The sequence below is a fragment of the Ranitomeya imitator genome, chromosome 5 (assembly GCF_032444005.1).
Source record: "Ranitomeya imitator isolate aRanImi1 chromosome 5, aRanImi1.pri, whole genome shotgun sequence".
Taxonomy (NCBI): domain Eukaryota; kingdom Metazoa; phylum Chordata; class Amphibia; order Anura; family Dendrobatidae; genus Ranitomeya; species Ranitomeya imitator.
The window spans coordinates 131138893-132292325 of record NC_091286.1 but is presented as its reverse complement, the minus strand read 5'-3'; the positions used below and the strand labels follow the sequence as shown (position 1 = coordinate 132292325).

Below are 1153433 nucleotides of genomic sequence, written 5' to 3'. Positions count from 1 at the left end.
TAGTCCATGCAGTCCATTAAAATGCTATAGAGATAATTAGCTACTTTTGATCCCTTAATAAAGAGGCAGCTACATATTAAGGTGCTGTAATTCCTAAATCTTTACTCCAATAAAAATGTGAATACCCTCAAATTAAAGCGGTGAGTCAGAAATTTAAATGCAGATTGACCATAGAACTGTATCTTGAATAGGTTTTGGTAAGCAGCTAAAATGTCAAATCTTGTGTCACTGTCCAAATAGTTATGGATCTAACTAAATATAGAAGGATATTTGGGAAACTAGAAAAATCAGCAATTGACAACTGACACAATACATTTGCGCCAGACAGACACATGTGTTATAGCTGAACCCAGGAAATGGTTTTCCCCACATTATGCAAACAAGGCTGATTGTAATGCAGCACAACTGGATAATCCAGTGCAGACACCCAGAAAGAACAACCCAAGGACATAGCAATCTAGAACAGCCAGACCTAGTTGCAATAAACGTGTACGCACAGAGCATAGACAAAACTATGTGGATAGTCAGTTGATGACTAACAGCACAGTAAACGTCACTTGAAAGTCATCTTATTACAATTATAAACATACCATTTGTGTATCTGAATACCTAGAGACGTTGTACAGGATGGTTTGTGGATTAAGTCCTCAATGATACAGATTCGATTCGAATGTAATGAAAAACTCTGGTGGTTTATTCAACGCGTTTCAAGATCTATGTTTTTTCTTCCCACTTTTTTTCTTTTTTCTTTTTAAACCTGAAAATGAATAGAATATTTATTAGGCTGATTAAGAATTTCTGTACGTACTCAATTTGAAAGAATTTCGTATTAATTTAACTATTATTGTTTCCAGGAGCTCTGACATTGGATGTCACATGTCAGGAGGTCCTTTTCGCTCCTGTTTTTTGAAATTTGACTATATTTAAGCAATATAAAATCAACAGTGGTGAATGTCTTTGTGGTATTTTCCCGATGAAGGGGTCAGATAGACCTTGAAACGCGTTGAATAAACCACCAGAGTTTTTCATTACATTCGAATCTGTATCATTGTGGCAGAGCAGACTTAATCCTCAAACTATCCTGTACAACGTCTCTGAGAAGGTCGCATGGGCGGCCCGTGGATCACCTCGAGTTGCGGTGATGCGCCCTCTGCTGGATGTCCTCATATGAACTCCAGCCTGGGAACTTTTCAGAATATTTTCCCACGCTCGAATTCATATGAGGACATCCAGCTGAGGGCGCATCACCGGAACTCGAGGTAACTACAGGTCATTCACCTACATTCCATTAATTCGCCGGGTTTTTACAAGCAGGGGCGGCTGCATTAGCAGGCTTCTGCTTGTAAAATTAGTTAACCCTTTCAGATGGATTTACAGCGTGGGACTTGACTGATCGTCGGAAGGTATGAAATATTGTTGTTTGTTTTTTTTACATTTGTTCCAGGTGACAAGGGTCTTCAGGTGGATTACCAGTATAATAAAATATTACAACAACCTGTGTATTTATTTCATTAAAATACTTTGTAGTAATGTGTGTGTGTTTTTTTTTAACCATTTCATACTATTGGATTAATAGTGGATAGGTGCCATAATTGACGCCTCTCCATTATTAACCTGGCTTAATGTCACCTTACAATAGCAAGGTGACATTAACCCTTCATTACCCCATATCCTACCACTACACGGGAGTGGGAAGAGAGTGGCCAAGTGCCAGAATAGGCGCATCTTACAGATGTGCTTTTTCTGGGGTGGCTGGGGGCAGATGTTTTTAGCCAGGGGGGGGGGGGGGGGCAATAACCATGGACCCTCTCCAGGCTATTAATATCTGCCCTCAGTCACTGGCTTTACCATTCTGGCGGAGAAAATTGCGCGGGAGCCCACGCCAATTTTTTCCGCGATTTAACCCTTTAATTTAATAGCTAGAGCGCCCAAATTTTGCACATACACACTACTAACATTAGTAGTGTGGAATATGCAAAAAAAAGGGATATGAGATGGTTTACTGTATGTAAACCATGTCTCATATCATGTCGGGTTTGAGAAGGAGATAGGAAAAGCCGGCAATTGAATTACCGGCTTTTAAGCTATCCAGCGCTGTATGATATATTAATATATATATGTATCTCACTGATATATATATGTATATATATATATATATATATATATATATATAGACAGTATATATGTTTTTACGATTATTTGAGCCCATGGATCCATTGTATGTCCGTATGTCGGTTTTGCAAGCCTGAAAGAAAATCTCGCAGTATGGATGCCATACGGATTACATACGGAGGATGCCATGCGCAAAATACGCTGACACACCCTGCCTACGGATGACATACAGATCACTATTTTGGGGACTTTTCTGTGTATTACGGCCTTAAATAACGGACCGTATTTTAATACGCTGAGTGTGACGCTGGCCTTAATCTGAGGATAAGACCCTATAAGCGCTTTTTGTCTCCCTAATTTACTATCTGAATACCTACACATTTATTTATTATGCTTTGCTGATATAGCACTATCATATTCCAGAGTGCTTTACAGACGTTATCTTCACTGTCTCCATTGCGGCTCACAAACTAAATTCCCTATCAGTAGATCTTTGGAGTGTGGGTGGAAATCGGAGTATCCGGAGGAAACCCACGCAAACACGGAGAGAACATACAAATTCCTTGCAGACATTTGTAATTGGTGAGATTTGAACACAGGACATCAATGCTGAAAAGCAACAGTGCTAACCACTGAGCCACCGTGCAGCTCCTGGTTTACCAATACGGAGAACATCTCAAAAGTCAACTTTTACGTATTATACTCATGCACATCTTGTTTTAATTTGGTCCAAGAGTCTTAATGGAAATTGTGCCTGTTAAGTGGGAGTTTGTTCTTCAGAGACAGTATTGACAATATTGCCAGATAGTACATCTAAACAATATTTACATAGTTTTGTTTCACAATTAGTATTGAATAAAGCAGGAGTGCCGTGTGACTACTCATGTACTCACTGTATAATATATACCCAGTATATACTATACTATAGATTGTTCGGTCACCTTATATATCTTTTCGTGTTGATGATGACATGGTGATTTTCTGTTTTTTGCTTGTTTCCTTTTTCCAAGCATCAAAACTTTTTTATTTTTCCATTAATATAACCATAAGAAGGGTTGTTTTTTTCTGTGAGACGAGTTGTACTGTTGAATTACACTGTTCATTCTACCATATAGTTACTAGAAAACAGGAAAAAAATTCCAAGTGCATTCAAATTACAAAACAAGTGCAATTCCACAATTCCTTTTTTTTAAATTTACCATGTTCACAATAAAGTGGCATGTAAACGTTTGGGCAGCCTCTGGTCAAAATTACTGTTATTGTGAACAGCTAAGCAAGTTGAAGATGAAAAGGGCTAAATGTGCTAAAGTTACAAATTACACATTTGCTTTTTATTTTAGGCAAAAAATAAATTTTTTACATTTTAAAAATGCAAAAGTTTGGGCACCCATGGAGATTTGTGTGCCCGGATAACTTTGACCAAGGTTTCAGATCTTAATTATCTTGTTAGGGTTATCGCTTGTTCACTCTCATCATTAGGAAAGGTCAGGTGATGCAAATTTCCCAGCTTTATTAAAACCCAGCCTCCTCTCACTTGTGCCAAAAACAGCAGCCATGGGTTCTTCTAATCAGCTTCCTAGCACTCTGAAAATAAAAATGGCGGAGGACCACAAAACAGAAGTAGTCTTTAAGAAGGTAGGAAAGTGTTTTCAAGTTGCCTTATCCTCACTTTGAAATGTAAATAAGAAATAGCAATTAACAGGAACAGTGGAGGTCAAGATAAGTTCTGGAAGACCAAGCAAAATTTCAGTGAGAGCTGCTTGTAGGATTGTTAACCCCTTTCTGACATCAGACGTACTATCCCGTCGAGGTGGGGTGGGCCCCTATGACCACTGACGGGATAGTACGTCATATGCAAATGGCAGCGCTCACGGGGGGAGTGGCGCCGATCGCGGCCGGGTGTCAGCTGCTTATCGCAGCTGACATCTGGCACTATGTGCCAGGAGCGGTCACGGACCGCCCCCGGCACATTAACCCCCGGAACACCGCGATCAAAGATGATCGTGATGTGCCGGCGGTACAGGGAAGCTTCCCGCAGGGAGGGGGCTCCCTGCGGGATTCCCTGAGCCCCCCGCAGCAACGCGATGTGATCGCGTTGCTGCGAGGGTCTTACCTCCCTCCCTGCCTGCTCCAGCCCCGGATCCAAGATGGCCGCAGATCCGGGTCCTGCAGGGAGGGAGGTGGCTTCACAGAGCCTGCTCAGAGCAGGCACTGTGAAGCCTGCAGCGCTGCAAGTCAGATCAGTGATCTGACAGAGTGCTATGCAAACTGTCAGATCATTGATCTGTGATGTCCCCCCTGGGACAAAATAAAAAAGTAAAAACAAAATTTTCCAAATGTGTAAAAAAAATAAAAAAAAATATTCCTAAATAATGAAAAAAAATAAAAAAATATTATTCCCATAAATACATTTCTTCCTCTAAATAAAAAAAAAACAATAAAAGTACACATATTTAGTATTGCCGCGTCCGTAATGACCCGATCTATAAAACTGGCCCACTAGTTAACCCCTTCAGTAAACACCGTAAGAAAAAAAAAAAAAACGAGGCAAAAAACAACGCTTTATTATCATACTGCCGAACTAAAAGTGGAATAACACGCGATCAAAAAGACAGATATAAATAACCATGGTACCGCTGAAAGCGTCATCTTGTCCCGCAAAAAACGAGCCACGATACAGTATCATCAGCAAAAAAATAAAAAAGTTATAGTCCTGAGAATAAAGCGATGCAAAAATAATTTTTTCTGTAAAATAGTTTTTATCGCATAAAAGCACCAAAACATAAAAAAATTATATAAATGAGGTGTCGCTGTAATCGTACTGACCCGAAGAATAAAACTGCTTTATCAATTTTACCAAACGCGGAACGGTATAAACGCCTCCTCCAAAAGAAATTCATGAATAGCTGGTTTTTGGTCATTCTTCCTCACAAAAATCGGAATAAAAAGCGATCAAAAAATGTCACGTGCCCGAAAATGTTACCAATAAAAACGTCAACTCGTCCGCAAAAAACAAGACCCCACATGACTCTGTGGACCAAAATATGGAAAAATTATAGCTCTCAAAATGTGGTAACGCAAAAAATATTTTTTGCAATAAAAAGCGTCTTTCAGTGTGTGACGGCTGCCAATCATAAAAATCCGCTAAAAAACTCGCTATAAAAGTAAGTCAAACCCCCCTTCATCACCCCCCTAGTTAGGGAAAAATTAAAAAAATGTATTTATTTCCATTTTCCCATTAGGGCTAGGGTTAGGGCTAGGGTTAGGCCTAGGGTTAGGGCTAGGGTTAGGGCTAGGGTTAGGGCTAGGGTTAGGGTTAGGGTTAGGGCTACGGTTAGGGCTAGGGTTAGGGCTAGGGCTAGGGTTAGGGCTAGGGTTAGGACTAGGGTTAGGGTTAGGGCTAGGGTTAGGGTTAGGGCTAGGGTTAGGGCTAGGGTTAGGGCTAAGGTTAGGGTTAGGGCTAGGGTTAGGGTTAGGGCTAGGGTTAGGGCTAGGGTTAGGGCTAGGGTTAGGGTTGGGGCTACAGTTAGGGTTGGGGCTAAAGTTAGGGTTAGGGTTTAGATTACATTTACAGTGGGGAATAGGGTTGGGATTAGGGTTAGGGGTGTGTCAGGGTTAGAGGTGTGGTTAGGGTTACCGTTGGAATTAGGGTTAGGGGTGTGTTTGGATTAGGGTTTCAGTTATAATTGGGGGGTTTCCACTGTTTAGGCACATCAGGGGCTCTCCAAACACGACATGGCGTCCGATCTCAATTCCAGCCAATTCTGCGTTGAAAAAGTAAAACAGTGCTCCTTCCCTTCCGAGCTCTCCCGTGTGCCCAAACAGGGGTTTACCCCAACATATGGGGTATCAGCGTACTCAGGACAAATAGGACAACAACTTTTGTGGTCCAATTTTTCCTGTTACCCTTGGGAAAATACAAAACTGGGGGCTAAAAAATAATTTTTGTGGGGAAAAAAAAGATTTTTTATTTTCACGGCTCTGCGTTATGAACTGTAGTAAAACACTTGGGGGTTCAAAGTTCTCACAACACATCTAGATGAGTTCCCTGGGGGGTCTAGTTTCCAATATGGGGTCACTTGTGGGGGGTTTCTACTGTTTAGGTACATTAGGGGCTCTGCAAACGCAATGTGACACCTGCAGACGATTCCATCTATGTCTGCATTCCAAATGGCGCTCCTTCCCTTCCAAGCCCTCCCATGTGCCCAAACAGTGGTTCCCCCACTTATGGGGTATCAGCGCACTCAGGACAAATTGGACAACAAATTTTGGGATCCATTTTCTCCTGTTACCCTCGGGAAAATACAAAACTGGGGGCTAAAAAATAATTTTCGTGGGAAAAAATTTTTGTTTTATTTTTATGGCTCTGCATTATAAACTTCTGTGAAGCCCTTGGTGGGTCAAAGTGCTCACCACACATCTAGATAAGTTTCTTAGGGGTCTACTTTCCAAAATGGTGTCACTTGTGGGGGGTTTCTACTGTTTAGGTACATTAGGGGCTCTGCAAACGCAATGTGACACCTGCAGACCATTCCATCCAAGTCTGCATTCCAAATGGCGCTCCTTCCCTTCCGAGCCCTCCCATGCGCCCAAACAGTGGCTCCCCCCCACTTATGGGGTATCAGCGCACTCAGGACAAATTGGGGAACAAATTTTGGGGTCCAATTTCTCCTGTTACCCTTGGGAAAATACAAAACTGGGGGCTAAAAAAATAATTTTTGTGGGAAAAAATGTTTGTTTTATTTTTACGGCTCTGCATTATAAACTTCTGTGAAGTCCTTGGTGGGTCAAAGCGCTCAAAACACATCTAGATAAGTTCCTTAGGGGGTCTACTTTCCAAAATGGTGTCACTTGTGGGGGGTTTCAATGTTTAGGCACATCAGTGGCTCTCCAAACGCAACATGGCGTCCCATCTCAATTCCTGTCAATTTTGCATTGAAAAGTCAAACGGCGCTCCTTCCCTTCCGAGCTCTCCCATGCGCCCAAACAGTGGTTTACCGCCACATATGGGGTATCAGCATACTCAGGACAAATTGGACAATAACTTTTGGGGTCCAATTTCTTCTCTTACCCGTGGGAAAATAAAAAATTGGGGGCGAAAATATAATTTTTGTGAAAAAATATGATTTTTTATTTTTACAGTTCTACATTATAAACTTCTGTGAAGCACTTGGTGGGTCAAAGTGCTCACCACACCTCTAGATAAGTTCCTTAGGGGGTCTACTTTCCAAAATGGTGTCACTTGTGGGGGGTTTAAATGTTTAGGCACATCAGGGGCTCTCCAAACGCAACATGGTGTCCCATCTCAATTCCTGTCAATTTTGCATTGAAAAGTCAAACGGCGCTCCTTCGCTTCCGAGCTCTGTCATGCGCCCAAACAGTGGTTTACCCCCACATATGGGGTATCGGTGTACTCAGGACAAATTGTACAACAACTTTTGGGGTCCATTTTCTCCTGTTACACTTGGTAAAATAAAACAAATTGGAGCTGAAATAAATTTTTTGTGAAAAAAAGTTAAATGTTCATTTTTATTTAAACATTCCAAAAATTCCTGTGAAGCACCAGAAGGGTTAATAAACTTCTTGAATATGGTTTTGAGCACCTTGAGGGGTGCAGTTTTTAGAATGGTGTCACACTTTGGTATTTTCTTTCATATAGACCCCTCAAAATGACTTCAAATGAGATGTGGTCCCTAAAAAAAAATGGTGTTGTAAAAATGAGAAATTGCTGTTCAACTTTTAACCCTTATAACTCCCTAACAAAAAAAAAATTTGGTTCCAAAATTGTGCTGATGTAAAGTAGACATGTGGGAAATGTTATTTATTAAGTATTTTGTGTGACATATCTCTGTGATTTAATTGCATAAAAATTCAAATTTGGAAAATTGCGAAATTTTCATAATTTTCGCCAAATTTCCATTTTTTTCACAAATAAACACAGGTAATATCAAAGAAATGTTACCACTATCATGAAGTACAATATGTCGCGAGAAAACAATGTCAGAATCACTGGGATCCGTTGAAGCGTTCCAGAGTTATAACCTCATAAAGGGACAGTGTTCAGAATTGTAAAAATTGGTCCGGTCATTAACATGCAAACCACCCTTGGGGGTAAAGGGGTTAAAGACGCAAATTAGAACCCTTGCTTGACAGCAAAAGACCTTCAGAAAAATTTAGCAGACTTTAGGTTAAAATAGAACTCTTTGGACACAATGATCAAAGGTATGTGAGGCAGAAAAGGGCACAAAATTTCAGGAAAAGAACATCTCGACAACTATTAAGCATAGTGGTGGATCAATCATGCATTGGGGTTGTACTGCAGCCAATGGCATGGGGAACATTTCACTGGTACAAGGAAGAATGATGTTTAGATCAGGGGACTGTGAGGTTCATTGTAAAACCTTAGTTTGGGGTAGTCTATTGTGGATTTTGATATGTGTTTAGGATGATTCCCCATTTGTAAAAGCCGTCATCTTTTCAACTTCAGGTTTTTTGCAGATGGTGTTATGTTTGCATCAAGAATTTGCTGAAGTTTAATTGAATCCATTCTTCCCTCTACCCGTGAAATGTTCCCCGTGCCATTAACTGCAACACAACTCCAAAGCATGATTGATCTACCCCCATGCTTAATGGTTGTTGAGATATTCTTTTCCTGAAACTCTGTGCCCTTTTTTCTCCATTCATACCTTCGGTCATTGTGGCCACAGAGTTCTATTCTAATTTCATTGGTCCACAGGACCTATTTCCAAATTGCATCAGGCTTATTTGGACGTTCTTTTGCCTAGTTATAAATATATGTAAAAGGGGTGCACCCCTATACTGATGAGGATACAGGGTGCAAAACCTAGTCTGTAAGGCAAACTAGATACAGCAAAAAAGAGAAAAGACTAGACCAATGACGGTATGCACACCCAAAAATAATAAAAAAATTAGAAAACGTTAATTATTACACCTCAAAAAAGACAGACACAGATAAAACCATTTAAAAGGGCCTAAGATAAAGGACCGATAAGCGACACCCCTATATATCACAAATAAAGTGTAGTACATCCAAATAAATGATTTGTGATTATAAGCAATTATGCATAATATAATAGGCTGCACAGACATACATAACAAAATGTCTCTTGCTCATAGGTTGAATAAGTAAAGTCTCCTAATATTGAACCAAAACAAAAAGAATGTCATGACACACAATGTGCTGCAAACATATACACACATAATTGAAACCCTATAAAATAGGCATGACTATAATGAGTAACAGTGTTATCTAAGCATGCTTAATGCCTGAAAAGCCCAAATACCAATATTCATATCACAATATTAGGCTTAAATGTAGGCACAGACCCCACAATGATATATACCCATAGAGGCACCCAGAAGAGACAAGAATAAGGGGTGAGGCAAGAGCCGAGTTCTGACACTATATTTTATTGTGAGGACGCAGGAGGTTTTCTTCTGATGACTCTTCCATGAAGGCTATACAGCTCTGGCAAAAATTAAGAGACCACTACAAAATGTTCAGTTTGTCTGATTTTTCTCTTTATAGTTACATTTTTGAGCAAAATGTAAATTTTTCATTTATTCTATAAACTACTAACAACATGTCTCCGAATTTCTAAGCAATGCATTTTGTATTTTTTTCTGAGAAATGATCAAAATTACAAAAAAAACGCCCAGTGCTTTCAGACCTCAAATAATTCAAAGAAAACAAATTCATAATCATTTAGAAAGAACAATACTAAAGCTTTAACTCAGGGAGAGTTCAGAAATCAATATTTTGTGGAATAACCATGATTTTTAATCACAGCTTTCATGCGTCTTGGCATGTTTTCCACCAATCTTTTACACTGCTCCTGGAGCAAAAATGTAAGCAGTTTTTCTTTTTTTAATGGCTTGTGACTTTCCATCATCCTCTTGATTACATTCCAGAGGTTTTCAACGGGGTTCAGGAGATTGGGCTGCCCATGACAGGGTTTTGATGTGGTGGTCTCTTAGTTTTTGCCAGAGCTGTATTTGTGCAGGTGTTTGAACAGTAGAACAATGTACCAAAACTCCAGAGTCTGCTAACTTTTTCTGAAGGTCTTTTGCAGGAAAGCGGGGGTTCTAATTTGCTTCTATAGCAATCCTTCGAGCAGCTTTCCCTGAAATTGTACTTGGTCTTCCAGACCTTATCTTGACCTCCACTGTTCCTGTGAACTGCCATTTTTTAATTACATTACTGAAGAAAGGACAACTTGAAAACGCTTTGCTATCTTCTTATAGCCTTCTTCTTTGTGGGTCTCCACCACTTTCATTTTCAGAGTGCTAGGCAGCAGCGTGGAAGAACTCATGGATGTTGTTTTATGGCACAAGGTTAGAGGAGGCTGGGTTTTTATAAAGCTAGGAAATTTGCATCACATGGACTTTTCTAACTATGACAGTGGACAAGCCATATCCCTAACAGGCTAATTAAAACCTGAAACCTTGGTCAAAGTTATTTGAGCACACAAATCTCCAAGGGTGCACAAACTTTTCCATCAGCCCATTTTCCTTCTTGAAATTTGTAAAATATAAAAAATTAATATATGCTGTATATACTCGAATATAAGCCGACCCGAGCATAAGCCGACCCCCCTAATTTTACCACAAAAAACTGGGAAAACTTATTGACTTGAGTATAAGCCTAGGGTGGGAAATGCAGCAGCTACTGGTAAATTTCAAAAATAAAAATTGATACCAATAAAATTACATTTATTGAGACATGGGCCCCATAAGATGCTCCATACAAAATACGCCCCATATAATTCTTGTCATGACTCTGGACAGGATGGTTCCGCCTCCATCCTGGTTAGGTCAGGCTTAATTCAGTCCGCCTCCTTTTGGTTTTGGGGTGGCTATTTAATGTTGGCAGTACCTGCATTTAGTGTAGGTGATACTTCCGTATACTCGGTTAGTGGTTGCTGACCCAGGTGACTCGTCCTTAGTCATGTGCCTCTGTGCTTGTGCGCCTTGCTGTGTATGGTTCAGTTTGTCCCCTGACTTCTGCCTCTGTATCCTACATTTGTACCGCTCTGTCTCTCGTGGTTATCTGATCCCCTTGTCCCCGTTTACTCTTTGTCTTGTCCCTAGGTACTGTGTGTTCATCTGGCTTCTGACTCTCGGCTTTCTATTGCCCTGTGCTCTGCGTGCTCAGTGTCCTTCCCTGCACTCTCATGTGGTGGCTCTGCCCCCTGGTCACGTGATCGCTCAGTGCCAGGTCCTGTGTTCACTACATTGTCTTAGGTCCTTGTGCACTGAGTGCCTTCTGCCTGCACTCCCTGCGCTCATTCACGTGCCACCTGATAGCGCCCCCCTGGGCAGCGCCAGTAACATCTTAGGTTTCATTACAATGCTCCATAAAGTTGATGATGGGCCCCATAAGATGCTCCATAGAAAAATATGCCCCATATAATGCTCCATAAAGTTGATGATGGCCCCCATAAGATGTTCCGTACAAAAATATGCCCCATATAATGCTCCATAAAGTTGATAATGGCCCCATAAGATGCTCTATACAAAAATATTGTAAGTATTCGGACAGAAATCCGAGAGTGGACCCTCTGGGTCGTGACTCTAGAGCCCCCGGGGTCGAGCGGACCAGATGGAATCACCCCCTATACAGGGAGTGTTAGGAGCAGGACCTCGGGGGAATGGAGACACAACAGCTAGAGCCAAAGGGACGACCCAAAATAAAGAAGGAAACCACAGGCTATAAGGATGGCAGGGAATAATAGGAAAACAAGACTTAACTGAAAGAATGTCTGGAACACGGAACGGCAGGACTCAGCAGGAACACGGACCGGCAGGATACAACAGGAACACGGACTGGCGGGATACAGCAGGAACACGGACAGGCAGGATACAGCAGGAACACGGGCTGGCAGGACACAGCAGGAACACGGACTGGCAGGATACAGCAGGAACACGGACTGGCAGAATACAGCAGGAACACGGACAGGCAGGATACAGCAGGAACACGGATTGGCAGAATACAGCAGGAACACGGACTGGGAGGATACAGCAGGAACACGGACTGGCAGGATACAGCAGGAACACGGACTGGCAGGATACAACAGGAACACGGACTGGCAGGATACAGAGACAAAGCAAGGACTGGGCTGAGAAAAGACACTGGTACAGGGGAGCCTAGGGCATAGGGACACTGACGGCAGACAGTGCACCTACAAAGCAAAGGCGTCTTACCTAGGAAGACGCCGGGAAGAAATACCTGATGGGCGCCGCCATGTTGGGGCGGAGCCACCGGGTCACGACCTCCCAGAAGGCTCAGCGACGGGGGAGACGCGACCGCGCATGCGCGAAGAGACCAGACGCCGAGAGCCGGCGAAGGAGGAGGCAGAGCGGCGCGGGACAGGATCGTGAGCGCGCCGAGGGATGGGAGAAGCCGGGTAAGTATGTGCGGGCGTGACAGTACCCCCCTCCTTAGTCCCCCTCCTTTTAAGGCTAGAAAGGAATCTTTTCATGATAAGGGGAGCGTTGATGTTCTCTCGGGGCTCCCAGGACCTCTCCTCAGGGCCAAATCCCTCCCAATCAATCAAAAAATAAGTTTTACCCCTAACTACTTTTTTGGCAAGAATATCTTTAACATTAAAGATTCCATCAGACGTACAGAGCTGAGGAGAGGAAGAGGTAGCGGAGTGAAAACAATTAAAGACTGCGGGTTTAAGAAGAGACACATGGAAGGCATTGGGGATGCGCAAAGAGGCAGGTAGCTTCAACTTATAAGAGACATCATTAATGCGACTCAAGATAGGAAAAGGACCAATGTAGCGAGGACCCAGTTTGTAAGAGGGAATTTTAAGCTTGATATAGCGAGAGGAGAGCCAAACTTTATCACCCGGAGAATATGGCGGAGCATCCAAACGCTTCTTGTCAGCAAACCTTTTCATATTAAGGCTAGCTTTCTCAAGAGCCACTTTGGTCTCATTCCAAATCGTAGAGAATTCCCGGGACAAGAAATCCGCTGCCGGTACCCCCGAGGAAAGAGAAACAGGAAGAGGAATGTTCGGATGTTGACCATAGACTACGAAAAAGGGAGATTTGGAGGAAGACTCGCTGGGAAGATTGTTGTAAGAGAATTCAGCCCAAGGGAGAAGAGAGACCCAGTCATCTTGGTGTGCATTGGTGAAGTGTCGCAGATATGTAGTCAGAACTTGATTAACTCGCTCCACTTGTCCGTTGGACTGAGGGTGATAGGCGGAAGAGAAGTCCAAGTTAACCTTTAATAGACTGCAGAGAGCTCTCCAAAAACGTGAGGTAAATTGTACTCCACGGTCTGAGACAATATGATGTGGAAAACCATGAAGACGGAAGACTTGGTGTAAAAAGATCTTTGCCAACTCAGGAGCGGAAGGCAGACCAGGCAAAGCGATGAAGTGAACCATTTTAGAGAACCGATCTACAACAACCAAGATGACAGAGCAATTCAAGGAAGAAGGTAGATCAGTGATGAAGTCCATAGCGATATGACTCCATGGAACAGAAGGCACAGGCAGAGGATGCAGGAGACCGGAGGGAAGCTGCCTAGGGACTTTATTTTTAGCACAAGAAGGACAAGAAGCGATGAATTTGGTGACGTCTTGACGGAGAGATGGCCACCAGTAGTGCCGAGAGATAAGAGACAGTGTCTTCTTGACTCCTACATGTCCTGCAATTTTGGGTGACCCCAACGTTGAGTGACCCCAACGTAAAACTCTCTCCTTGTCTTGATTAGCCACAAGAGTCTTGCCAGGAGGAGTAGGAATCACTCTTAGAGGAGCAAGAGTGACGATCCTCGCAGGATCAATGATGTGAGCCGGAGAATCCTCCATGTCCTGAGGTTGAAAGGATCTCGAAAGAGCATCTGCTTTGACATTCTTATTTCCAGGTCGGAAATGAAGTTCAAACTCAAATCGTCCGAAGAATAAAGACCATCTGGCTTGTCGTGGATTTAGTCTTGGGCAGACTGAATATAGGCCAGATTCTTGTGGTCAGTGTAAATGATGAATGGATGAAGAGACCCTTCAAGAAGATAACGCCATTCTTCCAAGGCTAGCTTGATAGCCAATAGCTCCTTATCCCCTATAGAGTAGTTACGCTCAGGAGCGGAAAAAGTTTTAGAAAAGAAACCACAGGTCACCAAACGTCCGGACGAAGATCTTTGCAAAAGTACTGCTCCAGCTCCAATAGAAGATGCGTCGACCTCAAGGACAAACGGTCTATTAGCATCAGGACGATGAAGCACAGGGGCCGTAGCGAAACTTTGTTTAAGGGACAAAAAAGACTCTTCAGCCTCAGGGGTCCAAAGGCTGGAATTGACTCCCTTGCGAACTAGGGCAGAGATAGGCTTGGTCATGGAAGAAAAATGAGGAATAAATTGTCTATAGTAGTTGGCAAAGCCAAGAAAACGTTGGATTGCTTTTGTTCCAAGAGGACGAGGCCAATTCAGGACAGCAGAAACCTTCTCTGGATCCATCTCTAAGCCAGATCTTGAGACAATATACCCAAGGAAGGGAAGAGAGGACTGTTCAAAGACGCACTTTTCAATCTTAGTGAACAGATGATTCTCTCTTAGCCTTTGCAGGACTCAGCGGACATCTCGCCTGTGAGTGGAGAGATCCGGAGAGAAGATGAGGATGTCGTCAAGGTAAACCACGACTGAGGAGTAGAGAAGATCCCGAAATACATCGTTCACAAATTCCTGGAAAACCGCGGGGGCGTTGCAGAGACCAAACGGCATAACCAAGTATTCGTAGTGACCGTCACGAGTATTGAAGGCGGTCTTCCACTCATCGCCTGCACGAATACGAACCAGATTGTATGCGCCACGTAGATCTAATTTGGTAAAGATTTGCGCACCCCGAAGACGGTCGAAGAGTTCCGGAATGAGTGGCAGAGGATATTTGTTCTTCACCGTGATGTTGTTTAGGCCTCGATAATCAATGCAGGGACGGAGGGAACCGTCTTTCTTCTTCACGAAAAAAAACCCTGCTCCGGCCGGAGAAGAAGACTTGCGGATGAAACCTTTAGCAAGATTTTCTTGAATGTACTCAGACATAGCTTGAGTCTCAGCAGGAGAGAGAGGATAGATTCTGCCCCTGGGCGGGTTAGTTCCAGGCACGAGATCTATGGGACAATCATAGAGACGGTGAGGCGGAAGCTCCTCAGCCTCCTTCTTGTTGAAGACATCAGAAAAAGCGCTGTAGACAGAGGGTAAGGCGGGAAAGGAAGAAGAAAGAGAAGAATTAGAGGAATATCCCACAGGACGCACTGGCAGCAGACAACGTTCCCGACAAAGCTCACCCCAGCGCAAGATATTACCATTGCGCCAATCTAAAATGGGCTCGTGGTTCCGTAACCAAGGAAGACCTAAGAGCATAGGATGAGACAGACCCGCTAAAACATAAAATGCAATTCTCTCCTTGTGCAGAGCCCCAACTTGAAGTTCCACCTCAAGTGTCACTTGAGTAATGGTCTCCTGTAAAGGTTTACCATCCACAGATGCTAGAATCACAGGAGCCTCTAAGGTTCTGACTGGAACGGAGAATTTCAAAACCTCTTCCAACCTAATAAAATTCCCTGCAGCGCCCGAATCCACATACGCATCCAGAGAAACACCCTTGCCCGCAATATGCAAAAGAACGGACAAAGTAAGGGGTTGAGAGGAATCACACACACCTAGGGAGGCCTCTCTTACCTGACCTAGGCGGAGGAGTTTTCCGGACGTTCAGGGTAAGAGCGCAATAAATGAGCAGCACTTCCGCAGTAAAAACATAACCCCTGAGTGCGCCTCTCTTTACGACGTTGTTCGGACATTTTAAGACGGTCCACTTGCATAGGTTCTGGTGTGGACGCCTGAGAGGAGGTTCTAGGCTGTGGACTGAGTGGCTTACGGGTGGCAGAATAAGGACGAAGAGACCTCCGCTCGCGAGCGCATTCTTGGAACCGAAGGTCAATACGGGTCGCTAAGGAAATTAATTCCTCCAAAACCGTAGGGGTGTCCCGACCAGCTAACTCATCCTTTATGCGCCCAGAGAGACCCCGCCAGAAAGCACCCACCAACGCCTCATTGTTCCAGCCCAAGTCAGAGGAGAGGGTGCGGAACTGAATAGCGTACTGGCCTACGGATAACGATCCCTGATGGAGAGAGAATAGGGCTTCAGTTGTAGAGGCCAGTCGTCCAGGTTCGTCAAAGACAAGACGGAAAGTCTCCAAAAATTCAGACAACCGGGAGACTAGGGGATCGTCTCGCTGCCAGAGTGGATTAACCCATGCCAAGGCGTCACCCTCTAGATGGGAAATCAAAAACGCAATTTTGGACCGATCCGTCGGGTAATGCTGGGGCAGAAGCTCAAAGTGAAGACGGCATTGGTTTAGAAATCCTCGGCAGGACTTAGGATCCCCATTGTACCGAGGCGGTTTAGCCAAGCGGGGTGGAGGGTGGGAAGCAGGAGCAGACGTAGAAGCGGCTGTCTGGATGGAAAGCAGCCGATCGTCAATAGAAGACATATAACTAAGTATATGGGCCTGGGTGTCACGCTGCTGAGCTAACTCTTGCTGTAAGCCAATGAGTAGAGCGGCGTTGCCAGGATCGGAGGACTGGAGCGTGGACAAACGAGAATCCATAGCCTTCATAAAGGACATCATACGGGACTGATTCTCCCGCAAAAAGAGTAGCTCTTTTTGCGTAGCCGAGGCCCCAGCGGGGTCCATGGCCTTTGCTTCCTGTAAGTATTCGGACAGAAATCCGAGAGTGGACCCTCTGGGTCGTGACTCTAGAGCCCCCGGGGTCGAGCGGACCAGATGGAATCACCCCCTATACAGGGAGTGTTAGGAGCAGGACCTCGGGGGAATGGAGACACAACAGCTAGAGCCAAAGGGACGACCCAAAATAAAGAAGGAAACCACAGGCTATAAGGATGGCAGGGAATAATAGGAAAACAAGACTTAACTGAAAGAATGTCTGGAACACGGAACGGCAGGACTCAGCAGGAACACGGACCGGCAGGATACAACAGGAACACGGACTGGCGGGATACAGCAGGAACACGGACAGGCAGGATACAGCAGGAACACGGGCTGGCAGGACACAGCAGGAACACGGACTGGCAGGATACAGCAGGAACACGGACTGGCAGAATACAGCAGGAACACGGACAGGCAGGATACAGCAGGAACACGGATTGGCAGAATACAGCAGGAACACGGACTGGGAGGATACAGCAGGAACACGGACTGGCAGGATACAACAGGAACACGGACTGGCAGGATACAGAGACAAAGCAAGGACTGGGCTGAGAAAAGACACTGGTACAGGGGAGCCTAGGGCATAGGGACACTGACGGCAGACAGTGCACCTACAAAGCAAAGGCGTCTTACCTAGGAAGACGCCGGGAAGAAATACCCGATGGGCGCCGCCATGTTGGGGCGGAGCCACCGGGTCGCGACCTCCCAGAAGGCTCAGCGACGGGGGAGACGCGACCGCGCATGCGCGAAGAGACCAGACGCCGAGAGCCGGTGAAGGAGGAGGCAGAGCGGCGCGGGAGAGGATCGTGAGCGCGCCGAGGGATGGGAGAAGCCGGGTAAGTATGTGCGGGCGTGACAAATATTCCCAATATAATGCTCCATAACGTTGATGATGGCCCCATAAGATGCTCCATGCAAAAATATGCTGTCACGATCCATTTTTGGATTTGTGGCAGATCTGGTTTCCCTCAGTTCAAAACCTTTTTCCTTTCAGGTCACCAGGGGTTAATGCAGTTTCCCCGGTGGCCTGCTGGTGTATTGCATTGCATTGCATTGCTGCTGGGTCAGCTGATGTGGGTGGTGACCACTCCCACCATCCTTTAAGAGGTCACCTGATGCTTCAGCTGACTGTCGGTGTTAGTTCATTCTGCAGCGACCTAGCTGGGAGAAGGAGCTTTCTGGGAGCGGTGGTTCTACAGCTGAGTTCGGTTTTCCTGGTGTCTTTTTCTTGCTGTTCGGTGCTTTGTAGCAGAAAGCTAAGTGTGGTGCTTTTAATAACCAGTCCCTTTTGGTGTCTGTCTTTTCTTACCTCTTGTTGTATTAGTGCAGCAGTGGGACCAGTGCTCTCACCTGCCAGTTCCCTACGTAGGGATAAGTGCAGGGCAAGTGAGGGACAAGGTATCCTGGTTGGCGATGAGGTGAAAGAACCCGTATAGGGATGATAGCAAGATCAGGGCACTTCCTCAGGTGAGTGAAGGAGGTGTCCATTCCCCCGTTCCCTACCGACAGGGCCCACCGTTGTTAAAGTTTCCCTGGTGTTCCCTGGTGTGTCTTTCCATGTGGTGACTGACCAATTGTTAGGTCGTATCACACTGCTGCGGTCACATCGTGACATATGCCGCATATAATTCTCCATAAAGTTGAAGATGGCCCCATAAGATGCTCCATACAAAAATATGCCCCATAAAATGATGCATAAAGATGATGATGGCCCTGAAACTTGATGTTGGGCCTCATAAGATGCTCATATAATGCTCAATAATGCAGTTTATGCTGATCATATACTCTATATTGCTGCTGCTGCAATAAAAAAATGACATACTCACCTCTCATCGCTGGCCAATGCTCCTCAGCGTCCCTGGCTCTCTGCAGTGACTGTTCAGGCAGAGGGCGCACACTAATCACATCATCGCGCCCTCTGACCTGAATGTCACAGCCAGAGGACCAGAAGACACAGCCAGGGGCAGTGATTGGGGCAGGCAGACCAGGCATACTTCTGCGGCCTCCACTTACAAATGGGGCCCCCTGCGTCTGCAGCCCTTTCATGAAATGCCCAGAGGGTGTACAGCAGTGAATAAGCAGTGAGTACCAGAGCATCTCTCCAAACCCCCCTCCAGACCCCCTCTCTCTCTCCCTGCCTGCAGTCAGGTTAGAAGTCCTCATCATGGCTGCTCTTAGCACTGTCCTGGGAAAGGATCTGTACAAGTGAAGCTGCAGAGCCTGGTAAGTATACATGTATATGTGTATCTGTGTGTACATGTGCAGTACAAAGTGTGTGTGTCTGTATATGTGTATATAGTTTGTGTGTACATATATACAGTATATAGTGTGATTGTATACATCTGTGGTGCATGTTAGTGTATATAAATATATATATTTATATATATATATACACATGTACATACAGTATATAGTATGTGTGTGTATACTATATTTGTATACTGTATGTGTGCAGTATATTGTGTAAATATATAAACTGTATAAGTATGTGAGCATACTGTATATAGTGTATATAAACTGAATGTTTCTGTGTGTATATACTTTATATAGTGTGTGTTTCTATATTTATAAAGTATATATAATGTGTGTACATGTTTAGTGTGTATCTGTGTCTATGTGCTGCATATATAGTTCTGTAATTGTAGTGTCGCTATAATAGGGATCAGTAGTTTACTGTATTTTGCCGATTATAAAACGCTACTGATTATAAGACGCACCTCAAATTTTGAGGAGAAAAATAGGAAAAAACTTTTTTTAAATAAAATGGTGGTGCTTCTTATAATCCATGTGTCTTATTGCTTATTGGGGGTGCTGGCTGCAGTTAAGCGGGGTCGCAGGGTTGCTGCTGAAGGAGGCAAGAGTGGAGCGTTGTTGCATGCTGGGATGAGGGGGTGTTCGGATGTGCAGCGCACCGCTGCGGGTGTACGGTGCTGCGGGGGTTCTGCTGACATTTTGTGAAAGGCCAGAACCCCTGCAGTTTATTTATTTATATTTACTCATTTATATAGCGCTATTAATTCCACAGACAGTGGCACTGTCCCCAATGGGGCTCACAATCTAATATTCCCTATCTTTTGAATGTAGGAGGAAACCAGAGAACCCGGAGAAAACCCATGCAGACATGGGGAGAACATACAAACTCCTTGCAGATGTTATCCATGGTGGAATTTGAACCCAGGACTCCAGCACTGTAAGGCTGCAGTGCTAGCCACTGAGCCACCGTGCCGCCCCAGTTGCATGGCATGGTTTCCTATGCTGTGGGCTCCTGGTAAAATAGCTGCTGGGGGCGGCGCATGCGCAGATGGAGATCTTGGCACCAACATCTCCGGAGATGAGATCTCAGCGTTGAAATCTCATCTCCTAAGATCTTGGTGCTGAGATCTCCATCTGCTCATGCTCCGCCCCCGGCAGCCATTTTCCTGGAGTCAACCCCATATCAAACCATGCAACTGCGGGAGCTCTGGCCTTTCACAAGATGACAGCAGAGCCCCCGCAGCACCGTACACCCGCAGCACCGAACACTCGCAGCGGCGCACCACACATGCGATCACCCCTTCATTCCAGCCTGCGGCCTGCAGAGACCCAGGACCCTGCTCCACCCCGGCTGGTAAGGTATATCTGCATTATAAGACGCAACCCCATTTTCCACCAAAATTTTGGGGAGAAAAAGTGTGTCTTATAATCCAAAAAATATGGTATGTCTAATACTTGTGTCTTATATTAGGGCCTGTTCACACTTTTTTTACTGCTCCTGGTGCGTTCCGCCAGACACAGACAGAGGCCAGAAGACACTTTTTTTTTATAAATCTGTTGCTGTCTTTCAGCGTTTCTTTCCCTATTCAAATCAATGGGACACAAAAATACAAGTGAAAAGGCTGCAAAAATGCTGACTATTTCCTGCCAACACTGTAGATCAATCCGCAGCAAAAATGGTGTGTGGGAGAATGAGAAAATGAGAATATAAAAATAATTAGCATGAAATCATAAATCCCCTGCGGCTCCAGCACTGATGCTCCGGGGGTCTCCGCCAGTCTCTGCACTGGGCTGCAGGGGTCTTGTGACTTCACCTTATATTATAGCTGCAAAGTGAATAATAACCATCAGGGACCCCAAACCATCAGCCACGGAGCCAGAGAGGATTTAGTAGAGTAGGTTGGGGGACATGTAGGACTTTTTTTTTATTGCTTTTTATTCTGCTGTCAGTGAGGTGGGATGTAGATAAAGATGGCAATTCTGCTATTTTCTATCATGTGACTGTACGGCCCCCTTCACATGACCTATCATGTTTTTCACAGATGCCATGTGTGCCCTATTTGACCTATGGTGCTGCATTCATATCCATGTTTTCCCAGCAGCACAGATGACAAGGGCCAATGCAAGTCTATGAGTCCGTGTAAACTTGCCGTCCGTGTGCAACATGGACAATATATGAGAAGTTCTGTAATTTCATTTCCATTATCCATACCGGAAAAACATGGATGGCACATGGACAGTACACTGGTGACTCCAATATCGGTGTAACATGTACGTGTTTTATATTGACATGGGGGCCCACTTTGAATTTTGCCTAGGGCCCCAATTTGTCTAAAACCGGCCTTGGACACTGCACAGCTGTGGAATGGGGACAGGTGAATATTGCAAATGCTGGGGCCTCAGCAAACGGCGGCATAGGTTCCTGGCCCCCAAAGCGCCTGTGTCCCCACCAGCTCAGGACCCTGGCACTTGTCCCGGTACCAACACCAACCGCAGGCCCTGTCGGCAGCCACCGGAATACTTACCGAGGCTACAGGGGAGCGCGCAGACGATCCAGAGACTCCGGGAACCTCTGCACTGCATCGGAGAACAGGTATTTGGGACCGTGACTCGTGTATAAGCCGGGGGGGGGGGTCTTTTGCAGCAAAAAAGGTGCTGAAGAACTCAGCTTATACACGAGTATATATATATATATATATATATATATATATATGTATATATATATATATAAAAAAAAATTAGAACAGCATCATATTACCACAATTGTAGTGCAAAGCTCTCCAAACCAATAGTCCAATGGCCTCAATCATAGAAGAAAAAAAGGAAAACAGCACACACAAAAATAGAAAAAGTGGGCTTTTAATGCCTGTACGGCGTGGCAACGTTTCGGATATACAATCTTGGCTTGAAAAAGGATTGTATATCCGAAACGTTGCCACGCCGTACAGGTATTAAAAGCCCACTTTTTCTATTTTTTTGTGTGCTGTTTTCCTTTTTTTCTTATATATATATATATATATATATATGTATATATATATATATATATATATATATATATATATTTCCAAAAATACAAAGGAGATGTGTTATCTTTAACTTTATCCCTTTTAGAGATCATTTCATTTTCAACTTGCTAAACCGTTCACAATAACAGTAATTTTGACCAGAGGTGCCCAAACTTTTACATACCACTGTATATGTATATATTCATACTTTTTCAATAAATTCTTGTATATAACAATTTAATAATATGATGCCTTGAGAGGAAGCTTTTTTCTATTTACTTCAAAATACAATATAATCCAAAGACGGCAAAACTTTTTTTTAAAAATGATACTAGTATTTACTGAAGAAAATCAGTTATTCATTGCCAGGAGACCTTGTAAGAAATTTATACCTGCTTGTGTCCTCTTCAGTAGCACCAATCACAACTTCATGGGAATGCTTTACATTCCTGGAAATTGGTCTTTCATCTTTCTATGAAGAAATTTTGTTTTTTAGAGAATTACTTTAATTAAGATTGGAGAACAAGACTTGATGTTTTTACAAAAATCCATCAGATGTATGTACATGTGAAATAACACTATGACTAATTATTTTGTAACCTGTATCCTGCATTTGTTAGTATTTTTTCCCTCTGCAGGCTCTATCTCCAATTGTTAGTTTTCTCTCAGCTTTTGTGTGGAGTCTGCCTGCAATTATATCTGTCATAAACATCCCACACACACAAGAAAATAAATATTTCTCCCTTATCTCTCTTTCAAATTAGAAACATAGTGTGGACGATTTCAAGCAGCAGTACTGATCAGTGTTGCTGTGAATCCAGAACTATCTGAAACATAGAACATTTATCGTATGCATAAACATATTGTTCTGCCTAGATTTATTTCTCTGTAGCTGTGCCCTTTTTCTCCTCTTCATTAGAGATGAGTAAATATGATTGGGTCTCTGCTTATTCGGCAAGCTATAGCACTTACTGAAATAAGCTAAAACACGCACAAAAAATGCACTAAAAACCGCATAAAAAACGCATAAAAACCGCAGCAAATCCGCAGCTGCGGATTCTGCCAGGAGAGGCAGATTTAGTGCAGAAAATTCTGCACCACATTTCCTATGTGTGCACATAGCCTTAAAAAGAACATTTTTCCATAATAAGTTACATTACAAAGTTTTTTTTTTTGTACAGATTCACAAGAAGATAAGATGGCAAAACATTTATTGGTCTATTCATCTGCTCCACAATTTAGAATAAAATTACAATTTCAAAGAATAAATACACTTTTTCATATGATTTCCCTTTTGCCATTTGAAATAATGAAAATTAATGCTCATTGTATGACTACCACTGCGAAAGGATAGTTTGCTATTAGATGTTGGGCAGAATTCTAAATACCTTGCAGCAAAAAATCACTGGCTGTATCATTGTAAATAAAACCATATAATTAAAAGAATAAATATATATATAAGTTATATATGTGATGGCTAGGGTTCTTTAAAAGTCTATAATTGTACAAAATGTTGTATCCACAGTTTCTGTTTATCAATTTGTCATTGAATGTTGTTTAGGAATTTTCCAGCTACATTGTTACATAGTTTTTGTTCACAATATATGACTTGACAATGACATTGCAAATACTTCATGTCGTTTTAGGAGGAAGAATGCGCAACAGGAGACAAAGACAAATAATGGTGTACCTGTTTATGTAATTATTTGTTTTGCAGCATACATAGTCTAGTTTTTTTGTAAATTGAAATGACAAAAAAATGTCAGACGATGATTTATCTGCATTGCAGTATGTGACATGAAAAAACTCTCAAAAGTAACTGAATGAATTGTTTTTTGTTGGTATTTGAGTAAATACAGGAAAAGTCTTTTGACACGGACCGACTGGCGGCACTAAATGACCGCCGACCAGTAAATATTTTCAGATTGTCTGTGTTTAATAGCCAGATTACACAGGCAGACTGCATTTAACAATACACACTGAGCGATCTATAATAAATAATTTTCTGCGCAGAGGCTGCCATTGTTTTCCGCAGTGCAGGTCCTGCTGGCCAGGGTCAGATAAAGGTTCTCGTGGGCCCCAGGGGGAAAGAGTCTCAGTGGGCCCCTTTAACACATACCACAATTAATGATGAAATAGATATAGTAAATATTTCACTTACTTCTTACATTACATGAGTGATATCTAGTGTAAATTCTACAGTAGCTCAGAAACCGGACAATATAGTCCTCCACACACAGTATTATGGACACCACATAGTCCTCCACACAGTATTAAGGGCACCACATAGTGCTCCATACAGAATATTGAGCCCTATAAATTTATATATGCAATATTATGAGCTCCACATTGTGCTCCATACAGAATAATGAACCCTATATATTGCTTCATACAGAATAATGGACCCCATATATTGCTCCATACAGTAGAATAAGCCCCATATACTGTTCCATACAGAATAATGAGCCCCATGTGTTGCTCCATACAATATACAGTACAGACCAAAAGTTTGGACACACCTTCTCATTTAAAGATTTTTCTGTATTTTCGTGACTATGAAAATTGTACATTCACACTGAAGGCATCAAAACTATGAATTAACACATGTGAAATTATATACTTAACAAAAAAGTGTGAAACAACTGAAAATATGTCTTATATTCTAGGTTCTTCAAAGTAGCCACCTTTTGTTTTGATGACTGCTTTGCACACTCTTGGCATTCTCTTGATGAGCTTCAAGAAGTAGTCACCGGAAATGGTCTTCCAACAATCTTGAAGGAGTTCCCAGAGATGCTTAGCACTTGTTGGCCCTTTTGCCTTCACTCTGCGTTCCAGCTCACCCCAAACCATTTCGAATGGGTTGAGGTCTGGCATAGCACCCCATCACTCTCCTTCTTGGTCAAATAGCCCTTACACAACCTGGAGGTGTGTTTGGGGTCATTGTCCTGTTGAAAAATAAATGATGGTCCAAATAAACGCAAGCCGGATGGAAGAGCATGCCGCTGCAAGATGCTGTGGTAGTCATGCTGGTTCACTATGCCTTCAATTTTGAATAAATCCCCAACAGTGTCACCAGCAAAGCTCCCCCACACCATCAACCCTCCTCCTCCATGCTTCACGGTGGGAACCAGGCATGTAGAGTCCATCCGTTCACCTTTTCTGCGTCGCACAAAGACACGGTGGTTGGAACCAAAGATCTCAAGTTTGGACTCATCAGACCAAAGCACAGATTTGGTCTAATGTCCATTCCTTGTGTTCTTTAGCCCAAACAAGTATCTTCTGCTTGTTGCCTGTCCTTAGCAGTGGTTTCCTAGCAACTATTTTACCATGAAGGCCTGTTGCACAAAGTCTCCTCTTAACAGTTGTTGTAGAGATGTGTCTGCTGCTAGAACTCTGTGTGGCATTGACCTGGTCTCTAATCTGAGCTGCTGTTAACCTGCAATTTCTGAGGCTGGTGACTCAGATAAACTTATCATCAGAAGCAGAGGTGACTCTTGGTCTTCCTTTCCTGGGGCGGTCCTCATGTGAGCCAGTTTCTTTGTAGTGCTTGATGGTTTTTGCAACTGCACTTGGGGACACTTTCAAAGTTTTCCAAATTTTTTGGACTGATTGACCTTCATTTCTTAAAGTATTGATGGCCACTCGTTTTTCTTTACTTAGCTGCTTTTTTCTTGCCATAATACAAATTCTAACAGTCTATTCAGTAGGACTATCAGCTGTGTATCCACCAGACTTCTGCACAACACAACTGATGGTCCCAACCCCATTTATAAGGCAAGAAATCCCACTTATTAAACCTGACAGGGCACACGTGTGAAGTGAAAACCATTTCCGGTGACTACCTCTTGAAGCTCATCAAGAGAATGCCAAGAGTGTGCAAAGCAGTCATCAAAGCAAAAGGTGGCTACTTTGAAGAACCTAGAATATAAGACATATTTTCAGTTGTTTCACACTTTTTTGTTAAGTATATAATTCCACGTGTTAATTCATAGTTTTGATGCCTTCAGCGTGAATGTACAATTTTCATAGTCATGAAAATACAGAAAAATCTTTGAATGAGAAGGTGTGTCCAAACTTTTGGTCTGTACTGTATGATGGGCCCCATATAATGCTTTTTATATAATGGGCCCCATATGATGCTCCATATATAATGGGCGTCATATGATGCTCCATGTATATTGAGCTCCATATGATGATCCAGTGTATGATGAGCCCCATATAATTCTCCATATATAATGGGCCCCATATATGATGATCCAGTTTATGAATGGCCCATACAATGCTCCATATAATATAATGAGCCCCATATATTGCTCCATACTGAATGGGTCCCATATAATGTTCCATACAGAATGGACTTTATATAATGTTCCAGTATATGAGAAGCTTCATATATTGTATAATGGGCCCCATATAATGCTCCATACAGTATAGGATGAGCCCCATACAATATAAAGATCCTCAAATATTGCTCCATACAGTATAATGAGTCCCATATAATGCTCCATACAGTATATGATGGACCCCTTATATTGTTCCATACAGAATGGGCCCCATATAATGCGTCATACAGAATAGGCCCCATATAATGCTCCCTATATAATAGGCCCCATATAATGCTCCATATATAATAGGTCCCATATGATGCTACATATATACTGGGCCTAATATACAGTAATGCTCCAGTGTATCATGGGCCCCATATATGATGTTCCAGTGTATGATGGTCCCCATATAAAGCTCCAAATATAAAAAAATAAATTACATACTCATCTCTCCTCAGCGTCGCCGTCTTCTGGCTCTCTGCACTGTGACTGCTCAGGCAGAGGGTGCACAGACATGATGTCATCACGTCCTCTTATCTGAACATCACAGTCAGAAGACGTGAAACACACTGCAGCAGTGGAGCGGAGAGGGGTAAGTATGCAAGCGGGGGGTCAACTCGCTGGCATCGGCACTGGCATCGGGCCTACATAGAGCGCCGGTGTCCCCTACAGTGAGTTGGCTACCCTGCCTTCTCAGTGCCCCGGCACCTGCCCTTGTGCTGACACTGGCCCTGCTGATGGCTTTTGTGCAAACCACAATTCTTTAAACAAGCATTCAAGATAATCTTTCAATGTAAAAGCACCTTAATTTGCCCAGAGTTTGGTTGTGAAATGTGTTATCTGCACACACGGGTCTTTGAAAGCATACATCCTGATTTGCATATCCTTTCCATGAGAGTGGACTATAATATATTCAAGGTGGAGGGACAAGAGAAATCTGGCCAAAACCTCATATAAAATCAGTGGTGCATGCTCTTATTTCCTGATTATCCAGAACTTGGGCAAGCACAGATTAAAGTGAATGAGTCACTAGATTAATATTTCCCACAGGCAGCATGAATCTGGGCCTAACTGTGCAATTGCAGCCATATATTTCTTTCTCTGAAGAGCTGGGGTACAGACTTCCATCCGCTGGCAACTTCCCTCCACTCTAGTTGATTGATAGGTCTCTCCCTTGTGGGTACATAGGTATTGGCTGGTCAATCAACTGGAGTGGGACAGGGAGAGACTGTCCGGTGGCCATGCTGGACTAGTCAGTTTTCTCCTAATAGTTCCTGACTGGCTTTTCAAGCTGTGTTTTCTCTGAAAGGTCACAGTGTTTCAGGTAAAGACAAGGCTCCGATACATTTTGTCCATGGTTCAAGCAGAAAAAGTTAATGCCAGGTTCCCTTTAAGCTAGCGCATTGAATTTTAACAGAGGATGCAGATAGGCAGTATATTCTAGATAAAAGTGGTGCCTTGTAATTGGAAAAAAGATAGCGGTATGTGAATATTTTCTGCATATTTATAAAGAGCAAACGTGCCCAGATAAGGTGTTATTCTAACATGCTCCAGTGCCAACCGAATGACTTCGGCGTGCTCGAATAATATGATCGCAGGCGATCAGACATGCAGGTGCAATAATTTAGCAACTTTTTTGCCGATATTGGGTGATATCGGGCAATATCGGTGGGAAAAAAGAAAAGTGTCTGCTTTTCACCATTTATTTATTTTTGTAACTACAAAGGATGACTGAAATAAAATACATTTTATAATGTGTTACCCTTTCAGTATCAATAATTTTTATATATCGGACACATTTGTTTAAAGGGAACCTGTCAGCAGTTTTGGCCACTGCCTTTCAGGGCTTATCTGCCCTGTTGAGGGCAGACCAAAGTACTGCAGTGCGCAGGCGCTGGGAAAGGTCAGAGAGGCCCAGCGCCTGCGCACTGCAGTACTTTACTTTGCCCTCAACAGGGCAGACAAAGTACACCTGCGTAGGAGCGCGAGGCCGGGGAGCAAAGAAGCAACAGGAGGGCATAGTCACAAGAAGATGGGAGGCGCCGGACCCAGACCTGCGACACCCATCTGACCGGACCACCCCCCGGGTGAGTATAATAAAACTTATTTGTCTTATCTTGCAGTGGCCGTAGCTTATAGTGGACAAAACTGCTGACAGGTTTGCTTTAAAAAAAATTTCAACGGAAGAGGGGCGAATAACAGCGAATTGGATTGTCAGTGCATGACTAGATCCCCTAGGACTCAACAGCTTGTGCTCTCTCCCTACACACAGGGATAACATGACCCTGGTATTGTTGAAGCCTCTTGGGAAAGAGGGAGATACCTCCTGCTGACATACTTTCAATCCCTTACCTTTTCTCCCAACGCGACCACCCGAACCCCTTCTCCCAATTAAGACGGAGACAAGAGTTTCTTTGGAATTATATAGGCCACAGCAGCCTGTTTCTTAAACAAAACAACAGTTAACAATTAATGTAAAAGCATACATTTCAAAAACTAGGGGAATTCCTTGGAGCCCAAAAGAATCTGGTGATTTTAACCATACCGCGAACATAACTCAAAACCATATTTTACTCCCAGCCGTTGTAAACCTGGCTCGGGAGCACCAAAAACCCCACAAGAGGGTTCACTGTTCGCGGTAAAAACGTGAGATCCGACCACCCCTGCCGGAACTCCCCACCACCAATCACCAGATCCGAAACATAATAAACTTCAAAACAGAGGAGCCATATACCGATGGACCCCCCAAACCAATTTCCACCAACTCCAAGGACTCCCCCCAGCCGCCCCGGCCGCAATGACCCAAAAGAACCATATATGAATACTATAACTACCCGCTCACCGCGAGTAATGTAATTCCACAGAACCACAAAATAAAGGGAGGGAGGGATGCTTCTAGTGCAGGTGAGCGGGAACTGACCGGCCCCCGCCCCCTGACACTTCACTAACCCCCTCTTCCACTAGCCCCCCCGCCCCCTAATGCTGTTAACCCTTTCAGCCCCACCCCCTCCTCTCCAACCCATTGTCATGCTGGCCTTCGCTTAGCCGTGGGGGGGAGGGGGCGGCTCGCTCCGGCCTGTCCTTGACCGCTGGGTCCTTAGGAAGAAACATTGTTAGCACTTGTTCATTTCTGTTTATAAAGCGATCAGGAAAGCAGAACCAGTAACATACACTCTCTGCCTTATCTATGGGACATCCAGCTGTGTCTGACAGGACGAGCAGCTACTCATCTATGCAGTGAAGTTTTAAACAGAAGCAGCTAACCTCTCCTTCTCTGCTAAATATAGTTGTCAGGACTCGAACCCAGAGCTCTTGTGCATCAGGTGGCAGCTCTTTCCCCTGAGCTATTCAGGTCACTGGACAGTTTGGTGCTAACCCAAATACTTGCACCTGTGTTGTTTCTGATTGGCTCTACCCTGATTGAACACCCTATTTAAACTTGGCATTGTGCTCTCTACCTTGTGAGATAATTGAGCTACCAGCCTCTTGCCAAGCTTCCTTTCACCTTCTGCTTATCCTCAAGATTCTCCTGCTGTACTGTACCAACCCCTGGCTATCCCTGACTACGCAACGTACTGCTCCTTTAAATTACATTGCTGCTCCTGTGTACCGTCTCCTTGGCTATCCCTGACTACGCTACCTGCTGTTGCTGCCCCTAGTGGTTGCAATACCTCTACTCCAACCCAGGTAAGGCCATAACAGTAGTAAAGTAACAGTAAATGTAGTTGGTAAAAGTGCCCACTGAAGCGTTAGCATATAAACTTATTCAGTGACTCCTTTGTTTCCGAGAAACAAAATCCTGAAAACTAAAGCAGAGTTTACATCATGTACTTCCCCAGCTGAGCACTGCATCAGGGGTTATTATCTGAATAACCAAATGATGTTCATTGCAAGAATGAACAAACTGCAGTCTAAGGGTATGTGCACACGTTGCGGATTTGCCTGTGGATCTGCAGCGGATTTGGCCCTATGGAAATCAAGAACCATAAACCTATGGAAAACCAAATCCGCAGTGTTCATGCTGCGGAAAATACCACGCGGAAACGCTGCTTTGTATTTTCCGCAGCATGTCAATTCTTTGTGCGGATTCCACAGCGTTTTATACCTGTTCCTCAATAGGAATCTGCAGGTGAAATCTGCCCCAAAAATGCTGCAAATCCACGGTATATCTGTGGGTAATCCGCAGGTACAATGCAGTGCGTTTTACCTGCGGATTTTTCAAAAACGGTGATGAAAAAATCCACACAGAAATACGCAACGTAGGCACATACCCCAAGGATTTGTGCACACGTTGCAGATTTGCCTGTGGAATTTTCTGTGCAGATTCTTCCTCTCTTGGCAGAAAACGCAGGTGCAGATGTGATGCGTTTTTGATGTGCAGCTTCCCAGGTTACCGGTTGCTGCAGTGATGTTGCTTTTCCTTCGGGGAAGGTGATGTCATGCTCAGAGGCAAAGGACTTCTCTTCACCAGGTAAGGCACACACATGCAACACATTCCAAATCCAGGCCAGGAGGGGGAGCTCAGCACCCAGATTCAGGGGAGCTTCCCTATGCTTTGTTTCCTGACCTGGAGGAGGAGCTAGGGAGTTGTTCAGTGATACTGAAGTGGAAGGACATCTGGAGCAGACATCAGAGGCCTGGCAGCCACGAGAGAGCTGCAGCCTCTGGAAAGAGGAAGAACATGAAGGGTTGTTGTATGTGGAGTAGCCGGAAGGGAAGGAGCACAGGAAAGGAACAGAGCTCAGAGGGGAACTGTGGCAGGGCACCCTCAGAGCTGAAGTCCAGTAGCCGGGAACCGGGAGCCCGAGGCTTTTGTGGGACTCTAGGACACAGAGCAGAACCGGAGGGCACGACACTATATGTTGCCTGCCCGCACCACGCCTGAGATGCAGCAGCACATGAGGAGCTCGGGGCATGTTAGAGTTCCTGTAAAAAGGGTCAAGCTGCCCGTCATGTAGGTACCTGTCCCAGGACAGGGGGAAACTGGAGGACCCTGTAGGAAGCGTCAGGCAACAGGGACCTCTCCTTGAAAGGCGCTAGTTGGAAAGGCTCATGGACCTCTACTGGTACAGGAGAACTCTCACTTGCATCTGAGCCAGCCAGACCACCATCCTCCGTGCCTGGGATCCTGAACTGTGGCCAGCAACCTACAGTAAACCAGGTAAAGACTTACAGGTTGACTCCACGTCAGTCCCAGGTCCTCAACATGGACTGTCCAGGTCGACGGTCTCACATTGCTTCCAGGACGACTCCACTCCCAGGAGCCTCCAACACTGAACATCCAGGTCTTACAGCACACAGGCTACTCAGTGCCAAAGCCCAACCATGTGCTATTCAGGAATTCCCAAGATTTCAAACACAGGCTTCCAGGGCCTTGCACTTGGACCATTCAGATCCAAACACTGGAAAACATGTGACCCACACCCTGGTAACATTACATACCCGTAACCACTCCCCTGGGTGGGTGTGTGTGGCTAGTTTGACCCGCCCATCTCTCACAACTAGCCCTGCCAGTCTCCTATTAAAACTACACATTTACATGTGGGACTACAGGTCCCAGACCACAACATAATCTTCAGACTGACAGTGCAGAGTGTCCTCCTCTGCGACACACATACCGCCCATCTACAATTCTGCCGGACTTTATCTCATCACAACTATGCCTCCAAGTGCATCTTGAAGTGCACATGCAGCGCCCCCTGGCTGTAACATTGGTCACTGCACCACAGTTGTCAAAAAACGATTATCTTTGCTGGAGCTGCAGGTTTCTGTTCCCCAATCTATTTCAGGGTAGTTGAAGTCCCCATAATAATGACTCCTCCCTGAGTCGCAGCTTCATCTATTTGCTTTACGAGGATATTCTCCGTTGCTTCCTATTTTATTCCTATTTTAATATGGTACCGTAAGGCCACGTGCCAAATGAGTAGAGATGCATGCACTTACAGATGGAGATCCAGAACTGGAGCAAAAAAATGTAAGCGATCATAGTACAGATATTTCTGCTTCTTTGTGCCCTCTGTCCCACACCTGGCACGCTGCTGCTCACTCCGGTACTGGTCCCAGCAGCTGTGCCAACGTCTAGGCACATCACACACTGTAGCACAAGAAATGTTTTACATTTGTATCACAGTGTTAGCATAGGCAAATGTTGTTTACCGGCTAATGTGGCATGCTACTTGACAAGTGTAAGCTGGGAAACAGGCAGGATAGTAAACACAACATCACATATGATGATGTTATGTTCATTTGTTGCGTCATTTAAACTTTTGTAATCAATTTTTTTTTGATGAATGTACTGCAGATCAGCTTCCATGCTGCATCCTTGCTACTACAGTCAGAATAATGTGCGTCACGTTGATCCCAAATTTCTGGCCTCTCCTGGACCAGAACAATCAATATCTCCTCATTAATGTGTCTAGCCATCTTGCTGGACTCCATGGAGGCGTGGTGGTGGCTTTTTGTAGAGCTTGCCAGGGTAATTAGCATGCCAAAGCTTCCTGAATAATGGCTGAGGAAATTTCCTGTCACCTGGCAAATGCTTGCGTATTTCTAAAAGTCACAATGATAATCCGTATGGTATGCGTTTTTTCTCGCACTCATAGACTTGCATTGGTGAGACTCGGCTTACATTCTGTGATTTCTCTCACACGTACAATACGGTCAAGAAAAAAAAATGGTGATCTGATCAGCCCCATAGATTTACATTGGTCCAAGTGCTATGCGATGTTTTCTCGCATAGCACTCGTCCATATAATACTCTAGTGTGACTCCGGCTTCCTGCCTCCAGCGTAATACGGATGAGTGCTAAGCGATAAAAAATCGCATAGCACTTGGACCAATTTAAATCTATGGGGCAGCTCACATCATCCGTTTTTTTCTCGTCCATATTATACTTTCGAGTGAAATCGCAGCATGCTGCGATTGTCCGTGTATCTCAGCCAAGAAACGCCAATGCAAGTCTATGGGTGTGAGAAAAAAATCGCAGCGCACACGGACCATGCGTGTGACTTGCGAGAAATTCTCAGGCATTGGGCAGGTGACAGGAAATTGGCTCAGCCATTATTTGCTCATTTTGCAAGTGTGTGAGAAAATCTCACCATTCGGATGACATACGGATGACACAAGGATACTTTTTTGAGAAAAATACGCATCGTGGCATTGCACATGGATGACATATGGAGAACATTTGTGCGATTCTCAGCAGACAAAATTGGACAGATTTTTTTATACATTGTGTATGACTCCAGCCTTAGGCACTGGGTTTTCCATACGTTTACATGGCACTGTACGATGCATGGAAAACAGCTGCAGATCCGCAGCGTCAAATCCGCAACATGTGCGCATAGCCTTATACTATAAACTCTGCTTGCCTCATTCAAGTCAGGCCCATAACCCTATACAGCTCATTTACATATAAGAGAAGCGTGGATTTTTCTGTAAAAAAACATTGTATCACAGATATTGAGGTATCATTTTATTCAGGTTCCTATGACCTACATGTCCATATAGACGGCTTAGGTGGGTTGGTCCTACTGACAGATTACCTTTAAGGACATTAATAGTGTGGGGCTAAGGAAAAAAAAACTTCTTGTTAAATGTCAGTATGACAAATTGCATTATAGAAGTACAAATTAATGCTATTGATTAAATAATAAGGCTTATGTTAGGTTCAGGAGGTAAAAATATCTTCAGGAAAACACAGACAAGGATGATGTCTGACTTTCACCTTAGATTTATACTGCTGCTCAGCATTGAAACCGGAGTGAATGTAATTTTCCTCAAATCTTTACAGCCACTGTCTTACATTACTTTAATAATCTAAATGGGTAAAAGTAATTATGACTGCTGTTCAGTGACCTTATAATAAACAAAGGCGGCATATCAATAAGTCTGCACTTTACATTATAGCTATTTGCTATTATTATGGAGATTATTTCAGATGAACAGACCATTGATTGTCATTTCAGAAACAAACTTTAAGAATACTAATGGAGTATTAACAGCAGGGCTCGCATTCTCCTTTATTGTTATGTATAATCTTGCAAAGAACAGAAATAAAATGAGCCTGAACATCTCAATCTTATGAATTCATAGACAAATTGTTATTTATTGTTTCCATTTGAAAGTTTGTAATATTTTTAAAAAACGTAGAAGGCAATTCTTTTTTATGGCTCATGTACTATTTCAAGCAATATGCAAATCCCCATTGGTCCTCGTGACAGACCCATAGGCACAGTAACATAGCTACAGAGAGGGGGGGCAGAGGAGGCGGTTGCACCGGGCCCCTCGCTCAGAGGGGCCCCCCGCAGAGCTACCGCTGCCCATAACTGTATTGGCTTGTGCAGCACGTTGATGTAGTTAAGATATGTGGTAGAGCAGGGAGACAAGATTGCCCTGCACTACCACTTTCCGTTCTGTAGATCACAGGTCGCTTTAAGCCTGTGGTCTACAGAATTGCAGGAGTAAGCACAGGATGTCAGAGTCCCAGCGCAGTGATGTCATTGTGCCGTATTTGGACTCTGACATCCTGTGTATGCTCCAGAATGATGACATCGTTGCTGGTGGACAAAGGATCCTGGATTAGGTGAGTGTTATGATCCGGTGGCCTTGGAGCAGCATAAGACGTACTCTGGAGAAGGTGGTCCCTGTACTGACCGCAAACCCTGAACCTAGCAGCACAACTAAAAGCAGCCGTGGGGGGTACCTAACACTCCCTAGACCCCTCGACACAGCCTAAGATCTAACTACCCCTAAAGACAGAAACAGGAAACCTATCTTGCCTCAGAGAAAATCCCCAAAGGATAGATAGCCCCCAACAAATATTGACTGTGAGAGGAGAGGGAAAAAACATACGCAGATATGAAATCAGATTTTAGCATAGGAGGCCATACTAGCTAAAAAGAAAGAATAGAACAGAGTACTATGCGGTCAGTATAAAAACACTAGAAAAATATCCACCGCAGAAAATACGGATCACCATATCTGACTAACGACATGGGGGTATATCTGCATTTCCAGAGAAATAGCTAGGCTGCAAAAAATCCTTCACAGAACAAGCTGGACAAGACAAAAGCATGAAAATGCACAGAACTATAAGGTCCACTGCAGGTGGACAGCAAAAACAAAGCCAGGACTTATCTTTGTAGAAAAACACAGCAAACTGGAAAGACCAGCAGGAAGTGAATCCTCCAAGAACAATGGACAACTGGCACTGACTAAAGGATCCAGCAAAGCTATATACCCCAGGCAGTTTTGCAATTAGTAGATACACCTGTCCACTCCTGCAGTCCAGGCACAACTGCATTACCCTCTACAACCACCGGAGGGAGCCCAAAAGCTGAATTCACAACAGTACCCCCCCCCTTGAGGAGGGGTCACCGAACCCTCACCAGAGCCCCCAGGCCGATCAGGATGAGCCCGATGAAAGGCACGAACCAAATCAACGGCATGGACATCAGAGGCAGAAACCCAAGAATTATCTTCCTGGCCATAACCCTTCCCCTTGACAAGGTACTGAAGCTTCCGCCTCAAAAAACGGGAATCCAAAATCTTCTCAACAACATATTCCAGCTCCCCATCGACCAACACAGGGGCCGGAGGATCAACAGAGGGAACAACGGGCTCCACATATTTCCGCAACAAAGATCTATGGAAGACATTATGAATAGCAAAAGAGGCTGGAAGCGCCAGGCGAAAGGACACCGGATTAATAATCTCAGAAATCCTATAAGGACCAATAAATCGAGGCTTAAACTTAGGGGAAGAAACCTTCATAGGAACATGACGGGAAGATAACCAAACCAGATCACCAACCCGAAGCCGGGAACCAACACAACGACGACGGTTAGCAAAACGCTGAGCCTCCTCCTTAGACAGCACCAAATTGTCCACCACATAAGCCCAAATCTGCTGCAACCTGTCGACCACAGAATCCACACCAGGAAGGTCAGAAGGCTCAACCTGCCCAGAAGAAAAACGAGGATGAAAACCAAAATTACAAAAAAAAGGCGAAACCAAAGTAGCCGAACTAGCCCGATTATTAAGGGCAAACTCGGCCAATGGCAAAAAAAGCCACCCAATCATCCTGATCAGCAGACACAAAGCATCTCAAATAGGTCTCCAAGGTCTGATTAGTTCGCTCAGTCTGGCCATATGTCTGAGGATGAAATGCAGAGGAAAAAGACAAATCAATGCCCAGCTTGGCACAAAAGGCCCGCCAAAACCTAGAAACAAACTGGGAACCTCTGTCGGACACAATATTCTCCGGAATACCATGCAAACGTACCACATGCTGAAAAAACAACGGAACCAAATCAGAAGAAGAAGGCAATTTAGGCAAAGGAACCATCTTAGAAAATCGGTCACAGACAACCCAGATAACTGACATTCTTTGGGAAACAGGAAGATCGGAAATAAAATCCATAGAAATATGCGTCCAAGGTCTCTTAGGGACCGGCAATGGCAAAAGCAACCCGCTAGCGCGAGAACAGCAAGGCTTAGCCCGAGCACAAATCCCACAGGACTGCACAAAAGAACGCACATCCCGTGACAAAGAAGGCCACCAAAAGGACCTACCAACCAAATCTCTGGTACCAAAAATCCCAGGATGGCCAGCCAACACAGAACAATGAACCTCAGAAATCACTTTACTAGTCCATCTATCAGGAACAAACAGTTTCCCCACAGGACAGCGGTCAGGCTTATCAGCCTGAAATTCCTGAAGAACCCGCAAATCAGGGGAGATGGCAGAAAGAATCACCCCTTCCTTCAAAATGCCGACCGGCTCAAGAACCCCAGGGGAATCAGGAAAAAAACTCCTAGAGAGGGCATCCGCCTTAACATTCTTAGTACCAGGAATGTACGAGACCACAAAATCAAAACGGGAGAAAAACAGGGACCATCGAGCCTGTCTAGGATTCAGCCGTTTGGCAGACTCGAGGTAAATCAGATTCTTAATGATCAGTCAGGACCACAATACGGTGCTTGGCCCCCTCAAGCCAATGTCGCCACTCCTCAAATGCCCACTTCATAGCCAACAACTCCCGATTGCCGACATCATAATTGCGTTCCGCAGGCGAAAACTTCCGAGAAAAGAAGGCACACGGTTTTGTCAAGGAACCATCAGAAATCCTCTGAGACAAAACGGCCCCTGCCCCAATCTCAGACGCGTCAACCTCAACCTGAAATGGAAGAGAAACATTCGGCTGACGCAACACAGGGTCAGAAGTAAATCGGCGTTTAAGCTCCTGAAAGGCAGAAACAGCCGCGCAGGACCAATTCGTCACATCAGCGCCTTTCTTGGTCAAATCGGTCAGAGGTTTAACCACACTGGAGAAGTTGGCAATGAAACAACGATAAAAATTAGCAAAGCCCAAGAATTTCTGTAGGCTCTTCACAGATGTGGGCTGAATCCAATCATGAATGGCCTGAACCTTAACCGGATCCATTTCTATAGATGAGGGAGAAAAAATGAAACCCAAAAACGAAACCTTCTGCACTCCAAAGAGGCACTTTGACCCCTTCACAAACAAAGCATTATTAAGGAGGATCTGAAATACCATCCTGACCTGTTTCACATGAGATTACCAATCATTGGAAAAAATCAAAATATCATCCAAATATACAACCATGAATTTATCAAGATAACTCCGAAAGATATCATGCATGAAGGGTTGGAACACAGATGGGGCATTAGAGAGTCCGAATGGCATCACAAGGTATTCAAAATGGCCTTCGGGCGTTTTAAATGCAGTTTTCCATTCGTCACCGTGCTTGATACGAATAAGATTATATGCCCCTCGAAGGTCAATCTTAGTAAACCAGCTAGACACCTTAATCCTAGCAAACATATCAGTAAGCAAAGGCAAGGGATATTGAAATTTAACCGTGATCTTATTCAAGAGGCGATAATCAATACAGGGTCTCAAGGAGCCATCGTTCTTGGCAACAAAAAAGAACCACGCTGCCAACGGTGAAGAAGATGGCCGAATATGCCCTTTCTCCAAAGACTCCTTAATATAGCTCCGCATGGCGGTATGTTCAGGCACAGACAGGTTGAAAAGTCGGCCCTTAGGGAACTTACAACCTGGAATCAAGTCAATAGCACAATCATAGTCCCTATGCGGTGGAAGGGATCTGGATTTGGGCTCATCGAATACATCCTGGAAGTCAGACAAAAACTCAGGAATTTCAGAAGAGGAGGAAGAGGAGATTGACATCAAAGGAACCTGATCATGAACCCCCTGACAACCCCAACCAGTCACAGACATGGATTTCCAATCTAACACCAGATTATGTAGCTGCAACCATGGAAAACCCAGCACAATATCATCATGCAAATTATGCAACACCAGAAAACGACAATCTTCCTGATGGGCTGGCGCCATGCGCATGATCAGCTGTGTCCAAAGCTGAGGTTTATTTTTAGCCAACAGTGTAGCATCAATGCCCCTCAAAGGAATAGGGTTCTGCAAAGGCTGCAAGGGAAAACCACAACGTCTGGCAAATTCTAAGTCCATTAAGTTCAGAATGGCGCCTGAATCCACAAATGCCATGACAGAAAATGATGATAATGAGCAGATCAAGGTCACAGATAACAGAAATTTAGGTTGTATAGTACTGATGGCAACAGAATTAGTGATTCTCTTTGTACGCTTAGGGCAATCAGAAATAACATGAGCAGAATCGCCGCAGTAAAAACACAACCTATTCTGATGCCTGAATGCTTGACGTTCAGCTCTAGACAGAATTCTATCACATTGCATAGGCTCAGAAATTTGCTCTGAGGATAACGCCACAGCGCGCACAGTTCTGCGCTCCCGCAAGCGCCGATCAATCTGAATGGCCAGAGACATAGAATCACTCAGACCAGCAGGCGTGGGGAACCCCACCATAACATCTTTAATGGATTCAGAAAGACCCTTTCTGAAAATTGCCGCCAAGGCGTCCTCATTCCATTTAGTCAGTAAAGACCATTTTCTAAATTTCTGGCAATACGATTCTGCAGCTTATTGACCTTGACACAGGGCTAACAAGATTTTCTCAGCCTGATCCACAGAATTAGGCTCATCATACAACAACCCCAATGCCTGAAAGAACGAATCAACATTAAGCAAAGCAGGATTGCCAGTTTCCAGGGAAAATGCCCAATCCTGTGGGTCACCACGCAGCAGAGATATGATGATTTTAACCTGCTGAATAGGATCACCAGAAGACCGGGGTCTTAATGCAAAAAACAGTTTACAGTTATTTTTGAGACTCAAAAATTTGGATCTGTCACCAAAGAATAAATCAGGAGTGGGAATCTTAGGTTCTAAGGCAGGAGTCTGAACAATATATTCTGAAATACCCTGTACCCTAGCAGCAAGCTGATCCACACGAGAAACTAACTCCTGAACATTCATGTTAATACTAGACTCCGTAGCCACCCAGAGGTAAAGAGGGAGGAACAGACCAAACAGGCTAAGGAAAAAAAAATGGCTCAAAAGCTTTCCACCCTTCTTCTGAGATGCAATTAACTCATTGTTGGCCAGTTGTACTGTTATGATCTGGTGGCCTTGGAGCAGCATGAGACGTACTCTGGAGAAGGTGGTCCCTGTACTGACCGCAAACCCTGAACCTAGCAGCACAACTAAAAGCAGCCGTGGGGGGTACCTAACACTCCCTGGACCCCTCGACACAGCCTAAGATCTAACTACCCCTAAAGACAGAAACAGGAAACCTATCTTGCCTCAGAGAAAATCCCCAAAGGATAGATAGCCCCCTGTTGTGGATTCTGTTTTTGGGCTCCCTCTGGTGGTTACAGATGGTACTGGGTGACTTGTGTTCTCTGCGGTCTCTGGTGTCCACCTGTTCTATCAGGATATGGGAGTTTCCTATTTAACCTGGCTTTCTTGTCATTTCCTCGCCGGCGATCAATGTAATCAGTGTGTCTTGTTACCTCTGCTTTCCGCTTCTGTAATCTTCAGGACAAGCTAAGTTTTTGATTTTCCTGTTCCACGTTTTGCTTTATTTTTGTTTTAGTCCAGCTTTCAGTTATGTGATTCCTTGTTGCTGGTTGCTCTAGTGGGCTGATATTACTCCTCATGTTCCATGAGTTGGCACATGAGTTCAAGTAATTTCAGGATGGTTTTTTGTAGGGTTTTTCGCTGACCGCGCAGTTCACTTTTGTATCCTCTGCTATCTAGTTTTAGCGGGCCTCATTTTGCTGAATCTGTTTTCATAACTACATATGTGCTTTCCTCTCATTTCACCGTCATTACATGTGGGGGGCTGCTATTTCTGTGGGGTGTTTCTCTGGAGGCAAGAGAGGTCTTTGTTTCTCCTAATAGGGGAAGCTAGTTCTTCGGCTGGCGCGAGACGTCTAGGAATCATCGTAGGCACGTTCCCCGGCTACTGCTAGTTGTGTGAATTAGGTTCAGGACCACGGTCAGCTCAGTTTCCATCACCCTAGAGCTTGTTCTGTTTTTTGTGCTTGTCCTTTTGTGATCCCCTGCCATTGGGATCATGACAGTATCGCCGGCCACAAAGTGGTAATCGTATTGGCTGAAGTAGGAGGAAAAGTAGTCTGAGGAAGTTTTTTTTTTTTTTTTTTTCCTTCCCTCAGAGTTTGCTGCCTAGCCTTAATTGCAGCCTGGCTGCGTCTTACCTCCTCTTAATCCTTGAATGGCTCTGACCTCAGCTGTTTATCATGGACGTCCAGAGTTTGGCTTCCAGCCTGAATAATCTTCCTGCTAAGGTTCAAAATATACAACATTTTGTTGTACATGCTCCTATGTCTGAACCTAGAATTCCTATCCCAGAGTTTTTTTCTGGAGATAGATCTAGTTTTCTGAATTTTAGGAACAATTGCAAGTTGTTTCTTTCTTTGAAATCTCGCTCCTCTGGAGACCCTGCTCAGCAAGTCAAGATTGTAATATCTTTCCTGCGGGGTGACCCTCAGAATTGGGCATTTGCATTGGCACCAGGGGATCCTGCGTTGCTCAATGTGGATGCGTTTTTTCTGGCATTGGGTTTGCACTATGAGGAACCTAACCTAGAGATTCAGGCTGAAAAAGCTTTATTGGCTCTCTCTCAGGGGCAAGATGAAGCAGAAATATATTGTCAGAAATTTCGGAAATGGTCGGTGCTTACTCAGTGGAATGAGTGCGCCCTGGCTGCAAAATTCAGAGATGGCCTTTCTGAGGCCATTAAAGATGTTATGGTGGGGTTCCCTGCGCCTACAGGTCTGAATGAGTCTATGACTATGGCTATTCAGATTGATCGGCGTTTACGGGAGCGCAAACCTGTGCACCATTTGGCGGTGTCTTCTGAACAGGCACCTGAGACAATGCAATGTGATAGAATTCAGTCCAGAAGTGAACGGCAAAACTATAGGCGGAAAAATGGGTTGTGTTTTTATTGTGGTGATTCAGCTCATGTTATATCAGCATGCTCTAAACGCACAAAAAAGGTTGATAAGTCTGTTGCCATTGGTACTTTACAGTCTAAGTTCATTCTGTCTGTGACTCTGATTTGTTCATTATCAGCCATTTCCGTCGATGCCTATGTGGATTCAGGCGCTGCCCTGAGTCTTATGGATTGGTCATTTGCCAACCGCTGTGGGTTTAGTCTGGGGCCTCTGGAAGTCCCTATTCCTTTGAAAGGAATTGACTCTACACCTTTGGCTATGAATAAACCTCAGTACTGGACACACGTGACCATGCGTATGACTCCCGTTCATCAGGAGGTGATTCGCTTCCTGGTACTGTATAATTTACATGATGTCTTAGTGCTTGGTCTGCCATGGTTACAAACTCATAACCCAGTCTTGGACTGGAAAACGATGTCTGTGTTAAGCTGGGGATGTCAGGGGGTTCATGATGATGCACCTCCGATTTCTATCGCTTCATCTACTCCTTCTGAGGTTCCTGTATTTTTGTCTGATTATCGGGATGTTTTTGAGGAGCCTAAGCTCAATTCGCTTCCTCCTCACAGGGATTGCGATTGTGCTATAGATTTGATTCCTGGCAGTAAATTTCCTAAAGGTCGTTTGTTCAATCTGTCAGTGCCAGAGCATACTGCTATGCGGGATTATGTTAAGGAGTCCTTGGAAAAGGGACATATCCGTCCATCTTCGTCCCCTTTGGGAGCAGGTTTTTTTTTCGTGGCCAAAAAAGATGGTTCCTTGAGGCCTTGTATAGATTACCGTCTTTTGAATAAGATTACGGTCAAATATCAGTATCCTTTGCCATTGTTGACTGATTTGTTCGCTCGCATTAAGGGGGCTAAATGGTTCACTAAGATTGATCTTCGGGGTGCGTATAATCTTGTGCGGATTAAGCAGGGTGATGAGTGGAAAACCGCATTTAATACGCCTGAGGGCCATTTTGAGTATTTGGTGATGCCTTTTGGACTTTCTAATGCTCCTTCTGTCTTCCAGTCCTTTATGCACGATATTTTCCGTGAATATCTGGATAAATTTATGATTGTGTATTTGGATGATATTTTGGTTTTTTCTGATGACTGGGAGTCCCATGTTCAGCAGGTCAGGAAGGTGTTTCAGGTCCTGCGGGCCAATTCTTTGTTTGTAAAAGGTTCAAAGTGTCTCTTTGGAGTCCAGAAGATTTCTTTTTTGGGGTATATTTTTTCCCCTTCTACTATTGAGATGGATCCCGTCAAGGTTCAAGCTATTTGTGACTGGACGCAGCCTACATCTCTTAAGAGTCTACAGAAGTTCTTGGGCTTTGCTAATTTTTATCGTCGTTTCATATCTAATTTTTCTAGTGTTGTTAAGCCTTTGACGGATCTGACTAAGAAGGGTGCTGATGTTGCTGATTGGTCTCCTGCGGCTGTGGAGGCCTTTCAGGAACTTAAGCGCCGGTTTTCTTCTGCTCCTGTGTTGCGTCAGCCAGATGTTTCGCTTCCTTTTCAGGTTGAGGTTGATGCTTCTGAGATTGGAGCGGGGGCGGTTTTGTCACAGAGAAGCTCCGATTGCTCGGTGATGAAGCCATGTGCGTTCTTTTCTAGAAAGTTTTCGCCCACTGAGCGGAATTATGATGTTGGTAATCGGGAGCTTTTGGCCATGAAGTGGGCATTTGAGGAGTGGCGCCATTGGCTTGAGGGTGCTAGACATCGTGTGGTAACATAGTAACATAGTAACATAGTTAGTAAGGCCGAAAAAAGACATTTGTCCATCCAGTTCAGCCTATATTCCATCATAATAAATCCCCAGATCTACGTCCTTCTACAGAACCTAATTGTATGATACAATATTGTTCTGCTCCAGGAAGACATCCAGGCCTCTCTTGAACCCCTCGACTGAGTTCGCCATCACCACCTCCTCAGGCAAGCAATTCCAGATTCTCACTGCCCTAACAGTAAAGAATCCTCTTCTATGTTGGTGGAAAAACCTTCTCTCCTCCAGACGCAAAGAATGCCCCCTTGTGCCCGTCACCTTCCTTGGTATAAACAGATCCTCAGCGAGATATTTGTATTGTCCCCTTATATACTTATACATGGTTATTAGATCGCCCCTCAGTCGTCTTTTTTCTAGACTAAATAATCCTAATTTCGCTAATCTATCTGGGTATTGTAGTTCTCCCATCCCCTTTATGGTGGTCTTGACTGATCACAAAAATCTGATTTACCTTGAGTCTGCCAAGCGTCTGAATCCTAGACAGGCTCGTTGGTCACTGTTTTTCTCCCGTTTCGAGTTTGTAGTTTCATACCTGCCAGATTCAAAGAAGGTGAAGGCGGATGCTCTTTCTAGGAGTTTTGTGCCTGATTCCCCTGGAAATTCTGAGCCCACTGGTATCCTTAGGGATGGGGTGATTTTGTCGGCTGTCTTCCCAGACTTGCGACGTGCTTTGCAGGAGTTTCAGGCGGATAAGCCTGATCGTTGTCCGCCTGAAAGACTGTTTGTTCCGGATAATTGGACCAGTAGAGTCATCTCCGAGGTCCATTCTTCTGCGTTGGCAGGTCATCCTGGAATATTTGGTACTAGAGACTTGGTGGCCAGGTCTTTTTGGTGGCCTTCCTTGTCGAGGGATGTGCGTTCTTTTGTGCAGTCTTGTGAAGTTTGCGCTCGGGCTAAGCCTTGCTGTTCTCGGGCCAGTGGATTGTTGTTACCTTTGCCTATCCCGAAGAGGCCTTGGACGCACATTTCCATGGACTTTATTTCGGATCTCCCTGTCTCTCAAAAAATGTCCGTCATCTGGGTTGTGTGTGACCGCTTTTCTAAGATGGTTCATCTGGTACCCTTGCCTAAGTTACCTTCCTCCTCTGAGTTGGTCCCTCTGTTTTTTCAGAACGTGGTTCGTTTGCATGGGATTCCGGAGAACATTGCTTCTGACAGGGGATCCCAGTTTGTGTCTAGATTTTGGCGGACGTTCTGTGCTAAGATGGGCATTGATTTGTCCTTTTCGTCTGCATTCCATCCTCAGACGAATGGCCAGACGGAACGAACTAATCAGACCTTGGAAACTTATTTAAGGTGTTTTGTTTCTGCTGATCAAGATGACTGGGTTACCTTTTTGCCGCTTGCCGAATTTGCCCTTAATAATCGGGCTAGTTCTGCTACCTTGGTTTCTCCTTTCTTTTGTAATTCGGGGTTTCATCCTCGTTTTTCCTCTGGTCAGGTGGAGCCTTCTGATTGTCCTGGAGTGGACATGGTGGTGGATAGGTTGCATCAGATTTGGAGTCATGTGGTGGACAATTTGAAGTTGTCCCAGGAGAGGGCTCAGCAGTTTGCTAATCGCCGTCGCCGCGTGGGTCCTCGACTTCGTGTTGGGGACTTGGTGTGGTTGTCTTCTCGTTTTGTTCCTATGAAGGTCTCTTCTCCTAAGTTCAAGCCTCGGTTCATCTGTCCCTATAGGATCTTGGAAATTCTTAACCCTGTGTCGTTTCGTTTGGATCTCCCGGCATCGTTTGCTATTCATAATGTGTTCCATCGGTCGTTGTTGCGGAAGTATGAGGTACCTTTTGTTCCTTCGCTTGAGCCTCCTGCTCCGGTGCTGGTGGAGGGAGAATTGGAGTATGTTGTGGAGAAGATCTTGGATTCTCGTGTTTCCAGACGGAAACTTCAGTATTTGGTCAAGTGGAAGTGTTATGGTCAGGAGGATAATTCTTGGGTGGTTGCCTCTGATGTTCATGCTGCTGATTTGGTCCGTGCATTTCATAGGGCTCATCCTGGTCGCCCTAGTGGTTCTCGTGAGGGTTCGGTGACCCCTCCTCAAGGGGGGGGTACTGTTGTGGATTCTGTTTTTGGGCTCCCTCTGGTGGTTACAGATGTTACTGGGTGACTTGTGTTCTCTGCGGTCTCTGGTGTCCACCTGTTCTATCAGGATATGGGAGTTTCCTATTTAACCTGGCTTTCTTGTCATTTCCTCGCCGGCGATCAATGTAATCAGTGTGTCTTGTTACCTCTGCTTTCCGCTTCTGTAATCTTCAGGACAAGCTAAGTTTTTGATTTTCCTGTTCCACGTTTTGCTTTATTTTTGTTTTAGTCCAGCTTTCAGTTATGTGATTCCTTGTTGCTGGTTGCTCTAGTGGGCTGATATTACTCCTCATGTTCCATGAGTTGGCACATGAGTTCAAGTAATTTCAGGATGGTTTTTTGTAGGGTTTTTCGCTGACCGCGCAGTTCACTTTTGTATCCTCTGCTATCTAGTTTTAGCGGGCCTCATTTTGCTGAATCTGTTTTCATAACTACATATGTGCTTTCCTCTCATTTCACCGTCATTACATGTGGGGGGCTGCTATTTCTGTGGGGTGTTTCTCTGGAGGCAAGAGAGGTCTTTGTTTCTTCTAATAGGGGAAGCTAGTTCTTCGGCTGGCGCGAGACGTCTAGGAATCATCGTAGGCACGTTCCCCGGCTACTGCTAGTTGTGTGAATTAGGTTCAGGATCGCGGTCAGCTCAGTTTCCATCACCCTAGAGCTTGTTCTGTTTTTTGTGCTTGTCCATTTGTGATCCCCTGCCATTGGGATCATGACAGCCCCCCACAAATATTGACTGTGAGAGGAGAGGGAAAAAACATACGCAGATATGAAATCAGATTTTAGCATAGGAGAACATACCAGCTAAAAAGAAAGAATAGAACAGAGTACTATGCGGTCAGTATAAAAACACTAGAAAAATATCCACCGCAGAAAATACGGATCACCATATCTGACTAAAGACATGGGGGGTATATCTGCATCTCCAGAGAAATAGCTAGGCTACAAAAAATCCTTCACAGACCAAGCTGGACAAGACAAAAGCATGAAAATGCACAGAACTGTAAGGTCCACTACAGGTGGACAGCCAAAACAAAGCCAGGACTTATCTTTGTAGAAAAACACAGCAAACTGGAAAGACCAGCAGGAAGTGAATCCTCCAAGAACAATGGACAACTGGCACTGACTAAAGGATCCAGCAAAGCTATATACCCCAGGCAGTTTTGCAATTAGTAGATACACCTGTCCACTCCTGCAGTCCAGGCACAACTGCATTACCCTCTACAACCACCGGAGGGAGCCCAAAAGCTGAATTCACAGCAGGTGAGTATATGATGTTTTCTATTTTAATTAAAACTTATGGTGTGATTGTGGGGGCATCTTAAAGTATGAGGGCCCCTCATACAGTGGGGAGGGGTTCATTATACATTGTAGGGGCAACTGTGGGGGCCCACACAATGTATGAGGGTCATTGTTTGGCTTGGAGATTGGTATGGGGGCCATCATACAGCGTGGGGACTACTGTGGGTGCGCTCTAACATTGTGAGGGCCATTTTACAGTTTGCGGACCAATATGAGGGTTATCAAACAGCGTTGGAGCTATCATACAGTGTGGGGACTACTGTGGCAGTCCTCATATAGTTTGGGGGCAATTATATAATATGATAGCTAATCTGGGGTCATTATACAGTTTAAGGGCTATTGTAGGGGTACCATACATTGTAGAGACTACTGAGGGGTCCATCATACAGTGTGGGAACTATTGTGGGAGCCATTATACAGTGTGAGGACTGCTGTGGGGGTCATCATATTGTGTATAGGGGAGCTATGGGCCCATCATACTGTGTATAGGGGAGCTGTGGACCCATCATACTGTGTATAAGGGAGCTGTATGGGCATAATACAGTGTATATGGGAGCTGTTGGCCCATCCTACTGTGTATAAGGAAGCTGTGAGCCCATCGTACTATATATGGGTGCTATACATGGGGGACTCAGGGGACATTATTAAATGTTAAATGGGCACTTCAAAATTATTGTTCTGGAGGCACTACAGGTTTTGTGCTCTTCAAAGATGCACATGGGGGCATTATTACTGACTAGGGGCAAAACGTGGACACTGTTTTCTAAGGCACATAAATATTTTCTAGGTGGCAATTTTAGCATCTAAAGTATAAAAGGAGGCATTATTACTATTTACGGTGAACAGTACACATTATTATGTGGCGCTGTAAGAGGAGCACTGATTTTGTGCCACATTGCAGATACGGAAAGAGGGACACATATGGTAGCAGCTCAGCACTGCGGTATCAGTAGAATGAGGATTTTGTGCAGGTTGGGAATAGATGTTGGAAATGTGAGAAGTAAAATGTGTCTTTGTTGTAATCTGCAGACGATTCATGGTTGAAAGAAGTTGTCAAGTCGATCTGGGCCAGATGAAAAAGGAGCGAAAAGTGAACGACTCCATCGGAAAGAATGTAAGCTGTAAGTCACTATCTATAACAGTACTGTTATCTCTTACATGTTCTGCAGGACTAATATTACCGCTACATAGTGACCATATAGTAGTAGATATCAGTGTTGGTCTTTGTATAAAGACTCATTTTCAGTAAATCCATGGTCATCGGCCAAGGCTCCCTTATACACACATTTAGGGAGCACCACTACAGTTATAATAAGGGTTATTACCTAGTTAGGGGCCAACTAAAATATTTTGTCCCCCCAAACTGAACTCCTAGCTACGCCTCTGCATAGATATGCCCCTGTTTTGCCCATGTAAGGCTCTCTTTTCTCTGATTCAAGCATTGCCATCTGTATACAGCTGCATATAAAAGTTTGGATACCCCTGGTCAACATTACTGTTATTGTGAACAGTTAAGTAAGTTGAAGATGAAATGATCTCTAAAAGGCCAAAAGTTAAAGATGACACATTTCCTTAATATTTTGGGGGAAAAATGACATTTTTTACATTTTAAAATTACCAAAGGAAAACGGGTCAATGCAGAAGTTTGGGCACCTGTTGTGAATTCTGTGGTCAAGCTCCCTCCTGTGGTCATGAGTAGTACTGCGGCTGGTTCTGTCTATGAGCTTCCTTTGGTGGATGTGAGTGGGGCTGCGGCTTCTGAGTTTCCTTCCTCAGGTGACGAGGTTAAGTTGTTAGGTGCTGCTCTATTTAACTCCACCTAGTTCTTTGTTCCTGGCCTCCAGTCAATGTTCCAGTATTGGTCTTGCTCTCTCCTGGATCGTTCTTGTGGCCTGTCTTCTCTGCATAAGCTAAGTTCTGCTTGTGTTACTTTTGTTTGCTATTTTTTCTGTCCAGCTTGCTATATTGGTTTTTCTTGCTTGCTGGAAGCTCTGGGACGCAGAGGAAGCACCTCCGTACCGTTAGTCGGTACGGAGGGTCTTTTTGCGCCCTCTGCGTGGTTGTTTGTAGGTTTTTGTGCTGACCGCAAAGCTATCTTTCCTATCCTCGGTCTATTCAGTAAGTCGGGCCTCACTTTGCTAAAACCTATTTCATCTCTGTGTTTGTATTTTCATCTTTACTCACAGTCATTATATGTGGGGGGCTGCCTTTTCCTTTGGGGAATTTCTCTGAGGCAAGGTAGGCTTATTTTTCTATCTTCAGGGCTAGCTAGTTTCTCAGGCTGTGCCCGAGGCGCCTAGGTCTGGTCAAGAGCGCTCCACGGCTACCTCTAGTGTGGTGTGATAGGATTAGGGATTGCGGTCAGCAGAGTTCCCACGTCCCAGAGCTCGTCCTATGTTATTATTAACTATCAGGTCACTTTGTGTGCTCTTAACCACCAGGTCTATTGTGTTTCTGAATCACCAGTTCATAACAGGCACCCTTGGATATTTGTGTGCTCAGATAACTTTTACCAAGGTTAAAGATGTTAATTAGCCTGTAAGGATTATGAATTTTTCACTATCATTGTTGGGAAAGGTCATATGATGCAAATTTCTCAGTTTTATAAAAACCAGGCTCATCTCACCTTGTGCTTAAAAAACAGAAGCCATGGGTTCTTCTAAGCAGCTGCTTAGCACTCTGAAAATAGGAATGGTGGAGGCCCACAAAGCTGGAGGAGGCTGTAAGGAGATAGCAAAGCAGCTCAAAATGTAGTTAAGTAATGGAAGTTAACAGAAACAGTGGTGGTCAAGATAAGGTCTGGAAGGCCAAGCAAAATTCCAGTGAGAGCTGCTCGTTGGATTGCTAGAGAGACAAATCAGTTTGACTGCAAAATACCTTCAGAAAGATTTAGCACACTTTGTAGTGGTGGTACATCAGAAGAAAATCTCTCCTGCGTCCTCACCTTAAATTTCAGGGTCAGAAGTTTGCAAAAGAACATCTAAACCAGCCTGATGCATTTTGGAAACATGTCCTGTGGACCAATGAGGTTCAAATAGTACTCTTTGGCCACAATGATGAAAGGTATGTATGTAGAAAAATGGGGACAGAATTTCAAGAAAATCTCGCCAACCATTAAGCATTGGGGTATATCAATCATGCTTTGGGGTTGTCTTTCAGCCAATGGAACAGAGAACATTTCATGGGTGGAAGGAAGAATTGATTCAATGAAATTTCAGCAACTTCTTGGACTTGAAAAGAGGATAGCATTATTAAATGGATAATAATCCTAAACACGCATCAAAATCCACAATAGACTAAATCAAAAGGGGCAAGCTGAAGGTTTCACAGTCCCCTAATCTGAACATTATTGAAAATCTGTGGCTAGACCTCAAAATAGCTGTGCATGCAAGATGACCCAGGAGGCTCACAGAACTGGATCAAATGGATCAAGCTGATCCATCACAAATGGTGCTATGAATGCAGGCAGAAGTCCCAGAGCACAGGTGATTGCTGTCTGGAAACTGCATGTCCTGGGTCAAGGCAGTTGTCGCAGAGCAAGTGCAGCCTGCAACCATGGGGTAGCTAATTATACAGCTAGTACAGGCAAATTTACAGCATCAAAAAGCTCAGCAGGAGACACATAAGCTGTTGATACAACAGTTCCAGCTACAGCAGCAACTAATGCAGCAGCAGCAGCAATGACAGCAGCAGGAACAGATGACTCTCCTGGCAGAGGTTGTCTGTGTCAGAGAAGCTGGACCACCTCTAGGCCGAATTGACGAGACCCAGGTGAGGAAAACCATGAGAAGGGCGTTGCAAAAGATAACACTGGGGGATGATATTGAAGCATTCTTGGTCATGTTTGAGAGGGTGGGGGACCGTAAGAGACTACCACCGGTGCAGTGTGCAGAAGTTCTAGCACCATACCTGACTGTGGAGCCACAGAAGGCGTACTTTGTTCTGGCCCTACAAGACACCAAAGAGTATGACAGACTTACAACTGAGATCTTGGCTCAGTTGGGAATAACCCTGGCAGTTAGGGCACAACTGGTCTACTTCTGGGACATACTCAGGGCTAAACCTCCCCGGTCACAAATGTTTTACATTCTGCACCTGGAACAGAAGCTGCTACAGTCAGACTTGTTCTCCAGCCCAGCCCAGATGGTTGAGAGTGTGGTTCCATGTGAAAAACCTGACATTAGTGCACGACTATTGAATACAATGGGTGTCCATGTGTCCGTAATTGCGGTCCTTAAAAAAATGGACCTCATACAGACATGAAAAATGGACTTGTGAAGGAGGCCCTTAATGTGTGATTTGTGATAACGTGTTGCAGAAGCGAAGTTTTCCAAGAGTGGGCAGTGGGACTGTGGAAGGTTCAAGGGGTAGAAGTGGAGCTGAGGTGGAGTCTCATGAGGACCTGAACATTTTGCCAGTATAGGGCCCTGAAATTCCTGGTGGCAGCCCTGTGTATTGTACTAGTGCAATAGTGTTGAAGAACATTGAGTGGTAGTCATACTATGAGTAATGACCCAAAGATTCAAGTGAAATAGGAGGAGTTGCTAAAGCTTCATAGTTACATACCACCTGACTTTTACAGAACTTATACAGAAGAGAAAGAGAGCCAGATCATGTGATCCACATAACGCACTGCAGCAAAGTTTGATGATGCCCCTATACCACACCTTAAGCTACAGCCATTTGCCATTTCTCTCTACTCTGGCAGGAGGAGATGCCATAGGGGTAGGGGTGGTGGCAATGAGGGACATTCTTCAGATTCCTGAAATAGCAGGGCATACAGCCATACAGTGCCTTGCGAAAGAATTCAGCCCCCTAGAACTTTTCAACCTTCTCCCACATATCATGCTTCAAACATAAAGATACCAAAAGTAAATTTATGGTGAAGAATCAACAACAAGTGGAACACAATTGTGAAGTTGAACGAAATTTATTGGTTATTTAAAATTTTTTTTGAAATTCAAAAACTGAAAAGTGGGGCGTGCAATATTATTCGGTCCCTTTACTTTCAGTGCAGCAAACTCACTCCAGAAGTTCATTGTGTATCTCTGAATGATCCAATGTTGTCCTAAATGCCTAATGATGATAACTATAATCAACCTGTGTGTAGTCAAGTCTCCGTATAAATGCACCTGCTCTGTGATAGTCTCAGGATTCTGTTTGAAGCACAGAGAGCATCATGAAGACCAAGGAACACAACATGCAGGTCCGTGATAATGTTGTGGAGAAGTTTAAAGCTGGATTTGGATACAAAATGATTTCCAAAACTTTAAACATCCCAAGGAGTACTGTGCAAGCAATCATATTGAAATTGAAGGAGTATCAAACCACTGCAAATCTACCAAGACCCGGCCATCCCTCTAAACTTTCATCTCAAATAAGGAGCAGACTGATCAGAGATGCAGCCAAGACGCCCATAATTATTCTGGATGAACTACAGAGATATACAGCTGAGGTGGGACAGTCTGTCCATAGGACAATAATCAGTCGTACATTGCACAAATCTGGCCTTTATGGAAGAGTGTCAAGATGAAAGCAATTTCTCACAGATATTCATATAATAGTGTTGTTTAAAGTTTGCAACAAGCCACCTGGGAGACACCTCAAACATGTGGAAGAAGGTGCTCTGGTCAGATGAAACCAAAATCGAACTTTTTGGCAACAATGCCAAACGATATGTTTGGCGTAAAGGCAACACAGCATATCACCCTGAACACACCATCCCCACTGTCAAACATGGAGGTGGCGGCATCATGGTTTGGGCCTGCTTTTCTTCATCAGGGACAGGGAAGATGGTTAAAATTGATGGGAAGATGGATGGAGCCAAATACAGGACCATAGGAAGACAGCGATTGGCTGTTGAAACGCACTGTGATTAATAGGGTTGAGCGAAACGGGTCGGCCAGATTCAGAAGTTGCCGACTTTTGGCAAAGTCGGGTTTCATGAAACCCGACCCGACCCCTGTGTGGGGTCGGCCATAAGGTCGGCGATCTTCTGAATCTGGAATCGGAATTCTGATACCGATTCCCGATATGTTTAAGATATCGGGAATCGATATCGGAATTCATATTAATGTGTAAAATAAAGAATCAAAATAAAAAATATTGAAATACTTACCCTCGGACGCGCCCTGGTTGTAACCGGGAGCCTTCCTTCCTAAGAATGAGCGCCTGAAGAGCCTTCGATGACGTCGCGGCTTGTGATTGGTCGCGTGAGCGGTCACATGGGCGTCACGCGACCAATCACAAGCCGCGACGTCATCTAAGGTCCTTCAAGCGCTGATTCTTAGGAAGGAAGGCTGCGGGTTAGAACCAGGGCGTGTCCGAGGGTGAGGGCGACCAATCACAAGCCGCGACGTCATCGAAGGCCCTTCAGACGCTCATTCTTAGGAAGGAAGGCTCCCAGTTACAACCAGGGCGCATCCGAGGGTAAGTATTTCAATATTTTTTATTTTGATTCTTTATTTTACACATTAATATGGATCCCAGGGCCCGAAGGAGAGTTTCCTCTCCTTCAGACCCTGGGAACCATTAGAAACCCAATGCACTGCATTGGGTTTCGTGTTTTGGCCGACCCCGACCCCGACTTTTCTTTAGGATCGGCCGATTTCACTCGACCCGACTTTTGAAAAAGTCGGGTTTCGTGAAATCCGACCCGATCCTATAAAAACAAAAGTCGCTCAACCCTAGTGATTAAAGTTTTTAAACCTCTAAATCTGTGCTTCGGTGGCCTCTGTCATCAGCGCTCCATCTAGACCGCTATATCCTTTTATTTGTATTGCTGCTCCCTCCTTGAGGGATCGCGGTGGGAGCTGCAGTTGACAAGCCAATTCACCCTTCACTGCTCCAGGACCTTCCACCACGTGTCCGGCAGGTCATTGATCACGTGGAACGCAGCACTCGGAGTCTCCTGCACGCCGGCACATCTCCGGACTTCAACCGTCCATCATTGCCCTGCGCCTTCCGTGTTGAGGTCTGAGAGCTGCTATTCATCTGTCGTACAGGATCAGGAATCCTTCTGAGCTATTCCACATTGTTATGCTTGTCCAGCATAACTGTCTGCAGTGAGTAGGTGTTAGGGCTAGCGGAACGCACCGAGTAGAAATAGATGTTTATTATAAATGGTGCGTTCACAGCCCGGGGTCCACAGACTTAAGCGACACCGGAGCCACGGTTCTCAGGCTCTCAGAAGAGACAATAAGCCGAGGCTCTCCTTCTTCCTCCTCAGATGACACAACAGAGCAAGAAAGGGCATCAGCTCGATTCTTCTCTCCAGCGAGATAATGGAGGGTGAAGTGGAATCGGGAGAAGAATAAGGACCGCCTGGCGAGAATTTAGCCGCTGGGCTGTTTGCAAATATAGCAAATTTTTGTGGTCTGTGAAGACTTGAAAGGGAAAACGAGCCCCCTCCAAGAGATGTCTCCACTCTGAGAAAGCCAACTTCATCGCTAGCAACTCCCTGTCCCCGCTGGAATAATTCCTCTCCGCTGGTGTGAAGGTCTTGGAGAAGAAGAAGCATCCTTTTGGAAGAAAACTGCTCCTGCACCAACGGAAGAGGCTTCCACCTCCATTATAAACGCCTAATCGACATCGGGACGATGTAGGATGGGAGTGCTAGCAAAATGAGACTTAGTAGAAGAAAAGGCTCTGGAGACCTCTTGAGACCACACTTTGGGATTTGCTCCCTTCTTGGTGAGGGCTACCAAGGGAGCTACCAAAGTTGAGAAGTGGGGAATGAACTGGCGGTAATAATTAATAAACCCCATAAAACGCTGCACCGCTTTAAGCGAATGGGGTTCTTGCCAGTCCATCACAGCCTGTAGTTTGGCAGGATCCATAGCCAGTCCCTGGGCAGAGATGATATAGCCCAGGAAAGGTAAAGACTCCTGCTCAAACACACACTTCTTCAACTTTGCGTAAAGAGAGTTTGCCCGTAAGAGGTCGAAGACTCTGCCAACATCTCTCCGGTGGGAGTCAATATCTGGAGAGAAGATGAGAATATCATAAAGATAGACTACGACCGAGGTAGAAGGCATATCCCGGAAGATGTCGTCGACAAAGTCTTGGAAAACGGCTGGGGCATTACAGAGCCCAAAGGGCATCACCAGATACTCATAGTGCCCATCTCTGGTGTTAAACGCCGTCTTCCATTCGTCCCCCTCACGGATGCGAATCAGGTTATAAGCTCCCCGCAGGTCTAATTTGGTAAATACCTTAGCTCCCTGTAGCCTATCAAAAAGCTCAGAAATCAGGGGCAGCGGGTACTTATTCTTAACGGTGATGGCGTTAAGACCCCTGTAATAATCTTTATAATCTTTATTTTTATATAGCGCTAACATATTCCGCAGCGCTTTACAGTTTTGCACACATTATCATCACTGTCCCCATTGGGGTTCACAATCTAGAATCCCTATCAGTATGTCTTTGGAGTGTGGGAGGAAACCGGAGTACCCGGAGGAAACCCACGCAAACACGGAGAGAACATACAAACTCTTTGCAGATGTTGTCCTGGGTGGGATTAGAACCCAGGACCCCAGCGCTGCAAGGCTGCAGTGCTAACCACTGCGCCACCGTGCTGCCCCTGTAATCTATTCAAGGACGTAATTCTCCATTCTTCTTCTGCACGAAGAAGAACCCTGCCCCTGCTGGTGACACTGACTTCCTAAGAAACCCTCTTGCCAAATTCTCCTGGATGTATTGGGACATAGCCTCCGTTTCCAGGAGAGAGGGGATAGACACGTCCCCGAGGAGGTTCTGCTCCAGGCAAGAGATCTATAGCACAGTCATAGGGACGGTGAGGCGGAAGGTTCTCTGCGGCCTTTTTGGAGAAGACGTCTGCATAGGACCAATAGTATTTGGGGAAAGAAGAGAGATCTGCGGGTATCTCAGTGGTGGAAACCTGAATGCACTCTTTCACACATCTGCCCTTACAGGATTCACTCCAACCCAATATCCTCCCAGGGGTCCACTCAATATGTGGGGAGTGGAAACGGTGCCAGGGTATTCCCAGCAGAATCTCATCCATTCCCTCAGGAAGGACAAGAAGGGAAATAATCTCCTGGTGGGATGGGGACATGGCTAACGTGAAAGGGACAGTCTGATGTGTGATTTGTAACGGAAGTGTCGACCCATTCACCACTCTAAAAGTTACTGGTTTGGCAAGCATTACCAGAGGTATTGCGTGGCGCAGAGCAAAAGCAGAAGACATGAAATTTCCCTCTGCTCCTGAATCCACACAAAGCTCTACTGTATGAGTGGATGTGCCTAACAGGATTGTCTCTTTAAAGGACAATTTGGAGAAAAATGCCGCTGTGTCCAGTGAACCTCCTCCAATGGTCACTAGACGCGATCGTTTCCCGACCGCCGTGGACATCTATTAGCGTAATGTCCCAGTTGCTGGCAATTTTTACACACCACAGGTACTCGAGCGGTCTGAGACCTAGGTCCTGCTCGAGAAACCTCCATGGCCTCATGGGAGTCGGACGCCATAACAGGAGATTCTAGAGGTTTGGCAATGGTGGGAGCCAGCCGAAACCTCTGCCTACACTGGGTCCGCTCCAACCGCCGCTCGTTAAAATGAAGATCGATGCGGGTAGATATAGTAATGAGCTCCTCCAGTGTGGCGGGAATCTCCCTGGTGGCCAAGGCGTCCTTTACATGATCTGCCAGTCCTTTCCAGAACACCGGAATAAGGACTTTATCCGGCCATTTCAGCTCAGAAGCTAGAGTCCGGAATTGGATGGCGAACTGGCTGACCATGGACGAACCCTGAGTAATTGCCAACAATTGGAGCGTGGTATCGTGGGTGACACGGGGTTCCAAAAAGACCTGCCTCAGAGTGTCCAGAAAGATAGGAACACTCTGTACCACACGATCATCACGTTCCCAAAGCGGCGTTGCCCATTCTAACGCCCTGCCCGACAAAAGAGATAAAATGTATCCCACTCTCGCCCGTCCCGTAGGAAAACGTGCAGCCAGCAGCTCAAGATGTAGGGAGCACTGGCTCACGAATCCCCGACATAGCTTACTGTCACAAGCAAACTTGTCTGGAAGCGGGAGACGAGATAAAGTCAGAGCAGGGGTGGCAGCGGACAAACTGGCTGCAGCTACACTTGCAGCCTGAACAGCGACAGCAGTGACGTCCACAGCTGAGGTTGCACGCTCTAGAGCCGCCAACCTACCCTCCAGCTGCTGGATGTACCGCTGTAGACGCTGATCGTCCGCCATTTACTAGCCAGACCCTGTCGCTAGTATTATGTTAGGGCTAGCGGAACGCACTGAGTAGGAATAGATGTTTATTATAAATGGTGCGTTCGCAGCCCGGGGTCCACCGTGCAGGAGGAACCTGCTGCTAGTGAACAGCGGCACTTTTTGGCGGTATAGACTAGACTCTGTTACCTCACAGAGCAGCCACGAGAGAAAAGCACTGCGCCCTGTTAGCCTCACAGGAGCACAAGCTTACTGCCGAACTGATAGCAGTCAGTGGTTATGCACACACGCAATCTCCTCACCGGAGGTGCCGGTATTCTAGGGGCTTATTTCAGCCGGGTCCCTGAACACATACATGCATGCATAACCACACTGGCGCAAAGCACATATTAGAGTTGATACTAGTGCATGGCCGGGCGGCCATGCGAGCCTTAAATAGTTGCAGCATGTTTAGGACCTTTCAAAGAAGGACCAATGGAGTGCTGCAGCACCTGAGCATGTGACCCTAGATCTCCACTGAGAGATCTCGCCCTGGGCATGCTCAGAGTGCAAAGCAGGATTTAGTCCTAGCACCTACAAGGACGTTAGCTGCAGTATCTGATCATGTGACCCTCGATCTCAACTGAGAGATCTTACTCTGGGCATGCTCAGAATGTGAAAAGCAGGACTTAGCCCCAGAAGCGTCCGCTCGCCGCTGCCCAGCACTGACTTCAATGGCAGAAGCAGGAAACGCAGCAGTAGCTATTAGCACAGAGTCAGACTGAGCGAGATGCTGGGATCGACGTCTCCGCTGAGCAGGCTCCACTGTGGCAGGAGAAGAATGGGAGACCGCAGCGGAGATGGCCTGAGATTCCCCCTGTGCAGAGGCAGGAACTCGACCCCTAACAGTAGGTCTTTGACCTTTCTGCATTCCTTTCTCGGCTGATACCATTTATGTGCGCTCCCCTCTCTCTTTGTTTCTATGCCAAATGGGCTTGGCTCATGGGATTTCTCTATATAAACCCTTGTACAGGTGAAATCCTCACATTTTGCTCCTGTATCCTGTGTCAAGATGGATCTTCGCATGGAGAGTTTCTATGAGAATCGGGATTTGGACATCTTGTTTCTTTCCTTTTCATTTTCTTGTGAGCAAGAACGGATAAGAGAAAAACACAGAAGACGGCATCTGCGCTTTTGGCAGCACCCGATTCTTGAACTCCGACAGAGCCATGGAGCCTACCACTCCTTATTCAGTGAGCCCTGTGAAAACCCAGAGAAATATTTTGAGTAGACGAGTATGTCTCAAGACAGCTTTATGGAATTGCTGGACCGTGTACAAGGAGTCATCAGGGGGCAGGACACCCAGCTACGTAGAGCAGTTCCTGCTGAGGAACGTCTGCTGGTGACATTACGGTATGTAATATTTAAACATCAACTTCTGTCAGAATTATTATTGCTCTGCAATGTACTTAACATTTTTCCCTTTATTTCTTTTGCTAAAATACTGTCCTAAATATTATTGTTACAAAAGCCATGTTCTTTCTCTTTTTTCTTTCATTCTCTGTTTTGCAAAGCCCCAGTCATAAATATTATTGTTCTGATTTATTTTTTTCTTTCTCTTTTCAGCAGATTCCTGGCTACCAGGGAGAGCCTATCATCGCTCCAATTTCAGTTCCGGATAGGAATTTCCACACTCTCTGGGATTATCGCAGACACCTGCCGGGGTTTGTGGGATGTTTTCCGTGCCAAATTTATCCCCCTACCCACCACGGAAATCTGGCAGCAATCTGCAGACCAATTTTTAAAAGTTTGTAATTTCCCCAACTGTTTGGGAGCAGTGGATGGAAAACATATCAGGATTACCAAACCGGCTGGAACTGGATCCAAGTACTTTAATTATAAAAAATATTTTTCCATAGTGCTTATGGCGATTGCAGCTGCGGACTGTAGGTTTGTCGCCATGGACATTGGATCTTTTGGTCAAGGTAATGACTCCCAGACATTCAAGAACTCGGACATGGGCCAACGGTTGTATGGGAATCATTTTAATTTCCCCCTGCCACAACCTCTTCCCAGCTCTCAAGGCCCGCCAATGCCATTTCATGTGGTTGGGGATGAGGCCTTTCAGATGTGTGGAAACCTCCTGAAACCATACTCCAGTCGGGACTTGAACCACACAATTAGGATTTTTAATTACAGACTGACCAGGGCAAGAAGAACTGTTGAATGTGCCTTTGGTATCCTTATCTCAAAATGGCGCATTTTAGGGACAGCCTTTAATCTCAAAATTGAGACAGTCGATGAGCTGGTCAAGGCGTGTGTGGTTCTGCACAACTACATAATGGCTAAAGAGCGACCCAACGTAGAACTTGATGAACCGGTTTCTAACCCATTGCCAGATTACCATCATCACCCTTTCAGGACAACAGTTGAAGTTTCCCAAATCAGGATACATTTGCGTCCTACTTTGTTTCTGAGAGTGGACATCTGTCTTGGCAAGATGACATAGTTTAGTGTTCTTGTAATGTTGTGCAATGTTGTGTACCTGTAATTATTTAAATTTACTTTAATGTTTGCTGACAATAAAACACCTATAGTTAAACATTAGTGATCAGCAACCAGGCAACCCCCACATGTACTTATGCTGGCTATCAAATGTATATCATTCAGCTGTGGCAAGAAAAACTAAAACTCCTAGCACTAAAAAATACTTGGAGGACCCCGAGCATGCTCGAGAAATCTCGAGTATAAGTATATTTGCTCATCACTATTAAACATCTGTTCCAAGTGTCCTCTATATTAGAATGATAATTTTTAGAGGTTAATAAGGTGATCACCAGTTCACAACTACAGTTTTTATATAGTTCACTCGCTGTGTTATGCAGATTGCATGAGACAGGGATTGGATTATAACCAAATTGGGTTATGTAACCCATGCTTTACACTACACCTCTCTGAGGTCAGTTCTATGGTAGGTGACATTGGATTAGCTCCATCGTCTCTTCAGTCTGCATTTCGATATTACTATATATTACTGCAGACTGAAGAGATGATGGAACTAAGCCACCTCATATCTTCACTCACCTGCCCGTGTGTCAGAACTAGTGCACTCATGATGCAGAAAACACTGCATCCTGAGTGCACTACTGTAGTGCTGACACTTGGGCAGTTGAGCATTGTTGACCCCTGACTTTTTTTGCTGTATTAATATATATTTTTGGAGGATTTTCAGTGCATTTGTGTTTTTGCCACCTCATAGCTCCATTACACACACAAGAATCAATGCTGCTGTGTAAAGCAAGTAAAAAAGAGGAGCTGTAGATTGTGTGTCATGGAGCAATGAGGTGGCAAAAACACAGTGTGTGTATGTGTGTTGACGGCGCACGGTGTGTGTTGCCAGCGACGAAAGAGACAAAGATCAAGCAGTGATTGGGGGAAAACAACACAAATTTATTTACAATAAAAAAAAAATTAACTTGACTTGGACTGGCTATGGGTGGACGATGAAGAGGTCCAGGGGAAGGGGTAACTTAACTTGTAGGGTCTGGGAGGTCAAGGATGGAAGTAGACACATTAGGAGTGGAAGCATGGGACAGGAGAGACACATTGGAAGGGAGAGAAAAACTGGACAACACAGACAGATTGGGAGGTGAGGGTGGAGGTAGTACAACACTTCTGCTGCCTTTAGTCCTTTATACTTTCTGTCCAGTTTTCTGTGATATGCTCCCTTTTTTAGGTCTCCTTGGGAGGGTGGGAGTGGTGGGGTCAGCAGGTTGTGTATCTACTTGTAAAAAAGGGAAAAAATCTTCAGCTCACCCAAATGGAGTCCAAATTCCAAGAAGAAATCCGAGCAAGGATCAAGCATGCAGCCAACAATGTCATGGATACAAAAGAAACGAGGGAGATCTGTTGTGAATTCTGTTGTCGAACTCCCTCTTGTGGTCGTGAATGGTACTTCGGTGAGTTCTGTCTATGGGCTCCCTCTGGTGGCTATGAGTGAAGCTGCTGCTTCTGAGGTTCCTTACACAGGTGACGTGGTTTATCCTTTGGTTGGCTTCTCTATTTAACTCCACTCAGATCGTTACTCCATGCCAGCTGTCAATGTTTTAGCATTGGTTCAGTTCGCTCCTGGATCTGCCTGGTGACCTGTCTTCTCCTGCAGAAGCTAAGTTCCTTATTGTTATTTTTGCTCATTGTTTCCTTGTCCAGCTGGTTATCTTGATTTTGTCTTGCTAGCTGGAAGCTCTGGGATGCAGAGTGGCACCCCCCGCACCGTGAGTCGGTGCGGAGGACCCTTTTGCACACTCTGCGTGGTCTTTTGTAGGTTTTTGTGCTGACCGCAAAGATTCCTTTCCTATCCTCTATCTATTTAGTAAGTCTGGCCTCCCTTTGCTGAAACCTATTTCATTTCTGCGTTTGTAACTTTCATCTTTACTCACAGTCATTATATGTGGGGGGCTGCCTATTCCTTTGGGGAATTTCTCTGAGGCAAGGTAGGCTTTATTTTCTATCTCTAGGGCTAGCTAGCTCTGAGGCTGTGACGAGGCGCCTAGGGAGCGTCAGGAGCGCTCCACGGCTATTTTTAGTGTGTGCGATAGGATTAGGGCTTGCGTTCAGCAGAGCTCCCACATCCCAGAGCTCGTCCTGTATGAGTTTAGCTATCAGGTCGGGTGCTCCTAACCACCAGGTCATAACAGAGATCCAGCTCCAGGAAAGAGAAATAGTCTCTGATAAAATCCAAAATAGCTTTATTGTCAGGAAAAAATTTAAAATTTGGACTCCAATGACAAGAGGTATAACAAAGGAATCACATAGCAGCTCTCACTGCACTGAACGCGTTTCGAACACAGCTGTGTTCTTAGTCCTCAGTATCCAAGTTACCACTGCGAACTTGGATCTCCTGTCTCAGGTCCTTGTTGAAGCGATCCTTCATCGAACGCCAATGGGTTTTGACTTTGATCATTGTGAATAGGGGAAAAAAATTGTTAAAGAATGCACTTTAGGCCGGAATCACACAACAGTGTGTGATGCGAGAAACTCGCAGGAGTTTATCGCATCACACACAGTTGTGTGACCCCAGCCTTCAGGTTCACTGCTGCATCAGACCACACTGAAATATTTATGAAAAGCCTTTCTGACATGTGATGTGGCATTGTCCCATTCGTCCATCAGCTCTTGAGCCACCTCATTCCACAGCCGCTGAATCACCATAGCGTCCGAGTGCTGCTGCTCCCGGGTGTCCCACAATGGAACTCGCTCCTGCACCAGGGTGATGAGGAGGTCATTATCAATAAAATCCTCCTCCCATTGGGGGACCTAGAAATGAAAAAAGACAATAATGTTGGAAAGATAAAACTCTAGGGCAGAGACACACTGTCGTATTTCTCGTGCGAGAATCGCATTGTAAAACTCGTACTGGCTGTCGGCTTTCCTGACTTGAGCTTGACAGCTGCTGCATAGTAATCTATCATGCTGTCATGCTTGGGTCAGGAGAGGTGCTGGCCAGTCCGTTCAGTGCAATGCGATTATCACACGAATACAAATACATCAGTGTGTCTCTGCCCTTAAAACAAAAACAGTCAAAAAGAAAAAAAAGAAAAAGTCAAGCGTCCCAAAAACAGTCAAGAAGAAATTAAAAAAGGCAAGAGTACCAACATCAGTCAAGAATAAACAAAACCGTTCAAGAATACTTACACGCTTGGGCCTGAGTCTGCTACTCCTGTTCATCTGCACTGGAAGGGTTCTGTAAAAATAAAAATAAATATTTTGCCACATGTGTAATAGTGGATAGTGAATTCTAACCAATCAGCAGCAAATGTACTCACTTCAGTCTCCTGTCCACTGTGTGAGTTCTGATCTTCAGTGGAGGACATGATGAGGAATGCTGCAAATGACACAGAAATGATTACAGACTGCAGGGAGAAAAACAGACAGGCAGACATATAGCTTGTATGCTTACATTTTGATGGAGTCTTCCAAACTTGATGTGCTGCAATGCTTTTCTCGCTTCCAGAGTCTTGAAAGTAATGGACTGCCACTGCCCACACCTACTTTTATAAGGTTTGTTTGAGGGTGGCTTAAAACAAGTTCCTAGACATGTTTACTCAAGAAGAACACAAGCATACGCAAACGCAAGCGAATGTAAGGCCTTGTGTACGCATGCATTCCCACAGACTGTAATGCGTTTATTTCACGCACCCCTTCCGCAAGCATCCGCATGCGTATGGCGGCGGAAATTTGCTGCCGCAAAAATTCTAGCATGGTGCGTCAGCCACGCTCAGCCACACACCATCAAAATAAAGCATGCGTAAGCAAATGCGGGCTAACGTATGCAAACGCATGCACCTGCGTCTACAATGTAAAATTTAGGAAATCTAGACGCATGCAGATGTATGCATCAGAGACGCTGCGGAAACAACCGCAAATGTGAAACCAGCCTTAGCCAATACCTGATTAGTGTCATTACCATCATCATTGTCATCCACAAATACTGCTTGTTGTGATCAGATTACACTTCCTCCAACTTCCCCATTGCAACACAAAATATCCATTCCTGATTGTGTGTTGAGGAAACAAGAAAATACTCCTAGTCATACGCAAGGTTGCCGACTCTCAGCTGGTCAAGTTGCTATTAGTGCAATCACTGTTGTACCACCTTTTTGAGTCTGCTGCTTTTCGAGATATGCTAGCGTGAACTCAGCCCTGTTGGAAGATACTCAGCCGCTATTATTTCTCGCAAAAAGGGGTGCTCGCTCTCTGCTCTCATGAGAAGGGAAACTTAGGCCACTCCATCACCTTGTTTTTGAGCGCCAAGGTGTACTACATTGTAGACAATTGGAGGAACAACTATGGGTACCATCCATAGTGACAGCCCACACAGTCACTATGGGGCCCATAAGTCGGAGGGCCCTGTGTTGCCCGACACTGGGCCTCCTCTCCTCCACCTATCATCATAATTTCAGCTTTTTCTGGCTGGTGGGGGCCATAATACTGAGGGTAGGGCTGTTAGGAGCCATTTTACTGACCTGGGGACATTACACTGAGTTACGAGCTGGTGGGGACTGTTATGGACCTGGTGGTTAGGAGCACCCGGAACGACCTGATGGTTAAACTCTCACAGGAAAAGCTCTGGGAAGTGGGAACTCTGCTGACCGCAACCCCTAATCCTATCACACAACGAGAAATAGCCGTGGAGCGTACCTAACTCGGCCTAGACGCCTCTTCACAGCCTAAGAGCTAACTAGCCCTAGAAATAGAAAATAACGCCTACCTTGTCTCAGAGAAATTCCCCAAAGGAAAAGGCAGCCCCCCACATATATTGACTGTGAGTTAAGATGAAGTCACAAACACAGAAATGAAACAGGTTACAGCAAAGGGAGGCCCGACTTACTAAACAGACAGAGGATAGGAAAGGTATCTTTGCGGTCAGCACAAAAAACTACAAAAGACCATGCAGAGTGTGCAAAAAGACCTCCGCACCGACTCACGGTGCGAAGGTGCCACTCTGCATCCCAGAGCTTCCAGCTAGCAAGGCAAAATCATTATAGCAAGCTGGACAAGAAAACAATGAACAAATAATTAACTAGCAGGGACTTAGTTTCTGCTGGAGTAGACAGGTCACCAGAAAGATCCAAGAGCGAACTGAACCAGTACAAGAACATTGACAGCTGGCATGGAGTAACGATCTGAGTGGAGTTAAATAGAGCAGCCAGCCAAAAAATAAATTCCGTCACCTGTGTAAGGAACCTCAGAAGCAGCAGCTCCACTCACAGCCACCAGAGGGAGTCCATGGACAGAATTCGCCGAAGTACCATTCATGACCACAGGAGGGAGTTCGATCACAGAATTCAAAACAGGGGACCATTGTACTGAACTGAAAGCTGTGGGAACCAGAATACTGTGTGAGAAGCTGTGGGGGACTGTGAGTGCCCCATATTGAGTTGGGAACTGTGAGGTCGTCATTCTGTATGGGAGACAGTGGTAGCCTTAATACTATGTGAGAAGCTATATCTTTATGCTGAGTGGTGAGCTGTGGGGATCATGACACTGTTTAGAGAATTGTGTGGGCCATTATAATCTGTGAGGGGTTGATGAGGGCATCATACTAAGCTGGGGGCTGTGGGGTACCTCCTGTGTGGAAATACTCATCCTGCGTGGGATCTGTGTAGGCCTAATTCTGTTTGGGGGATGAGGGTGCCCTCATACTGAGTAAGAGGGATATTGGGGCCTTCATACTGAATAGGGGTTTGTGAGGTCCCTCATACTGAATAGGAGCCTGTGGGACCCTCATACTGGGTAGGTGTTGTGAATTCTGTTGTCAAACTCCCTCCTGTGGTCGTGAGTGGTGCTTCGGCGGGTTCTGTCTATGGGATCCCTCTGGTGGCTATGAGTGAAGCTGCTGCTTCTGAGGTTCCTTACACAGGTGACGTGGGTTGTCCTTTGGTTGGCTGCTCTATTTAACTCCTCTCAGATCGTTACTCCATGCCAGCTGTCAATGTTTTTGCATTGGTTCAGTTCGCTCCTGGATCTCTCTGGTGACCTGCCTTCTCCTGCAGAAGCTAAGTTCCTGATAGTCATTATTTGTTCATTGTTTTCTTGTCCAGCTGGTTATCATGATTTTGCCTTGCTAGCTGGAAACTCTGGGATGCAGAGTGGCCCCTCCGCACCGTGAGTCGGTGCGGAGGTCTTTTTTGCACACTCTGCATGGTCTTTTGTAGGTTTTTGTGCTGATCGCAAAGTTACCTTTCCTATCCTCTGTCTATTTAGTAAGTCTGGCCTCCCTTTGCTGAAACCTGTTTCATCTCTGCGTTTGTGACTTCCATCTTTACTCACAGTCAATATATGTGGGGGGCTTCCTTTACCTTTGGGGAATTTGTCTGAGGCAAGGTAGGCTTTATTTTCTATCTCTAGGGCTAGCTAGATCTTAGGCTGTGACGAGGCGCCTAGGGAGCGTCAGGAGCGCTCCACGGCTATTTTTAGTGTGTGTGTGATAGGATTAGGGCTTGCGGTCAGCAGAGCTCCCACATCCCAGAGCTCGTCCTGTATGAGGTTTAACTATCAGGTCATTCCGGGTGCTCCTAACCACCAGGTCATAACAGTAGGTTGCTGTGGAGGGGCCATCATTCTTTGTAGGGGTCAAGATAGTGTTTGTGTATTTGGTGGGGACTATGAGGATATCTTACTATAGGGGAACACTTTAGGAGCATCATTCTTTGGGGATATTATACTGTACTGATGGCACTGTGGTGACATCATATTTTGCTAAAGGAACCCTGGAGCTATCGCGTTCAATACTGTATGTGTGGGGTGTAACTGTGTGGAGATGGATTCATTGTGGGGATATTATACTCAGTGTATATGTTTGCGTGAGCACTTTTGAAAGCATCATACTTTATAATGGCCATAAAAGGGGTATCCCTGATGAGATCACTTCAACAGGGTCAAAATTACTGTTTACATGCCACAATGCATGTCCTTCTCCGGGTTTATACATTTTAAAAGATGTGCCCACCAAATCAATTTAAATATTGGTCAAAGATAACACAAGTAAACACAAAATGCAGTTTCTAAGGCTGGTTTCAGACTTGCATTCCTGTGCGCTGCGAAAGGCAGCGTACTTCCTCCTTGCTTCCTTCGTGAAGCTCTGCCCAGGCTACACCTATCGGCCGGCTGCGTCCAACGTTTCCCTGTGTACCTATCTTTAACATTGGGTATGCAGGGGCATGCGTGTATGCGAATGTGTCCGCATGTGGTGATTTGAGGTGTGTGGCACCCGAATGGAAACGCAGAGTTTGTGGGCACGTGTCCTTCCCTATCTTACTGTAAACAGCCGCTGGAAAACTACGAAGCCCGCGTTGAGGGGAGATTAGAAACCCAGGTGTACATATCTCCTCTGTGGGTAGAACACAGTTTTGAATGCCTGCTGAAATCCATCTGGGCAAAAATAAGGTGGTTGCTTCTGCCTTTCTGGACAGTGGGGTGGTGTTTAACTTGATCAACACTAGGTTTGTCCAGGTCCAGGACATACACTGTCCAGACCTATACCCATAATCGCCATCAACTCTGCACCCTTGAAAAGGGGTATCTTACTCAAGCTATCCAGGGCTTACATCTAAAGGTAGGGGCCATACACTCAGAAGGTATTGACTGTTATGTGCTAGAGGGTCTGCCCTCTCCTGTAGTTCTTGGACTTCCTTGGCTCACTCTGCACAACCCTGTGGTAGTTTGGCAGACTCAGGAAGTGGTAAAATGGAGTGAGTATTGTACAGGACGCTGCTTGGGCACACGGCTTGCAAGGGTGGATACCCAGCCTGCGCCTAAATATCTGTCAGACTTTGGGGATGTGTTTTCAGAACAGGGGTGCCAAAAACTTCCTCCCCATTGTCCTAATGGCTGTGCTGTTAATCTTATCCCTGGGGCCAAGCTGCCAAAGAGCAGGCTATATAATATATCTGGTCCAGAGAAGCAGGCCATGAAGGACTATATTGCGGAAAGTTTGACAAAGGTCATATCAGACTATCCTAATCCCCATTGCTGCAGGATTTTTCTTTGTAAATAAGAAACATGGTGGATTACGCCCCTGCATAGATTTCAATCAGATCACGTATCTGCTCCATCTTATCCTGGACCTCTTTAATCAGATTATAGTAGCAAAATGGTTTTCTAAACTGGATCTAAGGGGGCGCATATAATCTCATTCATAAAACCAAAAACACATGGGCCACCTGCATAGCGAACAAGTCTGTAGGAACCTGTTCACACCACCAAAGAACTTGAAAACACAAAAGCACACAGAGAGGTAACAAAATATTCTGTTGTAAAAAAGTCACAGTAAATAAGCAAGTGCTAGTCAAAAAATGAAAAAATAGAGGGTATTTAGTTAATACGTTTTTTTGCAAAAAAAGTATGTTAAGCTGCTCCACCAATCGCCAAGGTATACCCATAATAGAGTAGTCCTGTCTAATGTATATAGTCCCTATCTGATGTATTTAAAAACCTGATCATCTGTATAGTACCTGTATGAACAGGGCTCAGAGAGAAAGTATCCACGTTGAACATGCGAGATTGAACAGCTACAATGCAAATGACCCACAGAGGAGTATTTTTTCATTTTTTGACTAGCACTTGCTTATTTACTGTGACTTTTTTACAACAGAGTATTTTTTTTACCTGTCTGTGCGCTTTTGTGTTTACAAGTTCTTTGGTGGTGTGAACAGGTTCCTACAGACTTGTTCGCTATGCAGGTGGCCCATGTGTTTTTGGTTTTATAATTGTTCTCTTGTTTCTACAAGACTGGGGAGTTCACCACTCCTCTCCGGGTCATTTGCATTGTAGCTGTTCCATCTCGCATGTGGATATTTTCTCTCTGAACCCTGTTCATACAGGTACTATACAGATGATCAGGTTTTTAAATACATCAGATAGGGACTATATACATTAGACAGGACTGCTCTATTATGGGTATACCTTGGCGATTGGTGGAGCAGCTTAACATACTTTTTTTGCCAAAAAACGTATTAACTAAATACCCTTTATTTTTTACCTCTCTGTGCGCTTTTGTGTTTTTAATCTCATTCATGTTAAAGAGGGAGATGAGTGGAAAACAGCTTTCAATAAGCATGAGGGACATTATGAGAACCTTGTGATGCCATTTAGACTGACGAATGATCCCACTGTCTTTCAGCACTTTGTAAATGACATTTTTAGTCACCTTTTAGGTAGATTTGTTGTAATCCATGTTGATGACATGTTAATTTATTCACCTAACCTTGAGTCACATCAGGTACATGTCAGGCAGGTCTTACAGATACTCAGAGATAATAAATTATTTGTCAAACCAGAGAAACGTGTGTTCTTTTTTCTAGGATATGTGTTATCATATACGAGCTTTGGCATGGATACAGCAAAAGTACAGGTGGTACTGAATTGGGATCATCCTGAGGATTTGAAGGCGTTACAAAGGTATTGGGATTTCACCAACTACTACCATACATGCAAAGGAAAAAAGGGGAAGGTGAAAAAATTCAGCTCACCAGTTTGAAGCAGAAACCCTTGTGTACAAGTTTGCTCAGGAACAAAAGTCTTGATTAACTCAGAATGTAATTCACGCAAGGAGGTGCCTGGATCAGAGGCATTGTCCACAAAAGAGAAAAAAAAGGAAGTAAATCTCCAGCATGAAACTTGGATAAAAGTTCAAATTATTTAGACAAACCCATTAAAATCCTTATTTAATAGTGGTACAGCAAATAATGGGGTACATGATACGGCCAACGCGTTTCGACCTGTTAAGGTCTTAATCATGGTATGGTATGTTGTGAACTACTTCCATAAGTTCATCAAATACTTTTTGGTAGTGGCCTAACCTCTGACAGATAAGACCAGGAAAGGGACAGACTTTTCCAAGTGGTAAAAAACGGCCAGGGAGGCATTCGATACCTTGAAGCAATTTTTGCATCTATGCCAAGTCTCATACACCTGACTTCATTTAGCCTTTTACTGTACAAGTTGACGTGTCTGAAGTGGTAGCTGTATTGTCGCAAGGTGTGTCTCCTGGTAAATGGTATCCATGTGCATACGTTTCTAAAAAACTGTCATCTGTGGAGAGAAATTATGATATTGGTAACAGGGAACTCTTGGCAATCATGTGGGCCTTTGAAGAGTGGCGTCATTTTCTGTAGGGCAGTTCATCCGATTATGGTAATCACGAATCATAAGAATTTTGTTGTGTCTGTGAATCTCCATCTGAGAGTTCTTTTTGAACATCATGATTTGGTCTTGGCTGGACATCCCAGTAATAAACCACCATGGGTCTTCTTACTCAGCGCTTTTGGTGGTCAGGGGTACATCAGGGTGTCCGGGAGTATGTGGCCGCTTGCAGTACCTGTGCGCATTCTAAAACCTCTCATACTTTGTCCATCTGGGTCTCTCTAACTATTGCTGATTCCCAATAGACCTTGAACTCATTTATCGGTCAATTTTGTATCACTAATCTACACATGTCGGTAAATATTGCTGTAATTTTGGTGGTGGATAGATTCAGTAAGATGTCACATTTTATTGTGCTACCTGCTTTACCCAATGCCAAGACCTTGGTGCAAATTTTTATCAGTGAGGTAGTAAAATTACATGGGATCCCTGCTGATAATGTGACTGATCGGAGGGCACAGCTTATTTCCACATTTTGGAGGGCATTTTGTGTTCGTTTGGGGATCCACCTGTCATTCTCGTCAGCATTTCACCCACAGTTTAATGGGCAAACTGAACGGGTTAACCAGAATCTTGAGACTTATCTTAAGTGTTTTGTGCCTGAGAATCAGGAGGATTGAGTTACCTGCTTACTTCTAGCTGAATTTGTGGTAAATAATCATTGTCATGAGTAGGGTTGAGCGAAACGGGTCGAACATTTTCAAAAGTCGCCGACTTTTGGCTAAGTCGGGGTTTCATGAAACCCGATCCGACCCCTGTGCGGGGTCGGCCATGCGGTACGCGACTTTCGCGCCAAAGTCGCGTTTCAATGACGCGAAAAGCGCCATTTCTCAGCCAATGAAGGTAAACGCAGAGTGTGGGCAGCGTGATGACATAGGTCCTGGTCCCCACCATCTTAGAGAAGGGCATTGCAGTGATTGGCTTGCTGTCTGCGACGTCACAGGGGCTATAAAGAGGCGTTCCCGCCGACCGCCATCTTACTGCTGCTGATCTGAGCTTAGGGAGAGGTTGCTGCCGCTTTGTCAGAAGCAGGGATAGCGTTAGGCAGGGTCCATTAACCACAAAACCGCTTGTGCTGCAGCGATTTGCACTGTCCAACACCACCCTCGGTGTGCAGGGACAGTGGAAGTTTTTTTTTTTTTTTTTTTCCCCTCAGCGCTGTAGCTCATTGGGCTGCCCTAGAAGGCTCCCTGATAGCTGCATTGCTGTGTGTACGCCGCTGTGCAAACCAACTGCTTTTTTCAAAGCACAAATCCTCTTGTTCCTTCCTTTCTGCACAGCTATCTTTTTTGTTTGTCCACACTTTTTATTTCATTTGTGCATCAGTCCACTCCTTATTGCTGCCTGCCATACCTGGCTGAGATTACTGCAGGCAGGGAGATAGTAGCTGCCTGCCATACCTGGCTGAGATTACTGCAGGCAGGGAGATAGTAATTGTAGGACATTCCCTGTTTTTTTTTTTTTTGGTGGGAGATTAAGATTGGCAATTTGGCATTTCTGCTAGAGTGCCATCCCTGTGTGTGCCATCTCTCTCACATAGTGGGCCATAGAAAGCCTTTTCATTTTTCTGTATTTTTTTTTGTGGGGTGTATAAATTCTCCCTGATAAAAATACAGTGGGAGATTAATATTGGCCTTTGGGCTTGTGTGCCAGTCCTGAGTGTGCCATCTCTCTCACAAATAGTGGGCCATAGAAAGCCTATTTATTTTTTTTTTTGGTTTTATAAATTCTCCCTGAAAAAAAGGGAGATTAATATTGGCCTCTGGGCTTGTGTGCCAGTCCTGAGCGTGCCATCTGTGCCAGCCCTGAGCGTGCCATCTCTCTCACAAATAGTGGGCCATAGAAAGCCTATTTAATTTTTTTTTTTGTTTTATAAATTTTCCCTGAAAAAAGGGAGATTAATATTGGCCTCTGGGCTTGTGTGCCAGTTGTGAGCGTGCCATCTGTGCCAGTCCTGAGCGTGCCATCTCTCTCACAAATAGTGGGCCATAGAAAGCCTATTTAAATATTTTTTTGGTTTTATAAATTCTCCCAGAAAAAAAGGGAGATTAATATTGGCCTCTGGGCTTGTGTGCCAGTCCTGAGCGTGCCATCTGTGCCAGCCAGCCCTGAGCGTGCCATCTCTCTCACAAATAGTGGGCCATAGAAAGCCTATTTAATTTTTTTTTTTGTTTTATCAATTTTCCCTGAAAAAAGGGAGATTAATATTGGCCTCTGGGCTTGTGTGCCAGTTGTGAGCGTGCCATCTGTGCCAGTCCTGAGCGTGCCATCTCTCTCACAAATAGTGGGCCATAGAAAGCCTATTTAAATATTTTTTTGGTTTTATAAATTCTCCCAGAAAAAAAGGGAGATTAATATTGGCCTCTGGGCTTCTGTGCCAGTCCTGAGCGTGCCATCTGTGCCAGTCCTGAGCGTCCCATCTCTCTCACAAATAGTGGGCCATAGAAAGCCTATTTTATTTTTTTTTTGGGTTTCAGAAATTCTCCCTGGAAAAAAAAAGGGAGATTAATATTGCCCTTTGGGCTTGTGTGCCAGTACTAAGCGTTCCATCTCTCTCTCTCTCTCAGTCAGTGGGCCATAGAACGCATATTTTTGGTTTTATTTGTTTTCTAAATTCTCCCTGAAAAAATCATTTTATTTTATTTGGTTTCTAAATTCTTCCTGATAAAATCATATTTTTTTTATTATTTTTATTTCTAAAGTCTCCCTGAAAAAAAAAAAAAAAAAACAACCAAAAAAACAGTGGGAGATTAATATTGGCCTTTCTGCTTGTGTGCCAGTCTTGACTCCTGGGTGTGCCATCTCTCTCTCTCTCTCTCTCTCTCTCTCTCTCTCTCCAATTGTGGTCCATAGAAAGCCTATATTTTTTTTCCTTGATTTGGGTTCTAAAATCTACCAGAGAAAATAACTACATCAATCATTGGTAGAAAAATATTGGCCTCTGGGTTTGTGTGCCACTCCTGACTCCTGTGTGCGTCATCTCTCAGTCAGTGGGCCATAGAACGCCTATTTTTGGTTTTATTTGTTTTCTAAATTGTCCCTGAAAAAATCATTTTATTTTATTTGGTTTCTAAATTCTTCCTGATAAAATCATATTTTTTTTATTATTTTTTTTTCTAAAGTCTCCCTGAAAAAAAAAAAAAAAAACAGTGGGAGATTAATATTGGCCTTTCTGCTTGTGTGCCAGTCTTGACTCCTGGGTGCGTCATCTCTCAGTCAGTGGGCCATAGAACGCCTATTTTTGGTTTTATTTGTTTTATAAATTCTCCCTGAAAAAATCATTTTATTTTATTTGGTTTCTAAATTCTTCCTGATAAAATCATATTTTTTTTATTATTTTTTTTTCTAAAGTCTCCCTGAAAAAAAAAAAAAAAAAACAACCAAAAAAAACAGTGGGAGATTAATATTGGCCTTTCTGCTTGTGTGCCAGTCTTGACTCCTGGGTGCGTCATCTCTCAGTCAGTGGGCCATAGAACGCCTATTTTTGGTTTTATTTGTTTTATAAATTCTCCCTGAAAAAATCATTTTATTTTATTTGGTTTCTAAATTCTTCCTGATAAAATCATATTTTTTTTATTATTTTTTTTTCTAAAGTCTCCCTGAAAAAAAAAAAAAAAAAAACAACCAAAAAAAACAGTGGGAGATTAATATTGGCCTTTCTGCTTGTGTGCCAGTCTTGACTCCTGGGTGTGCCATCTCTCTCTCTCTCTCTCTCTCTCTCTCTCTCTCTCTCTCTCTCCAATTGTGGTCCATAGAAAGCCTATATTTTTTTTCCTTGATTTGGGTTCTAAAATCTACCAGAGAAAATAACTACATCAATCATTGGTAGAAAAATATTGGCCTCTGGGTTTGTGTGCCACTCCTGACTCCTGTGTGCGTCATCTCTCAGTCAGTGGGCCATAGAACGCCTATTTTTGTTTTTATTTGTTTTATAAATTCTCCCTGAAAAAATCATTTTATTTTATTTGGTTTCTAAATTCTTCCTGATAAAATCATATTTTTTTTATTATTTTTTTTTCTAAAGTCTCCCTGAAAAAAAAAAAAAAAAAAAAAAACAGTGGGAGATTAATATTGGCCTTTCTGCTTGTGTGCCAGTCTTGACTCCTGGGTGTGCCATCTCTCTCTCTCTCTCTCTCCAATTGTGGTCCATAGAAAGCCTACATTTTTTTTCCTTGATTTGGGTTCCAAAATCTACCAGAGAAAATAACTCCATCAATCATTGGTAGAAAAATATTGGCCTCTGGGCTTGTGTGCCACTCCTGATTCCTGTGTGCGTCATCTCTCACTCAGTGGCCCATAGAAAGCATATAGTTTGTTACATTTGTTTTCTAAATTCTCCCTGCAAAAATCTATTTTTTTTTTTTTGGGGGGTTTCTAAAGTGTTCCTGAAAAAAATAAAAATAAAAAAAAAATAATAGTGTGACATTAATATTAACATTTGTGCTTCAGTGACAGTCCTGCGTGTGGGGCATCTCTCTAATTTGCAGCCACCAAAAAAAGAGTGTGTAACATTGGGCCTGATTTTCGCTGTGGTCTCACCAACCTGTAAAGGGGTAGCTAAATCATACTGAAGTTATAGCTCACCGTGTAAGTTGTGTGACTGCAACAAATAACGTTAGTTTGGTTACGTTTTTAAAACAATGAGGAAGTCTAGTGGAAGAGGTCGTGGCCGGGGGCGTTCATTGTCAGCTGGTAATGAGGGTAGTGGTAGTGGTGGAGCATCAGGTGGTCGTGGGGGAAAAAATATTGCACCTAAGTCTGGAGCTGTGGAGCCAGGTTCGTCGTCCGGCTACACAAGGCCTCGAACGCTCCCTTTTCTGGGATTAGGAAAACCGCTTTTAAAGCCGGAGCAGCAAGAGCAAGTTTTGGCTTATCTTGCTGACTCAGCCTCTAGCTCTTTTGCCTCATCTCGTGAAACTGGTAAAAGTAAAAGCAGCGCGTCGTTAGTGGATGTTCACGGTCAGGGACAAGTCACTTCCTTGTCCTCTTCAGCAAAAACAACAACAGAGAAGAATGCAGCAGGCGACACAACGGGTTACTCCATGGAGCTCTTTACACATACCGTCCCTGGCTTAGAAAGTGAAGCAGTTAACAGTCCATGCCCATTACAAATTGAATCTGACATGGAGTGCACTGACGCACAGCCACAGCCAGACTACTATGCTGGTCCTTTGACTCAGACCACAACATTGCCCTCGCAGGGTGCTGATCAAGAATCAGACCCTGATGAGACTATGTTGCCCCATCACGAACGCTATACCACCGAACGACACGGTGACACAGACGAAGTTGCGCAGGAGGTACAAGAAGAGTTATTAGATGACCCAGTTCTTGACCCCGATTGGCAGCCATTGGGGGAACAGGGTGCAGGCGGCAGCAGTTCTGAAGCAGAGGAGGAGGAGGGGCCGCAGCAGGCATCAACATCGCCACAGGTTCCATCTGCCGGGCCCGTATCTTGCCCAAAACGCGTGGCAAAGCCAAAACCTGGTGGAGGACAGCGTGGCCATCCGGTTAAAGCTCAGTCTGCAATGCCTGAAAAGGTATCCGATGCTAGAAAGAGTGCAGTCTGGCATTTTTTTAAACAACATCCAATTGATCAGCGCAAAGTCATCTGTCAAAAATGTTCTACTTCCTTAAGCAGAGGTCAGAATCTGAAAAGTCTCAATACTAGTTGCATGCATAGACATTTAACCACCATGCATTTGAAAGCTTGGACTAACTACCAAACGTCCCTTAAGGTTGTTGCACCCTCGGCCAATGAAGCTAGTCATCAACGCAACATCCCTTCCGGCAGTGTAGGACCACCATTTAGCGCACCACCTGCTGTATCTGTGCAGGTATCTTTGCCAGGCCAAAGCAGTCAGGGTCAGGGAATCACCAGTTTCGTAGTAGGAAACACTGCATCTAGGGCACCGGCGGCAACAATACCATCTCCCACCGTCTCTCAGTCTGCCATGTCCACCGGCACCCCCGCTAGTTCCACGATCTCCAGCTCTCCAGTCCAGCTCACCCTACATGAGACTATGGTTAGAAAAAGGAAATACTTAGCCTCGCATCCGCGTACACAGGGTTTGAACGCCCACATAGCTAGACTAATCTCGTTAGAGATGATGCCCTACCGGTTAGTTGAAAGCGAAGCTTTCAAAGACCTGATGGACTACGCTGTACCACGCTACGAGCTACCCAGTCGACACTTTTTTTCCAGAAAAGCCATCCCAGCCCTCCACCAGCATGTTAAAGAGCGCATCGTCCATGCACTCAGGCAATCTGTGAGCACAAAGGTGCACCTGACAACAGATGCATGGACCAGTAGGCATGGCCAGGGACGTTACGTGTCCATCACGGCACACTGGGTAAATGTGGTGGATTCAGGGTCCACAGGGGACAGCAAGTTTGGGACAGTTCTGCCTAGCCCACGGTCTAGTAAACAGTTGTCTGTAGCCGTTCGCACCCCCTCCTCCTCCTCCTCCTCGTCCTCCTGCAGAAGCAAGAGCTCGTCCACAGACCGCAGTCGCACAAACACTCCATCCGCACCTGCCACTGTTGCACACCAGGTCTCCCATTATGGGGCAGCTACTGGCATACGTCAGCAGGCTGTATTGGCTATGAAGTGTTTGGGCGACAATAGACACACCGCGGAAGTTCTGTCCGAGTTCTTGCAGCAAGAAACGCAGTCGTGGCTGGGCACTGTAGATCTTGAGGCAGGCAAGGTAGTGAGTGATAACGGAAGGAATTTCATGGCTGCCATCTCCCTTTCCCAACTTAAACACATTCCTTGCCTGGCTCACACCTTAAACCTGGTGGTGCAGTGCTTCCTGAAAAGTTATCCGGGGTTATCCGACCTGCTCCTCAAAGTGCGTGGACTTTGCGCACATATCCGCCGTTCGCCCGTACACTCCAGCCGTATGCAGACCTATCAGCGGTCTTTGAACCTTCCCCAGCATCGCCTAATCATAGACGTTGCAACAAGGTGGAACTCAACACTGCACATGCTTCAGAGACTGTGCGAACAGAGGCGGGCTGTTATGTTTTTGTGGGAGGATACACATACACGGGCAGGCAGTAGGATGGCAGACATGGAGTTGTCAGGTGTGCAGTGGTCGAAGATTCAAGACATGTGTCAAGTCCTTCAGTGTTTTGAGGAATGCACACGGCTGGTTAGTGCAGACAACGCCATAATAAGCATGAGCATCCCCCTAATGCGTCTGCTGATGCAAAGTTTGACGCACATAAAGGATCAGGCGTCTGCACCAGAGGAAGAGGAAAGCCTTGATGACAGTCAGCGATTGTCTGGTCAGGGCAGTGTACATGACGAGGTACCGGGCGAAGAGGAGGTGGAGGATGAGGAGGATGATGGGGATGAGTATATTTTTAATGAGGAAGCTTTCCCGGGGGCACGGGAAATTGGTGGCGTGGCAAGGCCGGGTTCTGGTTTTTTGAGGGACACAAGTGACGTAGATTTGCCTGCAACTGCCCCTCAACCAAGCACAACCGCAGATTTGACAACGGGAACTTTGGCCCACATGGCGGATTATGCCTTGCGTATCCTCAAAAGGGACACACGCATTACAAAAATGATGAACGATGACGATTACTGGTTGGCCTGCCTCCTTGATCCTCGCTATAAAGGCAAATTGCAAAATATTATGCCACATGAGAACTTGGAACTAATATTAGCAACAAAACAATCAACTCTTGTTGACCGTTTGCTTCTGGCATTCCCTGCACACAGCGCCCGTGATCGTTCTCACACGAGCTCCAGGGGCCAGCAGACCAGAGGTGTTAGAGGGGCAGAAATCAGAAGTGGCGTTGGACAGAGGGGTTTTCTGACCAGGTTGTGGAGTGATTTTTCTATGACCGCAGACAGGACAGGTACTGCAGCATCAATTCAAAGTGACAGGAGACAACATTTGTCCAGTATGGTTACAAACTATTTTTCATCCCTTATCGACGTTCTCCCTCAACCGTCATTCCCATTTGATTACTGGGCATCCAAATTAGACACCTGGCCAGAATTGGCAGAATATGCATTGCAGGAGCTTGCTTGCCCGGCAGCTAGTGTCCTATCAGAAAGAGTATTCAGTGCTGCAGGTTCAATACTAACAGAAAAAAGGACTCGTCTGGCTACCCAAAATGTAGATGATCTAACCTTCATTAAAATGAACCACAACTGGATTTCAAAATCTTTTGCCCCACCCTGCCCGGCTGACACCTAGCTTTCCTATGAAAAGGTCTTGCCTGTGGACTATTCTGAATGACTTTTCCAATCTCGTAATTTTCTTCACCTGATTGTCCAGCATACGACATGTTTCCACCTCACGAAATGGCCAAACTCCCCACACGGGGCCGTGCTATCGCCACTTTGCGCTTGGACCCTTGAGAGTGCTGTTTGTCTGAAGAGGTGGGTGTGGCCGCTTTTGGTCGACGGCACTGCCACTGGGTCCCTCATAGTACAATAAAGTGTCTCTGGCGGTGGTGGTGCGCACCCAACGTCAGACACACCGTTGTAATATGAGGGGCCCTGTGCCTGTACCGCCGGCCACAAGACAGTTCCCCCCCCCAGCTCAAACAGTGCTCTACCACTAGCAAAATTATCTCTCACAGCTTCACCAATGTGTAGTCTAGCCGCTGACATCCTTCAATGCCTGGCACTGACAATACCATTGTTTTGACATTTTTGTTATGTTAGGCCTTCGAAGCCTGTCTGCGGTCCCTTCTTTCTACAACTACTACACTGACCAGGCCACTGCTGGCCGTGTTACCCTGGAACCAATTTAAAAGTGCCTACAGTCAGCCCAATTTTGTTATGTTAGGCCTTCGAAGACTGTCTGCCGTCACTCCTTCCACTAGACTTCCACTGACCATACACTGCTGCCCATGTACCCCTGGAACCAATTTAAAGTGCCTACAGCCAGCCCAATTTTGTTATGTTAGGCCTTCGAAGCCTGTCTGCGGTCACTCCTTCCACTAGACTTCCACTGACCAGACCACTGCTGCCCGTGTACCCCTGGAACCAATTTAAAAGTGCCTACAGCCAGCCCAAGTTTGTTATGTTAGGCCTTGGAAGCCTGTCTGCGGTCACTCCTTCCACTAGACTTCCACTGACCAGACCACTGCTGCCCGTGTACCCCTGGAACCAATTTAAAAGTGCCTACAGCCAGCCCAAGTTTGTTATGTTAGGCCTTGGAAGCCTGTCTGCGGTCACTCCTTCCACTAGACTTCCACTGACCAGACCACTGCTGCCCGTGTACCCCTGGAACCAATTTAAAAGTGCCTACAGCCAGCCCAAGTTTGTTATGTTAGGCCTTGGAAGCCTGTCTGCGGTCACTCCTTCCACTAGACTTCCACTGACCAGACCACTGCTGCCCGTGTACCCCTGGAACCAATTTAAAAGTGCCTACAGCCAGCCCAAGTTTGTTATGTTAGGCCTTCTAAGCCTGTCTGCGGTCCATTCTTTCAACTACTACTACACTGACCAGGTCACTGCTGCCCGTGTACCCCTGGAACCAATTTAAAATTGCCTACAGGCAGCCCAATTTTTTTATTTTAGGCCTTCGATGCCTGTCTGCGGTCCATTCTTTCAACTACTACTACACTGACCAGGTCACTGCTGTCCGTGTACCCCTGGAACCAATTTAAAATTGCCTACAGCCATGTGTTATTATTTTAGGCCTTCGATGCCTGTCTGCGGTCACTCCTTCCACTAGGCCTCCACTGACCACACCACTGCTGTCCGTGTACCCCTGGAACCAATTTAAAATTGCCTACAGCCATGTGTTATTATTTTAGGCATTCGATGCCTGTCTGCGGTCCATTTTTTCAACTACTACTACACTGACCAGGTCACTGCTGCCCGTGTACCCCTGGAACCAATTTAAAATTGCCTACAGCCATGTGTTATTATTTTAGGCCTTCGATGCCTGTCTGCGGTCACTCCTTCCACTAGGCCTCCACTGACCACACCACTGCTGTCCGTGTACCCCTGGAACCAATTTAAAATTGCCTACAGCCAGCCCAATTTTTTTATTTTAGGCCTTCGATGCCTGTCTGCGGTCCATTCTTTCAACTACTACTACACTGACCAGGTCACTGCTGCCCGTGTACCCCTGGAACCAATTTAAAATTGCCTACAGCCATGTGTTATTATTTTAGGCATTCGATGCCTGTCTGCGGTCCATTTTTTCAACTACTACTACACTGACCAGGTCACTGCTGCCCGTGTACCCCTGGAACCAATTTAAAATTGCCTACAGCCATGTGTTATTATTTTAGGCCTTCGATGCCTGTCTGCGGTCACTCCTTCCACTAGGCCTCCACTGACCACACCACTGCTGTCCGTGTACCCCTGGAACCAATTTAAAATTGCCTACAGCCAGCCCAATTTTTTTATTTTAGGCCTTCGATGCCTGTCTGCGGTCCATTCTTTCAACTACTACTACACTGACCAGGTCACTGCTGCCCGTGTACCCCTGGAACCAATTTAAAATTGCCTACAGCCATGTGTTATTATTTTAGGCCTTCGATGCCTGTCTGCGGTCCATTCTTTCAACTACTACTACACTGACCAGGTCACTGCTGCCCGTGTACCCCTGGAACCAATTTAAAATTGCCTACAGCCATGTGTTATTATTTTAGGCCTTCGATGCCTGTCTGCGGTCACTCCTTCCACTAGGCCTCCACTGACCACACCACTGCTGTCCGTGTACCCCTGGAACCAATTTAAAATTGCCTACAGCCATGTGTTATTATTTTAGGCCTTCGATGCCTGTCTGCGGTCACTCCTTCCACTAGGCCTCCACTGACCACACCACTGCTGCCCGTGTACCCCTGGAACCAATTTAAAATTGCCTACAGCCAGCCCAATTTTTTTATTTTAGGCCTTCGATGCCTGTCTGCGGTCCATTCTTTCAACTACTACTACACTGACCAGGTCACTGCTGTCCGTGTACCCCTGGAACCAATTTAAAATTGCCTACAGCCATGTGTTATTATTTTAGGCCTTCGATGCCTGTCTGCGGTCACTCCTTCCACTAGGCCTCCACTGACCACACCACTGCTGTCCGTGTACCCCTGGAACCAATTTAAAATTGCCTACAGCCATGTGTTATTATTTTAGGCCTTCGATGCCTGTCTGCGGTCACTCCTTCCACTAGGCCTCCACTGACCACACCACTGCTGTCCGTGTACCCCTGGAACCAATTTAAAATTGCCTACAGCCAGCCCAATTTTTTTATTTTAGGCCTTCGATGCCTGTCTGCGGTCCATTCTTTCAACTACTACTACACTGACCAGGTCACTGCTGTCCGTGTACCCCTGTAACCAATTTAAAATTGCCTACAGCCATGTGTTATTATTTTAGGCATTCGATGCCTGTCTGCGGTCCATTTTTTCAACTACTACTACACTGACCAGGTCACTGCTGCCCGTGTACCCCTGGAACCAATTTAAAATTGCCTACAGCCATGTGTTATTATTTTAGGCCTTCGATGCCTGTCTGCGGTCACTCCTTCCACTAGGCCTCCACTGACCACACCACTGCTGCCCGTGTACCCCTGGAACCAATTTAAAATTGCCTACAGCCAGCCCAATTTTTTTATTTTAGGCCTTCGATGCCTGTCTGCGGTCCATTCTTTCAACTACTACTACACTGACCAGGTCACTGCTGCCCGTGTACCCCTGGAACCAATTTAAAATTGCCTACAGCCATGTGTTATTATTTTAGGCCTTCGATGCCTGTCTGCGGTCACTCCTTCCACTAGGCCTCCACTGACCACACCACTGCTGTCCGTGTACCCCTGGAACCAATTTAAAATTGCCTACAGCCATGTGTTATTATTTTAGGCCTTCGATGCCTGTCTGCGGTCCATTCTTTCAACTACTACTACACTGACCAGGGCACTGCTGGCCGTGTACCCCTGGAACCAACATCAGAAAATATAAAAATAAGTATTTTGCTTATAAAAAAGAAAATACTGGTGAGATATCAAATGCAGACATTTTAACATTAAAAACAAACACACAACTCTAATCTGGTACAGTACTAAAAATGGCCACCAGCTACAATTACTTTCTCCTGCAAGTAGTTAACTGAAAGTTTTTTTAAATTGAAAACACACATATGGCATCCACCGAGTGTTGTCCTGTCGCGTCTTCTTTATATTATTGCCGAGAAGATGCAAAATAATGAAAATAATAAAATCATTAATTACCAAAATAATAGAGAAAGTCAACACCACATTGCAAATAAACATTCATTCCAAATAAAGAAGCAGGGCGCGTCCGAGGGTGAGTATATACCTAATAAGAATATAATCACCCTCGGACGCGCAATGCTTATTTCCAACAGCCTTCCTTCCTAAGAATCAGCCCTTCCGTCGTGTAGAGAGAGACGTTGTGTTACACTCCAAGGTGTTCCCCAGGTTGCCTTTCCTGAGCTTCGATCTTCCGGCTCTCGTTTAGTAGTTCTTGGAAACTACTCTGCATTAGGCCTTCAAATTGGGTATGGGGTGTAGAGAGATGGTGTGTTCCACTCCAAGGTGTTCCCCAGGTTGCCTTTCCTGAGCTTCGATCTTCCGGCTCTCGTTTAGTAGTTGTTGGAAACTACGCTGCATTAGGCCTTCAAATTGGGTATGGGGTGTAGCGAGAGGGTGTGTTACACTCCAAGGTGTTCCCCAGGTTGCCTTTCCTGAGCTTCGATCTTCCGGCTCTCGTTTAGTAGTTCTTGGAAACTACACTGCATTAGGCCTTCAAATTGGGTATGGGGTGTAGAGAGAGGGTGTGTTACACTCCAAGGTGTTCCCCAGGTTGCCTTTCCTGAGCTTCGATATTCCGGCTCTCGTTTAGTAGTTGTCGGAAACTACGCTGCATTAGGCCTACAAATTGGGTATGGGGCGTAGAGAGAGGGTGTGTTACACTCCAAGGTGTTCCCCAGGTTGCCTTTCCTGAGCTTCGATATTCCGGCTCTCGTTTAGTAGTTGTCGGAAACTACGCTGCATTAGGCCTACAAATTGGGTATGGGGTGTAGAGAGAGGGTGTGTTACACTCCAAGGTGTTCCCCAGGTTGCCTTTCCTGAGCTTCGATCTTCATGCTCTCGTTTAGTAGTTGTCGGAAACTACGCTGCATTAGGCCTACAAATTGGGTATGGGGTGTAGAGAGAGGGTTTGTTACACTCCAAGGTGTTCCCCAGGTTGCCTTTCCTGAGCTTCGATCTTCCGGCTCTCGTTTAGTAGTTGTTGGAAACTACGCTGCATTAGGCCTTCAAATTGGGTATGGGGTGTAGCGAGAGGGTGTGTTACACTCCAAGGTGTTCCCCAGGTTGCCTTTCCTGAGCTTCGATCTTCCGGCTCTCGTTTAGTAGTTCTTGGAAACTACACTGCATTAGGCCTTCAAATTGGGTATGGGGTGTAGAGAGAGGGTGTGTTACACTCTAAGGTGTTCCCCAGGTTTCCTTGCCATTGCTTCGGTCTTCCGACTCTCGTTTAGTAGTTGTAGAAAAGTACACTGCATTAGGCCATACAAAATGGGTATGGGGTGGAGAGAGATGGTGTGTTACACTCCAAGGTGTTCCCCAGGTTGCCTTTCCTGAGCTTCTATCTTCAGGCTCTCATTAAATTGTGGTTAAATGGAACAACTGCATTTGGCGTACTAGTTGGTTTGGGGCCTACTATCGGTGTCTGCCACTCCTTGCTGTTCTCCTCCACTGAACAAAGCTGTGCCGCCTGTTTACTACGGTTGCCAATTTTGAACTGCATTTCGACTACTTACTGATTTGGCCCTACTCTCTGTGTCAGCCTCTCATTCCAGTTGTCCTCCACTGCAATGCCCCCTGGTTATTCCTGTGTTACCAATTTTGAACTGCATTTAGCCCACTTTCTTCTTTGGGCCTATATCTGTGTTTCCACTTCATCGTGCCCATTGCCCAGCCAGTGATAGATGAGTCTGCTGGTACATTGACCCATAACGCAACATTCCCCGTGCACGCTACACAACAACATTGTGACCCTGCTGAAAGTCAGGTTGCTCTTCCCGCATACCATACCACCTTACACGGGGACAAAGAGGAAGGTGCAGATGAAAGTGCAGGTTCCTTCATCAGGTGGGGGGAGGAATACTAGTTGGCGACGTCACTGGCACAGGGCCTCTCATAGTACGCAAAAGTGTTGCTGCCGGTGGGAGGCGCCCCCGCCGTGCAAACACACCGCTGTACTTTGAGGGGCCCTGTGCCAGTGCCAATGCCAACGAGTGGGCCCCCCCTGCTTGCTCAGGTTCACAGCACTTGCAAAGTTGAAATACTTACCTCTCCCTGCTCCACTGCCGTGACGTGGTCCAGATTTCCTGGGCCCACTAATTACTTGAACCAGCCCTACCCCCCACAACTTTAGCCAAATGACCCCCAATTTCAAATGCCTTCCAATTATTATAAGGTAAATTACGCTTGACAAGCTTCATTAAGAAGAATGGATGGTTTTGACATTAAAATGGCCACTCTAGGTGTTTTCCTGGCCCCCACTCACTGCCGACTATGCTGCCCCATTGACTTGCATTGGGTTTCGTGTTTCGGTCGATCCCGACTTTACGTCATAATCGGCCGATTTCACTCGACCCGACTTTGGACATAGTCGGGTTTCGCAAAACCCGGCTCGACTCTAAAAAGGTCAAGGTCGCTCAACTCTAGTCATGAGTATACTGGAAAGTTCCTTTTTTCAAGGCATATGGGTTTTAGCCTCAGTTCAGCTCATTTAAGAGGAATCGTTCTTCTGGAATACCTGAAAAGCTATTTTCCTCATCAAATACATCTGTGTAGCAAGGGGTCATTGATAATTTGAGGAAAATGGGGTCCAAATAAAAGAGTGTGGCTGATCGGAGATGTTTGATGGGTCAGGACCTGTGTGTTGGTGACTTGGTGTGTTTGTCCTCAAGGAACATTAAGTTGAAGGTTCCCTCTTGGAAACTGGGTCCCAGGTTCATTGGTCCTTAAAAGATTTTGACCATCGTCAATCCCGTAGCATTCTGCCTTGTTTGCCGCCCACTTTTAGTATCCATAATATGTTTCATCGATCTCTACTCAAAAAATACGCTGTGTCCTCTGTACCATCACCTCTACCACCATCTCCAGTCATTGTGGATGGAAATTTGGAATTTCAAATACTCAAGATTGTTGATTCTCACTTAGTTCATTGGTTGATTCAGTTTCTGGAACACTGGAAGGTATGCAGTCCTGAAGAGATGCTGTGGTTACCAGCATCTGACGTCCATGCAGATCTGGTCTTTTCACATGGTATACCCTGATAAACCCATTTCTGAGGTTTTGGAGGTCCCTCATAGAAAGATTTCCCAGATATGTTCAATCGGATTCAGGTCTGGGGAACGGGCGAGCCAGTCCATAGCTTCAATGCCTTCATCTTGCAGGAACTGCTGACACATTCCAGCCACATGAGATCTGGCATTGTCCTGCATTAGGAGGAACCCAGGGCCAACTGCACGAGCATATGGTCTCACAAGTGGTCTGAGGATCTCATCTCAATGCCTAATGACAGTCAGGCTACCTCTGGCGAGCATATGGAGTACTGTGTGGCCCTCCAAAGAAATGCCACCCCACACCATTACTGACCCACTGCCAAACTGGTCATGCTGAAGGATGTTGTAGGCAGCAGATCATTCTCCATGGCATCTCCAGACTCTGTTATATGTGTTCAGTCTGAACCTGCTTTCATCTGTGAAGAGCACAGGGTGCCAGTGGTGAATTTGCCAATCCTGGTGTTGGGTCAAATGCCAAGCGTCCTGCACAGTGTTGGGCTGTGAGCATAACCCCCATTTGTGGAAGTCGGGCACTCAGACCATCCTCATGGAGTCAGCTTCTAACCATTTGTGCAGACACATGCCTGCTGGAGGTCATTTTGCAGGGCTTGGCAATGCTCCTCATGTTCCTCCTTGCACAAAGGTTGAGGTAGCTGTCCTGCTTCTGCGTTGTTGCCCTCCTACGACCCCCTCCACATCTCCTGGTGTACTGGCCTATCTCCTGGTAATGCCTCCAGCCTCTGGACACTATGCTGACAGACACAGCAAACCTTCTTGCCACAGTTTGCATTGATGTGCCATCCTGGATGAGCTGCACTACCTGAGCCACTTGTGTGGGTTGTAGAGTCCGTCTCATGCTACCACGAGTGTGAAAGCACAACCAACATTCAAAAGTGACCAAAACATCAGACAGAAAACATTGGCTCTGAGATGTGGTCTGTGGTCCCCACCTGCAGAACCATTCCTTTATTGAGTGTGTCTTGATAATTGCCAATAATTTCCATCTGTTGTCTATTCCATTTGCACAACAGCATGTGAAATTGATTGTCAAACACTGTTGCTTCCTAAGTGGACAGTTTGATTTCACAGAAGTTTGATTTACTTGGAGCAATATTCTGTTGTTTAAGTGTTTCCTTTATTTTTTTGAGCAGTGTATATAAATTAATCCCTGGCTTCACTCATTGACTCATTAGCTTATGCTGCATGGCTGGTAGTTATTGTTGATAGGAGGAGGCGGTTTGTGGATTTAGCTGTGACTGTTGCTAGGTTTTGAGTGTCTGATAATTCCCTTTCTTCTCCTACTTTGGTTTAACCCCATACTCCACTCACCAGTGCTCTCCTCTGTTACATGTGTGAGTATATTTGAATGTATGGTATTTTTCGTTAAACTTGTTCGTATTACCTTGTTAGTCTTGTTGGCACAATATGGCATACTAATACTCTCTGGGTGGGGGAAGGGTACAGACTGAGGGTGGATTCAGAAACTAAAGCAAGGTATGTGGCCCCGGGATCTTCACCATCAGAAGTAATCCGAGAAACAGGGCAAGCTAAGGCGCCTCTGGCATTAGAGACTGGGAAGGAACCCCTGGTCCCAGGACACCCGGCAACAGAGTTGTGACAGCTAAATTAGGTATTAGGGAAAACATTTTTGACACTGAGGGTGATCAATGATGGAACAGGCTGCCATGAGAGGTAGTTCAATGAAAGTCTTCAAATAGAGGTTGGGTGGACATCTGAGATGGTGTAGTGAATCCTGCATTGAGCAGGGGATTGGACACGGTGACCCTGGAGGTCACTCCTAACTCTAATATTCTATGATTCTATAATTTGTTTCATTTATAAATTATTTACGTTCGGAAATATATAACCAAAGTATTTTATTATGCATGAATTACTTAAGAAGTAGTATATTATGCACGCTGTTTACATATTTATATGTGTTTTGTATTTTCACCACTATTAATATTCATGAAGTGTTAGATGTTGCTATTTTAGATAACACTAATATATAGTACATCATCAAGGAATAGAAAAACAAGTCCATAAATATAACTTACAGTTGTGAAGGTTGTTTATAACTTGAAATGGTCCTCGGGGCCCCGAGGTGAAGGGGATCCTTGCAGGCAGGGCTGGTGTCACCAACCGGCGCATGCCAGGGCCCAACGGCATGCTGTGGGGCCCCCCATTCTTACCTCTCCTTCTTCTTCCGCCAGTCCGATCACTTCCACGCCTTGTGACTCTCAGACATCTCAGGGCAGGGGGTGCGATGACGTATCTGCAGAGCAGTACAGAGAGTCAGAAGATGCCGAAGAGGCCGCAGCAGCAGAGGAATACAGAAAGGTAAGTATTTGATTTTTTTAATGCATGCAGCATTATTTGGAGCCTCACCCCTTAAGCCTGCCTCCTGTCTCCATTAGGTATCTGGGCTCATGGTATACCATTGTTCAGTGTCCATGCCTTTCCTTTGGAATATTTTTTCCTCTCTTTACTCCCCCCATTTTTTCTTACATCTTGGCACCCATTGGGTTATTATTTGATTGCAGGGGAGCACCAGTGTATGCCTATTTGAGGCTTTCTGGCACATGCTTGTAGCCCGCATTTATATACCTGTCTTGGTACTGCCATCATCTTGGCTAAACAGCATGCTGATATAACACTTTATATTGTTATATACCAAACACTGAATTGCAGTAATTTTATTGCTAGATTATCTGTCAGTGTACGACTACAGGTTTACGTATGCATTTGTTTCGGCCTTTATATATTCATGTATGTCATATTGGACCGTTACATGTTTAGACAGGATACATCTTGTATATATATAGCACTTTATCCATGCAGTGTTGTTATTTCATGATATTTGTGCTTAGGGGTGGTGACTTATGGTTCTGTATTCAGACCTTTTTAAATGGTTTTATGTGATTGTCATGTTCTTTGAGGTGTAATTAAACATTTTTTGATATTTTCACATATTTTATGGGTGTGCATACCATTATTGGTCGAGTCTTTTTTCTTTTGTGTTTATAGCATTCTATTTACTGACCAGGTTTTGCACCCCATCTCCATGTGTTGTGCAGGGGTGCACCACTTATATGAATTATCCCTCACTATATCTCTGAACTAATCTCCCAATATCTTCCCTTACGTAATCTCCGATCCTCCCAAGACCTCCTACTCTCCTCCACACTTATTCTTTCCTCACACAACCGCCTCCAAGACTTCTCCCGAATATCCCCGATCCTCTGGAATTCCACACCTCAACACGTCCGATTATCCACCTCCTTGGGCTCCTTCAGACGGAACCTTAAAACCCATCTCTTCAAGAAAGCCTACAGCCTGCAATAACCATTCTGCCGCCTCGCCATCGCCAGAGCCGCCGCCTCGCCCCTACCTTCTGTCTCTTCCCCACTATCCTGAAGAATGTAAGTCCGCAAGGACAGGTTCCTCTCCCCTCTGTACCAGTCTGTCACTGTAAATTTGTTTACTGTAAACGATATCTATAACTCTGTATGTAACCCCTTTCTCATATTCAGCACCATGGAAGTAATGGTGCTATATAAATAAATAATAATCTATATATATAATTGTCTAAGGGTTTTTCTGTCTGTCTGTCCTGGAAATCCCGCGTCTCTGATTGGTCGAGGCTGCCAGGCCTCGACCAATCAGCGACGGGCACACCATGGCGACGATGATGTCATAAAGGTTGCCTCGACCAATCAGCGACGGGCACAGTCTGCCGCGAATTCACCTCGACCAATCAGCGACGGGCACAGTATCGACGTAGATGACATAATGGTTGCCATGGCGACGATGATGTCATAAAGGTTGCCTCGACCAATCAGCGACGGGCACAGTCTGCCACGAATTCTGGAATCATCATTGTCCATATACTACAGGGACATGCATATTCTAGAATACCCGATGGGTTAGAATCGGGCCACAATCTAGTAATAATAATAATTGTACTGTATGGAGGAATATATTGGGACCATTATACTGAATAGAGCAATATATGGGGCCCATTCTCTATGGAACATTATCTGGGGCCCATTCTGTACAGAGCATTATATGTGGACCATTATACTGTATACAAGAATATATGGGACCCATTATACTGTATGGAGGACTGTATAGGAGGAAATTGACTTTTGTAAAAGGTACACTGCAGAGGACAGTTTATCCGGGTGGGGTACATTTATCAATATCCCGTCTACCTCTAATAATGCAGGTACTGAAACCTGTGGACCTTCAATCTCCTGAATCCCCTCTGCAGTCTTGTATTGTAGAATTTACAATAGTTATCACTCATGTAATGTAAGAAGTAGCTCAAATATTTGGCATTGTACTATACCTAGATTTCTCTGGTATATCTGTACCTCATGATATGTGTATGATAAAGGGGCCCACAAAAGTCTGTCTCTGTATGTTTATACATGTGTGTGCATGTATGTGTTTATGTGTGTGTTTGCATGTGTGCGTCTGTGTATGCATATGTGTGTGTGGTAAATGTGTGTGTGTATGTATTGTTGTAGTTCGGTTCACTCAGCGGTTTATGGAGGTAAAAAACAGGAACATTGTCTCTTTAAATCTTCTGTTGGTTTATTAGACAGACGGCATAAACCAACATGAAGGAAAAAATAAATACAACCCTTTGGGCAAAACAGGAAAGCAAAGAAAATAAAATGCTGCAACACAGTCCATACAATTGCGGGGTGCTGCCCGCTCTGGAGCAACACAGGATCAGTCTTTCCTCCTCAGGACACAAACCACTGGAGAGCCTGCTGAACCAAGACTGCCTTTGGAGTCCAGCTATTAAAGGGAACCTGTCACCTGAATTTGGCGGGACTGGTTTTGGGTCATATGGGTGGAGTTTTCGGGTGTTTGATTCACCCTTTCCTTACCCGCTGGCTGCATGCTGGCTGCAATATTGGATTGAAGTTCATTCTCTGTCCTCTATAGTACACGCCTGCACAAGGCAAGATTGCTTTGCGCAGGCGTGTACTATGGAGGACAGAGAATGAACTTCAATCCAATATTGCAGCCAGCATGCAGCCAGCGGGTAAGGAAAGGGTGAATCAAACACCCGAAAACTCCGCCCATATGACCGAAAACCAGTCCCGCCAAATTCAGGTGACAGAGTCCCTTTAAGCCCCAGGCCACACACTGGGGGTGGAGATAAGGTGGACATCCTCCCACCCGCTCTATGGATGTCCACACAAAAGGTGGAATCGTGATCTACCCGTGGTGTTAACCAGTTAAATGCTGCTGTCAAACTCTGACAGTGGCATTTAACTCGCACTTCTGGCAAGCGCGCTGGAAATAGGTGGTCAGTGCTCATAGCAAGTGAGCAATTCTGCTACATGTATGTAGTAGAGATGATTAGATTGTGGCAGCTTCTAGTCTCCCATGGAGACTATTGAAGCATGCCAAAAATAAAAAAAATGTTTAAAAAAATATAACAGTTCAAATCCCCACCCTTTCACCCCATTCAAGATAAAAAATAAAAAAAACAAACACATATTTGGTATCGCTGAGTTCCAAATCAGCCGATCTATCAATATTTAAAAAATGAACCCAATTGCTAAACGGCATAACGACAAAAAAAATAAAATCCCCGAATTAAGTTTTTTGGTTGGTGTAACATCGCATTAAAATGCAATAATGGGTGATCAAAAGATCAAACCTGCACCAAAATGGTATAATTAAAAACGTCAGCTTTGCACGCACAAAATTAGGCCTTTACCCAACCCGAAATCACGAAAAATGGAGATGTTATGGGAATCGGAATATGGCCCAATTTTTTTTTTTTACAAACTTTGGAATTGTTTTTTATCACTCAAATAAAAAAAAAGAACCTATACTCGTAATGACCTGGAGAATCATAAAGGCAGGTCAGATTTAGCATTCAGTGAACATGGTAAAAAAAAAAAAAAACTGTGGGATTGCACTTTTTTTTGCAAATTCTCAGCACTTGGAATTTGCTGGGCACTTTTTTCCCGTTTTCGAGTTCACAACATGGTAAAACAAATGGTGTCGTTCAAAAGAACAACTCGTCCCGCAAAAAACAAGCCCTCACATGGCCATTTTGACCCCCCCAAAAAAGTAATGGCTCTGGGAAGAAAGGGGGCACAAAATGAAAAGGCAAAACCAAAAATACCTCTGGTCGTTAAGGGGTTAAAGGGAATCCATCAGTATTACATAATAAGCTACTAATAAAAAATATAAATAAATTTTACAGCAATGACACTGCCTTTCAAAATCCGAAGGAAAATTTTTGTTACTTACATATAAAAAATATTGCTTTCAATGTGTTACATGTTTTGAGCTGCACTAGGTTGTAATAATAATAATAATTATCTTTATTTTTATACAGTGCTAACATATTCCGCAGCGCTTTACAGTTTGCACACATTATCATCACTGTCCCCGATGGGGCTCACAATCTAAATTCCCTATCAGTATGTCTTTTTGAATGTGGGAGGAAACCGGAGTGCCCGGAGGAAACCCACGCAAGCACGGAGAGGTTGTACATTGTGCATGAATAATACTGCCATCTTGAAACCTATTTACAGTGCCAGCACATTGCCTTTTGTTCTACAGCTTGAATTTTTATGACCTTTTAATATTATACAACAATAAAGATTTGATTTTTAAATCAAAAACCTGCAATCTTTCCTCACGTTAGTTACTTAGGGTTGTTTACTATTACATTAAGTGGTGAATTATTTGGCCTCACAAAATTTCAAGATTGTGTCAATATGCAAATTTTGTTTTTATAGCATTTTTGGGGCACATAAGATTTTTTGAGCAATTTTTCAGATGCAGAATGCAGAAAAAACAGCAATTCAAGATTTATTTTTTAGTTTTATGCCAGTTGTGAAATAAAAGTGATATGATAGCTTTATTCTTCACCTAGATATGATTACAATGATACGTTTAAATACAGTGGGTGAAATAAGTATTAAACAGGTCACCAATTTACTAAGTAAATATATTTGTAAAGATGCTATTGACATGAAATTCTCACCAGATGTTGGTAACAACCCATCCAATCCACACCATCAAATAAATAAAATGATAGATGTCCATAAATTAAGTGATGTGTAATAATGAGAAATGACACAGGGAAAAAGTTTTGAACATGCTTACTGAAGTGTAATAGCTATAGCAAAATGGGGGTACTATGAAAAAACTTATAAAATCTAACTTTTATTCCTAAAAGGTTAAAAAAGACACAAAACATATAGTGACATACAAATGATGAAAAAGACCAAGTAGCTAAGAAATACCTCAGAGCAGAAAAGGAGAAATGTTGTTGCTCCCTACAAACAGCTATCATAGGCATAAGAACAGTAGGCGAAAAGTAAACACTAGAAAAAAGCTCTCAATTACCACAATGATCACATAGAACACAGAGAAGGTATATATAATATGGTGTTGGAGAGTATTGTTTTCCTGATTTATCAAACCCAAGCAGGTTAAATGTTCTGTAAAAGTCTATCACACGTTCAGAGTAGTCCAATTTCTTAAGGGCCACGAGAGGTAATACTTGAGACCACATCCGGACATGTTTCTTCCCATATAGGGATTCATTACCCCTCGTGGCCCTTGAGAAATTGGACTACCATAGGAGATGATGTTTGGTCTCCATGTCCTGGTGGGAGGAATACAAGGTGCATACAGGAGCTGAAAGTCATCTATGGGTGAGATCGTTCCATTTGTTTATTAACCCCTTAACCCCCAAGAGTGGTTTGTATGTTAATGACCGGGTCAATTTTTACAATTCTGACCACTGTCCCTTTATGAGGTTATAACTCTGGAACGCTTGCATGGATCCTGGTAATTCTGACAATGTTTTCTCGTGACATATTGTACTTCATGTTCCTGGTAAAATTTCCTCAACATTACTTGCGTTTATTTGTGAAAAAAAATGAAAATTTGGCAAAAATTTTGAAAATTTAGCAATTTTACAACTTTGAATCTTCATACCTTTAAATTACAGAGATATGTCACACAGAATACTTAGTAAGTAACATTTCCCGCATGTCTACTTTACATCAGCACAATTTTGGAACCAAAATTTATTTTTGTTAGGAAGTTATAAGGGTTCAAAGTTGACCAGCAATTTCTCATTTTTACAACACCATTTTTTCTTAGGGACCACATCACATTTGAAGTCATTTTGAGGGGTCTATATGATAGAAAATACCCAAGTGTAACACCAATCTAAAAACTTCACTCCTCAAGGTACTCAAAACCACATTGAAGAAGTTTATTAACCCTTCAGGTGTTTCACAGGAATTTTTAGAATGTTTAAAAAAAATGAACATTTAACTTTTTTCACAAAAAATTTACTTCTGATCCAATTTGTTTTATTTTTCCAAGGGTAGCAGGAAAAATTGGACTACAAAAGTTGTTTTCCAATTTGTCCTGAGTATGTAGATACCCCATATGTGTGGGGGAACCATTATTTGGGCACATGGCAGAGCTCAGAAATGGAGCGCCGTTTGACTTCCCAATGCAAAATTAGCTGGAATTGAGATAGGACGCCATGTCACGTTTGGAGAACCCGATGTGCCTAAACAGTGGAAGCCCCCAATTCTAACTCCAACCCTAACCCTAATCCAAACCCTAACCACACCCCTAACCTGAACACACCCCTAACCCTAATCCCAACCCTAACCACATCCCTAACCCCAACACACTCCTAACCTAATCCCAACCATAACCCTAACCATACCCCTAAGCCTGACACACCCCTAATCCTAATCCCAACCCTAATCCCAACCGTAAATGTAATCCAAACCCTGACCCTAACTTTAGCCCAACCCCTACCCTAACTTTAACCCCAACCCTAATCCTAACTTTAGCCCCAACTCTAACCTTAACTTTAGCCCCAACCCTAACACTAACTTTAGCCCCAACCCTAGCTGTAGCCCTAATCCTAACCCTAATGGGAAAATGGAAATAAATACATTTTTATTTTGTTATTTTTCCTTAACTAAGGGGGTGGTGATGGGGGTTTGATTTACTATTTATAGCGGATTTTTATAGAGGCTTTTTATGATTGGCTGCTGTCACACACTAAAAGACGCTTTTTATTGCAAAAAATAGTTTTTGCATCACCACATTTTAAGAGCTATAATTTTTCCATATTTTGGCCCACAGAGTGATGTGAGGTCTTGTTTTTTGCGGGACGAGTTGGCGTTTTTATTGATACCATTTTCGGGCACATGACATTTTTTGATCGCTTTTTATTACGATTTTTGTGAGGCAGAATGAACAAAAACCAGCAATTCAGGATTTTCTTTTGGGGGGGGGGCGTTTATATTTTTGCATCGGTTTATTCTGGGGGCTATAACTTTTTTATTTTTTTGCTGATGACACTGTACGGCAGCTCATTTTTTGTGAGACAAGATGATGTTTTCAGTGGTGCCATGTTTATTTTATCCATCTTTTTGATCACGTGTTATTTTACTTTTTGTTCGGCCGTATGATGATAAAGCATTGTTTTTTGCCTCATTTTTTATTTTTATTTTTTACGGTGTTCACTGAAGGGGTTAACTAGTGGGACAGTTTTATAGGTTGGGTCATTACGGACGTGGCGATACTAAATATGTGTACTTTGTTTTTTTTATTTACATAAAGAAATGTATTTTTTGGAAAAAAATATATAATTTTTTCTTTATTTAGGAATGTAAAAAAAAATTTTTTTACAAATGTTAATTTTATGTGTTTTACTTTTTTACAATGTCCCAGGGTGGGACATCACTATATAGTGTCAGATCGCTGATCTGACACTTTGCAGAGCACTGTGTAAGATCAGCGATCTGACAGGCAGTGCAGGAGGCTTGCTCTCAGCAGGCACCCACAAGCCGCCTCCCTACAGGCCCTGGAAGGACCCCATAGTCATCTTGGATCCGGGGACTTGCAGGGAGGAGACGGGAAGAGACGCTCGGAACAGCGCGATCACATCGCGCTGTTCTGAGGGTCTTATGGAAGCACACAGGGAGCCTCCTCTGTTGTGGATTCTGTTTTTGGGCTCCCTCTGGTGGTTACAGATGGTACTGGGTGACTTGTGTTTTCTGCGGTCTCTGGTGTCCACCTGTTGTATCAGGATATGGGAGTTTCCTATTTAACCTGGCTTTCTTGTCATTTCCTCGCCGGCTATCAATGTAATCAGTGTGTCTTTTACCTCTGCTTCCCGCTTCTGTAATCTTCAGGACAAGCTAAGTTTTTGATTTTCCTGTTCCACGTTTTGCTTATTTTTTGTCTTAGTCCAGCTTGCAGATATGTGATTCCTTTTTGCTGGTTGCTCTAGTGGGCTGATATTACTCCTCATGTTCCATGAGTTGGCACATGATTTCAAGTAATTTCAGGATGGTTTTTTGTAGGGTTTTTCGCTGACCGCGCAGTTCACTTTTGTATCCTCTGCTATCTAGCTTTAGCGGGCCTCATTTTGCTGAATCTGTTTTCATAACTACGTATGTGCTTTCTTCTCATTTCACCGTTATTACATGTGGGGGGCTGCTATTTCTGTGGGGTTGTTCTCTGGAGGCAAGAGAGGTCTGTGTTTCTTCTAATAGGGGAAGTTAGTCCTTCGGCTGGAGCGAGACGTCTAGGATCATCGTAGGCACGTTCCCCGGCTACAGCTAGTTGTGTGTTTAGGTTCAGAATCGCGGTCAGCTCAGTTTCCATCACCCTAGAGCTTGTTTTGTTTTTTGTGCTTGTCCTTTTGTGATCCCCTGCCATTGGGATCATGACAGTATAGCCGGCCAAAAAGTGGTCGTATTGGCTGAAGTAGGAGGAAAAGTAGTCTGAGGAAGTTTTTTTTTTTTTTTTCCCTCAGAGTTTGCTGCCTAGCATTAATTGCAGCCTGGCTGCGTCTTACCTCCTCTTAATCCTTGAATGGCTCTGACCTCAGCTGTTTATCATGGATGTCCAGAGTTTGGCTTCCAGCCTGAATAATTTTGCTGCTAAGGTTCAAAATATACAAGATTTTGTTGTACATGCTCCTATGTCTGAACCTAGAATTCCTGTCCCAGAGTTTTTTTCTGGAGATAGATCTAGTTTTCTGAATTTTAGGAACAATTGCAAGTTGTTTCTTTCTTTGAAATCTCGCTCCTCTGGAGACCCTGCTCAGCAAGTCAAAATTGTTATATCTTTCCTGCGGGGTGACCCTCAGAATTGGGCATTTGCATTGGCACCAGGGGATCCTGCGTTGCTCAATGTGGATGCGTTTTTTCTGGCATTGGGTTTGCTCTATGAGGAACCTAACCTAGAGATTCAGGCTGAAAAAGCTTTATTGGCTCTCTCTCAGGGGCAAGATGAAGCAGAAATATATTGTCAGAAATTTCGGAAATGGTCGGTGCTTACTCAGTGGAATGAGTGCGCCCTGGCTGCAAGATTCAGAGATGGCCTTTCTGGGGCCATTAAAGATGTTATGGTGGGGTTCCCTGCGCCTACAGGTCTGAATGAGTCTATGACTATGGCTATTCAGATTGATCGGCGTTTACGGGAGCGCAAACCTGTGCACCATTTGGCGGTGTCTTCTGAACAGGCACTTGAGACAATGCAATGTGATAGAATTCAGTCCAGAAGTGAACGGCAAAACTATAGGCGGAAAAATGGGTTGTGTTTTTATTGTGGTGATTCAGCTCATGTTATATCAGCATGCTCTAAACGCACAAAAAAGGTTGATAAGTCTGTTGCCATTAGTACTTTACAGTCTAAGTTCATTCTGTCTGTGACTCTGATTTGTTCATTATCAGCCATTTCCGTCGATGCCTATGTGGATTCAGGCGCTGCCCTGAGTCTTATGGATTGGTCATTTGCCAACCGCTGTGGGTTTAGTCTGGAGCCTCTGGAAGTCCCTATTCCTTTGAAGGGAATTGACTCTACACCTTTGGCTATGAACAAACCTCAGTACTGGACACAAGTGACCATGCGTATGACTCCCGTTCATCAGGAGGTGATTCGCTTCCTGGTACTGTATAATTTACATGATGTCTTAGTGCTTGGTCTGCCATGGTTACAAACTCATAACCCAGTCTTGGACTAGAAAACGATGTCTGTGTTAAGCTGGGGATGTCAGGGGGTTCATGATGATGCACCTCCGATTTCTATCACTTCATCTACTCCTTCTGAGGTTCCTGTATATTTGTCTGATTATCGGGATGTTTTTGAGAAGCCTAAGCTCAATTCGCTTCCTCCTCACAGGGATTGCGATTGTGCTATAGATTTGATTCCTGGCAGTAAATTTCCTAAAGGACGTTTGTTCAATCTGTCAGTGCCAGAGCATACTGCTATGCGGGATTATGTTAAGGAGTCCTTGGAAAAGGGACATATCCGTCCATCTTCGTCCCCTTTGGGAGCAGGTTTTTTTTTCGTGGCCAAAAAAGATGGTTCCTTGAGGCATTGTATAGATTACCGTCTTTTGAATAAGATTACAGTCAAATATCAGTATCCTTTGCCATTGTTGACTGATTTGTTCGCTCGCATTAAGGGGGCTAAATGGTTCACTAAGATTGATCTTCGGGGTGCGTATAATCTTGTGCGGATAAAGCAGGGTGATGAGTGGAAAACCGCATTTAATACGCCTGAGGGCCATTTTGAGTATTTGGTGATGCCTTTTGGACTTTCTAATGCTCCTTCTGTCTTCCAGTCCTTTATGCACGATATTTTCCGTGAATATCTGGATAAATTTATGATTGTGTATTTGGATGATGTTTTGGTTTTTTCTGATGACTGGGAGTCCCATGTTCAGCAGGTCAGGAAGGTGTTTCAGGTCCTGCGGGCCAATTCTTTGTTTGTAAAAGGTTCAAAGTGTCTCTTTGGAGTCCAGAAGATTTCTTTTTTGGGGTATATTTTTTCCCCTTCTACTATTGAGATGGATCCCGTCAAGGTTCAGGCTATTTGTGACTGGACGCAGCCTACATCTCTTAAGAGTCTACAGAAGTTCTTGGGCTTTGCTAATTTTTATCGTCGTTTCATAACTAATTTTTCTAGTGTTGTTAAGCCTTTGACGGATTTGACTAAGAAGGGTGCTGATGTTGCTGATTGGTCTCCTGCGGCTGTGGAGGCCTTTCAGGAACTTAAGCGCCAGTTTTCTTCTGCTCCTGTGTTGCGTCGGCCAGATGTTTCGCTTCCTTTTCAGGTTGAGGTTGATGCTTCCGAGATTGGAGTGGGGGCGGTTTTGTCGCAGAGAAGCTCCGATTGCTCAGTGATGAAGCCATGTGCGTTCTTTTCTAGAAAGTTTTCGCCCACTGAGCGGAATTATGATGTTGGTAATCGGGAGCTTTTGGCCATGAAGTGGGCATTTGAGGAGTGGCGTCATTGGCTTGAGGGTGCTAGACATCGTGTGGTGGTCTTGACTGATCACAAAAATCTGATTTACCCTGAGTCTGCCAAGCGTCTGAATCCTAGACAGGCTCGTTGGTCACTGTTTTTCTCCCGTTTCGATTTTGTGGTTTCATACCTGCCAGGTTCAAAGAATGTGAAGGCGGATGCTCTTTCTAGGAGTTTTGTGCCTGACTCCCCTGGAAATTCTGAGCCCACTGGTATCCTTAGGGATGGGGTGATTTTGTCGGCTGTCTCCCCAGACTTGCGACGTGCTTTGCAGGAGTTTCAGGCGGATAAACCTGATCGTTGTCCGCCTGAAAGACTGTTTGTTCCGGATAATTGGACCAGTAGAGTCATCTCCGAGGTCCATTCTTCTGCGTTGGCAGGTCATCCTGGAATATTTGGTACTAGAGACTTGGTGGCCAGGTCTTTTTGGTGGCCTTCCTTGTCGAGGGATGTGCGTTCTTTTGTGCAGTCTTGTGAAGTTTGCGCTCGGGCTAAGCCTTGCTGTTCTCGCGCCAGTGGATTGTTGTCACCTTTGCCTATCCCGAAGAGGCCTTGGACGCACATTTCCATGGACTTTATTTCGGATCTCCCTGTCTCTCAAAAAATGTCCGTCATCTGGGTTGTGTGTGACCGCTTTTCTAAGATGGTTCATCTGGTACCCTTGCCTAAGTTACCTTCCTCCTCTGAGTTGGTCCCTCTGTTTTTTCAGAACGTGGTTCGTTTGCATGGGATTCCGGAGAACATCGTTTCTGACAGGGGATCCCAGTTTGTGTCTAGATTTTGGCGGACGTTCTGTGCTAAGATGGGCATTGATTTGTCCTTTTCGTCTGCATTCCATCCTCAGACGAATGGCCAGACGGAACGAACTAATCAGACCTTGGAAACTTATTTAAGGTGTTTTGTTTCTGCTGATCAAGATGACTGGGTTACCTTTTTGCCACTTGCCGAGTTTGCCCTTAATAATCGGGCTAGTTCTGCTACCTTGGTTTCTCCTTTCTTTTGTAATTCGGGGTTTCATCCTCGTTTTTCCTCTGGTCAGGTGGAGCCTTCTGATTGTCCTGGAGTGGACATGGTGGTGGATAGGTTGCATCAGATTTGGAGTCATGTGGTGGACAATTTGAAGTTGTCCCAGGAGAGGGCTCAGCAGTTTGCTAATCGCCGTCGCCGCGTGGGTCCTCGACTTCGTGTTGGGGACTTGGTGTGGTTGTCTTCTCGTTTTGTTCCTATGAAGGTCTATTCTCCTAAGTTCAAGCCTCGGTTCATCGGTCCCTATAGGATCTTGGAAATTCTTAACCCTGTGTCGTTTCGTTTGGATCTCCCGGCATCGTTTGCTATTCATAATGTGTTCCATCGGTCGTTGTTGCGGAAGTATGAGGTACCTGTTGTTCCTTCGCTTGAACCGCCTGCTCCGGTGCTGGTGGAGGGAGAATTGGAGTATGTTGTGGAGAAGATCTTGGATTCTCGTGTTTCCAGACGGAAACTCCAATATTTGGTCAAGTGGAAGGGTTATGGTCAGGAGGATAATTCTTGGGTAGTTGCCTCTGATGTTCATGCTGCTGATTTGGTCCGTGCATTTCATAGGGCTCATCCTGGTCGCCCTGGTGGTTCTCGTGAGGGTTCGGTGACCCCTCCTCAAGGGGGGGTACTGTTGTGGATTCTGTTTTTGGGCTCCCTCTGGTGGTTACAGATGGTACTGGGTGACTTGTGTTTTCTGCGGTCTCTGGTGTCCACCTGTTCTATCAGGATATGGGAGTTTCCTATTTAACCTGGCTTTCTTGTCATTTCCTCGCCGGCTATCAATGTAATCAGTGTGTCTTTTACCTCTGCTTCCCGCTTCTGTAATCTTCAGGACAAGCTAAGTTTTTGATTTTCCTGTTCCACGTTTTGCTTAATTTTTGTCTTAGTCCAGCTTGCAGATATGTGATTCCTTTTTGCTGGTTGCTCTAGTGGGCTGATATTACTCCTCATGTTCCATGAGTTGGCACATGATTTCAAGTAATTTCAGGATGGTTTTTTGTAGGGTTTTTCGCTGACCGCGCAGTTCACTTTTGTATCCTCTGCTATCTAGCTTTAGCGCGCCTCATTTTGCTGAATCTGTTTTCATAACTACGTATGTGCTTTCTTCTCATTTCACCGTTATTACATGTGGGGGGCTGCTATTTCTGTGGGGTTGTTCTCTGGAGGCAAGAGAGGTCTGTGTTTCTTCTAATAGGGGAAGTTAGTCCTTCGGCTGGAGCGAGACGTCTAGGATCATCGTAGGCACGTTCCCCGGCTACAGCTAGTTGTGTGTTTAGGTTCAGAATCGCGGTCAGCTCAGTTTCCATCACCCTAGAGCTTGTTTTGTTTTTTGTGCTTGTCCTTTTGTGATCCCCTGCCATTGGGATCATGACACTCCTCCCTGTGTGATGCTTCAGTATGCCACCGGAATGCTCTGGGAGTTAAAGTGGCGACAGCGGTCCATGACCGCTCCTGGCACATAGTGCCGTATGTCTGCTGTGATAATCAGCTGACACCCAGTCGAGATCGGCTGTGCTTCTCCCACAAGCGCGGCTGATCGCCTATAACGTAATATCCTATCCATGGGAATTAAGACCCAGGCCACATGGACGGGATAGTATTTCCAATGGCAGAAAGGGGTTAAGGACTCACTATGATTATGACTATAGCTTAATGCCACTTTTTGGTTGTTTGCATATAAGTAAACAGAGTTTGCCTGCATTATATATACCTTCTCTGTGTTCTATGTGACCATTGTGGTAATTGAGAGCTTTTTTTCTGGTGTTTAATTTTCACCTACTGTTTTTGTGCCTATGATAGATGTTTGTAGGGATCAATAATATTTCTTCTTTTAAGCTTTCAGGTATTTCTTAGCTACTTGGTCTCTTTGATCATTTGTGTGTCACTATATGTTGTGTGTCTTTTTTTAAGCTTGTAGTAATAATAGTTAGATTTTATAAGTTTTTTCATAGCACCACCTTTTTGCTATAGCTATTGTTTTCCTATCTGGGCACTGGCTTGTTCCGGTTTTTGGTACTTTTATTAAAGGTGACTGTCGTTTGCTATATTACTATGCTTACTAACATGTGTTTAATATTTCATTCAAAAGCCTTTGTTGATGATGACAGCTTCAAGATGCCTCCTCTATGGAGAAACTAGTAGCATGCATTGATCAGGTGTGATTTTGTCTCATTCTTTCACAAAACAATCTTCAAATCCTGAAGGGTCCATGGTTCTTTCTATGAACTCTGAGCTTTAGTTAGTTCCATAAACTTTCCATTGGATTCAGGTCAGATGATTGGCTGGGCCACTCTAGCTGCATTATTTTCTTTCTCTGAAACCGATTGAGAGTTTCCTTGGCTGTGTATTTTGGATCATTATCTTGCTGAAATATCCACATTCATTTCATCTTCATTATCCTGGTAGATGTGTGACATGCAGAAGTAGTTCTAAATGCTGTGCTTCAAAAGCATCCAAATACTAGATGGGTTAACAAAGTCACAGGAGACAAGGAATGGTTAGCAGAGCCCCAGGGTGATTGTGGGAAACTTGTTGTCTGTTCTGGCAGCAGCCAAAGAAATGAATGGTGTGTTTCTGTGATCTGTCTCACAAAACTTCATGCAAGTGAACCATAGGGACACAGGATTCCATTACAGAATGGAGTTGGGCTAATCTCTGTACTGCTAGTTGAGAAAGTCTATCAGGAGCAGTAAGATAAGGACTGGAAGAAGTTGTGTTACAGGGATAATCTCCCTCAGCAAACCCTCCCCCCTCCTCCTTTAGGCCGGGGTCACACTAGAGATAACAGATAATACGGACGAGGAACAGGTGCAAAAACAACGCATTGCACACGGACCAATGTTTCTCTATGGGGCAGCTTCCATCAGCTGTATATTTCTCAGCCGTATTTTACAGGCTGAGAAAATCGCAGCATGCTGCGATTGTCAGCGTATTCCTACAAAAATACGCCAATGGAAGTCTATGGGTGCGAGAAAAATACGGATTACACACGGACCATGCGTGTGACTTGCGAGAAATATGCACCGATGTTCTATAGAAAAGCCGGCAATTCACTGCGGTGTACAGTAAAGTTACACTGACAGGTTAGAATAGAATAGATAAAATTAATGAGTCACCCGCCAAGGCCGTGGGGTAACGGTAACGGGTCCGGAGTTCACAGGGGGATGTCACGTGGCGGCGACCTGGTCCATGGCCCTGGGTGCCCATGTAAAAGGGGAAAATCTTTAAAGGGATTGGGTGAATAGAGTTTGTTCGTGATGCCACCTGTGGTATTCGGTCAGTGGGGACCGACGCTGCTTTAAAGGTTCCTCTGGGGTTATGTTATGGCAGCTAGATGGTATAGTATATTGCCCAGTCACGTAGTATATTGCCCAGCCACGTAGTATATTGCCCAGCGACGTAGTAGACAGCAAAGAGCATATTGCCCAGCCACATAATATATTGCCCAGTTATGTAGTATATTGCCCAGCCACATCGTATATTGCACAGCAACGTAGTATACAGCACAGAGCCACGTAGTATATTGCTCAGCCCACGTAGTATATTGCTCAGTCACGTACTATATTGCCCAGCTACGTAGTATATTGCCCAGTCACATAGTATATTGCCCAATCACGTAGTATATTGCCCAGCCACGTAGTATACAGCACAGAGCATATTGCCCAGCCACGTAGTATATTGCCCAGTTATGTAGTATGTTGCCCAGTTACGTAGTATATTGCCCAGTGACGTAGTATATAACACAGAGCCACGTAGTATATTGCACAGCGACGTAGTATACAGCACAGAGCCACGTAGTATATTGCCCAGTACGTAGTATATTGCCAACCACGTATGTCACAGGTTAAAAAATAAAAAATAAACATATACTCACCTTCCGATCTGAGGGCCCCTTGTAGTTCTGTCGCCAGCTTCCGGTCACAGGGTGTGATGACGTCGCGGTCACATGACCGTGACGTCATGGCAGGTCCTTCTCGCGTAGGCGCGCAGGACCTGTAATGACGTAGCGGTCACATGACCGTGATGTTATGGAAGGTCCTTCTCGCACAGGCGCGCAGGACCTGTGATGACATCGCGGTCACATGACCGTGACGTCATGGAAGGTCCTTGTCTCATACCATCCTTAGCACCGGAACGTTGTGAAGAGCGGGAAAGGCGCCGGAGGGCGAGTATATGATGATTTTTTATTTTTTAAATTATTTTAAACATTAGATCTTTTTACTATTGACGCTGCATAGGCAGCATCAATAGTAAAAACTTGGTCACACAGGGTTAATAGCGGCGGTAACGGAGTGAGTTACCCGTGGCATAACGCGGTCCGTTACCGCTGGCATTAACCCTGTGTGAGCGGTGACTGCGGGGAGTATGGAGTGGGCGCCGGGCACCTGACTGCAGGGGAGTAGGGAGGGACTAATCGGACTGTGGCCGTCGCTGATTGGTCGCGGCAGCCATGACAGGCAGCTGCCGAGACCAATCAGCGACTTGGATTCCATGACAGACAGAAGCCGCGACCAATGAATATCTGTGACAGAAAGACAGACAGACAGAAGGACGGAAGTGACCCTTAGACAATTATATAGTAGATATGTAATTGACACACACATGCAGTGCCTTGCGAAAGTATTTGGCCCCCTGGAACTTTTCAACCTTTTCCCACATATCATGCTTCAAACATAAAGATACCAAATGTAAATTTTTGGTGAATAATCAACAACAAGTGGAACACAATTGTGAAGTTGAACGAAATTTATTGGTTATTTTAAATTTTTGTGGAAATTCAAAAACTGAAAATTGGGGCGTGCAATATTATTCAGCCCCTTTAACTTAATACTTTGTTGCGCCACCTTTTCCTGCGATTACAGCTGCAAGTCACTTGGGGTATGTCTCTATCAGTTTTGTACATCGAGAGACTGAAATTCTTGTCCATTCTTCCTTGGCAAACAGCTCAAGCTCGTGAGGTTTGCTGGAGATCGTTCGTGAACAGCAGTTTTCTGCTTTTTCCACAGATTCTCGATTGGATTGAGGTCTGGACTTTGACTTGGCCATTCTAACATCTGGATACATTTATTTGTGAACCATTCCATTGTAGATTTTGCTTTATGTTTGGGATCATTGTCTTGTTGGAAGACAAATCTCCGTCCCAGTCTCAGGTCTTTTGCAGACTCCAACAGGTTTTCTTCAAGAATGGTCCTGTATTTGGCTCCATCCATCTTCCCATCAATTTTAACCATCTTCCCTGTCGCTGATGAAAAAAACAGGCACAAACCATGATGCTGCCACCACCGTGTTTGACAGTGGAGATGGTGTGTTCAGGGTAATGAGCTGTGTGGCCTTTACGCCAAACATATCGTTTGGCATTGTTGCCAAAAACTTCGATTTTAGTTTCATCTGACCAGAGCACCTTCTTCCACATGTTTGGTGTGTCTCCCAGGTGGCTTGTTGCAAACTTTATACGACACTTTTTATGGATATCTTTGGGAAATGGCTTTCTTCTTGCCACTCTTCTATAAAGGCCAGATTTGTGCAGTGTACGACTGATTGTTGTCCTATGGACAGACTGTCCCACCTCAGCTGTAGATCTCTGCATTTCATCCAGAGTGATCATGGGCCTCTTGGCTGCATCTCTAATCAGTCTTCTCCTTGTTTGAGATGAAAGTTCTTCGTAGATTTGCAGTGGTATAATACTCCTTCCATTTCAATATGATCGCTTCCACAGTGCTCCTTGGGATGTTTAAAGTTTTGGAAATCATTTTGTATCCAAATCCATCTTTAAACTTCTTCACAACAGTATCATGGACCTGCCTGTTGTGTTCCTTGATCTTCATGATGCTCTCTGTGCTTCAAACAGAACCCTGAGTCTATCACAGAGCAGGTGCATTTATAATGAGACTTGATTACACACAGGTGGATTATATTTATCATCATTAGGCATTTAGAACAACATTGGATCATTCAGAGATCCACAATGAACTTCTGGAGTGAGTTTGCTGCACTGAAAGTAAAGGGTCTGAATAAAATTGCACGCCCCACTTTTCAGTTTTTGAATTTCCACAAAAATTTAAAATAACCAATATATTGGTTCAACTTCATAATTTTGTTCCACTTGTTGTTGAGTCTTCACCAAAAATTTACATTTAGTTTCTGTATGTTTGAAGCATGATATGTGGGAAAATGTTGAAAAGTTCAAGAGGACCAGAGGACCGAATACTTTCGCAAGGCACTGAGTATATATATATATATATATATATATATATTTATATATATATATATATGAGAAATGGTTTACATACAGTAAACCATTTCATATCTGTTATATTTTTTACATATTCCTCACTAATAATGTTAGTAGTGTGTGCGTGCAAAATTTGGGAGCTCTATGTGTTAAAATAAAGGGATAAATCGCAGAAAAAACTGGCGTAGGCTCCCTCGCAATTTTCTCTGCCAGAGTGGGAAAGCCAGTGACTGAGGGCAGATATCAATAGCCTAGAGAGGGACTATGGTTATTGCCCCCCCCCCCCGGCTAAAAACATCTGCCCCCAGCCACCCCAGAAAAGACACATCTGTAAGATGTACCTATTCTGGCACTTAGCCACTTTCTTCCCACTCCCGAGTAGCTGTGGGATATGAGGTAATAAGGGGTTAATGTCACCTTGCTAATGTAAGGTGACATTAAGCCTGGTTAATAATGGAGAGATAAGACACCTATCCATTATTAATCTAAAAGTAATAATGGGTTAAAAAAACACACATTATGAATAAAGTATTTTAATGAAATAAACACATGGGGTTTTAATATCTTTATTGTACTCTCAATCCAACTTACGACCCTCAATCTTCTGAGAAAACAAACAAAAAAAACACACCATTATCCCATACCTGTCCGTCGTACAGTCATGTCCCACGATGTAAATCCATCTAAAGGGGTTATATAATTTTACAATCTGGAACCTACTAATGCAGCCGTCCATGGCTGTAAAAACTGGGGAATGAATGGAATGAAGCTTCGGTGACTTGTGATGCTCCGCCCCCTGGTGGAGTAAACTCATATGAACTGTATCGTGGGAATTTTTCTGAATATTTTCTTTCGCTAGAGTTCATATGAATTTATACCACCAGGGGGCGAAGCACTGCAAGTCAAGGAAGCTGCATTCAGATGGATTTACAGCGTGGGACATGACTGTATGGCGGACAGGTATGGGATATTGTTGCTTTATTATTTTCTTTTCTTTTACAGGAGAATGAGGGTCGTCAGTTGGATTGAGAGTACAATAAAGATATTAAAACCCCATGTGTATTTATTTCATTAAAATACTTTATTCATAATGTGTGTGTGTTTATTTAACTCTTTATTATTATTGGATTGTGGTGCAGTGGCCCACGTTACAGCCAGGGGGCGCTGTGTGTGTGCTTCAAGATGCGCTTGGAGGCATAAATATGATGAGACAAAGTCCGGCCGGAGTGAAAATGGCCGGTGTGTGTGTTGCAGAGGAAGACACTCTGCGCTGTCAGTCTGAAGTTTGGTTGGTGTTCTGGGACCTGTAGTCCCACAAGTAATTGTGTAATGCTAATGGGAGATTGGCAGGGCTGGTTATGAGAGATGGGAGGGTCAAACTAGCCACACACACCCACACTCCTACCCATGAGAGTGGTTACAGGTAGACAATGTGACCAGGGTGTGGGTCACATGGTTCCTGTGTATTGATCCACTTGGTCCATGTGCAAGGTCCTGGCCAGTCGGTGTTGGAGTCTCCTGGCATTGGAGAAGTCCTGCAAGCACCTGAGACCGTGGACCTAGTGGACGGGTCAGTGTTGGATTGTACTGGTATGGGCTAGAGTCCTGGAAGCACTGAGGAGTGAGTCTTGCAATAGCCTGGGTGTTGGATTGTCCTGAAGTGGGCTGGAGTCCCGGAAGCACTGCTGAGGCTATGGACTGAATGCTCGAGGGTGTTGGATTGTCCTGGGATGGGCTGAAGTCCTGCAAGCACCTGGTAGGAGTGTGAGTCCTGGAATGGTCAGAGTGTTGGATTGTCCGCAGATGGACTGGAGTCCTGTAAGCACTTGGTAAGATCATGGACTGATGGCCTGTGTGTTGGAAGTGCCTGTGCTTGGACTCCCTGGAAGCGCATGGAAAGGCTGCATCCACAGAGCCTGAGACGGTTTCTGTGTTGGGGAAGCTACAGTTCCTACTGTGGGTCTGAACTATCCGAGGGCCCTGGGCACAAGGATGGTGATCCCAGTGAGGCAGTTTCCCCGTGAACTAACACTGGCAGGAGTCAGTGTGTGGAGCTGAAGCTCCTGAGAGATAATCCCTGGTATGGGATAAAACCTGTAATATACGGCAGAGACGTATCTGCCATTGGAACAGACTGTCGGGGTTTAATATGTTCCGTTGATGCATGTAATGAACTGTAATGGAGAGAAAAGATGTAACTACCGAATGTTTTGTAAAGCCACACATGTTAAAGTAACAGACTGTGTGTAACCTGGCTTACGGTGCGGTTTATTTTAATAAACGGGAACGGACTTAATTTGTGTTAGAAATCGTGCCTGTATGCGTTATTCCCATGCAAAGCGAGTGTTCCCCAAGACCCGAAGTAAGGGAAACGCTACAGGATTAATAATGGATAGGTGTCTTACTGACATCTCTCCATTATTAACTAGGCTTAATGTCACATTACATTAGCAAGGTGACATTAACCCCTTATTACGCCATATCCCACCGCTACTCGGGAGTGGGAAGAGAGTGGCTAAGTGTCAGAATAGGCGAATCTTACAGATGTGCCTTTTCTGGGGTGGCTGGGGGCAGATGTTTTAAGCCAGGGGGGCCAATAACCATGGTCCCTCTCTAGGCTATTAATATCTGCCCTCAGTCACTGGCTTTCCCACTCTGATGGAGAAAATTGCTTGAGAGCCCACGCCAGTTTTTTCCGTGATTTAACCCTTTATTTTAAAACCTAGAGCTCCCAAATTTTACACACAGACACTTCTAACATTATTAGTGAGGAACATGTAGAAATATAAGGGATATGAAATGGTTTACTGTATGTAAACCATGTCTCATATCCTGTCAGGTTTGATGAGGAGATAGCAAAAGCCGGCAATTGAATTACAGGCTTTTCTGCTATCTAGCTCTGTATTAAATATAAATCTCTATATATATATGTGTGTGTCAATGATATATATACGTATGTATATATATATATATATATATATATATATATATATATAAAATATATATATACCTATACTATGTGTAGACATTTATTCTATCGATTCTATTCTAACCTGTCATTTTACTGTACACCGCACTGGCTTTTCTATAGAACATCGGTGCGTATTTCAGGCAATTCACACGCCTGGTCCGTGTGTAATCCATATTTTTCTCGCCCCCATAGACTTTCATAGGCGGATTTTTTGTGCAATGGAAGCTGCCCCATAGAGAAACATTGGTCCGCATGCAATGCGTTGTTTTTGCGCCTCTCATACGTCCGTTTTTCTCTCTAGTGTGACTCCGGCCTAAGAAACAAGCATTCAGTGGTTCTTGCATATGGACTTAAGGCATGATGTGGTCCGTGTTGGAGATTTCCAAAGTAATGAGAGATGTGACTGAACAGGAGTTGGGTCTGCTTATATACTATTTTGATCCATAGACTTCCTATCTCATAACCACATATGGTGACCTACCGCTATGTTCGTAGCTTCTAACATATTACAAGAAAACTAATTACTTGCAGAACATGCATATTAGTTTTGTACATTACCTAATTTTGAAATGCTTAAGCATATTGCTTGTGACCTTTAAAATAACCATTTACTATCTCCAAATAGCCACATATTGACAGTTCTGACAAGAGCCCTATAGTACTGACAAACAGAGAACAGATGTGAGTCGCCCGCGAGGGCCGTGGGGTATCCGGCACCGAGCTGGTATTCACAGGGGGATGTCACGGTGGCGACCCGGTCCGTCACCCTTGGCGCCCTAGTAAAAGGGAAATTGAATAAACTTTATGTTCGTGATACCACCTATGGTATTCGGTCAATGAGGTAACTAGACACAGTCTCTGTAAACAATGTTTCTGTTTGTTTTCACTTTCACCCCTATAATCCTTCACTCTCTGCTACCTCTCCCAATCCCCACACCAAGTAAGGAACTGTTTATCTCGGCTTCAATTCTCCCCATCCATCTCTCCTCCTCCTCAGAACTGTTCGTTAACATACAATTCTCTGTCTCAAAGCACAGGCAGCCCCCTCATGCCCTCTCCTGCTCCCACCTGCTAACACTTTCTCTGCTCCTTCTCACTGCTGGTGAAATCTCTCCAAATCCTGGTCCTCCTCACCATATTCCCACAGTCATTTCTACCTCCCATCCACGCTCTATCACAAACTTCCGTAACCTCTCTAACCTTATACCCATTCGCCCTGCCCCCACTTCCCCAGTCCCACTAACAGGAGCTCTGTGGAACGCTCGCTCTGACTGCAACAAGCTTTCCTACATCCATGATCGTTTTGTTACTACCAAACTTTCCTTCCTCGCCATCACTGAAACCTGGCTCACCCCTTCTGACGCAGCCTCTCCTGCTGCACTCTCTTATGGTGGCTTCCACCTTTCTCACACACCCCGCTCCAGCAGCAAACATGGCGCAGGAGTTGGTTTTCTCCTGTCAGATAACTGCTCCTTCACCCCAATCCCACTGCCACCTTCTGTTACCCTCCCTTCCTTTCAGGTGCACTCTGTGCGCATCTACTCCCCCTCCAACCTCCAACTGGCTGTCATTTACTGCCCCCCAGGGCCAGCCACCACCTTCTTTGACAACTTCACCACCTGGCTACTTCATTTCCTTTCTGCGGACATCCCCACTATCATCATGGGCGACTTCAACATCCCCATTGACACTTCCCTTTTAGCTGCCACTAAACTTCTAACTCTCACTTCCTTCTTCGGACTCACTCAATGGTCTTCTGCAGCCACTCACAAAGATGGTCACACACTGGACCTCATCTTCACGCGCCTCTGCTCTCTATCTAACCTCTCTAACTCACCTCTTCCACTCTCTGACCACAACCTTCTCACATTCTCATCTCTCTCCACTCCATGTCTACAATCCCCACCCCACAAACGTTCACACCCTCGCAGAAATCTTAAACATCTTGACCTACATTCATTCTCTGAATCCCTCCTCCCTCTCACAGACATAAGTTCCATACACAATGCGGATGATGCTGCTGCTCTATATAACACCACAATAGCTATAGCTTTGGAATCTGCTGCCCCACTTACACATACCAAAGCTCGCAAAATCAACAGACAGCCCTGGCACACCAGCCTGACCAAAGAACTGAGGCGAGCTTCCAGGGCTGCTGAGTGCAGATGGAAAAGATCTCACTCCAACGAGCACTTCATCGCATTCAAACAGTCCCTCACTACTTTCAAGACCACACTCGCCACAGCTAAACAAACCTACTTCTCATCTCTCATATCCTCTCTGTCTCACAACCCTAAACAGTTATTCAACACCTTCAATTCTCTCCTCTGGCCCCCAGCACCTCCTCCCTCCCCACTTATCTCAGCTGAAGACATTGCCTCATTTTTCAAGCTGAAGATTGATAGCATCAGAGACAGTTTTGGCCAACAACCCCCAGAGCCCTTCCTCCCGACTTCCCAGCCCTCCACCTCCAAAACCAACTTCTCCACCATTACAGAAGATCGACTCTCCACTCTACTCTCAAGATCGCATCTCACCACCTGTGCACTTGACCCGCTCCCATCCCACCTCAAACCAAACCTCACCACAGTCTTCATCCCAACCCTATCCCATCTCTTCAACCTATCACTAACAACTGGTGTTTTCCCCTCAAGCTTTAAACATGCCTCAATCACACCTATCTTCAAATAGCCCTCTCTTGACCCATCCTCTGTATCTAGCTATCGCCCTATATCACTTCTCCCTTATGCCTCCAAACTACTGGAACAACACGTTTACCTTGAACTGTCCTCCCATCTCTCTTCTTGCTCCCTCTTTGACCACTTACAATCTGGCTTCCGGTCACACCATTCCACTGAAACTGCCCTGTTGTGAATTCTGTTGTCGAATTCCCTCCTGTGGTCGTGAATGGTACTTCGGCGAGTTCTGTCTATGGGCTCCCTCTGGTGGCTTTGAGTGAAGCTGCTGCTTCTGAGGTTCCTTGCACAGGTGACGTGGGTTATCCGTTGGTTGGCTGCTCTATTTAACTCCTCTCAGATCGTTACTCCATGCCAGCTGTCAATGTTTTTGCATTCGTTCAGTTCGCTCCTGGATCTCTCTGGTGACCTGCCTTCTCCTGCAGAAGCTAAGTTCCTTATAGTCTTATTTTGTTCTCTGTTTTCTTGTCCAGCTGGTTTTCTGTTGTGAATTCTGTGGCAGATCTCCCTCCCGTGGTCACAAGTGGTACTTCGGCTGATTCTCTCTGGGAGCTTCCGTTTGTGGAGGAAACTGGTACTGCTGCTTCTGAGTTTCCTCCCTCAGGTGATCTGGTGAGGTCGTTAGGTGCTTCTCTACTTAACCCCACCTAATGCTTTGATTCATGCTTCCTGTCAATGTTCCAGTGTTGGACTTGTGTTTCTCTGGATCATTCCTGTGGCCTGCTGCTCTGCATAGCTAAGTGCTTCTTTGCTATTTGTTGCTATTTTTTCTGTCCAGCTTGTCTATTTGTTTTGCTGGAAGCTCTGGGACGCAAAGGGTGTACCTCCGTGCCGTTAGTTCGGTACGGAGGGTCTTTTTGCCCCTTTGCGTGGTTTTCTTTAGGGTTTTGTGTAGACCGCAAAGTTATCTTTCCTATCCTCGTTCTGTCTAGAATATCGGCCTCACTTTGCTGAATCTATTTCATCCCTACGTTTGTCTTTTCATCTTACTCACAGTCATTATATGTGGGGGGCTGCCTTTTCCTTTGGGGTATTTCTCTGAGGCAAGGTAGGCTTATTTTTTCTATCTTCAGGCTAGTTAGTTTCTCAGGCTGTGCCGAGTTGCATAGGTAGCGTTAGGCGCAATCCACGGCTGCCTCTAGTTGTGTTTGGAGAGGATCAGGGATTGCGGTCTGCAGAGTTCCCACGTCTCAGAGCTCGTTCTATTATTTTGGGTTATTGTCAGATCACTGTATGTGCTCTGACCTCCATGTCCATTGTGATACTGAATTGCCTTTCATAACAGTACAGGAAGCCAAAAGTACTAATGATTCTCAATAGTGGGAAAAAAGAAGTTCTGAGACCATTTTTTTTTCTTGGCTTTGTGTTTTGTCTTTTTTTTCCCCTAGACATTTGGGTGGTTCAGTACACAGGTGTAGCGATGGACATTAGAAGTCTGTCTTCATTTTTGGATCAGCTCTCGGCAAGAGTACAAAAGATTCAAGACACTATTGATCAGAAATCTATGTTAGAACCAAGAATTCCTATTCCTGATTTGTTTTTTGGAGATAGAACTAAGTTTCTGAGTTTCAAAAATAATTGTAAGTTATTTCTGGCCTTGAAACCTCGTTCCTCTGGTGATCCAGTTCAACAGGTTTTGATTATTATTTCTTTTTTGCGCGGCGACCCTCAGGACTGGGCATTTTCTCTTGCGCCAGGAGATCCTGCATTGAGTAATATCAATGCGTTTTTCCTGGCGCTCGGATTGCTGTACGATGAGCCTAATTCAGTGGATCAGGCAGAAAAGAATTTGCTGGCTCTTTGTCAGGGTCAGGATGAGATAGAGGTATATTGCCAGAAATTTAGAAAATGGTCAGTGCTCACTCAATGGAATGAATCTGCGCTGGCAGCTATGTTCAGAAAGGGTCTCTCTGAAGCCCTTAAGGATGTCATGGTGGGATTTCCTATGCCTGCTGGTTTGAATGAGTCTATGTCTTTGGCTATTCAGATCGGTCGACGCTTGCGTGAGCGTAAATCTGTGCACCATTTGGCGGTATTACCTGAGCTTAAACCTGAGCCTATGCAGTGCGATAGGACTTTGACCAGAGTTGAACGGCAAGAACACAGACGTCTGAATGGGCTGTGTTTCTACTGTTTTGATTCCACTCATGCTATCTCTGATTGTCCTAAGCGCACTAAGCGGTTCGCTAGGTCTGCCACCATTGGTACGGTACAGTCAAAATTTCTTCTGTCCGTTACCTTGATCTGCTCTTTGTCATCATATTCTGTCATGGCGTTTGTGGATTCAGGCGCTGCTCTGAATTTGATGGACTTGAAATATGCTAAGCGTTGTGGGTTTTTCTTGGAGCCCTTGCAGTGTCCTATTCCATTGAGAGGTATTGATGCTACACCTTTGGCCAAGAATAAGCCTCAATACTGGACCCAGCTGACCATGTGCATGGCTCCTGCACATCAGGAGGATATTCGCTTTCTGGTGTTGCATAATCTGCATGATGTGGTCGTGTTGGGGTTGCCATGGCTACAAGCCCATAATCCAGTATTGGATTGGAAATCCATGTCGGTGTCCAGCTGGGGTTGTCAGGGGGTACATGGTGATGTTCCATTTTTGTCAATTTCGTCATCCACCCCTTCTGAGGTTCCAGAGTTCTTGTCTGATTACCGGGATGTATTTGATGAGCCCAAGTCCGATGCCCTACCTCCGCATAGGGATTGTGATTGTGCTATCAATTTGATTCCTGGTGGTAAATTCCCAAAAGGTCGACTGTTTAATTTATCCGTGCCTGAGCACACCGCTATGCGCAGTTATGTGAAGGAATCCCTGGAGAAGGGGCATATTCGCCCGTCATCGTCGCCATTAGGAGCAGGGTTCTTTTTTGTAGCCAAAAAGGATGGTTCGCTGAGACCTTGTATAGATTATCGCCTTCTTAATAAGATCACTGTTAAATTTCAGTACCCCTTGCCTTTGTTATCTGATTTGTTTGCTCGGATTAAGGGGGCTAGTTGGTTCACCAAGATTGATCTTCGTCGTGCGTATAATCTGGTGCGAATCAGGCGAGGCAATGAATGGAAAACTGCATTTAATACGCCCGAGGGTCATTTTGAGTATCTAGTGATGCCATTCGGACTTGCCAATGCTCCATCAGTGTTTCAGTCCTTTATGCATGACATCTTCCGAGAGTACCTGGATAAATTCCTGATTGTGTACTTGGATGACATTTTGATCTTCTCGGATGATTGGGAGTCTCATGTGAAACAGGTCAGAACGGTTTTTCAGGTCCTGCGTGCTAACTCTTTGTTTGTGAAGGGATCAAAGTGTCTCTTTGGTGTGCAGAAGGTTTCATTTTTGGGGTTCATCTTTTCCCCTTCTACTATCGAGATGGATCCTGTTAAGGTCCAAGTCATCCATGATTGGACTCAGCCGACATCTCTGAAAAGTCTGCAAAAGTTCCTGGGCTTTGCTAATTTTTATCGTCGCTTCATCTGCAATTTTTCTAGTATTGCCAAACCATTGACCGATTTGACCAAGAAGGGTGCTGATTTGGTCAATTGGTCTTCTGCTGCTGTGGAAGCTTTTCAAGAGTTGAAGCGTCGTTTTTCTTCTGCCCCTGTGTTGTGTCAACCTGATGTTTCTCTTCCGTTCCAGGTCGAGGTTGATGCTTCTGAGATTGGAGCAGGGGCTGTTTTGTCGCAGAGAGGTTCTGATTGTTCAGTGATGAAACCATGCGCTTTTTTTTCCAGGAAGTTTTCGCCTGCTGAGCGGAATTATGATGTGGGCAACCGAGAGTTGCTGGCCATGAAGTGGGCATTCGAGGAGTGGCGTCATTGGCTTGAAGGAGCTAAGCATCGCATGGTGGTATTGACTGATCATAAGAACCTGACTTATCTCGAGTCTGCTAAGCGTTTGAATCCTAGACAGGCTCGTTGGTCGCTGTTTTTCGCCCGTTTTGACTTTGTGATTTCGTACCTTCCGGGCTCTAAAAATGTGAAGGCGGATGCTCTGTCTAGGAGTTTTGTGCCTGACTCTCCGGGTTTATCTGAGCCGGCGGGTATCCTCAAGGAAGGAGTAATTGTGTCTGCCATCTCCCCTGATTTGCGGCGGGTGCTGCAAAAATTTCAGGCTAATAAACCTGATCGTTGTCCAGCGGAGAAACTGTTTGTCCCGGATAGGTGGACAAATAAAGTGATCTCTGAGGTTCATTGTTCGGTGTTGGCTGGTCATCCTGGAATCTTTGGTACCAGAGAGTTAGTGGCTAGATCCTTTTGGTGGCCGTCTCTGTCGCGGGATGTGCGTTCTTTTGTGCAGTCCTGTGGGATTTGTGCTCGGGCTAAGCCCTGCTGTTCTCGTGCCAGTGGGTTGCTTTTGCCCTTGCCGGTCCCGAAGAGACCTTGGACACATATCTCTATGGATTTTATTTCAGATCTTCCCGTCTCTCAAAAGATGACAGTCATTTGGGTGGTCTGTGATAGCTTTTCTAAGATGGTCCATCTGGTACCCTTGTCCAAGTTGCCTTCCTCCTCTGATTTAGTGCCATTGTTCTTCCAGCATGTGGTTCGTTTGCATGGCATTCCAGAGAATATCGTTTCTGACAGAGGTTCCCAGTTTGTTTCGAGGTTTTGGCGAGCCTTTTGTGGTAGGATAGGCATTGACTTGTCTTTTTCCTCGGCTTTTCATCCTCAGACTAATGGCCAGACCGAACGAACCAATCAGACCTTGGAAACCTATCTGAGATGCTTTGTTTCTGCCGATCAGGATGACTGGGTGTCCTTTTTGCCTTTGGCTGAGTTCGCCCTTAATAATCGGGCCAGCTCGGCTACCTTGGTTTCGCCATTTTTCTGCAATTCTGGGTTCCATCCTCGTTTCTCTTCAGGACAGGTTGAGTCTTCGGACTGTCCTGGTGTGGATACTGTGGTGTACAGGTTGCAGCAGATTTGGACTCATGTAGTGGACAATTTGACCTTGTCCCAGGAGAAGGCTCAACGTTTCGCTAATCGCAGACGCCGTGTGGGTTCCCGACTTCGTGTTGGGGATCTGGTTTGGTTATCTTCTTGTCATATTCCTATGAAGGTTTCCTCTCCGAAGTTTAAACCTCGTTTCATTGGTCCTTATAGGATTTCTGAGGTTATTAATCCTGTGTCTTTTCGTCTGACCCTCCCAGATTCTTTTTTCATACATAACGTCTTCCATAGGTCATTGTTGCGGAGATACGTGGCACCTATGGTTCCATCTGTTGACCCTCCTTCCCCGGTTTTGGTGGAGGGGGAATTGGAGTATATTGTGGAGAAGATTTTGGATTCTCGTGTTTCAAGACGGAAACTCCAGTATCTGGTTAAATGGAAGGGTTATGCTCAGGAGGATAATTCCTGGGTTTTTGCCTCTGATGTCCATGCTCCCGATCTTGTTCGTGCCTTTCATGTGGCTCATCCTGGTCGGCCTGGGGGCTCTGGTGAGGGTTCAGTGACCCCTCCTCAAGGGGGGGGTACTGTTGTGAATTCTGTGGCAGAGCTCCCTCCTGTGGTCACAAGTGGTACTTCGGCTGATTCTCTCTGGGAGCTTCCGTTTGTGGAGGAAACTGGTACTGCTGCTTCTGAGTTTCCTCCCTCAGGTGATCTGGTGAGGTCGTTAGGTGCTTCTCTACTTAACCCCACCTAATGCTTTGATTCATGCTTCCTGTCAATGTTCCAGTGTTGGACTTGTGTTTCTCTGGATCATTCCTGTGGCCTGCTGCTCTGCATAGCTAAGTGCTTCTTTGCTATTTGTTGCTATTTTTTCTGTCCAGCTTGTCTATTTGTTTTGCTGGAAGCTCTGGGACGCAAAGGGTGTACCTCCGTGCCGTTAGTTTGGTACAGAGGGTCTTTTTGCCCCTTTGCGTGGTTTTCTTTAGGGTTTTGTGTAGACCGCAAAGTTATCTTTCCTATCCTCGTTCTGTCTAGAATATCGGGCCTCACTTTGCTGAATCTATTTCATCCCTACGTTTGTCTTTTCATCTTACTCACAGTCATTATATGTGGGGGGCTGCCTTTTCCTTTGGGGTATTTCTCTGAGGCAAGGTAGGCTTATTTTTTCTATCTTCAGGCTAGTTAGATTCTCAGGCTGTGCCGAGTTGCATAGGTAGCGTTAGGCGCAATCCACGGCTGCCTCTAGTTGTGTTTGGAGAGGATCAGGGATTGCGGTCTGCAGAGTTCCCACGTCTCAGAGCTCGTTCTATTATTTTGGGTTATTGTCAGATCACTGTATGTGCTCTGACCTCAATGTCCATTGTGATACTGAATTGCCTTTCATAACAGTTTTCATGATTTTGTCTTGCTAGCTGGAAGCTCTGGAATGCAGAGTGGCCCCTCCGCACCGTCTTTTTTGCACACTCTGCGTGGTCTTTTGTAGGTTTTTGTGCTGATCGCAAAGTTACCTTTCCTATCCTCTGTCTATTTAGTAAGTCTGGCCTCCCTTTGCTGAAACCTGTTTCATCTCTGCGTTTGTGACTTTCATCTTACTCACAGTCAATATATGTGGGGGGCTGCCTTTACCTTTGGGGAATTTCTCTGAGGCAAGGTAGGCTTTATTTTCTATCTCTAGGGCTAGATAGTTCTTAGGCTGTGACGAGGCGCCTAGGTCTGGTCAGGAGCGCTCCACGGCTATTTCTAGTGTGTGTGATAGGATTAGGGCTTGCGGTCAGCAGAGCTCCCACATCCCAGAGCTCGTCCTGTATGAGGTTTAACTATCAGGTCATTCCGGGTGCTCCCAACCACCAGGTCATAACAGTACAGCTGGCCAAAAGTATTAATGCATCTCAATAGAGGGATAAGAGAACTTCTGAGACCATTTTTTTTTCTTTGCACTGTGTTTTGTCTTTCTTTTCCCCTAGACCTTTGGGTGGTTCAGGACACAGGTGTAGATATCGACATTCAAGGTCTGTCCTCTTGTATGGATCATCTCTCTGCAAGGGTACAAAACATTCAAGATTTTGTGGTTCAGAATCCTATGTTAGAGCCTAAAATTCCTATTCCTGACTTATTTTCTGGGGATAGATCTAGGTTCTTGAATTTCAAAAATAATTGTAAACTGTTTCTAGCTTTGAAACCCCGCTCCTCTGGTGACCCCGTTCAACAGGTAAAAATCATTATTTCTTTGTTGCGTGGTGACCCTCAAGACTGGGCATTTTCCCTTGCGCCAGGAGATCCGGCATTGCGTGATGTTGATGCGTTTTTTCTGGCGCTTGGATTGCTTTATGATGAACCAAATTCAGTGGATCAGGCAGAGAAAATCTTGCTGGCTTCTTGTCAGGGTCAGGATGAAGCGGAGGTGTACTGTCAGAAGTTTAGAAAGTGGTCTGTGCTTACTCAGTGGAATGAATGTGCCCTGGCAGCAATTTTCAGTAAGGGTCTTTCTGAAGCCCTTAAGGATGCCATGGTGGGATTTCCCACGCATGCTGGTCTGAATGAGTCTATGTCTTTGGCCATTCAGATCGATCGGCGCATGCGTGGGCACAAAGCTGTGCACCATATGGCGGTATTCTCTGAGCATAGGCCTGAGCCTATGCAGTGTGATAGGACTTTGACCAGAGCTGAACAGCAAGAACACAGACGTCGGAATGGGCTGTGTTTTTACTGTGGTGAATCCACTCATGCTATCTCCGATTGTCCTAAGCGCACTAAGCGGTTCGCTAGGTCTGCCACCATTGGTACGGTACAGTCTAAATTTCTTTTGTCTGTTACTCTGATTTGCTCTCTGTCATCCTATTCTGTAATGGCATTTGTAAATTCAGGCGCTGCCCTGAATTTGATGGACTTGGAGTTTGCCAGGCGCTGTGGTTTTTTCTTGGAGCCCTTGCAGTATCCTATTCCATTGAGAGGAATTGATGCTACGCCCCTGGCCAAGAATAAGCCTCAGTACTGAACTCAATTGACCATGTGCATGGCTCCTTAACATCAGGAGGATATTCGCTTTTTGGTGTTGCATAATCTGCATGATGTGGTCGTTTTGGGGTTGCCATGGCTACAGGTCCATAATCCAGTGTTGGATTGGAAATCTATGTCTGTGTCCAGCTGGGGTTGTCAGGGGGTACATGGTGATGTTCCATTGCTGTCAATTTCGCCATCTACTCCTTCTGAAGTCCCTGAGTTTTTATCAGATTACCGGGATGTATTTGAAGAGCCCAAATCTGGTGCCCTACCTCCTCATAGGGATTGCGACTGTGCTATTAATTTGATTCCTGGTAGTAAGTTTCCTAAGGGCCGTCTGTTTAATTTATCTGTGTCAGAGCACACCGCTATGCGGAGCTATATAAAGGAATCCTCGGAGAAGGGTCATATTCGTCCGTCGTCGTCGCCATTGGGAGCAGGGTTCTTTTTTGTGGCCAAGAAGGATGGTTCTTTGAGACCTTGTATTGATTACCACCTTCTTAATAAGATCACAGTCAAATTTCAGTATCCTTTGCCGCTGCTGTCTGATTTATTTGCTCGGATTAAGGGGGCTAGTTGGTTCACCAAGATAGATCTTCATGGTGCGTATAATCTTGTGCGAATTAAACAGGGTGATGAATGGAAAACGGCATTTAATACGCCCGAGGGCCATTTTGAGTACCTGGTTATGCCATTCGGGCTTTCTAATGCTCCATCTGTGTTTCAGTCCTTTATGCATGACATCTTCCGAGAGTACCTGGATAGATTCATGATTGTATATTTGGATGACATTTTGGTCTTTTCGGATGATTGGGAGTCTCATGTGAAGCAGGTCAGAATGGTGTTCCAGGTCCTTCGTGCGAATTCCTTGTTTGTGAAGGGGTCAAAGTGTCTCTTTGGAGTTCAGAAGGTTTCATTTTTGGGTTTCATTTTTTCCCCTTCTACTATCGAGATGGACCCTGTTAAAGTTCAGGCCATTTACGATTGGACTCAGCCGACATCTGTGAAGAGCTTACAGAAGTTCCTGGGCTTTGCTAATTTTTATCGTCGCTTCATCGCTAATTTTTCCAGTATTGCTAAACCGTTGACTGATTTGACCAAGAAAGGTGCTGATGTGGTCAATTGGTCCTCTGCGGCTGTAGAGGCTTTTCAGGAGTTGAAGCGTCGTTTTGCTTCTACCCCTGTGTTGTCCCAGCCAGATGTTTTGCTCCCTTTTCAGGTTGAGGTTGATGCTTCTGAAATTGGAGCAGGGGCTGTTTTGTCGCAAAGAAGTTCTGATGGCTCGGTGATGAAACCCTGTGCCTTCTTTTCTAGAAAATTCTCGCCTGCTGAGCGCAATTATGATGTTGGCAATCGAGAGTTGTTGGCCATGAAGTGGGCATTCGAGGAGTGGCGTCATTGGCTTGAATGAGCTAAACATCGTGTGGTGGTCTTGACGGATCACAAGAATTTGACTTATCTCGAGTCTGCCGAACGGTTGAATCCTAGACAGGCTCGATGGTCGCTCTTTTTCTCCCGTTTTGATTTTGTGGTTTCATACCTTCCGGGATCTAAGAATGTGAAGGCTGACGCCCTGTCAAGGAGTTTTGTGCCTGACTCTCCAGGTGTTCCGGAGCCGGCGGGTATTCTTAAAGAAGGGGTAATTTTGTCTGCCATTTCCCTTGATTTGCGGCGTGTGCTGCAAAAGTTTCAGGCTGATAGACCTGACCGTTGTCCTACGGAGAAACTGTTTGTCCCTGATAGATGGACTAGTAGAGTTATCTCTGAGATTCATTGTTCAGTGTTGGCTGGTCATCCTGGAATCTTTGGTACCAGAGATTTGGTGGCTAGATCCTTTTGGTGGCCTTCTTTGTCACTGGATGTGCGTTCTTTTGTGCAGTCTTGTGGGACTTGTGCTCGGGCTAAGCCCTGCTGTTCTCGTGCCAGTGGGTTGCTTTTGCCCTTGTCGGTCCCGAAGAGGCCCTGGACGCATATTTCCATGGATTTTATTTCTGATCTCCCTGTTTCTCAAAAGATGTCGGTCATTTGGGTGGTTTGTGATCACTTCTCTAAGATGGTCCATTTGGTACCCTTGTCTAAATTGCCTTCCTCCTCTGATTTGGTGCCATTGTTTTTCCAGCATGTGGTTCGTTTGCATGGCATTCCGGAGAACATCGTCTCGGAGGTTCCCAGTTTGTTTCGAGGTTTTGGCGGTCCTTTTGCGCTAAGATGGGCATTGATTTGTCTTTTTCTTCGGCTTTCCATCCTCAGACTAATGGTCAAACCGAACGAACTTATCAGACCTTGGAGACATATCTGAGATGCTTTGTTTCTGCTGATCAGGATGATTGGGTGTCCTTCTTGCCTTTGGCTGAGTTCGCCCTTAATAATCGGGCCAGCTCGGCTACTTTAGTTTCTCCTTTTTTCTGTAATTCTGGTTTCCATCCTCGTTTCTCTTCAGGGCAGGTTGAGCCTTCGGACTGTCCTGGTGTGGATGCGGTGGTGGACAGGTTGCAGCAGATTTGGACTCATGTGGTGGACAATTTGACATTGTCCCAGGAGAAGGCTCAATGTTTCGCTAACCGCCGGCGTTGTGTTGGTCCCCGACTTCGTGTTGGGGATTTGGTTTGGTTGTCATCTCGTCACGTTCCTATGAAGGTTTCCTCTCCTAAGTTTAAGCCTCGTTTCATTGGGCCATACAAGATTTCTGAAGTTCTTAATCCTGTGTCATTTCGTTTGGACCTTCCAGCTTCTTTTGCCATCCATAATGTGTTCCATAGGTCGTTATTGCGGAGATACGTGGCGCCTATGGTTCCCTCCGTTGATCCTCCTGCCCCGGTGTTGGTCGAGGGGGAGTTGGAGTATGTGGTGGAGAAGATTTTGGATTCTCGTGTTTCGAGACGGAAACTCCAGTACCTGGTCAAGTGGAAGGGTTATGGTCAGGAAGATAATTCCTGGGTTTTTGCCTCTGATGTTCATGCTGCCGATCTGGTTCATGCCTTTCATTTGGCTCATCCTGATCGGCCTGGGGGCTCTGGTGAGGGTTCGGTGACCCCTCCTCAAGGGGGGGTACTGTTGTGAATTCTGTTGTCGAATTCCCTCCTGTGGTCGTGAATGGTACTTCGGCGAGTTCTGTCTATGGGCTCCCTCTGGTGGCTTTGAGTGAAGCTGCTGCTTCTGAGGTTCCTTGCACAGGTGACGTGGGTTATCCTTTGGTTGGCTGCTCTATTTAACTCCTCTCAGATCGTTACTCCATGCCAGCTGTCAATGTTTTTGCATTCGTTCAGTTCGCTCCTGGATCTCTCTGGTGACCTGCCTTCTCCTGCAGAAGCTAAGTTCCTTATAGTCTTATTTTGTTCTCTGTTTTCTTGTCCAGCTGGTTTTCATGATTTTGTCTTGCTAGCTGGAAGCTCTGGAATGCAGAGTGGCCCCTCCGCACCGTGAGTCGGTGCAGAGATCTTTTTTGCACACTCTGCATGGTCTTTTGTAGGTTTTTGTGCTGATCGCAAAGTTACCTTTCCTATCCTCTGTCTATTTAGTAAGTCTGGCCTCCCTTTGCTGAAACCTGTTTCATCTCTGCGTTTGTGACTTTCATCTTACTCACAGTCAATATATGTGGGGGGCTGCCTTTACCTTTGGGGAATTTCTCTGAGGCAAGGTAGGCTTTATTTTCTATCTCTAGGGCTAGATAGTTCTTAGGCTGTGACGAGGCGCCTAGGTCTGGTCAGGAGCGCTCCATGGCTATTTCTAGTGTGTGTGATAGGATTAGGGCTTGCGGTCAGCAGAGCTCCCACATCCCAGAGCTCATCCTGTATGAGGTTTAACTATCAGGTCATTCCGTGTGCTCCTAACCACCAGGTCATAACACTGCCCTAACTAAGGTCACCAATGACCTCTTAACCGCCAACAGCAAGCGACACTACTCTGTCCTCCTCCTCCTCGACCTGTCGGCTGCCTTTGACACAGTGGACCATTCCCTAATATTACAGACCCTCTCATCCCTTGGCATCACAGACTTGGCCCAATCCTGGATCTCATCATACCTAACAGACCGGACATTCAGCATCTCCCACTCACACACCACCTCCTCACCTCACCCCCTATCTGTCGGAGTCCCACAAGGTTCAGACTTTGGGCCCTTGCTCTTCTCCATTTACACCTTTAGCCTGGGACAGCTCATAGAATCTCATGGCTTTCAGTATCACCTCTATGCTGATGACACACAGATCTACATCTCTGGACCAGATATCACCTCCCTACTAACCAGAATCCCTCAATGTCTGTCCACTATTTCATCCTTCTTCTCCGCTAGATTTCCGAAACTTAACATGGACAAAACAGAATTCATCATCTTTCCCCCATCTCACGCGACCCCCCCAACGAACCTATCCATTACAGTAAATGGCTGCCCACTCTCCCCAGTCCCACAAGCTCGGTGCCTCGGGGTAATCCTTGACGCTGATCTCTCCTTCAAACCACATATCCCTTTCCACTTCCTGCCAACTTCAACTCAAAAATATTTCACGAATCTGTTCATTCCTCAACCAAGAATCTGCAAAAACGCTAGTCCATGCCCTCATCATCTCTCGCCTTGACTACTGCAACCTCCTGCTCTGTGGCCTCCCCTCTAACACTCTCGCACCCCTCCAATCTATTCTAATCTCTGCTGCCCGACTAATCCACCTGTCCCCCCGCTATTCCCCGGCCTCTCCCCTCTGTCAATCCCTTTCACTGGCTCCCCATTGCCCAGAGACTCCACTACAAAACCCTAACCATGACGTACAAAGCCATCCACAACCTGTCTCCTCCATACATCTGTGACCTCGTCTCCCGGTACTTACCTACACGCAACCTCCGGTCCTCACAAGATCTCCTTCTCTACTCCCCTCTTATCTCCTCTTCCCACAATCGTATACAACATTTCTCTTGCGTATCACCCCTACTCTGGAACCCTCTACCACAACACATCAGACTCTCGCCTACCATCGAAACCTTCAAAAAGAACCTGAAGACCCACCTGTTCCGACAAGCCTACAACCTGCAGTAACCACCGATCGACCAAACCGCTGCATGACCAGCTCTATCCTCACCTACTGTATTCTCACCCATCCCTTGTAGATTGTGAGCCTTCGTGGGCAGGGTCCTCACTCCTCCTGTACCAGTTATGACTTGTATTGTTTGAGATTATTGTACTTGTTTTTATTATGTATACCCCTCCTCACATGTAAAGCGCCATGGAATAAATGACGTTATAACAATAAATAAAAATAATAATAATAATAATAATGAGGACCGACGCTGCTTTAAGGGTTCCTCTGGGTTGATGTTATGGCAGCTTGATGGTATAACTTCCCACAGGTGAAGTATATCCCCAGGGCTCCTGGTGTGTGGATGGAAGATGGCGAATAGTGCAGTAAAGAAGGAGGACACAGGTTTGCAGTCTCTTTACCTGGTTTACTGAAGACTTCAGGCAGCCACAGTCCAGGGCACCTGATCACAGGACAGGCAGTGTCCGGCCAGCTTGGAAGCGAATTCAGAGTCCCCTTTACCAGGTGGAGTTAAAAGCCTTCCTCATAGCGCGGTGATGTTGTAGTCCCTTACTGCCTATGGCTTCTGATAAGGTCCTCACAGTTCTCTCTGTCCTCCATAAAGGCGGGACATAAACCCGTATGGCAGGTGACTCGAGCCTTTTTACAGGGTCTCTATCATGACCCGGGCTCTATGTGTCACTGTGCCTCCTGGGCATTAGGGCGGACAGGTGATGTGTAATCCAGCTGTCCTGCTGGTTTTTGCTGTCAGTCTTAGAGTCCCTCACAACCTGGGTGTTCCAGCTACTGTTAATCTGCGCCAGCCAGGGAGGTAGCTAATTCACTGCTCTGCTCCACTGGTGTTCCTTCTCCTGTGCTTCGCTCTCCCACACGCTCACTACAATCTGTTCGGCTTTCGGTATTATCCCTGTCCAGGAGCTGCAGCCCTTTCTCGTGGCTGCACGGCTCTTCATACATTCTTCCTGCCTCAGACTGCTCCAGTCTGCTCTTTGGCACTATCTGACTAACTTTCCCTCCAAACCACAATATATCTCTATATGCAAGGGATACAGGAAAGATATATATTTTGGTACCGTGTTAGCCAGTAGATAGAAAAATATTTAGAATTTAGAAATATTTAGAATTGAGAGTCCTCAGTGGTTGATATTGCAATTTGTTACCATCTTTTCAGTTAGCCATTAAAAGGTATCAACCACTGAGGACTCTCAATTCTAAAGATTTTTTATATATGCAGGGTAGACACCTAGAAATAGGATCAAAAACTCCCCCTTGTGGCCTGGAGTGTGAACATTTTGCATGTTTGTGTTACCTGGTGAGAATTATCCTTCATCGCTTCCAAGCATGACATCACTCTCCCCATGAGGAAAGCAATGCCACTGTGACTACCAGGACTCTGGGGCATCACAGATGTATCTAGCAAGATTCTCAAAATATCTCAGTCACACACTAACCAGAATCTCTGTGTCACGGAGTTACCGCGACAAAGCAGTACCAGAAGACTGCAGCATCTGATGGCTCCTGCTTCGCGGCTGAGAAGAAGTACTTCTCCGGCGTATTAAAAGTGTTTGTTTTCTTTCAGCAGGACACGTGGAAATCCCTGCTTTCAGCTGTGCTCAGTTAGCCACTCCTCTCTCCTATAAAAGCTAGGCCTTTTGGCCAGATCATTGTCTGAGATAGCACTTGCTAGATAGACCTGGAGTAGTGAGGAACTGGTGTCTGGAGAGCTGGAGGAGTTTTTCGTGCGACAGTTGTTTGGTTTGTACACTTCCTCATCCTTACCTGTCTTATTTTCTTCCCCCTTCCTTCACACCCTGGTGAATACCTCTGTTATTTGTGAGAGTATATTTTGTGTGAGTGGAGTTTTCTTTTACCCTTGTCTTGGTTCCCTTGTTTGTCGGGTTGGTGTACTGGGGTACTCTGTAGCGCCTCTCTTCCCGGGTGGGGAAGTGGACAGACGCAGGGCTGCAGTTAGGAGACAGGGCAAGGGCAGAAGCCCCAGCATCCTTGCCATCTGAGGTATCCCAGGGAACAGGGTGAGTTAGGGCGCCCCCTAGTGCTAGGGCCAGGAAAGATGCCCCTGGTCCCAGTTTACTTGCCAGTCCAATCGTGACACTTTGCTTCCTTGTTAGACTCTGCATGTATTAAGTAATCTTCTATATTTTTTTAATATTGTTATATTAACCCCTTCACCCCGAAGCCTGTTTTCAACTTCCTGACCAGGCCATTTTTTTCAATTCTGACCACTATCAGTTTATGAGGTCATAACTCTGAAATGCTTCAATGGATCCTAGTGATTCTGAGATTGTTTTCTTTTGACATATTGTACTTTATGATAGTGGCAAAAAATTTTCAAAATGACTTGCGTTTATTTGTGAAAAAAATGGAAATTTGGTGAAAATTTTGAAAATTTTTAAACTTTTAGTTTTTATGCTCTTAAATTAGAGAATCATATCATATAAAATCCATATATATAATTGTCTAAGAGTTTTTCCGTCTGTCTGTCTGTCTGTCTGTCTGTCTGTCCTGGAAATCCCTGCTCTCTGATTGGTCGAGGCCGCTAGGCCTCGACCAATCAGAGACCGGCACAGCATCGACGTAGAAATCCCGTGTCTCTGATTGGTCGAGGCCGCCAGGCCTCGACCAATCAGCAACGGGCACAGCGACGATGATGTCATAAAGGACGTAGACATCCTGCGTCTCTGATTGTTCGAGGCCACCAGGCCTCGACCAATCAGCAACGGGCACAGCGACGATGATGTCATAATGGTTGCCATGGCGATGATGATGTCATAAAGGTTGTCTCGACCAATCAGCAACGGGCACAGTCTGCCGCAAATTCTGGAATCATCATTGTCCATATATTACAGGGACATGCATATTCTAGAATACCCGATGCGTTAGAATCGGGCCACAATCTAGTAGTTAATAAACAACATTACCCATATGTCTGCTTTACATTAGCACAATTTTGGAAACATAATTTTTTTGTTATGAAGTTGTATGGGTTAAAAGTTGACCAGCGATTTCTCATTTTTACAACAAAATTTGCAAAACCATTTTTTTAGGGACCACCTCACACTTGAAGTGACTTTGAGTGGCCTAAATGACAGAAAATGCCCAAAAGTGACTAAATTCTAAAAACTGCACCCCTGAAGGTACTCAAAACCATATTCAAGAAGTTTATTAACCCTACAGGTGCTTCACAGAAATTTTTGGAATGTTTAGATAAAAAATTGAACATTTAACTTTTTTTCACAACATTTTTACTTCAGATCCAATTTGTTTTATTTTACCAAGGGTAACAGGAGAATTTGGACCACAAAAGTCGTACAATTTGTCCTAAGTACGCTGATACCCCATATGTGGGGGTAAACCACTGTTTGGGCACATGGCAGAGCTCAGAAGGGAAGGAGCACCTTTTGACTTTTCAATGCATAATTTGCTGGGATTGAGATCGGACACCATGTCACGTTTGGAGAGCCTCTGATATGTCTAAACAATGGAACCTCCCACAAGTGACACCATTTTGGAAAATAGACCCCCTAAGGAACTAATCTAGATGTGTGGTGAGCACTTTGAACCCCCAAGTGCTTCACAGAAGCTTATAATGTAGAGTCGTAAAAAAAAAAACATTTTTTTCACAAAAATGATTTTTTCGCCCCAAATTTTTTATTTTCCCAAGGATAACAGGAGAAATTAGACCACAAAGGTTGTTGTGCAATTTGTCCTGAGTATGCTGATACTCCATATGTGGGGGTAAACCACTGTTTGGGCGCATGGCAGAGCTCAGAAGGGAAGGGGCACCGTTTGACTTTTCAATGTAAAATTGGCTGGAATTGAGATCGGATACCATGTCGCGTTTGGAGAGCACCTGATGTGCGCAAACAGTGGAAATCCCCTGCAAATGACCCCATTTTAGAAAGTAGACCCCCTAAGGAACTTATCTAGATGTGTTGTGAGAACTTTGAACCTCCAAGTGTTTCGCTAAAGTTTATAACGCAGAGCCGTGAAAATAAAAAAACATTTTTTTCCACGTAAATTATATTTTAGCCCCCGAACCCACAAATTTTTATTTTCACAAGGGTAACAGGAGAAATTGGGCTGCAAAAGTTGTTATCCAATTTGTCCTGAGTACGCTGATACCCCATATGTGGGGGAACCACTGTTTGGTCGCATGGCAGAGCTCAGAAGGGAAGGGGCACCGTTTGACTTTTCAATGTAAAATTGGCTGGAATTGAGATTGGATACCATGTCGTGTTTAGAGAGCCCCTGTGGTGCCTAAACAGTGGAAACCCCCCAATTCTAACTCCAACCCTAACCCCAATGCACCCCTAAGCCTAATCCCAGCCATAACCCTAGCCACACCCCTAACCCAAACACACCCCTAACCATAATCCCAACCTTAACCATAACCCTGACCACACCGCTAAACCCAACACATCCCTAACTCTAATCCCAGCCCTAACTCCAACTGTAAACATAATCCAAACCCTAACCCTAACTTTAGCCCCAACCCTAACCCTAACTTTAGCCCCAACTCTATCCCTAACTTTAGCCCCAACCCTAACCCTAATGGGAAAATGGAAATATTTTTTTTTTACTTTATTATTTTTCCCTAATTAAGGGGGTGATAAAGGGGGGTTTGATTTACTATTTATAGCTTTTTTATAGCGGGTTTTTATGTTTGGCAGCTGTCACACGCTAAGAGACACTTTACAATGCAAAAAATAGTTTTTGCATCACCACATTTTGAAAGCTATAATTTATCCATATTTTGACCGACAGAGTCATGTGAGGTCTTGTTTTTTTGTGGGACGAGTTGACGTTTTTATTGGTATCATTTTCGGGCACATGAAATTTTTTGATCGCTTTTTATTCCAATTTTTGGGAGGCAGAATGAACAAAAACCAGCAATTCCTGAATTTCTTTTAAGGGAGGCGTTTATACCGTTCCACATGTGGTAAAATTGATGAAGCAGCTTTATTCTTCGGGTCAGTTTGATTACAGCAATACCTCATTTATATCATTTTTTCATGTTTTGGCGCTTTTACACAATAAAAACATCACTATATTACATCAGATCGCTGATCTGACACTTTGCATAGCACTGTGTCAGATCAGCGATCTGACAGGCAGTGCAGGAGGCTTTCCGGCGCCTGTTCTCAGCATGCGCCGGGAAGCCACCTCCCTTCAGGACACAGAAGAATCCCCACAGCTATTTTGGATCCAGGGACTCCATGGAGACCACCGCAACAACGTGATCACATCGTGTTGTTCCGGTGGGAGAGCGCAGGGACCCCCCGCCCCTGCGTGATGCCCCTCTATGTCGCTGTCACTACTGACAGCGGCATCAGAGGGGTTAAATGCCCACCGATCGTGGGCATTGCTGCAGGGTGTTAGCTGTCATATACAGCTGACACCCTCACGTGAGACCGCGTGATCGTGCCGCCGTAATAGTACTGCGGTTTGCGGGAACGCAGTTCCCGCAGAGCAGTACTAATACAGCGCATGTCGGGAAGGGGTTAATATTTTACTTATATGCAGTGCATTTTGCAATGCATTTTGGCCATTGTGGCCTTTTGGCCTCTTTGGTATCCAATGAGTTCAATTTTGGTTTCATCTGACCAGGCTATATTATGTTCCCACAGCCAGCAGTACTAGTATGGTGGTATGATCGCGTGGCCTCACACTGAACACCGCGGTGATCGGGTGGGGGTGTCAGCAGTATGTGACAGCAGACACCTCGCAGCGATGCCTACGATCGGTGCTAGCACCGAATGAGGGCATTTATCCCCTCTCAGTAGTGACAGCGGCATAGGTGAGCATTGCACAGGGAATCAGTTCCCTGTGCACTTCCCTCAGGACAATGCGATGCAATCACGTTGTCTTGATGGTCTCCATGAAGACCCCTGGCCCCAAGATGGCCACGGGGTTCTTCTGGGTCCTGTAAGGAAGGTGACTTGTGGGCACCTGCGCTGGCATGCCTCCTTCCCTGCCTTTCAGATCGCTGATCTGATACTCTGCAGTGCAGAGCGTCAGATCAGCAATCTGACACAATACAGTGATGTCCCATCCTGGGACAATATAAAAAAAATTACAAAGTGCAAAAATATTGCTGTTGATTTTTTCATTCTGCCTCCCAAAGATTGCAGTAAAGCTCAGTGCGCATTTATGCAGCACTCTGCGCTGAGTGCTTGCATCGGGGTTTCCGTATAAATCTCTGAAATACGTGATTCAGACAAAGCCCCTGGCAGAAGATTACCTATAATGAGGCAGATGAAGGCACTGTGGATGCCATAGGACCTGTGATCCGGCGGTGTCCATCTTTTTAGGATTACATAAAAGTGCCGTCGGCCACAGTTTTGTGCAGTTCTGAAAAGGACATTGCTGAACAGAGGCCAGAGGGAGTCCAGAGTAAATCTGTTGCCTCATTATAGTGAATGGATCCCTCGGGGGGTTTCATCTGTCACGTCACTCGGAGATTTAGATGGAAACCCCAAAGTAAGTGTTCAGAATAGAGCGCCGGATGAATGTGATCCCAATCGTTATGTAGAATATTACCAAGTTAACACTCAGATCTATCATCTGTTAATGGAAAAATACTGGGCTTCCACGTTACTGGAGCACAAAGGTTCTGGCAAAGCTAAATGGCTCCTCACCCGCCAAAATTTTTTTTGCAAATTCTCGGCTCCCAAATCCAAAACCACATTTAGCACCCACATGTTTGGCGTTTCTGTAGTGATGAGAACCCGCCTAATTTACAGATGCATGTGTTAGATGTCGAGTTCCCGCCTCTGCACAGGGGGAATCTTGAACCACCTCTGCTGCGGTCTCCCATTCTTCTCCAGCCGCAGTGGAGCTTGCTCAGTGGAGACGTCGGTCCCAGCATCTGGCTCAGGCTGATACTGGGTGAATGGTTACTACTGTTCTTCCAGGCTCTGCCTTTGTAGCCAGCACTGGTCAGTAGGGTTAAGTGAAACGGATCGGACAAATTCAAAAATCGCCGACTTTCGGCAAAGTCGGGTTTCATGAAACCCGACCCGATCCTATTGTGGGATCGGCCATGAGGTCAGAGATCTTCGCGCCAAAGTCACGTTTCGTATAACGCTTTCAGCGCCATTTTTTAGCCAATGAAGGAGGACACAGAGTGTGGGCAGCGTGATGACATAGGTCTCAGTCCCCACCATCTTAGAGAAGGGCATGACAGTGATTGGCTTGCTTTCTGCGGCATCACAGGGGCTATAAAGGGGCGTGCACGCCGACCGCCATCTTACTTCTGCCGATCGTAGCATAGGGAGAGGTTGCCGAAGCTTCATCAGAAGAAGGGATATAGTTAGGGAGGGAAGATTGAGCCCCGAAACTGCTTGTGCTGTAGCGATTTCCACTGTCCAACACCACCATTTGTTTGCAGGGACAGTGGAGGCTATATTTTTGTGCATCAGCTCTGTAGCTTATTAGGCTGCCTTATAAGGCTCCCTGATAGCTGCATTGCTGTTTGCATGTTGCTGTGCAAACCAACTGCTTTTTTAAAAGCAAAAATCCTGTTGCTCCTTTCTGCACAGTTATCTTGTTTATTTGTCCACACTTATGTGTGCAGCAGTCCTTTTTATTGCTGCCATACTTGTTCTGAGATCATTGTAGGGAGATTGAAATTGTTCTACAGTCCTTGTATTTTTTCATATATCTTCCAGCCACTTTCTGCCACTTACATTGTGTTGATTTATGCACAGGGCCTGAGGTTTGGTTTAGTCTCTCCCCCAAAAAAGTGAGATTCAAATTATCACAAAGTGGATATACTGCAGTCCTGTTAGTTTGTGATATATCAGCCAGCCACTTTCTGGCACTTACATTGTGTTGTTTTATGCACAGGGCCTGAGGTTTGGTTTAGTCTCCCCCCAAAAAAAGTGAGATTCAAATCATCACAAAGTGGATATATCTCAGTCCTGTTAGTTTGTAGTATATCAGCCAGCCACTTTCTGCCACTTACATTGTGTTGTTATATACACTGGGCCTAAGTTGTGGTTCAGTCTCCCCCCAAAAAATGGGAGATTCAAATTCTCACAAAGTGGATATACTTCTGTCCTATTAGTTTGTTGTATATCAGCCAGCCACTTTCTGCCACTTAGATTGCGTTGTTATATACATTGGGCCTAAGTTGTGGTTCAGTCTCCCCCCAAAAAGAAGGAGATTCAAATTCTCACAAAGTGGATATACTTCTGTCCTGTTAGTTTGTCGTATATCAGCCAGCCACTTTCAGCCACTTACATTGTGTTGTTTTTTTGCACAGGGCCTGATTTTTTATTCAGTCTCCCCCAAGAAAAGGGAGATTTAAAATCTCAACACGTTTATATACACCTTCTACCTTGTTTTACAGTACCATATAACGGTTGTTATTTTGGTTAGATTTTCCAAACAATAAGGAAGTCAGGTGGAAGAGGCCGTGGCCGGTGGTTGCGAGCTGGTACTGATGGTGGTGGTGGTGCATCTAGTGGTAGTGGCAAAAGCACAATAGCACCTAAGGCTGGAGGTGTTGAGCCAGCGTCATCGTCTGGCTACACAAGGCCTCGAAGGCTCTCTTATCTGGGAGTAGGAAAACGGCTTTTAAAGCCGGAGCAGCAGGAAAAAGTTTTGGCTTTCCTTGCTGACTCAGCCTCTAGCTCTTTCGCCTCCTCTTCAGAAAGTTCCAAATATAAAAGCAGCGAATCGTCAGTGGATGCTCCCGGTCAGGAACAAGACGTTTCCTTGTGTCCTTCACCCAAACCAAAAGTGAAGGATGCGTCAGGCAACACTACAGGTTACTCCATGGAGCTCTTTACACATACCGTGCCTGGGTTAGAACAGAAAATTGTTAACTGCCCATTACAAGATGAATCGGACATGGAGTGCACTGATGCACAGCCACAGCTAGATTATAATGTTGTTCCATTGACTCAGATCACTACATTGCCTTCGCAGTGTACTGAGCCAGAATCTGACCCTGATTAGACTATGGTGCCCCGTCCCGAACGGTATTGCACCTTACACGGTGACACAGAGGAAGGTGCACGTGACATTGAAGAGGGTGCTGCTGCCAGTAGCTCAGAAGCGGTAGAGGATGATCCGCAGCAGCCATCTACATCGCAACAGCTGTCATCTGGCAGGCCCGTATCAGGCCAAAAACGTTTGTCAAAAACAAAAACAGTTTTAGGACAGCGTGGCCATCTGGTGAAAGTAGCACAGCGTGCAATGCCTGAAAAGGTATTCCATAGTAGAAAGAGTGCAGTGTGGCAATTTTTTAACCAAAATCCGAATGATCAGTCAAAGGTTATCTGTAAGAAATGTTCAAAGACCTTTAGCAGAGGGAAGAATCTTCAAAATTTAAATACAACGTGCATGCTTAGACATTTAACCAGCATGCACTTGCAAGCCTGGACTAACTACCAAACGTCCCGTACCGTTGGTGCACCTGCTCAGAAGGAAGGTAGTCAGCAATGCTACATTGCTTCCCTCATTGTAAGCCCATCGGTTAGGACACCACCAGCAGCAAATGTGGAGGTATCGTCGCAAGGCCAAAGCAGTCAGGGAATCACAAGGTTATTGGTAGGAAACACTGTATGTAGGCCAACATCGAGAATACCATCACCAACCCACTCTCAATCCACCATGTCTACCACCACCACCGCTAGTTCCACCATATGCACCTCTCCAGTCCAGCTCACCCTACAAGAGACTCTCGTTAGGAAAAGAAAGTACTCATCCTCTCATCCGCGTACACAGGGTTTGAACGCCCACATTGCTAGACTAATCTCATTAGAGATGATGCCCTACCGGTTAGTTGAAAGCGAAGCTTTCAAAGCCCTGATGGCCTACGCAGTACCATGCTATGACCTACCCAGTCGACACTTCTTTGCGAGAAAAGCCATCCCAGCCCTCCACCAGCATGTCAAAGACCGCATTGTCCATGCACTGAGGCAATCAGTCAGAAGAAAGGTGCACCTCACATCAGATGCATGGACCAGTAGGCATGGCCAGGGACGTTACGTGTCCATCACGGCACACTGGGTTAATGTGGTGGATGCAGGGTCCACAGGGGACAGCCATAGTGGGACAGTTCTGCCTAGCCCACGGTCTAGGAAACAGTTGGCTGTAGGCGTTCGCCAACCCTCCTCCTCCTCCAGAAGCGAAAGCTCGTCCACAGAGCGCAGTCGCACGACCACTCCATGCGCAGCTGCCAGTGTTGCACACGAGGTGTCCCATTATCAAACAGGTAGTGGTAAGCGTCAGCAGACTGTGTTAGAAATGAAGTGTTTGTGCGACAACAGACACATCGCGGAAGTACTGGCCGAGTACTTGCAGCAACAAACTCAGCCATGGCTGGGAAGTGTACATCTTGAGGCAGGCAAAGTAGTCAGTGATAACGGAAGTAATTTTATGGCTGCCATAGCCCTTTCAGAACTTAAACACATACCTTGCCTGGCTTACACCTTGAACCTGGTGGTGCAGTGCTTCCTCAAAAATTATCCGGAGTTACCAGCCCTGCTCCTGAAGGTGCGAAGACTTTGCTCGCACATCCGCCGGTCGCCCGTACACTCCAGCCGTATGCTGAACCATCAGCGATCGCTGAATCTTCCCCAGCACCGCCTAATAATCCACGTTGCAACAAGGTGGAACTCCACACTGCACATGGTTCAGAGGCTGTGCGAACAGAGGCGTGCTGTAATTAATTTGTGGGAGGATACACATACATGGGCAGGCAGTTGCATGGCAGACATGGAGTTGTCTGTTGTGCAGTGGTCGAAGCTCCAAGACCTCTGTCAAGTCCTTCAGTGTTTTGAGGAATGCACACGGCTGGTAAGTGCAGACGACGCCATCATAAGCATGAGCATCCCACTAATGCGTCTGCTGATGCAAAGTTTGACGCACATTAAGAAGCTGGCGTCTGCAGCCGAGGAGGAGGGAAGCCTTGATGACAGTCAGCCATTGTCTGCTCAGGGAACTCTCCTGGATGAGGTGGCGGACAAAGAGGAGGAGGAGGAGGATGATGATGGGATTGAATATTTTTGGGAGGAGGATGCTTCTCAGGGGGCAATAGAAACTGGTGGCATGGCAAGGTCAGGTACAGGGGTTTTGCGGGACACAAGTGATGTTGATTTGAAAGAAAGTGCTCCTCAACCCAGCACAAGCAGTGACACCTGGAACATTGGCCCACATGGCTGAGTATGCCTTGCGTATCCTAAAAAGGGACCCCTGCATTATCAAAATGATGACCGATGACGATTACTGGTTGGCCTGCCTCCTGGATCCACGTTATAAAGGAAAATTACAAAATATCTTGCCACATGAGAACCTTGAGCAAATATTGGCTACCAAACAAGCAACCCTTGTAGACCGTTTGGTTCAGGCATTCCCAGCACACAGCGGCGATGATGGTTCTCACACGAGCCGTAGGGGGCAACATGGCAGAGGTGTTAGAGGTGCATAAATCCGAAGTGGCATTGGACAGAGGGGTTTTATGACCAGGTTGTGGAGTGGTTTCGCAATGACCGCTAACACAACAGGTAGTGCTGCATCGATTCAAATTGACAGGAGACAGCATTTGTCCAGTGTGGTTATGAACTACTTTTCCTCCCTTATCGATGTTCTCCCTCACAGGTCATTCCCCTTTGCATCTAAAATAGACACCTGGCCTGAATTGGCAGAATATGCATTACAGGCGCTCGCTTGCCCTGCTTCTAGTGTGCTATCAGAAAGACTCTTCAGTGCTGCTGGTACAATACTGACTGAAAAAAAGACACAACTGGCTATCCAGAATGTTGATGATCTAACCTTCATTAAAATGAACCAATCATGGATTTAAAATTATTTTGCCCCACCTTCTCCTGCTGACACATAGCTTGCCTGAAAAATGTCTTGCTTTTGGCCTTCTCTTACTGACTTCTCCAATTCTGCCATTTGCAGCTGCTGAATGTCCACCATAGGCCATTTTTATACCTCCCTAAATGGGCTGACTCCCCCACAGTGCGGTGGTCACCACCTGGCGCAAGCACCCGTGCGAGTGCCATTTGCCTGGACAGGTGGGTGTGCCCACTTTTGGGCGACGGCACTGGCACAGGGTCCCTCATAGTACAATGAAGTGTCTCTGATGGTGGTGGTGCACAACCAACATCAGACACACCGTCGTAATATGAGGGGCCCTGTGCCAGTACCGCCGCCCACGAGAGAGTGTTCCCCCCAGCTCGAACAGTGCTCTACCACTTGCAATACTTACCTCTCCCTGCTCCACCACTGTGTAGTCTGTGCTGTTAAATCCTTCAATGGCACTGCCAATACAAATTTGTTGAAATGATAGATGATAGTTAAAATATACTGGGGCCCTGGCCTCCATTTAGACCAGTTAATACTTTGCGCCTACTACCACTGTCTGCTACTCAGCAGAGGAGCCCACCCCAGTACCTAGCTGCCGCCTGTTTAGTCCTGTTACCAATTTTGAACTGCATTTAGCCTACTTTTTTATTTTGGGCCTACTAACCGTGTCTGCGCCACTCATTACAGTTGTCCGCCACTGAACAAAGCAATGCCGTCTGTTTAGTCCTGTTACCAATTTTGAACTGCATTTAGCCTACTTTTTTATTGTGGGCCTACAAACTGTGTCTGCGCCACTCATTACAGTTGTCCTCCACTGAACAAAGCAATGCCGCCTGTTTAGTCCTGTTACCAATTTTGAACTGCATTTAGCCTACTTTTGTATTTGGGCCTACTAACTGTGTCTACGCCACTCATTACAGTTGTCCTCCACTGAACAAAGCTATGCTGCCTGTTTAGTCCTGTTACCAATTTTGAACTGCATTTAGCCTACTTTATTATTTGGGCCTATATCTGTGTTTCCTCCTCATCCTGCCCATTGCCCAGCCACAGCTAGAAGAGTCTGCTCGTACATTGACCCAGACCACTACATTCCCCTTGCACTCTACACAGCAAGAATCTGACCCTGCTGAACGTCAGGTTCCCCTTCCCGCATACTACACCACCTTACACGGGGACAAAGAGGAAGGTGCAGTTGAAAGTGCAGGTTCCTTCATCAGGTAGGGGGGCATACTCCTTGGCGACGTCACTGGCACAGGGCCCCTCATAGTATGCAAAAGTGTCTCTGGCATTGGGAGGTGCCACACGCTGTCAAACACACCGCCGTACTATGAGGGGTCCTGTGCCAGTGCCAAGTGCCAATGAGTGGGCCCCCCCTGCTTGCTCAGGATCACAGCACTTGCAAAGTTGAAATACTTACCTCTCCCTGCTCCACCACCGTGACGTATTCCGCATTTCCTGGGCCCACAAAAATCTTGAGCCAGCCCTACCCCCCCACATCTTTAGCCAAATAACCCCCTGTTTTCAATGCCTATATATTATTATAAAGTAAATTAAGATTGACAAGCTTAAGAAATAAGAATTGATGTTTTTGCCATTAAAATGGGCACTGTAGGTGTTTTCCTGTCCTCCACTCACTGCTGACTTTGATTCCCCATTGACTTGCATTGGGTTTCGTGTTTCGGTCGGCCCCCGACTCGATCCTAAAAAAGTAAAAGTCGCTCAACTCTACTTATGGGGCCATTATTAACCTTTGTATTAATATAGCATTATATCGGCATATTTTAATATGGAGCATTATATGGGGCGTATTTTGTATTTAGCATGTTATAGGGCCCATCATGAACTGTATGGAGCGTTGTATGGGGCTCCTGATTCAATATGGATATTCAAAAACACAACCTACTGATGTCTCAATTAATTTTACTTTTATTGGTATCTATTTTTACTTTTGACATTTACCGGTAGCTGATGCATATCCCAGACTAGGCTTATACTCGAGTCATTAAGTTTTCACAGTTTTTTGTGGCAAAATTAGGGGGGTCGGCTTATACTCGAGTATATACGATAAAACAACTAAAAAAAATCAAACATACACATATTTGGTATCGCTGCGTTCACAATCACCCTGATCTATCGATAAAAAAAAGGATTAACCTGATCGTTAAACGGCATAGTGAGAAAAAATATCAAAATGCTAGAATTACGTTTTTTTGGTCGCCGTGACATTGCATTAAAATGCAATAACAGGGGATCAAGATATCGCAGCTGCACCAAAATGATATAACTAAAAATGTGAGCTCTGCACCCCAAAAATGAGCCCTCACCCAACCAGAGATCATAAAAAGTGGAGACACTACAGGTATTAGAAAATGGCACAATTTTTTTTTTTAACAAAGTTTGGAATTTTTTTTTTAACACTTAGATAAAAAGAACCTAGACATGTTTAGTGTGAATTAACTCATAATGACCTGGGGAATCATAATAGCAGGTCAGTTTTAGCATTTAGGGAACCTAGTAAAACAGCAAAACAAAAAACATGTGTGGGATTGCATTTTTTTTGCAATTTCACCGCATTTGGAATTTTGTTCCCGTTTTTAAGTACACTACATGGTAAAATCAATGGTGTCGTTCAAATGTACAACTCGTCCCACAAAAAACAAGCCCTCACATGGCCATTTTGACCAAAAAATAAAAAAGTTATGGCTCTGGGAAGAAAGGGAGGAAAAAATAAAATGCAAAACCAAAAATACCTCTGGTCGTTAAGGGGTTAAAATTGACAATTTTGTCCATTAATTACTATGATTACCACTAGATATAAACTCAAGACATTTGTTATATATTATGGAAGCTGTATTTACTGATTAAAAGCAACATAACAAAGCTGCTACATAACTAAAAGTGCTAGTGCTACTGCTCACAGCCTGCATGTCTGAAGGATCACAAGGAACCACTATTGTAATACATAGGATTACCACCAGTAAATTACACAATTATTATACACATATGGGACCGAAGGAGGGATCCACATGATCTATTAATACATCCAAGAGTTAATAGTGCATCCATAGTAGGATAAAAAAGCCTAGAACCATAGCATGCTTTGTCTATGTTGTTAGTCATGGTGATCTGATTTCTCACATCTAGCAATTTGCAATTTCCTTTACACTTAAACGAAAGAATTAACCAAAATAACAAACATTTAAAGCAAAGGGGTAAGTCCTTTCCTTATAATTTTATGAGAGGTTTCCTGTGATGAAAGTGAATTATTATTTTTTTTTATAAAACTCCATGCTTGAAACATAAAACTCTACACTTTTAACTTTTTAAAGGGAATCTGTCACCCCATTTTTCGCCTATAAGCTAAGGCCACCGCCATCAGGGGTTTATCTAGAGCATTCTGTAATGCTGTAGATAAGCCCCCAATGTAACCTGAAAGATAAGAAAAACAAGTCAGATTATATTCACCTGGGTGGTCCCGGTCCGGTCCAATGGGCGTGGCGGTCCGGGCCTGTGCCTCCCATCTTCATACGGTAACGTCCTCTTCTTTGCTTCCTGTCGCAGCAGCTGCGCAGGCATACTTTGTCTGCCCTGTTGAGAGCAGAGCAAAGTACTGCAATGCGCAGGCGCCGGGAAAGGTCAGAGAGGCCCGGCGCCTGCGCACTGCAGTACTTTGCTCTGCCCTCAACAGGGCAGACAAAGTACGCCTGCGCCGGAGCCGCGACAGGAAGCAAAGAAAAGGACGTCATCATATGAAGATAGAAGGCGCCGGACCGCGACACCCATTGGACCTGACTGCAGCGGGACCGTCCCTGTGTGAGTATAATCTAACTTGTTTTTCTTATCTTTCAGGATGCATCGGGCGCTTATCTACAGCATTACAGAATGCTGTAGATAAGCCCCTGATGGCAGTGGCCTTGGCTTATAGGCGAAAAATGGGGTGACAGATTCCCTTTAAAGTTAGCAAGTAATCGTCTATAATGAAAGAGTTGACATGTTGGATGAACATAGGAATTGAAATTTATATGATGAGATTGTCAGAATAAGGCAGGGGTTACACTTGCGAGTGTGATGCGAGAAACTCACGCATCAATACCCGGCACTGTTGCCGACACTCGGGACCGGAGTGTGCGGCCATGTATTTCTATGCAGCTGAACGCTCCGGTCCTGAGTGACGGTGGCAGTGCCGGGTATTGATGCGAGAGGCCGGGGTCACACAACCAATGAGAAAATTGGCTCGATTATGCTACTGATACTCCAATCAAACTCTGATCTGAACTGAATTTAATTCCTTCATTGTTTGAGTTTGTGTAAATTGGACTGTACTTGGATGACATCTGAGTGAGGTCCGACATTTTACATGCATCCATAGACTTCAATAAGTGCTCATTATCCGATTTGAGGAGCTACACGCAGGATGCTGCAATTTTATTCTCATGCTGAAGATCAGCACTGCCCCATGGTATAATATTGGTCAATCGGATATCACTCGCCTATGTTATACGCTCGTGTGAGCGAGTCCAAAAAAAACTACACAGAAGTGTTCCATATGCTAGTTTGTCTGTACAGCAGGCAACAAAATAGGATGTATGGTCCCAAGATGGGCAGAAAAAACACCTAGCAATCTGGTTGTTTTGTACTGGTTGGGTACAATATTGATATGTTGCATAGAAGGAGAAAAATTGCACAGATCCCGTTGGATTCTCTGGCATTGTGGTCTCGAACTTCAAGAGATATTAGTAATAGATCGAATGAGGAAAGCTGAGTCAAAGCAAAAAATGGGCAAGGCTAATCTGGAATCCATAATGTGGATAACTAGGTAGATATGTTCCAAATTAAGGTTGGGGTCAGCATCATTCCAAAATGCATGATAAGGCTTTTTTGCTACTTACACTGATTCAGGATGGATCTTTCTCAGAATCGGCTATTAATTTACCCTGCATTCACTCTTATATGGAGGGATCCAGGGCCGGACTGGGACTGAAAAGCAGCCCTGGTACACAATCTCAGCAGTCCATATTCTAAAAACACCCTCTCCCCATTGAAACAGTTTATATACAAAGAATAATATAGATAAAAACAATTACACCCAGTATGCAAGATAGGAGAAGTGGTACTGTGTAATATATAAATAGAATCATACAGATACTGCGCATTGGGCCACACTTGCGATTGTGATGCGAGAATCTCGGGACCGGAGTCTATGGCTGAGTGTATTTCTATATATCCCGAGTGCGGGCAGCAGTGCTGGGAATTGAGGCGAGAGACTCGTGCGAGATTCACGCATCACAATCGCAAGTGTGACCCTGACCTTACACCCATTGTACAGGACAGGAGCTGTATATATACAGTATATATATATATATATATATATATATATATATATATATATATAGTGTAAAGCTATGCCTGTGTACATTGTGTATAGTGTGGATTGAACACTATATACTATACACACACAGCACCTTACTATATACACAGGACTACACGATATACTTAATTATGTGATATACACAACACAGGAGACACTAGGGCTGGTGAATATAGCTCACATAGAATACGCTGAGGCCTTTTTTTACCCATCACACAGGGGACGCTGGGGCTGATTTACATACACCACATAGGAGACCATGAAGCTGCTGTTTATACATCAGATAGCAGACGATGGGCCATATGCATCACATACAGTAGGAGACCCTGAGGCTGGCACATCTACATCAGACGCTGGGGCAGGTGTATATACAGCACATAGCCCAATCCAACTAATCCTGCAGCTCTACTCAGATTCCACTTACCTGGCATCATGTATGCCGCTGTAGCATACGTAAGTGTGCGCACGCACATAGCAGCGTCATGATAGCAGAGTGCTCACGCATATGCTGTGTTGCCCCGATTGTAGAGTACACTCAGTTATGAGTTTTGCAATTGGACAAGCCACAGATGACAATGAACCAGGCAGCTGACAAGTGTTTTTTCAAAATTGACAAGAATAGCAGATCACAGACTGTATGCCCAACAGGACCCATCCCATGACAGCGGAGCAGTACTTACTAAATATATAACGATATATATAAAAAGGAGTGTATGCGTGTATTGATGATGATGTCATAATGGTTGCCATGGTGATGATGATGTCATAAAGGTTGCCATGGTGAAAATGATGTCATAATGGTTGCCATGGTGATGATGTCATAATTAGGGTTGAGCGAAACGGATCGTTCATTTTCAAAAGTCGCCGACTTTTGGCAAAGTCGGGTTTCATGAAACCCGACCCGACCCCTGTGTGGGGTCGGCCATGCGGTACGCGACTTTCGTGCCAAAGTCGCGTTTCAATGACGCGAAAAGCGCCATTTCTCAGCCAATGAAGGTGGACGCAGAGTGTGGGCAGCGTGATGACATAGGTCCTGGTCCCCACCATCTTAGAGAAGGGCATTGCAGTGATTGGCTTGCTGTCTGCGGCGTCACAGGGGCTATAAAGAGGCGTTCCCGCCGACCGCCATGTTACTGCTGCTGATCTGAGCCTAGGGAGAGGTTGCTGCCGCTTCGTCAGAAGCAAGGATAGCGTTAGGCAGGGTCCATTAACCACCAAACCGCTTGTGCTGTAGCGATTTCCACTGTCCAACACCACCTTTTGTTTGCAGGGACAGTGGAAGCTACATTTTTTTTTCCTCAGCGCTGTAGCTCATTGGGCTGCCCTAGAAGGCTCCCTGATAGCTGCATTGCTGTGTGTACGCTGCTGTGCAAACCAACTGCTTTTTTCAAAGCACAAATCCTCTTGTTCCTTCCTTTCTGCACAGCTATCTTGTTTGTTTGTCCACACTTTTTATTTAATTTGTGCATCAGTCCACTCCTTATTGCTGCCTGCCATACCTGGCTGAGATTACTGCAGGGAGATAGTAATTGTAGGACAGTCCCTTTTTTTTTTTCTCCCTAAAAAAATAAGTTGTGGGAGATTAAGATTGGCATTTCTGCTAGAGTGCCATCCCTGTGTGTGCCATCTCTCTCACATAGTGGGCCATAGAAAGCCTTTTTATTTTTCTGTTTTTTTTGTGGGGTTTATAAATTCTCCCTGAAAAAAAAACAGTGGGAGATTAATATTGGCCTTTGGGCTTGTGTGCCAGTCCTGAGTGTGCCATCTCTCTCTCAAATAGTGGGCCATAGAAAGCCTTTTTCTTTTTTTTTTATTGTGTTTCTAAATTCTCCCTGAAAAAATTTAAAAAAAATCAGTCGGAGATTAATATTGCCCTTTCTGCTTGTGTGCCACTCCTGACTCCAGGGTGTGCCATCTCTCTCTCTCAAATAGTGGGCCATAGAAAGCCTATTTTTTTTTTTTATTGGGTTTCTAAATTCTCCCTGAAAAAATAAAAAAAAAATCAGTGGGAGATTAATATTGCCCTTTCTGCTTGCGTGCCACTCCTGACTCCAGGGTGTGCCATCTCTCTCTCTCAAATAGTGGGCCATAGAAAGCCTATTTTTTTTTTATTGGGTTTGTAAATTCTCCCTGAAAAAATAAAAAAAAATCAGTGGGAGATTAATATTGCCCTTTCTGCTTGTGTGCCACTCCTGACTCCTGGGTGTGCCATCTCTCTCTCTCAAATAGTGGGCCATAGAAAGCCTATTTGTTGTTTTTAATTTGGTTTCTAAATTCTTCCTGAAAAAAATCATTTTTTTTAATTTTGTTTCTAAATTCTTCCTGAAAAAATCATTTTTTTAAATTTTGTTTCTATAGTCTCCCTGAAAAAATAAAAAAAAATCAGTGGGAGATTAATATTGCCCTTTCTGCTTGTGTGCCACTCCTGACTCCTGGGTGTGCCATCTCTCTCTCTCAAATAGTGGGCCATAGAAAGCCTATTTGTTTTTTTTTATTTGGTTTCTAAATTTTCCCTGAAAAAATCATTTTTTTTAATTTTGTTTCTATAGTCTCCCTGAAAAAATAAAAAAAATCAGTGGGAGATTAATATTGCCCTTTCTGCTTGTGTGCCAGTCTTGACTCCTGGGTGTGCCATCTCTCTCTTTCAAATAGTGGGCCATAGAAAGCCTATTTTTTTTTTTAATTGGGTTTGTAAATTCTCCCTGAAAAAATAAAAAAAAATCAGTGGGAGATTAATATTGCCCTTTCTGCTTGTGTGCCAGTCTTGACTCCTGGGTGTGCCATCTCTCTCTCTCAAATAGTGGGCCATAGAAAGCCTATTTTTTTTTATTGGGTTTGTAAATTCTCCCTGAAAAAATAAAAAAAAATCAGTGGGAGATTAATATTGCCCTTTCTGCTTGTGTGCCAGTCTTGACTCCTGGGTGTGCCATCTCTCTCTCTCAAATAGTGGGCCATAGAAAGCCTATTTTTCTTTTTATTGGGTTTGCAAATTCTCCCTGAAAAAATAAAAAAAAAATCAGTGGGAGATTAATATTGCCCTTTCTGCTTGTGTGCCAGTCTTGACTCCTGGGTGTGCCATCTCTCTCTCTCAAATAGTGGGCCATTGAAAGCCTATTTTTTTTTTTATTGGGTTTGTAAATTCTCCCTGAAAAAATAAATAAAAAATCAGTGGGAGATTAACCCTTTTACCCCCAAGGGTGGTTTGCACGTCAATGACCAGGCCAATTTTTACAATTCTGACCACTGTCCCTTTATGAGGTATAACTCCGAAACGCTTCAACGGATCCTGGTGATTCTGACATTGTTTTCTCGTGACATATTGTACTTCATGATAGTGGTAAAATTTCTTTGATAGTACCTGCGTTTATTTGTGAAAAAAAACGGAAATTTGGCGAAAATTTTGAAAATTTCGCAATTTTCAAACTTTGAATTTTTATGCAATTAAATCACAGAGATATGTCACACAAAATACTTAATAAGTAACATTTCCCACATGTCTCCTTTACATCAGCATAATTTTGGAACCAAATTTTTTTTTTGTTAGGGAGTTATAAGGGTTAAAAGTTGATCAGCAATTTCTCATTTTTACAACACCATTTTTTTTTAGGGACCACGTCTCATTTGAAGTCATTTTGAGGGGTCTATATGATAGAAAATTCCCAAGTGTGACACCATTCTAAAAACTGCACCCCTCAAGGTGCTCAAAACCACATTCAAGAAGTTTATTAACCCTTCAGGTGTTTAATAGGAATTTTTGGAATGTTTAAATAAAAATGAACATTTAACTTTTTTACACAAAAAATTTACTTCAGCTCCAATTTGTTTTATTTTACCAAGGGTAACAGGAGAAAATGGACCCCAAAAGTTGTTGTCCAATTTGTCCTGAGTACGCTGATACCCCATATGTGGCAGTAAACCACTGTTTGGGCGCATGGGAGAGCTCGGAAGGGAAGGAGCGCCGTTTGACTTTTCAATGCAAAATTGACAGGAATTGAGATGGGACGCCATGTTGCGTTTGGAGAGCCCCTGATGTGCCTAAACATTGAAACCCCCCACAAGTGACACCATTTTGGAAAGTAGACCCCCTAAGGAACTTATCTGGATGTGTGGTGAGCACTTTGACCCACCAAGTGCTTCACAGAAGTTTATAATGCAGAACCGTAAAAATAAAAAATCATATTTTTTCACAAAAATTATATTTTTGCCCCCAATTTTTTATTTTTCCAAGGGTAAGAGAAGAAATTGGACCTCAAAAGTTGTTGTCCAATTTGTCCTGAGTACGCTGATACCCCATATGTGGCAGTAAACCACTGTTTGGGCGCATGGGAGAGCTCGGAAGGGAAGGAGCGCCGTTTGACTTTTCAATGCAAAATTGACAGGAATTGAGATGGGACGCCATGTTGCGTTTGGAGAGCCACTGATGTGCCTAAACATTGAAACCCCCCACAAGTGACACCATTTTGGAAAGTAGACCCCCTAAGGAACTCATCTTGATGTGTTGTGAGAGCTTTGAACCCCCAAGTATTTCACTACAGTTTATAACGCAGAGCCGTGCAAATAAAAAATATTTTTTTTTTCCACAAAAATTATATTTTAGCCCCCAGTTTTGTATTTTTCCAAGGTTAGCAGGAGAAATTGGACCCTAAATGTTGTTGTCCAATTTGTCCTGAGTACGCTGATACCCGATATGTGGGGGGAAACCACCGTTTGGGCACATGGGAGGGCTCGGAAGGGAAGGAGCATCATTTGGAATGCAGACTTAGATGGATTGGTCTGCAGGCGTCACATTGCGTTTGCAGAGCCCCTAATGTACCTAAACAGTAGAAACCCCCCACAAGTGACCCCATATTGGAAACTAGACCCCTCAATGAACTTATCTAGATGTGTTGTGAGAACTTTGAACCCCCAAGTGTTTCACTACAGTTTATAACGCAGAGCCGTGAAAATAAAAAATCTTTTTGTTTTCCCACAAAAATTATTTTTTAGCCCCCAGTTTTGTATTTTCCCAAGGGTAAAAGGAGAAATTGGTCCACAAAAGTTGTTGTCCAATTTGTCCTGAGTACGCTGATACCCCATATGTGAGGGTAAACCCCTGTTTGGGCACACAGGAGAGCTCGGAAGGGAAGGAGCACTGTTTTACTTTTTCAACGCAGAATTGGCTGGAATTGAGATCGGACGCCATGTCGTGTTTGGAGAGACCCTGATGTGCCGAAACAGTGGAAACCCCCCAATTATAACTGAAACCCTAATCTAAACACACCCCTAACCCTAATTCCAACGGTAACCCTAACCACACCTCTAACCCTGACACACCCCTAACCCTAATCCCAACCCTATTCCCAACTGTAAATGTAATCTAAACCCTAACCCTAACTTTAGCCCCAACCCTAACTGTAGCCCCAACCCTAACCCTAGCCCTAACCCTAGCCCTAACCCTAGCCCTAACCCTAGCACTAACCCTAGCCCTAATCCTAGCCCTAACCCTAACCCTAGCCCTAACCCTAGCCCTAACCCTAACCCTAGCCCTAACCCTTACCCTAGCCCTAACCCTAACCCTAGCCCTAACCCTAGCCCTAACCCTAGCCCTAACCCTAGCCCTAATGGGAAAATGGAAATAAATACATTTTTTTTTATTTTTCCCTAACTAAGGGGGTAATGAAAGGGGGTTTGATTTACTTTTATAGCGAGTTTTTTAGCGGATTTTTATGATTGGCAGCCGTCACACACTGAAAGACCCTTATTATTGCAAAAAATATTTTTTGCAATACCACATTTTGAGAGCTATAATTTTTCCATATTTTGGTCCACAGAGTCATGTGAGGTCTTGTTTTTTGTGGGACGAGTTGACGTTTTTATTGAAAACATTTTCGGGCACGTGACATTTTTTGATCGCTTTTTATTCCGATTTTTGTGAGGAAGAATGACCAAAAACCAACTATTCATGAATTTCTATTGGGGGAGGCGTTTATACCGTTCCGCGTTTGGTAAAATTGATAAATCAGTTTTATTCTTCGGGTCAGTACGATTACAGCGATACCTCAATTATATAATTTTTTTATGGTTTGGCGCTTTTATACGATAAAAACAATTTTACAGAAAAAATAATTATTTTTGCATCGCTTTATTCTCAGGACTATAACTTTTTAATTTTTTTGCTGATGATGCTGTAAGGCAGCTCGTTTTTTGCGGGACAATATGACGCTTTCAGCGGTACCATGGTTATTTATATCTGTCCTTTTGATCGCGTGTTATTCCACTTTTTGTTTGGCGGTATGATAATAAAGCGTTGTTTTTTGCCTCGTTTTTTTTTTTTTTTCTTACGGTGTTTACTGAAGGGGTTAACTAGTGGGACAGTTTTATAGGTTGGGTCGTTACGGACGTGGCGATACTAAATATGTGTACTTTTATTGTTTTTTTTTTTTATTTAGATGAAGAAATGTATTTATGGGAATAATATATATATATTTTTTTCATTATTTTGGAATATTTTTTTTTATTTTTTTTTTACACATTTGGAAAAAATTTTTTTAACTTTTTTACTTTGTCCCAGGGGGGGGCATCACAGATCAGTGATCTGACAGTTTGCACAGCACTCTGTCAGATCACTGATCTGACATGCAGCGCTGCAGCCTTCACAGTGCCTGCTCTGAGCAGGCTCTGTGAAGCCACCTCCCTCCCTGCAGGACCCGGATCCGTGGCCATCTTGGATCCGGGGCTGGAGGAAGCAGGGAGGGAGGTGAGACCCTCGCAGCAACGCGATCACATCGCGTTGCTCCGGGGGTCTCAGGGAAGCCCGCAGGGAGCCCCCTCCCTGCGCGGTGCTTCCCTGCACCGCCGGCACATCGCGATCATCTTTGATCGCGGTGTGCCAGGGGTTAATGTGCCGGGGGCGGTCCGTGACCACTCCTGGCACATAGTGCCGGATGTCAGCTGCGATAAGCAGCTGACACCCGGCCGCGATCGGCCGCGCTCCCCCCGTGAGCGCGGCCGATCGGCTATGACGTACTATCCCGTCCAGGGTCAGATAAGCCCAGGGCACCTCGACGGGATAGTACGTCTAAGGTCACAGAGGGGTTAATATTGCCCTTTCTGCTTGTGTGCCAGTCTTGACTCCTGGGTGTGCCATCTCTCTCTCTCAAATAGTGGGCCATAGAAAGCCTTTTTTTTTATTGGGTTTGTAAATTCTCCCTGAAAAAATTAAAAAAAATCAGTGGGAGATTAATATTGCCCTTTCTGCTTGTGTGCCAGTCTTGACTCCTGGGTGTGCCATCTCTCTCTCTCAAATAGTGGGCCATAGAAAGCCTTTTTTCTTTTTTTATTGGGTTTGTAAATTCTCCCTGAAAAAATCAAAAAAAATCAGTGGGAGATTAATATTGCCCTTTCTGCTTGTGTGCCAGTCTTGACTCCTGGGTGTGCCATCTCTCTCTCTCAAAGGCCGGCGTCACACTCAGCGTATGCAAATACGGTCCGTATATTACGGCCGTAATACGCTGAAAAGTCCCGAAAATAGTGGTCCGTAGCTCCTCCGTAGCCAGGGTGTGTCACCGTTTTTTGCGCATGGCATCCTCCGTATGTAATCCGTATGGCAGCCGTACTGCGTGTTTTTATCGCAGGCTTGCCAAACCGACATACGCCTATACAAGGGATCCATGTGTTAAAAAAAAAATAAAAAGATATATATTGTCTATATATATATATATATATGTCAGTAGACACATATATATATATATTATTCCTTCATACAGCGCGAGATAGCAAAAAGCCGGTAATTCAATTACCGGCTTTTGCTTTCTCCTTCCTAAACCCGACATGATATGAGACATTAGCGGAACTCCTTGCTGCAAAATGTTTTAACCCCTTCAGAAGGATTTACATCGTTGGACTTTACAGATCTGCGGAAGGTAAGTATATTGTTGGTTTATTATGTTTTTTCTTTTACAGAACGAGGGTCTTCAGTGATTGGATTGGGCGTTAAATAAAATATTACAACAACCTTTGTTTTTATTTCATTAAAATAATTTTTAATAATGTGTGTGTGTGTTTTTTTTAACCCTTTCATTCAATTGGATTAATAATGGATAGGTGTCATAATTGACGCCTCTCCATTATTAATCAGGCTTAATGTCACCTTACAATAGCAAGGTGGCATTAACCCTTCATTACCCCATATCCCACCGCTACACGGGAATGGGAAGAGAGTGGCCAAGTGCCAGAATAGGCGCATCTTCCAGATGTGCCTTTTCTGGTGTGGCTGGGGGCAGGTGTTTTTAGCCAGGGGGGGGGGCAATAACCGTGGACCCTCTCCAGGCTATTAATATCTGCCCTCAGTCACTGGCTTTACTACTCTGGCGGAGAAAATTGCGCGGGAGCCCACGCCAATTTTTTCCGCCATTTAACCCTTTATTTTAAGAGCTAGAACGGCCAAATTTTGCAGATACACACTACTAACATTAGTAGTGTGGATTATGCAAAAAAAATGGTGATATGAGATGGTTTACTGTATGTAAACCATGTCTCATATCATGTCGGGTTTAGTAAGGAGAAAGCAAAAGCCGGTAATTGAATTACCGGCTTTTTGCTATATCGCGGCTGTATGAAGTAAGAATATATACGTATACATATATGTGTCTCACTGACATATATATATATATATACCTATTCTATGTGTACATATTTATTCTACCTATTCTACTGTAAGCTGTCAGTGTGATTTTACTGTACACCGCACTGAATTACCGGCTTTTCTCTGTAACAGCGCTGCGTATTTCTCGCAAGTCACACTGCTGGTCCGTGTGTAATCCGTATTTTTGGGGCTTCCATAGACTTTCATTGGCGTTTTATTTGCGCAATACGGTGACAAACGCAGCATGCTGCGATTTTCTACGGCCGTAGAAAGCCGTATAATACTGATCAGTAAAATACGGCAGATAGGAGTAGGGGCATAGAGAATAATTGTGCCGTATTTTTTGCGAGTTTTACGGACGTAGTTTCTGCGCTCTTACGTCCGTAAAACTCGCAAGTGTGATGCCGGCCAAATAGTGGGCCATAGAAAGCCTTTTTTTTTTTTATTGGGTTTGCAAATTCTCCCTGAAGAAATAAAAAAAAATCAGTGGGAGAGTAATATTGCCCTTTCTGCTTGTGTGCCAGTCTTGACTCCTGGGTGCGCCATCTCTCTCTCTCAAATAGTGGGCCATAGAAAGCCTATTTTTTTTTTTTATTGGGTTTGTAAATTCTCCCTGAAAAAATTAAAAAAAATCAGTGGGAGATTAATATTGCCCTTTCTGCTTGTGTGCCACTCCTGACTCCTGGGTGTGCCATCTCTCCCTCTCAAATAGTGGGCCATAGAAAGCCTTTTTTTTTATTTGGTTTCTATATTCTCCCTGAAAAAATCTTTTTTTTTATTTGGTTTCTATATTCTCCCTGAAAAAATCTTTTTTTTTATTTGGTTTCTAAATTCTCCCTGAAAAAATCCAAAAAAAAGTGGGAGATCAATATTGACATTTCTGCTTGAGTGACAGTCCTGCGTGTGTGGCATCTCTCTCATTTGGTGCCACCGAAAACAGAGTTTGTAACATTGTGCCTGTTTTTCCTTGCGGTCTCACCCACCTGTAAAGGGATATCTAAATCATAGTGAAAGTTATAGCTCACCGTGTAAGTTGTTTGACAGCAACAAATACCGTTACTTTGGTTACGTTTTTAATACAATGAGGAAGTCTGGTGGAAGAGGTCGTGGCCGTGGGCGTTCATTGTCAGCTGGTAATGATGGTAGTGGTAGTGGAGCATCAGGTGGTCGTGGGAAAAAAAATATTGCACCTAAGTCTGGAGCTGTGGAGCCAGGTTCATCGTCTGGCTACAGAAGGCCTCGAACGCTCCCTTTTCTGGGAGTAGGAAAACCGCTTTTAAAGCCGGAGCAGCAAGAGCAAGTTTTGGCTTACCTTGCAGACTCAGCCTCTAGCTCTTTTGCCTCCTCTTTTGAAACTGGTAAATGTAAAAGCAGCGTGTTGTTAGTGGATGTTCACGGTCAGGGACAAGTCGCTTCCTTGTCCTCTTCAGCAAAAACAACAACAGAGAAGGATGCAGCAGGTGACACAACGGGTTACTCCATGGAGCTCTTTACACATACCGTCCCTGGCTTAGAAAGTGAAACAGTTAACAGGCCATGCCCATTACAAGTTGAATCTGACATGGAGTGCACAGATGCACAGCCACAGCCAGACTACTATGCTGGTCCTTTGACTCAGACCACAACATTGCCCTCGCAGGGTACTGATCCAGAATCAGACCCTGATGAGACTATGTTGCCCCGTCACGAACGCTCTACCACCGACTTACACGGTGACACAGACGAAGTTGCGCACGAGCTAGAAGAGGAGGTTATAGATGACCCAGTTGTTGACCCCGATTGGCAGCCATTGGGGGAACAGGGTGCAGGCGGCAGTAGTTCTGAAGCGGAGGAGGAGGGGCCGCAGCAGGCATCAACATCGCAACAGGTTCCATCTGCCAGGCCCGTAGATGGGACAAAACGCGTGGCAAAGCCAAAAACTGTTGGAGGACAGCGTGTCCATCCGGTTAAAGCTCAGTCTGCAATGCCTGAAAAGGGATCCGAGGCTCAAAAGAGTGCAGTCTGGCATTTTTTTAAACAACATCCAATTGATCCGCACAAAGTCATCTGTCAAAAATGTTCAACTACCTTAAGCAGAGGTCAGAATCTGAAAAGTCTCAATACAAGTTGCATGCGTATACATTTAACCACCATGCATTTGCAAGCCTGGACTAACTACCAATCGTCCCTTAAGGTTGTAGCACCCTGGGCCAATGAAGCTAGTCACCAACGCTACATCCCTGCCGTCACTGTAAGGCCACCATTTTCCGCACCACCTGCAGTATCTGTGCAGGTTTCTTTGCCAGGCCAAAGCAGTCAGGGTCAGGGAATCACCAGTTTCGTAGTAGGAAACACTGCATCTAGGGCACAGGCGGAAACAATACCGTCTACAACCGTCTCTCAGTCTGCCATGTCCACCGGCACACCCGCTAGTTCCACGATCTCCAGCTCTCCAGTCCAGCTCACCCTACATGAGACTCTGGTTAGAAAAAGGAAGTACTTATCCTTGCATCCGCGTACACAGGGTTTGAACGCCCACATAGCTAGACTAATCTCGTTAGAGATGATGCCCTACCGGTTAGTTGAAAGTGAAGCTTTCAAAGCCCTGATGGACTACGTTGTACCACGCTACGAGCTACCCAGTCGACACTTCTTTTCGAGAAAAGCCATCCCAGCCCTCCACCAGCATGTTAAAGAGCGCATCGTCCATGCACTCAGGCAATCTGTGAGTACAAAGGTGCACCTGACAACATATGCATGGACCAGTAGGCATGGCCAGGGACGTTACGTGTCCATCACGGCACACTGGGTGAATGTGGTGGATGCAGGGTCCACAGGGGATATCAATTTCGGGACAGTTCTGCCTAGCCCACGGTCTAGGAAACAGTTGGCTGTAGGTGTTCGCACCCCCTCCTCCTCCTCCTCCTCTTCGTCCTTCTGCAGAAGCAAGAGCTCATCCACAGACCGCAGTCGCCAAACCACTCCATCCGCAGCTGGCACTGTTGCACACCAGTTGTCCCATTATGGGGCAGCTACTGGCAAGCGTCAGCAGGCTGTATTGGCTATGAAGTGTTTGGGCGACAACAGACACACCGCGGAAGTTCTGTCCGAGTTCTTGCAGACAGAAACGCAGTCGTGGCTGGGCACAGTAGATCTTAAGGCAGACAAGGTAGTGAGTGATAACGGAAGGAATTTCATGGCTGCCATCTCCCTTTCCCAACTGAAACACATTCCTTGCCTGGCTCACACCTTAATCCTGGTGGTGCAGTGCTTCCTGAAAAGTTATCCGGGGTTATCCGGCCTGCTCCTCAAAGTGCGCGGACTTTGCTCACATATCCGCCGTTCGCCCGTACACTCCAGCCGTATGCAGACCTATCAGCGGTCTTTGAACCTTCCCCAGCATCGCCTAATCATAGACGTTGCAACAAGGTGGAACTCAACACTGCACATGCTTCAGAGACTGTGCGAACAGAGGTGGGCTGTTATGATTTTGTGGGAGGATACACATACACGGGCAGGCAGTAGGATGGCAGACATGGAGTTGTCAGGTGTGCAGTGGTCGAAGATACAAGACATGTGTCAAGTCCTTCAGTGTTTTGAGGAATGCACACGGCTGGTTAGTGCAGACAACGCCATAATAAGCATGAGCATCCCCCTAATGCGTCTGCTGATGCAAAGTTTGACGCACATAAAGGAGCAGGCATCTGCAGCCGAGGAAGAGGAAAGCCTTGACGACAGTCAGCCATTGTCTGGTCAGGACAGTGTACAGGACGAGGTAGCGGGCGAACAGGAGGAGGAGGACGAGGAGGATGATGGGGATGAGTATTTTTTTAATGAGGAAGCTTCTCCGGGGCCACTGGAAATTGGTGGCGTGGCAAGGCCGGGTTCTGGGTTTCTGAGGGATACAAGTGACGTAGATGTGCCTGAAACTGCCCCTCAACCAAGCACAACCGCAGATTTGAGAACTGGAACTTTGGCACATATGGCGGATTATGCCTTACGTATCCTCAAAAGGGACACACGCATTACGAAAATGATGAACGATGACGATTACTGGTTGGCCTGCCTCCTTGATCCTCGCTATAAAGGCAAATTGCAAAATATTATGCCACATGACAACTTGGAACTAATGTTAGCAACCAAACAATCAACTCTTGTTGACCGTTTGCTTCAGGCATTCCCAGCACACAGCGCCCATGATCGTTCTCACACGAGCATCAGGGGGCAGCAGACCAGAAGTGTTAGAGGTGCAGAAATCCGAAGTGGTGTTGGACAGAGGGGTTTTCTGACCAGGTTGTGGAGTGATTTTGCTATGACCGCAGACAGGACAGGTACTGCTGCATCAATTCAAAGTGACAGGAGACAACATTTGTCCAGTATGGTTACTAACTATTTTTCATCCCTTATCGATGCTCTACCTCAACCATCATTCCCATTTGATTACTGGGCATCCAAATTAGACACCTGGCCAGAATTGGCAGAATATGCATTGCAGGAGCTTGCTTGCCCGGCAGCTAGTGTCCTATCAGAAAGAGTATTCAGTGCTGCAGGTTCAATATTAACCGAAAAAAGGACTCGTCTGGCCACCCAAAATGTTGATGATCTAACCTTCATTAAAATGAACCACAACTGGATTTCGAATTCTTTTGCCCGACCTTGCCCGGCCGACACCTAGCTTTCCTATGAAAAGGTATTGCCTGTGGACTACTCTGAATGACTTTACCAATCTCGTAATTTGCAGCAGCTGATTGTCCAGCATACGACATGTTTACACCTCCCTAAATGGCCAAACTCCCCACACGGGGCCGTGGTATCGCCACTTGGCGCAAGCACCCGTGAGAGTGCTGTTTGTCTGAAGAAGTGGGTGTGCCCGCTTTTGGTCTACGGCACTGCCACTGGGTCCCTCATAGTACAATAAAGTGTCTCTGGCGGTGGTGGTGCGCACCCAACGTCAGACACACTGTTGTAACATGAGGGGCCCTGGGCATGTACCGTCGGCCACAAGAGAGTTCCCCCACCCCCAGCTCAAACATTGCTCTACCACTTGCACAATTATCTCTCACAGTTCCACCTATGTTTAGTCTATGTGCTGACATCCGTAAATTCCTGCCACTGACAATACCATTGTGTTGACATGTATGATGGTACTTAACATAGTCAGGGGCAGTGTCCTATATTTACCCAAGTAAATACTTTGTGCCAAATTACTAGGTCTGAAACTACGCACAGGAGCCCACCCCTGTACCTAATGATTGCACCCTTTTGGTTTCTCTTTTTGTTGTAATGCGAGACATTAACCCCTTACCGGCATCGGACGTACTATACCGTCCGATGCCGGCTCCCCTGCTTTGATGCAGGGCTCCGCGGTGAGCCCGCACCAAAGCCGGGACATGTCAGCTGTTTTGAACAGCTGACATGTGCCCGTAATAGGCGCGGGCAGAATCGCGATCTGCCCGCACCTATTAACTAGTTAAATGCCGCTGTCAAACGCAGACAGCGGCATTTAACTACCGCTTCCGGCCGGGCGGCCGGAAATGACGTCATCGCCGACCCCCGTCACATGTCCGGGGGTCGGCGATGCGTCTCCATTGTAGCCATAGAGGTCCTTGAGACCTCTATGGTTACTGATTGCCCGTCGCTGTGAGCGCCACCCTGTGGTCGGCGCTCACAGCACACGTGCAATACTGCTACATAGCAGCGATCAGCAGATCGCTGCTATGTAGCAGAGCCGATCGTGCTGTCCCTGCTTCTAGCCTCCCATGGAGGCTATTGAAGCATGGCAAAAGTTAAAAAAAAAAGTTTCAAAAAATGTGAAAAAAATAAAAAAAACATAAAAGTTTAAATCACCCCCCTTTCGCCCCAATCAAAATAAATCAATAAAAAAAATATCAAATCTACGCATATTTGGTATCGCCGCGCTCAGAATTGCCCGATCTATCAAATAAAAAAAAGTATTAACCTGATCGCTAAACAGCGTAGCGGGAAAAAAACTCGAAACGCCAGAATTACGTTTTTGGTCGCCGCGACATTGCATTAAAATGCAATAACGGGCGATCAAAAGAACGTATCTGCACCGAAATGCTATCATTAAAAACGTCATCTCGGCACGCAAAAAATAAGCCCTCAACCGACCCCAGATCACGAAAAATGGAGACGCTACGAGTATCGGAAAATGGCGCAATTTTTGTTGTTTTTTTTTAGCAAAGTTTGGAATTTTTTTTCACCACTTAGATAAAAAATAACCTAGTCATGTTTGGTGTCTATGAACTCGTAATGACCTGGAGAATCATAATGGCAGGTCATTTTTAGCATTTAGTGAACCTAGCAAAAAAGCCAAACAAAAAACCAATGTGGGATTGCACTTTTTTTTGCAATTTCACCGCACTTGGAATTTTTTTCCCGTTTTCTAGTACACGACATGCTAAAACCAATGATGTCGTTCAAAAGTACAACTCGTCCCGCAAAAAATAAGCCCTCACATGGCCAAATTGACGGAAAAATAAAAAAGTTATGGCTCTGGGAAGGAGGGTAGCGAAAAACGAACACGGAAAAACGAAAAATCCCCTGGTCATGAAGGGGTTAACATGTATTTATTTTTTGGGACTACTAACTGGCAGACACTCATTACAATCGGCCGCCGCTGACAACACCAATGGTGCCCACTGCCTGTGTACCCCTGCAAGAGAATTCAAAGTGCCTACAGCCCAATTTAATTATGTTAGGCCTTCGAAGCCTGTCTGCGGTCCCTCCTTCCACTAGGCCTCCACTGACCTGTCTACTGATGTCCGTGTACCCCTGGAACCAATTCTAAAGTGCCTACAGCCTAATTTTATTATGTTAGGACTTCGAAGCCTGTCTGCCATCCCTCCTTCCACTAGGCCTCCGCTGACCTGTCTACTGATGCCCGTGTACCCATGGAACCAATTCTAAAGTGCCTACAGCCATATTTTATTATGTTAGGCCTTTGAAGCCTGTCTGCGGTCCCTCCTTCCACTAGGCCTCCACTGACCTGTCTACTGATGCCCGTGTACCCCTGGAACCAATTCTAAAGTGCCTACAGCCATATTTTATTATGTTAGGCCTTCGAAGCCTGTCTGCGGTCCCTCCTTCCACTAGGCCTCCACTGACCTGTCTACTGCTGCCCGTGTTCCCCTGGAACCAATGTTAAAGTGCCTACAGCCCTAATTTATTATGTTAGGCCTTCGAAGCCTGTCTGCGGTCCCTCCTTCCACTAGGCCTCCACTGACCTGTCTACTGATGCCCGTGTACCCCTGGAACCAATTCTAAAGTGCCTACAGCCATATTTTATTATGTTAGGCCTTCGAAGCCTGTCTGCAGTCCGTTCTTTCTACTACACCTCCACTGACCAGACCACTGCTGCCCGTGTACCCCTGGAACCAATTCTAAAGTGCCTACAGCCCAATTTTATTATGTTAGGCCTTCGAAGCCTGTCTGCGGTCCGTTCTTTCTACTACTCCTCCACTGACCAGACCACTGCTGCCCGTGTACCCCTGGAACCAATTCTAAAGTGCCTACAGCCCAATTTTATTATGTTAGGCCTTCGAAGCCTGTCTGCGGTCCCTCCTTCCACTAGGCCTCCACTGACCTGTCTACTGATGCCCGTGTACCCCTGGAACCAATTCTAAAGTGCCTACAGCCTAATTTTATTATGTTAGGCCTTCGAAGCATGTCTGCCGTCCCTCCTTCCACTAGGCCTCCACTGACCTGTCTACTGATGCCCGTGTACCCATGGAACCAATTCTAAAGTGCCTACAGCCATATTTTATTATGTTAGGCCTTCGAAGCCTGTCTGCGGTCCCTCCTTCCACTAGGCCTCCACTGACCTGTCTACTGATGCCCGTGTACCCCTGGAACCAATTCTAAAGTGCCTACAGCCATATTTTATTATGTTAGGCCTTCGAAGCCTGTCTGCGGTCCCTCCTTCCACTAGGCCTCCACTGACCTGTCTACTGCTGCCCGTGTTCCCCTGGAACCAATGTTAAAGTGCCTACAGCCCTAATTTATTATGTTAGGCCTTCGAAGCCTGTCTGCGGTCCCTCCTTCCACTAGGCCTCCACTGACCTGTCTACTGATGCCCGTGTACCCCTGGAACCAATTCTAAAGTGCCTACAGCCATATTTTATTATGTTAGGCCTTCGAAGCCTGTCTGCGGTCCCTCCTTCCACTAGGCCTCCACTGACCTGTCTACTGATGCCCGTGTACCCCTGGAACCAATTCTAAAGTGCCTGCAGCCTAATTTTATTATGTTAGGCCTTCGAAGCCTGTCTGCCATCCCTCCTTCCACTAGGCCTCCACTGACCTGTCTACTGATGCCCGTGTACCCCTGGAACCAATTCTAAAGTGCCTACAGCCATATTTTATTATGTTAGGCCTTCGAAGACTGTCTGCAGTCCGTTCTTTCTACTACTCCTCCACTGACCAGACCACTGCTGCCCGTGTACCCCTGGAACCAATTATAAAGTGCCTACAGCCCAATATTATTATGTTAGGCCTTCGAAGCCTGTCTGCGGTCCGTTCTTTCTACTACTCCTCCACTGACCAGACCACTGCTGCCCGTGTACCCCTGGAACCAATTATAAAGTGCCTACAGCCCAATTTTATTATGTTAGGCCTTCGAAGCCTGTCTGCGGTCCCTCCTTCCACTAGGCCTCCACTGACCAGACCACTGGTGCCCGTGTACCCCTGGAACCAATTATAAAGTGCCTACAGCCCAATTTTATTATGTTAGGCCTTCGAAGCCTGTCTGCGGTCCGTTCTTTCTACTACTCCTCCACTGACCAGACCACTGGTGCCCGTGTACCCCTGGAACCAATTATAAAGTGCCTACAGCCCAATTTTATTATGTTAGGCCTTCGAAGCCTGTCTGCGGTCCGTTCTTTCTACTACTCCTCCACTGACCAGACCACTGCTGCCCGTGTACCCCTGGAACCAATGTTAAAGTGCCTACAGCCCAATTTTATTATGTTAGGCCTTCGAAGCCTGTCTGCGGTCCCTCCTTCCACTAGGCCTCCACTGACCTGTCTACTGATGCCCGTGTACCCCTGGAACCAATTCTAAAGTGCCTACAGCCATATTTTATTATGTTAGGCCTTCGAAGCCTGTCTGCAGTCCCTCCTTCCACTAGGCCTCCACTGACCTGTCTACTGATGCCCGTGTACCCCTGGAACCAATTCTAAAGTGCCTACAGCCATATTTTATTATGTTAGGCCTTCGAAGCCTGTCTGCGGTCCCTCCTTCCACTAGGCCTCCACTGACCTGTCTACTGCTGCCCGTGTTCCCCTGGAACCAATGTTAAAGTGCCTACAGCCCTAATTTATTATGTTAGGCCTTCGAAGCCTGTCTGCGGTCCCTCCTTCCACTAGGCCTCCACTGACCTGTCTACTGATGCCCGTGTACCCCTGGAACCAATTCTAAAGTGCCTACAGCCATATTTTATTATGTTAGGCCTTCGAAGCCTGTCTGCAGTCCGTTCTTTCTACTACTCCTCCACTGACCAGACCACTGCTGCCCGTGTACCCCTGGAACCAATTATAAAGTGCCTACAGCCCAATATTATTATGTTAGTCCTTCGAAGCCTGTCTGCGGTCCATTCTTTCTACTACTCCTCCACTGACCAGACCACTGCTGCCCGTGTACCCCTGGAACCAATGTTAAAGTGCCTACAGCCCAATTTTATTATGTTAGGCCTTCGAAGCCTGTCTGCGGTCCGTTCTTTCTACTACTCCTCCACTGACCAGACCACTGCTGCCCGTGTACCCCTGGAACCAATTATAAAGTGCCTACAGCCCAATTTTATTATGTTAGGCCTTCGAAGCCTGTCTGCGGTCCGTTCTTTCTACTACTCCTCCACTGACCAGACCACTGCTGCCCGTGTACCCCTGGAACCAATGTTAAAGTGCCTACAGCCCAATTTTATTATGTTAGGCCTTCGAAGCCTGTCTGCGGTCCCTCCTTCCACTAGGCCTCCACTGACCTGTCTACTGATGCCCGTGTACCCCTGGAACCAATTCTAAAGTGCCTACAGCCATATTTTATTATGTTAGGCCTTTGAAGCCTGTCTGCAGTCCCTCCTTCCACTAGGCCTCCACTGACCTGTCTACTGATGACCGTGTACCCCTGGAACCAATTCTAAAGTGCCTACAGCCATATTTTATTATGTTAGGCCTTCGAAGCCTGTCTGCGGTCCCTCCTTCCACTAGGCCTCCACTGACCTGTCTACTGCTGCCCGTGTTCCCCTGGAACCAATGTTAAAGTGCCTACAGCCCTAATTTATTATGTTAGGCCTTCGAAGCCTGTCTGCGGTCCCTCCTTCCACTAGGCCTCCACTGACCTGTCTACTGATGCCCGTGTACCCCTGGAACCAATTCTAAAGTGCCTACAGCAATATTTTATTATGTTAGGCCTTCGAAGCCTGTCTGCGGTCCCTCCTTCCACTAGGCCTCCACTGACCTGTCTACTGATGCCCGTGTACCCCTGGAACCAATTCTAAAGTGCCTACAGCCTAATTTTATTATGTTAGGCCTTTGAAGCCTGTCTGCCGTCCCTCCTTCCACTAGGCCTCCACTGACCTGTCTACTGATGCCCGTGTACCCCTGGAACCAATTCTAAAGTGCCTACAGCCATATTTTATTATGTTAGGCCTTCGAAGCCTGTCTGCAGTCCGTTCTTTCTACTACTCCTCCACTGACCAGACCACTGGTGCCCGTGTACCCCTGGAACCAATTATAAAGTGCCTACAGCCCAATTTTATTATGTTAGGCCTTCGAAGCCTGTCTGCGGTCCGTTCTTTCTACTACTCCTCCACTGACCAGACCACTGCTGCCCGTGTACCCCTGGAACCAATGTTAAAGTGCCTACAGCCCAATTTTATTATGTTAGGCCTTCGAAGCCTGTCTGCGGTCCCTCCTTCCACTAGGCCTCCACTGACCTGTCTACTGATGCCCGTGTACCCCTGGAACCAATTCTAAAGTGCCTACAGCCATATTTTATTATGTTAGGCCTTCGAAGCCTGTCTGCAGTCCCTCCTTCCACTAGGCCTCCACTGACCTGTCTACTGATGCCCGTGTACCCCTGGAACCAATTCTAAAGTGCCTACAGCCATATTTTATTATGTTAGGCCTTCGAAGCCTGTCTGCGGTCCCTCCTTCCACTAGGCCTCCACTGACCTGTCTACTGCTGCCCGTGTTCCCCTGGAACCAATGTTAAAGTGCCTACAGCCCTAATTTATTATGTTAGGCCTTCGAAGCCTGTCTGCGGTCCCTCCTTCCACTAGGCCTCCACTGACCTGTCTACTGATGCCCGTGTACCCCTGGAACCAATTCTAAAGTGCCTACAGCCATATTTTATTATGTTAGGCCTTCGAAGCCTGTCTGCAGTCCGTTCTTTCTACTACTCCTCCACTGACCAGACCACTGCTGCCCGTGTACCCCTGGAACCAATTATAAAGTGCCTACAGCCCAATATTATTATGTTAGTCCTTCGAAGCCTGTCTGCGGTCCGTTCTTTCTACTACTCCTCCACTGACCAGACCACTGCTGCCCGTGTACCCCTGGAACCAATGTTAAAGTGCCTACAGCCCAATTTTATTATGTTAGGCCTTCGAAGCCTGTCTGCGGTCCGTTCTTTCTACTACTCCTCCACTGACCAGACCACTGCTGCCCGTGTACCCCTGGAACCAATTATAAAGTGCCTACAGCCCAATTTTATTATGTTAGGCCTTCGAAGCCTGTCTGCGGTCCGTTCTTTCTACTACTCCTCCACTGACCAGACCACTGCTGCCCGTGTACCCCTGGAACCAATGTTAAAGTGCCTACAGCCCAATTTTATTATGTTAGGCCTTCGAAGCCTGTCTGCGGTCCCTCCTTCCACTAGGCCTCCACTGACCTGTCTACTGATGCCCGTGTACCCCTGGAACCAATTCTAAAGTGCCTACAGCCATATTTTATTATGTTAGGCCTTTGAAGCCTGTCTGCAGTCCCTCCTTCCACTAGGCCTCCACTGACCTGTCTACTGATGACCGTGTACCCCTGGAACCAATTCTAAAGTGCCTACAGCCATATTTTATTATGTTAGGCCTTCGAAGCCTGTCTGCGGTCCCTCCTTCCACTAGGCCTCCACTGACCTGTCTACTGCTGCCCGTGTTCCCCTGGAACCAATGTTAAAGTGCCTACAGCCCTAATTTATTATGTTAGGCCTTCGAAGCCTGTCTGCGGTCCCTCCTTCCACTAGGCCTCCACTGACCTGTCTACTGATGCCCGTGTACCCCTGGAACCAATTCTAAAGTGCCTACAGCAATATTTTATTATGTTAGGCCTTCGAAGCCTGTCTGCGGTCCCTCCTTCCACTAGGCCTCCACTGACCTGTCTACTGATGCCCGTGTACCCCTGGAACCAATTCTAAAGTGCCTACAGCCTAATTTTATTATGTTAGGCCTTTGAAGCCTGTCTGCCGTCCCTCCTTCCACTAGGCCTCCACTGACCTGTCTACTGATGCCCGTGTACCCCTGGAACCAATTCTAAAGTGCCTACAGCCATATTTTATTATGTTAGGCCTTCGAAGCCTGTCTGCAGTCCGTTCTTTCTACTACACCTCCACTGACCAGACCACTGCTGCCCGTGTACCCCTGGAACCAATTATAAAGTGCCTACAGCCCAATTTTATTATGTTAGGCCTTCGAAGCCTGTCTGCGGTCCGTTCTTTCTACTACTCCTCCACTGACCAGACCACTGCTGCACGTGTACCCCTGGAACCAATTCTAAAGTGCCTACAGCCCAATTTTATTATGTTAGGCCTTCGAAGCCTGTCTGCGGTCCCTCCTTCCACTAGGCCTCCACTGACCTGTCTACTGATGCCCCTGTACCCCTGGAACCAATTCTAAAGTGCCTACAGCCTAATTTTATTATGTTAGGCCTTCGAAGCCTGTCTGCCGTCCCTCCTTCCACTAGGCCTCCACTGACCTGTCTACTGATGCCCGTGTACCCCTGGAACCAATTCTAAAGTGCCTACAGCCATATTTTATTATGTTAGGCCTTCGATGCCTGTCTGCGGTCCCTCCTTCCACTAGGCCTCCACTGACCTGTCTACTGATGCCCGTGTACCCCTGGAACCAATTCTAAAGTGCCTACAGCCATATTTTATTATGTTAGGCCTTCGAAGCCTGTCTGCGGTCCCTCCTTCCACTAGGCCTCCACTGACCTGTCTACTGCTGCCCGTGTTCCCCTGGAACCAATGTTAAAGTGCCTACAGCCCTAATTTATTATGTTAGGCCTTCGAAGCCTGTCTGCGGTCCCTCCTTCCACTAGGCCTCCACTGACCTGTCTACTGATGCCCGTGTACCCCTGGAACCAATTCTAAAGTGCCTACAGCCATATTTTATTATGTTAGGCCTTCGAAGCCTGTCTGCTATCCCTCCTTCCACTAGGCCTCCACTGACCTGTCTACTGATGCCCGTGTACCCCTGGAACCAATTCTAAAGTGCCTACAGCCTAATTTTATTATGTTAGGCCTTCGAAGCCTGTCTGCCATCCCTCCTTCCACTAGGCCTCCACTGACCTGTCTACTGATGCCCGTGTACCCCTGGAACCAATTCTAAAGTGCCTACAGCCATATTTTATTATGTTAGGCCTTCGAAGACTGTCTGCAGTCCGTTCTTTCTACTACTCCTCCACTGACCACACCACTGCTGCCCGTGTACCCCTGGAACCAATTATAAAGTGCCTACAGCCCAATATTATTATGTTAGGCCTTCGAAGCCTGTCTGCGGTCCGTTCTTTCTACTACTCCTCCACTGACCAGACCACTGGTGCCCGTGTACCCCTGGAACCAATTATAAAGTGCCTACAGCCCAATTTTATTATGTTAGGCCTTCGAAGCCTGTCTGCGGTCCGTTCTTTCTACTACTCCTCCACTGACCAGACCACTGCTGCCCGTGTACCCCTGGAACCAATTATAAAGTGCCTACAGCCCAATTTTATTATGTTAGGCCTTCGAAGCCTGTCTGCGGTCCGTTCTTTCTACTACTCCTCCACTGACCAGACCACTGCTGCCCGTGTACCCCTGGAACCAATGTTAAAGTGCCTACAGCCCAATTTTATTATGTTAGGCCTTCGAAGCCTGTCTGCGGTCCCTCCTTCCACTAGGCCTCCACTGACCTGTCTACTGATGCCCCTGTACCCCTGGAACCATTTCTAAAGTGCCTACAGCCTAATTTTATTATGTTAGGCCTTCGAAGCCTGTCTGCCGTCCCTCCTTCCACTAGGCCTCCACTGACCTGTCTACTGATGCCCGTGTACCCCTGGAACCAATTCTAAAGTGCCTACAGCCATATTTTATTATGTTAGGCCTTCGAAGCCTGTCTGCGGTCCCTCCTTCCACTAGGCCTCCACTGACCTGTCTACTGATGCCCGTGTACCCCTGGAACCAATTCTAAAGTGCCTACAGCCATATTTTATTATGTTAGGCCTTCGAAGCCTGTCTGCGGTCCCTCCTTCCACTAGGCCTCCACTGACCTGTCTACTGCTGCCCGTGTTCCCCTGGAACCAATGTTAAAGTGCCTACAGCCCTAATTTATTATGTTAGGCCTTCGAAGCCTGTCTGCGGTCCCTCCTTCCACTAGGCCTCCACTGACCTGTCTACTGATGCCCGTGTACCCCTGGAACCAATTCTAAAGTGCCTACAGCCATATTTTATTATGTTAGGCCTTCGAAGCCTGTCTGCGGTCCCTCCTTCCACTAGGCCTCCACTGACCTGTCTACTGATGCCCGTGTACCCCTGGAACCAATTCTAAAGTGCCTACAGCCTAATTTTATTATGTTAGGCCTTCGAAGCCTGTCTGCCATCCCTCCTTCCACTAGGCCTCCACTGACCTGTCTACTGATGCCCGTGTACCCCTGGAACCAATTCTAAAGTGCCTACAGCCATATTTTATTATGTTAGGCCTTCGAAGCCTGTCTGCAGTCCGTTCTTTCTACTACTACTCCACTGACCAGACCACTGCTGCCCGTGTACCCCTGGAACCAATTATAAAGTGCCTACAGCCCAATATTATTATGTTAGGCCTTCGAAGCCTGTCTGCGGTCCGTTCTTTCTACTACTCCTCCACTGACCAGACCACTGCTGCCCGTGTACCCCTGGAACCAATGTTAAAGTGCCTACAGCCCAATTTTATTATGTTAGGCCTTCGAAGCCTGTCTGCGGTCCGTTCTTTCTACTACTCCTCCACTGACCAGACCACTGCTGCCCGTGTACCCCTGAAACCAATTATAAAGTGCCTACAGCCCAATTTTATTATGTTAGGCCTTCGAAGCCTGTCTGCGGTCCGTTCTTTCTACTACTCCTCCACTGACCAGACCACTGCTGCCCGTGTACCCCTGGAACCAATGTTAAAATTGCCTACAGCCCAATTTTATTATGTTAGGCCTTCGAAGCCTGTCTGCGGTCCCTCCTTCCACTAGGCCTCCACTGACCTGTCTACTGATGCCCGTGTACCCCTGGAACCAATTCTAAAGTGCCTACAGCCATATTTTATTATGTTAGGCCTTCGAAGCCTGTCTGCAGTCCCTCCTTCCACTAGGCCTCCACTGACCTGTCTACTGATGCCCGTGTACCCCTGGAACCAATTCTAAAGTGCCTACAGCCATATTTTATTATGTTAGGCCTTCGAAGCCTGTCTGCGGTCCCTCCTTCCACTAGGCCTCCACTGACCTGTCTACTGCTGCCCGTGTTCCCCTGGAACCAATGTTAAAGTGCCTACAGCCCTAATTTATTATGTTAGGCCTTCGAAGCCTGTCTGCGGTCCCTCCTTCCACTAGGCCTCCACTGACCTGTCTACTGATGCCCGTGTACCCCTGGAACCAATTCTAAAGTGCCTACAGCAATATTTTATTATGTTAGGCCTTCGAAGCCTGTCTGCGGTCCCTCCTTCCACTAGGCCTCCACTGACCTGTCTACTGATGCCCGTGTACCCCTGGAACCAATTCTAAAGTGCCTACAGCCTAATTTTATTATGTTAGGCCTTTGAAGCCTGTCTGCCGTCCCTCCTTCCACTAGGCCTCCACTGACCTGTCTACTGATGCCCGTGTACCCCTGGAACCAATTCTAAAGTGCCTACAGCCATATTTTATTATGTTAGGCCTTCGAAGCCTGTCTGCAGTCCGTTCTTTCTACTACACCTCCACTGACCAGACCACTGCTGCCCGTGTACCCCTGGAACCAATTATAAAGTGCCTACAGCCCAATTTTATTATGTTAGGCCTTCGAAGCCTGTCTGCGGTCCGTTCTTTCTACTACTCCTCCACTGACCAGACCACTGCTGCCCGTGTACCCCTGGAACCAATTCTAAAGTGCCTACAGCCCAATTTTATTATGTTAGGCCTTCGAAGCCTGTCTGCGGTCCCTCCTTCCACTAGGCCTCCACTGACCTGTCTACTGATGCCCCTGTACCCCTGGAACCAATTCTAAAGTGCCTACAGCCTAATTTTATTATGTTAGGCCTTCGAAGCCTGTCTGCCGTCCCTCCTTCCACTAGGCCTCCACTGACCTGTCTACTGATGCCCGTGTACTCCTGGAACCAATTCTAAAGTGCCTACAGCCATATTTTATTATGTTAGGCCTTCGAAGCCTGTCTGCGGTCCCTCCTTCCACTAGGCCTCCACTGACCTGTCTACTGATGCCCGTGTACCCCTGGAACCAATTCTAAAGTGCCTACAGCCATATTTTATTATGTTAGGCCTTCGAAGCCTGTCTGCGGTCCCTCCTTCCACTAGGCCTCCACTGACCTGTCTACTGCTGCCCGTGTTCCCCTGGAACCAATGTTAAGGTGCCTACAGCCCTAATTTATTATGTTAGGCCTTCGAAGCCTGTCTGCGGTCCCTCCTTCCACTAGGCCTCCACTGACCTGTCTACTGATGCCCGTGTACACCTGGAACCAATTCTAAAGTGCCTACAGCCATATTTTATTATGTTAGGCCTTCGAAGCCTGTCTGCGGTCCCTCCTTCCACTAGGCCTCCACTGACCTGTCTACTGATGCCCGTGTACCCCTGGAACCAATTCTAAAGTGCCTACAGCCTAATTTTATTATGTTAGGCCTTCGAAGCCTGTCTGCCATCCCTCCTTCCACTAGGCCTCCACTGACCTGTCTACTGATGCCCGTGTACCCCTGGAACCAATTCTAAAGTGCCTACAGCCATATTTTATTATGTTAGGCCTTCGAAGACTAAATAAATAGAAGTAGCGCGTGCACTATTAGAAATGGTGCAACAAGGTAGGTTCCCACACCTAGGTAGAATACAAAATAAACCTTGGCACTCAACTTAATGCTCAGGTGAACTTTAATGTAGTACTTAAACGTTTCGGTCCACAATACATAGGACCTTCATCAGTAACTACAGAGTGAAAAAAAATATATACATAAGTACAGTGCAGTGAAGGCATAAACTATATACAAAATATATACAAAAAATATTATACAAACAAACTGCCAGTATATATTGAAACTGAGCCACTGCCGGAGAAAGGGTCATATAAAGGAAACACGTATCTAGACAACACGTCATGCGGATCGAGAGAAATAACATCTGGCACCAATACGTATAAAGAGGAGGTTGATAGAAGAAATAGAATGGAAGAAACATACCGTACTAGTGGGTGAATGAAGGGCTGGAATAAACTAATCCCAGGACTGGGGCACAAGCGGCGCCTAAATGGGGAATTGTGAGGTATGTTATACAGGAGCCACCACATCTAACCACCCGAGCTGTAGTAAAGGGAAGCCATACCTGAAGTAACCCTGAATAAAGCGCGCAAAGGCTAGGGAGAAGGAAAAATATGTTTATATACCACCTAAGGTAACCATAAATCCAGGGAGGCTATAGGTGTGCGAGTAGTATATTACCTGCGGGAAGATAACAGAAGGTGCCCAGTATAGACGCGGTATCCGCCGCTCGTCTGAGATAAAGCCGGCAAGAACGCTGACTTATAGAGAGGAGGCGTGTCCCGGAAGGAAAAGAGCGCGAATCAGGGAGCGCTGAATGTGGGCGGAAGTGAGGTGAAACGCCGGTGCTATAGTACGTAAGAATATAGGAGCGCAACCTAGAAAGCCCGCCCCCCGGAACGCGGCGTGAGAACGGTGGTTCTTGTAAAGGATAAGGCGCTACCCAGAGAGACAACTAAGGGGAGGACCTATGATAGAATAGAGGGGAGGACCCATGATGAAATGCCGTAGCCACAGTGGGTGTACACAAAAATAGAAGGCTTAATCAGTGAGGCAGGAAGTGTCTCCATGTGTTACAGTATAACGGACGTGCAGAGGGTATAATCCAGTGGTACAGAGTCCGGGCGGTGACATGACAGCAGAGGCGACATAGCAGAGGAATACTTCAATAAAGACGACTCTATAATAGAAAAAAGAAAGTTAGAACCAGGAAACAAGGCACATCTGTATAAAAAATACTGCACTCATGAACAATGATAAACAATGATAGCCAGCCTAGACTGAGAACTAGTAGCACCAGGTGTAATCCTGACGGACCACATGAGGGAACATCTGGCTGTTAAGTCTAATAGTGATATTGTGGAGCCGAGTACATATAGAGGCCCGTATGACCTTATGTAGACAAACGTGTGAACTTCCTGAGATCCTCATACGCTAATAGGACCCGAAATACCTAAATGAATTGTGGTATAAGAACACATGGAAAAAATTAGATCACACAATAGTAAGAGAACAAATGAAACCAAGACCAATCGGGCTCCTACCTACAAAAAGGCTGCCAGGTCATAGTCCCTATTAAGGCCCTTAGGGTATAGGGTGTCCAGAGTGTGAATCCAAAAGGCCTCTCTGCGTTTTAAGTGAGAGATCCTATTACCACCCCGCCTGGGCATAGGGACCTGCTCGATGACCTGGAATTTGAGCTGTGAGACAGTGTGGCCCTTATCACTGAAATGTGCGGGGACGGGTAATAACAAATTTTGGCAACGGATAGTGGATTTATGTTTGGAGATACGGTTGCGGATGGACTGCGTAGTTTCACCAACATATAGTAAGCCGCACGGGCATTTGATGATGTAGATGGCCCATGTTGTGTCACAGGTGAAAAAATCAGTTATAGGGAAAATTTTACCCGAATGGGGATGATGAAATGTAGAGCCCTTGAGAACGTTGTTGCACTGGGAGCAGTGAAGGCAAGGGAAGGTTCCTAGACGTGGAGTTTGCAGGAACCGTTGACGTGGTATCAATTTGTTAGTGCCAATATCAGCTTTCACCAGTGTATCCTTAAGGTTCGGAGCCCGTCTGAAGCAGGGAAGGAAAGGTTCATGAAATTCAGGAACCTCTGGGTGAGCACTTGATAGGAGATGCCAATGTCTCCGGATGGACTTGTGTAAGATAAATGCAAAAGGATGGAACGTATGAACAAAGGGAATACGTTTGGCTGTTTTATTAGGTCTCGGTTGAGAGGGGGCCAATGCGGTCTGGAGTGTAGAGGCTGGATAACCGCGTTGTGAAAATTTGGATGCCATTTCACGCAACCTAGTAGGGCGGAGATCTGGGTCCGAGACTATTCTGGAGACACGATGGAATTGGGACCGAGGTATGGATTGTTTAGTAGAAGGAGGATGAAAGCTGGTGAAGTATAGTAAGCTATTGCGGTCTGTGCTTTTGGTATATAGGTCTGTCGAGATGACCCCATCCGGTTTGCGTATGACCATCGTATCCAGGTAGTTGATCTTACTGGGATCATGGGACATTGTGAACGAAATTCCGGGCCAGGCTGTATTAAGCCACTCGAAGAAGGAAGCGAGGGCATCCAATGTGCCCCCCCATATGCAGAACACATCATCTATATAGCGCTTCCATAAGAGAACGCTGGAAATAAACATGGGATTGGGGTAGATCTTAGTCTCCTCAAAGTCGGCCATGTAGCAATTAGCATAGGGGGGTGCTACATTGGAGCCCATCGCGGTGCCACGGACCTGCAAATAGAAATCATCCTGGAACATGAAGTGGTTAGACGTTAGAATAACAGTTAACAGTTCAATACATAAGTTGATCTGGTCTTGGTGAAGACCAGACTGTGATAATAATTTATGTACCGAGTTTATCCCCTCTATGTGCGGTATTGAAGTATAGAGGTCTTTAACATCCATAGTCACTAGTAAGGCTGTAGGTGGGATATCATTAAGACCCTGCAAGACTGTTAAGAAGGACCCTGTGTCAAGAATGTAAGATCTAGATTTTTGTATTAGGGGTGTCAGGATTTTCTCAAGATATACAGCTAGAGGAGATAAAATAGAGTCCGTGGAGGCCACTATAGGCCTCCCTGGGGGGTTCTCCAGGCTCTTGTGTATCTTAGGAATGGTATAAAATACCGGGGTGACTGGATTTGAATTGGTCAGGAAGTCACAAGTTTTGGAGTCTAACGTACCTAAGGAGGTGTATTTGGTAAGAATGTCCGAAATATACCAAAAGCACAGACCGCAATAGCTTACTATACTTCACCAGCTTTCATCCTCCCTCTACTAAACAATCCATACCTCGGTCCCAATTCCATCGTGTCTCCAGAATAGTCTCGGACCCAGATCTCCGCCCTACTAGGTTGCGTGAAATGGCATCCAAATTTTCACAACGCGGTTATCCAGCCTCTACACTCCAGACCGCATTGGCCCCCTCTCAACCGAGACCTAATAAAACAGCCAAACGTATTCCCTTTGTTCATACGTTCCATCCTTTTGCATTTATCTTACACAAGTCCATCCGGAGACATTGGCATCTCCTATCAAGTGCTCACCCAGAGGTTCCTGAATTTCATGAACCTTTCCTTCCCTGCTTCAGACGGGCTCCGAACCTTAAGGATACACTGGTGAAAGCTGATATTGGCACTAACAAATTGATACCACGTCAACGGTTCCTGCAAACTCCACGTCTAGGAACCTTCCCTTGCCTTCACTGCTCCCAGTGCAACAACGTTCTCAAGGGCTCTACATTTCATCATCCCCATTCGGGTAAAATTTTCCCTATAACTGATTTTTTCACCTGTGACACAACATGGGCCATCTACATCATCAAATGCCCGTGCGGCTTACTATATGTTGGTGAAACTACGCAGTCCATCCGCAACCGTATCTCCAAACATAAATCCACTATCCGTTGCCAAAATTTGTTATTACCCGTCCCCGCACATTTCAGTGATAAGGGCCACACTGTCTCACAGCTCAAATTCCAGGTCATCGAGCAGGTCCCTATGCCCAGGCGGGGTGGTAATAGGATCTCTCACTTAAAACGCAGAGAGGCCTTTTGGATTCACACTCTGGACACCCTATACCCTAAGGGCCTTAATAGGGACTATGACCTGGCAGCCTTTTTGTAGGTAGGAGCCCGATTGGTCTTGGTTTCATTTGTTCTCTTACTATTGTGTGATCTAATTTTTTCCATGTGTTCTTATACCACAATTCATTTAGGTATTTCGGGTCCTATTAGCGTATGAGGATCTCAGGAAGTTCACACGTTTGTCTACATAAGGTCATACGGGCCTCTATATGTACTCGGCTCCACAATATCACTATTAGACTTAACAGCCAGATGTTCCCTCATGTGGTCCGTCAGGATTACACCTGGTGCTACTAGTTCTCAGTCTAGGCTGGCTATCATTGTTTATCATTGTTCATGAGTGCAGTATTTTTTATACAGATGTGCCTTGTTTCCTGGTTCTAACTTTCTTTTTTCTATTATAGAGTCGTCTTTATTGAAGTATTCCTCTGCTATGTCGCCTCTGCTGTCATGTCACCGCCCGGACTCTGTACCACTGGATTATACCCTCTGCACGTCCGTTATACTGTAACACATGGAGACACTTCCTGCCTCACTGATTAAGCCTTCTATTTTTGTGTACACCCACTGTGGCTACGGCATTTCATCATGGGTCCTCCCCTCTATTCTATCATAGGTCCTCCCCTTAGTTGTCTCTCTGGGTAGCGCCTTATCCTTTACAGGAACCACCGTTCTCACGCCGCGTTCCGGGGGGCGGGCTTTCTAGGTTGCGCTCCTATATTCTTACGTACTATAGCACCGGCGTTTCACCTCACTTCCGCCCAGATTCAGCGCTCCCTGATTCGCGCTCTTTTCCTTCCGGGACACGCCTCCTCTCTATAAGTCAGCGTTCTTGCCGGCTTTATCTCAGACGAGCGGCGGATACCGCGTCTATACTGGGCACCTTCTGTTATCTTCCCGCAGGTAATATACTACTCGCACACCTATAGCCTCCCTGGATTTATGGTTACCTTAGGTGGTATATAAACATATTTTTCCTTCTCCCTAGCCTTTGCGCGCTTTATTCAGGGTTACTTCAGGTATGGCTTCCCTTTACTACAGCTCGGGTGGTTAGATGTGGTGGCTCCTGTATAACATACCTCACAATTCCCCATTTAGGCGCCGCTTGTGCCCCAGTCCTGGGATTAGTTTATTCCAGCCCTTCATTCACCCACTAGTACGGTATGTTTCTTCCATTCTATTTCTTCTATCAACCTCCTCTTTATACGTATTGGTGCCAGATGTTATTTCTCTCGATCCGCATGACGTGTTGTCTAGATACGTGTTTCCTTTATATGACCCTTTCTCCGGCAGTGGCTCAGTTTCAATATATACTGGCAGTTTGTTTGTATAATATTTTTTGTATATATTTTGTATATAGTTTATGCCTTCACTGCACTGTACTTATGTATATATTTTTTTTCACTCTGTAGTTACTGATGAAGGTCCTATGTATTGTGGACCGAAACGTTTAAGTACTACATTAAAGTTCACCTGAGCATTAAGTTGAGTGCCTAGGCCTTCGAAGACTGTCTGCAGTCCGTTCTTTCTACTACTCCTCCACTGACCAGACCACTGCTGCCCGTGTACCCCTGGAACCAATTATAAAGTGCCTACAGCCCAATATTATTATGTTAGGCCTTCGAAGCCTGTCTGCGGTCCGTTCTTTCTACTACTCCTCCACTGACCAGACCACTGGTGCCCGTGTACCCCTGGAACCAATTATAAAGTGCCTACAGCCCAATTTTATTATGTTAGGCCTTCGAAGCCTGTCTGCGGTCCGTTCTTTCTACTACTCCTCCACTGACCAGACCACTGCTGCCCGTGTACCCCTGGAACCAATGTTAAAGTGCCTACAGCCCAATTTTATTATGTTAGGCCTTCGAAGCCTGTCTGCGGTCCGTTCTTTCTACTACTCCTCCACTGACCAGACCACTGGTGCCCGTGTACCCCTGGAACCAATGTTAAAGTGCCTACAGCCCAATTTTATTATGTTAGGCCTTCGAAGCCTGTCTGCGGTCTGTTCTTTCTACTACTCCTCCACTGACCAGACCACTGCTGCCCGTGTACCCCTGGAACCAATGTTAAAGTGCCTACAGCCCAATTTTATTATGTTAGGCCTTCGAAGCCTGTCTGCGGTCCCTCCTTCCACTAGGCCTCCACTGACCTGTCTACTGATGCCCGTGTACCCCTGGAACCAATTCTAAAGTGCCTACAGCCATATTTTATTATGTTAGGCCTTCGAAGCCTGTCTGCAGTCCCTCCTTCCACTAGGCCTCCACTGACCTGTCTACTGATGCCCGTGTACCCCTGGAACCAATTCTAAAGTGCCTACAGCCATATTTTATTATGTTAGGCCTTCGAAGCCTGTCTGCGGTCCCTCCTTCCACTAGGCCTCCACTGACCTGTCTACTGATGCCCGTGTACCCCTGGAACCAATTCTAAAGTGCCTACAGCCTAATTTTATTATGTTAGGCCTTCGAAGCCTGTCTGCCATCCCTCCTTCCACTAGGCCTCCACTGACCTGTCTACTGATGCCCGTGTACCCCTGGAACCAATTCTAAAGTGCCTACAGCCATATTTTATTATGTTAGGCCTTCGAAGCCTGTCTGCAGTCCGTTCTTTCTACTACTCCTCCACTGACCAGACCACTGCTGCCCGTGTACCCCTGGAACCAATTATAAAGTGCCTACAGCCCAATATTATTATGTTAGGCCTTCGAAGCCTGTCTGCGGTCCGTTCTTTCTACTACTCCTCCAGTGACCAGACCACTGGTGCCCGTGTACCCCTGGAACCAATTATAAAGTGCCTACAGCCCAATTTTATTATGTTAGGCCTTCGAAGCCTGTCTGCGGTCCGTTCTTTCTACTACTCCTCCACTGACCAGACCACTGCTGCCCGTGTACCCCTGGAACCAATGTTAAAGTGCCTACAGCCCAATTTTATTATGTTAGGCCTTCGAAGCCTGTCTGCGGTCCGTTCTTTCTACTACTCCTCCACTGACCAGACCACTGGTGCCCGTGTACCCCTGGAACCAATTATAAAGTGCCTACAGCCCAATTTTATTATGTTAGGCCTTCGAAGCCTGTCTGCGGTCCGTTCTTTCTACTACTCCTCCACTGACCAGACCACTGGTGCCCGTGTACCCCTGGAACCAATTATAAAGTGCCTACAGCCCAATTTTATTATGTTAGGCCTTCGAAGCCTGTCTGCGGTCCCTCCTTCCACTAGGCCTCCTCTGACCTGTCTACTGATGCCCGTGTACCCCTGGAACCAATTCTAAAGTGCCTACAGCCATATTTTATTATGTTAGGCCTTCGAAGCCTGTCTGCAGTCCCTCCTTCCACTAGGCCTCCACTGACCTGTCTACTGATGCCCGTGTACCCCTGGAACCAATTCTAAAGTGCCTACAGCCATATTTTATTATGTTAGGCCTTCGAAGCCTGTCTGCGGTCCCTCCTTCCACTAGACCTCCACTGACCTGTCTACTGCTGCCCGTGTTCCCCTGGAACCAATGTTAAAGTGCCTACAGCCCTAATTTATTATGTTAGGCCTTCGAAGCCTGTCTGCGGTCCCTCCTTCCACTAGGCCTCCACTGACCTGTCTACTGATGCCCGTGTACCCCTGGAACCAATTCTAAAGTGCCTACAGCCATATTTTATTATGTTAGGCCTTCGAAGCCTGTCTTCGGTCCCTCTTCCACTAGGCCTCCACTGACCTGTCTACTGATGCCCGTGTACCCCTGGAACCAATTCTAAAGTGCCTACAGCCTAATTTTATTATGTTAGGCCTTCAAAGCCTGTCTGCCATCCCTCCTTCCACTAGGCCTCCACTGACCTGTCTACTGATGCCCGTGTACCCCTGGAACCAATTCTAATGTGCCTACAGCCATATTTTATTATGTTAGGCCTTCAAAGCCTGTCTGCAGTCCGTTCTTTCTACTACTCCTCCACTGACCAGACCACTGCTGCCCGTGTACCCCTGGAACCAATTATAAAGTGCCTACAGCCCAATATTATTATGATAGGCCTTCGAAGCCTGTCTGCGGTCCATTCCTTCTACTACTCCTCCACTGACCAGACCACTGCTGCCCGTGTACCCCTGGAACCAATTATAAAGTGCCTACAGCCCAATTTTATTATGTTAGGCCTTCGAAGCCTGTCTGTGGTCCGTTCTTTCCACTACTCCTCCACTGACCAGACCACTGCTGCCCGTGTACCCCTGGAACCAATGTTAAAGTGCCTACAGCCCAATTTTATTATGTTAGGCCTTCGAAGCCTGTCTGCGGTCTGTTCTTTCTACTACTCCTCCACTGACCAGACCACTGGTGCCCGTGTACCCCTGGAACCAATTATAAAGTGCCTACAGCCCAATTTTATTATGTTAGGCCTTCGAAGCCTGTCTGCGGTCCGTTCTTTCTACTACTCCTCCACTGACCAGACCACTGCTGCCCGTGTACCCCGGGAACCAATGTTAAAGTGCCTACAGTCCAATTTTATTATGTTAGGCCTTCGAAGCCTGTCTGCGGTCCCTCCTTCCACTAGGCCTCCACTGACCTGTCTACTGATGCCCGTGTACCCCTGGAACCAATTCTAAAGTGCCTACAGCCATATTTTATTATGTTAGGCCTTCGAAGCCTGTCTGCAGTCCCTCCTTCCACTAGGCCTCCACTGACCTGTCTACTGATGCCCGTGTACCCCTGGAACCAATTCTAAAGTGCCTACAGCCATATTTTATTATGTTAGGCCTTCGAAGCCTGTCTGCGGTCCCTCCTTCCACTAGACCTCCACTGACCTGTCTACTGCTGCCCGTGTTCCCCTGGAACCAATGTTAAAGTGCCTACAGCCCTAATTTATTATGTTAGGCCTTCGAAGCCTGTCTGCGGTCCCTCCTTCCACTAGGCCTCCACTGACCTGTCTACTGATGCCCGTGTACCCCTGGAACCAATTCTAAAGTGCCTACAGCCATATTTTATTATGTTAGGCCTTCGAAGCCTGTCTGCGGTCCCTCCTTCCACTAGGCCTCCACTGACCTGTCTACTGATGCCCTTGTACCCCTGGAACCAATTCTAAAGTGCCTACAGCCTAATTTTATTATGTTAGGCCTTCGAAGCCTGTCTGCCATCCCTCCTTCCACTAGGCCTCCACTGACCTGTCTACTGATGCCCGTGTACCCCTGGAACCAATTCTAATGTGCCTACAGCCATATTTTATTATGTTAGGCCTTCAAAGCCTGTCTGCAGTCCGTCCTTTCTACTACTCCTCCACTGACCAGACCACTGCTGCCCGTGTACCCCTGGAACCAATTATAAAGTGCCTACAGCCCAATATTATTATGTTAGGCCTTCGAAGCCTGTCTGCGGTCCATTCTTTCTACTACTCCTCCACTGACCAGACCACTGCTGCCCGTGTACCCCTGGAACTAATTATAAAGTGCCTACAGCCCAATTTTATTATGTTAGGCCTTCGAAGCCTGTCTGCGGTCCCTCCTTCCACTAGGCCTCCACTGACCTGTCTACTGATGCCCGTGTACCCCTGGAACCAATTCTAAAGTGCCTACAGCCATATTTTATTATGTTAGGCCTTCGAAGCCTGTCTGCGGTCCCTCCTTCCACTAGACCTCCACTGACCTGTCTACTGCTGCCCGTGTTCCCCTGGAACCAATGTTAAAGTGCCTACAGCCCTAATTTATTATGTTAGGCCTTCGAAGCCTGTCTGCGGTCCCTCCTTCCACTAGGCCTCCACTGACCTGTCTACTGATGCCCGTGTACCCCTGGAACCAATTCTAAAGTGCCTACAGCCATATTTTATTATGTTAGGCCTTCGAAGCCTGTCTTCGGTCCCTCTTCCACTAGGCCTCCACTGACCTGTCTACTGATGCCCGTGTACCCCTGGAACCAATTCTAAAGTGCCTACAGCCTAATTTTATTATGTTAGGCCTTCAAAGCCTGTCTGCCATCCCTCCTTCCACTAGGCCTCCACTGACCTGTCTACTGATGCCCGTGTACCCCTGGAACCAATTCTAATGTGCCTACAGCCATATTTTATTATGTTAGGCCTTCAAAGCCTGTCTGCAGTCCGTTCTTTCTACTACTCCTCCACTGACCAGACCACTGCTGCCCGTGTACCCCTGGAACCAATTATAAAGTGCCTACAGCCCAATATTATTATGTTAGGCCTTCGAAGCCTGTCTGCGGTCCATTCCTTCTACTACTCCTCCACTGACCAGACCACTGCTGCCCGTGTACCCCTGGAACCAATTATAAAGTGCCTACAGCCCAATTTTATTATGTTAGGCCTTCGAAGCCTGTCTGTGGTCCGTTCTTTCCACTACTCCTCCACTGACCAGACCACTGCTGCCCGTGTACCCCTGGAACCAATGTTAAAGTGCCTACAGCCCAATTTTATTATGTTAGGCCTTCGAAGCCTGTCTGCGGTCCGTTCTTTCTACTACTCCTCCACTGACCAGACCACTGGTGCCCGTGTACCCCTGGAACCAATTAAAAAGTGCCTACAGCCCAATTTTATTATGTTAGGCCTTCGAAGCCTGTCTGCGGTCCGTTCTTTCTACTACTCCTCCACTGACCAGACCACTGCTGCCCGTGTACCCCGGGAACCAATGTTAAAGTGCCTACAGCCCAATTTTATTATGTTAGGCCTTCGAAGCCTGTCTGCGGTCCCTCCTTCCACTAGGCCTCCACTGACCTGTCTACTGATGCCCGTGTACCCCTGGAACCAATTCTAAAGTGCCTACAGCCATATTTTATTATGTTAGGCCTTCGAAGCCTGTCTGCAGTCCCTCCTTCCACTAGGCCTCCACTGACCTGTCTACTGATGCCCGTGTACCCCTGGAACCAATTCTAAAGTGCCTACAGCCATATTTTATTATGTTAGGCCTTCGAAGCCTGTCTGCGGTCCCTCCTTCCACTAGACCTCCACTGACCTGTCTACTGCTGCCCGTGTTCCCCTGGAACCAATGTTAAAGTGCCTACAGCCCTAATTTATTATGTTAGGCCTTCGAAGCCTGTCTGCGGTCCCTCCTTCCACTAGGCCTCCACTGACCTGTCTACTGATGCCCGTGTACCCCTGGAACCAATTCTAAAGTGCCTACAGCCATATTTTATTATGTTAGGCCTTCGAAGCCTGTCTGCGGTCCCTCCTTCCACTAGGCCTCCACTGACCTGTCTACTGATGCCCTTGTACCCCTGGAACCAATTCTAAAGTGCCTACAGCCTAATTTTATTATGTTAGGCCTTCGAAGCCTGTCTGCCATCCCTCCTTCCACTAGGCCTCCACTGACCTGTCTACTGATGCCCGTGTACCCCTGGAACCAATTCTAATGTGCCTACAGCCATATTTTATTATGTTAGGCCTTCAAAGCCTGTCTGCAGTCCGTCCTTTCTACTACTCCTCCACTGACCAGACCACTGCTGCCCGTGTACCCCTGGAACCAATTATAAAGTGCCTACAGCCCAATATTATTATGTTAGGCCTTCGAAGCCTGTCTGCGGTCCATTCTTTCTACTACTCCTCCACTGACCAGACCACTGCTGCCCGTGTACCCCTGGAACTAATTATAAAGTGCCTACAGCCCAATTTTATTATGTTAGGCCTTCGAAGCCTGTCTGCGGTCCCTCCTTCCACTAGGCCTCCACTGACCTGTCTACTGATGCCCGTGTACCCCTGGAACCAATTCTAAAGTGCCTACAGCCATATTTTATTATGTTAGGCCTTCGAAGCCTGTCTGCGGTCCCTCCTTCCACTAGACCTCCACTGACCTGTCTACTGATGCCCGTGTACCCCTGGAACCAATTCTAAAGTGCCTACAGCCTAATTTTATTATGTTAGGCCTTTGAAGCCTGTCTGCCGTCCCTTTTTCCACTAGGCCTCCACTGACCTGTCTACTGATGCCCGTGTACCCCTGGAACCAATTCTAAAGTGCCTACAGCCATATTTTATTATGTTAGGCCTTCGAAGCCTGTCTGCAGTCCGTTCTTTCTACTACACCTCCACTGACCAGACCACTGCTGCCCGTGTACCCCTGGAACCAATTATAAAGTGCCTACAGCCCAATTTTATTATGTTAGGCCTTCGAAGCCTGTCTGCGGTCCGTTCTTTCTACTACTCCTCCACTGACCAGACCACTGCTGCCCGTGTACCCCTGGAACCAATTCTAAAGTGCCTACAGCCCAATTTTATTATGTTAGGCCTTCGAAGCCTGTCTGCGGTCCCTCCTTCCACTAGGCCTCCACTGACCTGTCTACTGATGCCCGTGTACCCCTGGAACCAATTCTAAAGTGCCTACAGCCTAATTTTATTATGTTAGGCCTTCGATGCCTGTCTGCCGTCCCTCCTTCCACTAGGCCTCCACTGACCTGTCTACTGATGCCCGTGTACCCCTGGAACCAATTCTAAAGTGCCTACAGCCATATTTTATTATGTTAGGCCTTCGAAGCCTGTCTGCGGTCCCTCCTTCCACTAGGCCTCCACTGACCTGTCTACTGATGCCCGTGTACCCCTGGAACCAATTCTAAAGTGCCTACAGCCATATTTTATTATGTTAGGCCTTCGAAGCCTGTCTGCGGTCCCTCCTTCCACTAGGCCTCCACTGACCTGTCTACTGCTGCCCGTGTACCCCTGGAACCAATGTTAAAGTGCCTACAGCCCTAATTTATTATGTTAGGCCTTCGAAGCCTGTCTGCGGTCCCTCCTTCCACTAGGCCTCCACTGACCTGTCTACTGATGCCCGTGTACCCCTGGAACCAATTCTAAAGTGCCTACAGCCATATTTTATTATGTTAGGCCTTCGAAGCCTGTCTGCGGTCCCTCCATCCACTAGGCCTCCACTGACCTGTCTACTGATGCCCGTGTACCCCTGGAACCAATTCTAAAGTGCCTACAGCCTAATTTTATTATGTTAGGCCTTCGAAGCCAGTCTGCCATCCCTCCTTCCACTAGGCCTCCACTGACCTGTCTACTGATGCCCATGTACCCCTGGAACCAATTCTAAAGTGCCTACAGCCATATATTATTATGTTAGGCCTTCGAAGACTGTCTGCAGTCCGTTCTTTCTACTACTCCTCCACTGACCAGACCACTACTGCCCGTGTACCCCTGGAACCAATTATAAAGTGCCTACAGCCCAATATTATTATGTTAGGCCTTCGAAGCCTGTCTGCGGTCCGTTCTTTCTACTACTCCTCCACTGACCAGACCACTGGTGCCCGTGTACCCCTGGAACCAATTATAAAGTGCCTACAGCCCAATATTATTATGTTAGGCCTTCGAAGCCTGTCTGCGGTCCGTTCTTTCTACTACTCCTCCACTGACCAGACCACTGCTGCCCGTGTACCCCTGGAACCAATGTTAAAGTGCCTACAGCCCAATTTTATTATGTTAGGCCTTCGAAGCCTGTCTGCGGTCCGTTCTTTCTACTACTCCTCCACTGACCAGACCACTGGTGCCCGTGTACCCCTGGAACCAATTATAAAGTGCCTACAGCCCAATTTTATTATGTTAGGCCTTCGAAGCCTGTCTGCGGTCCGTTCTTTCTGCTACTCCTCCACTGACCAGACCACTGCTGCCCGTGTACCCCTGGAACCAATGTTAAAGTGCCTACAGCCCAATTTTATTATGTTAGGCCTTCGAAGCCTGTCTGCGGTCCCTCCTTCCACTAGGCCTCCACTGACCTGTCTACTGATGCCCGTGTACCCCTGGAACCAATTCTAAAGTGCCTACAGCCATATTTTATTATGTTAGGCCTTCGAAGCCTGTCTGCAGTCCCTCCTTCCACTAGGCCTCCACTGACCTGTCTACTGATGCCCGTGTACCCCTGGAACCAATTCTAAAGTGCCTACAGCCATATTTTATTATGTTAGGCCTTCGAAGCCTGTCTGCGGTCCCTCCTTCCACTAGGCCTCCACTGACCTGTCTACTGATGCCCGTGTACCCCTGGAACCAATTCTAAAGTGCCTACAGCCTAATTTTATTATGTTAGGCCTTCGAAGCCTGTCTGCGGTCCGTTCTTTCTACTACTCCTCCACTGACCAGACCACTGGTGCCCGTGTACCCCTGGAACCAATTATAAAGTGCCTACAGCCCAATATTATTATGTTAGGCCTTCGAAGCCTGTCTGCGGTCCGTTCTTTCTACTACTCCTCCACTGACCAGACCACTGCTGCCCGTGTACCCCTGGAACCAATGTTAAAGTGCCTACAGCCCAATTTTATTATGTTAGGCCTTCGAAGCCTGTCTGCGGTCCGTTCTTTCTACTACTCCTCCACTGACCAGACCACTGCTGCCCGTGTACCCCTGGAACCAATTATAAAGTGCCTACAGCCCAATTTTATTATGTTAGGCCTTCGAAGCCTGTCTGCGGTCCGTTCTTTCTGCTACTCCTCCACTGACCAGACCACTGCTGCCCGTGTACCCCTGGAACCAATGTTAAAGTGCCTACAGCCCAATTTTATTATGTTAGGCCTTCGAAGCCTGTCTGCGGTCCCTCCTTCCACTAGGCCTCCACTGACCTGTCTACTGATGCCCGTGTACCCCTGGAACCAATTCTAAAGTGCCTACAGCCATATTTTATTATGTTAGGCCTTCGAAGCCTGTCTGCAGTCCCTCCTTCCACTAGGCCTCCACTGACCTGTCTACTGATGCCCGTGTACCCCTGGAACCAATTCTAAAGTGCCTACAGCCATATTTTATTATGTTAGGCCTTCGAAGCCTGTCTGCGGTCCCTCCTTCCACTAGGCCTCCACTGACCTGTCTACTGATGCCCGTGTACCCCTGGAACCAATTCTAAAGTGCCTACAGCCTAATTTTATTATGTTAGGCCTTCGAAGCCTGTCTGCCATCCCTCCTTCCACTAGGCCTCCACTGACCTGTCTACTGATGCCCGTGTACCCCTGGAACCAATTCTAAAGTGCCTACAGCCATATTTTATTATGTTAGGCCTTCGAAGCCTGTCTGCAGTCCGTTCTTTCTACTACTCCTCCACTGACCAGACCACTGCTGCCCGTGTACCCCTGGAACCAATTATAAAGTGACTACAGCCCAATATTATTATGTTAGGCCTTCGAAGCCTGTCTGCGGTCCGTTCTTTCTACTACTCCTCCACTGACCAGACCACTGGTGCCCTTGTACCCCTGGAACCAATTATAAAGTGCCTACAGCCCAATTTTATTATGTTAGGCCTTCGAAGCCTGTCTGCGGTCCGTTCTTTCTACTACTCCTCCACTGACCAGACCACTGCTACCCGTGTACCCCTGGAACCAATGTTAAAGTGCCTACAGCCCAATTTTATTATGTTAGGCCTTCGAAGCCTGTCTGCGGTCCGTTCTTTCTACTACTCCTCCACTGACCAGACCACTGGTGCCCGTGTACCCCTGGAACCAATTATAAAGTGCCTACAGCCCAATTTTATTATGTTAGGCCTTCGAAGCCTGTCTGCGGTCCGCTCTTTCTACTACTCCTCCACTGACCAGACCACTGCTGCCCGTGTACCCCTGGAACCAATGTTAAAGTGCCTACAGCCCAATTTTATTATGTTAGGCCTTCGAAGCCTGTCTGCGGTCCCTCCTTCCACTAGGCCTCCACTGACCTGTCTACTGATGCCCGTGTACCCCTGGAACCAATTCTAAAGTGCCTACAGCCATATTTTATTATGTTAGGCCTTCGAAGCCTGTCTGCAGTCCCTCCTTCCACTAGGCCTCCAATGACCTGTCTACTGATGCCCGTGTACCCCTGGAACCAATTCTAAAGTGCCTACAGCCATATTTTATTATGTTAGGCCTTCGAAGCCTGTCTGCGGTCCCTCCTTCCACTAGGCCTCCACTGACCTGTCTATTGCTGCCCGTGTTCCCCTGGAACCAATGTTAAAGTGCCTACAGCCCTAATTTATTATGTTAGGCCTTCGAAGCCTGTCTGCGGTCCCTCCTTCCACTAGGCCTCCACTGACCTGTCTACTGATGCCCGTGTACCCCTGGAACCAATTCTAAAGTGCCTACAGCAATATTTTATTATGTTAGGCCTTCGAAGCCTGTCTGCGGTCCCTCCTTCCACTAGGCCTCCACTGACCTGTCTACTGATGCCCGTGTACCCCTGGAACCAATTCTAAAGTGCCTACAGCCTAATTTTATTATGTTAGGCCTTTGAAGCCTGTCTGCCGTCCCTCCTTCCACTAGGCCTCCACTGACCTGTCTACTGATGCCCGTGTACCCCTGGAACCAATTCTAAAGTGCCTACAGCCATATTTTATTATGTTAGGCCTTCGAAGCCTGTCTGCAGTCCGTTCTTTCTACTACACCTCCACTGACCAGACCACTGCTGCCCGTGTACCCCTGGAACCAATTATAAAGTGCCTACAGCCCAATTTTATTATGTTAGGCCTTCGAAGCCTGTCTGCGGTCCGTTCTTTCTACTACTCCTCCACTGACCAGACCACTGCTGCCCGTGTACCCCTGGAACCAATTCTAAAGTGCCTACAGCCCAATTTTATTATGTTAGGCCTTCGAAGCCTGTCTGCGGTCCCTCCTTCCACTAGGCCTCCACTGACCTGTCTACTGATGACCGTGTACCCCTGGAACCAATTCTAAAGTGCCTACAGCCTAATTTTATTATGTTAGGCCTTCGAAGCCTGTCTGCCGTCCCTCCTTCCACTAGGCCTCCACTGACCTGTCTACTGATGCCCGTGTACCCCTGGAACCAATTCTAAAGTGCCTACAGCCATATTTTATTATGTTAGGCCTTCGAAGCCTGTCTGCGGTCCCTCCTTCCACTAGGCCTCCACTGACCTGTCTACTGATGCCCGTGTACCCCTGGAACCAATTCTAAAGTGCCTACAGCCATATTTTATTATGTTAGGCCTTCGAAGCCTGTCTGCGGTCCCTCCTTCCACTAGGCCTCCACTGACCTGTCTACTGCTGCCCGTGTTCCCCTGGAACCAATGTTAAAGTGCCTACAGCCCTAATTTATTATGTTAGGCCTTCGAAGCCTGTCTGCGGTCCCTCCTTCCACTAGGCCTCCACTGAACTGTCTACTGATGCCCGTGTACCCCTGGAACCAATTCTAAAGTGACTACAGCCATATTTTATTATGTTAGGCCTTCGAAGCCTGTCTGCGGTCCCTCCTTCCACTAGGCCTCCACTGACCTGTCTACTGATGCCCGTGTACCCCTGGAACCAATTCTAAAGTGCCTACAGCCTAATTTTATTATGTTAGGCCTTCGAAGCCTGTCTGCCATCCCTCCTTCCACTAGGCCTCCACTGACCTGTCTACTGATGCCCGTGTACCCCTGGAACCAATTCTAAAGTGCCTACAGCCATATTTTATTATGTTAGGCCTTTGAAGACTGTCTGCAGTCCGTTCTTTCTACTACTCCTCCACTGACCAGACCACTGCTGCCCGTGTACCCCTGGAACCAATTATAAAGTGCCTACAGCCCAATTTTATTATGTTAGGCCTTCGAAGCCTGTCTGCGGTCCGTTCTTTCTACTACTCCTCCACTGACCAGACCACTGCTGCCCGTGTACCCCTGGAACCAATTCTAAAGTGCCTACAGCCCAATTTTATTATGTTAGGCCTTCGAAGCCTGTCTGCGGTCCCTCCTTCCACTAGGCCTCCACTGACCTGTCTACTGATGCCCGTGTACCCCTGGAACCAATTCTAAAGTGCCTACAGCCTAATTTTATTATGTTAGGCCTTCGAAGCCTGTCTGCCGTCCCTCCTTCCACTAGGCCTCCACTGACCTGTCTACTGATGCCCGTGTACCCCTGGAACCAATTCTAAAGTGCCTACAGCCATATTTTATTATGTTAGGCCTTCGAAGCCTGTCTGCGGTCCCTCCTTCCACTAGGCCTCCACTGACCTGTCTACTGATGCCCGTGTACCCCTGGAACCAATTCTAAAGTGCCTACAGCCATATTTTATTATGTTAGGCCTTCGAAGCCTGTCTGCGGTCCCTCCTTCCACTAGGCCTCCACTGACCTGTCTACTGCTGCCCGTGTACCCCTGGAACCAATGTTAAAGTGCCTACAGCCCTAATTTATTATGTTAGGCCTTCGAAGCCTGTCTGCGGTCCCTCCTTCCACTAGGCCTCCACTGACCTGTCTACTGATGCCCGTGTACCCCTGGAACCAATTCTAAAGTGCCTACAGCCATATTTTATTATGTTAGGCCTTCGAAGCCTGTCTGCGGTCCCTCCATCCACTAGGCCTCCACTGACCTGTCTACTGATGCCCGTGTACCCCTGGAACCAATTCTAAAGTGCCTACAGCCTAATTTTATTATGTTAGGCCTTCGAAGCCAGTCTGCCATCCCTCCTTCCACTAGGCCTCCACTGACCTGTCTACTGATGCCCATGTACCCCTGGAACCAATTCTAAAGTGCCTACAGCCATATATTATTATGTTAGGCCTTCGAAGACTGTCTGCAGTCCGTTCTTTCTACTACTCCTCCACTGACCAGACCACTACTGCCCGTGTACCCCTGGAACCAATTATAAAGTGCCTACAGCCCAATATTATTATGTTAGGCCTTCGAAGCCTGTCTGCGGTCCGTTCTTTCTACTACTCCTCCACTGACCAGACCACTGGTGCCCGTGTACCCCTGGAACCAATTATAAAGTGCCTACAACCCAATTTTATTATGTTAGGCCTTCGAAGCCTGTCTGCGGTCCGTTCTTTCTACTACTCCTCCACTGACCAGACCACTGCTGCCCGTGTACCCCTGGAACCAATGTTAAAGTGCCTACAGCCCAATTTTATTATGTTAGGCCTTCGAAGCCTGTCTGCGGTCCGTTCTTTCTACTACTCCTCCACTGACCAGACCACTGGTGCCCGTGTACCCCTGGAACCAATTATAAAGTGCCTACAGCCCAATTTTATTATGTTAGGCCTTCGAAGCCTGTCTGCGGTCCGTTCTTTCTGCTACTCCTCCACTGACCAGACCACTGCTGCCCGTGTACCCCTGGAACCAATGTTAAAGTGCCTACAGCCCAATTTTATTATGTTAGGCCTTCGAAGCCTGTCTGCGGTCCCTCCTTCCACTAGGCCTCCACTGACCTGTCTACTGATGCCCGTGTACCCCTGGAACCAATTCTAAAGTGCCTACAGCCATATTTTATTATGTTAGGCCTTCGAAGCCTGTCTACAGTCCCTCCTTCCACTAGGCCTCCACTGACCTGTCTACTGATGCCCGTGTACCCCTGGAACCAATTCTAAAGTGCCTACAGCCATATTTTATTATGTTAGGCCTTCGAAGCCTGTCTGCGGTCCCTCCTTCCACTAGGCCTCCACTGACCTGTCTACTGATGCCCGTGTACCCCTGGAACCAATTCTAAAGTGCCTACAGCCTAATTTTATTATGTTAGGCCTTCGAAGCCTGTCTGCCATCCCTCCTTCCACTAGGCCTCCACTGACCTGTCTACTGATGCCCGTGTACCCCTGGAACCAATTCTAAAGTGCCTACAGCCATATTTTATTATGTTAGGCCTTCGAAGCCTGTCTGCAGTCCGTTCTTTCTACTACTCCTCCACTGACCAGACCACTGCTGCCCGTGTACCCCTGGAACCAATTATAAAGTGCCTACAGCCCAATATTATTATGTTAGGCCTTCGAAGCCTGTCTGCGGTCCGTTCTTTCTACTACTCCTCCACTGACCAGACCACTGGTGCCCTTGTACCCCTGGAACCAATTATAAAGTGCCTACAGCCCAATTTTATTATGTTAGGCCTTCGAAGCCTGTCTGCGGTCCGTTCTTTCTACTACTCCTCCACTGACCAGACCACTGCTGCCCGTGTACCCCTGGAACCAATGTTAAAGTGCCTACAGCCCAATTTTATTATGTTAGGCCTTCGAAGCCTGTCTGCGGTCCGTTCTTTCTACTACTCCTCCACTGACCAGACCACTGGTGCCCGTGTACCCCTGGAACCAATTATAAAGTGCCTACAGCCCAATTTTATTATGTTAGGCCTTCGAAGCCTGTCTGCGGTCCGTTCTTTCTACTACTCCTCCACTGACCAGACCACTGCTGCCCGTGTACCCCTGGAACCAATGTTAAAGTGCCTACAGCCCAATTTTATTATGTTAGGCCTTCGAAGCCTGTCTGCGGTCCCTCCTTCCACTAGGCCTCCACTGACCTGTCTACTGATGCCCGTGTACCCCTGGAACCAATTCTAAAGTGCCTACAGCCATATTTTATTATGTTAGGCCTTCGAAGCCTGTCTGCAGTCCCTCCTTCCACTAGGCCTCCAATGACCTGTCTACTGATGCCCGTGTACCCCTGGAACCAATTCTAAAGTGCCTACAGCCATATTTTATTATGTTAGGCCTTCGAAGCCTGTCTGCGGTCCCTCCTTCCACTAGGCCTCCACTGACCTGTCTATTGCTGCCCGTGTTCCCCTGGAACCAATGTTAAAGTGCCTACAGCCCTAATTTATTATGTTAGGCCTTCGAAGCCTGTCTGCGGTCCCTCCTTCCACTAGGCCTCCACTGACCTGTCTACTGATGCCCGTGTACCCCTGGAACCAATTCTAAAGTGCCTACAGCAATATTTTATTATGTTAGGCCTTCGAAGCCTGTCTGCGGTCCCTCCTTCCACTAGGCCTCCACTGACCTGTCTACTGATGCCCGTGTACCCCTGGAACCAATTCTAAAGTGCCTACAGCCTAATTTTATTATGTTAGGCCTTTGAAGCCTGTCTGCCGTCCCTCCTTCCACTAGGCCTCCACTGACCTGTCTACTGATGCCCGTGTACCCCTGGAACCAATTCTAATGTGCCTACAGCCATATTTTATTATGTTAGGCCTTCGAAGCCTGTCTGCAGTCCGTTCTTTCTACTACACCTCCACTGACCAGACCACTGCTGCCCGTGTACCCCTGGAACCAATTATAAAGTGCCTACAGCCCAATTTTATTATGTTAGGCCTTCGAAGCCTGTCTGCGGTCCGTTCTTTCTACTACTCCTCCACTGACCAGACCACTGCTGCCCGTGTACCCCTGGAACCAATTCTAAAGTGCCTACAGCCCAATTTTATTATGTTAGGCCTTCGAAGCCTGTCTGCGGTCCCTCCTTCCACTAGGCCTCCACTGACCTGTCTACTGATGACCGTGTAGCCCTGGAACCAATTCTAAAGTGCCTACAGCCTAATTTTATTATGTTAGGCCTTCGAAGCCTGTCTGCCGTCCCTCCTTCCACTAGGCCTCCACTGACCTGTCTACTGATGCCCGTGTACCCCTGGAACCAATTCTAAAGTGCCTACAGCCATATTTTATTATGTTAGGCCTTCGAAGCCTGTCTGCGGTCCCTCCTTCCACTAGGCCTCCACTGACCTGTCTACTGATGCCCGTGTACCCCTGGAACCAATTCTAAAGTGCCTACAGCCATATTTTATTATGTTAGGCCTTCGAAGCCTGTCTGCGGTCCCTCCTTCCACTAGGCCTCCACTGACCTGTCTACTGCTGCCCGTGTTCCCCTGGAACCAATGTTAAAGTGCCTACAGCCCTAATTTATTATGTTAGGCCTTCGAAGCCTGTCTGCGGTCCCTCCTTCCACTAGGCCTCCACTGACCTGTCTACTGATGCCCGTGTACCCCTGGAACCAATTCTAAAGTGACTACAGCCATATTTTATTATGTTAGGCCTTCGAAGCCTGTCTGCGGTCCCTCCTTCCACTAGGCCTCCACTGACCTGTCTACTGATGCCCGTGTACCCCTGGAACCAATTCTAAAGTGCCTACAGCCTAATTTTATTATGTTAGGCCTTCGAAGCCTGTCTGCCATCCCTCCTTCCACTAGGCCTCCACTGACCTGTCTACTGATGCCCGTGTACCCCTGGAACCAATTCTAAAGTGCCTACAGCCATATTTTATTATGTTAGGCCTTTGAAGACTGTCTGAAGTCCGTTCTTTCTACTACTCCTCCACTGACCAGACCACTGCTGCCCGTGTACCCCTGGAACCAATTATAAAGTGCCTACAGCCCAATATTATTATGTTAGGCCTTCGAAGCCTGTCTGCGGTCCGTTCTTTCTACTACTCCTCCACTGACCAGACCACTGCTGCCCGTGTACCCCTGGAACCAATGTTAAAGTGCCTACAGCCCAATTTTATTATGTTAGGCCTTCGAAGCCTGTCTGCGGTCCCTCCTTCCACTAGGCCTCCACTGACCTGTCTACTGATGCCCGTGTACCCCTGGAACCAATTCTAAAGTGCCTACAGCCATATTTTATTATGTTAGGCCTTCGAAGCCTGTCTGCAGTCCCTCCTTGCACTAGGCCTCCACTGACCTGTCTACTGATGCCCGTGTACCCCTGGAACCAATTCTAAAGTGCCTACAGCCATATTTTATTATGTTAGGCCTTCGAAGCCTGTCTGCGGTCCCTCCTTCCACTAGGCCTCCACTGACCTGTCTACTGATGCCCGTGTACCCCTGGAACCAATTCTAAAGTGCCTACAGCCTAGTTTTATTATGTTAGGCCTTCGAAGCCTGTCTGCCATCCCTCCTTCCACTAGGCCTCCACTGACCTGTCTACTGATGCCCGTGTACCCCTGGAACCAATTCTAAAGTGCCTACAGCCATATTTTATTATGTTAGGCCTTCGAAGCCTGTCTGCAGTCCGTTCTTTCTACTACTCCTCCACTGACCAGACCACTGTTGCCCGTGTACCCCTGGAACCAATTATAAAGTGCCTACAGCCCAATATTATTATGTTAGGCCTTCGAAGCCTGTCTGCGGTCCGTTCTTTCTACTACTCCTCCACTGACCAGACCACTGGTGCCCGTGTACCCCTGGAACCAATTATAAAGTGCCTACAGCCCAATTTTATTATGTTAGGCCTTCGAAGCCTGTCTGCGGTCCGTTCTTTCTACTACTCCTCCACTGACCAGACCACTGCTGCCCGTGTACCCCTGGAACCAATGTTAAAGTGCCTACAGCCCAATTTTATTATGTTAGGCCTTCGAAGCCTGTCTGCGGTCCGTTCTTTCTACTACTCCTCCACTGACGAGACAACTGGTGCCCGTGTACCCCTGGAACCAATTATAAAGTGCCTACAGCCCAATTTTATTATGTTAGGCCTTCGAAGCCTGTCTGCGGTCCGTTCTTTCTACTACTCCTCCACTGACCAGACCACTGCTGCCCGTGTACCCCTGGAACCAATGTTAAAGTGCCTACAGCCCAATTTTATTATGTTAGGCCTTCGAAGCCTGTCTGCGGTCCCTCCTTCCACTAGGCCTCCACTGACCTGTCTACTGATGCCCGTGTACCCCTGGAACCAATTCTAAAGTGCCTACAGCCATATTTTATTATGTTAGGCCTTCGTAGCCTGTCTGCAGTCCCTCCTTCCACTAGGCCTCCACTGACCTGTCTACTGATGCCCGTGTACCCCTGGAACCAATTCTAAAGTGCCTACAGCCATATTTTATTATGTTAGGCCTTCGAAGCCTGTCTGCGGTCCCTCCTTCCACTAGACCTCCACTGACCTGTCTACTGCTGCCCGTGTTCCCCTGGAACCAATGTTAAAGTGCCTACAGCCCTAATTTATTATGTTAGGCCTTCGAAGCCTGTCTGCGGTCCCTCCTTCCACTAGGCCTCCACTGACCTGTCTACTGATGCCCGTGTACCCCTGGAACCAATTCTAAAGTGCCTACAGCCATATTTTATTATGTTAGGCCTTCGAAGCCTGTCTGCGGTCCCTCCTTCCACTAGGCCTCCACTGACCTGTCTACTGATGCCCGTGTACCCCTGGAACCAATTCTAAAGTGCCTACAGCCTAATTTTATTATGTTAGGCCTTCGAAGCCTGTCTGCCATCCCTCCTTCCACTAGGCCTCCACTGACCTGTCTACTGATGCCCGTGTACCCCTGGAACCAATTCTAATGTGCCTACAGCCATATTTTATTATGTTAGGCCTTCAAAGCCTGTCTGAAGTCTGTTCTTTCTACTACTCCTCCACTGACCAGACCACTGCTGCCCGTGTACCCCTGGAACCAATTATAAAGTGCCTACAGCCCAATATTATTATGTTAGGCCTTCGAAGCCTGTCTGCGGTCCGTTCTTTCTACTACTCCTCCACTGACGAGACAACTGGTGCCCGTGTACCCCTGGAACCAATTATAAAGTGCCTACAGCCCAATTTTATTATGTTAGGCCTTCGAAGCCTGTCTGCGGTCCGTTCTTTCTACTACTCCTCCACTGACCAGACCACTGCTGCCCGTGTACCCCTGGAACCAATGTTAAAGTGCCTACAGCCCAATTTTATTATGTTAGGCCTTCGAAGCCTGTCTGCGGTCCCTCCTTCCACTAGGCCTCCACTGACCTGTCTACTGATGCCCGTGTACCCCTGGAACCAATTCTAAAGTGCCTACAGCCATATTTTATTATGTTAGGCCTTCGTAGCCTGTCTGCAGTCCCTCCTTCCACTAGGCCTCCACTGACCTGTCTACTGATGCCCGTGTACCCCTGGAACCAATTCTAAAGTGCCTACAGCCATATTTTATTATGTTAGGCCTTCGAAGCCTGTCTGCGGTCCCTCCTTCCACTAGACCTCCACTGACCTGTCTACTGCTGCCCGTGTTCCCCTGGAACCAATGTTAAAGTGCCTACAGCCCTAATTTATTATGTTAGGCCTTCGAAGCCTGTCTGCGGTCCCTCCTTCCACTAGGCCTCCACTGACCTGTCTACTGATGCCCGTGTACCCCTGGAACCAATTCTAAAGTGCCTACAGCCATATTTTATTATGTTAGGCCTTCGAAGCCTGTCTGCGGTCCCTCCTTCCACTAGGCCTCCACTGACCTGTCTACTGATGCCCGTGTACCCCTGGAACCAATTCTAAAGTGCCTACAGCCTAATTTTATTATGTTAGGCCTTCGAAGCCTGTCTGCCATCCCTCCTTCCACTAGGCCTCCACTGACCTGTCTACTGATGCCCGTGTACCCCTGGAACCAATTCTAATGTGCCTACAGCCATATTTTATTATGTTAGGCCTTCAAAGCCTGTCTGAAGTCTGTTCTTTCTACTACTCCTCCACTGACCAGACCACTGCTGCCCGTGTACCCCTGGAACCAATTATAAAGTGCCTACAGCCCAATATTATTATGTTAGGCCTTCGAAGCCTGTCTGCGGTCCATTCTTTCTACTACTCCTCCACTGACCAGACCACTGCTGCCCGTGTACCCCTGGAACCAATTATAAAGTGCCTACAGCCCAATTTTATTATGTTAGGCCTTCGAAGCCTGTCTGCGGTCCGTTCTTTCTACTACTCCTCCACTGACCAGACCACTGCTGCCCGTGTACCCCTGGAACCAATGTTAAAGTGCCTACAGCCCAATTTTATTATGTTAGGCCTTCGAAGCCTGTCTGCGGTCCGTTCTTTCTACTACTCCTCCACTGACCAGACCACTGGTGCCCGTGTACCCCTGGAACCAATTATAAAGTGCCTACAGCCCAATTTTATTATGTTAGGCCTTCGAAGCCTGTCTGCGGTCCGTTCTTTCTACTACTCCTCCACTGACCAGACCACTGCTGCCCGTGTACCCCTGGAACCAATGTTAAAGTGCCTACAGCCCAATTTTATTATGTTAGGCCTTCGAAGCCTGTCTGCGGTCCCTCCTTCCACTAGGCCTCCACTGACCTGTCTACTGATGCCCGTGTACCCCTGGAACCAATTCTAAAGTGCCTACAGCCATATTTTATTATGTTAGGCCTTCGAAGCCTGTCTTCAGTCCCTCCTTCCACTAGGCCTCCACTGACCTGTCTACTGCTGCCCGTGTTCCCCTGGAACCAATGTTAAAGTGCCTACAGCCCAATTTTATTATGTTAGGCCTTCGAAGCCTGTCTGCGGTCCGTTCTTTCTGCTACTCCTCCACTGACCAGACCACTGCTGCCCGTGTACCCCTGGAACCTATTATAAAGTGCCTACAGCCCAATTTTATTATGTTAGGCCTTCGAAGCCTGTCTGCGGTCCGTTCTTTCTACTACTCCACTGACCAGACCACTGCTGCCCGTGTACCCCTGGAACCAATTATAAAGTGCCTACAGCCCAATTTTATTATGTTAGGCCTTCGAAGCCTGTCTGCGGTCCGTTCTTTCTACTACTCCTCCACTGACCAGACCACTGCTGCCCGTGTACCCCTGGAACCAATTTTAAAGTGCCTACAGCCCAATATTATTATGTTAGGCCGTCGAAGCCTGTCTGCGGTCCGTTCTTTCTACTACTCCTCCACTGACCAGACCACTGCTGCCCGTGTACCCCTGGAACCAATTATAAAGTGCCTACAGCCCAATTTTATTATGTTAGGCCTTCGAAGCCTGTCTGCGGTCCGTTCTTTCTACTACTCCTCCACTGACCAGACCACTGCTGCCCGTGTACCCCTGGAACCAATGTTAAAGTGCCTACAGCCCAATTTTTTTATGTTAGGCCTTCGAAGCCTGTCTGCGGTCCGTTCTTTCTACTACTCCTCCACTGACCAGACCACTGGTGCCCGTGTACCCCTGGAACCAATTATAAAGTGCCTACAGCCCAATTTTATTATGTTAGGCCTTCGAAGCCTGTCTGCGGTCCTTCCTTCCAATAGTTCTCCACTGACCAGACCACTGCTGCCCGTGTACCCTTGGAACCAATTATAATGTGCCTACAGCCCAATTTTATTATGTTAGGCCTTCGAAGCCTGTCTGCGGTCCGTTCTTTATACTACTCCTCCACTGACCTGTCTACTGATGCCCGTGTACCCCTGGAACCAATTCTAAAGTGCCTACAGCCATATTTTATTATGTTAGGCCTTCGAAGCCTGTCTGCGGTCCATTCTTTCTACTACTCCTCCACTGACCAGACCACTGCTGCCCGTCTACCCCTGGAACCAATTATAAAGTGCCTACAGCCCAATATTATTATGTTAGGCCTTCGAAGCCTGTCTGCGGTCCGTTCTTTCTACTACTCCTCCACTGACCAGACCACTGCTGCCCGTGTACCCCTGGAACCAATTATAAAGTGCCTACAGCCCAATATTATTATGTTAGGCCTTCGAAGCCTGTCTGCGGTCCGTTCTTTCTACTACTCCTCCACTGACCAGACCACTGCTGCCCGTGTACCCCTGGAACCAATTCTAAAGTGCCTACAGCCCAATTTTATTATGTTAGGCCTTCGAAGCCTGTCTGCGGTCCGTTCTTTATACTACTCCTCCACTGACCTGTCTACTGATGCCCGTGTACCCCTGGAACCAATTCTAAAGTGCCTACAGCCATATTTTATTATGTTAGGCCTTCGAAGCCTGTCTGCGGTCCATTCTTTCTACTACTCCTCCACTGACCAGACCACTGCTGCCCGTGTACCCCTGGAACCAATTATAAAGTGCCTACAGCCCAATTTTATTATGTTAGGCCTTCGAAGCCTGTCTGCGGTCCGTTCTTTATACTACTCCTCCACTGACCTGTCTACTGATGCCCGTGTACCCCTGGAACCAATTCTAAAGTGCCTACAGCCATATTTTATTATGTTAGGCCTTCGAAGCCTGTCTGCGGTCCATTCTTTCTACTACTCCTCCACTGACCAGACCACTGCTGCCCGTGTACCCCTGGAACCAATTATAAAGTGCCTACAGCCCAATATTATTATGTTAGGTCTTCGAAGCCTGTCTGCGGTCCGTTCTTTCTACTACTCCTCCACTGACCAGACCACTGCTGCCCGTGTACCCCTGGAACCAATTATAAAGTGCCTATAGCCCAATTTTATTGTGTTAGGCCTTCGAAGCCTGTATGCGGTCCGTTCTTTCTACTACTCCTCCACTGACCAGACCACTGCTGCCCGTGTACCCCTGGAACCAATTATAAAGTGCCTACAGCCCAATTTTTTTATGTTAGGCCTTCGAAGCCTGTCTGCGGTCCTTCCTTCCAATAGTTCTCCACTGACCAGACCAATGCTGGCCGTGTACCCCTGGAACCCAGCTGAAAGTGCATGGAGCCTCCTTTTTTTCTTTGTTTTATATTTAGAAAGCCCAGATGAACTACGCTGTACCACGGTTCAAGCTACCCAGTCGACATTTCTTTTGCGAGAAAAGCCATCCCAGCCCTCCACCGGCATGAAATGTCTGCATTGTCATAGCACTCAGGCAATCAAACAGTAGAAAGGTGCACCTGACAAGAGACGCATGGACCAGTAGGCATGTCCACAAAAAGTTACGTGTCCATTAGGGCGCGCTGGGTTAATGTGTTGGATGCATGGTCCACAGGGGACAGCCTACAAAGTCTGTCTGCAGTCCCTAATTCAAATTGTCCTCCGCTGACCACACCACTGCTGCACGTGTACCCCTGGAACCAATTTTAAAGTGCCTACAGCCAAATTTTGTTATGTTAGGCCTACTACGCCTGTCTGCGGTCCCTCCTTCCACTAGTCCTCCACTGACCTGACCACTGCTGCCCGTGTACCCCTGGAACCTTTTTTAAACTGCATTGAGGCAATTTTTTTGTTTAAGGCCTACTACCTGTGTCTCTCTGCGCCACTCAATACAGCTGTCCTCCTTTTTAAAAAGCTGAGCGTCTGGTTTTCAGCCTATAGGAATTTGACAACTGCATTGGGGCTACTACTTCGCTACGGCCTACTAACGGTGTCTTCCGCTCCAAGGTGTTCCACAGGTTTCCTCGCCATTGCTTCAATCTTCATGCTCGTCTTAAGTAGTTGTTGAAAACAACACTGCATTAGGCCTACAAGTTGGGTCTGGGGTGTAGAGACGGTGTGTTCCACTCCAAGGTGTTCCCCAGGTTTCGTCCACATTGCTTCGATCTTCCTACTCTCGTTTAGTAGTTGTTGAAAACTACACTGCATTAGGCCTACAAATTGGGTATGGGGTGTAGAGAGACGGTGTGTTACACTCCAAGGTGTTCCCCAGGTTTCGTCCACATTGCTTCGATCTTCCTACTCTCGTTTAGTAGTTGTTGAAAACTACACTGCATTAGGCCTACAAGTTGGGTCTGGGTTGTAGAGACGGTGTCCTCCGCTCCAAGGTGTTCTCCAGGTTGCCTCTCCATTGCTTCAATCTTCATGCTCGTGTTAAGTAGTTGTTGAAACAACACTACATTATGCCTACAAGTTGGGTCTGGGTCATAGAGACGGTGTCTTCCGCTCCAAGGTGTTCTCCAGGTTGTCTCTCCATAGCTTCGATCTTCTGGCTCTCGTTAAGTAGTTGTTGAAACAACACTGCATTAGGCCTACAAGTTGGGTCTGGGTTGTAGAGACGGTGTCTTCCGCTCCAAGGTGTTCTCCAGGTTGCCTTTCCTGAGCTTCTATCTTCAGGCTCTTGTTAAATAGTTGTTAAATGGAACAACTGCATTTGGCGTACTAGTTGGTTTGGGGCCTACTAACAGTGTCTGCCGCTCCTTGCTGTTCTCCTGGTTTCCTGTCCTGAAATTCCATTTTCAGGCTCTCGTTAAGTAGTTGTTAATGTTAGACTGCATTTGGCCTACTAGTTGGGTTGGGGCCTACTATCGGTGTCTGCCACTCCTTGCTGTTCTCCTCCACTGAACAAAGCTGTGCCGCCTGTTTACTGCTGTTGCCAATTTTGAACTGCATTTAGACTACTTACTGATTTGGGCCTACTCTCTGTGTCAGCCTCTCATTCCAGTTGTCCTCCACTGAACAAAGCAATGCCCCCTGGTTAGTCCTGTTACAAATTTTGAACTGCATTTAGCCCACTTTATTCTTTGGGCCCATATCTGTTTCCCCCTCATCCTGCCCATTGCCCAGCCAGTGATAGATGAGTCTGCCTGTACATTGACCCATAACGCAACATTCCCCGTGCACGCTACACAGCAAGATTGTGATCCTGCTGAAAGTCAGGTTCCTCTTCCCGCATACCATACCACCTTACACGGGGACAAAGAGGAAGGTGCAGATGAAAGTGCAGGTTCCTTCATCAAGTGGGGGGAGGAATACTAGTTGGCGACGTCACTGGCACAGGGCCTCTCACAGTACGCAAAAGTGTTGCTGCCGGTGGGAGGCGCCCCCGCCGTGCAAACACACCTCTGTACTTTGAGGGGCCCTGTGCCAGGGCCAATGCCAACGAGTTGCCCCCCCCCTGCTTGCTCAGGATCACAGCACTTGCAAAGTTGAAATACTTACCTCTCCCTGCTCCACTGCCGTGACGTGGTCCAGATTTACTGGGCCCACTAATTACTTGAACCAGCCCTACCCCCCACAACTTTAGCCAAATGACCCCCAATTTCAAATGCCTTCCAATTATTATAAGCTAAATTACGATTGACAAGCTTCTGTAACAAGAATGGATGTTTTTGCCATTAAAATGGGCAGTGTAGGTGTTTTCCTGGCCTCCACTCACTGCCGACTATGCTCCCCCATTGACTTGCATTGGGTTTCGTGTTTCGGTCGATACCCGACTTTTCGCAATAATCGGCCGATTCCACTCGACTCGACTTTTAAGATAGTCGGGTTTCGCGAAACACGGCTCGACTCTAAAAAGGTCAAGGTCGCTCAACCCTAGTCATAATGGTTGCCATGGTGACGATGTCACAGTAGGTTGCCATGGTGACCGACCATGATGTCAGAACACGTGTTTGGCTATGGAAAGCTTCGTCCAGGGGTCACCCATAGCGAAACGCGCGTCGGGTGTGGTGGGTCCCTGGCTGCTGGCTCTTACTAGGTAAATATATTTCATGGTTTACATTCAGGTCGTATTATTGATATATGCTTCTGTATTGCAGGCGGTGGTGCTCTAGCACCTTTTTCATTTATATTTTTTTGTATGCAATTGAACATTGTTATACTAATCTTTATTATGCTAATGCACTTTTTATTTATGTGGGGCTCGATCACCACTGTTTGCAGTTTGAGCTGATGGATTGTATACACTATATATATGGTGTGTAAATATTTATATATTTTTTTTGTGATACTGATTACTATAGCCCTGCTATGTACCAGATATACCGTAAATTATGCCACTTTGAAGCCATACCCGCCGGTCCTTTCCTTTACTTGATTCTTTCTTCCCCATTTATAATATTTATCTGTTTTTATTGATGTTGTTGTATATGGTGGTTAAAATAAAGTTTATATTGTTTAACCCCTTTCTGACATCTGACGTACTATCCCGTCGAGGTGGTATGGGCCCGTATGACCACCGACGGGATAGTACGTCATCACCAATCAGCCGCGCTCACGGAGGGAGTGTGGCCGATCGGGGCCGGATGTCAGCTGTCTATCGCAGCTGACATCCGGTACTATGTGCCAGGAGTGGTCACGGACCTCTCCTGGCACATTAACCCCCGGCACACTGTGATCAAAGATGATCGCAGCATTCCGGCGGTACAGGTAAGCATCGGGCAGGGAGGAAGCTCCCTGCGTACTTCCCTGAGACCCTCGGAGCAACGCTATGTGATCGCGTTGCTCAGAGGGTCTCCTACCTTCTCCTCCCTGCAGGCCCAGATCCAAAATGGCTGCGGGGAGCCTTCTGGGTCCTTCAGGGAGGTGGTTTGCAAGTCCCTGCTCAGAGCAGGCGTCGGCAAGCCTCCTGCAGTGCATGATCGCTGATCTGACACAGTGCACTGCAAAGTGTCAGATCAGCGATCTGACACTATAGCATAATGTCCCCCCCGGGGCAATGTAAAAAAGTAAAAAAAAAAAATATTTACATGTGTAAAAATAAACAAATCTTCCCCCCCAAAATATATTGTTCCAATAAATACATTTCTTTATCTAAATAAAAAAAGAAAAACAATAAAAGTACACATATTTAGTATCGCCGCGTCCGTATTGACCCGACCTATAAAACTGCCCCACTAGTTAACCCCTTCAGTGAACATCATAAAAAAAGCAAAAAACAACACTTTATTATCATACCGCCAAACAAAAAGTGGAATAACACACAATCAAAAAGACGGATAAAAATAACGATGATACCACTGAAAACGTCATCTTGTCCCGCAAAAAACGAGCCCACATACAGCATCATCAATAAAAAAATAAAAAAGTTAGTCCTCAGAATAAAGCGATGCAAAAATAATTATTTTTTCATATAAAATAGTTTTATCGTATAAAAGCGCCGAAACATAAAAAAAATGATATAAATGAGGTATTGCTGTAATCATTCTGACCCGAAGAATAAAACTGCTTTATCAATTTTACCAAACGTGGAACGGTATAAGCGCCCCCCCAAAAGAAATTGATGAATATCTGGTTTTTGTTTATTCTACCTCACAAAAATCGGAATAAAATGCGATCAAAAAAGTCACGTGCCCAAAAATAATACCAATAAAAACGTCAACTCGCTCCGCAAACAACAAGACCTCACATGACTCTGTGGACCAAAATATAGAAAAATTATAGCTCTAAAAATGTGGAGATGCAAAAACTATTTTTTGCAATAAAAAGCGTCTTTTAGTGTGTGACGGCTGCCAATCATAAAAATCCGCTAAAAAAACACTATAAAAGTAAATCAAACCCCCTTCATCGCCCCCTTAGTTAGGGAAAAATAATAAAATTTTAAAAAGTATTTATTTCCATTTTCCCATTAGGGTTAGGGTTGGGGCTAGATTTAGGGTTGGGGTTAGGGTTGGGGCTAAAGTTAGGGTTAGGGTAGGGGGTAAAGTTAGGGTTAGGGTTGCGGCTAAGTTTAGGGTTAGGGTTGGGGTAAAGTTAGGGTTAGGGTTGGGGCTAAAGTTAGGGTTAGTGTTGGGGTTAAAGTTAGGATTAGGCTTGGGGCTAAAGTCAGGGTTGGGGCTAAAGTTAGGGTTAGGGTTGGGGCTAAAGTTAGGGTTTGGATTACATTTACGGTGGGATTAGGGTTGGGATTAGGGTTAGGGGTGTGGTTAGGGTTATGGTCGGGATTAGGGTTAGGTGTTATGATCAGGTGGCCTTGGAGCAGCATGAAAACTTTCTCTGGAGTAGGTGGTAACTATACGGACCGCAAACTCTGATCTTAACATTGCAACTAGAAGTAGCCGTGGGGTGTGCCTAACAAAACCTAGACACCTCGACACAGCCGGAGAACTAAATACCCCTAAAGATGGAAATAGGAAAACTATCTTGCCTCAGAGTAGACCCCCAAAGGATAGGCAGCCCCCCACAAATAATGACTGTGAGTTGAAAAGGAAAAGACACACGCAGGTAGAAAACAGGCTTAGCAAAGGAGGCCACTTCTAGCTAAATAGAAAAGGACAGGACAGGATACTAAGCGGTCAGCAAAAAAATACTACAAAAATATCCACAGCAGAAAATACAAAACTCCACCACCTAACTAAAGATGTGGAGAGTATAACTGCAACTCCAGAGAATCCAACCAGACTGAGAAAAGCAACTGACACAGTCAAAGCTGGAGCAAATAGAAACAAAAGATCAGCACTGAAAATAAGCACACAGCAAGTGTGCTTCAGAAAAAGAAAAAAACACTTATCTTTGCTGAACTGGCAGTTAGGCAGGTGAGGCCAGGCAGAGATTCAATACTTCCAAAGAAACATTGTCAACTGGCAAGGGCTAATGAATCATGCACACTTAAATATCCCAGTCAGAACAGCAATTAGCAGATACACCTGGCCAGGACTGTGACTCGGAGACAACTGCATTCCCAGCTACAACCACTAGAGGGAACCCAAGAGCAGAATTCACAACAGTTAGGGGTGTGTTTGGGTTAAGGTTTCAGTTAGAATTGGAGGGTTTCCACTGTTTAGGCACATCAGGAGTTCTCCAAATGCGACATGGCGTCTGATCTCAATTCCAGCCAATTCTGCATTGAAAAAGTAAAACAATGCTCCTTCCCTTCTGAGCTCTCCCGTGCGCCCAAACAGGGGTTTACCCCAACATATGGGGTATCACCGTATTCAGGACAAATTGAACAACAACTCTTAGGGTCCAATTTCTCCTGTTACCCTTGGGAAAATACAAAACCGGGGGCTAAAAAATAATTTTGGTGGAAAAAAAAAGGATTTTTTATTTTCACGCTTCTGTGTTATAAACTGTAGTGAAACACTTGGGGGTCAAAGTTCTCACAACACATCTAGATAAGTTCCTTGGGGGGTCTAGTTTCCAATATGGGGTCACTTGTTGGGGGTTTCTACTGTGTAGGTACATCAGGGGCTCTACAAATGCAACGTGACGCCTGCAGACCAATCTAAGATACTGCATTCCAAACGGCGCTCCTTCCATTCTGAGCTCTGCCATGCGCCCAAACAGTGGTTACCCCCACATATGGGGTATTAGTGTACTCAGGACAAAGTGCACAACATCTTCTGGGGTCTAATTTCTCCTGTTGCCCATGGGAAAATGCAAAACTGGGGGATAAAAAATAATTTGGGTGGAAAAAAATGATTTTTTATTTTCACGGCTCTGCATTATAAACTGAAGTGAAACACTTGGGGGATCAAAGTTCTCACAACACATCTAGATAAGCTCCTTGGGGGTCTAGTTTCCAATATGGGGTCACTTGTGGGGGGTTTCTATTGTTTAGGTACATCAGGGGCTCTGCAAACTCAATGTGATGCCTGCAGACCGTTCCATCTAAGTCTGCATTTCAAACGGAACTCCTTCCCTTCTGAGCTCTGCCATGCGCCCAAATGGTGGTTTCCCCCTACATATGGGGTATTAGTGTACTCAGGACAAAGTGCACAACATCTTCTGGGGTCTAATTTCTCCTGTTGCCCTTGGAAAAATACAAAACTGGGGGCTAAAAAATAATTTTTGTGGAAAAAAAAATAATTTTTATTTGCATGGCTCTGCGTTATGAACTGTAGTGAAACACTTGGGGGTGCAAAGTTCTCACAACACATCTAGGTAAGTTCCTTAGGGGGTCTCCTTTCCAAAATGATGTCACTTGTGTGGGGTTTCAATGTTTAGGAACATCAGGGGCTCTCCAAACGCGACATGGTATCCTATCTCAATTAAAGTCAATTTTGCATTGAAAAGTGAAACGGCGCTCCTTCCCTTCTGAGCTTTGCCATGCGCCCAAACAGTAGTTTACCCACAGATATGGGGTATCAGCATACTCAGGATAAATTTTACCACAACTTTTGGGGTCCAATTTCTTCTGTTACCCTTGGAAAAATAAAAAATTGGGGGCGAAAAATCATTTTTGTGAAAAAATATTATTTTTTATTTTTGCGGCTCTACATTATAAACTTCTGTGAAGCACTTGGTGGGTCAAAGTGCTCACCACACATCTAGATAAGTTCCTTAGGGGGTCTACCATCAAAAATGGTGTCACTTGTGGGGGGTTTCAATGTTTAGGCACATCAGGGGCTCTCCAAACGCGATATGGCGTCCCATCTCAATTCCAGTCAATTTTGCGCTGAAAAGTCAAATGGCGCTCCTTCCCTTCCGAGCTCTGCCATGCGCCCAAACGGTGGTTTACCCCCACATATGGGGTATCAGCATACTCAGGACAAATTGTGCAACAACTTTTGGGGTCCAATTTCCCTTGGTAAAATGAAACAAATTGGAGCTAATTTAAATTTTTTGTGAAAAAAAGTTAAATGTTCATTTTTTTTAAACATTCCAAAAATTCCTGTGAAACACCTGAAGAGTTAATAACGTTCTTGAATGTGGTTTAGAGTACCTTGAGATGTGCAGTTTGTAGAATGGTGTCACACTTGGGTATTTTCTATCATATAGACCCCTCAAAGTTACTTCAAATGGTGTTGTAAAAATGAGAAATTGCTGGTCAAATTTTAACCCTTATAATTCCCTATCCAAAAAAAATTGGGGTTCCAAAATTGTGCTGATGTAAAGTAGACATGTGGGAAATGTTACTTATTAAGTATTTTGTGTGACATATCTCTGTGATTTAAGAGCATAAAAATTCAAAGTTGGAAAATTGCAAAATTTCCAAAATTTTCACCAAATTTCCATTTTTTTTCCGTAAATTAACACAGGTAATATCAAAGAAATTTTACTAATATCATGAAGTACAATATGTCACGAGAAAATACTGTCAGAATCATCAGGATCCATTGAAGCGTTCCAGAATTATAGCCTCATAAAGGGACAGTGGTCAGAATTGTAAAAATTGGCCCGGTCATTAACATGCAAACGACCTTTGGGGGTAAAGGGGTTAAACCAGCTTAAAAAATTGTCAGTTTTGGTGAGATTTATAGCTATTGCTTTTTTCTGGTATATACTATTAAGTTCACTTATTGGCATTGACACAATAGACAAATAAACATATATTACATGGAAAGTGCACTTACAATGAGTGCAGTGCAGGGAGCTGAGCAGTCACAGGATAACACAGGAAATGAGCAGGGGAGACGTGCACACATGGAGCCTCCTCTACAATGTCAGCTCTCAGCCCTACAGACTGCTTATGCCTGCCAACCATTCCTCCCTCCCTCCAGATTCTGACTACTGAGCTTAATGCAACAGCAGGAAACGCTCCGGCAGTGGTGATCTTGTATTGTATGCTGCCTTGAGCCCTTCTAGTTCTGCAGCATACAATACATCATGACGGGGGATCAGGTCGGCACAGATTTAACTTTCTTGATGGGGTCCCATCCCCCATGGGGCCCTGACCACTGCAGGAATCAGGATGTTCACCCCTGAACAGGAGCTGTGCAAGGCACGGTAGGGCTCTACTCACCAGTGTCTGTCCGATGCAGGAACAGTTCTGTGAGCCTTGGAGATTCCAAGCACACACAGCGCAGGGAGTCAGATGCTTCCCGCCCAGCAGTGTGTGTCCGCCACCTGTGCGTCGTGCTCATACTGTGTGTGTGCCGTCATTGCAGCAGCGCAAACTACAATCGATGTGTATTTAAAGGGCTGGGATGTGAAACTAGGGCCCGCGGACCACTATGTGTCTTAGAGCTGCAGCCCACCGGGAAACTGCCCGGAAGGGGCAGATTGCCAATCATACCTTGGTCAATATACGCAACAAAAAATATAGAAATCTCTTTTATCAAACACACAAAGAAGCAGAAAACCAAGTAGAAAAGATTTGTAACTTTTATTGTTATCAATGCAAATATTTTACATTCATTGATAAATAAATGGCAGCATTTATATGGTAAACAGCTTTAATATGTTATATGCAGTGTAGGTCTTTGCTTCATTCTTCACTTGCTCATACAACATATAGCAGATTGTGGCCTACTAACAAGTGAAATGGACCACAGCGATGCAATAAAGGTTCTTTAACATTTAATGCCACCAGAAACACTGTCATTTCCTTGGCAAAATATAGATAATTATCCTCTGAAATAGAAAATGCAGAGGAAACATGCAACATAGGAAACAAAACAGAGTCTAAAGTACCAACATTGAGGTAAAAATGGTCTGGTTTTTCCAATTCAAATGTTGTCAACCTTCAGCTCACCAGCAGTTCTGGATGACAGCTAGTTGTGAAAACATGCTGGGAACAAGAACTCCAAAATGACTGGTTAGCACAAGGTTACAACTCCTATTCTACTTGTTAATTCACATTCAGTTATAGGGAAAGATTCTAATCCGGAACAATAAATATTGTCTAGGAAAACATTTTCATAAATATATTTTTCTTCATCACTGTTATGAGATTACAATAAATACTCGATTGTGCAGTACATTTTCTACAATTTTTAATCTTAAGCAAACACCTTAATGACTCTCACATATAAACCAAAACTTTTTTTTTAAGTATTAGCAGCTATCTCAGACATACAAAGTTCGGCTTTAAATTTTAAAGATAGTAGCAATATATGAAAAATGCATATTTCAAAAACTGTATGTAAGTCATAAACACAGGTTGACAAAAATAGCAGTAATATTTATTATCTGTGAGACAACTATAAGTAGTTTTAACAGTTCAAATATACAAAGAAAATAATGACAAGTGATTTTCCTTTTCCCACAGTGATTAAAAATATACAAACAATGATTGTGCAGATCAAAGCTGATGAGAAGAGCTCTATACATTTACTTCCATTCTCGCCGTGAACATAGTGCGGACACACCACACTCTTGAAAAGCTTAGAATACCCCATGGATTATCTCAGTCTAAACATCGGTCCTGCTTTCTTGGAATGTATATATTTATATAATTGCCTCATCCACAGTTAAAATATTAAAATAAATGTTTGAAATACTAACTAAAAATAGCTGCCCTTCTCAATACGAAAGTTGTACGTGCAATGGTAAAAGGACACAACCTAAAAATGCATGTAAAAATATATTATAGGCTTTCTCGCTAGTTGGGAACCAAATGGGCCTACCAAAGGTACAAGACATAAGGTGGAATTTATCAATCACTCAATTCAATAAGTCACAAAATTTGGCACAAGGGGTAGATACAAAAAAAATATTATTTTTCCCTTTCTTTGTGCAAGTCCCAGTATTTCTATAAAAATGGGATAGGTAAAGTTTAAGAGGTGGAGCAACACAAATTGGTAACCCTTGTAGCTAAAATCTATGCCAGATCATAGATCTAATTTTATGGTGCACGTACTGCTTTAGGATGCAACACATTTATGAGAAGGTAGGCACGTCTCAATATACTTGTCACACCTTATTCCAGTGAAGGAAACACCAATCCTATTAAATTCGTAGTTTATTTGGTCTCCCGTTGAGGACAGAGCAGTAGATGAAGGTTCCTCCAGCAGCTATCTGCCCTCCAATTATTGGAAAACATGTAATACATTTACATTTTTCCCTTTTTGGATTTCAATGTACAGAAGAGAATTAAATAGTTAAAAGCAAATGTGTTATCCCCTTTGAAACATTATTTAGATATGGTAATCATTTACTCAATTAATTAAAGTGTAAGACTTAAGACTTTACAAAGAATTTCCACCCAAACATTCTGGCAGTTACTCTCTTCTGGTTTGGATTCCTAGTCCTCATTTTTGGGTTTATATATAGTAGGACCTCTTTCCAAGAAGGTCCATATTGGCAGTATCTCTTACCTTATGATCACACAGTATACATAATTTATAATTTTACAATAAAAAAAACACCACCAGCTAGAACAAAGTCAACTGATGAGTAGAAAGGAATGATTTGTTTTTTTAAAGGTTAGGAAAGTTATAGCCACCTAAATGGTTAGCAGCACTAGTTGGTGCTTCAATGTTTTGATGGATTAACGTGTTTTTTAGGCATTGCTTTATATTGTGATGCAAATGGAATATCACCTCGAGATGCCTCTGGCTGCATATACCGTGTCAGTTATGCATGATTGCCACATTTGGTATATACCCTGACTATAGGATTGTTGTGAAGAGCAATGGTGTGCCATTGAGCTCAACTCTTGTTTATTTTTTTCTGACGTATTATGTTTTTGAACAAATTAATGCACTAAAAAAGCTATAAGATTACTCAGCTTCCCTGCTAAATACAGCATGGTACACACTATAAAGGCTTTCAGAAAAATAGCCATATATTTAATATTCATCATAGTCCAATAAAATGGCTAATAAGACCATTACGACCATGATAGTTTCTACCCAATTTTTTACCTATGGATGCCGAATGTGTATTATAGCTTCCTTTAGGTGTTGATTATAATGTTGTGCTTAGTTAAATATACTCCATCTCTCTATGAATACAGTGAAACAAATAATACAGCTGTTAAGACTCGGAGCCCTCATAAAGATCGATTTTAGTGCAGGACACTTATTATTTGCTTTTCTTTCTGATTTCACTTTTACTGTATATTGTCCCTTTTACATTTAAAAGCCCTGTATAGCTTAAGAAATATAAGAACAATTCTCTACAAGGTTGATGAGGTTTGCTTATAGTCTCTCAACATAACTGAAGCATATGTAACACTTGGGGGTGTACAGAGTACTGACTCAGAGACGGGTGAACTAGGCACAGAGCTGCCTGAAGCTACTGAATCCCGGAAAGGGGATGGAGGAGTCAAAGCAGGTGAATCCTCCAACACTAATTTGCTTGGAACAAGTTCTTCATCAGGTATATCTGTGCTATCATACATACAATCCCGAATAAGGTTCAATTTTTCATTCTCTACCTCCTCAGTGGAGGAGTCTATTCCTTCACAGAAAGCCGCCATCTGAAGTGGAAGCACTTGCTGAGTAGGGTAGATGGAGTCAATACCATTCTCTGGTCCTGGAATTGGTATGACAGAGTTAAAGTCTGGAATTCCGGTTGAGAATTTATTGATCACCCCATGCAGCTGGTCTAAAATAGACTTTTGCAATGGCAGGCTCTTAGAGACTGGCTCTGACAGACATACTGATCCCTCCTCAAATTCTTGAGAAGGTGGCGGACTTGCATTCAATCGCCTATGTATCACCATAGATGGATTGTTTGGTTGGTTGAACCTCGCTGGCTCATTTTCTTCTTCCTCTTCCACGTTGTATAAAGCATTAGTGCTAATATCTGAAAATGTGAGGCTCTTGCTCTGCACTTGGTAGCCTTTGGTTATGGGCTTTATCACAGCCGTCTGGTTTGATGATCCTGTTTCCTTGGTCTTCACATGCACTGATAGTCTGTGCCACTTGTGTTGCCCCTTCTGTACTTGTCTTCCACCTGGTTCAGACCATGATACAGACTTTCCATTAGAACTATGAATAAAATAAAGATGGATGCATTTGAATATACAGCATGCAGAAAATCACTTCAAAAATTAAAAATAAAAAGCCAGAAAATGTGCAAATGAATGATTCACATATGTGGTATATAATTTAAGCTATGTGTGATATATATATTATATTTCTCTCTCTTTTTACATTTATGTGTGAATAGTATAAAATGATATACATAAACATTAAATGGGTTGTCCAGTACTTTTATACTAATGGCCTATTCTTAGGGTATGGAGAGGAACCCTACTTGAACACCCATGAACTTTCATGCATCTTCAGGCTTATTATGATTAGGATAGGTCATTAATATCAAATCAGCCGATCAACTGTCTCCTAAGGCAGTGGTCAAATGTGATCAGTTAATATAAGGTTCTGAAGACCTACTGGCAGCAGTGGGATAATATTAAATGTGATCAGTTGTAGAGTGGGACATCATAGCTCAGTTGACTGCATAGCGGTCTCAGAGGGGTTCCGCACATTCACCCTTATTCATGTGAATTCTGTAGGATGTGAATAGGTGTGGACGTGCAGTACCAAGCCACGGCAATTATACAGTTGATGTACTTGTGCTGTACAGCTCCACAACTGATCACATCTAGCCACCACCACTACTGAGAACAGCTGATCTACAGGGGTGCTTGGTATCGTACTTGCCCACCACCTGACACGATATTGATGTCCTATCCTAAGGATTGACCATCAGTATAAAAATAATTTAATAATATAAATCTTATTCTCTATTTTTGTGATTGTAGGATTTGTGTACTATCTGGACAATTTGGAAATGAATACTACACTTAGCTTCCAAAATTGGATACATGAAGTACCTTTTGTATGGTAACACAATTTGTTTGCTTATTATATTTTTAATGTCTGTGTAGTCCGAAAGTAAAATAATTAAGAAAAACTATTTATAAAAGCATAAAAGACTATAAATAATAATTCACTTGTATAAACAAAATTTTGATCTTCAGTTTAAATGTAAAATATTAATTTAGTATTAATTTAGTCTTCTCTCTAATACTTGTGAGATGACACTTTAATTATCAAGCATGTGCTTGATTACTTTATTATTGCTTACAAATATATTATTTTTTTCATCTAATTTAAAGAGAACCTGACACCTGATACTTCCTGTTTAATCTGAAGCCAACATGTGTCAAGCACTGGCTGTATGATGTATGCCAGGTATGGTTGACTCGAAAATGCTCTGTTGGAGACCGAGTACACGCTATAGATTAGTCAGGCAGGCGGGTTTCCGGCAGCTTCTCCCCGCCCACTGCCCTAAATTGATAGGTCTCTGTATATACGTACACATATGCTGAGACCTATCAACCCAGGTCGGTGGGTGGGGAGAAGTAATACTCTTAACCCTGCTGTTGTCTTCGGTCAAAAACGACCGACCTTGAACTTCAATATTCTTTAAAATATTCAAGATGCGGCTCTGAAACCCGTGGCCGACTGACCCATCCTCATTTAAGTCAATCAACCACAAGTTTCAGAACCGCATCTTGAACACCCCCAAAAATACCCAAGTTCAAAATAGGTCTCCCCAGACCGGAGACAACAGCAGGGTTAAAGTATATTTTTCTCCTAAATGTCGTAGCGTTTCATAGTCATACATACTTGGCTGAGTTTATACAGCCAGTGCCTGATACATGCTGTGCACGAATTGGGCAGCAGGTATCAGGTGTCAGGTTCACTTTAAGGCTATTAACATGTAGTATTATGTCTATATGTTTTTGTATTTGAGTAAATTGAGGTTTCTGCGCAACAAACAGATGATTTACATGCAAAATCTTTGCTCTTAGCAGAATCTGATGGATGCAGAATTGATTAGCAGAAACAAAATAACATAATCTTAGCAGTACGGTGGATGACTTTCTTAGCTTACATTCCATGCGCACATCGGTTTGGCCATAGCATGTATGAAATCATGCAATTAACTATACATACATTCAAGGAGAAATTATGCAAATATTCATAATGTCATTCCGCATGAAGCATGCCACTTGCTAAATTATGGACCAATATACATGGTTGCACACAATCCCCAGCCCAAGAAAGAATACATATGGCAACACTGCATTGTCACCTTAAATATCATTCATGCATACTGTACAGTATATGACATCAGTTTTAAATTGGCAAAACTCAAGATCATAAAATTGTCTCCCCATGATTTTAATTATGGCTTTTCCTTAGGTGTGATTATTGCAGGTCAAACTATGATCATAAATAATCAGCAGGGTTTTTCAGTGTTATGCCAGACATGGCAGCTTCTCCATACATTCTGCTGTGCCCTATTCAAGTAAATGAAGATTAGCTTGGTACAGTCCAGTTTAGTCCAGAACAGAAGTCAGCAGTGGCCTCTGGGATCAGACCTCCACTGGTCACACCTAAGGAAAGGCTGTGTAAAGCACTTCTTAAAAAAAAACTTTAGGCATAAATCATTGCTAGAAATCAACTCTTAGTAAGTGAAGTCCACCATTCTAGAGGAAGTGAAAATATATTATTAGATTATCAGACTTTTTGCCCTCTGAAAAAACATTCCTCATATCTGAAGTATTAGGGTATTTACCAATTTTATGTGGAACAAAAAAAGTAATAAAAAAATATTGATGATAGAAACTTCTATCAGTCCTTCTCAACCTCATGCTTTTTACCTAATGTCGTTTGCTATACTGCCAAGTGAGCCAAATGTGTGGTAGTGAACATTTAAATAATTTATTTTAATGGTTCTTAAGTGCTAGTGATGTTCAAAACCAGAAAGTGTCAAGTGGAAAAAAATGTTTTAAACCATTCAATTTTGGGTTGCTATATTTTGAGAGCCATGGATTTTATATAAAAAAAAAAATAGCAATTCTGCCTATTTTTTTTTTTTACAGTTTTCACCTCAGAGGATAACTAAGATGTTACTTTTATGGTATGGTCTGTTACATTTGCGTTTATATGAATTATGTATTATGTTTTTTCCATAATAACTATTTTGTAAGACATTTTTTTTTGCATTGGATTTTTTGCTCTAACATGTTTTGCATCAAAGGAAAATCTAAGTCCTTGCCACCAAGAGTTTTGGTATCAGTCCAAGTGTGATCCGACAAAACATTAGATCGCACTCAGACTAATGTTATTTAATGGGGCTGTGCACATGTCTGACTTTTTTCTCAAACAGATTCTGTCTGACTCAGCAAGGAAAATCACTACAAGCCCGAGTTTGATCCGATATTCAGATCCCACTTGGCCATGTGAGTCAATGAGTGCATGGGAAACATCGGATTGCACTCGGTTGACATCTGAGCACAGTCCGATTTCCACGGCATCACAGAATCGAGAAGATGGAGATTTTTTTTCTCCACCTTCTCCTGATCTTAGAAAATCAGATCACATTATGATCACATGCGGAGTGTCACTTGCATGATTGGCACGATTCTCTTGGATGAGAAACTCTGCAGCCATCGCCACCTGCCCTAACAGCCACCTTCTCTGCTTGCTTTATAGATGTGCACCCTTGGCATCAGATTTATTGCAGGGAAATTAGGATTAATCTATAATAAAATAATTAGCATAAATATTTCCTTTTTTTTCTAATAAGAAAATGTTGACGTTTTTTAAATGTATGTTTTAGTTTAAAAAATTATATATATTTCTCATTTGTAAAATTAAAATTTTCTTATAGGTCCCATAAAGTAGGACATACTTTGTAGAAACAGGAAGGGAACTTATATGGCGTAGTTTGAATAATACCATGAAATTGCAATCTACTTCCCAAGCTGCAATTTAGCCCTTTGAGTTGATTGAGATCTTTTGTGAATTACAGTGGCAATGCAGCTGGGGCACTATTCAAAATCTGTTTCCGACTTCTACACCATAATTTCACATTACTATAAAAAGGACATCTGTTCAGCTGGACTGGATTGTGTAATAAAGTCTGACACTTGCATTTTTCATGTGGCTCCTTCAATTTCGGAAAGTCTGGTGTAGCTTAGAAAGAGGAAAATCTATGACAATGAGTTTTTGGTGCTCCCAATGTTTCGTAAATTCATATATAGAATGAAAAATTATTATATGAAACCATTAGTTTGAATTTTTCTTGTTTTCTCCTATATAGAGTATACAGGTTGGTTACTTGATATTATTAAGGTAAGTAGGCTTGACCATATGTATATGCAGATGTTGAAGAGTTACATTTTTAATTAAATGAAGACTTTGTAGACATTTGGTAATATGCAGAACAAGGTCCAAAAACCGCAGAGAACCCCCAAACCATGACAACACGACTCATAAATTGGTTATTTGTGATCATGTTTGAAAAAAAACAATAGCAGTTCTCAGATGTATTCCAAAGAAAACTATCTAATGATAACTGCGGTGTGGACCCCGTAGATTGAGGTTTCAGAACGTTATACAGGACTAGAAAGTTACATGCAGCCAAGAACTGCTTGCTTATGTGCAGCTCCCCACCATTAAATTCGGGGCTATCTGGGATGTGATTAAAAGAAAGGTAACCTTAAGGAAATAATTTATTGTTTTAATCAGGTTTTTGTGTTAAAATTATTTTTTAAATATTTTTGGAATTTTTTTTACTTATCACAATCTGTATTAAAAATTAGAATTCTTGCAATTTTTTTTTACTATCCATGCTGGCTTTTTATACTAACTTCCTGATGTTTCAGGAAATAACACATGCACATAGCCATAATGGTTAGATCTGGACCCTATCTTTTGTATTAAAGTATCTAATGAGCCTGTGTATAAGTAATTGTGTCATGGAGGGCGGGGGAGAAGGGTCAGGTGTGACATCAACTATTGTGAATGGTGGATCTTGTGTTAACAGCTGTGTATAGAGGTGTTTACCTGTCATTGTAATCCTGCCTTTGACCCTTTTGAAAACTTTTTTTTATTAGAAATAATGATATATATTGGCATATCTATACATACTTTGTCAGATTACGGTACATGTAATACAAGACCTTGAATTAAACAATCAGTAATTTTGTGAGGATCGCTTCCCATGAATTACAAAGAGGAAAGCACTATTGAGGCTGCTTGTAGATAGAAACTACATATTTTCAGACAGTTGCAAGGAAGTAGCAGCATAGGTCTAAAATGTAAGGGAGAAACATAATGGAAGTAATAAGGACAACTATAAAACAAGTACCGTATATACTCGAGTATAAGCCGAGATTTTCAGCCCAAATTTTTGGGCTGAAAGTGCCCCTCTCGGCTTATACTCGAGTCACAGTCGGCGGTTGGGTCAGCGGGTGAGGGGGAGAGGGCGCTGAGGTATACTTACCTAGTCCCAGCGATCCTGACGCTCCCCCTGCCATCCCACGGTCTTCTGTGCTGCAGCTTCTTCCCCTCTTCAGCGGTCACGTGGGACCGCTCATTAGAGAAATGAATAGGCGGCTCCACCTCCCATAGGGGTGGAGCCGCCTATTCATTTCTCTAATCAGCAGTAACGGTGACCGCTGATAGAGGAAGAAGCTGCGGCACCGAAGACAGCTGTCCGGGAGAAGGAGCCGGACGCCAGGACCAGGTAAGTATGTAATATTCACCTGTCCCCGTTCCACACGCCGGGCGCCACTCCATCTTCCCGGCGTCGCTCCATCTTCCCGGCATCTCTGCGCTCTGACTGTGCAGGTCAGAGGGCGCGATGACGCATATAGTGTGCGCGGCGCCCTCTGCCTGATCAGTCAGAGCGGAGACGCCGGGACGAGACGCAGCAGCAGCAGCAGCGACAATGGCAGAGCTTTCTATGGGGCAATATGAACGATGCAAGAGCACTATATGGGGCAGAGCTTTCTATGGGGCAATATGAACTGTGTAAGAGCACTATATGGGGCAGAGCTTTCTATGGGGCAATATGAATGGTGCAAGAGCACTATATAGGGCAGAGCTTTCTATGGGGCAATATGAACGGTGCAGAGCACTATATGGGGCACAGCTATAGGGCAATAATGAACGGTACAGAGCACTATATGGGGCACAGCTGTAGGGCAATAATGAACGGTGCAGAGCACTATATGGGGCACAGCTATAGGGCAATAATGAACGGTGCAGAGCACTATATGGGGCACAGCTATAGGGCAATAATGAACGGCGCAGAGCACTATATGGGGCAGAGCTATAGGGCAATAATGAACGGCGCAGAGCACTATATGGCACAGCTATGGGGAAATAATGATCTATTTTTATTATTGAAATTCACCGGTAGCTGCTGCATTTCCACCCTAGGCTTATACTCGAGTCAATAAGTTTTCCCAGTTTTTTGTGGCAAAATTAGGGGGGTCGGCTTATACTCGGGTCGGCTTATACTCGAGTATATACGGTATGTCTAAAAAAGTAATATATATGGAGAAATTCTATTATCCAATTACAGATATAACGTGGTTGACATGATTGTGATTTAAGGGGCCACCTATGGTTGTCCTGCATAGCTGAAGTACCTAGGCAGTACAGGCATTAAGGTATATGAGAAAAGCCAGTAAAACAGATAATACAGATCTATTAAGGACAGGTTTAATACCATAGTATTCACATGTATACATCATGTGTTATAAGCATCAGAAAGTACGTTTTTCAGGGGTGGGGTGCCATACACGAGGACCTGTGGAGTAAACAGTAATGTCAAACAGAAAAAAATGAGAGTCATTTTTAATGAGACCTCTTGAGTGTAATTTCATATCGACATCATTTTAGTGATTTTCAGCAGGTTGAGTCAGTTGCCCTTCGCTATACACATTCTTCAGAGACGTTGATCTCTGTCTCTCCCTTTGTTTAGTTACTACTAGGGTTGAGCGAAACGGGTCGGCAATTTTCAGAAGTCACCGACTTTTGGCAAAGTTGGGTTTCATGAAACCCGACCCGACCCCTGTGTGGGGTCGGCCATGAAGTCGGCGATCTTCTGTATCTGGAATCGGAATTCCGATACCGATTCCCGATATGTTTAAGATATCGGGAATTGGTATCGGAATTCAGATTTAAGTGTAAAATAAAGAATAAAAATAAAAAATATCGCTATACTTACCCTCTGACGCGCTCTGGTACTAACCGGGAACCTTCCTTCCTTTGAATCAGCGCTTCCAGGACCTTGCGGTGACGTCGCGGTGACGTCGCGGCTTGTGATTGGTCGCGCGACGCCCATGTGACCGCTCGCACGACCAATCAGAAGCCGTGACGTCACCGCGACGTCACCGAAGGTCCTGGAAGCGCTGATTCTTAGGAAGGAAGGCTGCCGGAAAGAAGCAGGGCGCGTCCGAGGGTGAGTATATACCTAATAGGAATATTAGGGTGACCATATACCTAATAGGAATATACTCACCCTCGGATGCGCCCTGCTTCTTTCCGGCAGCCTTCCTTCCTAACAATCAGCGCTTCCAGGACCTTCGGTGACGTCGCGGTGACGTCACGTCTTCTGATTGGTCGCGCGAGCGGTCACATGGGCGTCGCGCGACCAATCACAAACCGCGACGTCACCACAAGGTCCTGGAAGGCTGATTCGAAGGAAGGAAGGTTCCCGGTTAGTACCAGGGCGCGTCAGAGGGTAAGTATAGCGATATTTTTTATTTTTATTCTTTATTTTACACTTAAATATGGATCGCAGGGCCTGAAGGAGAGTTTCCGCTCCTTCAGACCCTGGGAACCATTGGAAACCCAATGCACTGCATTGGGTTTCGAGTTTCGGCCGACCCCGACCCCGACTTTTTTATAGGATCGGCCGATTTCACTCGACCCGACTTTTGAAAAAGTTGGGTTTCGTGAAACCCGACCCGATCCTATAAAAGTAAAAGTCGCTCAACACTAGTTACTACTACTGAAGCAGCTAAAATAAATGTAATCTATGGAGAATTGTATTCAATATTCTTTATTCTCTGGACTGCCAATGTGATTTATAATTTCCAGGACCGATAAGTTAGTAGAAATAGGATAGTACAGCTACAATATATCCGCTATATTTTTTACAAGCATGTCATTCGCTGCCTTATTACTAGTAGGTTTTATGTTTTAACTCAGTTTAGACATTATTACTTGTTTAGAACCAAAAACACATGGACTACTTGCACAGTGAACAAGTCTGTAGAAACATGTTCAAACCACCAAGAAACCCGAAGACACAAAAAGAGCACAGCGAGGTCAAAAATACTCTGTTGTAAAGAAGTCACAGCAAATGAGCAAGTGCTAGTCAAAAAATGGAAAAAATACAGGGTATTTAGTTAATACTTTTTTTGCAAAAAAATGTATATTAAGCTGCTCCACCAATCGCCAAGGTATACCCATAATAGAGCAGTCCTATCTAATGTATATAATCCCTATCTGATGTATTAAAAACCTGATCATCTGTATAGTACCTGTATAAGCAGGATTCAGAGAAATATTGTTCTCTTGTTACTACAAGACTGGGGAGTCCACCACTCCTCTGTGGGCCATTTACACTAAAGCTGTTCCATCCTGCATGTCCACATGGATATTTTCTCTCTGAACCCTGCTTATACAGGTACTATACAGATGATCAGGTTTTTAATACATCAGATAGGGATTATATACATTAGATAGGACTGCTCTATTATGGGTATACCTTGGCGATTGGTGGACCAGCTTAATATACATTTTTTTGCAAAAAACGTATTAACTAAGTACCCTGTATTTTTTTTTCATTTTTTGACTAGCACTTGCTCATTTGCTGTGACTTCTTTACAAATGAGTATTTTTGACCTCGCTGTGCTCTTTTTGTGTCTTCTATTATTACTTGTTTGTCAACAGGTTCTGTTTCCTTGCAGCAATTACATGGTGGAAATTGTGCATTACACAGTGCCCATTCAGATCAATGGGTTATCTCAATAATGCAGGTTAGGCTATCTAGCGCTTGTTCAAAACTTTCTACAGACAGAATAAAAAGGCTGTATAGGATTCATAATGCACATTTTATAATACTGTGGTATTAAGAAAGTGAACTGTACTTACTTTGTATTCCCAGTACTTGGTTTCTTTCTTCTGAAGATGCTGAGGAAGGTGTTTGATCTGCATGGTGTTTTTCCATCTCCGACGTGCATACGTACAACATCAGAAGTAGTGAAAGCACTTCGAACGTTCCTTTCAGGTTTGGCAATAATAATGTACATCTTGGGTGTAAACATACAACTCAAAGCAACTGTGACACTAAGACTGACAGCAAAAGATGTGGTAATGATCTTGTAGTTGCTCCCAAAGTATATTGGGACAAATGCCAACCAGATGATACAAGTAGTGTACATTGTGAATGCAATGTATTTAGCTTCATTGAAGTTTGCTGGAACATTGCGGGTCTTGAATGCGTAATAGGTGCAGCTCATTATCAGCAGTCCATTGTAGCCTAGAGGAGCCACTACACCTAAATTACTAGTGTTACAGATCAAATAGACTTCTTTAATGCTTGGATAAGAAAGAATTGGCATTGGTGGCTCCATAATCATTAATGTGACTACCAAAGTAAGCTGCAGACTAATCAATATTGAAGCAATTATTACTTGAGCGCAAGCACTCATAAAACGTGGCTTACGGGTGCAAATTTTCTTTTTACTTCCTGCTAGTATTCGGGCAATACGATTGGTTTTGGTCACCAGCGCTGAGTAGCACATTGCTGAAGAGAGACCAACCAGGAGGCGCTGCAAGTAACATGAAGTTGTAGTGGGCTTGGCTAAGAGTGTGAAAGGACATATATAACCTAGGAAAATCCCAGCCAGGATAATGTAGCAAAGCTCTCGACTGGATGACTTCACCACAGGTGTGTCCCTGTAGAGAATGAAGATCAGGGTGACAAACATAGTGATAAGAATCCCAACACAGGAGAAGGCCACAGCAATGATGGATTCAATGTCACTCCACTGTAAGTATTTTATAACTATCGGCTCACAACCTGTTGGAAGAAAGAAAATCTGGGTTAGTTTCTCTTCTTACTTAGATATGTACTTACACTTTCTACTTAATTTTAACAATTTTCATACCCTAGAAAAAAACTTTCTGATGTACACTACCGTTCAAAAGTTTAGGGTCACTTAGAAATTTCCTTATTTTTGAAAGAAAAGCAGTTTTTTCCAATGAAGCTAACAGTAAATGATTCAGAAATACACTATATACATTGTTAATGTGGTAAATGACTACTCTAGCTGCAAACATTTGGTTTGTAATGCAATATCTTCATAGGTGTATAGAGGCCCATTTCCAACAGCCATCACTCCAGTGTTCTTATGGTACTTTGTGTTTGCTAACTGTGTAAGAAGGCTAATGGATGGATAGAATACCCTTGAAAACCCTTGTGCAAGTATGTTAGCACAGCTGTAAACAGTTTGGCTGATTAGAAAACCTATAAACCTGACCTTCCATTTAACTAGTTGAGAATCTGGAGCATTACATTTGTTGGTTCCATTAAACTCTCAAAATGGCCAGAAAAAAAGAACTTTCATGTGAAACTCGACAGTCTATTATTGTTCTTAGAAATGAAGGCTATTCCATGCGAGAAATTGCAAAGAAACTGAAGATTTCCTACAATGGTGTGTACTACTCCCTTCAGAGGAGAGCACAAACAGGCTCTAACCAGAGTAGAAAGAGAAGTGGGAGGCCCCGCTGCTCAACTGAGCAACAAGACAAGTACAATAGAGTCTGTAGTTTGAGAAATCGACACCTCACAGGTCCTCAACTGGCAGCTTCATTAAATAGTACACGCAAAACACCAGTGTCAATATCTACAGTGAAGAGGTGACTCCGGGATGCTGACCTTCAGTGCATAGTGTCAAAGAAAAAGCCATATCTGAGACTGGCTAATGAAAGGAAATGATTAATATGGGCACACAGACGTTGGACAGAGGAAGATTGGAAAAAAGTGTTATGGACAGAAAATCCAAGTTTGAGGTGTTTGGATCACACAGAACATTTGTGAGAAGCAGAACAACTGAAATGATGCTGGAAGAGTGCCTGACGCCATCTGTCAAGCATGGTGGAGGTAATGTGATGGTCTGGGGTTGCTTTGGTGCTGGTAAAGTGGGAGATTGGTACAAGGTAAAAGGGATATTGAATAAGGAAGGCTATCACTCCATTTTGCAATGCCATGCCATACCCTGTGGACAGCGCTTGATTGGAGCCAATTTCATCCTACAACAGGACAAAGCACACCTCCAAATTATGCTAGAACTATTGAAGGAAGAAGCAGGCAGCTGGTATTCTATCTGTAAAGGAGTGGCCAGCGCAGTCACCTGATCTCAACCCCATTGAGCTGTTGTGGGAGCAGCTTGACCGTATGGTGTGCACAAAGTGCCCATCAAGCCAAACCAACATGTGGGAGGGCTTCTGGAAGCATGAGGTGAAATTTCTCCAGATTACCTCAGCAAATTAATTGCTAGAATGCCAAAGGTCTGCAATGCTGTAATTGCTGCAAAGGGAGCATTCTTTGGCGAAAGCAAAGTTTGAAGGAGAAAATTATTATTTCAAATAATAATCTTTTTTCTGAACCTTGTCAATGTCTGGACTAGATTTTCAATTCATTTGGCAACTCATCTACTATATAATTGTCTAAGAGTCACTTCCGTCTTTCTGTCTGTCCTTCTGTCTGTCACAGAAATCCCAAGTTGCTGATTGATCACGGCAAAACAGCCACGACCAATCAGCGACGGGCACAGTCCAGCGGCAAAATGGCTGCTCCTTACTCCCCACAGTCAGTGCCCGCTCCAAACTCCCCTCCAGTCAGCGCTCACACAGGGTTAATGGCAGCATTAACAAACCGCGTTATGCCGCGGTGTAATGCAATCCGTTAACGCTGCTATTAACCCTGAGTGACCAACATTTTACTATTGATGCTGCCTATGCAGCATTAATACTAAAAAGATCTAATGTTAAAAATAGTAAAAAAATAAAAAAGTTATATACTCACCGTCCGTCGGCCCCTCGGATCCAGAACAGGCCTTTCTCCTCGCGACGCTCCGGTGACCGCTCCATGCATTGCGATCTCGCGAGATGATGACGTAGCGGTCTCGCAAGACCGCTACGTCATCATCTCGCGAGACCGCAATGCACTCTTGGGAGCGGAGCACGCGAGGAGCATCGGTAAATGCTTTGCCTGGATCCGGGGGCCAACAGAGAGTAAGTATATAACTATTTTTTATTTTAATTCTTTTTTTTAACAGGGATATGATGCCCCCATTGCTATATACTACGTGGGCTGTGCTACATACTACGTGGGCTGTGCAACATACTACGTGGGCTGTGCAATATACTATGTGGACTGTGCAATATACTACGTGGGCTGTGCAATATACTGCATGGGCTGTGCAATATACTACGTGGGCTATGCAATATACCATGTGGTCTGTGCAATATACTATGTGGGCTGTGCAATATACTACCTGGGCTGTGCAATATACTACGTGGGCTGTGCAATATACTACGTGATCTGTGCAATATACTACGTGGGCAGTGCAATATACTACCTGGGCTGTGCAATATACTACGTGGGCTGTGCAATATACTACGTGGGCTGTGCAATATACTACGTGGGCTGTGCAATATACTACGTGGGCTGTGCAATATACTATGTGGACTGTGCAATATACTACGTGGGCTGTGCAATATACTGCATGGGCTGTGCAATATACTACGTGGGCTATGCAATATACCATGTGGTCTGTGCAATATACTATGTGGGCTGTACAATATACTACCTGGGCTGTGCAATATACTACGTGGGCTGTGCAATATACTACGTGATCTGTGCAATATACTACGTGGGCAGTGCAATATACTACCTGGGCTGTGCAATATACTACGTGGGCTGTGCAATATACTACGTGGGCTGTGCAATATACTACGTGGGCTGTGCAATATACTATGTGGGTTGTGCAATATACTGCATGGGCTGTGCTTTATACTATGTGGTCTGTGCTTTATACTACGTGGTCTGTGCAATATACTACGTGGGCTGTGCAATATACTATGTGAGCTGTGCAATATACTACATGGGCTGTGCCATATACTATGTGGGCTGTGCAATATACTACTTGGGCTGTGCAATGTACAACATGGGCTGTGCTATATACTACGTGGCTGTGCTGTATACTCCGTGGGCTGTGTTATATCCTACGTGGCTGTGCTATATACTCCGTGGGCTGTGCTATATACTCCGTGGGCTCTGCTATATACTACGTGGCTGTGCTATATACTACGTGGCTGTGCTATATACTACGTGGCTGTGCAATATACAATGTGGCTGTGCTATTTACTACGTGGGCTGTTATATACTACGTGGCTGTGCTATATACTCCATGGGCTATGCTATATACTACGTGGCTGTGCTCTATTCTATGTGGTCTGTGCAATATACTACGTGGGCTGTGCAATATACTACATGGGCTGTGCAATATACTACGTGGGCTATGCATTGTACTACATGGGCTGTGCTATATGCTATGTGGCTGTGCTGTATACTCCGTGGGCTGTGTTATATACTGCGTGGCTGTGCTATATACTCCGTGGGCTGTGCTATATACTACGTGGCTGTGCTATATACTACGTGGCTGTGCTATATACTACGTGGCTGTGCAATATACTACGTGGCTGTGCTATTTACTATGTGGGCTGTTATATACTATGTGGCTTTGCTATATACTCCATGGGCTGTGCTATATACTATGTGGCTGTGCTATATACTCCATGGGCTGTGCTATATACTCCGTGGGCTGTGCTATATACTACGTGGCTGTGCTATATACTACATGGCTGTGCATTATACTACATGGCTGTGCAATATACTACATGGCTGTGCTATTTACTATGTGGGCTGTTATATACTACGTGGCTGTGCTATATACTACGTGGCCGGATGTGAACAATCAGCAACATGCCCAGTCCGGCCGCGAATTGGCGCAGAATTTCAACCACACTTCGCTAATTAGTCGCAGCTCGCCGAATTTTGTGTATTCAATGTATTATTCTAAAATCTTCATAAATAAACTACATACATATTCTAGAATACCCGATGCGTTAGAATCGGGCTACCATCTAGTTTGATTAATAAAAGTATGAGTTTTCATGGAAAACAAAATTGTCTGGGTGACCCTAAACTTTTGAACGGTAGTGTATCTTGTTAGACAAATATGCTTCTTTTTCAACTTATAAACCATTTCTTCCATCCTCACCTCCTGAAGTGAGCATGACATCTGGAAAGGCAAAACTTTGTCTTGATCAAATTAAAATGGACTGCTATTGGCATATCAGATTATAGTTCAATCTTTATGGCTCCCCAACGGAACATGTTTTCTGGATTTCCTCATTATTGCACAAATGATGGAATTATTATCAAGGCATCAGAAATTTCCATACGTTCTCTCACTCATGCAATATTAAGGAAATCCTGAAAACATGGTCTATTGGGTGGCTGTGAGGAATACACTGCTCTAGAGAAAAAGATAAAACTACCAGTGCTATATAGAAAATAGTACTGCTATAATACAGCCTCCATATGGAAAAGTTACATTCCTGCATATGAAATCATTAGCATAATTAATTACATTAAGGCTCCCATAGACTTTTACGGATGCATATTACAGACGCTGTTCCCATGCTGTCAAATGATATTGTTAGCCCGCAGCTGTAATTGGAGGTATAAAGTTTACCTCCGGTCACTGGTGTCGGCTGATGGGACTACTGCTCCAATCAGCCAATGCCTACTGCCACTATTAACAGCGAGAGTAGGCGGCAGCTGATGGGAGTACTAATCAGCTGGCGCCAGAGCTGTAAATGAATAATTAAGTAAAAATAAACAGTTTGGGTTCCCCAGTATTTTTGATAACCAGTCAGGCAAAACTCATAGCTGGGGCCTGCAAATCTCAGCTGTCAGCTTCAGCAAGGCTGGTTATCAAGAATAAAGGGGTCCCAACTGATTTTTTTTAAATTATTTAACTAAATAATTTAAAAAAACAGCATGGGATACCCCCATTTTTGCCAAATAGCCAAGCTAAAGAAGACAGCTGTGGGCTGGTATTCTCAGGCTGGTAAGGGGCCATGGATGTTGGCCCCCCCAAGCCTAAAAATAGCAGCCCACAGCTGGCCAGAAAAAACACATCTGATGGATGTGCCAATTCTGGTGCTTTGCCTGGCTCTTCCCATGTGCCCTGTAGCATTGACAAGTGGGGTTTTTATTGCCTGTATGCCCAAGTAATAGCTGAAAAGTGTACCCAGTGGTGATAGATTCCTTTTAAAGTTTTTCTAGACTGTGAAAGTTTCTACTTTGCTTTTGTTCTATTAAAAGAGTAACTGTGTGTGACAACACAGAATTTGTTCTTGATTAGCCCAGATGTGGTTTTCTTCCATGGGTCTAGAGACCTAAGCCATTGTTCATATGAGCCTGAACGTGACTCTTGAATTGATGTTTGTTGCAAATTATTGTGCTGCTATCATTGGAAGACAGGGATGCAGGGTAATTGAACAATTGATGTTTGCTAATATGTTGATTACCCAATGTATCTCATCCCACCTTCCCCCTGACCTGTGGATGATGGCCTGAAGGATAGTTGCGAATTATAAAAGGGGGATCTGCCTCTGTTTTCAGACAGACTTTACAGAACAGCAGCCAGGCACCACGGCTCCAACAGGAGAATACAGATTTGATCCACTTCCCATCACTGAGCCAATGGAGACATTTAGAGTACCCAGATTGGGAGAATCAGGTCACCTGGCCACATACCGTACAGACCAATGGACTGTCAGCTACCTTATCTTGTCATTACCTCCTCTCTGTCGGTGCCCAAAAGTGGGGTGCCACTGGTGTGTGTAGTCAGCCCTGAAAGCCCTGAAGTTGCAGCTACTCTAATCCTGGCGAGCTAGTGGAAGATTGAGACTCTGTCATTTGCACCATCTTACGTACTTGCTGAGACTATACTACAGTATATGTTATTGACTGTTGGTTCAATAAAGCATTGCCATACTGTTTTACCTTCACCCTGTGTTGTCTGAGTAGTATTCTCCCCACGGGAAAAGAGTGCGAGCACCCACTGTTTCTTGTGTCTTCACACTGTGCTTTCAAGTAACTATTCAGAATAAGCTGTCCTGTGTGTACATGAGGAACACTTTTCTGGTCATTATGTGACTTCTCACCAGTTTTTTTCCTCTGTACTCTCCATCTGTAATTTGCAATCCACGGTTTGCTGGGGAGGGGAGATGAGCTGCAGGGATTTCTCCCATACACAGCACAGCATAAAGAAGGGAATGCCTCCTCTTCATTCACTTTTCAGCTCACAGAAAAAAGGTGCAGTAACATGAATGATATTATACAGCAAAGTTCAGCTGTCTTGATCTGAATAAAGCTCTGATGTAAGATAAAACATTTGTTACATATCTCTGCACAATGTTTTTTCTGTCTGTCTCTGCCTGATTCATTCCCTGCTGCTCACTCCTCCTCTCTCCATAGAGGACAATGGTCTGTGTCACATAAGACTTGTAGTCTGCCTCCTTTGAGCAAGATGGGCTTGAGTTGATTTTTCACAATGCATGTCAAGTTCAGGGGGAAGGGAAAGAAGAGTCTGATAAGTGGGGAAGGAAAGTGATTTTTCTGACAATATAAATTATAAAGTTTCCCATTGTTTGCACTAGTTTCTCAGTCTCTTGCACTAGTGATTTATGCAACATTTGTTGAAAGTACAATTTTTTTTAACTTATCTGTCAACATTATAGAAAGCAGTGGGAAAATAATACGGTTATTTTGGGTGAGATGCAGCAAGATGTTTACCATAAATACAAAGAGTCGGCATTGGAGAAGATCCTGTTGATAAGTTAGACATTAAGCAAAGCTGTTGCACAATAGAATGACTTACAAAATTGCATTTACATTTTTATTGTACTACGCAAATTCTCTACTTAAGCAAACAGTTTGTAGACGGTAATCTCCATCTGCTTGGAACTTTTACAATATCACCTTATGGTGTTTTTATGTTGTCCTGATGTGAAGTACAGTAATTTCTATGTATTATATTTGCAGTTAAAACCTTCTGCCGTCCATTTAAAATTCAAGTAACAATTTGTGGCATAGGTTGTGAACCTTTTACTGCTGCATCTATAAGTGAAACGTTGAAAAATGTTAAGGACTCCCATACAAGATTCAGGGTTTCTATTCCATTATCTGTTCTTTTAACAATAGCTTTGTTGGACAATGTTGCTTGAACATAAAATATGATTTACTATAACATTACTTATAATGGAGTAACACATTAATCTTAGTGAGGTCATCATACTGATGAGTTAACAAACTAATGGAATAAAGGAATAAAAAACAAAGAAAATACACAAAAGATTAAAATACAGTATATTCCAGCACTGTCTGCCTGAAAGGTGTGATCAAACAAGTATTCCCTCTTTTAAAAATAATACATACTCACCTCCCGCATCGGCACCATTCCACTGCTTTCAGTGCTGACACTGCTGAGGCTCATGTAGTATTGTTACGCCAAGTAAGCGCTGCAGTTACACAGTGGCTGCTAATGGGCTGCTGCACTCTCATTTCTTCTACTCGTCCGAGGCTCATCCAAAGGAAGTGAGATCGCAGCAATGTAATAAATTTTACTTTTATTTATCTGGTTCTATTTTTCCTCTTATTACATTTGAAACTTGGAAATAAAGAAGACTATATGTGTCTCAGCTTAGCCATTTCCTTTCCTCTTCCTCAGTATTCTGTGTGTGACTATAAGGCCAGTTTCACACATCCGTTTATTTCTGGTACCGGAAAAAAAACAGTACCGGAGATATCTGTGTCCATCTGTCCATCTGTCCATGTGTGTACTACGTGTGGCACTACGTGTACTACGTGTGGCCACATCAGTACCACTCAGCGAGCCGCCAGGGAAGAAGCGCTACAGTAAGCGCTGCTCCCGGGCGGCTGGTGCTGAAGCCGGCTCTCATCATTCTCCCCTGCTCTGCCGGCAGGGGAGAATGATATGAGAAAAAAACAAAGTTTGATGAGTTCAATGATTTTTTAGCTGACTTAAAAATGATTGTTCTTAACAGCATATTGTCCTGTGTAATCAGATGATGTGCTGCAGAGAACAATAATATTCTCTGTTCGCAGAATGATCATATTAATGTGCCCTTAGTAAACCCTCATTCAGACATTAGGTTTTTTGACGTACGAGAAAAACAGAGTTTCATCAGTGATTTTCCTTAGAGTTTCATTAGATTTTCATCTGTTTTGTCACAGTTTCATCAGTGATTTTTGAGGATGAAAAAAAAAGTTTCTCCACCTTATCTTCTCAGTCAGTGAAAAATGGACAACACACGGATGGCATCCAAATGCTGTCAGATGTTTCCATTGACCCATAGACTTACATTGGTAATTATATTGGACATGCCTCTGTGATTGTGCACAGACTACTCGGCCGGAGAAAAGAATCTGAAAAGCCCTATCGAATATCATAGGTAAAAGTGATATCCGTGAAAACCACAAATAGCACTGTGATGTTCAGGTCAGAGGGTGCGATGATGTCAGGTCTGAGAGCCCTCTGCCTGAGCAATCACAGTGCAGAAAGCCGAAAGACGCTGAGGGTGAGAAGTCCGGAGCAGAGCAGCAGCCAGCGACGAGAGGTGAGTATTTCATTTTTTTGGGGGGGATATTTGTAGCATTATATATGAAGACCATCATAGACTGGAGCATCATATATGGGGCCCATTATACACTGGAGCATCATATATAAAGCCAACCATACACTGGAGCATCACATATGGGGTCCATTATTTGTGGAGCATTTTATGGAGCTCATCATACACTGGAGCATCATATATGGGGCCAATTATATATGGAGCATCATATATGGGTCCTTCATACACTGTGTATGGGTGGACGACAAACTCACATTTAGTGGCCAGTGTCAGGCAGCTGCTACAAAGGCACATAAAATAATGGGAAGCATTAAAAGAGGCATAGATGCTCATGAGGAGAACATAATTTTACCTCTATACAAGTCACTAGTGCGACCACATTTAGAATACTGTGTACAGTTCTGGTCTCCGGTGTATAAGAAAGAGCGGGTGCAGAGAAGAGCGACCAAGGTTATTAGAGGACTGGGGGGTTTGCAATACCAAGACAGGTTATTACACTTGGAGCTATTTAGTTTGGAAAAATGAAGGCTTAGGGGTGATCTTATTACAAATTATAATTACATGAGGGGACAGTACAGAGACCTTTCTAATGATCTTTTTACTCGTAGACCTGAGACGGGGACAAGGTGGCATCCTCTACGTCTGGAGGAAAGAAGGTTTAAGCATAATAACAGACGCGGATTCTTTACTGTAAGAGCAGTGAGACTATGGAACTCTCTGCCGTGTGATGTTGTAATGAGTGATTCATTACTAAAATTTAAGAAGGGGCTGGATGCCTTTCTTGAAAAGTATAATGTTACAGGTTATATACACTAGTTCCCTTGACAGGACATTGATCCAAGGAACTAGTCTGATTGCCGTATGTGGAGTCGGGAAGGCACTTTTTTCCCCAGTGTGGACGTAACTGTTTGCCACATTGGTTTTATTTGCCTTCCTCTGGACCAACATGTTAAGGTATGTTAGGTTAGGATATGGGTTGAACTAGACGGACTTAAAGTCTTCTTTAAGCCTTAATAATTATGTTACTATGTAATATATGGGGCTCACTCTTCTGTATGAAGCATTATATGGAACTCATTATACTGTATGGAGCAATATATGGGGTCCATTATACTGTATGGAGCAATATATGGGGTCCATTATTATGTATGGAGAAATATGTGGGGCTTAGTATTATGGATGGAGCACTATGTGGTGCCCATAATACTGTATGGAGCAATATATGGTGCTCATTATTCTGTATGGAGGACTATGTGGTGCCCATAGTAATGTATGGAGCTCTATGCTGTCCGGTTTCTGTATAACTTACAATAGATATTATTCATGTAATGTAAGAACTAAGTGAAATCTTTGGCATAGTACTATACCTATATTTCTCTGCGGTATCTGTACATCATGAATTGTGGTATGTGTTAAAGGGGGGGACTCTTTCGCCCGGAGCCAGCCCTAGGGATGAGGGTGCCATGCATACTAGGATGGTGATGAGGGAGCTATGTATACCTAGATAGGGGACATATATATACCAGGATCGGGGATATTAGTACAGAATTGATCAAATTTTTTGCTTCAATTTTTTTCTATTTTTCTCCTCTAAAGCCTAAGCGCGTCTTATGGTCTGAAAAATACGGTATATATCGGTAAGTGAGTGAGTACATGGTGGCCATAATACTGTAGGACTGCATTATATTCTATGAGGGGGCTGCATTATACTATATGAGGGGGCAACATTATGTTCCATGTGGGGGGCTACATTATAATATATGAGGGGACTACATTATATTCTATGAGGGGTCTATATTATATTCTATGACAGGGGCTACTCCAACCCCTACTATATCATTAAGACATGTACTACCTAATATTATACCCTGATATTATCGTATTTTACTGCACAATTGGTGGTCTTGTATTTATTTCTATGTAGCTACATAATGGGCCCCAAGAATGATTTTCTCTGGTGGGCCCAAGGTGCTCCAGTCCGACGCTGCGTACATGAAAAACTGATATGTGAATGAGGCCTAAGACTAAAATAAATGAAGGTACACCTGTTCCATTGCACAATTTATCTATTTTCCCTATTTTATGTGGAAAAATTGCTTCTCAAATCCAGGAATTGAATTTCTGGGTCAATGACTTCATGTAGTCTTTTGGAAGCCATCACTTTTAATTTAACTCGTAAGAAAGGTCTCATCTAATCCATTTCAAAGAATTAACAGAAATATAGTTATTATTACGCTGAGTGTGTAGTAAATCAGATGTAGATTCCTTCATTTCAAATATAAAGCTTATGTTCTCTGAACATATAATTTCTTTTTTTTTTAACAAATTTTAATATATGTATATCAAATATGCATTATTAAACATGGCATCTCACCTGTCAGGCCTGGGTTGGGCCACCAGCCTAGATCACAAGCCTTGCATGTAAACTCGTCCTGTACAAACTCATTTTCCTTGCAAGGGGTACAGATCCAACAACAACTTACTTCACCCTTTCTGATCACCTAAACCAATAGAGAGGGAAAAATACCAAATTACCGATCAGAAAAAATGGTGGAGTGAAATGTCTCTGTAATTTTTTATTATAAATTATCAACATACTGTACATTAGGTTTAGATCCGTCCATTAACCAGTATATGCGAATTGCCTTTATGTAGAAAAGTGAACGTTATTGCCCACTAAATACTGATGGCCATAAAAGGGGTTCGCCATATTGGACAATCCCTATATTTTAAAGGGTCCTTTGACAATAAGTTCTGGAATCCTCAGTAGTCACCTCTTTTCTTTAACCCCTTAAAGATCCAGCAATTTTCCATTCTTGCACCTTCGTTTATTCCTCCCCTTGATCCATGAGACATAACATTTTTATTTGAAAAAATAAAAGTAATTAATTCATTGGAAGACAAGTTTTAGTTTTGAATGACACCATTTACTTTACCATAAAATGTACTGAAAAACAGGAAAAATGCGTTGAAATTGTGAAAAAAGTTCATTTCTGCTTTTGTGTTTTTGTTAGTGTGAGGTTCATTGTGTGGTAAAATTAACCTGGGAATTTCTGCAGGTTAGTATGATTATGGAAACACCAAACTTGTCCAGTTTTTTTTTTAGTTTTTTTTTATGACATAAAAAAAAAATCAAAAATTAGTTTAAAAAAACAAGCAAAAAAACCCCACATTTTTATTTGTGTCACCATTTTATGAAATCCCGTAATTTTTTAAAATATTTCCATTGAGGGAGCTGTGCAAGAGCCAGTTCTTATGCTCCAAGTTGATGTTTTAAATTGATACCATTTTGCAGTACATATGACATTTTGTTGTATTTTTGGGGGAAGTGTAGTGACCAAAACAATAGCAATTCTGGAATTTCAATTTTTTTTTTCCGGTTATCATTAGGCTTAAATAATTGTATTTTTTGATAGTTTAGACTTTTCTGGATATGCCAATACCTAATATATTAATTTTACAAATGTTTTAATTTATTTAACCCCTTTCTGACATCAGACACAATAAGGCCATGTGACCTGGGACTGTTTGACCATGGACAGAATATTACATCATCACGATCACCCTTGTACACAGGGGGGGGGGGGGGGGTGTGTGCAGGCGATCACTGCCGGGTGTCAGCTGATTCTGACAGCTGACACCCGACACTGGGTGCCAGCACTTTAACTCCCGAAATGCTGCAAATGAACATGATCGCAGCATTCCGGAAGCCGACCGAGGGCTGACAGCCCCTCTGTCTTTGGATCGGAGACCCCGTGGCGTGACATGGGGTCCCAATCGATGCCATAGTGACCCGATGTCACAATGACAACATGCGGGTCACCAGAGCTAGGAAACTTGCTGATCATGTGCAGTGCATGATCAGCAAGTTTCTCTGTCAGTGCAGAGCTGACAGTTTCTATAGCATGGGGAGGCTGCTTCATCTCCATGCTATAGAAAGGATCAGCCTGCAAAAAATGATTGCACATAGTGGGACAAAGTAAAAAAGTTAGAAAAAAGTTAATTTTTTTTTAAATAATTGTAAAAATATTAAAAAAAGCAAAAAAAATCAATATTTTATCTCTAAATAAATACAGTGTGTCCGTAAAGTTATAATGCACGTTTGACCAGTCACAAGATCTATTTATAGTTTATATTTTGGTGCCCTTTCTCTGGCCCAGTCATATCAAACCTATTCATGAGGAAACACCAACTCATTTAAGCTGTTGCTGAGCCCCCAGTCAGATTAACCCCTGATAAACTGAACTCTGATTAATATACTGCCAGGTCTGTGACATCATGCAACCACAAGCTTATGCCAGCTGTGTGGTTTTCCATGCCAGTCGAGATGTGGATGGTACAGAGGAAAGTTTGGTGTGTTCTGTGGCTCGCTAAATTCAAATCTTCCACCCAAGTGCTATGCGAATATCGGCATGTTTATAACGAAGCGCCACCACATAGGAATAACATTGCTCTATGGGATAAGCAGTTGAAGGAAACGGGCAGAAACCCCATTGTGGTAGGCCATAAGTCAGTGATGAGTCTGTAGGGGCTATACGAAATAGGTACCCAAGGAGCTCTGAAAAAATCTGTGCGTGCGTGTGCTCAACAATTACACCTAAGCAAGACTACAGTTCATAAGGTGTTAAAGAAACATCTCTGTTTTACTGGGTACAAATTGCGTCTGTTGCAGGCTATCAAACCGGAGGATAAACCCAAGCGATGATTGTTTGCTACAGATATGCTTCATGAAATTGACAATGATGCAAGATTTTTGCAGAAGATTGTGTTTAGCGATGAGGCGACCTTCTATAAAACAGAGAATCACAGACGTTATTCACTCTGTTACACCAGATGTCCTTCCCCATGTGTGGTAAGAACTTCACTATCGTTTGGATGGGTGTAGGGCAACAAAAGGAGCCCACATCAAACTGCACTGAATAGGGATGAAGCTCGGAGTTTTTCTTTTTTTTGGAGCAGATTTCACATTTCTATTGTTTTTTGATGCTTTCCAGTGACTGGTCAAAAGTGCACCATGACTTTACAGACACACTGTATTTGAATAAAAAAATATATAAACAATAAAAGTACACATATTTGATATCGCCGCGTCCGCAACTACCTGACCTATAAAACTGTCCCACTAGTTAACCCATTTAGTGAACATCATTAAAAAAAATAAAAAACAAGGCAAAATACAATGCTTTATCATCATATGAAACAAAAAGTGGAAAAACACACGATCAAAAAGACATAGCAGTTAGCAAGGCCGAAAAAAGACATTTGTCCATCCAGTTCAGCCTATTTTCCGTTCAGAATAAATCCCTAGATCTACGTCCTTCTAAAGAACCTAATAACTGTAAGATACAATATTGTTACGCTCCAGGAAGACATCCAGGCCTCTCTTGAACTCTTTGACTGAGTTCACCATCACCACCTCCTCAGGCAAGGAATTCCAGATTCTTACTGCCCTAACAGTAAAGAATCCTCTTCTGTGTTGGTGGAAAAACCTCTCCTCCAGTAGCAGAGAATGCCCCCTTGTGACCGTCACATTCCTTGGTATAAACATATCCTCACAGAGATATTTGTATTGTCCCCTTATATACTTATACATGGTTATTAGATCGCCCCTCAGTCGTCTTTTTTCTAGACTAAATAATCCTAATTTTGCTAATCTCTCTGGGTATTGTAGTTCCCCCATTCCCTTTATGAATTTTGGTGCCCTCTGTACTCACTCTAGTTCCATTATATACTTCCTGAGCACCGGTGCCCAAAACTGTACACAGTACTCCATGTGTGGTCTAACCAGGGATTTGTACAGAGGCAGTATAATGCTCTCATCATGTATATGCAGACCTCTTTTAATGCACCCCATGATCCTGTTTGCTTTGGCAGCCGCTGCCTGGATATAAATAAACATGGTACCACTGAAAACAAAATCTTGTCCCACAAAAAACAAGCCACGATACAGCTCCATCAGTGAAAAAATAAAAAAGGTATAGCTCTCAGAATAAAGCGATGCAAAATAATTATTTTTTTCCATAAAATAATTTTCATTGTATAAAAGCGCCTAAACATAAAGATATAAATGAGCTATCACTGTAATCATACTGACTCAAAGAATAAAACTGCCTTAACAATTTTACCACACACGGAATGGCATAAACTGCCCCCCCCCTAAAGAAATTCCTGAATTGCTGGTTTTTGTTCATTCTGCCTCACAAAAATCACAATAGAAAGTGATCAAAAAATGTTATGTGCCGGAAAAGTGTACCGACGTCAACTCGTCCGGCAAAAAACAAGCCATCAAATGACTCTGTCGGACAAAATATAGAAAAATTGAAGCTCTCAAAATGTGGTGATGCAAAAACTATTTTTTGAAATAAAAAGCATCTCAACTATGTGTGGTGACAGTTTTCATATGTAGCGGAGACACGTACACAAGTAGACCCATTCAAATGAATGGGTCTGTGCACATGTCAGTGTGTACCCACGGACCGTGTGTCCGTGAGCAAAACACACTGACATGTTCGTTTTTTGCCATCAGCACAGATGGCAAAATGTCCAGCACACATGAACACGGAGAACACACATTGATGTGCTCGGTGTCATGCGGATGGCTGCCGGAGAAGAAGCGCTACTGTAAGCGCTGTTTCCCAGCGGCGGGTGCTAAAGCCAGCTGACATCATTCTCCTCTGCCCTGCCAGCGAGCAGAGGAGAATGAGCGTTATATTTAAGTCAAAACAACAGCAGGTGGTGGCTTTTGGGACTGTAACCCCCATCATCCGACACATGCTGCCGCTAATAAGTTATAGTAGGTGCGTATGATTGGGGTATTCCACAGCTGCCGGCTGCGATCATTCTGAAATAAATGAATGAAAAACCCAACGTGGGTTCCCCCCTATTTTATTGAACCAACCAGACAAAACTCTCAGCTGGGTGCTGCAACCCCCAGCTGTCAGCTTCTGCATGGTTGGTTATCAAAAATAGAGGGGTCCCCACTCTGTTTTTTTAGTTATTTAAATAAATAATTTAAAAAAACGGCCTGGGTCTCCCCCAATTTTTGACAATCAGCCTTGCTAAAGCTCACAGCTGGGGGCTGCTATTCTCAGGCTGGTAAAGGGCCATTGATATAGGCACCCCCAGCCTAAAAACAGCAGCCTGCAGCTGCCCAGAAAAGGCGCATCTATTAGATGCGCCTTTCTGGCGCTTTGCCCGGCTCTTCCCACTTGCCCTGTAGCGGTGACAAGTGGAGTAATATTTGTTAGATTGATGTCACCTTTCAGGTGACATCAAGCCCACGGCTTAGTAATGGAGAGGCATCTATAAGACACCTATCCATTACTAATCCTATAGTTGTAATATTAAATAAAGACATGGCCAGAATAAAGTCTTTTATATGAAAAAATTACAGACTCCTTTAATGTTCTAAATTAAACTATACTTACTGCAACACCTAATTCCCCAACGCCCTCAATCTCCTGTAATAAAAGTGAAATAATAAGCCAACAATATACCATACCTGTCAATTGCTGGTAAATGATGCTGCTCTCTCAGCGTGTCATTCACCAGTGGTTTTCATCCTGGATGGTCGCATCTTGGCACCGTCCTGGTTGAAAACTATTTAGCCCCCAGACATGGATTACAGCGTGGGACACAACGACGGACAGGTATGGTATATTGTTGGTTTATTATTTTACTTTTATTGCAGGAGATCGAGGGCGTCGGGGAATTAGGTGTTGCAGTAAGTATGGTTTCATTTAGAACATTAAAGGAGTCTGTGTGAAAGGTGACATCAACCCCACAAATATTACCACATTTGCCACTGCTAGTGGGAAGAGCAGGGCAAAGCGCCAGAAAAGGTGCATTTAATAGATGTTTTTCTGGGCAGCTGCGGGCTGCTGTCTTTAGGTTGGGGGGCCTATATCAAAGGCCCCTTACCAGCCTGAGAATAGAGGCCCCCAGTTGTGAGCTTTAGCAAGGCTGGTTTTTAAAAAAATGGGAGGGACCCTATGGCATTTTTTAAAATTATTTAGTTAAATAGTTAAACAATTAAAAAAACAGCGTGGGGACCCCCTCTATTCTTGATAACCAACCTTGCAGAAGCTGACAGCAGGGGGTTGCAGCCCCTAGCTGTGAGCTTTATCTGGTTCGTTCAATAAAATAGGGGGGAACCCACATCGGGTTTTTCATAAATTTATTTCCTAATGATTGCAGTTGGTGGCTGTAGAATACCCCGATCATCCTCACCTACTGTCAGTGTTTTTAGTGGAAGCAGGTGTCAGATGATGGGGGTCACAGTCCCAAAAGCCACCACCTGCTTTTGTTCGGACTTTAATATAATGTTCATCATTTCCTGCTCGCCTGCAGAGCAGGGGAGGATGATGACAGCCGGCTTCAGCACCAGCCGCCGGGGAACAGCGCTTACTGTACTTACTGTAATGCTTCTTCCCTGGTGGCTGTCCGTGTGGTACTGATGCGGCACATGGGTGGCACACGGTTGCCACATGTAATACACAGACATATACAATGACACAGATATCTCTGGCACCGTTTTTTTCAGTACCGGAAATAAACGGACGCGTGAAAGGGGCCTTTGTGTGTGACAGCAGCCATACATTAAAAACTCGCTATAAGGCCTCTTTCACATGCCCTGATATTTCCAGTACTGGAGATGTCAGTGTCCATGTGTGCACTACTTGTGGCATCCATGTGCCACCCATGTGCTGCATTAGTACCACATGGTTGGGCACCAGGGAAAAAGCATTACAGTGAGCGCTGTTCCCCGGCACCAGGTGCTGAACACGGTTCTCATCATTCTCCCCTGCTCTGCTGGTGATTGGCATAAGCAGGGGAGAATGATGAGAGTTATATTTACGTAATAAAATAGACAGCAGGAGCAGCTGATGGGGTATTCATCTGCTGCCGCTTGGGCTATAAATAAATAAATGAAAAAAATGGCATAGGTTCCCCTGTATTTTCTATAAACAGCCAGGCAAAACTTACAGCTGGGGGCTGCAAACCTTAGCTGTCATCTTCAGCAAGGTTTGTTATCAAGAATAGAGGGGTCACCACGCTGTTTTTTAAAATTAATCAAACAATTTTTAAAAAACGGTGTGGGGTCCCCCCATTTTTGACAACCAGCCTTCCTAAAGCTCACAGCTGGAGGCTGGTATTCTCAGGCTGGTAAGGGGCCATGGAAATTGACCCCCCAGCCTAAAAATAGTAGCCCACAGCTGCCCAGAAAAGGTTTATCTGTTAGATGAGCCAATTATGGCACTTTGGCCGGCTCTTCCCATTTGCCCTGTAGAGGTGGCAAGTGGGGTTCATATTTGTGGAGGTTGATGGTGAGGTGGCATTGTCTGTTGACATCAATCCCACAGCTTAGTAATTGAGAGGCGTCTATAAGACACCTATCCATTACTAATCCTATAGTTATATGGTAAATAAAAACACAACCAGAATAAAGTGTTTTATTAGAAATAAAACAAAACACACTGTTAGGAGTCGAGTTTCCTCTGCTGCACAGGGGGAATCTCGATCCGTGTCTGCTGCGGTCTTCCATTCGGTATCGGCCGCAGTGGGCTCTGCTCAGCGGAGACGTCGCTCCCAGCGTCTCGCTGGGGCTGATTCGGTGCATAGGGTCACTACTGCCTTTTCTGGCTTTCCTATGGTACCCTGCACTGATCTGCGGCGAGCGAGCCTCTCTGGGACTAAGTCCTTGTTTACTCACACTGAGCATGCCCAGGGCAGGGTCTCCCATTGGAGGTCGAGGGCCACATGTTCAGTCACATGCTCAGGTGCTGCAGTACATTTCATTGGTCCTTCTGGAAGGTCCTGAAAGGGCAAAACATGCTCAAGTACTGCAGCACTTTCCATTGGTCCTTCTGGAAGGTCCTGAAAGGGCAAAAACTTCAGTAGCAGCTTCCTGTGCTGCAACTATATAAACTGCGCATAACCGCACGGCCATGCGCTAGTATCGTCTTTTGCTATATGCTTTGCGCCAATGTGGTCATGTGTTTGTATGTGTTCAGGGACCCGGCTGAAATAAGCCCCTAGAATGCTGGCACCTCCGGCGAGGAGATTGTGTATAAATGTGTTCAGGGACCCGGCTGAAATAAGCCCCTAGAATGCTGGCTCCTCCGGCGAGGAGATTGAGTATGCATGCATGACCACTCACTGCTCACATCTGGGTAGTTGGCCTGTGCCTCTGTGAAAGTCTAACAGGGTACAGAGCTCACCTCTCGCGGTTACTCTGTGAAGCTAACAGAGTTAGTAAATACCGCCATATAGAGCCGCCATTATTTAGCAGCAGGTACTTTCCTGCACGGTGGATCCCGGGTTGCGAATGCACCAATTCCTTTTAATAAACAATATATTTGGTGCGTTCCGCCAACCCTAACAGTATACTAGCGCCAGGATCTGGCTAAGTAATGGCGGATGAACAGCGATTGCAGGGGTACATCCAGCTGCTGGAGGGCCGGTTGGTGTCTCTTGAGCGTGCAACCTCGGCGGTGGATGTTACCGCAATAGCTGTTCAGGCTGCTAGCGTGGCTGCAGCAGCTTTACCCACTGCCACCTCTGTTCCGACCCTATCTCACCTTCCTTTGCCTGAGAGATACTCTGGGGACAGTAAGTCCTGTAGGGGTTTCGTGAGCCAATGTGGTATACACCTCGAGCTTCTGGCTGCACGTTTCCCTACTGAGCGGGCAAAGGTGGGATTCATAATCTCTCTCCTGTCGGACAGAGCGTTGGAGTGGGCTACGCCGCTGTGGGAGCGCAACGATCATGTGGTGCGGAGTGTTCCTAGGTTTCTGGACACTCTGAAACAGGTCTTTTTAGGACCTCAAGTCACCCATGATACAGCGCTCCAACTGCTGGCTTTGACTCAGGGTTCAACCATGGTCAGCCATTTTGCTGTTCACTTCCGGACATTAGCGTCTGAGTTGGAATGGCCAGATAAAACCCTCATTCCCGTATTTTGGAGGGGGCTGGCTGACCATGTGAAGGACGCTTTGGCCACTAGGGAGATTCCCGCCACACTGGAGGAGCTCATAGCCGTATCTACTCGTATTGACCTCCGTTTTAACGAGCGGAGGTTGGAGCGAGCCCAGTGTAGGCAGAGGTTTCGGCTGGCTCCCACCTTCGCCAAACCTTTGGAATCTCCAGTCCAGTTGGAGTAAATCTTGCGAGGGTAGATGTCTGAGGGAGTGCGTTCAGGTTGCTACTACACAGGTACCCGCAGATCTTTCCTCTCTCCCCAAGCACTATTGGCCCTATGCAGACGTGTTCTCCAAAAGAGCTGCGGAGACCCTTCCGCCTCACCGCCCCTATGACTGTCCTATTGACCTCTTGCCTGGTGCTGAGCCTCCCCGGGGTCGAGTCTATCCGTTATCTCTCCCGGAGACGGAGGCAATGTCCCAGTACATCCAGGAGAATCTGGCAAGAGGATTCATTAGGAAGTCAGTGTCACCGGCAGGGGCAGGGTTCTTCTTCGTACAGAAGAAGACTGGAGACTTACGTCCATGCATAGACTACAGGGGTCTTAACGCCATCACCGTTAAGAACAAGTACCCACTACCCCTGATATCTGAGCTGTTTGATAGGCTACGGGGAGCGAGGGTATTTACAAAGTTAGATCTGCGGGGTGCTTACAACCTGATTCGCATCCGTGAGGGGGATGAATGGAAGACGGCTTTTAACACCAGGGATGGGCACTATGAATATCTGGTGATGCCCTTCGGGCTCTATAATGCCCCAGCCGTTTTCCAAGACTTTGTGAACGACATCTTCCGGGATATGCTCACCACCTCGGTCGTAGTCTATCTGGATGATATTCTCATCTTCTCTCCAGATATTGACTCCCATCGGAGAGATGTTCGCAAAGTCTTCGACCTCTTACGGGCAAACTCCCTCTACGCCAAGTTGGAGAAGTGTGTGTTTGAGCAGGAGTCCTTGCCTTTCCTTGGTTATATCATCTCTGCCCAGGGTTTGGCTATGGATCCTGCCAAGCTACAGGCTGTAATGGACTGGCAAGAACCCCATTCTCTTAAAGCGGTGCAGCGCTTTATGGGGTTCATTAATTACTATCGCCAGTTCATTCCACACTTCTCAACTTTGGTAGCTCCCTTGGTTGCCCTCACCAAGAAGGGAGCAAATCCCAAGTTGTGGTCAGAGGAGGTCTCCAAAGCCTTTCTCTCGATCAAGTCACACTTCGCTAGCGCTCCCATCCTACATCGCCCCGATGTTGATAAGCCATTTATCTTTGAGGTGGATGCCTCATCCGTTGGTGCTGGAGCAGTCCTTTTCCAAAAGGATGCTCAAGGTCGGAAGCATCCTTGCTTCTTCTTCTCCAAGACCTTCACACCAGCGGAGAGGAATTATTCCATCGGGGACAGGGAGTTGCTGGCCATGAAGTTGGCTTTTTCGGAGTGGAGACATCTCTTGGAGGGAGCTCGCTTTCCCTTCCAAGTCTTCACTGACCACAAGAACTTGGTGTATCTGCAAACGGCCCAGCGGCTGAATTCTCGCCAGGCTAGATGGTCCCTGTTCTTCTCCCGGTTCCATTTTACTCTCCATTTCCTCTCCGGGGAGAAGAACGTTCGTGCTGACGCTCTCTCCCGGTCCGTGGTGTCATCGGAGGAGGAGGAGGAGGAGCCTCGGCTTATTGTCCCTTCTGAGAGCCTGAGAACTGTAGCTCCGGTTTCGCTAGAGTCTGTGCCCCCGGGCAAGACTTTCATACCAGCTAACTTGCGACCGGAGGTTCTCTCTTGGGCTCACTCCTCCAGAGTGGGTGGGCATTTTGGGACCAAGAGGACATCTGAGCTTCTGGCGAGAACATACTGGTGGCCGCATATGGCCCGAGATGTCAAGGACTATATTCAGGCGTGTTTCTTGCGCCCAGAATCGGTCTCCTCGGCAACGGACTGCTGGGTTGCTTTACCCTCTACCGGTGGCAGACAGGCCCTGGGAGATGGTCGGGATGGACTTTGTGGTGGGTCTACCCAAGTCGCGTGGCTGCTCCATTATTTGGGTTGTCACCGACCACTTCTCCAAGATGGTGCATTTGGTGCCGCTTCCTCGGTTACCCTCAGCACGGGCCTTGGCGGTGTTGTTCATTAAACACGTTTTCCGTTTGCATGGTATGCCTGATAAGATTGTCAGCGATCGGGGTCCCCAGTTCGCATCTCGGTTTTGGAGAGAGCTCTGCCGTTTACTCAGCATAGAGTTAATCCTCTCCTCTGCATACCATCCCGAGACGAATGGGTTGGTGGAGAGAACCAACCAGACTCTGGTGACATATTTGCGACATTTCGTCTCTGCTAGGCAGGATGACTGGGCATCTTTGCTACCTTGGGCGGAATTTGCCCTGAACAACGCCGTAGCCGATTCCACTGGTCAAACTCCTTTTCTCCTTAATTACGGCCAGCATCCGCGTGTCCCTGTGCCCATGCCCGTGTCATCCACCGATTCTAGGGTGGCAGACTGGGCGGTGGAGGCACGTGACATCTGGGACCGCACACAGGATGCCATCCGGGCCTCCAAGGAGAGAATGAGGGTTTCGGCTGATACACACCGGCGTCCCGCTCCGGTCTTTGCTCGTGGCGACTTAGTGTGGCTCTCCGCCCATAACATCAGGCTGCGAGTTGAGTCCACTAAGTTTGCTCCTCGCTACATTGGCCCGTTTAAGGTTCTGGAACAGGTCAACCCTGTGGTATACCGTTTGGCTATTCCTCCACGCCTTGGTATAACCGATACTTTCCACGTTTCCCTCTTAAAGCCCGTTCATTTGTCCCGGTTTTCCGAGTCATCTGCTGGGACATCGGGTTCATCCACGGATGAGTTTGAGGTGAATGCTATTGTGGGGTGCAAGGTGGTACGTGGCAAGAAATTTTATCTGGTGGACTGGAAGGGTCACGGCCCAGAGGATAGAACCTGGGAGCCTGTGGAGCACATTCCGGCTCCGCTGCTTATCGCAGCTTTTGAGCGTAGTGAGGCTCAAGGAGGGGGGGCCCTAGGAGGGGGGTAATGTTAGGAGTCGAGTTTCCTCTGCTGCACAGGGGGAATCTCGATCCGTGTCTGCTGCGGTCTCCCATTCGGTATCGGCCGCAGTGGGCTCTGCTCAGCGGAGACGTCGCTCCCAGCGTCTCGCTGGGGCTGATTCGGTGCATAGGGTCACTACTGCCTTTTCTGGCTTTCCTATGGTACCCTGCATTGATCTGCGGCGAGCGAGCCTCTCTGGGACTAAGTCCTTGTTTACTCACACTGAGCATGCCCAGGGCAGGGTCTCCCATTGGAGGTCGAGGGCCACATGTTCAGTCACATGCTCAGGTGCTGCAGTACATTCCATTGGTCCTTCTGGAAGGTCCTGAAAGGGCAAAACATGCTCAGGTACTGCAGCACTTTCCATTGGTCCTTCTGGAAGGTCCTGAAAGGGCAAAAACTTCAGTAGCAGCTTCCTGTGCTGCAACTATATAAACTGCGCATAACCGCACGGCCATGCGCTAGTATCGTCTTTTGCTATATGCTTTGCGCCAATGTGGTCATGTGTTTGTATGTGTTCAGGGACCCGGCTGAAATAAGCCCCTAGAATGCTGGCACCTCCGGCGAGGAGATTGTGTATAAATGTGTTCAGGGACCCGGCTGAAATAAGCCCCTAGAATGCTGGCTCCTCCGGCGAGGAGATTGAGTATGCATGCATGACCACTCACTGCTCACATCTGGGTAGTTGGCCTGTGCCTCTGTGAAAGTCTAACAGGGCACAGAGCTCACCTCTCGCGGTTACTCTGTGAAGCTAACAGAGTTAGTAAATACCGCCATATAGAGCCGCCATTATTTAGCAGCAGGTACTTTCCTGCACGGTGGATCCCGGGTTGCGAACGCACCAATTCCTTTTAATAAACAATATATTTGGTGCGTTCCGCCAACCCTAACACACACTTTTCCATTTTTAATTAAAAATAACAAACACAGTTATTCTCTCCTAACTCCTAATTTCACCGAATCCCTCGTTCTCCTGTAATAAAGCAAAAATAAAAAACAACCATATCCCCCACCTGTCCTTCGTAAATGTCCCACGCTGTAATCCATATCTGGGGGAAAAATAGTTTTCAAACAGGACGGTGTCAAGATGTGACCGTCTAGGCTGAGAACCACTGGGGAATGAGCTACTGTGGCAGAGCAGGGGAGAATGATGAGGGCCGTGTTCAGCTTCCAGCGCCGGAGAAATCAGCACTTACTGTAACGTTTGTTCCCTGGCGCCGATGCGTGTCACGTGGATGATATCCATGTGTGTTATGCATGTGCACGTGTGCGGGATGTTTTGTGACCCGTGCTGATTTTAAAAAATGGACATGTCAGTATGTTGCTCATGGACACACGATCCATGGAAACACACTGACGTGCCCAGACCCATTCACTTGAATAGGTAAATAGTGTTCCGATCCTCCTGAGCCTCTCCATACAATCACATATGGGATATTGCCACGTTCAGTAGAAATTGTGGGACAAATTATGGTGCCATTGTTACCCATTTTTTTGTGAAAATGTAAAATTTTTGGCTAAAACAAAATTTTGTTGGTAAAAATGTAGTTATTTTGTCTTCACTTCCCAATATTATAAAACTCTGTGACACACCCATGGTGTCAATATGATCACTACACCCCTAGATGAATTAATTGAGTGGGTTCACTTATGTTGGAGTCTGCTGTTCTGGCTCCTCATGGGCTCTCCCAGTGGGTTATGGCACCTGCGAAGTATAACAGTAAAATCCGGCGCTCCTTGCCTTCTGAGCTTTGCACTGTGCCTGAAAAATCTTTCCTGATTACATGTAGGGTATTGGCACACTCAGGAAAAAATAGACCTCAGTTTGTTGTAAAAAAATTTCTTATTAGCACTTAGAAAAATTAAAAACTTGGGACTAAAACAACATTTTAGTGGTAGAAATGTAATTTATTCTTTCTTCACCGCACAGTGGTATACTATTCTGTGAGGCACATGTGGTGTCAATATAATCACTGCACCCCTAGATGAATTCATTGGGGAGTGTAGTTTGTTAAATGAGTTCGCATATAGGGGGTTTCTGTTGTTCTGGCACCTCAGGGGCTTTGCCAATGTGGCATGGCACCCTCAAACCATTCCACCAAATCTGAACGCCAATATGATGCCTCTTCCCTTCTGAGCTTTGCACTGTGCCTCAAAAGTAGTATTCCCCTAAATATGGGGAATCGGCGTACCCAAGAGAAATTGCACAATAACTTTAGTGGTCCAATATCTCTTGTTACCCTTGGTAAAATAAAAAAATGGGGGGCAAAAAATCATTATTGTGGAAAAAATATTTTTTATTTTCATGGCTCTACGTTATTAGCGTCTGTGAAGCACTTGGAGGTTCAAAGTGCTCACCAAACATCTAGATAAGTTCCTTGGGGGGTCTAGTTTTCAAAATAGTGTCACTTGTGGGGGGTTTCCAATGTTTAGGCACATCAGGGGTTCTCCAAATGTGACATGGTGTCTGATCTTAATTCCAGCCAATTTTGTGTTGAAAAAGTAAAATGGCGCTCCTTACCTTCTGTGCTCTGCCATGCACCCAAACAGTGGCTTACCCACACATATGGGGTACCAGGTACTCAGAACAAATTGAAAAATAACTTTTGTGGTCCAATTTCTACTGTTACCCTTGGGAAAATAAAAAATTTTGGAAAGAGGATAATTTTTGTGGAAAAAATATGATTATTTATTTTTACGGCTCTAATTTATAAACTTCTGTGAAGCTCATGGGGGTTCTAAGTGCTCATCACACATCTGGATATGTTCCTTGGGGGTTCTAGTTTGCAAAATGGTGTTGTGTGTAGGGGTTTCCACTGCTTAGGCAAATCAGGAGCTCTCCAAACATGACATGCCGACTGATCTCAATTCCAGCCAATTTTGAGTTGAAAAATTAAAATGGCGCTCCTTCCCTTTCGAGCTCTGCCATGCGCCCAAACAGTGGTTTACCTGCACATGTGTGGTATCATCTTGCTCAGGACAAATTGCACAACTTTGGGGGTCCAATTTCTTCTGTTACCCTTGGTAAAATAAAAAACTTTGGATCTGAAGTAAATTTTTTTGTGAAAAAAATTAAATGTTCATTTTTTTTAAACATTCCAAAAATTCCTGTGAAGCACCTGAAGGGTTAATAAACTTCTTGAAAGTGGTTTTGAGCACCTTGAGGGGAGAAATTGTTAGAATAGTGTCACTTTTGTGTATTTTCTATCATATAGACCCCTCAAAGTGACTTCAAATGTGAGGTGGTCTCTAAAAAATGGTGTAAAAATGAGAAATCCCTGTTTAAATTTTAACCCTTATAACTTTCTAACAAAAAAAAAATTTTGTTCTAAAATTGTGCTGATGTAAAGTAGACATGTTACTTTTTAAGTATTTTATGTGGCATATCTGTGATTTAAGGGCATGAAAATTCAAAGCTGGAAAATTGCGAAATTTTCAACATTTTTGCCAAATTTCCATTTTTTTTACCAATAAACACAAGTCATATCAAAGACATTTTACCACTATCATGAAGTACAATATATCACAAGAAAATATTCTCAGGCTCACGGGGATCCATGGAAGCATTCTAGAGTTATTAACTCATAAAGGACATGGGTCAGAATTGTAAAAATTGGCTCGTCAATAACATTCAAACCACACTCGGGGTAAAGGGGATAAATATGTTTTAACGATCTGAAACATTTAAGTGTGACAGACATGCAAAAGAATAGGAAATCAGGAAGGGGCAAACACCTTTTAAGGCCTGTCCCACACGTCCAGATAATTCCGGTACCGGAAAAATCGGTACCAGAATTATCCGTGTCCGTGTGTCCGTGTGCTCACGTGGCACATCAGTGTGGCACACGTGCGGCATCCGTGTGCTGACTGGGTACCACACGCACCGTGCAGGAGACAGCGCTACAGTTAAGCGTTCGCTGGAGAGAAGATATGAAAAATCTTTTTTTTTGGGTGTTTAAAAAAAAGATCCCTGTCCCCAACCCCCTCCCACCCCCTGTGCGCCCCCCCCCCCCCCCGCTGTTAATAAAATACTTACCCGACTCCCTCGCTGCTTCCTCTCCTCGTCGCAGCTTCTCCTGAATGAGCGGTCACGTGGTACCGCTCATTACAGTGATGAATATGCGGCTCCACCCCTATGGGTGAAACCGGCCTAACACAACTGTATATATAAATGTCAGCTGTTGCTTACTCCATATGATCAGTCCAGACACACAGTGGCTTGCAAAAGTATTCACCCCCTTGGCTTTTTACCTATTTTGTTACATTACAACTTGTGTTTAAATATTTTTGAAATCAGATTTGTGTGTGATGCATAAGCACCAAATATCTAGGTTGGTGAAGTTAAGTGAGAAAAATATGTACAGAAATTAAATTTAAATATTCACCCCTTTTGTTATGAAGCCCCTACAATTTTCTGGTGCAAGCATTTACCTTCATAAATCACATCCTTAGGGCTCATACCCATTTGCAAGAAAAACAGACAAGTGCAATCCTATAAAAAATCAGATTGCACTCGGACCAATGTTATGCAATGAGTTACATCTCATCTGCGATTTTTTTTCTCAGCCGAAATAAGACTGAGAAAACAATCGCAGCATGCTGCGATTTGCTGCGTATCTCGGATGAGACTCGATAATGCAAGTCAATGGATGAGAGAAAAAAATGCACAGCACTCGGGCCATGCGAGTGCTGTCCATTTTTTACCCACCGGTGTTCTTTGAAAAGCCGTTAATTCACGTGGCAGTTCATTTTTCCACGCTCCATAGTTCAGCGCAGGTCAAGTTGTGAGGGAGCGCAGCTTCAATGACTGCACCGCTAGTCTCTGAAGCTGCGCTGGCAGCATCTCCTCATTCACCAGTGGTTTTCAGCCGGGATGGTCGCATCTTGGCACCATCCTGGTTGAAAACTGTATAAACCCCAGATATGGATTACGGCGTGGGACACAACTAAGGACAGGTATGGGTATATTGTTGGTTTATTATTTTACTTTTGTTACAGGAGATCGAGGGCATTGCATGGATTAGTAGATAATAAAGAGGGCAAACTGTATTTAGTGTATTATTTAACCTATAACAACTATAGGATTAGTAATGGATAGGTGTCTTATTGACACTTCTACATTACTAAGCCGGACTTGATGTCACCTTACAATGCAAACTATTACCTCACTTGCCACCCTACAGGGCATATATAACAAAGCATAAGTGGAAAAAATAAAACGTAACTTTTATTATAACTAAAGCCACACAAAAACTAAACCAAACACCCAAGTGAATAAAAACTGGGGCAAAGTCTCAACCTAATGGTATGGTAACCATAGAGACTGATCATCCCCTAACAGGATTATATGATTTCACCTACAGGATATTAGTGAAATCAAATTAACCCCTTTCTGCCATTAGACGTACTATTCCGTCCATGTGGGGTGGGCCTTACTTCCCAAGGACAGAATAGTACGTCATGCCCTTTAATGCGACACTGCGATTTAAGTCGCAGCGATCGCATTAAAATTCCGACGCCATCTTACCTGCAGGAAGATGGTGTCGGCATCCTAGGGCCTGTCGCCACCCCCCCCCGGCCTCCCGATCGCTGTGATTGGCTGCTCAATTCTGAGGAGCCAATCGCAGCCTTTCTCATTGTTTCAGCCAATCAATTTGGCTGAAACAGTGAGGTCCCAGCCTAGGATCGAGTACCGATGTACTCGATCCTAGGCCAGTGCCTGGCAATGCCAGGCATGGGCCCAAACCCCCCCAGGATTGGCGCGATCGAGATCGATCGATCGCGCCAATCGCAGGGCACAGCGGCGGTGTTACCGCTCTGTGCCCTGCCTGTACCTGCGTGCTCTGCAGCCCCGGGCTATGGCTCCGGATCCCCTGCCATGGCTCCGGAGCATTCAACTCTGATTGGCGCGATCGACGATCACATCGATCGCACCAATCGCAGGACACAGCGGCGGTGTTACCGCCGCTGTTACCGCTGCTGTGTCCTGCCTACCTGCGCGCTCTGCAGCCCCGTGTTCCCAGCCATGGCTCCTGATCCTTCCAGTCTGATTGGCGCGATCGATGTGATCATCAATCGCGCCAATCACAGGGCACAGCAGCGGTGTGACCGCGCTGTGCCCTGATGGTGACCTGCCGGTGACCTGCCGGTCACCTGCCTGTCACCTGCTGGTGACCTGCCGGTGACCTGCCTATGATCATAGGCTGGTGCATAGCAACACCAGCGTCACCAGGGCCTTCTTTGATTGGTGGGATCGATGTGATCATCGATCCCACCAATCACAGGTCACAGCAGCGGTGTGACCGCTCTGTGACCTGTCTCACCTGCCCCTGACCTGTGTAACTGCTCTGAAGGAATCCTCACACTTGGTGAGGATTCCTTCAGAGCGGTCACGCTGCGAGATCCCCTCCTGTGCTGAGACTTGTGGTGCCACAGTAGCCTGTGACACCACAATTCTAGCTAAAGAAAAAAGAAAGAAGAGAGAAGAAAGAAGAGAGACTACAAACCGTAAGTGTTGATACCCCGATCCCGGCCCGATCTCTATTCATCCCCCCTTCTCCCATCCCCCCTTCTCCCATCCCCCCCTTCTCCCATCCCCCATTCTCCCATCCCCCCTCCTTGCGCCATATCCGTGCCCAAATTTAGCAGCCGCCGAGCGTTGATTGGTGACGCAGTTCACCTATCAACACTCGTGCTCGCTTTTTTTTCACCCCCTTAGCGCCGCCGAGCGTTGATTGGTGACGCAGTTCACCTATCAACACTCGTGCTCACTTTTTTTTTTCCCCATCCCCGTGCGCTCCCCCAGCCGCTGCGTCTGATCTGTGCCTTTTCTTTTTTTTTTCATTGCTGTAATGATCGGTAACTGTGACCGCTCAATGCAGGAAGAAGATGCAGCGCCGGGGAAGCAGGGACCGCACCAGGAGCAGGTAAGTATACGGGGAGCGCAGCGCTGCGCTATATTTACCTGCTCCTCGCTACGATGCGGCTCCGTCTGCAGCGTCCTCTGGCTGTGACGCTCAGTTCAGAGGGCGCGGTGACGTAGTCAGTGCGCGCCCTCTACTGAGCATCAGTGCTGGAGACGGAGCCGCACGAGGAGCAGGTAATTATTGAAAGCGCCAGCGTCCTGAGCGAAGAGAGGTGAGTATGTGATTTTTTTTATTGCAGCAGCAGCAGCAGCATTATACATGGCACAGCTTTATATGGAGCCATAATGAACAGTGCAGAGCATTCTATATGGGGCACAGCTTTCTATGGAGCATCTATTGGGCCATAATGAACGGTGCAGAGCATTTTATATGGCACAGCTTTCTATGGAGCATCTATGGGGCCATAATGAACGGTGCAGAGCAATCTATATGGGGCACAGCTTTATATGGAGCATCTATGGGGCCATACTGAACAGTGTAGAGCATTCTATATGGGGCACAGCTTTCTATGGAGCATCTATGGGGCCATAATGAACAGTGCAGAGCATTCTATATGGGGCACAGCTTTCTATGGAACATCTATGGGGCCATAATGAACAGTGCAGAGCATTTTATATGGCACAGCTTTCTATGGAGCATCTATGGGGCCATAATGAACGGTGCAGAGCAATCTATATGGCACAGCTTTATATGGAGCATCTATGGGGCCATACTGAACAGTGTAGAGCATTCTATATGGGGCACAGCTTTCTATGGAGCATCTATGGGGCCATAATCAATGGCGCAGAGCATTCTATAAGGCACAGCTTTATATGGAGCATCTATGGGGCCATAATGAACGGTGCAGAGCATTCTATATGGCGCACAGATTTCTATGGAGCATCTATGGGGCCATAATGAACGGTGCAGAGCATTATATGTGGGGCACAGCTTTATATGGAGCATCTATAGGGCCATAATGAACTGTGCAGAGCATTAAATGTGGCACAGCTTTATATGGAGCATCTATGGGGCCGTAATGAACGGTGCAGAGCATTATATGTGGCACAGCTTTATATGGAGCATCTATGGGGCAACAATGAACGATATGGAGAATTATATGTGGCACAGCTTTATATGGAGCATCTTATGGGGCAAGGCAATAATGAACGGTATTATTATTTTTGAAATTCACCGGTAGCTGCATTTTCTACCCTAAGCTTATACTCGAGTCAATAAGTTTTCCCAGTTTTTTGTGGCAAAATTAGGGGGGGTCGGCTTATACTCGGGTCGGCTTATACTCGAGTATATACGGTGTATATATATATATATATATATATATATACAGGGGGTAGCCGAGACCCCAAAGAACATGATCGGGGTCGGTTTTTACCGACCCCTGTTTTGTGATCGCCGGTAAATAAACGTTTACCAGCGACCGCTAAAAAAAAAAAATGCGGTGTGTTATTCTCTGTCCTCTGATGTGATCGCACATCAGAGGACAGAGAAATGGGGGGATTGGGGACCCTGCTATACTTACCGGTGTCCCTGGCTCCTCCTGCTTCTCTCCTGGCTGCCGGCATATTCCTCCAGGAAGAAAAAGGCGGGCACATGCGTAGTGCGCCCGTTGTGATCTGACTGCTGGCAGAGGAAGATTCTTCCTCTTGTTTTATTTTGGTCACTGTGAGATCCTATCACAGTGATCAAAATAAAAAAAGTAAATAACCTCCCCTTCATCACCCCCTTAGTTAGGAAAAAATAATAAAATATAAAAAGTATGTATTTCCATTTTCCAATTAGGTTTAGGGCTAGGGTTAGGGTTGGGGCTAAAGTTAGGGTTAGAGTTGGGGCTAGGGTTAGGGCTAGGGTTAGGGTTGGGGCTAAAGTTAGGGTTAGGGCTAGGGTTAGGGTTGGGGCTAAAGTTTGGGTTGGGGCTAAAGTTAGGGTTGGGGCTAGGGTTCGGGTTAAAGTTAGGGCTAGGGTTAGGGTTGGGGCTAAAGTTAGGGTTAGGGCTAGGGTTGGGGCTAAAGTTAGGGTTAGAGTTGGGATTAGGGTTTGGATTCGGGTTAGGGTTGGCATTAGGGATAGGGTTGGCATTAGGGTTACGTTTGGGATTAGGGTTAGGTTTGGGATTAGGGTTAAGGTTAGGGTTAGTATTAGGGGTGTATTGGGATTAAGGTTAGGTTTGAGGTTAGGGTTGAGATTAGGATTAGGGGTGTGTTGGGTTTAGGGTTTTGATTAGGGTTATGGTTAGGGTTGGGATTAGGGTTAGGGGTGTTTTGGGGTTAGGGTTGTGATTAGGATTATGGATCGGGTTTGGATTAGGGTTAGGGGTGTGTTGGGGTTAGGGTTGGAGTTAGAATTTGGGGGTTTCAACTGTTTAGGTACATCAGGGGTCTCCAAACGAGACAGCCAATTTTGCTCTCAAAAAGTCAAATGTTGCTCTCTCCCTTCTGAGCTCTGCCGTGCGCCCAGTGGTTTACCCCCACATATGGGGCATCAGCATACTAAGTGCTGGTCGGACAACAACTTTTAGAGTCCAGTTTCTCCTTTTACCCTTGCAAAAATAAAAATAATTGGGGGCTAAAAAATCATTTTTGTGGGAAAAAAATGATTTTTTATTTTCACGGCTCTGCGTAAAACTTCTGTGAAGCACTTGGGCGTTCAAAATACTCACCACACATCTAGAATAGTTCCTTGGGGGGTCTAGTTTCCAAAATTGGGTCACTTGTAGGGGGCTTCTACTGTTTGGGTACATCAGGGGTGCTGCAAACGCAACATAACGCCCGCAGACCATTCTATCAAAGTCTGCATTCCAAAATGGCACTCCTTCCCTTCCGAGCTCTGCCATGCACCAAAACAGTGGTCCCCCCCCACATATGAGGTATCAGCATACTCAAGATAAATTGCCCAATACATTTTATGGTCCAATTTCTCATGTTACCCTTGATAAAATAAAAAATTGCGAGCTAAAAAATCATTTTTGAGAAAAAAAATGATTGTTTATTTTCACGTTATAAATTTCTGTGAAGCACTTGCTGGTTTAAAGTGCTCACCACACATCTAGATAAGTTCCATAATGGGGCTAGTTTCCAAAATGGGGTCACTTGTGGGGGGTTTCCACTGTTTAGGCACACTCAGGGCTCTCCAAACGCGACATGGCGTCCGCTCTCAATTCCAACCAATTCTGCATTGAAAAAGTCAAACGGAACTCCTTCTCCTCCAAGCTCTGCCATGCGCCCAAACTGTGGTTTACCCCCACATATGGGGTATCGGTGTACTCAGGACAAATTGCTCAAAATCTTTCGTGGTCTAATTTCTCCTGTTACCCTTGTGAAAATAAAAATTTGGGGGTGAAAAGATAATTTTTGTAGAAAAAATTTGATTTTTTATTTTCACAGCTGTACGTTATAAACTTCTGTGAAGCACCTGGGGGTTTAAAGTGCTCACCACACATCTAGAAAGGTTCCTTAAAGGGTCTAGTTTTCAAAATTAGGTCACTTGTGTTTTTTTTTACTGTTTAGGCACATCAGGGTCTCTCTAGACGCAACATGGCGTACGATCTCAATTCCAGCCAATTCTGGATTGAAAAAGTCAAATCGTGCTCCTTCTCTTCCAAGCCCTGCCGTGCGCCCAAACAGTGGTTTACCCACACATATGGGGTATCGGCGTATTGAAGAGAAATTGCACAACAAATTTTGTGGTTCATTTTCTCTTTTTACACTTGTGAAAATAAAAAAAAATTGGTTCTGAAATAAAATGTTTGCAAAAAAAAGTTAAATGTTCATTTTTTCCTTCCACATTGTTTCAGTTCCTCTGAAGCTCGTAAAGGGTTAATAAACTTCTTGAATGTGGGTTTTAGCACCTTGAGGGGTGTAGTTTTTAGAATGGTGTCAAGTTTGGGTATTTTCTGTCATGTACACCCCTCAAAGTGACTTTAAATGTGAGATCGTCCCTAAAAATTGGTTTTGTAAATTTTGTTGTAAAAATGAGAACTCGCTGGTCAACTTTTAACCTTTATAACTTCCTAACAAAAAAAATTGTGTTTCCAAAATTGTGCTGATGTAAGGTAGACATGTGGGAAATGTTATTTTTTAACTATTTTGTGTGACATATCTCTCTGATTTAAGGGCATAAAAATTCAAAGTTTGAAAATTGCTAAATTTTAAAAATTTTCGCCATATTTCCATTTTTTTTCCAAAAATTATCGCAAGTAATATCAAAGAAATGTTACCACTAACATGAAGTACAATATGTCATGAAAAAACTTTCTCAGAATCAGCAGGATCCGTTAAAGCGTTTCAGAGTTATAAAGGGACAGTTGTCAGAATTGTAAACTTTGGCTCGGTCATTAAGTACCAAATTGGCTCTATCACTAAAGGGTTATACATGCTAATAATCTACTATATAAAGCTGAATGTGTGTGTGTGTGTGTATGTGTGTGTGTATGTCCGGGATTGGCATCTGCACCGTCGCAGCTACAGCCACAAAATTTTGCACAGTCACACATCTGGACCCCGAGAGCGTCATAGGCTATATTGTGAGGTGAAATTTTAACCCCGCGCGTTCCAATTCACCAAACAATTTTGCACCTATCTACATAATGAGGAAAAAAGTGAAAGGAAAAGTGTTGGAAGCGTCGCAGCTACAGCAACAAAATTTTGCACAGTCACACGTCTGGACCCTGAGAACGTCATAGGCTACGTTGTGAGGTGAAATTTTAACCCCGTGCTTTCCAATTCACCAAACAATTTTGCCCCTATCTACATAATGGGGAAAAAAGTGAAAGGAAAAGTGTTGGAGGCGTCGCAGCTACAGAAACAAAATTTTGCACAGTCACACGTCTGGACCCTGAGAGCGTCATAGACTACGTTGTGAGGTGAAATTTTAACCCCGTGCTTTCCAATTCACCAAACAATTTTGCCCCTATCTACATAATGGGGAAAAAAGTGAAAGGAAAAGTGTTGGAAGCGTCGCAGCTACAGCAACAAAATTTTCCACAGTCACACGTTTGGACCCTGAGAACGTCATAGGCTACGTTGTGAGGTGAAATTTTAACCCCGCGCTTTCCAATTCACCAAACAATTTTGCCCCTATCTACATAGTGGGGAAAAAAGTGAAAGGAAAAGTGTTGGAGGCGTCGCAGCTACAGAAACAAAATTTTGCACAGTCACACGTCTGGACCCTGAGAGCGTCATAGGCTACGTTGTGAGGTGAAATTTTAACCCCACGCTTTCCAATTCACCAAACAATTTTTCCCCTATCTACATAATGGAGAAAAAGTGAAATGAAAAGTGTTGGAGGCAAATTGACAGCTGCCAGATGTGAACAAGGGGGACTTAAAGAATGAGAGCGATGGCGCCAAAGAGTATATACCGTACAGTTGCTAAGGTGAGGCCCCGACATGAGATACTCACCACACACGGGGATATGAACACACACACAAAATGCGCCACACACTACCACGTGCTTGAACACATATACCACCCTCAGCACACATTTCACCACACATACACCAACCTCGCCACATAAAAGTCGAAACACAAAAGTCGCCGCTCAAAACTCACCACGCGCAAAACTCGCCACATGCAAAAAATAGGCTCACGCAAAACTCGCCACAAGTGCAAAACTCACCTCATGGAAAACTCGCCACACGCAAAACTTGCACATGCGGAAAAATTGCCACATGCACAAAATTTGCAACACATGCTAAAGTTGCCTCACACAAAACTTGCACATACTCAAAAGGCACCAGACATAAAACTCACCACGCGCAAAACTCACCATGCGCAAAACTTGCTGCACACAACTTGCTACACTAACCTGCCACATGCAACTCGACACACAAAAAGTTGCTACACGCATGTTGCCACACAAAACTCATCTCACAAAAGTCGCTACATGCATGTCGCCACACACAACTCAACACACACAACTTGACAAACGAAACTCGCCCTAAAACACACACAAGTCTGGTATTAGCCTTCAAAAATAAAAATCTGATTAATAAGCAGAGAAACTACAAGAGCAACAAATGTTCCATATAGGAAATAAGGCAGCTGTCAGTCACATGACCTGTCTATTATGTGTATATGTGAGCTAATATATACTGCCAGGGGGAGGGCTTCCTGTTGGCTGGGGATTTATCAGGCTGCCAATTTATCTTACAAATACTGAGGTAAAGATACTGAGCAAATAATGTGTTAACGAGGTCTAATACAGGAGATCACACAGGTATATACTATATACAGGGGAGATGACACAGATATATACTATATACAGGAGAGATGACACACAGGTATATACTATATAAAGGAGGATATGACATACAGGTACATACTATATACAGGAGGAGATGACATACAGGTATATACTATATACAGGAGGAGATGACACACAGGTATATACTATATACAGGAGCAGATTACCTACAGGTATATACTATATACAGGAGGAGATGACATACAGGTATATGCTATATATAGAAGATGACATACAGGTATATACTATATACAGGAGGAGATGACATACAGGTATATACTATATACAGGAGATGACATACAGGTGTATACTATATATAAGGGAGATGACAAACATGTATATACTGAGGTGAAAATGAGAGGTGTGAGGTGAAAATGAAAAGGTGTGAGTGCAAAATGAGAGGAGTGAGGGAAAATAGTGTAGTGATCGGAAAATGACAGATGTGAGGTCGAACTGACAAGTGTTAGGCGGGAATGAGAGGAGTGAGGGAGAAAATGAGAGGTGTGAGGGAGAAAATGAGAGATGTGAGGGGGAAAATTAAAGATGTGATTGGGAAAATGAGAGGCGTGATGGGAAAATAAGAGAAGTGACGTGCTATAACTAACCACAGATATTTACTATGCCCAGGCAACGCCGGGCTCTTCAGCTAGTGTTTCTATAAAAATGCCAGTTTTCCAGGAAAAGTAAGAGACTGATTAATATGATTTTAAAAAGTAAAAATAGCACACAAAGCTCTTTTCTATGCTTTATTAACATCTTCATTAATGACAGAGTATTTTCTTATTCTTAAAATTTGTTTTTGTATTTATAAATAACCAGTACACAAAAAAAATCTTATAATCCATATACAGCAACTGTCATATACAGATAACCTACAAGGTGGAGTAAGGACCAGTAGGTATTGCCTGTATCCCCATATGATGTTCTGTATGGCAAAATATTTTTCCCTAGAAGAATATATTGCAACAAAGCTTCCACTTGTAAATTCACTGTAAAGATGCTTTGTAAATAATGTTTCCCAAGAAGAACTGTCTGTGTTAATCAATGTGTGCAATAAACAGCAACCTGTGGTTGAATACAAAACGAGTACCGTAATTACTTGAAGTATTCAATTACACAATTTACCTGGAAATTGAGTGGGAGGATTTATTGGCAGTATTTTCAGGAGAAACCAAGCTACCTGAATGATACATGCAATACATGTGATAAACCCGCAGAAGTGATAAGCAAACAAGAGAAATTAGCTCACTGTTTACCAACATTCCAACTGGGAGTCTATGAACTAATTTGTCCTCCAGTGTGCCCAGGTGCATGGTGAAAGATGAAGCCAGTTTTCATGAAACAATAGCATACCAAATATTAAAAGAGAATATAATGTACTATTTACTACAAAAGTATCATGTTAAAATGATATCTGGTAATTTGATTTATTGTTTTTGTTGTTTTAGGTTGATAAAGTGTAATTGCTATATAAATGAAAGTTATGCAAGTTTCAAATATATTTGTGGAGATTTATTAGGCCATGTTCACACGTTCCTGATTTCGCTGCTGTTTTTTCTGCACTAAAAACCGCAGCTCTTGGCAGAAAACGCAGGTGCGTTTTTTGGTGCATTTTTGGTGCTTTTTTTTATGCATTTTTTTATGCGGTTTTTTATGCAGTTTTCTCTGCAGAGTCTGTGTGTTTTCTAGGAAGTTTTTTTAGGGTTAAAATGGCTGAAAATACCCTAACCCTACCCCTAACCCTACCCCTAACCCTACCCCTACCCCTAACCCTACCCCTAACCCTACCCCTACCCCTAACCCTACCCTTAACCCTACCCCTACCCCTAACCCTACCCCTAACCCTACCCCTAACCCTAGTTCTAACTGTAGTGTGGGAAAAAAAAATTCTTTATTTTATTATTGTTACTACCTATGGGGGTGATAAAGGGGGGGGGTCATTTACTTTTTTTTTATTTTGATCACTGTGAGGTTATCACAGTGATCAAAATGTGCCTGGAACGAATCTGCCGGCCGGCAGATTCGGCGGGCGCACTGCGCATGCGCCCGCCATTTTGTAAGATGGCGGCGCCCAGGGAGAAGACGAACGGACGGACACCGGGAGGCCCGGTAAGTATAAGGGGGGGGGGAGATGAGGGCACGGGGGGAGCGTCGGAGCACGGGGGGGTGGCATCGGAGCATGGGGGGGTGGGATTGGGGCACGGGGGGACAGCCACACTCCGCCCACGCACTTCCTGCTGCAGCGGTTCTGCACCACAAACCGCAAAAAACCCGCAGATATTTTTTTCATCTGTGGGTTTTACTGCGGGTTTGACCCTCACAATGGAGGTCAGTGGGTGCAGAACCGCTGCAGTTCCGCACAAAGAAGTGACATGGTCCTTCTTTTTTACCGCAGCTATTCAGCGCGGCTTTTTTAGTGAATTTCCGCAATGTGGGCACAGCAGTTCCTGTTTTCCATAGGGTACATTGTACTGTACCCTGCATGGAAAACAGCAGCGGACCCGCAGCGGCAAAATCGCGGCGGTTCCGCAGTAAAAAACGCATTGTGTGAACATGGCCTTAAACTGTTATATTTAAATGTACTCATTCAGCAGAAAATGACTGTTCACATAAAGAACAGGGGCTTGGTGAACAAAGATGGGACCAAACATTTAACTACATCTTCCCTCCTGCTATCTCCACGATTCTCTTGCTCTATGAAGCCAGATCTGTCAATCAAAGAAGAGGAGGGATGGAGATTGAAGGAAAACAAGCAGGTGGGAATGCCAAGATGCACCGAGCAGCGGCACTTAGTGTGAAAAGTCAGTCTGGGCTGACAGCATCCCTTTAAACCATTTTGAGCTGTTTTTTTCCCATGTATGACAATGCCTTTTTATGATTGGGCAGCATCATACAGGAGAAAAAGTAAATACCTCCAGTGAAGAATCTTTGTTAGTTCCACCTTTGTTTTAGGAGAAATGTACTTATCAGGCACAGTTAAATTTAGAAGCCCATATCTCCACAACAGAGTGGAAAAAATTATAAGAGACAACTCAAAAGAACCCTTTGAATCAGTTCTTCAGCACCTTTATGATGAGATAGGCAGTTGCAAAAAACAAAGTGACAAGAGGTCTTCTTAAAATTTTATGCCAGATATTGGTGTAAATCATAATGTAAATCAAAATTTTATTTTGTGGCTCACATAGTCTAAGATGTACTAAATTTAATGAGGTGCATGTGCCTCAACAAATTAGCTCACTCTTATTCAGACAGGCTTCTTTTAAAAAAAAGACATATGAAATAGCAATGTTATTGAATTCTCAGAAGCAATCCTTTACATAGGCTGGTTTTACACTTGCGTTTGGCTGGTCTGCGTATGGCTGTGTACATCCTCCCTTAAGCTCCGCCTGTGCCCCGCCTACTTCCGCATGCATCCTGCGTCATCCTGCGTACCTATCTTTAACATTGGGTACGCAGGGACATGCATTGTATGCGGATGCGTCCGCTTGCGGTGTTTTGACGTGCCGGCCGACCACACGAGAATGCAATCTCAATCTGCGCACGGCCCACGGCTTCAGGAAGCTGGCCGCAGGGAAACGGGTGATGCACTCGGCTCTGCTCACTGTGGACACCAGTAGCCACATTTCTGCCACCTATACGTAAGTGAAAACACCGTGTGCACAGTCACTATATGGTGCATAGACTAGGTTCCCAGACCATCAATACAAATAAAAAAGAAGTCTAGCACTCATCTTCAGCAAACGTGGAATAGATTTATTTGTAGCACTTGAAACGTTTCAGTCCAAAGGGACTTTCATCAGTCACGTGCTAATGATAGCCAGTAGGGCTGTGTTCATGGGAAAAGAAACAGTACCCAATTAATGTACAAAGACGCCGCCACTCTATAGGGCACAAAGGATAGGAGTAATATAACTTAGGCAGAGTGCTAATATGGTGGGGCGATGACCACCTATAAAGTAAAACACCTGCAGTCTGAGGATGATGGTAACAGGAGACTTGCGGTGGATTCCGTGTCTGGAGGTCGTGCCTCTTTTTCTCCTGTTACCATCATCCTCAGACTGCAGGTGTTTTACTTTATAGGTGGTCATCGCCCCACCATATTAGCATTCTGCCTAAGTTATATTACTCCTATCCTTTGTGCCCTATAGAGTGGCGGCGTCTTTGTACATTGATTGGGTACTGTTTCTTTTCCCATGAACACAGCCCTACTGGCTATCATTAGCACGTGACTGATGAAAGTCCCTTTGCACTGAAACGTTTCAAGTGCTACAAATAAATCTATTCCACGTTTGCTGAAGATGAGTGCTAGACTTCTTTTTTATTTACATTTCTGCCACCGACATCCTGAGGAAGGGACCCTGCTCCATGCTCTACCTCACCACCAACACCGAACCCGCAACATTGCACCCCGAGACTGCAGTATTGCCCTACTTCTGCCACCACGGCTTCCTGAGGAAGGGACCATGCCTCCTGTGACCACGCTCTACCACTGCTGGCCCTCAGGTAGGATACTCTTAAATTCGGACAATAAGATGGACCCCTATGTTATAAAAAAAAAATTCTGCAATTTTCCATCCCAAAATTTGGGGTGCATCTTATGGTCCGGTTCATCTTATAGTCCAAAAAATACGGCGTATGCAGCATAAGTCTGGGAGTGTCATTTTTTTTTTAGCCAAAATGCCTCAATTGTCATCGGGCCATTACCCCATTTACTGCCAGTCCAGGTCATGGTATTACTTAATACATTGTGATCATCTCCCAAACCCTCAATTCAACAGTTCAACACAAAGCCTGACATGCCGTACATGTGAGAACGATCCCATAATAAAACAATTGTTTCACTTCCTCCAACAGTTTCAATTTGGTGTTTCTGAAACTACAATTAAACCCAGGATATATGTGGTCGCAGCCTAAATAATATTCTCTGAGCTAAATACATCTGCAGCAGCTGTGCAAAACTCTCTTCCAAGTATCAGTCCATGATAATGTTTGGATACAATTGTCTACTTCTCCTTCACGGTCTTCACTGTTCTGATTCACTGACAGCTAATATCTTGAAAACAGTGAGGAAATTCATAATAAAGCATTATAGGAAGTTCTGGAACTTTATTTATGCAGTGATTGTTATTAGTGATGAGCGAGTGTGCTTGTTGCTCGAGTTTCTCCGAGTATTTCAGAGTACTCAGAGATTTAGTTTATGTCAACGCAGCTGCATAATTTGCAGCTGGTAGACAGCTTGAATACATGTGGGGGTTGCCTGTTTGTTAGGCAATCCCCACATGTATTCAAGCTGTCTAGCAGCCACAAATCATGCAGCTGCGTCGACATAAACTAAATCTGCGAGCACGCTGAAATACTCAGAGACCACCCGAGCATGCTCGGAGAAACTCGAGTAACGCGCATATTCGCTCATCACTAATTATTATTTACATTAACCCAAAAAACTAATTTGACACCTTGTGATAATCCGTACATTCATAAAAAAATGTGAAATCAGCATATTTACATTTTTTTATTAGAAATATTTGTGTTTGACCTATTTTTCATATTGATAACAGACCAAAATTATTTTGCATAAACTTACCTTTATTTGTCCTTTTGAACAAGGATCACTGCATACAGAACGCACCATTCCACTTTTATTCATTTGTATCATATCGTCATCAATATTTAAAATTCCTTCATGCCAAGTTCCTATAAGAACATAATCGTAGCGGTTTGGCTCAATGAATTGAAGATTCATGATATCATATCTAAAGTTGGAAAGAAATTATTTTTTCATTTAGAATATCTTCTTACCATACTTTCATTCATTAACTATACCATGGTTTTAAAAGTCAATGCTCATTCAAGTAAACCCTCATGTATTCTGTCCTGAGCGGAATGTATTTGCCAGTAGTTAATTTATCTTATTTGCGTTTGTTTTTATAGTAATATACAATCCGGTTTCCGCCCTTTACACTCTACTGAAACTGCCCTTACTAAAGTCTCTAATGATCTACTAACAACTAAATCTACTGGTCACTACTCCATGCTAATTCTCTTGCATCTCTCTGCAGCATTCGACACTGTGGATCATCAGCTCCTCCTCACTATGCACCACTCCATCCTCAAGGACACCGTTCTCTTCTGGTTCTCCTCCTATCTCTCTGACCACTCTTTCACCGTATCTTTTGCTGGCTCCTCCTCCTCTCATCTTCCCCTTACTGTTGGTGTTCCTCAAGGATCGGTTCTAGGCCTTCTCTTCTCTTTGTATACTGCCACTTTTGGTCAAACAATCAGTAGATTTGATTTCCAGTACCATGTCTATGCTGATGACACCCAATTATACACTTCTTCTCCTGACATCATGCCTGCCTTTTAGTAAACACCAGTGATTGTCTTACCGCTGTCTGTAACATCATGTCCTCCCTCTATCTGAAACTGAATCTGTCAAAAACGGAACTCCTTGTGTTTTCTCCCTCTACTAATGTACCTATGCCTGACATTGCCATTTCCGTGTGTGGTTCCACCATTACTCCCCAGCAACATTCCCGCTGTTTTGGGGTCATACTTGATTCTGAGCTTTCATTCACCCCCCCACATCCGATCCCTGTCTTGCTCTTGTTATCTGCACCTCAAAAACATTTCTAAAATTCAACCCTTTCTTACTTTCGACTTTGCAAAAACTCTTCCTGTTTCTCTTATTCATTCTTGTCTGGACTATTGTAACTCTCTACTAATCGGTCTCCCTCTTACCAAACTCTCCCTCTCCAATCTGTCTTGAGTGCTGCAGCAAGGATCATATTCCTCACCAATTGTTACACCGATGTCTCCACCTTGTGCCAGTCATTACACTGGTTACCCATCCACTTTAGAATTCAGTACAAACTTATTAACCTCACTCACATCTCCTCCCTCTTCTCAGTCTACCACCCTACTTGTGCTCTCCATTCATTCTGTTAATAACCTGAGGTTAACATCCTCAATAAACAGAACCTCCCACTTCCGTCTCCAAGACTTTTCACATGCTGCGCCAATTCTTTGGAATGCACTACCCAGGATAATATGATTAATCCCCAATCCTCACAGTTTTAAGCGTGCCCTAAAAACGCTTTTGTTCAGACTAACCTACCGTATCGACGCATTAACCTAACTAACCCTGTGTGGTCCATTCAAAATTTTTTACCATAACCAAGTTCCTCGCATCAACTTCTCACATGCTTTATGCATTTAATAGCCCTCTGTGTCTGTATTGTTACATACTTATGCGGATAACCGATTCATGCAGCATTACATGAGCACTTGATTCTTACATTTTGGCTGGTCCGAACAATGAAAGCAATTGTTAACATCTACCCTTTGTGTCTCCCCTTTTCCTCATAGACTGTAAGCTTGGGAGCAGGGCCCTCATTCTTTTTGGTATCTGTCTTGATCTACAGTGCCTACAAGTAGTATTCAACCCCCTACAGATTTAGCAGGTTTACACATTTGGAATTAACTTGGCATTGTGACATTTGGACTGTAGATCAGCCTGGAAGTGTGAAATGCACTGCAGCAAAAAATAATGTTATTTCTTTGTTTATTTTTTTTTTAAATTGTGAAAAGTCTTTTCAGAGGGTCATTTATTATTCAACCCCTCAACCCACCAGAATTCTGTTTGGTTCCCCTAAAGTATTAAGAAGTAGTTCAGGCACAAAGAACAATGAGCTTCACATGTTTGGATTAATTATCTCTTTTTCCAGCTTTTTCTGACTATTTAAGACCCTCCCCAAACTTGTGAACAGCACTCATACATGGTCAACTTGGGAAAGACAAAGGAGCATTCCAAGGCCATCAGAGACAAGATTGTGGAGGGTCACAAGGCTGGCAAGGGGTACAAAACCCTTTCCAAGGAGTTGGGTCTACCTGTCTCCACTGTTGGGAGCATCATCCGGAAGTGGAAGGCTTATGGAACTACTGTTAGCCTTCCACGGCCTGGACAGCCTTTGAAAGTTTCCTCCCGTGCCGAGGCCAGGCTTGTCTGAAGAGTCAAGGCTAACCCAAGGACAACAAGGAAGGAGCTCCGGGAAGATCTTATGGCAGTGGGGACATTGGTTTCAGTCAATACCATAAGTAACGTACTCCACCGCAATGGTCTCCGTTCCAGACGAGCCCGTAAGGTACCTTTACTTTCAAAGCGTCATGTCAAGGCTCGTCTACAGTTTGCTCATGATCACTTGGAGGACTCTGAGACTGACTGGTTCAAGGTTCTCTGGTCTGATGAGACCAAGATCGAGATCTTTGGTGCCAACCACACACGTGACGTTTGGAGACTGGATGGCACTGCATACGACCCCAAGAATACCATCCCTACAGTCAAGCATGGTGGTGGCAGCATCATGCTGTGGGGCTGTTTCTCAGCCAAGGGGCCTGGCCATCTGGTCCGCATCCATGGGAAGATGGATAGCACGGCCTACCTGGAGATTTTGGCCAAGAACCTCCACTCCTCCATCAAGGATCTTAAGATGGGTCGTCATTTCATCTTCCAACAAGACAACGACCCAAAGCAAACAGCCAAGAAAACCAAGGCCTGGTTCAAGAGGCAAAAAATCAAGGTGTTGCAGTGGCCTAGTCAGTCTCCTGACCTTAACCAATTGAAAACTTGTGGAAGGAGCTCAAGATTAAAGTCCACATGAGACACCCAAAGAACCTAGATAACTTGGAGAAGATCTGCATGGAGGAGTGGGCCAAGATAACTCCAGAGACCTGTGCCGGCCTGATCAGGTCTTATAAAAGACGATTATTAGCTGTAATTGCAAACAAAGGTTATTCCACAAAATATTAAACCTTGGGGTTGAATAATAATTGACCCACACTTTTATGTTTAAAATTTATAAAAATTTAACTGAGCAACAAAACTTTTTGGTTTGTCAGATTTATGCATCTGTTAATAAATCCTGCTCTTGTTTGAAGTTTGAAGGCTCTAACTTATTTGCATCTTATTAAACCTACTAAATCTGCAGGGGGTTGAATACTACTTGTAGGCACTGTATGTGTTTATTGATATGCTGTAATGTCTACTGTCTGTACAAGTCCCTTCTAAAATGTAAAGTGCTGCAGAATATGTTGGCGCTATAGAAATAATATTATTATTGTTACTATTAAAAATAAATCATCTTGATTGTATTGTGTAATATTACAGAAAGAGGTGGAGAAACAGACTATTGTCAAAAACATGGCAGATGAATATTCATGCTGATAAATGTCGAGTAATGCAACTAGGTTGCGGTAATTGCATTGCTGCATATACTGTACAATAAATTAAATGAAATGTGGAAAACAGAACAGAAAAAAGGCTTTGCTATTCTGATTAGAAGTAAGCTAAGCAGCAGTACTCAATGTCAAGCAGCAGCTGTAAAAGCAAATAAGAAAATAAACGAGAGAGAAAAACATGTGATCCTAAAGTCAAACCACAGGTATGGGCTCTTTGTAGCCAATTGCTCTGTCTATGACAAAAGTTGCTTGTGGCTTTGAAGGAGGAAGTGGGCCTCCATACCTCTGGACTTATTGCACCAATGATATGCCCACCCCTGATTCATAGAAAAGCCTAGATCCCCATACAGGGGTGAATGGGTGAACACACTGGAGCATTGCCTGGCGCCTGCTAAGCAGAATATCTATTGGAAAGAAAGTCTGCAAAAGCCATCTTCAGAATTGCTAGATTTCTACGACAGTCCATCATTGTTCTTTCAGTTAGACAAGTCAAACTATGAAAGAGGTAGTAACAGTAGATACTTGCTAATGCCGGCATTTAAAAAAAGCTATAGATGCTTATCCAAAATGAAATAGTATGAAATGTTATGGTTTAAAAATAACTTTTATTCCATAAAGTATTAAAAAAGTATTTTAGAACAAAGCATTTTAAGTGCCATGCAACATGCTACATAAAAGAAAGCAGAGAGGTTGCTGGTACTGAATGAACTAGAACTAGCACCAACTCTTAAAAAATACTAAACAGGGAAAGGGAGGGGCTAGAAAGAAACGGAAAAACCTAATAAAGATAGTAGGAAATCCAGTTAAATCTGGAAACTTGCAGATATGATTAGATACAGTTATGACTTATGAGTAATTATTCTTATTACTATGTAAAATCAGATATCACTCATTAACATAATGACTTCAGGTGTGGAAACTTCTAGCCCTAGTTAGGTACAGTTATGAGTAATTATTCAATCTGGAAACCAGTCACACAGATAATAGTGGTTAAAGTTAATCATAATACTACTGACAGGTACCATTGACCAGGACGCTGGACTGGAGTCCTACATATCGATCCGCTCATCTCTAATTAATATTATTGATCATCCCTCAGCAGCTTCAAGCTGAAAGTTAGGTTACCCAGTGTAACATGGAAAGCATGGAAAGTGCATACATTAATCCCCAAAAGTTCTCAGGCTAAAGCTTCATTCGGATGTTTGTTTGTGACATATGTGTTTCATCTATGTTCTTCACAGATAAAACACATACCAATCATAGTCTACATGTTCCTGTGACCAAATGCCACAAAAAAGATAGCTCCATTTTGATTTGAGTCAAGGATCAAACTTGACAATGCACGTCAATAGCAACACTATTAGCACATGGAGGCCATTACCACCTGAATTTCATCTGTTTACTATCCGTTTTTACAGTTTAGTAGGTAAAAGAAGCTTAATTTTTTTTTATATAAGATAAAGTAACGCAACACTGATGGTGGAAATGGTCACCTGGACAAAAAAAATGGATGAAAATTGGATAAAGGGTCCATTTTTTTTATTTTGTGCCAAAACTAATTACTGATACCAATGCTTGTGTAGAGAAACGAACTTCCCCACCTGCAGAGTGAAGCTGCTACCAGCCAATGTCTAGGTAAAAAATGATTTAAGATGTGACTACATCGGGATAATGTGATAAGCCTATATATGTGTAGTGTACCGTTCATGCAAAGTGAATTGGAACAGAGAAGCAAAGGTTGTTTGCATTAATCACGATTATTGCTTAAGTGAAAAATATGGAACAGATCGAAAAATTGTATAAATTTTCATTACAGAGGAAAAACATCCCAACTTTATGAAATTGAAATGCCTCATTTTCTGTATACTAATTCCAACATATTTTGCTCTCTGCTGAATACATCATGTATTTTATATCATTTTAGAAATGATTTACTAGATTATAATGTATACATATTAGGTCAGCTTTTCAGAAAAAAAATTACATATCCTGATATGCTAAATTTTTTGGAGATGAAATGCATTTAACTAAAGGAATGATCTTTAGAAAGCAGAAAATAGGAAAAAGTATTTAATATTATAGAAGTATATTTCAGGTTTAGCATTATTTTAGTTTCCTTATCATTTTTATTATTTTTATCGCATACTTCAAAATTAGAGACAAGTTCAAAATCATGACCTGGAAATGCTATTGATTTTTCTTATTTTTTTATGTTCTATTAACATTTTTCTCTTCAAATTCTTGGTGCCCTGATGGGCTCTAAATTTTCCCCTTCTTTCGTTTGTTTCCTGGTGGGATTATTTTTTTTATTTTTTCTGATAATTAGCAATGAGCGAGCATGCTCGCCACTACTCGGTACTCGCCCGAGCATCTCACTGCTCGAGATGATCTGAGCTCGCAGAGTATTCCTGGGGTTGCTCAGCGGGAGCTCGGGTCCCCGGCCTGCATGTTTGGCGCTATTTAATGTGCCAATGAATATGCAGGGATTGTCTGCCAAACACTGTAATGCCGCAGCCATGTTGATTGTTGCATTACAATGATTGGCTGGCCGCACAGCGTCATCAGGTCTGTATCAGACCTGGCACTGCCATGCTCATCACAGTCTACTCCAGAATCAGGAAGTGTAGGGAGAGTTGCTGTTGAGCTAGAGAGAGATTTGATTGTGTCTTAGTGTAGGTATACCACAATATATTAGACACATATCCATCTCAACTAACAGTCCTTCTGAGGATTAATCCAGCTGCATAGACATCAGTGCTAGGCAGGCAAGCAGTGTATGTGGCAGACTGCAGTGCATATAGCAAGAGGGTCCATTCCAGTTCTGTCTGCTGCTGCTTTGACAGATGTTTCTAGACATAGCCCCAGGTATCAGGGACCAGGAATCATTTTTTTTAATCTTAATCCTGATTATTTGCTTAAATAGCAATCCAAAGAACACCGTTTTTCTGCTTCATTTGCTTGTTGGCACTGCAGAATGCAGCCAGATCCTTTCCATGTTACAGAGCTAAAAATCCATCTATTTAAAACTGTGGTTTGTCAGTCACATGGATCACACATAATTGCGCTCAAAATTCTGCGATTTCTGGCCTCCATTTAAATTTTGTTGCAGAGTGTTAGCGAAATTATTGACACCAGCTTGCTGGTAAAAATCGTTACCTACAGGCCAGCTATTTAAAACTGTGGTTTGTCCGTCACATGGATCACATATAAGTTCGCTCCAAATTCAGCCATTTGTAGTGAACGTGGAAAATATTGTCCTCCATTTAAAATGGGCAAGGTGCATAACAAGTGACAGGGAACTGGACGTGATGGTTATGATGGTGCATGCAGAGGCTAAAGCCGTGGGCAAGCTGAAATTGTGCCACAACAAACAGCAACATCTTCCGGCCCAACCTTCCTGTCCCAATTACTAGGAGACCGCAGCACATCACTATTGAACACAGAGCAGTGTCAAAAGTTGTTGGTTGGATAGCGTATAATGCTTCCAGTCACTTTGCCACCACCACCACCGTGTCTTTCACATGGTCAAGTCTCAGTAGCCATGAGTCTGAACCGCATATTCCTCACCCTGATCCTCCTTCCTCCCACCATGCCGAGTGCCCGGAGACATCTGATCCCTCACTTGGGCACTCCGAAGAGCTGTTCACTTTTCCATTTTCAGATTCGGGCCTCTCACCAGGTCCACTTGAAGTGAGGTAAGAGGAGTATGTAGCGATGCCCAAACATTTGAGCAGCCACGGTCACACGAAGGTGATGGAGGGAAAGTGTCACAATAGGTGGATGATGATGAGACACAGTTGCCAGAAAGTCAAGAGGAGGATAAGGGTGCGGAAGTGGAAGACAAGGTGGTGGATATAGTAACTGACCCAACCTGGCAGGAGGACATGCAGAGCGAGGACAGCAGCACACAGGGAGAGGGAGGCATGGCACCCCAACAGGCAGGAAGAAGCATTGTGGTGGCCACAGAAAGAAGGCGGGCAACCATTCCCCATAACACCAATACAACGGAAGTTGCCAGTCCAACTGTTAGGTCTTCCCGAGTCTGCTTGTTTTTAAAGAGTCTGCCGATAACCCCCAAAAAGGTCATTTGCACCACCTGCCAGGCCAGCATCAGCAGGGGTAGCTAAACTTCCAGCCTGACCATCACCAGCATGATCAGGCACATGGAAGCAAAGCACCCGACTTTGTGGGCCAAACTCCAGGGTCCAAGAACAGTGTCTGTGGGTGACACCACTGCTTCTTCTGCTGTTGTGCATGCAAGCCAATCCCCTGTCCATGGTGCATGCGAAGATGATTCCTGTCCTGCACCTGTCATTGCACACACTCAACTATCACAATCAGCAAGCACGTCCAAGTCCGTGTCCCTGGGCAGTGTTCAGTTGTCCATACCCCACTTCTTGGAACACAAGCGCAAATACGCAGCCAAAGCCCCACAGGCCATATTACTAAATTCTGATATTTCGCAATTGCTTGTGCTCAAAATGTTGCCATTTAGGCTTGTGGAGCTGTCCTCTGGTACTTGGTCCCCAGCCGCCACTATTTTTCTTGGTGTGCCGTCCCCGCATTACACAAGCACGTGTCCGACAACATTAGCCGTGCCCTCAACAATGCAGTTCCTGGGAAAGTCCACCTCACCACAGACACGTGGACAAGTGCTTGTGGACAGTACATCTTGCTGACAGCACACTGGGTTATCATAGTGGAAGCCAGTACCCAGTCAGACCTTGGGATGGAACACATCCTCCCGATGCCAAGGATTGCAGGCTCTAGGTCAATAAGGGTTGCCCCCAAAGTCTACAGCTCCTGCACTTCATCCTCCTCCTCTTCAGCCTCCATCTCTGAAATGACCTCATCAGTCACAAGCTGGAAGCACTACAGCACTGCCTCAGCCAAGCGGCAACAAGCTGTGCTGAAGCTAATATGCTTAGGTGACAAACCGTGCAATGCTGAAGAGTTGTAGACAGCTCTGAAAGAGCATGCAGATCTGTGGCTGACACCACTGTAACTAAAGGCAGGCAGGATCGTGTGTGACAATGGCCGGAAAATTGTGGTGGCTCTGAGGCAAGGCGAGCTCACACATGTACCATGCCTGGCCTATGTGCTTAATCTGGTTGTTCAGTGGTTTCTCAAAACCTATCCGGAGCTGCCGGATCTGCTTTTCAAAGTACGCCGCCTATGTGGCCATTTTAGAAAGTCAGCTACAGCTTCCACTGCTCTTGCCTTGCTTCTGTAGCGTTTGCAACTTCCGGCTCACCGACTGGTGTGTGATGACCCCATGCATTGGAACTCAAAAATGCAGATGTTGGAAAGGATTTGTGAGCAGACGAGGGCAGTTGTTGACCTCCAGCATCAACAGGCCATCGGTATTCAGCTCAGACTCAACACATGGATGTCAGACATATGTACCATTCTCCAAAACTTTGAAGACTCCACCAAGATGATGAGCGGCGATGATGCCATAATTAGTGTCATCATCCCACTTCTCTGTGTTCTGAAACGCTCTCTGCTCACAATCAAAGAGGATGCATTGCAGGCAGAGCACGATGAGATGGAGCAAAGAACCATAAAGGGTGATTACACACAACCCAGCCTCATCTTATCCCAACATGGATTGGGTAACAATGAGGAAGAGGAGGAGGAGGAACAGGAGCTAGTTTCATGTGCTATAGACGGTACTACCTGCACAAATGTCATATCGTCTGTTCAGCGTGGATGGCCTGAGGACAGGGAGGAGGAGGAGAGCATGGTCAGACTTCCCCTTGGTGAGGACACAGAAGTCTTGCCTGTTAACAGTCTGGCACGCATGGCTGAGTTTATGTTTCACTGCCTTTCCCATGACCCTCGCATTCTCAAAATTTTTGGTGACAGTGATTACTAGTTGGTGACACTTCTAGATCCACGCTACAAGGAGAGCTTACTATCTCTTATTCCCAAGGCAGACAGGTCTACTAAAATGGGGCAGTACCAGAAGGCCCCTTGTTGCGGAATTATTTAAAAAATTCCTATCTGAAAATGCTGGCGACAGAGGTCATTGTTTGTTAGACAAACAATGAGTACAGGTGAGAGAGACACAACTCCAGTCCAGCAGAGGAACACTGTCAAAGTTCTGGGAGAGTTTTCTTAGACACTCTCATCACACAGGCCCTAAGGCACAGGGTACTCTCACAAGGAGTGCAAAGTTTGGGAAGATGCTGAGGGAGTCCCTTGCTGACCGTACCAACATCCTCCATGATTCCTCTGTGCCTTATAATTATTGGGTATCCAAGCTGGACACGTGTCATGAACTGGCCCTCTACGCCTTGGAGGTCCTGGCCTGCCCTGCTGCTAGTGTTTTGTCAGAGAGGGTTTTTAGTGCAACTGGTGGAATTATAACTGATAAGCAACACCCACCTGTCAACTGAAAATGCTGACAGGCTGACTTTTATAAAATTGAACAAGGGCTGGATTGGGGCAGACTTCTCAACACCAATAATGAGAACATTGTTTTCAGGAGGCCCTCTGACCGCTACGTCTCTTCCAAGGGGCATTAGAGTTCCTCCAAATTTTTGGCAGCTGTTGCTTCACTGCACAGGTAAACAGTATGGAGACCCACTTCCTAATAATGGGAACATTATTTTCAGGAGGCCCTCCTGTACATCTCTTCAAAGGGGTATTGTGATGCATCTTAATTTTGGGCAGCCCTGCCACTCACTGCATACACAATAACAGTGTAGGAGACCCCCTGTTTAATAATGGGAACAACAAAACATAGTTGGCTGATGGCTCTCGAAGAATAGTGAGGGCTGACTGCTGGCCCTTTAAGAATAGTAAAGGCCACCTGTTGGCCCTATAAAAATAGGCTTTGTGGCTTTCAGAGTCCCTCCTTCATAAATAAAACAAGATGAGTCTGCTGATGTGTCACACACCACATGGCCAGATTCTGTTGTAAAATAGCCAAAAGAGTGTGGAGGAGCATTTTTGTTTTTGGTTATTTATTTTGCCTTATATACAAGTTATTACCCTGGAAAGGATGCTCATTAACATATTTCCCAGGAAAATAAAAGTTGGCGTAAGACTGTGACAACATTGTTCACAGCAGTGACCTGGGAGTCAGAAATGCTTCCAGGGGTCTTCCTTATGCTGTTCACATGTCATTTGAGCACTGTTCCTAGCCATTTCTGCAATTTCTAGTCTCTCTGCAGACCGCCGGAGGTTGCGGTTACAAATATGCTTGTCCGCTTTTTTCACATCCCCCCCCTGCATGCTTTGTAATATGTCCGAATAAAAATTATGACTACTATATACGGGTAAGTGCACTTCTTTTCTACCTTTTCATGGACTACAGTGTATTACTTTGGAGGCTGCACCCCATTTCTATTTAAAAAGGTATTTTTATGTCGGCTCTCTTAGTGATTTGGGTTGTTTGACGAACAGAATCTAACTATATAGCAGCTGTGCGGAGGATTTCTTTCCTTTTTGTTCACAAATATGCTTGAGTTTCCCATAGACTTATATTGGACTCGTTGCTCGGGTTGAGCACCAATTTGCTCATCCCGAGCAATGAGCACCTGAGCATTTTAGTGCTCACACATCACTAATAACAATCCTTTCGGTATGACTATAGTTTGGTATGGTAGATATGTGGACGACGTGCTCATGGTGTGGCAGGGAGACACGTCCACATATCTTGCCTTATCTTATCTCAATTCAAATCAATGTAATTTCACTGTCAGTGATCTATCTGCTGACATTCCTTTTCTTGACATTCATCTATGGGGTAATACAGTTACTGTCAGAATTGATTTTTCCCTTCACCGCTAAAGCACTGCTGGAAACACCATTTTACTGTCCTCAAGCTCCCACCCCAAAAATACGATTCTTCCTATTCCTAAGGCGGAGTTTGTTCGAGCTAAAATAACATGTTCCAGCAGTGACAGTTTTTTGATGGCGGGCTCTGTGATCACAGACTTCTCAGTATGGGTTATAGTAAATTCAATATCAAACGTGCTTTTGAACACGTCCAGCATATCACACGAATCCGCGATGATTTGTTATACAAACCCTGTGTTGTCAATGACTCCTTTTCTCCCTCTTATGTGGCGTTCTCTACTGCCTTCAGTCCCCAGTTTCACAATATCAGAAACATTGTATTAAAATACTTACCTATCGGGAACCAAGATGACAGTCTTCGTACTATTACTGAGCCAGGAATGAGTAGCCAGGAAAGGCCGTTCTCTTGGTTATATCTATCACCCAGTCTCCCTTGCAGTCCTAAAACTCTGCATTTCTTTTGGCAGAACATAGAAAGCACACATTCCAGTCGTCTAACGGCACATCACAACATATTCAATCAGTTTTGAATTGCAACTCTAATCATGTCATTTATTGTGTCAGTTGGAACAGCTGCAATCTCCAATATATTGGACATACTACAATAAAGTTGAAAAGAAGGGTATCTCAGCATGTCTAATATTAATAGCAATAATGCTAGTTGTTCAGGTGCGGTCAAACATTTTTGTGCTATGCATAGAGGTGACATTTCTCAGCTCTCGTTTTTTGGTTTTGAAAGAGTGGACTGTCTTGTCAGAGGAGGAAATTGGCAAAAACAATGTGCGTTATGTGAAGTGCATTGGATTTTGCAGCAAAACACAAAATTTCCCCAGGGCATGAATTGTAGAAATGAATTGTTTTATATTTATTGAATTTGTTTATTTTTGCATGTATAGTAATTTTAGCATACTTTATTCACTTATCATAGTATTCTGCCACAGTATGCAATGTTCAATGGCTTCTCTTGTATCTCTTTATGGCATGTTCATGTATGGTGATTAGTTCAGCCTTCTTTTTCACAGCGGTCTGCTTAAGTTAATTGGCCCAACCATTTCATTTTGTTTTATATGGTCTTTTTTATTCTACCGCTCATGTTCTATGAGTAAGGGTGTCTGTGCACACCAGAAACGCGTCTGAATTCAGGGTCTTTTTAAACCTTTTAAAACTGCTTCAATAAAGAATGGTTTTATTACTGGACTGGATTGTGATGATGAAATTTCCTTTGCCATTTATGGCACCCTCTGGCTGAACTCCTATTAAAGATCCGAAGTCTTCAATGTAAATAGAAAGGAAAAAATTGTCAGCTCACCAAAATGTAAAGAAGGATCCGAGGCATGGAATTTCAGCAGCGCAGTAGGAAAACCAATCGATAATGGAGAACGAATCAAGCCCCAGGTATCCCATAAAACATATTTATTTGTAAATCATTAAAAATGTCATAATCGGCATAAAGCGTCACGAGCCCCCATAGGGGTTGTACACATTTTCAGATGCGCTTCAGACCTTGCGGTCTATAATCATTGCATCCCACAAATAAATATGTTTTTATGGAATAACTGGAGCTGGACTCTTTCTCCATTATCAAAGTCTTCAACATGGTGAGCTTCACCTACCCTGTCACCCCCTTTCACTCCTTGCATACTTGAAATCTAAACCAATCTCATCCACATGCGTTGTGTTTTTTGTGTTTTTACGCAGAAATTGCGGTGAGAATTTTATTTTGAACCTCTTGGCGCAGATTGGTCGTGAATTTATCTATTACCATATTTGAGTTTAATGGAAAATCAATATCTCTTACAACCCCAGTTGTTGCATGTCTCATTGTGAATTACCCATGAATCTGAAACAAAATCTACAAGCCCTGAAAGGAAAACCCTGACAGAATCACAAAAGGCCGGGCTGTACAGAGTTTAGAAGCAGACCAAGCAAGTTGCCACGGAATCACCAGGAGAAGGTGAACATATATATATTTAATTTTACATGACTGTTAATTATAAGATACCAGCATTTATTAGCCAGATTTTGATTGCTGCTGTTCCCAGTGGTTGTTTTAACATTGTATTGTCATGTGTTCGCTGCAGACAATCAGTGTTTGATAACCAGGTGCAGCCTTAACAATTTTGTTAGAGCAGACGCCCAATCTGAAGGAAAAATGAAAAGCTGCAGTCGATCAGTGAATGCTGACTGGCTGCAGTGGTCTTGTGACAACAATGTCATGTCAACCACCAGATAGAGCAGTACCAATATCTCTGGGAGGCACCACTTTAGGTGCTGAGTATATACTGTTTATTTTCCATGGGGCATGAAAATGATTGATGGTTGTTCAGCAGTGGACATCACTTTTAAAGTAAAATAAAGAACCCAGTATAATGATGCTGCCAAATCTCCCATCAGAAAATGTGCTGTTATGCTGTGCTGACATAAACCAAACTTTTACCTTCCAGGGGCATCTCCTTTTTCATCAAACCAAACATCTTCTCCAGAAACACCAGTAAATGAACTTTTTATGAGGAATTCAAGCAGTTTGCTGCCGTCAATAGGCCTCATTGCATCACACAAACCGACATGTCCTGGACACAAGACTCCATGCATATCATGGAGGCCATGAGCCATTGCATAGATTGCATTAATGACAAATCCCATTTTGCTATCCTGTACATAGTTGTCTTCTAAGCTTTCGTTGCCTGAAAGATAACAAAATGAAAGACACCTTTTTTATTCTTCAGAGAATATTGCATTCATGACACAATTAAAGTGAACCTGTCAGCAGATTTTTACACGCCAAACTAATGTCATCCACATAAAGTTGCTGTAATGTTGATTAAATCCAAATTTAAATCCATCAGCTAATTTTTATGCAAATGACCCACAAGTGGAGGGGGTCTTACAGTTCTCTGGCGTCTCTCCCTATTTCCGCACGGCCTTCTGCCTCTTGTCAATTACTGACAAGTCTATCTTTTGCACAGGCACGGTCATACCCTGAGGCGCTGCATGGGCAGATCCATAGTCTACTCTCATTACATCATCAGGACCCTACTGCACATGCACCACCGTAGGGCACTTGCTTGCGCAAGATCTTGGGAGGGGCAGACAACAGTGATCTGTTAGTCACTGACAGGGGCAAGTGGTGGCTGGGGAAATTGCGAAAAAGGCGGGAGCGCTGTAAGGGCAGTGTTGGCCCTGCTGCAAATGGCTCATTTATATAAAAAAATGCAATTGAATTTCTCAAAAAACAGAAACACATATTTCCATCCAGTCAACATTACAGTGACTTTACATAGATGACAGCTTGGAGTGTAAAAATCTTCTGTTAGGTTCCCTTTAAGAATGAAAATGGAACTACACATCTTTTCTTACTTTATTCTATCATTTAATAATCCTTGACACAAACTGAAAAAAGGTCTGTTTAGCAGGTAAAAGTGAAGATAGAATGTATTTATAAAAAGAGATATACCGTATTTTTCGGACTAAAAGACGCACTTTTTCCCCCCCAAAAAAGGGGGGAAAATGAGGGGTGCGTCTAATAGTCGCAATGCAGGCTTACCTAGGTGGCAGAGATGCGGTGGCAGAGGTCCGGTGGCAGAGGTGCGGTTGCGAGGGTGTGGCGGCAGAGGAGGCGCAGTAAGCGGGGTCCCTTTCCCCGGTATGGTGATGCAGCAGGCCCGGTATGCAGCAGAGCCGGGTGAATCCTCTTGTTATCGGTGGTGGCGGCCATTTTCCGGAGGCCGCGCGTGCGCAGATGGAGCGCTCTGCTTCCCGGGGCTTCAGGAAAATGGCCGCCGCGATCTCCATCTGCGCACGCGCGGCCTCCCGCGGCCATTTTCCTGAAGCCCCGGGAGCAGAGCGCTTCATCTGCACACGCGCGGCCTCAGGAAGATGGCCGCGCCCACCGATAACAAGAGGATTCACCCGGCTCTGCTGCATACTGGGCCTGCTGCATCACCATACCGGGGAAAGGGACCCCGCTTACTGCGCCTCCTCTGCCGCCACACCCCTGCCACTGCACCTCTGCCACCGGACCTCTGCCACCGCACCTCTGCCACCTAGGTAAGCCTGCATGGTACGCCAGGGACCCCTCTCACGCCATACCTCTCACTGCACCTCCTGCTCCCAGCACCTCCTGATCCCAGCACCTCCTGATCCCAGCACCTCCTGATCCCAGCACCTTCTCATCCCAGCACCTCCTCATCCCAGCATCACCCCACCTCTGCCGACACCTTGCCTCCTGTGACCCTGCTCTGCCACCGCCATAAGATACTGTAAATTCGGACAATAAGACGGACCCCCATGTTATAAAAAATCTTTTTTTCTGCAATTTTCACCCCAACGAGTGTACTCGTTGCTCAGGTTTTCCCGAGCACGCTCGGGTGACCTCCGAGTATTTATGACAGCTCGGAGATTTAGTTTTCATCCCGGCAGCTGAATGATTTACAGCTATTAGCCAGGCTGAGTACATGTGGGGATTCCCTAGCAACCAGGCAACCCCCACATGTACTCAGCCTGGCTAGTAGCTGTAAATCATTCAGCTGCCGGGATGAAAACTAAATCTCCGAGCTGTCATAAATACTCGGAGGTCACCCGAGCGTGCTCGGGAAAACCTGAGCAACGAGTACACTCGCTCATCACTAATTACAATGACTGTCGTTCTCTTATGCTGACAAACCAGTTCTGTAGTCTGTAAACCCAGCTAAGGCACTACATTGCACAGATTAATACTTTTAATTTACGTACAATCAAAAGGTATTTAAGAATTTATTTATCATGACATTTCTTTTATATACAACATGTTTTTTACGACTCTGGAACTCCTTTAAGATGAGCAGAGGCGAGAAACATATGTGATCCTCAGCAGCCTGTATTTGGAGTTAATGCTGCTCTGAAAACTTTTAGTGCTCATACCTCCTATTGGTGACCATACAGTTTGCATAGCTGTCTGCCAAATGCTGTTTGGGCCACCATTGATCTCTCCTGAAGTTTCTATACACATGCACACTCTACAAAGAATGCATACATTTTTAATGAAGAAAAGTAAATGAGCCGCTGACAGACACTTCTTTATGTGAATTATCTGCTGTGGTAACAGGGGATTCCACAAACTTGTATATCAGTTGTCAAGGAGGAATCTAATGACCCCCACACCTTAGATGGCTGTATGATCTTGTCAGAATTGCAGGGTTGCTAGGTTCACATTAACCATGTGCTCTACACTGAGTGCTTACGTCACAGTTTAAAATCTAAAAATACAAAAAGAAAAAAACAAAATTCAGATAAAACCCCCGCTGTAACCATTCTCTATAATGAGGCAGATTTAGTCAAATATTACAGTGACGCTTAGTGTTTTTAAGCATTTACAAAATACTTTTTTCTACCTCCAAATAAATACATACCAAGAGAGGCCATACAGAGTCCAGAATAACTCAATCTGCCTCATCATAGTGAACAGTTCCAGTGGAGATCCAATCTGAATCTTGTTTTTAGTGGATTCAGACAGAAACCACTATGTAAGTGCTAGAGCACAACAAAAATTTTAACATATCTTTAAAAGCTGTTCAAGTTCTTATTTCCCGCAAATTGTGGTACCAATAAAAAACTTCAACTCATTGCGCAAAAAAAGACCCCACTCAGGTCAATCACCTGTCAATAGAAAAATATTGGGATTCAATGTTACTGATAGCAGAAAAGCTCTCAAAATGCTACATAGCCATCACACCTCCCCCCCAAAAAATGATATCATTCCTTTCCGAGACCCAGAGTGTACCTAGACAGCCTAGACAGCAGTTAGTATCCACATGTATGGCATTGCTGTAGGATGGAGGATTGAGTTAAGAGTTAGTGGGGCATGTGTATCCAATAGCACACACTGGCCTCAATGTGTTGGACACTAAGCTAGCATATTTGCAATTTTCATTAAGAAACATAAACTGCATGTTTTTTTCTAGAAAACTCCTGTTAGGCCAAAATAGTCACTGTATCCTCACATGAATTCCCTAAGTGGTCTAGTTTACAAAATGGGGACACCGTGGGATGGTTCTGCTGGTCTACCCCTTAGAGATTACAAAAGAAAAAAACAGCTCACCCAGGCTCTAGGCGGTAGAAGCACGAGATCCACAGGACCGGATGAAAATCCAAAGAAAAGAAAAATCGATCCAGCTTCAGGGAACTAAGCAAAAACTTATTGGAGAGCATAAAAACATGCAAACATGATATGTACAGAGACAGCATAGCAGTAATGTGTTTTGACCGCACATGGCGTTCTTTGTCAGAGCTGCAACTCAAATGACCACACAAAATTTAAATGAGCCCTCACCAATGGAAAGACATGCACAGCATCACATGATTAACATTAAAATCAATACAATCACAAGATGTCAGTAAAATACGGAACAAGAAAAAATCATGAAGAAGCCACTTAATGAATAACAGGATAATGTCTAAAGAATAGAAAATACAAAAGGTGCATAGAAATTTTAATATTGAAACATCACCACTTTGCATGAATTCAACCCATTTGGGCTGCAAGTGTCGTGAAAGTATATCCAATAGGCTTCACATCGCTATCATGGCACCACTTGCAGGAATCTCCGCCCTTCTGAGTTACGAAAACTTTTTCTACCGCAAAGACCTGCAACGTAGCATTTTTCTGACGATGCTGTAGGACAAAATGCCTGGAAGCATATGACATGGTCCAGTTAGTATTAGAAATACTGCAAATATCTGGAAATACATTTTTTTAAATTCCTAGTTGTGCAGCCTGAGATGGCAGATACATTGATGACCTCCTATTTATCTGGAGGGGTGATGTGTCTGCCATACCGGAATTTGGATCCTACATCTATGACAACTCTTTTGGTTTGAAATTTACCTCTGTTTTTCACAATTCTTATATTTCCATCCTAGATCTCAAATTGGAAGTATCTGGATGTGATATTGCAACCTCCACTTTTTCTAAACACCTTTCATGATATACAATTCTACATGCAGAGAGTAGCCACCCTAGGCATATGATTAATTCAACCCTGGTTGGTGAGTTTACTTGTTTTAAGCAAAATTGTAGCAACACTAACCATTTAAAGGGAGAGTTGCAGACCTGTAGTACAAAACTGAAAAGAGACGCTATCCAACATGGATTTTAATGAGGCCATTAATATTGTGCAAAACAAAAAATGCGCTGATCTGATTTGGGATTTTCCTTGTAGAAATACAACAGTTGGCTACAAACCTCTTCAGTATAGTTCTCAATTTTGTGAGATCAAAAAATTTGTGTTAAAATATCTTCCTGTATTGCAAGAGGACGTGGTACTGACAAAAATACTGTAGTTATGATGTGAAGTGGTAGCTAACAAAGCAAGTACACTAGGAAATATTTTATCCTCTAATGCACCTAGGCCCTCCAATCAGTGCCAAACGTGACTTATTTATAAGGGCTTTTGTAGATGTGTATTAAATCGTTGAAGAATGTGTCGATATGTTGCGGTCACCACAGTGACCATTCCCAAAATCATGTCATTAAACACTATACTAAGTGTAGTAGTGACAAAGTGATATATGTCATCAGATCCACATCCTGTAATAAAATGTATACAGGCTGCACAACTAGGAATTTAAAAGCATTTGACAGACATTTGCAGTATTTCTAACACTAACGGGACATATGCTTCTAGGCATTTGTTCCTATAGAATCGTCGGGAAACCTCTACGTTGCAGGTCTTTGCGATAGAAAAAGCTTTCCATACTCAGAGGGCAGAGATAGCAGCAAACGACTCCGTGATGTCAAAGCCTATTGGGTGTACTATCTCGACACTTGCAGTCCTAAAAGGCTGCAGCACATTTAAATATTGTGTTGTCATTTGTGTTGCAGCTCTGGCAAAGAACACCATGTGCATTTGAAATGCGTTGCTGCTATACTGTCTCTGTAAATACTATGTTTGCACTTTTTTACGCTCTGCAAATGTCACCCGCAAACTATTCAAGGAACTTCTGAGTTACCAAAGTCAAATGGCGCTTCTTCCCTTTCAAGATCTGAGATGTGACCAAACAGTACTGTCCATTTTATCTTGTTACACCATGTGAAAATGAGAAATATTTGTCTAAAACAACATTGTAGTGGAAAAATATATACATTTTTCTCTTTTTAGCCTAATGTTGTAAAATTCTGTGGAACTTCTGTGGTGTCAAAATGCTCACCACACCCCTGGATGGATTCATTTTGGGAAATACTTGATAAAATGGCATCTCTTTTAGAGGGGTTCTGCTGTTCTCATACCACAGGGACTATGCTAATGTGACACTATACCCACAAACCCTTCCAGCAAAATCTGCTCTCCTTCCCTTCTGAGTTTTGCAATGTGCCCATGTAGATGTGTAAGCTGATCAAGTCACAGTCCCTAATGCAGTCCCAAACAATCAGATGCAGGCTTTTGAACTGTTCGCTGATAACAAGCTGGATGGTTCCTCTCCTCTTGAGTCCACAGGTCATGGCATCCATGGTTTCTATAAATAATTTCACATTTTGTTTCATCTGACCACAGAATAGTTTTCCATTTTGCCTCAGTCCATTTCAAAAGACCTCTGGCCTAGAGAAGATGACAGGGTTTCGGCATTGTGTTGATACAGTATATAGCTTCTTCTTTGTATGATAAAGCAAACTGTGTTAACAGATAATTATTTCTGGAAGTATTCCTGAGCTCTTGCATTGATTTGCATGACCGAATAATGCCTGTTTTTAATGCAGTGCCTCTTGAGTCCCATCCAATATTGACTGTCAGTCTTGATCCTTGCGCACATAGATTTCTCCAGAATCTCTGAATCTTTTGATGATATTATGTAGTGTAGATGGTGGGATATTCAGTCTTTGCAGTTTTACATTTAGGGACATTTTTTCTGAAATTGTTCCACAATGTTTAAACACGATTGGTCACAGACTGGTTAACCTCTGACCATCTTTGTTCTGAAAGATTCTTCAGCTCTTCTTACACAGTCATGTGACTTAGTTGAAAATTGACCTTTGAACTGTTTTTTTTTTAATTGGGGTTGCATCATTAACTATGTTGTGTGGTTTGACTATACGTTTTTAGGGCACAATACTTCAAAGTTCAAAAACTGCAAAGTTTTTATAATTTCTACAAGTTTCAGATACATTTCCTTTTGTCTATATATGTCTTGTAATTACTTTGATCACGATATTATGATATTATTTGACAATATATTTTTGTAAGCTTTTAAAATGGGTTTCCTTATACTCCATATCCTCCCTGTTTGCATCCATGTTTTGGAGTAAACTTGTTGACCTTGACAATCTTACTAAAGGCCATGTGGCCTATAGTCACCGTGGTGTGATAATAAATTTTGTTCTTTGATTTCTATTTAAAATCTAAAAACCTGTTGACAGAAGAACATAATATTTTGTCCTCACTTATAACCATTATTTTAGGAGTTCTTACACAAGCTGCATACATTTCTGTGACCTTTATTCACAGAATAAATCTTATTTTTCACCAAGGTACAAAAGACCCAATAGAGCCAAGAGAAGAAACAAAAGTCCAAAGGCTAAAGAAGCACAGCCAATTATTGATTATCTGTCTGCAAATGCTTTAGTTATGCGCTATTATTTTTTCCCTCAGAAAGATTTACTGTTTAGGTCCTTCCTATTCTATAAACATATTAAAGGTAGAAGAAAGTATAAAAACTGTTGTATGTGATATATGTTAAGTCATTTTGTTTTTCTAATTCAACATCTTTATTGGAGCTAGTAAGAGCAGAGCTTGACCAGGCAGACTGAATTTCAAAATGTTCCGTGCAGAGAACTAACTTACAGCTTCAGGACCTCAATGCAAATTCTCATATGGTATCCTCAAAGAATGATGTGCTATGTCTAACATTTACATTTTTTTTCATTCGGCAGAGGTGACTCTGCTACCTCCTCATAGAGACATCTTTACATTTTAGATCCATCATTTCTAAAAAGTTTAAGAATATTGAACTTTTTTCCAGTATCAATAAAGAAGCAATGGTGTTTTTTTAGTTGGTTTTTATGTAATTATTACCATTATAGAGTTCATAGTAAATGCCTTTGATGTATCCATATTAGTATCCTAGCCCGTAGACAGAAATCACTTATAACTTCATGATTTCTTATCGTTTTTCGCATTTGTGCATAAAAAAATATAAGCTGTGATCGTGAGTTTGTTCAATGACAGAAGCCTGTAGTGATGTTCGTTGACATTTTTCCTTTTTTTGTGCATTTTGTTAGGTTGTTCTAGCACAATATATTGTAGCCATGGCCAAAAGGTTTTAGACTTGACACAAATTTTAGGTTATACAAAGTTTGCTGCTTTTGGATCTTTAAGGGTATGTGCACACGCTGCGGATTTTGCTGCAGATCCGCAGCGGATGGTTTTCCATGCTTTGTACAGTACCATGTAAACCTAAGGAAAACAAAATCTGCAGTGCATATGCTGTGGAAAAAACGCGCGGAAATGCAGCGGTTTATATTCCGCAGCATGTCAATTCTTTGTGCGGATTCCGCAGCGGTTTACACCTGCTCCTCAATAGGAATCCGCAGGTGTAAAACCGCAGGTGGAACCCGCACAAAAAACACTGAAAAACCACGGTAATTCTGCAGTAAATCCCCAGTGCGGTTTTCCTGTGGATTTATCAAAATCAGTGTGGAAAAATCTGCACACCATTCCACAGTGTGTGCACATACCTTAGGCATATTTTCTATGATTACTGAAGTGCAATTCTAAGAATTTTTATATACATTATGTTTTTACAGTGTTTTCAACAAATACATTCAACAAATACATACCAAGAGTCAATATGTACAATACACAACTGAAAACTATCCCCATAAATAGGTATAGTGATCCCTTCTTCTTACAGACATTAAAACAATAGCAATAGTGAAGGAACAAATGATCAAAATCTATAAGACATTTTTATAGTGATATTAAAAATATTATATAAAAATGGATACATAGGTATACGAATAAACTATAAGGGACATGATGACAAAAAAACTAGTGAGCAAGAGCCCGTAACATGAACAAATTAACTACAGCCTGCTACAGTGATTAAATGTTGAATAACAATGCTAAATAAATCCCTAGTTAGACCGCACATGGAGTACTGTGTCCAGTTTTGGGCACCGGTGCTCAGGAAGGATATAATGGAACTAGAGAGAGTACAAAGGAGGGCAACAAAATTAATAAAGGGGATGGGAGAACTACAATACCCAGATAGATTAGCGAAATTAGGATTATTTAGTCTAGAAAAAAGACGACTGAGGGGCGATCTAATAACCATGTATAAGTATATAAGGGGACAATACAAATATCTCGCTGAGGATCTGTTTATACCAAGGAAGGTGACGGGCACAAGGGGGCATTCTTTGCGTCTGGAGGAGAGAAGGTTTTTCCACCAACATAGAAGAGGATTCTTTACTGTTAGGGCAGTGAGAATCTGGAATTGCTTGCCTGAGGAGGTGGTGATGGCGAACTCAGTCGAGGGGTTCAAGAGAGGCCTGGATGTCTTCCTGGAGCAGAACAATATTGTATCATACAATTATTAGGTTCTGTAGAAGGACGTATATCTGGGTATTTATTATGATGGAATATAGGCTGAACTGGATGGACAAATGTCTTTTTTCGGCCTTACTAACTATGTTACTATGTTACTATGTTACTAGTAAGTAGTGTTGAGCATTCCGATACCGCAAGTATCGGGTATCGGCCGATATTTGCGGTATCGGAATTCCGATACCGAGTTCCGATATTTTTGTGATATCGGGAATCGGTATCGGGATTAAGATTCATGTGTAAAATAAAGAATAAAAATAAAAAATATTGATATACTTACCCTCAGACGCGCCCTGGTTGTCACCGCTGCAACCGCCATGCTTCCGTTCCTAAGAATGAGCGCGTTAAGGACTTTCGATGACATCGCGGCTTGTGATTGGTCGCTGAGAGGTCATGTGACCGCTCACGTGACCAATCACAAGCCGCGACGTCATTGAAGGTCATTAACATGCTCATTCCTAAGAATGAGCGCGTTAAGGACCTTCGATGACGTCGCGGCTTGTGATTGGTCGCGTGAGCGGTCACATGACCGCTCAGCGACCAATCACAAGCCGCGACGTCATCGAAGGTCCTTAACGCGCTCATTCTTAGAAAGGGAAGCATGGCGGTTGCAGCGGTGACAACCAGGGCGCGTCCGAGGGTAAGTATATCAATATTTTTTATTTTTATTCTTTATTTTACACATGAATATGGATCCCAGGGCCTGAAGGAGAGTTTCCTCTCCTTCAGACCCTGGGAACCATAGAGGATACCTTCCGATATTTGTGTCCCATTGACTTGTATTGGTATCGGATATCGGTATCGGCGATATCCGATATTTTTCAGATATCGGCTCATACCATCCGATACCAATACTTTCAAATATCGGACGGTATTGCTCAACACTACTAGTAAGCAGTAAACAATGTCTCTATAACAGGAAGATCACTATATGGAATCCCTTAATGGAATAATGTCCAGGTGAGCAGTGGTTACAGTGAATAATAGATAAGATCGGTGTCAGAACTGGTGACACCATATAAGAATGCACCAATTAAACCAACTTTATGATTAGTAGAGGAATTTGAACATGAGTGAAGAGAAGAGAAAAGAGAGAGGAGATGGGGTGGGGAGAGAGGGTAAAGTTTCCGGCGTCCCGTCCAACTCAACTTTTAGTTAGTATTAAAGCAAAAATGTTCCACCACCTGAATAGTAGATACATTAGGGAACCGATAGTATATTTAGTAAATTAACCAAGCCAGGTAGTTAGCTCCTCAGTCTCTCTAAACACTATCCAAGGGGTCCATGTATTTAATACTTTATCCAAAGTTCCCGTATCCTGACCCACCAGTTGTTCCATACGAAGGAGATGGTTTAGCTCTGCCACAAGTTCAGATTTTGAAGGAGAAATTGATTGTTTCCAATAACGAGGTATTAGATTTCGTGCAGCTGTCAAAAAACGTCTAAGAAGGCTTTTCTTAAATTTGGCTATGGAGAGATCAGAAATAGACAACAGAGCCACCTCCACTGTGGGTCGGACCTTATGGAGGGATAATTTGTTGTGGAGATCAAAAACATCCTCCCAAAAACCTCTAATGGGTGGACAAGACCACCAAATATGAGCATACGAACCCCTCTCCTTCCAACACCTCCAACATGTATCTGGGGTAGTAGAGAACCAACGAGTCAGTAATTTATAACTCCTCTCTTGGAAATCTGCACATAGTGAAGATCTGAACGTGTGGAGGAGACTCTTATTCCTGTCCTCTAATGTCAATGGTTTGTGCAAATCGTTTTCCCACTTCAAGAAGAAAGCTGGAGGATCATATGTAGACACCTGGTGCTCCTGGAACATTTTATAGAGGAGCGATACCGTGTGTGTTGGAGGGTCCCCATCCAGGCAAGCCGACTCGAATGGAGTAAGAGGTCTAAATAAATCAACCTGTCTGGACAATTTAGTTATATAGCTTCTAATTTGTTCGTAAAAAAGCCACGAGCCGGGGGGAGGTCCTGTTCCCCCAAAGAAGGACTGCATAGGTTTAATAGAAGATTGGGTTATGTAATCATAGACTAAAATAGATTGTTTTTATTACTTAGTCGAGAGGCCAATACTTTTTCACATTCAAAACAGTACAATATACCTATTGTATTTAGCTAATTAATGGGCTAATTTTTGGGTGACGTATGCAAAATATTTTGCTTCTTCTTCAATCAGCAAAGTGCAAAGCTCTTTATATACCCCAAGCAGGGATAATTGCTGCACTCAACCATATGAAAATGCAACGTCTTTTTCCATTTGTACCACCTGTCTATAAACAACAACAATGAATATATTTGCTTCCCCAAAAGGTATAATTTGTAGAACATTTGTACAATTTAGGTAACTTAAAAATTCTTTTTGTACAGTGTGCTATTTTACATGCTGTTAGTTACCTCTTGTTACCATTCTATTTCTCTTAGACAGATGGATTGAAGTAATTTGGACATTAAAAAGGCTGCTTGCTTTACAGAGCTGAAATCATGTTCAATTGACTTCAAAGGGAAGATAATTCATTGAAGAAGGTGGGTTCAAATTTCAAAAGAACTGCTCATGTCTAGTGTGCTGACCCTTATTGTCTTCTACAATTCACCATGGCATACTGGATATCAGCTTCTGGGCCAAATCCTGACTGATGGCCACCCATTCTTGCCTTATCAATACTCAAAAGTTTATCACTATTTCTGTGTTTTCACTACTTCACCAGCATTTTAAGAATCGACCACAGGTTATCAATGGAATTGAGAGCTTTGACAATTCCTGTCCATGGACTGAAACTTTAAATGCTTTGTTTCTGAAGCCTTATGACATGGTGATCAACCATTCTGGAAAAGCATTGTTCATAAACAAATTTCCCCTGCATCGTTGGGATGGGAGAATATGCTCTTGAAGGATGTTTAGATACCATTCCTTATTCATGGCAGTGTTCTTAGACAAAATTGTGAGTGAGCCCATTCCTTTAAATGAAAAGCAACCCGGTGCATGAATGGTCTCAGGATACTTTACTATTGGCATGACACAGGACTCATGTTTTCGCTCAGTTTTTTTCTCCAGGCTCAATCATTCTTCCCAATAACAGTCTTAATTAAATAAAATAACTTTACCACTGATTTGTACAGTTCAGTCTCTGCACTTCTTGTAGAATTTCAGTCTATCCTTGATGTTTTCCTTGAAGATAGGGGACTTCTTTGCAGCCCTTCTTAACTCCAAGCCAAACTCTGGAAGCCTTTGCTTCACTGTTCATTCAGATGCACTGACACATGCCTCTTGGCATTCTTAAGCAAGTTTTGCACTGGTGTTCATCCATTGTTTTAGCTAAATCCTTTTTAGGATATGGTTCTGGCACCTTCAGGACTTCCATGATTCCTCTGCATCCCTCTTCACAGCAATTTAACCACTTTATTTGAAGTTGATGAGTCAATAAATGACTGATTTAGAGGTAATCTTGAAAGCAGCAATATTTTTTGAATGTAAATCAATGATGACTGCATGTGTTTCCTTGCAGGTAACTATGGTTTACAGAAGAAGACAATGATTTCAAGTACCAGACTCTTTTTTAAGCACCTAGCCTGCTGTTATAATTAAATCAGTATAGCAGAGTGTTATCAGCTCCCTCTTCACTTTGTTATAACCTAACGAGAAGATCACTGAAAAGAATGGCTTTGCAATTTTTTTGCAAATCATCTGATCACTCTTCATAACAATCTACATTAAAAAGGAACCTGGCACCACCAGAAACGTTGGAACCACTTCTGTGTCTTATTCAGTGGAGGTCGGGTTTTAGTCCCCCTCACCTTGTCCATGCCTCTGAACACTGAATTGTACTTCTGGGCAGTGTAAGGTGGTTGCAGTTCTCAAATATGATAGCCCTAGAGGATAATGGATTCCTAGTTGCTTCACATTTTATTGTTCTCAAAACAATTGATGGTTTGTGATCACGGTCCAATATCTTAGCAATTTCAAGGGTGAAGCATCCCTGTGTAAGAACTTTAACAATTTTTGACTTTTCAGAGTCAGTTAAATCTCTTTTTTTTTGCCCATTTTGCCTAATTATTCTGCAGACCTTGATAAATGCTGTTGATATCCTTAGGCCTCACAATCCCTCATTACACAAATACACATTACCTGATCTGCTTCAAACCAATAAGCATTTATGGTTATACAGCTAGGAGTTGGAAAATATGCATAAAAATGATTATATGGTCAAAATACTCAGTTGCATAATAATTTGGCACACAGTGCAATAAATTAGGCACTTTTTACTCCAATACGCTATTAGTGGCCAATAAGCATAGGCTTGTCATGGGCCATTGCTTTGTTCCTGCCCCATGGCTAAAATTTATGACATGCCCTGCCCCACACCATTACCTCTACTAGCCTTAACTGTTGACACCTGACTGAAATAATTAATTGTTTCATGCTAAATTATAACAATCCCATCAGCATGGTGCAAGAGAACAGTGGATTCATTTTACTAGGCCCCATTTTTCTACTGTTTTATGATCCAATTTTTGTGTTCTTTTTAACATCAAGACTTTCTTTTCTGTTTCCACCAGACAGCAAAGTCACTTGCTGTAACCCATCTGTGCTTTGTAAGAACAATTCCTCACATCCTACTCTGATACTTTTTGTTGACAAATTGTTTAAATCCACAAGATCACCTTTTGAGAGATATATTTTCTTGATCACACCATGCTCCGCACACTCTCAACAATATTGCACTAGAAATACTGTCCCCAGCTAGTCTAGGACCAATGACCATACCTAATTTGAGTAACTCAGATTTCTACATTTTTCCATTCTAATGTGGATTCACTCTGAGACTGATCCACTGAAACTGTATTCATTTGACTTTATTTTGTGCTTCAGGTCCACATGTCTAGTTTCCTTACAAAGAACCTCTAATTGTGAACAGTCATGTATCTAATAAAATGGTCATTTGGCGTATAGAAGTTTTTCTCAACTAAGGTTTATTAAAAACTTGAGGTTCCACAGAGTAATTACATGTGAAAAAGATTGATGACTTTTTAAAACATTAAGTTAGTGAACTTTGAGTAAGAAAGTGCTTAACCTTTTAAAACCTTTGTGTTGGTTACGTTTTGCAGTGTCAGGACTAGTGTTGAGCATTCCGATACCGCAAGTATCGGGTATCGGAATTCCGATACCGCAAGTATCGGCCGATACCCGATACTTGCGGTATCGGAATGCTCAACACTAGTCCTGACGTCATTCTCATTCACAAAACTCCTAATTCTAGGAATTAAGGACCTGCGAATGACGTCGCGGCTTCTGATTGGTCGCGTGCCGGTCACATGGGCGGCACGCGACCAATCAGAAGCCGCGACGTCATTCGCAGGTCCTGAAGGCGCTCATTTTAAACAAAGAAGCCGGCCGGTTACCAGCGTGATGTCCAGGGGCCGCCGGAGAGGTGAGCATATCAATATTTTTTATTTCAATTCTTTATTTTACACATCCCTATGGATCCCAGGGCCTGAAGGAGAGTTTCCTCTCCTTCACACCCTGGGAACCATGAGAATACCTTCCGATACTTGATGTCCCATTGACTTGTATTGGTATCGGATATCGGTATCGGCGATATCGGATATTTTTCAGGTATCGGCCGATACTATCCGATACCGATACTTTCAAGTATCGGACGGTATCGCTCAACACTAGTCAGGACACAATCTGCAGGAATCCTCCATGGTTAAAAAGTTGGGAAATAAGTTCAATATGTTTTTCCCTCTTCATTTATATAATTTGTCTTTCGTGGTACGATTCATGTATTGTTGCCAGTATTTATCTATATGTGTAGAAATGGGTGCCAGTTTTGAAAATAAGGACATTATCTGATTCATTTTTATCCATTCAGAAATTTTGTCACTTCACATGCAAATCAAACATTTGCTTCCTTTCCTCGTTTCACTACAATATGGGTGTACAATCATATAAGAATCATTCAAATGACATAACACTAAGTAAGGCCAGTGCTAAACTGCTAAATCGAAAGAGTTTTTTGATTGTGAGTATTATGTCCTTGAATCAATTCTGTAAATCTTTAAACTTCGTTCGGAATATTTAAATTCTGGTTGCCATGGTAACATTTCTCCTGAACCTTAAATTCCGGCAAGAAAACATCATAACTTAAGGTAGAAATAAATTCTTTTTTATACACTCACTTAGGATTCTGCAATTTCCAGCCATTAAGAATAGTAAAAAATGAGAAATAAGTATGTACTTTGAAAAATTGATTAACAAAATAAAACTGGTGTGCTGAACATTAGCAAAATGTTCAAGTGTACTAAGAGGGAATGGATGATAATATTTTATTCAATCAACTGGACATTCAAGTTCTGAGGCGTATGTATCAGACACATCATGTCACCCTCGCATTTAGCCATTGCCATCATAAAAACAATATTTAACGAGTAAATAGTAGTTTATTGAGGAGTAAAATATCAGCTATTTTATGAATCACTTAAAGATGTGCAGTAATGTTATACAAGTAGATTCACGAGCAGAATTGTGTCGATAGCCATATTAATAATTATTCCATTACTCCGATGCTGTTAGCTCATCTGCATTGACCCAGCAAATCCATGTCATGCAGCCCCATTGCTTATTGAATATCACTGAATGGTGACTTGATTGACACAATATTTAGTTTATTCAGTTAGTTTTTATCTATGATATTTTGGAATACATGTGACTTTTTATTTTTTTAATTCTATTTTATTTCGGAGGTAAGATATGCAAACAGCATGATAGCATTGTTTATTTTTTTTTTTTCAGTGTTTATTGTGAGGTATAAATAGCATATTAATGTTTATTGTCATGATACATAATGTATATATTTTGTTATATTTTTGCTCAATAAAACAATTAGAAGATCCATGACATATTGTATCTTCCTAGTTAAGTAAATAAGGCAGCACACTGCAGCGCTAGAACATGCAAACTTGAAAAACGAAATTTGAACTGCATTACTGCACTAGAAATATGAAAAATGAGAGCGTTTAGCGCATAAAAATGGCCAATTTTATGTGTACCTGGTAGCCCCTTTACGGCATCTCTCTTATACCAGGTCCTACACTTGCCTTAGGCAGGTACACATAAAATTGGCCATTTTTATGCGCTAAACGCTCTCATTTTTCATATTTCTAGTGCAGTAATGCAGTTCAAATTTCGTTTTTCAAGTTTGCATGTTCTAGCGCTGCAGTGTGCTGCCTTATTTACTTAACTATATACGAGTTGGCTACTCTAGGTTCAGCACCTGTTCACACTGAGTCTATGTTTGGATGTGCCGGTCAGGTTTTTGAAATATTGTATCTTCCAACTGCACTGCAGTGTATTATGCTTGTCATTTTAGCTCCAGAGGCAGGTCTTTCTTGGTCTACCATTGTTTGTCCCCTGGCTGCCAGAGAAACCTCAAAAGGAACCTTGTGTGCGGGAGGCAGATGAGGTGACAGAGGGAGCCCCTTCTTCTGTCAATCACTTAGCTTCTGCAACAATCATTCTTGAGTTAAACAGCCTGGATTGCATTTATATGGAACGCTGCAGGAACAACTGGGATTGGAGATATTTTAGATGTTTGTGGAAATAAACCCATCATACACTGTACATTATGGCTTTTTGAGATAGAACACATTGATGTAAAACAATTGTTATTTGAACTAACCACTCAAAAATTCCATGCATATACGAACTTAATAACCCAGAAATAATTAAATGAATAATCCTCTTACCTTTGCAGATCTTTTTAAAGTTGACATTTTCTTGAGGATGTCCTGGAATACGACACTGAAATCGGTATTGCCAAAATTCAGCAAACCAAGGGTTTCGTGAATTGGTGTCCAGACGCAGACTAAGAAAATAGTCATCAAAGGATCTGACCTCTGGAGACTGAAGCTTTATGGTAATCCCTCCGTTTGCTTCAGGCTCAAAGCCATCTATGACTTCATCTCTGTCTGCCCATCCATCACTGAAAAAAAAAAGTAATTTACATGAAAACAAAATTAATAAATCAACATATTTAGCTATTAAGATTATGCCTACTTTTTTACAGTTGTAGGGGAAGTTCATGGACATTATATTACATGATGTAAAGAGATTGTCATCATATTTTATATATGGCTCTCAAGCTAATTTTCCTTGTTCAATGAAATGGTTTGAAAATGAAAAATAAACCACATATAGTGAAATTGTAAGATTTAGCTTTACAGAAAATCTCCATAAAATCAAAGTATAATATTGTATGTGATTACCATTGCTTTAGAGAAGAATTAATTCTCTCAAAATCTGTCTACTTTCTTTGTGTTTTGAAAAGGTGGGTGTGCAGAAATTTTTCCCGTAATATGTTATTGCTTCTCACAGCACATGTGGGTGAATAATGACATCAGTGCTGTAGGTTTTAGAGACTCTTGACTTTTAAATAAGAAGGTAAGAGTATTATATTTACTTATCTAGTTCAATTATAAAATATGACCATTATAGAAGCCTACCCCCGAAACGCCATACTGTACATGGACCTTTCTTTAAGGAGTTATCAGCATTTGGTTCTACTTTCTCATTTATTTAAGATTTGAAATAATAATAATAATAATAATGATCTCTTTATTTCTATAGCGCCAACATATTCCGCAGCGCTTTACAGTTTTTGCACACATTATCATCTCTGTCCCCACTGGGGCTCACAATCTAAATTTCCTATCAGTATGTCTTTGCATATTTTTGTGATAAGTTTAGTGGACATATCTTCTTTTATGCCGTTCACTGTCTTTGTTTAATGTATATATATTGTTCATGACTGCATGTGATGAAACATGGCACAGCACACCTTCTCTTCGTCATTTGTAAATATAATGTATGTGTTTATGTGTATGTATGATACTGTTTTATGTGATTATGACTGGATGGCAATGGTCCTCGATGACACTATTATGTTTTGTCACCATAGCTGGCAGTAAGAGTCTTTGGTTTTTCAGCTGTCAGCCAATAAAAGGAGGTGCTAGTATCAGCATAGCCCCAGTAGAGCCTGACACTGAGGTGGTAATGTGCTTGGTGATTCTGAATGCTATGCCAAAATGTTGATATTAATTTTTCAGTGAAAAAAAATGGAAAGGTTTGGCACTAAAAGACCAAAGTGGAGTTTGTCCACATGTGATGAAAATGAACCTGAGGTTGGCTTACTTAGAAATTTAGACCTGGGACCTGAAAGAGCATTAGGGCACTACACTATGCTTACTCATCTGAGGAGCATAGGTGGTTGTAGGCTAGAAAAGGCTAGTAGGTGCCTATAAAGATTCTATATACTGGGTCTATCTACAGCTTTTTGTGACATCTATTGGGTGAGAGTTAGCACCTTGATATCCCTTAAATAAGCCTGAGGATTGTCACATACAGCAGACAGTGATTATATATTTCTTGCTTGAAACTTGAAGGCTGATTTAGTCTCAGTGCAAAAGAAAGCCATTTGCAGAACTCGGTTCTGGCTTCTGCTAAGGCCTCCTTCACAAGTCCGTGTTTCCAGTACATGTTGCATTCATTTTTTTTCACAGATACTACACATATCCGTTATAACCTATGCTGCTATGCACATGTCCGTGCAAAAAAACACGGAGACATATCCATTTTTTTCCAGCAGCATGGATGTCAAAGATCAATACAAATCTAAAAAACATGTACAGCACACATGACATTCGTGTTCTGTATGTGTGCTGAATGTGTTTAACATTGCAAAGTAGATCTGGTCTTCACCCGTCTCTGCTCTCTATCTAACTTCACCACCTCCCCTCTCACTCTATCCAACCACCATCTGCTCACTTTCTCATCCCTGTCCTCCTCATCGGTCACCCATGTCCAGCAACATGCGCACCCCCGCAGAAACCTTGCACACCTAGACACCCACACACTCTCTGACTCTATCCTACCACTGGAATCCATATCCTCACTCCACAACACACACAGTGCCACTGCTTTCTACAATGCCACTCTCGCATCAGCTATTGACACGATCGTCCCTCTTGTTCATGGCAGAGTGTGACGTATCAATGGACAACCCTGGCACAATAACACCACTAAAAAGCTCTGGCAACTGTCCAGGATTGTAGAGCAGCATTGGAAGAAAACACATTCGCAAGACGACTTCACTGCATTCAAACAGGCAACACTCGCTTTTAAATCTGCTCTCACCTCTGCTAAACAGGTGTATTTCACAACCCTCATATCCTCCCTCTTCTACAGTCCCAAACAGTTATTCAAAACCTTTAACTCCCTCCTCTGCCCCCCACTGCCCTCTCCAACCTCCCTCATCTCTGCTGAGGACTTTGCCACACACTTTAAAAATAATTGACCAAACAAGGCAAGTCTTCATTGTTCAACGACCACAACCCCTTTGTATACCAGACCAGTGCCCAAACCCCATAACCTCCCTCTCCAAGATCACTGAAGGGGGGCTTAATTGTCTCCTCTCCAAATCGCACCTCACCACCTGTGCGATTGACCCCATCCCATCCCACCTCCTCCTGAACCTCACCAACACACTTATCCCATCCCTAACCCACCTCTTCAACCTATCACTAACTTCTGGCACCTTCACTTCTGCTTTCAAACATGCCACAATCACGCCTATCCTTAAAAAGCCAACCCCCGACCCAACAACTATGTCCAGCTATCGCCCAATATCGTTGCTTCCAAACTCCTGGAGCAACACGTCCACGCTGAACTTTCCTCCCACCTCTCATCTAACTTGCTCTTTGACAATCTACAATCTGGTTTCTGCCCCTATCACTCAACTGAGACAGCCCTGACCAAAATCACTAATGACCTACTTACAGCCAAAGCTAATGGACAATACTCTATAATCCTCCTTCTAGACCTGTCCTCTGCTTTTGACACAGGTGACCACTGCCTCCTACTACAGATCCTCTCCTCCTTTGGCATCAAAGATCTTGCTCTATCCTGGATCTCCTCATACCATTCCAACTGCACATTCAACGTCTCCCACTCCCACACTACCTCCTCATCCCACCCTCTCTCTGTTGGAGTCCCCCAAGGCTCTGTTCTAGGACCCCCACTCTTCTTAATCTACACACTTGGCCTGGGACAACTCATAAAGTTCCATGGATTCCAGTACCACCTTTATGCTGATGACACTCAGATCTACCTTTCTGGCCCAGACGTCACCTCTCTGCTGCCCAGAATCCCGGAGTGTCTATCAGCCATATCCTCCTTCTTCTCCTCTCGCTTCCTCAAACTCAATGTGGAAAAATCTGAACTCATCATCTTTCCTCCATCTCATAGATCTTCCATACCTGACCTATCTATTGCAATTAACGACATCACGCTTTCCCCTGTACCGGAAGTCTGCTGCTTCAGAGTAACCCTTGACTCTGCCCTGTCCTTTAAACCGCACATCCAAGCTTATTCCACCTCCTGTCGCCTCCAGCTCAAAAATATCTCCAGAATGCGTCCTTTCCTTAACTGTCAATCTACTAAAATGCTTGTGCATGCCCTGATTATCTCCCGCCTTGACTACTGCAACATTCTTTCCTGTGGCCTCCCTGCTAACACCCTTGCACCTCTCCAGTCCATCCTTAACTCTGCTGCCCAACTAATTCATCTCTCCCCTTGCTACTCCTCTGCTTCCCCTCTCTGCAAATCTCTTCACTGGCTCCCATTCCCTCAGCGTTTCCAGTTCAAATTATTAATACTGACCTACAAAGCCATCCATAACCTGTCTCCTCCATATATCTCTGAACTAATCTCCCGATATCTTCCCTCATGTAATCTACGGTCCTCCCAAGACCTCCTTCTCTCCTCCACACTTATCCGCACCTCACCCAACTGCCTCCAAGACTTCTCCAGAATATCCCTCATCCTCTGGAATTCTTTGCCCCAACACATCCGACTATCAACCACATTCGGATCCTTCAGACAGAACCTGAAAACCCACCTCTTCAGGAAAGCTTACAGCCTGCACTGACCCTGCTGCCTCCTCGCCACTACTGAAGCTACCGCCTAACCAACACCGGTGCTCCTACAACCCTCAACCTATTGTCTCCATCCCCACCATCCTGTAGAATGTAAGCCCGCAAGGGCAGGGTCGTCACCCATCTGTATCAGTCTGTAATTGTTAGTCTGCTTACTGTAAGTGATATCTGTAATTTGTATGTATCCCATTCTATGTACAGCACCATGGAATCAATGGTGCTATATAAATAATAATAATAATAAATAGGAGAATCTTTGTAATTTATTTCTTTCTTTAACCATACCGGAAAAAACGCTGATGGTAAACACGGGAAAACAGATGAAGCATTGATGCAACAATGATGGCACACTGATGACATACTGATGGCACCAGTACCGGTTTTTCATGGATCTGTGAAGGAGGCCTAGTGGTGTAGGTGGAGAGCATTGTCAGCCTAGAGCAAGGTGAGTTTTGAGATGTGTGCTGGGACTATAAAAGACATCAGTTCAAGAGAGAGACCTAGAATGTCAGATACATAAAGTCCTTAATGCCTGGATGGTTCACTACAGAGAATGAATATCTGTATGAAGCAACATTGGTCTGATGGTAGGCACCTGAGAGGGTTATAATTGTTGCAACCTAAAGACTGTACAAGTTGTGTCCTGGATTTTCAGCTACTACTGTTGTGCCTGAATAGCAACCACCAAGATCTGGGACTGCATATTAGATTTATAAGATAATTAAGCCACTGTGAGTAAATAAAAAAAAAAAAAGTAAACATTTTGTTAAAACTATTTTTAACCAATTTTTGTCACTGTGACCACCTACCACCCTCATATGACATAATGTGGGAAAGTGCCAAGAAGTCCCATTTGGAATCTAAATGGTTCTTAGTGGAATTAAGCAGCCATTAGTTGTTTTATAAAGATCACGGCCACACGTGCCATTTTTTATGCATGTAGAGTGTAAGTTATATGTGACTATACACCTTGTTGTTTAACTCTAGAACTGCTAAAAATTAGAAGGCTCAACAAAGTTGGTTTTCCACTTCATTTACTTGAAAGAGGCATAGCTGCAATGCCAGACATAGGCAAAGTACCAGAATGTTGCGGTTACTGTAAAAAGTTAGTCTTTTTTTATTTCTAATCTTGTACAACCCCTTTAACTTCCAACTATATTTTTTTTGCATTTGTTAACAAATAGATCTCTCCAAGATTGAATGTGCTGAGATGGAGTTGAGGGTAATTTTAATGATGTGTAACAGAACCTATAGAATTACCTTTAATCAAGAAAATGGTTCTTAAATCAGTCTTTATTGAAAGAGAAATTATGTAAGACAGGAGGAAATTTATCACTTGACAGTGTAAAATACTTATTCTGATTGCTTAGTGAGCAGTACAATACGTTTCTCCTGCGCATTCTCAATTTCCATTGAATATAAGTGTTTAAGTCTACACAGCTCAAATATTGAAGAAAGAAATTCACAGCACTTTCAGAAGATTACAATGCTAGATCCGTATTTTATTAAAACAACATTATCCAGAGCTCAGTCAATATGATATCTATAATATAACGCTGGGAGCGTCACTCTGTCCGAAGCCTCTATAGACTGCGCAGGCACAAGCGCCGGCGCAGTCTGGGCCTCACAGAGCGACGCTCCCGGGAGATCGCGGTGTGCGTTCACACTGAACGCATACCGCGATCTCCACCGCAGAGTCAGGGACCGTGGACGCGCCAGGAGGGAGGGTAAGTATATTCACCTGTCCTCCGTTCCAGCGCTGCGTGCGGCTCCGTCTCCTCTGCTGTGACAGAGTCCAGTCACAGCAGAGGAGCCGGAGTGTGTGTTAAAGAAAATGGCGCCGGAAAGCGCGGACTGCCCAGGCGCCGATTCCTGCTGCCGGAATCGGCGCCTGCGCAGTCCGCGCTTTCCGGCGCCATTTTCTTGAAGACACACTCCGGCTCCACTGCAGGTGTGTCTTCAAGAAAATGGCGCCGGAGAGCGCGGAATGCGCAGGCGCCGATTCCTGCTGCCGGAATCGGCGCCTGCGCAGTCCGCGCTTTCCGGCGCCATTTTCTTGAACACACACCTGCAGTGGAGCCGGACGATAGGTGAGTATGGTATTTTTTTTTTTATATGGCAGCAGCATACGGGGGCATACAATACAATAGTGGCGCAGGATGGGAGCAGCACATGACAGAACGGGCGCAGGATGGCAGCAGCACATGACAGAACGGGCGCAGGATGGCAGCAGCGCATGACAGAACGGGCGCAGGATGGCAGCAGCGCATGACATAACGGGCGCAGGATGGCAGCAGCACATGACAGAACGGGCGCAGGAAGGCAGCAGCGCATGACAGAACAGGCGCAGGATGGCAGCAGCACATGACAGAACGGGCGCAGGATGGCAGCAGCACATGACAGAACGGGCGCAGGATGGCAGCAGCGCATGACATAACGGGCGCAGGATGGCAGCAGCGCATGACAGAACGGGCGCAGGATGGCAGCAGCACATGACAGAACGGGCGCAGGATGGCAGCAGCACATGACAGAACGGGCGCAGGATGGCAGCAGCGCATGACAGAACGGGCGCAGGATGGCAGCAGCGCATGACAGAACGGGTGCAGGATGGCAGCAGCGCATGACAGAACGGGCGCAGGATGGGAGCAGCACATGATGGAGACCATATACCAATATAAATGCTCGCCACCCGGGGGTAGAACGGGTTCAATAGCTAGTACAATATATTAGTATAGACTCATGGTTAGTGTTGGAATGTCTGATTCCATTGGATTTTTTTCTGTAATAATTTTACAAGAAAATATATCAAAACTATGTGTTAATACATGCATTCCATTCATTATACTTACCGTATATACTCGAGTATAAGCTGATGCACCTACTTTTGCCACGGAAAACTGGGTAAGCTTATTGACTCGAGTATATGCATTGTCCCCTCATCCCTGTCCTGCTATGCTTGGCTCCCCCTGTCCTGTCCTGGTATGTGGCTCCCCTCATCCTGTCATGGTATGTGGCTCCCCTTGTCCTGTCCTGGTATGTGTGGCTCCCTTGTTATATGTGCAGCGCCCCAGAGACCTGGTCGTTGCAGTAACGTCGCTCTGCCACTAAGGGGAGTGATGGTACGTCTGATGGCACTAAAGGAGTTCATCTGACCAGGTATCACCAGCACACAGTATACACTTCATACTCCGGCCACTAGGGGTAGCAAAAGGTTCTATTTACTAGGCCACTCCTCACACTGGTAAAACTAGGGGTTGGATAGGAAGTTAGAAGGGAAGCTGACTGGGTTTTGGCCAGGCAACATCCCGTGGCAGGGGGTGTTGCAGGGGAGACTTCAGAGGGATCCCTGTCAGGCGTGGGAACCTGGCAGAGACTTAGAGACAAGAACAGAAAGCAACAGAACCGCGCCTGCACTACCTTGCGGCGGTATCCTTAGAAAGGACACGAAGAGAAGGATATTGTGGACAATGAGAAACGAGATCAAGCACAAAGGAGAGCCAGTAGGAGTCGTGCCCCGAGAACGGCAACATCCTACTGAGGCGCGTAGCCGGTGACCGGAACACCGTGGAAGTAACTGACTTTATGCCTTACTTCAAATACCTCAGGACAGTTAATTATAGGTTGGCTGTCTACCATACATCACCTAAGCAGACATAGGGGGCAACCGTGGAGAGGGGCGTCTCTAGGGTCCCAGAATAGCTCTGAGCCTTCCCGTCAAACGGGTGCGTCCTAGCCATAACAAACTTGAGGGATGGAGAGAGAACTAGAAAGAATGAGAAAGAACGAGAACAGAAGTTGTGAGGACTATCCTGAATGCTCAGCAGGGAAGCACTACAACACACAGGCGCTAGTGGTAGGCAACGATTTCCACCTGCAAAGGGAACTCTGGATGTGCCATCGGACCGGCCAGTCTCAGACAGCCCTGTTAACAGTGCTCTGGATTGAGGATCCTGAAGTCACCAGTAAAGAGGTAAAGAGACTGCAACTCTGTGTCCTCCTTATTGACTGCACCTCACACCATCGCCACCTACACTATTGGGAAGCCCTGGGGACATACTTCACCTGTGGGAAGGCATACCATCTAGCTGCCATAACAACACCCCAGTGGACCCCAAGCAGCGTCGGTCACCCTGACCAAATACCACAGGTGGCGTCACGAAACCTTAGCCGATTTTCATCATCCCTTTTATTGGACGCCCCTTAGCAGGGTCACGGACCGGGTCCAGCCACCGTGACAGCCCCAGAACTGAGCCAGAGAGGACCGGTACCGAGTAACTCACGGCCCTGCGTCTGGGGGCACTATATATGTATGGCTCCCACGATCCTGCATTGCTCAGCTCCCCCGATCTCGTATTACTCAGCTCCCCCGGTCTGCATTGCTCAGCTCCCGGATCCCGCGTTGCTCGGCCCCACTTCCCCTGGTTGTGTGCATGGCTCACATTGCCCCCCATCATACTCACCCTCCTCGTGCCTGCATCTCCGTCCCTGCATCTTCGCTGTCCGGCGATGGCGGCTCTCCTCTCCTCTGCTCAACGGTCACGTGGTACCGCTCATTAAGGTAATGATGAACATGCACACCATGCCTATGGTAGTAGAGATGCATCCATAATCATTACCTTAATGAGCGCTACCACGTGACCGCTCAGCACAGGAGAGGAGAGCTGCCGGCGCCGTAATAACAGAGATGCAGGTCCCCCCACCAGCGTTCTGGACAATTGGCTCATGTATAAGCCGAGGGGGCGTTTTCAGCACAAAAAATTGTGCTGAAAATCTCGGCTTATACACGAGTATATATGGTAATTTGCAAATTTAAAATGAAAAGAGGATCTATTAACCCCTTTATAATGGCCACTGTACATGCATAGCTTCCAACCATCTCACAATTAGTGGGACTGTCCCGATTTCAGGGCTTTGTCCCGACTTCCACTCACTCTCTCCATGAGATTTCTTTTTTCATTGTTGTGTTGTTCCTCTTTGGGTGGCTGGGACAGCATCTCTGTTCTGACCAAACTTACATTAGTTTACTAAAGAATTCTCTTCTTTTTTGTGATCTGTTCTCTCAGTGAATCAAACCAACAACCTGTATCATTGCAGTTAGCAGCTAAAGCTATGAGACACAGCCTCAGGACTAGGACTAAGGACAGGATTATGGTGCTATGTGTAGCAAGGAAGAGTCATTTTAACCCTTGCTGTGCTGACCAAAGATGTCACACCTGTTCCAAAACCAGTGCCGATGACGTGGAGGATTCCAGAAATATCCAAGGCAAGCCAATGTAAGTCTAGGTCTTTAAAGGTGACACTGCAGAGATATTAAAGCTACACTTCATCTACAGACTTTCTTTTCTAATAAGCATGTAAATTTATGGACTTTGATTGACACATGACACATGACATGTCTCTACAATATCTACATGATATCATTTATTTCAAAGGAATTATCATATAAAGACTGTTTTAAAATAAACAAGAAGAAGACGGAAGACAACAAGATGAAGACCAGATGACATCAGATGAAGATGATCAGACCTGTATAATGATACATTTTATATGAATATTAGTCATGGCTTACCATAACATGAATTCACATCATTGTGTTATTGAGTACGTATAAAAAAAATCTGACATTATTATTAACATTATTATTATTACTATTATGGAGATTAAATTATTTTGCCAAAGAAGAAAGAAGATATTATTATGATGAGCTGATCTACATTGAGGGTTCCAATTAATGTCTGTCACCCTCAAAAGGGGAATTGTTAAATATTAATTATTAGTTATTGATTTATTCTTATTACACTAAATTCTGCATTGAGCACATTGCCTTTTGCTGACATTACATGTATTATTCCTGTATATTTAGCTCAGATTAGAAGTTAACACCATATAGAGAGAACATGTACTCTGTGGGACGCATAGAACACATGACCCACAGGAAGGGGGGTTCTCTGGGCTCTCTTCGCTCTCTTTGGACACTTCGTTCACACTTCACACAGACATCAGATGGTCAGCTGATATGTGCGTTAGTCACGTGCTTCTTAATGGACTTCTACCATGCTTTTGACAGAGAAAGAAACCATTTACCATTCAGGATCTCAGGAAAGATGGGAACAAACTTTGATATGGACAAATGGACAATCTCCGGGTAACTATTTTATTTATTTTATGTTTTGCTGCAATGATGCTTTTTGGTGGATAATCCTATAAACCACTACATTTTTTAAAATAAATATCATGACATTTTCTTTAGAGTATTGCATCTGGTAAAGAGCAGTGATCAGTGAGCACTAAAATGCTCAGGTGCTCGTTGCTCGGGTCGAGCAATTTGTAATACTCGGGTACTCAGCCAGAAAAACAAGCTCAATGTAAGTCTATGGGAAACCCAAGCATTTTTACCTCGATTTCCCCCGGGGGTCCTTTTAAGGTCTACAAACGTCTGACAATGATGGAAACCATGTTCAACTGTCAAGGGAACATCACGGGGAATGCCCCTGGAAGCATTTCTGACTCCCAGGTTTAGTGTTTGCCTATGCATTGAATGCAAGGCCTGCCCTGCACCAAAGTTACATGCACCCCAATAACCCTTGGAACAGACCTCCTGGATGGCCACATGAAACCAAAGTTCCCATTATTAGGAATTTGGTACTGCCATACTGTTAGCGTATGCATTGAATGCAGGACCTGCCCTGCACCAAAGTAAGACGCACCCCAATAAACCTTTGAGCCCACATACTGGATGGCCACATGAAACCAAAGTTCCCATTTTTTTCATTCGGTACTGCCATAAAGTTAGCCTATGCATTGAATGCAAGGCCTGCCCTGCATCAAAGTAACACACACTCCAATAAGCCTTTGAGCCCTCGTACTGAGTGGCCACATGAAACCAAAGTTCCCATTATTATTAATTTGGTACTTCCATACTGTTTGCTTATGTATTGAATGCAAGGCCTCCCTGCACCAAAGTTACATGCACCCCAACAACCCATTGAACAGACATCCTGAATGGCCACATGAAACCAAAGTTCCCATTATTATGAATTTGGTACTTCCATACTGTTTGCTTATGCATTGAATGCAAGGCCTGCCCTGCACCAAAGTTACATGCACCCCAACAACCCATTGAACAGACGTACTAGATGGCCACATGAAACCAGAGTTCCCATTATTGGGAATTTGGTACTGCCATACTGTTTGCTTATGCATTGAATGCAAGGCCTACCCTGCACCAAGGTTACACACACCCCAATAAGCCTTTGAGCCCACGTACTGGATGGCCACATGAAAGCAAAGTTCCCATTTTTTTCATTCGGTACTGCCATACTGTTAGCTTATGCATTACATGCAAGGCCTGCCCTGCATGAAAGTAACACGCACCCCAATAAGACTTGGAAGAGAGGTAGAGGTGGGCCTCCTGAAAACAATGTTCCCATTATTAGGAAGTGGGTCTCCCATAGTGTTTGCCTATGCAGTGAATGCAAGGCCTGCAAAAAATTAGGAGGCACTCCAATGCCCCGTGAAAGAGATGTGGAGGAGGGCCTAATAAAAAAAGTTCCTATTATAAAAGATCAGGTCTCCTATACTTGTAATGCCCATACACTAAGTGTATGGGCTGACAAACATTTCCCTCTGGGGGTACACATTTTGTTTTAATTTAATTAGTTACGGGTATCATAAAACACCCTTGCCAAAAAATAGAGTGACTGTTGCATCACGGAAGACATTCACCCTCGTGTTCTACTGGTGGTGGTGTCTGAAGAGACGTGGAGGATGTCCTCCTGAGAATCTATTCCCAATTTAAAGGAGCGGGTCTTCTATATTTGGAATGCCCATACACTATGTGCCGTGTTCATTTTTATAAGAGTCAGCCTGTCAGCATTTTCAGTTGACAGGCGGATGCGGTTATCAGTTATAATTCCACCAGCGGCACTAAAAACCCACTCTGACAAAATGCTAGCAGCAGGGCAGGCCAGGACCTCCAAGGTGTAGAGCCAGTTCATGCCACGTGTCTAGCTTGGATACCCAATAATTAAGAGGCACAGAGGAATCACGGAGGACGTTGCTGCGGTCAGCAAGGTACTCCCTCACCATTTTCCAAAACGTTGCACTCCTTGTGACAGTACCCCTTGCTTCTGTGCCAGGGCAATGGGAGGGTCTGAGAAAACTCTCCAAGAACTTTGCCAGTGTTCCCCTGCCTCTGCTGGATTGGAGTTGTTTCTCTCTCGCCTGTACACCTTGTTTGGCCAATGAACTATGACGTCTGCTGCCAGCATTCTCAGATGGGAATTTTTTTAGTAATTCCGCAACAAGTGCCCTCTGGTAATTCACCATTTTAGTACATCTGTCTGCCTCTGGAAGAAGAGATTGAAAGTTCTCCTTTTAGCGTGGGTCTAGAAGTGTCACCAACCAGTAATGAGTGTCTCCAAAAATTTTCAGAATGTAAGGGTCACATGACAGGCAGCACAACATAAAGTCAGCCATGTGTGCCAGACTGCTAACAGGCAACACTTCCATGTCCTCATGAACAGGACGACTCACCATGCTGTCCTCCTCCTCCCTGTCCTCAGGCCAGCCATGCTGAACAGACGGTATGACATTTGTGCTTGCAGTACCGTCTATACTATGAAAGTAGCTCCTGTTCTTCCTCCTCCTCCTCTTCCACATTCTCTACCAATTCACGTTGGGACAAAATGAGCTTGGGCTGTGTGTAATCACCCTGTATGGTTCCTTGCTCCATGTCCTCATGCTCCGCCTGCAATGCATCCTCTTTCATTGTGAGTAGAGAGCTTTTCAGAATGCAGAGAATCGGGATGGTGATGCTAATTATGACATCATAGCCGCTCACCATCTTTTTGGAGTCCTCAAAGTTTTGTAGGATGATTCATATGTCTGACATCCATGTCCACTCCTGAGGTCTTATGTGTGGAGTCTGAACTGCTGGTAGTCAACAACTGCCTTCTTCTGCCCACAAATCCTTTCCAACATATGCAGTGTATAGTTCCAATGCATGGGGACATCACACACCAGTCGGTGATCCAGAAGCTGCAACCACTGCTGAAGCACGACAAGGGCGGCTGAAGCTGTAGCTGACTTTCTAAAATGGGCACACAGGCAGCATACTATCACAAGCAGATCCAGCAGCTCCGGGTAGCTTTTGAGAAACCGTTGAATGACGAGGTTAAAGACATGGGCCAGGCATGGTACGTGTGTGAGCTCACCTCGCCTCAGAGCCACCATCAGGTTCCAGCCATTGTCACACACGGCCATGCCTGGCTGTAGGTTCAGCTGTGTCAGCCACAAATCTGACTGCTCTTTCAGAGCTGTCCACAACTCTTCTGCATTGTGCGGTTTGTCACCTAAGCAGATTAGCTTCAGCACAGCCTGTTGCCACTTAGCTGAAGCAGTACTACAGTGCTTCCAGCTTCTGATTGATGCACTCATTTCAGAGATGGAGGCTGAGGAGGGGGAGGAGGTGCAGGAGATGTACACTGTGTGGGTAACCCAGACTGACGTGGGGCCCATAATCCTCAGCATCAGGAGGACGTGTTCCATCCCAAGGTCCGACTGGGTCCTGGATTCCACTATGTTAACCCAGTGTGCTGTCAGTGAGATGCACCCTCCCTGCTCACAAGAACTTGTCCACGTGTCCGTGGTTAGGTGGACTTTCCCAGTAACAGCATTGTTGAGGGCACAGGTAATGTTGTGTTACACGTGCTTGTGTAATGCCAGTATGGCACACAGGGAGAAATAGTGGCGGCTGGGGACCAAGTACCTTGGGATGGCCGCTGCCATCAGGTTGCAGAAAGCTTCCATCTCCATGAGCCTAAAAGGCAACATTTCGACCTCAAGAAGATGAGAAATGTGTGAATTTAGTACTGTGGCCTGTGGGGCGTTGGCTGTGTATTTCCGCTTGCGTTCCAATGACTGTGGTATGGACAACTGAAGGCTGCACTGGGACAAGGTCGTGGGCATGCTTGAAGATGGTGCTAGTTGACTGTGGCAAATGACAGGTGCAGGGCACGAGGCATCTTCGCATGCTCCATGGCCAGGGGATTGGCTTGCACGCAAAACAGTGGAAGGAGCAGTGGTGTTAACCGCAGACACTGTTCCTGGAGCCTGGGGTTCGGCCCACAAAGTTGGGTGCTTTGCTGCTATGTACCTGATTATGCTGGTGGTAGTCAGGCTGGTAGTTTTGCTACCCCTGCTGATGTGTGCATGGCAGGTGGTGCAAATGGCCTGTTTGGGGTTATCGGCAAAGTCTTTAAAAAACAACCAGACTCGGGAAGACCGAAAAGTTGGAATGGCAACTTCCGTCAAGTTGGTGTTTCAGGGAACGGATGCACGCCTTCTGTCTGCAGCCACCACACTACTTCTTCTTGCCTATTGGGGTGCAATGCCTCCTTCCCTAAGTGTGCTGCTTTCCTCACTCTGCATGTCCTCCTGCCAGGTTGGGTCAGTTACTGTACCATCCAACACCTAATCTTCCACATCCACACCCTGCTCCTCCTCCTGACTTTCTGGTAATTGTGTCTCGTCATCGTCCACCTCTTGTGACACTTTCCTACCGTCACCTTCGTGTGACCGTGGCTTCTCAAATCTTTGGGTATCGCTACATGAAATCTCATCTTGCCCTACTTCAAGTGGACTGGCCAAGAGTTCCGAATCTATAAATGGAAAAGTGAATAGCTCTTCAGAGTGTCCAAGTGTAGGATCAGTTGTCTCCGGGCACTCGGCATGGTGGGAGGAAGGAGGGTGAGGGTGAGTAATATGCAGACCAGACTCACGGCTACTCAGACTTCACCGTGTGGAAGACCTGGTGGTGGTGGTGGTGGCAAAGTGACTGGAAGCATTATCCGCTATCCAACCAACATCCTTTTGACACTGCTCTGGGTTCAACAGTGGTGTGCTGCGGTACCCTAGTAATTGTGACAGGAAGGTCAAGCGAGAAGATGTGGGCGTTTGTTGTGGCCCACTTTCATCTTGCCCATGGCCTCGGCCTCTGCACGCAGCATCAGCATCACGTCCAATTCCCCGTACCTTGCCACGCGCCTTGCCACGCGCCTTGTCCATTTTAAATGGACATGGAAATATTTTCCGCGTTCACTACAAATGGCTGAATTTGGAGCAAACTTCTATGTGATCAGTGTGCGTAAAAACCACAGTTTCTCTGGAATGTAGGTACATTTTTTTTTCTTTTTTTTAAATGTTGTTAATAACTAGGGTAAGACACAGGAAAACCAGTTCAAAGGAGAGCTCAAATGACACAATTTTTAGCCCACAGATAGACCAGGCATCTGACGGAGATACCAGACTGTTCAATATGTGGCCTGTATGTTTGTTTTTTTAACGAAAAATACCGTATAGAATTATGGTAAGACACAAGCAAAAAAGGAGAATGTAGGCCTGAAATGCCACAATTTGTAGGCCACAGATAGATCAGGCTTCTGACGGAGATAGCACACTGTTAAATATGTGGCCTGGATTTTTTTGTACCCACCAAAATTGTGTCAATAACTATGCTATGACACTACAAAAAAATTATTTGGAGGACAAAAATGGTAAAATATTTAGCGCAATGATATGCGATGGTGAACATGCTACCGACTCCTTCATAGTCACTGTATATGAGCAGCTCCTTGGTTAATGTCAGGCAGCGAACGCCTTGATCATGCAACCACTGTAAATTAGACGTATGGGAACTGTTTAGTATGCAAATTGAAGGAAGCGTAAAGGTGCTTTGCTCTGAACTCTTGGTCATGCCAAGGGTTTACAGAAGCCTCCTCATTTGCATATACAGTGGGGAAAGTATTTGATACATTGCTGATTTTGCAAGTTTTTTTGCCACCTACAAAGAATGGAGAGGTCTGTAATTTGTATTGTAGTACACTTCAACTGTGAGAGAGACAGTTTCTACAAAAAAAAAAACACAAAATCACATTGTATGATTCAACTCCAACCTCTCAACCATGGCCAAGACCAAAGAGCTGTCTAAGAACACCAGGGACAAAATAGTTGACCTGCACAAGGCAGCGATGGGCTACAGGACAGTAGGCAAGCAGCTTGGTATGAAAGCAACAACTGTTGGCACAATTTTTAGAATATGGAAGAAACACAAGATGACTGTCAATCTTCCTTGCTCTTTGGCTCCATACAAGATCTCGCCTTGTAGGTTAAGGATGATTCTGAGAAAGGTTAGGAATCAGCCCAAAACTACATGGGAGAACCTGGTCAATGACTTGAAGAGTATTGGCACCACAGTTTCAAACATTACAGTTAGTAGCTTGTGTTATGTGAGTACGTTCGGAATTGGTTGCCGAATCTGAATTTGCCATATTCGTGCCATATTGGTACCCTATTTGTGCCTAAATTATGTTTGATGATCGGTCCCGAACATATTTGGTAAATTTTACTCCCATTGACTCCAATGACATTCGGCTGTGTGACATTCGGCTCTGATCTTGGGTCTGGGTTTTATGAATGGCCAGAAGAATTGGGTGGGACTGATCATTTCCATATCTTCACTTCAAAGTTTGAACAGTCTATTTAAGGCAGCTGAGATGCCTCAGTATTGTTTGGGGGTGAAGGTGGAAAGACCTATTATTTGCTGGTCAGTTTTGTCTGGAAGTTAACTAGGAGCAACCCTAATTGTAAATGGGTGAGCCCACATTGCTGAACATTCTGCTGCCATATAGACTGTTTTATTTCTTTGCTAACTTTGCCAGAGAAGAAGCTGTTTTCTGATTATTTGCTGGAGGTTTTTAAACTGTAATAAACCTTCCTGCAGGCTCGGACTGGCCCACCGGGGTACCGGAGGATCCCCCGGTGGGCCCCTGACTCAGACAGTCTCTCTCTTCTGAGCATCGCTGCATGCCGGATTTAGGCTCCACCTCTCCCCGCCCATCAGAAGAAGAGAGAAAAGCTGAGCTCCTGCATTGGCTGGTGTAATGGTGGGGATCATTGGCTCAGACTGCAGCATGAGAGCAGGGTGCGGGCTGGATCTCTTCCCTCCCCGGAGTCTCTGGCTAGTAGGATGGGAGGAGGGAGGCTCAGCAGACATTTCACTGACGCTGCTCCTGGAGCCTGACAGCAGTAAGCCCCGTCCACCAGCATGGAGGGGTCAGGCTGCTGCAGCATGTGGCCAGGAGAGCTGTGCAGTCACTGCTGAAGCTACTGCTGGCAGTGAAGAAAGTGCTACTGGAAGTGGTGTCCTCTGGCTCCTGCACTGCTCCAAGCCAAGCACTTAGCTCTGTGGTCGGCACTGTCAGGAGGGGGAGGGGAGGCTCCAGAGGAACACAGTGGCCTGAAGTGAGTACTGGAGCTTCCTGTTTATGTCTCTGTCCTGACTCTTGTCCTCCATCCCAACAAAAGCTGCTTTCTTGTTTGCCCCACACAGCTGTGCTCTCCCTGCCCTCTCTACCTTCTAGTTGTTCATATCACTTTACCTTCCCCCACTGCTGTTCTGTGATGCTGACAGGGGGCCCCCATCTTCTTCATGGCACTTGCTGCCCGAAATCCTACCTATCCTTTTAAAAAGATACCTGGCATGTTTTTATGCAGAATGAACAATTAATATATTGATAATGTTATTTATAGGAAAAAGATAATAGTAAAAAAAAATGCCATCTCTCCAGTTTGCATCGGGTGCTCTATAACCGTGATCAAAAGGAAACAATAGGAAAAAGGTATCGGCTGCAGATCTCGGCGGGCGATAATGGCAATCACATGATCAGAGAGTGGAAAATCCGGCCCTGATCATGCTCTCCGGGGTCTCGGCCACCCCTGGTAGCCGAGGCCCCCGAGATTTTCCAACTCTGGGTGGGGGGCACTACAGCCTTATTCCTGATTGCCATTTTATAACGGCGATGAGGAAATAAGTACTTAGCTTAATGAGTATCGGCGGTTGCTAAAGGTTTAAACCAGTGTTTCCCAAACTCCAGTCCTCACGGACCCCACAGGTCATGTTTTCAGGATTTCCATAGTATTGCACAGGTGAGAGAATTCCTGAGGGCTTGATGAAACTTCCACCACCTGTGCAATACTAAGGGAATCCTGAGAACATGACCTGTGGGGTCCGTGAGGACTGGAGTTTGGGAAACACTGGTTTATACTAAGGCTGCGATCACACTAGCAGTATTTGGTATTTTACCTCAGTATTTGTAGCCAAAATCAGGAGAGGAACAATCAAAGGGAAAGTATAAGGCTACGTTCACACTGGGCGTTTTTGATGCATTTTTTATGCTAATTATCAGCTGCGTTTTACAGTACCAGCAAAGCCTATGAGATTTCAGAAATCTCATGCACACACACTGGTTTATTTATCAGTATTTTATGCTTTGCTTGTTTTTTTTTGAATGTAGAGCATGTCACTGCTTTTAGCAATTGAATGGAAAAAAACACACCAAAAATGTAGCAAAACCTGCGTTTTTGCCACAGCTTCTTTCCTGCCAAGCACTTGGGTTTTGCTGCAGAAAAAAACACAGCAAAAATGCCCACTGTAAACTTAGCCTTAGGCTAGGTTCACACTTGCGTTGTGCAGTCCGTTCAACAAATCCGGACTGCACTAACGCAAGTGCCGACTTTGGCACTGCGCTAGCGCAGATGGAGCATCTGCTAGGTCCATCTGCGCTAGCAGTGACTGACCCGGAAACGCTGCAGCCCGCGTCTCGGGTCCGTCACTCAAAGACGGCACATCGCTAGCGAACGCCCATTGTGGGCGTGCGCTAGCGATGCGTCCGCCATTGAAAGTAATGGTGACGTTAACGAACTACTTTACACCGCGTTATGCCGCGGTGTAACGTAGTCCGTTAAACGGGTTCACACAACGCAGTGTGAACCCAGCCTTATAGAAATACGTCACCACTTCTGAATTTTTTACCCACTCCTGGTTTTGGCTGCCAAATACTGACATAAAATACTGTAAGGCTATGTGAACAAGTAGGAAAAGAGGTGCAGAATTTTCTGCACAAAATCCGCATCTCCTGGCAGAATCCGCAGCTGCGGATTTGTCGTGGATTTTGTGCGGTTTTTGCCACTGCAGATTTTTATCATGGAGGGGTGCAGAAACGCTGCAGATCTGCACAAAAGAAGTGACATGCACTTCTTTGAAATCTGCAGCAATTCCGCGCTGATTTTTCCACACCATCTGCACAGCTATTTTTTTATCCCATTGATTTACATTGTACTGTACATCACAGTGTGGATCTGCAGCGTTTTCTGCGCAGAAAAATTTGCTGCGGATCTGCAGCAAATCCGCATCGTGTGCACGTAGCCATAGTGTGACCATAGCCTTAAAGAAATGGATCACTTAAAAATAGAGAAAAATGGCGATGGACAGAACCAATTAAATACATTAAAGGGAACCTGTCACCTGAATTTGGCGGGAGCGGTTTTCGGTCATATGGGCGGAGTTTTCAGGTGTTTGATTCACCCTTTCCTTACCCGCTGGCTGCATGCTGGCCGCAATATTGGATTGAAGTTCATTCTCTGTCCTCCGAAGTACATGCCTACGCATGGTTAATACCCATGGATCTTCCCAGGCTATGAATATCAGCCCGCAGCTGTATATTTAGTCTTTACTGGCTATTAAAATAGGGGGACCCCCCCAAAAAAATGACGTGGGATCCAACAATAATTTATAGCCAGAAAGGCTACGCAGACAGCTGCGGGCTGATATTCATAGCCTAGGAAGGGAGCATGGATATATACCAGCCCCCAGCCGCCCCAGAAATGGCGCATCTGTAAGATGCACCAATTCCAGTACTTAGCCTCTCTCTTCCCAGAGGTGGCATATGGGGTAATAAGGGGTTAATGTCACCTTTGTAAGGTGACATTAAGCCGGCTTAGTAATGGAGAGACACCTATCCATTAATAATCCTATAGTTGTGAAAGGATTAATAAAACACACATGCAGAACAAAGTATTTTAATGAAATAAACCACCACAGTTTTGTCATCTTTATTATACTGGTAATCCAAGCAAAGCCATCGATCTTCGGAAAAAAATAAATAAACCAACAGTATACTCCCTGATTAGTCGTAGTCCTTAATAACGAGTGTCCCATGACGAGTTCAGCTCTGCTACATCTGGATGCCTGACATCCAGACATAGCAGAGCTTGTAGATGATCACCGGAGATAACTCTCCAGCGATCACCTATACTGCATCGTTCTCACAATCAGCTGATCGTGAGAACCAGACTAGTGACCGGAGATTACCGTGCAAGTGACCGGGGGTTGTTTTCGCGGTAAGCCAAGTTATCGCGAGAACTGCAGTGAACGCGGGACAGGTAAGACCTTACGTAAATTAGTAGACATGCGTAGTAAGCTGCGTTTACGCAGTTATTACGCATGTGACTAATCATTAGATGTGGTTTTACTGCATCTAATGACAGTCTATGGTAAATTCATGGTGCGGCAATGGAGCGTCGCCGCATTGTAAACAGACATGCTGCGTTCTGGAAAGACGCCCCGCATGTCTGTTTCCGCGGCTATGCCGCCTGCGTGTTTTACCGCATAGTGGAGACTGGATTTCAGGAAATCCCCTCCACTATGCTGTAACATCTGAACGCTGCGTGTTTGACGCTGCAGCTTTATGCAGCGTCAAACATGCAGCATTTCCTGACCGTGGAAACATACCCTTAGAGTGTCCATCTTTTTATCAGAAACAAATGTGCAGCATGTTGTACCTGTAATAGTGAATATGATGAAACTTACTACTGAGTCTCCTAAAAAATACTACAACACAAAGGTGTACTTAGCCTGGGTGCTGAAATTTAGAGTGGGCCCCTGGAGTCAGTTCCCCTGGTGGGCCCTAGGCACCCCAGTCCGACACTGCCTTCCTGGTTGCCATAAAAACTTTGTGCCTGTGTGTACTGCTGCCAGAACGATAGGATCACAAGCCTGCAGATTAAAAAAAAAAAAAAGATTTTGCAATACTCTGTCAGCAATGTTTATGTTAGATGTGTCTATGTGTCCACTCAGTGGCCGGTACATGAATTGCAGCCTCTTGAGGGCTCTACTAGTATGTTACCAAATTTATTGAAATTGAAAAATGAGATATTTAAATTCATTATAAAATTTGTCATAGTTAAGAGTGGAAACATCTGCAGTAAATGTAAAGGAGGAGAATGGCTCATAACCTAAACACCTATGTAATGCCTAGTAAACAAATATAGACTAAACTTTGCATATTCCAATACTTTTTCAGCTTGCTACTGTAATTGAGAATACTGTTGGCTTGATGTCATCACTAAGGAAAAGGCAGTGAAAATCTGATGTAGAGCAATATGTTCATTATCATGAAAGACAAGGTCTAATTGGGCATCTGGCAATCCTGCAGTTGGAAGCATCGACCAATCAACAATATCCACATCTTCAGTATGTTAATACTGCTTTATTTTTTTTTACTCACTTCTATCATGCTATTAATTTCACAGAGCTTTAACCCCTTAACCCCGGAGCTTTTTTCGGTTTTGCGTTTTCTCTTTTCGCTCCCTTTCTTCCCAGAGCCATAACTCTAAGGCTACTTTCACACTTGCGTCGGTACGGGGCCGTCGTCATGCGTCGGCCCGACGTACCGACACACGTTGTGAAAGAAATGAACAACGGGGGCAGCGGATGCAGTTTTTCAATGCATCCGCTGCCCCATTGTAATGTCCGGGGAAGAGGGGGCGGAGTTTCGGCCACGCATGCGTAGTCGAAAACGGAGGACTCGATGCACAAAAAAACCTTACATGTAACTTTTTTTGTGCTGAGGGTCCGCCAAAACACGACACATGCGTTTTTTCTCTAAAACGACGCATTGCGACGTACAGCAAACAACGGTAGTGGGAAAGTAGCCTTACTTTTCTGTCAATATGGCCATGTGTGGGCTTGTTTTTTGCAGAACGAGTTGTACTTTGGAACGACACCATTGATTTTACAATGTCATGTACTAGACATTGGGGAAAAAATTCCAAGTGCAGTGAAATTGCAAAACAGTGCAATCCCACACTTGTCTTTTGTTTTGCTTTTTTACACAGTTCACTAAATGCTAAAACTGACCTGCCATTATAATTATGAGTTCATAGACACCAAACATGTCTAGGTTCTTTTTTTATCTAAGTGGTGAAAACAAATTCCAAACTTTATTAAAAAAAAAATTGTGCCATTTTCCGATACCACCCGTTGCGTCTCCATTTTTCTTGATCTCAGGTTGGGTGATGGCTTATTTTTTTGCACGCCAAGCTGATGTTTTTAATGATACCATTTTGGTGCAGATATGATCTTTTGATCGCCTATTATTGCATTTTAATGCAATGTTGTGGCGACCAAAAAAAACATAATTCTGTCGTTTTGACTTCTGTCTCGTTACGCCGTATAGCGATCAGGTTAATCCATTTTTTTTATTGATAGTTCGGGCGATTCTGAATGCGGCAATACCAAATCTGTGTATGATTGATTTTTTTAATTGTTTTTTTTTAATGGAGCAAAAGGGGGATGATTTGAACTTTTATTTTTTTTTATTTTTTTTAAATATTTTTAAAAACACTTTCTTTTTTACTTTTGGCATTCTTTAATAGTCTCCATGGGAAACTAGAACCTGCCATTACCCAATTGGCTCTGCTATACACAGGCGATGATCAGATCGCCTCTATATAGCAGACTTAGTCACTTGCTAAGAGCGCCGACCACTGGGTGGCGCTCTCAGCAAGCAGGCACTGACAACTATAGAGGTCTCCAGGAGACCTACAGTTGTCATGCCAACACACTGGTGACCTGCGATCATGTGACAGGGTCACTGGTGTGCGTATTTCCAGCAAAATTGCCGGACGTGCTTGTTAAATGCCACTGTCAGCGTTTGACAGCGGCATTTAATGGGTTAGTAGCCGCGGGTGGATCGCGATTCCACCAGTGGCTATTCAGGGCACATGTCAACTGTTCAAAACAGTTGACATGCTCTGGGAAAGATGTGGGCTCACTGCTAGAGCCCACATCAAAAGGAGGGAGTCCGACATCGGCGTACTTTACATCCAATAATGGAAAGTGGTTAAACATCTCATCGTCATTGTCCCCATGGGGGATCACAATCTAAATTCCCTATCATGGACAACTTAACAACTGGAATGGAACAGAGAGCCATTTGCACCCTGGGTCTCCACTTTATTCTGGCAGACTGGCTGTGCAATGACATCACTTCATCATGCTACCAGAGTTGATTTGGGACTGCAGTAGAGGAGAACTGCATCACTGCTCGGTGTGGGGTGAAGTGAGTATTTGTTAATTTTTATCTCCTTTAGCAAGCACAAGGGATACAAACTTGGGGGTGATTAATAAAATAATGCACAATAGAGGGATGAGTTTTAAGGGTATGTGCACACGTTCAGGATTTTTCGCGTTTTTTTTGCATTATTTCGCAATAAAAACACATAAAAAATGCATACATATGCATCCTATCATTTAGAATGCATTCCGCAATTTTTGTGCCCATGATACGTTGTTTTCTGCGAAAAAAAAACGCATCACGGTAAAAAAAGCAGCATGTTCATTAATTTTGCGGATTTTTTGTGTTTTTCCCGCTATTAAATGCATTGGGAAAAAACGCGGAAAAAACGCAAAAAAAAGGTCATGCGGATTTCTGGCAGAAATATCCGGTTTTTGTCAGGAAATTTCTGCAAGAAATCCTGAACGTGTGCACATACCCTAAAAGCTGGCACAATCGGGTGATTTTATTAAAAGGAAGCGCAATAGAGGTAATTATTATAAGAACTCAATTACTGGGTTATAAAGAGGCATATTGAGAGGTTGTTTTAAGGAGGCAAAAGGGGTCATTTTTATAAGGCTGCACAATGGCGGGGTCATTATTAAAAGGTGGCACAATGTGGGTCATTAATATGAGTAGGCAAAATAGGAAACATTATTATAAGGAGGCATGGAGGGGCATTATTATAGGGAGAAACAGAGATGTATTATAATTACTATGAGGCACAGGGACTATGATTATTATTAGGAGGCACAGATTATTACTTTCTAGGGCACTAGTTATTGAGCTTAATATTTGTGTGTACAGAACTGGTGTAGGAATATGAGAAAGTACTGAAAAAGAGGTAAGCCAAAGATGTATGTGTGTCACATTCTGTAGAATCGAGTGATGTATGGAAGAAGTACTCACAGCGGTCTGGGCCAAACAGAAAAGAAAGTGAAAGTGAATTACAACGATCACATAGAATTTCACTGGTGAGACACTGTATGGTATACACATATATCTATACATTCAGATAAAGCCGAACTGAAGAGATATGACACCCGCACTGCCGTAATTAGTTAGACCCTTGTGACTCAGGGGTATGTGTAATGTACCGTATATGCCTTTTGTCAAAAGAAAACATCAACCGCCATGAGCATTCCACCTGGGTGCCGCTTCAGAGAAAAAACAGTTCATATAGAAGTATCCAAAAGGAAAAAAGTGAGAGCGCACTCACCGGTGATGAACTTCAGCGATTTATTTACACATAGTTATGTGATGCAGGGAGGGTGGTGAACACACGCAGGACGACAGCGGTTTCGTGCTATACAGCACTTCGACAGGTCCAATGTGTTTCATGTACCCTGGCTAACCTCTTCCTGTCTGTATTTGAGGAAAGGTACATATATTCTTCAAAAAATCCATATTTGAAACATATAAAATTTTACGTCAGATTCGTGGATGACATGTTCGTGGTGTGGGACGGGGACCAGGTTTCTTTCACCCATTTTGTGGAGTACCTGGAACAGTCCAACACCATGAACATGAAGTCCACTCACCATTTTGGAGGATCGGATTTGACGTTTCTTGATGTGAACTTAAAAGTCATTATGGGAAGTATACACACAGAAGTCCACCGTAAACCATCTTCCTCTAATGCCCTGCTACACTTCAACAGTGCCCATCCACCGTACATAAAGAAAGCTTTACCCTATAGCCAATTCTTGAGGGTTAAAAGAATAAACAGTAGTACCACAGGTTTTCAAAAACAGTCCCAAGAACTTTATAAAAGATTCAGAAATAGAGGTTACCCCCACTCTATTTTAAATACAGCATTAGAACAGGCAAAAGAAGAAAACGTTAATAAAACAAAGCAAAGGACAAAAAAAGATAAAAAATTCGTCTTCTGTTTCAAATACGGACCAATGGACACACAAATCAGAACTGCAATTAGAAAAAACTGGCAGATTCTTTGTCAGGACCCTGCCCTAAAAGAAATGACAGAAAGGGGTCCGTTATTTGCCTGTCGCCGTAGCAGAAATATAGGAGACTCCTTAGTCCGTAATCGGGTGGTCTCTCCTCGAAATAACTGGTTGCAAACTGCGGCCCCCAAAGGCAATTTTAGATGCGGACATTGTAACTTTTGTTGTTATCACCTAACAGGTACCTCTCTAAAAATTGGCCCAATAATGCACACAGTACGAGACTTCATCTCGTGCAGAACAACACATGTGGTTTACATTCTGTATTGCCCATGTGGGTTTTTTTACATTGGCAAGACAATTCGGCCACTGTTTGTGCTTTTCAGAGAACATCTAAATTCAATACGCACAGGAAAAGGAGTCCCTCGCCTAATAAAACATATAAAAAAGCACCATGATGGTAATGATCAGGCACTACGGTTCGCAGGAATAGAAAAAGTCTCCTTGCCGCTAGACGGCGGTGACTTACATCGTATGCTGCTGCGTAATGAAGCTAGGTGGATTTTGCGCGCAGACGCATCCGGACCAATAGGGTTCAAAGAAAAAATAGATATGTCTGTCTTTTTGTAAAAAAGTTCCTGTTTAAATGCGATTCATACTTCTTGTGGTTATATTGTTCCTATTCGTTATTGTTTTTAATCTTTTAAATGTCTTTTCACTGTTACACTCACCTTTTTCCGGACGGTGGCTAATTATCCACCAAGACGGGGAAGGAGTGAGGAGGGGCCAGAGACTCTTGCTTCCTCCCCCCTCGTCATTGGACCTGTCGAAGTGCTGTATAGCACGAAACAGCTGTCATCCTGCGTGTGTTCACCACCCTCCCTGCATCACATGACTATGTGTAAATAAATCACTGAAGTTCATCACCGGTGAGTGCGCTCTCACTTTTTTTCCTTTTGGATACTTCTATATCTATACATTCATCTGCACACTAAACACATATATGGTATGCTGTCACGCACAGTGTAGGACAGACTAGGTGCAACACAAAGGGATAAGGTGAAGAGGTGCCCAACACTAGGGAAGCGGGGAGTGGAGACCTCTAGGCAGATCAAACGTCACCCTGTCTGCCCTAAGAGACCCTAAATAGGTTCCGTACCTATCGCCGAGTAGGATACCTAATTCCTGCCAGACCCTAGCGGTAAGCCCTGCTTAGGGAAGGAAAGGGTGAACGCTGGCCGAGCCCAACTAACACTAAAGACAGCTAGGATAAACAAAACAAAGGAGACACTTAGCTTGAGTAGACTCAGAGAAAAACACCAACGCCCTCCAAACTCCAAAGAGGACACTATCAGACTGCTGCAGCTCCAAGCTTCAACAGAGAAGTGCAAATAGAGAATCTCACCCACAACTCCCAACAGCAAGTTGGGAGTTATAAACACCCAGATCCATTAGAGACCTTCTGCAGACAGATACAGTGCAACGGTCTGCAGCCTCTGACACATCCATGACATATGCAGAGCACTGGTGTAGAACTGATAGCTAGTGTTGCGTAGACTATGTGTGTGGGGGTAATATCAGCCTTAGCACAACAGGATTGGTTGATGATCGGCAGGGCGGTATTGTCACTACAGTATATGTTGGTAATAATTGTCCTCCAGTAATATGTGCCTCTTATATTGCAGTATTGATGATGATATTATTCTTGTTCTTGGTACAGTTGTGTTTGTTAATGATCAGTATGGCACCATTTTGTCTCTTTGTGCTGGTTTTATGTGGTAGTGTTATGTTGTCATAGTATAGCAGTATTATTTATTGCTAGATAATGTTATTATTGATAATATTGTAAGTCTTGGTTTCCGCCAAAGTCACTAAGGGTCATATTTATAACAAAAACTCTCATATGGTGAAATATTTCTGGGGAAAGCTGTCTGGGCCTGTGCTCTTTCATAAACCATAGGTTAATTTCAGACCCAGTCCAGCCCTGGTTGAAATTGAAGGAAACATGTCTATTACGCAGCTAAAGGTGACAGCTCACCTGTTTCCCCTTCCTACACATTCACCTCACAGACCAAATACACCAAACTTTCCTAAAGATATAATATTCTGATGAAGGTTTTCCATGTTCATATCATATGGCTGATGTAAAACAAATCACTAAACTGCCGATCACTCCTGAGATCAGCAGCTCAGGCAGGATGCCCATCTTCATAGTCATGTACAAAAAATAGAATAAAAGTATAATACCAGAAAATAAAAAATGTATTTTTAATTGAAAAATATGTATAATGCATTCCTTTAAGGCAGTGGTCCCCAACCTCTTTGACCTAGAGAGCCACATTCAGTGGGTCACGAGTAACATCCTGCTCCTGTCCCCCTCAATGTAGTGTCAAGCAAAGCCCCCATTATGGGTTCAATGATAACCCAAGCTTTTCGACAGAAATAATTCCAAAGCAGTACACTGAGATCCAGGGGTTACCACAATGCCCCAATTCAGTATTCTCCCATCAAGGACTGACAACACACTGTCGCATCCAGCTTCAAGAACCTCCTCTAAGATGTAATATCATCCTCCATACCTAAAACACCTCTAAACCCGTAAGACCAGTATATGTGAACCCAGATCTGCTCTTCTGTGCAGGGCTACTCAAAAATTCACTATTTTTAGATGTACTCTTCACACCTGTTTGCTAGACCTGGAGCTAATGCATCAAGCTGGCAGACAGTTGCGAGCCACAATTCATGGGACCGTCTCCCGAGCTATAGGTTGGGGACCCCTGCTTTAAGGCATGAGGCGTTTCTGAAGTAAAAGCCTTAATAATTCGGCTACCATCCGAGAGAACTCTCCATATGTGAATTGCGTCTTTAAGCAGTGTTTCCAAACAAAACATCTGCAAAGACTAAAGACTGGATTATCAGAATGACTCGGTGATGAATGGCTTTTGTGGTGTAATCAATCTCTAGCCTGTATTGAACTAGACCCTGACAATATTTCTCTAATGACTGGACAGCATGATTCTGCAGTAACGTATGAGAGGCAAATTCTTGCTTACTCAGAAGAATCAATAACCGAGACTTTCAAGCATAACAAAAGCTTGTTAGTATGAAAGAAAACACTGTATCCTCTACAATTTTGGCTTTTTTATGCTCAGCAATATCCTATAAATTAGCTATGAAATAGATCAAGAAAACTGACAGATGTCATTATTTTTGTTCATAAATATGTATAAGGTCCCAAAACTAAGCATAAATTTTGTGGCAGTTTTTTAGTTTCTGCTGTAATAAATACCATACATATTTAATGCATTTTATTATAATTGTGGCATTTTATATTAAAGTATGGTTTTGATGGTTTAATCTTGTGGCTTTCTCTTTATGGCCGCCTGTTGGTAATGTCAGATGCAACTTTTTTGAGACCTTTTATAGGCAGCATATAGTTGCATTTCTTAAATGTAGCTCAAAAGTGACCCCATGTTCAATTGACTAACATGAATGATAATGTGTTGTTTGGGGCCACTTAATAAACCACACAGAGTATACAACATTATTTCCCTTGAAGATGCTTCAAAACAGCAAGCCACAGACCATGATGCAGTGTTCTGTGAAAGTATTTATCCCCTTGCTGCTTTTCTTGATTTGTTGCACTGTCACCTGGAATTAAAATGGATTTGATATTCCATTTTATATAATGAATCCAGGAGAAAAAATCCCATGTTTAAAAAAAACATATCCACCTCCTTTGCTTCCAACCCCCTAATTAATGTATGGTCAAACCAATAAATTTTAGAAGTGACATAATTAGTTGAACGTATAAAAACATTCTGAAATGCTCCTAAGTCTGCAATACCACTAAACAAGTAACATGTAACCCTAGGAAGTCTCCAAACAGGGAAGAGACAATGCAGTAAAGATCAGGGTTAACCCAAACTCTGAATCTCCCACAAAGCACTAATAACTCCATTGTAACAAAATGAAATGAATATGGTAGAACTACAAACCTGATAAGAGAAGGCCACCCACCAAAACTTACAGATTGGACAGTGAGAGAATTAATCAAATTTAATAAAGTTACCAATAATGATATTTGAAAGCTCCATAAATCTACAGTGGAGATGGAACTATTTGACCACAAGACCTTCATAAACTGTATACGCCACAAAATGGGGCTTTACGAAAAAGTTCCGAAAAAAAGCCATTTACTTAAAGAAAAAATATAATAAACACATTTGGCAACCCCAAGCAGCATGTGGCAGAGTCGCCAAAACATAAAAGAAAGTTCTCAGCTCAGACTGGTTTGCCATCATGGAAAACACCATGAGGATGATTCATCACAGCTACAGTGTAAAATACTTTGAAAAGTAGTAAAATTTTTACACAATGTAGAGTGGTGAAAAAAAATTGCAACTTATGATGTTTTCATGCCAGTCTGAAGCAGCTCAGCCTAAATGGGTATAAGTGCGAAAAGTTCTACCCACCTATAGAGTATAATTCAGCAGGAGTGCCAGCATTTTTTTAATGACAGAAATGTTATGCCGGTCCCTAATTGGAATAGCATTTCTGGATAGCTGCACACCAATGTGAAGATGTATCAAATTCATTAAGTGGTGTGTACCTCTTCATGAATTCAACACGTCATAATCTAATGAGCCCTTCATTAAAGAAGCTCTCCCATTAAAGTTTTTATCCTCTTCATATATTGTAATCATCATATTATATAGGATTGTGCACTTGCAATTGCTCATTTTGCCCTTGTACCCTGTTATATCTTCTCTTTTCCATTAGAGCTTTGACATCACACAATTAATATCACACTGGCTTAAACCTTCTAAGCGCTATGTAGAAAAAAAGAAGTCAATTTTTCCTGTATGACTCATGAGTCGCTGCAAAAGTCCCTTGCAGGAGGAGGGAGCAGTTGGGTCAGGATTTGAATAGGAGGATGACTCATGCAGTGAAAACAGACTTCCTGTCTCTATGGTTAGAAAGGCAAAATGAACAATTTCAAGTGCACAGTGCTATATATTAGGATGATTGCAATATATTAAAAGGATACAAACTATAATGAGAGACTAGTATGAGATATGCCAGTCTCAATGACTTGGCCCCTAAGTGTGTCACAAACAAAATCGTTTAATTACCCCAAGAATACCATTTCCATAGTAAAGCATGGTGGTGGCAGCATCATAATATGGGAATAGTATTCGTTAGCTGGAACACAAAGACTTGTCAGGAAGCAGAGATAGATGGCAGAAAATACTAAGCAATTCTAGAGGAAAACCTGTTTTGGTCTGACAATGGTTTGAGACTGGGATGGCAGGTTACTTAACAGGAGAACAATGAACCTAACCAAACTGATAAACCTACCCTGGGGTAGTTTGGATGAAATACTAATATAATGCACTCGAGTTTTTTTTTCATTTAAAGAAAGCACCCCAAAGTACAGTGGAGTACATTAGAACCTCTATCTATTTATGTATGCTATATGTTAATATGGTATGGTATTATTTACCAACTTTTTACACTGGGAAAAAGAGACAGAGCTCGCCCCTGCCTTCTCGTGGTTATGGCTTTCCTGGCTTTTAAAAAATACCACTTTGCAGAAGAAAAGTCTATCAAAATGGAGCCATATTTACTCCAAAATACCATGTATAGAAAGAGAAAGAGTGATACTCAGCTTTAGTGCGACTGCGGCTCGAATGATTCAAATGAACTTATTACTCAGACCCAAGCACTAGAACACCACGCAATCGAGTATCGAGCAATGACGAGCATGCTCACCCACCATTACAATTTATCTTTAATAGGCTCTTGAATGAAAGTGATTTTAGCATTTAAACAGAAAAATGTATAACTAGATGGAGGCCCGATGCTATACCATCGGGAAGGCGGTAATGTCACGATGGGGGCAGGCTTTGTAGCGTTAAGAATCTCTCCCCCAATGTGCTCACCCACCTATCCACTCTCTCTATCCCCATGTGCTGACTTTTCCCGTCTGTGCTCTTTTTTAACCTGTCTACCCCATGTGTTGTCCCCCTTATCTGCTGTCTTTCTCCTTCCTGTGCTGTGTTCTCCCCTCATGTGCTATCCCGTTTGAGCTGCCTCCCCCTGGGCTCTGTCTCTCTCCCCCTTTAATGTGACCGTCTTCCTCTGCCTGTAGACACGTCACCCATCTGCCACCGGGATCAGCAAAATGATTCACTGGACCTGCGCGGAATTCGCACAGGCACAGTAAATCAGACCTCCGCCATCTTTGTGCAGACAGATGGCGGAGGTCACATTAAAACTTTGCATTTGCTCCTCCTGTACAAAGATGGCGGCGGTCAGAGACTCATTCGGCTGATCCCGGCGGCATCGTGTTTGCTACGGTGTTCCACTGGTGGTACCGTGCAAGAGGCTGGTACCACCACCAGTTTCCATATTGAGACACTCATCACTTGGGTGTCCCAATATGGTGGTCGGTGAACTTCTGCCGCTTGGAATTCTGGGATCTGGACACATCTGGATGGAACAGGATGTGAAGACATTACAAGGTAAGTATATGTTAAGTTTCCGATTCCGGGGGCCTGAGTTTTAAATTTACTGATTAAGGGATACTGAGATATTCGTCATTTGGAGTGGAGAAATTATTTTTTAATTTGTCTTTAGTGAAGATTCCTGTAATAATCTGCTTGTGGAACAGAGTCACCACCTCTGTTATTAATGGTGCACACAAGGAGGAAGTGGAAGACATGGTTTACAGACGTTTACAGGGATTCACTTTAAAAAAATTATAAAATGAAAACAAACCACTCATTAAAAATATTACAAATTGTTATCATATTGTTTATTAAAAGGGCTATTTGGGACTTTGCATATTTTTTGCTATGGGGCTAAGAACTTACAGGCAGGTAGCTGCTTACTACCTGCCTGCTCTTTCCTATGCCGATCTCTGCTGGCTTGAAGCAGTTGCGGACCACTCCCACTGGTGCTTCTGTAGCTCCAGTGAGGTCATGCCAACAAAGCAGTTTCTTCTTTTCCACTCTGCTACGTTGACAGGATGTCTCTGCTGATGTCATGCTGATTGACAGCTGGCTCCCCAGGAGAGCCAACATAGCAGAGTGGAAAAGGAAAAGATCAAATGAAGCAGAATCACTGGCAAGAGCGGTCCATGACTGCTCTGAGCTGGCAGAGATTAGTGCTGTGCAGAACAGGCAGATAGTTAGCAACTATCTGCTAGTAAAATCTTTTCCCCATAACAAAAAATCAGCAAATCCCCGGGTAACCCCTAAATTGACAGAAGAGTCCCTTTAAAGAGAATCTTTCACCAGTTTAGCATGTTAAACTGGCTACATAATGTAATAGTGGCAGGCTAAAGAGACATACAGTATAATATGTAGTTTTTATTTTTTCATTCCTCATCTTTGTCTTGTCTTGTAAAAAATAAAAAAGAACACACCTGTAGGAGGTCAGAACAACATAGTTTCTCTTGCGAAATAGGTAATGAAAAAGCCCTGCTTTCATGCCTGATCCTTGCAGCCAGAGCTCATGGGGCCATATATCTAGTAAAGATTACATTCTAATTTGTGATAGGCCAGTGAGGTATGGCCAGAGATTCTTCTAGGTGGGTATGTACTTTTTCCCCTACATAACCAATCATAAAAAGAAGGTGTCATTCAGAGGAAAAAGTACACACCCCCAGAGAACAATCTCTGGCAATGCCCCATGTGGGCTTATCATAAATTAGAATCTAAACTTTACAAGAAAATATCTCCTCAACTGAGGGTAGAAATTAAAAAATAAAACCTACGTATTATACAAATTTGCAGCCATTGTTCCATGATGTAGCCAGTTTAAACATGTAAAAGTGGTGGAAAATACTCTTTAAAGCTAAATAAACATATCAGGAAAAAAGCACTTTAAGGCTGTGTGCCTACGTTGCATTTTTTTAAGCGTTTCCGCTGCGTTTTTCCACTGTGGAAATGCTTAAAAATGTTAATAAAATGCATCCCATTAATTTCAATTGCATTCCGCAATTGCTGTGCCCATGCTGCGTGTTTTTCCGCAGCGGAATCACATCGTGGAAAAATACACAGTACGTTCATTAATTTTGCAGAATCGCGGCGTTTCCGCCGCCATAGACTTGTATTGGAAAAAAGCTTGAAAAATGCGTAAAAAAAAAAGCATAAAACGCATTTAAAAAGGCATCAAAAACGCGTCAAAATCCGCATGCGTTTCCTTCCTATTCTGCAACATGGGCACATAGCATTATAAAGCCATACAACTCCAAAGTGGAAGAACAATATTATATTCTGTAGGATTATCCATCTATTGTGATTTGCTTTTAAGTCTGTGTAAAGGAAAAACATGGCATCAGTTAGCAGACTGTGTCAAACACCTTATTAGACTTGTCATTATAATTACTTGCATGACACATGTAATATGCAAATAGGCTCTCTTGCAGACAACACAATGTATGTTCTTAAATGCTTGTAATGAATAATGAAGCTTTCAGTGCACAATCCTTCCATTTTAATTAGTTAGAAGCATTAAGAACTCTAATGCACTTATGTGTTTTGCAACCAATTTTTCAATCGAAGTAATTAGATATGACCATGTTATATAAACACATAGTGCTGTGAAATTATATTTCCTGATTTCCTTTAATTTTATATAGCTATCATATCTAAACAAGTTTATTAGTTATATTACTTAGCCTATTTTTCAACATGACCCTTCCTCCTATTACAGGTGCTTCTCACAAAATTAGAATATCATCAAAAAGTTAATTTATTTCAGTTCTTCAATATGAAAAGTGAAACTCATATATTATATAGAGGCATTACAAACAGAGTGATGTATTTCAAGTGTTTATTTCTGTTAATGTTGATGATTGTGGCTTACAGCCAAAGAAAACCCAAAAGTCATTATCTCAGGACATTAGAATAATAACAAAAAACACATGCAAAGGCTTCCTAAGCATTTAAAAAGGTCCCTTAGTCTGTTTCAGTAGGCTCCACAATCATGGGGAAGACTGCTGACTTGACAGATGTCCAGAACGCAGTCATTATGGTAAAGAAAGAATAGAGTGCACCGCCATTACATTATATATATATATATATATATATATATATATATATAGAAAAAACTTTTTGTTTCTCCAGCGATGAGTCCAATGGTAGAGTAAAATATACCTTTTATTTATCCATTAAAAAGTTCCAGATTTCTTCAGTTACAATATTGAATACATTCAATCCCTTATGGACGACATGTTTCGACACCACATGTGTCTTCCTCCAGGTCCAAATGAGTACTGAATCAAGACCGCACATGGAGTATAGGGAAGGAGAATAAAAAAAAAAAGGGGAGCCCATATGGGTTACTGGGTGTCACAGGTGTGTATAGAAAATTCCAATAGATTTGATTTAACCCAGTTAACCCCATAGCCAACAGTAACCCAATGCGGTATTGGTCCTTCCCCAAGGATTTCAACAACATGAAAAAAACGAATATTTAAAATCCACATTAAATACAATTTAAAATCAACTATATCTATAGGATACAAAAAAGATTCATATTAAATATTCAGATATACACAGCACAAAACTGGCAAAAAAATAATATATATATATGTATATATATATATACATATATATATATGTATATATATATATATATATATATATATATATAGTACAGACCAAAAGTTTGGACACACCTTTTCATAGAAAGTGTTTTCTGTATTTTCATGACTATGAATATTGTACATTCACACTGAAGGCAGCAAAACTATGAATTAACACATGTGGAATTATATACTTAACAAAAAAGTGTGAAACAACTGAAATTATGTCTAAAAACAATTAAATAATGTACACAACATGGTAGTCAACTGACACCCCTGAATATTGAACGAGAAGCAACAAACTTGTAAGGCTTCACAGGTATATATTGAACTAGCAAATATCGAATAATGATCAGTAATAAAGTGCAGCAAGGTCAGAAGATGGAGCAGAAAATCTATCCTAAAACATAGAGAAATGCGGCCCCCCTAGCCATGACAGTCCAAACCATCTATAATCAATTGCATGACTAAATCCAGTACAGATCATAACCTGAAAACATAGATAGTACAATCCAGATAACCCCAATACCAATATAATATATACATGTTAACATGTTATATGTAGAGTTGCATGGTATGGAGGTCATAATCCAGAAGTCTAGATGAAAAATAATCAAAAAATGTCAAAACAGATTAAATAGCCATAAATTTGTGGAATAAAAAGGGGAGGCCAAAGATCTTGATGGAAATGAGTCAGTGGGCTAGAAGGAAACACCCACAGGCATGTCTACCTGATAACACACAGAAGACACTGGTATACTGCCATAATGGGCAGTCAGGTCAAAAGGCAGGGGTGTGGGGAAGAGCCCACGCGTATCGTAGCACATATAAGCAAGAGATGCAATAAGAGTAAATCATTTACCAGTGTGAGGAAGGAGTCCCATTGGTCAGCATCGGGGGATATGGCGGGAGACCGTGACACCCCCATAGTAACCAGGAAACAATCACATGCCTGTCTTGCTAGAAGCGCAGTAATCTTGCGCATGACTGTAGTTTGGGTGGAAGCCTGGATGCGAGTGCAGGAGAAAGGGCATGCATGTGCAGAAGTAAACTAATGAAAAACAATGGCAATTTTATAGAACCTTCAAAGAAAGGGGACACTAATATGTATAGTATCACTGGTGAAGGGATATATGTTCTTCTTTGGTTAATTGCAAACAGCAGGGCATTTGCAAATGTTAGAAATAAACCTAATTTGCAGTGGAGGTGATGTCAGGCTGTGACGGTCTTTGGTAAGGAAGGGAGGCTTCAAACTGTTCCTGGAACTGGGACCCTAACTCTCCCTGTCCCGGGGGTACTCTTGAAAATAGAGCGGTCCGAGTTTCTGACCTTACTAAGTTCCTGTTAAACCCTGATCTGTCCCCTTCCCCACATCATGAGGCATGAGACAGAAATGTAAGGTAAACAAGACTCAAAGACAAAACAGGGATAACAGAAAAGATCTATTGTACAAAAGCGCTAACCAACAATAGGGAAGAGGGTAGGGACAGGGAGGAATAAGATAAATGGGAACAGGGACCAAGAGAGAAACACAGACATACTACAGCAAACCACAGATCACTACTACAACAACTGGACTCCAACTACTTAGGAAGAGCAAATGGCCAGATCAAAAGTAGCTGAAATGGAGCTGAATGCTTTTGACCAGCATAGAAAGGGTCGTTAACCTCTTTAGCACTAGAGGAAACTAAATCTATTGGTAGTACTCATTGACCACTAAAATAAATATTTCTCATCTCCCTCCAGCAATAATGTTACCATTTAACTCTATCTGTGAGTAGCATTTCAAATTTGTATCTAAATATATATACAGTGTAAAGTCATGGTGCACTTTTGACCAGTCACAGGATCTATTTATAGTTTATATTTTGGCGCCCTTTCTCTCCCTTAGGGTTTTACTTTTGGGGTTATGTGAAGCAACGTGTACATTGAACGTCAACATTAATCCCTTAAAACAGAGAATCACAGATGTTATTCACTCTGTCATCCAGACATCCTGTGTGTGGCAAGAACTTCACTATCGTTTGGATGTGCATAGGGCAACAAATGGAGCCCACATTGAACTGCACTGAATAGGTATGAAACTGGGAGAGTTTTTCTTTTATTTGAAGCAGATTTCACATTTCTATCGTTTTTTGTTACTTTCCAGTGACTGGTCAAAAGTGCACCATGACTTTACGGACACACTGTATATACAAAAAATTGAACATCAAAGAACCTTAAATCTTTATTCACGTTACATATATATACAATATATGTAGAACAGAAAACTCAGATTTTCCCATACTGTAAGTAAAATTAAATAGTTTCTATTTATATGTTATTTTTAATAGATACTCTCTATATACTCAAGAATTAATCATTTGTCATGAAAACTCAGCTAGGTCAAAATCTATAAAAAGACAACTAAGCTTTTAAAGACAATGGCTCCAAAATTATTATCAACATTGGTTTGTAGTTAACTGTAGAAAAACTATAAAGCCTGGCAGTGTGACCATATGCTTTTGTAGAAACAATGGTCTGTACACATGCGGTGCTTTGCAGATTTTGCGATTCATGTTGAGTCTGTCTCTATACTAAATTTCTGTTTTAATCGCTGGTATTGTATTCCTTTTAATTAATGTGCACTTCACTATGTGTACCCTTTCTAAAAAATATCACCTTGCCAGATTTGCTTTCCATCAACTTACTAGCATGTGTGCATACTGCAATTTTCTTGCTAGCATGCCTGATGCATTTTATGGTTTAAAAGGCAGAATTCTTTTCTGAATTTTGTAATGCCAGGGGTGAAACTGTATTGTATTGCTGAAGAGTTAACAGTTTGTGACAAGGAGATGAACTACTTTTATACATTTACTAACATTTCCCCAATGTATTTTAAAAGTGCAATTTAATTTCTCAATTATTCTACCTAATATTGCTGCAGGTGTAAGTATGGGCTGCTATGGTCCCCCAAGAAAAATCGATTCTAGGGGCCCAAACTACAGCAACATGCACGTATTACCTGTTTGTGGGGCAGAATTGGCCACCTGGCAAGTGGCCAGATTGGCTCGTCCAGCAGTGGGCTAAATAGCCCACAACACTTTTAACACATGGTTTTGAATTCTATCACTTTCTGTTCTATTCTATCGAGCAGGAGGACGGCATCACATGGAGATGGGACGCCGAACCAAGAAGAGCGACACCCATTAGATCGGACCACCCTGCAGGTGAGTATAATAAAAGTTATTTTTCTTCTCTTACAGGTCGGGTTAGGGGCAGATATACAGCATCATAGAATGATGGATATCAGCCTTGAAAGGTGATGGCTTTGTCGGCCAAAACTGGTGACAGGTTCACTTTAAGAAGACACATTTACTCTGCATTTTAGGCAAAAAATACATGTATTGTACTTTTTATCATTTAAAAAATTACAAAAAGGAAAATGGGTTTATATAAAAGTTTGGGCACCCTTGGAGATTTGTGTGCTCAGATAACTTTGACCAAAGTTTCAGACCTTAATTAGTCTGTTACAGTTATGGCTTGTTCACTATCATCATTAGGAAAGGCCAGGTGATGGAAATTTCCCAGCATTATAAAAACCCTGCCTCCTCTAACCTTCTACGAAAAAACTGCATACATGGGTTTTTCTAAGCAGCTGCCTAGCACTCTCAAAATTACAATGATAGAGGCCCACAAAGCAGGAGAAGGCTATAAGAAGATGGCAAAGCGTTTCAAGTTGCCCTTTCGTCAAGTTGAAATGTAATTATGAAACAGGAACAGTGGAGGTCAAGATAAGGCCTGGAAGACCAAGCTAAATTTCAGTGAGAACTGCTCATAGGATTTCTAGAGAGACACAAAGCAGTGGCTGAACCCACACAGGTGCCACATTTGTTATTGAAAACCGAATGCAAACACAGCCATATTAACCCCTTCCCGACCCATGACGCCACGTAGGCGTCATGAAAGTCGGTGCCAATCCGACCCATGACACCTATGTGGCGTCATGGAAAGATCGCGTCCCTGCAGATCGGGTGAAAGGGTTAACTCCCATTTCACCCGATCTGCAGGGACAGAGGGAGTGGTAGTTTAGCCCAGGGGGGGTGGCTTCACCCCCCCGTGGCTACGATCGCTCTGATTGGCTGTTGAAAGTGAAACTGCCAATCAGAGCGATTTGTAATATTTCACCTATTATAACTAGTGAAATATTACAATCCAGCCATGGCCGATGCTGCAATATCATCGGCCATGGCTGGAAACACTAATGTGCCCCCACCCCACCGATCGCCCCCCCCAGCCCTCCGATCTGTCCGGTACACTGCTCCGGCTCCCCTCCGTCCTGTGCTCCGCTCCCCCCGTGCTCTTGTCCGCTCCCCCCGTGCTCCAATCACCCTCCCCGTGCTCCAATCACCCCCCCTGCACTCCGATCCACCCCCCGTGCTCCGTTCCACCCCCCGTGCTCCGTTCCACCCCCCGTGCTCCGTTCTACCCCTCCCGCGCTCCGTTCCACCCCTCCCGCGCTCCGATCCACCCCCCCATGCTCCGATCCCCCCCCGTGCTGACCCCACCCCATCATACTTACAGATCCTGCCGGGGTCCGTCCGTCTTCTCCCTGGGCGCCGCCATCTTCCAAAATGGCGGGCGCATGCGCAGTGCGCCCGCCGAATCTGCCGGCCGGCAGATTCGTTCCAAAGTGCATTTTGTTCACTGAGATAGATTATATCTCAGTGATCAAAATAAAAAAATAATAAATGACCCCCCCCTTTATCACCCCCATAGGTAGGGACAATAAAAAAATAAAGAATTTTTTTTTTCCACTAATGTTAGAATAGGGTTAGGGGTAGGGTTAGGGTTAGGGCTAGGGTTAGGGTTAGGGCTAGGGTTAGGGTTGGGGTAGGGTTAGGGTTAGGGCTAGTGTTAGGGCTAGGGTTAGGGGTAGGGTTAGGGGCAGGGTTAGGGCTAGGGTTAGGGCTAGGGTTAGGGGTAGGGGTAGGGTTAGGGGTAAGGTTAGGGGTAGGGTTAGGGTTAGGGGTAGGGTTAGGGTTTCAGTATGTGCACACGTACTCTGGTCCTGTGCGGATTTTTCCGCAGCGGATTTGATAAATCCGCAGTGCTAAACCGCTGCGGATTTATCGCAGATTTACCGCGTTTTTTCTGCGCATTTCACTGCGGTTTTACAACTGCGATTTTCAATTTGAGCAGTTGTAAAACCGCTGCGGAATCCGCACAAAGAAGTGACATGCTGCGGAATGTAAACCGCTGCGTTTCCGTGCAGTTTTTCCGCAGCATGTCTACAGCGATTTTTGTTTCCCATAGGTTTACATTGAACTGTAAACTCATGGGAAACTGCTGCGGATCCGCAGCGTTTTCCGCAGCGTGTGCACATACCCTTAGAATTAGGCTATGTGCACACGGTGCGGATTTGGCTGCGGATCCGCAGCGGATTGGCCGCTGCGGATTCGCAGCAGTGTTCCATCAGGTTTACAGTACCATGGAAAACCAAATCCGCTGTGCCCATGATGCGGAAAATACCGCGCGGAAACGCTGCGTTGTATTTTCCGCAGCATGTCAATTCTTTGTGCGGATTCCGCAGCGTTTTACACCTGTTTCTCAATAGGAATCCGCAGGTGAAATCCGCACAAAAAACACTGGAAATCTGCGGAAAATCCGCAGGTAAAACGCAGTGCCTTTTACCCGCGGATTTTTCAAAAATGATGCTGAAAAATCTCACACGAATCAGCAACGTGGGCACATAGCCTTAGGGTTAGGGTTGGAATTAGGGTTGTGGTTAGGGGTGTGATTAGGGTTATGGCTACAGTTGGGGTTAGGGTTAGGGGTGTGTTGGGGTTAGTGTTGGAGGTAGAATTAAGGGGTTACCACTGTTTAGGCACATCAGGGGTCTCCAAACGCAACATGGCGCCACCATTGATTCCAGCCAATCTCGTATTCAAAAAGTCAAATGGTGCTCCCTCCCTTCCGAGCCCCGACGTGTGCACAAACAGTGGTTTACCCTACATATAGGGTACCAGCATACTCAGGACAAACTGCACAACAATTACTGGGGTCCAATTTCTCCTGTTACCCTTGTGAAAATAAAAAAATGCTTGCTAAAACATCATTTTTGAGGAAAGAAAAATGATTTTTTATTTTCACGGCTCTGCGTTGTAAACGTCTGTGAAGCACTTGGGGGTTCAAAGTGCTCACCACATATCTAGATAAGTTCCTTGGGGGGTCTAGTTTCTAAAATGGGGTCACTTGTGGGGGGTTTCTACTGTTTAGGCACACCAGGGGCTCTGCAAACGCAACGTGACGCCCGCAGACCATTCCATCAAAGTCTGCATTTCAAAAGTCACTACTTCCCTTCTGAGCCCCGACGTGTGCCCAAACAGTGGTTTACCTCCACACATGGGGTATCAGTGTACTCAGGAGAAACTGGACAACAACTTTTGGGGTCCAATTTCTCCTGTAACCCTTGGGAAAATTAAAAAATTCTGGGCTAAATAATTATTTTTGAGGAAAGAAAACGTATTTATTATTTTCACAGCTCTGCATTATAAACTTCTGTGAAGCACTTGGGGGTTCAAAGTGCTCACCACATATCTAGATAAGTTCCTTTCGGGGTCTAGTTTCCAAAATGGGGTCACTTGTGGGGGGTTTCTACTGTTAAGCCACATCAGGGGCTCTGCAAACGCAACGTGACGCCCACAGAGCATTCCCTCAAATTCTGCATTTCAAAACGTCACTACTTCACTTCCGAGCCCCGGCATGTGCCCAAACAGTGGTTTACCCCCACATATGGGGTATCAGCGTACTCAGGAGAAACTGGACAACAACTTTTGGGGTCAAATTTCTCCTGTTACCCTTGGGAAAATAAAAAATTGCAGGCTAAAAGATCATTTTTGAGAAAATAATTTTTATTTTTTATTTTCATGGCTCTGCGTTATAAACTTCTGTGAAGCACTTGGGGGTTTAAAGTCCTCACCACACATCTAGATTAGTTCCTTTGGGCGTTTAGTTTCCAAAATGGGGTCATTTCTGGGGGATCTCCAATGTTTAGGCACACAGGGGCTCTCCAAACGTGACATGGTGTCCGCTAATGATTGGAGCTAATTTTCCATTTAAAAAGCCAAATGGCGTGCCTTCCCTTCCGAGCCCTGCCGTGCGCCCAAACAGTGGTTTACCCCCACATATGGGGTATCAGCGTACTCAGGACAAACTGGACAACAAGATTTGGGGTCCAATTTCTCCTATTACCCTTGGCAAAATAGGAAATTCCAGGCTACCACTCTCATTTTCAATGTGATTCAGCACTGAAGTGGTATACAGCAATCAGATTAGGCCTTTTTCTACTGGAATGAACTGTGCGCTCTGACCTCCTCTCACTATGATGAAACAGCCTAATATGGCACTGCTTGGCCAGCGCCCAGCTTTTATACAGGCTGTGATGGTATGCCCATTTTAACTGTGCTAGACCATGTGATAGCTGCATAGCGTGCCTGATATCATTTGCTCTCTCTTCAGCAGTATGTGAAATGGCACCATGCATTTTTATGGTTTAATCCTTTTAAACTGAATTGCATATCTGGGTGCCTGAACATTGACCTAAAATTTCAGGAAATTTTACTAAAAGTCAATCTCCGCATGTTAATTTGCTTATATATTGTTGTAAAGGCTTAGGCTGGTTTTACACAGGCATTGGGCCGAGCTGCAGAGGGCTGCATAGTTCCTCCGTTAAGCCCCGCCCATTGCGGCACCTCATCCATTCAGCTCCACCTACATGCATCCTGCGTACCTATCTTTAACATTGGGTACACAGCCCATTCAAATGTATGCGGATGCCTCCACATGCGTAGTTTTGATGTTGCGCTGAACTGCATCGAATGCAACATTTTGTTGTGGCCGGTGCAGCGTCAAAATGACGCATGCGGAGGCATCCGCATACATTCCCATGGTCTGCGTACCCAATGCAAAAGATAGGTACGCAGGACGCATGCTGATGTAGGTGGAGCTGAATGAACGAGGTGCGGTGTGGGCGGGGCTTAATGGAGGATCTACACAGCCCTCCGCAACTCTGCCCAATGCAAGCGTGAAACCAGCCTTATAAATTCAAAGTTTGACAATTGCAAATTTTTCTAAACTTTTGCCAAATTTTCAATGATTTTCTAAATATATGCAAAGCTTACTGATCTAAATGTGCAATGTGTTAGGAAAAAGCATTCTCAGAATCACTGGGATATGTAGAAATATTGCAAAGTTATTTCCACATAAAGTGATACGTCAAATTTGCTAAGAAGGTGAAAACTGGCTTTAGTGGTAAGGGCTTAAAGAAACAGCGATGCCCCCAGTCAAATCACCTTTGAATGTCTACATTGCTATTTTGTAAAGAATTGTTCATATTTCATACATTACTTTACAATACTCGGAATTGGAAGAGTCACGGCGTTAACATAAGCCACTGTGCTACAGTTGGGTGCTTACTTTCCAATGAGGGAGTGAAACCAAGGGGTAAAAGCAACCTCCTCCCCTGCAGGAATTTTACTTTAGAACTCTTGATTTCACCGTATATAAAGAGTGAATGTTGAAATAATGTCAATAATTTATAGAATAAAACACATTGCAATGTCAGATCAGAATTAAGAAATGAAAAATGTATCTTAACAAGATAACCTTGACAATGTCAGACTCTGAACGTGTAAAAGCATTGTGTGAGGCTTGTGTGAAAACAGTATGAAATGTGAGGTTACTGTATGTATGTGTTAACAACGTGATTATTGGCCAAGTATGCAGTCTTGCGAATACTCTGAATTTATAGAACATCCCGTGATTGTTACATCGTGTCCATTACTTACAACAAATCAAGGAATAAGCTTTTTAATGGCTTTATATGTTTAATGACAATTTGAAAAGTTAGCTTTTCTTGATGTTATTATCTAGATTTAAACATGGTCTTGAAATCTTGCAGTTTTCACTCATGGATGACATTTCCTTTTCTTTATAGATTACTTTCTAGTCCTTATCTCAATATCATCACTGGCAGGATGACAATGAAAGGTAACATCTTATATAAAAATCTGGAGTCTGAGGACACAGAAGCACATCCTTCATAATAGGTGCTGGCTGAGTAATTTATAACTCCATGGCTGCTGTAAAGTTGACCGCTGTTTATAACTCAAGGGAGATATTGAGGCAAGATGGCTAGCCCCTTTATGTAAAGACTATAGAATTAAAAAAAGTATACAAAAAATCAGATAAGAGAAAAGGAAAGACTATGCTTTGCATTAAGTATGTGCAATAATAATATAAGACATTAAAAAATGGCTATTTTTGGCCTAGGTTTTCCTGTTTTGCGATTTTTTTTGTGCCAAATTCTTTTTGTATTCCAAAAATTTGTGGCTGATTTATTATTTGTGACTATTTGAAAAGTCACAAAATGTTTGTGCAATGTACAAATAGAGGAAAAGTATAATAGAAACTTATGCACCACTTCTGCATTTATCACCCACTCCTGGTTTTGGCTTGCAAATACTGATGTAAAATACTGACCAAATACTGCTAGTGTGACGGCAGCCTTAGGTTGCAAAGGACATTTTCACTGATCATGTGAGCTTTTGCTTAAAAGATAAAAGTAAAACACAAACACAAAAACACGGTAAAAAGGATTTTAAATCCACAAAGAATTTGGTGGTAAAAACGGGAACAAATACTACAAGACAAAAACTGGCTTAAAAAATACAAATAATAAATCGGGCCCAATATGTTTTTTTTTAACAAATGTTGTGTCTCCCCCTTTGATGCGCTGAGCCCCATGTTTTCCAGCACATGACAGCTGATTTTATCAGCTGACATGTGCCCCTAACAGCCGCGAGTGGAATCTTTAAACCACCCATGGCTAGTATTAACATGTTAAATGCCGCTTATAATCTCTGACATGATCGCTCTGGAAGCGCCTCACAAGCTTTGCCCAGCAGCGCCAGTGCCACATGATCGTGGGGCGACGAAGGTTGGCATGACAACCCAAGGTCTGCAGGAAACCCCCCACTGTTGCCATTGCTGATCTGCTATTTGTGCCGTCCTGTGGCCGTCATTTATAGCAGATGATCAATTCTGCTATACATAGCAGGACAAAAGCACCAGAAGAACGAAAAATATTTTTTAAAAAAAGTAACAACTTTATTAAATTCAGAAATAATACAACGCATATAAAGAATAGAGATGACAGGGAGATGACAAGAACTCACACAATGGTGGCAGAGCAGTCCCCAACAGGCAATCAAACCCAATTAATGAGTTTACAAATAGTCAGCTCAAAAAAGTGCCAGTGCATTGTGCAAAAATTCATAGAAATGTGCACATATAATTGTATGCATGACCAGTAACGAAAAGTAACAAACAGATTAACTGAGGGACCACACCGCCACCCGCCCCAAATCGTAAACCACCCATGGCTATTAACATGTTAAATGCCGATTTTAATCTCTGACAGCGGCATTTAACATGATCGCTCTGGAAGCGCCTTACAAGCTTTGCCCAGCAGTGCCAGTGCCACATGATCGCGGGGCATCGATGGGTTAGCCTGACAACCCATGGTCTGCAGGAGACCCCCCACATTTGCCATTGCTGATCTGTTATTTGCGCCGTCCTGTGGCCGTCATTTATAGCAGATGATCAATTCTGCTACACTTAGCAGGGTTGAAACCTTATTATGTGTAGCACAAGTAATCAGAAGATAATAGCTTAAAGTATCCTAAGGGGACTATTGAAGCAAATAAAAAGTGTAAAAATGAGTTTTTAAAATATTAAAAAATTTAAACATATAAAAGTTTGAATCACTCCACTCTTTACCCCATTCAAAATCAAACAATAATAAAAAAAAATGCACATATTTGCTACTGCTGCATTCAGAAATGCCTGATCTATCAAAATCTAAAAATAATTAATCTGATTGTTAAATAGTGTAAAAAGAAAAAAATTAAAACCTCCGGAATTAAATTTTTTGTCGCCGCAACATTGCAATAAAATGCAATAACAATTGATCAAAAGATCGTATCTATGCCAAAATATTATTAATAAAAGCGTTAGCTGGGGGCGTGGCTATGTAACTGAGGAGGAAAGACGCACCTCGTGTGAGCTCCAGCGATCCTGAACCTATCCTGCCACTTGGACCCTTAATTATCGCGCTGTGCCGGCTGGTACTGATACCGCATAGTCTCAGGAACCCAGCGGGCCCTCCGGACGGCTGCGGTGAGGATCTGGGACGAAGGAGCGGTGGTGGCCTGGACGGGCGGCAGACTCCACATGCAGCGGCGGCCATCTTGTGAGTGCGCGCGCTGAGGAGACCAGACACAGCGCCGGCTCTTCCTGGTGTCGGGCGTCCTCCCTTTTGGAAGCGGAGTTCCCCGAACACAGCGGTGATCGCTGGAAAGTACCGGTGAGCGGGGGCAGAAGGACCGGAGGTGGACGGCGGTGTCCACGGGGGGGCACATCAACACAGCGCGCACCCTGACAGTGGGGGAAGCGGCGCTCTCAGCCTCATCTGCGGCGCAACTTAGGAGGTGGAAAATTAGCCTGACACAGCAAGGAGGTGGCACGGTGTGTGTGCCCTGAAAGATTGGGCCCCGTGCCCCCTGCCATACAAGCACTCCTCCTGCCAGCGCCATAACATCAGAGGGGTTAACCCTCCCCCCCTCGCTCTGCTGTTCCCCCTGTGGAGCCTGTGGATCTGCTCTAACATATAGAGCCTGGGTGCATATTAAAACTGCAGCATATAACACTCTCAATATCCCAGCTGCCCATCTAGTGGTCTCTCTGGAATACAATCCTACATTTAACTCCGCTGTGGCTGGATCTGGAGAGTGCACTGTATACACATATAACTGTAATTAACCAGTGGAGCCCTCTAGCTGCCTGCCATGCATCACTCTAAGGGAACAGGGGCTGCTGATAAACTAAGGAAGTATGCCAGGGAGGATCCTTCTGATAATGCACGCACTCTCAGAAATAACCCTGCACAGACCCAACGTAAAAATCGTCTCTCTGATAGTAATGAGGAGGGAGATCAAGATGAACTGACTCTTAAACAGGCGTCAGAGCAGCTAATGCAAGCTATATCCCTCACTAGATCATCCCTCACAGAAAAAATTGAGGACGTACACACTGAGGTGGGTCGACTGCGGCATGATATGCAAGCTATGAGAGGGCGTATTTCGGAGGTTGAAACAAGAGTGTCTCATATAGAGGATACCATCACCCCTATGGAGGCTAAGTTGACAAAAGCCGCTGGCTCAGTAAACGCCTGGAAACAAAAGGCAGATGACTTGGAAAACAGACTGCGTCGTAATAATATTCGAATTATTGGTCTGCCGGAACGTTCGGAGGGTCAGCAACCCGAACAATTTCTAGAGGACTGGCTTAAGGCCTCCCTGGGGGAAGAATTTTCTTCAACTTTTGCAGTGGAGAGAGCCCATAGGGTCCCAACAAGACCTCTTCCCCCTGGAACTCCACCCCGACCCTTCCTGGCACGTCTTCTCAACTGTAGAGACAGAGATGCTGTTCTTCGTCTGGTGCGACAGAAGGGCCCTATTAAATTCAACAATGCTACCATATCGATTTTTCCGGATTTTTCCATGGAACTCCAAAAGCAGCGAGCGCGGTTCATGGACATCAAGAAACAACTTAGAGATAAGAGTATCATTTACTCCATGCTTTATCCGGCTCGACTGCGCATTGTTCATGATGGTTCCACCTTATTCTTCACAGATCCAGCGGAGGCGGCCGAATGGTTACGGTCTCGCAGGGTGTCTAATGTGAAAGACTCCTAATTTATGCTCCTTGTCCAATGGTAACATAAATGGAGCTCTCTAAGTGGGTGCTAAAGTTGTTAACAATACCGGACGCTGGATTCAGTGAGGGTATCCCCTTTCATATTTGACTGTAGGAGTACAGGATCTTACTCCTCTACTGTTCAGTTTTTGTCAAATTGTTTTTTTCTTCTGTTAGATTTAATTAGTTTTAGTAGGTATTTGGGTAAGAACCGCCTCCAAAGCCATTATGACTTCCCATGCGTAATCAGCAGACTTTTCTCACCATCAATGCATACCATGTTTTTAAATGCTAGATATGGGGTCTGAGTTGATATGTATGACATGGAACATTCGGGGCATTAAATCACCCCGGAAGAAAATTAAGGTGTTCTCTCAAATTAGACGATATCATCCTCATATTGTGGCCCTGGTAGAGACACATCTAACTAGAGATACAGCCAGAGGTGTACAGAAACCATGGGTACAGTGGTATGCTCACGCGTTTCACACTAGCTACTCGAGAGGGGTATCACTATTAGTACACAAAGACGTCCAATGGGAGGCCCAGACGACTCGACGAGATCTAGAGGGACGTTTTGTTTTTGTTCATGCATTAATTAATTCCCGCGAATACGTTATATTATGCATATATACCCCCCCCAGCTAATACTTCAGTACTTAAGATGGCAATGAGCTTTGCGTTAAGCTACCCGGACGCACATGTTATTTGTATGGGTGACTTCAACTTAGTTATGGACAGTAATTTAGATAGAATGCGGTTGGGAGATGGGTCGCTTGGGGAATCTTTGTCCTCTTCCTCTTCTTCGACCCAGACTCAGTTAACATTGTTCATGGAAAGTAGCGGCTGGGTAGATCTATGGAGGATGCATCACCCCGGGGAGAGGGGATATACCTGCCATTCATCCACTAGAAGTTCCCTTTCTCGCATAGATTATATCTTTGGATCCGGTGACCTGGTGTGGTGGGTGGATAGTGTGGAACACGGTAATAGAGGGGCCTCGGATCATAGTCCGATTATTCTTAAACTTGTATTTGGGACGTTAAATAATGGTAGAGTATGGAAATTGAATCCCTTTTGGCTTAAACTAATAGATTCGGACGATAGGACGGTTGATCAGCTGAACTGCTTTATTCAGTCCCATTCAGAACTTCAGAACATTAACTTACTTTGGGATACACTTAAGGCATATCTGAGGGGTTGTCTGTCTTCTACGATCTCATACATTAAAAGGGTAACATCGAGGGAGGACGATGAGATTGAACAACGTTTGAGAGATGCTGAGGCAACATATACAGCTGACCAGACTAATGATAATAGGGTTGAGTGGTTGACTCTGCAAAGATTATACACCCAACATATAGACACCAAGTCTAAACGTAAGTTATTTTTTACGCGACAATCGTACTTTGAAATGGGGAATCAAGCGGGGAAATTTCTGGCCTATTTGGTGCGTCAACATAATACATCTAACATGATATTGCAAATTCGCTCACCGGACGGCTCATTGAATTCCACTACTGAGGGAATACTACAATGTTTTTATAACTATTATAATGGGCTGTATGAATCTAAGAGCGGTTTTGATGTTTCCAATTGTCTGAGATATTTGTCCGATATAACACTCCCTGTGCTGAGTTCCGCCCAGCAGACCTTTATGGATGCTGAATTTACCCTGGAGGAAGTGGAGCAAGCTATAACAGACATGGCCTCTGGAAGGGCTCCTGGGCCAGATGGCTTCCCTGTAGAGTTGTATAGGAAATACCGGGGGATACTGGCTCCGCTTCTACTGAAAGTGTTTAACGAGATATGGAAGGGAGGGTGTCTACCAGATACTTTTTACGAGGCACATATCATTCTACTTAAGAAGGAGGGGAAAGATCCTTTGGAATGCGGATCCTATCGTCCTATATCCTTGGTAAATGTGGATTATAAGATCCTAGCCAAGATACTGGCAACCAGGTTGAACTCCATTATACTGGATATTATACATCCAGATCAAACTGGCTTTATGCCCGGTAAGAGCACCTCTATAAATATTAGACGGGTCCAGTCGGTGATTCAGTGCAGTTCTTTGTTACCAGACAATGCCTGAGCATTGGCGTCACTGGACGCAGCCAAGGCGTTCGACTCACTTGAATGGCCCTTTTTGTCCGCTTGTCTGCAGAAATATGGCTTTGGGGAGAAATTTTTGAAATGGGTTGGTGTGTTATATCTGAAACCCAAAGCCCGTATAGTTATTAACGGTTCTATGTCTGAACCTTTTTGACTGTATAGGGGAACCCGTCAAGGGTGCCCCCTCTCTCCGGCCCTATTTGCTTTAGCAATAGAGGCATTAGCTGTGCGCTTGCGTTCAACTCCTGGTATTGATGGTATTAAGATAGCGGACCGCACTGACATCATTGGTATGTATGCTGATGATATGATAATATTTATGGATAGGGCAGAAGAAACGTTGCCAAAAATAATTGCTACCATAGATAAATTTAGTGGGTTCTCGGGCCTATATATTAATTGGGATAAATCTGCCCTATTACCTTTATCTCAACACCCAGCACCCGGTCTTAGTACTCTTTCTTTACTGCCCATAGTGTCCAAATTTAAGTACCTGGGCATCTACATGTCCCAATGCAGTGGGTTAGACCTACAGCTCAATGTTCTCCCCCTGTTGGAATACACTAAATTGAAATTTGCATCTTGGAGTAAGCTTCCATTGTCCGTAGCAGGCCGCATTAATCTTATAAAAATGATTTTGCTCCCTAAATTCAACTATTGTCTTCAGCATAGTGCAGTAACCATACCAAAATTCTTCTTTACCAGTTTAAATTCTCACGTTACTTCATTTGTGTGGGGGAAAGGCAGGCCCAAGCTCAAACTGACTACTTTGCAAAGACCTAAACAGGAGGGAGGAGCGGCACTGCCAGATTTCTTTTTATATTATTTGGCGGGACAGGCTAAAGCATTATGTAAATGGATGCCTCATAATTATCTCCCTAATTCTGAACATCACTTAGTTAGTTCTGTTGGTGCTAAGTGTCTGCTGGGTCTTTTGGAATCGGGGAAAATAAGTGCTCCTGGTTTGCTGCCCATGATTCGATTGGCGAGATCCACTTGGAAGAAAATTAGGAGAGTTACTGGATTTGGGGACATTGTAGCCGAGATGCCTCTGTGGGATAACAGTTATTTTCCGATGTTAGTGAATCACCCGTCTACAAAATTTTGGGTTTCCTATGGGGTTCTTTTGTTGGGAGATTTATATGACCAGGGGGTTTTTATGTCCTTTGAACAACTACAAGATAAATATGACCTTCCAAGATCTCAATTTTTTCGATACCTGCAACTCAGATCTGCCGTTCAGTCATTTGTCAGGAATGAGGGAATGAACCGTAACATCTCCTCTTTGCCTCTGATAGGTATTCTTAAATCCCAGGGCCCTCAAGGTCTTATCTCGTCCCTATATACATATTTGTTATCAGCGGGAACGAACTCTGTTGTGGATTCGGTGAGACGCAAATGGGAGGGGCTTTTCCCTGATACGCAGAGTGAGGAATGGGAGGATATGTTGGAATCACCCCTCAGAGTTTCCCCATCAGCCAATAATAAGATGACCCAATTATATATAATCCACCAGTCATATTTGACTCCATTGAGACTTTGTCGGATGGGTCGACACTCGACGTCGGAATGTTTGCGTTGCCACTCACCTGACGCTGATTTTGTACACATGATATGGCAGTGCCCCATAATCTCTCACTACTGGAAGGAGGTGACGTCATTATTAGCTTCAACACTATCAATTCCAATTCCTCTTGAACCCTTAATTTGCCTGTTTGGAGTGTGGGACGAGGAGGCCTGGGAACACTATACGGGGATTTTTCTACGAGAAACACTTTTCTTGGCAAGGAAGTTGCTAGCTATGCGGTGGATGGGGAATTCACCCCCCTCCGTTAGGTCCTGGATTGAACTGGTGAATACAGTCGTCCCCTATGAGCGTACTCTTTACCAAAATAGGGGCTGCCCGTATAAGTTCAGTAAAATTTGGGATAGATGGAATTCCTCTCATCTCACTTTGTGACCTGATCAAATGGGAGAAATGTGGTTTACCTGGTCCTTTGATCCGCAAATATTGCGCAATGGGAAAAGAACAAAATAAATAATGTATTTGGCTTTGGTCAAGTGGCGGTGTAGAAGTTTTGGAGGTTTAGTTGGGTTGTAGTTTAAGAACCCTATGTTCTGACTGTTTTTCTAAAGTAAAATGATTGACATATGTATGTTCTGTCCTTTCCAATCCCTGTAATGTAACCATGCAGATTACTGACAAGGACAAATATGTATGCTGTAATTTTATTCTATGTTTAATAAATAAATGAATTTAAAAAAAAAAAATAAAAGCGTTAGCTGAAAGCCTCAAAAATAAGCCCTCACCAGGGCCGGACTGGATATCTGGCAATTCTGGCAAATGCCAGAAGGGCCTGTCTGGTTATGCGCTGCATTGTCTGCTACGTTGTTAACAGAATCAGTGTTCTCAAGATACCCATACTGTTAAGAGTTGTCACGGAGCACAAAGTCTCTGACTCTGTCACTTACCCCAGCAGGCCACGGGTATCATTAGAAATATTGGACTTATAGAAAATCTTCCTTTCCTCCATCCAGGGTCATATTAGTAATTTATCCTATCTGGTTCATGGGGTCGTGGATTGCATTGGCCTGTGTGATTTCAAATGCCAGGGCTCCAGTCCGTATCTGGCCCTCATCCACCCCTAGATCGCAAAAAAATTAAAACACTACGAGTCTCGGAAAATGGTGCTTTATTTATTTAATTTTTTTTTTTTACAAACTTTGGATTTTTTTCCACCACTTAAATAAAAAATAACCAATACATGTTTGGTATCTACAAACTCTTAAAGGGACACTGTCACCTGAATTTGGAGGGAACAATCTTCAGCCATGGAGGCGGGGTTTTTGGGTGTTTGATTCACCCTTTCCTTACCCCCTGGCTGCATGCTGGCTGCAATATTGGATTGAAGTTCATTCTCTGTCCTCCGTAGTACATGCCTGCACAAGGCAATCTTGCCTTGCGCAGGCGTGTACTACGGAGGACAGAGAATGAACTTCAATCCAATATTGCAGCCAGCATGCAGCCAGGGGGTAAGGAAAGGGTGAATCAAACACCCAAAAACCCCGCCTCCATGGCTGAAGATTGTTCCCTCCAAATTCAGGTGACAGTGTCCCTTTAATGTCCTGGAGAATCATAATGGCAGGTCAGTTTTTGCATTTAGTGAACATGGAAAAACAACCTGAAAAATAATTGTGGATTTGCACTAGTTTTGCAATTTTACCTTATTTGGATTTTTTTTAAATTACAAAAAGGAAAATAGTTTGGGCATTCTGCATGGTTAGAACCTTGAAGCACCCCTTTTGCAAGTAACAGTTTGTAACTGCTTTTTGTAGCCTCTTTGTAACCCTTTGTGCCTTTGACATATTCTGACTTTAGTTACAGGACCCCAGACTTTGTCCCTCACTATCCTCTGTCTTTGACGTACCTTCCAGGCTTTTGACTGTAACGCTCGTGCCCAGACTGGTTGGCGCGGGCGTGTGGGGGTGTGGCCACACTGGACCACAGACCAGACTTCCCTGGAAGGGGCATAACTAAGTAGATTCCTAGGTGTTCGCTGGAGCCTCTGATGGTGAGGTCAGACTTGTGCAGTAGGTAGCTACCAGGTACCACTCCAGGGTGGAGTCTGACTGTGGATGCTGATCCCCCCAGGGGACTAGACACAGGCAGGCAGGCACTGCTGTGACACTGCCTGATGGACGGGTACGGCAGAGGCCCTGATGGGCTGACTGGCTTGACGGAGATACAGGCAGACAGATGGGCACAGCTGGCGCTCTGGCAGACAGGCGAGCATAGCTGGCACTCTGGCAGACAGGGCTGATACTCTGGTAGGTACTGGTATACAGGCGAGTGTATGAAAACAGGTAAGGACCTGTTCAGATTGGAGGGTATATGGAACCAGGTAGGAACCTGTTCAGACTAGTGAATATAAAAAACAGGTAGAGACCTGTACGGCAAGTTGCTGAACAGAGGTAGAGAAAGAGCGGATGCAAAGCAGAACCATAGGAGGCGGAGTAGGAGCAGGAGGTGGAGCTAAGAGCATTGAAGGAGAAGGCAGAGCTAAGAGCAGAGAAGGAAAAGGCAGAGAAGGAGGCGGAGCTAAGGACAGAGCCGCTGGAGGTGGAACCAAGAGTGGAGAGGCAGGAGGCAACGCCAAGAGCCAGAACCGCAGGAGGCAAAGCCAAGAGCCAGAGGATGCAGAGCCACAGGTTTTGGCGAGCAAAGCTGAGAGGCACAGAACCACAGGTTGTGGCAGAAAGATGCAGAGCCACTTATAGTGGCATGCAGAGCAGATAGGTAACTCAGAGATAAACACAGCTGAGTGAGAATGGTAAACAAACAAAGAAGGAATAGGAACAGTCATAGACCAGAGTTCAGACACAGAAGTAACTGAACACAGATTCAGACCAGGGTACAACGCCCCACTGGGTGGCGCACACAGAGACACAAACAGAACACAGATAAAGACCTGCGTATTGCAGCCCTCAGAGACAGGAAACAGACACGACCTGGCAGCTCAGTAGCAAATGCTAACTGAGGGAAATAGTTTGCTCAGGCATCCTCCAATGGGTGAGGATGTCTTAAGTATCAGAGGCTTCTAGGCTATTGGCCAGGGACACCATAGGGAGATGCACACAGTCTCACTAAGAATCCGGAGTTGCTGGCGCCGCCCCCCTATGCACACAGCCAGGAAGTGTACACAAAGTAAGCGGCCATGGAGCACATGGCATGGAGCCGGCAGCAGACAGATCTCACAGCATGGCACTGGGTGAGTTGATGTAACAGGCAGGTGGGGAATGGAAGGCCATGCAGTGATGCCGGCAGGGTTGTTACATTGACCTTGGTCCTCTTGACCACTTTGCCTCACTGGTAGTCCATGAGTAGTGACTAGTGTCACAAACATTAATTCAAGTTTCTTCATATTTAAAGAAGTTTAAATCTTACAAAAATTATTCCAATTTGAAGATTTTCTTTTAACTCTTTTTATCTCCTGACAGAATATTTCTATATCTGGGCAATAAACCTAAAATTGAATATGTTTGTTGTTTACTTTTTTCATCTCAAACAACCATATTAACATTTTAAGTACATTTTGCCAGTGAGTTAGAAGTATAACACATATGATATAGTAATAAATATTGAGCGACATTGAATAACACCATAGTTACATTTTTAAAATCCTTTTCCATTTCTCTTCCCCAAAGGACTAATGTCCCAATTCTATTTCCACCTGACCTATTATCATGAAATAACCCATCTTTATCTTGCAACAAGAAAGTATATAACGTTGATATCGCCCCATTACAGTTATTAGAAACAGATAAATATTCCCGAAAAATTTATGCACAACAATGAAACATATTGTTATACTCTATAAAAAATTTGGTTCACTTTGGACTTCTGTAGCTTAAGGTAATGTCTTATGACTCGTTTATTCTACAGTATAGAGAAAGGCCAGAAACCAACTTACCATATACACTCGAGTATAAGCCGACCCGAGTATAAGCCGAGACCTCTAATTTAGCCACAAAAAAACTGGGAAAACTTATTGACTCAAGTATAAGCCTAGGGTGGGAAATGCAGCAGCTACTGGTAAATTTTAAAAATAAAAATAGATACCAATAAAAGTAAGATTGATTGAGATATCAGTAGGTTAAGTGTTTATGAATATCCATATTGAATCAAGAGCCCCATATAATGCTCCATAAGTTCATGATGGGCCCCATAAGATGCTCCATACAAAATACGACCCATATAATGCTCCATAAAGTTCATGATGGGACCCATAAGTTGCCCCATATTAAAATATGCCCCTTATAATGCTGCACAAAGATTGATGGCCCCATAAGATGCTCCATAGATTATGCCCCATAGAACGCTGCACAAAGGTTGATGGCCCCATAAGATGCTCCACAGATTATGCCCCAAAAAATGCTGCACAAAGGTTGATGGCCCCATAAGATGCTCCATAAATATTATGCCCCATATGCTGCTGCTGCGATAAAAAAAAATGACTCACCTCCGGCCCCCGTCACTTGCGATATTCACTTATCCCTGTTTCACCGCTGTGCGCTGCTTTGTCTTTCAGCTCTCTGCAGTAACTGTTCAGGCAGAGGGCGCACACTAACCACGTCATCGCACCCTCTGACCTGAACATCACAGCAGAGGACGCGGAAGATGAAGCCCGGCGGTTGAACGGGGACAGGTCAATATTGCATGGCTCACCCTCCCCCATCATACTCACCCCCTCCTGGCACAGTCCCTGCTTCTCCGATGTTATGGTCTCTGGCTCCGGCAGCTTGTTCCTGTGTTCAGCGGTCACATGGTACCGCTTATTAAAGTAATGAATATGCGCTCCACCCCTATGGGAGTGGAGCCGCGTCCATATTCATTACGTTAATGAGCGGTACCATGTGACCGCTGAACACAGGAATAAGCTGCAGATATCAGAGACCATCACATCGGAAAAGCAGTGACCGCGCCGGGAGCAGGTAAGTATGATGTGACAGCCACCACTCCCCCTGCCCCGCCGACCCCTGCCCCGCCGACCCCTGTAACAATGACTCGAGTATAAACCAAGAGGGGCACTTTTTGCCTAAAAAATGGGCTGAAAATCTCGGCTAATACTTGAGTATATATGGTAGTCCGTTTTCAGAAAAACAGATAAATTCTAAAGACAGGACAAAAGTTTAGAATCAGAACATTGTGTGACCTTAATTATTGGAGATAATCACATTGATGTAAATGCATATTTCCATGAAAACATTGCGATACTTTCTTTTTATTTGAAACAAAACTTTTTTTTAGATCAAGTTAATAGTTACTGTAACTTGACAAACTGATTTTCTCATATTTAGCTACAGATTTTTTTTCACTGAGTGGACTGACCTATGTTAGCACAATGGAATATGCTGTGACCTATTTTACGCTGTTCCTTTAGATGTTATCTAGTTCAGACTAAAGGTACTGTCACACTAGACGATATCGCTAGCGATCCGTGACGTTGCAGCGTCCTCGCTAGCGATATCGTCCAGTGTGACAGGCAGCAGCGATCAGGCCCCTGCTGGGAGATCGCTGGTCGGGGAAGAAAGTCCAGAACTTTATTTCGTCGCTGGACTCCCTGTAGACATCGCTGAATCGGCGTGTGTGACACCGATTCAGCGATGTCTTCACTGGTAACCAGGGTAAACATCGGGTAACTAAGCGCAGGGCCGCGCTTAGTAACCCGATGTTTACCCTGGTTACCAGCGTAAAAAAACAAACAGTACATACTTACATTCAGCTGTCTGTCCCTTGCCGTCTGGTTCCTGCACTGACTGCTGGCCGTAAAGTGAAAGCAGAGCACAGCCACAGCGGTGAGTCACCGCTGTGTGACTCACCGCTGTGCTGTGCTTTCACTTTCACTTTACGGCCAGCAGTCAGTGCAGGAACCAGACGGCAAGGGACAGACAGCTGAATGTAAGTATGTACTGTTTGTTTTTTTACGCTTGTAACCAGGGTAAACATCGGGTTACTAAGCGCGGCCCTGCGCTTAGTTACCCGATGTTTACCCTGGTTACCGGGGACCTCGGGATCGTTGGTCGCTGGAGAGCTGTCTGTGTGACAGCTCTCCAGCGACCAAACAGCGACGCTGCAGCGATCCGGATCGTTGTCGGTATCGCTGCAGCGTCGCTAAGTGTGACGGTACCTTTACTTTACTTAATTGTATTACTTTAGGCCTCCAAAGCTTTGTACCTCTCCCAGGGGTGAGCCTAGCCACACTGCTGCCTGAGGCGAACTTCAAAACGGTGCCCCCCCAAACACATATTTAGTGCAGCCCCCCTATAGGGCTCCCATCTCATATACAGTCCCCCCCATACATTACATGAGTGATAACTATTGTACATTCTACAATAGGTCATAAATTAAACAGTATAGTCCTCCATACAGTATTCTGGGCACCACAGTGCTCCATACAGTATAATGAGCCCCATATATTGCTCCATACAGTATAATGAGCCCAATATATTGCTCCATACAGTATTGTGGGCACCGCACAGCGCCCCATACAGAATAACATGCCCGATATATTGCTCCATACAGTATAATAAGCCCCATATATAGCTCCATACAGTATAATGAGCCCCACATGATGCCCCATACTGTATAATGGCCACACAGTGCTCCACACTGTATAATGGCCACGCATGATGCTCCATAATGTATAATGGCCACACATAATGCTCCATACTGTATAATGGGCCCACATGATGCTCCATACTGTATAATGGCCCCATATGATGCTACATACTGTATAATAGGCCCACATGATGCTCCATACTGTATAATGGCCACACATGATGCTCCATACTGTATAATGGCCACACTATACTCCATACTGTATAATGGCCACACATAATTCTCCATACTGTATAATGGTCACACATGATGCTCCATACTGTATAATGGCCAAACATAATGCTCCATCTATATATATAATTGTCTAAGGGTCACTTCCGTCTGTCTGTCTGTCCTTCTGTCACGGTTATTCATTCGCTGATTGGTCTCGGCAGCTGCCTGTCATGGCTGCCGCGACCAATCAGCGACGCGCACAGTCCGGAAAAAATGGCCGCTCATTACTCCCCGCACTGACTGCCCGGCGCCCACATACACCCCTCCGCTCACCGTTCACACAGGGTTAATGCCGGCGGTAATGGACCGCGTTATGCTGCGGGTAACGCACTCCGTTACCGCTGCTATTAACCCTGTGTGACCAAGTTTTTTACTATTGACGCGGCCTATGCAGCGCCAATAGTAAAAACATCTCATGTTAAAAATAATAAAAAAAACCAAAACGATTATATACTCACCTACGCCGCCTTTCCCGCTCCTCGCGATGCAACCACCATGTTCCGTTGGCACAGATGCTCTGGCAGAAGGACCTGCCGTGATGTCACAGTCATGTGACCGCGACGTCATCACAGGCTCTGCGCGCCTGCGCGAGCAGGACCTGCCGTGATGTCACGGTCATGTGACCGCGACGTCGACGTCATCACAGGCCCTGCACGCCTGCGCAAGCAGGCTGGGACCGGAAGCTGCCGCCTGTACCTCGCACTGGCCACAGAACTACAAGTATGGTGAGTATGTTAGAACTACAAGGGGCCCTCAGATCGGAAGGTGAGTATGTTTATTTTTTAACCTGTGACATACTGGGCAATATACTACGTGACTGGGCAATATACTACGTGGCTGGGCAATATACTACGTCGCTGGGCAATATACTACATGGCTGGCCAATATACTACGTGGCTGGCCAATATACTACGTGGCTGGGCAATATACTACGTCACTGGGCAATATACTACGTGGCTGGCCAATATACTACGTGGCTGGCCAATATACTACGTGGCTGGGCAATATACTACGTGGCTGGGCAATATACTATGTCACTGGGCAATATACTACGAGGCTGGGCAATATACTACGTGGCTCTGTGCTGTATACTATGTCACTGGGCAATATACTACGTGTCTGACCAATATACTACGTGGACTGTGCAATATACTACGTGGACCTGCATATTCTAGAATACCCGATGCGTTAGAATCGGGCCACCATCTAGTACTGTATAATGGCCACACATGATGCTCCATACTGTATAATGGCCACACAGTGCTCCATATTGTATAACAGTCACACATAATGCTCCATACTGTATAATGGCCACAAATGATGCTCCATTCTGTATAATGGGCCCACATGATGCTCCAAACTGTATAATGGCCACAGATAGTTAATCCTACACACGCAGCTGCGCTCCGTACACCTTGCACACACGGCTCCATTCCGTACTCACGCGGCTCCGCTCCATACACCTCGCACACACCCGGCTCTGCTCCATACACCTCATACACACCTGACTCCGCTCCATACACCTCATACACACCCGGCTTCGCTCCGTACACCTCATACACATGCAGCTCCGCTCCATACACTGAATACACACCCGGCTTTGCTCCGTACACCTCATACACACCCGGCTCCACTCCGTACACCTCATACACACCCAACTCTGCTCCGCACACCTCGTACACATTCAGCTCCGCTCCATACACCTCATACACACATGGCTCCGCTCCATACACCTCATACACACAGCTCCACTCCAAGAAGTGGAAAGTTCATAAAATCTTTGCTGAGTTGAGATAACATCTAAAATTCATTACTTTCACGGCTGCCCCTTGTAACTAAACTCTTTCCTTCTACTGCTTTAAGATATTCAGTTAATCGAGTCTCTGCATTGACACCAAGCACTTGCTCCGTGAATCTACTTCAATCTGATGGAGGGAGGCTGAGAACCCTGACAGACTTGCTGTGCAGCAGCAACAGGGTGGGGGATGGGGGGTGGCGAATGATGTTTTTTATAGTTACTTTACTTACTGCTGCCGGTTACTGCTCCAAGTCCCAGCAATGTGTGTGTCCGACTCCCAGCACAGCAGCCAGCAAGTCAGGAGACAGGGCACCGCCTCTGCACCTCAGCCTGGGTCGGGTGGTAACAGTCACCTGCTGCACACACCGCATGTTAGCTTGTTTGTGACACTGTCTGCAAGTGTCAGAGCAGGGATTGCAGTGAGAGTCAGCACCACATGTTCTAACTTCTGATTGCCGCTTTGCCGCCCCGTCTTTAGGAATGCTCCGGCGCTTGAAGCAAAGTATTCAACTTGCCTCATGATAGCAGCGCCACTGACCTCTCCTCTCGATCCATCAGCCTGTTAGCTCCTTATTTTTACCCTACACCTGTTTTCTGCCTCTGTCTTACTTCCTTCTGCTTTCCACTAAACATGTGAATTAAGCTTATGGCTATTCTGGATTTGGTTCTATCGCTTAATATTATGGCGTGATTCCATTTAACAATTTCTAATCACTTTTATTTAAAACAAAACTGGATAATTTTTCTCATAACTCTGCATTATACCATTCATTGGTGACTTATAGTAATAAGGTCAGGAATAACACTATTTCTCGCCATTATATGACTTGCATCTTGCAGTTTTCACCAGTGTTCACCTCTGCAGGCTCTATCTCTACTTTTCCATTTTTCTCTAGGCTAGTGGATAGAAACTAGCTGCTATGACACTTCCCATCCACAGAACACAGACATAAGGGATTCCTGCTCTTTTTTCTCTGCAGCACACAGACAGAAGCAACAGCAGATTGAATGACATTATTCAGCAGCACTGAGCTTGTGCTTGTGTCTGGACATGTCTGACTATCTCTCACTGTGTTAAGTGCTCTTAATATCTACTCCATCTCACCTCTCCATAAAGTTTAACAGAAGCTGTAACCTGATATTTCTGGACGTTGGCAGCCCATCTTTCTTTGGAAAAAAATAATTTTGAACTATTTTTCATAGTGATTGATGAGTTCAACAGGTTGGGCAAGAGGAAAAAAGACTTACAAGTGGAGAAAGGAGCAAATTTGTCTGAAAAGATATGCAGGTCTTACAAGGTTTCTTAAATTCTACACAACTATTAATTTATGTAACATTTCATGAAATGACAGTGACAATTTAAATTTACAGCAAGGTATCAGTTTGGGCGTATATTGCCATACACTTACAATGTCCAATCAGTACTACAGTGGCAAACCTTGCCGCACACACCCTTCAAACAAGGCAAATGGTAACACCCCCTCACAAATCTATTTACATATTTCTAGGATAATTATAGAGAAGGAAATGCAGGACATGGACACTGTTGATAATGACTGTCAAAAGAATAGAGGTTCCAGTTAAGGTTTCTTTATTGGTAAAACATTCAAGCTACAAGTTTCTATACCAAAATGGCATTTTTAAGAGGCCATATACCTATTGGTAAGACATTCAAGCTATGCATTTCGATACTAAATTGGTATTTGGTTTGTTGAAGATACCAGTTCAGTATCGAATCGCGTAGCCTGAATAACTTACCAATAAAGGAACCTCAACTGGATCCTCTAGTCTTTAGATGGTCATTATCAGTATTGATCAGTAAAGGAGCAGCAGTTGACAGACAATAATTCTATGAGCCTTTTCCAGAGTTGTACCTTAACTTGCACAACCCCAGCGTGCCTTAAAGGGATGGTCCAAAGGCAAAGTCATTTTTCTCCTAACTCTGTATCTATTTAGTCCCATAATAATCTAAGCTATTTTCTAATGTGCTTTAAAAATTCCCTATTGTCCCCCCTTTTTCTGTTTCAGGACTAATGATGATTCAATTGAGTATCCCCAGAGCATGCTGGGATATTCAAATGAAGGGTCATCAGGGGCAGACGTTGATGTCACTGTTGCAGCTCTTGCCCCATCCCTGAAATGAAGCCATCAGTTATACTCATTTCAGGGGCTGTGCATGCTCTGTCTCCCCTGTTCACAGTGCAGTCCCTGCTCTGTCCCTGTGTGTGCAGCATCCACTCTGATGTCAGCTTATCTAATATATAATTGCCTAGAATACTACTTCCTGCAATTTGTGCCAACTTCTGTGGCTTTGTCCGGAGCTAATGTCCGGAGCTAATGTCCGGAGCTAATGTGCGGAGATAATGTCCGGAGCTAATGTCCGGAGCTAATGTCCGAAGCTAATGTCCGGAGCTAATGTCCGGAGATAAGTGACGTCAACAGTGTCCAGTGTCTGATTGGTTGCCGCCTGCTGCGAGCGACCAATCAGAAACGTGCCGTATTGTGACACACTCCGCCTGCCATTTTGGTGTGATTTTTGAATTTTTACCTCACAGCAAGTTTCTACTGCGTGGAGGCGGGCCCAGTGACGTTGCTCTTCAAGCTCCTGCCGAATTTCGTCAAAAAAATGATAATACCATTTACCAAAACTATATATATATAGTTGTGAAGTGGTTCAGTGACATTTTCACACCAATTTTGAACTTTTGTTTGGTGTTTTCTCCATATACTGCCTATTATTCACTGACTGTTATACTGAGAGACTGCCGTTTATTAACCTCTTCTTTGCCACATTGGGTATATTGCTCTATTATTTGCCACATAAGGACATTGTCCATTATTGCCCAGCAATTTCTCTGCAATATAAACTGCCTATTTATTAATATCTGCATTCCTGCAAAGAACTATTGCCTATTATTAACTGGCTATTTTCCTACTACCTGACACTGCCTCTTATTAACCTGTTGTTTGCCACCACCACGCTTAAAGCTGTTTAGCTTAGCCAACATGAGCTCTAATAGTAAGGATACTAATGACACAGAGCCCAAAGCTGCTGATGGCGCACATAAGATTAGGTCTGATAGAAAGTATACTAATAATTCAGAGCAAAAAGATGCCGATGCCGCACGTAAGCGCAAACAGCGTGCTAACAAGAGTACAGAGGATAGATGCAAGCGCATTGACACTGTTAAGTATACTAATGACACAGAGTCCAAAGCTTATGATGGCGCACGTAAGATCAGGTCTGATATAAAGTATGGTAATGATGCAGAGCGAAAAGCCGCCGATGCCGCACGTAAGCGCAAAGTTGTCGTCTGATGTCTTTCATCCCTCCCCTCATAAGCATGTTCATGGATCCTGTGTAACTGTACCTTAAATAACAAGAATTGTCAAGAGCTGGTGAGTGCAGCCATTTTTTGTTCTTTCTTACTATTATTTATTAATTGTATTATTCTTACATTTGAATAAATAAAGTATATATGGATTCTAGACTCCCAATTCTTTAGAATCGGGCTGCCATCTAGTGAATATTAATAATCTGCCAGCAGGGTAGGATCCTCAAACGAATCATCACCAGACTGGAAATAGAAAGAAAAATACAATAGCTGTCATATGTCTGGGTTCGAACCCTTGAGCCTGTGCTTTATGGTTGGCTTCTCTATCAACTGAGCCACAGCAATTACACCTTTTCTCCAGGTGTTTATTGTCTGGTATCCTTGCTTTAGCCTTTTTAGGTTGACAGGTATTTTCATTTATTCATTCGTCTGCCCTATAATCTTCAGGTACAGCTATTTATACTTTCCCCTTGCTGGTAATATTCTTATTTGGATATCCAGCAATACTGCCGCTGCTTATATCAGTCAGTGAAAGACAAGCTAGGGTTTATCTCTCTGCTGACTATGCTTTGCACCTGGCACTTATCTTCTGTTTCTTGCTTAGGATGTAGCCGGCATCCTCTCTAGTAGTACATACCTTAGCTTTTCATTTTGTATTTTGTGGGTTGTTTTAACTTACTCTGGGATTTCTTTCTATCTCAGCACTCCTTCCCTACTGTAGGTAATTTGCGCTCTGCACTGCCCTCCGGTTCCGTAGGAGGATCGTGAAGTGCTCGACAGCCTTTCAGGCAGCATAGGTCCGAGCTGCTATCACTTAGCCTGTTAGGGTTATTCCAGCCCACGTAGGAACCGCTAAAGACTACGGGGTCAGAATCTCCAGTCCTTATAGGAAGTGGCAGGGTCAGTTTCAGTTTTTAGTGTTTTACATATTTTCCCATGTGAGATGTTACAGAAGCATAAAATTATTCCAACATATAGATAGGGAATTAGAAGAAAAATTATTTTGCCTTTGGTCCACAACTTTAACTTATACAACACCAGTGGGTGAGCGAATCATTTACCAGTCTAACAATCTACCTATATCTCCACCTGCAATGTCTCTTTTTTATCTCTTGCAGCAAGTATGTATTTCTAGGTGGAATAACAGACCAACAGGCACAATGCAATGTTTTAAGAGAAAATGATCCAACATTTTCTTCAAGGGGAATGCAAGTGTTTATAAATTCAGACATGTTAGGAAGCTAAAAGATCTTCTCTTTGTCACCGGAGCCTAAAATTATATATCAGAAAATCAAAATATCAATCAAACTATTAGTGAACCTATTAACAAATCTTTAGCTGTAGTAAACACAACTGTCACCCTGTAACCTGTGTTGTAATTATGGTAGCATGTAATGTTAAAGGATTTATTTCAGGTACATTTGCATAATCACTCAGTTAAATAAATATAGGTTATACTATTTATTCATCATTTTAGTATTCTTTGTTTACTTGATGAATAATAATTGGTGATGATAGCATTTCAAAATTCTGTTGTTCTTTACTTTGTGACTTTCGTCCACTTTTCAAAAGTGTGAAAATCTTAACTGTAATTAACATTTGTTGAAGTACCATCTGCTATGATTTATTGAAATGCAGTTCTTTGAAATTAAAGTGATCTCGCTGGGATCACATCACATATTTTACGGCAGTAAAATGAGATTTTCTGTTTCTCTTACTAAGCAGTACTAAGAAAACTCCTATTAGTTATCAGGAGACATTATATTCCAGGTCACTGTATACAGCTGTACACCCAAACATCTCTTCTGGGCTAACTAGTCTGTGTCCTAGACGTAAGGCTAGACTCTTTTACAAATTGAAAAACTCAGCTTTATATTGCAGAAACAATTATTAACACTGTGTATTTCTGAACTGCATATGGAAATAATTCACTTTGTATTTTTAGAATTATTACATGCAATATGTTAACGCGCCACTCCAATGTTTTTTTTAATGCACCACTGGAGTGATGCTTTAAATGTAATTCCCCTGTCTCGTACTGAGCTGCTGCCGCCTTCATCGTCTTCCAGCGTTGCTCCCGATGGTCTCCTGCCGGCAGCTCCAGTGCTTCATGGAGTGGCATGGAGGTCACTTTTCAAAACAAGTTTGAGTGCCTTGCTCTGGCTCTCATAGACTTACATTGAGACATTGTGATGTAGCTTGTGACTTTCGGCCAGTCTGATGGCGCTACGAAACCAAAACAACGCAGAAAAACGGTGAAGATGTCAGAGGGTGAGTACAAGAATAGAGGCAGGGGGCTTACATTTAAAATGACACTCCAGCCCTGGAAAAAAAATGCTTAAGTGGTGCTTTAAGACAAAAGAGTCTTGCTAAATGCCGGTCTGTTGAATGTTTCTCATTTATTATACATTTTTTTGTACTAATGTGATAACACTTATTGTTTTAGGTGCTACATGTAAATGACACTTGTTGCGCTAACACGATCTGTTTAGTAAGGAGCAGATCAAATATGGCATGAACATGTTGAGGCTGCTTTGTCAGTGATGATTATACTTTCTCCTTTAGAATCTGCTGAGAGGATAATTAGTTCAGTTTAAAATTGCAACAGTGGAGCAGCCAGCACTGGAGCTAATGATAGCAGCAATGCCCGCAGGGACCCTAGCAAATAATTATATTCCTTACAACCAAGAAGAACAGAGGCTCAATAGAAAAGCTTCCAGCCAGAAAACATATGTCAAAAAAGTATCATCATAGTGTGCACAGTGCTGGAATGTAATAGACACAGCAAGTGTAGATAGAATGATATATAGCTAGATAATACAACATAAGATTGGATATATAGTCTGATGAAAAGATGCTTCCATAAACTGATGCATTTTCAATGTTCTCTGCATTCCTAATCATAGTTGTAATGGGAGTGTCAGATAAAATCATTTAAAATCACAAAGGTCAATTACACTGGTCAATGCAATTTTTCTGGCAAAAGGTTTTACAACATATTTTAAGTCAATTTTGGCTGCTGATTACGAATATGAACTCCATTTTTGGCTATCACATCAGGATTTTGAGATATTTTCAATTTTTGATGAAAATTACTCCTAATGTTTTATGATAAAAACACATGACTTTCGGTACTACATTTTGTATATTTTTAATCAATGAATAACAAAGATTACAAAGTCTGTGTACAGCAAATCAAATATACTTACAGAATTAAACTACAAAATATAAAAACACATATATATGGCACACAGATGAATGACAAATCGCAGTTATTTGAACTTTCTTTTCTTGGCTGATCTGTGATGTACAGCTTCTGGGTTGTCTCTCATCAAGCTCCAGCAATAGTCAGCCATCATATGTGAGTCCCACCGGCCTTGATACCGTTCTTCCATTGTTTTAATGTCCTGATGAAAACGCTCCCCTAGTTCCTCGCTCACATCCCCAAGGTTCTCTGGAAAAAAGTCCAAATGGCTGTGTAAATAGTGACTCTTGATACTCATTCTACATCCAAGATTTCGCAGACTCATTAGTAGCTCTTCCACAATCTCTTCATAGTTGTCTGCTTTCTTATTCCCTAGAAAATTCTGCACCACATTACAAAATGCATTCCAAGCTCTTTCTTCTGTCTCATTCATTGATGTGATAAAATTTGGGTCTCTCATAAGTGTTCTTATTCGAGGTCCATCAAATATTCCAGACTTTTTCTTCTCTTCACTAAGACCAGGAAAAGTTGAACATATATAGTTAAAGCATTCTCCACTGTGATTGAGAGCTTTGACAAACTGCTTCATCAATCCAAGTTTTATGTGTAAGGGAGGAAAGACAATGTCCTTCCTATCCACTAGAGGATCATGGATGACATTCTTATCGCCAAATGCCAAACTCTGTCGCTGAGGCCATTCAGTTTTCACCCAATGCTCTGCTGTAGCTCTACTGTCTCAGTAGCACAGAAAACAAGGGTGTTATCATAACAAATGGGAATTATGCATGTTCAAAGAAAACAAAGATATTCTCACATTTATTGGGAGACTAAATGAAAACTAAATTTACCTTAGTGAATCATATAAACTGGCACATTTCATACACTACTTATATTTATCATGGAATTCATGAAAATGGGCTATATACCTATAGCGCAAAAACGTGATGTGATAGAGAAATTATAAGATCAGATTTGAATTCAGCACCCTCAAATTAGTCTAAAACTGTTCTTAAAGTCCATGCCAGAAATTTTTTTATTTTTTTTTTGTAGACCAGTGTTACATGTGAAAACAGCATTGTAAACATGCAAATACTGTAGAGCTTTAAGAGGATGTCCACTACTTTTACATTGATGATAAGTCAACAGCTGGTATCGGTGGCGGCTGCAGTCCGGAAGCACTCAGTTGCGGCCGTCTTCTGATATTGACTGCCGCAGGGTATTACACAACCGCTGCCTATTGAAGGTAGAGCAGCTCGGAAAGTGAATACTTCTGGACGGCGATAACAGCTGATTGACAGGGGTCCCGGGTTTCTGACCCTGGCAGATCAGACATTGGGGATAGGTCATCAATGTAAAACTAGTGGACATCCTCTTTAGCAACACATAATTATGTAACAACTGAACATGAGTCATAAATTGCCTCTTTTAGATAATGATAATGATATAGTTAGATAAGTAACTAGGAATAAGTTTTTTTTTATTTGTTCCCTTTTTTTAACCATTGTTTGTGCAATTCTTTGTAACACATTGTCACTTTTCTACCTTGATTGCCAATCGTGCCCAACTTTCTGAACTTTGGTCATTAAAATGTCCACGTGATACTTTAGACCCTGTTGCCTCATTCCAGTGGATGGCTAGAGAGGGTGGGAAGTTTGAATACTGTTTTATGACTATTCAGACAGAAGCCCCCATTAAGTGTTCGCAGAGAGCAGAATATAATTTGAACAGTGCCTTAATAATAAAAACATCTAAGTGAACATCTAAATGAACAGACATGAATATGGTTGAATGTGATAGGTCAAATTGCGTAATCTTTATGAAATGAAATTCAATTAAGGAATACTTAATGTGTGCCTTTGTCACTTATAGCACTGGTCCAGCAAAGACACATAGATATTTTGTTTTTGATATTCAAAAAGAATAAAAAACGCAATTTTGTAAGTAAAAAGCAAATAATTCACTTTTTGCATCTATGAATATCTTGCCAAGCCTAATGAGAAATACTACAAATGTTTTTGATTTTTCTTTGAACTGATTAACGTTTGAAGAGACTTGTCCTTGACTTTAATGTGACTTTCATGCAGGTGATAAAATGATCCATTGAGTTGAGCTGGTCCTAATTGTCTTTCACTTGTCATCTTCAATAGTTTCAGATATTATTTTTAAGCGTAAACAAGCACCTTTACATTCATATAGCCAATTAGTGAGCCATACACTGCTATTGCCACTGACTTACATGACTTTGTGTTGACATTGTTTATATTTCTTTGCAAAACTGAGCTTAACTGATGATGTGTTTATAACACATTAATCCAATTAAAAAAAAGTGTTACTGGAATAGGAATAGTAAGTCTTTGTAGGGCACCTTTAATGTTTTTTTTTCCCCAAAGCTGTCGACAGGAGCCTCAGAATACAAGGAACTAGGATCAGATGCAGGGTATCTAGAGTTAGAATTTGGGGTATAGGCATGGAATTTAGAGTTAGGTTTATACCTGCTCCTTTCCTTATCGGAAAGCCAATAGCATTTCAGTGTACAGGCTGTAGCGTTTCCCTTACTTCGGGTCTTGGGGGACACTCGCTTTGCACGGGAATAACGCACACAGGCACGTTTTTTCCACAAAAACAGTCTATTCTGGTTTATTAAATGTCATAAACCATAACACAAACAGTTCATTATTTACATCAACGGAACACATTAACCATCGATAGTCTGTTCCAATGGCAGATCCGTGTCTGCCCGTAACCCCTTGTTACCTGGAGTTACCTTACACGAGCTTTGTCTCCACACACTGACTCCTGCCAGTGCTGGTTTACAGGGAAACTGCCTCACTGGGATCACCGTCCTTGTGGCCAGGGCACCTCGGATAGTCCAGACCCACAGTAGGAGCTGTAGCTTCCCCAACACAGAAACCGTCCCAGGTTCTGTAGATGCAGCCTTTCCATGCGCTTCCAAAAAGACCAGTCACGGGCGCTTCCAACACACAGGCCAACAGTCCATGATCTTTACCAAGTGCTTACAGGACTCCAGTCCATCCGCGGACAATCCAACACTCTGACCATTCCAGGACTCACACTCTTACCAGGTGCTTGAAGGACTCCAGCCCATCCCAGGACAATCCAACACCCTTGAGCATTCAGTCCACAGCCTCAGCAGTGCTTCCAGGACTCCAGCCCACTTCAGGACAATCCAACACTCAGGCTAATGCAGGACTCACGGTTTCAGTGCTTCCAGGACTCCAGCCCATACCAGGACAATCCAACACTGACCGTACATCAGGTCCATGGTCTCAGTGCTTGCAGGACTTCTCCAATGCCAGGAGACTCCAACACTGACCATCCAGGACCTTGCACATGGACCAAACAGATCCATACACAGGAACCACGCAGGCACATGTGACCCACACCCTGGTCACATTACATACCCGTAAACACTCCCTTGGGTGGGAGTGTGGGTGTGTGTGGCTAGTTTGTCCCGCCCATCTCACACAACTAGCCCTGCCAATCTCCCATTAGAACTACACAATTACTTGTGGGACTACAGGTCCCAGAACACCAACCAAACTTCAGACTGACAGCGCAGAGTGTCTTCCTCTGCAACACACACACTGGCCATTTACACTCCTGCCGGACTTTGTCTTTTCCCATTTATGCATCCAAGCGCATCTTGAAGTGCACACACAGCGCCCCCTGGCTGTAACGTGGGTCACCGCACCACAAGGCACAGATACATATTTAAAACACAGGGTAAAGCCAAAAGATACAGGGTGCAGGATAACCACTTAGATTACAGGGTACCAAAAAAAGAATCAGATTGAGAATTTGAAATGCAGGAACAAGATATCTGGTTTAGGTCCCTTTTCTGAAAATACAAGCTCAAAGTGTTTTAGGCTACAGGTTCAGGTTTAAGGTGCAAAAAGCTGAATACAAACAAGAATCATAGAATCATAGAATGGTAGAGTTGGAAGGGACCTCCAGGGTCATCGGGTCCAACCCCCTGCTCAAAGCAGGATTCACTGAATCATTCCAGACAGATGTCTGCCCAGCCTCTGTTTGAAAACTTCCATGGAAGGAGAACTCACCACCTTTCGTGGCAGCCTGTTCCACTCATTGATCACCCTAACTGTCAAAAACTTTTTTCTAATATCTAATCTGTGTCTCCTCCCATTCAGTTTCATCCCATTGCTTCTAGTCTTTCCTTGTGAAAATGAGAATAAATATGATCTTTCTACAATGTGACAGCCCTTGAGATATTTGTAGACAGCTATTAAATCTCCTCTCAGTCTTCTTTTTTGCAAGCTAAACATTCCCAAATCCTGTAACCGTTCCTCATGGGACATGGTTTGCTGACCGGTCACCATTCTCGTCGCTCTTCTCTGAACTTGCTCCAGTTTGTTGATGTCTTTTTTAAAATGTGGTGCCTAAAACTGGACACAGTATTCCAGATGAGGTCTGACAAAAGAGGAATAGAGGGCAACAATGACTTCGCGTGAACTAGATTTTATAATTATTATTATTACCGTACTATTATTATTATACATTTTTATAGCGCCATTTATTCGATGGCGCTTTACATGTGAAAAGGGGACAAATATAGACAAATACAATAAACATGAGCAAAAACAAGGCACTAACAGGTACAGAAGGAGAGAGGACCCTGCCTACGAGAGCTCACAGTCTACAGGGGATGAGTGAGGATACACTAGGAGAGGGTAGAGATGGTTGTCCAGCAGTTCTGTAGGTTGAGGATCACTGCAGGCTGTAGGTTTGTTGGAAGAGGTGAGTCTTCAGGTTGTTTTTGAAGCTTTCTGTGATAAGCGACAGTCTGATGTGTTGGGGTAGAGAGTTCCAGAGTATGGGGGAAGCACGGGAGAAGTCTTGGATGCGGTTGTAGGAAGAAGAGATAAGAGGGGAGTAGAGAAGGCGATCTTGGGAGGATCAAAGGTTGCGTGTAGGTAAGTACTGGGAGACCATGTCACAGATGTATGGAGGAGACAGGGTGTGGATGGTTTTGTATGTCATAGTAAGGGGTTATTGTATGTCATAGTAAGTCTCTGAACAATAGGAAGCCAGTGAAGGACTTGGCAAAGGGGAGAGGCTGGGGAATAGCAGGGTGACAGATAGATTAGTTGGGCAGCGGAGTGTAGGAGTGGTGCCAGAATGCTAGAGGGGAAGCCAGAGAGTAGGATGTTGCAGTAGTCAAGGCGGGAGATGATAAGGGCGTGCACTAGTGTATTTGTGGTTTCATGGTGTAGGAATGCGCAGATACAGGAAATATTTTTGAGTTTAAGATGGCAGGAGGAGGCAAGGATTTGGATATGTGGCTTGAGAGAGAGGGCAGAGTCGAGGATCACCCCGAGGCACTGGGCGTGTGGGGGAAAGATGATGAATTCTGTTTTGTCCATGTTCAGTTTTAGAAAGCGAGCAGAAAAGAAGGCTGAGATAGCAGACAGACATTGTGGGATTTTGGCGAGTAAAGAGATGAGGTCAGGTCCGGATAGGTAGATCTGTGTGTCATCAGTGTAGAGATGATACTGCAAACTGGGGGATTCTATGAGCTGTCCCAGGCCAAAGGTGTAGATGGAAAAGAGTAGGGGTCCTAGAACTGAGCCTTGAGGAACACCGACAGACAAGGGGCCATGTGAGGAGGTGGTGTGGGAGAGGGAGACACTGAATGTTCAGTCTGTTAGATATTACGAGATCCAGGATAGGGCCAAATCTGTGATGCCAAGGGATGAGAGAATCTGTAGCAGGAGCGAGTGGTCCACAGTGTCAAATGCAGAAGACAGGTCAACGAAAAGGAGGACAGAGTAGTGTCTCTTGCTCTGTGCGGTTAGTAGGTCATTGGTGACTTTAGTTAGGGCAGTTTCAGCTGAGTGATGGAGTCAGAAGTCAGATTGTAACCGGTCAAAGAGGGAGCAGGAGGAGAGGTGGGAGGACTGTTCAAGATGGACATGCTGTTCCAGTAGTTTTGAGGCATAAGGGAGAAGAGATAACAAGCAATAGCAAGACACAGAGGATGGGTCGAGGGAGGGCTTTTTGAGTAATTGAGTGCATGTATGAGTTATCCTTGGAGCGTGTGTCGAGAAGGGTGAATAACCAGTATTGCTGTTGTCCAAACTGCTTATGCCTCATGGGTCACGAGAAATGCAGCAGTACATAAAGTTAGCCTTGTCTGCCAGTGTCCAAACAGTCAAGACTTCACTGACCCCACAAGTAGAAGGACTCTCCATTTCCTCCTCCCTTTCGTCCTCCTCTTAACATTTCAGTATTGTTACTGGCTCAAAATGTAAAAAAAAAATAGCAAAAAGCTTGTGAAGCTGAGAAAATCATTGCAACGCTGTGAACCGTTGATCTGCCAGAATATGATTCCTGCATTCATTGCAAACTTTAAAATAAAAATAAAAACCCTCCCAAAAGAAAGTGAAGGCCGACTGAGTGCGCTCGAAAATAAGTGGTGGAGGGCCACCTTAGGCCTCACAGATTGTCCCTTTTTTCCTCACAGATTGTAAGCTTGCGAGCAGGGCCCTCATTTCTCTTGGTATCTGTTTTCACCTATGTGTTTATTGTTATGCTGTAATGTCCATTGTCTGTACAAGTTCCCTCTAAAATGTAAAGAGCTGCGGAATATATTGTGTTAGTACAGTATATATATAGTATATAGTACATTATATAGAAATAAAATTATTATTATTATTATTATTCCTAATGTATGGCAGAGCGCTGCCTGATGGACTCCCAAATGTATGGTAGAGGGTCGCTTGAGGGCCCTCTCAAATGAATGGTACAGGGCCACCTGAGTGCCCTCCAAAATTTAGACATGTATCTATGATTTCTTCTCGGAGTGTGGGTCGAGAGGGGTGAACAAGCAGGAATCAGTGTTGTACAAACTGCATATAATACGGGGGTCCCGAGAAACACAGCGGTACATAAAGTTAGACATGTCTGCCAGTGTTCGAACAGTCAAGACTTCCCTGTCCCCACAAGATGGAGGACATTCCACCTCCTCCTTCCTTTTCTCTTCCTAACATTTCAGTATTTTTGCTGGCATAGAATTTTTACACATTTTGCAAAACACCTGTGAAGGTGAGATAATGATTGCAACACTGATCCGCTGATCTGCCAGAAAATTATTCCTGCATTCATTGCAAACTTTTTTTTTTTTTTTTAAAAAGGGTCTCCCAAACTATAGTGAGGGCCACCTGAGAGCCCTTCAAAATTAATGGTGGAGTGATGCTTGAGGGCCCTCACAAATGTATGAGTAAGAGTCATCTGGAGACCCTCCAACATTAATGGTAGACTGCTGCCTGAGGGCCTTTCCAAATGTATGAGTAAGAGCCATCTGGGGCCCTCCCAAATGTATGGTAGCGGGCCACCTAATGGCTCTCCAAAAATTCTGGTTGATGTCAGCTTGATGGCCCTCCAAAATTTATTTCCAGCCGACTTTCAGTGTGGGCACCATTGCCTAATTTTAGGGTGCCAATCTCTGCGTTAAGGCGGTGACAAATCAGGGTCAGGTTTAGGCTCCTCTTAACCTGTTTAGGGTCCTTTGGTTTTATCCCTCCTGCTTTGTCCATCCTTATGTGTATAAGGATGCAGTCATAAAAGAAACATAGCATCACTGTCCACATGTCTGTCGTTGGTGGACATCACAGTAACTGCATTGGTCAGGGCATATGTGTTGTTATGAGACGTGCTGCTGTAAGGCAGGGTTGGAACACTGTGAAAAATTCTGTTGGATGGAGACCAAGTACCGAAAGAAATATGCTGCCATGAAGTTGCAGAAACCCAAAGTGTCCACAAGCCTAAATTGCAAGATTTTAACAGCAAGCAGTCTGTAAATGTGCCAATTTAGTGTTTGGGCCTATGGCTGGGTGGGTGGCTGACTGGTATTTTCTGTGCATTTCAAAACCTAGAGAAATGGTACAAGGAAGTGGACATGGTTGCTGATGGCGCTTGTGAATGTGCAACAATAGTTGCAGGGCTGCACATATCCATGCCAGGGGATTGGCAAGCACATAGAATCCTGTGTACTTTCTTCCTCCATCTCTGCCTGGTCCAAATGCAAACCTTCCTCTTTAATTTTGAACATGGAGCGTTTGAGTAGACACAGAAGTGGAATGTTTATGCTGATCACAGTGATATTGCCGCTCAGCATCTTGGGTGATTCCTCACAGATGTCATACATTCATGGCCACTCATCAAAAACCGAGCATGTTGGGGCTTATATTCAACTACTGTCCACTGCAGCTCACAAAGCCTTGCTAAGTACATATTTAATGATGAGTTCCAGTGTGTGTGTGACGTTTCACAAGGGAAAAAGCGGAAAGTGGACCCACTGGACCGTGACGATCCCGTCACGGATGAGCTGATTAGCTGGACCGCCCCCTATACAGGGAGAGTTAAGGGCAGACCCATGAGAGAGTATCACTACAGAAGCTGGGGAAGCCAGACGAAAAAGAAAAATGAAAACGGGGAACCAGGGAAAAACAAAAGAGGAACCAGACTAACGGGAGCGGGTGAGACACAGGACTGATGGGGAAATAATACCGGACTGAGGAGACTGGAGCAGCAGATACACAGAAATGCAGGAACTAGGAACAGCGAGAAAGAAGCAGGGACTCAGGACTATAAACGCCAGGACTGCGGTGATTCAGGACAGGAAAGACAGGGACAGCAGGAGACCTACGGTGGGGCAGGAGATTTACGGTGGTAAGGGTCAGGCGAGACAGGGATGGCAGGAACACTGGAGTGCGGGGACCAGGGCAGCAGAGACACAGGAACGGTGCTGGAAGAGGAAAGTAGGAGACAAGAATCAAGGAGCATAAAGCACAAGAGAGAGGCCAAGAGCACTTGCAATACACAAACGATCATCAGGCACAGAGGGGCGGCAGGAAGCGGTATAAATACCGGCATGAAGAACACTTCTGGGTAGCAGTCCTCCAGGAAAATAGAGAGGACGAGAAGGAGCGCCCAGCAGGAGGATCAGAAGTGCGCGCGCGCAGTGCTGAATCTGGCGTGCGTGCGCGCCCGACGAACATCAGAGGCCGGGAGCGAGCGCAGAGAGGAGGACGCCGCAGGAGAGTTGGCGTGCCAGAACGCCGAAGACAGGTGAGTATGAGTGGGCAGAGAAGGCGGCAGCGGCATAACAGTTTCCCCGTGCTTATGTCCCCCCTTACCCTTAAGGCTGGAAAAAAAACCTAGCTAAAATACGAGGAGCCTGAATGTTTTCCCGAGGCTCCCAGGATCTCTCTTCAGGCCCGAAACCCTTCCAGTCTACCAAAAACAAAGTTCTACCCCTAGGCCTTTTCATGGCCAAAATATCCTTTATCTCAAAGATATTATCCGCAGAAACAGGCAACGGTGAAGACAAGGTCGAGGCATGAAACTGAATAAAAACTACAGGTTTAAGGAGAGAAACATGAAAAGAATTGGGAATACGAAGAGAGGCAGGTAACTTAAGTTTGTAAGAAACATTGTTAATACGTGCCAAGACCTCGAAAGGACCAATGTAGCAAGGACCCAGTTTGTGCGAAGGAATTTTAAGGCGAATACATTTAGACAAAAGCCAGACCTTATCTCCAGGATGGAATACAGGAGAATCGAGACGCCTTTTATCTGCATGTCTCTTCATCCTAAGCTGAGCTAGTTCGAGTGTAACGGGGTCTACTAAGCTGGGGTACCTCTTTCAGTACCACCCCGTGTTTCAGGAGGTCCACTCTGCTTTGACTGGAGTCTGAATGAAGATCGCTGGCTGGAATTCCTTGGTTACATGGGCGCATATAAAAGATTACTGCTTCTCCACGTATTTCCAGTCTGACAACACTTTACTTACAGGACACAGAATATATCACACAGATACAGAGGGCAGGCCAATAGAAAAGCGGCAGGCCAGACATACATTATAATAGCCGCAGGTGGCCGGAGCCTGCCGATATTTACTGTGGGAATTACAAAGGTGGGGGGCGGACAAAAGGGAAATATCATGTCCCCTCTGCCCAGGGCGCAGCCTGTGGGCTGATGCATTAGGGACATGCATCTCACATGGAACCTATTATACATACAACTGCACAACATATTCTGGGTGCTGAGTGGTTCCATAACATGTAACACGGCTCTCCTTTTCAGCGACGCGATCGGCATAAACAGTCTGATCCTTAACGGATTGGTTTGGGGATGACTGAAGTTTATGAGGTTAATACAAGTTCCATTTGTCGACTTAGTCCATCGGGGTTACCATTCTTTTGCCGGGTCTGCAGTGGATGGTGAAGTCCAGAGGTTGTAGGGCTAAACTCCACCGCAGCAATCTGGCGTTGTCTCCGGAGACCCGATTAAGCCAGACTAGGGGATTATGGTCTGTTAGAAGGGCAAACTGTCGTCCATACAAATATGGTTGCAACTTTTTGAGTGCCTATACTACCACCAGGCACTGCTTCTCGATGGCCGCATAGCTTACTTCATGGGGCAGTAGTTTCTGACTCAGGTAAGCTACCAGGTGTTCTTAGCCGTCCGGCCTGACTTGGCTCAGTACTGCCCCCAATCCAAACAGAGAAGCATCTGTGTGAACAAGGAAACATTTAGTTGGATCGGGTGCGGCCAATACAGGGGTATTGGTGAGGGCGTCCTTTAGTTGGCGGAAGGCTTACTCACACTCTGGGGTCCAGGTTACCTGGCGGGGTTGGTTCTTACGGGTCAGATCAGTGAGGGGCTTGGCTACTCTGCTGTAATTGGGAATGAATTTCCTGTTATACCCCGCTGTCCCTAGAAACGCCATGACCTGGGTTTTAGTGCGTGGGGTGGGCCATTTGGCTATGGCCTCAATTTTGGCTGGTTCTGGTCTCTGTTTCCCACTTCCCACCCAATGCCCTAAATACTGAACCTCTGCTTTGCCCACTTGACACTTGTTTGGGTTCAGGGTGATTCCAGCCTTTTGGATCCTGTCCAATACTGTCTCTAGGTGATTTAGATGCTCTTCCCATGTCACACTGTAGATGGCGATGTCATCCAGGTAGGTACAAGCATAGTCCTGGAGACCATCCAGGAGCCGGTCAGCCAGCCTCTGGAAGGTCGCCAGGGCATTCTTCATCCCAAGTGACATAACTCGAAACTGGAATAAGCCGAACGGGGTGACAAATGCTGACTTGGGAATAGCGTCCGGACTAATGGGAATCTGCCAGTAGCCTTTGCATAGATCGATGGTGGTCAAATACTTTGCCCCCACCAAATCACTGCTTCTCCATGTATTTCCAGTCTGACAACACTTTACTCACAGGACACAGAATATATCACACAGATACGGGGTCTACTAAGCTGGGGTACCTCTTTCAGTACCACCCCGTGTTTCAGGAGGTCCACTCTGCTTTGGCTGGAGTCGGAATGAAGGACGCTGGCTGGAATTCCTTGGTTACATGGGCGCATATAAAAGATCACTGCTTCTCCACGTATTTCCAGTCTGACATCACTTTACTTACAGGACACAGAATATATCACACAGATACAGAGGGCAGGCCAATAGAAAAGTGGCAGGCCAGACATACATTACAATAGCCGCAGGTGGCCGAAGCCTGCCGATATTTACTGTGGGAATTACAAAGGTGGGGGGCGGACAAAAGGGAAATATCGTGTCCCCTCTGCCCAGGGGTGCAGCCTGTGGGCTGATGCATTAGGAACATGCATCTCACATGGAACCTATTATCATACATACTGTATAACTGCACAACATATTCTGGGTGCTGAGTGGTTCCGTAACACGTAACAGAGAGCAGACTTGGTCTCCTGCCAGACCCTGGAGAATTCCCTAGACAGAAGATCAGCCGCTGGCACAGAAGAGACAGGAGGAAATGGTAGAGGAAGTCCAGGATGTTGTCCATAAATGACAAAAAATGGAGACTTGGTAGAGGCTTCACTGGTATGATTATTATAAGAAAATTCACCCCTTGGTAGTAAGTCGAACCAATCATTTTGATGAGCGTTGGAGAAATGCCGGAGATAAGTCACCAGAATTTGATTAGTATGCTCCACTTGGCCGTTGGATTGTGGATGATAGGCCGAAGAAAAATCAAGCGAGATGTTCATCGACTTACAGAGAGACCTCCAGAATCGAGCGGTGAATTGGACTCCTCAAACAGAAACGATATGCTGTGGTAGACCATGAATGCAAAAAATATGTTGAACAAAAATCTTCGCCAACACAGGAGCCGAAGGCAAACCTGAGAGAGGAATGAAATGAGCCATTTTAGAGAAACTGTCTACTACCACGAGGATGACAGTGCAACCAGAAGAACGAGGCAGATCAGTAATAAAATCTACTGCAGTATGTTGCCACGTAGCAGAAGGCACAGGAAGAGGATGCAGAAGACCTGAAGGCAACTGCCTAGGAACCTTGTTCTTAGCACAGGATGGACATGACTCGACAAAACTTCGGACATCCTTCAAAAGAGTCGGCCACCAGTAGTAGCGGGATATGAGATTGAAGGTTTTTTTGAAGCCGGTATGGCCTGCCAGCTTGGAGGCATGTCCCCAAAGTAAAATGAGTCTCTTGTCCTTCTCAGATTCAAAGGTCTTACCTGGAGGTAAAGAGGTCAGGGAGACTGGAGCAACTGTGATGACTCTGGTTGGATCAATGATGTGCGTGGTTTCCTCCTCAGCATCCACCAGCGAGAAGGATCTGGACAAGGCGTTAGCCTTGAAGTTTTTTTCACCAGGAAAAAAGCGGAGTTCAAAGTCAAATCGGGCGAAGAATAAAGTCCACCTGGCTTGTCGGGAGTTCAGTTGGTGCATAGAACGAATGTACGCCAAATTCTTATGATCCATATAGATTACAAAGGGATGTAGAGCTCCCTCCAGCAGATACCTCCATTCCTCCAGTGCCAATTTGATGGCCAAAAGTTCTCTATCACAATGGAATAATTTCTTTCAGAAGACGAGAAGATCTTGGAGAAGAAGCCACAAGGCACAAGGCAACCAGAAGAGGACCTCTGAAAAAGCACAGCTCCAGCTCCTATAGCGGAGGCATCAACCTCCAGGAAGACGGATTTATTAGCTTCAGGGCGATGGAGTACAGGAGCCGAGGCAAAAGCTTCTTTGAGAGACAGGAAAGCCTCTTCGGCCTCTGCTGGCCAATGACGAGGGTTGGCACCTTTCTTAGTCAGAGATGAGATAGGAGCCGTCAAGGAGGAAAAGTGAGGAATAAACTGCCAATAATTCGCAAATCCTAGAAAACGTTGGATTGCCTTCACTCCAAGTGGATGAGGCCAATTGAGTACGGCAGAAACTTTACCCGGATCCATATGAAGTCCGGAAAAAGTGATGATGAAACCCAAGAACGGCAGTGATGACTGTTCAAAGGCACATTTTTCAAGTTTTGCATACAGCCGATTCTCTCTCAAACAAAGAAGAACTTGACGGACATCTCTTCGATGAGAAAGTAGATCCGGTGAAAACACAAGGATATCGTCCAAATATAACACAACGCAGGTGTAAAGTAGGTCCCGGAAAAAGTCATTCACCAACTCTTGAAAGACTGCAGGAGCATTACATAAGCCAAAGGGCATCACCAAATACTCATAATGACCGTCACGGGTGTTAAGCGCAGTCTTCCATTCGTCTCCCGAACGAATTCGGATCAAATTATAAGCTCCTCTGAGATCCAGTTTAGTGAAAATGCGTGCTCCTCATAGACGAACTAAGAGTTCCGGGATGAGAGGAAGAGGATACTTATTTTTAATTGTGATGTTATTGAGGCCACGATCTATGCAGGGTCGAAGGGAACCATCCTTCTTAAGAAAAAAAACCCCAGTTCCTGCAGGTGATGAAGATTTCCAAATAAAGCCTCTGGCCAAATTCTCTTGGACATATTCGGACATAGCTTGAGTCTTGGAGAGAGATAGAGGATATATACGACCTCTGGGAGGAGTAGAACCAGGAACAAGATCAAATCAGACAATCGTAAGGACAATGCGGTGGAAGAACCTCTGCTTTTTTCTTGTTGAAGATGTCCAAAAATGAAGAATAAACTGAGGGCAGATTTGCTAGTTCAGGAACAGAAGGAGAGGAACAAGTAGGCTTGACAGGAAGTAGGCATCTATTCAGACAAGACTGTCCCCAACTTAAAACGTCTCCAGTTCGCCAGTCAAGAGTAGGTTCATGATTTTTTAACCAGGGAAGACCGAAAAGAAACGGATGGGATAAAGACGGCAGAACATAAAAAGCCAACTTCTCATGATGAAGAGCTCCAATTTGAATCTCGACCTCCTCGGTGACTAAAGAAACAGACTCCCGCAAAGGCTGACCATCGACAGAAGCTATTTGCCTAGGAACCTCCAAGGATCTAACAGGGATCCCAAGTCTTTTAACAACCTTGAGTTGGACAAAATTTCCAGCTGCACCTGAATCTACGTAAGCCTCTAGAGAGAAGCGAGAAGTCCCCAAATGTAAAATCACAGACAGAATCAGAGGTGGAGAGGAATCATAGCTACCTAAGAAGGCCTCTTTAACCTGTCCTAGGCGGAGATGTTTCCTGGCTTCTGAGGACAGGAACGTAGAAGATGAGAGGCACTGCCGCAATAGAAACATAAACCCTGTGCAAGTCTCTCCTTGCAGCGTTGTTCAGCGGGCTTGAGGCGATCTACCTTCATGGGCTCAGGAGAAGAAGAGGTTGTTACAGTAGTGATCTGAGTGAAGGAAGCACCCCGAGTAGCAGAAGACAAGCGAGGGGATCTCCTTTCTCTGACAACCTCACGAGAGCATTTCTGGAATCGCATATCAATGCAAGTCACCAAGAAAATTAGATCATCCAAAGTAGTAGGAGTGTCATGCCCCGCCAGCTCATCTTTAATTCAGGAAGACAAACCTCGCACAAAATGCTCCCACCAAATCTTCATTGATCCACCCTAAATCAGAAGACTGTGTTCGGAAACGGATGGTGTACTGAGCTACGTAAAGGATACCCTGGTTAAGGTTAAAAAGAGATTCAGTAGTAGATACCAGACGACCGGGTTCATCAAATACCTTGCGAAGGGTATCTAAAAACGATTAAGTTGAGAGACCACCGGATCATCTCGCTCCCAGAGAGGGTTAACCCAGGCCAAAGTCTCGCCTTCCAAATGGGAAACCACAAAAGCTACTTTAGCTCGGTACGTAGGGTATAGCAGCGGAGACAACTCAAAGTGTAATTGACACTGATTGAGAAACCCACAATACAATTTAGGATCTCCACCATTGCAAGGAGGTCTGGCCAGACGAGGCGAGGGCTGCAGAGGCCTGGATTGGAGCAGAGACGGCACCCTGAAGGGAGATAAGTCTATTGTCAACAGAGGCCATAAAATTCAAAATATGAGACTGAGTGTCCCGTTGTTGGCTAAACTCCTGATGGAGAGCCGCCAGCTGAGAAGCGTTCCTTGGGTCGGTAGACTGTAAAGCTGCGAGACGGGTCTCCATGTTTTTAAGAAAGCACATGATTCTTGTCTGGTTCTCTCGTAAAAAAGCAACTCTTTTTGAGTGGCGGAGACACCAGCGGGGTCCATGGCCTGATGATACTGTGATGTTTTACAAGGGAAAAAGCGGAAAGTAGACCCACTGGGCCGTGACGACGATCCCCTCACGGACGAGCTGACCAGGTGGACCGCCCCCTATACAGGGAGAGTTAGGGGCAGACCCGTGAGGGACTATCAGCACGGAAGCTGGGGAAGCCAGACTCAAAAGACAAAAGAAAACGGGAAACCGGGGAAAAACAAAAGAGGAACCAGACTAACGGGAGCGGTTGAGACACAGGACTGATGGGGAAATAATACCGGACTGAGGAGACTGGAGCAGCAGATGCACAGAAACGCAGGAAAGGCGAGAAAGAAGCAGGGACTCAGGACTATAAACGGCAGGACTGCGGTGATTCAGGACAAGCAAGACAGTGACGGCAGGATACCTACGGTGGGGCAGGAGATCTACGGTGGTACGGATCAGGCGAGACAGGGATGGCAGGAACACTGGAGTGTGGGGACCAGGGCAGCAGAGACACAGGAACGGTGCTGGAAGAGGAAAGGAGGAGACCAGAATAAAGGAGCATAAAGCACAAGAGAGAGCCCAAGAGCACTTGCAATACACAAACGATCATCAGGCACAGAGGGGCGGCAGGAAGGGGTATACATACCGGCACAAAAAATACTTCCGGGTAGCAGTCCTCCAGGAAGATAAAGAGGACAAGAAGGAGCGCCCAGCAGGAGGATCAGAAGTGCGCGCGCGCAGTGCTGAATCTGGCATGCGCGCGCTCGACGAACATCAGAAGCCGGGAGCGAGCACAGAGAGGAGGATGCCGCAGGAGAGGAGGCATGCCGGAACGCCGAAGACAGGCGAGCATGAGTGGGCGGAGAAGGCGGCATATCAGTGTGGGAGGTCACAAACCATTCCGTGAGCTGGCACTTGCTGCTGCAGCACTGCCAGACAAGCGGCAGCTGTAGATAACTTGTGGAAATGACCATCTTCTCCTTCTAGACACCCCATTGCCTCTCATGGCCCTCTAAAAATTGAGTGAGGTCCACATGATGACTCAATGGATATGGTGGAGGAGGACAAAAGAAAAAAAGTAACCATAATCCATTTTTCAGGTGGGAAGGGGTGAATGGTAATAGGAATACACCAGCCAAAAATGAAGCGCTTTGATGAGGAAATTTGCCAAGTGTGATTGCTCTTGGGAGCAGTTGCCTGCCTTCTCCCTCTAGCCACCCTACTACCTATCATGACCCTATAAAAAATAGTAACCATAGGAAGGATGACATCACAGCTACAATGGTCAGCCCAGTCAGACTACTCATTTCTACTGTAGACCCTTCCAGCTTTTTAAGAGTTGGGTGGAGGATATCATCTATGTAAATTAGGTCTCACAGCTGCACCCCAACAGTTTAAGCAGCACTCTAAGAAGAGTCAATACACAAGAGGGCACGTAGCACCTCACTGTCACTGAGGATGATTTCATTCTCCAGGGATTATTGATTCTTGCGGTGGAATGCAGGTCTGGACAGCTGTCGAGACCTTGATAGAGAGAGATAAGAATTAATGTATGTGTGTATGCTTTATTAAAAAATTATGTTATGCTCATGAGTTAATCTACTCTGTAGTGACTCACACCAGATCAGCAAATACGCAGTCACAGATGCACTTAGTGCAAGCCGCCACTGCTAAGAAAGTCCAAAGGGCCGGGACATTCTTCAACCATTCCCAATAAGGAAGGGGGCTTTAAAGAGCCCTTCCCAGACTGATGTTGCAGGGCAGCTAGCTTTTGGTGACATCGACAATGTTAAGCTACCAGCAATAAACCAAAACAAAAAGCAAAAAAGAACTGAAGCAACTACTGAGAAGCAACCTACACTTCCCCAGGAAGAATTCACCCCACCACTAAGCAAGGGAACTTAATTAGCAGCACTGTACTGGAAAGGAGCAGGTTTTAAATATCCAGTCCACGTTCTGACCTCACTCAGTACTTCCACACATGGGAAAGCACTATGTGTAGTTGCACCATCCAAAAGTGCGATAGCTAAGCCCCCATCACGGACACACCGGCAGGGAAGTTTGGACCCCAGATGTAATGCCTGCTGCAGCGCAGTAGCACATCCTCCACCAGGGGGTGCGGGTGAAGGAAAATACTGTAGGTACACTCACAGAGAAACCACAGAACAGAAGGCAGGAGCCAATAGGTGGTGGAAGAGTAGTCAGAAAAGCCGGGTCAGCAACAGTGAGGGAACGAAGTACCAGAGGTCACAGCAATACATGTAGTCAAAAACAAGCCAAAGAAGCCAGGCAGGAGCAGAAAAGCCAGAGACAGAAGACAATCAAACATGTCAGGAACAAGCCGAGTCAAATACCACGAGGTCACAACACAGAGAGCGAGTACCACAACGAGCAAAGTCACAGGGGAAAACAGGAACGGGCAGAGGACAAATCAGGGTATAATGGGGTCAGCTGCTCAAGCCATAAAACTGGAACTATAATTGAAACCTCTAGCAGGTAACAGCAGACTGAAAAAGGCAGCCAGATACCAAAACGAGCAGGGAAGATTAACCCCTGCATGTCCATCCCAGGGAGAGAGTAATCAGAAACAAACCCCAGACTGGATCATGACAATGGAGAGGACAATTGCATCCATGGCAGGTATTCCTAACAAATTAAGTGAATGCTTAGTCTAAGATGTGGAGGAGGGTTTTTTTGTCTTTTTTATTTAATCTCATATACAACATTATGCAGGAAAGATTGTTTCCTAACATTTTTTCCTGTAAAATCCATTTTATCTTCGTTTTATTGTTAGTCCATAAAAGTGACGTAATACTCTGACAACATTATTCCTAGAAGCAAGTTGAGAGTCAGTAATGAGTCCAGGCATCTTCCACTTGCTGTTCTCTTTCTATTTGAGCACCTTTTCCATCCATTTCAGCAGTTTTAATGCCCTTCCCTCCTAGGAAGGTGCTCCGGAAAAATGCTAGAGTTTCCCATTGACTTTTTATTTGAGACCAGCACTTGAGCATTACGGAAAGCTTGTTATGAGTAGCGAGAACCCAAGCATTTTAGTGTTCGCTCATCACTATTTGTAATATGAAAACTGGTAAAGACAGTGACATTACAAGTGGGTTTCAGACAATTAGTAAGGTAAGCATCCGTGATATTTCAAATCTCTGTCAGGAGACCTGCGGTGACAACATCATAAACAGGTTTGAATACATTTCGTTTAGAATAATATTTAGGTAGCCATTGCTCTATTTTCCCCAAGATTTCAACATTTTCTTGTTTTTTTGATTCTCCACTTTCTACTGTTTCCCTCTAGAGTGCCTTCGCCTATAAATTTAGAGAATGTTTGCTTCAGGCAAAGCATGTTGAACTAAGGAAACAAATATCTTTTTCTTCCTCAGTCTTTCCTATATTTGTCTTGGCATTTGGGATTAGACACTACTTGACTTTTGGCGTTTGACAGGAAATGAAGCTTTGCAACAGTTGGAAAGCCACAAGCTAAGGACAACTGATATGCACTGTCACGTAAACATTTATATTGTTTGTATCAGAAAGTATATCTTACTTTTGGCCATGCTGTTAGTTGGTGGCAGAACATAGGCCCTGCTTCATCACAATTCCAGTTTCGATTAGGGGGGCATCTTGGAATCAGAGGCTCATGCCTCCTAATGAATCAGGTGTGGCTTAAAAGTGTCATGTACCTCCCCGAGCTGCTTTACAAATCTCTCTACAGTCAGGAGCGATAACAATAGCAAGGTATTACATTTATTTGTAATTGATATAATTCCGACAATACTATTGTCTGTACTTTATGCTCAGTGACCATTTCTGTATAATGTATATCTACTGTATGTATAATGCAATATCTGTTTGCTTACCAAAATTGAGGATCTCTATGGCTGCACCTTGTGGTTTCTTTTTTGCTGCATCATTAACTGTGTATGTTTGAGTAGGCCCATCTAATGTCCCCATTTTTTGAGGCACTCTGTGCTTTTATTGTCTTTTATATTTGCATGTACATTTAATAAGATTGATATTTTTACGTTTTTTTTTTTTCACTTTATGTCCATGGCCTCGCACTATTGCAGATGATCTGCAATCCTGAACTTGATATTTAGTTTATCGTTTATAAAGACATTTATACCTGGCTGAGTTTGTACAGCCAGCTGCTGATACATGCTGTGTCTGATATGAGACCTGTCAAGGAGCATGGTGCTGTGAGAACTGGAGAATCAGGAAAACAGAAATGACAGGTCATATACAAGCTGTGAACGTGCAGCCAACAAGTGCAGAACAAGAGTGAGGTGGAGTTAAACCCACACACAGACTGCAATGAGCCTTAGTCAGTAAGCTGGCTTTTCATAAGCAGTAGCAAGATGAAAATCACATCCTTTTATATCTTACCTAGTGCCCCAGGGTAGTAAAATCCCATGATGTAATCTTCTTGTGTGTTAGTTTAAAAACGGCTACATCTGCATGTGCCTAGTTCATAACGGACCTGTCCACAAATACAGTGGGTACCGAAAGTATTCATTCCCATTTAAATTTTTCACTCTTTGTTTCATTGCAGTGATTTGGTAAATTCAAAAAAGTTCATTTTTTTCTCATGAATGTACACTCAGCACCCCATCTTCACTAAAGAAAAACAGAAATGTAGTAATATTTGCAAATTTCTTAGAAAGGAATAACTGAAATATATCACATGGTCATAAGTATTCAGACCCTTTGCTTAGTATTGAGTATAAGCACCATTTTGAGCTACTACAACCATGAGTCTTCTTAGGAATGATGCAACACGTTTTTCACACCTGGATTTGGGGATTATCTGCCATTCTTCCTTGCAGATCCTCCCCAGTCTCGTCAGGTTGGATGGTGAACAGCCATAGTCAGGTCTCTCCAGAGATGCTCAATTCGGTTTAGGTCAGGGCTCTGGGATGGGCCAGTCAAGAACGGTCACAGAGTTCTTCTGAAGCCACTCCTTTGTTATTTTAGCTGTGTACTTAGGGTCATTGTCTTGTTGAAAGGTGAAACTTCGGCCAAGTCTGAGGTCCAGAGCACTCTGGTAGAGGGTTTCATCCAGGATATCTCTGTACTTGGCCGCATTCATGTTTCCTTCAATGACAACCAGTCGTCCTGTCCTTGCAGCTGAAAAACACTCCCATAGCATGATGCTGCCACCACCATGTTTCACTGTTGGGATTGTTGTGGGCAAGAGGTGAGCAGTGCTTGGTTTTGTCTACACATACCACTTAAAATTATCACCAAAAAGGTCTATCTTCCTCTTATCAGACCACAAAATCTTATTTCTCATAGTCTGGGAGTCCTTCATGTGTTATCTAGTAAACTCTATGCAGGCTTTCACATGTCTTGCACTGAAGAGAGGCTTCCATCGGGCAACTCTGCCATAAAGTAAACAAAATATTAATTTTATTTTAATAAAATCACAATAATATCACCACAATTCATATACTGAAATCTTTATTGATATTGATAAAAATAATATAAAAACAATTTAAAAAGATTAAAAATATACATAATGTATAAAGTGTGTATATATATATATATATATATATATTTATATATATATCTATCTCCTGTACCGTAGTTTATGGAGATCAAAATTTATTGAAACATATGTATGTGCAGGACAGGGCAAGCCCAAAGTGATTGGCATACATAAATAATAAATATCTAAATATATGTAAAACTAAAATTAACTGGCAGCAAAAAAATCCATTAATAATATATATAAATAAGTATGTGATGCTATATTTAAAAATTATATATATATATATATATATATACACTCTATATATATATATATACACACACACATATATATACATATATATATATACATACATATATATATATACAAATCCAGTGGCAAAAAAGTATAAATATGTGTATATGATATTATTTATCATGACGAAGCGGCAAGCGAAACGTGCGTTGGAGTGGTGTGTGCGGGGCAGTGGCATCCTGATACTGGTTGGTATTTTGCACTCATTTTCAATGGCACTTTTGGCAGCAAGTGTGGTCTAGTGTATAATTATTTTTTGGTGACATCCTTTTTATGCACTTGTTATTTTGGTTGTCACATTTTTGTGTCTAGTTTTGTATTTACTTTATTAATTGCACTTTGGCACTATATTAATTAAATTAAAATATTGGGATAAATAATATCATATACACATATTTATACTTTTTGCCACTGGATTTATTATATATATATATATATATATCGTATTTTCCGCTTTGTAAGACACACTTTATTTCCCCCAAATTTGGGGGGGAAATGTGGGTGCGTCTAACAAAGCGGATATACCGCTTACCATTACAGGCTGGGATGAGGGGGTGTCCGCCGCGGCTACTGCCCGCCGCTGTTGTCGTCCGCCGCCGCTGTCGGGGTTGTCCGCTGCTGCCCCGGGTGATGCTGGAGGCTCTAGTGCTGCGGGGGGCTCTGGCGACATTTTGTGAAAGACCAGAGCCCCCCGGCAGTTCGTCCTTGCGTTCCAGTATGAATAATTCTGGGAAAATGGCCGCCGGAATCTCGGGAGATGAGATTTCAGCGCTGAGATCTCATCTCTCGAGATTCCGGTGGCCATTTTCCCGGAGTCAGTCATACAGGAACGCATGGACGAACTGCTGGGGGCTCTGGCCTTTCACAAAATGTCGCCAGAGCCCCCCGCAGCACCGGAGACAGCCCTGCAGCATTAGAGACAGCCCTGCAGCACAGGAGCCCCCTGCAGACCCCTCATCCCAGCTTGCAGCACAGGAGCTCCCCTGCAGCACAGGAGCCCCCTGCAGACCCCCTCATCCCAGCCTGCAGCAATGCTCCACTCCTGCCTCCAGCAACGACCCTGGGACCCTGATCCACCACAGCCACAACCCCTGGTAAGTAATAAGATGCATGGATTATAAGACGCCCCACCAATTTATTAAAAAAAGTTTTTTTCCTATTTTTCTCCTCAAAATTTGGGGTGCGTCTTATAATCCAGAGCGTCTTACAAAGCGAAAAATATTGTATATATTTATTTTTTTTCTAATTTTTAAATATAGCATCACATATTTATTTATTTATATATATTATTAATGGATTTTTTTGCTGCCACATACATATGTTTCAATAAATTTTGATCTCCATAAACCACGGTACAGTATATATATATATATATATATATATATATATATATATATATATATATATATATATATATATATATATATATATATATATATATATACACACACTTTATACGTTATGTATATTTTTAATCTTTTTTAATTGTTTTTATATTCTAATTTTTGTCAATATCAATAAAGATTTCAGTAAATGAATTGTTGTGGTGATATTATTGTGATTTTATTAAAATAAAATTAATACTTTGTTTATTTAAAAAAAAACCTCTATTTGGTCTGATGAATATTTTTTGAGGGTTATATATTGCAGTTTTATTCATTGACCATACATGCCTTGCGCAGGCGTGTACTACAGAGGACAGAGAATGAACTTCAATCCAATATTGCGGCCAGCATGCAGCCAGCGGGTAAGGAAAGGGTGAATCAAACACCCGAAAACTCCGCCCATATCACCGAAAACCGTTCCCGCCAAATTCAGGTGACAGGTTCCCTTTAAGTAAAAAACAACCTTTACATGTTTGGTATCTACAAACTTGTAATGGCCTGGAGAATAGTAATGGCATGTCAATTTTAGCATTTGGTGAACATGGTAAAAAAAAATCCAAAAAACAGTTGTGGAATTGCACTTTTTGGTCAATTTCACCGCACTTGGAACTTTTTTCCTGTTTTTGAATACACGATACGGTAGAACCAATGGTGTCGTTCAAAAGGACAACTCGTCCTGCAAAAAACAAGCCCTCCCATGGCCGTATTGACATAAAAAAAGCTATGGCTCTGGGAAGAATGGGAGTGAAAAACAGAAAGGCAAAGATTAAAAAGGGCTGCGGCTTGAAGGGTTTGTTGGCACCCCCACCGATCAGCTGATACTAGCTCCCTCAATATGTACAGTGTGCACAGCCCAGCTCTGCCACTGTTTTGTGATCACTTCCAGGTACTGCAAGTCAGCTCATATTCATTTCCCGAAAACACACTACAACACACCCCATATATGCATTCACATTCTTGTGTCTTATTCCTATGAGGCTGAGCAGTAGATGGCGATATATTATAGTATTTTTATATGGTAACTTTTATTGTTGCTATGCAGTTTATACTCTTAAGATTTCTATTTTAATGCTTTTTGTAACAAGGTTTAAATTTATGCAGTGTTTCTTCACGCTGCTAAGGTGAGAATCCTGAAGGAGCCACCTAGGGAAGCTGTGAGTGGTGTTAAGTTTTGTCTCTTCTCACTAACTATGTGTTGGTGAATCAGATGCTCAGCATTTATTGGCTACCTTGACATATGTTGTACATTATTTTCCACCTTATATTTTGCAGAGCTGGCATGTTTCATGCATCAGGTTATGCTCTGTTCTATAAGATAAATAGCAAAAGAAAAAAACACAACATACCTTATCCTTAAGGAGAACCTCTCTGTTTTTAACCATTTGTAACATCATTTGTTGTGTTAGTATGATAACGATTTCATTTCTATAGGGACGCAATGTATAATGGTAGCTACAATGCTCTGCTTGATCTATTTTATAATTTCCATTGACCTATAATGGAGTATTCTGAAGATATTTTTATGGGTTTTTAAAATTGTGATCTTAAAAAAAAATGCTGTTGCTGCTATTTTCTTGCTGTCATTCATGTCCACAACACTGTGATTTAATAAATATAGGTTTGTTCCTTAAAACATAAAGGGAACCTAATTTTGCCACGAAAAACTGGGAAAACTTATTGACTCTAGTATAAGCCGAGTATGCATTGTCCCTTCATCCCTGTCCTTGTATGCATGGCTCCCCATCCCTGTCCTGGTATGCATGGCTCCCCATCCCTGTCCTTGTATGCATGGCTCCCCATCCCTGTCCTTGTATGCATGGCTCCCCATCCCTGTCCTTGTATGCATGGCTCCCCATCCCTGTCCTTGTATGCATGGCTCCTCATCCCTGTCCTTGTATGCATGGCTCCTCATCCCTGTCCTGGTATGCATGGCTCCCCATCCCTGTCCTTGTATGCATGGCTCCCCATCCCTGTCCTTGTATGCATGGCTCCTCATCCCTGTCCTTGTATGCATGGCTCCCCATCCCTGTCCTTGTATGCATGGCTCCCCATCCCTGTCCTTGTATGCATGGCTCCTCATCCCTGTCCTTGTATGCATGGCTCCTCATCCCTGTCCTGGTATGCATGGCTCCCCATCCCTGTCCTTGTATGCATGGCTCCCCATCCCTGTCCTTGTATGCATGGCTCCCCATCCCTGTCCTTGTATGCATGGCTCCCCATCCCTGTCCTTGTATGCATGGCTCCCCATCCCTGTCCTTGTATGCATGGCTCATCCCTGTCCTTGTATGCATGGCTCCTCATCCCTGTCCTGGTATGCATGGCTCCCCATCCCTGTCCTTGTATGCATGGCTCCCCATCCCTGTCCTGGTATGCATGGCTCCCCATCCCTGTCCTTGTATGCATGGCTCCCCATCCCTGTCCTTGTATGCATGGCTCCCCATCCCTGTCCTTGTATGCATGGCTCCCCATCCCTGTCCTTGTATGCATGGCTCCTCATCCCTGTCCTTGTATGCATGGCTCCTCATCCCTGTCCTGGTATGCATGGCTCCCCATCCCTGTCCTTGTATGCATGGCTCCCCATCCCTGTCCTTGTATGCATGGCTCCTCATCCCTGTCCTTGTATGCATGGCTCCCCATCCCTGTCCTTGTATGCATGGCTCCCCATCCCTGTCCTTGTATGCATGGCTCCTCATCCCTGTCCTTGTATGCATGGCTCCTCATCCCTGTCCTGGTATGCATGGCTCCCCATCCCTGTCCTTGTATGCATGGCTCCCCATCCCTGTCCTTGTATGCATGGCTCCCCATCCCTGTCCTTGTATGCATGGCTCCCCATCCCTGTCCTTGTATGCATGGCTCCCCATCCCTGTCCTTGTATGCATGGCTCATCCCTGTCCTTGTATGCATGGCTCCTCATCCCTGTCCTGGTATGCATGGCTCCCCATCCCTGTCCTTGTATGCATGGCTCCCCATCCCTGTCCTTGTATGCATGGCTCCCCATCCCTGTCCTTGTATGCATGGCTCCCCATCCCTGTCCTTGTATGCATGGCTCCCCATCCCTGTCCTTGTATGCATGGCTCATCCCTGTCCTTGTATGCATGGCTCCTCATCCCTGTCCTGGTATGCATGGCTCCCCATCCCTGTCCTTGTATGCATGGCTCCCCATCCCTGTCCTTGTATGCATGGCTCCTCATCTCTGTCCTTGTATGCATGGCTCCTCATCCCTGTCCTTGTATGCATGGCTCCTCATCCCTGTCCTTGTATGCATGGCTCCTCATCCCTGTCCTTGTATGCATGGCTCCCCATCCCTGTCCTTGTATGCATGGCTCCCCATCCCTGTCCTTGTATGCATGGCTCCTCATCCCTGTCCTTGTATGCATGGCTCCTCATCCCTGTCCTTGTATGCATGGCTGCCCCATCCCTGTCCTTGTATGCATGGCTCCCCATCCCTGTCCTTGTATGCTTGGCTCCCCATCCCTGTCCTTGTCTGCATGGCTCCCCATCCCTGTCCTTGTATGCATGGCTCCCCATCCCTGTTCTGGTATGCATTGCTCCCCATCCCTGTCCTTGTATTCATGGCTCTCACCATCCCTGTCCTTGTATGCATGGCTCCCCATCCCTGTCCTTGTATGCATGGCTCCCCATCCCTGTCCTTGTATGCATGGCTCCCCATCCCTGTCCTGGTATGCATGGCTCCCTATCCCTGTCCTTGTATGCATGGCTCCCCTTCCCTGTCCTTGTATGCATGGCTCTCACCATCCCTGTCCTTGTATGCATGGCTCTCACCATCGCTGTCCTTGTATGCATGGCTCTCACCATCCCTGTCCTTGTCTGCATGGCTCCTCATCCCTGTCCTTGTATGCATGGCTCTCGCCATCCCTGTCCTTGTATGCATGGCTCTCACCATCCCTGTCCTTGTATGCATGGCTCCCCATCCCTGTCCTTGTATGCATGGCTCCCCATCCCTGTCCTTGTATGCATGGCTCCCCTTCCCTGTCCTTGTATGCATGGCTCTCACCATCCCTGTCCTTGTATGCATGGCTCTCACCATCCCTGTCCTTGTCTGCATGGCTCCTCATCCCTGTCCTTGTATGCATGGCTCCCCATCCCTGTCCTGGTATGCATGGCTCCCCATCCCTGTCCTTGTATGCATGGCTCCCCTTCCCTGTCCTTGTATGCATGGCTCTCACCATCGCTGTCCTTGTATGCATGGCTCTCACCTTCCCTGTCCTTGTCTGCATGGCTCCTCATCCCTGTCCTTGTATGCATGGCTCTCGCCATCCCTGTCCTTGTATGCATGGCTCTCACCATCCCTGTCCTTGTATGCATGGCTCCCCATCCCTGTCCTTGTATGCATGGCTCCCCATCCCTGTCCTGGTATGCATGGCTCCCCATCCCTGTCCTTGTATGCATGGCTCCCCTTCCCTGTCCTTGTATGCATGGCTCTCACCATCCCTGTCCTTGTATGCATGGCTCTCACCATCGCTGTCCTTGTCTGCATGGCTCCTCATCCCTGTCCTTGTATGCATGGCTCTCGCCATCCCTGTCCTTGTATGCATGGCTCTCACCATCCCTGTCCTTGTATGCATGGCTCCCCATCCCTGTCCTTGTATGCATGGCTCCCCATCCCTGTCCTTGTATGCATGGCTCTCACCATCCCTGTCCGTGTATGCATGGCTCCTCATCCCTGTCCTTGTACGCATGGCTCCCTGTCCCCGTCTTTGAATGCATGACTCCTCATCCCTGTCCTTGTATGCATGGCTCCTCATCCCTGTCCTTGTATGCATGGCTCCCTGTCCCCGTCTTTGAATGCATGACTCCTCATCCCTGTCCTTGTATCTCTGTCCTTGTATGCATAACTCCCCATCACTGTCCTTGTATGCATCGCTCCCCGTCCCTGTCCTTGTATGCATGACTCCCCATCCCTGTCCTTGTATGCATGGTTCCTATAAAAAAAAATAACACATCCTACTTACCTTCCCTGTGTGCCCTCGCTGCATCTCGGTTACGACCAGCAGCTCTACCGGACGAGCAATCACGTGTCCCCATTGTCATTAAGGTAGTGAATATTCACTCCACGCATATGAGAGTGGAGAGGGGAGAATATTTATTACCTTAATGAGCGGGCACCCATGATAGCCTGGCATCTGCTGGAAGCCAGCAGCTAAGGCTGTAACTGTGCACGCACAGTGAATATTCTTTTTTCTTTAGCAGCAGACACAGGCTTTATCTGCAGCCTCTGGCTCCTGCCTCTGTGACCCGCTGCTCCCCCTCCTCCGCCATTTTTCTGGGACTCATGTTTAAGCCGTGGGGGGCATGTTCAGCACAAAAAATGTGCTGAAAAACTTGGCTTATACACAAGTATATATGGTAATCTGACAGCATCATGAGATAGGGGCAGAAATCTTGATTCCAGCAATGTATCACTTAATTTACTGTGTGCAGCAGTTATGACAGAGTCCCAGTTTTCTCTGCTGCAGTTCAGTTGCTGAGATGTGGGCAGCACGGTGGCTCAGTGGTTAGCATTGTTGCTTTGCAGCACTGGGGCCCCAGATTCAAATCACATATCAAATTTTGTTTGAATGCAGATTGCACATTTTCTGTTAGTACAATAAACCTCATTTCAAGGCAGAAACATTACTGTGTCCAACAGTCATTGGATATATGAAACTGAAATAGCTGTTGCAAAAAAAACAATTTTTATAAAACATTGAGCTTAAGATTAATAGGGGTGCCCAAACTTTTTCATATAACTGTAATTAAGCAAGTAACATTTAGACACTTGCCGTAGTATTATCTTGTATTGTATATATGTATATAAACCAAGCACATGTAGATGTAATATGTAAACAAAGTTAGTAGTTCCAGCTCCTTTTAAAATTTCCAATTCTTTATTTTTCCATTAAAACTGCAAAGTCCTTGTGCAAAGTGGATGTAGTTACAGTGGATACAGAAAAACAAGCAACGCGTTTCGATCTAATATGATCTTTTTCACAGGATTGAAGACACGTTGGGTCAGGACGGGTTCCGTGCACCTGTGAAGCGAATCGGTGAGCTGGCTGAGGCTTCGCCTCATACCTATTTATTTACTTTACATGTCGATGTACCACACATACCTGCTACACCATTGTACATACTTATGTTATGCCTTATTTGTGCTTCATTCTTTAGCAACTGTGGTGAGAAAGGCCTGTTTGGCCGAAACGCGTAGACACTCAAAGGTTGCTCTTATGTCTTGAGCTTTAATAAAATAAATCTTGTTTGCATTCAAATGGAGTGTGCAATTGATATTTATTCTACATGGCCTACGAGGGATCTCACCAATACCCCTCAATTGGCACCTCCACTAGTGAACTACCTCAATATCTATTTTTCATAAGAAGACAGAACAACCTTCCATAAAGCTCCGCAGCAGGGGGAATGCCATTTCTGGTCATACATTTCATATGTAGCTGTACTCGAGAAATTACATTGTGGCTTCTACAGAATGGCTCTCTGTTCTGGCTTACAGTGGGAGATCCCGAGTAGGAACCATCCTCTACAAAATGTCCTAACAGGGCATATGCTTAGGGATATCTAAATGAGACAACATCTTTAAGAGAGCACAATGAAGAAAATACGATCGTAGTAACATAATTCTTATGCTTTGTAAGTCCTATAAAATAGTATGGCCATAAAAAAAATCTATAAAAAAGAAATTAATGACGCAAGGAGTCAGAGTATGATTTCTGTAGGTGGCACATTATGACTCCTACACTATACTGTAATACCAGAGGGTGATGATGAAGTGTAGAAATTGTACTGACTTGGTGGAAATGTTTCCATGGCAGCCAATATGTTTACTAGTCTTCTCTTATTAAATCATCCTGCTTCTTGCATACCAGCCATACATTCATCCCACGTGCATCTCATGATCCGTAAAACTGGTAGGGGATTTCTTTAAAGAAAATGAATGCAAGAATCTTCTAGATCTAGGGCTTGCTTCATGTCAGTGCAAGCCCATTGTAGTGTCATTAGTCTTTCTGCTGCAGAATCTTTATTCCAGAGAGCTGGCAATGCACTAAAATGTTCCACTGCAGTAAAGACTGAAAATGCCCTAGATATGTCAAAACCCTTTGAAAAATAATTATGGTACCTGCACATCTCTGGATGGCACAGCTTAAGTTGGCAGGTTTATTTTTTTGTCATACATACTAAAGTATCTAGAGTGCGTACCTGTGTAAAATATTTTCCAGAGGTAACTGGTTAATAAAATATTTATTGACATCAAAGCAATGCAATATTTTATCCAAATTGTGTTTTTAGGGCTTTATTATAATATTTAAAAAAAAACAAAAACTATTCCATAGATCCTAAAATATGCACACTACTAATGGATAGGGATTGATCCTTATTAGGGTTCATGCAAACGCCCGCATTACTGGGCAGAGTGCGATCCAACAAAACATCGGATCGCACCTGGACCAATGTTATGTCATATGGTATGGAAAAGTCAGATTTTTTTCCTTTGACCAAGCCTGTCCTAGGAAAAAAATGCTGCATGCTTGAGTTTGATGCCATATTCAGATTGGACCTGACCATGTTTGTCAATAAGTCCGTGGAAACCACTGGACTGCACTCGGATGACATATGAGTGCAGTCTGTTTTCCACGCACTGACACAATTGAGAAGATGGGGACACTTTTTTCTCCATCTTCTCCTCATCTGAGATAATCAGATCACACTATGCTCACATTCTTATCGGACTCTGATCAGGGTGTGATTTGCATAATCAACCCTATTCTCTCAGAAGAGCAAACATACAGCCATCTTCACCTAGCCTTAACTGATCAGATGACTCTGTTTTCATTCTCATTATAAGTGCTTTAGTAGGATCCAAGGCAGTAACGGACACAGACAGCTTGGGGCTCCTGTGCAAGAAATGTGTCTGGGCCCCACCTTTTTTATGGCGACAAAGCTATATATATATATATAGAGAGAGAGAGAGAGAGTGAAAAAATTTGGAGCAGCACCAGACAAAATACCTTTACAAAGTACACCCATCCCAAGCCAGCAGTCACAGAAGGCTCCTTTAGATAATGAAAGAAAAAGGGGAAACAGCACAGCAGACTTCTAAAAAAAGGTGATGTTTAATGCCTTAATGCCCAAAATGTGCCACGCCGTTTTGGCATTAAAAATCTTCTTGGAAGTCTGCTGTGCTGTTTTTCCTTTTTCTTTCATTATCATTAGATATATATATATATATATATATATATATACAGTGGGGCAAAAAAGTATTTAGTCAGTCAGCAATAGTGCAAGTTCCACCACTTAAAAAGATGAGAGGCGTCTGTAATTTACATCATAGGTAGACCTCAACTATGGGAGACAAACTGAGAAAAAAAAATCCAGAAAATCACATTGTCTGTTTTTTTAACATTTTATTTGCATATTATGGTGGAAAATAAGTATTTGGTCAGAAACAAACAATCAAGATTTCTGGCTCTCACAGACCTGTAACTTCTTCTTTAAGAGTCTCCTCTTTCCTCCACTCATTACCTGTACTAATGGCACCTGTTTAAACTTGTTATCAGTATAAAAAGACACCTGTGCACACCCTCAAACAGTCTGACTCCAAACCCCACTATGGTGAAGACCAAAGAGCTGTCAAAGGACACCAGAAACAAAATTGTACCCCTGCACCAGGCTGGGAAGACTGAATCTGCAATAGCCAACCAGCTTGGAGTGAAGAAATCAACAGTGGGAGCAATAATTGGAAAATGGAAGACATACAAGACCACTGATAATCTCCCTCGATCTGGGGCTCCACGCAAAATCCCACCCCGTGGGGTCAGAATGATCACAAGAACTGTGAGCAAAAATCCCAGAACCACGCGGGGGGACCTAGTGAATGAACTGCAGAGAGCTGGGACCAATGTAACAAGGCCTACCATAAGTAACACACTACGCCACCATGGACTCAGATCCTGCAGTGCCAGACGTGTCCCACTGCTTAAGCCAGTACATGTCCGGGCCCGTCTGAAGTTTGCTAGAGAGCATTTGGATGATCCAGAGGAGTTTTGGGAGAATGTCCTATGGTCTGATGAAACCAAACTGGAACTGTTTGGTAGAAACACAACTTGTCGTGTTTGGAGGAAAAAGAATACTGAGTTGCATCCATCAAACACTATACCTACTGTAAAGCATGGTGGTGGAAACATCATGTTTTGGGGCTGTTTCTCTGCAAAGGGGCCAGAACGACTGATCCGGGTACATGAAAGAATAAATGGGTCCATGTATCGTGAGATTTTGAGTGCAAACCTCCTTCCATCAGCAAGGGCATTGAAGATGAAACGTGGCTGGGTCTTTCAACATGACAATGATCCAAAGCACACCGCCAAGGCAACAAAGGAGTGGCTTCATAAGAAGCATTTCAAGGTCCTGGAGTGGCCTAGTCAGTCTCCAGATCTCAACCCTATAGAAAACCTTTGGAGGGAGTTGAAAGTCCGTGTTGCCAAGCGAAAAGCCAAAAACATCACTGCTCTAGAGGAGATCTGCATGGAGGAATGGGCCAACATACCAACAACAGTGTGTGGCAACCTTGTGAAGACTTACAGAAAACGTTTGACCTCTGTCATTGCCAACAAAGGATATATTACAAAGTATTGAGATGAAATTTTGTTTCTGACCAAATACTTATTTTCCACCATAATATGCAAATAAAATGTTAAAAAAACAGACAATGTGATTTTCTGGATTTTTTTTTCTCAGTTTGTCTCCCATAGTTGAGGTCTACCTATGATGTAAATTACAGACGCCTCTCATCTTTTTAAGTGGTGGAACTTGCACTATTGCTGACTGACGAAATACTTTTTTGCCCCACTGTATATATATATATATATATATATATATATATATACTGCTCAAAAAAATAAAGGGAACACTAAAATCCCACATCCTAGATATCACTGAATGAAATATTCCAGTTGTAAATCTTTATTCATTACATAGTGGAATGTGTTGAGAACAGTAAAAGCTAAAAATGATCACTGTAAATCACAACTAATATCCCACGGAGGTCTGGAGTTGGAATGATGCTCAAAATCAAAGTGGAAAATGAAGTTACAGGCTGATCCAACTCCAGTGGAAATGCTTCAGACAAGGAAATGATGCTCAATACTGTGTGTGGCCTCCACGTGCCTGTATGACCTCCCTACAATGCCTGGGCATGCTACTGATGCCCTTTCACCACCACCATTATTGTCCTTTCCACCACCACCATCCTTGCCCATTCCACCACCTCCATCATTTCCTCCCCCCTACACCCCATATTATTGCCCTTTCCGCCACGTCCATCATTTCCTTCTTCCTCCACCCCATTATTGCCCATTCCACCACCTCCCCTTCATTTCCTCCTCCCCACCATCCCCATCATTGCCCTCTCCATCACTCCCAGCAATTCGCTCTCCTCCCCTACACACACAGACACACACAGCACCATTCACCTCTCTGTACATTCCCCCACAGCGCTACACATGCACGCACACACACACAGAGCACCTCTCACCTCTCCGCATGCTCTGCCATCACCTTCCTATCTCTGGCACAGCCGGCCACTGAATGATGTCATCCAGCGGTGCTGCTGTCTGTGTGAGAGGAAGCGCGGGCAGGAAGCAGGACAGATCGCTGCGGCTCCGCTATTTTCTCTTGTAGGCAGTGGAACTGCAGGGATCTCTCCCTGCCCGCCGCACATGATTGCCCTCATTATTAGCCACTCTGCAGGGGCCCCCTACACCTCCGGGCCCCGATACAGCCACACAGGCTGCACATGCGGTATGTCTGCCCATGATCCAAGGTAAACATTTTTTTTGGATCTATTTAATAGATCAGAATTTTCCCGCATTGTCAGAAATGTATTGGCACATTCTGAACATCGGAGATTAGTGGAAACTGAATGCAAAAGAGCTAAAACTTTGTTCACACTTGCTTTATAATTTTGAGAAGTTTCCACCAAAAATAGAATAATATAGTGAACTATTTTATGTAGTAATAAATAAAACAGAATCATGATTAATTCATAATAAACTAATTGGAGAAATCCACCAAATAGGTAAAAAAAATCAGATTATATGGTTGTAGAAAATGTTTATAGATTTGAAATAACATGGCTGCCACTTGGTCTAGATGCTGTGAATACAGTAGCTTTTTAAAAGGACTCAGTCAGCACAGAATGGCTGTTCAGACCAAGAACAGGAGCTTGGTGCTTCACTGAGGGGTCAATCCTTTAAATACAACTCCCCCTGCTTGTTTTTTCATCTATCTTCTCCCTTATCGTGGTATATGTAGCCAGAGCTGTTAATCACAGAAGGCGGGAAGATAGAGGATAAGACAAGCAAGTGGGACTGTGTATAAATGATTGGCTATGAAGCACCAAGCGGCAGGACTTAGTTTGAACAGTCATCTTGTGCTGACAGAGTCCCTTTAAAAGATCTTCAATATCAGCCCCATGACAGGTGTGGCATTGATACATGTTTGTGAACTTCTGTCCAACACCTTTAATAATTTAAAAAAAATTAACATTTCATTACATCCTCAATTACTGTGTTCCACTGTAGCTGGACATAATGGGACTGTGTCCTGATTGAACTGTGCCCCTGTCATCACCAATTGGTTGCAGTTGTAATATACAGCCAACATTCAGGTGCAATGTCTGAAATCAGTGACCTCTAATGACCGCCATTTAATCTTTTATATGCCAATGTCAATATTGACTACAGCATAGTGCCGGATTACCAATTAGGCAGAGTAGGCATTGGCCTATGGGTCTTTTGGCCTTACACAATGAATAAAAACAATATTGATTCGATTTTGAAAAAATGTACAATCAGCATGCCCGCCGGGCTGACATTGGAAGTCAGCTGGAGTAACAGAGCTCCGATGTGAACATTGCAGCAAGCGACAATGAAATGTTTCAGCAGTTTAGGGTAATTTTGAGGATTCACAAGTTGTGTACATGGGTTATCTATGAGATCGGGCATGGAAACTGTGTGATTGGACAGAACATTGCGTGGGAGTAGAAGAGAGACAAATGGCCATGAGATCTCGCTGACTCTAGATCATAACAGTACATTCAGGAGTAGATGCTTTGTTAACACAAACGACTATAGGCCTACACCCGAATTCGACTTTAGTTAATTACCTTTTCTGGGTTATATTCAAACTTGATTAACATCATTTTTGTTCTGTTTAATAATATCTAATTGGTATAATGACGATGATTGTCTAGGTTTTGATACCTCAGCATACGCGCGTCCATTTCCAGGGGGGGAGCATATGGCAAAATTTACTCTTGTACTGTAGGTCTAACATCATTTTGAAGATAGTGCAGCAAGAAGGTGCTCATCTGTCAGGTGCTTCCATGAGGTCCAAGTCCATGGTGTGTTGGTGACGGGGTCACACTCAAGGTGGCTTCCCCCATCCCCACCTGCCAACCACAGACAACAGAGAGAATCATTATCCTTTTAATTTTCTGACTGTTGTGCATCCATCACATCTTCCTCCTTGTCCTTCTCCATTTGTCCCTTCGTTCCTTCACCTTCACTAACAGTTTATCTGTTACCATGAGCCCCCCTTGATCACTGTAATCCACACTCCCACAGCACCTGCCTGTGTGACGACAGTCCGCAACTTTGAGATACTGTTATCCCTTTGCGTCCTCCTGTGCTTCCACCTCTTCTTCTGGGACCACCACCTCTTCCCACAGACTATTGAAATTGTGCTCCAGCATGTAAATGACCAGAATAGTGATACTGATGATGGCATCATCAGCGCTAACCATCTTAGTAGCCATTTCAAAACTATGCAGAAGGGCGCAGCAATCCTTCATCTGTGCCCACTCTGCAAGCGTGATTTGTACCACGTCCGTACTGCATTGGCCCAGGTTAAGCAAAAGTACATAATGCACTAGGTCTTCTCACTGCTGCCACAGTCACTGCAACATGTGCAGAATGGAATTCCACCATATCAGAACATCGCAAATCAAATGATTAACCAGTAGGCCGAAAGACCTCTATTGCAATGCAAGTCAATGACTTGCAGGGTGCGATTGTCGGAAGTGAGCACACTGCGACCACGCTTTCTGCAGCAGCTCATCCAGGCTGGGATAGTGGCGTAAAAATTGCTGCATCACCTGGTTGAGGACAGGGCCATGTAAGACACATGGGTAATGTTGCCAGCCGTAGAGCTGTCATCAAGTTTTCTCCTTCTCTACACTGTGACACTGAGAAAATGGCATTAGCAAAACAAGATGTATGTTTTTATATGGAGAGGGACATATGACTTTGGCAGCCAATCACAGAAGACCTTGTGCCATGACATTGTGGATGGTTTCTGCACCATGATTGACTGGTGGAATGCACACACATTAAGTTGTTAAAGAAAAAGAAAAAATGAAAAAAAAAAATTACACTCGGCACCTCTGACCTAGACACACCTCCTCCCCTCATCAAACTCATCCCCCCATCTTCCGCCCTCATCATAGAGCACCACTATCCTAGTCAAAGTCAAATCAAAAGCATTAGTGGAAACGTGATGATTTACCTAACTGTGACGACTTTGAGTAACAATACTTGGGAATCCGAACACTAATACGAATGTGCTACATTCATGTAGATTGAACATACGCACCCCTGTTCCATTCAAGGCAACGCATTAATAGCCCCATTTTTGTGATGGCAAGTGGTACTAGTGGTGGAACCTTGAGCAATCAGTAAGCTATTCCCTATCCTATAGATAAGAAATAACTTTTAATCAAGAGAATAATCCTTTAAACTAGATTGCCAATATGAAACTTTCAATAAAGATGAATACACTTTTAAAAATTTTGCTCTATTGAATTGTTTGCAATCCAGAGAGACTGGAAAATACTACATGTAAATCAATTGTCTAATTTCCTGACCTTTTTATGTGAACAATTGTTTAATCCTTGGATTGAAGTCAAACCACATTAATGCTTTCACATGCCAATAACCAAGGCTAATTTGCATTATAACATAGAATTATAGACGACCTGACTTCTATTATAATGTTCCAAGATCATTTTGACATTCTCTTAAAAATCCACAGAAATAAATGTTTCCTTTTCAGAATTGATTTGTCTGTTTATAATTAAACTAATCCCTTCTTCCCTTTTTGAGATTTTTTTAAACATTTATTATTAAAAGTCTGCTGAAGGATGCACTCAGGGTTGGGTTTACAATTCATTTATCTGCCTATGTGATTTACAGCCAGCAAAGATTTTATCCAAGTATGCTGCTCATGCAACTGTAAATTCAAACAAAGTGGTTTTGATATTTTTTTAATGGAATATATGAGAGCCAAAAATTGACTTGTGCTTAATGCCCTACTGGTCATACAGTTACACATTCCCCATTATGCCTAAAACTATATGCTAAAGTCTGCTAGTCTACTATTATAGGACAGCAATGGATTGCTGGCAGAGGGTAAAATGTTTGTCCCATAAAAACACAGAAGAGGTGATAAGTATAATTGTATGTATAAATGTATACATTTAAATATAAGCTATTTTGCCTCAAGTTTAAAGTATTTTGGGGGGTCTTTGTCCATTTGGAAGACCCATTTGCACCCAAGATTTCACTACCTGGCTGATGTCTTGACATGTTACTTCACTATTTCCAGATAATTTTCCTTCCTCATAATGCTATTTTGTGACATGCACCAGTCCCTCTTCTAGCAAACATCCCCACAATATGGTGCTGCTGTGAGATGTGTGTTGGCTCCCCAGGGTGGTATAAATGTGTATACCTGTGTCCTCATCAGTATAATACCGTACCTGTTGTAAATAGATTTGATTCTTTGCACTAATGCTGTTGTTGGGTCACAAGATTTCGCTGTTGCCTAAGCATTACTGAAAGACTGTAAAAAGATGCAAAATGAATGTCAAAGGTGGAGCTACAATCAAAAATGATGTGAAGCACAGGAAGAGGAAATGTAGCCACCTTAAGGGCAGCCTGCAAGGATCAGGGATAGGATGTACTGCAAGTCCAAAGACATCCTCTCATGGAAGTATTTCACTGAGTCCTGAGCAGCGGCAGAGTGGAGTTGATAGTGTCTGTGACTAGAACCTGACCAGATGTGAGGAAATTTCTGCTAGAGACGCTGCCGAGGGATGGAAAAACCCAAGACCTAGCGTGATGCCACTGAGGAGTTAAGTCACAGTCATCAATGATTCCATTCACCTGCTGGAGGGACCCCGCATCCATCCATGTATACCGATTGCTTGTGTGGGTCGGTAAGGAAACTAAGGCCAACTACACTGTCGCAGTGGGTAAATGTGCATGCACTTCACTATTTCCTGGCGCCAAAATACTCAAGGCTGAGATAGAGCCTGTAGTTAGACAAACATGTTGACTGTTTCAGGCCAAATTTATTGCCAAAATCAGCATCCAGAATGTTTGGATTTGCTGCCATGTTTCCTGCTTGTTCCGTAATTAAGAATCCTAATCCACGCCTATGTGCCGACACAGCACGCAACGTACTTCACAGCTTTTTGTTTCAGGAGAGAGTTTCTGAGGAACATTAAAGTACGGGATATTTGTTCAACTACTATAGACTTTGATAATGGCTAAACTGCTGTCACAGTTAGTTGACTATGAAGGTATTTTCGCTATAGTTGAGGATTGACTATTCTTCTGAGTTCATTGTAGTCACATCAGGACAAGGAAGGGATACTATATTTGGTTGTGGGATAGAGGTAATTAATTGTAAGGTAAACTGTTGTGCTGTACCGTATGCGAACCTGTACGTTACACTCATATAATTGTCCCAGTTCCCAGGGTGATTAAAGGGAACAGGCGGCTGGTTTAGACAGGCAAGCCAGTAGGTAGATTTATAGTAGTTTCAGATTGTTTGGGCACCATGCTGTACAGCACAAGGGTCTAGGGTCTAGGTGGCACCTAGACCCGTAGAAGCGCAGCAGCGCGAAACGGCCGTCGTCTTTTGGATCCACTGTTCTTTCTATATCTTCCTGCTATTTATATGATGCCAGAATAAAGATTGAAAAAGTTTGCGGAGGGTGAGTGGTCTTCTTCTTCTATACCAATATATTTGTTTGGACTCACTCTTCACTTGAATGAGCACCCGAATTCCGCTATTGGCAATATAACGCAAAGTCAGCTGTGACCAGTAAGTGCTGATGATCTAGCGTGCTGTTGGTGCGGACTCAATTTTTTCTTTTTTGTTTGCTTTACAATAAGGACAGATCTGACTTCTCACATTTCCACCACCATACATGTCTTCTTCAACCTGCACAAATGACTCATTCCACTGATAGCCCATTAGTCAGCAACTGCTGACGTATGTGTCCTACAGCACCTGCTGCGTAGTACAATAACAGTGCTCAGCTTACTGCCCCACATAATACTACCGCCACTGTGCCCCTTACATAGTAATAATTGCTCCTTTATGCTCTCTATATAGTAAAATCCCCCCTTAGAAATTATTAATGCCCTGTGCATGTGCCCTCCTCATTTTGTTCCTAAAAAGTACCCCATATGCAACTTTGATGGTCCCAATAACAACAATGCTTAAGTGCCCACTTAACATTTAATAATATCCCCCAAGTTATCCCCATGTACAGATTCTCTATACACAATATAATGTCCCCGGCTCCCCTATACTCAGTGTGATGATCCCACTATTCCCCTATACACTGTATGATGTCCCCACTGTGCCCCTATACATAGTATGGTGCACCCACATCTCCCATAAATCCAGTATGATATCCCCCACAGTTCCCCTGTACACAGTATAATGGGCCAACCGCTCCCTTTTACACAGTATACATTCCCCACAACTCCCCTATACACAGTATGGTGAGGCCACAGCTCCCTTATACACAGTATGATGGGGCCACAGCTCCTATATATACAGTATGATGTCCCCCGCAGTTCACATGTACACAGTATAATGGGCCCAACTGCTCCCTTATACACAGTGTAAAGCCCCTAAAGCTCCCCTATACACTGTATGGTGGGCCCACAGCTCCCTTATACACAGTAAGATAGGCCCACAGCTCTGATATATAGAGTATGATGTCCCCCACCTTTCCCCTTTACACAGTATAATGGGCTAACCGCTCCCTTATACATAGTGTTATGGGCTCACAGCTCCTCTACATACAGTATGATGTCCCCCAGTGTTCCCTTATACATAGAATGATGTCCCCACTGTTCCCCCAAAACACAGTATAATAGTTAATAGTGGTCTGACACTGTGTGAAGCCGCACTGAAAGCACCCTCTACCACACTGTAGCTTTGCTAGTGGTTCCCCTATAAACATTAATGCTTCTTAAGTGCCCACTTGACATTTAATAATGTCCCCCTATGTACAGTAATAATGGCCCCAGCATCGCTGATGTCAGCAGGCGGTCTCTCAATTCTCTTCTATTGAGAGAAACCAAATCTTTCTAATCGACAAAAGTACATAGCAAACATGGGCGCTCCATGTCATGATTTGGCAGTCTGCTTATTATTAAATTATTAAAGCACGTCTCTTGCAGGGTTTTTCTTTTTCTTCGCTTGGGTGGTGGTTTAAGTGGAAGTCTCCTGCCCTGGTCATATACTCATCCTCCGGCATATTCACCATTTTTTGGCAGAGCTCCAGTCCCATGTCACAATCTTGTGAGTGCAGCTTCTGACTGGCCCGAAGTTAGAAGCTACATCACAAGTTCTCAATGTATAGACTTACATTGATTAGTGACCTCCGTGACACTCCATGAAACACTGGAGCAGCGAACAGGTCACGAACTGAAGGAGATGGAGCGGATCGGCGGCAAAAACAGATTAAACCGCCGAAAGGCGAGTATCAGTCGATAGAGTTCTTGGATTTTAAGCACCACTCCAGGGTTGAAATTAAAATGCTGGAGTGGTATTTAAATGTGCTGCAGCTCACGGTTACTGTTTGGGGGCTTCTTATAGCAATACTCATAAAAGACACAGCTGGTAAGTCTCAAAAGCCCCCAACCTCCCCATCCTCATCCTCCACAGACAGCAACTATTACATGTGATGGAGTGCATATAATTTCATAACAAAACAGTATAATAATCAGTGCCCCCCAGTGCCCTGTTACCCCTCTTCTACCTCAGCCCCCACTGTACCCCATCCTCTCACATTCCCCCCATTTGCTGCTCTCCTCCTGTGCTGTGCTCATTACTGAAGTGGCAGTGACTCCCAAGTTGAATTACATAAATTATGTAAAAGCAATGACAAGGTCCAACTAAGATTACAGTGTGCAAATAAAAAACCAAAAAAAACACAAAACGAAAAGTGTACTACAGTGAAAAAATAACAGAGCCATAATTTCACAAAAATTGTGCCACACAATTTGCCATAAAATGCCCAAATTATAGGGTCATGTGCTCTATGTTGGTTCATAAACAAGTGCCAAAAACATATACAAAATATAACTCTTATTTTTTGAAAAAAACATTGCAAAAACAGGCCCAAAATAAAGTCACCAAGCAATGTACTTACATCATTCCAAATAAGTTCCATATATCAGTGCTATAGTCCCATATAATGACCAAAGTAGTACTATACAATTTTCTAAAAAAGCACCAAAAAATCCTAAAAAGAAATTCCATAGAATTGTCAGCAAACAATTATAGTCCAAAACAATTGATATCATACAGTAATATATACTGTATTTTTGGGACTATAAGACGCACTTTTTTCCTCCAAAAATGTGGAGTAAAATAGGGGTGCATCTTTTAGTCTGGATGTACCTGCCCTGGCTTTGGATGGGGAGGGGTAGCAGTGGCGGAGCTGTGGGTCACAGGAGGCAGGAGCCGGTGGCTGCTGTGCCTGATGCTAAAGAGTATTGAATATTCACTGCATTCCACACCCATGGGAATTTAGGACAGTGAATATTAATTTCTCTTTAATAGCGGGCATGCTGTTGCTACTGGCTTCCTGTAGCTGCCGGGTTTGTGCATGTGCCCACTACTTAAGGCAATGAATATTCACTGCTTTCCACTTCCATGGGCGTGAAATGCAGTAAATATTCATTCCCTTTAATAGTGGGGATACTTGAACGCCTGGCAGCTGCAGGAAGCAGGCAACTGTGGCTAACAATGTGCACTGTGTAAATATGTACACACCTAGTTCTGGCATGGAAAGCAGTGTGTATTCTGGCAGCTGTCCTCGGCTTGTAAGCAGCACATGATGTCCCTGCCATGCGCTGCTTACAATCATAAATAAGCTGCTGCATCTGAACAAGACACTGCGAGGGAGAGCAGGGAAGGTGAGTATAATGGTTTATGTTTTTTAATGCTTTTCTGATGGAAGCCCTGAAACCAGGATTGGGATGGGGGCCCTGCATGCCAGGATAAGGATGGGGCTGTGCATACCAGGATGGAGATGGGGGCCCTGCACACCAGGATAGGGATGAGGGGGCGATGTCTACCAGGATAGGGATGAGGGGGACATCTCTAGCAGACTAGGGATCAGGGGGCATGCACACCATGATAGGGATGAGGGCGCCATGCATACCAGGATAGGGTTGAGGCAGCCATGCATACCAGGATTGGAGATATAAGTACAGAATTGTCCACATTTTTTGCTTCAATTTTTTTTATAATTTCCTATTCAAAAACCTACAGTACATGCATCTTATGGTCCGGTGCACCTTATAGTCCGAAAAATACGGTAGTCTTCAAATAATAGTGCTATAAAAGATATCACTATTGTTTCATATGTTGCCATACTGCCAGATGTTTATACAGTTGTGCTCTAAAATTTACATACCCCAGCAGAATTTTTGCTTACTTGGCCCTAGTTCAGAGAATATGAATGATAACATCAAAACGTTTTCTCCGTTCTTGGTTAGTGGTTGGGTAACGTCATTTATTATCAAACTATTGTGTTTTCTCTTTTTAAATCATAATGACAACCCAAAACATCCAAATAACCCTGATCAAAAGTTCACATATCCGATTTATTAAAACTGTATACTGCCCCGGCATGACAGCTTGAAGTCTTTTGTGGCAATTGTGGATGAGGTTCTTTATTTTCTCAGATGGTAAAGCTGCCCACTCTCCTTGGCAAAAAGCCTCCAGTTCCTGTAAATTCCTGGGCTGTCTAGCATGACCTGGGCACATGAGATCTCCCCAGAGTGGCTAAATGATATTGAGGTCAGGAGACTGAGATGGCCACTCCAGAACCTTCACTATGTTCTGTTGTAGCCAATGACAGGTCGACTTGGCCTTGTGTTTTGGATCGTTGTCATGTTGGAACGTCCAAGTACGTCCCATGCGCAGCTTCCAGGCTAATATTTGCAAATTTACTACAGTATTTGCTGATAATGTGCTGCTTTCATCTTTCATTCAACTTTGACCATGTTTTCTGTGCCTTTGTAGCTCACACATCCCCAAAACATCAGCAATCCACCTCCGATCTTTACAGTAGGAATAGTGTTCCTTTCATTGATCTCTCTCCAAATGTAACGTTCATGTTTGTGGCCAAAAAGTAAAATTTTTGTCTCATGCTTCAAAATTACCTTGTTCAAGAAGTTTTGAGGTCTGTCTCTGTGCTGTTTTGTATTATAGGAGAGATAATTTGTGGCATTTGTGGAGTAATGACTTTCTTCTGGCGACTCGACCATGCAGTCTATTTTTCTTCAATTGCCTCCTTATTGTGCATCTTGAAACAGCCACACTGCTAGTTTTCAGAGAGTCCTGTATTTCAGCTGATGTTATTTTTGGGTTTTTCTTTGCATCTTGAACAATTTTCTTGGCAGTTGTGAATGACATTTTTGTTGGTCTACCTGACTGTGGTTTTGTTTCACAGAGCCCCTGATTTTCCATTTGTTAATCAGAGTTTGAACGCTGCTGACTGGCATTATCAATTCCTTGGATATCTATTTGTATCCCTTTCCTGTTTTATACAGTTCAACTACCTTTTCCCGTAGATCCGTTGACAATTCTTTTGATTTCCCCATGACTCACAATCCAGAAACTTCAGTGGCTGGATGAAAGATGCAAGAGTCTGTCTGGATCCCTGAAACTCACTCAGCTTTGTGCACACATACTGATTACAAGCAAACAGGTCACAAGTGAGGATGTTACCTTTAGTAGCCATTCAAACCCATTTGTGTCAACTTCTGTACATGTTATCAGGCCAAAATCACGAAGGTATGTTAGCATTTGATCGAGGTCATTTGGATGTTTATGGTTGTCATTATGATTTAAAACGAGAAATCACAGTAGTTTGAAAATAAATGGCTTCAACCAATTACTAACCATGAGTAGAGAAAAAGTTTTGGCGTTATCATTCATATTTTCTGAAAAAAGGCCAAGAAAGCAAAAATTCTGCAGGGGTATGTAAACTTTTGAGCACAACTGTACTATCTGACACCCATGATGTGGTGACTAGAGTTGAGCGACCTTGACCTTTTTAGAGTCGAGCCGGGTTTCGCGAAACCCGACTATCTCAAAAGTCGGGTCGAGTGAAATCGGCCGATTATGACGTAAAGTCGGGATCGACCGAAACACGAAACCCAATGCAAGTCAATGGGGCAGCATAGTCGGCAGTGAGTGGGGGCCAGGAAAACACCTAGAGTGCCCATTTTAATGTCAAAACCATCCATTCTTCTTAATGAAGCTTGTCAAGCGTAATTTACCTTATAATAATTGGAAGGCATTTGAAATTGGGGTTCATTTGGCTAAAGTTGTGGTGGGTAGGGCTGGTTCAAGTAATTAGTGGGCCCAGGAAATCTGGACCACGTCACGGCAGTGGAGCAGGGAGAGGTAAGTATTTCAACTTTGCAAGTGCTGTGAACCTGAGCAAGCAGGGGGGGCCCACTCGGCATTGGCACTGGCACAGGGCCCCTCAAAGTACAGCGGTGTGTTTGCACGGCGGGGGCGCCTCCCACCGGCAGCAACACTTTTGCTTACTATGAGAGGCCCTGTGCCAGTGACGTCGCCAACTAGTATTCCTCCCCCCACCTGATGAAGGAACCTGCACTTTCATCTGCACCTTCCTGTTTGTCCCCGTGTAAGGTGGTATGGTATGCGGGAAGGGGGACCTGACTTTCAGCAGGGTCACAATCTTGCAGTGTAGCGTGCACGGGAAATGTTGCGTTATGGGTCAATGTACCAGCAGACTCATCTATCACTGGCTGGGCAATGGGCAGGATGAGGAGGAAACACAGATATAGGCCCAAAGAATAAAGTGGGCTAAATGCAGTTCAAAATTGGTAACACAGGACTAATCAGGGGGCATTGCAGTGGAGGACAACTGGAATGAGAGGCTGATACAGAGAGTAGGCCCAAATCAGTAAGTAGTCGAAATGCAGTTCAAAATTGGCAACAGTAGTAAACAGGCGGCACAGCTTTGTTCAGTGGAGGAGAACAGCAAGGAGTGGCAGACACCGATTGTAGGCCCCAACCCAACTAGTAGGCCAAATGCAGTCTAACATTAACAACTACTTAACGAGCGCCTGAAAACGGAATTTCAGGACAGGAAACCAGCAGAACAGCAAGGAGTGGCAGACACCGATAGTAGGCCCCAAACCAACTAGTACGCCAAATGCAGTTGTTCCGTTTAACCACAATTTAATGAGAGCCTGAAGATAGAAGTTCAGGAAAGGCAACCTGGAGAACACCTTGGAGTGGAACACACCATCTCTCTACACCCCATACCCAATTTGTAGGTCTAATGCAGCGTAGTTTCCAACAACTACTAAACGAGAGCATGATGATCGAAGCATTGGCGAGGAAACCTGGGGAACACCTTGGAGTGGAACACACCATCTCTCTACACCCCATACCCAATTTGTAGGCCTAATGCAGCGTAGTTTCCAACAACTACTAAACGAGAGCCGGAAGATCGAAGCTCAGGAAAGGCAACCTGGAGAACACCTTGGAGTGGAACACACCATCTCTCTACACCCCATACCCAATTTGTAGGCCCAATGCAGCGTAGTTTCCAACAACTACTAAACGAGAGCATGATGATCGAAGCATTGGCGTGGAAACCTGGGGAACACCTTGGAGTGGAACACACCATCTCTCTACACCCCATACCCAATTTGTAGGCCTAATGCAGCGTAGTTTCCAACAACTACTAAACGAGAGCATGATGATCGAAGCATTGGCGAGGAAACCTGGGGAACACCTTGGAGTGGAACACACCATCTCTCTACAGTGGAACACACCATCTCTCTACACCCCATACCCAATTTGTAGGCCTAATGCAGCGTAGTTTCCAACAACTACTAAACGAGAGCCGGAAGATCGAAGCTCAGGAAAGGCAACCTGGAGAACACCTTGGAGTGGAACACACCATCTCTCTACACCCCATACCCAATTTGTAGGCCTAATGCAGTGTAGTTTCCAAGAACTACTAAACGAGAGCCGGAAGATCGAAGCTCAGGAAAGGCAACCTGGAGAACACCTTGGAGTGGAACACACCATCTCTCTACACCCCATACCCAATTTGTAGGCCCAACGCGGTGTAGTTTCCAAGAACTACTAAACGAGAGCCGGAAGATCGAAGCTCAGGAAAGGCAACCTGGGGAACACCTTGGAGTGTAACAAACCCTCTCTCTACACCACGGAAGGGCTGATTCTTAGGAAGGAAGGCTGTCGGAAAGAAGCAGGGCGCGTCCGAGGGTGATTATATTCTTATTAGGTATATACTCACCCTCGGACGCACCCTGCTTCTTTATTTGTAATGAATGTTTATTTGCAATGTGGTTTTGACTTACTCTATTTTTTTGGTAAATAATGATTTTATTATTTTCATTGTTTTGCATCTTCTTGGCAATAATATAAAGAAGACGCGACAGGACAACACTCGGTGGATGCCATATCTGTGTTTAAAATTGAAAAAACCTTTCAGTTAACTACTTGCAGGAGAAAGTTATTGTAGCTGGTGGCCATTTTTAGTACTGAACCAGATTTTTGTTGTATGTGTTTGTTTTTAATGTTAAAATGTCTGCATTTGATATCTCTCCAGTATTTTCTTTTTTATAAGCAAAATACTTATTTTTATATTTTCTGATGTTGGTTCCAGGGGTACACGGGCAGCAGTGGTGTGGTCAGTGGAGGCCTAGTGGAAGGAGTGACCGCAGACAGGCATCGAAGGCCTAAAATAATAACACATGGCTGTAGGCAATTTTAAATTGGTTCCAGGGGTACACGGGCAGCAGTGGTGTGGTCAGTGGAGGCCTAGTGGAAGGAGTGACCGCAGACAGGCATCGAAGGCCTAAAATAATAACACATGGCTGTAGGCAATTTTAAATTGGTTCCAGGGGTACACGGGCAGCAGTGGTGTGGTCAGTGGAGGCCTAGTGGAAGGAGTGACCGCAGACAGGCATCGAAGGCCTAAAATAATAACACATGGCTGTAGGCAATTTTAAATTGGTTCCAGGGGTACACGGGCAGCAGTGGTGTGGTCAGTGGAGGCCTAGTGGAAGGAGTGACCGCAGACAGGCATCGAAGGCCTAAAATAATAACACATGGCTGTAGGCAATTTTAAATTGGTTCCAGGGGTACACGGGCAGCAGTGGTGTGGTCAGTGGAGGCCTAGTGGAAGGAGTGACCGCAGACAGGCATCGAAGGCCTAAAATAATAACACATGGCTGTAGGCAATTTTAAATTGGTTCCAGGGGTACACGGGCAGCAGTGGTGTGGTCAGTGGAGGCCTAGTGGAAGGAGTGACCGCAGACAGGCATCGAAGGCCTAAAATAATAACACATGGCTGTAGGCAATTTTAAATTGGTTACAGGGGTACACGGGCAGCAGTGGTGTGGTCAGTGGAGGCCTAGTGGAAGGAGTGACCGCAGACAGGCATCGAAGGCCTAAAATAATAACACATGGCTGTAGGCAATTTTAAATTGGTTACAGGGGTACACGGGCAGCAGTGGTGTGGTCAGTGGAGGCCTAGTGGAAGGAGTGACCACAGACAGGCATCGAAGGCCTAACATAACAAAAATGTCAATACAATGGTATTGTCAGTGGCAGGCATTGAAGGATGTCAGCGCATAGACTAAACATTGGTGGAGCTGTGAGATAATTTTGCAAGTGGTAGAGCACTGTTTGAGCTGGGGGGGGGAACTGTCTTATGGCCGGCGGTACAGGCCCAGGGCCCCTCATATTACAACGGTGTGTCTGACGTTGGGTGCGCACCACCACCGCCAGAGACACTTTATTGTACTAGGAGGGACCCAGTGGCAGTGCCGTCGACCAAAAGCGGGCACACTCACCTCTTCAGACAAACTGCACTCTCACGGGTGCTGTCGCCAAGTGTCGATACCACGGCCCCGTGTGGGGAGTTTGGCCATTTAGTGAGGTGTAAACATGTCGTATGCTGGACAATCAGGTGCAGAAAATTACGAGATTGGAAAAGGCATTCAGAATAGTCCACAGGCAAGACCTTTTCATAGGAAAGCTAGGTGTCAGCCGGGCAAGGTGGGGCAAAAGATTTCGAAATCCAGTTGTGGTTCATTTTAATGAAGGTTAGATCATCTACATTTTGGGTAGCCAGACGAGTCCTTTTTTCTGTTAGTATTGAACCTGCAGCACTGAATACTCTTTCTGATAGGACACTAGCTGCCGGGCAAGCAAGCTCCTGCAATGCATATTCTGCCAATTCTGGCCAGGTGTCTAATTTTGATGACCAGTAATCAAATGGGAATGACGGTTGAGGGAGAGCATCGATAAGGGATGAAAAATAGTTTGTAACCATACTGGACAAATGTTGTCTCCTGTCACTTTGAATTGATGCTGCAGTACCTGTCCTGTCTGCGGTCATAGCAAAATCACTCCACAACCTGGTCAGAAAACCCCTCTGGCCAACGCCACTTCTGATTTCTGCCCCTCTAACTCCTCTGGTCTGCTGGCCCCTGCAGCTCGTGTGAGAACGATCACGGGCGCTGTGTGCAGGGAATGCCAGAAGCAAACGGTCAACAAGAGTTGATTGTTTGGTTGCTAATATTAGTTCCAAGTTCTCATGTGGCATTATATTTTGCAATTTGCCTTTATAGCGAGGATCAAGGAGGCAGGCCAACCAGTAATCGTCATCATTCATCATTTTAGTTATGCGTGTGTCCCTTTTGAGGATACGTAAGGCATAATCCGCCATGTGGGCCAAAGTTCCAGTTCTCAAATCTGCGGTTGTGCTTGGTTGAGGGGCAGTTTCAGGCAAATCCACGTCACTTGTGTCCCTCCAAAAACCAGAACCCGGCCTTGCCGCGCCACCAATTTCCAGTGGCCCCGGAAAAGCTTCCTCATTAAAAATATAATCATCCCCATCATCCTCCTCCTCCTCTTCGCCCGCTAACTCGTCCTGTACACTGCCCTGGCCAGACAATGGCTGACTGTCATCAAGGCTTTCCTCTTCCTCAGCTGCAGACGCCTGATCCTTTATGTGCGTCAAACTTTGCATCAGCAGACGCATTAGGGGGATGCTCATGCTTATTATGGCGTTGTCTGCACTAACCAGCCGTGTGCATTCCTCAAAACACTGAAGGACTTGACACATGTCTTGAATCTTCGACCACTGCACACCTGACAACTCCATATCTGCCATCCTACTGCCTGCCCGTGTATGTGTATCCTCCCACAAAAACATAACAGCCCGCCTCTGTTCGCACAGTCTCTGAAGCATGTGCAGTGTTGAGTTCCACCTTGTTGCAACGTCTATGATTAGGCGATGCTGGGGAAGGTTCAAAGAACGCTGATAGGTCTGCATACGGCTGGAGTGTACGGGGGAACGGCGGATCTGTGAGCAAAGTCCACGCACTTTGAGGAGCAGGTCGGATAACCCCGGATAACTTTTCAGGAAGCACTGCACCACCAGGTTTAAGGTGTGAGCCAGGCAAGGAATGTGTTTCAGTTGGGAAAGGGAGATGGCAGCCATGAAATTCCTTCCGTTATCACTCACTACCTTGCCTGCCTCAAGATCTACAGTGCCCAGCCACGACTGCGTTTCTTTCTGCAAGAACTCGGACAGAACTTCCGCGTTGTGTCTGTTGTCGCCCAAACACTTGATAGCCAATACAGCCTGCTGACGTTTGCCAGTAGCTGCCCCATAATGGGAGACCTGGTGTGCAACAGTGGCAGCTGCGGATGGAGTGGTTGTGCGACTGCGGTCTGTGGACGAGCTCTCGCTTCTGCAGGAGGACGAAGAGGAGGAGGGGGTGCGAACGGCTACAGCCAATTGTTTCCTAGACCGTGGGCTAGGCAGAACTGTCCCAAACTTGCTGTCCCCTGTGGACCCTGCATCCACCACATTTACCCAGTGTGCCGTGATGGACACGTAACGTCCCTGGCCATGCCTACTGGTCCATGCATCTGTTGTCAGGTGCACCTTTGTGCTCACAGATTGCCTGAGTGCATGGACGATGCGCTCTTTAACATGCTGGTGGAGGGCTGGGATGGCTTTTCTGGAAAAAAAGTGTCGACTGGGTAGCTCGTAGCGTGGTACAGCGTAGTCCATCAGGGCTTTGAAAGCTTCGCTTTCAACTAACCGGTAGGGCATCATCTCTAACGAGATTAGTCTAGCTATGTGTGCGTTCAAACCCTGTGTACGCGGATGCGAGGCTAAGTACTTCCTTTTTCTAACCATAGTCTCATGTAGGGTGAGCTGGACTGGAGAGCTGGAGATCGTGGAACTAGCGGGGGTGCCGGTGGACATGGCAGACTGAGAGACGGTGGGAGATGGTATTGTTGCCGCCGGTGCCCTAGATGCAGTGTTTCCTACTACGAAACTGGTGATTCCCTGACCCTGACTGCTTTGGCCTGGCAAAGAAACCTGCACAGATACTGCAGGTGGTGCGGAAAATGGTGGCCCTACACTGCCGGAAGGGATGTTGCGTTGCTGACTAGCTTCATTGGCCAAGGGTGCTACAACCTTAAGGGACGTTTGGTAGTTAGTCCAGGCTTGCAAATGCATGGTGGTTAAATGTCTATGCATGCAACTTGTATTGAGACTTTTCAGATTCTGTCCTCTGCTTAAGGTAGTTGAACATTTTTGACAGATGACTTTGCGCTGATCAATTGGATGTTGTTTAAAAAAATGCCAGACTGCACTCTTTCTAGCATCGGATACCTTTTCAGGCATTGCAGACTGAGCTTTAACCGGATGGCCACGCTGTCCTCCAACAGCTTTTGGCTTTGCCACGCGTTTTGGGCAAGATACGGGCCCGGCAGATGAAACCTGTTGCGATGTTGATGCCTGCTGCGGCCCCTCCTCCTCCGCTTCAGAACTGCTGCCGCCTGCACCCTGTTCCCTCAATGGCTGCCAATCGGGGTCAAGAACTGGGTCATCTATTACCTCTTCTTGTAGCTCGTGTGCAACTTCGTCTGTGTCACCGTGTCGGTCGGTGGTATAGCGTTCGTGATGGGGCAACATAGTCTCATCAGGGTCTGATTCTTGATCATTACCCTGCGAGGGCAATGTTGTGGTCTGAGTCAAAGGACCAGCATAGTAGTCTGGCTGTGGCTGTGCATCAGTGCACTCCATGTCAGATTCAACTTGTAATGGGCATGGACTGTTAACTGCTTCACTTTCTAAGCCAGGGACGGTATGTGTAAAGAGCTCCATGGAGTAACCCGTTGTGTCGCCTGCTGCATTCTTCTCTGTTGTTGTTTTTGCTGAAGAGGACAAGGAAGCGACTTGTCCCTGACCGTGAACATCCACTAACGACGCGCTGCTTTGACATTTACCAGTTTCACGAGAGGAGGCAAAAGAGCTAGAGGCTGAGTCAGCAAGATAAGCCAAAACTTGCTCTTGCTGCTCCGGCTTTAAAAGCGGTTTTCCTACTCCCATAAAAGGGAGCGTTCGAGGCCTTGTGTAGCCTGACGACGAACCTGGCTCCACAGCTCCAGACTTAGGTGCAATATTTTTTTCCCCACGACCAGCTGATGCTCCACCACTACCACTACCCTCATTACCAGCTGACAATGAACGCCCCCGGCCACGACCTCTTCCACCATACTTCCTCATTGTTTTAAAAACGTAAACAAACTAACGGTATTTGTTGCTGTCACACAAATTACACGGTGAGCTATAACTTCAGTATGATTTAGCTACCCCTTTACAGGTGAGTGAGACCACAACGAAAATCAGGCACAATGTTACACACTCTGTTGTTGGTGGCAACAAATGAGAGAGATGCCACACACGCAGGACTGTCACTGAAGCACAAATGTAAATATTAATCTCCCACTGATTTGATTTTTTTTTTTTTTTTCAGGGAGACTTTAGGAAAAAAAAATAATAGAATAAAATGATTTTTTCAGGAAGAATTTAGAAACCAAATAAAATAAAATTATTTTTTCAGGGAGAATTTAGAAAACAAATAAAACAAAAAAAGGCTTTCTATGGCCCACTGAGTGAGAGATGACGCACACAGGAGTCAGGAGTGGCACACAAGCCCAGAGGCCAATATTTATCTCCCACTTTTTTTTTTTTGTTCCAGGGAAAATTTATAAACCCAATAAAAAAAATAATAAATAGGCTTTCTATGGCCCACTATCTGAGAGACAGAGAGAGATGGCACGCTTAGGACTGGCACACAAGCCCAAAGGCCAATATTAATCTCCCTTTTTTTTTTTAAGGGAGAATTTATAAAACCAAAAAAAAATAAATAAATAGGCTTTCTATGGCCCACTATTTGTGAGAGAGATGGCACGCTCAGGACTGGCACACAAGCCCAGAGGCCAATATTAATCTCCCACTTTTTTTTTTTTTTTCCAGGGAAAATTTATAAACCCAATAAAAAAAAATAAAAAATAAATAGGCTTTCTATGGCCCACTATCTGAGAGAGAGTGATGGCACGCTTAGGACTGGCACACAAGCCCAAAGGCCAATATTAATCTCCCACTGATTGATTTATTGATTTTTTCAGGTAGAATTTAGAACCCAAATAAAGCAAAAAAAAAAAAAAAGGGCTTTCTATGGCCCACTGAGTGAGTGATGATGCACACATTAGTCAGGAGTGGCACACAAGCCCTGAGGCCAATATTTTTCTCCCACTGATTGATGTAGTGATTTTTTCAGGTACATTTTAGAACCCAAATCAAGCAAAAAAATAAATAGGCTTTCTATGGCCCACTATTTGTGAGAGAGATGGCACGCTCAGGACTGGCACACAAGCCCAGAGGCCAATATTAATCTCCCACTTTTTTTTTTTGGTTCCAGGGAAAATTTATAAACCCAATAAAAAAATAAATAAATAGGCTTTCTATGGCCCACTATCTGAGAGAGAGAGATGGCACGCTTAGGACTGGCACACAAGCCCAAAGGCCAATATTAATCTCCCACTGATTGATTTATTGATTTTTTCAGGTAGAATTTAGAACCTAAATAAAGCAAAAAAATAAATAGGCTTTCTATGGCCCACTGACTGAGAGATGGCACACACAGGAGTCAAGAGTGGCACACAAGCCCTGAGGCCAATATTTTTCTCCCACTGATTGATGTAGTGATTTTTTCAGGTAGATTTTATAACCCAAATCAAGCAAAAAAATAAATAGGCTTTCTATGGCCCACTGAGTGAGAGATGACACAGACAGGGATGGCACTCTAGCAGAAATGTCAATCTTAATCTCCCACAAAAAAAAAAAAAAAAACAGGGAGTGTCCTTCAATTACTATCTCCCTGCAGTAATCTCAGCCAGGTATGGCAGGCAGCAATAAGGAGTGGACTGATGCACAAATTAAATAAAAAGTGTGTACAAACCAAAAAGATAGCTGTGCAGAAAGGAAGGAACAAGAGGATTTGTGCTTCGAAAAAAGCAGTTGGTTTGCACAGCGGCGTACACACAGCAATGCAGCTATCAGGGAGCCTTCTAGGGCAGCCCAATGAGCTACAGCGCTGAGGGGAAAAAAAAAAATGTAGCTTCCACTGTCCCTGCACACCGAAGGTGGTGTTGGGCAGTGGAAATCGCTACAGCATAAGCGGTTTGATGGTTAATGGACCCTGCCTAACGCTATCCCTGCTTCTGACGAAGCGGCAGCAACCTCTCCCTAAGCTCAGATCAGCAGCAGTAACATGGCGGTCGGCGGGAACTCCCCTTTATAGCCCCTGTGACGCCGCAGACAGCAAGCCAATCACTGCAATGCCCTTCTCTAAGATGGTGGGGACCAGGACCTATGTCATCACGCTGCCCACACTCTGCGTTTACCTTCATTGGCTGAGAAATGGCGCTTTTCGCGTCATTGAAACGCGACTTTGGCGCGAAAGTCGCGTACCGCATGGCCGACCCCGCACAGGGGTCGGATCGGGTTTCATGAAACCCAACTTTGCCAAAAGTCGGCGACTTTTGAAAATGAACGACCCGTTTCGCTCAACCCTAGTGGTGACACCTTAAAGGAGTTGTCCGATCTAAAATGAAAAGTCTGCAGTCACTTTGTGAGATTGCAGACTTCTGACTCCTTCTAGCGCACGCAGTGTATGATGAGAGGATTTGCCATTCTCTGATCTGGGAATGGCAGTCAGGTACGCGATATGCACACTCCTGGGCAGAACCCATCTAGTGGGCACAGCCTTGCTCAATACACCTATATTGAGCAAGGTTGCACTCATTAAACAGGTTCTGCCTGGGAGTGTGCAGATCACATACCTGACTGCTGTTCCCCAGGTAGAGAACTGTGAATCTTCGCAGTGCACAGTATTTGTGCTGGGAGGATTCAAAAGTCTGCAGTCTCACAGAGTGACTGCAGACTCTTCATTTTAGACCAGACAACCACTTTGATTCTAAGGCCTCAGTCAGACATATTTTTTTTACATACTCTTATATGTCTTTTTCACAAATAGAACATGTACCCATTAAAGTCTATAGTGCTATTAACATGTCAATGTTCATTGCGAGCCATGTGTCGCCTGAAAATTCATGGATTCATGTCTGATTTTGACAAGAGTCACCAATCAAATTACCCATGCAAGTTTATAGATCCATGAAAGATAATCCTTGTGCTGTCCATGACAAATTGCAAAGCTTATCATATTCTTTGCAATGTTAATTTATTCGTTCAAATGTGAAAAACACTGGCGATCAAAATTGATGATAAAAATAGAAACAATGACAAGACCCAACACAGGTGTAAATCGGAACCACAACAATTATGAAACTCGGTCCATCTGAATGAGACCTAGCAGTCACATCTCCACTGGAGATGCAATCAATAACCTTCAGCTTTTTTCTTATTTTTTTCAAAATATCAGCTGTCTTTATAAATAAAAGATTCTGGTGCTTTTTATTATGCATTTTTTTAAATAAATATTTTGTGTAGATTTAAAAAAATAAAAGAATTAAATATCTAAAACTAGATGGGTATTTCCTGAAGGAACTACAGATAGTGCTTTGGAATGGTGCCCATGCTGCCCCTGCAAGACTTTCACACTTGGGTGCCCTTCAGGCGCTGATTTGGTGGTCGGGGCCCCTCAGGGTCCGATTTGGTGGTCGGGGCCCCTCAGGGTCCGATTTGGAGGTCGGGGCCCCTCAGGGTCCGATTTGGTGGTCGGGGCCCCTCAGGGTCCGATTTGGAGGTCGGGGCCCCTCAGGGTCCGATTTGGAGGTCGGGGCCCCTCAGGGTCCGATTTGGAGGTCGGGGCCCCTCAGGGTCCGATTTGGTGGTCGGGGCCCCTCAGGGTCCGATTTGGAGGTCGGGGCCCCTCAGGGTCCGATTTGGAGGTCGGGCCCCTCGGTCCGATTTGGTGGTCGGGGCCCCTCAGGGTCCGATTTGGAGATCGGGGCCCCTCAGGGTCCGATTTGGAGGTCGGGGCCCCTCAGGGTTCGATTTGGAGGTCGGGGCCCCTCAGGGTCCGATTTGGAGGTCGGGGCCCCTCAGGGTCCGATTTGGAGGTCGGGGCCCCTCAGGGTCCGATTTGGAGGTCGGGGCCCCTCAGGGTCCGATTTGGAGGTCGGGGCCCCTCAGGGTCCGATTTGGAGGTCGGGGCCCCTCGGCCTCCGATTTGGAGGTCGGGGCCCCTCGGCCTCCGATTTGGTGGTCGGGGCCCCTCGGCCTCCGATTTGGTGGTCGGGGCCCCTCGGCCTCCGATTTGGAGGTCGGGGCCCCTCGGCCTCCGATTTGGAGGTCGGGGCCCCTCGGCCTCCGATTTGGAGGTCGGGGCCCCTCGGCCTCCGATGTGGTGGTTGGGGCCCCTCGGCCTCCTATTTGGTGGGCTGGACACCTCAGGTAACAATTTGGTGGGCTGGCACCTCAGGGTCCGATTTGGTGCGCGGATCACTTTAAGAGCTGATATTATCTGACAAACCTGTGTCCTAGTGGGGTCATGTAGAGTTCATAGGTGTTGGCATAGTAACTGGGTCTGACTTCGCATATCAATGAGCTAATCAGCCAGGTGGCAGTTGGGCTGATTTCTGAGGCAATTTAAAAATAACTGCCATTATAAGCTTATGGCAAGATTTCCCTATTGAAATGCATTGAGACAACATTTTCAAACGCAAATTGCGCCAAAACTACAAATCCGATCAACACGAAAAATACTTAGCACACCTGCCAGGAACGCTGGCTTCGAAATGACACCTCACTGGAGTCTGTGCGTGCAGCGGTTCGGGCCGCAGTAATTGCGGACTGAATAATAATAAGAAGAAGAAGTTGACAACGGTGGAATAACAATATAGTGCTTTTTCAAAGCACTATAATAACATGCAACACACTACTACAGAGGCAGAGATACCATTGGTGCCACTTGCCACACAGGGGCCCAAGAGGTAAGATGCCCACTTCTAAATACAAAGCAGGTGGAATTGTGCATTTTGAGGAGCTATGGGACTGAAAAGAGCCCGTATACTGTTCTTGCACACAGGGGTCTCTTCTCTCTGTGTCCGCAAAGCAGACTGGAGAAATCTTTCAATTTTCATCCTGACAATGTTTGTACTTGTGCACTGTCATGATACCAGTAATTCTGTTAACTCAATCAATTACCCTCTGAACTGACAGCACAGCTGTGTTAAGAAGTCATTCTGGTGCTGGATGCATAAAGCAATTTGCTCGTCACATTAGATTCCTGAGCACCTCATCTATGGAAAGTGTTCTACTCTGGATAGAAAATGAATAGAAAAAAATGGCATTTGTCTTCCTTGCACAACAGTACATCTCATTGGGTAGAATTAAAAATAATCAATAGTCATCGTGTAACCTTCTGCTGAAAAGCAAGTGATGTATAGTAATGCATAGTAATGCATATTTCCCAACTTTTACAGAACAGAAAGAGAAAAAAGCGTTGTAGCGCTAGGCCTTGCCCATAGCCACACACAAGTACCCTGGCAAAAGGAGATGTCAGAAGGGTCATGGTAGCAGTGAAGGACATTCAGCAGACTGCATGGCGTAGGAGCAAATCCGGGACTGTCCCGCTGTATTGGACGGTTGGTACCTACAGATTAATTGTTTTTGATCATTCATTCATTCTTGTAGCAGTCATAAATTTCTCATTTTTACGTAAGCTTCGCTATATGAGATCTCAGGGTTGTGTGCCTGATGTGAAGCAGTGTTTTCATTTGTTTTTCATAGCTCAGAAAAGATTTGATTCTGCATGGCTTAACTGTCCATGAAATCTCATACCCACTGAGCATCTATAGATGATGTCGAACTGTGCAGTATTGGTGCAACTTTTTCTCTATAAGGTTCTATGTGGAGCCTAAGAAAAATGCATGTATAAAAAGCAGTTTCATTTTTAAGCGCAATATCAAAGCTTTTCTGTGTTATAAAAAAGCATTAAAAACACTGTTTCAAGTCTGCACCAAAAACACATCAAATAAGGTGGGAGATGGCATAAAATATGCAGTAGAAATGCAATAACATTGTTCTACAGCCAAATTGGTTCAAAGACGAAAACTGTTGAACTTTACTAATTTTTTGGCGCTGAAAAGTAATATGACGCTTAAATTTGCTGATTGGCTCTAATTTTCCAGATCAAGGGGAGGCTGCAATTACTTATGACACCTTTCATACAAGCTTATAGAAAAATTGTGTTTTTATTATTTCCTCATCGTTATTGCATTGTTAGTAGCTAGTCAATTGCATCATCTATTTAGTCTATTGAGCCTTCAGTATTCTATCATCCTAGGATGACCAATCAAAAAACGCCAACTCAGCTCCTACGACGTAATCCTAATTACAGTTGCATCACCTTCTTTTATAAATGCTCTCTGCGTAAGGTGAACAGGTTTAGGATGTCTTATCATATTGACATATTTTTACGTTTTTCAGATATGCCTTGTTCTTGCATTGTCAGATAGTTTTTGCTACATGTGCAGAGAAGTCACTTTGCATTATAAAGGTGAAACTTGACCACCGTGATAAGGAAAGCCTACAACCTGTATTTTGGATGCAGAATCAGATCAGGACAAGAGTTGGTGTCCACACATATGCTGCAATAGATGTGCATCATATCTAACCCAGTGGTTGCATGGGAAGAGGCAATCTATGCCTTTTGCAGTCCCAATAATCTGGAGAGAGCCAAGCGATCACACTACCAATTATATTTTTGCATGGTCCCCCCCATTAGGAAAGGAGTTTCAAGGAAAAAGTGGACTTTACAACATCCAAATATTCCATCTGCAAAATGTCAAGTACCACACACAGAAGAACTGCCTGTTCCAAAAGCACCAGAAACATTTTCAGTTGAGTCAAATGAGGAAGATTGCGCTTGGTGTTACAAAGCATCTTCCTCTCACGACTCAAACTTTCAGCAACCTCAACTGAACCGCACCTTATAACATAACTGAACAATCTTGTTAGAGGTTTGGATCTGCCAAGAGTAAGACTGAGCTAGTAGATTCTAGGCTACAGCAGTAGAATCTCCTAGTGGGTGATGTTCTGATTTCTTTGTTTCACAACCGTGATAAAGATTTTGTCTAATATTTCTTCAGGGAGGGCGATCTTGTGGCATGCAACAACACCAATAGTTTATTAGAAGATGGGAAAATAAGACATAATCCAAAGGAATGGAGGTTCTTCATAGCTTCATCAAAGACAGTCTAAAATCAGTCGTGCTCCATAATGGCAATGTGCTACCTTCAATTCCAGTTGGTTATGCAGTCCACATAAAAGAAACCTATGACAACATGAAACAGTTGTTGAAGTGCATGAACTAAGACCAAAATTTGTGTCCCTCTCTGGTGACTTAAAGATGGTTGCCCTCTTACTTGCTTTCCTTGGTGAATACACAAAGTAATGCTGCTTTCTGTGTGAGTGGGATAGTCATGTAAAGAGAATATCACTACAATAAAAGACTGACCTCTCCGATATTCACTTCAGCCAGGGACTAAAAATGTCCTGCATCCAGCACTTGTTGCCCCATATAAGATTTTGTACCGCCATTACATATCAAGTTGGGCCTAATGAAGAACTTTGTAAAGGTAATTGATAAATATGCAAAAGCATTCAAATCTAATTTATACATTTCCAAGGTTGATTGATTTAAAGATAAGGGAAGTAATCTTTATTGAACCTCAGATACGTAAGCCTCTACAAGATGAGGAGAATCTTCGTTAGCTGCAGGGCAAGGAAAAGGCTGCATGAGTAGCATTCGCATTAGTGGTAACAAATTTTTTGGGAACTCAAGAGCAGATAACTATGAAGAGTTGGTGCAAAATCTCAAAACATATAAGGATCTAAGCTGTAACACATGTCCTTAAAGATACATTTTTTACATTCTCATCTAGACTTTTATCCACCAAACTGCAGAGCAGTGAGTGATGAGCCTGGTGAGAAATTTCAACACGACATTGCAGCTATGGAGAAAAGATATCAAGGAAAATGAAATCCATTAATGCTTGAACATTACCGTTGGACAATTGGAAGAGATGATCCGATGCAGGAGTACAAGAAACAAGCAAAAAAGAATTGTCACTGAACGAGGACCAAATTTTGTAGTGCAATTTCTACAACTGTTTCTAATTCGCAATAGAGTTTAGGCATGTTTTAGTTATTTGAATTGCTGCTAAGTTTCCTCTCAATAAATATCAGAAAATTAGCATATCAAAATATTTAGTATCTTTAAATTGTCAAAATAATAATGTTTTAAAGTACTGGAAATGTATGATTTATATGTAGCAGTAAAATAAATACTCTTTGATGTCATAGATGTAAGAGCCAACTAAAAAATTTTCATTGTCAGATTTGAATTCAGGTCAAAATCATTGAGAAATGGCTAATTTCATAACCTGAAAAGTTTTGAAAATATGTGGTCAGAGAAGATCAACATTGAGTAGTTTGTTGTGAAGTAAATGTGCAGATAAAAAGCAGCAGAAAAAAATGCAGCTATACAGTATGTGAGCAAAGCCTCAGCGTTACATTTTTATTATATTGTTTAAGAATTTAAAGTAGAAAAATAATCAGTCACACCATTTTTTATGCCATTTACCAGTCATTGTAAATAATCTGTTCACTGTATTGTATTGTGAGGGTTGTTATGATTACAGGAGCACAAAATATGTCCATGTTATTTACTAACTAGTGATTTTTTTTTAAAGTGCTTTACAATTATGTCATTATTGTAATTGTGTCTCATTATTTTTTAGTAATTTTATAGGAAGAAAAAAATGGTAAATAAAAATGCATTGGTATATAGAAGTGTATTTATATGTACCAGTACAATTTGCCTGTAATTTTGGAAAATATCATGCACATTTAAGTAGAGAAAATTCACCCTACCTAGTCAGTACAGGCTATGGCTCATCGCTTTCACTCCTGCCTCCAATGGTGCATGTTGGGTGGTTGAATCCCAGGGAGATAACAGATCTCAACATAAGACATTAAATCAACAGGTGTAATTGTGTCAAAGAACACTATAAGTAATACACTCAACCTCCATGGCCTGTGTCCATGCTCACCATGCAGGACTACATTGCTTTAAAAAAGAATGTTCAAGCGCATTTAAAGTTTGTTCAGCAAAATTTAGACAAGCCTGTGAAATAATTTGAGAGTACAGTCTGGTCAGAGGAGATAAAAATTGAACTCATTGGATGCCATAATACACACCATGTTAGGAGGCCAAAAGGCACTGCGAATCACCCCAAAAATACTACACCAACAGTAAAGTTTGGAGTTGGCAACATCATGGTGTGGGGGTGGTTTTCAGCATACTAAAGTAGCAAATTTCATATAATTGAAAGAAGGCTGAATGGACAAATGCACCAAAACATTCTTGATAAAGAGCTGTTGCCATCTACCATAATGATGAAGATGAAACGAGGGTGGACATTTCAGCAATACTATTATCCCAAACACACAGCCAAGGATACTCTCAATTGGTTTCAGAGGAAGAAAATAAATCTGCTAGACTGGCCCAGCCAATCACCTGACCTGAATCCAATAGTAAATCTATAGAAGGAACTAAAGCTCATAAATCATAAAGAGAATACGTAGGTGAAATATGAACGTCTGAATGAGGCCTAATATGTCGTTTCTTAACAGAGAACAAGTAATGTATGTTATACTTCTCTTATTCTGCTTTTGGCTATTACTGGACTATTTTATCAGCACTTTGTACCTGTCCTCTGCCTTTTTATTATGGGGGCTTTCTGCATCCTCTAGTGCATTGGTATTTTGGCCAGGTATTAGTAATAATGGTTGCATTTCATCCTTGATGCTTTTTTGGTTCTCATATCCTTTTCAGTGAACTACCTAGCTATTTCTTGGTCAAGATTTTATTTCAGATTAACGTAGTGCCTTTTTGTTTCAATAGATTTTTATTTCTTTTTCCAAAAAGAAAAAAAAACATTTTTTTAACAACAATAGCAAGCTGTGTATATAGAATATCACTCACTTCTATCTTTTAAGTGTCTTCTCTCAATATTTTACTATAATTAAGACATATTATTTATTGTAATGGGAGAGAAAGTAATCCTGTCTCCTATTTGCTCATACAGGTAATATGGGTTTAAATTTATTCCTGTCTATGTCCAATTAGGCCACGTTCACATATTGAATATCTTGTCAGTATTTAAATGAGTATTTGTACATTTAAATCCAGAGTGGAACAATCAGAGGAAAAATATAATAGAAACACGTGCACCACTTCACCAGTTTTCACCCACTCTTGGTTGTGGCTTACAAATAGGGATGAGCTTCAATGGGGACCCAAATGTTGGTGCTGTAAAATGGCTGTAAAATGGTTATTGCAAAGGTTAGGGGGCTGCAAAAGGAAGCGAAAAGGTGGTAAGAGCAGGACAATTGCCATGTAAACAAATGTGGATAGGAAAATTACTTAAAATAACAATATTTAAAAATAAATAACTTTGAATCAGGAGGGTGGTGGTCCAAGTGGAGGAGTTGAGCAGTGCCTTGGGTGCGTATTTTACTGTACTTGTTAATAAATAAATAAATGACAAAAAAATGACGTGGAGTCCCCCTTATTTTTAACCCCTTTCTGCCAGCTGATGGAATAGTACGTCAGCTGGCAGATCCCCTGCTTTGAGGTGGGCTCCGGCGGTGAGCTGCATTTCTGCTACATAGAGGTGATCTGTACTTCACCTCTATGTAGCAGAGCCGATCGAGTTATGCATGCTTCTAGCCTCCCATGGAGGCTATTGAAGCATGCCAAAATAAAAAAAAGTGATTAAAAATATAAAAAAAATAAAAAATATATAAAAGTTCAAATCACCCCCCTTTCACCCCAATCAAAATAAAACAATTAAAAAAAAATCAAACATACACATATTTGGTATCGCCACATTCAGAATCGCCCAATCTATCAACAAAAACAAAGGATTAACCTGACCGCTAAATGACGTAGCGAGAAAAAGTACATCTCGTCTCGCAAAAAATAAGCCCTCACATGCCCATATTGACGGAAAAACAAAAAAGTTATGGCTCTGGGAAGGAGGGGAGCAAAAAACGAAAATGAAAAAGCGGAAAAAGCTCCGGGGGTGAAGGGGTTAATAACCAACTTAGTTAAAGTAGACAGCTGTGAGCTAGTGTTATTATTCTGGGAAGGGGCCAATATCCATAAAGGTTTCAAGCTTATTAATATCAGCTCACAGCTCTTTGTTTAGCCTTTACTGATTATTTAAAAGGGATCACATTAAAAAAAATGATGTGGCGTCTCCCTTATTTTTAATAACTAAGGCTAAAAAGACAGCTGTGGGCTGATTTTAATAGGCTGGGAAAGGCCCTGGATATTGGCCTCTTCCCATACCAATAACACCTGCCCTCAGCCACCTCAGAAATGGCGCTTCTATTAGATGCCCCAATTGTGGTGCTTAGCCCCGTCTCTTGCTGCTTGCCCTTGTGCATTGGCAAGTGGGGTAATAGTTTTGGGGTTGATGTTACCTTTGTAATGTCGGCTGACATCAAGCCCAGAGGTTTAGTAATGTAGAGGTGTCTAACCGACACCCCCTTTACTAACCCCACAATCAAAAGTAATAAAGATACACACAGAGAAAAATCCTTTAATTGTACAAATCACTCCTCTACAATTACCCTCTTTTACCCATTTAATAACATAAAAGAAAAAAACAAAATAATCCTCACCTGTCTGCTATTAATCCATGATAAGTAGTTCCAATGATGATCTTCTATCACAGCTACATCATGACATCATGAACGTGCCCACTCACCACGGCTGCAGGAACACAGTGAGAGTATATTGTGAACCTGACTGCAGTGAAGAGCACTGATGCAATTAAGGTTACCACAGGTTACAGGAGGTACTTCTCACTGTAAGCTCTGTGTGAACCAGCCTGAGAACTGCGGTAACTTTACTGTAATGTCACCTCATTTTATGGAAGCTGGTTCTCATACTGCGCTTAACCAGTGCAGACTGATGAATGACTTCGAGTCCTGCACTCAGCACTCTGGCACTTATCAGTCCGTCACTAGAGCTTTCTGTGGCTGTGAACTCAGGTAACCATACCAGAGTTCACAGCCACTGGGTTTAATGGTAGCTGTGAGGTCTGGAAGCCTTATGGTAGCCTTTAATGAAGGCGTTTAGATTATTGGAGTTTCTAGCTGCTAGAAGACCTCGAAGCTGTGAATTAAGGTTACCTTGAGTATGTATTTTACTGTACTTGTTTATAAATAAATAAATAAATGAAAAAAATTATGTGCTGTCCCCCATAATTTAACGACCAGCCTAGGGAAAGCAGATAACTGTGAGCTAGTGTTATTATTCTGGGAAGGGCCCAATATCCATATAGATTCCCAACCTATTAATAACGGCACACATTAACCTTTACTGGTTATTAAAAAGGGGTGTTTCTGATATATGCCTCTCCATTAATAACTTATGGGCTTGATGTCAGCAGACATTAGAAAGCAGACCAGTTTGGATGACAACACAATATCGGGCTGCGCTACTGTAATAAAGAATCCTTAAGACCAAGATAAGTTGAACGGTTTTTATTTCCACAACGTGTTTTAACGTTGGAGTAGTGTCTTTTTCAAGTAAAAAAACAATTCAACTCATCTTGATCCTAAGAAATGTTTATTGGTCTTGTGCATTTTTGTTCCCCTACAGTTTTTCTGACATTACAAAGCTGACAATTCCAAAAATAATTACCTGCTTGCTACTGCACCAGAGCAAGCTGGAAGAGCAGAGGCTAAGCTCCAGAATTGGCACATGTAATGGATGCTCCACTTCTTGGGCAGCTGAGGGCTAGTGCTATTAATGTGGGAGGGGCCAAAATCCATGGCGCTTCCCAGCCTATTAACTTCAGCTCGTAACTGTTTGCTTTGCCTTAGCTGGTTATTAAAAAAAAGGGAGATCCCAAATCATTTTTTAGGGTCCCAAATTTTTTGGGAAAATCAGCAAATTAAAATTTCAAAAGATTCGATCATCTCTAGTCAGAACCAATTATGTCTGTGCTGCAAGATTCTGTTCCATCCATTAGATAAACGTTTCAGTAACCCCATCCTGGCTTGTTGGCTTCAACATACACCCTGGGATAAAAGATGCTCCTTTCATCAAGAATGAAAACTATCATTTGGACTCTGCTAGTCACACTGCCAGAAACGTAGTATGTGTGGTTAAAAATACGATGAGAGAGTAGTTTTAATGAAATTATATAGCAGCTCATATTTTTGCTTAACACAAAATGAACAAAAATAAAATCACATTTCCTTTCAAGTCATGGATGTGATGTAGAGATAGTAAAGCAAAGCTAATTATTTTCTGCTGTCACAAAGATTTTACAAAACCAAACTCAGATGTTTTTCTACTGAGACATTTTAATTGGTTTCCAGTTTTTTATTTTATATTCTGATTGCAAACAGATACACAGTGTGCTTAATCACCTAATAAATTAGCACAACCAAGAAGTAGGAGATGAGCTTTCAACTCGAGTTTGATACCACCTTCAATGTGATTGCATGCAATTATCACCCGATGAGATCACTGTATACACCTTACACAAATTTTTTATGTGTTGTTGTTGGGGAGACTTTGCTCTTCTTCAACATTTGACTTTTATGTCCTTCATGTCTAGATCCCATTTTCTATTATTTCTTCTCATTAGACCAGGCAATTGATAGCTTGCTACTAAAACTATCACATGTCAATGTGTGCTTATCTTTTTGTGTTAGTTCTTTGCTTATGTTGCAAATTATAACTCATTTAAAAAATGAAATATTATTCTATACACCCATTGAAATATGTTTTCATTTTTTTTTTATTTCTATCCAGCAATTCAAAGCAGTTTTTATTGCTAATTGAGTTGCTTCTATACTACACATTTTAATCAGTAAAATAGCAGTACAGTACCAAAGAAATAATTATCATGACAACACACTGTTAGGGCTAGCAGAACGCACCAAATAATTAGAAAGATAGTGTAAGGTGCGTTCGCAGCCCGGGGTCCACCGTGCAGAGATGGAACCTGCTGCTGAGTAATGACGGACTATATGGCGGTACAATGTGGATACACACACGGATTAACTTCACCCTGTGTGAAGGAAGCGAACCCTGTTGCATCACAGGGCCACGGTACCGCACCAAGAGCGCAAGCAAGGAGTCTCAGAACTCAATCGCAAGACACAGGATTAGAGTTCGTCTAGACCTCTTGCGCTCGACACCGCAACTGGGGAGTCAGAGAAACTGCAAAAATAACTTAAATGCACAAGAGTGCATGCAGTGCCGCACTGGCGAACGCCACTAACCACCCAGACTTGGGATAGGAAAGCGCTCTAATAGCGCACGGTGCCGCACTGGCGGTCACAGCAATGAGACGCTGTTTCGTGTGTTTATTGCTGATGGCTCAGCCGAGCGCTAGATAGCAGACATCCTCCTTTCATGATCAGTCATACACAAGGGAGGGGATAATTAATGAATGACTTTAACTCATCAGCATACACACGATTTCAAGAGTACACTAGCGCATGGCCGAGCGGCCATGCGAACCTTATATAGTGGTAGTGCTACAAGACCTTCCAGATGGACCTATAGGAGCTGCAAAAGGACCTGAGTATGTGACCCCCGACCTCCAATGGGAGATCATCCCGTTGGCATGCTCAGTAAGGGAAAAGCAGGACTTAGTTCCAGAAAGAGCTGCTCGCTGCTGAATATTGCTGGTTACAAGGACAGAGCCTTGAAGGGCAGTAGTAACCAGTCGTCCAGTATCAGCCTGAGCTAGACGCTGGGACCGACGTTTCCGCTGAGCAGACTCCACTGTGGCTGGAGAAGAATGGGAGACCACAGCGGAGATGGTTCGAGATTCCCCCTGTGCAGAGGTGGGAACTCGCCACCTAACACACACATGATTGAAAAAAGAGAGAAAATGTGCTAAAGCTATTGAGGGGCATGAGAACAAAGGCAGTTATAAAAACATTTTTCTTGAAAACAAGGAAATGTAAAAGATAAGCAATATATTGTTCATATTCTTTTATTGAAGAGCTTATCCAACTTCTAGAGGCCACCAATGACCAGTCAAAACAGTACTCTGAAGTGCTCAGCTACTGCATGAGCTGTGAACACACACAAGGGTATAGGTGCAAACGTAGGTTTACAGATCTGTCCACTACTCTGTGAGTGTATGGACCTAGCGTGATTGAACGTTATCTAGTGCATAACCTTTGACATGGAAAGAAGGCGAAACAACTCAAGAATGCAAAAAACATAGGAATGGGGTGGGTGCAGAAAAATGACAGCAGTTGCTCTGAACTGATGAGTCAAACTTTGAAATACTTGGCTGCAACAGAAGGCAGTTTATTTCATGAGGGATTGGAGAGCAGTACAACAATGAGTGTGTGCAGCATTAGAGAAGCATGGTAGAGGTTCCTTGCAAGTTTGGGGCAGAATTTCACCAATGATGTTGGGGATTTGGTGCCCTCAAAGTTGAGAAATGCAGAAACTTATCCATAATGCAATACCATCAGTGAGGCATCTGATTGCCTTCAAATTTATTCTGCAGCAGGACAAAGACATTACACATGTAGCCAATGTTAACAAGAATTGTCTTGAACATCAAGTAGAGCAAGGAGTCATGGGAGTGATAATATGGCGATTACAGAGCCCTGATCTCAACATCCTTCAGTCTATGTGGCATTTCATAAAGGGTTGTAAGGATTTCCACAAGCCTAAATCCATAAAAGATCTTTGGCTACTTCTCCAAGATGTTTGGAACAACCCCCATGCCAAGTTTCTTCAAAAACTGTAAGCAGGCGTACATAGAAACATTGATGCTTTGATTCTGTTTTAAAGGCAAAGGGTGCTTACACCAAATATTACTTAAGATTACCCTTTTGCTCATTAGCTTTGCATTTTGTAAAATTGATAAAAATAAACCATTAACATTTTTATTTTTTAAGGCATTCTAACTTTGCAGCATGTTTTCCACACCTGCCTAAAACTTTTGTACTCTTTAACAGAATTCACCTAATGCTTACCCAGTGATTGGGTGCTGACACTACGGTTGTTGTGAATTCTGTTGTCGGGCTCCCTCCTGTGGTCATGAATGGTACTTCGGCTGGTTCTGTCCATGGACTTCCTCTGGTGGGTGTTTCTGAGTTTCCTTCCACAGATGACGAGGTTAATTCGTTAGCTGGCTGCTCTATTTAACTCCACTTAGACATTTGCTCCATGCCACCTGTCAATGTTCCAGTATTGGTCTAGTTCACTCCTGGATCGTTCTTGTGACCTGTCTTCCCAGCAGAAGTTAAGTTCCTGCTTGTATTTTCTTTGGTTTGCTATTTTTCTGTCCAGCTTGCTATTTTAATTGTTGTCTTGCTTGCTGGAAGCTCTGGGACGCAGAGGGAGCGCCTCCGCACCGTGAGTCGGTGCGGAGGGTCTTTTTGCGCCCTCTGCATGGTCTTTTTGTAGGTTTTTGTGCTGACCGCAAAGCAACCTTTCCTATCCTCAGTCTGTTCAGTAAGTTGGGCCTCACTTTGCTAAATCTATTTCATCTCTGTGTTTGTATTTTCATCTTTTCTCACAGTCATTATATGTGGGGGGCTGCCTTTTCCTTTGGGGAATTTCTCTGAGGCAAGGTAGGCTTTATTTTTCTATCTTCAGGGCTAGCTAGTTCTTAGGCTGTGCCGAGTTGCATAGGGAGCGTTAGGAGCAATCCACGGCTATTTCTAGTGTGGTTGATAGGATTAGGGATTGCGGTCAGCAGAGTTCCCACGTCCCAGAGCTCGTCCTTTATTATCAGTAACTATCAGGTCATTCCGTGTGCTCTTAACCACCAGGTCCATTATTGTCCTGACCACCAGGTCATAACAGTACAAGTGGCCCAAAGTACTAATGCATCTCAATAGAGGGAAAAGAGAAGTTCTGAGACCATTTTTTTTTCTTTGCACTGTGTTTTGTCTCTCTTTTCCCCTTTACCTCTGGGTGGTTCAGGACACAGGTGTAAACATGGACATTCAAGGTCTGTCCTCTTGGATGGATAATCTCACTACAAGGGTTCAAAACATTCAAGATTTTGTGGTTCAGAATCCGATGTCAGAGCCTAGGATTCCAATTCCTGATTTGTTTTTTGGTGATAGATCTAAGTTCTTGAATTTCAAAAATAATTATAAATTGTTTCTTGCCTTGAAACCTCGCTCCTCAGGTGACACTGTTCAACAAGTAAAGATCATTATTTCTTTGTTACGTGGTGACCCTCAAGACTGGGCATTTTCCCTTGCGCCAGGAGATCTGGCATTGCGTGATGTTGATGCGTTTTTCCTGGCGCTTGGATTGCTTTATGACGAGCCTAATTCAGTGGATCAGGCAGAGAAAGTCTTGCTGGCTCTGTGTCAGGGTCAGGATGAAGCGGAGATATATTGTCAGAAGTTTAGAAAGTGGTCTGTGCTCACTCAGTGGAATGAATGTGCCCTGGCAGCAATCTTCAGAAAGGGTCTCTCTGAAGCCCTTAAGGATGTCATGGTGGGATTTCCCATGCCTGCTGGTCTGAATGAGTCTATGTCTTTGGCCATTCAGATCGATCGACGCTTGCGTGAGCGTAAAGCTGTGCACCATTTGGCGGTACTATCTGAACATGGGCCTGAGCCTATGCAATGTGATAGGACTTTGACCAGAGCTGAACGGCAAGAACACAGACGTCGGAATGGGCTATGTTTTTACTGTGGTGATTCCACTCATGTTATCTCCGATTGTCCTAAGCGCACTAAGCGGTTCGCTAGGTCTGCCACCATTGGTACGGTACAGTCTAAATTTCTATTGTCCGTTACTCTGATTTGCTCTTTGTCATCCTATTCTGTTATGGCATTTGTGGATTCAGGCGCTGCCCTGAACTTGATGGACTTGGCGTACATTGTCCCAGGAGAAGGCTCAACGGTTCGCTAACCGCCGGCGCTGTGTGGGTCCCCGACTTCGTGTTGGGGATTTGGTTTGGTTGTCGTCTCGTTATGTTCCTATGAAGGTTTCCTCTCCTAAGTTTAAGCCTTGTTTCATTGGTCCGTATAAGATTTCTGAGGTTATCAATCCTGTGTCATTTCATTTGGCCCTTCCTGCTTCTTTTGCCATCCATAATGTGTTCCATAGGTCGTTATTGCGGAGATACGTGGTGCCTGTGGTTCCATCCGTTGACCCTCCTGCCCCGGTGTAGGTTGAGGGGGAGTTGGAGTATGTGGTGGAGAAGATTTTGGATTCTCGTATTTCGAGACGGAAACTCCAGTACCTGGTCAAGTGGAAGGGTTATGGTCAGGAAGATAATTCCTGGGGTTTTGCCTCTGATGTTCATGCTGCCGATCTGGTTCTTGCCTTTCATTTGGCTCATCCTGGTCGGCCTGGGGGCTCTGGTGAGGGTTCGGTGACCCCTCCTCAAGGGGGGGGACTGTTGTGAATTCTGTTGTCGGGCTCCCTCCTGTGGTCATGAATGGTACTTTGGCTGGTTCTGTCCATGGACTTCCTCTGGTGGGTGTTTCTGAGTTTCTTTCCACAGGTGATGAGGTTAATTCGTTAGCTGCTGCTCTATTTAACTCCACTTAGATCTTTGCTCCATGCCACCTGTCAATGTTCCAGTATTGGTTTAGTTCACTTCTGGATCGTTCTTGTGACCTGTCTTCCCAGCAGAAGTTAAGTTCCTGCTTGTATTTTCTTTGGTTTGCTATTTTTCTGTCCAGCGTGCTATTTTTATTGTTGTCTTGCTTGCTGGAAGCTCTGGGACGCAGAGGGAGCGCCTCCGCACCGTGAGTCGGTGCGAAGGGTCTTTTTGCGCCCTCTGCGTGGTCTTTTTGTAGGTTTTTGTGCTGACCGCAAAGCAACCTTTCCTATCCTCAGTCTGTTCAGTAAGTTGGGCCTCACTTTGCTAAATCTATTTCATCTCTGTGTTTGTATTTTCATCTTTTCTCACAGTCATTATATGTGGGGGGCTGCCTTTTCCTTTGGGGAATTTCTCTGACGCAAGGTAGGCTTTATTTTTCTATCTTCAGGGCTAGCTAGTTCTTAGGCTGTGCCGAGTTGCATAGGGAGCGTTAGGAGCAATCCACGGCTATTTCTAGTGTGTTTGATAGGTTTAGGGATTGCGGTCAGCAGAGTTCCCACGTCCCAGAGCTTGTCCTTATTATCAGTAACTATCAGGTCATTCCGTGTGCTCTTAACCACCAGGTCCATTATTGTCCTGACCACCAGGTCTGTTGTGAATTCTGTTGTCGGGCTCCCTCCTGTGGTCATGAATGGTACTTCGGCTGGTTCTGTCCATGGACTTCCTCTGGTGGGTGTTTCTGAGTTTCACAGGTGACGAGGTTAATTCGTTAGCTGCTGCTCTATTTAACTCCACTTAGATCATTGCTCCATGCCACCTGTCAATGTTCCAGTATTGGTCTAGTTCACTCCTGGATCGTCCTTGTGACCTGTCTTCCCATCAGAAGCTAAGTTCCAGCTTGTATTTCTTTGGTTTGCTATTTTTCTGTCCAGCTTGCTATTTAATTTGTTGTCTTGCTTGCTGGAAGCTCTGGGACACAGAGGGAGCGCCTCCGCACCGTGAGTCGGTGCGGAGGGTCTTTTTGCGCCCTCTGCGTGGTCTTTTTGTAGGTTTTTGTGCTGACCGCAAAGTAACCTTTCCTATCCTCGGTCTGTTCAGTAAGTCGGGCCTCACTTTGCTAAATCTATTTCATCTCTGTGTTTGTATTTTCATCTTTACTCACAGTCATTATATGTGGGGGGCTGCCTTTTCCTTTGGGCAATTTCTCTGAGGCAAGGTAGGCTTTATTTTTCTATCTTCAGGGCTAGCTAGTTTCTTAGGCTGTGCCGAGTTGCATAGGGAGCGTTAGGCGCAATCCACGGCTGTTTCTAGTGTGTTTGATAGGTTTAGGGATTGCGGTCAGCAGGGTTCCCACGTCCCAGAGCTTGTCCTTATTATCAGTAACTATCAGGTCTTTCCGTGTGCTCTTAACCACCAGGTCCATTATTGTCCTGACCACCAGGTCATAACAGTACAGGTGGCCCAAAGTACTAATGCATCTCAATAGAGGGAAAAGAGAAGTTCTGAGACCATTTTATTTTTCTTTGCAGTGTGTTTTGTCTCTATTTTCCCCTTTACCTCTGGGTGGTTCAGGACACTGGTGTAAACATGGACATTCAAGGTATGTCCTCTTGGATGGATAATCTCACTACAAGAATACAAAACATTCAAGATTTTGTGGTTCAGAATCCGATGTCAGAGCTTAGGATTCCAATTCCTGATTTGTTTTTTGGTGATAGATCTAAGTTCTTGAACTTCAAAAATAATTGTAAATTGTTTCTTGCCTTGAAACCTCGCTCCTCAGGTGACACTGTTCAACAAGTAAAGATCATTATTTCTTTGTTACGTGGTGACCCTCAAGACTGGGCATTTTCCCTTGCACCAGGAGATCCGGCATTGCGTGATGTTGATGCGTTTTTCCTGGCGCTTGGATTGCTTTATGACGAACCTAATTCAGTGGATCAGGCAGAGAAAATCTTGCTGGCTCTGTGTCAGGGTCAGGATGAAGCGGAGATATATTGTCAGAAGTTTAGAAAGTGGTCTGTGCTCACTCAGTGGAATGAATGTGCCCTGGCAGCAATTTTCAGAAAGGGTCTCTCTGAAGCCCTTAAGGATGTCATGGTGGGGTTTCCCATGCCTGCTGGTCTGAATGAGTCTATGTCCTTGGCCATTCAGATCGATCGACGCTTGCGTGAGCGTAAAGCTGTGCACCATTTGGCGGTACTATCTGAGCATGGGCCTGAGCCTATGCAATGTGATAGGACTTTGACCAGAGCTGAACGGCAAGAACACAGACGTCGGAATGGGCTATGTTTTTACTGTGGTGATTCCACTCATGCTATCTCCGATTGTCCTAAGCGCACTAAGCGGTTCGCTAGGTCTGCCACCATTGGTACGGTACAGTCTAAATTTCTATTGTCTGTTACTCTGATTTGCTCTTTGTCATCCTATTCTGTTGTGGCATTTGTGGATTCAGGCGCTGCCCTGAATTTGATGGACTTGGAGTATGCTAGGCGCTGTGGTTTTTTCTTGGAGCCCTTGCAGTATCCTATTCCATTGAGAGGAATTGATGCTACGCCTTTGGCCAAGAATAAGCCTCAGTATTGGACCCAATTGACCATGTGCATGGCTCCTGCACATCAGGAGGATATCCGCTTTCTGGTGTTGCATAATCTGCATGATGTGGTCGTTTTGGGGTTGCCATGGCTACAGGTTCATAATCCAGTATTGGACTGGAAATCTATGTCTGTGTCCAGCTGGGTTTGCCAGGGGGTACATGGTGATGTTCCATTTTTGTCTATTTCGTCTTCCACTCCTTCTGAAGTTCCAGAGTTTTTGTCGGATTATCGGGATGTATTTGATGAGCCCAAAGCCAGTGCCCTACCTCCTCATAGGGATTGCGATTGTGCAATTAATTTGATTCCTGGTAGTAAGTTTCCTAAGGGCCGATTGTTCAATTTATCTGTGCCAGAACACGCCGCTATGCGGAGTTATATAAAGGAATCCTTGGAGAAAGGCCATATTCGCCCGTCGTCATCACCGTTAGGAGCAGGGTTCTTTTTTGTGGCCAAGAAGGATGGTTCTTTGAGACCTTGTATTGATTACCGCCTTCTTAATAAAATTACAGTCAAATTTCAGTATCCTTTGCCGTTGCTGTCTGATTTGTTTGCTCGTATTAAAGGGGCTAGTTGGTTCACCAAGATAGATCTTCGAGGGGCGTATAATCTTGTGAGTATTAAACAAGGCGATGAATGGAAAACAGCATTTAATACGCCCGAGGGCCATTTTGAGTACCTGGTTATGCCATTCGGGCTTTCCAATGCTCCATCAGTATTTCAGTCCTTTATGCATGACATCTTCCGAGAGTAGCTGGATAAATTCCTGATTGTGTATTTGGATGATATTTTGGTCTTTTCGGATGATTGGGAGTCTCATGTGAAGCAGGTCAGAATGGTGTTCCAGGTCCTTCGTGCGAATTCCTTGTTTGTGAAGGGGTCAAAGTGTCTCTTTGGAGTTCAGAAGGTTTCATTTTTGGGGTTCATTTTTTCCCCTTCTACTATCGAGATGGACCCTGTTAAAGTCCAGGCCATTTACAATTGGACTCAGCCGACATCTGTGAAGAGCCTGCAAAAGTTCCTGGGCTTTGCTAATTTTATCGGCGCTTCATCGCTAATTTTTCTACTGTTGCTAAACCGGTGACTGATTTGACCAAGAAGGGTGCTGATGTGGTCAATTGGTCTTCTGCGGCTGTAGAGGCTTTTCAGGAGTTGAAGCGTCGTTTTTTCTTCTGCCCCTGTGTTGTGCCAGCCAGATGTTTCGCTTCCGTTTCAGGTTGAGGTTGATGCTTCTGAGATTGGAGCAGGGGCTGTTTTGTCGCAAAGAAGTTCTGATGGCTCGGTGATGAAGCCATGTGCTTTCTTTTCTATAAAGTTTTCGCCTGCTGAGCGTAACTATGATGTTGGTAATCGTGAATTTTTGGCCATGAAGTGGGCATTCGAGGAGTGGCGTCATTGGCTGGAAGGAGCCAAGCATCGCGTTGTGGTCTTGACAGATCACAAGAATTTGACTTATCTTGAGTCTGCCAAACGGTTAAGTCCGAGACAGGCTCGATGGTCGTTATTTTTCTCCCGTTTTGATTTTGTGGTTTCGTACCTTCCGGGCTCTAAGAATGTGAAGGCTGATGCCCTGTCAAGGAGTTTTGTGCCTGACTCTCCGGGTGTTCCTGAGCCGGCGGGTATTCTCAAAGAGGGGGTAATTTTGTCTGCCATCTCCCCTGATTTGCGGCGGGTGCTGCAAAAATTTCAGGCTGATAGACCTGACCGTTGCTCAGCGGAGAAACTGTTTGTCCCTGATAGATGGACTAGTAGAGTTATCTCTGAGATTCATTGTTCAGTGTTGGCTGGGCATCCTGGAATCTTTGGTACTAGAGATTTGGTGGCTAGATCCTTTTGGTGGCCGTCTTTGTCGCGGGATGTGCGTTCTTTTGTGCAGTCCTGTGGGACTTGTGCTCGGGCTAAGCCCTGCTGTTCTCATGCCAGTGGGTTGCTTTTGCCCTTGCCGGTCCCGAAGAGGCCCTGGACGCATATTTCTATGGATTTTATTTCGGATCTCCCCGTCTCTCAAAAGATGTCGGTCATTTGGGTGGTTTGTGATCGCTTTTCTAAGATGGTCCATTTGGTACCTTTGTCTAAATTGCCTTCCTCCTCTGATTTGGTGCCATTGTTTTTCCAGCATGTGGTTCGTTTGCATGGTATCCCGGAGAACATCGTTTCTGACAGAGGTTCCCAGTTTGTTTCGAGGTTTTGGCGAGCCTTTTGTGCTAGGATGGGCATTGATTTGTCTTTTTCCTCGGCTTTCCATCCTCAGACAAATGGCCAAACCGAACGAACTAATCAAACTTTGGAAACATATCTGAGATGCTTTGTTTCTGCTGATCAGGATGATTGGGTGTCCTTTTTGCCGTTGGCTGAGTTCGCCCTTAATAATCGGGCCAGCTCGGCTACTTTGGTTTCGCCGTTTTTCTGCAATTCTGGTTTCCATCCTCATTTCTCTTCAGGGCAGGTTGAGTCTTCAGACTGTCCTGGTGTAGATACTGTGGTGGATAGGTTGCAGCAGATTTGGACTCATGTGGTGGACAATTTGACATTGTCCCAGGAGAAGGCTCAATGTTTTGCCAACCGCCGGCGCTGTGTGGGTCCCCGACTTCGTGTTGGGGATTTGGTTTGGTTGTCGTCTCGTTATGTTCCTATGAAGGTTTCCTCTCCTAAGTTGAAGCCTCGTTTCATTGGTCCGTATAAGATTTCTGAGGTTATCAATCCTATGTCATTTCGTTTGGCCCTTCCTGCTTCTTTTGCCATCCATAATGTGTTCCATAGGTCGTTATTGCGGAGATACGTGGCGCCTGTGGTTCCATCCGTTGATCCTCCTGCCCCGGTGTTAGTTGAGGGGGAGTTGGAGTATGTGGTGGAGAAGATTTTGGATTCTCGTGTTTCGAAACGGAAACTCCAGTACCTGGTCAAGTGGAAGGGTTATGGTCAGGAAGATAATTCCTGGGTTTTTGCCTCTGTTCATGCTGCCGATCTGGTTCGTGCCTTTCATTTGGCTCATCCTGGTCGGCCTGGGGGCTCTGGTGAGGGTTCGGTGACCCCTCCTCAAGGGGGGGGTACTGTTGTGAATTCTGTTGTCGGGCTCCCTCCTGTGGTCATGAATGGTACTTCGGCTGGTTCTGTCCATGGACTTCCTCTGGTGGGTGTTTCTGAGTTTCACAGGTGACGAGGTTAATTCGTTAGCTGCTGCTCTATTTAACTCCACTTAGATCTTTGCTCCATGCCACCTGTCAATGTTCCAGTATTGGTCTAGTTCACTCCTGGATCGTTCTTGTGACCTGTCTTCCCATCAGAAGTTAAGTTCCAGCTTGTATTTCTTTGGTTTGCTATTTTTCTGTCCAGCTTGCTATTTAATTTGTTGTCTTGCTTGCTGGAAGCTCTGGGACACAGAGGGAGCGCCTCCGCACCGTGAGTCGGTGCGGAGGGTCTTTTTGCGCCCTCTGCGTGGTCTTTTTGTAGGTTTTTGTGCTGACCGCAAAGTAACCTTTCCTATCCTCGGTCTGTTCAGTAAGTCGGGCCTCACTTTGCTAAATCTATTTCATCTCTGTGTTTGTATTTTCATCTTTACTCACAGTCATTATATGTGGGGGGCTGCCTTTTCCTTTGGGGAATTTCTCTGAGGCAAGGTATGCTTTATTTTTCTATCTTCAGGGCTAGCTAGTTTCTTAGGCTGTGCTGAGTTGCATAGGGAGCGTTAGGCGCAATCCACGGCTATTTCTAGTGTGTTTGATAGGTTTAGGGATTGCGGTCAGCAGAGTTCCCACGTCCCAGAGCTTGTCCTTATTATCAGTAACTATCAGGTCTTTCCGTGTGCTCTTAACCACCAGGTCCATTATTGTCCTGACCACCAGGTCATAACACAGGTCATAACACCGGTGGAGTGTTCTGTTGTTGTTAAAAGCAACCAGCATATGACTATTTCCATTCTACTGAACATTCATGCCAAAATAGTATGGCAAGTGAGCATTTAAAGAATGCATAATAAATAGAGATGGGAGGATTGATTTGCAGGTATGATCCTGAATCACCTCTCATGGACATGCTGTGAGTCAGGATATTCTAGGAGTCCTAGGTCAAAAGCCAGGAGGGTACGACGTAAACATAGGGAGAAGAGACAGGTAACGTTAAGAGGTCAATACCAGGAGGATAACTGATCAGAACAAAGGGGTTACACAGATGGAGTATCAGGCTGAGGTCCAGGGTCAGGCAGCGAAAGATCATCAAGCAAAACACTAGGTACAGAGAAATTCATCCACACTTAGCTGAAGCTACGTTTAGCAGAGCTCTGGGACTGACAGGCAAGTTAAGTAGCTGAGCAATCACCTGGGAAAGAGAACAACTGAAGACAACCCAGCACCTCCAAGTCTCAGTTTAAAAGGCTGAGCTGTTAATCAAAACCCTAACATCTCAGCATGCCCCTACACCATACTGGACAATTGAGCTGTCAGCTCTCAATCAAAGTACTGACAGCTTCAGCACGCCCCTGCAACAGTTTGGACGGCTGAGCCATCAGTAACTGCATCCCAGACACAGTGAGGGTTGGAATCGTGACAGGTCAGTAATTTCTGACTGCTGGATCGAAGGCTAATGAATCTCTTACCTTTCAAGATCCCAAGGAAAATTTATTTCTGACTCCACATATTGAAATGAAGCTAGCTCCCTGGATCAACATCCTATCTCACAGTCTAGCTCACATCAAAATTTCATGTTAAAAGGACGGGATAAAGACTGCCTATGTTCAGGACAAGTTTAGAGCTTATGTTTGGTGTATACCACAAAAAAGCTCCCAACATATTGATGAGTGCATTCACTAAATAGAGGTCATGAGTGTCTTTTTTTATTTCCATTGGCAGACTATGGAATTACATAAAAAGATATAAACTTTTATAAATATACTGTATACCAAATGGTATACTTTTTTTTTACAATGAGAGACTATTAGCAATGTAGAGGTTAAACGTGAATATAGCCATTGCCTATATCTTCCTTTTGACAATGGTACAAGGCCTATGCTCTACATCCCTGTCACAAATATATATCCCGTAGAGGGATCAAAAAATATTTTGCTGAAAGCATATATTGTATAACACAAAGTTTTGCATAATAAGTATTGTTCACTGTCTATTCCTAATCCCAATAGTCTACTACAACAGACTTTAAACAATATGTGCAGGAAAGGAAAAGATGTTCACTTTCACAGAGCTTGAAAATGATTTCCATAAAACTGTAAATATGTCTAATCCTCTTTTCATACAAAGAAACCATTTGAGGATTACAGGTAATTTAGTAGCAAACAAATTACAAAAACACAATAAAAATCATTTCAATTGTTCAGGACACTATATATCCCCACTTCTGTGAAGAAATAACATTTATTTCTACTGACTGTAACAGGAATACGATTCAATGTGTGGTAATGATAACCTACTTATATACAAATTCTTCCAGTGACTGTAGGCGATTCTTCTTGGAATGCCGAGAAAGAACATGATATATCATTGGCACTGTCAGCATCGTATCTAACAAATCATGTCACATAGAAAGAAGTCAAAAAGCAAAACAAATGAAAGAAAGATGAAGATGCCTTTGGAGATAACGGACTATGTTGACAGAAAACAAGTAGAGATGATTGCACTGCATTATATTATTGACATATATTTTCAGTATATCTTATACCACCTGTGCTCACAAATGGATTATGGAGTAGCTGCTACAATGAGATTTTTTGTTTCTAGCAATTCCATTTGTTTGAAGGGTTTCCTGATGGTAATCGATTACAGGGTTTTTACCCTGCTCACTAAATAATGAAAAGCAGGATATCCCCTCTGTGTGTTGTGCTAGGTATGGGAGACCTCATAGCAATTAGTCCCCTCAGCATCAAATTAAAAGCAGATTAAGAGATAAAGTCTACATGGGGACAACTGGTGAAAATGCATGATACAAGTCATATAAAGCAGGGGTGTCAAACTGCATTCCTCGAGGGCTGCAAACAGGTCATGTTTTCAGGATTTCCTTGTACTGCACAGGTGATAATTTAATCACCAACTCATTATTTGTGTAGGTGACTAAATTATCACCTGTGCAGTACAAGGAAATCCTGAAAACATGACCTGTTTGCAGCCCTCGAGGAATGCAGTTTGACATCCCTGATATAAAGGAAAGAAATAGTGTTATTCCTAATGTATTACACGCGACAGCTTATTCTGAAAGTTACTGAGAAGTATGGGTACCCTTTAAAGCTTTGGGATGATATTTCCAGTCAACAGTATGGCTTACAGTGGTGCCTCGTTCTATGCTCTTGTATAATGGTTGCTAAAATAGAGCAAGAGGAATCTATTAGTGAAAACGTCTTAGGACAGCACTGATTTCATAAACCATCGGCTGTGATTGCAGGCTGAAAATTGCAAACTAACAGCCAGGATGGCTGAGAAGTTAAGGTGTTGGACTTATAGTGAATTTCATCAGAGCACAGCCTAACGTTGGCAGAGACCTTGAATCCAACGATGTATCAATAAGGACACGTTCACACATTCAGTATTTGATCAGTATTTTACATCAGTATTTGTAGGCCAAAATTAGGAGTGGAACACCAAACTCTGTATATTAATGTCTATAGACAGTGAGCTGCCTACCACAGGAGAGGGCGTGTTTGACTACCAGGCACGTGTTGCAGTAGTCCAGCCATGATAAACTCCTAATGCTAAAACAGTCATAGCATGTAAAGAACAAGAAGGAGCTTGATAAGAAAGACATTGGTGAAACCTGTGTTTTAACCCCTACAGCAGGGGTGTCAAACTGCATTCCTCGAGGGCTGCAAACAGGTCATGTTTTCAGGATTTCCTTGTACTGCACAGGTGATAATTTAATCACCAGCTCATTATTTGTGTAGGTGATTAAATTATCACCTGTGCAGTACAAGGAAATCCTGAAAACATGACCTGTTTGAAACGCTCGAGGAATGCAGTTTGACACCCCTGCCCTACAGTATGCAGTCTTTAGATTACATAGCAAAAACCTGCTGACAGATTCCCTTTAAGATCTGATTGATATGTATCTGCATGGATTCAAACCTCACTCACTTGGTATGAATGTTACACCTGAAAATCTGCAAGGTTTCTCAACAAGGAGTGATGTCTGAGCAACAGGAAAGTTTTTGTTGCCAGATAGCACAGTCATCAGCCTATAATACCCTCACTATCATCCTTTTTTGTCATTGTCATAAGTTTTCATTATGAAATGAATCTTTAGTTCATTATATCATGATCACTAGAGTGAGTTCTCAACTTCAAATATAGAAATGCTATTTAAAAATAAATATCAATGAGAAAAACTTTTGGATAAAAACAAAGTAAATTTATTGGTTTTCTTGAAAGATGACGACTTTTTCCTGTACCACTGCTTGAAGATAGTGTCTTTTAAAAACCTGAAAAGGTCTAACTAGAATCATAGAATGTTAGCGTTGGAAGGGACTTCCTGGGTCATCGGTTCCAAACCCCCGCTCAATGCAGGATTCCCTAAATCATCCCAGAGGTTTGTCCAGCCTCTGTTTGAAAACTTCCATTGACGGAGAACTCACCACTAGCTCATCTTTAACACCTACATTCACCTTGCTGGTGTCAGAGTCGAAGTGGAGGTCTGTGCCCATTACTGATCCAGCCACAGGCCCATCCATCAGGAGTCATTCTCACTTCATCAGTCAATAAAACCTTGAAAAATCTGTCTTCTGAAATTTATTAGCCCGGACTTGACTTTTCAACTTATTACGCTCCAATATTTTAGGAATTTCAACAGTGCTGCATATGTCTGTAATAGTTTTAACAATTTTAGAATTGTGAGAGTTAGTTAAACTCTCTCTCTCTCTCTTTATACCCATTTTGCTAGAGGGAAATGAGATGTATAATAATTCTGCACACCTTGATAAAGGTTGTTGTATCTACAGGCCTCACCCTCCTAATACACATCACCTGATCTGCTTCATCCAATAAGCATTCAAGTGTTTACAGCTGCATAAAAATGATGTTACGGTCAAAATACTCACCTAATACTTGCACACAATGTGGTGGTGAGAGAATTTATTCAATGCAAATGAATATGATGAATGCGATGAATATGGCCACTTTGCAATTCTCTTAGAGCAAATTGTCTAAAACCACCGCCTTGATTATGCACAAAGCAGAGGGTTGCAGAAGCCAGAAAAAGATCACATTATCACCTCCATCAGGCTTTAACCATAATGCGTTGCTGCTATCATATCACATGGTGCTTGCACAGCCAATCAGGAGGGACCTTCATAGCCTGTATAAAAACAGAATCATCAAATGCAGTAGCCATGTTGTGGTGAACCTCGACAGTGAGAAGACATGATAGCCTCAGAGATAGACTGTAAAACAAATACCATGTGACAGCACATCAGTGAAGAAAATTAGCATGTGAGGACAAAAACTGTATCTGGTAAGGAAAAATGGTGAGACAAGTATGACAACAATGTGGTTTTATTCTCTATGCTTTTTGAAGGAAGTAAACTGTGTTTTTTTTTCCTGAGGAAGCTGGATTACTTTGAAAAGCGTCGAAAATAAAACTTAATTGCCATCATACTTGTCTCATGGATTCTTTTCCTTACTTACCGAATATGATATCATTTTTTAACCCATGGTGCTACCACAGTTGGGATTCCTATTGTTCATGCCATACCAATGTTGTGGAATACACAACCAAACCATGTGAGACTATCCACCGCAACACCATGACTGTTATCCAGATAACACCGTATTGCGCTAACTTGTTCTCTAGCAATTTTTGCCAGGAAAATAAATTGTGCTAGGCTACATTCACATATTACATCTGCTGTCTTTTATGCAAACTTAAATCTGATTTTTACAGTACCAGCAAAAGCAATGAGATTTCACAAATCTCATGCACACACATTCCAAGCTCTATTGACTGAAATCAACTTTTGTTCATGGGAAAACCCCTTTAAGGCAGTGTTTGAAAATAATGGAGGATAGACAAAATATTGACACTTTTGTGACAAATTGGCCATTTTCACTCACTTTTGTTGCCAGCAATTTAGATATTAATGGCTGAATACTTTACATCACATCAAATTCATATTTTCAGTGTTGTAAAACTAAAAGATATAATAAAATATTTGCAAAAAATGTGAAGCATGTACTCACTTTTGCAAGATACGGGATAGACATATCTCCTCCTTTGTGGCCTACCCTCTAACACTCTCGCGCCCCTCCAGTCCATACTTCTGCTGCCCGACTAATTAATCTCTCTCTTCACTACACTCTTGCTTCCCCTCTTTGCAAATTCCTTCACTGGCTCCCAATTTCCCAATGTATCCAGATTAAACTACTAACACTGACTTACGAAGCCATCCATAACCTTTCTCCTCAGTATATTTCCAAACTAATCTCTCAATATCTTCCCTCACGTAATCTCCGGTCCTCCCAAGACCTCCTTCTCTCCTCCACAATTATTCGCTCCTCACCCAATCGCCTCCAAGACTTCTCCCGAATATCCCCCATCCTGTGGAATTCTGTGCCCCAACATGTCCAGTTATCCACCACATTTGGATCCTTCAAACGGAACCTGAAAACCCATCTCTTCAAAGAAGCTTACAACCTGTAATGACCACATGACCACCTCAACACCATCAGAGCTACTGCAACCCCCGACCTCCTGTCTCCTTCCCCACAATCCTGTAGAATGTAAGCCCGCAAGGGCAGGGTCATCTCCCCTCTGTAGTCTGTAATTGTTAGTTTATTTACTGCAAGTGATATTTGTATTTTGATGTAACCCCATCTCATGTACAGCACCATGGAATTAATGGTGCTATATAAATAATAATAATAACAATAAATATATATTATATTATATTGTATAAAGACAACACTCATTCTGCACATTCTGCAATATTAGGATCAGCTAGTTACTGAATACCAGGTGGTGAAATTACACATCCTTGGACCTCAGATTGCAGAACAGAACGCTGTACAAGAAGCTAACTCTGTCAAGCAAAAAGATTATTTCACTACAGATTGCTTTTGCCATTTGTTAGACATGAATGCCAAATACATTCAGAGGAAGCCAAAGGACTTCTGGGAAACGTCAAGGACTTAGCACTGTATCTTACATCATAGACTTGATACACCATCAAAGACATAAGTATAAAGAACAGACACTTCAATAAAGTCGAATACCTATTCGGCAAGGTCTTTGGCATCCTGCTGATTTTACACTGTATTTTTTATAGAAAATTAGCAACATACAATTTATAAATGAAATACTAGTAGTATATTATAAATACGCAAGGACATGCGTTTGCATGCATTCGCTTATGTATGCGTATGAATGCGTTGCTTTTTGGTCTGCAGCGGGTCCAGTGAACGCAATATGTTGCATTTTTGAGGCGTCAAATATTGTGCAATTGTCTGCATAAAAAAAGCATTACTGTCTATGGGAACGCATTGGTACGCAAGTACATGCATACGCATGCGTTCGATACGCATGCGTACTTCACACTAATCATGTCCAGGAAATGATGTTATCATCTGAAAAATCACTGAGGTATAAAAGGGGGTGTGAAGACAGATAGTCCATTACTCTCAAGACTCTGGAAGCGATTGTTAGCTGCTCTGAAGACTGCTTTGCTGATCTGAAGACTGGATTTCACTCAGGATGTGAGTATAGATGCTATGAAGATGTCTGTTTCTCTCACTGCAGTCTGTACTCACTTCTGTCTCTCTTGCAGCATTCCTCACCAAAGATGTCCTCCAGTGAAGAGCATACCTCCCATAGCAGACATAAGACTAATGAAGTGAGTACATTTGCTACTGATTGATAAGTATTGACTGTCAATATGACACATGGAGTAAAATCATGTATTTTCTTTCCAGAACAGTTCCAGTGCTTCAGAGCAGGATCAGACAGGCCCAAGTTCAGGTGAAAAGATGGCGGGTAAATATTCTTGACTGTTTTTGTTTTGTTTTATCTTTACAACTACACTACAGTTCAAAAGTTTAGGGTCACTTAGAAATGTCCTTATTTTTTAAAGAAAAGCACAGTTTTTTCCAATGAAGCTAACATTAAATAATTCAGAAATACACTCTATACATTGTTAATGTGTTAAATGACTATTCTAGCTGCAAACATCTGGTTTGTAATGCAATATCTTCATTCATAGGTGTATAGAGGACCATTTCCAACAACCATCACTCCAATGTTCTTATGGCACTTTGTGTTTGCTAACTGTGTAAGAAGGCTAATGGATGGTTAGAATACCCTTGTAAACCCTTGTGCAAGTATGTTAGCACAGCTGAAAACAGTTTGGCTGATTAGAGAACCTATAAACCTGACCTTCCTTTGAGCTAGTTGAGAATCTGTAGCATTACATTTGTTGGTTCCATTAAACTCTCAAAATGGCCAGAAAAAAATAACTTTCATGTGAAACTCGACAGTCTATTCTTGTTCTTAGAAGTCATGGCTATTCCATGTGAGAAATTGCCAAGAAACTGAAAAATTCTTACAACGGTGTGTACTACTCCCTTCAGAGGAGAGCACAAACAGGCTCTAACCAGAGTAGAAAGAGAAGTGGGAGGCCCCACTGCACAACTGACCAACAAGACAAATACATTAGAGTCTGTAGTTTGAGAAATCGACGCATCACAGGTCCTCAACTGGCAGCTTTATTAAATAGTACACAAAAAATGCCAGTGTCAACATCTACAGTGAAGAGGCGACTCCGGGATGCTGGCATTCAGGACGGAGTGGCAAAGAAAAAGATATATCTGAGACCGGCTAATAAAAGGAAAAGATTAATATGGGCAAAAGAACACCGACATTGGACAGAGGAAGATTGAAAAAAAGTGTTATGGACAGACGAATCCAAGTTTGAGGTGTTTGTATCACACAGAAGAACATTTGTGAGATGCAGAACAACTGAAAAGATGCTGGAAGAGTACTTGACATCAAGCATGGTGGAGGTAATGTGATGGTCTGGGGTTGCTTCGGTGCTGGTAAAGTGGGAAATTTGTACAAGATAAAAGGGATTTTGAATAAGGAAGGCTATCACTTCATTTTGCTACGCCATGTCATACCATACCCTGTGGACAGCACTTGATTGGAGCCAATTATATCCTACAACAGGACAAAGATTCCAAAGCACACCTCCAAATTATGCAAGAACTATTTAGGGGGGAAGCAGGCAGCTGGTATTCTATCTGTAATGGAGTGGCCAGCGCAGCCACCAGATCTAACCCCATTGAGGTGTTGTGGGAGCAGCTTGATCGTATGGTGTGCAAAAAGTGCCCATCAAGCCAAACCAACTTGTGGGAGTGGTTTCTAGAAGCATGCTGGGAAATTTCTCCAGATTACCTCAGCAAATTAACTGCTAGAATGTCAAAGGTCTGCAATGCTGTAATTGCTGCAAAGGGAGCATTCTTTTACGAAAGCAAAGTTTGAAGGAGAAAATTATTTCAATAAAAATCTTTTTTTCGAACCTTGTCAATGTCTGGACTAGATTTTCAATTCATTTAGCAAGTCATTTAATTAATAAAAGTATGAGTTTTCATGGAAAACACAAAATTGTCTGGGTGACCCGAAACTTTTGAACAGTAGTGTATTTTAATGTGTTTCTTTGATTTCTAAGTTCCTCGTCTTGAAGCCACCATTGACAACGACCTCCTAAAATCAGTGGTGCAGGAGTGCGTTCTGTTGTGGGACATCCGGGATCCGCGGCACTCGGACACTGTGGTCATTCGGTGGCTATGGGATGAAGTGGCCAGATCTCTTTTGGATGATTGGGACCATGCCACACCACAAGTCAGAAAGGATTTTTGTAAGTATAAAATGTGGTCTGACGTGACAGTGAACCTGTCATGCATTGTTTTACGATTTCTTTTTTTTTCCGCTTCATAGTGAAGAGAGTCAAAGTCTGGTGGCGTTCGATGAAGGATCGCTTCAATAAGGACATGAGAGAGGAGAGTCGGGTTCAAAGTGGTGCTACTCGAAAGATTTCTAAATACAAGTACCATCATATTCTCTCCTTCCTGAGGCCTGTGGTTGGTCATCGAACGTAAGTATTTTTGTTTTGTATTCCATGGTATAACATCTGAATTTTTCTTTTCAACAGGATATGTTAGCGCTTTAAAAATTGTTATTTTTTTGTAGTAATGTTTTTCATTTCTTTTTCGAACAGAACCTGGAGCAGCACCGCTGAACCTGGATCGTCCTCTGTTGGAGCGGCCCCTCATCGAACAGCCATCGAACAGTCCCAGTAATCCACCAGCGATGCAGCAAGTGGGCAGGCTTCACAGGCTGGAGAGCAGGCAGCTGGTCCTTCAGATTTTCCGCTGTCCCAGTCCTCTGCCACTGTTTTTTTTGGGTCTTCTCGCCAGCGGCAGAAGGCCTGGGACAGGCCACGCATGCCTGAGTTTGTTCACATAGGCTCGGTCTTCCATAATGGCCTAAAGGCTGTTGGAGACAGAATGAAAAGTGGGTTTGCGCATGTGAACTCGCTTTTCCAGGATGTCAACCTATGCCTTGACCTCCTGGAAGCCGGCCATCAGAGACTGGCACATTTTTTTAATGCTATAGAGCAGGGCATGTCGGAAAACCTTACACCTGATCTCCAGCTGAATGTGATGCAGGCCTGCCATGCTGCTTACAGCCAGGCTATGCAGCAGACTCAGTACTTTCAGCAGCCACACATGGCATTTCCGGCTGCTCTGCCACTATCCAGGTTCACCACCATGCCGAGTCCTGCTGCACGCCTGTCTACCTCCACCACCATGCCAAGTCCTGCTGCACACCTGTCTACCTCCACCACCATGCTGAGTCCTGCTGCACACCTGTCTACCTCCACCACCATGCCAAGTCCTGCTGCGTACCTGTCTACCTCCATCACCATGCCAAGTCCTGCTGCGCACCCGTCTACCTCCACCACCATGCCAAGTCCTGCTGCGCACCTGTCTACCTCCGCCACCATGCTGAGTCCTGCTGCGCACCTGTCTACCTCCACCACCATGCCGAGTGCTGCTATGCACCTGTCTACCTCCATCACCATGCCGAGTCCTGCTGCGCACCTGTCTACCTCCACCACCATGCTAAGTCCTGCTGTAAACCAGCCTCAAGCCACCACTCCCACCCTCTCAAAGAAAAAGAGAAGCAAACAGAAGGCCAGTACCAGTTCAGCTCAGCAAACCAAGAAGAAGACTAGGACCAGCAAACATACCATCAAAACTCTCCTACCAACTCCACCCTCACTTTCCAATGTGTCTGTGTTTTCTAATTTGTCTCTCCCTTCCCACGCTTCTACATCTAATGTGTCTTCTTCCATCCTTGACCTCCCAGACCCCATGCATTTTGTAGGCCCTTCCCCTGGAACCCCTTCATCATCCACACATGCTAGCCAATCATCCCATCTCCACACCTTTAATGTCTATTCTATTTCACCCTCCAACATTCCCCAAAGCTAATTTTTTATTCTAATTTTTTATTGTTAAATAAAATTTTGCTTTTGTTTGCACATTCACTGTGTTCTTTATCTCTGTATGCACCGTCGCCACACTTATGTGCCATCGCCACACTTATGCGCCATCGCCACACTTATGCGCCGTCGCCACACTTATGTGCCATTGCCACACTTTTTATGCGCCATTGCGGCAAACACACACTTATGTGTATTGTATTGTTGAGGGAAATTGGAACAGGTGTTTAACTAGAGGTTTTTTATTATTTCAGTTAGCAAACATTACGTGAACATTTAAACATTACAGGTACATTTTAACATTACAGGTACATTTTAGTGGCTAAACCATTTCGTCTTGCCATGCCAAACATCTATTATCAGAAACAAAGTAGGCAGCAAATGTATCCCTCATTTGGGCAACTTCCACTGAAGTCCTCAGAAGGTGATACTGGTAATCACGCAATGTGGTACTAACAGGTTCCCCAAGTTCTAGGTTTTGTCACTCTTTATCCCGGATGTAGTTGTGCAGAACAACACACGCTTTCACAACCTCATCAATAGTATAAATTTTTAGATTAATGGCTGTTCCCAAAACACGCCATTTTGATGCCAGCAATCCAAAGGCACACTCCAGTTCTTCGTGCCCTTGTCAGTCAGTAGTTGTAAATCTTTTTTGTGTGATTTAAGTCCTACTTCTGTATGGTTTTAGGAGGTTGGCACACATCTGGAATGCTTCATCCCCAACAACAAGAAACCGCATTGGCGGTCCTTCATTGTTGGGAAGAGGTTGTGGCGGTGGAAAATTAAAATCATTAGCATCATGTCATGAGTTTTTAAAAGTCTGTGAGTCATTTCCTCGTCCAAAAGAGCCAATGTCAATGGCGACAAATCTACAGTCAGCATCTGCAATCACCATGAGAACAATAGAAAAGTATTTTTTATCATTGAAAAACTCGGATCCACTTCCAATTGGTTTCCTAATGCAAATGTGTTTGCCGTCCACAGCTCCCAAACAGTTAGGAAAATTACAAATGTCCATAAATTTTTCAGCATTTTCCATCCACCGTTCAGTTGTTGGTTGAGGGAGAAATTCTGCACAAAGAACGTCACATACAGCCCTGCAGGTGTCTCCAACAACCCCAGAATGGGTGGACAGTCCAATCCAGAATTGGAAATGGAGAGATGATAATGTCTCTCCAGTAGCCAGAAATATATGGAACAGAAAATGGGGAAAAAAATCAGTACATGGCTTTTAGAAAAAAATGGAAACAAAATCAGTACATAGCTTTTAGAAAAAAATGAAAAAAAGTCAGTACATGGCTTTTAGAACAATAATATTATTAATGACAGGCGTTTCTTTTCAAAATTATGTACCTTAGAGTCACCAACAGATGTTCCTCAGCAGGAATTGCTTGCCGTAGCTGTGTGTCGTGCCTGGTTATGGATCCTCACACATGTTGCAGCAAGTCATCGAAGCTCTGTTCCAACATCCTGGTGTAGTCGAATAACTTCTGAGGGTTTGCGCGCAGCTCACTGTACAACGTGTGGTAGGCTCCACGGCTCTCTCGGATTTCAACGTTGGGGTGTTGTCAGTAGCGCCGACGACTTCTTCTCCATCTTTCTCTCTTTCTTTCTTCATAACAAGCAACAGCATAGATATAAGCCAAGTTCAAATCCAAATCCAGATTATGATATGAGCTCTCCATGCGAAGATCCATCTTGCAGCAGGATACAGCAGCAAATTATAAGGATTTCATCTGTACAAGGGTCCATATACAGTAGAGAATTTCCATGGGACACGCCCATTGGACATTCCTTGTGTCAAGGAAATTCTCCTGGAAAAACATTGTCCTATCGAACGCATGCACATACTGTAAATAATGAAAACGCATGTAAAAACGCATGCAAACGCAGCTTTCTTTGGCGTCATGTGTAAGATATTGCGGATAAAAAACGCTGCGTAAGCATGTGTTTTTACATGCTTTTGTGTATGTGGATGATACGCTGCGGACTCATATGCTTATATGAATCTAGCCTTACAGTGGAGAAGCAAAATGCTGCTGACAATGTGGAGGGGTGGGGTGGGCAGGGATTCAATGGTGCCACCAGTAGGTGGAAGGGTGGGGTGCTGAGTCTGCTGCCAGGAACACTACACTGTTATATTTGTTTGCAGTGCTAGGGAGGTATTTAGTGCTGCATTGTGGTATTCTGAGGTGCCATATTGTGCTGCAGTTTTTGGTATCACCAGGGACCTCTGTTTTTGATATCTGTCTGGTTATCAGAAGCGAGAAACCCATGACCCCATATCGTGTAGATGTGCCATATTTGTGTTTGATAAGAAAAACATTTTACACCACTATGTAATGGGGAAGCTGAAGTTGCACGTGGGCTGATGGGGTTGCTTTTTCATTCCAATACACCCCTGCTTACAGCCCTAACTTTTACTTTACGGTCATGGTCAAAAGCTTTGAGACTTACACAATTATGGTCTTAAAGTTTGCTGGCTCGGTTTTTACTGCAGCAAATTGAATTAACTCTAGATTGTCATGAAGAATCAGATAAATTGCAAATAATTGCTAATTTGTTTATGGCCAGGAAAATTAGCTTAATCACTCATAGTTTCCCTAAATTTCAGACTGCCATGAAATGACCTGCTTACATCATTTCACTGATCTATTTGTTAGCTCTGGAGAAATTGTTAACGAGGACCGAAGACAACACATCTGATATTGATCTGTCATGCTGACTAAATTATAAGAACAGACAAGTTGCATTAATAGATGGCTGGTGCTTGAAATCGTTGTCTTTTTCTGTTAAAGGGAACCTGTCACCCCCCCCCCCCCCAGGCGTTTTTAACTAAAAGAGCCACCTAGTGCAGCAGTAATGCTGCATTCTGACAAGGTGGCTCTTTTAGTTCTGGGTGCTGTAACTGCCGAAATAATCAGTTTTGTAATTTGTCCTAAATACCTTTCCTTCTGTCAAGGAGGCAGGCCTTTCCCCCCTGCTGCAGACACCACACAGCCATCACTCAAATCGTCTTGGCGACGTCTCTCAATGATCCAGGAGCACTTTGGTGATGAACAATGCTTGTTGGTTAATCGTGTCACAAGGCAAAAGTGATAACTAGTTCATCTCTCTCCTTGCTATTCCTTCGCTTCTCCCCTTTGAAAATCCCTTCAGTTTCTTCTTATTCCCAAACATATCCAGTTCAAACTATTAACACTGACCTACAAAGCCATCCATAACCTTTCTCCTCCATACATCTTGGAACTAATCTCCTGTTATCTTCACTCACGTAATCCCCGATCCTCCCAAGACCTCCTTCTCTTCTCACACTTATTTGTTCCTCACCCAATCACCTCCAAGACTTCTCATGAATATCCCCCATCCTCTGGAATTCTGTGCCCCAACACGTCCGATTATTCACCAGATTCAGATAATTTAGATGGAATCTGAAAACCAATCTCTTTAAGAAAGCTTACAGCCTACAATGACCATGCTGCCTCCTCACCATCACAGGAGCTGCCACCTCACTACCACCGAAGCTGTTGCAACCCTCCAACCTACTGTCTCCTAACCCACCATCCTGTAGAATGTAAACCCGCAAGGGCAGGGTTCTCTTCCTTTTGTACCAGCCTATCACTGTTAAGTTTGTTTATTATAAGTGATATTTGTCTATTGTATGTAACCCCTCCTCATGTTCAGCCCCATGGATTTAATGGTGCTATATAAGTAAACAATAATATTTCTAATAATAACTAAGAGGCTCGGTGAACAAAATATTGAAATTTTGGGTCCATGGCTGGGAAACTCCACAGATCTCAATTCCATTGAAAACCTGTGGTTAATCATCAAAAAGCAGGTGGATTAACAAAACCACGGACTGATTAGGTAAAAATGGCTTGCCATCAGTCAGAATTTGGTCCATAAATCTGGAAAAATATGGGTCAACATGGCAAATATTGGGTATTTGCATAAACAAACAGTAGGAGCCTGGCTACAAATTACAAATTCTGGACACTACCCAGCTATAGCATAGTATGCATGCCTGCATGTAGCTAGGTATTACCTAAAGTAGATAATAAGCTACAAATATTGTATATTGAATCATTTAATGTTGATTTGTTTTTTTGTTTTTTTATAAAATAAGACAATACAAACACTGAATTGCATGTACTATAATTGTAACAACACTGGCATACTAGCTTGCAATCCAATTTTGAGCATGTTTATTTATTATCAGGATGGGAAGTCATACTGATAGATTAATTACATGCCAGTCACCACCACTGCCCTCCGTAGGTGCTGACACCTGATTTTAATGTGACGATGCGGTAACTGTTGACCACAATGATGTGTCCATAGAAACCCTAATGTACTACAGCAGCAATTGGCCGCTGTCGAAATAATCTCACCAATGTGCCAGATGACGGGTTTCTAGAGGATTTACCGGATAAGAAACACTACAAAAAAAGAAAATGCAAAATGAAATGGAGCACACTATGGGATTTGAAATATTGTGTAATTGGAATATTTAATTATTGATCACACAATACAAATTTGTCAGTGAATGACTGTACCAATCCAAACATAAATATAACAGTGTGCGTATGTAACACAGATTACTGCATATAAGCTAACAACTGAATGAATTGCTCACAAGAATTCATAGAAAATATGTGTACAAATAGGAGAAGGATCCTTTTTTTGGCAAATCCAGAAACTACATTTTTATGCCAAAGAAAAATGCATTTTAGCCAACAGATGAGACAAATAAGACTAGCTCAATGTTCAATATTCTCTTCTGTTGCCATGGTTTATAGGCAAATTGTTCCTTTGTTGCAAGATACTATTTCTTTTTATCTCTAGAAACTCATATGTCAATGCACAAAACTGAGTATTTACAGCCTTAAGAACTAAGTGTAGTACCCTCTGTTTGCATTCTGTGATTTTTCACATCAAGACATATTAAAAACAATCTGCTCCTTGGGATGTCTTGAGAAATAGGTAGATACAACCTCAGAAGAACAACAACACATTATAACTTTCACTGTGTCATATATAATAAAATAGTAGACCGAAATGCACAAGCAGTTTATATATAAAATTAAGCACATGGAAAATAATGGTTTGGCTTCCGCTTCGACTCATATCGTTAAAATCTATCATTCTTTACTAAGATGTGGTTTAAAATATGGTAACAGTGCAATATTGGTACCCAGTGCATTTCAAACATATTAAAGGAATCTGTCAGCAGGTTTTTAATACCTCATCTGAGTACAGCATGATGTAGGCAAAGAGAAGCTGAGTCCAACACTGTATCACTTGGATTACTGGGTGCAGCCGTTGTGACACAATGATAGATCCTTGATGTAGCATGCAGCAGAGCTGAGAAAGCTAACCCCGCCCCCACCAAGCACTGGGTGTACACGCACAGTCTAGAGACAGTGAGCTACTTATCAAAGAAGGGGGCAGAGTTGGCCTAGAGAGCACCTGCCGTTTAGTCCACGTGATGATAATCACCAAGTGGTAAAACCTTCATTGTAAGTAAACAGCACACAGTCTGACATGTGACACATTGTTGAAATCTGAGTTTCAACCCTTACCTCATGCTGTCCTCAGATTACATAGTAAAAACCTGCTGACAGATTCCTTTTAAGTGTTCTTAATCCTGACTTGCCTGAACATGTCAGAAGTCATACCTAAATTCTCAATTCCAGAACTGCACAGAAAGGCCCACATAATAATACTCCCTACTTTAGATGATTTGTCTGCAGTTAATTCTTTCTAATTAGTGATTTACTGATGTACAAAAACTGGAGAAAACAATGGGGTGCTGTAAAGGAAATTGAAGCAACACTTTGAACAGTAAAATTAACATACTAAATGTCATGTGATATAACAAAACATCATATATTACAAATGTGGGGGTAGAAAAAACAAAAACATGTAACAGTATCACGGCACATACCATAAGTAATGTAACATGACTACCAGACTAAATAGCCAGCATGCTTCCCCATTATGAAGCATATATTCTCTATTACTTCTATGAATATGTGCGGGTGTTTGTCCCATTGCATGTCTCAAATGTTTAATCCCTTAATGACAGCCAATACGCCTTTTAACGGCGGTAGTTAAGGGTATTTAAACCACAGCACTGTTAAAGGGAACCTGTCACCCCGTTTTTTGAGATTGAGCTATAAATACTGTTAAATAGGGCCTGCGCTGTGGGTTACTATAGTGTATGTAGTGTACCCCGATTCCCCATGTATGCTGAGAAATACATTACCAAAGTCGCCGTTTTCGCCTGTCAATCAGGCTGGTCTGGTCAGGTGGGCGTGTTCACAGCGCTCTTTTCTTCCCCAGCTTTCCGTTGGTGGCGTAGTGGTGTGCGCATGTCCAGAGTTCCGACTTCCCTGCGCCCACGTGAAGACACAGCGCGCGATCTGCGCTGTAATCCCTTGCATCGGTGGGGGCGGCCATCTTCCTGTGGCCGCGCGTGCGCAGATGGAGTACTCTGCTGCACGGGGCTTCAGGAAAATGGCCGCGGGCAGCCGCGCGTGCGCATTAGAGATCGCGGCGGCCATTTTCCCAAAGCCGAGTTTGCATCTCGGCTTTGGGAAAATGGCCGCCGCGATCTCTAATGCGCACGCGCGGCTGCCCGCGGCCATTTTCCTGAAGCCCCGTGCAGCAGAGCACTCCATCTGCGCACGCGCGGCCCCAGGAAGATGGCCGCCCCCACCGATGCAAGGGATTACAGCGCAGATCGCGCGCTGTGTCTTCACGTGGGCGCAGGGAAGTCGGAACTCTGGACATGCGCACACCACTACTCCACCAACGGAAAGCTGGGGAAGAAAAGAGCGCTGTGAACACGCCCACCTGACCAGACCAGCCTGATTGACAGGCGAAAACGGCGACTTTGGTAATGTATTTCTCAGCATACATGGGGAATCGGGGTACACTACATACACTATAGTAACGCACAGCGCAGGCCCTATTTAACAGTATTTATAGCTCAATCTCAAAAAACGGGGTGACAGGTTCCCTTTAATAAATGGCACTGTGGAAAAAGTGTATAGCGCCCCCCACAGTCGGAGTTTCTCCGGGGTCTCGGCTACCCCCGAACGTGATCCAGGTTGGTTTTTACTGACCCCAGTTTTGCGATCGCCAGTATTAACCGTTTACCGACGACCGAAAAAAAAAAAGTCAGATGTGCCATTTAATTTCTCTCTCCTCTGATGTGATCGCACATCAGAGGAGAGAGAAATAGGGTACCCGATCCCCACCGGTACCTTCCGGTGCTCCTTGGACCGCCTGCCCCCCCCCTCCCATGGGCGCTGCCATCTTTTCTGCAAAAAAAATGGCAGGCACATGCGTAGTGCGCCCGCCGAGATCTGCCAGCCGGTACCCAGCAGATCTCGGGGTCTCGGCTGCCGGGGGTAGCCGAGACCCCAGAGAACATAATTCGGGTCCGTTTTTACCGACTCCGGTTTTGCAATCACGGCTACTAATCGTGTAGCAGCAGTCACAAAAAAAGGCTGATGCGCCATTTAATTTCTCTCTCCTCTGATGTGATCGCACAGAGAGAAATAGGTTCCCCGATCCCCCTACCTCCTGATGCTCCTCGGCCCTCCTACTTCCTCTGGTGGGCGCCGCCAACTTAATCCGGGAAAAAAATGGCAGACGCATGTGCAGTGCACCCGCCGAGATCTGCCAGCCGGCACCCGGCAACAATAGGAAGATTTTTCCTATTAGTTAATTTTGGTCACTGTGATAAACTCTATCACAGTGATCAAAATAAAAAAAAGTAAATAAATCCCCCCTTTATCACCCCCTTAGTTAGGGAAAAATAATAAAAGATAATGTATTTATTTCCATTTTCCCTTTAGGGTTACAGTTGGGCTAAAGTTAGAGTTGGGGCTAAAATTAGGGTTAGGGTTGGGGCTAAAATTAGGGTTAAGGTTAGGATTAGTATAAGGCTTCTTTTACACTTAGCATGGTTTTGCGTCCCATTTTTGTGGTCCCGATAGATTTCTATGGGGCAGCAATAATTCCATGGAGCGCCGTACGCGTATGGCCATGAAGGCTGTTGTGAGTTCTGTTTTTGGGCTCCCTCTGGTGGTTACTGATGGTACTGGGTGACTTGTCTTTCCTGGGTTTCTGGGTTCCACCTGATCCATCAGCATATGGGAGTTTCCTATTTAACCTGGCTTTGCTGGCATTTCCTCGCCGGTTATCAATGTATCCAGTGTGTCTTGTTACCTCTGCTCCCTGCTCCTAGAACCTTCTGGTCAAGCTAAGTTTGGATTTTCCTGTTTTGGTGTTTTGCTTTATTTGGTTTTTAGTCCAGCCTGCAGATATGTGATTCTTGCTGCTGGTTGCTCTAGTGGGCTGAAATTGCTCCTCATGTACCATGAGTTGGCACATGAGTTCAAGTAATTTCAGGATGGTTTTTTGAAGGGTTTTTCGCTGACCGCGCAGTTCACTTTTGTATCCTCTGCTATCTAGCTTTAGCGGGCCTCATTTTGCTGAAACTGTTTTCATACTGCGTATGTGCTTTCCTCTCATTTCACCGTCATTATATGTGGGGGGCTGCTATTTCTGTGGGGGATTTCTCTGGAGGCAAGAGAGGTCTGTGTTTCTACTAATAGGGGAAGTTAGATCTTCGGCTGGAGCGAGACGTCTAGGATCATCGTAGGCACGTTCCCCGGCTACTTTTATTTGTGTGTTAGGTTCAGGGTCGCGGTCAGCTCAGGTTCCATCGCCCTAGAGCTTGTTTGTATCTGTGCTTGTCCTTTGGTGATCCCCTACCATTGGGATCATGACAGTATAACCGGCCCACAAAGTGTTAATTGTATTGGCTGAAGTAGGAGGATAAGTAGTCTGAGGAAGTTTTTTTTTTTTTTTTTTTTTTTCCTTCTCTTTCCCTCAGAGTTTGCTGCCTAGCCTTATTGCAGCCTGGCTACTTCCTCCTCCTCTTAATCTTTGAATGGCTCTGATCCCAGCTGTTTATCATGGACGTCCAGAGTTTGGCTTCCAGCCTGAATAATCTTGCCACTAAGGTTCAAAATATACAGGATTTTGTTGTACATGCTCCTATGTCTGAACCTAGAATTCCTGTCCCAGAGTTTTTTTCTGGAGATAGATCTCGTTTTCTGAATTTTAGGAACAATTGCAAGTTGTTTCTTTCTCTGAAATCTCGCTCCTCTGGAGACCCTGCTCAGCAAGTCAAGATAATTATATCTTTCCTGCGGGGTGACCCTCAGGATTGGGCATTTGCATTGGCACCAGGGGACCCTGCGTTGCTTAATGCGGATGCGTTTTTTCTGGCATTGGGTTTGCTCTATGAGGAACCTAACCAAGAGATTCAGGCTGAAAAAGCTTTGTTGGCCCTCTCTCAGGGGCAAGATGAAGCAGAAATTTATTGTCAAAAATTTCGGAAGTGGTCGGTGCTTACTCAGTGGAATGAGTGCGCTCTGGCTGCAAAGTTCAGAGATGGCCTTTCTGAGGCCATTAAAGATGTTATGGTGGGGTTCCCTGCGCCTGCTGGTCTGAATGAGTCTATGACTATGGCTGTTCAGATTGATCGGCGTTTACGGGAGCGCAAACCTGTGCATCATTTGGCGGTGTCGTCTGAACCGTCACCTGAGATAATGCAATGTGATAGAATTCAGTCCAGAAGTGAACGGCAAAAGTATAGGCGGAAAAAAGGGTTGTGCTTTTATTGTGGTGATTCAGCTCATGTTATATCAGCATGCTCTAAACGCACAAAAAAGGTTGATAAGTCTGTTGCCATTAGTACTTTACAGTCTAAGTTCATTCTGTCTGTGACTCTGATTTGTTCATTATCAGCCATTTCCGTCGATGCCTATGTGGATTCAGGCGCTGCCCTGAGTCTTATGGATTGGTCATTTGCCAATCGCTGTGGGTTTAGTCTGGAGCCTCTGGAAGTCCCTATTCCTTTGAAGGGAATTGACTCTACACCTTTGGCTATGAATAAACCTCAGTACTGGACACAAGTGACCATGCGTATGACTCCCGTTCATCAGGAGGTGATTCGCTTCCTGGTACTGTATAATTTGCATGATGTTCTAGTACTTGGTCTGCCATGGTTACAAACTCATAATCCAGTCCTTGACTGGAAAAAAATGTCTGTGTTAAGCTGGGGTTGTCAGGGGGTTCATGATGATGCACCTCCGATTTCTATCGCTTCATCTACTCCTTCTGAGATTCCTGTGTTTTTGTCTGACTATCGGGATGTTTTTAAGGAGCCTAAGCTCAGTTCGCTTCCTCCTCACAGGGATTGCGATTGTGCTATAAATTTAATTCCAGGCAGTAAATTTCCTAAAGGTCGTTTGTTCAATCTGTCAGTGCCAGAGCATACTGCTATGCGGGATTATGTTAAGGAGTCCTTGGAAAAGGGACATATTCGTCCATCTTTGTCCCCTTTGGGAGCAGGTTTTTTTTTCGTGGCCAAAAAAGATGGTTCCTTGAGGCCTTGTATAGATTATCGTCTTTTGAATAAGATTACCGTAAAATATCAGTATCCTTTGCCATTGTTGACTGATTTGTTTGCTCGCATTAAGGGGGCTAAATGGTTCACTAAGATTGATCTTCGGGGTGCGTATAATCTTATACGAATAAAGCAAGGTGATGAGTGGAAAACCGCATTTAATACGCCTGAGGGCCATTTTGAGTATTTGGTAATGCCTTTTGGACTTTCTAATGCTCCTTCAGTCTTCCAGTCCTTTATGCACGATATTTTCCGTGAATATCTGGATAAATTTATGATTGTGTATTTGGATGATATTTTGGTTTTTTCTGATGACTGGGAGTCTCATGTTCAGCAGGTCAGGAAGGTGTTTCAGGTCCTGCGGGCCAATTCCTTGTTTGTAAAAGGCTCAAAGTGTCTCTTTGGAGTCCAGAAGATTTCTTTCTTGGGGTATATTTTTTCCCCTTCTACTATTGAGATGGATCCCGTCAAGGTTCAGGCTATTTGTGACTGGACGCAGCCTACATCTCTTAAGAGTCTACAGAAGTTCTTGGGCTTTGCTAATTTCTATCGTCGTTTTATAACTAATTTTTCTAGTGTTGTTAAGCCTTTGACGGATTTGACTAAGAAGGGTGCTGATGTTGCTAATTGGTCTCCTGCGGCTGTGGAGGCCTTTCAGGAACTTAAGCGCCGGTTTTCTTCTGCTCCTGTGTTGCGTCAGCCAGATGTTTCGCTCCCTTTTCAGGTTGAGGTTGATGCTTCCGAGATTGGAGCGGGGGCGGTTTTGTCACAGAGAAGCTCCGATGGCTCAGTGATGAAGCCATGCGCGTTTTTTTCTAGAAAGTTTTCGCCGGCTGAGCGGAATTATGATGTTGGTAATCGGGAACTTTTGGCCATGAAGTGGGCATTTGAGGAGTGGCGTCATTGGCTAGAGGGTGCTAGACATCGTGTGGTGGTCTTGACTGATCACAAAAATTTGATTTACCTTGAGTCTGCCAGGCGTCTGAATCCTAGACAGGCTCGTTGGTCACTGTTTTTCTCTCGTTTCAATTTTGTGGTTTCATACCTGCCAGGTTCAAAGAATGTGAAGGCGGATGCTCTTTCTAGGAGTTTTGTGCCTGACTCCCTTGGAAATTCTGAGCCCTCTGGTATCCTTAGGGATGGGGTGATTGTGTCTGCTGTCTCCCCAGACTTGCGACGTGCTTTGCAGGAGTTTCAGGCGGGTAAACCTGATCGTTGTCCGCCTGAGAGACTGTTTGTTCCGGATAATTGGACCAGTAGAGTCATCTCCGAGGTCCATTCTTCTGCGTTGGCAGGTCATCCTGGAATATTTGGTACTAGAGACTTGGTGGCCAGGTCTTTTTGGTGGCCTTCCTTGTCGAGGGATGTGCGTTCTTTTGTGCAGTCTTGTGAGGTTTGTGCTCGGGCTAAGCCTTGCTGTTCTCGGGCCAGTGGATTGTTGTCACCTTTGCCTATCCCGAAGAGGCCTTGGACGCACATTTCCATGGACTTTATTTCGGATCTCCCTGTCTCTCAAAAAATGTCCGTCATCTGGGTTGTGTGTGATCGCTTTTCTAAAATGGTTCATCTGGTACCCTTGCCTAAGTTGCCTTCCTCCTCTGAGTTGGTCCCTCTGTTTTTTCAGAATGTGGTTCGTTTGCATGGGATTCCTGAGAACATCGTTTCTGACAGGGGATCCCAGTTTGTGTCTAGATTTTGGCGGACGTTCTGTGCTAAGATGGGCATTGATTTGTCCTTTTCGTCTGCATTCCATCCTCAGACGAATGGCCAGACTGAACAAACTAATCAGACCTTGGAAACTTATTTAAGGTGTTTTGTTTCTGCTGATCAGGATGACTGGGTTACCTTTTTGCCGCTGGCCGAGTTTGCCCTTAATAATCGGGCTAGTTCTGCTACCTTGGTTTCTCCTTTCTTTTGTAATTCGGGGTTTCATCCTCGTTTTTCCTCTGGTCAGGTGGAACCTTCTGATTGTCCTGGAGTGGACATGGTGGTGGATAGGTTGCACCGGATTTGGAGTCATGTGGTGGACAATTTGAAGTTGTCCCAGGAGAAGGCTCAGCTAATCGCCGTCGCCGCGTGGGTCCTCGACTTCTTGTTGGTGACTTGGTGTGGTTGTCTTCTCGTTTTGTTCCTATGAAGGTCTCTTCTCCTAAGTTCAAGCCTCGGTTCATCGGTCCCTATAGGATCTTGGAAATTCTTAACCCTGTGTCGTTTCGTTTGGATCTCCCGGCATCGTTTGCTATTCATAATGTGTTCCATCGGTCGTTGTTGCGGAAGTATGAGGTACCTGTTGTTCCTTCGCTTGAGCCTCCTGCTCCAGTGCTGGTGGAGGGAGAATTGGAGTATGTTGTGGAGAAGATCTTGGATTCTCGTGTTTCCAGACGGAAACTCCAGTATTTGGTCAAGTGGAAGGGTTATGGTCAGGAGGATAATTCTTGGGTGGTTGCCTCGGATGTTCATGCTGATGATTTGGTTCGCGCTTTTCATAGGGCTCATCCTGGTCGCCCTGGTGGTTCTCGTGAGGGTTCGGTGACCCCTCCTCAAGGGGGGGGTACTGTTGTGAGTTCTGTTTTTGGGCTCCCTCTGGTGGTTACTGATGGTACTGGGTGACTTGTCTTTCCTGGGTTTCTGGGTTCCACCTGATCCATCAGCATATGGGAGTTTCCTATTTAACCTGGCTTTGCTGGCATTTCCTCGCCGGTTATCAATGTATCCAGTGTGTCTTGTTACCTCTGCTCCCTGCTCCTAGAACCTTCTGGTCAAGCTAAGTTTGGATTTTCCTGTTTTGGTGTTTTGCTTTATTTGGTTTTTAGTCCAGCCTGCAGATATGTGATTCTTGCTGCTGGTTGCTCTAGTGGGCTGAAATTGCTCCTCATGTACCATGAGTTGGCACATGAGTTCAAGTAATTTCAGGATGGTTTTTTGAAGGGTTTTTCGCTGACCGTGCAGTTCACTTTTGTATCCTCTGCTATCTAGCTTTAGCGGGCCTCATTTTGCTGAAACTGTTTTCATACTGCGTATGTGCTTTCCTCTCATTTCACCGTCATTATATGTGGGGGGCTGCTATTTCTGTGGGGGATTTCTCTGGAGGCAAGAGAGGTCTGTGTTTCTACTAATAGGGGAAGTTAGATCTTCGGCTGGAGCGAGACGTCTAGGATCATCGTAGGCACGTTCCCCGGCTACTTTTATTTGTGTGTTAGGTTCAGGGTCGCGGTCAGCTCAGGTTCCATCGCCCTAGAGCTTGTTTGTATCTGTGCTTGTCCTTTGGTGATCCCCTGCCATTGGGATCATGACAGAAGGCCGTATTTACGGCTGTGAAAAATTTTTTGAGCCTGCTCGATATTGTAATTGTGATATTGTAATTCAATGGAGTTGGAAAAACAATGGAAGGTTGTTTTTGCGGTGCACCGTGACTTCCGGTTTTGTGGACCTCCGTTTTTTTCCAATACTTTTGCCATAGTATTGCAATCCCAAAAATCAGCGATCTGCAAGTTTTTTGCGGTCCATTATTGCAGCAGACCGTGAAAATTGCGGCAATACAGCCCGCAAAAGGGCCGCAAAAAACCCGGTAAGTGTAAATGAAGCCTTAGGTTTGGGATTAGGGTTAGGTTTGGGATTAGGGTTATGATTAGGGATGGGATTAGGGTTAAGGTTGGGGATAGGGTTGGGATTAGGGTTAGGTTTGGGATTAGGGTTAGGATTAGGGTTATGGGTGTTTTGGGATTAGGGTTAGGTTTGTGGTTAGGATTAGGGTTAGGGGTGTGTTGGGGTTAGGGATATGATTAGAGTTATGGTTAGGGTTGGGATTAGGGATAGGAGTGTGTTGGGGTAATGGTTGTGATTAGGGTTAGGGTTGGGATTAGGATTAGGGGTGTGTTGGGGTTAGGGATGTGATTAGAGTTATGGTTAGGGTTGGGATTAGGGATAGGAGTGTGTTGGGGTAAGGTTTATGATTAGGATTATGGTTAAAGTTGGGATTAGGGTTAGGGGTGTGTTGCAATTAGAGATGTATTTAGAATTGGGGGTTTCCACTGTTTAGGTACATCAGGGGGTCTCCAAACGCGACATGGCTCCACCATTGATTCCAGCCAATTTTGCGTTGAAAAAGTCAAATGGTGCTCCCTCCCTTCTGAGCTCTGCCGTGCACACAAACAGTGGTTTACCCCTCATATAGGGCTTCAGCGTACTCAGGACAAATTAGACAAAAAACTTTTGGGGTCCTGTTTCTCCTGCTACCCTTGGGAAAATAAAAAAAATGGGGGCTAAAAAATCATTTTTGTGGAAAAAAAAGATTTTTTATTTTCACGGATCTGCGTTATAAACTTCTGTGAAGCACTTGAGTGTTCAAAGTGCTCACCACACATCTAGATAAGCTTCTTGGGGGGTCTAGTTTCCAAAATGGGGTCACGTGTGTAGGATTTCTACTGTTTAGACACATCAGGGGCTCTCCAAATGCAATAAGGCGTCCGATCTCAATTCCAGCCATTTCTGCATTGAAAAAGTCAAACGGCACTCCTTCACTTCCAAGCTCTGCTGTGCGCCCAAACAGTGGTTTCTCCCCACACATGGGGTATCAGCGTACTCAGGACAATTTGCACAACATCTTTGGTCATCTAATTTCTCCTGTTACCATTGTGAAAATAAAAATTTGGGGGCGAAAAGATCATTTTTGTGGAAAAAATATGATTTTTTATTTGCACAGCTCTACATGGGGCAGCAAACTTTTTTTTCTTTTGTTCCCAGATAAGAATGTGCTTGTCTCTTTTTCCTATGAATAAAACACAGACAAGCTAATGGTGTTGTCATGACACATTTGGGATTAACAGATCTTTTTTAATTTTCCCAAAACACAGCATGATACCAACAACAGGGATATAGCAGTTAGGAAATCAAGCATTGTCCAGATGGCTTACAGCATATTGGGCCTGCGGACCTTAGGCTCGAGTTCCTGGATGATATCATAGATCATGCCAATTGTAACAGAACGCACTGCATGGCTGTCAGTGAAAGCTGCAGAATGTAAACAAGAGATTCAAAGAGAGCGCCAAATGTAGCGTCACCAAAGTAAAGGATACGAGAAACGGGTGTGTTGTTATAGCTCTCACCCTTAAGTGTTATAACACGTTGGGATGCCTATAGTGATTCACAACAATCCATGAATACTGGCAATTTCTAGTAAGAAGCTTACTGTACTTTATTCAATGCCAGTCAGATGACAATTAAACAAAGAAAGCTTCTTAAAGGGAATCTGTCTGTTTTTAGCTACCTCATCTGACAGCAGCATGATGTAGGCAAAGAGACCCTGAATCCGATGATGTATCACTTAGTTTACTGGGTGCAACAGTTCTGTCACAATCTGAGTTTTTTGATGCCACATGCAATAGAGCTGAGAAAGCTAATCCCGTCCACACCAGGCTTCTTATGTACATAGTCTATGGACAGTGAGCTGATTAACACAGAAGGTGGTAGAGTCGGACTAGCAAGTACATGCTAGCTAGTCTAACCAATAATGAAGTCCTACTGATAAAACCTTCACTGTAAGTAACAAAAGCACACAGCTTGATAAGTGACAATTGTTGAATTCAGTGTTTTAACCCCTAACTCATATTGTTCTGAGATTACATAGCAAAATCCTTCCTACAGATTCCCTTTAATGGACGCCATGAATTGCTGCCTAGATGTCAATAGTAATATGCAGAGATTCCTTCCGTCTTCCTCTCTGCTCTGTCTAATTTAAACAAAAACCCAATTCCAGTTATTCATGCTACTGAATGTAAAAAGAAATGACAATAGCACTATCAAGGGAAGGCGTCCCCCAACATTTACAAATGGGACCGTGACCGTGACCTATCTGTCTTTGTTTTTTTCTGAATTTGCTTTGAATTGCATTGTAAAAGGTAATATCTGCTAAAAAGTTCACAGCTGAATCTATAATGCATGCAGATTAGATTTCAACTATTTTCTACAGCAGGAAAATCTGTTCTGCAAGAATACTTTTATTAAATTATTTAATTCTTGTCTCATTCGGTATGTATCACTGTTCAATAGCAGCAGTTGAATTGCTGGCTGCACAGACTGGAGGGAACTTGGCAGAAGATTCATGCTGCACGAACCAAAGGCGACATGAATCAGACACTGGCTGCATTATTGTTTTACTCTGAGTTGCCTTGGCATTTCAAAACATTCATTTTTTATTATGCTTTGCTTATATAGCGCTATTTTATTCTGCAACGCTCTACTTACTTCATCATTGCTGTCCCCAATGGGACTCACAATCTAAATTCCCTATCAGTATGTCTTTGGAATGTGGGAGGAACCTGGAGAACTTGGAGGAAACCCACGCAAACACGGGGAGAACATACAAACTCCTTGCAGATGTTGTCCAAGGTGGGATTTGAACCCAGGACTCCAGCGCTGCAAGCCACCGTGCAGCCCTACTTTCAGAGATATTTTGAAAAGTGAGTCAGGAACCATGATTCTCTGATGACAAGTCGAAGAGGCTGTCCCACAGCGGTTTCTTCATGTTCTGCGCCACTAGACTGACAGGTGTGTATAGGGAGAAACGTGTCAGTCTAGTACAGGGGTGGGGAACCTTAGGCCCCAGGGCCATTTACGGCCCTCGATTACCTTTTATCAGGCCCCCGAGCAGATTCTCAGTGACCGCATTCTTGGGCAAGGAGCTGTAATTTGATTGGCACCAGCTCATTAATTTCTTCTTGCTCTGTTAGCACACACATGCAGTCCTCTGGAGAACGAATAAGCATCACCGCCGAGGATTAAAAACGCGTAAGAAGGAGGAGGTAAATCCAGTTTCATAGAGTTAAAACCATAAATTTTATTTTTCAATGTTTAGATGATTTTAAAATCAAGGAATAAATTTATGGCTTTAACTTTGTGAAGCTTGATCTACCTCCTCTTCATTATGTGAAGAAGAGCAGCCGGTGTGTGAATTTTGCGGCCAGTGGTTAGGGCGGTGTTCTGCCCATCTTAATGTGCAGAGAGTTAATTATCATGTTATTCAAGTTGTGGCCACTGGAGGTCATCAGTTGCCTACTTTTCATGTTGTTTACCAACCTTTCCCTCCTAAGAGCAATGTCTTATGGGTTAGTTCCGCCCACATTCTTCTTGTGAAGACAAGCTTCAGTAGCCATTTTTCCTCAGATCTGCAGAGAGGCACACGTGCTCCTGTCTCGCTTACTTTCTTACCCCTGTCCTAACGGATCTCGGTACGTTTATAAAGGTTTCATGCATCTTATGTTTGTGTTAGTATTTAAGCCTTATGCAGCTCCTATAGTCAGATATAGTTAGGCAGATGTGCTTTGCAGCTTGCAGTTAGGTTAATGTGTACTCTGCATTTAGATAGATGCATTCTTGTATAGAATAGGGCAGTGATGTTAGAATTACTGTGTAATGCACTCTGTATAATTCTTGCTGTTATGTCCCAGTTATTTATGTGATTGCACCCTGTATGTGCATATACTGAAATGCTGTTATTCTTTACAGTTTTTCACCAGTCATCCACTATGATCAGTCATCCACTATGATCAGTCATCCACTATGATCAGTCATCCACTATGATTATTCACTGAACATCCACTTTGTACATCAACATCTTTCACTATTCGATCATCTACTATGAATACTGTCCACCATTGTTGTTCAACATTATAGTTTTGGTTATCATCACCCTAATAAATAAGACTTAAGCATCAACACAGTCTGTTTACTGGGATGTGGATGAAGGTTTAGCCGTATGTTGGAATCCACACAGCATCCTACGTGGAGGAAGACAGAACAGTGAAAAACGAGACCGCCAGTCGCAGGCGGTGATTGTAAAGTAAGAACAGATTAGCTGCCTTCAGCGAAACTGATAGCCGGTCGCAGGCTGTAGTTGTTCAGACTGTACGGAACCGCTAACACCCACACTGCTTCGCATTCGGGTATCACATTAGCCGCCATACAGCCGCAGGACTATACTGCAGCCCGCCAAGAGAAGCTACATCAATCCCGCCACGCGGAAGCTCACCGCACCTAGACTCAGTTTCCCACCAAAACACTCAGCAGTACGCAGCTAAGCGCACAATGTCTCGAAACAGCACATCCTCACTCAAGACGAGGTCACGAGCAAGCTCTAACAGGTCATCATTAGCAGAGCTGGCCGCTGTCGCTCGTGCTGAAGCTGAAGCAGCCAAAGCGAGGTCCTCCTTTGCCGAGAAAGAAATGCATCTAAAGCTGAGACAAGCAGAGCATGAAGCAGAAAATGCACGTTTGCAGGCTGAAACCGCACGTTTGCGGGCAGAGCAAGAAGCAGAAGGTGCGCGCCTGCAAGTGTCTCTAGAAAGACTTATGGTAGACAAAGAGGCAGCAGCTGCAATAGCTAAGGCAGAGTACTTGGAAGCCATGAAGGATCCTGATTATGAGAGACGCAGCAACGTTCTTGGAACAGATCTAGAGCAGCAAGATCCAGCTCAGCGCGTCGCAGAGTACGTTCATCGACACTCCAGCATGGACAACACCCTCGACAGACTACAACGATCAGCCTACGCCGATTATCATCGATCCAACCCCGAACTTCACTACTGCAAACAAGAAGACGTCCAACACAGAGGAGTCGTCCACAGCTATCGTTCCACTGAGAAGAAGGTACAGCTCCCACCTCACCTTAAAGAGACATCTTCTTCACCAGAAAGGTACTATGCAGACTGTCCGAAGCCAAGAACGTCTCACAGGTATGGTGATGCACCACACACTAGACATGGCTATAACATACCGGCTCGTACCAACACTGATCAAGCCACCATAGACTTGGCAAAGTTCTTTGCCCGCCGAGAACTGGTAACAAAAGGACTTGTAAAGTTCACTGACAAAGCCGAAAACTACAGGTCATGGCGAGCTTCGTTCCAGAATGCCATTCAGGGACTGGACCTTTCTAGTAGTGAGGAGTTAGATCTCCTGGTAAAGTGGCTTGGAACTGAATCGGTCGAGCATGCTAAAAGACTAAGAGACATTAACATAGAATACCCACACATAGGTTTACGTAAAGTGTGGGAAAGACTTGACGAATGCTATGGGTCCGTAGAAGTAATAGAGAATGCTTTATTCAAAAGAATTGATGATTTCCCTAAGATAGGGCCCAAGGGTTATCAAAGACTTAGAGAATTGAGTGATTTATTGATAGAGTTACAGGTCGCCCAGAAGGAAGGTCACTTGGCTGGATTGGCATTCTTAGACACTGCTAGGGGTGTCAATCCAATAGTACAAAAACTTCCTTACAATCTTCAAGAAAGGTGGATTATACATGGTTCACGGTATAAACAAATTCATAACGTACCATTCCCTCCTTTTACTGTATTTGTTGAGTTTGTCACCCAGCAAGCCAAGATCAGAAATGACCCTAGTTTTGATTTCACTCTGTCATGTTCCACTACCCCTGGTGTCAAACCCAGTAAGACACCCGTGGCAGTCCATAAAACTGATATTGATTCCACAGGTCTTCCACACAAGACAACTAAGCCCCCTACGGAAGAGAGCAAACCTCAAGATGTCAGTAAGCAGTGTCCTCTACACAGGAAACCACATCCTCTACTAAAGTACAGAGCCTTCAGGGAGAAGACTTTAGAGGATCGCAAAGGTTTCCTCAAAGAAAACAACATCTGCTTCAAATGCTGTGCTACGACCTCTCACTTCGCCAGGAACTGTGGAGCTAGCGTGAAATGTGCAGAATGCAGCAGCAGAGATCACAATACAGCCTTGCATCCTGGACCACCTCCAGGAGTGTTGTCACAAGCAGAGGAGCACGATGAGAAACAGAAGAACACCGTCGAAGACACCCCTGCGGTCACCTCTCAATGTACGGAGATCTGTAAGGGACTCAAGGGAGGAAGATCCTGCTCAAAAATCTGCCTTGTCCGAGTCTATCCAACAGGCCACAGAGACAAAGCGCTCAAGATATATGCAATCCTAGATGACCAAAGTAATAGGTCTTTAGCCAGGTCCATCTTCTTTGACAACTTCAGCATTGTAGGCCCCAGTTCTCCCTACTCCCTTAGGACATGTTCAGGTACCGTCGGGACGGCGGGGAGGAAAGCAACCGGATACAAAGTGGAGTCCATGGATGGCCAGACCTGTCTGTCACTACCGACCATCCTGGAGTGCAACCAGATTCCTGACAACAGGTCTGAGATACCTTCACCAGAGGTGGCAACATATCACCCCCACCTGAAGCGTATAGCCCACCTGATACCTAAGTTGGAACCAGAAGCGCCAATAGCTTTACTTCTGGGAAGAGATATACTACGAGTCCACAAGACTAGAGAATATATCAACGGCTCACTGAATGCTCCATACGCGCAGAGGTAAGACCTTGGATGGGTCATTGTAGGAGATGTCTGTCTAGGAGGAGCACACAAGCCGGTCTCAGTCAACAGTATGCTTACCAACACACTAGAAAATGGACGTCCATCTCTCTTCCAGCCGTGTCACAATAGTCTGCTGGTAAAGGAACTACCGAGCAGCACTCCCCTACCTTGCCCTTTCTCAGTTCCTATCAACGAAGACCACGCCTGTGAAGGTGAACAAGACCACATAGGATGTACAGTCTTCCACAGGACGAAGGAAGACAACAAGGTAGCGATGTCTATAGAAGACAAGATATTCCTGGACATCATGGACAAACAAATAGTCAAGGATACGGCGAATAGTTGGGTCGCACCTCTACCATTTCGACCTCAGAGGAGACGCCTACCCAACAACAAGGAATTGGTCTACAGCAGATTCATCTCCCTAAGACACAAGCTTCAGAAGTCACCTGAGACGAAGGAACATTTCTTTACCTTCATGGGAAAGATATTCCAGAACAACCACGCAGAGATTGCACCTGCACTTCGACACGGAGAGGAGTGTTGGTACCTGCCCATCTTCGGAGTGTATCATCCTAAGAAGCCAGGTCAAATTAGAGTGGCATTCGACTCAAGTGCCAAATGCGAAGACGTGTCATTGAATGATGTCTTACTGTCGGGCCCAGACCTCAACAATAGACTTCTGGAAGTATTACTCTGTTTCCGTAGAGATTCAGTGGCATTTATGGCCGACATACAACAGATGTTCCACTGTTTTCTCGTCAAAGAGGAACACAGAAACTACCTGAGGTTCTTCTGGTACCGTGACAACAACCCGGACGAAGACATCGCAGAGTACCGGATGCGGGTACACATCTTTGGGAACAGTCCTTCCCCAGCGGTCGCAATCTACAGCCTCCGACATTCTGCCAAAAAGGGTGAAGAAGAGTATGGCTCGGACGTCAGGTCCTTTGTGGAAAAGGATTTTTACGTGGATGACTGTTTGAAGTCCACACCGACAAGTCAGGCCGCAATCAGTCTACTAAAGAGGACTCGTGACATGCTCGCTCAGTCTAACCTAAGGTTACACAAGATTTCTTCCAACAGCCGAGAGTTGATGGAAGCCTTTCCCTCTGAAGACTATTCCAGCGATCTAAAGGATTTAGACCTCAGCATCGACCCCTGTTGTGAATTCTGTGGCTGAATTCACTCCTGTGGTCACAAGTGGTACTGCAGCTTCTGAGCTTCCTCCCTCAGGTGTTCTGGTGAGCTCGTTAACTGCTTCATTACTTAACTCCGCCTGATGCTGCTATCCTTGCTCCTTGTCAATGTTTCAGTGTTGGATCTGAGCTCCTGATTGTTCCTGTGACCTGCTGCTCTGTATAGCTAAGTGCTTTTTGCTTTTTTGTTGCTTTTTTTCTGTCCAGCTTGTCTTTTGTTTTGCTGGAAGCTCTGAGACGCAAAGGGTGTACCGCCGTGCCGTTAGTTCGGCACGGTGGGGTTTTTTTTGCCCCCTTTGCGTGGTTTTGCTTTAGGGTTTTTTGTAGACTGCAAAGTTCGCTTTACTGTCCTCGCTCTGTCCTAGAATATCGGGCCCCACTTTGCTGAATCTATTTCATCCCTACATTTTGTCTTTTCATCTTACTCACAGTCATTATATGTGGGGGGCTGCTCTGTTATGTTTGCTAATGACAGGTGTTATGAAGGCAATCCAGAAACACAGTGTGCTTAGCGATCAGAGCGCACACAGTGATCTGACAAATACCCAAAAATACAAGAACGAGCTCTGAGACGTGGAAACTCTGTAGACTGCACACCTGATCCTATCCTAAACACAACTAAAAGCGGCTGTGGATTGCGCCTAACAACTACCTAGGCAACTCGGCACAGCCTAAGAAACTAGCTAGCCTGAAGATAGAAAAATAGGCCTGACTTGCCCCAGAGAAATTCCCCAAAGGAAAAGGCAGCCCCCCACATATAATGACTGTGAGTAAGATGAAAAGACAAAACGTAGGGATGAAATAGATTCAGCAAAGTGGGGCCCGATATTCTAGGACAGAGCGAGGACAGTAAAGCGAACTTTGCAGTCTACAAAAAACCCTAAAGCAAAACCATGCAAAGGGGGCAAAAAAAAACCCACCGTGCCGAACTAACGGCACGGCGGTACACCCTTTGCGTCTCAGAGCTTCCAGCAAAACAAAAGACAAGCTGGACAGAAAAAAAGCAACAAAAAAGCAAAAAGCACTTAGCTATACAGAGCAGCAGGTCACAGGAACAATCAGGAGAAGCTCAGATCCAACACTGAAACATTGACAAGGAGCAAGGATAGCAGCATCAGGCGGAGTTAAGTAATGAAGCAGTTAACGAGCTCACCAGAACACCTGAGGGAGGAAGCTCAGAAGCTGCAGTACCACTTGTGACCACAGGAGTGAATTCAGCCACAGAATTCACAACAGACCCCCTTCCTATGCAGCGGAGCCTTGGATTGCTGTGGGACCTGAAGACAGATACCTTCACCTTTCAGATCAGCAAGGATGAGAAACCCTTCACGCGCAGAGGAGTTCTTTCCTTCGTGAATAGTTTATACGACCCCTTGGGGTTCGTAGCTCCAGTAACCATCCAAGGAAAGCTGATGCTCAGGGACTTCACCCAAGACACTACTGATTGGGATGATCCACTTCCAGTGGGAAAGGCTGACCTGTGGGCAGAGTGGAGGAAGTCTCTTGAAGCCCTGACCAACCTTCGTGTGAAACGACCGTATGCTCCTGTGCCATCCACAGAGGTCAAAACGCAAACACTTTGTATTTTCTGTGATGCATCAGTCAAAGCGATTGCAGCAGTAGCGTACCTCAAATCCACAGACGTAAGCGGACAATGCCATATCGGGTTCGTTATGAGCCGGACGAAATTGGCGCCACTTCGTGAACACACGATACCCAGACTGGAACTCTGTGCTGCTGTCCTCGCAGTTGAGTTGGCCGAGCTGGTCTCGGATGCGATGGGCCTGAAGATCGGGGATGCAGAGTTCTACACCGATAGCAAGGTGGTACTGGGGTACATCTGTAACGAGACACGACGCTTCTACGTCTACGTCAGCAACCGGGTACTTCGGGTAAGAAGATCCACCGACCCTAATCAGTGGCACTACGTACCTACTCATCACAATCCTGCGGACCACGCGACTAGATCCATTGCACCCAGTTATCTGAAGGACACCTCATGGTTCACAGGTCCTACCTCTTTGTACCGTTCGATGTCCCACATCAGCAGGCCTGAAACTTTCAAACTAGTGGGTCCAGACACAGACGAAGAGATCCGACCTCAAGTGTCTGCTCTACATAGAGATTTCAAGCTGCCACCTCGATTCTCACCGGTTCAGCAGGTTCTCCACATGGAAGTCACTTGTTCGAGCTATAGCTTGTCTATTTCATGTAACCCAGTCCTACAAGTCAGCACTACCTGATAGCCAGAGACGTTGTAAAGGTTGGCATCACTGCAGGCTTGCGTTTACTGCTCCCGACCTGGAAAGAGCCAAGGTTATAATACTTCGTGCCGTACAAAGAGAAACCTATGGCAGAGAAATAGACAACCTCAACAAGGGACAACCCATTCCTGAGGTCAGTGGGCTGAGGAAGCTCGATCCGATTGTCGATCAAGAAGGGCTGCTGAGAGTCGGTGGTCGTCTTCAAGAAGCTGAGGTAGAAGTTTCAGAGAAGCACCCGGTGATAATTCCTGGACGTCATCACGTAACAACCCTGCTGATTCAACACCATCATGTCTTGGTGAGACACCAAGGCCGTTTGTTCACTGAAGGAAAACTAAGGGCAGCTGGACTATGTATAGTTGGAGCTAAGAGAAGAGTGAGCAAACTCATCTTCGACTGTGTTACGTGTCGCAAACTCCGGGGCACATTCCAAAATCCGAAGATGGCCAATCTTCCACCCGACAGACTCAGTTCTGAACCTCCCTTCACCAACGTTGGACTAGATGTATTCGGTCCTTGGTCTGTGGCTACACGACGGACTAGAAAAATACTTACGGAAGCAAAGTGTTGGGCGGTTCTATTCACGTGTCTGTCCATCAGAGCCGTTCATATCGAAGTAATCGAATCGATGGACACATCAAGTTTTATAAACGCACTTCGACGCTTCATCGCAATCAAAGGACCTGTGAAGCATATTCGTTCTGACCGAGGTACGAATTTCGTCGGAGCGGCAAGAGAACTCCAAATCCCTTCCAATCTGGACATCGATAATGTGGAAAGGTATCTAGGTGAGCAAGGATGTACCTGGACCTTCAATCCACCACACTCTTCGCATATGGGAGGTGCGTGGGAAAGGATGATAGGGATAGCACGCAGAATATTAGACTCTATCTTCTTGCAAGCTAACACCAGACTTACACAAGAGAGTTTATCCACGTTCTTGGCAGAGGTCTCAGCCATCATGAATGCCAGGCCACTGACAGCACTTTCTAGTGATTCTGGAGATCCATCCATCCTTACTCCTGCAATGTTACTCACACAGAAAACCTGTGTCCCGAAAGCTCCACTCGGAGAATTCAATGACAAAGACCTCTACAGACGACAATGGAGGCAGGTACAAAGCGTGTCCAACGTCTTCTGGAATAGATGGAGGAAACAGTATCTTTCCACTCTGCAAAGCAGGACAAAGTGGCAGAAAGACCGCCCAAACATTCAATCTGGCGATGTTGTACTCGTCAAAGACAGTCAGTCACATCGGAACGAGTGGCCACTCGGCCTAGTCATTACGACCCTGCCCAGTAAAGATGGGAAAGTGCGGAAAGTAGAGGTCAGAGTGTGCAAGCTTGGAGAAAACAAACTGTTCCTCAGACCCGTTACCGAGCTTGTATTATTATTTTCCCCAAAAGAACCTAATTGTGGCATCTGTTGACGCCAAGCGGGGAGTGTTCTGCCCATCTTAATGTGCAGAGAGTTAATTATCATGTTATTCAAGTTGTGGCCACTGGAGGTCATCAGTTGCCTACTTTTCATGTTGTTTACCAACTTTCCCTCCTAAGAGCAATGTCTTATGGGTTAGTTCCGCCCACATTCTTCTTGTGAAGACAAGCTTCAGTAGCCATTTTTCCTCAGATCTGCAGAGAGGCACACGTGCTCCTGTCTCGCTTACTTTCTTACCCCTGTCCTAACGGATCTCGGTACGTTTATAAAGGTTTAATGCATCTTATGTTTGTGTTAGTATTTAAGCCTTATGCAGCTCCTATAGTCAGATATAGTTAGGCAGATGTGCTTTGCAGCTTGCAGTTAGGTTAATGTGTACTCTGCATTTAGATAGATGCATTCTTGTATAGAATAGGGCAGTGCTGTTAGAATTACTGTGTAATGCACTCTGTATAATTCTTGCTGTTATGTCCCAGTTATTTATGTGATTTCACCCTGTATGTGCATATACTGAAATGCTGTTATTCTTTACAGTTTTTCACCAGTCATCCACTATGATCAGTCATCCACTATGATCAGTCATCCACTATGATTATTCACTGAACATCCACTTTGTACATCAACATCATTCACTATTCGATCATCTACTATGAATACTGTCCACCATTGTTGTTCAACATTATAGTTTTGGTTATCATCACCCTAATAAATAAGACTTAAGCATCAACACAGTCTGTTTACTGGGATGTGGATGAAGGTTTAGCCGTATGTTGGAATCCACACAGCATCCTACGTGGAGGAAGACAGAACAGGCGGCATAAATCATCTGTCAGGTTCCTTTTCACTTAGTTAAACTACTATTTCAACAAGTTACTTATAAAAGAATAAAATATTAATACAATATTTTACCCTTTAACCCCTTCATGACCCAGTCTATTTTGACCTTAAAGACCTTGCCGTTTTTTGCAATTCTGACCAGTGTCCCTTTATGAGGTAATAACTCAGGAACGCTTCAACGGATCCTAGCGGTTCTGAGATTGTTTTTTCGTGACATATTGGGCTTCATGCTAGTGGTAAATTTAGGTCAATAAATTCTGCGCTTATTTGTGATAAAAACGGAAATTTGGCGAAAATTTTGAAAATTTCGCAATTTTCACATTTTGAATTTTTATTCTGTTAAACCAGAGAGATATGTGACACAAAATAGTTAATAAATAACATTTCCCACATGTTTACTTTACATCAGCACAATTTTGGAAACAACATTTTTTTTTGTTAGGAAGTTATAAGGGTTAAAATTTGACCAGCGATTTGTCATTTTTACAACGAAATTTACAAAACCATTTTTTTTAGGGACCACCTCACATTTGAAGTCAGTTTGAGGGGTCTATATGGCTGAAAATACCCAAAAGTGACACCATTCTAAAAACTGCACCCCTCAAGGTACTCAAAACCACATTCAAGAAGTTTATTAACCCTTCAGGTGCTTCACAGCAGCAGAAGCAACATGGAAGGAAAAAATGAACATTTAACTTTTTAGTCACAAAAATTATCTTTTAGCAACAATTTTTTTATTTTCCCAATGGTAAAAGGAGAAACTGAACGACGAAAGTTGTTGTCCAATTTGTCCTGAGTACGCCGATACCTCATATGTGGGAGTAAACCACTGTTTGGGCGCACGGCAGGGCTTGGAAGGGAAGGAGCGCCATTTGACTTTTTGAATCAAAAATTGGCTCCACTCTTTAGCGGACACCATGTCACGTTTGGAGAGCCCCCGTGTGCCTAAAAATTGGAGCTCCCCCACAAGTGACCCCATTTTGGAAACTAGACGCCCCAAGGAACTTATCTAGATGCATAGTGAGCACTTTGAACCCCCAGGTGCTTCACAAATTGATCCGTAAAAATGAAATAGTACTTTTTTTTCAGAAAAAAATTCTTTTAGCCTCAATTTTTTCATTTTCACATGGGCAACAGGATAAAATGGATCCTAAAATGTGTTGGGCAATTTCTCCTGAGTACACCAATACCTCACATGTGGGGGTAAACCACTGTTTGGGCACATGGTAAGGCTCGGAAGGGAAGGAGCGCCATTTGACTTTTTGAATGAAAAATTATTTCCATCGTTAGCGGACACCATGTCGCGTTTGGATAGCTCCTGTGTGCCTAAACATTGGCGCTCCCCCACAAGTGACCCCATTTTGGAAACTAGACCCCCCAAGGAACTTATTTAGATGCCTAGTGAGCACTTTAAACCCTCAGGTGCTTCACAAATTGATCTGTAAAAATGAAAAAGTACTTTTTTTTCACAAAAAAATTCTTTTCGCCTCAATTTTTTCATTTTCACATGGGCAGTAGGATAAAATGGATCATAAAATTTGTTGGGCAATTTCTCCCGAGTACGTCGATACCTCATATGTGGGGGTAAACCACTGTTTGGGCACTCGGCAGGGCTCGGAAGGGAAGGCGCGCCATTTGACTTTTTGAATGGAAAATTAGCTCCAATTGTTAGCGGACACCATGTCGCGTTTGGAGAGCCCCTGTGTGCCTAAACATTGGAGCTCCCCCACAAGTGACCCCATTTTGGAAACTAGACCCCCCAAGGAACTTATCTAGATGCATATTGAGCACTTTAAACCCCCAGGTGCTTCACAGAAGTTTATAACGCAGAGCCATGAAAATAAAAAATAATTTTTCTTTCCTCAAAAATGATTTTTTAGCCTGGAATTTCCTATTTTGCCAAGGATAATAGGAGAAACTGGACCCCAAATATTGTTGTCCAGTTTGTCCTGAGTACGCTGATACCCCATATGTGGGGGTAAACCACTGTTTGGGCGCACGGCAGGGCTCGGAAGGGATGGCACGCCATTTGGCTTTTTAAATGGAAAATTAGCTCCAATCATTAGCGGACACCATGTCACGTTTGGAGAGCCCCTGTGTGCCTAAACATTGGAGATCCCCCAGAAATGACCCCATTTTGGAAACTAGACCCCCAAAGGAACTAATCTAGATGTGTGGTGAGGACTTTGAACCCCCAAGTGCTTCACAGAAGTTTATAACGCAGAGCCATGAAAATAAAAAAAAAAATTATTTTCTCAAAAATGATCTTTTAGCCTGCAATTTTTTATTTTCCCAAGGGTAACAGGAGAAATTTGACCCCAAAAGTTGTTGTCCAGTTTCTCTTGAGTACGCTGATACCCCATATGTGGGGGTAAATCACTGTTTGGGCACATGCCGGGGCTCGGAAGTGAAGTAGTGACGTTTTGAAATGCAGACTTTGATGGAATGCTCTGTGGGCGTCACGTTGCGTTTGCAGAGTCCCTGATGTGGCTTAACAGTAGAAACCCCCCACAAGTGACCCCATTTTGGAAACTAGACCCCCAAAGGAACTTATCTAGATGTGTGGTGAGCACTTTGAACCCCCAAGTGCTTCATAGAAGTTTATAATGCAGAGCCATGAAAATAATAAATACGTTTTCTTTCCTCAAAAATAATTTAGCCCAGAATTTTTTATTTTCCCAAGGGTTACAGAAGAAATTGGACCCCAAAAGTTGTTGTCCAGTTTCTCCTGAGTACGCTGATACCCCATATGTGGGGGTAAACCACTGTTTGGGCACATGCTGAGGCTCGGAAGTGAAGTAGTGACGTTTTGAAATGCAGACTTTGATGGAATGCTCTGTGGGCGTCACGTTGCGTTTGCAGAGCCCCTGATGTGGCTTAACAGTAGAAACCCCCCACAAGTGACCCCATTTTGGAAACTAGACCCCGAAAGGAACTTATCTAGATGTGTGGTGAGCACTTTGAACCCCCAAGCGCTTCATAGAAGTTTATAATGCAGAGCCGTGAAAATAATAAATACGTTTTCTTTCCTCAAAAATAATTATTTAGCCCAGAATTTTTTAATTTTCCCAAGGGTAACAGGAGAAATTGGACCCCAAAAGTTGTTGTCCAGTTTCTCCTGAGTACGCTGATACCCCATGAGTGGGGGTAAACCACTGTTTGGGCACACGTCGGGGCTCAGAAGGGAAGTAGTGACTTTTGAAATGCAGACTTTGATGGAATGGTCTGCGGGTGTCACGTTGCGTTTGCAGAGCCCCTGGTGTGCCTAAACAGTAGAAACCCCCACAAGTGACCCCATTTTAGAAACTAGACCCCCCAAGGAACTTATCTAGATATGTGGTGAGCACTTTGAACCCCCAAGTGCTTCACAGACGTTTACAACGCAGAGCCGTGAAAATAAAAAATCATTTTTCTTTCCTCAAAAATTATGTTTTAGCAAGCATTTTTTTAGATTCACAAGGGTAACAGGAGAAATTGGACCCCAGTAATTGTTGCGCAGTTTGTCCTGAGTGTGCTGGTACCCCATATGTGGGGGTAAACCACTGTTTGGGCACACGTCAGGGCTCGGAAGTGAGGGAGCACCATTTGACTTTTTGAATACGAGATTGGCTGGAATCAATGGTGGCGCCATGTTGCGTTTGGAGACCCCTGATGTGCCTAAACAGTGATAACCCCTCAATTCTAACTCCAACACTAACCCCCCCACACCCCTAACCCTAATCCCAACTGTAGCCATAACCCTAATCACAACCCTAACCCCAACACACCCCTAACCCTAATCCCAACTGTAGCCATAACCCTAATCACAACCCTAACCACAACCCTAATTCCAACCCTAACCCTAAGGCTATGTGCCCACGTTGCGGATTCGTGTGAGATATTTCCGCACCATTTTTGAAAAATCCGCGGGTAAAAGGCACTGCGTTTTACCTGCGGATTTTCCGCGGATTTCCAGTGTTTTTTGTGCGGATTTCACCTGCGGATTCCTATTGAGGAACAGGTGTAAAACGCTGCGGAATCCGCACAAAGAATTGACATGCTGCGGAAAATACAACGCAGCGTTTCCGCGCGGTATTTTCCGCACCATGGGCACAGCGGATTTGGTTTTTCATATGTTTACATGGTACTGTAAACCTGATGGAACACTGCTGCGAATCCGCACCGTGTGCACATAGCCTAATTCTAAAGGTATGTGCACACGCTGCAGAAAACGCTGCGGATCCGCAGCAGTTTCCCATGAGTTTACAGTTCAATGTAAACCTACGGGAAACAAAAATCGCTGTACACATGCTGCGGAAAAACTGCACGGAAACGCAGCGGTTTACATTCCGCAGCATGTCACTTCTTTGTGCGGATTCCGCAGCGGTTTTACAACTGCTCCAATAGAAAATCGCAGTTGTAAAACCGCAGTGAAATGCGCAGAAAAAAACGCGGTAAATCCGCCATAAATCCGCAGCGGTTTAGCACTGCGGATTTATCAAATCCGCAGTGGAAAAATCCGCAGAGGACCAGAATACGTGTGCACATACCGAAACCCTAACCCTAACCCTACCCCTAACCCTACCCCTAGCCCTAACCCTAGCCCTAACCCTACCCCTAACCCTACCCCTACCCCTAACCCTACCCTAACCCTACCCATAACCCTACCCCTAACCCTAACCCTACCCCTAACCCTACCCCTAACCCTAACCCTATTCTAACATTAGTGGAAAAAAAAATTTTCTTTATTTTTTTATTGTCCCTACCTATGGGGGTGACAAAGGGGGGGGGGTCATTTATAATTTTTTTTATTTTGATCACTGAGATATAATCTATCTCAGTGATCAAAATGCACTTTGGAACGAATCTGCCGGCCGGCAGATTTGGCGGGCGCACTGCGCATGCGCCCGCCATTTTGGAAGATGGCGGCGCCCAGGGAGAAGACGGACGGGACCCCGGCTGGATCGGTAAGTATGATGGGGTGGGGGGAGCACGGGGGGAGGGATCGGAGCACGGGGGGGGAATCGGAGCACGGGAGGGGTGGAACGGAGCACGGGGGGCGTGGAAAGGAGCACGGGGGGCTGGAATGGAGCACGGGGGGGTGGAACGGAGCACCGGGGGGGTGGATCGGAGTGCAGGGGGGGTGATTGGAGCACGGGGGGGTGATTGGAGCACGGGGGGAGCGGACAAGAGCACGGGGGGGAGCGGAGCACTGGACGGAGGGGAGCCGGAGCAGTGTACCGGCCAGATCGGGGGGCTGGGGGGGCGATCGGTGGGGTGGGGTGGGGGCACATAAGTGTTTCCAGCCATGGCCGATGATATTTCAGCATCGGCCATGGCTGGATTGTAATATTTCACCAGTTATAATAGGTGAAATATTACAAATCGCTCTGATTGGCAGTTTCACTTTCAACAGCCAATCAGAGCGATCGTAGCCACGAGGGGGTGAAGCCACCCCCCCTGGGCTAAACTACCACTCCCCCTGTCCCTGCAGATCGGGTGAAATGGGAGTTAACCCTTTCACCCGATCTGCAGGGACGCGATCTTTCCATGACGCCACATAGGCGTCATGGGTCGGATTGGCACCGACTTTCATGACGCCTACGTGGCGTCAAAGGTCGGGAAGGGGTTAATAACACATTTGTAACTACAATGTTACTGTAATGCAGACACAGAGAACAATATACTGCAATTTTATCTGGGAGTAACAACAGAAATGCACCACATTGATGCCATTGGGACATATTGACAGATTACATCATGTGTCTGAAAGCCAAATCATTTACATTTTCAAGGTAATGTTATTTCTAAATTACCATATTTTGTTGTTTTTTGACTAGGATCAGCAAAAGTTAGTCTAGTGCTTGGCTACAATAGTCCTGTGGGTGCACAAACTGTGACTGCTGTACAAACGTAAACAGGGAAAGGAGTGGATCTACAGATTAGCAGTTTGGAGAAGCATTTGATGTAATGATTAGTTTGTCATTTTACTACATATAACCCCTTTAAGCAATTTCGATTTTGTAAGCAAGACATAGGCCCGATTCATCAAGACGTTATTGCCAGAATTCTAGGGTAAAGCCCCTTCAAATACCACAACATTTTTGCACAATTCAAAATTGTGCAATAAAGTTTGAACTTTAAGAAAAAAAAGTGTTACTTAACGCATGGACATCTATGGTTTGATTTCTTTGTGTGGGTTGGATAGATTGTTACCGACATGTGGTGAGAATGTCATGTCAATAGCGCCTTTAGAAATATATTTACTTTGAAAATTGGTGATGTGATCAAAACTCATTTCACCTGCTGTATATTTATATGTGTAACGCTGGTGGGTGTGGACTCACTGCTTACCCTGGAAGGGCATGGCTAAGTGTCGACCGACTCTTCATTAAGGCCTCTAATGGTAAGAATAGGCTGTGCTGCCAGTAAACACAAGGTACCACTTCACGGCAGTCCCGGGGACAGCAGCAGCAGAGGCATGAGTACAAGGTACAAGAGGGAAAAGACAAAGACATGATCAGACAATCAGCACTGGTTTAATACACGTGGTCAGGAGCAGAAAGGTCACACAGAATGGGTAAACAAGCTGGGTCATTACCCAAAGACAGAATATGGAAGAATGCATAAACAAGGTGCTAGCAGACTAGGAACCAACATTCGGGCAAAGATTGGTGGGAGGAACTGCCTAATATAGATAAGTCGGGGAACCTAATCTCTGCAGAACACGGCAGGGTTAAATTCCCGCAGAGACCGGCCACATCCCCTAAATCCAAATGGAAGCCACATTCAGATACAGCAGTGTTGCAAAAGGCAAAACTCAGCAAGCCAAACTGATGCGAGGTAACGCTGTGACAGCGGTAAGTAGGACGTCACTGAGGATGCATGTGATTTACCACTGTGAGAATATGTGTATATATAGTACCTGTCAAAAATTTCAATACACGTCTTCATGCAGTGTTTTTTCTTGTTTTTTGTTTAGCTATGCATATTGTGGATTCACACTGAAGACAGCAAAACCACGGAGGAGCACACATGAAAAGAAGAAGCACGTATGAGTCAAACCAGAATTTGTTTTAAAGATTACAATATTCAAAGTATCCGACTTTTACTCTGATGTCATCTTTACACAGCCATGGCATTCTCTCAATCAGCTTCATCAGATATTCACCTGACATTGATTTTCAATGAACAGGCATGCTTCCTCAAGAGTTCATTTGTTCAACATTTATTTGTGAAACATCAATACAGTGCTGAACTCCATTCCACAACTATTCTTAGTCAAAATGTGACAAGAACTACTCAACTAATTAAATAGCAGAAACATTCCATCATTGAAAAAATGAAGGTCAGTCAATTGGGAAAATTAGTAGTGCCTTGAAGGTATGCTTAAGTGCAGCCATGAAAACCATCTATCGCTATGATAAACCTGGCTCTCAAGAGGACCTCCCCTGAAAAGGAAGACCAAGATTTACCTTTGCTGCAGAGGATAAATTCATCAGAGTTACTTGAGAAAATTCAAAATGACAGCAAATGAAATAACATCTCTGATAAATGATGAACAGCCGTCAAGTAGCAGACACATCCCAACATCAACTGTGCAGAGGATACTGTGAAAAGAAGGCCTTTATTATGAAATTGCTGCAAAGAAACACTGGACTGCAGACAAGAAGGTATTTGTTTGGGCCAAGTAACACTAGTACTGAACATTCGATCAGTGATGCCATGGTCTAATGAGTCAAAACTTTAGCTATTTGATACCAAGCACCAAGTCTTTTTTGGATGTAGAAGAGATGAGTTGATGGTCTCTACCCCACATGGAGGGGTAGGTGTAATAGTATGAAGGTGCTTTGCTGGGAACACTGTTGATGAATTGTTGCAAATTTAAGGCACAATACTCTACATAGCTACAATAGCATTCTGTACTGACATTCCATGCCAACTGCTTTTCACTTAGAGGGACCATTATATGTGTTAGAACAGGATAATGACCCAAAACACACCTCCAGGCTACCTGAGGGCTATGTGACTAAGAAGGAAGAATATTGCATCAGATGACCTCTATAATCACCTAACCTCAATCCAATTGAGATTTGTTAAGGATGAGTTAGACTGCTGAGTGAATGCAAGCCAGCCAAATGTTCAGCAGCTCAGGAAAGACAAGACTGTTGGAATGCTATTCCAGGTGACTATCTGATGAAGCTGCTTGAGAGAATACCAATAACACATATTCCAGGTTGGTTCACATGTGTTACTGTTGACCATGTATCTTTATGTGACCACTTGTGGTTTTGCTGCCTTCAGTCTGAATTTACAAAATTAATATTCCAATAATTGAATAAGAGCATTGAAAATACAATGCATGAACAGACATGTCCAATCTTATAACTGGTACTGTACACAAATATATGGTTCTATCTGCCCATTCATCAGGTTTGACCAATATGAGATACGGCCTCCAACTTTCAGTCCTGATATACAGCATTCTGTAATTCTGTATATAAGTCCCCAACCCAACATGCAAGACAAGAAAAATACATTTTATAATACTCCCTGTGGGAAGGTCCAGTCCGAGAAGTGTCACTGGTCCTGGTCCGGCACCTTCCTTCTTCTTGCGATGCTGTCCTCCTTCTTGCTTCATGTGGATGACACATCCCTACATCAACAACACAGGGTCCCCAGCATTGCACTTCTGCACAAGTGTAGTTCTCTGCCCTGACTAGGGTAGAGTAAAGTACTGCAGTGTGCATGGGCCATGGCTCTTTCACCTTTCCCAGCGCCTGCACACTGCAGTACTTTGCTCTGTCCTAGTAAAGTCATATAGATCATATAGAATGTAACGTGTGTGTAGGTGTATAAATTAAATGTTGATGCATGTGTTTCCATGAGCGCTAGACCTATTACAGATGGGATACAACATCATCTGTCACATATGGATTCTAATTATTAAAACAATGTTACAGTTGAGTAATGGTTATTTTTTAGAGTGACCAAATTTTCTATTTTGTATACTCTTAGAAAACCCTTCAACTGTTAGGCCTCTTGGAAGTATGTTTTGAAGTGGTCCTCTTATTTACACTATTCCTATTTTTAGAAAGGTTGACCTTGAGCTGCTTATAGATTTTCCACTATTACAATAATCAGCAACTGCTGAATTCTTCACCAACGCCATCAAAGGATAAAGGCACCATTACATAGTTCAGTTTACAACAATTAAAGGGGCTTTCCACTACAAGGACAATCTCTTTTCACTTGCTATGTTCCCCATGCAAAATAAAAACAGCTTCTACTCAGCTCCAGTACCGTCGCCATTCCAGCGATGTCAATACAGCCTCTCCTGGGGATCAAGTAAAGTTGTTATATTACATGAGCCCTGCAGCCAATCAGTTACAATTTTGGCCAAAATGGATAAGCTTGCAACCCAACGTCACTAATACCTCATCTAATGTATTATATACATTATTTAATTTTTCATCTTTTTTGCACTTTTTATCATCTTTTTGCAGGGGGCGGCAGGGCCCCTTTATGTTGTTCCTTGTGTGTTGCATGTATATATATATAGTGCTGGACGGCCCGCCTGCTAATACTATGGGCGTGATCAATAGGTTGTCCAGACACTGTGCATCACATTTATCTGTGTGAATAGTGCTTTATGCAAGCCTTACCTGTGTGTATTTTTTCTACTAGGCAGCCAACCCCTCCAATGTTTGGGCGAGTGGGTGGTTGCTCTCATCAGTAGCTTGCACCTGTGCTGCTTTAGCATTTATTATCGGGGGTCTGCTGCACCCTGCGAGTGCATTTGTCATCTGACAAGGTTTTGGTGAGTCTGCTCTTCATGTTGTGCTTCACACATTCAAATTACTATTCAAGTTACAAAAAGAATAGTAAAAATGTTTTGATTAAAAAGAAAGTTGATTTGTTGAGGTATATGTGCATACTATATAGTTCAGAACATCTTTTAAAATATGTGATGCAGAAATGACATGAGACATGCATAAAATGTATAAAATGTTTTTGAGGTCACAATATCCAAATTTACTTTAAAAAATGTAGTTTAGGAGGGTACAATTCCAAAGTAGGGTGGCCAGGATGTATAGAATAATTTGAAGCATAAAATTGGACTGAGAAAATCTGTTTTAGGTAAAGGGGTGAACTTCTCAACCACAGGGCAAATGAATCTGTCAAATCAAAGTGGCATTAGATCACAATATTGGCCACCACTCTCAACAGATTTTACAAACGAAAGCCTAAATGCAAAAAAAAATTTATATGGGACCTGTACTTTCAATAAATTTTGCATTAAATGAATAGTACAAGCGAATATAAGAAACTTTGTAAAATATCTTGTCCACCTATCAGCCACTTCTGTCTCCCCGCCCTGCCCCCATCCCTGCCTTCTGAGTTTTTTCCTTTCACTTTAGGAAAGGGACTAAAATCCCTCTCACTCAATATGAGACTGACACTGCAGTGAGGTATCAGGTTACACCTACAATTTTATTCTATGAAGAACAGAGCAGTAGGAGGAGAAAAGAGCAGAGTAAGCTACTAATTGGGTTGATAAACATAAGACTCCACGTCTACACTCATAATTCCTTTACAGACTAATTGAAAATGGTGATATTTTACCAAGCTTCTTTCAATATTTTTCATTTATATAGCGCAGAAAATCAAAAATATTCTATGTGGAGCCGAAAATAATTGCATTATTAAGGTACAAGCCAAACTTATGGACCGTAAAAACGTTTTATAATTGGCCATAGCACTAATTGGCCTCATCATAGATATACAGTACCAAAACTGCATGAACATATAGGAATCTGGGTATATAGCATTAGTTTATTTTTCTCACGGCACATAAGCAAAATAATCTTCCTCATGACCTTGCTCTGCCTTTTTGAGGATAATGAAGCAATAAGTTGAGACTTTTTTTTACATTTCAGTGAGGAACAGTTTTTTATATGTCTACAAGAACAACATTAGTTTTCTCCCTTAGATATCCTTTTCATCGTGTATGGAGACAGAATAATGATTAGATCATTACAAATGACATCTTTACAGAGAAACAGACATTAAATTATTCGGAGTATGAAAAACAAAAAAGTATCAGTGCCTTGTAAATTATAAAAAAAAAAATAGTGACGCACACTGACAATAATAGTGACACACACTGACAATTAATAATAATAATGACACTCACTCACAATCAATAATAGTGACACTCACTCACAATTAATGATAGTGACACTGATAATAAATAATAGAGACACTCACTGACAATAGTGACACTCACTGAACAATTAATAGTAGTGACACTCACAATTAATAATAGTGACACTCACTGACAATAATAGTGACATGACAATAATAGTGACACTCACTGACAATAATAGTGACATGACAATTAATAATAGTGACACTCACTGACAATAATAGTGACATGACAATTAATAATAGTGACACACACTGACAATAATAGTGACATGACAATTAATAATAGTGACACACACTGACAATAATAGTGACACACACTGAGTAATTAATAGTAGTGACACTCACTGACAATAATAGTGACCCTCACTGACAATTAATAATAGTGACACTGACTTACAATTACAGTAATAATAGTGACACTCACTGACAATTAATAATAGTGACATCCACTGACAATAATAGTGACACACTAACAATTAATAATAGTGACACACACTGACAATAATAGTGACACACACTGACAATAGTAGTGACACTCACTGACAATAATAGTGACCCTCACTGACAATTAATAATAGTAACACTCACTGACAATAGTGACACTCACTGAACAATTAATAGTAGTGACACTCACAATTAATAATAGTGACACTGACAATAATAGTGACACACACTGAGTAATTAATAATGACACTCACTGAACAATTAATATTAGTGACACTCACTGACAATAATAGTGACACTCACGACAATTAATAATAGTTACACTCACTGACAATAATAGTGACACTCACTGACAATAATAGTGACACTCACTGACAATAATAGTGACACACACTGACAATAATAGTGACACACACTGACAATTAATAATAGTGACACTGAGCAATTAATAATAGTGACACTCACTTACAATTAGAGTATTAATAGTGACACTCACTGACAATTAATAATAGTGACACTCACTGACAATTACCATAATAATAGTGACACTCACTGACAATTAATAGTAGTGACACTCACTGACAATAATAGTGACCCTCACTGACAATTACCATAACAATAGTGACACTCACTGACAATTAATAGTAGTGACACTCACTGACAATAATAGTGACCCTCACTGACAATTAATAATAGTGACACTCACTGAGCAATTAATAATAGTGACACTCTCTTACAATTACAGCAATAGTGACACTCACTGACAATTAATAATAGTGACATCCACTGACAATAATAGTGATACAAACTGACAATTAATAGTAGTGACACTCACTGACAATAAGTGACCTTCACTGACAATTAGTAACAGTGACACACACTGAGCAATTAATAATAGTGACACTCACAATTACAGTAATAATAGTGAAACTCACTGACAATTAATAATAGTTACATCCACTGACAAGAATAGTGACGCACACTGACAATTAATAATAGTGACACACACTGACAATTAATGATCGTGAGTCGTGACACTCACTGACAATTAATATCCCCATGTCGGAGATGAGAGCACACTGAAAAAATAATATTGTAAAAATGAAGTTACTGTAGCAGAAGGTTCAGACTAATTGGATCTGTACTAGCTATATGCTTGGGCGACTCTCAAATAACTGTAAGCTAAACATGTGTTGTACTGGCTTCAGATTCTGAAAATATGATTAGCATTTCAGTCTTCTGCTCCCTGTTATGAAGGTCATATAACACAGGCTTTTGTCTCACTATGAATGGTTTAGTTTAAATCAAACACATCTTTCATTTAGGACCATTTAATGGGAGAATGTGCAGTCAAACAAATGCAACAGCAACTGGTTGATGTGAATATGTACGTGCAAATTGATCCACAGCCAGAATTCCTTATGGTTTTACAAGACATGGTCTACTTCCCATTGGATAGCTTTCACAAGGTTAGTATAAAATAAGCTATGCTTTCCCCCAACTTAAGAAAAATTCAGTTTGTTCATATAGTAGTCTCAGCCTTGTACAGATGTCCACCCTTCCCTGATTGCTAAGTAATGCAATTTTTCATTCTACTAATTCAATACAATTTCGAGCCATACAGTAGAAAACATATGAGTAAAAAAGCATTTTATTTAAACATGGGAGCCTATTTTGATTGCTGACAAGTGCCATTCATCAAAAGCATTTATCACAGCCTGTAAAAATAAAAAAAGTTTTTCGTAGCTGTGCTTTATTTTCAATATGGGAGCCTACAGGTGACGAACGGTATCCATCAAGCATACTTATCACATAAATCCAGTAAAAAAATGATAACGTTAATTTAAGGCATCTTTTGAACGTGCACCTTGGGCTCTGTAAACCGAGAAAGAAATTAATAATTTTTATCCAAATTTGATAAACCCTTTAAATATGACACATTTGAAAATGATAAGGAATGAGCGGAAAAGGTTGGTTGTATTCAATATTTTCTAGTAAGCATAAATCATGATGAGCTTCTGCATTTCTTTGGATAAGTTGTCTGATCAATGTTAAAGAACATCTCGCCAAAACAACATTTAACCCCTTTCTGCCATTAGACGTACTATTGCGTCCATGTGGGGTGGGCTTTACTTCCCAAGGACGCAATAGTACGTCATATGCGATCGGCAGCGCTCACGGGGGGAGCGCCGCCAATCGCGGCCGGGTGTCAGCTGTTTATCGCAGCTGACATCCGGCACTATGTGCCAGGAGTGGTCACGGACCGCCCCCGGCACATTAACCCCCGGCACACCGCGATCAAAGATGATCGCGATGTGCCGGCGGTACAGGGAAGCACCGCGCAGGGAGGGGGCTCCCTGCGGGCTTCCCTGAGCCCCCCGCAGCAACGCGATGTGATCGCGTTGCTGCGAGGGTCTCACCTCCCTCCCTGCTCCCTCCAGCCCCGGATCCAAGATGGCCGCGGATCCGGGTCCTGCAGGGAGGGAGGTGCCTTCACAGAGCCTGCTCAGAGCAGGCACTGTGAAGGCTGCAGCGCTGCATGTCAGATCAGTGATCTGACAGAGTGCTGTGCAAACTGTCAGATCACTGATCTGTGATGTCCCCCCCTGGGACAAAGTAAAAAAGTAAAAAAAAAAAATTTCAAATGTGTAAAAAAAAAAAAAAAAAATAATGAAAAAAAAATATATATATTATTCCCATAAATACATTTCTTTATCTAAATAAAAAAAAAAACAATAAAAGTACACATATTTAGTATCGCCGCGTCCGTAACGGCCCGACCTATAAAACTGGCCCACTAGTTAACCCCTTCAGTAAACACCGTAAGAAAAAAAAAAAAACGAGGCAAAAAACAACGCTTTATTATCATACCGCCGAACAAAAAGTGGAATAACACGCGATCAAAAAGACAGATATAACTAACCATGGTACCGCTGAAAACGTCATCTTGTCCCGCAAAAAACGAGCTGCCATACAGCATCATCAGCAAAAAAATAAAAAAGTTATAGTCCTGAGAATAAAGCGATGCAAAAATAATTATTTTTTCTATAAAATAGTTTTTATCGTATAAAAGCGCCAAAACATAAAAAAAGATATAAATGAGGTGTCGCTGTAATCGTACTGACCCGAAGAATAAAACTGCTTCATCAATTTTACCAAACGCGGAACGGTATAAACGCCTCCCCCAAAAGAAATTCATGAATAGCTGGTTTTTGGTCATTCTGCCTCACAAAAATCGGAATAAAAAGCGATCAAAAAATGTCACGTGCCCGAAAATGTTACCAATAAAAACATCAACTCGTCCCGCAAAAAACAAGACCTCACATGACTCTGTGGACCAAAATATAGAAAAATTATAGCTCTCAAAATGTGGTAACGCAAAAAATATTTTTTGCAATAAAAAGCGTCTTTCAGTGTGTGACGGCTGCCAATCATAAAAATCCGCTAAAAAACCCGCTATAAAAGTAAATCAAACCCCCCTTCATCACCCCCTTAGTTAGGGAAAAATTAAAAAAATGTATTTATTTCCATTTTCCCATTAGGGCTAGGGTTAGAGTTAGGGCTAGGGTTAGGGCTAGGGTTAGGGCTAGGGCTAGGGTTAGGGCTAGGGTTAGGGCTAGGGTTAGGGCTAGGGTTAGGGCTAGGGTTAGGGTTAGGGTTAGGGCTAGGGTTAGGGCTAGGGTTAGGGCTAGGGTTAGGGCTAGGGCTAGGGCTAGGGTTAGGGTTAGGGATAGGGTTAGGGCTAGGGTTAGGGCTAGGGTTAGGATTAGGGTTAGGGCTAGGGTTAGGGCTAGGGCTACAGTTTGGGTTGGGGCTAAAGTTACAGTTAGGGTTTAGATTAAATTTACGGTTGGGAATAGGGTTGGGATTAGGGTTAGGGGTGTGTCAGGGTTAGAGGTGTGGTTAGGGTTACTGTTGGGATTAGGGTTAGGGATGTGTTTGGATTAGGGTTTCAGTTATAATTGGGGGGTTTCCACTGTTTAGGCACATCAGGGGCTCTCCAAACGCGACATGGCGTCCGATCTCAATTCCAGCCAATTCTGCGTTGAAAAAGTAAAACAGTGCTTCTTCCCTTCCGAGCTCTCCCGTGTGCCCAAACAGGGGTTTACCCCAACATATGGGGTATCAGCGTACTCAGGACAAATAGGACAACAACTTTTGGGGTCCAATTTCTCCTGCTACCCTTGGGAAAATACAAAACTCGGGGCTAAAACATATTTTTTGTGGGAAAAAAAAAGATTTTTTATTTTCACGGCTCTGCGTTATAAACTGTAGTGAAACACTTGGGGGTTCAAAGTTCTCACAACACATCTAGATTAGTTCCCTGGGGGGTCTAGTTTCCAATATGGGGTCACTTGTGGGGGGTTTCTACTGTTTAGGTACATTAGGGGTTCTGCAAACGCAATGTGACGTCTGCAGACCATTCCATCTAAGTCTGCATTCCAAATGGCGCTCCTTCCCTTCCGAGCTCTGCCATGCGCTCAAACGGTGGTTTCCCCCAACATACGGGGTATCAGCGTACTCAGGACAAATTGGACAACAACTTTTGGGGTCGAATTTCTCCTCTTACCCTCGGGAAAATACAAAACTGGGGGCTAAAAAATAATTTTGGGGGGAAAGATTTTTTCTTTTAATTTTCACGGCTCTGCGTTACAAACTGTAGTGAAACACTTGGGGGTTCAAAGCTATCACAACACATCTAGATGAGTTCCTTAGGGGGTCTAGTTTCCAAAATGGTGTCACTTGTGGGAGGTTTCTACTGTTTAGGTACATTAGGGGCTCTGCAAATGCAATGTGACACCTGCAGACCATTCCATCTAAGTCCTCATTCCAAATGGAGCTCCTTCCCTTCCGAGCCCTCCCATGCGCCCAAACAGTGGTTCCCCCCCACATATGGGGTATCAGCGCACTCAGGACAAATTGGACAACAAATTGTGGGGTCGAATTTCTCCTGTTACCCTCGGGAAAATACAAAACTGGGGGCTAAAAAATAATTTTTGTGGGAAAAAATTTTTGTTTTATTTTTACGGCTCTCCATTATAAACTTCTGTGAAGCAATTGGTGGGTCAAAGCGCTCAGCACACATCTAGATAAGTTCCTAAGGGGGTCTACTTTCCAAAATGGTGTCACTTGTGGGGGGTTTCTACTGTTTAGGTACATTAGGGGCTCTGCAAACGCAATGTGACACCTGCAGACCATTCCATCTAAGTCTGCATTCAAATGGCACTCCTTCCCTTCTGAGCCCTCCCATGTGCCCAAACAGTGGTTCCCCCCACATATGGTGTATCATCGCACTCAGGACAAATTGGGCAACAAATTTTGGGGTCCAATTTCTCCTGTTACCCTCAGGAAAATACAAAACTGGGGGCTAAAAAAATAATTTTTGTGGGAAAAAAATTTAGTTTTATTTTTACGGCTCTGCATTATAAACTTCTGTGAAGCACTTGGTGGGTCAAAGTGCTCACCACACCTCTAGATAAGTTCCTTAGGGGGTCTACTTTCCAAAATGGTGTCACTTGTGGGGGGTTTCAATGTTTAGGCACATCAGTGGCTCTTCAAACGCAACATGACGTCCCATCTCAATTCCTGTCAATTTTGCATTGAAAAGTCAAACGGCGCTCCTTCCCTTCCGAGCTCTCCCATCCGCCCAAACAGTGGTTTACCCCCACATATGGGCTATCAGCGTACTCAGGACAAATTGTACAACAACTTTTGGGGTCCAATTTCTTCTCTTACCCTTGGGAAAATAAAAAATTGGGGGCAAAAAGATAATTTTTGTGAAAAAATATGATTTTTTATTTTTACGGTTCTACATTATAAACTTCTGTGAAGCACTTGGTGGGTCAAAGTGCTCACCACACCTCTAGATAAGTTCCTTAGGGGGTCTACTTTCCAAAATGGTGTCACTTTTGGGGGGTTTCAATGTTTAGGCACATCAGTGGCTCTCCAAACGCAACATGACGTCCCATCTCAATTCCCGTCAATTTTGCATTGAAAAGTCAAACGGCGCTCCTTCCCTTCCGAGCTCTCCCATCCGCCCAAACAGTGGTTTACCCCCACATATGGGCTATCAGCGTACTCAGGACAAATTGTACAACAACTTTTGGGGTCCAATTTCTTCTCTTACCCTTGGGAAAATAAAAAATTGGGGGCGAAAAGATAATTTTTGTGAAAAAATATGATTTTTTATTTTTACGGTTCTACATTATAAACTTCTGTGAAGCACTTGTTGGGTCAAAGTGCTCACCACACCTCTAGATAAGCTCCTTAGGGGGTCTACTTTCCAAAATGGTGTCACTTGTGGGGGGTTTCAATGTTTAGCCACATCAGGGGCTCTCCAAACGAAACATGGCGTCCCATCTCAATTCCAGTCAATTTTGCATTGAAAAGTCAAATGGCACTCCTTCGCTTCCGAGCTCTGCCATGCGCCCAAACAGTGGTTTACCCCCACATGTGGGGTATTGGCATACTCAGGACAAATTGTACAACAATGTTTGGGGTCCATTTTCTCCTGTTACCCTTGGTAAAATAAAAAATTGGAGCTGAAGTAAAAATATTTGTGAAAAAAAGTTAAATGTTCATTTTTATTTAAACATTCCAAAAATTCCTGTGAAACACCTGAAGGGTTAATAAACTTCTTGAATGTGGTTTTGAGCACCTTGAGGGGTGCAGTTTTTAGAATGGTGTCACACTTGGGTATTTTCTATCATATAGACCCCTCAAAATGACTTCAAATGAGATGTGGTCCCTAAAATAAAATGGTGTTGTAGAAATGAGAAATTGCTGGTCAACTTTTAACCCTTATAACTCCCTAACAAAAAAAAATTTTGGTTCCAAAATTGTGCTGATGTAAAGTAGACATGTGGGAAATGTTACTTATTAAGTATTTTGTGTGACATATCTCTGTGATTTAATTGCATAAAAATTCAAAGTTGGAAAATTGCGAAATTTTCATAATTTTCGCCAAATTTCCGTTTTTTTCACAAATAAACGCAGGTACTATCAAATAATTTTTACCATTGTCATGAAGTACAATATGTCATGAGAAAACAATGTCAGAATCACCAGGATCCATTGAAGCGTTCCAGAGTTATAACCTCATAAAGGGACAGTGGTCAGAATTGTAAAAATTGGCCCGGTCATTAACGTGCAAACCACCCTTGGGGGTAAAGGGGTTAATGATGCTTTTTTTGCATGGAGGCCAATGGTGTATGTATTATTCAACTAAAGAAAAAAATCCATCGATCCAGCACATGAAAGTGATTTACATTTTAGAAAAAAATGTAACTGTTATTTTTTTTGTCAATTTGTGCCTCAGGGGGCTTTATACTCTACTTTTATTTGAGAGGTAACTGTTGATATATAGCCAATGCCCACTGGAATAATGGTAGAGCACAAATAGGTTTCTATAACAAAATTATTGAAAGGTAATCAATCAGTATTAGTAATAGTTTGTAGATTTTTTAAATCTTTCACATTTTTTGATGCACCTAGTGCACTTTATATCCATGTGCTTTAATCATTTTTTCATTTTTTTCATGTGATCATATTAGCTTTATTATTTTTTATATGGTTTCACATTTCTTTTACTCTGTGCATGGTGCAGGGAATACGGGCTAATACTTGATTTTATTTCCCAAAAAAGGAAAGTATCAGGGAGAGAAAACCATCTTTTTAATTGCTTGTATTTGCCCTGTTTGTTTGTCATATTACAAGTGCTTCTCACTAAACTAGAATATCATCAAAAAGTTAATTTATTTCAGTTCTTCAATGCAAAAAGTGAAACTCGTATTATATAGAGTAATTACAAAGAGAGTCATCTATTTCAAGTGTTTATTTCTGTTAACGTTGATGATTATGGCTTATAGCCAATGAAAACCCAAAAGTCATTATCTCAGTAAGTTAGAATAATTGACAAGAAACACCTACAAAGACTTCCTAAGCATGTTAAAAGGTCCCTTAGTCTGTTTCAGTATTCTCCACAATCATGGGGAAGACTGCTGACTTGACAGATGTCCAAAAGGCAGTCATTGACACACTCCACAAGGAGGGTAAGCTACAATAGGTCATTGCTAAAGAAGCTGGCTGTCCACAGAGTGCTGTATCCAAGCATATTAATGAAAAGTTGAGTGGAAGGAAAAGTGTGGTAGAAAAGTGTGCACAAGCAACCGGGATAACCGCAGCCTTGAAAGGATTGTTAAGAAAAGGCCATTCAAAAATTTGGGTGAGATTTTTACAAGGAGTGGACTGCTACTGGAGTCATTGCTTCAAGAGCCACCACACATAGACATATCCAGGACAGGGGCTACAAGTGTCGCAATCCTTATGTCAAGCCACTCATGACCAATAGACAATGCCAGAACTGCCTTACCTGGACCAAGAAGAAAAAGAACTGGACTGTTGCTCAGTGGTCCAAGGTATTGTTTGCAGATGAAATTCAATTTTGCATTTCATTTGGAAATCAAGGTCCCAGAGTCTGGAGGAAGAGTGCTTGCTTTTTATCTTCCTACTCCTACTGATTTCAGGGGACATATCCCCCAACCCTGGTCCACCATCCACCAACCTCAACCCTTACCCTACCTCACATCAAAACCTTAATAATCTTACTAATATTAATTGCACTCCTTCATCTCCTTCTTTTAATTGTGCCCTTTGGAATCCAAGGTCTGTATGCAACAAGCTTCCTTTCATACACAATTACTTTCTGAAAAACTCTCTGAATCTGTTAGCCCTCACGGAAACCTGGATTCAGGATTCTGACACTGTCTCTCCTGCTGCCATTTCCCATGGTGGCTTTCAATTCTCACATTCCCCGAGACCCACAAACAGACATGGTGGTGGAGTCAGCATACTTCTCTCCCCACAATGCACCTTCCAGGTCATCCCCCCAGTTCCATCACTCTCATTCCCTTCTTTTGAGGTCCACACAATTAGGCTCTTTCGTCCCCTCTCCCTCAGAGTAGCGGTCATATACCGGCCCCCAGGTGCACCCACCCACTTCCTGAACCATTTCTCTGCCTGGCTGCCGCACTTCATATCCTCAGAACTACCAACCCTTATCCTGGGAGACTTCAACATCCCCATAAACAGCCCCACTTCTACATCTGCATCCCAGCTTCTATCACTAACCACTTCTCTAAGCCTCTCACAGCTCTCAACCTCTGAAACACACAAAGACGGCCACACTCTGGACCTGGTCTTCGCCCAGCTCTGCTCAATCTCCTACCTAGATAACTCACTGCTTCCCCCTCTGACCACAACATTCTCTCCTTCACACTCACAAATCCTCGCCCACCCCAGCACATTCCTACCTACCATACATTCAGAAATCTACATGCCTTTAACCCTCATACACTTTCAGACTCCCTACACTCATCATTGTCCCCAATCTCTTCTTCTTCCTGTCCTGATCTGGCTGTACACCACTTCAATGACATTCTTAGAAGCACCCTTGACCAAGTAGCTCCCCTCACCCTCAGAACCTCCAAACACAGAGTGAAACAGCCCTGGCTCACTCTCCACATTCGATCCCATCACAGAAGAAGTCTCCAGGCTCCTCTCCTCTTCTCGTCCGACTACATGCACCACCTACCCCATTCCCTCACACCTCCTGCAGTCTCTCTCTCCAGTCGTCACAACTCACCTAACTACAGTCTTTAATCTCTCCCTCTCCTCTGGCATTTTCCCCTCCTCCTTCAAACACTCTATCATTACTCCATTACTAAAGAATCCCGCTCTTGACCCTTTCTGCACAAACAACTACAGACCAGTCTCCAATCTCCCCTTCATCTCTAAACTCTTGGAGCACCTGATATACTCCCGCCTTACTCGTTACCTCTCCACTCACTCCCTCCTAGACTCTTCACAGTCCGGTTTCTGCCCCCTACATTTGACAGAAACTGCACTCATCAAAGTGACCAATGACCTTCTGACAGCAAAACGTAATGGTGACCACTCTATGCTCATTCTTCTTGACCTTTCTGCAGCTTTCGACACTGTTGACCACCCTCTCCTACCCTCTAGGCTCCAGTTACTAGGCATTAAGGACACTGCTCCCTCCTAGTTCTCCTCTTATCTTTCTGACCGCTCCTTCAGTGTTCTGTTCTCTGGCTCCACTTCATCTTCTCTTCCTCTCACTGTGACGGTACCTCAGGGCTCAGTCCTTGGCCCCCTTCTCTTCTCCCTCTACACAGCCCCAATTGGACAGACCATCAGCAGATTTGGCTTTTAGTACCATCTTTATGCTGATGACACACAACTATACACGCCCTTCCCTGACCTTACCCCCGCTGTACTACAGAACGCCACTGACTGTCTGTCTGCATTCTCCAACATCATGTCTGCTCTCTATCTGAAACTCAACCTCTCCAAAACTGAATTTCTGCTGCCGCCATCTACTAACCTCCCTAAATCTGACATTTCCCCCTCCGTGGGTGGCACCATAATAACACCCCGGCAGCAGGCGCGCTGTCTGGGTGTTATGTTTGACTCCGATCTCTCCTTCACCTCCCATATACAATCTCTTGCCCGCTCATGCCGCTTACACCTAGACAACATCTCTAGAATCCGCCCTTTTCTTACCATAGAAACAACAAAAACCTTCACTGTCGTCGTGATCCACTCCCGCCGGGACTACTGTTACTCTCTATTAATTGGCCCCCCTCACTCGACTTTACCATCTCCAGTCCATCCTTAATGCAGCAGCCAGGGTCGTCAATCTGGCTAATCATTACTCGGACACATCAACTCTTCGCCAGTCATTACACTGGCTGCCCATTCATTACAGGATAAAATTCAAAGTACTTGTTCTCATCCACAAAGCTCTCCACAGTGCAGCACCCCCTTACATCTCCTCCCTCATTTCTGTCTATCGGCCTAACCAACCGCTGCGCTCTGCAAATGACTTTCGACTAACCTCTGCACTAATCCGTACCTCCCACTTCCGATTCTAAGACTTCTCCCACGCTGCGCCAATCCTCTGGAATGCTCTACCCCAACATATTAGGACCATCCACAATTTGCATAGTTTTAGGCGGTCGCTCAAAACACATTTGTTCAGAGCGGCCTACCACGTTCACTAATCAGTCATTTTATGTTTGTGTGTGTGTAGCCCATTCACTATCTCCATCTATCCCCCACCCTCTGATGATGGCTGGACCATCATTGTAAATACATCATTGTAAATACACACCTGTGCTTTGTATCTCCCCCACCTCATTTTAGATTGTAAGCTCTCACGAGCAGGGTCGTCTTATTTCGCTTTAAATATTGTATTGTTAACGTTGTTACTTATGACTGTTGTGTTTGAAACTGTTAAACTGTAAAGCGCTGCGGAATATGTTGGCGCTATATAAATAAAGATTATTATTATTATTATTATTATTATTATTACTATTATTATTAAGAGTGGAGAGGCACACAATCCAAGCTGCTTGAGGTCTATTGTGAAGTTTCCACAATCAGTGATGGTTTGGGGAGCAATGTCATCTGCTGGTGTAGGTCCACTGTGTTTTATCAAGACCAAAGTCAGCACAGCCATCTACCAGGGCATTTTAGAGCACTTCATGCTTCCCTCTACTGCCAAGCTTTTCATTCTCCAGCAGGACTTGGCACCTGTACACACTGCCAAAAGTACCTATACATGGTTTAAAAAAAACAGTATCACTGTGCTTAATTGGCCAGCAAACTCGCCTGACCTTAACCCCATAGAGTATTTATCGGGTATTGTCAAGAGGAATATGAGGGACACCAGACCAAACAATGCAGGAGAGCTGAAGGCTGCTATCAAAGCAGCCTGTGCTTCCATAATACCTCAGCAGTGCTAAAGGTTGATCGCCTCCATGCCACACCGCGTTGATGCAGTAATTGATGCAAAAGGAGCCTCGACCAAGTATTGAGTGCATTTACTGAGCATATATTTCAGTAGGCCAACATTTTGGATTTTAAAATCATTTTTCAAGTTTGTGTTATAAAGTATTTTAATTTACTGAGATAATGACTTTTGATTTTTTCATTGGCTGCAAGCCATAATCATCAACATTAACAGAAATAAACACTTGAAATAGATCACACTGTAATGACTTTATATAATATATGAGTTTCACTTTTTGTATTGAAGAACCAAAATAAATTAACTTTTTTATGATATTATAATTCTGTGAGAAGCACCTGCATTTATCCATTATGTGCCTGGTTTTATTATATGAACATACCAATCAGTTTGTTCAATATTCAGGGCCATTTGTTTTTTATCAATAGCAACAAAACAAGGCTAGTCATTGCCGTATTGTGGGCACGTCTTGCTGCATTTTACACCATCTTTTGTTTTTTTAAAAACTTTTTTGTACATTATTTGGATGTGCCCTCTGTTAGGCATTGGGATTTTCCTGCTGCTCGGGATAAATCCCAAGCATTGCCTGGTGCTGAGGTCTCACATTCTGGTCCGGCCACTGCGGGTGCTGCTCAGCACAGACGTCGGCCCCAGCATCTTGCCCAGGCTCATGGTATTCACTTGGTTACTACTGGCTTTCCAGTCAAACCTATGGTAACCAGCGATAGGCAAGCGCAGCCAGAAGCTCGGGAGTCTAAGTCCAGAGATCATAATACTGAGCAAGTCTGTGTGGCATCTGCTCATTGGTGGTCAGACGGTTGTTGCACCGACGAGGTGGCAGTTCCGGATGGGCCCATGGGCGACATTTTGGCCGACTGGGCATGAGTGTTTGGGGTGGAGCCTTGTGTATAAAAGACCCCCAGCGGCGCACGCGGGTGCGCTAGTATCACTTATATGTGGTGTATGTGAGTGGATACGCTACCACTCTGTTTGAACATGTCGCTCTATACTCTGAGAGTCCTTGCTTAGGCAGGTAGGGTTAGGACTGGGTAACTTTCCCTTAGCTTAGCATTTGTTTCCTTCATGTGTGCCGTTAACACAGTCGAGTTACAGAGCAAGTCCAACCCTCAGGCTACACCTGTCAGGGAGAGCGAGCGACAAGGATTTGCACCTAGTGTCATGTGATTTCTTTATTTTGGCTCAGCATCTGCTTCACTCTTGTGTGCGGTTAGCACAGCTTAGTTGCAGAGGGAGCGCAATCCACGTGCTATCGTCCCTGTTATGTTTAACAGGGTATAGTACTCAGCATTCTGAGTGCAGTACCTCTCAGTGAAGTAACTGAGCTTGGTACTTTGTTCTGTTCATACTGTGTGAGTAAACGCTGTCTGATTAAAGTTAACGCTCACTGCTTCGTCCTGCCGTTGTTCACTACCAGCAGTTATCCATCTCTGCACAGTGGACCCCAGGTTGCGATTGCACTCTATTATTTATTTTTATTTAGTGCAATTCACCAACCCTTACACCCTCTTTCCAATTCAGTGCTTGTGGCCAACTTCTCTTAGCGCCACTTCAGGTGATTGACTTGTCTCTTGATATGGAAGAGACCTGTCAACTACCTCTAGTGGTGCTGGGAGAATTGATACCATTTCAAACTATATTTTCTCTGAAATGCAAAAGCATTTCATAGATAATTATATCTGGCTGCTATCATGCAGTCAGGATCTGATTCATGGGATCCACTTGGATGGACACGTGTTATGAACAGGTAATTCAGAACCACAATGGACCTTGAAGTTCAGAGCACACAAAGTGACCTGACAATTACCAAAAACATAGGACGAGCTCTGAGACGTGGGAACTCTGCTGACCGCAATCCCTAATCCTATCCAACCACACTAGAGGTAGCCGTGGAGCGCTCCTGACCAGACCTATGCGCCTCGAGCACAGCCTGAGAAACTAGCTAGCCCTGAAGATAGAAAAATAAGCCTACCTTGCCTCAGAGAAATACCCCAAAGGAAAAGGCAGCCCCCCACATATAATGACTGTGAGTTCAGATGAAAATACAAACGCAGAGATGAAATAGATTTAGCAAAGTGAGGCCCAACTTACTGAACAGACCGAAGATAGGAAAGATTGCTTTGCGGTCAACACAAAACCCTACAAACAACCACGCAGAGGGGGCAAAAAGACCCTCCGCACCGACTAACGGTACGGAGGTGCTCCCTCTGCGTCCCAGAGCTTCCAGCAAGCAAGAAAAACCAATATAGCAAGCTGGACAGAAAAAATAGCAAACAAAAAATAACACAAGCAAAACTTAGCTTATGCAGGATAAACAGGCCACAGGAACGATCCAGGAGAAAGCAAGACAAATACTAGAACATTGACTGGAGGCCAGGATCAAAGCACTAGGTGGAGTTAAATAGAGCAGCACCTAACGACTTAACCTCATCACCTGAGGAAGGAAACTCAGAAGCCGCAGTACCACTCTCATCCACCAAAGGAAGCTCATAGACAGAACCAGCCGAAGTACCACTCACGACCACAGGAGGGAGCCTGGCCACAGAATTCACAACAGTATCCCCCCTTGAGGAGGGGTCACCGAACCCTCACCAGAGCCCCCAGGCCGACCAGGATGAGCCACATGAACCAGATCGGCAGCATGGACATCAGAGGCAAAGACCCAGGAATTATCTTCCTGACCATAACCTTTCCACTTAACCAGATACTGGAGTTTCCGTCTCGAAACACGAGAATCCAAAATCTTCTCCACTATATACTCCAACTCCCCTTCAACCAAAACCGGAGCAGGAGGATCAATAGATGGAACCACAGGTGCCACGTATCTCCGCAATAATGACCTATGGAACACGTTATGGATGGAAAAAGAAGCTGGAAGAGTCAAACGAAAAGACACAGGATTAAGAACCTCAGAAATCCTATATGGACCAATGAAACAAGGCTTAAACTTAGGAGAGGAAACCTTCATAGGAATATAACGAGATGACAACCAAACCAAATCCCCAACACGAAGTCGGGGACCCACACAGCGCCTGCGGTTAGCGAAACGTTGAGCTTTCTCCTGGGACAAAGTCAAATTGTCCACTACATGAGTCCAAATCTGCTGCAACCTATCCACCACAGTATCCACACCAGGACAGTCCGAAGACTCAACCTGCCCTGAAGAGAAACGAGGGTGGAACCCAGAATTGCAGAAAAACGGCGAAACCAAAGTAGCCGAGCTGGCCCGATTATTAAGGGCGAACTCAGCCAAAGGCAAAAAGGACACCCAATCATCCTGATCAGCAGAAACAAAACATCTCAGATATGTTTCCAAGGTCTGATTGGTTCGTTCAGTCTGGCCATTTGTCTGAGGATGGAAAGCCGAGGAAAAAGACAAATCAATGCCCATCCTAGCACAAAAGGCTCGCCAAAACCTCGAAACAAACTGGGAACCTCTGTCAGAAACGATGTTCTCTGGAATGCCATGTAAACGAACCACATGCTGGAAAAACAATGGCACCAAATCAGAGGAGGAAGGCAATTTAGACAAGGGCACCAAATGGACCATCTTAGAGAAGCGATCACAAACTACCCAAATGACCGACATTCTTTGAGAGACGGGGAGATTCGAAATAAAATCCATAGAGATATGTGTCCAAGGCCTCTTCGGGACCGGCAAGGGCAAAAGCAACCCACTGGCACGAGAACAGCAGGGCTTAGCCCGAGCACAAATCCCACAGGACTGCACGAAAGAACGCACATCCCACGACAGAGACGGCCACCAAAAGGATCTAGCCACCAAATCTCTGGTATCAAAGATTCCAGGATGACCAGCCAACACCGAACAATGAACCTCAGAGATAACTTTATTCGTCCACCTATCAGGGACAAACAGTTTCTCCGCTGGGCAACGGTCAGGTCTATTAGCCTGAAATTTTTGCAGCACCCGCCGCAAATCAGGGGAGATGGCAGACAAAATTACCCCCTCCTTGAGAACACCCGCCGGCTCAGGCAAACCCGGAGAATCGGGCACAAAACTCCTAGACAGGGCATCCGCCTTCACATTTTTAGAGCCCGGAAGGTACGAAACCACAAAGTCAAAACGGGAGAAAAACAGCGACCAACAAACCTGTCTAGGATTCAACCGTTTGGCAGACTCGAGATAAGTCAAGTTCTTGTGATCAGTCAAGACCACCACACGATGCTTAGCTCCTTCAAGCCAATGACGCCACTCCTCGAATGCCCACTTCATGGCTAGCAACTCTCGATTGCCAACATCATAATTTCGCTCAGCAGGCGAAAATTTCCTGGAAAAGAAGGCGCATGGTTTCATCACCGAGCAATCAGAACTTCTCTGCGACAAAACAGCCCCTGCTCCAATTTCAGAAGCATCAACCTCGACCTGGAACGGAAGCGAAACATCTGGTTGGCACAACAGAGGGGCAGAAGAAAAACGACGCTTCAACTCCTGAAAAGCTTCCACAGCAGCAGAAGACCAATTGACCACATCAGCACCCTTCTTGGTTAAATCAGTCAACGGTTTAGCAATACTAGAAAAATTATTGATGAAGCGACGATAAAAATTAGCAAAGCCCAGGAACTTCTGCAGACTCTTCACAGATGTTGGCTGAGTCCAATCATAAATGGCCTGAACTTTAACAGGGTCCATCTCGATAGTAGAAGGAGAAAAAATGAACCCCAAAAATGAAACCTTCTGAACACCAAAGAGACACTTTGACCCCTTCACGAACAAAGAATTAGCACGCAGGACCTGGAACACCATTCTGACCTGCTTCACATGAGACTCCCAATCATCCGAGAAGACCAAAATATCATCCAAGTATACAATCAGGAATTTATCCAGGTACTCTCGGAAGATGTCATGCATAAAGGACTGAAACACTGATGGAGCATTAGAAAGCCCGAATGGTATAACCAGGTACTCAAAATGGCCTTCGGGCGTATTAAATGCTGTTTTCCATTCATCGCCCCGTTTAATACGCACAAGATTATATGCACCACGAAGATCTATCTTGGTGAACCAACTAGCCCCCTTAATCCGAGCAAACAAATCAGACAGCAGCGGCAAGGGGAACTGAAATTTGACCGTAATTTTATTTAGAAGGCGGTAATCAATACAAGGTCTCAGCGAACCATCCGTCTTGGCCACAAAAAAGAACCCCGCTCCCAATGGCGACGATGACGTGCGAATATGACCCTTCTCCAAAGACTCCTTCACGTAACTCCGCATAGCGGCGTGCTCAGTTACAGATAAATTAAACAGTCGACCCTTAGGAAACTTACTGCCAGGAATCAAATCGATAGCACAATCACAATCCCTATGCGGAGGTAGGGCATTGGACTTGGGCTCATCGAATACATCCCGGTAATCAGACAAGAACTCTGGGACCTCAGAAGGGGTGGATTATGAGATAGACAGAAATGGAACATCACCATGTACCCCCTGACAACCCCAGCTGGACACAGACATTGATTTCCAATCTAATACTGGGTTATGGACTTGTAGCCATGGCAACCCCAACACGACCACATCATGCAGATTATGCAACACCAGAAAGCGAATATCCTCCTGGGGCGCAGGAGCCATGCACATGGTCAGCTGGGTCCAATACTGAGGCTTATTCTTGGCCAAAGGCATAGCATCAATTCCTCTCAATGGAATAGGACACTGCAAGGGCTCCAAGACAAACCCACAGCGCCTAGCAAACTCCAAGTCCATCAAATTCAGGGCAGCGCCTGAATCCACAAATGCCATGACAGAATAGGAAGACAAAGAGCAGATCAAAGTAACGGACAAAAGAAATTTCGACTGTACCGTACCAATGGTGGCAGACCTAGCGAACCGCTTAGTGCGCTTAGGACAATCGGAGATAGCATGAGTGGAATCACCACAGTAGAAACACAGCCCATTCTGACGTCTGTGTTCTTGCCTTTCAGCTCTGGTCAAAGTCCTATCGCACTGCATAGGCTCAGGTTTATGCTCAGATAATACCGCCAAATGGTGCACAGATTTACGCTCACGCAAGCGTCGACCGATCTGAATGGCCAAAGACATAGACTCATTCAGACCAGCAGGCATAGGAAATCCCACCATGACATCCTTAAGGGCTTCAGAGAGACCCTTTCTGAAAATAGCTGCCAGCGCACATTCATTCCATTGAGTGAGCACGGACCACTTTCTAAACTTCTGACAATAAATCTCTATCTCATCCTGACCCTGACACAGAGCCAGCAAATTTTTCTCTGCCTGATCCACTGAATTAGGTTCATCGTACAGCAATCCGAGCGCCAGAAAAAACGCATCAATATTACATAATGCAGGATCTCCTGGCGCAAGGGAAAATGCCCAGTCTTGAGGGTCGCCACGTAATAAAGAAATAATGATCTTAACTTGTTGAACTGGGTCACCAGAGGAGCGGGGTTTCAAAGCCAGAAATAGTTTACAATTATTTTTAAAATTCAAAAACTTAGCTCTATCTCCAGAAAATAACTCAGGAATAGGAATTTTAGGTTCTAACATAGGATTCTGAACCACTAAATCTTGAATATTCTGTACATTTATAGCGAGATTATCCATCAAAGAGAACAGACCCTGAATGTCCATGTCCACACCTGTGTTCTGAACCACCCTGATATAAAAGGGGAAAAGAAAGACAGAACACAGTGCAAAGAAAAAAAAATGGTCTCAGAACTTCTCTTTTCCCTCTATTGAGAAGCATTAGTACTTTGGGCCTCCAGTACTGTTATGAACAGGTAATTCAGAACCACAATGGACCTTGAAGTTCAGAGCACACAAAGTGACCTGACAATTACCAAAAACATAGGACGAGCTCTGAGACGTGGGAACTCTGCTGACCGCAATCCCTAATCCTATCCAACCACACTAGAGGTAGCCGTGGAGCGCTCCTGACCAGACCTATGCGCCTCGAGCACAGCCTGAGAAACTAGCTAGCCCTGAAGATAGAAAAATAAGCCTACCTTGCCTCAGAGAAATACCCCAAAGGAAAAGGCAGCCCCCCACATATAATGACTGTGAGTTGAGATGAAAATACAAACGCAGAGATGAAATAGATTTAGCAAAGTGAGGCCCAACTTACTGAACAGACCGAAGATAGGAAAGATTGCTTTGCGGTCAACACAAAACCCTACAAACAACCACGCAGAGGGGGCAAAAAGACCCTCCGCACCGACTAACGGTACGGAGGTGCTCCCTCTGCGTCCCAGAGCTTCCAGCAAGCAAGAAAAACCAATATAGCAAGCTGGACAGAAAAAATAGCAAACAAAAAATAACACAAGCAAAACTTAGCTTATGCAGGATAAACAGGCCACAGGAACGATCCAGGAGAAAGCAAGACAAATACTAGAACATTGACTGGAGGCCAGGATCAAAGCACTAGGTGGAGTTAAATAGAGCAGCACCTAACGACTTAACCTCATCACCTGAGGAAGGAAACTCAGAAGCCGCAGTACCACTCTCATCCACCAAAGGAAGCTCATAGACAGAACCAGCCGAAGTACCACTCACGACCACAGGAGGGAGCCTGGCCACAGAATTCACAACAGACACGTGAGGAGAGCTGCACTGCTGGAGTAAATAGATTCTTCAGCAATGATGGTGAGAATAATATTTTCTAATCCAACGCATTTCAACACCATACCAGTGTCTTTATCAAGTAAAAACAACAAATGTCACTTTTTTTTCAGTTGATAAAGATGCCAGTGCGGCGTTGAAAAGTATTGTGAATAAAAAACATTTTTATCATTATTGTTGAAGAATCTACTCTAGCAGCACACCCTCCCATACGTATTCATCTAACTAGATCCAATATCTCCTGAAGCATTTATCCACCAGACACAGGGCAGCAGTTGTCTTTCTTCATGTCTACATAGGAGTTGTGTCAGTCGCTACTCCCCCATGTGACAGTAACCAGCACTCTTCTACTCTCCCTACATAGGGTATCACCCCATTGTGTGCTCTGTTTTCCACTTCTAGATTTGTTCATGGTCTGATTCATGTTGCTCATGGTTTGGCCAGCATGAATCATCTGTCAGGTTCCCTTTAACTGGAGTATTTTAAGTTAGATACAAGTGTCAGCATTGTGTGAACTGAATCTATCAGATGAGGCCACAGAAATTGGACTGCAGACAGAAGTCATCCAAGAGCTGTCTGATATTTCCAACACACTCATTGACTTGCATGGTCTAGTGAGATCGGAATATCGGATCAAACTCGAGTATGCAGCGATTTTTTCCTCTGGCAGCCTCTGTCCGAGGAACAAAATGGAGCATGTGCACAGCCCCATAGACTAACAATGGTCAGAGCCCAATCCAATGTTCTGTTGGATCGCTCAAGGAGTGAAAATACAGTCATATGCGCCTGCCCCAAAGTAGAATATGTTTATGTTTTGTGAGGCAGTGACTGGTGTTACATGTGAGAGTCACTGTATGTTCCCCCCAGGATGCGCATGGAGTCATACTGAGGCCATGAAAGTGCATTGCAGTCACAGGCATAGCTGTGGTTGCAATGCAGACAAAAGTGAGTATAGGTCCTGGACATGCTGGTTGTCCAGGGCAAATTTAGGGAAAACCTGCTCTGGGCTTTTGTGTTTTGAAAAGACTGCAGGATGGTAGTCATGCAGTCCGTTTCATTCCAGGCCGGGTTTCCCATGTGATTGAAGGCCACAGATTCAAGTTAAAGGCCCTGCAGTATAGGGTTTGGGTGTGTCAGGTTCAGAGTCAGTGTCAGGCTGGTTTGGCAGGAGTACAGAGCAGAAGGCTCTGCAGCGCTCTACCTGTGTGAGGCAACCCAGGCCAGCGGAGCCAAACGGCCAAGGCAGCTGAAAAGCCTGGAACCCATAGCGTACACAGCAGTGCAGTCACCCACAGCAACTGGTCAGAAGTGGGCTGGCATGTTTAGTGACTGAAATCCATAGGATACGGTTCCCAGCTGCGATCCGGAGGATATCGCGTACTGTGTAATGCTGTGAGAAAAGACACATTAACACGGCGGTGCAGTCGCCCACAGCAACTTGTCAGAGGTGGGCTGGCGTGTTTACTGATTGTAATCCAGAGGATATGTGCCCGGCTGCGATCCAGAGGATATCGTGTGCTGTGTTTATATGAGTTGAACATTAAAGAGACTTTTGTTTTGAACTTTGCTGGGTCACTGCCTCATCATTGCATAAGTGTGCTACAGCTGCACTACAGTTTTTTATGCGGACCATCAGTCAGCAAAAAGAAAAAGGGACATAGCGCCATAAAATATAATGTGACTGAAGGCTGTTCTTGGAAAAAAAATGACACCAAATGGATGACAAGCATATGTGAATAACATCTTACACATGACACTGGTGTCTACGGGGTCTGAAAATCTGTTATGCCTCTAGACACAGGGAAAAATATCATTGCTTGAATGTCACTATTTGGTGCCATCTGTTTGGCCATGAGCAGCTTTTAAACAGTGTGGCCCTCTATGGGACTTTTTGAAATTCTCACTCCTACAATCCGCCAGCAGGGAACTTAACGCAAGTTAAACCTAAACATATATAAACATTGGTTTATATTTTGACATTTATGCAAAAACAAGAATATATAAAAATAACACATAAAAATAAGTACAAAAAATATATGTTAGTAATTATATTCTGTGACATCTTTGTACAGGCAAAAGAAACACTTTTTATCTTTGAAAGGAAGAAAGAGTAATTATAGAAAGGTATGAACAGAAAATGATTACGGAGGAATAAAAATAACTTAATTTTGACAGCATTTCTACTTTGCAATGCAAATAGAAGGGCACATTGAAAGGTCATCAAAAATTGAGCTGCAGTCATAAATTAAATTCTGCTTATTGTACAGTCTGAAAGTTCAAAGAGAAAAATTTAAGGATGTATATTATTGAAAGTCGAGTAAGCTGCAATGGTGACATTTGTGAACAATAAGTGAACATGCAGAGATTATCTTTACTGGATAGAACACATTTATCAAGAAATTGTATTTCTAAGATTTCTGTTTGTGTGTGACAGACAAAAAAAAGTATATCACTTATTCCCAAATGTGGTGAATTTAAAGCAACTCTCAAGTCTCCTGCTGATGAACTTCTTTTTCTAACTGGTTGTTTAATCATTGGTGATTAACCCCTTTACCCCCCAAGGTGGTTTGTACATTAATGACCAGGTCAATTTTTACAATTCTGACCACTGTCCCTTTATGTGGTTATAACTCTAGAGCGCTTCAACGGATTCTGGTGATTCTGAGATTATTTGCTTGTGACATATTGTACTTCATGATATTGGTAAAATTTCTTTGATATGACTTGAGTTCATTTGTGAAAAAAATAAAAATATTGGTAAAAAAATTAGAAATTTTTGCAATTTTCCAACTTTGAATTTTCATGCCCTTAAATCACAGAGATATGTCACACAAAATAGTAAATAAGTAACATTTCCCACATGTCTACTTTACATCAGCACAATTTTGGAATAAAAACTTTTTTTGTAAGGAAGTTATAAGAGTTAAAAGTTGACCAACAATTTCTCATTTTTACAACTAAATTTTCAAAACCATTTTTTTAGTGACCGCATCACATTTGAAGTCACTTTTAGGGGTCTATATGATGGAAGATACTCAAAAGTGACACCATTAAAATAACTGCACCCCTCATGGTGTTCAAAACCACATTCAAGAAGTTTAATAACCTTTCAGGTGCTGCACAGGAATTTTTGGAATATAGAAAAAAAAGTAACATTGAGAGCTCAGAAGGGAAGGAGCGCCATTTGACTTTTTGAATACAAAATTTCCTGGAACAATTGGCGGACGACATAGAGAGCCTCTGATGTGCCTAAACAGTAAAAATCCCCCACAAGTGACACCATTTTGGAAACTAGATCTAAATGTGTGGTGAGAACATTGAACCCTCAGGTGCTTCACAGACGTTTATAACGTTGAGCTGTAAAAATTAAAAAATGACATTTTCCCCACAAAATATGTTTTCAGCACAAAATATTGCATTTTCATAAGGGTAACAGGATAAATTGCACCATACAATTTGTTGCGCAATTTCTCCTGCGTACGTTGATACCCAATATGAGGGAGAAAACTACTGTTTGGGCGCACGTTAGGGCTTGGAAGGGAAGGAGCATCATTTGATGTTTTAACCCCTTTCTGACCTTAGACGTACTATCCCGTCGAGGTGCCCTGGGCCTATCTGACCCTCAACGGGATAGTACGTCATATGCGATCGGCAGCGCTCACGGGGGGAGCGCCGCCGATCGCGGCCGGGTGTCAGCTGCCTATAGCAGCTGACATCCGACACTATGTGCCAGGAGCCGTCACGGACCGCCCCCGGCACATTAACCCCCGACACACCGCGATCAAACATGATCGCGATGTGCCGGCGGTATAGGGAAGCATCGCGCAGGAAGGGGGCTCCCTGCGGGCTTCCCTGAGCCCCCCACAGCAACGCGATGTGATCGCGTTGCTGCGAGGGTCTCCTACCTCCTTCCTCGCTGCAGGCCCCGGATCCAAGATGGCCGCGGCATCCGGGTCCTGCAGGGAGGGAGGTGGCTTCACAGAGCCTGCTCAGAGCATGCACTGTGAAGCCTGCAGTGCTGCATGTCAGATCGGTGATCTGACAGAGTGCTGTGCAAACTGTCAGATCATCGATCTGTGATGTCCCCCCCTGGGACAAAGTAAAAAAAAAAAATTTCCAAATGTGTAGAAAAAAATTAAAAAAAATATTCCTAAATAATGAAAAAAAAAATATTCCCATAAATACATTTCTTTATCTAAATAATAAAAAAAAAAACAATAAAGTACACATATGTAGTATCAACGCGTCCGTAACGACCCCACCTATAAAACTGGCCCACTAGTTAACCCCTTCAGTAAACACCGTAAGAAAAAAAAAAAACGAGGCAAAAAACAACGCTTTAATATCATACCGCCGAACAAAAAGTGGAATAACACGCGATCAAAAAGACAGATATAAATAACCATGATACCTCTGAAAACATCATCTTGTCCCGCAAAAAACGAGCCACCATACAGCATCATCAGAGAAAAAATAAAAAAGTTATGGTCCTGAGATTCAAGCGATGCAAAAATAATTATTTTTTCTATAAAATAGTTTTTATCGTATAAAAGCGCCAAAACATAAAAAAAGATATAAATGCGGTATCGCTGTAATCGTATTGACCCGAAGACTAAAACTGCTTAATCAGTATTACCAAACGCGGAACGGTTTAAACACCTCCCCCAAAAGAAAATCATGAATAGCTGGTTTTTGGTCATTCTGCCTCACAAAAATCGGAATAAAAAGCGATCAAAAAATGTCACGTGCCCGAAACTGTTACCAATAAAAACATCAACTCGTCCCGCAAAAAACAAGACCTCACATGACTCTGTGGACCAAAATATGGAAAAATTAGAGCTCTCAAAATGTGGTAACGCAAAAAATATTTTTGCAATAAAAAGCGCCTTTCAGTGTGTGATGGCTGCCAATCATAAAAATCCGCTAAAAAACCCGCTATAAAAGTAAATCAAACCCCCCTTCATCACCCCCTTAGTTAGGGAAAAATTTATCTACAGGATCAGTGACAATTTTAACTTCATGGGTATTTTCCAGAAACAAGCAGCAATGAATGCTGCTGAGTGAAAATTGCAAACTGCTGTTGTAGTCACCAGTACGCTGTAGTCACCTGTACATTATGCCCAGCCTGTGCTTCTGGATGCATGCACCCGTAAGTTAGACGGGCTCTCATCGCTTCAGAAATGCCAAATGTAGACGCAATATGTGGTTTACGTACACTGTGGGGCTCAGAAGGGAGGGCGCATTTGGATTTGAGAGCGGAGAAATTGCTGAATTTCTTTTAGCGGGTGAGGAGTCATTTCACTTTTCCAGAGCCTTTGTGCTACCAGTAATGTGGAAGCCCACTATATTTTCGTTAACAGAAGACAGACCTGAGTGGGGACTTGCTTTTTTGTAGATTGAGTTAAACCTTTTATTGGGAACATTTTGCATAACATTTATTATCACATTTATCCGGAGCTCTACGCTGAGCACTTGCTTTGGGGTTTTCATCTAAATCTCTGAGTAACATGATTCAGATGAAACCTCTGAGGGATCCATTCACTATAATGGGGCAGCAGAGTTTCTCTGGACCCCGTCTGGCCTCTGTTCAGCGGTGTCCTTCTTTTCACAAGTGCAGAAAACTGTGGCCGATGGCACATTTATGCAATCCTAAAAAGATGGACACCGCCGGATCACAAGTCAGATGGCATCCACAGTACCTCCATCTGCCTCATTATAGGGAATCTTCCACCAGAGGTTCTGTCTGAATCACGTATTTCAGAGATATACATGGAAACCCAGATGCAAGTGCTCAGCGCAGAGCCCATGATAAATGTGAGCCGAGTCTTACTGCAATCTTTGGGAGGCAGAATGAAAAAAATAACTGCAGGTGAAGAATTGGTTTTATTTACTTTTTATGCCATTCCTCGTGCACTATAAGTGATTAGGCGACTTTATTCTTCGGGTCGGTGCGATTACAGTGATACCAGATTTATATCACGTTTTCATGTTTGGCCAGTGTCACACATTAAAAGACACTTTTTATTGTAAAAAATTGTTTTTACATCACCACATTTTGAGAACTATAATTTTTCCATATATTTTCCACAGACTCACATGGGTGCTTATTTTTTGCAGGACCAGTTGACGTTTTTATTGGTACCATTTTTAGGCACATGACATTTTTTGATCGCTTTCTACTCTGATTTTTGGGAGGCAGAATGAACAGACACCAGCAAATCAGGAAAAAAATTTTTTGGAGGGGGTTATGCTGTTCCGTGTGTGGTAAAATTGATAAGGCAGTTTTATTCTTCGGGTCAGTATGATTTCAGCGATACCTCTTTTACATCTTTATGTTTTGGCACTTTTACACAATAAAAACTATTTTATAGAAAAAATAATTATTTTTGCATTCCTTTATTCTGAAAGCTATAACTTTTTTATTTTTCTACTGATGGACCAGTATGGTGGCTTGTTTTTTGCGGGACAAGATGGTGTTTTATTGTTTCATTGTTTTATTTCATGTTTATCTAAATCCATCTTTTTGATCGCGTTTTATTCCACTTTTTGTATTGCGGTATGATGATAAAGCATTGGTTTATGCCTTGCTTTTTATTTATTTTTTGTGGTGTTCAGTAAAGGGGTAACTAGAGGGACAGTTTTATAGGTTGGGTCATTGTGGACACGGCGATACCAAATATGTGTACTTTTATTGTTTAGATATATTTTTACCTACAAATATTTATTTAAAGATACAATATCTTTTTGTCACGGTGTGACCTGACCCAATGGGTGTTCAGTCAATGGAGGCACAACTCACAAACAACGGGATGGAAAAGGTGAAAGGAAGGCCCTATCCATAGGGAATGCTGAATGGTCACCACCTAAGCTCAAACCTGAGCCTGTCCCTGCACTCACCTAATGCCCTATGGGGGTCCTTCCCCCCACCGCCGTCAGGATACCTCATCCCTAATAGTCACCTATTGCTGCCCTGGCTAGTGCAGTGGCCGGCAAGGAGCACTAGCCTCACTTTTGCAGATAATACACACATAGGAAAGTAACAAACACCAAAGGGACAAGGTGAAAAAACACCACACGTAGCTTATGAACACCACTGCTAAGCTCCACACCACAGATAACAACAGCAACTGGACTGCAATCACCAGACAAACTATCACCAACAATCAGATAATGCATCAGGTGACCTTTTAAAGGATGGTGGGAGTGGTCACCACCTTCATCAGCTAACCCAGCAGCACTGCAGTAACACCAGATTGCCAGCGAGGGGGGGGGGGGACTGACAATAACCCCAGATAGTCCAAAAGGAAAAAAGTTTTAAACTGAGTGGAACCAGAGCTGACACAAATCCGAAAATGGATTGTGACACTATTGATTTTTTTATTACTATTTTTGATATTTAAAAAATATATTTTTACAAGTATTTAAAAAAAAAGTTTTCTTTTTTTTACTTTTTTTTACGTTGTCCCAATATGAGACTATTATTTTTTCAGCCTGATCACTTGTACAACATGGGGATGCAGCAGCAACCCTATGCTGTAGAAACTGTCAGCGTTGCACTGACACAGAAACTTGTTCATCATGCACTGAGCATAATCAGCAAGTTTCCTAGCTCTGGTGAAAAAAATAGACAACTTTCTTTTTAAAGCACGACTGGCATCCCCACCATTCTGATTAGTACAATCTTCCTCATCTGTCCAGTCTGTTCTCAGGTTGCCATTATGCCTATTGTATTTTCGGTCTTCAACCAAACACAGGTTTAATGAGATGAAAAAAAACTTCATGATATCAAATTGTCAACTACAGCATCTCAAGACTGTACAAATTTGCTTGGTACCTCTGCTGTAAAAAAATATATGCTAATAGTGTATAGATGTCACAGGAAAATCCTGACCACATTTGTTGGATTAGTATGTCCAAATGCCTTGCTTCTGCTGAGTTGGCTTTCACTCTCTCGTTAACACGCAACTTATCGATATGAGCACATGGCGTCTTTGTCAAGAAGATTCCACATGGAACATGTCTGACAAAGTGCTAACAAAATGTAAAAAAGAATTAACAAATGCACTGTCAAAACGACTTGCTGTGGATATGCTCAGTCTTTTGTAATTTATTTTAACTATTTCAGGCTTCGAAAGTTGCGGCTTAAAGATGTGACCTGAGCACTCTTCTGACGGCTTCCACTTGAAAACCGCCTCTATTTGATATGTAAAATTTGGAAAAAGAAGACACAAAAATGACTAAAAAGGTGACAAAGAAGTTGCTTCAGAAAAAAACAATTTTAACGTTTACTTGCATAATTGTTTGCTTCAAAAACTATACTGGTATGTCGGCATTTATAAGACGTCGTGTGCACATACCCTAAAGCAGATTTAAGGCTTCTGTTCCTGCAGTTTTTCATCAGACTTTGTTGATGAGGCCATGGCATGTTACCACTGCAGACAATCACTGGGCTCAGTGATCTCAAAATGTGTTCCTGAGTCTAATTATTGGCTGCATTGTAGATGTGACATTACCTTTGTAGTCATGTCAACAAAGACTGGCAAGGAGCAGGACAGCGGTGGCAAGGACACAGCAGTGGGTAAGTAATGTTGATTTTATTATTTTCAAAGCGATCAAGGCTTTATTCTATTTACGACCTTCCTGACTTGCCGATTTTCCATTTTTGCACTTTGGATTTTCTTTCCATGCTTCCAAGAGACATAACTTTTTTATTTTTCCATCCACATAGCTGTTTTTTTGAAGGATGAGTTGTAGTGTTTAGGGACACCGTCATTTTATCATACAAAGAGCCAGAAAACAGGAAACAGGAGACAAAACTTTGATTTTGTTGTGCAAAAATGCAATTCTGCAATAGTTTTTTCCATTTTGTTTTTACGTGGCTTATTGTCAGTAAAACTAACCTGACAACATGATTCTCCAGGTCGGTACAATTACAGCGATGCTAAACCTGTACAGGTTTTTATCAAGAGGTAAAAATATTTCTGAAATTCATAAAAAAAAGTAATTTGCTTTTTTCGAAACCCTTAACGTTTGCATTCTCAGTGTTGATGGAGTAGTGTGAGAACTTGATTTTTTGTGTGCCAAGCTAATATTTTATTGATACCATTTTGGGTTAGACATTTTGTTTTAATTGCTCCCTATTGCATTGTTTTGCCTTGTTGCAATGACCAAAAGATTGCAATTTGGGCATTTCGATTTCCTCTCTCTTTACAGAACTAACCAGCTGGCTTACTTCATACTTGATTTATAGATCAATCGTTAACAGAAGCAGACATACAGTACAGACCGAAAGTTTGGACCCACCTTCTCATTTAAACATTTTTCTGTATTTTCATGACTATTAAAATTGTACATTCACACTGAAGGCATCAAAACTATTAATTAACACATGTGGAATTATATACTTAACAAAAAAGTGTGAAACAACTGAAATTATGTCTTATATTCTAGGTTGCGTTGATGACTGCTTTTCACACTCTTGGCATTCTCTTGATGAGCTCCAAGTGGTAGTCACCGGGAATGGTCTTCCAACAATCTTGAAGCAGTTCCCAGAGATGCTTAGCACTTGTTGGCCCTTTTGCCTTCACTCTGCGGTCCATCTCACCCCAAACCATCTCGATTGGGTTCAGGTCTGGTGACAGTGGAGGCCAGGTCATCTGGCATAGCACCCTATCACTCTCCTTCTTGGTCAAATAGCCCTTACACAGCCTGGAGGTGTGTTTGGGGTCATTGTCCTGTTGAAAAATAAATGATGGTCCAACTAAACACAAACTGGATGGAATAGCATGCCGCTGCAAGATGCTGTGGTAGCCATGCTGGTTCAGTATGCCTTCAATTTTGAATAAATCCCGAACAGTGTCACCAGTAAAGCACCCCCACACCATCACACCTCCTCCTTCATACTTCACGGTGGGAACCAGGCATGTAGAGTCCATCCGTTCACCTTTTCTGCGTTGCACAAAGACACGGTAGTTGGAAACAAAGATCTCAAATTTGGACTCATCAGACCAAAGCACAGATTTCCACTAGCCTAATGTCCATTCCTTGTGTTCTTTAGCCTAAACAAGTCTCTTCTGCTTGTTGCCTGTCCTTAGCAGTGGTTTCCTAGCAGCTATTTTACAATGAAGGCCTGCTGCACAAAGTCTCCTCTTAACAGTTGTAGAGATGTCTGCTGCTAGACCTCTGTGTGACATTGACCTGGTCTCTAATCTGAGCTGCTGTTAACCTGCGATTTCTGAGGCTGGTGACTCGGATAAACTTATCCCCAGAAGCAGAGGTTACTCTTGGTCTTCCTTTCCTGGGGCGGTCCTCATGTGAGCCAGTTTCTTTGTAGCGCTTGATGGTTTTTGCCACTGAACTTGGGATCAATTTCAAAGTTTTCCCAATTTTTCAGACTGACTGACCTTCATTTCTTAAAGTAATGATGGCCACTCGTTTTTCTTTACTTAGCTGCTTTTTTCTTGTCATAAAACAAATTCCAACAGCGGGACGAGAGGACGCGTCGCTGGACAGGTAAGTATAACATTTATAATGTTTATTATTAATTTTATGTTTTCTTTTACAGCCGCCCTGGACCCGAACTGTAACATGGGTTTCCCATGGAAACCAGTGTTTGGGACCTTGTTTGGTACGGTCCCGAAATTTACAGTTCGGGTTTAGCCATCCCTACATGTGACAGCCTCGGAGGGCCATCCCTGGAATACCAATGAGTGAATATTGCAAACTTTGTTATTTTTTAACACAATGAAGGCCATATGACGACATGTAATCACAGAAAACTTTAACACGGAAAACATCTTAATATTGAAGACATTGCATTTCAAACTTGAAAAAAAAAAAAAAAAGAAAGTAAGCTGTACACCCCCAAGTGTTTACTCAGGAAAAATAAAGTACAACATTAATGATCAATTTTGAAAAAAATAAAAAAATTCTTGTAAAAGTGATCAGCGCCAACTTTTGAAAATTAAAGCTTTTATTAATTTTGAACCCATCTATTTCTATATAATGTTATGTTATTCACATCTGGTGCATATTTATGCCCAGGAAATGCACAATAATGTAACTATGGTATCTGATCGTTAACTACATTTCTCGGTCCCTTATGCTGCAATATTACTACGTATGTAAATGTATTTAAGCATTACTTAATAATTATAATTTGTTAATGGAATTTATGCATTTAGAAAGCCAATAGGATCATAAACAGATGTTATATATATACACAGTATATATATATATATATAATGAGGGAGAGAGTGTAAGACATCTATGTACTGTGAATTTTATGAAGCCTTCTTAGAACGTATACATTAAAAAGCGTCACCACAGTCTCCAGGTCAGAAGTCCTAATCCCCCTGACCTAAACCTGTCAACTACAGCACAAGTTCTGATTTTTTTGCTAAACTTCATAATAGGCTACTGAAATGCAAAAATGCCAGCTGACCGGTCTAAAGGTTGTTGAACGGGTTATTTAACTTTATCTATCTATAGGCAACAGTGTATGGTCTAGGTGTCTTCTTAACATTTGGAATCTGCACCAAAATGGAGGTATTCATGATTCTACCAGAGGCGAAGATTTGTTTGAATGGATGATCCCAAGCAATCATCTTGTGTGATGACAATATGAAGCATTTTTAGTGGACCCATCACTTTTCTACGTTACATCTTTTTGCTCAAACTGCAAAAATTCAGTTTGTAGTCCAGTAATTACTCTCAATAATAATTTATTAGTGTTGGACTGAGGTTACATGAACCCAAAAGTAGAAATGATTCTAACAGACCACCATTCATCTTTCCTTCTCCATTTGCATGTTACACTTTATTTTTATCATTGCACAGACGAGACATATAATAAATATGATATAAAAGATTATTTATCAGTGAACACACAAGAAATAGATAGCAGTCAGTAATTTTATTCCAGAGACATCTTCGAATTAACTTTTGAGGTCCATGCATTATTGCATCAGAGAATGGACATCCTCTGGAAATCTGGTGGGCCATTCTGCCTCTGTTGTGGCTCTGAGCTTCTTTAAACTAATATGTAACCAATATAATATGTCTGTTTAATATCAGAAATCACTGGTAGAAAAATACATAAAATCTGTGAATATCCTAAACAACCACATTGATTTAACATGTATAGAACATGTCATTTAATTCATAATTGGCAAACAAATTTCCAAAGATAAACTTACCTTCCGATAAGCAGAAATTCACTGATCACACCCAATCGCTTCATTGCCATTAAAAGTCCTCTCACTGTCATTCCCTCACAAAAACAGACCACCACTCTTGCTTTCGGCAATCTCTCGCGAAGTTTTTTGAGTAATCGGTCGAAACTTTTCTCCCCTGCATTGCTGTATATCTTGTCTGTGTGGGCAATGCACAGTCCTTCTTGTGCAGCAAGTTCTTTAAATGCCTCCATCCCACTTTCTCCATAGTTTCCTATAAAATAAGAAAGACTTTAGTCTTGTGTACTTTTGTTGTGTTTCAGATACTTAAAAGTCATGATTTTTTGGATTATTTGGCATTAGTCTTCATAGCTGAAAGCTTGCATAGACATGAACCATTGAACCAAGAATTGCCTTCACACATAACATAACTAAAAATGATTCTACAGTCTTTCTGATGGGAAATCCTTGCCCAAGGCATGACATTAAAAATATAAGGACATTTGTAGTACAGGCCCTAGATCTGCTTTTAACAGCTGAATAAAAAACAACTAAACAAGCTCACCATCTACCGTACTTAAATGTATATTAAGTGATGGAAATAGTAAACATATAGGAAAAAGATGAAAGAAAGCTAGAAAACAGTTTAGAAAAAAAAAATTAGACATTAAATTCCTTTAATCCAGCACTAATAAGACATGATATTCTAGCTTACTGATGGTCACAGAAATGTAGGAAAAAATACTTGTAAGAATATGGAGTCTTGGGTAAAACTATTGAGAAAAAATATTAACCTAAATATATACAGTACATATTTTTGTCTTTCAATCATAGAAGTCAAATAATTTGTTCTCTATGGTCAGACTTTGGTGCCGAAAATTAAAGATCACAATACAGTTTTATGTTGAAAATGTGGCACCCCTGAGTCCGGTTGCTACGGTGACATTGCCTCCCTCTAAGGGGTGATGTCATGTCTGGAGGCAAGAAGGAAGGTCCCCATGCCAGGTAACACAGTGTACATGTAAATTCCTGCTCCAGGCCAGAAATGGGAGCTTCCTTATAAATTCTGACCAGCTGGTGGGGTTAGTGAGTCAGAAAGAAGTCAGCTGAGAGAGTAAACAGGGGGAGTTGTCATGGAAACAGGAGCCAGCTGGATCTTGTGACAGGACAGTGAGAGAGGAGAGTTGGCAGTTTGTCTATGGAGAGGGAAGGGACAGAAGCAGAGACAAGAGCTCAGGGGGAAAAAAACTGCGTATAGCTGACCCCAGAGCAAAACGCTGATAAAAAGGGACCCAGAGGCGGGTGCTGGGTGGGTGCTGTATGACCTGAGAGCCAAATCTGGAGGGCAGGGGACTGCAAGTTCCCTGGCCACACCGAACACCTGAAGGCACGGTAGCAGACCCAGGGCTGACAGTGAAAAGGACAGTGCCCATGAAATAGGCTCACGCTGTCTGCCATACAAGTTAGAAATCATCACGCAGGAGAGGGCCACAGTTTAGCTACAAGAGGCAGGGACCCTAAAAGAAAGCACAGAAGGAAAGTCCCCAACCACACCTGGCAGGGTGGATCCCCTGAAAGCCTCCAGGCAAGCCGGACTCAATCCGTCATCTGTAAATGGTACCCAACATTGCATCTACTTTCAAGTAAAAGATGAATACAACTGCACCTCTCTGTGTCCACTTATTCTCTGCACCCCAACGTTCACCACCATCTGAGCAGTCAAATATATTTGCCCTGGGGCCCCGCTCTACCTATGGGGAGCTGAACCATCTTTGCTGCGTCACCATCAGCCCCAGTGGACCTAAACCACAGCGTCGGCCACCCATTGCCGAAAACCACGAGTGGTGTCAAGACCAAACACCACATAAATACCCTTAATTTTATGACAGGGCCACGGAAATGGATCACGGCCCTGTGACCTCCCCCATAGAATTGTCCAGTCCGATTCTGGGTACCCCATGGCCCTGTCGGGCCTGTCAAAAACACAAGCTGCCGGATCATTAAAAGAATAGAGCTGTAGTGACAGTAGATTCAGATCTACAATAGCTCTTCGGCCTATTTTGCATATTAATTTGAAAACTGATTTCTGAGTAACAGAGGAGCAGACTGACCATGTAAAGGAATTTGTGGAATTTTCTTTGAAAGAGTGACATGCACATATAAATAGACTGAGGTGCGAAATCATGCTGACAGATTCCCTTTAAGTCATTTTCTTTCATAGATTCTTTCATTTCACTAATTCAAGGGAGTATGTCAACTTAAAACTAAATGAAATAACTTAAATATTCCTACAGAGTACTTAGCCCCTATACAAATCATACTTGTAGTGTAGATTTTACTTATTGCTTTTTACATAAAAGCCTTTTTGTGACCTCTTCTTCACATTACATGCACAAAGAGCATGGTGTCTCATGGCTTCCACCGCAAACTTAGAGGTGAATTATAGCTTTGTAGCTATAACATCAGCAAGAAGCCACATTACATTGCTTACTTCAGAAATTGCCATTATTCAGTAGTCAATTAGTTGTGACTGGAGAACGTCTCTAACATTAATCCTTGTTTTGTATGGTTTTCTATTAGTGGGGATTTTTAAAATCCTACATACATACTTTATGTAAAAGAATGTTTAATTTAAAACCAATTTTCAGATAATCAATAATTAGTTTTTTTAATAAGAAAATTGGCATGATAAATGAAAATGAGCTGTAAATACTGTAAAATAACTGAGTTGGCCGGATAGCGGTTTATTTTGTAAAGCCTCACAAGCTATCTAAAAAAGGTGACAAGAAGACAAGGGGTTTTAGAAAATCTCAAACAGCGCAGTTTGGCATTTCAAACATTCCCTCCCACTCATATCCAATATGAGCACAAATTATCAGTACGACTAATGTACTTTACAAGCAACTACTCTCCAGCATACTTAGCAATTTTCTTTGCAAAACATTGACTGCTGTCTACAGGGCATAATCTATAGGAAGAGAGGAAAAAAGGGAGCTTTTTTCCTTTAAAGGGAAACTTTATAAGTTATAACACATTTGTTTTATTGATTGGTTCCTTGTATTATAACTGGGCTCTCCATGCAAGTTTTTTAACGATTTTGTATCGATTGGCTAGCTTATTCACAGTTGGGGCAACTACTTTTTTTCAAAGTTTGAGGCTAATGCTGATAACAATATTGTGTGCACCGACTTTGAAAATATTAATACATTCTCCATTGACCACTGCAAACCTAAAGACAGACAAGTATGTGGCTAATTCAGCTTACCATGTTATAGTCAATCAGTAATCCATGGAGGAGTAGAGCAGTCAAATACTCATCCATGCTTAAGCCTCCTTACCTTGGCATGCCAGAGTAGGTATGACACTCTTCACAAGGAGAAACGTTACCCCTTAGAACTCACTCAAGAGCCTCTCACCTAGCCAAATCAGTTCTCATACTTTGCACTGACAAGGGGCAATAGCCCGAAACACCGTGTCTGCAAATTAACCCCTTTCTGACATCTGATGTACTATCTCATCGAGGTGGTCCCGTAGGACCACCGACGGGATAGTACATCTGTTATGGCTGGCAATCAGGCAACACAGCGTGCAGTAATCAGCGCACATACAGAGATCTGGCAATAACCAAAAACAATAGGACGAGCTCTGAGACGTGGAATCTCTGTAGACTGCAGTACCTGATCTATCCTCACACAACTATAAGCAGCAGTGGATTGCGCCTATCACTACCTATGCAACTCGGCACTGCCTGAGGAGCTGACTAGCCTGAAGATAGAAATACAAGCCTGACTTACCTCAGAGAAATACCCCAAAGGAATAGGCAGCCCCCCACATATAATGACTGTTAGCAAGATGAAAAGACAAACGTAGGAATGAAATAGATTCAGCAAAGTGAGGCCCGATATTCTAGACAGAGCGAGGATAGCAAAGAGAACTATGCAGTCTACAAAAAACCCTAAAACGAAAACCACGCAAAGGGGCAAAAAGACCCACCGTGCCGAACTAACAGCACGGCGGTGCACCCCTTTGCTTCTCAGAGCTTCCAGCAAAAGATAATAGCAAGCTGGACAGAAAAAACAGAAAACAAACTAGAAGCACTTATCTAGCAGAGCAGCAGGCCCAAGGAAAGATGCAGTAGCTCAGATCCAACACTGGAACATTGACAAGGAGCAAGGAAGACAGACTCAGGTGGAGCTAAATAGCAAGGCAGCCAACGAGCTCACCAAAACACCTGAGGGAGGAAGCCCAGAGACTGCAATACCACTTGTGACCACAGAAGTGAATTCAGCCACAGAATTCACAACAGTACCCCCCCCCTTGAGGAGGGGTCACCGAACCCTCACCAGAACCCCCAGGCCGACCAGGATGAGCCACATGAAAGGCACGAACAAGATCTGGGGCATGGACATCAGAGGCAAAAACCCAGGAATTATCTTCCTGAGCATAACCCTTCCATTTGACCAGATACTGGAGTTTCCGTCTAGAGACACGAGAATCCAAAATCTTCTCCACAATATACTCCAATTCCCCCTCCACCAAAACAGGGGCAGGAGGCTCCACAGATGGAACCATAGGTGCCACGTATCTCCTCAACAACGACCTATGGAATACATTATGTATGGAAAAGGAGTCTGGGAGGATCAGACGAAAAGACACCGGATTGAGAATCTCAGAAATCCTATACGGACCAATAAAACGAGGTTTAAATTTAGGAGAGGAAACCTTCATAGGAATATGACGAGAAGATAACCAAACCAGATCCCCAACACGAAGTCGGGGTCCCACACGGAGTCTGCGATTAGCGAAAAGCTGAGCCTTCTCCTGGGACAAGGTCAAATTGTCCACTACCTGAGTCCAGATCTGCTGCAACCTGTCCACCACAGAATCCACACCAGGACAGTCCGAAGACTCAACCTGTCCTGAAGAGAAACGAGGATGGAACCCAGAATTGCAGAAAAATGGAGAGACCAAGGTAGCCGAGCTGGCCCGATTATTAAGGGCGAACTCAGCCAACGGCAAAAATGACACCCAATCATCCTGGTCAGCGGAAACAAAACATCTCAGATATGTTTCCAAGGTCTGATTGGTTCGTTCGGTCTGGCCATTAGTCTGAGGATGGAAGGCCGAGGAGAAAGATAGGTCAATGCCCATCCTACCACAAAAGGCTCGCCAGAACCTCGAGACAAACTGGGAACCTCTGTCAGAAACAATATTCTCAGGAATGCCATGTAAACGAACCACATGCTGGAAGAACAAAGGCACCAAATCAGAGGAGGAAGGCAATTTAACCAAGGGCACCAGATGGACCATTTTAGAAAAGCGATCACAGACCACCCAAATGACCGACATTTTTTGAGAAACGGGAAGGTCAGAAATGAAATCCATCGAAATATGTGTCCAAGGCCTCTTCGGGACCGACAAGGGCAAAAGCAACCCACTGGCACGTGAACAGCAGGGCTTAGCCCTAGCACAAATTCCACAGGACTGCACAAAAGCACGCACATCCCGCGACAGAGATGGCCACCAGAAGGATCTAGCAACCAACTCCCTGGTACCAAAGATTCCTGGATGACCGGCCAACACCGAACAATGAAGTTCAGAGATAACTTTACTAGTCCACCTATCAGGGACGAACAGTTTCTCGGCCGGACAACGATCAGGTTTATTAGCCTGAAATTTCTGCAACACTCTCCGCAAATCAGGGGAGATGGCAGACACAATGACTCCTTCCTTGAGGATACTCGCCGGCTCAGATAACCCCGGAGAGTCGGGCACAAAACTCCTAGACAGAGCATCCGCCTTCACATTTTTGGAGCCCGGAAGGTATGAAATCACAAAATCAAAACGAGCAAAAAATAACGACCAACGGGCCTGTCTAGGATTCAAGCGCTTGGCAGACTCAAGATAAGTAAGGTTCTTATGATCAGTCAAAACCACCACGCGATGCTTAGCACCCTCAAGCCAATGACGCCACTCCTCGAATGCCCACTTCATGGCCAGCAACTCTCGGTTGCCCACATCATAATTACGCTCAGCAGCAGAAAATTTCCTGGAAAAGAAAGCACATGGTTTGAACACTGAGCAACCAGAACCTCTCTGTGACAAAACCGCCCCTGCACCAATCTCAGAAGCATCAACCTCGACCTGGAACGGAAGAGAAACATCAGGTTGACACAACACAGGGGCACAGCAAAAACGACGCTTCAACTCCTGAAAAGCTTCCACGGCAGCAGAAGACCAATTAACCAAATCAGCACCCTTCTTGGTCAAATCGGTCAATGGTCTGGCAATGCTAGAAAAATTACAGATGAAGCGACGATAAAAATTAGCAAAGCCCAGGAATTTCTGCAGACTTTTTAGAGATGTCGGCTGAGTCCAATCCTGGATGGCCTGAACCTTAACCGGATCCATCTCGATAGTAGAAGGGGAAAAGATGAACCCCAAAAATGAAACTTTCTGCACACCGAAGAGACACTTTGATCCCTTCACGAACAAGGAATTAGCACGCAGTACCTGGAAAACCATTCTGACTTGCTTCACATGAGACTCCCAATCATCCGAGAAGACCAAAATATCATCCAAGTATACAATCAGGAATTTATCCAGGTACTCTCGGAAGATGTCATGCATAAAGGACTGAAACACTGATGGAGCATTAGAAAGCCCGAATGGTATAACCAGGTACTCAAAATGGCCCTCGGGCGTATTAAATGCCATTTTCCATTCATCTCCCTGCCTGATTCTCACCAGATTATACGCACCACGAAGATCAATCTTAGTAAACCAACTAGCCCCCTTAATCCGAGCAAACAAGTCAGAAATCAATGGCAAGGGATACTGAAACTTAACAGTGATCTTATTAAGAAGGCGGTAATCAATACACGGTCTTAGCGAACCATCCTTCTTGGCTACAAAAAAGAACCCTGCTCCCAATGGTGACGACGATGGGCGAATATGTCCCTTCTCCAGGGACTCCTTCACATAACTGCGCATAGCGGTGTGTTCAGGTACGGACAAATTAAATAAACGACCCTTAGGGAATTTACTACCAGGAATCAAATCGATAGCACAATCACAATTCCTATGCGGAGGTAGGGCATCAGACTTGGACTCTTCAAATACATCCTGAAAGTCCGACAAGAACTCTGGGATGTCAGAAGGAATGGATGACGAAATAGACAAAAATGGAACATCACCATGTACTCCCTGACAACCCCAGCTGGTTACCGACATAGAGTTCCAATCCAATACTGGATTATGGGTTTGTAGCCATGGCAACCCCAACACGACCACATCATGCAAATTATGCAGTACCAGAAAGCGAATAACTTCCTGATGTGCAGGAGCAATGCACATGGTCAGCTGGGCCCAGTACTGAGGCTTATTCTTGGCCAAAGGTGTAGCATCAATTCCTCTCAACGGAATAGGACACCGCAAAGGCTCCAAGAAAAATCCACAACGTTTAGCATAATCCAAATCCATCAGATTCAGGGCAGCGCCTGAATCCACAAACGCCATGACAGAATACGATGACAAAGAGCACATTAAGGTAATGGACAAAAGGAATTTAGACTGTACAGTACCAATAACGGCAGAGCTATCGAACCGCCTAGTGCGTTTAGGACAATTAGAAATAGCATGAGTAGAATCACCACAATAGAAACACAGTCTGTTCAGACGTCTGTGTTCTTGCCGTTCTACTTTAGTCATAGTCCTGTCGCACTGCATAGGCTCAGGTTTACTCTCAGACAATACCGCCAGATGGTGCACAGATTTACGCTCGCGCAAGCGACGACCGATCTGAATGGCCAAGGACATAGACTCATTCAAACCAGCAGGCATAGGAAATCCCACCATTACATCCTTAAGAGCTTCAGAGAGACCCTTTCTGAACAAAGCCGCTAGTGCAGATTCATTCCACAGAGTGAGTACTGACCACTTCCTAAATTTCTGACAATATACTTCTACATCATCCTGACCCTGGCATAAAGCCAGCAGATTTTTCTCAGCCTGATCCACTGAATTAGGCTCATCGTAAAGCAATCCCAGCGCCTGGAAAAATGCATCAACATTACTCAATGCAGAATCTCCTGGTGCAAGAGAAAACGCCCAGTCCTGTGGGTCGCCGCGCAAAAAAGAAATAATAATCAAAACCTGTTGAATAGGATTACCAGAAGAATGAGGTTTCAAGGCCAAAAATAGCTTACAATTATTTCTGAAGCTCAGGAACTTAGTTCTGTCACCAAAAAACAAATCAGGAATCGGAATTCTTGGTTCTAGCATCGATTTCTGATCAATAGTATCTTGAATCTTTTGTACATTTACAACGAGATTATCCATTGAGGAGCACAGAGCCTGAATATCCATGTCCACAGCTGTGTCCTGAAGCACTCTAATGTCTAGGGGAAAAAAAAGACTGAAGACAGAGCTAAGAAAAAAAAATGCTGTCAGGATTTCTTTTTTCCCTCTATTGGGAATCATTTGGTGGGGCTCCTTGTACTGTTATGGCTGGCAATCAGGCAACACAGCGTGCAGTAATCAGCGCACATACAGAGATCTGGCAATAACCAAAAACAATAGGACGAGCTCTGAGACGTGGAATCTCTGTAGACTGCAGTACCTGATCTATCCTCACACAACTATAAGCAGCAGTGGATTGCGCCTATCACTACCTATGCAACTCGGCACTGCCTGAGGAGCTGACTAGCCTGAAGATAGAAATACAAGCCTGACTTACCTCAGAGAAATACCCCAAAGGAATAGGCAGCCCCCCACATATAATGACTGTTAGCAAGATGAAAAGACAAACGTAGGAATGAAATAGATTCAGCAAAGTGAGGCCCGATATTCTAGACAGAGCGAGGATAGCAAAGAGAACTATGCAGTCTACAAAAAACCCTAAAACGAAAACCACGCAAAGGGGCAAAAAGACCCACCGTGCCGAACTAACAGCACGGCGGTGCACCCCTTTGCTTCTCAGAGCTTCCAGCAAAAGATAATAGCAAGCTGGACAGAAAAAACAGAAAACAAACTAGAAGCACTTATCTAGCAGAGCAGCAGGCCCAAGGAAAGATGCAGTAGCTCAGATCCAACACTGGAACATTGACAAGGAGCAAGGAAGACAGACTCAGGTGGAGCTAAATAGCAAGGCAGCCAACGAGCTCACCAAAACACCTGAGGGAGGAAGCCCAGAGACTGCAATACCACTTGTGACCACAGAAGTGAATTCAGCCACAGAATTCACAACATACATCATCACCGATCAGCCGCACTCACGAGGGGAGCGCGGCCGATCGGGGCCGGGTGTCAGCTGACTATCGCAGATAATGATCCCAAGCATACATCAAAGTCCACCACACTTTGGTTTCAAAAGAGAAGCATAATACTCGTATAATTCTACTAAGAATGTAAATTGAGAGGCACCCACAGACTAATCCCAAAAGGGATTCAACCTCGGCCTATACACAAAATGTCAAACCATAACAAAAGAGAAAGGAATATGCCATGGAGAGGGGATCACCTGAGGCAGAGATAAAGCGTAAAATTGATATAATTTTATTGAACTAAACACACAAAAAAAACAACCATGGTAACCAATTTTAGTAGTCATGGTCATCTCATGGTCACCACAGCTGCTGATAAGCTGTTTCAGCTACACACATTTTCTCCACTTATAGACCCACTCACCTACATTCAACAAGGGAATCATAGGTCCTTCTGCAATGTTCAGCCTCCATGAACTGGTAGGCTAAGAGACTTTCCCTGCCTCGTCTTGCCAATCCATGTAGCAATTCAGAGGTGAAGGCCGATTGCAAGTTCAGCTCACAATAATCTCTCTAAATCTTCCCACACATTTGCAGACTGAGTGTTGAAAATTGCCCACAGGAAAAATGTCCACAGCAAAATTGCCCACAGGAAAATTGCCCACAGGAAAAATGCCCACAGAAAAATTGCCCACATGGAAAATTGCCCACACGAAAAATTGTCCACATGGAAAATTGCCCACACGGAAAATTGCCCATATGGGAAATTGCTCAAATGAAAAATTGTCCACATGGAAAATTGCCCACATGGAAAATTGCCCACACGGAAAATTGCGTATTGCAGCATCACAAAGTTTCAGATCTATGAGGCTATGTGCACACGCTGCGGATTTTGCTGCGGATCCGCAGCGGATTTCCATGAGTTTACAGTACCATGTAAACCTATGGAAAACAAAATCCACAGAGCACATGATGCGGAAAAAAACACGCAGAAACGCAGCAGTTTATATTCCGCAGCATGTCATTTGTGTGGATATCGCAGCAGATTACACCTGCTCCTCAATAGGAATCAGCAGGTGTAAAGCTGCAGGTGGAATCTGCACAAAACCGTGGAAAAACCGCGGTAAATCCGCAGTAATTCCACGGTACATCCGCAGTGCAGTTTACCTGCAGATTTACCAAAATCAGTGCAGAAAAATCCATACACCATTCTGCAGCGTGTGCACATACCCTGAGATTTGAGGTGCAAGGTGAGGATGTTCACATGATATGTGAAAAATGACTACAGACATGAATACCCACAGGAAAACAGTAGAGAGTTATAGGTGAGAAGCTCTGCAGGACAGAGAATAGCATAGATCTATAGGTTAAATGCACTGAAGGACAGTGGGATAGTATGCAGGTATACGTGAGATGCTCTTCAGGGCAGAAGAATAATATAGAATTATAGGTGAGATGCGCTGCAGGACAGAATAATATAGAATTATAGGTGAGATGCTCTGCAGGATAGGAGGATAGTATACAGGTATATACAGGTGATACTTTTGTGGGTACTGATAGCAGTGATGGCTCCTCTGGATCACACTGTTGCTGGGTCTGCATGTGCAAGCGAAGTGTCAATCGTAAACGATCTGAGACGAAGAGCCGGCTCTTTGATGTGAACGCCAGGGGCCGGTTCACCACTGGGAGCTGAGCCAAATTTTTTTTCCATGCCGTCCGCTACTCTGCACTAGAGGAGACCCCGCCTTTTCCTGTGACATTTTCCCCTCACAGGAGCAACTCCATTCTAGAGACGTTCCCCTCCAGACCTCGCTGTGAGGATGACAGGTGCACCCATGATTCGCTGAGCAGTGACACCCTGGCTCTGGGCGGAAGTGTGTGCTGCTGTTTTGGGCTGGTGGGAGGAGTAAGGCAGAATCAGTGAGAGATGAGAGCAGACTAGATCTATCTATTGCTGATAATGACAGACTGCTACAAACCACAGATCTTAATAATTTTTGCAGCTTTGAACTAGGTCAACTGTAAATCACAAGTCACATATCATGCGAACATCCTCACCTTTCACCTCAAATATCATAGATCTGAAACTTTGTGATGCTGCAATTGGTAATTTTCCGTGTGCGCAATTTTCCATGTGGGCAATTTTCAGTTTGGGCAATTCGTGTGGGCAATTTTCCGTATGAGCAATTTTCCATGTGGGCAATTTTCCATGTGGGCAATTTTCCGTGTGGGCAATTTTCTGTGTGGGCAATTTTCCTGTGGAGATTTTTCAGGGAACTGGCATTTTGGCATCTTGAACTTTAGTTGTGTAAAAAAAAGTGTTTGCCCCCTTCCTGATTTCCTGTTCTTTTGTATGTTACGCTTAAATGTTTTAGATCACTGAACAAATTTAAATATTAGACAAAGCTAGCAAAAGTAAACACAAAATGCAGTTTTTAATTGAAGGTCTTTAGTACTAAGGGAAGAAGAAATCCAAACCTACAGGGCCCTGGGTGAATAGGTGATTGCCAACTAAACTTAATAACTGGTTGGGCCACCCTTAGAAGCAACAACTTCAATCATGCGTTTACGTTAACTGGCAATGAGTCTTTTACAATGCTTTAAAGGAATTTTGGCTCACTCATCTTTGTAGAATTGTTATATGTCAGGTACATTGCAGGGTTTCTGAGCATGAACCTCCTTTTTAAGGTCATCCAACAGCATCTCAATCGGATTAAGGTCAGGACTTTGAGTACGCCACTCCAAAGTCTTAATTTTCTTTTTTCTTAAGCCACTCAGAGGTGGACTTGCTGGTGTGTTTTGAATCATTGTCCTGCGATGACATTGCTAATTGCTATAGCACACCCGCTGTGCCGAGCAGTGCAGAACTGCCAAAGATACACCAAGGAGACTGAAGCAGTAATGAATGGGGAGAGGTGAGTATTTAGTTATTTATTTTAATGTGGCACCCATTATACTGTATGGAGAACTATGTAGGTCCATTATCCTGCATGGAGGACTATGTGGACCCTATGTGGGCTCATTATACTGTATGGAGGACTATGTGGAGCCCATTATACTGTTTGGAGAACTTTGTGGGGCTCATTATACTGTATGGAAGACTATGTGGGGCCATTATACTGTATGGAGGACTATGTGAGACCCATCATACTGAAGGAGGTCTATGTGGGGCCTATTATACTGTGTAGGGATCACAGTTGGGGCGCATCAGACTGTGTTGGAGTCACCATATTTTGCTGGGGGGAATACAATAGAATCATCATACTATGCATGTGGAGGAAACTGTAAAGGAATATACTGTGGGGGTATCATACTGTGTTTGGGGGTCACATTGATTGACCTCATACTTTATTATCTCTATTATTTAATAAATCATTTTTTATCCTTTGTTGTTACATATTTAATTTAGGCCATTGGGCTATATGCTTTTAACTGCTCTTACATAGCATAGTATATTAATCCAGTATGCCTCATTTGTGATTACATTATGTGTTTATTTTACTGTAAGATCTATTCATTAAAATGTACTTTGTTCATGCGACAACCTCTTTAAGTTTGTTCTTATATGAAAAGGTTCATTTTTATATTTGATGATAAGGAAAAACTTTTTTAATAAATATCAAGGTTGGCCAGCAACTTTGTCCAAGCTTTTAATTTTGTCTCTCTTTGTATTTGAGTTTGACATCCCTGCATCTAGATAGAAAGGATATACACTTGAAATCATCTCTGTACTGTTCATAATTTGTATATCATAAAAAAATTACCAGTAAGCTTTTTCCGAACTAAATAATTCCAAATTTGATAATCTGTCTTGGTATTGCAGTCCTCCTATTCCGTTAATAATCTTGATCGCTTTTCTCTGCACCTGCTCTAGTTCAGAAATATCTTTCTTATATACTTGAGCCCAAAATTGTACACAGTATTGAGGGCACATACCCTGGACATACACTAGACAATCCTGATAGAAGTGAGAAAACATTCAAAGATAACACCTGAAGACCTTCTGATCCAAGACTCTAGAAACTGTAATATCAGTTTATAAGAAAAAAAATTAGAACAGGTATAGTGTTAATTTATGATTCATCCCATTTCAAATTAAAGGGAATCTTTCACCACATTTGACCTATATAAACTATTAATATGGGCATATACAGTGGGTACGGAAAGTATTCATAGTCATACCCATTTAAATTTTTCACTATTTCTTTCATTGCAGCTAGGGTTGAGCGACTTTTGTTTTTATAGGATCGGGTCGGATTTCACGAAACCCAACTTTTTCAAAAGTCGGGTCGAGTGAAATCGGCCGATTCTATAGAAAAGTCGGGGTCGGGGTCGGCCGAAACACGAAACCCAATGCAGTGCATTGGGTTTCTAATGGTTCCCAGGGTCTGAAGGAGAGGAAACTCTCCTTCAGGCCCTGCGATCCATATTAATGTGTAAAATAAAGAATAAAAATAAAAAATATTGCTATACTCACCTCGGACGCGCCCTGGTTGTAACCGGGAGCCTTCCTTCCTAAGAATCAGCGCTTGTAGGACCTTTCGATGACGTCACGGCTTCTGATTGGTCGCGTGAGCCATCACATGGGCGTCACGCGACCAATCAGAAGCCGTGACGTCATCGAAAGGTCCTTCAAGCGCTGATTCTTAGGAAGGAAGGCTCCCGGTTACAACCAGGGCGCGTCCGAGGGTGAGTATAGCAATATTTTTTATTTTTATTCTTTATTTTACACTTAAATCTGAATTCCGATACCAATTCCCGATATCTTAAACATATCGGGAATCGGTATTGGAATTCCGATTCCAGATTCAGAAGATCGCCGACTTCATGGCCAACCCCACACAGGGGTCGGGTCGGGTTTCATGAAACCCGACTTTGCCAAAAGTCGGCGACTTCTGAAAATGGCCGACCCGTTTCGCTCAACCCTAATTGCAGCCATTTGGTGAATTCAAAAAAGTTCATTTTTTTCTCATTAATGTACACTCTGCACCCCATCTTGACTGAAAAAAACCAGAAATGTAGTAATTTTTGCAAATTTGTTAAAAAAGAAAACAAATATCACCTGGTCACAAGTATTCAGACCCTTTGCTCAGTGTTGAGTAGAAGCACCCTTTTGAGCTAGTATAGCCATGAGTCTTCTTGGGAATGATGCAACAAGTTTTTCACACTTGGATTTGGGATCCTCTACCATTCTTCCTTGCAGATCCTCTCTAGTTCCGTCAGGTTGGATGGCGAACGTTAGTAGACAGCCATTTTCAGGTCTCTCCAGAGATGCTCAATTAGGTTAAGGTCAGGACTTTGGCTGGGCCAGTCAAGAATGGTCACAGAGTTGTTCCGAAGCACTCCTTTGTTATTTTAGCTGTGTGCTTATGGTCATTGTCTTGTTGGAAAGTGAACCTTTGGCCAAGTCTGAGGTTCAGAGCACTCTGGAAGAGGTTTTCATCCAAGATATCTCTGTACTTGGCCGCATTCATGTTTCCTTCAATGACAACTAATCATCCTGTCCCTGCAGCTGAAAAACACCCCCATAGCATGAAGCTGCCACCACCATTTTTCACTGTTGGGATTGTATTGGGCAGGTGATGAGCAGTGCCTGTTTTTCTCTGCACAAGCCATTTAGAACTATCACCAAAAAGGTCTATCTTCATCTCATCAGACCAGAGAATCTTATATCTCGTAGTTTGGGAGTCATTCACGTGTTTTTTTAGCAAACTCTATGCGGGCTTTCATATGTCTTGCACTGAGAGGCTTCCGTCGGGCCACTCTGCCATAAAGGCCCGACTGGTGGAGGGCTGCAGTGATAGTTGACTTTGTGGCTCTTTCTCTCATCTCCCTACTGCATCTCTGGAGCTCAGCCACAGTGATCTTAGGGTTCTTCTTTACCTCTCTCACCAAGGCTCTTCTCTCATGATTGCTCAGTTTGTCCAGACAGCCAGGTCTAGGAAGACTTCTGGTGGTCCCAAACTTCTTCCATTTAAGGATTATGGAGGTCAATGATTTCTTCGGAACCTTGAGTACTGCAGAAACTCTGTTGTAACCTTGGTCAGATCTGTGCCTTGCCACAATTCTGTCTCTGAGCTCCTCATGATTCTCATTTGGTCTTACATGCACTGTGAGCTATGTCTTATATAGACAGTTTAATTACACACAGCTGGACTCCAATGAAGGAGTAGAACCATCTCAAGGAGGATCACAAGGAAATGGACAGCATGTGACTTAAATATCAGTGTCTGAGCAAAGGGTCTGAATACTTATGACCATGTGAGTCATAATCAGTTCAGTTTTTCTTTTCTATAACATTTAAACAAATTTACACATTTCTGTTATTTTTCAGTCAAGATGGGGTGCAGATGGGGTTTACATTAATGGGGTGCAGATGGGGTTTACATTACATGTAAAAAAAAATTAACAAAGAGTGAAAAATGTAAAGGGGTATGACTACTTTCCATACCCACTGTAGGGTATAGAATGCTGACAAAATTCTTCACTCTATGCATCATATCAGATGTCTTGTTGTTGATAAATCATCTTCTATAACTTTATATAAATGACCTCTTCCAGACTCTGGGGAGGATGCTGCCTGGAAGATAACTCTGCCTCCAGAGGTTATTTTACATGAAGGGAGTGTTACAGTGTAATGTGTAATGGCCGCTCTCTGCTCTCCTGATCTCACTGTAGAGCTGTGTGTGATTATACCTGACACATGTGCAGGTTCCTCTCAGCTTCAGCTTCCATCTCACAGGCAGACAGGGCTGCAATATTGTTGGAATACAGCAAAGCTCACAGAATGGCAGAAAATGTCTTCTGTGCTAGTTACTTGTCACACACTGGTAACTCCCCCTTTTATTTAATATAATATCTGGAGGCAAAGTTATCTTCCAGACAACATCCTCCCCATAGCCTGCAAGAGGTCATTTACATACAAGAAAAGTGTGGATTGCAGATATCGAGGTATCATGTTATTCAGTTGTCTATGACCTGATTGCTCATATAGATGGCTAAGGAGGGTTGAACCTACTGACAGATTCCCTTTAACTTAAAAATCACTTGCCCTAGGTCATCAAGGATGCTGACACTTAGACCATCCTTGCAATAAACCAAAATTGAAGCTGACATTAACTTTTTAACTGCTTTAAATTAGACAAATAATTAACTCCTTTGCTAGCAAATAGCTCCAGGGATGTGGATTTTAAAAAGTTCACTGCTCTAGTTCTGCAAGAAGCTTTATGCTATTACCTAATTGTTATGGCACTGTGCATCTGATTGATGTTTTATTAATTTTAAAATTATTTGCACATTAACATTTATTTGATGCTCTTCTATATAACCCAGTTTTAAAGATTACACATTTTACAAGTTAAAGAGATCATACACAAGTAATTTGGATTTCTTTGTTTAAACTTCCACTACACATACAGTACAGACCAAAAGTTTGGACACACCTTCTCATTTAAAGATTTTTCTGTATTTTCATGACTATAAAAATTGTACATTCACACTCAAGGCATCAAAACTATGAATTAACACATGTGGAATTATATACTTAACAAAAAAGTGTGAAACAACTGAAATTATGTCTTATATTCTAGGTTCTTCAAAGTAGCCACCTTTTGCTTTGATGACTGCTTGGCAGACTCTTGGCATTCTCTTGATGAGCTTCAAGAGGTAGTCACCGGGAATGCTTTTCAATTCACAGGTGTGCCCTGTTGGGTTTTCTAAGTGGGATTTCTTGCCTTATAAATGGGGTTGGGACCATCAGTTGTGTTGTGCAGAAGTCTGGTGGAGACACAGCTGATAGTCCTACTGAATAGACTGGTAGAATTTGTATTATGGCCAGAAAAAAGCAGCTAAGTAAAGAAAAATGAGTGGCCATCATTACTTTAAGAAATGAAGGTCAGTCAGTCTGAAAAATTGGGCGAACTTTGAAAGTGTCCCCAAGAGTAGTGGCAAAAACCATCAAGCACTACAAAGAAACTGGCCCACATGAGGACCGCCCCAGGAAAGGAAGACCAAGAGTCACCTCTGCTTCTGAGGATAAGTTTATCTGAGTCACCAGCCTCAGAAATCGCAGGTTAACAGCAGCTCAGATTAGAGACCAGGTCAATGCCACACAGAGTTCTAGCAGCAGACACATCTCTACAACAACTGTTAAGAGGAGACTTTGTGCAGCAGGCCTTCATGGTAAAATAGCTGCTAGGAAACCACTGCTAAGGACAATCAACAAGCAGAAGAGACTTGTTTCTGCTAAAGAACACAAGGAATGGACATTAGACCAGTGGAAATCTTTGCTTTGGCCTGATGAGTCCAAATTTGAGATCTTTGGTTCCAACCACCGTGTCTTTGTGCGACACAGAAAAGGTGAACGGATGGACTCTACATGCCTGGTTCCCACCGTGAAGCATGGAGGAGGAGGTGTGATGGTGTGGGGGTGCTTTGCTGGTGACACTGTTGGGGATTTATTCAATATTGAAGGCATACTGAACCAGCATGGCTACCACAGCATCTTGCAGCGGCATGCTATTCCATCCAGTTTGCGTTTAGTTGGACCATCATTTATTTTTCAACAGGACAATAACCACAAACAAACCTCCAGGCTGTGTAAGGGCTATTTGACCAAGAAGGAGAGTGATGGGGTGCTACAACAGATGACCTGGCCTCCACAGTCACCAGACCTGAACCCAGTCGAGATGGTTTGGGGTGAGCTGGACCGCAGAGTGAAGGCAAAAGGGTCAACAAGTGCTAAGCATCTCTGGGAACTCCTTCAAGATTGTTGGAAGACCATTCCCGGTGACTACCTCTTGAAGCTCATCAAGAAAATGAAAAACCAAAAAAAGCAAAACTCCAATCAAGGCCAATAAATAAAAATTATAAATATCTTTATTCCAAAAAAATAGAATATTAAAAAACTAGGCAGATACCACAGGTACAGAAGAAAAACAGGTGGGATGCCTCCAGGAAACGCCCATAAATCATGATGCGCAAACTAAAAGTAACATAATAAGTATGAAATATTATCAAGTGATAAATTAGTTCGCCCTCCGTGTGCAAACACGGAACCAATCAAAGTGATGAAGATATAAATATGCAAGCGTAATTCAATTTAGTATAAAAGGTATCCATACTAGCACAAAGGAGGCGAAAAGCAAATCACATCAGTGAAATACATGCGTAGCAAAATAATTAATGTAAATCAGGCATATTTACCAAGAGAGGCGCACCCGAGGGACTCACCACACCCGACGCGCATTTCGCATTGAAATGCTTCATCCAGGGGTGATTGGGTACTGGCCAGATAGGGTTTATATATCCATAATTACCAATGGCAGACAAGAAACCAAATAATGCCCTCCCATTCACGTGCGTTAAAGCACAATAATTGGACCCAAGACGCTATGGCAATGTACACAAATGCTACTTCCTTAGTTACCGGGAGGGAATCACTAGTGGCCCAGAAGTAAATGACCTCTTTCCAGAGCAAGAAAGCCCGTGCATGCGCATATACCTAGCGACGGCTGGAGTCATAAGACGCCTGCTGTACTAACACAGCAACGGGATACAGGACGCAATATCTGGCCGATCATTCGCGACGTCACTTCCTGCCGCCACTTACCTTGCCATCACCAAAGAAGCCAAGCCTGCAACAACTGATGACGTACAGGGCTAATATACACATTACCATAGTAACAATAAATTCCGCCAAGTGGCAGTGTAAGAAAAAACGGTAATATACATATAAAGCCGCAAAAAAAACCGAAAAAGAACAGATTAATAAGGAGTATTATTCTAGCCAATGTGCTTAATACTATAAGAAAGAAAAAGTTTAGACAATAATTAACAAACATCATCAAGAGAATTCCAAGAGTGTGCAAAGCAGTCATCAAAGCAAAAGGTGGCTACTTTGAAGAACCTAGAATATAAGACATAATTTCAGTTGTTTCACACTTTTTTGTTAAGTATATAATTCCACATGTGTTAATTCGTAGTTTTGATGCCTTCAGTGTGAATGTACAATTTTCATAGTCATGAAAATACAGAAAAATTTTTAAATGAGAAGGTGTGTCCAAACTTTTGGTCTGTACCGTATATGCTACTGAATACATACCATTGCAATCAAAATTATTCAACCCCAATTGAAAATTAGTAGTGATGGGCGAGCACTAAAATGCTTGGGTGCTCGTTGCTCGGGTAGAGCATATTGAAATGCTCGGGTACTCGACCTGAGCAATGAGCCCAATGTACTGTAACTCTATGGAAAACTCGAGCATTTTTGCCTCAGCTCCCCCCGGGGGTCTTTAGAGGGAACAGTGCTTCAATGACATGGGAACAACATTGGGAAGACCCCTGGAAGCATTTCTGACTCCCAGGTCACTGCAGTGAACAATGTTGTCAGAGTCTTAGGCTTCTTTCACACTTGCGTCAGTACAGGGCCGTCGCAAAGCGTCAGCCCAACGTACGTTGTGCAAATTTCGGCACAATGTGGGCAGCGGATGCAGTTTTTCAACGCATCCGCTGCCCATTCTAAGTTACGGGGAGGAGGGGGCGGAGTTCTGGCCACACATGCGAGGTAGGAAATTGCGGACACGATGTACGAAAAAAACGTTACATTGAACGTTTTTTCGCGCCGACGGTCCACCAAAACACGACGCATCCAGTGCACGAGAGACGCAACGTATGGCCATACATCGCAATCCGTCGGCAATACAATATATGTGGAAAAAACGCATCCTGCGTTTTTTCCCAAAATGACGCATTGCGACGGGTCTCACACGACGCAAGTGTGAAAGAGGCCTTACGCCACTTTCACAGACTCACAATAAAACAAACAAAAACGAAAACAAAATGGATATCTCTGGGAAATATGTTAAGCAACATCCTTTCCAGAGTAATGATTTGTATATAAGGCAAAATAACCCCCCCAAAAAATGCTCTTCTACCACTTGGGCTATGGTCACACGTAGCGTTTTTGATGCATTTTTAAACTTTAGCATTGCTTTCAACCAAGACAAATGCATTCACTGGGACATGTCATTTTAACATTTTACAACCTTATCTGGCCATGTGGTGTGTGACACATCATCTGACACATCCTGTTTTCATTTATGAAGGGACTCTGAAAGTCACAAAACCTATTTTTATAGGACCATTAGGCAGCCTTTACTATTATTAAAGGGCCAGCAGTCGGTCCTCACTATTCTTAGAGAGCCATCAGCTGGCTATGCTTTGTTGTTCCCATTATTAAACAGTGGGTCTCTTATGTTATTGTGTATGCAGTGAGTGGCAGGGCTGCCCAAAATGTGGATGCACCCCAATAACCCTTTGACGAGACGTACAGGAGTGCCTCCTGAAATCAATGTTCCCATTATTAATACTCCAATACTCCTTGCCTATGCCGCGAGTGCAACACTTGCCCCAACTTTGGACGACCCCTCTAATCTTTTGACGAGACGTACAGGAGGGCCACCTGAAAGCAATGTTCCCATTATTAGGAAGTTGGTACTCTCATACTGTTTGCCTATGCAGTGAATGCAACACCTTTCCCAAATTTGGACGCACCCCAATACCCCTTTGAAGACACTGAAAGGATGGCCACCTGAAAGCAATGTTCCCATTATTAGGAAGTTGGTACTCCCACACTGTTTGCTTATATATTGCATCCAAGGCCTGTCCTGCCCCAAAGATACATGCACCCCAATAACCCTTTGAACAGGCGTATTGCATGGCCACCTGAAAGCATTGTTCCCATTATTAGCAATTTGGTACTCCCATACTGTTTGCCTATGCATTGAATACAAGGCCTGCCCTGACCCAAAGTTACAAGCACCCCAATAATCCTTTGAACAGATGTACTGTATGGCCACCTGAAATCAATGTTCCTATTATTAGGAAGTTGGTAGTCCCACACTGTTTGCTTATACATTGAATGCAAGGCCTGCAATGCCCCAAAGTTACACGCACCCCAATAACCCTTTGAACAAACGTACTGGATAGCCACCTGAAAGCAATGTTCCCATTATTATGAAGTTGGTACTCCCACACTGTTTGCTTGTGCATTGCATGCAAGGCCTGCCCTGCCCCAAAGTTACACGCACCACAATAACCCTTTGAACAGACGTACTGGATGGCCACCTGAAAGTATCGTTCCCATTATTAGTAATTTGGTACTCCCATACTGTTTGCCGAAGCAGTGAATTGCAGTGCTGAATCTGAAGAAACTGCATTGAAGAATGTCAGTGTTGAGGATGAAGACCCGGCAGTGGAGAATGTCAGTGTGGAGCCTGAACAACCTGCATTGGAGAATGTCATTGTTGAGACTGAAGACCCGGCAGTGGAGAATTCCAGTGTTGAGGATGAAGAACCTGCATTGGTGCATTGCAGTGTTGAGGCTGAACACCTGGCAGTGGAGCATTACAGTGTTGAGACTGAACAGCCGGCAGTGGAGCATTGCAGTATTGAGATTGAAGAATCTGCATTGGAGAATTGCAGTGTTGAGGATGAAGACTCGGGAGTGGAGAATGTCAGTGTTGAGGATGGAAAACTTGCAGTGGAGAATAGCAGTGTTGAGGCTGTAGAACCTGCAGTGGAGAATTTCAGTGTTGAAACTGAAGAACCGGCAGTGGAGAATTGCATTGTTGAAGCTGACCAACCCCTACAGTTCCCATTATTAGGAAGTGGGTCTCCCATACTGTTTGCCTATGCAGTGAATGCAAGTCCTGCCCCAAATTTGGATGCACCCCAATACCCCTTAGAAGAGACGTGGAGGAAGGCCTCCTAAAAATCTGTTCCCATTACAAAGGAGCAGGTCTCCTATACTTGTAATTCCAATGCAGTAAGTTCATGGGCTGACAAACCTTTCCCCCTGGGGGGTATACATTAACATACTGTCTAAAAATTTTGTTTAGGGGCATCATAAATACCCTTTAAAACAAGATTGTGGGTGTTGCATCACGGACCACATTCACCCTGGTGATATAGTGGTGGTGGATGAAAAGACGTGGAGGAGGGCCTCCTAAAAATCTGTTCCCATTATAAAGGAGCGGGTCTCCTATACTGTAATGCCCATGCAGTAAGTGTATGGGCTGACAAACATTTCCCCCTGGGGGGTATACATCAACATACTGTCTGAAAATGTTGCTTACAGGCATCATAAACACGCTTTAAAACAATAATGTGGGTGTTGCATCACAGACCATAGTCACCCTGGTCATATAGTGGTGGTGGATGAAGAGACGCGGAGGAGGGCCTCCTTAAAATCTGTACCCATTACCAAGTAGCGGGTCTCCTATACTTGTAATGCTCATGCAGTAAGTGTATGGGCTGAGAAAAATTTACCCCTGGGGGTATACATCAACATACTGTCTAAAAATGTTGTTTAAGGGCATCATAAACACCTTTTAAACCAATGATGTGGGTGTTGCATCACAGACCACATTCACCCTGCTGATATAGTGGTGGTGGATGAAGAAACGTGGAGGGGGCCTCGTAAAAATCTGTTCCCACTTCAAAGGAGCGGGTCTCCTATACTGTAATGCCCATGCAGTAAGTGTATGGGCTGACAAACATTTCCCCCTGGGGGTATACATCAACATACTGTCTTAAATTTTTGCTTACGGGCATCATAAACACCCTTTAAATCAATAATATGGGTGTTGCATCTCGGACCACGGTGATCCTGGTTATATAGTGGTGGTGGATGAAGAGACGCGGAGGAGGGCCTCCTAAAAATCTGTTTCCATTACAAAGGAGAGGGTCTCCTATACTTGTAATGCCCATGCAGTAATTGTATGGGATGACAAACATTTCCCCCTGGGGGTATACATCAACATACTGTCTAAAAATGTTGTTTAAGGGCATCATAAACACCTTTTAAACCAATAATGTGGGTGTTGCATCACAGACCACATTCACCCTGGTGATATAGTGGTGGTGGATGAAGAGACGTGGAGGAGGGCCTCCTAAAAATCTGTACCCATTACAAAGGAGCGGGTCTCCTATACTGTAATGCCCATGTAGTACAGTATGTATATGGGCTGACAAACATTTCCCCCTGGGGGTATACATCAACATACTGTCTAAAAATTTTGCTTATGGGCATCATAAACACCACTTAAAACAATAATGTGGGTGTTGCATCACGGACCACGGTCATCCTGGTGTTATAGTGGTAATGGATGATGGCACCATTTTAAAAAATCCTCCACAAAAAATTTGCAATAAAAGACAATATTTTACTCAAAAATGTTTTAAATTTTATTGAAAAGTAATATCACATATTAACCCCTTCCCGACCCATGACGCCACGTAGGCGTCATGAAAGTCGGTGCCATTCCGACCCATGACGCCTATGCGGCGTCATGGAAAGATCGCGTCCCTGCAGATCGGGTGAAAGGGTTAACTCCCATTTCACCCGATCTGCAGGGACAGGGGGAGTGGTAGTTTAGCCCAGGGGGGGTGGCTTCACCCCCTCGTGGCTACGATCGCTCTGATTGGCTGTTGAAAGTGAAACTGCCAATCAGAGCGATTTGTAATATTTCACCTATTATAACGGGTGAAATATTACAATCCAGCCATGGCCGATGCTGAAATAGCATCGGCCATGGCTGGAAATACTAGTGTGCCCCCACCCCACCCCACCGATCGCCCCCCCAGCCCCCCGATCTGGCCGGTACACTGCTCCGGCTCCCCTCTGCCCTGTGCTCCGCTCCCCCCCGTGCTCGTGTCCGCTCCCCCCGTGCTCCAATCACCCCCCCGTGCTCCAATCACACCCCCTGCACTCCGATCCACCCCCCCGTGCTCCGTTCCACCCCCCCGTGCTCCATTCCAGCCCCCCCGTGCTCCGTTCCACGCCCCCCGTGCTCCGTTCCACCCCTCCCGCGCTCCGATTCCCCCCCCCGTGCTCCGATCCCCCACCCCGTGGTCCCCCCCCACCCTATCATACTTACCGATCCAGCCGGGGTCCCGTCCGTCTTCTCCCGGGCGCCGCCATCTTCCAAAATGGCGGGCGCATGCGCAGTGCGCCCGCCGAATCTGCCGGCCGGCAGATTCGTTCCAAAGTGCATTTTGATCACTGAGATATAATCTATCTCAGTGATCAAAATAAAAAAAATAATAAATGACCCCCCCCTTTGTCACCCCCATAGGTACGGACAATAAAAAAATAAAGAAATTTTTTTTTCCACTAATGTTAGAATAGGGTTAGGGTTAGGGGTAGGGTTAGGGGTAGGGTTAGGAGTAGGGTTAGGGCTAGGGTTAGGGGTAGGGTTAGGGGTAGGGTTAGGGGTAGGGATAGGGTTAGCGTTAGGGCTAGGGTTAGGGTTAGGGGTAGGGTTAGGGTTAGGGGTAGGGTTAGGGGTAGGGTTAGGGCTAGGGTTAGGGTTTCGGTATGTGCACACGTATTCTGGTCCTCTGCGGATTTTTCCGCTGCGGATTTGATAAATCCACAGTGCTAAACCGCTGCGGATTTATGGCAGATTTACCGCGTTTTTTTCTGCGCATTTCACTGCGGTTTTACAATTGCGATTTTCTATTGGAGCAGTTGTAAAACCGCTGCGGAATCCGCACAAAGAAGTGACATGCTGCGGAATGTAAACCGCTGCGTTTCCGTGCAGTTTTTCCGCAGCATGTGTACAGCGATTTTTGTTTCCCGTAGGTTTACATTGAACTGTAAACTCATGGGAAACTGCTGCGGATCCGCAGCGTTTTCCGCAGCGTGTGCACATACCTTTAGAATTAGGCTATGTGCACACGGTGCGGATTTGGCTGCAGATTGGCCGCTGCAGATTCGCAGCAGTGTTCCATCAGGTTTACAGTACCATGTAAACATATGAAAAACCAAATCTGCTGTGCCCATGGTGCGGAAAATACCGCGCGGAAACGCTGCGTTGTATTTTCCGCAGCATGTCAATTCTTTGTGCGGATTCCGCAGCGTTTTACACCTGTTCCTCAATAGGAATCCGCAGGTGAAATCCGCACAAAAAACACTGGAAATCCGCGGAAAATCCGCAGGTAAAACGCAGTGCCTTTTACCCGCAGATTTTTCAAAAATGGTGCGGAAATATCTCACACGAATCCGCAACGTGGGCACATAGCCTTAGGGTTAGGGTTGGAATTAGGGTTGTGGTTAGGGTTAGGGGTGTGTTGGGGTTAGTGTTGTGGTTAGGGGTGTGTTGGGGTTAGGGTTGTGATTAGGATTATGGCTACAGTTGGGATTAGGGTTAGGGGTGTGTTGGGGTTAGTGTTGGAGTTAGAATTGAGGGGTTACCACTGTTTAGGCACATCAGGGGTCTCCAAACGCAACATGGCGCCACCATTGATTCCAGCCAATCTCGTATTCAAAAAGTCAAATGGTGCTCCCTCACTTCCGAGCCCTGACGTGTGCCCAAACAGTGGTTTACCCCCACATATGGGGTACCAGCATACTCAGGACAAACTGCGCAACAATTACTGGGGTCCAATTTCTCCTGTTACCCTTGTGAATCTAAAAAAATGCTTGCTAAAACATAATTTTTGAGGAAAGAAAAATGATTTTTTATTTTCACGGCTATGCGTTGTAAACGTCTGTGAAGCACTTGGGGGTTCAAAGTGCTCACCACATATCTAGATAAGTTCCTTGGGGGGTCTAGTTTCTAAAATGGGGTCACTTGTTGGGGGTTTCTACTGTTTAGGCACACCAGGGGCTCTGCAAACGCAACGTGACACCCGCAGACCATTCCATCAAAGTCTGCATTTCAAAAGTCACTACTTCCCTTCTGAGCCCCGACGTGTGCCCAAACAGTGGTTTACCCCCACATATGGGGTATCAGCGTACTCAGGAGAAACTGGACAACAACTTTTGGGGTCCAATTTCTCCTGTAACCCTTGGGAAAATAAAAAATTCTGGGCTAAATAATTATTTTTGAGGAAAGAAAACGTATTTATTATTTTCACGGCTCTGCATTATAAACTTCTATGAAGCACTTGGGGGTTCAAAGTGCTCACCACACATCTAGATAAGTTCCTTTCAGGGTCTAGTTTCCAAAATGGGGTCACTTGTGGGGGGTTTCTACTGTTTAGGCACATCAGGGGCTCTGCAAACGCAACGTGACGCCCGCAGAGCATGCCATCAAAGTCTGCATTTCAAAACGTCACTACTTCAATTCCAAGCCCCGGCATGTGCCCAAACAGTAGTTTACCCCCACATATGGGGTATCACCGTACTCAGGAGAAACTGGACAACAAATATTGGGGTCAAATTTCTCCTGTTACCCTTGGGAAAATTAAAAAATTCTGGGCTAAATAATTATTTTTGAGGAAAGAAAACGTATTTATTATTTTCACGGCTCTGCATTATAAACTTCTATGAAGCACTTGGGGGTTCAAAGTGCTCACCACACATCTAGATAAGTTCCTTTGGGGGTCTAGTTTCCAAAATGGGGTCACTTGTGGGGGGTTTCTACTGTTAAGCCACATCAGGGACTCTGCAAACGCAACGTGACGCCCACAGAGCATTCCATCAAAGTCTGCATTTCAAAACGTCACTACTTCACTTCCGAGCCCCGGCATGTGCCCAAACAGTGATTTACCCCCACATATGGGGTATCAGCGTACTCAGGAGAAACTGGACAACAACTTTTGGGGTCAAATTTCTCCTGTTACCCTTGGGAAAATAAAAAATTGCAGGCTAAAAGATCATTTTTGAGAAAATAATTTTTTTTTTTTATTTTCATGGCTCTGCGTTATAAACTTCTGTGAAGCACTTGAGGGTTCAAAGTCCTCACCACACATCTAGATTAGTTCCTTTGGGGGTCTAGTTTCTAAAATGGTGTCATTTCTGGGGGATCTCCAATGTTTAGGCACACAGGGGCTCTCCAAACGTGACATGGTGTCCGCTAATGATTGGAGCTAATTTTCCATTTAAAAAGCCAAATGGCGTGCCATCCCTTCCGAGCCCTGCCGTGCGCCCAAACAGTGGTTTACCCCCACATATGGGGTATCAGCGTACTCAGGACAAACTGGACAACAATATTTGGGGTCCAATTTCTCCTATTATCCTTGGCAAAATAGGAAATTCCAGGCTAAAAAATCATTTTTGAGGAAAGAAAAATTATTTTTTATTTTCATGGCTCTGCGTTATAAACTTCTGTGAAGCACCTGGGGGTTTAAAGTGCTCAATATGCATCTAGATAAGTTCTTTGGGGGGTCTAGTTTCCAAAATGGGGTCACTTGTGGGGGAGCTCCAATGTTTAGGCACACATGGGCTCTCCAAACGCGACATGGTGTCCGCTAACAATTGGAGCTAATTTTCCATTCAAAAAGTCAAATGGCGCGCCTTCCCTTCCGAGCCCTGCCGAGTGCCCAAACAGTGGTTTACCCCCACATATGAGGTATCGGCGTACTCGGGAGAAATTGCCCAACAAATTTTATGATCCATTTTATCCTACTGCCCATGTGAAAATGAAAAAATTGAGGCGAAAAGAATTTTTTTGTGAAAAAAAAATTACTTTTTCATTTTTACAGATCAATTTGTGAAGCACCTGAGGGTTTAAAGTGCTCACTAGGCATCTAAATAAGTTCCTTGGGGGGTCTAGTTTCCAAAATGGGGTCACTTGTGGGGGAGCGCCAATGTTTAGGCACACAGGAGCTATCCAAACGCGACATGGTGTCCGCTAACGATGGAAATAATTTTTCATTCAAAAAGTCAAATGGCGCTCCTTCCCTTCCGAGCCTTACCATGTGCCCAAACAGTGGTTTACCTCCACATGTGAGGTATTGGTGTAGTCAGGAGAAATTGCCCAACACATTTTAGGATCCATTTTATCCTGTTGCCCATGTGAAAATGAAAAAATTGAGGCTAAAAGAATTTTTTTGTGAAAAAAAAGTACTTTTTCATTTTTACGGATCAATTTGTGAAGCACCTGGGGGTTCAAAGTGCTCACTATGCATCTAGATAAGTTCCTTGGGGCGTCTAGTTTCCAAAATGGGGTCACTTGTGGGGGAGCTCCAATTTTTAGGCACACGGGGGCTCTCCAAACGTGACATGATGTCCGCTAAAGAGTGGAGCCAATTTTTGATTCAAAAAGTCAAATGGCGCTCCTTCCCTTCCAAGCCCTGCCGTGCGCCCAAACAGTGGTTTACCCCCACATATGAGGTATCAGCGTACTCAGGACAAATTGGACAACAACTTTCGTGGTTCAGTTTCTCCTTTTACCATTGGGAAAATAAAAAAATTGTTGCTAAAAATAATTTTTGTGACTAAAAAGTTAAATGTTCATTTTTTCCTTCCATGTTGCTTCTGCTGCTGTGAAGCACCTGAAGGGTTAATAAACTTCTTGAATGTGGTTTTGAGTACCTTGAGGGGTGCAGTTTTTAGAATGGTGTCACTTTTGGGTATTTTCAGCCATCTAGACCCCTCAAACTGACTTCAAATGTGAGGTGGTCCCTAAAAAAAATGGTTTTGTAAATTTCGTTGTAAAAATGACAAATCGCTGGTCGAATTTTAACCCTTATAACTTCCTAACAAAAAAAAATTTTGTTTCCAAAATTGTGCTGATGTAAAGTAAACATGTGGGAAATGTTATTTATTAACTATTTTGTGTCACATATCTCTCTGGTTTCACAGAATAAAAATTCAAAATGTGAAAATTGCGAAATTTTCAAAATTTTCGCCAAATTTCCGTGTTTATCACAAATAAACGCAGAATTTATTGACCTAAATTTACCACTAACATGAAGCCCAATATGTCACGAAAAAACAATCTCAGAACCGCTAGGATCCATTGAAGCGTTCCTGAGTTATTACCTCATAAAGGGACACTGGTCAGAATTGCAAAAAACGGCAAGGTCTTTAAGGTCAAAATAGGCTGGGTCTTGAAGGGGTTAAAATTAGTATTTCTATTTTTCTATACAGCTGGTAATAGCAGCCCATATAATAAAGGTACCGAGCGAGCCCAATAGTTAACAAAAAAATTACAAACAAACCATGCCAAAAAAATGTATATATAAAAGGATATATATATATATATATATATATATATATATATACAGGTCCTTCTCAAAAAATTAGCATATAGTGTTAAATTTCATTATTTACCATAATGTAATGATTACAATTAAACTTTCATATATTATAGATTCATTATCCACCAACTGAAATTTGTCAGGTCTTTTATTGTTTTAATACTGATGATTTTGGCATACAACTCCTGATAACCCAAAAAACCTGTCTCAATAAATTAGCATATTTCACCCATCCAATCAAATAATAGTGTTTTTTAATAACAAACAAAAAAACCAACAAATAATAATGTTCAGTTATGCACTCAATACTTGGTCGGGAATCCTTTGGCAGAAATGACTGCTTCAATGCGGCGTGGCATGGAGGCAATCAGCCTGTGACACTGCTGAGATGTTATGGAGGCCCAGGATGCTTCAATAGCGGCCTTAAGCTCATCCAGAGTGTTGGGTCTTGCGTCTCTCAACTTTCTCTTCACAATATCCCACAGATTCTCTATGGGGTTCAGGTCAGGAGAGTTGGCAGGCCAATTGAGCACAGTAATACCATGGTCAGTAAACCATTTACCAGTGGTTTTGGCACTGTGAGCAGGTGCCAGGTCGTGCTGAAAAATGAAATCTTCATCTCCATAAAGCATTTCAGCCGATGGAAGCATGAAGTGCTCCAAAATCTCCTGATAGCTAGCTGCATTGACCCTGCCCTTGATGAAACACAGTGGACCAACACCAGCAGCTGACATGGCACCCCACACCATCACTGACTGTGGGTACTTGACACTGGACTTCAGGCATTTTGGCATTTCCTTCTCCCCAGTCTTCCTCCAGACTCTGGCAACTTGATTTCCGAATGACATGCAAAATTTGCTTTCATCAGAAAAAAGTACTTGGGACCACTTAGCAACAGTCCAGTGCTGCTTCTCTGTAGCTCAAAAGTGGCTTTACCTGGGGAATGCGGCACCTGTAGCCCATTTCCTGCACACGCCTGTGCACGGTGGCTCTGGATGTTTCCACACCAGACTCAGTCCACTGCTTCCTCAGGTTCCCCAAGGTCTGGAATCGGTCCTTCTCCACAATCTTCCTCAGGGTCCGGTCTCCTCTTCTCGTTGTACAGCGTTTTCTGCCACATTGTTTCCTTCCAACAGACTTACCATTGAGGTGCCTTGATACAGCACTCTGGGAACAGCCTATTTGTTGAGAAATTTCTTTCTGGGTCTTACCCTCTTGCTTGAGGGTGTCAATGATGGCCTTCTTGACATCTGTCAGGTCGCTAGTCTTACCCATGATGGGGGTTTTGAGTAATGAACCAGGCAGGGAGTTTATAAAAGCCTCAGGTATCTTTTGCATGTGTTTAGAGTTAATTAGTTGATTCAGAAGATTAGGGTAATAGGTCATTTAGAGAACCTTTTCTTGATATGCTAATTTATTGAGACAGGTTTTTTGGGTTATCAGGAGTTGTATGCCAAAATCATCAGTATTAAAACAATAAAAGACCTGACAAATTTCAGTTGGTGGATAATGAATCTATAATATATGAAAGTTTAATTGTAATCATTACATTATGGTAAATAATGAAATTTAACACTATATGCTAATTTTTTGAGAAGGACCTGTATATATATATATATATATATATATATATATATATATATATACAGTGGGGCAAAAAAGTATTTAGTCAGTCAGCAATAGTGCAAGTTCCACCACTTAAAAAGATGAGAGGCGTCTGTAATTTACATCATAGGTAGACCTCAACTATGGGAGACAAACTGAGAAAAAAAAATCCAGAAAATCACATTGTCTGTTTTTTTAACATTTTATTTGCATATTATGGTGGAAAATAAGTATTTGGTCAGAAACAAAATTTCATCTCAATACTTTGTAATATATCCTTTGTTGGCAATGACAGAGGTCAAACGTTTTCTGTAAGTCTTCACAAGGTTGCCACACACTGTTGTTGGTATGTTGGCCCATTCCTCCATGCAGATCTCCTCTAGAGCAGTGATGTTTTTGGCTTTTCGCTTGGCAACACGGACTTTCAACTCCCTCCAAAGGTTTTCTATAGGGTTGAGATCTGGAGACTGGCTAGGCCACTCCAGGACCTTGAAATGCTTCTTACGAAGCCACTCCTTCGCTGCCCTGGCGGTGTGCTTTGGATCATTGTCATGTTGAAAGACCCAGCCACGTTTCATCTTCAATGCCCTTGCTGATGGAAGGAGGTTTGCACTCAAAATCTCACGATACATGGCCCCATTCATTCTTTCATGTACCCGGATCAGTCGTCCTGGCCCCTTTGCAGAGAAACAGCCCCAAAGCATGATGTTTCCACCACCATGCTTTACAGTAGGTATGGTGTTTGATGGATGCAACTCAGTATTCTTTTTCCTCCAAACACGACAAGTTGTGTTTCTACCAAACAGTTCCAGTTTGGTTTCATCAGACCATGGGACATTCTCCCAAAACTCCTCTGGATCATCCAAATGCTCTCTAGCAAACTTCAGATGGGCCCGGACATGTACTGGCTTAAGCAGTGGGACACGTCTGGCACTGCAGGATCTGAGTCCATGGTGGCGTAGTGTGTTACTTATGGTAGGCCTTGTTACATTGGTCCCAGCTCTCTGCAGTTCATTCACTAGGTCCCCCCGCGTGGTTCTGGGATTTTTGCTCACCGTTCTTGTGATCATTCTGACCCCACGGGGTGGGATTTTGCGTGGAGCCCCAGATCAAGGGAGATTATCAGTGGTCTTGTATGTCTTCCATTTTCTAATTATTGCTCCCACTGTTGATTTCTTCACTCCAAGCTGGTTGGCTATTGCAGATTCAGTCTTCCCAGCCTGGTGCAGGGCTACAATTTTGTTTCTGGTGTCCTTTGACAGCTCTTTGGTCTTCACCATAGTGGAGTTTGGAGTCAGACTGTTTGAGGGTGTGCACAGGTGTCTTTTTATACTGATAACAAGTTTAAACAGGTGCCATTACTACAGGTAATGAGTGGAGGAAAGAGGAGACTCTTAAAGAAGAAGTTACAGGTCTGTGAGAGCCAGAAATCTTGATTGTTTGTTTCTGACCAAATACTTATTTTCCACCATAATATGCAAATAAAATGATAAAAAAACAGACAATGTGATTTTCTGGGTTTTTTTTTCTCAGTTTGTCTCCCATAGTTGAGGTCTACCTATGATGTAAATTACAGACGCCTCTCATCTTTTTAAGTGGTGGAACTTGCACTATTGCTGACTGACTAAATACTTTTTTGCCCCACTGTATATATATATATATATATATATATATATATATAAGAATTTGTGTAAATAATACACTGGCACACAATGTGAAATAAACTGATGTCAAACATAATAAATATATCAAAATCTAGTGAAAAAGATAAAAAAATAATAAATAAAAATATACTGCATATAAATAATTATAATTAACTAGATGGTGGCACGATTCTAACGCATCGGGTATTCTAGAATATGCATGTCCACGTACTATATTGCACAGCCCACGTAGTATATTGCCCAACCACGTAGTATATTGCCCAGCCAGGTAGTATATTGCCCAGTCACGTACTATATTGCCCAGCTATGTAGCATATTCAGCAGCAACGTAGTATATTGCCCAGCCAGATAGTATATTGCCCAGCCACGTAGTATATTGCCCAGTCACGTAGTATATTGCCCAGTCACGTAGTATATTGCCCAGTCACGTAGTATATTGCCCAGCCACGTAGTATATTGCCCAGCCACGTAGTATATTGCACAGCGATGTAGTATACAGCACAGAGCCATGTAGTATACAGCACAGACACGTAGTATACTGTCCAGACACGTAGTATATTGCCCAGCCACGTAGTATATTGCCCAACCACATATGTAACAGGTTAAAAAAGACTTAAAATAAAAAATAAACATATACTTACCTTCCGAAGGCCTCTTGTAGTCCTGGCGCCTGTGTGCGGTGCATGCGGCAGCTTCCGATCCCAGGGTTGGTATGAGCACAGGACCTGTGATGATGTCGCGGTCACATGACCGTGACGTCATGGCAGGTCCTTCTCGCATAGCATCCTTGGCACCGGAACCTGCCGCTTGCACTGCCGAGGACAGCGCCATGTCGGAGGGTGAGGATAACGTTTTTTTATTATTATTATTTGTAACATTAGATCTTTTTACTATTGATGCTGCATAGATTATTTAATCTATAAATAGAAAAGTGAACAGCTCTTTGGAGTGTCCAAGTGTGGGATCAGTTGTCTCTGGGCACTCGGCATGGTGGGAGGAAGAACGATAAGGTTGAGGAATATGCGGTCCAGACCCACGGCTACTCAGACTTGACCGTGTGGAAGGCAGGGTGGCGGTGGTGGTGGCAAAGTGACTGGAAGCATTATCCGCTATCCAACCAATAACCTTTTGACACTGCTTTGGGTTCAATAGTGGTGTGCTGCTGAGGTCCACTAGCAATTGCGACTAGGGTAGAGCGAAACGGATGGATCGGACAAATTCAAAAATCGCCGACTTTCGGCAAAGTCGAGTTTCATGAAACCCGACCCGATCCTAGTGTGGGATCGGCCATGAGGTCAGTGATCTTCGCGCCAAAGTCGCGTTTCGAATGACGCTTTCAGCTCCATTTTTCAGCCAATGAAGGAGGACGCAGAGTGTGGGCAGCGTGATGACATAGGTCTCGGTCCCCACCAACCATCTTAGAGAAGGATATATATGACAACAAAACATGGTAAAATATTTAATCACTTGTAAATTTATAACCATGTGTATATAGAATTACTATGGCCTATCATCAATTACTACATAGACACTGAAAAAAAGAGATGATCAAAAGGCAATAATTCCAATATAAAAGCCATAATTTTATTAATGCAACTACATTTAAAAACATACTGCCAATCATTGGGGAAGTAGAACCACCCACATATATCACTCCATCACCAGTGTTAACGCACAGCGTCCTAGCATCAGTGAATTACAGGTATAGGTACCAGGCAATAATACAATGAAACACCATGGTACATTGCAAAAACATAGAAACAAATACCTGCCCTATGTGCCACTACTCAGGCTAATAGCCATACCTCCTAACACACACCCCTATAAAGCCCATAAGAGGCCTATATAAAAAGGGGGAACGTATAGTTGCCATTTGAGGGAGTAACCTTCACCACTGGACACCGTGCGTCTGCCCCGACGTGCGTTTTGGACTCCTTTTTCAAGGGGCCTATTGAGTACAGTGATCCCTGTCATTTATAGCTCCGGGATGCAGCGTGGGACGCCGCAAACCGGATGTAGAATGTCCGCCCCGGAAGTGATGCGCAATGTTGCCCGGCTACCAGTGACGCCAGCCGGCGTCGGCGTCACAAAGTGAACGGAGCAGGGGAAAACCCCCGCCCCGTCACCAGACGCCGAAAGCCGGCAGGAGTGGCCAGGAGTGGGCAACACGCGCGTGCAGGGGAAAGGACGTTTGGAATTCCGCGTCTTCATTTCTATTTCCGGTCTCCAATAAAGTCCTTAGCTTGTTTTTCCATCATCATTGCATCAATTTATTAGTGTCCTTTTTCTGCAACGGCAATTTTGACTGTTAGCGACGTATCTCTCACCATCTCTATGTTTTTCTTAATATTGTTTTTATTTCTTTTAGATATCTTTTGTATTTTGTTTCGTGTTTCACGTTGATGGCTAGTTTAATGGAAATTGCCGTGGCAGAAAAAGGACACTAATAAATTGATGCAATGATGATGGAAAAACAAGCTAAGGACTTTATTGGAGACCGGAATCTCACCCAAAGTGCCTGGTGTATATGTATATGTTAATTTGTTATGTATTTATATATTATAATGATTAAGCGGGTCAGTATGGGTGCTATGCTTTTATGAAAATCCCATTAGTCCTGTTATCATATTATTAGTAGCCCGGCAATAGTCTAATTGGGATTATGGATCTGCGATTACGACGGTATATATATGGTGTGCAGTATGACATTCTTGGATCCCAGTGTCCTTTCCCCTGCACGCGCGTGTTGCCCACTCCTGGCCACTCCCGCCGGCTTTCGGTGTCTGGTGACGGGGCGGGGGTTTTCCCCTGCTCCGTTCATTTTGTGACGCCGACGCCAGCTGGCGTCGCTGGTAGCCGGGCAACATTGCGCGTCACTTCCGGGGAGGACATTCTACACCCGGTTTGCGGCGTCCCACGCTGCATCCCAGAACTATAAATGACAGGGATCACTGCACTCAATAGGCCCCTTGAAAAAGGAGTCCGAAACGCGCGTCGGGGCAGACGCACGGTGTGCAGCGGTGAAGGTTACTCCCTCAAACGGTAACTATACGTTCCCCCTTTTTATATAGGCCTCTTATGGGCTTTATAGGGGTGTGTGTTAGGAGGTATGGCTATTAGCCTGAGTAGTGGCACATAGGGCAGGTATTTGTTTCTATGTTTTTGCAATGTACCATGGTGTTTCATTGTATTATTGCCTACTACCTATACCTGTAATTCACTGATGCTAGGACGCTGTGCGTTAACACTGGTGATGGTGTGATATATGTGGGTGGTTCTACTTCCCCAATGATTGGCAGTATGTTTTTAAATGTAGTTGCATTAATAAAATTATGGCTTTTATATTGGAATTATTGCCTTTTGATCATCTCTTTTTTTCAGTGTCCATCTTAGAGAAGGGCATGACAGTGATTGGCATCACAGGGGCTATAAAGGGGCGTGCACGCCGACCGCCATCTTACTTCTGCCAATCGTAGCATAGAGAGAGGTTGCCGCAGCTTCATCAGAAGAAGGGATATAGTTAGCAGGGCCGGCCCGAACGTATAGGCAAACTAGGCGGCCGCCTAGGGCGCTGACCCAAAGGGGGTGCCAGAGAATAAAATAGAAAAAATTATAAAAAATCTTTTCAAAAGGCAAAAAGTTTTAGGGATGGAAAGAAAAGTGTACATAAATTTTTTTTACCATAAATTTAAAAGAAAAACCATTGAGCTTCAATTTACACACGGAAAGGAGGCGCTAAACTACGGATGTGAGTCGTTTGCATCGTCTGCTGACAGGTGTTTGATCCTGCGCGTTTATTTTGCTCCTAAGTTTTCAAATGTTGGCAAAGCAAAGCAAACAACCAAAAATGCACACTTAGCACACACTACACTAAGGGGGCGCCCGAGAGAAAAAAATACGTATACTTAACCCTCCGTCAGAAACAATGGATCTGACAGGCGCAGCTCTTCTACTTTCATTTCTCCTTTCTCACCAGATTTTCAGGAAAGCGCCTCCCTCTAGATAGTCTCCTGGCTCTAGCTGCTGTGTGAAACCTGATACCACAGTTGGTCTGCAGAGCTTCAGGAAGGAAGATATAGCTGTGCTGGCTTCTCAGGCTCATTGGTCCCGAACACATCACACTTTATAAGGTTGGTATTTAATGTTTTTAGTCATTACTATTGTTTCTTTAGCTTGTTTTATGAATTGATAGAGGAAGGTTTGTGGATATATTTCATATAAATAAGGCAGATTTTCTTACAAATGAAAGTGTGCTTCTCATGCACATTGTTCCCTAATGCATATTCTCTTTCTTGCTTCAGATTACTTTTATGTTGAGTAAATGGGTTTGTTTTGCACCTGATAATGTGTAGTCTCTTTAATTACATCCCTATGAAGGTCTATGATCACTTTTAGATCACTGAAATTGAGAAAATTAGATATTGTAGGCATTTTTCTAGCCTGCGCCTGAATGGCACATTGTTCCATTACGAGTGCGAATATTGTTCCTGACGGAGGGGTAAAAGGTAGGTGTACCATATGGCCTACTTATACGTAGTTTGGACTTTAGGTACTAGGTACTAGTTGGCGATTATATTGATAGATGTCATCAGCAGTCGATGCGGCTAGTGGGAGGAGTCTGTTTTGACGCATTGACATAGACTGCCTGGCTGGACTGCCAGTCAGGCCAGCTAAGGCCAGGGAGATAGGTAGTATCTACGTTTTTTGCATATCGGCGCACGTGATTATAATATTTTCGAGGTATGTCTCTACTGTTTGCATGCTTTATCATGTGAGCCATTGCTGTTATTTTGTATATTCATTACATTCATTGTTCCATGAGGTTTCATGAATGCAAATAAAAAATAGGAGGTTTTTAGTAAATTTCGCCTAGGTTCTAAAGTGTTAGGCGCTGCGAGGTAGGTATATTGTTTTGATTTTCAAAAATATTGGAAACATTGGAAATTGTTAAAGAAATTTGTGGTTTTTGTCTTAAAAGTAAAATCGTATTATATAATGTTCAGATAACAATTTTAATCGGCGTATTAACTTTTAGGTAAATGCTGTATGTTGTAACGAGTCATGGCTGATAAGAAGAAAAAACTTTTGGGGTTTCAGAACCGTAAAAGAAAAGCTGAGGAGGAGAAATCACTTTCAAAAATCAAAGCGTAATTTTTAAAATATCTAAGCAATAGAAATGAAGACGCGGAATTCCAAACATTGGAACAACAGGCTTCTGTTGCCTCTGAAATATCGAATGTGGAAATAGAATTTGTTTCTCATGCTGAAAATAGTGAACTACAACCATCAATATCTGGTGGTAGATCTGATCAAAGTACCAGTACTGACATGGAGGCTAGTACATCTATAGAAATACTACGCAAAGACTATTCGGACAATCCCGCTACGTGGACCGTAATCAATGATGACTTACGCCTACATGTAGTAAAACTCGGCCCCACACAAGTTAAAGATTTCGATTTTCCTTTGGACACTAATCGTAGAAAATTTTCTTGTGTTCACTATATGGCTATGTTCACACGTTCCTGATTTCCCTCCTTTTTTTTCAGGACTAAAAACCGCAGCTCTTTGCAGAAAACGCAGGTCCTTTTTTGGTGCTTTTTTGGTGCGTTTTTTGATGCGTTTTTAATGCAATTTTCTATGCAGAGAGTCTGTGTGTTTTCTAGGAAGTTTTTTAGGTTAAAATGGCTGAAAATACCCTAACCCTACCCCTAACCCTACCCCTAACCCTACCCCTATCCCTAACCCTACCCCTAACCCTACCCCTACCCCTAACCCTACCCCTAACCCTATTCTAACCTTAGTGAAAAAAAAATTTCTTAATTTTTTTATTGTCCCTACCTATGGGGGTGACAAAGGGGGGGGGGTCATTTACTATTTTTTTTATTTTGATCACTGAGATAGGTTATATCTCAGTGATCAAAATGCACTTTGTAACGAATCTGCCGGCCGGCAGATTCGGCGGGCGCACTGCGCATGCGCCCGCCATTTTGCAAGATGGCGGCGCCCAGGGAGAAGACGGCCGGACGGACACCGGGAGGCCGGGTAAGTATAAGGGGGGGAGATGAGGGCACGGGGGGGGCGTCAGAGCACGGGGGGTGGCATCGGAGCATGGGGGGGTGGCATCGGAGCATGGGAGGGTGGGATTGGGGCACGGGGGGCAGCCACACTGCAGCGGTTCTGCACCACAAACCGCAGAAAACCCGCAGATATTTTTTTCATCTGCGGGTTTTACTGCGGGTTTGACCTCACAATGGAGGTCTATGGGTGCAGAACCGCTGCAGTTCCGCAAAAAGAAGTGTCATGGTACTTCTTTTTTACCGCGGCTATTCAGCGCGGCTTTTTTCGCGATTTTCCGCAATGTGGGCACAGCAGTTCTTGTTTTCCATAGGGTACATTGTAATGTACCCTGCATGGAAAACAGCTGCGGACCCGCAGCGGGAAAATCGTGGCGATTCCGCATGAAAAAAAGGATGGTGTGAACATGGTCTATACGTCGTCTTGTCAATGGTGAAAGTCTTGAAGGGAAAGATGAGCCCATAAGAGATGGGAAACAGAGTTTCAAAATTAACTTTTACGTTGCGATCTTATATACTGCTATAAATTCAGTTGATGAGCGGTTCACTCAGCTGAAAGAAAAGGAATTGAAATTTGGATTTTTGTACCACATCCGTTCACTTGAGGGAAAACCAAGCAAATTTGTTCTGGATAAGTGTAAAGCTCTGGAAAAGTGTCTTACACACAGCGAAGTAAAAGACATCGATGCCATAGAGCTATGTGGTGAACTGCAGGCAATGTCAAGACGTGTTCCAGAAGATTCATCACCAAAAGACGTTCTTGAACTTTTGCTTAAATCTGACTTGAAAGAAAGTGTCCCCAACCTGGTGGTGGCTCTAAGAATTCTTTTGACTCTGCCTGTGTCCGTGGCCTCAGGAGAGAGAAGCTTCTCTAAACTAAAGCTAATTAAAACATATTTAAGGGCAAATATGACGCAAGAGAGGTTGGTTGGGTTGGCAACAATTTCGATAGAATCTGAAGTTGCAAAACAAATTAATCTCGGTGACTTTGTGTCATCCTTTTAAAAAAAAGGCAAGGAAACAAAAATTTTAATTACCTATGGTCGTTTTTGTTTTGTGTTATTGATTACTTTGTATATATTTGTCCTATACAACTTCTCAAAAGATTAAAGAGTTAGGAGAGAGTTAATTAATCATTGTTGTTGTGGTTTATTTTGCTCCTAAATTTATATCCGAAGTTTTCATCTACTGCCAAGAATAGTAGGGGCGCAACAAAATAGTTTCGCCTAGGGCGCCGTAATCTCTCGGGCCGACCCTGATAGTTAGGGAGGGAAGATTAAGCCCCAAAACTGCTTGTGCTGTAGCGATTTCCACTGTCCAACACGACCATTTGTTTGCAGGGACAGTGGAGGCTAGATTTTTGTGCATCAGCTCTGTAGCTTATTAGGCTGCCTTATAAGGCTCCCTGATAGCTGTATTGCTGTTTGCACGCCGCTGTGCAAACCAACTGCTTTTTTAAAAACAAAAATCGTGTTGCTCCTTTCTGCACAGTTATCTTGTTTATTTGTCCACACTTTTCTGTGCAGCAGTCCTTTTTATTGCTGCCATACTTTTCCTGAGATCATTGTAGGGAGATTGAAATTGTACTACAGTCCTTGTATTTTTTCATATATCTCCCAGCCACTTTCTGCCACTGCAGATTCAAAGTGACAGGAGACAGCATTTGTCCAGTATGGTTACGAACTACTTTTCCTCCCTTATCGATGTTCTCCCTCACAGGTCATTCCCCTTTGATTACTGGGCATCTAAAATAGACACCTGGCCTGAATTGGCATAATATGCATTACAGGAGCTTGCTTGCCCTGCTTCTAGTGTGCTATCAGAAAGAGTCTTCAGTGCTACTGGTTCAATACTGACCGAAAAAAGGACATGTCTGGCTACCCAGATTGTTGATGATCTAACCTTCATTAAAATGAACCAATCATGGATTTCATTATTTTGCCCCACCTTCTCCTGCTGACTTGTAGCTTGCCTGAAAAATGTCTTGCTTTTGGCCTCCTCTTATTGACTTCTCCAATTCTGCCATTTGCAGCTGCTGAATGTCCACCATAGGCCATCTTTATACCTCCCTAAATGGGCTGACTCCCCCCACAGGGCCATGGTCACCGCCTGGCGAATGCACCCGTGCGAGTGCCGTTTGCCTGGACAGGTGGGTGCGCCCACTCTTGGTTGACGGCATTGGCACAGGGTCCCTCATAGTACAATTAAGTGTCTCTGACGGTGGTGGTGCACAACCAACATCAGACACACCATCGTAATATGAGGGGCCCTGTGCCAGTACCGCCGCCCACGAGAGAGTGTTTTCCCCCCCAGCTCGAACAGTGCTCTACCACTTTCAATACTTATCTCTCCCAGTGCTGTTAAATCCTTCAATGCCACTGCCAATACAAATTTGTTGAAATGATAGATGATAGTTAAAATATACAGGGGCCCTGGCCTCCATTTAGACCAGTTAATACTTTGCGCCTACTACCACTGTCTGCTACTCAGCAGAGGAGCCCACCCCAGTACCTAGTTATGCCGCCTGTTTAGTCCTGTTACCAATTTTGAACTGCTTTTAGCCTACTTTTGTATTTGGGCCTACTAAACATGTCTGCGCCACTCATTACAGTTGTCCTCCACTGAACAAAGGAATGCCACCTGTTTAGTCCTGTTACCAATTTTGAACTACATTTAGCCTACTTTTTATTGTGGGCCTACAAACTGTGTCTGCGCCACTCATTACAGTTGTCTTCCACTGAACAAAGCAATGCCGCCTGTTTAGTCCTGTAACCAATTTTGAACTGCATTTAGCCTACTTTTTTATTGTGGGCCTACAAACTGTGTCTGCGTCACTCATTACAGTTGTCCTCCACTGAACAAAGCAATGACACATGTTTAGTCCTGTTACCAATTTTGAACTGCATTTAGCCAACTTTTTTATTGTGGGCCTACAAACTGTGTCTGCGCCGCCACTCATTACAGTTGTCCTCCACTGAACAAAGCAATGCCGCCTGTTTAGTCCTGTTACCAATTTTGAACTGCATTTAGCCTACTTTTTTATTGTGGGCCTACAAACTGTGTCTGCGCCACTCATTACAGTTGTCCTCCACTGAACAAAGCAATGCCACCTGTTTAGTCCTGTTACCAATTTTGAACTGCATTTAGCCTACTTTTTTATTGTGGGCCTGCAAACTGTGTCTGCGCCACTCATTACAGTTGTCCTCCACTGAACAAAGCTAGGCCGCCTGTTTAGTCCTGTTACCAATTTTGAACTGCATTTAGCCTACTTTTTTATTTTGGGCCTACTAACTGTGTCTGCATCACTCATTACAGTTGTCCTCCACTGAACAAAGCTATGCCGCCTGTTTAGTTCTGTTACCAATTTTGAACTGCATTTAGCCTACTTTTGTATTTGGGCCTACTTACTGTGTCTGCCACTCATTACAGTTGTCCTCCACTGAACAAAGCTATGCCGCCTGTTTAGTCCTGTTACCAATTTTGAACTGCATTTAGCCTACTTTATTATATATCTGTGTTTCCTCCTCATCCTGCCCATTGCCCAGCCACTGCTAGATGAATCTGCTGGTACATTGACCCAGACCACTACATTTCCCTTGCACTCTACACAACCTGAATCTGACCTTGCTGAAAGTCAGGTTCCCCTTCCCGCATTCTATACCACCTTACACGGGGACAAAGAGGAAGGTGCAGATGAAAGTGCAGGTTCCTTCATCAGGTGGGGGGGCATACTTGTTGGCGATGTCACTGGCACAGGGCCCCTCATAGTACGCAAAAGTGTCTCTGGCAGTGGGAGGCGCCACCTGCAGTTAAACACACCGCCGTACTATGAGGGGCCCTGTGCCAGTGCCAAGTGCAAACGAGTGGGCCCCCCTGCTTGCTCAGGATCACAGCACTTGCAAAGTTGAAATACTTACCTCTCCCTGCTCCACCGCCGTGATGTATTCCGCTTTTCCTGGGCCCACGAAAATCTTGAGCCAGCCCTACCCCCCACAACTTTAGCCAAATGACCCCCTGTTTTCAATGCCTAACTATTATTATAAAGTAAATTAAGATTGGCAAGCTTAAGAAATAAAAATTGATGTTTTTGGCATTAAAATGGGCACTGTAGGTGTTTTCCTGTCCTCCACTCACTGCCGACTTTGATTCCCCATTGACTTGCATTGGGTTTCGTGTTTCGGTCGTCCCCCGACTTTTCGAAATAATCGGCCGATTTCACCCGACCAGACTTTTGACAAAGTCGGGTTTCGCGAAACCCGACTCGATCCTAAAAAAGTTAAAGTCGCTCAACTCTAATTGCGACAGGAAGGTAGGGCGAGAAAATGTGGGTGTTTGCTGTGGCACATTTTCAGCTTGCCCACGGCCTCGGCCTCCGCATGCACCAACACCATCACATTCAGTTCCCTGTCACTTGCCACGCGCCTTTCCCATTTTAAATGTAGGACAATATTTTGCATGGTCACTACAAATGGCTGAATTTAAAATAGCTGGCCTGTAGGTGACTTTCAGCAAACTGGTGTCAATAACTTGTATAATACACTCCAATAAAATTTTACTGTAGCCCAGAAATGACAGAATTGTCTGAGCACTCAGATGTGATCACTGACATGGCTATACCCCTGTTTAAAATAGCTGGATTTTCACGCTGTAATATGGAAAGGATCTGGCTGTATTCTGCCCTGCCAGCAAACAAATGGAGCAAAAAAAATGAGTGTTCTGGATTGCTTTTGAAGAAAATAATCAGGAATAAAATGCAAAAAAATTATTCCTGCCCACTAATACCTGGGCCGATGTATATAAGGTAAATAACTGTAATAGGCAGCAGCAGACAGCAATGGAATAGACCTTCTTGCTGTATGCAATGAAGTATGCCACATACAAATGCCTGCCTTGCCTACCTAGCACTGATATCTATATACACCGTAAGTATTCCTCAGAAGGACTGTTGGTTTACATGGACTTGTGTATTCAATATGGTATACCCACACTAGCTAATACAATTGCAGCAGCACCTTCCCCTACCCTACGGCTGATTCCGGAGCTGACAGTGACGAGCAGGGCGGTGCTAGGTCTGATATAGACCTAATGGCGCTCTGCGGCCAGCCAATCACTGTAATTCCACAACCAACATTGGTGCGGCATTACAGCATGTGGCAGACAATTCCTACATGTTTATTGGACTCTAAAGAGACCCAAGCTCCCGCCGAGCAACCCCGGAAATGCTTGGCGCTCACCGAGCATCACGAGCAGCGAGATGCATGGGCGAGCACCGAGCACTTCCCAGCATGCTCGCTCATCACTAAAAATTAGGTATATTATCAAAATCTACAAACTTTCTGCCATTTGCAATAAACCAAGCAAACAAAAACAATTTAAAAAGCTCAAAACAACTAATGTAATAAGTGATTTCTCCAAATTCAACTCAAAATGCCATTTTAAATACTACTGCAGATTCAGAATTATTCAACCCCCTGAATATAATCCCTTATAAGAGGACACATTTGCAAACTCATTTGCTGTTTCAAGCAGACCTGATATATAGTCATCATGACCAAAAGTGTTGGCAATTTGGCACACCTTAAAATTGTTCCAGAAAATGAAATGTTTCTTCCAATAAATTATTGCAATTACATGTTATGTTATACACGAAGAAAACAGAGGAAAAAAAAGGCAAATTGTGCATAATTTCACACAATTTAAAGCATGTAATGCTCATTCAATCTCACCTGTGGCAGGAAGCAGATGTGGGAAATATGAAAATCACACCTGAAACCAGATAAAACAGGGAGAAGTTGACTCAATATTTGCATTGTGTGTCTGTGTGTGCCACCTTAATCATGGAGAACAGAGAGAGAGGAGAAGAGAACTCTGAAAACTTGATAACCAAAAATGTTTAAAAATATCAACAATCTCAAGGTTACAAGTCTATCTCCAGAGATCTTAATTTTACTTTGTCCACTGTGCTCAACATAATCAAGAAATTTACAGCCCATGGCACTCTAGCTAATCTCCCTGGATACGTACAGCAGAGAAAAATTGCTGAAAGTTTGCAATGCAGGGTAGTCTAGATGGAGGATGAACAGCCCCAATCAAGTTAAAAAGAAATTTAAGCTGTACTGCAGGCTCAGGGTACATCAATGACAGCACAAACTATCTGTCGACATTTGAATGAAATGAAATGCTATCCCAGGAGATGCAGGCGGACCCCACTGCTGACACAGATAAATAGAAAAGCTAGACTGCAGTATGCCAAAATGTACGTGAGTAAGCCAAAATCCTTCTGGGAAAGCATCTTGTGTACAGCTGAGACCATTAAAGAGCTTTTTGGTAAAGCATATCATTCTGTTGCTTACCGAATATGGAAAGAGGCCTGCAAAGATAAGAACGCGGAATCTACAGTAAATTGGTCAAATATATTTTTGGGTTATTTTGCTGCCTCTTGCAGTGGGTGCCTTGAGTGTGTGCAAGTCATCATGAAATCTGAAGATTTTGAAACATTTTTGGAGTTGCAATGTAGTGCCCAGTGTCAAATAGCTGGGTTTGCGCCCAAGTCATGGGTCTTTCAGCAGGACAATGACCTCAAACAAACTTCACGAAGCACCCCAGAAATGGATGGAAACAAAGCACTGGATAGTAGTGATGGGCAAACTTGTGGATGTTCGGGTTGTGTCGGGTTCAGCAAAGCATCTAAAAACTAACCCTATTCAGATGAATGGGGGACCCAAGCATCTGTTTTTTGCCACTCTGTCATCTGCACGACAGCATGGCAAACACAGGCTCTGATCAGCAGTAAGATTATTACTGCCAGTCAGAGAGCTGTGGTTCCCAGCTGTTACCGGCAGTAAAAAGTTTACAGTTTACAGACGGTCACAGGCGTTGGCTGATGATAGAGTACTACTCCCAGCCTTTGCCTGCTGTCACTGATAACAGCGAGAGCAGATGCTGCTGATGGGAGCATTCATCAGCTGGCACCTGTGCTATAAATAAATAAATGTAAAAAATTATGTGGAATCTATTTTTGATAACCAGCACTGGCAAAACTGACAGCTACGGGCTGCAACTCTCAGCTGTTAGCTTTAACATGGCTAGTTATCAAGAATATATGGGTCCCCATGCCATATTTTAAAATTATTTAAATACATAATTTAAAAAAAAGGTGTGGGATCCCCCCATTTTGACAACCAGTCAAGCTAAAGCAGACAGCTGGGGGCTGGTATTCTCATGCTTATAAGGAGACAGCCTAAAAATAGCAGCCCCCAGCCACCCCAGAAAAGGCACATCTGTTAGGTGTGGTTGATGTCAGCTGTTTTATGGCCGCTGATATCAAACCTTATAGACGCCTCTCTATTACTAACCCCATTCTGATTGTAAAAATGACACTGCCAGAATAAAATCCTTTATCTGAAAGACAATATGACACCTTTATTTGAAATTAAGAAATGCACAGTTATACCCACCTTATGCCTAATCCATTGAAGCCCCTGTCCATTGTTAAAAAACAGTAACTAAACAACAAAAATGCTCACCTTACGCCCATTCCATTGAAGCCCTTGTCCTCTATGAAAAAATAAACAACCATATTATTATTATTTATATAGCACCATTAATTCCATGGTGCTGTACATGAGTCTCTCATGGAGTAATCCATGTCTGCGATATGTGGTTAACAGCCTGGACGGTGCCACGATGTGGCCCTCCAGGCTGAAAACCATGGGGGAATGAGGTGCTGCAAGCACAGCTTCAGTCACTACTGGTGACATCATCAAGGTTACCACAGGTCACTGAGGCTGCATTCCAACTGATACTTCACAGTGAGCCGGAACGATGAACTGTGGTGAGCTCAACACTAGGTGTTCGGTACGGACCCTGAACTTTACTGTTTGAGTTTGTCCATCTATACTGGAGAGTTCTGAAGTGGTCAGCAATGAGTCCAGATCTAAATCCCATTGAACACCAGTGGAGAGTTCTTAAAATTGCTGTTGTGAGAAGGCACCCTTCAAATATGAGAGACCTGGAGCACTTTGCGAAAGAAGAGTGGTCAAAATTTTCAGTTGAGAGGCATAAGAAGCGTATTTGTGGTTACAGGAAACAATTGATTGCAGTTATTTATTTAAGAGGGTGTGAACCCAAATATTAAGTTGAGGGTGCCAACAATATTGCCTGGTCCATTTTTGGGGTTTTGTGTAAAATTATATCCAATTTGCCTTTTTTTCTGTTTTTTCCTGTTGTTCAAAACAATTAAAAGCAGTTCATTATTCCAAAGAGTGTGCAATCAAATATTAAGTTGAGGGAGCAAACAATTTTGTCTGGTTTAGTGTGAAATTATGTTCAATTTGCCTTTGTTCTCTGTTTTTTTGTGTTGTTCCAATACACACAATGGAAATAAACATATGTATAGCAAAACATGTGTAATTGCAATCATTTTCTGGGAAAAATACTTAATTTTCGGGAATAGTTTCAAAGGTGCCAATACTTTTAGCCATGACTGTGTCTAATCAAGTACTTAATTATTTGTATTAGTATTTACATCAAGTATTCTTGAGATCAAACACCTGGACTAACTAGGGGTTTGTTGACTATGACATTTGATTGCATGTTAGAATTATGACTAAGGGTCAATTTACATGAACCAACTGGTGGCACAATATGATTGCCAATTGGTGAACCATAATCAGTTCCCACTCTCAGAACATAAATTCAGTACTAGAACTACCATCAATAAATTAATACAGCACCAGAACAATCAACAGTACATAAATACTGCACCAGGATCATCATGACTTCATGAATACAACATACTAGTTATCAGTACATGAATACAGCACTAAGCTTAGTACAGCAATAAATTGCATTGTTAGGTCAGTCCTCACCATTTACACTTGTATCAAAAGGACCTGTAATTCCATGTGTTTCCTTAACAATGGTATGGAGATACTGTAAGCTTTTACCAGCCATCATCAGACAGCAAGTCATAAAGGAACCACAGTACTGATTAGACATAGTCAGTAGCACTATTAAACATTTAAAAAGTAAATTAACATTTGGCAGATATTTTATTTGTTGTTTAATTTCAAGCACATTGATGGAGGTTTTGACATTGAGACCTCCATCAGTTACTTGAAGGACATCTTAGAAGCATGCAGATGAGAAGTCTATAACTTTCTACTGTATATGATATGTGTGCGCTCCTGTCTCCTTCTAAGAGGTTTTTTAAGTGATTGGCGTGGATCTCAAATCCAGACCCCATACTGATTTGCTCAGGACTAAAGGGCCTAAAACATGTAAAATAGCTCTCAAAAGTTTAGTTTCTTTTTAACCCCTTCACGACATATGACAACATATTACTCTTTATCCCTTTCAGGACATATTACTTTGATGCAGGCTCGCACATTGATTTATTGAGCCATCATGTGCTTCTAACAGCTGCCACTGGAGTGGAGCTCTGCCCACGACTTTTAACCTGTTAAATGCGGGATGCAGGGCCAGACTGGCCATCTGGCAATTCTGGCTAATTGGCCAGAAGGACCTTTCTGGTTGTGGGCTGCCTTGTCTGCTACTTGGTAACATAATCAGTCTCAAGAGTTGCGATAGAGTACAAAGTCACTGACTCCATCACTTACACCAGCAGGCCACAGGTATCATTAGAAATAATGGTCTTGTAGTAAATCTTGCTTCCTCCATCCAGGGTAACATTAGTAATATATCCCATCTAGTGCTTGGTGACAGGGACAGAATGGGCCTGTGTGATTTCAAATGCCAGGGCTGAATTTCAGCTCCAGTCCGTCCCTGGCGGGATGCCTAACACTATATCTTCAGATCAGGTGTCCTATGCTATGCTACACTTGTATGATGACATAACGTCCAGCAAAGGAAATAGATTTTTGACAATATTGAAAGATAATTATCTTTCACAACTGGTGCAGGACCCAACAAGAAAGGGGTCACTTCTAGATCTAATATTATTAGACCAGACAGAATATCAAATATATGGATTGGGGTCACTAATAATAATGATCACAAAATAATATCTGTTCACATATCTTTTAATAAGATGTAAACTAGAGGGGCAACAAGGACACTAAACTGTATGAAGGCAAATTTTCAAAGGCTAAGGCTGCCATCACACTAGCAGTATTTGGTCAGTATTTTACATCAGTGTTTGTAAGCCAGAACCAGGAGTGGGTGATAAATGCAGAAGTGGTGCATATGTTTCTATTATACTTTTCCTCTAATTGTTCCACTCCTGGTTTTGGCTTACAAATACTGATGTAAAATACTGACCAAATACTGCTAGTGTGACGGCAGCCTAAGAGATGGTGTTAGTGCATTAATCTGGCATAATGCCCTTGAAAACAAAATTGCACAACATAGAACATTTTTATAAACATCCTGAATAAGACCTGCACCCAATATATACCATATGGAGAAAAAAAAACAAGACAGAAATAAAGCAAAAAAATAATAATTGTGTAAAGAGAAAATCAAGGCAGAAAAGATGGAGGCATAGAGGCTCATTACCAAAGAAAGGAAAGTAATCCCAAAAATATTCTTCAACTACATAAACAGTAAGAAATTCACAAATGAAAATGTTGGTTCCCTCAAAAATAATCTGAAAGAAATGGTGGAAAAGGCAAAGGGAAAGGGCAATCTACTAAACATCCTTTTCTCTATAGTATTCAAATAAGTCGAAGGAATTTTATCCCAAATATGGGGCAATGGGGTCTTGCCTTCTTCTGCATCAACATTTTAGGATACAACTCTATAGACTTATGACTATCTTAATAACTATGAAATTTTGTGTGACTACAGAAGACCTGTAGCAAGATTTGGTGGCAGCAGGGACTGAGGAATCAGTTTGCACAGTAAGGCAAAAACTAAATGCTGAAGTTCTCCATGCCAACGCTCTAATTCAGGTCTTTATGTGCCCAATAGCACAAGAGAAGTCAGCTTTACTATGCTTAAGACCCTATATATATGTCACAGACACTTTGGGATTTTGGTCTGTGAGGAATGAAACAAGTTTGGAACTTTTCAGGCTTTTGAATCAACGCTATATCAGGGGGAGGAAGAATGAAGTATTTACTGTACTTAAAAGAACACCTTGGATCATTGCAGTGTCTTGGTTTGCTCTGGGGCAGCTTTACTTCGTCTGACACTGGAAACGTGTAGCGTGTTGAGAGCAAGAATAGAATCTAATGCCTCCTCTGAGAAGGCTGAAGGTCATTGCTTGAGTCTGGTTTTATGTCATGTTTACAGCAGGTCATAAAAGTTAAAAGTGATCTACAAATTACAAAGATACTTGTTTTGAAGGGGTTGACTAATTCTGAAAATACAATACTAATTTAAAGTGGCAATTTACCGTAAGTTGAAATTGGCTAAAGGACTTGTAATATTACTAGAGCTGAGTTGTTTAAATTGTTTGGTTTATTTCGTTTGTAAATTTTGCTAATAAACAATTCGCAATTGGGGTTATTATTAATAATAATAATAATAATAATAATCTTTATATAGTGCCAACATTTACAGTTTAACAGTTTCAAACACCACAGTCATAAGTAACAACATTAACAGTACAATAATTAAAGCAAAACAAGATGACCCTGCTCATGAGAGCTTAAAATCTACAATGAGGTGGGGGAGATACCAGGTACAGGTGTGTATTTACAATGATGTATTTACAATGATGATCCAGCCATCTTCAGGGGATGGGGGATAGACGGAAAGAGTGAATGGGCTACACACACACACACACACACAAACCTAAAATGACTTTGATTAGGGAACGTGATAGGCTGCTCTGAACAAATGTGTTTTGAGGGAGTGCCTAAAAGTATGCAAATTGTGGATGGTCCTACTATCTTGGGGTAGAGCATTCCCGAGGATTGGCGCAGCGTGGGTGAAGTCTTGGAGTCGGGAGTGGGAGGTACGAATTAGTGGAGAGGTTAGTCAAAAGTCGTTTGCAGAGCGCAGTGGTCAGTTAGATCGATAGACAGAAATGGGGGAGGATATGTAAGGGGGTGCCGCACTGTGGAGAGCTTTGTGGGTGAGAACAAGTACTTTGAATGGGATTCTAGAATGAATGTGCAGCCAGTGTAACGACTGGCGAAGAATGGATATGTGTGAATACTAATTAGCTAGATGGACAACCCTGACTGCTGCATTAAGAATAGACTGGAGAGGGGCAAGTCGAGTAAGGGAGAGGCCAATTAATAGAGCATTGTAGTAGTCCAGGTGGAGTGGATCAGGGCGACAGTGAGGGTTTTTGTTGTTTCCATGGTGAGAAAAGGGCGGATTCTAGAGATGTTCTTTAGGTGTAAGCGTCAAGAGTGGGCAAGAGATTATATATGGGATGTGAAGGAGAGTTCGGAGTCAAACATAACACCCAGACAGCGCGCTTGCTGCCGGGGTGTTATGATGATGCCACCCACGGAGAGGGAAATGTCAGATTTAGGGAGGTTGGTAGATGGCGGGAGCAGAAGAAGTTCAGTTATGGAGAGGTTGAGTTTCAGATAGAGAGCGGACATGATGTTGGAGACTGCGGACAGTCAATGGCGTTCTGTAGTACAGCGGGGGTTAAGGTCAGAGGATGACATGTATAGTTGTGTATCATCAGCATAAAGATGGTACTGAAAGCCAAATCTGCTGATGGTCTGTCTAATTGGGGCCGTGTAGAGAGAGAAGAGAAGGGGGCCAAGGACTGAGCCCTGAGGTTCCCCGACAGCGAGAGGAAGAGGAGATGAAGTGGAGCCAGCAAACAAAACACTGAAGGAGCGATCAGAAAGGTACCAGGAGAGAGCAGTGTCCTTAATGCCTAGTGACTGGAGCCTAGAAAGTAGGAGATGGTGATCAACAGTGTCGAAAGCTGCAGAATGAATGAGCAGAGATTGGTCACCATTACATTTTGCTGTCAAAAGGTCAGTGCATTTTCTGTCGAAAGTAGGGGGTGGAAGCCGTACTGTGAAGGGTCTAGAAGGGAGTGAGTGGAGAGGTAACGGGTACAGCGGGAGTAGACTAGGCGCTCCAAGAGGTTAGAGATGAAGGGAAGATTGGAGACTGGTCTCTAATTATTTGTGCAAGATGGATCGAGAGAGGGTTTGTTAAATAATGGAGCAATGATAAAGTGTTTGAAGGAGGATGGGAAAATGCCAGAGGAGAGGGAGAGATTAAAAATTGCAGTTAGGTGCGTTGTGATGACTGGAGAGAGAGACTGGAGGAGATGAGAGGGAATGGGGTCAGTAGTGCATGTAGTTGGATGAGAAGAAGAGCCTGGAGACTTCATCTTCTGTGATGGGATCAAATGTGGAGAGTGAGTCAGGGGACATGCAGGGAGGGATGGGAGTCACTGAACTTGGTGGTTGGGTAGCGGATTACCTGACGAATGTTATCTATTTTCTCTATAAAGTGGGAAGCCAGGTCATCAGCACAAATGTCTGTGATAGGGGCTTGTGCTTTTGGCCTGAGGAGGGAGTGAAAGGTGTCAAAAAGTTTTTTGGGGTTGTTAGATAGTGAGGAGATCAGGGTGGTGTAGTAGCTCTGTTTGTCAAGATGAAGAGCAGAGTTATAGGTTTTTAACATAAATTTGAAGTGGATGAAGTCTTCTGGTGTGCGAGTTCAGCACTCCTAGAGCATCGCTGGAGAAATCGAATTTGCGATGTGAGCCAGGGCTGTTTCACTCTGTGTTTGGAGGTTCTGAGGGTGAGGGGCACTACTTGGTCCAGGATGCTTCTGAGAGTGTCATTTTAGTGGTGAACAGTCAGATCAAGACAGGAAAAAGAGGTGATTGGGGACAGTGATGAGTGTAGGGAGTCTGAAAATGTATGATGTTTAATGGCTTGTAGATTTCTGACTGGTAGGTAGGAGTGTGCTGGGGTGGGTGAGGATTTGTGAGCGTAAAGGTCAGAATGTTATGGTCAGAGAGGGGAAGCGGTGAGTTATTTAGGTAGGAGATTGAACAGATCCGGACAAAGACCAGGTCAAGGGTGTTACCGTCTTTGTGTGTCTCAGAGGTTGAGAGCTATGAGAGGCCGAGAGAAGTGGTTAGTGATAGAAGCTGGGATGCAGATGTGGAAATGGGGTTGCTGATGGGGATGTTGAAGTCTCCCAGGATAAGGGTTGGTAGTTCTGAGGACATAATGTGCGGCAACCAGGCTGAGAAATGGTCCAGGAAGTGGGTGAGTCTGGGGGCTGATATATGACCGTTACTCTGAGGGAGAGGGGACAAAAGAGCCTGATGATGTGGATCTCAAAAGGAGGGAATGAGAGTAATGGAACTGGGGGGATGACCTGGAAAGTGCATTGTGGGGACAGGAGTGTGTTGACTCCATCACCAGGTCTGTTTGTGGGTCTCGGGGAATGGGAGAATTGTAAGCCACCATGAGAAATGGCAGCAAGGGAGACAGTGTCAGAGTCCTGGATCCAGGTTTCAGTGAGGGCCAACAGATTCAGAGAGTTGTTCAGAAAGTAGTTGTACAGGAAAGGGAGCTTGCAACATACAGACCGTGGATTCCAAAGGGCACAATTGAAAGAGAAAGTTGAGGGAGTGCAAGTAATATTAATAAGGTAAGTATGGTTTTGATATGAGGTAGGGTAGCAGTTGAGGTTGGGGATCGTGGATCGGGGTTGAGGGAGATGAATAATTTTTATTGCAACCATAGATATGATCCCATAAGTTAGTTCTCATATATGGAATAAAAAGTTTTTTCCTAGGTGTATAGGTTCAAAGGACTTGTCATTCTAAAAATTAAAATGTTATTTTAGAAACTTTCAGACTCACTATTTTTCTTTCTCACTGCACGTCACAGTTTTAAAAATTCATCAATCTATGCAATGCTTAAGATATGTGCTTCAACCAAAACCTGCATTTTACATATACATATACAGCGTAAAGCACTAACCATTTATACTTGTCACAGTGGAATTCAGACGTACAAGTCTTTACTTTCATCTAGACATACATTCTTCCTTGCCAGCACCAATTATAATAAGAAAAATAGTGTAAACAATGTACAAGGCTCTTTACCAGTCTCTGTCTCTGCCAAATTGGATCTTTCGATGATCAGATTATAATTAAGTGATTGTCAATTCACAGACACAAATAATTCTAATCACACAACAAAGCACTTGGCACATGGCTAAATAGACTAGTTATGCTGATACTAAGCAATTGTGTGTAGATGTGTTTGAATATCTTAACAAGAAAGATATTAGTAGGAAGAAGTTGCTAGCTAATAAATTGTGATTTTATTTGTCTCAGCAGTGATCCCATGAAATGTTTTATGCACTAACCCTATGTAAATGTAAAATGGACTGTAGTGTAAGTGGACTAATGTACTCACCAATTGCCGCCTTCCCCGGTTTCCAACGAACCACCATTTCCGCTTCCCACTCACCTGACTGCAATTCTGACTTACTGGATCACATTGGGATTTATGTGTAAGCTGGAAGTCGCTTTGACAAAGTAAGCCTTCAAAGATTTTCCTTACAATATAGGTTAATACAGTTTTCAGGCTCCATTTTTTTTTTACCTCTTTTTGAATATGGGCACCATATTTGCTATGCAACAACTCTGTGGTAGCTTATTACAAAAACATTGAATATTAGGAATAATGACCTGTCTATCACAGTGCTTAATTTCTGTAGTCCTTGAGGGTGTATGCTATCTGGGTCCGGTGATTTGTCTACTTTAGTATTGTTGAAGCAGGGCTTCATTTCTTGATGGGTCAAGGAAGTGATATTTAATGGAGAGTTTATCCCTAAATTGACACGTCATTAGATGACCCTGGAATGTTTGACTCAGCCCCTCTCCTTTCAACCTACATCTTACGTAACCCTTATACTACAATGACTACAGACACATAACTTTTGGGTAAACTAGGCCACAGCAGCCCTGTTTATTAACATATTTACATTACAAAAATGTAACATATTACAAATAAGGAACGTGGTCTGTGGAAGCCGTGCACCAACTTTTATTGTGCTATCAACGGCACCTTAGGCTCTCAACCACACCACATCAGTTCGGGGACCCTCATGCTTATGCCCTCAATCGCACCATATGGGTTCGAGGACCCTACTGAATGGCGCCACCAATTAAATTGTCCCGCTGAGACCTCAGCTCTGTAGGGACCTCCTGTAAAAGAGGGAAGGGATAGGTAACTGCCCCACCACAATGGGCCTCCACTACCCCCCTCTGCTACCATCACCTGGCTCTTTACAGACCCGTTCTTGCCCCCCAACTGCCATGACATTAACTCAACCGAACAATCTTCCCTCCAGACCTCATACGTCACCCTAAATAAACCATGTCCACCTCGTATCGGCTTAGTAGGGTGGGACTCTGATGCACTAACATACTATCCCTGCCCCCCCAATACCCCCCTTTTATACTTGATCCCCTTAACCAATTCAATGACCCCATTGACGCCCCTTTTACTAATATACTACCACAATTTGAACCGAAACCCCTCCTATCCACCATTTTAGATCCTAACCCCCCCTCCAAAAACTCCATTTTAGTTTATCCTTGCTTTTCTTCACTCCTAATAAGGCCTACCATACATCCTGGTCATGAGGCCCTCCCCTCTATAGCCTATGGCTTGCAGTACGGGCCCACTTTTCCTTCCATAAATATTGCAGAAAAGATGATCAGTAGGTTGTCCCTTCTTCTCAAAACTCAACACTGATTTTTGAATTTATTGGTTTTACTGTTTGTGTTGTGAAAGAATGTTTGTGCATTATATAACCCCGGTAGAGGGAGCCTGGTATACAGAAACTGAGACAAATAGGAGCCTTGTTTCCCAGTAAGAGATATTAATCCCTCATTAGCTGCATTGTTTTGGCAACCCAGTAGAAGAGAAGCAGCAGCAGAGAACAGGACTGATTGGCTGAGAAAGCTGGAGAAAGGAGTTTACAGCACTAAGGAACATGGGGATTGTTGGCCACTACTGAAGAGGTCAGTGGTGATCCAGGAAGAGCACATAGGTTGCATGCTGACAATTCTGCATCTCCTTGTGAGAGGACGGTAAGTCTTGGAGCTTCACTACAACTAGAGAACAGCTAGGTTCCCGAGAGTTGTGCATGTCCATCGGGCTTCCTACATAGAAGAATTCTGCCTTCCGTTCCCTGTGTGACCAAGCACCTGGATCCCACATGCCCAAGCTGGAACCCTGTATGACTACAGATCTGCTAAATATAAGAGTGAGTAGCTACTGCTGGGACTTGTGGTTCCATCTGTATGGGAGCATTGCTGCGACTTGTGGTTCTATCCATAAAGGAGCATTGCTGGGACTTGGGGTTCTATTCATCAAGGAGCACTGCAGAGATTTCTGTTTCAACACATGAGGAGTTATAGTAGGAACAGCAGTTTAAGGGATTTTGATCTCAGTATATTATTAAGTGCACCAACGATTCCTGAAAGCGCACCAACATCTGCGGCAAGTGGGCTCCAACATTGGACTGTGTTTTTTGCATTGCTCCAGCCATTTTTAGTTTAACTGTAGTTTAAGTTAGGAGTGTTCCTGTTGTAATTTAAAGGGGAAGTGTCATCCCTAGCATTCAGGTTTATTGCAAAGCACAGTCTTGAATCTGTACTAGTAGATTGTGTAATACTATTTGTTTTGCTGTTACTCGCTATTCCTGTTAAGGTACCTTCAGATTGAACAATTTAACAATGATATCGCTAGCGACCGTGACGTTGCAACGTCCTAGATAGTGATATCGTTGTGTTTGACACGCAGCAGCGATCTGGATCCTGCTGTGACATCGTTGGTCGGAGCAGAAAGGCCAGAACTTTATTTCGTCGCTGGATCTCCCGCAGACATCGCTGAATCGGCGTGTGTGTGACGCCGATTCAGCGATGTCTTCACTGGTAACCAGGGTAAACATCGGGTTACTAAGCGCAGGGCCGCGCTTAGTAACCCAATGTTTACCCTGGTTACCAGTGTAAATGTAAAAAAAAACAAACACTACATACTTACATTCCGGTGTCTGTCCCCCGGCGCTCTGCTTCCCTGCACTGTCAGCGCCGGCCGGCCGTAAAGCACAGCGGTGACATTACCGCTGTGCTTTACGGCCAGCCGGCGCTCACAGTCAGTGCAGGAAGCAGAGCGCTGGGGGACAGACACCGGAATGTAAGTATGTAGTGTTTTTTTTTTTTTTTTACATTTACACTGGTAGCCAGGGTAAACATCGGGTTACTAAGCGCGGCCCTGCGATTAGTAACCCGATGTTTACCCTGGTTACCAGGGGACTTCGCATAGTTGGTCGCTGGAGAGCTGTCTGTGTGACAGCTCTCCAGCGACCACACAGCAACGCTGCAGCGATCGGCATCGTTCTCTAGATCGCTGCAGCGTCGCTAAATGTGACGGTACCTTTAAAGAGGTGTTACAATTATCTTTGCTTTCTTTGGAAATTAATTTTTTCATCTTAATCTTTCGTGATTTTATCTGTTTTTTAACAATTTAATTTTAACTTTACACAATTTAATTACAGCTCTATTTAGACACAGTGGTTTTCTCCTGTTTCTTGTTTACTAGTTGGCCCGTGCGAAATTTTCGCACATTGGTTGTTGGGCAATTTCAGGAAAATCAATCTGGTCAAATGTAAATGTATTTAATGAGATGATGAACACAGGGAGGTATGTGTCTCACTGACACATATATACAGTGGGGCAAAAAAGTATTTAGTCAGTCAGCAATAGTGCAAGTTCCACCACTTAAAAAGATGAGAGGCGTCTGTAATTTACATCATAGGTAGACCTCAACTATGGGAGACAAACTGAGAAAAAAAAATCCAGAAAATCACATTGTCTGTTTTTTTAACATTTTATTTGCATATTATGGTGGAAAATAAGTATTTGGTCAGAAACAAACAATCAAGATTTCTGGCTCTCACAGACCTGTAACTTCTTCTTTAAGAGTCTCCTCTTTCCTCCACTCATTACCTGTAGTAATGGCACCTGTTTAAACTTGTTATCAGTATAAAAAGACACCTGTGCACACCCTCAAACAGTCTGACTCCAAACTCCACTATGGTGAAGACCAAAGAGCTGTCAAAGGACACCAGAAACAAAATTGTAGCCCTGCACCAGGCTGGGAAGACTGAATCTGCAATAGCCAACCAGCTTGGAGTGAAGAAATCAACAGTGGGAGCAATAATTAGAAAATGGAAGACATACAAGACCACTGATAATCTCCCTCGATCTGGGGCTCCACGCAAAATCCCACCCCGTGGGGTCAGAATGATCACAAGAACGGTGAGCAAAAATCCCAGAACCACGCGGGGGGACCTAGTGAATGAACTGCAGAGAGCTGGGACCAATGTAACAAGGCCTACCATAAGTAACACACTACGCCACCATGGACTCACATCCTGCAGTGCCAGACGTGTCCCACTGCTTAAGCCAGTACATGTCCGGGCCCGTCTGAAGTTTGCTAGAGAGCATTTGGATGATCCAGAGGAGTTTTGGGAGAATGTCCTATGGTCTGATGAAACCAAACTGGAACTGTTTGGTAAAAACACAACTTGTCGTGTTTGGAGGAAAAAGAATACTGAGTTGCATCCATCAAACACCATACCTACTGTAAAGCATGGTGGTGGAAACATCATGCTTTGGGGCTGTTTCTCTGCAAAGGGGCCAGGACGACTGATCCGGGTACATGAAAGAATGAATGGGGCCATGTATCGTGAGATTTTGAGTGCAAACCTCCTTCCATCAGCAAGGGCTTTGAAGATGAAACATGGCTGGGTCTTTCAACATGACAATGATCCAAACCACACCGCCAGGGCAACGAAGGAGTGGCTTCGTAAGAAGCATTTCAAGGTCCTGGAGTGGCCTAGCCAGTCTCCAGATCTCAACCCTATAGAAAACCTTTGGAGGGAGTTGAAAGTCCGTGTTGCCAAGCGAAAAGCCAAAAACATCACTGCTCTAGAGGAGATCTGCATGGAGGAATGGGCCAACATACCAACAACAGTGTGTGGCAACCTTGTGAAGACTTACAGAAAACGTTTGACCTCTGTTATTGCCAACAAAGGATATATTACAAAGTATTGAGATGAAATTTTGTTTCTGACCAAATACTTATTTTCCACCATAATATGCAAATAAAATGTTAAAAAAACAGACAATGTGATTTTCTGGATTTTTTTTTCTCAGTTTGTCTCCCATAGTTGAGGTCTACCTATGATGTAAATTACAGATGCCTCTCATCTTTTTAAGTGGTGGAACTTGCACTATTGCTGACTGACTAAATACTTTTTTGCCCCACTGTATATATATATATATATATATATATACACATATAGACTGTATATATGTTTTTTACTAATATTTGAGCCCATGGATCCATTATACGTCAATTTTGCAAGCCGGCGAGAAAATCTCGCCATACGGATGTGATACGGATGTCACACGGATGCTTACATGAGAAAATCGCATCCTCGCACTGCACACGGTGACATACGGATCACTGTTCAGTGAACATTTCTGCGATTGTCGTTCCTGTAAAACGGACCGATTTTTTTATACGTTGTGTGCGACTCCAGCTTAAAGAGATCCCCAACATTAAACATAATGGTATTTTACTTACTGATCACAAGGGGTCTGATTGTCAGGACCATGCAAAAGAACAGGGGCAGCAGCATTTTTTCCCCTCCACAGAAGCACTGCCATCTATCTGCAGTGTAAGGAAGTGCAACACAGCCCTATGTATGCCAACAGAGCAGCTCCCTGTACAGCAGTGCCACTTTAACAGTAAAAATGATGGAGAATTGACCCCATAACTGAGTGTATTTACACCATTTACTATATAATTGTCTAAGGGTCACTTCCGTCTTTCTGTCTGTCTGTCTGTCCTTTTGTCTGTCACGGATATTCATTGGTCGCGGCCTCTGTCTGTCATGGAATTCAAGTCGCTGATTGGTCATGGCAAAACGCCCATGACCATTGCCACGACCAATCAGTGCAGTATGGCGGCAACATGGCCGCTCCTTGCTCCCCGCAGTCAGTGCCCGCTCCATACTCCCCTCCAGTCAGCCCTCACACAGGGTTAATGGCAGCGCTAATGGACTGCGTTATGCCGCGGTGTAACGCACTCCATTAAAGCTGCTATTAACCCTGTGAGACCAACTTTTTTCTATTGATGCTGCCTATGCAGCTTCAATAGTTAAAAGATCTAATGTTAAAAATAATTAAAAAAATAAAAAATCATCATATACTCACCTTCCGACGCCTTTCCAGCTCCTCACGACGCTCCAGTGACCGGTCCATGCATTGCGATCTCGCGAGATGATGACATAGCGGTCTCGCGAGACCGCTACGTCATCATCTTGCGACACCGCAATGCACTCTTGAGACCGGAGCGCGCAAGGAGCGTCGGTAAACGCTTCCTGGATCCAGGGGCCAACGGAAGGTGAGTATATAACTATTTGTTATTTTAATTCTTTTTTTTTTAACAGGGATATGATGCCCACATTGCTATATACTACGCGGGCTGTGCAATATACTACGCGGGCTGGGCAATATACTACGCAGGCTGGGCAATATACTACGTGGGCTGTGCAATATACTACGCGGGCTGGGCAATATACTACACGGGCTGTGCAATATACTACGCGGACTGTGCAATATACTACGTGACTGGGCAATATACTACGTGACTGGGCAATATACTACGTGACTGGGCAATATACTATGTAGCTGGGCAATATACTATGTGGCTGGGCAATATAGTACATGTCAGGGCAATATACTACGTGACTGGGCAATATACTACGTAGCTGGGCAATATACTATGTGGCTGGGCAATATAGTACATGACGGGGAAATATACTACGTAACTGGGCAATATACTATGTCGCTGGGCAATATAGTACGTGACTGGGAAATATAGTACGTGACTGGGCAATATACTACGTGGCTGGGCAATATACTATGTGACTGGGCAATATGCTACGTGACTGGGCAATATAGTACGTGACTGGGCAATATATATTACGTGGCTGGGCAATATACTATGTGGCTGGGCAATATACTACGTGACTGGGCAATATACTACGTGACTGGGCAATATACTACGTGGTTGGGCAATATACTACATGGCTGGGCAATATACTACGTGACTGGACAATAAACTACGTGGGCGGTGAAATATACTACGTGGTCATGCATATTCTAGAATACCCAACGCGTTAGAATCGAGCCACCATCTAGTTGTATAATAATTGGGAATATCCCTTTAAAAAAAAAAAAAAAGTAATATCTGCAGATTATTTTACCTTTTTTTTCCCCCTACGATTAGATTTTTTTTTTCAATTTTTGCAAGGTTGTTTCCACCAATCTCTCCCATCAAGAAACAATGTACAGTCTGAGTTATGTCAGCACTGCAGTTTTTTACTTGGAACCAGAGGTGACTCCAGGTCACCAATAAGCTACAACCTTAGAAGGAAGATAGACTTTTCAATGACTATCCAAAAATACAGAAAATCTGATGTTCAGAACCTGTTCGGTCCTTTTTAGGCTTCATTCATTTACATTTTCAGTTTTAAAGCTGAAGTCTTAAATAGGTAAAGTTTTACTTTTATTCTACTTCCACATATGTAGCAAATATTTTATATGTACCTGCCTGAAATCGGCTGGGCAAGGAGTTCAGCAAGCTGGAAAGCCCCCAAGGCAAAAGTTAGGATTTGTTTCAGCTTTGTAGTAGTATGCTTTGGGGTAGTGTGGTGCCACCTGCAGGTCATTTTTCCTTACTGCAGTTTTATGAAAATTAATTTTTTAAATTTATTTTGTGATAACATCATGGACGTGTTGTTTGTATGGCTATTTTCTTGCTGAAGGGGGAAAGTTTACCTTTCAAATGGTCTATCATTTGTGTGTGAACAGAGATACAAATTAATCACTGAAAAAGAGTGCTTTGAAATAATATAGAAGGATTCCCATAGAGTATATCTTGCACATAGGTCCTATTCAGGATGCTTATAAAAGTGTCCATTTACTTTGTGTACTTATATTTTTCAGTACTTTTTCTTTGTTTATTGCATTAAAGGGAACCTGTCATGGCAAAAAAAAGCTATTAACCTGCAAATATCGTTATAATCTACCAGTTAATATCATTACAAAGCTGTGCAGATGCCATACTGACAGCCCAGCTCACTTAAATATGAGTGTATGAGCAAAGGGTCTGAATACTTATGACCATGTGATATTTCAGTTTTTCTTTTTTAATAAATATGCAAAAATGTCTACATTTCTATTTTTTTCAGTCAAGATGGGGTGCAGAGTGTACATTAATGTCAAAAAATTAACTTTTTTGAATTTACCAAATGGCTGCAATGAAACAAAGAGTGAAAAAGTAAAAGGGGTCTGCATACTTTCCATACCAACTGTATATATATTGTACCTATAAATATGCATTTTTATGTAGAAAAAAATAAACTCAAAAAGTACATATCACATATTTAGTATCGCTACGTCTGGAACAACCCGACCTATAAAACTGTCACTATCGTTAACCCCTTCAGTAAACACCGTAAAAGAATAAATACAAATTGAGGCAAAAAAAACTGTGCTTTTTCATCATACCGCTGAACAAAAAGTGGAATAAAATACAATCAAAAATACTAATGTAAATATAAATGGTATCCCTGAAAACAACATCTTGTTACAGAAAAAAATAATCCAAATACAGTTCCATCAGTGGAAAAATTAAAACGTTATAGCTCTCAGAATAAAGAGATGCAAAAATACATCTTTTTCTATAAAATAGTTTTGGTGTAAACATGGCAAAACATAAAAAATTATATACAGTAAATGTGGTATCACTGTAATCATACTGACCCGGAGAATAAAGCTGCCTTATCAATTTTACCTCATAAGGAATGGCATAAAAAAACAATTCCTGGATTGATAGTTTTTGTTCATTCTGCCTCCCAAAAATCAGAATAGAAAGCAATAAAAATGTTATGTGACAAAAAATGGTACCAATAAAAACATCATCTCTGGCTGCAGAAATATGGGAAAATTAAAGCTCTGAAATACACTTTTAGGGTATGTGCACACGTTGCGGATTCCATTGCAGATTTTTCCACGCGGATTCTGCAGAATCCGCAGGTAAAATGACCTGCGTTTTACCTGTGGGTTTTCTGCGGATTTTGTGCGGATTTTGTGCAGATTTTGTGCGGATTTTGTCTGTGTTTTTAAACCTGCGGATTCCTATAAAGGAATAGGTGTAAAACGCTGTGGAATACGCACAAAGAACTGACATGCTGCGGAAAATAAACCACCGAGTTTCTGGGCGGAATTTTCCGCAGAATGTGCACTGCGGATTGGGTTTTCCATAGGTTTACATGGTACTGTACACTGCATGGAAAAATATTGAGGATCCGCAGGGCCAAATCTGCTGCGGATTCGCAGCCATCTCCGCAACGTGTGCACATAACCTTAGTGTGTGACAGCAGCCAAACATAAAAAGATGATATGAATCTGGTATTGCTGTAATCGCACCGACCCGAAGAATAAAGTCGCCTAATTGCTTATACCACACGACATACAGTGTAAAAAATAAATAAAACCAATTCTTCACCTGCTGTTGATTTGTTCATTCTGCCTTTCAAAGATCAAAATGTTGATTATTAAATTACATAGGGTTCACATTTAGGAAAAAGCAAAAACAACTAAAACACTCCCTTCTAAAACTTAACTTTTAATAGATACACTTAAAAGTACTAATAAACATATATCGACAAAACAGACTTATAAGGACCTATTAGGGTCATCATAGGATATATTATTATTATATTCGAATCTCTTCTCCTTCACCTGCAATGTCCACTGATTATTTGTTATAAGAAAGTGTTGATATATGTTTGCTAATACTTTTAAATTTATCTATTAAAAGTTAAATTTTAGAGGGGAGTGGTTTAGTTTGTTTTTGATTTTGCTTTCCAAACATCTTCGTAAAGCTCGGCTTACATTTATCCTGCGCTTTGTATAAAAGTGCAGTCGGCCACAGTTTTGTGCACTTCTGAAAAGAAGGACACCATTGAAAAGAGGCGAGATGGAGTCCAGAGTAACTCTGCTGAATCATTATAGTGAATGAATCTCTTGGGGGTTTCCTCTGAATCACATCATTTGGAGATTTAGAGAGAAACCCTGATGTAAGTGCTCAGCACAGAGCACAGAATAAACTTAATCCAAAATGTTATGTTAAATGTTCCCAATAAAAGATTCAACTCAATCCACAAAAATTGCAAATCCTCACTCCGGCCCGTCAACTGTTAGTGGAAATGTATTGGGCTTCCATGTTATTGGTAACACAAAGGCTCTGGAAAAGCAAAATGGCTCCCCTCAAAAGAAATTCAGCAAATTCTGTGCCTGAACGACATTTATCTTCGATATGTTTGGCATTTCTGTAGCGATCAGAGCCGGCTTAATTTATGAGGGCGTATCTCCAGAAGCATAAACTGGGCACAATGCATGGGTACTACAATGTACTTGGCACTACAATGTATTGGGCACTAAAACATACAGGGCACTACAATGTATGGGCAATACAATACAGATGTCTCAGCAACATCCACTTCTACTTGTTTCTGAAAAACACCCATGGAGTCAAATCATCACTATGCCTGTAGATAAATTCCCAAAGGAATATCATATCCAAGATAGGGTTACTTGTGGTAAAAATGTACCATATTTTTCAGATTATAAGATGCACTTTTTTCCCCAAAGTTTGGGAGAAAAATGGAAGTGCATTTTATAATCCAAAGGTAGCTTACTGGTCAGGGGGGCAGCTTTGGTGGACCGTGCCTCCTTTGATCCCACTACATCGTCACTGACCCTGCCGGTAAGCTACCAAAAAATGGGACTGTAAGACACACCACCATTTTGTTTAAACATTTTTTTCCTATTTTTCTCCACAAAATTTGTAGTGCATCTTATGGTCCAGTGCGTGTTTTAGTCCACAAATGGTTTAAAATTCTGTGACAAACTTGTGGTGTCAATATGATCACTGCACCCTTATATGAGTTCATTGAGAGATGTAGTTTGCAAAATGGGGACACTTTTGAGGGGTTCTGCAGTTCTGGCACCTCAGGGACTCTTCCAGTAAACAGTAAAATCTGCACTATAATATGGCACTCCTTCCCTTCTGAGCTTTGCACTTTGCCTGAAAAGCATTACCTGATTACATGCAGTGTATTGGCGCACTCAAGAGAAATTTCACAACAAACTGTGAGGTCCATTTTTTCCTATTAGCTCTCATAAAAAAATATAATTTGAGGCTAAAACAACATTTTAGTGGTAAAAATTTAATTATTCTTTCTTCACTGTCCAATGGTATAAAATTCTTAGAGGCACATGTGGTGTCAACATGCTCACTGCACCCCTAGATGAATTCATAGAGAGGTGTAACTTGTAAAATGAGGTCACTTATGGGGAGTTCTGCTGTTCTGGCAACGCAAGGGCTCTGCTAATGTGACACTGCACCCTCAAACAATTCCAGCAAAATCTGGACTCCAATACTCCAATATGGCACTTCTTCCCTTTCGAGATTTGCACTGCACCTCAAAAGTGGCTTTCAATCATATATGGGGTATTGGTGTACTCAAGAGAAATTGCACCACAAATAGTACGGTCCATTTTTCTCCTGGTTTCCTTATGAAAATCAAATATCTGGGGAAACATCAATATGTTTGCAGGAAAAAGTTAGTTTTTCATGTTCACAAGTCAGCATTATAAAATTCTGTGACGCACCCATGGGTTCAAGTTTCTTACCACACATCTAAATACATTCATTGACGGGTGTAGTTTCCAAAATGTGGGGGGGGGTTTCCACTGTTTGGGCACATCAGGGGCTCTTCAAACGCAACATGGCTTCCGTTAACGATTGCAAACAAATTTACATTCAAAAGTGAAATAGCGATCCTTCCTTCACAAGCTTTGCCATGTGCCAAAACGGTAGTTTTTCACTGTGCATGCATGGTCTTATTTATACTTGGAAGAGATATTTCCTGTGCGTGGACACGTGATATGGATGTGTGTCGTGAAAGTGTGGGATGGGGGAGGCTGCCTCCTCAGCTTTAATTACTTAAGTTAATTAACAAATACATATAACATAGAAAGGTCCTGAGTGTCTAGCAGCCTTTGCTCCTGATGAAGCCGCATTGATAGTGGTGATACGCCTGGGGTGACACTCCATCTGACCTTTATTTTCTTCTGGATACCTCTGAACTGGTATTTTTTACAAACTGAGATTGGTTGTGCTAGTGTTATATATATTATATATTGTAATGTACATTGTTTACAATTTTTTTGCTCTTTCCTATATTGATGCTTGTCAAGTATATTAGACATAGGCACAGATACTATACTCTATATAAATTATAATGCTGTTTGTATTGCATATTATTGATTATGCTAAAATCATTATCACTGTACTAGTGTGTGCTATATATATGACTACATATTATATCAATGTTCCAAAACTCCAGTCCTCAAGAGCGACCAACAGGTCATGTTTTCAGGATTTCCTTAGTTTTGTCCAGGTGATAATTGCATCACCTGTGCAATACTAAGGAAATCCTCAAAACATGACCTGTTGGTGGCTCTTGAGGACTGGATTTGGGGAACACTGTATTATATGAAATGATAATCTTACAACATGTTAGGGATATTCTTATAATAGTTGCATATCAAACCTTTTATCATATATTATTGCCTGTTCTAAAGATACTATATCTCAAAAACATGATTGGTAACCTCAATATGTTTACGTATGTGCAGTAACTACTCATTCTTATGAGTTTGTTAGACTAATCAGCTAATATCTCGCTATAATTATTTGAGGTTTTGGTTACAGACATGAGGGGTGGAACTGTGTCTTACAGTATATGGAATAGGTATTTTTTGTGTTATGGCTATATATGTGTATATGTATTTAATTAGCACCTTGGCATATTGTTATACAAAAAAAGAATATTTTTAAGGTGATCCCTATTGTGTACATACCTTCTTTTTTTTTTGGTTTCTGTAGCTACAAAAAGTCAAATGGGCTCCTTCCCTTCCAAGCCCTGCCATAGGTTTTCACCACATATTTGGTATTGTCATACTCAGGAAAAATTGCACAACAGACTGTATGGTGCAATTTCTCCTGTTACCCTTGTGAAAATAAAAAAATGGGGCTAAAACAACATTTTTGTGGTAAAAATTAGATTTTTTATTTTCACGGCTCAACGTTATAAAATTCTGTGAAGCACCTGGAGGTTCAAAGTACTCACCACACATCTAGATAAGTTCCTTGAGGGGACTATTTTGTGGGGTCACTTGTAGGGGATTTCCATTGTTTAGGCACCTCATGGGCTCTCCAAATGTTACATGGTGTCTGCTAATTTATCCAGCCCATTTTGAGCTCCAAAAGTCAAATGGTGCTACCTCCCTTCCACGTCCTCAAGTGCGCCAAGAAAGTAGTTTTCAGACTATGGAACCACCGGGTTTGAACCGTGACTACAAAATTTTCTACCATTAATACTGTATATCCAAGAATCATTATGCAGTATGGACCAATTACTCCTTTATCAGAAATTATGTACTGTGTATCCATTCTGTTTTGCTTGTTCATCCAGCTTATAAACGTAAAGGGTTTTCCCATGAACAAAGTTAATTTTAATCAACATTTTAATGAATAGATCTTTAAATAATAAGTTCCACAATTTGATGTGTTTAAATAAAATGTTCCTGTGCTGAGACAATCTTATAAATGTGTACCTGTTATGTACTGTGTAATGGCTGTGTCTGTCTGTGCAAGAACATGGTCTGATTATACCATATCTCCTGACCAGGGGAGGAAACAAAAGAGATGATGCAGAGAGGACAACGTGGGATCACAAATACCGTATTTTGCATATTATAAAATGCACCGATTTATAAGAAGCACCCCAAATTTTGGAGAGGAAAATAGGAAAAAAATGTTTTCTTTAAATAAACTCATGCATGTTGTAATCTGCTTTTGCGGTAGAGGTGGTGGATTGGGGTCCCAGGTGGCAGGGTCGCTGCTCACACAGGCAGGAGATGCTGAGGGCTCCAGGCTGGTTGGACAAGGTGTTCGGTGACAGCAAGTCTAGGGCCATGGCTGTGGGCCCCAAGCTGGTACAAAGAGGTGTTCAGTGGTACGGGGGTTCCATCGACATTTTGCAACAGCCCGAAGTCCCGCACCTCCCATACTTTCTGACGCTGTGGACTCCGGGAAAATGGCCCCTGGAGGCAGCGCATGCACAATTGAGATCTCGAGAGTCGAGATCTTGGGAGATGAGATCTCGGTGCCGAGATCTCAATTTGCACATGCACCGCCTCTGGCGGCCATTTTCCCTAAGTCCACCGTATAGAAGAGTATGGAAAGTGCGGGGCTCCAGGCTGTTACAAAATGTCGGCAGAGCCCCCACATCACCAAACACCTCATCACACTAGCCTGGGGCCCGCAGCCATCTTCCGACTCCTGCCCTGAAGCTCCTGGCAGCTACAACCCTGGGACCTCGCTCCACTGCAGCTTCTGTACATTTCCGATTATAAGGCGTTGGTCACCGCAACATTGCATTAAAAGGCGATAGTGGGTGATCAAAGGATCTTATCTACCCCAAAATGGAATCAATAAAAACAATAGCTCGGCGCTCAAAAAGTAAGCCCCAATCAGCCCCAGGTCACAAAATATGAAGACACTATGGGTCTCGGAAAATGGTGACTTTTTTTGTTTTTTACAAACTTTGTAACATAGTAACATAGTAACATAGTTAGTAAGGCCGAAAAAAGACATTTGTCCATCCAGTTCAGCCTATATTCCATCATAATAAATACCCAGATCTACGTCCATCTACAGAACCTAATAATTGTATGATACAATATTGTTCTGCTCCAGGAAGACATCCAGGCCTCTCTTGAACCCCTCGACTGAGTTCGCCATCACCACCTCCTCAGGCAAGCAATTCCAGATTCTCACTGCCCTAACAGTAAAGAATCCTCTTCTATGTTGGTGGAAAAACCTTCTCTCCTCCAGACGCAAAGAATGCCCCCTTGTGCCCGTCACCTTCCTTGGTATAAACAGATCCTCAGCGAGATATTTGTATTGTCCCCTTATATACTTATACATGGTTATTAGATCGCCCCTCAGTCGTCTTTTTTCTAGACTAAATAATCCTAATTTCGCTAATCTATCTGGGTATTGTAGTTCTCCCATCCCCTTTATTAATTTTGTTGCCCTCCTTTGTACTCTCTCTAGTTCCATTATATCCTTCCTGAGCACCGGTGCCCAAAACTGGACACAGTACTCCATGTGCGGTCTAACTAGGGATTTGTACAGAGGCAGTATAATGCTCTCATCATGTGTATCCAGACCTCTTTTAATGCACCCCATGATCCTGTTTGCCTTGGCAGCTGCTGCCTGGCACTGGCTGCTCCAGGTAAGTTTATCATTAACTAGGATCCCCAAGTCCTTCTCCCTGTCAGATTTACCCAGTGGTTTCCCGTTCAGTGTGTAATGGTGATATTGATTCCCTCTTCCCATGTGTATAACCTTACATTTATCATTGTTAAACCTCATCTGCCACCTTTCAGCCCAAGTTTCCAACTTATCCAGATCCATCTGTAGCAGAATACTATCTTCTCTTGTATTAACTGCTTTACATAGTTTTGTATCATCTGCAAATATCGATATTTTACTGTGTAAACCTTCTACCAGATCATTAATGAATATGTTGAAGAGAACAGGTCCCAATACTGACCCCTGCGGTACCCCACTGGTCACAGCGACCCAGTTAGAGACTATACCATTCATAACCACCCTCTGCTTTCTATCACTAAGCCAGTTACTAACCCATTTACACACATTTTCCCCCAGACCAAGCATTCTCATTTTGTGTACCAACCTCTTGTGCGGCACGGTATCAAACGCTTTGGAAAAATCGAGATATACCACGTCCAATGACTCACCGTGGTCCAGTCTATAGCTTACCTCTTCATAAAAACTGATTAGATTGGTTTGACAGGAGCGATTTCTCATAAACCCATGCTGATATGGAGTTAAACAGTTATTCTCATTGAGATAATCCAGAATAACATCCCTCAGAAACCCTTCAAATATTTTACCAACAATAGAGGTTAGACTTACTGGCCTATAATTTCTTTGGATTTTTTTCACCACATAAATAAGAGAAGAAACTAATACACCTATACATGTTTGGTATCTACAAACTCGTAATGACCTGGAGAATTATAATCACAGGTCCGTATTAACATTTAGTGAACATGGTAAAAACAAATAGTGAAATTGCATGTTTTTTTCAATTTCATTGTACTTTGAATTTTTTCCCGTTTTCCAGTACACTATATGATAAAACCAATGGTGTTAAACAAAAAAGTACAACGCGTCCCACAAAAAATAGTGTTCACGTGGCCATATTGATGGAAAAATAAAAAAGTTTTGGCTCTGGGAAGAAGATGAGCAAAAAACGAAAACTCAAAAATGGAAAAATCCAAGGTGATGAAGGGGTTAAACTTATATTATAATTCCTGAAATAATTTTTAAGAACCTTCTTCCTACCTCTAACTTACAAATTAGTGCCAAATTGCCTCATGACAGTTGGGTCTTCATCAGCCCTTTCCAATAATCTATTAACCCAATCCACGATATGGCGAACTCAAGTGCCAGCAAGATAATTATTATTTATTTTTAGAGCACATTTGATTCCATGGTGCTGTACATGAGAGGGTTGCATAATGCAAAGATAAATTACAGTGAAGAAACTTTCAATGACAGACTAAGGCTGCCATCACACTAGCAGTATTTGGTCAGTATTTTACATCAGTATTTGTAAGCCAAAACCAGGAGTGGAACAATTAGAGGAAAATTATAATAGAAACATATGCACCACTTCTGCATTTATCACCCACTCCTGGTTTTGGGTTACAAGTACTGATGTAAAATACTGACCAAATACTGCTAGTGTGATGGCAGCCTAATACAGAGGAGAGAAGGCCCTGCCCTTGGGGGCTTACAGTCTACCAGATAATGGGGAACGAGATAGTAGGTTGGGGGGGTCTTAGATGTGATTGTTTGAGAAACATATAAGCGTGGAGTAGAGGAGGTCTTGAGAGAATCGGAGATTATGTGTTGGAAGGTAATGGTAAATTAGCTTGGACATACAGTATATGAAGGAGAAAGACTATGGACCTGGGCTGAAAACCTACATTTATATGGGTAGGTAGGATCCTGCTGTGATTAAAACTACCAGAAGCTGATGGGTGGAATGCTGGGTCAGAGAGCCTATGTATATAAACATCAAAGACTGACCATCTTTTGAGGTTTTAATCACCATTGGAACCTACTTAGACCAGGGTCACACTTGCGAGTGCAATGCCAGAAACTCGCACAAGTCTCTCGCATCAATACCCGAGACAGTCGCCGGCACTCGGGACTGGAGCGTGCGGCTGCATGTATTTCTATGCAGCTGAATGCTCCTTTACCGAGAGCCGGCGGCTGTGCTGGGTATTGATGTGAGAGACTTGTGCGAATTCCTCGCATTGCACTCGCAAGTGTGTTCCCAGCTTTACTCATATAAATGTTGGCTATCAGCCAGGTGTCACGCACAGTGTAGGAAAGACTAAGTGCAACACGATGAGATGAGGGGAAGGGAGCCCAACACTAGGGAAGGGGGGAGTGGGGACCCCTAGGCAGATCTAAAGTCACCCTGTCTGCCCTAAACATACCTATATAGGCTCTGCACCTATTGCCGAACAGGAACCTAATCCCTCGCGATAAGCCCTACTTAGGGAATGACAGGAGGCACTAGTCGATACCCACTACCACTAAGATAGCTGGGATAAATGAACAAGGGGAACACTTATCTTGAGTAGACACAGAGATGTAACACAGACGTCCTCCAGCAACACCAAATAGGAAGATAGCTGACTGCTATAGCTCCAAGTCTAAACAGTTGGAAATGATAATGTTACCGGCAACTCCCAGCAGCAGTCTGGGAGTCTTTAAACACCCCGGTCCAGGTGTGTCAATTAGAGCCAGAGAAAGGTTACCACTGGTTCAAAGAGTCTGAAGGTGTCTGTGAAGCTAAACGCAGAGACTTTCTGCAACTAGATGTAGTGCGACTGTCTGTTGCTTTTGACATCCCAGTGACAGTACCCCCTTCTACGAGTGGCCTCCGGACACTCAGGACCATGCTTCTCGGGACAAAAAGTGTGAGATGAGCCAACCAATCTGGGGGGCATTCATCTCTGATGCCGAGACCCACATCTTTTCCTTTGGGCCATAACCCTTCCAGTGCACCAAGTATTGTAGGGAACGACAGAGGCGAGAATCTACAATCCTCAAAATCTGGAACTCCAGATTTCCATCAACCATTATTGTGGGCGGCTGTAGGGGTGAGGGCTAAAGAGGTAATACATACTTCTTGAGCAAAGACTTATGAAAGACATTGTGGATCTTAAGAGCCTGAGGTAGCTCAAGACGAAATGCTGCTGGATTAATGATGGCAGTTATTTTATAGGGACCAATAAATCTAGGTCCCAACTTCCAGGAAGGAACCTTCAACCTGATATTCCTGGTAGACAACCACACAAAGTCATTCACATTCAGGTTCAGACATGGCAAGCATTTTCTGTCAGCCATATATTTGTACCTGTTTCCCATAATCATCAAATTACTCAGAACCCCCCTGCAACACTGAGGAGAGCAATGAAGCAAAACGTTCCTATTCCAGAACTCCCGAAGCTCATCCCCCGCTAAAGGTACCAAACTGTGGATGGTAACCATACGCACCAAAGAACGGCGACATGCCGGTAGATTCTTGACGGTGATTATTTATAGCAAATTCTGCCAGCGTTAAGTAGGATGCCCAATCCTCCTGATTTTCAGAGACAAAACATCAGAGGTAGGTCTCCAAATTCTGGTTAATGCGCTCAGTCTGTCCCTTCGATTGGGGAAGAAAGGCAAAGGAAAAGGACAGCTTCACCCCCAGTCGAGAACAGAATGCCCTCCAGAACTTGGAAACAAACTGGGTCCCCCGATCTGACACCACATTGGAGGGAACCCCGTGAAGCTTCACAATCTCATTTATAAACACCTGAGCAAGAGTCTAAGCATTCGGAAGAGCCAGTAATGCGATGAAATAAACCATTTTACTAAACCTATCTACAACCACTAAAACCATAGTCTTGCCTACAGATACCGGCAGGTCAGTAAAAAAAATCCATGGACTAATGTGTCCATGGTCTTCTACGAATGGGTAGTGAAAGGGTAATAGATGGACAGGTATGTGATACTTTAAAACATGTGCAGATACTGCAAGCAGCTACTTGTAAAATCGGCCACCAAAAATGACGAGAAAGGAGGTCCACAGTTGCCTTACCACCTGAATGATCAGCAAGCACAGAGTTGTGATGTTCCCCAATTACTTTGCAGTACAAATTTGGTGGCACAAATATCCTTCCTGGAGGACAGGGAGCCGGGGCGTCCTTCTGGGCCTCTAACACCTCATCCTCCAGCTCTGTGTACAATGCCAAAAGGACTACCCATTCTGCAAAATTGGGACAGGGTCTTCATGGTCACCACCACCAGGGGAGCTGTGGGACAAAGCATCAGTTTTGACATTTTTGACCTCTGGACGAAAAGTGACCACAAAATTTAACCTAGTAAAAAACAGGGACTATCTAGCTTGCCTAGGGATGAGACGTTGAGCCGATTGAAGATATGACAATTTCTTATGGTCAATGATAACAGTAATAGGATGGACAGCCCCAATTCTTCAAATGCCAATTTAATTGCCAAAAGCTCCCTATTACCCATGTCATAATTTCTCTCAGCCGAAGAATATTTTTTAGAAAAGAAGGCACAACAGAGGGCTGGGAAACATCGGGTTGACTAAGTATAGGAGCCGTGGAAAAACAGCTCTTAAGGGAGGAAAAAGCCTACATGGCATCGTCTGACCACTTGGAAAAGTCTGAATCTAAGTAAGGGGTTTAACCGTTACTGATTAATTCCTGATGAATTTCAGGTAAAAAATTAGTAAAGGCCAAAAACTGTTGTAGGAACTTCAAGTTCTCGGGACGGTCCCAATCAAGGACAGCACGGTTCTTCTCTGAATCCAACTGAAAACCTGAAGATGACAACAGGTACCCTAAAATCTACACCTCCTGAATGGTCATTTCTCTAGTTTGGCATATAATTTGTTACCTCTTAATATTTGCAGAACCAGTTTAACATACCACAAACCAAAATATCATCTAGATAGGCCACCACAAACCTACCCACCAAATGATGGGAAATGTCATTGATGAAATGCTGAAATACCACCCCTGCATTGGTCAGACCGAAAGGCATGACCAGACTCTTGAAATGACCCTCAGGGATATTGAACAACATCTTCCATTCATCCCCTTCTCTGGTTCTAACCAGGTTTTAGGCCCCCCTTATATCCAACTTAGAGAACAGCTTAGGTCCCACAACCTGGCTGAACAGATCAGGAATCACAGGAAGGGGGTATGAATCTCGGACGGTAATTTGATTTAATTTCTAGAAATGTATACAAGGACGTAGACCGCCATCTTTTTTGTTCACAAAGAGGAAACCTGCCACTATGGGCAAAGATGAGGGTATGATGTGTCCCTTCTCCAGGCTTTCCGCAATTAACCCCTTCATGGCTTGTCTCTCAGGAACAGAAAGAATATACAGTCTGGACTTTGGTTTTATTTAAGTCCAGGGGTCAAATTAATAGGACAGTCATATTCATGACGATGAGGCAAATCCTGACACCCACTCTCAGAGAAAATGTCCTCAATTCATGACAAAAGTGCAGGTAAGGTTTCTGTAGAGACTGTAGAAAGAGAAATATTTAAACAGTTCTCATGGCAGCAATCCCCCCATCAATGATCTCCCTAGCTTGCTAATCCACCAACGGATTATGTTTCACCAACCAGGGAAAACCCAATATAATTGCAGTGGAGAGACCGTCCAGGAAATAGAAAGGAAATATTTCAGAATGAACTGACCCCACCCTCAGTCTTCCATTCTGTACAATTTTAGTGAGAGCTTTCTGTGCAAGTGGCACTGAGTCGATGGCGACAATGGGAATGGACTTAGCTAAAGCTCAGCAAACCAGCCTGTGAGTTCTGGCAATGTCAGCATCAACCACGCTGACTCCAGCTCCACTGTCAACATATAAAGAAAACTTCACCGCTTTGCTCTCCAGCACCACCTCTGCTGTCAGAACAAACCAGGAACTGCAGGTTGACAACAAATGCACCCCTTGCTTATTCCACTCTAGATTACCAAGGGTTAAACAAGTCTCAATTTGTTTAGGCATCAAAGGACAGGATCCAATAAAATGTCCCTTTTTCCACACACACCCCCCCCCCTTCTTTTTTTGCATCCCGGGAAATGTGCGACTGCAGAGGCCAGAGGCACCCCCTAACTGCACGGGTTCCTCCACCCTCTCCTGTATGGGTTCACTGCTAGACTGTTCCCCTGGCAAAGGGGCAATCCCCCGAAAAAGAGGCTCACACAGTCATTCCCTAAGGAGGGCTTATCGCCAGGGTTAGGCAGGGATTAGGTTCCTGATCAACGATAGGTGCAGAGCTATATACATTGGGTACAGAGAGCATTTAGACCCCTTTAAATTTTTCACTCTTTATTTCATTGCAGCTATTTGGTAAATTCAAAAAAGTTCTTTTTTTGTCATTACTGTACATTCTGCACCCCATCTTGACTGAAAAAAAACAGAGGAGACTTAAAGCTGCAATGCTCCTCTGGGTAATATACTAATTATGCAAATTGTCTCTTCAGAGAGGAAGAGAGCTAGAACTCTAGTACTACCTTTTGGGTGGTAGCAATCCTACAAGTCAATGTTGACCCTTTAACGAGCTTTGTCACATGACATGAGGAGACTTAAAGTCGCCATGCTCCTCTGGGTAATATGCTAATTATGCAAATTGACTCTTCAGAGAACATGCCAGAAGAGCATTGCGGCTCTAAGTCTCCTCATCTCAACATGCTTAGCATGTCGATCTCCGCAAGGAGAAACTAGACTTCTTGGATAACGGTCTGACGCCTCTCACACAACCAAACCAGATCTCCGCTCTGCACTGACGAGGGGCAGTACCCCAAAACACAGTGTCAAATTGAGATTCTGGTTTGGCTATTATCCTAAGTAATGTGACAAGGCTCGTTAAAGGGTCAACATTAACTTGTAGGATTGCTACCTTCCAATAGGTGGCACTAGAGTCCTAGCTCTCTTCCTCTCTGAAGAGGCAATTTGCATAATTAGCGACCTTATGACATACAGTGAACTTTGATGTTGGAAGTCCTGGTCTATGGTGAAGAGACCAGAGATTTGGCAAAAAGAAGAACACTGGATGGCAGGCAATGAGGTGGCTGGAGACAAGAGCAAAAACTAGAAATTAGTATTGGTAAACAAAAAAACCTAAGCGCCCCGCTGTCCAGTCCACTTTTTCACTGTCACGCACCACGTCTCTGGTCTTTTCACCACATGCCAAAACGTCCAACTGCGTCTAGGCCTCGAAGGTCACTGCATGTCATAAAGTTGTGGCGCACATATTGAAGTCACTATGTCGCAACCTTAGAACACATAGTGACCTCTGAGACCTGGACACACCCTGTGTAGTCTTTGCCTATAGTGTAGAGGCTGGATATGTGGCCTGATACAGTAGAAAGAAGGAGACTGGACAGCGGGCAGTGAGCAATGCGGCAGCCAGAGAGGTCAGCAATGTAGTATATTTTTTGTTTCAGTGCTTTTTCAAATTACATACAAAATTGGGTTACAAATTTCCGTGATTTCATCAAAATTTAATGAGAAAGTTACATTCACTCACGGACATTCTTCTAATACTGTCAAAACAGAATTCTGCTATTTAATAATTACAATGGGGGGAGTTGTTAAAGGTGCATTTATGTGCACAAATGCTCAGAATGGAGAAAGCAGCAGGGCATCTGTAATGCCTGCCAGCACTAAAAGTCTAAACCACCATTACAACTAATTTTAGTGCTCCAGTGCATCCTTCCTAAATGAAAAAAAAGCAAATTAAATAGAAGAATATTTTTAATAAAAAGTACTAAGTAGCTGCAATGTTAGCCATATAGCCATATGCCATATGATTGTAATAGTAATGGTCTTTATATATGTTGTTTAATGCCACCATTGGCTATATATCTGCAGCTCTTGCAGTACCGGTATTTGGATTGGAGGCATTTTTTTGTATTGTTATGTGTTTATACATTTTATTCCATTTAATGTTAAATAAACTTTCAACTTTTTGAACGTAAACATTCTGTGGCCTTGTTAATATATCTGCTGGGCTTTTGGTGCATCGATATAGTGAATGTGTTCTAGATTTTTTTCTTTTGGAAAAAAACACTGAGATTTGTTGAAGCGTTCCAGAGTTATTACCACATAAATTGACACTGGTCAGATTTAAAAAATTTGGCTCCGTCACTAAGGGGTTAAAAAACTTGGGGTGCGTCTTATGGTATGGTGCGTCTTATGGTATGGTGCGTCTTATAATCCTCAAATTGTAATTTACTGGGTGCAGCAGTTATGACACTGTTCTTAGATGTATCATTAAAATAACTGAAAAAATTAACCCCACCCACACCACAACTTTCTTTGTCCATTGTATGTTGACAGTAAACTGCTTATGAGAGGAGAGGGCGTGGTCAGACCACAGCTCAAGTGAGCTTCAATCTGGGCAGTGATAATCTGGTGATAAAACATTCATGGAAACAACAGCACACAGCCTGATAAGTGGCACAACACTGAAATCAGTGTCACAGCCTCTACCTCATGTTGTCCTCAGATTACACAGTAAATATTAGCGTAAAGATTCACTTTAAGCCCTGGGTGTCAATATAACAGCAATGCTGCTCTCTCCATTCTGTAAAAAAAATGATAGTTCTGCATCTGCTCTACACTATTACTCACTAAAAAACTTTTTCATTAAAAGTTGTGCAGTCATCTAACGTAAATGAAGCTGAAAGGCTTTATGGCATTAGTAGAGATTAATAATTCATTTTTAAACCAACAGCCAAAAGGCAAAAAAAATTCCATTGTAATCAAACTGAGAAATAAAATGTAACTTTTATTTAAGGAAGCACTCCCATCAGAATTTTTAACCTCTTACTATATTGCAATCACCTTATTATACAGCACAGTGTACATACAATTGCTAATTTTACACTTCTACCCAGCTAATTCTTTTCTTTTCCATTCAGTGACATCATGTGACAAAAAACTGACTAGCTGAATCCTGATCAGCTCCATGTAGAAACTGGAGGTCATTTTTCCCTATATGAGTCATGAGTTGCTGCAAAAGTCCATGGCAGGGGGGAAGAGGGAGCAACTGGATCAGGAGTTAAAGAGGGAAATGATAAATGTAGGAACACAAGACTTCCTGTTTCTACATAGAGCAGAGAAAAGAGAAGAATTTACTGGGCAAAAAAGCAAAATGAGCAATTGTAAGTTGTATAGTATGAGTATAAAAACTTTGGTGGGAGGAGCGTTTATTTAAAGCATAAAGAAAATCTATAATTTGATTATGTGCTATACCATTAATACATTAGGTAATACGTAATCATTATATGATTATATATTACCTGAAACAGAATTGAAATTAGAGAATGAACTCAATAGAGGTTTACCAGATTTCCAGTAAATTAAGTGCTAGAAGATTTCAAGAAACAATCCGCAATACTGAGCCATAAATAAAATTAGATCTACTGTGATAGACTGTCCTGAGGAAGTGGTGTGATCACCACGAAACGCGTAGCAATAAAGTCTATTCTCTATTACATCTATTTGGACTTCTCTGGTACATTATCCTGACAGGCGAGCAGCGCAGTCTGATGCCCCATTCTCTTCATCTAGCCAAGGATCATAGAGTCATTACAAACAGAGTGATCTATTTCAAGTGTTTATTTCTGTTAATGTTGATGATTATGGCTTAGAGCCAATGAAAACCCAAAAGTCATTATCTCATTAAATTAGAATACTTTATAACACCAGCTTGAAAAATTATTTTAAAATCCTAAATGTTCAGTAAATGCACTCAATACTTATCGGGCTCCTTTTGCATCAATCACTGCATCAATGTGGCATGGCATGGAGGTGATCAGCCTGTGGCACTGCTGAGGTGTTATGGGAGCCCAGGTTGCTTTGATAGCAGCTTTCAGCTCCCCATAGATTCTCTATAGGGATAAGGTCAGGCAAGTTTGCTGGTCAATCAAGCACAGTGATACTTTTTTTAACCCCTTCAAGTCGCGGCCCTTTTTCGTTTTTGCGTTTTCATTTTTCGCTCCCCTCCTTCCCAGAGCCATAACTTTTTTATTTTTCCGTCAATATGGTCATGTGAGGGCTTATTTTTTGCGGGACGAGTTGTACTTTTGAACGACACCATTGGTTTTACCATGTCTTTTACTAGAAAACGGGAAAAAAATTCCAAGTGCGGTGAAATTGCAAAAAAGTGCAATCCCACACTTGTTTTTTGTTTGGCTTTTTTGCTAGGTTCAATAAATGCTAAAACTAACCTGCCATTGTGATTCTCTAGGTCATTATGAGTTCATAGACATCTAACATGTTTAGGTTATTTTTTATCCAAGTGGTGAAAAAAAATTCAAAACTTTGCTTAAAAAAAAAAAAAAAAGTGCCATTTTCCGATACCCGAAGCGTCTCCATTTTTCGTGATCTGGGGTCGGGTGAGGGCTTATTTTTTGTGTGCCGAGCTGACATTTTTAATGATACCATTTCAGTGCAGATACGTTCTTTTGATCACCCATTATTGCATTTTAATGCAATGTCACGGCAACCAAAAAAACGTAATTCTGGCGTTTCGGATTTTTTTCTCGCTACGCTGATTAGCGATCAGGTTAATGCTTTTTTTATTGATAGATCGGGCGATTCTGAACGCGGCGATACCAAATACGTGTAGGTTTTTTTTTAAATTGTTTTATTTAGGACTGGGCGAAAGGGGGGTGATTTAAACTTTTATATTTTTTTCATATTTTTAAAAACATTTTTTTTACTTGTGCCATGCTTCAATAGCCTCCATGGGAGGCTAGAAGCTGGCATAGCCTGATCGGCTCTGCTACATAGCAGCGATCATCAGATCGCTGCTATGTAGCTGAAATGCAGGTGTGCTGTGAGCACCGACCACAGGGGGGCGCTCACAGCAGGCCGGCATCAGTAACCATAGAGGTCTCAAGGACCTCTATGGTTACCTTCCTGATGCATCGCCGACCCCCGATCATGTGACGAGGGTCGGCGATGACATCATTTCCGGCCGCCCGGCCGGAAGCGCCGGTTAAATGCGTCTGCGTTTGACAGCGGTATTTAACAGGTTAATAGCGGCGGGTGAATAGCGATTTCACTCGCCGCTATTGCGCGCACATGTCAGCTGTACAAAACAGCTGACATGTCGCGACTTTGATGTGGGCTCACCGCCGGAACCCACATCAATGGGGGTGACACGGCATGCGCAGTAATACTACGGCGCATGTCGTGAAAGGGTTAACCAGGTATTAGTACTTTGGCAGTGTGGAAAGGTACCAAGTCCTGCTGGAGAATTACATTTCCATCTCCATAATGCTCATTGGCAAACAGAAGCATGAAGTGCTCTAAAATTTCCTGGTAGACGGCTGCAATGACTTTGGTCTTGATGAAACACACTGGACCTACAAAAGCAGATGATATGTCTCCCCAAACCATCACTGATTGTGGAAACTTCACACTAGTCCTCAAGCAGCTTGGATTGTGACCTCTCCACTCTTCCTCCAGATTCTGGGACCTTGATTTCCAAATGAAATGCAAAATTTACTTTCATCTGAAAACAACACCTTGGACCACTGAGCAACAGTCCTTTTCTTTTTCTACTTGGCAGGAGTAAGACGCTTCTAGCATTGTCTATTGGTCATGAGTAGCTTGACACAAGGAATACGACACTTGTAGCCCATGTCCTGGATACGTCTATGTGTGGTGGCTCTTGAAGCAATGACTCCAGCAGCAGTCCACTCCTTGTGAATCTCCTCCAAATTTATGAATGGCCTTTTCTTAACAATCTTTTCAAGGTTGCAGTTATCCCGGTTGCTTGTGCATCTTTTTCTACCACACTTTTTCCTTCCACTCAACTTTACATTAAAATGCTTGGATACAGCACTCTGAACATCCAGCCTCTTTAGCAATTAACGTTTGTGGCTTACCCTCTTTGGGGAGTGTGTCAATGACTGCCTTCTAGACATCAGTCAAGTGATCGGTCTTCCCCATGAATGTGGAGCCTACTGAAACAGACTAGGAGATCTTTTTAAACACTTAGGAAGCCTTTTCAGGTGTTTTTTTGTTTTCTGAAATAATAACTTTTCGGTTTTCATTGGCTTTAACCCCTTTCTGCCATCCAACGTACTATTCCGTTCATGTGACCTGGGACTTAATCCCCATGGACGGAATAGTACGTCGAGGCTGATCGGCCGTGCACTCGGGGGGCCGGCACTAAACAGACAGCTCCCGGCACTTTAACCCCACGAACACTGTAATCAAACAAGATTGCAGCATTCCGGTGGCATAGAGAAGCATTTCGCAGGGAGAGACACTAAATATTCTTCCAATAAATACATTTCTTTATGTAAATTTAAAAAAACAATAAAAGTACACATATTTAGTATCACCGCATCCAAAATGACCCAACCTACAAAACTGTCCCACTAGTTAGCCCCTTCAGTGAACACCGTAAAAAATATAAATAAAAATTCAAGCTTAAAACAACGCTTTATCATCATACCGTCGAACAAAAAGTGGAATAACACGCAATCAAAAAGACGGATATAAATAAACATGGTACCACTGAAATCGTCATCTTGTCCAGCATAACAGTAGCCACCATACAGCATCATCAGCGAAAAAATAAAAAAGTTATAGCTCTCAGAATAAAGCGATGCAAAAACAATTATTTTTTATATAAAAAAGTTTTTATTGTATGAAAGCGCTAAACATAATAATGATATAAATGAGGTATCGCTGTAATCGTACTAACCCGAAGAATAAAACTGCCTTATCAATTTTACCACACGCGGAACGGTAAAAACGCCCCACCCAAAAGAAATTCATGAATTGCTGTTTTTTGTTTATTCTGCCTCCCATAAATTATAATAAAAAGTGATCAAAAAATGTCATGTACCCAAAAATGGTACCAATAAAAACATCAAATCGTCCTGCAAAAAAGACCTCACATGGCTCTGTGGGCCAAAATATGGAATTATAGCTCTCAAAATGTAGTGATGCAAAAACTATTTTTTGCAATAAAAAGCGTCTTTTAGCGTGTGACAGCTGCCAAACATAAAAACCTGATATAAAAACCCACTATAAACAGTAGTTAGGGAAAAATAATAAAATAAAAAAATTTATTTATTTCCATTTTCCCATTAGGGTTAGGGTAAAGGTTAAGGTTGGGCTAAAGTTAGAGTTAGGGTTGGGGCTAAAGTTAGGGTTAGGGATGGGGCTAAAGTTAGGGTTAGGGATTGGGCTAAAGTTAGGGTTAGGGTTGGGGCTAAAGTTAGGGTTAAGGTTTGGATTAGGGTTAGGGATGGGATTATGTTTACTGTTGGGATTAGAGTTGAGATTAGGGTCACGGGTGTGTCAGGGTTAGGGGTGTGGTTAGGGTTATGGTTAGGATTGGGATTAGGGTTAGGGGTGTGTTGGGGTTAGGGATAGAGCTAGAATTGGGGGGTTTCCACTGTTTAGGCACATCAGGGGCTCTCCAAACGCAACATGGCGTTCGATCTCAATTCCAGCCAATTTTGCATTGAAAAGTCAAATGGTGCTCCTTCCCTTCCGAGCTCTGCCGTGCAACTAAACAGTGGTTTATCCCAACATATGGGGTATCAGCATACTCAGGACAAATTGGATAACAATGTTTAGGGTCCAATTTCTCCTGTTAGTCTTGTGAAAATACAAAATTGGGGCTAGAAAATCATTTTTGTGGAAAAAAGATTTTTTATCTTCATGGCTCTGCGCTATAAACTTTAGTGAAACACTTGGGGGTTCAAAGTTCTCACAACACATCTAGATAAGTTCCTTGGGGGGTGAGGTTTCCAATATGGGGTCACTTGTGGGGTGTTTCTACTGTTTAGGCACATCAGAGGCTCTGCAAATGTAACGTGACACCAGCAGACCATTCCATCAAAGTCTGCATTCTAAAACAGTGCTCCTTCCCTTCTGAGCTCTGCCATGTGCCCAAACAGTGGTCCCCCCACATATGGGGTATTAGCATACTCAGGACAAATTGCACAACTTTTGGGGCCCAATTCCTCTGGATACCCATGGGAAAATAAAAAATTGTGGGCTAAAATATCATTTTGTGGAAAAAAAAGATTTTTTATTATTTTCATGACTCTACATTATATACTTCTGTGAAACAATTGGGGTTCAAAGTGCTCACCATCATCAAGATAAGTTCCTTTGGTGGTCTAGTTTGCAAAATGGGGTCAATTGTGGAGGATTTCCACTGCTTAGGCACATTAGGGGCTCTCCAAACGCGACATGGTGTCTGATCTCAATTCCAGCCAATTCTGCGTTGAAAAAGTCAAATGGTGCTCCTTCCCTTCTGAGCTCTGCCATGCGCCCAAACAGCGGTTTACTTCCACATATGGGGTATCAGCATACTCAGAGTAAATTGACCAACAACTTTTGGGGTCCAATTTCTCCTATTACCCTTGGGAAAATAAAAAATTGCTGGCTAAAATATCATTTTTGTGGAAAAAAATGATTTTTTTAAATTTTTACGTGTCTACATTATAAACTTCTGTGAAGCAATTGGTGGTTGAAAGTCCTTACCACACATCTAGGTAAGTTCCTTAGGGGGTCTACTTTCCAAAATAGTGTCACTTGTCGGGCGTTTCCACTGTTTAGGCACATCAGAGCTCTCCAAATATGACATGGCGTCCAATCTCAATTTCAGCCAATTTTGTATTGAAACTATTTTTTGCAATAAAAAGAGTCTTTTAGCATGTCAGATGCCAAACATAAAAACCCGCTATAAATAGTAAATCAAACCTCCCTTTATCATCCCCTTAGTTAGGGAAAAATATCATTAAAAAATGTACTAAAGCTACTAAAGTTAGGGTTAAGATTGGGGCTAAAGTTAAGGTTAGGGTTGGGGCTAAAGTTAGGCTAGGTTCACATTGTGGTAACAGCAGCCCGTTCAACACATGCGATAACTGGTTGCTGTTAATGCAAGTGCCAACATGACATCACGCTAGCGCAAATAGAGCTAGCAGATGCTCTATCTGCGCTAGCAGTGACGGACCCGGAAATGCTGCAGCCCGCGTCCCAGGGTCCATCACTCAATGACTGCACATAGCTAGTGCACGTCCATTGTGGGCATGCGCTAGCGATGCGTTTGGCATTGGACTCAATGGCGGCATTAACTGAATGCATTACACCGAGTTATGCCACGGTGTAATGTAGTCCGCCTAACGAATGCCTAAAACGCTGTATGAACCCAGCCTTAGGGTTAGGGTTGGGGCTAAAGTTAGGGTTAGTGTTGGTGCTAAAGTTAGGGTTAGGGTTAGGGCTAAAGTAAGAATTAGGGTTGAGGCTAAAGTTAGGGTTAGGATTAGGGTTGGGAGTACGTTTACGGTTGGGATTAGGGTTTAGGATTAGGGTTAGGGATGTGTCAGGGTTAGGGGTGTGGTTAGGGTTATAGTTAGGGTTGGGATTAGGGGTGTTAGGGTTAGGGGTGTGTTGGATTTAGGATTGTGTTTAGGGTTGTTATTAGGGTTAGGGGTGTGTTCGGGTTAGGGGTGTGGTTAAAGTTATGGTTAGGGTTGGGATTAGGGTTAGGAGTATGTTGGGAATAGGGTTGGAGCTAGAATTGGGGGGTTTCCACTGTTTAGGCACATCAGGGGCTCTCCAAACGCGACATGGCGTCTGATCTCAACTCCAGCCAATTTTGCATTGAAAAGTCAAATGGTGCTCATTCCCTTCCGAGCTTTGCCGTGCCCCCAAACAGTGGTTTATCCCCATTTATGGGGTAACAGCATACTCAGGACAAATTAGGCAACAACTTTTGGGGTCCAATTTCTCCTGTTACCCTTGTGAAAACACAAAATTAGGACTAAAAAAAATCATTTTTGTGGAAAAAAAGGATTTTTTTATTTTCAAGGTTCTGCATTATAAACTTTAGTGAAACACTTGGGGGTTCAATGTTCTCACAACACATCTAGATAAGTTCCTTGGTGGGGTCTAGTGTCCAATATGGGATCACTTGTGGGGGTTTCTCTTGTTTAGGTACATCACAACGTGACGCCCGCAGACCGTTCCATCAAAGTCTGCATTCCAAAACGGCGCTCCTTTCCTTCCGAGCTCTGCCATGCGCCCAAACGGAGGTCTCCTCACATATGGGGTATCAATGTACTCAGGACAAATTGCACAACAACTTTTGGGGTCCAATTTCTCCGGATACCCTTGGGACAATAAAAAATTGCGGGCTAAAATATCATTTTTGTGGAAAAAAAAGGATTTTTTTATTTTCACGACTCTACAGTATATACTTCTGTGAAACAATTGGGGGTTTAAAGTGGCCATCACTAGTGATGAGCGAGTATACTTGTTGCTCGGGTTTTCCCAAGCACGCTCGGGTGACCTCAGAGTATTTATGACTGCTCAGAGATTTAGTTTTCCTGGCAGCAGCTGGATGATTTGCGACTGTTAGACAGTTTGATTACATGTGGGGATTCCCTAGCAACCAGGCAACCCCCACACGTACTCAGGCTGTGTAGTAGCTGTAAATCATTCAGTTGAGGTGAGGAAAACTAAATCTCCAAACACTAACAAATACTCGGATATCACCCGAGCGTGCTCGGGAAAACTCGAGCAACAAGTATACTCGCTCATCACTACTCAACACACATCTAGATAAGTTCCTTTGGTGGTCTAGTTTCTGAAATGGGGTCACTTATGCAAGATTTCCACTGTTTAGGCACATCAGGGGCTCTCCAAACGTCACATGGCGTCTGATCTCAATTCCACCAATTCCTTGAAAAAGTCAAACGGTGATCCTTCCCTTCCGAGCTCTGCAATGCGCCCATTCAGTGGTTTACCCCAACATATCAGCATACTCAGGACAAATTGCACAACAACTTTTGGCATCCAATTTCTCCTATTACCCTTGGGAAAATAAAAATTGGGGGCGAAAAGATCATTTTTGTGAAAAATATATGATTTGTTATTTTTACGGCTCTACATTATAAACTTCTGTGAAGCACTTGAGGGTTCAAAGTCCTCACCACACATCTACATAAGTTCTTTAGGGGGTATACTTTCCAAAATGGTGTTACTTGTGGGGGGTTTCAATGTTTAGGCACATCAGGGGCTCTCCAAACGCAACATGGCATCCGATCTCAATTCCAGCCAATTTTGCTTTGAAAAGTCAAACAACGCTCCCTTCCGAGCTCTGCCATGCGCCCAAACAGTGGTTTACCCCCACATATGGGGTATCAGAGTGCTCAGGACAAATTGCACATCAATTTATGGAGTCTAATTTCTCCTGTTACCTTTGGTAAAATAAAACAAATTGGATCTGAAGTAAATTTTTTGTGAAAAAAGTGAAATGTTCATTTTTTTAAGACTTTTTATACAAAAATTCCTGTGAAGCACCTGAAGGGTTAATAAACTTTTTGAATGTGGTTTTGAGCACCTTGCAAGTGCAGTTTTTAGAATGGTGTCAATTTTGGGCATTTTCTTTCATACAGACTCCTCAAAGTGACTTCAAATGTGATGTGGTCCTTGAAAAAAAAAATGGTGTTGTAAAAATGAGAAATCGATGGTCAAATTTTAATCTTAATAACTCCCTAGCAAATAAAATTTTGGTTCCAAAATTGTGCTGATATAAAGTAGACATGTGATAAATGTTACTTATTAAGTATTTTGTGTGACATACTGTTTGTAATGACTTTATACAATATATGAGTTTCACTTTTTGTATTGAAGAACTGAAATAAATTCACTTTTTGATGATATTCTAATTTTGTGAGAAGCACCTGTAACAGATCAGCTAATGGATATTGCTGATCCTGACCTAAATGTGGGATATTGTTTATTTTGTGGATAATTCCTGCCACTAAGAATATTTATGACTAATTATTGCTTTTAGGGCTCATAAATATAAATAAATAATAGTCTTATTTATATAGCGCCAACATATTCCGCAGCGCTTTACAGTTTGCACACATTATCATCACTGTCCCCGATGGGGCTCACAATCTAGAATCCCTATCAGTTTGTCTTTAGAATGCACATGATCATATTTTTGATTCAAGTGCTATCCATTAAAACGGATCGCCCTCGAACCAATATAATTCAAAGGGCCAGTGTAGATGAACAATTTTTTTCACTCACCAAATTTGTGTGTGGAAATAATTCGAACATGCATGATTTTTATTCTGGGAATTGAATGAGACTCTCCTATTCCAGTGTATAGGTGCGAGATTAAAAAACTCAGATACCAAGGTACAGCAAACAATTTTTATGGATACATTGCAATTCTGTAACATAGGTAACTGTAAGTGGTCTTGGAAATTATCAAAAGCTGCTGCTGTAAAAAACGGACCGCGTCTGGTCGACACACAGATTCAACACATGATGACAAATGAGAAATAAAAAAATCAGTTTCCTGGATGAAATAATTTTTATACAGTCGTGTGAACCGACCCTTAAGGTGAGTGTAACTATAAATTTATTTTGGCCCTTTTAATGACTGTGATATCTAATATACTTACCAAAGGAGCTCCAAAGATGAAGCTTTCCCCTAAATGTGTTTTTAAAAGGGGTTGTCTGCTTTTATTGTTTTTTTTATCCATTTATTTCCTGAGCATTGTGCTTACTTACTGCCGGATGGGAGAGGATCACGACTGTGTCTGATAAACTGCAGGGCCAGGGAGGAAATAAAGCTGCTGCTGCTGCTTGTGTGATCAGTGTGATTATAGTCTTACTGCAATTTAATCACACATGTTTTGTATTCATGCAAAAACAAGCTATTGTTGAAAGAAAAAAAAAACATTTATTGGCTGATCGCCATAGCATTTTTGGTTACTCAATTGTGGGAAAGGAGGAAAGTGAATACAGTACTAATTTTGTGCACATCTATTTTATTAGTCTAACTTGACAAACATACACATCACACTTACAATTCCATCAATGACATCTGCCATCTCTGAACCACTACTCAGGTGCATTGTCCACTAAATTACAGCACTCCAGATACTAATGAAGATATTCCACAACTATGGCATCAAGTTAATGCTTTAGATGAAAACAATCAGCATTTGGATGAGATAGGACTGCTGGAGGTGGAGGACATGACTCAAATGCCTACTTGTGTTGGTGATGCCAGTAGCCTCTGTCGCAGGGGCACTGGCAAGCATCATTGCGGTGCTGGAAAGTGCACTGCACCACTGACACATGGAGCAGCAATTACGATCAGAGACAAAACATGTCTTTCATGGTCCACTCAGTCAATGTTTTCAGAGGCAGTGATGCACCATCTTAACCAAAACAGGTGATGAAAGGTATACAGTTGGGCAATGGGTCTGGTTCAAATAAAGAGTGGCCACATACAAAAATCATCCACATCCTCCTCAATTGACATTTCATTGTCCCCAAAGGCAACATGTCAGAATGTTGTATCGACTCCTGTTCTCAGTCTTTTCATTCATATACGTTGAAGTGCTGAAAAGTTTTACAGTGAAGACAAAAGACATACAGCAACAAATGTCCTAATGGATGACTCTCAGTCAAGTACAACTAAGCATGTCAAGTACAACAATGCAAGGAACAAGTTGGCTGCATTCTAGGCAATGAAGCACATTTATTTGAAGAAATACTCCTGGTTGAAGTGTGTCTGTGCATTTCAACTATTCTTACGTGCTGAAACATCGTCTTCAGACTTTACAGAAACAGAACTGTCTGTCTGAGTACCAACTTATTTGTAATATTACAAACCCGAAAAGAGTTTAAGGCAACCACACTAACATAGAAGCATACCCCCGGAAGAAGGCACGGAGCCGAAACGCGCGTTGGGGTGGGTGACACCGTGGTCTCCGCAGGTAAACCTTCTTGTATTAGACTTCATGCTCATTTGTGCTCGTCCTCCTTTTTCGGACATAGCTTCCTGCTGGTGCTTTATAGTTGTTGGTACGTACCTACGCACCCTTATAGGCTCTGCACTGCTGCTTTGTATTGGGTCATATATTATATAGGTGTGCTATAGTTATCATCTCTGTACAATGGTTTGCCTGGTGGACACCATGTTGCCACCCTTTGTGGTGTGTTCCCTGTCGTTTGTCTTGTGCTCCTGTTGCGATATATGTTTTTAATTCCCCTTTTTTTGTTCAATAAACTATTATATATTTGTTATACTGGTTCTGCTGGTGCTTCTTTTTATTTTTGGTTATTTTTATTTGTAATATTGCAACATGATGGAATTAATTGCTGGATATGTTAGAGCATCTGTATGAGCTGTGTAAAGCAATGAATGATTATATAAATGCAGGAGACAAGCTGGAGCTTCAATAACTTTGAAATCTGCCATTGGAAAACACATGTCCCCTAACGAAGTCCCTCGAAGAGACTTTTAACTTAGTCTGTAGACACAACTGTGGCTTCAATATTTATATTAGAATAACATTCACAAGAATGCAACAAGTGATGGAGGAAAGACTACAACTTCTAAATGCTCACTGCTACCCTGGGAACCCTCAGGGAAAATGTTTCATATAGCAAGATGTGGAGAAGGAGCAGCAGGAAGTGGATGAGTAGGAAGACATTGAGTTATCACAGGACCAAGGGACAAGGCTGACAGTTACTGTGAAATTGATGACAATGACGACGTTGACTATGATAAGTGACCATCACAGCGAGAGACAGCGGGGCCCTAAGTCATAATGGCAAACATAGCAAGCTCATGCTTTATCACTTTTGGGATGGCAGGAGTGTCATAAACAGCAAGCAAAGGGATGACAATGGACATTCATGGTTTTAGATCCTCATCAAAGCGAAATGGATGAATTTTTCACTCACAAATAACCAGAATAAACTGTGTTCCTTTTTTTCTCAGGAAAACTTTCAATGAGCAGAGGCCTGTAGACTGAATATCTGACCAGGAGACCAATATCTTCTCCCCAGAGAGACAACACTCCCATGTCTGTGCCAGCACGACTGTTCCAAGTATTCAAAGGAGTAGCAGTGCCTACAGTATATATGACATGATGGACCAGATGTTTTATTAGCCACTGTGCCAACATAATACACATCAGCTAATAGATACACCATCTGAAGAACCAGGTTCAGTCATATCAGGACTATGTTCTCTCTGCACACATACGCTGAGCCATGACACCATGGATTTCAACAGTTTTCAACACTTTTAATACATTTTACTGTTGCCAATAAAAAACTAAAATTAATTTTAAAACAATGTCACAGGCCAGCTAAACTGTTGCTTCTTCATGGTCCACAATGTCCCCAAGTACTTTTTAAATTTTCCCTAACAAATGTCTCTGCCCCAACATTTTCAGTGTTGTCATGGGCTTCTGAAATGAGCCATTGCTTATTCATGTTTGTGTTTTATGCACAGGAAGACAAGTTTTCTTTCATTATTTTTAGTGAACGATGTGTGGTGTGTGGTATCATTCTTCCAAATAGTAGTTCATGATTCCATTCATGACTAAGAGCTTACATTTACCAGCAAAAATCCCCTACAAAATGCAATCTATGTGGCAATAGGCTATAATTCAATTCGCTCAGCACTGGAAAACAACTGTTTTTCAGATGTTGCCGTAGTTAGGCATGAATTTCCCCTGTAGCCGATGATGCAGAAAGTATAGTAGTATACAAACATACTGTCAAACAAGTACAAACTGTTTTTTTTTGTGAAAATGACATGACAGATTCCCTTTAATGATTCGAGGCCCAAAAGTTGCACAATTGTCGTACAACTTCAACTTGCGTAAAAAATGTTGCTCCCTTTCAAGCAGTTTTATGCCTATTAAAATTTGCTTGATGAATCGCACCTATGTGTATTAGCTATTTATATAACTTTGTATTATAAATATATAAGCTTTACAAGCACAAAACCAAATTACTCTTTTAACTTTGTACCATAATCATTTTGTACCATTTTTTTCATTGTTTACTGGGACCTAAAGTTCAGAATTATATGAAAAAGTCTATACAGTAACAATGTTAGTTGAAAACTGAAATGTATCAGATAATTTTGCTTCATTTTTCAGTCTTTTGATGTAACTTATGTCTATACAAATGTGTTTTTTGTGTCTTATGAAGATACGAGTAGCTGTCATTTAGCATTATGGAACATTAGAATAAATACACTGCGTGTCCTTGATAAAATTCATACTCTTCCATCTAGTGGACAACGGGATAAATGACAGATGAAACAATGATTCATAATGAAACAGGAAAAGTTATCACACTGTGTTCAAATAAAAGCAGTAAGATTAATAGATATCCCATAGTTCATTCTGCTTATTTTGAATTACATTGTTTCGATGAACCCAGAGGAGCCCATACCATTCTTCAAATAGCTAATACAGATATCACAGTGGGTTACAATATCCTTTCTCACAAATTTTTAGGATATTGTGTAATTGTGAAGTAAACTGCATGACCAAAGTATCTAGTATATGAAAAGAAAATAATTGAAAATTGGAAGAATTTATTTGTGCAGAAAATGCTGCACATATTCAAGATTTTTTTATGTAATAAAACTATAAATGCATGGAAGTATTATCTTGCCATTCATAAAGTAGAAAATGAATGAGTGTGACAGATCAAATCCAAAGCTGATGCCTTGGTTCCCTGAGCCATGACAGCCGTTAGTGGAGGCACTGCCCTGCCAACTGTCATAATTCACAGTCATTGGCTGTTCGTACTGTAGAGTGAAGAAATAAAGTATCATGAGGTTGGTACAGCTAGGCCTGTATTTGCCACTAGGCGCCAGTGTCTAAGGCCGTGGGTTGCAGGAGTTGGCGCCTGGGTCGAGCTTTAAAAATAAAAGAATAAATATATTATTTTCAAATCTCTCTCCCTTCTTCAGACTATTTAAGAAATATTTGCATCTTTGAGAAGCGAATACAAATGATACTTTGTGCACGCCAGCATTTTCAGATCACTAACCCGACACAAGGCGCCTCCAATCAATGTGTGGCAGCAGCGTGAGCACACTGCTGACTGTTGCACAGTTTGGTCGCAGAATAAACTTGTGAGAGTAGATTATATGTAGATTATATGGGGTAATTCAACTTTTATCTGCACAGAACATGAGTTATATGCATCAGTTTCTTAGTACAGCATAACAGGAAGTCTGAAAGACCTTTTACCAGAGAGAAAGTGACACCAAAGTACAACAAGTATATGCATTACATTCAACTAAGCATATAACAGTAACAACATCGCCATCTACTGTCAGAAAAGTGTAAACTCCTCCTGCACACAAATAAGTCTGTATCTATTGCATATCTGCCAACACCCTTTCACAACAGCAAGGACTCATTCAGTTAAGCCTTATTTCTTCATCAGTCTCTGATATTTTTCAGCATTCAATGCCTTTGTGAAAATATCTGCTGTCATATCTTCAGTTGGGCAGTGCTCTAAATTTAGGATTCCTTGTTCCTAGTGATCTCTCAAGAAGTGAGACTTCACATCAATAGTTCTTGGATTAACTCTTTCCATCTGAGCAAGAACTATATCCAGAAGAAAATATAATGGGCACACTGTAAAGTTCAATGAGGCCGGTGCTGGCTGGACATCCGACGTCCAATATACAAGAAAAACAGCCGCACTCAAGTCTTGATTTTAATGTAGAAAATTTTGTTTTTATTCAAGTGCACAGGCACCACCAAATAATTTTAAAGAAAATTGCACCACCAATGAGACGGACATCTTACTCCTGAATTCTACTTGGAGCTGTCCTTGGGTACTCTCCTCCTGTATCTTCTCTTCCTTACTACTACTCCTCCTAAGTGAGGTTTTGAGAAAGACCGTACCTGGTCGAAACGTTACCTCGTTGTCCGCTATCACTTGCCATTTTCTTTAAAATTCTTTGGTGGTGCCTGTGCACTTGAATAAAAACAAAATTTTCTACATTAAAATCAAGACTTGAGTGCGGCTGTTTTTCTTGTATATTGAGCAAGAACTAGACATCCTTGATTGTCCTCATACATCTTTGCTGGTCCCAATTGTTATTGTCCTGTCTATTAGCAGTTGTCTTGACCATAGAACTTGACTGGCATGTGCTGTGGAAAGGATAGCCACTGGTAGATTTCCTGTCAAAATGGATCTCCAGCACAGTCTGCATCAACGTATCTGGTTAAAATGCATTTCTCACTTGCAGGTAGTTTCAGTTTAGCACTGCTAGTCCCTTTCAAATAATGGATTACTCTCTTCACTGCATTCCAATCCATTTTGTTTGGCTTTGACACCTTCCTGCTCAAATTACCACTGCTGCTGCAATGTCTGGCCTTGTAACAATCTCAATATATCTTTTCCCATTGCCTTTCTGTATTGTTCATTATTCGGTAACAGATTCTGTTCACTATTTATTTCCTTCAGATAGTTGGTGACTTTACTGGTTTAGCATCTTTCAATCCAAATGTTTCGATTATGTCTTGAATCATGTGATTTTGATTAACTCCCGTCTTCTTCTCTTTCTATCTGTATTCCTAGGTACTGTTTGACATTTCCCAGATCTTTGATCTCGAAGTGTTGATCCAAAGTTTTCACTATCTCCGCTTCATCCCTTTCTTTTTCAAAACAAACTAAAATATCATCCACATATATCAGCACATAGATCCATCTGTCTGTCACTCTCTTTGTATATAGACAGGGATCCGCATTGCTTCTTTGAAAATGTTCATTTATGAGTACTTCTGTGATTTTATCATTCCACACTTTAGCAGCTTGTTTTAAACCATATATACTTTTCTGTAGCTTGCAAACCATGTTTGGTTTCCTTTTATTCTTGAATCCATGTAAATGTCTTCTCTTAAAGGGACACTGTCACCTGAATTTGGAGGGAACAATCTTCAGCCATGGAGGCGGGGTTTTTGATTCACCCTTTCCTTACCCGCTGGCTGCATGCTGGCTACAATATTGGATTGAAGTTCATTCTCTGTCCTCCATAGTACACCCCTGCGCAAGGCAAGATTACCTTGTGCAGGTGTGTACTATGGAGGACAGAGAATGAACTTCAATCCAATATTGCAGCCAGCATGCAGTCAGCGGGTAAGGAAAGGGTGAATCAAACACCCCAAAACCCCGCCTCCATGGCTGAAGATTATTCCCTCCAAATTCAGGTGACAGTGTCCCTTTAAGTCTCCATTCAGCAATGCTGCCTTTACATCCAGATGTTTCAACTGCATATGTTTCATTGCTGCAACTGCAAAGTTCTGTTTGTGGTGTGTTTGACAACTGGAGCAAATGTCTCATCGTAGTCTTCTCCATATTTCTCAGAATAGCTTTTAGCTACGAGTCTTGCTCGGTATCGATCAGCTGTGCTATCTGCTTGGTATTTTATTTTAAAAGCCCATTTACATCCTATAGCCTTTTTTCTTTTGGCAGTTCTGTCAGTGTCCATGTCTTTGAATCATGCATTGATTTTATTTCTGTTTCTGCAGCCTTTATCCAGATTGTTGGCCTCTTCTTCTGAAAGTTGATATATGTTCTCCCAAGATGTAGGTTCATAAATTTTATTTGTACTTGCCTTGTATGAAAAATGTTGAGGTAGTCTTCCCTTGTTTTCTCTTATTGAGCATCTTGGTTCTGTGTCTGCATGGAGCTGTATCTCTTGACTTTCAGTTATTTGATTTTAATCTATTTCCACTTCTTTCTCATCAGATGTTCCTGCAGTTATATCACGGTCGTTTCTCTCATTTTTTGTTTCCAGTGATGTTATTATGTCATCATTTAGATCTTCAATAAATGTTACACTGTTACTCACTGTGATTTTGTCTGTCTTGGGATCTAGGATTCTGTATTCTTCACAATTGTCACTATATCCGACAAATGTTCTTTCAATGGCTCTGTTTTTAAGTTTGGAGCGTTTTTCTTCTGGTATAAATGCAAAAACTTTGCAACCAAAAACTCTTAGGCTATGTGCACACGTTGCGGATTTTGTTGCGGATCCACAGCGGATTTTGACGCTGCGGATCTGCAGCTGTTTTCCATGCATTGTACAGTACCATGTAAATGTATAGAAAACAAAATCCAACAGTGCACATGCTGTGGAAAAAAAACCGCGCAGAAACGCAACAGTGTTTTTTTCCACAGGATGTTAATTCTTTGTGCAGATTCCACAGTGGTTTACACCTGCTCCTCAATAGGAATCTGCAGGTGTAAAACCGCAGGTGGAATCCACACAAACAACGCACAAAATCCGTGGTAATTTCACAGGTAATCCGCAGTGCGGTTTGCCTGCGGATTTTGCAAAAACAGTGTGGAAGCAAGTCTGAAAGACCCTTTACCAGAGAGAAAGTGAAACCAAAGCACAACAAGTATATGCATTACATTCAACTAAGCATATAACTGTAACAATATCGCCATCTACTGTCAGAAAAGTGGAAACTCCTCCTACACACAAATAAGTCTGTATCTGTTGATGCATATTTGCCAACACTCCTCTTCACGCTGCTGACATCAGTGCAGAGTGCAGCGGAGGAGTGCAAGCCAGATCCTGGAGAAGGTAAGCGCTCACAGAATCGAAGATGCAGCCTGGCTGGGGGGCGTCAGTAAGGAGAACACGGGGCCGAGCACAGCATAGAAATCATGGGGCAAAGCACAGTATGGAGAACATGGGGAGAAGCACAGTATGGAGAACAAGAGGGGGAGAAAGCATAGTATGCAGAACATGAGGTGGGAAGCACAGTATGGAGAATATAAGGTGGAGAAGCATGATATGGAGAAGAAGGGAGAGGGTAAGACAGGGTATGGAGAACATGAGGCTGGAAGCATGGTATGGAGAAAATGAGGGGGAAAGCACCGTATGGAGAACATGTGGGGGAATACAGTTTGGAGAACATGAGGAGGAAGCACAGTATGGAGAACCTGAGGGGGGAAAGCATGGTATGGAGAACATGGGGATGGAGGCGGCACAATATAGAGAACATTAGGGGGGAAGCAAAGTTTAGAGAACAAGAGGGGGAAGCACAGTGTGGAGAACATGCAGGAGAAATCACTGTATGATGAATATGAGGGGGGAGGAAGCACAGTATGCAGAACATGTAGCACAGTATTGAGAAGATGAGAGGGGAAGCATGGTACGTGAACATAAGAGGGAGGAAGCACAGTATGGAGAACTCGAGGGGGGGCACAGTATGGAGAACATGGGGGAAGCACAGTATGGAGAATGTGAGGGGGAGGCACGGTATGAAGAACATGAGTGGGGAAGCACAGTATGGAGAACATGAGGGGGAAGCACAGTATGGAGAACAAGGGGGAGCACAATATGGGGGGAGCCAGGTATGGAAAACATCAGGGGGCATTGTATGTAGACCATGAGGTAGGGAAATACAGTATGGAGAACAGGAGAGGGTTGGCACAGTAAGGAGAAAATGAGGGGAAATCACAGCATGGAGAAAATGAGGGAGAAGCATAGTATGGAGAACATGAGGTGGGTAGCACAGTATGGAGAACATGGGGGAATGCACCGTATGGAGAACATAAGGGGGAGCATGATATGAAAACATGAGCAGGGGAAGAACAGTATAGAGAACATGAGAGGGAAGCACAGTATAGAGAACATGAGGGGGGTGCGCAGTATGGAGAACATGAGGAGGAGGGAAGCACAGTATGGAGACCAAGGGGGAGCTTGGTATGAGGAATGGAGAGGACTGTGTGGTGATTTCCATTTATGAGGGGGTGTTGTGTGACGGTCATATTTCACTATGGCTGACAGTGTGGTGGGCATATTTTATAGGGGAGAATAGTGTGAAGACCGTGTATCTTAAGTGAGACAGTGTGGGGTAATTTTTTTGCTCAGTAAGCACAGTGAGGATCAATTATTTAGTGACACAACATTGGGCTTTTTTAGGGGACAGAATGGGTGTTCATTTTTATCCAAGAATATTATAGGGCGCTGTTTCGAGAAGTGCTGCAGAAGAGTGGAGAAGATGGAGACTAGCTGTGGATGTGAAAAGTGATCAAGTCAGGTTCTTAGATCTAAGGTGCATTTATATTGGGCAGTTGCAGCATTTAAACAACCGCTGACCTGGTATATGAAGCCGATCAGCAGTCACTTAATAAACTGATTAGACAGGATGTGGCCTCACTTTAATGTGCACAGAACAATCATTAACATGATCGTTCTGTGCACATAGAAAAGCATTGTTCTCAGCAGCATATGTGTACACAGGACAATGTGTTGCTGAGAACGATCAAATATAAAAGGAGTCTTTCACCCCCAAAATGCCAATTATTCTGCATACACATTTTTATAGGAGACATAGTCCAGGCATATAAAGTTTTTACTTAGCTCAATATTTTTTTTAACCTTTGTCCGGCTGAGTAGGTACAATTGTAACTATTCCGTTTTAAATTGCAATAACTTTTTTTTTCGAAAAGCCGTAGAGGGCTGAAATTTCATGACATCTCTGCAGTTTTGGTCCAGAATATATTGGCCAAATTTCAATAAAATATATATGAAGGTGCAATTGTACCTCTGCAGCCTGTTAACGTTGTAAAATTATGCAGCCTGACGAAGGTTAATATTCAAATGAGGGCTCTTCTGTGCCCCCTCGGCATGGCCTATGTCTTGGTGCACGTTACACCCTATTTGTATATTAAAGTCATTCCCTTGTCTTAATTGACAGAGGACCTTTGGTAAGATTAAGTGGTGTCTAAAATAACTTTGCATTTCTGCACTTGTGCCCTGACAGTACAGGCGCACAGTACCGCTCCGAGTGTCAGTGTGAATGTGCATGCAATGAGTGCTTGCTGTAGCATCTATCTTGTACCGAGAGATGCTACTGCACAAGCACCACTGGCGGCGATATTTTCTTGTAGTGTAAATTTTTTTGGCTGCAGCAACAAGGAGCCAGTGGTGGCGCTTGCCCAGTAGCATCTATAGGAATGTGATAAATGATAATGCGCAGGCGCACCCGATGGCGCCAAATTGATGGTGATTTTTTTTTCTTTGAAACACAGGAAGATAATAGGCACTAACCGATAAGAGAAAGTGCGCAGGTGCCGCCATTTTGATTAAGTGACATGCTTTTCTTCAAATACACACATTAGTATATTCATTATGCAAACTAGGGGGCGGGTCACTGAGGGCTCAGTGACCTGTCAGCAGTCTGCATTAAGAATATCTAATCAGAGCACCATATACATGAACCCCGCCTTAGGACACGAGCATATCATTAACTAAAAACTGAAAATAAAGATTAATAGACTGCAACAAGACGGATTTCATCAACCAAGGTATAATTTTATTCAGAGTAATGACGCCGACCTGACACTGTGTGTAGGTTACTTTAGGCTGGAGTCACACTCAGCGTAAGACAATACGGTCCGTATAATACGGCCGTAATACGCTGAAAAGTCCCCAAAATAGTGGTCCGTAGCTCCTCCGTAGGCTGGGTGTTTCAGCGTTTTTTGCGCATGGCATCCTCCGTATGTAATCCGTATGGCATCCATACTGCGTGTTTTTCTCGCAGGCTTGCAAAACCAACATACGGCTATACAAGGGATCCATGTGTAAAAAAAAAAAAAAACATATACTGTCTATATATATATATATGTCAGTAGACACATATATGTATATATATTATTACTTCATACAGCGCTAGATAGCTTTAAAGCCGGTAATTCAATTGCCGGCTTTTGCTATCTCCTTCCTAAAACCCGACATGATATGAGATCTGGTTTACATACAGTAAACCATCTCATATCACCTTTTTTTTGCATATTCCACACTACTAATGTTAGTAGTGTGTATATGCAAAATTTGGCCGTTCTAGCTATTAAATTAAAGGGTTAAATGGCGGAAAAAATTGGCGTGGGCTGCCGCGCAATTTTCTCCGCCAGAGTAGTAAAGCCAGTGACTGAGGGCAGATATTAATAGCCTGGAGAGGGTCCATGGTTATTGGCCCCCCCCCTGGCTAAAAACATCTGCCCCCAGCCACCCCAGAAAAGGCACATCTGGAAGATGCGCCTATTCTGGCACTTGGCCACTCTCTTCCCATTCCCGTGTAGCGGTGGGATATGGGGTAATGAAGGGTTAATGCCACCTTGCTATTGTAAGGTGACATTAAGCCAAATTAATAATGGAGAGGCGTCAATTATGACATCTATCCATTATTAATCCAATAGTAGTAAAGGGTTAAAAAAAACACAACCACATTATTAAAAATTATTTTAATGAAATAAAAACAAAGGTTGTTGTAATATTTTATTCTACGCTCAATCCACTCACTGAAGACCCTCGATCTGTAACAAAAAAAAACAAAAAACAACAATATCCATACCTTCCGCAGATCTGTAATGTCCAACGATGTAAATCCATCTGAAGGGGTTAAAATATTTTGCAGCCATGAACTCTGCTAATGCAGCTGCTCGTGGCTGCAAAACCCCGGGGAATGAAGGTAAAGTAGGTCAATGACCTATATTTACCTTCATTTGCGGTGAGGCGCCCTCTGTTGGTTGTTCCTAGATCGTGGGAACTTTCCTAGAAAGCTCCCAGGCTCGAGTTCATAAGAGGCGCCCTCTGCTGGTTGTCCTCATATGAACTCGAGCCTGGGAGCTTTCTAGGAAAGTTCCCACGATCTAGGGACAACCAGCAGAGGGCGCCTCACCGCAAATGAAGGTAAATATAGGTCATTGACCTACTTTACCTTCATTCCCCGGGGTTTTGCAGCCACGAGCAGCTGCATTAGCAGAGTTCATGGCTGCAAAATATTTTAACCCCTTCAGATGGATTTACATCGTTGGACATTACAGATCTGCGGAAGGTATGGATATTGTTGTTTTTTGTTTTTTTTTGTTACAGATCGAGGGTCTTCAGTGATTGGATTGAGCGTAGAATAAAATATTACAACAACCTTTGTTTTTATTTATATTAAAATAATTTTTTATAATATGGTTGTGTATTTTTTAACCCTTTACTAGTATTGGATTAATAATGGATAGGTGTCAGAATTGACGCCTCTCCATTATTAATTTGGCTTAATGTCACCTTACAATAGCAAGGTGGCATTAACCCTTCATTACCCCATATCCCACCGCTACACGGGAATGGGAAGAGAGTGGCCAAGTGCCAGAATAGGCGCATCTTCCAGATGTGCCTTTTCTGGGGTGGCTGGGGGCAGGTGTTTTTAGCCAGGGGGGGGGCAATAACCATGGACCCTCTCCAGGCTATTAATATCTGCCCTCAGTCACTGGCTTTACTACTCTGGTGGAGAAAATTGCGCGGGAGCCCACGCCAATTTTTTCCGCCATTTAACCCTTTAATTTAATAGCTAGAACGGCCAAATTTTGCACATACACACTACTAACATTAGTAGTGTGAAATATGCAAAAAAATGGGGATATGAGATGGTTTACTGTATGTAAACCAGGTCTCATATCATGTCGGGTTTAGGAAGGAGATAGCAAAAGCCGGTAATTGAATTACCGGCTTTAAAGCTATCTAGCGCTGTATGAAGTAATAATATATATACATATATGTGTCTCACTGACATATATATATATATATATATATACCTATTCTATGTGTACACATTTATTCTACCTATTCTACTGTAAGCTGTCAGTGTGATTTTACTGTACACCGCACTGAATTGCCGGCTTTTCTCTCTAACACCGCTGCGTATTTCTCACAAGTCACACTGCTGGTCCGTGTGTAATCCGTATTTTTGGGGCTTCCATAGACTTTCATTGGCGTTTTTTTTGCGCAATACGGTGACAAACGCAGCATGCTGCGATTTTCTACGGCCGTAGAAAGCCGTATAATACTGATCAGTAAAATACGGCAGATAGGAGCAGGGGCATAGAGAATAATTGTGCCGTTTGTATGGCCAGTTTTACGGACGTATTTTCTGCGCTCATACGTCTGTAAAACTCGCTAGTGTGACTCCAGCCTTAGGGCTCATCTCCACTTGTGTGAGAAAAAAATGGTCCGATTTACGGACCGAAAAAACTGATGTAACGTCTGCGAGTGCCATGCGAGTGTCATGCGATTTTTTTATCGCAACATCCGTATGACATCCGTATTGCTGTCCGATTTTTACGCACCCGTGTCCTTAGAAAAGCTGGCAATTCAGCGCAGAGTACAGTAAAATCACACTGACATGTTAGATTAGAGTAGATATATACACATAGAATAGGTATATATACATATATATGTCAGGGAGACACCTATATATATATATATTTATATTTAATGCAGTGTGAGATAGCTTTAAAGCTGGTAATTCAATTACCGGCTTTTGCTTTCTCCTTCCTAAACCCGACATGATATGAGACCTGGTTTACATACAGTAAACCATCTCATATCAGCATTTTTTTTTGCATATTCCACACTACTGTCAGTAGTGTGTATATGCAAAATTTGGCCGTTGTAGCTATTAGATTTAAGGGTTAAATGGCGGAAAAAATTGGCGTGGGCTCCCGCGCAATTTTCTCCGCCAGAGTAGTAAAGCCAGTGACTGAGGGCAGATATTAATAGCCTGGAGAGGGTCCACGGTTATAGGTCCCCCCCCCTGGCTAAAAACACCTGCCCCCAGCCACCCCAGAAAAGGCACATCTGGAAGATGTGCCTATTCTGGCACTTGGCCACTCTCTTCCCATTCCCGTGTAGCGGTGGGATATGGGGTAATGAAGGGTTAATGCCACCTTGCTATTGTAAGGTGACATTAAGCCTAATTAATAATGGAGAGGCGTCAATTATGACACCTATCCATTATTAATCCAATACTAGTAAAGGGTTAAAAAATTACACAAACACATTATTAAAAATTATTTTAATGAAATAAAAACAAAGGTTGTTGTAATATTTTATTTAACGCCCAATCCAATCACTGAAGACCCTCGATCTGTAAATAAAAAAACATAATAAACCAACAATTTACATACCTTCCGCAGATCTGTAAAGTCCAACGATGTAAATCCTTCTGAAGGGGTTAAAATATTTTGCAGCCAGGAGTTCTGCTAATGCAGCGCTACTCCTCGCTGCAAAACCCCAGGGAATGAAGGTAAAGTAGGTCACTGACCTATATTTACCTGCATTTGCGGTGAGGCGCCCTCTGCTGGCTGTTCATAGATCGTGGGAACTTTCCTAGAAAGCCTGGGAGCTTCTAGGAAAGTTCCCACGATCTATGAACAGCCAGCAGAGGGCGCCTCACCGCAAATGAAGCTAAATATAGGTCATTGACCTACTTTACCTTCATTTTCCGGGGTTTTTGCAGCCACGAGCATCATTGCATTAGCAAAGCTCGTGGATGCAAATTATTTTAACCCCTTCAGATGGATCTACATCGTTGGACGTTACAGATCTGCGGAGGGTAAGGATATTGTTGGTTTCTTATGTTTTTTTTCTTACAGAACGAGGGTCTGCAGTGACTGGATTGGGCGTAGAATAAAATACTCCAACAACCATTGTTTTTATTTCATTAAAATAATTTTAAATAATGTGTTTGTGTTTTATTTAACCCTTTACTACAATTGTATTAATAATGGATAGGTGTCATAATTGACGCCTCTCCATTATTAATTTGGCTTAATGTCACCTTACAATAGCAATGTGGCATTAACCCTTCATTACCCCATATCCCACCGCTACACGGGAATGGGAAGAGAGTGGCCAAGTGCCAGAATAGGCGCATCTTCCAGATGTGCCTTTTCTGGGGTGGCTGGGGGCAGGTGTTTTTAGCCAGGGGGAAGGCAATAACCGTGGACCCTCTCCAGGCTATTAATATCTGCCCTCAGTCACTGGCTTTACCACTCTGGCGGAGAAAATTGCGCGGGAGCCCACGCCAATTTTTTCCGCCATTTAACCCTTAAATATAATAGCTACAACGGCCAAATTTTGCATATACACACTACTGACATTAGTAGTGTGGAATATGCAAAAAAAATGCTGATATGAGATGGTTTACTGTATGTAAACCAGGTCTCATATCATGTCGGGTTTGTGAAGGAGAAAGCAAAAGCCGGTAATTGAATTACCAGCTTTAAAGCTGTCTCGCGCTGCATTAAATATAAATATATATATATAGGTGTCTCCCTGACATATATATATGTATACATACCTATTCTATGTGTATATATCTACTCTAATCTAACATGTCAGTGTGATTTTACTGTACTCTGCGCTGAATTGCCGGCTTTTCTAAGGACACGGGTGCGTAAAAATCGGACAGCACTCGCATGGTGCGAGTGCTGTGCGTTTTTTTTCTCGCACCCATTGACTTGCATTGGCGAGTCTCGTCTGAGAATCTCAGCAATACGCAGCATGCTGCGATTTTTTTCTCAGCCGACACAGATTTTTCTCAGTCCGATTTCGGCTGGGAAAAAAATCGCAAATGGAATGTCACCTATTGATTAACATTGGTCCGAGTGCAATCCGATTTTTTATCGGATTGCACTCGTCCGTTTTTCTCACAAGTGGAGATGAGCCCTAAAGCACATTCAGACTTTTTTTTCCTATGAAATTGGAAAACTTCTTTAAATGTAGTTTCCTACACTTTGAAATGATCTCCTCTCCATGTGATAATTTACAGATCACTAGGGAGTCACATGCTGGTATTTTAGTCAATATTTGTAGACTAAAGTCAGGAATGGAACATAAACTAGGAAAACTAGAAACTAGAAAAGGTATAATGGATAAATGTGTACCTCTTCTGTATTTGGGAAGCAGTCCTGATTTCGGTTTAGAAAATATTGAGTGAAAATACTGATCAAACAGAAGCCATGCAAAAGTGGTCAAGGAGAATGGCTGGAGCACCAACTTAGGCTGGTTTCACACGTCAGTGTCTCCGGTACGTGAAATGACAGTTTCCTCACGTACCGGAGCCACTGACACACATAGACACATTAAAATCAATGCATCTGTGCAGATGTCATTGATTTTTTGCGGACCGTGTCTCCGTGTGCCAAACACGGAGACATGTCAGTGTTCGTGGGAGCGCACGTATTACACGGACCCATTAAAGTCAATGGGTCCGTGTAAAACACATACCGCACACGGACGTTGTCCGTGTGCAGTCCGTATGCCGTGCAGGAGACAGCGCTACATTAAGCTCTGTCCCCCCCACTGGTGCTAAAGCCGCGATTCATATCTTCCCTGCAGCAGCGTTTGCTGTAGAGAAGATATGAATAATTGTGTTTAAAATAAAGATCTATGTGCCCCCCGCCCTCCCACTCCCTGTGCGCCCCCCCCCCCCGCTGTTCTGAAAATACTCACCCGGCTCCCTCGCTGGCGCTGCTTCCTGTTCTGGCCGCATCTTCTACTGTATCAGCGGTCACGTGGTGACGCCGATTACAGTCATGAATATGCGGCTCCACCTCCCATTGGGGTGGAGCCGCATATTCATTACTGTAAATGAGCGGCCCCACGTGACCGCATACAGAAGAAGATGCGGCCAGAACAGGAAGCAGCGCCGGCGAGGGAGCGAGCCGGGTGAGTATTTTCAGAACAGCAGGGGGGTCGCACAGGTTGGCACATAGATCATTATTTTAATCACAATTATTCATATCTTCTCTACAGCAAACGCTGCTGCAAGGAGGATATGAATCGCGGCTTCAGCACCAGTGGGGGGGACAGAGCTTAATGTAGCGCTGTCTCCTGCACGGCATACGGACTGCACACGGACAACGTTCGTGTGCGGTATGTGTTTTACACGGACTCATTGACTTTAATGGGTCTGTGTAATACGTGCGCTCGCGGCTTCAGCACCAGTTGCTGGTACGTGTGGTACCCAGCACGGTGCGTGTGGTACCCAGTGGGCACACGGGCGGCACACGTGTGCCGCACGTGTGCCACACTGATGTGCCACAGAAACGTAGGGGCACACGGACACGGATAATTCCGGTACCGATTTTTTCCGGTACTGGAATTATCTGGACGTGTGAGACTGCCCTAATGCTGGAGAATATTTTAGTGTATCTTGTGGTTTGTTTTAGAATTACAGTTTATGCCTGGCCATTTGTGAAAATATTTTGTCCTCAGAACTGGACTATAAAGTGAGAGATCAGGAATATGCACAAAATTGAGACATTAGCCCTTCCTTATCCTACTTATATAGCAAATGCAAACAGAAGTTTAGTACAAGATTTTATACAGATGGATAGACAGACAGACAAATAGATAGATACAGTTATATGAAAAAGTTTGGGCACCCCTATTAATCTTAAGCTTAATGTTTTATAAAAAAAATTTTTTTTTGCAACAGCTATATCAGTTTCATATATCTAATAACTGTTGGACACAGTAATGTTTCTGCCTTGAAATGAGGTTTATTGTACTAACAGAAAATGTGCAATCTGCATTCAAACAAAATTTGACAGGTGCATAAGTATGGGCACCCTTATCATTTTCTTGTTTTAAATACTCCTACCTACTTTTTACTGACTTACTAAAGCACTTTTTTTGGTTTTCTAACCTCATTGAGCTTTGAACTTCATAGCCAGGTGTATGCAATCATGAGAAAAGCTACTTAACCCCTTAGCGACCGCCAATACGCCTTTTAACGGCGGCCGCTAAGGGTACTTAAACCACAGCGCCGTTAATGGCGCTGTGGAAAAAGTGTATAGCGCCCCCCACAGGCCGATTTTCTCCGGGGTCTCGGCTGCCGAGGGTAGCCGAGACCCCAGAGAACATGATTCGGGGGGTTTTTAACCCTCCCCGCATTTGCGATCGCCGGTAATTAACCGTTTACCGGCGATCGCAAAAAAAAAAAAAAAAAAAAAAGCGATCTCTTTTTAATTTCTCTGTCCTCCGATGTGATCGCACATCGGAGGACAGAGAAAAGGGGTCCCAGGTGGCCCCCCAATACTCACCTAGCTCCCCCGATGCTCCTCGTGTCTCCCGGTGGGCGCCGCCATCTTCAAAATGGCGGGCGCATGCGCAGTGCGCCCGCCGGCCGGCACCGGGAGAATCTTTGGGGTCTCGGCTGCCTGGGGTAGCCGAGACCCCAAAGAGCATGATCGGGGGTCGGTTTTAGCGACCCCTGTTTTGCGATCGCCGGTAATTAACTGTTTACCGGCGACCGCAAAAAAAAAAAAAAAAAAAAAAAGTAAAGTGTAATTCTCTGTCCTCTGATGTGATCGCACATCAGAGGACAGAGAAATAGTGGGATTCGGGGACCCTAGCATACTCACCTAGGTCCCTGGATCCTCTTGCTGCTCCTCCTGGCCGCCGGCAGAAGAACATGGCGGACGCATGCCCAGTGCGCCCGCCATCTGTCTCCATCTGCCGGCCGGCAGGAGAACAGCGGTTAGGGCTAAAATTAGGGTTAGGGTTAGGGGTAGGGTTAGGGGTAGGGTTAGGGTTAGGGTTAGGGGTAGGGTTAGGGGTAGGGTTAGGGGTAGGGTTAGGGTTAGGGTAGGGTTAGGGTTAGGGCTAGGGTTAGGGTAGGGTTAGGGGTAGGGTTAGGGGTAGGGGTAGGGGTAGGGTTAGGGTAGGGGTAGGGTTAGGGCTAGGGTTAGGTTAGGGGTAGGGTTACGGCTAGGGTTAGGTTAGGGGTAGGGTTAGGTTAGGGTTAGGGGTAGGGTTACGGCTAGGGTTAGGTTAGGGGTAGGGTTAGGTTAGGGGTAGGGTTAGGGTTAGGGGTAGGGTTAGGTTAGGGGTAGGGTTAGGTTAGGGGTAGGGCTAGGGTTAGGGGTAGGGTTAGGGCTAGGTTAGGGGTAGGGTTAGGTTAGGGTTAGGGGTAGGGTTACGGCTAGGGTTAGGTTAGGGGTAGGGTTAGGTTAGGGGTAGGGTTAGGGTTAGGGGTAGGGTTAGGTTAGGGGTAGGGTTAGGTTAGGGGTAGGGCTAGGGTTAGGGGTAGGGTTAGGGCTAGGGTTGGGGCTAAATTTAGGGTTAGGGTTGGGGCTAAATTTAGGGTTAGGGTTGGGGCTAAATTTAGGGTTAGGCTTCTTTCACACTTACGTCGGTACGGGGCCGTCGCAATGCATCGGCCCGACATACCGACGCACGTTGTGAAAATTGTGCACAACGTGGGCAGCAGCTGTAGTTTTTCAACGCATCCGCTGCCCAATCTATGTCCTGGGGAGGAGGGGGCGGAGTTACGGCCACGCATGCGCGGTCAGAAATGGCGGATGCGACGTACAAAAAAAGTTTCATTGAACGTTTTTTTGTGCCGACGCTCCGCCAAAACACAACTGATCCAGTGCACGACGGACGCGACGTGTGGCCATCCGTCACGATCCGTCGGCAATACTATGGGCAAAAAACGCATCTTGCGGGCACATTTGCAGGATCCGTTTCTTGTCCAAAACGACAGATTGCGACGGAATGCCAAACAACGCAAGTGTGAAAGTAGCCTTAGGGCTAGGGTTAGGGTTGGGGCTAAAGTTAGGGCTAGGGTTGGGGCTAAAGTTAGGGTTAGAGCTGGGATTAGGTTTAGGGTTTGGATTAGGGTTGGTATTAGGGTTAGGGTTGGCATTAGGGTTACGCTTGGGATTAGGGTTAGGTTTGGGATTAGGGTTAAGGTTAGGGTTGTGATTAGGGGTGTATTGGGATTAGGGTTAGGTTTGAGGTTAGGGTTGAGATTAGGATTAGGGGTGTGTTGGATTTAGGGTTTTGATTAGGGTTATGGTTAGGGTTGACATTAGGGTTGTTTTGGGGTAAGGGTTGTGATTATGGTTAGGGTTAGTGATTAGGATTATGGATCAGGTTGGGATTAGGGTTAGGGGTTGGAGCTAGAATTGGGGGGTTTCCACTGTTTAGGTACATCAGTGGGTCTCCAAACACGACAGCCAATTTTGCGCTCAAAAAGTCAAATGGTGCTCCCTCCCTTCTGAGCTCTGCCGTGCGCCCAAACAGTGGGTTACCCCCACATATGGGGCATCAGCGTACTCGGGATAAATTGGACAACAACTTCTGGGGTCCAATTTCTCTTGTTACCCTTGTGAAAATAAAAACTTGGGGGCTACAAAATCTTTTTTGTGAAAAAAAAAAATATTTTTTATTTTCACGACTCTGCATTCTAAACTTCTGTGAAGCACTTGGGCATTCAAAGTTCTCACCACACATCTAGATAAGTTCCTTGGGGGGTCTAGTTTCCAAAATGGGGTCACTTGTGGGGGGTTACTACAGTTTAGGTATATCAGGGGCTCTGCAATCGCAACATAATGCCCACAGACCATTCTATCAAAGTCTGCATTCCAAAAAGGCGCTCCTTCCCTTCCGAGCTCTGCCGTGCGCCCAAACAGTGGTTTACCCCCACATATGGCACATCAGCGTACTCGGGATAAATTGGACAACAACTATTGCAGTCCAATTTCTCCTGTTACCCTTGTGAAAATAAAAACTTGGGGGCTACAAAATCTTTTTTGTGAAAAAAAAAATATTTTTTATTTTCACGACTCTGCATTCTAAACTTCTGTGAAGCACTTGGGCATTCAAAGTTCTCACCACACATCTAGATAAGTTCCTTGGGGGTCTAGTTTCCAAAATGGGGTCACTTGTGGAGGGTTTCTACTGGTTAGGTACATCAGGGGCTCTGCAAATGCAAAATAATACCCGCAGACCATTCTATCAAAGTCTGCATTCCAAAATGGCGCTCCTTCCTTCCGAGCTCTGCCGTGCGCCCAAACAGTGGTTTACCCCCACATATGGGGTACCAGCATACTCAAGACAAATTGGACAACAACTTTTGGGGTCCAATTTCTCTTGTTACCCTTGTAAAAATAAAAACTTGGGGGCTACAATATCTTTTTTGTGGAAAAAAAAAATATTTTTTATTTTCACGGCTCTGCATTATAAACTTCTGTGAAGCACTTGGGCATTCAAGGTTCTCACCACACATCTAGATAAGTTCCATGGGGGGTCTAGTTTCCAAAATGGGGTCACTTGTGGGGGATTTCTACTGTTTAGGCACATCAGGGGCTCTCCAAACGCGACATGGCGTCCGATCTCAATTCCAGCCAATTCTACATTGAAAAAGTAAAACGGCACTCCTTCTCTTCCAAGCTCTGCGGTGCGCCCTAACAGTGGTTTACCCCCACATATTGGGTATCAGCGTACTCAGGAGAAATTGCACAACAACTTTTGTGGTCTAATTTCTCCTGTTACCCTTGTGAAAATAAAAATTTGTGGGCAAAAAGATCATTTTTGTAGAAAAAATGTGATTTTTTTTTTTCACGGCTCTACGTTATAAACTTCTGTGAAGCACATGGGGGTTCAAAGTGCTCGCCACACATCTAGATAAGTTCCTTAAGGGGTCTAGTTTCCAAAATGGTGTCACTTGTGGGGGGTTTCCACTGTTTAGGCACATCAGGGGCTCTCCAAACGCGACATGGCGTCCAATCTCAATTCCAGCCAATTCTACATTGAAAAAGTAAAACGGCGCTCCTTCACTTCCAAGCTCTGCGGTGCGCCCAAACAGTGGTTTACCCTCACATATGGGGTATCGACGTATTCAGGAGAAATCGCACAACTTTTGTGGTCTAATTTCTCCTGTTACCCTTGTGAAAATAAGAATTTGTGGGCAAAAGATCATTTTTGTGTAAACAAAAGCGATTTTTTTATTTTCACGGCTCTACGTTATAAACTTCTGTGAAGCACTTGGGGGTTCAAAGTGCTCACCACACATCTAGATAAGTTCCTTAAGGGGTCTAGTTTCCAAAATGGTGTCACTTGTGGGGGGTTTCCACTGTTTAGGCACATCAGGGGCTCTCCAAACGCGACATGGCATCCAATCTCAATTCCAGCCAATTCAACATTGAAAAAGTAAAACGGCGCTCCTTCACTTCTAAGTTCTGCGGTGCGCCCTAACAGTGGTTTACCCCCACATATGGGGTATTGGAGTATTCAGGAGAAATTGCATAACAAAATTTATGGTTACATTTCTGTTTTTACACTTGTGAAAATAAAAAAAATGGTTCTGAATTAAGATGTTTGCAAAAAAAAGTTAAATGTTCATTTTTTCCTTCCACATTGTTTCAGTTCCTGTGAAGCACGTAAAGGGTTAATAAACTTCTTGAATGTGGTTTTGAGAACCTTGAGGGGTGTAGTTTTTAGAATGGTGTCACACTTCATTATTTTCTATCATATAGACCCCTCAAAATGACTTCAAATGTGATGTGGTCCCTAAAAAAAAATGGTGTTGTAAAAATGAGAAATTGCTGGTCAACTTTTAACCCTTATAACTCCCTAACAAAAAAAAATTTTGTTTCCAAAATTGTGCTGATGTAAAGTAGACATGTGGGAAATGTTATTTATTAACTATTTTTCATGACATATCTCTCTGATTTAAGGGCATAAAAATACAAAGTTTGAAAATTGCAAAATTTTAAAAATTTTCGCCATATTTCCGTTTTTTTCATAAATAATCACAAGTAATATCGAAGAAATGTTACCACTAACATGAAGTACAATATGTCACGAAAAAACAATCTCAGAATCAGCGGGATCCGTTGAAGCGTTCCAGAGTTATAACCTCATAAAGTGACAGTGGTCAGAATTGCAAAAATTGGCTCGGTCATTAAGTACCAAATTGGCTCTGTCACTAAGGGGTTAAAGTGGCCACATGCAAGTTGTTCTCCTGTTTGAATCTCCTATGAAGAGTGGCATCATGGGCTCCTCAAAACAACTGTCTAATGATCTGAAAACAAAGATTATTCAACATAGTTGAGGGGAAGGATACAAAAAGCTGTCTCAGAGATTTAACGTGTCAATTTCCACTGTGAGGAACATATTAAGGAAATGGAAGAACACAGATACAGTTCTTGTTAAAGCCAGAAGTGGCAGGCCAAGAAAAACATCAGAAAGGCAGAGAAGAATGGTGAGATCAGTCAAGGACAATCCTCAGACCACCTCCAGGGAGCTGCAGCATCAACTTGCTGCAGATGGTGTCACTGTGCATCGGTCAACTATACAACGCACTTTGCACAAGGAGAAGCTGTATGGGAGAGTGATGCGAAAGAAGCCGTTTCTGCAAGCACGCCACAAACAGAGTCAGCTGAGGTATGCAAAAGCACATTTGGAGAAGCCAATTTCTTTTTGGAAGAAGGTCCTGTGGACTGATGAAACCAAGATTGAGTTGTTTGGTCATACAAAAAGGCGTTATGCATGGCGGCCAAAAACACAGCATTCCAAGAAAAACATTTGCTACCCACAGTAAAATTTGGTGGAGGTTCCATCATGCTTTGGGGCTGTGTGGCCAATGCCGACACCGGGAATCTTGTTAAAGTTGAGGGACGCATGGATTCCTCTCAGTATCAGCAGATTCTTGACAATAATATTCATGAATCAAAGTTCATGTGACAAAGTTGAAGTTACGCAAGGGATGGATCTTTCAGCAAGACAATGATCCAAAACACCACTCCAAATCTACTCAGGCATTCATGCAGAGGAACAATTACACTGTTCTGGAATGGCCATCCCAGTCCCCAGACCTGAATATCATTGAACATCTGTGAGATCATTTGAAGAGGGCTGTCCATGCTCGGCGACAATCAAACTTATTAACTCCAATAACTCATTAAAAGCTACAGGAAGTGACTAGAGGCTGTTATTTTTGCAAAAGGAGGATCTACTAAATATTAATGCCACTTTTCTGGTGGGGTGCCCATACTTATGCACCTGTCAAATTTTGTATGAATGCAGATTGCACATTTTCTGTTAGTACAATAAACCTCATTTCAAGGCAGAAACATTACTGTGTCCAACAGTTATTAGATATATGAAACTGAAATAGCTGTTGCAAAAAAACAATTTTTATAAAACATTAAGCTTAAGATTAATAGGGGTGCCCAAACTTTTTCATATAACTGTATACAGACAGATAGTTAGATCTAAGTTCATTTATTTCACTTTTCAGAAACTGTGTAAGGTTAGATAAAATTTTGTTGGTACTGCAAACTGTAGTCACTTCTTTTAACCATTTGGAAGGTAAGCTTGCTGGTCAGCTTTCTTACATTAAAGCAGCACTCCAGCATTGTTGCTATTGCACGACTGCAGTGGTGCTTTAAATGCATGTCCCCTGCCCCCCGTCTCATACTCACCATCAGGCATTTTCATCTGCTTTCACTGCCACTCCCGTCAGTCTCCGGGAAAAAGTGACTTGCCAGCAGCTCCAGTGCTTCATGGAACGGTGTGAAGGTCACTTTTCAATACAAGTTTATGAGAGCCTTGTTCTGGCCTTGTTCTGGTTTTCATAGACTTGCGTTTAGAGCTTGTGACATATCTTCTGACTTCTGGCCAGTCAGAAGCTACTGTCACAAAACGCTGAAAAATGGTGAAGACACTGGAGGGTAAGTATATGAACGGGGACAGGGGACTTACGTTTAAAGCACCACTTCAGCTCTGAAAAAAAAAGTTGTAGTAGCGCCTTCAAGAACCACGTACAGACTGTAATGACATAGTTTGTTGACCCAGCACCATGCAAGGTGATTAGCAGGTCTCATTCGCCTCCAGCATTGCTAAGAAAGCCCGGCAGGGGTGAGGTTGGACTAGACTGTTCTGTGACTATAGTGCCCAACAATTTCGCAACCAGGCTCTGATTCATGCTGCTTGTCATTTGGGGAGCATGAATCAGCTGAAAGGTTTGAATTAAAGGGAATCTGTCAGGTCATTTTTGTGTAGTATACTAATAGTATCCTGAAATAGGGCTTGGACAGGCCTTATTATTATTATTATTTATTATTATACATTTTTATAGCGCCATTTATTCCATGGCGCTTTACATGTGACTACGAGGCAAATATAGACAAATACATTAAACATGAGCAGATAACAGGCACACAGGGTACATAAGGAGGGAGGACCCTGCCCGCGAGGGCTCACAGTCTGCAGGGGATGGGTGATGAAACACTAGGAGAGGGTAGGGCAGGTTGCGCGGCGGTTCAGTAACTTCAGGATCACTGCAGGCTGTAGGCTTGTCGGAAGAGGTGGGTCTTCAGGTTCTTTTAGGATATGTAACTTTTGTTTCTTTACATGGCCCTGCTGTCTTGCTGTAAGCTCCAGACAAATTATTTGTCTCCCGCCGGCAAGTCAAGCATAAGTAAACTGCAAATTTATATTCACCCCTTCCCTTGCTCATAATCCCACCCACCCCTCTGCACTGGCTTCACTGAGTCTGTCAGACTGTGGATCACATTGCAATCCTCGGACTGGTAGTCTGCTCTACTGACCTGAGAGTGACAGCTGCATAGAAATGCATGCTGTTACACTCATGTCAGGAAAGAAGACAGTAAGTCTGAGGATTGCGATGCGATCCTTGGGTGAGCGTCTCAGCAGTCTGACTGAATCAGTGACAACTACTGCTCCTCAGGCCTACACTGCTCCAGGTGCTACCTGCTTAACAGTGCTTCAACCCCACTGCATGTTTTTCACAGTGACAATAGTTGGAGACATTTCTCCACACTTTCCCAGTCACAGTGTACATCATATTCTCTACTCCACTTTGCTTCAGAAGTTTTTCATCATGGCACCTGTTGTCATATTGTCATTTGGAAGCGGGCCACTCACTTTCTGGTGCCATGGATCTGTATGGTGTACTATTTTGTCTAATACGTTTTGGAGCTGTATTCATCCATCGGATCCATTCCTTGTATGAATTATAATTTTTTTTCTATTATTAGATTAGATTAGGGTTGAGCGAAACGGGTCGGCAATTTTCAGAAGTCGCCGACTTTTGGCAAAGTCGGGTTTCATGAAACCCGACCCCTGTGTGGGGTCGGCCATGAAGTCGGCGATCTTCTGAATCTGGAATCGGAATTCCGATACCGATTCCCGATATGTTTAAGATAAGCAGGGCGCGTCCGAGGGTGAGTATATACCTAATAGGAATATACCCACCCTCGGACGCGCCCTGCTTCTTTCCGGCAGCCTTCCTTCCTAAGAATCAGCGCTTGCAGGACCTTGCGGTGACGTCACGGCTTCTGATTGGTCGCGCGAGCGGTCACATGGGCGGTGGCGCGACCAATCACAAGCCACGACGTCACCGCAAGGTCCTGGAAGCGCTGATTTGAAGGAAGGAAGGTTCCCGGTTAGTACCAGGGCGCGTCCGAGGGTGAGTATAGCGATATTTTTTATTTTAATTCTTTATTTTACACTTAAATATGGATCGCAGGGCCTGAAGGAGAGTTTCCTCTCCTTCAGACCCTGGGAACCATTGGAAACCCAATGCACTGCATTGGGTTTCGAGTTTCGGCCGACCCCGACCCCAACTTTTTTATAGGATCGGCCGATTTCACTCGACCCGACTTTTGAAAAAGTCGGGTTTCGTGAAACCCGACCCGATCCTATAAAAGTAAAAGTCGCTCAACACTAGATTAGATCAATTTGCATCTATCATTTGATGGATCGGTATATTTATTTTTTCAATTCCTAAAACATAAGAGAAACACATGAATTCCTAAACACACATATGAAACCAGCCTGAGTTAAAAATTATTTACTGATATTTAGTGATGATTACTGAATTAGAGCTTGCTGTTGCTATAGCTATAGCTTTTGGTAAGGGTAAATGGTGCCAACATTGGGGGCTCAAGGACTGTGCCAACAAGAATATGAGACTATTTCTTGAAAACAGTAGAAACAGCAACAGATGGCTACTACAAACTTTTGCATTCATTTAAACAAAATAAATATTGCATCCTTAAAATACTAACTTAGAATGGACTATAAAGACATGTTTGCTTATGTAGAAGGAGACATGATGTTCCCAAGCTATGACAAGCTAAGGTTTTGTTCAATTTCTGCACATGTTCCCAAGATGCTTAAAGGACACAAGCATTTCCGACAGCTGTAGAAACAGCGGCATTCATGTCAGCATGCTACTCCTTTATTTCCCACAATGATTCTTAGCTAAGGGCAAAATAAAATACAGCTACAAACAAAACCAATACACTTAGGTGTTGACTAGAAATGAAGTCTTTCTTAATATCACAAATTTTGAAAAAACTATAAATTATTGTCTGCATATTACACTGAAGAAGTTACATATTCCATAAAGATGAGAGAATCAAGTAAGTGTGAACTGAATTTGTGGACAATTTTATTAAATTTGAAGGTCCTGGCTAATATGAACAATTTGAATTTGTGGCAATACCCCCCCAAAAAAAGCCTACTTCAGTTATACACATTGCAGAAGATTGTATCAGTCATAGAAGGCTCTCACAACCTTAGGAACGACCATGTGGACATCCTCATAATGCCATGGAGCTATCACATCACATGGTACAGAACATCAAATAGAAGGGACTAGTGTAACACCCCAGGTAATCGGTTGTTACAGTGATGCTGCCTTCCTTTCAGGGAGGGTGATATCATGCTTGGAGGCAAGAAGGATTCCCTTTACCAGGTAATGCACCCACATTCAACACATTCTGAATCCAGGCCAGAAGGGGGAGCTCAGAACCCAGATTCAGGGGAGCTTCCCCACCTTTAAGAGTTCTGGTCTGGAGGAGGAGTTAGTCAGTGGGTCCAGGGAGACCAAGGAAGGTAGTTGGAGAGAGACAGTGGACAGAGAAGGAAGTCTGGAACTGAGAGCAGACAACAAAGTTGTGCAGCCAGGAATGAGCTGCAGCTCCAGGGAATAATAATATAATAATAATAATTTTATTTATATAGCGCCAACATATTCCGCAGCGCTTTACAAATTATAGAGGGGACTTGTACAGACAATAAACATTACAGCATAACAGAAATACAGTTCAAAACAGATACCAGGAGGAGTGAGGGCCCTGCTCGCAAGCTTACAAACTATGGGGAAAAGGGGAGACACGAGAGGTGGATGGTAACAATTGCTTTAGTTATTCGGACCAGCTATAGTGTAAGGCTCAGGTGTTCATGTAAAGCTGCCTGAACCAGTTACCTGCCTAAGTATGTAGCAGTACAGACACAGAGGGCTAATACTGCATAAAGTGTATGAGAACATGATGCGAGGAACCTTTTTTTTTTTTTTTTTTTTTATTATAAATAGGCCACACAGGGATCGTTAGGTTAATGCATTGAGGCGGTAGGCCAGTCTGAACAAATGAGTTTTTAGGGCACGCTTAAAACTGTGGGGATTGGGGATTAATCGTATTAACCTAGGTAGTGCATTCCAAAGAATCGGCGCAGCACGTGTAAAGTCTTGGAGACGGGAGTGGGAGGTTCTGATTATTGAGGATGCTAACCTGAGGTCATTAGCGGAGCGGAGGGCACGGGTAGGGTGGTAGACTGATACCAGGGAGGAGATGTAGGGTGGTGCTGAGCCATGGAGTGCTTTGTGGATGAGGGTAGTAGTTTTGTACTGGATTCTGGAGTGGATGGGTAGCCAGTGTAATGACTGGCACAGGGTAGAGGCATCGGTGTAACGGTTGGTGAGGAATATGATCCTGGCTGCAGCATTCAGGACAGATTGGAGCGGGGAGAGTTTTGCAAGAGGGAGACCGATTAGTAGAGAGTTACAATAGTCCAGACGAGAATGAATAAGTGAAACAGTCAGAGTTTTTGCAGAGTCGAAATTAAGAAAAGGGCGAATTCTAGAAATGTTTTTGAGATGCAGGTAAGAAGAGCGAGCCAGTGATCGGATGTAGGGGGTTAATGAAAGGTCAGAATCAAGGATGACCCCAAGGCAGCGGGCATGTTGCTTTGGAGTAATGGTGGAACCGCACACGGAGATGGCAATGTCAGGCAAAGGTAGGTTAGTAGAGGGAGAGAACACGAGGAGTTCAGTTTTTGACAGGTTTAGTTTCAGATAGAGGGAGGACATGATGTTAGAGACAGCGGTAAGACAATCACTGGTGTTTTCTAAAAAGGTCGGTGTGATATCGGGAGCAGAAGTGTATAATTGGGTGTCGTCAGCATAGAGATGGTACTGGAAACCAAATCTACTGATTGTTTGTCCAATAGGGGCAGTATACAACGAGAAGAGTAGGGGGCCTAGGACTGATCCTTGAGGAACCCCAACAGTAAGGGGAAGGTGAGAGGAGGAAGAACCAGCAAAACATACAGTGAAGGATCGGTCAGAGAGATAGGAGGAGAACCAGGAGAGAACGGTGTCCTTGAGGCCGATGGAGCGGAGCATAGTGAGGAGGAGCTGATGATCCACAGTGTCAAATGCTGCAGAGAGATCCAAGAGAATTAGCATGGAGTAGTGACCATTAGATTTAGCTGTTAGTAGGTCATTAGAGACTTTAATGAGGGCAGTTTCAGTAGAGTGTAAAGAGCGGAAGCCAGATTGAAGAGGGTCGAGAAGAGAGTTATCTGAGAGATAGCGGGTAAGACGGGAGTGGACCAGGCGTTCGAGGAGTTTAGAGATGAAGGGAAGATTAGAGACAGGTCTATAATTAGCGGCACAGTTTTGATCGAGGGATGGTTTTTTAAGTAATGGATGTATGATGGCATGCTTAAATGAGGAGGGAAAAATACCGGACGTGAGGGAAAGGTTGAATATTTTTGTTAGGTGAGAGGTGATAGCCGGGGAAAGGGACTGGAGGAGATGTGACGGAATGGGGTCACTGGTGCAAGTGGTCGGGCGCGAAGATGCAAGGAGCCTGCTTACTTCTTCTTCTGTAACTGCTTCAAAGTCAGAGAGTGAACTAGATGCAGTGGGGGAGGGAGGACAGTGCATGGTATGAAGAGATTGGGAGATGATTTCCTGTCGAATGTGGTCAATTTTTTCTTTGAAGTAATTGGCCAGATCGTCAGCACGGAGATCCGTGGTTGGGGCCTGCTCTCTTGGGTTGAGTAGGGACTGGAACGTGTCAAAGAGACGTTTAGGGTTATTGGACAGAGAGGTGATGAGGGTGTTGAAGTAGGTTTGTTTGGAGAGGTGAAGGGCAGAATTGTATGTCTTTAGCATGAACTTATAATGGATGAAATCTTCGGGTAGATTAGATTTTCTCCACAGACGTTCTGCGCACCTGGAGCACCGCTGCAGGAAACGTGTTTGCAGCGTGTGCCACGGTTGTCGCCGTCTGTGCCGAGTTGTTTTATGTATAGGAGGAGCAGCTTCATCCAGAGCACTTTGCAGGGTTTCATTGTAATGCTTCAATGCAGAATCAGGACATAAGATGGAGGAAATAGGGGCCAGTGAGGACTGCAAGTTCATCATAAGTTTCTGGGTGTTAATGGCCTGTATGTTTCTATAGGTGTGGAAAGTGGGGGTGACCTGAGCGGGATGGCAGTTCTTGATAGAGAATGAAAGAAGGTTGTGGTCAGAGAGCGGGAGAGGGGAGTTTGTGAAGTCATCCACTGAGCAAAGTCGGGAGAAGACCAAGACCAAGGGAAGGATGTGAACCCGAGGGGTTGAGAGTGGTGGAGCTATTGAGGAAAGGAGCACAGTGGAGAAAGCAAGGGGCTCAGAGGGGAACTGTGACCGGGCACCCTCAGAGCCGAATCGCAGTAACCGGGCACCGGGAGCCCAAGGCTGTGTTGTACTCTAGGACACATAGTAGATCCGGAGGGCATAGGAAGGCATAGGACCGTATGTTATTTGCCCACACCACGCCTGGAGGCGAAGCAGCACCTGAACAGCCCAGGGCATGATAGAGACTCTATAAAATGGCTCAAGCTGCTCATCATACAGGTGCCTTTCTCAGGACAGGAGGGAGAGGACTCTTACGGACCTCTTCTGGGAGAGGGATCCACTATTGCCTCCAGGTACCCTGGACTGTGGACTGCTACCACCAGTAAACCAGGTTAAAGACTTTACAACTCTGTGTCCTCTATTTGTCGGCATACACCATCCTTGCCCACATGCCTTGGGAGCCCTGGGGACCCGGCTTCACCTGTGGGAAACATCACCATCTTGCTTCATCAACATCACCCCAGATGACCCCTCTAAGCAGCGTTGGTCCCCTCTGACCGAAAACCACAGGTGGCATCACGAATAGACTTTATACCAAATTCCCTTTAAAGACTTTTCCCCTTTTATTCAGTGCCCAGGGCCACGGATCGGGTCACAGCCACCGTGACATCCCCTTTAAGAGCGACCGGACCCAGTACCGAGTAACCCCATTGCCCATGGGCGACTCACTAGCATAGTCTATCAGACAAGGCAGGGAATGAAGCATCCAGTCTACATTAGAGTTTAGGATTGTGTGAGGATATCAGAGCTCACAGGTCAGAAATAGAGATAGGAAGAGAGAGAGCTATAAACATTGTCAAATACACCAGATAGTTTGTGTACTGTGGCTTTCTGCCACCTTTTGCTTTCTGTACATGTCCCTACTGACCTAGTATTTTTTGCTACATCATTCATGACAAGAGTTGTAAAATATTGAAAAAAGTTAATTATAGTGTGATGGATGGGTTAGTGTAATAGAAAAAAATCCCCATATCATGGCTAAGAATGTGGGAACTGATAGCAGTAACAGAGAGGCCGGGAGTGGCCAGGTTGAGAATGTTTTTGGTTCTCTGGGTACAGAGACTGTGCAGGATGGGTCTGCAACTAGTTTATGCTCAGAGATCATTAGCCTTCATAAATCACTCACGAAAACATGGTGGAATGTCAAGAGCTTGGAGGAGTATAATAAGTTGGGTATTGTCCCTAGAGGATTGAGAGTAAAAATGTCCCCAGCGTGGGAAGCAGATAATTATTTCAGACACACCTGGGAGGCAGGTCTCCTAAAGTGTTCCTCTATTCTAATTAATTTGTTGATTGATCATGACCGTAATCTTATGGGCAAATTGAAGGACAATATTAAGGAGAAGGAAGCCAACCCCCTCTGTGACAGTTGGTGTTTCTTCCACCAGCGATTTTTTTTATCTTCAGGCAAAAGCGACCAAGAAAGTGCAATAGAAGAGGTCGCCGAAAATCAGCCAAATCAAAGGAAGAAAGGACGGCGATATCAGGCATCGTCTCCAACGCACAAGAAACCACTGAGACACAACAGGAGCAAATAACATCAATAGCCAACTATAACAACACAGGTAATTTACAAATAATAAGTTTATCAGATTATGTTTTGTCTAATGAAGAGAGACAGTTGCTAGCGAGGGGGTTGTCTTTTTCTCCAATGAATGGATTGGATAAGTTCACTCTTACTAAGGATGTGTACTTATTCTGCAGGCAACTTGTTTTTAAGCTCATATATCATCAGCCCTCTATTATCGATTCCTTACCCCAGGACAAGAGACAAGTTTTCAGTGATCTTATACGTTTACTTGAGGAGTATGAAAGCCCTAGGAACAATGATAAAAATAGATTATGGCTTCTACCTTCACTAGCTACACCATCTTTCTCGATTTCCCCTATGATCCAAATTTTCTATGAGATGGTAAGTCAAGATATTGCCAGACTAAGCTTAAAAAATGAACAAGGAGAGAATTTGGGATTGAGGGAAAGATGAATTTTGACTAAATTAAGGGATAATACATTCTTTACAATTAAGGAGGCAGACAAAGGTGGGAACATCGTATTGTGATGTACTTAAAAGAAGCACAGTGACAATTGAGTAATTCTGACAGTTACCAAGCATTGCCTTCTGATCCCACAGATATCTTTAAGAAGAAATTGGATCATCTTCTTATTTCTGCCAAACATAATCACATATTGGACAACAGGGAACTTAAATTCTTGACCACACCGTCTCCAATTGTCCCGACCTTGTATCTACTCCCAAATATTCATAAGTCAACTCAAGAGCCACCAGGTAGGCCGAGAGTGGCTGGCATTGGCAGCCTTTATCTGAGACTTTGTATCTATTTAGACCACTTTTTACAACTTTTTGTCATACATCTAGGTTCATATGTCCATGATACCTCCCATCTAATTCGTCAGTTACAGGATTTGAGTGTTCCAGAGAACACCATACTTGTTATGATGTTTGTTGCATCGCTATATACTTGCATAAGCCACACATTGGGCATTGAGGCGGTTTCTTTCTTCTTGAACCAACAAACTACAGGTGATCGCAGACACCATTCCTTTATTGTGGACCTCCTATCTTTTGTTCTCTCGAAGTTAATTTGATTTTGATAGGGTGTTTTACAAACAGGTCTATGGCACTTCAATGTGCGCTTGCTGTGCACCTTCCTATGCCAACCTTTCATGGGTTGGTGGGAGGAGGCATGGGTGCGCCTGTTGTATGCCTTTAAAGCCAACGTCTTCCGTTGGTTTCGTTACGTCGATGACCTTTTGGTTCTCTGACCAGGGTCTGAAACCGAATGCAAGGACGTCATCACCATGCCGAATAGTAACACACTCAACATCTCTTTGACAGTTTCCTTTTCCACAACATCGGTGGAATTTTTGGATCTCAAAGTGATGGAAGTTGGCTGTCAGATTCAGACTCACAGATTCACCGTAAGACAACTGCTACAAATAATTTGCTCCATTTCTCAAGTTTTCATCCTCAGCACCTGCAGAAAAATCTCCCCAAGGTCCAATTTTTAAGGGTAAGGGGAAACTGTAGCTCGGATGCTGACTTTCGTGAAGGAGCATGTGATTTAACTGCTCTGCTCATCTGTCCGAAAGAGGGTATCCCCCGCAAAGTCATATCCTGAGCTTTTGAGCATTCCCTAAAAAGTGATAGATTGAGCCTTCTATAGCCCAGAGTTAGGGACGATACTTTTACAACCAATCTAATAACAGTATATAACAACCAATGGCAGGATATTTATAATATCTTGGGAAAGCATTGGGGCATTTTGCTAAATGAACCATAACTTAGACCCTTTCTATATCCAACACACCTAGGATTGTTGCCAGGAGGGCCAGGAATTTTAACTCATTTACCCCCAAGGGTGGTTTGCACAATAATGACCGGGCCAATTTTTACAATTCTGACCACTGTCCCTTTATGAGGTTATAACTCTGGAACGCTTCAACGGATCCCGGTGATTCTGACAATGTTCTCGAGACATATTGTACTTCATGATAGTGGTAAAATTTCTTTGATATTACCTGCGTTTATTTGTGAAACAAATGGAAATTTTGCAAAAATTTTGAAAATTTCGCAATTTTTCAAATTTGAATTTTTATGCAATTAAATCACAGAGATATGTCACACAAAATACTTAATAAGTAACATTTCCCACTTGTCTACTTTACATCAGCACAATTTTGGAACCAAACATTTTTTTCGTTAGGGAGTTATAAGGGTTAAAATTTGACCAGAAATTTCTCATTTTTACAACACCATTTTTTTTAGGGACCACATCTCATTTGAAGTCATTTTTAGGGGTCTATATGATAGAAAATAACCAAGTGTGACACCATTCTAAGAAATGCACCCCTCAAGGTGCTCAAAACCACATTCAAGAAGTTTATTAACCCTTCAGGTGTTTCACAGGAATTTTTGGAATGTTTAAATAAAAATGAACATTTAACCTTTTTTCACAAAAAATTTAATTCAGCTCCAATTTGTTTTATTTTACCAAGGGTAACAAGAGAAAATGGACTGCAAATATTGCTGCACAATTTGTCCTGAGTACGCCGATACCCCATATGTGGGGGTAAACCACTGTTTGGGCGCATGGCAGACCTCGGAAGTGAAGAAGAGCGATTTGACTTTTCAATGCAAAATTGACTGGAATCGAGATGGGACGCCATGTTGCGTTTGGAGAGCCCCTGATGTGCCTAAACATTGAAACCCCCCACAAGCGACACCATTTTAGAAAGTAGACCCCCTAAGGAAGTTATCTAGATGTGTGGTGAGCACTTAAACCCATTAAGTGATTCACAGAAGTTTATAATGCAGAGCCATAAAAATAAAAAATCATATTTTTTCACAAAAGTAGGAAGAGTGCAGTGTGGGAATTTTTTAACCAAGATCCGAATGATCAGTGCAAAGTTATCTGTAAGAATTGCTCAAAGACCTTTATCAGAGGGAAGAATCTCCAAAATTTAAATACAATGTGCATGCTTAGACATTTAACCAGCATGCACTTGCAAGCCTGGACTAACTACCAAACGTCCCGTACCGTTTGTGCACCTACTCAGAATGAAGGTAGTCAGCAACGCTACATTGCTTCCCTCACTGTAAGCCCACCGGTTAGGACACCACCAGCAGCAAATGTGGAGGTATCGTCACAAGGCCAAAGTCAGGGAATCACAAGGTTTTTGGTAGGAAACACTGTATGTAGGCCAACATCAAGAATACCATCACCAACCCTCTCTCAATCTGCCATGTCCATCACCACCCCCGCTAGTTCCACCATATGCAGCTCTCCAGTCCAGCTCACCCTACAAGAGACTCTCATTAGGAAAAGAAAGTACTCATCCTCTCATCCGCGTACACAGGGTTTGAACGCCCACATTGCTAGACTAATCTCTTTAGAGATGATGCCCTACCGGTTGGTTGAAAGCAAAGCTTTCAAAGCCCTGATGTCTTACGCAGTACCACGCTATGACCTACCCAGTCAACACTTCTTTGCGAGAAAAGCCATCCCAGCCCTCCACCAGCATGTCAAAGACCGCATTGTCCATGCACTGAGGCTATCAGTCAGTAGAAAGGTGCACCTCACAACAGATGAATGGACCAGTAGGCATGGCCAGCGACGTTACGTGTCCATCATGGCGCACTGGCTTAATGTGGTGGATGCAGGGTCCACAGGGGACAGCCATAGTGGGACAGTTCTGCCTAGCCCACAGTCTAGGAAACAGTTGCCTGTAGGCGTTCGTCACCCCTCCTCCTCCTCCTCCAGAAGCAAAAGCTCGTCCACAGAGCGCAGTCGCACGCCCACTCCATCCGCAGCTGCCTGTGTTGCACACGAGGTGTCCCATTATCGAACAGCTAGAGGTAAGCGTCAGCAGGCTGTGCTACAAATGAAGTGTTTGGGCGACAACAGACACCCCGCGGAAGTACTGGCCGAGTACTTGCAGCAACAAACTCAGTCATGGCTGGGAAGTGTACATGTTGAGGAAGGCAAGGTAGTCAGTGATAACGGAAGGAATTTTATTGGTGCCATAGCCCTTTCAGAACTGAAACACATACCTTGCCTGGCTCACACCTTGAACCTGGTGGTGCAGTGCTTCCTGAAAAATTATCTGGAGTTACCAGTCCTGCTCCTGAAGGTGCGAAGACTTTGCTCGCACATCCGCTGGTCGCCCGTACACTCCCGCCGTATGCTGAACCATCAGCGGTCGCTGAATCTTCCCCAGCACCGCCTAATAATCGACACCTGTAACATTGGCACACATGGCTGAGTATGCCTTGCGTATCCTAAAAAGGGACCCCCGCATTATCAAAATGATGACCGATGATAACTGGTTGGCTGCCTCCTGGATCCACGATATAAAGGAAAATTACAAAATGTCATGCCACATGAGAACCTTGAGCAAATATTGGATACCAAACAAGCAACTCTTGTAGACCGTTTGGTTCAGGCATTCCCAGCACACAGCGGCGGTGATGGTTCTGACACGAACCGTAGGGGGCAACATGGCAGAGGTGTTAGAGGTGCACAAATCCGAAGTGGCGTTGGACAGAGGGGTTTTATGACCAGGTTGTGGAGTGATTTTGCAATGACCGGTGACACGACAGGTACTGCTGCATCGATTCAAAGTGACAGGAGACAGCATTTGTCCAGTATGGTTACAAACTATTTTTCCTCCCTTATCGATGTTCTCCCTCACAGGTCATTCCCCTTTGATTACTGGGCATCAAAAATAGACACCTGGCCTGAATTGGCAGAATATGCATTACAGGAGTGCAGCGCCCCAGAGTCCTTGTCGTTGCAGTAATGTTGTTCTTCCACCAGGGGGAGTGATGTTACGTCTGATGGCACTAAAGGAGTTCACCCTGCCAGGTATTACAAACATCACAACACACTTCACACTCCAGTCCACCAGGGGGATCCTTGCTCCTATCTACTAGGGCACTCCTCACATAGGGTAAAACTGGTGGGTTGGATAGAAAGTTAGGGAGAAGCTGACTGGGCTTGGCCCAGGCAACACCTGTCAGGCAGACAGAGGGAAAGGAGGAACACCACAAAGCTGCAGACAGAGGGCCCTTGTCAGGGGTGGGATCCTGACGGAGGCCTAGCACGAGACAGAAAGACACGGAGCTGCGCCTGCACCCCATGCGGCAGCATCCTAAGAAAGGACATGAACAGAATTGTATTGTAGAAAGTAAGCAACGAAGTCACAGCACAAGGAGACAAAACCAGAAGGAGTTCTGCCCTGAGAGAGGCTGCCTCCTTCTGAGGCGCGTAGCCGGTGGCCAGATCACCAAGGGAGTAATAGACTCTACGCTTTACTTCAGAGACCGGCAGGACAGTCAATTCCAAGTTGGCTGCCCAACCTAAATACCTAGGAAGACACGGTGGCAAATTATGGGGGGTCGGGGCGTCTCTAGGGTCCCTATAAACAAGCCTCAGGCCATCAGTCATAGGCCGGCGTCACACTTGCGAGTTTTACGGATGTAAGAGCGCAGAAACTACGTCTGTAAAACTCGCATAACATATGGCACAATGATTCTCAATGGGTCTAGTCCTATCAGCCGTATATTACGGATCCGTAATATACGGCGTTCTACGGCCGCACAAAATCGCAGCATGCTGCGTTTGTCAGCGTATCGCGCAAAAAATACGCCAATGCAAGTCTATGGGAGAGCGTATAATACGGAATGCATACGGACCATGCGTGTGCCTTGCGAGAAATACGCAACTTACTGGCAGATGTCCGGAAATGTCCAAAGGACTCAATCAGGCAGGTGAGACATGCTAATTAGCTGAAAAAGCCAGACAGTGAACCCGCAAGTCTGCTGCACGCCTCCACGGAGTGATATTCAGCATGGCAAACATTGTCAATACGGACATGCTGATAATTTTGGTCCAAGAGAGGCCTGTCATCTGGGACCAAAGAGACCCAAATTATGCCAACAGGGCACAAAAAGAGGCTGCATGGAGGAGTGTGTGTGGGTCCCTCTTCCCACATTATGACCAGCAGCCACGTGAGGCACAGCGACAGATAAGTAAGTACACCCATGTTTGAAATGTAATGTTCTTGTGAAACAGCAGGCCTTTACTACTTAGAATTTATCATCAAGAATGTCTTAAATATTCATGAAAGAACTAGAAAGCACACCAGTAGATACATGGTGTTGTACCTGATAAAAGGATTTCAGTAATGTTTGGAATAGGTGTCCCTTACTAACAGTGTTTCCCATTAATTGTCCTTTCTGTGATAGAGGTTAGGGGACTCTGTCCTTGAGGCCTTGCTTGATAATTGTGTGTGTGGTTTTTAAATTTAATATTAAATGTGCTCCACAAATGCCTATTTGTATGCTACACTTAAATTTGTGTATTCAATTTCACCTTGTGTGAGCAATCTGCATAATGGTGTAATGAATGTGTTTATTTTTTGTTGTTTTAGTGGGTGATGTTACAACAAGGTGGCGGAGTATCCGTGACCAGTATAGGAGGGAGAGGCAGCAGCAGGAGAAAAGTGGAGCCGGGGCACCTCCTAAAACAAGAAAATACGTCTATTTCGACCGCCTAACCTTCCTTAACCCCAGCATGGACCTCAGGCCGTAAGTACAAACATCACTCACTGTTTGTATTAAGTCTTTTGATAAAAATTTTCATTAAAATTTTGATTAAATATAAATTTTTCGTTTTCAGAACTCAGTCTAACCTCACTGACAGGGAGACAGGGTCTGAGTCAGAGCTGGTCATTGACCCAGTTGAGGAAGGTGAAGAGGTGGCTGGTCCATCTGCTGCTCCCTCCGGCTCCATCCCTCATGGATCCTCCACATCTGGCCACGCAGCTCCATCTGCATCAGAACCACACCCAGAGGCCCCAGAGTTTGCATCTTCCGCCGCAGCATCAGCAGCAGCAGCAGCACCACCACCTAGCCAGGATGACCCTGGAAATAGCAGCAGCCCAACTGTTGCCCTGGATCCATCCCCACAGGCTGCAGTCAGACCACAGCGTTCACGCCGCAGGAGAGAGCTGATCCAAAGCCGGCGAAACGTTGATGCTGGGGTCATGAACTATTTGGCACGGGTTCGAGAGGATGATGGGGAGGAGGGATTTACAAGGAGCCTTGCCCAGTACTTAAGGTCCATAGAGCGGGAGTTGAGACTGCGTTTGAGAGGGTGTTTTCAGATCCTTATTGACGCATGCACCCCCCCAAATAATCCATACAATCTCTTGCAGATGATTGAACAGTGGCAGATGTCACCTAAAAATATTCTGCGGCCTCAGAGATTACAAGGCCTGGCTGCTCAACAAGGATCTGAAGCACCCCCTCAACGTCAGCCAACCCCTCAACCCCAACCCACAACGAACCCACAATGGCAACCTCAGCAACATATGGCAGGATATCATCAAACAACCCAATATGGCCACTTGTCCTCACCTAGTGCTGGAGGCTGGTCCCAACCTGGGTATGGACAATATGGTCATTTTGGGTTGGGGTATGATTCCCGGACATATGGTGAGCAACAGCAGGGGTATGTCCAAAATCCTCGGCCCACTCTTCAAACTTTCCAGCATCATAGCTGGGCTAATGTCCCTCAGGCCACTACAACATCTGCACAGGGTGCTGGACAATTGGGCCTACAAAGGCCACCTGATGCTGACCCTGAGCAAGCTACATCTCCTGCACCAACCTACCAGGACTTGTAATTTTTTTGTGTTTTTTTTTTTTTTTTTTTATTTTCCTTGTTATTTTTTTGTGGTTTATATTCTTTTATCCACAATATTGGTTTAGATTGTGCATACATAGCAGTCTTAATTGTGGATGTTGTAAATAATTTTGTTGCCACTAAAAAAAGGCCAATTTGATGCCAAAATCTGGTTATGGGCCAAAAAAAAAAAACCATAGCAAATGTTCTACAGTAACAAGTTATATTACTACCAATCAAAGTCTGGATGCGCTCGAATCATTCTACCATCACACACACATGATATGCTGACAACCATATGTGAAATAATTAAATACAACAGACCGAGTTTTTAAATTGGTTAACACATACTTCATAGATCCAAACAATTAAACATGCAAAAATGCATAGTCTTGCCAGGGAGTAGCACCTTGAGGACTCAAAAAATAATTTGTAAAGACATCACGAACTTTAAGACCAGAAAGTGGACGGCGCGAAGGAGGGACATATGGGGTAGGCCTACTAACATTGTTCATGAGGTGATCTTCAAAATTTGGAGAGGAACAATCATGTATTCTTGTGAAATTATGTAGAATTACACAGGCTTTGATCACTTCATTGATTGTAGCCTCACTCAGCTGGATGGCAGACTGAAGAACACGCCATTTGGCAACAAGAATCCCAAAGGCGCACTCAACCAGTCTCCGTGCCCTTGCAAGTCTCAAATTAAACACCCTCCGCCAGTGGTCAATGTTGCGCTTGGGGTAAGGCCTCATGACGTGCCTCGTCAGTTGGAAGGCATCATCTCCAACAAAAACAAAAGGCACTGCTTCCGCATTGGAGCCTGGGAGTTGTTGTGGTGGTGGGAGGTTCAACTGGTTGTCACGTAGCCGCCGACCCATTATGGACGAATTGAAGACCCTAGAGTCTCCAGTTCACCCATAGGCCCCAATGTCTACAATTATAAACCTGTAGTTACTGTCAGCAACTGCTAACAGAACTACAGAGAAAAACTGTTTGTAATTGTAGAATTGGGAACCAGAGTTCGGCGGATTACGCACCCTGATATGTTTCCCATCCACAGCTCCAATGCAGTTAGGGAAGTCACAAGTATTTTTGAAACCAGTGGCGATTTTGAGCCAATCCTCCAGTTTGGGCTCAGGCATCACAACTTCCTGAAGTTTCTGCCATATTTGGGAACAGGTTGTCCTAACAATGCCTGAAATTGTCGACCGCCCAATCAGAAACTCCAGGTGTAGACCCGCATAGGACAAGCCTGTGGACAGGAAGCTGCAATACAAGAAAAAGGTAAAAAAAACATTAACATGATGACTACGAAAACAGGAATAAGCACAAGTGTATATTTCATTTACTAGGACATTATTTACAATAGAAAAAGGTTAATTTTACTATCTTAAAATAATAGCATATTAACAACATTCTTTTATATGTGCTTGTGGCTTCATGTCCAAGTTAAGTTACTCAAACATAGTAGGACACCACACAGTTTTGAACAAACAAACAAAAAACAGTATGGGCGAATGTGGAATACATACCGTAAGGTTAGGAGCAGACGCTCCTTAGCAGAGATGGCTTTTCTCATCCAGGTGTCCTGATAGGTGAGGCCAGGACGTAAGATCTCCAACAACATGTCAAAAGTCCTGATGGACATGCGACTATACAGGTAAAACTTGTCAGGATGTGCCCTCAAAGCTGAATATAGTCTCTGGAAATGTCCTTTACTCTGGCGTTGGGTCAATAGAGGATGGACCCACAATCTTCGTCTCCTCCTTCGCGGATCAACATTGACCGGATATGGCTGGCCAAAGCGACGAGACAACACCCAGTGAAGCAACACCCGCTGAGTTGTGCTTAAATACACATGGTCAGACATGTTTGTAAGGTCCAAGCAACACAGCCAAAATATGCTAGAGAACATATAGGGCAGATGGGAGGGGTCCACCTGTTGTAGAGGGCTTAAATAGTGTGTTTAATAATGATTTAAATGCTTTGCAGGCCAGAAAACTGTTAAATGTCCATTTTGTGAGGGTGCGTGAAAAATACGCAATACGGATTACATACGGATTACACACGCACAAGCACATGCGCAAAATACGCGACCACACCTAAGAAACGCATTAACTACGGAAGTCAATTACGGAGACATTGTGGCGTATTGAACGCGTAGTACGGACGTATAATACGTTCCGTATTGTCTTACGCCAAGTGTGACGCCGGCCATACGGGTAGTCCTATCCACACCATCTGGGGGACAGAGAGGAAGAAATAACATCTAGAACATCCACAACAGTTGTGAGGACCTTAACGAGAAGCTCAGCAGGGAGGTACTACAACACCCAGGCGCTAGTAGGAAGGCTACTGATTTCCACCTGGAAAAGGGAACTCTGGATTTGCCTTCGGACTGGCCGGACTCTGCCTACCCTGTGGTCCCTACCCTGGACTGTGGATGCTGAAGCCTTCAGTAAAGGTAAAGAGACTGCAACCTTGTGTCCTCGTTATTCCCTGCGCCTCACACCATCCACTATCTACACTCTGGGAAGCCCTGGGGACATACTTCACCTGTGGGAAGGTATACCATCTAGCTGCCATAGCATCACCCCAGTGGATCCCTAAGCAGCGTCGGTCACCCTGATCGAATACCACAGGTGGCGTCACGAAAATTATTCTATAAACTATTGTCCTTTTATTGGACGCCCCTCAAAGGACCACGGACCGGGTCTAGCCACCATGACATCCCTGACGAGAACCGAGGGACCCGGTACTGAGTACCCCATTGCCCTGATGTGGGGGCGATTCAGGAGCTCTCTTGCCCAGCTGCTAGTGTGCTATCAGAGATTCTTCAGTGCTGCTGGTTCAATACTGACCGAAAAAAGGACATGTCTGGCTACCCGAAATGTTGATGATCTAACCTTCATTAAAATGAACCAATCATGGATTTCAAATTATTTTGCACCACCTTCCTCTACTGACACGTAGCTTGCCTGAAAAATGTCTTGCTTTTGGCCTTCTCTTACTGACTGCTCCAATTCCTCCATTTGCAACTGCTGAATGTCCACCATAGGCCATTTTTATACCTCCCTAAATGGGCTGACTCCCCCCACAGGGCCGTGCTCACCACCTGGCGCAAGCACCCGTGCGAGTGCCGTTTGCCTGGACAGGTGGGTGCGCCCACTCTTGGGCGGTGGCACTGGCACAGGGTCCCTCATAGTACAATGAAGTGTCTCTGATGGTGGTGGTGCACAACCAACATCAGACACACTGTGGTAATATGAGGGTCCCTGTGCCAGTACCGCCGCCCATGAGAGAGTGCTCCCCCCAGCTCAAACAGTGCTCTACCACTTGTAATACTTACCTCTCCCTGCTCCACCACTGTGTAGTCTGTGCTGTTAAATCCTTCAATGGCACTGCCAATACAAATGTGTTGAAATGATACGTGATAATTAAAATATATAGGGGCCCTGGCCTCCATTTAGACCAGTTAATATTTGTGCCAACTACCACTGTCTGCTACTCAGCAGAGGAGCCCACCCCAGTACCTAGCTATGCCGCCTGTTTAGTCCTGTTACCAATTTTGAACTGCATTTAGCCTAGTTTTTTATTTTAGGCCTACTAAGTCTGCCTGCGCCACTCTATACAGTTGTCCTCCTCCACTGAACAAACCAATGCCACCTGTGTACTCCTGTTACCAATTTTGAACTGCATTTAACCTAGTTTTTTATTTTAGGCCTACTAAGTTTGTCTGCGCCACTCAATACAGTTGTCCTCCTCCTCTGAACAAAGCAATGCTGCCTGTGTACTCCTGTTACCAATTTTGAACTGCATTTAGCCTAGTTTTTAATTTTAGGCCTACTAAGTCTGTCTGCGCCACTCATTACAGTTGTCCTCCTCCACTGAACAAACCTATGCCACCTGTGTACTCCTGTTACCAATTTTGAACTGCATTTAGCCTATTTACTTTTTTGGGCCTACTAACTGTGTCAGCCTCTCATTACAGTTGTCCTCCGCTGAACAAAGCAATGCCGCCTTTTTAGTCCTGTTACCAATTTTGAACTGCATTTAGCCTACTTACTTATTTGGGCTTAGTAACTGTGTCAGCCACTCCTTACAGTTGCCTCCGCTGAACAAAGCAATGCTGCCAGTTTAGTCCTGTTACCAATTTTGAACTGCATTTAGCCTACTTTCTTATTTGGGCCTACTAACTGTGTCTGCCACTTATTACAGTTGTCCTCCACTAAACAAAGCAATGCCGCCTGTTTAGTCCTGTTACCAATTTTGAACTGCATTTAGCCTACTTACTTATTTGGGCTTAGTAACTGTGTCAGCCACTCCTTACAGTTGTCCTCCACTAAACAAAGCAATGCCGCCTGTTTAGTCCTGTTACCAATTTTGAACTGGATTTAGCCTACTTTCTTATTTGGGCCTATATCTGTGTTTCCTCCTCATCCTGCCCATTGGCCAGCCACTGCTAGATGAGTCTGCTGGTACATTGACCCAGACCACTACATTCCCCTTGCACTCTACACAGCCAGAATCTGACCCTGCTGAAAGTCAGGTTCCCCTTTCCGCATACTATACCACCTTACAGGGGGACAAAGAGGAAGGTGCAGATGAAAGTGCAGGTTCCTTCATCAGGTGGTGGGGCATACTCGTTGGCACTGGCACAGGGCCCCTCATAGTATGCAAAAGTGTCTCTGGCAGTGGGAGGCACCACCCTCCGTCAAATCACCCCCCTTTCGCCTAATTCAAAATAAAACAATAAAAAAACAAATATACACATATTTGGTATGGTTGCATTCAGAATAGCTTGGTCAATCAATATAAAAAAAGAATTAACCCGATCACTAAACGGTGTAGTAAGAAAAAATTTAAAATGCCAGAATTACTTTTTTTGGTTGCCGCTACATTGAAATAAAATGAAATAACGGCTGATCAAAATGTTGAATCTACACTAAAATTGTATCAATAAAAATGTCAGCTCTGAGCACAAAAATAAGACCTCACCCAGCCCCAGATCATGAAAAATGGAGACACTACAGGTCTTAGAAAATAACGCCTTTAACCCCTTTCTGACATCGGACGTACTATCCCGTCGAGGTGGGGTGGGCCCGTATGACCACCGACAGGATAGTACGTCATACGCGATCGGCCGCGCTCACGGGGGGAGCGCGGCCGATCGCGGCCGGGTGTCAGCTGACTATCGCAGCTGACATCCGGCACTATGTGCCAGGAGCGGTCACGGACCGCCCCCGGCACATTAACCCCCGGCACACTGCGATCAAACATGATCGCAGTGTTCCAGAGGTATAGGGAAGCATCGCGCAGGGAGGGGGCTCCCTGTGGGCTTCCCTGAGACCCCGCAGCAACGCGATGTGATCGCGTTGCTGCGAGGGTCTCTTACCTCCTCCTCCCTGCAGCAGGCCCGGATCCAAAATGTCCGCTGCATCCGGGTCCGGCAGGGAGGTGGCTTCACTACGCCTGCTCAGAGCAGGCACCGGGAAGCCTCCCTGATGTGCACGTCAGATCGCTGATCTGACACAGTGCACAGCAAAGTGTCAGATCAGTGATCTTACACTATAACATGATGCCCCACCCTGCGGCAATGTTATAGTGTAAAAAAAAAAATATTCACATGTGTAAAAAAAAAATTTTTTTAAATTCCTAAAAAAAAAAAATAATAATATTGTTCCTATAAATACATTTCTTTATCTAAATAAAAAAAACAATAAAAGTACACATTTTTAGTATCGCCGCTTCCGTAACGACCCCACCTATAAAACTATATCACTAGGTAACCCCTTCAGTGAACACCGTAAAAAAAAAAAAGATGCAAAAAACAACGCTTTATTATCATACTGCCAAACAAAAAGTGAAATAACACGCGATCAAAAATACTGATATAAATAACCATGGTACCGCAAAAAACGAGCCACCATACAGCGTCATCAGAGAAAAAATAAAAAAGTTATAGTCCTCAGAATAAAGCGATGCAAAAATAATTATTTTTTCTATAAATGAGTTTTTATCGTATAAAAGCGCCAAAACATAAAAAAGTGATATAAATGAGGTATTGCTGTAATCGTACTGACTCGAAGAATAAAACTCCATTATCAATTTTACCAAATGTGGAACGGTATGAACGCCTCCTCCAAAAGAAATTCATGAATAGCTGGTTTTTGGTCATTCTGCCTCACAAAAATCGGAATACAAAGTGATCAAAAAATGTCACGTGCCCGAAAATGTAACCAATAAAAACGTCACCTCATCCTCCAAAAAACAAGACCTCACATGACTCTGTGGACCCAAATATGGAAAAATATGGAAAAATTATAGCTCTCAAAATGTGGTAACGCAAAAAAAATTTTTTGCAATAACAAGCGTCTTTCAGTGTGTGACAGCTGCCAATCATAAAAATCCTCTAAAAAACCCGCTATAAAAGTAAATCAAACCCCCCTTCATCACCCCCTTAGTTAGGGAAAAATTAAAAAATTAAAAATATGTATTTATTTCCATTTTCCCATTAGGGTTAGGTCTAGAGTTAGGGTTAGGGTTAGGGCTAGGGTTAGGGCTAGGGTTAGGGTTAAGGTTGGGGCTAGGGTTAAGGCTACAGTTAGGGTTGGGGCTAACGTTAGGGTTAGGGTTGGGGCTAAAGTTAGGGTTAGGGTTTAAATTTACGGTTGGGAATAGGGTTGGGATTAGGGATAGGGGTGTGTCACGATTAGAGGCGTGGTTAGGGTTACCATTGGGATTAGGGTTAGGGGTGTGTTTGGATTAGGGTTTCAGTTTCAAGTTCTCTCCAAACGCGACATGGCGTCCGATCTCAATTCCAGCCAATTCTGCGATGAAAAAGTAAAACAGTGCTCCTTCCCTTCCGAGCTCTCCCGTGTGCCCAAACAGGGGTTACCCCAACATATGGGGTATCAGCGTACTCGGGACAAATTGGACAACAACTTTTGGGGTCCAATTTCTCCTGTTACCCTTGGGAAAATACAAAACTGGGGGCTAAAAATATTTTTTGTGGGAAAAAAAGATTTTTTATTTTCACTGCTCTGCTTTATAAACTGTAGTGAAACACTTGGGGGTTCAAAGTTCTCACAACACATCTAGATAAGTTCCTTAGGGGGTCTAGTTTAAAATATGGGGTCACTTGTGTGGGGTTTCTGCAATGCTTGCGCCGAGACTGGTTGGCGCGGGAGCCTGGGGGTGTGGCCCCACTGGACCACAGACAGAACTTCCCTGGAAGGGGCGTAACTAAGTAGCTTCCTAGGTGTTTGCTGGAGCCTCTGATGGTGAGGTCAGACTTGTGCAATAGGAAGCTACCAGGTACCACTCCAGGGTGGAGTCGGACTGTGGATGCTGATCCCACCGGGGACAAGACACGGGCAGGCAGGCACGGCTGTGACACTAGCTGACAGACGGGTACAGTAGAGGCCCTGACGAGCGGACTGGCTTGACGGAGATACAGGCAGGCAGACAGGCATGGCTGGCACTCAGGCAGACAGGCAGGCACGGCTGGCACTGGCAGACAGGACTGATACTCTGGTAGGAATTGGTATTCAGATGGATGTATGGAAACAGGTAAGAACCTGTTCAGACTGGAGAACATAAAGAAACAGGTAGAGACCAGTATGGCAAGTAGCAGAATAAAGATAGCGCAAGAGTGGAAGCAAAGCAGAATCACAAGAGGCGGAGTAAGAGCAGGAGGTGGAGCTAAGAGTAGAGAAGGAGAAGGCAGAACTAAGAGCAGAGAAGGAGAAGGCAGAGCAAAGAGTAGAGAAGGAGAAGGCAGAGCAAAGAGTAGAGAAGGAGAAGGCAGAGCAAAGGACGGAGCTGCAGGAGGCGGAGCCAAGAGCGGAGATGCTGCAGGTGGAGCCAAGAACAGAGACACTGGAGGCGGAGCCAAGAGCGGAGACGCTGCAGGCAGAGCCAAGAGCAGAGACGCTGGAGGCGGAGCCAAGAGCAGAGACGCTGGAGGCGGAGTCAAGAGCGGAGATGCTGGAGGCGGAGCCAAGACTGGAGATGCTGGAGGCGGAGCCAAGAGCCAGAACCGCAGGAGGTAACGCCAAGAGCAAAAGAGTGCAGAACCACAGGTTGTGGCGAGGAAAGCCGAGAGGCACAGAACCACAGGTTGTGGCAGAACAGAGCAGAGAGATGCAGAGCCACAGAAAGTGGCAAGCAGAGCAGGAAGATAAGGCGGAGGTACACACAGCAGAGTGGGAAATGACAAAGGAGGAACAGGAACGGACTTAGACCAGAGTTCAGACAGGAACGGACACGGATACACAAACAGAACACAGATGAAGGCCTGCAGTATTGCAGCCCTCTGAGACAGGAAACAGACACGACCTGGCAGCTCAGTAGCAAAAGCTAACTGAGGGGAATAGTTTGCTCAGGCATCCTCCAATGGGTAAGGATGCCTTAAATATCAGAGACCTCAAGGCTATTGGCCAGGAACACCCAAGGGAAGTGCACACAGTCTCATTAAGGCTACGTTCACATTAGCGTCATGCGATGCAGCGTCGCCGACGCAACGTACGATGCATCGGAAACGCACGCAAAAATGCACCATTTTTGACGCATGCGTCGAACGGATACGTCGTAAAACGCTGCGTTTTTTGTGCATTTTTGTTGTGTTTTTCCAAAAAACGCAGCGTTTTCCAATGCATGCGTTGTCAAACAATGATGTCATTTTTCAACACAATTTAGTGTCTAGACACTAGATAATACCACCAATGAATAGAAGAGGGTGGGTCTAGTGTCTAGACACTAGATAATGCCACCAATGGATAGATGAGGGTGGGTATAATGGAATTGTGGTATATATACCCCGGCATAGATAAATTCCTACCATACAGCATCAAGATGGAGCATCCCATGGAGAGTATCTACCTCAATATGGAGCTGGATTTTGCCATTGCTATTGCTTACGCTATTGCCTGTCATGAACAGAGGAAAAGAGAAAAACTACGGAGAAGGAGTCATCGGCGTTTTTGGCTACACCCTATAGTGGAAGTCTGAGAGAGTCGTGGAGCCTACCATTGTTTGTTTGGCGAGTTAAATGACAACCAGGAGAAATACTTTGAGTACATCAGGATGTCTCAAAACAGCTTCCGATATCTGCTGCGTCTGGTGGAAGGAGCAATTTCCAGGCAGGACACGCAGCTCCGTAAATCAATTTCCCCCGAGGAACGTCTGCTGGTGACTCTACGGTACGTAATGCAATGTGAAGGATTTATATGTTCTTGCCATTTTTTAAAGTAACGTGTTTTGGTTTTGTGGGGTGGGGGATTGGAATTAAAAATGAAAATTTATTTCATAACAATGTAATTAATTAAATGTATTTATTTTTCTTCTTGTCAGTTTCCTGGCTACCAGAGAGACCTTGAGATCACTGCATTTCCAGTTTCGGATTGGAGTCTCCACACTTTCTGGTATTATTGCCGACACATGCCGCGCATTGTGGGACAACCTCCGGGAGGAATTTTTACCCATCCCTACAACTGAATTATGGCAGGCCAACGCCCAAAAGTTTGAACAACTGTGTTCTTTCCCTAACTGTATTGGATCAGTGGATGGGAAGCACATTAGGATTACAAAGCCTGCAAGAAGTGGATCTCTGTTTTTTAATTATAAAAAATACTTTTCCACCGTGCTCATGGCAATTGCAGGTGCGGACTGCAGGTTTCTCGCCGTGGACATTGGAGCGTTTGGCCATGCAAATGATTCACGGACATTTAAGGAGTCTGACATGGGCCGAAGATTATACGAGAACAATTTTAATTTCCCCCAGCCACGACCTCTTCCCAACACCGAAGGCCCGGCCATGCCATTTGTTGTGGTTGGGGATGAGGCTTTTCAAATGAGTGGCAACCTACTGAAATCGTACTCCAGTCGGGGGTTGGACCGCACAAAATGTATTTTTAATTATAGACTGTCCAGGGCCAGAAGAACTGTGGAGTGCGCCTTTGGAATCCTTGTCTCCAAATGGCGTATCTTAGGATCCGCTATAAATTTGAAAATTGAGACAGTGGATGAGGTGGTGAAGGCTTGAGGCTTGTGTGGTTCTCCACAATTATATTATTGATAAAGAGAGAGTCAACGTGGAACTCGATGAACCCATACCAAATCCACTGCCTGATTATCAAGATGATCCTCTGAGGACAACTTTGGACATTGCTCATATGAGGGACCAATTTGCTGCATACTTTGTTTCAGATGTTGGGCGTGTTTCATGGCAAGATCAAATGGTTTAATTCATCTTGGTATTATGATACAATAAAAACACTGTCATGTAAACACTGTTGAGTCCATGACATTTTACCAGCCTATGTAATGTTATTTAAATGTTGTTAATGTCCCCTGAATTTCTAATGCGTTGTGTTTTGAAATAAAGTTCTTGTGCCTTTCCGTTTTAACAAAACAAATCTCCCATATGTTTTTCCAAAGTAAACAAAATTTTAAATCCAATGTTCTAGAAACTAATGTGTGTCCCACAAAATTTATGTGAGCACCAGTACCCAAATTGATTGACTGTGACAAAACAAAAAAATTGTTCAGCCGTGTGTTGCATAGTTTTGAAATATAACATGATCGGCTCCCACCTTGTCAACCATTTTTAATCTTGCAGACTATTTGCATATGGAACCTGGCTTGACAAGGAGGGAGACGATCATGTTTGTAAAACTCTACAGAGTTAACACTATTGGACTCAGGATGCTAGAATACGTCCAGAGTCAAATAGTGGCGACACTGTGAACATTGCTACCACCTCACCTGACCAATATTCTTACGGTACTGTAATAAAACGATTAGGCAACGATCACGACCAGTGATCGTTGTTAGTCGTCGCATGGTTGCTGGAGAGCTGTCACCAAAAAAGAGCAAGTCCCCGTGTAATCTGGGTAAACATTGTGTTATGAAGCGCATGGCCGCACTCACAATGTTTTCCCTGTTTACCATTGTAAATGTAAAAAAAAAAAAAAAAACCTTACATTCCGGTGTGACACGTCTATCGCCGTCAGCTTTCCGTACTGTGCCAGCCCTAAAGCACAGCACAGCGTTTATTATTAAGTCAACGGTGTGCTCTGCTTTACGGCCGGGAATGACAGTGTCAGTCACTGCAGGAAGATGACGGCGAGGGACGTGGTTGACACCGTAATAAGTATGTATTTTTTGGGGGTATTTTTCACTGTTTTGATTGTTTAAAACACTGCGCTAGTAACCCAATATTCCCTTGTTTACAGCAAAGACATCGCTGGATCGGTGTCAAACACGCCGATCCAACAATGACAGCGTGTGATCAGTTACCCAAAAAAGTTCCTGATCATTCGCTGAGACCTACAATCTCCCAGCAGGGGCCTGATCGTTGGACGATTTCAGAAAAGATAACGTTGCTAAGTGACAAAAACCAACTATATCTTTAATGAAATCGTTGTGTGATGGTACCTTTTAAAATTGATATATTGAGCAATGCTCTTTGTGTTTGTAACATCTCATAGTACAATGAGAGACAGCCCTAAAAAAAATGTTTAAAAATATTGATAAAATAGTGTCAGACATTGCACATCAGGTGTTACAAACACAAGATTTGTTTATACGGCGCACGGTGTGATTTGGTGCAAACTTTATTTTAGACAAAGAAAAACTCAGTATTTTTGAACAAATTAACAAATTTATTTGGGACACAAAAATAAAAAATGGGTAAATGTTATGGGGTATCAATGTCTGCGATTAAGGGGGATTTATATCCTCCACTTTGGGTGTGTGTTGAGGAGAGCGAGGAGGAGGACGAGGGGGAGGAACCAGCATACTCTAATACACTAGACGGGATGCCGACATCAATCCAGCCAGTAGACGGTGGCGATACTGCCAACGCAGGAGGTGAGGGAGGAGGAGGGACGACCAGTGTCCTAGGCTGGCTACTCCTGCTCCGGGTAGACCCAGGCTGAGTACTGGGTGTGCTCCGTGTAGACCCAGGCTGGGTACTGGGTGTGCTCCGGGTAGACCCAGGCTGGGTACTGGGTGTGCTCCGGGTAGACCCAGGCTGGGTACTTTGTGTGCTTGTTTTTGGAGCAGCCATAGCCGAGGTTGTAGTGCTGGTCTTCTTTTTTTTCCTCCTCTCTCCCTCTGGGTGTGGGTCGGCTTCCCGTCTTTGTGACCTTGAAGGCCTGGCAGGAGCAGAAGTTTGGGGCTCTGTTCTGTGGTGGCGGTGGCGGCGGCGGTGGCCCTCGGCACGTGGAGCTCTGTGTTGGTGCTGTGCAGCAGGAGTCGGAGCCATGGTAGCCAGCGATGGTACTGCGGGCATTGTAGTCGCTGACTGCATGACCCGAGCCTGCTGCAGAGCAGTGACGTATGGGTTGTTGCAGGCCTGCATCACCGAAATCTGGAGTTCCGGCGTAAGATGTTCCTCCATGCCCTTCTCAATGGCACTAAAAAAATGTTTGGCTGGCCTCGAGAGCTCCGATTCCATTGTTTCAAGACGCCGGTCGATATTGGCCAGAGATGTGTCCATTCTATCGCCCAGCGCCTTGAAACAATTCTGGAAGACCGTGCTCAAATGTAAAAATTCGGGCAGGACCGCCCTGTCCGAGGCCCGTGGACGCTGTCGGGAAGACCCGAAGGAAGGAGCGACAGAGGCCTCGGCCAGGGGAACATCTGATGGACCGGCTGCCGGTTCGCCAGATTGTGGTGGTGCAGACCTGCTCTCGCTGTGGGATGGCTGTGACGGGTCAGATGGCGATTCACGAAGGACCGCTCCAGAGGGTCGGACAGGCTCGCGGGTGCTGCTGTGTGTTCTGTGAAAACATAAGGAAACCATTAGTATACAAAATATAACATTTCACATTCGTCACCACCTGTGTAAAACTAAACATTGCATCACACACTATTACTGTTAAGGGTTTGTTCAGTCAGTCGTAACGGTTTGCTGATTGAACCGGCCAGCTGCCTGACATGGCTGATGCGACCAATCAGCGCGGGTGACAGGCCTGATTAAAATGCCCGCTCCTTACTCCCCGCAGTGAAGGCCCGTCGCCCGCATACTCCCCTGTCATTAATTAACTTTACCGGCGGTATCCATTGCCGCCGTTAATGTTAACCAATTTTTTATATTGACACTGCATATGCCGCATCAATATTAAAAATAGAATACATTTATTTATTTCAAAATAGTCACCCATGTTTGCCGTTTGTAACGCCCGACAATTACGCTTATCGTCGGAACTGCCATGACGTCACGGTCATGTGACCGAGACGTCATCACAGGTCCTGCGAGCTGAGCAACCATGGGAACATAACCTGCCTTGGAGTAGAAGGTATGCCGTGTCTATTATATTTTTCCTTTTTGTAAAAAAATCTGGGATACACCTGGATGGGCAATATACTACTCCACTATGAAATATTGCCCGGGCATGGCCAATCGACTATCTTTCTGTGTTCTGTATACTTCGTACTTCAGGAAAAAAAAGAGGAAGTCCAGCTCACCATAGTAGTAATCCCAGAAGGCTCGGAGCACGGAGACGCTGTGTCAAGCGTGAGAAAACCAGAAATGAAGAAAAAATTCCAGCTCTACGAGGCGTGAAAAGTAAAAACTAAATACTTTATTCACTTCACTCAGAAGCAGAGGATGAAACATCAGCACAATACAATAAAAACACTATCTACGCGTTTCAGGTGACAGGGCACCCTTAATCATGATGTCTGATTAAAAGTGTGCCCTGTCACCTGAAACGCGTAGATAGTGTTTTTATTGTATTGTGCTGATGTTTCATCCTCTGCTTCTGATTGAAGTGAATAAAGTATTTAGTTTTAACTTTTCACGCCTCGGTGAGCTTGAATTTTTTTCTTCATTTCTATACTTCGTACTTGCCAAAATAAATGGCTGGGCAATAAACTACGTGGATGGAATATAGTACGTGAATATGCATGTTTTCAAAACTAGGTGTGTGAATAGGTACTATACTTACTCTCGGCTTTCAAGGACCGGTTGCAGGTACTGCAAAATACGATTATATTTATAGATTGAGGTCCTTGAAGCTGCAGCACCACTACGAATCTGTCCCTCCTTTTTCAGGCCCCTCTTGAAACGGTCCTTCATGGAGCGCCATCTGGTCTTCAATTGTTTAACTGTGTATAAAGTAAAAAAAAAAATTAGTTTGAGAGAAAATATTGAAATTGATAATGCAACTGTGTGCAATCCCAATAGAAGACATCACAGACAGTTTTGTATCCTGGCATGATGGGTCAGAGCAGCATTTCGGAAATACTTACGAAATTTATCTTTGCCCGCGGGGGAAGAGCTGTCGAAGCCATCCCACAGCGATTTTGCCACCTCAATCCACAAACGGCGCAACACGCCCTGGTCCGCGTGCCGGGGGTCACGGCTGTCCCACAACGGGCTTCGTTCCTGTATGGATGCCACCATGAGGTCTATGTCCAGTGGGTCATCATGGGCCCGTTGTGAAACCTAGAATAATTGGAAAATATTAATGTTTGCAAGATAAAAATTGTTCTCCCTACCTCCTCCACCACCACCTACCACCTCCACCACCACCCCTCCCACCACCTCCCATACCCCCCCCCAAAAAAAAATGAAAGAAAAAAAAGGAATAGGTTTGACATAAAAACTTACTCGCCGTCCTGCCACCACAGCTTGGTCCCGTGGTCTCTGCTCCTGAGGGCTGTGTTCCTCCTGGCTCTCCTCCTCACTTGAAGAAGCCTGTAAAATACAGTCATGGCCAAAAGTATTCACACCCCTGCAATTCTGTCAGATAATAGTCATTTTCTTCCTGAAAATGATTGCAAACACAAATTATTTGGTATTATTATCTTCATTTAATTTGTCTTAAATGAAAAAACACAAAAGAGAATGAAGCAAAAAGCAAAACATTGATCATTTCACACAAAACTCTAAAAATGGGCCAGACAAAAGTATTGGCACCCTCAGCCTAATACTTGGTTGCACAACCTTTAGCCAAAATAACTGCAACCAACCACTTCTGGTAACCATCAATGAGTTTCTTACAATGCTCTGCTGGAATTTTAGACCATTCTTCTTTGGCAAACTGCTCCAGGTCCCTGATATTTGGAGTGTGCCTTCTCCAAACTGCCATTTGTAGATCTCTCCACAGGTGTTCTATGGGATTCAGGTCTGGACTCATTGCTGGCCACCTTAGAAGTCTCCAGTGCTTTCTCTCAAACCATTTTCTAGTGCTTTTTGAAGTGTGTTTTGGGTCATTGTCCTGCTGGAAGACCCATGACCTCTGAGGGAGACCCAGCTTTCTCACACTGGGCCCTACATTATGCTGCAAAATTTGTTGGTAGTCTTCAGACGTCATAATGCCATGCACACGGTCAAGCAGTCCAGTGCCAGACGAAGCAAAGCAACCCCAAAACATCAGGGAACCTCCGCCATGTTTGACTGTAGGGACCGTGTTCTTTTCTTTGAATGCCTCTTTTTTCTCCTGTAAACTCTATGTTGATTCCTTTGCCCAAAAAGCTCTACTTTTGTCTCATCTGACCAGAGAGCATTCTTCCAAAACGTTTTAGGCCTTTTCAGGTAAGTTTTGGCAAACTCTAGCCTGGCTTTTTTATGTCTCGGGGTCAGAAGTGGGGTCTTCCTGAGTCTCCTACCTTACAGTCCCTTTTCATTCAGATGCCGACGGATAATACGGGTTGACACTGTTGTACCCTTGGACTGCAGGGCAGCTTGAACTTCTTTGGATGTTAGTCAGGGTTCTTTATCCAACATCCGCACAATCTTGCGTTGAAATCTCTTGTCAATTTTTCTTTTCCGTCCACATCTAGGGAGGTTAGCCACAGTGCCATGGGCTTTTTACTTCTTGATGACACTGCGCACGGTAGACACAGGAACATTCAGGCCTTTGGAGATGGACTTGTAGCCTTGAGATTGCTCATGCTTCCTCACAATTTGGTTTCTCAAGTCCTCAGGCAGTTCTTTGGTCTTCTTTCTTTTCTCCATGCTCAATGTGGTACACACAAGGACACAGGACAGAGGTTGAGTCAACTTTAATCCGTGTCAACTGGCTGCAAGTGTGATTTAGTTATTGTCAACACCTGTTAGGTGCCACAGGTAAGTTACAGGTGCTGTTAATTACACAAATTAGAGAAGCATCACATGACTTTTCGAACAGTGTGAATACTTTTGTCCACTCCCTTTTTTATATTTGGTGTGGAATTATATCCAATTTGGCTCTAGGACAATTCTTTTTGTGTTTTTTCACTTAAGACAAATTAAATGAAGATAATAATACCAAATAGTTTGTGTTTGCAATCATTTTCAGGAAGAAACTGAGTATTATCTGACAGAATTGCAGGGGTGTGAATACTTTTGGCCATGACTGTAGTTTAAAAAAAGTTAAGTGACCCATCTACAAATGACACCGAATAGTAAGCAACAGTAGATCATGTACTCACCGGACTCCTCAGCGGTGGGGTGGGGCTTGACTCGCTGGCCATTACTAATGCAATTCTGAAATAAAAAACAAAATAAAATTTATCCTATGCACAATACAGCGGAACATAGTAAAATATATAAAAAAAAAATACATTTACATTTCAACCACAAAGAACATTGCACTAATGCCAACTGAACTAACGTGGAGCAAACAACACTGCCACATTGAAACAAAAAACAATGGCAGAGACAACACAATGCCAGAGTAAACAAAAGCCTAAAGATAACAAAACAAATACACAACAGACCCTATGTCGTAATCCAAAAAGACAGTTTTGTTTAAAAAAATGTTTACTACATTGATTGCAAAAAGTCAAAAGAAAAGCAAAACCATACCGCCATACGTGACAATTAAAAAAAAAATTAACCAAAAAAAATAGCACTAAATATAAAGACCTTAAATACCAAACTGATTAAAAAAGCAAACATTTATATTTAAAAAAGCAAAAAAAAATTTGGAACAACAGTATGCACGGAGCAACCCAAAAAACACAACAGATTTTTTAAAGAAAAAAATTAACAACCCCCAAAAATTAAGGACAGAAACGGCAATCCTGGATACACCACCATAATTTACAATAAAACCGACAGGGCCGGAGACAATAAAAGGCCATACAACGCCATACATCACAACCAGAAACATACAACAATGTCTTTACACAACCACAGTGCAGAACATAATACACAACTTGCAATAAAAATTATTACATTTAATAAAAGGGCGCAGAATCATTCTATACTACCATACTTTACAATAAAACCGACAGGGCAGGAGACAATTAAACGCCATCATATAACGCAAGAAAAATACATCACAACTGAATACAAAAAACACCCCCAAACCAATAAATGGAAAAGAAAAATCTATCCTGGAAAGAACAATAATCAAGGCCGGAGACAATGAAACGCCATCCTTTACAACGCCATACATCACAACCAGACTAAAAATACAACAATGTCTTTAAACAACCACAGTGCAGAATATAAATACACAACTTGCAAAAACAATTTAAAAATAAAACATGTAGAAAATGCACAGAATCATTCTATACTTACATCTCTGGACAGCAGATGAAGATGTCTGGTCTGGTGTGTTGCCTATAGATGCTGCAGCAGAAGTGACAAACAATCCAAACATTTTCTTTATATATGGGGGATGTTTTTATCACTGTCTTCACTGTCTAGACACTGTCTAGACACTTTTTTGTTTAATTTTATTTAACAACGCATGCGTCGCACAACGCACGCACGACGCACGCACTTGCGTCTCGTGCGTTGTCAATTGGTTTCAATGGGAGATTGTAACGCAATGACGACGCACGAGCGACGCATGCGTTTTATAGACGCTACAACAATGCAACATGTAGCGTCTCCGACGCCACCCAGGTGCGGTGAAACGACGCATGCGTCGTGCGTTTTAACAAAAACGCATGACAACGCAACGCATGCGTCCCCAATGATAAAGATAGGTGCGCATGACGCATGCGTCGTTGTGCGTCGACGACGCTGCGTCGCATGACGCTAATGTGAACGTAGCCTAAGAATCCGGAGTGGCTGGTGCCGCCCCCCTATGCACACAGCCAGGAAGTGTACACAGAGCAAGCCGCCATGAAGCACATGGCATGGAGCCGGCAGCAGACAGATCTCACAGCATGGCACTGGGTGAGTGAGTTGATGTAACAGGCAGGTGGGGAATGAAGGCCATGCAGTGATGCCGGCAGGGTTGTTACAGTATCCTTTACGTCCCCTCTTCTTCAAACCTGCCAAAATGATCCATAGAAGAAGAAAGAAACCACTCACAATCCAAGTCAAAACATCTTCAAAGTAGGATAAGGCAAATGGGTCACCAGGAATCTCAGAAGACAAAGTCTCTTTGTGCCCAACAGGGTTACCTTGATCAGAAATCTCAGATAGCAAAGTCTCTTTGTACCCAATGGGGTTAGCTTCCTCAATGGACTGGACCACCTCCTCAGGGTAGACAAGAAGCAGGGACTTAGATGCTACTAACTCGATATCTTCACCAGCCGGCGACATGGAAGCTGAAAGAACACTCACAGGATACATCTTCTTCCCGATATCCAGAGACAAACTTTTCGGTAGCAGAGATGTCTTGATATCTTCACCAGCCGGCCATATGGAAGCCGAAGGAACACTCACAGGATACATCATCTGCCCGATATCCGGAGACAAACTTTCAGGTAGCAGAAGTGTTCTAGAGTACTGAACATAGGAAAAATCATTGGAACAGAGAGTGGAGAACAACAACTCCACCGGATCAGAAAAAAATTGAGAGGAAAAAACTTCTATTTTGGATTCTTCACCAACCGGCCATATAGACGATGAAGGCACCCACATAGGAACCATTTTCTGCCTATTATCCAGAAAAAAACGTCCAAGAGGCGGAGATATTTCCATGAACAGGTTACAGGCATAGTCATTAGAGTTATGAGGAGAGATTGTCACTGCTTTCCCATCTTTGGTAACATCAGCACTCCTTGACTCGACGAATAACAGATTACTGGTATAGTCACAGGAGAAGTGTGGAGAAATAGTCACCGCTTCCCCACCTTGGGTGACGTCAACACACCTTGACTCGACGACTAGCAGACCAGCTGAAGAAGAAGACAAAACAGTTGACTGTTCTTGACGCATGGGAACCAGACACCTCTCATGACTGGGTAAATTCAAACGAAGCATTTTGCAGGAACTCTTGACCAGGGCGGGTAGTAGAGTCCTAGGCTCAGAATGACCCATGGGCATAATGGACAGCATATGGAAGACAAACTTTTTCGAGTATAAGACTCCAACCTGGAGCTGTAGTTGTCCTTGAAGGACTAGACTGCTCTTGAGTAGGGCTTGACCAACTTCAGACAACGCCCACACCGGGTTCTGGAGCTGTATGATGGAGACCACACTCCGACTCCAAATGGCAGGCAAGTTTACCACGCCAAAGCTCCCAGAAAACAGAGACACAGTCTTTGATTTTGATGAAGAGGGAGTACTCTCACCTAGGGCAGCCTCTCCTGCTGACCCAGGGTTTTGGAGTTTAACATCCACAGAGCAGAGACCATCTGGATGTTCCTTGCAACCACAGCGATACCGCGTCCCCTTCTTGCGGTTGGATTCGGGCTGCTGCTTTGCCAGCCCACTTTTACTAACCTTCTTGGGATTTGCTTGGGTAGCTGCAGGGACAGGTAAAGGAACAGGCGGGTTTTGGACGGGCTTGGTCTGACGAGACGGTTTCTTTGGGGGATTCGCTTGTCTAGACCGCCTCTGGGATCTGGTGAGGGAAGACTTTGCAGGAGGAGCAGGTTTAGTCACCATGAAGGCTTTAATGAAGGCTTCTAAGAAGGCATCAGAGAGGATAGGATCCCTTGCTTCCCAGAGAGGGTTCATCCAATTCAATGTATCTCCTGCTAGGTAGGTAAAGATAAATCCTACCTTGGACCAATCAGAAGAAAATTCGGATGCATTTGCTTCGATATACAACATACAATGCTTCAGGAATGCAATGCACTCCTCTGGATCCCCATAGCATCTTGGTGGAGGATTCGTAAGGCATTCATGATAGGCAATGTAATCATACAACTCCCTTGAGATTAAGAGTGGACCACCTGGAGGAGGGGTAGGCAGATCTTTCAACCGAGCATAAAAATCTTCCGAGGGCCAACAGTAGCTAGAAGAGAGTTAATTTTGCTCCGAGAGCAGCGGCTCATGGGACTCAGCGGGGACCATGGCAAGAGCAATCTGTAACGCTCGTGCCGAGACTGGTTAGCGCAGGCGCCTGGGGGTGTGGCCCCACTGGACCACAGACCAAACTTCCCTGGAAGGGGCGTAACTAAGTAGCTTCCTAGGTGTTCGCTGGAGCCTCTGATGGTGTCAGACTTGTGCAATAGGAAGCTACCAGGTACCACTCCAGGGTGGAGTCGGACTGTGGATGCTGATCCCACTGGGGACAAGACATGGGCAGGCAGGCACGTCTGTGACACTGGCTGACAGACGGGTATGGCAGAGGCCCTGACGGGCGGACTGGCTTGATGGAGATACAGGCAGGCAGACGGGCGCGGCTGGCACTCAGACAGACAGGCGGGCACGGCTGGCACTGGCAGACAGGACTGATACTCTGGTAGGAACTGATATTCAGATGGATGTATGGAAACAGGTAAGAACCTGTTCAGACTGGAGAACATAAAGAAACAGGTAGAGACCAGTACAGCAAGTAGCAGAATAAAGATAGAGCAAGAGTGGTAGCAAAGCAGAATCACAAGAGGCGGAGTAAGAGCAGGAGGTGGAGCTAAGAGTAGAGAAGGAGAAGGCAGAGCTAAGAGCAGAGAAGGAGAAGGCAGAGCAAAGGACGGAGCCGCAGGAGGCGGAGCCAAGAGCGGAGATGCTGCTGGCGGAGCCAAGAACAGAGACACTGGAGGCGGAGCCAAGAGCGGAGACGCTGCAGGCGGACCAAGAGCCAGAACTGCAGGAGGTAGCGCCAAGAGGAAAAGAGTGCAGAACCACAGGTTGTGGCGAGGAAAGCCGAGAGGCACAGAACCACAGGTTGTGGCAGAACAGAGCAGAGAGATGCAGAGCCACAGAAAGTGGCAAGCAGAGCAGGAAGATAAGGCGGAGGTACACACAGCAGAGTGGGAAATGACAAATGACAAAGGAGGAACAGGAACGGACTTAGACCAGAGTTCAGACAGGAACGGACACGGATACGCAAACAGAACACAGATGAAGGCCTGCAGTATTGCAGCCCTCTGAGACAGGAAACAGACACGACCTGGCAGCTCAGTAGCAAGTGCTAAGTGAGGGGAATAGTTTGCTCAGGCATCCTCCAATGGGTGAGGATGCCTTAAATATCAGAGACCTCAAGGCTATTGGCCAGGAATACCCAAGGGAGGTGCACACAGTCTCTATAAGAATCCGGAGTGGCTGGCGCCGCCCCCCTATGCACACAGCCAGGAAGTGTACACAGAGCTAGCCGCCATGAAGCACATGGCACGGAGCCGGCAGCAGACAGATCTCACAGAATGGCACTGGGTGAGTGAGTTGATGTAACAGGCAGGTGGGGAATGGAAGGCCATGCACTGATGCCGGCAGGGTTGTTACAGTTTCTACTATTTAGGTACATTAGGGGCTCTACAAATGCAATGTGACGCCTGCAGACCAGTCCATCTAAGTCTGCATTCCAAATGATGCTCCTTCCCTTCCGAGCTCTGCCATGCGCTCAAACGGTGGTCCCCCCCCCCACATGTCAGATATCAGCGTAGTCAGGACAAATTGGTCAACAACTTTTGGGTCCAATTTCTCCTGTTACCCTTGGGAAAATACAAAACTGGGGCTGAAAATAATTTTTGTGGGAAAAAAAAGAATTTTTATTTGCACGGCTCTGCGTTATAAACTGTAGTGAAACACTTGGGGGTTCAAAGCTCTCACAACACATCTAGATGACTTCCTTAGGGGGTACTTTCCAAAATGGAGTCACTTGTGGGGGGTTTCAATGTTTAGGCACATCAGTGGCTCTCTAAAAGCAACATGGCGTCCCATCTCAATTCCAGTCAATTTTGCATTGAAAAGTCAAATGGCGCTCCTTCCCTTCCGAGCTCTACCATGCGCCCAAACAATGGTTTACCCCTACATATGGGGAATCAGCGTACTCAGGACAAATTGGACAACAACTTTTGGGGTCCAATTTTTTCTCTTACCCTTGGGAAAATAATAAATTGGGGGCAAAAAGATCATTTTTGTGAAAAAATATGATTTTTTATTTTTACGGCTCTGCATTATAAACTTCTGTGAATCACTTAATGGGTCAAAGTGCTCACCACACATCTAGATAAGTTCCTTAGGGGGTCTACTTTCCAAAATGGTGTCACTTGTGGGGAGTTTCAATGTTTAGGCACATCAAGGGCTCTCCAAACGCAACATGGCGTCCCATCTCAATTCCAGTCAATTTTGCATTGAAAAGTCAAATGGCGCTCCTCCGCTTCCGAGCTCTGCCATGCGCCCAAACAGTGGTTTACCCCCACATATAGGGTATTGGCGTACTCAGGACAAATTGTACAACTGTTGGGGTCTGTTTTCTCCTGTTACCTTTGGTAAAAGAAAACAAATTGGAGCTGAGGTAAATTTTTTGTAAAAAAAAGTTAAATGTTCATTTTAATTTAAACATTCCAAAAATTCCTGTGAAACACATGAAGGGTTAATAAACTTCTTGAATGTGGTTTTGAGCACCTTGAGGGGTGCAGTTTTTAGAATGGTGTCACACTTGGTTATTTTCTATCATATAGACCCCTCAAAATGACTTCAAATGAGATGTGGTCCCTAAAAAAAATGGTGTTGTAAAAATGAGAAATTGCTGGTCAACTTTAAACCCTTACAACTCCCTAAGGCTTGGTTCACATTGCGCTATGGCTCTATGTTTAATGGACTACGTTACACCGCGGCATAACGCGGTGTAACTTAGTCCGTTAACGCCGCCATAGACTGCAATGTCGGACGCATCTCTAGCGCACGCCCACACTGGGCGTGCGCTAGCGACGTGCCGTCATTTGAGTGACGGACCCGAGACGCGGGCTGCAGCGTTTCCGGGTCCGTCACTGCTAGTGCAGATGGAGCTAGCAGAAGCTCAATCTGTGCTAGCGCTGTGCAAGCGCCGGCACTTGCGTTAGTGCACTCCGTTTAATGGATATGTTGAACGGACTGCACTAACGTATTGTGAACCTAGCCTTACAAAAAAAAAATTTGGGTTCCAAAATTGTGCTGATGTAAAGTAGACATGTGGGAAATGTTACTTATTAAGCATTTTGTGTGACATATCTCTGTGATTTAATTGCATAAAAATTCAAAGTTGGAAAATTGCAAAATTTTCACCAAATTTCCGTTTTTTTCACAAATAAACGCAGGTAATATCAAAGAAATTTTACCACTATCATGAAGTACAATATGTCACGAGAAAACTGTCAGAATCACTGGGATCAGTTGAAGAGTTCCAGAGTTATAACCTCATAAAGGGACAGTGGTCAGAAATGTAAAAATTGGCTTGGTCATTAACATGCAAACCACCCTTGGGGGTAAAAGGGTTAAAAAAACAATTTGAATCTTCTTTTCCCCACTTAAATAAAAATGAACCTACACATGTTTGGTGTCTGTGAAGTCGTAATGACCTGGAGATTCATAATGGCAGGTCTGTTTTAGCATTCAGTGAACATGGTAAAAAGACAAAAACTGTGGAATTGCACTTTTTTGCAATTTCACCGCACTTGAATTTTTTTCCCTGTTTTCCAGTACACAATATTTTAAAACCAATGGTGTCATTCAAAAGTACAACTTGTCCCACAAAAAAAAAGTCCTCTCATGGCCGTATTGACAGACAAATAAAAAATGGCTCTGGGAAGAGGAGGAGCAGAAACAAAAATGCGAAAACAGAAAATGGCCCGGAGTTTAAGGGGTTAAGAGGTCATATACATCCTAGGGGTTGACAGATTCCCTCTAAAAATATTTTTAATGGTATGCATTAAAATATATATATATATATATATATATATATATATATATATATATATATATATATATATATATATATATATATATATAAAATAAACACCCAAAACAGTGGGAAAACCCCAAAATGATACTAAAATCATAGGATTATCAAGTAGTAATAGGAAGGGGGATCATCCCACTTTGTCCACTGCTCTTTTTTCCTACCTGCCTGCTGAGGTTGGCACCCTTTTGAAAAGCAAATGGTGCCCCCCGCTACTTGTTGACTTGCCCTAATAGTTCCTATAAGACCCTAAGCAGGTGAAAGATGAAATTAAGAAAGAAATGAATTTCATTATATAGATAATTCATGGTTCTTAGTTCATATGTATAAATGATTAGCCCCTCAATAAAGTGTCTCATGCATAACAAGGATACGGTTTGCAGGTAGGTGAAAAACTGCGCCCCCAAAAAGTCTGAGGAGCAAATTCCTTAGTTGATATAGAAAGACATAAATCCATGCAAAACATTCATTCCTGCAGTGAGTGTGTCAAAGGTTGTCATAAATTTATATTCACAGATCCTTCTGTCTCTCTGACACTTGAAGTTACCTTTTAATACAAGTATTAACCCCTTAGTGGCAGAGCCAATTTGGTACTTAATGACCAAGTCAATTTTTACAATTCTGTCCACTGTTTTTTTATGACGTTATAGCTCTAGAATGCTTCAACGTATCCCACTGATTCTGAGTCTTTTTTCGTTACATATTGTACTTCATGTTAGTGGTAAAATTTCTTCGATATAACTTGCGTTTATTTATGAAAAAAACATAAATTTGGCAAAATGTTGAAAATTTCGCGATTTTCAAACTTTAATTTTTGTACCATTAAATCAGAGAGATATGTCACACAAAGTACTTAATAAATAACATTTCCCACATGTCAACTTTACATCAGCACAATTTTGGAAACATATTTTTTTGTTAGGACATTATAAGGGTTAAAAGTTGACCAGCGATTTCTCATTTTTCCAACAAAATTTACAAAACCATTTTTTTAGGGACCACCTCACATTTGACGAGAGTTTGGGGGGTCAATATAACAGAAAATACCCAAAAGTGACACCATTCTAAAAACAGCATCCCTCAAGGTGCACAAACCACATTTAAGAAGTTTATTAACCCTTCGGGTGCTTCACGAGAACTAAAGCAATGTGGAAGGAAAAAATGAACATTTTACTCTTTTCACAAAAAATGTATTTGGAACCAAATTTTTTTTTTTTCACAAGGGTATCAGAAGAAAATTTGTTGTGCAATTTCTCATGATTATGCCAATACCCAGTATGTGGGGGAAAGCCACTGTTTGTGCTCATGGCAGGGCTCAGAAGGGAGGGAGCACCGTTTGACTTTTTGAACGCAAAATTGGCTGGAATCAATGGTGGCTTATTGTCGCGTTTGTAGACCTCCTGATGTGCCTAAACAGTGGAACCCCCAATTCTAACTCCAACCCTAACCCCAACGCATCCTTAACCCTTATCCCAACTCTAACCATAACACTAACCACAAACCTAACCCTATCACACCCCTAACCCTAATCCCAACCCTAACCATAACACTAACCACAAACCTAACCCTATCACACCCCTAGCCCTAATCCCAACCCTAACCATAACACTAACCACAAACCTAACCCTGTCACACCCCTAACCCTAATCCCAACCATAACCACAACCCTAACCCAACCCTAACTTTAGTCTAAGCTTAACTTTAGCCCAACCCTACCCCTAGGCCATCCCTAACTTTAGCCCAACCCTAACCCTAGCCCCAATCCTGACACTAGCCCAACCCTAACCCTATCTTTAGCCCAACCCTAACTTTAGCCCAACTTTAACCCTAATGGAAAAATGGAAATACATTTATTTTATTAGTTTTACCTAACTAAGGAGGTGATAAAGGAGGGTTGGGTTTACTATTTTTTTATTTTGATCACTATGAAAGGGTCTATCACAGTGATCAAAATGAACCAAAAGGAAACATTTCCTATTGTTGCTGGGTACGGGCCGGCAGATCTCACACTTGGAAAATTAGATTTAATGTTGATAAATGTAGAGTAATGTACCTAGGATGGAGTAATCCTTTTGCTGCATATACAATAAATGGGAGTATACTTGGGACTACAGAACAGGAGAAGGACTTGAGTATTCGCTGAGCATTAGTACTCAATGTCAAGCAGCAGCTGCAAAAGCAAACAAGCTGTTTGAGTCACTAGGATGTTAGAGTCAGTTCAAAGGTGGGCAACTAGATTATTACAAGGGATGGAAGGTCTCTCATTTGATGAAAGGTTTGAAAAGTTGGGCTTGTTTTGCTTAAAAAAAAGACTTCTCAGAGATCTCATTTACATGTATAAATGTATGTGTGGTCAATACACAATATAGGCAGGTAACTTAATCTTTCCAAAGACCATACTAAGGACCAGGGGGCACTTACTACGGGTGGAAGAAATGTGATTCCTGCAGCTAAATAGGAGAGGGCTCTTTACAGTTAGAGCAGTCAGACTGTGGAATGCCCGACCACAAGACGCAGTAATGGCAGACACTATGACAGCTTTCAAATTAGTGCTGGATGATTTCTTCAGCAAAAATGACATTGTGTGATATAGATAATTTAGTGACAAAGAATGTATAATTGGTGAAGAAAGGTTTTACTTGATAGAACTAGACTTTTTTCAAGCAGTCTAACTATGTGTAACCATGCTCCTCATGAAGAGGATATATCCCTTCTTACCCAGTTTAATAAAGTTGAAGATGAGTAGACAGTGTCAGATTCTGTAGACACCAAATAAAACACAAGAAGAACAAGAGTAAGGCTGGGTTCACATTATGTTTAAGCAGTCCGTTAGACGGACTACATTACACCGTGGCATAACGAGTTGTAATGCAGTCCATTAACGCTGCCATTAAGCACTATTTCGGGCGCATCGCTAGCACACGCCCTAAATGGGCGTGCGCTAGTGATGTGCCATCACTGAGTGACGGACCCTCGGATGCGGGCTACAGCGTTTCCATGTCCATCACCGCTAGCGCAGTTAGAGCATCTGCTAGCTCTATCTGCGCTAGCGCGATGGCATGTCGGCACTTGCGTTAATGCAGCCCGGTTAACGCATGTTTTGAACGGGCTGCTTTACCGTAATGTGAACCTAGCTTTAAGGGTATGTGCACACGTAGAAAGCTCCTCTGCGGATTTTTCCGCAGCGGATTTGATAAATCCGCAGTGCAAAACCGCTGCGTTTTTTCCTGAGGATTTATCGCGTTTTCTATTGCGGATTCCGCTGCAGTTTTACATCTGCAGCTTTCTATTGGAGCAGGTGTAAAAACGCTGCGGATTCCGCACAAAGAATTGACATGCTGCGGAAAATAAAACGCTGCACTGCAGCGCGTTTTTTTCCGCAGCATGTGCACTGCGGATTTCGTTTCCCATAGGTTTACATTGTACTGTAAACTCATGGGAAAGTGCTGCGGATCCGCAGCTGCGGAAACGCTGCGGATCCGCAGCAAAATCCGCAACGTGTGCACATACCCTTACTGTTCAACCAGAATAGAATCTTCCAGCAGTGATAGATGATTCACTATAGGGATGGCAGAGAAGAGAGGGGTCCAAATTTTGAGATACACTCTTGGGTCTATATTGTACTCAATCTGTACTGAATCCTTAGGATGATAGTAATCATTATTTAACTTTAAAAATAAATCTAACACTAAAATATTTTTCCTATTCTAAATATTGCGTTCCTAGAATATTTTGACAACTGCATGAAGATCAAACCAGTAAAGTTTAATGCATAATTCATACTAGGATTAAGAAAATACAGCTGAAGGATGTTTTAACAGCAGTCTGATCCCAATAAATATACCATAGCTTCCTAAACTTGCAGAAAATAGAGGACACATGCTGAGCAAGTGAACATGTGCAACCACATGTTACAGGATTCTAAAGTAAACTGTCAACTTGTCATTTAGACTCAAGCAGGGAAAGTGAGTCCTGCTGTGCTTGATCACATACAGATGTAAATTACAGCTCCAAAGCAAGAAGAGCTCACAATCTACTAATGATTCCATAAGGATGGTTACAAGGATATGACGATAATAGGGTGAAACAGATATGGAAACAGGCAAACCTTTCCAAAAGACAACATTTCGGGGAACACACCAGACCAAAACCTGATCTTGCTGTGATGGACTTTTATTATCAGATATATATATATATATATATATATATATATATATATATATACAGTATACTAGCTGTTTCCAGCCAGCTATCGCTCAGCATGCTCATTGCTATCTAATTAACGCTGCTGGTGATTAAACTAAAGTAAATAATGACAACATTCAATAGCCTCGTGTGGTAATGTGTGGGGACGGAGCCTCGTGTGGTAATGTGTGGGGACAGAGCCTCGTGTGGTAATGTGTGGGGACGAAGCCTCGTGTGGTAATGTGGAGGGATGGAGCCTCGCGTGTTAATGTGTGAGGACGGAGCCTCGTATGGTAATGAGTGGGGACAGAGCCTCGTGTGGTAATGTGTGGGGACGCAGCCTCGTGTGGTAATGTGTGAGGATGGAGCCTCGTGTGGTAATGTGTGAGGATGGAGCCTCGTGTGGTAATGTGTGGGGACGGAGCCTCGTGTGGTAATGTGGGGAGACGGAGCCTCGTGTGGTAATGTGGGGGGACAGAGCCTCGAATGGTAATGTGTGGGGATGGAGCCTCGTGTGGTAATGTGGTGGGCGGCATTATGTGTGGTAATGCGGTGGGGGGATTATCTGTGGTAATGTGGTGGGGGGGCGGGATTATGTGTGGTGATGTGGTGGGGGGGAGATTATGTGTGGTGATGTGGTGGGCGGGATTATGTGTGGTGATGTGGTGGGGGCAGGAATGTGTGTTGTGGTAATGTGTGGGGACGGAGCCTCGTATGGTAATGTGGGGGGCGGGATTATGTGTTGTAATGTGGTGGGGAGTGGGATTATCTGTAGTGATGTGGTGGGGAGGCGGGATTGTGTGTGGTGATGTGGTGGGGAGCGGGATTATGTGTGGTGATGTGGTGGGGGGTGGGATTATGTGTGGTGATGTGGTGGGGGGCTGGATTATGTGTGGTGATGTGGTGGGGGGCAGGATTATGTGTGGTGATGTGGTGGGGGGGTGGGATTATGTTTGGTGATGTGGTGGGTGGGATTATGTGTGGTGATGTGGTGGGGGCAGGAATGTGTGTTGTGGTAATGTGTGGGGATGGAGCCTCGTGTGGTAATGTGGGGGGGCGGGAATATGTGTGGTAATGTGGTGGGGAGCGAGATTATCTGTAGTGATGTGGTGGGGAGCGGGATTTTGTGTGGTGATGTGGGAGGAGGTGGGATTATGTGTGGTGATGTGGTGGGGAACAGGATTATGTGTGGTGATGTGTTGGGGTGGCGGCATTATGTGTGGTAATGTGGTGGGTGGATATTTCTGTGGTTATGTGGTGGTGGGGCGGGATTATGTGTGATGTGGTGGGGGGCGGGATTATGTGTTGTGATGTGGTGGGGGGCAGGATTATGTGTGGTGATGTGGTGGGCGGGATTATGTGTGGTGATGTGGTGGGAGGGCGGGATTGTGTGTGGTGATGTGGGGGGCGGGATTGTGTGTGGTGATGTGGTGGGGGGCCGGGATTATGTGTGGTGATGTGGTGGGGGGCGGGATTGTATATAGTGATGTGGTGGGCGGGCGGGATTGTGTGTGGAGATGGGGCAGGATTGTGTGTGGTAATGTGGTGGGGGCGGGATTGTGTGCAGTAATGGGGCGGGGGTGGGATTATGTGTGGTGATGTGGTGGGGGCGGAGCTACTTTGCAGGGGGCAGGATTAGCGAGTAATCACGATGCCTCTTATATATATAGATATATATATATATATATATATAAAACAGAAAAAATTGGAACAGCACAATGCTCACCGGTGAGTGCCTGGCCTCCTGGGTAGAATGGTCCACTCATCCACCCAACATGTATACATAAATAAGCAAGAGAAGGCAGCACTCCAAGTCCTTTCCAAAGTGAAAAAATTTGACGTTTATTTAACCCACATCTCTGTGCGACGTTTCGGCTCACACTGAGCCTTTTTCAAGCCTTGAAAAAGTATCGACGAAGAAATCCCGCGTCTCTGATTGGTCGAGGCCGCCAGGCCTCGACCAATCAGCGACGGCCACAGCGACGATGATGTCATAAAGGACGTAGACATCCCGCGTCTCTGATTGGTCGAGGCCGGGCACAGCGACGATGATGTCATAATGGTTGCCATGGCGATGATGATGTCATAAAGGTTGCCTCGATCAATCAGCGACGGACACAGTCTGCCGCGAATTCTGGAATCATCATTGTCCATATACTACGGGGACATGCATATTCTAGAATACCCGATGCGTTAGAATCGGGCCACAATCTAGTATATATATATATATATATATATATATATATATACAGCTCTGGCAAAAATTAAGAGACCACTGCAAAATGTTCAGTTTGTCAGATTTTTCTCTTTATAGCTATATTTTTGAGTAATATGCAAATTGTTCTTTTAGTCTATAAACTTCTGACAACACGTCTCTGAGTTTCCAAGCAATAAATTTTGTATTTTTTTTCTGACAAAAGAAAAATGGTCAAAATTCATTAAAAAAAACACTGCTTTCAGACCTCAAATAATGCAAAGAAAACAAGTTCATAATAATTTATAAACAACAATACTAATGGACCTGTTGAAGCGCAAGCACAGCGCGAAACGATCGTCGTCCTGACCCCCCCTGCTCACACGAGCTACGGCTCATTCAACTCCGGCCATGGATTTTTAACAAGTTTTAACAAGTTGTATCTATTAATAAAGTACGAATCACGGTGAAGACTGGTGAGTGCCCTCATTTCTTGTATTGGATCGTATTGAACACTGTTTTTTCTGAGGAGCACCCGAAGTCAGGATTCGTTGGAGTTGTGCTTCTATTTGTCGGATCTGTTGACACAGCCTGTCAGATGTTTTAAGCCATCGAGGATAGTGCCGCTCGGCGTGTTGTTTCTCCGGCTCTTGTTGTATACTAATGTTTTAACTCAGGAAGAGTTCAGAAATCAATATTTTGTGGACTAACAATGGTTTTTAATCACAGCTTTCATGCGTCTTGGCATGCTTTCCACCAGCCTTTCACACTGCTCCTGGCTCAAAAATGTAAGCAATTCTTCTTTGTTTGATGGCTTGTGACTATCCATCATCCTCTTGATTACATTCCAGAGGTTTTCAATGGGGTTCAGGTCTGGAGATTGGGCTGCCCATGGCAGGGTTTTGATGTGGTTTTCTCTTAATATTTGCCAGAGCTGTATATATATATATATATATATATATATATATATATATATATATATATATATAGATATATATAGATATATATAGATATATCTATATATCTATATATATATATATATAGATATATACAGTGCCTACAAGTAGTATTCAACCCCCTGCAGATTTAGCAGGTTTAACCCTGCTGTTTTGTTCGCATTGACTATACACTTGTAGTGTTCCGGGTCACTATGACCCGGCTTATTAAACCTTGATTTTAGACACTCTAACTCCATTTTTTTATACTTTTTGCTTACTAGACTGCTTGTGAACATGTTTGGTAGTAAAAAAAAAAGAAAAATGAACTAGAAATCTTTTTTTTTTGTTTTTATTCTGAAAAAACAGATCCATCCAATGAGCAAAACGAAAATAGAAAACTACACATATTTTGTAAAAAAAAAAAAAAACAAAAAAACAATCAAATCAAACAATTTGTGATAAAAAACTAAAGATAATAAACATTACAATGTGAATGTATTTACATGATCATATAAATTTATGGATTCTTGCATGAAAAACAATACACATGATTTTTGCATAGAAATGTTTTACAGCCAGAACATGTTATACTCGTCTTGTTGTCACAAGTAGAAGGGCAATAGCTGCATCTTTTTCTTTTGATGCCAGAAGAGGCCATGGGGGTAGAAGCACACAGCTGCTCTCCAAAGAAACTGAAAGGTAACATGTCTGGGCTAGCATATGTGTACTGATAAGAGCAGAGAAGATAAGAACCCTTCTGAAAACAAGCAGATAAGCCAGGAAGACAGACTTACTTAGCAAAAAAAAAATTATTTGCAAGACTTTACAGCTCAGCTTTACAAAAAAAAACACTTAGACAGCGCGTTCTGAGCAGTCCGTTCTGCGCATAATATACACGTGTAGTGCACACCTAGTGATCTCTCCGGATGCACTCTACATTTTAGAATAGACTGCGCACCAAAAATAATCAATATAAAGCCATTTTTATGGTGCGCAGATCTCAATGCATACCCCCGGTAGAGCGCGTGTACGACCCCATTGAAATAATTTAGGAAATAAATCAATTGATATACAATAGTAGATGCAATAAATAGACCCAACTGAGGTTATAACTCCATTATTTCACTGAAAATATGGCCTCACAGCTGTAAAAAACGATGTCGGGTCACTATGACCCGAACACAACAAGTGTAACTTTTTGCGTGTAGCAAAAAGTAAACGAAAAAAAAAAAAATACTCATAGGTAGGTCCCCCCAAATGAGGAAAAGTCAAGGAGTCTCAAGTTTTATAGACTTACAGAAAAAAATCTACAGGGCCGCAAAAAGTCTGTTTGGGTCACTATGACCCGAACAGAACAGCAGGGTTAATAAGATGCAAATAAGTTAGAGCCTTCAAACTTCAAACAAGAGCAGGATTCATTAACAGATGCATAAATCTTACAAACCAAAAAGTTTTGTTGCTCAGTTAAATTTTCATAAATTTTAAACATAAAAGTGTGGGTCAATTATTATTCAACCCCTATGTTTAATATTTTGTGGAATAACCTTTGTTTGCAATTACAGCTAATAATCGTCTTTTATAAGACCTGATCAGGCCGGCACAGGTCTCTGGAGTTATCTTGGCCCACTCCTCCATGCAGATCTTCTCCAAGTTATCTAGGTTCTTTGGGTGTCTCATGTGGACTTTAATCTTGAGCTCCTTCCACAAGTTTTCAATTGGGTTAAGGTCAGGAGATTGACTAGGCCACTGCAACACCTTGATTTTTTGCCTCTTGAACCAGCTCTTGGTTTTCTTGGCTGTGTGCTTTGGGTCGTTGTCTTGTTGGAAGATGAAATGACGACCCATCTTAAGATCCTTGATGGAGGAACGGAGGTTCTTGGCCAAAATCTCCAGGTAGGCCGTGCTATCCATCTTCCCATGGATGCGGACCAGATGGCCAGGCCCCTTGGCTGAGAAACAGCCCCACAGCATGATGCTGCCACCACCATGCTTGACTGTAGGGATGGTATTCTTGGGGTCGTATGCAGTGCCATCCAGTCTCCAAACGTCACGTGTGTGGTTGGCACCAAAGATCTCGATCTTGGTCTCATCAGACCAGAGAACCTTGAACCAGTCAGTCTCAGAGTCCTCCAAGTGATCATGAGCAAACTGTAGACGAGCCTTGACATGACGCTTTGAAAGTAAAGGTACCTTACGGGCTCGTCTGGAACGCAGACCATTGCGGTGGAGTACGTTACTTATGGTATTGACTGAAACCAATGTCCCCACTGCCATGAGATCTTCCCGGAGCTCCTTCCTTGTTGTCCTTGGGTTAGCCTTGACTCTTCAGACAAGCCTGGCCTCGGCACGGGAGGAAACTTTCAAAGGCTGTCCAGGCCGTGGAAGGCTAACAGTAGTTCCATAAGCCTTCCACTTCCGGATGATCCCAACAGTGGAGACAGGTAGGCCCAACTCCTTGGAAAGGGTTTTGTACCCCTTGCCAGCCTTGTGACCCTTCACGATCTTGTCTCTGATGGCCTTGGAATGCTCCTTTGTCTTTCCCATGTTGACCATGTATGAGTGCTGTTCACAAGTTTGGGGAGGGTCTTAAATAGTCAGAAAAGGCTGGAAAAAGAGATAATTAATCCAAACATGTGAAGCTCATTGTTCTTTGTGCCTGAACTACTTTTTAATACTTTAGGGGAACCAAACAGAATTCTGGTGGGTTGAGGGGTTGAATAATAAATGACCCTCTGAAAAGACTTTTCACAATTTAAAAAAAAAATAAACAAAGAAATAACATTCTTTTTTGCTGCAGTGCATTTCACACTTCCAGGCTGATCTACAGTCCAAATGTCACAATGCCAAGTTAATTCCAAATGTGTAAACCTGCTAAATCTGCAGGGGGTTGAATACTACTTGTAGGCACTGTATATATATATATATATACATATATATATATATAGATATATATATATATATATATATAGTAGAAAAAAGGGGGGAAACAGCACAGAAGACTTCCAGAAAAAAAAAAGTGGAGAAAAGACCTTAAGGCTATGTGCACACTTTGCAGATTCCACTGCGGATTTTTCCGCAGCGGAATTGCAAAATCCGCAGTGAAAACCCATCGCGGTTTTTACTGCGGATTTATCGTGGTTTTTACTGCGTTTTCTTCTGCGGATTTTCAACTGCAGTTTTCTATTGGAGCAGCTGAAAATCCGCAGAAAAGAAGTGACATGCTGCGGAATGTAATCCGCAGCGTTTCCGCGCGGATTTTTCTGCAGCATGTGCACAGCGTTTTTTGTTTCCCATAGGTTTACATTGAAATGTAAACTCATGGGAAACTGCTGCGGATCCGCAGCGGTCAAATCCGCTGCGGATCCGCAGCAAAATCCGCAAAGTGTGAATATAGCCTTATTCTAGTGATGTTTCACTTACTAAGATGCTTCCTATGGATTTTACAAAAATTACTGTTTTATCAACAGGAGATTATGACTAGTAAACCTGCTGTCATGCAGTCCTTCATATTGGTGAGCTCTATATACTCCCACCTCCATCAGTGATTGGCAGCTTTCTGTCTATGTACAGTGCACACAGAAAGCTGCCAATCAGTGGTGTGGGCGGGGTTATACAGAGCTCAGCATTTAGAGAGCTGGTAGATCTGCAGCAGATAAAACAGTGATTTCATCAAGACTGCAGCCCAGTAAGTGATTCATCACTGGAATCAGAAGGGATATTTGTCTACAGAGGTAGCAGAGAGTACACGGAATTGTAAAGAATTAGGGGGTGGGAAAGAGGACATGAAAATGCATTGAACTGGTGGATGTGGGTGAGAGGGAATATGAAATTGCAATGAATTGTGAGGATAGGACACAGGACAGTCATGAAATATGGAGAAAGGCACAGCGGCTAATTCATTTATATTTTTATTGGCCAGGAGGAAAATTGGCTAATTATTCAGTGTCAGGGTCCGGTTACAGCCACAAATTTTTTTTACCCATTTTTTTTCCGGCTATAGTATACTCTCTGGTTTATTGGTTAGGTTACTTGGAACCTCTACAACCTATTTCCTGTCAAAGAATAATTACTCCTCAGGTGCTGCAGAGACAAATCTTCCATTGCTTGTAGCATGGGAGGACTCGCTGATGCAGCCATGCTGTTGGTCCAAACTGTCAGTCATCCGAAGAGCACAGGCGCACGAGATAACCACTTTAAAGGCGTTTTCTAACTTTCAACTTTACTATGACAGTACAGTCAGTTCCTGAAGAGTTTAGACTTCACTGTGACCCCCTGCTGGGAGCTTACACATATATAATATAACGCTGGGAGCGTCACTCCGTCCGAAGCCTTAATAGACTGCGCAGGCGCGACGCTCCTAGCGTTACATTATAGAAAAAATGCCGCCGAGAGCAGAGGGTCGGGAGCACGGGGACGCCGTCTACATATGTGCGCCCTGATTATGCAAATAATCCGCCGCCATAGTAAGTTTTTACTTACGCTATTCGTTTCGGGCGCCATTGTCTTGCATCTCCTGGTGCCGGAATCGGCGCCTGCGCAGTCCGCGATTTCCGGCACCATTTTCTTGAAGACACACTGCTGTGTGTCTTCAAGAAAATGGCGCCGATAAGCGCGGACTGCGCAGGCGCCGATTCCGGCACCAGGAGCAAGACAATGGCGCCCGAAACGAATAGCGTAAGTAAAAACTTGCTGTGCCATGAGGCTGTGGCACTTCATGCCACAGCAATTTGTTACTTACACCATTGTCTTGCTCCTCCTGGTGCCGGAATCGGCGCCTGCGCAGTCCGCGCTTTCCGGCGCCATTTTCTTGAAGACACACTGCTGTGTGTCTTCTAGAAAATGGCGCCGGTAAGCGCGGACTGCGCAGGCGCCGATTCCGGCACCAGGAGCAAGACAATGGCGCCCAAAACGAATAGCGTAAGTAAAAACTTGCTGTGCCATGAGGCTGTGGCACTTCATGCCACAGCAATTTGTTACTTACGCCATTCTTTTCCAGCAGTGTGTCTTCAAGAAAATGGCGCCGGAAAGCGCGGACTGCGCAGGCGCCGATTCCGGCACCAGGAGGAGCAAGACAATGGCGCCGGAAAAGAATCAGGTAGCGTAAGTAACAAATTGCTGTGCCATGAGGCTGTGGCACTTCATGCCACAGCTATTTGTTACTTACGCCACCTGATGGGGGTCATAAACCTTTATGGAGCAGCGTATGGGGCATATGGACGGGAGCAGCACATGACAGAATGGGGGCGCAGGATGGGAGCAACACATGACAGAATAGGGCAGCACATTACAGAACGGGGGTGCAGGATGGCAGCAGCACATGACAGAACGGGGGTGCAGGATGGGAGCAGCACATGACAAAATAGGGCAGCGCATGACAGAACGGGGGTGCAGGATGGCAGCAGCACATGACAGAACGGGGGTGCAGGATGGAAGCAGCACATGACAGAACGGGGGAGCAGGATGGGAGCAGTACATGTCAGAATGGGGGCGCAGGATGGCAGCAGCACATGACAACGGGGGCGCAGGATGGGAGCAGCATATGACAGAACGGGGGTGCAGGATGGCATCAGCACATGACAGAACGGGGGCGCAGGATGGTAGCAGCATATGTCAGAACGGGGGCGCAGGATGGCAGCAGCACATGACAACGGGGGCGCAGGATGGAAGCAGCACATGACAGAACGGGGGTGCAGGATGGCAGCAGCACATGACAACGGGGGCGCAGGATGGGAGCAGCACATGACAGAACGGGGGCGCAGGATGGCAGCAGCACATGACAACGGGGGCGCAGGATGGGAGCAGCACATGACAGAACAGGGGCGCAGGATGGGAGCAGCACATGACAGAACGGGGGTGCAGGATGGAAGCAGCACATGACAGAATGCGGGCGCAGGATGGGAGCAGCACATGACAGGATGGGGACGCAGGATGGGAGCAGCCAGTAACAGAATGGAGGCGCAGGATGGGTGCAGCACATGTCAGAATGGAGGCGCAGGATGGGTGCAGCACATGTCAGAACGGAGGCGCAGGATGGGTGCAGCACATGTCAGAACGGGGGCGCAGGATGGGAGCAGCACATGTCAGAATGGGGGCGCAGGATGGGAGCAGCACATGACAGAATGGGGGCGCAGGATGGGTGCAGCACATAACAGGATGGGGACACAGGATGGAGCAGCACATGACAGGATGGGGGCGCAGGATGGGAGCAGCACATGACAGAATGGGGGCGCAGGATGGAGCAGCACATGACAGGATGGGGACGCAGGATGGAGCAGCACATGACAGGATGGTGGCGCAGGATGGAGCAGCTCATGACAGGATGGGGACGCAGGATGGAGCAGCACATGACAGGTTGGGGACGCAGGATGGAGCAGCACATACCAGGATGGAGACCATATACCAATATAAATGCTCGCCACCCGGGCGTAGAACGGCTTCAATAGCTAGTTATTTTAATAAGTTGAAATAAAAAGTTTACAAATGAATGTGTATGTAGGCTCTAAAAATGTAAAAGCTCTTTGCTTTACATACAGTGGGGCAAAAAAGTATTTAGTCAGTCAGCAATAGTGCAAGTTCCACCACTTAAAAAGATGAGAGGCGTCTGTAATTTACATCATAGGTAGACCTCAACTATGGGAGACAAACTGAGAAAAAAAAATCCAGAAAATCACATTGTCTGTTTTTTTAACATTTTATTTGCATATTATGGTGGAAAATAAGTATTTGGTCAGAAACAAAATTTCATCTCAATACTTTGTAATATATCCTTTGTTGGCAATGACAGAGGTCAAACGTTTTCTGTAAGTCTTCACAAGGTTGCCACACACTGTTGTTGGTATGTTGGCCCATTCCTCCATGCAGATCTCCTCTAGAGCAGTGATGTTTTTTGCTTTTCGCTTGGCAACACGGACTTTCAACTCCCTCCAAAGGTTTTCTATAGGGTTGAGATCTGGAGACTGGCTAGGCCACTCCAGGACCTTGAAATGCTTCTTACGAAGCCACTCCTTCGTTGCCCTGGCGGTGTGCTTTGGATCATTGTCATGTTTAAAGACCCAGCCACGTTTCATCTTCAATGGCCTTGCTGATGGAAGGAGGTTTGCACTCAAAATCTCACGATACATGGCCCCATTCATTCTTTCATGTGCCCGGATCAGTCGTCCTGGCCCCTTTGCAGAGAAACAGCCCCAAAGCATGATGTTTCCACCACCATGCTTTACAGTAGGTATAGTGTTTGATGGATGCAACTCAGTATTCTTTTTCCTCCAAACACGACAAGTTGTGTTTCTACCAAACAGTTCCAGTTTGGTTTCATCAGACCATAGGACATTCTCCCAAAACTCCTCTGGATCATCCAAATGCTCTCTAGCAAACTTCAGATGGGCCCGGACATGTACTGGCTTAAGCAGTGGGACACGTCTGGCACTGCAGGATCTGAGTCCATGGTGGCATAGTGTGTTACTTATGGTAGGCCTTGTTACATTGGTCCCAGCTCTCTGCAGTTCATTCACTAGGTCCCCCCGCGTGGTTCTGGGATTTTTGCTCACCGTTCTTGTGATCATTCTGACCCCACGGGGTGGGATTTTGCATGGAGCCCCAGATCGAGGGAGATTATCAGTGGTCTTGTATGTCTTCCATTTTCTAATTATTGCTCCCACTGTTGATTTCTTCACTCCAAGCTGGTTGGCTATTGCAGATTCAGTCTTCCCAGCCTGGTGCAGGGCTACAATTTTGTTTCTGGTGTCCTTTGACAGCTCTTTGGTCTTCACCATAGTGGAGTTTGGAGTCAGACTGTTTGAGGGTGTGCACAGGTGTCTTTTTATACTGATAACAAGTTTAAACAGGTGCCATTACTACAGGTAATGAGTGGAGGAAAGAGGAGACTCTAAAAGAAGAAGTTACAGGTCTGTGAGAGCCAGAAATCTTGATTGTTTGTTTCTGACCAAATACTTATTTTCCACCATAATATGCAAATAAAATGTTAAAAAAACGGACAATGTGATTTTCTGGATTTTTTTTTCTCAGTTTGTCTCCCATAGTTGAGGTCTACCTATGATGTAAATTACAGACTCCTCTCATCTTTCTAAGTGGTGGAACTTGCACTATTGCTGACTGACTAAATACTTTTTTGCCCCACTGTATATAAAAACAGCATACAACTTAATTGGATTTAGATTCATTAACTTTATTACAATTTTAAATAATCAGATTGTTCTGCCTATAATAAATGCTAATACATAAATACACAAATACATAAAACAAACACCATAATTTTGGGTTGAATGATCATGAGGTCAATTATTTGGAACAAAAGTATTGCGAAAACATCTTAAGGCAATGTGCACACGTATTCTTTGCCACTGCGGATTTTTCCGCAGCAGATTTGATAAACGCTGCGTTTTTGCTGCAGATTTATTGCAGATTTACCGCGGATCTACAGCGGTTTTTCAGCGGTTTTCAATGCGGTTTTACAACTGCGGATTTCTATTGGAGCAGTTGTAAAACCACTGCGGAATCCGCAGAAAGAATTGACATGCTGCGGAATGTAAACCGCTGCCTTTCCGCGTGTTTTCTTCCGCAGCATGTGCGCAGCGTTTTTGGTTTCCCATTGGTATACATTGAACTGTAAACGCATGGGAAACTGCTGCGGACCCGCAGCTGCGGAAACACTGCGGATCCGCAGCAAAATCCGCATCATGTGCACATACCCTAAAAGCTACAAATTTAATATGTAGGTGCAGCATTTTATATGTTTGTACAACTCTATATTTTTGTCTTGACCACTAAAGAAAATAACCACTATACAATGGTAGCAGGACAGCCAAAATTACAAATACCTTGTCATATAGTTGGAGATGGTGTGAAGGTAAAATTCAAATTCAAAAGGGTTTTGTATTATATAATATTATATACTGAAAAATATATAAAAATTAAATATGCAATATAATTGTTATAGTATGTACTGCATATACTGACGCAGCAAACATGTGATAGCCAATATATGAAAAAATTGTGATTCACAGGTGGCAAAGTAAAAATGATGCACTAATTTAACATTTGTTTTGGACTTACTATCTTCTTTATCTTAGCAATCAGATCAAGATAAACTAAGTCAATTTTAACATAATTTGAAAGATTTAATTGCTCGTTTAAATATAATAATCCCTTCTTAAACTACCGTAATTAAGTCATGATATAGTAATTGCTATTTATTTGGCTCATCCTGTTAAATGATGTTCCATTAATCGCACAAAAAATATATTTTTAATATTCATCATCAGCTAGCTTCACTTTTTTGGATTAGGCTACTTTCACACTAGTGTCGGAATCTCCCCGTCGCAATGCGTCGGGCAGAGATTCCAATGCTAGCGTTTGACGCACTGCACAACGGGTGCAGCGGATGCATTTCTCCGGCGCATCCGCTGCCCCATTGTGAGGTGCGGGGAGGTGGGGGAGGAGTTCCGGCCGCGCATGCGCGGTCGGAAAAAGCAGTCCGTCGGCAGCAAAAAACGTTACATGTAGCGTTTTTTACTCCCGACGGTCCGCCACAACACGGCGCAACCGTCGCACGACGGTTGCGACGTGTGGCAATGCGTCGCAATGCGTCGCTAATGTTAATCTATGGGGCAAAAACGCATCCTGCAAACAACTTTGCAGGATGCGTTTTTTTCCCATAAACGACGCATTGCGACGTATTGCAAAAAACGCTAGTGTGAAAGTAGCCTTACTAGGGCTCCATATCTAAGGGGCAACGTTTCTCCTTGTGGAGAGTGAGATGCATGACATGTCAGGGAAAGGTTTGCTTTTAGCCTAAGTCATATGGCGAGGCTAGTTAAAGGGACGATAGTGACTTTTAGGATTGCTACTTCCAATAGGTGGCACTAGAGCTTAAGTCCGCTTCCTCTTTGAAGAGGCAATTTGCATACAGGGCTTCAATTGCATGGAAATTTAATACAGTTATGAAGGTAGGAAGATAAGAATGCAGCACAAGTGCATTGAATTAAGCTAAAGTATAAAAGTAAAAAAATTCCACTAAACATTAGGCACAGGATTCTGAAGCATTGTACAAGCACTAGGAAACTGGCACACACGGGGTAGAAATAGTATGGAAGCATTGCTATGTACCCAATAAAAACTGTAATAACATCTGTAATACAATATTGCTGAAAGTTAGCTATAGTTCGGGTTTTCAGGAATATAAGATAAATAACCAAACCAATATATAAGCTACAAGACACATTCCAATCAATGGGGCTAGGCAAAGGGCAAGCGGCAGTACAAGACACAGCTGCATACACGATGGATCCCCTTCCTTCTACTGATTTGGGCAATACTGGAGTCAAAGTTTCACTTCAATAGTGATAGCTTATGGATGTCAATAATATAGCCCTGAAAATCTATAAATGCTCCTAAAACATGTATCTCAGTGCTAGTCTACCATAGTTGAAAGAGTATAATATCACGAAGGTCAACTTATTTGGATACCTGAGTCATGAAGTAATAAATGTTTGTCATATTCTATTCTTGCATCCATTTATATGGGTGTATTACAGGCAAAAAATGAAAGTGATGTTTTTACAGCCATATTTAACCTCACTAGAACACTACATCTTCTTAAAGAAGGACCAACAAATCAACAAGAACGTAATATTGATGTGCAGAAAGGCAGAAAGTTATTTAAAAAAATATGTCAAACTCTTTCCTGCAGAACTAAAGGGTCTGTCAAGGATTAGAGAATATGGGGTCTGCTTTTTTTTTGCACAGAAACAGCACTACCCCTGTCTACGGGTTGGGACTGATCATATTTTTAATGGAGCCGAGCTTCAATATCAGGAACAGCCCATGCAAAAGAAAGGCACTGTTTATTGGATTGTTGGACAACCTCTTTCAGATAGATATCTAATAAGTTACATTACCTGGATACCCTGTAAAATAATGTCTCATCCCAGAAAAAAACTGGAGTAACAAGATAAACCCTTATATAAGGTCCTGCTAATTTTCAGTTTTGGTAGTAGTGAGTAAGGAAGTAAAAAGCTGCATAGATTTAGGCAAGACAGAATATTACTACTGGAAAGATCAGTTTTTTGGGGCATACAACAAATACAGGAGAATATAAATTTAGCAAGCTTAGCCTGCCCCCGAGGACACCTTTACACTACCAATAATGTTGTGAGCATTATTGTACTCGCACATTTTCAAGGCAATCTATGTCTGTGTCCCCCAAAGTTTAGATGTCATGGCAGCATTTTGAGATGAGGAATAGCAGGGTAGTTGATGGTTTGCGGAAATGTTTTTTCATTCGCTCATTGTCTCATGACATTATATCGTGTTTATTTCTGGTCTTTATAATAAGAATATACACGTTTTTCCATCATGGTTGTGATAGTACATATTATGGAAGGATTTCACAGCTATATACAGTTAGGTCCATATATATTTGGACATAGACAACATTTTTCTAATTTTGGTTATAGACATTAACACAATGAATTTTAAACAAAACAATTCAGATGCAGTTGAAGTTCAGATTTTCAGCTTTCATTTGAGGGTATCCACATTGAAAATTGATGAAGGGTTTAGGAGTTTCAGCTCCTTAACATGTGCCACCCTGTTTTTAAAGAGACCAAAAGTAATTGGACAGATTCAATAATTCTTAAATAAAATGTTCATTTTTAGTACTTGGTTGAAAACCCTTTGTTGGCAATGACTGCCTGAAGTCTTGAACTCGTGGAAATCACCAGACGCTGTGTTTCCTCCTTTTTGATGCTCTGCCAGGCCTTCACTACGGTGGTTTTCAGTTGCTGTTTGTTTGTGGGCCTTTCTGTCTGAAGTTTAGTCTTTAACAAGAGAAATGCATGCTCAATTGGGTTGAGATCAGGTGACCGACTTGGCCATTCAAGAATATTCCACTTCTTTGCTTTAATAAACTCCTGGGTTGCTTTGGCTTTATGTTTTGGGTCATTGGTCATCGTTTCATACTACAGATGGACAATCAGTTTTGCTGCATTTGGCTGGATCTGAGCACACAGTATGTCTCTGAATACCTCAGAATTCATTCGGCTGCTTCTGTCCTGTGTCACATCATCAATAAACACTAGTGACCCAGTGCCACTGGCAGCCATGCATGCCCAAGCCATCACACTGCCTCCGCTGTGTTTTACAGATGATGTTGTATGCTTTGGATCATGAGCTGTACCACGCCTTCACCATACTTTTCTCTTTCCATCATTCTGGTAGAGGTTGATCTTGGTTTCATCTGTCCAAAGAATGTTCTTCCAGAACTGTGCTGGCTTTTTTAGATGTTTTTCAGCAAAGTCCAGTCTAGCCTTTTTATTCTTGATCCTTATGAGTGGTTTGCACCGTGCAGTGAACCCTCTGTATTTACTTTCATGCAGTCTTCTCTTTATGGTAGATTTGGATATTGATACGCCGACCTCCTGGAGAGTGTTGGTCACTTGGTTGGCTGTTGTGAAGGGGTTTCTCTTCACCATGGAGATTATTCTGCGATCATCCACCACTGTTGTCTTCCGTGGGCGCCCAGGGCTTTTTGCATTGATGAGTTCACCAGTGCTTTCTTTCTTTCTTTCTCAGTATGTACCAAACTGTAGATTTTGCCACTCCTAATATTGTAGCAATTTCTCGGATGGGTTTTTTCTGTTTTTGCAGCTTAAGGATGGCTTGTTTCACCTGCATGAAGAGCCCCTTTGACCCCATGTTTACTTCACAGCAAAACCTTCCAAATGCAAGCACCACACCTCAAATCATCTCCAGGCCTTTTATCTGCTTATTTGAGAATGACATAACGAAGGGATTGCCCACACCTGTCCATGAAATGGCATTGGAGTCAATTGTCCAATTACTTTTGGTCTCCTTAAAAACAGGGTGGCACATGTAAAGGAACTGAAACTCCTAAACCCTTCATCCAATTTTAATGTGGATACCCTCAAATGAAAGCTGAAAGTCTGAACTTCAGCTGCATCTGAATTGTTTTGTTTAAAATTCATTGTAGTAATGTCTATAACCAAAATTAGAAAAATGTTGTCTCTGTCCAAATATATATGGACCTAACTGTAAATACCAAAATATAGCCGAGCTGCCCAATCTTACAAAATAAATCCTCGTAGCCAATAATCATCAAAATCAATACCGTGTGCAAACATAATAAATCGCCAGTAAAGATATAGGAAGAAGAACTTCAGTCCCGGTTTTACTCTTTATAAATGAGGTCCATTGAACATTGTGACAATTCATTCTGCATATTTCTAACACATAAATGCAACCTATTTGTAGATTGTAACGGCATTTTTGTTATTACAAGGTAATAAAAGATTCAAGGATCAGTTTTCTAGAAAAAAAAGAATGGACAGAAAAGCAGTCACCCTGAGGGTATCATATAATTTGGGGAAACGGGAAAAAGGCAAAGTTAGCAATTGCATACCATACGTGAAGAGAAAAAAGAGTATTCTGTACTGTGCAATGACGTGACACAAAAAGGGTAGACAAGTAGAATAGACATAGAAGTGACACACGCATCTAAGGACGCTGATATTAGATATAAGTTTGCGCAATGCAATACATACCATACTTATGAAGATGTAATAAGATAATCTTACAACCAATTATCAACTATGATTATTTGTTTTATTCATTTTGCTTCACAGTTATCTTACCTTCTGTATGGACAGCAGACACATAAGTCCAATTATATCTTTTCACAATGTCCAGCATAGCCTTGGCTTGAAGTATATCAGAGGGAACCACCCGCAGAAAGTACTTGTATAACGTTTTGTCACTAAGGTCAATACTTGTTGCAGAATAAGCAATCTGTGGTATATCAAAAAGTTGCAATAGGTTCTGAACTTGGATGGCTACAGAACTAGACCCTGGTCCGATCACACCAGCAATAGGTTTTTTAATTCTGCCCTGAGGAGTCGGAGTGGCATCTAAACACTTACTGATGCCATCTTTGTCATCTCTCATTGAAATAAGGGAATCTCGTATGAATTCTATGCTTTGCTCCAGGGCGACAGAGGAATGCCAACAGGAGTCTCGTATTTCTGTTCCCAGGGTAATGTTGGGCAGCAAGTTCTGGTCCATGTTAATCAGATCCAGGGTGTGAAACATGGCTTCTACTCTTTGGATGCCATACTGTTCTCTGATTTCCCCACATTTCCTCTCTGGTACTCTTTCAGCTGGTGGTTGGTGGTGTACAGAAAACAAGGCTCCTATAATAATATCTCCATCCATCCTTGCTACTGACCTTGGGCTAGAAGCACCTGCTCTACCAACACTTCCATCAAAGCTGCCCAGTGTCATCATCATCATCATCATCAAGAGGATCAAGCAGAAATCAAGCATTTTACAAAAGAACGCCATGCAGATCCTTGGGAAAAGTAAATGATTTGCTCTGAAAAAAATGACTGTATTTTTCCTAATCACGATCCAATACGTCCAGATCCCGCCTTAGTAACTCTACATTACTCAGACCGAGTCTGTAGCCAAGGACATCTCTCCAGATACGGCAACCCTGTTATAAAGAAACAGAAAGAATACCCATAGTAATGTAAAATAGTATATTGTCATGGTAAGTCAGCTATAAGTTTGGGTCTGCTATCAAAAAGACAGTACATACAAGAGTAAGGGCTTAATTGGCTCCATGCAGTTTGGATGGAAACATTATATCGGACCAATGAAGTCCTCACCATACATTTCAGAAATTTGGAGTGCTCCTTTCCTTTATTTTTTATGGACTTATTAAGTAGGGATTTATAACCTGGATCCCGAGGCTTGTGCTACAGCTGAACACAGCCAAGGAAAAGTAACAGCACAGTCCTAATGTTTGGGGGCAACACTTCTTCACGCAACCAGCCAAGAAGCCTCCATATGTAGAAGAGAGATTGGAAGCAGCACTCCAATGGAATTCAGTGCAAAAAGTAGACTTTATTCACGCATATATAATATTTGATAAATATATATCTCAAGCCAGCATTTGGGTACTGCTGGTGTGTATCTTGCTGCATGTCAACTCCAGTTCTCCTCATGAAAGGTTGTCATTTCTCTGCTCCAGGCAAACGATAGGATAGAGAACAGCCCTACATCATTCTTTCTCAATTTATGTTAAAAAATGCAACTTGTTTATCTTGTCCTTTTGGCAAGGTCAGAACTAGTGTACTGAGAGCAGCTAACAAAGCAGAACCATTGTCAGATATACTGAGGACTATATTGCCCTATATCAGGTTCTACGTCAAGTCCTAAACTTTAACGATCTGAAACAGTTATGTAGATATGGGTTGGGATATATATAATGTAGCATCCAGAATACCAGTAAGTTACGATTAGTTACAGCTAAGTGTGACCCAATGTGTTACTGTCTATTACTAGTCTGAGCTTTGCCTACAGTCTATTGTATTACAATAGGCTGGAGAAAAGTCACTGAATAAACTGGAATAGAGAGCACCAGTGACAGACAGAACTTCATCACTATGTGCATTGTATAATGCAGAGCAACTAGTCTATGTGCCTGTTCAGCACCCACTGGCTCCAGCACCAGGGACAGATCTTCATCACTCTGAGCATGTTCTGCACTCATTCTATGGGCTCCTATGGCACCACTGGCTCCAGCACCAGGGACAGCAGAGAATGTTCTGCACTCATTCTATGGGTTCCTATGGCACCACTGCTCCAACACCAGGGGCAGACAGAGCATGTTCTGCACTCATTCTATGGGTTCCTATGGCACCACTGCTCCAGTACCAGGGACAGACAGAGCATGTTCTGCACTCATTCTATGGGCTCCTATGGCACCACTGGCTCCAGTACCAGGGACAGACAGAGCATGTTCTGCACTCATTCTATGGGCTCCTATGGCACCACTGGCTCCAGCACCAGGGACAGCAGAGAATGTTCTGCACTCATTCTATGGGTTCCTATGGCACCACTGCTCCAACACCAGGGGCAGACAGAGCATGTTCTGCACTCATTCTATGGGTTCCTATGGCACCACTGCTCCAGTACCAGGGACAGACAGAGCATGTTCTGCACTCATTCTATGGGCTCCTATGGCACCACTGGCTCCAGTACCAGGGACAGACAGAGCATGTTCTGCACTCATTCTATGGGCTCCTATGGCACCACTGGCTCCAGTACCAGGGACAGACAGGGCATGTCCTGCACTCATTCTATGGGTTCCCATGGCACCACTGCTCCAACACCAGGGGCAGACAGAGCATGTCCTGCTCTCATTCTATGGGCTCCTATGGCACCACTGGCTCCAGCACCAGGGACAGACAGAGAATGTTCTGCACTCATTCTATGGGCAAATATGGCACCACTGCTCCAGCACCAGGGACAGACAGAGCATGTTCTGCACTCATTCTATGGGCTCCTATGGCACCACTGGCTCCAGTACCAGGGACAGACAGAGCATGTTCTGCACTCATTCTATGGGCTCCTATGGCACCACTGGCTCCAGCACCAGGGACAGACAGAGCATGTTCTGCACTCACTGTATGGGCTCCTATGGCACCACTGCTCTAGTACCAGGAACAGACAGAGCATGTCCTGCACTTATTCTATGGGCTCCTATGGCACCACTGGCTCCAGTACCAGGGACAGACAGGGCATGTCCTGCACTCATTCTATGGGCTCCTATGGCACCACTGATCCAGCACTAGGGACAGAGCATGTTCTGCACTCATTCTATGGGCTCCTATGGCACCACTGGCTCCAGTACCAGGAACAGACAGAGCATGTTCTGCACTCATTCTATGGGCTCCTATGGCACCAATGCTCCAGTACCAGGAACAGACAGGGCATGTCCTGCACTCATTCTATGGGCTCCTATGGCACCACTGATCCAGCACTAGGGACAAAGCATGTTCTGCACTCATTCTATGGGCTCCCATGGCACCACTGATCCAGCACCAGGGGTAGACAGGGCATGTCCTGCACTCATTCTATGGGCTCCTATGGCACCACTGGCTCCAGCACCAGGGACAGACAGAGCATGTTCTGCACTCACTGTATGGGCTCCTATGGCACCACTGGCTCCAGTACCAGGGGCAGACAGAGAATGTTCTGCACTCATTCTATGGGCTCCTATGGCACCACTGCTCCAGTACCAGGGACAGACAGAGCATGTTCTGCACTCATTCTATGGGTTCCTATGGCACCACTGCTCCAGTACCAGGGACAGACAGGGCATGTCCTGCACTCATTCTATGGGCTCCTATGGCACCACTGGCTCCAGTACCAGGGGCAGACAGAGCATGTTCTGCACTCATTCTATGGGCTCCTATGGAACCACTGGCTCCAGCACCAGGGACAGAGCATGTTCTGCACTTATTCTATGGGATCCTATGGCACCACTGGCTCCAGCACCAGGGACATACAGGGCATGTCCTGCTCTCATTCTATGGGCTCCTATGGCACCACTGCTCCAGCACCAAGGACAGACAGAGCATGTTCTGCACTCACTGTATGGGCTCCTATGGCACCACTGCTCCAGCACCAGGGACAGAGCATGTTCTGCACTTATTCTATGGGATCCTATGGCACCACTGGCTCCAGTACCAGGGACAGACAGGACATGTCCTGCTCTCATTCTATGGGATCCTATGGCACCACTGCTCCAGCACCAGGGACAGAGCATGTTCTGCACTTATTCTATGGGATCCTATGGCACCACTGGCTCTAGCACCAGGGGCAGACAGAGCATGTTCTGCACTCATTCTATGGGCTCCTATGGCACCACTGATCCAGTACCAGGGACAGACAGGGCATGTTCTGCTCTCATTCTATGGGCTCCTATGGCACCACTGCTCCAGCACCAGGGACAGCAGAGCATGTTCTGCACTCATTCTATGGGTTCCTATGGCACCACTGGCTCCAGCACCAGGGACAGACAGAGCATGTTCTGCACTCACTGTATGGGCTCCTATGGCACCACTGGCTCCAGCACCAAGGGCAGACAGAGCATATTCTGCACTCATTCTATGGGCTCCTATGGCACCACTGGCTCCAGCACCAGGGACAGACAGAGAATGTTCTGCACTCACTGTATGGGCTCCTAAGGCACCACTGGCTCCAGCACCAGGGACAGACAGAACATGTTCTGCACTCACTGTATGGGCTCCTATGGCACCACTGGCTCCAGTACCAGGGACAGACAGAGCATGTCCTGCAATCACTGTATGGGCTCCTATGGCACCACTGGCTCCAGCACCAGGGACAGACAGAGAATGTTCTGCACTCACTGTATGGGCTCCTAAGGCACCACTGGCTCCAGCACCAGGGACAGACAGAACATGTTCTGCACTCACTGTATGGGCTCCTATGGCACCACTGGCTCCAGTACCAGGGACAGACAGAGCATGTCCTGCAATCACTGTATGGGCTCCTATGGCACCACTGGCTCCAGCACCAGGGACAGACAGAGCATGTCCTGCACTCACTGTATGGGCTCCTATGGCACCACTGATCCAGTACCAGGGACAGACAGAGCATGTTCTGCACTCACTGTATGGGTTCCTATGGCACCACTGCTCCAGCACCAGGGGCAGACAGAGCATGTTCTGCACTCATTCTATGGGCTCCTATGGCACCACTGGCTCCAGCACCAGGGGCAGACAGAGCATGTTCTGCACTCATTCTATGGGCTCCTATGGTACCACTGGCTCCAGCACCAGGGACAGACAGAGCATGTTCTGCACTCATTCTATGGGCTCCTATGGCACCACTGGCTCCAGCACCAGGGGCAGAGCCATATACACCGATGTGTCTCATTGCTGCCCAGCTAGTGACTGGCATACCCCCCACCTTGCCCCCGTACACAGGCACTACCTGTAATGCTATGTGCTTTCTATGCGATCTGCAGGCTTCTCTTCTACCCCATCTCCACACTCGTGGGTGGATTCAGCACGCACTTTCCTCTGTCCCCGCAGGTTTCAGCACAGTGGACAGCGCTCCAGCCCCTGTGTGCGGCATTGTGCAGGAGTTCCGTGCTGAGCACTTCCTTAGTATTTGCTGACATGTTGCTGCCTTCTATATTATCTGCTGCTTCCACCACCAAGGACGATGCCCCCTCTGTACCTGTGACCATCACCCCCAGCGCCCCACTTACCCAGACAGTGAAGCTGGGGTCCACTCACGGCCATAGCCACAGTTGCTTTCCTATGTAGCTTTGTCTGTAACTCTCTCCCACAAACACGAAGCTCCCACACACAGCCACCAGCCCACACACAAGCCCACGCCACCAGCAGCGGCCCCTTCTGTCGCTGTGGGCGCAGGGCATTGCCCACTCTCTGCAGGGCAGCCACTGAGGCTGGGCGCCCACTGGCCACTGACAGCCACGCGATAATCACTAGGATTCCACCCAGATTCCCGGCAGATGCTGCTGCCATTACTAATGAGTAAGTGGTGATAGTGCTAGAATCCTGGCTGGACTAGGAGGTGCCCGGTGTGGGCACAATGTTGCACTTACCTGGGTGGGAGCTGGGTGCCCGGGCTCCGGAGGACTCTGCGCTGTGAGCACCAGCTGCTGCACTGGCACACGGAGCTGCGGAGGCACGGTTTTGTCTGTACTCTGGTGCCCTCTTCCTTCAATACGATTTCATCACAAGGAAACTAAACTTTCCTTCTCTCCTATGTCACAGTCCTCTAGAATTATTAGCTTCAATTATTTCCTATTGCATACCCCTTAATAAAGAATGTATTTTGGGAGGTCTCTGGCTGATTTTATATTATTTTAAGACCCTCAACCCACCTCGGCTCCTTCCATTTTGGTGGGGCTGATTAAAACTAGTACGAAAATGGCAAAAGTCACAACATTTTTTGGCAATTCTGCAATTAACTGCCTGCAACACTTTTCTGTATAAAGCCCTCAGCTTTTCCCATTTCAAATGTGACAAATGTGTAATGTTTTTCTACTGTATTATTTGTTAAAAGGAAGCTATCATCAGAAAATGACCGATTGTTTCACTCCTTTTTTGTGCTACATTTAAAAAAAATGGCAACGTTATTTGGTTGTATTACGATATTTATTTGAAAAATTTGTAAATAAATTTAGCATTTTTTTTACATTTTCACATTGGCCACTGGGGCTTCTTTAGACCGATATTTCTTGTGTTTTTAGGAAGAGTTTACGTACTAGTAGAGGTTGGGTTATAATGACAAGTACCACAGCTGATAGCATAAAAAGTACCTGCCAATTACAATAGGCAGTGCCACATTTGAGTTGGTTCCCCCTCCTTTAATGATGCCCGTTGCACACGCTAATTAGACACTTCAATACAAAAAATACTGATCTGAACACTATTCTAATGTACATATGTTGTTTCCTGAAACAATCGGTGGTTAGCTCTAAAAGCCCCAGTGGCCAGTGTTGAAATTGCAAGGTTTTTATTTTTTTAATGTTAATATAGATTGTGCTGTTTATGAAAAAAACATTCCCAACAATGTTTAAAAATATTTATTAAATACCTGTTTAATTCAATGGGTAATTTTTTTTTTTTGCATCTCGGCATGCACGTGGCTTTCTTCGTCCACATCATTGCACCACTGAAGCCAAGTGCACGCTTCCCGGCTTCAGAGGTGCACTTCTCATGTTCGAAAGTGTATTTCTCACATACTGTACAAGATAGATACAAGATGGAGCTAATCTAAAATATAAATTATATCTGCTAAGGGAACAATGCAGAATGAGAATAAGTAAAGAAAAGACTATAGATGAGCCTGTAAATGCAAACATATGCAGGGCCATATTAACAATGAGGCTCTGGTGGGCACATGCGTAGGGTGGCAGGATGGAAAGTGTGGGACCTTTATAGCCTCCTCTTTCATTTGCTCTTATTTTCTCCATTGGAATTTAGAATAGATGCACAGCAGTGACTTGTCTGTTCAGCTTTGGCCACTAGGGGATAAATCATTTTCCCTGTGGTCTGGATTAGTGATGAGCGAACATGCCTGGATAAAGCGTTATCGGAGCATGCTCGAGTGCCAACCGAATGTCTTCGGCGTCCTGAAATAATATATTCGAGTCCCCGCGGCTGCATGTCCTGGGGCTGTTCGGCGGCCGCAACACATCCAAACATTGCCTAACAAAGAGGGAATCCCTGAATGTGTTGTGGCTGGCGAACAGTTGCGAGACATGCAACCGCAAGGACTTGGACATATTTTTCGACCACGCCGAAGTCACTCGGTTAGCACCCAAGCATTCTCAGACAACACCTAATCCGGACATGTTCGCTCATCACTAGTCTGGATCTGTTCGGTTGGTTACAGAAATTGCTGACCTCTGATGACAGAATATTAATGAGAATAGGGAGCAGATGTGTACTGGCCATGACCACCATACAATTAACGAAGCTGTCTTGTGCAGCTCCACAACTGAGCACATCTGGTCACCACCAGAACAAGGACCAGATGATCTGCAGGGTGGCCAGGTGTCGCATCCCCATCGATCAAATATTGATGACCTATCCTAAGGAAAGGCAATTAAAGGGAACCTGTCACCTGAATTTGGCGGGACCGGTTTTCGGTCATATGGGCGGAGTTTTCGGGTGTTTGATTCACCATTTCCTTACCCGCTGGCTGCATGCTGGCCGCAATATTGGATTGAAGTTCATTATCTGTCCTCCGTAGTAGTCCAATCTTGCCTTGGGCAGGCGTGTACTACGGAGGACAGAGAATGAACTTCAATCCAATATTGTAGCCAGCATGCAGCCAGCGGGTAAGGAAAGGGTGAATCAAAAACCCGAAAACTCCGCCCATATGACCGAAAACCGGTCCCGCCAAATTCAGGTGACAGGTTCCCTTTAATATATAAGTCCCTGACAAACCCCTTTACCTGCACCCTGAAAGCTGACTACGTGCTTTATATGCAGAGTCTTAAATGTTTGGAACACATTGTTATCTCAATGCAGTTTAATAAAAAAATTTATATAATAGAAAAAAAAAAGTTTTATAAAAACAAATTGCAAACAAAAAGTCTTAGCGTAAGTAAAAGATTTAAAAAAATTAAACAGCCTACAGATATTAGGGATCCTTAAATTGTTACAACCAGTACAGTAAATGTTATTTCTTTGCATTCCACAATATAATATAAGCAATATATAGAATATTAAATAAAATGTATTTTATAGCGCAAGATAGTACCATTAAATAATCTGGAAAAGCACAAATAAAAGACTTCATATAGCGACATGAATGAAAGAATAAAACAATTATGCGTCTAGGAATGCAGTAAAGCAAAAAAGAAAAAAATATGCTGTCTCCTGAAGGCCAAAGTTAGCCCTGCCCTTGTGCGATGTATGCAGTAATACTACAAGCCAAGTATTTTTCAAGACACCTTGGAATACAAATTAAAGCTGAGATCACCTTTTTTTTTGTTGATCTACAAGATGAAATCCTAGATATTTTATAGGAAATATCATTATGAGATTCTGTAGTTGGCATTGACTGTTTGGTACTGCTCCCAGAAAGGGGAATTTGCTGTAGAAATTATGTTCACAACTATCATAAGCTTCTGCCATGGGTCTCTTCTGTTGTTAGTTGGGACAGTTCCATAAACACATTTTACTGCCTGTCCTCAAAGCATAAAAACATTATCTGGCATGGAGAGACCATTAATTTAAGGTGATGTGAGCGAGAAAGGCCGAACTACACTTATAGCAACCTAGTAAAACAACATGAAGTGGATTCTGTGGCACTGGTGCCAATATGACAACTGTCATTGAAGAACAGAGAACGTAAGACTTGCTGCCTAAGGCTATGTGCACACGTAGGTTTGATGTCTGCGGATTTTTCCGCACCTGTTTTTGTAAATCCGCAGGTAAACTGCACTGCAGATTACCTACGGATTTACTGCGGAATTACCGCGGATATACTGCGGTTTTTATGCGGATTCCACCTGTGGTTTTACACCTGCGGATTCCTATTATTGAGCAGATGTAAACCGCAGCGAAATCCGCACAAAGAATTGACATGCTGCGGAATGTAAACCACTGCGTTTCTGCGCGTTTTTTTCCGCAGCAGGTGCACAGCGGATTTTGTTTTCCATAAGTATTCATGGTACTGTAAACTCATGGAAAACAGCTGCAGATCCGCAGCATCAACACCACTGCGGATCTGCAGCAAAATCAGCACAGTGTGCACATACCCTTAATGTTTAGGTGGGAAAAAACACAATGCCATCATCTGTAACCATAACGGGATATTCACACATAGTACATTTTTTTTCACTGAAGTTTATGTACCTGCAAATCAGTTTGAACCATCTGAATTGAGTTGTTTTGGCAGCTAGATCATTGAATTTTTGTAAGCCCTCTTCAGTTAAGTGGGAAAGTCACAGAAACCTGTCAACAGATCTGCCAGGTTTAAATCTACTCTTTATCACTAAAAAAAAAGTAGTGAACGATGACATTAATGGGATGATTACATTGTTATTTGACATTAGGTTAAATGGAACTGCGGCACCCCAGGGTCCTGGTCGTCGCAGTAGTGTTGCTTTCCTCCCGGGGAGAGTAATGCTACGTTAGGAGGCAAGGAACGATAACTGCATCTAGGCACCACAAACATGCAACATTTCACACTCCAGGCCACCAGGGGGAGCTTCTGATCCTATTTACTAGGTGACTCCCTATATATATATATATATATATATATATATATATATCTGGTAGTCTGTAGGGAAAGTTAGAAAGTTCCAGACATCCATCTGAGGAGGACAGAGGGTCCACGGAGCTGTGCATGCCCACAGAGCTGCAGCTCCCAGAAAAAGACATTTTGAAGGCCGAATTGTTTGCAGCGAGCGTGCAGGAGAAGGAGTACAGGAGAGAATATCAGAAGGGGACCAGCCCCGATCAGGCTGCCTCCTTCTGAGGCGCAGAGACCGGTAGCCGGAACACCGAGGTTGTAAGGACCTCTATGACTTATATCAGAGACCGACAGGACAGTTGAACTCTAGTTTACCTGTCCGACCTAACACCCAGGAGGCACGGTGACAACCTTAGAGGCTGGGGCGTGCTAGAGTCCCTATAAACCGCCTCAAGTTACCAGTCATACGAGTATGACCTATCCAATCTGGGAGACAGAGAGAGATAACATCTGTGAGGACCTTATGAGAAGCTTAGAAGTAAGGGACTACACCACCACGGTGCTAGTGGAAAGGCTTTTATTCTCCACCTGCACAAGGGGACTCTGGACTTGCCTCCAAACCGGCCGGACCCTGCCTGCCCTGTGGTCTGGTGCTCTGGACTGTGGATGCTGAAGTCTTCAGTAAAGGTAAAGAGACTGCAACCCTGTGTCCTCGTTCTTCTCTGCGCCACTCACCATTCACCATCTATACACCGGGAAGCCCTGGGGATATACTTCACCTGTGGGAAGGTATACCATCTAGCTGCCATAACATCACCCCAGCAGACCGCTCAAAGCAGCGTCGGTCAGGTGGCATCACAAACATAAACTTTATCCCTTTAAAGACTTTTCCCCTTTTACATGGGCGCCCAGGGCCACGGACCAGGTCACAGCCACCGTGACATCCCCCTGTGAACACTGGACCCGGTACTGAGTGCCCCACTGCCCGGACGGGGGCGATCCAGAAGTATCATCAGAGTAATGTTGCCCAAATCCCAGGCAGCATGATGAATCAGATATTTGCTAAATGGTTGCGGCCAGGCATATTTTTCTCTGAATAGCACTGGCATTTCAGAGAATATATATTCATTAGTTGATACAGTAGCATGTAAAAGTTTGGGCACCACTGTTCAAAATTACTGTTATGGTGAAGAGTTAAGCAAGTTGAAGGTGAAATGATCTCTAAAATTACTAAAGTTAAAGATGACACATTTCCTTTGTATTTTATGCAAAAAATAATTTCTGCCATAGGGGGTCTTACATCTAATCTTTCTAGATTCGTGGACTGCTATTTACAGAAACTATGCCCCAAACTTCCGTCTTACTTGTAGGATAGTTCACATATTTTAAATATTTTACAGAACACACCATGGGAAGAACATTACATAATGGGAACTTTAGATATCACTTCCCTATACACTATAATTGAACATAAAAAAGGGTGTGAAGTAATACAGCACTTTATGTCTAAGAACAGCCAAATACCAGAAGATCAAACCTTTTCATATTAGACTGTATAAATTTTATATTAACGCACAATTATTTTAAATTTGGGATGCACTACTACTCCCAGGAGTGGGGCACTGCCATGGGTACCAGGTTCGCCCCCAATTATGCAAACCTATCGGGAAGTGGGAAGAAGAAACCATTTTCCATGGGGGGGGGGCACTGCGGGCGGGCCTGGTCCTATGGCAGAGGTTTATTGATGACATAGTATTTATATGGTCAGGTGGTCCCATTTTATTAAGTAATTTTATTCATGATTTAAATAAAAATGACTATTTTTTAAAATTTACGGCTATGGCCAGTAATAAAGAAATACATTTTTTAGATGTAAAAATTATGGTAGAGAACACAATCCAGACTCAGATATATCACAAGCCTACTGATTCTAATAACTATATTGCCCTAGATAGTTGCCACCTGCCAAGTTGGCTCCTTAGTGTCCAGAAGAGCCAATTCATAAGAGCCCACAGGAATTGTTCCAGGCCGGAGGACTATAACATAGAAGCAGACCTCTTGGTGGACAGATTTGAGAACAAGTGATACGACAAGCAATTTTTAATGGAAATTAGAGGGCAGGTTGGAAAATATCCACGAGAAAAACTGTTAGCTCAGAAAGACAAGAAAGAGAATATAAATAAAAAATGGGAAAATGGCGAAATCCCAATTATAACACAATAAAACTCCAATAGTAAACTTTTAAACAAGATTGTTAGTTAACATTGGAACATTTTAAAGGAGGATAAGGTAATTTGGGGATTCATTACCCATTCGTCCGAGATTTGTCTATAGAAAGGCGGAAAATAATAATAGCTCCCACGATCGGTAGATGTTTGAAGGCGAAAAACTCCTTTCTATCACAACGCCCTAACGGGTCCTTTCCTTGTAAAAAATGTTTGCCATGCAAAAAATTGGGTACTAAGAAACAAATCTCAATCTCTAATCAATCATCAGTAATCAACATTAACCCCTTTACCCCAAGGGTGGTTTGCGCGTTAATGACCAGGCCAATTTTTACAATTCTGACCACTGTCTCTTTATAAGATTATAACTCTGGAACGCTTCAACGGATCTTGGCGATTCTAACATTGTTTTCTCGTGACATATCATACTTCATGATAGTGGTAAAATTTCTTCGATATAACTTGCATATATTTGGGAAAGAAACGGAAATTTGGTGAAAATTTTGAAAATTTTGCAATTTTCCAACTTTGAATTTTTATGCCCTTAAATCACAGAGATATGTCATGTAAAATAATTAATAAGTAACATATCCCACATGTCTACTTTACATCAGCACAATTTTGGAACCAACATTTTTTTTGTTAGGGAGTTATAAGGGTTAAAAGTTGACCTAAAAACTGCACCCCTCAAGGTGCTCAAAACCACATTCAAGAAGTTTATTAACCCTTCAGGTGTTTTACAGGAATTTTTGGAATGTTTAAACAACAATTAACATTTAACATTTTTTCACAAAAAATTTACTTCAGCTCCAATTTGTTTTATTTTCCCAAGGGTAAGGGCAGAAATTGGACCCCAAAAGTTGTTGTGCCATTTGTTCTGAGTACGCCGATACCCCACATGTGGGGGTAAACCACTGTTTGGGCGCATGGCAAAGCTCGGAAGGGAAGGAGCGCCGTTTAACTTTTCAATGCAAAATTGACTGGAATTGAGATGGGATGCCATGTTGCGTTTGGAGAGCCCCTGATGTGCCTAAACATTGAAACCCCCCACCAGTGACACCATTTTGGAAAGTAGACCCCTAAGGAACTTATCTAGATGTGCGGTGAGCACTTTAACTCACCAAGTGCTTCACAGAAGTTTATAATGCAGAGCCGTAAAAATAAAAAATCATATTTTTTCACAAAAATGATATTTTCACTCCAAATTTTTTATTTTCCCAAGTGTAACAGAAAAAATTGGACCACAAAACTTGTTGTGCAATTTGTCCTGAGTACGATGATACACCCAATATGTGGGGGTAAACCACTGTTTGGGCGCATGGCAGAGCTCAGAAGGGAAGGAGCGCTGTTTGACTTTTCAATGCAAAATTGACTGGAATTGAGATGGGACGCTATGTCGTGTTTGGAGAGCCCCTGATGTGCCTAAACATTGAAACCCCCCACAAGTGACACCATTTTGGAAAGTAGACCCCGTAAGGAACCTATCTAGATGTGTGGTGAGCACTTTGACCAACCAAGTGCTTCACAAAAGTTGATAATGTAGAGCTGTAAAAATAAAAATTCATATTTTTTCACAAAAATGATATTTTCATTCCAAATTTTTTATTTTCCCAAGGGTAACAGACAAAATTGGACCCCAAAATTTGTTGTGCAATTTGTCCTGAATATGCTGATACCCTATATGGGAATAAACCACTGTTTGGGCGTATGGCAGAGCTCGGAAGGGAAGGGGCACCGTTTGACTTTCCAATGCAAAATTGACTGGAATTGAGATCGGTGCCATGTTGCGTTTGGAGAGCCCCTAATGTCTCTAAACAGTGGAATCCCCCCACAAGTGACACCATTTTGGAAAGTAGACCCCCTAAAGAACTTATGTAGATGTTTGGTGAGGATTTTGAACCCCCAAGTGCTTCACAGAAATTAATAATATAGAGACGTAAAAATAAAAAATCATATTTTTTTTCGCAAAAATGATCTTTTCGCCCCAATTTTTATTTTTCCAAGGGTAATAAGAGAAAGTGGACCCCAAAAGTTGTTGTGCAATTTGTCCTGAGTATGCTGATACCCCACATGTGGGAGAAAACTATTTTGTGGGCGCATGGCAGAGCTCAGAAGGGAAGGAGCACCATTTTACTTTTAAAAGGCAGAATTGGCTGGAATTGAGATCAGACGCCATGTCACGTTTCAAGAGCCCCTGATGTGCCTAAACAGTGGAAATCTCGCATAAGTGACCCCATTTTGGAAACTAGACCACCAAAGGAACTTATCTAGATGTATTGTGAGTAGTGATGAGCGAGTATACTTGTTGCTAGAGTTTTCCCTCGTTTTAACTAGTTGTCCAATTTGTCCTGAGTATGCTGATATGTCCATATGTACGCCCATATGTGGGGGGAAGCACCATTTGGGTGCATGGCAGAGCTCGGAAGGGCAGGAGCGCTGTTTGGAATGCAGACTTAGATGGAATGGTCTGCAGGCATCACATTGTGTTTGCAGAGCCCCTGATGTACCAAAACAGTGGGAAACCCCCCACAAGTGACCCCACATTGGAAACTAGACCCACCAAGGAACTTATCTAGATGTGTTGTGTGAACTTTGAACCCCCAAGTGTTTCACTACAGTTTATAATGCAGAGCAGTGAAAATAAAAAATCATTTTTTCCCCACAAAAATGATTTTTTAGCCCCCCAAATCTTTATTTTTCCAAGGGTAACCAGAGAAATTGGACCCCAAAAGTTGTTGTCCAATTTATCCTGAGCATGCTGATACCCCATATGTTGGGGTAAACCCCAGTTTTGGCACACGGGAGAGCTCGAAAGGGAAGGAGCACTGTTTTACTTTTTCAACGCAGAATTGGCTGGAATTGAGATTGGACGCCATGTCGTGCTTGGAGAGCCCCTGATGTGCTTAAACAGTGGAAACCCCCCAATTCTAACTGAAACCCTAACCCAAACACACCCCTAACCCTAATCCCAACCCTAACCATAACGCTAACTACACCCCTAATCTGAACATGCCCCTAACCCTAAACCCAACCACATCCCTAACCCCAACACACCACTAACCTTATTCCTAACCCTAACCACACCCATAACTCCAACACACCCCTAACCCTAATCCCAACCATAACCCTAACCACACCCCTAACCCTTACACACCCCTAACCATAGTCTCAACCCTAATCGCAACCGTAAGTGTAATCCAAACCCTAACCCTAACTTTAGCACCAACCCTAACTTTAGCCCCAACCCTAACCCTAACTTTAGCCCCAACCCTAAATTTTACTTTAGCCCCAACCCTAACTGTAGCCCTAACCCTAACTTTAGCCCCAACCCTAACTTTAGCCCCAAGCCTAACCTTTACTTTAGCCCCAACCCTAACTGTAGCCCTAGCTCTATCTTTAGCCCCAACCCTAACTTTAGCCCCACCCTTACCCTAACTTTAGCCCCAACGTAAACCCTAACAGTAGCCCCAACCCTAACCCTTACTTTAGCCCCAGCCCTAACCCTAACTTTAGCCCCAACCTTAACCCTAACTTTAGCCCCAAACCTAATCCTTACTGTAGCCCCAACCCTAACCCTAACTGTTACCCCAACCCTAACTGTAGCCCCAACCCTAACCTTAACTGTAGCCCCAACCCTAACTGTAGCCCTAACCCTAACTTTAGCCCCAACCCTAACCCTAATCGGAAAATGGAAATAAATACATTTTTTAATTTTATTATATTTCCCTAACTATTGAGGGTGATGAAGGGGGGTTTGATTTACTTTTACAGTGGGTTTTTTAGCGGATTTTTATGATTGGCAGCTGTCACACACTAAAAGACAATTTTTATTGCAAAAAATAGTTTTCGCGTCTCTACATTTTGAGAGCTATAATTTTTATTTTTTCCATATTTTGGTCCACAGAGTCATGTGAGGTCTTTTTTTTTGCAGGACGAGTTGACCTTTTAAATGGTACCATTTTCGGGAATGTGACGTTTTTTGATAGCTTTTTATTCCGATTTTTGTGAGGCAGGATGAACAAAAACCAGCAATTAATGAATTTCTTTTTGAGGGGCATTTATACCGTTCCACGATTCATAAAATTGATAAAGGATTTTTATTCTTTGGGCCAGTACGATTACGGCGATACCTCATTTACCTAATTTTTTCTATGTTTTGGCGCTTTTATATGATAAAATCTATTTTACATAAAAAATTATTATTTTTGCATCGCTATATTCTGAGGACTAGGGTTGAGCGACTTTTACTTTTTTAAGGTCGAGTCGGGTTTTGCGAAACCCGACTTTCTCAAAAGTCGAGTCAAGTGAAATCGGCCGATTATCGCGAAAAGTCGGGGTCGGGGATCGACCGAAACACGAAACCCAATGCAAGTCAATGGGAAATATGTAATCCGTACTGCAAGATTTTCTCGCAGGCTTGCAAAACCGACATACGGACATACAATGGATCCATGTGCTCAATATATAAAAACATATGTACTGTCTATATATATATATATATATATATATATATAAATATATGTCATTGAGACACATATATATATATGTGTCTCAATGACATATATATATATATATATATATATATATAGACAGTACATATATGTTTTTATTATATATATATATATATATATATAATATAACGCTGGGAGCGTCACTCTGTCTGAAGCCTTTATAGACTGCGCAAGCGCAAGCGCCGGCGCAGTCTGGGCCTCACAGAGTGACGCTCCCAGGAGATCGCGGTATGCGTAAACTCTGAACGCACACCGCGATCTCCACCGGAGAGTCAGGGACCGCCAGGAGGGTAAGTATATTCACCTGTCCTCCGTTCCAGCGCTGCATGCAGCTCCGTCTCCCGGGTCCTCTGCTGTGACGTTCCCAGTTCAGAGGGCGCGATGACGCGCTTAATGCGCGCCGGCGCCGCCCTCTGACTGAACAGTCACAGACAGAGGAGCCGGAAGATGGCGGCGCGCAGCGCTGGAACGGGACAGACAGGTGAGTATAGCAAGTGCTGGGGGCCTGAGCTAGCGGTGACTCCGGCACCTGACCCCCACAGCGTGCCGGTGTCCCCGCCTGCTCAGGCCCCCAGCACTCGGCGCCCAGCGATGATAGGTGAGTATGGTATTTTTTTTTTATATATATATATATATGGCAGCAGCATACGGGGCATATATAATGGAGCATCTTATGGGGGGCATATAATACAATGGTGGCGCAGGATGGCAGCAGCACATGACAGAACGGGCGCAGGATGGCAGCATCACATGACAGAACGGGCGCAGGATGGCAGCAGCACATGACAGAACGGGCGCAGGATGGCAGCAGCACATGACAGAACGGGCGCAGGACGGCAGCAGCACATGACAGAACGGGCGCAAGATGGCAGCAGCACATGACAGAACGGGCGCAGGATGGCAGCAGCACATGACAGAACGGGCGCAGGATGGCAGCAGCACATGACAGAACGGGCGCAGGATGGCAGCAGCACATGACAGAATGGGCGCAGGATGGCAGCAGCACATGACAGAACGGGCGCAGGATGGCAGCAGCACATGACAGAACGGGCGCAGGATGGCAGCAGCACATGACACAACGGGTGCAGGATGGCAGCAGCACATGACAGAATGGGCGCAGGATGGTAGCAGCACATGACAGAACGGGGGCGCAGGATGGCAGCAGCACATGACAGAACGGGGGCGCAAGATGAGAGCAGCACATGACAGAACAGGGGCGCAGGATGGGAGCAGCACATGACAGAACAGGGGCGCAGGATGGCAGCAGCACATGACAGAACGGGGGCGCAGGATGGCAGCAGCACATGACAGAACGGGCGCAGGATGGGAGCAGCACATGACAGAACAGGGGCGCTGGATGGGAGCAGCACATGACAGAACAGGGGCGCAGGATGGCAGCAGCACATGACAAAACGGGCGCAGGATGGCAGCAGCACATGACAGAACGGGCGCAGGATGGGAGCAGCACATGACAGAACGGGGCGCAGGATGGGAGCAGCACATGACAGAACGGGGCGCAGGATGGCAGCAGCACATGACAGAACGGGCACAGGATGGGAGCAGCACATGACAGAACAGGGGCGCAGGATGGGAGCAGCACATGAAAGAACGGGGGCACAGGATGGGAGCAGCACATGACAGAACGGGGGCACAGGATGGGAGCAGCACATGACAGGATGGGAGCAGCAAATGACAGAATGGAGGCGCAGGATGGGTGCATCATATGACAGAATGGGGGAGCAAGATGGGTGCACAACATGTCAGAATGGAGGCGCAGTATGGGTGCAGCACATGTCACAATGGGGGCGCAGGATGGGAGCAGCACATGACAGAATGGGGGCGCAGGATGGGTGCATCATATGACAGAATGGGGGAGCAAGATGGGTGCACAACATGTCAGAATGGAGGCGCAGGATGGGTGCAGAACATCTCAGAATGGGAGCAGCACATGTCACAATGGGGGTGCAGGATGGAAACAGCACATGACAGAATGGGGGCACAGGATGGGTGCAACACATGACAGAATGGGGGAGCAAGATGGGTGCAACACATGGCAGGATGGGGGCACAGGATGGGTGCAGGACATGACAGGATGGGGACGCAGGATGGAGCAGCACATGTCAGAATGGAGGTGCAGGATGGGAGCAGCACATGTCAGAATGGGGGTGCAGGATGGGTGCAGCACATGTCAGGATGGGGACGCAGGATGGAGCAGCTCATGACAGGATGGGGACGCAGGATGGAGCAGCACATACCAGGATGGAGACCATATACCAATATAGATGCTAGCCACCCGGGCGTAGAACGGGTTCAATAGCTAGTATATATATATATATATATTTATTTATATTTACTTCAGCGCAATATAGCAGAAAAGCCGGTAATTCAATTGCCGGCTTTTCATTTCTCCTTCCTAAACCCGACATGATATGAGGCATGGTTTACATACAGTAAACCATGTCATATTCCCATTTTTTTTGCATATTAAACACTACTAATGTTAGTAGTGTGTATGTGCAAAATTTAGGCGCTGTAGCTATTAAAGTTAAGAGTTAAATCGCGGAAAAAATTGGCATGGGCTCCCGCGCAATTTTCTCCGCCAGAATGGTAAAGCCAGTGACTGAGGGCAGATTAATAGCCTAGAGAGGGTCCACGGTTATTGGCCCCCCTGGCTAAAAACATCTGCCCCCAGCCACCCCAGAAAAGGCACATCTGGAAGATGCGCCTATTCTGGCACTTGGCCACTCTATTCCCACTCCCGTGTAGCGGTGGGATATGGGGTAATGAAGGGTTAATGTCACCTTGCTATTGTAAGGTGACATTAAGCCAGATTAATAATGAAGAGGCGTCAATTATGACACCTATACATTATTAATCCAATAGTATGAAATGGTTAAAAAAACACACACACAATATTGCAAAGTATTTTAATGAAATAAACACACAGGTTGTTATAATATTTTATTCCACTCTCAATCCACCTGAAGACCCTCGACCTGTAACAAAGTAAAAATAATAAACCAACAATATCTCATACCTTCCATCGATCTGTCCCACGATGTAAATCTATCTGAAGGGGTAAAATATTTTACAGGCAGGAGCTCTGCTATAATGCAGCTGTGCTTGTGCCTGTAAAACCCCAGGGAATGAAGGTAATGTAGGTCAATGACCCGTAGTTACCTTCAGTCGTGGTGATGCGCCCTCTGCTGGATGTCCTCATATGACCTCGAGCGTGGGAACTTTTCTGAATATTTTCCCAGGCTCGAGGTCATATGAGGACATCCAGCAGAGGACGCATCACCGCGAATGAAGGTAACTACAGGTCATTGACCTACTTTCCATTCATTCACTGGGGTTTTACTGGCATGAGAACAGCTGCATTAGCAGAGCTCCTGCCTGTAAAATATTTTAACCCCTTCAGATGGATTTACATCGTGGGACGTGACAGATCATCGGAAGGTATGGGATATTGTTGGTTTATTATTTTTAATTTGTTACAGGTCGAGGGTCTTCAGGTGGATTGCGAGTAGAATAAAATATTACAACAACCTGTGTGTTTATTTCATTAAAATACTTTGCAATATTGTGTGTGTTTTTTAACCATTTCATACTATTGGATTAATAATGGATAGGTGTCATAATTGACGCCTCTCCATTATTAATCTGGCTTAATGTCACCTTACAATAGCAAGGTGACATTAACCCTTCATTACCCCATATCCCACCGCTACACGGGAGTGGGAAGAGAGTGGCCAAGTGCCAGAATAGGCGCATCTTCCAGATGTGCCTTTTCTGAGGTGGCTGGGGGTAGATGTTTTTAGCCAGGGGGGGCAATAACCGTGGACCCTCTCTAGGCTATTAATATCTGCCCTCAGTCACTGGCTTTACCATTCTGGCGGAGAAAATTGCACGGGAGCCCATGCCAATTTTTTCCGCGATTTAACCCTTAAATTTAATAGCTACAGCCCCCAAATTTTGCACATACACACTACTAACATTAGTAGTGTGTAATATGCAAAAAAAAGGGAATATGACATGGTTTACTGTATGTAAACCATGTCTCATATCATGTCGGGTTTAGGAAGGAGAAATGAAAAGCCGGCAATTGAATTACCGGCTTTTCTGCTATATTGCGCTGAAGTAAATATAAATATATATATATATGTCTCAATGACATATATATATATATATAAAAATGGCGCTGAACGCGTCATACGAAACCCGACTTTGGTGCGAAGATCGCCGACCGCATGGCCGATCCCACACTAGGATCGGGTTGGGTTTCATGAAACCCGACTTTGCCAAAAGTCAGCGACTTTTGAAATTGTCCGATCCGTTTCGCTCAACCCTTTTTTGCTGACGATACTGTATGGTGGCTCATTTTTTGCGGGACAAGAGGACGTTTTCAGCGGTACCATAGTTTTTATATCCCTTTTTTTGATCGCGTGTTATTCCACTTTTTGTTTGGCGGTGTGATAAAGCGTTGTTTTTTGCCTCGTTTTTTTCTTTTAACGGTGATCACTGAAGGGGTTAAATAGTGGGACAGTTTTATAGGGCGAGTCGTTACGGACGCGGCAATACTAAATATGTGTACTTTTATTTTTTTATTATTTAGACAAAGAAATGTATTTGTTGGAACAATTTTTTTTAATTCATTATATAGGATTTTTTTTTTTTACACGGGTAAATATTTTTATTTTTACTTGTTTACAATGCCCCGGGTGGACATGAGTGTATAGTGTCAGATCGCTGATCTGACACTTTGCAGTGCACTGTGTCAGATCAGCGATCTGTCAGGCACTGCAGGGAGGCTTGCCGATGCCTGTTCTGAGCAGGCGCTTGCAAGCCACCTCCCTGCAGGACCCGAAAGGCCCCCCATGGCCATTTTAGATCCGGGCCTGCAGGGAGGAGGAGGTAGGATCACATCGCTTTGCTCCGAGGGACTCAGAGAAGCACGCTGGGAGCCCTTCCCTGCGCGATGCTCCCCTATGCCACCGGAACGCTGAGATCAGCTGCTATAGTCAGCTAATACCCGGCCCCGATCGGCCGCTCTCCCCCAGTGAGCGCTGCTGATCGGTGATGAAGTACTATCGGTGATAGGCTGATCGGTGATGACAGGATAGTACGTCATATGTCAGAAAGGGATTAATTGGCCGAAACGTCTTTAAATTGTCGCTTCATCTATCAGCATCAAATAAATACTCACCTGAAGCATTAGTTTTCTTGTCCGTGTGCAGTGATTTTTTTCTGAACTTATGCCTATGGGACCTTTGGTTCCCTTCACTAGCACCATTTTACAAAAAGTCGAGTGCTAACCATTTGTCTTTTCTATTGCAGCTAATTAACTGGGCTGTTAGTTCCAGACCTCTGCCAGACATACATTCAGCTAAGTGTGGCTTATCTCTCTGTGCTTTGTGTTCTGCATGTTGATCTTTTATTGCCTGATGTTAAACCTTGATCTGCCCATCCATTCTTAACCCGTTTGTTCTGTTCCGCTATCTTCCTAGTATTTTGACCTCGGACCGTTACCTGACTACACCTTTGTCTCTTCCCTCTTTTTATGACATAGCCTACTGGCTTCTCACCTCAGAATCCTTGACTATCTCAACTCATGGCTGATCCGTGGGAATTGACACAGCATCACACGTGTGTTTAGCATGATTATCCATTTGTAGAAGATATCGACTTGTAAACTTAGTTTTTTTACAGATGGTGTTAGGTTTGCATCAAGAATTTGTTAAAATTTCATTGATTCTATTCTTCTCTCTACCAGTGAAATATTCCACCTGCTATTGGCTGAAACACAACACCAAAGCATGATTGATCCATCTCCATGCTTAATGGTTGGCGAGAAGTTCTTACCCTTTTTTCTCCACACATACCGTTGATCATTGTGGCCAAAGAGTTCTATTTTGACACAGGAGAGGACGCAGGAGAACTTTTCTTCTGATGATTCATACACAAAAGCCATATTTGTCTAGGTGTCTCTGAACAGGAGAAAAAATGTACCACAACTCCAGATAGTGCTACATCTTTCTGAAGGTCTTTGTTAGTCAAGCAGGGGTTCTGATCTGCCTCGCCAGCAATCCTATGAGCAGCTCTCACTGAAATAATTTTGCTTGGCTTTCCAGACTTTATATAGATCTCCACTATTCCTCTTAACTGCCATTACTTATTTAAATTTCGAACTTAGTAAAGGGCAACTTGAAAACACTTTGCTATCTTCTTATAGCCTTTTTCTTCTTTCTGGGACTCAACCATGTTCATTTTCATAGAGATAGGCAGCTGCTTGGAAGAAATCAATAATGCTGCCACCACCAGCACATCACAATGTGATGGTAGATACACAAGAGACAACTAGAAGGATTGAAATATGTTTTTATTCAGAAATAGTTTAAATGAACACAAATGCAATAATAACAAAGTGTTTCAAAATTTAAGGACCGTTTGACAAAAGAATAGTATAGGGTCAGCCCTAAAATATGAGCACAATCATTGTTCCTAGAATATACATAGAATTTGTTTATATACTACACACAGATTCACTATAATATCCTTAAATCTAATATAACAGAATATACAGTGGGGGGGAATAAGTATTTGATCCCTTGCTGATTTTGTAAGTTTGCCTACTTACAAAGAGATGAACAGACTATAATTTTAAGGGTAGGTTAATTTTAACATTGAGAGATAGAATATCAAAAATAAAATCCAGAAAATCACATTGTATAAATTATATAAATTTATTTGCACTTTGCAGTGAGAAATAAGTATTTCATCCCTCTGGCAAACAAGACTTAATTCTTGCTGGCAAAACCCTTGTTGGCAAGCACAGCAGTCAGACGTTTTCTGTAGTTGATGATGAGGTTTGCACACATGTCAAGAGGAATTTTGGTCCACTCCTCTTTGCAGACCATCTCTAAATCATTAAGATTTTGAAGCTGTCGCTTGGCAACTCGGAGCTTTAACTCTCTCCATATGTTTACTATGGGATTAAGGTCTGGAGACTGGCTAGGCGACTCCATGACCTTAATGTGCTACTTTTTTAACCACTCCTTTGTTGCCTCAGCTGTATGTTTTGGGTCATTGTCTTGCTGAGAGACCCAGCCATGACCCATTTTTAATGTCCTGGCGGAGGGAAGGAGGTTGTCACTCAGGATTTTACGGTACATGGCTCCATCCATTCTTCCATTGATGTGGTGAAGTAGTCTTGTGCCTTTAGCAGAGAAACCTCCAAAACATTGTTTCCAGCTCCATGCTTGACAGTGGGGACAATGTTCTTTGGGTCATAGGCAGCATTTCTCTTCCTCCAAACACGGCGATTTGAGTTAATGCCAAAGACCTCAATTTTTGTCTCATTTTACCACAACACTTTCTCCCAATCACTCACAGAATCTTCCAGATGTTCATTGGCAAACTTCAGACGGGCCTGCACATGTGCCTTCTTGAGCAGGGGGACCATGTGGGCACTGCAGGATTTTAAACCTTTACCACGTAATATGTTACCAACAGTTTTCTTCATGGCTGTGGACCCAGCTGCCTTGAGATCATTAACAAGTTCCCCTCATGTAGTTTTAGGTTGATCTCTCACCTTCCTCATGATCAAAGATACCCTACAAGGTGAGATTTTGCATGGTGCCCCAGATCGATGTCGAGTGAGTAATTTTTTATTTCTTCCATTTTCTTACTATTGCACCAACAGTTGTCTCCTTCTCACCCAGCTTCTTACTTACGGTTTTGTAGCCCATTCCAGCTTTGTGCAGGTCTATGATCTTGTCCCTGACATCCTTATTAACCTCTTTGGTCTTGCCCATGTTGTAGAGTTTAGAGTCTGACTGATTGATTGAGTGTGTGGACAGGAGTTTTTTTTATAAAGATGACTATGTAAGACAGCTGTCTTTAATGCAGGTAACGAGTTGATTAGGAGTATCAAACTGATCTGTAGGAGCCAGAACTCTTAATGGTTGGTAGGGGATCAAGTTCTTATTTCTCACTGCAAAATGCAAATAAATTTACATAATTTATACAATGTGATTTTCTGGATTTTATTTTTGATATTCTATCTCTCAATGTTAAAATTATAGACTGTTCATGTCTTTGTCAGTGGGCGAACTTACAAAATCAGCAAGGGATCAAATACTTATTTCCCCCACTGTAAGTGTGACAAATATGCAAAAGAATAGGCAGGAAGGGGGCAAGCACTTTTTCACACAACTGTATATACAATTGAAACCAGAAGTTTACATACACAATGTAAAAATACAAATTTGTATGTTTTTCTCAATATCTGACATGAAATCAGAATTAGCCTTTCCCATTTTAGGTCAATTCAGATTACATTACTATAATTATTTAAATAAAAAGATGGAATAATGAGAGAATGCTTTAAGGCATTTTATTACTTACTGCAAAATCAAAAGTTTACATAAGTTCACTAAGATACTATGATTCACTAAGATACTACTACTATGCCTTTAAAAAATTCTGGACTGCCCGTATGATGATGTCATGTGTTTGAATGCTTCTGTTTTTTTGACAACATCTCAGTTAATTAGAGACACCCCTGTGGATGTATTTTAATTTTAATGCATACCTGAAACACACTGCATCTTTGTGTAGAATCACGGGAAAGTCTAAAGAAATAAGCCAAAATATCAGGAAGAGAATTGTGGACTTGCACAAGTCTGGCTCATCCTTGGGCACAATTGCAAGGTACACGAAGGTGCCTCATTCATCTGTACAAACAATTACATGCAAGTAGAAACAAAGTGGGAATGTCAAGCCATCATACGGGCTCTGTCCTGTCCCAGAGATAAACGTGCTTTGGTCAGACATGTGCATATCAACCCATGGACAAAAGCAAAAGACCTTGTGAAGATGATGGCGGAAGCTGGTAAGATTGTGTCAATATCCATGGTGAAACGAATACTGTATCAACATGGGCTGAAAAGCCACTCTGCCAAGAAGTAGCCGTTACTAAAAAAAAACCATAAAAAACAAGACTAATGTTTGCAAATGCACACAGAAACAAAGACCTTAATTTTTGGAGACATGTCCTGTGGTCTGATGAAACTAAAATTGAACTTTTGGGGCATAATGACCATCATTACTTTTGGAGGAAAAGGGGCTTGGAAGCTTAAGAACCCTATCCCAACTCTTAAACTCGGAGGTGGCAGCATCATGTTGTTGGGTTGTTTTGCTGCAGGTGGGAATGGTGCACTTCACAAAATAAATGGCATCATGAGAAAAGAAGACTATGTGGCAATACTGAAGCAACATCTCAAGACATCAGCCAGGAAGTTAAAGCTTGGGCGGAAATGGAGATTCCAAATGGACAGTGACCGGAATAATACTGCCAAAATTGTAATCATGTTGCTTAGGCTAGGGTCACATTGCGTTATGTGACCGCGTTTAACGGACTACGTTACACCGCGGCATAACGCGGTGTAACGTGGTCCGTTAACGCCGCCATTGCCTGTAATGGCGAACGCATCGCTAGCGCATGCCCACATTGGGCGTGCGCTAGCGATGTGCCGTCATTTGAGTGACAGACCTCGAACTGTTGTGAATTCAGCTTTTGGGCTCCCTCCGGTGGTTGTAGAGGGTAATGCAGCTGTGCCTGGACTGCAGGAGTGGACAGGTGTATCTACTAATTGCAAGGCTGACTGGGGTATATAGCTTTGCTGGATCCTTTAGTCAGGGCCAGTTGTCCATTGTTCTTGAAGGATTCACTTCCCTGCTGGTCTCTCCAGTTTGCTGTGTTTTTCTACAAAGATAAGTCCTGGCTTTGTTTTTGCTGTCCACCTGCAGTGGACCTTATACTTCTGTGCATTTTCATGTTTTTGTCTTGTCCAGCTTGGTCTGTGAAGGATTTTTTGCAGCCTAGCTATTTCTCTGGAGATGCAGATATACCCCCCATGTCTTTAGTCAGATGTCGTGATCCGTATTTTCTGCGGTGGATATTTTCTAGTGTTTTTATACTGACCGCATAGTACTCTGTTCTATTCTTTCTTTTAGCTAGTATGGCCTCCTATGCTAAAATCTGATTTCATATCCTCGTATGTTATTTCCCTCTCCTCTCACAGTCAATATTTGTGGGGGGCTATCTATCCTTTGGGGATTTTCTCTGAGGCAAGATAGGTTTCCTGTTTCTGTCTTTAGGGGTAGTTAGATCTTAGGCTGTGCCGAGGGGTCTAGGGAGTGTTAGGTACCCCCCACGGCTACTTCTAGTTGCACTGCTAGGTTCAGGGTTTGCGGTCAGTACAGGGACCACCTTCTCCAGAGTCCATCTCATGCTGCTCCTAGGCCACCAGATCATAACAGTACAACTGGCCAACAATGAGTTAATTGCATCTCAGAAGAAGGGTGGAAAGATTTTGAGCCATTTTTTTCCTTAGCCTGTTTGTTCTGTTCCTCCCTCTTTACCTCTGGGTGGCTACGGAGTCTAGTATTAACATGAATGTTCAGGAGTTAGTTTCTCGGGTGGATCAGCTTGCTGCTAGGGTACAGGGTATTTCAGATTTCATTGTTCAGACTCCTGCCTTAGAACCTAAGATTCCCACTCCTGATTTATTCTTTGGTGACAGATCCAAATTTTTGAGTTTCAAAATAACTGTAAACTGTTTTTTGCATTAAGACCCCGGTCTTCTGGTGATCCTATTCAGCAGGTTAAAATCATCATATCTCTGCTGCGTGGTGACCCACAGGATTGGGCATTTTCCCTGGAATCTGGCAATCCTGCTTTGCTTAATGTTGATTCGTTCTTTCAGGCATTGGGGTTGTTGTATGATGAGCCTAATTCTGTGGATCAGGCTGAGAAAATCTTGTTAGCCCTGTGTCAAGGTCAAGAAGCGGCAGAATTGTATTGCCAGAAATTTAGAAAATGGTCTGTACTGACTAAATGGAATGAGGATGCCTTGGAGGCAATTTTCAGAAAAGGTCTTTCTGAATCCGTTAAAGATGTTATGGTGGGGTTCCCCATGCCTGCTGGTCTGAGTGATGCTATGTCTCTGGCCATTCAGATTGATCGGCGCTTGCGCGAGCGCAGAGTTGTGCACACTGTGGCGTTGTCCTCTGAGCGGAGCCCTGAGCCTATGCAGTGTGATAGGATTTTGTCTAGAGCTGAACGTCAAACATTCAGGCGTCAGAATAGGTTGTGTTTTTACTGCGGCGATTCTGCTCATGTTATTTCTGATTGCCCTAAACGTACTAAGAAAATCGCTAGTTCTGTTGCCATCAGTACTATACAACCTAAATTTCTGTTATCTGTGACCTTGATCTGCTCATTATCATCATATTCTGTCATGGCATTTGTGGATTCAGGCGCCGCTTTGAACTTAATGGACTTAGAATTTGCCAGACGTTGTGGTTTTCCCTTGCAGCCTTTGCAGAACCCTATTCCTTTGAGGGGCATTGATGCTACACCGTTGGCTAAAAATAAACCTCAGTTTTGGACACAGCTGACCATGCGCATGGCGCCAGCCCATCAGGAAGACTGTCGTTTTCTGGTGTTGCATAATTTGCATGATGATATTGTGCTGGGTTTTCCATGGTTGCAGCTACATAATCCGGTGTTAGATTGGAAATCCATGTCTGTGACTAGTTAGGGTTGTCAGGGGGTTCATGATCAGGTTCCTTTGATGTCAATTTCCTCTTCCCCCTCTTCTGAAGTTCCTGAGTTTTTGTCTGACTTCCAGGATGTATTCGATGAGCCCAAATCCAGTTCCCTTCCACCGCGTAGGGACTGTGATTGTGCTATTGATTTGATTCCAGGTTGTAAGTTCCCTAAGGGCCGACTTTTCAACCTGTCTGTGCCTGAACATACCGCCATGCGGAGCTATATTAAGGAGTCTTTGGAGAAAGGGCATATTCGGCCATCTTCTTCACCGTTGGGAGCGGGGTTCTTTTTTGTTGCCAAGAAGGATGGCTCCTTGAGACCCTGTATTGATTATCGCCTCTTGAATAAGATCACTGTTAAATTTCAATACCCCTTGCCTTTGCTTACTGATTTGTTTGCTAGGATTAAGGGGTCTAGCTGGTTTACTAAGATTGACCTTCGAGGGGCATATAATCTTATTCGTATCAAGCAGGGTGATGAATGGAAAACTGCATTTAATACGCCCGAAGGCCATTTTGAATACCTTGTGATGCCATTCGGACTCTCTAATGCCCCATCTGTGTTCCAATCCTTCATGCTTGATATCTTTCGGAGTTATCATGATAAATTCATGGTTGTATATTTGGATGATACTTAGATTTTTTTCCAATGATTGGGGTTCTCATGTGAAACAGGTCAGGATGGTATTTCAGATCCTCCGTAATAATGCTTTATTTGTGAAGGGGTCAAAGTGCCTCTTTGGAGTGCAGAAGATTTCTTTTTTGGGTTTCATTTTTTCTCCCTCATCTATAGAAATGGATCCGGTTAAGGTTCAGGCCATTCATGATTGGATTCACTCCACATCTGTGAAGAGCCTTCAGAAATTCTTGGGCTTTGCTAATTTTTATCGTCGTTTCATTGCCAACTTCTCCAGTGTGGTTAAACCTTTAACCGATTTGACCAAGAAAGGCGCTGATGTGACGAATTGGTCCTCCGCGGCTGTTTCTGCCTTTCAGGAGCTTAAACGCCGATTTACTTCTGCCCCTGTGTTGCGTCAGCCAGATGTTTCTCTTCCATTTCAGGTTGAGGTTGACGCGTCTGAGATTGGGGCAGGGGCCGTTTTGTCTCAGAGGAATTCTGATGGTTCTTTGATGAAACCATGTGCCTTCTTTTCTCAGAGGTTTTCGCCTGCGGAACGCAATTATGATGTCGGCAATCGGAAGTTGTTGGTTATGAAGTGGGCATTTGAGGAGTGGCGACATTGGCTTGAGGGGGCCAAGCACCGTATTGTGGTCCTGACCGATCATAAGAATCTGATTTACCTCAAGTCTGCCAAACGGCTGAATCCTAGACAGGCTCGATGGTCCCTGTTTTTCTCCCGTTTTGATTTTGTGGTCTCTTACATTCCTGGTACTAAGAATGTTAAGGCGGATGCCCTCTCTAGGAGTTTTTTTCCTGATTCCCCTGGGGTTCTTGAGCCGGTCGGCATTTTGAAGGAAGGGGTGATTCTTTCTGCCATCTCCCCTGATTTGCGACGGGTTCTTCAGGAATTTCAGGCTGATAAGCCTGACCGCTGTCCTGTGGGGAAACTGTTTGTTCCTGATAGATGGACTAGTAAAGTGATTTCTGAGGTTCATTGTTCTGTGTTGGCTGGCCATCCTGGGATTTTTGGTACCAGAGATTTGGTTAGTAGGTCCTTTTGGTGGCCTTCTTTGTCACGGGATGTGCATTCTTTTGTGCAGTCCTGTGGGATTTGTGCGCGGGCTAAGCCTTGCTGTTCCCGTGGTAGCGGGTTGGTTTTGCCATTGCCGGTCCCTGAGAGACCTTGGACGCATATTTCTATGGATTTTATTTCCGATCTTCCTGTTTCCCAAAGAATGTCGGTTATCTGGGTTGTCTGTGACCGATTTTCTAAAATGGTTCATTTGGTGCCTTTGCCTAAATTGCCTTCTTCTTCTGATTTGGTTCCGTTGTTTTTTCAGCATGTGGTACGTTTGCATGGTATTCCGGAGAATATTGTGTCCGACAGAGGTTCCCAGTTTGTTTCTAGGTTTTGGCGGGCCTTTTGTGCCAAGCAGGGCATTGATTTGTCTTTTTCCTCTGCATTTCATCCTCAGACAAATGGCCAGACTGAGCAAACTAATCAGACCTTGGAGACCTATTTGAGATGCTTTGTGTCTGCTGATCAGGATGATTGGGTGGCTTTTTTGCCATTGGCCGAGTTTGCCCTTAATAATAGGGCTAGTTCGGCTACTTTGGTTTCGCCTTTTTTTTGTAATTTTGGTTTTCATCCTCGTTTTTCTTCAGGGCAGGTTGAGCCTTCTGACCTTCCTGGTGTGGATTCTGTGGTCGACAGGTTGCAGCAGATTTGGGCTTATGTGGTGGACAATTTGGTGCTGTCTCAGGAGGAGGCTCAGCGTTTTGCTAACCGTCGTCGGTGTGTTGGTTCCCGGCTTCGGGTTGGTGATCTGGTTTGGTTATCTTCCCGTCATGTTCCTATGAAGGTTTCTTCCCCTAAGTTTAAGCCTCGATTTATTGGTCCTTATAGGATTTCTGAGATTATTAATCCGGTGTCCTTTCGCCTGGCGCTTCTGGCCTCTTTTGCCATTCATAATGTCTTCCATTCTTTATTGCGGAAATATGTGGAGCCCGTTGTTCCCTCTGTTGATCCTCCGGCCCCTGTATTGGTCGATGGGGAGTTGGAATATGTTGTTGAGAAGATTTTGGATTCCCATTTTTCGAGGCGGAAGCTTCAGTACCATGTCAAGTGGAAGGGTTATGGCCAGGAGGATAATTCTTGGGTTTCTGCCTCTGATGTCCATGCCGTTGATTTGGTTCGTGCCTTTCATCGGGCTCATCCTGATCGGCCTGGGGGCTCTGGTGAGGGTTCGGTGACCCCTCATCAAGGGGGGGTACTGTTGTGAATTCAGCTTTTGGGCTCCCTTCGGTGGTTGTAGAGGGTAATGCAGCTGTGCCTGGACTGCAGGAGTGGACAGGTGTATCTACTAATTGCAAGGCTGACTGGGATATATAGCTTTGCTGGATCCTTTAGTCAGGGCCAGTTGTCCATTGTTCTTGAAGGATTCACTTCCCTGCTGGTCTCTCCAGTTTGCTGTGTTTTTCTACAAAGATAAGTCCTGGCTTTGTTTTTGCTGTCCACCTGCAGTGGACCTTATACTTCTGTGCATTTTCATGTTTTTGTCTTGTCCCGCTTGGTCTGTGAAGGATTTTTTGCAGCCTAGCTATTTCTCTGGAGATGCAGATATACCCCCCATGTCTTTAGTCAGATGTGGTGATCCGTATTTTCTGCGGTGGATATTTTCTAGTGTTTTTATACTGACCGTACTCTGTTCTATTCTTTCTTTTAGCTAGTATGGCCTCCTATGCTAAAATCTGATTTCATATCTGCGTATGTTATTTCCCTCTCCTCTCACAGTCAATATTTGTGGGGGGCTATCTATCCTTTGGGGATTTTCTCTGAGGCAAGATAGGTTTCCTGTTTCTGTCTTTAGGGGTAGTTAGATCTTAGGCTGTGCCGAGGGGTCTAGGGAGTGTTAGGTACCCCCCACGGCTACTTCTAGTTGCGCTGCTAGGTTCAGTGTTTGCGGTCAGTACAGGGACCACCTTCTCCAGAATCCGTCTCATGCTGCTCCTAGGCCACCAGATCATAACATCGAACGCTGCTTGCAGTGTTCGCGATCCGTTCCTCGCTAGTGCAGATCGGCTAACGCGATCCCTTTTGGGACATTGCGTTAGCGCAGTCCGTACTGCTATGCGCTAAACGGACTGTCCTAATGCAATGTGACCCTAGCCTTAAGGCCAACAAAATCAATGTTTGGGACTGGCCGTCACAAAGCTCTGTCCTATCAATCCTATTGAAAATATATGGGCAAAGCTGAAAAGGCAGGTGCGAGCAAGGTGACCTACAAACCTGGATGAGTTACACCAGTTTTGTCAAGAGTAATGGGCCCAAATTCCGACCAACTATTGTGAGAAGCTTATGGAAGGATATCCCAAATGTTTCACCCAAGTCATTCAGTACCAAATACCAATGAAATGTATGTAGACTTTTGACTTTGCAGTAAGTAATAAAAATGCCTTAAGACATTCTCTCTCTCATTATTCAAGCATTTGGCAAATATTAATAATTTGGGTAATCCTAGCTGACCTAAAACGGGAAAGGTTTATTCTGATTTCATGTCAGATATTGAGAAAAACATGCATATGTGTCTTTTAATATAGTGTATGTAAACTGCTAGCTTCAAATATATATATATATATATATATATATATATTTATTTATTTTTTGCCTAAAATAGAAAGAGGACATGTCATCTTTGACTTTAGGCCTTTTAGAGATCAATTCATCTTCAGCTTGCTTAACTGTTCACAACAACAGTAGTTTTGACAAGGGATGCCCAAACTTTTACATGCCACTATATATTTTAAAAAGCCTATGCTCTGGCATTTAAGAAAAAAAAAAATCTAAACACATCCAGGGGCGATAAGCAGAGATAAGCAGAGATGGGACTGGTGCTGCTAAAAGTGATTGACAAGTCTCTTGCTATAGCCTCTTTCACACTTCCGTCTTTCTATTTCCGTCACAATGTGTCGTTTTGTGAAAAAAACGGATGCAGCAAATGTTTCTGCTGGATTTGTTTTTTTTCTCATAGACTTGTATTAGTGACGGATTGTGATGGATGGGCTTCCGTTTCATCTGTCGTGTGCTGGATCTGTCGTAAAATCGCTGTCCGTTGGGCGGAGACAATGCACATAGAAACGATTTTTGTGTACATCGGAAAATCGCTCAGCAACGGATGCTGCGTTGTCCATTGTTGGCTGTAATGGAATCCGTTGCTGACTGTCAAAAGCAGGAATCCAGCGACGGATGCTGTCTTTTGAAACTGAGCATGCGTGGAAGAATTTCCAGTCAGGGAAATTCTCTCTCTCTCTCTTTTAACTATTGATGCTGCCTATGCAGCATCAATAGTAAAAAGATATACTGTTAAAAATAATAAAAAAAATAAAAAATTGTGATATTCTTACCTTCCGGCGTCCCCCGCAGCTTTTCCGATGCTCGCGATGCTCCCGGCAGCTCCGCCAGGAATCACTGGGAATGGGAGCTGCCGGGAGCATCGCGAGCATCGGGAAGGCTGCGGGGGATGACGGAAGGTAAGAATATCACAATTTTTTTTTTCATTATTTTTAACGTGAGTTGTGTTGTGTATGCGTTTTCGCAGCGGAAAAATGCGGCAAAGACGCAAATACAATGTGTGCATATAGCCTCGATGGATCCGTCAAAAAAACGGACCCAGTGCACCCATTTTTTACAATCTGCACAGGATCCGTCTTGATTGTAAAAAATGGAAGTGTGAAGAGGCCTATGTTAGTGACCCGTGAGTCATCTGTAGTGGCAGGGTCGGACTGGCCCACTGGGACACCGGTGAAATGCCCGGTGGGCCCCGCCCCGGAGAGGAGGAGGAGGCGAAGGAAGGAAGCAAAAAAAAAAGGGACGCGGGCCCTTTAAATCTCGTGGTGGCGCCGACTGCCACCGCGACCAGGCTCCCCCCGGTGCCAGCGCTGGCATCGGTCCCCCCTTCTAATACTCACCTCTCCTCGTTCCCGGCGGCTGCTGCAGTGTCTTCAGTGCCCTCTGACTCTGCGACTTCTCAGGGCAGAGGGTGCAATGACGTCATCACTGCGCACTCAGCCTCTCTGTCCTGAGCATTGCAGAGCCGGAGAGACGTTGAGTGTACCGGACCTGCGGTGGGAACGGGAGAGGTGAGGATTTTACTTTTTTTTTCTTTATGTATAGGAGGAGCGGGGGGAAGGGGGCATAATACTGTGCAGGGGGGCATAATACTGTGTGGGGGGCATAATACTGTGCGGGGGAGGCATAATACTGTGTGGAGGAGCTGGGGGGCATAATACTGTGTGGAGCAGGGGGCCGATAATACTGTACGGAGGAGCTGGGGAGGCATAATACTGTATTGAGGAGCTGGGGGGGCGTAATACTGTGTGGAGGAGCGAGTCCCATAATACTGTGTGGAGGAGCGGGGGACCTATAATGCTGTATGGAGGAGCTGGGGGGCATAATACTGTATGGAGGATCGGGGGGCATAATACTGTGTGGAGGAGCGGCATCCCATAATACTGTGTGGAGGAGCGGGGGGCCCGTAACACTGTGTGGAGGAGCGGGGGGAATAATATTATGTGGAGGAGTGGCATCCCATGATACTGTGTACCGTGTGGAGGAGGATGGGCCCATGATACTGTGTGGAGGAGCGGGGGGCATAATATTGTGTGGGGGAGCGGGGTCCCATGATACTGTGTGGAAGAGTGGGCTCCCGTGAAACTATATGTAGGAGCGGGGGGGCATACTACTGTGTGAAGGAGCAGGGGGTCCCATAATACTGTATGGAGGAGCGGGGATGCATAATACTGTATGGAGGAGCGGGGTTCCATAATATTGTGAGGAGTGGGGGGCATAATACTGTGTGAAGGAGCGGGGGTCTCATAGTACTGTATGGAGGAGCGGGGATGCATAATACTGTGTGAAGGAACGGGGTCCCATAATACTGTCTGGAGGAGCGGGGATGCATAATACTGTATGGAAGAGTGGGGTCTCGTAGTACTGTGTGGAGGAGCGGGGGGGCATAATACTGTGTGGAGGAACAGGGTCCCATAATACTGTATGGAGGAGCGGGGATGCATAATACTGTGTGGAGAAGTACGGGGCCCACAATACTGTATGTAGGAGCAGGGGGCCCATGATGTGCTGTATGGAGCTGCCCATAATACTGTATGAAGGAGTATTATATGGGGCCAATAATACTGTATGGAGGAGCATTATATGGGGCAATAATATTGTATGGTGGACTATGTGGTTGGACATAATACTGTATGGAGGACTATGAGGTGCCCATAATACTGTATGGAGGACCATTATATGGGGCCAATAATACTGTATGGAGGAACATTATATGGGGCCAATAATACTGTATGGAGGAGCATTATATGGGGCCAATAATACTGTATGGCGCACTATGTGGTTGGTCATAATACTGTATGGAGAACTATGAGGTTCCCATAATACTGTATGGAGGAGCATTATATGGGGTTAATAATACTGTGTGAAGGAGCATTATATGAGGCCAATAATACTGTATGGAGGACTATGTGGTTGCCCATAATACTGTATGGCGGACTATGTGGATGCCCATAATACTGTATGGAAGACTATGAGGTGCCTGTAATACTGTATGGAGCACTATGTGGTTGCCCATAATACTGTATGGAGGACTATGAGGTACCCATGATACTGTATGGAGGAGCGGGGATGCATAATAATGTATGGAGGAGCGGGGTCCCATAATACTGTATGGAGGAGCGGGGATGCCTAATACTGTGTGGAGGAACGGGGTCCCATTTTACTGTATGGAGGAGCGGGGATGAATAATACTGTATGAAGGAGAGGGGTCCCATGAGACTATGTGGAGGAGCTGGGGGGCATAATACTGTGTGGAGAATCACAGGGCCCACAAAACTGTCCCACTCGCTGCTGCCACGCAATCCCCACACGTTACAATCGGACCATAAGACGCACCCACACTTTCCTCCCAAATTTGGAGGAAAAAAGTTGCGTCTTATGGTCTGAAAAATACGGTAATCACCTCTCCACAGGATAAGTGATAGCGTATTGATTGGTGGGGGGTCTGACTTTTTATCCCCATTAGACTGGAGTGGCATGTCCGACTAGATCACTGATCCATTCATTCCCTCAGTGGTTGCACTTGTTTTTTTCTGGGAGCCCCAAAGAGAATGAATGGAGCTGCGGCAGACATCCCACCTGCCGCTGCATTTTAAAATAGGGATAAAAGTGTCCTGACAGGGATAAAACTTCCTCATTCTTCCGATCAGTGCAGTTTCCAATGGTTGGACCTAAGCGATCACCTATCCTTTGGAGCCCATGGATCGGTGATAAGTTGTTTTAACCAAGAACCCCATTAATGTAAACTATCGTGATTATGCATCCCAGTTATTGAGGCGCACAGTAGATCCGCAGCAGCCGCCTGTGTTTTACAGCTGATGCTCCACTATAATCACAGATATTTGCATATAGCTGTAGGGTGGGCCCCTAGAGTCCATTCCCCTGGTGGGCCCCAGATACCCCAGTCCGACCCTGTGTAGTGGTGCTGGGAGAAGCCTGCTGGATCTTTAGAGTATATTTACTCTAAAACACCGGATCGTTTCAGAGAAAATTATAACTAGCTACAATCCTGCAGCCAAGATCTGATACTGCCCGCAGTTTGGGCAGCATAAATAAGGTGAAAGATTTTGTTTAAATTCAAGTTAGGTTCACTATTTTTTTCATAGAAGAAAAAAGGAAATATGGCTTCAGCATCCAGTTGCCAAAGGCAATTAGCAGGTAAAATTTTTTCTCACATCATATTGTCACGTAATTGCAAGGGACAATGAGCACTTATGGTGTTCCTCGAGCTAGGGGAACACTAGGCTATCCCTGTTCCCCAGGTTACCCCAGATGGTGGAGTTGCTGGGGTCTTGTACCTTGGTATGCTCCTATATATACTCTTTTCAGTTCCCTCTCCCACCCAGGGAGGTATGGGGCAGAAGTGTATAGGATCACTTAAACTGACTCCACAAAGAAGTCTCATGAAATAAACTTCAACCGCCTACTCCAAACACTGAACTTCTTCAACCCCAAACCAGGTAGTGATAAACTATCACTAGCAACTCCCAAGTGCAAATTATGAGAATATATACCAGAGGGGAGTGGCCAATATAGAACAGCTAAGGCTAGTTTCAGACTTGCGTTCCTGTTCGCTGCGGATGGCACCGTACTTCCTCCTTGCTTCCTCCGTGAAGCTCCGCCCAGGCTCTGCCTACTGGCTGCGTCCTGCATTTCCCTGCATTCCTATCTTTACCATTGGTTACACAGGGACATGCGTTGTATGCGGATGTTTCCGCATGCGGCAATTTGAGGTGTGCAGCACCCGCATGGAAATGTTTTTGTATTATAAAAAGCATTAAAACTTCAAATCTGACTGCAAAATGAATCAATTAGAGGAGAGCACGCATAAAAACGGAGCAAAAATGCAATATTCAGAGAAGATTGCTATTGTGCAGTGTGGTGTACATACCTGCAGAAAATGTGAGTACAAAAGGAGCAGAAACAATACAGCATTTGCGCAACATCTGAATACAGCCTCAGGGTTACATTTTTATTATTTTTTATGGGTATACTGGAAAAAAGTAAATCATGTTATTTTCTTACACCATTTATGGATCACTACAAATAATCTGTTCACTTTTTTTACTGGTTGCTACCCTTATATTACTATTTCTTAATTTGTAATGTTTATTTACTTAAAATGCATTCAAATCTCATTATTGCAATTGTTTTTAATTGTTTGCTAATACTTTTATTGGAAGAAAAAAAATCAGACTTGTATTTTACCTGTAGAATACAAGTATACAGAAATGCACTGGTATATACAGTATAGTGTGGTAGATCAACTCACTTGGCTGAGCACTGAGGTAGTGCAGCCTGTGGTTCATAGCTATCGCTGCTGCCTCTAGTACTAATGGTTGGGAGCTCAAATCCTTGTTAGTGCCTTAATTGTGCCATTTTACTACCTTTGCATGAGTACTAATTAGAGATGCGTGAATCTGCTTACATTCCAATTTGGCAGTTCAGTCCAATTTGACAGGGAAATTTGATTCACATTGAAGTTTCCATTGCTATGTTCTGGGGTCTCCGGGCAACAAGGTATAAAATAGTGTGTACAAATAAATAAATAAATTAATAAGCTTGCCTTTCACTTCTCCCACAACCAGTCCTCTTCTTTCCAATGTCTCTCACTTGCGACATCCGCTTTATCCTTGCTGACTCTGAGCGAGGTCTTCTAGAGCTAAGCAGGCATCAGGAATGGCCCGAGCGAGCCGTCCCCTCCCCCCAGGGCCTAGGCGGAGGTCAACATGACAATGGGTTGGAGGGGGGATTAGGTTAATCCCAAAGGGGTTGGGCTTGTAGTAGATTAAAAAGGGGATTAGGGGCGGGGTCTGATCAGTTCCCGCTCTCTGGGGTCACAAGTAGTTCTACCTACCATGTCCCGAGTTGACGCGATCCCGGAGAGCCTGAGGGCGGTAGCAGCTTCGCGCCCTCCAGGCTGGTTGGAGGCACAGGTGGCACACATCATGCGCGGAAGTGCGGGGTCATCGCCTGTTGCTGCCCCGCTGGAGCGCCGGTCTCGGAGGACGTGGCCCCCCAAACGGCTATCCCTGGATTCTGCTCCCCGAGCCTCCTGCAGGTGCCGGAGCCCCTCCCGGGACCTTCAAGGCCGGGCGCCGGTAAGAGCAGCATCCAGCAGGCCAAGCCTGGGAGGAATCCTACCTCCAGGCAAGGCTCAGCGGCGGTTACCAGGCCTTCACCTTGCAGCATGGTGGGGGTGGAGTCAAGGCGTGCCGGACAGCTACAGGGGCCTGTGAGAGCTGGAAGCCACAGCGGTGAGGTACCTATCACGCGGCCTGCCTCAGCTGTTTCTAGAGGAGCGGCGGATGATGGTGGGATCGGCGGTCTTAGGCTGGACGGAGCCAGGCTGGCTTCTTATTCAGTGACAGGGGATTCTCCTGCTCCCGGGGGGGCATGCCAGAGGGTCTACTTCTTCGTCCGGTGCTGTGGCTGATGGGGGCTGGCGTGCTGCAGGCACATCCACGCAGGCACAGCTATCCCCGGGGACCCAGAGTCTGGGCACCCTATTCTCCGTGCCTCTGGCGCTACAGGGCATACAGCCTGATCTCCTTGGGCCACTCCAGCAACCAGGGATGGATGTGTCGACGGCAGAGTTCGTGGTCCGTGGACGTCTGGATGCCAGCACTTCGGCTGGAGGGACCACAGATCCCTTGCAGCCCAGTGAGTATACGTCTGTGTCACGTATTTGTCCTCCAGAATTGTCATCACCTGCCCTTAGTGGTAATCGAGTGATTTTTAGCGGTTTGATGTGGGCGGGGGTAACAGGTGACGTGGAAAGGGCGGGGGTCCGCGAGATTTTGGTTAATGTGCAGGAATTGTTGACTAGATTGGATTGGGGTATGGTCGCACAGAGACATTTGGGAGCTTGGTTGGGCTCGCAGCCGGGGCCAGTTAGTTCAGCAGTGGCGCCAGATTTGGCTGCTGAGCCGATATCCGTTTCAGTGTGTTGAGTCCTTTTCCGTCCCTGGCTTCCTGGATGTAGGGATCCAAGTAAATGACACGCAGCACAAAGGTTGTGTGGTCATAAACAGGAGTAGCCCCGGAGCACGCCTGCCTCACTGGGCGCTGCCCCTTCTTTATATAGTAAGAAGTTTAGGCATTTACAGACATGCGCACAAGCGCTCATATTTCATAATCACTTACAAAGCAAATCTATACTAGTGAAAAGTTACAATATCTGGTATGTGGGTGAAAGGCTACAATATCAAGGAGAAATGCGCGCGTGATTACTTCTATAAAAGGAAATGTCAAGTTTGCTGTGCAGAAGCAGATTTCATCTGGGAGACAAAATGGATCCTTTGGTTCAGTCTGGTCTCCACAATTCCCCCCTTTGACATATTCTTTTATAATTTGTCATAAATTTTTGCATGAAGCTTGTGCATTTTCTTCTTTATGCGGCAGTATACTAAAATATAAAAGAAAATTAGTACGGCAATAATAAACTTTATACTCTTACACAAAATTTATTTGTGCATACTGAGATACCCTTGAGTACAATCTTGAATAACACATATATGATTACAATAATCATAACTATATGTATTATGCTCTGCATAATCCCGGCAACCCACCCACCGATCCCTCTGAACCAGTTGGCTGGGTTAAGAAAAGAAAAGGTATCTGACCACCAGCTATCCTTATTCTGGTCATTGTCTTTGTCATACTGATCTCTGAGTCGTTGTACGTCCTTTAATTTGAATGTCATACTCATAGTACTATTCGGGTCTATATAATGACAGCAGGTGGGTCCGATGATTTGACACATACCCCCTTGTGAGGCAGTTAGGTAATCCAATACCAGGGTATGTTGGTTGACGACTATTATAAGCTGATTCTGTACAGCTACACTAGTGTTTAGTATATCCAATATATCCCAGATCTGATCATCTAGATAATCCGTGGCTCTAACTAATTTATCCCACATTTGTGTTAACATAGGATAAATAAAAATGGTACTAGCAATTTTGTTGGGAATTCCCATTTGTACTATATGTGGCCTCCCTGAGGGACGTGGTGAGTTATCTGCAGCTCTTTTATACAGTGTGTGCTTGGGCACGGCTTGCATATTCACTTGTTTATTTGAAATTATGAAAGTAGCTGGGGTTAGGCGTCCTAATGTACAAGTACCCTTTATACCTACGGGAAGCCATTTATATGCTCCTTCTCCGCATATCCAAAATGTACCTTCAGGCAGATCCCATAGAGCTGAGTGCTGCAATACCAATCTGTGAGCCAAATCCACAAAACTAGATACATTTTGAAGCATACACCAAGAGGGTTTTTGTCCCAAGGGGCTACAGTACCCGGCTGCGGGATTACCACATACATGCATTCCGTTGACATACTCATTGGATTCATTACAAACCAGGTTCCCCGGCTTACTTGTACAACTGTTATCATCACCTTGGGGGAACAACTCAGAATGTTCCCATTTTCTATTATGTATGTATCTTTCCAATACTACAGGTTTGAAAGCATCAGAGGAAGGGGCGGTTGTACTGAAACTGAGCTGTAGATTTTCTGTGGGGACCTGTCCTAAATTAGTTAATCCAGTCTTATTCCTAGGGACCCAGGCTCCACCCTTATAGGCCAAATATTGTAGATGTGTACTACTCCCTGAGAGATTACCCTGCCACCAAGGAAATTCTACCCATCCCACAATTGGTATGGCGATTGTAGTATTCCATAGCCTAGTATTACCAGTTTGGTTGTTGGCCAGGTTGTCTGAACAATTAGGCCAAGCGAATATTTCTTCTGCTGATACGGGAACTGCTAGAAAAGGTATACTTGTGGCTGATACCGGCGAATGGGTACAGATCCAACAATCTGTCAGGGTTTGTGTATTGTTTAACAAGTCGTGCACTAATTTTCTATGATGTTGTACGAATCTATTGTTCAAAGGGGCTAAAGAATTTAGTCTTTCCCATGCCTTCGTTGTGGTTAACATTATTAACATCAATATCATGAGTTTTATACTGCTTTTTTGCAATGGCTTGCATGTATCCATGATGCCTTTCCTTCAAGCTTGACTGATGTAGGTGTTGTCAACAGGACTTGGAAGGGTCCGTCAAATCTTGGTTCAAGAGCCTTTCTGGTGTGTCTTTTTATATAGACTTGATCACCTGGTTCCAACTTGTGACTTCCTTCAGTGTTGTCAGGATCTGGAAGGGAAGCAAAAACTTGTGCATGCACCTTAGTTAATTGTTTCTGAAGATTTTGCACATAGGAAGTCAGTGATTCAATATTTAACACAAGTTGCTGTGGAAAATAACATCCTAAATTGGCAGTCCTGCCAAACAAAATTTCATATGGAGACAGTTTAGTCTTACCCCTTGGGGTATTGCGTATTGAGTAAAGGGCCAGTGGAAGGCATTCTGTCCAAGGCTTTCCTGTTTCAGCCATGGCTTTCTGTATTTTTAATTTTAAAGTTCCATTCATGCGTTCTACCTTACCAGAACTTTGAGGATGATACGGAGTGTGTAACTGACTTTCAACACCCAACATTTTCAGTACATTTTGAAATATTTCTCCAGTGAAATGAGTACCCCTATCTGACTCGATCACTTCAGGGAGACCATAACGGGGCACCAGTTCGGTAACTAGCTTTACAGCAGTGTTTTTAGCTGAAGCCTTCCGAACTGGATAGGCCTCTGGCCACCCCGAGAACATGTCCACACACACCAACACATACTCATACCCATTACTCTTTGGCAGCTGGATAAAGTCTATCTGCAACCGTTGAAACGGGTAGAGAGGTCGGACGTGGTGCTTCATAGGGGTCTTTGCTGTCTGTCCGGGATTATGTGTCAGGCATATAGCGCATGCAGCACAATAGTCTCTTGCGTAGTTGCCAAAACCTGGAGCCAACCAGACTTGCTTTGCCAGTAGTGTCATTGCATTTGCAGACACATGCGTAGGGTGATGTAATCCACCAACTACTATCGGGTACCAGGCTCTAGGTAGACATATTAGTCCATTTTTCTTCCAAATTCCCTCTTGTTCTTCTGCCCCTTCCTTTTTCCACCTGTCCCTCTCCTCTTCTCCTGCATCTTCCTGTGCTTGTCTCAGTCTATCTTCAGTATTTTCTGTGAGATTTACAGTATGGACCTGTTGTAACGGTTTGACTGCTGCTGCTTTGGCTGCTTTATCAGCTCTGTCTGATGACAAATGCACACTTAGCAGGATGCAGCAGGCCTCCACTGATACAGGCTAGGAGCGGCACAGGTGCAAACTACTTGATAAAAACAACCACCCCAACCAAACATTGCAGGGGGTTGGCTGCCTAGCAGAAAAAATGCACATTGCTATAACTCACATAGGACGCCAGTCACACTGATAGGTGTGGTGCACAGTGTCTGGTATGCAACCTATTAATGACGCCCCTTGTATTAACAGGCGGGCTGCCCAGCACTATAAAATGCAGCGCACAGTGAAAGACGCCCCAGAAAAACCTAGCCAACATAAAGAGGCCTGGCCACATCCCGCAAAAAAGGATATGATATAGTGCAAAAAAATGCATGCATATGATAAATACATACACTATATGAGGTATTGGTTTAATATTTTGGCCAAAATAAAGTAAGCCCGCAACCCAACGTCAAGGGTCCCCATAATATTGCGGGTCCTAACACTAATATCAAAAACAGCTAACATAGAAAAAACTCAGAAAAAATACATACCATGAGATACGGCCTTCCCAAAACCCTGTCTGATGACAAATGCACACTTAGCAGGATGCAGCAGGCCTCCACTGATACAGGCTAGGAGCGGCACAGGTGCAAACTACTTGATAAAAACAACCACCCCAACCAAACATTGCAGGGGGTTGGCTGCCTAGCAGAAAAAATGCACATTGATATAACTCACATAGGACGCCAGTCACACTGATAGGTGTGGTGCACAGTGTCTGGTATGCAACCTATTAATGACGCCCCTTGTATTAACAGGCGGGCTGCCCAGCACTATAAAATGCAGCGCACAGTGAAAGACGCCCCAGAAAAACCTAGCCAACATAAAGAGGCCTGGCCACATCCCGCAAAAAAGGATATGATATAGTGCAAAAAAATGCATGCATATGATAAATACATACACTATATGAGGTATTGGTTTAATATTTTGGCCAAAATAAAGTAAGCCCGCAACCCAACGTCAAGGGTCCCCATAATATTGCGGGTCCTAACACTAATATCAAAAACAGCTAACATAGAAAAAACTCAGAAAAAATACATACCATGAGATACGGCCTTCCCAAAACCCTGTCTGATGACAAATGCACACTTAGCAGGATGCAGCAGGCCTCCACTGATACAGGCTAGGAGCGGCACAGGTGCAAACTACTTGATAAAAACAACCACCCCAACCAAACATTGCAGGGGGTTGGCTGCCTAGCAGAAAAAATGCACATTGATATAACTCACATAGGACGCCAGTCACACTGATAGGTGTGGTGCACAGTGTCTGGTATGCAACCTATTAATGACGCCCCTTGTATTAACAGGCGGGCTGCCCAGCACTATAAAATGCAGCGCACAGTGAAAGACGCCCCAGAAAAACCTAGCCAACATAAAGAGGCCTGGCCACATCCCGCAAAAAAGGATATGATATAGTGCAAAAAAATGCATGCATATGATAAATACATACACTATATGAGGTATTGGTTTAATATTTTGGCCAAAATAAAGTAAGCCCGCAACCCAACGTCAAGGGTCCCCATAATATTGCGGGTCCTAACACTAATATCAAAAACAGCTAACATAGAAAAAACTCAGAAAAAATACATACCATGAGATACGGCCTTCCCAAAACCCTGTCTGATGACAAATGCACACTTAGCAGGATGCAGCAGGCCTCCACTGATACAGGCTAGGAGCGGCACAGGTGCAAACTACTTGATAAAAACAACCACCCCAACCAAACATTGCAGGGGGTTGGCTGCCTAGCAGAAAAAATGCACATTGATATAACTCACATAGGACGCCAGTCACACTGATAGGTGTGGTGCACAGTGTCTGGTATGCAACCTATTAATGACGCCCCTTGTATTAACAGGCGGGCTGCCCAGCACTATAAAATGCAGCGCACAGTGAAAGACGCCCCAGAAAAACCTAGCCAACATAAAGAGGCCTGGCCACATCCCGCAAAAAAGGATATGATATAGTGCAAAAAAATGCATGCATATGATAAATACATACACTATATGAGGTATTGGTTTAATATTTTGGCCAAAATAAAGTAAGCCCGCAACCCAACGTCAAGGGTCCCCATAATATTGCGGGTCCTAACACTAATATCAAAAACAGCTAACATAGAAAAAACTCAGAAAAAATACATACCATGAGATACGGCCTTCCCAAAACCCTGTCTGATGACAAATGCACACTTAGCAGGATGCAGCAGGCCTCCACTGATACAGGCTAGGAGCGGCACAGGTGCAAACTACTTGATAAAAACAACCACCCCAACCAAACATTGCAGGGGGTTGGCTGCCTAGCAGAAAAAATGCACATTGATATAACTCACATAGGACGCCAGTCACACTGATAGGTGTGGTGCACAGTGTCTGGTATGCAACCTATTAATGACGCCCCTTGTATTAACAGGCGGGCTGCCCAGCACTATAAAATGCAGCGCACAGTGAAAGACGCCCCAGAAAAACCTAGCCAACATAAAGAGGCCTGGCCACATCCCGCAAAAAAGGATATGATATAGTGCAAAAAAATGCATGCATATGATAAATACATACACTATATGAGGTATTGGTTTAATATTTTGGCCAAAATAAAGTAAGCCCGCAACCCAACGTCAAGGGTCCCCATAATATTGCGGGTCCTAACACTAATATCAAAAACAGCTAACATAGAAAAAACTCAGAAAAAATACATACCATGAGATACGGCCTTCCCAAAACCCTGTCTGATGACAAATGCACACTTAGCAGGATGCAGCAGGCCTCCACTGATACAGGCTAGGAGCGGCACAGGTGCAAACTACTTGATAAAAACAACCACCCCAACCAAACATTGCAGGGGGTTGGCTGCCTAGCAGAAAAAATGCACATTGATATAACTCACATAGGACGCCAGTCACACTGATAGGTGTGGTGCACAGTGTCTGGTATGCAACCTATTAATGACGCCCCTTGTATTAACAGGCGGGCTGCCCAGCACTATAAAATGCAGCGCACAGTGAAAGACGCCCCAGAAAAACCTAGCCAACATAAAGAGGCCTGGCCACATCCCGCAAAAAAGGATATGATATAGTGCAAAAAAATGCATGCATATGATAAATACATACACTATATGAGGTATTGGTTTAATATTTTGGCCAAAATAAAGTAAGCCCGCAACCCAACGTCAAGGGTCCCCATAATATTGCGGGTCCTAACACTAATATCAAAAACAGCTAACATAGAAAAAACTCAGAAAAAATACATACCATGAGATACGGCCTTCCCAAAACCCTGTCTGATGACAAATGCACACTTAGCAGGATGCAGCAGGCCTCCACTGATACAGGCTAGGAGCGGCACAGGTGCAAACTACTTGATAAAAACAACCACCCCAACCAAACATTGCAGGGGGTTGGCTGCCTAGCAGAAAAAATGCACATTGATATAACTCACATAGGACGCCAGTCACACTGATACAGTGGGGCAAAAAAGTATTTAGTCAGTCAGCAATAGTGCAAGTTCCACCACTTAAAAAGATGAGAGGCGTCTGTAATTTACATCATAGGTAGACCTCAACTATGGGAGACAAACTGAGAAAAAAAATCCAGAAAATCACATTGTCTGTTTTTTTAACATTTTATTTGCATATTATGGTGGAAAATAAGTATTTGGTCAGAAACAAAATTTCATCTCAATACTTTGTAATATATCCTTTGTTGGCAATGACAGAGGTCAAACGTTTTCTGTAAGTCTTCACAAGGTTGCCACACACTGTTGTTGGTATGTTGGCCCATTCCTCCATGCAGATCTCCTCTAGAGCAGTGATGTTTTTGGCTTTTCGCTTGGCAACATGGACTTTCAACTCCCTCCAAAGGTTTTCTATAGGGTTGAGATCTGGAGACTGGCTAGGCCACTCCAGGACCTTGAAATGCTTCTTACGAAGCCACTTCTTCGTTGCCCTGGCGGTGTGCTTTGGATCATTGTCATGTTGAAAGACCCAGCCACGTTTCATCTTCAATGCCCTTGCTGATGGAAGGAGGTTTGCACTCAAAATCTCACGATACATGGCCCCATTCATTCTTTCTTGTACCCGGATCAGTCGTCCTGGCCCCTTTACAGAGAAACAGCCCCAAAGCATGATGTTTCCACCACCATGCTTTACAGTAGGTATGGTGTTTGATGGATGCAACTCAGTATTCTTTTTCCTCCAAACACGACAAGTTGTGTTTCTACCAAACAGTTCCAGTTTGGTTTCATCAGACCATAGGACATTCTCCCAAAACTCCTCTGGATCATCCAAACGCTCTCTAGCAAACTTCAGACGGGCCCGGACATGTACTGGCTTAAGCAGTGGGACACGTCTGGCACTGCAGGATCTGAGTCCATGGTGGCGTAGTGTGTTACTTATGGTAGGCCTTGTTACATTGGTCCCAGCTTTCTGCAGTTCATTCACTAGGTCCCCCCGCGCGGTTCTGGGATTTTTGCTCACCGTTCTTATGATCATTCTGACCCCACGGGGTGGGATTTTGCGTGGAGCCCCAGATCGAGGGAGATTATCAGTGGTCTTGTATGTCTTCCATTTTCTAATTATTGCTCCCACTGTTGATTTCTTCACTCCAAGCTGGTTGGCTATTGCAGATTCAGTCTTCCCAGCCTGGTGCAGGGCCACAATTTTGTTTCTGGTGTCCTTTGACAGCTCTTTGGTCTTCACCATAGTGGAGTTTGGAGTCAGACTGTTTGAGGGTGTGCACAGGTGTCTTTTTATACTGATAACAAGTTTAAACAGGAGCCATTACTACAGGTAATGAGTGGAGGAAAGAGGAGACTCTTAAAGAAGAAGTTACAGGTCTGTGAGAGCCAGAAATCTTGATTGTTTGTTTCTGACCAAATACTTATTTTCCACCATATTGTGCAAATAAAATGATAAAAAAACAGACAATGTGATTTTCTGGATTTTTTTTTCTCAGTTTGTCTCCCATAGTTGAGGTCTACCTATGATGTAAATTACAGACGCTTCTCATCTTTTTAAGTGGTGGAACTTGCACTATTGCTGACTGACTAAATACTTTTTTGCCCCACTGTAGGTGTGGTGCACAGTGTCTGGTATGCAACCTATTAATGACGCCCCTTGTATTAACAGGCGGGCTGCCCAGCACTATAAAATGCAGCGCACAGTGAAAGACGCCCCAGAAAAACCTAGCCAACATAAAGAGGCCTGGCCACATCCCGCAAAAAAGGATATGATATAGTGCAAAAAAATGCATGCATATGATAAATACATACACTATATGAGGTATTGGTTTAATATTTTGGCCAAAATAAAGTAAGCCCGCAACCCAACGTCAAGGGTCCCCATAATATTGCGGGTCCTAACACTAATATCAAAAACAGCTAACATAGAAAAAACTCAGAAAAAATACATACCATGAGATACGGCCTTCCCAAAACCCTGTCTGATGACAAATGCACACTTAGCAGGATGCAGCAGGCCTCCACTGATACAGGCTAGGAGCGGCACAGGTGCAAACTACTTGATAAAAACAACCACCCCAACCAAACATTGCAGGGGGTTGGCTGCCTAGCAGAAAAAATGCACATTGATATAACTCACATAGGACGCCAGTCACACTGATAGGTGTGGTGCACAGTGTCTGGTATGCAACCTATTAATGACGCCCCTTGTATTAACAGGCGGGCTGCCCAGCACTATAAAATGCAGCGCACAGTGAAAGACGCCCCAGAAAAACCTAGCCAACATAAAGAGGCCTGGCCACATCCCGCAAAAAAGGATATGATATAGTGCAAAAAAATGCATGCATATGATAAATACATACACTATATGAGGTATTGGTTTAATATTTTGGCCAAAATAAAGTAAGCCCGCAACCCAACGTCAAGGGTCCCCATAATATTGCGGGTCCTAACACTAATATCAAAAACAGCTAACATAGAAAAAACTCAGAAAAAATACATACCATGAGATACGGCCTTCCCAAAACCCTGTCTGATGACAAATGCACACTTAGCAGGATGCAGCAGGCCTCCACTGATACAGGCTAGGAGCGGCACAGGTGCAAACTACTTGATAAAAACAACCACCCCAACCAAACATTGCAGGGGGTTGGCTGCCTAGCAGAAAAAATGCACATTGATATAACTCACATAGGACGCCAGTCACACTGATAGGTGTGGTGCACAGTGTCTGGTATGCAACCTATTAATGACGCCCCTTGTATTAACAGGCGGGCTGCCCAGCACTATAAAATGCAGCGCACAGTGAAAGACGCCCCAGAAAAACCTAGCCAACATAAAGAGGCCTGGCCACATCCCGCAAAAAAGGATATGATATAGTGCAAAAAAATGCATGCATATGATAAATACATACACTATATGAGGTATTGGTTTAATATTTTGGCCAAAATAAAGTAAGCCCGCAACCCAACGTCAAGGGTCCCCATAATATTGCGGGTCCTAACACTAATATCAAAAACAGCTAACATAGAAAAAACTCAGAAAAAATACATACCATGAGATACGGCCTTCCCAAAACCCTGTCTGATGACAAATGCACACTTAGCAGGATGCAGCAGGCCTCCACTGATACAGGCTAGGAGCGGCACAGGTGCAAACTACTTGATAAAAACAACCACCCCAACCAAACATTGCAGGGGGTTGGCTGCCTAGCAGAAAAAATGCACATTGATATAACTCACATAGGACGCCAGTCACACTGATAGGTGTGGTGCACAGTGTCTGGTATGCAACCTATTAATGACGCCCCTTGTATTAACAGGCGGGCTGCCCAGCACTATAAAATGCAGCGCACAGTGAAAGACGCCCCAGAAAAACCTAGCCAACATAAAGAGGCCTGGCCACATCCCGCAAAAAAGGATATGATATAGTGCAAAAAAATGCATGCATATGATAAATACATACACTATATGAGGTATTGGTTTAATATTTTGGCCAAAATAAAGTAAGCCCGCAACCCAACGTCAAGGGTCCCCATAATATTGCGGGTCCTAACACTAATATCAAAAACAGCTAACATAGAAAAAACTCAGAAAAAATACATACCATGAGATACGGCCTTCCCAAAACCCTGTCTGATGACAAATGCACACTTAGCAGGATGCAGCAGGCCTCCACTGATACAGGCTAGGAGCGGCACAGGTGCAAACTACTTGATAAAAACAACCACCCCAACCAAACATTGCAGGGGGTTGGCTGCCTAGCAGAAAAAATGCACATTGATATAACTCACATAGGACGCCAGTCACACTGATAGGTGTGGTGCACAGTGTCTGGTATGCAACCTATTAATGACGCCCCTTGTATTAACAGGCGGGCTGCCCAGCACTATAAAATGCAGCGCACAGTGAAAGACGCCCCAGAAAAACCTAGCCAACATAAAGAGGCCTGGCCACATCCCGCAAAAAAGGATATGATATAGTGCAAAAAAATGCATGCATATGATAAATACATACACTATATGAGGTATTGGTTTAATATTTTGGCCAAAATAAAGTAAGCCCGCAACCCAACGTCAAGGGTCCCCATAATATTGCGGGTCCTAACACTAATATCAAAAACAGCTAACATAGAAAAAACTCAGAAAAAATACATACCATGAGATACGGCCTTCCCAAAACCCTGTCTGATGACAAATGCACACTTAGCAGGATGCAGCAGGCCTCCACTGATACAGGCTAGGAGCGGCACAGGTGCAAACTACTTGATAAAAACAACCACCCCAACCAAACATTGCAGTGTGACTGGCGTCCTATGTGAGTTATATCAATGTGCATTTTTTCTGCTAGGCAGCCAACCCCCTGCAATGTTTGGTTGGGGTGGTTGTTTTTATCAAGTAGTTTGCACCTGTGCCGCTCCTAGCCTGTATCAGTGGAGGCCTGCTGCATCCTGCTAAGTGTGCATTTGTCATCAGACAGGGTTTTGGGAAGGCCGTATCTCATGGTATGTATTTTTTCTGAGTTTTTTCTATGTTAGCTGTTTTTGATATTAGTGTTAGGACCCGCAATATTATGGGGACCCTTGACGTTGGGTTGCGGGCTTACTTTATTTTGGCCAAAATATTAAACCAATACCTCATATAGTGTATGTATTTATCATATGCATGCATTTTTTTGCACTATATCATATCCTTTTTTGCGGGATGTGGCCAGGCCTCTTTATGTTGGCTAGGTTTTTCTGGGGCGTCTTTCACTGTGCGCTGCATTTTATAGTGCTGGGCAGCCCGCCTGTTAATACAAGGGGCGTCATTAATAGGTTGCATACCAGACACTGTGCACCACACCTATCAGTGTGACTGGCGTCCTATGTGAGTTATATCAATGTGCATTTTTTCTGCTAGGCAGCCAACCCCCTGCAATGTTTGGTTGGGGTGGTTGTTTTTATCAAGTAGTTTGCACCTGTGCCGCTCCTAGCCTGTATCAGTGGAGGCCTGCTGCATCCTGCTAAGTGTGCATTTGTCATCAGACAGGGTTTTGGGAAGGCCGTATCTCATGGTATGTATTTTTTCTGAGTTTTTTCTATGTTAGCTGTTTTTGATATTAGTGTTAGGACCCGCAATATTATGGGGACCCTTGACGTTGGGTTGCGGGCTTACTTTATTTTGGCCAAAATATTAAACCAATACCTCATATAGTGTATGTATTTATCATATGCATGCATTTTTTTGCACTATATCATATCCTTTTTTGCGGGATGTGGCCAGGCCTCTTTATGTTGGCTAGGTTTTTCTGGGGCGTCTTTCACTGTGCGCTGCATTTTATAGTGCTGGGCAGCCCGCCTGTTAATACAAGGGGCGTCATTAATAGGTTGCATACCAGACACTGTGCACCACACCTATCAGTGTGACTGGCGTCCTATGTGAGTTATATCAATGTGCATTTTTTCTGCTAGGCAGCCAACCCCCTGCAATGTTTGGTTGGGGTGGTTGTTTTTATCAAGTAGTTTGCACCTGTGCCGCTCCTAGCCTGTATCAGTGGAGGCCTGCTGCATCCTGCTAAGTGTGCATTTGTCATCAGACAGGGTTTTGGGAAGGCCGTATCTCATGGTATGTATTTTTTCTGAGTTTTTTCTATGTTAGCTGTTTTTGATATTAGTGTTAGGACCCGCAATATTATGGGGACCCTTGACGTTGGGTTGCGGGCTTACTTTATTTTGGCCAAAATATTAAACCAATACCTCATATAGTGTATGTATTTATCATATGCATGCATTTTTTTGCACTATATCATATCCTTTTTTGCGGGATGTGGCCAGGCCTCTTTATGTTGGCTAGGTTTTTCTGGGGCGTCTTTCACTGTGCGCTGCATTTTATAGTGCTGGGCAGCCCGCCTGTTAATACAAGGGGCGTCATTAATAGGTTGCATACCAGACACTGTGCACCACACCTATCAGTGTGACTGGCGTCCTATGTGAGTTATATCAATGTGCATTTTTTCTGCTAGGCAGCCAACCCCCTGCAATGTTTGGTTGGGGTGGTTGTTTTTATCAAGTAGTTTGCACCTGTGCCGCTCCTAGCCTGTATCAGTGGAGGCCTGCTGCATCCTGCTAAGTGTGCATTTGTCATCAGACAGGGTTTTGGGAAGGCCGTATCTCATGGTATGTATTTTTTCTGAGTTTTTTCTATGTTAGCTGTTTTTGATATTAGTGTTAGGACCCGCAATATTATGGGGACCCTTGACGTTGGGTTGCGGGCTTACTTTATTTTGGCCAAAATATTAAACCAATACCTCATATAGTGTATGTATTTATCATATGCATGCATTTTTTTGCACTATATCATATCCTTTTTTGCGGGATGTGGCCAGGCCTCTTTATGTTGGCTAGGTTTTTCTGGGGCGTCTTTCACTGTGCGCTGCATTTTATAGTGCTGGGCAGCCCGCCTGTTAATACAAGGGGCGTCATTAATAGGTTGCATACCAGACACTGTGCACCACACCTATCAGTGTGACTGGCGTCCTATGTGAGTTATATCAATGTGCATTTTTTCTGCTAGGCAGCCAACCCCCTGCAATGTTTGGTTGGGGTGGTTGTTTTTATCAAGTAGTTTGCACCTGTGCCGCTCCTAGCCTGTATCAGTGGAGGCCTGCTGCATCCTGCTAAGTGTGCATTTGTCATCAGACAGGGTTTTGGGAAGGCCGTATCTCATGGTATGTATTTTTTCTGAGTTTTTTCTATGTTAGCTGTTTTTGATATTAGTGTTAGGACCCGCAATATTATGGGGACCCTTGACGTTGGGTTGCGGGCTTACTTTATTTTGGCCAAAATATTAAACCAATACCTCATATAGTGTATGTATTTATCATATGCATGCATTTTTTTGCACTATATCATATCCTTTTTTGCGGGATGTGGCCAGGCCTCTTTATGTTGGCTAGGTTTTTCTGGGGCGTCTTTCACTGTGCGCTGCATTTTATAGTGCTGGGCAGCCCGCCTGTTAATACAAGGGGCGTCATTAATAGGTTGCATACCAGACACTGTGCACCACACCTATCAGTGTGACTGGCGTCCTATGTGAGTTATATCAATGTGCATTTTTTCTGCTAGGCAGCCAACCCCCTGCAATGTTTGGTTGGGGTGGTTGTTTTTATCAAGTAGTTTGCACCTGTGCCGCTCCTAGCCTGTATCAGTGGAGGCCTGCTGCATCCTGCTAAGTGTGCATTTGTCATCAGACAGGGTTTTGGGAAGGCCGTATCTCATGGTATGTATTTTTTCTGAGTTTTTTCTATGTTAGCTGTTTTTGATATTAGTGTTAGGACCCGCAATATTATGGGGACCCTTGACGTTGGGTTGCGGGCTTACTTTATTTTGGCCAAAATATTAAACCAATACCTCATATAGTGTATGTATTTATCATATGCATGCATTTTTTTGCACTATATCATATCCTTTTTTGCGGGATGTGGCCAGGCCTCTTTATGTTGGCTAGGTTTTTCTGGGGCGTCTTTCACTGTGCGCTGCATTTTATAGTGCTGGGCAGCCCGCCTGTTAATACAAGGGGCGTCATTAATAGGTTGCATACCAGACACTGTGCACCACACCTATCAGTGTGACTGGCGTCCTATGTGAGTTATATCAATGTGCATTTTTTCTGCTAGGCAGCCAACCCCCTGCAATGTTTGGTTGGGGTGGTTGTTTTTATCAAGTAGTTTGCACCTGTGCCGCTCCTAGCCTGTATCAGTGGAGGCCTGCTGCATCCTGCTAAGTGTGCATTTGTCATCAGACAGGGTTTTGGGAAGGCCGTATCTCATGGTATGTATTTTTTCTGAGTTTTTTCTATGTTAGCTGTTTTTGATATTAGTGTTAGGACCCGCAATATTATGGGGACCCTTGACGTTGGGTTGCGGGCTTACTTTATTTTGGCCAAAATATTAAACCAATACCTCATATAGTGTATGTATTTATCATATGCATGCATTTTTTTGCACTATATCATATCCTTTTTTGCGGGATGTGGCCAGGCCTCTTTATGTTGGCTAGGTTTTTCTGGGGCGTCTTTCACTGTGCGCTGCATTTTATAGTGCTGGGCAGCCCGCCTGTTAATACAAGGGGCGTCATTAATAGGTTGCATACCAGACACTGTGCACCACACCTATCAGTGTGACTGGCGTCCTATGTGAGTTATATCAATGTGCATTTTTTCTGCTAGGCAGCCAACCCCCTGCAATGTTTGGTTGGGGTGGTTGTTTTTATCAAGTAGTTTGCACCTGTGCCGCTCCTAGCCTGTATCAGTGGAGGCCTGCTGCATCCTGCTAAGTGTGCATTTGTCATCAGACAGGGTTTTGGGAAGGCCGTATCTCATGGTATGTATTTTTTCTGAGTTTTTTCTATGTTAGCTGTTTTTGATATTAGTGTTAGGACCCGCAATATTATGGGGACCCTTGATGTTGGGTTGCGGGCTTACTTTATTTTGGCCAAAATATTAAACCAATACCTCATATAGTGTATGTATTTATCATATGCATGCATTTTTTTGCACTATATCATATCCTTTTTTGCGGGATGTGGCCAGGCCTCTTTATGTTGGCTAGGTTTTTTTGGGGCGTCTTTCACTGTGCGCTGCATTTTATAGTGCTGGGCAGCCCGCCTGTTAATACAAGGGGCGTCATTAATAGGTTGCATACCAGACACTGTGCACCACACCTATCAGTGTGACTGGCGTCCTATGTGAGTTATATCAATGTGCATTTTTTCTGCTAGGCAGCCAACCCCCTGCAATGTTTGGTTGGGGTGGTTGTTTTTATCAAGTAGTTTGCACCTGTGCCGCTCCTAGCCTGTATCAGTGGAGGCCTGCTGCATCCTGCTAAGTGTGCATTTGTCATCAGACAGGGTTTTGGGAAGGCCGTATCTCATGGTATGTATTTTTTCTGAGTTTTTTCTATGTTAGCTGTTTTTGATATTAGTGTTAGGACCCGCAATATTATGGGGACCCTTGACGTTGGGTTGCGGGCTTACTTTATTTTGGCCAAAATATTAAACCAATACCTCATATAGTGTATGTATTTATCATATGCATGCATTTTTTTGCACTATATCATATCCTTTTTTGCGGGATGTGGCCAGGCCTCTTTATATTGGCTAGGTTTTTCTGGGGCGTCTTTCACTGTGCGCTGCATTTTATAGTGCTGGGCAGCCCGCCTGTTAATACAAGGGGCGTCATTAATAGGTTGCATACCAGACACTGTGCACCACACCTATCAGTGTGACTGGCGTCCTATGTGAGTTATATCAATGTGCATTTTTTCTGCTAGGCAGCCAACCCCCTGCAATGTTTGGTTGGGGTGGTTGTTTTTATCAAGTAGTTTGCACCTGTGCCGCTCCTAGCCTGTATCAGTGGAGGCCTGCTGCATCCTGCTAAGTGTGCATTTGTCATCAGACAGGGTTTTGGGAAGGCCGTATCTCATGGTATGTATTTTTTCTGAGTTTTTTCTATGTTAGCTGTTTTTGATATTAGTGTTAGGACCCGCAATATTATGGGGACCCTTGACGTTGGGTTGCGGGCTTACTTTATTTTGGCCAAAATATTAAACCAATACCTCATATAGTGTATGTATTTATCATATGCATGCATTTTTTTGCACTATATCATATCCTTTTTTGCGGGATGTGGCCAGGCCTCTTTATATTGGCTAGGTTTTTCTGGGGCGTCTTTCACTGTGCGCTGCATTTTATAGTGCTGGGCAGCCCGCCTGTTAATACAAGGGGCGTCATTAATAGGTTGCATACCAGACACTGTGCACCACACCTATCAGTGTGACTGGCGTCCTATGTGAGTTATATCAATGTGCATTTTTTCTGCTAGGCAGCCAACCCCCTGCAATGTTTGGTTGGGGTGGTTGTTTTTATCAAGTAGTTTGCACCTGTGCCGCTCCTAGCCTGTATCAGTGGAGGCCTGCTGCATCCTGCTAAGTGTGCATTTGTCATCAGACAGGGTTTTGGGAAGGCCGTATCTCATGGTATGTATTTTTTCTGAGTTTTTTCTATGTTAGCTGTTTTTGATATTAGTGTTAGGACCCGCAATATTATGGGGACCCTTGACGTTGGGTTGCGGGCTTACTTTATTTTGGCCAAAATATTAAACCAATACCTCATATAGTGTATGTATTTATCATATGCATGCATTTTTTTGCACTATATCATATCCTTTTTTGCGGGATGTGGCCAGGCCTCTTTATGTTGGCTAGGTTTTTCTGGGGCGTCTTTCACTGTGCGCTGCATTTTATAGTGCTGGGCAGCCCGCCTGTTAATACAAGGGGCGTCATTAATAGGTTGCATACCAGACACTGTGCACCACACCTATCAGTGTGACTGGCGTCCTATGTGAGTTATATCAATGTGCATTTTTTCTGCTAGGCAGCCAACCCCCTGCAATGTTTGGTTGAGGTGGTTGTTTTTATCAAGTAGTTTGCACCTGTGCCGCTCCTAGCCTGTATCAGTGGAGGCCTGCTGCATCCTGCTAAGTGTGCATTTGTCATCAGACAGGGTTTTGGGAAGGCCGTATCTCATGGTATGTATTTTTTCTGAGTTTTTTCTATGTTAGCTGTTTTTGATATTAGTGTTAGGACCCGCAATATTATGGGGACCCTTGACGTTGGGTTGCGGGCTTACTTTATTTTGGCCAAAATATTAAACCAATACCTCATATAGTGTATGTATTTATCATATGCATGCATTTTTTTGCACTATATCATATCCTTTTTTGCGGGATGTGGCCAGGCCTCTTTATGTTGGCTAGGTTTTTCTGGGGCGTCTTTCACTGTGCGCTGCATTTTATAGTGCTGGGCAGCCCGCCTGTTAATACAAGGGGCGTCATTAATAGGTTGCATACCAGACACTGTGCACCACACCTATCAGTGTGACTGGCGTCCTATGTGAGTTATATCAATGTGCATTTTTTCTGCTAGGCAGCCAACCCCCTGCAATGTTTGGTTGGGGTGGTTGTTTTTATCAAGTAGTTTGCACCTGTGCCGCTCCTAGCCTGTATCAGTGGAGGCCTGCTGCATCCTGCTAAGTGTGCATTTGTCATCAGACAGGGTTTTGGGAAGGCCGTATCTCATGGTATGTATTTTTTCTGAGTTTTTTCTATGTTAGCTGTTTTTGATATTAGTGTTAGGACCCGCAATATTATGGGGACCCTTGACGTTGGGTTGCGGGCTTACTTTATTTTGGCCAAAATATTAAACCAATACCTCATATAGTGTATGTATTTATCATATGCATGCATTTTTTTGCACTATATCATATCCTTTTTTGCGGGATGTGGCCAGGCCTCTTTATGTTGGCTAGGTTTTTCTGGGGCGTCTTTCACTGTGCGCTGCATTTTATAGTGCTGGGCAGCCCGCCTGTTAATACAAGGGGCGTCATTAATAGGTTGCATACCAGACACTGTGCACCACACCTATCAGTGTGACTGGCGTCCTATGTGAGTTATATCAATGTGCATTTTTTCTGCTAGGCAGCCAACCCCCTGCAATGTTTGGTTGGGGTGGTTGTTTTTATCAAGTAGTTTGCACCTGTGCCGCTCCTAGCCTGTATCAGTGGAGGCCTGCTGCATCCTGCTAAGTGTGCATTTGTCATCAGACAGGGTTTTGGGAAGGCCGTATCTCATGGTATGTATTTTTTCTGAGTTTTTTCTATGTTAGCTGTTTTTGATATTAGTGTTAGGACCCGCAATATTATGGGGACCCTTGACGTTGGGTTGCGGGCTTACTTTATTTTGGCCAAAATATTAAACCAATACCTCATATAGTGTATGTATTTATCATATGCATGCATTTTTTTGCACTATATCATATCCTTTTTTGCGGGATGTGGCCAGGCCTCTTTATGTTGGCTAGGTTTTTCTGGGGCGTCTTTCACTGTGCGCTGCATTTTATAGTGCTGGGCAGCCCGCCTGTTAATACAAGGGGCGTCATTAATAGGTTGCATACCAGACACTGTGCACCACACCTATCAGTGTGACTGGCGTCCTATGTGAGTTATATCAATGTGCATTTTTTCTGCTAGGCAGCCAACCCCCTGCAATGTTTGGTTGGGGTGGTTGTTTTTATCAAGTAGTTTGCACCTGTGCCGCTCCTAGCCTGTATCAGTGGAGGCCTGCTGCATCCTGCTAAGTGTGCATTTGTCATCAGACAGGGTTTTGGGAAGGCCGTATCTCATGGTATGTATTTTTTCTGAGTTTTTTCTATGTTAGCTGTTTTTGATATTAGTGTTAGGACCCGCAATATTATGGGGACCCTTGATGTTGGGTTGCGGGCTTACTTTATTTTGGCCAAAATATTAAACCAATACCTCATATAGTGTATGTATTTATCATATGCATGCATTTTTTTGCACTATATCATATCCTTTTTTGCGGGATGTGGCCAGGCCTCTTTATGTTGGCTAGGTTTTTCTGGGGCGTCTTTCACTGTGCGCTGCATTTTATAGTGCTGGGCAGCCCGCCTGTTAATACAAGGGGCGTCATTAATAGGTTGCATACCAGACACTGTGCACCACACCTATCAGTGTGACTGGCGTCCTATGTGAGTTATATCAATGTGCATTTTTTCTGCTAGGCAGCCAACCCCCTGCAATGTTTGGTTGGGGTGGTTGTTTTTATCAAGTAGTTTGCACCTGTGCCGCTCCTAGCCTGTATCAGTGGAGGCCTGCTGCATCCTGCTAAGTGTGCATTTGTCATCAGACAGGGTTTTGGGAAGGCCGTATCTCATGGTATGTATTTTTTCTGAGTTTTTTCTATGTTAGCTGTTTTTGATATTAGTGTTAGGACCCGCAATATTATGGGGACCCTTGACGTTGGGTTGCGGGCTTACTTTATTTTGGCCAAAATATTAAACCAATACCTCATATAGTGTATGTATTTATCATATGCATGCATTTTTTTGCACTATATCATATCCTTTTTTGCGGGATGTGGCCAGGCCTCTTTATGTTGGCTAGGTTTTTCTGGGGCGTCTTTCACTGTGCGCTGCATTTTATAGTGCTGGGCAGCCCGCCTGTTAATACAAGGGGCGTCATTAATAGGTTGCATACCAGACACTGTGCACCACACCTATCAGTGTGACTGGCGTCCTATGTGAGTTATATCAATGTGCATTTTTTCTGCTAGGCAGCCAACCCCCTGCAATGTTTGGTTGGGGTGGTTGTTTTTATCAAGTAGTTTGCACCTGTGCCGCTCCTAGCCTGTATCAGTGGAGGCCTGCTGCATCCTGCTAAGTGTGCATTTGTCATCAGACAGGGTTTTGGGAAGGCCGTATCTCATGGTATGTATTTTTTCTGAGTTTTTTCTATGTTAGCTGTTTTTGATATTAGTGTTAGGACCCGCAATATTATGGGGACCCTTGACGTTGGGTTGCGGGCTTACTTTATTTTGGCCAAAATATTAAACCAATACCTCATATAGTGTATGTATTTATCATATGCATGCATTTTTTTGCACTATATCATATCCTTTTTTGCGGGATGTGGCCAGGCCTCTTTATATTGGCTAGGTTTTTCTGGGGCGTCTTTCACTGTGCGCTGCATTTTATAGTGCTGGGCAGCCCGCCTGTTAATACAAGGGGCGTCATTAATAGGTTGCATACCAGACACTGTGCACCACACCTATCAGTGTGACTGGCGTCCTATGTGAGTTATATCAATGTGCATTTTTTCTGCTAGGCAGCCAACCCCCTGCAATGTTTGGTTGGGGTGGTTGTTTTTATCAAGTAGTTTGCACCTGTGCCGCTCCTAGCCTGTATCAGTGGAGGCCTGCTGCATCCTGCTAAGTGTGCATTTGTCATCAGACAGGGTTTTGGGAAGGCCGTATCTCATGGTATGTATTTTTTCTGAGTTTTTTCTATGTTAGCTGTTTTTGATATTAGTGTTAGGACCCGCAATATTATGGGGACCCTTGACGTTGGGTTGCGGGCTTACTTTATTTTGGCCAAAATATTAAACCAATACCTCATATAGTGTATGTATTTATCATATGCATGCATTTTTTTGCACTATATCATATCCTTTTTTGCGGGATGTGGCCAGGCCTCTTTATGTTGGCTAGGTTTTTCTGGGGCGTCTTTCACTGTGCGCTGCATTTTATAGTGCTGGGCAGCCCGCCTGTTAATACAAGGGGCGTCATTAATAGGTTGCATACCAGACACTGTGCACCACACCTATCAGTGTGACTGGCGTCCTATGTGAGTTATATCAATGTGCATTTTTTCTGCTAGGCAGCCAACCCCCTGCAATGTTTGGTTGGGGTGGTTGTTTTTATCAAGTAGTTTGCACCTGTGCCGCTCCTAGCCTGTATCAGTGGAGGCCTGCTGCATCCTGCTAAGTGTGCATTTGTCATCAGACAGGGTTTTGGGAAGGCCGTATCTCATGGTATGTATTTTTTCTGAGTTTTTTCTATGTTAGCTGTTTTTGATATTAGTGTTAGGACCCGCAATATTATGGGGACCCTTGACGTTGGGTTGCGGGCTTACTTTATTTTGGCCAAAATATTAAACCAATACCTCATATAGTGTATGTATTTATCATATGCATGCATTTTTTTGCACTATATCATATCCTTTTTTGCGGGATGTGGCCAGGCCTCTTTATGTTGGCTAGGTTTTTCTGGGGCGTCTTTCACTGTGCGCTGCATTTTATAGTGCTGGGCAGCCCGCCTGTTAATACAAGGGGCGTCATTAATAGGTTGCATACCAGACACTGTGCACCACACCTATCAGTGTGACTGGCGTCCTATGTGAGTTATATCAATGTGCATTTTTTCTGCTAGGCAGCCAACCCCCTGCAATGTTTGGTTGGGGTGGTTGTTTTTATCAAGTAGTTTGCACCTGTGCCGCTCCTAGCCTGTATCAGTGGAGGCCTGCTGCATCCTGCTAAGTGTGCATTTGTCATCAGACAGGGTTTTGGGAAGGCCGTATCTCATGGTATGTATTTTTTTCTGAGTTTTTTCTATGTTAGCTGTTTTTGATATTATTGCTTTATCAGCCCTATCATTTCCCCTAGATTCCCTAGTGTCGAGTCTCACATGTGCAGCTACCTTGATTACTGCTACTTCTTTTGTTTCTTGTGCAGCCTCTAAGATCTGTTTGATCAGAGAAGCATGTTTTACAGGTTGTCCTGACGCTGTCATGTAACCTCTAGCTCTCCAGATTACTCCAAAATCAAACACAATACCATGTGCATACCTAGAATCAGTGTATATATTAGCTGTCTGATTCTCAGCTATTTTTAGAGCTTCAATCAATGCTGTTAGTTCTGCTTCTTGTGCAGACTGTTTCGGTGGAAGTGGTTCTGCTTTGAGAGTTTCAGATTCTGACACAACTGCATACCCTGTATGGAAGTTACCTGTGTCATCTGCAAACCTACTACCATCTATAAACAGCTCTAAATCTGGATTTTGAAGTGGTGTTTCGGATACATTGGGTAAGCCTACCGTTTCTTGTAAAATGAGCTCTGTACAATCATGTGTGTCTGTAGGGAAAAAATTTGTGTGTGTATCAGTGTCCTTATTCCCCCCTTCAGACTCGAGAGGTAGCAGTGTAGCTAAATTGAGAGTCTGAAGCCTTGCAAATGTGATAGTGGAGGGTAGCAGCAAAGAACACTGAAGCCGCAAATGTCTGGCCATGGAGATGTGTTTTGGTTGTACCTGGTTTAATATCCCATAAACATCATGTGTAGTTTGAACTGTGAGTGGATGCTCTAGGACAATTTCTGATGCTTTGTCCAACAATAGTGAGACAGCAACAACTACACGTACACAGGTTGGCGCTGCTCTAGCTACGGGATCTAACCTTGCTGAAAGATATGCAATTGGTCTTTGTTTCCCTGCATGCTTCTGAGTAAGAACTCCTGTAGCATGGGAATCAACTTCTGCAGCCATAAGCTGAAATGGTTTGGTGTAGTCTGGTAGCCCTAACGCTGGAGCTGAAACAAGGGCATCTTTTAATTGTTGGAACGAAATCTGACCTTCTTTTGTCAACAAATAAGGTTCACTTTTTACACAGTCATACAGTGGTTGCATTAGTTGACTGGCATGTATAATCCATTGTCTACAATGAGACACTATTCCTAAAAATGCTCATAGCTGTTTATGATTTCTAGGCTCATTCATCTGTCTTATTGCTTCAGTTCTTTGAGGTGTAAGATGCTTTTTACCTTGAGAAATGCAATGACCTAGAAAGACCACTTTGGTCTGACAAACTTGTAGCTTTTGTCTATTCACTTTACACCCTTCTTTTTCTAGGAAACATAGTAAACTCACAGTGGACCTTTCTGCAGTTTCTAGATCTGGGCAGCAAAGTAGTAGGTCATCCACATACTGCAAAATTACTACCTGTGGTTCGGGTTCAAACCTCTGAAGGACTGTTTGTAGGGCATTTGAATAAAGAGTAGGGGAGTGTATCATTCCCTGTGGAAGGCGTGTCCACACCAACTGTTTGCCCTTAAATGTAAATGCAAACAAATGCCAACTGTCTTGGTGTAAAGGAACCGAGAAAAATGCATTTGAAAGATCTATTACAGTAAACACTTGAGAACTGGCTGGTATCTGTGATAGTAACGTATGAGGATTGGGTACAACTGGGGTGATTGGATCTAGAACTTTGTTTATTTCTCTTAGATCATGTACCATACGATATTTGGGCATAGAACCCTTATCAAAAGTTCTCTTCTTGACTGGATACAGAGGAGTGTTAGCAGGTGATTGTATCTCTACCAAAACTCCTTTCTCTCTATATCCCTCTATCTGTTTTGTAATCGCTAGTTCCTGCTGGGCACTCACAGGGTATTGTCTGAGCTGTGGGAGAACAGTTCCTGGTTGCACAGATAGTTTTACAGGAGAGATATGCAATAATCCCACATCAGTGTCACCCTGTGCCCACAGTGTTTCTGGGACCGTTGAGAGGTCTAGATCTGTGGTGTACTCTTTTCTTCAGTATAATCCTCAAAAGCCTGAATTCTGACATATTGTTCTAATGTTTCTGCATCATCAGGGATAGTCAGCATGACTGTGCCATCTTCCCTAAAATTGATGTTAGCTTCTAATTTCTTCAAGACATCAGTTCCCAACAAACATGTTGGGGCACCTCTGGCATACAAAAATCTGGATGCAAAACATTTAGGTCCTAATGAGACCTCTAGGGGCACAGTATATGGTAGTGTTCGAATTACCCCATCATAACCCTCAGCAAAAGTTGTTTGTTGTGAAATATCTTCCGGGTTTGGAAGAAAATCTTGATTCAAAATTGAGGAAGTTGCACCTGTATCTATCAAGAATGGAATCTCTCTCCCCCCTACATTCACCTGTATTATAGGTCTTCTAGCTGGTAGGGAAGTTTGTAACACATTGAGTCAATCTGAGTCTGGTATGGGACCATCCACTATGGATGTCTGTTGGATGTCTGAGGGCTTATTCTTTGGTACAAATTTTCCTGATTTTATGTCTGCCTGCTTCTTTCTACATTCTCTCTGGAAATGTCCTGGTTTCTTGCAGTAATGACAGGGAAAATTATGTCTTGCCCTTCCACCTGTTGTGTTTGCTTGCGCTATTCTGACAGGCTTATGATTTTCTCTTAAATCCAACTCTATCCCTACGGCTTTTTGCCTGGCCAAGTGTGGGTCTTCCAAGGTTCTCCAATCAGGAGTTGCAGCCTTAAGTTTTTCCTTTACTTTTGGAGACAATCCATCTATAAAGGTTTTTGTAATTAACCTCATCATTCCTGGAGCGGTTAGATCTATTCCTTCATCTCTAAAATTATTCTCTACCCTTAGATAATATTCATCTACCGATTGTCCAGGTCTCTGAGCCACCACTCCCGTTGTTCCTCTCTGCCTCTGTTTCTGCCTCATGAAAACTATTAAATGGTCTACAAATTGTGTTCCTGATTCTATCGTTTGTAAGGCACCTTGTCCCGCTTGTCCCTCTTGTAGCTCCTGTCCCACCTGTGGCCTGTGTCCCTGTAGATGTGTTAGCAGTTCCTGGAAGAGACCAGGAGTCATTTTCATTCTACATAATTCCTCTCCATCTGCCCAGACTCCTGCATGAGTCTGCATAATTTGCTGTATATACTGTGCGAATCTAACTGGGTACTGGGTAGGATCTGGTGCATTATGTAGAAGAGACATTCCTTCAGCGGGGGACCAAGGGAAGTATTGTCGGGTTTGGTGATATCTAGTTGCCATTGCTCCATCTACACCAGTTTCTCTGAAGGGTTTCGGTACTATCCTAACAGGAGCTAACAATTGATGACCTCTGGGGGCCCCACAGGCAGAACATTCAGTTCTCCAGTCTGGATTCTGCTGGCCACAATTTTTGCACACCCATCCTTCCACCCCATTTAACCCAGGATATAAATTTGGTTTGGTTTGTCCTCCTTCAGAAGGTACAAATGGTTGAACATTCGGATCTAGGTAAGGAGGAGGAACTGAATGAGTCGTGGCACAACATTTTCCCGTACCCATACTCCATTTGGAAGTGTCTGGATCATACTTCCAATTCTCCTCTTTAGCTGTTTTTGAGACCTTTATCATACAGTGTATGATTTCTTCCCACCCATTGTCTTTGATAATTCCACCTCGTTCTTTACTCAGTCTTTCCCATTCAGTGCTAAACATAAGTGCTTCTGAAATTCCCAATTTTTCTCTTACCCTTCTGATCTGCCTTCTGACTGTCTTTCCACATCTTTCCTGTATGATATCTTTTGCTTCTACTTGTCCTAAGACGGATTTTGTCTGTTTATTTCCCATTTTTCTTTTCAATAATAGCTGTATCTACCCTAGGTGACGTTTGGACAACCACCTCTCTGGAGTGATGTCTCGTTGCCTTCTCTCCTAGGGAGCTAAGATATTGAAGGGCTGATCTGCTCCGTTCTTTCTAATGTGCAGAATAAACTTGATTCCTACAATGCACGCAAACAGGATCAGCAACACCAAACAGATCACCAAACTCTCCGTCTCTGTTATCATACTTGTCCCAGGCTCATGGACTCGTGTCCTGGGCTCATTCTATCAAACTCTTATCCAAAAATGAAGGAACAAGTTTCTCAAAGAGAGTCAAGCATGGGCGGAGGTCTCCCCGAAAGGACGCAACCACATGACCCAGTTAGGCTGACTTCACTAATAAGACTTGTCCTAACAATTTCGGCTTATTGTTCTACGTACTTTTATCCTTCTTTCATAACATGCCACAACCTTCACACTTGTTCATACACTGCCAGGGACAGGACTCATAAATCTATACAATATGGTAACCCGAGTTTTATAGGTATCTACTCACTACTAGACTAACCCAGCGTGACACGGCTCGTAGAGATCTTTCGGATAATACAGGGCAGATAAAAGAGAACTAATAATGTCTCTTACCTGGCCAGGTTTTTCAGTTCATTTGCCGTCCATTATCCCAGATCTCCGTTGTCCGTATCCGCAGGTGAATCTCGAGCAGATACTCTCGCCTCGGGTCCCTGTTTCGGGTGCCAAGAAATGTTGAGTCCTTTTCCGTCCCTGGCTTCCTGGATGTAGGGATCCAAGTAAATGACACGCAGCACAAAGGTTGTGTGGTCATAAACAGGAGTAGCCCCGGAGCACGCCTGCCTCACTGGGCGCTGCCCCTTCTTTATATAGTAAGAAGTTTAGGCATTTACAGACATGCGCACAAGCGCTCATATTTCATAATCACTTACAAAGCAAATCTATACTAGTGAAAAGTTACAATATCTGGTATGTGGGTGAAAGGCTACAATATCAAGGAGAAATGCGCGCGTGATTACTTCTATAAAAGGAAATGTCAAGTTTGCTGTGCAGAAGCAGATTTCATCTGGGAGACAAAATGGATCCTTTGGTTCAGTCTGGTCTCCACAAGTGCAAACGGATAAGGAAAGAGTGCAGGATCCACCTGGATGATAGGGTGCACGGGGAAGTTTATGTGTGTTTTGAGGGTCCTTTGGGGGCCCATCTTAAAAAAGAGGTTAAGGAAAAGATTGCAAAGGATGAATACGTCGAGATTTTTTCATTGTTCCCCTTGGAAAAATTTAATCTTGATAAGGGGAAGAAAGATGATGGTAAAAAAGAGGATGAGGAAAAGCGGCGTTGGCATATGATTCCTCATTCGTTTGTCAACTGGCTTCAGGCTTTTGCCATTTTGGCCAGCGTTATTGGGGAAAAGGCGCCCGAGAATTGTTCGGGGTTATTCTGTTATATGGATTCCATTAGCAAGGCTCACAGGGTATACGGCGGTCAGGCCTCGCTCAGGTGAGCAGTTCAGACAGCGGAAAGCCGTCCGGCCAGCTATTAGATGGGACCAGAAAGCTATCGGACTCTGGTTACGGGTGATGGCACAGAACGGGGGGGCCGGAGATTCCGGCCAAGGTTCTCAATCCAATACTTCAGGGTCCTCAAGTCACACGGGTCAGGCAGGCGGGCAGAAATTGGGGGTGTGCTGGCAGTTTAAAGAAGGACAGTGTAAATTTGGAGTCAACTGCAAGTTTAAACATTTGTGCTCCCACTGTAGCGGTTCCTCTCATGGGGCTGCAACATGTTTCAAAAAGGGTAAGGCGAAACCAGGAACCGGTAATACACATGGGGGAGACACCGGTGAAGTGGGAAAGGATCGTCCCTTATCTAAATAGATATCCGGATAAGGAAAAGGCAGTTTTGTTATTGTCTGGTTTTAAGGAGGGTTTTGTTATTCCTGCTCCTTCTTTTGTTGTTCCCTGCATTAGAAAAAATCTGTGGTCAGCATTGTTGCACGGAGATGTAGTTTCTGAAAAATTGCGCAATGAAGTGGCGTTGGGGCGCATGGCGGGCCCCTTTGAGCTGACTCTTTTTGATGATTTAGTCGTTTCCCCGTTGGGGGTCGTGCCTAAGAAAGAGAAAGGGAAATTTCGTTTGATTCAGCACTTATCGTACCCTAGAGGTTTGTCTATTAATGACGGTCCTGAGCTTTGCTCGGTGGTATATGTGTCTTTCGATGAAGCGGTGGAATGGGTTCAAAAATGTGGAAAAGGGGCCCTACTAGCTAAGACGGATATAGAATCGGCCTTTTGTTTGTTGCCGGTTCATTTGAATAGTGTAAGAATTCTAGGTTGTTTTTGGGAAGATTGTTTCTGTGTGGATGGGCTTTTCTCTATCCTGTGCTTGCTTTGAGTAATTTAGTTCCTTTTTGGAATGGGTGGTTAGGGATGTTACTGGTTGCGATTCCGTTATTCATTATCTTGACGACTTCTTGTGCATCAGCCCGGCCGGGTTGGACCGTTGTAATAGAATTTTGAGAGCAATTGTATGGGTTGCGCATCGCTTTGGAGTTCCTTTGGCTCCCGGTAAAACGGAGGGCCCGAATACATGTTTATGTTTTTTAGGCATTGTCATTGACACCATTCAGTGGGAGTTTAGACTGCCGGTGGAGAAGGTGGGAGTGATTGATAATGAGTCATTGGAATTGTTCACTGACGCAGCTGGTGGGTCAGGTTTTGGGGTGTATTTTCGGGGACAATGGTGTGCGTCAAAATTGCCTGCGACTTGGATTTCTTCTGGCCTGGTTCGGAACATTGCGCTTTTGGAGATTTTTCCCATTCTGGTAGCTGTGCATCTGTGGCAGCAGGTTTTGCGAAACAGGCGGGTTCATTTTCACTGCAACAACATGGGGGTGGTTTGCGCGATCAACAGTTTGTCCGCAACGTCCAGTGGTGCGCGTGTTGAATCAGTTGGTGCTATTATGTTTGAATTTGAATGCACATGTAACCGTGTCGCATGTGCCGGGAGTACATAATTCTTTCTCGTTTACAGTTCGATCGTTTTCGGTCATTGGCTCCGGATGCGGAGGTCGTCGGGTTGGAGTGCCCTGCGGAACTTTGGCTTGTGGTATCCGGGACGCTCAGGCGTTGATCAGGTCGTTGTTGGCTTCCAGAACTTGGGAGGCTTATCAGGCAATTTGGTTTGAGTGGGAGGATTTGTTATCGGCTGAGTCATGTGGGTCGAGCAAGCATGAGCAGTCGGGTATTTTGTTGTCTTGGTTGGGTTGTGGGGCCTCGGCAGGATGGTCTTCCGCTAAGGTGTCACAAGTCATGTCGGCTCTGGCTTTTAGTTTTAAATTGCGGGGTCAGCATGATATAACCAAGATCTTTTTGGTGAAACAGGCAGTCAGCGGCCGGGCCAAATGGATTCTAGACAGCCGGTTTCTTTTAATTTGTTGGAAAAGTTGAGTGGGGTTTTGTCTTCTTTATGTTTCTCGGTTTTTGAACTTCATTTGTTTCGTTTGGCTTTTTCTTTAGCCTTTTTCGGGGCGTTGAGAGTTGGTGAGTTGGTATCACCTAGCAAAAAAGTGATAGGGGGACTGTTGGCTCGAGATGTGTTGCTGTCAGCTGGTTGTGTTAAGCTGTGGTTGCGGCAATCGAAGTCGGATCAGGAAGGTAGAGGTAGTAGAATTGTTTTGGGTTCGGTTAACGGTTCTGTTATGTGTCCGGTTACCTGTCTGGCAAATTTTGGGGGGCTTCGGCCTAATCGGGATCGGTCATTGTTATGCCATGAAGATGGTTCCTTTTTATCTCGTTATCAATTTACAGTGGTTTTTAGGAAGGCTACTGCGTTGCTGGGTTTGGATGATTCTTGTTTTGTTCCTCACTCGTTTAGGATTGGGGCCGCAACAGAGGCGGCATTGGGGGGCCTAGGGGCTGCTGCCATTCGGCGTATTGGTAGGTGGCGGTCAAACAGATATCGTAGCTATGTGCGTCCGCAAAGAGCAGTTTGTGGTGCCTTAGTAAGTGTCACACCGTAGTGTTGTTATATCATCCTTTTTTATATTTTGAGATTTTGTTTTGTGTTTTTGAGGTCCCCTGCCATTATTGGTGTGGATTCTTGGCCACACTTACGTCCATTGGGGAGCACTGCATGCCGATGTGCGGACGGAGGGTAGACAGCTTGGTTTTGATCGGAGAGTGGCGGTAATTTGGTGGCTTGGTTTTAGGGGGATGGCCTGGAATAGAGTTTTACAGGAGATCCATAACGGTGTCAAGTTGGATAAAGTTCCAAATATTTTAGTTTTGCATGTTGGGGGTAACGATTTAGGGGTTCGACCTTTTAGGAAGTTAATAAAAGAAATAAAACAAGATTTCTTGCGGTTATGGGTTTTGTGTCCTGGTTTGATCATTGTCTGGTCGGAAATTGTGCCGCGTAAATGTTGGAGGAACATGCGTTCTTTGGATAAAATAAACAAGGCCAGGATAAAGGTTAATAGGGGGGTGTCCGCATTTGTATCTAGGAATGGGGGCGTGGCAGTAAGACATTTTGAGTTGGAAAAAGGGGAAGGGGCATTTTGAATGCTGACGGCGTTCATTTGAACGCTGTAGGGATAGATTTTTGGGCGCTTGGTTTACAGGAAGGCATTGAAAGGCCCATGGCTTTTTGTTTTGGTGGGGTCTCGGGCCTTTGAGGTGTTCAATGGCCTCTCATTGTGGCGGCTGGGGGGTCCTTGGAGTTGGTGAAAATTGGTTTGGGGGATCCATTGGCATATGGCTCCTCTGTTTTTGGAGTTTAATATGTTTCGGATCTAGTGAATGGTGGTGGGGAGTTCCGGCAGGGGTGGTCGGATCTCCTGGAATATTACCGTGAACAGTGAACCCTCTTGGTCTTTGTCTTTATTACCGAGCATTTTATAGTTGGTGGGCTAAGGGGTTCCAAAAACGGGTGGGCTGGGGTGCAACGTTTTCCTCCCTGATATACAACACCTTCGACAATACCAGTGTCAACGAATGGTCGGAGCGAGCCGTCCCCTCTCCCCACGGCATAGGCAGAGGTCAACATGACAATGGGTTGAAGGGGGGATTAGGCTAATCAGAAGGGGGTTGGGCTTGTAGTAAGTTCAAAAGGGGGGATTATGGTCAGTTCCCGCTCTCTGGGGTTTCAAGAAGTCCCGCTCTCCCGCCCTAATTTTTCGCTTGGTTGGGGGTGGTGGTTATTGTTCTTAATGGAATGTTGTTTGTTTTTTCGGGTCATTGTGGCCGGGGCGGCTGGGGGAGTCCTTGGAGTTGGTGAAAAATTGGTTTGGGGGATCCAATGGCATATGGCTCCCCTGTTTTTGGAGTTTAATATGTTTTGGATCTGGTGAATGGTGGTGGGGAGTTCCGGCAGGGGTGGACGGATCTCCTGGAATATTACCGTGAACAATGAACCCTCCTTTGGGTTTTTTGTGCTCCCAAGCCAGGGTTAGAACGGCTGGGAGTAAATTGGTGTTATGTTAAGTTCACTTTATGGGTTGTTAATCACCAGATTCTTGTGGGGCTCCAAGGACTCCTTCTAGTTTTAAAGTTGATGTATTTGCATTCATTGTAATAATTGTTGTATGTTAAATAAAAAGGCTGCTGTGGCCTATATCATTCCAAAATAAATTATTGGTCTTTGTCTTTATTACCGAGCATTTTATAGTTGGTGGGCTAAGGGGTTCCAAAAACGGGTGGGCTGGGGTACAACGTTTTCCTCCCTGATATACAACACCTTCGACAATACCAGTGTCATGACATGATGGCATTACAATATACATTGCCCATTTCACTGACTAGGCTAGATGTCTCGCCACTGGGGAACATCGGAAAGAGAGTTCCAACAGTAGAGGACAGGAAATGATGAGATTATTTTTTTAGCCCTCTTATGGCCAGTTGCCAGTCATTATGTGCAGATTACTCATAGAGTGAATTGCAAAAAATTAAAATTGAAGAGCATCTGAATTTTTTTTGTAAAATTTCTAAATTCAAGGCAAATTCAATTCACCTCATACTGAGCTATATTACTAATATTGTCCCAGTTTCTGAAATTTTCCCAGTCTTAGACATGTTTTAGACATTTTGGCAATAAACATATTATGGAAAGCAGGTGACTACAGTAGATGCAACATGCAGATGGACATGATTTGGTCACAATGAACTACTTATTTCCTCCGATGTGGTGGGAACTTACATTCGTTAGAGAAACAGTTACACAGTATAAAATTATGAAGGGATGAAATTAGAGGGATTATGATCATGTCCCTCTAACAGGGGTGATATACCCGTTCAGTGGCGTAACTTGAAACTCATGGGCCCCAATGCGAAAGCATCAACGGGGCCCCCAAATATTTTAAATCTTTAATAGCAAGTCTTTTTCTATAGGCCAAAGGGACTTTTAGGGCTTCCTAGGCTCCAGGGCCCGGTGTGATTGCAACCCTTGTACCTGTTGTAGTTACGCCCCTGCACCCGTCCCTGTGGGAGCTACTAGGTTGACTATTCCTGAAGCAATGGCTCTAGTGTGGTCATTGAGTCTTCCCGCTAGGCGTCAAGTGCTTCTAACAAAGTCTACCAAAGAACATTGGGTCTCCTTTAATTAAAGCCTGCCCCCTGCCCTGTACGCTGTCCTAGCCCAGGCCAACCCCTGTACCTTACGTCAGTTCTGGAAGACACGACGTGGCTAACTCATGCTATTTGTTCACCACCGTAGGTATCCTTTCTCGGCAAAGCCACCACAGGCCTTGACTGACTTGGTCTGTGGTTCTTTGCACACACTCCTTAATGCAGCCTGTTACCCCGGCTGCAGTTTCTTCCCCTCTGCTAGTGTGGTCCACTCTTCATTCAGGCACCAAGAAAGTGTCCAATTTGGCACCCAGACCTTTTATACTCAGGAACCTCGTCATAAATGGCACCTGATTAGGTGTTACATCCAAATTGCAACTCTTCCTCATCCAATTGGTTCCAAATGGTAGATTGCAGTCTTCTCACACCAATGAGACACTGGGGTTTCTCAGGATTACTGCTAACTCCTCTTAGAATTACATAATGTAACTAATTTACTTGTTATGAAAGCACGGCTTTGAAGCTCCTGCATGAACTATATATGAACAAGCACCTCTTCTTGGGGTTACAGGTGATTCCTATAGTCTCGAATAGACGGGTCACATTGTTGCAGTCTATCTTAACGAATGAAGAAGTTGGAAAAAGTTTGGTGATGCTTCCTCTGATGTCATTTGGACGCTAAAAGATAACCTTTTATATTTTATTTTTTAAGGTTTTTTTTAATTGCATGTTTTATTTTAAGAGACAGTAAAGATAGAAAATTCACAAAAATATAATCAATTATAATCTCATTAATACCTTTACCTCCTTTTTCTCACTGATCCTATTTTATCTCATACTGTAATTATTCAACTACTAGCTTTTAGAAAAGCCCAACTTCCTCAGTCTTTTCCCTGGCAAAAATAGAAGACATTTGCAGGAAATAAACCCAAGTGTTCAATTCATTATTATTCATGAACATACAGAAAATCCTGTAGACTGACAAACAATATAGACATGTTTATCAAAGCGCTTGAAGAGAAAGATGGGTATAAACAGCACCGAATGCTGTACTTTGCATCGAGATATATAGATATACTAGATTCTTAGAAGATCAGGACGTCTCGAGGCTGGTTACTGACATGGGTGGTGCACAACTTATAAACTTGAAAGTCCATGAAGTAAATGAGAGAAGAAAAAGTGGCACTCACCCTTCTGTGCAGTATAAGTGTTGTCCTTTATTTGCGATTAGCAGGTTACAGACATTTTTCTGCGGCGGCTGGTGAGGAGAGGGGTGCAGGGAGTGAACGACTGAACTGGTTCTTCTCTGATTTACTTCATAGACATGTTTATCTCCTCTGTATGAGAATACCACAGTACAGTATGTGCTAGAGATTGTGTACAAGTAAGGTAAAGTGGCACTACAAGGGTACTGCAAGGTTCATTGCATGGCAGTAAAAGGGAGATGTACAGTTAGGTCCATATATATTTGGACAGAGACAACATTTTTCTAATTTTTGTTATAGACATTTCCACAATGAATTTTAAACAAAACAATTCAGAAGCAGTTGAAGTTCAGACTTTCAGCTTTCATTTGAGGGTATCCACATTAAAATTGGATGAAGGGTGTAGGAGTTTCAGCTCCTTAACATGTGCCACCCTGTTTTTAAAGGGACCAAAAGTAATTGGACAGATTCAATAATTTTAAATAAAATGTTCATTTCTAGTACTTGGTTGAAAACCCTTTGTTGGCATTGACTGCCTGAAGTCTTGAACTCATGGACATCACCAGACGCTGTGTTTCCTCCTTTTTGATGCTCTGCCAGGCCTTCACTGCGGCGGTTTTGAGTTGCTGTTTGTTTGTGGGCCTTTCTGTCTGAAGTTTAGTCTTTAACAAGTGAAATGCATGCTCAATTGGGTTGAGATCAGGTGACTGACTTGGCCATTCAAGAATATTCACTTCTTTGCTTTAATAAACTCCTGGGTTGCTTTGGCTTTATGTTTTGGGTCATTGTCCATCTGTAGTATGAAACGACGACCAATCAGTTTGGCTGCATTTGGCTGGATCTGAGCACACAGTATGTCTCTGAATACCTCAGAATTCATTCGGCTACTTCTGTCCTGTGTCACATCATCAATAAACACTAGTGACCCAGTGCCACTGGCAGCCATGCATGCCCAAGCCATCACACTGCCTCCGCCGTGTTTTACAGATGATGTGGTATGCTTTGGATCATGAGCTGTACCACGCCTTTGCCATACTTTTCTCTTTCCATCATTCTGGTAGAGGTTGATCTTGGTTTCATCTGTCCAAAGAATGTTGTTCCAGAACTGAGCTGGCTTTTTTAGATGTTTTTTTAGCAAAGTCCAGTCTAGCTTTTTTATTCTTGATGCTTATGAGTGGCTTGCACCGTACAGTGAACCCTCTGTATTTACTTTCATGCAGTCTTCTCTTTATGGTAGATTTGGATATTGATACGCCGACCTCCTGGAGAGTGTTGGTCACTTGGTTGGCTGTTGTGAAGGGGTTTCTCTTCACCATGGAGATTATTCTGCGATCATCCACCACTGTTGTCTACCGTGGGCACCCAGGTCTTTTTGCATTGATTAATTCACCAATGCTTTCTTTCTTTCTCAGGATTTACCAAACTGTAGATTTTGCCATTCCTAATATTGTAGCAATTTCTCGGATGTTTTTTTTTCTGTTTTCGCAGCTTAAGGATGTCTTGTTTCACCTGCATGGAGAGCTCCTTTGACCGTATGTTTACTTCACAGCAAAACCTTCCAAATCAAGCACCACACCTCAAATCAACTCCAAGCCTTTTATCTGCTTAATTGAGAATGACATAACGAAGGGAATGCCCACACATGTCCATGAAATAGCCTTGGAGTCAATTGTCCAATTACTTTTGGTCCCTTTAAAAACAGGGTGGCACATGTTAAGGAGCTGAAACTCCTAAACCCTTCATCCAATTTTAATGTGGATACACTCAAATGAAAGCTGAAAGTCTGAACTTCAACTGCATCTGAATTGTTTTGTTTAAAATTAATTGCGGCAATGTCTATAACCAAAATTAGAAAAATGTTGTCTCTGTCCAAATATATATGGACCTAACTGTATGTAGATATTAATATGGCCAATTCAAACAATACGACCTGTCTTCTACATTTATTTAAAAAGCTTCAATGCTCACAAATCAAACTAAGTACAAACCAATGTTTCACTATAAGATCATGAACTGATCTTTTCTTATCAACCTCAGCTAAGAAATCCCACTTCTAAAGATATACTGTATATTCAGCGATCAATGGGGTGGTCTGAAGGCAAAATTAAATTTCATCTAACTCCCTACCAGTTTCAGTGACACTCGTTTTAGGGACAGGGTTGGTGCTTGTTCTATGCAATGTGCACAGTGACAGCGCCTGCTCTCTTATCGGCTCAGATCTGCAGTAATGAACCAGAACACAACGGTGTTAGAATACCCAGCAGACACCAGTGAAGTCACTTGTGGGGATGTCCCTGATCTCCTTCATGGCGGGTATTCTGACGCCACTTTGTTGCCGGCTCATTACCGCAGATCTTATCCCTGATAAGAGAGCAGGCACTGTCACTGTGCATATTGCACAGTGCAGGGACAGAGCCGGGAACCAACCCAGCCTCTGAAACAAGTGTAACTGATGATGATTCATTTCAGGAAGGGGGCATGGGCTGTGACAGTGACTGCAGCCTCTGCCCCCTGATCTGATGAGGCTTTGTTTGAGTATCCCAGGATACACTGGGGCTCTCAAGTGAATCGTCATCAGACGGAAATTAAAAAAAGGTAAATTAAAAGTTAGTGTAGTTAGGGAATTTTTAGGAAATGAGGATATTTTTAAACAAGTATATTAGAAAATATACCCCTTTAAGGAGTTACATGCTATAATAATTTCTATAAAAAGACATACAACATATTTATAAATCAAAATGGAGAAAATGATGCATGCAACAGTGACAAAGAGTACATAATACCCCAATTCCAATAATGTTGGGACACTGTAAAATGTAAAGAAGAATGCAAAAATTTCCTATAGACATTTTGTTCATAACAGAGCAAAGAACACAGATGAGAAGTTGAAAGTTAGACATTTTTCTATTTAATAATAAAAATCAGAAATTAAAGGCAGCAACACATAAAAGAAGTGAGTACAGTTTCATGTCTCCTGTTGATTAGCATCCCGTCTTATTTTTACAACAGTCTGTAAATGTCTGTGAAATGGGGAGACCAATTGTTGGAGTTTTAGGAGAGGAATTATGAGGCATTCTTTTCTGATGTAGGAGCTCAACAGTCTCATTTGTTTTGTACTAGTGAAATGTCTGGACTACAGGCGACTTTGGTCTGTTCATCACCCAGATTCTTCTTCCGTGAAGTCATACTGTTGTGATCGATGCAGTATGTGGTTTTGCATTGCACTGTTGACATATGTAAGGCCTTCCCTAAAAAGGTCGGTCTGGATGGGAGCTTATGTTGTTCTAAAAACTCTACATAATACTCCGCATGAATAAGGTAAGATGTGTAAGCTTCTCTTTTGCCATTAGAACTATGTGCTTATAAGCTGGATAGTCCTTCTCTTCTTGAGTCTGCAGGACATGGCATCCTTGGTTTCCATAAACGATTTAAAATGTTAATTCTATTGACCATAGAACAGTTTCCTTTTTGCCTCAGTCCATTTTAACCCCTTCATGACCCAGCCTATTTTGACCTTAAAGACCTTGCCGTTTTTTGCAATTCTGACCAGTGTCCCTTTATGAGGGAACTCAGGAAAGCTTCAACGGATCCTAGCGGTTCTGAGATTGTTTTTTCGTGACATATTGGGCTTCATGTTAGTTGTAAATTTAGGTCAATAAATTTTGCGTTTATTTGTGATAAAAACGGAAATTTGGCGAAAATTTCGCAATTTTCACATTTTGAATTTTTATTCTGTTAAACCAGAGAGTTATGTGACACAAAATAGTTAATAAGTAACATTTCCCACATGTATACTTTACATCAGCACAATTTTGGAAATAAAATTTTTTTTTGCTAGGAAGTTATAAGGGTTAAAATTTGACCAGTGATTTCTCATTTTTACAACATAATTTACAAAATCATTTTTTTTAGGGACCACCTCACATTTGAAGTCAGTTTGAGGGGTCTATATGGCTGAAAATACCCAAAAGTGACACCATTCTAAAAAATGCACCCTTCAAGGTACTCAAAACCACATTCAAAAAGTTTATTAACCCTTCAGGTACTTCACAGCAGCAGAAGCAACATGGAAGGAAAAAATGAACTTTTTAGTCACAAAAATTATTTTTTAGCAACAATTTTTTATTTTCCCAATGGTAAAAGGAGAAACTGAACCACGAAAGTTGTTGTCCAATTTGTCCTGAGTACACTGATACCTCATATGTTGGGGTAAACCACTGTTTGGGCGCACGGCAGGGCTTGGAAGGGAAGGAGCGCCATTTGACTTTTTGAATGAAAAATTGGCTCCACTCTTTAGCGGACACCATGTCACGTTTGGAGAGCCCCCGTGTGCCTAAAAATTGGAGCTCCCCCACAAGTGACCCCATTTTGGAAACTAGACACCCCAAGGAACTTATCTAGATGCCTAGTGAGCACTTTAAACCCCCAGGTGCTTCACAAATTGATCTGTAAAAATGAAAAAGTACTTTTTTTTCACAAAAAAATTCTTTTCGCCTCAATTTTTTCATTTTCACATGGGCAATAGGATAAAATGGATCATAAAATTTGTTGGGCAATTTCTCCCGAGTACGCCGATACCTCATATGTGGGGGTAAACCACTGTTTGGGCACACGGCAGGGCTCGGAAGGGAAGGCGCGCCATTTGACTTTTTGAATGGAAAATTAGCTCCAATTGTTAGCGGACACCATGTTGCGTTTGGAGAGCCCCTGTGTGCCTAAACATTGGAGCTCCCCCACAAGTGACCCCATTTTGGAAACTAGACCCCCCAAGGAACTTATCTAGATGCATATTGAGCACTTTAAACCCCCAGGTGCTTCACAGAAGTTTATAACGCAGAGCCATGAAAATAAAAAATAATTTTTCTTTCCTCAAAAATGATTTTTTAGCCTGGAATTTCCTATTTTGCCAAGGGTAATAGGAGAAATTGGACCCCAAATTTTCTTGTCCAGTTTGTCCTGAGTATGCTGATACCCCATATGTGGGGGTAAACCACTGTTTGGGTGCACGGCAGGGCTCGAAAGGGAAGGCACGCCATTTGGCTTTTTAAATGGAAAATTAGCTCCAATCATTAGCGGACACCATGTCACGTTTGGAGAGCCCCTGTATGCCTAAACATTGGAGATCCCCCACAAATGACCCCATTTTGGAAACTAGACCCCCAAAGGAACTAATCTAGATGTGTGGTGAGGACTTTGAACCCCCAAGTGCTTCACAGAAGTTTATAATGCAGAGCCATGAAAAAAATTTTTTTCTCAAAAATGATCTTTTAGCCTGCAATTTTTTATTTTCCCAAGGGTAACAGGAGAAATTTGACCCCAAAAGTTGTTGTCCAGTTTCTCCTGAGTACGCTGATACCCCATATGTGGGGGTAAACCACTGTTTGGGCACATGCCGGGGCTCGGAAGTGAAGTAGTGACGTTTTGAAATGCAGACTTTGATGGAATGCTCTGCGGGCGTCACGTTGCGTTTGCAGAGCCACTGATGTGGCTAAACAGTAGAAACCCCCCACAAGTGACCCCATTTTGGAAACTATACCCCGAAAGGAACTTATCTAGATGTGTGGTGAGCACATTGAACCCCCAAGTGCTTCACAGAAGTTTACAACGCAGAGCCGTGAAAATAATAAATACGTTTTCTTTCCTCAAAAATTATTTAGCCCAGAATTTTTTATTTTCCCAAGGGTTACAGGAGAAATTGGACCCCAAAAGTTGTTGTCCAGTTTCTCCTGAGTACGCTGATACCCCATGTGTGGGGGTAAACCACTGTTTGGGCACACGTCGGGGCTCAGAAGGGAAGTAGTGACTTTTGAAATGCAGACTTTGATGGAATGGTCTGCGGGCGTCACGTTGCGTTTGCAGAGCCCCTGGTGTGCCTAAACAGTAGAAACCCCCCACAAGTGACCCCGTTTTAGAAACTAGACCCCCCAAGGAACTTATCTAGATATGTGGTGAGCACTTTGAACCCCCAAGTGCTTCACAGACGTTTACAACACAGAGCCGTGAAAATAAAAAATCATTTTTCTTTCCTCAAAAATGATGTTTTAGCAAGCATTTTTTTATTTTCACAAGGGTAACAGGAGAAATTGGACCCCAGTAATTGTTGCGCAGTTTATCCTGAGTATGCTGGTACCCCATATTTGGGGGTAAACCACTGTTTGGGCACACGTCGGGGCTCGGAATTGAGGGAGCACCATTTGACTTTTTGAATACAAGATTGGCTGGAATCAATGGTGGCGCCATGTTGCGTTTGGAGACCCCTGATGTGCCTAAACAGTGGAAACCCCTCAATTCTAACTCCAACACTAACCCCCCCACACCACTAACCCTAATCCCAACTGTAGCCATAACCCTAATCACAACCCTAACCCCAACCCTAATTCCAACCCTAACCCTAAGGCTATGTGCCCACGTTGCGGATTCGTGTGAGATTTTTCGGCATCATTTTTGAAAAATCCGCGGGTAAAAGGCACTGCGTTTTACCTGCGGATTTTCCGCGGATTTCCAGTGTTTTTTGTGCGGATTTCATCTGCGGATTCCGCACGGTATTTTCCGCACCATGGGCACAGCGGATTTGGTTTTCCATAGGTTTACTTGGTACTGTAAACCTGATGGAACACTGCTGCGAATCCGCAGCGGCCAATCCGCTGCGGATCCGCAGCCAAATCCGCACCGTGTGCACATAGCCTAATTCTAAAGGTATGTGCACACGCTGCGGAAAACGCTGCGGATCCGCAGCAGTTTCCCATGAGTTTACAGTTCAATGTAAACCTATGGGAAACAAAAATCGCTGTACACATGCTGCAGAAAAACTGCACGGAAACGTAGCGGTTTACATTCCACAGCATGTCTCTTCTTTCTGCGGATTCCGCAGCGGTTTTACAACTGCTCCAATAGAAAACCGCAGTTGTAAAACCGCAGTGAAATGCGCAGAAAAAACATGGTAAATCCGCCATAAATCCGCAGCGGTTTAGCACTGCGGATTTATCAAATCCGCAGCGGAAAAATCCGCAGAGGACCAGAATACGTGTGCACATACCAAAACCCTAACCCTAGCCCTAACCCTAACCCTAGCCCTAACCCTAGCCCTAACCCTAACCCTAACCCTAGCCCTAACCCTACCCCTAACCCTACCCCTAACCCTACCCCTAGCCCTAACCCTACCCCTAACCCTACCCCTAACCCTACCCCTATTCTAACATTAGTGGAAAAAAAAAATTCTATATTTTTTTATTGTCCCTACCTATGGGGGTGACAAAGGGGGGGTCATTTATCATTTTTTTTATTTTGATCACTGGGATAGATTATATCTCAGTGATCAAAATGCACTTTGAACGAATCTGCCGGCCGGCAGATTCGGCGGGCGCACTGCGCATGCGCCCGCCATTTTGGAAGATGGCGGCGCCCAGGGAGAAGACGGACGGACCCCGGCAGGATCGGTAAGTATGATGGGGTGGGGAGGAGCACGGGGGGGGGATCGGAGCATGGGGGGGTGGATCGGAACGCGGGAGGGGTGGAACGGAGCACGGGGGGGTGGAACGGAGCACGGGGTGGTGGAACGGAGCACGGGGGGGTGGAACGGAGCACGGGGGGGTGGATCGGAGTGCGGGGGGGTGATTGGAGCACGGGGGGGTGATTGGAGCACGGGGGTGAGCGGACAAGAGCATGGGGGGAGCGGAGCACAGGACGGAGGGGAGTGGGGCAGTGTACCGGGCAGATCGGAGGGCTGGGGGGGCGATCGGTGGGGTGGGGTGGTGGCACATTAGTATTTCCAGCCATGGCCGATGATATTCCAGCATCGGCCATGGCTGGATTGTAATATTTCACCCGTTATAATAGGTGAAATATTACAAATCGCTCTGATTGGCAGTTTCACTTTCAACAGCCAATCAGAGCGATCGTAGCCACGGGGGGGTGAAGCCACCCCCCCTGGGCTAAACTACCACTCCCCCTGTCCCTGCAGATCGGGTGAAATGGGAGTTAACCCTTTCACCCGATCTGCAGGGACGCGATCTTTCCATGACGCCACATAGGCGTCATGGGTTGGATTGGCACCGACTTTCATGACGCCTACGTGGCGTCATGGGTCGGGAAGGGGTTAAATGAACTCTGGCCCAAAAAAGACTACATTCTTTCTGGATTGTGTTAAAATACAGTCATGGCCAAAAATTTCGGTACCTTTGCAATTGTTACAGAAAATGAAGTATTTCTCCTAGAAACTTTTTGCAATTACACATGTTTTGTTATACACATGGTTAGAGTTGAGCGACTTTTAATTTCTTCAGATCGGGTCGGGTTTCGCAAAACCCGACTTTGTCAAAAGTTGGGTCGGCTGAAATCGGCCGATTATTGCGAAAAGTCGGGGGCCGACTGAAACACGAAACCCAATGCAAGCCAATGGGGAATCAAAGTCGTCAGTGAGTGGAGGACAGGAAAACACCTACAGTGCCCATTTTAATGCCAAAAACATCAATTCTTATTACTTAAGCTTGTCAATCTTAATTTACTTTATAATAATAGTTAGGCACTGAAAACTGGGGGTCATTTGGCTAAAGTTGTGGGGGGGTAGGGCTGGCTCAAGATTTTCATGGGCTCAGGATACGTCACGGCGGTGGAGCAGGGAGAGGTAAGTATTTCAACTTTGCAAGTGCTGTGATCCGAAGCAAGCAGGGGGGGCCCACTCGTTGGCACTGGCACAGGGCCCCTCATAGTATGGCGGTGTGTTTGACGGCGGGTGGCGCCTCCCACTGCCAGAGACACTTTTGCGTACTATGAGGGGCCCTGTGCCAGTGATGTCGCCAATGAGTATGTCCCCCCCACCCGATGAAGGAACCTGCACTTTCATCTGCACCTTCCTCTTTGTCCCCGTGTAAGAAGGTATAGTATGCGGGAAGGGGAACCTGACTTTCAGCAGGGTCAGATTCAGGCTGTGTAGAGTGCAATGGGAATGTAGTGGTCTGGGTCAATGTACCAGCAGACTCATCTAGCAGTGGCTGGGCAATGGCAGGATGAGGAGGAAACACAGTTAGTAGGCCCAAATAATAAAGTAGGCTAAATGCAGTTCAAAATTGGTAACAGGACTAAACAGGCGGCATTGCTTTGTTCAGTGGAGGACAACTGTAATGAGTGGCAGACACAGTTAGTAGGCCCAAGTAATAAAGTGGGCTAAATGCAGTTAAAAAATGGTAACAGGACTAAACAGGTGGCATTGCTTTGTTCAGTGGAGGACCACTGTAATGAGTGGCAGACACAGTTAGTAGGCCCAAATAAGAAAGTGGGCTAGATGAAGTTAAAAATGGTAACAGGACTAAACAGGCAGCATTGCTTTGTTCAGTGGAGGACAACTGTAATGAGTGGCAGACACAGCTAGTAGGCCCAAATAAGTGGGCTAAATGCAGTTAAAAAATGGTAACAGAACTAAACAGGTCGCATTGGTTTGTTCAGTGGAGGACAACTGTAATGAGTGGCAGACACAGTTAGCTGGCCCAAATAATAAAGTAGGCTAAATGCAGTTCAAAATTGGTAACAGGACTAAACGGGCAGCACGGTGGCTCAGTGGATATCACTGCAGCCTTGCAGCGCTGGAGTCCTGAGTTCTAATCCCACCTTGGACACCATCTGCAAAGAGTTTGTATGTTCTCCCCGTGTTTGCGTGGGTTTCCTCCGGGTTCTCCGGTTTCCTCCCACATTCCAAAAGACATACTGATAGGAAATTTAGATTGTGAGCCCCATCGGGGACAGTGATGATATAATGTGTGCAAAACTGTAAAGCGCTGCAAAATATGTTAGCGCTATATAAAAATAAAGATTATTATTATTAAACAGGCGGCATTGCTTTGTTCAGTGGAGGACGACTGTAATGAGTGGCAGACAGTTAGTAGGTCCAAGTAATAAAGTGGGCTAAATGTCTGCCAAAAAATAGTTCATAAATAAACAGATGGCATAGCTAGGTACTAGGGTGGGCTCCTCTGCTGAGTAGCAGACAGTGGTAGAAGGCGCAAAGTATTAACTGGTCTAAATGGAGGCCAGGGCCCCTGTATATTTTAACTATCATCTATCATTTCAACAAATTTGTATTGGCAGTGCCATTGAAGGATTTAACAGCACAGACTACACAGTGGTGGAGCAGGGAGAGGTAAGTATTGCAAGTGGTAGAGCACTGTTCGAGCTGGGGGGAACACTCCCTCGTGGGCGGCGGTACTGGAACAGGGCCCCTCATATTACGACGGTGTGTCTGACGTTGGTTGTGCACCACCACCATCAAAGACACTTAACTGTACTATGAGGGACCCTGTGCCAGTGCCGTCGCCCAAGAGTGGGCGCACCCACCTGTCCAGGCAAACGGCACTCGCACGGGTGCTTGCGCCAGGTGGGGACCACGGCCCTGTGGGGGGAGTCAGCCCATTTAGGGAGGTATAAAAATTGCCTATGGTGGACATTCAGCAGCTGCAAATGGAGGAATTGGAGAAGTCAGTAAAAGGAGGCCAAAAGCAAGCCATTTTTCAGGCAAGCTACGTGTCAGCAGGAGAAGGTGGGGCAAAATAATTTGAAATCCATGATTGGTTCATTTTAATGAAGGTTAGATCATCAACATTCTGGGTAGCCAGACGTGTCCTTTTTTCGGTCAGTATTGAACCAGCAGCACTGAAGACTCTTTCTGATAGCACACTAGAAGCAGGGCAAGCGAGCTCCTGTAATGCATATTCTGCCAATTCAAGCCAGGTGTCTATTTTAGATGCCCAGTAATCAAAGGGGAATGACCTGTGAGGGAGAACATCGATAAGGGAGGAAAAGTAGTTCGTGTCCATACTGGACAAATGCTGTCTCCTGTCACTTTGAATCGATGCAGCAGTACCTGTCGTGTCAGCGGTCATTGCGAAATCACTCCACAACCTGGTCATAAAACCCCTCTGTCCAACGCCACTTTGGATTTGTGCACCTCTAACACCTCTGCCATGTTGCCCCCTATGTCTCGTGTGAGAACCATCACCGCCACTGTGTGCTGGGAATGCCTGAACCAATCGGTCTACAAGAGTTGCTTGTTTGGTAGCCAATATTTCCTCAAGGTTCTCATGTGGCATGATATTTTGTAATTTTCCTTTATATTGTGGATCCAGGAGGCAGGCCAACCAGTAATCGTCATCGGTCATCATTTTGATAATGCGGGGGTCCCTTTTTAGGATACCCAAGGCATACTCAGCCATGTGGGCCAATTGTTATGATCCGGTGACCTTGGAGCAGCATGAAACTTTCTCTGGAGTAGGTGGAAACTATACTGACCGCAAATCCTGAACTGACACCGCAACTAGAAGTAGCCGTGGGCTGTGCCTAACAAATCCTAGACACCTCGACACAGCCGGAGGACTAAATACCCCTATAGATGGAAATAGGAAATCTACCTTGCCTCAGAGCAGAACACCAAAGGATAGGCAGCTCCCCACAAATATTGACTGTGAGTAGTAGAGGAAAAGACACACGCAGGCAGGAAACAGGATTTAGCAAAAAAGGCCACTCTAGCTAAAATAGGAAAGGATAGGACAGAATACTAAGCGGTCACTATTAAAACCCTTCCAAAAATATCCACAGCAGAAAATACAAAAAATTCCACCATCTAACTAAAGATGTGGAGGGTATATCTGCAACTCCAGAGAATCCAACAAGACTGAGAAAACACTGACACAATCTAAGCTGGACAAGAGAAAACAAATGAATAGCACAGAATTATTAAGCACACAGCATGTGTGCCACAGAAACAAAAACCAGACACTTATCTTTGCTGAATTGGCAGCAAGGCAGGAGGAACCAGACAAAGATTCAAAACCTCCCAGAACCATGGACAACTGGCAAGGACAAATGAATCCTGCACACCTAAATATCCCAGTCAGAACTGCAATCAGCAGATACACCTGGCCAGGATTGCAACTCAGGGACAACTGCATTCCCACCGACAACCACTGGAGGGAACCCAAAAGCAGAATTCACAACAGCCAATGTTCCAGGTGTCAATTCACTGATTGTGCTTGGTTGAGGAGTACTTTCTTGCAAATCAACATCACTTGTGTCCCGCAAAAACTCTGTACCTGACCTTGCAACGCCACCAGTTTCTATTGCCCCCTGAGAAGCATCCTCCTCCCATAAATATTCATCCCCATCATCCTCCTCCTCTTCATCTGCCACCTTGTCCAGGAGAGTTCCCTGAGCAGATAATTGCTGACTATCATCAAGGCTTCCCTCCACCTCGGCTGCAGATGCCAGCTCCTTCATGTGCGTCAAACTTTGCATCAGGAGACGCATTAGTGGGATGCTCATGCTTTTGATGGCGTCATCTGCACTTACCAGCTGTGTGCACTCCTCAAAACACTGTAGGACTTGACAGAGGTCTTGGAGCTTTGACCACTGCACACCAGACAACTCCATGTCTGCCATCCAACTGCCTGCCCGTGTATGTGTATCCTCCCACAAATTAATTACAGCATGCCTCTGTTCGCACAGCCTCTGAACCATGTGCAGTGTGGAGTTACACCTTGTTGCAACGTCGATTATTAGGCGGTGCTGGGGAAGATTCAGCGATCGCTGATGGTTCAGCATACGGCTGGAGTGTACGGGCGACCGGCAGATGTGTGAGCAAAGTCTTCGCACCTTCAGGAGCAAGGCTGGTAACTCCGGATAATTTTTGAGGAAGCACTGCACCACCAGGTTCAAGGTGTGAGCCAGGCAAGGTATGTGTTTAAGTTCTGAAAGGGCTATGGCAGCCGTAAAATTCCTTCCGTTATCACTGACTACCTTGCCTGCCTCAAGATGTACACTGCCCAGGCATGACTGAGTTTGTTGCTGCAAGTACTCGGCCAGTACTTCCGCGGTGTGTCTGTTGTCGCCCAAACACTTCATTTGTAACACAGCCTGCTGACGCTTACCACTAGCTGTTCGATAATAGGAGACTTCGTGTGCAACACTGGCAGCTGTGGATGGAGTGGTCGTGTGACTGCGCTCTGTGGACGAGCTTTCGCTTCTGGAGGAGGAGGAGGAGGGGTTGCGAACGCCTACAGCCAACTGTTTCCTAGACCGTGGGCTAGGCAGAACTGTCCCATTATGGCTGTCCCCTGTGGACCCTGCATCCACCACATTAACCCAGTGTGCTGTGATGGACACGTAACGCCCCTGTCCATGCCTACTGGTCCATGCATCTGTTGTGAGGTGCACCTTTCTACTGACTGATTGCCTCAGTGAATGGACAATGTGGTCTTTGACATGCTGGTGGAGGGCCAGGATGGCTTTTCTCGCAAAGAAGTGCCGACTGGGTAGGTCATAGCGTGGTACTGCGTAGGCCATCAGGTCTTTGAAAGCTTCACTTTCAACCAACCGGTAGGGCATCATATCTAACGAGATTAGTCTAGCAATGTGGGCGTTCAAACCCTGTGTACGTGGATGAGAGGATGAGTACTTTATTTTCCTAACGAGAGTCTCTTGTAGGGTGAGCTGGACTGGAGAGGTGCATATGGTGGAACTAGCGGTGGTGGTGGACATGGTGGATTGAGAGAGGGTTCGTGATGGTATTCTTGATGTTGGCCTACATACAGTGTTTCCTACCAATAACCTTGTGATTCCCTGACTGCTTTGGCCTTGCGACGATATCTCCACATTTGCTGCTGGTGGTGTCCTAACCAGTGGGCTTACAGTGAGGGAAGCAATGTAGCGTTGCTGACTACCTTCATTCTGAGCAGGTGCACCAACGGTACGGGATGTTTGGTAGTTAGTCCAGGCTTGCAAGTGCATGCTGGTTAAATGTCTAAGCATGCACGTTGTATTTAAATTTTGAAGATTCTTCCCTCTGCTAAAGGTCTTTGAGCATTTCTTACAGATAACTTTTGACTGATCATTCGGATCTTGGTTAGAAAATTCCCACACTACACTCTTCCTACTATGGAATACCTTTTCAGGCATTGCACACTGTGCTACTTTCACCGGATGGCCACGCTGTCCTACAACTGTTTTTGTTTTTGACAAACGTTTTTGGCCTGATACGGGCCTGCCAGATGACAGCTTTCGCAATGTAGATGGCTGCTGCGGATCATCCTCCTCCGCTCCTGAGCTACTGGCAGCGGCACCCTCTTCCTCCAATGGCTGCCAATCTGGGTCAATAACTGGGTAATCTATCACCTCCTCTTCAATGTCATGTGCACCTTCCTCTGTGTCACCATGTAAGGTGCTATAGCGTTCGGGACGGGGCACCATAGTCTTATCAGGGTCAATTTCTGGCTCAGTACACTGTGAGAGCAATGTAGTGATCTGAGTCAATGGAACAGCATAATAATCTAGCTGTGGCTGTGCATCAGTGCTCTCCATGTGCGATTCATCTTGTAATGGGCAGTTAAAGGGACACTGTCACCTGAATTTGGAGGGAACAATCTTCAGCCATGGAGGCGGGGTTTTGGGGTTTTTGATTCACCCTTTCCTTACCCGCTGGCTGCAGTATTGGATTGAAGTTCATTCTCTGTCCTCCATAGTACATGCCTGCGCAAGGCAAGATTGCTTTGTGCAGGCATGTACTACGGAGGACAGAGAATGAACTTCAATCCAATATTGCAGCCAGCATGCAGCCAGCGGGTAAGGAAAGGGTGAATCAAAAACCCCAAAACCCCGCCTCCATGGCTGAAGATTGTTCCCTCCAAATTCAGGTGACAGTGTCCCTTTAACAATTTCCCTTTCTAACCCAGGCACGGTATGTGTTAAGAGCTCCATTGAGTAACCTGTAGTGCCGCCTGACGCATCCTTCACTTTTGGTTTGGGTGATGGACACAAGGAAACATCTTGTTCCTGACCAGGAGCATCCACTGATGACTCACTGCTTTTATATTTGGAACTTTCTGAAGAGGAGGGGAAAGAGCTAGAGCCTGAGTCAGCAAGGAAGGCCAAAACTTTTTCCTGCTGCTCCGGCTTTAAAAGCTGTTTTCCTACTCCCAGATAAGGGAGCCTTCGAGGCCTTGTGAAGCCAGACGATGATGTTGGCTCAACACCTCCAGCCTTAGGTGCTATTGTGGTTTTGCAACTACCACCAGATGCACCACCACCATCAGTACCAGCTGGCAACCACTGCCCACGGCCTCTTCCACGAGACTTCCTCACTTTTTGGAAAATCTAACCAAAATAACAACCGTTATATGGTACTGTAAAACAAGGTAGAAGGTGTATATAAACTTGTTGAGAATTTAAATCTCCCTTTTTTTTGGGAGACTGAACCAAAACTCAGGCCCTGTGCATAAAACAACACAATGTAAGTGGCAGAAAGTGGCTGGCTGATATACGACAAACTAACAGGACAGAAGTATATCCACTTTGTGAGAATTTGAATCTCACTTTTTTGGGGGGAGACTGAACCAAAACTCAGGCCCAGTGTATAAAACCACACAATGTAAGTGGCAGAAAGTGGCTGGAAGATATATGAAAAAATACAAGGACTGTAGTACAATTTCAATCTCCCTACAATGATCTCAGGAAAAGTATGGCAGCAATAAAATAATAAATAAAATAATAAATAAATAATAATAAAATAAAAAGGACTGCTGCACACAAAACTGTGGAAAAAGAAACAAGATAACTGTGAATAAAGGAGCAACAGGATTTTTGCTTTTAAAAAAGCAGTTGGTTTGCACAGCAGCGTGCAAACAGCAATGCAGCTATCAGAGAGCCTTATAAGGCAGCCTAATAAGCTACAGAGCTGATGCACAAAAATATATCCTCCACTGTCCCTGCAAAGAAATGGTGGTGTTGGACAGTGGAAATCGCTACTGCACAAGCAGTTTCAGGGGTTAAACTTCCCTCTATAACTATATCCCTTCTTCTGATGAAGCTGCAGCAACCTCTCCCTATGCTAACATCGGCAGAAGTAAGATGGCGGTCGGCGTGCACGCCCCTTTATAGCCCCTGTGACGCCACAGAAAGCAAGCCAATCACTGTCATGCCCTTCTCTAAGATGGTGGGGACCGAGACCTATGTCATCACGCTGCCCACACTCTGCGTCCTCCTTCATTGGCTGAAAAATGGCGCTGAAAGCATCAAACGAAACGCGACTTTGGCACAAAGATCGCCGACCTCATGGCCGATCCCACACTAGGATCAAGTCGGGTTTTATGAAACCCGACTTTGCCGAAAGCCGGCGATTTTTGAATTTGTCCGATCCGTTTCGCTCAACCCTACACATGCTTATTTCCTTTGTGTGTCTTGGATCAACACAAAAAAATAGAGAAAAATGCCAAATTGGACATCATTTCACACAAAACCCCCAATATGGACTGGATGAAATTTTTGGCATCCTCAACATAATATTTGGTTGCACACTCTTTGGAATAAATAACTGCAATCAATCGCTTCTCAAACCACAAAGAAGCTTCTTACACCTCTCAACTGGAATTTTGGATCACTCTTTTTTTGCAAACTGCTCCAGGTCTCTCATATTTGAAAAGTGCCTTTTCTCAACAGCAATTTTAAAGGGAATCTGTCACCCCCTGGATGATTTTTTTCTATTACTATGGGCATAAATGTAATTGAATGGTTAAACCAGTCTTACCTGTATGCCTCACAGCTGTGATGTAGACATTGAGAAATTGATTTCTAATCTTTTATGTTAATGATTTCTTCCAGGCTCCGAGGTGTTCGGTGCTGTGAAGAAATCACTGCCTCCTCACTTCATTATACTATCACCCCCCTCCCATCAGCGTCATTCTGACTTGGTCGACACTGCAATCCCGTGCATGCGCCGTGCGCCGTGCTGTATTCCCTTGTATGGTCAGTGCCTGAATTGATCTTTGGTACCTCCTGCGCCAGCGCAGAAGATCAATTGAAACACTGCCCATACAAGGGCAGACAGTGTTCGCATGATCGCACAGCGCATGTACGGGATTACAGCACCAACCAGGTCAGTATGACGCTGATGTCAATGTTTACACCAAAGCTATGAGGCATACAGGTAAGACTGGCTTAACCATTCAATTGCCTGTATGCCCATAGTAATAGATAAAAATCATCCAGGGAATGACAGATTCCCTTAAGATATCTCCACAGGTGTTCAATGGGATTTAGATCTAAACCCATTGCTGGCCACATCAGATCTCTCCAGCACTTTGTTTCCATCCATTTCTAAGTGCTTCCTGAAGTATGTTTGGGGTCATTGACCTGCAGGAACACCCATAACCTAGGACACAAACCCAGCTTTCTGATACTGGACACTACATTGCGACACCAAATCCATTGATATTGTTCAGATTTCATGATGCCTTGCACACAGTAATGGCACCCAATCCCAGAGCCACCAAAACTACTCCATCTTTGAACCTCCGCCATATTTGACTGCAGGTACTGTATTCTTTTGTTTTCAGGCCTCATTCTATCGGCAAAGAGTAGAATGATGTACTTTGGCAAAAAAAATTTCCAGCTTGGTCTCATCTGTCCACAAAACGGTTTCCAAATTCACTCAAGTAGATGACTACATATATGTCAAGAGGTGTGTTCACATTTGGCCAATCATGGCAAAGCATTCTGGTTGTTGTAAAAAACAACTACTTATCCCAATAGGGTGGCACTGTGCTTGAATGCGCATTAGTGTGGACGGCTTGCAAATGAGGCTTACAATTACTCATTCAAAATAAGTGTCTTCAAAGACAAGGGAAGAGAAGAGAGTAAGGGACGGGGAAGATACAAGACAATATAAGCAACAGTATTCATGTTAAATATATAATAAAACGATGTTCCAGATCTGTTTCATATAACCCATGTCAATCTTCATCCTCATGACTTGTTCCACCTTCATCTTGCAACATGAACAAAAAAATTAAAAAAGGGGCAGAGATAGAAATTAAAAACACATACTGATAATGTCCACAGAGTAAGCGATCAGGGCAGACAACTATATAGATTAAACTCAAATGTCAAACCTCTACGCTGAAGACTTTCTAATTCAAATATCCACCTCAATGCTTACTTTTTTAAGAGTTTAAGTCTGTCCCCTAATAACCCTAAAACTCAACTGGGTTACCGAGTGCCTACTTTCGATTAAATGTTTTGGTACAGGTAAATCAATGAGAATGGGCCCTAATAATATTGTTATGGTTGGAGATACAAGCCTGTATCTCCATTGTTGTCTCCCCCACATAAATACACCCACATGGACAGGAAATAACATGCACAACATAATTAAATGAGCAAGCATATCTTTCCTTGATTGAATACCATTTCCCAGTATGGGGATGAGGGAAAAAATTCCCCTTAATCATATTGCCACAACACACACATCCCAAATAGGGTGAATTTCCCAACTTAGGAGTACTAAATATAGTTTGTGTGGGCACTTTTAAAGTGCCAAAATCAGATCTAATCAATCTGCCTTCAAATTTCGTCCCTGTCTGTAAAAAAAGAAGAGGCCGAGATTTGAAGTCAGATATAAAAGGAAGACCCCATGTAATAAGGGCCAATGTTCCGAATTCCTGCCAGTCATTCGCTAGCAGGGCAAAATATTGAAATTAAAGGAATTTTTTTTTTGTTTTGTTTAGGATATGTACCCCTCAAGAGGTCCTCATGTTCAAGTTCCATCCGCTCTTTGTGAGAATCTATGTATATCAGTATTCAGATATCCCCTAGATCTAAATTTTTGACATATTTCCTCCAACCTCCCATCTAGTTTTTCCTCACATGAAACAATCTGTCTGACCCTGATCAACTGACTCCAAGGGAGAGAGCTGATCATTCTACGCAAATGATTACTATCAAAATGTAGTAAACTCTTCCTGTCAGTATGCTTTACAAACAGATCAGTGTTCAAGTTACCATTATTCTTACAGATCAGTGTTCAAGTTACCATTATTCTTATATACCAGGGTACCTAGGAACTGCAACTCAGTCAAGGATTAAGTCAACGTAAACTGCAGCTCCGGAAAGACATGATTGATCTTATTCTGAAAGGCAAGAAGCTCATCAACATTACCGTCCCACAACAAGAAAAAAAATTATAAATATATCACTACCAGGCCAGAGCATGGTGCCAGAAGGTGGAACTGTACACGTGCCTGTTCTTGAATACCGCCATGTAGATGTTAGCATAGGTGGGTGCCACACTAGACCCCATTAAGGTACACCGATGCTCTAGGAAGTAATTATCACTAAAGAGAAAGAAGTTCAGACTTTCAGCTTTCATTTGAGGGTATCCACATTAAAATTGGATGAAGGGTTTAGGAGAATCAAGAGGCAGAAACAGAAACAGAGTCTAAGCCGGGACATACACGGGAAACCCAAGCACACAGAGGCATGATATCTGAACGATAACCTGGGTCAACAACTCAAGCCGGGTAAGAAAAAGTATCACTGACACAGAACCAGGCCAACAGCAGACCTAAACAGCCCTCCCTGAACCAAAGAGAAGCCAAAAAAGGTTAACCCCTACCCGACCAGGAAAGGTGAAAAAAAACCCATCCTGTGTCATGACAACTTTTCTAGCAAAAATAAGCTTCTTATGGCTATGTTGATGGAAAATACAAAAGTTATGAAAGGATAGAAATATATGAAAGTGAAGGAAATTTGAAGTTTAGCTGTAGAAGGAAGGGGTTAAACAGCTGCACCCTTGTCCTGGATGTTTCCTAAATGATATGCAGTAGATATTTTCAAGCCAGAATTCAGAAATGATCACTCACAAGTCCCTCAATAACCTCCATATTCAGCTCAGATGAATGACCATATTAGTCCCTAGGAGGGTGAGCAGCTGTGAACCAATTCTGGCACTACTCATCTCAGAACAATGGGGCATTTTTTTTTCAGTTTTGCAATGTACCATATTTTACTGAATTGTTGCAGGATTCTGTTATTTGATATAGTTCCTAGATTTTGGAAGAGGCTACCTGAAGCTTAAAATGTTACACAGTTTTAATGCATGGAGGCTGTTTCATCTTTAAAAACAATACTTTTGGGAACTGGCATCTATGCATTCGTGTTCACCTACCGGGAATGTTCTCTCTGTGCATTTCACATTGCCGAAAAAAAATGAAAGAATGCTTGTAAATATAGGTGGAACACATGATACCATCAGACAATAACATGGAATTGCTCTAAATAGCAAATGGGATTAGCAAAATATCTAGCCTCCGTTACTTTTCTAAGATTATCAGAATTTGTAGAGAGTGCAAAAGGTCTCCGAAGGGGTTTCTAACATTCAAAGAGAACAGACTGCGGTAATGCAGCGAGATCGCCATGGTAACGCTCACAGAAAATATTGTACATTTTCGTGTTTACTTTGCAGGAAGGCTGATGGATTGATTTTCCAGTATCCAATAAATCCCAGCTAAAGGCAAGTCTAGTCAACGCTATATATGTCAAACAGATAGCAGATTGAAGTAAAGTCTGTATAATCACTTGTACCTCTTGCAGAGCAACTTCATGTTTTCCAGAGGGAGTCAGATATGAAGAAAAAGGGTAAAGCGCTCAGTACTTTAAAATATAATCAATGTGTTGGTGTGCATAGCATAGAGACAACTATAATGGTGCTCAAGAAAAAAGGGGGCCCTAATCCGGGATACCCATGCCTTCATACACTACTGGACAAGGCTGTCTCTCCACAATGATTCCACAACACATTACCATTCCAGACTGGTGTCTTCTTCAAAGGTAAAAACCAATTGTACAGTGCACATAGGAGCAAGGGTTTAAACAGCATGGACCTCCTGCAACCCCTATTGCTCCTATTGGCACTGGACAGTTGTTTTTTTACATTTGAGGAAGACACCAGTATGATGTGGAAACATGCAGCGCCCCAGGGTCCTGGTCGTTGCAGTAATGTCATTCTTCCACCAGGGGGAGTGAAGTTACGTCTGAAGGCAATAAAGGAGATCACTTTACCAGGTATCACAAACCGTTCAACACACTTCACACTCCAGCCCACCAGGGGGAGCTATGCTACTATTTAGTAGGTCACTCTTCAAAATTAGGTAAAACTGGTGGTCTGGATAGGTAGTTAGGCAGAAGCTGACTAGGCTTCACCCAGGCAGCACCTGTGAGGCAGACAGAGAGGGAGGAAGAACACCTAATAGCTGCTGACAGGGGGGTCCCTGACAGGGGTGGGATCCTGTCAGAGGCCTAGACGGAAGGCCATGGAGCTGCGTCGGCCAGGCGTGCGGCAGCCTCCTAAGGAAGGACACGAAAGAGAATTGTATTGTAGAGGGTGAGAAACAAAGTCATAGCAAAAGGAGAGGAAACAAGAAGGAGTTCTGTCCTGCACAGGCTGCCTCCTTCTGAGGCGCAGGATCCGGTAGCCGGGACACCGAGGGAGCAATAGTCTCCATGCCTTGCTCCAGAGAGTGGCAGGACAGATAATTCCACGTTACCGAATACAACAGGTGGCGTCACGAACATTATCCCTTTAAAGACCTTTCCCCCAATTTACAACGGACCTCCCGAGGGCCACGGACCGGGTCAGCCACCGTGACATCCCCCTTGAGAACCGAAGGGCCCGGCTCCGAGTACCACACTGCCCTACTGGGGGCGTTCTATCTTGGCGTCACAAACAGGATCTACTTAAGCCTGAAAATCGGGTCATGTGCGCCTAAGAACTGTGCCAGAACTGTATTTGAACTGTGATTTACTAAAGAACTGTGTATTGCCATTTGCCGCCAAAATTCCCACCTAAACTTGCCGCCATTACAGCACCACGAGGAGCGCAGGAGAAGAAGGGCGTGTCGTCGTGGGCAAGAACGAACTGAGAAGCGCGAAAAATAATGACCGCCCAGTCCAAATACCTCTGCACCTTGAGGACGTGTCCGTCAGCAGCTGAGATCCGCATCCTGATCCTCAATGGCGGGCGGAGACAAAGAAATATAAACCGCCACCGGAGAAGAGAGCGGGAAAAGGACCAGGAAGGAGCAATCCATGTGGAGGACGCCATGGCCAGCCGCCTGGAACCAGAGCGTGGGGTCGGAGCAGAGGACTCCCCCAGCCAGCTGGAGAGGCACCGCAACCAGGCATCCACAGTTGGCGCTGACTTCCTGCAGGCCGGAGTGGTAGAGATGATTGACCAGCTCCTGCAGCTGTGGGTGAATACCAAGGCTGCATACCGGACAACGCCTGCGGAGGACCCACCGGCACTGCCACTGACACCTCTTCCTACACGGCTCCAGGAGCCGTTGCCAGCACTGCCGCAGATGCCACCGCCAGCAGGGTCAGTCGACATCGAGGACCTCGTCGCGGCAGGTAAGAACGCAGACCCTGCCCCGATGACAGAAGATTCACTGATGGGCCCCATAGCAGCGCCACCTCCTCGCGGTACCCACCGCCTGCAGCGTCTGGAACCTTGGGACCAGGCCATGGGGATGGAGCAGTTCATGCAGGCCCCAATCGCGCCTACCACCCTGCCGAGTGAGGTATATGCAGAGTGGACTGTGTACCGCTGGGTGAATCCCGGATCAGACTTTATGGGGTCCACGGTGCAGAAAAACAGAAAGGAGAGACAGTAGAAGTCCTAAGTTGGGAGGACTACCAGGCCCAACTCGCCCACAAATGGGAGGAAACTGAAGAGAGACACCAGGCCCAACGTAGAGCCTTTGACAAACAAGACATACAAGTTAAAGCCCAGGCCCTCAAGGACCACACCACTACCCAGATGCACAGGGTAGGGCACAGTAAACTACAGGGAGGTTGGAGTCATTGCCTCAAGAGCCACCACACACAGGGCACAGTTGTCGCCTTTAAACTAGGGCACAGTTGTCGCCTTTAAACTACAGGGAGGTTGGGGCTTTATCAAAGAACAAGGACGGTATGCGGAAATATTTGTGAATAGGAGAGACGTAGAATCTCATCTCGGGGAAGGACATCTAGATAGAGACTTGTATCCAGTTGACAGTGTCACCTACACCAGGCACTTTGGTGAACAAGGCTGGTTTGCCCTGCATGTCCATAAGCAAAGAGGCCCCATGACACACCACGCTAAAACCCCTGCTATGCATCTCCTGTGACAACAGCACCACCATGCATCAAGACCACTGCCACTACTACCACCACTACTGTCACGCCTACATGCACCGTTACTAGGACCACTATATGCACTGTTACAACTACAGAATCTGTCGTGGCTACCGAGCCAACTACACCGGTAACCTGTGCTAAGGTTACCCCTGAGCAGAACTCTGTGGGTACTCAGACCCTCATCTGGAGTGAGGGAGCCCCCTATGTAGCAGCTGGTAGCTGCCAGTACCCAAAAGGGCTACCTCCACCAGTGCTACCTCCAGAACTGCAGTGAAAGAACACTGGAAAAAAATGTAAATAGATAACTGTTCATCCTTTGCTGCTTTACAAATACTGAACCCGTCTAGGGTTAACTCTTAAAGGGGTCCCATGTTAAAGGGATCCTATGTTTTTGCACAAATTACGTTATTTCCACGAACTGCAGAATCATGAACTGTGCATGATCGGAACTTAATTGTAAATAGATGGCACCTTCTTAAAGGTGCTTCTTACTGGTTTTACAAAGGAGGTTTTTACAGAGACTGCCTCTAACAGAAACTGCTGTTAATCTTGCTGTAAAATTTACTTTGCTTTGCAGACCTGAAGAAAAACCCGTTGGTGTGGCAGAATTCCGGGTCAGGATACACGTCTTGTAGCCCACCCAAGCCCAACGTTGGGGGTTCGTCATGGGTCCCTCGCATCACGTCACCTTTAAATAGACTTGAATATTGATGATGTGATTAATGTTTTGCACTACCTCAGAAAAAGACTTGACTTTGCCCTTAAAGGGAATGTACATTCATTGCACTTTGCTAAAAAGTTAATATATTACAGAGTAATATAGCAAATAAAGTTGAAAATTTAGGTTTAGATAGTGACAATGTTTACATAGTTGATAGTATGTAGCCAATATGGTAGAATTAAAGTTAGATAGTCTGAGATGATGTACTTTGAATAAAATTGAAGGAAGATACAATGAGCCCGTAGGGGGGGTGATAAGCTGTTCTGTATTTCAATAAAGTGAACTCGTGTGGGTTAGTGGGTTACTTAGATAGTTAGAAAAGAATAATTGTTTGCACTTAAATAAAATAAAATGTTTGTTTTTGCACCTAATAGATAGTATACCTGTACGGGTAATAGTATTTCATAGTTAGTAAATGCATCTGTTATTAGTCAGACAACGACGCAAGCCAGTAATGTAAATATGTTATTGTTTGTAACGTTCAAGTATCCTCACCTCCCATAAAGGGAAGCAACAGTTAAATTAACTTGTTTTATAGCATTTCAAAAATTTGAATGTCTTTTGATAATGTATTGTTGTTTTCTCTTCCCAGTCCCGGAGTACTGGATTTAACGGAGGGGGAGTGCAGCGCCCCAGGGTCCTGGTGGTTGCAGTAATGTCATTCTTCCACCAGGGGGAGTGATGTTACGTCTGAAGACAATAAAGGAGATCACTTTACCAGGTATCACAAACCGTTCAACACACTTCACACTCCAGCCCACCAGGGGGAGCTATGCTCCTATTTAGTAGGGTACACACACACAATTAGGTAAAACTGGTGGCCTGGATAGGAAGTTAGGCAGAAGCTGACTGAGCTTCACCCAGGCAGCACCTGTCAGGCAGACAGAGATGGAGGAAGAACACCTAATAGCTGCTGACAGGGGGTCCCTGACAGGGGTGGGATCCTGTCAGAGGCCTAGACGGAAGGCCACGAAGCTGCGTCGGCCTGGCGTGCGGCAGCCTCCTAAGGAAGAACACGAAAGAGAATTGTATTGTAGAGGGTGAGAAACGAAGTCATAGCAAAAGGAGAGGAAACCAGAAGGAGTTCTGCCCTGCACAGGCTGCCTCCTTCTGAGGCGCAGAATCCGGTAGCTGGAACACCGAGGGAGCAATCGTCTCCATGCCTTGCTCCAGAGACCGGCAGGACAGATAATTCCACGTTACCTGCCCGGCCTATACCCACGAGGCACGGTGGCAACTTGTGGGGGCTGGGGCGTGCTAGAGTCCCTGTAAAAAGCCTCAGGCCATCAGTCATACGGGTTGTTCCTATCCATCTGGGGGACAGATAGAGAGAGATATAACATCTACAACAGTTGTGAGGACCTTATGAGAGGCTCAGCAGTAAGGGACTACAACACCCAAGCACTAGAGGAAGGCTACTGATTTCCACCTGGATAAGGGGACTCTGGATTTGCCTTCAGACCGGCCGGACTCTGCCTGCCCTGTGATCTGGTACTCTGGACTGTGGATGCTGAAGCCTTCAGTAAAGGTAAAGAGACTGCAACCTTGTGTCCTCGTTCTTCTCTGCACCTCTCACCATCCTACCATCTACACACTGGGAAGCCCTGGGGACATACTTCACCTGTGGGAATGTATACCATCTAGCTGCCATAACATCATCTCAGTGGACCCCTAAGCAGGGTCGGTCACCCTGACCGAATACCACAGGTGGCGTCACGAACATTATCCCTTTAAAGACCTTTCCCCCAATTTACAACGGACCTCCCGAGGGCCACTGACCGGGTCAGCCACCGTGACATCCCCCTTGAGAACTGAAGAGCCCGGCTCCGAGTACCCCACCGCCGTACTGGGGGCGTTCCAAACACATTGTGAAATAAAAACTGCTCCTTTATATTATTGGATCAAGATTCTTAATTTCAATTAGAGCAGCCCAAAACCATCAATTTTCATTTCCTTCAAGCATCCTGGTGGAGTTCATCCTCCAGTCATGGGGCAGTAGCAACCATTATTGAGCTTTCACAGGAGTTGTGCAACTCACTCAGGTGACCACGTTACCTGGATCTATTATATATTTTTATAAAGGTATCACCGGATGGTCTGGTGTGCTCTGTTTTACTGCAGTTTTTATCTATTTTGTGCTGATAGACTCCCTTTAAAAAAAGAGACATAGTTGTTCTCATGATAATGTATAAATGGCGTATGATTTTCCTTGTTATCACACCTTCTGGAACATTCCAAGCAGGGCCGGCGTCAGCACCCGGAGCACCCGGGCAAGTGCCGGGGCCCTAGCGAGACGGGGGACTCATTTTAACAAGTGTGACCAACTTTTTACTATTGATGCTGCCTATACAGCATCAATAGTAAAAAGATATAGTGTTAAAAATAATTCTCACCATCCGGCGGCCCCCGCAGCCTTCCCAATCCTTGCGAAGCTCCCGACAGCTCCTATTCTCAGTGATGCCTTGCAAAATGACCCCAGATTATGTAGCATCACGTGAGACCGCTACGTCATCACAGGTCATTGTTGCAAAGCATCACTGGGAATGGGAGCTGGCGGGAGCATCGCTAAGGCCTGGGCTGGATCCGGGAGCCGCCAGAAGGTGAGTATATAACTATTTTTTATTTTAATTCTTTTTTTAACAGGGATATGGTGCCCACACTGCTATATACTACGTGGCTGTGTTATATACTACGTGACTGTGCTATATACTACGTGGGATCAGCTGTGCTATATACTATGTGGGCTGTGTTATATACTACCTGCCTGCTATATACTACGTAGCTGTACTATATACTACGTGGGCTGTGCTATAAGCTACATGGGCTGTGTTATATACTACGTGGCTGTGCTATATACTACGTGGCTGTGTTATATACTATGTGGCTGTTATATACTACGTGGCTGTGCTCTATATTAGATGGGCTGTGCTATATACTACGTGGCTGTGTTATATACTACATGGCTGCTATATACAATGTGGTTGAGCTATATTCTATGTGGGCTGTTATATACTACGTGGCTGCTATATACTACGTGGCTGTACTATATACTACGTGGGCTGTGTTATATACTACATAAGGTGTGTTATATACTACGTGGCTGTGCTATATACTTCGTGGCTATGTTATATACTATGTGGCTGTTATATACTAAGTGGCTGTTATATGGTGAAGAGAAACCCCTTCACAACAGATAACCAAGTGAACAACACTCTCTAGGAGGTAGGCGTATCAATATCCAAATCTACCATAAAGAGAAGACTGCATGAAAGTAAATACAGAGGGTTCACAGCACAGTGCAAGTCACTCATAAGCATCAAGAATAAAAAGGCTAGACTGGAATTTGCTAAAAAACATCTAAAAAAGCCAGCACAGTTCTGGAAGAACATTCTTTGGACAGATGAAACCAAGAAGAACCTCTACCAGAATGATGGAAAGAGAAAAGTATGGCAAAGGCGTGGTGCAGCTCAGGATCCAAAGCATACCACATCATCTGTAAAACACGGCGGAGGCAGTGTGATGGCTTGGGCATGCATGGCTGCCAGTGGCACAGGGTCACTAATATTTATTGATGATGTGACACAGGACAGAAGCAGCCGAATGAATTCTGAGGTATTCAGAGCCATACTGTGTGCTCAGATCCAGCCAAATGCAGCCAAACTGATTGGTCGCCGTTTCATACTACAGATGGACAATGACCCAAAACATAAAGCCAAAGCAACCCAGGAGTTTATTAAAGCAAAGAAGTGGAATATTCTTGAATGGCCAAGTAAGTCACCTGATCTCAACCCAATTGAGCATGCATTTCACTTGTTAAAGACTAAACTTCAGACAGAAAGGCCCACAAACAAACAGCAACTGAAACCCACCGCAGTGAAGGCCTGGCAGAGCATCAAATAGGAGGAAACACAGCGTCTGGTGATGTCCATGAGTTCAAGACTTCCGGCAGTCATTGCCAAGAAAGGGTTTTCAACCAACTACTAGAAATGAACATTTTATTTAAAATTATTTAATCTGTCTAATTACTTTTGGTCCCTTTAAAACAGGGTGGCACATGTTAAGGAGCTGAAACTCCTAAACAATTCATCCAATTTTAATGTGGATACCCTCAAATGAAAGCTGAAAGTATGAACTTCAACTGCATCTGAATTGTTTTGTTTAAAATTCATTGTGGTAATGTCTATAACCAAAATTAGAAAAAATGTTGTCTCTGTCCAAATATATATGGACTTAACTGTATATACTGCGTGGCAGTGGTATATGCTATGTGGCTACTATATACTACGTGGCTGCTATATACTACATGGCTGTGCTATATACTACGTGGGCTGTGTTATATGCTACGTGGGATGTTATATGCTATGTGGCTGCCATATACTACGTGGCTGTACTATATACTATGTGGCTGCTATATACTACGTGGCTGCCATATACTACGTGGCTGTGCTATATACTATGTGGCTGCTATATACTACCTGGCTGCCATATACTACATGGCTGTGTTATATACAGTACTATGTGGGCTGTGTTATATATTACGTGGCTGCTATATACTACAAGGCTGTGCTATATATACTACGTGGGCTGTGTTATATGCTACATGGGCTGTGTTATATAATACGTGGCTGTTATATACTACGTGGCTGTGTTAGATACTAGGTGGGCTGTCCTATACACTACGTGGCTGCAGGGCTGCCACTAGGAATTTCAGGGCCCCATACTGGCAAAATTTTCAGGGCCCCCTTAAGACTTCGCCCAGGCTCCACCCCAGCCCCGCCTCCACCCCTCAAACTGTCCACAGCCCCACCGCTGTCTCTTGGCAAAACTCCACTTCTCACAAATCACACATTAACAATTCCCATCACCAGATCAAACACATAGCCAGCAGCTTTTGTTTTGGCCAAAAGGCTTTTTCTAATCTGAGACGACAACAAGGTAGACTCTTTTGGCCGGGCCCTACTCTACTCTAACCTATTAAACATTTGTTAAAATATGCAATACAATTTAGGTGTATTTTTATTTATTTTTCAATTTTTCAAATGACCAATAATACCACATACAAGGGACAAATACCACAACACCATGACCAGACACCATATTATCACCACATAGTGACCTATAATACTATCTACAAGGAACAAATACCGCCACACCATGTGCAGACCACATATTACCACCACAGTGACTGAGCAATATCACATACAAGGGACAAATACCACCGCAGCATGTCCAGACCACATATTACCATCACATGGTGACCAACTACATACAAGGAACAAATACCAACACAACATGAACAGACCACATATTACCACCACACAGTGACCGAATAATAGCACATACAAGGAACAAATACCGCTACACCATGGCCGGACAACATATTACCACGACATTGTGACTGAATAGTACAATACTGATCATTAATTTTAAAAAAATACTATCATCATAAGTGCCATTATACACAGGAGATCTGTACTTAGTATGCAGTGTGTGTACAGGTAATACAGTGGTCACCGATGCCATTATACACAGGAGTTCTTTACATCGTGTCAGTGTACACGTAATACAGGGATCACCAGTGACATTATACACAGGAGTTCTGTATATAGGGTACAGTGTACATGTAATACAGCGATCACTAGTGACATTATACATAGGTCTCACCCTCCACGACGCCCAGGTGAAATTCCTGCTGTATGCAGATGACCTGCTGCTGCTGTCACCAACCGAGAAAGGCCTCCAGGACAACCTGAAAATCCTAGAGAAATTCAGCTCCACCTGGGCCCTACCGGTCAACCTAAAGAAAACCAACACCATGGTGTTCCAGAGGAGAAAGAGAAGATCAGACCAACACCCATCATTTATCCTCAACAACTGCGACCTCACAGGAACGGACAAATATACCTACCTGGGCCTAGAGATTCACCGGTCAGGGAACTTCAAACAAGCCATAGAGACCCTGAAAGACAAGGCCTGCAAAACCTTCTATGCCATCCGAAGGACACTCTACCATCTGAAGCCACCAGTGAGGGTCTGGCTAAAAATCTTCGACTCCATCATCGCCCCAATCCTCCTGTATGGCAGCGAAGTCTGGGGTCCTCACACCTACCCAGACTGGTCAAAGTGGGACTCCAGTCCAACAGAAATATTCCACCTGGAATTCTGCAAGCACCTTCTCCAGGTCCATCGGAGCACCTCCAACAGTGCTTGTCGGGCCGAGCTGGGCAGATTCCCTCTACACCTAACAGTTCTAAAGAGGGCGCTGTCATTCCGGGCTCACCTGCATAGGAGCAATCCAAGCTCCCACCACCATAAAGCCCTGATACATGAAGGTGAAACAGAAAAACCAGAACCCCCGGAACAGCCCAGCCAAACCCAACCGGAGCAGAACACCAATCACAACAACCTGACAAAAGCCGGAATTAGGAAGATGGCAGATGAAGGCCAGGAGAGGTATGTCAGTGACTGGAAGAATGATATCATCAGCTCACAGAAACTGACCATGTACCGGAGCCTACAGAGAGACTACAGACTGGCCCCATATCTGGAGAAACTCCCGGACCCCAGAGACCGCCAGATCCTGAGCCGATATAGACTCAGTGCCCACAGTCTGGCCATCGAATGTGGCCGACACAGGCAGAGCTACAAGCCCAGGGAGGAAAGACTGTGCCAACACTGTGATCAGGAGGCCATAGAGGACGAAACCCACTTCCTGCTACACTGCTCCAAATACTCAGCAGTGAGGGACACTCACTTCATGAGACTCTCACATCTCTTCCCAGACTTCATCACCATGAAGGAGGAAGAGAAAACCTATATCTTGCTGGGAGAAGAAGAGAGAGCGGTGGAGATAGCAGCGCGGTATGTGAGCGAATGTCATAGACTGCGAGAAAGAGAACTATGATGCCATGGACTATAGCCCCCAACCTGGACCTGCCCCATCCACCTCCCCTATGCCATGGACTATAGCCCCCACCCTGGATCTGCCCCATCCATCTCCCCTATGCCATGGACTATAGCCCCCACCCTGGATCTGCCCCATCCACCTCCCCCCACAGCTCCTACCCAACATCCCCTCAGTCCCTATCCCTATTGCCTCTATACACTTGCTTTGGCAAAACTGATGTGTATTTGGTCCTGCCAATAAAGCTTCTTTGAATCTTGAATCTTGAATCATAGGAGCTCTGTATATAGTGTATAGTGTACAGATAATATAGTGATCACCAGTGACATTATACACAGGAGCTCTGTATACAGTATACAGTGTATGGAGTCAGTGTACAGGTAACATACTCACCAGTGACGTCTCTAGCTAAAGTCCTTCATCTTTGCGTTTCTTTTGAATCCAGTGCAGACCGCCATCACTTCTTTCTGCCAGAACTCGTCTCTGCATAAAATAACAGTTATCTAGAGCACCGCTTCCAGAGCACATTCCCCATTTTTTCCCTTTCTTCTACACTACACATCTGACTACAGACGTTCACCCACCATTAATATATAATTGGTTATTATGCAACCCAACATTCCAAATATAAATTATAATCCGCCACTGTGCCCCCACTATCTGTATATTGCCACTTTCCCCATATAATATATAAATTAATTAGCACCTGTATTCTTTCTCCCAATTTATTACCAGTCACTTTATCCTCAACGACCCCCACTATATACTTCCAGTTCTTACCCCAATTCATTATAGTTACATGCCCCTTCTGCCTCAATTCATTGCCATGTCTTCTCTCTCTCCCACCCTTTATTCAATATCAATTGCTCTTCCCCACCCTCAAAATTCATTATTTGCTTTCCCTACCTTCAATACACCATTTGCTCTTCCCACCCCCACCTTCAATTCAATTGCTGTCCACGTCCCTCACACTCACTTCATGTGCAGTCCCCATCACCCCCACTTCATCATTTAGTCCCCTATCATTTAGTCCCCTATCCCCCCGTCACTTCATCTGCAGTCCCCCTTACTTCATCATTTGCAGCCCCCTATCATTTCATCATGTGCAGAACCCCCTCAAACACACTTCATCATCTGCAGTCCCTATCACTCCCACATCATTTCCTGTCCCCATCACCCGCACATCATCATTTGCAGTCCCCATCACCCCCACATCATCATTTGCAGTCCCCATCACCTCCACATCATTTGCAGTCCCCATCACCCCCACATCATCTGCAGTCCCCCTTGCATCATCATTTGCAGCCCCCTATCATTTCATGTGCAGTACCCCCTCAAATACACTTCATCATTTGCAGCCCCCTATTATTTCACCATGTGCAGTACTCCCTAAAACACACTTCATCATCTGCAGTCTCACTCCCCACCTCACCTCACCTATTTAAAAAAACAAAAATGTTTTTTATACTTACCCCAGTCATTCCCGGGGCGTCTAGTGTTTCCAGCAGTGAAGCAGCAGCTAGAATGTATGGGCTGCTGAGAGGACCTGACAGGAGCCCCTACATTCTAGCACAATCACTACTGAGACGGCTAGAATGTATGGGCTGTAGTCAGGACCTGCCGGGAGCCCATACTGTACATTCTAGCTACAGCCGAGCAGGAGCTGCGCAGCCGACTAGGTAAGGCTACGTTCACAAAAACGCACAAAAACGCACGCTAAAACGCATAGTTTTGCGATGCATGCGTCCTTTTTTGCCGAATTTTGGATGCAAAAAAAATGCATCTTGCTGCGTCCTCTGCGCCCTAACGCTTGCGGCAAAAAAAAGCATGCATCGCAAAATGCATGCAAACGCATGTCCATGCGCCCCCATCTATAATATAACGCTGGGAGCATCACTCTGTCCGAAGCCTTTATAGACTGCGCAAGCGCAAGCGCCGGCACAGTCTGGCCCCCACAGAGTGACGCTCCCAGGAGATCGCGGTATGTGTAAACACTGAATGCACACCGCGATCTCCAACAGAGAAGCAGGGACCGCCAGGAGGGTAAGTATCGGCTATATTCACCTGGCCCCGTTCCACCGCTGCGCGCCGCCATCTTCTGGGTCCTCTGCCTGTGACGTTCAGTTCAGAGGGCGCGATGACGCGCTTAATGCGCGCCGCCCTCTGACTGACCAGTCACAGCCAGAGGACCCGGAAGATGGCGGCGCGCAGCGGTGGAACGGGGCCAGGTGAATATAGCAAGTGCTGGGGGGCCTGAACTAGCGGCGATACCGGCACCTGACCCCCACAGCGTGCCGGTGTCCCCGCCTGCTCAGGCCCCCCAGCACTCGGCACCCAGCGACGATAGGTGAGTATGGTATTTTTTTTTTTCATATATTGCAGCAGCATACAGGGCATATACAATGGAGCATCTTATGGGGCCATAAACCATAATGGAGCAGTGTACGGGGGCATATACAATGGAGCATCTTATGGGGCCATAAACCATAATGGAGCAATGTACGGGGGCATATACAATGGAGCATCTTATGGGGCCATAAACCATAATGGAGCAGTGTACGGGGCATACACACTGGAGCGTCTTATGGGGGCCATCAACCATAATGGAGCAGTGTACGGGGGCATACACTATGGAGCATCTTATGGGGGCCATAAACCATAATGGAGCAGTGTACGGGGGCATACACACAGGAGCATCTTATGGGGCCATAAACCATAATGGAGCAGTGTACGGGGGCATATACCATGGAGCATCTTATGGGGCCATAAACCATAATGGAGCAGTGTACGGGGGCATATACAATGGAGCATCTTATGGGGCCATAAACCATAATGGAGCAGTGTACGGGGGCATATACCATGGAGCATCTTATGGGGCCATAAACCATAATGGAGCAGTGTACGGGGCATACACACTGGAGCTTCTTATGGGGGCCATCAACCATAATGGAGCAGTGTACGGGGGCATACACTATGGAGCATCTTATGGGGGCCATAAACCATAATGGAGCAGTGTACGGGGGCATACACACTGGAGCATCTTATGGGGCCATAAACCATAATGGAGCAGTGTACGGGGGCATACACAATGGAGCATCATATGGGGCCATAAACCATAATGGAGCAGTGTACGGGGGCATATACAATGGAGCATCTTATGAGGCCATAAACCATAATGGAGCAGTGTGCGGGGGCATACACAATGGAGCATCTTATGGGGCCATAAACCATAATGGAGCAGTGTAAGGGGGTATATACCATGGAGCATCTTATGGGGGCCATAAACCATAATGGAGCAGTGTACGGGGGCATATACCATGGAGCATCTTATGGGGGCCATAAACCTTTATGGAACAGCGTACGGGGACATATACTATGGAGCATCTTATGGGGGCCATCAACCTTTATGGAGCAGTGTACGGGGCATATACTATGGAGCATCTTATGGGGGCCATAAACCTTTATGGAGCAGCGTATGGGGCATATGGATGGGAGCAGCAAATTAAAGAACGGTGGCGCAGGATGGGAGCAGCACATGTCAGAACGGAGGCGCAGGATGGGTGCAGCACATGTCAGGATGGGGACGCAGGATGGGTGCAGCACATGACAGGATGGGGCCCAGGATGGGAGCAGCACATGACAGGATGGGGGCGCAGGATGGGGGCGCAGGATGGGTGCAGCACATGACAGGATGGGGGCGCAGGATGGGAGCAGCACATGACAGGATGGGGGCGCAGGATGGGTGCAGCACATGACAGGATGGGGGCGCAGGATGGGTGCAGCACATGACAGAATGGGGGTGCAGGATGGGAGCAGCACATGACAGGATGGGGACGCAGGATGAAGCAGCACATGACAGGATGGGGGCGCAGGATAGAGCAGCACATGACAGGATGGGGGCGCAGGATGGGAGCAGCACATGACAGGATGGGGGCGCAGGATGGGTGCAGCACATGACAGGATGGGGGCGCAGGATGGGTGCAGCACATGACAGAATGGGGGTGCAGGATGGGAGCAGCACATGACAGGATGGGGACGCAGGATGAAGCAGCACATGACAGGATGGGGGCGCAGGATAGAGCAGCACATGACAGGATGGGGGCGCAGGATGGGTGCAGCACATGACAGGATGGGGGCGCAGGATGGGTGCAGCACATGACAGAATGGGGGCGCAGGATGGGTGCAGCACATGACAGGATGGGGACGCAGGATGGAGCAGCACATACCAGGATGGAGACCATATACCAATATAAATGCTCGCCACCCGGGCGTAGAACGGATTCAATAGCTAGTGTTAAATATAGGGGCGCATGGCGCATGCGTCGCCGCGGCTGCGCCCGATGCAGCCCGGCAGAACACAAATGTGAACGTAGCCTAAGACGGCCGTGCACAGCTCCAAGAAGGCTCCCGGGCCCCAGCACCGACGTGTGCGCCGCAGTGCACACTATTTTAGTGCATGATGGGGCTCGTCCTGTCCTCAGCGGTCACGTGGTACCGCTCATTAAGGTGATGAATATGGACGCATATTCATCACCTTAATGAGTGGTACCACGTGACCGCTCATACAGGAAGGAAGATGCTGCGGGGACAGAGATGCCGGGAAGTTCAGCGCCGCATGGTGAGAGAAAGGTGAGCATGACAGGTGAGGATAGAGGAGGACGGGGGTAGGATGGAGGAAGACGAAGGAGGACAGGGGAGGATGATGGAGGAGTCATGTTGACAGGGTAGGAGGATGGGGGAGCCATGTATACAGGAGGGGGGAATATGAGCCATGCATACAGGGGGGGGGGGGGATATGAGCCATGCATACAGAAGGGGGTGAATATGAGCCATGCATACAGGGGGGGATATGAGCCATGCATACAAGGGGGGAATATGAGCCATGCATACAGGAGGGGGGAATATGAGCCATGAATAGGGGGAGAATATGAGCCATGCATACAGGAGGGGGGGGAATATGAGCCATGCATACAGGAGGGGGGGAATATGAGCCATGCATACAGGAGGGGGGGATATGAGCCATGCATACAGGAGGGGGGGAATATGAGCCATACATACAGGAGGGGAGGAATATGAGCCATGCATACAGGAGGGGGGGAATATGAACCATGCATACAGGAGGGGGGGGATATGAGCCATGCATACAGGAGGGGGGAATATGAGCCATGCATACAGGAGGGGGGGAATATGAACCATGCATACAGGAGGGGGGAATATGAACCATGCATACAGGAGGGGGGAATATGAGCCATGCATACAGGAGGGGGGGAATATGAGCCATGCATACAGGAGGGGGGTGGTTATGGACCTGGTGGTTAGGAGCACCCGGCACGACCTGATAGTTAAACTCACACAGGACAAGCTCTGGGATGTGGGAGCTCTGCTGACCGCAACCCCTAATCCTATCACAACAACTAGAAATAGCCGTGGAGCGTTAATGAAACTCCCTAGACGCCTCTTCACAGCCTAAGAGCTACCTAGCCCTAGAGATAGAAAATAAAGCCTACCTTGCCTCAGAGAAATTCCCCAAAGGAAAAGGCAGCCCCCCACATATATTGACTGTGAGTAAAGATGAAAGTCACAAACGCAGAAATGAAACAGGTTTCAGCAAAGGGAGGCCAGACTTACTAAACAGACAGAGGATAGGAAAGGTATCTTTGCGGTCAGCACAAAAAACTACAAAAGACCACACAGAGTGTGCAAAAAGACCTCCGCACCGACTAACGGTGCGGAGATGCCACTCTGCACCCCAGAGCTTCCAGCTAGCAAGGCAAAATCATGATATCCAGCTGGACAAGACAACAATGAACAAATAATAACTGTCAGGAACTTAGCTTCTGCTGGAGTAGACAGGTCACCAGAAAGATCCAAGAGCGAACTGAACCAATGCAGGAACATTGACAGCTGGCATGGAGTAACGATCTGAGTGGAGTTAAATAGAGCAGCCAACCAAAGGATAAACCACATCACCTGTGGAAGGAACCTCAGAAGCAGCAGCTCCACTCACAGCCACCAGAGGGAGTCCATGGACAAAACTCGCCGAAGTACCATTCACGACCACAGGAGGAAGTTCGACAACAGAATTCACAACAGGGGGGAATATGAGCCATGCATACAGGATGGCGGGAGATGAGCCATGGATACAAAATGGGAGGGGGGCATTATACAGTGTTGAGCATCAAGTGGGGTCATTATACCGTATGGAGCATCATATGTGGCCATTATACAGTATGGAACATCATGTGTGGCCATTATACAGTGTGGAGCACCATGTGTGGCCATTATACAGTATGGAGCATCATGTGTGGCCATTATACAGTATTGAGCATCATGTGTGGCCGTTATATAGTATTGAGCATCATGTGTGGCCATTATACAGTATTGAGCATCATGTGTGGCCATTATACAGTATTGAGCATCATGTGTGGCCATTATACAGTATTGAGCATCATGTGTGGCCATTATACAGTATGGAGCATCATGTGTGGCCAATGGCCATTATACAGTATTGAGCATCATGTGTGGCCATTATACACTATGGATCATCATGTGGGGCCATTATACAGTTTTGAACATCATGTGGGATAATTATACAGTATGGAGAACTGTGTGTTGCCATTATACAGTATGGAGCATCATGTGTGGCCGTTATACAGTATTGAGCATCATGTGTGGCCATTATACAGTATTGAGCATGTGTGGCCATGATACAGTATTGAGCATCATGTGTGGCCATTATACAGAATGGAGCATCATGTGTGGCCATTATACAGTATGGAGCACTATGTGGCCATATTTGTTTTTGGTTATAATTATTGTATATGAAACAGTGTGATCAGCAGTGCTAAATGGGTGTGATTGGGACGTGGATATGGGTGTGACTAGTTGTGCAATGGGTGTGGTCAGAGGCGTGGCCTAAAATATGACACGGCGCACTACGCACGCCACAAACTTTATACCCCTTTCCCTTCTTCAAAAGTTGGGAGGTATGATACCACATTTGCCAGATCACGGCAAGTGTTGCAAATCCCATAGGGAATGAATGAGGCCAAACGCAGTGTTGCTGTAAGTGATCCGTTTCGAGGCAGATGCAGAAAAACTGCCGGATCTGCCGCAAAAGGCTACTTTCACATCAGTGATTCTTGCCAAAGTCACTGCCGATAGTGTCATACTCACCAAAGGGGGAGGCAGCGCTAAAAGTGCCTAGGGCAGCAGAAACTCTAAATACGGCCCTGCATACATACATATTCTAGAATACCCGATGCGTTAGAATCGGGCCATCATCTAGTATATTATAATGTTCACCGCAGTCCTCCATATAGTATAATGCACTCCTCAGTCCTCCATATAGTATAATACACTCCTCCATATAGTATACACTCCTCAATCCCCCATATAGTATAATTATACACTCCTCAGTCCTCCATATAGTATAATACACTGCTCAGTACTCCATATAGTATAATACGCTCCTCATAGTGGTCCATATAGCATAATGCATCGTTATAGTCATCCATGTAGTACAATTCACTTCCCTTAGTATAATGCACCCCATAGTTCTTCATATTGTATAATGTATTCCCCACAGTCCTCAATACAGTATAATGCAACCCACATATAATATAATGCTGCCACCTCACAGAGTATAATGCAGCCACCCCACAGAATATATTGTAGCCCGAGTATAATGTGACCCCCTAGAAAATATAATGCAGCCCCCTCACATAGTATAATGCAGCCCCTGCATATATAATATATGGTAGCCCCCTCATAGAGTATAACGCAGCCCCCCATAGAATATAATATAGCCCCTCCATAGAATACAATCCAGCCCTCCTCATAATATAATGTAGCCTCCTCATAGAGTATGATGCAATCACCCCTCATAGAATATAATAAATTTAATACATAGAATACATTTACTACATAGAATATAATACAGCCTACCTCCCCATAGAATATAATGCAGCCCTATAAAAGATTATGATGCAATCTTCCCTCATAGAATATAATACATGCCCCATAAAATATAATGTAGCATCCCAGAGAATATAATACAACCCCCCATAGAATGTAATACAACCCCCATAGAATATAATACATCACCCCATAGAATATAATACAGCCCCCTATAGTATATAATGTACAGTATATAATACAGCCCCCCATAGAATATCATACAACCCCCCATAGAATATAATGCAGCCCTACCAAAGAATATCATACAGCCCTCCCATAGAATATAATATAGCCTCACATAGATTATAATACAGCCCTCCCATAGAATATAATACAGCACCCCATAGAATATAATACAAGCCCCATAGAATATAATACCGCCCCCATAGAATATAATACAGCACCCTATATAATATAATACAGCACCCCATAGAATGTAATACAGCCCTCCATATAATGTAATATAGCCCCCCCATAGAACGTAATATAATACAGCCCCCCATAGAATATAATACAGCCCCTATAAAATATAATACAACCCCCATAGAATATAATACAGCACAGCACCCCATAGAATAGAATACAACCCCCATAGAATATAATACAGCACAGCACCCCATAGAATATAATACAACCCCCATAGAATATAATATAGACCCCCATAGAATATAATACAGCCCTCCCATAGAATATAATACAGCACCCCATAGAATATAATACAGCACCTCATAGAATGTAATACAGCCCCCATATAATGTAATGTAATATAGCCCCCCCAAAGAATGTAATGTAATACAGCTCCCCCATAGAATATAATATAGCCCCCCATAGAATATAATGCAGCACAGCACTCCATAGAATATAATACAAGCCTCCATAGAACATAATGTAGCCCACGCCTGAGAATAACCCCACAATCCAGTTATCACTCATTAATAGATTAAAAAAACACACACAATGCTCACCTCTCCTGGTGCCCCACACTGCTCCCGATGCTCCAGTCTTGGCTCCGGTCTCAGCGGCTGCAGTCTGCCTGGCAGACAGCAGGTATGCAGTGTCATCCGATGCTCTCTCCTCCATCATTGCATTCAATCATAGATGGTGGCGCTGGCGGGGGCGGGGGGGGTGAGTCGGCGCTGGTGGGGGGTGAGTCGCCTCTATCCCAGACAGCGTGAGTGGGCCCCCCGTCTTGCCAGGGCCCCGGCACTTGCCCGGGTACTCTTGGGTGCTGACGCTGGCCCTGCCCCACCTGCAGTACATCTCTCCAGTGTATACACCGCCCTCCTGCAGCACATCTCTCCTGTATATACACCTCCTCCTGCAGTACATCTCTTCTGTATATACACTTCCTCCTGCAGTATTTCTCTCCTGTATATACACCCCCTCCTGGAGTATATCTCTCCTGTATATACACCCCCCTCCTGCAGTACATCTCTCCTGTATATACACCTCCTCCTGCAGTACATCTCTTCTGTATATACACCTCCTCCTGCAGTACATCTCTCCTGTATATACACCGCCCTCCTGCAGTACATCTCTCCTGTATATACACCTCCTCCTGCAGTACATCTCTCCTGTATATACACCTCCTCCTGCAGTACATCTCTCCTGTATATACACCCCCTCCTGCAGTACATCTCTCCTGTATATACACCCCCTCCTGGAGTATATCTCTCCTGTATATACACCCCCCTCCTGCAGTACATCTCTCCTGTATATACACCCCCTTCTGCAGTACATCTCTCCTGTATATACACCCCCTCCTGCAGTACATCTCTCCTGTATATACACCCCCTCCTGGAGTATATCTCTCCTGTATATACACCCCCCTCCTGCAGTACATCTCTCCTGTATATACGCCCCCCCTCCTGCAGTACATCTCTCCTGTATATACACCTCCTCCTGCAGTACATCTCTCCTGTATATACGCCCCCCTCCTGCAGTACATCTCTCCTGTATATACACCTCCTCCTGCAGTACATCTCTCCTGTATATACTGTTGTGAGTTCTGTTTTTGGGCTCCCTCTGGTGGTTACTGATGGTACTGGGTGACTTGTGTTCTCTGCGGTCTCTGGTGTCCACCTGTTCCATCAGGTTATGGGTGTTTCCTATTTAACCTGGCTGTTTTGTCATTTCCTCACCGGCTATCAATGTAATCAGCGTGTCTGTTTGCCTTTGCTCCCTGCGTCTGTTATCTTCTGGACAAGCTAAGTTTTGATTTTCCTGTTCTATGTTTTGCTTACTTTTTGTCTTAGTCCAGCTTGCTGTTATGTGACTCCTTGCTGCTGGTTGCTCTAGTGGGCTGAAATTACTCCTCATGTTCCATGAGTTGGCACATGAGTTCAAGTAATTTCAGGATGGTTTTTTGAAGGGTTTTTCGCTGACCGCGCAGTTCACTTTTGTATCCTCTGCTATCTAGCTTTAGCGGGCCTCATTTTGCTGATTCTGTTTTCATTTCTACGTTTGTGCTTTCCTCTCATTTCACCGTTATTACATGTGGGGGGCTGCTATTTCTGTGGGGTGTTTCTCTGGAGGCAAGTGAGGTCTGTGTTTCTTCTTATAGGGGAAGCTAGTCCTTCGGCTGGTGCGAGATGTCTAGGAATCATCGTAGGCACGTTCCCCGGCTACTGCTAGTTGTGTGTGTAGGTTCAGGATCGCGGTCAGCTCAGGTTCCATCACCCTAGAGCTTGTTTTTGTTTTTCTGCTTGTCCTTTTGTGATCCCCTGCCATTGGGATCATGACAGTATAGCCGGCCATAAAAAATAAAAATTGGTCATCGTTTTGGCTGAAGTAGGAGGAAAAGTAGTCTGAGGTTATTTATTTATTTATTTTTTCTCTTTCCTCCTCAGTGTGTGCTGCCTAGCCTTAATTGCAGCTTGATTGCTTCTTTCCTCCTCTTAATCCTTGAATGGCTCTGACTTTAGCTGTTAATCATGGATGTCCAGAGTTTGGCTTCCAGCCTGAATAATCTTGCTGCTAAGGTTCAAAATATACAAGATTTTGTTGTACATACGCCTATGTCTGAACCTAGAATTCCTGTCCCAGAGTTTTTTTCTGGAGATAGATCTAGTTTTCTGAATTTTAGGAATAATTGTAAGTTGTTTCTTTCCTTGAAATCTCGCTCCTCTGGAGACCCTGCTCAGCAGGTCAAGATTGTTATATCTTTCCTGCGGGGTGATCCTCAGAATTGGGCATTTGCATTGGCACCAGGGGATCCTGCGTTGCTCAATGTGGATGCGTTTTTTCTGGCATTGGGTTTGCTCTATGAGGAAACTAACCTAGAGATTCAGGCTGAAAAAGCTTTATTGGCTCTTTCTCAGGGGCAAGATGAAGCAGAAATATATTGTCAAAAATTTCGGAAATGGTCGGTCCTTACTCAGTGGAATGAGTGCGCTCTGGCTGCAAAATTCAGAGATGGTCTTTCTGAGGCCATTAAAGATGTTATGGTGGGGTTCCCGGCGCCTACAGGTCTGAATGAGTCCATGACTATGGCTATTCAGATTGATCGGCGTTTACGGGAGCGCAAACCTGTGCACCATTTGGCGGTGTCTTCTGAACAGGTACCTGAGATAATGCAATGTGATAGAATTCAGTCCAGAAGTGAACGGCAAAATTATAGGCGGAAAAATGGTTTGTGTTATATCAGCATGCTCTAAACGCACAAAAAAGGTTGATAAGTCTGTTGCCATTGGTACTTTACAGTCTAAGTTCATTCTGTCTGTGACGCTGATTTGTTCATTATCATCCATTTCCGTCGATGCCTATGTGGATTCAGGCGCTGCCCTGAGTCTTATGGATTGGTCATTTGCCAATCGCTGTGGGTTTAGTCTGGAACCTCTGGAAGTTCCTATTCCTTTAAAAGGAATTGACTCTACACCTTTGGCTATGAATAAACCTCAGTACTGGACACAAGTGACCATGCGTATGACTCCCGTTCATCAGGAGGTGATTCGCTTCCTGGTGCTGTATAATTTACATGATGTCTTAGTGCTTGGTCTGTCATGGTTACAAACTCATAACCCAGTCCTGGACTGGAAAACAATGTCTGTGTTAAGCTGGGGATGTCAGGGGGTTCATGATGATGCATCTTCGATTTCTATCGCTTCATCTACTCCTTCTGAGGTTCCGGTATTTTTGTCTGATTATTGGGATGTTTTTGAGGAGCCTAAGCTCAGTTCGCTTCCTCCTCACAGGGATTGCGATTGTGCTATAGATTTGATTCCTGGCAGTAAGTTCCCGAAAGGTCGTTTGTTCAATCTGTCAGTGCCAGAGCATACTGCTATGCGGAATTATATTAAGGAGTCCTTGGAAAAGGGACATATCCGTCCATCTTCCTCCCCTTTGGGAGCAGGTTTTTTTTTTGTGGCTAAAAAAGATGGTTCCTTGAGGCCTTGCATAGATTATCGTCTTTTCAATAAGATTACAGTCAAATATCAGTATCCTTTGCCATTGTTGACTGATTTATTTGCTCGCATTAAGGGGGCTAAATGGTTCACTAAGATTGATCTTAGGGGTGCGTATAATCTTGTGCGGATAAGGCAGGGTGATGAGTGGAAAACCGCATTTAATACGCCTGAGGGCCATTTCGAGTATTTGGTGATGCCTTTTGGACTTTCTAATGCTCCTTCGGTCTTCCAGTCCTTTATGCACGATATTTTCCGTGAATATCTGGATAAATTTATTATTGTGTATCTGGATGATGTTTTGTTTTTTTCTGATGACTGGGAGTCTCATGTTCAGCAGGTCCTGCGGGCCAATTCTTTGTTTGTAAAGGGTTCTAAATGTCTCTTTGGAGTCCAGAAGATTTCTTTTTTGGGGTATATTTTTTCCCCTTCTACTATTGAGATGGATCCCGTCAAGGTTCAGGCTATTTGTGACTGGACGCAGCCTACATCTCTTAAGAGTCTACAGAAGTTCTTGGGCTTTGCTAATTTTTATCGTCGCTTCATAACTAATTTTTCTAGTGTTGCTAAACCTTTGACGGATTTGACTAAAAAGGGTGCTGATGTTACTGATTGGTCTCCTGCGGCTGTGGAGGCCTTTCAGGAACTTAAGCGCCGGTTTTCTTCTGCTCCTGTGTTGCGTCAGCCAGATACGTCGCTTCCTTTTCAGGTTGAGGTTGATGCTTCCGAGATCGGAGCGGGGGCGGTTTTGTCACAGAGAAGCTCCGATGGCTCAGTGATGAAGCCATGTGCGTTCTTTTCTAGAAAATTTTCGCCCGCTGAACGGAATTATGATGTTGGTAATCGGGAGCTTTTGGCCATGAAGTGGGCATTTGAGGAGTGGCGTCATTGGCTTGAGGGTGCTAGACATCGTGTGGTGGTCTTGACTGATCACAAAAATCTGATGTATCTTGAGTCTGCCAAGCGTCTGAATCCTAGACAGGCTCGTTGGTCACGGTTTTTCTCCCGTTTCAATTTTGTGGTTTCCTACCTGCCAGGTTCAAAGAATGTGAAGGCGGATGCTCTTTCTAGGAGTTTTGTGCCTGACTCCCCTGGAAATTCTGAGCCCACTGGTATCCTTAGGGATGGGGTGATTTTGTCGGCTGTCTCCCCATTCTTGCGACGTGCTTTGCAGGAGTTTCAGGCGGATAAACCTGATCGTTGTCCGCCGGAAAGACTGTTTGTTCCGGATAATTGGACCAGTAGAGTCATCTCCGAGGTCCATTCTTCTGTGTTGGCAGGTCATCCTGGAATATTTGGTACTAGAGACTTGGTGGCCAGGTCTTTTTGGTGGCCTTCCTTGTCGAGGGATGTGCGTTCTTTCGTGCAGTCTTGTGGAGTTTGTGCTCGGGCTAAGCCTTGCTGCTCTCGGGCCAGTGGATTGTTGTTACCTTTGCCTATCCCGAAGAGGCCTTGGACGCACATTTCCATGGACTTTATTTCGGATCTCCCTGTCTCTCAAAAAATGTCCGTCATATGGGTTGTGTGTGACCGCTTTTCTAAGATGGTTCATCTGGTACCCTTGCCTAAGTTGCCTTCCTCCTCTGAGTTGGTCCCTCTGTTTTTTCAAAACGTGGTCCGTTTGCATGGCATTCCGGAGAACATCGTTTCTGACAGGGGATCCCAGTTTGTGTCTTGATTTTGGCGGACGTTCTGTGCTAAGATGGGCATTGATTTGTCCTTTTCGTCTGCATTCCATCCCCAGACGAATGGCCAGACGGAACGAACTAATCAGACTTTAGAAACTTATTTAAGGTGTTTTGTTTCGGCTGATCAGGATGACTGGGTTTCCTTTTTGCCGCTTGCCGAGTTTGCCCTTAATAATAGGGCTAGTTCTGCTACCTTGGTTTCTCCTTTCTTTTGTAATTCGGGTTTTCATCCTCGTTTTTCCTCTGGTCAGGTGGAGCCTTCTGATTGTCCTGGAGTGGACATGGTGGTGGATAGGTTACATCGGATTTGGAGTCATGTGGTGGACAATTTGAAGTTGTCCCAGGAGAAGGCTCAGCAGTTTGCTAATCGCCGTCGCCGCGTGGGTCCTCGACTTCTTGTTGGGGACTTGGTGTCGTTGTCTTCTCGTTTTGTTTCTATGAAGGTCTCTTCTCCTAAGTTCAAGCCTCGGTTCATCGGTCCCTATAAGATCTTGGAAATTCTTAACCCTGTGTCGTTTCGTTTGGATCTCCCGGCATCGTTTGCTATTCATAATGTGTTCCATCGATCGTTGTTGCGGAAGTATGAGGTACCTGTCGTTCCTTCGCTTGAGCCTCCTGCTCCGGTGCTGGTAGAGGGTGAATTGGAGTATGTTGTGGAGAAGATATTGGATTCTCGTGTTTCTAGACGGAAACTCCAGTATTTGGTCAAGTGGAAGGGTTATGGTCAGGAGGATAATTCTTGGGTGATTGCCTCTGATGTTCATGCTGCCGATTTGGTCCGTGCGTTTCATAGGGCTCATCCTGGTCGCCCTGGTGGTTCTCGTGAGGGTTCGGTGACCCTTCCTCAAGGGGGGGGGTACTGTTGTGAGTTCTGTTTTTGGGCTCCCTCTGGTGGTTACTGATGGTACTGGGTGACTTGTGTTCTCTGCGGTCTCTGGTGTCCACCTGTTCCATCAGGTTATGGGTGTTTCCTATTTAACCTGGCTGTTTTGTCATTTCCTCGCCGGCTATCAATGTAATCAGTGTGTCTGTTTGCCTTTGCTCCCTGTGTCTGTTATCTTCTGGACAAGCTAAGTTTTGATTTTCCTGTTCTATGTTTTGCTTACTTTTTGTCTTAGTCCAGCTTGCTGTTATGTGACTCCTTGCTGCTGGTTGCTCTAGTGGGCTGAAATTACTCCTCATGTTCCATGAGTTGGCACATGAGTTCAAGTAATTTCAGGATGGTTTTTTGAAGGGTTTTTCGCTGACCGCGCAGTTCACTTTTGTATCCTCTGCTATCTAGCTTTAGCGGGCCTCATTTTGCTGATTCTGTTTTCATTTCTACGTTTGTGCTTTCCTCTCTTTTCACCGTTATTACATGTGGGGGGCTGCTATTTCTGTGGGGTGTTTCTCTGGAGGCAAGTGAGGTCTGTGTTTCTTCTTATAGGGGAAGCTAGTCCTTCGGCTGGTGCGAGACGTCTAGGAATCATTGTAGGCACGTTCCCCGGCTACTGCTAGTTGTGTGTGTAGGATCAGGATCGCGGTCAGCTCAGGTTCCATCACCCTAGAGCTTGTTTTTGTTTTTCTGCTTGTCCTTTTGTGATCCCCTGCCATTGGGATCATGACAATATACACCCCCTCCTGCAGTACATCTCTCCTGTATATACACCTCCACCTGCAGTACATCTCTCCTGTATATACACCTCCTCCTGCAGTACATCTCTCCTGTATATACACCCCCTCCTGCAGTACATCTCTCCGGTATATACACCCCCCTCCTGCAGTACATCTCTCCTGTATATACACCTCCTCCTGCAGTACATCTCTCCTGTATATACACCTCCTCCTGCAGTACATCTCTCCTGTATATACACCCCCTCCTGCAGTACATCTCTCCTGTATATACACCCCCTCCTGGAGTATATCTCTCCTGTATATACACCCCCCTCCTGCAGTACATCTCTCCTGTATATACACCCCCTCCTGCAGTACATCTCTCCTGTATATACACCCCCTCCTGCAGTACATCTCTCCTGTATATACACCTCCTCCTGCAGTACATCTCTCCTGTATATACACCCCCTCCTGCAGTACATCTCTCCTGTATATACACCCCCTCCTGGAGTATATCTCTCCTGTATATACACCCCCCTCCTGCAGTACATCTCTCCTGTACATACACCCCACTCCTGCAGTACATCTCTCCTGTATATACACCCCCTCCTGCAGTACATCTCTCCTGTATATACACCCCCTCCTGCAGTACATCTCTCCTGTATATACACCCCATTCCTGCAGTACAGCTCTCCTGTATATACACCCCCTCCTGCAGTACATCTCTCCTGTATATACACCCCATTCCTGCAGTACATCTCTCCTGTATATACACCCCCTCCTGCAGTACATCTCTCCTGTATATACACCCCCTCCTGCAGTACATCTCTCCTGTATATACACCCCATTCCTGCAGTACATCTCTCCTGTATATACACCCCCTCCTGCAGTACATCTCTCCTGTATATACACCCTCCTCCTGCAGTACATCTCTCCTGTATATACACCCCCCTCCTGCAGTACATCTCTCCTGTACATACACCCCACTCCTGCAGTACATCTCTCCTGTATATACACCCCCTCCTGCAGTACATCTCTCCTGTATATACACCCCCTCCTGCAGTACATCTCTCCTGTATATACACCCCCTCCTGCAGTACATCTCTCCTGTATATACACCCTCTCCTGGAGTATATCTCTCATGTATATACACCCCCTCCTGCAGTACATCTCTCCTGTGTATACACCCCCTCCTGCAGTACATCTCTCCTGTATATACACCCCCTCCTGGAGTATATCTCTCCTGTATATACACCCCCTCCTGCAGTACATCTCTCCTGTATATACACCCCCTCCTGCAGTACATCTCTCCTGTATATACACCCCCTCCTGGAGTATATCTCTCCTGTATATACACCCCCTCCTGCAGTACCTCTATCCTGTATATACACCTCCTCCTGCAGTACATCTCTCCTGTATATAGACCCCCTCCTGCAGTACATCTCTCCTGTATATACACCCCCTCCTGCAGTACATCTCTCCTGTATATACACCCCCTCCTGCAGTACATCTCTCCTGTATATACACCCCCTCCTGCAGTACATCTCTCCTGTATATACACCCCCTCCTGCAGTACATCTCTCCTGTATATACACCCCCTCCTGGAGTACATCTCTCCTGTATATACACCCCCTCCTGCAGTACATCTCTCCTGTATATACACCTCCTCCTGGAGTGTATCTCTCCTGTATATACACCCCCTCCTGGAGTATATCTCTCCTGTACATACACCCCCTCCTGCAGTACATCTCTCCTGTATATACACCCCCTCCTGCAGTACAGCTCTCATGTATATACACCCCCTCCTGCAGTACATCTCTCCTGTATATACACCTCCTCCTGCAGTACATCTCTCCTGTATATACACCTCCTCCTGCAGTACATCTCTCCTGTATATACACCTCCTCCACCTCCTCCTGCAGTACAACCTCCTTTATATACACCGCCCTCCTGCAGTACATCTCTCCTGTATATACACCCCCTCCTGCAGTACATCTCTCCTGTATATACACCCCCTCCTGCAGTACATCTCTCCTGTATATACACCTCCTCCTGCAGTACATCTCTCCTGTATATACACCCCCTCCTGCAGTGCATCTCTCCTGTATATACACCCCCTCCTGCAGTACATCTCTCCTGTATATACACCCCCTCCTGCAGTACATCTCTCCTGTATAGACACCTCCTCCTGCAGTACATCTCTCCTGTATATACACCCCCTCCTGCAGTACATCTCTCCTGTATATACACCCCCTCCTGGAGTACATCTCTCCTGTATATACACCCCACTCCTGCAGTACATCTCTCCTGTATATACACCCCCTCCTGCAGTACATCTCTCCTGTATATACACCTCCTCCTGGAGTGTATCTCTCCTGTATATACACCCCCTCCTGGAGTATATCTCTCCTGTATATACACCCCCCTCCTGCAGTACATCTCTCCTGTACATACAACCCCTCCTGCAGTACATCTCTCATGTATATACACCCCCCTCCTGCAGTACATCTCTCCTGTATATACACCCCCTCCTGCAGTACATCTCTCCTGTATATACACCCCCTCCTGCAGTACATCTCTCCTGCATATACACCCCACTCCTGCAGTACATCTCTGCTGTATATACACCCCCTCCTGCAGTACATCTCTCATGTATATACACCCCCCTCCTGCAGTAGATTCAAGATTCAAAGAAGCTTTATTGGCAGGACCAAATACACATCAGTTTTGCCAAAGCAAGTGTATAGAGGCAATAGGGATAGGGACTGTGGGGATGTTGGGTAGGAGCTGTGGGGGAGGTGGATGGGGCAGATCCAGGTTGGGGGCTATAGTCCATGGCATAGGGGAGGTGGATGGGGCAGATCCAGGTTGGGGGCTATAGTCCATGGCATAGGGGAGGTGGATGGGGCAGGTTCAGGTTGGGGGCTATAGTTCATGGCATAGGGGAGGTGGATGGGGCAGGTCCATTGTAAGGGCTATAGTCCATGGCATAGGGGAGGTGGATGGGGCAGGTCCAGGTTGGGGGCTATACATCTCTCCTGTATATACACCCCCTCCTGCAGTACATCTCTCCTGTATATACACACCCCTCCTGCAGTACATCTCTCCTGTATATACACCCCCTCCTGCAGTACATCTCTCCTGTACATACACCTCCTCCTGGAGTGTATCTCTCCTGTATATACACCCCCCTCCTGCAGTACATCTCTCCTGTACATGCACCCCCTCCTGCAGTACATCTCTCCTGTATATACACCCCCTCCTGCAGTACATCTCTCCTGTATATACAACCCCTCCTGCAGTACATCTCTCCTGTATATACACCCCTCCTGCAGTACATCTCTCCTGTATATACACCCCCTCCTGCAGTACATCTCTCCTGTATATACACCCCACTCCTGCAGTACATCTCTCCTGTATATACACCCCCTCCTGCAGTACATCTCTCCTGTATATACACCACTCCTGCAGTACATCTCTCCTGTATATACACCCCCTCCTGCAGTACATCTCTCCTGTATATACACACCCCTCCTGCAGTACATAGTAACATAGTAACATAGTAACATAGTTAGTAAGGCCGAAAAAAGACATTTGTCCATCCAGTTCAGCCTATATTCCATCATAATAAATACCCAAATCTACGTCCTTCTACAGAACCTAATAATTGTATGATACAATATTGTTCTGCTCCAGGAAGACATCCAGGCCTCTCTTGAACCCCTCGACTGAGTTCGCCATCACCACCTCCTCAGGCAAGCAATTCCAGATTCTCACTGCCCTAACAGTAAAGAATCCTCTTCTATGTTGGTGGAAAAACCTTCTCTCCTCCAGACGCAAAGAATGCCCCCTTGTGCCCGTCACCTTCCTTGGTATAAACAGATCCTCAGCGAGATATTTGTATTGTCCCCTTATATACTTATACATGGTTATTAGATCGCCCCTCAGTCGTCTTTTTTCTAGACTAAATAATCCTAATTTCGCTAATCTATCTGGGTATTGTAGTTCTCCCATCCCCTTTATTAATTTTGTTGCCCTCCTTTGTACTCTCTCTAGTTCCATTATATCCTTCCTGAGCACCGGTGCCCAAAACTGGACACAGTACTCCATGTGCGGTCTCACTAGGGATTTGTACAGAGGCAGTATAATGCTCTCATCATGTGTATCCAGACCTCTTTTAATGCACCCCATGATCCTGTTTGCCTTGGCAGCTGCTGCCTGGCACTGGCTGCTCCAGGTAAGTTTATCATTAACTAGGATCCCCAAGTCCTTCTCCCTGTCAGATTTACCCAGTGGTTTCCCGTTCAGTGTGTAATGGTGATATTGATTCCCTCTTCCCATGTGTATAACCTTACATTTATCATTGTTAAACCTCATCTGCCACCTTTCAGCCCAAGTTTCCAACTTATCCAGATCCATCTGTAGCAGAATACTATCTTCTCTTGTATTAACTGCTTTACATAGTTTTGTATCATCTGCAAATATCGATATTTTACTGTGTAAACCTTCTACCAGATCATTAATGAATATGTTGAAGAGAACAGGTCCCAATACTGACCCCTGCGGTACCCCACTGGTCACAGCGACCCAGTTAGAGACTATACCATTTATAACCACCCTCTGCTTTCTATCACTAAGCCAGTTACTAACCCATTTACACACATTTTCCCCCAGACCAAGCATTCTCATTTTGTGTACCAACCTCTTGTGCGGCACGGTATCAAACGCTTTGGAAAAATCGAGATATACCACGTCCAATGACTCACCGTGGTCCAGTCTATAGCTTACCTCTTCATAAAAACTGATTAGATTGGTTTGACAGGAGCGATTTCTCATAAACCCATGCTGATATGGAGTTAAACAGTTATTCTCATTGAGATAATCCAGAATAACATCCCTCAGAAACCCTTCAAATATTTTACCAACAATAGAGGTTAGACTTACTGGCCTATAATTTCCAGGTTCACTTTTAGAGCCCTTTTTGAATATTGGCACCACATTTGCTATGCGCCAGTCCTGCGGAACAGACCCTGTCGCTATAGAGTCACTAAAAATAAGAAATAATGGTTTATCTATTACATTACTTAGTTCTCTTAGTACTCGTGGGTGTATGCCATCCGGACCCGGAGATTTATCTATTTTAATCTTATTTAGCCGGTTTCGCACCTCTTCTTGGGTTAGATTGGTGACCCTTAATATAGGGTTTTCATTGTTTCTTGGGATTTCACCTAGCATTTCATTTTCCACCGTGAATACCGTGGAGAAGAAGGTGTTTAATATGTTAGCTTTTTCCTCGTCATCTACAACCATTCTTTCCTCACTATTTTTTAAGGGGCCTACATTTTCAGTTTTTATTCTTTTACTATTGATATAGTTGAAGAACAGTTTGGGATTAGTTTTACTCTCCTTAGCAATGTGCTTCTCTGTTTCCTTTTTGGCAGCTTTAATTGGTTTTTTAGATAAAGTATTTTTCTCCCTATAGTTTTTTAGAGCTTCAATGGAGCCATCCTGCTTTAGTAGTGCAAATGCTTTCTTTTTACTGTTAATTGCCTGTCTTACTTCTTTGTTTAGCCACATTGGGTTTTTCCTATTTCTAGTCCTTTTATTCCCACAAGGTATAAACCGCTTACACTGCCTATTTAGGATGTTCTTAAACATTTCCCATTTATTATCTGTATTCTCATTTCTGAGGATATTGTCCCAGTCTACCAGATTAAGGGCATCTCTAAGCTGTTCAAACTTTGCCTTCCTAAAGTTCAATGTTTTTGTGACTCCCTGACAAGTCCCCCTAGTGAAAGACAGGTGAAACTGCACAATATTGTGGTCGCTATTTCCTAAATGCCCAACCACCTGCAGATTTGTTATTCTGTCAGGTCTATTAGATAGTATTAGGTCTAAAAGTGCTGCTCCTCTGGTTGGATTCTGCACCAATTGTGAAAGATAATTTTTCTTGGTTATTAGCAGAAACCTGTTGCCTTTATGCGTTTCACAGGTTTCTGTTTCCCAGTTAATATCCGGGTAATTAAAGTCCCCAATAACCAGGACCTCATTATGGGTTGCAGCTTCATCTATCTGCTTTAGAAGTAGACTTTCCATGCTTTCTGTTATATTTGGGGGTTTGTAACAGACCCCAATGAGAATTTTGTTACCATTTTTCCCTCCATGAATTTCAACCCATATGGACTCGACATCCTCATTCCCTTCGCTAATATCCTCCCTTAAAGTGGACTTTAGACAAGACTTTACATAGAGACAAACCCCTCCTCCTCTCCGATTTTTACGATCCTTTCTAAACAGACTGTAACCCTGTAAGTTAACTGCCCAGTCATAGCTTTCATCTAACCATGTCTCGGTTATTCCCACTATGTCAAAGTTACCTGTAGATATTTCTGCTTCTAGTTCTTCCATCTTGTTTGTCAGGCTTCTGGCGTTTGCGAGCATGCAGTTTAGAGGATTTTGTTTTGTTCCAATCTCCTCACTGTGGATTGTTTTAGAAATGTTCTTACCTCCCTTCTGAGTATGTTTTCCTGGGTCGTCTTTGTTCGAGTCTAATGTTTTTCTTCCCGTCCCCTCTTCTTCTAGTTTAACGCCCTCCTGATGAGTGTAGCGAGTCTTCTGGCGAATGTGTGTTTCCCAGGTTTGTTGAGGTGTAGTCCGTCTCTGGGGAGGAGTCCATCATACCAGTAATTCACACCGTGGTCCAGGAATCCAAATCCTTGTTGTCTGCACCATCGTCTTAGCCAGTTGTTTGCATCAAGGATCCTGTTCCATCTCCTGGTGCCATGCCCGTCTACTGGAAGGATAGAAGAAAAAACTACCTGTGCATCCAGTTCCTTTACTTTCTTCCCCAACTCTTCAAAGTCCTTGCAGATTGTCGGTAGGTCCTTCCTTGCCGTGTCATTGGTGCCAACATGTATCAGAAGAAATGGGTGGACGTCCTTGGAGCTGAAGAGCTTTGGTATCCTATCGGTCACATCCTTGATCATCGCACCTGGAAGGCAGCATACTTCTCTTGCAGTTATGTCCGGTCTGCAGATGGCTGCTTCGGTGCCTCTCAGTAGTGAGTCTCCCACCACCACCACTCTTCGTTGCTTCTTGGCTGTACTTTTTGCTGTCACTTGTTGGTGGTGTGTGAACATGATCCTACAGACTTGTTCACTGTGCAAGTAGCCCATGTGTTCCTGTTTCCATAATTGTTCTCTTGTGTCTACAAGACTGGGGAGTTCCACCACTCCTCTTGGGCTATCTGCACAATAGCTGTTCTACCCTGTATGCACACATGGATTTTTCCTCTCTGAACCCTGTTCACACAGGTTATATACAGATGATCAGGTTTTTAAATACATCAGATAGGGATTGCATACATTAGTTAGGACTGCTCTGATAAGGGTATACCGTGAAGATTGGTAGAGCAGCTTAGTATACATTTTTTGCAAAAAACGTATCAACCAAATACCCTGTTTTTTACATCTTTTACTAGCACTTGCGGATTACTGCAACATTTTTTCAAACTGAGTGTTTTTGGTTTTACTATTCTCTTTTGTGTCTTCAGGTTTCTTGGTGGTGTGTGAACATGATCCTACAGACTTGTTCACTGTGCAAGTAGCCCATGTGTTCCTGTTTCCATAATTGTTCTCTTGTGTCTACAAGACTGGGGAGTTCCACCACTCCTCTTGGGCTATCTGCACAATAGCTGTTCTACCCTGTATGCACACATGGATTTTTCCTCTCTGAACCCTGTTCACACAGGTTATATACAGATGATCAGGTTTTTAAATACATCAGATAGGGATTGCATACATTAGTTAGGACTGCTCTGATAAGGGTATACCGTGAAGATTGGTAGAGCAGCTTAGTATACATTTTTTGCAAAAAACGTATCAACCAAATACCCTGTTTTTTACATCTTTTACTAGCACTTGCGGATTACTGCAACATTTTTTCAAACTGAGTGTTTTTGGTTTTACTATTCTCTTTTGTGTCTTCAGGTTTCTTGGTGGTGTGTGAACATGATCCTACAGACTTGTTCACTGTGCAAGTAGCCCATGTGTTCCTGTTTCCATAATTGTTCTCTTGTGTCTACAAGACTGGGGAGTTCCACCACTCCTCTTGGGCTATCTGCACAATAGCTGTTCTACCCTGTATGCACACATGGATTTTTCCTCTCTGAACCCTGTTCACACAGGTTATATACAGATGATCAGGTTTTTAAATACATCAGATAGGGATTGCATACATTAGTTAGGACTGCTCTGATAAGGGTATACCGTGAAGATTGGTAGAGCAGCTTAGTATACATTTTTTGCAAAAAACGTATCAACCAAATACCCTGTTTTTTACATCTTTTACTAGCACTTGCGGATTACTGCAACATTTTTTCAAACTGAGTGTTTTTGGTTTTACTATTCTCTTTTGTGTCTTCAGGTTTCTTGGTGGTGTGTGAACATGATCCTACAGACTTGTTCACTGTGCAAGTAGCCCATGTGTTCCTGTTTCCATAATTGTTCTCTTGTGTCTACAAGACTGGGGAGTTCCACCACTCCTCTTGGGCTATCTGCACAATAGCTGTTCTACCCTGTATGCACACATGGATTTTTCCTCTCTGAACCCTGTTCACACAGGTTATATACAGATGATCAGGTTTTTAAATACATCAGATAGGGATTGCATACATTAGTTAGGACTGCTCTGATAAGGGTATACCGTGAAGATTGGTAGAGCAGCTTAGTATACATTTTTTGCAAAAAACGTATCAACCAAATACCCTGTTTTTTACATCTTTTACTAGCACTTGCGGATTACTGCAACATTTTTTCAAACTGAGTGTTTTTGGTTTTACTATTCTCTTTTGTGTCTTCAGGTTTCTTGGTGGTGTGTGAACATGATCCTACAGACTTGTTCACTGTGCAAGTAGCCCATGTGTTCCTGTTTCCATAATTGTTCTCTTGTGTCTACAAGACTGGGGAGTTCCACCACTCCTCTTGGGCTATCTGCACAATAGCTGTTCTACCCTGTATGCACACATGGATTTTTCCTCTCTGAACCCTGTTCACACAGGTTATATACAGATGATCAGGTTTTTAAATACATCAGATAGGGATTGCATACATTAGTTAGGACTGCTCTGATAAGGGTATACCGTGAAGATTGGTAGAGCAGCTTAGTATACATTTTTTGCAAAAAACGTATCAACCAAATACCCTGTTTTTTACATCTTTTACTAGCACTTGCGGATTACTGCAACATTTTTTCAAACTGAGTGTTTTTGGTTTTACTATTCTCTTTTGTGTCTTCAGGTTTCTTGGTGGTGTGTGAACATGATCCTACAGACTTGTTCACTGTGCAAGTAGCCCATGTGTTCCTGTTTCCATAATTGTTCTCTTGTGTCTACAAGACTGGGGAGTTCCACCACTCCTCTTGGGCTATCTGCACAATAGCTGTTCTACCCTGTATGCACACATGGATTTTTCCTCTCTGAACCCTGTTCACACAGGTTATATACAGATGATCAGGTTTTTAAATACATCAGATAGGGATTGCATACATTAGTTAGGACTGCTCTGATAAGGGTATACCGTGAAGATTGGTAGAGCAGCTTAGTATACATTTTTTGCAAAAAACGTATCAACCAAATACCCTGTTTTTTACATCTTTTACTAGCACTTGCGGATTACTGCAACATTTTTTCAAACTGAGTGTTTTTGGTTTTACTATTCTCTTTTGTGTTCTCTTGCAGTTATGTCCGGTCTGCAGATGGCTGCTTCGGTGCCTCTCAGTAGTGAGTCTCCCACCACCACCACTCTTCGTTGCTTCTTGGCTGTACTTTTTGCTGTCACTTGTTGCTGTGTGCCCTTTTCTTTTTTGCTTGCTGGTATTGCTTCATTCTTAGGTGTGCCATCTTCATCCTCTACAAAGATTTGATATCGGTTATGCAGTTGTGTGGTTGGTGATTTCTCCATGGTCTTCTTGCTTCTTTTGGTCACATGCTTCCACTCATCTGCTTTTGGAGGTTCTCTGACACTTTTTGCACCTTCTCTCCTGTATATACACACCCCTCCTGCAGTACATCTCTCCTGTATATACACCCCTACTGCAGTACATCTCTCCTGTATATACACCCCCTCCTGCAGTACATCTCTCCTGTATATACACCCCACTCCTGCAGTACATCTCTCCTGTATATACACCCCCTCCTGCAGTACATCTCTCATGTATATACACCCACCTCCTGCAGTACATCTCTCCTGTATATACACCCCCTCCTGCAGTACATCTCTCCTGTATATACACCCTCATCCTGCAGTACATCTCTCCTGTATATACACCCCCTCCTGCAGTACATCTCTCCTGTACATATACCTCCTCCTGGAGTGTATCTCTCCTGTATATACACCCCCCTCCTGCAGTACATCTCTCCTGTACATACACCCCCTCCTGCAGTACATCTCTCCTGTATATACACCCCCTCCTGCAGTACATCTTTCCTGTATATACACCCCCTCCTGCAGTACATCTCTCCTGTATATACACCCCACTCCTGCAGTACATCTCTCCTGTATATACACCCCCTCCTGCAGTACATCTCTCATGTATATACACCCCCCTCCTGCAGTACATCTCTCCTGTATATACACCCCCTTCTGCAGTACATCTCTCCTGTATATACACCCCCCTCCTGCAGTACATCTCTCCTGTATATACACCCCCTCCTGCAGTACATCTCTCCTGTACATACACCTCCTCCTGGAGTGCATCTCTCCTGTATATACACCCCCCTCCTGCAGTACATCTCTCCTGTATATACACCCCCTCCTGCAGTACATCTCTCCTGTATATACACCCCCTCCTGCAGTACATCTCTCCTGTATATACACCCCCTCCTGCAGTACATCTCTCCTGTATATACACCCCTCCTGCAGTACATCTCTCCTGTATATACACCCCCTCCTGCAGTACATCTCTCCTGTATATACACCTCCTCCTGCAGTGCATCTCTCCTGTATATACACCCCACTCCTGCAGTACATCTCTCCTGTATATACACCTCCTCCTGCAGTACATCTCTCCTGTATATACACCTCCTCCTGCAGTACATCTCTCCTGTATATACACCCCCTCCTGCAGTACATCTCTCCTGTATATACACCCCACTCCTGCAGTACATCTCTCCTGTATATACACCTCCTCCTGCAGTACATCTCTCCTGTATATACACCCCCTCCTGCAGTACATCTCTCCTGTATATACACCCCCTCCTGCAGTACATCTCTCCTGTATATACACCCCCTCCTGCAGTACATCTCTCCTGTATATACACCCCACTCCTGCAGTACATCTCTCCTGTATATACACCCCCTCCTGCAGTACATCTCTGCTGTATATACACCTCCTCCTGGAGTGTATCTCTCCTGTATATACACCCCCTCCTGGAGTATATCTCTCCTGTATATACACCCCCCTCCTGCAGTACATCTCTCCTGTACATACACCCCCTCCTGCAGTACATCTCTCATGTATATACACCCCCCTCCTGCAGTACATCTCTCCTGTATATACACCCCCTCCTGCAGTACATCTCTCCTGTATATACACCCCCTCCTGCAGTACATCTCTCCTGCATATACACCCCACTCCTGCAGTACATCTCTGCTGTATATACACCCCCTCCTGCAGTACATCTCTCATGTATATACACCCCCCTCCTGCAGTAGATTCAAGATTCAAACAAGCTTTATTGGCAGGACCAAATACACATCAGTTTTGCCAAAGCAAGTGTATAGAGGCAATAGGGATAGGGACTGTGGGGATGTTGGGTAGGAGCTGTGGGGGAGGTGGATGGGGCAGATCCAGGTTGGGGGCTATAGTCCATGGCATAGGGGAGGTGGATGGGGCAGATCCAGGTTGGGGGCTATAGTCCATGGCATAGGGGAGGTGGATGGGGCAGGTTCAGGTTGGGGGCTATAGTCCATGGCATAGGGGAGGTGGATGGGGCAGGTCCATTGTAAGGGCTATAGTCCATGGCATAGGGGAGGTGGATGGGGCAGGTCCAGGTTGGGGGCTATACATCTCTCCTGTATATACACCCCCTCCTGCAGTACATCTCTCCTGTATATACACCCCCCTCCTGCAGTACATCTCTCCTGTATATACACCCCCTCCTGCAGTACATCTCTCCTGTACATACACCTCCTCCTGGAGTGTATCTCTCCTGTATATACACCCCCCTCCTGCAGTACATCTCTCCTGTACATGCACCCCCTCCTGCAGTACATCTCTCCTGTATATACACCCCCTCCTGCAGTACATCTCTCCTGTATATACAACCCCTCCTGCAGTACATCTCTCCTGTATATACACCCCTCCTGCAGTACATCTCTCCTGTATATACACCCCCTCCTGCAGTACATCTCTCCTGTATATACACCCCACTCCTGCAGTACATCTCTCCTGTATATACACCCCCTCCTGCAGTACATCTCTCCTGTATATACACCACTCCTGCAGTACATCTCTCCTGTATATACACCCCCTCCTGCAGTACATCTCTCCTGTATATACACACCCCTCCTGCAGTACATAGTAACATAGTAACATAGTAACATAGTTAGTAAGGCCGAAAAAAGACATTTGTCCATCCAGTTCAGCCTATATTCCATCATAATAAATACCCAGATCTACGTCCTTCTACAGAACCTAATAATTGTATGATACAATATTGTTCTGCTCCAGGAAGACATCCAGGCCTCTCTTGAACCCCTCGACTGAGTTCGCCATCACCACCTCCTCAGGCAAGCAATTCCAGATTCTCACTGCCCTAACAGTAAAGAATCCTCTTCTATGTTGGTGGAAAAACCTTCTCTCCTCCAGACGCAAAGAATGCCCCCTTGTGCCCGTCACCTTCCTTGGTATAAACAGATCCTCAGCGAGATATTTGTATTGTCCCCTTATATACTTATACATGGTTATTAGATCGCCCCTCAGTCGTCTTTTTTCTAGACTAAATAATCCTAATTTCGCTAATCTATCTGGGTATTGTAGTTCTCCCATCCCCTTTTTTAATTTTGTTGCCCTCCTTTGTACTCTCTCTAGTTCCATTATATCCTTCCTGAGCACCGGTGCCCAAAACTGGACACAGTACTCCATGTGCGGTCTCACTAGGGATTTGTACAGAGGCAGTATAATGCTCTCATCATGTGTATCCAGACCTCTTTTAATGCACCCCATGATCCTGTTTGCCTTGGCAGCTGCTGCCTGGCACTGGCTGCTCCAGGTAAGTTTATCATTAACTAGGATCCCCAAGTCCTTCTCCCTGTCAGATTTACCCAGTGGTTTCCCGTTCAGTGTGTAATGGTGATATTGATTCCCTCTTCCCATGTGTATAACCTTACATTTATCATTGTTAAACCTCATCTGCCACCTTTCAGCCCAAGTTTCCAACTTATCCAGATCCATCTGTAGCAGAATACTATCTTCTCTTGTATTAACTGCTTTACATAGTTTTGTATCATCTGCAAATATCGATATTTTACTGTGTAAACCTTCTACCAGATCATTAATGAATATGTTGAAGAGAACAGGTCCCAATACTGACCCCTGCGGTACCCCACTGGTCACAGCGACCCAGTTAGAGACTATACCATTTATAACCACCCTCTGCTTTCTATCACTAAGCCAGTTACTAACCCATTTACACACATTTTCCCCCAGACCAAGCATTCTCATTTTGTGTACCAACCTCTTGTGCGGCACGGTATCAAACGCTTTGGAAAAATCGAGATATACCACGTCCAATGACTCACCGTGGTCCAGTCTATAGCTTACCTCTTCATAAAAACTGATTAGATTGGTTTGACAGGAGCGATTTCTCATAAACCCATGCTGATATGGAGTTAAACAGTTATTCTCATTGAGATAATCCAGAATAACATCCCTCAGAAACCCTTCAAATATTTTACCAACAATAGAGGTTAGACTTACTGGCCTATAATTTCCAGGTTCACTTTTAGAGCCCTTTTTGAATATTGGCACCACATTTGCTATGCGCCAGTCCTGCGGAACAGACCCTGTCGCTATAGAGTCACTAAAAATAAGAAATAATGGTTTATCTATTACATTACTTAGTTCTCTTAGTACTCGTGGGTGTATGCCATCCGGACCCGGAGATTTATCTATTTTAATCTTATTTAGCCGGTTTCGCACCTCTTCTTGGGTTAGATTGGTGACCCTTAATATAGGGTTTTCATTGTTTCTTGGGATTTCACCTAGCATTTCATTTTCCACCGTGAATACCGTGGAGAAGAAGGTGTTTAATATGTTAGCTTTTTCCTCGTCATCTACAACCATTCTTTCCTCACTATTTTTTAAGGGGCCTACATTTTCAGTTTTTATTCTTTTACTATTGATATAGTTGAAGAACAGTTTGGGATTAGTTTTACTCTCCTTAGCAATGTGCTTCTCTGTTTCCTTTTTGGCAGCTTTAATTGGTTTTTTAGATAAAGTATTTTTCTCCCTATAGTTTTTTAGAGCTTCAATGGAGCCATCCTGCTTTAGTAGTGCAAATGCTTTCTTTTTACTGTTAATTGCCTGTCTTACTTCTTTGTTTAGCCACATTGGGTTTTTCCTATTTCTAGTCCTTTTATTCCCACAAGGTATAAACCGCTTACACTGCCTATTTAGGATGTTCTTAAACATTTCCCATTTATTATCTGTATTCTCATTTCTGAGGATATTGTCCCAGTCTACCAGATTAAGGGCATCTCTAAGCTGTTCAAACTTTGCCTTCCTAAAGTTCAATGTTTTTGTGACTCCCTGACAAGTCCCCCTAGTGAAAGACAGGTGAAACTGCACAATATTGTGGTCGCTATTTCCTAAATGCCCAACCACCTGCAGATTTGTTATTCTGTCAGGTCTATTAGATAGTATTAGGTCTAAAAGTGCTGCTCCTCTGGTTGGATTCTGCACCAATTGTGAAAGATAATTTTTCTTGGTTATTAGCAGAAACCTGTTGCCTTTATGCGTTTCACAGGTTTCTGTTTCCCAGTTAATATCCGGGTAATTAAAGTCCCCAATAACCAGGACCTCATTATGGGTTGCAGCTTCATCTATCTGCTTTAGAAGTAGACTTTCCATGCTTTCTGTTATATTTGGGGGTTTGTAACAGACCCCAATGAGAATTTTGTTACCATTTTTCCCTCCATGAATTTCAACCCATATGGACTCGACATCCTCATTCCCTTCGCTAATATCCTCCCTTAAAGTGGACTTTAGACAAGACTTTACATAGAGACAAACCCCTCCTCCTCTCCGATTTTTACGATCCTTTCTAAACAGACTGTAACCCTGTAAGTTAACTGCCCAGTCATAGCTTTCATCTAACCATGTCTCGGTTATTCCCACTATGTCAAAGTTACCTGTAGATATTTCTGCTTCTAGTTCTTCCATCTTGTTTGTCAGGCTTCTGGCGTTTGCGAGCATGCAGTTTAGAGGATTTTGTTTTGTTCCAATCTCCTCACTGTGGATTGTTTTAGAAATGTTCTTACCTCCCTTCTGAGTATGTTTTCCTGGGTCGTCTTTGTTCGAGTCTAATGTTTTTCTTCCCGTCCCCTCTTCTTCTAGTTTAACGCCCTCCTGATGAGTGTAGCGAGTCTTCTGGCGAATGTGTGTTTCCCAGGTTTGTTGAGGTGTAGTCCGTCTCTGGCGAGGAGTCCATCATACCAGTAATTCACACCGTGGTCCAGGAATCCAAATCCTTGTTGTCTGCACCATCGTCTTAGCCAGTTGTTTGCATCAAGGATCCTGTTCCATCTCCTGGTGCCATGCCCGTCTACTGGAAGGATAGAAGAAAAAACTACCTGTGCATCCAGTTCCTTTACTTTCTTCCCCAACTCTTCAAAGTCCTTGCAGATTGTCGGTAGGTCCTTCCTTGCCGTGTCATTGGTGCCAACATGTATCAGAAGAAATGGGTGGACGTCCTTGGAGCTGAAGAGCTTTGGTATCCTATCGGTCACATCCTTGATCATCGCACCTGGAAGGCAGCATACTTCTCTTGCAGTTATGTCCGGTCTGCAGATGGCTGCTTCGGTGCCTCTCAGTAGTGAGTCTCCCACCACCACCACTCTTCGTTGCTTCTTGGCTGTACTTTTTGCTGTCACTTGTTGCTGTGTGCCCTTTTCTTTTTTGCTTGCTGGTATTGCTTCATTCTTAGGTGTGCCATCTTCATCCTCTACAAAGATTTGATATCGGTTATGCAGTTGTGTGGTTGGTGATTTCTCCATGGTCTTCTTGCTTCTTTTGGTCACATGCTTCCACTCATCTGCTTTTGGAGGTTCTCTGACACTTTTTGCACCTTCTCTCCTGTATATACACACCCCTCCTGCAGTACATCTCTCCTGTATATGCACCCCTCCTGCAGTACATCTCTCCTGTATATACACCCCCTCCTGCAGTACATCTCTCCTGTATATACACCCCACTCCTGCAGTACATCTCTCCTGTATATACACCCCCTCCTGCAGTACATCTCTCATGTATATACACCCACCTCCTGCAGTACATCTCTCCTGTATATACACCCCCTCCTGCAGTACATCTCTCCTGTATATACACCCTCATCCTGCAGTACATCTCTCCTGTATATACACCCCCTCCTGCAGTACATCTCTCCTGTACATACACCTCCTCCTGGAGTGTATCTCTCCTGTATATACACCCCCCTCCTGCAGTACATCTCTCCTGTACATACACCCCCTCCTGCAGTACATCTCTCCTGTATATACACCCCCTCCTGCAGTACATCTTTCCTGTATATACACCCCCTCCTGCAGTACATCTCTCCTGTATATACACCCCACTCCTGCAGTACATCTCTCCTGTATATACACCCCCTCCTGCAGTACATCTCTCATGTATATACACCCCCCTCCTGCAGTACATCTCTCCTGTATATACACCCCCTTCTGCAGTACATCTCTCCTGTATATACACCCCCCTCCTGCAGTACATCTCTCCTGTATATACACCCCCTCCTGCAGTACATCTCTCCTGTACATACACCTCCTCCTGGAGTGCATCTCTCCTGTATATACACCCCCTTCCTGCAGTACATCTCTCCTGTACATACACCCCCTCCTGCAGTACATCTCTCCTGTATATACACCCCCTCCTGCAGTACATCTCTCCTGTATATACACCCCCTCCTGCAGTACATCTCTCCTGTATATACACCCCTCCTGCAGTACATCTCTCCTGTATATACACCCCCTCCTGCAGTACATCTCTCCTGTATATACACCCCCTCCTGCAGTACATCTCTCCTGTGTATACACCCCCTCCTGCAGTACATCTCTCCTGTGTATACACCCCCTCCTGCAGTACATCTCTCCTGTGTATACACCCCACTCCTGCAGTACATCTCTCCTGTATATACACCTCCTCCTGCAGTACATCTCTCCTGTATATACACCCCCTCCTGCAGTACATCTCTGCTGTATATACACCCCCTCCTGCAGTATATCTCTCCTGTATATACACCTCCTCCTGCAGTATATCTCTCCTGTATATACACCCCCCTCCTGCAGTACATCTCTCCTGTATATACACCCCACTCCTGCAGTACATCTCTCCTGTATATACACCCCCTCCTGCAGTACATCTCTCCTGTATATACACCTCCTCCTGCAGTACATCTCTCCTGTATATACACCCCCTCCTGCACTACATCTCTCCTGTATATACACCCCCTCCTGCAGTACATCTCTCCTGTATAGACACCCCCTCCTGGAGTACATCTCTCCTGTATAGACACCTCCTCCTGCAGTACATCTCTCCTGTATATACACCCCACTCCTGCAGTACATCTCTCCTGTATATACACCTCCTCCTGCAGTACATCTCTCCTGTACATACACCCCACTCCTGCAGTACATCTCTCCTGTATATACACCCTCCTCCTGCAGTACATCTCTCCTGTATATACACCCCCTCCTGCAGTACATCTCTCCTGTATATACACCCCCTCCTGCAGTACATCTCTCCTGTATAGACACCCCCTCCTGGAGTACATCTCTCATGTATAGACACCTCCTCCTGCAGTACATCTCTCCTGTATATACACCCCACTCCTGCAGTACATCTCTCCTGTATATACACCTCCTCCTGCAGTACATCTCTCCTGTACATACACCCCACTCCTGCAGTACATCTCTCCTGTATATACACCCCCTCCTGCAGTACATCTCTCCTGTATATACACCCCACTCCTGCAGTACATCTCTCCTGTATATACACCCCCTCCTGCAGTATATCTCTCCTGTATATACACCCCCTCCTGCAGTGCATCTCTCCTGTATATACACCTCCTCCTGCAGTACATCTCTCCTGTATATACACCCACTCCTGCAGTACATCTCTCCTGTATATACACCGCCCTCCTGCAGTACATCTCTCCTGTATATACACCCCCCTCCTGCAGTACATCTCTCCTGTATATACACCCCACTCCTGCAGTACATCTCTCCTGTATATACACCCCCTCCTGCAGTACATCTCTCCTGTATATACACCTCCTCCTGCAGTACATCTCTCCTGTATATACACCCCCTCCTGCAGTACATCTCTCCTGTATATACACCCCCTCCTGCAGTACATCTCTCCTGTATATACACCCCCCTCCTGCAGTACATCTCTACTGTATATACACCTCCTCCTGCAGTACATCTCTCCTGTATATACACCCCCTCCTGCAGTACATCTCTCCTGTATATACACCCCCCTCCTGCAGTACATCTCTACTGTATATACACCTCCTCCTGCAGTACATCTCTCCTGTATATACACCTCCTCCTGCAGTACATCTCTCCTGTATATACACCCCCTCCTGCAGTACATCTCTCCTGTATATACACCCCCTCCTGCAGTACATCTCTCCTGTATATACACCCCCCTCCTGCAGTACATCTCTCATGTATATACACCCCCCTCCTGCAGTACATCTCTCCTGTATATACACCTCCTCCTGCAGTACATCTCTCCTGTATATACACCCCACTCCTGCAGTACATCTCTCCTGTATATACACCCCACTCCTGCAGTACATCTCTCCTGTATATACACTTCCTCCTGCAGTACATCTCTCCTGTATATACACCCCACTCCTGCAGTACATCTCTCCTGTATATACACCCCCTCCTGCAGTACATCTCTCCTGTATGTACACTTCCTCCTGCAGTACATCTCTCCTGTATGTACACCCCACACCTGCAGTACATCTCTCCTGTATATACACCCCTCCTGCAGTACATCTCTCCTGTATATACACCTCCTCCTGCAGTACATCTCTCCTGTATATACACCCCCTCCTGCAGTACATCTCTCCTGTATATACACCTCCTCCTGCAGTACATCTCTCCTGTATATACACCCCCTCCTGCAGTACATCTCTCCTGTATATACACCCTCCTCCTGCAGTACATCTCTCCTGTATATACACCCCCTCCTGCAGTACATCTCTCCTGTATATACACCTCCTCCTGCAGTACATCTCTCCTGTATATACACCCCACTCCTGCAGTACATCTCTCCTGTATATACACCCCACTCCTGCAGTACATCTCTCCTGTATATACACCTCCTCCTGCAGTACATCTCTCCTGTATATACACCCCCTCCTGCAGTACATCTCTCCTGTATATACACCCCACTCCTGCAGTACATCTCTACTGTATATACACCTCCTCCTGCAGTACATCTCTCCTGTATATACACCCCACTCCTGCAGTACATCTCTCCTGGATATACACCCCCTCCTGCAGTACATCTCTCCTGTATATACACTTCCTCCTGCAGTACATCTCTCCTGTATATACACCCTCCTCCTGCAGTACATCTCTCCTGTACATACACCCCACTCCTGCAGTACATCTCTCCTGTATATACACTTCCTCCTGCAGTATATCTCTCCTGTATATACACCCCCCTCCTGCAGTACATCTCTCCTGTATATACACCCCACTCCTGCAGTACATCTCTCCTGTATATACACCCCCTCCTGCAGTATATCTCTCCTGTATATACACCCCCTCCTGCAGTGCATCTCTCCTGTATATACACCCCCCTCCTGCAGTACATCTCTCCTGTATATACACCCCCTCCTGCAGTACATCTCTCCTGTATATACACCCCCCTCCTGCAGTACATCTCTCCTGTATATACACCCCACTCCTGCAGTACATCTCTCCTGTATATACACCCCCCTCCTGCAGTACATCTCTCCTGTATATACACCCCACTCCTGCAGTACATCTCTCCTGTATATACAGGTCCTTCTCAAAAAATTAGCATATAGTGTTAAATTTCATTATTTACCATAATGTAATGATTACAATTAAACTTTCATATATTATAGATTCATTATCCACCAACTGAAATTTGTCAGGTCTTTTATTGTTTTAATACTGATGATTTTGGCATACAACTCCTGATAACCCAAAAAACCTGTCTCAATAAATTAGCATATCAAGAAAAGGTTCTCTAAACGACCTATTACCCTAATCTTCTGAATCAACTAATTAACTCTAAACACATGCAAAAGATACCTGAGGCTTTTATAAACTCCCTGCCGGGTTCATTACTCAAAACCCCCATCATGGGTAAGACTAGCGACCTGACAGATGTCAAGAAGGCCATCATTGACACCCTCAAGCAAGAGGGTAAGACCCAGAAAGAAATTTCTCAACAAATAGGCTGTTCCCAGAGTGCTGTATCAAGGCACCTCAATGGTAAGTCTGTTGGAAGGAAACAATGTGGCAGAAAACGCTGTACAACGAGAAGAGGAGACCGGACCCTGAGGAAGATTGTGGAGAAGGACCGATTCCAGACCTTGGGGAACCTGAGGAAGCAGTGGACTGAGTCTCGTGTGGAAACATCCAGAACCACCGTGCACAGGCGTGTGCAGGAAATGGGCTACAGGTGCCGCATTCCCCAGGTAAAGCCACTTTTGAACCATAAACAGCGGCAGAAGCGCCTGACCTGGGCTACAGAGAAGCAGCACTGGACTGTTGCTAAGTGGTCCCAAGTACTTTTTTCTGATGAAAGCAAATTTTGCATGTCATTCGGAAATCAAGGTGCCAGAGTCTAAAGGAAGACTGGGGAGAAGGAAATGCCAAAATGCCTGAAGTCCAGTGTCAAGTACCCACAGTCAGTGATGGTGTGGGGTGCCATGTCAGCTGCTGGTGTTGGTCCACTGTGTTTCATCAAGGGCAGGGTCAATGCTTTATGGAGATGAAGATTTCATTTTTCAGCACGACCTGGCACCTGCTCACAGTGCCAAAACCACTGGTAAATGGTTTACTGACCATGGTATTACTGTGCTCAATTGGCCTGCCAACTCTCCTGACCTGAACCCCATAGAGAATCTGTGGGATATTGTGAAGAGAAAGTTGAGAGACGCAAGACCCAACACTCTGGATGAGCTTAAGGCCGCTATTGAAGCATCCTGGGCCTCCATAACATCTCAGCAGCGTCACAGGCTGATTGCCTCCATGCCACGCCGCATTGAAGCAGTCATTTCTGCCAAAGGATTCCCGACCAAGTATTGAGTGCATAACTGAACATTATTATTTGATGGTTTTTTTGTTTGTTATTAAAAAACACTTTTATTTGATTGGATGGGTGAAATATGCTAATTTATTGAGACAGGTTTTTTGGGTTATCAGGAGTTGTATGCCAAAATCATCAGTATTAAAACAATAAAAGACCTGACAAATTTCAGTTGGTGGATAATGAATCTATAATATATGAAAGTTTAATTGTAATCATTACATTATGGTAAATAATGAAATTTAACACTATATGCTAATTTTTTGAGAAGGACCTGTACACCCCACTCCTGCAGTACATCTCTCCTGTATATACACCCCACTCCTGCAGTACATCTCTCCTGTATATACACCTCCTCCTGCAGTATATCTCTCCTGTATATACACCCCCCTCCTGCAGTACATCTCTCCTGTATATACACCCCACTCCTGCAGTACATCTCTCCTGTATATACACCCCCTCCTGCAGTATATCTCTCCTGTATATACACCCCCTCCTGCAGTGCATCTCTCCTGTATATACACTCCCCTCCTGCAGTACATCTCTCCTGTATATACACCCCCTCCTGCAGTATATCTCTCCTGTATATACACCCCCTCCTGCAGTGCATCTCTCATGTATATACACCTCCTCCTGCAGTACATCTCTCCTGTATATACACCCACTCCTGCAGTACATCTCTCCTGTATATACACCCCACTCCTGCAGTACATCTCTCCTGTATATACACTTCCTCCTGCAGTACATCTCTCCTGTATATACACCCCACTCCTGCAGTACATCTCTCCTGTATATACACCCCCTCCTGCAGTACATCTCTCCTGTATGTACACTTCCTCCTGCAGTACATCTCTCCTGTATATACACCTCCTCCTGCAGTACATCTCTCCTGTATATACACCCCCTCCTGCAGTACATCTCTCCTGTATATACACCCCCTCCTGCAGTACATCTCTCCTGTATATACACCTCCTCCTGCAGTACATCTCTCCTGTATATACACCCCCTCCTGCAGTACATCTCTCCTGTATATACACCCCCTCCTGCAGTACATCTCTCCTGTATAGACACCCCCTCCTGGAGTACATCTCTCCTGTATAGACACCCCCTCCTGCAGTACATCTCTCCTGTATATACACCCCACTCCTGCAGTACATCTCTCCTGTATATACACCTCCTCCTGCAGTACATCTCTCCTGTACATACACCCCACTCCTGCAGTACATCTCTCCTGTATATACACCCTCCTCCTGCAGTACATCTCTCCTGTATATACACCCCCTCCTGCAGTACATCTCTCCTGTATATACACCCCCTCCTGCAGTACATCTCTCCTGTATAGACACCCCCTCCTGGAGTACATCTCTCCTGTATAGACACCTCCTCCTGCAGTACATCTCTCCTGTATATACACCCCACTCCTGCAGTACATCTCTCCTGTATATACACCTCCTCCTGCAGTACATCTCTCCTGTACATACACCCCACTCCTGCAGTACATCTCTCCTGTATATACACCCCCTCCTGCAGTACATCTCTCCTGTATATACACCCCACTCCTGCAGTACATCTCTCCTGTATATACACCCCCTCCTGCAGTATATCTCTCCTGTATATACACCCCCTCCTGCAGTGCATCTCTCCTGTATATACACCTCCTCCTGCAGTACATCTCTCCTGTATATACACCCACTCCTGCAGTACATCTCTCCTGTATATACACCGCCCTCCTGCAGTACATCTCTCCTGTATATACACCCCCCTCCTGCAGTACATCTCTCCTGTATATACACCCCACTCCTGCAGTACATCTCTCCTGTATATACACCCCCTCCTGCAGTACATCTCTCCTGTATATACACCTCCTCCTACAGTACATCTCTCCTGTATATACACCCCCTCCTGCAGTACATCTCTCCTGTATATACACCCCCTCCTGCAGTACATCTCTCCTGTATATACACCCCCCTCCTGCAGTACATCTCTCCTGTATATACACCCCACTCCTGCAGTACATCTCTCCTGTATATACACTTCCTCCTGCAGTACATCTCTCCTGTATATACACCCCACTCCTGCAGTACATCTCTCCTGTATATACACCCCCTCCTGCAGTACATCTCTCCTGTATGTACACTTCCTCCTGCAGTACATCTCTCCTGTATATACACCCCCCTCCTGCAGTACATCTCTCCTGTATAGACACCCCCTCCTGCAGTACATCTCTCCTGTATATACACCCCCCTCCTGCAGTACATCTCTCCTGTATATACACCCCACTCCTGCAGTACATCTCTCCTGTATATACACTTCCTCCTGCAGTACATCTCTCCTGTATATACACCCCACTCCTGCAGTACATCTCTCCTGTATATACACCCCCTCCTGCAGTAAATCTCTCCTGTATGTACACTTCCTCCTGCAGTACATCTCTCCTGTATATACACCTCCTCCTGCAGTACATCTCTCCTGTATATACACCCCCTCCTGCAGTACATCTCTCCTGTATATACACCCTCCTCCTGCAGTACATCTCTCCTGTATATACACCCCCTCCTGCAGTACATCTCTCCTGTATAGACACCCCCTCCTGGAGTACATCTCTCCTGTATATACACCTCCTCCTGCAGTACATCTCTCCTGTATATACACCCCACTCCTGCAGTACATCTCTCCTGTATATACACCTCCTCCTGCAGTACATCTCTCCTGTATATACACCCCACTCCTGCAGTACATCTCTCCTGTATATACACCCCACTCCTGCAGTACATCTCTCCTGTATATACACCCCCTCCTGCAGTACATCTCTCCTGTATATACACCTCCTCCTGCAGTACATCTCTCCTGTATATACACCCCCTCCTGCAGTACATCTCTCCTGTATATACACCCCACTCCTGCAGTACATCTCTCCTGTATATACACCTCCTCCTGCAGTACATCTCTCCTGTATATACACCCCCTCCTGCAGTACATCTCTCCTGTATATACACCCCACTCCTGCAGTACATCTCTACTGTATATACACCTCCTCCTGCAGTACATCTCTCCTGTATATACACCCCACTCCTGCAGTATATCTCTCCTGTATATACACCCCCTCCTGGAGTACATCTCTCCTGTATATACACCCCACTCCTGCAGTATATCTCTCCTGTATATACACCCCCCTCCTGCAGTACATCTCTCCTGTAGATACACCCCACTCCTGCAGTATATCTCTCCTGTATATACACCCCCCTCCTGCAGTACATCTCTCCTGTATATACACTTCCTCCTGCAGTACATCTCTCCTGTATATACACCCCCTCCTGCAGTATATCTCTCCTGTATATACACCCCCCTCCTGCAGTACATCTCTCCTGTATATACACTTCCTCCTGCAGTACATCTCTCCTGTATATACACCCTCCTCCTGCAGTACATCTCTCCTGTACATACACCCCACTCCTGCAGTACATCTCTCCTGTATATACACCCCCCTCCTGCAGTACATCTCTCCTGTATATACACCCCACTCCTGCAGTACATCTCTCCTGTATATACACCCCCTCCTGCAGTATATCTCTCCTGTATATACACCCCCTCCTGCAGTGCATCTCTCCTGTATATACACCCCCCTCCTGCAGTACATCTCTCCTGTATATACACCCCCTCCTGCAGTATATCTCTCCTGTATATACACCCCCTCCTGCAGTGCATCTCTCCTGTATATACACCTCCTCCTGCAGTACATCTCTCCTGTATATACACCCACTCCTGCAGTACATCTCTCCTGTATATACACCCCCCTCCTGCAGTACATCTCTCCTGTATATACACCCCACTCCTGCAGTACATCTCTCCTGTATATACACTTCCTCCTGCAGTACATCTCTCCTGTATATACACCCCACTCCTGCAGTACATCTCTCCTGTATATACACCCCCTCCTGCAGTACATCTCTCCTGTATGTACACTTCCTCCTGCAGTACATCTCTCCTGTATGTACACCCCCTCCTGCAGTACATCTCTCCTGTATGTACACTTCCTCCTGCAGTACATCTCTCCTGTATATACACCCCCTCCTGCAGTACATCTCTCCTGTATATACACCCCCTCCTGCAGTACATCTCTCCTGTATATACACCTCCTCCTGCAGTACATCTCTCCTGTATATACACCCCCTCCTGCAGTACATCTCTCCTATATATACACCCCCTCCTGCAGTACATCTCTCCTGTATAGACACCCCCTCCTGGAGTACATCTCTCCTGTATATACACCTCCTCCTGCAGTACATCTCTCCTGAATATACACCCCACTCCTGCAGTACATCTCTCCTGTATATACACCCCCTCCTGCAGTACATCTCTCCTGTATATACACCCACTTATGCAGTACATCTCTCCTGTATATACACCCCCTCCTGCAGTATATCTCTCCTGTATATACATCCCCCTCCTGCAGTACATCTCTCCTGTATATACACTTCCTCCTGCAGTACATCTCTCCTGTATATACACCCCCTCCTGCAGTATATCTCTCCTGTATATACACCCCCCTCCTGCAGTACATCTCTCCTGTATATACACTTCCTCCTGCAGTACATCTCTCCTGTATATACACCCCCTCCTGCAGTACATCTCTCCTGTATATACACCCCCCTCCTGCAGTACATCTCTCCTGTATATACACTTCCTCCTGCAGTACATCTCTCCTGTATATACACCCCACTCCTGCAGTATATCTCTCCTGTATATACACCCCCTCCTGGAGTACATCTCTCCTGTATATACACCCCACTCCTGCAGTATATCTCTCCTGTATATACACCCCCCTCCTGCAGTACATCTCTCCTGTAGATACACCCCACTCCTGCAGTATATCTCTCCTGTATATACACCCCCCTCCTGCAGTACATCTCTCCTGTATATACACTTCCTCCTGCAGTACATCTCTCCTGTATATACACCTCCTCCTGCAGTATATCTCTACTGTATATACACCCCCCTCCTGCAGTACATCTCTCCTGTATATACACTTCCTCCTGCAGTACATCTCTCCTGTATATACACCCTCCTCCTGCAGTACATCTCTCCTGTACATACACCCCACTCCTGCAGTACATCTCTCCTGTATATACACCCCCCTCCTGCAGTACATCTCTCCTGTATATACACCCCACTCCTGCAGTACATCTCTCCTGTATATACACCCCCTCCTGCAGTATATCTCTCCTGTATATACACCCCCTCCTGCAGTACATCTCTCCTGTATATACACCCCCTCCTGCAGTATATCTCTCCTGTATATACACCCCCTCCTGCAGTGCATCTCTCCTGTATATACACCTCCTCCTGCAGTACATCTCTCCTGTATATACACCCACTCCTGCAGTACATCTCTCCTGTATATACACCCCCCTCCTGCAATACATCTCTCCTGTATATACACCCCACTCCTGCAGTACATCTCTCCTGTATATACACCCCCTCCTGCAGTATATCTCTCCTGTATATACACCCCCTCCTGCAGTGCATCTCTCCTGTATATACACCTCCTCCTGCAGTACATCTCTCCTGTATATACACCCACTCCTGCAGTACATCTCTCCTGTATATACAGTGGGGCAAAAAAGTATTTAGTCAGTCAGCAATAGTGCAAGTTCCACCACTTAAAAAGATGAGAGGCGTCTGTAATTTACATCATAGGTAGACCTCAACTATGGGAGACAAACTGAGAAAAAAAAATCCAGAAAATCACATTGTCTGTTTTTTTTAACATTTTATTTGCATATTATGGTGGAAAATAAGTATTTGGTCAGAAACAAAATTTCATCTCAATACTTTGTAATATATCCTTTGTTGGCAATGACAGAGGTCAAACGTTTTCTGTAAGTCTTCACAAGGTTGCCACACACTGTAGTTGGTATGTTGGCCCATTCCTCCATGCAGATCTCCTCTAGAGCAGTGATGTTTTTGGCTTTTCGCTTGGCAACACGGACTTTCAACTCCCTCCAAAGGTTTTCTATAGGGTTGAGATCTGGAGACTGGCTAGGCCACTCCAGGACCTTGAGATGCTTCTTACGAAGCCCCTCTTTCGTTGCCCTGGCTGTGTGCTTTGGATCATTGTCATGTTGAAAGACCCAGCCACGTTTCATCTTCAATGCCCTTGCTGATGGAAGGAGGTTTGCACTCAAAATCTCACGATACATGGCCCCATTCATTCTTTCATGTACCCGGATCAATCGTCCTGGCCCCTTTGCAGAGAAACAGCCCCAAAGCATGATGCTTCCACCACCATGCTTTACAGTAGGTATCGTGTTTGATGGATGCAACTCAGTATTCTTTTTCCTCCAAACACGACAAGTTGTGTTTCTACCAAACAGTTCCAGTTTGGTTTCATCAGACCATAGGACATTCTCCCAAAACTCCTCTGGATCATCCAAATGCTCTCTAGCAAACTTCAGACGGGCCCGGACATGTACTGGCTTAAGCAGTGGGACACGTCTGGCACTGCAGGATCTGAGTCCATGGTGGCATAGTGTGTTACTTATGGTAGGCCTTGTTACATTGGTCCCAGCTCTCTGCAGTTCATTCACTAGGTCCCCCCGCGTGGTTTTGGGATTTTTGCTCACCGTTCTTGTGATCATTCTGACCCCACGGGGTGGGATTTTGCGTGGAGCCCCAGATCGAGGGAGGTTATGAGTGGTCTTGTATGTCTTCCATTTTCTAATTATTGCTCCCACTGTTGATTTCTTCACTCCAAGCTGGTTGGCTATTGCAGATTCAGTCTTCCCAGCCTGGTGCAGGGCTACAATTTTGTTTCTGGTGTCCTTTGACAGCTCTTTGGTCTTCACCATAGTGGAGTTTGGAGTCAGACTGTTTGAGGGTGTGCACAGGTGTCTTTTTATACTGATAACAAGTTTAAACAGGTGCCATTACTACAGGTAATGAGTGGAGGAAAGAGGAGACTCTTAAAGAAGAAGTTACAGGTCTGTGAGAGCCAGAAATCTTGATTGTTTGTTTCTGACCAAATACTTATTTTCCACCATAATATGCAAATAAAATGTTAAAAAAAACAGACAATGTGATTTTCTGGATTTTTTTTTCTCAGTTTGTCTCCCATAGTTGAGGTCTACCTATGATGTAAATTACAGACGCCTCTCATCTTTTTAAGTGGTGTAACTTGCACTATTGCTGACTGACTAAATACTTTTTTGCCCCACTGTACACCCCCCTCCTGCAGTACATCTCTCCTGTATATACACCCCACTCCTGCAGTACATCTCTCCTGTATATACACTTCCTCCTGCAGTACATCTCTCCTGTATATACACCCCACTCCTGCAGTACATCTCTCCTGTATATACACCCCCTCCTGCAGTACATCTCTCCTTTATGTACACTTCCTCCTGCAGTACATCTCTCCTGTATATACACCTCCTCCTGCAGTACATCTCTCCTGTATATACACCCCCTCCTGCAGTACATCTCTCCTGTATATACACCCCCTCCTGCAGTACATCTCTCCTGTATATACACCTCCTCCTGCAGTACATCTCTCCTGTATATACACCCCCTCCTGCAGTACATCTCTCCTATATATACACCCCCTCCTGCAGTACATCTCTCCTGTATAGACACCCCCTCCTGGAGTACATCTCTCCTGTATAGACACCTCCTCCTGCAGTACATCTCTCCTGTATATACACCCCACTCCTGCAGTACATCTCTCCTGTATATACACCCTCCTCCTGCAGTACATCTCTCCTATATATACACCCCCTCCTGCAGTACATCTCTCCTGTATAGACACCCCCTCCTGGAGTACATCTCTCCTGTATAGACACCTCCTCCTGCAGTACATCTCTCCTGTATATACACCCCACTCCTGCAGTACATCTCTCCTGTATATACACCCCCTCCTGCAGTACATCTCTCCTGTATAGACACCTCCTCCTGCAGTACATCTCTCCTGTATATACACCCCACTCCTGCAGTACATCTCTCCTGTATATACACCCCACTCCTGCAGTACATCTCTCCTGTATATACACCCCCTCCTGCAGTACATCTCTCCTGTATATACACCTCCTCCTGCAGTACATCTCTCCTGTATATACACCCCCTCCTGCAGTACATCTCTCCTGTATATACACCCGCTCCTGCAGTACATCTCTCCTGTATATACACCCCCCTCCTGCAGTACATCTCTCCTGTATATACACCCCCTCCTGCAGTACATCTCTCCTGTATATACACCCCCTCCTGCAGTACATCTCTCCTGTATGTACACTTCCTCTTGCAGTACATCTCTCCTGTATATACACCTCCTCCTGCAGTACATCTCTCCTGTATATACACCCTCCTCCTGCAGTACATCTCTCCTGTATATACACCCCCTCCTGCAGTACATCTCTCCTATATATACACCCCCTCCTGCAGTACATCTCTCCTGTATAGACACCCCCTCCTGGAGTACATCTCTCCTGTATATACACCTCCTCCTGCAGTACATCTCTCCTGTATATACACCCCACTCCTGCAGTACATCTCTCCTGTATATACACCTCCTCCTGCAGTACATCTCTCCTGTATATACACCCCACTCCTGCAGTACATCTCTCCTGTATATACACCCCACTCCTGCAGTACATCTCTCCTGTATATACACCCCACTCCTGCAGTACATCTCTCCTGTATATACACCCCCTCCTGCAGTACATCTCTCCTGTATATACACCTCCTCCTGCAGTACATCTCTCCTGTATATACACCCCCTCCTGCAGTACATCTCTCCTGTATATACACCCCACTCCTGCAGTACATCTCTCCTGTATATACACCTCCTCCTGCAGTACATCTCTCCTGTATATACACCCCCTCCTGCAGTACATCTCTCCTGTATATACACCCCACTCCTGCAGTACATCTCTACTGTATATACACCTCCTCCTGCAGTACATCTCTCCTGTATATACACCCCACTCCTGCAGTACATCTCTCCTGTATATACACCCCCTCCTGCAGTACATCTCTCCTGTATATACACCCACTCCTGCAGTACATCTCTCCTGTATATACACCCCCTCCTGCAGTATATCTCTCCTGTATATACACCCCCCTCCTGCAGTACATCTCTCCTGTATATACACTTCCTCCTGCAGTACATCTCTCCTGTATATACACCCCCTCCTGCAGTATATCTCTCCTGTATATACACCCCCCTCCTGCAGTACATCTCTCCTGTATATACACTTCCTCCTGCAGTACATCTCTCCTGTATATACACCCCCCTCCTGCAGTACATCTCTCCTGTATATACACTTCCTCCTGCAGTACATCTCTCCTGTATATACACCCCACTCCTGCAGTATATCTCTCCTGTATATACACCCCCCTCCTGCAGTACATCTCTCCTGTATATACACTTCCTCCTGCAGTACATCTCTCCTGTATATACACCCCACTCCTGCAGTATATCTCTCCTGTATATACACCCCCCTCCTGCAGTATATCTCTCCTGTATATACACCCCCCTCCTGCAGTACATCTCTCCTGTATATACACCCCCTCCTGCAGTATATCTCTCCTGTATATACACCCCCCTCCTGCAGTACATCTCTCCTGTATATACACTTCCTCCTGCAGTACATCTCTCCTGTATATACACCCCACTCCTGCAGTACATCTCTCCTGTATATACACCCCACTCCTGGAGTACATCTCTCCTGTATATACACCCCCTCCTGGAGTACATCTCTCCGGTATATACACCCCTTCCTGCAGTACATCTCTCCTGTATATACACCCTCCTCCTGCAGTACATCTCTCCTGTATATACACTTCCTCCTGCAGTACATCTCTCCTGTATATACACCCCACTCCTGCAGTATATCTCTCCTGTATATACACCCTCCTCCTGCAGTACATCTCTCCTGTATATACACTTCCTCCTGCAGTACATCTCTCCTGTATATACACCCCACTCCTGCAGTATATCTCTCCTGTATATACACCCCCCTCCTGCAGTATATCTCTCCTGTATATACACCCCCCTCCTGCAGTACATCTCTCCTGTATATACACTTCCTCCTGCAGTACATCTCTCCTGTATATACACCCTCCTCCTGCAGTACATCTCTCCTGTATATACACCCCACTCCTGCAGTACATCTCTCCTGTATATACATTTCCTCCTGCAGTACATCTCTCCTGTATATACACTTCCTCCTGCAGTACATCTCTCCTGTATATACACTTCCTCCTGCAGTACATCTCTCCTGTATATACACCTCCTCCTGCAGTATATCTCTCCTGTATATACACCCCCCTCCTGCAGTACATCTCTCCTGTATATACATTTCCTCCTGCAGTACATCTCTCCTGTATATACACCCCACTCCTGCAGTACATCTCTCCTGTATATACACTTCCTCCTGCAGTACATCTCTCCTGTATATACACCTCCTCCTGCAGTATATCTCTCCTGTATATACACCCCCCTCCTGCAGTACATCTCTCCTGTATATACACCCCACTCCTGCAGTACATCTCTCCTGTATATACACCCCACTCCTGCAGTACATCTCTCCTGTATATACACTTCCTCCTGCAGTACATCTCTCCTGTATATACACCTCCTCCTGCAGTATATCTCTCCTGTATATACACCCCCCTCCTGCAGTACATCTCTCCTGTATATACACCCCCCTCCTGCAGTACATCTCTCCTGTATATACACCCCCCTCCTGCAGTACATCTCTCCTGTATATACATTTCCTCCTGCAGTACATCTCTCCTGTATATACACTTCCTCCTGCAGTACATCTCTCCTGTACATACACCCCACTCCTGCAGTACATCTCTCCTGTATATACACTTCCTCCTGCAGTACATCTCTCCTGTATATACACCTCCTCCTGCAGTACATCTCTCCTGTATATACACCCCACTCCTGCAGTACATCTCTCCTGTATATACACTTCCTCCTGCAGTACATCTCTCCTGTATATACACTTCCTCCTGCAGTACATCTCTCCTGTATATACACCTCCTCCTGCAGTACATCTCTCCTGTACATACACCCCACTCCTGCAGTACATCTCTCCTGTATATACACTTCCTCCTGCAGTACATCTCTCCTGTATATACACCTCCTCCTGCAGTACATCTCTCCTGTATATACACCCCACTCCTGCAGTACATCTCTCCTGTATATACACCCCCCTCCTGCAGTACATCTCTCCTGTATATACACCCCACTCCTGCAGTACATCTCTCCTGTATATACACCCCCTCCTGCAGTGCATCTCTCCTGTATATACACCCCCCTCCTGCAGTACATCTCTCCTGTATATACACCCCCTCCTGCAGTACATCTCTACTGTATATACACCTCCTCCTGCAGTACATCTCTCCTGTATATACACCCCACTCCTGCAGTACATCTCTCCTGTATATACACCCCACTCCTGCAGTACATCTCTCCTGTATATACACTTCCTCCTGCAGTACATCTGTCCTGTATATACACCTCCTCCTGCAGTACATCTCTCCTGTATATACACTTCCTCCTGCAGTACATCTCTCCTGTATATACACCCCACTCCTGCAGTACATCTCTCCTGTATATACACTTCCTCCTGCAGTACATCTGTCCTGTATATACACCCCCTCCTGCAGTACATCTCTCCTGTATATACACTTCCTCCTGCAGTACATCTCTCCTGTATATACACCCCACTCCTGCAGTACATCTCTCCTGTATATACACCCCCTCCTGCAGTACATCTCTCCTGTATATACACCCCCTCCTGCAGTACATCTCTCCTGTATATACACTTCCTCCTGCAGTATATCTCTCCTGTATATACACCCCCTCCTGCAGTACATCTCTCCTGTATATACACCCCCTCCTGCAGTACATCTCTCCTGTATATACACTTCCTCCTGCAGTATATCTCTCCTGTATATACACCGCCCTCCTGCAGTACATCTCTCCTGTATATACACTTCCTCCTGCAGTACATCTCTCCTGTATATACACCCCCCTCCTGCAGTACATCTCTCCTGTATATACACCCCCTCCTGCAGTGCATCTCTCCTGTATATACACCCCCCTCCTGCAGTACATCTCTCCTGTATATACACCCCCCTCCTGCAGTACATCTCTCCTGTATATACACCCCCTCCTGCAGTGCATCTCTCCTGTATATACACCCCACTCCTGCAGTACATCTCTCCTGTATATACACCCCACTCCTGCAGTACATCTCTTCTGTATATACACTTCCTCCTGCAGTACATCTCTCCTGTATATACACTTCCTCCTGCAGTACATCTCTCCTGTATATACACTTCCTCCTGCAGTATATCTCTCCTGTATATACACCCCACTCCTGCAGTACATCTCTCCTGTATATACACCCACTCCTGCAGTACATCTCTCCTGTATATACACCTCCTCCTGCAGTACATCTCTCCTGTATATACACCCCCTCCTGCAGTACATCTCTCCTGTATATACACTTCCTCCTGCAGTACATCTGTCATGTGTGCACTGGACTCACTGCTGCATTTTATACATATATGCTAGCCACCTTAGGCATGTTAGTAACTCTGCCGTGTAACCCATGAGGCTCTGCCCCTATCGCACCTCACAGGAGCCACTACATTCTGTACCCTGCACGACAGCCTGATAGATGGACAGCCGACTGATAATGTGTCTTCCTTTCCGCAATTGTATTGCTTTTGGTTACAGTAACAAAGCAAGTCACATGGCTGGTCACATGACACGACCTCAGACACGCATCCAACCAATCAAGGCACTTGGTTCACAAGCCAATAACAGCAGCTCTGTTCGTGCTTGCTCTATATTTGCAGTTCTGATTGGATAGGACGCTGGGCGGGGCTAGGCTGTGGGAAGTGTATGGCTGCGTGTGTGATTGTCGCCACTGCTTCCGGTACACAGTGATACACACACAGCAGACATGGCGGAGCGGTGCGCAGTGGCGGAGCGTGCGCGGTACTGGGGAGCGCGTCTGTAGGGAAGATAACACGGGTACGTTATCAGTATGTGCGCTGTCAGTGCTGCTCTGTGCGCATGCTCTTTCTGCTGAGCTGCAGGCAGTTTAGTGTCTCTGCTCTTTTTCAGCAGCCATAACTTTTCTTTTTCTCTTACTTGGCTGTGTGAGGGCTTGTTTTTTACTGGACGAGTTGTGGAGGGAATTGCTAGTGCATTGTCAGTGTGGGGGTTTGTTTTTATTATTTATAACTTATTATTTAAATGTGATGTGTCTGGGTGATTGTCCAGGTCAGAGCGACTGCAGCAAAGCTAAACGCTGTATGTTTATTATTTCTGTGGTTTAGTAAATGAGATACTTCGTAAATAAAACCCAATCAATGGAGGCGTCACCGGGAGCTGCCAGCCCGTCACCAGGCGTGTCACCTACCTGCCCGGTCAGTGGTGGGTTGTGTGTAAGCAGCATTTATATCATGGCTGCCATGGGACTGCAGGGAGAAAATGACGCTCTGTTCCCCCTGCAGCTGCGTGTGCACGGGGCGTGATAACGTTGGTGACTCGCGGCTACCCGGCGGCTGCAGGGACAATATAATCCCATTTTCCCCTCTAGCAGCTCTACCAGTAACACTGCCAGACATAATTTTATAGGAGTTATTCAGAACTTTATTTTTATTCTATTGGGCTCAGAATTTATAGGAATGTAGTTGCTAACTACCTTCTCTACCCTGTGACAATCTGATCTGGGTCACGGACCTCTTCTGCCAGCGATTCTTCTGTTTCTTGTGTCGTCACCTTGACAGAGCATCTTCTTCTCTTCCTCTCTGCTCTGTTAATGGGCCATCACTGCCAGTGTCATGCTGGTTGATGGCTGGCTCGCCACTGTTTAACTGTGTGGAGCTGGCTGTTAATCTGCATGATTTCGGCAGTGACACCTCATCGACAGAGTGGACCAGAAGAGAGAGGACAGATGTATTGATGTGAAGTCAAAGGAAGCGGGAGAGATGGTCGCTGGGCAGAACAGTCATGTAGTTATCAGCAATGTGCCAGTAAGTTCTTTGCTCCATAGGAAAAATACCACAAGGCCCTGGATAACCCCTTTGAACGCTATTACCTACAAATATCTGCAGGTAAACAGCAGTTTCCCTTTAAATGCAGCTGTCAGATCTACATAACTGTAATTAAGTAGAGATCGGAGCTAGCTCTGATCACCACTGTTAGATGTTGGTGCTGGCATACACTTTGCACAGAGAATTAACGGTTTAAGTGGCCATCTGTTATTCACCTCCAGCTATTCTACATGTTCAAAGTGCTTTCCTATACATTACAATAGCCATACCATATTATTCATCTGTTTTTCTTGTAAAGAATGGGTTTTCTCATTTTGTAAGAAATGTTCCTACTTCACTTTCTAGGGTCACAAGTCCTTCCAAGATGGCAGGTCGTCGGAAACGTGCAGCTCCAGTCAAACTGGATGATGGAGCAAAGAAGCTGCTGAATTGGAACATGCATGAAGATAGAAGGAATGATGTAACGCTGGATGAGGATGGTGCACCGGATGAGCCGAGTACATCACTTTCCATCATAAATGACACTTCTGAAAGGTTCTCATCCTTGGATGAGTCTGAAGGTCCAAGTTCAAAGCCACAAAGAGAAGACAGTAATGATTTCATAGACCCCTTGGATCCATTATCTGTAGATCTTAGTTTATTAGTCTTGCCCTTTCCTGGTTATGATGGCTGGAGAGCTTTGCTTGGTGAATTCAATCTTCATGTTTCATCTGGGAATAATTTTAGTTCAGACTTTCATGAGTGCAGTCTTACATTGACTAGTACCTCTTCCTCCGGACATGCCCAGCTTTTGCTTTGTGTGGAGGAATCGACTGTAGATGTTGACGGGTCTATACAAGAATCCGGCAATATAAGATCAGAAGAGGTTTTTGTGGAAACTTCACTTGGCGGCCAAATGCTGGAAGACATAATGTGGTTGCAGAAGAAGAAGCTTATTGCACTTTATCATAGGATAACCCATAATGATGAGCTTAAGGTAATTCATTATGAGGTTGGCTCTAATTGTTTCACTCTCTGATCAGTGACGTTCTGGTTTCTTCAGAAATACAATACACCTTCTGCTTTCTCATTGGTTTCATGTGGATGGTTTCTGAATGGGCAGAATAGAGCTAAGGTGCATTTACACTGGCTGATTATCATGAACAAGTGTTCCTATAAATGCTTGTTTCCACTGATCAGCATTTTGATTGTTCGTCTGGTGAAGTGATTTATAATCGTGCTTTAAAAATCATCTTTTTCCACAGCATATCTTTTGTAAACAGGACCTGTGCTTCCGAGAACAATGGCAGCCGACACGATGAGGACGATAGATTACTGCCCTTTCTGATCTTATTTGAAGAATGGTCTGCCTTCTAAATAGTATATTAAACAATACTCGAGAACCAAGTAGCCAATTGGCAATCATTTTATGGATGTCATCGGCCAGTGTAAACAAGCCCTTAGCCAAAGGTGTCTGGCAACAGCTTATCTCACTGAGAGAAAATGGTTGGTTATATGGGATTGCTTTACTCCTGCTATCTACACTCTGTGCAGAATTATTAGGCAAGTTGTATTTTAGAGGATTATTTTTATTATTGATCAACAACTATGTTCTCAATCAACCCAAAAGACTCAAATATCAAAGCTTAATATTTTTGGAAGTTGGAGTGTTTTTTTGTTTTGTTTTTTAGATTTGGCTATTTTAGGAGGATATCTGTTTGTGCAGGTAACTATTACTGTGCAGAATTATTAGGCAACTTAATAAAAACCAAATATATTCCCATCTCACTTGTTTATTTTCACCAGGTAAACCAATATAACTGCACAAAATTTAGAAATAAACATTTCTGACACGCAAAAACAAACCCCCCAAAAATTAGTGACCAATATAGCCACCTTTCTTTATGATGACACTGAACAGCCTTCCATCCATAGATTCTGTCAGTTGTGTGATCTGTTTACGATCAACATTGCGTGCAGCAACCACCACAGCCTCCCAGACACTGTTCGGAGAGGTGGACTGTTTTCCCTCCCTGTAGATCTCACATTTTATGAGGGACCACAGGTTCTCTATGGGGTTCAGATCAGGTGAACAAGGGGGCCATGTCATTATTTTTACTTTGAGCCCTTCACTGGCCAGCCACGCTGTGGAGTAGTTGGAGCATTGTCCTGCATGAAAATCATGTTTTTCTTGAACGATACCGACTTCTTCCTGTACCACTGCTTGAAGCTGTCTTCCAGAAACTGGCAGTAGGTCTGGGAGTTGAGCTTCACTCCCATCCTCAACATGAAAAGGTCCCACAAGTTCATCTTTGATGATACCAGCCCATACCAGTACCCCACCACCACCTTGCTGGCGTCTGAGTCGGAGTGGAGCTCTCTGCCCTTTACTGATCCAGCCTCTGGCCCATCCATCTGGCCCATCAAGAGTCACTCTCATTTCATCAGTCCATAAAATCTTTGATAAGTCAGTCTTAAGATATTTCTTGGCCCAGTCTTGACATTTTATCTTATGTTTCTTGTACAAAGGTGGTCGTTTTTCAGCCTTTTTTACCTTGGCCATGTCCCTGAGTATCGCACACCTTGTGCTTTTTGTTACTCCAGTAACGTTGCAGCTCTGAAATATGGCAAAACTGGTGGCAAACGGCATCTTGGCAGCTTCACGCTTGATTTTCCTCAATTCATGGGCAGTCACTTTGCGCCTTTTTTTGCTTAACACGCTTCTTACGACCCTGTTGGCTATTGTTTGGTGATCACGCTTCAAAAGGTTGGCAATTTCAAGACTGCTGCATCCCTCTGCAAGACATCTCATAATTTGGGACTTTTCAGAGCCCGTCAAATCTCTCTTCTGACCCATTTTGCCAAAGGAAAGGAAGTTGCCTAATAATTATGCACACCTTATATAGGGTGTTGATGTCATTAGACAACACCCCTCCTCATTACAGAGATGCACATCACATGATTTACTTAATTGGTTGTTGGCTCTCAAGCCTGAACAGCTTGGAGTAGGACAACATGTATAAAAAGTATCATGTGATCAAAATACAACTTGCCTAATAATTCTGCACACAGTGTAAGATCAAGCATACACATTAGCTGCTTGACCGGTTTAACCAAAATAGCAAATACGGTTCCCATTCATTTTTATGGTCAGGTGTGCTTAGTGACCCACAAATTAACGAGAGATAAGTTTTTAGAACTTCTCCTTCACTTGACCATTTGTAAACTAAAGTGATTTTTGTTTACAGCTCCACATGACTGTATAAGTGCGGCATATATCTTCAGTTCTTGACATTATTTCTGAAAAGTGAAATCTCATATAACCATCATTAATCCACACCATAAAGAACGTTTATCATTGCTGGAGGCTCAGATGATCACTAGAACTTGGTCCCCCAGCAATGATGGATATCACCTATCTCTGTAGAGGTTATACATTTTATTCTGTAGTATGATTATCCCCGCTCGCTCTTATTGCAGTGCTTGTGAGGGTTTAAGCCAATGTAGCTCCCAATAAGACAATACAAGGGTCCATGTTCCTGGTGGGCTTACCTCTCCTTACACATCCATGCATACATCAAGTAGAACATTGGCACAGCACACCATTCTGCTGAAGTGGCTTTAGTATGATCTAAAAGATCACCCACTACCAGTGCATATGTTATAGTGTTTCGGATCTATTTTGTAACCTTCAACAGCTGTGATCCCTTAGGGAGCCAGTACAGTGTGTGACCCAGAAGACAAAAAGGAGGGTCTTCCTTGGGTTTACTTGTGTGATTATTGCGGTGGAGTGGATCTGAATAAAATCAGATGAAGTACTCTTGTGCTGTTCCATTGTTCTGCTTCATGCACTCCCTTGTGCTGAAGGTGAAATAGATTAATCATATGGGATATTACAAAGTAGTGAACATATATTCTCTTAAAACTTTAGTTTATTGATAACCCCTTTGCGACATGCGCCGGACTAGTACGGCGCATGTCGCTTCTCTCCCTTTGATGTGGGTACCGGCACTGAGCCCAAATCTTTCCCGGTACATGTCAGCTGTTTTGATTAAAAGCCTCACATTGAAATGCCAGGCTTGGCATGGCGCTCTCCACAAGGAGAAATGTTACCCCTTAGATCCCAAAATTGAGCTTTAAAATTCACGTCAAGAACCTGTGTGAACATGCCATAAAGGTTCTCAACGTGGTGCTCCTAAATGATTGCATTGCTTTCTGCAGACTGGCAGCATCGGCATAGAGCAAGGCCACTTATATTGGCAGGAGCCATCCAGCTACAGAGCAGTACTCGTGCTTCCATGCACGTGCCCCCTACACCCTGACTGCCCCCCCCCCCCCCCCCCCCCCCCCGATAAACGGCCAGTAGCATACAAAATGAGCAGCAAACTCTAAAATGTAAATTCCCTTCATTCTTGAGAAGGGATTTTTAATATGAAATTTGCCAAGTGGCTGCTTAAATGCACCTTGCAGTTTTATCCATTTATAATGAGACATTAATTTTTTTTAACCCCTTATTGACTGTTAGGCCGGAGTCTCACTAAACGTGTGAAAAATCGGTCCGAGTCTCCCTGCCGAGAGTCACACTAGTGTAATGCAAGTGTCATGCGAGTACAATCCAATTTTTCCACCTAGCATCCAATTTACTGTACATCTGAATGCAATACGATTTTAACATGAGCTTTTACATACAGCAATTCTGTGATTTACACATTGTTTTCAAAGGAAATATATATATATATATACACACTGGCATTTTATGTGCCGCGCACAGTATAATCACAGCATGACAGGTTAGAATAGATAGATATATACACAAAGAATACATAGAAGAAAGGCCGGCAATTTACAAAGTACATATAGATTATATATATATATATATATATATATATATATATATATATATATATATATATATATATATATTCAGTGACAAATACAATTAGTGCAGTGTGCATGCAAATTATTGAATATGTATTTAATAAAACATTATTATTTTTTTTTTAAATGGGGTGTGCTTCCGTTCAAGTTTCGTAACCAGCCGGGGGAAAGCCGACGGCTGGGGGCAGATGTTTATAGCCTGGGAAGGGGGTAATACCCATGGAGCTTTCCAGGCTGTTATCAGCTCACAACTGTATACTTAAAATGGGGGACCCTAAAAAAAAGTGACGTAGGGTTCCCCTATAATTAATGGCCACCAAAGGCTATGCAGACAGCTGCGGGCTGATATTAATAGCCTAGAAAGGGGCCATGGAAACTGGACTCCCCACCCCTCCACGCTAAAAACATCAGCTCTCAGCCGACCCAGAAAAGTCGCACCTCTAAGATGCGCCAATTCTGACATTTATCCTCGCTCTTCCAGCCTGCCTTGTAGCATTGGCAAGTGGGGTGATAGTTGGGGTGTTGATGTCACCCTTGTATTGTCAGGTGACATTAAGCCTCAAGGTTAGTAATAGAGAGGTGTCAACAAGACGCCCCCATTACTAACCACATAGTCGCATTGTAAGAAAACACAAAGACACCCAGAAAAAAGTCCTTTTAATTGCAAGAATGAGGCTCCTTTAACCCCTTTCTGACCTCGGACGGGATAGTACGTCCGAGGTCAGAACCCCCGCTTTGATGTGGGCTCCGGCGGTGAACTCGCATCAAAGTCGGAACATGTCAGCTGTTTTGTACAGCTGACATGTGCCCGCAATAGTAGGGGGGCGGAATTGCGATTCACCCGCCGCTATTAACTAGTTAAATACCGCTGTCAAACACTGACAGCGGCATTTAACTAGCGCTTCTGGCCATCGGGCAGGAAATGAGCGCATCGCTGACCCCGTCACTTGATCGGGGGTCAGCGATGTGTCGGCATGACAACCAGAGGTCTATTGGAGACCTCTATGGTTGTCGATGCCGGATTGCTGTGAGCGCCACCCTGTGGTCGGCGATTATAGCAATGCAGTAATTCTGCTACATAGAGGCGATCTGAGCACCGCTCCTATGTAGCAGAGCCGATCGAGTTGTGCCAGCTTCTAGCCTCCCATGGAGGCTATTGAAGCATGGCAAAATGAAAAAAAAAAAAAAAAGTTTTAAAAAATATGACAAAAATAAATAAACGTTTAAATCACCCCCTTTCGCCACATTCAAAGTAAAACAATAAATAAAAAAAAAAAATCAAACCTACACATGTTTGGTATTGCCGCATTCGGAATCGCCCGATCTATCAATAAAAAAAAAGGATTACCCTGATTGCTAAATGGCGTAGAGAGGAAAAAATTTGAAACTAGAATTACGTTTGTTTGGTTGCCGCAACAGTGCATTAAAATGCAATAACGGGCAATCAAAAGAACATATCTGCACCAAAAATGGTTTCATTAAAATGTAAGCTCGGCGAGTAGAAAATAAGCCCTCATCCAACCCCAGATCATGAAAAATGGAGACGCTACAGGTAACGGAAAATTGCGCTTTTTTTTTTTTTTTTTTTTTTAAGCAAAGTTTGGAAATTTTTTTGCCACTTAGGTAAAAAAGAACCTTAGACATGTTTGGTGTCTGTGAACTCGTAATGACCTGGAGAATCAAAATGGCAGGTCAGTTTTAGTGAACCTAGCAAAAAAGCCAAACAAAAAACAAAAGTGTGGAATTGCACTTTTTTTTTACAACTTCACCGCACTTGGAATTTATTTTCCCATTTTCTAGTGCACGACATGCTAAAACCAATGATGTTGTTCAAAAGTACAACTTGTCCAGCAAAAAATAAGCCCTCACATGGCCATATTGACGAAAAAATATAAACGTTATGGCTCTGTGAAGGAGGGTAGCGAAAAACTAAAACGCAAAGCCGAAAAAAGCTGGGGTCATGAAGGGGTTAATAGTCTTAATTCAACCATACTTACGACCTCACCCATTCCCAGGATGTCCTTGTCATCTGCAAAAGAGTTAAAAAAAACAAACAATAGTATTTTTCACCTTTCTGCAGAGATGCTGCTAATCCATTTATCCTACGACAGGTCCAGCTCTGCTATATCTAGATGGTAAGCTGCATGATGCAACCATGCAGCCTGTCATCCAGCAGGCACACTGAGCATGGTGTGCTCAGTGTCTCTCCGTGAACTCCTATTACCTATATGATGGCACAGCGAATGTGAGAAAGTTCTCCTGCCCATGGTGCAGTCAGACAGGTTCTGCGAGTTCACAGCCATTGAACTCCCTTTACCTTTCTGATGTCAGCGCAAGCGCTGTGTGTCTACTTACAATGTGATTATGGAGTTAGTAATGGGGGAGTCTTATTGACATCTTTCCGTTACTAACCTTGGGGCTTGATGTCACCTGACAATACAAAGGTGACATCAACCCCCCCAACTATCACCCCACTTGCCACCACTACAGGGCAAGCGGGAAGAGCGAAGCTAAGTGCCAGAATTGGCGCATCTTATAAATGCGCCTTTTCTGGGGTAGCTGAGAATTGATGTTTTTATCCTGGGGGGCATATTTATGGCCCCTTCCTAGGCTATTAATATCAGCCAACAGCTGTCTGCATAGCCTTTGCTGGTTACTAACCCCTTACCGGGTGTAATAGTGAGCCGATGTTGGGGTCCCTCCGGCGGTGAGCCCGCATCTTTCCACGGATATGTGCCCACAATAGCCACGGGTGGAATTGTGATCCACCCGCGGCTATTAACCAGTTAAAATGCCACTGTCAAACTCTGACAGCGGCAGTTAAATCACGCTTCCGGCCATCAGGCCGGAAATATGCACACCGGTGACCCCCTTCACGTGATTGCGGGTCACCGATATGTTGGCATGACAACCTGAGGCCTCCTGGAGACCTCTATGGTTGTCAGTGCCGGCTTGCTGTGAGCGCCACCCAGTGGTCGGCGCTCATAGCAAGTGAGCAATTCTGATCTGAACACCGCCTCTATGTAGCAGAGCCGATCGGGTTGTGACAGCTTCTAGTCTCCTGTGGAGACTATTGAAGCATGCCAAAAGTATAAAAAAAACGTTTTTTATAAAAATATATAAAAGTTAAAATCATCCCCCTTTCTCCCCATTCAAAATAAAACAATAAAAATAAAATCAAACTTACATATATTTGGTATCGCCGACTTCAGAATCGCCTGATCAATGAAAAAAAAAAAGGATTAACCTGATTGTAACTTTTTTCCTTGCTACACCGTTTAGCAATGACAAAATTATTTTTTTTTGATCGTCGTGACATTGCATTAAAATGCAATAACGGGTGATCAAAAGATTGTACAGTTGTGGCCAAAAGTATTGACACCCCTGCAATTCTGTCAGATAATACTCAGTTTCTTCCTGAAAATGATTGCAATCACAAATTCTTTGGTATTATTATCTTCATTTAATTTGTCTTAAATGGAAAAACACAAAAGAGAATGAAGCAAGAAGCAAAACATTGATCATTTCACACAAAATTCCAAAAATGGGCCAGACAAAAGTATTGGCACCCTCAGCCTAAGGCTGCTGTCACACTAGCAGTATTCGGTCAGTATTTTACATCAGTATTTGTAGCCAAAACCAGGAGTGGGTGATAAATGCAGAAGTGGTGCATATGTTTATATTATACTTTTCCTCTAATTGTTCCACTCCTGGTTTTGGCTACAAATACTGATGTAAAATACTGACCAAATACTGCTAGTGTGACGGCAGCATAATACTTGGTTGCACAACCTTTAGCCAAAATAACTGCCACCTACCGCTTCCGGTAACCATCAATGAGTTTCTTACAATGCTCTCCTGGAATTTTAGACCATTCTTCTTTGGCAAACTGCTCCAGGTCCCTGATATTTGTAGGGTGCCTTCTCCAAACTGCCATTTTTAGATCTCTCCACAGGTGTTCTATGGGATTCAGGTCTGGACTAACTGCTGGCCACCTTAGAAGTCTCCAGTGCTTTCTCTCAAACCATTTTCTAGTGCTTTTTGAAGAGTGTTTTGGGTCATTGTCCTACTGGAAGACCCATGACCTCTGAGGGAGACCCAGCTTTCTCACACTGGGCCCTACATTAGGCCGGCGTCACACAATACGGTCCGTATATTACGGCCGTAATACGCTGAAAAGTCCCGAAAATAGTGGTCCGTAGCTCCTCCGTAGGCAGGGTGTGTCAGCGTTTTTTGCGCATGGCATCCTCCGTATGTAATCCGTATGGCATCCGTACTGCGTAAAAGGCTCCCAGGCTTTCTAGGAAAGTTCCCACGATCTATGAACAGCCAGCAGAGGGCGCCTCACCGCAAATGAAGCTAAATATAGATCATTGATCTATATTTAGCTTCATTCCCTGAGGTTTTGCAGCAAGGAGCAGCCTGCATTAGCGGAACTCCTTGCTGCAAAATGTTTTAACCCCTTCAGAAGGATTTACATCGTTGGACTTTACAGATCTGCGGAAGGTAAGTATATTGTTGGTTTATTATGTTTTTTCTTTTACAGAACGAGGGTCTTCAGTGATTGGATTGGGCATTAAATAAAATATGACAACAACCTTTGTTTTTATTTCATAAAAATAATTTTTAATAATGTGTGTTTTTTTTTTTTTTAACCCTTTCATTCAATTGGATTAATAATGGATAGGTGTCATAATTGACGCCTCTCCATTATTAATTAGGCTTAATGTCCCCTTACAATAGCAAGGTGGCATTAACCCTTCATTACCCCATATCCCACCGCTACACGGGAATGGGAAGAGAGTGGCCAAGTGCCAGAATAGGCGCATCTTCCAGGGTCTTCCGTGGACCCTCTCCAGGCTATTAATATCTGCCCACAGTCACTGGCTTTACTACTCTGGCGGAGAAAATTGCGCGGGAGCCCACGCCAATTTTTTCCGCCATTTAACCCTTTAATTTAGTAGATAGAACGGCCAAATTTTGCAGATACACACTACTGACATTAGTAGTGTGGAATCTGCAAAAAAAAATGGAGAGAAGACATGGTTTACTGTATGTAAACCATGTCTCAAATCATGTCGGGTTTAGGAAGGAGAAAGAAAAAGCCGGTAATTGAATTACCGGCTTTCAAGCTGTCTAGCGCTGGAATAAATATTAATATATATACATATGTGTCTCACTGACATATATATATATATATATATATATATATATATATATATATATATATATATATATATATATATATATATATATACCTATTCTATGTGTACACATTTATTCTACCTATTGGACTGGAAGCTGTCAGTGTGATTTTACTGTACACCGCACTGAATTGCCGGCTTTTCTCTCTAACAGCGCTGCGTATTTCTCGCAAGTCACACTGCTTGTCCGTGTGTAATCCGTATTTTTCACGCTTCCATAGACTTTCATTGGCGTATTTCTTGCGCAGTACGGTGACAAACGTAGCATGCTGCGATTTTGTACGGCCGTAGAAAGCCGTATAATACTGATCAGTAAAATACGGCAGATAGGAGCAGGGGCATAGAGAATAATTGTGCCGTATTTTTTGCGAGTTTTACGGACGTAGTTTCTGCGCTCTTACGTCCGTAAAACTCGCAAGTGTGAAGCCGGCCTTATGCTGTAAAATTTGTTGGTAGTCTTCAGACTTCATAATGCCATGCACACGGTCAAGCAATCCAGTGCCAGAGGCAACAAAGCAACCCCAAAACATCAGGGAACCTCTGCCATGTTTGACTGTAGGAACCGTGTTGTTTTCTTTGAATCCCTCTTTTTTTCTCCTGTAAACTGTGTTGATGCCTTTGCTCAAAAAGCTCTACTTTTGTCTCATCTGACCAGAGAACATTCTTCCAAAATGTTTTAGGCTTTTTCAGGTAAGTTTTGGCAAACTCCAGCCTGGCTTTTTCATGTCTCCGGGTAAGAAATGGGGTCTTCCTGGGTCTCCTACCATACAGTCCCTTTTAATTCAGACGCCGACGGATAGTACGGGTTGCCACTGTTGTACCCTCGGACTGGAGGGCAGCTTGAACTTGTTTGGATGTTAGTCGAGGTTCTTTATCCAACATCCGCACAATCTTGCGTTGAAATCTCTTGTCAATTTTTCTTTTCCGTCCACATCTAGGGAGGTTAGCCACAGTGCCATGGGTTTTAAACTTCTTGATGACACTGCGCACGGTAGACACAGGAACATTCAGGTCTTTGGAGATGGACTTGTAGCCTTGAGATTGCTCATGCTTCCTCACAATTTGGTTTCTCAAGTCCTCAGACAGTTCTTTGGTCTTCTTTCTTTTCTCCATGCTCAATGTGGTACACACAAGGACACAGGTTGAGTCAACTTTAATCCATGTCAACTGGCTGCAAGTGTGATTTAGTTATGGACAACACCTGTTAGGTGCCACAGGTAAGTTACAGGTGCTGTTATTTACCCAAATTAGAGAAGCATCACATGATTTTTCGAACAATGCCAATACTTTGTCCACCCCCTTTTTTATGTTTGGTGTGGAATTATATCCAATTTGGCTTTAGGACAATTCTTTTTGTGTTTTTTCATTTAAGACAAATTAAATGAAGATAACAATAACAAAGAATTTGTGCTTGCAATCATTTTCAGGAAGAAACTGAGTATTATCTGACAGAATTGCAGGGGTGTCAATACTTTTGGCCACAACTGTATCTGCTTTAAAATGGTATCATTAAAAACGTCAGCTCTGCACGCAAAAAATAAGCCCTTACCCAACCTGAGATCACAATTTTTTTTTATTTTTTTTTTTTGTAAAGTTTAGAATTTTTTTTTCACCACTTAGATAAAAAGGAGCCTATACATGTTTGGTGTCTATGAACTTGTAATGACCTGGAGAATCATAATGGCAGGTCAGTTTTATCACTTAGTGAACCTAGTAAAAAAGCCAAACAAAAAACAAGTGTGGGATTGCACTTTTTTTTTCACTATACTTGGATTTTTTTCCCTTTTTCTAGTACACGACATGGTAAAAGCAATGGTGTTGTTCAAAAGTACAACTCGTCCTGCAAAAAACAAGCCCTCACATGGCCATATCGATGGAAAAATAAAAAAGATATGGCTCTGGGAAGAAGGGGAGTGAAAAACGCAAAACTGAAAAAAGCTTTGGGGGTTAAGGGGTTAATTATAGGGGGACCCTATGCTTTTTTTTTTTTTTTTTTCAGGGTTCCCCATTTTAATAGCCATTAAAGACTATATATACAGTTAGTAACATAGTAACATAGTTAGTAAGGCCGAAAAAAGACATTTGTCCATCCAGTTCAGCCTATATTCCATCATAATAAATCCCCAGATCTACGTCCTTCTACAGAACCTAATAATTGTATGATACAATATTGATAGTAACATAGTTAGTAAGCGGATATTAACAGCCTGGGAAGCTCCATGGGCATTACCCCCTTCCCAGTCTATAAACATCTGCCCCTAGCTGTCGGCTTTCCCTCTGTTGGTTACGAAACTTCTACGGAAGCCCATGCCGTTTTTTTCCCCAAAATTATTCTTTTATTAGGCTATGTGCACACGTTCCGGATTAGCCTTAGGAATTTCTGGTGCAGATTCTGCCTCTCCCGGCAGAAAACGCAGCTGCGGATTTGTCGCGTTTTTTTGTGCGGATCCGCAGTGTTTTTTGTGCGTTTTTGCTGCGGATTTTTTGCGGATTTACTGCGTTTTTTACCCCTGTGGATTTTATAATGGAATGGTTACAAAAACGCTGCAGATCCGCAAAAAAGAAGTGACATGCTACTACTTTTAATCCGCAGGGTTTCCGCACCGGATTTTCCGCAACGTGTGCACAGCTTTTTTTTTTTCTCTCATTGATTTACATTGTACTGTAAATCAATTGCGGATCTGTAGCGTTTCTGCACCGCAAAAAACGCTGCGGATCCGCAGAGAATCCGCAACGTGTACACATACGTTTAATACATGTACAGTAATTTGCACACACACTGCACGAATTGTATTTGTCACAGACATCTATATATCTATTCTATGTGTATTTACTGTATGTAATCCATATCTTCTATCCTGTCGGCTCCTGCAGTGATTTTACAGTACACAACAGATGAATTGCTGGCTTTTCTTCTATCTATGTAATATATATACATATATGTGTGTGTGTGTCACTGACCTCTATATATCTACCGTATTTTTCGGATTCTAAGATGCACTTTTCCCCCCCAAATTTGGGGGGAAAATGAGGGTGCGTCTTATAATGCAGATATACCCTACCGGCCGCAGAGGAACAGGGTCCCAGGGTCACTGCTGGAGGAGGCAAGAGTGGAGCGTTGCCGCGATCTGGGATGAGGGGGTGTTTGGATGTGCGGCACTCCGCTGTGGGTGTCCTGTGCTGCGGGGGCTCTGCCGACATTTTGTGAAAGCCCGGAGCCCCCGCAGTTACATGGCTTCCTATGCGGCGGTCTCTGGGAACATGGCTGCCGGGGGCAGCACATGCGTAGATGGAGATCTCGGCACCAAGCTCTCGGGAGATGAGATCTCAGAAATCTTATCTCCTACCTACGCTATCAATAAATAAATAAAAAGGCGTAGGTTGACCTGGATTTTTGATAGCCAGCAAGACAAAACTGACAGCTGAGTGCTGCAACCCTCAGCTGTCAGCTTCAGCAAGGCTGGTTATCAAGAATAGAGAGGTCACCACTCTTTTTTAATTACTTAAATAATTATAAAAAACATCGTGGGGTTCCCCCTATTTTTGACAAAGAGCCTTGCTAAAGCAGACAGCTGGGGGGACGGTATTCTCAGGCTAGTAAGGGGCCATGGATATTGACACCCATCACCCTCCACAGCCTAAAAATAGCAGCCCGCAGCTGAATTCTGGCACTTTGCCCAGCTCTTTCCACTTGCCTTATATCGGTGGCAAGTGGGGTAATATTTGTAGGGTTGATGTCACCTTTGTTTTGTCAGGTGACATCAAACCCATGGATTAGTAATGGAGAGGCATCTATAGGACACACGTATCCATTACTAATCCTATAGTTGTATGGTAAATAAACACACAGCAAGTATAAAGTCTTTCGTTTGAAGTAAAAAAAAAAACACACCTTTATATCTTTATTTTCCAATCCATTGAAGACAACATCTCCTGTAATAAAACAATGATATCTTTCACCTGTCCGAAATTCTGTCCCACGCCGTAATCGATGTCTGGGGATAAATAGTTTTCAACCTGGACGGTGCCAAGATGCAACCATCCTTGCTGAAAACCACTGATGAATGAGCTGCTGCGAGCTCAGCCTCAGGGACTAGCCTCTTTGATCTGTGGTGAACTCTGAGTTTTTCTCACGGTGCCGAAGTTACTGTAGTTCAACCCGGCTGGGAACGCAGCCTCAGTGACCCACGGTAACATCAATGAGGTCACTTATGCTCCGCTCACAGCAGGTCATTCATCATCGATTCTCCGCCTGGATGGTCGCATCTAGGCACCATCCAGGTTGAAAACCATTTATCCCCAGACATGTATTACGGCGTTTGACAGAGCGACGGAGAGGTGAGGGATGTTGTTTTTTTTATTTTTGTTGTATTACAGGAGACATTGGCTTCAATGGAATGGGTGTTAGGTGAGTATAACTGTGTTTTTGTTATTTTTAAATAAAAAAGGAAAAGTGTTTTGTTTTTATTTCTAATAAAAGACTTTATATTTGCTATGTCTTTATTTATCATACAACTATAGGATTAGTAATTGATAAGTGTCTTATAGACGTCTCTCCATTGCTAATCCGTGAGCTTGATATCACCAGACAATACAAAGGTGACATCAACCCCACAAATATGAACCCCACTTGCCACCGCCACAGGTGACATCAACCCCACAAATATGAACCCCACTTGCCACCGCCACAGGATAAATGGGAAGAGCCGGGCAAAGTGCAAGAACTGGTGCACCTTATAGATGTGCCTTTTCTAGGACGCTGCGCGCTGCTATTTTTAGGTTGGGGTGGGTCAATATCCATGGCCCCTTACTAGGCTGAGAACTTGAGAATACCAGCCCCCAGCTGTCTGCTTTAGCAAGGCTAGTTCTCAAAAATTAGTGGGAACCCATGCCATTTTTTTATTATTTATTTAAATAATAATACAAAAAATGCATGGGGACCCCTCTATTCTTGATTACCAGCCTTACTAACACTGACAGCTGAGGGTTGCAGCCCACAGCTGTCAGTTTTGCCTGGCTGGTTATTAAAAATACAGGTGAACCCAAGGCGGAATTTTCATTCATTCTTTCATTTATGTATTGATAGCGCAGGCAGGTGCTGATGAATACTCTTAGCCATAATCTGCTCTCACTGTTACCGTGTTTCCCCGAAAGTAGGACCCCCCGAAAGTAAGACAGGGTGGGGGTTTCAGGGGGGTCCTCCAATGTAAGGCCTCCCCCGAATGTAAGGCAGGGTTAGGGGGGCCGCTATGAAATGTAAGGCCCTTACCTTTGGGCCGCTGCTGTCCCCCATTGGGTCCCCAGGCTCCAGAGGTGTCCTCAGGTGCAACTGGGCGGGTCCAGCGCTCATGGGGTTAACTCGCCGTTTTAACCCCGCAATCCGCCCAGCTCAACAGCTCATTGGCCGCCCCTGCTCCCCACGTCACCGCCGGCCCCCGGCTCGAGCGCTGATTGGCCAATCAGCTCGAGTGCTGATTGGCCCAGCAGCTCGGGCTGTAATTGGCCGCCCCAGCCCCACGTCACCGCTGTTTCCCTGCTGATTGGCACAGCATTCCCTGCAGCACAGGCCTTCCGCACCCACAGCCGCACCGCAGAGGAAAACGTCCAGCATTTAAAAACCAAGTAGGGAAACATGTACTGTATAGGGTATGGGGCTGTGTGCAGTGGGATACGGCACTGTTATGGGGTATGGGGCTGTGTGCAGTGGGATACGGCACTGTTATGGGGTATGGGGCTGTGTGCAGTGGGATACGGCACTGTTATGGGGTATGGGGCTGTGTTTAGTGGGATACGGCACTGTTATGGGGTATGGGGCTGTGTGCAGTGGGATACGGCACTGTTATGGTATGTTAATAAATGTTAATTTATTGGTTAAAAAGAAATTGTCATTTTTTTTTTCGGCTAATGTAAGACCTCCCCCGAAAGTAAGACAGGGTGGGACTTTTTGGGGTAAAATTAATGTAAGACAGGGTCTTACTTTCGGGGAAACACGGTATTAGCGGCAGCAGGTGTAGGCTGATGGGAGTAGTAGTTTCATCAGTCGCCACATCCTCTCGCTGTTATCAGTTGAATATAACTCTCAACATTCTCCCCTGCTTGCTCTGATCACTGGGAGAATGATGAGTGGCGAGGGGAACAATGCTAACTGTACTGCTGCTTCCCTGGCATCTGTACGTGCGGTACTGATTCAGTACACAGTTGATACATGTATGCCACAAATATTACACACATGGACACTGATATCTCCGGTACTGGTTTTTCCGGTAGCGGAAATATCAGGACACATGAAACCAGCTTTAGCCTGCGGGTGACCAATTCAGCGGAAATGTGGTATTAAATTGTGAGATTACTTTTCATTGAATTGAAAGGCCAACTATACAATACACAGGCATGGCCTTTCTGTTCTTGCTGTGGCTAATAGATGGAGGTCAGAAGCAAAGAGATTCTACAGTTTTCTATATGAAATGTTTCAAATGACCTCTTTTTAAATTAAACTTAAGTATTTAAATAGTAATTACACTTTCTTTCTTTTTTTTTAAGAAATCAACAATCCAAGTGACGATTAGAAACTTTGTAAACTATCCTAAAGGGGTTGTTCCCCCTTATAAAACAATAGTACCTATACTCGCCTCCAGGTTCTCCTGGGTCTAGAGTGATATTATGACCACAGGGATCGCATGACAATCAGTGGCTGCGTCACTGTCCCCTCCTTTGGATGTAACCGAGCGCTGTGATTGCTCTCTCACTTCCGATGTCTTAAGGTACCGTCACACTAAGCGACGCTGCAGCGATACCGACAACGATCCGGATCGCTGCAGCGTCGCTGTTTGGTCGCTGGAGAGCTGTCACACAGACAGCTCTCCAGCGACCAATGATCCCGAGGTCCCCGGTAACCAGGGTAAACATCAGGTTACTAAGCGCAGGGCCGCGCTTAGTAACCCGATGTTTACCCTGGTTACCATCGTTAAAGTAAAAAAAAAACAACCACTACATACTTACCTACAGCTGTCTGTCCTCGGCGCTCTGCTTCTCTGGTCTGGCTGTGAGCACAGCAGCCGGAAAGCAGAGCGGTGACGTCACCGCTCTGCTTTCCGGCTGCCCGGCGCTCACAGCCAGAGCAGAGAAGCCCAGCGCCGGGGACAGACAGCGGTAGGTAAGTATGTAGTGGTTGTTTTTTTTTACTTTAACGATGGTAACCAGGGTAAACATCGGGTTACTAAGCGCGGCCCTGCGCTTAGTAACCCGATGTTTACCCTGGTTACCAGCGAAGACATCGCTTAATCGGCGTCACACACGCCGATTCAGCGATGTCAGCGGGACGTCCAGCGACGAAACAAAGTTCTGGACTTTCTGCCCCGACCAGCGACATCACTGATCACTGATCACTGCTGCCTGTCACACTGGACGATATCGCTAGCCAGGACGCTGCAACGTCACGGATCGCTAGCGATATCGTCCAGTGTGACGGTACCTTTATTTGTTCGAAGAAAGGGTGAGTGAAGCAGCCGCTGATTGGTGGCAGGAATCACATGATGTAATGTTATGCGAGCCCCAGGAGAGCCAGTGCAACACTTCTGGATTTGCGCCCGCACCAGAAGTGAATGTAGTTGTTATTAATATAATTGGGGGAAACATACTGATTGATAAGAGGTTGACCTAGTAATGGATAACGCTTTAAAGAAAAATAACGCCCTACAACGCACCTGCACTAATCAATTTTTTGTCAAAAATAGCTGAAATCTGTCTTCAGTGAAGGATCAGATTCCTCCTGGCCACAGAAGTCTATGGAACACAGAGCAGAGAGGAGCAGGAAAGCACAAGTAGAAAATGCTGCTAGTGCAGTGGGGAAACTATAGGATAGAAGTGATATAATTTAACTTTGTAACCGATGAGAGACCTTAGGAAACTGTGGACTTAAAGGGTTATTTTCAAGTTGTCTCTTGAGAAGCTCAAAGTTCTGACATCTCCTTGCTTCATGGTTTCTGGAAGGCCAGGCACTCCTCTTGGAGTGACAGCTGTAGTGAGTAGCAGAGCTGTAGTATTAGGCCGGGGTCACACTTGCGGGAGTCTCTCGCATCAATACCCGGCACTGCCTCCGAGACTCGGGAGCGGAGCGTTCAACTGCATAGAAATACATGCAGCAGAGCACTCCGGTCCTGAGTGCCGTCGGCAGTGCCGGGTATTGATACCAGAGACTCGTGCTGCACACTCAAGTGTGACCCCGCCGGCCTTAGAAGAATGATAAAGCTGCTGTAACATATTCAGATAACTAATAAACCATCGAAACAGAACATCCAAAATAATATAAATATAATCTTTATTAGCAGAGTAGCAGCATATATAAAAACTGAATAAAAAATTAGTGGAGCAAAGAAACCCCACTTCCCCAGGGAACAAACTACATAGGATAAAGCAAAAATATAGATTTCAGAGACATACGTGTAAAATTACATGATTCAGTGTAGGTCCATATAGTGCAGACTTGCCACACAAAAAGAATCCTTTTGTTGATGGATCCATTAGACTTAGACAAAGGGATCCGTTGCCCTTTGACTCCAATGTTGAAAAATGGATCCGGCAGAGATCAGTTGGTGAATAACCGACTAAAAACTTGTCAGCACGAGTTTTTCATTAATGAATTTCTACTTGATCTGACGGATCATCACTGGACATGTGAACATAGCCCTACAGCCACACACAGGACACTGAGGACATGGCTGATACCCTGAAACACAATGGAAACTTCTGCAAACAAATAAAAAGAGGCTAGATCGGCACTAGTAATTGCAATCAAACTAATGGAGTAACATATGGAGATAAATATCATTGTCTCAGTTCTGAGTCAGTTATAACGTAGTCACATATGGTGCTCAACAGGAGGCAGGCAATATCCAAGATTGGAACAGAAGAAAAAATTGTGGCACTTAGTCTGTGGCGAAAAAGTTTATTCCTTTATTACATGCAGAGTGGAGGATACAGACGGACAGAAAAAGAAAAAGTCATGGATGAAGCGCTTGGCAGCATGGAACTGCCGTCGCTCGTTTTTCTGTCTGTCTGTATCCTCCACCCGGTAGGTAATAAAGGAATCGCTTTAGCCACTGGCTGAGTGCTAGTTTTTTCTCTGTTCTTACTTTGGACAATGGAAACTTCTTTTTAAATTTTACTGTAATATGAATCTAAATAAGAGATTGCAGATTAAAGGAGGAATTGCTGGGATTTTTTTTTTTTTGTGTGCATTTTTTTGCGTTTTTGATTCCTTAAGTACAGTATTTTTTTGTATGTCTCGTGTCAATAGGCACTTTACAAATGTCATTCACTACTATGTAAAATGCTGTATTTTTCTAAATAAAATCTACACAGTTAAAACATATTTTCATTTTTTGGCATTTTTGTTTTAGAGTTTAGCTATTTTATATTGCCTTTCTAGAAGTGTCGTCATGACTGCTGCTTTACGCTTGATGCCAATAAGGTTTGTAATTTAGTCATTTTTCTTGTGCCCTTTATAGGTTGGGATCTATTTGTTAGAAGCATGCCTATCCAAACCAGAATTTCTCAGTGAAGGACACAGAAGACTGAAGAAATCTTGTATCATAATTCAAAAGCTGATGGAAAAGTTCCATGACTTCGCCATACCAGGTGACTTACTTACAGGAATTTATTAATACTTTACAGGGGCTTGCACTGTGGGCTTAGTAATTTATAGGATCTGGCCTTGACTTCTGTTTGTTGCATGTAGGAGTAATTTGGATATACATTTTACAACACTGTCACTGATGGACGGTGATGGAAACTCAGTTGACAATTTCTTTACACATTTTCAGGAGGATTAAGGAAAAGAATAATTGTGAGTGCTTAATAAAGATGCTATAAAACTCGTATATTATGGGGAAAGCAAGAAATTAATAAAACAGACATGTCAGGCGAGAATCGTGAAGATCAGCTGTTATCACTGGAGGGTGCCACCGGCCATACTGTGACTGGAGGGTGCCACCGGCCATACTGTGACTGGAGGGTGCCACCGGCCATACTGTGACTGGAGGGTGCCACTGATCATACTGTGACTGGAGGGTGCCACTGGCCATACTGTGACTTGGGGGTGCCACCGACCATATTGTGGAGGGTGCCACTGGCCATACTGTGACTGGAGGGTGCCACTGACCATACTGTGATTGGAGGGTGCCACCGGCCATACTGTGATTGGAGGGTGCCACCGGCCATACTGTGACTGGAGGGTGCCACCGGCCATACTGTGATTGGAGGGTGCCACCGGCCATACAGTGACTGGAGGGTGCCACTGGCCATACTGTGACTGGAGGGTGCCACCGGCCATACTGTAACTGGAGGGTGCCACTGATCATACTGTGACTGGAGGGTGCCACTGGCCATACTGTGACTGGAGGGTGCCACCGACCATATTGTGGAGGGTGCCACCGGCCATACTGTGACTGGAGGGTGCCACCGGCCATAATTGAAATGTTTTTTTTTTTTAATCAAGTACTTATTAAGGCATATATCAAAAATGTAATACAGTCTGACACAAACTTCAGACAGATACCAAAATTACAAAACAGATTGATACATTTTCATTTAGCATGAAGTAGTAGCCCCTTTACCCAGTACTCCCCCCTCCCTCCCCACCTCCTCTCCAAACCCCGTCCCAATATCCTTTTATTATCAAACTGGTACATCTCCTCTTGATAAATGTATACACCGTTTCACAAAAGCTCAGCCGCACAAGTACAATTTCTGCAGAGGTAATTAATCGACTCCCAACCTACTCTGCAATAGCTCAACAGACGCCACACCCAGACAATCCATCCATCCACCCCACACATTTTCAAATTTTGTATGTTGACCTCTCTTAACGTATATATTCCTTTCCATGAAGACAATAAAGTTTATTTTATTCACAAACTCTTTCCTGACTGGTGGTTTTTTCATCTAACCAATCATCGCAATAAGCTTCCTATCAGCATATAGCAATCTTGCAATAGCCAGTTTCCCTCATTCATCCGTAGCAATATCATCCATACATCCCAGGAGGCAAGTCATCGGGTTACGCACAATATTTACCCCCATCACTTCTTGAATCAGATTGAGCACTTTCACTAAAAAAAAAGGGCTGAAGGCGAGAACACGACCACGTCATGTGTAGAAGGTCGGCTCCTTCCTCAGAACACCTTGGACATTTTGAGTCTCCTCTCAGACCTGCCTTCATCATCCATACCGGGGTCCTGTAAACTCTATAGACTAAATATAGCTGTGACACCCTTGTAGCCTCTCTTAAAGAAACCTTGGGAATACATTGTAATATGGACTCCCACTGAGACTCCGATAAAGGGCCCAGATCTGCCATCCATTTTTGCCTCAACAGATGTGTCTCTAAAAAAGTGTCCAACAGGCACAAGTCCAACAAGACGATGAACCCCCTCGAATTCCTCCGAGGTCCTATGATATTCAACAAACTATCTGACTCCAGAACCACACGTGACACTTCATTTTGTTTATTTAGGGCATGTCTCAGTTGCAGATACTGGAAAAACATCTTCTGGCTCAGAGGAAACTCATTCCTGAGCATTTGAAACGTTTTTATAACACCACCATCGAACAACTGAGACACGAACCAAATGCCGATACGCCTCCACTGACCAAGCCCCTGCAATCTCATGAGCTCCGTCATTCTAGGGTCAAACCAAATTGACGCATATCGCGTCAATTTGCCACCCCCCCTGCTTAATATAATTGAAACATTTTAACTAATTGCATTAGTAATTAATATGTGTTATTTATTGTTTGCTTACCTATTTACAGATATTTCAGATGACAACGAAGAAGAGTCAGACCAAGAGCTGGAGAGGCAAAATATTGAAGAACTTTACGACCATGTCAGACAGATCCACCAACGGGAAGAACAGGTTCTGTGTGAAGATGTGCAGCATCCAGCCCTGATACCCGTCCTACGTCCATACCAGAATGAAGCCGTCAATTGGATGCTGCAGAGAGAGAACTTCAAAAATGTGCCTTCTAATGGTAGATACCATGACCATTTCTTGTAGATCGTCCTTTTATTTGCTCAGTTATATAATGTAATTATTACTGCAGCCATAAATGGGTAATCTCATGGCTACTCCCTAGCTGATGTGCCTGACAGTCTGGTTACTGGGCAAGCACTTGTTAAAGAGAACCTGTCAGCAGGATTGTGCACAGTAACCTACACACTGTGTCAGGTCGGTGCCGTTAACCGGATTAAAGGGAACCTGTCACCCCGTTTTTTGAGATTGAGCTATAAATACTGTTAAATAGGGCCTGCGCTGTGTGTTCCTATAGTGTATGTAGTGTACCCCGATTCCCCATGTATGCTGAGAAATAACTTACCAAAGTCGCCGTTTTCGCCTGTCAATCAGGCTGGTCAGGTCGGGAGGGCGTGGTGACATCGCTGGTTCTTCCTCAGCTTTACGTTGGTGGCGTAGTGGCGTAGTGGTGAAGACACAGCGCGCGATCTGCGCTGTCATCCCTTTCGTCGGTGGGGGCGGCCATCTTCCTGGGGCCGCGCGTGCGCAGATCGAGTGCTCTGCTGCACGGGGCATCAGGAAAATGGCCGCGGGATGCCGCGCGTGCGCATTAGAGATCGCGGCGGCCATTTTCCCAAAGCCGAGATGCAAAGTTGTTGTCCAGTTTCTCCTGAGTACGCTGATACCCCATATGTGGGGGTAAATCAGTGTTTGGGCACATGCCGGGGCTCGGAAGTGAAGTAGTGACGTTTTGAAATGCAGACTTTGATGGAATGCTCTGCGGGCGTCACGTTGCGTTTGCAGAGCCCCTGATGTGCCTAAACAGTAGAAACCCCCCACAAGTGACCCCATTTTGGAAACTAGACCCCGAAAGGAACTTATCTAGATGTGTGGTGAGCACTTTGAACCCCCAAGTGCTTCATAGAAGTTTACAATGCAGAGCCGTGAAAATAATAAATACATTTTCTTTCCTCAAAAATAATTATTTAGCCCAGAATTTTTTATTTTCCCAAGGGTTACAGGAGAAATTGGACCCCAAAAGTTGTTGTCCAGTTTCTCCTGAGTACGCTGATACCCCATGTGTGGGGGTAAACCACTGTTTGGGCACACGTCGGGGCTCAGAAGGGAAGTAGTGACGTTTTGAAATGCAGACTTTGATGGAATGCTCTGTGGGCGTCACGTTGTGTTTGCAGAGCCCCTGATGTGGCTTAACAGTAGAAACCCCCCACAAGTGACCCCATTTTGGAAACTAGACCCCGAAAGGAACTTATCTAGATGTGTGGTGAGTACTTTGAACCCCCAAGTGCTTCATAGAAGTTTATAATGCAGAGCCGTGAAAATAATAAATACGTTTTCTTTCCTCAAAAATAATTATTTAGCCCAGAATTTTTTAATTTTCCCAAGGGTAACAGGAGAAATTTGACCCCAATATTTGTTGTCCAGTTTCTCCTGAGTACGGTGATACCCCATATGTGGGGGTAAACTACTGTTTGGGCACATGCCGGGGCTCAGAATTGAAGTAGTGACGTTTTGAAATGCAGACTTTGATGGAATGCTCTGCGGGCATCACGTTGCGTTTGCAGAGCCCCTGATGTGCCTAAACAGTAGAAACCCCCCACAAGTGACCCCATTTTGGAAACTAGACCCCGAAAGGAACTTATCTAGATGTGTGGTGAGCACTTTGAACCCCCAAGTGCTTCATAGAAGTTTATAATGCAGAGCCGTGAAAATAATAAATACGTTTTCTTTCCTCAAAAATAATTATTTAGCCCAGAATTTTTTATTTTCCCAAGGGTTACAGGAGAAATTGGACCCCAAAAGTTGTTGTCCAGTTTCTCCTGAGTACGCTGATACCCCATGTGTGGGGGTAAACCACTGTTTGGGCACACGTCGGGGCTCAGAAGGGAAGTAGTGACTTTTGAAATGCAGACTTTGATGGAATGGTCTGCGGGCGTCACATTGCGTTTGCAGAGCCCCTGGTGTGCCTAAACAGTAGAAACCCCCCACAAGTGACCCCATTTTAGAAACTAGACCCCCCAAGGAACTTATCTAGATATGTGGTGAGCACTTTGAACCCCCAAGTGCTTCACAGACGTTTACAACGCAGAGCCGTGAAAATAAAAAATCATTTTTCTTTCATTTTGTTTTAGCAAGCATTTTTTTAGATTCACAAGGGTAACAGGAGAAATTGGACCCCAGTAATTGTTGCGCAGTTTATCCTGAGTATGCTGGTACCCCATATGTGGGGGTAAACCACTGTTTGGGCACACGTCAGGGCTCGGAAGTGAGGGAGCACCATTTGACTTTTTGAATACGAGATTGGCTGGAATCAATGGTGGCGCCATGTTGCGTTTGGAGACCCCTGATGTGCCTAAACAGTGGTAACCCCTCAATTCTACCTCCAACACTAACTCCCCCACACCCCTAACCCTAATCCCAACTGTAGCCATAACCCTAATCACAACCCTAATCACAACCCTAATTCCAACCCTAACCCTAAGGCTATGTGCCCACGTTGCGGATTCGTGTGAGATATTTCCGCACCATTTTTGAAAAATCCGCGGGTAAAAGGCACTGCGTTTTACCTGCGGATTTTCCGCGGATTTCCAGTGTTTTTTGTGCGGATTTCACCTGCGGATTCCTATTGAGGAACAGGTGTAAGACGCCGCGGAATCCGCACAAAGAATTGACATGCTGCGGAAAATACAACGCAGCGTTTCCGCGCGGTATTTTCCGCACCATGGGCACAGCGGATTTGGTTTTTCATATGTTTACATGGTACTGTAAACCTGATGGAACACTGCTGCGAATCCGCAGCGGCCAATCCGCAGCCAAATCCGCACCGTGTGCACATGGCCTAATTCTAAAGGTATGTGCACATGCTGTGGAAAAGCAGCAGTTTCCCAGGAGTTTACAGTTCAATGTAAACCTACGGGAAACAAAAATCGCTGCACACATGCTGCGGAAAAACTGCACGGAAACGCAGCGGTTTACATTCCGCAGCATGTCACTTCTTTGTGCGGATTCCGCAGCGGTTTTACAACTGCTCCAATAGAAAATCGCAATTGTAAAACCGCAGTGAAATGTGCAGAAAAAACGCGGTAAATCCGCCATAAATCCGCAGCGGTTTAGCACTGCGGATTTATGAAATCCGCAGCGGAAAAATCCGCAGAGGACCAGAATACGTGTGCACATACCGAAACCCTAACCCTAGCCCTAACCCTAGCCCTAACCCTACCCCTAACCCTAACCCTACCCCTAACCCTACCCCTAACCCTAACCCTAACCCTACCCCTAACCCTAACCCTATTCTAACATTAGTGGAAAAAAAAAATTTCTTTATTTTTTTATTGTCCCTACCTATGGGGGTGACGAAGGGGGGGGGGGGTCATTTATTATTTTTTTTATTTTGATCACTGAGATATAATCTATCTCAGTGATCAAAATGCACTTTGGAACGAATCTGCCCGCCGGCAGATTCGGCGGGCGTACTGCGCATGCGCCCGCCATTTTGGAAGATGGCGGCGCCCAAGGAGAAGACGGACGGGACCCCGGCAGGATCGGTAAGTATGATGGGGTGGGGGGGGACCACGGGGGGGGGGATCGGAGCACGGGGGGGGGGGGGGGAATCGGAGCGCGGCAGGCGTGGAACGGAGCACGGGGGGCTGGAACGGAGCACGGGGGGGCTGGAACGGAGCACGGGGGCGTGGAACGGAGCATGGGGGGGGTGGATCGGAGTGCAGGGGGGGTGATTGGAGCACGGGGGGGGGGGGTGATTGGAGCACGGGGGGAGCGGACAAGAGCACGGGGGGGAGCGGAGCACTGGATGGAGGGGAGCCGGAGCAGTGTACCGGCCAGATCGGGGGGCTGGGGGGGCGATCGGTGGGGTGGGGTGGGGGCACACTAGTATTTCCAGCCATGGCCGATGATATTGCAGCATCGGCCATGGCTGGATTGTAATATTTCACCCGTTATAATGGGTGAAATATTACAAATCGCTCTGATTGGCAGTTTCACTTTCAACAGCCAATCAGAGCGATCGTAGCCACGAGGGGGTGAAGCCACCCCCCCTGGGCTAAACTACCACTCCCTCTGTCCCTGCAGATCGGGTGAAATGGGAGTTAACCCTTTCACCCGGCCTGCAGGGACGCGATCTTTCCATGACGCCACATAGGCGTCATGGGTCGGATTGGCACCGACTTTCATGACGCCTATGTGGCGTCAAAGGTCGGGAAGGGGTTAATCCCTCGCATGTTCCATCGGACGTATTAGGCTAGGTTCACATTGCTTTAGTGCAATCCGTTTAGCGCATACGCTAACGAAATGCGCTAACGCAATGTACAAAAAGGGATTGCGTTTAGCGATCCCGCTAGCGCAGATGCCTGATCTGCGCTAGCGAGAACAGACCGAAAAATGCTGCAAGCAGCGTTCGAGGTCCGTCAGAAAATAACGGGACATCGCTAATGCATGCCAAAAATGGCATACGTTAGCAATGCGTTAGATACATTGCCGTCAATGGGTGCGCTAACGAATCTGTTACATTGCTTTAGTGGCGCTATGTAACGGATCCCGTTAGCGGACTGTCACTAACGCAATGTGAACCCAGCCTTAGTATGCTGATGTCGGTATCCCCCGCTTTGATGTGGGCGCCAGCGGTAAGCCCACTTCTTTTCCGGGACATGTAAGCTGTTTTGAACAGCCGACATGTCCCCGCAATAGCTGTGGGTGGAATTGCGATCCTCCGTGGCTGTTAACTAGTTAAATGCCGCTGTGCAACCTGCACAATATGGTTTTTTTTGTCAGAAACACCACATGAAGACCCCCCACGGTCTGCCCCAGAGCACGAGCATATCATTAACTCAAAACTGGAAATACAGATTACCACTTGTTTCTACTCGCTGCTCCACACAAGCTCTCCACCGGCATCCAGTCTACCTGAAATTACTCCTGGATTCAAAGTAAACGACTTCTGATGAAGGTCTGGATGTAGACCAAAAATGTTCAAGAAAGTTACCACCAGATGCATAATAAATGGAACTTTGCTTTTGCCATACTTGTCTTTGAGTGCCAAGTCTTTTCTATGATTGATACTATGGGCTGGACACCCTACTTGAGCACCACCAACCATTGACTATTTGAGGGCCGTGTCTTTTTCTCAACCCTAGTAACTAGTCACGTCCACTTTTCAGAAGTTCCTTGACTGTCACAGTCCTGTCTGACTACCGCTTGCCATGTGACAGTCAAGGTCGAGTGGATCGTGATTACCTCAGACACTGGGATTACAAGCTTGGCTAGTCAGGACCATGCAGAGGCAGTGCTGGACCTTCACGTTCTCACTTGTACAGGTCCTTCTCAAAAAATTAGCATATAGTGTTAAATTTCATTATTTACCATAATGTAATGATTACAATTAAACTTTCATATATTATAGATTCATTATCCACCAACTGAAATTTGTCAGGTCTTTTATTGTTTTAATACTGATGATTTTGGCATACAACTCCTGATAACCCAAAAAACCTGTCTCAATAAATTAGCATATTTCACCCATCCAATCAAATAAAAGTGTTTTTTAATAACAAACAAAAAAACCAACAAATAATAATGTTCAGTTATGCACTCAATACTTGGTCGGGAATCCTTTGGCAGAAATGACTGCTTCAATGCGGCGTGGCATGGAGGCAATCAGCCTGTGACACTGCTGAGATGTTATGGAGGCCCAGGATGCTTCAATAGCGGCCTTAAGCTCATCCAGAGTGTTGGGTCTTGCGTCTCTCAACTTTCTCTTCACAATATCCCACAGATTCTCTATGGGGTTCAGGTCAGGAGAGTTGGCAGGCCAATTGAGCACAGTAATACCATGGTCAGTAAACCATTTACCAGTGGTTTTGGCACTGTGAGCAGGTGCCAGGTCGTGCTGAAAAATGAAATCTTCACCTCCATAAAGCATTTCAGCCGATGGAAGCATGAAGTGCTCCAAAATCTCCTGATAGCTAGCTGCATTGACCCTGCCCTTGATGAAACACAGTGGACCAACACCAGCAGCTGACATGGCACCCCACACCATCACTGACTGTGGGTACTTGACACTGGACTTCAGGCATTTTGGCATTTCCTTCTCCCCAGTCTTCCTCCAGACTCTGGCACCTTGATTTCCGAATGACATGCAAAATTTGCTTTCATCAGAAAAAAGTACTTGGGACCACTTAGCAACAGTCCAGTGCTGCTTCTCTGTAGCCCAGGTCAGGCGCCTCTGCCGCTGTTTATAGTTCAAAAGTGGCTTTACCTGGGGAATGCGGCACCTGTAGCCCATTTCCTGCACACGCCTGTGCACGGTGGCTCTGGATGTTTCCACACCAGACTCAGTCCACTGCTTCCTCAGGTTCCCCAAGGTCTGGAATCGGTCCTTCTCCACAATCTTCCTCAGGGTCCGGTCTCCTCTTCTCGTTGTACAGCGTTTTCTGCCACATTGTTTCCTTCCAACAGACTTACCATTGAGGTGCCTTGATACAGCACTCTGGGAACAGCCTATTTGTTGAGAAATTTCTTTCTGGGTCTTACCCTCTTGCTTGAGGGTGTCAATGATGGCCTTCTTGACATCTGTCAGGTCGCTAGTCTTACCCATGATAGGGGTTTTGAGTAATGAACCAGTTTATTGAGTTTATAAAAGCCTCAGGTATCTTTTGCATGTGTTTAGAGTTAATTAGTTGATTCAGAAGATTAGGGTAATAGGTCGTTTAGAGAACCTTTTCTTGATATGCTAATTTATTGAGACAGGTTTTTTGGGTTATCAGGAGTTGTATGCCAAAATCATCAGTATTAAAACAATAAAAGACCTGACAAATTTCAGTTGGTGGATAATGAATCTATAATATATGAAAGTTTAATTGTAATCATTACATTATGGTAAATAATTAAATTTAACACTATATGCTAATTTTTTTAGAAGGACCTGTATATCTACAGATTTTCCCCAAGGAACTTCTGAAAAGTTATTTCCAGGCAATTGTACATGGTTGCATTAGGTTAATAATAATAATAATCTTTATTTTTAAATAGCACTAACATATTCCGCAGCGCTTTACAGTTTGCACACATTATCATCACTGTCCCCAATGGGGCTCACAATCTAAATTCCCTATCAGTATGTTTTTGGAATTTGGGTGGAAACCAGAGGAAACCCACGCAAATACAGGGAGAACATACAAACTCCTTGCAGATGTTGTCCTTGGTGGGATTTGAACCCAGGACCCCAGCGCTGCAAGACGTGGGCTAGGTACACACTGCGTTCAGCACAGCTTTGCAGGCTTCCACCCAGGGCTTCTGTCTGAATCTGAAGAATGGGATCCAGATGTGCCCATAATGGGAGACGTTCTATAGGTGCTACCAGAAATCACGGGGCTTGTAGTTCTCCAAGGTGCTTTCAAATTCTTCAGTTAAAACACAGCCACGCCAGTCATATACTTGTTAACCGTATTTCCCTCTGATATGGACCATTCAGCGTCGTTCTTTGGAGTCGTTCACGCAGCGTTGCTCCGTTACCGCCAGTCAATCTTCTCCTTATTGTCCGTGGTATACTTTGCTTTGGGACCAAAGTACCCAGGTCATTTGCTTCTACATCATATACCTCTTGTATTCTTTATTCTATTGTCCCCATCACTATTGTCATGGGCTCATATCCTGTGTATAGTAGGAAAAAGAGAGGGAAAAGAGGGGCTCTAAGTATTTTATTCACAGAACAGTATTTGCTCACCTGCCTAAGTTGTGACCCGGCATAACCCCTTACTGATGAGAATGGAAAGGCTGCTGCTCTAACGCTGACCCACACATGTGGGAAGAGCATGCGTACACCAAATGGGAAAAGGCGCAGTGGTTCCTCACTGCCTGTCAATCAGCATGACATCAGCAGTCACGCCCTATCAGCAGAGCAGAGCGGAAGTGAAGCCTCTGCTCTGTCGACGTGACATCAGTGGAAGCTGCTGAATCACCGGTAGGAATGGTCTGTTTTGGTTCTGTTCCGACAGAGATTGACACCTGCACAACAGGCGGGTAGGTAGCATCTAGCTGCCTGTTATTTCTTTAGCCCACAGTGAAAGAATAAATGAATAGTCCCGCATAACCTTCTAAAGTTGTCATGTATGGCATTACCGCAGAGGTTTGGTCCGGTGCCTAAATTGTCCTTTCTAATTTATTTTTTACACACTAGCCACTTTTGTAATTAGATTTATTATAAAATACTTTACACTGCTCCCTGGATGCTGTTAATCCCGAAATATGTTTTTTTTTACTTTACTTTCTGTGACATTTTGTTTGAAAGGAGTTTGAAATAGGACAAATAACAATTCTTCCCTTTATAGAGTCCTGTCATGTGCAAAAACAGTAGTTTTTGACCACATATTGGGTATTACTCACACAGAGTGACTGCAGACTTGTAGCTTGAGACCGGACAACACTTTTAATGTTTTGTGTTGTGTTTTAAGTCCATTATATGATTCATTTTTTTTCCTCTTCTATGTAGAAAATGCACTGCATCCATTATGGAGAGAAGTCGCTACAATGGATGGAATTAAACTCTACTATAATCCTTTTTCGGGAAGGTAAAGCTTATTTAATAGCATTGTTACTTTGTGGAGTTCTTAGTGTCAGAAGTGATTTAGGCCAGGCCTTGTACAATGATTCCTTCACCACCTTGGTATACAAGTCATATCCAGGGCATAGAGAACCAGCCGTCATTTCTACATCTTTTAGAATATCCGCTGCAGGGGGCAATGCCCGCTTATAAATTCTGTTGTCAGCAGTGTCTGCTAAAAGTGCCGACTATTCAGAAGACCAGATGGAACATATTATATTGTATACACTTTCCTCGAGTATTTCTTTATGGCTATGTTCACAATAGCTTTTATTTCCATTTTTTAAGCCTTAATGTTTTTCCTATCCCTCCCATTCACTCCTCTATCACAACCCATTAATAATTTATTACGTGAGAAATGTGTGTTTTACACACGGCAATCACTCATGCAGTCTGTTGTCTTGTGCTCTGATCTTCTCCAGTATCATCCGCGAACGTCCCGCCGCTGCTCGAGATTGGCCTGGAGGTATTCTCGCAGATGAAATGGGTCTTGGGAAGACAGTGGAAGTTCTTAGCTTGATCCTTTGTCATCCCAGGAAAGATGTCAAAGCCGACGTGCTGACATTACCCGAGGTAACAAGCATTCCGGGGCTCATGAATGACGGCCAGCACAAATGGAAACCGCAGGCACTTGAGAATTTCAAGATTAGTGATAAATTGTGGTTTGCAACAAGCAAAAAGACAGAATCTCTTTGGAGCAGTAACATATTCTCTTCTCAGATTTTGTTTCTATAATATTTTTCTAGAAATAATTGCTAGTGATGTGTTTTGAAAGTGAAAAAATATCCCATTTTCTGCCTTCATATTTTCATTTTGTTTGCACTATTTTGTCTGCTAATTTAAAGCAGAAAAATATATATCAGAAATCTTCTGCATATGACCCTGGAGATCAGACGCGCTCCCCTCCTTCCCAGAGTCATAACTTTGTATGTTTCCATCAACATAGCTATGTGAGGGCTTATTTGTTTGCGGCCCTAGTTATACTTTTGAATGGCACCATTAGTTTTACCATATTGTGTACTGGAAAACGGAAAAAAATTCCAAGTGCGGTGAAATTGCAAAAAAAGTGCAATGCCGCAACCTTTTTTTAAAATTTATTTTATTTTTTTTACCATGTTCACCAAATGCTAAAACAAACCGGCCATTATAAATCTCCAGTTCTTAGAAAAAAAACAAACGAAAGTTTGTTAATAAAAATAAATAAAAAATTGCGTCATTTTCCGAGACCCGTAGCGTGTCCATTTTTCATGATCTCAGGTTGAGTGAGGGCTTATTTTTTTGTGCGCCTAGCTGACATTTTTATTGATACCAACTTGGTGTAGATACGATATTTTGATCGCCCATTATTGCATTTTAATACAATGTTGCAGTGATTAAAAAAAGGAATTCTGGCGTTTTGACTTTTTTTTTTTTTCACTACACCATTTACCGATTGGATTCATTCTTTATATAGCTTGATAGATCGGGCGATTCTGAGCGCTGCGATACCAAATATGTGTTGTTTTTTAATTGTTTTATTTTGAATGGGGGGTGCTTTAAACTTTTATATCTTTTTAATATTTTTAAAACCTTTTTTTTTCTAACTTTTCACTAGCTTCAATAGTCTCCATGAGAGACTAGAAGCTGCAATCTTCTGAACGCCTCTGCTACACCCAAACAATGATCACATTGCATGTTTGTAGCAGAATTGCTCACTTACTATGAGCACCGACCACTGGCATAGCAATCTGGCAGTGACAACCACAGGGGTCTGCTGCAGACCCCGGATTGTCATCCAAAACCCATCAGCGACCCGTGATCATGTGACACTAGTGCCGAAGGGCGAGATTAATGATGCCCTTCCAGCGTAATCACATTAAATGCTGCTTTCAGAAATTGACAGTGGCATGTAACAGGTTAACAGCCATGGGTGGATCACGATTCCACCCACGGCTGTTAGGGGCACCTGTCAGCTGTTTTGAACCGCTGACATGTGCCAAGAAAGATGTGGGCTCAGCGACGGAGTCCACATCAAAGGGGGAGACACAACAGTGTACGTAGTAGTACGGCGCATGTCTTGAAGGGGTATGTGTCACATATTTCCGTTTTCCTTTATTGTATAATCACACTTGATGAACTTTTTTTTTTTTAGGGGAAAACAGTGAACTACTTTATTCCACCTCCGCCCAAAGAAAAGACAAAGAAATGCAGGGCAGTGGACAACAGGCAAACTTATCCTAGTGAGTGTTTGCTTTAAGCTGAATAAAATGATACCTTGATATCTGTGATCCAATGTCTTAGTCCAGAGAAATCAATGTTTTTCTTATATGTAAATGAGCTGTTCAGGGCTATAGACACTGATCTGCACGAGAATCTGCCTCTAGTTATCGTTCTAAATAAAAGGGGGGAGTTACCAGTGTGATGAGTAATGGCTGCTCTCTGCTCTCCTGATCTCACTGCAGAGCTGTGTGTGATTATACCTCACTTCCATCTCACAGGCAGTCAGGGCTGCAATATTTTTGCAGAGCTGTGTGAGCTGCAACTGCTAACATATTTGTTATGAGACAAAGTTAAGTTCTACTGTATTGTGATAAAATAGACAGTAGGTGCACAGATAAGGGGAGGTTTATGTGTCCACAGCGACAGCCACACATTTGTCGACTATAAGCATAAAATATTAATTAACAGATAATATTGATTTGATTGGCGTCTATCCTTATTGAAATAAACATGAAAGTTCTGCTGATCCAAACATGTTTGATCTTGGGGGATTCCAGCTGTTGGCTGAGCTGTCTTGGACTTCTGCACCTAGAAATTGAAGCATGCAAGGTAACTTTTGTAGGTTAATACAGGGATAAAAGGTGTGTTTCCTGAAAGCAGAAAATGATTGCAGGCATTGTGTCCTCTGGAAATAGACAAACAATGCTCCGGAGGTTCTACCACGTCACATTGTCTATTGACAATCATATGTGGTCCTATGAATACATAAAACGTCTTCCAGCTTGGAATGGCTGATAATGTAGCTTATGACTGGAAATAAGCATCAGGTCACATTTTGTTTTACAATTGATTACAAAGTTAACTTTCTAGAGCCATTTAGAATGACCGATAAGCACCATAAATGTGACTTCCACAAATATTGTCACTTAGAAGTCTTACTAGATTCTCTATTTATTTGCGGTTTCACTAGTAAAATAATAATTGTAAAAGGGAATATGTCAGCAGGTCTTTGCTCTCATCTGAGAGCAGCCTGATTTAGGCAAAAAGAAGCTGAATCCAACGATGTATCACTTAGTTTACTGGGTGCAGCCGTACTGACACAACCAGAGCTTTTAGATTTAAAATGAAGCAGAGCTGAGAAAGCTAACCCCGCCCACACCAGGCTCACCTCATACAAAGTCCATAGACAGGTGCCTATCACAGAAGGGGGCGTGTCGGGCCAGGGCACATGTAACCAGCTAGTCTCCACAATGATGAGCTACTGGTGCTAAAACAATCATTGTAAGGAAACAAAACCTCAGAACTTGATAAAAGAAGAATCTCTGAAATCTAAAAATTGCAACTGAAACCGCGCATAAAGGGACCAAAAACACGTGTGGAAATATGTAGACACACGTGCAAACAATGGAATGGTACCTGGAGGGCTTCTGGGGGCTGGACAATACCAACCAAAATGCAGAAAGAACCACCAGGGTCCACCCGTAACCACTGCTGAGGAGTGACCCAATAACCTGCAATAATAATGTGGCGGGCCCCCTACCAAATATAAGATATCAAATAGAATGTCCCGATAAACACAAATGGTGAAAAGATGGACTTACCAGAACACAGGTGCAGTGGTGTCAGCGAGGTGGACGCACTTGGGGTTCTGTGGTGAAGAGCCCAGCACCAGGAAGGTAGAAGGCGTGAGGGCGAGCAGACCTGGAAAAGACTGCAGCACGGCGGAGCACCGAGAGATAGGTGCCACAGGATGAATGGATAAGTCCACGTGGGTGCTGCGCAGGGAAGCCCCGAGGAGATATACGGGCGAACCTGCAGGGGAGCAGGCACAGGAACGCAGTGCAGTAGCTGCGTAGAGCCAGGGAAAGCCCCGGCCGGTGGCGTCCCTGGATACGAGCGGGGGGAAGATGGCCGACAGAAGACTCAGCGTGTGACGTCACAGCTACGGAGCGGCACTGGGACCAAACTTAACCAACGCGTTTCAGAGGAACTCCGTCCTCCTTCGTCAGGGTTACCGGTCCCTGGGTGCTCAGATGATTTATACAAGAGCCCTGTCAGTCAAACCCCCAAGCGGCCCGCCCCTATCCCCAGTGATCTGGGCTGCCCATATGAAAGAGTGGTAGCAGAATATAAAGGTATGAAGCTAACAGCCCCCACTTAACCCGATGAGACCGAGCCACCAACCCGAAGATAATCATCTGAGCACCCAGGGACCGGTAACCCTGACGAAGGAGGACGGAGTTCCTCTGAAACGCGTTGGTTAAGTTTGGTCCCAGTGCCGCTCCGTAGCTGTGACGTCACACGCTGAGTCTTCTGTCGGCTATCTTCCCCCCGCTCGTATCCAGGGACGCCACCGGCCGGGGCTTTCCCTGGCTCTACGCAGCTACTGCACAGCGTTCCTGTGCCTGCTCCCCTGCAGGTTCGCCCGTATATCTCCTCGGGGCTTCCCTGCGCAGCACCCACGTGGACTTATCCATTCATCCTGTGGCACCTATCTCTCGGTGCTCCGCCGTGCTGCAGTCTTTTCCAGGTCTGCTCGCCCTCACGCCTTCTACCTTCCTGGTGCTGGGCTCTTCACCACAGAACCCCAAGTGCGTCCACCTCGCTGACACCACTGCACCTGTGTTCTGGTAAGTCCATCTTTTCACCATTTGTGTTTATCGGGACATTCTATTTGATATCTTATATTTGGTAGGGGGCCCGCCACATTATTATTGCAGGTTATTGGGTCACTCCTCAGCAGTGGTTACGGGTGGACCCTGGTGGTTCTTTCTGCATTTTGGTTGGTATTGTCCAGCCCCCAGAAGCCCCCCAGGTACCATTCCATTGTTTGCACGTGTGTCTACATATTTCCACACGTGTTTTTGGTCCCTTTATGCGCGGTTTCAGTTGCAATTTTTATTTTCTAATACTTCTATAGCAGGATTGGCACTTACCTGCCCTGACTCCAGCTGCTAGGGACTTTGTGTTTAGGATCAGCGCTTGTGTGTTTCCCCTTTTCTAATCTCTGAAATCTGTTTTAACTTCAACAGCATGCTGTCTTACATAACAAAAACCTGCTGGCAGATTCCATTTAAGGGGAATCCTTCAGCAGGTTTTATGCTATCTCATCTGAGAACAACATGATGTAGGAAAATTGACCGTGACTCCAATATGTATCAGTTTACCAGGTGCAGCAGTTGTGAAATAATCAGAATTCTTAGATGTAACATGTAGCAGATGTCAGAAAGCTAACCCCCTTCACATCATAGTCTTCTTAGTACATTGTCTATTGACAACGAGCTGCTTATCACAGGAGGAGGGATTGGTCAGTCTGCGAGACACATGAGACCTTGTCCAGCAGTGATAATATCCTCCTGATAAAACCTTCATTGTAAGTAAACAACACAAAGCCCAATAAGTGTCACATCACTGAATTCTGTGTTTTAACCCCTACGTCATGTTGACAGATGACAGATTCCCTTTAAAAAGACAGTAATATTTATTAAAGGGTTTGTTCAGGACTTATATATTGATGGCCTATCCTAAAGGTAGGTCATACCTATTAGATGTGTGAGTGCCCGACACTGACACCCCATCGGTCAGCTGCTAGCAGCTCTACTGTGGACATATGAGAAGGTGTACAGAGTCAGATCAGCACATCTCTATTCACTGGGCAGTGACTATTCTTGGCTCCTATTCACTTCAATAGGAGCCAATCTGCAGTACCAGAGACACATTAATAGGATATGTTGTCAGATTTCTGACAACTAGAAACCACAACTGATCTAGCGAATGGAGGTTGGAAGTGCTCTATTTTCATGCACATATACTCTTCATTATAAGTGGTAAGTGTACTCTTTTTCTGAAAACTGAGTTTTGTATAATCTTCTTGGGAAGATGAAGATCCCATTGGACCTGCCACCACTGTTCACACATTGAGACATACTCTATCCATATATGGATGATGGGAATTCCAAAAGTAGCTGGTTCCAAATCTTTAATTTAACCCCCTTTCTGCCATCCGACGTACTATTCCGTCCATATGACCTGGGTCTTAATCCCCGTGGACGGAATAGTACGTCAATACCGATCGGCCGTGCACACGGGGGGATGTGCGGCCGATCGGGGCCGGGAGTCAGCTGATTGTCACAGCTGACACCCGGCACTAAGTGACAGGAGCGGTCACGGATCGATCCCGACACTTTAACCCCCAGAACACTGTGATCAAATATGATCGCAGTCTACTGGAGCCGGCAGAGGGCCTGACAGCCCCTCTACCTTTGGATCAGAGACCCCGATGCCTGCTATAGAAGCGATCAGCCTGCACAAAATGATTGTCCCATAGTGGGATACAGTGTAAAGAATGAATTAATTTTTTTTTTTAAATAATTGCAAAAATATTTTAAAAAATAATAATAAAAGAATCAATATTTATTCTATCACTAAATAAATAATTGAATAAAAAAAATCTAAACAATAACAGTACACATATTTAGTATCGCCACGTCCGTAACGACCCGACCTATGAAACTGTTCCACTAGTTAACCCCTTTAGTGAACACCATTAAAAATGCTTTATCGTCATACCGCCGAACAAAAAGTGGGATAACACGCGATCAAAAAGACAGATATAAATAATCGTGTTGAAAACGTCATCTTGTCCCGCAAAAAACAAGCCCCCATACTACTCCATCACCGGAAAAATAAAAAAGTTATAGCTCCCAGAACAAAGCGATGCAAAAATAGTTTTTATATAAAATAGTTTTTATTGTATAAAAGTGCCGAACCATAACAAATTATATTAATGAGGTATCGCTGTCATCATACTGACCCGAAGAATAACACTGCTTCGTCAATTTTACCACACGCGGAACGGTATAAACCCCCCAAAAATAAATTCTTGAATTGCTGTTTTTTGTTCATTCTGCCGCTCAAAAATCGGAATAAACGGCGATCAAAAAAATGTCATGTGCCCGAAAATGTTACCAATAAAAACATCAACTCGTCCTGCTAAAAACAAGACCTTACATGACTCTGTGGGCCAAAATATGGAAAAATTATAGCTCTCAAAATGTGATGCAAAAACTATTTTGTGCCATAAAAAGCGTCTTTTAGTGTATGACAGCTGCCAAACATAAAAATCCGCTATAAAAACCCACTATAAATAGTAAATCAAACCCCTCTTTATCACCCCCTTAGTTAGGGAAAAATAATAAGATAAATAAGTATTTATTTCATTTTCCCATTAGGGTTGGGGCTAAAGTTAGGGTTAGGGTTGGGGCTGAATCAATTTTTTGTTAAAAAATGTAAATGTTCATTTTTTTAAACATTCCAAAAACTCCTGTGAAGCACCTGAAGGGTTAATAAACTTCTTGAATGTGTTTTTGAGCACCTTGAGGGGTGCCGTTTTTAGATTGGTGTCACACTTGGGTATTTTCTATCATATAGACCCCTCAAAGTGACTTCAAACGTGATGTGGTCCCAAACAAAATGGTGTTGTAAAAATGAGAAATCACTGGTTAACTTTTAACCCTTATAACTCCCTAAAAAAAAAAATTGGTAGCCAAAATTGTGCTGTGTAAAGAAGGCATGTGGGAAATGTTACTTATTAAGTATTTCATGTGACATATCTGTGTATTTTAATGGCATGAAAATTCAAAGTTGGAAAATTGCTACATTTTCAAAATTTTCTCCAAATTTCTGTTTTTTCACAAATAAATGCAAGTCATATCAAAGAAATTTTACCACTATCATGAAGTACAATATATCACGAGAAAACAGTGTCAGAATCACCAGGATCCGTTGAAGCGTTCCAGAGTATTAACCTCATAAAGGAACATGGGTCAGAATTGGAAAAATTGGCCTGGTTATTAACATGCAAACCATCCTTGGTGGGTAAAGGGGTTAAAGTGACATCTGGAGATCTATTATTTCTGCAATCTCTAATATGACATGAAATGTGATGAAGTGTGAGCTTTTATTAAATAATTCTTCACCTACTTGAAAGGTTAGATGTCACATTTAGAAACGCTGCAGATGTAGGGTTGATCTCCAGATAAATGGTAGTTATATTCTTTGTAGGAGGCATATTGGAACAGCAGCTACAGGGGAAAAATGAAGTTATTTTCTCCATGCTGTCGCTTGCTTCCAGTCATCAGCAGTGCAGGGAGCAATTGCAGTCACTGCTTACTATATTATGAATACCCTTTAATTACTCCCCGGCACTCTGACTGATGTCTCTTCAACGCATGTGTGTGTTTATGCAGCATGTTTGTGCAGAGAGGGATGTCATTCAAGGAGCATGGGAGTGATTTCTGTTGCCTCTCCCTGCACCTCCCCAATGACTGGAATCAAGCGGCTGCAGGGAGAATAAAACTTAATTTTCTCACTGTAGCTGCTGCTCCAGTAAGGGCGTCATACAGAATTTAAACACTATTTTCCTGCATATTAGTCCTATACCTGTAGGTAAGGTAAATAAAATTTTTGGATGTGACCGGTCACTTTAACCCCTTAGCGACCGCCGATACGCCTTTTAACGGCGGCCGCTAAGGGTACTTAAACCACAGCGCCGTTAATTAACGGCGCTGTGGAAAAAGTGAATAGCGCCCCCCAGAGTCGGATTTTCTCCGGGGTCTCGGCTGCCGGGGGTAGCCGAGACCCCAGAGAACATGATTCGGGGGTTTTTTTACCCTCCCCGCATTTGCGATCGCCGGTAATTAACCGTTTACCGGCGATCGCAAAAAAAAAAACGCGATCTCTTTTTAATTTCTCTGTCCTCCGATGTGATCGCACATCGGAGGACAGAGAAAAGGGGTCCCAGGTGGCCCCCCAATACTTACCTAGCTCCCCCGGTGCTCCTCGTGTCTCCCGGTGGGCGCCGCCATCTTCAAAATGGCGGGCGCATGCGCAGTGCGCCCGCCGGCCAGCCCCGCGAGAATCTTTGGGGTCTCGGCTGCCAGGGGTAGCCGAGACCCCAAAGAGCATGATCGGGGTCGGTTTTACCGACCCCTGTTTTGCGATCGCCGGTAATTAACTGTTTACCGGCGACCGCAAAAAAAAAAAAAAAAAAAAGTAAAGTGTAATTCTCTGTCCTCTGATGTGATCGCACATCAGAGGACAGAGAAATAGGGGGATTCGGGGACCCTACAATACTCACCTGTGTCCCTGGATCCTCTTGCTGCTCCTCCTGGCCGCCGGCAGAAGAAAATGGCGGGCGCATGCGCAGTGCGCCCGCCATCTGTCTCCATCTGCCGGCCGGCAGGAGAACAGCAGTTGGGGCTAAAAGTAGGATTAGGGGTAGGGTTAGGGGTAGGGTTAGGGGTAGGGTTAGGGTTAGGGGTAGGGTTAGGGCTAGGGTTAGGGCTAGGGTTAGGGCTAGGGTTAAGGCTAGGGTTAGGGCTAGGGTTGGGGCTAAATTTAGGGTTAGGGTTGGGGCTAAATTTAGGGTTAGGGTTGGGGCTAAATTTAGGGTTAGGCTTCTTTCACACTTACGTCGGCCCGACATACCGACGCACGTTGTGAAAATTGTGCACAACGTGGGCAGCAGCTGTAGTTTTTCAATGCATCCGCTGCCCAATCTATGTCCTGGGGAGGAGGGGGCGGAGTTACGGCCACGCATGCCCGGTCAGAAATGGCGGATGCGACGTACAAAAAAACGTTTCATTGAACGTTTTTTTGTGCCGACGGTCCGCCAAAACACAACTGATCCAGTGCACGACGGACACGACGTGTGGCCATCCGTCACGATCCGTCGGCAATACAAGTCTATGGGCAAAAAACGCATCCTGCGGGCACATTTGCAGGATCCGTTTCTTGTCCAAAACGACGGATTGCGACGGAATGCCAAACGACACAAGTGTGAAAGTAGCCTTAGGGCTAGGGTTAGGGTTGGGGCTAAAGTTAAGGCTAGGGTTGGGGCTAAAGTTAGGGTTAGAGTTGGGACTAGGGTTAGGGTTTGGATTAGGGTTGGTATTAGGGTTAGGGTTGGCATTAGGGTTACGCTTGGGATTAGGTTTAGGTTTGGGATTAGGGTTGAGATTAGGATTAGGGGTGTGTTGGATTTAGGGTTTTGATTTGGGTTATGGTTAGGGTTGACATTAGGGTTGTTTTGGGGTAAGGGTTGTGATTATCGTTAGGGTTAGTGATTAGGATTATGGATCAGGTTGGGATTAGGGTTAGTGGTGTGTTGGGGTTAGGGTTGGAGCTAGAATTGGGGGGTTTCCACTGTTTAGGTACATCAGGGGGTCTCCAAACACGACAGCCAATTTTGCGCTCAAAAAGTCAAATGGTGCTCCCTCCCTTCTGAGCTCTGCCGTGCGCCCAAACAGTGGGTTACCCCCACATATGGGGCATCAGCGTACTCGGGATAAATTGGACAACAACTTCTGGGGTCCAATTTCTCTTGTTACCCTTGTGAAAATAAAAACTTGGGGGCTACAAAATCTTTTTTGTGGAAAAATATATATATATATTTTTTTTTATGACTCTGCATTATAAACTTCTGTGAAGCACTTGGGCATTCAAAGTTCTCACCACACATCTAGATAAGTCCCTTGGGGGGTCTAGTTTCCAAAATGGGGTCACTTGTGGAGGGTTTCTACTGGTTAGGTACATCAGGGGCTCTGCAAACGCAACATAATACCCGCAGACCATTCTATCAAAGTCTGCATTCCAAAACGGCGCTCCTTCCTTCTGAGCTCTGCCGTGCGCCCAAACAGTGGTTTACCCCCACATATGGGGTACCAGCATACTCAGGACAAATTGGACAACAACTTTTGGGGTCCAATTTCTCTTGATACCCTTGTGAAAATAAAAACTTGGGGGCTAAAAAATCTTTTTTGTGGAAAAAAAAAATATTTTTTATTTTCACGACTCTGCATTATAAACTTCTGTGAAGCACTTGGGCATTCAAGGTTCTCACCACATATCTAGATAAGTTCCTTAATGGGTTTAGTTTCCAAAATGGGGTCACTTGTGGGGGATTTCTACTGTTTAGGCACATCAGGGGCTCTCCAAACGCGACATGGCGTCCGATCTCAATTCCAGCCAATTCTACATTGAAAAAGTAAAACGGCACTCTTTCTCTTGCAAGCTCTGCGGTGCGCCCAAACAGTGGTTTACCCCCACATATTGGGTATCGACGTACTCAAGAGAAATTGCACAACAACTTTAGTGGTCTAATTTCTCCTGTTACCCTTGTGAAAATAAAAGTTTGTGGGCAAAAATATCATTTTTGTAGAAAAAATGCAATTTTTTTTTTCACGGCTCTACGTTATAAACTTCTGTGAAGCACATGGGGGTTCAAAGTGCTCACCACACATCTAGATATGTTCCTTAAGGGGTCTAGTTTCCAAAATGGTGTCACTTGTGGGGGATTTCCACTGTTTAGGCACATCAGGGACACTCCAAACGCGACATGGCGTCCAATCTCAATTCCAACCAATTCTACATTGAAAAAGTAAAACGGCGCTCCTTCACTTCCAAGCTCTGCGGTGCGCCCAAACAGTGGTTTACCCTCACATATGGGGTATCGACGTATTCAGGAGAAATCGCACAACAACTTTTGTGGTCTAATTTCTCCTGTTACCCTTGTGAAAATAAGAATTTGTGGGCGAAAAGATCATTTTTGTGTAAACAAAAGCGATTTTTTATTTTCACGGCTCTACGTTATAAACTTCTGTGAAGCACTTGGGGGTTCAGAGTGCTCACCACACATCTAGATAAGTTCCTTAAGGGGTCTAGTTTCCAAAATGGTGTCACTTGAGGGGTTTCCACTGTTTAGGCACATCAGGGGCTCTCTAAACGTGACATGGCGTCCCATCTCAATTCCAGCCAATTCTGCATTGAAAAAGTCAAACGGCGCTCCTTCACTTCTAAGTTCTGCGGTGCGCCCAAAAAATGGTTTACCCCCACATATGGGGTTTTGGCGTATTCAGGAGAAATTGCATAACAAAATTTATGGTTACATTTCTGTTTTTACACTTGTGAAAATAAAAAAAATGGTTCTGAATTAAGATGTTTGCAAAAAAAAGTTAAATGTTCATTTTTTCCTTCCACATTGTTTCAGTTCCTGTGAAGCACGTAAAGGGTTAATAAACTTCTTGAATGTGGTTTTGAGAACCTTGAGGGGTGTAGTTTTTAGAATGGTGTCACACTTCATTATTTTCTATCATATAGACCCCTCAAAATCACTTCAAATGTGATGTGGTCCCTAAAAAAAAATGGTGTTGTAAAAATGAGAAATTGCTGGTCAACTTTTAACCCTTATAACTCCCTAACAAAAAAAAAATTTGTTTCCAAAATTGTGCTGATGTAAAGTAGACATGTGGGAAATGTTATTTATTAACTATTTTTGTGACATATCTCTCTGATTTAAGGGCATAAAAATACAAAGTTTGAAAATTGCAAAATTTTAAAAATTTTCGCCATATTTCCGTTTTTTTCATAAATAATCGCAAGTAATATCGAAGAAATGTTACCACTAACATGAAGTACAATATGTCACGAAAAAACAATCTCAGAATCAGCGGGATCCGTTGAAGCGTTCCAGAGTTATAACCTCATAAAGTGACAGTGGTCAGAATTGCAAAAATTGGCCTGGTCATTAAGTACCAAATTGGCTCTGTCACTAAGGGGTTAAGATTTGACTTTTGCTTGTCATTTTTCTGTTACCAGGTGTACGGGTCATGGTATTAGCAGCAATTAAAGAAATGAACACAAGCAGAGGTGTGTCAGCAGTCGGCATTCTTAAATATGTAAGCTCCATGTACAGTTACCACATGCAGAGGAATCATCGACTGCTCAAAAAGACCTTGGATAAGCTGCTTTCCAAAAAGATAGTGGAACAAGTTAAAGGTCGTGGACTTCAAGGATCCTTTAAACTGGGGGTGAACTTTAAAGAGCAGATGACCCGAGATAAACCTTCAGTCCAAAAATTGGTGAGTCGTCATGGACCTGTATATATGGTGACTTTTTTGTTTTAAAGGTTATGAGAAATTTACTTGAATGAGAGATGTGAGACAAACTTGGTGTGTATAGGCTAGAGCTGTTCGACCTTATTGAAGGGAGTCCGTCAACAGCTTTTTGCTATGTAATCTGTGTGCACCATAAGGTAGGGGCCTAGACACTGATTTCAGCGATATGTCACTTATTAGGCTGTTTGCTGTTGTTTCAATACAATGAGTGTTTTAACAACAAGTAATTATCACAGCCGGGACTGATGCTCACATGAGTCCTGGTCCAACCACGCCCCCTGCACTGGTTAGCAGCTCACTGTCAATACACCATGAACATAGTGAGCTGTGGTGTGGGTGGGGGCAGCATTCTGAGCTCTTCTACATCCTACATCTAAAAAGTATGATTGCATCACAACTGCTGCAGGACGTAAACTAAGTGATACATCGCTGGAATCGGGGTGTCTATATTGCACTGCTCTCAAATGAAGTAACAAAACCTGGTCACAGATGCCCTTTAATGCTTCCACTGTCACCAATACGGATGATGTCATAGAGTAAATTGCCACTTATGGTAGTCAATGTTTCCAGTGCTAGTTTGTACAAGTGAGCATATCTATAATATAACGCTGGGAGCGTCACTCTGTCCGAAGCCTTTATAGGCTGTGCAAGCGCCGGCGCAGTCTGGCCCCCACAGAGTGACGCTCCCAGGAGATCGCGGTATCGTAAACACTGAACGCACACCGCGATCTCCAACAGAGAAGCAGGGACCGCCAGGAGGGTAAGTATCGGCTATATTCACCTGTCCCCGTTCCAGCGCTGCGTGCGGCTCCGTCTCCGTGTCCTGGTCCTCGGCCTCTGACATTCAGTTCAGAGGGCGCGATGACGCGCTTAATGCGCGCCGCCCTCTGACTGAACAGTCACAGCCAGAGGACCGGGAAGATGGCGGCACGCAGCGGTGGAACGGGGCCAGGTGAATATAGCAAGTGCTGGGGGGCCTGAGCTAGCGGCGATACCGGCACCTGACCCCCACAGCGCACCGGTGTCCCCGCCTGCTCAGGCCCCCCAGCACTCGGCGCCCAGCGACGATAGGCGAGTATGGTATTTTTTTTTTATATATTGCAGCAGCATATGGGGCATATACCATGGAGCATCTTATGGGGCCATAAACCATAATGGAGCAGTGTACGGGGGCATATAATACCATGGAGCATCTTATGGGGCCATAAACCATAATGGAGCAGTGTACGGGGGCATATACAATGGAACATCTTATGGGGCCATAAACCATAATGGAGCAGTGTACGGGGGCATATACCATGGAGCATCTTATGGGGGCCATAAACCTTTATGGAACAGCGTACGGGGCATACACTATGGAGCATCTTATGGGGGCCATCAACCTTTATGGAGCAGCGTATGGGGCATATGGATGGGAGCAGCAAATTAAAGAATGGTGGCGCAGGATGGGAGCAGCACATGACAGGATGGGGACGCAGGATGGGAGCAGCACATGACAGAACGGGGACGCAGGATGGCAGCAGCACATGACAGAACGGGGGCGCAGGATGAGAGCAGCACATGACAGGATGGGGACGCAGGATGGCAGCAGCACATGACAGAACGGGGGCGCAGGATGGAAGCAGCACATGACAGAACGGGGGCGCAGGATGGAAGCAGCACATGACAGAACGGGGGCGCAGGATGGGTGCAGCACATGACAGGATGGGGGCGCATGATGGGAGCAGCACATGACAGGATGGGGACGCAGGATGGAGCAGCACATGACAGGATGGGGACGCAGGATGGGTGCAGCACATGACAGGATGGGGACGCAGGATGGAGCAGCACATGACAGGATGGGGACTCAGGATGGAGCAGCACATATCAGGATGGAGACCATATTCCAATATAAATGCTCGCCACCCGGGCGTAGAACGGGTTCAATAGCTAGTACAAGTATAATCACCGGTCACAGTAATTCGCTAAGATCTTGGTGATAATTCTCATACACATTAATAAACTAGGAAATTTGAATTTTTTGTTTTTTGCAGAACACAAGATCTTCCAACAGGCTGAAAAGCGTTAGGACTCAACTCAGGGAAAACAATGAAGACCTTTCTGAGACTGTTCCTGATCTAAATGTCTTGTCTAAGGATCATGACTACTGTGCAGTCAGCAAAACCAGTATGCCAGAAGTGGAGCCACAGGGCTGTGCTACAGATAATGGGATTCCCGAGCCGCTGGATACCTCGCAAGACTCTCCTGTGTCGGATGAGAAATCTACCACTGCTACTGATATGGAGTTCATATCTCAGGAAATGGATCGCCATCACAGTCCGGTCTTCCCATTTAATACCTCCGATTACCGTTTTGAATGTATATGTGGTAGTCTTCGGCTTCCTGACCTCAAGGACCGGGTCCAGTGCTTGCAGTGCCATCTGTGGCAGCACGCAGAGTGTGTAAACTATAAGAGGGAAAGTATCCACACCGCACCTTTCTACTGCCCACATTGTCTTGTAGCAATGGATCCTGTTCCAACAGGAGCGACCTTGATCATTTCTCCTAGTTCCATCTGTCACCAGTGGGTCGATGAAATCAATCGTCATGTTCGCTCATCCTCCCTTCATGTCATGGTAAGAATATTACATCTTTTCTTTTATATTTGTGTAATTTAGGTAAAAACTCGATTTATGACGACACAGAAGAGGTTTTGGAAAGTAATAGTCTATGTTCACTCGGCCTTGCCAAACATGTTAGCTGCTTTGCATATGAAGATAAAGGGTTTTCTGCCCTAATTCATTATTTATGGTTTTAATTTGTTTTTAAGTCGCTTTTCTTCTTTATCTTTTGATATTAATTGCTGCTTTCTGCCCCAAATTCTTTAAAATGGTGCACACAATTTATGAATTTTTGGGGCAGAGTCTGAAATTATTCTTTATTTTGTCTTCAACATTGTTTGTGACTGTTTAGTGCAAGAAGTTTGTTCCATCCTAACATAATGTTACTCCAGTGGACACCTAGAGTCCTTTTGTGACAAACTTTGCAACATTTTAAAAAGTCACAAATGATTAATTGGGCAAAATCAACTGGAAGCCCTGAAGTCAGCCAAACAAAAAAAAAAAAAACAACAAAAAACAGGGTAACACATAAATTAGACTTGAAGGCACAAATGGAAAGATGAATATGGCGTAAACAAAAAAGGTGCAAAATTCTAAAGATGCAAGAAAAAAAATAGGCACAAATGCAGCAATGAATCAGGCCTTTCTTATATACCTATAGAAGTTGTCCACTACTTGGACAACCCCTTCTCATATCCCACTCTTGGCCCCGTTTAAAATAAAACTTATACTCACCCCCCGTGCCGGCTTTTCCTACAGTGTCGGCACCCGCTGTCCCCGGTGTGAGCGCTGGCGTCACTGTATCCACCTTTGGAGAAACTGAACATGAAGAGGAAGTCCGGGCTGCAACTGATCTGACTTCCTCTACATATTCAATTTGTCCAAAGGCAGCGGGGTCATGTGTCACAACAACAGGATTTTTGGTTGCTTACCGTAAAATCTGTTTCTTGAAGCCTCCATTGGGGGACACAGGAACCATGGGTGTATGCTGCTGCCACTAGGAGGCTGACACTATGCAAATAAAAAAATTAGCTCCTCCTCTGCAGTGTACACCCCACCGACTGGCATTAAACTCTTCAGTTAGTGAGAAAGCAGTAGGAGAAAGAACAAGGTTGAAAAACCATAACCACAAACTTGAGAACTGTAAACGTGAGAACAGTCAGAGAACATATAACAAAAACATTGGGAGGGTGCTGTGTCCCCCAATGGAGGCTTCAAGAAACAGATTTTACGGTAAGCAACCAAAAATCCTGTTTTCTTTATCGCCTCTCATTGGGGGACACAGGAACCATGGGACGTCCCAAAGCAGTCCCAAGGGCGGGAAAACAGACTTCCATCAGGTCAGAGGACTCACCACTGCCGCCTGCAGGATCCTTCTGCCTAGGCTGGCGTCCGCCGATGCGTAGGTATGGACCTTGTAAAATTTGGCGAACGTGTGGATGGAAGACCAAGTTGCCGCTTTGCAAAGCTGTAGGGCGGAAGCCCTGTGGTGCACCGCCCAGGAGGCGCCGACTGCCCGGGTAGAGTGAGCCTTAATCCCAGGAGGGGGCACTCTGTTCTTGACCCGGTAAGCCTCCAAAATTGCCGTTCTGATCCAGCGAGCAATAGTCGCTTTAGAAGCCGGCTGGCCTCTGCGCGTGCCATCAGGAATGACGAAAAATGAATCCGTCTTCCGGAAAGAGGATGTTCTATCCAGATAAATCCTCACTGCCCTGACTAGGTCCAGCTTGTTCAACGATCGCTCCAGAGGATGAGTCGGAGCTGGACAAAAGGAAGGTAGAACGATGTCCTCGTTGAGGTGGAAGGTGGAAACCACCTTAGGAAGAAAAGAAGGTGGAGGTCGGAAGACCACCTTGTCCTGGTGAATGACCAAAAACGGAGGGCGGCAAGACAGTGCCGCCAGCTCGGAAACGCGGCGAATGGACGTGATGGCCACAAGAAAGGCCACCTTCCAAGATAAAACTGATAGAGGAATCTCCCTAAGAGGTTCAAAGGGAGAAACCTTCAAAACGTCCAGTACCAGGTTTAGGTCCCATGCCTCCACAGGGGCCCTGTACGGCGGGACGGCGTGGGCTACCCCCTGAAAGAAGGTCTTAACCTGTGGCCGAGAGGCCAAGGTCTTCTGAAAGAGGATGGAAAGCGCAGAGACCTGACCCTTCAGGGAACTAAGAGCCAGGCCCGAATCCAGTCCTGCCTGAAGGAAGGCCAAAAGAGAAGGCAGGGAAAAAACCATAGGCGGCACGCGGTTGGACTCGCACCAACGGAAGTAGGCCTTCCAGGTGCGGTAGTAGATCCTGGAAGACGAAGGCTTCCGAGCCTGAATCATGGTGTGAATGACGCGGTCCGAAAGGCCGGACGCTCTTAGAACCGCGGTCTCAACAGCCACGCCGTTAAACTGAGCGACCGAGAATTCGGGTGGCAGATCGGACCCTGGGACAGCAGATCGGGCCTGTCTGGAAGGCACCAGGGAGCGTCCGCGAGAAGGTTGACGAGCTCCGCGAACCAAGCTCTCCTGGGCCAATCCGGGGCGATCAGGATGACCGGCACCCCTTCCGCTTTGATCTTCTTCAACAGTTTGGGAAGTAATGGAAGGGGTGGGAACAGATAGGGCATCTCGAACTGTGACCAAGGAATGGCCAGAGCATCGACGCCCACTGCGAGAGGATCGCGTGACCTGGAGACGAATTGTGGAACCTTCCTGTTGATCCGAGACGCCGTGAGATCCACATCCGGAGTTCCCCATCGAAGACAAATCTGATGGAAGACCTCCGGATGCAGGGACCATTCCCCCGCCGCGAGACCCTCGCGGCTGAGGAAGTCGGCGGCCCAGTTTTCTACGCCGGGGATATGCACCGCGGATATCACCGGAACCGTTGCCTCTGCCCAAAGGAGGATCTTGGACACCTCGGCAAGGGCCAAGGAGCTCCGAGTCCCCCCCTGATGGTTGACATATGCCACAGCCGTGGCATTGTCCGTCTGGATCCGGACTGGAAGGCCCCTGAGAATCCTTTCCCAATGGCGGAGGGACAGAAAGATGGCCCGAATTTCGAGGACGTTGATCGGCAGCGCGGACTCCTGCAGCGACCAACGGCCCTGAACCGTCAGGTGGCGAAAAACCGCACCCCAGCCGATCAGGCTGGCATCCGTTGTCACCACCTGCCAGTGAACCGGAAGGAAGGACCTGCCCTGGGAGATGAGAGGAGACGTCAGCCACCAGTTGAGAGACCGCTTGACCCGAAAGGAGAGTCTGATCGGCCGATCCAGGGAGAAGACCGACCTGTCCCACTGAGACAGAATGGCTTGCTGAAGGGGTCGAGAATGGAATTGGGCGAAGGGAATCGCTTCCAAGGTAGCTACCATCCTCCCCAGAACCTTCATGGCCGATCGGAGGGAGGGAGGCCGAGGACCCTGGAGCAAGAGAATGTCCCGACAAAGGGTGGATCTCTTGTCCTTGGGAAGGAAGACTCTGGACAGACGAGTGTCGAAGAGCATGCCCAGAAAGATGATGCGCTGAGAGGGAATAAGGCAGGACTTCTTCCGGTTGACCAGCCATCCGAAACGGGATAAGGTGTCGAGAACAATGGACAAGCTTTCGTGGGCCTGAGCAAAGGACGGAGCCTTGATGAGGATGTCGTCGAGGTATGGAAACAGAACCAAGCCTCTGACTCTCAAGATGGCCATCAGCGCCGCCATGATTTTCGTGAACACCCTTGGCGCGGTTGCGAGGCCGAACGGCAGGGCGACGAACTGAAAATGATCTTGTTGCACTGCGAAGCGCAGGAAACGGTGATGTCCGGGAAATATCGGAACATGTAGGTAGGCGTCCTGGATATCTATAGAGCATAGAAATTCCTGAGCCTCCATGGAAGCAATTACTGAACGAAGGGATTCCATCCTGAAGTGTCTCAGGCGAACCCTCCTGTTCAGCAATTTGAGGTCCAGAATGGGACGAACCTTGCCGTCTTTTTTCGGTACCACAAAGAGGTTCGAGTAGAAACCCGTGTACCGTTCCTTTTCTGGGACGGGAACGATTACCCCGGATTTGAGCAGAGAAGCGATGGCTGCGAAGAAGCCCGGAACCAAAGCGGGATCTTTTGGAGGACGAGATTGGAAGAAACGATCTCTGGGTCGGGAGGCGAACTCTATTTTGTATCCCGAAGACACAACTTCCCTGACCCATGCATCCTCTACTGCGGAAATCCAGACGTCCCTGAAACGGAGAAGACGGCCCCCCAACCTGGGAGTTGGGCTGGAGTCTTGCCGAGAGTCATGCGGAAGTGGATCTTCCAGTCCTGGGCCTGGACGATCTACCCTGGGAATAGCGAGGACGCCAGGACGGAGTGGGCCTGAAGGACACCGCCTTCTTCTCTTGACGTGCCTGTGGCCTCTGTTGCTGCTGGGAAAAGGAGTTTGACGCAGCGAAGCGACGAAAAGGCCGGAACGAGCGAAACTGCCGTCTAGGAGGAGGGCGACGAGGTTTAGCCTGGGGGAGAAGGGAACTTGTGCCCCCAGTGGCGTCCTTAATGATCTGGTCCAGCTGGGAACCAAAGAGACGAGAGCCCTGGAAGGGCAGACTAGTGAGGGACTTTTTGGAGGACAAGTCCGCCTGCCAGGCCTTGAGCCAAACGGTCCAGCGAATGGCAACGGCATTGCTGGAAGCCTGAGCCGCACAAGACGCGACATCCAGGGAGGCGGAAACCAGGTATTCACCAGCGTGGGAAATCTGGTTGGCAAGTTCCGCTAATTGCGCGGGAGGAGCCCCGTCCAGGATACCTCGCCGCAGATCCTTGGCCCATTTTGAGATGGATTTTGAGGCCCAAGTGGAAGCAAAGGCCGGGCATAGCGCTGCTGAAGCCGCTTCGAAGGCAGATTTTGCGAAGGATTCTATAACTCTGTCGTTAGAATCCTTCAGAGACGCTCCGCCGGACAGTGGGAGCACCGTGTTGGTGGACAGCCTGGACACAGGTGGATCCACCGAGGGAGAGACCGTCCAATTGGCGGTAAGATCTGGTGAAAAAGGATATAACACCCCCAGGCGTTTTCCTCTCTGAAAACGTCTGGTCGGATTCTCTCTCTCTCTGGTCAGGATTTCCTCGAATTCAGGATGAGGGGCAAAAAATCTTGAAGGTGGTTTGGCCCGTCTAAACGAAACCGCCTGATCTGCGGGTTCCGTAGAGGGATCCTTAATGCCGCAGGTTTGGTTTATAGCCCGAATGAGGTTCTGGACCGACTCACTCATGGTGGCGATTTGGCTAGGATCCAACTCCGACATCTCCTCTGAGGGCGCATCAGATAAAGCCTCGCCTGACTCAGGGGAGGAGGAACGGTGCGACACCAACCGCGGGGGAGGGCCGTGCGGCGAGATGGAACGCGAAGAGGACTCAGACCGACGTTGCTGTCTGGACCTTTTGTGGCTAATCAAGGAGGGCTCGGGCGGCGGTTCCTGCGACCCGCTGGCCACTGCAGGGGTCTGCAGGGGTAACCGATCCAGCGCGGACACCAGGGTTTGAGACACCCGTGTTAAATCGGCCACCGATTGTGACAGAGAAGCGGCCCAGCCTGGGATGGGGGGATCACTCTCGGGCGGAACAGCCGGGGGATCCTGGGCGGTGGGAACAATCGGGTTGCTGCAGGACTGACACAGCGGGGAGGACTGACCTGAGGGAAGTTTGCTGTTACAGGACGAACATGCAAAGTACGTGACTAAGGCAGAAGATGAAGAGGTAGGGGGACGAGAGCGGCCCCCTTTAGAGGTAGACATTTTTAGGGACCCTGAAGATGCCAGTGGGTTAGGGGACAGTGGGCAGAGGGGGGTGTCAGTCTGCAGTGCAGCTACTCACGGACCCGGTCCTGGAAGATGTCCCACTTGTCCTCGGCGGAGAACTTCCCTGAGGTGCTGATTCTGCGATGCTGAGCCACAGAAGATGCGAGTGCTGCTGCTGTGAGAAGCGGTGCACACCGGCCGAGGGACCCACGAGGAAGGGGGTGGAGCCAGACGCAGAGGCGCCGGTGGGCAGGGCGCAGTATGTCGGGCGGGAAAGAAGCCCGCCCGCAGAACCGGAAGTGAGGAGCCGAGAAACCGGAAGTAGGCCCCGGCGTAAGCCGGGACCTAAATTAGAGACCGGCGCCGCCGGAGAAGGGAACCGCGGCGCCGGAGCAGCGCGCCGCAGAGTCCGAGAAGAGCGGCAGTCCGCCAAGGCTGTCCGAACGGAACCGGCGGGGCCGCGGCGCCAGAGGCAGGCCCCGGCAGAAGCCGGGACCCAAACTAGAGGCCGGCGCCGCCGGAAAATCGCGGCGCCGGAGAATCGCGGCGCCGGAGCGTCGCCAGAGAATCGCGGCGCCGGAGCGCCGCCTGAGAATAGCGGCGCCGGAGCGCCGCTGGAGAGTGGCGGCGTCGGAGCGCCGCAGAAAGCAAGCGGCACGGCACCCTGCCAAGGACGCCGTGCAGACACAGGACACACCGCGGCCGCCGAGAAGCGAGACCGCAAGGGGGAGCGGCGCGGCAGCCCGCCAGGCCGAGACTCCACAAGGGAGACACCGTGGCTGTGCGGCCGCCAATGAAGGAGAGCCCAGGAGGAAAAAGAGCCACAGCCCCCGTGGCTGTCCCTGGGATCCCCCCAAAACAAACGCCATGAGGGAGGACCGGGGGACATCTGGAGAAAAAAATCCCGGGGGAATGGAGAGCCCGCCAGGGGGAAATACTCACCTAAACATCCCACGCCGTTACTAACCTGAGGGGAATGAGACGTCCACGGAGCTGTGATGGACGTCCTCGTCTCCTCCGACCGACAGGCTCTGGTAGGCGAGTGGGTGGGGGACGGAGCCAGGACCGGACTTCTGAGCACGCTTCTGTGCTAGGATCTTGGTCCTGGAGAGGGATCTATGAGGATACGGGGTGGCAGTACACGCCGTACTCATAGTCCGTATTGTGGGACTACAGGTGTGACTGCTCACCCTGTATCCCTCTGGAAGAAAACCTGAAAAGAAACGACGCACATTGAGGTAGATAAGGGTCTAATGAAAGACCCGTGTCCACCTCCTACTGACACTAAGCTAAACTGAAGAGTTTAATGCCAGTCGGTGGGGTGTACACTGCAGAGGAGGAGCTAATTTTTTTATTTGCATAGTGTCAGCCTCCTAGTGGCAGCAGCATACACCCATGGTTTCTGTGTCCCCCAATGAGAGGCGATAAAGAAAACCGCACGACAGCCCCGAGGACTGCGACTGCAGACACCGTGGGAATGGCGCCGGCACTGGAGGTTTATATAAGCTGTTTTATTGGGGCCAAGCATGGTGTATGAGAAGGGGTTGCCCTAGTAGTTGACAACCCCTTTACCAAGCCATTCTAATTAAGCTGAGACTGTTTTAGCTGCTTCTCAGGTTTGAACGTGACGAGGTATGTAAGAGATGGCAGTGATGGAGCATTGACATAACACCCGTCTGCTTATAATATTAATGGCAATAGCCTGTTTTTTTTAAATAGATTATTATCAGAATGGGGAGTATCTGACTTTCCCCTTACCACTGCCTGTGGTTTTTTTTTGTTTTTTTTTCCTTTTAAACAAATTGCAGTAAAACCCCTCCAACATACATATTGTGCATCTTACAGCATCTATGTTTTGGATATTGAATTTATATTTTTTTTTTTGCTTAATTAAAACAATGGACCGTAATGTTTGCTCCTTGCATGTAGGTATATCAAGGTGTTAAGAAACATGGCTTCCTACAACCTCAGATGTTAGCGGAGCAGGATGTAGTCATAACCACTTACGATGTTCTGAGAACTGAGCTCAATTATGTGGACATTCCTCACAGCAATAGCAAAGACGGGCGGCGGTTTCGGAACCAGAAGCGCTACATGGCAATACCAAGCCCTCTCGTTGCTGTGGAGTGGTGGCGGATATGTCTAGATGAAGCACAAATGGTGGAATGCACCACAGCTAAGGTCAGTGTGGCAAGTGGGGAGGCTCAGAAAGGGCATTTGGACATCGTAAAACTTGGTACTCGTCTTTTCAAGCCAGGACAGTGCCTTAGCGGACCCTTCACATATCTTGTCGGCCTCAATGATAATATCTCATCCTTTGGGTTTGATAAGCTGAACGCCTAGGAATCTGCTGCTCATTATCCTGACTTTCATTCAAGAAGTGGCTGTGTTCATGAGAACAAAATGAATAGGAAACATTTATAAGGGTTGTCCAGTCTAATGATACTGATGAGCCAAAAATGCTGCCTGGCAATAGAGAGTCCATATTAGGCTGCGTTTAAGGCACCACTCCATTGTTTTTTTATTGCAGCGCTTGATGTAAGGCCATTGCCCCATGTCTCCTACTGACCAGCCGCTGCCTTCAGCTGTTTCCGCCACCGCTTCGGACGGTCTCCAGCAGTTTGTGACCTGCCAGATCGCTCCCGTGTTTCCTGAAGCAATCCAGAGGTCACTTTTCAGTGGAAGTCTATGAGGGCCTCATTCTGGCCTCATTCACTTGCATTGAGAGATTGTGACTGTTACCTCTGACTTCTGGTCAGTAAGAAGTTATGGTCACAAAATGGCAGTGTGGGACTGGAGTGGTGCCAGAAAGAGCTGACTGACAGGTGGTGAGCATAATATTAGGTGCAGGGACCTTGCGTCAGTAGCACCAGTCCAACACTGCAATAAGAAGAACCGAGGCGTGCTGCTGTAAAATGGTCGATCAAGCCGATGGGCGATCATTTAATTGCATGTTTAGTCAGGCTGTGACCACACTTCCATGAGCACAGAACAATTGATAATATGACTCTGTGTGCATAGAACTTTAAGACAATGTGCTATAAAAGCTTGTAAAATGTAAATATAAGCTTGCAAAAAATTGTCTTGCGTGATGAACAAACGTTTTGCTGGCCATGCTTAGATAGGCCTCTAATCGAGAAGTGAGTGTTCCTAGGAATGTTCCTTCACGATTATCGTCCTGTATGAATAGACCTTTTAGTTAAGTTATTAGATCAGTCCAATCAGTTGTAATTGGCTCCGCAGCTGCCGGATGTATACAGTGAACAGAGCTGAACAGCACCACTCCGTCCTCTGTGTGGGGGCTGCTGACAAAAACTGCCAATCAGCTCCTATTCTCTAAATAGGATTAAAGGGGATCTGTATTTAGGTTTTTACCACCTAACCTAAGAGCACCATAATGTAGAGGCAGAGACCCTGATTCCAGCAATGTGTCACCTACTTGGCTTCATGCTGTAATTATTATAAAATCATGGTTTTATCAGAACATGCTACCATTTAGTCCACACCTGCTTCCACCACCGATTGGCAGGTTTCTGCCTATACACAGTGTACACAGAAATCTGCCAATCAGTGGTGTGGGCGGGGTTATACAGGGCTCAGCACTCTGAGCACTGCTAGATCTGTGGCAGATAAACGTTTTTTAATCAAAATTGCAGCACCCAATAAGTGATACAACTTTTTTGCATTACTTTACATTATTTAATGACGGCGACTGTTACTTTTTCACTATAAAATTGTTTTCAATATTTAAACATTATTGTACAACACATGAGAGCGTTCGAGCAAAGATAATGTTGGACCAAATGAGGGTGTTTTTTGTTTTATGCAAAATATAAAATTTACCAAGAGTGGAATCATTTGCCAAATGGAATTGCAGCATACAGGGACTAAACCGCAAAAAAGACAGATTGCAGTAATCCTAAAACATTATGTTTTTTTTGTTGGGGGCGGGTGGGTAAGGTGATGGGCAGAAAATTGTTGAACTAATGATCTGAGACTGGATTTTGTTTCCTTCTTTTATTTTGCAGGCTGCTGAAATGGCTTTGCGATTAACAGGGGTGAATAGGTGGTGCGTGAGTGGGACGCCGGTACAAAGGGGCTTAGAAGGTAACATTGCTGGTCTCAATCTGAATATATCTGATATTGACGCCGCAGCATCATTATTGGACAGGTGGGATTATGAAAGGCTAAACTGAATAATCGTTTATCCCTATGATATTGCCAGTTTGGGTAATTAGGATTGGGGCCATGATGGAACTGTAAATAGTGGCAAAATGATCCTCTGAAACCAGACTAAAAATCAAATAGAGGTTCTTAGCTTAGGTCAGATCTGTATTTTCTCCTTTGTGTTTTGCCCTGCAGATTTATTTGGACTAGTGCTATTTCTTGGCGCAGACCCTTACTGGGTGAAACACTGGTGGGACCAGCTACTCTACAGACCATACTGCAGGAGAAATCCTCTTCCATTATATCGCCTTATCGCCAAAGTTATGTGGAGGTCCGCCAAAAAGGACGTTCTTGATCAGGTATATCTTGGATTGTTGTGGATGTGCCTCATTTTCTATATATGTTGCTCGTTACATGAAGGAGATAAGATTAATTAAAGACACAAAATAAAGTTTCTTGCAGTTTTTGAGGTTCTCTTTTAAATGATTTTATTCTGAAGTATTAAAGGGGGTTTAATATTGAAGGCCTTTCTTTTATATAGGATTGGTGAGGTGGAGGAGTCGACACCCTAACAATCACCTACTATCACCTCCAAAGGCAACTGTACATGGACAGATTGAGAGAATGCCACCACAGGGGACAGTGTTAAAGTGTAGAGCTTTTAAAGGGAATCTGTCACCCCAAAAATCTTATATGAGCTAAGGCCACCGGCATCAGGGGCTTATCTACAGCACTCTGTAACCTGAAAGGTAAGCAAAACAGGTTATATTATACTCACCCAGGGGCGGTCCGGTCCGATGGGCGTCGCGGTCCGGGTCCGGCGCCTCCTAGCTTCATACGATGACGTCCTCCTCTTGTCTTCCTACCACGGCTCTGGCGCAGGCGACGCCCATCGGACCCGGACCGCAGCAGGACCGCCCCTGGGTGAGTATAATATAACCTGTTTTTCTTATCTTTCAGGTGACATCGGGGGCTTATCTACAGCATTGCAGAATGCTGTAGATAAGCCCCCGATGCTGGTGGGCTTAGCTCATATACGATTTTTGGGGTGATAGATTCCCTTTAATGGGGGTTGTCCACTACTAGGACATCACATTATCAATCTGAATGTTTTCTCCCGTTAAAATAAAAACACTTATGCTCACGTCTGATGCCGATGCCGTTCCAGTTGTGTTGGCAGCCCAGTGCACAATCAACCCTGCTTCATTGTCCCCAACTTCAGATGTATCAAACATTAGCAGGAAGCCATAGCTGCGGCTCCTCTCTGATGTTCTCTTGATGTTCAATTTGTCCAAAGATGGGGACAATGCCGCCAGCGCTGATTTGGCTCCAGGCTCACCTGACATGACAATGTGATGAGGCAAATCACCAGGGCATGTTGCAAAATCCTCTTGAGTCAGGCTCTCTCACAGATTCAATGTATGATGCCACTATAGCAGTGCCTTTAAAACCAGGTAACGATCCATTAGATTGTGGATCATATAGACCCATTTCACTACCTAATGTTGACTACAAAATATTGGCAACATCGACTTAATAAAATCATTCACAGCATAATACAGTCAGGTTACTCTGCCCAATCTCGGTTCATTCCAGGTAAAATCACCGCGGATGAAATAAGGCGAACTCGGATCATTGCTCGGGCGGGAGTAGCTGGTAATGAAAATTGGGCGCTGTCATCATTGGATGCAGCCAGGCTTTTGACTCTGTAGAATGGCCATACCTAAGTGAAGTCTTGAAAAGTTTGGATATGGGTCCAAATTAGCCTAATTTACAAAAACCCAAGAGCTTATGTAGTTGTTAATGGTCAACACTCCCTATTTTAAATTGGGACGGGGCACCATTTTTGGAAGCTGAGTATGGTAAATTTGAAGCATAAAGTGTATTTAATTTGATTCGTTTTCTTACAGATTCAAATCCCAGAACAAACCGAAGATTTTCACTGGCTTCACTTTTCTCCAGTGGAGAGACATTTCTATCACAGGCAGCATGAAGTTTGTTGTCAGGATGCTCTAGCAAAGTTACGGAAAATCTCCGATTGGTCTCTGAAGCTTAGTAGCTTAGACAGACGGACTGTATCCTCCATCCTGTATCCTCTACTGAGGCTAAGACAGGCTTGTTGTCACCCGCAGGCTGTGCGAGGGGAATTCTTACCATTGCAGAAGAGGTAAATCGCTTAGTTCTGCTCTTATCCATCATGAAGCTCTTATATACCGTATGACTCTCTGATATTTCTACTCCCTTCCTGCATAATACTTATGATTGTTGTCTAGGGAGCATGATCACTCCATGGAAATATTCCCTAAGTAGCTAACTAGGGGCACTACGTGCAGAAACCTATTAGTTTAGTTTGTGTTTAAACCATGGTGTTTTATGTAACCCTATTCCCCTATGTGCATCTTTTCGGCGGAGCTGCATCTCCTTGTCAGAGAATGCACTGAAAATTTCTAAAACACATAATAAAGAAAGACAGGATTTTTTTGGCGCAAATTGCACCAAAATTCTAGTAAAATTCCCCTAGTTTAATGAAGGTATTTCTGCAGTTAACCGTTTTATTTAGAGCTCATTCACATATTGTTATCAGCCATATGGTATCGATTTTAAAACATGTAGCATGCTGAGGCTAGGGATTTTGCCCTATGTCGGTGGCACACATGCAGGTGGTCTGTGCCCAACAGTGTGCATAATCAGAATTGATTTCAAGGCATCCGTCCACCGTAGAGATCGACTTGAAAACATGTATACTGCATGGTAAAGTGGCCGTCTATCTGATGCACTTTCCTATACAGTTCTAGAATTCAGGCACAAAAGTGCCAGACTGGCCGAAAGAACATACTTTGGGCTTCCATCTGTTGAATGGGGTCTATGGTGACAATAAAGTATACATCTTACATACATACATATGATGTACATGTAGGCTAGGTGCACAGTCACCGTGTGCGCCTAGCCTAACCCATAGAGTTTCATGAAACTGTCAAGAATTATTTTTTTTAAACCTAACCGTTCAACTCCAAGCATGTCCTATTCTCATCCATTTCTGAAGTTCAGATTCTAAAGAGGATCTTTCACCAAATTTTTCATGTTGATCTGGACTTAATAGCGGCTGCAGAGCAGAATAAAACTTGTTTATTTATTTATTTTTTGAGGGGGTGGGGGTTGTTTTATATTTTTCATTTTTATTTTGCCTCATCGTTGTGGAGATATTATCACTGAAAGTACCGTATTTGGCACCTAGTGAGTTAGCTCCTTTTAAGTCCTAGTGGGTGTTACCAGATAGTTTTCACTGGGGCATGTTCTTCTCTCCCCTCTATGGTGCTGATCAATCATAAGCAGACAGCAATACACTGGAAAAAGATGAACACACCCCTACAATGGCTTAGGGCAGGTTTTCAGTGAGTGAAAGTTAACTCATTAGGTGCTAAATACTTCGATTGCTAATATTTCCACAAAAAAGGGGCAAAAATGGAGGGGAAAAAAATTCTTCTGCTCTGCAGCCACTAGTACATCATGTGTTCAGAAAGGTCCTCTATAAAAACTAATTGGCACATGGAATATATCTTTTTTTTTTTTAATAAATCCATTTTCTGCTTCTGACAAAACAGTCACAGGTGTGAATGTGCTCTTACTCTTTCTCTCCTCTTGCTTTCCATTACAGCACAATGACAATGGAAGAACTGCTGACATCTCTCCAGAAAAAATGTCGAACAGAGTGTGAAGAGGCTCATCGCCAGCTTGTCTGTGCTCTTAATGGTTTGGCTGGAATCCACATCATTAAAGGTGATATATTGGATCGACCTTGTGTTTGTCATATGTCTGCCCCTAAGAACATTGTGTTCATTAAAGGGACTGCACTGTTTTCTGTAAATTACTCAAAGTGATTCTCCAGGTAAAGCAAGTTATCACATATCCACGGGTTATGTAACTACTAGGTGATTGGTGGATACCCCATCGATGGGACCTGCACCTATTCTCAGATCGGGGAACTTTTATTCCTGACAGGAAACTTTTTTTTACCTGCTATAAGATGGTACAAAAGGCCCCTCCATTCCTTTCCTATAGGTTTGCCGGAAGAAGCTGATCGTAGTTGCTGGCAGCCTATGGGTGCAGGTTTGAGGGATTAAACTACCGATCAGCAAGTTACCACCTATTCTGTGGATGGTTCACTTGATTTAACAGGATAGCCCCCTTTAATATTTTGGAAGTGCTAAGAATTGTGTGTGCTTAACCCCTTATCGACTTATGACATACAGTTACGTCATATGCCGGCACCCTTGGACCTTATCTTTGTCAGTAGATGATAGCTGTATTATTCAGCCATCATTTTCATCTGATTGTCACCTGTGGAACGGCTCTCTGACCGCAACTTTTAACTTTCAATGCGATCTCAAAGTGCCATTGGTTGCCATGACAGCTGGAGGGCTGCTCAAGACCCTCGTGCCTGTGATGTTGATACCTCTGTGAAAGCCAGCTTGTGGTGACCATTCAATGGACACTGATCACTTGTGCTATATACAGCAAATCTGCGGTATTGCTGTATATAGCACAAGTGATCTGATGATTTCATGTTAACTCCTTTACGACCTATGATATGTAAGTACGTCATAGGTCACCTCCCCCTCTTTGGTGCAGTCTCTGGCGCTGAGCTTTGCACCTTTTTTAGCATGACAGCTGATCCACTCAGCTGTCATGTGACCCTAACAGCCACGGGTGGAATCTCAATTCACCCCCGGCTGTTAACTGGTTAAGTGCCACTGTCAATCTCTGACAGCGGCATTTAACTCGCGGAAACTGGATGCGGGTCACTAGCTCCTCTCTTCTGTGCTCCTGTCACAAGATCGCAAGGCACTGATGCTCATAGCCCTGCTATGTATAGCACAATATAAAAATCATGACATCATGATTAAGGGAGCCTAGTCTCCAGAAACGTGTTGAGATTCTTACCCATATGGTTGTGCTGAAGTCTGTATCCTCCAAGTTTAAAGTATGTGAATAAAGAAAACTTTTTTACGGAATCGGTGAAGCTGGACATTCCTTTCTTTTTTTTGGATGTTGTACATTATGCATGAACATTTACAAGGCTAGTAACTGAACTAGGAGTACAACTGACTAAACTAGGTTAATATTAGAGTAGCAATTACTTACAGAAAGCATAAAGACATACCGGCAATGCAGTCGCAAGGGGGATGAAGTGAAAGCGTCTTTCCTTGAAAGCAGAATGAAGGAAATTAAAGAAAATAGAGGGAGATGTAGGATGAGCTACCATAATGCATTGCAAAGGGGGAGGAGAATCAGACATGGAAAATAGAAAAAAACAGAAAATAGAACTGTGAACATGACTCTGACCGCTAGAGGCAGCCAAAACACTACAGACAAATAAAGATATGACTATATCAGTTCCTGTATACTCCTACTACTGAGAAAACTGCAAATTATGCAAACAGATAATCAGAGGTAACAAATTAGATGGCGGATACAGAACAGGTGTCGTTCAAAAGTAAAAATCATGACGCAAAAACAAAAATTAAAAAAGTTATTGCTCTGGGAAGAAAGGAACCAAAAAGCGTAAAGTGGCTAAAGTCCGCTAAATGCAATAGAGATTACAGTAAGAAGCAAATATATTTGAACTTGAAAATAAATGTGTGTATGTATGTGTATGTATGTATATATATATATATACAGTGGGGCAAAAAAGTATTTAGTCAGTCAGCAATAGTGCAAGTTCCACCACTTAAAAAGATGAGAGGCGTCTGTAATTTACATCATCGGTAGACCTCAACTATGGGAGACAAACTGAGAAAAAAAAATTAAGAAAATCACATTGTCTGTTTTTTTAACATTTTATTTGCATATTATGGTGGAAAATAAGTATTTGGTCAGAAACAAAATTTCATCTCAATACTTTGTAATATATCCTTTGTTGGCAATGACAGAGGTCAAACGTTTTCTGTAAGTCTTCACAAGGTTGCCACACACTGTTGTTGGTATGTTGGCCCATTCCTCCATGCAGATCGCCTCTAGAGCAGTGATGTTTTTGGCTTTTCGCTTGGCAACACGGACTTTCAACTCCCTCCAAAGGTTTTCTATAGGGTTGAGATCTGGAGACTGGCTAGGCCACTCCAGGACCTTAAAATGCTTCTTACGAAGCCACTCCTTCGTTGCCCTGGTGGTGTGCTTTGGATCATTGTCATGTTGAAAGACCCAGCCACGTTTCATCTTCAATGCCCTTGCTGATGGAAGGAGGTTTGCACTCAAAATCTCACGATACATGGCCCCATTCATTCTTTCATGTACCCGGATCAGTCCTCCTGGCCCCTTTGCAGAGAAACAGCCCCAAAACATGATGTTTCCACCACCATGCTTTACAGTAGGTATGGTGTTTGATGGATGCAACTCAGTATTCTTTTTCCTCCAAACACGACAAGTTGTGTTTCTACCAAACAGTTCCAGTTTGGTTTCATCAGACCATAGGACATTCTCCCAAAACTCCTCTGGATCATCCAAATGCTCTCTAGCAAACTTCAGACGGGCCCGGACATGTACTGGCTTAAGCAGTGGGACACGTCTGGCACTGCAGGATCTGAGTCCATGGTGGCGTAGTGTGTTACTTATGGTAGGCCTTGTTACATTGGTCCCAGCTCTCTGCAGTTCATTCACTAGGTCCCCCCGCGTGGTTCTGGGATTTTTGCTCACCGTTCTTGTGATCATTCTGACCCCACGGGGTGGGATTTTGCGTGGAGCCCCAGATCGAGGGAGATTATCAGTGGTCTTGTATGTCTTCCATTTTCTAATTATTGCTCCCGCTGTTGATTTCTTCACTCCAAGCTGGTTGGCTATTGCAGATTCAGTCTTCCCAGCCTGGTGCAGGGCTACAATTTTGTTTCTGGTGTCCTTTGACAGCTCTTTGGTCTTCACCATAGTGGAGTTTGGAGTCAGACTGTTTGAGGGTGTGCACAGGTGTCTTTTTATACTGATAACAAGTTTAAACAGGTGCCATTACTACAGGTAATGAGTGGAGGAAAGAGGAGACTCTTAAAGAAGAAGTTACAGGTCTGTGAGAGCCAGAAATCTTGATTGTTTGTTTCTGACCAAATACTTATTTTCCACCATAATATGCAAAAAAAATGATAAAAAAACAGACAATGTGATTTTCTGGATTTTTTTTTCTCAGTTTGTCTCCCATAGTTGAGGTCTACCCATGATGTAAATTACAGACACCTCTCATCTTTTTAAGTGGTGGAACTTGCACTATTGCTGACTGACTAAATACTTTTTTGCCCCACTGTATATATATATATATATATATATATATATATATATATATATATATATATATATATATATATATACACACACACATATATATATATTTTTTTTTTAAATATATTTATATATTATAAATTCTTTAAATATGAGTGCTAAAAAACAATTGCAGCATTGTGTTTTTTTTTTTTTTTTGCTATTTCGCCACACTTTTAATTTTTTTCCCACCCTCCAGTACATCTTATCATAAAATGAATGGAGTCATTAAAACGTACAACTTGTTCCACAGAAAGTAAGCCCTTCTATGACTAAGTCAACTGAAAAATAAAAAAAACTTAAGGCTCTTGGAAGAAGATGAGGAAAAAACAAAACAAAAATGGGATGGGCATAATTGTTGTGAATTCTGTGGCAGAGCTCCCTCCTGTGGTCACAAGTGGTACTTCGGCTGATTCTCTCTGTGAGCTTCTGTTGGTGGAGGGAAGTGGTACTGCGGCTTCTGAGTTTCCTCCCTCAGGTGATCTGGTGAGGTCGTTAGGTGCTTCTCTACTTAACTCCACCTAATGCTTTGATCCTGGCTTCCTGTCAATGTTCCAGTGTTGGACTTGCTTTTCCCTGGATCATTCCTGTGGCCTGCTGCTCTGCATAGCTAAGTTCTTCTTTGCTATTTGTTTGCTATTTTTTCTGTCCAGCTTGTTTAATTTGTTGCTGGAAGCTCTGGGACGCAAAGGGTGTACCTCCGTGCCGTTAGTTCGGTACAGAGGGTCTTTTTGCCCCCTTTGCGTGGTTTTCTTTAGGGTTTTGTGTAGACCGCAAAGTTACCTTTTCTATCCTCGCTCTGTTAAGAAAGTCGGGCCTCACTTTGCTGAATCTATTTCATCTCTACGTTTGTCTTTTCATCTCAACTCACAGTCATTATATGTGGGGGGCTTGTTGTGAATTCTGTGGCTGAGTTCACTTCTGTGGTCACAAGTGGTATTGCAGTCTCTGGGCTTCCTCCCTCAGGTGTTTTGGTGAGCTCGTTGGCTGCCTTGCTATTTAGCTCCACCTGAGTCTGTCTTCCTTGCTCCTTGTCAATGTTCCAGTGTTGGATCTGAGCTACTGCATCTTTCCTTGGGCCTGCTGCTCTGCTAGATAAGTGCTTCTAGTTTGTTTTCTGTTTTTTTCTGTCCAGCTTGCTATTAACTTTTGCTGGAAGCTCTGAGAAGCAAAGGGGTGCACCGCCGTGCTGTTAGTTCGGCACGGTGGGTCTTTTTGCCCCTTTGCGTGGTTTTCGTTTTAGGGTTTTTTGTAGACTGCATAGTTCTCTTTGCTATCCTCGCTCTGTCTAGAATATCGGGCCTCACTTTGCTGAATCTATTTCATTCCTACGTTTGTCTTTTCATCTTGCTAACAGTCATTATATGTGGGGGGCTGCCTATTCCTTTGGGGTATTTCTCTGAGGTAAGTCAGGCTTGTATTTCTATCTTCAGGCTAGTCAGCTCCTCAGGCAGTGCCGAGTTGCATAGGTAGTTGTTAGGCGCAATCCACTGCTGCTTATAGTTGTGTGAGGATAGATCAGGTACTGCAGTCTACAGAGATTCCACGTCTCAGAGCTTGTCCTATTGTTTTTGGTTATTGCCAGATCTCTGTATGTGCGCTGATTACTGCACGCTGTGTTGCCTGATTGCCAGCCATAACAGTACAAGGAGCCACACCAATGATTCCCAATAGAGGGAAAAAAGAAATCCTGACATCATTTTTTTTTCTTAGCTCTGTCTTCAGTCTTTTTTTTCCCCTAGACATTAGAGTGCTTCAGGACACAGCTGTGGACATGGATATTCAGGCTCTGTGCTCCTCAATGGATAATCTCGTTGTAAATGTACAAAAGATTCAAGATACTATTGATCAGAAATCGATGCTAGAACCAAGAATTCCGATTCCTGATTTGTTTTTTGGTGACAGAACTAAATTCCTGAGCTTCAGAAATAATTGTAAGCTATTTTTGGCCTTGAAACCTCATTCTTCTGGTAATCCTATTCAACAGGTTTTGATTATTATTTCTTTTTTGCGCGGCGACCCACAGGACTGGGCGTTTTCTCTTGCACCAGGAGATTCTGCATTGAGTAATGTTGATGCATTTTTCCAGGCGCTGGGATTGCTTTACGATGAGCCTAATTCAGTGGATCAGGCTGAGAAAAATCTGCTGGCTTTATGCCAGGGTCAGGATGATGTAGAAGTATATTGTCAGAAATTTAGAAAGTGGTCAGTACTCACTCAGTGGAATGAATCTGCGCTGGCAGCTTTGTTCAGAAAGGGTCTCTCTGAAGCTCTTAAGGATGTAATGGTGGGATTTTCTATGCCTGCTGGTTTGAATGAGTCTATGTCCTTGGCCATTCAGATCGGTCGTCGCTTGCGCGAGCGTAAATCTGTGCACCATCTGGCGGTATTGTCTGAGAGTAAACCTGGGCCTATGCAGTGCGACAGGACTATGACTAAAGTAGAACGGCAAGAACACAGACGTCTGAACAGACTGTGTTTCTATTGTGGTGATTCTACTCATGCTATTTCTAATTGTCCTAAACGCACTAGGCGGTTCGATAGCTCTGCCGTTATTGGTACTGTACAGTCCAAATTCCTTTTGTCCATTACCTTAATGTGCTCTTTGTCTTCGTATTCTGTCATGGCGTTTGTGGATTCAGGCGCTGCCCTGAATCTGATGGATTTGGATTATGCTAAACGTTGTGGATTTTTCTTGGAGCCTTTGCGGTGTCCTATTCCGTTGAGAGGAATTGATGCTACACCTTTGGCCAAGAATAAGCCTCAGTACTGGGCCCAGCTGACCATGTGCATGGCTCCTGCACATCAGGAAGTTATTCGCTTTCTGGTACTGCATAATTTGCATGATGTGGTCGTGTTGGGGTTGCCATGGCTACAAACCCATAATCCAGTATTGGATTGGAACTCTATGTCGGTAACCAGCTGGGGTTGTCAGGGAGTACATGGTGATGTTCCATTTTTGTCTATTTCGTCATCCATTCCTTCTGACATCCCAGAGTTCTTGTCGGACTTTCAGGATGTATTTGAAGAGTCCAAGTCTGATGCCCTACCTCCGCATAGGAATTGTGATTGTGCTATCGATTTGATTCCTGGTAGTAAATTCCCTAAGGGTCGTTTATTTAATTTGTCCGTACCTGAACACACCGCTATGCGCAGTTATGTGAAGGAGTCCCTGGAGAAGGGACATATTCGCCCATCGTCGTCACCATTGGGAGCAGGGTTCTTTTTTGTAGCCAAGAAGGATGGTTCGCTAAGACCGTGTATTGATTACCGCCTTCTTAATAAGATCACTGTTAAGTTTCAGTATCCCTTGCCATTGATTTCTGACTTGTTTGCTCGGATTAAGGGGGCTAGTTGGTTTACTAAGATTGATCTTCGTGGTGCGTATAATCTGGTGAGAATCAGGCAGGGAGATGAATGGAAAACGGCATTTAATACGCCCGAGGGTCATTTTGAGTATCTGGTGATGCCGTTCGGACTTGCCAATGCTCCATCTGTTTTTCAGTCTTTTATGCATGACATTTTCCGTGAGTATCTGGATAAATTCTTGATTGTTTACTTGGATGACATTTTGATCTTCTCAGATGATTGGGAGTCTCATGTGAAGCAAGTCAGAATGGTTTTCCAGGTACTGCGTGCTAATTCCGTGTTCGTGAAGGGATCAAAGTGTCTCTTCGGTGTGCAGAAAGTTTCATTTTTGGGGTTCATCTTTTCCCCTTCTACTATCGAGATGGATCCGGTTAAGGTTCAGGCCATCCAGGATTGGACTCAGCCGACATCTCTAAAAAGTCTGCAGAAATTCCTGGGCTTTGCTAATTTTTATCGTCGCTTCATCTGTAATTTTTCTAGCATTGCCAGACCATTGACCGATTTGACCAAGAAGGGTGCTGATTTGGTTAATTGGTCTTCTGCTGCCGTGGAAGCTTTTCAGGAGTTGAAGCGTCGTTTTTGCTGTGCCCCTGTGTTGTGTCAACCTGATGTTTCTCTTCCGTTCCAGGTCGAGGTTGATGCTTCTGAGATTGGTGCAGGGGCGGTTTTGTCACAGAGAGGTTCTGGTTGCTCAGTGTTCAAACCATGTGCTTTCTTTTCCAGGAAATTTTCTGCTGCTGAGCGTAATTATGATGTGGGCAACCGAGAGTTGCTGGCCATGAAGTGGGCATTCGAGGAGTGGCGTCATTGGCTTGAGGGTGCTAAGCATCGCGTGGTGGTTTTGACTGATCATAAGAACCTTACTTATCTTGAGTCTGCCAAGCGCTTGAATCCTAGACAGGCCCGTTGGTCGTTATTTTTTGCTCGTTTTGATTTTGTGATTTCATACCTTCCGGGCTCTAAAAATGTGAAGGCGGATGCTCTGTCTAGGAGTTTTGTGCCCGACTCTCCGGGGTTATCTGAGCCGGCGAGTATCCTCAAGGAAGGAGTCATTGTGTCTGCCATCTCCCCTGATTTGCGGAGAGTGTTGCAGAAATTTCAGGCTAATAAACCTGATCGTTGTCCGGCCAAGAAACTGTTCGTCCCTGATAGGTGGACTAGTAAAGTTATCTCTGAACTTCATTGTTCGGTGCTGGCCGGTCATCCAGGAATCTTTGGTACCAGGGAGTTGGTTGCTAGATCCTTCTGGTGGCCGTCTCTGTCACGGGATGTGCGTGCTTTTGTGCAGTCCTGTGGAATTTGTGCTAGGGCTAAGCCCTGCTGTTCACGTGCCAGTGGGTTGCTTTTGCCCTTGCCGGTCCCGAAGAGGCCTTGGACACATATTTCGATGGATTTCATTTCTGACCTTCCCGTTTCTCAAAACATGTCGGTCATTTGGGTGGTCTGTGATCGCTTTTCTAAAATGGTCCATCTGGTGCCCTTGGTTAAATTGCCTTCCTCCTCTGATTTGGTGCCTTTGTTCTTCCAGCATGTGGTTCGTTTACATGGCATTCCTGAGAATATTGTTTCTGACAGAGGTTCCCAGTTTGTCTCGAGGTTCTGGCGAGCCTTTTGTGGTAGGATGGGCATTGACCTATCTTTCTCCTCGGCCTTCCATCCTCAGACTAATGGCCAGACCGAACGAACCAATCAGACCTTGGAAACATATCTGAGATGTTTTGTTTCCGCTGACCAGGATGATTGGGTGTCATTTTTGCCGTTGGCTGAGTTCGCCCTTAATAATCGGGCCAGCTCGGCTACCTTGGTCTCTCCATTTTTCTGCAATTCTGGGTTCCATCCTCGTTTCTCTTCAGGACAGGTTGAGTCTTCGGACTGTCCTGGTGTGGATTCTGTGGTGGACAGGTTGCAGCAGATCTGGACTCAGGTAGTGGACAATTTGACCTTGTCCCAGGAGAAGGCTCAGCTTTTCGCTAATCGCAGACGCCGTGTGGGACCCCGACTTCGTGTTGGGGATCTGGTTTGGTTATCTTCTCGTCATATTCCTATGAAGGTTTCCTCTCCTAAATTTAAACCTCGTTTTATTGGTCCGTATAGGATTTCTGAGATTCTCAATCCGGTGTCTTTTCGTCTGACCCTCCCAGACTCCTTTTCCATACATAATGTATTCCATAGGTCGTTGTTGAGGAGATACGTGGCACCTATGGTTCCATCTGTGGAGCCTCCTGCCCCTGTTTTGGTGGAGGGGGAATTGGAGTATATTGTGGAGAAGATTTTGGATTCTCGTGTCTCTAGACGGAAACTCCAGTATCTGGTCAAATGGAAGGGTTATGCTCAGGAAGATAATTCCTGGGTTTTTGCCTCTGATGTCCATGCCCCAGATCTTGTTCGTGCCTTTCATGTGGCTCATCCTGGTCGGCCTGGGGGTTCTGGTGAGGGTTCGGTGACCCCTCCTCAAGGGGGGGGTACTGTTGTGAATTCTGTGGCTGAGTTCACTTCTGTGGTCACAAGTGGTATTGCAGTCTCTGGGCTTCCTCCCTCAGGTGTTTTGGTGAGCTCGTTGGCTGCCTTGATATTTAGCTCCACCTGAGTCTGTCTTCCTTGCTCCTTGTCAATGTTCCAGTGTTGGATCTGAGCTACTGCATCTTTCCTTGGGCCTGCTGCTCTGCTAGATAAGTGCTTCTAGTTTGTTTTCTGTTTTTTCTGTCCAGCTTGCTATTAACTTTTGCTGGAAGCTCTGAGAAGCAAAGGGGTGCACCGCCATGCTGTTAGTTCGGCACGGTGGGTCTTTTTGCCCCTTTGCGTGGTTTTCGTTTTAGGGTTTTTTGTAGACTGCATAGTTCTCTTTGCTATCCTCGCTCTGTCTAGAATATCGGGCCTCACTTTGCTGAATCTATTTCATTCCTACGTTTGTCTTTTCATCTTGCTAACAGTCATTATATGTGGGGGGCTGCCTATTCCTTTGGGGTATTTCTCTGAGGTAAGTCAGGCTTGTATTTCTATCTTCAGGCTAGTCAGCTCCTCAGGCAGTGCCGAGTTGCATAGGTAGTTGTTAGGCGCAATCCACTGCTGCTTATAGTTGTGTGAGGATAGATCAGGTACTGCAGTCTACAGAGATTCCACGTCTCAGAGCTTGTCCTATTGTTTTTGGTTATTGCCAGATCTCTGTATGTGCGCTGATTACTGCACGCTGTGTTGCCTGATTGCCAGCCATAACAGGGGCTGCCTTTTCCTTTGGGGTATTTCTCTGAGGCAAGGTAGGCTTATTTTCTATCTTCAGGCTAGTTAGTTTTTCAGGTTGTGCCGAGTTGCATAGGCAGAGTTAGGCGCAATCCACGGCTGCCTCTAGTGTTGTTTGGAGAGGATTAGGGATTGCGGTCTGCAGAGTTCCCACGTCTCAGAGCTCGTTCTATGATTTTGGGTTATTGTCAGATCACTGTATGTGCTCTGACCGCTATGTCCATTGTGGTACTGAATTGCCTTTCATAACAGTACAGGAAGCCAAAAGTACTAATGATTCTCAATAGAGGAAAAAAAGAAGTTCTGAGACCATTTTTTTTTCTTTGCACTGTGTTTTGCCTTTTTTTTCCCCTAGACATTTGGGTGGTTCAGTACACAGGTGTAGCGATGGACATTAGAAGTCTGTCTTCATTTGTGGATCAGCTCTCGGCAAGAGTACAAAAGATTCAAGACACTATTGATCAGAAAGCTATGTTAGAACCAAGAATTCCTATTCATGATTTGTTTTTTGGAGATAGAACTAAGTTTCTGAGTTTCAAAAATAATTGTAAATTATTTCTGACCTTGAAACCTCGCTCCTCTGGTGATCCAGCTCAACAGGTTTTGATTGTTACTTCTTTTTTGCGCGGCGACCCTCAGGACTGGGCATTTTCTCTTGCGCCAGGAGATCCTGCATTGAGTAATATGCGTTTTTCCTGGCGCTCGGATTGCTGTACGATGAACCTAATTCAGTGGATCAGGCAGAGAAAAATTTGCTGGCTCTTTGTCAGGGTCAGGATGAGATAGAGGTATATTGTCAGAAATTTAGAAAGTGGTCCGTGCTCACTCAATGGAATGAATCTGCGCTGGCAGCTATGTTCAGAAAGGGTCTCTCTGAAGCCCTTAAGGATGTCATGGTGGGATTTCCTATGCCTGCTGGTTTGAATGAGTCTATGTCTTTGGCCATTCAGATCGGTCGACGCTTGCGTGAGCGTAAATCTGTGCACCATTTGGCGGTATTACCTGAGCTTAAACCTGAGCCTATGCAGTGCGATAGGACTTTGACCAGAGTTGAACGGCAAGAACACAGACGTCTGAATGGGCTGTGTTTCTACTGTGGTGATTCCACTCATGCTATCTCTGATTGTCCTAAGCGCACTAAGCGGTTCGCTAGGTCTGCCACCATTGGTACGGTACAGTCAAAATTTCTTCTGTCCGTTACCTTGATCTGCTCTTTGTCATCGTATTCTGTCATGGCATTTGTGGATTCAGGCGCTGCCCTGAATTTGATGGACTTGGAGTATGCTAAGCGTTGTGGGTTTCTCTTAGAGCCCTTGCAGTGTCCTATTCCATTGAGAGGAATTGATGCCACGCCTTTGGCCAAGAATAAGCCTCAATACTGGACCCAGCTGACCATGTGCATGGCTCCTGCACATCAGGAGGTTATTCGCTTTCTGGTGTTGCATAATCTGCATGATGTGGTCGTGTTGGGGTTGCCATGGCTACAAGCCCATAATCCAGTATTAGATTGGAAATCCATGTCGGTGTCCAGCTGGGGTTGTCAGGGGGTACATGGTGATGTTCCATTTCTGTCAATTTCGTCATCCACCCCTTCTGAGGTTCCAGAGTTCTTGTCTGATTACCGGGATGTATTTGATGAGCCCAAGTCCGATGCCCTACCTCCGCATAGGGATTGTGATTGTGCTATCAATTTGATTCCTGGTAGTAAATTCCCAAAAGGTCGACTGTTTAATTTATCCGTGCCTGAGCACGCCGCTATGCGCAGTTATGTGAAGGAATCCCTGGAGAAGGGGCATATTCGCCCGTCATCGTCACCATTAGGAGCAGGGTTCTTTTTTGTAGCCAAGAAGGATGGTTCGCTGAGACCTTGTATAGATTACCGCCTTCTAAATAAGATCACGGTTAAATTTCAGTACCCCTTGCCATTGTTATCTGATTTGTTTGCTCGGATTAAGGGGGCTAGTTGGTTCACCAAGATAGATCTTCGTGGTGCGTATAATCTGGTGCGAATCAGGCGAGGAGATGAATGGAAAACTGCATTTAATACGCCCGAGGGTCATTTTGAGTATCTAGTGATGCCATTTGGACTTGCCAATGCTCCATCAGTGTTTCAGTCCTTTATGCATGACATCTTCCGAGAGTACCTGGATAAATTCCTGATTGTGTACTTGGATGACATTTTGATCTTCTCGGATGATTCGGAGTCTCATGTGAAGCAGGTCAGAACAGTTTTTCAGGTCCTGCGTGCTAATTCTTTGTTTGTGAAGGGATCAAAGTGTCTCTTTGGTGTGCAGAAGGTTTCATTTTTGGGGTTCATCTTTTCCCCTTCTACTATCGAGATGGATCCTGTTAAGGTCCAAGCCATCCATGATTGGACTCAGCCGACATCTCTGAAAAGTCTGCAAAAGTTCCTGGGCTTTGCTAATTTTTATCGTCGCTTCATCTGCAATTTTTCTAGTATTGCCAAACCATTGACCGATTTGACCAAGAAGGGTGCTGATTTGGTCAATTGGTCTTCTGCTGCTGTGGAAGCTTTTCAAGAGTTGAAGCGTCGTTTTTCTTCTGCCCCTGTGTTGTGTCAACCAGATGTTTCTCTTCCGTTCCAGGTCGAGGTTGATGCTTCTGAGATTGGAGCAGGGGCTGTTTTGTCGCAGAGAGGTTCTGATTGCTCAGTGATGAAACCATGCGCTTTTTTTTCCAGGAAGTTTTCGCCTGCTGAGCGAAATTATGATGTGGGCAACCGAGAGTTGCTGGCCATGAAGTGGGCATTCGAGGAGTGGCGTCATTGGCTTGAAGGAGCTAAGCATCGCGTGGTGGTATTGACTGATCATAAGAACTTGACTTATCTTGAGTCTGCTAAGCGGTTGAATCCTAGACAGGCTCGTTGGTCGCTGTTTTTTGCCCGTTTTCACTTTGTGATTTCGTACCTTCCGGGCTCTAAAAATGTGAAGGCGGATGCTCTGTCTAGGAGTTTTGTGCCCGACTCTCCGGGTTTGTCTGAGCCGGCGGGTATCCTCAAGGAAGGAGTAATTGTGTCTGCCATCTCCCCTGATTTGCGGCGGGTGCTGCAAAAATTTCAGGCTAATAAACCTGATCGTTGTCCAGCGGAGAGACTGTTTGTCCCTGATAGGTGGACCAATAAAGTTATCTCTGAGGTTCATTGTTCGGTGTTGGCTGGTCATCCTGGAATCTTTGGTACCAGAGAGTTAGTGGCTAGATCCTTTTGGTGGCCGTCTCTGTCGCGGGATGTGCGTGCTTTTGTGCAGTCCTGTGGGATTTGTGCTCGGGCTAAGCCCTGCTGTTCTCGTGCCAGTGGGTTGCTTTTGCCCTTGCCGGTCCCGAAGAGGCCTTGGACACATATCTCTATGGATTTTATTTCTGATCTTCCCGTTTCTCAAAAGATGTCAGTCATTTGGGTGGTCTGTGATCGCTTTTCTAAGATGGTCCATCTGGTACCCTTGTCTAAATTGCCTTCCTCCTCTGATTTGGTGCCATTGTTCTTCCAGCATGTGGTTCGTTTACATGGCATTCCAGAGAATATCGTTTCTGACAGAGGTTCCCAGTTTGTTTCAAGGTTTTGGCGAGCCTTTTGTGGTAGGATGGGCATTGACTTGTCTTTTTCCTCGGCTTTCCATCCTCAGACTAATGGCCAGACCGAACGAACCAATCAGACCTTGGAAACATATCTGAGATGCTTTGTTTCTGCCGATCAGGATGACTGGGTGTCCTTTTTGCCTTTGGCTGAGTTCGCCCTTAATAATCGGGCCAGCTCGGCTACCTTGGTTTCGCCATTTTTCTGCAATTCTGGGTTCCATCCTCGTTTCTCTTCAGGACAGGTTGAGTCTTCGGACTGTCCTGGTGTGGATACTGTGGTGGACAGGTTGCAGCAGATTTGGACTCATGTAGTGGACAATTTGACCTTGTCCCAGGAGAAGGCTCAACGGTTCGCTAATCGCAGACGCCGTGTGGGTCCCCGACTTCGTGTTGGGGATCTGGTTTGGTTATCTTCTCGTCATATTCCTATGAAGGTTTCCTCTCCTAAGTTTAAACCTCGTTTCATTGGTCCGTATAGGATTTCTGAGGTTCTTAATCCTGTGTCTTTTCGTCTGACCCTTCCAGATTCTTTTTCCATACATAACGTATTCCATAGGTCATTGTTGCGGAGATACGTGGCACCTATGGTTCCATCTGTTGATCCTCCTGCCCCGGTTTTGGTGGAGGGGGAATTGGAGTATATTGTGGAGAAGATTTTGGATTCTCGTGTTTCTAGACGGAAACTCCAGTATCTGGTTAAATGGAAGGGTTATGCTCAGGAAGATAATTCCTGGGTTTTTGCCTCTGATGTCCATGCTCCCGATCTTGTTCGTGCCTTTCATGTGGCTCATCCTGGTCGGCCTGGGGGCTCTGGTGAGGGTTCGGTGACCCCTCCTCAAGGGGGGGGTACTGTTGTGAATTCTGTGGCAGAGCTCCCTCCTGTGGTCACAAGTGGTACTTCGGCTGATTCTCTCTGTGAGCTTCTGTTGGTGGAGGGAAGTGGTACTGCGGCTTCTGAGTTTCCTCCCTCAGGTGATCTGGTGAGGTCGTTAGGTGCTTCTCTACTTAACTCCACCTAATGCTTTGATCCTGGCTTCCTGTCAATGTTCCAGTGTTGGACTTGCTTTTCCCTGGATCATTCCTGTGGCCTGCTGCTCTGCATAGCTAAGTTCTTCTTTGCTATTTGTTTGCTATTTTTTCTGTCCAGCTTGTCTAATTTGTTGCTGGAAGCTCTGGGACGCAAAGGGTGTACCTCCGTGCCGTTAGTTCGGTACGGAGGGTCTTTTTGCCCCCTTTGCGTGGTTTTCTTTAGGGTTTTGTGTAGACCGCAAAATTACCTTTTCTATCCTCGCTCTGTTAAGAAAGTCGGGCCTCACTTTGCTGAATCTATTTCATCTCTACGTTTGTCTTTTCATCTTAACTCACAGTCATTATATGTGGGGGGCTGCCTTTTCCTTTGGGGTATTTCTCTGAGGCAAGGTAGGCTTATTTTCTATCTTCAGGCTAGTTAGTTTCTCAGGCTGTGCCGAGTTGCATAGGCAGAGTTAGGCGCAATCCACGGCTGCCTCTAGTGTTGTTTGGAGAGGATTAGGGATTGCGGTCTGCAGAGTTCCCACGTCTCAGAGCTCGTTCTATGATTTTGGGTTATTGTCAGATCACTGTATGTGCTCTGACCGCTATGTCCATTGTGGTACTGAATTGCCTTTCACAACACATAATACAAGCATCTACATATAGCTGTGCGCCCTGACATGTTTCGTCATATGCTTAGCTGTGGAGAAGTATTGATAGATACTAATAGCCGCACTTTCCTGTAATATAAAAGCCTAGGTATCCTCACAATTGATTGTTACCAAGGTCTACCAAGAGTTTCTAGACAAATGCTACCTTCCATGACTCCTCGGCCAACATTTTCTGGTTAGGAGCATGCACATAGTACCAACTATTGCCAAGTCTGTCTTCTACTCCCATCATTGCTCCTGGGTTAATGTAAAAATGAAGATTATGCACATGATAACCCATGTGCAGTCTTTTCATTTCTTTTAGGATTTCCATTAGTTTCAAGTTACGTACAGTCCCAGTCATCCATAATGGAAGACTTTGTTAAATTCTAAGTAAATGAATATCCTGACCCACATTTGGCAAGAAACTGCTGAAATAAAGCAAAATATGTTTGATCTTTTTTTTCTGCAGGTGAGTACCCTATGGCTGCCGAGTTGTATAGGGAAGTTTTAAGGTCATCAGAAGAACACAAAGAAAAACTAAAGACTGATTCTCTACAAGTAAGTATGCACAACATTGAATTGGCAGCGACAGAATTACTCATATATTTTAGGATAACAAGTCATAGGTGCAGGGTGTTCCTCTCTGGCCTTTCAGTTAGTTATGGGACACTTGAAAATCTTTGAATCCAAATTTCTGTTCATCTTTGACCCCTTGTTAATGGAACCTGCATTTTGAATTCCCTAGTTTGCCCTGCATTCTTCAGTCCCCGGCAAGGTTTCCACTATTTATATCTATAATAGTGCAACCTGCAGCGATGTTTTCACTGTAAAAATACCGAAATCTCAAAAGGAACATAATAGCTCCCTTTATAAATCAATGGAGTTTGTCAGGATCTGTCTAAAAATGGATCCAGCATTTCCCTTCATGACTGTTATGTATGGTATCCATGATGCTGGTGTGAACACAGCCTTTAGGAATCACTAGGAAATTGTGCCATCACTTTCCGGCTAAGATTCACGATCTCCATAAGTTTGTCAGCTCCAATACTAAAGCACATTCTCTATATTTCTATAATGGAGTTTCTCGGATGCTTTTCTGGATCATGAGTCTCCTTCCTACCTTGTTCTCCTTCATTTACCAACACAACATTTTATCACCATATTTCAAGCTCCTAATGAAATTGTAACAAGGCTTCTTTCCGTTACTTTCTGTCAGCTTTCCATTGGTGTTATTATGACCTTCTAATAAATAGTGAAACCTTTTTTTAAATATTCTTAAAATTATGTTTTGTAACTTAAAGGTAAACTGTCAGAATCCATAATTTCTCCTAATGATTAGTACAAATGTGTAGCCCTTAAAAAGATAAGCTGCAAGAAATCTTGAAGTTGTCTGGAAGTTCATCAGGGCGTTACAACGCACCCTCTAACTACTCAACCTCACACTGTTTCCTACCTAGCACCACCCTCCCCTTGCTGGTTGACAGGTTGTTTGCTCTGGTACATGGCCACTGACCTGCTAATTAGCCTGGGGAGGGTGAGAAGTGCATCGTCACGCCCCAATGAACTTGCAGACACAACTCCTTAATGCAGTTTCTCCCTGCTGTAGCAGTGCTTTAGGGTCATAAAGGGATGCGTTGGCTTATATTTTAAATGGCTGCACAGTCCTATTATTGGTTTTGGTGGGTGAGGGAGGGGAACAAACTTTGACAGGTCCTATTTAAGCAAGATTTTAAAATTTGTCCACCTACCAAACAAGACTGACATAACCCAGCCAGCGTTAGCTCCGTATGACGCAGATAATGGTGCATAAAGCCATGAAATGCTTCTGTCCTGGGAGATGAATTTTGATCTTTGGTTTGGGGACAGGCGGTTCTGTCCGGGGAAAAGACAACCCCAGGTCTATTTCAAGGTATCAGGGACAAATTATAAAAGCGATTATTGCAGCGTTTGCAGGGACCCGAACTAAAAGAGCCACCTTGACAGAATGCATCATTAGTGCTGCACAAGATGGCTCTTTTTTTTAGTTAAAAACACCTGGGGGGGGGTGACATGTTCCCTTTAAAGGGAATGTGTCACTTTGAATATGCTAACAGCGAGGTATAGAGCATGCGGAGATTGATTTTAAGATTTTGGAAAAAGTCAGTATAACATACATTTTTATTACCTGAAATCCCTGCTTATTCTGGTTTTTTTTAGCAGTCCAGTGACTCAGGACTTGTAAATCCTGACATTGCGCTCAGTGCACACTGTAAGAATTCTCCGGTGCCGACGCTGGGAGCGACAGTCATGTGACTTCAAGTGTGCGATATATATACTCCCGGGCACATTCCGAATCAATGCAAGCGTATTGTGCAAGGCCAGAAACCGTTCTAGTTGGCATGTGGCCGGGACTATGCATATCGCAGGCACCAGAGAATCCTCACAATGTGCAGCGTGGGTGACCCCTTTAACTTGTTCAGCCCATCTTGCTCTATTATCTGCCCATACAGGGGATTGCACAGCATTTCCAAGATGTCAGACCCCCTTTAACCCCCATTGAATGCAGCTCTGAAGCAGGACAGGGTGTGATAGATGCGTGAAGAATACTTAAGGTTTCTAATGTGTGTTCCATTTTATCCAGAGACTACACTCCACACACAATCTTCTCGAACTGCTTTCTGCAAAGCATCCAGGGATCCCGCCTACCTTGCGTGACCACAAGCTGGAGGAAGAGGTTGGTTGCACAATTTTTGAAGAGATATTGCAGCTTATAGGAGTTCTCCATTACTGCACAAGCCCTTGTTAATGCGTCAAAGAGGGTCTAAAAAGTAAAAGTGATGCTCGAATCTCAGACCTCCTTAGTCAGCACTGTATCCCCTGCCTCACCGCTGGGATCAACTCTGTTTCTTTCATTCATACAAAATATGAAAACTTCAGCTGATCAGTAGCCTCTGTTCGGTTGAAGCACACATGATGCTCCCACCAGAGGTTGATCCCAGCAACCAAATATTAATGGAAGCATACCAGCGGGGGCCACAGCACTGACTACAGACAGGTAGCACCAGTTAGGCTACTTTCACACATCAGGTTTTCAGTGTCAGGCTAAATCCGGCGAATGTTGGAAAAACTGGATCCAGCGCAGATTGTGAAAAACTGATGCGACGGATCCGTTTTTTTGACGGATCCGGCTAGCCTATGTAGATTATTGGATAAAAAAAAAATTTGGAGCATGCTCAGTTTAAAAAACCGGATCAGGCACCTTCCGGCTCCCATAGGCTTCCATTCTAGCAAACAGCCGGAAGCGCCGGATCCGGCGCTTCAGGCTTTTTCGCCAGAGACAAAAAATATTGCAATGGACGTTTTTTCAAGAAACCGGAAGTGGCAGATTTACCGTATCCAGCGAAAACTGGACGAAACGCAATGTCATCCGGTGCAATCCGGCACTAATACAAGTCTATGGGAAAAAAACTTGATCCGGCAGCAACATTCGCCTGATCCAGTTTTTTGAAAACTAGCCGGATTTAGCCTGACACTGAAAACCTGATGTGTGAAAGTAGCCTTAAGAGAGGGAAATATTTTTTTTCACCTCCCCAGTACTGCACAATCCCTTTTAAATATTGCCAAATGAAGCCCTACATTTGCAAATAATGGGGAGCCCCTCAGATCACCATTTTAAGTCCTCATGGTGATGAGATCAGAGACCTTGTTAAGGAGGTTGGTGAATAATCTTATGGGATGAATGAAGCCATTATGACCTTCTGTATAGAATGCATTCTGCTAGGATGGGAATAGGAAAATTGTTCATACTCTAAATAGAGCGGTGCTATTCTTCATGACAATGTTTTCCTTCCAGTCATCGAGCATAAACTACATTTATAGCATGCATCCACTGCTGAGATGGGAAAAAGAACATTCTTATGAAGGTGAATAGTTGGGTCCAGTCATGACCATTTCCATGAAGAGTTCAGCACTATGCTGCAATAGATGGATTGTTATAATGTCATGAGTATCTTTATTTTTTTAATTGCAGATAAAAGAACTTAAGCAGCATTACATGATCAAATCGAATGCTGAAGTCTCTGAGGCCCACCAAGCTCTACAACCAGTCCTGCAAAATTTACGTGAACTGCAAAGAAAGGTAAATTAAGTTTAATTTCCAATCTGTATATGATAAATACAGCTCTAGCAAAAATTAAGAGACCACCACATCAAAACCCTGTCATGAGCAGCCCAATCTCCAGACCTGAATTTCATTGGAAACCTCTGGAATGTAATCAAGAGGATGATGGATAGTCACAAGCCAACAAACAAAGAATAACTGCTTACATTTTTGCGCCAGCAGCAGTATGAGAGACTGGTGGAAAGCATGCCAAGACGCATGAAAGCTGTGATTAAAAATCATGGTTATTCCACAAAATATTGATTTCTGAACTCTTCCTGAGTTAAAACATTAGTATTCTTCTAAATGATTATGAATTTGTTTTTTTTGCATTATTTGAGGCCTGAAAGCGCTGTTTTTTTTTTTGTTTTGTTTTTTTCATTTTGACCATTTTTGTCAGAAAAAAAATACAAAATTTATTGCTTGGAAATTCGGAGACATGTTGTTGTCAGAAGTTTATTGAATAAAAGAACAATTTATATTTTACTCAAAAATATACCTATAAAGAGAAAAATCAGAAAAACGAGACATTTTGCAGTGGTCTCTTAATTTTTGCCAGAGCTGTATACACAAAGATTATAACAGATTTATACAATAGTGTACAGTCTTTATTATTTTACAATAGGAGCCTACAGGCCATATGCCACAATTTGACTAAACAGTGGCAGAGGTCTGAGGTTCAGTTACTGTCAGAATTTTTCCCATTGCACATAAGGTTCATTAGCAAAGTTTACAAATTGTGGCGGCCACTCCAAAATCCTCCCCGACTTATCCTAAAAACAAGTCTCAGTGAGCCCTGATATACTGTATGTTTGGTATCATTGTCCTGTTGGAAGCTCCAATGACTCCAAGTTTCAGATTTTTGACAGAAGTCATGACGTTTTCTCTTCGGATTTCCTGACACTTGATTAAAACCATCTTGGCCTCTACATGCTGCAAATTTCCAGAGCCGGAGGAAGCAAAGTGGCCCCAGAGAATCACTGAGCTACCTCCATGCTTTACTGTAGGCAGGGTGTTCTTTTCATCACAGGCTTCATTTTTTCTTCTTAAAATATATTGCTGACTCACAGGTCTGATAAGTTCCAGTTTTGTTTCAATGCTCAACAGAACCGAATCCCAAAACTTATGTGGCTTATTTATATGGTTCTTAAGTATATTGCAGCCAACTTTTTTTTGGAGGGTCAGAAGAGGTGTACATTTTGGAATGTGGATGTGCAGACAACCTGCCACCAGATCAAGTGTGGTCACTTTTTGCTCTTATTTTTATTCCTGTGGAGTGTTCCTCTATTTTCTTTCTTCTTCTTTTTTTTTTAATCTGTTCTATAGATATGGATCTCTTTATTTAGTGATAATTTTTATAATTTTGCTAAGGGTATGTGGCTCACATGATTCTCAAGGGGTGTGTCTTTAGGTTGCTCTACATTATTAGCCTGTGAGCAAATTCCCCATTTTATAAAGACCATAAAAATTAGCATTTATTAAAAAGGCTCATATCTGTGGAACCGTGTGGTGAATTTACAAAAACAAAACAGAATAAGACCAAAAACCGGCCAATTTTTGCTTAGTTTGCACCTCATTGTCTGCCACCTTCAATTCTCACTGCAGGTCTTCCTTAGCTGCTTCATTGGGGGACACAGGAGCTATGGGTTAACTCTGCTGCCACCTGGAGGCTGACACTAATAACACACCTTAACTAAAAAGTTGGCTCCTCCACATCATGCTATACCTGGCCTACAGGCATCCAGCTACGCCATTTAGCTTAGTGTTAAGAATTGTGTATTGAGCAGAGAACAGAGTGCCCTCTATTTTAGCCATCCACTTATCTGAAATGGACAATTGGACCACTGATTTTTTAAGTAGTGAGGGGTTATCTGCAGGAGAGTGGTTGCTGCATCTGGAGGTCTTCATCCAGATTTGTCATTATTGGGGCATTCCAGATGTCGATCTAATGGCATCTACACTGAACCCATATGCAAAGGTTTGTGGCCAGATCTCAAGATCCTCCGGCAGGCCGCAATTTTGGAAATCCCTTAGTCACAGTTCACCCTCCTGTTCCTGTTTTGACCTCTGCCCCTCCTACCCAGGCTTCCCAACACATAGTGGATGCCCATCATCCTTATCGAACAGTACTGGCTTCAAAGATCCTGGTACATGGACATGGTCAACCTTCTCACAAAAGCCCCATGGACCCTCCATGACTAATCTCCATTTCCAGAGTTCCCTCTGCCATCTAAATTCATGATTTCTCAATTTAACATCATAGCTGTTTTATCCACAGTGCATGTGGGCACCAGGGCTTCCTTTTCAGGTTATCTAGACCTTAATCAGCGAAAGAACACCCTCTTCATTATGTATCTTCCATCATGCTTGTAGGACAACATTTAAAACCAGAAAATAAAGAGTCACAACAATCCACAAAAGGTTAATATTTATTAGAAAATTCACAATAAAATTAAATCAGACATAGTACGTAGAAATGGAGGAGACATGAAGGTAGGCATGGCATAGATTTGGGGTCAAGATTAGAACCTGGGAAAGATGGGTTAGTGAATATTTGCGAGTATATACATCAAGTGAAAACCTAAAAGGCTACTGGCAAGGTATGCCTATTTCAGTGACAACACAAGCCATAGCACATAACCAGCTGCTTACCCATAGTAGGTGCTGACCGCTCCAGTCACCCTTGCGGCCCCTGACGCGCGTTTCGCATGCTTTGCTTTTTCAAAGGAGAGTAGAGGAAGGAGTTTGTATGTTCTTAAGCATATTATGAACATCTTGCTGTTTCGTCTCTCCTGTTAATGACTTTTCTTACTACAATTATTTCCAGGCAGATTTCGCAGCTGGTTAACTTTTTCTGTCACTCTTCCTTCCTTGTCCTTAATGTGGACAAGATGGTGTTGCAGCTGATACCTTCTTTTCTCCCTAAGTTGGTTTCAGTTTTCCGCCCTTCTCCCTCTCACCCTGCTGAGAGAGCTTTACACAAGTTGGACATCATCATAGCTGTGCATCACTACTTGTCTGACATAGCCCTCCATTCAGATGCTTTGTATTGTGGTAGGCCCGCACACAGGCCTGGCTGCCTCTAAGGCAACCATTGCTCGATGGATTCAATCTACCATTTTGCATATCCGACTATCAGACTAAGGCTAGATATCTACCATTCATGGTTGCGGCTCTCACTGCTCAGGCTGTGGGAGCCTCTTGGGCTGTCCACCACTCATCAGTTCACATCTTTTCTAAGTGTTCCAGGGTTTATACCTTTATATTTCAATATATTATTCGATTTATATTATATATATATTTACTTGACTTTATACCTTTATATTGGCAGGAAGGTGCTGCAGGCAGTGATTACTCAAGTGGTGGCTTGTGAGGACAATTTTTCCTGTGGTAATAGATGATTTTTGTTATTCTCTACCCCAAGGACTGCTTTAGGAGGTCTCATGGTTCCTGTGACCCTCAATGAAGATCCTGAAAAACAAAGATTTTTGGTAGTTAGTGTAAAATCTTTCTCCTAGCCTTCATTGGGGAACACAACGCCCTCCTTTGGTTGCCTGTTCTGGCAGGCATTTATGATGCTGTGCTTTTCTTTCACTCATTTGCTTCTCCTACTACTTGTTCACTAACTGTGTAGCTGGGTGCCAGTTGGCTAGGGTGTAGTCTTCTGGGGAGGAGACGACTTCTCTTAAGTTGTATTAGTGTCAGCCTCAAAGTGGGAACGATTTAAACCATGGCTTCTACGTGCCCCCTGTGTACAAAAAATCTTCATTTTACCTTTTCTTGAGAGTTTTTATCTCCTGCCTCCTCAGGACTCTGGTGGCAGCTGGTGATGGATTCTTTATGCCACATCCAGATAGTCTCACTTCCTTTAACGTTGAACTTGCAAACGATACTTCCAACTATATCTCTAAGAACATTCAATGCCTTTGCTATATTTTTGTATCCGTTTTCTTGTTTGTGCAAAGAAATGACCTATTCTCTTAATTCTCCCTTAACTCTTTGGCACAGTCTTTTGAATTAGCCATACTTGGAATATGCAATCATATGTCATAGTCCATAAAACGCCTGGCTAGTCCAGGTATCTGATATGTGTTGTCTCAAGCACACCCCATGCAACTAATAAAGTCCTGAATCGGTGGCAAAAAGTGTGCTTCAGGCAACATATCTGTAAATGTGTGCTCATACGAGAGATTCTGTTCACGGGTGAAAACTTCTGACATGGCAGTAGTCATGTAAAGTGGCATTTTGTGTTGAATTTGAATAAATCACTTATGTTAGTTGCTTTGACTATATAAACCCTTAACTGCTTATGCACATTAAAACAGCTACAGCTAAGGGGCCTTTTTTAACTCATAGGGAATAAGGGTATAGGCCCCCCAGAGTCCGAAAATATCTGGGGTTTCAGAGACTGGGAACCCTGGAGAACACGATCAGGGACAGATTTTCTGGTCCCCGATGACGTGATCAATGAATAACAGCAATCAAGTAAAAAAAATGATACACATGTCAGACAAAAGTGAAATGATCTCCCAAAGCTTCCCCTCCTCAGTTTCTCTGACATCCCTCGGGCCCTCCACTTCAGCTTCCTGAAAAAACGACATGCACATCTGAGATCGGCCGTCCGGCAACTGCACAAAATTTTCCTATTGGTTCCTGACTCGATCACTGTAATAAACCCTATCACAGTGACCAAAAGCAAATAATTAGTAAATCATCCCCTTAGTCAGATTACATTTTTTAAAATGTTATAAATTTTATTTCTTTCATTCCTTGCTGTTAAGATTGGACTTAGGGCTAGGGTTGAGGTTGGGTTTAGAGTGAAGGTTTTTTTCAAAAGTTAAAAAAAAATGATGATGATGTGACGGCCAGTGTTGAGCGCAAGTGGTCACTGCTCTAGTTTTCATCGGGTGCCCAGGTATGCACCAAGTATCGTGGGTGCTCCAGTGACATACTCGAGTCCCTGCCCCGCACGTTTGTGCAGCTGTTAGGCAAGGAAAAAAAAGATGAGAGGATTGGCTGCCATACGCTAGCAATCCCCTCATGTTTTTTGGCTAACAGCCGCGAAACATGAGGGGTGGGTTCTCAAGTATGTCCCTCGTGCAACCGCGATACTCAGTGCATACCCGAGCATCCGATTCAAACTCGAGTAGCGAGCTCCTGCGCACGGCATATTCCGTATGACAACCTAATGATACAAAATTCTGCGTAGTACCTGAGTGCTCAAAATCCTCACTGTACTTCTGGCTAAAATCCTTGAGAGGTATAGTTGCCAAAACGGGGTAAATTGAGAGGGGTTTCTACTGTTTAGGCACCTTAGGGGCTCTGCAAATGTGACACGTCACCCTCAGTCTATTTCAGCTAATTTGTGTTCCAGAATTCAAATATTGCTTCTTCTACTCCCGAGACCTGCTGTTTGTCCAAACAGAACTTCTTGACTATGTGTGGGGGTATCACTGTGCTTGAAAGAAAGTGGGTAACAAACTGTGGGGTCCACTTTTTGGTGTTGCCTCTTGCAAAAGTGAAAAAAACGAGCTAAAGCAACATTTTAGAGGTAAAACTTTTTAAAAATTTTCATTACACTTTTCATTAATTCCTGTGTAGCAAGTGAAAGGTTTAAAAGAAATTCCTGACAACAGTTTTGAAGTATTTGAGAGGTGCGGTTTTTAAAATGGTATCACTTTTGGGGAGTTTCCAATATATAAGCCCCTCAAAGTCCATTGAAATCTGAATACGTCCTTAAAGAAAAAGATTTACCATAGTAAATTTGTTGAAAAAATGAAAAATTGCTACTAAACGTTTGACCCCTCCAACATCCTAACAAAAGAAAATGATGTTTGAAAAACCATGCAGATGTAAAGTAGACATATGGGAAATGTTATTTATTAATTACCGTATTTTGTACAGCATGACGAACTTGAGAGTTTGAAAATTGCTATTATTTTTTATATATAATTTTTGCCAAAATTGCGATATTTTCAAAAATAAACGAAGAAGTTTTACCAAGATCATGAAGAACACTATGTCACAAGAAAACAATCTCCTAATCACTGGGGGTAAGATGAAGCATTCCAGAGTTATTACCACATAAAGTGACACTGGTCAGATTTCTAAAATTTGAGCTGTCATGAAGGTCAAAATTAGCTCAGTCACTAAGGGGTTAAATTCTACTTGATTTATTGCAACAACCTAATTTGCAGTGGGGGTTGTATAATTTTAATCTCTTTTGTAAACACTATGAAATCCTCCTGACATATAGCCCTGAAATACACTGCAAGCTCAATGTGATTGTCCCATTGAAGGGATTTTTGGGGAATAACATATTGAGGACCCATCCACTGGATAGGTTATTAGTATCAGACCGTTCGGGGTTAGGCATCCTCCTTGAACACTTATTTGCTCTGGCAGTCACTGGATGTAAATACATGGAACAAAGCTGCATAATGCAGCTCCATTCAGTGTGTTGTAGCCACTGCTGGGTACTGCAGAACAACCCCTATTATTCTTAACTGGAGCCGTTCTGCAGTTTCCGGCAGTGTTCTCTCTTCAGCTCAGTTCCATGTGTTTACATCTGGCAGCCACAAGAGCAAATAACAGCTGATCAATGTAGGTGTCGGGTGTCCAACCCTCACCAATCTGATGTTCATGGCCTATCAGAAGGATAGATCATCAATATGTATGTATCTAGCATACCTTTGTTTCAATCTGGTCATCTCTTTAGATACCCACTCCCTATTGAACCCTTCCTAATCTGGCTTTCCTGTTTACAGTCCCTTTAATTTGTAAAGTGTTGAACAATCTTAAAGATGTTTTCAATGTATATACTTGTGTATAAGTCGACCCGAGTATAAGCCTTGGCACCTAATTTTGCCTCAAAAAACTGGGAAAATGTATTGGCTCGAGTATAAGCCGGGTATGCATTGTCCCCTAATCCCTATTCTGGTATGCATGGTTCCTCATCCCCATCCTTGTATGCATGGGCTCCTAATTCCTATCCTTGTATGCATGGCTCCTTATTCCCATCTTGTCTGCATGGCTCCATATTCCCATCCTTGTATGCATAGGTTCCTCATTCCCATCCTTGTATGCATGGTTCCTCATCCCCATCCTTGTCTATATGGCTTCTTATCCCCATCCTTGTCTGCATGGCTCCTTATCCCCATTATTGTATGCATGGCACCTTAATCCCATCCTTGTATGCGTGGTTCCTCATTCCCATCCTTGTATGCGTGGTTCCTCATCCCCATCCTTGTATGCGTGGTTCATTATCCCCATCCTTGTATGCGTGGTTCCTTATCCCCATCCTTGTATGTATGGCCCCCATGAGAAAAGCATAAAAAAAACAAAAAAAAAAACAATCATCATACTTACCTTCCCTGCGTGCCCTCGCAGCATCTCGTTGCGGCTGGGCGATCATGTTACCATGAATATTCATCTCTCTCCAGCCTATGGGAGTGGAGAGAGGTGAATATTCATTACCTTAATGAGCTGGCACCCCATAGAGCCTGGCAGCTTCTGGAAGCCGGAGGCTGCGGCTATAACTGTGCACGCCATAAGAGAAATTAATATTCCTTGCCAGTGCAGTGAATATTCATTTATCTTTAGCAGCGGGCACAAGCTTTACCTGCAGCCACTGGCTCCTGCCTCCTCTGACCAGCTGCTCCTCCACTCCCCCTCCCCCGCCATAAACTGGGATAATGACTCGTGTATAAGCCGAGGGGGGGCATTTTCAGCACAAAAAAATGTGCTGAAAAACTCAGCTTAAACACTAGTATATGCGGTAATTAGTTGTCGTGGGGATAATATAGCACTACCACCATCTTATGTTAATTTGAGCAATTTTACGCCACATCCCCACATCGAATATCTACGTTTGGTATCGAAGCAATGCAGAGGGTTCATGTTGGTATCTTCATTAGCTGTGACTGTTAACTTTCAAGAGACATTGCTTTCTACTATTGCTACAATAAAAAAATCGAATGAATGTCTGAGCCATATTATTTCACGGTGCATGGTTCTGTGGTGATTGACTAAGCTTACCATGCTACAGTTCCTTTGTTTTTTACCCATTATCTGCCTGCTCGGAGGATAACCCTAATCCTTTCAAAATTCTGTAGCCTCAAGTTCAAGCCTAAAATTCTTCCGTTCTTTGCAGATTAACTTCTCCTCTCCTTGGTGGATTGATGTCATACAGCGTGCTATCCAAAATGCTAATGACGAGGATCTAGTTCAGCGTGTGCAAAATGAAATAGCGGTCAGCTACAAACACCAAGCGAACAAGTTGTCCATGGCAGATAAGTAAGTCTGTAGGAAGGGGAGGGATTGTCAAAAAGTGTATTTTGGTCCAAATAACAAGTAACCGCACGGTCCAGTCTAGTTCAATGGATGTCTCTGGTCTTGATCTTGGGCCTCTTCTCTTCTTACGATTATTGTCCTCCTTCCATGCTTTGTGTGGTTAACAGTCTACGTCATCCACACCATATCCCCTATCTTGCTCCTGCACAAGCACTTCAGTTCTCTTGCACCTCCTTTACCTACAGGTCATCGGCACTAAAGTACTTTGCTCTGCCCTCGGCTCCGGATCAATACCAGAGACACCCAATGGACCGCCCCATCTGTGAATATAATAAATTTTTTTTTTTTGTTTTGTGCCTTGCATAGTGAATTGGGGATAAATATACAGCATTCTCGTGCGTTGTGAAAAAGGACTTAAAGATGCTTACCCTACTTTATATGGGGGAAACCTGTTTTCAGGTTCCCTTTAAACACAACAAAGCCAAAGAATTTGTATTGAGTGTCGAATTGCTGTCTTCTCTGATGGGATATCTTTCTGTGTTATGATAACTTTGCAAACTTAAAAATGGCTAAGTCTGTATCTTCATATAGTCACCAGTACTGAATAGACCGTAAATCCCCAGTATCCAAACACCAGTAAGGATCATGAATTAGGCTTTTCATGATGCCCCACACATATTGCACTTAGGTATTAAGGTATTACGTGAAAGCTTGGCTTCTAGGTTTTTATATGATAATACAAAGATCTGAACTTCCTTACATCTTGCCATGTCACGCCTTTACCCATGTCCTTGTTTTCTCATATGGCTGGACATCCATTTAACCCTTTCTCTAGCAACCTAGTCTGTTTTTAATCACACATTTATGCACCTCAGATTTCGGGACTGCAGAGGTCTTCAGTACATTGTTACCACTGAAATGGAAGAAGTGAGAAAGTGTCAGAAACAAGTCAGAGAGGCGGTGAAAAACCTGGAAGGTCCCCCATCTCAAGAGGTCATCCAGACCGCATCAATATGCCACCTTAGAGTCGGACGGCTGCCACTCCATATGTATGTACAGGATATTATATACATGTATCACTAATTAATCTCTTCTGCATTTTTCACCAATTTTTGGTTTGGCTTTCAAATACTGATGTAAAATACTGACCAAATACTGAACATGTGACCGTGCCTTACTTTGTGCTACATGTCCTTCATCCTGCTAGCTGGTTTCCCCCGTCTGTTACCTCTGCTCTTCAGGCGTTGTTGGGGTGTGACTGCTGTAGCCGAGCAGTACTGGACCATAAAATGCATGTACAGCAAACTCTGTACAAACATTCATCCAGCAAGGCATGCCGGGAGATTTCAGCTCTGAGAGTTGCAGAATTGTGCATTCAGCTCTGAGCTATAATATACATTGTGACTGCAGATGCGAAATAAGCGATGCAACATATTTGACAAGTTATGTAGATTGCGTCTGCATGTAAATGGTCTAGGCAAACTAGGGAATTCTATTTCTTTGTTTTGTTCTACAAAGAAAAAAATACAGAGTCTATTAAGAGGACTACTGATCTTTTATATGATGGATGCACCGGAACGGACCCTGTGACTATAATAGGGTCCGTCCGATTCCGTTTAATGTGGATGTCATTTTACAGGAAAAAATAGTTCACTGTGTTTCCTAGCACAGGTGTGAAAGTTGGCACTATTATATATTATATTACACTACTTTTAGATACTTAGATCAGTGTTATTTTATGTTGGTGATGCCATTTATAGACCTGACTTATTCTTAGCCCACCTAAGACTGCCGAATAATCATTGCTTCACTTCTAACAGCGGGCGTCCCATGTTTCCTCTCTTTCCAGCTGTGTCTTTTGTAAAGCTGATGAATTATTCACGGATTACGAGTCCAAACTCTTCTCTCATACGTAAGTAGCTACCTCACTACAACGATTCTAATCTCGTGGCCATCAGACAAGACAGTGCTGAGGAGCTCGGTCTAGAAAATGAGTTCAATTGTTTATGGTTTTAATATTTTTTCATTGTTTTGTTATGATGCAGCTACAAGTTCAAGTCTATGATTCATATGCTAATAATATGGAAACCTTTAGAAACCAAAAGGAAACATGCGCATACTTCTTTTGTTGTTATATTTAACAGTGCACCAGATAAAATTTGATAGGGGGGCTTGCTTTGGTTCTGTGAAATAAATTAGCTCATTTTTAGATTTTTTTTTTTTTTATTGTGAACATTGCTGTAAACCCAAAATTGTTTATCTTGAAAATAAATATACATTGTATTCAATCACATAAAAAGTTTTTAATTTTGAAAAATGCTCTTACGTCGATGTATCACTGTTACTTGTTATGACTCCCCTTTCTATTCTTTAGATTACCCGTCAGGAAGTCCACCTAATGTGTTCAGTGCTGGTAAGAACGTCATTTCTGGTGCTTTAATTCTTCTTTACCGTCCTTCACATCAGCAGTAATCACTCCATCAGCCGTATACATGAGGATCAATCCAAATTACAGCCTGTGTCAGTGATCACACATTAGGTGGACTTTCTGAGAGTGACTCAAAAGGACACCAAGGGGTGGCTATAAGAAGTAACAGCAATGCTCAATTTGTATGCCCTTAAACCAGATATGTATATCACACAAAATAGTTAATAAATAACATTCCCCATATGTTTATTTCATATCAGCTTCATTTTTTAAACATTAATACTTTTGTTAGACAGAAGGTTGAAAAGTTTATCAGCAATTTTGCATTTTTCCAACAAAATTTACAAAACCTATTTTTTTCCCGCAAAAATGTTGCTTTAGCCCCAAATTTTTAATTTTCTTAGTGGTAACCGGAGAAAATGAACCACACAATTTGTTGTGCAATTCCTTTTATGTACGCTGATACCCCATATGTGGTTGGTGGGAAAACTACTATTTGGGTGAAGGGCAGGGCTTGGAAAGGAAGGCGCTTCATTTGAATTTTGGAGTGCAAAATTAGCTGGGATAGATGGCAGACGCCATGTCACATTTACAGAGCCCTTGATGTGCCCAAACAGTGGAAACTCCCCATAAATGACCCCATTTTGGAAACTACCTCTTCCAAGGAATTTATCTAGATGTGTGGTGAGCACCTTCAACCCCCAGGTGTTTCACATAAGTTTTGAACGTAGAGCCGTGAAAATCGAAAAATACATTTTCTCTTTCGCTTCGTTGGGGGGACACAGGAACCATGGCTGTATATTGCTGCCACTAGGAGGCTGACACTATGCGCAAAAGAAGATAGCGCCTCCTCTGCAGTGTACACCCCACCGACTGTCACTAGGTTAATCAGTTTTAGCTTAGTGTCAGTAGGAGGTGGACACGGGCCTTTTATAGACCCATATTTACCTCAGTGTGTGTCGTTTGTTTTCAGGTGGATCCTTTACCGGAGGGATACAGTGTGAATAGTCACTACTGTACTCCCACTTAGAGACTATGAGTACGGTGTGTACTGCCACCCCGTATCCTCATAGTTCTAATCGGCAGGACCCCAACCCCTAACACAGAAGCGTGTTTAGGTGAGCTGGAAGACATGAAGTCCCGATTTGGTCCTGCCTCTGTCTCCCACCTACTCGCCCACCAGAGCCTGTCTGATGGGGGAGACGTGGACGTCCCACAACAGAAGTTTCGGATGTTCGATCTTTCCTGGATGAGGAGGTATATAACTCTCTCTCCCCCCAGGTACCTAGAAGACGTGGAAAGAAGATCCGAAGAAAGAAGACAAAGAAAAAAAAAAGGGAGTTTTTTCTCTTACAGCTCCGCTGTGATGTTCCTTTCGGGAGCATAAAGGGCCCTTTTTCTCCCTATGTCCAGTGGATTGGGGCTCCAGGCATCCCTTTTGCGGCATTGTACGGACCTCCGCGCCACTCCCCCATGCTCCGGCGGTCACCAGCTTAAATGCAGGCCCCGGCTACAGCGTTGGCTCTGCACCCCTGCTTGATTTTCGGGCGAGCTTTTCTCACGCCAGTCGCTTAAACAGCTCCTTCCGGCCTGTGGATAGCCCCACCCCCCTTGGCCTCATCTCTCTACCCTGAGCCAGTGCCATCTTTCTGCTCGTTGTCCCGGTTCTTGGCTCCGTCCCCTGGTCCCGACGCTTGGCTCCGCCCCTATTCCTGTCTTAGAGCGAGCTTTTCAGTGTGAATCCCTGCAGTGCGTGTTTTTACCCTCCTGGACTATGGCATCCTCTGGCAGCCGCCATTTTCTGGACTGTGGATACTGCTTTTCCTGCGGAGCCTTTCTCTTTCCAGCAGAGCAGCCCTACAGCCTGGAAGCTGTATACAGTATGACTGCACTTACTGTGAGTAGCTCCTCTGCAGACTGACACTCTCCTCTGCATCTTTCCTTGTCCCCTAACCTTCTGGCATCAGTTAGTGGGTCTGCTCATCATGCCTAATCCCAATGGAGAGCGTTCCCGCTCTCTTGCCTCCTCGTCTTCCTCTGCTTTGTTCCTCGTGTAAGTGCAAGCTTCCTTCAGGTCAGTCCTCTCCCCTCTGTCAGGACTGCAGCAACCCCACTGTGTCCACCGCCCAGGATTCCACTTCGGCCCCAGGTGAGAACGAGGCCCCCATCCCAGGGTGGGCTTCCTCCCTGCCACAGTCCGTGGCGGATCTTACCAAGGTGTCGCAGATCCTGGTGTCCGTACTTGACAGGTTGCCACTTCCATAGTTGCTAGTGGGTCACAGGAATCTCCTTCTGGGCCTTCTAATACAGGCTGCAAGAGATCCAAACAGGAGCGCCGTTCTAGGTCCTCTTCCCGCTCCATCTCGCCCCCGGTCCTTCCCGGCAGTCTGCCTCTTCCCGATCCATTTTGGACCAAATTATTAAGAAAGCCACCGGGGGCACGTGACGTCACAACAGTTCCCAGACCCTGGGAACCATCCGGGACTGCTCCCTGCACCATATGCGGCGACCTCAGAGCTCCGCGCATTCCTTACCCGGCGTATAAGACGACCGCCGACTTTTGAGAAGATTTTCAGGGGCCAAAAAGTCGTCTTATACGCCGGAAAATACGGTACATAATTGTCTCCACTAGATTATGGATGCCATGTCGCATTTGGAGAACCGCCAAGAATTCAAAACAGCAGATACCCCCACGTGACCCCATTTTTGGAAAATTCCTCTAGGGGTGTAGTGAGCATTTTAAACCCACAGGTATTTCACAGAACTGGAATTGTATAACACTTGGCTTTGAAAATGAAAAGTTGCATTTTTTTTTCCATTAAAATAATGTTTAAGCCCCAAGTTTTCAATTTTAAAAGGGCTAATACGAGAAAATGGACCACGTAATCTGAACATTTTAATCCAGTTATTAATATCTGGCAAAAAACACTTTAGAAATGAATATGCACAGCCTTTCTGATATGGATTTAAAGGGAACCTATCAGCAGTATTGTGCACAGTAACCTACACACAATGTAAACTAATAAAGCCTATTCTCACCTCCAGTGCCGACGCCGTTCATGAGGCTGTGATGCAGTGTTGTGACACGTGACCCCAGCGCCTAATCAGCGATGGCGTCACTGTGGACAACCCCTTTAAGACATGCAGTTTGTGTTGTGAAATTGGGTGCAGATCAAGGGACTTTGTTTTTTTAAATAATGCGTGTCAGATAATTTTATTGCTATCTTGATTTAACTTTCAGGGTAAAAGGACAAACTGCTATTTTTGAAGAAATGATTGAAGAAGAAAATGGATTGGTGGATGATCGTTTACCTAGAACTAGCCGTGGCCTGTGGGCAGCTAGTGAGCTTGAAAGATCTTTGAAAGCCATACTGTCATTTGCCAGAAGTCACCGCATGGAACCCTGGCTTACTGATGAGGGCACATGCTTCATGGAGCTGTTTGAGGCATGGAAAAAAGAATATAAGGTCAGTTTCTCTAGATGATTCAGTATTGATGGCTATTGTAAAAGGGTCGGTCCCACGGATTCTATCTGAACAACCTGAGATGCACACTTCTTAATGTAGCACTAACAGTGGCTGGCAATATTTATTTTAAGAAATCTTAACTCCTAACTCCATTTAGAAAGATAAGTACAACATAAACAGATTTTAAATGGTTGTCTATATAGATATAGGTCATCAATATCAGATTGGTGAGAGCCCAGAACCCCAACTGATGAGCTTCTATCAGGTCCCATGGAAGTTGGAAGTATACAGTGTATCTTTCTGCAAGTACACACCTCTGAACATTGCATAGTGGCCATTTTCATGTACTGCGGCTCATCTTTATCATATAGGAGCTGAGAAGCAGTACCCAAGAATATCCCCTACACCGTGTTACACCAACTCCATACACTGTAATCTTCCAAAGGCCACGGGACCTGATGAAAGCTGATTAGTTCAGGTGTCGTATGTTGGACTCCCACCGATCTGATATTGATAACCTACACTAATGATCTTATCTATGATCAACCACTTAACTTATATAGATGAAGTGGTTGTCCATAAGTAAGATCTTTGGTATATGTCATAAGTATCAGATCGGTGGGAGTCCAAAACCCAATATCACAACTGATCAGGTGCCATGGGAGTTAGAAGTACACATGAATGGAAAAAAAGGGCAATGGGAGAGAGATTATTTAGCTCACCGGGTGCAGCACAATTGAGACCTCCATCAAAAGAATGCCGTGGATGGATTCCAGACCTGCAACTGGGCAATAAGCAGAGGAAAAACAAGGGTTTGCCAGGATCTGCTTAATTATGTAGAGTTAAAAAAAAATTTAATGAGAAAAAAATTAATATTCTTAGAACACAAACATGGCAAACAAAAATGGGTGAAAAGGGAAGGTAGACACAGGAGGGGGGATAATAGGACACTGGTATACGTGTTTCAAGCTGTAAAGTTCTGACCAGGATCAGTTTATGAAGCTTGAGCAGCACACCATGTAGTAGATGTTCTTGGGTACTGCAACTCTGCTCCCATTTGCTGTAGATGAGCAACCGCACATGACAACGACCTTAAGACAATGATCAAAGTTGGACAGTTCCTGCTCCTTCCATTGTGTACTTGAAACCATCATGGGACCTGGGCACAGCTGATCAGTAGAGATATCTGTTGACTCTCCCCAATGATCTGATATCGATGATCTATCCCAAGGATAGGTCATCAGTATCTTGGACTTGGACAGCCCCTTTCATCCATGACTGCTCTCAAAAAGATTTAAAAGTATAAATAATTTGAATATGTTTTAAATGAGTTTTGATAGCTTTAATCATGCAGGGTATATTGTGTTTTTCTCAAACGGTAACTTTAGTTGCTTCATGAATACTGGATGGTGCTACGTAACCACGTGTCTGCTATTGATGAGATTTCAATGGCAACCCAGCGCCTCCGAGTTCGGCTTCCCGATGAACCCAAGCCTAACCCTCCTGTCCTTCACATCATTGAACCACATGAGGTTGGTGCATACATGCAGCACAGTACATTTCAAGTCAAAAAGTGCATCTCTCATCGTATCTGCTTTAAGCTCTTTCTTTTTTGTTATGCGTAAAAAGTTTTATCCATTTGTCTCTGCAGGTGGAGCAGAATCGTGTGAAGCTGCTTAATGACAAAGCTGTTGCAAAGTCTCAGTTGCAGAAAAAATTGGGCCAGCTCCTTTACCTTACAAACTTAGAAAAGGTATTTATGACTAGAACGACCTTCTGAAAATTCAGTGATATAGAAACATAATTGTAGTTTGTTAATTTTTTTTTTTTTTTTACTTTTTATTGTGTTTGAAAGTTTTTGGAAAAATAATAAACTTTTCAAATCAAATATATTTTCAGAAATAAATCCTATTTCTAATGCAGGCTTATCTTTATAGCCTGGTGATGTAAGGCTTCTGTTCTGATCAAGCATGCATGGAAGTTTTCTGCAGTAAATGGGTTGTGGGCATAGACCAAGGAGCACACATAGCCCACTGCGGAGAGAGGAAGTCAGACCGTTATATGAGAGAGACAGTCAATGTTAGTATATTGAGTTGTCACTGAGAACGCATGGTGAATGCATCTTCCATGTCTGTGAGTGACGGCTTGCCTGTACAGCACAGCCATACAGCTTTATAGAACAACTGGGGCATGCATAGTACTGTCCAGCTGTCACTCAGTTAACAGTTACAACTGCATATACGTACGTGTAAGAACGCTCCCTGTCTTTCTCATGTAAGGGTCAGATTTGTTATGACCACTACTTATTGTGGCATATTTGTGTCTCTGCGCACATCACCAATTTCCTAGAAAAAAATTGTGCGCAAGCTCAATTAGAATAGGAGGCCTGCAACTGGATTACTATAGTATTAGGCTATCTAGGTATGCTTGCATTTGAAAAATGATGCATTTTTGAAAATTAATTGTATTTGAAAAGTTTATTTTTCCAAAATCTCTCACACAGCATGAATTTATTTTCATGGTAAAACCCCTTTGTTGAGCGAATTCACTTTTCTCGATGCTTTTTGAACTCCAAATTTTAAAGTTTCTTTCTAGATCTCAATGAAATCAATATACGGCCTTGTATGCTGTACTAGGCAAGATTTCTAACTTATTAGCACATGTAGGCACATAAATAGTATCACAAACAAAGAAAAGTTCCCGCTGAAGTATGTAACCAATGGGAACTTTATGGTCGTGAATAGAAATGCGAAACTTTAATCACCATAACACAGAAGATGTAAGACAAGATGGATACCACAGATGCAAAATGGGGTTTGTTTTCGCACACCATTTAATGATTGCATAGGTTTCTTCACAAGATATTGTTGCTTAAGATTCTATTATTTTTCAAAGATTGTTGCTCTATCAAAGTTTTATCCTTTATTCTCACTTATCCTTGGGAGTATGCAGTAATGAACAGTACAAGGGTAAGTAAGCAGCAATGTGCTGATTTCTTTCTTTCTATAAAAACGATCGAGCCAGGCCACGGTATATTCAGGTATTTTTTTGTTCTCACCAATATAATGTGAAGTGTTTGTTTCTATTTTAGTCTCAGGATAAAACCAGTGGAGGAGTAAATCCAGAGCCTTGTCCAATATGTGCAAAAAACCTGGGAAAGCAGGTAATTTTTTACATGGTTTACTATTTTTTAACCTTAGCTTTTGAGACCATATATTATAATTAAAATACATATTCTAACATGTTTTATTCTTGAAGGGGTAGTGGCATTTCAGAATTTTAGAGTATAGCCAAAAGATTAGCCAAACATGTCTGACAGGTTCTGGTCCCACCTCTTGGACATGCACCAGTCTCCATAATGAGAGTCCCCCAACCAGTCTCATGCAATGGATATCTAGGGGAGTTACAGAATATTACAGAATGTAACTCTATCTGACATTTAAAGCATATATATAAATGTATATAGAATGTCCCCAGAAATATCTTTAAATTCCTTTCTTCTTATCATTGTCTACAATCATTTATTGATATTTTATTTCAGAGTTGGAATAATTGTTGAAGCAAAGTACACATTTAGTTAGCTGTGTTGGTGCATTTACTTGTTACAGTAATTCCATAATCCATATTGATTATCAGAATGTGAAGGGCAGTAAATTTGATAATAAAAGGCAAAGCCACCCATATGTCTAGAGCATCTCATCTCCAAGATTCTATCCCAATATGTAGTAGGTGTAATAATAATAATAATAATGTTGGCAAATACCTCCATTTAGAAATGTATTATAGTATAGTTTTTCTGATTCACTATGTCTCTTTCCTCACGTGCAGACATTGCAGGGCCTTAAGGTACTGTCACATTAAGCGACGCTGCAGCGATATAGACAACGATGTCGATCGCTGCATCGTCGTTGTGTGGTCGCTGGAGAGCTGTCACACAGACAGCTCTCCAGCGACCAACGATGCCGAGGTCCCCAGGTAACCAGGGTAAACATCGGGTTACTAAGTGCATGGCCGCACTTAGTAACCCGATATTTACCCTGGTTACCATTGTAAATGTAAAAAAAACCCAAACACTACATACTTACATTCCAGTGTCTGTCGCGTCCCTCGCCGTCAGCTTCTCGCACTGACTGTGAGGGTCGGCCGTAAAGCAGAGCACAGCGGTGATGTCACCGCTGCGCTTTACGGACGGCGCTTGCATAGTGCAGGGAAGCTGACGCCGGGGGACGCGACAGACACCGGAATGTAAGTATGTAGTGTTTGTTTTTTTTTACATTTACAATGGTAACCAGGGTAAATATCGAGTTACTAAGCGTGGCCATGCACTTAGTAACACGATGTTTACCCTGGTTACCAGTGAAGACATCGCTGGATCGGCGTCACACATGCCGATTCAGCGATGTCAGCGTGTGATCCAGCGACGAAATAAGGTTCTGGCCTTCTAGCTCCGACCAGCGATGTCACAGCAGGATCCTGATCGCTGCTGCGTGTCAAACACAACGATATCGCTATCCAGGACGCTGCAACGTCACGGATCGCTATCGTTATCGTTGTTAAGTTGTCCAGTGTGAAGGTACCTTTAGGTATCCATGGTTACAACCACAAGCAACTAGCTAACTGTCACTTCATCAATGGATGTAACCAGAGATACCTAAGGTCCTGCAATGCCTGCACATGGGGAAAGTGACAGAGCGAATCAGAAAAACTATACTTCATTTCTTATTGGAGGTATTTTCTAATATTATTATTATTATGATTGCACCTACTACATATTGGGATAGGATTTTGGAGATTGGAATACCCCTTTAAGTTCCCCACTATTATTTTTTTTACTCTTTTACTGTATTTTTATTTTTGAATAATGAGCTGCAGAATGGTGCTATATATATTGAGGCGGCTGAATGGAGTGATGAGCTTCTGGATGAGGCTGTGTATTATTGGGGCTGAGAGAAGCAATGTTTTGCAGACAGGACTGTATATTGAAGGAGATGAAAGGAGCGCTTTGCTGTAGGATAGAAAGGCTGAGTGGAGGTATGGACTACAGTATGGACCTGTATATAGAAAGACTGAGAGAAGCAATGCACTGTAGGATGGGGCTGTATATTATGGGGGATGAGAGGTGTGATGTGCTGCAGTAAGGGGGTATATGTTAAGGGGTCTGAGGGAAGTAATGTGCTGCAGCATGGAGCTGTATGTTGAGGGGGGTGAAAGGAGCGATTTGTTGCACGATGAGGCTATATATAGAAGAGCTATGATCATTTATATAGCCAAAAAAATCATTGTATATGGGTAAACACAGAATTCATGCTTTTTTTTGTCTTGGTGATGGGTGTTTTTTGTGTCTTCATAAACTACATTTCCCCCAGTCTTTTCCTTCTCTGACTACTTTCTTATCGCGCTACCCCTGTAATTCTATATTGTTTATTAGTCAGTGCAGCCATGGCTGTTCCTCGCCTCTGCACATTGTATGTGAGCATCTGCTGCTGTCTGAGATTGCGATTCTAATTCAGCCATTGTTCCAGTTGCCTTCTGCTTTCCAATTCTGTATATTGGGGCTGTACATTGAGGTTTCTGCAAGGAGCAATGTGCTGCAGGATAGGGCTTTATATCGCAGTGGCTGAGAGGAGCGATGTTCTGTAGTGTGGAAGGAGTGATATACCGTAAGTTGGGTATGACTTCAAAAGACAGAGAGAAGTGGCAAGCAGAAGGCAGCCGAGCAAGGGAGACTTTGGCAGCATTGTTACCTTTATCTTCGGTAACAGTCAGTGGCAGATCCTCGCAGACATTGTGCAGAGGTGACACTGGCTCTGATATAGGGAACACAGAGGAATAGAGTGGAAAGGGAAAGACTGATGGGAAGTGTAGTTTGTGTAGACAAAGGAATGGCAATCACTAGGATGTAAAGAAAGGTGCAGGCTGCAGAAAATGATTTGTCGTGCTATATAAAGGATGAAAGCTCGACTGCATAGCAATATTCCAGGTATTGGAGGTTGTTAGATTATCCATTCCTTTTGCAGTCATCGACCAAGAAGGCTCACACGGGCTGCTCCACAAATGCTCTCTTTCCATGGATAAAATAGTAACCTAGAAGCTCGGTTTTACTAGAACTTTCTATAGCGCTTTCTTTTTGTTTTTGCATTTTTTTTATCTGTATCCTATCATACTCACAGGACAAAACAACTGAGATCTCCTAGTCGTCCTTTAATTGTTTTCTTTCTTTTGTGTATCACTGTGTATTTGTTTTCCATTATTATTACTTTTTTATCGCATTACATTTTGATTATTAGGAATAAGAAATATAACCATTATAATTGCACCTTTTTTTGTTTTTCTCCCTAGTGGGCAGTGCTAACATGTGGCCATTGCTTCTGCAATGAATGTGTAGCGATCATTATCGATCAGTATAGTGTCGGGACAAGGAGAAGTGCCATTAAATGTGCTATATGCAGACAGACCACATCACACAAGGAGATCTCCTATGTGTTCACAAGTGAGGCTGCGAATGAAGAGAAGGACATTCCTGTAAAGGTAGTGTATAAAATGGCTTGTTTTACTATCTGACTGGGAAAGTTCTGAATGAGTAATGTGTATTATATTAGTAGAGTAACTAAGAATTCTGAGTGATATAGACACCATAGTTGTAGGTATTCTGCCACCGATATACGTGGATGAGATGTGTCTGAGGGATGTGATCACAAATCGCTATATAAACAATGGCAGGTAGCGTTACTCGCTAAACTGTGCTCCTAGTACTTATCAGCTGCGCGTGGTGATCCAGAAGGATGATGCAGTGATACATTCAACAGGTTTATTTACAGTACCTTGGTGAGATGAGGTGAGAGTGAGGACTGTAGGTTAGAGCTGTTATAGAATCATCAGACAGAGATAATAGAAGCTCCAGGTTAGAGGTAACAAGAGAATCCTTCTCCAGCTCTGCAGCACATGTGTATTGCAAGATGGCACGGAGTACAAAACAGGAAGAGAAGGAAAAAGATAGGAGGAGCTATGACCGAAAGGTATTGTGGGAAGTACCATAACAAAATATTACAATGTGATACAGCAACGGCCAGTAGATGGCAGCAAAGCACAACAAATACAACAAATGATAGAACCAGGCATATTAGCACTACATAAATGTCCATATATGACTGAAAGTCTATCAGAATAAACTGAACAGCACACTCCCCGTCTGAAATCCTCGGATTTCACTATACCAAACAGTCTCAAATTGGAAGGGTTTACCTGAAGTACATGGAGGGATACCTCAACCTGTAAGATAAAAACAACGCATGCAATGCAACAATAACTTATTGAATAACAAGATAGACGAATGTCTATAACGAGTTCTTGAAGTAATCCAACGGACAACCCATCTTCGGATTGGAGTAGCCGCGCTAGGCCAAACTGTCTCCAACCCATTTGTAATCCAAAGGTTGAAGTTCCTTGAAAGAGTTCCTACTGATTGGATGGATAATCAACCGGTATGAGTAAAATAATCTCTGATATAGGCCTAATGAAAGATTTGGGGTCACCTTGCTTTGTAACTGTCACTTCTACCTTGCGTACCTTGCCATCGTCACTTGGAAAGGTTTTAGATATAAGTCCCATAGGCCATGCGTTTCTTTCCTCCTTCTGGTCTTTCATGAGGATAATATCTCCTACTTGTAAATTTGGTTTTACTTGTTGTCATTTTCTTCGTTTTTGGAGAAGTGTCAGGTACTCCCTCTTCCATCTATTCCAGAAACAATTAGCCAGATGTTGCACATTTTTCCACCGTTTCTGATATTTGTTACCGGACACAGAGTCTTCAGGCAGGTTAGGAACAGTTCCAAGTTTCTGGGTGAGGAGAGTTGCCGGAGTGAGAATTGTAGGAGATTCTGGATCCGTAGATATGGGTACAAGAGGTCTTGAGTTTACTATAGCAGAGACTTCTGCTAAGAAAGTGGTCAAGGTCTCGTGAGTGAGTCTTGAAAGATTTGAATCCATCAGCATAGATTCCAGTATCCGACGAGTAATGCCTATCATTCTTTCCCATGATCCGCCCATATGGGAAGCATGAGGAGGATTGAAGACCCAGGAACAGCCATTGGTTGTCAAGAAGTTCTGGACTGGTGTTGAATTCAGTTGTAGTTCTCGACAGGCACCTACAAAGTTTGTTCCACAATCAGATCTTAATTGTTTTACTGGTCCTCTGATGGAGAAGAATCGTCTTAGGGCATTGATGAAACTGGAGGAATCCATCGACTCTATCACTTCTATGTGTATTGCTCGTACACTCATGCACGTGAACAACACTGCCCAACATTTGCTTTCCGCATGCCCACCTCTGGTCCGACGTGCAGCCACTGCCCATGGGCAAAAAATGTCCAAGCCAACATAGGTAAATGGAGACTCTGTGCTTGTCCTATCAGCAGGCAAATCAGACATCTGTTGTTGCAGTTTTCCTCTTGTCTTACGACACTGAACACAATGATGAATTAAATGGGAAACCGGTCTCTTTGCTCCCACAATCCAGAAGCCTGCAGCTCTTAAGGCTCCTTCAGTGAAGTGTCTGCCTTGATGTTTGATTTTTTCATGGTAATGTCATATGAGTAGAGTGATGATATGATGATGACCAGGAATAATTAGAGGATTCTTTTCTGCCTCATCCAATTTAGCTTTGTTTAAACGACCACCAACTCTCAATAAACACCTCTCGTCTATTATTGGGTTTAGGTTGACAATGGGGCTGTTTTTAGGAACGTCTTGTTTTTTACGTATACATTCCAGTTCCTTGTGAAAAACATTCTGCTACACATTGCGTATCACAATGAGTTCACTCAGAGCAATGTCTTCTGCAGAGAGAGGCTTATGGCAGATATGCCAACCGTGACAATCAGTGTTACTGTCCTTATTGCGATAGCATTGTACAATGTGTACTAACCTTGCAATGGCACGAACCAGCCTCGTCCATCTTGAGAAGCGATCAAAACTCTGACAGTCCAAGCCAACCTTCTCCTTGAATTTGGTGATGAAGGTGCTGACATCAGGACGGATCTCTGGGTCGACATCTGGATCCTGAAGGTTGAAGCTGTCTTCAACGGCAGTCTCTTCGTATTGGTCGTGAAGGAACTCTGGTCCTGTTAACCAAGAAGAGCTTGTGAAGGCACCAATAGACACTGGTCTAGTAGCAAGGTCCGCAGAGTTAAGATGGGATGGGACATGCTGCCATTGCTGGGGTTTGGAGGATTTCCTGATCCTTTCCACGCGGTTACTGACATAGACGTAGAAGCATTTCGTCTGGTTGTATATGTAGCCCAGAACTACCTTACTGTCTGTGTAGAATTTTGTGTCATCCACGTGAATAGCTAGTTCGCTCTGTATGAAGTCTGCAATCTCTATGGCTAGTACAGCCCCACAGAGCTAGAGTCTGGGTATGGTGTGCTCGGGTTTAGGAGCCAGTTTAGCCTTTCCAAACAGAAATCCAAAATGGGCATCATTGTTAGAGTCTAAAACCTTCAAGTAAGCAACAGCGGCAATAGCTTTAGTGGAGGCATCAGCGAATACATGAATCTCTTTCCTTTGACTCGTAGTTAGGGATGCCGGAGTGTAACAACGTGGTATGTGGATCTTATCCAAGGCGCAAAGAGATTCTCTCCACGACTTCCACTTTAGTTGTTTGTCAGCAGGGAGTGGTATATCCCAGTCCTTAATACACTCTGAGAGTTGTCTCAGCAGGAACTTGCCTTGTATAGTCAGGGGTGCGACAAACCCCAATGGATCATATAGGCTGTTCACCACTGACAGAACCCCACGCTTAGTAAATGGTTTTTCTGCACCACTAACCTGAAAGCTGAAGGAGTCCTTTAGCAAGTTCCACCTAAAGCCTAGGCTTCTCTGTACTGGTGGATTGTCTGGGCCTAGATTCAAGTCCCTAAATTCTGCGGCGTGATCATTAGGGTGAAAGGCCTTCATGACAACAGCACTATTGGAGGCAATTTTATGCAATCTTAAATGAGCTTTAGAAAGCATACCTTGTGTCCGTTTGAGCAGATCTGTGGCTTCTTCCACTGTGGGCAGGGATTTAAGACCATCGTCCACATGGAAGTCCTTTTCAACGAACTGTTGGGCATCCTTCCCGAACTCTGCTGCACCATTGGAGGCGGTCCTACGTAGGCCGTATGTAGCGACTGCAGGAGAAGGACTGTTTCCGAACACGTGCACCTTCATGCGGTATTCGACCATTTCCTTGTTGGTGTCGTTGTCTCGGTGCCATTGAAAATGGAGATAATTTCTGTGATCTTGTTGCACGATGAAACAATGGAACATTTGTTCGATGTCGGCGGTAATGGCGACCGGTTCCTTTCTGAATCTCATGAGCACTCCCACCAGGTTATTAGTCAGGTTCGGACCAGTGAGGAGAACGTCATTCAGAGATACGCCGTCATGTTTGGCGCTTGAATCGAACACCACTCTGATATGTTTTGGCTTTCTTGGATGATACACTCCAAAGGAAGGTAGATACCAGCATTCTTCATCAGCTTGCAATGGTGGAGCTGGCTCTGCGTGATCATTGCAAAATATCTTGTCCATAAAAGCTATGAAATGTTCCTTCATTTCAGGCTTGTTCCTTAATGTTCTTTGCAGTGAGATGAATCTAGATAAGGTCTGTTCTCTGTTGTTAGGAAGCCTGGTCCTTGAAGCCTTGAAGGGTAAGGGAGCAACCCAGCGGTCAGATTCAATTTTGAAGAATCCACTGTCCATGATTTTAAGAAACTCCTTGTCTTCTATGGATAAGGCGACTTTGTTGTCATCTTTTGTTGTGTGAAACACTGTTCTCCCTAAGTCATCGCCGTAGGGAGTGGGAATGATGTCAGGCTCCTGGATGCAATCAGAGAACCTTTCTTTCACTTCGTAGTGATGAGGGCATGGCTTAAAGTGAGTTGCGCAACCATTTTGGAGCACATACGTTTTACAGGCGTTGACTTCGGATGCCGTGTGACTCCTATCCAGACAAACATCGCCCACGATTACCCAGCCTAGGTCGAGTCTTTGGGCGTATGGAGCATCATCTGGGCCATTGCATTGTTGGCGCACCTTGTGGACCTTCAGAATGTCCCTCCCAAGTAAGATTAGAATATCAGCATTCGTGTCCAGAGGAGGAATTTCATTAGTCAGGTGCCTTAAGTGGCGATGATGAGGCGCGGCTTCCGGAGTGGGAATCTTCTCCCTGTTGTCAGTTATCTGGTCACATTCAATTAGGGTTGGCAAGGGTATATGCATGTTTCCCTTGATTGAAGAGACTATGTACCCAGAGGCTCTCCTGCCAGAAGTATCAATACGACCAGAGCAGGTGTTGAGGATGTATGGAGTCGTTTGTCCCTTTATGTTGAAGATCTCCAAGAATTTGGGTCTTGCTAGAGATCGGTTACTTTGCTCGTCTATTATGGCGTACATTTTGAAGGCCTTGTCGGGTTGTCCTTCTGGATAGACCTTAACCAGACATACCTTGGCACAGCATTTAGGGACAATCCCTTCTCCACATACCTCAGTACATGAGGAGGAAACAGCAGTTGCAGTTGGGTCAGGGACTTGTGGCTCCCCGCCATGCTTTTGAGCAGGGTTGGATGCTGCAGAAGGTTGTGAGTTGTGTGGAGCTGGCGTGGGATGCATCGCTGTGACGTGTTTATCACTGCTGCATTCAGTGCACTTAATGGCGTCCTTACAGTCCTTAGCGAGGTGGTCTGAGGAGGTGCAACACTTATAACATATTCCAAGCTCCTTGAGGGTATCTTTACGCTCCTGCAAAGTCCTTGCTCTGAATCCACGGCATTCTTTAAGTGGGTGAGGCCTTTTGTGGATAGGGCACATACGGTTACTGTCCATGACCTTAGAAGCAACATTATTTGTTTTAGTGAAGGCAGTTATAGTAAGTGGAACGTCGGTCTTTCTCACGGATACTGTGTTCCTTGAATCTCTACGTTTGGCAATGTTATCATACCTTGTAGATGATGATGATGCTGGTGGAGTAGGCTCAGTGAAGTCGAAGCTGGGATCATTCTTCTTCCGAGCTTGGTCACTGATGAACCTGGAAAAATGTGAAAAGGGGGGAAAGGACACATCATGCTGCCTTTTATACCGTGAGCCGTAGTCTGCCCATTTATCCTGCATACCGTGTGGCAACTTGGACACTATTGGATTAACGCCATGAGCAGTATCTAGGTAGCTCAGTCCTGAGAGGCGTGGGTCTAATTTTGCTAATTCTATTTCCTTTAGCAGGTCACTCAGATCTTGAAGTTTTCTATTGTCCTTGTTAGTTATCTTTGGTAAGGTTTGCAGTCTTTTAAATAAAGCAAATTCTATGGCTTCTGAGCTGCCGTAGGTTTGTCCCAGTCTCTCCCAGGCTGCAATAAGACCTGCATCTGAATAGTCCACATGAACTGTCCTTATTGTCTTTATGCGCTCTGCTGATTCAGGGCCTAACCAGTTAACAAGCAAATCCAGTTGTTCCTTGCCGGTGAGATTAAGGTCTTGGATCACCGCTTGAAAGGTGAATTTCCAGGCTCTATAATTCTAGACACGATCATCAAACTTTGAGAGACTAATGTTTATTAACTCCCGACGAATCATGTATCTGGCAAAGTCAGACATGTCCGATCTCCCGGTCATTGTTGCAGGATGAACTTGTGGTATCCGTAGGGGATGTAAGTTCTCTGGCCTATGACTGCGACAAATCAGGATGAAATGATGCGGCATAAGGGTTAAACTGCGGTTTAGTCTCTATAGGGTCCGCTGGCTGTGGCCTAAATTGTAAGTTAGTGCTGGAAGTTACCTTGTCGGCAGTAGGTGGCAACATCTCTTGGCTTGCGGGCGCATCCGTGTTAGAAACTGGAGGTGGTGCTGGTGCAGATGTTAAATGTCTTAGCACGTAGTCAGAAGTGCGATCAGCTGCGTCTTCCATTTCTTCTGGAATAAGACAGTCCGGATTATCATGTTGTCCCAGTGCTTGTTAAAGGACCTTCAATTTAGCAAGGGCTGTTGCTTCTTCCTTTTCTGCTTGGAGTATTTTTAATTTCCTTTGAGCTTCCATTTTGTTTCTTTGAGCCTCCATCTCATTTCTTTGAGCTTCCATTTGGGCTTCTACTTCGACTTCAGCCTCCTTCTTAGCAAAGGAGCTTTTTACTCTAGCTTCCTCTGCAGCTGCACGGATCTCCAGTAGCTTGTCGGACAATGTTGACTTCCTGGAGTGAGATGATCTGGAAGACCGAGCTGTGATTTTGGTCAATGTCGTGCGATGTGACCTAACCTCTTGGAGGTGAGCGATGCGGAGTTCTGCTTTATCCTGGTCATCTCGCACTAATGAGGTCTTTTCTTGGAGAAGAGTTTCACTTTCAGTAAGTTCTGTTGGGGCATCTTCGATGTCACAGTTACTCAGGAATGTGATGTACTTTGCAGACAGTCTCTGGTAGCGATCATAGGCGGCAGATAAACTCTTCAATGTGGCAGTTAAAACTGCGGCATCACTGTAATAGCGTGGAAGAGCTGCTAAATAGTGATCAACTCTGCCCCATAAATGTTCTAGGTTATCATGGAACTCGTCTCTAGTAGTCTCAAAGTTCTCTCTGGCCTTTTGTGTCGGCTTGGTTACACGTCTGGGTCGTACGTCTTGTTCTGTGGACTCTGCTCCTGCAGCATCTATGGTGTCGGGAACCTGATGTGCTTCACTTGCAGATGGGTCCACGGTGCCCTTTGTGGACATGTTTTAGCTAAGATGGCGGACGGTTAAGACTTGCTAGCAGACAATGCATATGCACACAGACACTGTAGACTAGGTCTCTTGTTACTATTCTGCCACCGATATACGTGGATGAGATGTGTCTGAGGGATGTGATCACAAATCGCTATATAAACAATGGCAGGTAGCGTTACTCGCTAAACTGTGCTCCTAGTACTTATCAGCTGCGCGTGGTGATCCGGAAGGATGATGCAGTGATACATTCAACAGGTTTATTTACAGTACCTTGGTGAGATGAGGTGAGAGTAAGGACTGTAGGTTAGAGCTGTTATAGAATCATCAGACAGAGATAATAGAAGTATTAATATTAAACAAGAGGACAAATGGGAGTTTATAGAAAAATACAAACTAAATTTTATTAACAATATTACCATATAAAAATTCACACCCACACTTCATACCAAAACGTCCAGCCCCGACGCGAGTTTCGCCTTTCTTTTTCAAGGGGGTAGTAAAAAAAAAAAGAAAAAAGAAAGAAAGGCGAAACGCGCGTCGGGGCGTGTATCAACGGTCTATCTGTGGTCAGGTGAGATATAGTCCCTTCCTCCCCCTCCGCTTTTACCCCTATTATGCTGGACGTTTTGGTATGAAGTGTGGGTGTGAGTTCCCGGTTATCTATATAACCATACGTATGGGGCATTTCAGGACTACTTTAGTACCGGGATCTCTATGTAGAGACTTTATCCTACCTGTACCTTTTTTACATATATTGTCTATGTTATGAGATATATATATTACAAATCCACAGCGGACCTATTGCTGGTGTCTTACACTTTGTTGTGTCTTTGTTGCACTACCATCATGTGATGGTGGTGTGAATTTTTATATGGTAATATTGTTAATAAAATTTAGTTTGTATTTTTCTATAAACTCCCATTTGTCCTCTTGTTTAGTATTGATCCTTGTATGGGGGTAATTGTGGCAAGTGTGACTGAGTCCAGTCACTAATATGAAGCTGGTTTTTTTGATACTCAATTAATTTGATACTCAAACACAATTTAAGATTTTTTTTAGCAGTCCTTAGTGGTCATAAAATAATTAAAAAATACACTTTTTCTATATTTCTTTATATCTTCCCCAATATCAGAAAAAAATATTACATAAAAATAAATCCCCATGGATTATGAGAATAAGAGGCAAAAATGTATTGGAATATCCAAATGAGAAATAATTTTATAGCCATTAAAAGCGCAAATATGATAAAACTCGAAAACGTGCCTAGCCAGGAAGGGAGTAAAACAGTCCGGACTTGAACTGGTTAAACAATTGCACTATATGTGAATGGTAATTGTGAGTATATAGAACAGGTACATTACACAACATGTTAATACATTATCCTGGATGCAATGCCAGGACAGCATTAACCCCTTGCGCTGCTGTTTGTCGTTGCAGTGGTTGCTATAGTTACAGTTTTGTCAGATGCCCAGGAGTTCCATATACTGTAGAGCATTTATGATCATTTGCAGGAAGACAATGAGTAGCCGTAACTATAGCAACTAGAGCAGGAGTCTGGACCAATGCAGAATATTCTGCTCGAAGGTCAGTGTTTCTCTGCTGGGGTCACATAAACTTTAGGGGTTCCTTACTACGCGGCTGGAGGTTCCACAGAAGACAGCAACAAGGCCTGGATCACAACCTGTTAAAAGATGATGGTCAAAACAATCCATACCAGATTATAATGCTAGGCACGAATTCTAGCATGGTTTACTCTCCCCAACACTAAGCTTCTTTGAGGTAGAAAATGGTCATCGAGGTTCTTTGAGAAAGGAAACAAGATCAGGGGATCACGCATAGTAATAAGATCAGGAACTTGCTATCTGCTGATGACCTCCTCTACTCTGAGTGGAGATGTCAGGGGATACAAGGATCCAGTAATTCAGTTCATTCGACTCTTTGGTTCCCTCTTAACTAAGCGTCTGCCAGTCTGCTGTATCCCCGCTGAAAAGACAGGAACGTTCTAGAGAGCCGAACACTTACCGTATGTGTATGGTGTGTCGGCTGACTGCTATCACATGTATACGGTCAGCTTACTTGTACTAACATGGATAGGAGTGAGCAGTGACCTAACAAAATGAGCAAGCTATTTAAGGATATGTGCATATGGCATCTTATAGACCCACCAAGTTATCAACTGAGGAAGACGCTACAGAAAAATGCTGGTGGTGCTCCCTCTGAACTGTTTTCTGTGTCATTTCCTTGGCGGCTTTGCTGCCACTGATTGGAGTTGCATATGTTTGTTTTTGTTTCATTTATTATTCCCTTGCGGAATCTGCCTATAAGACATTGTGTGCACCGTAACAAAATTCAATTCTGGCAGGTTACTTTACACATCAGGATGTACCCACACCCTATGATGACAATTAATGTTTCACTCTTTTTATAGTCACATTAGAAGTTTAGCTTGAACTGACAGGTCCCCCTGGAATTGATGGGATCAGTGATGAGGACTATCACAGTTGTTTAATCCTTTAGCTGCCACAATCAACAGTAGAATCTGAAGGGGTTCAGAGCCCCTCTTTCAGCTTTTCAACTCCAGCTTTGCAATCATCAGCTTTATTCTTTGGACCCCCTGAGATACAAGTTACAACATTTCTTCAGCTCGAGGCCTTATTCTTGTATAGTTGCTTTCAACATAACATGGATGCTTCATTTTTGTGCTGCCTTTCCTTTTTGCATACAGTCATACCGATCATGCATGAAAAAAATTGGTGCAAGCAGAGCAACAGGATGAATGTGTCACTCCTACTGTATTCACCTTGAAGACAGTGTCATGCGTATCGAGTGTTTATGGCGACTCGGTCAGTATTCGCAGCACAGGATGCCATGTAAGAGAGTTGCGCAGACTCCTCAGCAACAAATAGGTAGAAAAATGTGATGCATCACAGAGTGAGTTGGAAAATAGTAATATATAGAGGAAGCTAAATCGCAGAAAATACTACTATAAAAACATTACTTTATTGAAAACTACCTTGAAAAGATTGTCAATGCACTTTGTTTTAAAACTCTGCTTTACTTGTCCTTCCTGGTTCAGGGCTTAGTGTCCACTGCTGCTCCCGGTGTCTACTATTGTGTGCAGCGCTGATCGGCTGCAGTGTTGTTGACATGGTTCAGTATAGCTGACAATAAGGATGGCAGAGACACAGCACTGGACCCCAGCAAGATGAATAGATCACAGTTTGTTTTTTAAAAACAAACTTCAGCAAGAGGAGAGAGGTTTTCCGATATTGGAAAAACCCTTTAAGACGTTTGTGCCTGGTGGAATATGGATTAAATGACCATAGGATGGAGGAGAAGCTCACACACTGTAGGCGCTACCAGCAATCTGGAGACTTGTAGTACTTCACGTTTTTTATTCTTATTGTGCAAAAATAATGCATTTTCAACTAATTAAAGCACAGAATGTCAGGGTGATTGATACAAATTACTATATAATTGTCTAAGGGTCACTTCCGTCTGTCTGTCCTTCTGTCTGTCACGGATATTCATTGGTCGCGGCCTCTGTCTGTCATGGAAATCCAAGTCGCTGATTAGTCGCGGCAAAACAGTCATGACCAATCGGCGACGGGCACAGTCCGGAAGAAAATGGCTGCTCCTTCCTCCCCGCAGTCAGTGCCTGGCGCCCGCATACTCCCCTCCGCATTTGCATATTTCCCATAAGGGATGGGGGCAGTGTTCTGGATCACTGCGTTGAGAAACATATGATGGTGTCTCCGCTGTGTTGGATGTTTTGATCTCCCCGAGGTCATTCATCCTTATGTTTATAGTCCTTTTACTAGGCACTGCTCCTAATAGCCAGTTTCCTACTCTACACTGATGAGGGGCAAATACCCCGAAACAGCTGTCTGTGGATGGATACCATGTTTTGGCATAGGTGGTTTTTCTTTTTGGATGCTGCCCTTCCCATGGTTGTTCCTTCCCGGTGAAAGACCTGGCTATTTATTGCTTGCGTTGAGAAACACGTGATTGTGTCTCCGCAGCTTTTCTACATGCATATTGGTTTTTTTTGGCATATCTATCAGAAATTGGACCTAATAAGAGTATGAATAGGTTGAGTAAAAAGTGAAAACCAATGGTGGATTTTCCATGGTTGAGAAAGGAGAGAAGAGCGCTTTCTGAGCGTAGTAAATTACAACTATAAAACCAATAGTAGAACATTTTCTCACCCTGAAAAGTTGTGCTCTAGCTACAGCTCCAATTACACTATAGTGGATTCAAGGGGGTGCAACCTACCTGGCGTACTGTGGAAATATCCACCATGGGGAGTTCCAGCAGAGCTGAATGAAGTGAAACAAACCAGATAAAGGACATCTCCATCAAGAAAAAAAGGCAAATGGATATGATAAGTGCAGATAAAACAGAAGTATTATGTAAAAAATGTGTTTTATTAAAAAAACACTAAGGTTGGTTTCACATTTGCGGTTGTGTCCACAGCGTTTCTGACACATACATCCACATGCGTCTTGATTTCCTATCTTAAACATTGTAAACGCAGGTGCATGTGTTCGCCCGCGTTTACTTACGCATGCGTTTTTTAGCGGTGTGTGGCGGGGCGTGGCTAATGCACCATGTTGCAATTTTTGAGACTGCAAATTTCCGTCAAATATGCGCAGGCATGCGGATGAGTGCGTTAAAAAAACGCATTACTGTCTATGGGAACACATGCGTACGCATGTCTTACTTCGGACTGCGCATGTCCAGGAACTGATTTAGACACGCCCAACTGTCATGCGTTTTGAACAGCTGACATGTGCACGCAATAGCGGCGAGTGGAATAGCGATCCACCTGCAGGTATTAACTAGTTAAATGCCGCTGTCAAACGCTGACAGCGGCATTTAACTACCGCTTCCGGCCATCCGGCCGGAAATGTGCGCATCACCGACCCCTGTCATATGATCGTCCTTGAGACCTCTATGGCTGCTGATGCCGGCTTGCTGTGAGCGCCACCCTGTGGTCGGCGTTCACATCAAGCCTGTAATTCTACTACATAGAGGTGATCTATGGCAGAGCCGATCGAGTTGTGCCAGCTTCTAGCCTGTCATGGAGGCTATTGAAGCATGGCAAAAGTAAAAAAAAATGTTTAAAAAAATATGAAATAAATAAAAAAAAATAAAAGTTTAAATCACCCCCCTTTCGCCCCATGCAAAATAAAACAATAAAAATAAAGTGAAATATACACATATTTGGTATCGCAGTACCCGGCATATAAGATGACTTTTTAACCCCTGAAAATCATCTCAAAAGTCGGGGGTGACCGCGACGTCATCGCAGGTCCTACGCTCAATGCATTCTTAGGAACGAAGGCTGCCGCTTGCACCGCTGAGAGCCAGGGGCCGTCCGAGGGTGAGTATATCCATATTTTTTATTCTTTATTTTTTTACATGAATATGGATCCCAGGGCCTGAAGGAGAGTCTCCTCTACTCCAGACCCTGGGAACCATACGCACCGCACACGCTGTATAAGATGACTGGGCGTACAAGATGACCCCCATCTTATACGGCGGGTATATCCCAAATTCCATATTTTATATGGAAAAGTTGGGGGTCGTCTTATACGCCCAGTCGTCTTATACAGCAGAAAATACGGAATCTGCACCAAAATGGTATCACTAAAAACGTCAGCTCGGCGCACAAAAAATAAGCCCTCACCGACCCCAGATCACGAAAATTGGAGACGCTACGGGTATCGGAAAATGGCGCAATTTTTTTTCTTTTAGCAAAGTTTGGAATTTTGTTTACCACTTAATTAAAAAATAACCTAGACATGTTTGGTGTCTATGAACTCGTAAAGACCTGGAGAATCATAATGGCCAGTTTTAGCATTTAGTGAACCTAGCAAAAAAAGCCAAACAAAAAACACGCATTGGATTGCACTTTTTTTGCAATTTCACCGTACTTGGATTTTTTTTCCCATTTTCTCTTATACTACATGGTAAAACCTATGATGTCGTTCAAAAGTGCAACTCGTCCCACAAAAAACAAGCCCTCGCATGGCCATATTGACGGAAAAATAAAGTTATGGCTCTGGGAAGGAGTGGAGCGAAAAACGGAAAATCCCAAGGTTATGAAGGGGTTAAACGAGGGGTACCAACAATTTTTACCACGTGTGTAGATGCGTGCATATATATTTTTATGTGTCATACGTGTGTACATACACACGCATGTGTATCTATGTATACAGTTTTATATATATATATATATATAATCGTCGAAGGGGCACTTCCGTCTGTTTGTCTGTCACGGAAATCCCACGTCGCTGCGAATTCGCCCCTTCCTACTCTCTGTCAGTGCCCCCCTCCAGTCAGCGCTCACACAGGGTTAATGGCTGTGTTACACCGCGTTATGCCGCGGTGTAACGCAGTCTCGTTAACGTTGCTATTAACCCTGTGTGACCAACTTTTTACTATTGATGCTGCCTATGCAGCATCAATAGTAAAAAGATCTAATGTTAAAAATAATAAAAAATCTTTATATACTCACCTTCTGGCGCCTTTCCCGCACCTCGCGACGGTCCGGGCCATGCATTGCGGTCTCGCGAGATGATAACGTAGCGGTCTTGCTACGTGGCCTGTGTTATATACTACGTGGCCTGTGTTATATACTACGTGGCCTGTGCTATATGCTACGTGGCTGTGCTATATGCTATGTGGGCTGTGTTATATGCTACTTGGCTGTGGTATATTTCTCTTCTGTATCTGTGCATCATAAATCGTGGTATATGTTAAAGAGGGGGGTCCACTGAGACTCTTTCGCCCGGGGCCCTCAAAAACCTGTAGCCGGCCCTGGCTTCACTGATTGGTCACGCCCGGCCATGAACAATCAGCGACAGGCGCAGTCCGGCCGCGAATTGGCACGGAATTTGAACCACGCTTCGCGAATTGGTCGCACCTGGCCGGCCGAATCCTGTGTATAAATTGCATTATTCTGCAAACTTCATAAATAAACTGCATACATATTCTAGAATACCCGATGCGTTAGAATCGGGCCACCATCTAGTGTGTGTGTATATGTATATATATATATATATATATATATATATATATATGTATATATATATATATATATATATATATATATATATATATATATATATATATATATATATACAGGTCCTTCTCAAAAAATTAGCATATAGTGTTAAATTTCATTATTTACCATAATGTAATGATTACAATTAAACTTTCATATATTATAGATTCATTATCCACCAACTGAAATTTGTCAGGTCTTTTATTGTTTTAATACTGATGATTTTGGCATACAACTCCTGATAACCCAAAAAACCTGTCTCAATAAATTAGCATATCAAGAAAAGGTTCTCTAAACGACCTATTACCCTAATCTTCTGAATCAACTAATTAACTCTAAACACATGCAAAAGATACCTGAGGCTTTTATAAACTCCCTGCCTGGTTCATTACTCAAAATCCCCATCATGGGTAAGACTAGCGACCTGACAGATGTCAAGAAGGCCATCATTGACACCCTCAAGCAAGAGGGTAAGACCCAGAAAGAAATTTCTCAACAAATAGGCTGTTCCCAGAGTGCTGTATCAAGGCACCTCAATGGTAAGTCTGTTGGAAGGAAACAATGTGGCAGAAAACGCTGTACAACGAGAAGAGGAGACCGGACCCTGAGGAAGATTGTGGAGAAGGACCGATTCCAGACCTTGGGGAACCTGAGGAAGCAGTGGACTGAGTCTGGTGTGGAAACATCCAGAGCCACCGTGCACAGGCGTGTGCAGGAAATGGGCTACAGGTGCCGCATTCCCCAGGTAAAGCCACTTTTGAACCATAAACAGCGGCAGAGGCGCCTGACCTGGGCTACAGAGAAGCAGCACTGGACTGTTGCTAAGTGGTCCCAAGTACTTTTTTCTGATGAAAGCAAATTTTGCATGTCATTCGGAAATCAAGGTGCCAGAGTCTGGAGGAAGACTGGGGAGAAGGAAATGCCAAAATGCCTGAAGTCCAGTGTCAAGTACCCACAGTCAGTGATGGTGTGGGGTGCCATGTCAGCTGCTGGTGTTGGTCCACTGTGTTTCATCAAGGGCAGGGTCAATGCAGCTAGCTATCAGGAGATTTTGGAGCACTTCATGCTTCCATCGGCTGAAATGCTTTATGGAGATGAAGATTTCATTTTTCAGCACGACCTGGCACCTGCTCACAGTGCCAAAACCACTGGTAAATGGTTTACTGACCATGGTATTACTGTGCTCAATTGGCCTGCCAACTCTCCTGACCTGAACCCCATAGAGAATCTGTGGGATATTGTGAAGAGAAAGTTGAGAGACGCAAGACCCAACACTCTGGATGAGCTTAAGGCCGCTATTGAAGCATCCTGGGCCTCCATAACATCTCAGCAGTGTCACAGGCTGATTGCCTCCATGCCACGCCGCATTGAAGCAGTCATTTCTGCCAAAGGATTCCCGACCAAGTATTGAGTGCATAACTGAACATTATTATTTGATGGTTTTTTTGTTTGTTATTAAAAAACACTTTTATTTGATTGGATGTGTGAAATATGCTAATTTATTGAGACAGGTTTTTTGGGTTATCAGGAGTTGTATGCCAAAATCATCAGTATTAAAACAATAAAAGACCTGACAAATTTCAGTTGGTGGATAATGAATCTATAATATATGAAAGTTTAATTGTAATCATTACATTATGGTAAATAATGAAATTTAACACTATATGCTAATTTTTTGAGAAGGACCTGTATATACACACAGGATTATTATTACACAAGTGGCAACCTATGAATACACCAAAATATCTTCTACAGGAACAGTCGTCTCAAACAGGATGGTCAGTATACAGCACATAGGATATGATGGAACTAAAATTGTCTCTAATCTTTGGTTTCAGAGAGGTTTTATTTTATATGGAAAGGAATGGAAACTTGTTATAACTCTGATTTGCATTTACTTTAAAGGGGAGTCATTCCACAAAAGTTGAGGCAGTTGTCAGAACACTTATGAAAATCCAATCTCTGGATCCAGGTGCGAAATCGCTGGTCTTCTCTACAGTAAGTGTTTGTATGAATTCAAAGAACGGGTCACTGACAGATCACATGGTCTCTTTGCTTCCAATCATACGCTCTTATGTTAGTCATGTTACCTGTGTTGTCTACATACAACCAGTATATTGCTTTCTGCACCTAATGTGGCACTTTTGGAGGGCTCCCGGGTTTGTCTTAACCATAGTATTAATCCATTAGCCTTTCAGGTAAATGTCATTATGTGTATAGGTGTGCCATTGTCACAGTTTCTTTTTAATATGCTATTTTGGGGCAAAATAAATATTAAAGGGATCCTGTGAACTAATGAATTTTGCCCAAATGACGGGCAGCTGGATTCAGAGGTCAGCTGCATTATTGCAGTCAGGTAATTTTTTCACTAAAATGTTCTGGCATTTCAGACAAAATATAGAAAATCAGGGCCGGAGACAATAGGGTGAGACAACACCAGTCCTGCACCGCCCCTGGATGGCTTCTCCCAGTGCCACCCCAAATGTAGGAGCTGCAGAACACTGGGGGGGGGGGGCGAGACTGTCAGATTGGAAACTGCTGATACTATCTCCTAATATTTCACCCACTTATAGGGAAATTGGGGACTTGTTGACCCCGCTATGTAAAAGAAAGCATCCAATGGCAGCTAAGAAAGGACAGCTTAAAATTGTGCCTAATTGTATATTCATCCGCTGAGGAAAAGAAACCCGTATTTCCCTATCGCCTCATTGGGGGACACAGGAACCATGGGTGTGTGCTGCTGCCACTAGGAGGCTGACACTATACACAAAAAAAGTTAGCTCCTCCTCTGTAGTGTACACCCCACCGACTGGCATTATGAACTTCAGTTTAGCTTAGTGTCAGTAGGAGGTAGACACGGGTCTTTCATTAGACCCATATCTACCTCAATGTGCGTAGTTTTTTTTCAGGTTTTTCCGGAGGGATACATTGTGAACAGTCACAACTGTAATCCCACAATACGGACTATGAGTACGGCGTGTACTGCCACCCCGTATCCTCATAGATCCGACAGCAGGACCAAGACCCCTAGCACAGAGGCGTGCTCAGAAGACCGGTCCTAGCTCCTTCCACCACCCACTCGCCCACCAGAGCCTGTCGGTTGCGGAGACGAGGACGTCCATTACCAGCTCCCTTGGACGTCTGATACCTTCCCCGGTTTGAGGTTAGAAACGGACGGCGTTGGATGTTTAGGTGAGTATCCCACTTTCCCCTTCCCTCAGGTACCTCTGGGTCCCTCCTCAAGTCGGGGTGGTCATGGGGGGGGGTCCCTGGGGATTCCTTTATTGTCGTTTTCAGCGGGCGGGGAAATATGGGGCGTGAGTCATCGCTCCGTTCGCGCGGCGGCCCTTGTGGGCGCCCACGCTGCTTCCTCTCTGGCGGCCGCACTGTTACAGGCAGCCGCACTGCCTTTCCTGCGGCCGCACCTTACTCTGAGCGGCGCAGCAGCCCTACAGATAGCCGCGCTGCTTTTACTGCGGCCGCACCTTTCTCTGATCTGGTGCGGTGGCCTTGCAGGCTGCCACGCAGTTTTCCCCAGCGGCCGCACCTTTTCCAGTACTGCGGCCATCTCCGGCAGTCGCCGGCTTCTAATTTAGGCCCCGACTTCTCCCGGGCCTACTTTAGGCTGCGACTCCGCCCACTTCATTTTTCCCTCGGGCGGGCTTTTTCCAGGACCATCGTTCCTGGATAGCATCTTCAAAGCCGTTCAGCCTTCCATCCGGAAAACGCTTTGCCCGCCGAGAGTAGCTCTGCTCTGCAGACTGACACTCTCCTCTGCCCTCCTGTCCCCTAACCTTCTGGCATTTTCCTCAGGGACCCGTTCGTCACGTCTACCTCTAAGGGAGGTCGCTCTCGTCCTCCCACTTCTTCTGCTAATTCCTCTGCCTTAGTCAAACACTTTGCGTGTTCGTCTTGTAACTGCAAGCTTCCCTCAGGTCAGTCCTCTCCTCTGTCAGGCCTGCAGCAACCCCATTATGTCCACCACCCAGGACCCCCCTGCCGCTCCGCTTGAGTGAAGCCTCCGCTCCAGGCTGGGCTCAATCGGTAGCGGATCTAACACGGGTGTTACAGACCCTTGTGGCCGTGCTTGATAGGTTGCCCCTGCAGACTCCCGCAGTAGCTAGCGGGTCGCAGGAACCTCCGTCTGAGCCTCCCATTATAGGCCGCAAAAGATCCAGACAGCTACGCCGGTCTGAGTCCTCTTCCCGTTCCATATCGCCCCGCTCTGCGATCAGCTTCTCCCCGGTCCTCCTCCCCTGAGTCAGGCGAGGTGTTCTCTGATGCGCCTTCAGAGGATAAATCTGGAGCTGGATTCGAACCCAATCGCTAGCATGAGGGATATGGTTCAGAGTCTCATTGGAGCAATCAATCAGACTTGTGGCATCAAAGATTCCTCTACGGAACCCGCAGATCAGGCGGTTTAGTTTAGACGGTCTAAAACACCTTCCAAGGTTTTCGCTCCTCATCCTGAGTTCGATCAGCTTCTGACCAGAGAAAGAGAATCCGTCCAGACGCTTTCAAAGAGGAAAGCACCTTGGCGTCTTATATACTTTTTCTCCGGATATCATCGCCAACTGGACTTCTTCTCCCTCTGTGGATCCGCCAGTTCCTAGACTTTCCACCAACACAGTCCTCCCTCTGTCTGGCGGAGCGTCTCTGAAAGATTCCAACGATAGAATCATAGAATCCTTTGCGAAGTCGGCCTTCGAAGCGGCCGCCTCTACCCTATGCCCGACTTTTGCTTCCACCTGGGTTTCAAAGTCTATATCCGAATGGGCCAAACAACTCCATCGGGGCATTCTGGCCGGAGCTCCAACAGAACAGCTGGCGGAACTTGCCACCCAGATTTCTCACGCTGGGGAATATTTGGTCTCTGCTTCCCTGGACGCCTCGTCTTGTGCCGCTCCGGCATCCAGTAATGTTTTTGCCATCCATTGTACCGTTTGTCTCAAGGCCTGGCAGGTGGATTTGTCATTTAAAAAGTCCCTTACCAGTCTGCCTTTTCAGGGATCTCATCTCTTCAGTCCCAAGCTGAACCAAATTATTAAGGACGCCACCGGGGGCACAAGCTCCCTTCTTCCCCAGTCCAAACCTCGCCGGCCTCCTCCTAGGCAGCAGTTTTGGTCCTTTCGGCCTTTTAGTCACTTCGTGGCGTCAAACTCCTTTTCCTAGTAGCAGCAGAGTCCACAGGCACGTCAAGAGAAGAAGACGGTATCCTTTAGACCCACTCCTTCCTGGCATTCCCGCTACTTCCAAGGTAGATCCTCCAGGTCTAGGACTGGAAGATCCACCTCGACATGACTCATGGCAAGACCCCAGCGCACCTCCCAAGCTGGGCGGCCGTCTCCTCTTCTTCAGGGACGTCTGGATCACCTCAGTGGAGGACGCATGGGTCAGGGAAGTTGCATCCTCAGGATACAAAATAGAGTTCATTTCTCGGCCTCGGGATCGTTTTTTCGAATCCCGCCCTCCAAGAGACCCCGCTCTAGTCCCAGGTTTCTTTGCAGCCATCGCTTCCCTCCTCAAATCCGGGGTGATCGTTCCCGTTCCAGAAAAAGAACGGTTCACAGGTTTCTATTCGAACCTGTTTGTGGTACCAAAGAAAGACGGCAGGGTTCGTCCCATTCTGGATCTCAAGTTGCTGAACAAGAGGGTTTGTCTGAGACACTTCAGGATGCAATCCCTTCGTTCAGTAATTGCTTCCATGGAGGCTCAGGAATTTCTGTGCTCCATTGACATCCAGGACGCCTATCTCCATGTCCCGATATTCTCGGGACATCACCGATTCCTGCGTTTTGCAGTACTTCAGGAACATTTTCAGTTCGTCGCCCTGCTGTTTGGTCTTGCAACCGCTCCCAGGGTTTTCACGAAGATCATGGCAGCGCTGATAGCCATCTTGAGGGTCAGGGGCCTGGTACTTTTTCCATACCTCGACAACATCCTCATCAAGGCTCTGTCCTTTTCTCAGGCTCACCAAAGTCTGTCCATCATCTTCAACACCCTAGCCCGTTTCAGGTGGCTTGTCAACAGGAAGAAATTCTGTCTTGTTCCTTCTCAGCACCTCGTTTTTCTGGGGATGCTCTTCGACACACTTCAGACCAGAGTCTTCCTTCCCGAAGACAAGAGATCCATCCTTCGCCGGGAGGTTCGCCTGCTCCCGGGTCCTCGGCTTTCCTCCTTCCGATCGGCCATGAAGGTTCTCGGGAGGATGGTTGCAACATTGGAGGCAATTCCCTTCACCCAATTTCACTCAAGACCTCTTCATCAGACTATTCTATCAGAGTGGGACCGGTCTGTCTTCTCCCTGGATCGTCCGATTCGGCTTTCTCCCCGGGTCAAACGGTCCCTCAACTTGTGGCTGATGTCGCCTCTCATCTTCCAGGGCAGGTCCTTCCTTCCAGTTCACTGGCAGGTGGTGACGACGGACGCCAGCCTGCTCGGCTGGGGTGTGGTGCTTTGTCACCTGACTGTTCAGGTTCGTTGGTCGGTGCAGGAGTCATCTCTGCCGATCAATGTCCTCGAGATTCAGTCCATCTTTCTGTCTCTTCTTCACTGGGAAAGGTGTTGTGAGTTCTGTTTTTGGGCTCCCTCTGGTGGTTACTGATGGTACTGGGTGATTTGTGTTCTGCTGTCTCTGGTGTCCACCTGTTCTATTAGGATTTGGGAGTTTCCTATTTAACCTGGCTTTCTTGTCATTTCCCCGCCGGCTATCAAGGTTATCAGAGTGTTTTGTTACCTCAGCTTCTGGCTTCAGTAATCTTCAGGACAAGCTAAGTTTTGATTTTCTTGTTCCACGTTTTGCTTTATTTTTGTCTTGTCCAGCTTGCATATAATTGTCTCTTTGCTGCTGGTTGCTTTAGTGGGCTGTAATTGCTCCTCATGTTCCATGAGTTGGAACATGAGTTCAAGTAATTACAGGATGGTTTTTTGAAGGGTTTTTTGCTGACCGGGCAGTTTACTTTTGTATCCTCTGCTATCTAGTTTTAGCGGGCCTCATTTTGCTGAATCTGTTTTCATACTGTGTATGTGCCTTCCTCTCATTTCACCGTCATTATATGTGGGGGGCTGCTATTTCTGTGGGGTATTTCTCTGGAGGCAAGAGAGGTCTGTGTTTCTTCTAATAGGGGAAGTTAGATCTTCGGCTGGTGCGAGACGTCTAGGATCAACGTAGGCACGTTCCCCGGCTATTGTTATTTGTGTGTTCAGGTTTAGGGTCGCGGTCAGCTCAGGTTCCATCACCCTAGAGCTCGTTGGTGCTTGTCCTTTTGTGATTCCCTGCCATTGGAATCATGACAGTATAGCCGGCCCAAAATGTTTGGGCTGAAGTAGGAGGAAAAGTAGTCTGAGGAAGTTTTTTTTTTTTTTTTTTTTCTCTCCTCTGATGTTGCTGCCTAGCCTTAATTGCAGCCAGGCTGATTTTTTTTTTTTTTTCCTCCTCTTAATCCTTGAATGGCTCTGACCTTAGCTGTTTATCATGGACGTCCAGAGTTTAGCTTCCAGCTTGAATAATCTTGCTGCTAAGGTTCAAAATATACAAGATTTTGTTGTACATGCTCCTATGTCTGAACCTAGAATTCCTATTCCAGAGTTCTTTGCTGGAGATAGATCTAGTTTTCTGAATTTTAGGAACAATTGCAAGCTGTTCCTTTCTTTGAAATCTCGCTCTTCTGGAGACCCTGCTCAGCAGGTTAAGATTATTATATCTTTCCTGCGGGGTGACCCTCAAAATTGGGCATTTGCATTGGCACCAGGGGATCCTGCGTTGCTTAATGTGGATGCGTTTTTTTTGGCATTGGGTTTGCTCTATGAGGAACCTAACAAGGAGATTCAGGCTGAAAAAGCTTTATTAGCTCTCTCTCAGGGGCAAGATGAAGCAGAAATATATTGTCAAAAATTTCGGAAATGGTCAGTGCTTACTCAGTGGAATGAGTGCGCCCTGGCTGCAAAGTTCAGAGATGGCCTTTCTGAGGCCATTAAAGATGTTATGGTGGGGTTCCCTGCGCCTACGGGTCTGAATGAGTCTATGACTATGGCTATTCAGATTGATCGGCGTTTACGGGAGCGCAAACCTGTGCACCATTTGGCGGTGTCTTCTGAACAGGCACTTGAGACAATGCAATGTGATAGAGTTCAGTCTAGAAGTGAACGGCAAAACTATAGGCGGAAAAATGGGTTGTGCTTTTATTGTGGTGATTCAGCTCATGTTATATCAGCATGCTCTAAACGCACAAAAAAGGTTGATAAGTCTGTTGCCATTAGTACGTTACAGTCTAAGTTCATTCTGTCTGTGACTCTGATTTGCTCATTATCATCCATTTCCGTCGATGCCTATGTAGATTCAGGCGCTGCCCTGAGTCTTATGGATTGGTCATTTGCCAAGCGATGTGGGTTTAGTCTTGAGCCTCTGGAAGTCCCTATTCCTTTGAAGGGAATTGACTCTACACCTTTAGCTATGAATAAACCTCAGTACTGGACACAAGTAACCATGCGTATGACTCCCGTTCATCAGGAGGTGATTCGCTTCCTGGTATTGTATAATTTACATGATGTTCTAGTACTTGGTCTGCCATGGTTACAAACTCATAATCCAGTCCTTGACTGGAAAACAATGTCTGTGTTAAGCTGGGGATGTCAGGGGGTTCATGATGATGCACCTCCGATTTCTATCGCTTCATCTACTCCTTCTGAGGTTCCTGTATTTTTGTCTGATTATCGGGATGTTTTTGAGGAGCCTAAGCTCAGTTCGCTTCCTCCTCACAGGGATTGCGATTGTGCTATAGATTTAATTCCTGGTAGTAAATTTCCTAAAGGTCGTTTGTTCAATCTGTCAGTGCCAGAGCATACTGCTATGCGGGATTATGTTAAGGAGTCCTTGGAAAAGGGACATATCCGTCCATCTTCGTCCCCTTTGGGAGCAGGTTTTTTTTTTCGTGGCCAAAAAAGATGGGTCCTTGAGGCCTTGTATAGATTATCGTCTTTTGAATAAGATTACCGTAAAATATCAGTATCCTTTGCCTTTGTTGACTGATTTGTTTGCTCGCATTAAGGGGGCTAAATGGTTCACTAAGATTGATCTTCGGGGTGCGTATAATCTTATACGAATAAAGCAAGGTGATAAGTGGAAAACCGCATTTAATACGCCTGAGGGCCATTTTGAGTATTTGGTAATGCCTTTCGGACTTTCTAATGCTCCTTCAGTCTTCCAGTCCTTTATGCACGATATTTTCCGTGAATATCTGGATACATTTATGATTGTGTATTTGGATGATATTTTGGTTTTTTCTGATGACTGGGAGTCTCATGTTCAGCAGGTCAGGAAGGTGTTTCAGGTCCTGCGGGCTAATTCCTTGTTTGTAAAGGGCTCAAAGTGTCTCTTTGGAGTCCAGAAGATTTCTTTCTTGGGGTATATTTTTTCCCCTTCTACTATTGAGATGGATCCCGTCAAGGTTCGGGCTATTTGTGACTGGACGCAGCCTGCATCTCTTAAGAGTCTGCAGAAGTTCTTCGGCTTTGCTAATTTCTATCGTCGTTTTATAACTAATTTTTCTAGTGTTGTTAAGCCTTTGACGGATTTGACTAAGAAGGGTGCTGATGTTGCTGATTGGTCTCCTGCGGCTGTGGAGGCCTTTCGGGAACTTAAACGCCGGTTTTCTTCTGCTCCTGTGTTGCGTCAGCCTGATGTTTCGCTTCCTTTCCAAGTTGAGGTTGATGCTTCCGAGATTGGAGCGGGGGCGGTTTTGTCACAGAGAAGCTCCGATTGCTCGGTGATGAAGCCATGTGCGTTCTTTTCTAGAAAATTTTCGCCCGCTGAGCGGAATTATGATGTGGGTAATCGGGAACTTTTGGCCATGAAGTGGGCATTTGAGGAGTGGCGTCATTGGCTGGAGGGTGCTAGACATCGTGTGGTGGTCTTGACTGATCACAAAAATCTGATTTACCTTGAGTCTGCCAGGCGTCTGAATCCTAGACAGGCTCGTTGGTCACTGTTTTTCTCTCGTTTCAATTTTGTGGTTTCATACCTGCCAGGTTCAAAGAATGTGAAGGCGGATGCTCTTTCTAGGAGTTTTGTGCCTGACTCCCCTGGAAATTCTGAGCCCACTGGTATCCTTAGGGATGGGGTGATTTTGTCGGCCGTCTTCCCAGACTTGCGACGTGCTTTGCAGGAGTTTCAGGTGGGTAAACCTGATCGTTGTCCGCCTGAGAGACTGTTTGTTCCGGATAGTTGGACCAGTAGAGTCATCTCCGAGGTCCATTCTTCTGCGTTGGCAGGTCATCCTGGAATATTTGGTACTAGAGACTTGGTGGCCAGGTCTTTTTGGTGGCCTTCCTTGTCGAGGGATGTGCATTCTTTTGTGCAGTCTTGTGAGGTTTGTGCTCGGGCTAAGCCTTGCTGTTCTCGAGCCAGTGGATTGTTGTCACCTTTGCCTATCCCGAAGAGGCCTTGGACGCACATTTCCATGGACTTTATTTCGGATCTCCCTGTCTCTCAAAAAATGTCTGTCATCTGGGTTGTGTGTGACCGCTTTTCTAAAATGGTTCATCTTGTACCCTTGCCTAAGTTGCCTTCCTCCTCTGAGTTGGTCCCTCTGTTTTTCCAGAACGTGGTTCGTTTGCATGGGATTCCGGAGAACATCGTTTCTGACAGGGGATCCCAGTTTGTGTCTAGATTTTGGCGGACGTTCTGTGCTAAGATGGGCATTGATTTGTCCTTTTCGTCTGCATTCCATCCTCAGACGAATGGCCAGACGGAGCGAACTAATCAGACCTTGGAAACTTATTTGAGGTGTTTTGTTTCTGCTGATCAGGATGACTGGGTTACCTTTTTGCCGCTGGCCGAGTTTGCCCTTAATAATCGGGCTAGTTCTGCTACCTTGGTTTCTCCTTTCTTTTGTAATTCGGGGTTTCATCCTCGTTTTTCCTCTGGTCAGGTGGAGCCTTCTGATTATCCTGGAGTGGACATGGTGGTGGATGGGTTGCATCGGATTTGGAGTCATGTGGTGGACAATTTGAAGTTGTCCCAGGAGAAGGCTCAGCAGTTTGCTAATCGCCGTCGCCGCGTGGGTCCTCGACTTCGTGTTGGGGACTTGGTGTGGTTGTCTTCTCGTTTTGTTCCTATGAAGGTCTCTTCTCCTAAGTTCAAGCCTCGGTTCATCGGTCCTTATAGGATCTTGGAAATTCTTAACCCTGTGTCGTTTCGTTTGGATCTCCCGGCATCGTTTGCTATTCATAATGTGTTCCATCGGTCGTTGTTGCGGAGGTATGAGGTACCTGTTGTTCCTTCGCTTGAGCCTCCTGCTCCGGTGCTGGTGGAGGGAGAATTGGAGTATGTTGTGGAGAAGATCTTGGATTCTCGTGTTTCCAGACGGAAACTCCAATATTTGGTCAAGTGGAAGGGTTATGGTCAGGATGATAATTCTTGGGTGGTTGCCTCTGATGTTCATGCTGATGATTTGGTCCGCGCTTTTCATAGGGCTCATCCTGGTCGCCCTGGTGGTTCTCGTGAGGGTTCGGTGACCCCTCCTCAAGGGGGGGGTACTGTTGTGAGTTCTGTTTTTGGGCTCCCTCTGGTGGTTACTGATGGTACTGGGTGATTTGTGTTCTGCTGTCTCTGGTGTCCACCTGTTTTATTAGGATTTGGGAGTTTCCTATTTAACCTGGCTTTCTTGTCATTTCCCCGCCGGCTATCAAGGTTATCAGAGTGTTTTGTTACCTCAGCTTCTGGCTTCAGTAATCTTCAGGACAAGCTAAGTTTTGATTTTCTTGTTCCACGTTTTGCTTTATTTTTGTCTTGTCCAGCTTGCATATAATTGTCTCTTTGCTGCTGGTTGCTTTAGTGGGCTGTAATTGCTCCTCATGTTCCATGAGTTGGAACATGAGTTCAAGTAATTACAGGATGGTTTTTTGAAGGGTTTTTTGCTGACCGGGCAGTTTACTTTTGTATCCTCTGCTATCTAGTTTTAGCGGGCCTCATTTTGCTGAATCTGTTTTCATACTGTGTATGTGCCTTCCTCTCATTTCACCGTCATTATATGTGGGGGGCTGCTATTTCTGTGGGGTATTTCTCTGGAGGCAAGAGAGGTCTGTGTTTCTTCTAATAGGGGAAGTTAGATCTTCGGCTGGTGCGAGACGTCTAGGATCAACGTAGGCACGTTCCCCGGCTATTGTTATTTGTGTGTTCAGGTTTAGGGTCGTGGTCAGCTCAGGTTCCATCACCCTAGAGCTCGTTGGTGCTTGTCCTTTTGTGATTCCCTGCCATTGGAATCATGACAGAAAGGATTCTCAGGGGTTTGCCAATTCGAATCTAAATGGACAATGCCACAGCAGTGGCATATGTCAACCACCAGGGGGGGACTCGGAGTTCTCTGGCCTCGGCTGAGGTATCCAAGATCCTCCTTTGGGCAGAGGCAACGGTCCCGATGATATCCGCGGTGCATATCCCCAGCGTGGACAATTGGGCCGCTGACTTCCTCAGCCTCAAGGGCCTCGCGGCAGGGGAATGGTCCTTGCATCAGGAGGTCTACAATCAGATTTGTCTTCAATGGGGGACTCCGGATGTGGACCTCACAGCGTCCCGAATCAACAGGAAGGTCCCTCGGTTCGTCTCCAGGTCCCGCGTTCCTCTCGCAGTGCGCGTCGACACTCTGGCCACTCCTTGGTCACAGTTCTTGCTCTCCTATCTGTTTCCACCCCTGCCGTTGCTTCCCAAGCTGTTGAAAAAGATCAAGGCGGAAGGGGTGCCGGTCATTCTGATCACCCCGGATTGGCCCAGGAGATCTTGGTTTGCAGAGATCGTCAATCTTCTCGCGGATGCCCCCTGGCGGCTTCCAGACAGACCCGATCTGCTCTCTCAAGGTCCGATTTGCCACCCGAATTCTCAGTCGCTCAGTTTAAAGGCATGGCTGTTGAGACCGCAGTTCTAAGATCGTCCAGCCTTTCGGATCAGGTGATTCTCACTAAGATCTCACTAGATCTTCCAGGATCTACTTCCGTTGGTGCGAGTCCATCCACGTTTCACCTATGTCCTTTTCCCTTCCTTCCATATTGGCCTTCCTTCACGCAGGACTGGATTTCGGCCTTGCACTTAGTTCCCTAAAGGGCCAGGTTTCTGCGCTCTCCATTATCTTCCAGAAGACGTTATCTTCTCGGCCACAGGTCATGACCTTCCTTCAGGGAGTAGCCCATGCTGTCCCTCCGTACAGGGCTCCTGTGGATTCATGGGATCTTAATCTTGTGCTGGAGATTCTGAGGGGTTCCCCCTTTGAGCCTCTCAGGGAGGTCTCCCTGTCAGTTCTATCGTGGAAGATTGCTTTTCTTGTGGCCATCACCTCTATCCGGCGTGTTTCCGAGTTGGCGGCCCTTTTTTGCTGACCTCCAATCCTGGTTATCCACCAAGACAAGGTGGTCCTGAGGCATCCGCCTTCCTTCCTTAGGTGGTTTCCACCTTCCACCTCAACGAGGACATCGTTCTACCTTCCTTTTGTCCAGCTCTGACTCATCCCCTGGAGCGATCGTTGAACAAGCTGGATCTCGTCAGGGCGGTGAGGATCTACCTGGCTAGAATGGCCTCTTTCCGGAAGACGGATTCTCTTTTCGTCATTCCTGATGGCGGCAGTGGTGAGTCCTCTTACCTGATGTAAGTCTGTTTTCCCACCCCAGGGACTGCTTTGGGACGTCCCATGGTTCCTGTCCCCCCCAATGAGGTGATAGAGAAAACAGGATTTTTTGGTTGCTTACCGTAAAATCTGTTTCTCGGAGCCTTCATTGGGGGACACAGCACCCTCCCATATTGTTCAGTTTCTGTTGTTCTGTGTTCTATGACTGTTCTTATAGTTACAGTTTTCATGTTTGTGGTTATGTTATTTCAACCTTATTGTTTTTTCTCCTACTGCTTTCTCACTAACTGAAGTTCATAATGCCAGTCGGTGGGGTGTACACTGCAGAGGAGGAGCTAACTTTTTTTGTGCATAGTGTCAGCCTCCTAGTGGCAGCAGCATACACCCATGGTTCCTGTGTCCCCCAATGAAGGCTCCGAGAAACAGATTTTACGGTAAGCAACCAAAAAATCCTTTTTTTTCCAAATATAAAATGTTTGTACACCTCATTTTGTCATCAGTGTGACCTGCTTTGTGGAAAGTAGGTAAATGGATCTTGCTTGGGATATGTAGGCATCATTGCAGACCTTTTATCATGTACTTTTTCCAGTTTGCCTCTTTGCTTATCCCAGTAATACTCCAGTGTGAGCGGTAATGCTTGTCAATATACATTGCTCAATTATACATTTCTCTCTAGTGGCAGGATGTATTGGACATTATTGCAAAAGCTCTGCAGGACAATAATCTGGTCTTCTCACAGATCAATGGGATCCAGAAGTTTCAGGTACTGAAAATCCTTGACTGCATTGTAGTGAGATGGAGAGCAAGAAAAAGTGTTTACGGTGCCTGTTATTATAATTTGACGTGAGCTTACGTCATGGTCTGGAAGAGGGTTCACAACCTATAACGTAAATTTACGTCATGGCAATTGTGCGGACACAGGAGCTGTGCCCCCCGCAATCGCCGCTGGGAGTTTGTCGTAAGTTATAAGCGAGCTCCTGTTGTCAAGGCCAGTAGCGGTGCCTGCACGTCCCTGCACCATTTAACCCCTAAATGCTGCAATCTTTATCGATCGCAACATTTATGAGGCCATCATCATCATGACGACGTCCGGGTCTGCCAGCTATGGCAAGCCTGTTAGACCAAGCTAAGATTATGGTCTAAGAGGCTTCTGTTAGAGCAGCATTAACAGAAGCAATGCATTAATACCAGCTATCAGAGTAATAAAAGTTAAAGTCCCATAGAGGGACTAAATAAAAAAAAAAGTAAAAAAAAAAATCACTAAATTTAAACTGAAAAAATATTATGCCAGTAAATACATTTATATAGAAAAAAAAGTACACATATTTGGTATAGTCACATCCATAATCACCAAAAATAACCTGTCATACTAGTTAACCCCTTCAGTCTACACCGTAAAAATCATCATACGGCTGAACAAAAAGTGGGATAAAACTCACTCAAAAAGTCGAATGTCCAACAGATAACAAGCTGCCATGCAAGCTCTGTCAGTGGAGAAATAAAAAAAAGCTATAGCTCTCAGAATAAAGAGATGCAAAAACAATTCATTTTTTATAAAAAATATATTTTATTGTGTAAAAGCACCAAAACATAAAAAAAAATGTGGTATCAATGTAATCATAATGACCCGAAAAATAAGGCTGCTTTCTCAATTTTACCATACTGTGAATGACATTAAAAAATACACTATTCGTGAATTGCTGTTTTTGTTCATTCTGCCTCCCAAAAATCTGAATAAAAAGCGATCAAAAAATGTTGTGTCCAAGAGTGGTACTAATAAACGTCACCTCATCCACACAAAAACAAGCAATCTCATGATTCAGTCAGCAGAAATATAGACAAATTTCAGCTCTTAGAATATGGCTATGCGAAAACTCTTTTTTTGTCTAAAAAAAAAAAAAAAAGACTTTTAGTGTGGGATTGTAGCCAAACCTAAAAAACTATATAAATTTTGGCATCGCTGTAATTGCACCAATCCGAAGAATATAGTAGTCTAATCACTTATACCGCACTAGGAACGGAGTAAAAAATAAAACAATCCTTTACCTGGTTCCATCTGGCAATGGAAATACAGGGGGCTTCCATGTTACTGGTACCACAAAGGCTCTGGAAGAGCAAAATGGCTCCTCCTCTTCTAAAAGAAATCCAGCAAATTCTGTACTCCCAAATCCAAATGCCCCTCTCCCTTCTGAGCCCCACAGTGTACCTAAACCACATTTAGCGTCCACGTGTTTGTAATTTCTGCAGCAACTACAGTCTGCTTAATTTATGGGGTACGTGTCTCCACAAGCAAGAGCTGGGCATAATGTTCCATTGCTGCTTGTTTGTGGAGTGGTGTCATTTCCAAACTTGGGTTACATGAGGGGGGATTCTTCTCTTCTGGCACTTAGGGCCTCTATATATGGAGTCCGCAAACTATTGTGCGAAAATTTGTTCTCCAAGAGTCAAATAGCGCTCCGTACCTCCCGAGTCTTGCCATGTGGCTAAGTAGTGCTGTACAGCCACATATGGAGTATTTCCACGGTCGGCACATATTGTGTAGTACATTTTGGTGCCATTTTTACCCGTTTCCCAATGTGAAAATGTAAAGGCTGAGGCTCAAAACAACATTTTTGTGGTAAAAATGTAGTTATTTTTTCTTCACTTCCCAATAGTACAAAATTCTGTGACACTTGTGGTGCAAATATGATCACTGCACCCCTAGATGAATTCATTGAGAGGTATAGTTAATAAAATGGGGTCACTTATGGAAGGGATCTGCTGTTCTGGCACCTCTGGGGTTCTTTGCGCCCACACACTATAACAACAAAATCTTCACTATAATACGGCACTCCTTCCCTTCTTGTACCTCAAAAAATTGCAAAATATACAACATTTTTGGCCAAAAATCCGATGTTTTCACGAATAATACCAAAAATATAATAATAAAAATAATCAACCCAACCACATTAAAGTAGATGGAGCTTTCATCTGCTGTATGTTTTATAGATAAGTCACTCATCTTATTCTTAGATGTCAATATAATTTACATTGAAACATTCTGGAAGCCCCTGAAATATTGCCACAATACGAGGGTTACATTTTTGGATTGATAGAATAATTGAACGGAGGGCTATTACTTTTTTTGATAGATTTCCACTTCAATACGTCTGACTTGCTGCATCCAGAATTTTTGTCACATTGATGGATTGCCATTTAAAAAGTGAATAATCAAAAATAGTTGCTATAGAATCTAGAAGAATGGCAGACAAGTACACTAGCATCAGCTCATGCTGACTAGTTGATGTTTTCCAGTAACACATTTTTGCAATTGCAGAAAAAAAGTTACTTTACCGTTCACTAAATATTTTTTTCTTTACTAGGAAAACCTTTCAGCATTTAAGTATGATCCCAAGATCAACATTTTACTTCTTCCATTACACACTGGATCCAATGGGCTGAATATTATTGAGGCAACTCATGTGCTCTTAGTAGAGCCAATTTTGAACCCAGCACATGAACTTCAGGCAATAGGTCGCGTGCACAGAATTGGCCAAGAAAAGTAAGTTTTAGGGTTTTTGATTAGCATGTTTGGTTGGTAGGAACTGTTGTAATTCCTATTCACGTTATTTTCTTAAATAAAAAGTCCTCCCAGAAATATTTAACAAAGTATTCTAAATCGTCCATTTCAACTCTTTGTTATAGGGCTACAATTGTTCATCGGTTTCTGATTAAAGCAACAATTGAAGAAAGGATGCAAGCGATGTTAAAGACGGTTGACAGAAGGTATTTCTAATTCTATTTATTCACAGCACTGAAATCTTTATTGTATTTTACTGTTTGGTTTTAGTTAAGTCTACTTAATGTGCATCTCATTTTCTTTCTTTTTTTTTTGTCAATTGATTTTTTTAATCATAAACCCTGTCAGGTGATTCATGCTGCCTAAACCAAGGACAGTGGTATATTATTCCCTGAAATGCTGCGCCGTTTCTAGGTAAACTTTAAAGATCTGTCGGCTCTTCCCAGCTCCGCTTCATGTGATTGACAGGTCTCTCCTTATGTATACGCGAGAAAGAGACCTGTCTGTTGCCTTAGGGGGCACGGCACTACAATGTCCTTCGGCTATTTTTTCCTGGCTGGATCTTTTAAAGTTTGTCTTCTCTGAAACGTTTCAGTTAATGACCATTGTAAAAGGATGTACTGCTTGTCCTGGGAAAGAGATCCACATGTGTGGAGCAGGCTCAGGAGTTGAACTCGCCCCCAACACACACACGGCTGTTACATGGATGACATTAATTTCAAGCAGGCGTGGCTGGAGCTGACTTTTGACCATGGATGTTAACCATTTATATACTAATGTCCATCTCAGACAGCAGCATTTAAATGGACTTGTGCCAGTGCCCGCGCACATCGGCTTTCACTGGCCCAATGAGTTACCGATGGGGGTATGCTGAAGATTCCCATCGCTGGAATCAAAGTCTTTTTGTGAAGTTCATGTCAAGTATGTTATGTAACCTTTTTAGTCTGACACGTTGAGTTTAAGGCAAATGACCGCACGAGATAAACACCAGCATAGATTGCTGTCAGCTTTTAAGTGCCCAATATAACTGCATCTTTATTACAGTGAGAATTTTCTTATTCAGAAAGCTGCCAATCAGTAGTCTGTGCGGGGTTATACAGAGTACAGCATTCAGAGAAATGCTAAATTTGCAGCAGCGAATACAATTATTAATCAGAACTGCAGCATGCAGCCTAGTAGGTGAAACATCGCTGGAATCAAGAGTATCTGTTCCTAAATTATGCTGCTCTCATGTGGGGTAACAAAAAAACTTGTGACAGATTCCCTTTAAAAGCCTTGATCAGATTTATATTTTTTTAATACAAAATGTATTAATATGAATTAGAATTTATTAGATGAAGTGGGCTTTGGAAGTCAAAGGATTCGGAAACCTTTGGGGGCATTTTTTTTACTTAGATGCATGTGTTTTAGGCTAGAGAACATTTCTGGAATTGGGTTTCATTAAAAATGTTGCACCATTTTCTTTCTGCAGCCGCTGTGTTCTACTGTCTTTTGCTGGCTGCAGAATGAATAACTTGAGAATGTGTCAGTTACAGTAGTTCTGATGAGGAGTTTATCTCTTTTTATCTGTTTCTTTTGTTTGTCTTTTTCTGAGCTCATCTGTTCTGATTAACGTGCACTGACCAGATCAAAGTGGTGAACAGCCAGCAATGTAAAAATGAAACAAATGAGGATGAAAATGCCAAACTGTTCTATTGTTTGTTTTTTAATGAAAACAATAACTTTCTCTATGATGTGAACAACAAGAATAACAATCACAGTAAAGTAATAATAAAATAATGTCTACAGCTGCTATTGCTAGATATAACCAAGGTTCCAGTAGTATAAAACCAGTGTTTAAAGTCCATGTGCAGAAATTAGATTGCCATAACAGACAGCAAGGCCAAAATCAATATATTTATCACATGTGTACAATGTCCTTTGAAACAAATACAATTTATTCAACCTGATAGAACTTACTTTACAGTAACTGACCCTGAGAAGAAGAGTAATTACCTGTCCTGGAAAATCAGTATAATAACCTAGAACCTACGGCACAATGAGAGCCTGAAACCTTTTGTCCCAAATTTTGTGGAATTTTGCAGGGTGATACCGGTGATGGTACAGCCATTTCTAATGGGGTCCAATAGCGTTATTGATCAAAATCCATTCAGTTATGGGTGGGGATTGAGCCGCCAGTCACTTTCTCACTCTTTCTTCATATAATATAGAGATTCTGTCAGAAAGGTATGCCTGTATCTTGACTCGCATGCTTCCAAGTCAATATATAGTAAATATTTTTTCAGGCAGATGAGAACCAGTGATCCCTTTTGTCTTTTAAGACTCTAATCACCTGCACCCAAAAACCCAGTATCTGTGGACCTTTCCAAAAAGAGACATTTAGGGCATTCATTTAGGTAATCCGGTCTAAACCTATCTAGCCTTGAAGTAGTGTAGTGCGTTGTATGTAACATAGTAACATAGTTAGCAAGGCCGAAAAAAGACATTTGTCCATCCATTCTATATGTAGAATGTATAATTCTGTAAGACGTTCGTTATGATTTGAAGAAACTACTTTTGGTGAAGTTTTTGCCCCTCCATCTCTGTTTTTGTGAATTGTCCCACATCTGCTTTGTACTTCTCCCTTAGGCTGGAGTCACACACAACGTATAAGAAATTGGTCCGTTTTACACAGACGAAAATCGCAGAAATGTTTCCTGAACAGTGATCCGTATGTCATCCGTGTGCAGTGCGAGGATGCAATTTTCTCGCATGTAAGCTTCCGTGTGACATCCGCATGGTATCCGTATAGCGAGATTCTCTCGCCGGCTTGCAAAATGAACATATAATGGATCCATGGCCTCAAATATTCGTGAAAACATATATATAGTCTAATAAATACATTTATATACACATGTATATGTGTATACAGTACAGACACACCTTCTCATTTAAAGATTTTTCTGTATTTTCATGACTATGAAAATTGTACATTCACATTGAAGGCATCAAAACTATGAATTAACACGTGGAATTATATACTTAACAAAAAAGTGTGAAACAACTGAAATTATGTCTTATATTCTAGGTTATTCAAAGTAGTCACCTTTTGCTTTGATGGCTGCTTTGCACACTCTTTGCATTCTCTTGATGAGCTTCAAGAGGTAGTCACCGGGAATGGTCTTCCAACAATCTTGAAGGAGTTCCCAGAGTTGCTTAGCACTTGTTGGCCCTTTTGCCTTCACTCTGCAGTCCAGCTCACCCCAAAACCAACTCGATTAGGTTCAGGTCTGGTGACTGTGGAGGCCAGGTCATCTGGCATAGCACCCCATCACTCTCCTTCTTGGTCAAATAGCCCTTACACAGCCTGAAGGTGTGTTTGGGGTTATTGTCCTGTTGAAAAATAACCAACTGCAAAATTCTGTGGTAGCCATGCTGGTTCAATATGCCTTCAATTTTGAATAAATCCCCAACAGTGTCACCAGCAAAGCACCCCCAGACATCACACCTCCTCCTCCATGCTTCACGGTGGGAACCAGGCATGTAGAGTCCATCCATTCACCTTTTCTGCGTCGCACAAAGAAACGGTGGTTGGAACCAAAGATCTCAAATTTGGACTTATCAGACCAAAGCACAGATTTCCACTGGTCTAATGTCCATTCCTTGTGTTCTTTAGCTCAAACAAGTCTCTTCTGCTTGTTGCCTGTCCTTAGCAGTAGTTTCCTAGCAGCTATTTTACTATGAAGGCTTGCTGCACAAAGTCTCCTCTTAACAGTTGTTGTAGAGATGTGTCTGCTGCTAGAACTCTGTGTGGCATTGACCTGGTCTCTCATCTGAGCTGCTGTTAACCTGCGATTTCTGAGGCTGGTGACTGGGATAAACTTATCCTCAGAAGCAGAGGTGACTCTTGGTCTTCCTTTCCTGGGGCGGTCCTCATGTGAGCCAGTTTCTTTGTAGCTCTTGATGGTTTTTGCCACTGCACTTGGGGACACTTTCAAAGTTTTCCCAATTTTTCGGACTGACTGACCTTCATTTCTTAAAGTAATGATGGCCACTCGTTTTTCTTTACTTAGCTGTTTTTTTCTTGCCATAATACAAATTCTAACAGTCTATTCAGTAGGACTATCAGCTGTGTATCCACCAGACTTCTGCTCAACGCAACTGATGGTCCCAACCCCATTTATAAGGCAAGAAATTCCACTCATTAAACCTGACAGGACACACCTGTGAGGTGAAAACCAGTCCCGGTGACTACCTCTTGAAGCTGTCAAGAGAATGCCAAGAGTGTGCAAAGCAGTCATCAAAGCAAAAGGTGGCTACTTTGAAGAACCTAGAATATAAGACATGATTTCAGTTGTTTCACACTTTTTTGTTAAGTATATAATTCCACATGTGTTAATTCATAGTTTTGATGCCTTCAGTGTGAATGTACAATTTTCATAGTCATGAAAATACAGAAAAATCTTTAAATGAGAAGGTGTCTCCAAACTTTTGGTCTGTACTGTATGTGTGTGTAGAAGCGCAAGCACAGCGCGAAACGGCCGTCGTCCCAGCTCTCCCCTGCTCACACGAGCTGCGGCGCTGCCAGCTCCGGCCATGATTTTTATGTGAAGATTTCATCAATAAAGTTTTGAATCCTGTGAAGATTGGTGAGTGCCCTCATTTTTTCTTGTATTTGGACTATATTGATTCCTGGTTGAGAGGTGCACCCTAGTCAGGATTTCGGCAGCTGCGTTATTCAGTGTCAGATCAGCACGTAGCCTACAGTGGTGGAAATTTTACCATTGGCAAGCTGTGCCACCCGCAATCCCTCTATATATTTGGACTTGGCTCATATATATATAGATATATATCTATATATATATCTATATATCTATATAGATATATATATAGATATATATATATATATATATACTAAAAAAAAGGAAAAGCAGCACAAAATAATTGAAAAAAAGTGGACTTTAATGCCTGAACGGCGTGGCAACGTTTCGGACGTGTTATCCTTTGTCAAAGGATAACACATCCGAAATGTTGCCACGCCGTTCAGGCATTAAAGTCCACTTTTTTTCAATTATTTTGTGCTGTTTTTCCTTTTTTTTGAGTTTATTACTTTTTGACCATTGGATTGCTGGTCGGGAGAGCTCCACATGCCTTGTAAGGTAGTAATTTGATGCTGTTCCAATTTTTTCACTATATATATATATATATATATATATATATATATATATATATATATATATATATATATATATGTATACAGTTAGGGCCAGAAATATTTGGACAGTGACACAATTTTTGCGAGTTGGGCTCTGCATGCCACCACATTGGATTTGAAATGAAACCTCTACAACAGAATTCAAGTGCAGATTGTAACGTTTAATTTGAAGGGTTGAACAAAAATATCTGATAGAAAATGTAGGAATTGTACACATTTCTTTACAAACACTCCACATTTTAGGAGGTCAAAAGTAATTGGACAAATAAACATAACCCAAACAAAATATTTTTATTTTCAATATTTTGTTGCAAATCCTTTGGAGGCAATCACTGCCTTAAGTCTGGAACCCATGGACATCACCAAACGCTGGGTTTCCTCCTTCTTAATGCTTTGCCAGGCCTTTACAGCCGCAGCCTTCAGGTCTTGCTTGTTTGTGGGTCTTTCCGTCTTAAGTCTGGATTTGAGCAAGTGAAATGCATGCTCAATTGGGTTTAGATCTGGAGATTGACTTGGCCATTGCAGAATGTTCCACTTTTTGGCACTCATGAACTCCTGGGTAGCTTTGGCTGTATGCTTGGGGTCATTGTCCATCTGTACTATGAAGCGCCGTCCAATCAACTTTGCAGCATTTGGCTGAATCTGGGCTGAAAGTATATCCCAGTACATTTCAGAATTCATCCGGCTACTCTTGTCTGCTCTTATGTCATCAATAAACACAAGTGACCCAGTGCCATTGAAAGCCATGCATGCCCATGCCATCACGTTGCCTCCACCATGTTTTACAGAGGATGTGGTGTGCCTTGGATCATGTGCCGTTCCCTTTCTTCTCCAAACTTTTTTCTTCCCATCATTCTGGTACAGGTTGATCTTTGTCTCATCTGTCCATAGAATACTTTTCCAGAACTGAGCTGGCTTCTTGAGGTGTTTTTCTGCAAATTTAACTCTGGCCTGTCTATTTTTGGTATTGATGAATGGTTTGCATCTAGATGTGAACCCTTTGTATTTACTGTCATGGAGTCTTCTCTTTACTGTTGACTTAGAGACAGATACACCTACTTCACTGAGAGTGTTCTGGACTTCAGTTGATGTTGTGAACGGGTTCTTCTTCACCAAATTAAGTATGCGGCGATCATCCACCACTGTTGTCATCCGTGGACGCCCAGGCCTTTTTGAGTTCCCAAGCTCACCAGTCAATTCCTTTTTTCTCAGAATGTACCCAACTGTTGATTTTGCTACTCCAAGCATGTCTGCTATCTCTCTGATGGATTTTTTCTTTTTTTTCAGCCTCAGGATGTTCTGCTTCACCTCAATTGAGAGTTCCTTTGACCGCATGTTGTCTGCTCACAGCAACAGCTTCCAAATGCAAAACCACACACCTGGAATCCACCCCTGACCTTTTAACTACTTCATTGATTACAGGTTAACGAGGGAGATGCCTTCAGAGTTAATTGCAGCCCTTAGAGTCCATTGTCCAATTACTTTTGGTCCCTTGAAAAAGAGGACGCTATGCATTACAGAGCTATGATTCCTAAACCCTTTCTCCGATTTGGATGTGGAAACTATCATATTGCAGCTGGGAGTGTGCACTTTCAGCCCATATTATATATATAATTGTATTTCTGAACATGTTTTTGTAAACAGCTAAAATAACAAAACTTGTGTCACTGTCCAAATATTTCTGGCCCTAACTGTATATATATATATATATATATATATATATATATATATACATATATACATATATATATAACTGTATATTATATATATATAATTAGTGTGAGATAGCCCTTACTGAGTTTAAGGGACACTCGCTTAGCACGGGATTCAGTCGCACAGGCATGGGTTTCCACTTAAACAGACTATCCGGTTTATTTTGTGTAGCATAAATTGGGTCATGCACAGTTCATTATATACATTTTATGCACGCCTAACAGTTCATCAATGTCCGTGAAACACAACAAGCACCAACACATGACATTAGGTTGCAGTCTCTAAGCATGCTGGACCTTACTCCGTCCAGTTACCATGGGTCCATGGGTCGCACAGTTCATTAACTGACTCCCAGTCAGTGCACACAGTTCCCCAACTCTGGGCTACCTTCCAGGAGCTCCTGCTCCACACGCTAACTCCTCGTCAGTCCTTGATCCCAGGGAAGCTGCCAAACTGGGATCACCGTCCCGGACAATGTCTTGCTCAACAGGCCACCTGACATTCCAGACCCTCAGACGTGCTGTAGCTCCCCCAACGCAGTGCCAGACTCTGCATACATGGCCTTTCCATGCGCTCTTCTGGATGTCCGTCCCCACCTGGGACCGTCCCAACACACAGGCCACTGTGTGTGCTGTTCAGGATGACCGTCCCCACTTTGGACCGTCCAACATACAGGCTTCTCAGTGCGCTATTTAGGGATCCGATCCTACTCCTAGGGTCTCCCAACACACAAGTCTGTCAGATCCACGGCCTCCCAGTGGGCTATTCAGGGATCCGTTCCACACACATGACCTCCCAACACACAAGCCATCCAGGATCTACACACTCTCAATCACAGAGACCATGTGACCACACCATGGTCATATTATGTACCTGTAACCACTCCCATAGGTGGGAGGTGTGTGTGGTTAGCCAGACCCGCCCAGCTCTCCAGCTAACCCTGCAATCCTCCCTTTACAAACTATACAAATACTTGTGGGACTACAGGTCCCAGAACAACAACATTACTTCAGGCTTACAGCGCAGACTCCCCCCTACGACACATACCGGCCATTTACAATCCTGCCAGGCATTGTTTCACCATCATAACCACAGATACACCACCATGGGTATCCCGAGGAGCACATACAGCGCCCCCTAACTGCAGCATGGGTCACTGCATCACAATATATATATATATATTGCTAGGAGCGTCACTCTGTCCGAAGCCTTGATAGACTGCGCAAGCACGACGCACCTGCGCAGTCTGGACCCCACAGAGTTACGCATCTGGGGATGAGGATTGTGGCCCAAGAGATCGCGGTAGAGATCGCGGTATGCATAAGCAATGAACACATAGTGCGATCTCCGTCACCGTGTCCCAGCTCCACGGACAGAGCACTCTGCGAGAAACGCTGCAGCCCGGGAGGAGTGTGGGCGGAGACTGTGTGCGTGTCTGTGTGTGGGTCTGCGGGTCTGTGTGCGAAGTCGGCGGGGCTGTGTGCAGGGGTCTGCGGGGCTATCAGTGGGTCTGCGTGCTGTCTGGGGGTCTTTGGGCTGTCCAGGGGTCTGCCGGGGCTGTGCGTGGGGTCTGCGTGGCTGCCGGAGCTGTGTCAGTGTGTGTGTGTGTGTGTGTGTGTGTGTGTGTGTGTGTACAGGCATCGTCCGAGGGGACTACAAATCCCATCTGGCTATGCCTGCTACAGTGACAGTAATTGACACATTACATGTCCCTCACTAATAATGTTAGTAGTGTGTGTGTGTGTACAATTTTGGAGCTGTAGGTGTTAAATTAAAGGATTAATTCATGAAAAACGGGCATGGGCTCCCGCGCAATTTTCTCCGCCAGAGAGGGAAAGCCGGTGATGGGGACCCATCTATTCTTGATAACCAACTTTGCTGACAGCAGAGGGTTGCAGCCCCCAGCTGTGAGTTTTGCCTGGTTATCAAAAATACAGGGTAACCCACTCCGTTTTTTTAATATTTATTTACAGTGCAGGCCAGCTGATGAATACTCCTATTAGTTGCTCCTGCTCTCACTGTTACTAGCGACAGCAGGCGTCGTCTGATGGAAGCGGTAGTCCCATCAGCTAACAGTGACTGGAGGTAAACTTTATACCTTCAATTACAGCTGCGTGCTCACTCAATCTTTTGCATGCTGCAATTTTTTTCCTCCAGCCAGAACGGTCCAAGGAAAAAAAAAATCGGACTTGTTAACGAATGCTAGTCGTCAAAACGACAGCTGGCACTTCTCGAAGTCATATTGTCGTCTACAGTATACAATCCCTTAGGCCCACATCGCATAGCACTCGGACCTGTGTTAATCTATGGAGCAGCTCACATCACCGTATTTTTTTCTCCGTCGTATTCGACATGTGTGTAAAATCGCAGCATGCTGTGATGGTACGCGTATATCGTCCGAGACTCTCCAATGCAAGTCTATGTGTGTGAGAAAAACTCTGACACCACACGGACCATTCATCTAGCTTTCGACAAATACTCCTACATTTTCCTCATTTCAGCCCATTGAGCAATTGAAGCAGTGAGAAATGTAAAGTCATACGGATACATATGTGTGAGAAAATCGCATCATCGCATTGCAAATGCATTACACACAGATGAACATACGGTGAACACTTGTGCGACTCGCGGCAGGAAGACTTGGACCGATTTTTCATATGTTAAGTGTGACCCCAGCCTTAGGCTGAGCTTTGCAGCAGTGACGGGGCCTTCAGCAGGCTGACTGCTTTGGTAACCTATTAATGCTTCATGAATGTGCCCCAGAAGGGCTCGATGGAAGCCTGTGCTTGCACCAGCAAATGCTGTATTTTATCGGACATTGACAGCAGCAAGTAAATGGCTAATGCAGCAATCTGAGCCCAACTCTGCTCGCTGCTTTATATCAGATGCTGGCTATATAATATAGTTGTGTGATTTATTTATGTAAAACCAGAAATTAACCTTTTTAACAAGATGTTTCCTTATTTGGTTTTCAGTCATACAAGTACATCAATGAAACAGTCTGAAGCTTCCGTCCTGACTGTTGCCGACCTTGCTGACCTGTTTTCTGAGGCGGGAGAACTTGAATAATTCTGAAAAACTGAACTGCCACAAGAGACATTCCCGGAAAAGAGCACATTCAGTGTATCTTCCTTAGTGTGCACTTATAGGACCACCAAGGACTTGTGTGTGTAAATTACAGTGTTGTAACTCTGTTCTCTGCAGAAATCTGTGTATGTTTGTATCGGTGAGATGTTATGGAATACACTTTACCTTTTAGCAATATTTTCTATTCCGTGGACTTATTTATAAGTCTACATAGCAAATTTTAGGCTGAAACTCACTTTTGATCTAACTTTAACTGAAAAAGGCTTTGTGCTATTTGAGAAAACTCTTCCATACCTGTTTTCACAAAATCAAAGGCTATCTGCAGATGGAGGGTTTTTGAGGTGGTCAGAGACATGGTTTTCAAGTGTAAACCACTTCAGGTAGCAAAAACAAAACTCGCCAAAGAAGGCACATTTCTGAAGCGGTTTTAATGCGTTTTGGAAGATTTTTTTTTTTCCAGAAGCATTTACTTGTATGGTAGATAAGACACCTTCAGAGGTGTCTGACAGCAGCTAACTACTCTACCTGAGCCGATCAAGCATGACTTGGGGGTCTGAAGGCAATTCTGTTACCAGAATGAGGCCTGCAGCTATGAACGTTTCTTTGTGTGGCCATCTTTATTGTCCCTTTTTAATAGTCATCAATAAACTCCACACAGAGAAAGAACTATCCCAGTTGGATTCCCAGATTTGTTCCACCGCCAGTTCCTGAGTAGACACTAATTGCTTATAGGTGTGACTGGAAAGACATGTCTATCCTAAAGGTACCGTCACATTTAGCGACGCTCCAGCGATATAGACAACGATCCGACCTAAACTAGATCACTGGAGCGTCGCTGTTAGGTCGCTGTAGAGATGTCAAACACAGCAATTCCAGAACGATGCAGGAGCGATCCAGTGACGTACTTATCGTTCTCGCTGGTTGTTAGCTCTGTGAAAAAACATTGCAGGCATCGTTGCTTTTGCGGTCAAACATGACAAATCACGCCGACCTGACGACCAAATAAAGTTCTGGACTTCTAGCTCCGACCAGCGATGTCACAGCAGGATCCTGATCGCTGCTGCGTGTCAAACACAACGAGATCGCTATCCAGGACGCTGCAACGTCACGGATCGTTGTCGTTCTCGTTGTAAAGTTGCTCAGTGTGAAGGTACCTTAACCTATGCGTCTCTATCAGCTGCCAAGAGTCAATACCAGTAAGGCAGTAAAAGATGGCCAGAAGTATCAGGTACATAGAAACATGAATGATTGATGTCAGAAAACGATCATATAGTTTGTCTGGGCTGCCCTTTGTTATTTTAATTTTAGGGTAGAAATGTTAATCCTAGTTAGTTCTACTGTTAATGTTTCAACCAGATCTGCTCCAAGATTGTCCCAAGTATTTACTACTCTTTCAGTAAGATATTTTCTGGCATTGATTCTGAACTTCCGTCCACCTAATTTCAGATTGTGTCTCCTTGTTATTGTCAGAGTTTATTAAAAACCTTTTCTTCATGAACCTTGTTGAAACATGTTTACAGGTTTTGATTTTCTTCATCCTTTCTCATCTTAACTACATATACACTTTTTGAGGAAAACCTGTCAGCATCACTTTAGGGAGGCAACAAAGGGTATTGCCGTAGGTGTCTGAGTGCAACAATTCAAGAGATACTTATTTCATCAAGCTCCTTTGTGGAAAAAATCTACTTTCTATCAACATGTAAATTAGTCTGCAGTGCACGGAGTGGCATATTGATGGACTAGCAATCCCTGGCTCCTCTTCAGTTCTACCTTCCCTGCACCGCCCTAGCTGCTTGATTGACAGAGGCTGTTGTATGTAACATTATCTATGGTCCCAGCCAAAATCTCGCACTACCTTTTGCCATTCTTTTTCCCTGAGCAAAACCTGTGCCTATATGTAGTAGCACACTGTGCATTCAACAGTTCAGAGAATAGCACCGCAGCACAAGATTTCCGCCAGCAGCAGGAATGGCTTCACGGACAACTAGTTCTGACTCTACTATCAATCAGCCATCAAAAGATCGCTAGTGCATTGATACAACGCTGTTTTCATATGCATTAAAAGCAGGATTTTGCCTCAGTGGTTCAATACGAAAAAGGTATCATTGGTTAGATGCTGACCTATGCTACAATACCTATTGTTGCCTTCATAAATTATGCTGATAGGTTCCCTTTAGGTTTAGTCTCTCCTGATACATTCTGCAGATGACACCTCCCCACATTCTTTGTAGACTACAGCCATTCTATATTACTTTTGTCTAATTTCAAGTTTCCAGTGCTAGACGCTGCATTTCATAAGTGGTGTCACTAGTGCTCCATACAGGGTGAGCTCAATTGCTTTTCTTACTGGTTATATCTCTTGCTATGAGATAGTAGAAGTCATTGCCAGAACATTGTCAAGGTCGGTACCAGAGTCAAACTAGCTCTGAATGTGAAGGTGCACAGCAGAGACAAAAGTCGAAACCTAGGGAAATATTAGAATCCAGAAAAATTTAAAAGATATGAAGAACAGACAAGGACACTTACACCATGTTCTGGGGAGACAAGTTCCCCTGAAATTAATCACATGCATTCACATCGTTTGTTACTTCTGGCAACTATTGCAGCACAAAAGATGACACAGAACATGTAACGCCGGGTGAAAAATTTGTCTCCACCAATATGAGCAGGTTTGAGCTGCTGAAGTAACCACTGGTTAACTCAAAGGGTTGCAGTTGTGTGTTTTTTTTAATGTGGCAAAATCAACTCGCCATTGGAGCAATATGCCCTCCAGAGCCTAGAACATAGCCACTGCCATGGACATCAAATGGTTAAGGATGTAGAGGAGACCCAGCTCAAGACGGAGTAAAAAATTACAGACTTTATTAAAGTGCGTTGAAATAGAGATAACATTTTATAAAATGCACCGATCAGCAAGTAGCACCTACACTTTTCTGGTGCGAATAGCACCCTTAATTATACGCACCAGAATTGCATAGGTACATTTTTTCTGTTCTCACTATTTTAATGCACTTCAGTAAAGTCTGGATTTTTTTTCATCCATCGTTAGCGAGATCTTCTCTATGTCCATAACCATTTTTCTTTAAAACTTTTAATATTGGACCTAATTCTCACAGAGGAGCAAATGTTGAGAGTGAAAGGAGTACTGGCACTTATTAGTCACAACATTTACGATTGTGAGCTGGAAAATTGTCCACTTTTCCGAGCTTCATTTGTGGGTTAGCATTCAGGGCTAGAGGTTGGGGACTATGAATTTTTATAATTTTTTTTATTTCACATGTCTCCTTAATTATTTAGCTTCACTCACTTTTATTTCCTTCTCCTTTAACCCCTTCATGACGTATGACATATACAGTGATGCAATAAAATGCAATTAAATTAGTTAAAAATCATACAATGTGATTTTCTGTTTTTTATTTTAAGATTCTGTCTCTCACAGTTGAAGTTTACCTACGATAAAAATTACAGACCTCCATTCTTTGTAGGTGGGAAAATGTGCAAAATCAGCAGTGTATCAAATACTTATTTTCCCCACTGTAGGTACGTCATAGGTAGTGTCCTGGTATTTGATGCGGGCTCCATCACAGAGCCTTCATCTTTCCCAGTATATACCCCTAACAGCTGCACGTGGAATCGCAATCCACCCATGGCTGTTAACATGTTAAATGCTGCTGTAAATCACTTACAGCAGCATTTAACACATCAGAAACCACACCCATCAGCGCCCATGTCACATGATTGTGACGGCAGAATTGCGGGTTTTTTTGGTCACCGCAACATTGCCATATAATGTAATAACAAGCAATCTAAACATTGTATCTACTCCAAAATGGTTTCAATAAAAATGTCAGCGAGCAAAAAATAAAAAAGCTCTCATCCAGCCTCAGAGCCTGAAAAATGGAGACGCAATGAGTCTCGAATAGTGATGCCTTTTTGTGTGGTTTGTTTTTTTTCTTATAAATCTTGAATTTTTTTTCACCACTTCAATAAAAAAGAACCTATACATGTTTGTAGGCTTGGGCCTATTCACAGAGCAATACCGAGGTTTCGCCCACCGATTGACGCTGCCCCCGTAGCCCCGACCCCGAACTGGCGCTTTTCGCTCACTGTGAGACTTCCGCACGACACAATTTCCTCAGGCCATCTTTATTCACTCGGCCGGCTCTCAGCTGGCGCGGTGCCATTGAGATCCCAGTGGTGGTCTTAAAGGGTCACAGCGGACCGGCAGCATTCCTGCCTGGGTAAGAGCCCTGACCCTGCAGCAGCCCATATTGGTTTTTCCCTGCAGTTCCTTTGGGCTCCACTTCCTATTGGAGGATATTAGCAGTTTAAAAAGCCAGCATACTGTGATGCATTATATCTCTCCCGAGGACACCTAAAATGGGGTAACAATATGGTGTTACCCCACCATGTATATATGGTGTATTCCACTATATGTACTACCTGCCAGACTCTGTTGCCATGGGGACATAGTACACCTCTCTGCAGGGACAGTGATCCAAATGAGCTCAGGAGTCCTCTGCTACCGAACCAAGTGTACCCAGCCTCCCTGAGCGGGCTTCGTCGCTGTTGCAGTCCATGACGCCACTGACCAAAGCAATACAGTACCTCCTCTATCGGCCGGGGCCTTCGCCAGTCTGTCTCGGAGGATTCCTCCACCTCAAATTTCAGAAGGGCAATGGATCCCTTAAGGACTCTGCTCTCCCCAAACCTACAACAGGCGGGAACATGGAGAGTTGTCTTCACGTACCCCTTCCGGCATCGTTTTTTTGTTATGGGCATGCCGGGTTATTCCAGGTCGACAGATTGCCTTGTGCAGGCATGTACTACGGAGGACAGAGAATGAACTTCAATCCAATATTGCAGCCAGCGGGTAAGGAAAGGGTGAATCAAAAACCCCAAAACCCTGCCTCCATGGCTGAAGATTGTTTCCTCCAAATTCAGGTGACAGTGTCCCTTTAAGAAAAGACCGTTAACAGCAACAGTGGAGGTCAAGATAAGGTCTGTAAGACCAAGCAAGAGATCTGCCATTCGGATTGCTGGAGAGGCAAATCAGAACCCCCGCGAAAGACCTTCAGAAAGATTTAGCAGACTGCAAAACAGTTAATAAAAAGAATATTGTTATATCCCAGAAGGAGAAGGATAGTGATCCTGTTCTTAACCTCTTTCTGACAATGGGCATTATAATATGTCCCTGTGCCCTCGGCCTTATTGACTAGGGACATATTATTATGTCCCAGTGATTTTTTTTTTTTTTTGTGCACATGGGCTGTGAGCGCGTGATTGCCGCCAGGCACTAAGTGCCAGGAGCAGTGAGTGACCACTTGAACTGAACGCGATGGTAGCATTCCAGGAGCCGACCGAGGGATGACAGCCCCTCTGCCCTTGGATCAGACACTCCACGGCATGCCATGGGGTCCCGATTGTTGCCATGGTGACCCGATGTCGTCATCCGGGTCACCAGATCTAGGAAAGTTGCTTGATCATGCACACTGCATGATCAGCAACATTCTCTGTCAGTGCAGAGCTGACGGTTTGCAAAGAATAGGAATGCTTGTATACAAACGATCAGCCTGCAAAAAATAATAGTCCCATTGTGGTAAAAAAATGTAAAAAAAATGTTTTTTAAATAGTTTTAAAAAAATAAAAAGATATTGTACCCATAAATAAATATTTGCATGAAAAAAAACATCAAAAAAGTGTACATATTTCATATTGCCGCATCCAGAACGACCTGACCTATAAAACTGTCCCAAGAGTTAACCCCTTTAGTGGACACCATAAAAATAAATAAAAAACAAGGCAGAAAACAATGCTTTATCATCAGACCGCCGAACAAAAAGTGGAATAAAACGCGATAAAAAGTAAGGATATAAATAAACATAGTACCGCTGAAAACGTCATCTTGTCCTGCAAAAAACAAGCTGTCGTATAGCTCCATCAGTGAAAAAAATTTAAAATCACCTCACTCAGAGATTTAAATGGAAACTACAAAGCAAGTGCTCAGCGTAGAGCGCCAGATAAATGTGATTCCAAACGTTAAAAGCTTCATCTCAATCCACACAGAAAAGTCCCCACTCAGGTCTGTCATCTGTTGACGGAAATATAGGGGTTTCCACGCTACTGGTAGTGCAAAGCCTATGGAAAAGCGAAATGGCTCCATAGCCCTCCAAAAGAAATTCTACGCTCCCAAATCCAAATGTCCCCTCCCTTCTGAGCCCCACAATGTAGCTAAACCACATATAGCATCCACATGTCTGACATTTCTGAAGCGATGAGAGCCTGCCTAACTTACGGGTGCATGTCTCCAGAAGCACGAGCTGGGCATAACGTACTGGTGACTGCAACATACTGGTCACTACAGTGTGCTGGTCACTACAATGGCACTTTGCAATTTTCACTCGGCAGCATTCATTGCTGCTTGTGTCTGGAAATTACCCATGGAATTAAAATCTGCACTACACCTGTAGATAAATTCCCCAAGGGGTATAATTTACAAAATGGGGTCATGTGAGGGGAGATTCTGCTCTTCTAGCAATTATGGGGCTCTGTATATGGAGTCCGCAAACTGTTCTAGGAAAATCTGCGCTCTAGGAGGCAAATAGCACTCCATTCTTCCCAAGACTTTCAGTATGGCTAAGTAGTACTGTACAGCCACATAAGGGGTATTGCCATGTTCAGTAGAAATTGTGGGATACATTTTGGTGCCATTTTTACCCATTTCTTGGGTGAAACTGTAAAATCTGGGGCTAAAACAAAATGGTGGTAATGTAGTTATTTTTTTCTTCACTGCTCAATGGTATAAAATTCTGTGACACACCCGTGGTGTCAATGTGATAACTGCACCCCTAGATGAATTCATTGAGAGGTGTAGTTTGTAAAATGGGGTCACTTATGGGGGGGGTTCTGCTGTTCTGGCTCCTCATGGGCTCTCCCAGTGGGTCATGGCACCTGGAAACCATAACAATAAAATCTGGCGCTCCTTGCCTTCTGAACTTTGCACTGTGCCTTAAAAATATTTCCCGATTACATGTAGGGTGTTGGCGAACTCAGGAAAAAAAGGACCTCAGTTTGGTGTAAAAAAAATTTCCTATTAGCTCTTAGAAAAATTAAAATCTTGGATCTAAAACAACATTTTAGTGGAAGAAATGTAATTATTCTTTCTTTGCTGCTCAATGATATAAAATTCTGTGAGGCACATGTGGTGTCAATATGATCACTGCACCCCTAGATAAATTCATTGGGGAGTGTAGTTTGTAAAATGGGTTCACATATAGAGGGTTTCTGTTGCCCTGGCACCTCAGGGGCTCTGCCAATGTAACATGGCATGCTCAAACCATTCCAGCAAAATCTGAACTCCAATATGGTGCCTCTTCCCTTCTGAGCTTTGCACTGTGCCTCAAAAGTAGTATTCGCCTACATATGGGGTATCTGCGTACTCTGGAGACATTGAACTACAAATCGTATGGTGCAATTTCTCCTGTTAGGCCAGGTTCATATTGCGTTAGGACAGTCCGTTCAACCCATGTGTTACACGGACTGCGTTAGTGCAAGTGCCGTTAAAGATCGCGTTATGCGATCACGCTAGCGCTGTTGCTCCATCTGCAATAGCAGTGACGGACCCCGAAATGCAGACCGCGTCCGAGGGTCCGTCACAGGATGATGGCAAATCGCTTACGCATGCCGATTATGACATGCGTTAGCGATGCACTACATAATTGCAGTCAATGGGTGCACTAATGCATCCGCTACATAGCGTTAGTGCCCCTATGTAATGCATGCCATCAGCGCATTGCCATTAACGCAATGTGAACCCGGCCTTACCCTTATGAAAATGCTATATTTCTAGCTAAAATTACATTTTTGTGGGGAAAATGTGATTTTATTATTTTCACAGCTCAACGTTCTAAACTTCTGTGATGAACTAGGGGGTTTGCGCTGCTTACCACACATCTAAATACATTCCTAGAGGGGTCTAGTTTCCAAAATGGGGTCACTTTTGGGGGATTTCCACTGTTTAGACACATCAGAGGGTTTCCAAACAGGATATAACGTCCGCTAATGTTTCCAAGTAACTTTACATTCAAAAAGTCAAATGGCGCTCCTTCCCTCCTGAGCTCTGCTGTGTGCCCAAATAGTGGTTTTCTCCCTCATATGGGGTATCGGCATATACTCAAGAGAAATTACACAACACATTTTTGGGTCTTTTTTCCTGTTACCCTTGTCAAAATAAAAAAATGTGAATCTGAAGTAATTTTTTTGTGAAAAAAATTAAATGTTAATTTTTTTTTCACATTCCAAAAATTACTGTCAAGCACCTGGAGGGTTAATATACTTCTTGAATGTGGTTTTGAGCACCTTGAGGGGTGCAGTTTTTAGAATGGTGTCAGCTTTGGGTATTTTCTGTCATATTGACCTCTTAAAGTGACCTCAAATGTCCCTAAAAAAATGGTTTTGTAAATTTTGCTGGAAAATGAAAAATTGCTAGTAAAGTTTATAACTTCCTAACAAAAAAAATAAAAATATTGATTCCAAATTTTTTCTGATGTAAAGTTGACATGTGGAATATGTTATTTATTAACTATTTTGTGTGACACATCTCTGTGATTTAAGGGCATGAAAATTCTAAGTTTTAAAGTTGCAAAATTTTTGCCAAACTTTTTTTTTTTCACAAATAAACGCAAGTCATATCAAGTTTTTTTTACTGCTATCATGAAGTACAATATGTCACAAAAAATCATTCTCAGAATCAGTGGGATCCCTTGAAGTGTTTCAGAGTTAGGCTGGTTTTACACTTGCCGTGCTTTTTCAGCCCGTTTTTGCTGCCCCAATGCATTTCTATGGGGCCGCAAAAATGGGCCACAAAAATTCATAGGAGCGCCGTACACTCCTATGAATTGAAAATCAATGGGGCCGTAAAAACAACGGAAGCTTGTTTTTTCGGTGCACCGTTAGCACCGTAATTGCGGAACGCGTTTTGTTTCCAATACTTTTTCCCTAGTATTCGAAACCAGAAAAACGGCGATCTGCAAGATTTTTGCAGCAAAAATCAAGGCAAGTGTACAAGAAGCCTAACCATATAACCACATAAAGTGACAGTGGTCAGAATTGTAAAAATTGGCCTGGTCATTATTGTGCAAACCACCTTTGGGGGTAAAGGGGTTAAAGGCGTGTTCCCACAAAACAAAGTTAATCAATAGATCTTTGAATAATAATTCCACAATTGGATGTGTTTTAAGAAAATATTCCTGTGCTGAGATAATCTTATAAATATGCCTCTGTTGTGTACTGTGTAATGGTTGTGTCTGACCGTACAGGAACATGGTCTGATCATATCACTGCTGAACAGAAGCAACAGAAGCAGAATAATTATATATCAAAATGGTATTTTTATATTGAAACACTGTAAAATAACTTTAAAATAGCCAATAATAAACCTTAACGTGTAATATTTGTATAATTTTCAAAATGCTATTAAAGGTTCCAAAAAATAATCCATCATTTTTAATATCTGATTGTAACACTTTGAAGTTTGCATACAACCTGTTTTAAGAATATTTATGTATAGTATGAACTTGTATTTTGTCACAGTATGCTACATAAATTGGCAATAACAACTTATTTATCACTTCTTTAACCACTTGCAAATACTTGGTCTCTGTACAGTATGTTTTTTTTGTTTGCTTCTTTTGTCAAAACAAGTATGAGAAAATTGGACTTGTGAAAGGGTCCTTAACCAGACAAAAATGCACAGACCAGATCTTAAAACTGTTTGTTCTTGAATGCATAGTAGGAGGCGCTATCACCTTACATATGTAAAGAGTTAGTGAGGCCTACATGATTAGTGGGAAAAATGTTTTATAAATTTTCAGGACTTGCAAAAATTCTTGTTGGCAGACTCTGAAGCTGTAATTTATTGAAGATTGACATCCATTTATTACATTACTGCCCTGTCACCTTTGGTTCTGCTATATTTATCACAGCGAACAACAAACCTGCAGATCTCGTTACTTAATTCAGAAGTTATTTTTGAATGTTTGATGATATATTGATATACAATATTTATCATGCTAGATTTTGCTTATATTCAGTATTTTTTAAAAGGAGTGGCACAGGGGCTCTCTGGTTTGCACTGTTGTCTTGCAGCCCTTAGGTATCTGGTAGGAGACTGATGACTTTAGTGTGTTGTGGCAGAGATGGGCTGACGTAAGCATTGGCAGCATATATACATTGGTGCAGAACATGTTTGTACCATATAATCTACAGATACCTAATAACTGCTAAACCTTTACATTAACAGAAAGCAGACAAACCACACATCCAACTTTTTTATTAAAGTCTGGTGCCATTTACATGTCTAATTTTGGAAGAAGAAAAAAATTAGATACATGTCTGTTTTTAATTGGAGTCACAAATCAAAACTGCACATACAAGTCTATGGGTCAATAAAAATCATGGACAGCGCATGGATGCAATTATTGTGCTGTCTGTGATTAACGGTGTAATGAATACAAGTTTTGAAGTTTTTTATTTCATACGTGAAAATCACTGATCAAACTCTGATGAAACACATGTGACTAGTATCATTTTTCGTGTATGTAAAAAGTCACTGACGTAGGAGTGAGTGGCCATGATTTCCAGTTGCTGAGTTGCTATTTTAATGGAGATTTTATTAGATAGTGAAACATCTGACTTTTACAGCAACTCAAATAAACTAAAAAAGAGCAAAATATACATGCATGGCCTGTACTTCAAACAGAGGAGAATGACACCTTATTCAGCATCATATCTGGAAAGGGCACCTGAGGCATTTACCCTGGGTGCAGCTGGCAAGGGGGCCACGTTGGGCTGCCTGATGGTGGTGATCAGAGGTTTTTCCCCAGTGGCTGCATTTTGCCTTTCTCTGAATTGACAAGCTGATAGCTGGCTCAAAGTAAGTGGAACATGCCAGCTCCCTGAATTGTACTTACATCTTTCAGGCATGAGTAGATTTGAAGTCCTTACTGCTGACACTTTCGGGTGAGTTTGAAGTCAGCAGCATGGTCATACTGCTGACGACATTCTTACATCGCAGAGGACATGATCAACAGCATGGTAAGTATGAAAATGGTAGGTGCTGAAACCGCAGCCAGCAACGGGTCACTGTTGAGTTCCCTGATGAGGTGGTTCAAGGTGTCTCCCAGGTGGCTGCATTTTGTTTCCCATCGGAGTGGGATTCTGCCGCTCTCCACATGTGTTGTCAAACCATCTGTAACGGAAGTGGTGGAACCACTGTGCTGTGGTCAGAGGAGAGCTTGGAGGGATGTAACTAGGTGAACACCTGACTTTTCACTAGAGTCCCTGAAGGTGGGGTTAGACTTGGCTCCAGATTGACATCAGATACTACACCAGGACGGAACTCAGACACAAAGGCAGCTGACCCCCAAGGAAGCAGGAAGCTGGAACGGCCCAGAAGGAAATTTTAGCGAGTACTAGCAGTAACGGCAGTTGCTGGTGGGGAAGGCTGGTATACAGACAGGCATTGTTGGGTGCAGATAGGTACAGTTGGTATACTGGCAGGTACGGCTGGTATACAGGCAGACACTGGCATGTGCAGGCTGATATACAGGCAGGCACTGGCAGAGGCAGGTGCAGGCTAGTCAGGCTGGTATACTGGCAGACACAGGCGGGTACAGCTGGTATCCAGGCAGGCACCGGCAGGTGCGACTAAACTACAGTAATACAGTTGGTACATGAAAACAGGGACAGGCAGGAACAAGGGACCTGAGAACTAGCAAGTGTGCAACAAGGCAGAGCAAACATGTTGCTCAGGCACCTCCCATCAGGTGAAGGTGTCTTAAATAAGTGTATCCCAGCCATTGGCTGGTAACACTTTAGGATGGCGCACACTGTCCCTTTAAGAGGGAAAGAGAACACACGTGCCCTAAGCACAGTGCGTGGGGATCTGCACAGACCCCGGGCAGTGGACCGACCGTAAGCATCTTGGAGGGCTCAATGATGCGCTGAGGCTCCTCCTCCTGGTCGGAAGACAGAAAGGACCTGGAAAATGCATCTTCTTTGATGTTCTTGTCTTCTGGACAGAAAAGGAGAACAAAATCAAAGCAAGTGAAGAATAAACACCACCTGTCTTGATACAGATTTAGGAGCTGTGCGGACTGCAGATTGGTCAAGTACTTGTGGTCCATATTGATAATTACAGAATGAACTGGTCCTTCAAGTAGAAAGTGTGGTGCCCCAGGGTCCTGGTCATCACAGTAGCATTGCTTTCCTCACAGGGAGAGTGATGTTACGCTTGAAGGCAAGAAGGGATAACTATAGCCAGGTACCACAAACATGCAACACATTCACACTCCAGGCCACCAGGGGGAGCTTTTGATCCTATCTACTAGGTGACTCCCCATATATAAAGTAGTTTTGGAGGGAAAGTCAGTTAGTTCCAGCAAGGTTCAGTCAGTTCCTGTCAGAGAGAAAGAGGGGAAGGATGCAGAAAGATGTGCTTAGAGAGAGAGAGATTGCCAGAAGGGAGCTTGTCATGGAACTTTAGCTAGGCGGAGCTGGTACGAGAGGAGAATAGCTGAGCAGATGTGGGGGTCTGCAGCTCCTGGCAGAAAGAGGAAACTGAGAAGGAAAGAACATCAAGTGTTGTGAATTCTGTGGCTGAGTTCACTTCTGTGGTCACAAGTGGTATTGCAGTCTCTGGGCTTCCTCCCTCAGGTGTTTTGGTGAGCTCGTTGGCTGCCTTGCTATTTAGCTCCACCTGAGTCTGTCTTCCTTGCTCCTTGTCAATGTTCCAGTGTTGGATCTGAGCTACTGCATCTTTCCTTGGGCCTGCTGCTCTGCTAGATAAGTGCTTCTAGTTTGTTTTCAGTTTTTTCTGTCCAGCTTGCTATTAACTTTTGCTGGAAGCTCTGAGAAGCAAAGGGGTGCACCGCCGTGCTGTTAGTTCGGCACGGTGGGTCTTTTTGCCCCTTTGCGTGGTTTTCGTTTTAGGGTTTTTGTAGACTGCATAGTTCTCTTTGCTATCCTCGCTCTGTCTAGAATATCGGGCCTCACTTTGCTGAATCTATTTCATTCCTACGTTTGTCTTTTCATCTTGCTAACAGTCATTATATGTGGGGGGCTGCCTATTCCTTTGGGGTATTTCTCTGAGGTAAGTCAGGCTTGTATTTCTATCTTCAGGCTAGTCAGCTCCTCAGGCAGTGCCGAGTTGCATAGGTAGTGATAGGCGCAATCCACTGCTGCTTATAGTTGTGTGAGGATAGATCAGGTACTGCAGTCTACAGAGATTCCACGTCTCAGAGCTCGTCCTATTGTTTTTGGTTATTGCCAGATCTCTGAATGTGCGCTGATTACTGCACGCTGTGTTGCCTGATTGCCGGCCATAACAGTACAAGGAGCCTCACCAATGATTCCCAATAGAGGGAAAAAAGAAATCCTGACATCATTTTTTTTTCTTAGCTCTGTCTTCAGTCTTTTTTTTCCCCTAGACATTAGAGTGCTTCAGGACACAGCTGTGGACATGGATATTCAGGCTCTGTGCTCCTCAATGGATAATCTCGTTGTAAATGTACAAAAGATTCAAGATACTATTGATCAGAAATCGATGCTAGAACCAAGAATTCCGATTCCTGATTTGTTTTTTGGTGACAGAACTAAGTTCCTGAGCTTCAGAAATAATTGTAAGCTATTTTTGGCCTTGAAACCTCATTCTTCTGGTAATCCCATTCAACAGGTTTTGATTATTATTTCTTTTTTGCGCGGCGACCCACAGGACTGGGCGTTTTCTCTTGCACCAGGAGATTCTGCATTGAGTAATGTTGATGCATTTTTCCAGGCGCTGGGATTGCTTTATGATGAGCCTAATTCAGTGGATCAGGCTGAGAAAAATTTGCTGGCTTTATGCCAGGGTCAGGATGATGTAGAAGTATATTGTCAGAAATTTAGGAAGTGGTTAGTACTCACTCTGTGGAATGAATCTGCACTGGCGGCTTGGTTCAGAAAGGGTCTCTCTGAAGCTCTTAAGGATGTAATGGTGGGATTTCCTATGCCTGCTGGTTTGAATGAGTCTATGTCCTTGGCCATTCAGATCGGTCGTCGCTTGCGCGAGCGTAAATCTGTGCACCATCTGGCGGTATTGTCTGAGAGTAAACCTGAGCCTATGCAGTGCGACAGGACTATGACTAAAGTAGAACGGCAAGAACACAGACGTCTGAACAGACTGTGTTTCTATTGTGGTGATTCTACTCATGCTATTTCTAATTGTCCTAAACGCACTAGGCGGTTCGATAGCTCTGCCGTTATTGGTACTGTACAGTCCAAATTCCTTTTGTCCATTACCTTAATGTGCTCTTTGTCATCGTATTCTGTCATGGCGTTTGTGGATTCAGGCGCTGCCCTGAATCTGATGGATTTGGATTATGCTAAACGTTGTGGATTTTTCTTGGAGCCTTTGCGGTGTCCTATTCCGTTGAGAGGAATTGATGCTACACCTTTGGCCAAGAATAAGCCTCAGTACTGGGCCCAGCTGACCATGTGCATGGCTCCTGCACATCAGGAAGTTATTCGCTTTCTGGTACTGCATAATTTGCATGATGTGGTCGTGTTGGGGTTGCCATGGCTACAAACCCATAATCCAGTATTGGATTGGAACTCTATGTCGGTAACCAGCTGGGGTTGTCAGGGAGTACATGGTGATGTTCCATTTTTGTCTATTTCGTCATCCATTCCTTCTGACATCCCAGAGTTCTTGTCGGACTTTCAGGATGTATTTGAAGAGTCCAAGTCTGATGCCCTACCTCCGCATAGGAATTGTGATTGTGCTATCGATTTGATTCCTGGTAGTAAATTCCCTAAGGGTCGTTTATTTAATTTGTCCGTACCTGAACACACCGCTATGCGCAGTTATGTGAAGGAGTCCCTGGAGAAGGGACATATTCGCCCATCGTCGTCACCATTGGGAGCAGGGTTCTTTTTTGTAGCCAAGAAGGATGGTTCGCTAAGACCGTGTATTGATTACCGCCTTCTTAATAAGATCACTGTTAAGTTTCAGTATCCCTTGCCATTGATTTCTGACTTGTTTGCTCGGATTAAGGGGGCTAGTTGGTTTACTAAGATTGATCTTCGTGGTGCGTATAATCTGGTGAGAATCAGGCAGGGAGATGAATGGAAAACGGCATTTAATACGCCCGAGGGTCATTTTGAGTATCTGGTGATGCCGTTCGGACTTGCCAATGCTCCATCTGTTTTTCAGTCTTTTATGCATGACATTTTCCGTGAGTATCTGGATAAATTCTTCATTGTTTACTTGGATGACATTTTGATCTTCTCAGATGATTGGGAGTCTCATGTGAAGCAAGTCAGAATGGTTTTCCAGGTACTGCGTGCTAATTCCTTGTTCGTGAAGGGATCAAAGTGTCTCTTCGGTGTGCAGAAAGTTTCATTTTTGGGGTTCATCTTTTCCCCTTCTACTGTCGAGATGGATCCGGTTAAGGTTCAGGCCATCCAGGATTGGACTCAGCCGACATCTCTAAAAAGTCTGCAGAAATTCCTGGGCTTTGCTAATTTTTATCGTCGCTTCATCTGTAATTTTTCTAGCATTGCCAGACCATTGACCGATTTGACCAAGAAGGGTGCTGATTTGGTTAATTGGTCTTCTGCTGCCGTGGAAGCTTTTCAGGAGTTGAAGCGTCGTTTTTGCTGTGCCCCTGTGTTGTGTCAACCTGATGTTTCTCTTCCGTTCCAGGTCGAGGTTGATGCTTCTGAGATTGGTGCAGAGGCGGTTTTGTCACAGAGAGGTTCTGGTTGCTCAGTGTTCAAACCATGTGCTTTCTTTTCCAGGAAATTTTCTGCTGCTGAGCGTAATTATGATGTGGGCAACCGAGAGTTGCTGGCCATGAAGTGGGCATTCGAGGAGTGGCGTCATTGGCTTGAGGGTGCTAAGCATCGCGTGGTGGTATTGACTGATCATAAGAACCTTACTTATCTTGAGTCTGCCAAGCGCTTGAATCCTAGACAGGCCCGTTGGTCGTTATTTTTTGCTCGTTTTGATTTTGTGATTTCATACCTTCCGGGCTCTAAAAATGTGAAGGCGGATGCTCTGTCTAGGAGTTTTGTGCCCGACTCTCCGGGGTTATCTGAGCCGGCGAGTATCCTCAAGGAAGGAGTCATTGTGTCTGCCATCTCTCCTGATTTGCGGAGAGTGTTGCAGAAATTTCAGGCTAATAAACCTGATCGTTGTCCGGCCGAGAAACTGTTCGTCCCTGATAGGTGGACTAGTAAAGTTATCTCTGAACTTCATTGTTCGGTGCTGGCCGGTCATCCAGGAATCTTTGGTACCAGGGAGTTGGTTGCTAGATCCTTCTGGTGGCCATCTCTGTCACGGGATGTGCGTGCTTTTGTGCAGTCCTGTGGAATTTGTGCTAGGGCTAAGCCCTGCTGTTCACGTGCCAGTGGGTTGCTTTTGCCCTTGCCGGTCCCGAAGAGGCCTTGGACAAATATTTCGATGGATTTCATTTCTGACCTTCCCGTTTCTCAAAAAATGTCGGTCATTTGGGTGGTCTGTGATCGCTTTTCTAAAATGGTCCATCTGGTGCCCTTGGTTAAATTGCCTTCCTCCTCTGATTTGGTGCCTTTGTTCTTCCAGCATGTGGTTCGTTTACATGGCATTCCTGAGAATATTGTTTCTGACAGAGGTTCCCAGTTTGTCTCGAGGTTCTGGCGAGCCTTCTGTGGTAGGATGGGCATTGACCTATCTTTCTCCTCGGCCTTCCATCCTCAGACTAATGGCCAGACCGAACGAACCAATCAGACCTTGGAAACATATCTGAGATGTTTTGTTTCCGCTGACCAGGATGATTGGGTGTCATTTTTGCCGTTGGCTGAGTTCGCCCTTAATAATCGGGCCAGCTCGGCTACCTTGGTCTCTCCATTTTTCTGCAATTCTGGGTTCCATCCTCGTTTCTCTTCAGGACAGGTTGAGTCTTCGGACTGTCCTGGTGTGGATTCTGTGGTGGACAGGTTGCAGCAGATCTGGACTCAGGTAGTGGACAATTTGACCTTGTCCCAGGAGAAGGCTCAGCTTTTCGCTAATCGCAGACGCCGTGTGGGACCCCGACTTCGTGTTGGGGATCTGGTTTGGTTATCTTCTCGTCATATTCCTATGAAGGTTTCCTCTCCTAAATTTAAACCTCGTTTTATTGGTCCGTATAGGATTTCTGAGATTCTCAATCCGGTGTCTTTTCGTCTGACCCTCCCAGACTCCTTTTCCATACATAATGTATTCCATAGGTCGTTGTTGAGGAGATACGTGGCACCTATGGTTCCATCTGTGGAGCCTCCTGCCCCTGTTTTGGTGGAGGGGGAATTGGAGTATATTGTGGAGAAGATTTTGGATTCTCGTGTCTCTAGACGGAAACTCCAGTATCTGGTCAAATGGAAGGGTTATGCTCAGGAAGATAATTCCTGGGTTTTTGCCTCTGATGTCCATGCCCCAGATCTTGTTCGTGCCTTTCATGTGGCTCATCCTGGTCGGCCTGGGGGTTCTGGTGAGGGTTCGGTGACCCCTCCTCAAGGGGGGGGTACTGTTGTGAATTCTGTGGCTGAGTTCACTTCTGTGGTCACAAGTGGTATTGCAGTCTCTGGGCTTCCTCCCTCAGGTGTTTTGGTGAGCTCGTTGGCTGCCTTGCTATTTAGCTCCACCTGAGTCTGTCTTCCTTGCTCCTTGTCAATGTTCCAGTGTTGGATCTGAGCTACTGCATCTTTCCTTGGGCCTGCTGCTCTGCTAGATAAGTGCTTCTAGTTTGTTTTCAGTTTTTTCTGTCCAGCTTGCTATTAACTTTTGCTGGAAGCTCTGAGAAGCAAAGGGGTGCACCGCCGTGCTGTTAGTTCGGCACGGTGGGTCTTTTTGCCCCTTTGCGTGGTTTTCGTTTTAGGGTTTTTGTAGACTGCATAGTTCTCTTTGCTATCCTCGCTCTGTCTAGAATATCGGGCCTCACTTTGCTGAATCTATTTCATTCCTACGTTTGTCTTTTCATCTTGCTAACAGTCATTATATGTGGGGGGCTGCCTATTCCTTTGGGGTATTTCTCTGAGGTAAGTCAGGCTTGTATTTCTATCTTCAGGCTAGTCAGCTCCTCAGGCAGTGCCGAGTTGCATAGGTAGTGATAGGCGCAATCCACTGCTGCTTATAGTTGTGTGAGGATAGATCAGGTACTGCAGTCTACAGAGATTCCACGTCTCAGAGCTCGTCCTATTGTTTTTGGTTATTGCCAGATCTCTGAATGTGCGCTGATTACTGCACGCTGTGTTGCCTGATTGCCGGCCATAACAATCAAGTAAGAATAGTTCTTGCCAAGAAACAGGCTGGATCAGTCTGAGGCAGAAGAGGGTTTACGAAGCTGTGTTACGGGTTATGTCCTATCCTATACGGGGGACAGAGAGAGAGAGAACATCTGTCAGGACCTTATATGAAGCCATAGGCAGTAAGGGACTACAACACCACAGCGCTAGAGGAAGGCTTTGATTTCCACCTGGATAAGGGGACTCCTAATTTGCCTCCAAGCCGGCCGCACCCTGCCTGCTGTTATGATCCGGTGACCTTGGAGCTGCATGAGAACTTTCACTGGAGAAGGTGGCCACTATACTGACCGCAATCCTGAACTTAACACCGCAACTAGAAGTAGCCGTGGAGTGTACCTAACACACCTAGACACCTCGTCACAGCCGGAGGACTAAATACCCCTAAAGATGGAAATTGGAATACTATCTTGCCTCAGAGAAAATCCCCAAAGGATAGACAGCCCCCCACAAATATTGGCGGTGAGTCGGAGGAAAAAACATACACAGGCAGAAAAACAGGATTTAGCACAGGAGGCCACTCTAGCTAGATAGGACAGGATAGGACAGAGTTCTGTGCGATCAGTATTAAAACCCTTCAAAACATCCACAGCAGAATTTACAAAAACTTCCTACATCTAACTAAAAGATGTAGGAGCGTAAATCTACAACTCCAGTGAATCCTACAATCAGAGCAGGAATAAAACTGAAACAAGCACACAGTGTGCCACAGATACAAGAACCAAACACTTATCTTTGCTGAATTTGGCAGCAAGCAGGAGAAGCCAGAAAGTGATCCAACACTTCACAAGGAACATTGACAACTGGCAAGGGCTAAAGGATCCTGCACACCTAAATATCCCAGTCAGAATTGTAATCATCCGATACACCTGGCCAGGACTGCGAGTCAGAGACAACTGCATTCCCACCTACAACCACTGGAGGGAACCCAAGAGCAGAATTCACAACAGCCTGCCCTGTGATCTGGTGCCCTGAACTGTGGCTGCCGAAGTCTTCAGTAAACAAGGTAAAGAGACTGCAAACCTGTGTCCTCGTTATTTACTGTGCCATTCACAATTTCCATCTACACACCGGGAGCCCTGGTGATATACTTCACCTGTGGGAAGTTATACCATCTAGCTGGCATACCATCACCCCAGAGAACCCCTTAAAGCAGCGTCGGTCCCCACTGACCGAATACCGCAGGTGGCGTCACGAACACAAACTTTATTCCCTTTAAAGACCTTTCCCTTTAACATGGGCGCCCAGGGCCACGGACCGGGTCGCCACCGTGACATCCCCCTGTTGAACACCAGAGCCGCTACCGAGTACCCCATGGCCCAGACGGGGTGACTCAAAAGCACCACTCCTCCAAAGTAAATTTGAACTCCAACAGTTCTCGATCTCCTATAGAGTAGTTGCGTTTAAGAGCTGAGAAAGCTTTGGAAAAGAAACCACAGGTCACCATATGCCCCATAGAAGGACTGTTTATTACTGACAGGTTGATGCAGCACTGGAGCTGAAGAAATGGCCTGTTTAAAGGAAGAAAAGGGGCTCTCAGCCTTCGAAGTCCATACCTTAGGGTTAGCACCCTTCGGGTATATGCGCACATTGCAGATTTGCCTGCGGAGTTTTCTGCGCAGATTCTGCATCTCTTGTCAGAAAATGCAGGTAAAAAAGCTGTGCGTTTTTGATGCAGATTTTCATGTGTTTTTTTATGCAGATTTGTGTGCGTTTTTGCAAGTTAAATAAAGATCTATTATTTAACAAAAAAAAGAATTGTGAAGTCATTTTTTGTCCAATCTCTTCATTTACGTACTCCATTGAAAAATAATGTTTACACACAGATAGATGGATAGATAGATAGATAGATAGATAGATAGATAGATAGATAGATAGATAGATCTATAGATAGATCCATCTATCCCATATCTATCCATCTATCTATAGATCTATCATCTATCTATCTACAGTATCTATAGATCTATCTATCCCATATCTATCTATCTATCTATCGATCTACAGTATCTATCTATAAATCTATCTATCAATATATCTATCTATCTATAGATTATCGATCTATAGATCTATAGATAGGCATATCTATAGATAGATAGATCTATCGATAGATAGAAATATAGATAGATAGATCTATAGATAGATAATACCAAGCCCGATGTTTAGTAATAAACATAATAAAATGGTACATAAAGAGTTAAATAAAGACACACGCACACACAAAATCTGCGTTAGGCCGGGGTCACACTTGCGAGAAAGTCGCACGAGTCTCGCACCTCAATACCCAGCACTGCCACCAGCACTCTGGACTGGAGCATTCAGCTGCATAGAAATACATGCAGTTGCACACTCCGGTCCCTAGTGCCGGCATTGGTACCAGGTATTGAGGTGCGAGACTCGTGCAAGTGTCTTGCAAATGTGACCCTGGCCTTAAACGCAATATCTGTTTATTTTTAAAAAATTGAAAAAAATGGTGTGGGCTCCCGTGCAATTTTCGGCATCAGAGAGGGAAGGCCAGTGACTGGGGGCCGATGTTTATAGTCTGGGAAGGGGTTAATACCCATGGATCTTCCCAGGCTATGAATCTCAGCCCACAGCTGTATATTTAGCCTTTACTGGCTATTAAAATAACGTGGAGTCCATCTATAATTTATAGCCAGAAATGGCTATGCAGACAGCTGTGGGCTGATAGCCTAGGAAAGGGCCATAGATATTGGACCCCCAGCTGCAAACACCAGCACACAGCCTCCCCAGAAATTGCGTATCTGTAGCGGGGCATATGGGGTAATAGTTGGGGGTTGATGCCACCTTTGAATTGTAAAGTGACATCAAGCTGTCTTAGTAATGGAGAGGCGTCAATAAGACTCCTATCCATTACTAGTCCTATAGTTGTGAAAGGGTTAAAAAAACACACAACCAGAATAAAGTATTTTAAAGAAATAAAACACAACACAGTTTTGCCATCTTTATTGTTCTGCCAATCCATGTGACACCCTCAATCTCCTGCAAAAAAAGAAAAATAATAAACCAACACAAATACTCCCTGGTCCGACGCAGTTCATTTAATAACGAGTGTCCCATGACAATTTCCCCTACAGAGCTGTCACATCAGGAGATGTGACTGCTCTTTAGGCCTCCAGTGACACACTGACAGGAGACAATGGCTCCTGCAGTGTTATCACTGAGGATTCAATGGGCTCTCACTTTACAGCACTGCTGCGTGAGAATTCTCCCACGCAGTGGTGCCGCAAGTGACAGTATGAACTCTGCACTCACAGCGGCAGAGGGATACAGTGAGGAGGATTACCTGCCCTCATTATATCACTGGAGCCACTGGAGAGCGGTTGCATCTGCCGATGAGACAGCTCTCCACGAGAGATCATCATGGGACACTCGTTATTAAATGGATTACATCGGATCAGGGAGTATACTGTTGGTTTATTATGTTTATTTTTTTACAGGTGATAGATGGCTTCGGGGACTAGGTGATTGGTGAGTATGTATCGTATGTTGCATGTACTGTAAGTAATGTATGTCTATATGTGTATGTGCTTTTTTTACCCTTGAACACAGTGGCCGGATGATGGGACTACTACTGTCCCATTGGTCGATGCCTGCCTACAGACAGCTGCGCACACACACACGTACAGCCTTGCACACACATACAGCCACGCGCACACACCGCCCCGCAGAGAGACACAGACACCCACACACAGACACGCCTGACACAATGGAAGTCAATGGGTGCAGAAACACTGCAGATCCGCAAAAAGAATTGACATGCTGCGGAAAATAAAACGGTGCAAATCTGCGCATTTTGTTCCGCAGCATGTGCACAACATTTCTCAATTTCCCATTGACTAACATTGCTTGTGCACTACACTGCGGATTTGATGCAATTTCACATGTCCAAAAACGCTGCGGCTCCACATCAAAATCCTCAACGTGTGCACATAGCCTTATAGGTCAGGGCAGAAATTGGAGCAGCCCGAGAGAAAAAATGCGTAATGAACTGGTGGTAGTAATTTGTGAATCCCAGAAACCACTGGATAGCTTTCAGACCATCAGGACGAAGCCACTTCAGAATGGCAGAAACTTTCTTGGGTTCCATTCTTAGCCCGGTCTCGAAGATTATGTATTTTAAGAAGGGAAGAGAAGTTTGCTCAAAGACGCACTTCTCAAACTTGGCATACAAATGGTTCTTCTTGAATTTCTGCAAGACCTGGTGGATATGTGTGTGGGCAGATCGGGAGAGAACACCAGAATTTCGTCCAACTAAACTACCACACAAGAGTAGAGAAGATCCCAGAAGATATTGTTTACCAGTTCTTGGAAGACTGCTGTGGTATTGCAGAGCAAAACTGAATTATGCTATACTGATAATTTTCATTCCAGGTGTTGGTGTTGAAGGCAGTCTTCCACTTGTCTCCCTGGCATCTTCAGACAAGGTTATATGCTCCTAGTAGAACAAGCTTAATACAGACTCTGGAACCACAGAGCTATCCTGATTAACAAAAAAAAATCCTGCTCCAGGTGGGGAGGATGACTTCTGGATAAATTCCCTGGCAAGACTCTCTTTGATATATTCTGACTTGGCTCGGGTCTCTGCCTGGGACAGGAGATAGATACAGCCCCAAGGAGGAGAAGAACCAGGAAGAAGATCTATAGGACAGTCATTCAGCCTGTGTGGTAGTAGTTTCTCCAACTCCTTCTTATTGAAGACTTTCGCGAAGGTCCAATAAGCACGATGCAAGCCAGGTAAATTTGATGGAGTTGTCGGAAATCAAGCAGGATGAAAGCAGAGCAAGCATTTCTCATGACAGTACTTCCCCCAATGCAGTATTTCTTCAGATCGCCAATCTAAGACAGGTTCATGCGCACTTAACTAAGACAGACCTAGAAACAGACGATGGGACAGAACTGTTAGCACATGAATGAGATTTTCTCTGAGAGCAGCATTCCTACCTGAAGTTCCACCTGCTCGGAAATGAGAACAGCTTCAGATAGAGGTTTCTCTTCCATGGATGATACCGCCAATGGACTCTGGAGGTGATGGATGGGGATCTGATACCGATCCACCATGGCCTGTTGTATAAAATTTCCTTTGGAACCAGAGTCTAGATAGGGTGATTCAATGAAGCAGGGTGTTGTCACAGGAAACGAACACTGACAGAATCAGCTTAGAAGAGGAGAAATTCTCACCCAGAGTATCCTCCCCTGCTGACCCTAGCCTATGCAGTTTCCCATGTTCTCTGGACAGGAGTGAATCTGATGTTTGAGACTATCACAGTAGAAGTACCTCCATTGGAACACCGGGCTTCTTAACGATGCTTTGCCAGTTTCACTCAGTCAACTTGCATAGGTTCAGAGGAGGGTGTCGAAGCTGAGGTCCACAGCTTGATCGGCCTTTGAAAGGTAGGAAGCAAGCAGATACATAGGAACTCTGTGTATGGAGTCGGTAAACTGTGCCCAATGATATTAAATTATGTGCCACATCCATGGTGTCAATATGATCACTGCACCCTTAGATTAATTCATTGATAAGCGTAGTTTGAAAAATGTGTCACTTATATTGGTTTCTGCAGTTCTAGCACCTCAAGGACTCTCCCAGTGGATCATGGCACCCGCAAACCATAATAGTCAAACTGCACTATAATATGGCGCTCCTTCCCTTCTGAACTTTCTACTGCACCTGAAAAGTATTTCCTGATAACATGTAGGGTATTGGAGCACTCAGGAGAAATTGCACAACAAACTATGACGTCCATTTTATCCTATCAGCCCTTATAAGAATTTGGGGATAAAACAACAGAATTTTATACCATTGGGCGGCGAAGAAAGAATAATGACATTTTTTTTTTTACGTTGGAACGTATCTTCACTTAGTAAAAAAAATATTGATGCACCAGGTAACTAATTACATTTCACACAGTAAGTACATTGTATCATATTTTTGGCTAAGATTCACAATATAATTAGCCTTGAGGCCCTTAGCTGCCCATAAAAGTGTAACTTTATTACTTATAGAGGAGCTGTCACTAGGTCAAATGTGGCCAGATTTTGCTCCTATTTTTCTTTTTTTTATATTCCTCCATATTGTTCTTTTTTAGTGCTAATTTTTATGGTACTCACCAAGGGGTGTTCCTCACAGGATAATTATCACTAAATGTTATACCTAAAGAAAATCCCTCAAAAATTCCATTAACACCACCCGTTTGGTAAAGGCCATAAAAATTAGCACTAAATTAAAAGATGCTTTGGAATTGGAATGGCTGATTATAAAAAAGAAGAAAAAACAACACAGTCCTCTGAAAAGCAGATGGAATTAAGTCAGAAAAATGGGTCATTTTGACAGTTTTGATAAATGATAGCCATATTGTGTTTACTTTTGTCACTATGTATAGAGAGAGAGAGAGATACTAAGGCTATGGTCACTCTAATGTAATTTCTCTCATTCAAAAGAATTGGACCGATTATGCTGATCAGAGATTGATCAGAGTGTGATCCGATTCTGTTTGATAAGGAGAAGATGGAAAATAACATTTCTCCATCTTCTCAATTCTGTCAGTCCGTGGAAATCAGACTATACTCAGTTGTCATCCGAGTGCAGTCCGATGTTTTGCACAGACTCAATAACTTGCACGGCCAAGTGCGATCTGATGACACTGGTGGACGTAAAAAAAATAAAATATTTCACGAAAACAAACTTAACTGGATTTAAATATATTTTTCCTGCTGAATTTGAATATACTTTCAGATTTTTTCCATCACACAGGGTTTTTGGTTACACACATTTCAAATTTTATGAAAACAGAAAAAAATACTTATGTTGTCCACATTATAAGAAATACAACTTGCCTAGACATTTTTTAGGATGATTTATGGAAATATTTTGCTTGCAGGATGTCTCGCTTCATGGTCCATCAACAGTCAACCAGCATATTGGGGCTCCACTTGCCTTGGTACCTCCGTTCCACTGTAGAAATCTGTTGATGAAAACGCTCTCCATGCTGGTAACTGACAGCGCCAACACTTTCTGGGAAAAAGTCCAGGTGGGAGTGTGGGAGTCCAAGAAATGAAGTTTTAAAGACATTTTGCATCCCATTGCTTGGTGTAATTTCACAATATCACTCACTATATCACTGTTTTTTTCTGCTTTATGATTTCTGAGAAAAGAAGAGGAGACATTTGAAGGATAGCCAGGCTGCTTTGTGCAATGGATTTAATAGTTCCTGAAATTGTTCATCGTCCATCACCAATCTAATTTGTGGCCTTATTTCAGTTTCTCATCACTAATTTTGAAAAATTTAGATTTCAAACGTATAAATGTAGCAGAATTTTATATCCAGTACTTTTACGGATTTGTTTCATCAAATCCTAGTGGAATATTGCAGTAGAAGTAAATATACTTTTTCAGGATTCACTAAAGATACATTTGACAGATTATTTTATCCAAGAACAAGAGATTCACATTTAGGTCATTGCTTTTGAATGTAGTGAGACCTCCTGTCCCTACTACGATCCCATTCACATTAGACACAGCAGAATTTACTGTACCCAAGTTGCAATCCAAGCAATAAGGCAATCACCTTCAAATCTCCACAGATATTCCAATTATATTTTTCAAACTGGATTTTTTTCTAATAGCAGTTTCATATTTTCGTATGTTTTTTCCATATTAACAGCATGCACAACAAGTATTGATGGGAGATTATTACCATTATGCAAAAGAACGGCCTCCACCCTAGCTTTTGATGAGTGTATCAACAATTCGTCACTCATCTTCGCGATGTTGATGTCCAAGGACCTCCATAACATAAACATTATTACAAAAAAACTACATACTTTTTTTCAGGTAAATAGTTTTTGTAATCACTCTCTGGGCCACGATACCTTCACATTCTCAATTCTTCACGAATTAGATTTCCTTTGAGCCCGGAACTTAGAAGCTCTGATTATTGTTCAGACAAGTCTAAATCATGGATAAGGTCATTCTGATCTTCTTGAGAAAATTAGTAAGGTTCTGAAGAACAACTTGCTTCGAAAGTAGGATCACTTCTCACATTTCTGTTTGCTTCCTCTTCAGTGTAAGGTCAGAGTCAGAACTGTCACAGTCACAAAATCTGGACACTTGGGTACGGGAAGCTCTTCGTTATGTAAGACAGACCTCATTACAGATGGCAAATTGGGGTAATTATCTGTATATTTTATTTTAGATGTGATTCCTTTAATGTTTGTTAAGCAGAAACAGTAGTCTGTTAAATGGTCCTTTGGTTCCCTCCAAACTATCGGAATGGCAAAAAGCTTTTATGTGGTGCCTAGTACCTTTTTGAGATCATCAACCTTACACCTGAAATAAAGCTAGTAACAATTTTTTACAAGCGTAAAATTTAATCTCTGACTTTTGAGTGTCCATTCACCACACACATAACAGAAATTGAATGCATTCATGACATATGATATATATATATACATCATATACTGTGTCCCTGACTTCGATGTGGGCTACAACACTGAGCTTGCATCTTTCCCTGCTTTTGATGGCTGATTCAATCAGCTGTCATGTGTCTTTAGCAGCCGCGGGTGGAGCGATGCTTCGTCCGAGGCTGTTAACCTGCTAAATCCCTTTGTCAATATTTGACATCGAGATTTAACATGCCCCAGTGGGGCGCGCGTCATTGTCATTCCACTCTCTCATCGGCATGCTCCTGATGTGATTGCAGGGCGCTGATGGGTTGTCATGACCGCTGGGGGACTGCTGAAGAAACCTGTGCCTGTCATTACGATGCTCCTGTGGACGCCGACTCGTGGTCAAAGTTCATAGGAGATCATCATGTCTGCTATATATAGCAGTGCTGATGCACTGCTACATATTGCATAAGCGATCGGACAAACGCATCTTTAAGTCTCCTAGGGGGGCTATTAAATAAAGTAAACGGAAAAATATATGAAAAAATAAAAAAGTTCAAATCTCCCCCTTTTGCCTCATTGAAACTAAAACAATAGAAAAAATACACATATTTTGAATCACCACATTCAGAAATTTCCGATATATCAAAATATCAAATAAATTAATCCAATCGGTAAACGGAGTAATGAGAAAAAAAATAAAAAAAATGTAATTACGTTTTTTTGTTTGCCGCAACATTGCAATAACAGGCGATCAAAACATTATACCTACCTCAAAATAGTATCAATAAAGACGTCAGTTCAGGGTGCAAAAATAAAGCCCTAACTCAGCCCCAGATTCCGAAAAATGAAAATGTGACGGGTCTTGGAAAATGCCAACAAAAATTTATTTCGTACAAATTTCAGAATTTGTTTTCACAACTTACCGTTTATACTCGTGTATAAGCTGAGTTTTTCGGCACTTTTTTTGTGCTGAAAACATCCCCCTTATACACGAGTCAATTGTCTCAGAAAAACGGCGGGGGTGGGAGAGAGGCGGAGCAGTGAGTCACCGAGTCAGGAGCCGGCGGCTGTGGCTAAAGCCTGTGCCACTGCTAAAGAGAAAAGAATATTCACTGCGCTGGCAGTGAATATTCATTTTTCTGCAGTAGTGCACAGTGACAGCCGCCGGCTTCCAGCACACATCCTACGTACCTTCCCTGCTTGCCCTCGCTGCATCTAATTCGTTCCAGCGCCAGCAGCTCTTCCGGCCAAGCAATCGTGTGGCCCTGCTTAGTAAGGTAATGAATATTCACGCCTCTCCAATCCCATGGGTGTGGAGTGAATATTCATTACCTTAAGGAGCAGGACCATCTAATCGCTAGGCAGTAAGAGCTGCTGGCTCCGAAACGATGCAGCGAGGGCATGCAGGCAAAATAAGTAGGAAGTTTTTGGGGTTTTTTGTGCATGCCATACAAGGATAGGGGATAAGGAGCCATGCATACCAGAACAGGACGGGGTGAGCCACGTTCCCCCGTCACACTTCTACAATCCTTATCCATGTATTACAATGTTGTACACTCTTTTATAACCCAAATATCCTATTTTTGACGAGATCTGCGGAAGCCAAACCGGGAAAGTTCAACCAGGCCCCCCAGATATTCTCGTAGTGGTTCATCTTGCCTCTTTTCATGTATACGCTTCGCTCCATAAGGATTACAAAATTAACTCTATTTACAAATTCCTTCCTAGTGGGAGGATTTTCATCTAACCAGTGCAATGTGATAGACTTCCTTGCAACATAAAGCAGTCTGGCTATTGCTAGCCTACCCCATTCATCTGACGCCACCTCCTCTACATGTCCTAAAATACATGTCAAAGTATCTCGAGTAATAGTTGCTTCCGTCACTCCACTAAATTTAGGACCACAATCCAAAATGCCTGTAATCTTGGACAAGACCATAGCATATAAAGAATATCAGCTTCATCCATCGTACATCTCGGGCATCCAGAGTCAGCCCTTAGTCCAGCTTTTTCCATCCACACAGGTGTCCTGTATACCCTATGTATAGTGAATAACTGTGACACCCTCCCAGATTCACTTATAGATATTCTAGGGACATATTGTAAAATCGACTTCCATTGATCATCCGATATGTCTCCCAAATCCCTTGTCCATTTGGATCTAGCCATCAATGGGTGTCTTTCCAAAAATGTATGCAGCAATCCCCTGTAAATTAGCGATATAAGACCCCTAGTACCCCTCTGTGAACCAAGTATATTCAACATACTGTCACTCTGTATCACTATCGGTGACCTTCTCCACTGTCTAGAGAATGCGTGTCGCAACTTTAGATACTGGTAGAACATAGCATGCTCCAAAGGGAACTCTTTCCTGAGTGTTTCAAATGTTTTAAATGTCCCACCATTTAGCAGCTGCGACACATACCATATACCTATTCTTCTCCAGTGTCCAAAATTCCATAGACTTTCCATAGCAGTTCAGTCAGCCGGGGATCATAACAAATGGCTGTGTATCTCGTGTATTCCCCTATACCCCTCCATAGCTTTATTTTTTTCCAGAGTTTTTCAAGCAATGCCAAAGTTGGAAACCTTTTAGGATTCAGACGAAATTTACCCGCCTCCAGAGCAGCTAGTAGCGGGCCCCTCCCCACCAGATGAGGAATAACCTTCCCCACTGAGCTTATAAGATCATGATCTTCCCATCCCACCAAATGCTGGCATTGGGTCCCAATATAATACAGCCATGGGTTGGGAACCGCCAAACCTCCATCATCTATTGGACATTGCAACAGTTCTAACTTAATACCTGCTCCACCTCATTTCCATATCAAATCACGGAAAATTGTGTTAATTTTATAAAATCTATTTTGAGGCAGCCAAACCGATGCATTGTGTAGCACATGCAAAAGCTGAGGCATAAATATCATCTTTATTAAGTTAGCATGGCCGGCCATTGTTAAATTTAATTTCCTCCATGCCATAATCTTCTGTTTAAATTTACCTAGCAGCGGGTTCAAATTAAGTCTTTCATAATCTTCAATATTATTTGACACCCTAATGCCCAAGTAAGTGAATTCTGTAACCACTTGAACCGGAGTTGGCTGATCTCCTACAACAAGAGTCCCACCATCTAGCGGTAACAAAACGGACTTATCCCAGTTAATGCAGATTGCAGATATACCAGCATATTCGTCTAGAACCTTCATGGCCATCCCCAGGGACCCTCCGCATCTCCCAAAAATAGCAACATGTCATCAGCACAGAGTGCCACTTTTTCCTCATGTATCCCATATTTATATCCTACAATATTTTGATCCCTTCTAATCACTGCCGCCAGTGGCTCTATTGCTAGAGCAAACAATAAAGGGGATAAAGGGCATCCCTGTCGTGTGCCTCTAATTAAGGAAAATCCCTCAGACATTCGCCCATTAACACGTACCTTGGCCCTAGGAGCAGTATACAACAACTGAACCCATTTGGTAAACACTTACCCAAAGCCCATGTGCTGCAACATAGCCCACAAGTATTTCCACTCTAGGCTATCGAATGCCTAGGCATCCAACGACAAGATCGCTCTATGCCCTACACTATCTGCCTTCACTTGCATGTTAATAAAAAGTCTCCTCAAATTCGTTGCTGTGGATTTGTTAGGCATAAAGCCCACCTGATCGTCATGCACTATAGATGTTATAACTTTATTAAGACGGTTAGACATCATTTTAGCCAAAAGTTTTGCATTTGTCGTTAGCAGGGAGATTTGGTGATACGAGGCTGGCTCAGTAGGTCTTTGCCTCCCGCATGGACCGTGGGAGTTCACTTCTTTCCAACCCTGCCTTATATACTTCCAGCAAAGCAGGTAGCAAACATTTCCCATATTTTTTGTATACTTCACCGGGCAAACCATCCCCCCCTGGAACCTTTTCATTAGCTATAGAGGCCAGCGCTAGCTCCAACTCCTTAAAGCTAAACGGTCTATCCAATAATTGCTGATTCTCTTCAGACAATCTGGGAAGCTCAGCTCTGGCCAACAAATCATTAATCTCTGTATCTGTTGGCTGTGCCTGTGATCTATAAAGATTAGTATAAAAGCCCTCCGTCAACTCCAGTATGCCCGCAGTATCTCTAACCTCCTGCCCATCTTCTCTCCTCAAGGCAATTATATAAGCACTGTCTCTCTGTGCAGCAGCCACTATGGCCAGGAGATGACTGTCTCTCTCTCCTTCTTCAAAGTATTGCATAGTTCGGAACATATTTTTTCGCCATCCATAAGGACAGTGCATTTATTCCAACCTGCGCCTTTTTAAGCCTCTCCTCCGCCCGATTGGATGGGTTCAAGGTCAATGCCTCCTCCGCCTCTCTCAGTTCCCTGAATACCCATTGATCTTTCTGCTTAGTATTCGTCTGAACCCTAGATATTCCTTTAATACAAAGCCCCCTAAAGACAGCTTTCATGACCTCCCAACCAATTCCCTCATGGGCCGTACCACTATTAACCCTGAAGAACTCTAGGAGCTCTTTCTCTAAATCACGTTCTTTATCAATTAACTGCAGCCAAAAGGGGTTTAATCGCCAAGGGAGTTTGTTATTCATTATCTGACCCTGCTCACCAAGTACAACATACACTGGAGAATGGTCAGACACAGTTCTAATCAAATATCCCACATCTGTCACAAGTCTTAGCATCTGGTCATCTCCTAACGCCAAATCGGTCCTCGACAAGCAAGAAAAAGTCGCTGAGAAGCACGAGAATCTACGCACCCCAGGGTTACAGACCCTCCAGCGATCAATCATAGATGTTTCTCTCAACAAAGCACCAAATGGAGTACAGTTACCCCCCTGGTTTTATGTCCTCTCTCCTACCTCTATCCCAATGAGAGTCAGGTACATTATTGAGATCACCCTCCACCAAGTACGGGACTCCAGGGAAGCCCGCGATTATTTCAAGTATTTTCAAAAACAATTTATTATTATACGGCGGCGGAACATACACAGATATGAGCAGTATAGGCCTACTATTAAGTTTGCACAATAGACACACATACCGCCCTTCCGAGTTAATGATCACGTTGAGCTTTTCAAACCTCATTTCCTTACATATCAAGATACTTACTTCCGGACTTCCGGGAGGCGGGACACATAGATGGCCGCATCTTAATCAGCTCTCTGCTGGCGGGACCTAAAGTGCACCCTACGGTGCCCACAGACGCCGCATTTGTACCAGACAAATAACCGGAGGCTCACTGCAGGGGCCAGGCATCACCACCTGCCTTCTTCTCCCGGAATCAAGGGCTGCACGAGCCTGAAATTAACCTCCCGGCCGCCGCACGTGCTCTCCCGCCCGCCATCTTGGAGGCCTGGGTGTGGGAGCTTTTCACCCCGCTGCCAGGGGACTCCTACTGAAGACAGGAGCCAGGTAGGAGCGGAACCCCGCAACACAGAGGCCTCCAAACAGTGTGTGCTTCTGCCGGCAAAAGAGACCATACACAGACAGCAGCAGCCAGCGGCACCCGAGAGACTGCATCCCCCGCCCCCCCTCCCCTCCGCCGACATACTTTCATGCTCCATCAACACACCGCTCAGCCCAGTAAGGAGGAAGTTGCTCCTGGGAGACTGCAACTGCTCCAGCGTTTGCAAAGTACTTGGGGAGAGATCATTATCTCCCCAGGTTTCCTTCCACAAAACCCTCGTCAGGAGATTGAATTTTACAGACTGTTAATACAGGCTGCACTTCCAAAATTGACCACCAGAGGGAGCCAACACTCCACCATTTAAAATAACTGCAAGATAATTATACAAAGGAAGGAGAGAGAAAAAGGGGAAAAAAGAAAAATGTAACCTTCCTTATTGCATGACTCCCTAGCTAACACTTCTGCTGCATCCATTTTTACAGACATTCTGATGGAAAAATATCTCACCACACCTAAAACAAATATGGCCAACAAAAATCCTCCCAAAAGAACAACGGGAACAAATAAAGATAAAAATATAAATAAGACCCCTTCGGCACCAAAAATGCAAGCCGGGAAAGGCTCACCTTCTCCGAATAAGTCTGATGACTCAGCTACTCAGGGGGACTTTGATGATACCCAGATGGAGACACTAGCAATAAAAGTCTCTAAGATCCTCATGCCAATGTTTGACTCAAAATTCAACCAACTGCAGACCTCTATTAATTCAGTGCTCACGCAAATTACCACGCTGACACAAAAAATAGGGGAACTGGAGAATCGTGTGGTGGACTGCGAGACCTCCACCTCAGATATCCGCTCAATCCTTACACGCCAACAAACCACCATTGACTACTTGAAAGACAAGGTCGATGACTTGGAGAACCGGAGCCGAAGGAGTAACCTGCGGTTCGTGGGCATACCCGAATCGATAAAGGGAGAGGATCTCATCACTTTGTTAACAAAGGACTTACCTAAGGCCCTAGACTTATCTTTCCCACAGAATCCTCCTTTGATCGAAAGAGCACACCGATTGGGAGACCAGATCCCTGATGAGAAAAGGAGACCAAGACCAGCGATCGCTAAATTTCTATACTACACGGCTAAAGAGGCCATTCTTAAAGCATATAGACAGCGGCGTTCACTTATTATCAGAGACTTTCGGGTCTTAATATTTCAGGACTTCTCACCAACAGTGACTGCCAGGAGAAAGCTATTTACCCCAATCTGCAGTCAACTGGTAGAGAAGAACATCAGGTTCCAGTTGCTATTTCCGGCCAAACTCAAGGTGACAGAGAATGGCCAAACAACCGTATATACAGACCCGGATGCAGCGAAAGCGCACTTCCTCCCTCAAAATGATGCTGACTAGGAGAGTCAATTAAGATGATATTGACCCCCTCATTTGTGTTATGGCAGAACGTTACTTTACCTGTCAATTATCCATGTTAATGTTTATATGTTTAAAAGTTTATGTCTCCCATTCTGGGAAAGTTAACTTGTTGCGTTTTTCCCATCAGCTTCAACCTTCCCCCTTCTCCCCGAGGGCACACGGCTTCTTACCATGTCCTGCCTACCTTGAGGGACCTGCTCGCTGGGACAGGACCCGAGAGATCCAGAAGCAAATATTTCCGATAATCAAGATGCCCAGAGCTGGAGTGGGATGAGTACCGCATCCACACAAATTACACCAATACATACACAACCACATACATTCATTTCTTGGAACGTGGCGGGATTGAACTCCCCGGTGAAGCGCAAGCGCGTTTTAACCCATTTGAATAGATTTAAACCCGATGTTGTTTTCCTTCAGGAAACCCATTGGAAACAGGGAGAAGGTAATTCTCTACGAGCTTCTTGGATTCAAGGGTGCTACACGGCCACACATACCACCAAATCGAGGGGCGTGGCCATTTTGCTGGGGACTTCGTTATCTTACACGTTGCTAGAGGAATACTCTGACGCAGAGGGAAGATTTCTATATCTCCTACTCCAGATTGGAGACACTGTTTACACACTGCTTAATATCTACGCTCCAAACAGCCCTAACAGCACTTTTTTCTCTAATCTATATCAATTTTTATTATCTAAACGTATAGACAACCTTATTCTGGGTGGAGATTTCAATGCCGCTCTTTCCCCACATCTGGACAGGTCATCCAACTCGCCTCATGACAATCAGACTGCCCAAATTATTGTAAAAATAATGCAGCACATTGGTTTGTGCGATCCTTGGCGCGTGCTCCACACCACGGAGAAAGACTATACATTCTATTCACGGGTGCATGATGTGCATTCAAGAATAGATTATTTTCTACTTACTGATACCCTGTTTGAAAAGGTGGAAAATACAACAATAGAAACCATCGAGGTGTCGGATCATGCGCCAATTACATTACGGCTCTTTCTGAACCCACCAAGATATCCCTTGAGGCATTGGAGATTTCCATCATATTTGTTTAATTCAGAGGATTTTAGGGGATTTCTTCAGACACACTGGAACAACTTCCTAGATGATAACATGTCATCTTCCTCAGACACGTCCCTATTGTGGCGCACCTCTAAGGCAGTGATGAGAGGCCATATTACTTCCTACCTGATACATCAAAAGAGGGAAAAAAGGGCAAAATACCAACTTTTACACATGGACCTATTGACTGCTCACCAAGCCTATCTGATTGATCCCACAGACACACTTAAAAAACAAAATTATCTAGAAGCCAAACGACTCATCGATACTTTCACTATTGCCCAGGCTACAAGAAGTATAGATTTCACAAAGAACCATTATTATAGGTGGGGTGGAAGGACTGGCAGCTTATTGGCACGTCTAACTAAGCCGTTCCACTCTAGACGCACAATTGTACAGGTGAGACACCCAGAGAACCATCAAGTGGTCACATCAGAAAGGGACAAACAACATAGTAACATAGTAACATAGTTAGTAAGGCCGAAAAAAGACATTTGTCCATCCAGTTCAGCCTATATTCCATCATAATAAATCCCCAGATCTACGTCCTTCTACAGAACCTAATAATTGTAACCTAATAACAGGCCTTCCTAAAATATTACACTGAACTATACAGAGAACGACCATATAGCTCACAGGACACGTGGGATCTTATATCCTCGACCGCACTTCCAAAAATAACGAGAGACCAAAGGGAGCAGTTGTCAGCTCCAATAACTACTGAGGAGGTGCGGTCGACGATTGAGTCCCTACACAATAACAAATCACCAGGACCTGATGGTCTAACTGCTGAGTATTACAAGATGCTGCAGCCAAATATCATCCCCACGATGGTGGACTTACTTAATACCATATACACACAGGGGGAACAAGTGGAAGGCTTTCATGAAGCCCACACAATTCTTCTACCCAAACCAAATAAAGACCCTCTTGAGGTAGGCTCATATCGTCCGATATCCCTACTAAATGTAGACTATAAAATACTCACTAGAATCCTGGCGGATCGCTTGCAAGAGTTTCTGCCAGATTTACTCATACCTTCACAACTGGGTTTTACAAGAGGCCGTCACTCTGCTCTGGGGGTTAGGACGGCTGTAGCCGCAACAGTTCTTGCTAAACAACAAAATTGTCCTCCCACACTGCTACTCAGCCTTGATGCTGAGAAGGCATTTGACTCAATATCATGGAGCTTTCTGAACACGGTTTTAAGGTACAGAGGCTTTGGCGACATCTTTCTTAGACTTTTATACATCATACAACATAACGCAACCACTAAATTATCCATAAATAATTTATTATCTCCTCCAATCACTTTGGAAAGGGGAGCAAGACAGGGATGCCCAATCTCACCGATACTTTTTAATTTGGCATTAGACCCACTATTAAGGTACCTGCAGGAGTGGCCAGGCCTTCAGGGATTACAATTTGGGAACACAGAAATTAAAATGATGGCTTTCGCAGATGATATTTTAATCTTTATGTCAAGACCTCGGGTCAATCTGGGCCCTTTGCTTTCAATAGTAGAGCAAAAGGGAGCACTAGTGGGTTTCTCAATAAATGTGACAAAATCTGAAGCTTTGATGCTCTCGGGACCAGCAAAACCTACGTGGGCTCAAAAGTACCCTATTCAGTGGAAAACCCAATCTATTACATATCTGGGTGTTCAAATTACTAGATCTCCAGTAGAACTACAGCGGACCAACTTGCAGGCATTTATCAGGTCATTGCAAGATGACTTGAATGCATGGAGCAAGTTCACCCTATCTTTTATAGGTCGGGCAAACCTAATAAAAATGATCTCTTTCCCACGGTTGTTATACCTGTTTAATGTCCTGCCGTTCTATTTAAGACCTGTAGATGAACGCAACATCAATAGACTATTCCGCAATTTCATATGGCAGGGAAGGAGACCTAGAATTGGACTGTACATCCTCCAGCAGCCTAAGACTAATGGGGGAATCAATTTCCCAGATGTTAAATTATATAATCTGGCAGCCAATATGCGGATCCTTAGGGACTGGCTGAACGGTACATCCACGTATTCATCCATTACCGTAGAATCATCTCTGATAGGTAATGGGTCCCTGGTAAGCTTATTACATTCCCCTTATCCCTCATTATCATCAGACCACGAAAATAACCCCTTATTCATGTCAATGTGGAGGACGTGGGTGGTGGTGTGTAGGAGGCTACACTTGTCCAGTGGTGTTTCGCTTGCACAATCATTTTCCAATAATCCTAGTTTTCAGGATGGAAAGGCACACCCCATCTTCTCTAGATGGCAGAGAGGGGGTTTACAGTCCATTAGGGACATAGTTGACACACAGACAAGAACCGTCATTTCATTTGCTCAGGCATGCACTTTGTTCGACTATATACGCGCACACCCTTTTCACTACATGCAGCTGCAAAGCTACGCACATAGTGTCATACATGCTTTCAACGACAATGACTGGCAGGACGAGTTATTGAGCAAGTTAAATACATGCACTCAGAACAAGGGTCTGGTCTCGGGGTACTAAACATTCCTTCGCCCTCTGATGCAGTATGATGCCGTAGGGGTGGGAATCACAAAATGGCAGGTGGATGATGTCTCCTTTACACCATCTTTTATCTTGCGGGCACTACAGAAAGCACTCAAATATATACCTTCTGTCTCTTATTGGGAAATGGCGTTACAGATCCTGCACAAAACCTATGTTTCACCAAAACGTAGTTATCTGATGGGGAATCTGGCGAGCCCGGCCTGTTCTAGATGTGGGGAATTTGAAGCGGACCACTATCACTGCTTTTGGGCTTGTCCACAAATTCAATTGTTCTGGCAGCGTATACATACCTTTGTGTTGACGCACACCTCATATAACATCACACTTACTTCAGCCTGGGCTCTCTTTGGTCATATTACAGATAGTGATGTCCATATACCATATCATGGTAAAAAATTCCTTTTTATTATCTCAGCTGCAGCTCGTAAAACAGTTCTGCAAAACTGGTTGGCGCCTAAAGTGCCCACATTGCGACTTTTCCTAGAGAAACTTGCTTTTTTGTTTAGAATGGACTGGATAGAGGCTTCCCTCCAGAAAGAGAGAAGGACTCAGACATTCTTTGACACATGGGAACCATTTATAGCGATTCTTCCGGCTCACACTAAGCAAGGAATCAGAGATTGTTTTAAGATGACTACTTGGTTCTTGGAACAAATAATAACAGGTCGTCCGCCTCTGTGAGGATGATTCGCGGATTGAGACATATAAACCTGAGGATGTAGGAGTGGAAGCCGTGTGCTCTTCCCCCTTCCCCCTTCCTTCATTTCCCTCATGTGTTCTTCTCCCCCTCCCCCCCCCCTTTTTTTTTTTTTTTTTTTACTTCTTTGTTATGTTTAGGCAAATTATTTTATTTACTTACTGATTGATACAAGAATGTGCAAATTGCTTTCCTTTTTTTTTTTTTTTTTTTTTTTTTTTTTTTGTGTGTGTTTTATCTAAATTTTATATCTGTATTGTCAAAAAAGTTTAATAAAAGCATTATTGGAAAAAGATACTTACTTCCCTCGAATAGGCAGAGTACGTAGCATGATAGCTCTCTTGTATCCAATGCCCATTCAGGGTATGAATCCTGTCTGGGACCATATGAGCCTCCTGCAAGCATATTATAGCTGGTTTCGCTGCACGCAAAAACTGAATAATTGCTTGTTTTTTAACATCAGCTGCCAGGCCTCTAACATTCCAACTCAGAATTTTCACATCACCCAACATTGATACTCAGACTTGCATATGACATAAAATGTGTAACAACATATAAATGATCTGAATAGGAAGTATGACATAAACCATCCCCATTACCCTCGACCACCCCCCCCCAACAACTAACCCCAGAACAAAGAAAATTGTAACAAAGAAAGCCAAATATCTTTTCCCATTTTGGAAAAAAAACAGGCTTATATTAACCTTATCCGACCTCAAAAGGAACCTGTCACCCCTGTTGTGAATTCTGTTGTCGAACTCCCTCCTGTGGTCGTGAATGGTACTTCGGCGCGTTCTGTCTATGGGCTCCCTCTGGTGGCTATGAGTGAAGCTGCTGCTTCTGAGGTTCCTTACACAGGTGACGTGGTTTATCCTTTGGTTGGCTGCTCTATTTAACTCCTCTCAGATCGTTACTCCATGCCAGCTGTCAATGTTTTTGCATTTGTTCAGTTCGCTCCTGGATCTCTCTGGTGACCAGCCTTCTCCTGCAGAAGCTAAGTTCCTGATAGTCATTATTTGTTCACTGTTTTCTTGTCCAGCTGGTTATCATGATTTTGTCTTGCTAGCTGGAAGCTCTGGGATGCAGAGTGGCCCCTCCGCACCGTGAGTCGGTGCGGAGGTCCTTTTTGCACACTCTGCGTGGTCTTTTGTAGGTTTTTGTGCTGATCGCAAAGTTACCTTTCCTATCCTCTGTCTATTTAGTAAGTCTGGCCTCCCTTTGCTGAAACCTGTTTCATTTCTGCGTTTGTGACTTTCATCTTTACTCACAGTCAATATATGTGGGGGGATTCCTTTACCTTTGGGGAATTTCTCTGAGGCAAGGTAGGCTTTATTTTCTATCTCTAGGGCTAGATAGTTCTTAGGCTGTGACGAGGCGCCTAGGTCTGGTCAGGAGCGCTCCACGGCTATTTCTAGTGTGTGTGATAGGATTAGGGCTTGCGGTCAGCAGAGCTCCCACATCCCAGAGCTCGTCCTGTATGAGGTTTAACTATCAGGTCATTCCGGGTGCTCCTAACCACCAGGTCATAACACACCCCCCTCAGGCGTTTGTAACTAAAAGAGCCACCTTGTGCAGCACTAATGCTGTATTCTGACAAGGTGGCTCATTTAGTTATGCTCCCTGTTGTGAATTCTGCTTTTGGGCTCCCTTCGGTGGTTGTAGGTGGTAATGCAGTTGTCCCTGGGCTGCAGTCCTGGTCAGGTGTATCTGCTGATTGCAATTCTGACTGGGGTATTTAGGTTTGCAGGATTCATTAGTCCTTGCCAGTTGTCAATGGTTATTGGGAGGTGTTGGACCTCTGTCTGGTTTCTCCTGTTTAGCTGCCAATTCAGCAAAGATAAGTGTCTGGTTTTTCTTTTCTATGGCACACATGCTGTGTGCTGGATTTTTGATTGTATTTCTGCTCTGTGTGTAGGATTCTCTGGAGTTGCAGATATACGTTCCACGTCTTTAGTTAGATGGAGGAATTTTTGATATAATCTGCTGTGGATAGTTTTGGAAGGGTTTTAATACTGACCGCACAGTATTCTGTCCTATCCTTTCCTATTTTAGCTAGATTGGCCTCTTTTGCTAAATCCTGTTTTCTGCCTGTGTGTGTCTTTCCTCTCCTACTCACAGTCAATATTCGTGGGGGGCTGCCTATCCTTTGGGGTTCTGCTCTGAGGCAAGGTAGTATTCCTTTTTCCATCTATAGGGGTATTTAGTCCTCCGGCTGTGACGAGGTGTCTAGGGTTTGTTAGGCACACCCCCCGGCTACTTCTAGTTGCGGTGTTATATTAGGATTTGCGGTCAGTACAGTTACCACCTACTCCAGTGGAAGTTATTCATGCGGCTCCAAGGTCACCGGATCATAACAGTACAACTGGCCCATAATGAGTTAAATGCATCTCAGAAGAAGGGAAGAAACGTGTTGAGCCATTTTTTTAAATCGTAAAAGAAAACAGCAACCCGCACCACCGACCACCCACTGTGGTTACTTCCTGGTCAGATCACCTACGCTGGATCGCAGACCTCGGGTGCTAATAGCCTGAAAACATGCCATGTGGAGTATAAACGAAAAGAAAGCGGCAGCACTCACCGGTCTTCTTGCAGGTTATTTATTGGTGAGAAAAATCTTCACGGCACGGGGGGGTGTGGTTACAAAGACATGTGGGGGCTGAACGACGGCCGTTTCGCACCTCCCAGGTGCTTCAACGGGTTCCAAACCTGGGAGGTGCGAAACGGCCGCTTTCTTTTCGTTTATACTGAGCCATTTTTTTTTCTGCAGTCTGCTTTGTCTTCTCTTCCCTCTTTTTCTCTGGGTGGCTGAGGAGTCTTGTGCTAGCATGAGTGTTCAGGAATTAGCTTCTCGTGTAGACCAGCTTGCTGCTAGGGTACAGGGTATTTCTGATTATATTGTTCAGACTCCTGTTTTAGAACCGAAGATTCCTACTCCTGATTTGTTTTTTGGTGACAGGTCCAAATTTTTGAGTTTTAAAAACAACTGTAAACTGTTTTTTGCTCTGAGACCTCGATCCTCCGGTGATTCCATTCAGCAGGTTAAAATCGTCATCTCTCTGCTGCGTGGCGATCCGCAGGATTGGGCGTTTTCCCTGGAATCTGGGAATCCGGGTTTGCTTAATGTAGACTCCTTTTTTCAGGCTTTAGGATTATTATATCATGAACCTAATTCTGTGGATCAAGCTGAGAAGACCTTGTTGGCCCTGTCTCAGGGTCAAGAGGCGGCAGAATTGTATTGTCAGAAATTCAGAAAATGGTCTGTGTTGACTAAATGGAATAATGATGCTTTGGCGGCAATTTTCAGAAAGGGTCTTTCTGAATCCGTTAAAGATGTTATGGTGGGGTTTCCCACGCCTTCCGGTCTGAGTGATTCTATGTCTCTGGCCATTCAGATTGACCGGCGCTTGCGGGAGCGCAGAACTGTGTGCGCTGTGGCGTTGTCCTCAGAGCAGATTCCTGAGCCAATGCAGTGTGATAGGATTCTGTCTAGAACGGAACGACAAGGATTCAGACGTCAGAATAGGTTGTGTTATTATTGTGGCGACGCTTCTCATGTCATTTGAGTCTGCCCTAAGCGGACAAAAAGGATCGCTAGTTCATTTACCATCAGTACTGTACAACCTAAATTTCTGCTATCTGTGTCCTTGATCTGCTCATTGTCATCATTTTCTGTCATGGCGTTTGTGGATTCAGGTGCCGCCTTGAACTTAATGGACTTTGAGTTTGCCAGGCGTTGTGGTTTTCCCTTGCAGCCTTTGCAGAACCCTATTCCTTTAAGGGGCATTGATGCTACACCCTTGGCTAAAAATAAGCCCCAGTTTTGGACACAGGTGACCATGCGCATGGCGCCAGCCCATCAGGAAGATTGTCGATTTCTGGTGTTGCATAATTTGCATGATGCTATCGTGCTGGGTTTTCCGTGGTTGCAGGTACATAATCCTGTGTTGGATTGGAAGTCCATGTCTGTGACTAGTTGGGGTTGTCAGGGGGTTCATAATGATGTTCCTTTGATGTCAATCTCCTCTTCTTCCTCTTCTGAAATTCCAGAGTTTTTGTCTGATTTTCAGGATGTATTCAATGAGCCCAAGTCCAGCTTCCTTCCACCGCACAGGGACTGCGATTGTGCGATTGTCTTGATTCCAGGCTGTAAGTTTCCTAAGGGTCGACTTTTCAACCTGTCTGTGCCTGAACATACCGCCATGCGGAGCTATATTAAGGAGTCTTTGGAGAAAGGACATATTCGGCCATCTTCTTCACCGTTGGCAGCGGGGTTCTTTTTTGTTGCTAAAAAAGATGGTTCCTTGAGACCCTGTATTGATTATCGCCTCTTGAATAAAATCACGGTCAAGTTTCAATACCCTTTACCTTTGCTTACCGATTTGTTTGCTAGGATTAAGGGAGCTAGTTGGTTTACGAAGATTGACCTTCGGGGGGCATATAATCTTGTTCGTATTAAGCAGGGTGATGAATGGAAAACTGCGTTTAACACGCCCGAAGGCCATTTTGAATACCTTGTGATGCCATTCGGACTCACTAATGCTCCATCTGTTTTTCAGTCCTTCATGCATGATATCTTCCGGACTTATATTGATAAGTTCTTGATTGTATATTTGGACGATATTTTGATTTTTTCCGATGATTGGGAGTCTCATGTGGAACAGGTCAGGATGGTATTTCAGATCCTTCGTGACAATGCCCTGTTTGTGAAAGGGTCTAATTGTCTCTTTGGGGTGCAGAAGGTTTCTATTTTGGGCTTCATTTTTTCTCCCTCGTCTATAGAGATGGATCCGGTTAAGGTTCAGGCCATTCATGATTGGATTCAGCCCACATCCGTGAAGAGCCTTCAGAAATTTTTGGGTTTTGCAAATTTTTATCGCCGTTTCATTGCTAATTTTTCCAGCGTGGTTAAACCCTTAACCGATTTGATGAAGAAAGGCGTTGATGTGGCGAATTGGTCCTCTGCGGCTGTCTCTGCCTTTCAGGAGCCTAAACGTCGATTTACTTCTGCTCCGGTGTTGCGCCAACTGGATGTTTCTCTTCCGTTTCAGGTTGAGGTTGAAGCTTCTGAGATTGGGGCAGGGGCCGTTTTGTCTCAGAGGGATCCTGTTGGTTCCTTAATGAAACCGTGTGCCTTCTTTTCCCGTAAGTTTTTGCCTGCTGAACGCAATTATGATGTCGGCAATCGGGAGTAGTTGGCTATGAAGTGTGCGTTTGAGGAGTGGCGACATTGGCTTGAAGGAGCTAAGCATCGTATTGTGGTCTTGACTGATCATAAGAATTTGATTTACCTCGAGTCTGCCAAACGGCTGAATCCTAGACAGGCTCGATGGTCCTTGTTTTTTTCCCGTTTTGATTTCGTGGTCTCGTACCTTCCGGGTTCTAAGAACTTTAAGGCTGATGCCCTCTCTAGGAGTTTTTTGCCTGATTCTCCTGAGGTCTTGGAACCGGTCGGTATTCTGAAAGAAGGGGTGGTCCTTTCTGCCATTTCCCCTGATTTACGACGGGTTCTTCAGGAATTTCAGGCTGACAGACCTGACCGCTGTCCTGTGGGGAAACTGTTTGTTCCTGACAGATGGACTAGTAGAGTGATTTCTGAGGTTCACTGTTCCGTGTTGGCTGGTCATCCTGGCATTTTTGGTACCAGAGACTTGGTTGGTAGGTCCTTTTGGTGGCCTTCTTTGTTGCGTGATGTGCGTTCTTTTGTGCAGTCCTGTGGGACTTGTGCGCGGGCCAAGCCTTGTTGTTCCCGTGCTAGTGGGTTGCTTTTGCCATTGCCGGTCCCTGAGAGGCCCTGGATGCATAATTCTATGGATTTTATTTCTGATCTTCCGGTTTCCCAGAGGATGTCGGTTATCTGGGTTGTTTGTGTGACCGGTTCTCTAAGATGGTTCATTTGGTGCCTTTGCCTAAATTGCCTTCCTCTTCGGATTTGGTTCCGTTGTTTTTTCAGCATGTGGTTCGTTTGCATGGTATTCCGGAGAATATTGTGTCTGACAGAGGTTCCCAGTTTGTTTCTAGGTTTTGGCGGGCCTTTTGTGCTAGGCTGGGCATTGATTTGTCTTTTTCTTCTGCGTTTCATCCTCAGACAAATGGTCAGACCGAGCGAACTAATCAGACTTTGGAGACTTATTTGAGATGCTTTGTGTCTGCTGATCAGGATGATTGGGTGGCTTTCTTGCCATTGGCCGAGTTTGCCCTTAATAATTTGGCTAGTTCGGCTACTTTGGTTTCGCCTTTCTTTTGTAATTTTGGTTTTCATCCTCGTTTTTCTTCTGGGCAGGTTGAGCCTTCTGACTGTCCTGGTGTGGATTCTGTGGTTGACAGGTTGCAGCAGATTTGGGCTCATGTGGTGGACAATTTGGTGTTGTCTCAGGAGGAGGCTCAACGTTTTGCTAACCGTCGTCGGTGTGTTGGTTCCCGGCTTCGGGTTGGGGATCTGGTCTGGTTGTCTTCCCGTCATGTTCCTATGAAGGTTTCTTCTCCTAAGTTTAAGCCTCGGGTTATTGGTCCTTACAGGATTTCTGAGATTATTAATCTGGTGTCTTTTCAACTGGCGCTTCCGGCCTCTTTTGCGATCCATAATGTCTTCCATATATCTTTATTGCTGAAATATGTGGAGCCCGTTGTTCCCTATGTTGATCCTCTGGCCCCTTTGTTGGTTGATGGGGAGTTGGAATATGTTGTTGAGAAGATTTTGGATTCCCGTTTTTCGAGGTGGAGGCTTCAGTACCTTGTCAAATGGAAGGGTTATGGTCAGGAGGATAATTCTTGGGTTTTTGCCTCTGATGTCCATGCCGCTGATTTGGTTCGTGCCTTTCATCTGGCTCGTCCTGATCAGCCTGTGGGCTCTGTTGAGGGTTCCGTGACCCCTCCTCAAGGGGGAAGGGTACTGTTGTGAATTCTGCTTTTGGGCTCCCTCCGGTGGTTGTAGGTGGTAATGCAGTTGTCCCTGGGCTGCAGTCCTGGTCAGGTGTATCTGCTGATTGCAATTCTGACGGGTATTTAGGTTTGCAGGATTAATTAGTCCTTGCCAGTTGTCAATGGTTATTGGGAGGTGTTGGACCTCTGTCTGGTTTCTCCTGCTTAGCTGCCAATTCAGCAAAGATAAGTGTCTGTTTTTTTTTTTATGGCACACATGCTGTGTGCTGGATTTTTGATTGCATTTCTGCTCTGTGTGTAGGATTCTCTGGAGTTGCAGATATACGTTCCACGTCTTTAGTTAGATGGAGGAATTTTTTGTATAATCTGCTGTGGATATTTTTGGAAGGGTTTTAATACTGACCGCACAGTATTCTGTCCTATCCTTTCCCATTTTAGCTAGAGTGGCCTCTTTTGCTAAATCCTGTTTTCTGACAGTGTGTCTTTCCTCTCCTACTCCCAGTCAATATTTGTGGGGGGCTGCCTATCCTTTGGGGTTCTGCTCTGAGGCAAGGTAGTATTCCTTTTTTCATCTATAGGGGTATTTAGTCCTCCGGCTGTGACGAGGTGTCTAGGGTTTGTTAGGCACACCCCACGGCTACTTCTAGTCGCGGTGTTAGATCAGGATTTGCGGTCAATACAGTTACCACCTACTCCAGTGAAAGTTATTCATGCGGCTCCAAGGTCACCGGATCATAACAGCTCCCTGCACATGCTGAAATAAACGTTTATAAAATGTGCCCCTTCATACCGTGGAATCGTCCCGGCAGGTCTTTCCTTCTATTCAGATGCAGCACAGCTGTCACTCCGGGCCTGTGCTCGCCGGGTGCCGCCTCCTCTTACTTCATTAGCGTCCCTGGCACCTGCGCTGTAAGTTCGAAGGGCAGCGCAACTGCGCATGTGAACAGTCTATAATTTTACTAGTAGGTTAATTTTAACATTGAGAGATAGAATATTAGAAATAAAATCTAGAAAATCATATTGTATAAATTATATAAATTTATTTGCATTTTGAAGTGAGAAATAAGTATTTAATCCCTCTGGCAAGCAAGACTTAATACGTGGTGGCAAAACCTTTGTTGGCAAGCACAGCAGTCAGACAGTTTTTGTAGTTGATAATGAGATTTGCACATATGTCAGAAGGAATTTTGGTCCACTCCTCTTTGCAGATCATCTCTAAATCATTAAGATTTTGAGGCTGTCGCTTGGCAACTCGGAGCTTCAACTCTATCCATAAGTTTTGTATGGAATTAAGGTCTGGAGACTGGCTAGGCGACTCCATGACCTTAATGTGCTTCTTTTTGAGTCGCTCATTTGCTGCCTTGGCTGTATGTTTTGGGTCATTGTCTTGCTGGAAGACCCAGACATGACCCATTTTTAATGTCCTGGTGGAGTGAAGGAGGTTGTCACTTAGGATTTTACGGTACACGGCTCCATCCATTCTCCAATTGATGTGGTGAAGTAGTCTTGTGCCTTCAGCAGAGAAAAACCCCCAAAACATAATGTTTCTACCTACATGCTTGACAATGATGATTGTGTTCTTTGGGTCATAGGCAGCATTTCTTTTCCTCCAAACACGGCGAGTTGAGTTAATGCCAAACAGCTCAATTTTTGTCTCATCTGATCACAGCACTTTCTCCCAGTCACTCACAGATCATTCGGGTGTTCATTGGCAAACTTCATACGGACCTGCACATGCGTCTTCTTGAGCAGGGGGACCTTACGGGCACTGCAGGATTTTAAACCTTTACAGCGTAATGTGTTTTCTTGGTGACTGTGGTCCCAGCTGCTTTGAGATCATTCACAAGTTCCCCCATGTAATGTGATCCTAATCTCTCACCTTCCTCATGATCATGGATACCCCACAAGGTGAGATTTTGCATGGTGTCCCAGATCAATGTTGATTTACAGTTATTTTATATTTCTTCCATTTTCAACTATTGCACCAACAGTTTCTCCTTCTCACCCATCGTCTTACTTATGGATTTGTAGCCCATTCCAGCTTTGTGCCGGGTTATGATCTTGTCCCTGACATCCTTAGAAAGCTATTTAGTCTTGTCCATGTTGTAGAGGTTAGAGTCTGACTGATTAAATGAGTCTGTGGACAGGAGTCTTTTATAAAGGTGACTATGTAAGACAGCTGTCTTTAATGGAGCAACTAACTGGTCTGTGGGTGCCAGAACTCTTAAAGGGAACCTGTCAGCAGGGTTGTGCATAGTAACCTACACACAGTGTTAGGTCAGTGCCGTTATACTGAAAAAAATGATACCTTGGTTGATGAAATCCATCTTGTGGCTGTTTCTTAATCTTTATTTTCAGTTTTCTGCTAATGATATGCTCGTGTATGTGGTGCTCTGATTAGGTATTCATAATGTAGACTGATGACATGTCACTGATCCCTCACAGACCTGACCTCTAGGTTGCATAATGAAAACCATCACAATGAATAAAATAAAAAATGCTTCTGAAGGCAGGTGCTGGCCGTGACACCTGCGCTGCAGTATAATCGCATGTGTACTTTGCACTTATTCCCTATTGCAGATTTACTTGAGCGAGGTAAAAAAAAGGCAATTTTGAAAATGGCGCCTGCCGCACCTGCACAGTAGCAGCTATTGGTTTGTATAGAGATGCGATAGCTACTGTTGCACAGGCGCCAGCAGCACCATTTTGCTGGAGAAGAAAATAAAAACCACCAAGATGGCGCTGCCCGCGCCTGCGCATTAGCAGCTCTAGGAGCTGTTATTGGATAGCCTTTGCAAAGTCCAGATAAATCACATTAGTTGCATGACCAACATTTAGATTTGCACTAACCTCTTCATAGAAACCCACCATGTTAGTTAGACACAACCTATTTTTCATGAATCCATGCTGGCTGTCAGTTATTATATTATTCTCTGCAATAAATCTCTGCAGGTTATTTCTTATAATGCCCTCAAAAACTTTCCACATTACAGACTTTTTTTCTGTCAATAGTACCAATACCTGGTTTAAAAACAACAGTATCACTGTGCTTGATTGGCCAGCAAACTCGCCTGACCTTAACTCCATAGAGAATCTATGGGGTATTGTCAAGAGGAAGATGAGACACCAGACCCAACAATGCAGATGAGCTGAAGGCTGCTATCAAAGCAACCTGGGCTTCCATAACACCTCAGCAGTGCCACTGACTGATCGCCTCCATGACATGCCGCATTGATGCAGTAATTGATGCAAAAGAAGCCCTGACCAAGTATTGAGTGCGCTAACTAAACATACATGTCAGTAGGTCTACATTTCGGATTTTGACGCTTTTACCCCCGAGGGTGGTTTGCACATTAATGACCGGGCCAATTTTTACAATTCTAACCAGTGTCCCTTTATGAGGTAATAACTCTGGAACGCTTCCACGGATCTTGGCAATTCTGAGAATGTTTTTTTTTGTAACATATTGTACTTCATGACAGTGGTAAAATTTATTCGATATAACTTGTGTTTATTTGCGTAAAAACTAAAATTTGGTGAAAATTTGGGAAATTTAGCCATTTGAATTTTTATTCCCTTAAAACAGAGAAATATATCACTTTACATCAGCACAATTTTGGAAACAATTTTTTTTTATTAGGAAGTTATAAGGGTTAAAAGTTGACCAGCAATTTCTCATATTTACAACAAAATTTACAAAACCATTTTTTTCTGGGGACGACCTCACATTTGAAATCACTTTGAGGGGTCTATATGGCAGAAAAAACCCAAACGTGACACTATTCTAAAAACGGCTCCCCTCAAGCTAATCAAAACCATTCAAGAGGTTTATTAACCCTTTAGGTATTTCACAGGAGCAAAAGCAACGTGGAAGGAGAAAATGAACATTTCACTTTTTAGTCACAAAAATTATCTTTTAGCAACAATTTTTTTATTTCCACAAGTGTGATGCAATGACCCATGTAAGGGTGCGTGTCCACGGTCCGAAATGACGGCACTTTGGACGTAGCGGGAAACCCGCTCCGCCCAAAGCGCCGCCCCCTTCTGTACGCGCGGTGATTCCGGATGTGTTCATTGCACACATCCGGGATCTCTGCACCCAATACATAGGGCCCTGTGATTTACCTTGCGGCGACAGAGCGTCGCCGCAAGGTAAACAGACATGCTGCGTTCCACATGTCTGGAAACGCAGGGCCGCCGGATGCGTTTTTGCACGCATAGTTGAGACGGGATTTCATAAAATCCCCTCCACTTTGCTGTAATATCTGGACGTTGTGGATCGAATGCTGTGGCTGTATGCAGCGTTCAATCCGCAGCTAATCCGGATGTAATCCGCCACGTGGAAACATACCCTTACAGCCAGGGGGTGCTGTATATGCTCCTCAGGATTTGCATGGAGGCGTATCTGTAATGGGGATGGTGAAACAGTGACCGGCAGGATTGTAAATGGCCGGTATGTGTCGTAGAGGGAGTCTGCGCTGTAAGCCTGAAGTAAGGTTGATCTGGGACCTGTAGTCCCACAAGTATTTGTGTTTGTTTACTTAAAAGGGAGTCTTGCAGGGTTAGTTGGAGAGCTGGGTGGGTCTGGCTAACCACACACACCTCCCATCCATTGGAGGGGTTACAGGTACATAATGTGACCATGGTGTGGTCACATGGTTGAGAGTGTATGGCTCTGTTTGGTTCACGGAAGGGAAGGAGTGCCGGTTCACTTTTTCAAACCAAAATTGGCTGGAATGGAGATCGAACGCCATGTCGCGTTTGGAGAGCCCCTGATGTTCCTCAACAGTGGAAACCCCCACAAGTAACCCCATTTTGGAAACTAGACCTCAAATGAACTAATCTAGATGTGTGGTGAGCACTTTGAACCCCCAAGTGTTTCACTAAACTTTATAACACCTGGGCGTGAAAATAAAAAAAAATCTAATTTTTTCCACAAATATGATCTTTTAGTCCCCAATTTTTTATTTTTCCAAGGGTAAAAGGAGAAAATGAATCCCAAAATGTGTTGTCCAATTTGTTCTGAGTACAATGGAACTTATCTAGATGTGTGGTGAGCACTTTGAACTCCCAAGTGTTTCACTAAAGTTTATAATGCCCAGGCGTGAAAATAAAAAATCATATTTTTAAAACATGATATTTTAGTCCCCAATCTTTTTATTTTCCTAAGGGTAACAGGAGAAATTGGACTCCAAGGGTTGTTATCCAATTTGTCCTGAGGACGCTGGTACCCCATATGTGGGAGAAACTACTGTTTGGGCACACGTCGGGGCAAGGGAAGTAGTGACGTTTTGGAATACAGACATTGATGGAATTGTCTGCGAGCATCATTTTCTGTTTGCAGAGCCCCTGATGTGCTTAAAGAGTAGAAACCCCCCACAAGTAACCCTATTTTGGAAACTAGACCCCCTAAGGAACCTATCTAGATGTGTGGTGAGATATTTGAACCCCCAAGTGTTTCACTAAAGTTTATAACGCCCAGCCATGAAAATAAAAAATCCTATTTTTTCCACACAAAAATGATATTTTAGTCCCCAATTTTTAATTTTCCCAAGGGTAACAAGAGAAATAGGACCCCAAAAGTTGTTGTACAATTTGTCCTGAGTACGCTGGTACTCCTTATGTGGGCACATGTCAGGGCACGGAAGGGAAGTAGTGACGTTTTGGAATGCAGACTTTGATGGAATGGTCTGCGGCGTCATGTTGCGTTTGTAGAGCCTAAACAGTAAAAAAAAAACACAAGTGCCCCCTTTTTGGAAACTAGATCCCCAAGGAGCTAATCTAGATGTACCTAATCAGTGGTAATACCCAACAAGTGCCCCCTTTTTGGAAACTAGACCTCCAAGGAACTTATTTAGATGTGCCTAAACAGCAGCAATGCCCAACAAGTGCCCCCTTTTTGGAAACTAGACCCCCAAGGAACTTGTCTAGATGTACCCCCTTTTTGGAACTAATCTACTGTTTCCTGTTATGTAAATTTAAGTAAATTAGTAGTGCATGGAGGTGTGGTACAGTTTGAAGCAATCTTTCATACACAGGCCAGGTTTTTCGAGGCAGATGTTGCATTGATAAATGGTGTCCTTGCGTATTCCCCTTTTGTAACACACTGGGCACCTTTTTTGCGCCTTAACTTTTTTCCAGTTTGAGGGACCACCCCCGTGTAATGCTGACCTGGCACAATATGAGCACCTTCAGTTTCGGAAGTACTGGGGCCCACGCCTTCCTTAGTGCCAAATTTCAGGTCATTAACCACTACCTCCTGGAACTGAAGGCAAGACATATTGGTGTGGCCTGCGCATCATGACAGCTGTGAAGCATTGAGCATTGGCATTTAAACGATGTGCACGTCCAACTTTTTGTACCACACCTTGGACTCAAAGCAGTGTACGGTTGGAGGAGTTGATCAGAGAGATCAATGCCCCTCATGTTTTTGTTGCACACCAGTACACAGTCCGGTTTGCAGACCTGTGTAAAGGTACTGCGTACAGTGCTGAGGGCACTGCTATCATCATGTATGGTGGTCAAGAGAGGGACATCCCTCTTGTCCTTGTACTTGACCACCAGCAGGTGTTCGCTACATTGGGCTCTGCTGTCACCCTTTCTGAGCATCTGCCTAAGTAACATTTTCGGGAGGTCTCTCTGATTTTTGCGGACAGTACCGCAGGTTGCGGTACCTTGTGCAGAGAGGGATTTGAAGAGTGGGATGCTGGTATAAAACTTATTGGTGTAGAGGTGATAATCTTTATCCAGCAGTGGGTGCACCAAATCCCACACAATTTTCCCACTCACTCCCAGAACAATGGGACATTCAGGGGGTTCAATCCTGGTGTCCTTTCCTTCGTATACTCTAAACCTGTGGGTGGACCCTGAGGTACTCTCACACAGATTATAGAGTTTGATTCCATACTTGTCCCTCTTGCTAGACAGGTGCTGACGGAATCTGAGCCCTCCCTTAAAATGAACTAAGGACTCATCCACGCAGCTGTCCCTTTGGGGAATGTACACTTTAGCAAACTTTTTGTTGAAGTGTTCGATGACCGGCCGAACTTTGAACAGACGGTCAAAGGTGGGGTCATCTCATTCCTGCATTATCAGTATAATGCAGGAATTTGTGGATGGCCTCAAAACACGTCTGAGCCATGACCATTCAGAACAAAAATACCATTTGGAACGAAAACATAAAATATAAACACATCAATATTGCCAAAGTTCTGGCTTCTTCAGGATCCCCATGTGAAGGACCAGACCCCAAAACTGCATAATTTCAACTCCATCTACAGGAGACCAGTTAGAAAATGATGAATTGGGGATGGTTCCAAAAATTGATGAGCTTATAAATTAGTTTGGCCCACTATGAGGTTAACAAAATCTTCAGAGAAAATGACTTTGAAAAAGTCTATTTCTGTGAGGCCATTTGTGCAAACTTGATTCCTGATTCTGCCACAAAATCAGGAATCAGTGGCTCGTAATTTTCGGGGGGCGAGGCCCATACAGGGTCCACAGTGGGGTGCGCTGGTTCATCTTCATCTTCTGAAATGGTGGGCGCTGCCTCATCTTCTGTCTTGGGACATCTGCGTGGCTGTTCCGCAGGACCCGAGGAGGACGATGAGGAGGAGGAGGAAGAGGATGAGGATGAAGAATCTGAAAAGTAAAGAAATGTGGGATCCTTTCCCTTGCTATCAGTGTCAGAGGCAAGGAAAGAATATGCCTCCTCCACTGAATAGCGCTGTTGGGACAAACGTGATGAGTGGGAAGACATTTTTTAATGAAATATGGTGCTTGTGTCCAGTACTTTATTTTTCACTGTGTGTGTGTGGAGGGGATAATGTTTGTGCAAGCTTTTTCTGAAAAGAAAAAGCTAAAAGAAAAAAGCACAACCAGGGAGAAAAAAATGCCTGTGAAAAGAAAGGTGTAAAACAGCAGGCACGAGCTCTGATAAGTGAACTGCTTCACTTATCAAAGTTCGGCGGCTGCTGGATGTGTGCATGGAGGTGGCGCAAAGGGAGTGAGAAAGAAAAGCGATCACGAGTGTTGATCGGTGAACTGCATCACCGATCAACACTCAGCGGCTGCTAATTGTGCACATGGAGGCAGCACAAATGGGTGGGTGGAGGGGTGTAAAAAGAGGGGGAAAGGTAAGGGGGGATGGGGCTTTGGGGTGAATGAAGAGAGATCGAGCAGGGATCAGGGATCAAAGCACTTACAGTTGTAGTCTCTCTTCTTTTTTCTTTCTTCTGTCTTCTTTCTTCATCAGCGATTGCGGAGTCACAGGCTTCTATGGCACCACAATGCCAAGCACAGCAGAAGACCTAGCAGTGTGACTGCTCTGCAGGAATCCTCAACTAGTATGAGGACCTGCCGTGCGGTCAAAGACAGGTCACAGAGGGTCACACCGCTGCTGTGACCTGTCATTGGTGCGATCGATGATGACATCGATCGTACAAATCAGATCTCGCCCTGGTGACGCCGGTGTTGCTATGCACTGGCCTAGGATCAGAGCTCACAGCTCCGATCCTGGGCAGGTCACCGGCAGGGCACAGCGCAGTCACACCATGGCTGTGCCCTATGATTGGCGCGATCTACATTACATCGATCGCACCAGTCAGCAGCTGTAGGCCATGACTGGCCTTTCCTAGGCGCCGGCCTAGGATCGGTGCTATTACAGCATCAATCCTAGGCAGGTCACCGGCAGAGCACAGCATGGTAACACCATGGCTGTGCCCTGCGATTGGCGTGATCGTTGATTGTGCCAGTGGAAGCCCTTTTCATCAATGCCTGGCATTGCCAGGCACCGGCCTAGGATCAAGTACATCGGTACTTGATCCTAGGCTGGAACATCACTTTTTCAGCCAATCTGATTGGCTAAAACAATGAGAGAGGCTGTGACTGGCTGTTCAAAATTGAACAGCCAAGCCAATCATAGTGACTGTGAGTGTGCGTGGATGGAGACACCCCCCATGATGCTAACACCATCTTCCCCAAAAACTTTAATGTGATCACCGCGACTTCGGTCGCACTGTCGCATTAAAGGCCATGATGTACTATTCCATCCATGGTCAGACAGGCCCAGGTCACATGGACGGAATAGTGCGTTGGATGGCAGAAAGGGGTTAAAACCATTTTTCAAACAGGTGTTATGAAGTATTCTATTTTTTTTTTACTCTTGGGTTTTCATTGGCTGTACGCCACAATCAACAACATTAACAGAGATAAACACTTGAAATAGATCACTCTGTTTGTAATGACTCTATATAATATAGGAGTTTCACTATTTTGTATTGAAGAATTTAAATAAATTAACTTCTTGGCGAAATTCTAATTTTGTGAGAAACGCCTGTATTTATTAATGACCTAGTGCATGGGATTGAAAGTAAAGTGTCAGTGTTTGCTGTCGACTCCAAAATATGTAGGATATTAAAATCTGGCCTTTACATTACAATAATACAAAACAATCTGGATAAGATGTCTGAATGGGCAAACACTTAGCAAATGTGACCCCTTAATGACTGCCAATACGTCTTTTAACTGACGTGAGATATCAGAGACTAGCCTCCCCATACAGGTGACAATCCAGCAGCTGTTGGCTGTACACTATAGCTGACAATTTGCGGCATCAGCCACGATCAGTGTTGTCAACGTCCATATCTGTTTAACCCCTTAGATGCTGCTGTCAATAATGACTATCTACTATATAATTGTCTAAGGGTCACTTCCGTCTTTCTGTCTGTCCTTCTGTCTGTCACGGATATTCATTGGTCGCGGCCTCTGTCATGGAATCCAAGTCGCTGATTGGTCTCGCCAGCTGCCTGTCATGGCTGCCGCAACCAATCAGCGACGGCCACAGTCCAATTAGTCTCTCCCCTGCAGTCAGCGCCCGCTCCATACTCCCCGCAGTCACCGCTCACACAGGGTTAATGCCAGCGGTAACGGACTGCGTTATGCCGCGAGTAACTCACTCCGTTGCCGCCACTATTAACCCTGTGTGACCAAGTTTTTACTATTGATGCTGCCTATGCAGTGTCAACAGTAAAAACATCTAATGTTAAAAATAATTAAAAAAAATAAAAAATCATTATATACTCATCTTTCGCGACGCTCCGGTGACCGCTCCATGCAAGTGGCAGGTTCCGGTGCCAAGGATGGTATGGGTGAAAGAATCTGCCATGACGTCATGGTCATGTGACCGCGACGTTATCACAGGTCCTGCGCGCCTGCGCGTGAAGGACCTGCCATGACGTCACGGTCATGTGACCGAACTACAAGGGGCCCTCGGAAGGTGAGTATATGTTTATTTTTTATTTTTTAACCTGTGACATACGCAGCTGGGCAATATACTACGTGACTGGCCAATATACTACGTTGCTGGGCAATATACTACGTGGCTCTGTGCTGTATACTACGTCACTGGGCAATATACTATGCGGCTCTGTGCTGTATACTACGTGAGGTCAAAAATACTCTGTTGTAAAAAAAATCACAGTAATAAGCAAGTGCTAGTCAAAAGATGGAAAAAACTGGGTATTTAGTTGATACTTTTTTTGCAAAAAAATGTATACTAAGCTGCTCCACCAATCGTCAAAGTATATCCATATAGAGCAGTCCTACCTAATGTATATAATCCCTATCTGATGTAATTAAAAACCTGATTATCTGTATAGTACCTGTATAAGCAGGGTTCAGAGAGGGAATTTTCATGTGGACATGCTGGATGGAACAGCTTTGATGCAAATGACCCATAAGGAGTGGTGGACTCCCTAGTCTTGTAGAAACAAGAGAACAATTACAGAACCAGAAACACATGGGCTACCTGCACAATGAACAAGTCTGTAGGAACCTGTTCACACACCACCAAGAAACTTGAAGACACAAAAGAGCACATTGAGGTAAAAAATACTCTGTTGTAAAAAAAAATATATACTGTATATATATATATGTATATATATATATATATATATATATATATATATTGCATAGAGAGGTACATAGGAGAATAGCTGTTAATTCATTTGTTGGCTTCTGTAAAATCACTGCAGGAGCCGACAGGATAGGAGACATGGTTTACATACAGTAAATCCATGCAGAATAGTTTAATATATAGATGTCAGTGACCAATACAATTAGTATAGTGTGTATGCAAATTATGGGACTTGTATTTAATAAAAGAATCTTTTCTTGGAAAAAAAAATGTATGGGCTCCCGCGCAGTTTTCAAAACCAGCAGAGGGAAAGCCAGCCACTTTGGGCAGATGCTTATAGCCTTGGAAGGGGGTAATACCCATGGAGCTTCCTAGGGTATTAATATCAGCTCACAGCTGTATACTTAGCCTTTACTAGCTATTAAAATGTGGGACCTCCCCAAAAAATGATGTGGGGTTCCCCCATAATTAATAACCAGCAAAATCTATGCAGACAGATGTGGGCTGATATTAATAGTCTAGGAAGGGACCATTGATATTGCCGTCCCCGGCTAAAAACATCAGCACTCATCCACCCTTGAAAAGGTGATTCTGTAAGATGCATCAATTCCGGCACTTAGCCTCCCTCTTCCCACTTGCCCTGTAGCAGTGGCAAATGGGGTAATAGTTGTGGGGTTGATGTCACCTTTGTATTGTAAGGTGACATCAAGCCAGCTTAGTAATAGAGAGGTGTCAATTAGACACCTATGCATTACTAATCCTATAGTTGGTAAAATAAAGACACAGCCAGAATAAAGTCTTTTAATGAAATAAAACACAACACAGTTTGACCATTTTATTGTTACTGTTAATCCATGTGTGACGCCACAGGGTCCTGGTTGTCACAGTGACATTGCCTTCCTCATGGGGAGAGTGATGTTACGTTTGGAAGCGATGAAGGATATCTTTTATCAGGTAACCACAATGCATACAACATGTTCACACTCCAGGCCAGAAGGGGGAGCTCTAAGCCTGGTTTAGGGTGAACTCCCCTATAAATACATTCTGATCTGGAGGGAAAGGGTTCAGTTTCAGTCAGTTCCTGCCAGACAGACAGAGGAGAGAGCAGACCGACATAGAGTGTCAGAAGGTCTGAAGGGGCCGTGTAGTCTGAAGTACTACAGCTCCTGGAAAGTGTCATACAGAAAGCTGAACATTGTTCAGTGAGCGTAAAGGAGAGTGAAGCACAGGAGAGTAACATCAGGGGAGACCAGCTACGAGCAGGCTGCCTCCCTCTGAAGTGCAGACAACCGGTAGCCGGACCACCGAGGTTGTAAGGGACTCTACGACTTACAGTAGCGACCAGCAGGACAGCTGAACTGCAAGTTACCTGTCTGCCACACACACCGGAGACACAGTAATACATAGATCCCAGGGCATGCTAGAGTGGCTGTAAAAATGCAGTAAGGGACTACAACACCACCGCTCTAGAGGAAGGCTTTTAACTCCACCTGGTAAAAGGGACTCTGGATTCGCTTCCAAGCCGGCCGGATCCTGCCTGCCCTGTGATCTGGTACCCTGGACTGTGGCTGCCTGAAGTCTTCAGTAAACCAGTTAAAGAGACTGCAAACCTGTGTCCTCATTCTTTACTGCGCCATTCACCTTCTTCCATCTACAAACCGGGAGCCCTGGGGATACATTTCACCTGTGGGAAGTTATACCATCTAGCTGCTATAACATCTCCCCAGAGGACCCCTTAAAGCAGCATTGGTCCCCACTGACCGAATTCCACATGTGGCATCACGAACATAAACTCTATTCACCAAATCCCTTTAAAGACCTTCACCTTCTACATGAGTGCCCAGGGCCACGGACCGGGTAACCGCCACCGTGACACCCCCCTGTGAACACCGGACCCGGTACCGGGTACCCCACAGCCCTGGCGGGCGACTCACATATGACGCTCTCAATCTCCTGTAATATCTGTAATACCTGTCCAGTGTGATTTTACTGTACACTGCACATAAATTGCCGGCTTTTCAAAGGACACTGGTGTGTATTTCTCGCAATTCACACTGATGGTCCGTGTGGTGTGCAATTTTTTTCTCGCACCCATAGACTTGTATTGGCGAGTCTCGGATGATGTACGGTGCAAATCGGAGCATGCTGTGATTTCACTCGCACACATAAAACGGCTGAGAAAAAAAACGGTAATGGGAGCTGCCCAATAGATTAACATTGGTCCGAGTGCTATGTGATTTTTTTTCTCGCATAGCACTCGTCCATATTCCTCTCTAGTGTGACTCCAGCCTTACAAGTAAGCTGAGCAGCAGTACTTAATGTCAGCAGCTGCAAAAGCAAACAGGATTCTAGAATGTATAAAAAAGTTAAAATCCAGCAATCCCAACGCATTATTACCCCTTTATAAATCACTGGAGAGACCACATCTAGAATATGGGATACAGCATACCTCCCAACTTTTGAGGAAGGGAAAGAGGGACAAAGTCAGCGGCGCGCGCAACGCGCCGCTTCAAATTTTAGGCCATGCCTCTGACCACACCCATTTCACATTTAGTCATGCCTCAAACACACCCATTTAGCACTGCTGATCACAATGTTCCATACTGTATAATGGCCACACAATATGCTCCATACTCTACAATGGCCCCACATGATGCTCCATACTGTATAATGGCCACGTTATGCTCGATACTGTATAATGGCCCCACATGATGCTGCGTACAGCATACTGGCCCCACGTAATTTTCCATACAGTATAATGGGCTCACATGATGCTTTGTACAGTATAATGGCCCCACATGATGCTGGGTACAGTATAATGGCCCCACATGATGCTGGGTACAGTATAATGGCCACGCATGGTTACCCCACCCCCATCATTGCCTTCTCGATCACTACACACACCTTTCACTGCGCTCCCTCGCAGCAGCCGGCAGCTTCCACTCCCGCAGCGCTGAATGATGTCATCCAGCCGCACGGCTGACTGCTCACGTCGCTGCAGCTGTGATACGCCACTGATAAAGACCGTGTCTCCTGTGCCAGTCAGTGTCAGAGCGAGGAGCAATATCTGCTCCGATCTGACACAGCTAGCGTCCGCTCCGTACACCTTGTACACACGCGGCTCCGCTCCATACACCTCGTACACACAAGAATCTGCTCCATACACCTTGCACACACGGCTCCTCTCCATACACCTCATACACACACACGACTCCGCTCCATACGCATTGCACACTCTGCTCCGCTACGTATACCTTGTACACACGCACGGCTCCACTCTGTACACACGTTGCTCTGCTCCGTACACCTCGTGCACACGCAGCTCCGCTCCGTACACCTCGTACACACACGACTCCGCTCCATATACCTTTCACTTCTTACACACACGACTCGGCTCCGTACACCTCTTACACACACACGGCTCCGTTCCATACACCTTTCACATGCTGCTCCGATCCGTAGACCTCGTACACACGCGACTGCACTCCATACACATCATACACACAGCTCCGTACACCTCTTACACACACGACTCCGCTCCATACACCTTTCACATGCTGCTCCGATCCATACACCTAGTACACACATGGCACTGCTACATCCACACTGTAAACACCTCCTGACCTCACACATATGCTTACCCTCATCCAGCGCCAAGACAACCAGCAGAGTCCTGTACACGGAGGTCCCTTACTCCTCCCATCCTGTGACCTCATCACAGGTCATGTGCGCACAGAGCAGCCAAAATGTGGTGTGCTGCTCTGCGGGTGCAGGGACTCAGGGAGTTGACCGGGTGATATTTACACACCTCACAACCAGTGCGGGACATCTAATGTCCCGCCCGTGATTGCGGGGCTGACTGTCAAAATTGGGACAGTCCCGCTGGATTCGGGACGGTTGGGAGGTGTGGATACAATTTTATAAAGGATATTCAGTAGTCAGAGTCAGTTCAAAGACGGGCAATTATATTATTACAAGCAGGGCCGGTTTTAGACAAAGTGGGGCCCTAGGCAAAAATTGAAAGTCAGGGTCCCAAATGATAACATTGCACTGTGGCCCCCCATATTTAGGGGCCTTATATCGGCCAACAGGTCTGCCACTATTAGCAGTAAGCAGGGGCGTTGCTAGGGTCAGAAAAGATTGGGGGCCCAAGACAAAGAGTTGCCCCCCTCTTAATTTTTTTTTAACTCTTCAGATAAAACAGTGCTAACTCTCTGAGAACAGATTATGTAGTAGATGTCACCTGCAGTCCCATATAACATCAGAGATAGCAGTGATAACTCTCTGAGTACAGATAATTTAGTATATATCACATGCAGTCCTATGTAACACCACAGATAGACATAGCGTTTCAGAGTAAGACTATGTTCACATGCAGCATTTTTTTTTCAGTAGTCAAAACCTTTTCTATTAGCAGTAAAAATGTTGCGTTCAAAACACTCGTTTTTCAGCTTGTTTTGTGGTGTTCTTCACACTTTTTTCAGCTTGTTTTTGGAGTGAGGATGTTTGTTTTGTCTACAGTATGTTCACACTTTGAGTATTTGGTCAGTATTTCAAATCAGCATATGTAAGCCAAAACCAGGAGGGTGAGAGATACAGAAGTAGTTACGTGTTTCTCAGGCTATGTGAACACGTTGCAGATTTTGCTGTGGATCTGCAGCAGTTTTCCATGCGTTGTACAGTACCATGTAAACTGGAATGGAAAATGGAAAATAAAATCTGCAGTACACATGCTGCGGAAAATACTGCACAGAAACGCTGTATCGTAATTTCTACAGCATGTCAATTCTTTGTGCGGATTCCACAGCGTTTTTCTCCTGCTTCATAATAGGAATCCGCAGGGGCAAAAAAGCTGTTGAAAAACGCACAAAACTGCGGTAATTCCATGATAAATCCACGGTAAATCTGCAGGTAAAACGCCCTGATTTTTAAGGAATCTGCGTGGAAAAATCCGCAGCATATTCAGCAACTTGTGCACATAGCCTCATTGTTCCACTGCTGTTTATGCATTACAAATACTGACCTAATAGTTTAATTCACCAAAACCACTTAAAAAATTGCAGTGAAAAATGCCGTTGCAATATCTGCAGCTTTTTTATTCTTTCTACGGGTGAAAAAACACTGAAAGAAGTGACACGCTGCAGATTTAAAAAGTGCTACAGTTCTGAAATCCAGTCAGAAAAAAAACCAGCGCATGCAGGAGATTTCGGAAATCTCCTATGTTTTGCTGGCACTTGGACTTGGAAAAAGCAGCTTTTTGCCATGTTTGTATGCAGAATTTTTGCAGCTCTTTCTTCTGCAAATAAGAAGTTTACAGCATTTTACAGCACAAACAAAAACTGAGATTTTCAGAAATCTCCTGCACACCCTTTTATTTTCCCCTGACTGAATTTCACAACTGCAGCATTTTTTTAAATCTGCAGCGTGTCACTTCTTTCAGCAATTTTTTTCACCCATAGATAGCAATGAAAAAGTTTAAAAAATGCTGCAAATGTTGCAACGTTGTTTTTCACTGTGTTTTTTTGTGAATAACCCTTACTGTATTATATTAAACATGTACTGTAGACAAAATGCATACTGTAAAAACAAACAGCAAAAGTTCTAAGGGTATGTGCACACAGTCAGTAAACACTGCGGGTCGGCTGCTGTGTACTTGTGCAGCGTCCAACCCGCAGCAGCCAGATGTTACAGTATAGTGGATGGGATTTCAAGAAATTCCATCTCTACTATGCGTGCACTATCACCTGCACCTCACCCGCAGAGACGGACTTGTTGCGCGTCTGTCCAGGCTGCAGCATGTCAATTTATCTGGCGTAGACGCTAGTCTCCGCAAGAGAAATCTCACCCCTGCAGTGTATAGGATGCAGGGATTCCGCACAGATAAATGAACACACGTGGAATCACCTGTTTTCAAAAGATGGCAGCACTTTGGACGCAGCACATGTCCGCTGCGTCCAAGGTGCTGCCATTTCCGGATCCTCCTCACATACCCTAAAAAATGGATGTTTTGAAAGCAGTGTTTTTACTGCTAAGAGAGCAGGCTTTGGCTGCAAAAAAAGCACCAAAAACGCTGATTCCTATGCACACCTGCACTATATATGTGTATGGTTTACCCTTATTATTTCACGTGGGAATTCATTTATATCTATATAATAAATACCCTTATTCAGCCGACAATATTCCTGTCTTGTGTCATCCAGACAGTAGTGACAGCAGGTCGCCCTGTCAGATTACAAGCAGTGATTCAGTGAGTGTGGTCAGAGCCTATGCTGATCCCTGCTGTATGTGACTGTGAAACCTGATCCTACAGCAAACAGCACAGAACTCCTGGACCACTTGAGTAAATCACAGCACTGAGGGGATCTCAAGGGGGGTTTGGGAGAGACATTCCAGAACAACAGAGCAATGCACAGCAGTATTCACTGCTGTACACCCCATGGGCACTTCATACAGGGGCTGCAGAGGCAGGGGGCCCCCTTTCTAGGTGGGGGCCCCGGGCATCTGCCTGGTCTGCCTGTACCAAATGCTGGCCCTGATTACAAGGCATGGAAGGCATCTCATATGATGAGAGGTTGGAAAAGTTGGGCATGTTTAGCTTAGAAAAAAACGACTCAGGAGATCTCATATATATGTATAAATACATGTGTGGTCAGTACAGAGGACTGGTGCATGACTTATTATTTCTATGGTTGAGCGAAACGGATCGGACAAATTCAAAAATCGCCGACTTTCGGCAAAGTCGGGTTTCATGAAACCCGACCCAATCCTAGTGTGGGATCGGCCATGAGGTCGGCGATCTTCACGCCAAAGTCGCGTTTCGTATGACGCTTTCAGCGCCATTTTTCAGCCAATGAAGGAGGACGCAGAGTGTGGGCAGCGTGATGACATAGGTCTCGGTCCCCACCATCTTAGAGAAGGGCATGACAGTGATTGGATTGCTTTCTGCGGCGTCACAGGGGCTATAAAGGGGTCTGCACGCCGACCGCCATCTTACTGCTGCCGACTGTAGCATTGGGAGAGGTTGCCGCAGCTTCATCAGAAGAAGGGATATAGTTAGGGAGGGAAGATTAAGCCCCGAAACTGCTTGTGCTGTAGCGATTTCCACTGTCCAACACAACCAATTGTTTGCAGGGACAGTGGAGGCTATATTTTTGTGCATCAGTTCTGTAGCTTATTAGGCTGCCTTATAAGGCTCCCTGATAGCTGCATTGCATTTTGCACGCCGCTGTGCAAACCAACTGCTTTTTTAAAAGCAAAAATCCTGTTGCTCCTTTCTGCACAGTTATCTTGTTTATTTGTCCACTCTTTTGTGTGCAGCAGTCCTTTTTATTGCTGCCATACTTTTCCTGAGATCATTGTAGGGAGATTGAAATTGTACTACAGTCCTTGTATTTTTTCATATATCTTCCAGCCACTTTCTGCCACTGCATCAATTCAAAGTGACAGGAGACAGCATTTGTCCAGTATGGTTACGAACTACTTTTCCTCCCTTATCGATGTTCTCCCTCACAGGTCCTTCCCCTTTGATTACTGGGCATCTAAAATAGACACCTGGCCTGAATTGGCAGAATATGCATTACAGGAGCTCGCTTGCCATGCTTCTAGTGTACTATCAGAAAGAGTCTTCAGTGCTGCTGGTTCAATACTGACCGAAAAAAGGACACTTCTGGCTACCCAGAATGTTTATGATCTAACCTTCATTAAAATGAACCAATCATGCATTTCAAATTATTTTGCCCCACCTTCTCCTGCTGACACGTAGCTTGCCTGAAAAATGTCTTGCTTTTGGCCTCCTCTTACTGACTTCTCCAATTCCGCCATTTGCAGCTGCTGAATGTCCACCATAGGCCATTTTTATACCTACCTAAATGGGCTGACTCCCCCCACAGGGCCGTGGTCACCACCTGGCGCAAGCACCCGTGCGAGTGCCGTTTGCCTGGACAGGTGGGTGCGCCCACTCTTGGGCGACGGCACTGGCACAGGGTCCCTCATAGTACAAAGAAGTGTCTCTGACGGTGGTGGTGCACAACCAACGTCAGACACACCGTCGTAATATGAGGGGCCCTGTGCCAGTACCGCCGCCCATGAGAGAGTGTTCCCCCCAGCTCGAACAGTGCTCTACCACTTGCAATACTTACCTCTCCCTGCTCCACCACTGTGTAGTCTGTGCCGTTAAATCCTTCAATGGCACTGCCAATACAAATTTGTTGAAATTATTGTTGAAATTATAGATTATAAGGGCAGCACGGTGGCGCAGTGGTTAGCACTGCAGCCTTGCAGCGCTGGGGTCCTGGGTTCTAATCCCACCCAGGACAACATCTGCAAAGAGTTTGTATGTTCTCTCCGTGTTTGTGTGGGTTTCCTCCGGGCACTCCGGTTTCCTCCCACATTCCAAAGACATACTGATAGGGATTCTAGATTGTGAGCCCCATCGGGGACAGTGATGATAATGTGTGCAAAACTGTAAAGCGCTGCGGAATATGTTAGCGCTATATAAAAATAAAGATTATTACTATTATTATTAATAAAGATTAAAATATACAGGGGCCCTGGCCTCCATTTAGACCAGTTAATACTTTGCACCACTACCACTGGCTGCTACTCAGCAGAGGAGTACACCACAGTACCAAGCTATGCCGCCTGTTTAGTCCTGTTACCAATTTTGAACTGCTTTTAGCCTACTTTTGTATTTGGGCCTACTAACAGTGTCTGCTCCACTCATTACAGTTGTCCTCCACTGAACAAAGCTAGGCCGCCTGTTTAGTCCTGTTACCAATTTTGAACTGCATTTAGCCTACTTTTTTATTGTGGGTCTACAAACTGTGTCTGCGCCACTCATTACAGTTGTCCTCCACTGACCAAAGCAATGCCGCCTGTTTAGTCCTGTTACCAATTTTGAACTGCATTTAGCCTATTTTTTTATTGTGGGCCTACAAACTGTGTCTGCGCCACTCATTACAGTTGTCCTCCACTGAACAAAGCAATGCCGCCTGTTTAGTCCTGTTAATAATTTTGAACTGCATTTAGCCTACTTTATTATTTGGGCCTATAACTGTGTTTCCTCCTCATCCTGCTCATTGCCCAGCCACTGCTAAATGAGTCTGCTGGTACATTGACCCAGACTACTACATTCCCCTTGCACTCTACACAGCCTGAATCTGACCCTGCTGAAAGTCAGGTTCCCCTTCCTGCATACTATACCACCTTACACGGGGACAAACAGGAAGGTGCAGATGAAAGTGCAGGTTCCTTCATCAGGTGTGGGGGGGGCATACTCGTTGGCAACATCACTGGCACAGGGCCCCTCATAGTGCGCAAAAGTGTCTCTGGCAGTGGGATTTACCCGCCCTCAAACACACCGCCGTACTATGAGGGGCCCTGTGCCAGTGCCAAGTGCCAACGAGTGGGCCCCCCCCCGCTTGCTCAGGCTCACAGCACTTACCTCTCCCTGCTCCACTGCCGTGACGTATTCCGCATTTCCTGGGCCCACGAAAATCTTGAGCCAGCCTTACCCCCCCCACAACTTTAGCCAAATGACCCCCTGTTTTCAATGCCTAACTATTATTATAAAGTAAATTAAGATTGACAAGCTTAAGAAATAATTTATGTTTTTGGCATTAAAATGGGCACTGTAGGTGTTTTCCTGTCCTCCACTCACTGCCGACTTTGATTCCCCATTGACTTGCATTGGGTTTCGTGTTTCGGTCGGCCCCCGACTTTTCAAAATAATCGGCCGATTTCTCCCGACCCGACTTTTGACAAAGTCAACTCAATCCTAAAAAAGTAAGGCTACGTTCAGACTAGCGTTGCACGCCGCTGCGTCGGCGACGCAACGCACGACGCACAGAAAAATGCGGCAAAACGCACGCAAAAACGCTGCGTTTTGCGACGCTTGCGTCGTTTTTTGCCGAAAATCGGACGCAAGGAAAATGCAACTTGTTGCGTTTTCTTGGTCCGACGCTAGCGGCAAAAAAGACGCAAGTGTTGCAAAACGCAACACACAAAAACGCATGCGTCCCCCATGTTAAACATAGGGGCGCATGACGCGTGCGTCGCCGCTGCGTCGCCCGGAACGCTAGTGTGAACGTAGCCTAAAAGTCGCTCAACTCTAATTATTTCCAAAGACCATAAAAACGGCCAGGGGGCAGTCATTACGGGAGGAAGAAAAGCGATTCCAGCAGCTAAATAAGAAAGAGTTCTTTACAGTTAGAGCAGTCAGACTGTAGAATGCCGGCCACAAAAGGTAGTAGACACTATAACAGCTTTTAAAAAAGAGCTGGATGATTTCCTCAATACACATAGCATTGTGGGTTATCGTTAAATTAGTGAAAAAATGTACAATTGGTGGAGAAAGATTGAACTTGATGGACCTAGGTCTTTTTTCCACCTATGTAACTATGTAACAATGTGCAGCGCCCCAGAGACCTGGTCGTTGCAGTATGGCACTCTGCCGCTAAGGAGAGTAGCGGTACGTCTGATGGCACTAAAGAGTTCTCCTGACCAGGTATCACCAGAACACATTACACTTCACACTCCGGCCACTAGGGGGAGAAAAAGGCTTTATTTATTGGGCCACTCCTCACACTGGTAAAACTAGGGGCTGGGGAGGAAGTTAGTTAGAAGCTGACTGGGTTGGAACCAGGCAACATCCCGTGGCAGGGGGTGTTGCAGGGAGAAGGCACAGGGGGGTCCCTGTCAGGCGTGGGAACCTGGCAGGTGCCTAGCGAACAGAACAGAACGTAATGGAACCACGCCTGCACACCCTGCGGCGGTATCCAGGAGAGAGACACGAAGGGAAAAATATTGTGGAACAGTGTAAACGAGATCAGCACAAAGGAGAGCCAGTAAGAGTCGTGCCGAGAGAGAGAGGCAACATCTTACTGAGGCGCGTAGTCGGTGGCCGGATCACCGTAGGAGTAACTGACTTCAGGCCTTACTTCAAATTCCGCTGGACAGTCAATTATAGGTTGGCTGTCTACCTTCTACACCTACGAAGACATAGGGGCAACATTGGGAGAGAGGCGTCTCTAGGGTCCCGGAAGACCTCCAAGCCTTTCCGTCAAACGGGTGGTGTCCTAGCCAAATTATACCTGGGAGAAGTTAGAAACTAGTAACATCTGGAACCAAAGAACGAGAGAGAGAGAAAGAAAGCTGTAGAGAACGAACGAGAACAGCAGTTGTGAGGACTATACCGAATGCTCAGCAGGGTAGGACTACAACACACAGGCGCTATCGGTAGGCAACGACTTCCATCTGCGAGGGAAACTCTGGATGTGCCCATCGGACCGGCCGGTCTCTGATAGCCCGGTTGAACGTGCTCTGGACTGAGGATATTGAAGCCTTCAGCAAAGAGGTAAAGAGACTGCAACCTTGTGTCCTCGTTATTGCCTGCACCTCACACCATCACCATCTACTTTACTGGGAAGCCCTGGGGACATACTTCACCTGTGGGAAGGTATACCATCCAGCTGCCATTCCATCACCCCAGTGGACCCCACAGCAGAGTCGGTCACCTTGACCGAACACCACAGGTGGCGTCACGAACCCCCTGACAGACTGTACTACCACCCTTATTGGACGCCCCTTAGCAGGGTCACGACCGGGTCCAGTCACCGTGACAACCCCAGAACCAAGCAGAAAGGACCGGTACCGAGTGACCTGTGGCCCTGTGTCTGGGGGTGCTCCAACTTGGCGTCACGAACAGGATCCTACTTAAGCCTGAAGAATTGGGTCATGTGCGCCTTAGAACTGTGATTGAGACGTGTTGGAATTGTGATTTATTGCAAGGACTGTGCATTGCTATTGACGCAAGATTCCCGCCAAAACTGCCGCCACTGCAGCGCCACGAGGAGCGCAGGAGAAGAAGAAGGGCATGGAAGTGGGTGTAGAAGAACTGGAGAGCGCGAACGAAAATGGCCGCCCAGTCTAAATATTTCTGTGCCTTGAGGACGTGTCCGTCAGCAGCCGAGATCCGCCTCCTGATCCTTAATGGGGGGAGGAGGAACAAGAAACGAAACTGCCCACGAAGAAGAGAGCGGGAAAGAGACCAGGAAGCGACCCACGTGGAGGACGCCATGGCCAGTAGCTCAGACCCAGACTGCAGGGTTGAAGCAGAGGGCTCCCCCAGCTACCCGGATGAGCCCAGCAGCCAAACCTCCACCATTGGGACCAGTCTCCTGCAGAGTGAGATGAAGGATCTCATGGAGCAGCTGCTCCAGTGGCGGCTGGAGACTAAGGCCCAGTGCCAAGGGATGCCGGCGGAGGAGCCCCTGATTCTGGATCCTCTGCCTTCACCGGAGCCGACCGCAAGGGAGGAAGTCGCCTCGACCGGTGAGTCTGCTGACCCCGTCCCGCAGGCGAAACACCTGTTAATCAGCCCCGTCACAGCGCCCCCTCTCCCTGGGACCCATAGACTTCAGCGTCTTCCACAATGGGACCAACCCACGGGCATGGAGCACTTCCTTAAGGCCCCGATCTCGCCGCTTACCACGCCAGGCGAGGTCTACGCAGAGCGTACGGTGTGCCGCTGGGTGAACCCGGGGACGAACATCATGGGGTTTCCCGGGGTGCGGACGCAGGAGGCCCTTAGCTGGGAACAGTATCAGGCCCAGCTGGATCAGCAGTGGAAGGAGTCGGAGAAGCATCACCAGGCCCAGTGGGAGGCCCACTACCGGCGGGACCTTAAGGTGAAGGACCGGGCCCGCAAAGACCATACCGCCCACCAGGCCCCGCGCAGGCAGGGCACCGTTGTCGAGTTCCGGCTCCGTGGAGGATGGGGCTTTATTAATGAGCCGTACCTATATTCCGAGGTTTTTGTAAATCGAAGGGATGTAGAGTCCCATCTCAAAGAGGGTCACCCGGATCGGGATCTGTACAAGGGGGATGAGGTTACCTACACCCGGCACTTCGGGGAGAGGGGTTGGTTCGCCCTGAATGTGCGTAAGCGGCCATCCCCCATGACATCATCCATTAAGGCGGCGGAGAAGTCATCCCCCATAGCGAGTGTACCCCCTTGTGACCGGACCACGACTGTCACCGAGACCACGGTGGTGCTCCCCACATGTACTGTTGTGGAAACTACTACCTGCACTGTGGACACTGTCGCGGTGGTGACCGAAAGCTCCGCCTCTGGGGTGGTCAGTTCCTCGGGTGTTGCAGGATTCAGAACCGTCACGACTCAGACCCCGGATTGGAGCTCAGAATTTCCTGTGACCACACCATGTGTCCACCAGTACCTGGGTGGGTGCCCCCGCCCAATGCTGCCGGTGGAGATGTCACAGTCATTAATGCCGAGGAAATAAACCTCGAAACCCCGAGATTTGTACATAGTTCATTGTTTCCTGCTGCTACCTTCAACCCGTCCAGGGTTAACTCCTAGGGATCCATTCGTTTACCCGGGATCCCTATTGTTTTCTATTGCTTTTCTACTGTTACATAACGTTCATCATTGTTTTAAAGACTGCCGGATCATGGACGGTGAATGATTCAGAACTGCTTTGTAAATAGTTTGCACCTTCTTAAAGGTACTCCCTGCTGGTTTTATAAGCCAAAGAAGACTTTGCGAAGACATGATGCAGAAGGACTTGCTTGCTGTGAACTTGCTTGCTGGAAGAGAATCTGCACCAGAGACTTAGGTCCCTCTTAAAGGGAATGTTTGATGATTACTTTCATAAAGGTTGAAACGTTAATAATGTTGAAGAATTTAGACAGTTAATAATGTTGATAAAGATTGAGGACAGGGAAGCCTGGAAGTGAACCCGTAGGGGTTAGAGAGAGAGTCCTCCTGAGAAATGTAGAAAGATGGTTGGTACAATGACAGTAGGCCCAGCCAAGGAGCTAGGCGGTCCTGCATTGGGGAAGTTGGAACGGAAAGAAACGTTGAGTTATGTAGCATCCTATGATAGGCCTTTAGTGGGTTCAGCGAATACGCCCTTAAAGGAAGAGTTAGTTATTGTTCAAAAATCGCACTTAGTAGAATACCCGGCTGGGTACTAAAAGTTATTTATAGTCTAAATGTTATTTAAAAATATTTAATCTTGTTATTGATTGTAACGTCCAAGCGTCCTCACCTCTCATAAAGGGAAGCATCTTCTCTAATTACTTGTTCTTAGCATTCTAAAAAAAAAAAATTTTGTATGTCTTGCACTGTATTATATTGTTGTTCTTCTTCTTTCCAGTCCAGGAGTACTGGATTTAACCGGGGGGGAGTGCAGGGCCCCAGAGACCTGGTCGTTGCAGTATAGCACTCTGCCGCTAAGGGGAGCAGCGGTACGTCTGATGGCACTAAAGAGTTCTCCTGACCAGGTATCACCAGAACACATTACACTTCACACTCCGGCCACTAGGGGGGGAAAAAGGCTTTATTTATTGGGCCACTCCTCACACTGGTAAAACTAGGGGCTGGGGAGGAAGTTAGTTAGAAGCTGACTGGGTTGGAACCAGGCAACATCCCATGGCAGGGAGTGTTGCAGGGAAAAGGCACAGGAAGGTCCCTGTCAGGCGTGGGAACCTGGCAGGTGCCTAGTGAACAGAACGTAACGGAACCGCACCTGCACACCCTGCGGCGGTATCCAGGAGAGAGACACGAAGGGAAGAATATTGTGGAACAGTGTAAATGAGATCAGCACAAAGGAGAGCCAGTAAGAGTCGTGCCGAGAGAGAGGCAACATCTTACTGAGGCACGTAGTCGGTGGCCGGATCACCGTAGGAGTAACTGACTTCAGGCCTTACTTCAAATTCTGCTGGACAGTCAATTATAGGTTGGCTGTCTACCTTCTACACCTACGAAGACATAGGGGGCAACATTGGGAGAGGGGCGTCTCTAGGGTCCCGGAAGACCTCCAAGCCTTCCCATCAAACGGGTGGCGTCCTAGCCAAATTATACCTGGGGGACGCTAGAAACTAGTAACATCTGGAACCAAAGAACGACAGAGAGAGAAAGAAAGCTGTGGAGAACGAACGAACGAGAACAGCAGTTGTGAGGATTATTCCGAATGCTCAGCAGGGTAGGACTACAACACACAGGCGCTATTGGTAGGCAACGATTTCCATCTGCGAGGGAAACTCTGGATGTGCCCATCGGACCGGCCGGTCTCTGATAGCCCGGGTGAACGTGCTCTGGACTGAGGATATTGAAGCCTTCAGTAAAGAGGTAAAGAGACTGCAACCTTGTGTCCTCATTATTGCCTGCACCTCACACCATCACCATCTACTTTACTGGGAAGCCCTGGGGACATACTTCACCTGTGGGAAGGTATACAATCCAGCTGCCATTCCATCACCCCAGTGGACCCCACAGCAGCGTCGGTCACCTTGACCGAACACCACAGGTGGCGTCACGAACCCCCTGACAGACTGTACTACCACCTTTATTGGACGCCCCTTAGCAGGGTCACGACCGGGTTCAGTCACCGTGACAACCCCAGAACCGAGTAGAAAGGACCGGTACCGAGTGACCTGTGGCCCTGTGTCTGGGGGCGCTCCAACTGCATCAATCCAGGTGGCAAGGATACAATGATAGTGAATGAATGTCAGTAATCAAAATTAAAAGATTACAATAGCTTAACTACAGTCTTGTTCTCTGCACAGATCATGTGCATTCATGCGCTTTCCCCCTCCAATGAAGAGTTCATTGACTGGATCAGCTTCTGGACAGGAATGATAATTTTGTTTCGGAGCCCTTTTCCTTTATTGCGTGAGAAGAAAAGTTGAAAGACTGACAAACTTTCCCTGCTGTCACGCTATTAGTGAGTCAGCTAGAAGAGACAAAGGCAATAGAGTTGTGTAGAGTTTCAGGTTTCACCAGTCCTAGCTAATTCAGCAGAAAGGTTATTATTACACAATGCATCCATTTCCACGATATGTTATAAAGTGACACTGCAGTTGCTAATCATGCTCCGTAGTGTCTATGTCTGAGAGTTTTATAATGTACCTAATGGTATAAGGTAACGCAATAAGGAGAACTTTAAGGCTCTGATTCATGAGTTTAAGTAATTTCTTTGTCTTTCTTTTTGTGCTGATGGACTTGGCTCCAAATGAATCAAAATTGTCGCAATGATGAATTAGTACCACAAATTAAAACTTTTTAGAGCTGGGCTCATGCAGATCTTGCTCCATTATCGAGTCTCCCTATCTTTAAAGCTATGTTCACACTTATAAAGTGCTTTCCAGTGAGCATTGCCCCTGGATTTCTTTCTGAATCCCCCCAAAAATGGATTCTGATGGGGACCCTGATGGAGCCAGTCACCTAAATGAAGCTGACAGTCATTGTATGACCTCTGTCCTGAAAGTATTTGTCTTTTTCTGACATGCTGACATGCAGAACATGTGGCAAAACAAGTTTTCTGCATGTCGGAAGTACAGATATACGGATACGGATATATGGATATACAGTGTCAGCTTAATTTAACCCCTTAACCCCCAAGGGTGGTTTGCACGTTAATGACCGGGCCAATTTTTACAATTCTGACCACTGTCCCTTTATGAGGTTATAACTCTGGAACGCTTCAATGGATCCTGATGATTCTGAGAATGATTCTCATGACATACCATATTTTCTGGTGTATAAGATGACTGGGCGTATAAGACGATCCCCAACTTTTCCATATAAATTATGGAATTTGGGATATACCCCCTATATAAGACGGGGATCATCTTATACGCCCAGTCATCTTATACGGCATGTGGTTCCCAGGGTCTGGAGGAGAGGAGACTCTCCTTCAGGCCCTGGGATCCATATTCATGTAAAAAATAAAGAATAAGAATAAAAAATATGGATATACTCACCCCTCCGACGGACCCTGGCTCTCAGCGGTGCAAGCGTCTGCCTCCGTTCCTAAGAATGCATTGAGCATAGGACCTGCGATGACATCTCGGTCACGTGACCGCTCACGTGACCGTTCTCGTGACCGCGACGTCATCGAAGGTCCTTCACTCACTGCATTCTTAGGAACGGAGCAGACGCTTGCACCGCTGAGAGCCAGGGTCCGTCGGAGGGGTGAGTATATCCATATTTTTTATTTTTATTCTTTATTTTTTACATGAATATGGATCCCAGGGCCTGAAGGAGAGTCTCTTCTCCTTCAGACCCTGGGAACCATTCAGGATCGCTCCGTGCACTTGTACCCGGCGTATAAAACGACCCCCGACTTTTGGGACAATTTTTAGGGGTTAAAAAGTCGTCTTATACGCCGAAAATACGGTATTGTACTTCATGATAGTGGTAAAATTTCTTTGATATTACGTGCATTTATTTGTGAAAAAAACTGATATTTGGTGAAAATTTTGCAAATATCCAACTTTGAATTTTTATGCCCTTAAATCACAAAGATATGTCACACAAAATACTCAATAAGTAACATTTTCCACATGTCTACTTTACATCAGCACAATTTTGGAACTCAATTTTTTTTTTGTTATTGAGTTATAAGGGTTAAAAGTTGACCAGCAATTTCTCATTTTTACAACACCATTTTTTTTAAGGACTACATCACATTTGAAGTCACTTTGAGGGGTCTATATGATAGAAAATAACCAAGTGTGACACCATTCTAAAAACTTCACCCCTCAAGGTGCTCAATATCACATTCAATAAGTTTATTAACCCTTCAGGTATTTCATAGGAATTTTTGGAATGTTTGAAAAAATGAACATTTAACTTTTTTTCACACAAAATTTACTTAAAGGGAACCTGTCACCTGAATTTGGCGGGACTGGTTTTGGGTCATATGGGCGGAGTTTTCGGGTGTTTGATTCACCCTTTCCTTACCCGCTGGCTGCATGCTGGCTGCAATATTGGATTGAAGTTTATTCTCTGTCCTCCATAGTACACTGTTGTGAATTCTGTGGCAGAGCTCCCTCCTGTGGTCACAAGTGGTACTTCGGCTGGTTCTCTCTGTGAGCTTCCGTTGGTGGAGGAAAGTGGTACTGCGGCTTCTGAGTTTCCTTCCTCAAGTGATGTGGTGAAGTCGTTAGGTGCTGCTCTATTTAACTCCACCTAGTGCTTTGATCCTGGCCTCAAGTCAATGTTCTAGTATAGGACTTGCTTCCTCCTGGATCGTTCCTGTGGCCTGCTGCTCTGCATAGCTAAGTTCCTCTTTGCTATTTGTTTGCTGTTTTTTTCTGTCCAGCTTGTCAATTTGTTTTTTTCTGCTTGCTGGAAGCTCTGGGATGCAGAGGGTGTACCTGCGTGCCGTTAGTTCGGTACGGAGGGTCTTTTTGCCCCCTTTGTGTGGTTTTTGTAGGGTTTTGTGTTGACCGCAAAGTTACCTTTCCTATCCTCGCTCTGTTCAGAAAGTTGGGCCTCACTTTGCTAAATCTATTTCATCTCTACGTTTGTCTTTTCATCTTAACTCACAGTCATTATATGTGGGGGCTGCCTTTTCCTTTGGGGTATTTCTCTGAGGCAAGGTAGGCTTATTTTCTATCTTCAGGCTAGCTAGTTTCTCAGGCCGTGCCGAGTTGCATAGGGAGCGTTAGGCGCAATCCACGGCTGCCTTTAGTGTGGTTGGAGAGGATTAGGGATTGCGGTCAACAGAGTTCCCACGTCTCAGAGCTCGTTCTTGTTTTTTGGGTTATTGCCAGGTCACTGTATGTGCACTGACCTTTATGTCCATTGTGGTACTGAATTACCTTTCATAACAGTACACGCCTGCACAAGGCAAGATTGCTTTGCGCAGGCGTGTACTATGGAGGACAGAGAATGAACTTCAATCCAATATTGCAGCCAGCATGCAGCCAGCGGGTAAGGAAAGGGTGAATCAAACACCCGAAAGCTCCGCCCATATGACCCAAAACCAGTCCCGCCAAATTCCGGTGACAGAGTCCCTTTAAGCTCCAATCTGTTTTATTTTACCAAGGGTAACAGGAGAAATTGGAGCCAAAACGTTGTTGTACAATTTGTTCTGAGTATGCTGATAACCCATATGTGGGGGTAAACCACTGTTTGGGCGCATGGCAGAGCTCGGAAAGGAACAAGCGCCATTTGACTTTTCAATGCAAAATTAGCTGGAATTGAGATAGGACGCCATGTTGCGTTAGGAGAGCGTCTGATGTGCCTAAACATTGAAACCCCCCACAAGTGACACCATTTTGGAAAGTAGACCCCCTAAGGAACGTATCTAGATGTGTGGTGAGGACTTTGACCCACCAAGTGCTTCACAGAAGTTTATAATGTAGAGCCGTAAAAATAAAAAATCATATTTTTTCACAAAAATGATCTTTTTGCATCCAATTTTTTATTTTCCCAAGGGTAACAGAAGAAATCGGACCCCAATAGTTGTTGTGCAATTTGTCCTGAGTACGCTGATATCCCATATGTGGGGGTAAAACACTGTTTGGGCTCATGGTAGAGCTCGGAAGGGAAGGAGCGCCGTGTGACTTTTCAATGCAAAATTGACTGGAATTGAGATAGGACACCATGTTGCGTTTGGAGAGACCCTGATGTGCCTAAACATTTAAACTTCCCAGAAGTGACACCACTTTGGAAAGTAGACCCCCTAAGGAACTTATCTAGATGTGTTATGAGAACTTTGAACCCGCAACTGTTTCACTACAGTTTATAATGCAGAGCCGTGAAAATAAAAATTTTTTTTTTGCACAAAAATTATTTTTTAGCCCCCAGTTTTATATTTTCCCAAGGGTAACAGGAGAAAGTAGACGCCAAAAGTTGTTGTCCAATTTGTCCTGAGTACACTGATACCTCATATGTGAGGGAAACCACCGTTTGGGCGCATGGCAAAGCTCGTAAGAGGAGGATCGCCGTTTGGAATGCAGACTTAGATGGAATGGTCTGCAGGCGTCACGTTGCATTTGCAGAGCCCCTGATGTACCTAAACAGTAGAAACCCCCCCACAAGTGACCCCATATTGGGAACTACACCCCCCAAGGAGCTTATCTAGATGTGTTGTTAGAACTTTGAACCCCAAGTGTTTCACTGCAGTTTTTTAACGCAGAGCCGTGAAAATAAAATAAAAAATTTCCCACAAAATTAATTTTTTACACCCCCCAAATTTTTATTTTCCCAAGGGTAACCAGAGAAATTGGATGCCAAAAGTTATTGTCCAATTTTGTTCTGAGTACGCTGATACCCCATTTGTTGGGGTAAACCCCTGTTTTGGCGCACGGGAGAGCTCGGAAGGGAAGGAGCACTGTTTTACTTTTTCAACACAGAATTGTAATGTGCTGCTGCAGTGCAGTCTAGAGCAATCTCCACCAGGGGGTGCTGGATAAGGAAAGGAGGCTGCACACACAGCACAGCAACACTGAGCAACAACACAGGTGTCACAGGTAATGAAAGGGACATGAAACAAGCCAAGGTCATACACAGAGATAGCAGCGCGGTACAGAAGGGGCGAGCAGAGAATCGTCGGGGACAAGCAAGACGTCAGAACCTACCGGGAACGTGGTAACCAAAACGTGAGACGGAGACGGAGTCGGGGTACAGGCCAGAGGTCAGAACAAGTCTTAAAACGGGTGTAGGCAGTCAGAGGCAAACAGGAACACAATAACAGGGATCAGGTCAGGAGCTCAAACCGTGGAGCATGAACTATAGCTGACACTGGCCCAATGGCTGCAGAGAACTTAAATAGCTCAGCCAGCTCCAGGGTGAGGCAGAGAGGATTAACTCCCACATGACCAGTCCAGAGACAAGAGGGCTGAACATAATCTCAGAACTGGATAATGACAAGAATTAGCTGGAATTGAGATTGGACGCCATTTGGAGAGCCCCTGATGTGCCTAAACAGTGGAAACCCCCCAATCCTAACTGAAGCCCTAACCCAAACACACCCCTAACCCTAATCCCAACCCTAACCCTAACTTTAGCCCCAACCCTAACCTTAACTTTAGCCCAAACCCTAACCCTAACTGTAGCCCCATCCCTAACTGTAGCCCTAACCCTAAATTTAGCCCCAACCCTAACCTTAACTTTAGCCCCAACCCTAACCCTGACTTTAGCCCCAACCCTAACCCTAACTTTAGCCCCAACCCTAACCCTAACCCTAAGGTGAAAATGGAAATAAATACATTTTTTATATTTTATTATTTTTCCCTAACTAAGGGGGTGATGAAGGGGGGTTTGATTTACTTTTATAGCTAGTTTTTAGCAGATTTTTATGATTGGCAGCTGTCACACACTAAAAGACGCTTTTTATTGCAAAAAATAGTTTTTGCGTCTCCACATTTTTAGAGCTATAATTTTTCCATATTTTGGTCCACAGAGTCATGTGAGGTCTTGTTTTTTGTGGGACAAGTTGACGTTTTTATTGGTACCATATTTGGGCACATGACATTTTTTGATCGCCTTTTATTCTGATTTTTGTGAGGCAGAATGACCAAAAACCAGCTATTCATAAATTTCTTTTGGGGGGGGCATTTATACCATTCCACGTTTTATAACATTGATAAAGCAGTTTTTTGTTCTTCAGGTCAGTACAATTACATCGATACCTCATTTATATCTTTTTTTTATGTTTTGGCGCTTTTATACGATAAAAACTATTTTATATAAAAAACAATTATTTTTCCATCACTTTATTCTATAACTTTTTTCCTTTTTTGCCGATGATGCTGTATGGTAGCTCGTTTTTTGCGGGGCAAGATGATGTTTTCAGCGGTACCATGGTTATTTATATCCGTCTTTCTTGATCGCATGTTATTCCACTTTTTGTTTGGCGGTATGATAATAAATTGTTGTTTTTTGCCTCGTTTTTTTTCACGGTGTTCACTGAAGGGGTTAACTATTTGGACAGTTTTATAGGTCGGGTCGTTACGGACGTGGCATTACTAAATATGTGTACTTTTATTGTTTTTTTATTATTTAGATAAAGAAATGTATTTTTTTTCATTATTTAGGAAATGTTTATTTTTGTTTTACTTTTTTACTTTGTCCCAGTGTAGGACTTCACAGTATAGTGTCAGATCGCTGATCTGAGACTTTGCAAAAGCACTGTGTCAGATCGGCGATCTGACAGGCAGTGCTCCGAGCTTGCCAGCGCTTGCAAGCCACCTCCCTGCAGGACCCGGAAGGAGCCCCGCGGCCAATTTTTGGATCCGGGGCCTGCAGAGAGGAGAACTTAGGAGACCCTCTGAGCAACGCAATCACATCGCGCTGTTCCGAGGGTCTCAGGAAAGCCCCCTCCCTGTGTGATGCTTCCCTATACCGCCGGAACGCTTCTATCATGTTTGATCGCAGGGTTCCGGGGGTTAATGTGCTGGGAGTGGTCCGTGACTGCTCCTGGCACATAGTGCCAGATGTGAGCTGTAATAATCAGTTGACATCCGGCGGCGATCGGCCGCGCACCCGCCGTTAGCGCGGCTTATCGCCTATGACGTACTGACGTACTATCCCGTACCTGGGAATTAAATCCCAGGTCACCTCGACGGGATAGTACGTCATATGGGATTAAGGGATTAAGTTAATGGTTCTGTTTGGGCTCTCGTGAGAGTTCAGTTTTTCATAAATTCAGAAAGAAATCCAGATGTGTTGCTGAAGAGCATTTTTCAGTGTGAACCTAGCTTAATCCATTCCAGTTCAATGGTGCAAACATTTTGTGACATTTTGAAAAGTCAAAAATGAAATTGAATTAGATTAACCCCTTCCCGACCCATGACGCCACGTAGGCGTCATGAAAGTCGGTGCCAATCCGACCCATGACGCCTATGTGGCGTCATGGAATGATCGCTTCCCTGCAGATCGGGTGAAAGGGTTAACTCCCATTTCACCCGATCTGCAGGGACAGGGGGAGTGGTAGTTTAGCCCAGGGGGGTGGCTTCACCCCCTCGTGGCTACGATCGCTCTGATTGGCTGTTGAAAGTGAAACTGCCAATCAGAGCGATTTGTAATATTTCACCTATTATAACGGGTGAAATATTACAATCCAGCCATGGCCGATGCTGAAATATCATCGGCCATGGCTGGAAATACTAGTGTGCCCCCACCCCACCCCACCGATCGCCCCCCCAGCCCCCCGATCTGGCCGGTACACTGCTCCGGCTCCCCTCTGTCCTGTGCTCCGCGCCCCCCCCCGTGCTCGTGTCCGCTCCCCCAGTGCTCCAATCACCCCCCGTGCTCCAATCACCCCCCCTGCACTCCGATCCACCCCCCCGTGCTCCGTTCCACCCCACCGTGCTCCATTCCAGCCCCCCCGTGCTCCGTTCCACGCCCCCCGTGCTCCGTTCCACCCCTCCCGCGCTCCGATTCCCCCCCCCGTGCTCCGATCCCCCCCCTGTGGTCCCCCCCACCCCATCATACTTACCGATCCAGCCGGGGTCCGTCCGTCTTCTCCCTGGGCGCCGCCATCTTCCAAAATGGCGGGCGCATGCGCAGTGCGCCCGCCGAATCTGCCGGCCGGCAGATTCGTTCCAAAGTGCATTTTGATCACTGAGATATAATCTATCTCAGTGATCAAATTAAAAAAAGTAATAAATGACCCCCCCCCCTTTGTCACCCCCATAGGTAGGGACAATAAAAAAATAAAGAAATTTTTTTTTTTCCACTAATGTTAGAATAGGGTTAGGGTTAGGGGTAGGGTTAGGGTTAGGGTTAGGGGTAGGGTTAGGGGTAGGGTTAGGGGTAGGGTTAGGGGTAGGGTTAGGGTTTCGGTATGTGCACACGTATTCTGGTCCTCTGCGGATTTTTCCGCTGCGGATTTGATAAATCCGCAGTGCTAAACCGCTGCGGATTTATGGCGGATTTACCGCGTTTTTTTCTGCGCATTTCACTGCGGTTTTACAATTGCGATTTTCTATTGGAGCAGTTGTAAAACCACTGCGGAATCCGCACAAAGAAGTGACATGCTGCGGAATGTAAACCGCTGCGTTTCCGTGCAGTTTTTCCGCAGCATGTGTACAGCGATTTTTGTTTCCCGTAGGTTTACATTGAACTGTAAACTCATGGGAAACTGCTGCGGATCCGCAGTGTTTTCCGCAGCGTGTGCACATACCTTTAGAATTAGGCTATGTGCACACGGTGCGGATTTGGCTGCGGATTGGCCGCTGCGGATTCGCAGCAGTGTTCCATCAGGTTTACAGTACCATGTAAACATATGAAAAACCAAATCCGCTGTGCCCATGGTGCGGAAAATACCGCGCGGAAACGCTGCGTTGTATTTTCTGCAGCATGTCAATTCTTTGTGCGGATTCCGCAGCGTTTTACACCTGTTCCTCAATAGGAATCCGCAGGTGAAATCCGCACAAAAAACACTGGAAATCCGCGGAAAATCCGTAGGTAAAACGCAGTGCCTTTTACCCACGGATTTTTCAAAAATGGTGCGGAAATATCTCACACGAATCCGCAACGTGGGCACATAGCCTTAGGGTTAGGGTTGGAATTAGGGTTGTGGTTAGGGTTAGGGGTGTGTTGGGGTTAGGGTTGTGGTTAGGGGTGTGTTGCGGTTAGGGTTGTGATTAGGGTTATGGCTACAGTTGGGATCAGGGTTAGGGGTGTGGGGGGGTTAGTGTTGGAGTTAGAATTGAGGGGTTTCCACTGTTTAGGCACATCAGGGGTCTCCAAACGCAACATGGCGCCACCATTGATTCCAGCCAATCTCGTATTCAAAAAGTCAAATGGTGCTCCCTCACTTCCGAGCCCTGACGTGTGCCCAAACAGTGGTTTACCCCCACATATGGGCTATCAGTGTACTCAGGACAAACTGCACAACAATTACTGGGGTCCAATTTCTCCTGTTACCCTTGTGAATCTAAAAAAATGCTTGCTAAAACATAATTTTTGAGGAAAGAAAAATGATTTTTTATTTTCACGGCTCTGCGTTGTAAACGTCTGTGAAGCACTTGGGGGTTCAAAGTGCTCACCACATATCTAGATAAGTTCCTTGGGGGGTCTAGTTTCTAAAATGGGGTCACTTGTGGGGGTTTCTACTGATTAGGCACACCAGGGGCTCTGCAAACGCAACGTGACACCCGCAGACCATTCCATCAAAGTCTGCATTTCAAAAGTCACTACTTCCCTTCTGAGCCCCGACGTGTGCCCAAACAGTGGTTTACCCCCACTCATGGGGTATCAGCGTACTCAGTAGAAACTGGACAACAACTTTTGGGGTCCAATTTCTCCTGTAACCCTTGGGAAAATAAAAAATTTTGGGCTAAATAATTATTTTTGAGGAAAGAAAACGTGTTTATTATTTTCACGGCTCTGCATTATAAACTTCTATGAAGCACTTGGGGGTTCAAAGTGCTCACCACACATCTAGATAAGTTCCTTTGGGGGTCTAGTTTCCACAATGGGGTCACTTGTGGGGGGTTTCTACTGTTTAGGCACATCAGGGGCTCTGCAAACGCAACGTGACGCCCGCAGAGCATTCCATCAAAGTCTGCATTTCAAAACGTCACTACTTCAATTCCAAGCCCCGGCATGTGCCCAAACAGTGGTTTACTTCCACACATGGGGTATCACCGTACTCAGGAGAAACTGGACAACAACTTTTGGGGTCAAATTTCTCCTGTTACCCTTGGGAAAATAAAAAATTGCAGGCTAAAAAATCATTTTTGAGAAAATATTTTTTTTTTTTTATTTTCATGGCTCTGCGTTATAAACTTCTGTGAAGCACTTGGGGGTTCAAAGTCCTCACCACACATCTAGATTAGTTCCTTTGGGGGTCTAGTTTCCAAAATGGTGTCATTTCTGGGGGATCTCCAATGTTTAGGCACACAGGGGCTCTCCAAACGTGACATGGTGTCCGCTAATGATTGGAGCTAATTTTCCATTTAAAAAGCCAAATGGCGTGCCATCCCTTCCGAGCCCTGCCGTGCGCCCAAACAGTGGTTTACCCCCACATATGGGGTATCAGCGTACTCAGGACAAACTGGACAACAATATTTGGGGTCCAATTTCTCCTATTATCCTTGGCAAAATAGGAAATTCCAGGCTAAAAAATCATTTTTGAGGAAAGAAAAAATATTTTTTATTTTCATGGCTCTGCGTTATAAACTTCTGTGAAGCACCTGGGGGTTTAAAGTGCTCAATATGCATCTAGATAAGTTCCTTGGGGGGTCTAGTTTCCAAAATGGGGTCACTTGTGGAGGAGCTCCAATGTTTAGGCACACAGGGGCTCTCCAAACGCGACATGGTGTCCGCTAACAATTGGAGCTAATTTTCCATTCAAAAAGTCAGATGGCGCGCCTTCCCTTCTGAGCCCTGCCGAGTGCCCAAACAGTGGTTTACCCCCACATATGAGGTATCGGCGTACTCGGGAGAAATTGCCCAACAAATTTTATGATCCATTTTATCCTACTGCCCATGTGAAAATGAAAAAATTGAGGCGAAAAGAATTTTTTTGTGAAAAAAAAGTACTTTTTCATTTTTACAGATCAATTTGTGAAGCAACTGAGGGTTTAAAGTGCTCACTAGGCATCTAAATAAGTTCCTTGGGGGGTCTAGTTTCCAAAATGGGGTCACTTGTGGGGGAGCGCCAATGTTTAGGCACACAGGAGCTATCCAAACGCGACATGGTGTCCGCTAACGATGGAAATAATTTTTCATTCAAAAAGTCAAATGGCGCTCCTTCCCTTCCGAGCCTTACCATGTGCCCAAACAGTGGTTTACCCCACATGTGAGGTATTAGTGTACTCAGGAGAAATTGCCCAACACATTTTAGGATCCATTTTATCCTGTTGCCCATGTGAAAATGAAAAAATTGAGGCTAAAAGAATTTTTTTGTGAAAAAAAAGTACTTTTTCATTTTTACGGATCAATTTGTGAAGCACCTGGGGGTTTAAAGTGCTCACTATGTATCTAGATCCAAAATGGGGTCACTTGTGGGGGGGCTCCAATTTTTAGGCACACGGGGGCTCTCCAAACGTGACATGGTGTCCGCTAAAGAGTGGAGCCAATTTTTGATTCAAAAAGTCAAATGGCGCTCCTTCCCTTCCAAGCCCTGCCGTGCGCCCAAACAGTGGTTTACCCCCACATATGAGGTATCAGCGTACTCAGGACAAATTGGACAACAACTTTCGTGGTTCAGTTTCTCCTTTTACCATTGGGAAAATAAAAAAAATTGTTGCTAAAAGATAATTTTTGTGACTAAAAAGTTAAATGTTCATTTTTTCCTTCCATGTTGCTTCTGTTGCTGTGAAGCACCTGAAGGGTTAATAAACTTCTTGAATGTGGTTTTGAGTACCTTGAGGGGTGCAGTTTTTAGAATGGTGTCACTTTTGGGTATTTTCAGCCATATAGACCCCTCAAACTGACTTCAAATGTGAGGTGGTCCCTAAAAAAAATGGTTTTGTAAATTTCGTTGTAAAAATGACAAATCGCTGGTCAAATTTTAACCCTTATAACTTCCTAACAAAAAAAAATTTTGTTTCCAAAATTGTGCTGATGTAAAGTAAACATGTGGGAAATGTTATTTATTAACTATTTTGTGTCACATATCTCTCTGGTTTAACAGAATAAAAATTCAAAATCTGAAAATTGCGAAATTTTCAAAATTTTCGCCAAATTTCCGTGTTTATCACAAATAAACGCAGAATTTATTGACCTAAATTTACCACTAACATGAAGCCCAATATGTCACGAAAAAACAATCTCAGAACCGCTAGGATCCGTTGAAGCGTTCCTGAGTTATTACCTCATAAAGGGACACTGGTCAGAATTGCAAAAAACGGCAAGGTCTTTAAGGTCAAAATAGGCTGGGTCATGAAGGGGTTAAAATCAAAATTAGATGGGATAAACAAAACCGCTCCCATAAAACCAATCAAAAATGAAGGAAAGAAAGGCAAGAAAAGATAACATAAAAATATGTATAAATTACATAATGAATAAGGAGCAAACAAAGTCACTTTAGGCTATGTTCACATGTTCAGTATTTGCTCAGTATTTTACCTTGGTATTTGTAACCAAACCAGGAGTGGGACAATCAGAGGAACAGTATAATAGAAGCACATTACCACTCCTGGTGATGGTTTACAAATATTGAGGTAAAATACTGAATATGTGAATGTGGCCTGAGAACCATTTTTATTCCAGAAAAAAAGGGGTAGAAAGCAATGATGAATCAGCCCCCACTGTACCGTATTGGTATCTATAATATAACGCTGGGAGCGTCACTCTGTCCGAAGCCTTTATAAACTGCGCAAGCGCCGGTGCAGTCTGGACCCCACAGAGTGATGCTCCCAGGAGATCGCGGTATGCGTAAACACTGAACGCATACCGCGATCTCCAACGGAGAGGCAGGGACGCGCCAGGAGGGTAAGTATAAGCTATATTCACCTGTCCCGTTCCAGCACTGCATGCGGCTCCGTGTTCCAGGTTCTCTGCCTGTGACGTTCACAGTTCCCAGGGGGTGATGACGCGCTTAATGCGCGCCGCCCTCTGACTGAACAGTCACAGCCAGAGGACCCGGAAGAAGCGGCACGCAGCGCTGGATCACGGCCAGGTGAATATAGCAAGTGTCGGGGGACTGAGCTAGCGGCGACTCCGGCACCTGACCCCCACAGCGCGCCGGTGTCCCCGCTTGCTCAGGCCCCCCAGCACTCAGCGCCCAGCGACGATAGGTGAGTATGTTATTTTTTTTATATATATATCGCAGCAGCATACGGGGCATATAATACTATGAAGCATGTTATGCGGGCCATAAACCTTTATGGAGCAGTGTACGGGGCATATAGTATGGAGCAACTTATGGGGGCCATAAACCTTTATTGAGCAGTGTACGGAGCATATGGATGGGAGCAGCAAATTACAGAACGGTGGCGCAGGATGGGAGCAGCACATGACAGAACGGGGGCGCAGGGTGGGAGCAACACAAGACAGAATAGGGCAGCACATGACAGAACGTGGGGTGCAGGATGGCAGCAGCACATGACAGAACGGGGGCGCAGGATTGGAGCAGCACATGACAGGATGGGGGCGCAGGATAGGTGCAGCACATGACAGAACGGGGGCGCAGGATGGGTGCAGCACATGACAGGATGGGGGCGCAGGATAGGTGCAGCACATGACAGAATGGAGGCACAGGATGGGTGCAGCACATGACAGGATGGGGGCGCAGGATGGGTGCAGCACTTGTCAGAATGGAGGCGCAGGATGGGAGCAGCACATGACAGGATGGGGGCGCAGGATGGGTGCAGCACATGTCAGAATGGAGGCGCAGGATGGGTGCAGCACATGTCAGAATGGAGGCGCAGGATGGGTGCAGCACATGTCAGAATGGAGGCGTAGGATGGGAGCAGCACATGTCAGAATGGGGGCGCAGGATGGGAGCAGCACATGCCAGAATGGGGGCGCAGAATGGGAGCAGCACATGACAGAATGGGGGCGCAGGATGGGTGCAGCACATGTCAGAATGGGGGCGCAGGATGGAGCAGCACATGACAGGATGGGGCGCAGGATGGAGCAGCTCATGACAGGATGGGGTGCAGGATGGAGCAGCTCATGACAGGATGGGGACGCAGGATGGAGCAGCACATGACAGGATGGGGACGCAGGACGGAGAAGCACATGACAGGATGGAGACAATATACCAATATAAATGCTCGCCACCCGGGCGTAGAACGGGTTCAATAGCTAGTCTATAATATAAGGCTGGGAGCATCACTCTGTCCGAAGCCTTTATAGACTGTGCAAGCGCCGGCGCAGTCTGGACCCCACAGAGTGACACTCCCAGGAGATCGCGGTATGCGTAAACACTGAACACACACCGTGATCTCCAACGGAGAAGCAGGGATGCGCCAGGAGGGTAAGTATAAGCTATATTCACCTGGCCTTGATCCAGCGCTGCGTGCGGCTCCGTGTTCCGGGTCCTCTGCCTGTGACGTTCACAGTTCAGAGGGCGCGTTGACGCGCTTAATGCGTGCCGCCCTCTGACTGAACAGTCACAGCCAGAGGACCCGGAAGAAGCGGCACGCAGCGCTGGATCACGGCCAGGTGAATATAGCAAGTGTCGGGGCCTGAGCTAGCGGCGACTCCGGCACCTGACCCCCACAGCGCGCCGGTGTCCCCGCCTGCTCAGGTCCCCCAGCACTCGGCGCCCAGCGACGATAGGTGAGTATGTTATTGTTTTTTTTATATATATCGCAGCAGCATACGGGGCATATAATACTATGGGGCATGTTATGGGGCCATAAACCTTTATGGAGCAGTGTACGGGGCATATACTACGGAGCATCTTATGGGGGCCATCAACCTTTACGGAGCAGTGTACGGGGCATATACTATGGAGCATCTTTTGGGGGCCATCAACCTTTATGGAGCAGTGTACGGGGCATATACTATGGAGCATCTTATGGGGGCCATAAACCTTTATGGAGCAGTGTACGGGGCATATGGATGGGAGCAGCAAATTACAGAACGGTGGCGCAGGATGGGAGCAGCACATGACAGAATTGGGGCGCAGGATGGGAGCAGCACATGACAGAACGGGGGCGCAGGATGGGAGCAGCACATGACAGAATAGGGCAGCACATGACAGAACGGGGGTGCAGGATGGCAGCAGCACATGACAGAATGGGGGCGCAGGATGGGAGCAGCACATGACAGGATGGGGGCGCAGGATGGGGGGCAGCACATGTCAGAATGGAGCCGCAGGATGGGTGCAGCACATATCAGAATGGAGGCGCAGGATGGGTGCAGCACATGTCAGAATGGAGGCGCAGGATGGGTGCAGCACATGTCAGAATGGGGGCGCAGGATGGGAGCAGCGCATGTCAGAATGGGGGCGCAGGATGGGAGCAGCACATGTCAGAATGGGGGCACAGGATGGGTGCAGCACATGACAGGATGGGGCGCAGGATGAAGCAGCACATGACAGGATGGGGCGCAGGATGGAGCAGCTCATGAAAGGATGGGGATGCAGGATGGAGCAGCACATGACAGGATGGGGACGCAGGATGGAGCAGCACATGACAGGACGGAGACCATATACCAATATAAATGCTCGCCACCCGGGCATAGAACGGGTTCAATAGCTAGTAAAATATATAATCACATATAGCGGTCATGTTGTGATTGTTGCAAAAAATGCATATAATTTCACCACAATTTGACATAGTTCTGAAAATTAATGGAGCTTCATCTGTGCTTGCTTGACTTTTTGCTGTGCTGGTCTTGGCTACTACTTGCTGATATACCATATTTTGCGGATTGTAAAACGCACCAGATAATAAAACACACCTAGGTTTTAGAGGACGAAAATAGAAAAAAAATTGAATTAAAAAATGTGGTCATGACGCAGCGTTGTGGGGGAATCTGCTGCTGACACGGTTATGGGGGTAATGTCCACCAATTCTCTACTAATGACTCCCATCCTGGTATATATGTGTCCCATCCTGATATATACAGTTATGCTCAAAAGTTTACATGCCCCGGAAGAATTTTTGCGTTGTTGGCCTTTTTTCAGAGAATATGAATTATAACACCAAAACTTTTTCTTCACTCATGGTTAGTGGTTGGGTGACACCATTTATTGTCAAACTACTGTGTCTTTCTCTTTTTAAATCACAAAGACATCCCAAGACATCCAAATGACCCTGACTAAAAGTGCACATACCCCATTTCTTAATACCATGTATTGCTCTCTCTAACATCATTGGCAGCTTAAAGTCTTTTGTGGTAGTTGTGGATGAGGTTCTTTATTTTCTCAGATGGTAAAGCTTCCCACGTTTTTTGGCAAAAAACCTCCAGTTCCTGTAAATTCCTGGGCTGTCTAGCATGAACTGCACACTTGAGATATTCCCAGAGTGACTCAATGATATTGAGGTCAGGAGACTAAGATGGCCACTCCAGAACCTTCACTTTATTCTGCTGTAGCCAATGACAGGTCGACTTTGCCTTGTGTTTTGGATTTTTGCCATGTTGGAACGTCCAAGTACGTCCCATGCGCGGCTTCTGGGCTGATGATTGCAAATTTGCCTCCAGTATTTGCTGTTAACGTGCTGCATTCATCTTTCCTTCAACTTTGACCAAGTTTCCTGTGCCTTTTCAGCTCACACATCTCCAAAACATCAGTGATCCACCTCCATGTTTTACAGTAGGAATATTGTTCCTTTCATTGTTTGTTGACCTCTCTCCAAATGTAACGTTTATAGTTGTGGCCAAAAAGTTCAATTTTGGTCTCATCACTCCAAATTACCCTGTTCCAGAATTTTGAGGCTGTTTTGCATATTGTAGATGAAATACTTTGTGGCATTTGCGCAGTAATGGCTTTCTAATAGCGACTCAACCATGCAGCCCATTTTTCTTCAAGTGCCTCCTTATTGTGCATCTTGAAACAGTCACACCTCTAGTTTTCAGAGAGTACAGTATTTCAGCTGATGTTATTTGCGGGTTTTTCTTTGCATCCCGAACAATTTTCCTGGCAGTTGCGGACGACATTTTTGTTGGTCTAAATGACCATGGTTTTGTTTTTACAGAGCCCCTGATTTTCCATTTGTTAATCACACTTTGAATGCTGCTGACTGGCATTATCATTTCCATGGATATCTTTTTGTATGCCTTTTCTGTTTTATACAGTTCAACTACCTTTCCCGTAGATCCCTTGACAATTCTTTTGCTTTCTCCATGACTCACAATTCAGAAATGTCAGAGGCTCGATGCAAGAGTCTGTCTGGATCCCAGAAACTCCCTCAGCTTTTATGCACACACACTGATTACAAGCAAACAGTTCACAGGTGAGCATGTTACCTTTAACCCCTTCCCGACCTGTGACACAGCGTATGCGTCATGAAAGTCGGTGCCAATCCGACCTGTGACGCATATGCTGTGTCACAGAAAGATCGCGTCCCTGCAGGCCGGGTGAAAGGGTTAACTCCCATTTCACCCGATCTGCAGGGACAGGGGGAGTGGTAGTTTAGCCCAGGGGGGGTGGCTTCACCCCCTCGTGGCTACGATCGCTCTGATTGGCTGTTGAAAGTGAAACTGCCAATCAGAGCGATTTGTAATATTTCACCTAAAAAAATGGTGAAATATTACAATCCAGCCATGGCCGATGCTGCAATATCATCGGCCATGGCTGGAAATACTAATGTGCCCCCACCCCACCCCTCCGATCGCCCCCCCAGCCCCCCGATCGGTGGTCCGCTCCCCTCCGTCCTGTGCTCCGCTCCCCCGTCCTCCTGTCCGCTCCCCCGTGCTCCAATCACACCCCCCCGTGCTCCAATCAAACCCCCCCGCACTCCGATCCCCCCCCGTGCTCCGAACCACCCCCCCTGCACACCGATCCCCCCCCCCTGCACACCGATCCACCCGCCCGCACACCGATCACTCTCCCCCATGCTCCGATCCCTCCCCCCCCGTGCTCCGACGCCCCCCCGTGCCCTGATCTCCCCCCCCTGTGCCCTGATCTCCCCCCCTTATACTTACCGATCCTGGCGAGGTCCGTCAGTCTTCTTCCCCGAGCGCCGCCATGTTCCAAAATGGCGGGCGCATGCGCAGTGCGCCCGCCGAATCTGCCGGCCGGCAGATTCGTTCCAATGTGAATTTTGATCACTGTGATATAATCTATCACAGTGGTCAAAATAAAAAAACAGTAAATGACCCCCCCCATTTGTCCCCCATAGATAGGGACAATAATAAAATAAAGAATTTTTTTTTTTTTTCACTAAGGTTGGAGTTAGAACTAGGGTTAGGGTTAGGGTTAGGGGTAGGGTTAGGGGTAGGGTTAGGGGTAGGGTTAGGGTTAGGGGTAGGGTTAGGGTTAGGGGTAGGGGTAGGGGTAGGGTTAGGGGTAGGGTTAGGGTTAGGGTTAGGGTTTCGGTATGTGCACACGTATTCTGGTCCTCTGCGGATTTTTCTGCAGCGGATTTGATAAATCCGCAGTGCTAAACCGCTGCGGATTTATGGCAGATTTACCGCGGTTTTTCTGCGCATTTCACTGCGGTTTTACAACTGCGATTTTCTATTGGAGCAGTTGTAAAACCGCTGTGGAATCCGCAGAAAGAAGTGACATGCTGCGGAATGTAAACCGCTGCGTTTCCGTGCAGTTTTTCCGCAGCATGTGTACAGCGATTTTTGTTTCCCATAGGTTTACATTGAAATGTAAACTCATGGGAAACTGCTGCGGATCCGCAGCGTTTTCCAAAGCGTGTGCACATACCTTTAGAATTAGGCTATGTGCACACGGTGCGGATTTGGCTGCGGATCCGCAGCGGATTGGCCGCTACGGATCCGCAGCAGTGTTCCATCAGGTTTACAGTACCATGTAAACCTATGGAAAACCAAATCCGCTGTGCCCATGGTGCGGAAAATACCGCACGGAAACGCTGCGTTGTATTTTCCGCAGCATGTCAATTCTTTGTGCGGATTCCGCAGCGTTTTACACCTATTCCTCAATAGGAATCCGCAGGTGAAATCCGCAGTAAATCCGCAGGTAAAACGCAGTGCCTTTTACCCGCGGATTTTTCAAAAATGGTGCGGAAAAATCTCACACGAATCCGCAACGTGGGTACATAGCCTTAGGGTTAGGGTTGGGTTGGAATTAGGGTTGTGGTTAGGGTTAGGGGTGTGTTGGGGTTAGGGTTGTGGTTAGGGGTGTGTTGCGGTTAGGGTTGTGGTTAGGGTTACGGCTACAGTTGGGATAAGGGTTAGGGGTGTGTTGGCGTAAGAATTGAGGGGTTTCCACTGTTTAGGCACATCAGGGGGTCTCCAAACGCAACATGGCGCCACCATTGATTCCAGCCAATCTTTTATTCAAAAAGTCAAATGGTGCTCCTTCCCTTCCGAGCCCCGACGTGTGCCCAAACAGTGGTTTACCCCCACATATGGGGTATCAGTGTACTCAGGACAAACTGGGCAACAATTACTGGGGTCCAATTTCTCCTGTTACCCTTGAGAAAATAAAAAATTGCTTGCTAAAACATCATTTTTGAGGAAAGTAAAATGATTTTTTATTTTCACGGCTCTGCGTTGTAAACGTCTGTGAAGCACTTGGGGGTTCAAAGTGCTCACCACATATCTAGATAAGTTCCTTGGGGGGTCTAGTTTCCAAAATGGGGTCACTTGTGGGGGGTTTCTACTGTTTAGGCACACCAGGGGCTCTGCAAACGCAACGTGACGCCCGCAGACCATTCCATCAAAGTCTGCATTTCAAAACGTCACTACTTGACTTCCGAGCCCCGACATGTGCCCAAACAGTGGTTTACCCCCACATATGGGGTATCAGCGTACTCAGGACAAACTGGGCAACAATTACTGGGGTCCAATTTCTCCTGTTACCCTTGAGAAAATAAAAAATTGCTTGCTAAAACATCATTTTTGAGGAAAGAAAAATGATTTTTTATTTTCACGGCTCTGCGTTGTAAACGTCTGTGAAGCACTTGGGGGTTCAAAGTGCTCACCACATATCTAGATAAGTTCCTTGGGGGGTCTAGTTTCCAAAATGGGGTCACTTGTGGGGGGTTTCTACTGTTTAGGCACACCAGGGGCTCTGCAAACGCAACGTGACGCCCGCAGACCATTCCATCAAAGTCTGCATTTCAAAAGTCACTACTTCCCTTCTGAGCCCCGACGTGTGCCCAAACAGTGGTTTACCCCCACATATGGGGTATCAGCGTACTCAGGAGAAACTGGACAACAACTTTTGGGGTCCAATTTCTCCTGTAACCCTTGGGAAAATAAAAAATTCTGGGCTAAAAAATTATTTTTGAGGAAAGAAAACGTATTTATTATTTTCACTGCTCTGTGTTATAAACTTCTGTGAAGCACTTGGGGGTTCAAAGTGCTCACCTCACATCTAGATAAGTTCCTTTCGGGGTCTAGTTTCTAAAATGGGGTCACTTGTGGGGGGGTTTCTACTGTTTAGCCACATCAGGGGCTCTGCAAACGCAACGTAACGCCCGCAGAGCATTCCATCAAAGTCTGCATTTCAAAATGTCACTACTTGACTTCCGAGCCCCGACATGTGCCCAAACTGTGGTTTACCCCCACATATGGGGTATCAGCGTACTCAGGAGAAACTGTACAACAACTTTTGGGGTCAAATTTCTCCTGTTACCCTTGGGAAAATAATAAATTGCAGGCTAAAAAATCATTTTAGAGAAAATAAAATTTTTATTTTATTTTCATGGCTCTGCGTTATAAACTTCTGTGAAGCACTTGGAAGTTCAAAGTCCTCACCACACATCTAGATTAGTTCCTTTGGGGGTCTAGTTTCCAAAATGGGGTCATATGTGGGGGATCTCCAATGTTTAGGCACACAGGGGCTCTCCAAACGTGACATGGTGTCCGCTAATGATTGGAGCTAATTTTCCATTTAAAAAGCCAATTGGCGTGCCTTCCCTTCCGAGCCCTGCCGTGCGCCCAAACAGTGGTTTACCCCCACATATGGGGTATCAGCGTACTCAGGACAAACTGGACAACAACATTTGCGGTCCAATTTCTCCTATTACCCTTGGCAAAATAGGAAATTCCAGGCTAAAAATCATTTTTGAGGAAAGAAAAATTATTTTTTATTTTCATGGCTCTGCATTATAAACTTCTGTGAAGCACCTGGGGGTTTAAAGTGCTCAATATGCATCTAGATAAGTTCCTTGGGGGGTCTAGTTTCCAAAATGGGGTCACTTGTGGGGGAGCTCCAATGCATAGGCACACAGGGGCTCTCTAAACGCGACATGGTGTCCGCTAACAATTGGAGCTAATTTTCCATTCAAAAAGTCAAATGGCGCGCCTTCCCTTCCGAGCCCTGCCGTGTGCCCAAACAGTGGTTTACCCCCACATATGAGGTATCGGCGTACTCGGGAGAAATTGCCCAACAAATTTTAGGATTCATTTTATCCTATTGCCCATGTGAAAATGAAAAACTGAGGCGAAAAGAATTTTTTTGTGAAAAAAAAAGTACTTTTTCATTTTTACAGATCAATTTGTGAAGCACCTGAGGGTTTAAAGTGCTCAATATGCATCTAGATAAGTTCCTTGGGGGGTCTAGTTTCCAAAATGGGGTTATTTGTGGGGGAGCTCCAATGTTTAGGCACACGGGGGCTCTCCAAACACGACATGGTGTCCGCTAACAATGGAGATAATTTTTCATTCAAAGAGTCAAATGGCGCTCCTTCCCTTCCGAACCTTACCATGTGCCCAAACAGTGGTTTACCTCCACATGTGAGGTATCGGTGTACTCATGAGAAATTGCCCAACAAATTTTAGGATCCATTTTATCCTGTTGCCCATGTGAAAATGAAAAAAATTGAGGCTAAAAGAATTTTTTTGTGAAAAAAAAGTACTTTTTCATTTTTACGGATCAATTTGTGAAGCCCCCGGGGGTTCAAAGTTCTCACTATGCATCTAGATAAGTTCCTTGGGGCGTCTAGTTTCCAAAATGGGGTCACGTGTGGGGGAGCTCCAATTTTTAGGCACACGGGGGCTCTCCAAACGTGACATGGTGTCCGCTAAAGAGTGGAGCCAATTTTTCATTCAAAAAGTCAAATGGCGCTCCTTCCCTTCCAAGCCCTGCCGTGCGCCCAAACAGTGGTTTACCCCCACATATGAGGTATCAGCGTACTCAGGACAAATTGGACAACAACTTTCGTGGTTCAGTTTCTCCTTGTACCATTGGGAAAATAAAAAAAATGTTGCTAAAAGATAATTTTTGTGACTAAAAAGTTAAATGTTCATTTTTTCCTTCCATGTTGCTTCTGCTGCTGTGAAGCACCTGAAGGGTTAAAAAACTTCTTGAATGTGGTTTTGAGCACCTTGAGGGGTGCATTTTTTAGAATGGTGTCACTTTTGGGTATTTTCATCCATATAGACCCCTCAAACTGACTTCAAATGTGAGGTGGTCCCTAAAAAAAATGGTTTTGTAAATTTCGTTGTAAAAATGAGAAATCGCTGGTCAAATTTTAACTCTTATAACTTCCTAGCAAAAAAAAATGTTGTTTCCAAAATTGTGCTGGTGTAAAGTAGACATGTGGGAAATGTTATTTATTAACTATTTTGTGTCACATAACTCTCTGGTTTAACAGAATAAAAATTCAAAATGTGAAAATTGCGAAATTTTCAAAATTTTCGCCAAATTTCCGTTTTTATCACAAATAAACGCAGAATTTATTGACCTAAATTTACCACTAACATGAAGCCCAATATGTCACGAAAAAACAATCTCAGAACCGCTAGGATCCGTTGAAGCGTTCCTGAGTTATTACCTCATAAAGGGACACTGGTCAGAATTGCAAAAAACGGCCAGGTCATTAAGGTCAAAATAGGCTGGGTCATGAAGGGGTTAATAGCCCCATCCTCCTATATATATGACCCCCAACTTGGTATATATGGATCTCCATCCTGGTATATATGGCACCTAGTGATGAGCGAGCATGCTCGTGTCCTAATCGAGTATTTTTTGGAGTGCTCGAGTCGTTGCTGCTGCATGTCTCGAGGCTATATGACAGCCGCAACTCTTACAGGGATTGCCTGTTTGTCACCAATTCAGTCTGTAGAAAAAATCACAGATCTGCATTGCCCCATAGTATAACACTGGTCTAAGTGCTATCTGATAAAACATCAGAGAGCACTCGACCGTGTTATACACCAGTGTGAGTGAGGCCTAAGAGCCTTTATACGCCCATGCAGATCTTCTCCAGTTAGCCTCTCATACTGGACTCCTGCCTCAATTACTTTTTTTATTGTAATACTATGAAATTGTTGCATATATCTACATATATTGTGCTTGTGATATATACTCACACATTATATGCTCTTATCAGAATCTATAGCTGACACTCAGACAGGGGTCAGGGCATAACAGCATCCTCGGTGAGGAAACCTGCGACTAACACGTGTGCCTGCTATTAAAAAAATAATTGCTCCTCACTCGGCTTCAGTTTAGAGAGGAGGGTGGGATTCAGGGTGTGGGGAGCAGTGAATATTCATTCTATTTAATAGTGGGCACATGTGTTAGCCCCAGCGCCGCTCCTGCCTCCTGTGACCCGCACCTCTGCCGCCCCCCATTACTACATCCACAGCCTGGTACATCAAGACTATCACATGTACCCCCTCACTTGCCTCCCAAATTTTTTGGGAAAAACGTGCGTCTCATAGTCCGCCAAATACGGTACTCTAAATGTGTGAGGTCACTATACACTCCCTGACAGAAGTTATGTCGCTTATCCATGTTATGTAAATAAAAGCTTATAACATAACGTTAAATTCATCCATTGGTTGTATAAATTAACTTTCTTTTGAAAGCTGAAACCCTCCAAAATGTGGTTTAGGTTAAGAAAATAAATTGTCATCAATGCAGAAATATTGATCAGTTAATGGACACAGAATGGTCAGATTTTGGCAAGACAAAAGTTTTGTCGCCTGGTCATATAATGCACCCAATGCTAGTTTACATGCTCACCTGTTCTCAGTAAATGATCGGTTAATTAATGTGTGTGTATAAAAAGTAACCCAGCACCCCAGACCTTCACTTGAAGTGCAACTTGAGCTCTGACAACATGCCAAAATTCCACCCTGCGACCAAAGCCTGGATTATCAAGAGGCTGAAGACCAGATCCACTGCAGAGGTGGCTGGCACCTTTAATGTGTCTCAGCGTCAAGTACAAAGAATAAAAAAAAAGATTTGAAGAGACTGGAGATGTGTTTCACAAGCCCAGGTCCGGCAGACCCCGCAAGACACCTGCTCAGGAGGAACGTTTGTTGGTTAGAAAATCGAAAGCAAACCCTTCTTCCACTGCAGCAGAGCTCCTACAGGCCTGGTCACCTCAAGTCCCTGTGTCAACTAGAACAGTTTGTAGGATTCTGTCTCGAAATGGCCTCCATGATCGAATCAGTGACCAGAAGCCAACACTAAACAAAAGGCAAATAAAAAACCTTGTGGCATTTGCAAAGTCACACAAACTGCTAAACAGATGGATGCTGGAAAAGTGGCAGAAGGTGGATTTCTCTGATGAATCTTCAGTAGAATTACACCACAGCTGCCGCAAATACTGCAGGAGACCTACTGGAGCCTGTATGGATCCAAAATACACCCAGAAAACAGTTAAAGGGAACCTGTCACCTGAATTTGGCGGGACTGGTTTTGGGTCATATGGGTGGAGTTTTTGGGTGTTTGATTCACCCTTTCCTTACCCGCTGGCTGCATGCTGGCTGCAATATTGGATTGAAGTTCATTCTCTGTCCTCCATAGTACACGCCTGCACAAGGCAAGATTGCTTTGTGCAGGCGTGTACTATGGAGGACAGAGAATGAACTTCAATCCAATATTGCAGCCAGCATGCAGCCAGCGGGTAAGGAAAGGGTGAATCAAACACCCGAAAACTCCACCCATATGACCCAAAACCAGTCCCAGCCAAATTCAGGTGACAGAGTCCCTTTAAATTAGGTGGTGGAAAGATCATGGTCTGAGGTTACATTCAGTATGGGGGTTTGCAAAACATTTGCAAGGTGGAAGGCAATATCAATAGCCTAAAATATCAAGAAGTATTAGCTACCTCTTATATTCCAAATCATAAAAGGGGTCAAATTCTGCAGCAGGATGGTACTCCATCTCATACATCCATCTCTACAACAAAGTTCCTCCAGGCAAAAAAGATCAAGGTGCTCAAGGTCTGGCCAGCCCAGTCACCAGACATGAACATCATTGAGCATGTTTGGGGTACGATGAAAGAGGAAGCTTGGAAGACAAAACCAAAGAATCGAGATGAACTCTGCGAGGCATGTAAGACTGCATTCTTTGCTATTCCTGATGACTTCATTAATAAATTGTATGAATCATTGTTGAACCGCATGGATTTTTGGCATGTTGTCAGAGCTCAAGTTGAAGTTCAAGTGAAGGTCTGGGGTGCTGGGTTTCTTTTTATACACACACACTAATTAACCGATCATTTACTAAGAACAGGTGAGGATTAGGATTGCTCTATCCGATCATGTAAAATCAGAATTATACCGATTTTCACTATGATTGGAATTCCGAATCCCGATTCCGATTTTTGAATGTGATCGGAAATCGGAAGTGAGTATTTTTTTTTTTGTCACAATGCTTATGATTGACACATAAACCATCCAATGAAGAGCCTGTGAAGTGTGGGCACATCCTGAAACGCTAGTAGGCATTTTTACTACTGGCATGACTGTGATTGGCTGTGATCAGGCACTATAAAAGTCTGGTGCCGCCATTTTGTGTTCACTCTACTGTGAATTAAGTTAGGGAGAGCTTGTCTCTGTCATTAGAGAGAGAGAGAGCGAAAATATTGTGTCTCCATTAGCGTTATTGTGCTATCTATTTTAACACCTCCTGTGTTAAAGTACCTTCACTGACTGTGCTTCACTACCCTGTTCTTTTTTTTTAAGACCTGCACAGAGTTCTGTGGAGCCAGCAGCGTCACTGTGCAGCATACACTGGTCTGCTTACTGCATTCTCTGCAGATTGCAGCGCCTGTCTTTTTGCTGTTTCAGCACACCATCCACCAATCTTTTATTTTGTTAAGCCGTTGAGAATTGGATAGATAGAGGTAACAAAAGTTATTTAGTTGGGTGATCCTATACCTCTTAGTGAGGACTGGGGGGGGGGAGGTGTGGGAATTGGGAAATATTCTTACCTTGTATTAGCAGAATATTTGTAGCTTTCACTTTTGCACCGTAGCTTACGCCCCCACGGTGCAACTGCTACAAAAAATTCCTAATACTACCACCTGCATTTTGTGTGTGATTACACTCTAATTGGAATCACCAAAATACTTACAATTAGTGTCAGTTTACACCTCTGTGCAGCAGTCGAGGTGTAATCACACTATCGTATTTTTGTTGTGGGATTGTGCCGCCTTGCATATTCTCACCTAGTATTCGCAGAATATTTGTAGATTCCACTTTTGCACCGCAGATTACGCCCCCACAGTGCAACTGCTACAAAAACTCTGTGATACTTTCAGATTTTGATAAATACAGTTCACACAACACCAGTTCATATTCGCCACACCAGTTTCTATTAAAGTTTGCGCCAAACTAGATCCAATTAGAGTTTCTTACACCTGTCTGCAGCTTTACAGGTTTAGGCACACTAAATAGGAGAACTCTTCTGCCCTTCCGCCCATCTAAAGGTCTCGTCACATTTAGCAACGCTGCAGCGATCTAGACAATGATCCCGATCGCTGCAGCGTCGCTGTGTGGTCGCTGGAGAGCTGTCACACAGACAGCTCTCCAGCGACCAACTATGCAAAGTCCCCTGTTAACCAGGGTAAACATCGGGTTACTAAGTGCAGGGCCACGCTTAGTAACCCGATGTTTACCCTGGTTACCAGCGTAAACGTAAAAAAAAAAAAACACTACATACTTATATTCCGGTGTCTGTCCCCCGGCGCTCTGCTTCTCTGCACTGACTGCGCGCCGGCCGGAAAGCATAGCGGTGACGTCACAGCTGTGCTCTTGCTTTACGGCCAGCCGGCGCTGACAGTGCAGGGAAGCAGAACGCCGGGGGGCAGACACCGGAATGTAAGTATGTAGTGTTTGGTTTTTTTTACGTTTACGCTGGTAAGCAGGGTAAACATCGGGTTACTAAGCGCGGCCCTGCGCTTGGTAACCCAATGTTTACCCTGGTTACCAGTGAAGACATCGCTGAATCGGCGTCACACACGCCGATTCAGCGATGTCTGCGGGAGATCCAGCGACGAAATAAAGTTCTGGACTTTCTGCTCCGACCAACGATGTCACAGCAGGATCCAGATCGCTGCTGCGTGTCAAACACAACGATATCGCTATCCAGGATGCTGCAACGTCACGGATCGCTAGCGATATCGTTGTTAAGTTGGTCAGTGTGAAGGTACCTTTAGTCTAGGGAGATGAGGAAGGCAGGGAGTAAGGGACGTGGGCGCGGGGGTGTTGCAGGGAGAGGACGTGGAAAATCTTTGCCCGCTGCGGGCACAAGTGACTCAGCCACTAGCTATTCCCGGGAACAGTCCTTCATGCGCAGCTTTGTTGGAGGTCGTGGTATTCCATTGCTGGGGGAGGAACAAATTGAGACCGTTGTTGGATGGATGGCAGCTGCGGCATCGACTTCAATTCATTCCTCATCCTCCCAGATACAGAGCACAGAGTCCGCTCATGTCAGTGTAGAGCACCGCTCTGCTTCTTCACCACCAGCTGCCAAATTACCCAGGCAGTTAGAGGGACCAGTACAGGAGCCATCTTTACTTCTGTTTGAAGAATCTGTTGGCTGTGGATCAGGGGGCCAGTCAGGCAGTATTCGACAGCAGGAAGAAGAGCTTTTAAGCAGTGATGCCCAACTTTTATTTCTCTCAGAAGAAGAAGAGGCGGGTAGCCCTGTGCACACAGTCAGCTGACCACAGTACGCATCAGATGATGATGAAACTCAGGTGGCATTAGCTCGTGCGTCCTGCAATATACAAACGACCCGGGAGGAGCAATCGTCTGAGGTGTTGGAAGAGGGTCCAACAGATGATGAGGTCCTTGATCCATCATGGTGTGAGGGACAGCAAAGTGGTGATAGCAGCTCAGAGGAAGAGATTCCCACAACAGTACAGCAGCAGAGGGCCAAAAAAGGGAGTAGAGTGAGAGGCGAGAGTTGGTTGCCTGTAGCCTCCACTTCGGCACCCGGAAGGAGCAGGACCCATGCAAAAACTAGTTCAAGGGGTGCTCCAAAGAGATGTGGTGCCTGGGCCTTTTTTGACCAAGTTGCCGATGTTATTACAACAGTCAGATGCAATCTGTGTCATCTAACTCTGAAGCGAGGGAAAAACATCCACAACCTCAATACCACCAATATGTTGAGGCATTTGAGGAACAAGCACGTTGCGGAGTGGACAAGTCACATAAAAAATCTTGCCCAACCTGCAGCTCCATGTGCCACCTCTTCCGCTAATGTTGTAGCTTGTTCCTCCCAGGAGAGAGAGGGAACGTCCTCCTGCAGCAGTGTACAGACAGCCATCGTCACTGTCACACCGCCACCAACCTCACAATCTCGGTTATCCTCACAGTACCAGTCTAGCCTGCAGCCATCCTTCCCACAGTTATGGGCTCGAAAATGGAAATTCCCGGCAAGCCACCCCCGCGCACAGGCCCTCAATGTTAGCATTTAAAAACTGCTGGCCCTTGAAATGCTATTATTCAGGCTGGTGGACACAGACGCCTTTCGCAACCTCATGGCATTGGCAGTCCCACAATACTGTGTACCTAGCCACCACTATTTTAGTCGAAAAGCCGTCCCTCCCCTGCAACAGCACGTGGAGAAAAAAATTAAGCGTGCGCTACTTAACGCCAGCAGCAAGGTCCACCTGACCATCGATGCGTGGACCAGTAAGCATGGTCAGGGACGCTACATTTCCCTCACTGCCCATTGGGTAAATGTGGTGGAGCTGGGTACAGAAATGGATAGTGGCACTGCGCAGGTTCTGCCAACGCCAAGGATTGCAGGACTTTCGTCGGTTCGCATTGCCTATTCCTCCTACTCCACTTCCTCATATTCCTCCGCACAGCAGTTGGCACCATCTACATCCACAAGGATTGGTGAACTGTCCACTGACACGACCAAGTTGAGCACTGCCGTGGCCAAATGTCAACAGGCTGTGTTGAAATTAATTAGTTTGGGGGATACAAGTCACACTACAGAGCAGCTGTGGAATGCCATCAAGCAGCAGAGCGACCAGTGGTTTGAGCCGCTCAACCTCCAGCCAGGTATGGTGGTGTGTGATAATGGGAGAAACCTGGTGGCAGCTCTGGGTCTAGCCAATCTGACTCACATCACGTGCCTGGCACATGTGTTAAATATGGTCGTGCAGAGTTTTCTTAAAAGCTATCTGGATCTTGAAGATCTTCTGCACAAGGTCTGTGACGAGTGCACTCACTTGCGCCATTCGAGCATACACAATGCACGCATTGCAGCTCTGCAGCTAAGATTTAACCTGCCTGAACACTGCCTCATATGTGACGTCCGCACTAGGTGGAATTCCACGTTGCATATGCTGGAGAGGTTGTGTGAGCAGCAGCAGGCAGTAATGGAATTCCAGCTGCATCAGGTGCAAACAAGTCGCACAGCTCGTAGGCCACACTTCACATGTGCCGAGTGGGCTTACATGAAGGACATCTGCTGTGTTTTGCGGCCCTTTCATGATTCCACTCTCATGTCTAGCGGGGATGATGCAATAGTCAGCATCACTGTACCCCTCATATGCCTCCTTGAAAAAACTATGCTAGGGATCAGGGATGCAGATTTGGGTGAGGAGGAGGAGGAACAAATGCTGACAATGCCTTCTGTATTGGGACAGCCTACACACAGCTCTACGGGTGGGTTGTTAGCCAGGCAACACGACAACTCACAAAGGTCCAGACAGGGGACACTTTTGGATGAAAAGGAGGAGGAAGAATTGGAGGAGGAAGTAGTATGGCCAGAGGAGGGTGGTACACCACATACTGGTAGTCATCATTTACAGTGATGGGGGGATGCAGAGGAGACAGAGAGCACGCCAATAGCAGGGGACAGTGGGGCGTGGCCAGTCGGCAGTCTGCAACACATGAGTGATTTCATGCTGCAGTGCCTTCGAAACGACAGCCGTATCGCTCACATTCTCCACACTGATGATTACTGGGTGGCCAGCTTCATGGATCCTCGCTACTGGGACAACATACAAACCCTGATAACACCGTTGAACCGGGATCGTAAAATGCAAGAGTTCCAAGACACACTGGTACATTCAATGATGTCCCCATTTCCACCTGAGAGGACTACTTTGAGTGTTTCACATTGCAGCTCAGTGCCTCCAGGACGGGGAGGAAGCCATCCACAGAGCAGGAGCAGCACCTCTGCAGAAGGCCAGTTCAGTCTTGCCAAAATGTGGCAAAGTTTTGTGTGCCCGCAACCACGTCATGCACAATCCCATAAGGTTCCATTCAGCAGGATGCAGCATTACCTGTTGTGAATTCTGTTGTCAAGCTCCCTCCTGTGGTCATGAATGGTACTTCAGCTGGTTCTGTCCATGGGCTTCCTCTGGTAGTTGTGAGTGGGGCTGCGGCTTCTGAGGTTCCTTCCACAGGTGACGAGGTTAATTCGTTAGCTGGCTGCTCTATTTAACTCCACCTAGATCATTGCTCCATGCCACCTGTCAATGTTCCAGTATTGGTCTAGTTCACTCCTGGATCGTTCTTGTGACCTGTCTTCCCAGCAGAAGCTAAGTTCCTGCTTGTTTTTCTTTAGTTTGCTATTTTTCTGTCCAGCTTGCTATTTTGATTGTTGTCTTGCTTGCTGGAAGCTCTGGGACGCAGAGGGAGCGCCTCCGCACCGTGAGTCAGTGCGGAGGGTCTTTTTGCGCCCTCTGCGTGGTCTTTTTGTAGTTTTTTGTGCTGACCGCAAAGCTACCTTTCCTATCCTCTGTCTGTTCAGTAAGTCGGGCCTCACTTTGCTAAATCTATTTCATCTCTGTGTTTGTAATTTTCATCTTTACTCACAGTCATTATATGTGGGGGGCTGCCTTTTCCTTTGGGGAATTTCTCTGAGGCAAGGTAGGCTTTATTTTTCTATCTTTAGGGCTAGCTTCCTTTGGGGAATTTCTCTGAGGCAAGGTAGGCTTTATTTTTCTATCTTCAGGGCTAGCTAGTTCCTTAGGCTGTGTCGAGTTGCATAGGGAGCGTTAGGAGCAATCCACGGCTATTTCTAGTGTGTGTGATAGGATTATGGATTGGGGTCAGCAGAGTTCCCACGTCTCAGAGCTCGTTCTATATTATCAGTAACTATCAGGTCATTCCGTGTGCTCTCAACCATCAGGTCCATTATTGTCCTGACCACCAGGTCATAACAGTACAGGTGGCCCAAAGTACTAATGCATCTCAATAGAGGGATAAGAGAAGTTCTGAGACCATTTTTTTTTCTTTGTAGTGTGTTTTGTCTCTCTTTTCCCCTTTACCTCTGGGTGGTTCAGGATACAGGTTGTTGTGAATTCTGTGGTCAAGCTCCCTCCTGTGGTCATGAGTGGTACTTCGGCTGGTTCTGTCCATGAGCTTCCTCTGGTGGATGTGAGTGGGGCTGCGGCTTCTGAGTTTCCTTCCTCAGGTGACGAGGTTAAGTCGTTAGGTGCTGCTCTATTTAACTCCCCCTAGTTCTTTGTTCCTTGCCTCCAGTCAATGTTCCAGTATTGGTCTTGCTCTCTCCAGGATCGTTCTTGTGACCTGTATTCCCTGCATAAGCTAAGTTCTGCTTGTGTTTCTTTTGTTTGCTATTTTTTCTGTCCAGCTTGCTATTTTGGTTTGTCTTGCTTGCTGGAAGCTCTGGGACGCAGAGGGAGCACCTCCGTATCGTTAGTCGGTGCGGAGGGTCTTTTTGCGCCCTCTGCGTGGTTGTTTGTAGGTTTTTGTGCTGACCGCAAAGCTATCTTTCCTATCCTCGGTCTATTCAGTAAGTCGGGCGTCATTTTGCTAAAATCTATTTAATCTCTGTGTTTGTATTTTCATCTTTACTCACAGTCATCATATGTGGGGGGCTGCCTTTTCCTTTGGGGAATTTCTCTGAGGCAAGGTAGGCTTATTTTTCTATCTTCAGGGCTAGCTAGTTTATTAGGCTGTGCCGAGGCGCCTAGGTCTGGTCAGGAGCGCTCCACGGCTACTTCTAGTGTGGTATGATAGGATTAGGGATTGCGGTCAGCAGAGTTCCCACGTCTCAGAGCTCGTCCTATGTTATTAGTAACTATCAGGTCATTTTGTGTGCTCTTAACCACCAGGTCCATTGTGGTTCTAAACCACCAGTTCATAACAACAGGTGTAGATATGGACATTCAAGGTCTGTCCTCTTATATGGATAATCTCACTACAAGGGTACAAAACATTCAAGATTTTGTGGTTCAGAATCCTATGTTAGAGCCTAGGATTCCAATCCCTGATTTGTTTTTTGGGGATAGATCTAAGTTTCTGAATTTCAAAAATAATTGTAAATTGTTTCTTGCTTTGAAACCTCGTTCCTCAGGTGACCCTGTTCAACAAGTGAAAATCATTATTTCTTTGTTACGTGGCGACCCTCAAGACTGGGCATTTTCCCTTGCGCCAGGAGATCCGGCATTGCGTGTTGTTGATGCGTTTTTTCTGGCGCTCGGATTGCTTTATGATGAACCTAATTCAGTGGATCAAGCAGAGAAAATCTTGCTGGCTCTGTGTCAGGGTCAGGATGAGGTAGAGATATATTGTCAGAAGTTTAGGAAGTGGTCTGTGCTCACTCAGTGGAATGAATGTGCCCTGGCGGCAATTTTCAGAAAGGGTCTCTCTGAAGCCCTTAAGGATGTCATGGTGGGATTTCCCATGCCTGCTGGTCTGAATGAGTCTATGTCTTTGGCCATTCAGATCGATCGACGCTTACGTGAGCGTAAAGCTGTGCACCATTTGGCGGTATCATCTGAGCATAGACCAGAGCCTATGCAATGTGATAGGACTTTGACCAGAGCTGAAAGGCAAGAACACAGACGTCGGAATGGGCTGTGTTTTTACTGTGGTGATTCCACTCATGCTATCTCCGATTGTCCTAAGCGCACTAAGCGTTTCGCTAGGTCTGCCACCATTGGTACGGTACAGTCAAAATTTCTTTTGTCCGTTACTCTGATCTGCTCTTTGTCATCCTATTCTGTAATGGCATTTGTGGATTCAGGCGCTGCCCTGAATTTGATGGACTTGGAGTTTGCTAGGCGCTGTGGTTTTTTCTTGGAGCCCTTGCAGTATCCTATTCCATTGAGAGGAATTGATGCTACGCCTTTGGCCAAGAATAAGCCTCAGTACTGGACCCAATTGACCATGTGCATGGCTCCTGCACATCAGGAGGATATTCGCTTTTTGGTGTTGCATAATCTGCATGATGTGGTCGTTTTGGGGTTGCCATGGCTACAGGTCCATAATCCAGTATTGGATTGGAAATCAATGTCTGTGTCCAGCTGGGGTTGTCAGGGAGTACATGGTGATGTTCCATTTTTGTCTATTTCGTCATCCACCCCTTCTGAAGTCCCGGAGTTTTTATCGGATTACCGGGATGTATTTGATGAGCCCAAATCCAGTGCCCTACCTCCTCATAGGGATTGCGATTGTGCTATCAATTTGATTCCTGGTAGTAAGTTTCCTAAGGGCCGACTGTTCAATTTAGCTGTGCCAGAGCACGCCGCTATGCGGAGTTATGTAAAGGAATCCTTGGAGAAGGGTCATATTCGCCCGTCGTCGTCACCATTGGGAGCAGGGTTCTTTTTTGTGACGAAGAAGGATGGTTCTTTGAGACCTTGTATTGATTACCGCCTTCTTAATAAGATCACAGGAAAATTTCAATACCCTTTGCCGCTGCTGTCTGATTTAGTTGCTCGGCTTAAGGGGGCTAGTTGGTTCACCAAGATAGATCTTCATGGTGCGTATAATCTTGTGCGTATTAAACAGGGCGATGAATGGAAAACAGCATTTAATACGACCGAGGGCCATTTTGAGTACCTGGTTATGCCATTCGGGCTTTCCAATACTCCATCAGTATTTCATTCCTTTATGCATGACATCTTCTGAGAGTACCTGGATAAATTCCTGATTGTATATTTGGATGATATTTTGGTCTTCTCGGATGATTGGGAGTCTCACGTGAAGCAGGTCAGAATGGTGTTCCAGATCCTTCGTGCGAATTCTTTGTTTGTGAAGGGGTCAAAGTGTCTCTTTGGAGTTCAGAAGGTTTCATTTTTGGGTTTCATTTTTTCCCCTTCTACTATCGAGATGGACCCTGTTAAAGTCCAGGCCATTTATGATTGGACTCAGCCGACATCTGTGAAGAGTCTGCAAAAGTTCCTGGGCTTTGCTAATTTTTATCATCGCTTCATCAGTAATTTTTCTAGTGTTGCTAAACCGTTGACTGATTTGACCAAGAAGGGTGCTGATGTGGTCAAATGGTCTTCTGCGGCTGTGGAAGCTTTTCAGGAGTTGAAGCGTCGTTTTTCTTCTGCCCCTGTGTTGTGCCATCCAGATGTTTCGCTTCCGTTTCAGGTCGAGGTTGATGCTTCTGAGATTGGTGCAGGGGCTGTTTTGTCCCAAAGAAGTTCTGATGGCTCGGTGATGAAACCATGTGCCTTCTTTTCTAGAAAGTTTTCGCCTGCTGAGCGCAATTATGATGTTGGCAATCGAGAGTTGTTGGCCATGAAGTGGGCATTCGAGGAGTGGCGTCATTGGCTTGAAGGAGCCAAGCATCGTGTGGTGGTCTTGACGGATCACAAGAATTTGACTTATCTCGAGTGTGCCAAAAGGTTGAATCCTAGACAGGCTCGTTAGTCGCTATTTTTCTCCCGTTTTGATTTTGTGGTTTTGTACCTTCCAGGCTCTAAGAATGTGAAGGCTGATGCCCTGTCAAGGAGTTTTGTGCCCGACTCTCCGGGTGTTCCTGAGCCGGCGGGTATTCTCAAAGAGGGGGTAATTTTGTCTGCCATCTCCCCTGATTTGCGGCGGGTGCTGCAAAAATTTCAGGCTGATAGACCTGACCGTTGCCCAGCAGAGAAACTGTTTGTCCCTGATAAATGGACTAGTAGAGTTATCTCTGAGGTTCATTGTTCGGTGTTGGCTGGTCATCCGGGAATCTTTGGTACCAGAGATTTGGTGGCTAGATCCTTTTGGTGGCCGTCTTTGTCGCGGGATGTGCGTTCTTTTGTGCAGTCCTGTGGGACTTGTGCTCGGGCTAAGCCCTGCTGTTCTCGTGCCAGTGGGTTGCTTTTGCCCTTGCCGGTCCCGAAGAGGCCCTGGACGCATATCTCTATGGATTTTATTTCGGATCTCCCTGTCTCTCAAAAGATGTCGGTCATTTGGGTGGTTTGTGATCGCTTCTCTAAGATGGTCCATTTGGTACCCTTGTCTAAATTGCCTTCCTCCTCTGATTTGGTGCCATTGTTTTTCCAGCATGTGGTTCGTTTACATGGCATTCCGGAGAACATCGTTTCGGACAGAGGTTCCCAGTTTGTTTGGAGGTTTTGGCGAGCCTTTTGTGCTAGGATGGGAATTGATTTGTCTTTTTCCTCGGCTTTCCATCCTCAGACAAATGGCCAAACCGAACGAACTAATCAGACTTTGGAAACATATCTGAGATGCTTTGTTTCTGCTGATCAGGATGATTGGGTGTCCTTTTTGCCTTTGGCTGAGTTCGCCCTTAATAATCGGGCCAGCTCGGCTACTTTGGTTTCGTGGGTTTTTTTGCAATTCTGGTTTCCATCCTCGTTTCTCTTCAGGGCAGGTTGAGTCTTCGGACTGTCCTGGTGTAGATACTGTGGTGGATAGGTTGCAGCGCATTTGGACTCATGTGGTGGACAATTTGACATTGTCCCAGGAGAAGGCTCAACGTTTCGCTAACCGCCGGCGCTGTGTGGGTCCCCAACTTCGTGTTGGGGATTTGGTTTGGTTGTCGTCTCGTTATGTTCCTATGAAGGTTTCCTCTCCTAAGTTTAAGCCTCGTTTCATTGGTCCGTATAAGATTTCTGAGGTTCTCAATCCTGTGTCGTTTCGTTTGACCCTTCCAGCTTCTTTTGCCATCCATAATGTATTCCATAGGTCATTGTTGCGGAGATACGTGGCGCCTGTGGTTCCATCCGTTGATCCTCCTGCCCCGGTGTTGGTTGACGGGGAGTTGGAGTATGTGGTGGAGAAGATTTTGGATTCTCATATTTCGAGACGGAAACTCCAGTACCTGGTCAAATGGAAGGGTTATGGTCAGGAAGATAATTCCTGGGTCTTTGCCTCCGATTTTCATGCTGCCGATCTGGTTCGTGCCTTTCATTTGGCTCGTCCTGGTCGGCCTGGGGGCTCTGGTGAGGGTTCGGTGACCCCTCCTCAAGGGGGAGGTACTGTTGTGAATTCTGTTGTCAAGCTCCCTCCTGTGGTCATGAATGGAACTTCGGCTGGTTCTGTCCATGGGCTTCCTCTGGTAGTTGTGAGTGGGGCTGCGGCTTCTGAGGTTCCTTCCACAGGTGACGAGGTTAATTCGTTAGCTGGCTGCTCTATTTAACTCCACCTAGATCATTGCTCCATGCCATCTGTCAATGTTCCAGTATTGGTCTAGTTCACTCCTGGATCGTTCTTGTGACCTGTCTTTCCAGCAGAAGCTAAGTTCCTGCTTGTTTTTCTTTAGTTTGCTATTTTTCTGTCCAGCTTGCTATTTTGATTGTTGTCTTGCTTGCTGGAAGCTCTGGGACGCAGAGGGAGCGCCTCCGCACCGTGAGTCGGTGCGGAGGGTCTTTTTGCGCCCTCTGCGTGGTCTTTTTGTAGTTTTTTGTGCTGACCGCAAAGCTACCTTTCCTATCCTCTGTCTGTTCAGTAAGTCGGGCCTCACTTTGCTAAATCTATTTCATCTCTGTGTTTGTAATTTTCATCTTTACTCACAGTCATTATATGTGGGGGGCTGCCTTTTCCTTTGGGGAATTTCTCTGAGGCAAGGTAGGCTTTATTTTTCTATCTTTAGGGCTAGCTAGTTCCTTAGGCTGTGTCGAGTTGCATAGGGAGCGTTAGGAGCAATCCACGGCTATTTCTAGTGTGTGTGATAGGATTAGGGATTGCGGTCAGCAGAGTTCCCACGTCTCAGAGCTCGTCCTATATTATCAGTAACTATCAGGTCATTCCGTGTGCTCTCAACCATCAGGTCCATTATTGTCCTGACCACCAGGTCATAACAATTACCATCAGATGGTGGCAGACTACATGTACAGCCATGTCAGTGTGTCCCAGGATGGTTCTGCCCCCTTTAAGTTTTGGGTCTCCAAGCTTGATATATGGCCAGAGCTTAGCCAGTATGCCTTGGAGGTGCTGGCCTGCCCTGCTGCCAGTGTGTTATCGGAGCGGGTCTTTAGCACTGCTGGTGGAGTCCTAAAAGACCAACGCACGCGCCTATCCACCGATAACGTTGACCGCCTAACTTTTATAAAGATGAACCAGGCCTGGATCTCGCCAGACTTTGCAAGCCCTGGCCCAGGCGCGACTGAATAAACACATGTCTGGCAACAGTCTCCAGGTCCACACTTGGCCCTCTGGCACCACTAGATTGATCAGCCCACCTGGGCTTCAGCACCGACAGCTGTTGCTCGGATGTTATGACCTGGTGGTTAAGAGGCCACACTGATATGACCTGGTGGCTAAAACGCAACATGGAGCGAGCTCTGAGAAGGTGGTATCTCTACTGACCACAGTCCCTAATCCTAACAACAACACTAGAAATAGCCGTGGGATGTTCCTGACTCTCCCTAGACACCTCTTCACAGCCTAAGAAATAACTACCCCTAAAGAAGGAAATAGAAAGCTATCTTGCCTCAGAGAAAACCCCCAAAAGGAAAGATAGCCCCCCACAAATATTGACTGTGAATGGAGAGGGAAATGACATACTCAGAAATGAAATCAGAATTCAGCAAAGGAGGCCAATACTAAACTAGATAGACAGAGAGAAAAGGATACTGTGCGGTCAGTATAAAAAACTACAAAATCCATGCAGAGTTTACAAAAATGAACTCCACACCGACTCACGGTGTGGAGGGGCAAATCTGCTTTCCCAGAGCTTCCAGCTAGCCTGAATAACACATAGTGACAAGCTGGACAAAAAGAGACATATTTGCAAAGCAATAGAGTCCAAACAAATGGACAAACAAAAACTAGCAAAAACTTATCTTTTGCAGACAAGGACTGGCCATATGAGAATTCCAAGGAGAGAACCAAATCCAACCAAGAACATTGACAGCAGGCATGGACTAAAGCCCAGAGCAGGTTTAAATAACAAACCCAGGCAAGGCGATTAGTGAAGGCAGCTGCTACAGCTACCTAAAGGAGCAGCAGTTCCACTCGAAACCACCAGACGGAGCCCAAGGGCAGAACTCACAAAAATACCATCAGCAACCACAGGAGGGAGCTCCAGAACGGAATTCACAACACTCGGAAGTGTCAATATGTTTTGTTTCGGTTCAAAGAATTGTGATGAATAGTGTTGAGCGATACCGTCCGATACTTGAAAGTATCGGTATCGGATAGTATCGGCCGATACCCGAAAAATATCGGATATCGCCGATACCGATATCCGATACCAATACAAGTCAATGGGACATCAAGTATCGGAATGTATCCTCATGGATCCCAGGGCCTGAAGGAGAGGAAACTCTCCTTCAGGCCCTGGGATCCATATTAAAGTGTAAAATAAAGAATTAAAATAAAAAATATTGTTATATTCACCTCTCCGGCGGCCCCTGGACATCAGCGGGAGGATCCGGCGTCCGGCACGGCTTCTTTCTTCAAAATGCGCGCCTTCAGGACCTGTGGAATGACGTCCCGGCTTCTGATTGGTCGCGTGCCGCCCATGTGACCGCCACGCGACCAATCAGAAGCCGCGACGTCATTCCTCAGGTCCTAGAAGGCGCTCATTCTAGGACTTTAGCTGAGGAATGACGTCGCGGCTTCTGATTGGTCGCGTGGCGGTCACATGGGCGGCACGCGACCAATCAGAAGCCGGGACGTCATTCCACAGGTCCTGAAGGCGCGCATTTTGAAGAAAGAAGCCGTGCCGGACGCCGGATCCTCCCGCTGATGTCCAGGGGCCGCCGGAGAGGTGAATATAACAATATTTTTTATTTTAATTCTTTATTTTACACTTCCGATACCGATACCCGATATCACAAAAATATCGGATCTCGGTATCGGAATTCCGATACCGCAAGTATCGGCCGATACCCGATACTTGCGGTATCGGAATGCTCAACACTAGTGATGAATACATAAATGCTCACATGAAAATTGAATAAGACAAAAATGAATTTACTTAATAAAAGATAATATAAACAAACAGTCACTCAAAATAACACATAATCAATAGTCATACATTACATAGGATGGTAGGAGTTCGTCACTCATCGTCCAGGAAGCAAGAGAGGCCCAAACACATGTGCTCTTCTATTATCTCTCTCTCTCTCTCTACCAGAGGTGTGTCCAGCCCCCATGTGTGGGGATTGATGTCACCAGTTTATTGTCCACTGGCCAAGGTACATCTCCTCAATCCCCAATGAAACCTGATTTACCAGTTTTTTGCAACTGGAGGAGGGGGCTTCATGTAGGACACATGGCAGAAATTCAACAACTGGAGGGATGGGCCCCTGAACACATGTGGGGGAAATATATATATCTGATTGAAACCAATAACAATATCTCTATCATTCGTATTAATTAATTGGAGTGTTGAAATCATTTAAAATATATAACATACAACACACAGTACCACAGTGAACACCCGCTGCCGTATTGTCGGGGTTCAGCAACGCAAGCTGGACTCTGGCTGTGCTACTGGCAATTCAAATTCTCCTGTCCACCTACAATGAATCCTGTCTGCCTGGGCCTCAGCACCACAAGCTGTTGCTTGGAAGTGCACGTAGCACAGTGAACACCCGCTGCCATGTTGTTGGGGTTCAGCAATGCAAGCTGGACTCTGGCTGTGCTACTGGCAATTCAAATTCTGCTGTCCACCTACAATGAATCCTGTACCACTGGGCCTCAGCACCACCCACTGTTGCCCTGCACTGTTTCCTCTGTTAGCTGGTTCTCAAGAGTGCCGGCAGGACAGTTGCCTCCTAGCTTGGCTCCGGGTTCCGGTAACGTAGACTGGTAATCGGGGAGATGCACAAATTGATTATTATTATTTATTTATATAGCACCATTAATTCCATGGTGCTGTACATGAGAAAGGGGTTACATACAGGGTTATAGATATCATTTACAGTAAACAGGTTTACAGTGACAGACTGGTACAGAGGGGAGAGGACCCTGTCCTTGCGGACTTACATTCTATGGGATAGTGGGGAAGAGACAGAAGGTAGGGGTGAGGTGGCGGCGGCTCTGGTGATGGCTCTGGCGGCGGTGGGGCGGCGGTGAGGTGGCGGCTCTGGCGGCGGTGAGGTGGCGGCGGTGAGGCGGCGGCTCTGGCAGTGGTGGCTTGGTTATTGTAGGCTGCAGGCTTTCCTGAAGAGATGGGTTTTCAGGTTCCATCTGAAGGATCCGAGGGTGATGGATAATCGGACGTATTGAGGCATGGAATTCCAGAGGATGGGGATATTCGGGAGAAATCTTGGAGGCGGTTGTGTGAGGAACGAATAAGTGTGGAGGAGAGTAGGAGGTCTTGGGAGGATCGAAGATTACGAGAGGGAAGATATTGGGAGATTAGTTGATCTGCTTCTTCTCCGTGCCCCGTAGAGTTAGCTGGGTCTCCAGAGTGCAGGTAGTCCAGGCGGCTCCTGCTATGGCTCCGGGTTCCAGTAACAGAAGCTGTCCTTTATTTTGGGGGTTAGTAACACATATTAACCCTGCAGTCCAATACGAGTTCCAGAACGCCAGATGGTTCTCGCTAGCGCCAATGGCACTAATAACTTCGGCTTAGTAACAGGGTTCCAGCAGCACCAGATGGTTCTCGCTAGTGCCAATGGCACTTACACCGTCTGCCTAGTGACAAGGTTCCAGCAGCACCAGATGGTTCTCGCTAGTGCCAATGGCACTTATACCTTCGGCTTAGTAACAGGGTTCCAGCAGCACCAGATGGTTCTCGCTAGTGCCAATGGCACTTATACCTTTTGCTTAATAACAGAGTCCCAGCACCACCAGCTGGTTCTCGATAATGTCTTTGCCACAGGTTCCTTCTACTGTGTATCTGGATTCCATTAACATCAGCTGGTCCACGAATGTGCTTTCGGACACTTGTCATTCTTGCTGTTCCTCCGTTCACCTGAACTACATACTTCACAAATTACAATTATAAATAAAAGTACCAAAAGAAGAAGAACAAGAAGAACTAGAAGAAGAAGAACCAGATGAAGAACAACCGGAAGAAGAAGAACCGGAAGCAGAGGAAGAAGAACCAGAGGACGAAGAAGAACCGGAAACAGAGGAAGAAGAACCAGAGGAAGAAGAAGCGGAAGAAGAACCGGTAAAAGAGGATGAAGACCCAGAAAAAGAAGAAGAACCAGAGGATGAAGAAGATGAAGCAAAGGTTTAGGAAATGGAAGAACCAGAAGCACCAGTACCTAAAGCACCAGAACCAGAAGGACCAGATACCATAAGACCAGGGAAAAAAAGAATAAGCAGAATGATAAAATGTAGAAGAAGAAAAAATAAGTCTAAGCAGAAGAAGACGAAACAATGTATGGGGGTGAGTCCATTCCTCCTCGTGGTACCCCTGGAGACTCCCTGCTGCTGCGGGGCAAGCTGAATGCGGACCCCTCCCGGTGAGAGTCACCTGAGAAAGGCCTCCCGGAAGGTGTATTTTTCAAATGTCACTAAACCATGCAAAGTTCTTATACTTAAACCTACTCCAACACAACAGAGGAATAGGGCAAGCAAAATTATTATTATGATTTTTTTTTTACAATAAACACATTTTCTTAAAAAAGCAATCAGAATGAGCTATTTAAAAAAGAGGGATGAAAGGTAACAAACAAAAAATTAAATTAATAGTGGGTAGAACTCTGTACCATTTATTGTACCCAGGGCAAGGAACAGCAAACATGGCATCAATTCTGCTGCCGCGGAATGATGTGCAGACAAATATGTAGGCAGGACTCTTGCTACAGTGCACTCTATTTTGGATTGTGGTGCGCAGCTTTAGATCTCTTCAACATTTTTATTGACTGTGGCGACTGGGCGTTAGCTGTAGACTAGAGCCTTCCAGCATTTTGTCGCGTGCGACGTGGGTCAGAAAGATGTTGGTGTGATTTCGGGTCATCATTATCTATATTGTAGTGAATTTTGTGGATTTCCCCGCTGGTTCTAGTGTATGGCCTCCCTGCATCTCAGGCGTAGATTGCAGTGAAAGTGACAGACAATCATTGAGAAACTGTTTTTGCCCTTGATCTTAGCGGAAAAAAGAGCGAAGCAGGCACCTCGGCCTGGGAGATCCACAGGTGTAATAATGGTATCTACAACGCCATGCCCACCGTTGAAGAATAAAATGAAATAAATGAAGAAAAAGTAAATTCCAAAGAGTTTGCCAAGCATTACGTTATTATTTTGACCCATAGACCAAATGTGCCCCATTATAACCGCTATTCATACTAAAAACAGTACTTGTGCCCATTATTATTTGATTTCTCTGGCTCCGCTGCCTCTGATTACAAATTCTACGTTATTTTGGTGTTTTTAGTCATTTAAAAGACACCACAATGTAAAATAGGTGTTTTAGGAATGCCTATTTTTTTTATCCCCATTGACTTCAATGAGGATCGGAAATCGGAATTCCCGATCGCCGATTCTCAAGTGTGATCCGACCGATCCTTTCCGATCCGATTTTTAGGGTGATCGATTAACCCTAGTGAGGATGTAAAGTAGCTTTGGGTGCATTTTATGACCAGGCGACAAAACTTTTGTCTTGCCAAAATCTGACCATTCTGTGTCCATTAACTGATCAATATTTCTGCATTGATGCCAATTTATTTTCTTAACCTAAACCACATTTCAGAGGGTTTCAAAAGAATAATTTATACAGCCAATGGATGAATTTAACGTCAGGTTACAAGCTTTTATTTACATAACATGGATAAGTGACATAACTTCTGTCAGGGAGTGTATGTAGTCTAGTGTCAGTGTTAATATACTCACCTATTGCTGTCTTCTCCAGGATCCAGTGCAATCTGCTCTTCTTCTCAGTGACATCGCCGCTCTTCAGACTATCGGCTCATTCAATGCTCTATGTGTGAGTCGGAAGTTTCTTTTACAATGTAAGTCTGATGCTCGTTCTGTTGCTTCATAGGCTCACATTCTAAAAGTCATTTCCAGGTGAGGAGTAGAACAGCACTGGGCACCGGAGAGAGTGGTGGTAGGCGAGTATATTAACGCACACTACATTACATACACTTATACACATGTTTAATGAAAGAAAACTTCATGGAATCGCTTTTTTAAGCTCACTTGGTATAAGTTCTAATGATGGAATGTTGTAAAAAGGAATTTCAGTTCACCTAACTACCCACTAGTAAATTGATTCTGTTAATATAATTACATTTAATTAGGATCTTCAAAGAATAGCCAACTATTTATGTTTATCCATTATGAAACTTATTCTTGAAATACAAAGGTTACCTTGATTCATACTAAGCTATTTCAGCATGTAAACCATAGTGACCTAATGTTAATAAGTTACCAAACTGCTCAAAGTTGCCAAACACAATCACAGTGACCACAAGATAAAAAGCAAGCACTCGTATCAGCTGATATGAATGTAAGTTGTAAAACATATTATTTGATGACTAAGTCATTAATTTAAAGTACTTAAGCGTTAAGTAAAATTCACACATCTGTTCTTGCTTTTTTGGTTATTTTGTTAATTTTTACTATCCATGTGTCATCTACTATTTCTGTTAAAAAGCAAAGCTTCTATCAACTACACGGCAAAAAAAGAACATCACTCAGAGCACACACATATATGGCTTACTGGAAATTGGATAACAATAGGGTATGGCCCAGTTTGTATTTTATTTTTCATAAAATATTAAACTTACCAATACACATTACAGATTTTGTCTTTTCCTGCAAAGTTCCCTAATTCATACACTAGTCCTTGTTTACAATCTTTTACTGTGTTGATCAACTAGGGCTTAAGTGACTGCGGAGGCCAATCAATATCACCTTGACATCATGTATTGATAGACAAATCACAACGCTCAGGAATGATCAAGAACTATCATGGTAAAAGGATGGTAACACAAGGAATGGTTGCAAAATGGTATAGTTGAGTACAGTGAGAAGAATATGGGGCCAAAAAAATCAAATATTTCCCAAAAACCTTTTAAACTCAATATAAACCTTACACATAGCCCTAAGGAAATTGCAGACATTTTTCATCTACTACTCCTCACAATTTTACTCACTCCCGTCTACTCTCCCATCTAACCCAGGAACCAGAAGTAATCTTGTTGGTTCTTTCTTGGCCTCTTGTCAGTTACCTTTTCTTTCCTCAGAAGCAATAGCATCATTGAATGACATAATTACTGAAGAGGAAATTAAGGATGTAATCCATAACCTCCCAAATAGGAAGACCCCGGGACCTGATGGTCTGTCCTACTTACAGTATACTACAAGACCTTCCAGGATGAACTTCTCCCTACATTAATTCCCTTTTTCAATTTTTTTTCTAAAGGGAGCCCTGATCCCTGACTCCACTCCTTTATAACATTGATTCCCAAACCAGGCAGGGATAGACTAGACTGTAAAAACTATAGACTGATTGCCCTTCTCAATTCAGATGTTAGGATAGTCACAAAAATGTTAGCAATATGTCTGAATCAGTGGTTGCCTTATATAATCCACAAAGCTCAAATGGGATTTGTCCCTTTTAGACAAGGTTGGTGACAACACCAGAAGTGCAGTTGATCTCATAGAAATTGTAAAAAAAATGTGGGGAACCTATTCTTCTCCTGAGTTTAGACTCTGAGAATGCATTTCATCGCTTCAGTTGGCCTTTTATGCTTAAGGCCCTTGGGACATATGGCATAGCGGGCCCTTTATTAAAAGGACTGTCCACAGATTAAACTATTCTGGGTGATAGTCCAACTCCTCACTAAGCAAGTTTTTGTATAGGATCTCCCATTGAGTCCTCAGCTCTATCTAGTAAATATTTTCCATGAATCCATATCCAAGAGATCCGTTAGATTGTTTTTACATGTGTTAACAGCAGCACACTGTTTGATTGCCTACCTTTGGAAGCAAACCTCTCTCCACCTTCCCAATTAGATCTATATTCTCGCATCAAGGATATCAGGAAATTTGATACCGGCAGCCTTTAATGACAATTAGAGATTAGCAAATTTGATCGGGTCAGCTCTTATTTGACAAGCTAGAGCTCTTACCGAATAAGCTGCAGAGGGAACCCGGCAACTAATCAGCTGTTAGGCTCTGCACCTGCATGTGTCGTGGCTGTGTGACAGTCACGACACACGCATGGAGAGCCTGCTTGTTGGGCTCTCCATGCATGTGTCGTGAATGTTACACTGCCACGACACATGAAGCTACAGAGCCGAACAGCTGATCAGCCAGACTGATCCAGGAAGCCGGGCTCCCTCTGCAGCTTATTTGGTTAGCACTATAGCTTGCAGAATATGCCTTGACCCAATCAAATTCGCTCATCTCTAATGACAATATTGTGGAGAGAGACTAATCTCATTGAGATTCCTTTTGGGCCATGTTAAATATACAACCTTTATGAGATGGATATAACTAGGTCATAACATGCCACATCATTTCCCCCCTTTCCTTTTGTCTGAGTCTGTGTATTTGTTTTTAAGATTTTACTCTTTATATGCTTAGCATAGTATCATGGCCCTCAGACAGTATGATGGCCTGTTAGTATGATGCCCCCACTCAGTATGATGCCCCCTACTCAATAAGAGGTCCTACACCAATTCAGTATGATGGCCCCCAGAGCCTCTCTCAGTAGCCCACCCAGTATCATGGCCCTCACCGCCGCTCACACAGTATAAGGGCCACCCATAGGCCCCCATACAGAATGAGGACTTCCACAGCACACCACTCAGTGTGAGGGCCCCCACATCCCTTTACACATTATAATGGCCCCCTCAGCCCACCACTCAGCATAAGGGCTCACGCAGTCCCTCTCACAGTATGAGCGCCACCATAGCTCCCACACAAAATAATGATCTCCACAGTCATCAATTCAATAATAGTCTCAACAGCCCCCCATTCAGTATAATGACTCCCCCCAGCTTCCCATTTATTATTATGGTCCCCACCAGTTCCTATTAAGCATAAAGGCCTCACAACCCGCCACTTGTTATAATGGCCCCCACCAGCTCCCACTCAGTTTAAAGGCCCCCACCAGCCCCCCACTCAGTATGATAGCCCCCACCATTACTAACATTTTAAAAAAAATCTTCTAGCATGCTACTTGAGTTTGTGCTGTGTGAGTAATGAGGTGAAGTCTGAATGGGGGTCACGTAGATTTCGGCTGCTTGATCCACCATTTTATTCAACAATATCCATATCCTGTGTATGTGGATACCACTGAAATTGTGATGATGGGGTTTGGAAGGGCGCCACCAGTTTCCCCCCAGCTCACGTGTCCCATAGTGTTTGTAAGCCCCTGCCAATAAATAACCTTGATAATGCTCATTTCCAATAATTTGCCAAGCAAATATGCCAACAACTTGAAGAACCAGGAAAACACTCCTTCATCAGGTTTGGATCATTTATGCTGGCAAAAAAATAATTATCAGCAGCAAATCGTCCAATATAAACAGGAAATGTGCTGTCAATAATTACTATGTGAGATGGAACGGACCTAAACAGAAGAGGGACCCTGCCTGTACAAACACAGTATATGAGCCCTTTGCAGTCCAATAGCTCATCATATTACAGATTTCCACCTGCTTTGAAGGTGGAAGTAGGCCACTTTTCTTAGACCCTTGTATGGCTGCACAGGTTGCACCAATGGTATGTCCACTCATAAGAGGGGGTAAAATTATTTTATTAGTGATAGTTTAATCCCCATCATTTTTCTGTGGCTTGTGTAAACAAAAAGTGCTGATTAGGGATCAACGAACCCGAACTGTAAAGTTCAGAGTCAGTACGGGACACCTAGTGTCCGTTACTGAACTTTGAACATGGGCTTTTACCAGAAGTCTGGTTTACTGTTCAGGTTCAGTACCAAATAAAGTTTGTTGAAAGTGTCGCTGCGCATCTCCACATCATCCTATTGATGAGTTCAGCTCTCCATCTCCAAAACCCTCGAGAGAAAGAGGAAATAACCCCCTACCCACCCACAAGCCATTGTCCAGAATGACAGCATTTAAAAAATTCCTGGCCTTTGAAATGCTGCCATTCCGTCTTGTGCAGATGGACAGTTTTAAAAAACTGATGGCAGTAGCTGTCCCGCAGTATGTTGTTCCCAGCCATGGACCATCCCTGCCCCTCACACACATGTTGAGGACCAAATTAGGTATGCACTGCTCAACGCCATCAGTCGCAAGGTCCACATGACCACCGATATGTGTACCAGTAAGCACAGCAAATGACATTACATCTCCCTAATTGCCCACTGGGTCAATGTAGTAGAGGCTGGGACAGAGGCAGAAGGCATTCTAGCACATTTCCTACCATCACCAAGGATTGCTGGATGTTTTTCTGTCCAGTTTGCATCCTCCCATTCCTACCCGCTTCCTCCACCGCCTCTTCATCCGGTTATAGTAAGACCTGCACCATCAACTTCAGCATAGCCAAGGGGAAAATAAAGCAGGCTGTTCTGAAAGTTATATATTTGGGGGACAAGTCCCACACCGCACAGGAGCTTTGGGGATCAAACAGCAGACAGATGAGTGGTTGGTGCCGGTCAGACTCTTAGCTAGGGTTTTGGTTCAGGGGGCGAAACTTCTCAGTGGGCCCCTAACCAGGTAACCTTTATTACAACTGGGTAACGCACCCTAATAGTGGAGGAGAGCCTCAACAGATGACTACACTGTTGCTGAAAATAATCTCTATATAAATACCAATATTGATATTACCGCCATGTGGTCAGTGGTAGATACCAGTCCAAAAGAACATATAAGAGATCACAGCACGGTTACAGTTAATTACTTACCTCCGACGTTCTTTCTGGTGCAATTGTTCACTTTTCACGTCTTTTCCATCTAGCCCAGACAGACATGACAACTTCTTCCAGCCAGGACTCGGCTGCAGAGAATACAACAAAGACACATTTCACTTCTCACAATGGGACTATTCCCAACCTGCACAAACTGCTCATCCTGCTGATACCCCAATACTGAGTAGCTGCTGCCTTATGTGTTCCTATTACTGCACCTATTGTGTGGTACTATGTGCCCTCTAAATTCTAAAGCAACCCTCTAGAATACAGTAATGCCGCGTGCAAGTGCCCTAGAAAACAGTTCCCACATTTTGGCCCTTAAAAAGTAATATTGCCCTGTGTGTGCCCCTTTGACAGTCACAGTAACCTGAATTCCCCTATAACAATAAGTGCCCACTTTAAATTTAATAATGTCCCAAGTCTCCTCTCTGTACAGCTCCCCTATACACATTATGATGCTCCCTCATTGTATATATACTGACCCCTTAATATCCCCCAAACTGTTTAACGGCTCCAACACTGTATGATGGCCTTGTCACTGTAATCTCCACACTGTATGATGGCTCCCTAGATAGCCTCCATATAGCATAATACACCAGATAGTCCTCAATATAGTATAGTGCACTCCCCATAGGTCTCCACATAGTATAAGGCACTCCCCAGAAGCAGAATCTATATTGTACAATGCATTCCACATAGGCAGACACTATATATAGTATAATGCACTCCCCATAGGTTTACATATAATATACTGCACTCCCCATATGCAGACTATATAGTATAATGTACCCCTCCATAGTCAGACTGTATAGTATAATGCACCCCCCATAGGCAGACACTATAGTGTAATGCAACCCCTAGTAAAATGCACCCCCACAGGCAGCCTCTAGTATAATGCAGCCCCTAATAAAATGCACCCCCATAGGCAGCCTCTATAGTGTAATGCACCCCCATAAGCCTCAATATAGTATAGTGCAGTCCCACAGGCAGCCTCTATAGTGTAATGCTGTATCAAGGTGGCACAAGGTGGTAGCCATGGCCAAGTTTACTAAGACACAGCCAGTGAGCACTCGGCCCCTTGCACAGAAACAGACAAGTGAAGTCCCAGTCCTGTGGTACAGTTATTTACCTTCATCATACACTCACTTCAGCCACTGGTGATGAGTATTCAGGAAATCACCCCAGGCCACAGTTCTAATCCAACGGGAAAACACAATTCTTCCTGCTCTGTCCCTGCAACTTCTTGAGGCTGCTCAGCATCAATGGCTCCCACCCAGATTTGAGAACCACAGCAGTCCTTCTGGAGATGTTCCCACAGTACCAGGGCACATCCACACTGCCCAACAGTCTGTGGCAGCTTGTATTTCCCTGACCGGGGTACCCTCTGTTCTTGGACATGGTGAGCGTCTTGCCGTGGGCAAGCCTACCCAGGAACTGCTGCTCTCGAGCAGGAAGTGCTTTCTCTAAGAGTCTGCTGTACAGCCTCTCTGCTAAACTCCTCTCAGCAAATTAATTAATTTTATCCGTAAGCTTACAAACACAGCACATTACAATATACACAGTGCAAAAACAGGCATAATAAACACAGCACAGTACATTGGCAAAGCATTGCATATTAATATATGACATCACCATATAAAACATCAAGGAACCATTTGGGTGCCGCATGGGCTCGGTGTGTAGGAGAGAGGAGGCATTTGAGGGTCCCCACCAACACCTTACACTCCTCCCTCCTAAAATATCATCATCCCCACATGCGCTTGGTGTGTAGGAGAGAGGAGTCAGTTGAGGGTCTCCGCCGCCTCCTTACAATGCAGCCCCATAGGCAGACTCTGTGGTGTAATGCACCTCCATAGGCAGCCTCTATAGTGTAATGCACCCCCAAGGCAGCCTGCTGGCATTCTCCACAACCAATATACCAGGATGAATTAGTTTGGAAACAAATACAGCAGAAAACCCAGGAGTGTGCTCACCTGTTGGCTGAAATTGGGCTACCTTTGGAAAAACTTCAGACACTCCGAGATTGCACTCGCCCAAGGACTGGCGAGCTAAAAGGGAGGAGGAATGTAAGAGGAGGTGACAGTACTTCTGATGAACCCTGGCGATGTGTATCTTTGGTGTTGGAAGGCTGCCATCTACTGTCTAGAAAGGACCATGCAAAATTAACTGTAACAGAAAGCGTTGCGAGGGGACGAACTCAAATGTCCAGTCAGGTGCCATTGATGATGAAGTTCTTGAATATAAAAGGTCTGCGCCAAGACTGGAGTGGGTTTTGGTGTCGAGAGAGAGATTTACAGACATGTACAAGAGAAGACATTGCAGCCGCAGTGATAGGCCTCAGTGGAAATGTGTGCCAGCAGGGTGTTGGTCACTTGCAGACAGGACCCAGACAGCACCAAGTCAGATCCAGAGCCCAGACTACTCTGACCAAGACCATAGGATCCGATCAACGCTCGTCAAGAGCCGGAGCCCACACTGTGCCAGTCAAGGCCCAAATCACAGACCGAAGCCAGTCAAAATGTGGAGCCCAGCTCTTTTCCCCAGACCCGAGAGACACCCACTAATGGTCCAGCACAGAAGATCTACCGGGAAGAGAACACCTGCGGTAGTGGAAGACACAGGTGAGCAGGGCCGTCACTTCTAGCACTGACGTACGGTACACAGGTCGACCTGGGCTAGGACAACAGATAGACTGGAGGTCAGTTGGAGCGAAGGAATCTTAACATGGTCTTGTAGACTTTGTCAGGAGGACTTGCGGCCTAGAAGGAAACCCAATGCTGCTAGCATAGCAGCTCCCACAGTAACGGGTGTACCACCCCGTTAGAGGGACACACACATAATCCCCAGAAGACTTCACTGTCGTTCAAATTGAAGTCAAAGATTTATTATATGTTTCACATTGTGTAATTGTTTTGTGATTACTCTGTTTATACTGTTTAACTGTTTCCTAACTACTGCAAGCTCCTCATGTCCGTCTGTACATTGCATCCAGTTATCTGCTTTACAGGATAGTCATAGAGATATCTGTTCTTTCATTAGGGATACAAATGGATCCTAGTATATCATTGGGATATGATAGTACATTTCCCAACTATATGACATAGCAGTATACCATAGGGGTTCTGAAAAATTTAATACTTGGCACCATAAACATGGTACCAAATATATCAGTATCTAAATGCATAAAAAGACAGTACAAAGGATCCAGGGGAATATAAAATATTTATTGTACCACGTTACAGTTTCACCATTTACAGTGGACACCATACTTCAGCATTTCCCCAAGTTTGGTTCCGGCTAAACACTCTTCAAATTTTTCATCCATTTCTTGGCTTTGTGCTTCTGAGAAATTATTTTTCCAGTCTCCAACATCACCTAGAAAAAACCATGAACAGTTATTGATAGTCAGGGTCATGAGTCTTCTGGATTTTTTCTACAAACGTTAAAAGTGTCCTGTGTTAAGAAAAGTGAATTTACGGACAACAGCAACATTACTGCCTGCCATTTACACAGAATATGGCAGATGACATTGGAATAACGCCCCATAGAGCAAATATTGGCACAAAATGGATGTTTAATGTGAACACCCTGGGATAAGCTAAGAAAACCTTGTGATAAAAGCAACACATTTAATGTGACATGGTTGATTTTTACCAGCTCTGAAAATGCATGGAGTTGTATGGAGCCGGGGCCAGGGCCGCTCCCATGGCCGGCAGTAACCCCTGTATCACCCCTGGCCCCCTCCCAGCACAATATCATGTTTTCTTCTCTGAGTACCTCGGTGCTGCTTCTCTGTGTCATCTGGGGTCTCCTGGCACGAGAGTGTCTTCTCTACAGACGGCTCCTTAATTATAGAGTCCCAGTCTGGCTTCACTTTAACTTCAACTTCTTTACTTAACACAGCATTATCCAGGGCACAGTCAATCATAATAATTAACAACGTTTTCCCTTGCCTCTTCTCTCTGCTGCTAAGCCTGTCCCCAGGACAGTTTATTTCCTCCGGTCCCTCAGTGTCCTCAAGTCCCAGAATTCCTGCTTCTCTTGGGGGTATTCTCTGCTGTTTCGCCCTGGTCCTTAGAATAGCAGGCCATGCAAAAATCTGCCACATCTTGGATACTTGGCTCCAGTTCTGCTTAGCCTTCTTCCCGTAGCACTGCAGTCCCACTTATACTGCACCACTATCTCTGGTGTTTCTGTACTTTGTTCTATACTCTGGCCCCCTGTATACTGACTGTTGGGCGCTTCTAACACATGTTGCGGGGCACGGTGTTGCCCTGGGCTAGCCATCCCTGTGTTCCACACGGGCGCCCCAGCCCCAACTGCCTAAACCCGGGAAAACCTCACTACTAGTGTTGAGCGATACCGTCCGATACTTGAAAGTATCGGTATTGGATAGTATCGGCCGATACCCGAAAAGTATCGGATATTGCCGATACCGATATCCGATACCAATACAAGTCAATGGGACACCAAGTATCGGAAGGTATCCTCATGGTTCCCAGGGTCTGAAGGAGAGGAAACTCTCCTTCAGGCCCTGGGATCCACATAAATGTGTAAAATAAAGAATTAAAATAAAAAATATTGATATACTCACCTCTCCGGCGGCCCCTGGACATCACAGCGTGTAACCGGCAGGCTTCTTTGTTTAAAATGAGCGCGTTTAGGACCTGCGAATGACGTTGCGGCTTCTGATTGGTCGGGTGCCGCTCATGTGACCGCCACGCGACCAATCAGAAGCCGCGACGTCATTCGCAGGTCCTAAATTCCTAGAATGAGGAGTTTAGTGCCTGCGAATGACGTCGCGGCTTGTGATTGGTCACGTGGCGGTCACATGAGCGGCACCCGACCAATCAGAAGCCGCGACGTCATTCTAAGGTCCTAAACGCGCTCATTTCAAACAAAGAAGCCTGCCGGTTACACGCTGTGATGTCCAGGGGCCGCCGGAGAGGTGAATATATCAATATTTTTTATTTTAATTCTTTATTTTACACATTTATGTGGATCCGATACCGATACCCGATACCACAAATCTCAGATCTCGGTATCGGAATTCCGATACCGCAAGTATCGGCCGATACCCGTGGTATCGGAATGCTCAACACTACTCACTACTTATCCCACTGTGTCCCTCCTACAATTATCTATGTGTTTGCACTAACTACACTATCTATGAGCTATGAACATAAACATGCCCCCCATCTAGTCGCCAACCCTGCCGACTGCACTTTCCCTAGCCTTGTGCGCATCAATGTAACAATATACAGTACATGTCATGCATTATACATATAACAGAAAATGGTAATACACTTAGACGTGTAGCAGTACCACAACTGAACATTGGTAATACACCTTAAGGTGTAGCAGTACCAGCATAAAGATAAACAAACATATTTTTCTCATCCCCTTACAGAGTCATGTAAGTGAACCCAGTAATATCAAAAGGTGTATTGTTCATTAGATCAACAATTATTCCACTAATAAGAGAACACAATAAACTAAAACCAGGAGTGGGTGATAAATACAGAAGTGGTGCATATGTTTCTATTATACTTTGATTATTCCACTCCTAATTTTGCCTTACAAATACTGATGTAAAATACTGACCAAATACTGAATGTGTGATCATGGCCATAGGCTGTATGCCAGACACTGTGCACTACACTGTGCCCTATGCGAGCCTTATCCATGTGCATTTATAATGCTAGGCAGCCATCCCCTCCATGAACGGTACGTGTGTGAGTGATTGTTTCATCAGTGCTGCCTCCGCCTTTATCATGGGGCTGCTGCATACTGCAGTGCATTAATATTGTGTCCTGTTGGTAAATACTGCTGACTTTTTTCTGTGATTTTTTTTTTTTTATTCCATGTCCTTTTTGATGAAGAGTTTTTATGTAGGACTAAATTTTAGGTCTTTATCAAGGGGGCGTTGCTCATTTAGCAGAGCAGCCAAAAGACATGACCCTTCGGTAAAGACTATAAAAAATAGCATGAAATAAAAAGGCTCATATCTCTGGAGCCATATGGCGGATTAAAACAAAATAAAAATGGTGTAGTCAATATGAATGAAATAAGGGCTCATACTCATCTGTGTAAAAAATGGACAAGTGCAATCCGATAAAAAAAATGGGATTGCACTCTGATTAATGTCATTCAATGATTCACTGTTCATCTTTGACTTTTTTTCAGCTCAGATCGGACTGTGAATAAAGCAGCATGATGCAAGTGGCCATGTATATCAGATGAGACTTGCCAATGCAAGTCAAAGGGTGCGAGAAAAAAATTACAGGGCACACGGACCATGCATGTGCCATGTGATTTTTACGCACCCATCTCACAGGAAACCCGACTGCGTGAGAAAGTAGTCTTATTTTGGGGGTCCCATATTTTAATAACCAGTAAAAGCTAAGCAGACAGCTGGGGGCTGATATTAATAGCCTGGGAAGCTCCATGCTTATTACCCCCTTCCCAGGCTCTAAACATCACTCTCCTCAGCTGTCTGCTTTCCCTCAGCTGGTTATTAAAAATGTGGGGGACCACACACCATTTTTTTAACGTATTTAATTATAAACTTAATACATGTACAGGGAGCTGGACTGCACTGATTATATATCTCAATTACATTGATGTATCTATCTCTGTATCGAAGATTGTTTTATTAGTTGCTAAACTAGCTTGAAATGACAGAGAATTACTGCATTTAAAAGCTGATGTTAAAAACACATTGCATTCGGCTGCATATGCATGTCATTTGGCTGTCATATGGATTCTAGGTGAGAAAAATCGCATGATACTTGTCCGACTTTTCAGGAACAACATTGGACTGATTTTCTAAATGCAGTTGAGTATGAGCCCTAAGACCAAAACCAGTCACTTTCGACCTGGTGACAGGTCCTCATTATTAAGAAACACGGTTCAAATGTTGCACAAAGTTCTCATATCTACTATATAAAGCTGAATGTGTGTGTGTGTGTGTGTGTGTATGTATGTATGTATGTATGTCCGAGATTGGCATCTGCACCGTCCCAGCTACAGCCACAAAACTTTGCACAGTCACACGTCTGGACCCCGAGAGCATCATAGGCTATGTTGTGAGGTGAAATTTTAACCCCGTGCTTTCCAATTCACCAAACAATTTTGCCCCTATCTACATAATGGGGAAAAAGTGAAAGGAAAAGTGTTGGAGGCGTCGCAGCTACAGCCACAAAATTTTGCACAGTCACACGTCTGGACCCCAAGAGCGTCATAGGCTATGTTGTGAGGTGAAATTTTAACCCCGCACTTTCCAATTTTGCCCCTATCTACATAATGGGGAAAAAGTGAAAGGAAAAGTGTTGGAGGCGTCGCAGCTACAGCCACAAAATTTTGCACAGTCACATGTCTGGACCCCGAGAGCGTCATAGGCTATGTTGTGAGGTGAAATTTTAACCCCGCGCTTTCCAATTCACCAAACAATTTTGCCCCTATCTACATAATGGGGAAAAGTGAAAGGAAAAGTGTTGGAGGCAAATTGACAGCAGCCAGATGTGAACAAGGGGGACTTAAAGAATGAGAGCGATGGCGCCAAAGAGTATATACCGTACAGTTGCTAAGGTGGGGCCCCGACATGGGATACTCACCACACACGGGGATATGAACACACACACAAAATGCGCCACACACTACCACGTGTTTGAACACATATTACCCTCAGCACACATTTCACCACACATACACCAACCTCGCCACATAAAAGTCGAAACACAAAAGTCACCGCTCAAAACTCGCCACGCGCAAAACTCGCCACATGCAAAAACTAGGCTCACGCAAAACTCGCCACAAGTGCAAAACTCACGTAATGGAAAACTCGCCACAAGGAAAACTTGCACACGTGGAAAAATTGCCACATGCACAAAAGTTGCAACACATGCAAAAGTTGCCTCACACAAAACTTGCACATACTCAAAAGGCACCACTCACAAAACTCGCCACGCACAAAACTTGCTGCACACAACTTGCTACACTAACCTGTCACATACAACTCGACACACAAAAAGTTGCTACACGCATGTTGCTACACAAAACTCATCTCACAAAAGTTGCTACATGCATGTTGCCACACGCAACTCAACACACACAACTTGACAAACAAAACTCGCCCTAAAACACACACAAGTCTGGTATTATCATTCAAAAATAAAAATCTGATTAATAAGCAGACAAACTACAAGAGCAACAAATGTACCATATAGGAAATACGGCAGCTGTCAGTCACATGACCTGTCTATTATGTGTATGTGTGAGCTAATATATACTGCCAGGGGGAGGGCTTCCTGTTGGCTGGGGATTTATCAGGCTGCCAATTTAGCTTACAAATACTGAGGTAAAAATAATGAGCAAATAACGTGTGAACGAGGTCTAATACAGAAGGAGATGACACACAGGTATATACTATATACAGGAGGAGATGACATACAGGTATATACTATATACAGGAGGAGATGACACACAGGTATATACTATATACAGGAGCAGATGACCTACAGGTATATACTATATACAGGAGGAGATGACATACAGGTATATGCTATATATAGAAGATGACATACAGGTATATACTATATACAGGAGGAGATAACACAGAGATATATACTATATACAGGGGAGATGACACACAGGTATATACTATATACAGGAGGAGATGACATACAGGTATATACTATATATAGAAGGAGATGACATACAGGTATATACTATATATAGGAGGAGAAGACATACAGGTATATACTATATACAGAAGGAGATGACACACAGGTATATACTATATACAGGAGCAGATGACCTACAGGTATATACTATATACAGGAGGAAATGACATACAGGTATATGCTATATATAGAAGATGACATACAGGTATATACTATATACAGGAGGAGATGACACAGAGATATATACTATTTACAGGGGAGATGACACACAGCAGATATATACTATATACAGGGGAGATGACATACAGGTATATACTATATACAGGAGATGACATACAGGTGTATACTATATATAAGGGAGATGACAAACATGTATATACTGTGGTGAAAATGAGAGGTGTGAGGTGAAAATGAAAAGGTGTGAGTGCAAAATGAGAGGAGTGAGGGAAAATAGTGGAGTGATCCGAAAATGACAGATGTGAGGTCGAAATGACAAGCGTTAGGGGGGAATGAGAGGAGTGAGGGAGAAAATGAGAGGAGTGAGGGGGAAAATGAAAGATGTGATTGGGAAAATGAGAGGCGTGATGGGAAAATAAGAGAAGTGAGGTGCTATAACTAGCCACAGATATTTACTATGCCCAGGCAACGCCGGGCTCTTCAGCTAGTCTAATATATAAAGCTGAAAGTGTGTGTGTGTGTATGTATGTATGTATGTATGTCCGGGATTGGCATCTGAACTGTCGCAGCTACAGCCACAAAATTTTGCACAGTCACACGTCTGGACCCCGAGAGCGTCATAGGCTATGTTGTGAGGTGAAATTTTAACCCCGCATTTTCCAATTCACCAAACAATTTTGCCCCTATCTACATAATGGGGAAAAATTGAAAGGAAAAGTGTTGGAGGCGTCGCAGCTTCAGCCACAAAATTTTGCACAGTCACACGTCTGGACCCTGAGAGCGTCATAGGCTATGTTGTGAGGTGAAATTTTAACCCCGCGCTTTCCAATTCACCAAACAATTTTGCCCCTATCTACTTAATGGGGAAAAAGTGAAAGGAAAAGTGTTGGAGGCGTCGCAGCTTCAGCCACAAAATTTTGCACAGTCACACGTCTGGAACCCGAGAGCGTCATAGGCTATGTTGTGAGGTGAAATTTTAACCCCGCGCTTTCCAGTTCACCAAACAATTTTGCCCCTATCTACATAATGGGGAAAAAGTGAAAGGAAAAGTGTTGGAGGCAAATTGACAGCTGTCAGATGTGAACAAGGGGGACTTAAAGAATGAGAGCGATGGCGCCAAAGAGTATATACCGTACAGTTGCTAAGGTGGGGCCCCGACAAGGGATACTCACCACACACGGGGATATGAACACACACACAAAAGGCGCCACACACTACCACGTGCTTGAACACATATACCACCCTGAGCACACATTTCACCACACATACACCAACCTCGCCACATAAAAGTCAAAACACAAAAGTCGCCGCTCAAAACTCGCCACGTGCAAAACTCACCACATGCAAAGCTAGGCTCACGCAAAACTCGCCACACATGCAAAACTCACCTCATGGGAAAACTCGCCACACGCAAAACTTGCACCCGCGGAAAAATTGCCACATGCACAAAAGTTGCAACACATGCTAAAGTTGCCTCACACAAAACTTGCACATACTCAAAAGGCACCACACATAAAACTCGCCACGCGCAAAACTCGCCATGCGCAAAACTTGCTGCGCACAACTTGCTACACTAACCTATCACATGCAACTCGACACACAAAAAGTCGCTACATGCATGTCGCCACACGCAACTCAACACACACAACTTGACACACGAAACTCGCCCTAAATCACACACAATTCTGGTATTATCCTTCAAATATAAAAATCTGATTAATAAGTAGACAAACTACAAGAGCAACAAATGTACCATATAGGAAATACGCCAGCTGTCAGTCACATGACCTGTCTATTAGGTGTATGTGTGAGCTAATATAAACTGCCAGGGGGAGGGCTTCCTGTTGGCTGGGGATTTATCAGGCTGCCAATTTAGCTTGCAAATACTGAGGTAAAAATACTGACCAAATAACATGTGAACGAGGTCTAATACAGGAGGAGATGACATACAGATATATACTATATACAGGAGAGAGGACACACAGGTATATACTATATAGAGGAGGAGATGACATACAGGTACATACTATATACAGGAGGAGATGACATACAGGTATATACTATATACAGGAGGAGATGACACACAGGTATATACTATATACAGGAGCAGATGACCTACAGGTATATGCTATATACAGGAGGAGATGACATACAGGTATATGCTATATATAGGAGGAGATGACATACAGGTATATACTATATACAGGGGAGATGACGCACAGCAGGTATATACTATATACAGGGGAGATGACATACAGGTATATACTATATACAGGAGATGACATACAGGTGTATACTATATATAAGGGAGATGACAAACATGTATATACTGAGGTGAAAATGAGAGGTGTGAAGTGAAAATGAAAAGGTGTGAGTGCAAAATGAGAGGAGTGAGGGAAAATTGTGGAGTGATCGGAAAATGACAGATGTGAGGTCGAAATGACAAGTGTTAGGGGGGAATGAGAGGAGTGAGGGGGAAAATGAGAGGTGTGAGGGAGAAAATGAGAGATGTGAGAGGGAAAATGAAAGATGTGATGGGGAAAATGAGAGGCGTGATCGGAAATTAAGAGAAGTGAGGTGCTATAACTAACCACAGATATTTACTATGCCCAGGCAACGCCGGGCTCTTCAGCTAGTCATTCATAAAATCAAACAGGCGCCGTTCCCATGGTGACTGCACTTGAGTTTGTTATGACACATGAGGTCAACACCCAATCAGCACTGGAATCACTGTCCCCACCTTTGGACGCATAGATTTCAATAGGTAATGAGAGCTGCAGCTTGCCACTCACTTCCTCTTAATCACTAATATGTCCAAAGGCGGAGACAGCGACACTGGCACTGATTAGGCACAGGGCTCATATCTCATAATAACCTCAAGTGAACCTTAGGAACGCGAGTGTTGACTCCTCTGGAACAGCGCCTGCACAGAAGGTGAATAGAAGGGATGTGTTTTCATCACTGGGGTAAACATTCAGATCCAGTAGGCATTGTCCTAGTAGTGGACAATCCCTTTAATTAAGGCTGTGGCTATAGAACTTTTTATCCTCCAATCATAGTGTTTGTGTCAGTTACCTATTTAATATGTTTCTTTGTTTCTTATGTAAAACCATTTACTGCTTTTCATATATCAAACAGCAGCATTAAAACCAGTAGACTTTTGTTGCTGGACAGTGAAATAATGCAATTTTTGCTAATAAATTCTAATCATTGAATACGGTACAAAGGTAGTTATAATTTTCACCTTTTCTAAAAACAATCTGTCCGAAAGCACCATGTGTTTTCCCAGAATTATCTTTCATAGCCTTGAACGTTCCTTTTTCAGCAACTTGCTTCACTTGTTCTTCAGTAATTTGGATTCCTAAGAATTCAGTTATCTTCTTCACTGATCCTTCCAGGTCCTAGGAAGACAGTAGATTTCATTTTGGTTACAACCATAAATAAGCCAATCTTATCCTGTTCTCTATGATTTCTTCTGTAGGCACATGATCAGTTGTAAACCTGGTTAGTTTATTTTGACCTTTATGCAAACACCAAGCACCATCTTACGGCTTCCTGTCTGTATCATCATTCATTTTCAGCACTGCACACGATAACTACCGGCGACTAAACTTGTATCTGTTTTATGTGTAAGCAACATGATCACCGATTTAAAATAGACAAGCCATTAAAACATAAAATGGAAAACTCCATATTGCAATTTAACTGTTAACAAAATTAAAATATTGGTACTATTTTCGCGAACATCACATTTTTTGATAGCTTTCTATTCTGATTTTTGGGAGGCATAATGAACAAAAAACTAGATATTTGGGATTCTTTTTGTTTTTTTTCCACTGTGTGATAAAAGTGCTAAGACGGCCTTATTCTATGGGTCTTTACAATTACAGCTATACCACATTAATATTTTTTTTAATATTTTGGCGCTTTTACTTAATAAAAACTATTTTACAGAAAAAAAGATTTTTTGCATCACTGTATTCTGTGACCTATAGTTTTTTTTTTATTTTTCCACTGATGCAGCTGTATGGTGGCTAGTATTTCTATGGGAAAAGATGATGTTTTCGGCAAAACCACTTTTATTTACATTTGATCTTTTGATCAAATTTGAATCCACTTTTTGTTTGGTGGTATGATGAAAAAGCATAGTTTTTTGCCTCTTGGGTTTTCTTTTTTGTAGTGTTCACTGAAGGGGTTAAATATTTTAACAGCTTTAGGCCTCTTTCACACGTCAGTGTCTCCGGTACGTATACTGACAGTTTTCTCACGTACTGGAGACACTGACACATGTAGACCCATTCAAATGAATGGGTCTATGCACATGTCTCCGTGTTTTCACAGACCGTGTGTCCGTGTTGAAAACACGGAGACATGTCCGCTTTTCTCCGGCAGCATTGTCCGCAAAGCATCCCGCACACTTGCACACGGAGAACAGTGTGTGCTCTCCTCCGTGTGCACGTACTGCGGTAGGAGAGACAGCGCTACAGTAAGCGCTGTCCCCTGCTTTTGGTGCTGAAGCCGGCATTCACTTCTTCTCCCCAGCAGCGTTCGCTGGAGAGAAGGAATGAAAAATCAAGGTTTTTTTTTTGTTAAAAATAAAGATTGGGGTCACCTCCCGCCTCCCATCCCTCGTGCGCCCGCCTGCTTGCCGAGAAATACTCACCCAGCTCCTGCGATGTCTGCTCTCAGTGCCGGCAGCCTGTCTTGTGTGAGCGGTCACGTGGTACCGCTTATTACAGTGATGAATATGCGCATATTCCTCACTGTAGTGAGCGGTACCACGTGACCGCTCACACAGGACAGGCTGCTGGCGCTGAGAACAGACATCGCAGGAGCTGGGTGAATATTTCTCAGCAAGCAGGCGAGCGCACGGGAGATGGGAGGCAAGAGGTGAGCCCAAACTTTATTTTTAACAAAAAAAAATACCTTGAATTTTCATTCCTTCTCTCCAGCGAACGCTGCTGGGGAAAAGGAATGAATGCCGGCTTCAGCACCAAAAGCAGGGGACAGCGCTTAACTGTAGCCACACGCATATACACAAAACATATTCATATATACTGACATGTATAAAGATACCTACATAGTTGTATACTTATTCAGACATATACATGCAGTGGAAAAAAATAAATATTTGATTCACTGCCGTTTTTCCACCTATGAATAATGGAGAGGTCTGTAATTTTTCTCGTGGGTACACTTCAACTGTGAGAGACAGAATCTAAAAATAAAAACCTGAAAATCACAATTTACAATTTTAAATAATTAAATTGGATTTTATTGCTTGAAAAACATATTTGATCACCTACCAACCAGCAAGAATTCTGGCTCTCATAGACTTGTTAGTTTTTCTATAAGAAGCCCTCCTACTCTGTACTCATTACCTGCATTAATTGCACCTGTTTGAACTTATCACCTGTATAAAAGACATCTGTCCACACAGTCAGTCATACTCCAACTTTTCCATCACGGCCAAGATCAAAGAGCTGTCTAAGGACACCAGGGATAAAATTGTTGACCTCCACAAGGCTAGGATTGGCTACAGGACAATAGGTAAGCAGTTTTGTGAGAAGGCACCAACTGTTGGTACAATTATTAGAAAATGGAAGAAACACAGGATGACTGTCAATCTTCCTCAGTCTGGGCTGCATGCAAGATTTTGCATCGTGAGGTTAGGATGATTCTGAGAAAGGTCAGGAATCAGCCCGGAACAACATGGGAGGACCTAGTCAATGACCTGAAAAGAACTGGGAACACAGTCTCAAACACACTACATCATCATGGATTAAAATCCTGCAGGGCATGCAAGGACCGCCTGCTCACAACGACACATGTCGTGGCCAATTTGAAGATCACCATTGACAATCTGGATGATCAAGAGGAGGCATGGGAGAAGGTCATAAGAAGAAGGTCATGAGACCAAAGTAGAAATCTTTGGTATGTACTCCAATGAGTACAACCCTAACAACACCATCCCAACCATGAAGCATGATGGGGGAAACCTCATACTTTGAGAAGGTGCTTTTCTGCAATGGAGACAGGAAGACTGCACCATATTGAAGGGAGAATGGATGGGGTCATGTATGGTAAGATTTTGGCCAACAACCTCTTTCCCTCAGTAGGAACTTTAAAGATGGGTAATGGCTGGATCTTCCAACATGACAATTACCCAAAACACACAGCCAAGACAACCAACGATTGGCTCCGTAAGAAGCATTTCAAAGTCCTGGAGTGGCCTAGCCAGTTTCCAGACCTGAACCCAATAGAAAATATTTGAACTGAGCTGAAACTCAATGTTGCCCAGGGACAGCCCCAAAACCTGAAAGATCTGGAGAAGATCTTTATGGAGGAATGGGCCAAAATTACTGCTGCAGTGTGTGCAAACTTGGTCAAGAACTACAGGAAACGCCTGACCTCGGTAATTGCAAACAAAGGTTTCTCTATCAAATATTGGAGTCTAAGAGGAAAGATTTCTCTGTGCGGAAAGGAACATACCATCTCTGGCTTGTCAAGGTAAGGAGGCTTATTCGCCATGCAATGCTACTCAGGGAAATTTAATATGCAAATTGCCTCTTCAGAGTAAAAAAGGACTTGAACTCTTGAGCACCACCTGTTGGAAGTAGCTACCCTACGAGTCACAATCAACCCTTTAACAAGTCTTGCAATATGACTTACGATAAAAGCCAATATTAAAGGGAACCTGTCACCACGTCCATATGACCAGACCAGCCTGATTGACAGGCGAAAACGGTGACTTTGGTAAGGTATTTCGGGAGCATAGGTGGGAAATGAGGGTACACAAAATACACTATTGTAATGCACAGCTCAGGCCCTATTTAATAGTATTTTTATCTCATACTGAAAAAACGGGGAGACAGATTCCCTTTAAGTTCTGCTTTTCTGTTGTGTCAAGAATTTATTTCATGTAATAAAATGTAAATTAATTATGTAAACATCATACAATGTGATTTTTCTGGACATTTTTTTTAAGATTGTGTCTCTCACAGTTGAAGTGTACCTACGATAAAAATTACAGACCTCTCCATTCTTTGTATGTGGGAAATCTTGCAAAATCAACAGAAGACATGTACACATACATACATGCCTATACACAGGCATATAGACATACACAAACAAACACACACAAGCATAAATTTATTATGTAAATTTCTACACCTGATGAAGCTTATATATATACTATGAAAATCCATGTCAGAATAGTTGTATAATATTTTTTAACGGTTTGCCTCCTTTGATATTAAAATGAGTCAAGCTCATAAAATACTACATTTGATATCAGAATTAGCCATGTATTTTCAAAGTAAGTACAGTACAGATCAGAATTAGCCATGTATTTTCAAAGTAAGTACAGTACAGACCAAAAGTTTGGACACACCTTCTCAAATAAAGATTTTTCTGTATTTTCATGACTATGAAAATTTTACATTCATGCTGAAGGCATCGAAACTATGAATTAACACATGTGGAATTATATATATATATATATATATATATATATATACATATATTATTAACAAAATAGTGTGAAACAACTGAAATCATGTCTTATATTCTAAGTTCTTCAAAGTAGCCACCTTTTGCTTTGATGACTGCTTTGCACACTCTTGGCATTCTCTTGATGAGCTTCAAGAGGTAGTCACCGGGAATGGTTTTCACTTCACAAGTGTGCCCTGTCAGGTTTAATAAGTGGGATTTCTTGCCTTTTAAATGGGGTTGGGACCATCAGTTGTGTTGTGCAGAAGTCTGGTGGATACACAGCTGATAGTCCTACTGAATAGACTGTTAGAATTTGTATTATGGCAAAAAAAAAAACAGCCAAGTAAAGAAAATTGAGTGGCCATAATTACTTTAAGAAATGAAGGTCAGTCAGTCTGAAAAATTGGGCAAACTTTAAAAGTGTCCCCAAGTGCAGTGGCAAAAACCATCAAGCGCTACAAAGAAACTGGCTCACATGAGGACCGCCCCAGGAAAGGAAGACCAAGAGTCACCTCTGCTTATGATGATAAGTTTATCCGAGTCACCAGCCTCAGAAATTGCAGGTTAACAGCAGCTCAGATTAGGGACCAGGTCAATGCCACACAGAGTTCTAGCAGCAGACCCATCTCTACAACTGTTAAGAGGAGACTTTGTGCAGCAGGTTTTCATGGTGAAATAGCTAGCAAACCACTGTTAAGGACAGGCAACAAGCAGAAGAGACTTGTTATGGCTAAAGAACGCAAGGAATGGACATTAGACCAGTGGAAATCTGTGCTTTGGTCTGATGAGTCCAAATTTGAGATATATGGTTCCAACCACCATGTCTTTGTGCGACGCAGAAAAGGTGAACAGATGGACTCTACATGCCTGGTTCCCACCATGAAGCATGGAGGAGGAGGTGTGATGGTGTGGGGGTGCTTTGCTGGTGACACTGTTGGGGATTTATTCAAAATTGAAGGCATACTGAACCAGCATGGCTACCACAGCATATTGCAGCGGCATGCTATTCCATCCGGTTTGCGTTTAGTTGTACCATCATTTATTTTTCAACGGGACAATGACCCCAAACATACCTCCAGGCTGTGTAAGGGCTATTTGACCAAGAAGGAGAGTGATGGGGTGCTACGCCAGATGACCTGGCCTCCACAATCACCAGACCTGAACCCAATCGAGATGGTTTGGGGTGAGCTGGACCGCAGAGTGAAGGCAAAAGGGCCAACAAGTGCTAAGCATCTCTGGGAACTCCTTCAAGATTGTTGGAAGACCATTCCCGGTGACTACCTCTTGAAGCTCATTAAGAGAATGCCAAGAGTGTGCAAAGCAGTCATCAAAGCAAAAGGTGGCTACTTTGAAGAACCTAGAATATAAGACATAATTTCAGTTGTTTCACATTTTTTAAGTATATAATTCCACATGTGTTAATTCATAGTTTTGATGCCTTCAGTGCGAATGTACAATTTTCATAGTCATGTAAATACAGAAAAATCTTTAAATGAGAAGGTGTGTCCAAACTTCTGGTCTGTACTGTACGTCCTCAGTACATCAATAGTGCTGAGAGATCGATTTATTTATGTATATAGTTTGTCTTGTCAAATCTGGTGAGAAATCCATTTAAGGACAATTGAGAACAATCATGCAAGTCTGGTTCCCATCTTACAAGCTAGCAAAGCGTAATGGCTCAGCATTTTGGATGTAGTTTTAAAACCTTGGGGATAAATATATAATTAGACATATAGTTAGTCATCATTCAGAAGAGTGAAAGCTGGCTTACTTCTTTCATATCTTCAAATGTCATCAACAAAACTGTATCTTCATCAAGATGTTTGTTCCAAGCAACTGCATGATCAAAATAGGATCCCCACACAACTAAAATGATTAATGTTAAGCAATTAGTCTAAAATTCTGAAGAAATTACTAGATTTGTGAAATGAGAAATCATAGAAACTTGATAAAAATGGATGAAGTTTTTCTATAGTTATGCAAAATTAAGATAGTTTTCCTTTTTATTCAATAACATTAACATGTAAAAAGATTGTATAATCACAACCACAGAAGAGAATAACAGGAATTATTATTATTTTTTATGTTTAGAGCACCATTGATTCCATGGTGCTGTACATGAGAGGGTTACATACAAAATACAAATATAAATTACAGTGAATAAACTAACAATGACAGACTTTTGCAGAAAGGAGGATATGGCTGATAAACTGTCAGGGATTTTGAACAGCAGAGAGGGACATCTGTTGTCAAAGAGTGTGTTATATAAGAGATGGAAGAAAAGTTCAGCATGGACATGCTGTTTGAGGAGTTTGGAGGCAAACAATAGCAGCAATATGGAGTGATAGCAGGACAAAGAGGTTGGGTCGAGGGATGGCTTCTTTAGGATAGGTGTGATTGGGGCATGTTTGAAAGCATAGGGGAAGTTACCAAAGGTTAGCGATAGGTTGAAAAGATGGGTTAGGGCTAGGATAAACATGGTGGTGAGGATGGGGAGGAGGTGGGATGGGATCAAGTGCACAATTGGTGAGGCGCGATTTGGAGTGGAGATGAGTGAGCTCTCTTTCCGTGATGGTGGGGAGGAAAATTATCGGGAGGGCAATGGTCTGTTGTCCATATAAGCTGTGGTGGATGGCAGTAAAGACTTAACGACTTGCCTTGTTTGGTCGACCTTATTTTTGAAATTAAAGTCTTTTGCAGAGATGAGGGAGGTTGGAGGGGTAGAGGAGGGAGCTAAATATTATGAAGTAATATTATGTATTAAAAATAGAGCGATATTGAAATTAAAGCATTTGTAAGAGAGTGGATGGAAATCATGATAATCTTTCAGTTCTAATGATTAATTTCACAACACATTGGCCCTTATTAATTAAGAATGGCGTTTTGTATGTCGGTCTTAATAAGGGGCATGCAGTTATAAGATGCACCAATACATTCGACGTTTCTTATCCATAGTGTGCACCTTGCCAGAAATGTCAGAGAGTGCACTAACATTTCTGATGTAAGAAACTCTGCCACTTTTGATGAATTTGACTGGTGGGCCACCTCCTCCTCATCTCTGCCTATCTTGGTTGAGTTGCATGAAACTGTTATGAAAATGCACAATGTCCCAAAATTTTCACACAACTCCACATTAAGCAAAAATTTGACAAATGTTCAAAGTGTTTTATATCAGTTATATCAGCCGAATGTCATAGGAGTCAACGGGAGTAGAAATTAACAAATATGTTCGGAAACGATTGTCATACATAAATTCGACATGGATAGGGTACCAATATGGCACGAATAATGCAAATTCGGTCATTTCTGAACATATTCACTTGACTCGTTACATCCTTATTACATAAAAGGACATCAAGTAGAATAACTTATGAATTATGTGGCTACTCTCCAATTGTTGAGAGGTTTCCAATCTCCTGAGGACACATTTCATAGCCTGTAGTCGTTCCTTGGTGCCAAGAAACACAGGGTTTGAGTTTTGTCCCTTAAATATTCAATTACTAAGCACAATCTATACCAAGATTTATGGGAACCCTCCTATATCACACAATCTGCAGGTATACCCCTAGACTCTTAGAAGCTAAACTCTTTCTTTAACTTGTAATCAAACAAATGCCTATGCAGGGAAGAATACTATTCTGGACTATTTTCAAATCAAGAAAATTTGTAAATGCTAAACTAAAAAAGAACATTCAACACAACATTTAATGCTGAGTAGAACTTGTTCTCCTTTTGCAACATGAGGAATGTTTAATCTCAGGATATTGGGGTGAGAGAGCATCTTACTATCTTGTTTATTTGATTGTCCAAGAGCTAAACCTTGTCATGTTGTATTTGTATTCTGTCCTCATTTTGATCACTCTCCCGTGCTGCTTCTGCATGGTCTCACTTTTGGACAAGCACTCAGTTTTGACCTCTTGTAAACTTATTCTTAACTTTCTCTCCTTTTTCATTAATCCTATACCTCTCGTACTATCCAATATCTGGAACATTTCATTAATGGACTTCTTTTTGTCCCTTTTTCCTGACTATTACATTATCCTTGTTTCAATATCTGTTTTATTGTAAAAAAACATCAAAGCACAAAAAAATTGGTGAAAAGTTAAACTTTTAATACAGTACCTTTACCAGCCATGAAATCTGGGAAAAAATCATCCCAGCTATTGTAGCTGGGAAGCATTGGGTTGTTATTGTAGAAGTGAAAAAGTGACACGGCTGTATCTTTTGGATTTCGAAACACCACCAGCATCTGTACAATACAAAATAGCAACGAAAATACAAGAGGTAAGAATTTTAACATTTTGGCCATTGGATTGCAGGTAACAGACAATTCACTGTGCCAGAAAAGTAAGGAGATATATACAGTCATGGCTAAAAGTGTTGGCACCCTTCAAATTGTTCCATAAAATTAAGTACTTCTCCCAGAAAATTATTGCAATTACACATGTTATTTTCTGTGTGTATATTGGAACATCACTAAAAACAAGTTAAAAAAGGCAAATTGGACATGATTTTGAGCTAAACCTCAAAATTGTTGGCAACTTTCCAAAATTGTGGGTAAACAACTTTGTTTCAAGCATGTGATGCTCATTCAAACTCACCTGTGGCAAGTAACAGGTGAGGCAATATGAAAATCACACCTGAAACCAGATAAAAAGGTGAAAAGTTGACTCAATCTTTGCATTGTGTGTCTGTGTGTGCCACACTAAGCTTTGAGGACAGAAAGAGAAGAAGATAAGTGTCTGAGGACTTGAGAGCCTAAATTATTGAAAATATCAACAATCTCAAGGTTACAAGTCCATTTCCAGAGATCTTGATAATCTCCGTGAAAGCAAACATCAGGGAAAATTGATCAAAGGTTACAACTCAGGATAGTCCAGATGGTGGATAAGCAGCTCCAATCAAAGCCCAAAGAAATTCAAGCTGTCCTGCAGGCTCAGAGTGCATCAATGTCAGCACAAACTATCCATCAACATTTAAATGAAATTAATCACTAATGTGGGAGACCCAGGAAGACCCCATTGCTGATATAAACAGCTAGACTACAGTTTGTCAAAATGTATGTGATTAAGCCAAAATCCTTCTGGGAAGCGTTTTGTAGCTATGTGAGACCAAGATAGAGCTTTTTAGTAAAACATATAGTACCACTGTTTACCAAAAACAAGTGTGCAAGGCATAATGAAATCTCAAGATTACCAAAGGATTTTGGGTCACAATGTAGTGCCTACTGTCAAAAAGCTGGGTTTGCTGTTGTGAATTCTGCTCTTGGGCTCCCTCCGGTGGTGATGAGTGGTAGTGCTGCTGTCTTTGGATCGCAGCATTTATCAGGTGGGTCCACTTATCGCAATTTGGTCTGGGCTATTTAGTCTGGCTTGATTCTTTAGTCAGTGCCAGTTGTCCATTGTTTTTGGAGGATTCACATCTCTGACTGGTCTCTCCTGTTTTGCAGTCCATGTCTACAAAGATAAGTTCTGGCTTTGTTTTTGCAGTTCACATGCTGTGGGCTTAATAGTTCAGTGCATTTTCCTGTTTTGTCTTCTCCAGCTTTGTCTGTGTAAGGATTCCTTCAGCCTTGCTGGAATCTCTGGAGATGCATATATACCCTCCATGTCTTTAGTCAGATGTGGAGTTTTTGTATTTTCTGTGGTGGATATTTTCTAGTGTTTAATACTGAACGCATAGTACTCTGTCCTATTCTTTCTATTTATCTAGAATGGCCTCCTCTGCTAAATTCTGATTTCAGTCTGCGTATGTCATTTCCCTCTCCTCTCACAGTCAATATTTGTGGGGGGCTGTCTTTCCTTTGGGGATTTTCTCTGAGGCAAGATAGTTTTCCGTTTCTATCTTTAGGGGTATTTAGTCCTCCGGCTGTGTCGAGGTGTCTAGGGAGCGTTAGGTACATTCCACGGCTACATCTAGTTGTGTTGTTAAGTTCAGGGTCTGCGTTCAGTACAGGTACCACCTTCTCCAGAGTACGTCTCATGCTGCTCCTAGGCCACCAGATCATAACAGTACAACTGGCCAACAATGAGTTAAACGCATCTCAGAACAAGGGAAGAAAAGTGCTGAGCCATTTTTTTTTCTGTAGTCTGTTGTGTCTTTTCTTTCCTCTTTTCCTCTGGGTGGCTAAGGAATTCGGTGTGGGCATGGATGTTCAGGAATTGGCGTCTCGTGTGGACCAACTTGCTGCTAGAGTACAGGGTATTTCCGATTATATCGTTCAGACTCCTGTTTTAGAGCCTAGAATTCCAACTCCTGATTTGTTTTTTGGGGACAGATCCAAATTTTTGAGCTTTAAAAATAACTGTAAACTGTTTTTTGCTCTGATACCCCGTTCCTCTGGTGATTCCATTCAGCAGATTATAATTGTTATTTCCCTGCTGCGTGGTGATCCACATGATTGGGCGTTTTCCCTGGAGTCTGGAAATCCGGCTTTGCTTGATTTAGACACCTTTTTTCAGGCGCTGGGGTTATTGTATGATGAACCTAATTCAGTGGTTCATGCAGACAAGACCTTGTTGGCCCTGTGTCAGGGTCAAGAAGCGGCAGAATCGTATTGCCAGAAATTTAGAAAATGGTCTGTGCTGACTAAATGGAATGAGGATGCCTTGGCGGCAATCTTCAGAAAGGGTCTTTCTGAATCCGTTAAAGATGTTGTGGTGGGGTTCTCCATGCCTGCTGGTCTGAGTGATTCTATGTCTCTGGCCATTCAGATTGATTGTTGCTTGCGCGAGCGCAGAGTTGTGCATACTGTGGCGTTGTCCTCCGAGCGGAGTCCTGAGCCTATGCAGTGTGATAGGATTGTTTCTAGAGCTGAACAACAAGGATTCAGGCGTCAGAATAGGTTGTGTTTTTACTGCGGCGATTCTGCTCATGTTATTTCTGATTGCCCTAAGCGTACAAAGAGAATCGCTAGTTCTGTTACCATCAGTACTGTACAACCTAAATTTCTGTTATCTGTGACCTTGATCTGCTCATTATCGTCATTTTCTGTCATGGCATTTGTGGATTCAGGCGCCGCTTTGAATTTAATGGACTTAGAATTTGCCAGACGTTGTGGTTTTCCCTTGCAGCCTTTGCAGAACCCTATTCCTTTAAGGGGCATTGATGCTACACCGTTGGCAAAAAAATAAACCTCAGTTTTGGACACAGCTGACCATGCGCATGGCGCCAGCCCATCAGGATGATTGTCGTTTTCTGGTGTTGCATAATTTGCATGATGCTATCGTGCTGGGTTTTCCATGGTTACAGGTACATCATCTGGTGTTGGATTGGAAGTCCATGTCTGTGACTAGTTGGAGTTATCAGGGGATTCATAATGATGTTCCTTTGATGTCAATTTCCTCTTCCCCCTCTTCTGAAATTCCTGAGTTTTTGTCAGATTTCCAGGATGTATTCGAGGAGCCCAAGTCCAGTTCCCTTCCACCGCATAGGGACTGTGATTGTGCTAATGACTTGATTCCAGGTTGTAAGTTCCCTAAGGGCCGACTTTTCAACCTGTCTGTGTCAGAACGTGCCGCCATGCGGAGCTGTATTAAGGAGTCTTTGGAGAAAGGGCATATTCGACCATCTTCTTCACCATTGGGAGCAGGTTTTTTTTTGTTGCCAAGAAGGATGGCTCCTTGAGACCCTGTATTGATTATCGCCTCTTGAATAAGATCACGGTCAAATTTCAATACCCTTTGCCTTTGCTTTCTGATTTGTTTGCTAGGATTAAGGGGGCTAGTTGGTTCACTAAGATTGACCTTCGAGGGGCATATAATCTTGTTCGTATTAAGCAGGGCGACGAATGGAAAACTGCATTTAATACGCCCGAAGGCCATTTTGAATATCTAGTGATGCCATTCGGGCTCTCTAATGCTCCATCTGTGTTCCAGTCCTTCATGCATGATATCTTTCGGAGTTATCTTGATAAATTCATGATTGTATATTTGGATGATATTTTGATTTTTTCCAATGATTGGGAGTCTCATGTGAAACAGGTCAGGATGGTATTTCAGATCCTTCGTGATAACGCTTTATTTGTTAAGGGGTCTAAGTGCCTCTTTGGAGTGCAGAAGGTTTCTTTTTTGGGCTTCATTTTTTCTCCCTCATCTATAGAAATGGATCTGGTTAAGGTTCAGGTTATTCATGATTGGATTCAGCCCACATCCGTGAAGAGCCTTCAGAAATTTTTGGGCTTTGCTAATTTTTATCGCCGTTTCATTGCCAACTTCTCCAGTGTGGTTAAACCCCTGACCGATTTGACGAAGAAGGGCGCTGATGTGGCGAATTGGTCCTCTGCGGCTGTTTCTGCCTTCCAGGAGCTTAAACGCCGATTTACTTCTGCCCCTGTGTTGCGTCAGCCAGATGTTTCTCTTCCATTTCAGGTTGAAGTTGACGCTTCTGAGATTGGGGCAGGGGCTGTTTTGTCTCAGAGGGATCCTGTTGGTTCCTTAATGAAACCGTGTGCCTTCTTTTCTCGAAAGTTTTCACCTGCAGAACGCAATTATGATGTCGGCAATCGGGAGTTGTTGGCTATGAAGTGGGCATTTGAGGAGTGGCGTCATTGGCTTGAGGGGGCCAAGCACCGTATTGTGGTCCTGACCGATCATAAGAATCTGATTTACCTCGAGTCTGCCAAACGGCTGAATCCTAGACAGGCTCGATGGTCCCTGTTTTTCTCCTGTTTTGATTTTGTGGTCTCGTATCTTCCAGGCTCTAAGAATGTTAAGGCTGATGCCCTCTCTAGGAGTTTTTTGCCTGACTCTCCTGGGGTCCGTGAGCCGGTCGGCATTTTGAAGGAAGGGGTGATTCTTTCTGCCATCTCCCCTGATTTACGACGGGTTCTTCAGGAATTTCAGGCTGATAAACCTGACCGCTGTCCAGTGGGGAAACTGTTTGTTCCTGATAGATGGACTAGTAAAGTGATGTCTGAGGTTCATTGTTCTGTGTTGGCTGGCCATCCTGGGATTTTTGGTACCAGAGATTTGGTTGGTAGGTCCTTTTGGTGGCCTTCTTTGTCGCAGGATGTGCGTTCTTTTGTGCAGTCCTGTGGGACTTGTGCGCGGGCCAAGCCTTGCTGTTCCCGTGCTAGTGGGTTGCTTTTGCCATTGCCAATCCCTGAGAGGCCTTGGACGCATATTTCTATGGATTTTATTTCAGATCTTCCGGTTTCCCAGAGGATGTCAGTTATCTGGGTGGTTTGTGACCGGTTTTCTAAGATGGTTAATTTGGTACCTTTGCCTAAATTGCATTCCTCTTCTGATTTGGTTCCGTTATTTTTTCAGCATGTGGTTCGTTTGCATGGCATTCCAGAGAATATTGTGTCCGATAGAGGTTCCCAGTTTGTTTCTAGGTTTTGGCGGGCCTTTTGTGCTAGGCTGGGCATTGATTTGTCTTTTTCTTCCGCATTTCATCCTCAGACAAATGGTCAAACCGAGCGAACTAATCAGACTTTGGAAACTTATTTGAGATGCTTTGTGTCTGCTGATCAGGATGATTGGGTGGCTTTCTTGCCATTGGCCGAGTTTGCCCTTAATAATCGGGCTTGTTCTGCTACCTTGGTTTCGCCTTTTTTTTGGAATTCTGGTTTTCATCCTCGTTTTTCTTCAGGGCAGGTTGAGCCTTCTGACTGTCCTGGTGTGGATTCTGTGGTGGACAGGTTGCAGCAGATTTGGGCTCATGTTGTGGACAATTTGGTGTTGTCTCAGGAGGAGGCTCAGCGTTTTGCTAACCGTCGTCGGTGCGTTGGTTCCCGGCTTTGGGTTGGGGATTTGGTCTGGTGGTCTTCCCATCATGTTCCTATGAAGGTTTCTTCCCCTAAGTTTAAGCCTCGGTTTATTGGTCCTTATAGGATTTCTGAGATTATCAATCCAGTGTCTTTTTGTTTGGCCCTTCCAGCCTCTTTTTCCATCCATAATGTTTTCCATAGATCTTTGTTGCGGAAATATGTGGAGCCTGTTGTTCTCTCTGTTGATCCTCCGGCCCCGGTGTTGATTGATGGAGAGTTGGAGTATGTGGTTGAGAAGATTTTGGATTCTCATTTTTCGAGGCGAAAGCTTCAGTGTCTTGTCAAATGGAAGGGTTATGGCCAGGAGCATAATTCTTGGGTTGTTGCCTCCGATGTTCATGCTGACGATTTGGTTCGTGCCTTTCATTTGGCTCATCCTGATCGGCCTGGGGGCTCTGGTGAGGGTTCGGTGACCCCTCCTCAAGGGGGGGGTACTGTTGTGAATTCTGCTCTTGGGCTCCCTCCGGTGGTGATGAGTGGTAGTGCTGCTGTCTTTGGATCGCAGCATTCATCAGGTGGGTCCACTTATCGCAATTTGGTCTGGGCTATTTAGTCTGGCTTGATTCTTTAGTCAGTGCCAGTTGTCCATTGTTTTTGAATGATTCACATCTCTGACTGGTCTCTCCTGTTTTGCAGTCCATGTCTACAAAGATAAGTTCTGGCTTTGTTTTTGCAGTTCACATGCTGTGGGCTTAATAGTTCAGTGCATTTTCTTGTTTTGTCTTGTCCAGATTTGTCTGTGTAAGGATTACTTCAGCCTTGCTGGAATCTCTGGAGATGCAGATATACCCTCCATGTCTTTAGTCAGATGTGGAGTTTTTGTATTTTCTGTGGTGGATATTTTCTAGTGTTAAATACTGAACGCATAGTACTCTGTCCTATTCTTTCTATTTAGCAAGAATGGCCTCCTCTGCTAAATTCTGATTTCAGTCTGCGTATGTCATTTCCCTCTCCTCTCACAGTCAATATTTGTGGGGGGGTGTCTTTCCTTTGGGGATTTTCTCTGAGGCAATATAGTTTTCCGTTTCTATCTTTAGTGGTATTTAGTCCTCCGGCTGTGTCGAGGTGTCTTGGGAGCGTTAGGTACATCCCACGGCTACATCTACTTGTGTTGTTAAGTTCAGGGTCTGCGTTCAGTACAGGTACCACCTTCTCCAGAGTACGTCTCATGCTGCTCCTAGGCCACCAGATCATAACAGTTTGCGTCCTAGGTCATGGGTCTTCCAGCCTGAAAATGACCCCAAACATACTTCAAGAAACACCCAGAAATGAATAGAAACAAAGCGCTGGAGAGTTCTGAAGTGGACAGCAATGAGTCCGGATCTAAATCCCAGTTAACACCCGTGGATAGATATTGAAATTCCTGTTGCAAGAATGCGCCTTCAAATATGAGAGACTTGGAGCAGTTTGCAAAAGAATAGTGGTCCAAATTCCAGTTGAGAGGTGTAAGAAGCTTATTGATTATTGTATTAAGTGATTGATTGCAGATATCTTTCTAAGGGGTTTGCAACCAAATATTAAGATGAGAGTCTCAACATTTCTGTCCGGTCCATTTTGGGGGTTTTGTGTGAAATTATGACCAATTTGTCTTTTTTCTCTGTTTTTTTGTGTTGTTCCAATGCACACAAAGGAAATAAACATGTATATCACAAAACATGTGTAATTGCAACAAGTTTCTGGGAGAAATACTTCATTTTCTGAAACAATTTTAAGGGTGCCAACATTTTTGTCCATGACTGTACATTGTAGAAATAAAAGCATGTGCAAAATAGCATCTCTACAAAACCTTGACTTTGAGGAAACACCAAAGATACAGTTTCCTTTTCTGGTCCTCATCTTTAAGAAGACTAGAAGACCACATTTCATATAATGTTAATAATGGATTTTGTGATGCTAACTAAATCTTGTGCAATGCTGTACTTTGGACCAGTTTATTTATGTACAATCATAAATTATTTATCCAAAAAGATCACACTGTAATTGCACACTATACAATAAATAAATAACTAGTAATTAACCCCTTGATCTCTGTATTTTTTTAATTTAATGACCAGACACTTTTAGTCATTTTCTACTTGTTGCTCTTAATCTATTAAAGAGGACGTTTCACCAAATTTCTCACGTTCAACCTATCCAATGTGAAGATGTTAGCAATCAAAAGTATTTGGCTCCTAATGAGTTATCTTTTAAAGTCCATGTGGGTGTCATTATACAGTTTTAAATAGGGGCGTGTACTTTCTCTCACTGTCTGATGCTGACCTATCATAATCTGGCAGAACCAGTTAAAGAAAAAAAGATCGCAACACTTGTGTCTTGGTATTAAGACTTCAGTGCCTTCAGTGCCTCTAAATTCAATGCACCTTAAACCCCCGCTGCCTGTCTGTAATCTCCTTGACGTCTCCTGCTTGTCTGGGTTTCCAGCATCCCAGCTGTCTGTCTGTGGTCTCCTGGACATTTCCTGCTTGACTGCAGATTCCAACATTTCAGCTGCCTCACTGTGGTCTCTTGGTCGTCTCCCAATTGCCTGTAGTTTCCTGCATTCCAGCAGCCTGTCTGTGGTTTCCTGGACATCTCCCACTTGCCTGCAGTTTCCAGCATCCCAGCTGCCTCTCTGTGGTCTCCTGTCTCTCAGCTGTCCATGTTCCATGTGCCTTACTCATCTGCTGCACCAATGCTCATGGCCTGTGTGTCCACCTGAACCTTGGGCTTGGAGGATCCACCTCACCAGTTGAGCCTAATAGATTGATTCGTTTGGTGAAATAATCCACTTTGTGGATCTTCTTTAATCAACATTTGAAGCTGTCTGCTAATTAGATTTAATTCACAGGGGCTGAACTGTACACTAGGTCATCTCCTCTCTATCTGTGATATTCAGGCGCCTGCGCCTGCCTACGGTCTATGAATGACCTGCCTCCTCTGTTTGACATGTCAGCATTGACCTGTTATTCAAAAACCTGAAGTAGGCAGAGGGGCCGAGAAAACACACAGGTATGAGAAGATCCAGTGCAAAGTCCAGCCCCTGTACATCAAAATCTAATTAGATTAGAAACCTCAAAGTGAATTTCTTCACTAAAGGTATCAATTTAATCTGTATTACAGCACCATTATAGCCATGTCTTTACTTCACATTACAAAATCATGCTGACAGGTTCTCTTCAACTAAGGAATGTCATACAGTAAGAAAATGGGTCTATGGTAACCTTTGGGCAGCCTTGGGGATCTGACTGCTCAGATAACTGCGACCAAGGTTTGAGACCTTAATTAGCCTGTTACGGTTATGACTTTTTCACTATCATCATTAGGAAATGCCAGGTCATGCAAATTTTCCAGTTTTATAAAAACCCAGCCTCCTTTACCCTTGTGCCAAAAAACAGCAGCCGTGGGTTCTTATAAGCAGCTGCCTAGAACTCTGAAAATGAAAATGGTGGAGGCCATATAAGGCTATATAAGGCTATAAGAAGATAGCTAAGTGTTTACAAGTTGCCCTTTCCTCAGTTCAAAATGTAATTAAGAAATGGCAGTTAACACGAAGAGTGGAGGTCAAGATAAGGTATAGAACACCAAGCAAAATTTTAGTAAGAACTGATAGTAGGATTGCTAGAGAAGCAAATCAGAACCCCGCTTGACTACAAAAGACCTTCAAAAATATTTTGAAGACTCTGGAGTTGTGGTACATTGTTTTAGGGTATGTTTCCACGTTCAGGATTTGATCAGGATTTGACGCAGGTAAAATCTGCACCAAATCTGCACCTGAGGTCACTGGCAGGTCACCTGGGTTTTTCATGCATTTTTGGACGTGTTTTCATGCGTTTTTTTATGCGTTTTTCATGCGGCTTTGTGTGTGTTTTTGTAAGCTCAATAAAGATATACAAAAAAAAATTGTGATGTCATTTCTTGTCCAACCTCTTCATTTACATACTCCATTGAAGAATATACACACACAGCTAGATAGATAGATAGATAGATAGATAGATAGATACATATCTATCGTATCTATCTTATCTATGTATATATAATATCTATCTATGGATCTGTCTATCGGATTTATCTATGGTATCTAGCTATCGATATATCTATCTATTATCTACCGATATATCTATCTATAAATATATCTATATATAGATAAATATCAATAGATAGATATATTGATAGATAGATAGATAGATAATAGTTAAATAGATTATAGATAGATACGATAGATAGATGACTATGATAGATAGAAATGATAGATATCTATCGTATCTATCTATCTATTGCATCCATCTATTGTATCTATCGTATCTATCTATTGTATCCATTTATCGTATCTATCTATCTATTGTATCCATCTATCATATCTATCTATTTATCGATATATATATCTATAAATATATCTATATACAGTATAGATATATCGATAGATAATAGATAAATAGATAATAGATAGATAGGATAGATAGATAATAGATAAATAGATGACTGATAGAGACAATAGATGATACGATAGATAGATACGATAGATGGATCACACAAGTGAGAAACTCGGACGAGTCTCGTATCTTAATACTCGGCACTGCCGCCGGTACTCGGGAGCAGAGTGTGCAGTTGCATGTATTTCTATGCAGCTTCACACTCCGCTCCCGAGTGTCGGCGCCAGTGTCAGGTATTAAGATGCGAGACTCGTCCGAGTTTCTCGCATGTGTGATCCTGGCCTTAAATAAAGACACACAAACTAAATCTGTGTTAGGCCGGGGTCACACTCGTGAGAAACTCACACAAGTCTCTCGCTTCAATACCCAGCACTGCCACCAGCACTTGGGAGCGGAGCGTGCGGCTGCATGTATTTCTATGCAGCTGAGCGCTCCTGTCCCGAGTGCCCGTGACAGTGTCGGGTATTGACCCCGGCCTCAAACGCAATATGTTTAATTTAAAAAAAAAATGTGAAAAAAAAAAATAGGGTAGGCTCCCGCGCAATATTCTGCACCAGAGAGGGAAAGCCAGCGCCTGAGGGACTGATGTTTGTAGCCTGGGAAGGTTAATACCCATGGAGCTTCCCAGGCTATGAATATCAGCCCGCAACTGTCTGCGTAGCCTTTACTGGCTATAAAAATAGGGGGACCCCCCAAAAAAATTACATGGGTCCCCCTATATTTTATAGCCAGAAAGGCTATACAGACAGCTGTGGGCTTATATTCATAGCCTAGAGAGGGCCATGGATATTGGCCCCCCGGCTACAAATACCAGCCCCCAGCCGCCCCAGAAATGGTGCATCTGTAAGATGTGCCAATTCTGGCACTTAGCCCCTCTCTTCCCACTCCCCTGCAGCAGTGGGATATGGGGTAATAAAGAGTTAATGTCACCTTGCTAATATAAGGTGACATTAAGCCTGTTTAATAATGGAGAGACATCAATAAGACACCTATCCATTACTAATCCTATTGTAGTGAAAGCGTAAAAAAAAAAAATAACGACACAGCCAGAAAAAAGTATTTTATTATTCTTAATTTCACCATACTTACCATACTTGAGCACCTGCAAAAAAAGTAAAAATAATAAGCCAACTGTATACTTACTTTCTGCCGTAGTCCAATTAATAACGAATGTCCCACGACAATCTCCCTTATAGAACAGTGACATCAGGTGATGTCACCGCTCTATAGGCACTGCAGTGACACACTGACAGAAGACAATGGCTCTTGCAGTGTATCACTGAGGTTACCTTAGTTCAGACTCTCACTTTATGGCAAAGCTGTGTGGGAATTTTCCCACACAGCAGTGCCACAAGTGAGACTGGGGACTATTTTCTCACAGGGGCGGAGGAATACATTGTGGGAAATATATTGTGGAAGGATACCTTCCCTGATTGTATTCCAGGAGCCCCTGGAGAGGGGTCACATCAGCTGATGTGGCTGCTCTCCACAGGAGATCGTCGTGGGACACTCATTTTAATTGGATATCTGCAGATCAGGGAGTATATTGTTTGTTTATTATTATTTTATTATTTGTTACAGGTGACACTGGCTTCGGGGATCAAGGTGACAAGGTGATGGTGAGTATGTACTTTATGTTTAATGTACTGTATGTCTATATGTATGTATTGTATGTGCTGTATGTATGTTATGAATGTTGCATGTTCTGTATGTGTGTACGGTATGTTGCATATTGTATGTAGCATGTTGCATGTCGTATGTTGCATGTCGCATGTGGTATGTCGCATGTTGCATGTCGCATGCAAAATGTTGCATGTCGCATGTGACATGTTGCATGTCATATGATGCATGCCACATGTCACATGTTACATGTTGTATGTCGCATGTGGCGCATGTTATCATTTATTTAAGCTTCATGTGTAGATAAATTTGCAATTCACACATTTTGCATTACTAATATGTGTACTATATGTTGCTGAAGAAATGTGGCAGCAAACATAATTTTTATTATAACAGATTGCAGACTAAATTTACCTTTATTTTCTTGTCATAAAATGGTTGAGGTATGTTGTCATAAAGCAAGTGCGATCCTAAGACTCGTGGTGAAGATTCTACTTTTAACTTCTGAAATAATAAATAATTAATTTTACTTAAAGAATAATCACAATTTTAATCCTTGTTTCATAAATTAATAGTACACATGAAAACAAGAAACTTTGTACAATATCTTATAAAAAAAAATCTGCTTTCTCCTCCTGGATTGATATTTCATTCTCAATTCAATGGTAAAATCTGCATTCAGTGAAAACAAATTTTCCCATTACTAGAAAAGGAGATGCCAAATGGTACTTTTACATTTTTTGAAGAAAGGAGGAACTGGAGGCAAATGTATTCTGTGGCAAATTCTCCAGAAATAACAGTCTCCATAGAACTTTATGAGCGCCAACTGTCATCTCCTATTCACGAAGGACAGATTTTACCCATGAATTGAGAATTTTGAGAGTGAATGATCATTCCAGGAGGAGAAAGAAGTGGATTTCTCTTGCAAGATATATCACAATTTTTTTTCTATTGATTTATAAAGAAAAAAAAAATAAAACCAACTAATATTCTCTAGGATTTTTTAAAAGTCCAATAGGGTTTGCACAAGTCTAGCAAATAATGTAAAAAGTGTGCCTCTCATTTCAGGCGAATCTTCAAAATAGGTCATGTGTACTTGATTAATATCAAAAATATAACTTGTATGATACATTCTTCAGCATTTTCCCCTCTCTGTGGACTCTTATCTCTAAAGCCGAATTCAGGCGTCCTCATAGGAATATATGAGGCTGTCAGTGGCCAGTCCATGCACCATGGTCGGCATATAGACCTTGATTCGTAGACATCTAATTTCGGCCTAACTTTCACATGGCAGCTCCAAAAGGGTTTGGCATTAGTAGCAATCATGTTCTACCACGCTCAATCGCACTGCACAGCCTCTAGCCCGTCATTCTGCACCTGTTTGTGATGAACTAGCAGACACCTCCAAAACATAGACATAGCCAAAGACTGTTTATGACATGATACCTAATGGTTACCATACAAATTAGACTCTCTTGGACTGATGCCGCCAATCTCAGAAGTACTGCAAATCTTTCCTTCACCAGGGCAAAGATTGAGTTTGACCAACTAACCCCCAAATCTTAACGTCCTACCTTCAGCCAATATTGTGTCTGAGTGACTATGGCATTATTAACCATAAAGAAACTGTGGTGACAATTTAGTAAAGCAGTTGATGCAGTCACTCCCTGGCCTGGCACTGTCACACTTCTCAGTAATTTATTTTGTAGTGGGTTGGGTATTGGATAACTGCTGCATCAGCTGCTTTCCTCAATGTGAGCTTCCATCAGTAAGGTTGGTTTCACACATCCATGAAACAAGATCTGTGCTCCGATCAGAAGAGTTGACCCCATTGCTGGGTCTGCTAATCAGAGCTAACTTCCTCAAATATGGCTATGAGACAATTGTCTCAGGTCAGGAGACTCGGCAGTCAAGTTGGGAATTACAAATCAAGCACAGACTATATTAAAACAGCCAAAGTGCAAATTCATATGTGGGGCAATTTGCCATTGAAGAATCTGCCACAAAATTTTTAAAGGGAGTCTGTCACCCCAAAAATCGTATATGAGATAAGGCCACCGGCATCAGGGGGTTATCTACAGCATTTTGTAATGCTGTAGATAAGCCTCCGATGTAGCCTGAAAGGTAAGAAAAACAGGTTATATTATACACACCCAGGGGCGGTCCCGCTGTGGTCCGGTCCGATGGGCATCGAGGTCCGGGTCCAGCACCTCCCATCTTCATACGATCATGTCCTCTTCTTGTCTTCCTGCTGTGGCTCCGGCACAGGTGTACTTTGTCTGCCCTGTTGAGGGCAGTGTAAAGTACTGCAGTGCGCAGGCGCCGGGTCTCTCTGACCTTTCCCTGTGCACTGCAGTCCTTTGTTCTGCCCTCAACAGGGCAGACAAAGTACACCTGTGCCGGAGTCACAGCAGGAAGACAAGAAGAGGACGTGATCGTATATGAAGATGGGAGGCGCTGGACCCGTACCGTTACACCCATCGGACCGGACTGCAGCAGGACCGCCCCTGGGTCAGTATAATATCACCTGTTTTTCTTACCTTTCAGGATACATCGGGGGCTTATCTACAGCATTACAGAATGCTGTAGATAAGCCCCTGATGCTGGTGGCCTTATCTCATATACGATTTTTGGGGTGACAGACTCCCTTTAAGTAGGATTTGTAAATTTTGATATGGATTTGGATGCAGGTTGGAACTAGATTAGAACTTGAGGCAGCAAATAAGCAGCAAATGTGCCCCAACAAAGGAGCTGCCTCTGTAGATATCTGTCACGGACGTGGTTGTGGAACCACTGTGCCTCGGACCGTGGGGAGCATGGAGGAGCGTGACTAAGCAAGCACCGGACTGTTGACTAGAGCCTCTGATGGTTAGGCTTGGCTCCTGATGCACACCAGGTGCCACTCCGGGACTGACCAACGGACGCACAGCATCTGGACCCAGAAGGACAGACTGGATAGTGCGGCAGGTGGAGTTTGCAGAAGGCAAAGCTTGTATCAGAGTGCAGCTGGCAGGACCTGCACCAGAGTGCAGCAGGCAGGATCTGCACCAGACTGCAGTAGGTAGGATCTGCACCAGAGTACAGCAGGCAGGATCTGCACCAGACTGCAGCAGGCAGGACCTGCACCAGAGTGCAGCAGGCAGGATCTGCACCAGAGTGCAGCAGGCAGGATCTGAACCAGAGTGCAGCAGACAGGATCTGCACCAGAGTGCTGCAGGCAGGATCTGCACCAGAGTGCAGCAAGCAGGATCTGCACCAGAGTGCAACTGACAGGATCTGCACCAGAGTGCTGCAGGCAGGATCTGCACCAGAGTGCAGCAGGCAGGATCTGCACCAGAGAGCAGCAAGGACTGGTACGCAACCTTACGCAACTTAGACTGCAGAACAGGAACGTTGCTCAGGCACCTCCCCAGTGGGGAGGAAGCAATACATACATACTGTCCCACAACCATTGGCTGGGGAGGAAATAGCAAGTGCGCATGCTGGTCCTTTAAGAGCGAGGAAGCACGCGCGTGCTCTAAGGACATGGCTAGAGGCCCGACTGGCAGCTCTGCTGGAAGCATGCGGAGCACAAGAAAGGGGAGAACCGACCACCCGGGTGAGTGAATTGACACGCCGGAGGCCCTGCCTGTCAGAGCAGAGATCCGGCGTGGTGCTAACAACATCACACTAACTCCATTGCTGGTGCCACGTGGAGAGGTTCATTGAAGACTCACTAAAATATGTAGATTAGCAACAATAATTCTGGCTGCACTACAAGTAATATAGGTCCACAGTGGTCTCACAAGTGATTGTGATTTACTTTACAGAAAGCATCCTAATGTAGCTTGTGTCACTATTTCTTCACTATGAAGCTGCTGTCGGTGAACAGAACGGTTCTCTGATATCTAAAAATTATTTTCACGTCAGTTCAATGACAGCAGGGCAAAGAAAAGGGCTAGTGATATAGTATGTCATAAAGTTAAATACACTTTTTTTCCTACATATAGTATACCTTTCAATGCCCCTTTAAAGTTGCATGTACTATACCAACAAAAAGAAACCACCGGAGACTAGACGGAGGTGGACATGACTTGGGGATGGGGGGACTGAGAACTCCTGCAGCTTTTGTTTGTATTGTGGTGTAGATTTTAAACAAGAGAGCTGTTGCTTTAACCCCTTAGTGATAGAGCCAATTTGGTACTTAATGACCAGGCCAATTTTTGCAATTCTGACCACTGTCACTTTATGAGGTTATAACTCTGGAACGCTTCAACGGATCCCACTGATTCTGAGACTGTTTTTTCGTGACATATTGTACTTCATGTTAGTGGTAACATTTCTTCGATATTACTTGCGATTATTTATGAAAAAAATGGAAATATGGCGAAAATTTTTAAAATTTTGCAATTTTCAAACTTTGTATTTTTATGCCCTTAAATCAGAGAGATATGTCATGAAAAATAGTTAATAAATAACATTTCCCACATGTCTACTTTACATCAGCACAATTTTGGAAACAAAATTTTTTTTTGTTAGGGAGTTATAAGGGTTAAAAGTTGACCAGCAATTTCTCATTTTTACAACACCATTTTTTTTAGGGACCACATCACATTTGAAGTCATTTTGAGGGGTCTATATGATAGAAAATAATGAAGTGTGACACCATTCTAAAAACTACACCCCTCAAGGTTCTCAAAACCACATTCAAGAAGTTTATTAACCCTTTACGTGCTTCACAGGAACTGAAACAATGTGGAAGGAAAAAATGAACATTTAACTTTTTTTTGCAAACATCTTAATTCAGAACCATTTTTTTTATTTTCACAAGTGTAAAAACAGAAATGTAACCATAGATTTTGTTATGCAATTTCTCCTGAATACGCCAATACCCCATATGTGGGGGTAAACCACTGTTAGGGCGCACCGCAGAACTTAGAAGTGAAGGAGCGCCGTTTGACTTTTTCAATGCAGAATTGGCTGGAATTGAGATCGGACGCCATGTCACGTTTAGAGAGTCCCTGATGTGCCTAAACAGTGGAAACTCCCCACAAGTGACACCATTTTGGAAACTAGACCCCTTAAGGAACTTTTCTAGATGTGTGGTGAGCACTTTGAACCCCCAAGTGCTTCACAGAAGTTTATAACGTAGAGCCGTGAAAATAAAAAATCGCTTTTGTTTACACAAAAATGATCTTTTCGCCCACAAATTCTTATTTTCACAAGGGTAACAGGAGAAATTAGACCACAAAAGTTGTTGTGCAATTTCTCCTGAGTACGCTGATACCCAATATGTGGGGGTAAACAACTGTTAGGGCGCACCGCAGAGCTTGGAAGAGAAGGAGTGCCGTTTTACTTTTTCAATGTAGAATTGGCTGGAATTGAGATCGGACACCATGTCGCGTTTGGAGAGCCCCTGATGTGCCTAAACAGTAGAAATCCCCCACAAGTGACCCCATTTTGGAAACTAGACCCCCCAAGGAACTTATCTAGATGTGTGGTGAGAACTTTGAATGCCCAAGTGCTTCACAGAAGTTTAGAATGCAGAGTCATAAAAAAATATATATATATTTTTCCACAAAAAAGATTTTGTAGCCCCCAAGTTTTTATTTTCACAAGGGTAACAAGAGAAATTGGACCCCAGAAGTTGTTGTCCAATTTATCCTGAGTACGCTGATGCCCCATATGTGGGGGTAACTCACTGTTTGGGCGCACGGCAGAGCTCAGAAGGGAGAGAGCACCATTTGACTTTTTGAGCTCAAAATTGGCTGTCGTGTTTGGAGACCCCCTGATGTACCTAAACAGTGGAAACCCCCCAATTCTAGCTCCAACCCTAACCCCAACACACCCCTAAGCCTAATCCCAACCTGATCCATAATCCTAATCACTAACCCTAACCATAATCACAACCCTTACCCCAAAACAACCCTAATGTCAACCCTAACCATAACCCTAATCAAAACCCTAAATCCAACACACCCCTAATCCTAATCTCAACCCTAACCTCAAACCTAACCCTAATCCCAATACACCCCTAATCACAACCCTAACCTTAACCCTAATCCCAAACCTAACCCTAATCCCAAGCGTAACCCTAATGCCAACCCTAACCCTAATACCAACCCTAATCCAAACCCTAACCCTAATCCCAACTCTAACCCTAACTTTAGCCCCAACCCTAGCCCTAACTTTAGCCCCAACCCTAACCCTAGCCCTAAGGCTACTTTCACACTTGCGTCGTTTGGCATCCGTCGCAATCCGTCGTTTTGGACAAGAAACGGATCCTGCAAATGTGCCCGCAGGATGCGTTTTTTGCCCATAGACTTGTATTGCCGACGGATCGTGACGGATGGCCACACGTCGCGTCCGTCGTGCACTGGATCAGTTGTGTTTTGGTGGAGCGTCGGCACAAAAAAACGTTCAATGAAACGTTTTTTGTACGTCGCATCCGCCATTTCTGACCGCGCATGCGTGGCCGTAACTCCGCCCCCTCCTCCCCAGGACATAGATTGGGCAGCGGATGCGTTGAGAAACTACAGCTGCTGCCCACGTTGTGCACAATTTTCACAACGTGCGTCGGTATGTCGGGCCGACGCATTGCGACGGCCCCGTACCGACGTAAGTGTGAAAGAAGCCTAACCCTAAATTTAGCCCCAACCCTAACCCTAAATTTAGCCCCAACCCTAACCCTAAATTTAGCCCCAACCCTAGCCCTAACCCTACCCCTAACCCTACCCCTAGCCCTAACCCTAGCCCTACCCCTAACCCTACCCCTAACCCTAACCCTAACCCTACCCCTAACCCTACACCTACTCCTAACCCTAACCCTAACCCTACCCCTAACCCTACCCCTAACCCTAACCCTACCCTTAACCCTACCCCTAACCCTAACCCTACCCCTAACCCTACCCCTAACCCTAACCCTACCCCTAACCCTAATTTTAGCCCCAACTGCTGTTCTCCTGCCGGCCGGCAGATGGAGACAGATGGCGGGCGCACTGGGCATGCGTCCGCCATGTTCTTCTGCCGGCGGCCAGGAGGAGCAGCAAGAGGATCCAGGGACCTAGGTGAGTATGCTAGGGTCCCCGAATCCCCCTATTTCTCTGTCCTCTGATGTGCGATCACATCAGAGGACAGAGAATTACACTTTACTTTTTTTTTTTTTTTTGCGCTCGCCGGTAAACAGTTAATTACCGGCGATCGCAAAACAGGGGTCGGTAATACCGACCCCGATCATGCTCTTTGGGGTCTCGGCTACCCCCGGCAGCCGAGACCCCAAAGATTCCCCCGGTGCCGGCCGGCGGGCGCACTGCGCATGCGCCCGCCATTTTGAAGATGGCGGCGCCCACTTGTGTGGAGGAGTAAACATCTCGGGTGTGGCCCCTGGATGGAGGGGTGTACATCATAGTATGACCCCCTGGTATGGAGGAGTGACCATCACGATATGGCCCCCTGGTCTGCAGAAGCATTTATATCTTACAAGACCCTGTTAGGGTAAAGTCCCTGTGGTCATGGCAATCATATTCTACATGCCTACAAATTGGGTGTTGGACGAGGTCCTGAATAGTACCTGGACAGGTTATATGCCTGGGGTGTTGGACGAGGTCCTGAATAGCACCTGGACAGGTCATATGCCTGGGGTGTTAGACTACGTCCTGAATAGCACCTGGACAGGTTATATGACTGGGGTATTGGACTGACGTCCTGAATAGCACCTGGACAGGTCATATGCCTGGGGTGTTGGACGAGGTCCTGAATAGTACCTGGACCGGTTATATGCCTGGGGTATTGGACCAGGTCCTGAATAGTACCTGGACAGGTAAAAAAAAACCATAGGCATGCATTTCAATATAATCTGTAGCTTCAAGGACGCTCTCTTTTTTTTTCATGTGACTTGAGAATGCTTAGGCACAGATTTTGACTGTTTATATTAACCAACTCCTATTTCTTTCAAGGTTGTTGTCTGTGCAATGCAGTAATCTGGGGCATTAAACTGAAGAGCAATGTTCCTAATATGGGTGCCCTGGAGTCAGTGGGAGTGACTAAGAGAAAAGTAATAAAGTGCATCCCGATGCCCTTGAGCCAGTGGGAGCGGCTAAGGGTGAAGAAATCAAGTGCATTAACACGAAGGGCAATGTGCCTATTCCCAATGCCTTTGTCCCAGTTGGAGAGGGTTAATGGTATATGTTATCAAGTGCCTGTAAAGCAATTAACAATGGCGTGGCAAGGTTATTAATAATGCCTTTGTAGACTTTTCTGTTATAGGCTTATTTCATTTACTATGTCCAAATATTACAGAAATTATTTAAATTATTTAATGAGCGGTTATAATGTTGATATTATATTGTGTATGGCTTTTAATTACTCCTTGTTTATAGTATCTTTCTCTTTATATACACTCATCACTTTTTGGGTAGTAATAGTAAGTGGGTTTAAGAATTGGTTACTGCACAGCCCAGCTACTGTATGTAATGGTGGTTTCTTGAACTGAAATCTGTGAATTAGTGAGTTATTAGAGCTGGCTACAATACATGCGGTATAATAGTTTTTGAGGCATCACAGATGTCATTATACAGGTAGTAAGAATGTGGCTACCCCTTTGTTATGGTTTAGTTTCTGCATTCCCCATTATAGGCTCCACATTGCAGGATGTTTAGCAGCTGGTATTTTGCTGTAGTTACCATATTATTGAGCATAATTTGGTAGTGTTGCATTGTTAACCCCTTCATGACCCAGCCTATTTTGACCTTAAAGACCTTGCCGTTTTTTGCAATTCTGACCAGTGTCCCTTTATGAGGTAATAACTCAGGAACGCTTCAACGGATCCTAGCGGTTCTGAGATTGTTTTTTCGTGACATATTGGGCTTCATGTTAGTGGTAAATTTAGGTCAATAAATTATGCGTTTATTTGTGATAAAAAGGGAAATTTGGCGAAAATTTTGAAAATTTTGCAATTTTCACATTTTGAATTTTTATTCTGTTAAACCAGAGAGATATGTGACACAAAATAGTTAATAAATAACATTTCCCACATGTTTACTTTACATCAGCACAATTTTGGAAACAAAATTTTTTTTTGCTAGGAAGTTATAAGGGTTCAAATTTGACCAGCGATTTCTCATTTTTACAACGAAATTTACAAAACCATTTTTTTAGGGACCACCTCACATTTGAAGTCAGTTTGAGGGGTCTATATGGCTGAAAATACCCAAAAGTGACACCATTCTAAAAACTGCACCCCTCAAGGTACTCAAAACCACATTCCAGAAGTTTATTAACCCTTCATGTGCTTCACAGCAGCAGAAGCAACATGGAAGGAAAAAATGAACATTTAACTTTTTAGTCACAAAAATTATCTTTTAGCAACAATTTTTTTATTTTCCCAATGGTAAAAGGAGAAACTGAACCACGTAAGTTGTTGTCCAATTTGTCCTGAGTACGCTGATACCTCATATGTGGGGGTAAACCACTGTTTGGGCACACGGCAGGGCTTGGAAGGGAAGGAGCGCCATTTGACTTTTTGAATCAAAAATTGGCTCCACTCTTTAGCGGACACCATGTCACGTTTGGAGAGCCCCTGTGTGCCTAAAAATTGGAGCTCCCCCACAAGTGACCCCATTTTGGAAACTAGACGCCCCAGGGAACTTATCTAGATGCATAGTGAGCACTTTGAACCCCCAGGTGCTTCACAAATCGATCCGTAAAAATGAAAAAGTACTTTTTTTTCACAAAAAAATTCTTTTAGCCTCAATTTTTTCATTTTCACATGAGCAACAGGATAAAATGGATCCTAAAATTTGTTGGGCAATTTCTCCTGAGTACACTGATACCTCATATGTGGGGGTAAACCACTGTTTGGGCACATGGTAAGGCTCGGAAGGGAAGGAGCGCCATTTGACTTTTTGAATGAAAAATTATCTCCATCGTTAGCGGACACCATGTCGCGTTTGGAAAGCTCCTGTGTGCCTAAACATTGGCGCTCCCCCACAAGTGACCCCATTTTGGAAACTAGACCCCCCAAGGAACTTATTTAGATGCCTAGTGAGCACTTTAAACCCTCAGGTGCTTCACAAATTGATCTGTAAAAATGAAAAAGTACTTTTTTTTCACAAAAAAATTATTTTCGCCTCAATTTTTTCATTATCACATGGGCAATAGGATAAAATGGATCATAAAATTTGTTGGGCAATTTCTCCCGAGTACGCCGATACCTCATATGTGGGGGTAAACCACTGTTTGGGCACTCGGCATGGCTCGGAAGGGAAGGCGCGCCATTTGACTTTTTGAATGGAAAATTAGCTCCAATTGTTAGCGGACACCATGTCGCGTTTGGAGAGCCCCTGTGTGCCTAAACATTGGAGCTCCCCCACAAGTGACCCCATTTTGGAAACTAGACCCCCCAAGGAACTTATCTAGATGCATATTGAGCACTTTAAACCCCCAGGTGTTTCACAGAAGTTTATAACGCAGAGCCATGAAAATAAAAAATAATTTTTCTTTCCTCAAAAATGATATTTTAGCCTGGAATTTCCTATTTTGCCAAGGGTAATAGGAGAAATTGGACCCCAAATGTTGTTGTCCAGTTTGTCCTGAGTACGCTGATACCCCATATGTGGGGGTAAACCACTGTTTGGGCGCACGGCAGGGCTCAGAAGGGACGGCACGCCATTTGGCTTTTTAAATGGAAAATTAGCTCCAATCATTAGCGGACACCATGTCACGTTTGGAGAGCCCCTGTGTGCCTAAACATTGGAGATCACCCAGAAATGACCCTATTTTGGAAACTAGTCCACCAAAGGAACTAATCTAGATGTGTGGTGAGGACTTTGAACCCCCAAGTGCTTCACAGAAGTTTATAACGCAGAGCCATGAAAATAAAAAATAAAAATTATTTTCTCAAAAATGATCTTTTAGCCTGCAATTTTTTATTTTCCCAAGGGTATCAGGAAAAATTTGACCCCAAAAGTTGTTGTCCAGTTTCTCCTGAGTACGCTGATACCCCATATGTGGGGGTAAACCACTGTTTGGGCACATACCGGGGCTCGGAAGTGAAGTAGTGACGTTTTGAAATGCAGACTTTGATGGAATGCTCTGTGGGCGTCACATTGCGTTTGCAGAGCCCCTGATGTGGCTTAACAGTAGAAACCCCCCACAAGTGACCCCATTTTGGAAACTAGACCCCGAAAGGAACTTATCTAGATGTGTGGTGAGCACTTTGAACCCCCAAGTGCTTCATAGAAGTATATAATGCAGAGCCGTGAAAATAATAAATACGTTTTCTTTCCTCAAAAATAATTATTTAGCCCAGAATTTTTTAATTTTCCCAAGGGTAACAGGAGAAATTTGACCCCAATATTTGTTGTCCAGTTTCTCCTGAGTACGGTGATACCCCATATGTGGGGGTAAACCACTGTTTGGGCACATGCCGGGGCTCGGAATTGAAGTAGTGACGTTTTGAAATGCAGACTTTGATGGAATGCTCTGCGGGCATCACGTTGCATTTGCAGAGCCCCTGATGGAACTTATCTAGATGTGTGGTGAGCACTTTGAACCCCCAAGTGCTTCATAGAAGTATATAATGCAGAGCCGTGAAAATAATAAATACGTTTTCTTTCCTCAAAAATAATTATTTAGCCCAGAATTTTTTATTTTCCCAAGGGTTACAGGAGAAATTGGACCCCAAAAGTTGTTGCTCAGTTTCTCCTGAGTACGCTGATACCCCATGTGTGGAGGTAAACCACTGTTTGGGCACACGTCGGGGCTCAGAAGGGAAGTAGTGACTTTTGAAATGCAGACTTTGATGGAATGGTCTGCGGGCATCACGTTGCGTTTGCAGAGCCCTTGGTGTGCCTAAACAGTAGAAACCCCCCAAAAGTGACCCCATTTTAGAAACTAGACCCCCCAAGGAACTTATCTAGATAAGTGGTGAGCACTTTGAACCGCCAAGTGCTTCACAGACGTTTACAACGTAGAGCCGTGAAAATAATAAATCATTTTTCTTTCCTCAAAAATGATGTTTTGGCAAGCATTTTTTTATTTTCACAAGGGTAACAGGAGAAATTGGACCCCAGTAATTGTTGCGCAGTTTATCCTGAGTATGCTGGTACCCCATATGTGGGGGTAAACCACTGTTTGGGCACACGTCAGGGCTCGGAATTGAGGGAGCACCATTTGACTTTTTGAATATGAGATTGGCTGGAATCAATGGTGGCGCCATGTTGCGTTTGGAGACCCCTGATGTGCCTAAACAGTGGTAACCCCTCAATTCTACCTCCAACACTAACCCCTCCACACCCCTAACCCTAATCCCAACTGTAGCCATAACCCTAATCACAACCCTAACCACAACACACCCCTAACCACAACCCTAATTCCAACCCTAACCCTAAGGCTATGTGCCCACGTTGCGGATTCGTGTGAGATATTTCCGCACCATTTTTGAAAAATCCGCGGGTAAAAGGCACTGTGTTTTACCTGCGGATTTTCCGCGGATTTCCAGTGTTTTTTGTGCGGATTTCATCTGCGGATTCCTATTGAGGAACAGGTGTAAAACGCTGCGGAATCCGCACAAAGAATTGACATGCTGCGGAAAATACAACGCAGCGTTTCCGCGTGGTATTTTCCGCACCATGGGCACAGCGGATTTGGTTTCCATATGTTTACATGGTACTGTAAACCTGATGGAACACTGCGGCGCATCCGCAGCCAAATCCGCACCGTGTGCACATGGCCTAATTCTAAAGGTATGTGCACACGCTGCGGAAAACGCTGCGGATCCGCAGCAGTTTCCCATGAGTTTACAGTTCAATGTAAACATATGGGAAACAAAAATCGCTGTACACATGCTGCGGAAGAACTGCACGGAAATGCAGCGGTTTACATTCCGCAGCATGTCATTTCTTTGTGCGGATTCCGCAGCGGTTTTACAACTGCTCAAATAGAAAATCGCAGTTGTAAAACCGCAGTGAAATGTGCAGAAAAAACGCGGTAAATCCGCCATAAATCCGCAGCGGATTAGCACTGCGGATTTATCAAATCCGCAGCGGAAAAATCCGCAGAGGACCAGAATACGTGTGCACATACCGAAACCCTACCCCTAACCCTACCCCTACCCCTAACCCTAACCCTAGCCCTACCCCTAACCCTACCCCTACCCCTAACCCTACCCCTAACCCTACCCCAACCCTACCCCTAACCCTAGCCCTACCCCTAACCCTACCCCTACCCCTACCCCTAACCCTAGACCTAACCCTAACCTTAACCCTACCCCTAACCCTAACCCTACCCCTAACCCTACCCCTAACCCTAACCCTATTCTAACATTAGTGGGAAAAAAAATTCTTTATTTTTTTTATTGTCCCTACCTATGGGGGTGACAAAGGGGGGGGTCATTTATTTTTTTTTTTATTTTGATCACTGAGATAGATTATATCTCAGTGATCAAAATGCACTTTGGAACGAATCTGCCGGCCGGCAGATTCGGCGGGCGCACTGCGTATGCGCCTGCCATTTTGGAAGATGGCTGCGCCCGGGGAGAAGACGGACGGACCCCGGCAGGATCGGTAAGTATGATGGGGTGGGGGGAAAGCACGGGGGGGGGGGGGATCGGAGCATGGGGGGGTGAATCGGAGCGCGGGAGGGGTGGAACGGAGCACGGGGGGGTAGAACGGAGCACGGGGGGGTGGAACGGAGCGCGGGGGGGTGGAACGGAGCACGGAGGGGGGTGGATCGGAGTGCAGGGGGGGTGACTGGAGCACGGGGGGTGATTGAAGCACGGGGGGAGCGGACAATAGCACGGGGGGGAGCGGAGCACAGGACGGAGGGGAGCCGGAGCAGTGTACCGGACAGATCGGGGGGCTGGGGGGGGCGATCGGTGGGGTGGGGTGGGGGCACATTAGTATTTCCAGCCATGGCCGATGATATTGCAGCATCGGCCATGGCTGGATTGTAATATTTAACCAGTTATAATAGGTGAAATATTACAAATCGCTCTGATTGGCAGTTTCACTTTCAACAGCCAATCAGAGCGATCATAGCCACGAGGGGGTGAAGCCACCCCCCCTGGGCTAAACTACCACTCCCCCTGTCCCTGCAGATCGGGTGAAATGGGAGTTAACCCTTTCACCCGATCTGCAGGGACGCGATCTTTCCATGACGCCACATAGGCGTCATGGGTCGGATTGGCACCGACTTTCATGACGCCTACGTGGCGTCAAAGGTCGGGAAGGGGTTAAAATTAATCTGTTGTAGTCCTGGAATTTTGTTCCTTATATGCACAGTCTTTCCAAAGCATGCAAAACTGAATGATGACTTTATTAGGCCTGGGTGATGGGGGTCGAGTCCATTCAAGGTGTCAAATGGCCTCGCTGGTTGCGGTTTAGGAGTCAGGTGGAAGTTGCAGAAAAGTTAAGGTGGACTCATTTTAACTAATAGAGGATGTAAAACCTCATTGTGGTGAGCAGGCTCGGATTTGGTGGCCAGCCTCAAGGATGTTGAAATGGTAACATCAATCAATGGCGGGCACAGTGGTTAAGCACAGGAGTGAGGATAATAGGGTCATTGGTGCCCTGAAAGTTTACTGGCTCTGCTTGAATGGCAAGCCAGTGCGTGCCGCCCCTTTATGGCTGTCTGTCGTGGTGCTGTATGTCAGACAGCTGGGGATATCACAGTACTTGTGAATCCCAATGTACTAGCACCCCACCTGACTCCTACTGTGATTATTTAATCCGGTGATTTGAATAAAAGCTGTGGCCATTTTGACAACCAAAATAATGTTTTGTGTATTTATTTTAGTACCTAGGTTTACAGTAGTTATGGTGGTTTTAAGAAGGAGTGGGGGCCATCCCATATCCAAAAGTCATGTATATTTACAGTTTGCACGTACCTCAAATTTATCGGGCTCTTTAAATTCAATCAATGGGATAAGAGCTGAAGGTTCCTTTTTGTAAACAGCATACACAATGGACTGTAATAGTGACATAGTCCAATTGGATCCTATGAATAATGGGACAATTCATTATCTTTACATATTGACTGCAACTACCCAACACATTACAGATGTTCCTGAACCTCTTGCAAATTCAATTTTCAGTTTTGAAATGACTTATATTACACTAATATTATTAATGTTTGATCAGGTGTCACTGGAGGTGACATCAATGAGCCTAAGTGACTCCACAAGCCTCAAGAGGACTGACAATGTGCAATGGCAGGGAGAGTGATAGAAGCAAGGCAAATATCTCAAGTATCTCTCCTATTCGACGACTGGATGCATGAAGGCTTGTAATGCTACATGTTTTCTATCCAAATAATGCAAAAGTATGATTTCTGCATTAAAGTCTTTGAGCCAAACGCATTTGCCCATTGTATTAGTGATGGAATCTAAGAATTTTTAAATTTATCAATAAAGAAGTATTAGGAGATTGATGCTTGAATCATATATTTTTACTAAGTTAAAAAAATGTTTCATCAGAGGGATCTAGGCAAAGTTCAAATCTTTGTGATGTGATGTCCTTTCTGGAGTGAGTTAGTAGTGGAAACTGCCTCATATGCCCCATTGGTAACAATTACAAGTTTTTCTATTCTATTGTGCTCCCAACTAGGGATAAGCGGACTCGTGGAAGTTTGGGTTCATTGGGTTCGGCCAAACTTTAGTCCAAAGTTCAGTTCGGGTACCAGAACTTGAACCTGAAACCCATAGAAGCCAATGGGGACCGGAATTTTGGTTCTGTAAAATGGTCGAAGGAAGGGTTAGGGGGCTGCAAAGGGAAGCAAAATGGGACTAAGAGCAGGATAATTGCCCTGCAAACAAATATGGATAAGAGAAATTACTTAAAAATATATATATATCACTGAAATCTGTGTTTCTGCCACTATCCCTTGCTGTCTTCAGAGAACATAGCAAAAACCTGCTGACAGTTTCCATTTAGGAGTTATGTAACAGCATTGTTTCCTTATCAGAACATTGGAATGTCTTCCTGTAACTGGAATATAAGCTCTGATAAAACTTAGAAAATATTGAATATTTTAGTTTCTAAGTTCTAAATATCCATTTAGATGAGCCAATAACTAGCAAAGTAGCTTTTCTAGTAATACTCATTTCCCAATTATGGGTCCGTCTGTCTATACTGCTACTCACCCAAATAATGAGCAAAACACTAGTTTGTCTTGTGATATGACTTGCACAGAACAATCTTATTAACAATCATTCTGTGTGTATAGAACTTTGTTATCCTTACCAATCAGGCCATTAACAACCACTGGTCATTTAAAGGCAGCGGTTAAAGGGAACCTGTCACCAGGTTTGGCCGATAAGAGACCCAGCCTTCACCTTTCAGGGCTGATATGCAGTATTCTATAATGCTGTATATCTGCCCCCATCCTGACCTGCAGGAGAAGAAACACAACTTTTATTATACTCACCTGCAGGGTGGTCCGGTCAGATGGGCGTCGCTGGCCTTGGTCTGGCGCCTCCCTTTTTGCGATGCCGCCCTCCTGCTTGCTTCGTGTGGATGACGCGTCTCTTCGGCACCATGCTCCTGTGCAGGCGTACTTCTCTGCCCTGTTGAGGACAGAGCAAAATACTGCAGTGCGCAGTTGCTGGGAAAGGTCAAAGAGCCCCGGCGCAAGCGCGCTGCAGCACTTTGCTCTGCCCTCAACAGGGTAGAAGTACACCTGTACCAAGGAGACTGTATGGACGTGTCATCAATATGAAACAAGCAGGATGATGGGGATCGGAAGAAGATGGGAGGCGCCGGACCAAGACCAGCGACACCGATCGGTCTCGCCGCCCCTCAGGTGAGTATAGTAAAAGTTATCTTACAGGTTGGGGGCAGATATACAGTATTATAATATGCTGTATATCAGCCCTGAAAGGTGATGGCCGTATCTCTTATTGGCCAAAATTGCTGACAGGTTCACTTTAACCCCTTACCGTTCAATGTTCGACACAGTCCGTCACTGGATGCCTCCCCCCATTTGACGCGGGTTCCAGCGGTGGGCCCACACCTTTTCCGGAACATGACAGCTGATCTGATCTGCTCACATGTGCCCAGAATAGCTGCGGGTGAAATAGCGATTCACCCGCGGCTGTTAACATGACAAATGCCGATGTCAAACTCTGACAGCGGCATTTAACATGGACGCGCAGGAAGGGCGTCCTTTCCTCCCCCATCGGTGCCCGAGTCACATATCCGTGGGTCACTGACGGGTTGGCATGACAACCCAGGGTCAGGAGAAGACTCCTGTGGTTGTCATTGCTGAATTGCTATCAGCACCACCTAGTGGTCGGCGTTCATAGCAAGTGAGCATTTCTGATACATAGAGCAGGGCTGCAGCCTTGCTCTACTCTATGTATCAGAGGCGGTCAGACAAGTGCAGCTTCTAGCCTCCCATGAAAACTATTGAAGCATGTTAAAAGTTAAAACAAGTTTTTAAAAATATTTAAAAAATTTAAAAAAATATAAAAGTTCAAATTTCCGCCCTTTTGACCCATTCAAAATAAAACAATTAAAAAAAAATCAAATATACACTTATTTGGTATCGCCGCATTCAGAATCGCCCGATCAATCATTATTAAAAAAAGTAATCAAATCGGTAAACGGCGTAGTGAGAAAAAAATTTTGAAATACCAGAATTACGTTTTTTTGGTCGCTGCAACATTGCAATAAAATGCAATAATGGGCGATCAAAATAATGTATCTGTATCCATACTATATCATTAAAAACATCACCCCGGTACGCAAAAAATAAGCCCTCACCCAACCCCAGATCCTGAAAAATGGAGACGCTATGGGTCTCGGAAAATGGTAATTTTATTTTTTTTTTACAAATTTTGGAATTTTTTTTCACCACTTAGACAAAAAAGAACCTAGACATGTTTGGTGTCTATGATCTCGTAATGACCTGGAGAATCATAATGACAGGTCAGTTTTACCATTTAGTGGACCTAGCAAAAAAGCCAGACAAAAAACACTTTTTTTTTGCAATTTCATCTTACTTGTAATTTTTTTCCCGTTTACTGTTACACGACATGGTAAAACTAATGGTGTCATTCAAAAGTACAACTTGTCCCGCCAATTTGACCAAAAAATAAAAAAGTTATGCCTCTTGGAAGAAGAGGAGCAAAAAATAAAAATGCAAAACCAAAAATACTCCTGGTCGTTAAGGGGTTAAACAAATCTAAATTTTCCATTACATATTGACATAACCCATTTTCTGCAGCTAATTTGATAGAATTACGAAACTTTTTGGCATCAGATGATAATTGTCATCACTATACAGTACAATACATCTCTGTTTACATGGTATCCGCTTATCAGGGGGCAGGTCTACCTATGTACTGGGTAAAACTTTTTATTTACACAGTGATTAAATTTTATTGACATAAAGCTGGAAATTTCCTTTTTGGATAGAATCTAAAATAAAATAAATGTAGCAAAGCTATAAGAATAGCAATCCTAATCTATCCCCCAATAATATAACCACTGTTTACATTACTTTTTGCTATGCTATAAGTTATTAATGATTCACCCGTCACCTAGAATTCACCATAGAACTTACCACATTTGGGATATGCTACCAACATCAAATCCTCTTCCCGTGCTGCAAATGTTTCAATAGTCTTAAAAGTATCAACATCACATGTCATTGTCGGATACAGCACTCCATTGTAAGTAAATATCAGGTCCTCCTTTGGAGTGTTCTTGGCTATGTCAAATACTTTTTGTAAATTTTTAACCAAATCCAAATTTTCCTCCATTGTGATGTGACTTAGGGCTGCTAATAGCAATCTTAGATTGTTTATCCCCTTTTCTTAAGCTTACAGGCAACAGGAATGATCTAAAGAGGGCAGGCATACAAAAGGAAGTGGCTCATGTTGCTGCAGTTTTAACCTCTTGCGGTCTGATATGTTATGAAATCTTAATAATATCTTTAGAGTGAGTGTATTGCTGATGTACTGGTTTAACCAGAAACATGTCATTAAAGTATATCAAACAATGAAATATAATGCATCAGTAGAAGTGCTGTGACTGGATAATGTAAATTATGCCTTTATTATTATTATTATTATTATTTATTGTTAGAGCGCCATTTATTCCATGGCGCTTTACATGTGAGGAGGGGTAAAAAATAAAAACAAGTACAATATTCTTAAACAATACAAGTCATAACTGGTACAGGAGGAGAGAGGACCCTGCCCGCGAAGGCTCACAATCTACAAGGGATGGGTGAGAATACAGTAGGTGAGGATAGAGCTGCTCATGCAGCGGTTTGGTCAATCGGTGGTTACTGCAGGTTGTAGGCTTGTCGGAAGAGGTGGGTCTTCAGGTTTTTTTGAAGGTTTCGATGGGAGGCGAGAGTCTGATGTGTTGTGGTAGAGGGTTCCAGAGTAGGGGTGATACGCGAG

The 1153433-nt window shown here is 44.2% G+C and overlaps 3 protein-coding genes across 6 annotated transcripts; 1 reads left to right on the top strand and 2 right to left on the bottom strand.

Annotated features, from left to right (window-relative positions):
- Positions 1-204443: 204443 nt before the first annotated feature.
- Positions 204444-692184, bottom strand: GRM1 (glutamate metabotropic receptor 1). 4 transcript variants are annotated; one of them, XM_069769157.1, is made up of 9 exons: positions 692026-692184; positions 686216-687072; positions 513855-514104; positions 290214-290449; positions 273314-273560; positions 259418-259586; positions 229020-229146; positions 217001-217931; positions 204444-208015 (listed from the first exon to the last, which is right to left on the bottom strand). In XM_069769157.1, the coding sequence occupies exons 2-9, from the start codon at positions 686919-686921 to the stop codon at positions 207199-207201; spliced, it is 3483 nt and encodes a 1160-aa protein (XP_069625258.1). In that variant the 5' UTR covers positions 686922-687072; positions 692026-692184; the 3' UTR covers positions 204444-207198. The 4 variants fall into 4 exon arrangements, with proteins under 4 accessions (XP_069625258.1, XP_069625260.1, XP_069625259.1 ...); XM_069769159.1 differs by having other exon boundaries at positions 204444-207980; XM_069769158.1 differs by lacking the exon at positions 692026-692184 and adding an exon at positions 691666-692009.
- A 147551-nt stretch (positions 692185-839735) lies between these two features.
- Positions 839736-984207, top strand: SHPRH (SNF2 histone linker PHD RING helicase). The gene is made up of 30 exons (XM_069769156.1): positions 839736-839843; positions 841217-841847; positions 860439-860568; positions 862744-862962; positions 871462-871540; positions 871995-872145; positions 873704-873791; positions 884428-884690; positions 886760-887341; positions 895020-895271; positions 897119-897197; positions 897453-897616; positions 899168-899424; positions 900913-901034; positions 916887-916975; positions 919038-919130; positions 920427-920534; positions 928708-928850; positions 929723-929896; positions 930697-930759; positions 934517-934742; positions 936131-936274; positions 936394-936495; positions 937834-937905; positions 941082-941270; positions 957449-957541; positions 969833-969919; positions 972519-972697; positions 972841-972921; positions 982598-984207. The coding sequence occupies exons 2-30, from the start codon at positions 841236-841238 to the stop codon at positions 982689-982691; spliced, it is 4935 nt and encodes a 1644-aa protein (XP_069625257.1). The 5' UTR covers positions 839736-839843; positions 841217-841235; the 3' UTR covers positions 982692-984207.
- A 120886-nt stretch (positions 984208-1105093) lies between these two features.
- LOC138681556 (sulfotransferase 6B1-like) lies at positions 1105094-1152884 on the bottom strand. Its single transcript, XM_069769155.1, has 7 exons — positions 1152587-1152884; positions 1148910-1149019; positions 1134461-1134550; positions 1122368-1122494; positions 1120017-1120111; positions 1113996-1114152; positions 1105094-1105265 (listed from the first exon to the last, which is right to left on the bottom strand). The coding sequence occupies exons 1-7, from the start codon at positions 1152783-1152785 to the stop codon at positions 1105135-1105137; spliced, it is 909 nt and encodes a 302-aa protein (XP_069625256.1). The 5' UTR covers positions 1152786-1152884; the 3' UTR covers positions 1105094-1105134.
- Positions 1152885-1153433: the final 549 nt, after the last annotated feature.

What these genes read in the sequence shown, in the direction of transcription:
- GRM1 (XM_069769157.1), bottom strand. Translation starts at nt 686,921, where the DNA reads ATGGCGTTCTTTTGTAAAATGCTTGATTTCTGCTTGATCCTCTTGATG. An exon ending in CTTTAAAAAGATCTGCAAAG is followed by an intron (nt 273,561 to 290,213) that starts GTAAGAGGATTA and finishes GTTATCTTTCAG; the next exon opens with GCAACGAAAGCTTAGAAGAC. An exon ending in GTTCAAAAGGACAAATAAAG is followed by an intron (nt 229,147 to 259,417) that starts GTAAGTTTATGC and finishes CTATTGGTTTAG; the next exon opens with GTGATCAGAAAGGGTGAAGT.
- SHPRH (XM_069769156.1), top strand. Translation starts at nt 841,236, where the DNA reads ATGGCAGGTCGTCGGAAACGTGCAGCTCCAGTCAAACTGGATGATGGA. An exon ending in CATCCTCCCTTCATGTCATG is followed by an intron (nt 887,342 to 895,019) that starts GTAAGAATATTA and finishes CCTTGCATGTAG; the next exon opens with GTATATCAAGGTGTTAAGAA. An exon ending in GGACGGCTGCCACTCCATAT is followed by an intron (nt 929,897 to 930,696) that starts GTATGTACAGGA and finishes CTCTCTTTCCAG; the next exon opens with CTGTGTCTTTTGTAAAGCTG.
- LOC138681556 (XM_069769155.1), bottom strand. Translation starts at nt 1,152,785, where the DNA reads ATGGAGGAAAATTTGGATTTGGTTAAAAATTTACAAAAAGTATTTGAC. An exon ending in GGTAGCATATCCCAAATGTG is followed by an intron (nt 1,149,020 to 1,152,586) that starts GTAAGTTCTATG and finishes CATTATTCATAG; the next exon opens with GATCCAATTGGACTATGTCA. An exon ending in CATTTGAAGATATGAAAGAA is followed by an intron (nt 1,114,153 to 1,120,016) that starts GTAAGCCAGCTT and finishes CTGTCTTCCTAG; the next exon opens with GACCTGGAAGGATCAGTGAA.